The sequence below is a fragment of the Pelophylax lessonae genome (assembly GCF_965119305.1).
Source record: "Pelophylax lessonae genome assembly, chromosome: 1".
Classification (NCBI taxonomy): domain Eukaryota; kingdom Metazoa; phylum Chordata; class Amphibia; order Anura; family Ranidae; genus Pelophylax; species Pelophylax lessonae.
The window spans coordinates 809310786-810464218 of NC_138768.1; the positions used below are offsets into that span (position 1 = coordinate 809310786).

The following is a 1153433-nucleotide window of genomic DNA, read 5'->3' on the forward strand; positions in this document are numbered from 1 at the left end:
TACAGGCTGCAATTTGTCTCCTGCTGTCCAGCAGATGGTCATCCATCCAGACTTGCATACGGGTGCTGGGCCTGATGGGTTCTACCTTCGAGGCGGTTCCATTTAACAGTTCCATACGAGGTCCCTGCAAAGGGAAATTCTGGCCAAATGGGACAAAACTCTGCTGTCTCTGGACTATCCGATCTGGCTGAGCAGGGGAACGAAGGAGTCCCTGATATAGTGGTTTCATTCTCCGGCTCTTCGGCTTAGAAAATCCTTCCTCCCCTTGTATTGGATAGTAGTCACTACGGATGGGGAGACATCCTCGGCAAGAATTCTGCTCAGGGGATCTGGACAGTGGAAGAGTCCAGACTACCGATCAATGTCTTGGAACTCTGAGTCATCAGACTGTGCCTGGACTGTGCCTGGAGCATTGGGCAGATCATCCTCAGGGATGTCCAGTGTGCATTCAATCGGACAACGCCATGGCCGTGACTTATGTCAATCACCAAGCGGGCACATAGTGTAATGGCGCCTTGGGAGGTAGCCGGCATTTTAAGGTGGGCAGAACAGTGCGTTCCAGCCCTCTCCGCCATGTACAGGGGTGGAAAACTGGCAGGCGGATCATCTCAGTCAGCAGGCGTTGGACCAGGTGGAGTGGTCCCTTCATCTGAAGGTGTTTCATCAGCTGTGTCTCAGGTGGGGCATCCCCGAGGTGGATCTGTTGGTGTCTCGGCTCAACAGAAAAGTACAGAGGTTTGTGGCTTGTGGCCCCATGGGGTCAGTATCATCTGATTTACAACTTCACTCCTCTCAAGATTCTGCCAAGACTTCTACGCAGGATTGAGGCAGAAGTGATTCCAGTCATCTTAGTGGCTCCAGACTGGCCTTGCTGGTCGCCGATGTTCCTTGGAAGCTTCCTCTCAGCGAGGATCTGCTGTCCCAAGGACCAATCTTTTATCCTGCTTTACAGTCGCTGGCTTTGACAGCTTGGCTGTTGAACGGCAGGTGCTGATAGATAGAGGTTTGTCTGAGTCAGTGATTCCAATGCTGCTAAAAGCTAGGAAATCTACTTCTAGGAAGATCTACCACCCTACGTGAAAGACATACATTGAGTGGTGTGAGTCTCTTGGGGTTCATTCTTGCTCCTTCTCAGTTGCTAAGATTTTGACCTTCCTTAAACGGGGGGGGGGGGGGGGGAGAGGTGATGAACAGAAATTGGCCTTGAGTACCATCAAGGGCCCGGAGTCGGCCTTGGCGGTCTTTTTCCAAGGGCCCTTGGCCACACACTCCCTGGTGCGTACCTTTTTTCAGATTGTCTGACATTTGGTTCCCCCAGTGAGGTCTCCGTTGCCGCCTTGGGACCTCAATTTGGTGTTTTCGGTCCTCCAGAAGCCTTTATTTGAGAATGTTCGGGAGATTCCCTTGTTTACGCTTTCTCAGAAGGTGGCATTTTTGGTGGCTTTTACCTCTGCGCGCAGGGTGTCAGAATTGGCGGCGGTATGCTGTTGTTCACCTTACTTAGTGATTCACAGAGATAACGTGGTTCTTTGCCCCTGTCCGTTGTTCCTCCCAAAGGTTGTCTCTGATTTTTGTTTGAATGAAGACATTGTCTTGCCTTTCCTGTGTCCCAGGAAATTGCATTGCTTGCCTTGGATGTGGTCTGGGCAATTAGGATGTACCTGGCAGCTACGGCGTCTTTTAGGAAGTCAGAATTATTGTTTGTGCTCACGGATGGGCTTCGTAAAGGGTTGTCCGCTTCCTCTGCGACCATTTCCTGATGGATCAGACAGATGGTGGTTCAGGCCTATTCCATCAAGGGTCAGGTTCCTCCTTTCCCTGTCAAGGCGCACTCTACTCGGGCGCTCAGTGCCTTTTGGGCCTTCTGTCATCAGGCGTCAGTGACGCAGGTTTGCAAGACGGCCACCTGGTCGTCTGTGCACACTTTCACAAAGTTCTATAAAGTGGATGTGTTTACATCTGCGCATGCTTCTTTTGGCCTGCAAGGTTTTGCAGGCTGCTGTTAAGAGGACTTGATCCTCTTTGAGGGTGTATTGTTTTTTTTCAGGTGGGCTCCAGTTTTTTTTTTTGGTTGAGCTCCTGTTGCCTGGTTGGCTACTGTTTAGCCTTGGGATTTTTTATGCTGTTCCCACCCCTTATGTTTTATCACTGCTTTGGGACGTCCCAATGGTTATGAAGATCAGGAGCTTTGTCAGTCAACGAACGAAAGAGAAAATGGGATTTTTGACTTACCGTAAAATCAATTTCTCTGATGTTCATTGAGGCACACAGTTCTAATTTTTTTGACGCTGCTTGTAACAAAACTACCTAAAAGTACCTATAGCAGGGAGAGGGTGTATACCCCACTGCGACTGCCCATAGGCGTAGCCAGATTCTTTTTCCGCCTACTGTCCTACTCCTGTAGGGGGCAGTATAACATTGGTTATGAAGATCAGGAGCTGTGTCTGTCAATGAACACCAGAGAAATGGAATTTACAGTAAGTCAAAAATCCCATTTTTTTTCCCTTCCTCTCAACTTTCCATTAATATGTTTTTTTTTTTTTTTTTTTTTACATTAATATGCTTTTATACAACACTCTGAACAGCCAGCTTCTTTAGCAACAACCTTTTGTGACTTTACCTCTTTGTGGAGAGTGTCAATGACTGTCTTCAAGTCAACTGTCAAGTCAGCCGTCTTCTCCCATGATTGTGTAACCTCCTGAATCAGAATGAGAGACCATTTAACCCCTTCTGGACCAGAAGGTTTCCCCCCTTAATGACCAGGCCATTTTTTGTGATTCGACACTGCGTTACTTTTAGAAAAAAAAAAAAAACTGGAGATGGGTCTAACTGAGTCTGAGACTCAGTTAGACCCATCTACAGTTTTTTTCTATATGCAATTTGGATCAGGATTTGATCCTTTCATTGGTCGAACATGCACTTGTTCACTATTTAAGTGCAGTAAAGTGCAGCACCAAATACAACAAAGAAACAATTACCTTCATATTCCTAGTTTATGATTTGGTACTGGTAAACCATGGCCTTTGTATTAGGAGAGGAGTTTGACAAAGAAATTAAATTTTCTTTCCAGAAAGATTCTCCTTTAGCAGTAAACCAGGAGGATGAAATCAAGAGCTTATTTAGGGAACATAAGAAATTGCTGACCAAGCATTTAAACAGAAAGTGGGACGTTTACTTCCTAGAGACTTATATTGAACATCAAATAGTCCCTAGAGGACTACGTGATAAGGTCATTCCATCCGAGCACTTAAATAATGATCGTTTTATTCCAAAATGGAAAGCACTGTGCATAGAGCACGGTCTGTCAGTCATGAAAATCATTGTCGAGGAGGAAAAACTCCAGATGTTGGAACTGAATGAACAGATCGAAGCTAGCTCACTAGGACTTGAACCTTATAAAGAAACAAAGGAGTTTGCTAAACAAAATGAATCCCTAAGAAAGGATATAGAGAAAACACAATATAATCTTAAAGCCACCAAACAGTCAAAGTTCAGAAGAGATATAGAGGATTGGGAAAAAGGGGAGATTTTTGATTTGACCATACGACGCAACAGGAGTCGTTCGCGACGCCACTTCCCACGCTCCAGATCAATATCTTATACGATATAAAACTTTCTCCACTGAAATCTGTATCTCTCTACCTATGTGACCACATGACAATTTTAACAGGTATGAGCTATCCCTATGCTATTGTTCATTTTGTGGTCTCTAGGCATTGTAATACTAATTTCACAATGTATTTATGTTGAAATAGTTATATTTTATTCAACATGCACTCCTCAGCTCCTAAATAACAGGGCCATGGTGTTTACCACATACAATTTTGTATTTCTTTATTTCATACGGAAACTGAGCACAGAGCACTACATAATATGCGATAGAAATGACAGCCTGTTTAAACCACCAAATCAGAAAGTTGCTGCGCGGTTCCGGATCAGCTAAAAGGATAGAAGGACAAGTTTCGTGACATCCAGGCGAAGCTATGCATTAGTGATGCGAAACGCATTGACGTCACATGCCAACGGACGCTAACCAGGAAGTCCCCCCGCATCATAGTGAGCACGGACTGACACCGGCGGCCCGCAAGACAGCAGCGCATTGTTTCTATACTGGCCGCATCCTTATCTAAAAAGCACTCTTTTCCAGGATCCATAGGATAGCCCCTCTACTGTCTGCATGTGAACCGAGCACAGAAAAAAACACTGGAACATTAAGCAGTGGCGACCCATCTCATCAACTTATGCTTTTTGCATGACAGCTTGGACAGCACGATTATTAAGAGACACAGGAAAGACTCAGGTACAAATTACCTTAACTGTGAAAGGAACTTTATATATTTATGCACTTTCTAACCTGTCTCAGCATTTGGATCTCCTCTTCCCTGCTTTCTCAATAGACTTTCATAAAGAGGTTCCCTGGATACTTACTGTCTACCACCAAGGGGTTACTTGTATACATCGCAGGACAATCGCAGATTATCCTGGAACTGTGCTATTTAATTTATTTTGCTCACTTTTTTAGGGGTCAGGCACTCTCATTCATTCCCCTGAAGGACTATACACCAATATCTATATCACGGCGATATGCCATGTGGAATTTCTGACAGTGCCATATACAGTGCCTTGCAAAAGTATTCGCCTCCCCCTTGAACTTTTCGACCTTTTGCCACGTTTCAGGCTTCAAACATAAAGATATAAAACTGTAATTTTTTGTGAAGAATCAACAACAAGTGGGACACAATCATGAAGTGGAACGAAATTTATTGGATATTTCAAACTTTTTTAACAAATAAAAAACTGAAAGATGGGGCATGCAAAATTATTCAGCCCCCTTAAGTTAATACTTTGTAGCGCCACCTTTTTGCTGCGATTACAGCTGTAAGTCGCTTGGGGTATGTCTCTATCAGTTTCGCACATCGAGAGACTGAAATTTTTGCCCATTCCGCCTCGCAAAACAGCTCGAGCTCAGTGAGGTTGGATGGAGAGCGTTTGTGAACAGCAGTTTTCAGTTCTTTCCACAGATTCTCGATTGGATTCAGGTCTGGACTTTGACTTGGCCATTCTAACACCTGTATATGTTTATTTGTGAACCATTTCATTGTAGATTTTGCTTTATGTTTTGGATCATTGTATTGTTGGAAGACAAATCTCTGTCCCAGTCTCAGGTCTTTTGCAGACTCCATCAGGTTTTCTTCCAGAATGGTCCTGTATTTGGCTCCATCCATCTTCCCATCAATTTTAACCATCTTCCCTGTCCCTGCTGAAGAAAAGCAGGCCCAAACCATGATGCTGCCACCACCATGTTTGACAGTGGGGATGGTGTGTTCAGGGTGATTAGCTGTGTTGCTTTTACGCCAAACATAACGTTTTGCATTGTTGCCAAAAAGTTTGATTTTGGTTTCATCTGACCAGAGCACCTTCTTCCACATGTTTGGTGTGTCTCCCAGGTGGCTTGTGGCAAACTTTAAACAACACTTTTTATGGATATCTTTAAGAAATGGCTTTCTTCCTGCCACTCTTCCATAAAGGCCAGATTTGTGCAGTATACAACTGATTGTTGTCCTATGGACAGAGTCTCCCACCTCAGCTGTAGACCTCTGTAGTTCATCCAGAGTGATCATGGGCCTCTTGGCTGCATCTCTGATCAGTCTTCTCCTTGTATGAGCTGAAAGTTTAGAGGGACGGCCAGGTCTTCGTAGGTTTGCAGTGGTCTGATACTCCTTCCATTTTAATATTATCACTTGCACAGTGCTCCTTGGGATGTGTAAAGCTTGGGAAATCTTTTTGCATCCAAATCTGGCTTTAAACTTCTCCACAACAGTATCTTGGACCTGCCTGGTGTGTTCCTTGTTCTTCATGATGCTCTCTGCGCTTTAAACGGACCTCTAAGACTATCACAGTGCAGGTGCATTTATACGGAGACTTGATTACACACAGGTGGATTCTATTTATCATCATTAGGCATTTAGGTCAACATTGGATCATTCAGAGATCCTCGCTGAACTTCTGGAGAGAGTTTGCTGCACTGAAAGTAAAGGGGCTGAATAATATTGCACTCCCAATTTTTCAGTTTTTTATTTGTTAAAAAAAATTTGAAATATCCAATAAATTTCGTTCCACTTCATGATTGTGTCCCACTTGTTGTTGATTCTTCACAAAAAATTACAGTTTTATATCTTTGTTTGAAGCCTGAAATGTGGCAAAAGGTCGCAAAGTTCAAGGGGGCCAAATACTTTCGCAAGGCACTGTACTTCCTGATGTCCGGATGTTTATACCTATCCACAATTTATGATTGGTTTTTGTTTTTGTTTTGAATGTTTATCACTACACTGTTGTCACCATTTTGTTGGTGGTCTGCACTTTCACTTATGTACTGCATTTATCCATTGAACTGCATCCAATAACGGTGTTTTTTGATACACTTTTTACAAAATAAACACAATTTTTGTACTGTACCTCTCTGTGTCTTAATTAGATCACCCCCAAAAGGCTTTCTTTTTCTACTGGGCTCTTCCAGTACAATTTATTGTATTGCGTTATTTTAACTGACAATTGCACGGTTATGCGATGCTGTACCCAAATAAAATATGTATTCCCCCCCCCCCCCCCCCACAAATAGAGCTTTTCTTTTGGTGGTATTTGATCACCTGTTTGATTTTTTTTTTTTTATTTATATTTTTTGCGCTATAAACAAAAATAGTGCGACAATTCTGAAAAAAATATATATTTTTTACTTTCTGCTATAGAAAAAAAAATGTAAAAATGCAAGTGTTTCATAATTTTAGGCCAATTCGTATTCTGCCACATATTTTTGGTAAGAAAACCCCCCAAAAAGTGTATATTGATTGGTTTGCGCAAAAGTTATCGTGTCTACAAACTAGGGGATAGATTTGTCTTTTTAATTATTAAATTTTTTTTTTTTTAGTAATGGCGGCGATCAGCGATTTTTAGTGGGACTGGGACATTGCGGCGGACAGATCGAACACCTAACTGATATTTTTGACACTTTTGGGGGGACCAGTGACATTACTACATTTACTCAGTGCTAAAAATATGCACTGTTACTGTACTAATGACACTGGCAGGGAAGGGGTTAACACCCGGGGCGATCAAAGGGTTAAATGTGTCCCTAGGAGGTGCTTCCTAACTGTGTGTGTGATGGGCTTATGGAATAAACACAGAGACCTGTGTTCCTAAATAGGAGGAACACAGAAGCCCTGTGTTCATTGCTGACAAAACAGCGGTCTAGCGTGTTTACAACGGAAGACGGCCGTTCTGTCTTCACAGGGAGCAATCATGGATGCCCGGCAGCAATCAAGTCCGCCGGACCCGCAGATAAGCTTCCCCTGTGGCGAATGGGTGCGCGCCCCTACTCGCGGTCCTGCGAAGCAACGTACAGGTACGCCGTTTCACGTGAACGAACCGACCTGCGGTTGGTTGGCAAGTGGTTAAAGGCTCAGGAATCCTTTACAGGTGTTTTGAGTTAATTAGCGGATTAGAGTGTAACACCATGAGTCTACAATATTGAACTTTTTCAAAATATTTTAATTTTCTGAGATATTGAATTTTTGGTTTTCACTAGCTGTAAGCCATAATCATCAAAAGGAGAAAAAATAAATGCCTGAAATCTATCCCTCTGTGCGCAACCCATCTATATAATATAAGAGTTTCACTTTCTGAATTGAATTACTGAAATAAATTAACTTTTAGATGATATTCTAAATTTTTTGAGATGCACCTGTATAAGCATCTCTAAAATATATATTACCTTTGTCAGGTTATAATTAACACCAAGTAAGTGTAAACATGGGTTTAATTAATGTAATTAGCACCATCCAGGAATAGTGCGAATATATTCTGATTTAATATTGTAAAATATATAATTTGATTGACTAAGCCCCATAACTCATAAATACAATATTATTTGTTTAAATGAAGGTCAATATTTATTTATTTTTATTTATTTATTTTTATTTTTTTGCAGCCTGTCGTTACTGAAAATTGGAGGAAATCTGTAATTGTTTCTACACATTTGTCTCCAAGTGTATTACCTAACAGCAGGTTTGCTCCGACTGTCACTCAACCATCCATGAAAGTCTTCTTAATTTCAGAGCAAGATAAAGGACACGCTCAGGGTGCTACAAATGTGGGATTAAATACTATTACACATGAAAACGCAGAACGTTTGCCAAATACCAATGATGAGTTAAAAAGTCAGCCAGGTATATGCTCCTCAGAACACAAAGTCATGAAGACCTTCACAGGAAAGAGTGACACGCTTGTTAAAGGTGAAATTAAGTTCTATAGCGTAGAATCCCTGAGCCAGGAGGAGCAGTATCAATTACTTGAGGAAACTAAACAAGCTAAAACCCTGGTATTGACTATGATGTTTCACAATGGATCATCACAGCTTAGTGTCTCTAAGGTCAGTGTTCTTTCCTCTCATAACTGAAATGTAGCTTTTATAGTAAACTACATCTGCTTTGATAGAATACTCAAGCAAAAATTGCCTTTCTACTTTTAGAATAGAACAGGGTCAGAATGTCTGTTATGAAGTTGTCACCTGTCTGTGTCCCCCGCCTGAGAAATTCCACCTTACTTCCTGTGCTAGAAATCTTCCATTTCTTTGGCATCTCTTGGTGTTTTCTTTTCATCCCTCCCTGCTGCCTCTTGAATATGCCTCCTTATAGGTGTACGCAACCTATTGCATTAGGGTGTGCACCACAAAGCTCAAACACACATGCCCGTGTGTGTGTGTGTGTGTGTGTGTGTGTGTATATAAAGAAACACACATGCTTATAAAAAAAAATGTAATCAAACAATTTAAAATGTATTCAAACATGGACAGTATCAGTAGAGCAGTGGATGGTGTCAGTCAGTAAAGCAGTGGACAGTGTCAGTAGTTTTTATTTATTTTTTTTTTTTACAATTTTATTATATTTTAAATAATTTTTTTATTTTTTTGTACAATTTTTTAAGGGGAGGCTTTGGTGAAATATCAGGGGTGAATGGGATCTCCCAGTCCCTTGATCTGTAGCCTCAGCTGCACTGGACAGTGAATGAATGGGAAGTGCTCCGTGTTGAGCTACCTTCTTGTTTATTTGCAAACCGAACCATAGTAAACACCGAGGGGTTGTGCGAGAAGCAGAGGGACTCTGTGCCATACTAGGTGATTAGAATGTGCCCAGGCACAGACCATGCGCACGTCTATGTGCCTCCTTATTTTCACCATTTTTCCTGTAAAATGTTTTTTTCTCTTTCGTTCATTGACAAACACAGCTCCAGAATTTTCCTGACCATTGGGATATGCTGCCCTCTACAGGAGTAGGACACTTGGCAGGAAAAGGATTTACCACACCTATTGGGCAGTCCCAGGGGGTATACTCCCACTTCCTGCTATAGGAATTCAGTTTTTTTCTGCCTAGTCAGGGGTAAGGACCTAGTTCCTTGCTAGGATCTCCGGTCCTGGCATTTTTTCATTTTTAAACCATTTTTTTTCTATCTTATTATTTTATGTTCCTGTGAGATCTACAATTAACTGCTGGACTGGGCGACGGACTGGATATTCTAGATCCTTCCGATCTCCCCAGTCCAGCCAGTGAGTGCATGTAGACCTCAGCTCCATGTTAGATCCATGCTAGATCGGCCGCGACATAGCCCCACCGGACGGACGGACGGGGGGGTGGATTCTGGCCTGCGAATTAAACGTCTCGCGAGGTGCTCAGGCCTGAGTCGCAGTATGCCTCCTGATGGCAGCACCTCCATTCCGATGGAGAGGTGGTCTGCCTGGAGTGGTGCCTACCCGAAGGTATGGTGAGTAGTAGGGATAGCCCACCACTGCGTCAAAGTACCCCATTATCAGTGGGTCCTACACTATCCATAAAAAAGGGGTGAATCCAGCCTCTCTTACCCTTGGAGATAACACTCCTTGCTGGGAAGATGTGCTAAGGCACTGCAGGGGACTCCTCCTATATCTACTTGATAGAGGACACCAATAGAGTACAGGTGTGTGTGGGGGATGGGATGCTCAACCTCATAAGTCTGGTCAGACCGAATACATAATAAACAAGCAAAAAATTGGGGGAGCAAACCATGAACATGTATATCTAAAGCCGGTGCAGCTATGGACCAAGCAACATGTATATTAAAAAAGAATAGCGCAACCATGCAAAAGAAATGACTATTAAATATGGAGACAATCCATAAATAAAAATGGGGGTTTAGTCCCACCATATGGCCATATCGTGCTCAAGCCCACCACTGCGTCAAAGTACCCCATTATCAGTGGGTCCTACACTATCCATAAAAAAGGGGTGAATCCAGCCTCTCTTACCCTTGGAGATAACACTCCTTGCTGGGAAGATGTGCTAAGGCACTGCAGGGGACTCCTCCTATATCTACTTGATAGAGGACACCAATAGAGTACAGGTGTGTGTGGGGGATGGGATGCTCAACCTCATAAGTCTGGTCAGACCGAATACATAATAAACAAGCAAAAAATTGGGGGAGCAAACCATGAACATGTATATCTAAAGCCGGTGCAGCTATGGACCAAGCAACATGTATATTAAAAAAGAATAGCGCAACCATGCAAAAGAAATGACTATTAAATATTTTTTATTTATGGATTGTCTCCATATTTAATAGTCATTTCTTTTGCATGGTTGCGCTATTCTTTTTTAATATACATGTTGCTTGGTCCATAGCTGCACCGGCTTTAGATATACATGTTCATGGTTTGCTCCCCCAATTTTTTGCTTGTTTAGTAGTAGGGATAGACCGCTATGGGTTTTCAGGGCCGATACCGATATTTTGGCCATCACATATCGGTATCGGCAGATATGGGCCGATATTTTCTACATTTAAAGTTTTGAAAAATAAAGACAATTTTTGACACAAATCTGGTACTGAACATGTTCATTTTTGTTTAATGCTTAATGGCTGGCTTGCTGGCACCCTGTGGTGGGTGGCTGGCTGTCTGGCACCCTGTGGTGGGTGGCTGGCTGTCTGTCTGCCACCCTGTGGTGGGTGGCTGGCTGGAACCCTGTGGTGGGTGGCTGGCTGTCTGGCACCCTGTGGTGGGTGGCTGGCTGTCTGGCACCCTGTGGTGGGTGGCTGGCTGTCTGGCACCCTGTGGTGGGTGGCTGGCTGTCTGGCACCCTGTGGTGGGTGGGTGGCTGGCTGACACAGGGCCTGTGGGTGGCTGACTGGTACAGGGCCTGTGGGCGGCTGGCTGGTACAGGGCCTGTGGGTGGCTGGCACCCTGTGGTGAGTGGCTGGCTGTCTTGCACGCTGGGGTTGGTGGCTGGCTGGCACCCTGTGGTGGGTGGGTGGCTGTCTGTCTGCCACCCTGTGGTGGGTGGCTGGCTGGAACCCTGTGGTGGGTGGCTGGCTGTCTGGCACCCTGTGGTGGGTGGCTGGCTGTCTGGCACCCTGTGGTGGGTGGCTGGCTGTCTGGCACCCTGTGGTGGGTGGCTGGCTGTCTGGCACCCTGTGGTGGGTGGCTGGCTGACACAGGGCCTGTGGGTGGCTGACTGGTACAGGGCCTGTGGGCGGCTGGCTGGTACAGGGCCTGTGGGTGGCTGGCACCCTGTGGTGAGTGGCTGGCTGTCTTGCACGCTGGGGTTGGTGGCTGGCTGGCACCCTGTGGTGGGTGGGTGGCTGTTACAGTGCCTGTGGCTGGCTGGTACAGGGCCTGTGGGTGGCTGGCTGGCTGGTACAGGGCCTGTGGGTGGCTGGCTGGCTCGCTGATACAGTGCCTGTTGCTGGCTGGCTGGTAAAGGGCCTGTGGGTGTGGGTGGCTGGCTGGCACCGGGCTGCTGTGAGTGGGTGTATGGCTGTGATACACTCCCGCAAGACTAGTCCCGACTCCAGACGAGGCTGTCCAAGGCAAAGGAGGCGGCCTAAGAAGGCAGAATGACGTCACAAAAATATCGGCCAGTTCCGGGGCTGATACCGATATTTCGGGAAAAGTGCATATCGATAATCGGTCTATCCCTACTGAGTAGTGTCCCCCCTTCCCTGGTGGCCTGTCGAGGTGGACGCGGGCTCATCCCTGGGACTGTCGGACCCCCAGGTTTCCCTCCTTTCCACATTGAGTCTCCACCCATATGTCTGGGTCTCCTGTGGATCACCCCCATCTACCCACACCTAGCTTGTCCCTCCTCTCCCCCCCCCAGGGGGTGGCCATACCTGATCCAGATCACCTGTGGGGTGTTGATCGGGCGATAGGGGCTGGGGGCGCGCCACCGGCAGCCGAACGCGCGCCGCCGGCAGCCGAACGCGCGGTTTTATGGGGTGCTGTACTGGTGGGGGCTACTGCCAGGCCCCCCTTTACTGGCCGAATGTCCCTTGGTGTCCCCTGTGGGTCCCGGGAGCCACATGGGTCCGCCATTTTGCTGTGGACGGCTGACTGTATATACAGTGGCCGTGTTTGTGTATTTCGGCGGCCATTTTCTTAGTGTTTCCCATTGACTAAAGCGGCCATGTTTTTGGAGCCTTGGGGGCAGATTGTGGTGGTGACCCTCCAGTGACTGACTCATTGGTGTACAGCATAGCATACAGCACTCTGCTTTGACCAGGGTGGTGAGTGATTGTGGGGATACTCCTCTCTCTGCTATAGCAGCGATTCAGCTGTGCTGCGAATTGTAGTGCTGCCAGCGTGGTGGCAGGGGTCACTTGGCAGTGTTTTTTTTACTATTTTTGCCCTGTGGTTCTCTGACTAACTTGGAGTCCCTGGAGCAGATTTCACCCCCGGATCCCAGCTTTGAGGAAGCGGGCCCTTCTGGGTCCCGGTCGACCCCGTCTGCAATGGCCGCGGCTCTGGAGTCCTTAGTGTCCAAGGTTGATATGGTCCTACAAAAGAGGTCCAACAAAAAGCGTCCACCACTTTCACCTGCCTCCTCTGTCTCCTCAGATTCTGAGTCTGATCACCCTTCTGAGTCTGCGTCCATATACCCTGAGTGCTCTGATAGTGAGGATAATTCCTCTTCCACTACAGCCGCGCATGAAAAAGCGCTGGTGGATGCACTGATTGTATCAGTGCGGAAAACTTTAAAAATGGAGGATGCAGCTGTCGAAGGCGCCGGTCACCTTTTGGCACCAGAAAATCCTCTAAAGCCGCAAAGGTTTTTCCTTTTCCTGCTTATTTTGACAAAATTGTCGCAAATCAGTGGGGTTGCTCTAAACACAATGTGGTGGTTCCTAAGCGTTTCGCTAGGTGGTACCCCTTTAAAGAGTCCCTGTTAAAAAAGTGGACAATCCCGCCTTTGGTGTATTCTCCGGTTACCAGACTGAACAAATCCAGTCTGATTCCCATGGAGGAGTCTCCGGCCTTTAAAGACTCTTTTGATAGGAAGGCTGAGACCTTGATTCGGCACATGTTTACTATGGCCGGTTCGATCGTTAGGCCGGTGCTCACTATTGCCTTGGTGTCCCAGACCTTGACAGAGTGGGCTAAACTTTTGCACCAGGACCTTGAGGGGGAACAGCTTCCCCCTGCATTTGCAGAGCAGGCAGACCAGTTGGTCCAGGGGCTTCAGTTTTCTCTGTGGCGCCTCTCTGGATGCGGCTCCCTTCGTTTCCAGGGTGTCTGTGACAGCAGTGGTCCTTTGGCGCATGATATGGCTGAAATGCTGGTCTGCGGACCAAGCTTCCAAAAAGGCCTTGTTGGATCTCCCCTTCCTGGGGGATCCTCTGTGTGGGTCTTTCATGGATGAAATCATTAAGGGAGTCACAGAAGGGAAAAGTACTCTCCTCCCACAGTCTTCCGGGGACAGAGAGTCTTGTTGCAGACATGGTCCATTTTTCTCAGCTCATAAGCATTTTTTTCGTCCCTCAGGATCCAAATCCATTCAGAATGTCTCCAGAGGTTTCAAGAAGCCCTGGCCTGGTAAACCGATTACAGGTTCTTCCAGACCTGCAGAAAACCTTCCAACTTGCGTTTATCCCCAGACCGCCTGCATGATCTCTTCAGGGCGTTACAAGATTTGCTACTGCAATGGGTGATTGTACCGGTTCCAAGCTCGGAACATTTTCCGGAATTTTATTCAAACCTGTTCACGGTTCCCAGAAAGGAACGCAAAGTTCGTCCACTCCTGGACCTCATATCCCTGAACGGCTTTGTGCGGGTACAGAAGTTTCCATCCGTTCGTTGGTTGCATCTCTTCATCAAGGGGATCTTCTGGCCTCTATCGATATCAAAGACGCTTGCCTCCATATCCCGATATACGTAGGACATCAGCACTTTCTCCGCTTTGCCGTGGGCGAGGAGCATTATCAATTCGTGGTGTTACCCTTTGGTCTCGCTTCAGCTCCTCAGGTGTTCACAAAAGTGTTGGCCCCAGTGCTGGCATTGTTGCGACAACAGGGGATTGCGGTGCTGGGGTACCTGGACGAGTCTCCGACTGTTCTACAGGACAACCTGGCGGATTCTGCAGGAGTTTGGTTGGACTTTAAACTTCTAAAAGTCTGCTCTGGTTTCGTCCATCAAGTTGGACTATCTGGGTCTGACTCTGGACCTCAGCCAGGGTGTTTCTTCCGTTGGACAAGCTCCAGAAGCTGCAGGATGCTATTCGACTTCTGTTGTCCAGCAGTCTGTTGTCTCTCAGGAGTTGCATGCGGGTGGTAGGCCTGATGGTGTCGACCTTTGAGGTGGTCCTGTTTGCACAGTTCCACACGAGACAGGCAGAGAGAGATTCTTGCCACGTGGGACAAGAATCTGCAGTCTCTAGACAATCTGATCCTGCTGAGTTGGGGTACAAGAGGGTTTCTGATCTGGTGGCTTCGCTCTCGATCTTCGACAGGGAAAATCCTTCCTTCCCCTGTACTGGACGGTGGTCACCACAGATGCCAGCCTGTCCAGGTGGGGAGGTGTTTTGGGCACGGATGTGCTCAGGGGGTTTGGACTCTGGAAAAGTCCAGACTACCAATCAACGTACTGGAACTTCGGGCGAACAGACTTTGTCTGGCCCATTGGGGTGTCCGTTACGGATTCAATCAGACAATGCCACAGCCGTGGCATATGTCATTCACCAAGGGTTCACAAAAAATGTCCTTGTGTCTTGAGAAGTAGCCGGCATTCTAAGGTGGGTGGAACGTTTCATTCCAGTTCTCTCTGCCGTGCATATTCAGGGGGTGGAAAATGGCAGGCGAATTGCCTCAGTTGACAGGCCTTCGACCAAGGGGAGTGGTCTCCTTCATCCAGAGGTTTTTCACCAGCTGTGTTCCGGTGGGGAACTCCTGTGATGGACCTGTTGGCCTCTCGTCTCAACAGGAAGGTGCTGAGATTCGTGGCAAGGTGTCGAGATCCTCTAGCCGATGCTTGGGACGCACTGGTGGCTCCTTGGGCCAAGTACCATCTGTAATACGCCTTTCCTCCTCTCAAACTTATACCGAGACTTCTACAGAGAATCGAGACAGAAGGAATTCCGGTCATCCTTGTGGCCTCAGACTGCCTCGCCGTTCTTGGTAGGCGGATTTAGTACGGCTGGTCACCAATGTCCTTTGGGAAGACCTGTTGGCCCATAGATCGATCTTCTATCCTGCTTGACAGTCGCTGGCTTTAAAGGCTTGGCTGTTGAAAGCCAGGTGCTGAAGAATAAGGGGTTGTCTGACTCAATGATTCCCACTCTGTTAAAGGCTAGGAAACTTGTCTCTAGGAAGATTTACCATTGCATTTGAAAAGCAAATATTGCTTGGTTTGAGTCTCTGGGGGTTTCTCCCCATTCATTTTCGGTGGCTCAAATTTTGGCATTCCACCAAAAAGGCGTGGAACAGCGCCTGGCCCTGGGTACCATCAAGGGCCAGGTTTCGGCATTAGCGATTTTCTTTCAACGTCCTTTGGCTATGCATGCTTTGGTTCGCATCTTTGTTCAGGGGGTTCGCCTTTTGAAAATATTCACGAGATTGCTCTGCTTACGTTGTCCCAGAAGGTAGCCTTCTTGGTGGCAATTACTTCCGCACACAGGGTGTCCAAGCTGGCAGCTTTGTCTTGTCGTTCGCCTTCTCTGGTTGTTCGCAGAGATAAAGTGGTGCTTCGCCCTTGTCAGTCATTCCTTCCTAAAGGTTTTCTCTGGTTTTCATCTGAATGAAGACATTGTGTTGCCTTCTCTGTGTTCTAAGCCTAAACATCCTCTGGATGTGGTTCGGGTGATCAGGGTGTACCTGGCGGCAACCAAGTCGTTTAGGAAATCAGACTCCCTTTTTGTCCTTACAGTTGGACCTCGCAAAGGGTTGGCCGCGACCATTTCCGGTGGATCAGACAAACAGTAGTGCAGGCCTATTCGATTAAGGGTTAGGTTCCTCCTTTCCCTGTTAAGGCGCATTCTACACAAACGCTTAGTGATTCCTGGGCCTTCCGCCATCAGGCGTGAATAATGCAGGTTTGCAAGGACACCTGGTCGTCTGTGTTGGCATCTGTAGATGCTTCTTTTGGCCGCAAGATTTTGCAGGTAGCTGTTTAAGAGGACTTGATCCTCTTTGGGGGTGTATTGTTTTTTTCAGGGGAGCTCCAGTTGTTCCTAGTTGAGCTTAATGTTAACTGGTTGGCTAGGTTTAGCCTTTGGGAATTATTTCTGGTGTTTTTCCTAGCCCTCATTTTGACATCTTGTTTTGGACCTTCCAATGCTCAAGAAGATTTTGGAGCTGTGCCCGTCAATGAACGAAAGAGAACATTGGATTTTTGCCTTACTGTAAAATCCTTTTCTCTGATGTTCATTGACGGACACAGCACCCACCTCTCTATTGAGTTGAGTTATTTTTCTTCTGACACTGCTTGCAACAAAACGGAATGCCTATAGCAGGAAGTGGGATTATACACCCTGGGACTGCCCCATAAGCATTGTAAAGCTTTTTCCTGCCTAGTGTCCTACTCCTGTAGGGGGCAGCATAACCCAATGGTCAAGAAGATTCTGGAGCTGTGTCCGTCAGTGATCATCAGAGAAAAGGATTTTATGGCAAGACAAAAACCCAATTTCTCTTACGTCCTCTGACAGTCGCCGCCCCTCAATTAGTCTTCACCAATGGGTACACCTGAATCATCTGCGCTTACTACTGCACTTGCGACTTTGGCCTCCAAAGTAGAACTGTTGATGTCTGAACGGGCTTCTAGAAAAAGGCCCAGGCTTGCTCCCTAGTCTGATTCTGAGTTGGATATGGTTGCCATGGACAGTGCACCCCCTGAAGGGTCTCAGTCCTCTCAGTCGGAAGGGGAGGCGGAGGATGAGGAGGGGGATAATTCCCCCCCCCCCGCGGGACGGCCAGAGAACGCGCAGCTATGTCTGTGCTTATTAGTTTTGTTAAGGATACACTACATTTAGAGGATGAGCCCCACCCGCCGGGACCCGTAGAACCCAGAAAGCAGCACAGGTGTTTCCTTGTCCCGCTGAGTTTCACGAAACGGTGAACGAACAATGGCCCAATTTGAAGCGCAATTTTGTGGTACCAAATCGGTTTCAGTACCGTTATCCCTTTGCGTCTCCTACGGATTCGCGCTGGACCATGGCCACTAAGGTGGATCACACGGTGTCCAGGTTGAACAAGGCCACTCTTATACCCGCGGAGGATTCTCCGGTGTTTAGGGACCCTACGGATAGGCGGGTGGAATCTCTTACTCGCCACTCCTATATGGTGGCGGGTTCTTTGATGAAACCTATTTTCGCCTCTGTCATGGTCTCTCAGGCGGTGGTAGAATGGACCAAGGTGCTCCGACGCACCCTTGTGGCTGATTCCGCCCCTCTGGCTACTTTGGAGATGGTGGACCAGATTATTCAGGCTGTTCTATACCTGTGTGACGCGGCCTTGGATGAGGCCCCTTTAGTCTCACGACGATCTGCTGTCACAGTGATTATCCGTCGTATGGTATGGCTAAAGGGTTGGTCGGCTGACCAGACTTCCAGGAAGACGGTGTCTGATATCCCTTATGCTGGGAATGGCCTTTTTGGGGACTCCCTGGATGAATTGGTTAAGGGGGTCACTGGGGGCAAGAGCACTCTGCTGCCCCAAGCTCCCAAGGGTACGTTTTTCCGCGGTAAGCGGGGCCCTTCCTTTAAACCAAATCGGGGATCCTTTCGTGCCTTCAAGGCACAGGACAAGGGAAAATCCTTCAAAGGCCATGGTGGCCAGAAGAAGCCTTGGGCGGGCAAGTCCAAAGCTGCCCACGCTGGCGCGGCGGCCCAGTCCGCCTCGCCCTGAAGGGACGCTCTCACCCTTTCCAGGGGTGGGGTGACATCTGCGCGGTTTTCTCAAACCTTGGCTACTCCGGATTCCGGACAGGTGGGTTCAGGAAATCATTCGATCAGGTTACAAGATCAAATTCCTTTCGCGTCCAGCGGACAGGTTCTTTACCTCAAATCTTTGTTTGACCCCAGATCGTTTACAAGATCTTCAACGGGCGGTTCAGGATCTCCTCGCCCAGGGGGTGATCGTCCCGGTGCCGCATCGGGACAGATTTCGGGGGTTTTACTCGAATCTGTTCACTGTGCCCAGAAAGGAGGGCAAGGTACGTCTGATTCTAGACTTGAAGGCTCTGAACCGCTTCGTGCGGGTTCAGAAGTTCCGTATGGAATCCCTCCGTTCAGTGGTAGCCTCTCTGAGCCCGGGAGATTTCCTGGCTTCAATCGACCTCAAGGATGCGTATTTGCACATCCCCATATTCAAGGGTCATCAGAGGTACCTCCGATTCGCAATCGAGGAGGAACACTATCAGTTTGTGGCGTTACCTTTCGGCTTCGGCTCCAAGGGTGTTTACCAAAGTGTTGGCTCCTGTTCTGGCCCTGTTACGAGCGCAGGGAATTGCGGTCTTGGGATACTTGGACGATCTCCTGTTAAGATCGAATGCCAGCCCGAGTCTGTTGCGCGATCTGTCAACCACGGTTCAGACGCTCCAGGAGTTCGGGTGGACCATCAACATTCAGAAGTCGACCTTGTCCCCTTCTGTTCGCCTCCCTTACTTGGGGATGGTCCTGGATTCCGCCCAAGCAAAAGTCTTTCTGCCGGAGGACAAGCTCCGGACTCTTCAGGGCCTGCATGCGGTCCCTGGGGTTGAAGGTGTTGGCCTTCGAGGCCATACCGTTTGCACAGTTCCATACACGGTCTCTTCAAGTGGAGATCCTGGCCAGATGGGACAGGCATCCTCATTCATTGGAAAGGAGGATATCCTTGAGTCACCAAGTCAGAGAGGTTCTTCTGTGGTGGCTCCAGTCTCCGGCTCTGGTGGAGGGGAAATCCTTCCGGCCATTGTTGTGGGCGGTGATCACCACAGACGCCAGCCTGTCGGGCTGGGGTGGCGTTCTGGGCACTCTGTCTGCCCAGGGCACTTGGTCGGAGGAGGAATCCTCCCTGCCAATAAACATCTTGGAACTGCGAGCGATCAGACTGTGCTTGCTCCGTTGGTCGGATCATCTTCGGGGCCGCCCTGTGCGGGTGCAGACGGACAACGCCACTGCGGTGGCTTACATCAATCACCAAGGAGGCACCAGGAGTGCCCAGGCGGCCCAGGAAGTGACCAACATTCTGTCTTGGGCCGAGACGCAGGTCCCGGCGATTTTGGCAGTTCACATTCCAGGTGTGGAGAATTGTCAGGCCGATTATCTGAGCCGCCAGACCCTGGACCAGGGGGAATGGTCCCTACACCCGGAGGTGTTTCAGATGCTGTGTGCGCGATGGGGATCCCCGGATGTGGATCTGTTCGCATCGCGGCTAAACAACAAGGTGGGAAGGTTTGTGGCAAGAACGTGCGATCCTCTGGCAGACGCCTCAGATGCGCTGGTGGTGCCTTGGAATCGGTATCGCCTGATTTATGCCTCCCCCCCCGATTCAGTTGTTGTCCAGGTTCCTTCGCAGGTTGGTCTCGGAACCAAGGTTGGTGATTCTGGTGGCCCCGGACTTGCCGCGTCGGTCTTGGTACGCGGACATCATACAACTGGTCGTCGAGCCTCCCTGGCGGCTCCCGTTACGAGATGATCTACTGTCTAAGGGGCCGATCTTCCATCCTGCTTTACAGTCGCTGGCTTTAACGGCGTGGCTGTTGAAAGCCAGGTCCTGAGAGATCAGGGGCTCTCGTCGGCGGTCATTCCTACCCTGCTCAAGGCTAGGAAGGCCTCGTCCGGTAAGATCTATTACCGTGCCTGGAAGGCTTATTTTGCCTGGTATGAATCCAGGGGCGTCCATCCTCGCTCTTTTTCGGTGGCAAGGGTGTTAGCCTTCCTACAATCTGGTGTGGAACAGCGTCTTGCGCTGACCACGATTAAGGGTCAGTTGTCTGCACTATCAATCCTTTTTCAGCAATAAAACTTATCAGATTTGTTTATTATTATTTTTTTTTTAAACGGTGCTAAAAATAAAAAATTAAATAAAATAAATGAAAAATGAAAAAATGAAGTGTCGCCATGAGCTCGCACACGAAATAAAAGACATACGTAAGTCGCGCCTGCAAATGAAAATGGTGTTCCCAACCACATGTGGGGTATCGCTGCAATCGCCAGAGGGAGGGCAATATTTCTAGAAAAATACTCTAAACTGGTAACCGTTAATTTTTTTTAAAGCGTCGCCTATGTAGATTTTGAAGTACCGTAGTTTTTTGCAATTCCACGAGTGTGCGCAATTTTAAACCGTAACTTGTTAGGTATCTATTTACTCGGCGTGACATCATCTTTCACAATATAAAAAAAATTGGGCTAACTTTTGTTTTTTAGATTTTTTAACCACCTCCCACCCGGCCAATGTACATATATGGCCCAGTGGGAGCTTCCTCCGTCTGAGTGAACGTTCCGGAACGTCCTGCCGAAGGAGGGAGATCGCGAGTCCGCCTGCACGCGCAGCTGCGCGATCTCGTGTGCCTGTGTCCCCTGGACACAGAGCAACACCACTCGACAGGAGGGCTCTGTGATTGGCCCTCCTGATCACATGACGGCCGTGTCCAATCACAGCCGTCATGTGATGTAAATAAAGACGTTGTCACTGTGATCGGCTCTGCTTCTCCTCACACAGTGAGGAGAAGGAGAGCGGATCGGTGCTGGCAGGTGGCGATCAGTGAGTATAGAGCTGTTTTACTGCTCTTTACTCACTGATCACCCTGTGCTAGTGCCCCCAAAAGTGTCCCCAAAAGTTTCCCCAAACACAGTGCCCCCACAATAAAACACAATTGTCACACATCTTTACCAATAAAATCGGTCCCAGTGACATCTTCCACATCTGTTCGTGATCATCTGGCACAAATCATCTAGCGCACATCTTCCACATCTGTCTGTGATCATCTGACGCACATCTGGTGCAGATTATCTGCCACATCTTGCGCACATCTGCCACATCTGGTGCACATCAACTGCCACATACGTCTGTGATCATCTGGCGCACATCATCTACCACATATGTCCGTGATCATCTGGCGCAGATTATCTGCCACATCTGGCACACATCTGCCACATCCGGTGCACATCAACTGCCACATGCGTCTGTGATCATCTAGCGCACATCATCTGCCACATATGTCCATTATCATCTGGTGCAGATTATCTGCCAATTCTGGTGCACATCTGGTGCACATCAATTGCCACATACGTCCGTGATAATCTGGCGCACATCTGGCACACATCATCTGCCACATCTGGCGCACATCATCTGCCGCATCTGTACGTGATCATCTGGCGTACATCTGGTGCAGATTATCTGCCACATCTGTCGCACATCTGCCACATCTGATGCAAATCAACTGCCACATATGTCTGTGCTGTGATCATCTGGCGCACATCATCTGCCACATATGTCCGTGATCATCTGGCGCACATCTGGCGCAGATTATATGCCACATCTGGCGCATATCTGCCACATCTGGTGCACATCAACTGCCACATATGTCCGTGATAATCGGGTACACATCATCTGCCACATCTGGCGCACATCTGTCTGTGATCATCTGGCGCACATCTGTCTGTGATCATCTGGCGCTCATCATCTGCCACATCTGGCGCACATCATTTGCCAAATCTGTCTGTGATCATCTGGCGCACATCATCGGCCATATCTGCCTGTGATCATCTATCACATCTGTAGTCAGCTGGCGCACATCATATGCCACATCTGTCAAAGTGAACATCTGCCACATCCCAGTGATCAACATCTGTCACACATCTGTCCCAGGAATCAGTGCACATCTGTCCACATGGCTAAAAAATGATCCAGGGCCTTCAAAAATGTGATGGGTACTCAGGAAATGAAATGTGTAATTTATGCTCCTAGAATGCCTGACGGTGCTACTTGGATGTTGGGCCTCTGTATGAGACCAGGTTGTGGAAAAGTATCACACATGTGGTATCGCCATACTCAGGAAGAATAGCAGAATATATTTTGGGGTGTCATTTTTGCTATGTACATGCTATGCGTTAAAAAAATGGTATAAATTGACAACTTCATGTAAAAAAAAAAAAATAGGTTTTAATTTTCTTTACACATTTTCCAATAACTTGTGGAAAAAAATGACACGTTCAAAAGACTCATTGTGCCTCGTGGAATATACATTGGGGTGTTTTGTTTCCAAAATGGGGTTATTTTTTGGGTAATTCTTTTGTCCTGGTGCTCCAGAGCCTTCAAAAATGTGATAGGTACTCAGGAAATGAAATGTGTAATTTATGCCTTTAGAACGCCTGATGGTGCTACTTGGATGTTGGGCCTCTGTATGTGGCCAGGCTGGGGAAAAGTCCCACACATGTGGTATCGTCATACTCAGGTGGAGTAGCAGAATATATTTTGGGGTGTAATTGCAAATTTATCTATGCCATGTGTAAAATAACTTGTTAACATGACAATTTTCTGGGGGGAAAAAAAAAATCTTCATTACAACTTCATTCAACTGTTGTAGGCAAAAAAATATTGCAACTTCAAAAAACTCACTATGCCTCTGACTAAATACCTTGGACTGTCATCTTTACAAAAAGGGGTCATTTGTAGGGTATTTGTGCTGTCCTGACATTTTAGGGCCTCAAGAAATGAGATAGGTAGTCAGTGTTGGCGTTAGATCACTCCCAGTGAAGTATAGACTTGACTGCCTGTCCCAGTGCACCACAAGTCCCAGCGGGCCCGGAGATTACTCTGAACAAAGAAACAACTGCAGCGTTCGGTTGCTCAAAGTCATCTGACGCTTTATTCCTTCCATACAGTTTATATGATAAAATATCCCCAACAGGAGAACAATGGGAACACAGTTAGGCCTCCCCTTGGTCACCTAAAATGTTCCCACAAAAATACATTGTTTCATTATGACTTTATGTAGAGAGACAAAATCCAGCTGTGTTTGGGAACTGTACAGCTATTGCTTGGGAAGTACAAGATAAGGGCAATAAAAGAACACTGAGACCTAACTAGATTTTGTTCTCAGCAAAATACATGAGAAATACACTTATTATTTCAATGTTCATAAAATGTCGGCTAGAAAATCAAAATGGTTGAACTATTGCTCAAACAAACTAATAAAGAAGAACTCTTGCTAAAATTCTTCTTTCAATCCCCTCTAGAAAATCATTATATTTATTTACAATGATTTTCTCTTAACCTTTATAGTCTAAGGAATGGGGTGAAGTGTGATGTAAGAGGGTGTTTAGATCTAGTCCTACAACATTACCGTTATACATGAATAAATTGTCTATACCTTTGCTAAGCATTTTCTTAAAGCAGGGTACCACACAAAGCATGATGATACAGATTATAATAATAATTCCTAGCTATACCAAAGCTTGCTTCCAACTATTACATCACCTAAAATATTGATCCCAAGGGTTGTCAATGCCAAAATTCTTAATGGCCAGAGTGACCTTACCCTTAGGGCCAGCACTATCAGGAATGTAAATACAACATCCATCTACTTTATCAATATATACACAAGTATCACCTTTTTGTACAAGGATCATATCCTGAGCCATTCTATTCTGGAATGTCATCTGGGAGGTAGCTTCTAGTTGTTCTTAAAACATGAACAGGTTTCCCTATAAAGCGATATCTCTTCCATGGCGTCTAGTCTGTGTAAGTATTGCATATACATATGAGGAGTGGGTTTAACACATTTTGCTAAGCAAACCATAGCGCACTTGACAAATGCATACAAAAATAAAATGAAAATTACCACTAAGACTATGCTGGTAGTGATCCCCTTTAACCATCCAAAATACTTGATCCCGAGAAAAACTCATCCCATGGATTGGTAAGGCCTGAATTCTTCTTAAGCTCAACTGACAAACTCTCTAGCTTTCGGATAGCTAATGTGACCTTTCCATTGGGACCAGTATTACTGGGGATGTATGCGCAGCATGTACCTATTTTTTTCTATCATGTGACAGACCCCTCCTTTCTCTGCAAGCATTGTATCTAATGCTACCCGATTCTGAAAAGTCATTTGTGAGGAGGACTCTAATTGTTCTGCTATTCCCTGGAGGGCATCTCGCGTGTAATTAACAAACCTCTGCTGATTATAATAAATGTTATTTATCCAATCTACATTCTTATTAACTGTAACTTATGGGGAACAAAGATTCAAATCCAGCCGTTACTTGATCTCGGGCCTTAAACTCATTTGGGACCCCTCTTGGAACACCTATGGCATCTATATAAACATGTGGGTCAAAACTACCCATGGGTACCTCTCTCTTTTGTTTCCCTGTAGTTCTAGTGTTGTCCTTAAGCTGATGTGTGTTTTCGTCATTTTCAGTGAATATGTGTAGGGGCATTATTGCTTTAGCAAGGGCACATTGTCCTGTCCACTTTCTGGACAGCCTAGTCCTTATTTTCATATATCCAATATATGTCTCCCAAAGACATTATTTGATTCTCTATAACAGTAGACCTGTAGGTGGAGCAGTAACCCTCTGTAAAATTTCCTAAAAATCTACCCCCACCACTGTGTCTGGAATAACATGTGTATCTACCTGGGTAAATTGTGATAGATCCAGTAGGCCTAGATTCTTTAGTTATAATGGGATATTCCTTTTTTCATGTTTCACAGTTAGAATGGTTACTAGAGGTATTGGTAAAACAAGTTTCTACATTCTCAGGGATGTTAAGGGGCACCGTACCCAAGTGTGGCCTAGCTCCTCCACAGACATAACAATCTGACATGTTATGTGAGCTAGCACTATACCTCATCCATTCTAACCATAAGTTTACATCAGAGAACCCTGTCTCTATGGCCATAGTATCCTCAAAAGTGGGATCTGCTATAGCTACTTTTTCTCCCAAAGTCTGTACTCGGGGCCTTAAAAGATTTTGTCTCTTGTACCTGTGATGGCCATTCAGAAGAGCCATATATATTTCTTAGTTGAAAAGGCTTTTTGAAGCTAGTGTACCCTGATCTCTACCGGATACCCAAAACGGAAGTTCCACTATCTTCTGGACTAGGATTTCCTATGGTCAGTCTAAATTGCTCAGGAACATGTTTAACAATTGTCATTCTGCTTATAAGTGTTTTGCTAGTAGTAGGTTTGTACTCCTAATCGTCTCCCGTGTTCCAAACCACTAATCCCCAATAGTCATAATTGTCTCCCCAATATTTGTCCGTGACACATATAAATACAGTTCCTGGGCCTAATCTCCCATCATTATACCAAAGTTGTGTCTGTGTCATGGGAAGGTGAACTGTGGGACAGGGCTCTTTTATTCCTTTTCTGAGGCGTCTCTGATACTATGTCTGGGCTGGTGACTGTAGGTGTCCCACAAATTCCTCCAAGGGGCCCCAGAGTGATATATACAGTTAGTTATGATTCAGGTTGGGATGAACACTAAAAATACTAGTGCCATCAAGAAAATCCACAGCTTGCCAAAGTTCCTGGCTATGAATACAGTCATTTTGCTCATTTTCAGAGACTATAACACCTGCTTCGCTCGCTCTTCGAGGATTTTCAACACCTGCTTCTCCTCCTTTTATCTGTGTCTTTATCTTTGCCTTGCTTCGCACAATCCACCTTACTCGACTGGCATGGATCCGGGCTTGTTGGTTTTCCACAAGGACAGCGGTCCTGGTCACTGCGACTACCTTTGTCTTTGGTCCAAACGGGAATCCAGCCTTGGTCCTGTGATGTGGCAACAGCTTGACTACTACTTCATCTCCCACCTTGAAGGGATGAGTTGGTATCTGTGAAGAAAAAAGAAAGGTGCGAGCAACTTTTTCGTTCCACTTGATTCAAAATTCCAATTACTTTTTCTCAACTCGTCTTTGATTGTCCTATTTATCCTTTCCACTATACCTGAACTCTGTGGATGACAATCTATTTTCAGGATTTTAACTAGTTCCTGGCATTCTTTTTAATATTAAAGCTGAACCATTATTAGAACTAATTCAAAGCAGGCATCCCCATCCAGGAATAATCTCCCAATTGAGAATGCGCGCCACTGTGTGGGCTTCTCCCTTTTGTGGCCCTAAAAGCTTCCACTCATCTGCTGAACATGTCCACTATTCACTCTTGTTTCTACCCTGTGTTGGGCTTATGTGTGAAATCTATTTGTAGATGTTCATGTTTGGCCTTATGTGTTTGTTTGTGTTGTTCCTAATACAGGTGATGCACCTAGCAACATATGCTTTCACTAATTTAGGCCTGTAAATGCAAAAAAAAACTTCAGTAATACTTCATATGTTCTTTCCCACCACCTGTGTCCTATTCCATCATACTAGGCAATAGACAGTGAGGCGCTAGCTGCGGGGATACCATCTCCCCTCTTTTAGAAAAAAGCCATTCTCAACTTTTTCTAAACCATCACCCATTTCCTTAAAATTTGTTCTGTAGCATGCGTTTGTAGCTCTAACAATTTGTGATCTTTTGGCCTGGTGCAGGAACCATCTACAAAACCATCCTCTGTTCCCTCTATGGCTGTCCTGATATATTATGTCTATACAATCATGTTGTGGTGTAACACACTCTTTAATCCCAGTACCCATTTAAAACTGGGGCCTACCTAGGGCAAATGATGTGGCCATCCCTATTACCATCTCACAAGATGCTATGTTTGGAGTCACTTCAGGCATGCCTTAGACCTGGACTGCGACCATCTTTGGACAAAAACTATAGGGCAAAGTCCACCACCATACTCCTTGGCAAGTACACCTGTCATGGTCTTACAATTGTCCCTTGCATAAACACAAAACATTTTTCCATAATTTGGGAGGCCCTGTGCAGGCGCTACAACCATAGCATTTTTCAGATACATAAACGCATTCAACATTACTTGTGACATTTCTGGACCTGTGGCTTGTCTCAAAAATGTTATTATAGATAGGAGCAGTCGGATCCATTGCAATCAATGATCCTGGTTTTGTGGGCGGGCAAGACCCACTGTGGGCTGGCAAGACCCACGTGACTGACTCTCCTTTCCCCCTCTGTGAGAACAAAACCAAGGTAAACAACACTTTCCTGACACCATTGTCATTATTCCTGTGACACTTTGTACATGTAAATTTCTCAATGAACTCACTCGCTCTGACTGGCCTCCACAGAGTGATTACATATGTTATCCACATATTGTAGCGGGACTGACGCATGAGCAGGTGTCCTTCCCCTCTTGTGTGGTCTAGACAACTATAGAGCAGACAACTAAAACTGTCTACTTGGCCCTGAGGCATTTCTACACCAGGTCAGTTACCTGGACTGAAAACCAAAACAAGAAACAAAGATGGCTGTATCTCCTCGTCCACTAGGACGCTAAAAAAAAAAATGCATTACTTCAACCAATCACTGTAAAGCGGTAGCATCGGATGGTATGGCTACATCAGATACCACTTGCATGCTACAATCAGATAAAACTAAAACTTTTTGGCTCCGTGCCAATCTTACTAAAAAAACTTTTTGGCCTTCTGCCAATCTAACAAAAACTTGTCCAGAGGTTCCCCTCCCTTAATAGAGGACACCCCTAAAATATCACCCAAAAACTGTAATCAGATAAAAAGTTAATCTGATTTGAAACTTTTGGCTCAGTGCCAATAGGGTCCAATGGTTACACTAATTGCGGTAACCCTTTCTGGCCAAAAATAAATTCCATAACATAAAATTTTGCACCAGAGCTCCATTTTACATTTAGGGTCACAAGGGACCCATTTGTAAAATGTAATTTCTCATTATCTATAATTCTATAAAAAATAACCTCAAAATATCTTGCCGACTATGGCGAACTATGTTTTGCCTGATAAAAACTGTCTTTGTTCACTATTATTACTCTTCCCAGAGGTTCCTATGCTTTATGCACAAATGTATAAATGGCAAAACTCCAAAAATTCCATAAAAAGATAATTGCATATGTTTGGCAATGCTGGGACCCATAGTCCCACGAGCTGGAACACGTAGTCCTACAGGCTCCGCGCAAGAATTGACCCCCTCCCTAGGAATGTGGGAACCACCTCTCCCTAGAAATGTACCAACGTCAAAGTCAACATCGCAGCTTCAAACAATTATGTATGTCTAACTTGGAAAATGAATATTCAGAACAACAAAAAAACAGGGGCGCCATGTTATCTTGTGAGGTAATACTATTTTAAATGTACCTTCGGCCAAGAGTCTGTCTAATGTATGCCTGACTCCATCTTCCCTAACAAACTAAGTGGGCACCTAGGTATTATTCTGAAACCGTGCCAAATGATTGAATACTCTCCTGACTCATTTACAATTGGTAAATGGGGGTTTCTAAATGTCTTGGTGGGGATCCCATTAATTCCCATTGAAGGTTCGGCTTCCAATATCTCTCCATTCCAGAATTCTTGTGATATGGAGCTTCAAATCGCTCCACAATCCACGAGAACTGGAAGATTCATGCCGTCTACACAAAGTGAAATCATAGGCAGTTGTTGATAATTGAGAGACACACGGGGAAATGCCGAGTCCCCGCCTTCTGGGCACCATCATTGTTGCGGATGTTGGGGCTGCTAGTTAATGTTAAATTTAACTCTAGGCTTCTGTTGCTGTGGCTGGTCAGCTGCAGGGGAATCACCGACACAACGGTCCTCATAAGGGCAGTCCCATTTGAAGTGATTTGAAGTGATTTGGATCCCCACAGCTGAAACAACCATTCCTTTGCTGAAATCTATTATTAAAAGGGGGCCTATTCTGAGAATGCCCTGCTCTGCCCCCGAATCCCCCCTTGCCTCTTCCACTTTGATAGCGTCCCTGAAAGAGTGTCTGAAAATATGTAGCAATGGGCTGTTTCTCTCTGGGGAGATCAAAACATCCCGCTGCATCCTTTTCTGTTATGGCTTCCTGGAAACCATCCATGTCTTTGTTTGTCCAGTCTGAAACTTGCTGTTTCACAATCACAAAGTATTGGGACTTTAAATTATTGATAAATGTCTGAATCATGAGGCTGTGCCATTCCTTGGTGACACTTAAACCGGCCTCATGATTCCATACATTTCTAAACCTTGTTCAAAACTCCAGGACAGTTTCACCTGACTTCTGCTTACAAGCAATTGGACTTACTCTTAAAAGCCCTAGTTAACTCTTTATTATTCTTATTACTTTTCAGTCTTCTAGCCTTTTCAACTGTTTTATTATTCTACAAGGGGGCATAAGTAAACCAGTTTTCATCTCCCCTTATCCCATTGTGGATTACCCGGGAAATATGGGAAAGCTTGTCTATCTTCTAAGCATAATTCTTTAATCATAATACACTTAAAACCTTCAGTATAATTCACATATACAATATACATTAATTCTTAACACTTTAACTTTAGGTAGACCGTTCTTCTACCTTAATTTACTTCCAGGAATATTACTCACCAAATATTCTCAGCCATTTACATAACAAGACAATAAACAAATACCAATATTCTCTCACTCAATAAGACATGTTTCTATGATTTACACATTCACATAATCACTTGTTACCATGGTAACCCTTTATGGTTTCAAAACCCTCCTTCAAGCCACTGATGTATATAAATTAAACCCTTATACTTTTAGACTCGGGTGTCCCTTCTAGGACAAAAAAAGAAAAAAACCCTTTCCGAGTCTTGACCAATACCTCCCAGGTACAGTGGCTATCAAGAAAGTTTTCCTACCATTATAGACAAACAATACAAATTATCTTATACCTCTATGTGACAGAAAAGAATAAGCAAAGGAGAGAAAAAGATCTGAGTCTCGTGGATTACAACCGGTCAGTCAATTTTCACAGTACTGAATATATTATTTCAAAATGTCATAGATCCAATCTATGTCTATAGGTTTCTAAAACCTATCAGGTCACCTGGGACCCTCCAAGGGCCTCTTTAGTGTTCCCAGAACACTTAGGTTTTGGAAACCTATAAACATAAATCTATCAGGTCACCCAAGACCTGGGACCCTCCAAGGGTCTCTTTAGTGTTCCCCGAACACTTATCAAGTCTATACAGCCAACAGGTATTACTCTAGACTATATGGTCGTGGACCCAGAGGTCACGGCAAGGCAGAGAAAAATTTCAACACTTACCGGACATGGGCGTTGTTGACCATCTCGGTGTGGGACCTCCAAAACTGTTGGCGTTAGATCACTCCCAGTGAAGTAGAGACTTGACTGCCTGTCCCGGTGCACCACAAGTCCCAGCGGGCCCGGAGATTACTCTGAACAAAGAAACAACTGCAGCGTTCGGTTGCTCAAAGTCATCTGACGCTTTATTCCTTCCATACAGTTTATATGATAAAATATCCCCAACAGGAGAACAATGGGAACACAGTTAGGCCTCCCCTTTGTCACCTAAAATGTTCCCACAAAAATACATTGTTTCATTATGACTTTATGTAGAGAGACAAAATCCAGCTGTGTTTGGGAACTTTACAGCTATTGCTTGGGAAGTACAAGATAAGGGCAATAAAAGAACACTGAGACCTAACTAGATTTTGTTCTCAGCAAAATACATGAGAAATACACTTATTATTTCAATGTTCATAAAATGTCGGCTAGAAAATCAAAATGGTTGAACTATTGCTCAAACAAACTAATAAAGAAGAACTCTTGCTAAAATTCTTCTTTCAGTCAGTACATCAGAATTGATCAATTTTCAATCATACATAGCCTAGCTTGTAGACTCTAAAACTTACACGCAAACCTATTATCATACACTTATCAGGATTTTTTTTTACCAAAGACATGTAGCAGAATACATCCTGGCCTAAAATTATGACGAATTTTGATTTTATTGGATTTCTTTTAAAACAAAATGTAGAAAAAATAGTTTTTTTTTTTTCAAAATTTCCGTTATTTTTTCGCTTATATCGCAAAAAATAAAAAGCCCAGTAGTGAATAAATACCACCAAATGAAAGCTCTATTTGTGTAAACAAAATGATAAAAATTTCATTTGGGTACAGTGTAGTATGACTGAGTAATTGTCATTAAAAGTGTGAGAGCGCCGAAAGCTGAAAATTGGTCTGGGAAGGAAGGGGGTGAAAGGGCCCAGTATTGAGGTGGTTAAATGCAGTTAAATTTTTTTTCCAAATTGCGTTTGGAAGACTGGTGCACTGGTGAAGTACCGCATGACAAAATATATTGCAACCTCCGCCATTTTATTTTCCAGAGTCTTTGCTAAAAATAAAATGTGTGTTTGTGTGTATGTATATGTGTGCGTGTGTATGTATGTATATGTGTGTGTGTATATATATATATATATATATATATATATATATATATATATATATATAATGTTTGGGGGTTCTAAGTAATTTTCTTGAAAAATATACTGATTTTTAACTTGTAAACACCATGTGTCAAAAGTAGGCCTGGTCGTTAAGTGGTTAAATCACTCCCTCTTAGTTTCATGTCTCTGCTCAGGTAATTATTAGGCCCTTTTCACACTGACAGATTTATTGCGTCAATTTGGGACTGTCAGTTTTTCCAGGTCGACCCTATCGGACCATTCATAGCTCTCTATGGAGCGGCGGATGACAGTGAACATGTCACCCGCCGGCATCCAATCCTGTCTGCTTAAAACAGCAGATGGAAATTTGTTCCCCATCCGTCCAGTGGATCAGATTGGATGACAGTTGGACGTAAACAAAAAGACAGTCAGTTTCCATCCGACTGCCCCATAGAGGAGAGCGAACGCAGCACTTAGATTTTCTAAAAGATTCAGTGGTCTCCAAATAGACCCTGATCCCCCGAACCACATCCATAGAATGCAACGCAAATTCCTTGGAATGTCTGGGCTTAGAGCAGAATGAAAGCAACACAATGTCTTCATTCAGATGAAAATCAGAAACAACCTTAGGAAGAAACGACTGATTAGGTCGAAGTACCACTTTATCCCTGTGTATCACCAGATAAGGTGAGCGGCAGGACAACGCCGCCAGTTCAGATACTCTGCAAGCGGAAGTGATAGCCACCAAGAAGGCAACCTTCTGGGACAACGAAAGCAGAGAAATCTCCCGAATGTTCTCAAAAGTAGGCTTTTGAAGAACAGATAATACCAGATTGAGCTCCCACGGAGGTAGCGGGGACCTTCTCGGAGGAGCCATATGGCGCACTCCCTGTATAAAGGTGTGAATCAAAGCATGTGTAGCTAACAGGCATTGGGAATATATAGCCAAAGCTGACACTTGGCCTTTGATTGTGCCCAAAGCCAACCGCTGTTCAACTCCTTTCTGCAGAAAGGCCAAGACCCTAGCTATCGAAAACAAGCGAGGGTGCACCTTCAGTGATTCACACTAGGAAATATGCGATTTCCACGTATGATAATATGTCTTCCTAAAAGTCGACTTCCTAGCCTTCAACAGCGTAGGAATCACAGAGTCAGAAAGACCTCTATCTCTCAACACCTGGCTTTCAACAGCCATGCTGTTAAAGCCAGCGACTGTACAGCAGGATGTAAGACTGGACCTTGAGAAAACAGATCTTCCCTGAGAGGAAGTCTCCAAGGAGCATCGGCGACCGACCTTACTAGGTCTGTCTGTGTACCAAGACCGGCGAGGCCAGTCTGGAGCCACCAGAATGGCCGGAATCCCTTCCACCTCTAACCTACACAGAAGCCTCGGCAGGAGTTTCAAGGGAGGAAAGGCATAAATTAGCCAATACTGACCCCAAGGGGCCACCAGAGCGCCTGCAGCGTCTGCCAGAGGATCTCGAGACCTGTCTACGAATCTCTGAACCTTCTTGTTGAGGCGAGAAGCAAACAGATCTACCTTGGGAGTCCCCCACCGAACACACGGGAGATGAAAATCAGTCAGCAGTTCGTTTGTTTATGTCCAACGACCGGCCGTCTCTTCGGACCTGTATGAGAGTACTGGGACTGATGGTGTCCTCCTTCGAGGCCTTCCCATTCGCTTAGTTCCACACGAGGGTTCTTCAAAAGGAAATTCTAGTCAAGTGGAACAAACCCCCGAATTCTCTGGATTCTCGGGTTCGGTTAAGCCACAGGACCAGAGAGTCCCTGGTCTGGTGACTTCGGTCCCCAATGCTTCAGTCGGGAAAATCCTTTCTCCCTATATACTGGTCAGTTGTCACCACGGATGCAAGTCTGTCTGGGTGGGGGAGTCCTCAATCAGAAATCGGCTCAGGGAGTCTGGTCCCTGGAGGAATCTCGATTTGCCTATCAATGTCCTGGCGCTGAGAGCGATCCGGCTTTGCCTGACACACTGGACCACCCGTGTGGAGGGTTGTCCTGTGCGCATTTAATCAGACAATGCCACGGCCATGGCTTACGTCAATTACCAAGGGGGCACCAAGAGCGTCCTTGCGGCCCTGAAAGTGGCGGACATTCTATGTTGGGCGGAGCACTATGTTCCAGCTCTCTCCGATGTCCACATTCCGGGAGTGGAAAATTGGCAGGCGGATTACCTCAGCCGCCAGGCCTTGGATGCAGGGGAGTTGTGCCTTCGCTGGGGCACTCCGGACATGGATCTGTTGGCGTCTCGAATCAACAGGAAGGTACAGAGGTTTGTGGCCCGCTCCCGGGACCCTCTAGCAGAAGCGCTGGTGGCCCCCTGGGGCCAGTACCGGCGGATGTATGCCTTTCCTCCTCTCAAGTTGCTGAAGACTTCTTCACAGGATAGAGGCGGAAGGGATTCCGGTCATTCTTGTGGCTCCAGACTGGCCTCATCGCGCTTGGTACGCCAACCTTGTCAGGCTTGTCTCAGACGCCCCGTGGACACTTCCTTTCAGGGAGGATCTGCTCTCTCAGGGGCCAATATTCCATCCTGCTTTACAGTCGCTGGCTTTGATGGCTTGACTGTTGAAAGCCAGGTGCTGAAGGACAGGGGTTTATCTGCTTCAGTGTTTCCCACTCTGCTAAAGGCGAGGAAGGCCACTTCCAGGAAGATTTATCATCGTACGTGGAAGTCGTACATTGCGTGGTAGAGTCCCTTGGGATCCACCCTCGCTCCTATTCAGTGGCTCGGATCTTGGCTTTCCTTCAACGGGGAGTTGATCAAAAGTTGGCCTTAGAGTACTATCAAGGGTCAGGTCTCGGCCTTGGCTATTTTCTTCCAGAGGCCATTGACCGCTCATTCCCTGGTGCGTAGTTTCATCCAGGGGGTGCAACACTTGGTACCTCTGGTGCGACCTTCGCTACCGCCATGGGATCTTAATTTGGTGCTGTCGGTTTTCCAGAGGCCTCCCTTTGAGAATATTCACCCTGCTTACCTTGTCTCAGAAGGTGGCCTTCTTGGTGGCTATCACCTCTGCGCGCAGGGTGTCAGAACTGGCAGCGCTGTCCTGTCGTTCTCCCTATCTGGTTGTTCACAAGGACAAGGTGGTACTTCAGCCGGATCCGTCTTTTTTAAGGAAAAAGTAGAATTTTTTTTTTTTTCTAACTTTTCGGTCTTTTTTTCGTTTATATCGCAAAAAACGCAGAGGTGATCAAATACCACTAAAAGAAAGCTCTATTTGTGGGGAAAAAAATGACATAAATATAATTTGGGTACAGCATTGCATGACTGCGCAAATACCATTTGGTCACGCAGTGCCAAATTGCACAAAATGGCCTGGTCATTAAAGGTGTAAAACCTTCTGGTCCAGAAGTGGTTAAAAGACTGACATCTTACAAGGGGAATTCCACACAGACCTAAAGGGGAAGAACACTCAGAAGCTTATTGCCTGTCATGCACAGCTGCACCAGATTCTAACTTCAGCTTGTTCATTTAAGCTTAGACTCTAAGGGCTCTTTCACATACTGTGTCCGTCAAACGGACTCTGCTTTTCTCAGCGGGGGATCGATCCGCCGATCCCCCGCCGAGCAGAAGGATGACAGCTGTGTCTCCGCGCTGTGTGCGGAGACACAGCTGTCAGTTCCCCATGCATCTCTATGGGGGAAATCGGATGGGAACGGACCATCGGTCCGTTCTCATCTGATCCCATCCGATCCGATTGGGTCGGATGTCAGCGTACATGTCTCCGCTGACATCCGATGCCCCATAGGAATGCATGGGGGGACCGTTCAGATCCGCCAAAAAAACAAACAGGCAGATCTGAACGGTCCACCTGTGTGAAAGGGGCCTAAAGCTGGCTACACACTATACAACTTTTGTTGTTAGATTTCCTTCAGATTTACCTTTTCTATGTAGTGCGAGGGCCTGCCAGATTGCATACAATTTGAAAGTGTTTAGGTTTGACCTCATATTATATGGTTTTGGTAAGTCTAAAGGAAAAAGTCTTCAGAAAATCTTATAGTGTGTATGGCCCATTAGGCCCCTTTCACACATGCTGTCCGTTTTTCATCCATGACGGATGAAAAACGGATATCAATGTATCTCTATGTAAAAACGAATGACAATGGATGATCATCCGTTAACATCCGTTTTCGACTTCCGGTTCCGGCGCCGCATGAGTAGGTGAGCCTCCTTTACAGCTCCCGCAGCGGGTCTCCCTAAATCGGCCTAAAAACTCTGCCCAGCACACCTTACCTGCCTCATTTGCTCCTCACCCGTCCACCGCACCTCAGGGACCCGGCACAAACTATTCCCGGCTTTCCAGATGGAGCGGTTCCTAGAAAAGGCCGCTCCGCGCCAACCGCCGGCCACCTCACAAATCGAGGCCGCGGTCTTGGCCTACCCCGCTGCTGCTACAGATGCGGTGGCTATGGACACTGCTCAACCTCAGACTGACATCCCCCAGCAGCACTCCGCTGGCACTCCTGTCATGTCAGACCCCTCCACAGAGAAGATAGCCCAGGCTGTGGTGGCCCTATTAACCCCTTTCATCGCTGCCTCTGTGGAGAAAGCAGTTGCTGCAGGAATGGCTAGCATAAAGAAGGAGCTGGATGCCCATACCCACTGGTTAACTGAGGTGGAATCTCGCCTCTCCAATGTGGAGGACGAATTATACCAATTCCAGGGCACAGAACAATCCCAGGACAAGTTGAATTGCATTAATATGGACAAATTGGAGGATTTAGAAAACCGGTCACGCCGGAGCAACCTCAGATTTGTCGGGGTTCCTGAAAACATTGCCCCATCTGCTATACCTGAACTATGTGCAAAAAAAATCCCTGCTGCTCTGGGTTTACATGGCACGTGTGTAGTGGAACGGGCTCACAGAATGGGTCTCTACTCGGAAGAACGTAAGACCCCCACGCCCCATCATAGCGAAATACCTTAATTACGCGGACAAGTCCGCCATCCTGCAAAATTTCCGCCAAACTTCGAACTTCCAGATAGAGGGCATCAAAATTCTTATCTTTGCGGACTATTCGGTCGATGTCGCAAAAAGACGTAAAGCTTTCCAGACAGTTTGCTCCAAACTACATCAGGAAAACATAAAATTTACCTTGGCCTAACCGGCGACACTACGCCTCCGTGCACCAGATGGCAACCAATTATCTTTTCAGGATCCCGAGGAAGCGGACGCCTTTGTCCGTTCACTCCGCCATGGCGAACAAGGTCCTCCTGCTTCTGCTTAATCCCTTCCCTTCTCCAGACCGCTGGTCCAACGGAGCCCCAGGAAGGAATCTCCCAACGACAAAGATACTCTGAAGTGGTTAGCTCTGGTCGCCCGGTCACCCCACGCTGAAGCCCCTTCTGCTTTAGGAATCTCTAGCCTGTTGTTTTTCTTAGTTTTTTTTTTTGGAACGGTCCTGGAGACTATTCCTCTGGGCCTTGGGCCTGGGAGACTCATGGCGCTCATCTGACGCGTCTCACAGGCTCGTTCTCCATGTTGTTACTATGTTATCTGCATTTTACAATATGCCGCCTTGGTTAACTTATATATTCTAATATTTTCTGTTTTATGTGCTCCTCTCCTGCATCCTACGTGTACATCTTGGTCGCATTATCCCCGCTGTGGGCCGTGACCCAAGCTACTTTGGCTGATAGGTCGTTCTCGTGGGCTCTGTTATACCACTTCCTATCTCCGGAGGCCTAGCTTGGAGAGCTACGCTCCTTGGTGTACACATGCGGATAAAAGAGAAGTTCATGCTGTGTTATTGTTATGTTTCATGGTGTATTTTTTTTTAGTTTCATCCTGTTTTCCAGCCTATCCCTTCCCAGCCCGCTTTGGAGTCATGTCTGCTTTGTTATTACTGGGTTCCTGGGTCTACATTTGTGTGTCGGTCGGGTCCCATCCTGTTTGGCGATTGTCGATCTCATCCCTGGGTACTGGTAGGTAATCCACGATCATGGCCTGTCCTAGATCTACATATTCCATCTCATGACTATAGTGACATGGAACGTTAAGGGTCTTCGATCCCCGGCTAAGAGGATGAAAGTCTTGCGTCATCTTAAATGACTTAAGGCGGACATCGATCTTATTCAGGAATCTCATCTCTCTGCGGAAGACATACAACGTACGGAAAAATTGTGGGTGGGAAAGGTCTTTGGCGCTGCGGCTTCCGGCCGAAAGGCTGGAGTGCTGATTTTGTTCCACAAACGCCTCCCTGTAGACATTCTTTCTACTGACGCTGATCCCAATGGCCGCTACGTGTCGGTGCATTTACGACTACATAATAAAGAGATTATTATCTCTAATGTATATGCCCCTAATGTATTTCACAAGTCCTTTTACGCGGCAGTTACGGCACATCTCCTGACCTCTCCAAATGTCCCCCGCCTGGTTGGCGGCGATTTCAATGCTGCATTGGATTCTGTCCTGGACAAATCCTCCCCTCGGGCCTCGCCGCATCCTCATGTCCTGGACAGCCCCACTCCGTTGGTGTCGGTTATTGATTCGCTTGCGTTAACTGATGTTTGGCGACTTTCCCATCCATTATTCATGATGTAGCAATCTCGGATCACTCCCCAGTTTCCGTATCCTTGACACTCTCTGATACCCCTGCCGCCCCCCTTATTTGGAGGTTTCCCGCCTACCTCAAAAACAACACTGATTTTACGTCTCACTTGCAACGTGTGTGGGAAGACTACTCGGCATCTAACTCACAACATTGCACATCCCCTCACCTCTTTTGGGAAGCGGGCAAGGCTTTTCTGAGAGGTCGCATCATCTCGTATGCAGCAGCCTTTAAACGCCACACCAACCGCGGGTATAAAACGGCTAGCAAACTGTTGCGGGCAGCACAGCGCACACTTATCCAGTAGGACACTCCTGATGCTCGCGCATCCTGGCTGGCGGCCAAACAAAATTTTGATACTTGGGCTGACAAGCTACACACAAGGCACACTTATCTGCGACTTTGCACAGGTTCAGCAATAAAGCGGGTAAATTGTTGGCAAAGTTGTGCAAAGGACTGGTGTCCCCCACTCACATTGGCTCATTACGTGACAAAACGGGAGCGATTGTGTCCACCCCTCAAGGGGTACAGCAGATTATGCGGGATTTTTATTCTGCTTTTATATGCTCCTGATGAGGTGGAAGGCTCTGTTGCTGACCTCTTTTTGTCTGGTACTGGGCTTCCCTCGATTTTCTAAAGATCATCTTGATGCGTTGAACGCCCCTGTTACAGTGGAGGAGGTGCCACGTACAATTAAACAACTTGCTTGAAGTAAGGCCCCTGGCCCTGATGGTCTTTCCGGGGAATTTTACAAAGCCATGGCACCTAGCATAGTCCCTACACTCGTAGATGTATACTCCTCCATCTGGTCCGGCGGCTCCTATCTCCCGACGGGAAACCAAGCCATTATCAAACTGTTAGCAAAAAAAGGGAAGGACTCGCTGGAACCGGGCTCGCACCGACCTATTTTGTTGTTAAATCTAGATGTAAAAATACTCTCCAAAATAGCGGCATCCCGTCTAGCCAATATCATGCCTCAACTCATACATCCGGCTCAATCGAGGTTCACTAAGGGTCGCTCGGCTACCGCGAATATCAGGAAAGTGCTGGTAGCACTGGAACAAGCTCGCGCACAGCCTGACCGGGACATGGTCATAGTGACCCTTGATGCCAAAAAGGCATTTGACAATGTGAATTTTGCCTGGCTCCGTAAAGTCTTGTCAGCCATGGGCTTTCACGGACCCTTTGTAAACCTCATTAACTCGATGTATGCTTCCCCAACTGCTAGCCTGTGTGTGGGGGGTTCCCTTACTGCCGCCTTCCGGTTATATAAGGGCACTCGTCAGGGATGCCCTCTATCACCGCTCCTGTTCAACCTGGCGATTTAACCCCTCTCCCGTTATCTCTTGACTAAAGCCCCTCTCAACGGAATAGGTGTGGGATTGCAAGAGCTACGCCTATCCCTATTTGCTGATGATGTCCTGCTGTTTACTTCCAAACCCTCAGCCGATATACCAGTGATAGTCGCCACTTTTGACAATTTCAAAAAATGCTTGGGCCTGAAAATTACTCTAAAAGTGAGATACTCCCACTGGGGGGGAACCGTAACCCGTCCATGGGAGGGAGACTTCCCATTCCTGATAGCGTCCAAACATATCACCTATTTAAGTATTAAAATAGGGAGGACCCCGGGATCTATTTATACTCTGAATTATCCCCCTCTATTCTCCAAAATAACGAGTGAACTGGAAAATTGGATGGAACTGCCGTTGTCGCTTTTGGGGAGATGCCACCTAATCAAGATGGTAAGCTTTGCTCGATTATTGTACTTTCTTCAAACTCTCCCCCTGCTGATTAGACACAAGGACGTCCAAGTACTTGAAAAGGCCTTTTCACGTTTTCTATGGCGGGGGAAGAGGCCCCGAATCTCTTTAAAAAAACTGCATCTCCCCAGGAGCGAAGCGGATATTAATTTTCCTAATCTGAGATTGTATAATTTGTCTTGTTTACTCAGTGGCCTTAGACTGGATATCTCGGACTTCTCAATATCCCAACTATGACCTGGTGTCCCAGATGTCCAGTCCTTTCTCCCTGTCTGCTATTTTGCATACTAAGTGGGTCCATCTGGGCCCTGATCTCTGTTATAATCTGCTCCTTAGGGACACTGCTATCGCATGGAGGGAGGTTCGGAAGCTCCTGAAACTACCTCTGTACTTTTCCAAATACCTCCCGATTCGTGGTAATCCTAATTTCACCCGGGACTAGAGCACGCAGCTTGTCAATCCTGGGAAGGGAAGGGTCTGGTAGCCTTTGCACACTTGTGCGACCTGCAAACTGGTATTCCCTACCCTCACTGCACTACTATTGCTAAATATGGCCTCCAGGACCCGGACTTCTTTTACTTGTCCCAATGCCTTCACTTGATTGCTACTGTCGCTGAGAGACCGGCGGACAGATTCAGGTCATCCATCTTAGACAACCTACTTGAGTCTGCTGCCTTTACGATTTCAGGTATCTACAAACCCCTGCTGAAGATGCTATATTCACCTCTACTGCATCCAACTGGCTTAAGGACTTTCCTGGGGAGGACACCCTACCCTATATGGTCAGTGGTCTTCGCACTACCCTCGGTCTCACCCCCAATGCGGTCTGGAAAGAGACACAGTTGAAAATTTTCCACCGAGCCCATATCCCATTCCTCTCTGACAAGACGATTCCTGACGCTCATAGATGTCCGCTGTGTTCAGCTGAGAAGCCCTCTCTTTGCCATACATTTTGGTGCTGTCCATCCATCTCTCTGTTTTGGGATCAAGTCTTGACGCTTATCAAGGATGTGACACGCCTCCTGGTACCCAAAGACCCTCTACTGCTCTTGTTTGGATATTGGGACAAACGCCTACAAAAAGGGTCGGGCCCCTCGGCCTCTACAGTTCGGTTGTGGATTCTGACCTGCCTTCTTGTAGCCAGACGATCAATCCTTGCTCATTGGATTTCCACAACACCTCCCTCAGTTTCCCGGGTTAGATCAGAGCTTTCCACACTTCTATCTATTGATCGCCTCAATACGGACTTTACAGCCCCCTCTTCACGAAAGGCCTTTCAACAGAAATGGGACCCTTACCTCCTCTTCACCTCACAATCACCAGACCATCTACTGGCTGCTAAACATTTATTTTTCAAGATTCATTCAAGAACACTTCATGCTGACCCACTCCATTTCTCCGGTTATAGACCTCTGACACGGTATCTCCTCCCACCCCTCCTGCCCTACCCTTCCCCAGTTCGGTTTACCCACTACCAGACTGATTATTATTGTTTTATGACTATCTGTACTTACCCTGCATTTATTACTGGTTTGTTATACTGTAAAATTTTAAATAAAAAAAAAAAAAAAACATCAGTTTTCACCCGCTTCCGTCAATGTCCGTTTTTTTGAACGGATGAATGCCCTATTTTTCGTCCGTCAAAAAAACGGATCGTACGAAAAACGGATGAAAAACGGATGAAAAACGGATGACAACGGATGAAAAACGGATGACAACGGATGAAAACTGATGACAACGGATGAAAAACGGATAAAAAACGGATGACAACTGACGAAAAAAGGATGAAAAACGCATATGAACTGAGATGAAAACGGACGTTGACTGAAGACAAAAAAACGTGACTGAACTGATGAACTGAACGGACCATATGTGTGAAAGGGGCCTAAGGCGGATCTGAACGGATGCCCCATGCATCTCTATGGAGCAGCGGATGTATTTTCCATCCATCCAGCGGATCGGATTGGATGGGTTTAGATGAGAACGGACAGGCGATTCCCCCATAGGGAACAGCGGGGATCTGACAGCTCAGTCTCCGCACACAGAGCGGAGACGGAGCTGTTATCCGCCTGCTCGGCGGGGATCGGCAGACTGATCCCCCGCTGAGCAGAACGGCTCCGTCGACGGAACGAAGTTGTGTGAAAGGGGCCTAAGACCACATGCACCCTGGATGTTATCAAAACGTCAGTAGAAAGCTATAAGGGTATGTGTAGTTCCGCGCTTAGGATGGGGGGTATATATGTACAAATGAACACCGCACCTAGCTGCTGCCCACTTCAAAAATGCGACCCTAGAAGGGGAGCACTTGAAGAAATATAAAGGAGGAAGGAAGTGATTGGCGCTGCCTGGTGGGGTGTTATGGGAATGTATACGTAGGGTACTATGCTTCTAGTAGGATATCGTATAGAAGCCTGTGTAATAATTTAATATTGGAATCTGTGTATAATCAACTAAAATCTGATAAATGACAGACCTGTATAAAACCAGAGCGGGTCTATGTATAATTTCTAAAAATGAAATAAAACCCTATATACATAGCATCAATAAATAAATTTCATACGTACAAAATGTGCAAAGAGAGGTGCAAAAAGTGAATACAAAAGGTGAAGTGCTAGAAAAAAATTGATCCAATGTGATCCAGTAATAAGTATGTGACCATAAAATGACAATAGGTAAGTATACTATAAAAATAAATATAAGTAAGGTAATTAATAACGTATATATGACCCTAAAGTGACAATTGATAAGTATGCTCTTAAAAGTGCCAATAAATATAAGTGGAAAAAATGAATAAATAAATAATTCCCAATAAATAAATAAGTGCAAAAAGTGCAAGGGTGAACCAATTCCTTGGTGAATATATCCGTGCAAAACTAGCAGTACCAAGATGGAAAAATACAGACAAAAGGGTCCGTTAAAATAATCCAACAAATGGATCCAAGTAAATGTGCCGTCTCGGTGGTTTAAAAATCCAAAAAGAGTCCTAAATAAGTGAGGTCCATATATGGTGGTTTTGAAGTGCTCTTTTCTCTATGCCCAAAGTATGGTGGGTGGGCAGAAGGAAAAAGTGTTCCCCTGAGCCTGGGGTCCTGCGCTTACCAGATTCCCTTACCCCTACAGGGGTAAACAGCGGGTCGATTATTAGGGGATCGCTCCCACACACTGGCAATCAGGATCTCCCACGGCCTTGGTATCGCTCCGTAGTAGTAATGAAGATGTCAGCTCAATAGGTATAAATAGGAATCCAGTACAGTGCCCGGGTATGCAGAAGAAAAAGGGAAGGGGCCTCCAATAGTGTAAAATTGTTTCTCAGAACAGCTTTATTATATAAAAAAAGACATGTACTCACAATGTATAAAATTCAAAGGTATGCCCGTCTGGCATAGGAGCCGCAACCTCCTCTCTTGCGGTGCACGTCTGAATGTAGCGTGCGTTCCGACCGCCGGATGTGCGTCCCAAGCCTCGGGTTCAGTAGACAGAAATGACGTGGTCACACTCTCGACCGGTTTCGTCTCACTGACGTCATCTGGAGAAGCCTTCAGTAGAAAGCTGTGGCTGTGGCTGTAAAAAAAAAATATATACTCCCACAGAGCTATAAGCTTATGGCTCAAAAACGTTGAATATAGCCGCATTTGTTGGCGTTTTTCAGCGTTTTTAAGCTTTTATTAGGGTTAGAGCGTTTTAACAGCTGAAAAACGCCTCAAACCCACTAGTTCTGGGTTTTTCTTCCAGCCAGAAAACGCCCCTGCCAAAAACTGCTGATAACAGCCTATGTGTGCATGGACACATAGGATAACATGCTGGGGAGTTGACTGGCTGCAGAACAAAATGTCTGACGCCAAAAACAGCAGCTGTAAAAACATCCCGTGTGCATGAGGCCTAAAACCTGGAAGCTGATCGGTTTTTATGCAGAGCTGTACCAAACTTTGCTATCTCCAGTTTTAGTAAATCTCTCTGTATAGTGCATATTCAGTCTCTCATATGGAGAACACATTCTGTCGCATAGACACACAGTTCACTCTTTAACCTAAAACACACACAGTACACTTGCTTAAAGCATAATCACAAAAAGTACACATTCACATGTAACCCATATGCGCAGTACAGAAACACTTTTTCTTTCTTGTCTATTGAGGAACCCAGGAAGTCTTGACCTTTGGGTTAAATTGTCACCACCTTCAGGACCTTAATGTGCTAAAGCCACTCCTTTGTTGCCTTGGCTGTGTGTTTTGGGTCATTGTCATGTTAGCATACCCATCCACGACCCATTTTTAATGCCCTGGCTGTGGGAAGGAGGTTCTCACCCACGATTTGACGGTACATGGCCTGTCTATTGTCCCTTTTGATGCGGTGAAGTTGTCTTGTCCCCTTAGCAGAAAAACACCCCCCAAGCATAATGTTTCCATCTCCATGTTTGACTGTGGGGATGGTGTTCTTGGGGTCATTCCTAGGCAGCATTCCTTTTCAAAACACAGCGAGTTGAGTTGATGCCAAAGAACTACATTTTGGTCTCATCTGACCACAACACTTTCGCCCAGTTTTCCTCTGAATCAATCAGATGTTCATTAGCAAACTTCAGATGGGCCTGCACATGTGCTTTCTTGAGCAGGGGGACCTTGCGGGCGCTGCAAGATTTCATTTCTTCACGACTTAGTGTGTTACCAATTGTTTTCTTGGTGACTATGGTCCCAGCTGCCTTGAGATCATTGACAAGATTCTCCCGTATAGTTCTGGGCTGATTCCTCACTGTTCTCATGATCATTGAAACCTTGCATGGAGCCCCAGACCGAGGGAGATTGACAGTTATTTTGTGTTTCTTCTATTTGCGAATAATTGCACCGACTGTTGTCACCTCTCACCTAGCTGCTTGGCGATGGTCTTGTAGCCCATTCTAGCCTTGTGTAGGTTTACAATCGTGTCCCTGATTTCCTTGGACAGCTCTTTGGTCTTGGCCATGGTAGAGTGATTGGAATCTGATTAATTGATTGATTGCTTCTTTGGACAGGTGTCTTTTATACAAGAAACAAACAGAGATTAGGAGCACTCCCTTTAAGAGAGTGCTCCTAATGTCAGCTCATTACCTGTATAGAAGACACCTGGGAGCCAGAAATCTTGACGATTTGATAGGGGATCAAATGCTTATTTCACTCATTACTATGCAAATCAATTTATAACTGTTTTGAAATGCATTTTTCTGGATATTTTTGTTTTTCTGTCTTTCAAAGTTAAAATAAACCTACCATTCAAATTATAGACTGATCATTTCTCTGTCAGTGGGCAAACATACAAAATCAGCAGGGGATCAAATACTTTCTTTTTTGTTCATTGACGGACACAGCTCCATATCTTCTTTGACCCTTGGTTTATGTTGCTCTCTATAGGAGTAGGAATAGGCGGAAACAAATTTGACTACGCCCCTAGGGCAGTCCTAGGGGGGTATACTCCCACTTCCTGATATAGGACTTCAGTTTTTTTCTGCCTAGTCAGTAGTAAGGACCTGGTTCCTTGCTGGGATCTCTGGTCTTGGCATTTTTTCCTTTTTAAATTTAATTTTTTTCTTCTTTTATTACTATTCTGTTCATGTGAGAACTACAATCAATTTGGTTTCTGTGAGGCTACAATCAACTGCCGGACTGGGCGATGCACTGGATATCCTAGATCCTTACGGTCTTCCTAGGCTGGCCAGTGAGCGCGACCCAACTTTAGCTCCGTGCTATGTTGGACACGACATAGCCCCACTGGACGGAGGCTGTCCAGCGAGTGAAACCCCTCACGGGGACGCATAGCCTTGGTCACAACACTGGTCACTGGTACCTCTGGCCTGCAGCACCCCTAGTCCAAGATGGTGCGGTGGATTGCCCAGAGTGGTGCCTGCTCGGTTCCTAGGTGTGGTGAGTAGTATCCCCCCCTTTCCTCTGGGGAAATGTTGGGAAGGACGCGGGCCCTTTCCTCTTGTTGTTGGCCCCCTATGTGCCTTTCCTTCCAACTTGGTGTTTCCTCCCCTCACAAAGGAGGTTTCCCTGTACATATCACTCTCACCTACCCCCGTTAGTCCCCCCTCCCCGGGATGGCCAGACTACATTCAAGTATAGGGTCATGTGGTGTTGGGCTGGAGGGGGAAGGAGCACGCCACCAGTGGCTCACAAAGTTTTTGTGGTATCATCAGGTTTGGAGGGGGTACATTTTTTGGTGTGAGTCTTGGGGGTTTTCTCCCCATTCCTTTTCAGCATCCCGCCTACTAGAGTTTCTACAACAGGGTGTAGATCAGCGCTTGGCTCTAGGCACTATCAAGGGCCAGATTTCAGCGTTGGCAATTTTTTTCCAACGGCCGTTGGCTGCAATTTCCTTGGTTCACACTTTCGTCCAGGGGGTTTCCTCTGCTCACTCTGTCACAGAAGGTGGCCTTCTTGGTGGCTATTACTTCTGCATGCATGGTGTCGGAGCTGGCTGCATTGTCCTTTCGGTCTCCTTATCTGGTGGTTCACAGGGACAAAGTGGTGTTACGTCCCCGTCAGTTGTTCCTTCCTAAGGTAGTCTCGGGTTTCCAATAAAAATTAAGACATTGTGTTGCTTTCCTTGTGCTCTAAGCCGAAACATTATATAGAAACTGCCTTACATTCCCTGGATGTGGTTCGGGCAATAAAGAGTGTTCCTGGAGGCGACTGAGTCGATTAGAAAATCGGATTCTTTGTCCCTACGGATGGATCTCGTAAGGGGCAAGGCCGCATCTGCTGCGGCCATTTCCAGATGGTTTAGGCAGACAGTGGTGCAGGCCTATTCCATCAGGGGTTAGGTTCCTCCTTTCCCTGACAAGGCGCATTCTACAAGAGCGCTTAGTGCCTCCTGGGCCTTCCGTCATCAGGTATCAGTGGTCCAGGTGTGCAAGGCGGCCACGTGGTCGTTTGTGCACACATTCACAAAGTTTTACAAGGTGGATGTACTTGCATCTGCGGATGCTGCATTCAGCCGCAAAGTTTTGCAGACTGCCATTGCAGAGACTCTTGAGAGTGTATTTTTTCCTGGTTGGTGAGCTCCAGTTGTTCCTGGTTGAGCTCCTAGTTTACCTAGTTGGCTATGTTTAGCCTTTTTGGGAATTATATCTACTGCTGTGTTTTCCCACCCCTCATATTGACACTGCTTTGGGAAGTCCAAAGGGTCAAAGAAGATTTGGAGCTGTGTCCATCAACGGACAAAAGAGAAAGCTGGATTTTTGTTTTACTGTAAAATCTTTTCCTCTGATGTTCATTGACGAACACAGCACCCACCCCTCTGTTGAATTGGGTTACAGTATTTATTCATCTGACACTGCTTGTTACAAACTGAAGTCCTTTAGAAGAAAGTGGGAGTATACCCCCTAGGACTGCCCTAGGGGCATAGTCAAATTTGTTTCTGCCTAGTCCTACTCCTATGGAGAGCAGCATAACCCAAGGGTCAAAGAAGATATGGAGCTGTGTCTGTCAATGAACATCAGCCAAAAGGATTTTACGTTAAGACAAAAATCCAGTTTTCCCTCAATGTAGTATTGAGCTTGGTTTGCTTATCCAGATATCCAGACCAACGGTTTCTTTACTCTGTACTGTGCTGCTTTTATATTTCTAATAAAGCAATCCTGTTAGGGGGGAAAAAAAAAAAAGTATATTATCAATATTCATTAAACATCACATTTTACTGCAATATGTTTAACATTACTCATAGGATCCAACTGCATTATTGAGTGGAATTTTTATGTTACTCAAAAAGGGGAATCCAAAAGATGCAGCAAGCAGTGACATAACGGATACCTGCTTATATCTGACTGTAGGAGATGAGGCCTCATGGAGAACAGATCAATCTCAAAATGATTTCATAAGGTAAATCTGTATTATTATTATTATTACTCTAATATAAAAAAATACAACAGCCTTTTTCTTTTTTTTTAACATTCTATGGGTCTGTTTTGTGTGAATATTTTTTAATAGATGTTGCTTTGACTGTAAATATAAAAACACACACTTTTCTGATGCCACATGTTTTCAAACTGTGTAATAATGGATGCAACAGTAATCCCTATTCAAACCTCTACTACTAAATAGCTCAAACTCTTAGACTTATAGACTTAAGGAAATAAACACAAGCATGACCTATGTTGGCTGTAAACAATCAGATTGACTGTCCATTGTGTTTTTAGAGATGCTGGTAAATATTGGAAGACAGTGCCTATTCCTTAGTGGCTCCTGTGTGAGTAGATTCCAATTCTAACCAGGCAAACAAAACCCTGGAAAAATCCACACTCACTGGAATCAAAACCAATTTCAGGGGCTAGAGTTAAAGTATTTGCTACCCCAAAACTTCATATTCCTGATATTCGCCTGCTGTACCATGCACTTGTATGAGAAAGTACCCTGTTCTGTTACTGGTGTTCTTGTCAGTTCCTCTCCTTTCCTATTAAAAACTAACCACACTAAGCAGTAGAACACACCATGGTCAGTATGCTGGGAACTCAGCCTGTTCTCCTCCAATGATCAAACTTGTCCTGAAACGCTTCTGCTGTACAACCATTTACTGGGAAGCTCAGTGTGCTACTGCTTCTCCTCCTCCTCCTTTCCCCCAGCTCTTATGCAGCTGAAAGCAGAAAGAATGTGATCACTTAAATTATTTTTTCCTTTTTTTATATATATTTTTTTTTTTTTATGGCTATATTAATATGTTTTCTTTTCATTTCTATTTTAAACTGAATAGGTTGTTTTACAAGGTGACGTTTAAAATCACTTTAAGGTCCAACCATCAACAGTTAAAGTAGAACAATAGGCAAAACCTTTCTTTTTTTCATTTTGGATAGAGTAAAGTAGGGATATAATCCCTGTCAGTTTTTCTATTTCTCTTACGTCCTCTGACAGTCGCCGCCCACTCATACAGTCTTCACTACTGGGTATTGGTCTTATCCACAGGAGTAAGCTAGGCAGAAGATTTTGTTAGAAACATTCACAAAAACTTTGCATAGACACGCCTATAGGGGGCTGTCCCTCTGGTCCAATACCCCCCTGCTAGCAGCATTCCCAATTAAGTTTGTCTTTTGCCTAGTTAGGAGTAGTCAGGCTTCCCTTGGCTGGGGCTGCAGTCTCAGCCTTTTCTTCTTAATTTTTTATTTCTGCAAGTGATTTTTCTTTACACTTATAGCTTTTTATCTGTTCCTGCGCTTAGTTAGTCAGACTTCGGAAGACTACATCGTTTGCGGAGCTGGGAATCGCACTGGTTGTCCTAGAGCCTTACGGAACCCCAGCCTGCCATCGAGCGTTAGCAGGCTATGTGTACACCCAGGCCTCGCAAACAACCTGTCCCTGTCCTCAGGGACAAAGCCTGCGGAGTGGCTACTTCGCTAGGATGTCTCAACTGCGGTCACCACGTGTTGCTAGCATCCTGTTCGGCTGACGGCACCCCCACCCAGAGTGGGAGGCTTCCTGTCACAGAGCGGCACCCATGTTTTTGCTGGATCGGTGAGTACCATGCTACCTGTTAGGAACCTGTCAGGAAGGCTCTGGCAGAGGATGAGTTAAGACTCACAGGCTATTCCGGCTCCACCCCTCTCATCAAGAAAGAGCACTATTTAAGCTGGATCAGCACACAGGTTCAGTGCTGTCTTGTCTTCAGCTCCTGCCATTGTTCCTGAACCTGTGACCCGTTTGCTGCTGATTTCCTGTTGACCTTTTGGCTTGTTCCTGACTCCGCTCGTCTGCTGCCCGTCCTGAGCCCGGCTTGTCTGACCATTCTCTCGGATCTCCCTTGTCTGTTTACCCGCCTTTGGACCTTGATCGGTTCTCCCTTGGTGGGGCGACCCTGAGGACCGCGACCTGGTATCCACACGCAGCGAAGTCCATCCTCACCACTAGAGGCCCTGGCGAAAACCGTTGGATACTTAGACTCCGCACCTCAGGCTAGCCTGTGTCACTTACCTTGGGGGTTCCGTCCAAGCTCTGCCCTCTAGCGGACATCGGGGCCTATCTCTGTCGTCAGGTTACCACCAGCACCCTAACAGTACAAGACAGCCATGTCGGAACCTGCAACAGAGGCTTCACCGTTAGAGGAGATCTGCCAACACCTAGTAGCCCTGTCTCAAGCCGTGAGGACGCTTCAGGATGGCTATACACAGTTAGAGGGACGATTGCGCTCTGTAACCCTGCCGGCAGATTCCACTGCGCCATCTGCTCCCTCCTCCGCTGCCGCAGCCGCAACACCGGCCTCCAGCCCCACAGTAGTGATGCTGCCACCGGAACCTCGGGTCCCTACCCCTGAAAAATATTCCGGAGATCGGGTAAATTCCGAGCGTTTCGCAATGCCTGCCAGCTATACTTCTCCTTGCAACCCCGGACCTTCTCCCTGGAGGCCACCAAGGTGGGGTTTGTTATTTCATTGCTACTATGCGGACCCCAGTCCTGGGCCCATCGGCTTCTTGAAGAGGGTAGCCCCCATTTGAACTCTCTATTGTCATTTTTTGAGGCTATGGCCCAACTCTATGATGATCCACAGCGATCTTCCACTGCAGAAGCTGCGCTACACGTTCTCCAGCAGGGGCGCAGACCCGTAGAAGACTATGTCACGGACTTCCGTCGCCTGAGTTCCGACACTTCCTGGAACGAGGCTGCACTCCGGTACCAGTTCCGTCTAGGCTTGTCCGAAGCACTGAAGGACGAATTGGCCCGGGTGGGCATCCCCGACGCACTAGAGGATTTGATCTCCCAGGCCATTCAAATCGACCGTCGGCGATGCTGGGCCGACGCCGGGCGGAACGATCAACGCAGCAGTTTCGGCCAGCCTGGATGTTGCCACGAGTAGCACCCCCTGTACACTTCCCTTCCGCTGGGGCAGCCTCTCCCAGCCCTGCTCCCGCCGGAGCCATGCCTGATGCTCCTGAACCCACGCAACTTGGGGTCATGCGGCCTGTCTTGTCTGCGGAGGAGATACCTCGCCGCCAGCTGGGTAATCTATGCCTGTATTGCGGAGAAGCTGGCCATTATGTGCGCTCCTGCCCAGCGAAACACCATAAGTCTTTGCCAGTCTCGCCCTCCAGTTGTGTGGCATCAGTTACCTCTACCTCCCACTTAGCCTTTCCTGTGTCTTTGCAGCTCCCAGAAGGACCCGTCCAGGTTACAACAATCATTGACTCGGGAGCCTGCAGTTGTTTCATTGACCGTTCCTTTGCGGGGAAGCAAGGCATACCTCTCCAGACCAAGACCCAGGACCTCACTATCTTCCTGGCCGATGGCTCCCACATCAAGTCTGGACCCGTGACCCAAGAAACCCTTCCTCTTCCAATGGTCTCTCCATCTGGCCATAAGGAATTGATATGTTTGGATGTCATCACATCTCCCTTATTTCCCATTATCCTGGGATTGCCATGGTTGCAGGCACACATCCCGCAAATCAACTGGATCACAGGAGCCGTCCAGTTACCGTCTCCTTACTGCATGAACTCCTGTCTACCCGCTCCATCCAAGTCCCCCCAAACTCTGTTCTGTCTCGAATCTGAGCCTGATTTACGTTCTGTTGTACCCAAGGCATATCACGACTTCCTGGATGTTTTCAGTAAGCGGGGAGCTGAGACCTTACCTCCTCACCGTTCATATGATTGCCCTATCGACTTGCTCCCGGGAGCCGAGATCCCATTTGGCCGAATTTACCCACTATCTGAACGTGAGCTGGACGTTTTAAAGGACTATGTGGACGAAAGTCTGAAGAAGGGGTTTATCCGTCCTTCCACCTCTCCGGCAGGGGCAGGTGTCTTTTTTGTAGAAACGAAGGATCACTCCCTTCGACCTTGTATCGATTACAGAGACTTGAATAAAGTTACCATTAAGAACCGCTACCCTCTCCCTCTGGTTCCCGAGCTCTTTCAGCGGCTCAGATCTGCTGTTCTGTTCACTAAGTTGGATCACCGCGGGGCCTACAACTTAGTCCGTATTCGAGAAGGCGATGAGTGGAAGACAGCTTTTCGTACCAGGTTCGGGCATTTCGAATATCTTGTGATGCCTTTTGGCCTCTGCAACGCCCCAGCTACGTTCCAACACTTTGTGAACGATATTTTCCGGGATTGGCTGGATATCTTTGTCATAGTTTACCTAGATGACATCCTAATCTTCTCTACATCCCTGGAGCAACATCGCGAGCATGTTCGAAATGTCCTCGGCCGCCTCCGTCAGCATGGTCTCTATGTTAAGGCCAAGAAGTGTGAATTCGAGCGGAGCAGCATCCCGTTTCTGGGGTTAATAATTTCTACAGAGGGTATAGATATGGATCCCCAGAAAGTCTCTGCCATCCTGGATTGGCCACCTCCATCTGACAAAAAGGGAGTGCAGCGATTCGTTGGCTTCGCCAACTTCTATAGAAAGTTCATTAAGGGTTTCTCTCATATCATCACTCCCATTACTCAGATCACCAAGAAGAGTGTTCGCTTTCAATGGACCCCCTAAGCCCAGTCTGCCTTCTTGGTCCTTAAGAAGCTCTTCACGTCAGCCCCTGTGTTGAGTCACCCGGATCCCACCTTACCCTACCTCCTCGAGGTTGACGCTTCTGAAGTTGCTGTCGGGGCAGTCCTCTCCCAAAGACAGGGAACCAAGGACTTGATACACCCAATAGCCTTCTTTTCCCGGAAACTCTCCTCTGCAGAGAGGAATTATGATGTTGGGGACCGGGAACTTCTGGCGATCAAAGCCGCACTTGAAGAGTGGCGGTATTTGCTTGAGGGGGCTGTACATCCTATTCTTATTTTTACGGATCACAAAAACCTTGAGTATCTGAGATCTGCAAAACGTTTGAGACCCCGTCAGGCACGGTGGGCACTTTTTTTTTCAAGGTTTTCATTTCATATCACCTATCGGCCTGGGTCTAAAAATGTTAAACCGGATGCCCTGTCCCGGATGTTTGATAGCCCGCAGGAAACTTCAGTACCTGACACCATCCTATCCGAAAAGAACTTCCTACTTTTATTCACAAATCTGAAAGTCCGTCTTGAGCAAGCCTCTGCCCACATTCCTGGTCCACCCGGAATTCCCCTGGTGCACAAGAATGGCTTGTTATGGGTTAAAGACAAGATCTTCGTCCCGGAAGAGGTCAGAACAGCAATTCTGGCTGCCTGTCATGATCACCCTCTGACCGGTCATTTTGGCGTCCATAGAACCCTTGACCTCCTGAAGCGTTCTTTTTGGTGGCCTGACATGGAAGAGAGCTGCAGGAGTTATGTACTCTCCTGTACCACCTGTTCCCGGTGTAAAACCGCCAGAAGTAAGGCATGGGGCCTTCTCAGATCTCTTCCCATCCCTGATCGGCCCTGGCAAACAATTGCCATGGATTTCATCGTGGAACTTCCACGTTCTGCGGGGTGCTCTGCCATTTTTGTGGTGGTAGATCGACTCTCTAAAATGGCCCATTTTTTGCCCCTCAAGGGTACTCCCTCTGCAAGGGAAACTGCAGAGATCTTCATTAGGGAGATCATAAGACTCCATGGGATTCCCAGGAACATCATCTCTGACAGAGGGGTACAATTTACGTCCCGCTTCTGGAAGGCTTTATGTAAACTGTTAAAGATCGAGTTGTCTATGTCCTCAGCCTACCACCCACTGACCAACGGACAAACTGAGAGGACAAACCAAACCCTGGAGCAGTACCTGCGGTGCTTTACCACCTTTGTCCATGACGACTGGGTAGCCCTGTTACCATTTGCAGAATTCTCCTACAACAATTCCAAGCACTCTGATACTGGCCAATCTCCCTTCTTCGCTAATTACGGATTTCAACCCTCCTTCTTACCAGATATTCCATGTGAATCCGGAGTTCCTGCAGTCCAAGACACCGTCAACTTCTTTTCCCGGAATAATAACCTTCTGCGGGAGACCTTAGCCAAGGCCCAAACTGCGTCCAAAAGGATCTTCGACAAGAGAAAGAAGGGAGAGTTGATTCTTCAACTTGACCATCGGGTCTGGCTTTCCACGGCTAATCTCCGCCTAGCCTGTCCATCCAAGAAACTGGCTCCCAGATTTATTGGTCCATTTCCAGTTAAAAGGAAACTCAATGATGTGTCCTATGAACTATCCCTACCCGATACCCTTCGGATTCATCCCATATTTCATGCTTCCTTACTGAAGCCAGTGATCCCCGATAACTTCCCTGGTAGAAGTTCAGGTACCCCAGAACCTGTGATCGTGGATGGAGATGTGGAGTAGGAGGTTGAGGCTGTGGTGGACTGTCGAAAGAGAGGCAACCAGCTACAGTTTCTCATCAAATGGAAGGGTTATGGTCCGGAAGAGAACTCCTGGGAGCCTGAAAGGAACGTCCATGCTGCGGACCTAATCCAAGCATTTTTTCGTGCTCATCCACAAAAAAGGAGCTTGTTGGGCACCCGGAGGTTGCCCTTAAGGGGGGGGGGGGCAATGTTAGGAACCTGTCAGGAAGGCTCTGGCAGAGGATGAGTTAAGACTCACAGGCTATTCCGGCTCCACCCCTCTCATCAAGAAAGAGCACTATTTAAGCTGGATCAGCACACAGGTTCAGTGCTGTCTTGTCTTCAGCTCCTGCCATTGTTCCTGAACCTGTGACCTGTTTGCTGCTGATTTCCTGTTGACCTTTTGGCTTGTTCCTGACTCCGCCCGTCTGCTGCCTTTCCTGAGCCCGGCTTGTCTGACCATTCTCTCGGATCTCCCTTGTCTGTTTACCTGCCTTCGGACCTTGATCGGTTCTCCCTTGGTGGGGAGACCCTGAGGACCGCGACCTGGTATCCACACGCAGCAAAGTCCATCCTCACCACTAGAGGCCCTGGCGAAAACCGGTGGATACTTAGACTCCGCACCTCAGGCTAGCCTGTGTCACTTACCTTGGGGGTTCCGTCCAAGCTCTGCCCTCTAGCGGACATCGGGGCCTATCTCTGTCGCCAGGTTACCACCAGCAACCTAACACTACCCTTCTATCTATAGCATTTTCTGTCGGGGGGTGTATGTGGGGCCTCTGTCATGGGGATGGCAGTCTATGTGGAGTCTGTGATATCTCCTTCATGTCTGTCTGTATGGTTCCCGTGTGTCCCTTCACGGTCCCTGCGGGGGCGCTATAGCGGTTCTGCCGCGGTGTGGGGGTTTGCGGGGGTCCCTGAGTCCCTAGTGATGCTTATGCAACGTTTGGGGGTACAGACATGTGTGGGGGCCGCATCGGTGTAAAAACTGCTGGGCCGCCATTTCGGGTGTGGGCAGGCTGTTTGGCCTCATTGTGAGGGCATCAGCCATTTTCTGTAATGCTTGGCACCCTTTCAGGCGCCATCTTTGGTGTGGGCAATGTGTTTTCCTCATGTGCTCGGCTGCCATTTTTTCTGAGCCTCCCCAATAGACTTACATTGGCAACCATTTTCTTGTGGCTCAGACCTATGTTCGGCCTCTAGTGGCGTGACATCATTTTCTCCTTCCAAGCACTCAGATCGAGCTGGCAGCGTGGTACTGTATAGACACACTTCTGGGGGCTTTCTCTGCTATTTTTTCGGGGTTATATCTCTGCTGGCAGTTATATCTTTTAGTGCTTAGTAGCACAGGCTATTCACTCATTGCGGTACATTGTGGTAGGAACCGCCGCTATTGCCAATTTAAAGGGCCAGCGCCATTTAATTTTTAATTGTTTCTATAGAGTCCCAGGATAGCAAACTCCCCCCAGCTCTGGTGGAGGGTTCAGGTATTCTTGAATCCTCTGCTATAGTCTCACTTACTGCTGCACTTACGACTTTAGCGTCTAAAGTGGATCTGTTGATGTCTGAGCAGGCTTCTAAGAAAAGGCCCAGGCTTTCTCAATCTTCTGATTTGGCGCTAGATATGGTTGCCACGGACAGTGTACCCCCTGAGGGGTCTCAGTCCTCTCAGTCGGAGGAGGAGGAGGTGGATGATTCTCCCTCCGGGTCGGCCAGAGAACGCGCTGCAATGTCTGCGCTCATTAGCTCTGTTAAAGACACGCTACATTTAGAAGATGAGCCCCACCCGCCGGGTAAGCGGTCTTCCTTTTGGACCCGCAGAACCCAGAAGTCAGTTCAGGGGTTTCCCTGTCCCGCTGAGTTTCACGAAACAGTGAACGAACAATGGCGCAATTTAAATCGCAATTTTGTGGTACCCAAGCGGTTTCAGTATAGTTATCCCTTTGCGTCTCCGGTGGATTCGCGCTGGACTGTGGCCCCTAATGGTGGACCACACGGTATCCAGGTTAAACAAAGCCACTCTGATGCCAGTGGATTCTCCGGTGTTTAGGGACCTGGCGGATGGAGTCTCTTACCCACCACTCCTATATGGTGGCAGGTTCCTTGATGAAACCCGTGTTCGCCTCAGTAATGGTCTCTCAGGCTGTGGTGGAGTGGACTAAGGTGCTAAGACGCACCCTTGTGGCGGATTCCGCCCCTCCTGCTACTCTGGAGATGGTGGACCAAATTATTCAAGCTGTTTTATACCTGTGTGACGCGGCCTTAGATGAGGCCCCTTTAGTCTCCCGCTTATCTGCGGTCGCAGTGACGATCCGTCGCATCGTGTGGTTAAAAAGCTGGTCAGCCGACCAGACTTCCAAGAAGACGGTGTCTGACATCCCTTATGCAGGGAATCACCTTTTTGGGGACTCACTGGACGAATTGGTTAAGGGGGTCACTGGGGGTAAAAGCACACTGCTGCCCCAGGTGTCCAGGGGCAAGTCTTTCCGCAGTAAGCAGGGCCCTTCCTTTAAACCTAACCAGGGGTCCTTTCGTGCCTTCAAGGCACAAGACAAGGGCAAATCCTTCAAGGCCTCTGGTGGCCAGAAGAACCCTTGGGCGGGCAAGCCAAAAGCCGCCCACACTGGCACGGCGGCCCAGCCCGCCTCGACCTGAAGGGGCGCCCTCACCCGTTTCCGGGGTGGGGGGACATCTGTGCTGTTTTCACGGACCTTGGCTGGCCAAGATTCAGGACAGATGTTTCAGGAACTCATTCGGTCAGGGTACAAGATCGAATTTCGCTCGCGCACAGCAGACCCATTCTTTCCCCCAAATCTTCATTTGACCCCAGATCATTTCAGAGATCGGGTGGTTCAGGATCTCCTCGCCCAGGGGGTGATCGTCCCGGTGCCACATTGGGACAGGTTTTGGGGTTTCTACTCTAATCTATTCACGGTGCCCAGAAAGGAGGGCAAGGTGCGTCCAATTCTGGACTTAAAGTTTCTGAACCGCTTCGTGCGGGTTCAAAAGTTCCGCATGGAATCCCTCCGATCGGTGGTGACCTCCGTGAGCCCGGAGGATTTCCTGGCTTCCATCGACCTCAAGGATGTGTATTTACACATCCCCATTTACGAAGGTCATCAGAGGTACCTCCGATTTGCAATCGCAGAGGAGCACTATCAGTTTGTGGCGTTGCCTTTCGGTCTCGCTTCGGCTCCAAGGGTGTTTACCAAAGTGTTGGCTCCTGTCCTAGCTCTGTTGCGGGCGCAGGGGATTGCAATTCTTGGATATCTGGACGATCTCCTGTTAAGGTCAAGTTCCAGTGCCACTCTGTTGCACGATCTGTCAACCACGGTTCTGATGCTCCAGGAGTTCGGGTGGACCATCAATTTTCAGAAGTCGACATTGTCTCCTTCTGTTCGCCTCCCTTACCAGGGGATGGTTCTGGACTCAGCCCAGGCGAATGTCTTCCTGCCAGAGGACAAACTCCGGACTCTACAGAACGAGGTCAGGTCCCTCAGAGACAACGTATCCTCATCGCTCAGGACCTGCATGCGGTCCCTGGGATTGATGGTGTCAGCCTTCGAGGCGATATCATTTGCACAGTTTCACACACGATCTCTGCAAGCGGAGATTCTGGCCATGTGGGAAAGGCATCCTCAGTCCTTGGACAGGAGGATATCTTTGAGCCACCAAGTCAGAGCGGATCTTCTGTGGTGGCTCCAGTCTCTGGCTCTGACGGAAGGGAAATCCTTCCGGCCGTTGTTATGGACTGTGATCACCACGGACGACAGCCTATCGGGCTGGGGTGGCGTTCTGGGCAATTTGTCTACCCAGGGCACTTGGTCGGAGGAGGAATCTTCTCTACCGATAAATGTCTTGGAACTGAGAGCGATCAGACTGTTTGCTCCGTTGGTCGGATCGGCTTCGGGGCCGCCCTGTGCGTGTGCAGACGGACAACGCAACTGCGGTGGCTTACATCAATCACCAAGGGGGCACCAGGAGTGCCCGGGCGACCAAGGAAGTGACCGAGATTCTTTCTTTGGCCGAGACGCAGGTCTCAACGCTTTCGGCAGTTCACATTCCAGGTGTGGAGAATTGGCAGGCCGACTATCTGAGCCGTCAGACCCTGGACCAGGGGGAATGGTCCCTACACCCGGAGGTGTTTCAGATGCTGTGTGCGCGATGGGGATCCCCGGACGTGGATCTGTTCGCGTCTCATCTACACAACAAGGTGGGAAGGTTCGTGGCAAGAACACGCGATCCTCTGGCAGACGCCTCGGACGCGCTGGTGGTGCCTTGGAATCGGTATCGCCTGATTTATGCCTTCCCCCCAATTCAGTTGTCCAGGTTCCTTCGCAGGTTGGTCTCGGAACCAAGGTTGGTGATTCTAGTGGCCCCAGACTGCCCGCGCCGGTCTTGGTACGTAGACATCATGCAACTGGTCGTCGAGCCTCCTTGTCGGCTCCCACGATCTGCTGTCTCAGGGGCCGATCTTCCATCCTGCTTTACAGTCGCTGGCTTTAACGGCGTGGCTGTTGAAAGCCAGGTCTTGAGAGATCGGGGTCTCTCGTCGGCGGTCATTCCTACCTTACTCAAGGCTAGGAAGGCCTCGTCCGGTAAGATTTTTTATGGTACCTGGAAAGTTTATTTTGCCTGGTGCGAATCGCAGGGTTTCCATCCTCGCTCCTTTTCGGTGGCGAGGGTGTTGGCCTTCCTGCAATCTGGTCTGGACCAGCGTCTTGCACTGACGACTATCAAGGGTCAGTTATCTGCGCTGGTCAGTCTTTTCCAGCGCCCCTTGGCGTCAAACTCTTTGATCCGCACCTTTTATTCAAGGGGTGCGTCATCTGGCTCCCCCTAGGAGGGCACCCTTGCCTCCTTGGGACTTCAAATTGGTTTTGTCCGTTTTGCAACGTCCTCCATTTGAGAACATTTTCCTCTGCCTGCGCTGTCACGGAAAGTCGCTTTTCTGGTGCCGATCACATCTGCTTGCAGAGTGTCGGAGTTGGCGGCCCTATCTTGCCGCTCTCCCTACCTGGTTGTTCATAGTGATAAGGTGGTCTTGCGACCTCATCAATCTTTCCTTCCAAAGGTGGTGTCTGATTTCCATCTCAATGAGGACATTGTCTTGCCTTCGCGGTGTGCGAATCCTAAGCATCCTAAGGAGTTTGCCTTGCATTCCTCGGATGTAGTCCGGGCGATCAGGGTTTACCTGTCGTCGCCTGAATCCTTCAGAAAGTCGGATTCTCTTTTTGTCCTTCCTGAGGGACCTCGGAAGGGTATGGCTGCGTCTGCGGCAACCATTTCTAAATGGATCAGACAGACGATTGTACAGGCTTATTCGCTTAGGGAACCGCCCTTCCCTGTCACGGCGCACTCTACCAGAGTGGTGAGTGCGTCTTGGGCCTTTCGCCATCAGGCGTCGGTGTCCCAGGCGTGCAAAGCGGCTACCTGGTCGTCAGTGCACACCTTTACAAACTTTTCCAAACTTGATGTTTTGGCATCGGCAGATGCCTCCTTTGGCTGCAAAGTTCTGAGTGCGGCAGTGCCTTAGGGCAGAAATGGCATTTTTTTAGCCTGTCCCCTCCTGTTGGGGTTTTTTCCCCTCTTTATTTTGCTTTCCTGGGTTTGTTCGCTCCTGTTGAGTTTTCCTGTTACCCAGTGTGTTACCTTTCTGGTTCAGATAAGGTTCTTTTCTCTGATTTGGGTGCTGCGTTGCCTTTGAGACGGTTACGTTTCCCACCCCTCACATCTACACTGCTTTGGGACATCCCAGTAGTGAAAACTGTATGAGTGGGCGGCGACTGTCAAAGGACGTAAGAGAAAATAGAATTTTTGTAAGAACTTACCGTAAAATTCTTTTCTCTGAATCCTCTGACAGTCGCCGCCCCCCACCCCTCTTTTGGGGATCATGGACTATCTACTGCTTGCTACCAAACTGAATTGGGAATGCTGCTAGCAGGGGGGTATTGGACCAGAGGGACAGCCCCCTATAGGTGTGTCTATGCAAAGTTTTTGTGAATGTTTCTAACAAAATCTTCTGCCTAGCTTACTCCTGTGGATAAGACCAATACCCAGTAGTGAAGACTGTATGAGTGGGCGGCGACTGTCCGAGGACTCCGAGAAAATAATTTTACGGTAAGTTCCTACAAAAATTCTATTTTTGCCATCTGTGTCTTCATTTTTGGGGAGATTTTTCTTAATTTCTTGTCCCAAAAAAAAAACAGGAATTGAGAGGAAACCCCTGCAAATTAAGGGTATCCCCAGCTCAAAAGAACTAGTGTCCCCATTGGAAGACTTTTTTCCCTCTATTACTTATCTGGGGACAACCCAACCTTAGGGATTTTCTTTTACTTTCAATGATAATGGTAAACAAGACAAATAGAGAGGGTGAATCTCCCTAATGAGGACCCTCATGATATGATCATGTATATATATATATTATCATATATGATAATCCCTCTCTGTTCTGTCCAAAACTAAAAAAAAAAAAAAAAAAAACATAGTTGTACTTTAGGGATGCATGTTCAAGCTGGGTTGCTTTACATAGGCAGTCAAGGGTGGTTTTGGGCTAGATAAAAATTGCCTCCACAGATAGGGGGGAAATACTATCTTTTTGGCTTTCATAATGGAAAAAAGTGGATTATAAAGTAAGAAAAAATGGTTATAATTATGTGAGATTTATGTTTTTTGTGTGACCAGATTCTTTAGATAATCAGCGAAATCTGAAACCCATTGTTACTGCTTTTCTGTAATATGAGATGATCACATTACAGAACAGAGCTGCTATTGCAAAAGAGCTGTCGTATTACAGAGGAAACTGCTGAACAGTACAAGGGACCTGCCGTTACAGAACGCTTTTTACACTACTGATGTGTTATAGGAGACTGGGAGAGACTGCAACAATGTTATAATGTACCTAAAGTGATACTAAATCCAAAACCAAAAATGTAATATATTTCAGCTTACCAATTGTTAGATGTGGTGGCTGCATTTGGGCCTTTCCCTCAACATGGGCATAACCAAACAGAGTGAATTGCGGCTATATTGGTCCACTAGCCCACTGCACCTTATGCGCATGTACTCTGCCTCCATGTCCAGGGCGAGATACGAGCAAATTCTGCGATTTTTGCATTTCAGCGACAATGAAATCTGTCGTCCTCGGGGAGACCCTGCATATGATCGGCTCCACAAAATTCGGCCCCTCATAGACCACTTCAATCAGCGGTTTGCAGCCTTGTTCAACACAAGTTGTCTGCGTTGACGAGTCCCTGATTAAATTTACTGGCCGCCTTGCTATGAAACAACAGTACCTCCCCAGCAAGCGTGCCAAGTACGGGGTCAAGCTGTATAAACTGTGTAACAGGGCCACAGGTTATACAGTTAGTTTCCGGGTCTATGAGGGAAAAGATAGCTGTGTGGAGCCCCCCAACTGCCCAGACTACATAGGGAGCAGTGGCAAGATAGTTTGGGACTTGGGGTCACCCTTATCCAGAAAGGGGTACCATTTGTACGTGGACAACTTTTACACAAGCGTGCCACTATTTAGTCCCCTGCTCGAATTACAAATTGGCGCATGTGGCACCGTGCGACCTAAACGCTGGGGCTTCCCCCAACGGCTTGTAGCATCCCGTCTTAGTCGGGGGGAGAGAGCCTGCTTGAAAACGGACAAATTGCTTGCGGTGAAGTGGAGGGATACACGGGATGTTTTATGTTCTGTCCTCCCTTCACCCAGACACGACGATCCAAATTCATACAGCAACTGGCATTATGGAGAAACCCCACGAATAAAACCTTAATATGGGAGGGGTGGACCTTAACGACCAGCTTTTGGCGCCGTATTTAGTTGCCCGTAAATCCAGACGCTGGTACAAAAAAGTGTCTGTTTATTTATTCCAATTGGCTATGCTGAACGCCTTTGTCCTATACAGGGCGTCAGGACGAACTGGATCCTTCCGGGAATTCCAGGAAGAGATCATCCTTGCCTACCTGTACCCAGGAGGCATGCCTGCCCAACTTCCCCTTCCAGATGCAGCGAGCCGGCTGCATGAGAGACATTTTCCACATGTCCTCCCGCGTACCCCTACTCAAACTTACCCCCAAAGAAGATGTCGTGTCTGTAGCAGGCGCGGATTTAGGCGTGACACCCGCTACTATTGTCCCAGATGTCCTGACCAACCTGGTCTCTGCATCAGGGAATGTTTCGAGCGCTACCATACACTAGTAGAGTATTAGTGTAGGGTACAGCACGACACAGTGTAGGGCACACAAACACAGGGTCTCGAAAGATTGACATTTTTAGAGACCCAAGCTGGAAAATCGCAGTACACAGAAAAAAAAGTGTTCCAAAAAAAAAAAATAAAAAAATACAAAAACAGTTGTCGTGTCAGTCATTTTTTATGTTCTTCTACTCTTCCTACTGTACTTTTACTGTACTTTGTTTTTCATTCTTTTGTTAACCTGTTTCTCTTGCAGGTACTCGTCGGCTGCCACATTGATTTTATATATTCTGACACAAACAGTGTTTGCGAACAGCATATATGGATACCTTTGCTAGCAGCAGTTGTGGTGATTTTCTGATTTCAGCACTGCAGTTAAAATACTATTTAGGTATACGTAGAATATTGTCGTGTATACCCGTCATTAAATTCAGTGGGTGGATGTTTGGGCGGTTAATGATGGGTAATACTACACAATATTCCTGTGCTGATTTCTGATAGGTTCTCTTTTTTTTCGTTAAGCCCACAGGCTGCATGAAAAAAAAAAAAAAAAACCTACACTATATGCCAAACAAGGACCAGCAATGTACTGATACGTTGCTGGACTTTGAGTGGTTATACCAGAATGATGCCTGCAGATTTAGGCATCATCTTGGTATCGTTTTTTACAGCCAGCGGTCGACTTACATGTAAAAGCAATCCTAGCGGATAATTGGCCGCTAGACTGCTTTTACATGCAGTGGGAGGGGACTCCCCCCCCCAACGCCGCCTTCTGCCGCCTTCTGTGGTTTTTCTCGGGCTCTCCTGTCCCACCGGTTAACCCGAGAGTGCAGCCGGTGGTTCAATTATCTGACCATAGAGCTAATTGGAGATGAAAATGGCTCCAATCATCTCTATGGCCTAAGATACCGGAAGCTACGAGCATTTCATGACTTCTGTTTCGCCAGAAATAAACAGGGCCATTGGGAAATTGGGAAAGTATTTTATCACACCAATTTTGGTGTGGTCAGTTGCGTTAAGGTCAGAAGAGAGATCTAGAGTCTAAAAGACCCCAATTTTTTTTAAAAAAGAGCACCTGTCACTACAGATTGCTATCACAGGGGATATTTAAATTCACTGTGATAACAATAAAAATTATTTTAAAAAAAAAATGAAAGGAAAGGTGTCAAAATAACACAAAAAAGCAAAAAAAAAAAAAAAAGCCCCCCCGTGCTTGCGCGCAATGGCGCACGCAAGCGTTGGTCTAGTGTCATATGTAAACCGCAATTGCATGTGAGGTATCGCCGTGAATGCCAGGTCGAGTGCAGTAATTCCTGCAGTAGACCTCCTCTGTAAGTCTAAAGTGGTAACCTGTAAAGACTTTTAAAGGGTTTTAAAAATGTACTAAGTTGTTGCCGCTGCACAGGAGTGCGCAAATTTTTAAAGCATGTCATGTTTGGTATCTATGTACTCGGCATAAGATCATCTTTTAAATTTTACCAAACAAATTGGAATTATATAGTGTATTTGTGCAATAAATGTAAAAAATAAATATTTTTTTCGCAGAAATTGCGTTTGGAAAATCTGTGCACAAATACCGTGTGACAAAAAAATTTGCAACATCCACCATTTTGTTCTATAGGGCCTCTGCTTTAAAGAAATATATAATGTTTGAGGGTTCAAAGTAATTTTCTAGTAAAAAAAAATATTTTTTCATGTAAACAAAAAGTCACAGAAAAGGCTTGGTTTTCAAGTGGTTAGAAGAGTGGGTGATATGTGGCTAAGATTGAGCATAAAATGCCGGGACAGTTCAAACACCCCCCAAATGACCCCTTTTTGAAAAGTAGACACCCAAAGCTATTTGCTGAGAGGCATATTGAGTCCATGGAGTATTTTATATTTTGCCCTAAGTTTCGGGAAGATGACAATTTGGTTTTTTTTTTGTTTTTTTTTACAGAAAGTTGTCACTAAATGATATATTGCTCACGCATGCCATGGGAATATGTGAAATGACACCCCGAAATACATTCTGTTGCTTCTCCTGAGTACAGGGATACCACATGTGTGAGACTTTTTGGGAGCCTAGCTGTGTACGGGACCCCGAAAACCAATCCCCATCTTCAAGTTTTCTAATGGTGTAAATTGCTTATTTTACCTCTGCACTACCTGTCACAGTTTCAGACGCCCTGAAATTTCAAGATAGCACAAAACCCCCCCATATGACCCCATTTTGCAAAGTAGACACTCCAAGCTATTTGCTGAGAGGCATGGTGAGTCCATGGAATATTTTATATTTTGCCACAATTTTTGGGAAAATTATTATTTCTTTTTTTTGTTGTTTTTTTACTCAAAGTTGTCACTAAATGATATATTGCTCACACATGCCATGGGTATATGTGAAATGACACCCCAAAATACATTGTGCTGCTTCTCCTGAGTACAGGGATACCACATGTGTGAAACTTTTTGGGAGCCTAACTGTGTACGCGACCCCGAAAACCAATCCCCATCTTCATGTTTTCTAATGGCGTAAATTGCTGATTTTACCACTGCACTACCTGTCACAGTTTCAGAGGTCCTGAAATTTCAAGATAGCACAAAACCCCCCCAAATGACCCCATTTTGCAAAGTAGACACTCCAAGCTATTAGCTGAGAGGCATGATGAGTCCATGGAATAGTTTATATTTTGCCACCAGTTTCGGGAAAATTACATTTTTTTTTAACACAAAGTTGTCACTAAATGATAAATTGCTCACACATGCCATGGGTATATGTGGAATGACACCCAAAAATACATTCTACTGCTTCCCCTGAGTACAGGGATACCCCATGTGTGAGACTTTTGGGAGCCTAGCTGTGTACAGGACCGCGAAAACCAATCAACACTCTCAGGTTTTCTAATGGCGTAAATTGCGCATGTCACCTCTGCACTACCTGTCACAGTTTCGGAGGACCTAAAATTCCAAGATAGCACAAAACCCCCAAAATGACCCCATTTTGGAAAGTAGACACCCCAAGCTAGACACCCCAAGCATATTCCATGGACTCACCATGCCTCTCAGCAAACAGCTTGGGGTGTCTACTTTCCAAAATGGGGTCATTTGGGGGGTGTTTTGTGGTATCTTGACATTTCAGGGCCTCCGTTATAGGTAGTGAGAAAATGCAATGAAAAATTTACGCCCTTTGAAATTCTGATGGTGGTGATTTGATTTCGGGCACCCGTATACTGCTAGGCTCTGAAAAAGTCTCACATATGTGATATCCCTGTACTCAGGAGAAGCAGCAGAATATATTTTGGGGTGTAATTACACATATACCCATGGCATGTGTGAGCAATATATCATTTCAATGACAACTTTGTGTAAAAATAAATTTTTTTTTTAGTCATTTTTCAAACACCTGTGACAAAAAAATTAAATATTCAATGAGCTCAACATGCCTATCAGGACATTTCTTAGGATGTCTACTTTCCAAAAAGTGGTAGTTTGGGGGGGTTTTGTACTGCCCTGCCATTTTAGCACTTCATGAAATAAGATAGGGCTCTTTCACACGGGCGGTCCGATCAGATCCGCCTGTCAGTTTTTTAGGCAGATCTGATCAGATCCTCCATGCAGCTCTATGGGGCAGCGGGTGTCAGCGGAGGTCGCCTCCGCTGACACCCGCTGCCATCCGCATCCGATCCTGTGCTGAAATCTGGACGGATGGAAACACTATTTTTCCATCCGTTCAGTAATCGGAGCGGAGCGGATCTGATGAGAGCGGACAAGCGGTCCGCTCTCCTCCGATCCCCCATAGAGGGCAGCGGGGGCTGAGACGCCTCCCTCTCCGCTCTGCAAGCTGAGACGGAGCTGTCATCCACCCGGCTCAGCGGGGATCGCGGATCGATCCCCGCTGAGCAACACGGATCCGCCTGCGGAGGCGGACCGTGTGAAAGAAGCCATAGGCAGTCAGAAATTAAAGCTGCGTAAATTTCAGTATTTACACCATAGTTTGTAGACGCTATAACTTTTGCGCAAACCAATAAAAATACGCTCATTGAGATTTTTTTTGTCAAAAACATGTAGCTAAACACATTTTGGCCAAAAAATATGACCTAAATTGAGTATATTGGATATTTTTTAAAAGACAAAGTTGAAAATGTAATTTTTTCGCAAAATTCTCGTTTTTTTATTAATATCGCAAAAAATAAAAAGCGCAGAGGTGATCAAATACCACCAAAAGAAAGCTCTGTTTGTGAGGAAAAAAGGACGTAAATTTTGTTTGGGTACAGCATTGCTTGACCGCGCAATTGTCAGTTAAAGTCACAAAGTGCCAAGTTGAAAAAAGGGGTCTGGTCAGGAAGGGGGTAAAATTTTCCGGGGCTTAAGTGGTTAAAGTGCCCCCACTCTGGATGAAGGATCACAGAGGCACTTTAGGACAGCAGCATTGTTAATCTCGGGGGAGGGGAGTGTTGGATGGACTAGCAGATTTAAATACACTAACAAATTGAAGCCGAACTCCAGTTAACACTTTTAACACTTCATAAGCAATTATAGCAAACCGTTTTCCCTAAACGTCTTTCAGGAGAGCACCTTGAGAGATGGCTCCTCCCACTTGCCAACAGGACTTCAAACAAACTTTAAAAGGATGCTTCTCCCCACAGCCAATCAGTTTTTGTGTTTCCTCTGGCTGAGGAACACCCAGTGGGGAGTCAGGAACTCTTAGGTGCTGTCCTGAGAGACCAGGCTTCCTGCTCAACCATAGAGACACAGCTGCAGGAAGGAGACAAACAGCGTACAGCCGACCTCGCGTGATAACGTTTATTATAAACACATAACACAATACAGTTCAATCGAACTAACATGTCCAATCACAATGACAGGCGCTTCAGCAAGGACCTTCTCCCCCTCTCCCTCTCGGATGACCTCCGGTAGGCCCTGCAACCAACAATCAGCCCAGGACACCGCCACTGCTGGTCCGTCTGTCTCCGGTCTCCCCGCCAGGTGCCTGCGTGCAGGTCAGCTGTGCGCCTGCGCACAGACCCGCTGGCTACTCTGGACTGTGCATGTGCGCCTCAGTCTCGGCCAAGGTAACGCTGGATACCAGACAAGGGTTAGAAGGATCACTTGTGATGCTAGATGGTTGCCAAGACAACATGTTTCGGAGGCAAAACCTCCTTCAGGTCCTACACCTGCTCCTCCCCAGCCTCCTTTTTATACATAACCCCAGCAATCTCAATTATCTTAAAGGGCCAGACCCGGAGGTAATCCATCCCATGTGGTAGGGGGGAAAACAAGGGACTTACAAGCAACCCAATGTAGATTGCCCAATACATTTCCATATGGAGCCAATAGACACTACCATAAGATTAATAGAATGTTAAAACTTTTTTTTTAAAAACTTTTAAAAATTATATAAAATAATAATAAAATAATAATAATAAAATTATATATATATTTATACGAAGGACCATAGCAACAAGCCACAAAAGGATAAAAAAATATATATTTTAAATAAAAATTAATAATAAAAAAAATATATAAAAATATATATTTCTCTTACGTCCTCTGACAGTCGCCGCCCACTCATACAATCTGCAGGCAGAAGATTTTGTTACAATATTCACAAACACTTTGTATAGACACACCTACAGGGGGCTGTCCCTCTGGTCAATACCCCCAGCTAGCTTCATTCCCAATTCAGTTTGCTGCTGCCTAGCTTAGGAGTAGGCTGGCTTTTCCCTGGCTGGGGCTGCGGTCTCAGCTTTTTTCTTTTTATGTTTTCTCTCTAGAAAAGTATTTTTTCTTTTAAAAGATAGCTTTTTATTTGTTCCTGCGCTTAGTTAGTCGGACTTCGGAAGACTACAGCTTTTGCGGAGCTGGAAATCACACTGGTTATTCTAGAGCCTTACGGAATCCCAGCCTGCCATCGAGCGTTAGCAGGTTATTGGTACGCCCAGGCCTCGCAAACGACTATGTTCCTGACCTTAGGGTCGAGCCTGCGAAGTTGCTATCTTCGCCGGGATGTCTCAACTGCGGTACGCCAGCGTGTTGCTAGCGTCCCCTTTGGCTGACGACACCCCCCACTCAGGGTGGGAGGCTTCCTGTCGCAGAGTGGTGCCCACGTTTTCGCTGGACCGGTGAGTACCATGATACCCCTCTGTCTCTGACATGTCTGTCGGGGTGTGTATGTGGGCCCTCTGTTTTTATGGGGATGGCAGTTCGGTATGGGTTCTGTGATGTACCCCTCATGTCTGTAGGTGCGGTCCCTGTGTGTCCCTTCCCTTTCCCTGCGGGGGCACCGTGCCGGTTCCCCTGCTGTATGGGGGGTTGCGGGGGTCTCCTATGTCCCTGAGGTGCTTGTGCAACTATTTGGGGAACAGTACATGGTGTGTGGGGGCCGCTTTTGGCGCAAAACCGTGCGGCCACCATTTTAGGTGTGGGCAGGCTGTTTGGCCTCATAGTGAGGACAGCAGCCATTTTCTACTATGCTTTTGGCACCGATCGGGCGCCAACTTTAGTGTGGGCAAATGTCCTTGTGTGGACAGCAGCCATTTTCCCAGAGCTTTTCCGGTAGACTTGTATTGGCAACCATTTTTATGTGGATCAGGGCTGTTTCTGCCTCTAGGGGCGTGAGGTCACTTCCTCTTTTTTCCCTTCAGATCGTTCAGCAGCGTGGGGCAAGTATAGCACTCTGTGGGGGGCTTTTACTGTATTTCCTGGCCTGCATTCCTGCTAGCATTCATTTTTTGCAGTTTCCTGTAGCACAGGACTTGATCTCCATTTGCAGTGGGGACCGCGGGAATCGCCGATTTAAAGGGACAGCGTCATTTAAATTGAGTTTGCTATTATGGAGTCCCAGGATAGCAATTTTCCCCCCAGATCTGGTGGAGGGTTCAGGTACTCCTGAATCCTCTGCTATAGTCTCACTTACTGCTGCACTTGTGACTTTAGCATCAAAAGTGGATTTATTGATGTCTGACCGGGCTTCTAAGAAAAGGCCTATGCCCTCTCAGTCTTCTGATTCAGAGCCAGATTTGGTTGCCATGGCCAGTGTACCCCCTGAGGGCTCTCAGTCCTCTCAGTCGGATGTGGAAGAGGAGGATTCCTCCTCAGGATCAGCACGGGACCGTTAGCTCTGTTAAGGACACTTTAAATTTGGATGATGAGCCCCACCTGTCGGGTAAGTGGTCTTCCTTTGGAACCTGCAAAGCCCAAAAATCGGGTCAGGTTTTTCCATGTCCCGCAGAGTTTCACGAAACCGTGAATGAACAATGGCGCTGTATAAAACATAATTTTGTGGTGCCAAAGAGATTTCAGTACCGTTATCCCTTTGCGGATCCGGTGGATTCTTGCTGGACTGCAGCTCCTAAGGTGGACCACACTGTGTCCAGATTAAATAAAGCCACTTTAATGCCTGTGGAGGATTCTCTGGTGTTTAAAGACCCGGCGGATAGGCGGGTGGAAACGCTTTCCCGCCACATCTATCTGGTAGCGGGTTCCTTGCTGAAACCCGTGTTCGCTTTGTTAAAGGTCTCTCAGGCTGTTGTGGAGTGGGCCAAGGCAATTAAGCGCACTCTAATTGCTGACTCCGCCTCTCCTGCTGCTCTGGAGATGGTGGATCAAATGGGCCAGGCCGTTCTGTACCTGTGTGACGCGGCCTTAGATGAGGCCCCTTTAGTCGCTCAACTTTCAGCAGTCGCAGTTGCGATTAGTCGCATCGTTTGGTTAAAAAGCTGGACGGCCGACCAGTCTTCCAAGAAGACAGTGTCTGACATCCCTTATGCGGGGACTTGTCTTTTTGGGGACTCTCTGGATCAACTGGTCAAGGGGCTCACTGGGGGCAAGAGCACTCTTTTGCCCCAGGTGTCCAGGGGCAAGTCTTTCCGCGGTAAGCGGGTCCCTCCTTTAAACCTAACCAGGGGTCCTTTCCTGCCTTCAAGGCACAAGACAAAGGTAAGTCCTTCAAGGCCCCTAGGGGCCAGAAGAAGCCTTGGGCGGGCAAGTCAAAAGCCGCCCACACTGGCACACTGGCCCTCGTCCTGAAGGGGTACCCTCACCCGTTTCAGGGGTGGGGGGACGTCTGCGTTGTTTTCCTGAGCCTTGGCTGTCCAAGATTCAGGACAGGTGGGTTCAAGAACTCATTCGTTTAGGTTACAAGATCGAGTTTCGATCTCGCCCCGCAGACAGTTTCTTTCCCTCAAATCTTCATTTAACCCCCGATCGTTTCCGAGATCTCCATCGGGCGGTTCAGGATCTCCTCGCCCAAGGGGTGGTTGTCCCGGTTCCACAGCGGGACAGGTTTCGGGGTTTTTACTCAAATCTGTTCACAGTGCCCAGAAAGGAGGGCAAGGTGCGTCCGCTTTGTGCAGGTTCAGAAGTTCCGAATGGAGTCCCTGCGGTCAGTGGTGGCATCCCTGAGTCCAGGGGATTTCCTGGCTTCCATCGACCTCAAGGATGCGTATCTACACATCCCTTTTTACGAGGGTCATCAGAGGTACCTCCGATTCGCAATAGCGGAGGAGCACTATCAGTTCGTGGCGTTGCCTTTTCGGCCTCGCTTCGGCTCCAAGGGTTTTTACCAAAGTGTTGGCTCCTGTTCTAGCCTTGTTGCGGGTACAGGGGATTGCCATCCTCGGTTACCTGAACGACCTCCTATTAAGGTCGAGCTCCAGTGCCACTCTGTTGCGCGATCTGTCGATCACGGTTCAGACGCTCCAGGAGTTCGGGTGGACCATCTATTTTCAGAAGTCGACTTTGTCCCCTTCTGTTCGCCTCCCTTACCTGGGGATGATTCTGGATTCCGCACAGGCGAAGGTCTTTCTTCCGGAGGACAAGCTCCGGATCCTGCAGGCTGAGGTCAGGTCTCTCAGGGATGAGTTCTCCTCGCTTCTGACCTGCATGCGGTCCCTGGGCTTGATGGTGTCAGCTTTCAAGGCGATGCCATTTGCACAGTTTCACAGGAGATCTCTTCAAGCGGAGATTCTGCTCCGGTGGGACAGACATCCTAAGTCTTTGGACGGGAGGATTGCTTTGAGCCCCCTAGTCAGATCGGATCTCCTGTGGTGGCTCCAGTCTCCGGCTCTGAAGGAAGGCAAGTCCTTTCGTCCCTTGCTATGGACTGTGGTCACCACGGACGCCAGCCTGTCGGACTGGGGTGGAGTTCTGGGCAAGTTGTCTGCCCAGGGCACTTAGTCGGAGGGGGGATCCTCCCTGCCGATAAATGTCTTGGAAATGCAGGCAATCAGGCTCTGTTTGCTCCGTTGGTCGGATCGACTTCGGGGCTGCCCAGTGCATGTCCAGATGGACAACGCAACTGCGGTGGCTTACATCAATCACCAAGGGGGCACCAGGAGTGCCCAGGCGGCCAAGGATATGGCAGAGATTCTGTCCTGGGCCGAGACGCAGGTCCCGGCGATTTCGGCAGTTCACATTCCAGGTGTGGAGAACTGGCAGGCGGACTATCTGAGTCGCCAGACCCTGGACCAAGGGGAATGGTCCCTCCACCCGGAGGTGTTTCAGATGCTGTGTGCGCGGTGGGGATCCCCGGACGGGGATCTGTTCACATCTCGTCTCAACAACAAGGTGGGAAGGTTCGTAGCACGAACGCGTGACCCTCTGGCGGTCGCCTCGGACGCGTTGGTGGTGCCTTGGCATCAGTATCGGCTGAATTATGCCTTTCCCCCGATTCAGTTGTTTTCCAGATTCCTTCGCAGGTTGGACTCGGAATAGAGGTTGGTGATTCTGGTGGCCCCGGACTGGCCGCGCCGGTCTTGGAACGCGGACATCATACAACTGGTCGTCGAGCCTCCCTGGCGGCTCCCGCTAAGAGACGATCTTCTGTCTCAAGCGCCGATCTTCCTTCCTGCTTTACAGTCGCTGGCTTTGACGGCGTGGCTGTTGAAAGCCAGGTCTTGAGAGACAGAGGTCTCTCGTCGGCGGTCATTCCTACCTTGCTCATGGCCAGGAAGGCATTCTCAGGTAAGATTTATTATCGTACCTGGAAGGCTTATTTTGCGTGGTGCGATTTGCAGGGGTTCCATCCATGCTGCTTTTCGGTAGCGAGAGTGTTGGCTTTCCTGCAAACTGGTGTGGAGCAGCGTCTTGCGCTGACCACTATTAAGGGCCAGTTGTCTGCGCTGGCCATTCTCTTTCAGCGCCCCTTGGCGTTGAATTCCTTGATCCGCACCTTCATTCAAGGGGTGCGTCATCTGGCTCCCCCTAGGAGGGCACCCTTGCCTCCTTGGGACCTGAATTTGGTTCTGTCCGTTTTGCAACGTCCTCCATTTGAGAACATCCGGGAGATTCCTCTGCCTGTGCTGTCACGGAAAGTTGCCTTTCTGGTGGCGATCACATCTGCTCGCAGAGTGTCGGAGTTGGCGGCCCTGTCTTTCCGTTCCCCCTATCTGGTTGTTCATAGGGATAAAGTGGTTAGCGACCTCATCAGTCCTTTCTTCCGAAGGTGGTTTCAGACTTCCAACTCAACGCGGACATTGTCTTACCTTCGCTGTGTGCGAAGCCTAAGCATCCTAAGGAGTTTGCCTTGCATTCCTTGGATGTGGTCCGGGCGATCAGGGTTTACCTGTCATCTACTGAATCCTTCAGGGGAGACAGGGTAGTTTTGGCCTGTCTCCTCCTGTTGGGAATTTTCCCTTTTTGGTTTGTTTTCCTGGGGTTTCGCTCCTGTTGAGCTTTCTTGTTGTCCAGTGTTTACCTTTCTGGTTCAGAAAAGGTTCTTTTCTCTGGCCTGGGTGCTTCGTTGCCTTTCTTGACGGTTACGTTTTTCCACCCCTCACATCTACTCTGCTTTGGGACGTCCCAGACGTGCAGATTGTATGAGTGGGCGGCGACTGTCAGAGGACGTAAGAGAAAATAGAATTTTTGTAAGAACTTACCATAAAATTATTTTCTCTGAGTCCTCTGACTGTCGCCGCCCCCCACCCCTCTTTGGGGTTCATAGATTTCTATACTGCTTGCTACCAAACTGAATTTTGAATGAAGCTAGCTGGGGGTATTGACCAGAGGGACAGCCCCCTGTAAGTGTGTCTATACAAAGTTTTTGTGAATATTCTACTAAAATCTTCTGCCTAGCTTAATCCTGTGGAAAAGGCCAGACGTGCAGATTGTATGAGTTGGTGGCGACTGTCAGAGGACTCAGAGAAAATAATTTTGCGGTAAGTTCTTACAAAAATTCTATTATATACAGCTGCAAGAAAAAGTATGTGAACCCTTTGGAATGATATGGATTTCTGCACAAATTGGTCATGAAATGTGATCTGATCATCATCTAAGTCACAACAATCGACAATCAGTCTGCTTAAACTAATAACCCACAAAGATTGAAATGTTGCATGTTTTTATTGAACACACCATGTAAACATTCACAGTGCAGGTGGAAAAAGTATGTGAACCCTTGGATTTAATAACTGGTTGAACCTCCTTTGTCAGCAATAACTTCAACCAAACGTTTCCTGTAGTTGCAGATCAGACGTGAACAACGGTCAGGAGTAGTTCTTGACCATTCCTCTTTACAGAACTGTTTCAGTTCAGCAATATTCTTGAGATGTCTGGTGTGAATCGCTTTCTTGAGGTCATGCCACAGCATCTCAATCGGGTTGAGGTCAGGACTCTGACTGGGCCACTTCAGAAGGCGTATTTTTTTCTGTTTAAACCATTCTGTTGTTGATTTACTTCTATGCTTTGGGTCATTGTCCTGTTGCAACACCTATCTTCTGTTGAGCTTCAGCTGGTAGACAGATGGTTTCCTGCAAAATGTCTGCAAAATGTCTTGATAAACTTGGGAATTCATTTTTCCTTCGATGATAGCAATCCGTCCAGGCCCTGACGCAGCAAAGCAGCCCCAAACCATGATGCCCTCACCACCATACTTCACAGTTGGGATGGGGTTTTGATGTTGGTGTGCTGTGCCTCTTTTTTGCCACACATAGTGATGTGTGTTTCTTCCAAAAAACTCAACTTTGGTTTCATCTGTTCACAGAATATTTTGCCAGTACTGCTGTGGAACATCCAGGTGCTCTTGTGCAAACTGTAAACGTGCAGCAATGTTTTGTTTGGACAGCAGTGGCTTCCTCTGTGGTATCCTCCCATGAAATCCATTCTTGTTCAGTGTTTTACGTATTGTAGATTCGCTAACAGGGATGTTGGCATTTGCCAGTGACTTTTGTAAGTCTTTAGCTGACACTCTAGGATTCTTCTTCACCTCATTGAGCAGTCTGCGCTGTGCTCTTGCAGTCATCTTTACAGAACGGCCACTCCTAGGGAGAGTAGCAGCAGTGCTGAAATTTCTCCATTTATAGCCAATTTGTATTACCGTGGACTGATGAACAGCAAGGCTTTTGGAGATACTTTTATAACCCTTTCCAGCTTTATGCAAGTCAACAATTCTTAATCTGTCTTCTGAGAGCTCTTTTGTGAGAGGCATCATTCACATCAGGCAATGCTTCTTGTGAAAAGCAAACCCAGAACTGGTGTGTGTTTTTTATAGAACAGGGCAGCTGTAACCAACACCTCCAATCTCCTCTCATTAATTGGACTCCAGTTGGCTGACATCTCACTCCAATTAGCTCTAGGAGATGTCATTAGTCTAGGGGTTCACATACTGTTGTGTGTTCAATAAAAACATGGCAACATTTCATTCTTTGTGTGTTATTAGTTTAAGCAGACTGTGATTGTCTATTGTTATGACTTAGATGATGATCAGATCACATTTTATGACCAATTTGTGCAGAAATCCATATCATTCCAAAGGGTTCACATACTTTTTCTTGCAGCTGTGTATATATATATATATATATATATATATATATATATATATATATATTAAAAGGGGATTTGTAATGCTCCGCCATACCTACCTTTTTCATTGGAGAGTCTGTTCCTCCCATACCTCGCGACCTGGTGCATTGGCTGGGCTCCCTCTCCCTCTTCGGTGCTCAGGGAAAGCCTGTACTGCTCAGGTAAGTGCAGCCCCTTTGGACGGCGGCAGACATCGGCGGTGGACTTCTTTCTTTTCTTCCTAGTCCTGCCCCCCTGTCTGTCTAAAGAGCGCTGCCATCTTTTCAGTTGTAAGACGGTCGGAAGTGAGGTATCCGGCGAGGGGCGGCGCTCATGGAGCAGGTGCGCAGCGTCAATTCCGCCGGAAGCGCAGGGGGAGAGGGGAGGAACAGAGCTTGTGCTTATTTCGGGTTCCAGTATGGCGCAGCTTTGCTATTGGAGTCTGGAACCGACATCCCTAGCCATCTGTGAACGCTGCAACACTGCTATTGACGTGGTCGTTGCAGCAAGTGGGACAGGCAAAGGCACCAGCAAGGCCCAGGTAAGGGGTGAATTGTGCATCTTGCCCTGATTACTGTGAGGTCTCTCTCGGTCTCTCTTTTTTTTCCCCCCTGGTGGTCTGTCTGGGCACATGGCGTTTTATGTATGCTTCCTGTGCACCTGGGTGACCCTAATGGGTTATAGGTTGATTCACTGGGAGGGTTTGTCTGTGTTTTTTTCTCGTTATGGCAGGCTAAGAGTTCTGACCTGATGGTTAAAAAGAAATGCCCTTCATGCAAAGCAAAGCTACCTGAAGGTTGGAAGAAAACACTATGTAAGACAAGCATTGACTCCCTGGTTAAAGAGGAAGCTTCTACGGCATGCAGCGATTTAATCACATCGGTTAGAAAGAAGCTTGATGCTACCATACAATCCTTTCGCTCTTCACAAACAACGTTTTTCAGGCGAACCTGATCGGATGCTCCATGTATCCCTATGGGGCAGCGGATGTCAGCGGAGACATCTCCGCGTCAAATCCGGACAAATTGAAACCCTATTTTCCATCCATCCAGCGGATCGGATCGGACAGGCGGTTCGTTCTCATCCGATTCCCCCATAGAGGAAAGCAGGGATCTGACTGCTCCGTCTCCGCACACAGACCAAACAAGAGATCCTTGATTCTTTTTCCACTCTGTCAGCGGCTTTAGCCTACATTGCGAATGCATCAGCAGAATCCATAAGGATGACAGCAAGGTCTGCAGCTCTAGCTAACTCAGCCAGAAGAGCTCTGTGGTTGAAGACTTGGCCTGGTGATGCGGCATCCAAAAGCAAGCTTTGTGGTATTCCGTTAATGAGGGATCTACTGTTCGGTCCTGATTTAGACTCAGTTTTAGACAGGACAGCCAACAAAAGAGATCATTCCCTGTTAAAAAGAGAAAACGGCCAGCTAAACGTCTTTTTCAACCTCAAAGGAGCAAGATAGCAAGCCCCCAGGGAAAAGGAAGAATTGGTCAGTGCAAAGGTCTAGGGGGAAAAGGAAGCGTCCTTTTGCATCCTCCTACGTCAGCCAGCAAGTCACAATGATGATTTGTTGCCTGTGGGAGGAAGACTGCAAAACTTCCTCCCCCACCGGGTAGCTATGACATAAAATCAATATATTCTAGCCATACTGTCCCAGGATAACCAAATATAATTTTTGGATGCTCCTCCAGAAAGCTATTTTGTCGCAAACCTTCCAAAAGACACAACAAAAGCCCTGGCTATCAAAGACCTATTAAAGGACTTGATGCGACGGGGTTGTGAGTCAAGTATCACCAGAAGAAAGACATCAGGGATTCTATTCCCATATCTTTCTGGTAAGGAAGTCATCCAGGAGTTTTGTCTCATTCTCACCTAAAACCGTTGAACAGGTCAGTCCTGTACAAAATATTTTGTATGGATTCAATCTTCACTGTCAGGAATCTGTTGACCAAAGGATGCTTCATAGTATCGATCGATTTAAGAGATGCTGATCTACATATTCCCATAGCCCCTCAGTCAGAAAAGTTCCTGAGGTTCGCTGTGGCTATGGGGATGGAAGTCCTGCATCTGCAATTCAAAGCCTTCCCTTTCGGCCTTTCATCTGCACCTCAAATATATATGAAGGTAATGGCAGAAAGCCTTGCTCCTCTCCATCTTCAAGGAGTCTAAGTAATCCCATATCTGGACGACCTCCTTTTCTTTGCTCCTTCCAGGGAAAGATTGCAAGAAGACCTAGGCAAAGCCCGCAGTCACTTGGAAACCCTGGGTTGGATTGTGAACCTTCAAGTCAAGCTTTGCTCAGCTAGCACAGTTTCTGGGTTATCAGATAAATTCAATAGAACAAAGACTCTTCTTTCCAGAACAGAAGAAGAACAAAATCCAGGATGTAGTAGCTATACTACAGGCAAATCAGGAGATGTCGGTCACAAGGGTTATGTCAGCCCTAGGAACCCTAACCTCAACTATGTCAGCCATTTAATGGGCAAGGCTCCATTTCAGGCCACTCCAAAGTTTCCTGCTGAAGGTTTGGGATCACAGCCCAAAAACCCTAGAAGCAAAAGTAAAGATCCCCACCAGAGTAAAAATGACCCTCTGGTGGTGGAGAAACCAATCAGCTTTGTCAAAGGGCTTACTATGGACCTCTCTGATTGAAAGAAGAGTGACAACAGATGCTAGCATGTGAGGGCGGGGGGCCCACTGAATCTGGCACAAGGAGTTTGGTCCCAAGACGAGGCAATGAAGTCCTTAAACTGGAGAGAGTTAAAAGCAGTCTCTCTGGCTTTGGTTGCCTTCCAAACCTCCAGGGGTCCCATGTTCAGATTTTATCAAACCACGCCATTACTGTGGCTTATTTAAACAAACAGGGGGGCACGAGAAGCAGGACCCTTCAGTTGCTGTCAACTGAAATCTTGGAGTGGGCGGAAATTCACTTTCCTTATCAGCGGTCCATCTCAAAGGCACATTAAACGAGGTGGCAGATTTTTTAGCAGATGGAAGATTCAGAAATCAGATTGTAGCCTGAATCCAGAAATCTTTGCAATAATCAACAGGACTTGGGGGCATCAACAAGTGGACTTGTTTGCGTCAAGAGAATGCACAGCTCCCTCAATTCTTTTCTCTCCACCGAGACGACAATTCCCTGGGAATAGATGCCTTAGCACATCCTTGGAACTTTTTTCTGGGTTACGCTTTCCCCCCTTTCCAGCTCATTCCGCTTGTGTTACGGAAAATACAGAAAGAGAGCATCGGCGATTCAGATTGCCCCATTCTGGCCAAAGAGAGTTTGGTTCTCAACCATTCTACAGATGGCAGTCAAACCATTTTGGCAGCTTCCTCTCCAATAGGATTTGCTGCTTTAAGGCCCAGTATGTCACCCGAATGTAGCCAGGCTAAACCTCACCGCCTGGTGTCTGAGGAGCAGCTGTTGAGAAATAAAGGAATCTCAGAACATACAGTGAACACTTTGCTTTCTAGTAGGAAGAAAGTAACTAGGGCTATTTATGCTAAGGTTTGGAAAACCTACAATACTTGGTGTCATTCAGCAAATCGAACCTTGGAAGATATTGTATCAGTGTTGGAATTCCTGCAGAATGGTGCAGAGAAGGGTCTGGCAGTTAGTACTTACTCGTTCCAGACCAGCACCTGCAAAATTTTTCCCTAATTGGGATTTGTCAGTGGTTCTACAGGCCTTCACAAAGGAGCCTTTTGAACCTTTAGAATCTATTTCTTTGAGGAATCTCTCTTTGAGGACGGTATTTGTAATTGCAATTACATCAGCAAGAAGAATTAGTGAATGAGCCTTTCTTGTCCATCTACCCTGATAGAATTATTCTCAAAACGAATCCTGTTTTTTTGCCAAAGCTGGCATCAGTTCAAAACCGGTCTCAGGATATTATCCTGCCGACATTTTGTCCTAAGCCATCAGGGGCTAAGGAAAGACTTTTTCACAATCTAGATGTGAGAAGAATCCTTTTACACTACCTGGAGGTAACAAGGAACTTTAGGTCTTTGGACTCTGTTTGTTCTTTTTTCAGGCAACAAAAAGGGCCACCAGGCATTGAAAGGGTCAGTTGCTAGGTGGCTTAGGCCAGCTATTTTGGAGGCTTACTACCAGATGGAATTATCTCCCCCACTGGGGATTCAAGAACACTCTACTAGAGCTCTTGCCACTACATAGGCAGATAAAGCTGGTCCCACCCCAGGTCATATTTTTAAGGCGGCTACGTGGTCAAGCTATCTAACGTTTGTACGTCATTACAGACTGGACGTTCTGTCAGCAGGGGACCAGGCTTTTGGCAGAAAGGTCCTTCACGCTGTTGTCCCTCCCTAATTAATAAGTCTTGTTTATCCTCTGAAGGTGCTGTCCTGAAAGGCTTTTAGGGAAAATTCAAGTTAGACTTACCGGTAACTTGTTTTCCAAGAGTCTTTCAGGACAGCAGCAACCCACCCTTTCTGTTTTGCTGTTATTAACCATATTGTGATTATGTGTTCCAGCATGGACTGGAGGTACTCTACTACAACTGATGAGCTGTGGGGAAAAGCATCCTTTTAAAGTTTGGTAGAAGTGGCATTTCCTGTTGGAGCCATCTCTCAAGGTGGTGTCCTGAAAGACTCTTGGAAAACAAGTTACCGGTAAGTCTAACTTGATTTTTTTTTTTTTTTTTTATACTTTTGGGATAAAGATATTACATCAGTAAATAAAAGCTGATCATTATAAGAACCCCTGTCAGTGGCAAACAACTGCTACATCTGCAAAAAAGCTTGTTCTTTTGAAAAATAATAGACTTGAAGGCAGAATTACCAGGTGGCAAAAAGGGAAAGAAAGCCAGAGAAAAAGAAAACAAATACAGCCACCACATCTAAGAATTGTTAAGCTGCAATATAATGTATTTTTTGTTGAAAAGGTATACTATTATTTTGCATAATATCTACAAAAAACAAATACTTAATCAGGGTACATTCTACCCTGTACTGCTACGCGGCGCAAAAATACACTACATAACAATACATTTCCAATCATACAAATGAAAGATTGACCGATTATCGGCAACACCGATATATCGGGGGCCGAAATGCACTTTTCCTGATATATCGGAATTAGCCTTTTGATTTGCCGATATTGCCAATATTTTCGTGTCGTCATCCCGTATGTTGCGCGCACACGTTATGCCTTCTAACACCGCCTCCCACGCCTGCGTGGCCCGTACGTGACGCCATTTCACCGTGCGCGCTGCACTTAAGACCGCCTCCCACGCCTCACGTTACAGCCAGCTGCAGTCCGGTCTGGTCACGCTGCCAGCCACCCATCCACCCACAGGTCCTGGCCTCAGCCACCCACCACAACAGGGTGCCAGCCCAGCGAGCAAGCAATCAGCCACCCAGATGACACCAAGCCAGCCATCCGCCACCGTGACCAGTGTTCCAGCAAGTCAGCTACCCGCCACAACAGGCCAGAGGGAGTGAGTGACACCAAGCCAGCCACCCACACAACAGGATGACCCCAAGCCAGCCCCCCCCCCCCCCACCACAGTGTTCCTGCAAGCCAGCCAGCCGCCACAGTGTTCCTGCAAGCCAGCCACCTACCACAGTGTTCCAGCAAGCCAGCCACCCATAATAGGGTGACACCAGGCAAGCCAACCAGGCACCACAGACTGTTCCTGAAAGCCAGCTACCCATAACAGGGTGAAACCAAGCCAGCAAGCCACCACAGTGTTCCTGCGAACCAGCCACCCATAACAGGGTGACACCAATCCAGCCAGTCACCACAGTGTTCCTGCAAGCCAGCCACCCATAACAGGGTGACACGAAGCCAGCCACCCACCACAGTGTTCCTGAAAGCCAGCCACCCATAACAGGGTGACATCAAGCCAGCCACCCACCAGTGTTTCTGCAAGCCAGCCACCCATAACAGGGTGACACCAAGCTAGCCAACCAGGCACCACAGACTGTTCCTTAAAGCCAGCCTTCCATAACCAGGTGACACCTAGCTAGCCAGCCAACCCAGTGTTCCTGCAAGCCAGCCACCCATAACAGGGTGACACCAAGAAAGCCAGCCACCACAGTGTTCCTGCAAGCCAGCCACCCATAACAGGGTGACACCAAGCCAGCCACCCACCACAGTGTTCCTGCAAGCCAGCCACCCATAACAGGGTGACACCAAGCAAGCCAGCCACCACAGTGTTCCTGCAAGCCAGCCACCCATAACAGGGTGACTCTAATCCAGCCAGCCACCATAGTGTTCCTGCAAGCCAGCCACCCATAACAGAGTGACCCCAAGCCAGCCAGCCAGTGCCACCACAGTGTTCCTGCAAGCCAGCCACCCAGAACAGGGTGACGCCAGCCACCACAGTGTTCTGGCAAGCAAGCCACCCACAACAGGGTGACACCAAGCCAGCCACACTGCCAGGTGTCAGCCACCAACCCACAACAGGGTGCCAGTGCCAGCATCAGCAGCAACTTCAGCTTCAGCAAGCCAAATCTTTTTTGTGTCTTTCAAGTTGAAATGGAGATGGATGAGGAGAGAGAGACTAAAAGTGTGGTTTTGGACTATTTCTCGTCTCAACCATCTCCAGGAAAAGCAGCAGTGTGCAACACATGTACAAACAACATAAGCATGGAATCAGTAACTGCAAAAAACAAAAATGTCAAATTTTTGCCCATCTGTCCAATGTCAAATTTGGGCCCATCTAAGAGTTCATCACATTGAATTGTATCATGCAGCACAGAAAAAACAAAATGAATATCAATGTGATTTTGATTCACTACCTCCTCCACTATCCCAGGCAACAATAACAGATATGTTTGTGAAAAAAACAGATGTCACTGTTTAGATTCAGATGGAAGATCCCAACTGCTGGACAGAATAATCACAGAGATGATTGTCACTGATAACCAGCCATTTACAATTGTGTCTGACTCAGGATTTAGGCGGTCGATGTCCATGCTTGAGCCAAGCTACACACTGAAGAGTGAGAAGTATTATCGAACCGAAATGCTGGCAAAGCTACACCAAAAGGTAGTTGACAAAGTAAAGGCTATGCTGCAACCAGAGAATGCTGGCAACTCCCTCTCATTCACGACGGACTGCTGGTCACAAACGGAGTCCGAGTCACTACTCATTCTTACATGCCACTTCATTGACAGCAGATGGACCAAAAGGCAATTGGTGTTGAATACAAAAGTGATGCAAAGATCCCACACAGCTAAATACAGTAGAGAAATGTTTCTAGGCATGCTTGAAGAATGGGGAATCGACAAAGACCGAGTGATGCTTGCGCAACTTCTGAGACAGTGGAGCAAACATGCCTAAAGGAATGCTTGCTGATATGTCAGACCTCTGTGTTATCATGGCACACAACACCCTCCAACTTTCAAATGATGGTCTGTCTAGCCAAAGAGCTTTGATTGATATATGTTTTGAGAAGCATGAAGAGATTAAAAATGTTGTGCTTGCAAGTCTTTTGAACCCTCAATACAAGAACCATGCTTTCTCTTCTGGTGATGTATTGGCTAAGGCGAAACAATGGCTGACAGAAGATATGGAGGTGCAGGAGGTTCCTGCTGAAAAGACAAGTCCAGAACACTACTTTTATGAAGGACAGCATGCTGGAAAAACAGACAAATGTCCAAAAATACATCAACGAACAGAAGAGAATCTGCTTCATCGTCGTCAAATTGACCAGGACATTTTCAGTGTTTTACTGGGGCCTCATGCGGAGGATTCAATTTCTTCTGAATCTGCAACGATGAGTCTTGATGATGAACTTCATCTTTATTTGAAAGAAGCCGTAATTGACAGAAGAAGTCATCCTCTTCAGTGGTGGAGAGAAAATGAGGCACGCTACAAAAGACTTGCTTCCCATGCTAGAAGATACCTCTCTCTCTGCTCCTCTGTCCCCCACTTCTCCTGAGCATGTTTACGAAGTTGCAGCATTGTTTGAACAAAACAGAATACCTTTAACAGGTGACCATGGACATGCTGAAATGTTCTGCTTTCTGCATTATATTATTGTTCAACTTAACTGGGAGTATTGAAAAGAGTAGTGTCCACTCCACTCCAATCCAATCCACTGTCTAGCTGTTGCCTAGCTTTTTTTCTAGCAGTTATGCACTGACTCCTGTAGTTGCAGTGAGTGCCCTAGTGCTAAGAGTCCAAATCCAATGTCTAGCTGTTGCCTAGCTTTTTTTCTAGCAGTTTTGCACTGACTGCTGTCATTTCAGTGAGTGCCCTACTGCAGAGGTAGACCACTGACTCCAATCCAATCCAGTCTGTCTAGCAGTTGGCAGTCCAATCCACCGTGACATGTGTAGCTGTTGCCTTGCTCTTTTTCTAGCAGTTTTTCACTGACTGCACTGCATTAGTTGCAGTCACTGCCTTACTGCAGATGTAGTCCTCCACTGACTCCAGTCCAATCCACTGTGACATGTGTAGCTGTTGCCTTGCTCTTTTTCTAGCAGTTTTGCACTGACTGCACTGCATTAGTTGCAGTTAGTGCCTTACTGCAGAGGTAGTCCTCCACTGACTCCAGTTCATCCAATCCACTGTGTATGTGTATTTTGTGTAGCTGTTGTTGCCTAGCTTTTTTTCTAGCTGTTTTGCACTGACTGCACTGCAGTAACATATTGCAGTGTGTGAGTGAGTCCACTACTGCAACACTTTATTATGCATTAATGCACAATCAGATGATGTGAAATGCAAAGCAAATGTCCCTGCAATTGAAGTTTTCATATCAGTTTTTATGCAGTTAAGGTGTAAAGAAGGAGCATTTAATGTTAAAAATGTTAATAAATAAAGAGTAACATGTTTATTAAGAGATTTGTGTCGAGTTTTGTGTAGGAGAGAGGGATAGGGGAGGGGAATGGGATCACAAGACTGAAACTTTATTGCATTGACAAAGACACCCAAGAGAGAGTAGGGGAAGGGGAAATCTTCAGACCTTCTTTTCCTCCATGAGATCCATCAAGTTATAGTCTCTGAGCAGACCGTGAACCAGTCTGCGTCAGTCCTCAATCGACATCCCTTCCCACTGGTGGATAAGGTGCTTTCTGGCGCACCATAAAGCGTCCTTAAAGCAGCACAACATCCGCGTGATGGCAGTCTGTGGTACAAAGTCTTTGAGTTCAGGTTCCAAGACCCTCAACAGGCCCTGTGCAAAGGGGCGCTCAGAGAAAATGGGCAAAGCAGTTTCCTCCTGGATGATGCAAAATGGGCAGTGCCTGTATCTGCACAGGTTTCTGGCATGCATAAATGTTCTGAGCGGCAACTCCCCCCTGGATTGCCAAGTAGCTGAAGCAGAATTGAATCGATGATCCTACAAGGTCGAGCAGAGGGTAACCCAAGGGGACCAAATGGCTTGGATAGATACAAGTAGCTTTCAACGTCCTAGCTGTGAAGCAGAGGCACCCCTAAGGGCTAAAGTCGATACGATATGCCAATACCAAGACCTGTCTCCTGTAAGTACATTTGCCTATGTTTTCCTAAAAAACCAAGGATAATACACTACAGATGGTTCATTTCTTTCATTACATGGTATGCACTGGAGCTACAAGCTGAGCTATATCATTGGAAGAGTGAATAAACTGATAGTCTGGGGAAGACTCAGGAGGATACCAACATCATTATCCAATTTAACCAGGGGAATTATCTCAGATACGCAAGTTATTAGAGACATCTGGTAAGAGGCTCCACTGTGTGTCACACCAGGGTGAACTGTGCATGCCATTGCATAGAGTTAATGCTTGAGAAATGTATCTATCTGGTAAGCAGGATTGTCAGCTGGTGGTGGGATCCTTTATCACTTTAACATCACCTTCCTTTGAATATTTCAAGCACCCACATGTCAAGATACTTCAATTCATTTGTTATCACTTGATGGACTTTGATTTTGTTGTGAATCACAGTTTTGGACATTTTAGTCTCTTCAGCTGTTTGGAATTGTTTATTTTGATTTTGTCACATTTCACACACCTTTTATGTAGTGTATATCAACATATTTGTTGTCCTACACATTTTGTTTAGCGCACCAACCCATTTTTCACATATTATTTTGCTAGGCACAGCTTCTTGGTTGCAGCTTTACACGTCAATAATTATCAGCGCACTTCCACATATTCCCATAAAGTCGATACTACACTTGATCTTAGCCAAAAGGCAGAGAAGCGAATATAATTAATGTATTACTAAAACTTTTTTTTTTATGTTTTTTGGATAGAGTGGAGAGTGATCACAATGCCTGTCAGGTTTTATTGCTGTCTGTGTCCCCATTAGGGAGATTCACCTTCTATTTGTCCTGTTTACCATTATCATTGAAAGTGAACTGAACATAAAAGAAAATCCTAAATTTTTGGTTGTCACCAGAAAAGTAATAGAGGGAAATCGTCCAATGGGGACACAAAGTCTAGTGACCTGGGGTCCCCAAGGACTTCCCTTAAATTGGGAAATCTTTCACTTCCTGTTTGCTTATGGGACAAGAAGTGAAGAGAAATCTCCTCAATGAGACACAGATGGTAAAAAAAATATCTGACAGGGGGGTTAACCCTTCCGTGCTCTAACCAAAAGGAAGAAAAAGCTTTGCTTTTGGGTTTAATACTGCTTTAAACAAGGCAAGCTTCAGTGCTCTAAATAAAGCTCCAATCTTCAAATCCATCATCGATCAATTAATTCATTGATCTGTCCTGATTCATGGAACTTGTCTCACCTGAAACCAATTTCATGTTGCTGGTAAACTGCAGATACTCAACATGCAACTTGTTTCTATGCTACTACCTGATGGGCTTTACCTTTTCTAATGGTATGACATATTTATCATTGTGCAGTTACAAAAGTGCATAGATATGCAAAATTTGCTGCCTCATCAAATGATGCCTTGCTCACAGAACCATGTCTGATTGTGTTTTCATTTCACAGAAAATTGCTTCCATTTCTGTTTCAAAGGAAAACACCAGGGATTTGCTTCAATGCAAAAGATTTTCTCCGATCGGTTGTACCAGTCTTCAGGAAAATCATCAGCTGGAAAAAAGGTTCAATGAGCTAAAAAAAGAAAAAAAATTGAATTGTACAGATATTTTGCACTATTACTTTTAACCATTTACTAATTGATTTACTTTGTTTTCAAGTGGATGGTCTATTTACTGAAAATTCATGATGATTTATTGTTATAATGGTATGTAATAGCAGAAGTTTAGATCTTGAAAGCACATGTGCATAGACCTTTGTATTATGCCAAGCATGACCTCTATGATAAATAATCTCTCCTCCATTTGTAAAAACACAGATGGAAAATTAGTCTCAGAGAAGCAATGTGTGTAGTAAAAAAGTAGTAGTCCCTTGGCAGCTTTTTCTCACCCTCTTGTTTAAACTGAAGGCAGGTTCTGGACATTTAAAGGGTCAAATATGGGGAAGTCATCCATTTTACTAAAATGTTTTTAAGAGTTTGTAGCCAGGTGCTTGGCTAAGAATTCCAGAAAAAAATTGTGGTGCTCAGCACCCTGCTCCTGCGCTCAGAACCTGGTCCTCAGGCTGCCTCTATCTCGGAACTTGTACTTATACTTGGCATCCACTAAGGCTAGCCTTTGCTGCCCTCTACGACCGGGGTGGTCGACCAGACACTAAATACAAAACAAAGAAAGGGCGCACCAGCCTAGCGCATTATCCTCAGCGAGTTTTATTAACAATAAAAGGGTAAAAATCAGCGACTCACAAATATGCGTAAAAGTCAAGCATTTCAATTCCATAGAGCAGCATTTTTACAGGAGCCCAATATCTCGTAAAAGCGGAGGGCTTTACAGTGCTTGGCTAAGAATGATAGTGAGAGAGACCCTGTTCTGCTCTCTATGCTCTCACTAAACTATTCATGCTGACCCTAGCAACATTGCCTGCCTCCAGCCAGTAGGGGAAGCAAACAAGCCTAAATAATTCAAGATACCTCTTTGCTGGCCACAATTGAATGTGGAAATTGAAGTTCAGGAAGGGAGCCATGCTATGGACTCTTATAGACCATTGGACTACAGTTCCCAGAGGGACACCGATAGGTGGGGGAAAAAGCTGCATTTTCTCAGGCTGTAGAAGACACAGCTTCTTCTAGCCATGAGGAAGCACGGAGAGTGCACATCGCTGTCCAGTGTGTACAGCCACTGCTGCAGATCTGCTGCCTGAGCAGAATCCGAAGTGCTGAGTCTAGATGTGCCGACAGCCAGAGTCACCTGGGTACAGAGCAGAGAGTGGATTATCACTGTGTATGACCGGATGATGAGCTACAATATTGCTGGGACTGGTGAGTACCGCTGTGGGGATTTACTATCTGCTGCTAGAGGGAATGAGCCCTTTAGGAACTGACCATACAGCTATCTAATAGCCTTATTGCTGACTGCAGGTTTGATTGGGACTATTCTTAAGTGTTTCAAAGGTACAACTGGGCCTCAATGCTAGCCGGCTGAAGAGTTAGGAATAAAGACTGTCCTTTTACAGCTGCTACACAGAGACTTTTACCTATGACTTATGCAAATAGGTACCTCTCAGGGGACATTGCCCCATACCCTAGCCATTCTTGTAGAGTGCACTTTAGATTACTTATAATAGTATTATTCACATTGCAGTTAATGTTTATATGCACTGCCTTTTGCTGACTTTGCTGTTGTGTTGATGCCGGTTTAGTGGTACAGACCTCTATTCTAAATTTACCTAGGCATCAAATTGCCATTTATTCTAACCCCTTACCAATACATTGAGTTAATTTACCACTAAACGGTCTTGTGTCTATTTCCTGGTACTGACTTACAGCCAGAATAAAGGTATCTATACTCATGCCTGCAGTTAATTTAATTCAACCAGGTGTGTCAGAGGGGCTGAGGGTGTTCTTGAAGTCGAGAACCCAAATTATGAAGCTCCTTCAGGGCTAATGCTACAAGTTAAAATAGATTTACTCCCTTCTACAGTACTGAAGTCGTCACAGAAGGTTAGCCTGCATCAGTGCTATAATCCAAGTTTACCTTCCTTAGAAGAGAAGCCCACTTGTTAGCATTTATCTAGCCTATCGGGCTTGCTTGTTAGAATTTACCAAGATGGAAGAAATTGGGGGGTTAGCTTGAAGACTTGGGGATTGCAAAGGAGACCAGAAGATTGGCTGTATATTATTCTCATCATTCTTGGCCTGGATGTCTTTTGCCTTTTTGGTAGAATGGGCCGGTTTTAACTACTTTTTTTAAACATTTCTTTATTTAAATTAGGGTTTCACCACATCCTAAAAAGAAAAGATTTCAGACATCCGGAATGCCCACAAAGTCAAAATTGATAGAAAACAGCCATTGATCAGGGACTGCATAAACATAAATGGCATACTAATTTGTTGGATGGCATAAACACAGGTGGATGTGTGAGAACATCTCGATTTTTTTTTTTTTCTCTTTACAATATAAAAAAAATTGCGTATGCAGGGAAATTACCAGGGCATAAGCATGGGCAGAAGAATTGGGAATGACTAGAAGAGGGGGAAGTGCAGATTTCAACTTGCGGGGGTCCAATAAGTGCACAAAACAAATACAAGAAAAAGAGAGAGAAAAAAAAAAGAGGCAGGGGATAGCATCTCAGAGTCTTCACAACCTGAGGCAAGTAGAAAATCGCTACTACAGGTAGTGTACTGATTATACAACTACTTTTTGTTTTGTTTTTCTCGATAATATCATTAATTCAGATTGAGGAAAAAAAGATGTTGTTAGGCATTAAAACTGACTGGCTCTTCCTACTGCATAATTAGCAACATTTAAAACCATTTCCATTTCCATTATGGAGTTCTCTTGGGAGTCTACCTAAACCTATGGTTAGGCTGGATTCACACGAATGCATTTTTTCATGCTATTTGCAGAAATACATTTTTTAAGAAAGGGTGCCCATCAATGCATTTTTGTGCCTCTGCATTTTTGGAAAGGGCCGGGGACTTTTTTTCCTGCAAAATGCAGCATTTTGCATGTAAAAAGACTTCAATGGACCTGCATGCAAAAAGCAAGTATTGCAATTTTGCCGCGATTTGCTCTTTGCTTTTTTAAATCTGCCCAACAACAAATTTTCCAAAAAAAAAAAAAGGGGATCGCGGTTTAAAAACCATGGAAATCACAGCAAAAGCACTACAAAAATGCTCAAAAGCAACATGCATAGGTATGAACCGGGCCTAAATGAACAGCACTCCAAGTTTTATCAGCATTATAAATATTGATTTTCAGTTAATATTCATTTAACCTGGAGGGAGTGGCCTGAAGCTTCATGTGAGCAGACGCGTGTGAGCTGCTCTCTCCCAGTTAACATCCTGTATCGACATCCTGCAGCCCATCAACGGACCCTGCCTACCTCCCTAAGGGTGCCTGAGACTCTCCACATCTACCCGGTATGTCTCCACCATGGAAAACCTCAGAGGCAGCTGCTAAACTGGATAAATTCCGCCACTTGGACAGTGGCGCCCAGGCCAAAGATGGCGGCTCCCCATCCTCTCCCAGCGTGCCGGCTGCAACCTTGGCCGAGCACTGTAAGATTTTGGAGACCATCTCCCACTGCCAATCCACCCTTACCTCTAAGTTGGAGGTGGTGAAAATTGACATTTCGCTGATCCGCCAGGACCTACAAAAACTCTGCGGCCCTTGAGGATGATTTACCCCCCATGAGGACCGCGGTTGAACAGGTCTCCAGGGACATTCAGCAATTACTACACAAGCAGGACGACCTGGAAAACAGGGCTACACGAAACAATTTGCGATTTATAGGTCTGCCTGAAGGAGCTGAACGCTCCAACCCGGCCACATTCCTGGAGGAGCTACTAATTTCTACCTATGGCCGCACTGAATTCTCCCATGCCTTTGTTGTGGAGAGGCTCCCGGCATAGGATGCTGGCAAAGAAACCCCCTCAGGGAACCCCACGAGGGTCTTCATAGCCAAGTTCCTGAATTTTAGGGATCGGGACGCTATACTTCGTTTGGCTAGAGAGAAGGGCAACATTCCACTGGATAATTATCAAATTATGGCGTTCCCTGACTTCTCTGCGGAGGTGAAGAAACAACGCAGCCGGTTCACTGATATTAAGAGGAGACTTCGTGTGCGCAACATAAAATATTCTATGCTGTACTCTGCCCGTCTGCGTGTTGTGGGTGAAGAATGCGTCCACTTCTTTGACGACCTGGATGATGCTGTGTCCTGGCTCGATAGTCTGCCATGATTGTGGATCCCCCTGCACTTCTCCAGCCCCCTTCCCCTCTGTTTTTTATCCCAAACTGTTTATTTTTACTTGTGGGGTTGATGGGGCCCCCTGCTCTTGTTACTGATACACCGGAAATGTTAATGGCTCGCATTTCCTACCACTTTACTGCTTCCATTAACTGCTGGGTCCCACGTCTGGGACCACCCTTTATAGATGATTCGCCCCAGTTATGCTCTGACCACAGGCTGGAAGTTAGGAATGCTATCGTGCCCAGGCTAATGTCTCTTGACTCTCTGCAAAACCCTTTGCCCTGCTAGTTGAGCTTATTATTTTTGGTACATTTGTACAGTTGCTTTGGGTTTGATGCTCCAATGTGTTGGGGTTTATGTGGAGCTGGGTGGGATGGGATGGGACCAGGGCCAGATTAACGTAGGGGCTATTGGAGCTGCAGCTCCAGGCCCCCACCTTAATATAGGCCCAGCAGGGGCAGACAGACTATTCTACTCTGGGCCAGTAGGGGGCCATATGAGAGGCTCCCAGCACTTCATGCAGCAGGGCAAATATGACATTCGGGGGGTTATCAGTGCGGTGGGGGGGAGGGGGGGCAATTACAAGCACCAATATCCCTCTATGACTCTCCATGAAGCTACTGAAAACTACTTCTCCTCCTCTCCCTCCCACGCTTTTAGCTTCTTCCTTCGTGAACCATAGAGGGAGATCAGTGCTTATAATTGCCACCCCCACCCCCTCCCCTCGTTCACCCCAGACTGTCCATCAAATTCCCCCTGCTCTCTGGGTATTGATCCTTATCGATCTCTGACTGTGTTCATTCATACCTGAAGCCCTAACCACCAAAATCCTCAGCACCAGGCCCATGATGTTCCTAATCCAGCCCTGGATGGGACTGATGTTTGAATTATGCACAACTTTATTATTTTTTATGCGTATGATGCTCTTGATTGTTTATTTCATGCCATGCTTTGTACTGTATTATGCCTATTTTTATGTGCATTGGGGGGGACTGCCTGTCCTGGGGATCGACCTGCCGCCCCTGTTTGACATTACATCTTCTGCCTTTCCATGGCCACTCTAAAGGTGCTCGCATGGAATGTGCAGGGTCTCCACGACAAAATCAAATGGGCAGTGATTTTTCCTTACATCAGTCGTGTGGACATTGTGGCATTGGTGGAGATGCACGCTGAGGGCCACCTGTGGCGGGCACTGCGCCGCCCATGGCTGGCTGGTCCATTCATGCCACATATTCCTCCTTCTGTCACACTCCTTATTTCTAAAACTGTCCCGTTTGTACCGCTGGAGGTGCTCACTTATCCCCAGGGCAGGTATGTCTTTGTTCACTGTACTATAGGTGGTCATGAGCTATTATTGTTGGCTTGGTATGTACCTCCCCCATTCACGGCCTAACTACTGGTTAAGGGCTTTCATTTTATGTCTAGGTTCCTCTCAATCCCAGCTATTGGGCTGGGGGATTTCAATATGATGTCCAACCCTGGACTTGATCGTCAGGGCCCCATCCCCCTCCCGACTGCCCAACACCGCGACACCAGGTTCTGTAGGCTGCTCCAGAGCTTTGGCCTCCTTGATTCTTGGAGGCGTCTGTTCCTGTCTACCTGTGCCTATTCTTGTCACTCCTCTACCCACTTGACTATGTCCAGGATTGACTCTATCTGAGTGTCTCAGATTTTGTCCCCCAGGCTTCAACTGGCAGGTTTTGGGCCATTGTTTATCGGACCATGCCCTGTACTGGGTTACCTTGGCCCAATTTACCCCCCAGGGGTTGGTGCCTGAATCTGTTTTGGCTCACTGTCGTCCCTGACCTGTCACGCCTGGAGACAAATGGGATAATTTTTCAATACCAATACACCCACGGCATCCCTCCTCACTGCGTGGGAAACATTTAAGTGTCATGCTAGATTACTTCTTACTGAACGGATTTCTAGATTGAAGTGGGCCTCCAGGCTGGATTATTCCAGGGCAGAAGCGTGCTTGGCTGATCTTGAAGACCAGTACGCTCTTTCCCCATCTCCCGAGCTGCTTGCCCGCTTGAGGCTACAAACTAGGGCGGTGGAGCAGTTGTGCGGTGTGAAGGTGCACCCTAAATTGTTTTTTTGTAAACAAAGGGCCTATGAGTAGGGTGAGCGTACGGGTAAACTTCTGGCGTATTTGGCACACGTGGACGACATGCCCCCAGTGGTTATCTCCCGTCAACATGTTTCCGCTGGTGACCCGTCTGACCCTGCGGCTGTTGCAGGGGAGTTTGCTAAATTCTTTAGAGAAGGCTATACCACCAGGGTGCAGTACTCTCCCCATGAACTTACAGATTTACTTGACTCAATCACCTTTCCCATGTTGACGGAGGACCAGGTCGCTATGCTAGACGCACCTCTGACTTTAAATGACATCACTGACGCAATCTCTGGGTTTGCACGCTCCAAGGCCCCTGGCTCGGATGGTCTTCCCATAGAATTTTACTCGCAATATGTTGACACTCTAGCCCCCAGACTTCTAGCAGTTTACAATAAGATGTTTGACCAAGAGACTTTACCAGACTCCATGTGTGAGGCATTAATTGTTCTCATACCAAAACCCGGCAAGGACTACCATTATCCTGAATCGTACCACCCCCATATCTCTTCTTCAATGCAACATCAAAATACTTGCTAAAATTCTGGCACTAAAGGCCCAACAAGGTTATTTTGTCCATAGTTCACCCAGACCAGACGGACTTTATGCCCACTAAAAACACAGCATGTAATACCCGACGTTTGTTCATGAATGTTCAGGCTCTCCATGACGTTGGCTCTAGGGTGATTGTTACACTAGATGCCGCTAAGGCCTTTGACTTTGAATGACAATATCTCTGGCACTGTTTACATCGTTTTGGGTTTGGACCCAATTTCATCAAATGGCTCACAATTCTCTATCATAGCCCACAAGCATGCGTAGTGGCCAATGGTTGGGTGTCTGATCCGTTTCCCCTTACCAGGGGGACGCAGCAGGGCTTCCCAATCTCATCACTGCTGTACGCTTTGGCTGTTGAGCCCCTAGCTATTGCCATCAGGGAGCATCCTGACATACATGGACTTTCCTCCGGAACCCATGTGGACAAGATTGGCCTTTATGCAGACGACATGGTTTTATACCTCGCTGACTCTGGCCCCTCCTTGACCGGGGCCCTTAAGGTTATCACGCGCTTTGGCGCTTTCTCTGGTCTCACGATCAACTGGGATAAGTCTCAGATTCTCCCCATTGATCCGTTCCCACCCACTGCTGAACAGGCAGCACTGCCGTTGAGTTTAAATACCTTGGGGTAATGGTTACCCACTCCCTGCCCGACTATTTCCCTTAATATTGAACCCTTGTTTGATCTAGTTAAACTTAAAACTCAGGCCTGGGCGAGACTTCCCCTGGGGGTAGCGGAACGTGTGGCTCTGATCAAGATGATCTTGCTGCCGAAAATTCTATATGCGCTGTGGCATTCCCCAGTCTGTATCCCCTTTAGATACTTTGTAGTCCTGGACAGATTGCTTAAGACCTTTGTGTGGGGTACTTCTCGCCATAAACTTGCATGGCGTCACACTTAGAAGCCTGTGAAGCTGGGGGGTCTGGCCGTCCCTGATTTTGGCGCATATTAAATTGCAGCCCAACTCTCGCATCTCTTCATTGTGAACAACCTGGATTGTGACAGTCACCTCTCTTTGGCATGTCACCGTGCGGGTGCCCAGTATCCTCATCCGTTCTGTGATATCCTGCGAGGTGCAGCAGGACTCCCCGGGCCTCCAGTACGTGGCAGTACGTCGGCCCATTTCAGGAAAGTATGGGACGTTGCGCTAGCCAAGACCGACAGCCTGACGATGCAAGCTTTGATGCCCCTCTGGTACAATAGATACCTCCCGGAAATGCTTCAGGTTCCTGACCCAAGTGTGTGGATGGTCCATGGAATATATTTCCTCTCGCATGTATTGCACAATGGAGCGATCAAATCATTTACGCTTCTTTGTGAAGAGTTTCATTTGCCCCAATATATGCCATTTCACTATATGCAAATTGGACACGCCCTTCAAGCACAATTTCACGATGGTATTTCCCCACTCCCCTCCATAGATGTACTCGAAGTCCTTAGAGGTCAGGAGTCGCGCAAACTTATGTCTATTCTCTATGACTTTCTTTTTCCTGGAGTCACCTCTCGACTGGCTTATAACATTAGGGAGACCTGGGTGGGGGACACGTGTGACCTAGACGGCGATGAGTGGAGCGATGCTCTTGAAACTTGTACTCTAGTCTCCCCTAAAGCCTCCGACAGACTCACACAAGTGTATATTACACACAGGGCTTACCTGTCCCTCGACAAAATGGCTAAGTTTGATCCCTCCCGCAGCCCCACCTGTCCTAGATGCCTACTCGAGGTTGGTACCTTTGGTCACATATTATAGCATTGTCCTTGTATCCGGGGCTTCTGGGCGCAGGTGGTGCAATTCCTTCATGACCAGATGGGTACCCCTGTAACCTTGGACCCCAAGATCTGTCTATTAGGCATACTCCCAGATGGAGACCTAGACAAATACACTATCAAGTTTTTACATGAAACACTGTTCAGTGCCCGGAGGGTAATCGCTCGTATGTGGATTCAGTCGTCTCCTCCCACTTTTGGCACATGGATCGCAGAGGTCAATAACTCTCTCCCTTACAAAAGGATTAGTTACATACATAGAGGTTGCCCGTCCCGCTATCATAAGATATGGGATAGGTGGCTCCGGGTTGCCTCCACCTGTACCTCGGACTGACCTTCCGGCTCTTTAATGTCTATATCTGTATAGCTGCCCTCATTGCGCATGATCCCATATAGTTTTGTTGCAATCTTTCGTATGGCTTGTGTTACCTTATTTGACTACCCCATACGCTGTTTAACTCTGTTTACACATTGTCGTCTACGACCTCTTGACTGTTTCTATTTGCTACAGTGCCTTGCGAAAGTATTCGGCCACCTTGAACTTTGCGACCTTTTGCCACATTTCAGGCTTCAAACATAAAGATACAAAACTGTATTTTTTTGTGAAGAATCAACAACAAGTGGGACACAATCATGAAGTGGAACTAAATTTATTGGATATTTCAAACTTTTTTAACAAATAAAAAACGGAAAAATTGGGCGTGCAAAATTATTTAGCCCCCTTAAGTTATTACTTTGTAGTGCCACCTTTTGCTGCGATTACAGCTGTAAGTCGTTTGGGGTATGTCTCTATCAGTTTTGCACATCGAGAGACTGAAATTTTTGCCCATTCCTCCTTGCAAAACAGCTCGAGCTCAGTGAGGTTGGATGGAGAGCGTTTGTGAACAGCAGTTTTCAGTTCTTTCCACAGATTCTCGATTGGATTCAGGTCTGGACTTTGACTTGGCCATTCTAACACCTGGATATTTTTATTTGTGAACCATTCCATTGTAGATTTTGCTTTATCTTTTGGATCATTGTCTTGTTGGAAGACAAATCTCCGTCCCAGTCTCAGGTCTTTTGCAGACTCCATCAGGTTTTCTTCCAGAATGGTCCTGTATTTGGCTCCATCCATCTTCCCATCAATTTTAACCATCTTCCCTGTCCCTGCTGAAGAAAAGCAGGCCCAAACCATGATGCTGCCACCACCATGTTTGACAGTGGGGATGGTGTGTTCAGGGTGATGAGCTGTGTTGCTTTTACGCCAAACATAACATTTTGCATTGTTGCCAAAAAGTTCGATTTTGGTTTCATCTGACCAGAGCACCTTCTTCCACATGTTTGGTGTGTCTCCCAGGTGGCTTGTGGCAAACTTTAAACAACACTTTTTATGGATATCTTTAAGAAATGGCTTTCTTCTTGCCACTCTTCCATAAAGGCCAGATTTGTGCAGTATACGACTGATTGTTGTCCTATGGACAGAGTCTCCCACCTCAGCTGTAGATCTCTGCAGTTCATCCAGAGTGATCATGGGCCTCTTGGCTGCATCTCTGATCAGTCTTCTCCTTGTATGAGCTGAAAGTTTAGAGGGACGGCCAGGTCTTCGTAGATTTGCAGTGGTCTGATACTCCTTCAATTTCAATATTATCGCTTGCACAGTGCTCCTTGGGATGTTTAAAGCTTGGGAAATATTTTTGTATCCAAATCCGGCTTTAAACTTCTCCACAACAGTATCTCGGACCTGCCTGGTGTGTTCCTTGTTCTTCATGATGCTCTCTGCGCTTTAAACGGACCTCTGAGACTATCACAGTGCAGGTGCATTTATATGGAGACTTGATTACACACAGATGGATTCTATTTATCATCATTAGTCATTTAGGTCAACATTGGATCATTCAGAGATCCTCACTGAACTTCTGGAGAGAGTAAAGGGGCTGAATAATTTTGCACGCCCATGTTTTCAGTTTTTTATTTGTTAACAAAGTTTGAAATATCCAATAAATTTCGTTCCACTTCATGATTGTGTCCCATTTGTTGTTGATTCTTCACAAAAAATTAGTTTTATATCTTTATGTTTGAAGCCTGAAATGTGGCAAAAGGTCTCAAAGTTCAAGGGCGCCGAATACGTTCGCAAGGCACTGTATATAGCAAAAATTGCACCCCAAAATACATTGTATAAAGGAAAGTGTAGAGGAATAGTCCGAGTCCATCTCCGATCCGCTACTATTAGCGATTTCAAATTCCGAATCGGATTTGGAATTTGATTTGGATACTGATGAGAGCTCCCCGGTGCTCTCATCAGTCATGGAGAGGACCTGAAGGGCCTCCTCGTTGCTGTACATCCTTTTTGACGTGCTGGCTGTGATGGGCCTTGCGACGGGTGACGGTTGACTGCGGATGATCACTGATGGGTGGCAGGTGACGGTCACTGATGGGGTGACAGATGACGATGACTGATGGGTTGACAGATGACAATGAGTGGTGGGGTGATAGGTGACGATGACTGATGGGGTGACAGATGACAATGACTGATGGGGTGACAGGTAACGATGACTGATGGGGTGACAGGTAACGATGACTGATGGGGTGACAGGTGACGATGATTGATGGGGTGACAGATGACGATCACTGATGGGGTGACAGGTGACGATGATTGATGAGGTGACAGGCGATGGTCACCGATGGTGCACGGCGGTACTGAATGCAGTCTCTGGTGACAGGTGCACTTTAGGCTACGTTCACATGTGGGCGTAGCGGATCAGGGCAGAATCACTGTGATTCTGCCCGCATTCCGGAAATCATTGCAAATCGCGGGGCGCCTGTGCGTTGCCCGTGATTTGCAATAGCACCCCAAACGCTGTGCGATGTTGCCGCGATTTCCGCCTGCCGAATCGCGGTAACATCACGCAAACAACGCATGGCGCCCCAAAGAGCTCTTGTACCTTTTTTGGGCGTAATGCGTTGTTTGCGCGATGTTACTGCGATTCGGCAGGCGGAAATCGCGGCAACATTGCACAGCGTTTGGGGTGCTATTGCAAATCACGGGCAACGCACAGGCGTCCCGCGTTTTACAATGATTTCCGGATCGCGGGCAGAATCGCAGTGATTCTGCCCGCGATCGCTACGCTCACATGTGAACATTATGGGTGTCAATTTCTGGGCACTGATGAGGTGACTGTTGGGTGACAGGTGCAATTGGGGGGGGGGCTGAGGACTGTGTGGGGACCTTTATTAGTGTGCTTTTACATTGTGACAGGTGTACAGAGCAGTAACTCACTGTTTCTTGCTCTGCTCTCCTCACACTGGAAACTGTGTGTGAGGGGAGAAGAGCAGTAACAGTGAGTTACTGCTCTGTGTTTACATTTTGTGATCGGCTGTGAATGGATTCACAGCCAATCACATAGTAAACAGTCACTGTCAGTGACTGTTTACTACTGCCGGTGACTAGCTGTGTTCCTAGGGAACACAGAGCCACCGACATGACTGCGCGCTCCCGATCGCGCATGCGCGGTCATCTTCTGGGCTTTCCTATTGTGATCGGCTGTGTCATTGGAACACAGCTGATCACGTGGGAAACAGCCACGCCCCTTGGCTGTTTCCACCCTACCGGTGACAGGCTGTGTCCCGGGGACACGCCGACATCGGCAATGCAGGGCGGCGCGCACACGATCGCGCGCCTGCCCTGCTTGAATGGGCCGATGTCCTATGACGTCCGCCCAGAACAATGGCCGCACCGTCCCGCCGTCATTTGACGGTAGGCGGGCGGCAAGTGGTTAAACGTCACTTTTTATGGATATCTTTAAGAAATGGCTTTCTTCTTGCCACTCTTTCATAAAGGCCAGATTTGTGCAGTATACGACTGATTGTTGTCTTATGGACAGTCTCCCACCTCAGCTGTAGATCTCTGCAGTTCACCCAGAGTGATCATGGGCCTCTTGGCTGCATCTCTGATCAGTCTTCTCCTTGTATGAGCTGAAAGTTTAGGAGGGACGGCCAGGTCTTCGTAGATTTGCAGTGGTCTGATACTCCTTCCATTTCAATATTATCGCTTGCACAGTGCTCCTTGGGATGTTTAAAGCTTGGGAAATCATTTTGTATCCAAATCCGGCATTAAACTTCTCCACAACAGTATCTCGGACCTGCCTGGTGTGTTCCTTGTTCTTCATGATGCTCTCTGCGCTTTAAATGGACCTCTGAGACTATCACAGTGCAGGTGCATTTATACGGAGACTTGATTACACACAGGTGGATTCTATGTATAGTCATTTAGGTCAACATTGGATCATTCAAAGATCCTCACTGAACTTCTGGAGAGAGTTTGCTGCATGGAAAGTAAAGGGGCTGAATAATTTTGCACGCCCAATTTTTCAGTTTTTATTTGTAAACAAAGTTTGAAATATCCAATAAATTTAGTTCCACTTCATGATTGTGTCCCACTTGTTGTTGATTCTTCACAAAAAATTACAGTTTTATATCTTTATGTTTGAAGCCTGAAATGTGGCAAAAGGTTGCAAAGTTCAAGGGGGCCGAATACTTTCGCAAGGCACTGTATATACCTTGTATGTAACAGTATTCCACACATAATTCAATAAATGTTTGTTTAAAAAAAAAAAAATAGAATAAAAATATTCATTTAACCCTTTCACTGCCAGGTCTATACGGCATACAGACCTACAGCACTGCTTGCAGCTGGCCAGCTCCGTACGGACCTAATTTCTCCCCCTGCTATAACTTCATGGTCACTTCAATGACCATGAACTTATAACAGAATTGTTCAGCAGACTCAGCTGATCGAAGTTATAGATGTGTTCAGCAGATTACAATTCGCTGATCAGAGTTAACCTAAAATCTGACTCCTCCCCCCCCTCCCCCTCCCATACCGCTGCTTCCCTGTCCACCTCCTTCCACTTCCTGTCACCTGAAACTACTCCCCCCCCCACCCTCCTCTCCTATCCCCTTTAACCCCTCCCTCCCCCTCCCCCCCAGCACTGATTTCCACACCCGATCCCCGGCAGCTACCTTAAGAAGCTGGCATCCCACCTCTGCTGCTCCCGCTGGATTCAGGTGCTGCTGGGGCTTGGGGGAAATCACAGAATGTCCCCCCCCCCCCCCCGGCAGGCCAATTCCCCCCCCCGTACCGGCTCCTGCAACCCCCATCTATCCACCCCCCGGCGGCATTCCCTCTCTTTCTGCCTGCAGCTGCTGACCGGCACTGTGTCCCACCAGCTGTCATGCTGAGCGTGGAGGGGTGTGCTGGTGAAGCTGGGGCTTGGTAAACATATGGTTACCAGCCCCCTCCCTGAAGTGCAGTGGACCAAGGGAGCCATCACTAATGATGTCCACTGACAGCTCAGATAACCGAGAGTTTACTACGTCAGACTGTAAGTTTATGAATGAATAAGGAGTCTCTATACAGACTCCTTTATTTAATTTATGTAAAATGCTGCAGAGAAAGGAACTTTTCTTAAGTCCCTTTATCTGTCTCAGAAAAGAGATATGGGGGTATGTTTTTAGACTTCTGATATCTCACTAAAGACCCCCCCCCCCCAAGAAATATAATTTTAAAAAAAGTAAAACAAAAAAAACAAAAAACAAAAAAACATGGAGCAATCTCTGTCAAGCAGGTGGATGACTTGTCTGCTCCAATAATGCAGAATGGTTATGGGCACAGCCCGCAGTTGTTCGTCTGTTTTTAGTGGATTGGATCGGATGCAGGTGGGTGTAAACAGACACATGTCCATTTTTACATCAGCCTCTCCATAGAAATCAACGGGTGTTCCGATTTTGCCCGCTATCGATCTGCTTGTGTGAAAGGGGCCCAAGTCCCAGTTCACACTTCTGTGATGCGGTAACGCTGTGAATATGCAGCGTGTTCCCGCATCGCATCCGCACCTCTGGCAGTTCACACTGCCATATGCGATACGCAGGGGGTGTCAAGTAAAAGTTAACAACACCCCCAGTTGAGATCGCATATCGCACAGAATCGGATCGCACTAGTGTGAACCACCATGTGATCCGATTCTGCTGCGGATAAAGAAAAGAGTCATGTGCGTGTTTAGTGCGATTGCGGTGCAAATTCAGCCATACAAACTGTATAGCTGAAATTTGCACCACACAGAGATCGCATGTAATTTAGGAGCAGTGCGCTCCGAATTACATGTGATCTCTTTGATCGCACTAATGTGAACCCTGCACTCAGGCTTTGTTCACACCAGGCGTACACAGCATACCTTTACATCCATGTAGGTCCACGTGCATGTTCCTGAACTCGCACTGTCTGTGTTTGGGGTCATGCATCCACACCCACACGGATGTCAGATTGGGAATAGCAGCTATGCCTGTGCAGTCCCAATTGACATAAATGGGACTCCCTGTACAGGGATGCACGGAACACCTGTGCATCCCTGTGCGGGTAAATATGGCCCTCCATGGGCGTACACTTTAGTATGCCATGTGAACGATGCTTTAGTAGTAATTTAGCAGGAATTGTGCAAGTTTTGTTGTGTTTATGGTGAACTATTAATGATTTTAGTGTATTTTTTGTGAAAATAGCGTTATGATGAACAAACATTTGCGCAATTATTGCGGAGCCCAAAAAATCAATAGCACTTTTTTTATATTCTACAGGTAATGTTCTTTCAGAAAATGTCTGGTTTGAGGGCCGGTTCACACTGGTGCGATGCCAGACATCGCATGTGATTCGCACCGCATTACTGTGCAGATCACATGCAATGTATGCATCCGTGCCTGAGGGGACTTTTCAAATTCTGAAAGCTGTATGAAAAATGGTAACCTCTGGATTTTTAGAGAAATTTGGTTTTCTTTTCGTACATCACAAGACACAGAGCCATGAATCATAACGTATGGGTTTTATAGCAACCTTAAAGTGAAGGACACTGGCAACCAATCAGATTTGACGCCCCCCCTATGTAACCCCTCCCACACAGGAAGTACCTCCAGTTTTTTCGCCAGTGTCTAAAGGTGATGGTCACTGTGGAGAGTCTCTCCACATTTTTTTTTTTTTATTTTGCCTTCAAAAGAAGACAGAAGATTATGCTATTTACCCTGGTCAAAGATCATTGAATCTAAGGGGTTAAGCTATTAGATCCATCCTAAACAGTCAATGGACTAAAAAGATGGTACCTGAGCCTTAGGAAGCAGATACAAGGTTTTGCCTGTAATGCTGTCTTTTTAGGCGCTGGACCCTGGGATCTGGACCCTTGGAATACCAAACCCCAAAGGCGCTCCTTGCAGGGTGCTCTACAGGTCCAAGGCAGTGGCCCCTCTTATATAGGGGACCCAGTCCTTCAAGGTCGCCAAGACAAAGCTCGCCGTGATGGGTGAAGATTGGATTCCTGTTTCAAAACAGAATCTTGCAGCAGGACTGGTGAGTCCATTTTTAAATATTTACTTATTCAGCAAACCTTAAAGGTAAAAATTGCTGACATAATTGCAAATTGTAAATATTTTATGCACTGTTCCTTTAAAGCGGTTGTATCCCGCTTTTTGACACTTTTACCTACAGGTAAGCCTATAATAAGGCTTACCTGTAGGTACAAATAATATCTCCTAAACCGTGCCGGTTTAGGAGATATTTACAGTGCATGCAGCCGCTCGCGCGAGCGGCGCATGCGCTCTGAAGGTCCGGGGGGACCTTCAATTAAGTTGCCGGGAGCTTGCCGGAAAAATCACTCCCGCGCGCATGCGCGGGAGTGACGTCATCGCGGCTCCGGCCAATCAGCGCGCTGGAGCCGTCTCTTCCGGCCAATCAGCGCGCCGGAGCCGCCGAACCCGGAAGAGACGACGAGGGATCATGGCAGCGCCCGCATCGATGTCCAGGGGTCCGTGTTGGGGCTTCGTTTCTAAGGTAAGTTACACATAATGGGCTAGTATGCGATGCATACTAGCTCATTATGCCTTTGTCTTGCAGGTTTTTTTATTTTATTTTTTTTTTTATAGGGTTTACAACCGCTTTAAGAGACCATGTGCCATATGTATCCCTCCATGAGACTGTAAATGTTATGCTTACAAGTTACATCTTGTTTTAAGCTGTTATGGGATTGTTGCAAAGCTTGATTTAAATCATTATTTCTTTGCCTATTGTTTCACATTGTGTTTTACCCTGAGCTGATCTCCTTATTAGTATCAGCTGTGACAAACAAGATTCAGCCTAAGCTGCTCTCACCCCTTATGTTTGTTGTGTTGGTCCTGGCGTGTAAGTGTCCACATGTTCGTCTCTGCCTTGATCGCGTGTCTATGGCGTAGGCCTATTTGCGCTCGTGCGGGAATCTTTGCCTTTAAGTACAGGCGTACGCCACGTGGAGGGCGTGTTCTAACGCAATTGGCGTGCACGTACCACGCCACATATGCATAAATGGACGTGTTCGGTTAGGTCTTCAACACACTAGCCTCTGTCATAGGCTGAAAGGGACACAGAGCAGCAGCAGCTGGGTTGCGTGAGTCACTGTGGATTTATGTTGCTGGCACAAACAGTTCCTGTATCTGGGGATAATCAGTGCCGTGTGCATTAGGCTGTATAAGCTTGACACTAGCCTTGATTACACTTCAAGATAGTACCTCAAGTTTGTCTTGCTTTAAATGTCTGCCCGAAAAAGGGCCGGGGGGGGGGGGGACACAGTTGGTAGCTACTTCTAGTACTTCTGCCGCAACCTACGTCACTAAGGACGATTTACATAGTAGTTAAGGTTGAATAAAGACAACAGTCCATCCAGTTCAACCTGTGTGGGTGTGTGTGTGTCAGTGACGATATTCATTTCCCATATCCTTGAATATTGTGTTCTTTGAGATGCACGTCCAAGAGTCTTTTAAAAGTATTGACACTCCCCACTGATACCACCAATTGCGGAAGAGAGTTCCACATTCTTACCGCCCTGATAGTGAAAAAACCCCTACGCAACTTAACGTTTGGCTGTGGCATTGGCCAGCCTTGAGTGTAGGATCGCCGGTATCATGGTATCATTGCAGCATCTCAAGGGAAGAAACGTGATAGATCTCCCTCACCTGAGCCACCCCCTGAGTCAGTTCAGTATTGAGCAGAGGATGTGGAAGAAGTAGCTGATAGTGACCCTATGGAAGGTCAAGCTGAGGTTTCCACTTCTGCTGAGTCAGGGTCAGAGGAGACTCTATCTACCTCTCAGACCCAGAGATGGTTTATTCAGTCTCTTACTGAAATGGTCTGGTCTGGATACAAATTTCCTCTCCTAGAGACAGCTCAAAGTCTTTTTCCTCTCTAGGCTCATTGCTCCCTACTGGTAGTCCTCAGGCATTTGCCATACATCCGCTCTTGAAGCAAGAAATGTAAAAAGATTGGGACCATCCTGATAGGATTTTTGTTCCTCCCAAAAGGTTTTCATTATTGTATCCTATTGAGGAAAAGTTTAATAAGAAATGGAATATACCCTCTGTGGATGCTTCTATTTCTGTGGTTAACAAGAGTTTTACCTGTCCTGTGGATTATGCCCAGGTTTTTAAAGATCCAACCGATAAGAAGTTGGAATCTTTATTGAAAGCCTCCTTTGTGGTTGCAGGTTCAGCGATACAACCAGCAGTAGCAGCCATAGGAGTTTGTCAGTCTTTGAAAGACCGTATGAAGCGAGTGGCCAAGACAGTTCCTTCTCAAGGAGAGTCTGTGGAAGATCTGTCAGATCTACCTCGCACTTTGTTTTGCAGTGGATGCTCTTACAGACTCCATAAGGCAGGTGTCACGATTTGCTCCGTGCGGTGCATATGTGCAGAATCCTTTGGTTAAAAAATTGGTCTGCGGCATTACCATGTAAAAAATTACTGGCTGGCTTCCCTTTTCAGGGAGAACGCCTTTTTGGTGAAGATCTGGATAACTATATCCAAAAAATCTCACGGGAGTACGTTGCTACCCGTAAAAAGGAAGAGCAAGCGTCCTTCTTTCAAAATCCCCAGCACTCATAATATCAGTGCTTCTACTTCCAAACGCTGGCGATGGCCTCAACCATCTGGATCCAGAACCAAGCCTTCAGGGCAGGGTTAGAAAAAGCCCTGGACCCAGAAATCAGCCAAGTCTTTTGCTAAGCCCTACCTGTGAAGAGGCGCCCCCACTCACGTGGGTGGGGAGAAGGCTGCGGCAGTTCTCAAAGGTTTGGTTGGAATCGATTCAAGACAACTGGGTTATCTCCACCATTTCGCAGGGGTACAAACTGGAATTTCGGGTGTTCCCGTATCCCCGGTTTATAAGGTCAAGTTTACCGACAGATCCCCTAAATAGAAGATCTCTCTTTCTGGCATTGGAGTAGCTGAAGGCTCAAAAAGTGATAATAGAGGTTCTAAAGCTTGAGACCAAAACAGGTCTCACATCCCCATTTGGATCTCAAGGTTTAAACCAGTCTCTGAACATTCATACTTTCCGGATGGAGTCAATTTTTTCAGTGGTAGCCTCCCTGCGGGCAAAGAAATTTCTAGCATCCATAGACATCAAGGATGCATATCTTCACGTGCCTATTCCAGGCTCATCAAAGGTTCCTTCACTTTGTATTAGAGAACTGTCATTTTAGGTTTGTGGCCCTGCCCTTTAAGGGTTTTTACTCAAACCTGTTCATAGTCCCCAAACCAAACGGGCATGTGGGACCTATTCTGGCTTTTTAATAGAGAACCCTCATTTTCAGTTTGTCGGCTTGGCTATTGAAGCCTTAATCTTGAAGGAGCGGGGTGTATCTGGCTCTGAAGTTCATACACTGATAAACGCTAGAAACCCAGTCTCTAGAAACATTTATTACAGAGTCTGGAAATCCTACATTGCCTGGTGAGAAGCCAGGAAATGGCATCCCTGCAATTATATAATCGGGAGAATTCTAGCTTTCCTTCAAGCAGGAGTAGATATGAAGTTAGCCTTGAGCACTATCAAACGGCAGATTTCAGCCTTATCAGTTTTCTTCCAGGAACCAATCGCTTCCCATCAGTTGGTTCAGACCTTCGTCCAGGGAATGTTACGTTTGCTTCCGCCTGTGAAGCCTCTAAATTGTCCTTGAGACTTAAATTTGGTGTTGGCAGTTTTGCAAAAACAGCCTTTTGAGCCTCTGGGGCAAGTTCTTCTGGCTCTTTTGTCCAGAAAAAAACTTTTTGATTGCAATAACTTTAGCTAGAAGGGTATCGGAACTAGCAGCTTTCTTGTAAAGAGCCATTCTTGATATCTCATCAAGATAGAGTGATTTTATGTCCACACCCAGGTTTTTTGCCCAAGGTGGTGTCCACCTTTCATTTGAATCAGGACATTATACTACCTTCCTTTTTTCCAGATCCTCACTCAGAGGAGGAAAAGTTATTACATTCTCTTAACAGGAAACAGCTCGGATTCGTAAGACGAGAGCTAGTTTGTGCTGCCAGAAGTCCCCAGAAATTTGTTGGCAGCATCTAAATCTATGATTTATTTTTGGATTCACCAGGTTATTACCCAGGCGTATGATTTAGTAGGGAAAGTTCCACCTTTTCCTGTTAAGGCACATTCTACCAGAGGAGTAGGTGCCTCTTGGGTACATTGCCATCAAGCCTCTATGGCTCAGATTTGCAAGGCCGCGACCTGGTCGTCGGTGCATATGCTCACTGGTTTCTTTCGAGTGGATGTGGGGACCCAGGAGGAATCTGCATTTGGCTGCAGTGTTCTGCAGGCAGCGGTATAATCCTTTTTATGGTGTCAGATAGCAGTATTTTTTGGTGTCCCCCTCCCCTCAGATGCATTGCTTTGGGACATTCCATATGTTATGATTTATGGCTCTGTGTCCCATGATGTACAAAAGGAAAAGTGATTTTTTTATACAGACTTACCTGTAGAATCCATTTCTTGAAGTACATCACAGGACACAGAGGTCCCTCCCCTCTTTTATGGGGTCTTTATGCCTTGCTATAAAACTGAGGTACTTCCTCTGTGGGAGGGGTTATATAGGGGGGAATCAATTCTGATTGTTTGCCTGTGTCCTTCACCTAAAGGTGGCTATAAAACTTAGACGTTATGATTTATGGCTCTCTGTCCTGTGATGTACTTCAAGAAATGGATTTTACAGGTAAGTTTGTATTAAAAAATCCATTTATTTACAGTTTTTTGTATGTTCAGTTTTCACCATTTTGCAAAAAGGTGTAATTAAAAAATGTACAAACATTTGTTATTTATTAACTCAATACAGATTAAGCTTTTATATTTAGTAGGAATTTAGCAGCAATTTTGTAAAATGTGCTGTGTTTGTATCTGCTATAAATTATTTTAGTGAATTTTTAGCGAAAATATTGATTTGGTAAACCTTTGCGCAAATATCGAGGAGCCTTAAAAATCAGTAGCACCTTCCTTTTATTCTACTGGTCCTATGCTTTCAGAAAATATATGGTTTGGGGGGTCTTTAACAAACTCTGAAAGCTGTAAGGGAACAATGAAAACCTTCAGATTTTCAGAGAAATGTGGTTCTTTACATTTTTGCATACATTCAATTTTCACCATTTTGTGAAAAGTCGTAATTTAAAAATTACAAATATTTTTATTTTATTAACTTAATACAGATTAAGCTTTCATATTTAGTAGGAATTTAACAGGAATTTTGTGAAATTTGCTGTGTTTATATCTGCTAAAAATGAATTTAGAGAATTTATAGCGAATTTATAGTTTAGGTAAATATACAGGTCATGCGTTTTAAGAAAATATATGGTGGGGGGGGGGGGGTCAGACTAAATTAGGGTTTACCAGTTCTAGAGACAATGTCCCACATCCTTAAATTAATATGAAATAAAGAAGAAAGGAGGAAGGAGAAAAAAAAAACCTACCCGTATAAAAGTGGACTTTCAAGGGTGTGGGGTTGTCGCTTGAGATGAGCACACAACAACAAATCATATATAAATAGGTATATTTTATTGTACAAATACTTTTTAAAAACTCAATAGAAAAATACATAGAGAGAAGTAGCAAACTGGCTCATTGTATATACAATATGTGAATTCACAACTAGTTATAGAGGAAACTGAAGGACCTACGCGTTTTGCAGAACATACGTTTGTTCCCACTTCGCTTCCTCAGGAACCCTTAATATTAACTAAATTGTTACAAAAGCTTAGATGAAAAACAGAAAAACATATTATGCATATAGGATCGTATCACATATACAAATTTTCAAATTCTGCTGTGAACATAGCTGTGCTCACTGAATCCACCATAGAGAGACCACTAGGCCATCCAAACAAGTATGGTACACACCGGGGTCGTATAGTGACCGTATATCCACCTGGCAGTGCTGTCGGGTGGGTCTGATGGACACTGGACCGCGCTTTTAACAATCAGACAAGTTAGGGTGAAAACCAGGTACTGAAGCAAAGAGGTAGTTTAAATTGTGTCACTGGAAACATATCTGGAGACTCAAACCTAAAAATAATAGTAGATAGAGCGTAGGTACTGAAGCAAAGAGGTAGTTTAAATTGTGTCACTGGAAACATATCTGGAGACTCAAACCTAAAAATAATAGTAGATAGAGCGTAGGTAGCCAATGAAGTCAAACATACCATACAATCAACCCCACACACATAACAAATAAACGTACCCTACATAAATCAACCCCAATTCTACACCCCCAAATGACCTCATACACCATCATAGCAACACAAACAGCAACCCGTCATCCCAGAGATAGTGCCCCCCCCCCACCCACATAGACCACACAATCTATTGCATAATCATAATCACAATCAACAATTGCATATAGCCAATCACCCCGGCCTGCCAGGGCCCCCCCCAACCCAGTGGCACGCACCTCAAAAGTTTGCCACACTACAGCATAACAGACATACATTCAATGAAGGGACATACTCCCCCCCCCCCCCACCTCTCCAACCCCCCTAATGCCCAAATAGCCTAACAGCTCATTCTAATCAACCATGGCTATCACACCCCTTAACCCAGGCTCCCCTCCATGGCTTCCATACAATGCATAAACCCAGCAGGGTCCCAAGGGCAGGTCCAACCCACAGCCCGGAAAGACAACAAGAAAAGGGCACACCGACCTTGTGCATTACCATTAAAAAAAGTTATTAAAATCCAAATAGATAGCATACATTATACTCACAAACGTAAGATGTATACATGCATGTAGGAAATAGGAACCAATCGCCTTCAGGACACTTCTTTACTGCTGGATGGCGTGATGGCATTCACAATGACCTGGCTTACGTGTTTTGAGGGAGAACCCTCTTCCGCAGAGCCAAAATTGCCACTCAACCCACACCCCGCGCAATGCTGCACACCAGGATAGGTGATCGCTAATGTCTTGGGGGAGTGGCCAAGCAATGGCGCCGTGAGGACACGAGGCAGAGGAGCTCCCTGAGCTAGTGGTGTGATCCAGCCTCCACAGCCAGCGTCCGCACACGCCGCCCCAGACTTGTACCCCGCCGGCATACATGTCCGTTGCCGAACCTTTGGAGGCGCCGCAACCGCCGAGCAGACGTCCGGACATCTCGTCTTATTTCCTCTGGCGTCCCACAGCCCGGCAAGGCAGAGCGGGATCCAAGATGGCGCAAACACGTCTGGTAGCCGCGGGCCCGGCGACCCAAAAAAACTGGCAGCTAAAGCGATCCTGGCTCAGGAGGTAGCGGATGAAGTGATATCAAGGAGCCCCCCGCTAGCTAACCCCCCCAGGAACGAGCAGCGGAACCAATACATGGGCCACAGATCCAAATGCATCAGCCCCAGCCACCGCAGACAACTGAGTGGAGAGACTTCTGTGCCTTAATCCCTACCAAGCAGGATATCCAGGAAATGGCCGCCACAATTGTAAGTGACTTGAAAGTTGAAATTAATTCTATTAAATTCAAAATAGACGAAACAGATGCCAGGCTTAATGCAGTGGAGGTGGTGCAAGCTAAGTGTGAATCTAGAATTTTGGCCCTAGAAAATACACAGGAAGTTTTTCACAAGCAACTTACCATGATTCTACTGCAGCAGGACGATATAGAAAATGGCAGCTGTAGAAACAACATTCGGCTGCGAGGGCTGGCAGAAGGAATTGGGGGTCATGAGTTAAAGTGATGGGGATTTGCAACAATCTATTGGGAAACCCCCTGGAGGACAATATAGAAATCGACAGAGTCCACAGGGTAAAAACCTCACAGAGGGCGGAAAAGGATCTGGTGTCGGATTGTCCATTTCTATTCAGTCAAAGAGGGGATAATGAGGCGGGCTTGGGCCCAGAATCCATTGGAATATGAAGGCACAAACATCAAATTGCTGCCAGACCTTTCCCGGAACACACTTCGCATGAGGGCATCATTGAAATCCTTGTTGGAGGTCATACGGAATAAGGGGGCCACGTATCATTGAGGCCACCCATTTCATTTGATTGTATCAAAGAATGCAAATACTTTCGTCTTGAAATGGCCTGACCAATTGCCGGACCTTTTTGCTTTTCTAGAATCCCCTCCTATTGAAGTGGAAGACTGGCTTGTTATTATGGGAGGGCAAAATACATGGAGAGCTGGCAGGAGTCGACATCCGAATCGTCGGAGAAAGCAAAGGGAAAAGATGGCGACAGAAAATGTCAGCTCCCCTATGCTTGTCCAAGATGGAGGGACATAATTGGGACGTTTTTCCCAATTGCATGGCTATAAAATGAGGATGAGAAGGGAGGGGGGGGGTGGATGGTTAAGGTCTCCTGGGTTAAAGGGGTCTGGGGCGGTGTGTGGGAGAACATTGGAGGAGAACAACATCCTGTCAGGGTAGATAGGATTGTTTTGTTTTGTATAATTTGTCCTCGGATATTCTTTTTGTGTTTTTTATTTCTTTTTTTTTTCTCTTGTCCTAGCCTCTAGGTGTCCAGGAATCCACTTTTCCCCACAATAGGTAGCGCCTGGTTGCGCTGGGTTAATATTTAACCATTTATTAGTGCATTTTAGTAGTGTAGTAGGTGTCTTCCCATTGGGGAAGAATTTTTTTTTTTTGCTGTGGGTAGAATTTTCTTGAGCGTTGGCTTAATCTTGTTTTGACCAGTGTGAGCCGGGGATTGTCAAATATGGGACCCGGAACAGGTGTGGTGGGACGCATGATGGCCGGGTGTAAAATCACTACCTTAAACGCCAGAGGCCTTTCTACACCACAGAAAATATGGAGACTGTTGGGCGATCTGAGAAGGGAGTCCACTCATATAGCATTCATTCAAGAGACTTACTTTAGTAAAGACTCCCTTCCCAGGTTTCACAACAGAGACTTTCCTTGGTCATATCATGCCCCATCCCCTATCCCAAAATCTAAGGGGGTGAGTATTCTGATTTCCAAATCCATGGCCTGGTCATTCAGGGAAGAAAAAGCAGATCCCTTGGGCAGATATTTATTGATTAAGGGGTGTATAGGGCGAACAGTGCTTACATTCCTAAATGTATACTTTCCTAACTCCGAGCATTTAGGGTTTTTACAGAAGTTGCTCCCGATAGTTCTCGAGTTTCGAGAGGGACACTTGGTAATGGGGGGCGATTTGAATTACGCAGCTGAGCCACTTATTGACACATCTAGGAAGGTATCCAGTATGTCTTTTGCACGTTTACGGAAACTGCAATGAGAAATCTCTCTCCTGGATCTTGTCGACCCATGGAGGTTGATGCACCCAGGAGAGAGAAACTACACATTCTACTCGCCAGTCCACAGTGCCTATGCACGTATCGATCCTATCCTTGTTACTCAATCAGATCTCCCCTTGGTTAGGGCATCTGATATAGAGGACTTTTCTATTTCTGATCACGCACCTGTTTAGGTGACGATAGAGTGGGAAAGTAGGGTACCCAGACCTTCCACTTGGCGCTTAAATGAAGCTATACTTCAATCTCAGGAGACAGAGACACAAATAGATGAGGCATTAGCTATCTATTTTTTGGAAAACACAACCGATTCCATTTCGCCGTCAGTTCTTTGGGAGGCACTCAAATGTGTAATTCGGGGGGTACTCATACGTATAGGTTCACAACGTTAAAAAGAGCAGGAAAAAAAAGTTAAAGATCTACTGTATAAGATAGAGACCCTGAGTCAACAGCATAAGAAGTCCTTGGTGGAGTCACATTTGACCCCTCTTACAAATGCAAGAGAGGAGCTGAATGGTATTTTGTTCCAGAGGACAATAAGGGCAATGTTGTGGTACAAACGGTATTGCTATGAATACTCGAATAAACCCGGGTTAATGTTGGCACGGGTACTTAGGGGACCTAGGAGACATACCCATATCTCTCGAATACAAAGGAAGGGGGGCGGAGAGCTACATACCTCATCAGATATTGCTGCTGAGTTTTGCTATTTCTATAAATCTTTATATAATCTCCCGAAATCTGGAGAGGGAAAAAAGGCTCTCCATCAGAGGAAAAGGAACAAATAGAGGAATATTTGCAAGCTTCAGGAATGCCCTATCTGACAGAGGAACAGGCATATGCTTTAGAGGGGGAGATAACGGAAGAAGAATTACACCTTGCCATTGCACAGACTAGACCATGCAAAGCCCCTGGTCCGGATGGATTTACTCTATCCTATTATCAGAAGTTTAAAATGAGTGTTACTAAACCCTTATTACAGCATTTTAATGTGATTAGAAAGGACTCAGGGTTCCCACCTGACTCTCTCAGAGCTTATATCGCTCTTATTCACAAAGAAGGGAAGGATCCCTTACTATGCAGCAGTTATCGCCCCATATCGTTACTAAATTCCGATACTAAATTGTTCTCTAAGATCTTAGCCAATCATTTATTGCCGTACATTCCCCACCTGGTGCATTTTGACCAGGTGGGTTTTGTGCCATCACGAGAGGCACGGGACAATACGATAAGGACAATAGACCTTATCCACCTGGCACGGACATCACAAAGCAAATTGGTCCCGTTATCAACAGATGCAGAAAAAGCTTTTGACAGGGTGGCATGGAGTTTTATCCATGCCACCCTGTCACATATTGGGTTGGGGTCTAGAATGTTACAGTATATTTTGGCTCTTTATTCTAATCTGTCGGCCACTGTGCGGGTAAACGATTGGACGTCTGATTACTTTTTAATTACTAATGGTACTCGACAAGGGTGTCCATTATCTCCTCTGACTTTTATGTTGAGTCTGGAACCCTTATTGTGTCAGATACGAAGCTCTCCAAACATAATGGGGGTACGGGCTTCTGGCGACCAGCCTAAGGTAGTCGCATTCGCGGACGATCTTATGTTCTTTGCCACCAGCCTGGTTACCTCCATACCGAATATCTTGGAAGCTCTTCAGACGTACGGTAACTTGTCAAACTACAAGATAAATTTAACAAAATCCGTAGCTTTAAATATCTCTCTATCGGATCAAGAAGAACGGCTTTTACGTATGTCATTCCCATTTCAATGGGGGGAGGTATCACTGCAATACTTAGGAGTGCAGATTACGGCCGATTCCTTGGATCTGTATAGAAAGAATTACCTCCCATTGGTGAGTAAAATTAAAACGGATTTACGATGTTGGCAAAATTTAACTTTAACGTGGTTTGGCCGATGTAGTGTGCTCAAAATGAATGTGCTTCCCCGGATTTTATATATTATGCAGACTATTCCAGTCTCTGTCCCAGCTGCTTTTTTTTCAGCTAATTAAAAGCCTATTCCGCTCATTTATTTGGGCAAAGAAATCCCCAATTTTTTGATTGGGGATTTGAATGCAGACATTATTTTTGCCGAAGGCAAGAGGTGAGATAGGCCTGCCGGACATTCTCCTATACTATAGGGCGACTCACATGGTAAGAGTAGTGGATTGGCATGGTAATCAGGGTACTAAAAGGTGGGTAGAGTTGGAGATTGGGGAAACTGGCCAGCTGACCCCGCCGGCTCCTTGGTCAGTTTTTTCTTCTAAAGATAATATTTTAGTGCATCCAAAAATAGGGGTAACCCTAAGAGAAACCAAAAGAATTCAAGCTCATCCAAAGGTCGCGCCTTCCCCGTCCCCGATGACACCCATACTAGGTAACCCTGAATTTCCCCCAGGTTGCACCAATGCCAAAATACGAAATCTAGCACAACAGGGTAAAATACGCCTACTCGATGTATGGCAACTGGATCGCCCACCTTAATTTGAGGAAATTAGGGAGTGGTCGGGTGGATCACTAGACCACCTAAGTGCCTATCAGCTAGGTCATTTTATTCGGGCATTTCAGCGAAAAGGATATACTCCACGGGATTTGACCCCATTAGAAAAAATATGTCTATCAGGTGAATCTCCCAAACATTTGATATCAATGTTCTACGTAATGCTATTAGAGGGGTCAGAAGCTCAGCCGGTGCGGTTCCTTCGAAAATGGGAACAGGAGCTAAATATTAGTCTGTCTAAGGAACAAACCAATAAAATTTTGAACCTAGTACATAGGTCGTCGATGGAAAGTAAAACACAGGAACTGGGATACAAGATTCTTGTGAGATGGTACAGGGTCCCCTCAGTGTTGAAGAGAATGGATGCGACCCAATCGGGGACGTGTTGGCGCTGTGGACTGGCTGAGGGAACCATGATACACATCTTTTGGGAATGTGAGCTTCTACTGCTTTTCTGGAAAAAAGTGGCCTCAGTAATTAAATTATTAACAAATGTAGAAGTACAGGACAATCCTGCGTTGTGCTTATTACATCTGACTCAAAATTCAATTCAATTAAGAACTACAGGAAGTCCTTGAACCTCCGTCTTCTCAATGCGGCCAAGGCCTGTTTTTTGGAAACAAACTGCTCCACCACCGAATAGTCTTTGGATCTCAAAAGTAAATGAGATATACAAAATGGAAGAGCTTACTGCCGCATTGAGTAACACGGAAGAGATGGTCAGGGAACGCTGGAAGCCTTGGGTTTATTTTTTGGGTACTGACCTCCTCTCAAGCGGAGTCTGAAGGTCGGGGCGAGGTGTCGAAATCTGTTAATTAGGGGCTTGATAAGTACACGGGTAATAAGAAAGGAAGGTATCTGTCTCCATAATGTTCTGTATAATAGGTCAAAACAGGGGCAAAAACCATAGAAAGGTAAGGTGATATATTTATGACACAATGATGTTACAAGAGTTTGGGAATTAGTCTATCTTCGAACGGATGTGGTCACCCCACGGAAAAGGATCTTGGAGAGGGACCTAGAGGCCCAGTTTGGTTAGCAGTTGCCCATTGACAATCCCCGGCCCTCACGATATTGTTATGTAATGTACTATATATGGTGTATTATATCCTGAAATGGCACATATTTCATGATGTAGTTTAAGTTTGAATTGACTTATAATGGAATTTTGCGATCATTTTTTCACCCCTATATTCCCCCCCTCTTTTTTTTCCCTCCCCCACTTAGATCCCCTCTGAAAAACACTGGATGTGGTGTATCCCTTTTTTTTCTCCCCCTCACTAAAAGTTGCAAAGTTTTTATGAGTGATATGTTGACTATAAGGCATGGGAAATGTGTGCTGCACTTCTTTCCCTCCCTTTTTCTTTTTTTTTTTTTTTCTCTTCTTCTTTTTTTTCTTTTTTCACATTTTTACTATTAATGATGATTGCAAATATATAGTGTTTTGCCTTATTTCAATTCACGGAATGTATATGACTGGGGGCTATGGGGGAATTTATGTAACATGTATTTTTTTTTGTTTTGGTTTTTATGTGATTATATGTGTATGTTGATAAAATCAATAAAATACTTAATTAAAAAAAACAAAAAACCCCTATCACGTCTCCAACAATACACAATGGCCCCTAACTCAGCACACCAGGGAAACCCCCTCCCTGCCAAGTAAACATTTATCATGACCATATAGTATAATGTGGCAATCAGCCACTAGCGACTAAAGACAGGAGTTGTTACCTCTTGCATCTAGTTTAATTGCATGCTTGTGGGTAGCCACCTCTTGGGAGCCGGGTTCGGCGCCCAATCTTGCTGGTCACCCTATATAGCGCAGTCCCACCGGATGTGACAGGGCCATAACCCAGCCCATTGAATCACTTCTGGTGCGGGCGCCTCACTACTGCACATTTTAAAAAGATATTGCTAGAGATGAAGTGAGAGGCACCACATCCCATAAATTGAGTAACTACAATGGAGGGGGACAAGTGGGACTTTAATGGTGCTTAAATGATGGAGAAAAATCTGAATTCTCAAAAATTACACATTTTATTACACATGGAAAGTGAGGACAAGACAATACATCAATATAAAATGATAAAATCAAGAAAATGCACTCGAAAATATCAACTCTACATGTTTCGCCATCTTCAAAATAGCTTCTTCAGGAGTTTTCATAGACATTTCTCGAGAGTGAACATTTCTAAATAACAAAAGGAAAAACATAAAAAACATAGCATGTGTATATATATAGGGCTCATCTCAATGGTCCCAACAATGAGTGCCCAACTGATTTACATAATTATGAAAATAATGATACCGTCTAAGTACCTTAAGATGACCTGAGCCCTTTCTTATGCCGGAGGTGGAGGTAATAAGGGTGACACCACCAAAGTAAGCACAGAGGGGGAGGGGAGCCGAGACCCTCAGACTCCTAGAGCTGACCCATAGAGAGGGTGATAGCCAGGCTAGAGATGATAGATAAAGATAATAAGACCAGAGCATGGAAATGCATTTCAATCCACAATTAACTATCTCTCCAATTGGTATGAGACTAAATATCAGGTAAAGAGCATTACCAAAATAGTCACCTGATTATTAATGAATGTGCAGTTGATTCCTTGGGTGCCTCAATGTGACAAAAATAGGAAGGGAAAATGAAGTCCCTTTAATATCCCCCAAATGGGAGGTATCCCTTAAAAACAAAAGGAAATGAGATTTGTTGAAGATAGTAGTAAATATAGTAAGGATCTGTCCAATCTTGAGGGTATGAATACTTACCCACAATTGACAAGATTCAGCGCCTGAGTTGTAATGCAGTATTCAAAAGTTCACCGCCATTTCAATTTAACAAATTTTCCAATAGTACACAAAAGTAAAGGAGACTGCACGAGAAAAAAGAGAAAAAGGCATGGAAAAACATCATCAGCGTTGGAATCTACCAAAAATGTATGGAGAGAAGTAGGGCTTTAAAGATTTCATTTACCGCAAGTGGTCTCAAAGATCGTGTATCGTTCCCCGGTGGTCTAGTGTAATACTGACCATGTGGCGCCGGCATTTATACACCCCCTCCACTCCCTCGGCGTCTGACGTCACCGAGGGAGTGAGAGCGAGGTACGCCCAGTGGTCCAATGGAGGCCGAGGAGGAAGTGCGTCAAAAGACGCGACCGCATCACATGGTTCCGCCGGAACCGGAAGGTCGGGGATAACAACATCCGGTCAGGACAGGACTGTAAGCAGAGGAGGTAATGGGTTGCCCGGAGGCAAAAAGGATCCAAAAACGAAGCTGATAGCATCGCCGAAGGCCGGACCTCAAAGAAACATGTCCGCAATGCCTATAGAATGGGGGAAAAATCCAAAGACACAAAAAGGTCATAGAGGAAAGAAAATTGCCCCATCTAGTGGATAAATCAATATAGTGACACAGAAGACAAATTAAATAGAAAAAAGATATTCGTAAATGCTCCAAAAAAGGACAGCTGGGCATTTAAAAGCGGTGCTACTACTAACCAGATTGGACCATTTTTCTGGAAAATAAATGTAGGGCACCGCGGGTGCCCATATGGGTAACTATAACAGAGGCTGAAAATGGGCTCGAATCCAAAGGGTCCCCCAATGTGCCTACCTCAAGGTGCGTCACCAGAAACCACATCCACGTAACGGCGGGGGTCAGGAAAAGTATATAATGAACAACATACAGAATATTCTTGTTCTCTAAACGATAATTCAACCACATCCACAAAAATAAACACATATGGGCGATTTTGCCAAAATATGTAGGATGTGCCAATGAAGGCACCTAGAAGAAAAGGAACTTGTAACAAAAGTACAAGATCCTAAAAGCTGACCAGCTCCAGAAAACCTGTGCTGAATCAGCACTAAATACAAATGACATTGTTTAGCCTAGAAAGGGTTTGAAACTGATGGATTCATTTATACCTGGATACTGAGTAGCTGATACTTAGTCCTGGAGAAAAGGTCACGCTCCCATCCCCCCAGGTGCAGGTTGGCATAAGAAGGGGCACACTTAGTCCCCATAGCCACACCCTGCACCTGGAGGTAATGGGAGCCATTGAACAGGAAAACATTGTTGGACAAGATAAATCTGAGAAGTGAGATGACAAAGGCATTATATTCCTATATAATGCCTTTTGTCATCTCACTTCTCAGATTTATCTTGTCCAACACCTGGGGGGATGGGAGCGTGACCTTTTCTCCAGGACTAACTTGGAGTCTTTTTTTATCTCATATTCTCCTTTGGAGAAGATTCATTGATGACATTTTTATGATTTGGACAGGTCCATTGAGCATGCTTTTGAGATTTTTTGAGGTTTTGAAAGTCAACGACTTCAATCTCAAATTCACTTACACCTACAGCCAAAGGTCCTTGGACTTTTTGGACATTACTATTTATGTAGATGAAGATGGCATTTTGGGCTCTACCCTCTTTCGCAAAACCACAGCAGGCAACACTATATTGAGGGCAGATAGCTCCCACCCTCAATCTTTAGTATCAAGTATACCATACAGCCAGTATTTAAGATTACGACGCAATTGCACGAAATCCAAAGATTTCGAGAGAGAAGCTAAGAGCTTACAGAGGAGACTCCTGGGAAGAGGATACAGTAGGGCCTGCTTGAAAAAATCTTACCATAGAGCGAAAAAATGGAACAGGACCGAGTTGATTTTTGGCAAAAAAAAGAACAAAACTAATTCTGATGGGGTACGTCTAATTACACGATATTCTGGTCAACATGACCAGGTACGGTCAATTCTCAAGAAATTCTGGTACCTTTTAGAGGCGGATGAAATGGTATCAAAGTTTATTGATGTTCGCCCCCAAATAACGTTCAAAAGGTCTCGTTCCTTGAGAGACCAATTAGTTCATAGTCATTATGCTCCTTCAAACAAATCCAAAAAAACACTCACAGGTACTTATTCCTGCAGAAAATGCAATTTCTGCAGATATCTACCTAATGTAGGTGAAATCATTCTCCCTAATGGAAAACTGTATAGACCGAATTTCTATGCGAATTGTCAAACAGTAGGAATTGTCTATATAATGTACTGTAGTTGCAAAGCCTTCTATATAGGTAAAACAAAAAGGCCTTTCTTTAATCGAATTCGTGACCATGTCAAACTTGTCAAGAACAAGAAGTTCGTAAGTCCCATTAGTCGACATATGGGTTTATATCATGGCTTTGATGATAGGATGATGACTTTCTTTGCTTTGGAACACATTCCACTGAATGAAAGAGGTGGAAGTGTAGATAGAAACTTATTGCAACGTGAAACCAAGTGGATATTTAACCTATCAGCTACTCAGTATCCAGGTATAAATGAATCCATCAGTTTCAAACCCTTTCTAGGCTAAACAATGTCATTTGTATTTAGTGCTGATTCAGCACAGGTTTTCTGGAGCTGGTCAGCTTTTAGAATCTTGTACTTTTGTTACAAGATCCTTTTCTTCTAGGTGCCTTCATTGGCACATCCTACATATTTTGGCAAAATCGCCCATATGTGTTTATTTTTGTGGATGTGGTTGAATTACCGTTTAGAGAACAAGAATATTCTGTATGTTGTTCATTATATACTTTTCCTGACCCCCGCCGTTACGTGGATGTGGTTTCTGGTGACGCACCTTGAGGTAGGCACATTGGGGGACCCTTTGGATTCGAGCCCATTTTCAGCCTCTGTTATAGTTACCCATATGGGCACCCGCGGTGCCCTACATTTATTTTCCAGAAAAATGGTCCAATCTGGTTAGTAGTAGCACCGCTTTTAAATGCCCAGCTGTCCTTTTTTGGAGCATTTACGAATATCTTTTTTCTATTTAATTTGTCTTCTGTGTCACTATATTGATTTATCCACTAGATGGGGCAATTTTCTTTCCTCTATGACCTTTTTGTGTCTTTGGATTTTTCCCCCATTCTATAGGCATTGCAGACTGTGACGGTACTAGCCGTCACTATGGGTGACGGATCACCCTGTCCCTGGATTGTAAACCCCTTTGTGTCACTTTCTTATGAGTTTGGGACATTGCATTTTATTTTCCCTTTATTCATCCTCTGAACAACTGACTCATGGCATTGAGTTAATGTAATGTAATGTTACAACCCATCCCCCCCCCCCCCCCTCCTGTTTCTGTGTCTAAGTGTGTGGATTCATGGCAGACAATGGTCTGAGTTGGAGACATCTCTCCGCAGGGGGTGTGTATTAAGACTGCATGTTTCAAATGTACAAATGTTCAGTTCTCATTGGTTGGTTCCCTTCCCCCCCTTCTGTGGAAAGGCTAAGGGGAGTTTCCCTAACTGTATGTAAAACTGTTGTCTTGGAATGTAATAAAGAGTTTAAGCTCTGCATGGTTAACCCTCAACACCTGTGTGGATTGTCTCGTGATTGAGGGGTTAAGGGCTGGATATTGCTTCTCCGCAGGCTGTGGGTGCGTTTGGAAGACAGGAGACACAGTTTCGGCGGATGTGCTCAGCTGGGGTACTAAGATCCGTTACATTGGTTGGCAGTGGTGGGATGTCTCCTGCAGTCCAGGACATCCAAACCACCACCAGGATTCAAGATCTGGGCAGCTGCCGAGGAGTGATACGGGGACCAGCCAGCATGAGAGCGGAGTTCGGGAGGAGGCTGCAAGGCATGCGGAAGCAACATCGGGGACCAGCGACAGAGCACACCAGGCTCGGCTGGGAGGATGTGATCCGCCGGCAACTCTGGCATGAGGCGCTAAGCCACGAGCGGCACCATCAGGGGAAGATCCTTCCCTCCTCCACAGAGATGTACCGGAAGCAGTACCGTGCGCGAGAGGTGTTCCTGAGGGAACGACCGCGAGATGAAGGGAAGACGGAGCTCGGAAGATTGGTCCAGGAGGAAATGAGGCTGGACGCCAGCTACAGAGCCCTCCGGTGGTTCGCGGCTCAACTGTGGCCAGGTACAGCAGATGGCAGCCCAACAGAAGGCGTTGGCTATGGCGGCGTGGGGCTGCTCCATCAAAAAATGTACGGAGACCCAGACTTTGGGAGCGATGAGGAGTGGCGGCTGGAACACATTCTGGATTTCCGAGATGAGGTGCTGGACCTCCCCGACGAGGCGTGTGACCTGGAGGAATTGGAGTTCCTGGTTGAGCAGGAATGGGAGCTCGAGATTGCCTACAAGCGGCTGTTTGACGGTGATCAGCAGCCTGGCATGGCTCCCGTTGCCTGGGACTGTCCGAGAGAAATAGCAGACAGTCACGAAGATGAGAAGCAAATGGGGCCAGGGGTGACCCTGCGTTTTCCCGTACTAACTGCAATGGAAGAAGCAGCGATGATACAGAGGGCACTGCGAGCGCTAGAATGCCGGAACGCACCGGAGGTCCACCAGGCAGCGAGACAAGCTAATAGCATGAAGGTCTCGGAAGGGGGAGTTGAGACAGGCGCTGGAAGGCTGGGAAATGGTGATCAGCAGCAAGTCCAGAGTATCTCATCTGGTGCCCCAGCAGAAGCATTGGCTACAGGGCAGAGTGCCCCTGGCATCTGCCCAGCATCAGAAAAAGAGTTGGATCCGGAGAGTCTGAGAGAGGATCTGCGTGAGCTGTTTTCCCAACAGCAGATACCCCCACCGGGAGTAGAGGAAGCAATTCTCCCTCCCCAACAATTGGACACTACCCCAGTGTTTATCCCCCCAGCAGAAGCGCTGGCTACGGGGCAGAGTGCCGCTGGCCTCTGCCCACCCTCAGAGGTAGATCCAGGGAGTCCGAGGGGTGACCTCAGTGAGCCGTTTCCCCAGCACTTGGACACTACCCCAGTGGTTATCCCCCCAGCAGAAGCGCTGGCTACGGGGCAGAGTGCCGCTGGCCTCTGCCCACCCTCAGAGGTAGATCCAGGGAGTCCGAGGGGTGACCTCAGTGAGCCGTTTCCCCAGCACTTGGACACTACCCCAGTGTTTATCGCCCCAGCAGAAGTGCTGGCTACAGGGCAGAGTGCCCCTGGCATCTGCCCGGCATCAGAAAAAGAGTTGGATCCGGAGAGTCTGAGAGAGGATCTGCGTGAGCTGTTTTCCCAACAGCAGATATCCCCACCGGGAGTAGAGGAAGCAATTCTCCCTCCCCAGCAATTGGACACTACCCCAATGTTCATCCCCCCAGCAGAAGCGCTGGCTACAGGACAGAGCGCTGATGGTCTCTGCCCAGCATCAGAACCAGAGATGAAGAATCCGGGAGACAGTCCCTGCAAGATACCTTCTCAGCGGCTCGTAACTACACCAGGAGAAAAGCAAGTACCTTTTTCTCCCCAAATGCATAGCCCTACCAGCCTACATTCCCTACCAGCGGAAGCGCTGGCATCAGGGCAGAGAATTATTCAGCTCCCCCCAATATCTGCAACCCTGCCCTGGATCAGAGGAGTGCAGACAGCTGTTCCCACTCTGCAGCGGCTGTTTTTATTCATGGGAGACCCTATGTGCGGTGTTGCTCCCCAGCGCCAGAGTCGTTCTTTTACTTTTCCTGGTTGCCTGGGGTGGAAGTTTGTGACTAACGCAGGTCCAGACCAGTTGAGGGTCAGGAACCTCGTTAGCCTGTTTTTAAAAGGGGAGAAATGTGACAGAACCCACTGTCACTGTGTGTTTTGGAGGGGACTGTGCGCAAGCCTCCTACCGACAGACTATGGGCCAGAAGCTACTGGAGTTTGGCGCTGCAGCCTTTTGACTTTACCATCCACTACTGCCCTGGGAAGCAACGCCGACGAATTATCCAGGCAAACAGACATTGACTCTTTTTGGGATTTGTTACCCGACTAATTCAGGCACAGACCAGTTGGAGGTCTAGTACCTGGATTAGTCTACCTTTGGGGGGGAAGAGATGTGACGGTACTAGCCGTCACTATGAGTGACGGATCACCCTGTCCCTGGATTGTAAACCCCTTTGTGTCATTTTCTTATGAGTTTGGGACATTGCATTTTATTTTCCCTTTATTCATCCTCTGAACAACTGACTCATGGCATTGAGTTAATGTAATGTAATGTTACAACCCATCCCCCCCCCCCCCTCCTGCTTCTGTGTCTAAGTGTGTGGATTCATGGCAGACAATGGTCTGAGTTGGAGACATCTCTCCGCAGGGGGTGTGTATTAAGACTGCATGTTTCAAATGTACAAATGTTCAGTTCTCATTGGTTGGTTCCCTTCCCCCCCTTCTGTGGAAAGGCTAAGGGGAGTTTCCCTAACTGTATGTAAAACTGTTGTCTTGGAATGTAATAAAGAGTTTAAGCTCTGCATGGTTAACCCTCAACACCTGTGTGGATTGTCTCGTGATTGAGGGGTTAAGGGCTGGATATTGCTTCTCCGCAGGCTGTGGGTGCGTTTGGAAGACAGGAGACACAGTTTTGGCGGATGTGCTCAGCTGGGGTACTAAGATCCGTTACACGGACATGTTTCTTTGAGGTCCGGCCTTCGGCGATGCTATCAGCTTCGTTTTTGGATCCTTTTTGCCTCCGGGCAACCCATTACCTCCTCTGCTTACAGTCCTGTCCTGACCGGATGTTGTTATCCCCGACCTTCCGGTTCCGGCGGAACCATGTGATGCGGTCGCGTCTTTTGACGCACTTCCTCCTCGGCCTCCATTGGACCACTGGGCGTACCTCGCTCTCACTCCCTCGGTGACATCAGACGCCGAGGGAGTGGAGGGGGTGTATAAATGCCGGCACCACATGGTCAGTATTACACTAGACCACCGGGGAACGATACACGATCTTTGAGACCACTTGCGGTAAATGAAATCTTTAAAGCCCTACTTCTCTCCATACATTTTTGGTAGATTCCAACGCTGATGATGTTTTTCCATGCCTTTTTCTCTTTTTTCTCGTGCAGTCTCCTTTACTTTTGTGTACTATTGGAAAATTTGTTAAATTGAAATGGCGGTGAACTTTTGAATACTGCATTACAACTCAGGCGCTGAATCTTGTCAATTGTGGGTAAGTATTCATACCCTCAAGATTGGACAGATCCTTACTATATTTACTACTATCTTCAACAAATCTCATTTCCTTTTGTTTTTAAGGGATACCTCCCATTTGGGGGATATTAAAGGGACTTCATTTTCCCTTCCTATTTTTGTCACATTGAGGCACCCAAGGAATCAACTGCACATTCATTAATAATCAGGTGACTATTTTGGTAATGCTCTTTACCTGATATTTAGTCTCATACCAATTGGAGAGATAGTTAATTGTGGATTGAAATGCATTTCCATGCTCTGGTCTTATTATCTTTATCTATCATCTCTAGCCTGGCTATCACCCTCTCTATGGGTCAGCTCTAGGAGTCTGAGGGTCTCGGCTCCCCTCCCCCTCTGTGCTTACTTTGGTGGTGTCACCCTTATTACCTCCACCTCCGGCATAAGAAAGGGCTCAGGTCATCTTAAGGTACTTAGACGGTATCATTATTTTCATAATTATGTAAATCAGTTGGGCACTCATTGTTGGGACCATTGAGATGAGCCCTATATATATACACATGCTATGTTTTTTATGTTTTTCCTTTTGTTATTTAGAAATGTTCACTCTCGAGAAATGTCTATGAAAACTCCTGAAGAAGCTATTTTGAAGATGGCGAAACATGTAGAGTTGATATTTTCGAGTGCATTTTCTTGATTTTATCATTTTATATTGATGTATTGTCTTGTCCTCACTTTCCATGTGTAATAAAATGTGTAATTTTTGAGAATTCAGATTTTTCTCCATCATTTAAGCACCATTAAAGTCCCACTTGTCCCCCTCCATTGTAGTTACTCACTACTGCACATGTGCACAGTTCTGTGCAGACTGCACATACAAAAGCATTGTGGAACTGCCCAGAGCCACGACACAGCGCCATTCCTGTCCAGAGGATAAACTTCAGCCAGGTCAGGAGGGCTCAGGGGGAAGAAAGGTCCCCTCCCATCCTGGCTTAGTGCCCAACAAAGAAGACCCCAGCCATCACACCCCCATGAGTAACCCATAACATCCAGGGGCACAGTGGATAATAATCATAAATGATATATACATTCCATGCATAAGTAACTATAACAAACATTCTTTTAGAATAGTACTAGATGAACATACATTACATAAATGGAGCTTGCACCAGGAAGGAAGGTCAATACATAACAACATATTGTTTACTTCCAACATGGTTCCTAGTTAAATAATGTCTATAATAATGGATTAAAGGACATAGCTGTATTTAACCCCGGCGAGGAAGTTGCCTGTAGATTGTATATCCATTTTGCCTCCTGTTTTAATATTTGGTTGTCAATCACCTCTTCTGGGATTTTTGGGGCTTTCTTCAAGGACAAAGAAGGAAATTACTTTGGGGTCATAGCTAGTCTTCAGACATACGTATTTGCCAATGGGTGTATAGAGGAGCACCACATCAATGTAATATTGGTGTCGCCCAAATGTCCTTTTTGTTTTCCCAATGTAGAATGATCCACAGATGCAGTTAGCAATAACGACTCCCTCCGGTTGACAGTCTGCAAAGAATTTGGATTTAAAGATACCTGCTCTTGGAAGTGAGAGAGTATCTCCTTCTCTTATCCATAGGCACTGATCACATCCACCACACTGATAAGTGCCTATCCCCCCCCCCATGGCTCCCTCCGAAACATCTGAAGGTAAATAATGGCTCTAGACCAAACTGTCTCTCACGGATTTAGATCTACGATATACCAACTCTGGACGATTGTGAACATATTTCGAGATTACATTATCTTCTGCGAGGAAATGCCAATTACGAGAAAGTATTTCCCTGACCTGTTCATGATGGGCATTAAGTCTTGTGATCACTTTAGTAGTATCCATTGTCTTACGAGTTTTAGGTGCAAATATTAATTGTTCCCTTTGGTTCAGTTTTGCTTTTTGATATGCTTTTTTTAGCACCTTTTTGCTGTACCCTCGAGCCAAAAGGCGGTTCCGTAAGGCCTTTGCTTCCAATTTAAAATCCGCCTCCCTGGCACAGTTCCTTCGTAGCCTGAGGTATTGGCTTTAAGGGATGCTACGTAGCAGGGGACGAGGATGGGCATTAGTAGAGTGTAGTATTGTGTTTCCGGCAGTTTCCTTACGATATAGAGTGGTATATAAAGATCCATCTGGATTCAGAACAGGTCTGATATACAAAATGGGAATACACCGTGTGTCAAATTTATAATTTTAGATTAAACTGTTAGCTAGAAAAGTCATGAATTGTGTAAGTTCAATTGGGGGTCCCTGTCCAGATGACCAGCATATCGTTGATGTAACGACGCCACAGTAAAATGTGGCGAAGGTAGACCGACGCAGCGTCGTTTGAGAAAAGGGACCTTTCCCACCCCCCAGGTACAGGTTGACATACTATGGGGCACAGCATGTCCCCATCGCAAACCCCTGCACCTAGGTATGTGGTCCCATTGAAAATAAAAATGTTAGATTAGAGAATTTGGTACTACAATTTGACCAAAAAATCTGCCAGTAGACAATTTGACTAATCTGTTCCCGAAAGAAAGTGGAAATAACTTCCACTCCTTATGGGGTATACTCGAATAGAGAGCTTCGATATCGATAGCTACTAGTAATGCTCCTTCTGGAACAGTTAAGAATTTAAGAACCTTCAGAAGTTCCAATGTACAGTATGTTTAAGGTAAGATTGTAATCTCACTACTTGAGGTCTAAGCTGACTATCCACATACCTACTAGCCATTTCAGTTTGACAACCAATACCTGAGACAATTGGACGTCCAGGGGGTTCGTGCAGACATTTGTGCACTTTCGGGAGGGAATAGAACGTGGGTGTAATTGGCCATTTCACATTCAAATATTCATAGAGATCTTGATCAATTATATCTTGGTGGTACGCATCCCAAAAATGAGACCTGAAACGTGTTTCCATGTCATCACTTAGGTCCTGCGACACCACATTGTACCATTCCGAATTTGACAGGATTGTAGTGCACATATCCTCATATTGACCTCTGCCCATAATGACCACATTGCCCCCCTTATCGGAGGGTTTGATTACAATCTGGTCATTATGGACAAGGTCATCAAGGGCCTTCAATTGTAATGATGTAAGATTGGAGGTAGGATATGTTTGCAAAGATAGGTTATCTATTTCTTTCACTGTTTGTTTCAGAAATGCCCATACTGCAGGGCAGGTCTGAAGTTTAGGAAATTTTTTAGCTTTAGCTTTGAACTTCACGGGGCTTGGCTGGGGGTGTGGTTCCTCATCACTTGAAGAAGAGGAATCTGTCTTATGGGTTATTTTGCTCTGTTCATTCTCATCTAAAAATGTAATCAGTATATTTAACGTACCAAAGTCTTGGGCTTTGAAATCTTTATATATGTCACCATCTTGAGTAAAAGCTGTTCCCCGCTCCTTGTCAAAGATATATTTAAAAGTCCGGCTCCTCGCAAATAGATGTAGATCCTTTACTAGTTCGAACTTATTATGTCTTTTTAACCGGTTGCCGACCGCCGCACGACTATATACTGCGGTGGTCAGCCCCGGCCAGGCAGAGTGACGTAGGGGTACGTCACTCGCCTGTCACTGACTTGTGAGCCAATTGCTCGTTCACGGACAAGTCAGTGTGTGTGACCGGCGGACCCGATCGTCCGCCGGTCACTCACGATCGCTCCAGTGAAGGGAGAAAGGCGGAGCGGCTTATGTAAACAAGCCGCCTGCCATTCTCCCTGGTGTAAAAATGAAGATCAGACGGTTCTACTATGTAGGACTGTTGATCTCTGTTTTTACACCAATAGCCATGTCCCTTTACAGTTAGAAACACGCCCCTAGGACACACTTAACCCCTCCCTCTCCAATACAGTTAACCCCTTCCCTGCCAATGTCATTTTTGCAGTAACAATGCATATGTATAGCACTGATTACTGTAGAAATGTCAGTCAAGGGTCCGATCTGTCCGCCGCAATGTCGCAGTACCGCAAAAAAAATCGCAGATCGCCGCCATTACGCGTTAAAAAAAAAAACACCAAAAATGACAAAAATCTTTCCCTTTGTTAGTAAACGCGATAACTTTTGCGCAAACCAATCAAAATACGCTTTTTGCGATTTTTTTTTTTTTTACCAAACATATGTAGCATAAAACAAATTGGCCGAAAATGTTAAAAAATTTTGATTTTTACATTTTTTTTGGGGAATTTCATATAAAAAAAATGTGAAAAATATTGTTATTTTTGCAAAATTTACGCTCTTTTTTTGTTTATAGCGCATGATCAAAAAATCGCACAGGCAATCAAATACCACCAATAGAAAGCTCTGTTTGTGGGAAAAAAAGGACGTCAAATTCGTTTAGGTACAGTGTCGCACGACCGCGCAATTGTCCGTTAAAGTCACGCAGTAAAAAAAATCGCAAAAAAAACCCTGGTCTTTTAGCAGCCAAATCCTCCGGGGCTTAAGTGGTTAAGGGGCAAAAGCTTAAACCCAATTTGAGGACATCCGTTTAATCTTGAGACAGATAATGTGAAGACAATTTAATCACATCTAGAGTAGAAGAAACGAAGTGTGTTTGATTATGTAGGAGTCCAGTGTTCCTGTATTCCCCCCCCCCCCATAGGTGTCTGTGCTGGTGAGACTGGGGGCATCTGCGTTGGACCTAAAGGGAAGTCACTTAGATTCATAGGTTGTGATCCTTCATTGGATTTAGGAATCACACCAAATTTTCAGTGTACAGTAAGGTTAGTGCCTAAATCGTCCCCAAACATGGACGATTGTGAAGGACCTGTTCACCCCGTGCACCCCACAGCGTATCGGTTGTGGCTTGTTAGAGTGTAAGTGAGTTTTCTGAGGTGAGACGATACGTTTCTTATTGCTGTTACCTTGTGAATCATACCCACCACCATTATCACACTACCACCATTTCTGTATTTGGTGCTCACGTAAGGGAGATTTTTATCAAATCCTTTGACAAATAACACATATAAGATCTATAAGTATTTCAGATCAACCCAAGCAACTAATCAGATTCAAATTTGCAATAGAAAATAAAGCATGAAAGTTTAAAGCTGTTGGTGGCAAAGTTAACTTAGAACTTTCTAAATGGCATCGTCTGGCAACCATTTGAATAATGGTCAGCAACCTGTTAAGTTTACAGTATGTGAACCCTTGCCTTGTAAAATAACCCATTCCGTTTATAGAAACAATTTAAAACAGAGATCTACAGTCAGGTAAAAAAAAATATTGGGACATCAACACAATTCTAATATTTTTGTCTCTATACACCACCACAGTGGATTTGAAATGAAACAAACAAGATGTGCTTTAACTGCAGACTTTCAGCTTTAATTTGAGGGTATTTACATCCAAATCAGGTGAACGGTGTAGGAATTACAACAGTTTGTATATGTGCCTCCCACTTTTTAAGGGACCAAAAGTAATAAGACAGATTAACAATCATAAATCAAACTTTCACTTTTTAATACTTGGTTGCAAATCCTTTGCAGACAATTACAGCCTGAAGTCTGGAATGCATAGACATCACCAGACGCTGGGTTTCATCCCTGGTGATGCTCTGCCAGGCCTCTACTGCAACTGTCTTCAGTTCCTGCTTGTTCTTGGGGCATTTTCCCTTCAGTTTTGTCTTCAGCAAGTGAAATGCATGCTCAGACAGGTCAGGTTATTAACTTGCCCATTGCATAACACTTCAGAGTTCATCCTGCTGCTTTTGTCAGCAGTCACATCATCCATAAATACAAGAGAACCAGTTCCATTGGCAGCCATACATGCCCACGCCATGACACTACTACCACCATGTTTCACTGATGAGGTGGTATGCTTTGGATCATGAGCCTTTCCTTTCCTTCTCCATACTCTTCTCTTCCCATCACTCTGGTACAAGTTGATCTTGGTCTCATCTGTCCATAGGATGTTGTTCCAGATCTGTGAAGGCTTTTTTAGATGTTGTTTGGCAAACTCTTATCTGGCCTTCCTGTTTTTGAGGCTCACCAATGGTTTACAGCTTGTATTTACTCCCTCTGTATTTACTCTGGTGAAATCTTCTCTTGATTGTTGACTTTGACACACATACACCTAACTCCTGGTGAGTGCTCTTGATCTGGCCAACTGTTGTGAAGGGTGTTTTCTTCACCAGGGAAAGAATTCTTTTGTCATCCACCACGGTTGTTTTTCGTGGTCTTCCGGGTCTTTTGGTGTTGCTGAGCTCACCTGTGCGTTCTTTCTTTTTAAGGATGTTCCAAACCGTTGATTTGGCCACACCTAATGTTTTTGCTATCCCTCTGATGGGTTTGTTTTTTTTTTTTTCCCAGCCTAATATGATGGCTTGCTTCACTGATAGTGACAGCTCTTTGGATCTCATATTGAGAGTTGACAGCAACAGATTCCAAATGCAAATAGCATACTTGAAATTAATTCTGGACCTTTTATCTGCTCCTTGTAAATGGGCTAATGAGGGAATAACACACACCTGGCCATGGAACAGCTGAGCAGCCAATTGTCCCATTACTTTTGGTCCCTTAAAAAGTGGGAGGCACATATACAAACTGTTGTAATTCCTACACCTTTCACCTGATTTGGATGTAAATGACCTCAAATTAAAGCTGAAAGTCTGCAGTTAAAGCACATCGTTGTTTGATTTCAAATCCATTATAGAGCCAAAGATATTAGAATTCTGTCGATGTCCCAATATTTATGGACCTGACTGTATATATCTCATTATTTATATAAAGGTCACATATTCCTTAAACTTACCAGAGAATTGCAGTACTTAAAGGAAATCCACACACAACTCCACTGAGTTTTCTTAGGTCTCTTTTCAACTCAAAAGAATAGTTCCTGTAAAATTTATAATTTTATATCAGAATTGTTCTACTACTAAATATTGCTACCACTAAGATATATTGTTACTACTGTATCCTCTTGCCTTTATGCATTTTTGGTTGGGGGGGGGGGTGACCTGATCTGAATAAAGGAGTAATGATACAATTTATTGCCTACAAGTTTGGCCTGAGTAATATTTACTTGTTTTCTTTTGGTATGTTGGTTATCCTATATCAGTTTGGTAAAACATATATTTTGACCTAGACCCCAAGATCAGGAGCGCCTCGGCTCCAGGTGGGAATCCCAAACTAGTGTGCACATTTTGACTCCTAATATACTGTTAATAGTCACATATTTCATCAGCCTTCCAAACGTTTCCATCATCTGTGCTTCAGGTCCCCCTGCCATAGAATATTTTAGTGGGAGGCAAAATGTGAAGTCCCAGTAGGTTTTTCAGGCCTTCTGTGGCATTAATAGTGATGAGAAGTGATGAACCAGGCAAATCCAAAAATTGCATTTTATTGTAAATTCTCTTGGAGATATCATGAAGATCTGTCCAGTCTGCAAAGAATAATACATTTCACAAGGATTCCTATGTAAAAATATTTAGGTAAGTAAAAATGAATGAAATATTGATTTCTATTAACTTGATTGTGGCTACAAAAAGCATTTAAAAAAACACCTGTCTGGCAGAAACCTGTAAATCTTTATTATAACGGTCACCAAGACTGTGAAAGTTCTCATTTATCCAGGTCCATTGTATAACCTGTAGTAGTCAGTCACACTTAACTGGACTTGTTCTGTGATAAAAACATCCCCCAGCATTTACTGTATATCCACACAGGTAGTCAACCCAAACAAATAATTTATTGGGACCATAATATTACATAAACCAATATATAAAATATTCTTATGCATGTTTTACCATTATATACAAAACTGATACAGACATATTTATGTACCACCCATGCATCCCCATGTATGTGCCCTGTGTATCCACAGTTTAACCAGATTAACACTTACCCAAATGCCAAAACATGGTTTCAAAATTCTGTCAGTTGTATCACCCAGTGAAACCAGGCACTTTCTCAATGCATTTCACAGAAAACCGCTTCATCAGGAGTCATGGAAAGAAGACCTAAAACACTATGTGTAGGAGTGAAAGCGCTGTAGCCACTAGTTAAAATCCTTCCCTGGGGGAGGTCGCATGGAACTCCAGAAAGGAAAGACCAGAGCACAAAATAGAATAGTCCTCATGAATGTAGAAAAAAAAGCACTACTAACCTCTTAACAAATCTATGCCAGATTCAGCACTCCAATATAGATATATCATTCACCAAAACAACATCAATGTCAGCTCAGTTTATGTTCTGAACTTCTGCACATACAAAGGAGTGATCCCTTTCACTCAATCATCCCAAACTAGCCAATCAAAATTGCCAAAGACTGGCATCCAGAAGAAGCTGGACAGAAAATGCCTATCTCAACAACCTTGCAGGCATCAAACTGTTGAAGCAGAGGTAAGTATTGGGGACAACTGGTTTGAAGGAGGTGTGAAAGAGGCCATCTACGGCAAACTGGAACACTTGTCCCTGAATGGGGATGGAGGCCATCGACACTACCTACCGTATAACTAGGGCTGGGAAATATAATTGAAAGATCGATGCATCGCGATTCGACCCTTCGCGATTCTGCATCGATGCGGGCTGCCGGCATAATCGATTATACGAGGTGACGTCATCAGCCGCGGCCACGCCCTATCGCGCAAGGGAAAAAAAAAAAATCACAAGATCGCAGGATTGGCAGCTGATTGGTGGGTTAGTGGCGGGAGCTTAATAAAAAGGCTCCGCCCCTCCCCTTCCGCCTCTTTGACCCGGGCCGAGGCGCAGCAAGACATCCCCCGCGTGTATCGGCGTCCCACCTGCGGCCTAGAAGCCAGCCATCCAAGCCAGAAGCCGCCAGTCCAGTGAGTCCACACACAGGAGCGAGGAGCCCCAAGTGCGTCCCCATCGCAGCCAGCCAGCGCCGCCAGCTTCACCTCACCTCACCGTAGTCGACAGGCCCTGGAGGCCCAGCCGCCACGCCACTGCCAGTGACGCCAGCCGCCCGCCACAGAGCCCAGAGAGCAGCACAGCACCTGTCCTCCTCTGCAATGCAGTGCACAACAACCCACACAGTCACACAGCAGGTATGTCCGAACAAATAATTGTGTTATCATTCATGGGGGTCTCTCGTCTGTATCTCTGGGGGATGTCTGTGATGGGGGGGGGCCTGGGGGTACTGTTCTGCTGTGGCAGTCTGGCAGCCAGGGGGGTCAGTCAGTGGGGGCCTGGGGGTCTCTGTCAGTGTCAGTCAGCTATGGGGGTCTGGGCAAGGGGGGGACTCACTCTCACTCAAGTGTTTGTCAGTGCTGTGGGGGATTGGTGAAGGTGTGGGACTTCCAGGTCTCTGTCAGTGTGGGGGTCTGGGCAAGGGGGGGGACTCACTCTCACTCAAGTGTTTGTCAGTGCTGTGGGGGATTGGTGAAGGTGTGGGACTTCCAGGTCTCTGTCAGTGTGGGGGTCTGGGCAAGGGGGGGGGACTCACTCACTCTCAGTGTTTGTCAGTGCTGTGGGGGATTGGGGAAGGTGTGGGACATCCACCCAGGTCTCTGTCAGTGTGTCAGGCTGCAGTCAGCTCAGCTGTGGGGGGAAGGGGGTCTCTGTCAGTGTCACTGTCACAGGCAGCTGTGGGGTAAGGGGGGGCCCGGGGGTTTTGGCTCAGTGCATGCAAGGAAGGGAGTCTGACAGACAGACAGACAGTCATATTTTATGAAAGATGTTGCTTGGTTGATTTGTTGCGGCTTAGTTTACAAGTTTTTTTTTTTTAGTTTTTTTTTTAAACACTGACAGAGTTTGGCAACTTACGTCATCCATCTCCGTCACATACGTGGTAGTATGGTGGTAAATATGGCAGAAGGAGAAAAAGATCGAGAGATAAAAAATGCACCTAGCGTTTTAAGAGCAAACATCTGGGCACATTTCGGATTTTACGAACACACAGGGAAGCGTGAGTTGGACAAGACACACGCCGTATGTAAAGCCTGTCACACAAAAATTAAATACCTAGGGAATACTACGAACTTGAGAAACCATGTTAGCCGTTTTCACTCTGAGTTAGTAACACCTGTCGCCACCAGCAGTGCCACCACTGCCAAGGAAAGACTGCTAGACCCAGATCAGCCAAGAATTGATGCCATACTGTCAACTTATCCGCCCAACTCAGAAAAAGGGAAGAAACTAACCAAAGCTGTGGCAGCTTTCATCGCCAAGGACCTACGGCCTTACTCAGTTGTGGACAACGCCGGGTTTCGCTACCTTGTGAAGACGCTAGAGCCACGTTATAAGATCCCATCACGCAGGCACTTTACAGAAAACGTTATACCTGCACTCTACCACGACACCAAAGCTCAGGTACTTGCGTCAATGAACCAAGCCAGTCGAGTCGCAATAATGTGTGATTCATGGACGTCAGTCACAACGGAGTCCTATGTTACAATAACAGCACATTACGTTACTAAGGACTGGCAGGTCTTGTCACATGTGTTGCAAACAAGAGCCATTTATGAGTCTCACACAGGTGCTCATCTGGCAGAGCTACTGTCTTATGTTGTGGAAGAATGGCAGCTGTCTGATAAATCTGTAGTGCTTGTGACTGACAACGCGGCGAACATGATAGTTGCAGCTCAAGTTGGTAAATTTCCTCATGTTAAATGTTTTGCCCATACACTCAATCTTGCATGTCAGCGGGCACTGAAAGGGGTCACGCTCTCCAGGCTTCTCGCCAGAGTGCGACGAATATCCACATTCTTCCATCGCAGCACTAGAGCAAGCCACTGTCTAAAAGAGAAACAGAAATGTCTGGGCCTGAAGAATCATAAGCTAATAACTGATGTGCCAACAAGATGGAACAGCGCATATGACATGGTCGAGAGGTTCTTAGAACAACAACCTGCAGTTTGTGCCACCTTGCTGTCTCCAGAAGTCAGAAAAGGAGAGTCTGATCTCTGCACTCTCAATGAAACAGATGTGTCAAATGCAGAGGACGCTGTGAGTGCATTAAAGCCAATGAAGGATGCAACCTTGCTGATGTCAGAAGAGCGCAACCCAACAGTGTCTCTCATTGCCCCTCTAAATGCACAACTGCCCCAGAGCATGACAGACACCATGGGAGACACAGCCATGACCCATGAGATCTAGAATGCAATCAAAACAGATCTCCTGAAGAGGTACAGCAGTGAGGCAGAGAAGAAGATCCTTCATACAGCCTCTGCTCTGGATCCTCGCATTAAAGGACTGCCTTTTATTCTCACAGAGGAGGAGAGATCGGAGATATACAAAGGAGTGACTGAGGAGGCTGCATCTTTGGAGGTAATTAGAATTTCATCATGTTTCCTGCCAGACAGCTAGAAGCTCAGCTACATTGTGTTGTGTAATAACATGCCCTGATTCACTGATGCGGTGTGGGAAGTGGAACTGTATGGTATGGATTACAGTTTCCCACACCTCATCAATGAATCACACTCTTAGTCAGTTCAGCTCTTCTTATACTATTATCTTTTGTTCAAACACACAGATTACATCTAATAGAAGGACAAATGTGGATGAAGTGCCTAGGGAAAAAGCAACTGTGGAAGAAGAAACAGAAACAACACCCATTGAGGACAGCCATTCTCCTCCCAAAAAAAAGGCCACAACATCGCTGCTCACGACTTTGCTGGGGCAGTCTTTCACTGATGGTGCAATAGAACCTAAGACCCCCTATGCCAAGGCAGAAGAGGAAATGGAAAAATATTGTAAAGCCCCACCTCTGCCTCTCACTGAGGACCCTTTAAAATGGTGGCGTGATCATGAGGTCATATTCCCCCTCCTCTCTCAGCTGTCAAAGCAATACTTGTGTATCCCAGGTACAAGTGTATCTGCAGAGCGGGTTTTCTCTACTGCAGGAGATGTTATAACAGCGAAAAGAAGCAGTCTTAAACCTGAGCATGTGGATCATCTAGTGTTCTTACAGAAAAACCTACATGTTCCCAAATGCCAAGCACTGAAATAATTACTAATTAACAATTTTTAATGAATTAGTAATTACTAATTCAGTCTGCCGCCAGTCACCAGTCTTGTTTTATAGCTTTATAGCACTGATGGTTTGTTTTTGAAGATTGTCCTGTCCAATGTGTCCATTTCCAATCCATAATCCGTTCCGTTGCTTCACACTAAAAGTGTCTAGGCAAGTACTAGGGGTTCATTTAACCCTCAACCAAATAAATAATATTAAAGTGTATTTTCTTCTAGACAACTGACACCAAGCCAGCCACGGTGCAGCATTATAGGAAGGAAAATCATTGAGAGAAATAACTTGTACATTTGAAGCTTAACCTCGAGTAAATCTTATCTTATTGGATCACAAACACCAATTGTGGATTCTTGTGTAATATACTATATTTGTGAGTTTGTGAATGTGACCCCCATAGGATTTCCTCAAGGTTAAGCTTCAGTTTACAATTTATTCTCTCAAGGATTTTCCTTCCTCTAATGGTGGCTTGTTGGCTAGCTTGGCTTCAGTTACAGATGTAATCGACATGGTAGAGTGCTGCTCAGTGCAGTGCAGGTAAAGTTTTCTTTCTGTAACGTGACTGACTGACTGTCGTGACAACTCAAGAGCTTATAACGCAGCTCTAGCATTAACTCAACACACACACAGTGTGTGTGTGTGTTGAGTTGATGCTGAGGCTGCGTATAAGCTTTTGAGTTGTCACGAGTCACGACACACACACACACACACACTGTGTTTAGTTGACTGGCAATGGCAGGGGCAAACACAATCGCAGTGAACCTGGAACATTTTATATTTTTTACAGCTTTTCTGGCACTGGAGAGATGGAGAATGGCTTGTTTTCAAAAATGGTCCATTCACATAAGTGAATTGATAATTATTTAAGCTTAAGCTTATATTTGTATAACTCCCCTCTAGCAGCCATCAACTCACTTCACTTGAGTTGACTGGCAGTTGCAGGGGGAAACAAACATCACGGTGAACATGGAAGTTATGCAGCAGTGCACTATTGCCAGGTTCACCTTTGATATTTGCTACTAGTCAGGAAGTGCTCTGTTTTGTAGAGGACAGGTTATGGCACACACCTGGAAATTATTGCAACGCATGTCTGTCTGCTGGTCTGTTGTACTCTGTAGCAATAGCAAGTGTAGGGGGTTCCCTCAACCAAACAAATACTAAAGGTAAAAGTGTATCTAGACAACTGAAGGCAAGCCAGGCAGCCACGGTACAGGAAAGGACATCCTTGAAAGATTAAATCAATCATTGAAGCGTAAAACCTTGATTAAATCTTTACTGGATCACAAATACACACAAACCTGATCTAACCTATATGCCTTGAGTTGTACCAGTGTGGCAATGCCAAACCTTTCTTCAGTTCTCATGATTCTGATGCAGACAATCGTGTTGTGTGTTTTTTGTGATCCCATGAAGATTTACTCAAGGTTTAAGCTTTAGTTGATGATTTACTCTGTCAAGGGTTTTCCTTCCTTTAATGGTGGCTTTGGCTTGGCTTCAGTTGGGTTTAATCGTGGTAGAGACAGAGACTGTCTGCAGGACAGGTAACGTTTTCTGTAAAGTAAGTGACATAAAAGTGACATAAGTGAATTGATAAGCTTAAAGCTTATATTTGTGTAACTCCCCTCTAGCAGCCAATCCATCAACTCACTTGAGTTGACTGGCAGTTGCAGAGGGAAACAAACATCACGGTGAACATGGAAGTTATGCAGCAGTGCACTATTGCCAGGTTCACCCTTGATGTTTGCTACTAGTCAGGAAGTGCTCTGTTTTGTAGAGGACAGGTTATGGCACACCTGGAATTTATTGCAATGCATATGCACATAAAAGGATTTATATATAATGTTTTGTGGGAATTTATGATGACCATTTTCACAAGAATATTAGCTTGGCTGGCTGGCTGGCTGGCTTCTTCTATCTTGGCTTGCCTTAAAGTACAACTATAGGCCAAAGTTTATCCAAGTTTTGCCTTTAGTTGTACTTTAAATGGTGGTAGGCCTGGCTTATATTAATATTTTCTTTTATGAAGCCGTAAACTGCACTACTACAGTTTTTTACTAATTTTACTGTTACTTCTAGTAAAATACTAGTGTTGTTGTCTGTCTCTGCTATGCTGTTTGCATTTTCAGACCTTCCTATATGTTTGCAGTGCAAGTGCACTAAAGTATGCAGGGCTTGCAGGCCATGACAGGGTCCAGGAAAGTGTCCTTTGAAGCAAATGAAAATAAAAAGGATTCTTTTATTTGTGACTGCTTGATTGTTTGTTTTTTTTTATAAAGTTTTGAAAACCATTGGGCAGTGGGCTGGGCATGGGCATTGGGCAGTAATCGTGATGCATCGTGATGCATCGCGGAATCGTATCGAATCGCGACCCTAATAATTGTAATCGCATCGAATCGTGAGGTAAGTGAAGATGCACAGCCCTACGTATAACGCTGTTTTCTACCCTGTCTATTTGACAAAATTGCATACCTTCTGCAAGGTGAATGGAAGAATTGCCAGATTTGCAGACTCCCAACACTAAAGCCTAGTATGCATGGGCCGATCGTCGACTGGTTAAAAAAAAAAAGGCTGATATTTGGCTCCTGTGTATGGCAGCTGTTCCGACAGAAGCCGGCTTAGCATGCTGGAAAACCAGCAGCCGACTGGCTCCCAATTAGCGCTCTCAGCTGACCGGAGTGTTCTGGCGGGGGGGGGGGGGGGCTCTCCCCCTGTTGGAACACGATTGAACAGCAAGGGAGATCATTGTACTAACATCTGATTGTTAGTATAGAGGCTCCGACCAGAGCTGTCCATTTTTTTTTTCCCCACAAATGGTGGCTTAAAGCGGAGTTCCGCTGGCTTTTGTGTTTATTAAAAATCAGCAGCTACAAAAAGTGTAGCTGCTGACTTTTAATAAACACACACTCCCCTGCCCCACGGTCCAGCGAAGCGGTTGGTGGGAACCTCGGTTCTCTACCTCTTCTCCCTGCGGCGCTGGCATGACTACTGTGGGCTCCCGGCTGTGACAGCTTGCTGCTTTACAGCCAGGTTCGCACTGCGCATGCGCAAGTCGCGCTGCGCATCCTGAGCAGACGGGCAATCTTCTGGGACCTGTGACGGGTCCCAGATGATTGCAGGGAGGGAGGGGGAGAGGAGAACTTCTGCTCGAGCTGCCTAGGTGGCCCGAGCGGAAATGGCAGCGGGTACCTGTCAAAACTAGGTACCCCCTCCCCCTCAAAAAAAAATGACATGTCAGGGGGGCAGGAGGCCTTAAAGGGGAAGTTCCACTTTAAAGGATTATTTAGTTAGAACAGGTTGAGATCACAGCTTTCACACCTACCATCCCCTTCTTTGACAATCAACATCTACCTTGACATGTACCATGGTGATTGGATTAAGGTGTCTGTGCTACCTGTGTGGATATAAATGCTGTGGTATTTTCCTGTCGAAGGACTAAATCATTGACTTGGATAAGATATAAAAAAATCTTCAACATTACAGAACTATTACAGTTGAATATGATCAACTACTACTCGATGCCGCTTGTTCTTTGAGAACAAGACAATGATATGTGTGGCCATATTGGAGAATCAAAAAACCAAACAACTGTGCATGCAAATGCTGATCATGTGAATACCCCACATAATGTGCTAAGGTCTTTAATATAGATCCTTATATAATCATGCAAGTGGTTCTCTACCTGTGAATGAGGACGGTGGTGCTATGTCCTGTGCTGTGTGTGTCTTACATCCCTTGGTGCTGCTGAACTGGTATTTGGTCAAAGCAGTCCTAAACAAATATTAGGACACAGATTGCCAGTGTACTCTTGAAAGGTTTTCTTCTGCTTAGATCGTAAGCCTGAGCTTTCTGGGTTATTAGTGGTTGTTGCTGCCTAGATTGATTTGACCTGAATTATTTTTAAATGTGGACACCTTTTGATTAGATAATAAGAGTTGTATGCATTGTCCTCAAATACTGTACTTTTGCTGGCATACATTGAAAAATAATGTCTCATGTGACATGATTAATAATTCTGTGTTTTAGTTCTTGAGAGCATTGTATTAGACCCAAGAATAGCAGCATGGCTTTTAAACCCAGCTAACAGTAATCCAACATTTGATGATTTAGTGAAAAAGTATTGTGACAAAATGGACACAAGAAACATTGAGAGTGCTTCAGATACCCAGGTTTGTATATTGAGCATTTTACCTGAAGTTAACTGTATTATAATTTAGGTCAGTAAGGCCTAATGCACATTTAGGCTGACTATACAACATACAATGTTCTTGTATAATTTTCCTTTAGACTTGCCAAAACCATGTAATATGAGGTTAAACCTGAACACTTTCAATATATATGCAATCAGGCAGGCCCTTGCACTACCCAGTTGAAAGTAAGGGCTCTTTCACACGGGCGGTCCGATCAGATCCGCCTGTCAGTTCTTTAGGCTGATCTGATCGGATCCTCCATGCAGCTCTATGGGGCAGCGGGTGTCAGCGGAGGTCACCTCCGCTGACACCCGCTGCCATCCGCATCCGATCCTGTGCTGAAATCTGGACGGATGGAAACCCTATTTTTCCATCCGTTCAGTAATCGGAGCGGAGCGGATCTGATGAGAGCGGACAAGCGGTCCGCTCTCCTCCGATCCCCCATAGAGGGCAGCGGGTGCTGAGACACCTCCCTCTCCGCTCTGCAAGCAGAGACGGAGCTGTCATCCGCCCGGCTCAGCGGGGATCGCGGATCGATCCCCGCTGAGCAACACGGATCCGCCTGCGGAGGCGGACCGTGTGAAAGAAGCCTTAATCTAAAGAAAATTGAATAAGAAATTTGTATAATGTATGGCATGCCTTGGGTCTGTAAAAAGGCAAGTGGTCTTCTATGGTCCTAACATGCATTAAAGCAAAAGTTCACCTTTATATATATATATATATATATATATATATATATATATATAATACAAAAATGCAATTTTTTTTGTAGGTAAAAAAAAACTACAATTTTTTTTCTAAGGAACCTGCAGATCATTGCACTCATGATCAGCAGATTATGGGTACCATCTCAGGCTCCTGCAGACTTTCAGCATACATCATACATTATGAAAATAATGATTTGATCCCCTGCAGCTTTTGTAAATTTGCCCACTTACAAAGAAATAAAGGGTCTATAATTTTTATCATAGGTGTATTTTAAATGATAGAGACAGGATATTAACCAAAAATCCAGAAAAAGACACAAAATACAAATGTTATAAAGTGAGTTGCAGTTCAGTGAGTAAAATAAGTATTCGATCCCTTACCAATCAACAATAATTCTGGCACCCACAGATATGTACTCATATGGTACACAGATTAGTCCTGTCAGTTTAAGAAGGTGCTCCTAGCGACAACTAGTGATGTCGCAAACCTAAAATTTGCCGTTCGCGAACGCGAACATCGGCAAATGTTTGCGAACCGCCATAGACTTCAATAGGCAGGCGAATTTTAAAACCCACAGGGACTCTTTCTTGCCACAATAGTGATGGAAAAGTTGTTTCAAGGGGACTAACACCTGGACTGTGGCATGCCGGAGGGGGATCCATGGCAAAACTCCCATGGAAAATTAGGTAGTTGACGCAGAGTCTGGTTTTAAGCCACAAAGGGCATAAATCACCTAACATTCCTAAATTGTTTGGAATAACGTGCTTTAAAACATCCAGTGTGTGTATACGATCAGGTATGATGTTGTATCAATCAGGTAGTGTAAGGGTTACGCCCGCTTCACAGTGACAGTCTGACCAAACTCTGACAGACAAAACTCCCCATTGTCATGGACATGCAATAAATGTCTGGTAGTTTACCTGTTCCTCATCCTCATGTCTGCATAAAGGGCCAGACTCTTCCTTCTGGCTGCTTTTATCATCTCTCTTTCCTGTTTGGCTCCACCCCAGGCCATTCCAGGAAGTCTATATTAACCAGTGCACTGCAGGTCAGCTTTGCTGTTCCCTGTTGCTAGTTTCCTGTGTGCTTGATCTACTGTTCTGTGTACCGACTTTGGCTTGTCTCTGACTATTCCTGTTTGGCTGTTACCCTGACCTTTTGCCTGTCCCATGGTTACACTTGTCTGCCTGTTACCCCGACCTCGGCTTCCCTTCTCTCCCTACGGAGCGTGACCTGAGGGACCCCAGGGGCCGCGACCTGGGCCCAGCTGCAGCCAAGTCCATCCTCACCACTAGAGGCTCTGGTGAACACCTGCTGGATCTTAGACTCCGCGCCCTGGGGAATCTTGGGCTCATGTTTCGGTCCATCCGCAGCAGTCTACTATCGGGTTCACTACCTTGCGCTGCGCCCCTGCCTCCAACAGGGTGCAGTTGTCACCTGGCCACAGGTGACCTGACACCCATTTGTCAGTCAGTCAGTCCATTTGCACAACCGCAAACTCCCCATTTGCACAAGGTTGGATACCAAGCTAGCCATGTCCCGTTCCTTGTCCTCACTGACGTCATTGAAGGTCTCTTCCTCCACCCAGCCACGTACAACACCAAGGGTCCCCGAAAGGTGACAACAAGCCCCCTGGGACACCTGCTGTGGTTGGTCTTCCACCTCCTCAAAGCCACCTTCCTCCTCTGTCTTCTCTTCTTCAGACTCCTCTCTCTGCGTTGCCACAGGTCCAGCAATCGACAACGACAAGGCTGCTTCTGGTGGTGATGGGGACCACAACTCTTCCTCTTCATGCTCATCTACGGCCTGATCCAGTACTCTTCGCAGGGCACGCTCCAGAAAAAACGCATATGGGATGAGGTCGATGATGTTGACTTGGGTTCGACTGACCAGGTTTGTCACCTCCGCAAAAGGACGCATGAGCCTACAGCCATTGTGCATGAGCATTCAGTAACGCGGCCAAAAAATACCCAGCTCCGCAGAGGCTGTCCTCTTTTTTTTTTTTTTTTTTTTTAAATTAAAGAAAATTAATGTTTTTTCTATGAAAAATTATCCCGCGGATCGCTTTTGGTCTGTTCACAATGAAGCAACGACCTTATCATCTGGGGTGTGCCAACACACTCCTAGAGGTGATCGCTTCATTGTGATACGCAAGCCCCTTCACCACAAGGTAACGATCACGAAGGGGAATTGACACATGTATGTGCCTTTTTTTGTTTTTTTTTTGTTTTTTTGCAGCCACAGTGTAGCACCAGAGGCCAGAAAAATTAGGCATGTACACATGCATGAAAAAGTAGGTATTGTTGCAGCCAGAAAAATTGAGGTTTTCAAGGCAGAAAGTGCACTAAAACATTGCGGCTTGAACCGTAGTTGGTGGCGGAGAGGTCAAGTAAGTCATCCGGCATGCAGAGATTAAATACAGCAGCGTGTGGACCATTTTTAGCCCAAGGCATCTCATCAGGTCTTTTTTAGTCAAATGCATCCCCCACTGTCAGTCCCTTCGGGATCCATGCCTCATTCATCTTAATAAAGGTGAGGTAATGTAGACTTTTTTGACCTAGGCGACTTCTCTTCTCAGTGACAATACCTCCTGCTGCGCTGAAGGTCCTTTCTGACAGGACACTTGAAGCGGGGCAGGCCAGAAGTTCAATGGCAAATGGCAAATTGGGATTGCTCAGGTCACAGGTCAAGGCTGCACACACAGTAGTCAAGGGGTTCATCACTCCTCAGAGTGTCGATATCTGCAGTTAAGGCAAGGTAGTCTGCTACCTGTCGGTCGAGTCGTTCTCTGAGGGTGGACCCCGAAGGGCTGTGGCGATGCATAGGACTAAAAAAGCTCCACATGTCCTCCATCAACAAGACATCTGTAAAGCGTCCTGTCCTTGCCGGCGTGGTTGTGGTAGGAGGAGGATTACTTTCACCTCTTCCCCTGTTGGATTCCCGTTGTGCTGTGACATCACCCTTATACCCTGTGTAAAGCATACTTTTTAACTTGTTTTGTAACTGCTGCATCCTTTGCGACTGCCTGTAATTCGGTAACATATCAGACACTTTCTGCTTATACCGGGGGTGTAGTAGCGTGGCCACCCAGTACAGGTCGTTCTCCTTCAGCCTTTTTATACGAGGGTCCCTCAACAGGCATGACAGCATGAAAGACCCCATTTGCACAAGGTTGGATGCCGAGCTACTCATGTCCAATTCCTCGTCCTCACTGATGTCATTGAAGGTGTGTTCTTCCCCCCAGCCACGTACGACACCACGGGTACCAGATAGGTGACAACGAGCACCCTGGGATGCCTGCTGTGGTTGGTGTTCCTCCTCTTCAAAGCCACATTCCTTCTCTGACTCCTCTTCCTCAGACTCCTCTTCCAGCGTTGCCGCAGGTCCAGCAAGCGATGGTAAGGCTGTTTCTGGTGGTGATGGTGACCAGAACTCTTCCTCTTCACGCTCATCTACGGCCTGATCCAGCACTCTTGCAGGGCACGCTCCAGGAAGAAAACATATGGGATGATGTCGCTGATGGTGCCTTCGGTGCGACTGACTAGGTTTGTCACCTCCTCAAAAGGACGCATGAGCCTACAGGCATTGCGCATGAGCGTCCAGTAACGTGGCAAAAAAATACCCAGCTCCGCAGAGGCTGTCCTAGCACCCCGGTCATACAAATACTCGTTGACCGCTTTTTCTTGTTGGAGCAGGCGGTCGAACATTAGCAGTGTTGAATTCCAATGTGTCGGGCTGTCGCAAATCAAGCGCCTCACTGGCATGTTGTTTCGCCGCTGAATATCTGCAAAGTGCGCCATGGCCGTGTAGGAACGCCTGAAATGGCCACACACCTTCCTGGCCTGCTTGAGGACGTCCTGTAAGCCTGGGTACTTCTGCACAAAGCGTTGTACAATCAGATTCAACACATGTGCCATGCACGGCACATGTGTCAACTTGCCCAAATTCAATGCCGCCAACAAATTGCTTCCATTGTCACACACCACTTTGCCGATCTCCAGTTGGTGCGGGGTCAGCCACTGATCCACCTGTGCGTTCAGGGCAGACAGTAGTGCTGGTCCGGTGTGACTCTCTGCTTTCAGGCAAGTCAACCCCAAGACAGCGTGACACTGTCGTATCCGGCATGTGGAATAGCCCCTGGGGAGCTGGGGGGGGTGCAGTTGGTGTGGAGCAAGACGCAACAGCAGAAGAGGACTCAGCCGAGGAGTTTAGCAAAGAGGATGGAGTAGGAGTAGAGGAGGTGGCAGCAGGCCTGCCTGCAAGTCGTGGCGGTGTCACCAACTCCTCTGCAGCAGAGCCACGCATTCCATGCTTAGCAGCCGCCAGCAGGTTTACCCAATGCGCAGTGTAAGTGATATACCTGCCCTGACCGTGCTTTGCAGACCAGCTATCACTGGTCAGATGGACCCTTGCCCCAACACTGTGTGCCAGACATGACATGACTTCCTTTTCCACAATAGAGTTCAGGTTGGGGATTGCCTTTTGTGAAAAAAAATTTCGGCCAGGTACCTTCCACTGCGGTGTCCCAATAGCGACAAATTTTTTGAAGGCCTCAGACTCCACCAGCTTGTATGGTAAAAGCTGGCGGGCTAAGAGTTCCGACAAGCCAGCTGTCAGACGCCGGGCAAGGGGGTGACTCTGTGACATTGGCTTCTTACGCTCAAACATTTCCTTGACAGACACCTGACTGTGGGCAGATGAGCAGGAACTGCTGAAGGTGAGAGGCGGAGGGGCGGGTTGTTGATAGGGGGCAAGGAGGACAGCAGTGGTTGATGTGGCTGAAGATGCTGGACCAGGAGGAGGATGGTGGCTTTGAGTTTGTGTGCTGCTTTTACTCATGTGTTGATCCCATAGGCGTTTGTGATGTGAGATCATGTGCCTTCGCAAAGCAGTTGTACCTAGGTGGGTGTTGGACTTCCTACGACTCAGTTTCTTTTGGCACAGGTTACATATGGCATCGCTGCTATCAGAGGCAGACACACTTGCGGGGTGGCCTGCCTCTGCCTGTCATTTTTTTTAGATTTGTGGTACTATGAGTGCAAGGTGCTGTGCCACCCTATAGGAGTGTTGGGCAGTGGGCACTGGGCACAGTACACTCTGTGGACCTGACAGTCACTGGCAGGCCAGGCAACTGCAATTATAAAAAAATATATATTTTTAATTTGCAAGCTGCTGTGCCACCGTATATATCAGTGGTGGGCACTGCAGTGGGCACAGTACACTCTGTGGACCTGGCAGTCACTGGCAGGCCAGGCAACTGCAATTATAAAAAAATATATATATTTTTAATTTGCAAGCTGCTGTGCCACCGTATATATCAGTGGTGGGCACTGCAGTGGGCACAGTACACTCTGTGGACCTGACAGTCACTGGCAGGCCAGGCAACTGCAATTATAAAAAAAATATATATTTTTAATTTGCAAGCTGCTGTGCCACCGTATATATATCAGTGGTGGGCACTGCAGTGGGCACAGTACACTCTGTGGACCTGACAGTCACTGGCAGGCCAGGCAACTGCAATTATAAAAAAATATATATATTTTTAATTTGAAAGCTGCTGTGCCACCGTATATATCAGTGGTGGGCACTGCAGTGGGCAGAGTACACTCTGTGGACCTGACAGTCACTGGCAGGCCAGGCACCTGCAATTATAAAAAATATATTTTTTTTTCAATTTGCAACAAGCTGCTGTGCCACCGTATATATATCAGTGGTGGGCACTGCAGTGGGCACAGTACACTCTGTGGACCTGACACTCACTGCAATTATGACAGAGGAAAAAAAAATATTTTTTAAACTGCAAGGTACTGTGCCTGTGCCACCCGAAATGAGTGTGGTGTGCACACAGTACAGTCTGTGGTGGGTCTGTGGCCTCTCACACACGGCGGGCAGGCAACTGCACACAATAGAATATATATATATATATATATGTATATATAATATAAAAAATACTCAAATACCAGCCCTCAAAAGGGCTTTGGGGACAATATATATATATATATATATATATATATATATATATATATTACTCAAATACCAGCCCTCAAAAGGGCTTTTTTGGGGACTATATATATATATATATATATATATATATATATATATAAAAATTACTCAAAATACCAGCCCTAAAAAGGGCTTTTTGGGGTGCTGTCAGGATGCTGTCCTTACACAGCAGGAGTGGACCGAGAACACTGGCTAACAAGACCGAGAACACTGACTAACAACTGTCCCTATTAACAGCAGCAGCAGCAACACTCTCCCTTCTCTCACTAACACACTGCTTCAGAATGATCTAAGATGGATGCTGCCCTTGCTTTTTTATAGGAGGTGGGAGGGTGTGGGAGGGAGGGTATGCTGATTGGCTGGAATGTGTCTGCTGACTGTGAGGTACAGGGTCAAAGTTTGCCTCAATGATGAAGTATAGGGGGCGGACCGAACATCGCATATGTTCGCCCGCAGAGGCAGACGTGAACAAGCGATGTTCGCGGGAACTGTCCGCCGGCGAACAGTTCGGGACATCTCTAGCGACAACTCGTTATGTGTATAAAAGACACTTGTCCATGGAATTTTTCTTCCATTCAAACCTCACTATCATGGACAAGACCAAAGAGCTGTCAAAGGACGTCGGGTACAGGATTGTATACCTGCACAAGGCTGCAATGGGCTGCAAAACCATCAGCAAGAAGCTTGGTAAGGAGGAGACAACTGTTGAAGCGATTATTCGCAAATGGAAGAAATACAAAAAAACATCATTTACCCTCAGTCTAGAGCTCCATGCATGCTTTCGCCTCATGGGGTAAGCATGAGAAAAGTGAGGGATCAGCCCAAAACTACATGGGAGGAGCTTGTGAATGATCTAAAGCAGGGCTCGACAAACCCCGGGCGCCAGGTCGCATTGGCGACTAGAATAGCGACCTGGCGCCTGGGGTGCACTGCAAGAGGTGTCCTGTCCCTTTTGCTCCCCCCCATCCACTCACCGAGTGCACGGACTACCGCGCCATCTGAAAATTGAGGCTGCGGCTTTTCGGCCTTCTTCAGTGAGAGAACGGGGAATTGGCGCCCTCTTGTGGTGGCCGGGAGTTTGACAAGCAGTAACTAATGGCTGTTTCCCCAGCCTGTCCTCAATGCCTGTCCATCTCCTTCCCCAAGAGGAGATGAGAGGGAAGTTTTTGCAGGCTTCATCTCCCTGTCCACTTACCTTTGCTTAAAAGGTAAGTGGACAGGGAGTGTGGTTATTATTAATTATTATTAATTTATTAAATTATTAAAAAAAAATATTATTATTTTTCTTTTTTTTTTAATTATTATTAAAAAATATATATTTTTCTTTTTTCAATTATAAAAAAATAATTTATTTTTCTATTTTTTTTCAATTATTATAAAAAAAAATTATATAATAATATATAATTTTTTTTTTTCCTCATCGCCATGCCCAGCCAAAGGCCCCTTTCACACGGGCTGTCTGATCAGGTCCGCCTGTCAGTTTCTCAGGCAGACCTGATCGGACCCTTCAGTCTCCTCTATGGAGCAGTAATCTGCCGCCATCTGATCCTGTCTGCCAAAAACAGACGGATGGTGGTTCTATTTTCTATCCATTTTTTTTCCTCATCGCCATGCCCAGCCAAAGGCCCCTTTCACACGGGCTGTCTGATCAGGTCCGCCAGTCAGTTTCTCCGGCAGACCTGATCGGACCCTTCAGTCTCCTCTATGGAGCAGTAATCTGCCGCCATCTGATCCTGTCTGCCAAAAACAGACGGATAGTGGTTCTATTTTCTATCCATCCCGTGGATCGGATCAAATGGCATCGGATGGAAACAGACAGACAGTCTGTTTCCATCCGATTGCGCTATAGAGGAGAGTGGGGTTCTAGTCGTCTTTATGTGTAAATTTAGTATGTTATTTTTTTGGAAATAAAGCTTGGTTGTTTGTTTAAAAAAAAAAAAAACTGGCTCCTAACTTTTTTAGCTGAGCTCCTAGATTTCAGGAAAATTTGTCAAGCCCTAATCTAAAGGCAGTTGGGACCACATTTAACAAGCAAAGCATTTGTAACACAATATGCCTCCATGCATTGAAATCCTGCAGTGCCCGCAAAGTCCCCCTCCTCAAGAAGGCACATATACCGCCGGCCCGTCTGAAGCTTTCCAATGAACATCTAAATGATTCAGAGTAGGACTGGGAGAAAGTGCTGTGGTCAGATGACACCAAATTTAAGCTGTTTGGCATTTAACTTCACATGCCGTGTTTGGAGGTAGAAAAATGCTGACTATGACCCTAAGAACACCATCCCTACAGCCAAGCCCAGGGTTGGAAACATGGGCTGTTTCCCTGCTAAAGGTACAGGCCAACTTTGCCGCATTGAGGAGCCAATTGATGGGGCCATGTATTGTAAAATCTTGGATGAGAACCTTCTCCCCTCAGCCAGAACTCTGAAGAGGAGTCGTGGATGGGTCTTCCAGCTTAACAATGACTCAAAACATACCGTGAAGGCAACAAAGGAGTGACTCAAGAAGAAGCACATTAAGGTCATAGAGTGGCACCTAGTCAGTCTCCAGACCTTAAAGTGGAGCTCCACCCAAAAGTGTAAGCCACATTTGGCACCTTTCGGGAGAGGGGGGAGCAGGTACCTCTTTTTGACAGGTACCTGTCCCAACTTTCGGGAGATCGCGTTGCGATCATTTGGAAGTTTGATCCCCCCTCCTCCTTTCCCCGCCGCCAGGTTATTCAAAAAGCGCAGCGTGCTTCACGTATGAGCAGTATAAAAACTGGCTGCCAGTTTCCCTTAAAGACAATGGTGGCAGCAGCACCCAAGAGCCGATGGAAACATCAGCTTGGCTGCTGACATCGTCCCCAATGTTATCACACCGGCTCACCCACAATTGATTTAGGGTTTTGTCCATAGGGACAAATCCCCAGCCTGTATACCCTTTCACCAAAACACCCTAATTGGGTTGGTGCAGTCCCAAGACCAATTATTAAATACAAAAAGAAGGGGAGGGAAGAGGAAAAAAAAAAAGGGGGAAAGGAGGGGAACCCCACAAGAAGGTCATGTATGGACACTCGGGTATTGATACAGGTAATTTTATTGAAATTAAGGCTCCGTTCACATGTCAGCGTATGGATCACGGGCAGAACCGCCTGTGCGTTGCCCGTTGATTTGCAATAGACCCCCAAACGCTGAGCGATGATGCCGCGATTTCCGCCTGCCGAATCGCGGTAACATCGCGCAAAAAAAATCGCGGGACGCATTACGCCCCAAAGAAGCTCTTGTACTTTTTTGGTCATAATGCGTCCCGCGATTTTTTTTGCGCGATGTTACCGCGATTCGGCAGGCGGAAATCGCGGAGCGTTTGGGGGTCTATTGCAAATCAACGGGCAACGCACAGGCGTCCCGCGATTTGCAATAATCTCCGGATCGCGGGCGGAACCGCGGCGGTTCTGCCCGTGATCCATACGCTGACGTGAACGGAGCCTTATACAAAAAGGACCACTTATCAAAACAAACCTTCACCAGCATGGTAAAATTGATAACGTTGTCAGTATTAAAAACAAAACATAGGAATTAAGCAGCTGCGCATGCTGGACCCATTCACCAATTCACTCACACACCTTATTCAAAACCACTGGTTGATTCCAGGACAACAATGGTTAATGATGAAATGAAATATCCATATGATAAAATTATTTGTATGCAAGGGTCCCCAGTGGGGGGAGGGGTGAATGTAATACCAGAGTAGTAGATGTATGAGGGTTTAACGGAATTCCAGTCCAAACAGGAGGGGTTGGATCAGACGACTTTTAAGAGATGCAATTAGCATCAAACATGCTGTTTAAGTACAAGGAATCCTGCTTGATGAATGCTGAGAAACAGCGCAGCCTGTGAGTGAGGGATGGATGAAACACACTCACCGCCGTCATTAGTTTCAGTAACTCAGTCCTAGCACAGTCTGTCATCCAGCTTCCTGTTGCCGATTCCTCACAGCCTCGTGACTTTTTTAGTTAATGTTGAGTGTTCCCTGGTCGTACTCGCGGTGTCGGGTCAACCGCACATGCTCCAAGCCGCCTCCTATTGGTTTGTCACGTTATAGTGACATGCACGCTGACGCATTTCACTGGCCAATCACGCCAGTTCCCTAAGAGCTAGGGGGAGTTGTTACGGCTTCCCTTAAATGGACCTCCTAATTGGTCACATAAGATGTTCATTAACCAAGGCACAGTAATTTCAAACATTGCTACTAGATGTCCTCGGAGCTCATCCACCCAAGCACTTCACTTCTAACACACATTAACTATGTTGATCTATAAGACAGTGGATCAGCACAAATTCCTGGGGGAGAGAGGAGAAATCAGCAACACCTTTGGAAATTAGGAGAAATCGGCAAAACCTTTGGAAATCAGCAAAAATCTTTGGAACCAAAGACTATATTCGAATATCATCAAGACACACATACTTCACATAATTGAATCCTTGCATTAATTTGATCACAGTACCCAATATGAAACACATACAATAACAGAGCATACGATTACAGAGGTAACCGCAACTTATTTTTGAAACCTCACAGATTCAGTATCTATTTTTATTGCTCCAAAAAGGGCTGTAAGTTGAGTTCTGTGCTCAAACCTTGAGGGGCAAGAGCGCCCAATTTATGTATCCACATTTTCTCTTTTTGCAAGAGTACTGTGTCAAAGTTGCACCTTCTTGCTGGCAACTTAAGAGCATAGATCCCCCTTACTTTTTAATATTTTGGATCTGCATCATGATATTGTATAAAGTGCAAAGCCAAAGGTCTTTCATCTTCCTTTTTCCTTATACTTGCTATATGTTCACCAACTCTGATCCTCAATAGCCTCTTAGTTTTACCCACATAGATTTTTAGGCAAGGACAGATGAGTTCATATATTACTCTTGTAGTTGAGCAGTTAATGAATTCCCTGATATGAAATAGCTTAGAACCATCAGAGTTGGTGAACATATTGGACTTAAGTACATACTTGCAAACAGAGCTTTGTCCACAAGGATGCATACCTTTAATTGGGGGGAGTGCCAATAGCCAATCCCTATGACCAGGGGATCTATGGTACTCCAAATGCACCAGAGCATCCTTGAGATTTTTTGCTCTTCTTGCTGTTAACAGTGGACATGGGACTACTATCTTTTTAATCATTGGTGAAATTGTCAGGATATTCCAATGCTGTTCCAGAATTTGCCTGACTTGGTTCCATTGTGCTCCATAACTGGTAATAATTCTAGGAGGACCTCGAGTTTCCTCCTGTGCACCATCTGGATGGTCCTGTCCACTCTGCAGCAAGTTTTCTCTATTTTGTTGGCCGACCCTCTTTCTAGTCCTCTTTAGGGTATTATGAGAATATCCTCTCTCTCGAAACCTCTTATACATACCTTCAGTCTTATAATCAATGTCTCTAGAGCAATTTCTTTTAACCCAAAGGAATTGTCACACTGGGATTCCCTGGATCAAAGATGGAGACAAGAGTAGGCCAGAGCCCACGGTGCCCCCATACATGTACCTCTAACTTGTTGATAATAGCTGTGTATGAACTGAAAATAATTTTTTTGAAGCATAAATTCAACCAGCTCCACAATAAACTCATTATGTGCCCCCAAGTTTGGATATTGCATGTCAAGAAAATGGGTCACAGCTTTCAAGCCCCAATAGTGTGGAATTCATGTATATAAGGTTTCAACATCTACTCCAACTAGGAGCATGTTATCAGGTACCTCCAAACTAGATAAATTATACAAAACATCTCTTGTATCCTGTACATAGGACCGAGGTGTGTGAACCAATTCCTTGATTAATGCATCTACATATTTTCCCATTTTTTCCAATGGGCCCTTTTTTGCCAAAACTAACTTTCCCACTTCCTTGGGGATTAGTCAATGACCAGGCCCGGACTGACCATAGGGAAAACCGGGCATTTTCCCGATGGGTCGGGGCTGGAAGAGGCTGTGACATTGTTACCAGGGCCGGCGCTCCCGCTAGGGGAGCAATCACAGATGCTGTTCTCCCTCCTGCCCCCACCACGGATGCTGGCCCCCTCTCGCTGCACACCCCCCCATGGATGCTGTCCCCCCTCGCACTGCGCCCCCCCTATGAATGCTGGCACCCTAGCGCTTCCCTCCTCTCAGCGCCCGTGATGTGCAGCTCCGCCCACCGCTACTTCCGGGTTTCCTCACATGGGGCAGTAGGCAGCAGGGAGGGAAGTGCTGGCGGCGGGATCTGGCTGCCCCAGAGAACACAGGATGCTGAGCCAGGAGGAGGCGGTGCTGTGGCTGCTGGGGGGGGAGGTAAGATTAGTGCATGGAGACCTGTGTGTGCTTCTGCTGTGCCTTGTTACCTGACACCCTGCTACCCCCCCTCATCTGACACCCTGCTACCCCCCCCTCACCTGACACACTGTCCCCCCACCTGACACCCTGCTACCCCCCACCTGACACCCTGCTACCCCCCACCTGACACCCTGCTACCCCCTACCTGACACCCTGCTACCCCCCCTCACCTGGCACCCTGCTACCCCCCCTCACCTGACACCCTGCTACACCCCCTCACCTGACACACTGCTCCCCCCCTCCCTGGCACACTGATCTTCCCCCCCACCCACCCTGACATACTTTTCTACCCCCCTGACACACTGTTCTCCCCCCACCCGGACACACTGCTCTCCCCCCCCTCACCTGACGCCCTGCTACCCCCCCACCTGACACACTGTCCCCCCCACCTGACACCCTGCTACCCCCCCTCACCTGACACCCTGCTACCCCCCTCCCTGGCACACTGATCTTCCCCCCCACCCACCCTGACATACTTTTCTACCCCCCCCACCCTGACACACTGTTCTCCCCCCACCCGGACACACTGCTCTCCCCCCCTCCGTGACACTATGAGTAATTCAAGTATAGGGGGGAGTATGGAGAATGCATTGATGCAAGTGCTGCGAATATAGGAAAATAGGGACATTTTGATGTTTTTTTAAATTTATTTATGGGGGGGGGGGGGTGCAAGTAGCTGGTCTTGCCTAGGGTGCAGAATAGTCTAGCATCGGCCCTGATTGTGACATGCAGGCTGCAGCCAGGAAAGGAAGAGCCGGCCATGGGTGGATGGATGTGTGGATTACAGGGCCGGCTGCAGCCAAAGTATGCTGAAGGCGACCTCCCCATTCCCCCGCCCACCAAGCCGCTCCACCTCCTTGGCAACCCGAGCCACCGCTGTCTCGGTCACGGTTCGCGCATGCGCCTCGCAGCTGCCGGTCACCTGGCAACCAGGATGCCAGACAAGAAGAAGGGACGGAGAGGCTGAGGACATCCACACCACTACCTTCCGTATATGCAGCTGCAGGACCTTGCTGGCTTTCATGTGTGAGGGGGATCTCAATCCCGCCCCCTGCACATGAAAGCCGGGGAGGTGCTGCAACCGCCTATAGGGAAAGCAGTGTAGCTGGTGAACACCCACCTCTCTTTCCTCCCACTTCTTTTCCCGCTGGTGAAGGGGTTTGAATGAGATGCTCCAGGGCCAGACAGTGCTCCTTTTGACAATGGTAATTATGCTCTTTTTTTTCTCTTATGTGACAGGCAGTCTTCTAATCAGCCGACTCATGGCCAGGCTTTTCTAATCAGTGTGCACCTGCTGTCTCTAGGCAGTGGTGTAGCGTGGGGGGGGGGGGGGGGGTCAGCCGGGCTTTGCCCTGGGTGCAAAATTTAGTGGTGCGCCGTCCCAAGTGTACTGCCCTTGATGTCATGTCATATTCCGTGGAGGTGGGAGCATGGCATCGCACCCCTCCCATAGCAGCCATGTGCCCCTGGTTCAAGCTAAAGGGGAGACCGTTCTACCCAGAAAGTGGACTGTGGATGAAGTATTTAACATGCTTTGGAAGAACTACTAAAAGTAATACTCAAAAACCCAGTTATAAAGCAACACACCTTTTATAACTGGCTCTGTGAGTGATGTTTTATAACTGGTTTTGCAGTACTAACAAAGCCAGTTGTAAAGCATTATCCACAGAGCCAGTTAGAAAGGAATTTTTCTTAATAACTGGCTTAATTTGTGAGTAAAGCCTAGTACACACGGGCCGCATGTCGGCTGGCTTCCGCCTGTGTGTATGGCAGCCAGTCTGACAGAAGCTGGCCATTCAGCTGGCTTCTGTCGAAAGCTCATGACCAAACAAGGTCTGCCAAGCGACTCCTGATCAGCGCTCTTAGCCAATGGCTGAGAGTGCTGACCAGAGTGTTCTGGTGGGGGGGTTGTCCCCCTGTCAGAACACAAATCTTAGCAGGGGAAATCAATGTACTAACATTGGGTTGTTAGTACAGCGGCTCCGACCTGAGCAGTCAGTTTAGTGGTGTGTACGAGGCTTAATGCTTTATAACTAGGGCTGCTGAATATAATCGCTGAATCGATGCATCGCGATGCGACCCTTTGCGATTCTGCATCGATTCGGGGTGGTTGAATAATCTATTACCTAATGACGTCACTTCCGGGGGCGGGGTATACATGAAGAAGCGCCGCTTCGCATCATGAACCGCTGCACTGCACATGAAGTTCCGGCTGGGCGCCGGTTGGACCGCCCACTGCCTGCCTAGCCTATGCTCTGCGGCTCTGCCCTCCTCGTCAGCGGAGTGATTCTGCGGAGGACTCGGAGAAGGCGGGAGGACCGAGGAGAGCGGGGGATCATGTGTGGCCGAGGACTCGAAGGAGCGGGAGGACCGAGGAGAGCGGGGGATCGTGTGTGGCCGAGGATTTGAAGAAGGTGGGAGGACCGAGGAGAGCGGGGGCTGCGGAGGACTCGGAGGAGGCGGGAGGACCGAGGAGAAGACGCCTGCCACTGCAGGTAAGTGTACTGGTCAATCTGGCATTGAAAGGGTGCACACTGTGGTCAATCTGGGGCACGCTGTGGTCACTCTGGGGGCACACTGGTCACTCTGGCATTGAAAGGGTGCACACTGTGGTCACTCTGGGGGCACACTGTGGTCAATCTGGGGGCACGCTGTGATCAATCTGGGGGCACACTGGTCACTCTGGCATTGAAAGGGTGCACACTGTGGTCAATCTGGGGGCACGCTGTGGTCAGACTCTGTAGTCCCCCTAGTTGTTGTATAACAGGCCCTGGTAAGGAGGAATGCTGGGCTCTGTAGTGCCCCTAGTTGTAGTACATTAGGCCCTGGTAAGGAGGAATGCTGGGCTCTGTAGTCCCCCTAGTTGTAGTACAGTAGGCCCTGGTAAGGAGGAATGCTGGGCTCTGTAGTCCCCCTAGTTGTAGTATAACAGGCCCTGGTAAGGAGTAATGTTGGGCTCTGTAGCTCTGTACAGAGCCAAGCATTCCTCCTTACCAGAGCCTGTTATACTACAACTAGGGGGACTACAGAGCCCAGCATTCCTCCTTACCAGAGCCTGCTATACTACAACTAGGGGGACTACAGAGCCCAGCATTCCTCCTTACCAGAGCCTGCTATACTACAACTAGGGGGACTACAGAGCCCAGCATTCCTCCTTACCAGGGCCTACGGTACTACAACTAGCATCAGGTAACTCTTCAAACCTGATGTGGCCTGCTCTAAAGGGGGATCTATGAGGGGACCTGCTCTACTAAAGGGGGATCTATGGGGGAACCTGCTCTACTAAAGGGGGATCCTGGCCTGCTCTAAAGGGGGATCTATGGCGACCCTGCACTAAAGGGGATCTATTCCATAGATCCCCCTTTAGAGCAGGGTCCCCATAGACCCCCCTTTAGAGCTCAGTTCCCCTGGATCCCCTTTAGGACAGGCCCAGGCTCCCCATAGATCTCCTTTAGAGAAGGGTCCTCATAGATCCGCCTTTAGAGCAGGGTCACCATAGATCCCCCTTTAAAAAAGGGTCCCCATAGTAATCGTGATGCATCGCGGAATCGAATCGTATCGAATCGCGACCCTAATAATCGTAATCGCATCGAATCGCGAGATAAGTGAAGATGCGCAGCCCTATTTATAACTGGTTTTTCAGTATTCACAAAGCCAGTTACTAAGCATTACTCGCAGAGCCAGTTATAGAGGAGTTTTGCTTAACCACTTTACCACCGGAGGATTTTGCTGTCTTATGTCTGGGCCACTTTTTGCGATTCGGCACTGTGCGACTTTAACTGACAATTGCGCGGTCATGCAACACCGTACCCAAATGGAATTTACGTCCTTTTTTTCCCACAAACAGAGCTTTCTTTTGGTGATATTCGATCATCTCTGCGATTTTTATTTTTTGCGATTATTAAATAAAAAAGCGACAATTTTGAAAAAATAACAATATTTTTCTACTTTGACAGTTAAAAAATATCCAATATATTAAATTTTGTCATATATTTAGGCCAAAATGTATTTAGCTACATGTCTTTGCCAAAAAATTTCTCAATGAGCGTATTTTTAACCGCTTTAAGACAGGAAGATTTTACCCCATTCCTGACCAGGCCATATTTTGCGATTCGGCACTGTGTTACTTTGGACGATTGCGTGGTCGTGGGACGCTGTACCCAAATTAAATTTATGTCCTTTGTTCCCCCACAAATAGAGCTTTCTTTTGGTGGTATTTGATCATCTGTGCGATTTTTACTTTTTGTACTATAAACAAAAAAAAGAGTGACAATTTTGAAAAAATAACAATATTTTTCACATTTTTTTTATATGAAATTCCCCCCAAAAAAATGTAAAAATCAAAATTTTTTAACATTTTAGGCCAATTTGTTTTCTGCTACATATTTTTAGTAAAAAAAATTGCAATAACTGTATTTTGATTGGTTTGCGCAAAAGTTATCGCAGCTACTAACTACGGGAAATTTATGTCATTTTTATTGTTTTTTTTTAAACTAGTAATGGCGGCGATCTGCAATTTTTTTTTCGGGACTGCGACATTGCGGCGGACAGATAGGACCCTTGACTGACATTTTTGACACTTTTGGGGGTACCAGTGACATTACTACAGTAATCAGTGCTATAAATATGCACTGTTACTGTAAAAATGACACTGGCCGGGAAGGGGGTTAATTTTTATTGGTGATCAAGGGGTTAATGTATGCCTGGTGCTTACTAACGTGTGTGGGGGGAGGGGACTATGTGGCACAGGCACAGATCGCAGGTTCAGCTATGCTGAATCCTGCAATCTGACCCTGCCTGTCACTTAGGAGATCCGCCCGCTTTGTTTACACAAGCGGGCGGATCTCCACACTCGATCCCCGACGATCGGGGAAGAGCAGCCGCTCCTCCCCTGGGCCGACTCCCGCTGTGGCTGAATACAGCAGGAGCGAGCCTCCGGCGCCCCCGAGAGAGGGGAATGTCTGGTGACGAAGGTCTACGTCGCCAGACGATAACGGGCCACTGTGCCGCAGTAGCAGCACAGTGAGCAGTGTTAAAGTGGTTAATAACTGGCTTTGTGAGTACTCCAATATATCTGGCTTTATAAGTCATGTTTTATAACCGGCTTTGTAACCACTACTTTTAGAGGTTTTAAAAGGGAACTGCAGTTTATAACAGGGTCTAGTAACTTTTTTTCTAACGTAGTTGGTCACAAACCTTGTTCTAAGGCTACATTTGCACACACGTTTAGGCAAAATGCAAATGGCAAGGGCAGGAATCTGCGGATACCTACTGTTTTTGACACCTGTGAGTGGCTAGCTGCGTTGCCTTTTGTGAATTCTGAAGGTGCAGGAGTTGGGGCTGATCTGAGGTGTTATGGTGCAAGAATTGGGGTAATCTGAGTGTAATGGTGCAGGAGTTGGGGCTGATCTGAGGTGGGATAGTGCAGGAATTGGGGTAATCTGAGTGTAATGGTGCAGGAATTGGGGCTGATCTGAGTTGTGAAGGTGCAGGAATTGGGATGATCTGAGGTTTGATGGTGCAGGAATTGAGGTGATCTGGGGTGTGAAGGTGCAGGAACTGAGGCTAATCTGAGGTGTGAAGGTGATGGAATTGGACTGATCTGAGGTGTGAAGGTGCAGGAATTGGGGCTGATCTGAGGTGTGAAGGTGCAGGAATTTGGGTAATCTGAGTGTGATGGTGCAGGAATTGGGGTAATTTGAGTGTGATGGTGCAGGAATTGGGGTAATTTGAGTGTGATGGCGTAGGAATTGGGGCTGATCTGAGGTTTGATGGTGCAGGAATTGGTGCTGATCTGAGGTGGGAAAGTGCAGGAATTGGGATGATCTGAGGTTTGATAGTGCAGGAATTGGGGGTTATCTGGGGTGTGAAGGTGCAGAAATTGGGCTGATCTGAGGTGTGAAGGTGCAGGAATTGGGGCTGATCTGAGGTGTGAAGTTGCAGGAATTGGGGGTGATCTGAGGTGTGAAGGTGCAGGAATTGGGGTGATCTGATTTGTGAAGGTGCAAAGCTCACTTGATTTCTTACTATTATTCAAGTGGTTTACAGCAGTTACTTTATATGAAGTTGACAGGTGTTTTTTATGTACTGTATCAGGCACTCCCAATTTCTTTGAAAACATTTTTCGACACACTGTGCCCAAAAAGGTTGTCTACCCCTTGATTAGAGTAACCCTCATCTTGTGCTGCTTCATACTATTTTTAGGACTCAACCATCAAAACAGGATTTAAAGTAAGACAAAAAAAAGCATCATATGGCAGCTCTGATCTAAATTGGACCCAGCCTGTCAGATTAAACTAAAAAAGGTACCATAATCGAATCCACACATCCTGGAACATTAAACCTGTCATCAACCGTCTCGACGAAGGCCACGCCCCCGCCACTCCCCCCTTGAGTTGACAGCCAAAAAACCTTAAGGATTTAGAAAGGATGTGTAAAAAAGAGTGGACCAAAATCCCTCCTGAGATGTGTGCAAACCTGGTAACTAACTGCAAGAAAAATTTTACCTCTGTGCTTGCCAAGAAGGGTTTCTTTACCAAGTACTAAGTCATGTGTTGCTTGAGAATCAAATACTTATTTTACTTACTGAACTGCAACTCCGTTTATAACATTTGTATCATGTGTTTTTTTTTCTGGGTTTTTGGTTACTATTCTGTCTCTGTCATTTAAAATGCACATCTGATAAAAATTATAGACTCTTAATTTCTTTGTAAGTGGGCAAATTTACAAAATCTGCAGGGGATCAAATAATTTTCTCCACTGTAGCTGCCTGCTTGTACCTCGTTCGAGCAGGGAGGTAACTGAGAGCAGGAGGAATCCATTAACAACTAGAGCGCTCACCAGCATCCTTGTAGCTCATTGAAAACTACAAGCCTTCGCCTCCCATGATTTAGGTAAGAGGGGAGTTGTTTGGGGTGGGAGGCTGGGGAATGGCACCATTTTATTTGTTGGACCCTAAATATTGGTGTGATATCAAACTGCCTCTAACATACCACACATCTCTTGCATGCTTATCCCTCCAGTATCCATACTATGATGGCTAGACTTGAGCATCTTCAAGCCTGCACTGAAACATGGCAGGTGGAGAATAAACTTTTTAATCCCTACTGTCTAAACGGGTAATAAAAAAAACTATATTGGCCCCGAGAGCCATGTCATACAAGCAATCCCATCACTGGCAACAAATTGCCAGCTTCAGGATCACTAATGAGAACATCTCACCAGTTCAACTAGCTGCGCATTTAAGATGCTTCCAAAGAGGTCTAAAGGCTGAAGTGACCTTCTCACTTGCCCAGGAATTCCTAATCTAATGAAAATTGTGCCACTGCAGTACAGTTACAGGGTTTACACCTAATGTTCCTGGGCATGTAAGGAATCATACCACAGGCATATTTGCTTCTTGGAAGAGTTGGTACAACCTTCACAGGAATGTAAAGGATTGTCTACGGTTCCTTTGTTAGATAAAGTGACCTCTTTAAATTGGTATTAAACCCTTAACCAAAAATGTTGTATTTTTACCAATCCTTAGATGTGGTGGCTGAGTTTTTTTCTTTTTTTTTCTTTTTTTTTTTTTTAGGCTTTTTGCTCTGTTTCCACCTAGTGATCTTGCCAGTAACACGTCTCCTGTATTAGGGTGCCCCACTCTGGATAAACGAGCAACAAAGACACCTTAACCACTTCCCGCCCGCCCTATAGGCAATTGACGGCGGGAATGTGGTTGTATTATCCTGACCGGACGTCCTATGACGGCGGCAGGATAATACAGCTCTGGGCCCCCCCCCCCCCGGTGGCACACAAAATTTAAGTCGTCTATGGCTAGCCTTAGTTCCAGCCATGCATGCATAGATTTCTGTTCAGTCTGCAGGCTGACCAAGAGAAAATAAATCCATTCCCCCCATCAGCTGCTAAACGCCATAGATGGAGAAATCTCTCCTGCCAGCTATTGTATTCAGACAGCTGACACATCGACTACTGCCTGCATTACGGATTGGTGACTGCATTCTATCAGTTTGGCTGATCATTTTCCACCCAGCTGAGTAGATTTTGAACATTGAGTTTTGTTGAGCCAGGTGGTGCTGATAGGGTCACCCACAACTTGAGTTTTGTCTGATTCAGCAAGAATAAGCAAAATTTGAGTCGTGTATGGCCAGCTTCAGACATGTTATCACCTAATTATGAAAGACTGTTTAACACTTTATCAAATAATTATCAGAAACCATTTTTATAGTGCTGTTAGTGCTGTTGTATTGTGATACAATTGCCTAACATTAAAAATGTATTCTTCACAGGACGTGTGTTAATAGAAACATTTTCCATAAGGCCCTCTTTACACAGGGTGGACTGCTGATTCCCGCTGAGCAGGCGGATTACAGGTCCGTGTCTGCTCCACTTATGCAGAGCGTACACAGACACAGCCCACTCTGCTCTATGGGTGTTAAGATGTAAACAGACTGCTTGTCCGTTTACATGCGGTGGCCATCTGATCCGCTGGACAGAAAGGGGACGAATCCCCATCCATCTCTTTTTGGCGGATTGATTTGGATTGGATGTAGGCCAGTGTAAATGGAGTGTGAATGGAGGTTTCGATCGAGTTTGCCTGAAATATGGACAGGCAGGACCGATCAGTTTATTTGCGTGAATTAGGCCTTAGTCTATGTTGTAGACCTGATAGTATTAGATATTACGAAATTGAACCATTCACAAAAGCAGAGGCAAACCTTATCATTTATTACACTTTGAATATATATTCCTTATTTCTAGTGAAATTATCATTTTACTGCCTTATTCATAGTAGTTAGATGACATGTACACAGATCAGCCATAACATTATGACCACTTCACTAGACCTCTGAAGGTGTGCTGTAGTATCTGGCACCAAGCTGTCACTGGCAGATTGTTTAAGTCTTGTAAAGTGTGAGATGGGGCCTCCATGGTTAGGACTTATTTTTACAACACATCCCACAAATGCTGGATTAGGATGTAGAGAATTTGTGTTCTTGAGGCCAGGCCACCTTTTTCCATTGCTCTGTGGTCCAGTTCTGATGCTCACGTGCCCATTGTAGGTGCTTTTGTCTGTGAAAACGGGTCAGCATGGGCACCTTGACCGGTCTGCAGCTGCACGTTCCCATGCACAACAAACTGCAATGCACAGACACCCTTCTGTCAGAGCGAGCATTATTTTTTCCAGAAACTTGAGCTACAGTAGCTTTTCAATTGGATTGGACTACACTGGCCAGCCTTCGCTTCCCAGGTGTATCAATGAGCCTTGGCCACCCATGACCCTGTCGCCAGTTCGCTAGTTTTTCTTCCTTGGACTATTTTTGATGGGTCCTAACCACTGCAGACTGGAAACATCCCACAAGTGCTGCAGTTTTAGAGTTGCTCTGACCCTGTCGTCTAGCCATTACTATTTGACCCTTGACAAAGTTGCTGAGACTTGCCCATTTATTTATTCTTTCAACACATTAACTTCAGATACAGCATGTTCATTTGTTGCCTAACATATCCCACCCACTTTCAGGTCCCATTGTAAAAAGATAACCTGTTATTCGCTTTACCTGTCATTTGTCATAATGTTATGGCTAAGTATGTATAAATTGGGAGAGGTCAAGTTAACGCAAGACAAATAAAAAGAAGACAGACAGAAAGAGACCCTGACATTCATAGAATAGATTTTTACATTAACATGTTGAGATCTCTGTTTTTATAAAAGTACATACACAAACAAATTACCTTCATCACATGGGACACAGCAAACAACTCCAACAAAATGCTAATGCTACAACATTTCTTGTCTTGTGTGTTACAGCAGCAAGCTATGTGTAAGAAATTGAATATACTTTATTATCTGATGGAGAGCCTGCAGTATAAACTCCAGGTGAGGATGTATAATGCATAACTTGAGGTTTTTGGCTCATATCCTAATGCACTGTAATTGAGAAATTTGATACATTATGTAATAGTAAAGATTGCCAACCTTCCTAGGGAAGACAAAGGTACATATTTATTTTAATACCGCTAAATAAAATGTGGGGACTTTAATTTATAAGTGGCATTTAGGCCGATGTTTTATAAAATATAAAAAAAAAATCACAAAAGACTAAGATTTGAATCTGGATCATCTTCCTTTTGTCACAATAACTTGAGGTAAAGTGATTGGCTTCATAAAATGCTGCAAAGGAAATGCCTAAATGTTATTAGCCTCAGCCTAACTCTTCAGTTTTGGGTAAAATGAGAAAGGAAGTATTAGAACCTCTTGAATTTATTGTCTTTGCCCAATTGGGAAGATTTCCCCTCCATTCCTACCTTTGTGACACAAACAGCAGATTCTACTACTTCCTTAGGCCGACCATAGACGGTTCGAATCTCAGCTGGTTCAACAGAAACCGTTCGAGATTCAAAACGCGTGTGGGCAGGCTAAAATTACCAAGTTGATTGATACAAACAGCCTGCCGGCTTTGCTTGCGATTATTGCTAGCAGCTGCTAGTAATAATCTGTGTCTTCTGCCGGGGGAGGGGTGTCATCGCTGGTGATTGTGTGTTTATTAAAAGTCAGCAGCTACACGTTTTGTAGCTGCTGGCTTTTAATAAACACAAAAACTACCAAATTCAATTTCTGGCTTTTTAAAATATTTCTTGATTATTGGAGGAAATCCATTTTTCTCCTGTTAATACCTAAACTTTAGTAATTTCATTGTCCTTGTTGTTACCTTAAAGTGCTATATTGGGGCTATTTTTAATCTCCTGCACAGTTTACTTCTGAGCAAAGCAATGTAAGTCACAGTATAAAAGATATTTTTACAATTAAAACAATAATTAACATTAAAAAATATTAATGTTTTTATACTAAAAGAGAAAATTTAGCATCTTTTTAGTAACTTTGCATTTGATATATTTTTGTAATTTCTATATTCGTAATATACAAATGCTACAACAAGAATGGGACTTTCCTTAGGTGTATTTCAAACAAACAATATAATCATATATAAAATCTTAACATTTTATTGAACATTTAACAAATATTAATAAATTGTTAAAATCATATACACAAGTTAGCCATCCAAGGTTATTCCTATGGCTTCAAGATCCGTCTAACAGGTCGATGTGTTTCGGGGAAGCCCCGCTTCATTAGGACCTCAGATCTTAGTTCTTCATTGTACCTATGAAGAACTTGGTGGTATGAGGCCTGGCAGCAATTTATCATTGGAGAAAGCCGACCATTCTGTGCGCCTAGTTGCGCCTAGTGTGATCAGTTCGCAATAGGAAAGCAATAGCAAAGCAGCGGGACTGGCAGGAACACCACATAAGAAGTGATACAAAGAGAACAGGATATTTCTCTATCATTCATTGACAGACGCAGCTCCATATAATTCTTGACCATTGAGTTATGCTGCCCCCTACAGGAGTAGAACACTAGGCAGGAAAAAGCTTTACCATGCCTATAGGGCCGTCCCTGCAGGCATATACCCACACACTCTGCTATTAGCTTGAGCCAGCAAGCATGTGCAGGTTATAGTCCAGCATTAGGCCTCGCCATGACAGAGCCCCAATGGACGGGGGCTGGCCTGAGAGTGAAACACCACGCTGGGACGCATATGACCTGGGTCGCCCTGAGTCGCAGTGTACCCCCTGGCCGTCAGCACCCCCACCCCGGGTGAAGAGGTAGTCTGTTCGGAGTGGTGTCCACCTGATGCTGTTGATATGGTGAGTTGGTGTCCCCACCATTTCTCTGGCGGTCTCGGGGTGGACGTTGAACCCCTCCTGGGAAATTCAGACCCTCAGGTATCCCTCGATTCCCCTGGCCTCTCGGTGATACCAGGCCCCCCCCCCTTAGGCTTTTCTCCCTCACAAGCAGGTTTCTACCTCAGGGGAGTGGATGTATTGCGGCCACTGCGGCGGTTCTGCGGGGGGGGGGGGGGGGGTTATCCTGGTGGGGACCCCCTGATGCAATTTTCTAATGTCCCCCTTGGGGGGTCCTGGAGACCACATGGCGCGCCGTGGGGGCCGTGTCATGGTCTTACCTTCTTGCTGTTCTCCTTCGTTTGACATGTGCTGGCGGCCATCTTGGTTTCTGGGTTTCTTGTAGCCTCCCACCCTGCGGCTCCTCCTTCCCACTGGGAGGAGCTGGATGCCTAGCTCATATATATAGGAGGTCTGTGGCTTCAGTTCCTTGCTTGGTCCTCCTGTGTTCACATGCTTCTAAGACTGCTGCTGCTGCTGGTTCCTGATCCTGGCTTCGTCTGACTACCCTGCTGGTTCCTGATCCTGGCTTCGTCTGACTACCCTGCTGGTTCCTGATCCTGGCTTCGCCTGACTACCCTGCTGGTTCCTGATCCCGGCTTCGTCTGACTACCCTCCTGGTTCCTGACCTCTGGCTTCGCAAGGACTCTGCCTCGGTTTCGCCATCCGTTTGGACTTTTGCATTACAGCTTGATTTTCAATAAAGCCTTCTTATTTTCACTTATCTGTTGTTGTACGTCTGGTTCATGGTTCCGTGACATTAGGACCAAGCCATGAATTCTGACGGTACAGGGCCATCCTCGCTACCCACGCTGGTTGCCAGACTTGATCAGCAGGATCACCTGTTGGGTCGGTTCGCCGTGGCGTTGCAAACCCTGCTTGAACGCACGGCTCATTTCGCTTCCGTTGCCGATGGGTCGGTTGTCGCTCCTGGGCCCGCTCCTACTGCCGCTCCGGTTGTTGCGCCAGAGTCTACCCCGACACCTGTTGTTGCGCCTGCGGTGTTTCGGGGTATGACCGGTTCTGCCCCCCTCCCACAGCGCTTTGGGGGAGAGCCAACTCAGTGCCGAGGTTTCCTTAACCAGGTGGGCATTTATTTTGAGTTGCTGCCACATGCCTTTCCTACTGAGAGATCAAAGGTGGGCTTCTTAATTTCGCTGCTCTCGGACAAGGCCTTGGCCTGGGCCAGCCCTTTATGGGAGAACAACAATCCGGTGGTTGCCGAGTTTTCCGGTTTTGTTGCTTCTCTTCGGAGGGTATTCGATGTGCCGGCTCGTGCTGCCTCTGCTGCGAAGCTCCTTATGTCCATCAGACAGGGTTCACGATCCGTAGCTGAATACGCCATTGAGTTTCGTACCCTGGCAGCAGAGGTGGGCTGGAATAATGAGGCTCTGGTCGCTGCTTTCTCTCATGGTCTCTCGGATGCCTTGAAGGATGAGGTTGCAGCTAAGGACCTACCAGTGGAGCTCGAGTCTCTTATTTCTTTCTTGATTTTGATTGACACCAGACTCAGGGAGAGACCTTCCTTTAAGGAGAGTCTGCGGAGGCCTCCTAACAGATTGGCGCCTACCTTTGTTGTCCCACCCGTGCCTCCCTCTCCTCCCACGCCTCCTGGGGATGACTTGGCTGGGGGTGAACCCATGCAGCTGGGCTTTGCTCGCCTGTCCAAGGGGGAGAGGGTACTCCGAAGACGCGAGGGTCGATGCATGTACTGTGGTCTCGGTGGGCATTTTCGGTTGGCATGTCCGAACCGTCCAGGAAACGCTCGCACCTGAGATCCTGTCGGGGGCAGATCTTGGGTGGAGTCTCCTCGTCCCCGGTTTCCCGTGTTGACAAACCACTGATCACTGTTATCCTCTCCTGGGTCGGGGGCTCAGTGACGACCCAGGCGTTGGTGGACTCTGGTGCTGGTGGTTTGTTCATTGATAGTGTGTTCGCTGCCACCAATTCCATTCCTCTGCAGGCCCGAGGTTCTCCACTGGCTCTTGAGGCGATAGACGGCAGACCCCTTCTGCCGCCACACGTGACTCATGAGACCCTTACAGTGGGGATAGCCATTGGTGCCGTTCACAGAGAGTTGGTCTGCTTCCAGGTTATTTCGTCTCCACACTACTCGGTGGTCTTGGGGTACCCCTGGCTCCAGAAGCATAATCCGACTTTCGATTGGAGATCGGCCGAGATCCTCTCGTGGTCACCGCAGTGTGGGGCTAGTTGCATCCATGGGCCTGTCAAGTTGCTGTGTACTTCCTCGGACTCTCTGTTGCCTCCTGAATACGAGGAGTACCGGGATGTATTCGATAAGGTGCGCGCGGTTGCCCTACCTCCGCACCGCCCATACGATTGTGCCATCGAGTTACAACCTGGTGCCGTTCCTCCTCGTGGCAAGGTCTATCCACTGTCGGTAGCGGAGAATGAGGCCATGGAGGAGTACGTGAAGGAGGCGCTTTCACGCGGACACATTCGCAAATCCTCGTCCCCGGCAGGGGCTGGATTTTTCTTTGTGAAAAAGAAGGGCGGTGAGTTGAGGCCTTGCATCGATTACAGGGGTCTCAATCGCATCACGATCAAGAACGCTTACCCGATACCCTTGATTTCCGAGCTGTTCGATCGCCTTAAAGGGGCCACGGTCTTTACCAAACTCGACCTGAGGGCGGCATATAACCTCGTAAGGATCAAGGCGGGCGATGAGTGGAAGACCGCGTTTAACACCAGGACCGGTCATTATGAATCCTTGGTTATGCCCTTTGGGTTGTGCAATGCGCCCGCAGTCTTTCAGGAATTCATTAACGATGTTTTCCGTGACCTGTTGCAGCAGTGTGTGGTGGTCTATTTGGATGACATCTTGGTATATTCTGAATCCATGGAGACCCACATTCTGGATGTCAGACGAGTGTTGCAACGGTTACGAGAGAACAAGCTGTTCGGTAAGCTTGAGAAATGCGAATTTCACCAATCCCAGGTAACCTTCTTAGGTTACATCATTTCCGCTGAGGGGTTCTCCATGGATCCTGAGAAGGTTTCGGCTGTCTTACAGTGGCCCCAGCCCAGTGGTCTTCGCTCCCTGCAGCGCTTTTGGGCTTCGCCAATTATTATCGGAAGTTCATCAGGGACTTTTCCATGCTAGCCAAGCCTCTCACGGATCTGACCAGGAAGGGCAGTAATTCCCAGGTCTGGCCGCTCGAGGCCATCCGAGCTTTTGAGGCTCTAAAGTCCGCCTTTGTGTCGGCTCCGATTCTGTCCCATCCCAACCCTGGGTTGCCCTTTGTCCTCGAGGTGGACGTGTCTGAGACGGGAGTAGGCGCCCTTCTGTCTCAGCGTAGAACACCAGAGGGTCCTCTGCTTCCTTGTGGGTTTTACTCCCGGAAACTGTCTTCCGCTGAGTGCAACTATCAGATTGGTGACAGGGAGTTATTGGCCATCGTGCAGGCCCTTAAAGAATGGAGGCACTTGCTCCAGGGTTCGGTGGTTCCGGTCCTCATCCTGACGGACCACAAGAATCTGACCTACCTTTCTGAGGCCAAGAGATTGACACCACGTCAGGCCAGATGGGCTCTGTTCTTGTCACGTTTTAATTACGTGGTCTCCTACCTACCCGGTTCCAAGAACATCAGGGCGGATGCCTTATCACGGCAGTACTCCGACCTTTCCAGGGAGGAGTCGATTCCGACTTCGGTCATACCTCCGAATCAGATCCTGGCCGCCATTCGCACCAGCCTGACCTCTCCCCTGGGTGAGCAGATTTTGGCGGCTCAATCTGGTGCTCCCTCTGGGAGACCCAACGGCAGATGTTTTGTGCCTGAGGAGTTGCGCACTCGGTTGTTGCGAACCTACCATAACTCCAAGACCGCGGGGCATCCTGGAAAGAATCAGCTGTCCTGGGCTGTTTCACGTCTGTTCTGGTGGCCTTCCCTACGTTCCGACATCGCCGCATATGTAGCGGCATGCTCCGTTTGTGCCCAGAGTAAGTCCCCTCGGCACCTTCCGTTGGGCCTTCTGCAACCCATAGCCACCGGGGAGCGCCCATGGTCACACCTGGGGATGGATTTCATTGTGGACCTCCCTGCATCCCGAGGCCATACGGTCATTCTCATGATTGTGGATCGATTTTCCAAAATGTGCCACTGTGTTCCTCTCAAGAAGTTACCCTCAGCACAGGAGTTGGCCACGATTTTTGCCAGGGAGGTCTTCCGGTTGCACGGTTTGCCCAAGGAGATTGTGTCGGATCGGGGGAGTCAGTTTGTGTCCAGGTTCTGGCGCGCCTTTTGCTCCCAGTTGGGGATTCATCTCTCCTTCTCCTCGGCCTACCACCCTCAGTCCAATGGGGCCGCAGAACGATCCAATCAGGCCTTGGAGCAATTCCTTCGTTGCTATGTCTCCGATCACCAAGACAATTGGGTTGACCTCCTGCCTTGGGCTGAGTTTGCCAGGAACACGGCAGTGAACTCTTCCTCTGGGACGTCTCCCTTCATGGCCAATTATGGGTTCCAACCTGCCGTGTTACCGGAGGTATTCTCTCCCCAGGATATTCCGGCTGTGGAGGATCACCTTTCCGTCCTACGTGCTTCTTGGGTACAGATCCAGAAGTCCCTTGAGGTCTCTGCGCAGCGCCAGAGACTCCAGGCTGATCGCAGACGAGCGCCTGCTCCTTCCTACCAGTCCGGAGACCGTGTATGGTTGTCCACCCGCAACCTCAACCTTCGTGTGTCCACTCCCAAGCTGGCGCCTCGCTTTGTTGGTCCCTTCCGAGTGCTTCGCAGGGTAAACCCGGTAGCCTATGCCCTTGCGCTTCCTCCTGGCATGCGGATCTCCAACGTGTTTCATGTCTCCCTGTTGAAGCCACTGGTGTGTAATCGTTTCACTTCCTCGGTTCCTCTGCCTCGTCCGGTCCAAGTGGGCAATCGTGAGGAGTATGAGGTGAGCAATATCCTGGACTCACGCCTGGTCCGCGGTCGGGTGCAGTTTTTGGTTCATTGGCGTGGTTATGGTCCAGAGGAGCGTTCCTGGGTTCCCTCCGCAGATGTCCATGCTCCTGCCTTGCTCCGAGCCTTCCACGCACGCTTCCCTCAGAAACCGTTCTTTACTCCGCGGAGGAGGGGCCCTTGAGGGGGAGGTACTGTCATTGTCTTACCTTCTTGCTGTTCTCCTTCGTTTGACATGTGCTGGCGGCCATCTTGGTTTCTGGGTTTCTTGTAGCCTCCCACCCTGCGGCTCCTCCTTCCCACTGGGAGGAGCTGGATGCCTAGCTCATATATATATTAGGTCTGTGGCTTCAGTTCCTTGCTTGGTCCTCCTGTGTTCACATGCTTCTAAGACTGCTGCTGCTGCTGGTTCCTGATCCTGGCTTCGTCTGACTACCCTGCTGGTTCCTGATCCTGGCTTCGTCTGACTACCCTGCTGGTTCCTGATCCTGGCTTCGCCTGACTACCCTGCTGGTTCCTGATCCCGGCTTCGTCTGACTACCCTCCTGGTTCCTGACCTCTGGCTTCGCAAGGACTCTGCCTCGGTTTCGCCATCCGTTTGGACTTTTGCTTTACAGCTTGATTTTCAATAAAGCCTTCTTATTTTCACTTATCTGTTGTTGTACGTCTGGTTCATGGTTCCGTGACAGGCCGCCATTTTGCTGTAGTTTCGCTCTGCACCAATGTAAAAATTCTCACATTGAAATGCATGGGCGGCCATGTTTTGGTAGTTCCCCCATTGGAATGCATAGGGCGGCCATTTTTTTGGAGTCCACAATCGCTGGACAGCAGGGAGAAGCTAGGGTGACTCTAGACATGGCCCAGGTATCCTGTTCTTGTGTCAGATTGTTTTTCTCTCTGCACAGAACTTTTCTATATCCCTCTATATCGTTTTGGTGGTATGTTTACTGGGGTCCCTGTAGGTATGTCTCATTCACCCTGCTGCAGGCTGTGCTAGGGCTGGGACTTGTGGTGCCACTGGTGCAGCGGTGCGGATCATCTGTGATATTTTTTGCAGCTTTTTATATATTGATTAATATTGAGTCCCAGGACCAAATCTCACCCTCAGACTCCCTCAGTGCGGTTTGCGGAACCCTCCGGGTCGAATCCCCTGTATACATTTTACAGCAGTTTTGGAAAACATGGTGTCAAAAGTGGATTTAGTTTTAAAAAAATGCCACTAGTAGAAAGCACCCTATGCCTTCCCCTGCCTCTCTAGTATCCTCAGATTCTGATATGGCCGCCGCGGACGCATTCCATCCTGGTGGATCTGCGTCTTTGCATTCTGATGGCAAGGAGGATGTATCCTCGTCAGCAGCCGCGTGGGAATGCATGCTGGTGGAGGCACTTATAGTGTCAGTGCAGGAAACCTTAAAAATGCCGGATGATTCTACAGCGTCAGGGACGCAGGTATCTTTTGGCACCTGCAAATCCCAGAAGTCGGGCAAGGTTTTTCCCTGTCCGGGACTTTTTGACAACATTGTCACTGAACAGTGGGTGCGCATCAAACAAATGTTAGGGGTGTCTAAGCGCTTTAAAGGGCGCTACCCCATCGCGGACGCGGTATCCGCTAGATGGACCGTACCACCAAAGGTGGTTCATCGGGTTTCCAGACTAAACATGTCTACTGTGGTTATGGTGGAGGAGTCCCCGGTATTTACAGACCCTGTGGATAGACGGATTGAGTCTCTGTTCCGCCATTTGCATGTGATAGCGGGCTCAATACTGGACCCGGTCTTTGCAATCACTCTGGTGTCACAGACCATAACGGAATTGGCGAAGTTGCCAAAAGGTGATTTGGAAACAGAGCAGCTCTCGTCGGGCCTGATAGAGCTAATGGACCAAATGGTCCAAGCCCTTCTGTATATATGTGATGCGTGGCTGGATGCAGCTCCACTGGTAGCCAGAGTGTCTGCGGTGGGGATTGCTATTAGACGCATGGTATGGCTAAAAAGCTGGTCTGTGGACCAGGCTTCCAAAAGGGCTCTTTCTGACTTTCCTTTACGGGGGACAGGTTGTTTGGATCCTCCCTGGATGAGTTGATCAAAGGCGTTACGGGTGGGAAGTACTCTTCTTTTCCAATCCACCAAGGGCAAGACACCGCGTAATAAACGGGGGCCTTCATTTACTGCTCATAGACGGCCCTTTCGTACCTCTGGGTCGCAGGAGAAAGGAGCTAAGCCATTCAGGTCTTCTGGGGGTTCCAAAAAGACATGGTCGGATAAGCCGAGAACAGGCCGATCTAGATCTGTAGACAAATCCTCGTCTGCATGAAGGGATGCCCACACCCATTTCTGGGGTGGGGGGGCGTCTTTACTTCTTTCCGGACCATGGACTTCCTTGATTCAGGACAAATGTGTTCATGATCTGATCGGGTTACAAGACTGAATTCAGGTCCCGACCGTTGGACAGGTTCTTCCCGTCCAGCCTCCGCCTATCTCCAGATCGGTTAATGGACCTATGAAAGGCAGTGCAAGATCTGCTGTCACAGGGAGTGATTGTGCCGATTCCCTCTCGGGAACGTTTTCAGGGGTTTTATTCAAACCCATTCACTGTGACCAGGAAGGGTGGCAAAGTGCATCCAATCCTGGACCTCAAAGCGCTAAACCGCTTCTTGCGGGTACAGAAGTTTCAAATGGCGTCTATTTGCACGGTGGTGGCGTCCCTACATTAGGGAGACCTGTTGGCCTCTGTCGATATCAAAGATGCATATCTACACATCCCTATCTACGCTGGACACCAGCGTTTTCTTCTCTTCGCTGTGAGAGAGGAGCACTTTCAATTTGTGGCGTTACCCTTTGGTCTCGCCTCTGCTCCCAGGGTCTTCACAAAAGTGTCGGTTCTGATATTGGCACTTTTACATCAGAGGGGCATTGCAGTCCTGGAGTACCTGGACGATCTCCTGTTAAGAGCAGATTCTCATTCAGCTCTGTTGGGGGATTTGGCAATCACTGTAAGGATTCTGCAAGAGTGTTGCTGGACCCCCAGTTTTGCAAAATCAGCACTGGTACCATCCTCAAGACTGGTCTACCTGGGTCTGACTCTGCATTTCGCTTCAACAAAGGTTTTTCTTCCCCTGGACAAGCTGCAGAAGTTGCAGGAAGTTATTTGTTTGTTGTTGTCCAGCAATCTGTCCTCTCTGCGGACTTGCATAAGAGTCCTAGGCCTAATGGTGTCAACCTTTTGAGGCGGTTCCATTTCCTCAGTTCCACATGAGACCCTTACAAAGGGAAATTCTTGTCAAATGGAACACAGATCCAAAATCTTTGGACACTTTTGATTCTGTTGAGTAACAACACAAAGACTGCTCTTCTATGGTGGCTTCGCTCGTTAGCCCTACACCAGGGCAAGTCCTTCCTCCCATTGTATTGGACTGCGGTAACCACAGATGCCAGCCTTTCCAGCTGGGGAGGAGTGGTGGGGAACCAGTGTGTCCAGGGGTCCTGGACAGTAGAATAGTCCAGACTTCCGATCAATATTCTGGAACTCAGAGCAATAAAGCTTTGCCTGAGTCACTGGACAAATCGTTTGCAGGGTTGTTTAGTCCGGATTCAACCGAACTATGCCACAGCCGTGGCTTACATCAATCATCAAGGGGGCACCAAGAGTGTCTTGGCGGACCGGGAGGTGGCCGAGATCCTGAAATGGGCAGAAAATTTTTTTCCAGCCCTTTCCGCCGTGCATATCCCAGGAGTTCAGAACTGGCAGGTGGATTACCTGGGTCGTCAGGTGTTGGATCAGGGGGATCCAACACCTGACGTTGGATCATGCGGTGGGCAGAGGCGCCGATTGGCGACCTTCTGGGGGTCACCGGGGCGCAGAGCAATGCGCCCCGACACTCCCCACTTTTGTGATGTCCTGGCTGTGATTGGTCCGGACTCCAGCCTGGACCAATCATCATTCAGGACATCCTGACCCTGCTGACATCGTTGGGGGCGGTGCCAGTGCGTGCGTCAGTCACTCACCGCCACCGCCCGATCTCCGTCACCTTCCCGCCGGACCGGTTCTCGTCGCCGTCAGAAGAAGGAAGAAGAGGACTCGAGGAGAGGAGCAGCGCGCCGTGGGCGTCTCACTCACCGCCCGATCTCCGTCACCTTCCCGCCGGACCGGTTCCCACTGCCGTCAGAAGAAGGAAGAAGAGGACTCGAGGAGAGGAGCAGCGCGCCGTGGACGTCTCGCAGGCAGCCTAGGAGAGCAGGTAAGTGATTGAAGCCGCTGCAGCACGATGCCATGACCTGTGACATGACCTGTGACATGACCTGTGACATGCCTGTGACATGACCTGTGCCATGACCTGTGACATGACCTGTGACATGACTGTGACATGCCTGTACCTGTGTACCATGACCTGTACCCTGACCTGTGCCATGACCTGTGACATGAACTGTGACATACCTGTGCCATGACCTTACCATGACCTGTGACATGCCTGTACCATCACCTGTGCCATGCCCTTACCATGACCTGTGACATGCCTGTACCATCACCTGCACCATGCCCTTACCATGCCTGTACCATGACCTGTGCCATGACCTGTGACATGCCTATACCATCACCTGTGACATGCCTGTGCCATGCCCTTACCATGCCCTTACCATGACCTGTGACATGACCTGTGACATGCCCTTGCCATGACCTGTGACATGCCTGTGCCATGCCTGTACCATGACCTGTGCCATGCCTTTGCCATGACCTGTGTCATGACCTGTGCCATGCCCTTACCATGACCTGTGACATTCCCTTACCATGACCTCTGCCAAGCCCTTACCATGACCTGTACCATGACCTGTGTCATGACCTGTGACATGCCTGTACCATGACCTGTGCCATGACCTGTGACATGCCTATACCATCACCGCATGTACCATGACCTGTGCCATGCCCTTACCATGACCTGTGCCATGCCTGTACCATTGCCGGTGCCATGCCCTTACCATGACCTGTGCCATGACCTGTGACATGCCTATACCATCACCGCATGTACCATGACCTGTGCCATGCCCTTACCATGACCTGTGCCATGCCCTTTCCATGACCTGTGCCATGCCCTTACCATGACCTGTGCCATGCCTGTGCCATGACCTGTGCCATGCCTGTACCATTGCCTGTGCCATGCCCTTACCATGACCTGTGACATGCCTGTGACATGCCTATACCATCACCTGTGCCACGCCTATACCATCACCTGTGCCACGCCTATACCATCACCTGTGACATGCCTGTACCATCACCTGTGACACGCCTGTACCATGACCTGTGCCATGACCTTACCATAACCTGTGACATGCCTATACCATCACCTGTGACATGAATGTAACATGACCTGTGCCATGCCCTTACCATGGCCTGTGCCATGACCTGTGCCATGCCCTTACCATGACCTGTGCCATGCCTATACCATGACCTGTGACATGCCTGTACCATGACCTGTGACATGCCTGTACTATGACCTGTGCCATGCCTGTACCATGACCTGTGCCATGCCTATAACATGACCTGTGTCATGACCTGTGCCATGCCTATACCATCTCCTGTACCATGACCTGTGACATGCCTGTACCATCACCTGTGCCATGCCTATACCATCACCTGTGCCATGCCTATACCATCACCTGTGCCATGCCTATACCATCATCTGTGCCATGCCTGTGTCATGACCTGTTCCATGACCTGTGACATGCCTGTACCATGGACCTGTGCCATGACCTGTGACATGCCCTTACCATGACCTGTGACATGCATGTACCATGACCTGTGCCATGCCCTTACCATGACCTGTGCCATGCCTCTGCCATGACCTGTGCCATGCCTATGCCATTACCTGTGTCATGCCCTGACCATGACCTGTGCCATGCCCTTACCATGACCTGTGACCTGCCCGTAGCATGACCTGTAACATGCCTGTACCATTACCTGTGGCATGCCTCTACCATCACCTGTGCCATGCCCTTACCATGACCTGTGACATGCCTGTGACATGCCTATACCATCACCTGTGCCACGCCTATACCATCACCTGTGACATGCCTGTACCATCACCTGTAGAGAACAAACAAGGAGCCGCACTTCTGGTTGGAGTTATAGAGTATAAAATCCAGGTTTATTAAGTCCAAAGGATAAAAGCATATCAAAACATAACCATGACAGCCAGAGACATAAAGAAAAGAGCAAGGCGGTTAACGCGTTTCATGGAAACGTCCGCTTAGTCGTAACCATGCTAAAACATAACAAAACACTGCTTTAAATAAAGATGTCCATTTCCTGTGCTCCTTCTGGATTGCAACCAATTAAGCACTCAGCTGAAGGTAACCATCCTTAATTGAAAAACGCAAAAAGACCCAGCAGGAATTGTTATTATATAGATAGGCTTCACCACAACCCAAGAAAATATATATATATGTATGTGTGATATAGCACATCAACCTAATTTCAGTGTATATAGAAAGATGGCGAATGGTGAAGCCTAATAAAAAAAAAATAAATAAATAAATAAAAAAAAAAAAAAAAAAATACATACATGAAAATACAAAAAATAGTAAAATAGATAATAAAAAGCAAGAAACAAAGAATAGAAAACAAAGAAGAGAGGGGGGGGGGGAGGGAAATAAGAAAAAGAGTGAGAGAAGGAAAGAAAAAAATAGTACAGAAAAGAAAAAGAAAAACGGGATAATTTGGTAAAATAATACATTTGTAAGGATATATGAAAATGAAAATAAAAATAGGAATAAAAAATAAAAGATAAAAAATAAACAATATGAAAAAGTAGAAAGAGGAATATATGTATATCCCCCAAAAATATATAAACAAAATCAAGTCAAGTGCTGTGGGGATACCTTGTGACTTGATTTTGTTTATATATTTTTGGGGGATATACATATATTCCTCTTTCTACTTTTTCATATTGTTTATTTTTTATCTTTTATTTTTTATTCTTATTTTTATTTTCATTTTCATATATCCTTACAAATGTATTATTTTACCAAATTATCCCGTTTTTCTTTTTCTTTTCTGTACTATTTTTTTCTTTCCTTCTCTCACTCTTTTTCTTATTTCCCTCCCCCCCCCCCCCTCTCTTCTTTGTTTTCTATTCTTTGTTTCTTGCTTTTTATTATCTATTTTACTATTTTTTGTATTTTCATGTATGTATTTTTTATTTTTTTTTTTTTTCTTTCTTCTCTCTTTTATATTATATATTTTTTTTTTCCTTCTCTCTTTTCTTTTTCTTCCCTTTTTTTTTTTTTTTTTTTTTTTCTTATTAGGCTTCACCATTCGCCATCTTTCTATATACACTGAAATTAGGTTGATGTGCTATATCACACATACATATATATATATTTTCTTGGGTTGTGGTGAAGCCTATCTATATAATAACAATTCCTGCTGGGTCTTTTTGCGTTTTTCAATTAAGGATGGTTACCTTCAGCTGAGTGCTTAATTGGTTGCAATCCAGAAGGAGCACAGGAAATGGACATCTTTATTTAAAGCAGTGTTTTGTTATGTTTTAGCATGGTTACGACTAAGCGGACGTTTCCGTGAAACGCGTTAACCGCCTTGCTCTTTTCTTTATGTCTCTGGCTGTCATAGTTATGTTTTGATATGCTTTTATCCTTTGGACTTAATAAACCTGGATTTTATACTCTATAACTCCAACCAGAAGTGCGGCTCCTTGTTTGTTCTCTACTATCATTTCCTGGACTGCGGATCCTTGCCTGCACCTGTGTTGGAGTTTTTTTGGGATTGTCTCCTCACCAGAGCGGTTCTTGCTCTCTTCGATTAATTGTACCATCACCTGTGACATGCCTGTACCATGACCTGTGCCATGACCTTACCATGACCTGTGTCATGACTTGTGCCATGCCCTTACCATGACCTGTGCCATGCCTATACCATCTCTTGTACCATCACCTGTGCCATGCCTATACCATCATCTGTGCCATGCCTGTACCATCACCTGTGCCATGCCTTTACCATGACCTCAAAGTCACACAATTTTTACCACGTTTTTTGCCGCGAAGCAATACCTATTACATTTTTCTTTTTTCTTTTTGCGCCCCCCCCCCCCCCAAAATTTTGAGCACCAGCCGCCACTGCTAAGGTGGTTTTTAATTTCCATCTAAATTAAGACATTGTGCTGCCTTCTTTATGTCCCAAGCCCAAGCATCCTAAGGAAATTGCTTCATATTCTTTGGATGTGGTTCAGGCGATAAAGGTTTACCTGGCGGCAATTGAATCTTTCAGGAAATCCGATTCTCTTTTTGTCCTTACGAACCATTTCTAGGTGGATCAGGCAGACAGTGGTTCAGACTTATTCACTGAAGGGTCAGGTTCCACCTTTCCCTGTAAAGGCTCATTCTACTAGGGTGCTGAGTGCTTCCTGGGCTTTTCGCCATCAGGTGTCAGTGATACAAGTTTGCTGGGTGTTTGTCCGTCCTGATGAGCTCCTGTTGTTCCGGGTTGAGCTCTATATTCTCTGGTTGGCTAAAGTTTTAGCCTTGTTGGGAATTATGTTCTTTTTCTGTGTTCTTTTCCCACCTCTCATGCAAATACTGTGTTGGGACCTTCCAATGGTTAAGAATTATATGGAGCTGCGTCTGTCAATGAACGATAGAGAAAACTGGATTTTTGTCTTACTGTAAAATCCTTTTCTCTGAAGTTCATTGACAGATGCAGCACCTGCCCTTCTATCTTGAGTGGGTTGGGGTTTTTTCCTCTAAACACTGCTTGCAGCGAAACTGAAGCTTATAGCAGAGTGTGTGGGTGTATGCCTGCATGGATGGCCCCATAGGTGTGGTAAAGCTTTTTCCTGCCTAGTATTCTACTCCTGTAGGGGGAAACATAACCCAATGGTCAAGAATTATATGGAGCTGCATCTGTCAGTGAATTTCAGAGAAAAGGACAAAAATCTATTTTTTTCATACAAGTACATAATATAGCAGGCACACATCAGAAATATGAAACGTTGGGTTTACATATTCTTTAAAGGAGTTGTAAAGTCGAAAGGTTTTTTCTCTGTCGCTCATTGACAGACGTAGTCCTCGTTGATTAATAACAACTCGGGTTATACTGCCCTCTACAGGAGTAGGACTAGACAGGAAAGAAAACGTTCTGGCCACACCCTAGGGGCAGTCCCAGAGAGTATATCCTCTCACTTCCTGCTACAGCAAATCAGTTTTTTTCTGTCTAGTTAGGAGTAAGGACCTAGATGCCTTGCTAGGATCTTCGGTCCTGGCAGGATTTTTTTCTTAGAAAGATTTTTTAGACAGCTTTTTTCTCCAGTGTTCCTGTGAGATCTTCAAGCACGAAAGCTGGAACTGGGCGACGGGCTGGATGTTGAGATCCAGTAGTCACCCCAGTTCAGCCTACGAGCGCGTGCAGGCCATAGCTCCGCGCTGGGTCGGCCGCAACATAGTCCCACTGGACGGGGACTGACCCTGCGAGTTAAACGTCTCGCTTAAACGCCAATGACCATGAGTCACGGCGTCCGTATTGGTCGACAGCCCTCCCACCCCGGTGGAGAGGGGTACTGTCAGGAGTTGGCGCCCGCCTGGTTCCGGTATGGTGAGTAGTATGTTCCCACTTTTCCCCCACGACGCGTTTGTGGTGAACCCGGGCCCCTCTCTGAAATGGTAAGGATGGGTCTCCCCTCTATCCTATAACATATCACAGATCCCCCTATTTGAGTGTGATTTTTGTGAACAAGAAACCAGAAGGCTTGGTTTGGGAGCTGACAATCTAATGTCATTTCAAAACTGTAAAGATGACTGAAGTCAGTGGCAGTACTAGAATATTACCGTGGTAGCATAAGATATCCTACCTGTCAGAGGTTCACAGGGCGATGTCTATGCATGTATAACTGCAGTCCAGATCGCACGGACCGCATGCGGCCCGCCAGGGTCCGGTACCGCCGGCCAGGCTGATCACCATCCAGGGTGAAGTTTGGGGGGCCGATGCACTCCCACAGGCCGCTAGGCCGAATACAGCATCCCGCAGGCCGCTGCTAAGTCGCTGCTATCCTAACAGGCCGCCGCCATTGTCTTGCAGAGCACACGAGGCCGCCATATTGGCGTAACCTCGTGTCTCCAGCATGGGGGCGGCCATGTTTGAGGTGACCAAACACCTCGTGGAGCCAGGGGGAGGCGCCGGAAGGCGTGTTAAGGGGCGGAGCCGCCTCCTTTACCCAGGAAATAGGGCCAAAGACTTCCTGTCTGTAACAGGACAGCACTGAGCATGCTGATGAAAACTTCTGTGCATCAGGGATGAGCCTTGGGGTCTCTCTCTCTCTCTGTGGGGTCCAAAAAAGGCAGGTAACACTGAGGGGCGCTGTTGCGACTGGGGGATACAAAAAAAAAAAAAAAGTTTTTTACTTTGTCATTTTTTGTCGCTGGCAAATGTCTTGTATAATCATTGACCCTGCCGCATAGGTATCCCCACCTGATCCCCTCAAGGTGGCCACAGGACCCTCCAGTACCCCACTTGTTTTTAATGCATTATCGGCAGTTTTGGAGTCTTTGGTATCCCGGGTGGAGGTGGCCTGTCAGGGACGGGGGTCAAGAAGCGACCCCCGCCTACCCCTATTTTTTATCTGATACTTCAGATACGGATTCGGAGCTGGTCAATGCAGCTGCAGGTCCCTCTTATGGGGCTGTTGTCTCAGGCAATGTCTCCTCAGCAGTGAGGAGAACGTTTCTGCCTCCGCCATAGCACAAGAGTGGTGGATGCACTAGTTGTGTCCGTCCGGGAAACCTTTAGTCTTGAGGTTACACCGGCAGAGGTAGCTGAGACTGAAATTCTTTTTTGGTACTTGTTAGCCTACCAAAAGGGCGAAGGATTTTCCTTTACCCAAATGGGGTAGTTTTGAAACGAACCCCTGTTATTTCCTAACGCATGGAGGGCGGGCGATAAGGCGAAACCCTCCAAAGCCCCTTCAGAGGGTTTTTCAAAGGGCGCTGGTCGGCTAAACAAAAAGTCCGGCTCAGCCAAGCCTGAAGAATACAGCCTGATGCGCCCCTACCCATCTCTGGGGTGGGGGGATGTCTTCACCGGTTTCCGGATCCATGGCTTGCCAGAACCCCGGACTAAGGGGTTCGCGAGGTCATACGGTCAGGATACAGGATCGAGTTTCGATCACTTCCACCGGTACGATTCTTCCCTTCTAACATTGAACGGTTTCAGGGGTTCTATTCAAACCTGTTCACAATGCCCAGGAAAGAGGGCAAGGTGCGTCCAATTCTGGACTTGGGGAAAGATGGAGTCTATCCGAACAGTGGTGGCCTCCCTGCATCAGGGGGAGTTCCTGGCGTCCATAGACATTTAGGATGCCTATCCTTATATCCCCATCATCGTAGGACATCAGCGTTTTCTTCGCTTTCCCAAAGATCATCCCTGGTTCCCACCAGGAGACTGAACTATCTGGGCCTAATGTTGGATACATCCTGGGCAAGAAAGTTTCTCCTTGCGGAGAAACTCCAGAAGGTTCAGTCAACGATTCAGATGTTGCTGTCCGTCAATTGGCTGGGACTGATGGTGGCCTTCTTAGAGGCAGTACCGTATACCCAGTCTCATACCCGAATTCTCCTGAAGGAGATTTTTTTCTAATGGAATCAGAATTCCGATTTCCTGGACAATCGGATCCGGTTGAGCGAGCGGACCAGGAAGTCTCTGATGCTCAACCAGGGGAAGTCATTCCTTCCGATAGCATCCAGGTTGCCAATAGGGTATCGGAACTGAGAGCGATCAGATTTTGTCTGATTTACTGGACCGAGCAGCTCTAGAGCAGCCCGATTCGGATCCAATCGCACTATGCAACGGTCGTGACTTATGTCAAGAAAGGGGCACTTAGAGTGTCCTGGTAGCCATCGAAACGACTAGCATCTTTCATTGGACGGAACAGTTTGTTCCGGATCTCCCAGCAGTGTTCACTCCGGGGGTGGGAAATCGGCAGGCAGATTATTTCAGCCATCAGATTCTGGATCAAGGGGTATGGCCTCTTCATCCAGAGGTTTTTCACTAGCTGTCCCTTCATTGGGGCACCCCGGATGTGGATCTGTTGGCACCTTGGCTCAACAGGAAGATGCGGAGTTTTGTAGCTCGCACCCGCGATCCTCTAGCGGACGCAGCAGAAACGCTGATCGCCCCGTGGGAGCAGTATCAGCTACGGCATGCCTTCCATCCTCTCAAGTTACTGCGGGAACTTCTTCGCAGGATAGAGGTGGAGGGAATTCCAGTTATTCTGGAAATTCCGGACTGACCTCGTCGAGCCTGGTACGCCTCTTGGAGACTTCCTCTCAGGGAGGATTTGCGGTCTCAGGGACCGATCTTCCATCTTGCTTTACAATCGCTGGCTTAATGGCCTGGCCATTGAGACCCAGGTACTGAAGGACAAGGGAGTGTCAGCTTCAATTATTCCTACCTCTAGTTAAAGCAAGGAAAGCGACTTCCAGCACAGGGAATTCTTATATGGCGTGGTGTGAATCTTTTGGATTTCCCCCACATACCTATTCGGTGACCCGAATCTTGGTCTGTCTGCAACAAGGGGTTGAGCAGAAACTGTCCTTGAGCACTATCAAGGGTCAGGTTTCAGCGTTAGCAATCTTCTTTCAGAAACCTTTGGCTTCCTTGGTGCGGAATTTCATCCAGGGGGTGCGACATCTGGCTCCGCCAGTGCGCGCACCCTTACCTCCTGGGATCTTAATTTAGTGTGGTCGGTTCTTCAGAAACTTCTCTTTGAAGATATTAGGGAGATTCCCTTGCTTACATTATCCCAGAAGGTGGCCTTCTTGGTGGCCATTACTTCTGCACGCAGGGTGTCAGAACTGGCCGCATTATCTTGACGTTCCCCATATCTGGTGGTTCATAGGGATAAGGTGGTTCTTCTTCCAGATCCATCCTTCCTTCCTAAGTGGTTTTCAGAGTTTTCATCTGAATAAAAAGATTGTGTTACCTTCCCCGTGTCCTAAGACTAGCCATCCTTGGGAGTTGGCATTACACTCCTTGGATGGGGTTCAGAAGGATACACTTGACTACTACGAACTTGTTTTCGTAAGACGGACTCACTTTTTGTGATCACAGATAGCCCTTGAAGGGGGTTGCCTGTGTCTGCCGCGACCATATCTAGATGGACCAGTCAGACGGTGGTACAGGCTTATTCTATTAAGGGTCGGAATCCTCCGTTCCCTGTTAAGGCGCACTCTACTCGGGCGCCTAGTGTCTCCTGGGTCTTCCGCCATCAGGCGTCAGCGATCCAGGTTTTCAAGGCGATGACTTGATCGTCGGTTCATACCTTTACAACATTTTATAAAGTTGATGTGATGGCATCGTCAGATGCCTCTTTTGGCCACAAGGTTCTGCAGGCCGCAATCTGAGGATACTGTTGGTCTACCTCAAGGGTTTGTTGGGTGTTTCACTTAGGTCTCATCTTTTTGCTCGATGAGTCCTTGATGCTTCTGGTTGGCTCCGGTTGGGCCTTCTGGATTTTGATTTCTGTTATCCCACCCCTCATTTGTGGTACTGCTTTGGGACGTCCCGAGTTGTTATTAATAAACGAGGACTACGTCTGTCAATGAGCGACAGAGAAAAATGGATTTTTGTAAAATCTTACCGTAAAATCCTTTTCTCTTAAGCTCATTGACAGACGTAGTACCCGCCCCTCTGTTTTTGAGTTGGGTTGGGTTAAATTCTCTAAACACTGCTTTGTGACATAACTGATTTGCTGTAGCAGGAAGTGAGAGGATATACCCTCTGGGACTGCCCCTAGGGTGTGGCCAGAACGTTTTCTTTCCTGTCTAGTCCTACTCCTGTAGAGGGCAGTATAACCCGAGTTGTTATTAATCAACGAGGACTACGTCTGTCAATGAGCTTAAGAGGAAAGGATTTTACGGTAAGATTTTACAAAAATCCATTTTTTCTCTTAATGCCTTCTATGCATTAGGACAGGAGTTCCCAAACTGTGGGTCGCGAGCCACATTTGAGTGGGTCGCCGGATTTTACTGAGAGCGGTTGTGTAGTAGGTATGGTCAGGGCTGCCCAGGCATTGGCAGCACACTGTGCTACAAGTGCCACTGACGCTCCGACCCGCCCCTTGTCGTGCTTGCTGTGTTCTTTACGGGAGGCGGCACCTCGGGGTAGGAGTCGGACTGCACAGTGGACCCATTATGAGAGTGCAGCATCAGATCGGAGCTGAGCTGGCCAGAAGCAGTCACCAGGTAGGTCTTTCTCCTCCATTGGCTTTAGACTAAGTTTAAAAACCCTGACCAGTACAGGCTGCGGCTTTATTTTTTAGAGAGCAGCATGGGCCACCAGACGTCCAGACCTAGACACTGCTTGATGGCTTATTTTATGCCTGGTTCACATGTATGCGGGTTGGCGGCCCACATTTGCACAGCCATAGCAGCCCATTCATTCAAATGGGCTGCTATGCCTGTGTTTTCTGCAGAAAAAAGGTGCATGCAGAATTTAAAAAATGCAGTGACATTGAAATCCATCCTGCTTTTGCACCATGCGACTTACCTGCAGTTCCTGCACACTAGGGATCGACCGATATCGTTTTTTCATTGCTGATACCAATATTTTAGTCATCGCATATCGGTATTGGCCGATATGGGCCGATATTTTCACACATTTAAAAAAATATATACTCTTGTGGAGGGATCTGGGGGTCTAAAAGACCCCGAACCCCTCCTCTGCGTTTGGCTGTTTTGAATGCTGTCATTTTTTTGAATCTGGCACCATTACCTGGAAGTGATGTCATGACATCACTTCCGGGTTTTTGCATGGAGACCCAATCGGAGCCAAATGCGGCTTTGATCGGGTCTTCGGCAGCCGTGCAGGCTGGTTGCCCGGGTCTCCTCCCACTCCCTGTAATGACAGCCGAGCAGCTTCTCAGCCACATCGGTTGTCATTACAAGACAGCCAACCGTCGGCTATGGATACCGGTACCGGGGTGATGCCTCTAGCTGCAGGCATCACTCTGGTACAAGCACTTTCTGAAATATCGGCCACCTTGGAAAGTGCATGTTGGCCTTCGATATATTGGCTTTGCCGATAATTGGTCGATCCCTACTGCACTCGCAAACTGTGTTTTTAAATGCTGGGCCCACGTATATAAAAACACAGAAAGCTTGCCAGTGCAGGAACTGCAGGTAAGTCGCATGGTGCAAAAGCTGCATGCACCATTTTTCTGTGGAAAACACGGGCATAGCAGCCCATTCAAATGAATGGGCTGCTATGCCTGTGCAAATGTGGGCCACCAACCCGCATACATTTGAACCAGGCCTAAAGCAGTAGTAAAGTAACTTAAAAATAAAAACACTGGTCCCCCTGCAGGTTTAATCACTTCTGGACCGGAAGGATTTGCCCCTTTAATGACCAGGCCATTTTTGCGATTCGGCACTGTTATTTTAACTGACAATTGCACGGTCTTGCAATGCTGTACCTAAATAATATTGATGTCCTTATTTTCCCACAAATAGAGCTTTCTTTTGGTTGTATTTGATCATAATAAATTGGAAAGTAGTAAATTGATATTTTTAATTTAACATCCCCCTCCCTCCCTGCATTAGGATAAAAAGCCTTCTGTGTGCAGCAGCCTCCCCAGTACCCCCTAATATTTACCGGAGTCCCTCTCTGTCCAGTGATCTCCACGATGCCCTCTGCCTTCCAGGACTCTCCCTCCTGATTGGCTGAGACACAGCCGCAGCGCCATTAGCTCCCGCGGCTGTCAATCATAGTCAGTTAGCCAATCAGGAGAGAGTGGGCGGGTCGAAAATCAGTATTTGTTGCTAGAAAATTACTTAGAACCCACAAACATTATATATATATTTTAGCAGAGACCCTAGAGAATAAAATGGCGATCGTTGCAATATTTTATGCCGCACGGTATTTGCGCAGCGGTCTTTCAAATGCAATTTTTTTTGGAAGAAATAAAGATTTATGAATTTAAAAAAAACGAAACAGTAAAGTTAGCTCAGTCTTTTTTTTAATAATATGAAATATGATGTTATGCCGAGCAAATAGATATCTAACATGTCATGCTTTAAAATTGCGCACACTCGTGGAATGGCGACAAACTAAGGTACTTAAAAATCTCCATAGGCGACGCTTTAAAAAATATTTTTTTATTTTAATGTTTTTTTACAATTGAAGATCAAAAATAACAGTAGTGATTTCTCTTTTGTTCATTGACGGAGACACTGACATACCGTATTTTCCGACGTATAAGACGACGGGGTATAAGGCGACCCCCCTAATTTTCAAGTTAAAACATAGGTTTTGGGCCATACTCGCCGTATAATACTACCCACCTTCCGAGGCAAGGCAAAAACCATTGAACTCCCTATTAATCTCCAAGGTACCGTAAGTACCGGTAATGTAATCTCTCATACATCTCCAAGGTACCGTAAGTACAGTGAGTATTAGATGTAACCTCTCAAAGCGCTGGCCGTCTGTGCCCTATTAATCTCCAAGGTACCGTAAGTACCGTAAATGTAATCTCTCATATATTCCCAAGGTACTGTAAGTAAGTATTGCCGGTTGATGCAATCTCTCAAGGCACTGGCTGCCTGAGTGGGAATCCTGTACCGGTATACTGTAGCTTCGGCTACATACAGTATACCGCGCTGAGCCAATCACGGCGAGCGATGTATTCTATTATTGAATGCAAAGCCTGCTCGGATTGGCAGAATCAGAGAGAGTAATATCAGCCCGCCTCTCTTACTTCACCAATCCGAGCAGGCTTTGCATTCAATAATAGAATACATCGCTCACCGTGATTGGCTCAGCGCGGTATACTGAATGTAGCCAAAGCTTTGGTATACCGGTACAGGATTCCCGCACAGACAGGCAGCGCCTTGAGAGATTACATTTACAGTACTTACGGTACCTTTGAGATTAATAGGGCACATCCAGCCAGCGCTTTGAGAGATTACACCTACTTACTTACCTTGGAGATTTTTATACTCCGCGCGTAAGACCCCCCCCCCCCATTGTTAGGGGATTTTTTTTTTTTTAGGTTAAAAGACATCTTGTACGCCTGAAAATACGGTATCTCCATTAGTCAAATGGGTTATGCTGCGCTAGGACACTAGGCAGAAAAGGGTTAACAGAGTTAACAGAACTTTAACTACACCCATGGGGCAGTCCCAGGTTGTATACTCCCACTTCCTGCTCTAGGATTCAGTTTTTTTTCTGCCTAGTCAGGAGTAAGGACCTAGCTCCTTTTTTTTCTTTTATTATTTTCTGTTCCTGTGAGAACTAAATTCAGTTTGGTTCCTGTGAGAACTACAATCAACTGCCGGACTGGGCGATGGACTGGATATTGTAGATCCTTAGGGTCTCCCCAGTCTAGACAGCCAGCGTGCGCAGGCCTAAGCCCTGCGCTAGGTCGGCCGCGACATAGTCCCACTGGACGGGTACTGGCCTGCGAGTGAAACACCTTGCGAGGTCTAATAGGTGGTCTTTTTGTGGACCTTTAGCTGGCATCTAGTTGCGGGACTGTGGTCGGCGACCTCCCCTGCTTGTTATGTACTCAGGGTGAGCTTAGCGTATAGCGACTCTACTGGGTCTGCGTCCACGCACTTCGGGTGCTCTACGGTGAGGATGGTTCCTCTTTTTACTGCCTTCTGCAGATGTATGGGGGTGCCATTGATTCCTAATAGTCCCCTGATGCAGCTGGCAAATACGCATGTGTTCACAGCCGGCAAAATGCAGGGTATCGTAGTACCGTGCGGTTTGGAGCAGCAAGATTTTAGAAATTGGGTCTGCATAATTTTTGCATGCATATGCAAGGGCTCTCATGGATGCACTGATTGTATCAGTGCAGGAAACTTTAAACATGGGGGATGCAGCTGCTGCTGTGTCGGAGGCACCGGTCCCCTCGGGGCCCACAGATCTCCTAAAGCGGCAAGGTATTCCCTTTTCCCGCCTACTGTGACAAAATTGTCACGAGTCAGTGGAGTTGTTCTAAATGCAATATGGCAAAGTGGGTCCATGAGCTGTTTCGGTCCGGCTACAAGATCGAGTTTTCGGTCTTCTCCTCCAGAGAGGTTCTTTCCTTCCAACCTGCTTTTTTTCCCAGGCCGCCTGTGAGGTCTTTTCGTGGAGGTGCAAGCCTTGCTACTACAAACTCATCTGATCTCAGAAGCTAAGCAGGGTCGGGCCTGGTTAGTACTTGGATGGGAGACCGCCTGGAAATACTAGGTACTGTAGACTTAAAGAAGAGTGAGGTACGTCCAATTTTGGACCTCAAGCTTGGAACTGCCTTGTGCGGGTACAGATGTTTCAAATGGAATCTATTCATGCGATAATGGCATCCCTACATCAGGGGGATCTTCTGGCCTCTATCGCTGTTAAGGACGCTTACCTTCATATTCCAAGATATGTCAGTCCTCCGCGTTTCCTCTACTTGACGCTGGCGAGGAGCATTATCAAGAGGACTCTCCTCAACCCCTTGGGGTTTTCACTATTGCTGGCCCTGGTGTTGGTATTGTTGTGCCAGCGGGGGATTACGATATTGGAGTAACTGGATAATCTTCTACGAGCAGAGTCTCCAACTGCTCTGAAGGACAACCGGATTACTGTGGGGACTCTTCAAGAGTTTGGTTGGAAATTACATTTCCAGGTATTGGCTCTGGTTTCATCCACCTAGTTTGACTATCTGGGTCTGTTCTGGACTCGGCCTAAGCCAGGGTGTTCCTCCCATGGGACGAGTTTTAAACTCTGTCCACGTGAGATGTCTGCAAGGTAGATTTTTGTCATGTGCGGAATCTCAGGATGACCGTTTCTTCGCTGTGAATCCCGGTCAGCTCTCGCCTTAAGCTGCCATCTCGAGCGCTTGCAAGCCACGCCCCCACTTTAAAACATTTTAATGGGTACCCTTTTAGAGTTACAAAGGAGGTCTTGTGCTAGAATTATTGCTCTCACTGGAACAATCGCAGCAATACCTCACATGTAGTTTCAAAACCATTTACTTATGCGGGCGCGACCTTACGTATACGTTTGCTTCTGCAAGCGAGCACGAAGGAATGGGTCGCTTTCAATTTTCTTTTTATTTTTTATTTTTATTTCTTTTCCCTTCATTGACAGACGCCTGTCCATATTCTTCTTGCTAAAAGGGGTTTATGGTGTACCTGCACTATGGAGTTTAATTTAAAAAGTTTATAGTTTAAGCTGCCACCAACCTACCACTGAGGTAGAATGAGAATAGGGGTGATGGGTTGTTGGTAAATGGCGCTACCACTTCATAAAGCAGCACACCACTGCATAGAAGTCATAAAATTATAGGACGTCTTCTATGTGTGGGATAGAGCAAAGACTGTGCAATATGCTAAAATATTGGGTCCTACCCCATATAATGAGCATAAAATCACAGATTGATTGTAGATTCATAGATTGTGTGCAGTATAAAATATTAAGAACAACTAAGTCATGTTGAACCATAAAAAGTGCACAGTGCTGTGAAAATAAAGTGTCAAGGTGCTAAGTAATGGATACAGATCCTGTCTGGTTGAACACTGGTTAAGACAGGATCTGTATCCATTACTTAGCACCTTGACACATTATTTTCAAAGCACTGTGCACTTTTTATGGTTCAACACAACTTGGTTGTTCTTAATATTTTATACTGCACACAATCTATGTGATTTTATGCTCATTATATGGGGTAGGACCCCATAATTTAGCATATTGCACAGTCTTTGCTCTATCCCACACATAGAAGACGTCCTATGATTTTATGACTTCTATGCAGTGGTGTGCTGTTTTATGAAGTGGTAGCACCATTTACCAACAACCCATCACCCCTATTCCATATTCTTCTTGACTTGTCTTTCTAACTCAGAGATTCCTACACTGTTGAATGCTAGAAAATCTACCTCCAGGAAGATCTATCATCGTACATGGAAATCGTACATCTCATGGTGTGAATCGCTGAAGGTGCATCCTCGCCTTTTTTCGGTGGCTAGGATTTTGACCTTTCTCCAAAGACGGGTTTGACAGCGGTTGGCCCTTGGGTACTATAAAAGGCCAAGTGTCGGCTTTTGCTCTGTTTTTCCAACGCCCTTTAGCTACGCATGCTTTGATTCACACTTTTATTCAAGGGGTTCGCCATATGGCTCCTCCGAGACAATCCCCGTTACCTCAGTGGGATCTTAACTTGGTACTGTCTGTTATTCAAAAACCTCCTTTTGAGAACATTAGGGAGATTCCTCTGCTTTCACTGTCACAGAAGGTAGCCTCTTTGGTGGCTATTACCTCTGCCCGCAGAGTATCTGAACTGGTGGCGCAATCCTGCCGTTAACCTTATCTGGTGGTCCACAGAGAATACAGTAAGGCGGTACTTCAAACTAATCAGTTTTTTCTTCCTAAGGTGGTTTCTGATTTCCATTTTAATGAAGACATTGTGCTGCCTTCACTCTGTCCTAAGCCCAAGCATCCCAAGGAAATTGCCTTGCATTATTTGGATGTGGTTTGGGCAGTTAGGGTTTACCTGGCGGCTACTGAATCTTTCAATAAATCAGACTCTCTTTTTGTCCTCATGAAGGACCTCAAAAGGGATTGGCTGCCTCTGCCACAACCATATCTGTAGCAGTACTGTCACCCAGAAAACTTGTAATTAGGCTGTAAAACTCCATTTTTCTACTGTTCTGGCTCAACTACAAGGCCACAAGCTTTATCTCCAGCGACATATAGGGCTTATAGGACCTGGTGATCTATTTATCCCTTGCATCAATTCAGACAGTTTAACTCCATAAATAAACTCACATGTTGAGGAGACAGTTGATGAAGCCTTTTGAATGTACCATTTAATGGAGGATGCTCATAGGTAGAAAAACCTTAATGTAAGCCACACGGAAAGATGTCTAAATCATGACAGGATGCAGTGGAATGATTCCAGAGAGAAGGAAGGGGAGGGTATATACACAAGTAATGGACTCTGAGAAATATTAATAAATCACATAGTGTAACACAACAATGCCTTTTGAGGAATTCTGCCCATAGCTTTGGTAGGCATTAAAATTGCAGCATTTGCTTTTGGGGGGGGGGGGGGGGCTTCCTATGAAAACCACTGGCTAGTGTAGGAGATTTAAGCCACCAGATATAAAGGCTTGAAGGTTTTTTTTTTTTTTTTTTAATTTTTACTCTTGGCAGTTTATAGTACTGTGCTGTGCTCATGTATAAATAACTGAATACCACTAAGGATGTGTGAGTAAACTTTAATCCGGTTATATTTTCAGTCAGATGGATTGTGGAATTTATTTTACACCATAGAACTTCCATTAACTACAATTTTGGCTGGTAAGAATGAACTATTGGTGACATTTTATTAGAATTGGCTTACTTGCTTTGTATACCCAATAAGAATATTGAATATGTTTCCCAAATGTATGGTAAAAATGTAGTTATTTTGAGTTTATAAACTGAATAATGTGGTTAAAATTAAATCTGAAGCTTAGGTTTGAATTTTATTGCATAGTTACATTGGTCCAGCTTGGATCTATGTAGGTATGCACATCTCATACCTGAGCAATCCTTATTCAAGGTGCAGATCACTTTAGTAGTCACCACTGCTACAGCGATAGCAGCAGCCTTCTGTGTCCAGTGGCGAGCGGCTGCTCTTCTGCATAATAACCACAGGGGTTTGCTCACTTGGCACTGCTGCCATTCACAGAACACCTTGTATTTTTTCAATGAATACAAGGTATTCTCTGATTGCACAAGGTGAAGAGGCAGAGCGGTGACATCATAATCTTCACCTTGTCCAATCAGAGAATACCTTGTATTCATTAAAATGTAACCATTTAACCATTCCCTACGTGCCTAAAATGGGGGAAAAAAGTTTTGGTTTTGGATATATTTCAAGTGTTCTTGCTAAATAGATAATTCTTAATAACATTATTATTTTATTATAATAGTTATTATTTCTCAGTAACAATGTATTCACCTATTCTATGAAAGGGGCAGTTTTGTGGTTAGTCTACAATTAGCAGCCACATGTGTAGATATGATTTCCTTTGCATCCGTAATTGCTTCCCAATAAGGAGAGAACAACAGCTGTTTCGCGGCAAGCTTCGTCAGAACCGTATACAGACAATTATAATCTTCCCAAAAACGCACAGGCGAAAACTTTGGCTTGGGGCGGACGTTGACCTTTGAACAGACGTATAATCATACCCATGCAACCTTGATATGTATTATATTTCTCATGTGTATCTGTCTTACATTTAGTAGTTATGATCTTCTGTATATATGTTTGGTAAGCTGGACCTCCTTTTTTGGTCAGCTTCATCATTTTAGTTTGTCATTGATTTTATGTATGTGGTTTATGTGTATGGTTATCTGTCTCATAATGTGCCCATAAGGTCCACATATATGTACAGTTGTTTTCCTACAGCTGTTGTTCTCTATTTCTAAATTAGGATTATGGCACTCTCTTGATAGCTCCTTTCTTTAGTGCTTCCCAAAATGTTTTTACATGCACCTCTGATTTATGCTACTGCACACATCACAACACCACTAAGTAAAAAAAAAAACAAACAAGCTAAAATCCTAGTTTTGACTCAGACTCCACTAGAGCAAAATTTTAAACAAGAAATATAAACATATTTGAAAATTAGTAACACTAGCTGCCAGATATTGAACCCCAAAGCACAATTGTGCAAATTATTTTAGTCATAATCCATAATATAAAAACACATAAAATACAGAAGCTTAGCCAAGTAATGGTAACATATAAACTAGCACCCTCCTTCAAACAGTATCTGCCTCTTTTCTTTAGCATTCATAAAGGTGGGTTAGAGCCCCTGCAGATCCAAAAAGAGAGGCACATTCTGCATAATGCACTCCAGTATGTAGCAAATGATGCCGTATAATTAGCTGTATTCCAATCCCGTATCCACACTGGTGACAGAATAATGCTACAGTGGATCAACCTATATAAATCATATGACCACCTTCTTTCAGGAATTTATTATCAATCATTTGCATCCACCTCTTTTCCAGTGTCTGTGTATAAGAAAATCTACTACTCCTTTATATGTAATGTAGCTTGAAAAACACATGTATAGTCCCCATAGATGTGATGTCCAGCTGCTGTACTGTATAAAGTCCCACTAAAGGGCACAATCATGCCATTGTACTCATTTTAAATTGACATCACTACAGTCACTATATTGGAATTCACAATTCATCCTTGTCATTAGTCCACAAAAGGACCATGGCTGCAAAACATAGAGTAGAGTAGGAGAAGAGTAATGACCATCATGGATTTGAGTCAATAATTGAAGCTTAAAATGATCAACATAAGTGGGGAGTTCCAACCATCCATAATGCTTAATTGCCACAGATAGTGATGAATATACTTATCAGTCCATATGTGTCCGCATGAAAGGCAATATACAATATGTATATGTAGAAAAGTCTATACAACCATTAATTCATGAATAATGTGGCCATTAGAGGGAAAGATGGTCAGATTAGCCACCTGACCGGTTTCGCTAGAACACCGGCTGCATTGAAGGCAAAACGGGCATCAGCATACCTGCATCAGAATCTGTGAATAAATGCCACCATAAGAGGAATGCTGTCTGCCTGGTACAGCATGGGTGGACAGCATGGTGACGTCACATGCTCAGTGACGGGACTTGCGTGATGACGCACAATGCAGCAATATCACTAGTGTCACAACGTGCCGTCGCCAGCTGTGTGAAAAAACAGAAGTTTCTCTATCGTTCATTGACGGACACAGCTCCTGTCATTCTTGACCATGAGTTATACTGCCCCCTACAGGAGTAGGACACTAGGCAGAAAAAACTTCTGGCTACACCCATGGGCAGTCCCGGGGAAGGGGGGGGGATATACTCTCCCTGCTATAGTCACTCAGTTTTTTTCTGCCTAGTCGGGAGTAAGGACATAGTTCCTTGCTGGTATCTTTGATCCTGGCAAAACTTTTTAGATAGAAATTTTTTTCCTCCTGGATTTTTCTTGTGAGATCTGCTATCAACTGCCGGACTGGGCAACAGGCTGGATAATCTAGATCCAGTGGTCACCTCAGTCTGGCCAGCGAGCCAGGGCCCCCCATCCTGCCTGGATCTGTCCTTGAGGCCTGGTTCCCCCCCATTCTTGGTCCCTGTACGCCTCGTGGTGCTGCCATTTTGTTGTAAAGTGTGTTTTTTTCTATACACAGTGGCCATGTTTGTGTAGTCCAGCAGCCATTTTCTTGTGGTTTACATTGCAAATAGCGGCGGCCATGACATTGACCCCCTGTGAACGGCGATTTCGGTGGGGGAGCCCCTCCTTAACCCCTGGTACTGACTCCTGGATCACTTAGCCTCCTGATCGCTGCACGTGTAGTGCAGAATTTCCTGGTGCTTGCAGGTGCCTGTGTAGGAAGGTGGTGAGTCTGGTGGGGTCCTCTCCCTCTCTGCTGAGGATCGCTCTGTGCCTTGTGGTTAGCGACCGGGTGGTGCTGCCAGCGCGGTGGGGGTTGTCCCTTAGCAGTGTGTTACTTTTTTGGGGTCCCCCTGGTGACGCATGGAGTCCTTGGAGCACGTTTCCCTACCTGATCCCCTCTGAGGCTGCGGGGACCCTCTGGGTCCCCACCATCCATCCATGCACTGACTATGGTCCTGGAGTCCTTTGTGTCCCGGGTGGAGGTGGCTTGAGGGCGATGGTCTAGCAAAAAGCACCCCCGCCTTCCCCTGCCTCATCTGTCTCATCAGATCCTGAATTTGATTTTGCTGCCATGAACGTGGGTCACCCTGCTGGGCCTGCGACCACTTTCCTGGAGTCCTCTGATAGTGAGAAGGATTCCTCCACATCTGCGACAGTGCACGAAACAGCGCTGGTAGATGCACTAATTGTATCTCTGTGTGAGACCCTTAAAATCACACAAAATGGCGCTGGTAGATGCACTAATTGTATCTGTGTGTGAGACCCTAAAGATGGAGGATGCGGCTAAAGCTGTGACAGAGGTGCAGGTACCGTTTGGCACTCACAAGACATCCAGAGCTGCAAAGGTGTTTCCTTTCTCTGCCTATTTTGACAGAATTCTCGCTAAAGAGTGGGGACGACCAAAGCGTCCCTGTGGGGTTCCTAAACGCTTTACTAGGCATTAACTCTTTGAGGAGTCCCTTAAGAAGTGGACTATACCACCGGTGGTGGACCCTCCAGTTTCCAGAATAAACAAGGCAACCATGATTTCGCTTGAAGAGTCCCCGGTCTTTAAAGATCTGGCTGACAGGAAGGCGGAGGCTGTGGCCGGCAACATGTACAATCTGGCTGGTTCGGCAACGAGGCTTGTATTTACCATTGCCCTAGTGTCACAAACTCTTACCTAATGGGCTGAGCTCTTACACCGTGACCTGGAGGGAGAACAGCTCCCCCTGCCTTTGCCGAGCTGGCGGACCAGCTGGTCCAGGGGCTGCAGTTTATCGGTGATGCCTCTTCAGATGCGGCTCCCCTAGTGGCTCGGCTCTCTGTTTTGGCAGTGGTCCTTCGGCATGTCTTTTGGCTCAAGTGCTGGTCTGCGGACCAGACTTCTAAAAAGGCCTTTACTGAGCTTCCTTTTGAAAAAGATTTCCTGTCTGGAGCTACCCTGGATGACATCTTTAAAGTTCTCACAGGGGGTGAAGAGTACTTTTCTTCCGCAGGCTACTAAGGACAAGGAAACTCATTGTAGATGTGGGCCTTCCTTCTCGGCTCATAAGTTTTTTCATCCCTCAGGGTCAACTGACAAGGGTTCAAAGCCTTTGAGGGCCTGCTCTGGAGGTTCAAAACGTACCATGTCTGGCAAGCCGAGAGCCCTGGGGCAAGACAAGTGGGTCCACTAAGTCATTCGGTCCGGCTACAAGATCGAGTTTTTGCTCTTGTCCATTGGTCTCACCTCAGCTCCTCGGGTCTTCACAAAAGTGTTAGCCCCGGTGCTAGCCTTGTTATGCTGAAGGGGGATCACTATACTGGCTACTTGGACGATTATCCTTCTGCTCTGGTGCAAAACCTGGAGATCACAATACCGACTCTGCGGGAGTTTAGCTGGATTCTGAATTTTTAAAAGTCTGCTCTGGTTCCGTCCACGATGCTGGACTATCTGGGTCTGACTCTGGACTTGGCATTAGCCAGAGTGCTCCTTCCTCTGGACAAACTCCAGAAATTGCAGGCTGCAATTCGCCTCCTGCTATCCAGCAGATGGTCATCCCTCTGGACTTGCATGTGGGTGCTGGGCCTGATGGTGTCTACATTCGAGGCGGTTCCGTTTGCACAGTTCCATACGAGGTCCCTGCAAAGGGAGTGTCAGATCACTTCTTGGTAGAGGCCGAAATGCTGAGAGGGCTTCCCTTGCAGCTCGGTGCGAATCACCCCTGGAAGTGGGACAGGAGGTGACGCGTCCCAAGGAGCACTGGATGCTTGTGGAGTGCAGGTAAAGGTTCACAAGGATATCCTGGAACAACTTGCAGGGCCTCCAGGGAATCAAGCAATGTGCAGGTAAAAGCCAGGCCGAGGGTCATACACAGGTATCAGTCCAAACAGGTCGCCAAGACAAGGGGATTGAGCAGAAGCAAGTCCGTTGAGCAAGCCGGGATCGGTACACTGGAAGTCAGGCAGAGGACAAGAGAGCAAGGATGGTCACACAAGCCGAGGGTCAAACACTGGAGCAGGATCGAAGGGTCAGACGAAGCCGTGGGTCGAAGCCAGGAGAGAGAGCAGACAGGTCAGAAACAAGCCGGGTCAAACTGGAATCCAGGAAGTAGCAATACACAGGAAACAGGAAGAGCTGAAGACAATCCAGCAATCAGATGGGCTGAGCAGAGTCCTTTTATAGGCCAGTGAATTAGTCTATGGCCTGAGTCCATTGCAGCCATGGGAAGTACTGGCAAATTTGCCAGTTGCAGCACAGCCATTTCACTGACAATGAGTCTATGGCCTGAGTCCATTGCGGCCATTGGAAGTACTGGCGGAGTTGCCAGTTGCAGCATGGCCATTTCTCTGACAGTGCCCCCCCCAAGGGGCAGCCTCCGGATGCCCAACCGGGCCAATCTTTCCGGGAATCTCCTGTGGAATTCCTGTACCAGCCTGGGGGCATGCAGGTTACTAGCGGGTTCCCAGGAATTGTCTTCAGTGGGGTAACCTTTCCATTTAATAAGATACTGTATGACCTCACCCCTTCTTCGACAATCCAGAATGGTTTCCACTTCATATTCAGGTTCACCCTCCACTGAAACTGGAGGTGGAGGCAATTCTTCCCTCCCTGGGAAAGGGCTAGAAATTGCAGGCTTTAGCAGGGAAACATGGAATACAGGATGGATCTTGTATGAATTAGGTAAAGCCAGTTCAAAAGCCACAGGGTTTATCATCCTTTTGATTCTAAAAGGCCCAATAAACCTTGGTCCCAACTTTTTAGAAGGGCAAGATAGTCGTAGGTTGTTTGAGGAGAGCCACACCTTATCCCCGACCTTATACATAGGATTTTCCTTTTTCTTGCGGTCATAAAATTTCTTGTACTCCTGTTGGGCTTTGGATATGGAGTCCTGTAGCACCCGGTAGTTATCCCTGATAGCCATTATCCGGTCTTGCACTGCAGGAACTGATGTTTCTGAGAAAGCACTGGGCAAAAAAGAAGGATGGAACCCGTAATTCACCCAGAACGGGGTCTGGTTGGTTGCAGAATGCAGGGCGTTATTATACGCGAATTCCGCGCACGGAAGTAAAGAGACCCAGTTATCTTGGGAGCAAGTGCAAAAGCAACGTAAGTATTGTTCAAGGGTCTGGTTGGTCCTTTCCGTTTGACCATTACTCTGCGGGTGGTAGGCTGATGATAGGCATATCTTAATGGACAAGGATTTGCAAAGCTCTTTCCAGAATTTGGAAGTGAATTGGACGCCTCTGTCCGATACTATACTGTCCGGGAGACCGTGTAGCCTGACCACTTCTTTAATAAACATGTTAGCTGTTTCCACGGCAGAAGGTGTGCCAATCATAGGCAAAAAGTGCGCCATCTTCGAGAGACGGTCCACCACCACCAGGACAGTAGTGAAACCTTCTGAAGGTGGTAATTCCACTATAAAATCCATGGAAAGTTGCTTCCAGGGCTGTTCCGGGATGGGCAATGGCCTTAACAGGCCCCAGGACTTGGTCTTAGCCCCCTTGTTACGCTGACACGTAATACAAGAACCCACATAGGATTTACAGTCCCGAACTAAATTGGGCCACCAAAAGTGGCGCTGAATGAGTTCACATGTCTTCCTGACCCCGAAGTGCCCGGCAAGCTTGTGATCATGCAAAGTCTTTAGGACCTGTAGTCTGATCTGTGAAGGAACAAAAATCCTTTCTTGGAACCACAAGAATCCCCCGCGTTTTTCCAAGGAAGAGGTCCCAGGCTCGAGACATTGAACTGAGGCTTGCTTAATTGCTGATTGCAGATCCGTTTGAATAAGCAAAAAATTTTGAGCCGAGAGGATGGTGTTAGGTTCGGCTGTGTTTGGGGTATCTGGAAACATTCTGGACAAGGCGTCTGCTTTTCCGTTCTTGGACCCTGGCCTGTAAGTAAGATGAAAATTAAACCGGGAAAAGAACAAGGCCCATCGAGCTTGACGGGGTCTCAGGCGTCTTGCTGTCCTGAGGTATTCCAGGTTTTTGTGGTCTGTGAATATTAAAATGGGATGAGTAGCCCCTTCAAGCAAGTATCTCCACTCTTCCAAGGCACATTTGATGGCCAAGAGTTCCCGATCCCCTACGTCATAGTTTCTCTCCGGAGGTGTCATCTTCCGGGAAAAGAAAGCCACAGGGTGCAGAAGAGTCTTCGGGCCTTGTCTTTGAGATAAGATTGCTCCAGTGGCTATTTCTGAAGCATCCACTTCAAGCACATAAGGTAGGGTTGGATCAGGATGCTGGAGAATAGGTGCTGAGGTGAACAACGTCTTCAGTTTGTCAAAGGCCGTTTGAGCTTCCTGTGACCAATGGAAACGGACCTGTTGGCGGGTCAATTGGGTAATGGGGGAGATAATCATAGAGAACCCCTTCACGAACCTCCGATAGAAGTTAGCAAACCCCACAAAGCGTTGAACTCCTTTCTTATCACAGGGGGCTGGCCAATCGAGAATTGACTGCACTTTCTGTGGATCCATGGAAATGCCATTTGTTGAGATAATGAGACCCAGGAATTGAATGGAGTCTTTCTCGAATTCGCATTTCTCTGGTTTCACATAAAGTCCGTGTTTCCTTAAAGTAAATAGTACCTTTTTAACATGGGTCCGGTGGAGTTCCAGAGTGGAGGAAAAAATGAGTATGTCATCTAGGTAGACAATCAGAAAGAGATCCAGGAATTCCCTAAAAATGTCATTAACTAGATGTTGGAAGGTAGCAGGGGCGTTACACAGCCCGAAAGGCATGACCAGGTATTCAAAATGGCCAAACCGCGTTCTGAACGCCGTCTTCCACTCATCTCCTTTCCTAATGCGAACAAGGTTGTAAGCTCCACGGAGATCCAATTTGGTAAAGATCCGAGCTGCTCGGAAACGTTGAAACAGTTCTGGGATAAGAGGTAGAGGATACCGGTTTTTAATAGTAATTTTATTAAGCTCCCGGTAATCTACACAAGGTCTTAGTGTGCCATCCTTTTTTTCGACAAAGAATATCCCGGCCCCTGCTGGTGAGGAGGAGGGGCGGATAAAACCCTTTTCCAAATTTTCGTTAATATAAATCCGGAGGGTTTCCAGCTCCTTCTCAGATAACGGGAATATCCTTCCGAAAGGAATCTCGGCTCCAGGCAGAAGTTCTACAGGGCAATCATAAGGCCTGTGAGGAGGCAGAGCTTCAGCCTTTTTCTTATCAAATACGTCCATGAATTCCTCATAAACTGCTGGGACATTTTCCGGGAGATCATGTACTGGTTGGACGGCCAGGCAAGCAGCAGAAGTATCAGATCCAGGTAGGAAACAATGGTTCAGGCAGTAATTAGACGTGAAGGAGATCCTTCTCTTAACCCAATCAATCTGTGGGTTGTGGGCCTGTAGCCAGGGAAGTCCTAAAATAATGGGAAACATTGGTGAGGAAAGGACGTCAAATCGGAGGAATTCCTGGTGAAGAGAATCTGTCGTGGTGAAGATGGGGCATGTCTCTTCAGTAACAGGCCCGGAACTGGGCAAAGAACCATCAGCCAGAAGAATATGGAGTCGCTGTTCCTTAGCTTGCATGGGGACACATAGTCTTTGAGCTAAAGAACGGTCCAGAAAGCAACTACATGCCCCAGAATCAACTATCGCCAGAAGCCGAATCTTCTTTTCTGCTACCTGTAGGGAGACAGGGAGAATAAGATGAGTAGGGGATGACCCAGCGACTTGACAGTTCAGCAGAGGCCGTGAATAGGACTTACTGGGTCTCACAGGACAATTGCGTAGGAAGTGGCCAGATTCCCCACAATAAAGGCAGAGGTTAGCTTGACGGCGACGTTGTCTTTCCTCGGGGGTCAAGGCAGAACGGATTAGACCAGTCTGCATGGGTTCTCCTTCTGATCCCCCGGAGACAGAAGGCCCAGGATGGGGTGAAGCAGCAAGTGGGACTTTCGGGAGAACCCAGGTAGGTCGGGCCCCTTGAAGGCGCTCTGAGCGTCTCTCCCGCAGGCGCCTGTCCAGTTGGATTGCCAGTGAGATTAGACCTTCCAAAGACGTAGGGGTTTCTACCCGAGCTAACTCGTCCTTAAGGGCTTCAGACAATCCGTGACGGTACTGGTACTTGAGTGCTGGCTCATTCCAGTCTGTATCCGCAGCCCATCTGCGGAAGTCAATGGTATAGTCCTCTACAGGACGTTTATTTTGTTGTAAGGCATGTAGGGCTGATTCAGCCGTAACAGTCCGTTGGGGGTCCTCATATAACTGGGCCATGGCCTGGAAGAAGGAGTCTACAGAGTTCAATGAGGGGCTCTTTTGCTCAAGGAGGTTATGGGCCCAGGTCTGGGGTTCTTCTGACAACAGAGAAATTATGAATCCTACTTTGACAGTCTCTGAAGAGAAGGTTCTGGGCTGAAGGGCTAAATACAAGAGACATGCATTCTTAAAGGATCTGAACCTTCTCCGTTCCCCACGGAAGCGTTCGGGTGTAGGTACCCTGGGTTCAGGTGGGAAAACCATGGCTGCCTGCGCAGGGCCGGCTGGTCCTTGCTGAGTGGAGGTGCCCCCGGAGCTAGCGGGCGTTTGATTGGGGTCGGAAGGAGAGGGTGCGCCAGCTAGGTTCAACACTCGACCCTCTAGTTGAAAATAACCGTCCTGCAGTCTCTGGACCGCCTGTGTTAAAGAGGAGACTTGCTGACAAAGAGCCTCGAGCTGGGAAGCACCTCTGTCGGCCTCTGACATGGCTGGATTGTACTGTCAGATCACTTCTTGGTAGAGGCCGAAATGCTGAGAGGGCTTCCCTTGCAGCTCGGTGCGAATCACCCCTGGAAGTGGGACAGGAGGTGACGCGTCCCAAGGAGCACTGGATGCTTGTGGAGTGCAGGTAAAGGTTCACAAGGATATCCTGGAACAACTTGCAGGGCCTCCAGGGAATCAAGCAATGTGCAGGTAAAAGCCAGGCCGAGGGTCATACACAGGTATCAGTCCAAACAGGTCGCCAAGACAAGGGGATTGAGCAGAAGCAAGTCCGTTGAGCAAGCCGGGATCGGTACACTGGAAGTCAGGCAGAGGACAAGAGAGCAAGGATGGTCACACAAGCCGAGGGTCAAACACTGGAGCAGGATCGAAGGGTCAGACGAAGCCGTGGGTCGAAGCCAGGAGAGAGAGCAGACAGGTCAGAAACAAGCCGGGTCAAACTGGAATCCAGGAAGTAGCAATACACAGGAAACAGGAAGAGCTGAAGACAATCCAGCAATCAGATGGGCTGAGCAGAGTCCTTTTATAGGCCAGTGAATTAGTCTATGGCCTGAGTCCATTGCAGCCATGGGAAGTACTGGCAAATTTGCCAGTTGCAGCACAGCCATTTCACTGACAATGAGTCTATGGCCTGAGTCCATTGCGGCCATTGGAAGTACTGGCGGAGTTGCCAGTTGCAGCATGGCCATTTCTCTGACAGGGAGATTCTGACCAAATGGGGCAAGACTCCGCAGTCTCTGGACAATCCGATCCCACTGGGTCGGGAAACGAAGGAGTCCCTGATATGGTGGCTTCATTCTCTGTTGCTTCGGCTGGGTAAATATTTCCACCCCTTATATTGGACAGTGGTCACCATGGATGCCAGCCTGTCCAGGCTGGGGAGAAGTCCTCGGCAAGCATTCTGCTCAGGGGATCTGAACACTGGAAGAGTCCAGACTACTGATCAATGTCTTGGAACTCTGAGTGATCAGACTGTGTCCATCTACAGGGTTGTCCAGTGCGCATTCATTTGAACAATGCCTCAGCCATGGCTTATGTCAATCACCAAGGGGGCAAAAGAAGTGTCCTGGCGGCTCTGGAGGTAGCCTGCATTCTAAGGTTGGCAGAACGGTTCGTTCCAGCCCTCTCCGCTGTACACTTTCCCGGGGATGGAAAATTGTCAGGCGGATTACCTCAGTCAGCAGGCGTTGGACTAAGTGGAGTGGTCCCCTCACCCGGAGGTGTTTCATCAGCTGTGTCTCCAGTGGGGCACCTCCAAGGTGGATCTGTTGGCGTCTCGGCTCAACTAAAAGGTGCAGAGGTTTGTGGCTCGTCTCAGGATCCTCTGACGGAAGCCACAAGCCCGTGGGGTCAGTATCGTCTGATTTATGCCTTCCCTCCTCTCAAGCTTCCCAGAAGCCCAGACTTCTCCGCAGGATCGAGGCAGAAGGGCTTCCGGTCATCTTAGTGGCTCCGGACTGGCCTAGCCGGGCTTAATACACCGATCTGGTGCGGTTGGTCGCCGACGTTCTTGGAAGCTTCCTCTCAGGGAGGATCTGCTGTCCCAAAGACTAATCTTCCATCCTGCTTTTCAGTCGCTGGCTTTGACGGCTTGGCTGTTGAACGCCAGGTGCTGAAGGATAGAGGTTTATCTGAGTCAGTGATTCCTACCCTGTTGAAAGCTAGGAAATCTACTTCTAGGAAGATCTACCATTGTATGTGGAAAATGTGGTGTGAGTCTCTTGGGATTCATCCTAGCTCCTTCTCGGTGGCTCGGATCTTGACCTCCCTTCAATGGAAAACAGAAATTGGCCTTGAGTACCATCAAGGACTGGGTGTCGGCTTTGGGGGTCTTCTTCCAACAACCTTTGGCCACACACTCCCTTGTGCGTACCTTTCTTCAGGGTGTCTGACATTGGTTCCTCCAGTGCGGGCTCTGTTGCCACCTTGGGATCTCCATTTGGTGCTTTTGGTTCTCCAGACACATCCCTTTGAGACTCTTCGGGAGATCCCCCTGCTTACGCTGTCCCAGAAGGTGAACTTTTTGGTGGCTATCACCTCTGCACGCAGGGTTTTGGACCTGGCGGCGTTTTCCTTTCATTCACCTTACCTGGTGATTCCCAAGGATAAGGTGGTTCTTTGCCCCGTCTAACAATACTTCCAAAGGTTGTCTGTTTTTCATTTGAATGAAGACATTGTGTTGCCATCTCTGTGTCCCAGGCCTAAACATCCGAAAGAAAATTGCCTTTCATACCTTGGATGTGGTCTGGGGCAATTAGGGTGTACCTGGCAGCTACGGAGTCTTACAGGAAGTCAGACTCTCTATTTGTGCTCATGGATGGACCTCTTAAAGGGGCGTCTGCTTCCTCTGCGACCATTTCCAGATGGATCAGACAGATGGTGATTCAGGCCTATTCTATCAGGGGTCAGGTTCCTCGTTTTCCCTGTCAAGGCGCATTCTACTAGGGCTCTTAGTGCCTCCTGGGCTTTCTGTCATCAGGCGTCAGTAAAGCAGGTTTGCAAGGCGGCCACCTGGTCGTCGGGGCACACTTCCAAGTTCTATAAAGTGGATGTGTTGGCATCTGCGGATGCTTCTTCTAGCCACAATGTTTTACAGGCTGCTGTTTAAGAGGATCTGATCCTCTTGAGGGTGTATTGTTTTTTCAGGTGGGCTCCAGTTGGTTTGGTTGAGCTCCTGTTTACCTGGTTGGCTATAGTTTAGCCTTGGGAATCTTTTTTGCTGTTCCCCCTTTTTATGTTTTACACTGTTTTGGGACATCCCAATGGTTAAGAATATCAGGAGCGGTGTCTGTCAACGAACGAAAGAGAAAATGGGATTTTTGACTTACCGTAAAATCAATTTCTCTGATGTTCATTGACGGACACAGCACCCGCCCCTCTGTGGAGTTGTAATTCTCCTGACACTGCTTGTAACTAAACTGAGTGCTTATAGCAGAGAGAGGGAGTATACCCCCACCCGGGACTGTCCATGGGCGTAGCCAGACTTTTTTTCTGCCTAGAGTCCTACTCCTGTAGGGGGCAGTAAAACCCAATGGTTAAGAATATTAGGAGCTGTGTCTGTCAACATCAGAGAAATGGATTTTAGGTAAGTCAAAAATCCCATTATTAGGTTTTATGCTGATGTGACAACTTTTTTTCTTTAATTCTGGAACATTGAGACTAAGTTTATTACCGAGAGAATGTGTTATTGGTCCAATTTTGTTATACAGAGTGAAAATTCAGAGTTTGTCCATTCCAATATATTATAGGAATAAGTTAATTTTATCAATCAGTATCAAACATTATGCAAAATATAGCAAGATGAGCTCTTCTCACAAGTGGCCTGTGATTTTTTTGGAAAGGGTATTTGCATGAGAAAGGGCTTGAATTTTTTTGCAAGTTGTATCACACAAATACTGCTCCAGATTGGCCTCGGAAAGTGTGGCATGCTAACCTCACTTGTCTTTTAGCCGACACTCTGTAGATGCCACTTGATAGGTCAGATGCTTCAACACCGCTTCTCGTCTGCTGGCTAGTATGACCCAGGTTCTGAGAGACAGGGGCATTTCTTTTTCCATTATCCTGATGGGGCCCTAGGCTCATAAATTTACCTCCTTTATAGAATGTGTAAGACTTATTTTCACTCATGTGAGGATTTCCCCACATGTCTTTTCTGAAGGCTGTGTTCATTCTTTCCTTCACTTAGGGGTACCATCACAGATCAGCTGTATGCCTAGTCCAAGGATGTGGACATTTTTAAAAAAATTACTTGTCCAGGGGACTAAATCTGGGTCCCAATCTACTTGTCCCAAGAAACAAAAAAATGTTTTAACCAAAACCGTATTTGAATCTCAGGTGCTTTTAGGAATGTTAGGGGCTTTTAAAAACTAAAGGGGCTTTATGGCGACTTAAACTTTTAATGTTTTTAACATTGCACTCTCTATCTCCAACTCACTTCCCTGCCTGTCTCCAGCACCACACCCAGGGACTAGCAGGGAGGGGAGAGACCTTGCAGTGTGAGAAGCACCGATTGGGTGCTTGCCAGAAAAGGCGAGCAAGTAAATGAGACGCCAGCCCCAATGAGAAGAAAATAAAACCTTCGGGTTAGCCTCACACACAGAAACACTTGGGTGCTCAGTACAAGTGCATGCTGAGCAGCCAAATCAAGCTCAGTGTGTCCGCTCAGTTAAAGGATAAGGTCACCTTTAAAAAAAATAAATAAATAAATGCAAATTTTTGCAGGTGAACAAAGGTGTATTTACATTTTTTTTTTTTTTTTTAGGAGCCTGGAAAGCATCGTACCGGCGATCAGCAGCTCGCTGGTGCAATGCAGGACTCCTGCAAACTTTCAGTGTAATCTGTCTGCCCGTACATCGCACATCACTGGTCCGGTGCTACATGTGTATCGCACTTGACGGTTTCATGCATAGGTGCCCAACATGTGTTTGTTTGTACTTGCGTATATGTGGGGGTAGGGGGCCTCAAAATTCCCCAATAAGATAATTTTTTTGTTGACAGGTTTTCTTTAATGAGTTATCCAGGTTCTAATCTAGCTATCCAGGTACTAAAAGACTGTGCATGTCTCCTCTGTGCAGATTGCACTGCATTTCATGCACTGCATTACAATATTTGCTTTCCAGGTAAACTGTCAACATGGACCCGGAAGTGACGTCATACACGTCCAGGGCCACCATCAGGAGGGTACAGCCGATACACCTATAGAGGGCTCTGCCATCGCAAAGGGGCCCATGCACGGGGTTTCCAACTGTCCGTCTGAGGAGGGGCAGGCCAAGCGTGGAGCCAGTGATGTCATGGCACCGCTCGGCGCCTTTTACAAATAGCTAAGGAGGACTGTAGGGGGCGTGGCCGAGCACAGCATGAGAGGATCTGTTTCACCGGAGCTCCAGTCCCGCTGTAGATCTTCTTCCTGGCTGCAATACCACCTGGATGTGCTGCTCAATCCTCTGCCAGTCTGCCTGCAGCTGCTCTCTGTCCTGCTGTGGCCTCCGGTGCAATCTCCTCCCACCAGCCCGACAGGATGACACTAAGGCTGTCCCTCTCTGTGGTCTGTATAAGCCCAATGTGAAGGGTCTGCTAAAACTGCACCCCTATGATCTGTACAGGCCCAGATTTATGTGCAGATGTGACAACTCGCCCAGGTCCTCCCTGCTTTGATGTGACCAGCCTGGCAGTGGCACGGCGGAAAGGCACGGCGCCGGCTCAGCACTGGCGCAGAGGACACACCACACTGAGAGGACTGACACAGTGAGCAAACAGGGCAAGTCGGCTAATCCAGTCTGAAAATCTTCTGTACTATGTCCGCAGTCTCTGACAATCTCTTGCACCACGTCCGCCATCTGTGACCGTCTCCTGTAGTATGCCTGCAGTCTCTGACCATCTCCTGTACTATGTCAGCAGTCTCTGACCATCTCCTGTAGTATGTCGGCAGTCTCTGACTGTCTCCTGTAGTATGTGTCTGCAGTCTCGGACTGTCTTCTGTAGTATGCCCGCAGTCTCTGACCGTCTTCTGTAGTATGCCCGCAGTCTCTGACCGTCTTCTTTAGAATGCCCACAGTCTCTGACCGTCTCCTGTAGTTTGCCCACAGTCTCTGACCGTCTCCTGTAGTTTGTGTCTGCAGTCTCTGACCGTCTCCTGTAGTATGGCCGCTGTCTCTGACCAACTCCTGTAGTATATCTAATGGGAGAGAGGCAACCCTACTCAGACATGGCAGGGAAAAGTTCTGTCAGGGGAGAGGAGGCTGAGGGGATAGAGGCTATGAGGAAATATGAGGGACAGAGACTGTCTGTGAAGAGATGGAGGCTCCTGAGGTGACAGAGCTTTTATAACTTGGTGTGTCCTCCCCACAATGTCCTCCCCTCTCTGAAGGTGGGTGCACTGAAGGACTCGGTGGGACAGCCAGCGGGTGGACCCTGGGGAATGTTGGTGGTCAGCCCAGGGGAGCCCAGGCCTAAAGCTGTGTAAGGGCCCCAAAATTTATGATGGATGCCCTGTACACATCGCTTCTGGGTCAGGAACAGGATAGAGGATTTTGTCACTTCAGGTTTTGGCAGTTAACAGCTTGTAAAGCATTTGGTTTGATCAGTTGCTTTTTCAGGGCAGAGTAGAGATAGACCCCCTGATCTCTGCATAAAGTGCACCTGCCATGACCCATGCTATCGCAATGAATTTTGTTCAATGGGTAAGGGAAGAGAAATCCTCTGAAATTCAAAAAAAAAAAAAGTTGTGGCTGAAAATAGGTACTTTCAGCCAGTTACTTGGGCATAAAAGCTGGATAGAACAGCAGTCACCTCAACAAATTTATTTTGGCTTTGCCTTATAGCCACCCCACTCAGAAATATTCATGTTTCTGACAGCATACTTCATTAACGTCCACGCTAAATACAGCGACATGCTTGAAGAAATGTGTCCCCCCATCCACCAACCAGTCCCGTCACTCTTTCTCAGTCAAAAAAATAATTTTTCCTGCTATTTCTTCCACAGTTTCTTGCCTTAACTATGCCATTTACAATAGCTGTTGTGTTTCTTATTTTAAATGTACTGTAACAATTACTTGCATTGATAATTTGAGTAGCATACTATATAGTGAGCATATTTGTTTTCTAGTAATGGAAAATCATCCCATACAAGTTAATATGGATGAGCTAAAAAGGACATCAGAGCTTCTTGGGGTAAATTATATCTTAAGTGTTTTTATATTTAATGTTCTTATATTTTTTAAATGTATTGTCTGTAAAATATGTATTACCGTATTTGTGCTGTATTATATGCTCATTGAAAGCTAACAATCATATGTTTATATGGAAAGCCTACATTTCAATTTTGCACTCCTGTACAAGTTGGGCTGCTGAACTGTGTAACCCTGAATTAGGTTTATAAAAATACATATAGTATATATACACTTGATACAAAAATGGAATAGATTGTGCTGCTGCCTTTAAAACAAGGGTCTCTAAACTGGCTAAACAAAGTACCAGTTCACTGTCCTTTAGAATTTAGGGGGGCCAGACTGTGGTAAATGGTAGAAGAAAATGACCCAGCGCCAGTGGGAGTAAAAAAGGCCTCAGAATTGGTAATCAATGGAAATAAAAAATCCTCCAGGTTTGTTGGTCAGTGAAAGTAAAAAAAAAAAAAAAAATAGCGCCTGTGGTCAGTGGAAGTAAGAATAATTCCCCATTGGTGTCAGTGGAAGGAATAGTACCCCATTTTTTTTACATTTTTTATTTAGAGATGCACAGCAAATGACAACGAAAAGTAAAGAGCAAGCGGCTGGTGTGCCACTAAAATATCAGTCAACAGGGTATGAAGCTTCATTGTGTGACCCAAAGTCTAGTAGAACCTGCAAATAAGACTAAAAAGCGTTGGTATAAAGGAATCGTCAAGTTCTCCAAAAGTTTCCCATTTGGAGAGAAAGGAGGGTTCCGATTGTGTGTGAAGGTCCGATAGCGATTTGTATGAGTGTGACAAGGATTTCGGTATTGGAAATCCCCCAGACAGAGCTCCTCAAATGAGCTGAGGGGCCTCTGGAATAGATGTGGTTTGGGTAGGTAGCTCAGGAAATGTGACAATTGAATAGCTCTCCTATGGTCCAGGAACTGAGACCTTAAACTCAAGGGCAGAGCTCTGCTTGGGATCCAGCCGTTTGTGCGTAGGAAATGGGATGCACGTAAGTGTTTCATAGGCGAGTGTGAAGTAAAAGCTGGATCCGCTAATCCAGGTAAGAACGCGGGGTGACCTATTATCAGTGTCATAAAGGAGGGAAAGTTGTTGATAGAGAATTGTTTATAAAACCATTGAGATTCAGTTAAGGTGGGTCCAATTAATGGATGGTAGGATAGGCAAGAGGTATATGATTTGCCTGCCCAAGGAAGGCCCGGGATGGGTACCTGAGTAGGATAGAAAGTAAAATTAGGTTTGAATATGGAGTTCAGATTCGTAGGGATTTTTGTCCCTAGGTATTGGATATAGTGAGCGTCCCATTTAAAGAGTAAGTTAGGCCTTAGTCCTGTAAGAGTAGATTCTGATAGAGAAACATTGAGAGCTTCTGATTTTTCGAGATTTATCTTAAAGTTGGACAAGGAGCCATAATTTTTCAGTTCCTAGTAGGGAGGATAAGGAGGTTATACGTTCCATGATATAAAAAAGGAGATCATTGGCATAAGCTGCCACCTTGTGGTGGTAAGTGGCAGATTTAATTCCCTTCACATCCTGGTTAATTCGTATATGTTGAAGAAAAGGTTCTAAAGTGAGTATAAAAAGGAGTTGCGATAGAGGACAGCCCTGTCTGGTGCAATTAGAGATCGTAAGGGGGTCAAAGTTAAAGCAGTTAATTTGCACGGTAGCAGTCAGATCGGCAGATATCCAAGATAAGATTAGGGTAGGCATACCGAAGCTTTTGAGAGTTTCAATGAGAAAGGTCCAGTCAACTCTGTCGAAAGCCTTTTTGGCATCTGTGGACAGAAGCATCAAAGGGGTGTTGAGTTTCTTGGCCGATGCTATGATATCTAGGGTTCTAATGGTATTGTCCCTTTCTTCTCTGTATTGAATAAACCCTAAATGATGGGTATAAGGCGTTACATGATGACATTCAATCTGGTTGCGATGATCTTAGAAAATAATTTGACATCACAGTTCAAAAGCAAGATGGGGCGGTAGCTGGCACATAGTAACGGGTCCCTGCCCGGTTTCGTAATAACAGAAATGTTAGCCCTTAGAAGCTGGGGTGGGACACTTTGGCCATTTGTGATCGCATTAAAGCCTCTAAAAAGTAAGGGGTGAGCTGCGATTGGAAGCCCCTGTAATAAGCAAGTATGACGTCATCTGTGCCTGGGGCTTTTCCGAGCTGTGTAGCAGCTATGGCAGCTGCAACTTCCTTGGCCGAGAATAGTTCTGATAAAGAATCCTGTTCGTCATGAGTAAGCATAGGAAGTTGGGCTTCCTGTAGGTAGGTAGTTATTTCAGAAAGTATAGTGATACATGAGGATGTTGAGGGGGTAGCTTTTAAGTTATAGAGATCCGAGTAGAATTTACGGAAAGCCTCAGCTAGCTCTGCAGTGGCTCTAGCTAACATAAGGCTGCACTTGTTGCCATACTCCTAATAAGAGCGACGAACCTGGAAAAGATAATTTTTAGCTTTTCCCGTACTTTTGTAAGTTCCCCTTCTAGAGCAGGGTTCTGGTTAAGTTTGTGATCTCTTTCCAGATTGTGTAGTTTGTAAAGTAAGTCAGTCAGTTTTTTTAATCTGCGTTGTTTAGCTGTATGACCGTGTTTAATGAAGACCCCATGGATAACGCACTTGTGTGCGGACCACAAAGTAAGTGGATTCTTTACAGATTCCGAGTTCGTAGAGAAATATTCATTCAATTTGCGCAGAATGTCGGTTGTGATTTCTGGGTCTTTTAATAGTGACTCATTTAGACGCCACGCCGGTGTACGTGCTTGTTGTTGTTGTTGGGGGATAACGTCTAATAAAATTGGAGCATGATCTGATAATGCAATGTGACCTATTTCAGCCTTCGAAATTAGAAGGATATTAGATGTTTGATAAGAATAAAATTGATTCTGGAATAAGAACCTTGTGAGGGGGAGTAAAAGGTGTAATCTTTCCTGGGGATGGAAGATCCTCCAAATGTCCACTAATTGATGTGAGTGGAGAAGATCCTTGAGGTGCATTCTAAAACCTCTAGTGTTGGCAGTCAGTCCCGTATAGGTGTCTTTGCGAGGGTCAATGGTCACGTTAAAGTCTCCCCCTAGGATGAGGGTCTCTTCAATGAAGGGATCAAGATTAGATAGAAAAGATTTAAAAGGCCGTTACTTGATTGGTATTAGGTAGATACACGTTCGCCAGTGTGAAAGTTTAAGAATACATTTTTTCCTTCAGCAAAATTAATCTGCCCTCCAGATCCTGATACACATCTGAAAATTGCCTAGGCAGGGACTTGGCAATAAGAATGCTAGTTCCTTTATATTTGGAGGAAGGTGACGTGCTATAGTAGACCGTCTGGAAATTGTTGTGAAATTTAGGGATCTTATCCGCTCTGAAGTGAGTCTCTTGAATAAAAACTATTTGAGCTCTCAATCTCCAGAGCTCCTTGAGGCAACCAGTTCATTTCTCTGTGGAATTTTGCCCCTTGATATTTCAAGAAAATAACCTTCATTGGCACGGCAACTGTAGCTTCAGCAGATTTTCAGCACAACCTTCCGGGACGGGGAATGAGGATATCAATAGAGAGGGAAAAGGAGAGAAGGGGAAAAAAAAAAAAAGGGGAGGAAAGAAAGGGGGAAGAGAGGAATGATTGACTGCTCAGTTAGGCTGCGGTAGGGGAGGTTAGAGGGAGAAGGGAGGAATAAGGGAAATTAAGCTAAGGCGGTCAGCGGCCACCAGGTCACAGAAGGTTAAGTTACCCTAAGTTGGGTAGCGGTTCGGCAATTTCAGACGAGGAGCCCCAACCCGAGGGGTCCCCACCAGTCCAAATGAAAGAAATCTGAAACAATAACAAAGTTATTTGAACGTACAAACATTTCTCCCAATAAACCAAAGAACTCACGGGTCTTGAAAGGTGAACGGACAATGACGGTTTAATCGACGTTTCGACGAGGCACAAGCTTGTCTTTCTAAGGAGGGATGCATGGAGAGAGGTCGCTAGATGGAGAGAACGGTGTCAGATCGTGATCTCCCTGTGCGGAGGTCCTGGTGCCTGGCATTGTTACTGGCAGTCGGGGCCGACGCCATCTTGTTTCCGTTCGGGGGGAGGGGCTGTCTGTGTGTTCGGTCGCAGGTACCGTTCCATGCCAGTGTCGACTTGATTAAATTACATTTCTCCCAATACATGAGCTAGTATATGGCCAAGCTGTAGATCCTTTAACAAGATTTGGATAAGCGGCCAAGTAATATTTTTTTCTTTTTGGGGCACTCACCTAAAGGGAGATAAGCGTTGCCCCTGCAGGGCCCCTTTGCCCAACATGTGATCAAGCCCCTTCTGGTTATGGAAATAAACATTGGTATAGCAGGGCAATAGTTAAGCATAACTGAACCTGACAGATGAATCGGGTTGGGTAATTCAGTTGTAGTATTCCTGACAAAGCCAGCCCACCAGTAAGGTTATCCACTCGTAGTCCCACCCAGGTAGGGGGTTGCGACCCCGTTCCATTGTGTAGATCATCCTGTCGGGGGCCGGCAGTGTGTCTAGGGAGCGATATCACTCACCATGCACAAACCTGAGAAAGCAGGCAATCTGTGACTCCCCAAGAGGATGCCAGCCATTTGGCGCCTTCACTGCATTATGGGCTATACTGCATCAGGAATGATGAGAAAGGCTGGGGAAGGGGGGGGGGTGTCAGTCTGGTGTTTCTGTTGTAAAAGGGAACCTGAGTGGCGAACGGCACAGGTAAGATGGTGTGTCGCTTTTCTTGTGTAAGGGTCCCATGGTTAAAAGATCCTGTGGTACAGTTGATAGACAATTAGCGTCAGTCATCACTCCGTGGAGCCGATGGTCCGTGCCTTCAGGATTGGCGACTGTCTCGTTGAGGTCTACCCTGAGGCAAACCATCTGAGGGATCCAACGTGGTTTCAATAGTAAGCCAGTTGGGAACGTGGAAGAGATCCATCTCATTGAAAATGAAAAGGCTAAATAGCTCCGATGGGTGACGCATTGAAAAGGAGCGATTACCTTTACGTGCTTTTAAGTGGAAGGGATGACCTCATGTGTAAGACATTCCCAGTTCCTCTAGTCTCTCCAACAGGGGCCGCAAGGCCCTGCGCATGGACAGGCTTTTTCTGGAGATGTCAGGTAGGAGGTAGACAGAGGCTCCATTGAATTTTAGTACACCTACTCTCCAAGCTTGCTGTAAAATCTCTTCTTTTAGCTTGAAGGCATGCAGGTGGCACAGCATGTCTCTGGGCCTATCTGGTATGGTAGATCGAGGGCCGAGGGTATGGTGGACCCTATCAATAGAAACTTCTGTTTCTGAAGGGCGGTCCAGATACCTGATAAAGATGGCAGTAACATGTGAATGGTGTTCTGTCTGTGACACGTTCTGGAATGCCCGTAGTAGTATGTTCTGTCTGCGGTTTTTAAGGTCGTCAAGAAGTAGGTGTAGGTGAAGCTGTGCGGTACGTGTTACAGCCCCTTTGTTCTGTTCCAGCACTGTCACTCTAGCATCAACCTCAGATATTTCTTGTTTGAGCACCTGCAATTCACCCCTTAGTGCAGTTTCCACTCTATTAGCTAGCTCTTCAGTCAGTTCTTGCTGGTAACTGCTGGAGAAAGGCCCAAAGGGTCTGCTCGGTCAGTTGTGTGCCACCATTGATGTTATGGCTGCAGTTGAGGCTCGGTGCTGGGGTAGTTGTTGCTGGTGAAAGGCACAGACCAAGGCTGAATTCACCATCTCCTACTTCAGGAGACATTGAGAAGGAGCGAGGGATGCATTGAGAGAGGTCGCTAGATGAGGAGAATGGCGGCAGATTTTGATCCTCTCTGTGATCTCCCTGTGCGGAGGCCCTGATGCCTGGAGGGTAGGGTTACTGGCAGTCGGGGCCGAAGCCATCTTGTTTCCGTTTGGGGGGAGGGGCCATCTGTGTGTCTGTGCCAGTGTCGACTGGATTAAATCAAGCGGCAGTGAGACTTGGAGGCAGCAGGACTAGGAGAGCCGTGAATGCAGGATCTGTGCTAGGTATTGAGTCTGGGGAAGCACCTCGAGCTGGGAGCTTGGCAAGTTCACGCTCTCATCCGTCCACGCCGAAGCACCCCATTTTTGCCATTTGTGGGATACATAGTTGCCAACATTTCAAAAATATTTCCATGGACCCTTTTTTTTTTTTTTGTTTTTGTTTTTCTGTGTCCAGCAAGCCATTGTAAGTGGAGAATGTACTTGTAGAAATATGTACCCCGTAGTTGTAGAACCATGCCCATTTTACATGAATGCCTACCCCAGTAAGACACTTTTTTAAAATTTGCATTGTTCTACAAGATGCATATCATTAACCACTTAGCGATCACCTGCCCGCATTGCACTGTGGACGAGCAGCAGCTGTAGGCAATGCGCCGCCACTCGCTGTGATTTTATACAGCGAGAGCCTGTCAGTAAGTCCTGGGTACATTGTACACAGTGAACAATCTCCATGTTTCTCAACCCTGCAAAGCAGGGATGAAAAACTTAGAGAACAGTTAAGAAAAGCAGCACACTTTACATACATTACACATTGTTAGACACATATTTAACCCCTTGATCGCCCTTGATGTTAACCCCTTCCCAGCCAATGTCATTAGTGCAGTGACTGTGTATAGCAGGGGTAATGAATTAAAATTCAAGGAGGTCCGGTCGGTAAAATTTTCTTTGGGCCGTGGTCCGAATCTGAAGTCTGTGCTATGACTCAGAAAGATGGGCAAAACAAAATGTGTCCATCAGCGTTGCTCTTAACATAAAATATGCCCATTTGAGTGCCCCTTAACATAAAATGTGTCCATCAGCGTGACCCTTAGCATAAAATTTGCCCATCAGCGTGACCCTTAACATAAAATAAGGGGCACGCTGATGGGCACATTTTATGTTAGGGGGCACGCTGATGGGCACATTTTATGTTAGGGGGCACTCTGATGGGCACATTTTGTTAGGGGGCACACTGATGGGCAAAACAAAACGTGTCCATCAGTGTTGCTCTTAACATAAAATATGCCCATTAGAGTGCCCCTTAACATAAAATGTGCCCATCAGAGTGCCCCCTAACATAAAATGTGCCCATCAGCGTGACCCTTAGCATAAAATTTGCCCATCAGCGTGCCCCCTAGCATAAAATGTGAACATCGGCGTGACCCTTAGCATAAAATTTGCCCATCAGCATGCCCCCTAGCATAAAATGTGCCCATCGGCATGACCCTTAACATAAAATATGCCCATCAGCGTGACCCTTAACATAAAATAAGGGGAACGCTGATGGGCACATTTTATGTTAGGGGGCACGCTGATGGGCACATTTTATGTTAGGGGGCATTCTGATGGGCATATTTTATGTTAGAGGGCACTCTGATGGGAACATTTTATGTTAAGGGGCACGCTGATGGGCAAAACAAAACGTGTCCATCAGCGTTGCTCTTAACATAAAATATGCCCATTAGAGTGCCCCTTAACATAAAATATGCCCATTAGAGTGCCCCTTAACATAAAATATGCCCATTAGAGTGCCCCTTAACATAAAATTTGCCCATGAGCGTGACCCTTAACATAAAATAAGGCGCACGCTGATAGGCATATTTTATTTTATGATCAAAAACGAAGGGATTTCCAGTCACTACTTACCAACCAGCCAGCAACCAGCCAAATTAACCTGTCTAACAGTATGCGTTAAAAACAGGGGTTTAGTTGCACACATTTGCAAATACATGCATAAGCTTCAGGCCGCGCCAAGGCACCCTGATATCTGCAGTCCCTAACTCTACCTTTAAAGAGTCTCCACAATGGGAGCACATGCATTCTGACGAGATAGATGGAGGACAGGTGACTGGAGGGAGCCCATCCCTCCTTAAAGGCGCAGGGTCACACTGAACACCCAGCACATAGCACAATGGCAGCGAAGGTGTCAGTGCGTTGCCTGACCAATATAAACGTTATACGATATTGCAAAAAGGGGTCACCTCCTCCACCTATAACTGGTCTAGATAGTAAGGAGCACTGGAAGGGCAAACGCAGATCAAAAACGAAGGGATTTCCAGTCACTACTTACCAACCAGCCAGCAACCAGCCAAATATTTTATTTTATGGGGCACTCTAATGGACACAAATGTGTGCCCCTTAACAAAATATGCCCATCAGTCTGCATTTTATAAAAATGTGCCCCACATACCTTTTGGAGAGGAAAATGCGGGAGCCAGGAGCAGCGAACATCAGGGGGGCAGGGCGTGCATGTGATGTCACGCCCCAGCTCATGGATAGGCTAAGTGTGAGAGTCAGGAGCCGCAGTTAGGAGCAGGGGGGCGGGGCCCGCACGTGACGTCACAGCCCAACCCGCGGCTGTCTAGGAGGGAGCCGAAGAAAGAAGCAGGGGGCGGGGCGCACACACGGAATGTCACTGGTTGCTGGGACACCCGCGGTCCCAGCAAACCAATGCCTACTTACAGTGGCGGCCTGACGGGTCCGGGCGGAAGCATCGTGCGAGCCGCTTCTGGACCGCGGGCCGCCATTTAGTGACGGCTGGTATATAGTATTATAACTGATCACTGTATTATTGTCACTGGTGATGTCAGTGGCAGTTCCCCCCCAACGTTGGTGTCAGATTGCCCACCGCACTATCGCAGTTCCATTAGAAGTCTTTAACCACTTAAGCCCCGGAAGATTTTACCCCCTTCCTGACCAGGGTTTTTTTTGCGATTTTTTACTGCGTGACTTTAACGGACAATTGCGCGGTCGCGCGACGCTGTACCTAAACGAATTTCACGTCCTTTTTTTCCCACAAACAGAGCTTTCTTTTGGTGGTATTTGATCACCTGTGCGATTTTTTTGATCATGCGCTATAAACAAAAAAAGAGCGTAAATTTTGCAAAAATAACAATATTTTTCACTTTTTTTATATGAAATTCCCCCCCAAAAAAATGTAAAAATCAAAATTTTTTTAACATTTTCGGCCAATTTGTTTTATGCTACATATGTTTGGTAAAAAAAAAATCGCAAAAAGCGTATTTTGATTGGTTTGCGCAAAAGTTATCGCGTTTACTAACAAAGGGAAAGATTTTTGTCATTTTTGGTGTTTTTTTGTTTAAAGAGTAATGGCGACGATCTGCGGTTTTTTTTTTTTACGGTACTGCGACATTGCGGCGGACAGATCTGACCCTTGACTGACATTTTTGACACTTTTGGGGGTACCAGTGACATTACTGCAGTAATCAGTGCTATACATATGCACTGTTACTGTAAAAATTACACTGGCAGGGAAGGGGTTAACTGTATTGGACAGGGAGGGGTTAAGTGTGTCCTAGGGGCGTGATTCTAACTGTAGTGGGACATGGCTACTAGTGTAAAAACAGAGATCAACGGTTCTACATAGTAGAACCGTCTGATCTCCATTTTTACACAGGGGAGAATGACAGGCGGCTTGTTTACATAAGCCGCTCCGCCTTTCTCCCGCTCTACCGACGATCGTAGTGTGACCGGCGGACATCGGGTCCGCCGGTCACACGCCCGCACTCCTCCGTGAACGAGCCGGGCGCGCGCCTCAGCGGGCGCGCGCTCGCCCGCCTCAGCGGGCGCGTGCTCGCCCGCTATTGGCTCAAAATCCGGTGACAGGCGAGCGACGTAGACCTACGTCACTCTGCCTGGCCGGGGCTGACTGCCGCAGTAAATATACTGTGCGCAGTCGGCAATCGGTTAAACGCCACCATAAGTAGTACATGTGGTTCCCCGGGTTACAAACATCCGACTTACAAACGACTCCTACTTAAAAACTGAGGGAGACATCAGGAAGTGAGAGAAATCTACCCCTAGGAAGGGAAATTCACTCCTGTAAGTGTTCTCATGGGAAAAAGGTGTCTCCACTGAATCTTTATCACCAAATTCCAGTGTATATATATCATAGTTTGTAGTCACTATAGCTTTCACACAAACCAATCAATATACACCAATTGGGATTTTTTTTTATCAATAACGTAAATTTATGAAGAAAGTAGATTTTCTCTTTCGTTCATTAACGGACACAGCTCCTGATCGTCTTGACCATTGGGTTATACTGCCCCCTACAGGAGTAGGACACTAGGCAGAAAAATAAATTGACTATGGGCAGTCCCATGAGGTATACTCCCCCAGTCTGCTATAGGTACTCTACATTTATCTGCCTAGTCAGGAGTAGGGATGAGCTTCGAGTTCGAGTCAAAGCTAACTTCAACTCGAACATCGCTTCCAATATCGGCCGCGTGTTATGTGATTGGCCAAAGCATGCACCCTGACCTTATGCTTTGGCCAATCAAATGATCTCTGCCATGATTGGACTAAAGGCAGGCTGCCTTTAACCAATCGTGGCTCAGGGGCCAAGTACACGCCCCACACTACATAAAGGCTGCCCGAGCAGCTGCACCGTGTACTGTGATTGCGCGGGCGAGGAGACAGGGAGAGGAACGCGTTTGAGGCAGAGCGAGAGTAGTTTTTTTTGGTGCTTGTCAGACAGTGCAGAGAGACATTCCTAGCAGTGTAGGGAGGGACATGAACTTGTTTGAGGCAGGGAGTAAATAGTTTCTTTGCAGTTTGTCAGACAGTGCAGTTCCAGTGAGACATTCATAGCAGGGAGGGAGAGAGGTTTGTGCTTTTTAGAAGTTCAGAGATCAGATAGTGAGAAGTATATTCAGTAGTGCATACCATAGACCATATAGCATACATAGATCTCTATATATATATAGGGCTATTGATTACATCATATCAGTGAGAGTATTGTTAATCGGTCACTTGCGTACATCCTATAAGCAGCACAGCTCATCTATAGGGCTATAGATTACATCATATCAATGAGAGTATTGTTAATCGGTCACTTGCGTACATCCTATAAGCAGCACAGCTCGTCTATAGGACTATTGATTACATCATATCAGTGAGAGTATTGTTAATCGGTCACTTGCGTACATCCTTTAAGCAGCACAGCTCATCTATAGGGCTATTGATTACATCATAGCAGGTCATTGAGTATCTATTGGTCAGTTGCGTATACCCTATATTGATCTGTATCAACATCATGTCCGAAAGGCTGACAAGGAGAGGCCGACGCTCACGGGTCACAAAAAGAGGGCAAGCAGCCTCTGTGTCCATTGTGAAAATTGGTGGTCACAGTCGACATAGTGCATCCTCTGCAGGCGGGGCATGCCCGTCCTTTATTTCCGGTGCTGCCTGTGCTATTCAGCCACAACATGTGGAAGAGTTGGTGGAGTGAATCAATAAGCCGTCCTCATCCTCCTCGTCCTCTGACACCCATGCTCACAGTAGTTTGCCTTCCACCGCAGCTGCACAAAGCGGCCTTTTCCACAGGTTCCCTCTCCACAGCTACTCTTTCTGTCGCCCCACCATCATGCACAGAGGAGTCACCTGAACTATTCGATCATAGTGTCAGTGACATGCTGCTGGAGGATGCGCTGGAATTTGAAAGCTGTGATGTTGGTTCCCAGGTTGATGAAGGGAATAACGTGAGCCTAGAGAGAGGGGGTGACAATGACGGACAAGAAACCAGAAGTCATGTTGCCGCAGCTGAAGCATTTTGCCAAGTTTGCTCCAGTGACGAGGAGGGAGGGGATGATGAGGTCACTGACTGTACTTGGGTGCCTGACAGGATAGAAGAGGAGGAGGAGTGGGAGGATGAGGATGAGGAGGACGCACAACTCCAACGAGGCAGGATGTGCTCCAGGGGCCACCATAGCAGTAGCCAACCTATTGCGTCACAGCACAGAGCTCCACAGGTGCAGGGTGCTGCAAACTCCCCGTGGACTCACAAAAGTTCATTAGTGTGGGCTTTTTTCAGCACATGTGCAGTAGACCGAAGCATTGCTGTTTGCAACATCTGTCTAAAGTGGATCAAGCGTGGCCAGAACACAAGCTGCTTGGGCACCACATACTTGACAAGGCATATGACGACGTGCCATGCAGTCCGTTGGCAACAGCACCTGAAAGAGGCACCCGATCAAAACAAGCATACATCACCATGCTCCTCATCTGTAAGCTCTAACCCTACTATACCTCATGCCTTCTCAAATACCAGCATTGAGAGGGATGATGGTATAGCAATGAGTGCCACAGAGACTTGCACCCAATCTGCTAGTAGTACACCACCACTTGATTTGAGCAGCAGGCAAATTTCACTACTCCAGTTTTTGAACCATAGAAAGAAATGCTGTCCCAACTATCCACATGCTCGGCATCTTAATGCTAGCTTGGCCAGATTGCTAGCATTACAATTGCTGCCTTTTCATCTGGTAGACTCTGCTCCCTTTCGCAAATCTGAGGAATGTGCTGCATCACAAAGACAGGTCCCGAAAAGGCATTTCTTTTCACGTAAGGCCATTCCGACTCTCTACCGTCGTGTGGAAGGTAGTGTTTTGGCCTCGTTGGACAAAGCGGTCACCAGGAAGGTGCACATTACTGCTGACTCTTGATCCAGCAGGCATGGACAGAGATGTTACATTTCTTTCTTGCACACTGGGTAACTGCTGGCAGCTGGGAAGGATGCAGGACAGGGTTCGGTGTTGCAGCTTGTTTTGCCACCACGCCTCCAAAAGGCTGGTGCTGGTTCTGCCACAACTGGCTACTCCACCACCTCCTCCTCCTCCATGTCCTCTTCTGCTCAATTGTTCTCTGTAGCAGCAGTGCTCCCTAAGCGTTCAAAGGGGCTAAGCAAGCGGTCAGGCTAAAAGATGCCACGCTGTCCTTCAGTTGGTCTGTCTAGGGGATAGGAGTCACACCGGTGCAGAGATTCTGTCAGCTCTGCAGGGGCAGGGTCAGAGATGGTGTAAGGTTCTGGCACTCTCAGTGCCTCCTATCACATTATTTCCGGGTGATTTCCATCTACCTAGATAGAAGAAACACATATAGGTGTGTTTCCCTTTAAGACTGATGCTGTCATCACTCAGCGCCGGACTAGATGGCTATTTAAATCGCCGGTTCTCACTCACATGTGTTCGTTCAAACACCCTTACCTGGATGCTAACTTGGCTTGAAGCTTTCGTGCTTGCAAGCATACCTCGCTGACGGAACCTCGCTGCGCTGATCTCTGTATCCCGCTTCCGGATCATCCGCTCCTCCTGAACCAACCTTTGGCTGTATTGCTATTAGTGCTAAGTACCCCGCAGGGGAACCCTCTATAAACTTATACTAAGCTTACACTATCTAGCTCTGCATAGTAAAGACTATTTATCACATCTGCATATCTAGATTGCTAGCTCTTAAGACTACTGCTACTTATTCCTGCACTGGGTTGATCTCTCTTGTATGTCCACCTGCTACTCTGTCATCTGCTACCATACATGATTGCTAAACCTACCTGCATCCATCTGCTACTGTCTTACCTTCAAGTGTCTGTCACCTACCACCTCCACTCAACCTGTCTCTTAAATCTTCATCACTGTGTTACTACATACATAAAGTCACTCTAGGAACCAGCTTGTTGAGTGTGTGTATTTACTAGCTGAATTAAGACCTTCCACACATGAGTCATTGAGGTTGGGAATGGTATCTCAGCATCTCTCTTACATGACTACTGAAGTGGAATATTTCTGCAGCTGAAAATCCACACCATACATGAAACGCAGGAGCGTTACAGATGGTTGACGCCATGACAGCTTGAGCTAGGAATGGTTGTATGTGACAATGGCACCAACCTTCTCTCCGCCCTCTGACAGGGACACTTGACACAAGTTCCATGCTTGGCACATGTTCTGAATCTGGTGGTGCAGCGTTTCCTGAGCAGATACCTGGGCTTCCAAGATCTCATGAGGCAGGCCAGAAAAGTCTGTGGCCATTTCCGCCATTCGTTCAATGCCAGTGCTCGCTTATCTGACATTCAATGGGAATTCAACCTGCCCAACAACCGCCTCATTTGTGACAATCCCACCAGGTGGAACTCAACGTTGGCAATGCTGCAGCGGCTGCACATGCAGCAGAGGGCCATCAATCAGTACCTGTGTGAGTATGGCACAAGGACAGGGTCAGGGGAGCTTGGCTTTTTTTCACCACGCCAGTGGCTTTTGATAAAGGATGCATGCATCATCCTGTCACCATTTGAGCAGGCCACAAGGATGGTGAGCCGGGACAATGCATGCATCAGTGACTCTATCCCTCTAGTCTACCTGCTGGAGCACACGCTGCGTGCAATCATTGACAAGGCACTTGAGGCAGAACAGCGGGAGGAAGCGGAGGACTTCCTTTCCTCACAAGGCCCCCTTTATGCAGATATCATTCCTGCAGGGCCACAAAACACACAGGAGGAAGAGGAGGAGGATTTCGGCAGCATGGATGTAGAGGATAGCATACAGCAGTCTTCAAGGGATGGTTTTGATTCCCCAGAAACCCCAGGAGTTGTATGTGTTTGGGGAGAGGTTGCTCCTCCTAACAATGTCATTCTTAGTGACCCAGAGGACTCAGAAGATCATGCCTCCTCCAACTTACGTTGCATTGGCTCCCTGATTCTGCAAAGTCTGCGAAAGCAGCCGAGGATTAGTGCTATCAAGGAGAGGGATAATTACTGGTTGGCAACCTTTCTTGATCCACGTTACAAGGGTCAATTTGCAGAGCTCATCCTGCATTCGCAAAGGATGAAACAACTTTAGGAGGCCTTGAAAAAAAAATTTTGTGTACCACCTTTCCAGACACTGGGAGGTCAACATTCTCTGGACGTGTTTCTGAGGCATCTTTCAGCCAAAGGAGGAGCGGTGGAGATGGCGGCTGGCTGACCGATGTCTTTAAACAGTTCTTTAGTCCTCAGCAGCACCCAGGACGTTCAATGCTGCTGGAGGTTTTGTGATGGACAAAAGAGTGCGTCTGTCCACAGACTCTGTTGACCAGCTGACTTTTATCAAAATGAACCAGTCCTGGATTAACAACAGTTATCAGGCCCCTGATGCTGATGTAACTGATTGAATTTGCTAGGGGTCTGCCATCCCTTGAAGACTGCATATGCTGCCTATCCTATTCCTCTACCTTGATTCTACTAGCTTCCAACAATGTTTTTGGTTTAGGTCACTTCCAACCCCTAAGGCCTAATTTTTCTGCACTTGTATAACAGGTGCATACAATTTCAATGTTGGATGTCATTTTTAACAGCAGGCCCTGTCCCTGTGCCCTGCTAACTGTGAGGGGTTATGGTGTTCAGGCACCAACAACACCAAAGGCCCAATATTTTTGCACCTGTATGACAAGTACATGCAATTTCAAATTTGTATGGAATTTTTACCAGCAGGTCCCGTTCCTGCACCCAGCAAGAGTAACTGCGAGCGCTTGGTTATGATGTTCAGGCACCACCAACAGCAAAAGCCCAATTTTTGGCACCTGTATAGTACATGCAATTTCAAATTTGTATGGAATTTTTAGCAGCTGGACCCGTTCCTGTGCCCAGCAAGAGTAACTGCGAGGGGTTACGGTGTTCAGGCACCACCTACAGCAAAGGGCCAGTTTTTGGCACCTGTATAGCAAATGCAATTTCAAATTTTTATGGAATTCTTACCAGAAGGGCCCGTTCCTGCACCCAGCAAGAGTAACTGCGAGGGCTTGGTTACGGTGTTCAGGCACCACCAACAGCAAAGGCCCAATTTTTGGCACCTGTATAGCACATGCAATTTCAAATTTGTATGGAATTCTTACCAGCAGGTGCCGTTCCTGCACCCAGCAAGAGTAACTGTGAGGGGTTACGGTGTTCAGGCACCACCTACAGCAAAGGCCTAATTTTTGGCACCTGTATAGCACATGCAATTTCAAACTTGGATGGAATTCTTACCAGCAGGTCCCGTTCCTGCACCCAGCAAGAGTAACTGTGAGGGGTTAGGGTGTTGGGGCACCACCTACAGCAACGGCCCAATTTTCGGCACCTGTATAACACATGTCATTTCAAATTTGTATGGAATTCTTACCAGTAGGTCCTGTTCCTGCACCCTGCAAGAGTAACTGCGAGGGCTTGGTTACGGTGTTCAGGCACCACCAACAGCAAAGGCTCAATTTTTGGCACCTGTATAGTACATGCAATTTCATATTTGTATTGAATTTTTAGCAGCAGGGCATGTCCCTGTGCCCAGCAAGAGTAACTGTGAGGGGCTGAACACCTAGGCACCACTAACAACCAAGGCCCAATTTTTCTGCACCTGTATGACAAATACATGCGATTTGAAATTTGAATGTATATTTGTATATGAAATTTTTTTCTTTAGAAATGCCAGTATTGCTGCAGCAGGCTACATACATTGTAGAGATGTACTACTTTACAGGCACATTCAGGGGACCCCCCCAGGCATGATATTTGAAGGAATTTTTAATTTTTATAGTTTCACTTTAAGCCTCATTAAAATCATTGCTACATGTTCCCCAGGTCAGTACTCGGACCCATACACTTTTTTGGGGCAATAACTTGCATTTAAGCCTTCAAAATGAGGCCGTTTTGATTTTCGAGGTTCGACTCCTATAGACTTCAATGGGGTTCTTTTATTTGAACACCGGGGGGTGTTCGGCTCATCACTAGTCAGGAGTAAGGACCTAGTTCCTTGCTTGGATCTCTGGTCCTGGCAATTTTTAATTTTTAAATGGATTGTTTTTTTTTTCCTGGTTTCTTCCTGTGAGATCTGCAATCAACTGCCGGACTGGGCGACAGGCTGGATAATATAAATCCAGTGGTTACCCCAGTCTGGCTAGCGAGCATGCGAAGACCTCCGCTCCTTGCTAGGTTGGCTGTGGCCTGCGAATTATGCGCCTCGTGAGGTCGCATACGACCAGGGTCTCAGCCAGCATTGCAGCGTTCCTCCTGGCCGACAGCCCCCCCCCCCATTTCGATGGCAAGGAGACTCTCTATGGAGCGGTGCCGCCTGGTTCCTGGTATGGCACGTAGCTATCCCCTCTTTCCCCTGCGGGGTTTTGGGGTGGACGCGGGCCCCTCCCTGGAATGATCGGACCCCCCGGTTCCCCTCCTTCCTGTTAGGGCCCCCCCCATGAGTGTGATGGTCCTGTGAGTCGTCTACCTCCCATCCCCCCTCCACCTTTACTGGGGTTGTATGGGGGTCTGGCTACCTCCTGGGGCTGAGGCAGGGTGCTGTATTGGTGATGGAGGTGGCGGGGGGTGAGGCACCACCGGCGAGCTGGGCTACCTGGACAACCTTCTCTTGCAAGGCACTATACGGACTCTTGAGGGAGTTCCGCTGGCTTTTAAATTTTCTGCTCTGGTTCCTTCCTCGAAACTGAACTATCTGGGTCTGACTCTGTACTTGGCTCTAGCCAGAGTGTTCTTAGCTCTGGACAAGCTTCAGTTTGCACAGTTCCATATGAGGTCCCTGCAAAGGGCGATCTTGGCCAAATGAGACAAGTGTCCGAAGTCTCTGGACAATCAAATCTGGCTGAGCCAAAAAACAAAAGTGTCTCTGATCTGGTGGCTTTGCTCTCCAGCTCTTCACCAGGGCAAATCTTTTCTCTCCCTGTATTGGATAGTGGTCACCACAGATTCCAGTCTGTCTGGTTGGGAAGGTGTCCTGGGTCGGAACTCCTCTCAGGGAGTTTGGACTCTGGAAGGGTCCAGACTCCCAATCAATGTCCTGGAATTCCAAGTGATCAGGCTATTAGGGGAGTCCGGTGTGAATCCAATCAGACAATGCCATGGCCGTGGCTTATTTCCATCACCAGTGTAGAACAAGAAGTGTATTGGCAGCTTTGAAGGTAGCCGGCATTCTTCGGTGGGCAGAATGCTTTGTTCCGGCCCCCTCCACCCTACATATTCCAGGGGTGGGAAATTGGCAGGCGGATTATCTCATTTGGCAGGCATTGGACCAAGGGGAATGGTCCCTTCATCCGGAGGGGTTTCATCAGCTGTATCTCTGGTGGTGCACTCCCGAGGTGGATCTGTTGATGTCTGAACTCAACAGGAAGGTGCACAGGTTTGTAGCATGGTCATGGGATCCACTAGCGGATGCCAGAGATGTACTGGTGGTGCCCTGGGGCCAGTATTGTCTGACTTATGCCTTCTCTCCTCTCAAGCTTCTGCCGGGACTCTTGCGCAGGATCGAGGCAGAAGGAATTCTGGTCATTCTAATGGCCCTGGATTGGCCTCGCTGGTCTTGGTATGCTAACCTGGTGCAGCTGGTCGCTAACGCCCCTTGGAGACTACAGTCACTGGCTTTGGTGGCTTGAAAGCCAGGTACTGAAGGATAGGGGTTTGTCTAGGTTGGTGATTCCCACACTTCTGAATGCTAGGAAATGGTGGTGTGAGTCGCATGGTGTTCACCCTTGCTCTTTTTCCGTGGCTCGGGTCTTGACCTTCCTTCAACAGGGGGTTGAGCAGAAATTGGCCCCGAGTACCAAGGGTCAGGTGTCTGCCTTGGCGGTCTTTTTTCAACAACCCTTGGCCTCGCACTCCCTGGTGCGTACTTTTATTCAGGGGGTTCGACATTTGACTCCACCAGTGCGGTCCCCACTACCGCCTTTGGGATCTCAACTTGGTGCTTTCAGCTCTACAGAAGCCTCCCTTTGAAAATAATCGGGAGATTACCCTGCTTACGCTATCCCAGAAGGTGGCCTTTTTGGTGGCTATCATCTCTGCGGGCAGGGTGTTGGAATTGGTGGCGTTGTTTTGTTGCTCCCTTTATTTGGTGGTCCACAAGGATAAGCTTGTTCTTTGCCCCTATCTGTCGTCCTTTCAAAGGTGGTCTCTGTTTTCAATCTGAATGAGGACATTGTGTTGCCTTCCCTGTGTCCCAGGCCAAAACATCCTAAAGAAATTGTGTTGCATTCCTTGGATGTGGTCCAGGCTATTTGGGTGTGCCTGGCAGCTATAGAGTCTTTTAGGAAGTCAGACTCAATATTTGTGCTTACGAGTTGGCCTCAAAAAGGACTATCCGCTTCTTCTGCGACCATTTCTAGATGGATCAGACAGACGGGGACTCAGGCCTTTTCGATTAAGGGTCAGGTTCCTCCTTTCCCTGTGAAGGTGCACTCTACGCGGGCGCTCAGTGCTTCTAGGGCCTTTCGTCATCGGGCGTCAGTAACGCAGGTGTGCAAGGCGGCTACTTGGTTGTTGGTGCACACTTTCACAAAATTTTATAGAGTGGATGTGTTGGCATCTGCAGATGCCTCTTTTGGCCGCAAGGTTTTGCAGGCTGCTGCTTAGGGGGCTTGTTGCCTCTTTGGGGGTGTAATGTTTTTCAGATGGGCTCCAGTTGTTTTGGTTGAGCTCCTGTTACCTGGTTGGCTACAGTTTAGCCTTGGGAATTTTTTCTTGCTGTTCCCACCTCTCATGTTTGACAATGTTTTGGGATGTCCCAATGGTCAAGAAGATCAGGCGCTGTGTCCGTCAATGAACGAAAGAGAAAATTGTATTTTTGACTTACTGTAAAATCCATTTCTCTGATGTTCATTGATGGACACAGCACCCACCCCTCTGTGGAATTGTATTACTTCTGACACTGCTTGTAACAAAACTAAGTACCTATAGCAGAGAGGGGGAGTATACCTCCTGGGACTGCCCATAGGCATACTCAAGTTATTTTCCTCCCTAGTGTCCTACTCCTGTAGGGGGCAGTATAACCCTAAGGTCAAGAAGATCAGGAGCTGTGTCCATCAATGAACACAGTGGTAGTCCTCCACTGACTCAGATTTCAGTCCAGTCCAATCCACTGTGAAGTGTGTAACTGTTTATTTGCTCTTTTTATAGCAGTTGTGCAGTGTGTATGTGTATTTTATTGTGTATCTGCTGTTGTTGCAGCTTAGTTTTTTTCCTAGCAGTTTTGCACTGACTGCGCTGCAGTAGTGAATTAAAATTTCTCTTACGTCCTCCGACAGTCGCCGCCAAGTCATCACTATTGGGTATTGACTTCCACTCCGCAGGAGTAGCTAGGCATAAGACTTAGTCAAAAGAACAAAAGCATTTGCATATACACACCCATGGGGGCTGTCCCACTTAGTCAATACCCCCCTGCAGTGACCACTCCCAACTCAGTTTCTTTCTGCCTAGCGTCAGGAGTAGTTAGGATTTCCCTGTGCTGGGGCCACAGTCTCAGCCTTCTAATCTTTTTTTTTTGATTTCTTTTGGAAAATATCAGTTTTTTTCTTCTTATACTAGCTGTTTATTTTGTCAGCTTTAGTTTTAGTCGTTTCTTCGGACGAAGATGGATTCATGCGGAGCTGGGATTCGGACTGACCGCCCTGGTTCTCCAGGGCAGAGGGTCAGATGGACCCCCAGCCCACCATCGAGCGTTCAGCCATGGTTTGTCCTGGCATTATGAACGACCCATCCCTGCTCGCCGCAGGGATGCAGCTGTGAGGTGGCACTGGACTCATCTGCGATATGCAGTGTAATGTCCTTGGCAAACGGCATTCCCTGTCAGTTGAGGACAGCGGCCTTCCGTTCTGAGAGGCACCCCACGCCATCTGGTACAGGTAAGTACTTCTGTGTGGGGCCTCTGTCTGGGGTGGCAGTCCTGTGTTGCTGTGTGTCCCCCATTTCTGTGCCGGTGTGGGGCTCCCTATTGTGATCCCTGTGGGGGTCTTCTCTATACATGCGCTGCGGTGCGGTGTATCTATGTGGGGGCCCCTTCCCCTGTGTTACTTCGGTGTCGGTTAGAGGGTGCAGACTTTGTGTGTGTGGGGAAAAACCGCGCGGTCCGCAATCTTTAATTTGGGCAAGCATGTTAGCTTCACTGTGGGCTGATTTACATGCTGTTTTGGCGCGATTCCGGCGCTATCTTGCGTGTGGCAGAACGTTCGTTCCATGCACATGTCGGCGGCCATTTTCCTGAAGTCTCCCATTCAGTTCTATGGGCAGCCATTTTCCCTGGGTCATTTGCAGCTTATAGTTCAGCCTCTCATGACCTCACTTCCTTTTCCTCTGAAGCAGCGACCTAGGTGGTAACACTCTGTGGGGCTCTGCAGACTGTCTCTTCCATAACCCTCTGTTGTGTCATTTCTGGCTCAGTTTTCTTCTCCTATTGGGGGTCTTTTGTCACTGTACATATAGCGGTGGGCTGCGCACTCCGCAGCGGTTTTAAAGGGACAGTACCCTTTACTTGCACTGTTATTTTCACCTCGAGCAATGGATTCTCAGGATAGCAAATTTCCTCCGGCCCTGGTGGGGGACCCCAGTCCTGCTGGGGCCCCTGTTATACCTGATTTGGCCGCTGTAGTGGCGTCCTTAGTGTCCAAAATGGAGGTGCTGATGGCTGAACATGCTGCTAGGAAGAGGCCCAGATTATCTCTCTCCTCTGATTCAGATGGTGATATGGCTGCTGCAGCGGGCGTGCCCTTTTCAGGGTCTCGCTCATCCTTGGACCCGCTTGGGTCTGAGGGGGAGGCGGAGGTGGAGGGGGTTGATGCTTCTCCCCCGGGGTCGCCTGAAGAACGCACGACCATGGATGAGTTGATTGTTTCTGTTAAGGAAACTCTACATTTGGAGGATGAGCCCAGTCCTCCGGGCATTGTGTCATCATTTCGGACACACAGGACCCGCAAGTCGGCGCAGGTATTTCCCTGCCCCACTGAGTTTCATTACACTGTTAATGAACTGTGGCGCACTTTAAAACGTCCATTCCTGGTACCTAGTCGGTTTAAGTTACTTTATCCCTTTGCACCGGCTACGGAATCGCGATGGTGTGTGCCTCCACAGGTGGAACACACTGTGGCAGTTTTGAACAAGGCTACCTTGATTCCTACTGGGGAGACCCAGGTTTTTCGGGATCCCACGGACAGGAGGTTGGAGTCTCTGGCCCGCCATTCCTACACGGTGGCTGGTTCCTTGCTCAAACCTGTTTTAGCGTCCGTTTTAGTGGCTCAGGCAGTGGCTGATTGGACTAAGGTGCTTAGGAGCAACCTCGTTTCTGATTCTGTCCCACCTGCCAGGCTGGAGATGGTGGATCAAATTCCCCAAGGAGTCATGTATTTGTGCGATGCGGCCTTAAATGAGGCCCCTTTGGTTGCACGCCTATCTAGTGTCGCGGTGCTTAACCGTCGACTGATCTGGCTGAAGAGCTGGTCGGCTGACCAGACATCACGGAAAACAGTTGCTGATTTTCCCTATACTGGTTCTCGCCTTTTTGGCGAGGCGTTGGATACCTTGGTAAAAGGTGTCACAGGGGAAAAGAGCACCATGCTGCCCCAGAACCCCAAGAACAAGTCCTTTCGTGGCAAGCGGGGTTCCGCTTCTCGACCCAACCAGGGGTCCTTTCGTGCCTTTCGGAATCAGACCAAGGGCAAGCCTTTCAAGGGCCACCGTGGCCAGAAGAAGCCCTGGGCGGGCAATGCCGGTACGGCGGGTCAATCCGCCTCTGCCTGAAGGGCGCCCTCACCCGTTTCGGGGGTGGGGGGACGTTTGCGCGGTTTCCTCCAACCTTGGCTGTTCCGAATTCCGGACAGGTGGGTTCAGGAAATCATTCGATCAGGGTACAAGATCGAATTCCTTTCCTGGCCGGCGGACAGATTTTTTTCCCTCAAATCTTCATTTGACCCCAGGGCGCCTGCAGGACCTGCATCAAGCGGTGCAGGACCTCCTTGCTCAGGGGGTGATTGTCCCGGTGCCTCATCGGGACAGGTTTTGGGGATTTTATTCCAATCTGTTCACTGTGCCCAGAAAGGAGGGCAAGGTGCGTCCTATTCTGGACCTGAAAGCTCTGAACCGCTTCGTGCGCGTTCGAAAGTTCCATATGGAATCTCTCCGTTCGGTGGTGGCCTCCCTGAGTCCAGGGGAATTCCTGGCCTCTATAGACCTGAAGGATGCATACCTACACATCCCCATTTTCGAGGGTCACCAGAGGTACCTTCGGTTCGCTATAGCGGAGGATCACTATCAGTTTGTGGCGTTACCTTTCGGTCTCGCTTCGGCTCCAAGGGTCTTTACAAAGGTGTTGGCACCTGTTCTAGGCCTGCTGAGGGCATTGCGGTCTTGGGATATCTGGACGATCTCCTCTTAAGGTCGAGTGTCCACCGGGACCTACTGCGCGATCTATCCACCACGCTCCAGGATTTCGGATGGACCATCAACGTGCAGAAGTCGACCTTGTCTCCTTTGGTTCGTCTTCCCTATCTGGGAATGGTTCTGGACTCTGCTCAAGCAAAGGTGTTCTTGCAGGAGGACAAGCTCCGGACCTTACAGGACGAGATCAGGTCCCTCCGGGACAAGCCATCCTCGTCGCTCAGGACCTGCATGCGGTCCCTAGGGTTGATGGTGTCGGCCTTCGAGGCGATACCCTTTGCCCAGTTTCACACGCGGTCTCTTCAAGCGGAGATCCTGGCCAGGTGGGACAGACTGCCTCAGTCTTTGGATCTGAGTGTCTCATTGAGCCGCCAAACCAGAATGGATCTTCTGTGGTGGCTTCAGTCCCCGGCTGTGTCAGAAGGCAAGTCCTTCCGTCCGTTGCTGTGGACGCTGATTACCATGGATGCCAGCCTGTCGGGCTGGGGTGGGGTCCTGGGCAACCTGTCTGCCCAGGGCACTTGGTCAGGGGAGGAATCCTCCCTTCCGATCAACATATTGGAATTGAGAGCGATCAAACTCTGTCTCTTCCAGTGGTTGGATCGACTTTGGGGCCGTCCGGTTCGGGTATAGACGGACAATGCTACCGCGGTGGCTTACATCAACCACCAAGGGGGCACCATGAGTGCCCGGGCGGCCCGGGAGGTGACCGACATTCTGTCTTGGGCCGAGACTCATGTCCCGGCAATCTCAGCAGTTCACATTCCGGGTGTGGAGAATTGGCAGGCCGACTATCTGAGCCGCCAGACCCTGGACCAGGGGGATTGGTCCCTACACCCGGAGGTCTTCCAAATGCTCTGTGCAAAGTGGGGATCCCCGGACGTGGATCTGTTCGCGTCTCGGCTAAACCACAAGGTGGAAAGGTTAGTGGCAAGAACGCGCGATCCTCTGGCAGACGCCTCGGATGCGTTGGTGGCCCCTTGGCATCAGTATCGTCTGATGTATGCCTTTCCTCCGATTTAGTTGTTGTCCAGGTTCCTTCGCAGGTTAATCTCGGAACCGCATCTGGTGATTTTGGTAGCGCCGGACTGGCCACGCCGGTCCTGGTACGCCGACGTTGTTCACCTGGCAGTGGCGCCTCCTTGGCGGCTGCCAATGCGGGAAGATCTACTGTCTCAGGTACCGATCTGCCATCCTGCTTTACAGTCACTGGCTTTAACGGCCTGGCTGTTGAGACCCAGGTCCTGAGAGACAGGGGTCTCTCCCCTGAGGTCATTCCTACCCTGATCAAGGCTAGGAAAACCTCCTCTGGTAAAATTTATTACCGTACCTGGAAAGCCTATTTCGCCTGGTGTGAGTCCAGGGGGTTCTCCCCTCACTCATACTCGGTGTCGAGAGTGTTGGCTTTCCTCCAGTCGGGGGTGGACCAGCACCTGGCTCTGGCCACGATAAAGGGCCAGGTGTCTGCACTGGCTATTCTTTTTCAACGCCCTGTGGCGTCTAATTCTTTAATTCGCACCTTCATTCAGGGTGTGCGACATTTGGCTCCTCCCAGAAGGGAGCCTTTACCTCCGTGGGACTTGAACTTGGTTCTGTCCGTTTTACAGCGTTCTCCCTTTGAGAACATCCGGGAGATTTCGTTGCCTCTGCTGTCTAAGAAGGTTGCCTTTTTAGTGGGGCGATCACTTCGGCTCGCAGAGTATCGGAGCTGGCGGCTTTGTCTTGTCGCTCTCCTTACTTGGTAATTCACAAGGATAAGGTGGTCTTGCAACGACACCCGTCTTTTCTTCCTAAGGTGGTCTCTGAGTTCCACCTTAATGAGGACATTGTCCTGCCTTTGCTTTGTACGAAGCTTAAGCATCCCAAGGAGGTTGCATTGCATTCCTTGGATGTTGTCAGGGCGATCAGGGTTTACCTGTCGTCTACGGAGTCCTTGCGGAGGACGGATTCCCTCTTTGTCCTTCCTGAGGGACCTCAGAAGGGCATGGCTGCGTCTGCAGCGACCATTGCCAAATGGATCAGACAGGCCATTGAACAGGCCTATACTTTGAAGGAATGGGTTCCACCCTTCCCTGTTAGGGCACACTCTACCAGGTCTTTGAGTGCGTCCTGGACTTACTGGCATTGTGTCTCGGTGGCCAAGGTGTGCAAGGCTGCGACTTGGTCGTCAGTGCACACCTTTTCGAAATTCTATAAGGTGGATGTTCTAGCATCAGCTGATGCCTCCTTTGGCCGCAAAATTCTCAGTGCGGCAGTGTCATGAGGGACCCTTGTTTTGTTATGGGTCCCTGACTGTTTGGTTGTTTATCCCCTGGGTTATTTGCTTTCCTGGGCTGTTGCTCCTGTTGAGCCTTTGCTGTGCCCAGAAGGTTCTCTTACTGTGCGTGTAAGGTTCCTTTCTCTGATGTGGGTACTGCGTTGCCTTTTCTACGGTTGCGTCTCCCACCCCTCATGTCTACACTGCTTTGGGACATCCCAATAGTGATGACTTAGAGGTGGCGGCGACTGTCGAAGGACGTAAGAGAAAACGGAATGTTTGTAAAATCTTACCTCTAAAATTCCTTTCTCTGAGTCCTCCGACAGTCGCCGCCCCCGCCCCTCTTTTGGGGTTTTTTCTTGTACACTTACTGCTATGCTACCAAACTGAGTTGGGAGTGGTCACTGCAGGGGGGTATTGACTAAGTGGGACAGCCCCCATGGGTGTGTATATGCAAATTCTTTTGTTCTTTTGACTAAGTCTTATGCCTAGCTACTCCTGCAAAGTCAATACCCAATAGTGATGACTTAGAGGTGGCGGCGACTGTCGGAGGACTCAGAGAAGGGAATTTTACAAGTAAGATTTTACAAAAATTCAGTTTTTTATATTGCAGCGAGTGAGTCCACTACTGCAGCACTTTATTATACATTAATGCACAATCAGATGATGTGAAATGCTAATGTCCAACTCCTTGCAATTGAAGTTTTCCTATCAGTTTTTATGCAGTTAAGGTGTGAAGAATGAGTTCTAAAGGCACAGGGAATCTTGTGAAAATTGATGGCAAGATGAATGCAGCATGTTATTAGAAAATACTGGCAGAAAGTTTGCATTCATCTTCATTAACCACTTCCGCACTGCTCACTAGAGCTGTACTGCGGCAAAGTGGCTCGATAACGTCTGGCGCCGTAGTAGTACATCACCAGACATACCCCTCTCTCGGCGGCGCGCGCGCACCGCCGGAGGCTCGCTCCCGCTGTATTCAGTCACAGCGGAAGTCGGGCCAGGGGAGGAGCGGCGGCGATCGCCGCTGCTCTTCCCCGATCGTCGGGGAATCGAGTGTGGAGATCCGCCTGCTTGTGTAAACACAAGCGGGCGGATCTCCTAAGTGACAGACAGGGTCAGATTGCAGGGTTCAGCATAGCTGAACCCGCGATCTGTCCTTGTGTCACACAGTCCCCTCCCCCCACACACGTCAGTAAGCACCAGCACCAGGCATACATTAACCCCTTGATCACCAATAAAAATTAACCCCTTCCCTGCCAGTGTCATTTTTACAGTAACCGTGCATATTTATAGCACTGATTACTGTAGTAATGTCACTGGTACCCCCAAAAATGTCAGTCAGGGGTCCGATCTGTCCGCCGCAATGTCGCAGTCCCGCAAAAAAAAAATCGCAGATCGCCGCCATTACTCGTTAAAAAAAAAAACCCACCAAAAATGACATAAATCTTTCCCTTAGTTAGTAAACGCAATAACTTTTGCGCAAACCAATCAAAATACGCTTATTGCAATTTTTTTACCAAACATAGGTAGCAGAAAACAAATTGGCCAAAAATTTAAAAAAAATTTGATTTTTACATTTTTTTGGGGGGGAATTTCATATAAAAAAAAATGTGAAAAATATTGTTATTTTTTCAAAATTTACGCTCTTTTTTTGTTTATAGCGCAAAAAGTAAAAATCCCACAGGTGATCAAATACCACCAAAAGAAATCTCTGTTTGTGGGAAAAAAAGGACGTAAATTTCGTTTGGGTACGGCGTCGCACGACCACGAAATTGTCAGTTAAAGTCGTACAGTGCCGAATCGCAAAAAGTGGCCCAGACGTAAGACAGCAAAATCCTCCGGTGGTAAAGTGGTTAAAGCTGTGCATGGGATGCTCTTGGACTTTCCAGCATGAAAATGACCCTAAGCAGAAAATCAAGTTGACCCTCCAGAATTGCGCACACTCATTGAATGACGACAAACTTTGGTACTTATTAAATTGGAAGGATTGGGAAGACAAGGATTTCGGGCACAAGGAGTACATAAAATTTACTTTTTATTTGAATTCAAGGATAAAAACACACCACATGAAGTGAACATATACTGCATTTTAAAAAAAGAGAAAAGGGCCTATACAGGTCCTTAGTGTAATGTGTAAACGGTTCACAATTAGTAAGATCACAATTCATATACAGAAAACAATATACGGTACATAAGATACTTCACATCAAGGAGTGCCCGTGGATGGATACCCAAGTAAATAAGGTGCCGTCCAGCCGGGTCAAATGATGTTTAGTCATACATTCACCATAGTTGGTTAGCGTTAGCTCAACATGTTTTGCTTTACTTGAGAAAGCTTCGTCCGGAGCTGTTACTAAGGCATTCAATATATTCTGTATAATGTGTGATGTAACACACGTTGGAAATTCCTTAAAGTATAACGAGGGGAGTCTTTGTGGGTTTGCAGGAAGCTCATATATGGTCAGCTGAGCGATTATAATACGGTAGATAACACACCGCTTATAATCAGCATCAATAAACAGCCAGGTATATAAATACCAGGTGGCTGTAAAGCCATGAAATGTAAAGCATAAAAGAGCGTAAGCTTATATTGAACTCCTGCAGCCTCGTCAAGATCACCCCCCGGATGGTGAACCGCCGCCAAACTTTGGTACTTGTACTTAAAAATCTCAGGCAACGCTTAAAAAATATTTAATGGATACCTGTTCAGAGATACAGAGGAGGTCTTGTGCTAGAATTATTGCTCTCACTCTAATGATCGCGGCGATACCTCACATGTATGGTTTGAACACAGTTTAAATATGCAGGCGCGACTTGCGTATGTGTTCTCTTCTGTGCGCGAGCACGGCGATACGGGAAGCTTTAAAAATTGTTTTTCTTAAATATTTATTTATTTTTTTTTACACTGTCCATTTAAAAAAAAAATTTGGATCACTTTTATTGCTGTCACAAGGAATGTAAAACATCCCTTGTGGCAGTAATAGGCAGTGACAGGTACTCTTTATGGAGGGATCTGGGGTCTAAATTACCCCAAATACCTCCTTTGCACTTAAAATCATTCAAAACGCCAAGTTTGGCTGTTTTGAATACTGTAATTTTTTAAAAATCTGGCACCTTTAAGGCTCCTGTACGCGGAAGTGATGTCATGACATTGCTTCGAGGTTTTTACTTTGGAGACCCAATCAGAGCCCAATTCAGCTTTGTTCGGGACTTCGGCAAGCCGGCGGATGTGGCGGCTGGTCGCTCGTGTCTCCTGGTGAGACAGAAGACCCGGGCGAGCTGCGGGAGGGGAGCGTCACCTCCCGCTCCTTGTAGAGATAGCCGAATAGCTGCTGAGCCACATTGGTTGTCATTTCAAGAAAGCCGACCATCGGCTCTAAAAAACGGTAGCTGCAGGCATCACCCCAGTACAATTTGCATTCAGTTGGCGTGAAGGGGTTAATATCAGGGGAGATCTCAAACTTGTGGTTCATGCAAGACAACCAAAGACTTTGCATGACCTGGAGGTATTTTGCCAAGACAAATGGGCAGCTATACCACCTGCAAGAATTCAGGACCTCATAGACCACTATTACGCAATACTGCATGCTGCCATTGATGCTAAAGGGGGCAATGCACATCATTAAAAACTAAGGGAATGCAGACTTTATATACTTGTTGCCATGTTTTGTTTTATGATTGGGACATTCTGTTATGACCTACAGCTAAATATGCATCCCATACGAAATTAAAGAAATGTGTTTTGCTTTCTCACTCATGATTTCTTTAAAAATTGTACATTCTGTATATTACCAATTCTCCAAGGGTAGGAAACTTTGAACCACAACTGTAAGCATGTCAGCAGGAGGCAGATAAACAGCAGGGGGCAGAGAAATAGCAGAACTCTGGTGTTCTCAGTGAAGAGCTGTGCATGTGCAGGGGGGTATGTCAGCACAAATCTTGGCCATTGGAAGACAGTCAGGCAGACTGTACTTCCAGCACAGCTAGAAAACTGAGCATGCCAGGGTGGATGTGCTACTGTGTCTTGTGTGGTCAGTTTGAAAAAGAAAAGCAGGGGGACTGGCAGGGTCACCAGAGATTTCATACAAAGGAAGCAATGCAAAGAGAACAGTATACATTTTAAAATAAGCCCATGGTACAACAGACACATATCAGAAATATGAAATGTTAGGGTAGCAAACACTTTAAGCCCATTCACTTTAAACTACTACTTACCAAGCCTCAACAAAAAAGCCACCTGCACTCATTTAGATCAATGCAGCGTACTACAACTTAATTCACATCTGCGTGTTGTGTTGCACTGAAGGGCAAATGCTTGCACTGTAGGTGTGCATTGGGGTGCCATTCAGAATGTAGTCATTGTTTGATCTCATATTTGGTTAGTGAATGAACAATAAATGCAGTAATATAGAATTATACTCCTTTAGCTAAAATGCATATTTTGTTTTGTAGATGCATCTTAAAGACTTGGAACATGAGGCCCACCTTGCTGCAGGAGAAAAGTTTAGATTAACGAGCAGTAAGGAGCTTAGGGAGGTGGGCATGTTAACTTGTCTATAAGTAGATAATCATAAAAGGTGAAATAAATAATCTGCATGATCTCTGGTAATGGTAAATGTGCTGTCTTCTGCATGCATTCTGAACTTCACAAGAGGTACCAGTCTGAATGAAGTATGCACATATTTACCTAACAGATGAAAAAAACACCGGGCACGTTATTTATCATAATATAAGAACTGTCTAGCTTGTGATTAGCAACCTACCTATTTTTTCCTTCCTTATTTTTCATCTGCACATAAGAAAAAAAAAATAGTTTTGGTTACTATGGCAAATGCATACAGTTCTTATGTGTTGATAAATTAAGCTACCGTATTTATCGGCGTATAACACGCGCCGGCGTATAACACGCGCCGGCGTATAACACGCGCCCCAATATTTGGAGAGAAATTTCAGGAAAAAAGCTTAAATTTAAAATAAACAGCTTTGAACTCAGAACATTTTTTTTTTTTTTTTAAATCAAAGGATATCTCACCAGTGCCCATGAATGAAGCCTCATCTGCAGTCCAACAATGCAGCCTCACCAGCAGTGTCCTTATATGCAACCCCACCAGCAGTGTCCATAATGCAGCCCACCATCAGTGTCCATAATGCAGCCTCACCAGCAGTGTCCTTATATGCAACCCCACCAGCAGTGTCCATAATGCAGCCCACCATCAGTGTCCATAATGCAGCCCACCATCAGTGTCCATAATGCAGCCCACCAGCAGTGCACATAATGCAGCCCACCAGCAGTGTCCATAATGCAGCCCACCAGCAGTGTCCATAATGCAGCCCACCATCAGTGTCCATAATGCAGCCCACCAGCAGTGTCCATAATGCAGCCCACCAGCAGTGCCCATAATGCAGCCCACCAGCAGTGCCCATAATGCAGCCCACCAGCAGTGCCCATAATGCAGCCCACCAGCAGTGTCCATAATGCAGCCCACCAGCAGTGCCCATAATGCAGCCCACCAGCAGTGTCCATACATGCAGCCCACCAGCAGTGTCCATAATGCAGCTCACCAGCAGTGCCCATAATGCAGCCCACCAGCAGTGTCCATAATGCAGCCCACCAGCAGTGTCCATAATGCAGCCCACCAGCAGTGTCCATACATGCAGCCCACCAGCAGTGTCCATAATGCAGCCCACCAGCAGTGTCCATAATGCAGCCCACCAGCAGTGCCCATAATGCAGCCCACCAGCAGTGTCCATACATGCAGCCCACCAGCAGTGTCAATGCAGCCTCGCAAGCGCAATGTCCAAACATGCAGCCTCGCAAGCGCCATTTGAACTGACCATATTTGAAAAGACCGGGAAGGAGCGCCGAGAGCAGAAGGGGCGGGCCGGGCCGAGGAGAAGGAAGGACTAGCTGTCTGTCATAAGAGCAGAAGGGGGCGGGCCGTGCCGAGGAGAAGGGAGAACGAGCGAGCGCAGTCATCGGTAGTCCCGCCTCCTCTGCCGAGACGTGTGACGTCTGTCATAGGCGGGACTTCCGATGACTACGCTCGCTCGTTCTCCCTTCTCCTCAGCACGGCCCGCCCCCTTCTGCTCTTATGACAGACAGCTAGTCCTTCCTTCTCCTCGGCCCGGCCCGCCCCTTCTGCTCTCGGCAATGCTTCCTGGCCGTTTTTTTTTTTTAATATCGGCGTATAACACGCACTGCTGCTTTTTCCTCCATTTTTAGGAGGAAAAAGTGTGTGTTATACGCCGATAAATACGGTAATTTTTGTCCTCTGTTTTGTACTGTTCTTCAAGTGTATTTCCATGTTTGCTGCCAAATCGGTATAAAATCCACTTTATTTTTGTTGCATGTTCTTATTCACTTAGCATAGCTTAAAATATCGAAAATGTGCTGCTTCCCATTTTAGCTGCTCTTTTCTGATACTGCCAAAGTGGTTCTCTTTATTAAGGAGCTGGGGAGAAGATCTCATCATCAGTTGTAAACTAGATTTGAACAGTCTGTCCTAACAAAAGATTCAAGATTTGGAAGTTTGCCTTCTGCATTGTATGTTAATGAAGGGAAACTCAGTATTTCCTTAGCCTTTTTACTGGGACAGACTCATTATGAAATTATTCAGAAATGCCTGTAGTCTGCCATGAGGCCTTGCATCGAATAGCGTTATGAATTTGCTTAATAAATGTCTACCACAGGACCCCCTCTCTTTCTTCGCTGGCTCACTAGCTGTGATTGACAGCAGCGGGAGCCAGTGGGAGCCGAGACTCTTGTTCACATCGGGGGCTCAGGTGAGTATTTGGGGGGGGGGGGGGTGTGCTTCTGCACAGTGAAGGTTTTTTACCTTCATGCATAGGATCTATGTATATAGATGTTTGCCTGGAGTTCCACTTTAAACTTGTGAGGATAGAACTGTGGTAAATGCCATCGCTCTTAAAGGTGCAGACTCTGAAGCTGTCATTCTGATCCCGACTTCTCTACCCATTGAGCCACTGACTTGAAAAAAAAATATGTGGTTTGGGTTTTTCATCTACTCTTGCTGCATACCTTTTTATGTAGGTGACCAACTAGGTGCTAAAGCCAGGATCAGAATGACCACCCCAGGCCTGCACTGTTAACATGCAACTTTAACAATAAGTTAGCAAGGGCAGGCCCTATATTTTCTAAAAAGTCTTCCAGTGCCTTGAAAAAGCATTCATACCCCTTGAAATTTTCCATATTTTGTCATGTTACAACCAAAAATGTAAATGTATTTTATTGGGATTCTATGTGATCGACCAACACAAAGTGGCACATAATTGTGAAGTGGAAGGAAAATGATAAAGGATTTTAAATTTACAAATAAATAAATATCTGAAAAGTGTGGTGTGCTTTTGTATTTAGCCCCCTTTACTCTGATACCCCTAACTAAAACCCTAGTGGGACCAATTGCCTTCAGAAGTCACCAAATTAGTAAATAGAGCCCACCTGTCTGTAATTTTATCTCAGTAAAAATACAGCTGTTCTGTGAAGCCTTCAGAGGTTTGTTAGAAAACCTTAATGAACAAACCGCATCATGAAGGCCAAGAAACACAGCAGAAAGGCCAGGGATAAAGTTGTGGTGAAGTTAAAAGCAGAGTTAGGATATAAAAAAAATATCCCAAGCTTTGAACATCTCACAGAGCAGTGTTCAATCCATCATCTGAAAATGGGAAAGATCATGGCACAACTGTAAACCTATCAAGTCCACCTAAACTGACAGGCCGGGCAAGGAGAGCATTAATCAGAGAAGCAGTCAAGAGACCCATGGTAACTCTGGAGGAGCTGCAGAGATCCACAGCTCAGGTGGGAGAATCTGTCCACAGGACAACTATTAGGCTCCATGTACACGGGACGCTGGAAATGGCCGTTTAGGAGCAGTTGGGCGTTTTTTTCAGAAGCCCCTGAACCCATCTACATTTTATCTTATCTGTCCATGTACACCAGGTCGTTTACAGTCATTTGCAGGCATTTGCGTTCAGGGACTGTTTTTAGAACGCAATTATTTGCGTTCAAACGTGTGTTTCCCGGCGTTTCAAACGCACAAACGCGTCTGAATGCGATGACCCGCGTTTAGCGTTCGCGTTTTTCCATTTTAAAGGGGAATAATTTTTTTGACCTCTAGGAACACTTCTTAAAGCAAACGCCCGCAAACGCTGCTAAACGCCCGCTAAACGCGGGTACAAACGCGACCGAACGGACGTTTCAAACGTCCTAAAAATTCCAGCATTCAAAGGGACTTTTAACAACGTCCCGTGTACATGGAGCCTTAGTCGTGCACTTTACAAATATGGCCTTTTTGGAAGAAGGGTAAGAAGAAAGCCATTGTTCAAACAAAGCAATAGAAAGTCCCGTTTGCAAGAAGCAATGTGGGAGACACAGCAAACATGTGGAAGAAGGTGCTCTGGTCAGATGAGACAAAAATCTGAACTTTTTGGCCTAAAAGCAAAAGGCTGTGTGGCGGAAAACTAACACTGCACATCACCTTGAACACAACATCCCAACCGTCAACACATGGTGGTGGCAGCATCATGTTGTGGGGATACTTTTCTTCAGCAGGGACAGGGAAGCTGGTCAGAGTTGATGGGAGGATGGATAGAGCCAAATACAGGGCAATCTTAGACGAAAACCTGTTAGTCTGAAAAAGACTTGGGCAGAGGTTCACCTTCCAGCAGGATAATGACCCTAAACATACAGCCAGAGCTACAATGGAATGGTTTAGATCAAAGCATATTTGTGTATTAGAATGGCCCAGTCAAAGTCCAGACCTAAATCGAATTGAGAATCTGTGGCAAGACTTAAAAATTGCTGTTCATACACGCTCCTTCCAATCTGACAGGGGGACTGAATACAAATGCACCCCACACTTTTCAGATCTTTATTTGTAAAAAAATTTGAAAACCATTTATCATTTTCCTTCCACTTCACAATTATGTGCCACTTTGTGTTGGTCTATCACCTAAAATCCCAATAAAATACATTTACCTTTTTTGGTTGTAACATGACAAAATGTGGAACATTTCAGGGGTATGAATACTTTTCAAGGCACTGTATAATCGGAGGGCATGTTAAAAATGTTCAAAGATTAATTATCTTTTTATATTTCTGAATATTTAAACCCTTGTATTATTTTACATGAGTGCTTCTCCTTCCTCCAATTACAATTTCTTTTAATGTAGGTGCTTTATGGAAAGCTGCATTTGCATCTCAAGTGCAAAACCAAGCTTCCTCGGACAAATCTGTGCCATTTTCCATCTACGGCAGAGCCAGCGGTAATTACTATATTTTATGTTAACAAAGTTCTCAGAATTTTCATACATGTAAATGGCATCTTTCAAAATCAGGAGCACTTTATTAAATTGTTTAGGTATATGTACTGAATGTTTGTTTTTCTTTTTACCTAAAACAGTGGATCTGTGTATTCCTAAAATAAAAAAAAAATACCAAATTATGGGTAGCCCATAATAAAACATTCATTTTTAACCTATTCAAGGATCTAAAGCAAATACAGATGTTATGGTCTGACACTAGTGGGAAGACTACTGTGCATCCAGCAAAGAAAGTGGCTGTTTACTAAAAGGACTCCTACTGAAAGTTGCTGGATATGAAAATAAACTCAGCACCAGTGTAATTCCAGATATTGTTCCATCTGTTTTCAAATGTTGTCCCATCGAAGGGACACACTGTAAAGTACAGTGGCTTGTGTAACCTAGATATTGCAGGTTACATTGCTTGGAACCAGGCAGGCACATGTTATTGGAGTAGGGGTTCTTCGCAGATATCGAAATATACTCCTTGAAAGGGTCCAAAGCTTTATTCCATGGTCACATGATAAATATATAGCAATGTTTCAGAGCCATGCAGGGCCCCTTCATCAGGAACGGACGTTGTTGATCTCTAATATCTGTTGAGTGTGTATTCTCCCTATATTCCTAAGCACACGGAGGGTGTCGCCATCACCATTTTTCTGGCATACAGCACCTTATATATTTGCACCTGTGGAAAGGATTCATGTACTATTGCACTTTGAAGAGACTTTAAGCTGTGGTTATCACTTATGCTGATTTTTTTAAGCTTTTGGACTTTTTTTGCACTACAAAGCTCTTGCACTTTATAAATACATTTTGGACTTTGTTTTGCACATTCTATTGTTGCACTTTATAATATGGTATACCTCACACTTTAATAGGGAATATATCCACATGTTTTTTATTATTACCTGTCACAGGGTTTTTGTATTATTACACCTGAGTGTTTTGAATATTCAGCTTCACACGGCACATCACGTACTTATTGAGGAATCGTGCTGCTAATAGTTCTTTGACTATTCCTTTTTTTCAGTGATCACCCTGAGGGGTTGCAGCAGCAGCAGTCTCATTCATTTATTTCATTTTTCACATATATTATTTGGCACGAGTGTTTTTTCTTTATTATTTTCTATATACCATTGACCAGGTTAAGAAGATTTTTTTTTTCCATGCTGTGATGATAAATTTGCACCTCAACACTGGGGTTTTACTTTTCTTTCAGTTAGATCCAGCTTGTTAAACCAGTGGGTTTTGAGCTGCATGCAAGTCAGTTGCTCTCTTTTTATGGCCTTCGGTGTTTTACTCTATTTAATTCACTAATTCAAATAGAACAAGACCCTAGCAATACTCCAGTCAATGACAGCTAAATGTATGAAATTTTGCAATTTCATAGACGTAGCCGCACTGCCGCAGTAGGATTACTGTCGGCAGTCGGCAAGTGGTTAAATATGACATTAATCCTTCTTACCCACTATTTAACTCTATACAGTATCAAAAAACTTAGTATATTTTCTGTTTCCATATTGTGCAATTTTGGATCAAAGATTTGATAGCGAACTACAGATCTCACTTTAAAGTTTAAAATACCAATGTGTTTTTTGTTTCTTCTAAAGCTACATCTACTTAAAGATCTACATCCACTACCCAGAATCATTTTAGAGTTCAGACAAGTAGGTTTTTTTATATATAGTTTCTGATAATGTTCTTTATTTATAATGGTACTTAAATTTTTGGATGGTTTATATAAATATAATATACAATAAATATAAAATGTATTTTCACAATTGCGAGATATATAGTATATCACAAAAGTGAGTACACCCCTCACATTTTTGTAAATCATTTTTTATATCTTTTCATGTGACAACACTGAAGAAATGACACTTTGCTACCATGAAAAGAAGTGAGTGTGCAGCTGGTATAACAGTGTAAATCTCAACACACAGCCATTAATGTCTAAACCGCTGGCAACAAAAGTGAGTACACCCCTAAGTAAAAATGTCCAAATTGGTCCCAATTAGCCATTTTTCCTCCCCAGTGTCACGTGACTCGTTAGTGTTACAAGGTCTCAGGTGTGAATGGGGATCAGGTGTGTTAAATTTGGTGTTATCGCTCTCACTCTCTTACTGGTCACTGGAACTTCAACATGGCACCTCATGGCAAAGAACTCTCTGAGGATCTGAAAAAAAAAAGTTGTTGCTCTACATAAAGATGGCCTGGGCTATAAGAAGATTGCAACGACCCTAAAACTGAGCTGCAGCACCATGGCCAAGACCATACAACGGTTTAACAGGACAGGTTCAACTCAGAACAGGCCTCCCCATGGTCATTCAAAGAAGTTCAGTGCATGTGCTCAGCGTCATATCCAGAGGTTGTCTTTTGGAAATAGACGTATGAGTGCTGCCAGCATTGCTGCAGATGTTGAAGAGGTGAGGGGTCAGCCTATCAGTGCTCAGACCATACGCCGCACACTGCATCAAATTGCTCTGCATGGCTTTCCTCCCAGAAGGAAGCCTCTTCTAAAGACAATGCACAAGAAAGCCTGAAAACAGTTTGCTAAAGACAAGCAACTAGGGCATGGATTACTGGAACCGTGATCTTATGAGACCAAGTTAAACTTATTTGGTTCAGATAGTGTCAAGCGTGTGTGGCGGCAACCAGGTGAGGAGTACAAATACAAGTGTGTCTTGCCTACAGTAAAGCATGGTGATGGGAGTGTCATGGTCTGGGGCTGCATGAATGCTGCAGACACTGGAGAGCTACAGTTCATTGAGGGAACCATGAATGCCAAAATGTACTGTGACATACTGAAGCAGAGCATGATCTCCTCCCTTCGGAGGCTTGGCCGCAGGGCAGTATTCCAACATCACGACCCCAAATACACCTCCAAAAACGACCACTGGTTTGCTAAAGAAGCTGAGGGTAAAGATGATGGACTGGCTAAGCATGTCTCCAGACCTAAACCCTATTGAGCATCTGTGAGGCATCCTCAAACGGAAGGTGGAGGAGCGCAAGGTCTCTAACATCCACCAGCTCTGTGATGTCATCATGGAGAAGTGGAAGAGGACTCCAGTGGCAACCTGTGAAGCTCTGGTGAACTCCATGCCCAAGAGGGATAAGGCAGTCCTGGAAAATAATGGTGGCTACACAATATATTGACACTTTGGGCCCAATTTGGACATTTTAACTTAGGGGTGTACTCACTTTTGTTGCCAGCGGTTTAGACATTAATGGCTGTGTGTTGAGTTATTTTGAGGGGACAGCAAATGTACACTGTTATACAAACTGTACACTCACTACTTTACAATGTAGCCAAGTGTCATTTCTTCAGTGTTGTCACATGAAAAGATATAATAAAATATTTACAAAAATGGGAGGGGTGTACTCACTTTTGTGAGCTACTGTATGTGATTTGTGCTTGAATATTATATGAGAAAGGGTTTTGTAAATATGTATTTAGTTTTGTGATGATCTGGTTTTAGATTGTTTCAGTATCTGAAATTAACCATTACTTACAATTAAATTTTCTTTTTAAGATACAGAAGATAAAATCAACATTTGTGGATGGACTTTCAACCTGTATGACCAAGGTAAATTGAAAAAAAAAAAAAAAAAAATCTGACCCAAAATATATTAGGAAGCCAACACATTTTGTGTTTTTGCTCATTGATGGTATGTTTTCTGACTTCTATGATAGTTTTTTGTTTACTTGGTATATAAGTCTGGAATAAGTGCTGTAAAATGTATCATTTAGGTTTATTAGCTTGAACATCCTACATTTATAGCTCCCAACCATTATTGATGGAACACAATCAGAAAAAAAATTGCATCCCTATACCTTTACCTTACATACGCTTGAAATTGCTTTTCTATCGAACCTCAGACTTCTCTTGAAACTTTTACAAATACTCCCTTTAACCACTCTTTTTTTTTCATACTTTCATACTGCCATTGACTCAAATTCTTGTTGTTAATTAGTGCCGGTTCACACATACGCAATGCGGGAACCCTGGGTATCCACTGCGGGTTCCCACATCGCACTCGACACTCATAGGCAGTTCACAATGCCATATGCGAATCGCTGGGGGTGTCAATACAAAGTTAACGACACCCTCAGATCAGTTTGCATATTGCTGTGCGAACTGTCAATTTGGTCATGAATCGGATCGCATAGGTGTGAACACCCATGCGATCTGATTCTGGTGCCGACCAAAAAAAGGCTTCTGTGCGACTTTGGTCTGAATGCGATGCAAATTCAGCCATACAATCTGTATGGCTGAATTTGCAACACACAAACATCGCATGTGATTTGCAGAGCAGTGCGCTGCGAATGACATGCGACGTCTGACATTGCATATGTGTGAACCAGGACTTAGTTTTCTTAGCTGACAGGCAAACAGGAGAGTCTTCTAAAAGCTGGGTCAGTCACTGATATAATTATGAGTGGATGAATTCTGTCAATTGCATTGTGGAAGCACATGTCAAGAAATCCCATGCATCTGTTTCAATAGTGCTTAGCTGGCACAGGGTGAAATTTGGAGCAGGCTGTAAATATCCTTTAAATATGTTTCCCACTAATATTGTTGACATATTTCAATGTTTCTGTTGTAAATGTCCTATTCCTCAGTTGTAGTCCACCTGTTGGGCTGTTTCATTTTTTTGTGTTTCTTTTTGTTTGTATTCTGTGCAACACTGTAGTAGTCTTTCTTCCAGGACAGAAAAACCTGCTAGAATAATATTGCTTATCATGTTTTTTTTTCAACACCTCTTATTTCCCCTGGTGGTCCCACTATGTTCTACTCTCAATGTTCACACATTGTTACCTCCATATTGTGAACTTTTTGCCACTGCAAGTACTGTGATGACATACTTGGGATAAACCATTTGCACATACCATAAAAGTCTGGACACTTGACACACATTTGGACAACCTGACCTGCACCAGGGGAAAAAAAAAACATAGGCAAGCCTGTATTTTTATGTACCTGTTGGATGTTACAGTGCTATGAAATCGCAGTGACACTTTTAGTAATAATACATTCATGTCTGCCAGAGTTGTGTTTCTCCCACCTGGAACCAGACAGGAACTGTAAGCGGCCGTCTCTCAGCAAAGCATCCCGTAAGTTGATGACAGTATGTGTTTCCTGTTTTTGGTAGCGAAATGCTTTTCTGCATTGTTATTGATTTGTTCAAAGAACAGCATAGCATATTAAAGGAAGTAATTTAATTTACAAGGGTTTCTCAGTTTAAGAAGACAGGTGCCCACTTTGCCTAGCTGTTTATACCACAGGCTAAAAATAGCAAAGAAGACTTTACAGGCCCCTTTTAGTTTTTACAAATGAGGACAACTACTGGAAGAATATAAGGGCTTCCTTCAGTGTGGCGCATTATTAGGCTACAGTACAGCAGTAAGTGGTTGTGATATATGTCACTGGCCTATATAATCATTTTTTATTGTATAGAGATTTACAGTTGTAACTTGTTACTACATGAATATTTTCCATAACACCTCCTAATGTATATATCTATTACAGTGTGTGCCTTAACTCTGACTGCATTCCTGGCCTACAATCTCCACTAATATTTGCCGGTTTCCAACAGACCGGCTGCCACACACTGGCCGAACATCGGCTGGTTCAATAGAAACCGGCTGACATTTGGCCTGTGTGTACGACAGCCGGTCTAACAAAAGCCAGCGAAATATCCAGCTTCTGTCGAAGGGGCATGACCAAAAAAGATCTGCCAATCAGCATCCGATCAGCACTTTCAGCCAATTGCTGCGAATGCTTCACGTGTGTGTTTTGATGGACAAAGCTGTCTCCCTGTCAGAACACAATAGCTCAGCGGAGAGATCACTTTATTAACATTGGATAGTTAGTACAGTGGCTGCTCTTGAGCTCTTCAGTTTTTTTTCTGTTAAGCCCACTTTGTTGAACGAAATAAATTGCTAGTGTGTACCAGGCTTAATTGTCAGTTTAGTGCTTTCTTTTAGCGCAGGGATTTAATTATACAAATGCGATAAATAGTAGAGAGATTTTTTCCATAGCGATTAATCTGATTCCTTAATGTGATACTAAAGATATGTAGCACCACCCCCGTAGGAGCTGCTGGTTAAGTTCTTGGGTCTACGTCCTGCCTACCAACCCCTGGAATTGGCTCGAACCCTCCCTAGGCACAACTGACACGAAATGGGACTATAATACCAAATGGCTACAGGAGAACACAATTCAGGATATATCACCCCAATAAGTAATAATAACTTGTTACCTTTCTCCAATCGCAGTCCCTCTGGGTGACACAAGGTGCAACACACAGACTTTTGCTTAACCAAAGTAGCTTTACTGAGAATTAAAGTACCAGTTGACTCCATAAGACATACTTATGCAACTAAAAGATAACTCATAAGCTTTCTTTTACCCAATTCAGGCTACACTTTACACACGTCTAGTCTCTTGTATCAGGTAAACAGAACCTATTGGAATCCCACACACAGTTCCTTCCTTTTGGTTTGGAATCTTCGCTAGCAATTGTTGGTGCACAAGCTATTTGTAATCCAAAAGTAAGGATATATAGTCAAAAAGGGTGAGAAAAAAAAGGTTACAATCACCCGCAATGTTACTGCGTAATTGGGTGTATGAATCCTCTTAGTGGTGCATATATAGGCCCCTGACACCTTATGTACTTGGGTTTAAATGCTTAGTCTCCTGGAAGGTGCACTAGGCCGCTGAGTGTACTGCGTACTATCTGAAGTATAGTTAGCACCGGCTAAAGTTTACTTTCTTCCAAGCGAGAATCAGATTTTGGGCATGTGCCCTGCTCACCAAACGGCCTCTTTCTTCAGGAGCACTCCACCTCCGATTTTTGTCACCAGCCGCGCTTGTGGTTAGATGTTGGCAACGCCAGTCTCTGTAGAGCATCGATTGGGTTCTCTGGGAAGGCTCCTTTACTGAAGATGAAACACTTCCACTCAGTCACTTCAGGCCTAGTCCGCAGCATCAGCCCACAGCACTTGCTTCCTTCTAGGTGTTGTGTGAGGAGACAAGAGAGAGAGCTTGGCTCCTCCCTTCCTTTATAAAGCCTCCCCCAAAAGGCTGTGCGGTGAAGCAATGCACCCTGGTATTTTAACGGAATTGTGGGTATTGTAGTATAAAAAAACTTCTGATGAAAATCACCAAGCTGCAGTGTGGCAGTTTGGCCACTAGAAGGAGCCGAGTTCCTGAAAATGTCCAGCAGCAGTCTTTTACAACTTGTATAAGGGGAGATCCCGCTACAGATAAAAATTAAAAAAACAAACATGTCATAAGCAAAATCAAACGCATCAAAAACTCGTTGAAAAAGCGCATGCAGAAACTCATCCATGATGGATTTGGAGAACGTTTTTATAGTGTGAACCAGCACTAAGACACGCAGGTCAGGGTTTAGCCCTGCCCCCTGCTCCCCCCTCACTGGCTGTGTCTAAGCAAATAAGGAGAGAGAGCCAAGAGAGCCTCTTCTCTCATGCACATCGCTGAATCAAAATTAGAAGCAGGTAAGTATTTGGGGGGGGGGGCTGCATACTAAAGAATTCATGAAATTTAAAAAAACCTTCATCCTTAAGGACCACTAAGGTAAAAACTTAACCTTACATTTCTATGGGCAATGGTTCCAATTTACTAAAGTTTTCGCAGTTCAACCCACATTCTCTCATACAGTATATGAATATGTTGGGTCTTTTAACCAAAACTGTCAGTTCATATGGAAGCTAGTTTATAAATGGCATTGTTGACCACTTTGTCTTTACAGTGATACCCTAACTCATTTTGCCTGTGTTATGGTGAAAAAAAAAAGTTTGCCTGATCAGAATATACAGATGGTCTAGTCATATAATGGTAATAAACAATCTTAATGTATTTGTGTTTTAGAACATCCAGGGCGTTTCAAAGCTTGCAGTGAAGTTTGAAAAGAAACAAAAAGTACCAGGTGATTTTTATTTTTTGAGGGTAACTATAGAATATAGAAAATACAAATCTGCAGAGAATAGTTTTGGAATCATGGCAGTATTTTTCATACTGCAAGTTTTGACTTGATACCTTTTGCCAAGAGGAAATAAAACAAAGAGCATTTCTAGTTTATTTGTTGTTTGTAAAGCGTATCTTTAAACCTCCCCATCCAACCCTCTTGAATAGTGCAAACAAATGTATTTTTTTCTTTTATTCCAAGTGATGCCTTCACAAGGGCTCCATTGCAAGAATTTGTGGTGGCAGCAAGTGGAGGGGTTGGCAGGGGCCCTAGGTGTCTTCTTTTACAGGAGAAGCACCTTGCCAGGTTAGAACTCCCTAGAACTATCTGGCTGCAATCATTGTATGGCCAACTCTTGGTAGTTGCTGGTACTATTGTGGACCACCAAGTGAGTGGTACTGGAATCACATTCTCTGCTGGAAAAAAATAAATACAGTAAAACCTTGGATTGCGAGCATAATTCGTTCCGGAAACATGCTTGTAATCCAAAGCACTCATATCAAAGCAAATTTCCCCATAAGAAATAATGTAAACTCAGATGATTCGTTCCACAGTCGTTCCAAAGTCCTTCAGTTTATAGTCCATATAAAAATATTATAGCATTGCGATAGGTTGTGTAACCATAAAATGTCCATCCACAAATAGCTGCTTCCACAAGGGGATTAGAAGCAAAATCCAGCAGGAGCTACAGAGTATCAAAGAGAAGAGAGGCGCCTCTAAGTGTAGCAATATGGTTCCATTTAATGAAGGTAAAACATTTAGCAACTCACATGGTTGATGAATAAAACAGGCACATCTAAGTATGCAGGCATCCGGGGTAAAGCTGTCCACATAGACTATCTTCTGCACCGCCGGCTGCCAGTCTGTAATCCTGACCGGGAAGACCACCCTGGAGTAAAGCGATCTGAAAGCGAGGGGCAGCATGGAAGGGATGAAGTAGATGGCGGTGTGGAGGATGGTCTATGTGGACAGCTTTACCCCTGATGCCTGCATCCTTAGATGTGCCTGTTCCAATCATCAACCATGGGATTTGCTAAATGTTGTACCTTCATTAAATGTAACCATATTGCTACACTTAGAGGTGCCTCTCTTCTCTTTTATACTCAGCTGTGACTTGAGGCTACTTGTATATCAAGACATCGCTTGTATATCAAGTCAAAATTTATTTGAAAATTTTGCTTGTCTTGCAAAGCGCTCTTAAACCAAGTTAGGGCCCTTTTACACGGGCGCTCCGTATGTCCGCAAATCATCCTATTTTTTTGCGGATGATTTACGGACATGATGTAAGTCAATAGTGGGGTGATAAATGCGCTGTTACGTATGTATCCAAGTGGGAGGATTCCTCTAATATGCTGCAGCTCGTTATAAATGAATAAATAAATAAATAATGACTCTGAGATTCGGATTCAATCGGATTCTATATGCAGCCAACTCTAGTATTAATCACTAAATACCAATACAATAAGGAAGACACAATGAGTCGGCGCACGACAGAAGAGATCTCAGAAAATACTCTGACCAAGTCTACCAATGTCAGAATCGAAGCGAAACATCTTAAGATATAGGAAGATGCTGAAGAAAAAAGGGGGTCTCACTACTTATAATATATAGACAGACCAGATAATTAAATCAGAAGTCAGCAGGTATACGAAACATATATGATCCAACTCTTGCAAACTAATCCGATTCCTTTAAAATCCTTAAAAAATCCCTATATCTGTCTGAGGTGTATGAAAGTGGGAAGTAAATCCTACTTGTAGACAACTTTCATCAGGTCAATCTATAAACAAAGGAGGTATAAGACGACATATATAATGCGAATCTTTAAAAACATCCAAATCAGATTCCTTGACACTAAAAAATTCTAAAATATTAATTCCCAGTAGAATAAAAAACCTCCTTTTCTAAAAACGACACATAAAGATATAATGACCTTGATAATCGCAACAGCCAACTGAATCACAGTAATAGTTTGCTAATTCACAAATGGTGCATGTGTGACCAAATAAATATATATATATATATAAAGTGCTATGATGAATCAATAAATAATATAAAATAATCAAATATCAATAAATATCTAAAAGGTGTATAACAAATTAGTGTGTAATCCTGATAAATAATTTAAAGTGCATATATCAATCTGGTGCAGTGATCAAAAATAAATATATATCAATAATTCTATGTGCACTCAACAGTCCATGTGCATAAAAGGTATATATATATATATATATATATAAACAAATCTTTGTGCAAATGATGATCCGTGTGCGGTGAATACAGTTGGTGCAGTGATAAAAATAAAGTTCATCCGTGCACAATTAATAGGTGACAATTAGTGATTTTCTAAGGCACTATTGTGCTTTACATAATAAAGACAGTTTTTACATACTTCACGATTGGAGATTATTCTCTTTTTCTGGGACACACTGGTAACGTTTGGAGATAATCTGGAACCGATAACTGTGGAGTACAGAGTGGAGGTTGGAGTATCCCTTGCTGAATAACCCAGCAGTACACCCCTAGGGGAGAGACCAGCTTAAAGCGCCTATTAAGGCGCAGTGAGGTGAGCGACCACTGCGCCTATACTATCACGGCTCACTCTGGATCACAGCGCGGGATATTCACAATAGTGCCTTAGAAAATCACTAATTGTCACCTATTAATTGTGCACGGATGAACTTTATTTTTATCACTGCACCAACTGTATTCACCGAACACGGATCATCATTTGCACAAAGATTTGCACCATTTGTGAATTAGCAAACTATTACTGCGATTCAGTTGGCTGTTGCGATTATCAAGGTCATTATATCTTTATGTGTCGTTTTTAGAAAAGGAGGTTTTTTATTCTACTGGGAATTAATATTTTATAATTTTTTAGTGTCAAGGAATCTGATTTGGAGGTTTTTAAAGATTTGCATTATATATGTTGTCTTATAACTCCTTTGTTTATAGATTGACCTGATGAAAGTTGTCTACAAGTAGGATTTACTTCCCACCTTCATACACCTCAGACAGATATAGGGATTTTTTAAGGATTTTAAAGGAATCGGATTAGTTTGCAAGAGTTGGATCATATATGTTTCGTATACCTGCTGACTTCTGATTTAATTATCTGGTCTGTCTATATATTATAAGTAGTGAGACCCCCTTTTTTCTTCAGCATCTTCCTATATCTTAAGACGTCTCGCTGCGATTCTGACATTGGTAGACTTGGTCAGAGTCTTTTCTGAAATCTCTTCTGTCGTGCGCCGACTCATTGTGTCTTCCTTATTGTATTGGTATTTAGTGATTAATACTAGAGTTGGCTGCATATAGAATCGGATTGAATCCGAATCTCAGAGTCATTATTTATTTATTTATTCATTTATATACCTGCTGACTTCTGATTTAATTATCTGGTCTGTCTATATATTATAAGTAGTGAGACCCCCTTTTTTCTTCAGCATCTTCCTATAATGTAAGTCAATGGCATTGCGGATGTCAGTGGAATACCATCCGCTGACATCCGATTTTCTTCCTTTCAGTTCTGTTTAGTTTTTTGGAATGGAACAGAACCCTATTTTTCCTCCGTTCAAAAAACAGAAAGGAAGCAAAATCGGATGTCAGTGGTGTCATCCGCTGACATCCGCAATGCCCATAGACTTACATTATGTCCGTATATCATCCGCAAACGGATGGGATGATATGCGGCCATATGGAGCAGATGACACAAGTGTCATCTGCTCCGTGTAAAAAAAAAAAAAAAGTGCCGGAGCGGATCGCAATGCGGTCTGCTCCGTGTGAAAGAGCCCTTACACTCAAACCAAGGTTTTACTGTATGTATTTTAAAATTTCTGAGACATTGAGCCTCTAACCATAAAAATATGCTCTTCTCTATGATGGGTTTGCAAGAGCCTAATTTAATAGAGATGGATTGCTTGTGCCTGGAGTTGAAGTTTAACTTTGGTGAAGTATTAAAAACCAGCTTTTAATATAGATATACGTTTTTTCACTAAGCTTCCTGTATCCCCTGTACAGCAACATGCAGAATGGGAGAGGGAGGGCCTGCATTGTGAATTGAGTGAACCAATCAGGGCTCTAATGCGCACAGGGAAAATACGTATCAAGGGGAGAGAATTAAGGTTGAATGCGCAGTCAGATAGCAGTGGTCTGAGCGCATAAAAAGAATATAATTGGGTGCCACATCCCTAATGAACTGGAAATGGATTGGTTGGGAAGGCAAGGACTTTAACTACCTCAATACTGGGCACTTAAACCCCCTTCCTTCCCAGACCAATTTTCAGCTTTTAGCGCTGTGAATTTTGAATGACAATTGCGCGGTCATGCAACACTGTACCTAAACCAAATTTGCGTAATTTTTTCCCCACAAATAGAGCTTTCTTTTGGTGGTATTTGATCACCGCCAGGTTTTTTTTTTTTTTTGGTGCACAAATAAAAAAAGACCGAAAAGTTAAAAAAAAAAAAAAGTTTTTTGTTTAGGTTATAAAATTTTGTAAATAGATATGTTTTTTTCCTGCACTGATGACGCCGCACTGACAGGCACTGATGAGGAGACACTGATGGGGTGGCACTGATATGCAGCACTGATGGGCACTGATAGGTAGCACTGATGGGCACTGATATGTGGCACTGATAGATAGCACTGATATGCAGCATTGGTGGGCACTGATAGGCAGCGCTGATGGGCACTGATAGGCAGCGCTGATGGGGACTAATCGGCGGCACTGATGGGCACTGATAGGCGGCACTGATGGGCACTGATAGGTGGCACTGATGGGCGGCACTGATCGGCACTGATGGGGGGCACTGATAGGCAGCACTGGAGGGCAATAATGGGCACTGGTGGGCGGCACTGATAGATGGCAATAACGGGCACTGGTGGGCAGCACTGATAGATGGCATTGGTGGGCAGCACTGATAGGGGGCACCACTAGCAGGCTCTCTGAGCCCTGTTTGCCATCCCTGGTGGCCATGGTGGGCATCCCTGGTGGTCATGGGTGGGTATCCCTGCTGGCTCTAGTGGCACCCCCCCCAGGGCTGCACTGGTAATCAATGTTCTGATTACCAGCACAGACCCCCCCTGTGATCAGTGAGTAATTAGAAATACTCACTGATCACCCCGGCTGCAGCACCGATCTTCTCCTTCTCCTCACTGACAGGATCTTGTCAGGAGGAGAAGAGATCCAAGCCGTTACAATGGCTCTATTTACATTGCATGACGGCTGTGATTGGACACAGACGTCATGTGATCCGGAGGGCCAATCACAGGGCCCTCCTGCCGCATCTTATTGCTCTGTGTCCAAGGCGGCGCGATCTCTCTCCTTCTGAAGGACGTTCCGGAACGTCCGATCAGAAGGAGGAAGCTCCCACCCGGCCGTATATGTACAATGGCCCGGGTGGGAGGTGGTTAAAGGCACTGAGATAAAAAATAATTTTTATTTATAAATTTTTTTTTTGATTATTTACATCAAAGTGTGAACATTAAGCCTCAAAAAGGGCATTGGTAAGTCAGCATGTCATTGGGGCTGATTGATAACAGATAATATACAGAATTAAAAACTATACAGTATTATTAATGACATATGTTGGTGGATACATCACATCAGAAAGATCTCATGAAGGGTGACAGAAGATGAGACTGCCGTCCATCGAGATCGGTTGATGTTGTATTCAGACAATCAGAGGATTCGTACAGTCACATTGCTCGACATGTTTCGCTAAAATTGCTTCGTCTGGAGCTATAGTGAGATACTCTGTATAATACTGTAAGCTTGGAAAAGAGCGTAATACCACAATGTAGGACTAACGAGGAGGGTGGCATAGACATATACAGGAGGAGACAAGGTATGCAACAGTAAACGTTATCCTTGTAGAGGGATGCATCTAAGGTTTATTAAATGCATATCAGAACCATCCAGCCAGCAACGGAGGATATATAAAAGAGTAAATAGCATACAGCTGTATATCTGTATAAGTAGCAGGGGCATGCATCGGCTCCTGTAATAGTCGAACACCCTCCCCGGATGGGGAGCCGCCGCCATACAGGAGCCGATGCGTGCCCCTGCTACTTATACAGATATACAGCTGTATGCTATTTACTCTTTTATATACAGTGCCTTGCGAAATTATTCGGCCCCCTTGAACTTTGCGACCTTTTGCCACATTTCAGGCTTCAAACATAAAGAAATAAAACTGTAATTTTTTGTGAAGAATCAACAACAAGTGGGACACAATCATGAAGTGGAACTAAATTTATTGGATTTTTCAAACTTTTTTAACAAATAAAAAACTGAAAAATTGGGCTTGCAAAATTATTCAGCCCCCTTAAGTTAATACTTTGTAGCGCCACCTTTTGCTGCGATTACAGCTGTAAGTCGCTTGGGGTATGTCTCTATCAGTTTTGCACATCGAGAGACTGAAATTTTTGCCCATTCCTCCTTGCAAAACAGCTCGAGCTAAGTGAGGTTGGATGGAGAGCGTTTGTGAACAGCAGTTTTCAGTTCTTTCCACAGATCCTCGATTGGATTCAGGTCTGGACTTTGACTTGGCAATTCTAACACCTGGATATGTTTATTTGTGAACCATTCCATTGTAGATTTTGCTTTTGCTTTATGTTTTTGATCGTTGTCTTGTTGGAAGACAAATCTCCGTCCCAGTCTCAGGTCTTTTGCAGACTGGTCCTGTATTTGGCTCCATCCATCTTCCCATCAATTTTAACGATCTTCCTTGTCCCTGATGAAGAAAAGCAGGCCCAAACCATGATGCTGCCACCACCATGTTTGACAATGGGGATGGTGTGTTCAGGGTGATGAGCTGTGTTGCTTTTACACCAAACATAACATTTTGCATTGTTGCCAAAAAGTTCGATTTTGGTTTCATCTGACCAGAGCACCTTCTTCCACATGTTTGGTGTGTCTCCCAGGTGGCTTGTGGCAAACTTTAAACAACACTTTTTATGGATATCTTTAAGAAATGGCTTTCTTCTTGCCACTCTTCCATAAAGGCCAGATTTGTGCAGTATACGGCTGATTGTTGTCCTATGGACAGTCTCCTACCTCAGCTGTAGATCTCTGCAGTTCATCCAGAGTGATCATGGGCCTCTTGGCTGCATCTCTGATCAGTCTTCTCCTTGTATGAGCTGAAAGTTTAGAGGGACGGCCAGGTCTTCGTAGATTTGCAGTGGTCTGATACTCCTTCCATTTCAATATTATCGCTTGCACAGTGCTCCTTGGGATGTTTAAAGCTCGGGAAATCTTTTTGTATCCAAATCCAGCTTTAAACTTCTCCACAACAGTATCTCGGACCTGCCTGGTGTGTTCCTTGTTCTTCATGATGCTCTCTGCACTTTAAACGGACCTCTGAGACTATCACAGTGCAGGTGCATTTATGCGGAGACTTGATTACACACAGGTGGATTCTATTTATCATCATTAGTCATTTAGGTCAACATTGGATCATTCAGAGATCCTCACTGAACTTTGCTGCACTGAAAGTAAAGGGGCTGAATCATTTTGCACACCCAATTTTTTAGTTTTTTATTTGTTAACAAAGTTTGAAATATCCAATAAATTTCGTTCCACTTCATGATTGTGTCCCACTTGTTGTTGATTCTTCACAAAAAATTAGTTTTATACCTTTATGTTTGAAGCCTGAAATGTGGCAAAAGGTCGCAAAGTTCAAGGGGGCCGAATACTTTCGCAAGGCACTGTATCCTCCGTTGCTGGCTGGATGGTTCTGATATGCATTTAATAAACCTTAGATGCATCCCTCTACAAGGATAAAGTTTTGTACTGTTGCATACCTTGTCTACTCCTGTATATGTCTACCCCACCCTCCTCGTTTGTCTTACATTGCGGTATTACGCTCTTTTCCAAGCTTACAGTATTATACAGAGTATCTCACTGTAGCTGCAGACGAAGCTATTTTAGCGAAACATGTCGAGCAATGTGACTGTACGAATCCTCTGATTGTCTGCCAACCGATCCTCTGATTGTCCATCAACCGATCTCGATGGACGGCAGTCTCATCTTCTGTCACCCTTCATGAGATCTTTCTGATGTGATGTATCCACCAACATATGTCATTAATAATACTGTATAGTTTGTTATTCTGTATATTATCTGTTATCAATCAGCCCCAATGACATGCTGACTTACCAATGCCTTTTTTGAGGCTTAATGTTCACACTTTGATGTAAAAATTTTTTAAAAAAAATTTATAAATAAAATTATTTTTTATCTCGGTGCCTTTAAAGTCCTTGCCTTATCAAGGGGAGAGAATATTGATGATTTCATCAGTGCACCTTCCTTGACCATTCACAGGCTGGAATGGGTCCTGGACTAGAGTGTGTTGTTTAAAGCAGAACTAAATTCTTTAATTCTTTACAACCAAGGAAGCTGCCATCTTAGCTTCTGTTTGATCTGAAGTTGCCATCGTGCTGCACATGTGATCAGTTATGACACTGGCCATTTGAGGTATTGACAGCTCAGCTGAGAGTAAATTGTGATGGTTATCATCCACACCATTCCTTGAATGTAACTGTGCTGGAAAACTGTTAAATTACTGGGTTTAGTTCTGCTTCAAAGCAGAGCTAAACTCAATCGATTTAACGGTTTAAAAAACTGTTAAATTCTCGGCATGCTGGGATTGCTTACTGTCTTATTTGCTTGTGTTTCCAAACTGTCAAACCTATAAATGGCTATTGTCATAACTGATCACATGTACAGCACCATGCCAGTTACAGATCAAACAGAGGCTAAGATGGCAGCTTCCTTGGCTGAAAAGGATAGGAGGATTTAGTACCGCTTTAAAGTGGTTGTAAACCTCAGACATCAAATATGAACAGAACATATCCCTCTATAGTGTGTACTTGTCTAAGGCTAGGTTAGCACCGGTGCAATTGCAGACATCACATGTGATTTGCACCTCATTCCTGTGCAGATCACATGCGATATCTGTGCAGAGCGATTTTAGCCATACAGTTTGTATGGCTGAAATTGCATCGTATTTGCATCAAAATGATGCAGAACCCTTTTTTTCTTCCGCACCTGAATTCTGGCAATCGCACTGCAATCTGTTTCGGGGTGTCACGATAAAATTTACACCCGCAGCAGATCACATGGACACTGTGTGATTGCTTGTAGTGTAATGCATGAAAACGCAGCATATCTTGTGCATTTCCCGAATTGCACTATTGTGAACCAAGGTTTAAAAGTACGAAGTGTCATTTCTGTCTGCTGCTTTGTTCCTCTGCTACAGTATTAGCATGAGTCACTTCTGACAAGTTTTCCTGACAAGAAGAAGAGAAAAGAATGGTGACGGGGTGGGAACTCCAGCTGATTGACAGTTTCAGCTCTGTTCCTGTGTGCTGTCTGAAAGGGGGTGTGTCTCTTCCCTTCAATCAGCTCTATGAGCTCTCCTCACTGATTTCTGCAGAGTGTAACTTCAACTCTCCGCCACCTTTTTTTCTGGATTCTCAGACAACATTTATATTTCAGTACTTTGAAAATATGTGGAGAAGAAAGGGCTGCAGATAGACAGGTGCAACTTATGTAGGAGGATTTGTCTCACCTCTGTGTATCACCTAAAGGCCAGTCACTTCATTGGGTATACTGTAAGGGTTTACAACCACTTTAACTGTGGTGTAGCCTCCTGAAATGTCAGGTACCTGCATGAAAATACTCTGAACAGAATTACTTTATATTAGGTAAAACAATTTCAAAAGTATATTCAGCTGTCTTCCTAGAGGGATTTCAGTATACCTATAACAGATGCTATCACTTTTGGAGATAATGTGTCCCCCTGTGTGCTCTGTGGTATATCCTACCATACAGTGGCGGCCCGTCCATTGGGGGCGCAGGGGCACCGCCCCCTCTATCCATGCATCTGGCCCCCTAATCTACATGCAGGGCACCGGACACATGGATTCCAATGGGTTTTTTTTTTTTTTAAGCATGTGTTTAGAGCCAGAGGCTCTAATAGGCTTAAAAAAAAAAAAGGATGGGCTCGGGGCGCAAAGCACTGCGCCCTGAGCCCACCCAGTTGTGTGACAATAGCGAATGAATATTCACTGTTGTCACACGGATCCTCCTCTTGGCCAATCAGGAAGCGGGTGATGAGACCCATTTCCCGATTGGCCGAAAGGAGAAGCCATGCCGTTGGCAAAGGAGGAGGAGGAGGGAGGAAATGCAGGAGACTGAGGGGAAGCCGCCGTCGCCGCTGCTGCTGCCTGCCCTCCACATGGTGAGTGAGCGGGCGACCCGGGGGAGGGGGTATGGTGTGCGGGCTGGTGTGGTTCCCCCCCCCCCCAGGCCCATGGAGCACCAGCTGCCACTGCTTGATAACCTTTGCCACTACCATGTCCTGTAGTATCATAAGGTATCCATATGAGGAATCACAGCAGTGGCTGTAGCTCACGAAGAAAGCAAAGCTTTAACACATCGCCAACTTAAAACGTAAGCGCTCCTCTTTGTGTACAGGGTTATCTGGGCTAAGGTCTTCCATCTAGCAACATGGTGTTCTTTGTGTTTTTCTAGCACAATACCAACATAGAGAACCATTAAGAATTTTTTTTTTTGAATGTTACTTAACTAAATCTATGGGAAAAAAAGAAAACGTTTTTTTGATAGAGAAAATATGTCACTTTCTAATCTTTTCTTTATAGTGGTTGTAAAATATCTTTTTCTCTTACGTCCTCTGACAGTCGCCGCCGCATCTAAGTCATCACTATTGGGTATTGACTTCCGCTCCGCTGGAGTAGCTAGGCATAAGACTTAGTCAAAAAGAACAAAGGCATTTGCATATACACACCCATGGGGGCGGTCCCACTAGGTCAATACCCCCCTGCAGTGACCGATCCCAACTCAGTTTCTTTCTGCCTAGCGTCAGGAGTAGTTAGGCTTCCCTGTGCTCAGCCTATCTAATCTACAGTCTCAGCCTATCTAATCTTTTTTATTTGATTTTCTTTTGAAAATGTCAGTTTTTTCTTACTTTACTAGCTGTTTATTTTGTCAGCTTTAGTTTTAGTCGACACTTCGGAAGAAGATGGATTCATGCGGTGCTGGGATTCGGACTGACCGCCCTGGTTCTCCAGGGCAGAGGGTCAGATGGACCCCCAGCCCGCCATCGAGCGTTCAGCCGTGGTTCGTCCTGGCATTATGAATGACCCATCCCTGTTCGCAGCAGGGATGCAGCCGTGAGGTGGCTACCTCACTGGACACATCTGCGATGCTGCAGTGCAATGTCCCTGGCTAACGGCATTCCCTGTCAGATGAGGACAGCGGCTTTCCGTTCTGAGAGGCTCCCCACGCTATCTGGTACAGGTAAGTACTTATGTGTGAGACCTCTGTCTGGGGTGGCAGTCCTGTGTTGCTGTGTGTCCCCATGTCTGCCTGTGTGACTCCCTGATGCGGTCCCTGCGGGGATCGCTTGTACATGCGCTGCGGTGCTGTGTGTTTTTGGGGGTCCTCTTCCCTGTGTCACTTCGGTGTTTGTGGGAGTGCAGACTGTGTATGTGGAGGCCACAGCGGGATAAAACCGCGCGGTCCGCCATTTTAGGTATGGGCAAGCATGTTTGGCTTCACTATGGGCAATACTACATGCTGTTTTGGCGCCATCCGACGCCATTTTGCGGTGCCAGAAAGATCGTTCCGACTGCATGTTCGGCCACCATTTTGTCAGAGCCTTCCATTCAGTCCTATGGGGCAGCCATTTTCCCTGAGTCATGCAGTTTATAGTTCAGCCTACTCTGTCAGCACTTCCTTTTCCTCTGAAGCAGGGACATCGGTGGTAACACTCTGCTGGGCTCTGCAGGCTATCTCTCTCATTACCTTCTGTATTGTCATTTCTGGCTCACTTTTCTTCTCCTGTATGGGGGTCTTTTGTCACTGTATCTGTAGCTGTGGGCTGTGCACTCCGCAGCGGTCTTAAAGGGGCAGTACCAAATTTATTGCACTGTTGTTTCATCTTGGGCAATGGATTCTCAGGACAGCAAATTCACCCCAGCTCTGGTGGGGGACCCCAGTTCTCCTCTGGCCCCTCTGAGACCTGATTTGGCCGCTGTAGTGGCGACCTTGGTGTCCAATATGGAGATGCTGATGGCTGAACCTGCTGCTAGGAAGAGGCCCAGATTGTCTCTCTCTTCTGATTCAGATGGTGATATGGCTGCTGCAGCGAGCGTGCCCTTTTCAGGGTCTCGCTAATCCTTGGACCCGCTGGGGTCTGAGGGGGAGGCGGAGGTGGAGGGGGTTGATACTTCCTCCCCGGGGTCGCCCGAGGAACGCGCGACCATGGATGAATTGATTGTTTCTGTGAAGGAAACTACATTTGGAGGATGAGCCCAGTCCTCCGGGCATTGTGTCCTCTTTTGGGACACACAGGACCCGCAAGTCGGCGCAGGTTTTTCCCTGCCCCGCTGAGTTTCATTACACTGTTAATGAAATGTGGCGCACTTTAAAATGTCCATTCCTGGTCCCTAGTCGGTTCAAGTTGCTTTATCCCTTTGCACCAGCTACGGAATCACGATGGTGTGTGCCTCCACAGGTGGATCACACTGTGGTCCTGCTAAACAAGGCTACCTTGGTTCCTTCTGAGGATACCCCGGTTTTCCGGGATCCCACGGACCGGCGGTTGGAGTCTCTAGCCCGCCATTCCTATACAGTGGCGGGCTCGTTGCTCAGACCCATTTTCGCGTCCGTTTTGGTGGCTCAGACGGTGGCTGATTATACTAAGGTGCTTAGGAGCAACCTCGTGTCTGATGCTGTTCCACCTGCCCGCCTGTATATGGTGGATCAAATTCACCAAGGAATCATGTATTTGTGTGATGCGGCCTTAAATGAGGCCCCTTTAGCTGCATGCCTGTCTAGTGTCTCGGTGCTTAACCGGCGACTGATCTGGCTGAAGAGCTGGTCGGCGGACCAGTCCTCGTGGAAAACAGATGCCGATTTTCCCTATGCTGGTTCTCGCCTTTTTGGCGAGGCGTTGGATACCCTGGTGAAAGGCGTCACAGGGGGCAAGAGCACTTTGCTGCCCCAGAAGCCGAAGAACAAGCCCTTTCGTGGCAAGCAGGGTTCTGCGCCTCGATCCACTCAGGGGTCCTTTCGTGCCTTTCGGAACCATTCCAAGGGCAAACCCTTCAAGACCCAGGGGAGTCAGAAGAAGCCCTGGGCGGGCAAGCAGAAGTCAGGCAATGCCGGCTCTGCGGGTCAATTTGCCTCTGCCTGAAGGGGCGCCCTCACCCGTTTCAGGGGTGGGGGGACGTTTGCGTGGTTTCCTCCAACCTTGGCTGGTCCGGATTTCGGACCGGTGGGTTCAGGAAATCATTCGGTCAGGGTACAAGATCGAATTCCTTTCCCGGCCGGCGGACAGATTTTTTCCCTCAAATCTTCATTTGCCTCTTGGGCGTCTGCAGGACCTGCATCAAGCGGTGCAGGACCTTGTTGCTCAGGGGGTGATTGTCCCGGTGTCTCATCGGGACAGGTTTCGGGGATTTTATTCAAATCTGTTCACTGTGCCCAGGAAGGAGGGCAAAGTACGCTGAACCGCTTTGTGCGCGTTCGCAAGTTCCGTATGGAGTCTCTCCGCTCGGTGGTGGCCTCCCTGAGTCCAGGGGAATTCCTGGCCTCGATAGATCTAAAAGATGCGTACCTGCACATCCCCATTTTCGAGGGTCATCAGCGGTACCTTCGGTTTGCTATCGCAGAGGACCACTATCAGTTTGTGCCGTTACCTTTCTGTCTCGCTTCGGCTCCAAGGGTATTTACCAAAGTGCTGGCGCCGGTTCTGGGCCTGTTGAGGGCACAGGGCATTGCGGTCTTGGGGTACCTGGACGATCTCCTTCTGAGATCGAGTGTCAGCCAGGACCTGCTGCGCGATCTGTCCACCACGGTGCAGACGGTACAGGAGTTCGGATGGACCTTAAACGTTCAGAAATAGACGTTGTCTCCATCGGTTCGCCTTCCCTATCTGGGAATGATTCTTGACTCTGCTCAGGCAAAGTCTTGCCGGAGGACAAGCTCCGGACCTTGCAGGATGAGATCAGGTCCCTCAGGGACAGTCCGTCCTCGTCACTCAGGACCTGTATGCGGGGCCTGGGCTTGATGGTTTCGGCCTTCTAGGCGATACCCTTTGCTCAGTTTCACACGCGGGCTCTCCAGGCGGAGATCCTGGCCAGGTGGGACAGACTTCCTCAGTCCCTGGATCTGAGTGTCTTATTGAGTCGTCAGACCAGATTGGCTCTTCAGTGGTGGCTCCAGTCCCCGACGGTGTCGGAAGGCAAATCCTTCCGTCCGTTGTTGTGGACGGTGATTACCACGGATGCCAGCCTGTCGGGCTGGGGTGGAGTCCTGGGCAACCTGTCTGCCCAGGGCACTTGGTCGGAGGAGGAGTTCTCCCTCCCAATAAATGTGCTGGAATTGCGAGCGATAAAACTCTGTCTCTTCCAGTGGTCGGACCGACTTCGGGGCCGTCCTGTTCGGGTACAGACGGACAATGCTACCGCGGTGGCTTACATCAACCACCAAGGGGGCACCAGGAGTGCCTGGGCGGCCCGGGAGGTGACCGACATTCTGTCTTGGGCCGAGACTCATGTCCCGGCGATTTCAGCAGTTCACATTCCGGGTGTGGAGAATTGGCAGGCCGACTATCTGAGCCGCCAGACCCTGGACCAGGGAGAATGGTCCCTACACCCGGAGGTCTTCCAAATGCGGTGTGCGAAGTGGGGATCCCTGGACGTGGATCTGTTCGCATCTTGGCTAAACCAAAAGGTGGAAAGGTTCGTGGCAAGAACACGCGATCCTCTGGCAGACGCCTCGGATGCGTTGGTGGCCCCTTGGCATCAGTATCATCTGATGTATGCCTTTCCTTCGATTCAGTTGCTGTCCAGGTTCCTCCGCAGGTTAGCCTCGGAACCACACCTGGTGATAATAGTGGCGCCGGACTGGCCTCGCCGGTCCTGGTATGCCGACATTGTTCACCTGGCAGTGGCGCCTCCGTGGCGACTGCCAATGAGGGAAGATCTACTGTCTCAGGGACCGATCTTCCATCCTGCTTTACAGTCGCTGGCTTTAATGGCCTGGCTGTTGAGACCCAGGTCCTGAGGGACAGGGGTCTCTCCCCTGAGGTTATCCCTACTCTAATCAAGGCTAGGACAAACCTCATCTGGTAAAATCTATTACCGTACCTGGAAAGCTTTTTTCGCCTGGTGTGAGTTCAGGGGGTTCTCCCCTCGCTCGTACTCGGTGTCAAGAGTGTTGGCTTTCCTCCAGTCTGGGGTGGACCAGCTCCTGGCACTGGCCACGATAAAGGGCCAGGTGTCTGCACTGGCTATTCTTTTCCAACGCCCTGTGGCATCTCATTCCTTGATTCGCACCTTCATTCAAGGTGTGCGACATTTGGCTCCTCCCGGAAAGGAGCCTTTACCTCCATGGGTCTTGAACTTGGTTCTGTCCGTGTTACAGCATGCTCCCTTTGAAAACATCCGGGAGATATCGTTGCCTCTGCGGTCTAAGAAGGTTGCTTTTTTAGTGGCAATCACTTCGGCTCGCAGAGTATCGGAACTGGCGGCGTTGTCTTGCCGCTCTCCTTACTTGATAATTCACAAGGATAAGGTGGCCTTGCGACCACCCCCGTCCTTTCTTCCTAAGGTGATCTCTGAGTTCCACCTTAATGAGGACATTGTCCTGCCTTCGCTTTGTACGAAGCCTAAGCATCCTAAGGAGATTGCTTTGCATTCCTTGGATGTTGTTAGGGCGATCAGGGTTTACCTGTCGTCTACGGAATCCTTTCGGAAGATGGATTCCCTCTTTGTCCTTCCTGAGGGATCTCGGAAGAGCATGGCTGCGTCTGCAGCGACTATTGCCAAATGGATCAGACAGACCATTGAGCAGGCTTATGCTTTGAAGAAACTGGTTCCACCCTTCCCTGTTAAGGCGCACTCTACCAGATCTTTGAGTGCCTCCTGGGCCTATTGGCATCGGGCCTCGGTGGCCCAGGTGTGCAAGGCTGCGACTTGGTCGTTGGTGCACACCTTTTCCAAATCCTACAAGGTGGATGTTTTGGCATCAGCTGATGCCTCCTTTGGCCGCAAGGTTCTCAGTGCGGCAGTGCCATGAAGGACCCTTGTTTTTTTATGAGTCCCTGGCTGTTGAGGTTTGCTTTCCTGGGCTGTTGCTCCTGTTGAGCATTGTTTTCTTTTTCCCAGAAGGCTCTCTTACTGTGCGTGTAAGGTTCCTTTCTCTGATGTGGGTACTGCGTTACCTTTTCTACGGTTGCGTCTCCCACCCCTCATGTATACACTGCTTTGGGACATCCCAATAGTGATGACTTAGAGGTGGCGGCGACTGTCGGAGGACGTAATAAAACTGATTTTTTGTAAAATCTTACCTGTAAAATTCCTTTCTCTGAGTCCTCCGACAGTTGCCGCCCCCGCCCCTCTTTTGGGGTTGTTGTCTTAGGTTCCTACTGCTATGCTACCAAACTGAGTTGGGAGCGGTCACTGCAGGGAGGTATTGACCTAGTGGGACAGCCCCCATGGGTGTGTATATGCAAATGCCTTTGTTCTTTTTGACTAAGTCTTATGCCTAACTACTCCTGTGGAGCGGAAGTCAATACCCAATAGTGATGACTTAGAAGCGGCGGCGACTGTTGGAGGACTCAGAGAAAGGAATTTTACAAGTAAGATTTTACAAAAATTCCGTTTTTTTTTTCAAATGAAAATAACAAACATGTTGTTCTTACCTGCTCTGTGCAATATATTGCACAGAGCGACTCCACTCCTCCTCTTCCTTAGTTGCCCCCATAGCAAGTGCTTAGCATGTGCTTGCTATGGGGACAGATGCGCAGGCTCGCTCCTGAGCCAGGCTGTGTGTCCATTAAACACACACAGCCTAGTTCAGCCCCACCTCCTGCTCCCTGCTACTGGGATTTTGTTAGCTGCAGCAGGGGCCAATGGCTCCCGCTGCCTCAGCAAAGCCAGTGAGAGAGGCGAGAGAACTGCTACAGACGGGAACAGCGATGGATCGAGTGAGGTAAGTATTTAGGGGTGTGAGGGAGCGTTACCGCTACTGGGATATTTTTTACCCTAATGCAAGGAATGCTAAGAAATGTCTTGGCTTTAGAACCACTTTAAGGAGCATTTTGGACATGCTGTGTTTTTTTGTGGTTTGGTCTAATGTATTTAATATGCATACTGGGGAGGAGGGGATGCACATCTTGCTCTGTTGTTTTGGCCACCTCTAATTTTATCTACACATAATACATTTCCGTATGTACATCAAGTAATTTATTTCTGCATAGAAGATTTAATATTCTATTCCTGTAATGTCCTGAAAATTTACAAATGATAAATGGTAAAAAAAATATGATATCATGAATAGCAAGCTGTTAAATAATCTAGGTATGTGTGAAGTTAGATATCATGTTAACATCAGAACTCTGAACTGCTACTTATGGCAATTTGTGTGAAATGTTTACACCAGGAGAAGACCAAGAAATAATAACAATTAGTCCAAGATCCGTGTTTGTATCTTCCAAAGGCCGCATTTTCCTTGCAGCAGGCAAGTCATTTTCATTTTTCTGCCACACTACATCCTTATTTTTTGTCAGTTTGTTGTGAATTCCAGCTTCTATTGAAGTTAATAGTAATTGTTTGGATAATTGGTTAGAAATGGAGCACTTGTGACCACCAGAGGGAGCCTGCAGTCTATGTTTCCTGTCTATGGTTTTTGTCTATACACCTATTAAAATGATTAGCTCTCTCCTGTGCTTTACTTAGACTGTATAGTCCATTTTTGAGTTAAATTGTTGAAAAAGTTTTATATATATTTTTCTATTTATCATGCTTACTTTTTAAAAAATTTACTCAGATCAAAATTAGGAAAACAATGGCATTGAATAAATAATAATTAAAGCGGTAATAGACCCAAAACCGCAAATGTAATATATTGCGGCTTACCAATCATTAGATGTGGTGGCTGCATAAGTATTCATTTTTATGTTTTTTTCTCCTCTGTTTTCAACTTGTGATTTGGCCAGTAACACGCCACCTGTACAGTGGTGATTGAAAGTTTGGGCACCCCAGGTAAAAATGTGTATTAATGTGCATAAAGAAGCCAAGGAAAGATGGAAAAATCTCCAAAAGGCATCCAATTACAGATTAGACATTCTTATAATATGTCAACAAAAGTTAGATTTTATTTCCATCATTTACACTTTCAAAATAACAGAAAACAAAAAAATGGCATCTGCAAAAGTTTGGGCACCCTGCAGAGTTAATATCTTGTACTGCCTCCTTTGGCAGGTATCACAGCTTGTAAATGCTTTTTGTAGCCAGCCAAGAGTCTTTCAATTCTTGTTTGAGGTACAGTGCCTTGCGAAAGTATTTGGCCACCTTGAACTTTGCGACCTTTTGCCACATTTCAGGCTTCAAACATAAAGATATAAAACTGTATTTTTTTGTGAAGAATCAACAGCAAGTGGGACACAATCATGAAGTTGAACGAAATTTATTGGATATTTCAAACTTTGTTAACAAATAAAAAACTGAAAAATTGGGCGTGCAAAATTATTCAGCCCCTTTACTTTCAGTGCAGCAAATTCTCTCCAGAAGTTCAGTGAGGATCTCTGAATGATCCAATGTTGACCTAAATGACTAATGATGATAATAGAATCCACCTGTGTGTAATCAAGTCTACGTATAAATGCACCTGCACTGTGATAGTCTCAGAGGTCCGTTTAAAGTGCAGAGAGCATCATGAAGAACAAGGAACACACCAGGCAGGTCCGAGATACTGTTGTGGAGAAGTTTAAAGCCGGATTTGGATACAAAAAGATTTCCCAAGCTTTAAACATCCCAAGGAGCACTGTGCAAGCGATAATATTGAAATGGAAGGAGTATCGGACCACTGCAAATCTACGAAGACCTGGCCGTCCCTCTAAACTTTCAGCTCATACAAGGAGAAGACTGATCAGAGATGCAGCCAAGAGGCCCATGATCACTCTGCATGAACTGCAGAGATCTACAGCTGAGGTGGGAGACTCTGTCCATAGGACAACAATCAGTCGTATACTGCACAAATCTGGCCTTTATGGAAGAGTGGCAAGAAGAAAGCCATTTCTTAAAGATATCCATAAAAAGTGTCGTTTAAAGTTTGCCACAAGCCACCTGGGAGACACACCAAACATGTGGAAGAAGGTACTCTGGTCAGATGAAACCAAAATCGAACTTTTTGGTAACAATGCAAAACGTTATGTTTGGCGTAAAAGCAACACAGCTCATCACCCTGAACACCCCATCCCCAGTGTCAAACATGGTGGTGGCAGCATCATGGTTTGGGCCTGCTTTTCTTCAGCAGGGACAGGGAAGATGGTTAAAATTGATGGGAAGATGGATGGAGCCAAATACAGGACCATTCTGGAAGAAAAATTGATGGAGTCTGCAAAAGACCTGAGACTGGGACGGAGATTTGTCTTCCAACAAGACAATGATCCAAAACATAAAGCAAAATCTACAATGGAATGGTTCACAAATAAACATATCCAGGTGTTAGAATGGCCAAGTAAAAGTCCAGACCTGAATCCAATCGAGAATCTGTGGAAAGAACTGAAAACTGCTGTTCACAAACGCTCTCCATCCAACCTCACTTAGCTCGAGCTGTTTTTGCAAGGAGGAATGGGCAAAAATTTCAGTCTCTCGATGTGCAAAACTGATAGAGACATACCCCAAGCGACTTACAACTGTAATCGCAGCAAAAGGTGGCGCTACAAAGTATTAACTTAAGGGGGCTGAATAATTTTGCACGCCCAATTTTTCAGTTTTTTATTTGTTAAAAAAGTTTGAAATATCCTATAAATTTTGTTCCACTTTTATGATTGTGTCCCACTTGTTGATTCTTCACAAAAAATTACAGTTTTATATCTTTATGTTTAAAGCCTGAAATGTGGCAAAAGGTCGCAAAGTTCAAGGGGGCTGAATACTTTCGCAAGGCACTGTATCTTTGCCCATTCTTCCTTGCAAAAGTCTTCCAGTTCTTTGAGATTTCTGGGCTCTCTGTCACGCACTGCTCTTTTAAGGTCTATCCATAGATTTTCAATTATGTTGAGGTCAGGAGATTGTGAAGGCCATGGCAAAACCTTCAGTTTACGCCTCTTGATGTAATCCCCCGTGGATTTCGAGGTGTGTTTAGGATCACTATCCATTTTTAGAAGCCCTCTTCTCTTTAACTTCAGCTTTTTCACAGATGGCATCAAGTTACCATCCAAAATTTGCTGAAATTTTATTGAATCCATTTTTCCTTCTACTCGTGAGATGTTCCCTGTGCCACTGGCTGCAATACAACCCCAAAGCATGATTGATCCACCCCCATGCTTAACAGTTGGACGGAGGTTCTTTTCATTAAATTCTGTGCCCCTTCTTCTCCAAACGTACCTTTGCTCATGCCAGCCAAAAAGTTCAATTTTAACCTCATCGGTCCACAGAACTTGTTTCCAAAATGCATCAGGCTTGTCTATATGTTCATTTGCAAAGTTCAAATGCTGATTTTTGTGTTGAGGACGTAGAAGAGGTTTTCTTCTGATGACTCTTCCATGAAGACCATATTTGTACAAGTATCTCTTTATAGTGGAATAATGTACCACAACTCCAGTGTCTGCCAGATCTTTTTGGAGGGATTGTGCAGTCAAACGTGGGTTTTGAATTGTTTTTCTCACAATCCTGCGAGCTGTTCTGTCTGATATTTTTCTTGGTCTTCCAGATCTTGCTTTAACTTCCACTTTTCCTGATGACTGCCATTTCTTAATTTCATTCCGAACAGAGGATATTGACATCTGAAAACGCTTTGCTATCTTCTTAAAGCCTTCTCCAGCTTTGTGAGCGTCAACTATTTTCAGTTTCAGTTTTCTAGACAACTGCTTAGAAGATCCCATGGTGCTGATTATTGAGTCTGGGCATTTAAAACCTTTGAGATTGACATCCCTGGTCTTCCCAGACGATTATTGAGAACAATCCATGACACTGGCAGGTCTCAGCCTTGCAAAGGGGGCAGTGCATGCTGTAAATTCTTCTCGGTGCCCAAACTTTTGCAGACGCCATTTTTTTGTTTTCTGTAATCTTGAAAGTGTCAATGATAGAAATAAAATCTAACTTTTGTTGACATATTATAAGAATGTCTAATCTGTAATTTGATGCCTTTTGGAGATATTTCCATCTTTCCTTGGCTTCTTTTTGCACATTAATACAAATTTTTACCTGGGGTGCCCAAACTTTCGATCACCACTGTATTCGAGTGCCTACATTGTGGATGAAAGAGCACAGGGTGCACAACAGACATCTGCATTGTCAGTCTGAGGGAGAGGGGAGTGTTAGATGTAGTAGCAGACTTAAACACACTAACAAATTGAAGCTGAGCTCCAGCTAATACTGCATACTCTGTTACAGCAAATAATTTTTTCCTTTTTTGATAAAAATTTTACATACTGTACGTAAATAAATAAAAGCTGATAATTTTAAGCACCCTTGTCAGTGTTAAATTGTGTGCTTCGCCCCTGTTATTATAAGAGAGCATTTCTGTTCAAAAACAAAAGACTTAGGGGCGTGATCACCAGAGGAAAATGGGAGACAGAAAGCCTAAGAAAGAAACCTAATATAACCATCACATATAAGAATTAGCTGCAATATAATCGCTTTTGGGTTTAAAACTGCTATAAAGTAGTTATAAAGGCTAAACCTATTTTACCTTAATGCATTCGTTGCATTAGGGTAAAAATGATTTAGGTACCGCCCCTTACACTTACCTGAGCTCTCATTCGATCCAGCACTGTGCCCATCTGCAGCTCTCCTCCCCCCTCACTTCTGGGTCACTCAGGCTTTGCTGAGGCAGTGGGAACCATTGTCTTCTGCTGCTGTCAATCAAAGCCAGTGACGAAGGGGATTGAGCCCCGCTGTTTGTGTATATGGAAGGTGGGGGGAGAGCCAGAAGTGCAGGCAGGGGACCCTAGAAGGGGAGGTTCCACTCTGTGCAATTCCATTTCAGAGCAGGTAAGTTTAAACCTGTTTTATTTTTTATTTTTTTATTTATACAATCACTTTAACAATATTTTCTCTCCTCGTCTTCCAGGACGGCCCAACAGTGAGAGATGATAGGCTCCTCCTACCGGAAACACAATCAATTAAGATTAGTTAAAAGGCCCCACCCTTCCCTCAGGCCCCCAGTTTAGATTGTGTTTCTTCCTACAAGAAACGAGTGTGATTTACTTACCTGCAGACTATTGGAAGTCGAAAGGTAACCCTGTGAGCCAGGTTCAGCGGAAGGCCACGGGTTCCCCCTGGGGGACCCTACGAGCGGAGCTTTACCTGCTGCCCGATCCAGGCTTCTCACAGGTCGCCCAATGTGCAAGCCCTCGGTCACCTGCGGGATGTTTCCAGGCCTTGCAATCCAGCGCCGGCAGCTCTCCTCCACCGAAGGTTTTTTAATTTCCCGCCGGATGGGCAATTCAAGCCTCATCTTCAAAACCGGAACTTCCGGGGTGACGTCAGACGCGTGCGACATGAGAAGGAGGAAGAATGTGGAGGAGACGCCGGAGCCGCTTACGAGGAAGAGGAGAGGCAGCTCCAGGTGTCGGCAGCCAAACCCAGGTCTGAGCAGGGTAAGTGCTGAATATGTATCCTCTAGGGGGTCTATGCATTTTAAAAAGTCTGCTGGTTACCGACATTAAAAATACCTGGAAGTAGTATCATTTCCCTGACCCTAGTCAAACCCACCATGTTCTTTCTATGGTCATAATGTCAGGATTTATTATAGGAAGACTAGTACTTATACTATCTTGTATCCTGTCTTCCAGAGTCCTTGAGCGGTCCACAAGAATCCTCTGTCTCTACACCAGCATTGTCAGGACAGGCTGTTCATAAGAAGTGTGGTAATTGCTCAGATAAGTTGCCCAGCTCCCACACTAAGGCCTTCTGCTATAAATGCCTTTATTGAATGACAGCAATGGAAACTTCAGGAATGATGAAAGACTTTTTTTAAGACAATGCAGGAGGAAATGCTGTCCACTATGATGACAGTTAGGTCCAGTCTAGGAGCTAATAGAGTGGACCCTACAGATCCCTCTTCAATGGAAGGGACTTCTTCTCAAGAAAGCTCTCTATCTAGAGCAGGACCTTCAGGTACTACACCAACTACAAAAAACCTTCCCCCAACTCGAGTCAGGACAGAAGGATTATCTCCAGAGGAGAGCCGCTCAGATTCCCCATCCTGCTCAGAGGCTGAAGGGGATAAGGACTCAGATGCCCCAGATGAGGCAGAGTCAGCAAAAAACCTTTTTGGGTTAGAAAATATGCAGGTTCTCCTTCATGCCATCTATGCCTCAGAAGAGATACCTGATTTGCCTAGAGAAACCACGGCACAGGATAAACTCTACAAGGGGATAGGGATAAGTCCCTCTAGAGTTTTTCATATTCACCATTCACTGAAGACTCTGATTCTTCAACAATGGCAATTACCTGAGAACAGGTTAAATAAAGGGAGCTCCTGGAAGAGGAGATTCCCCTTTTAAGGAGGAGGATACAAGTAAATTCCTAAAAAGACCAAAACTAGATGCACCCCTGGCACAAGTTTCTAGAAAATCAGATCTCTCCTTTCTAGATGCTGTTAGCATCAAGGATGCCATGAGTCGAAAAGCAGAAACTTTACTGGGAAAAGCCTGGAATGCCAATGCAGCTACTATGGCTTCAGGTCTAACAGCCTCCTGTGTGGCTATAAACGCCTTTTTCTGGGTGGATAGACTCAGTAAAAATCTGTCTCAGACAAAAAAGTTATCCTGGACTCCCTGTCGGTGATAAGTAAGGCAGTGGCCTACCTGGCAGATGCAGCACTAGAATCAGTAGAAGCATCTGCCAAAACAGGGGCTCTCCTGAACATAGCCAGAAGAGCTATTTGGCTTAAGGAGTGGGAAGGTGATCTCACATCCAAGACCAAGCTTTGTGGTCTTCCATTTGAGGGGACCCTTCTGTTTGGTTCAGGTTTGGACGATGTCCTTTCCAGATCCTCGGAAAAAGGGAAGAAATTTTCCACAAAGCCTAGAGAGGCTAACAGAAATTTTTTTCATGGCCCCAGGGATAATAAACAGCAAAGAAGGAAAAGGGAACCTTCAAAGAGCTGGAATTTTCGGAAGGAAAGACCAAGAAACAGTGCGTCCTTTCCTTCCACCTCAGCCGCAAAGGATAAAAAAATGACTTTGAAGTCAAAGTAGGGGGCAGACTGAGTCAATTTCTTTTCAGCTGGGAAAAGATAACAGTCTCCCCATATATCCGCAGCACTATAAAAGAAGGCTACAGACTGGAATTTGCATCAATACCCCCTCCAACAGTAACCCTTACATACGTCCCCAAGGGAACGCAAAAAGGACAAGCCCTACTATTAGGGATTCAGGAACTGGCAGAACAACTGGTAATCATCCCAGTATCAAAGGAGCAGCTGTTCCAAGGGTTTTACTCCCATGTGTTTGTGGTCCCAAAGCCCTCAGGGAAGCACCGCCTGGTAATAAACTTAAAAAACCTCAACAAGTTCCTTTTATACAAAAAATTCACTATGGAGACCATCTACTCAGTAAGAAAAAATCTACTGAAAGATGTGTTCATGATCACCCTGGACCTCAAAGATGCGTACCTGCATTTTCCTATTCACCAGGATCATCAGCCATTTCTGAGGTTTGCAATAGTGACAGAGAAAGGAACTTCTCACTGGCAGTTTAGGGCACTACCGTTTGGACTAACCTCCAGTCCAAGAATCTTTACCAAGATCCTAGCGGAGGCAGTGGCTTGGTTAAACGACCAAGGGATAGCTCTAATCCCTTACCTGGACGACCTGCTGGTTTTTGCAAAAACAGAGGCCCAACTAAAGACAGACACCCAGAAAATAATAACCTGCCTACAAGAGTTAGGATGGCTTATAAATTGGGAAAAATCGTCCCTGGTGCCAACACAGGTACAATCCTTCCTGGGATTTCAGGTGGACTCGGTGTCACAGAAACTCTTTCTTCCCAAAGAGAAGAGGGAACAAATAGTTTTGGCAGTCTTAGACGTAAAGAATGCTCAATCCTGCCCCAGGAGACAGGTATTAAAAGTCTTAGGCCTTATGTCAGCCAGTATCCCAGCCATTGTGTGGGCACAGCTGCATGCAAGAGAACTGCTGTTCTTCCATCTGCCCTCTTGGGAAAGAAGAATAGAGTCACTAGACGAAATGGTTGTCCTCACTCCACAGGTTCAAACTTCCCTGGAATGGTGGACCAATTCAAACAACCTAGTGGAAGGCAGGCCATGGGGTCAGTGGGACCCAGTAAGGATTACCACAGATGCCAGTACCAGAGGCTGGGGAGCCCACCTAGAGGGGGCACAAACCCAGGGAATATGGGGCAAACGAACAGCCCAAGCCTCATCCAACTTCAGAGAACTGAAGGCAGTAGGAAAAGCCCTAAAAGCCTTTCGGAAACTCATATGGAACAGAGAGGTTCTGATATTATCAGACAACACCACAACAGTGGCCTATCTGAACCGACAAGGAGGGACCAGAACGAGATCTCTCCTTACCCTAACCCAAGACATCTTGGGTTGGGTCGAAGTAAGGGTAATCTCAATAGCAGCCGTCCACATCAGGGGAAAGGACAATCTGCAGGCGGATTTTCTCAGCCGCTACAGCATCAAAGAAGGGGAATGGGAACTGAACCCCAAAGTCTTCCAGTCTGTAGCAGAGAGGTTTGGGCAACCAGAAATAGACCTGTTTGCCTCACCTCAGAACAAAAAGTTGGAGAATTTCTTCTCCCTAAACAGGTCCAAAGAAATGGGTGGGCTGGATGCTTTAGCCCAGCCCTGGAAATTCAATCTGGCCTACTCCTTTCCACCTCTGATGCTAATTCCCAAAGTGCTCCAGAAATTGAGCAGGACGCAGGATCTAAATTTAATTCTGATCGCTCCCTGGTGGCCCAAAAGGCCATGGTTCCCAATCCTGAAAGCCATGTCCATAGCCTGTCCTTTGCATCTCCCAGTCTCCCCAGACCTTCTGTCTCAGGGACCAGTATAGTGTCAGAACCCAGGTTTCTTCCAGCTGACAGCCTGGTTACTGAACGCCAATTGCTTAGAGCAAAGGGATGCTCAGATAGAGTGGTAGATACTCTTTTACTGAGCAGAAAAACAGTCACTAGAAAAATGTATTTGAAAGTATGGAAACAATTCTGTGACTGGAGGAAGCAAAAGGACTTTTCTTCTACCTCTACTCCCATAATTCTGGAATTTTTGCAAGATGGAGTAGATAAGGGTGTGGCAGTAAACACCCTTAAGGTACAGATAGCGGCTCTTTCGGTTTTCTTGGACTCCAGTCTGGCAAAAGAGCCGTTAAAAGATTTTTGTTGGCTAGGCAAAGGGTTACCCCTATTACTAAAGACAGGTTTCCTCCTTGGGACCTGAACAGGGTCCTAGAGGCGTTATCTAAGGGCCCTTTTGAACCTTTAAAAGAGATTTAATTTAAATTTTTGTCTTTGAAAGTAGCTTTCCTGCTAGACATCACTACAGCAAGAAGAATTAGTGATCTACAGGCTCTTTCCATTAAAGAGCCATTTATGGTGGTCTTCCCAGATAGGATCGTGCTAAAGCCAGATCCTCTGTATCTACGAAGGTTTCATCCTCGTTCCATAGAACTCAGGAGATAATTCTACCATCTTTTTGTGACAAACCAAAAAATAAGAGAGAATGGGAATTCCACTGTATTGATGTAAGAAGAGCTCTTCTTATCTAGAAAGAACAAAGACCTTCAGGAGATCAAATCACCTTTTGGTCCTTCATTATGGGCCTAGAAAGGGTTTGCAGGCTTCCAAGCCTTCAGTAGCTAGGTGGATTAGGCAAGCAATTACCACCTCTTATGAGTTATCAGGTGTTCCTGCTCCAACTAAGGTAAAGGCGCACTCTACAAGAGCCATTGCTACATCCTGGGCCGAAAAGGCAGGAGCATCATGGGAACAAATCCGCAATGCAGCCACCTGGTCTAGTCATGACACCTTCCTGAAGCATTTCCGTGTCGACATACTGTCTCAACAAGACCTAGCCTTTGGCCGAAAGGTCTTACAGGCAGTGGTCCCACCCTAAGGTAGGCAAAAAGGATCTCTATTATCCTCTCACTGTTGGGCCGTCCTGGAAGACGAGGAGAGAAAACCTACCGTTAGTACACCTGTAACGGTCTTTTCTTCTGAGCCTTCCAGGACGGCCCGTCTACCCGCCCTTGTTAAAAGGGTGTATGATAATATGGATAAATGTAAGTGGTAAGTACCTATAGAATTATTAGAACACTTCCCTCGGAAATGGTTGTGGAAGATACTTTATTACAACTGAGGGCCTGAGGGAAGGGTGGGGCCTTTTAACTAATCTTAATTAATTGTGTTTCCGGTAGGAGGAGCCTATCATCTCTCACTGTTGGGCCGTCCTGGAAGGCTCTGAAGAAAAGACCGTTACCGGTGTACTAACAGTAGGTTTTTCAATTTATACAGATTCATGTTAATGGGTTCAAATAAAAAAGCAACCAAGAAATTTAGGGATATACTGCATGTACATTTTAAACTTGCCACTAGAAACTAAATATGCTCATCATACTGTCCTTGGCACACCTGAATGTTTATTCTCCTTGTTATGTGACTATTTTAGAGACCACTAATACTAGAATGTACTACAGTATAAGAAGCAGCCAGCAGTCTGCTTTATCTGTGGGACTGCTTTTTAGACTTGTAGGCCAGCAAAACAAAGATTAAAGGTTTCATATTCCCTGAACTAAATAGAGCTGTTTATCCCCTGCATTCCTTGTTGTTTTCTATCTGAAATTATAGAGGAATTTCCAGATTTGGCCAGATTGCAGAAACTGAATAGGAAAAAAATAATCACAATTTATAAATTTTGGTGCTGCCCCTTCTGACCCTACTTTCCTAGGCAGATCAGTGCCATTTTATGCTAAAGGCTGCCCTCAGAGTAGGGGGGAGTTAATCCACTATACACAGCTACCTTCCTTTCCACTGATCTCATTGAGTAGCCAGAGGCGTACCTAGGGTCTCCAGCGCCCTTGGCGAGGAGCTGTATCGCCCCCTCCCCCTTGAAAGAAAAAGTAAAAAATGTAACTAAAAAAATATATAAAAGGGAATTGAAAGTTTCTGAGGTGTCCCTTGTTGGCCCAGTGTAGAGCTCTCTAGTGGGCAAACATTGTGTCAGGTGTGAACAACAAGAAAGAGAGGGGTGAGAGAGAGAGAGAGAGAGAGGGTTTGACAGAGAGAGAGAGGGGGGATTGACAGAGAGAGAGGGGGGGTTTGACAGAGAGAGAGAGAGAGCGGGGGTTTGACAGAGAGAGAGGGGGGGGGTGACACAGAGAGATGGGGGGGTTATAGAGAGAGGAGTGGAGGTTGCAGAGAGAGAGATGGGGGTTGCAGAGAGAGAGATGGGGGTTATAGAGAGAGGAGGGGGGTTTGCAGAGAGAGAGAGATGGGGGGTTGCAGAGAGAGAGATGGGGGTTGCAGAGAGAGAGATGGGGGGGGTGGCAGAGAGAGAGGGGGGGGTGGCAGAGAGAGAGGGGGGTGAAAGAGAGAGAGAGATGGGGGGGGGGGTGACAGAGAGAGAAGGGGGTGACGGAGAGAGAGAGAGAGAGGGGGGTGACAGAGAGAGGGGGGGATGACAGAGAGAGAGGGGGTGATAGAGAAAGAGGGGGGGTTGCAGAGAGAGAGGGGGATGACAGAGAGAGGAGGGGGTTGCAGAGAGAGAGAGGGGGAGTGACAGAGAAAGAGGGGGGTTGCAGAGAGAGAGGGGGGGGGTTGCAGAGAGAGAGGGGGGGTTGCAGAGAGAGAGAGAGAGGGGGGTGACAGAGAGAGAGAGGGGGGGGGGGTGACAGAGAAAGAGGGGGATAACAGAGAAAGAGGGGGGGGGGTGACTGAGAGAGAGGGGATGACAGAGAAAGAGGGGGGGTGACAGAAAGAGGGGGGTGACAGAGAGAGATGGGGGTGACAGAGAGAGGAGGGGGGTTGCAGAGAGAGAGATGGGGGTGACAAAGAGAGATGGGGGGTGACAGAGAAAGAGGAGGGTGACAGAGAAAGAGGGGGGGATAACAGAGAAAGAGGGGGGGATAACAGAGAAAGAGGGGGGGTGACAGAGAAAGAGGGGGGGTGACAGAGAAAGAGGGGGGGTGACAGAGAGAGATGGGGGTGACAGAGAGAGAGGGCGGTGACAGAGAGAGGAGGGGGGTTGCAGAGAGAGAGATGGGGGGGTGACAGAGAAAGAGGAGGGTGGCAGAGAGAGAGGGGGTGGCAGAGAGAGAGAGGGGGGTGACAGAGAGAGAGGGGGGTGACAGAGAGAGAGGGGGGTGACATAGAGAGAGGGGGGTGACAGAGAGAGAGGGGGGGTGACAGAGAGAAAGAGGGGGGTGACAGAGAGAGAGGTGGGTGACAGAGAGAGAGATGGGTGACAGAGAGATAGGGGGGTGACAGAGAAAGAGGGGGGCGACAGAGAGAGGAGGGGGTAACAGAGAGAGAGAGGGGGTGACAGAGAGAGGGGGGGGTGACAGAGAGAAAGGGGCCTGAACTCGCAGAGGGCTTGATGTAGGGCACTGAGGGGGAATCGATGCAGGGAAAGAGGAATGAGGGAGCCACCTGCCTTGCTGACCTGGAGTGAGAGACCAGAGATGGAAGCGAGGATGGATGTATCATGTGCAGGAGCTGCTCGTTTATTAGAGGGGAAAAAAATCGGTAGAGCCGGAGGAATGCTGAGGCTGCAGCAGTGTGTGTGAGAGCGGAGGTGTGCTGGGGATGCTGTGAGAGGCACTCTGTCTCCTGGTCTGCCCGCTCAGCCGCTCTCAATGTTTCAGACCTGGATGGAGCCGCATGCTGCCTGGGGGCGCCGGGGAGTGCAGGCTGAGCGGAGGGTGCAAAAATCACTAACACTGTCAATGATTTTTGCGCCCCTTCGACCTGCGCCCCTGGCGGGCGCCGGTCTCGCCAACCCCTTGGTACGCCCCTGGGAGTAGCATGAATGTATTTTATCTTAATACACTGCTCAAAAAAATTAAAGAAACCATTTTTGAAAACACATCAGATCTCAATGTGGAAAAATCGCATGCTGGATATCCATACTGATATGGACTGGGTAATGTGTTAAGAACGAAAGGATGCCACATTGTTTGATGGAAATGGAAATGAAAATGATCAACCTACAGGGCTGATCTCAAAAACACCCAAAAAATCAAAGTGAAAAAATGATGCAGCAGGCTAGTCAATTTTGCTAAAATTTCATTGCAGAAAATCAAAATGGTGCTCCTAATGAGACGACGGATGGTGTCCTGGGGTATTTCCTCCCAGATCTGGACCAGGGAATCACTGAGCTGCTAAACAGACTGAGGTGCAACCTGGCGGTGTCGGATGGACAGAAACATAATGTGTTCTATTGGATTTAGGTCAAGCGAACGTGGGGGCCATTCAATGTTATCAATTATTTTATCCTCCAGGAACTGGCTGCATACTCTCGCCACGTGAGGCCGGGCATTGTTGTGCACCAGGAGGAACCCAGGACCCACTGCACCAGCGTAGGGTCTGACAATGGGCCCAAGGATTTCATTCCGATAACTAATGGCAGTCAGGGTGCCGTTGTCTAGCCTGTAGGTCTGTGCGTCCCTCCATGGATATGCCTCCCCAGACTATCACTGAGCCACCACCAAGCCGGTCATGCTGAATGATGTTACAGGCAGCATAACGTTCTCCATGGCTTCTCCAGACCCTTTCACATCTGTCACATGTGCTCAGGGTGAACCTGCTCTCATCTGTGAAAAGCACAGGGCGCCAGTGGTGGACCTGCCAATTCTGGTGTTCAGTGGCAAATGACAATCAAGCTCCATGGTGCTGGCAGTGAGCAAAGGGCCCACTAGAGGACGTCAGAACCTCAGGCCACCTTCATGAAGTCTGTTTCTGATTGTTTGGTCAGAGACATTCACACCAGTGGCCTGCTGGAGGTAATTTTGTAAGGATCTTGAAGTGTTCATCCTGTTCCTCCTTGCACAAAGGAGAGGATACTGGTCCTGCTGATTGGTTAAGGACTTCTATGGCCCTGTTTAGCTCTCCTAGAGTAACTGCCTGTCTCCTGGAATCTCCTTCATGCTCTTGAGAATGTGCTGAGAGACACAGCAAACCTTCTGGCAATGACAAGCATTGATGTGCCATCCTGGAGGAGTTAGACTGCCTGTGCAACCTCTATAGGGTCCAGGTATCGCCTCATGCAACCAGTAGTGACACTGACTGCAGCCAAATGCAAAACTAGTGATAATCAGTCAGAAAAGATGAGTAGGGAAAGAAAATGTCAGTGGCCTCCAACTGTAAAATCTTTCCTGTTTTGACAGTTGTCATTGTTGCCCATCTAATGCACCTGTTTTTAATTTCATAAACACCAAAGCAGCTAAAAACGGATTAACAACCCCCTCTGCTACTTAACTGACCAGATCAAAATCCCAGGAGTTTAATTGATTTGATGCTATACTCTGATTAAAAAGTGTTCCTTTAATTTTTTTTTGAGCAGTGTATATTTAAATGTCTAGAGTTTAGCTTGAACAAAACACTCTATTGCATCTTTTCTACTGTGCCATAACTGGGCATTTTTCAGTAATACTAATAGCAGAACTGAAAAAGACTCACAAAAGCATAGACCCAATGCTTGTTTTTCTCTATAGGCCATTTAGGAGCATAGCTTGATAAGCAATCTAGGGTTATACTGCCACCTACAGGAAAAATGGATACAGGCGCATTGGAAACTGAAGGCTGGCCTCCTTGAAGCTAAAACTTCCTCACACCTGCTCAGCTTCTCTTAGTGTCCTTAGGAGAATGGATGTTCTTTCCCTTTTGCTTATATTTTTTGCTTAAGTTTGAAGAGTTTTATACAATCAGCAGCTACTGGTAGATTCAGGGCAGATATTGGAAATCCTGAAAGTCTCTCCAACTAGTGCAGAGTCTCCCAGTTCATTGAGGCTGGATTTCACACATATGCGGCCACCAGTTCCTGCCTGAGGTCCGATACATCCCTGTTCACCTGTTCAGGTGTGAATCATGTCCAAATTTGTACCTGAATTGGACCCAAAGACAAACAGGACCCTTTTTAAATGTGGACCTGTGTGAACTGGCTCTATTGAGAGCCGGTCACCCTCGCCTGTCATGCGAATTGAGTGCGGAGAAACCCACATGCGATTCGCATATGTGTGAACCCAGTCTAATATTGGTATTGACAACCAGTTAGTGTTCAAGTTAGCACAGGTCTCTGGCCAGGAGATATATAGTGGCATATTGGGCAGTATGACTGGGCTTTGGGGTACCCCTTTTTATTTTTTTTATTAAGATTCATGTGTGTGTGCTTTTGATATTTGCTGGCTCAGCTTGGGTTTGCTGATGTAGCTTACTGAAGAATGCACAATCCCACCACCTGCTCCTGATTTGGCCTCGAAGATTGTGGTACATTGACCTCATTCCCCAATGTGTTTACACACAAGTGTCATCATCAGGGAAAGACTACGACGACAAGTGTTATGTGGAAATGTTTTTGGTGGAGCTTGTGGCCAAGGACATTATCTCACACGCCGGCAGAATTTCCGGCGGTGCCATCGTTGATTCTGTCAATGCGAGTTACTGATATCCACATGTAAATGTATAAGCTTGAAAAAACAGTGCAAATAACACCAATGCAATTGCGCACAGGATAAGGATGTAAACAATATGACAATATATTACTATATAGTGAATAAATGAATTAGTTTATATTAGAGCCACCCGTCTAAAAGCAATTGGCTTATATATGTAAAAGAAGAAATAACCGCGCTCATAAAATACATATACACATTAAAGTTCAACGTGCGTTGTGAATACTGTGCTCATAAAAAGTCCTGCATCAATTCCATATATATATTTAGTAAAAGCTTTGCTTGAATGTACATCAAATCACCAGCAACTCATGTTCGTGCTCTCCTCCACCGACACCACATGCACATCCCACTTACTAGATAAAATAGACCCCTATTACAGGCAGTCAAAATGAGCTTTGGATCAAGGGTAAAAAAGCACTGTCCTAAAGGATGGGGTTTCCGCTCAGATATCCAAATGTTGTAACCACCGATACGTTGAAATTATCCGGACAGGTAAAAAGGGAGATAGGAAGCCTCTTATAGAGTAGTATTTATGAAAACCATTTATTAAAATTCATTAGTAACTTACAGTTTTAAATTTCAGTAGACTGCTGTGTGGAAGCTGATTCAAGCAGGGGACGCTGTTCCGCGTTCCACCTGCCCTCCAAACTCCTGAAGTGATGTAGCGGCATATCTCAATATTACCGACGTTTCATCAGTAACGTCTGATGTCATCAGGTGTCATGTCTGAATGAAAACCAATCCAGTTCAATCCTCTAATTTGGACAACCATAGTAATCGGGTTGATCATCCAATGGACTAAGGGACTACAGTATTTGACTCTAAACTCACCAGTATATTAAATCACTGGTTGCCAGTCAATAAATCATGTGGATAAATGCCATCTAGTGGCAAATAAATAGATGACATTTTAGTATGAACTGGATTGGATATATAATACAAATATTTAGGACATTATAATTAGTAATATTTATATTATAAATACGACATATTAAAAAATATACAACATATTAAAAAATATTAATTTAATTTCAAAATTGTGACACAGTTATTTAATAATTGGAAATAAAACAAATTAGGTCTATATCAATATTCATGCCCATAGGATGCAATCCATTTCACTCTTGGAAACAGGGTACAGGGGAGGAAGGGGGGGGGCAGTTTTGGAATCGAGGATAGGGTCCCCAAAATCAAGGGAGATTTCACCCACCCCGATTTCAGGAGGGCCAAGTCAACCCACCCCATTGGGAAGGGGAGGGGCATTCACACCAACGGCAACAATGGGAGACACCCCAAAGACGAGGACCACCTTATGGAACTACAAGAAATGCAAGAGAGGATGTAGAGGGGGAGAAAGAACATAAAGAAAAAGGGAGCAATAGAACATAAAGAAAAAGGGAGCAATAGGGCAAGATATTTTTAACTTAAGTGCTACAGTATTCACAGACAATGAACTTAAAGTTTTGGAATTATGGGTAGCATGCGGCTGGTTGATTTATAACTGTAGCATCTGTATGGTGAGTCTTGCACCAGTTATTGTTGTTGTTGTTTTATGTTTATTATATTAAAAAGATTTTCAAAAAATAAAGTTTTGGAATTAGGTCTCAAATATGCCCCGGATAAAGGGTTTGATAGGTTCAATACCTTTATAGATATGGAGAAATTTATTAGGAAACTAAAAATTAAAAAACATTTTCTTTGGAAAACTAAATACAGGTTTTTAATGATGACAGACCATATAAAAATAGTGTTTTTAGAGATCGATCCACTTTTAATCCACCCAAATCCTCCAACCAATATTTGGAGGTTTTTAAGTCTATGGTGGAAGAGAATACTAGGAAGTTGAAAATCCATAAACATAACAGGAAGGGAAACCTTCATAAAGGGATCAAAGAGAAGAGAAAAAAACAGTAATTAGGATGGCAGACAAGGGAGGAGGGATTGTGGTACTCAATAAACCCCTAGTACCACTTTATCCATCATTTCTCCAAGATAGTAAACATCTAATTAATATACTGGAAAACATTCCTGTACACGATGATACTTTGCTTGTCACTATAGATGTTGAATCATTGTACACGAGTTTAAAACAGCAGAATGTACTGGACACCACTTTTGCAGCATTGGATACCAAATCTGATCTCAAAATTGAACAGAGAAAATTCATCTGTGACTCTTTAGATTTGGCCATGAGTAATAATTTCTTCTGGCACAATGGCTCATACTATAATCAAATAAGGGGTGTGGCCATGGGTGCCAAATATGCACCTAGTGCGGCCAACATATTATTAGGACAATGGAGGAACAGTAGATTTTCTCCAGACCTGAACCATCCCTGGTTTTGTATAAAAGGTTTATTGATGACCTATTTATACTTTTATATGGATCAGAGGACAGTTTAATTCAATTTATAGGTAAAATTAATGAGAACCAATTTGGTCTTAAATTCACGGCAACCTGGGCCAAAAAATGTATCAATTTTCTCGATCTGATATTGGAAAAATATAATGGATTAAAAAGGACCAAAATATTTTTTAAGGGTATTGATCGCAACAGTTACATCCTGACCATGAGTTGTCACCACCCTAGATGGCTGGGAGCCATACCCCAAGGACAATTTATGCAGATTCAACGCAATTGTAAATAAGAGAAAGATTACATAGAGCAGTCCAATCTACTGGTTAATAGATTTGTAGAAAAAGGATATAATCGGAGTAACCTGCAATCCACCCAACAAAAAGTTAAAAATATGTTGAGAAAAAAATTGTTAGCTAGCTACTAAACCAAAAAATGTGAGTAATATAGGAAAAAATGGTGATTCTTACTGTAGCACTGCCCCCTAGAGGGCTGCTGGATATACTGTAGTACTTTCTGGATTCCCGTGGGTTACCCGTAGCAACAGTCTATGAAACGTATCACTTTAAATGCTTGGCTCAGACAATGAACAGTCCAGGGGATGTTGTTTTGTAGTTTATTGTAGAACTGGGATAGGAGAAGGGATGAGTGGGATACTCCAACTGACAACTATTCACAATGGTGAGGACAACTGACTTTAGAATGTGGCAAGGCCGCTGCTTCACCCTGCCACTGAAGTGAAGATAAAGTGTTCCTGCTTGAATTTCTCTTCAGGGTTATAACTCGGCACCCCCTTTCTCTCCTACTGTGTGTGCTGACACCCTTCCACTGACTCGCCACTGGAGTGGTCCCCTTCCTGGGCAGACCCCTGGCAAGCTTCTCTGTACTCATGGACACCGTTTTTCCAGAGTCACTCTGCCTTCACCTCCACTAGTCAGCTTTCCTGGACCTCCGGATTCAGCCCCACACTCCTCGCTCACAAGGCCGACCGCCTGTGACCACCATCCACAGCGACGGAAGAAGAGACAGCCGTCACGCTCCTTCCCAGGACCTGGCTTCCCACCCAAAGAAACCCTGCCTCATGTGCTCTTGGCTTTTATACCCTATCCCATGATGCACCTCTCACTGTGCCAACCCACTGGGACAGGTACAAAAGACTATGCGTCATTGGCCAGGTTTCCTCCACTGTCCAATGAACATCCTGATTAGATACAGTGGGGAAACTCCCTCAGCCCACAAGAATTGCACACCAAGCAGGCCTATATACTGATCAGGCTCCCCTGATAAGCAGAAAGAGCAACTATGCTTTACCTACCTAGCACCTATCTAGGAGGGTGCTACATTACTAATTTCAATTGAGATTATAAAATATTTGAATCTATTGTACGCAAACACTTGCCCATTTTGAAGCAAGATAAAACCCTTATTATCCTACCTAAAAAACCTACCTTTATTTTTTACAAAGCGTTTAGCTTAGGACACTCCATATCCCCTAATATCCCTGACCCACCCAAAAAGAAGGTTACTTTTTTAAACCAAACAGGATTTTTTCACTGCAGGAGGTGCAAGGCCTGCAAAACCATCAAAAATAAACCCAGGAAATTACTGCCTTTCAATCTAAAAGTACAGGGCAAACCTATTAAAAAGTTTATCACCTGTCAGTTCACCCACGTTACGTATCTTATTACATGTCCGTGTGGGTTACAATATATTGGAAGGACAACTAGAAAATTAGGCATAAGGATAAATGAACATATAAATAACATCAAAAAGTGTTTTCCTAAGTATAGCTTATCTAACCATTTCCGGATTCTTCACAACAGAGATCCTAGTAACATGGTTTTCTGTGGTATAGTTAAATTTAAACCACATTGGAGGGGGGGGGGGGGGGGGGAAATATGACCCAGAGGGTTTCCAAGAATGAAACTGAATGGATTTTTAAAATGAATACCTTGCATCCTATGGGCATGAATATTGATATAGACCGGAATTGTTTTATTTCCAATTATTAAATAACTGTGTCCAATTTTAAAATGAAAATAATATTTTTTAATACGTTGTATATTTTTTAATATGTTGTATATTTTTTAATATGTCATATTTATAATATAAATATTACTAAACATAATGTCCTAAATATTTGTATTATATACTCAATCCAGTTCATACTGTGATTTAATATACTGGTGAGTTTAGAGTCCCATAGTCCATTGGATGATCAACCTGATTACTACAGTTGTCCAAATTAGAGGATTGAACTGGATTGGTTTTCATTTAGATTGAGGTATATATTAAGAAGGAACTGACGTTAGGCGATCATATGACCCCTGATGACATCAGACGTTACTGACGAAACCCATCGGTACTGAGATACGCCACTACATCACCTCAAGTGTTTGGAGCGCAGGTGGAACTCGGAACTGGGGCCCCTGCTTGAATCAGTTTCCACACAGCCGTCTATTGAAATTTTAAATTGTAAGTTACTAATAAATTTTAATAAATGATTTTCATAAATACTACACTATAAGAGGCTTCCCATCTCCCTTTTTACCTGTCCGGATAATTTTAACGTATCAGTGGTTCCAACATTGGGATATCTGAGTGGAAACCCCATCCTTTAGGACAGTTCTTTTTTACCCTTGATCCAAAGTTCATTTTGACTGCCTGTAATAGGGGTCTATTTTATCTGGTAAGTGGGATGTGCATGTGGTGTCGGTGGAGGAGAGCACTAACCCACGAAGTTCATGTGGTGTCGGTGGAGGAGAGCACTAACCCAGGAACATGAGTTGCTGGTGATTTGATGTACATTCAAGCAAAGCTTGATCCAGGTTGGTCGGAAGGTCTGAGAACGTTCAGACTGTCGCTCCCGTAGGCATCTATCAAGCTGAATGGACAGCTGAATAAGTCCTTCCAGAGTGGTGGGAGTCTCCATCCTGGCTAGTTCATCTTTGAGGGTCTCAGATAGACCCAGGTGATACTGGTATTTGAGGGCTGCCTCGCTCCAACATGTATCTGCAGCCCATTTGCCGAAATCTACGGTGTAGTCCTCAGCGGGACGCCTTCCTTACTTGAGAGAATGCAGGACAGCTTCAGCAGTAGCCGTATGTTGGGGGTCATCCTAAAGTCGAGCCATAGAGTCCAGGAAGGTGTAGATGGAATTGAGGATGAGATCTTTCTGTTCCAGAAGGCAGTGGGCCCAAGCTTGGGGTTCATTGGACAAGCGAGCAATCACAAATCTGACTTTTGCAGTCTCTGTGGCAAAAGTCCTGGGCTGAAGGGCCAGGTATAACTGGCAGGCATTCCTCAAAGCCCTGAATTTCTTCATATCCCAAGAAAAGCGTTCAGGCATTGGTACCCGTGGTTCAGGAGGAGGGATTACAACCGTGTGTGGAGGATTGGTAGGACCCTGCGCTGCTGAGGCTGATGCAGTACTGGCAGAAGGAGGACTGAGATCTGCAAGAGTGGGGGATGCTGTCAGGTACTGTAGTGGACCTTCAAATTGGAAGTACCCATCCTGTAAAAGCTGCACCGCTTGGGTGAGGGCAGTAACCTGCTGGCACAGCGTCCAAAGGACCTTTGGATTAGCGTCCAAAGGAGCACGGGTTGCCAGCAGGGTACAGATGAGAAGAGCAGAGGAACTTCAGGAGCTTGCTGGGTGGCTGGAAGCACAGCAGGGCAGAGGTCTCTGGAAGGTTCCAAGAAGCCAGGCAAACTGGTTCAGAGGTAAGTCCAGGCAGGGAGTCAAACACTGAGAGCAAACTTGAAGGCAAGCCAGGTAGGAGAAACAGGAACAGGCCGAGGTCTTCAGGCAGGAGAAGGCAGCAAGGTCAACGGAGGAAGCTGGGGTCATACACAGGAGATAAGCAGAAGCCAAGTCGGGTGGAGAGAGCCAAGGGTCAAGCCAGGAGAAGGTCAATCAGAGTCAGGAGCAAGCCGGGTCACAACAGGGAATCCAAAAGCAGAATACAGGAGGCACATGAACACTGGGAATCTGACGATAAACCAGCAATGAGAGGCATTCCACAGCCACCTTTTATAGGCCAGCAAAAGGCTCCATCTGTCACGCAATGCGTACGCGCGTTCGCTCCGTTGCAAACGCGGGTAAGCCATTCTTATGCCAGGGCATACAGGAATGCGCCAGATGCGCCGAGAACGTCCATTAGCACTTCTGGCAGTACTGCCAGCTCTCTCACGGCCATTTCCCTGACATCCACAGACCGCTTACAGGGTCTGTTTGGGGCAGTACAAGACCTGTTACTGCAACTGGTGATTGTCACAGTTCTGACTTCAAAACATTTTCAGGGTTTTTACTCAAGCCTGTTTACAGTTCCCAGGAAGGAAGGCAAAGTGCATCCAATCCTGGACCTCAAGGCGCTGAACTGCTTTATGCGGGTGCAGAAGTTCAGAATGAAGTCCATTCGCACAGTGGTGGCAACCCTGCATCAGGGGGATTTTCTTGCCTCTATCGACATCAGGAATGCTTACCTTCACATTCCAATATGTGTCGGTCACCAGCGCTACCTCTGCTTTGCCGTGGGAGAGGAGCTTTATCAATTTGTGGTGTTACCTTTTGGTCTCACCTCTGCTCATCCGGTCTTCACAAAAGTGTTAGCACCGGTGCTAGGTTTGTTACGCCAACGGGGATCGCGGTACTGTGCTACTTGGACGACCTCCTTCTGTGAGCAAAGTCTCCTACTGCTCTTGTGGAAAACCTGGTGATCACTATACGAACTCTGCGGGAGTTCAGCTGGATTCTGAATTTTCAGAAGTCTGTTCTGGTTCCTTCTACAAAACCGGATTATCTTGGCCTGACTCTGGACCTTAGCCAGAGTGCTCCTTCCTCTGGACAAAGTCCCGAAGTTGCATGCTGCAAATTGCCTCCTGCTGTTCAACAGATGTCGTCCCTCCGGAATTGCATGCAGGTGCTGGGCTTGATGGTGCCTACCTTTTGAGACGTTCCATTTTGCACAGTTCCATACGAGGTCCCTGCAAAGGGAGAATCTGGTCAAAAGACTCAGCAGTCTCTGGACAATCCAATCCGGCTGAGTCGGGGGAACGAAGGAGTCCCTGAAATGGTGGCTTCGTTCTCCGTTGCTTCGGCTGGGAAAATCCTTCCTCCCCTTGTATTGAACAGTGATCACCACGGATGCCAGCCTTTCTGGCTGGGGAGGCATCCTCGCCAAGCATTCTGCTCAGGGGATCTAGACGCTGGAAGAGTCCAGACTACTGGTCAATGTTTTGGAACTCCGAGCAATCTGGATCATTGGACGGATCGTCTTCAGGGTTGTCAAGTGTGCATTCAATCGGACAATGCCACAGCCGTGGCTTATGTCAATCACCAAGGGGGCACAAGAAGTGTCCTGGAAGGAGCACTCTTGCTAGGGCTGAGGCCAGTGTCAGGACCAGATAGTCCAGTTTTGTGGACGGAACCAGAGCAGACTTCTGAAAATTCAGAATCCAGCCAAACTCCTGCAGAGTTCGTATTGCGAGCTCCAGGTTTTCCAGCAGAGCAGTAGGAGATAGCCGGCATTCTGAGGTGGGCAGAATGGTTAGTTCTAGCCCTCTCCGTCATACACATTCCGAAGGTGGAAAATTGGCAGGCGGATTACCTCAGTTGGCAGGCATTGGACCAAGGGGTGTGGTCTCTTCACCCAGAGGTGCTTTATCTGCTTTGTCTCTGGTGAGGTACCACCAAGGTGGATCTGTTGGAGTCTCCAATCAACAAAAAGGTGCAGAAGTTTGTGGCTCAGTCAAGGTATCCTCTCGCAGACACGCTGGTGGCCCCGTGGGATCAGTATCGGCTGATTTACGCCTTCCCTCCTATCAAGCATCTGCCCAGACTTCTAAGCAGGATAGAGGCAGAAGGGATTCCGGTCATCTTGGTGGCTCCGGGCTGGCCTTGTCGGGCTTGGTACGCCGGTCTGGTGCGGCTGGTTGCTGATATTCCTTGGAAGCTTCGCCCAAGGGAGGATCTGCTGTCCCAAGGACCGATCTTCCATCCTGCTTTACAGTCGCTGGCTTTGATGGCTTGGCTGTTGAACGCCAGGTGCTGAAGGATAGAGGATTTTTCTGAATTGGTGATTCCTACACTGTTGAAAGCTAGGAAATCTACTTCTAGGAAGATCTACCATCATACGTGGAGGACGTACATTGCGTGGTGTGAATCACTTTGGGTTCATCCTCGCTCATCCTCGGTGGCTCAGATCTTATCCTTCCTTCAACGGGGTTTGAACAGAAGTTGGCCTTTAGTACCATCAAGGGCTAGGTGTCTGCTTTGGCGGTCTTCTTCCAATGACCTTTGGCCAAACACTCCCTGGTGTGTACCTTTCTTCAGGGTGTCAGACATTTGTTCCCTCCAGTGCGGGCTCCGTTGCCCCCTTGGGATCTCAATTTGGTGCTTTCAGCTCTACAGAAGCCTCCCTTTGAAATTATTCAGGAGATTCCCCTGCGTACGCTGTCCCAGAAGGTGGCCTTTTTGGTGGTTATCACCTCTGCACGCAGGGTGTCGGAACTGGCACCATTATCCTATCGTTCACCCTATCTGGTGATTCACAGGGATAAGGTGGTTCTTCGCCTCTGACTGTCTTTCCTTGCAAAGGTTGTCTCTGATTTTCATTTTAATGAAGACATTGTTTTGCCTTCCCTGTGTCTCAGGCCTAAACATCTGAAGGAAATTTCCTTGCATACCTTGAATGTGGTCTGGGCAGTTAGGGTGTATCTGGGAGCTACGGAGTCTTTCAGGAAGTCAAACTCTATTTGTACTCACGGATGGATCTCGAAAAGGTTTGTCCAGTTCCTCTGCAACCATTCCAGATAGATCAGACAGACCTATTCAGACCTATTCCATCAGGGGTCAGGTTCCACCTTTCCCTGTCAAGGCGCACTCTACTAGAGAGCTTAGTGCCTCCTGGGCCTTCCGTCATCAGGCGTCGGTGAAGCAGGTTTGCAAGGCGGCCACCTGGTCGTCTGTGCACACTTTTACAAAGTTTGATAAAGTGGATGTGTTGGCATCTGCGGATGCTTCTCTTGGCTGCAAGGTTTTGCAGGCTGCTGTTTAAGAGGACCTGATCCTTTTTGAGAGGGTATTTGTTTTTTCAGGTGGGCTTCAGTTGTTTTGATTGAGCTCCTGTTGCCTGTTTGACTAATGTTTAGCCTTGGGAATTTTTTTGGTTGTTCCCACCCCTCATGTTTAACACTGCTTTGGGATGTCCCAATGAGTATGAATAGCAGGAGCTGTGTCCGTCAATGAACGAAAGAGAAAATGGGATTTTTGACTTACCGTAAAATCCATTTCTCTGATGTTCATTGACAGACACAGCACCCACTCCACTGTGGGGTTCTTATTCTCCTGACACTGCTTGTAACAAAACTGAGTGGCTTTAGCAGAGAGATGGAGTATACCCCCTGGGACTGCCCATGGGTGTAGCCAGAATTCTTTTCTGCCTAGTGTCCTGCTCCTGTAGGGGGCAGTATAACCCAATGGTTATGAATACCAGGTGAACGTCAGAGAAATGGATTTTACAGTAAGTCCAAAATCCCTTTTTTTTTTTTATATAATTGGATATATTTTATAGTGGAAAATAAAAAAATTTGTTGGTTGGATCTGTTCTTTCTTTCCTTTTTTGGGAGTAGAACAACTTTTAGCCTCTAGTACCATCAAGGGTCAGGTGTCTGCCCAGTTTGTTCTCTTCCAACAATCGGTTAACATTAACGGATTTGTACTATCATTCAAGAGGTTGCATACGTTGCTCCCCATATTCTGCCTCCACACAAAATGTAGCCTTTCTTGTGACCATCAGTTCACCTAGAAGGATTTCTGAGTTATCAGTATTGTCCTGTAAGGGGGCACATTTGTTATTACATAAAGATCAAGTATGTTTTCAGACCAAGGACCTCCTTTTTTCCAAAAGTGCTTCTGCCTTTCTCCATAATAAGGATTTTGTGTTACCTTCCTTGCGTCAGTCCGCAGTGCACCCCAAACAGATCTCTCTCCATTGCCTGGATGTGTTGAGGGCTGTCAGGTGTACCTATCTGCTACTGCTTCTTTTGGACATCTCTAGGTTGCCTTAATATCATCGAACTGCGTGCCTTAATGGCCAATAGACAACATATGATTTTTGTATCCAGCTTAAAAATATTCTCCTTTTGAACTGCTTTCTACAACTGAGTAGGTGTTCTATTGGTTGGATTAGAGCCTCAAGGGGGTGGACCTTTGTTTTTCTATTTGCCTAGTGTGCATTTCTCCAGTAGACAGCAGTATAATTATAGGTTACTTATTTATCATGAAGTGGTGTCCCTCAAAAGACTGAGAGAAAAGGAATTTTAGGGTCAGTACAAAAATCCTATTTTTTTTAAGCATCCGAAGTGTGGACCATGGACAGTTTGCTTTTCAGCTGCTGGAGATATGGAGAATTACAATGGCAGATAGTAGCAGTGCTGCCAGTTCTTTAAGAGAACAGGGTGTACACACCCTTTCTCTGCTATAGGTACCTAGTAGTACCTAGGTACCTATAGGTTCCTTGCTGGGATCTCTGGTCCTGGCAATTATTTTTTTTTTCTAGATAGAATTTTTCTCCTGTTTTTTTCCTATGAGATCTACAATCAACTGCCAGTCTGGCCAGTGAGTGCGCGCAGACCTCAGGTCCATGCTAGGCCGTGACGTAGTCCCACCGGATGGGGGCTGGCCTGTGAGTTAAATGCCTCGCAAGGTCGCATACAACCGGGTGTCGGCCAGAGTCGCACCTTTCCTCCTGGCCAACAGCCCCCCATTTTGATGGCAAGAGGATCTGTCTGGAGGGGTGCCCACCGTGTTCCTGGTATGGTGAGTAGCTGTCCCCCCTCTCCCCCTGGAGGGTTATGGGGTGGACATAGGCCCCTACTTGGGCCCGGACGATCAACTGTGCGGGGGGGGTGTACCCGGTGGGGGCTCCTGCCAGGATCCCCTGTCCTGCCTGGGTCTGTTCTTGAGGTCTAGAGATCCCTTCTGGGTCCCTGGGAGCCTCGAGGTGCTGTGCGGGCCACCATTTTCTTAATGCACGGCGGCCATGTTTGTGTAGTCCGGTGGCCATTTTGCGGTGGTTTGCCATTGAAAATAGCGGCAGCCATGACAGTGGAGCCCTCTGGTTGGTGATTTCAGTGGTGGGAGCCCCTCCTCATCCCCTGGTGCTGACTCCTGGATCCTTTCATTTTCTGATCACCGCTCGTGCAGTGCAGATTCTCCTGGTGGTTGTGGTGCCTGGTTTCTGCGTGAGTTTGGTGGGGTCCTCTCCCTCTCTGCTGAGGATCGATTGGTGCTCTTTGACTGGCAACCGCGTGGTGCTGCCAGAGCAGTGGGGGTTGTCCCTTAGCAGTGTTTTACACTTTTGTGTAGGGTCCCCCTAGTGAATCATGGATTCCTTGGAGCACCTCTTTCCACCTGATCCCTTACCTGATCTGTCTCATCTGTCTTCTCAGATCCTGAATCAGATTCAGCCGCCGCAGACGTGGGTCAGCCTGCTGGGTCTGCAACCATGTGTCCTAGAATCTTTAGATGGTGAGGATGATTTCTCCGCCTCTGCAACCGCACAGGAAAAGGCACTGGTGAACGTACTGATTGTATCTGTTAGGACTTTAAGTTGGAGGACACAGCTGCGAGAGAGGCGCAGGATCTCTTTGGCACTCCAGAGCGGCAAAGGAGTTCCCTTTCCCCTCCTATTTTGACAGAATTGTCACTGAATAGCGAGGACAACCAAAGCGTCCCCTTCGGGTCCCTAAGTGAGTTTCTAGGCGATACCCCAATGAGGAGTCCCTTCTTAAGAAGTGGACTGTTCAACCGGTGGTTGACCCCTGGTTTCCAGATTAAACAAGGCAACCATGATTCAGGTTGCAGAGTCCCCGGCCTTTAAGGACCCGGCTAGTTCGGCACTGAGGCCAATTTTCACGTTTCCTTTGGTGTCGCAGACTCTGACCGAGTGGACTAAGCTTTTATGCCTTGACCTGGAGGGGGAGTAGCTGTGTCCTTTAGCTCAAATGCATGGTGCAGGCCACACTTTTAAAAAGGCCTTGAATGATCTTTCCTTTCAAGGAGATTGCCTGTTTGGTGCCACCCTGGATGATATCATCAACCACTAGGGTGGCTCAGCTGCGCATAATCATGTAGATCTAGATTAGACACAGTGGGAGCCAGACCGCGGGAGGACCTGGCTCGATCGCCGCCAGCCTCCCGCGATCTTCAGCTAGAATGACAGAAGAGCCGCCTGCTTATGTAAACAAAGCAGGTGGCTTTTCTGTCAGAGAGGCAGGGAAAGATAGCGTGATTCAGCTGAGCTGAATCACAGATCTCAGATCTCTTAAGTTTTTTTATTGGGAATGTTTTATAGCAGAAAGTAAAAAATATTTAGTTTTTTTCAAAATTGTTGCTATTTTTTTTTTGTTTGGAGCGCAAAAACGAAAAACCGCAGAGGTGATCAAATACCACCAAAAGAAAGCTCTATTTGTGGGGAAAAAAGGTCATCAATAGTATTTGGGTACGGCGTTGCACGATTGTCAGTTAAAACAACGCGGTGCCAAATCACAAAAAATGGCCTATGTGTTAAGGTGGTAAAACCTTCTGGAACTGAAGTGGTTAAAGGTCTCATGGGAGGAAGAGTACATTGCATTCCGCAGGCTACTAAAGGCAAGGACCCTCGTCCTAGTCGTGGGCCCTCCTCAGCTCATAAGAAGTTGTTTCGTCCCTCAGGGTCAATTGACAAGGGATCGGAGCCATTTGTGGCCTCCTCTGGAGGATCCAAGCGAACTTGGCCTGGCAAGTCAAGTGCGGGCTTCACCAGACCCACGGACGAGGCCCCTTCAGCAGGAAGGTTTGCCCTCACCCGTATTTAGGGTGGGGGGATGTCTTCACTGGTTCCCGGACCCGTGGACTCCACTGGTACAAGAACAGGTGGGTCCAAGAAATCATTCTGTCTGGCTACAAGATCGAGTTTGGTTCTTACTCTCCGATAAGGTTCTTCCTTTCGACGTGCGTTTACTTAAACCTTTTTACAGTTCCCAGGAAGGAAGGCAAGGTGCATCCAATTCTGGACTTTAGGGCGCTGAACTGCTTTGTGCGGACAAACTCCAGAAACTACAAGCTGCAACTCGTCTCCTGTTGTCCAGCAGATCCCTCCAGACTTGTATGCGGGTGCTGGGTCTGATGGTGTATACTTTCGAGGTGGTTCCATTTGCACAGCTCCATACAAGATCCCTTCAGTGAGATTCTGACCAAATGGGACAAGAATCCACAGACCCGGCTGAGCCAGGGAACGAAAGAGTTCCTGATATGGTGGCTTTGTTCTTTGGCACTTCAGCTGGGCAAATCCTTCCTCCCCTTGTATTAGAAAGTGGTCACCACAGCTGTCAGCCTGTCTGGTTGCGGAGGCGTCCTCAGCAAATATTCTGCTCAGGGGATCTAGCACTGGAGTCCAGACTACTGATAAATGTCTTGGACCTCCAAGCGATCAGACTGTGCCTCGAACATTGGATGGAGCGTCTTCAGGGATGTCCAGTGCCTATTCAATCAGACAATGCCATGGCTTATGTCAGTCACCAGGGGGGCACAAGAAGTGTCCTGGTGTCAAGGTCTTACCCTGTCTGCCTGTTGGCGGCCATCTTGGACATGTGCAAACTGCTGTCTTTAATAAACTCTGTTTGCATCATCACTTGCCTGCTGCCTGGGTGTCACTCAGTGATGATGTTGCACACCTGACTATATATATCACCTGTTGGCTTGCAGTCTTTTGCCCTTGTGTTTGTGCTTCAAGGTACATCCCTGCTAGCAGTCGTCTGTTCTCTGTTTTCCTCCGTGCATGACCTAGCTTGGCTGACGACTTTCCTGGCTGTCGATTCAGCATCGGCAGACGACCCGGCATCAGCAGACTACCCGCCTCTGGACTCGACCCCGGCTTGGATGACTACCCGCTTCTAGACTCGATTCCGGCTTGGATGACTACTCTCTCTGGACTAGACCCCGGTTGTTCCAGATTTTGCTCCTCTCTTGCTGTGCGTTTATTGTTGTTGCTCCAATAAAATTTATTTTTTTATTCGCTTTATTTTATTTGCATCTTCGTGTGGTCTAGTTTCCTGGCACCCTGACAGTACCCAAGGGCCATGAATCCTGCCGATGCAGGTACTCCTACGCTCCCTATGCTGGTTTCCGGGCTCGATCAACAAGATCACCTTTTGGGTCACTTCGCTCAGACGTTGTAGACATTGCTTGAATGCACTGCACACCTTGCTCCTGGTGCTGCTAGGCCGGTGGTTCCTCCTGCTGCTCCTGTTGCCGCTTCTGCTCCTGCAAATGGAATCGCTGTTACCAGAGGAATGACTGGTTCAGCCCCCCTCCTGCAGCGCTATGGGGGTGAACCGAGTCAGTGTTGTGGCTTCCTAAACCAAGTGGGCATTTATTTCCTCAGGCGTTTCCCTCTGACAGGTCCGAGGTGGGCTTCCTAATTTCGTTGCTCTCTGACAAGGCCTTGGCCTGTGCGAATCCCTTATGGGAGGATGATATTCCTGTGATACTTGATTACCCAAATTTTGTTCTGTAAGGTATTCTATGTGCATGCTCGCTCTGCCACTGCTACTAAGCTGCTCCTGTCCATTCAACAGGGTATACAAAGTGTGCCATCGAATTTCGTATCCTGGCAGCAGAGGTGGGATGGAATACAGAGGCTTTGTTGGCAGTCTCCTCTCATGGTCTCTCCGATGCATTGAAGGATGAGATTGTGGCCAAGGATCTCCCTGACGAGCTCGAGACTCTCATTTCTTTCCTGATTTTGATCGATGCCAGGATCAGAGAGAGACCATCGTTTAAGGAGCACCTGCGGAGGCCTCCTACTAGATTGGCTCCTACGTTTTCTTCCCCACCCATTCCTTCCTCACCTCCCACGCCTCCTGGGGATGATGCATTTGGTTGTGAACCCATGCATCTGGGGTTCACTTACCTTTCCGAGGCTGAGCAGGCCTTGAGGAGGAGGGAGGGCCGATGACTGTATTATGGCCTTGGTGGGCATTTCCTGAAATCTTGTCCGACCCGTCCGGGAAATGCTCACACCTAAGGTCCTGTCGAGGGCAGATCTTGGGTGGAATTTCCTCGTCCCCGATTTCCCGTAAAGATAAACCGCTAATCACAGTTGTCCTCTCCTGGGCAGCAGGTTTGGTGGTTACTCAGTCGTTGGTAGACTCCGGTGCTGGCGGTTACTTTATTGACAGTATGTTTGCTGCTATGAATTCCAAACCCTTGCAGCCCCATGCCTCTAGTCATCAGGGCGATTGATGGCAGAGCCCTGCAACCAGCACAGGTTACCCACGAGATGGTTCCGGTTGACATGGCGATAGGGGCTGTTCACAGGGAGTCAACCTGTTTCCAGGTTATATCATCCCCACACTACTCTGTTGTTTTGGGGCATCCTTGGCTTCAGAAACACAATCCAACCTTTGATTGGCAGTCGGTCGAGACCCCCCTCTTTTTCTCCACAGTGTGGTGCTGTTTGTATCCATTGGCCTGTTAAGGTATTATGTGCCTCCTCTGATTCAGTGTTGCCTACTGAATATCATGAGTATCAAGATGTATTTGAAAAGGTGCGCACTGGCACTCTTCCCCCTCATGGCCTGTACAATTGTGCCATAGACTTGCAACCTGGTGCCATTTTCCCTCGTGGCAGGGTTTATCCTCTCTTGGTAGCGGAGAATAAGGCCATGGAGGAGTACGTGGCGGATGCATTTGCCCATGGGCACATTCACAAGTCCACTTCTCCAGCAGGTGCCGGTTTTTTCTTCGTAAAGAAGAAGAGGGGGTGAGTTGAGACCTTGCATTGATTATAGGGGCCTCAATCGCATCACGGTCAAGAATGCATACCCGATTCTGTTGATCACTGAATTGTTCGACCGCCTCAAGGGAGCAACGGTCTTTACCAAGCTTGACCTAAGGGCCGCGTATAACCTCGCTAGGATCAAGGAGGGCGATGAGTGGAAGACCACGTTTAATACCAGAACCAGTCATTACAAATATCTAGTGATGCCCTTTGGCTTGTGCAATGCGCCCACTGTCTTCCAGGAGTTCATCAATGATGTCTTTCGTAATATGTTGCAGCAACGTGCGGTAGTCTATTTGGACGACATCTTGATTTACTCCATTGAATCGCACTACCTGGATGTCAAACGGGTGCTGCAACGGTTATGTGAGAATGGGCTTTTCTGTAAGCTTGAGAAATGTGAATTCCACCTGTCTCCGGTTGCCTTCTTGGGCTACATCATTTCTGCTGAAAGGTTCTCCATAAACCCTTAGAAGGTTTCTACAATGGCCTTGCCCTAGTGGTCTCCGTTTCATTCAGCGTTTCCTTGGGTTTGCCAACTACTATCGGAAATTTATCAGGAACTTTTCCTCTTTGGCCAAACCTATCTCAGATCTGACTAAGAAGGGCAGCGATCCTCACAATTGGACGCCTGCTGCCATCCAAGCTTTCGAGGCCTTTAAGTCCTGCTTTCGCTTTGGCTCCCATTCTGTCTTATCCCAATCCTGGTTTGCCTTTTGTTCTAGAGGTGGATGCGTCTGAGATGGGAGTAGGCATCCTCCGGTCTCAGCCTCGGACTCCTGATGGACCCTTACTTGCTTATGGGTTCTACTCCAAGAAGCTGTCTCCAGCTGAATGCAATTACGAGATTGGAAATAGAGAGCTCATGGCCATTATCCTGGCTCTCAAGGAGTGGAGACACTTGCTTGAAGGTTCTGTGGTTCCAGTTCTCATTCTCACTGATCATAAGAATCTGACGTATCTCTCAGAGGCCAAGAGGCTCACACCCCGTCAGGCCAGATGGGCCTTATTCTTTACTCGTTTTAACTATGTGGTCTCCTATTTGCCCAGCTGCAAGAATGTTAAAGCTGATGCCTTGTCTCGCCAGTATTCTGAGTTGTCCAGGGAGGACTCTGTGCCAACACTGGTCATACCTTTGGATCATATCCTGGCTGTCATCCGCACCAACTTAACCTCTCCTCTTGGGGAACGGATCTTGGCTGCCCAACCTTGTGGAAGACGTTCATTGCGTGGTGTGAGTCTCTTGGGGTTCATCCTCGCTCTTGTTCGGTGGCCCAGGTCTTGACCTTCCTTCAAGGGGTTGTTGAGCAGAAACTGGACTTTAGTACTATCAAGGGCCAGGTCTCGGCCTCAGTGGTCTTATTTTAACGGCCCTTGGCCACATAATCCCTGGTGCATACTTTTCTTCAGGGAGTTAGGCTCTTGACACCTCCAGTGTGGTCTCTGTTGCCCCCTTGGGACCTCGATTTGGTGCTCTTAGTTCTCCAGAAGCCTCTTTTTGGGAATCTTCGGGAGCTGCCCTGCTTACGCTGTCCCAGAAGGTGGCCTTTTTGGTGGCTTTCACCTCTGCGCGCTAGGTGTCGGAATTGGCAGCATTATCCTGTCCACCTTACTGGTGGTTCACAGTGATTAGGTGGTTCTTCGCCCCTGTCCGTCATTCCTTCCTTAGGTTGTCTCTGATTTTCATTTGAATGAAGACATTGTGTTCCCTTCTCTGTGTCCCAGGCCAACACATCCGAGGGAAATTGCTTTGCATACCTTGGATGTGGACCGGGCGATTGGGGTGTACCTGGCAGCTACAGAGTCTTTTAGGAAGTCAGACTCACTATTTGTGCTCACGGATGGCCCTCGGAAAGAGTTGCCCATTTCCTCTGTGACCATTTCCAGATGGATCAGACAGACCGTGGTGCAGGTCTATTCCATCCAGGGTCAGGTTCCTCATTTCCCTGTCAAGGCGCATTCTACTTGGCACTCAGTGCCTCCTGGGCTCTCCATCATCAGGCGTCAGTGACACAGGTTTGCAAGGCGGCCTGCTGGTCGTCGGTGCACACTTTCACAAAGTTCTATAAAGTGGATGTGTTGGCATCTGCTTCCTTTGGCCGCAGGGTTTTGCAAGCTGCTGTTTAAAGGATATGGTCCTCTTTGAGGGTGTATTGTTTTTTCAGGTGAGTTCCAGTTGTTTAGGTTGAGCTCCTGTTTACCTGGTTGGCTATAATTAGCCTTGGGAATTTATTTTTGGTTGCTCCCACCCTTCATGTTTAACACTGCTTGGGGACGTCCCAATGGTTATGAAGACCAGGAGCTGTGTCCGTCAATGAACGAAAGGGAAAATGGGATTTTTGACATACCGTAGAATCCATTTTTCTGATGTTCATTGACGGACACAGCACCCACCCCTCTGTGGAGTTGTAATTCTTCTGACACTGCTTGTAACAAAACTGAGTACCTATAGCAGAGAGAGGGAATATACCCCCTGGCACTGCCCATAGGCGTAGCCAGACTTTCTTTCTGCCTAGTGTCCTACTCCTGTAGGAGGCAGTATAACCCAGTGGTTAAAAAGATCAGGAGCTGTGTCCGTCAATGAACATCAGAGAAATGGATTTTACTATAAGTCAAAAATCCCATTTTTTTTCCTGTTTTCACTTGATCTGGCCAGTAACACACCTCCTATGTAACAGTGCCCCCACTTTGGATGAAGGAGCACAGGGGCACCTAAGGACAGGGGCATTGTCAGTCTGGGGGGGAGGAGATTGTTAGATGGACTACAGATTTAAATACACTAACAAATTGAGGCCAAACTCCAGCTAACACTTTATAAGCATTTACAGCAAACGTTTTTTGTTCCTTTTGGGATAAAGGTTTTACATAAATAAAGGCTGATCATTAGAAGGACCCCTGTCAGTGTTAAATGGTTTGTCTCATCCCTCTAACTGCTACCTCTGCTAGAGAGCTTGTTCTTTTGAAAAAACACAGATTATTCTGACCAGATTACCAGGTCAAAATAAGGGAAAGAAAGCCTAAATTAACTCATGCAGCCATCATATCCTAAGAATTGGTAAGCTGCAATATAATAAATAGTTGCTTTTGGTTTTAAGGGCTTTTTCACACACTTTGTCCGTCAAACGGGGATGGATCCGCTGATCCCCCGCTGAGCAGAAGGATGACAGCTGTGTCAGTTCCCCATGCATCTCTATGGGGGAAATCGGATGGGAATGGTCCGTTCTCATCCGATCCGATCCGCTGGATGGATGGAAAATAGGGTTTCCATCCGTCCAGATTTGACTGATCGGATCGGGTCGGATGTCAGCGGACATGTCTCCGCTGACATCCGATGCCCCATAGGAATGCATGGGGGGACCGTTCAGATCCGCCAAAAAAACGAACAGGCGGATCTGAACGGTCCGCCTGTGTGAAAGGGACCTCATACCTCATGAATGCTGGCCTATTACTTGCATATACAGTATATTATTTTTTCCCTTTTTTTCTATTTTATTTATCTTTAAGAATAAAACAACATTGAAATTTGGATTTAACAGAAAGCGAAAAAAGGTTTACATTAAGCATGGAAACCTGTAAATCATGCATTTGACAGATGTCATAACAAAACAAACACTTATGTCTGATCATAGAGGGTTGTTCTACATTGAAAAGATTGGGTATTATGGAATTCTTATTATTTCTAGATTGTAAGCTAGGGGTTAGGTGCTGGTTTGAGTGATTGACAACCATTCCACCAACTGCTAATTTCAAACCGATCAGAGTGTCTGCCATGATTTGTTTTTTTTTTTGGGTTTTGTTGCAGACAAAATATACAGCAAAATATAACTGTACCGGGGTTCTCTTTTTGGCTAAATACATGTAAAGAAGATCAGTGTCGCTTTGAGTTAAAGATGTTAGTGCATTCAAACTGAATCGTTTTTTTTTTTTTTATTGATTTTGGCATTTCGTTTGACCGCTATTTCTGCACACTTGTAGGAAAATCTTTTTCTCCTAAGCTTCCAGCTTTATCTACCTGCCATGTTCTTTAAAGATAATTTCCAAGAAAAAGTGAAATCTAATACTTGCCTGGGGGTATGTGTATGTATTACAAAGCCCACAGCACTCTACTAAATAACATTGCGACTCCTTCCCCTGTAAGGAAATAAGATATCCTGTTTTCCTGGAAATTTTTACTTTTTTTTTTTTTTGTACATTATGAAGATTGCAGTGAATGGAGTGGGAATCTGTGGCAAAAGGTGATACAGCCAAATTCCATTTTTCCCCATTGCGATCTCTGAACTATGCCAGAAACCATTGGGGTGATTCAGCCACTTCATTTAATAATGTTTTGGCTGGAAAATGCACACTGATGAGCCAAGGACTCTAACCCAGCGCTTACAATAAATAAAGAACAAAGGCAAACCCTATGTTAAAAGTCAAAAAATTAAATTGAAGGGTGAAGTAGCTGTAAATGAATGGTTTGGAGATCTGCAGAAGAAAAACCCTAAATGGGGAAAGCGTGGGTGGAATGGATCCAAACACTGGAACAGATGACCAGATCTGCAGCTCATGGAAAGAACAAATCCAGGGGAGATCTAAAGGCATGCAAAGTATCAAAGCGCTGAATCTGTAAAAGTGCCAATGTTTATTGAACAAATATATCCAAACTTACATGTAAGCAGAGGTGAAGGAGAAAACCAGCCACTGTAAGGCTTCATTCACACTTGAATATTTGAACATCAAAGTCGCGTGATGTTTTCCATTGATAACCATTCATATATGTGCGACTTAGTGTTACTAACCCAGAACCGACATTCACTATATCTGGTCTCCCACAGTACACAGAACATGGAAATGCATGATAAATACCTTTTCTCATCCGCAGTATAAAGCAGCCTTGTGACTTGTATCCGTTCCTAGTTAAGCTTGTAGGTGTAGTTTCTCCCCTGATCCTCTGTCTGGACAGTGCTGATTGGCTCTGTGCTGATCACATGCACTCTCCAAAAAAAAAAAAAACTCTCTAGCATAACACACCAAATTGAGCATGTGCAGCCCGTCCCCTGGCTCTGGAAATTTTAGGTTATTTTTTGGAGACCGTAAAAGAGGAGGATCAGAGAGACATGATCAAACAGCCTTTATACACAATGCGCAGGATTAAGCAGCAACTTCAAAGTAATTCCTGTGCTACTTTGGCCCAACTTTCATGCAACTTGAGGCCCATAGACTTCAATGTTGACCCTCAAAAGTTGCATGAAAATTGTTCATGAATGGTATACAATGCAACAGTTGTCCATTATTACTGGTCAAAGCCAAAGTCCTATCCAAGTTGCACCCATCCAAAGTCGTGTCAACTTTGCATCAAACTTGCACTCCAAAGTCAGCACAACCTTGGAGTCATACAAGTGTGAATGAAGCCTAAAGCTTCAAGGATCAGCAGGGATAAATGAACAGAATGCTGGAAAGCCGGACATGCCAAGAAACATGCTATGTCGTTGTTCATGTCGGCCTCCCTCAACACTCAGAGCATCAACCTTCGCCATGGGAACAGAGGGCAGGCAGATTTGTTTTGGGGCCCCACCCCTTTTCTATGGTGAAAATTGTTGCTCTGATCTTTCTACCATTCGGCTCATCGATCCCTGCTGGTCCTTAAAACTTTGCAGTGACCAGTTTTCCATTCCTCCTCTATGCTGGTTTACCTCTGCCTACATGTAAGTTTGGAAATATTTTTTCAATAAACATTGGCACTTTTACTGATTCAGCGCTTTGGTACTTTGTATGTTTTGGCTGGTATGACTCTATATATGTTTAGATATATGTTTAGACAAATCTTTTAACTATAGTCTAAAGCCCAGTCTAAAGCCCTGAACACATGATCCAAAAATCAGACAACAGATCATCCAGTTTTTTTTTGGATGCTAGTCGCATATTGAACATGAAGAGTTTGCTAAAGTTACGAAAATTCTCATACGACAGAATAAAAATTTGGAAGTGATGTCATGTATTGTAGTGTATATGTATTGGATTTTCGAACGACAACTGTACTGAATAAAGGAAAATCATACAATCTGATATTGTACGAGAGAAGTTTTCGTGCTTGTCCGATCGGATGAACTGTCGTGATCGGCTCTAGAAAGCTCTGTACTTACAATCCAATTATCGTTCAATTGCTTTGAAAGTATTTTTGTCTGATTTTCGGATCGTGTGTACGGGCCTTTATGTCTAGCTCTTTGGTATATATTTTTTAATTAATTCAATGTTTATGCAAAAACATTTCTCTTTTGTTCATTAACGGACACAGCTCCTGGTATTCATAGCCATTGTGTTATACTGCCCCCTACAGGAGTAGGACACTAGGCAGCAAAGAATTCTGGCTACACCCATGGGCAGTCCCAGGGGGTATACTCCCTCTCTCTGCTATAGTCACTCAGTTTTTTTTCTGCCTAGTCAGGAGTTAGGACCTAGTTCCTTGCTGGTATATTTGGTCCTGGCAAATTTTTTTCCGATTCGATTTTTTGCCTGGATTTTTCCTGCAAGATCTACAATCAACTGCCGGACTGGGCTATGGGCTGGATAATATAGATCCAGCGGTCACGCCAGTCTGGCCAGCGAGTGCACGCAGACCTCAGCTGCGCGCTAGGTCAGCCGAGACATAGCTCCACTGGACGGGAGCTGGCTTGCGAGTTAAATGCTTCACAAGGTCGCATACCACCGGGGTCTTGGTTCCTCCGCGCCGACAGCCCCTCCATTTCGATGGAGAGGGGTTCTGTCTGGAGCAGTGCCGGCCTGGTTCCTGGTATGGTGAGTAATTGTCCCCCCTCTCCCCCTGGAGGGTTTTGGGGTGGACATGGGCCCCTCCTTGGGACAATCGAATCCCTGGGTTCCCCTCCTTCCCGCAGGCACCCCTCTTGCCGAGTCCCTCACCTGCCCCCCCTCTCCCCTCCACATATGTTGGGGCTGTTTGGGTGGTCTTGCCACTGTTCTTGGGGTGGGGACAGGGCGCTTACAAGCGATGGGGGCCGGGGGGGGTGTGCCACTGGCGACTGGACGATCGACTGTGCGGGGGGGGAGGTTGTATCTGGTGGGGACTCCTGCAAGGGACCCCTCATCCTGCCTGGATCTGTCCCTGAGGCCTGGTCTCCCTCCTGGGTCCCTGTATGCCAAGTGGGGTCACTGTTTTATTGTAGCCTGTGTATTCCTATACACGGCGGCCATGTTTGTGTAGCCCGGCAGCCATTTTGCTGTGGTTTGCCATTGAAAAAAGCAGGCGGCCATGACAGTGGAGCCCTGTGGGCAGTAATTTTGGCGGTGGAAGCCCCTCCTCATCACCTGGTGCTGACTCCTAGATGATTTTACCCTGATCGCCGCATGTGTAGTGCATTATCCTGGTGGCTGCAGGTGCTTGTTTCTGCGGGTGGTGGGGTCCTCTCCCTCCCTGCTGAGCATCGCATGGTGCCTTGTGCCTGGCGAACGGGTGGTGCTTCCAGCGCAGTGGGTGTTGTCCCTTAGCAGTGTTTTACACCTTTTGCGGGGTCCCCTTGGTGACTCATGGAGTCTTTGGAGCACATTTCCCCAGCTGAACCCCTCTCTGAGGCTATGGGTTTCTCCGGTTACCAACCATCCTTCATGCACGTGGGTCACCCTACTGGGTCTGCAACCATGCACCTGGAATCCTCTGATAGTGGGGATGATTCCTCCATGTCTGCGACCGCGCACTAAATGGTGCAGGTGGATGTACTGATTGCATCTGATTGTATCTGTGTGGGATACCCTAAAGATGGAGGAAGCAGCTGAAGCTGCGACGGAGGCGCGGGTACCCTTTGGCACCCACAAGCCATCCAGAGCGGCAAATGTGTTTCCTTTCCCTGCCTATTTTGACAGAATTGTTGCAAAGGAGTGGGGATGACCAAAGCGTCCCTGTGGGTTTCCTAGGCGCTTTACCAGGCGTTACCTCTATGAGGAGTCCCTTCTTAAGAAGTGGACTGTGCCACCGGTGGTGGACCCTCCAGTTTCCAGATTAAACAAGGCAACCATGATTCCAGTTGAGTCCCCAGCCTTTAAGGATCCAGCTGACCAGGAGGCGGAGGCTGTGGCCCGCCATATGTACACTCTGACTGGTTTGCAATGAGGCCGGTATTCACCACTGCCCTAGTGTCGCAAACTCTGACCGAGTGGGCTAAGTTCTTACGCAGTGACCTCGAGGGGGAGCAGCTCCCCCCTGCCTTTGCCGAGCTGGCAGACCAGCTGGTCTAGGGGCTGCAGTTTATCTGTGATACCTCTTTGGATGCAGCTCCCCTGATGGCTCGCCTCTGTTTTGGCAGTGGTCCTTCTATGTGCCTTTATGCTCAAGTGCTGGTCTGCGGATCAGACTTCAAAAAGGGCCTTGACTGATCTTCCCTTTGAAGGAGATCGCCTGTTTGGAGATACCCTGGATGACATCATTAAAGGTCTCACAGGGGGGAAGAGAAGTTTACTTCCGCAGGCTACTAAGGGTAAGGAACTTTGTCATAGACGTGGGCCTTCCTTCTCAGCTCATAAGAAGTTTTTTCCGCCCTTAGGGTCGACTGACAAGGGCTCAAAGCCTTTTCAGGGCCTCTTCAGGAGGATGCAAACGAGCCTGGTCTGGCAAGCCAAGATCGGGCTTCTCAAGACCCCGTGGATAAGGCTCTTTCAGCATGAAGGTGCGCCCTCACCCGTATCAGGGATGGGGGGATGTCTTCGCTGGTTTCCGGATCTGTGGACTTCCCTGGTGCAAGACAAGTGGGTCCACAAAGTCGTTTGGTCTGGCTACAAGGTAGAGTTTCACTCTTGTCCCCGGCAAGGTTTTTTCCTTCCAACTTACGCCTGTCCTCAGACCGCTTACATGGCCTGTTTGGGGCAGTATAAGACCTGTTCCTTCAAGGAGTGATCGTCTCGGTTCCAGGGTTTTTACTCAAACCTGTTCACAGTCCCGGGAATGAAGGCAAAGTGCATCCAATCCAGGAACTCAAGGCGCTCAACTGCTTTGTGCGGGTACAGAAGTTCAGAATGGAATCCATTCAAACGGTGGTGGCATCCCTGCATTAAGGAGATTTCCTAGCCTCTTTCGATATCAAGGATGCCTACCTTCACATTCCAATATGTGCCAGTCACCAGCGTTTTCTCCGCTTTGCTGTGGGAGAGGAGCCTTATCAGTTTGTGGCGTTACCCTTTGGTCTCGCCTCTGCTCCTTGGGTCTTCACAAAAGTGTTAGCCCCGGTGCTAGCGTTGTTACTCCAATGGGGGATCACGGTACTGTGCTACTTGGATGATCTCCTTCTGCAAATGGAGTCTCCCTCTGCTCTGGTGGAAAACTTGGAGATCACAATAAGTACTCTGTGGGAGTTTGGCTGGATTCTGAATTTTTTAGAAGACTAATGTTTAGCCTTGGGAAGTTGTTGGTTGTTCCCACCCTCATGTTTAACACTGCTTTGGGAGGTCCCAATGGTTATGAATACCAGGAGCTGTGTCCGTCAATGAATGAAAGACAAAATGGGATTTTTAACTTACCGTAATATCTGTTTCTCTGATGTTCATTGACAGACACAGCACCCACCCCTCTGTAGAGTTAATATTCTCCTGACACTGCTTGTAACAAAACTGAGTGGCTATAGCATAGAGAGGGAGTATACCCCCTGGGACTGCCCATGAGTGTAGACAGAATTCTCTTCTGCCTAGTGTCCTACTCCTAAAGGGGGCAGTATAACCCACTGATTATAAATACCAGGAGCTGTGCCTGTCAATGAACATCAGAGAAATGGATTTTAGGGTAAGTCAAAAATCCCATTTTTTCTGATCAATTCTTAGATTTTTCTCAGATTGAACTGCGTTTACTTGCTCACTTTTCTTCTGATCCTGAGCTTTTAAAACTCTTTCATGAAGCGGAGGAAACTGACATATTTGCAAATTTGGCATCTCAGTGGTAAGTAAAACTAGCTTAATTAATGATTTTCCAATATGTACATTTCCCCACGCTTGTTAATGTAACTGATTCACTGCATAGGCGGCACTGTAATCTTTCTGTACTTACCTTCCCCATATTCCACTACCAGTGCCCCTTAGCAATACTCAGCACTTGCAAGTATGGGGCACATATCACACTCCTGCCTTCCCCTCCTACTATTATGTCCTGTGGCTTAGAGGCAAATCAGTAGGCCTGAGTGCTGTTGTGTAACACGCCATTATGGGGAGGGAGCTTGCATCGCCTAGTGTAACTTTCCAGATGGAGTGGGAACATGGCAAGTATGGTCTGCTTATGTAATAAAAAAAATATTTTCTCTAGTATGGGAAAAGTACAGATTTTTTTTTTTTTTTTTTTTTTAAATACTTCTGTGTGCTGTTTGACTTAAACGGAGAAATACTCTCTATATCTTTACAATCTAGTTATGTTGTATATACTGTATGATGTAATGTTGTATGTGATGGCTATGAAACCATAACAATCGCAGTGTTTCTGCTTCTCTTGTTCCAATTTATGTAGAGTTTTGTAGGCAAATAACATATCATTTGTAGGCAAATGCATCTTCATTGGACATTAAATGCAGGTATATGCAGGTCTGTAAATGCCACCCACACAGTATAAAAACATGACCCTGTCCTGTCTGCTAACTGACATTTGCTTTCTTCTTTTTGCTACTGATAGTGTTTCAAAGAGCTAGCAATGGTAACATTAGGTATTAAAGCTGAAGTGCAGCCTACAGACTTGAAATGTTTACATTTTTATGTAGGTATATGAAAGTAAGCGTGCGCACACGCACGTATGTGTATGTGAACTGGCTTACTACAGGAGATACTGCTGCATTTAAAACCAGTCTAAAAGGGCTCCAGGCAGAGGGAAAAAATTACCCTTGCAGTGCCTTCCCCGCACCCAATTGCAAGGGTTCAATGCTTGTTAAAGTGGTTGTAAACCCTTACATATACCCAGTGAAGTGACTGGCCTCATGTGATACACAGAGATGAAACAAATCCTCGTACATAGATCGCACCTGTTTATCTGCAGTCTTATCTTCTCTACATCTGTTCAAAGTCCATAATTTATAAAGCTTGTCTGAGCTGTCAAAAAAAAAAAAAAAAAGGAGGAGAGCTGAAATAACGCTGTAGAGCTCAGTGAGAAGAGCTCCAAGAGCTGATGGGAGTGGAGCCCCTTCACACAGCACACAGGAACAAAGCTTAGGCTGTCAATTAGCTGGAGATCCCTCCCCATCTCTTTTTTTTTTTTTTTTTTTTTTTGGTGTCTGTAAAATTTGTTAGAAGTGACAAAAATGACACTTAGTGCTTTTATTTGAGACGTGCACACTATAGAGCTGTTTTTCTCAACTCCGGCCCCCAGGGCACATTAACAGGCCAGGTTTGCTAGAAAACTGAAATGCATCACAGGTGATATAATTTGCTGCTCAAATTGCAGTATTCTAGTCTGCATCTCCCCCAGGTTATACTTAAAATCTGGCCTGTTAGTGTGCCCTGAGGACTGGAGTTGAGAATCCCAGCTATAGAGCAGCCTTTTCAACCAGGGTGCCCAGGCACCCTGGGGTGCCTTGAGGTTTCTTCAGGGATGCCTTGGGAAAATGCCTAAATATTGCCCCAAAATTGTATACAAGCATGTGGGTGGATGAAACCTGCCTTTTAGTTACCAAAAGCCACAGGTTTTCATTCTTCTAACGACCAATGGCATCATCAGTGGATAAGGAGGATGTCAGTTGCCTTGATATCATCCTTGTTTGACCCTCCCTTGCCTCTATCCATCAGCTTTGGGGTATCATTAGCTAAGTGATGGAGAAAAAGTGAGGGAGAAGAGAACCATTGGAATACTAGTCAGTACCAGTTTGAAAAAGTGTATTCGCTCTGGAAGAATAAATCACCTGTAACGTTGGGTGTCCTACGTGTATTTATGTTGCTGCATTCATTTTAGAATGGGGCGCCTCAAGACGGTCTATAATTTTGGAGGGTGCCTTGAGATTGTCCATCATTTTGAAGGGTGCCTTGACTGAAAAAAGGTTGAGAAACACTGCTATAGAGGGATATGCTTTGTTCATATTTCATGTCTGAGGCTGACCCTATTCCTATACCCCTCAAATTACAGTGTTATAGGAATAGGGTGTAATACTTAATTTACTCCTTGCTCCTCTAGCATCTGCCAACTGTGCGACTGTGCCCCCCCCCCCTCAAAAGCCTCATGCTGTCATCATACAGTACAATGTAGGGCCAATACTGTAGCTCTCTGTGTTCAGATCTTTGTGCCCACTCCTGCCATCATGGCAAACTCTGACATGCAATCCACAGGGACCAGTCGGAATTTATCCCCACGCGGGCTATGGCCTTGAATTTGTGACTTTTATTCCTTAACCTCCAGCTCCCTGTAGACAACCCTGGTAACAGAGCGATATTCTCTCTGGATGCAGCTAAGGCCTTCGACAGTGTCGAATGGCCTTATCTTTGGGCGGTGTTAAGGCGCTTTGGAGTGGGAGAGACCTTTATTAGTTGGGTTAAATTACTATACGCCAATCCGCGAGCAAGATTAAGGATTAACGGGGAGCTGTCGGAGCCCTTCAATCTGTTCCGGGGCACTAGGCAGGGGTGCCCACTTTCGCCCCTGCTGTTTGCCATGGCCTTGGAGCCGCTTGCGGCACGTATCTGGGCATCACCGAGCATTGTTGGTTTCCGACGGGGTCCCCACGTAGATGTTATTTCTCTATACGCGGATGACACCTTACTTTACCTGGGAGACACGGGGGACAGGGGAGTCGCTGAATGAGGTCATGTCTCTCATTGACTTTTTCGGCTCCTTCTCCGGGTTTTCTATTAATTGGGACAAGTCGGTCCTTATGCCGCTGGACTCCATCGCTGCCCCCTGCCAGCGCGAGCTATAGATGTGCGTGTGGCAGACCAATTTAAATACTTGGGTATTCAAGTGACCCCCGATGTAGGACAATACCTGGAACTTAATCTCGTGCCCCTGCTTCGTAAATTTCGGCTCAAGTGTATGGCTTGGTGTAAACTTCCTCTGTCGGTGGCGGGCCGGGTTAATCTGGTTAAGATGATCTGGGCTCCCCAGCTCCTCTATGTACTACACAATGCTCCCCTCTGGATCCCGAGGCGGTGCTTCCTCCGTGTGGAATCCTTGTTTCGCAATCTAATTTGGAGAAAGAAAGTGGCTCATATTAGACTCACCACGCTTCAGATGAGTAAGCACAGTGGGGGACTTGCGGTCCCCAATCCTAGGGTGTACTTCCTTGCCTCCCAGGTTCAGCACCTGGGCGGCTGGGAACTGCATGACCTTTCTGACCCCATCCGTGCTCTCCTGGTTCCCTCGGGCTCCCCGGACACAGCGTTCATGCACTTAGAGGCCGGGTTCACGCATTTAAAAACCTCACTCTCGACGATCAGGCTTCTCATTACATTGTGGCAATGTGTGCGGAGAATGCTCCGCATAAAGGGGTTCTTCCATGGTACTTCACTGTGGCGGAATTCCAACTACCGAGAGTTGCTTCAGTTGGAGGGGGTGGAGTGCTGGGAGACACGGAGCTTTGCTTTCTTTGTACAGGTCTATATGGAGGGGGAGGGATACTGAAGTCGTTTCACAAACTCCGGCAGGAGTTTGACCTCCCTAGGCATTATTTTTTTCGATACCTGCAGTTGCGCCACGCCATAGCAATCCAATCAAGGATTCCACTTAGGCTGACTGAACATAATCTGACCTTAGATGTTTTTAGAACTACTGATAAACGATGCATGATCTCTCGCATATATCTTACTCTGTTGGCTTCTTTACAGGACCCAGCCTCTCTTCCGGCCCGGGCTGGCTGGGAGGGGGACTTGGGCCCTATTGATGGAGAGACTTGGGAATTGTGTCTTTCCTCTATACCCTTGGTCTCGGTGTCAGCATCACAGAAAATCTCTCATTTATTCCTATTTCATAGGGCTTATCGCACCCCGGTTCAGCTGTTCAAATGGGGGCGTAGGGAAAATGATGTGTGTCCCAAATGTAATAGGGATCAGGGAACTCTTATTCACAGGATTTGGAGATGTCCCAAATTGTTCCGATATTGGAGCGAGGTTATTGACTCTATATCCAGGGTCTATAATTTTAGATTGCCTAGAGATCCGGTTGTGTGTCTGCTTGGTGCATTGGAGGAAGAGACCTTGACACCGCATGCTCATGCGGCGGTCCTTCGACTGCTGTGTGTGGCTCGCAAATTGATAGCTAGATATTGGATTACCTCCAGTGTTCCAACGGTTACACAATGGGTCGAACAAGTTAATAATTTACTGATTAGAGAAAAAGTTACTTATCAACATCGTAAGGCACACAAAAAGTTCTATTCCTTGTGGCAGCCATGGTTGGATGACCCGTCCCGGGCATCTCCCTTGCTGGTGATGGATAGACTCTTGATGGGTTAGGCGTCTCCTTATGCTAACTGAGTTATTATCTGTTTGCTCCAGTGGAAATATTTCCCCTTTCCCCTTCCCCCTTCCCTTTTGCTTTGTTAATTGTTCTGATCATTTCCCCTCTGCTAGGATAGTTTTGTTTTCCTAACACATTATACTGTGATTGAGCTCTGATATTTGAACTGTTTCTGCTGCCATACAGTTGCACTTCCCACTGAATATGTTATGATTGTATGCAAATGTATCTATCTTGACCTGTATTGCACTGTATTGTACATTATGTTACTGTCATCCTTTTATCGTTTATACTGTTTGTACTATGAGATTTTTAAGCTCAATAAAAGTTTATTTTCTGGGGGAAAAAAAAAAAAACTCTGCCATGCAATTGTGTCCATGCAGCTACTTCCGTGGGCTGCCTGCATGTATGCACCTCCAAGGTGGATGCACACACATCTGCCAGCAGCTCTGGACAGAGGATGGCACTAATTGGCTGTCTTAATGCTGCTCTTGTTTATCAGCTGAGTTGGCTGTTTTGCCATTGTTTCTCTAACATAATAGTGGCACCAAGGGTGTCATCTTAGGATGTGAACTTTAACCCTTTTAGAATATGAGCATTTTATGTCTGTGTACCAGATTGGTGACTTTCTAAATGATCTTATCTGCCTCTAATGGAAAAAGCTGTTATGAAAAAAAAAGTGCATTTGGATTCAGGAAATTCTTCACTGTGAATAATGTTGTTGCCTTGGAATTAGTGTGACCCCTGCCCAGGCTGCCTTCATGTTCCTATCTGACGCTTCCTCTCTTTAAAGATTAGAGCGACTTTGACAAAGGCCAAATTGCAATTGCTAGAGTAACTCAGTAACGGGGTAACGGGTCAACTCCAAAACTTCAACTCTTGTAAGATCTTCCCAGTGTGCAGTGGTCAGGACCTACCAAAAAGTGGTCCAAGAGAGTAAAATTGGCAACATGATCATGGGCAGCCAAGGTTCATGAATGTATGTGAGAGTGAAGGCAGGCCCATGTAGTCCGATCTAGTAGAAGAACTACTGTAGCTCAAATTGCTGAAAAAGTTAATGCTGGTCAAAAAAGCTAAAACTATGTCAAAAGACATGGTACATCGCAGTTTGTTGTGTGTGGGGCTGTGTAGCTACAGACCAATCAGGAGGGCACCCATGCTGATCTGTATCCACCACTAAAAGCATCTACAATGGGCTTGTGAGCATCAGAACTGGATCAGAAAGTGGCCTGGTCTAATGAATCATGTTTTCTTTTACATCATGTGGAAGGCCGGGTGTGTGTTGCTTAACTGGGGAAGAGATGGCACAAGGATGCAGTATGGGAAGATGGCAAGCCAGAGGAGGCAATGTGATGCTTTGAGCAATGTTCTGCTGGGAAACCTTCGGTCCTGCCATTGATGTGGATATTACTTGACGCATGCCGCCTACCTAAACACTGTTGCTGACCAAGTATACCCCTTCATGGAAAATGGTATTCCCTGATGGCAGTGGCCAGATATTCAGCAAGATAATGTGCCCTGTCACACTGCAAAAATGGTACAAGAATGGTTTGAGGAACACAACAATGAGTTTGAGGTGTTGACTTGGCGTTTAAATTCTCCAGATATAAATCCAATCAAGTAACTGTGGGATGAAAAAATTAAAAACACTGATTCATGGAGGCCTCACCTCACAACTTACAGGACTTGAAGGATCTACTACTGATGGCTTGGTTCTACATACCACAGCATACCTTTAGAGGTCTAGTGGAGTCCATGCCTCGATGGGTGAGGGCTGTTTTTGCAGCAAAACGGGGACCTACTCAATATTAGGTGGGTGGTCATAATGTTATGATTGATCGGTGTGTGTGTGTGACTGATGAAGTTCAGTTTTCTTAGTTATCTCTTTACCTCCATCCAATTGATGGCCACATCAATGTGCTTCTGCGCCTTTATTGTGCGATCACTGTGTTCTCTCTTGTAAGTATGTCAATCCCAGTTCACACTTGTGCGATGCGGGAAGGCTGCGAATTCGCAGCCTGTTCCCGCATCGCAAACGCAAATCTGGCAGTTCACACTGCCATATGCGATACGCAGGGGGTGTCAATTAAATGTTAACGACACCCCCAGTTTGATCGCATATCACAGTGCACCACTGTGCGATCCGATCCTGATGCGGCTGGAAAAAAGGGTCCTGTGCGTCTTTTGTGCGGGTGCAGTGCGAATTTCAGCCATACAAAGTGTATGGCTGAATTTACATCCGATCGCATGTAATGAAGGAGCAGTGTGCTCCGATATTACATGCGATCGCCGCACTGGCAAGAGTGTAAACCGGCCCTCAATATGTTTCAAAAAGCATTGGGTTTATAATACAGGGTATTTGCTTTATTACAAATTCTTCATAACCCCTTCTTATCCGCAGTCTGTATATTACATTACATTCCTCAGCACAATGCCCCATGCTGCACTAATAAACATCCTCCCTTTGAGATCTACCAGCTAGCGCTTTGCATGGCTGGTGGCTCTAATTCCCAGCTGCCTCTGATTCCCACCAACTATCAAACACCAGTCAGAATGGTTCAGGTTGATGTGATCTTAATAACAGTTAAGGTGGTTTCACATATCTGCAGCTGTGGTTTGCAGTCCGGTGCATTTCAGTTCACTCAGGTGCGAATCAGGTTCGAATTTTTCCCTGAATTTGAATCTAAACTGGACCCAAAAATGCAAAGGACCCTTTTCAAAACCACACCACGGCCGCCCTGGACATGTGTAAACTGGCTCCTTTTAGAGCCGGTCACATTCACATGTTATGCGAATTGGAGGCAGTTTAAAACGCATCCAAGTCACATATAGGTGAACGCAGCCTGATAACATACGGTAATTGACAAGGCATCAAAATAAGCCTTTAGACCACACATGGCAGTTCAGTTTGAAGGTGTCAATGTACATCTGTTTAATGCTGTAATTGTGAGATACTATTACAGTTTTAAAAAATAAAACTTTTTGTGTGTTTATTTGTCAGCTAAAAATTAAAGGAGTGTGGGGTTTTTATTAAAACAGGGTATCAAACAAAAAGGTATCTGTAAGGGACTTTTTAAATGGACGGCTAGATGGACTCCCTATGAATATTCGGGAACACACAGAGACATACACGAGGGTAGAGTCAGAGCATGTTCGTTTATTTCGGAAATGTTCCAAGCATATATACAGTTAGAACAACAGAAAAATGAATTTCACAATAAGGGGCTTGGCTTCAGTATGACTCACGATCACATGATACTTTTTGGCATACTATCCAAATTAGAGTATTCTCATAACAGACTTATATTCTCATATTAAACTATTTCTGCAGAGTCAAACATATCTGAACAATCAAGATGTTATGACTATACATCAAGGATAGCTACAAGAAATAGAAATAGAGAAGAATATACAGCATGAGAACACCTGTTCATGAGTATCTGGCAATCTGGCTATATCTCAGTGAATAAATGTAAGGGCATACTGTTTTGATTTTAATAAAGTATATTGGAGTAATGCACTATTGGCCGTATGTTTTCATCACATGTATGGGGAGAGTCTGTGAAAATATCGGGGAGAAGTGCAGGAGCCATAGAAGACCGTTCTGAAATATCCTAAGTTGATCTACTGTTGCCAGTGGAAGGGAGGTCCTCTAAGGGGATGGATCCATGCGTCCTTTAATATTCATCGGGTAAGAGGCTTGGCACATCTGTCTCTCTCACAGGGTGAAAAGGGCGCAGGATCACTTCCACTGTACAGAGATTCATTTTTGGGGGAGTTCATTGCACCTTAACCTAATCCGTCTGGTAAGGAGATAGTCCTAGAGGTGGTGGGATTCACCTGCACCTTATTCGCAGTTTTGTTGGATATCACCGTTTCATTTGGATCCACATGTCAATTTCCACTGAAGGATTTGTGTTTTTTATACACCATGGATATTTGTGGACTTTATCTGGACATAAGTAACTATTAAGTTTTACTTTATTTGATACATTTGGATCACGGCATTTGATCAGATACACAACTTTATTTGTCATTTATACACGGAAGAATTTTGTTATTATTTATAGCGCAAAGGGAGATTCTGACCAAATGGGACAAGACTCCCCAGTCTCTGGAAAATCAGATCCTGCTGAGTCAGGGAACGAGGGAGTCCTTGATATGGTGGCTCCGTTCTCCGGTGCTTCGGCTGGGAAAATCCTTCCTACCATTGTATTGGACAGTGGTCACCACTGATGCCAGCCTGTCCAGCTGGGGAGGGGTCCTCGGCAAGCATTCTTCTCAGGGGATCTGGACACTAAAATAATCCAGACTACCGATTAGTGTCTTGGAACTCAGCATCAACTGGGCACAAGAAGTGTCCTGGCGGTCTGGAGGTAGCCGGAATTCTAAGGTGGGCAGAACAGTTCGTTCCAGCCCTCTCCACCATTCACATTCCCAGGGTGGAAAATTGGCAGGCAGGTTTATCTCAGTTGGCATGCATTGGACCACGGGGAGTGGTCCCTTCATCTCGAGGTGTTTCACCAGCTATGTCTCCCCGGTGGGGCACCTCCAAGGTGGATCGTCTGATTTACGACTTCCCTCCTCTCAAGCTTCTGCCCAGATTTCTACGCAGGATCAAGGCAGAAGGTATTCCGATCATCTTAGTGGCTCCTGACTGGGCTTGGTACGCCGATCTGGTGCGGCTGGACACCGACATTCCTTGGAAGCTTCCTCTCAGAGAGGATGTGCTGTCCCAAGGACTGATCTTTTATCCTGCTTTACAGTCGCTGGCTTTGACGGCTTGGTTGTTGAACGCCAGGTGCTGAAGGATAGGGGTTTATCTGAGTGATTCCTACACTGTTGAAAGCTAGGAAATCTACTTCTCTACTACTTCCTAATCTTCCTTCAACGGAGGGTTGAACAAAAATTGGCCTTGAATACCATCAAGGGCCAGGTGATGGCTTTGGCAGTCTTCTTGAAATGACCTTTGGCCACACACTCCCTGGTGCGTACCTTTCTTCAGGGTGTCCAACATTTGGTTCCTCCAGTGTGGGCTCCATTGCTGCCTTTTGATCTCAATTTGGTGCTTTCAGCTCTGCTGGTGTACCTGGCATCTACGGAGTCTTTCAGGAAGTCAAACTCTATTTGTGCTCACGGATGGACCTCGAAAAGGTTTGTCCACTTCCTCTGCAACCATTCCAGATAGATCAGACAGACCTATTCAGACCTATTCCATCAGGGGTCAGGTTACACCTTTCCGTGTCAAGGCGCACTCTACTAGAGTGCTTTGTGCCTCCTGGGCCTTCCGTCATCAGGCGTCAGTGAAGCAGGTTTGCAAGGCGGCCACCTGGTCGTCTGTGCACACTTTTACAAAGTTTTATAAAGTGGATATATTGGCATCTGTGGATGCTTCCTTTGGGTGCAAGGTTTTGCAGGCTGCTGTATAAGAGGACCTGATCCTCTTTGAGGGTGTATTGTTTTTTTCAGGTGGGCTCCGGTTGTTTGGTTGAGACCCTGTTACCTGGTTTGCTAATGTTTAGCCTTGGCAAATTTATTGGTTTTCCCACCCCTCATGTTTAACACTGCTTTGGGACTTCCCAATGGTTATGAATACCAGGAGCTGTGTCTGTCAATGAACGAAAGAGAAAATGGGATTTTTGACTTACCGTAAAATCCATTCCTCTGATGTTCATTGATGGACACAGCCACCCATCCCTCTGTGTGGAGTTATTATTCTCCTGACACTACTTGTTACAAAACTGAGTGGCTATAGCAGAGAGAGGGGGTATACCCACTGGGACTGCCCATGGGTGAAGCCAGAATTTTTTTCTGCCTAGTGTCCTACTTCTGTAGAAGGCAGTATAACCCAATGGTTATGAATACCAGGAGCTGTGTCCGTCAATGAACATCAGAGAAATGGATTTTACGGTAAGTCAAAAATCCCATTTTCTCTTTCGTTCATTGACAGACACAGCTCCTGGTACGTACAACCATATTTTCATTAGACAGATGGGTTATGCTGCTCTTCCTAGGAGTAGGACACTAGGCGAAATAGGGTTAACAAAAGTTAACAAAGCTTAACTACGCCTACGGGCAATTCCAGGTGGTAGACTCTGACTTCCTGCTCTAGGATCTCAGTTTTTTTCTGCCTAGTCAGGAGTAAGGACCTAGCTCCTTGCTGGGATCTCTGGTCCTGCCATTTTTTTTCTTTTTTAAACTGAACTTTTTTTCTTTTATTATTTATTTTTCTTCTACAATCAAGTTGTTCCTGTGAGATCCACAATCAACTGCTGGACTGGATGATGTACTGGATATCCTAGATTCTTATGGTCGTCTCATTCTGGCCAGCGAGCGCACGCAGGCCTCAGCTTCTCGCTAAGTCGGCCGCGACATGGTCCCACTGGAGGAACTGGCCCGTGAGTGGAACACCTCACGAGGACGCGCACGACCTGGTTGCGGCTGGAGTCGCAGCGTTCCTCTGGGCTGCAGCTCCCCCCTGTGCTAAGATGGGGAGGTGATCTGTTCGGAGTAAACCCCGCCTGGCTCCTAAGGTATGGTGAGTAGTGCCATTCTCCCCCTCAGGAATCTAAGGGTCTGTAGGTCTCCTGTGTCCTTCCCTCCTACATCTCCCCCCCCCTCACTGATGGTTCCCCCTGTATGGGCTTCACCCCAGGATCAGTGGGTGGCTGGTGTATGTTACTGCTTCAGTCTCTGTCACCTCTGTGAGGTGAAGGACTGTTCAGGTGCGGTGAGATTTCAGTTGCATCCGGTCCACTTCGTGTGGTGAGTAGCCGAATGGCTATTTGTGGTGCTGGGGAAGCTCCCCGGCTGGTAACTGCGTGCCGCCGGCAGCGCCACCATTTTCTTGTGGAGCACATGTGCGGCCGTTCTGCCGCCATGTTTCTGGAATCAGTGGATATATGTTCAGTGCCTTAGTAGGCAGGAGTGGCGGCCATTTTATTGTAGCCGCGCATCGTGGCATGAAGGAGGAGGCCTCTAGTGTCGGCGTGGCCATTTCCTACTTCCTGGAATGGGTGTGCCGCAGATTAGCGCTCATTTCTCTCCTCTCCCTGTTCGGCTGAGACGCGGGGGTGGCGAGTCCTGGGCGGTATCTCCCGGCCTCTTCCTTCTCATTGCTGGGACTTGCAGTCCCATGGTGTCAGCACTGCGGGGGTTGTTGTTGCAAATTTCACAGCCTACTGGTGTATGGTTTTATATATATATATATATATTTTTTTTTTTTTCCATATATATAGGTGATTCTTCCTGTATCAGTGCGAGAATCTCATTGTGGCACCAGGGTATCATGGAGCCTGCGGAACACATCTCACTTCCAGACCCACTCTCAGAGGGGTGATCCTTGGGGTCCCACTCGGCTATGGCGGCTATGACGGCGGTCCTACAATCTTCTAAAGATGTCTAAAGATGACCTGGTTTTGCAGAAAAGACCTGGCAGAAAGCGCCCTCCGCCTTCGACTGTTTCATCTGTCTCCTCAGACTCTGAGGCTGAATTGACCGCCGTGGACGCAAGTCACTGCATTCACGCACTTTGAGTGCTCTGATAATGAGGATGATTCCTCTTCCACCGCCACGCATGAGAAAGCACTTGTGGAGGCACTAATTGTGTCTGTGCGAGAAACTTCATGTTACTACCAGTAGAGGACGCTCCCTTATTTAAGGATCCCATGGATAGAAAGCCTGAATCCTTGTTCCGCCATCTTTTTACCATGGTTTACCGCTGGTGGACCAGTTGATACAGGGGTTGCAATACATTTGTGATGCCTCTTTGGATGCAGCTCCGTTGGTCTACAGGGTGTTGGTGACAGCGGTGGCTTTACGCCGCATGATATGGTTGAAATGTTGGTCTGTGGACCAAGCCACTAAAAAGGTTCTGACGGACCTTCCTTTTGTAGAGGACCTCCATGGAAGAGATCATTAAGGGGCTCACGGGAGGCAAGAGCACCTTGCTTCCACAGGAGCAGATAGTCTCGCCGTAAAGGTGTTTTTTGTTGTCGGCTCACAAGCAGCGCTTTCATCCTGCGGGGTTGCAGGACAAGGGGTCTAAATCTTCTCACTCCTTTACAAGGGATTCCAAGAGACCCTGGGGTGGTAAGCCCGAGGTAGGCTCTTCTGGCCTCGGAGGCAAGCCCTCTTCCGCCTGAAGGGATGCCCTCACCCGTTATAGGAGTGGGGGGATGTCTTCATTTCTTTCCAGACCCATGGGCCTCGTTTATCCAGGACAGATGATTACTCCAGTTAATTTGGTTCAGTTACAAGATTGAATTTCGATCCTTGCCCCCGGCAGGGTTCTTCCCTTCCAATTTGCGTCTGTCCGCCGATCGGCTTCATGGTCTTCTAGGAGCGATACAGGATTTGTTGTCACAAGGGGTAATAGTCCCAGTTCCACAGTCAGAACATTTTAAGGGTTTTCTTCAAACCTCTTCACGGTACCCAGGAAGGAGGGGAAGGTTCGTCCAATCCTGGATCTCAAGGCCCTGAACCACCTTGTGCGGGTTCAAAAATTCAGAATGGAATCCATTCGTATGGTTGTGGCTTCTCTTCATCAAGGGGACTTTCTTGCCTCCATCAACATCAAGGACGCTTACCTTTATGTCCCGTTCTACTTTGGGCATCAACGATCTTCTTCTGGGAGTTGAATCGTCATCTGTCCTGCAGGAGGATCTGGACATCACAGTGAGAACTCTGCGGGAGTTCAGCTGGACCTTGAATTTTCAAAAGTCAGCCTTGACTCCATCCACCAAGTTGGACTTCCTGGGGCTGACTCTGGATTCATCCTCAGCCCGGGTGTTCCTTCTGGAAACAAAGATCAAAAAATTGCGGCATGCGATTCGGCTCCTGTTATCCAACCGTCAGTCGTCTCTCAGAACTTGCAAGCAGTTGCTGGACCTGATGGTTTCCACCTTCGAAGCTGTTCCGTTCGCCTAGTTTCATACCAGACTTTTGCAAAAGGGAATTCAAACCAAATGGGACAAGGATCCTGTAACGCTCCTGCGTTTTATGTATAATGTGGATTTACAGCTGCAGAAATATTCCACTTCAGTAGTCATGTAGAGAAACGCTGAGACACCAATCCCAACTCCCAAGACTCATCATGTGTGGATAGTCTCAATTCAGCAAGTAAATACACACACTCCATAAGATGTTCCTAGAGTGACTTATATGTATAGTAATATAGTGATGATAGGCTGAAGAGACAGGTTGGGTAGAGATGGTAGATGACAGACACTTGAAAGGAATGTTCTTGAAAGTAAGATAGTAGCAGATGGGATGCAGATAGGTTTAGCAATCATGTATGGTAGCAGATGATAGAGTAGCAGGTGAACATACAGGATAGACCAACCCAGTGCAAGAGCAGATGGTATTAGGCTCAAGAGCTAGCAATCTTAGTTAGTGCAGATGTAGTAATAGTCCTTAGTATGCAGAGCTAGATAGTGTAAGCTTTAGTATGAAGGTTATAGAGGTTTCCCCTGTGGGGTACTTATCACTAGTAGCAATGTAGTAGAGGAGAGGTTCGGCAAGAGCGGATGATCCGGTAACGGGATACAGGGATCAGCAGCGTGGTTCCGATAGCGAGGTATGCTTGCAAGCATGAGAGCTTCAAGGCAGATTATGCGGCGTTGAACGAACATGTGAGTGAGACCGCCGGAGGTTGAAATAGCCGCTCCAGCGGCGCTCAGTGATGACAGCATCGGTCTTAAAGGTGTATGCGCACCTTACCAAAAGAGAATGGTGGGGCGCATACACTTAGGAAAAGTGGAATTAGGGTACCAAAGGTACCAGAACATTACAGTACCCCCCCCTTAAGGCCGGCTCCTGAAGGCCTCTGGAGCTGGTTTGTCTGGGTACTTCGCATGAAAGTTGCGGATTAATCTAGGGGCATGTATGTCAGAGGTGTTTAGCCAGGTGTCGTCTTGGGGCCCATAGTTCTTCCATCGAACTAAGTATTGAAGTTTTCTTCTGTGGATACGAGAATCCAGAATCTCTTTTATCTCATATTCTTCTCCACCTTCAACTTGTACAGGAGGAGGAAGTGGGATAGTAGGCCTTATTCCTTGGTCAGGAACATGGGGCTTCAGTAGCGACACATGGAAAATGGGATGTATTTTGAGGTCTATTGGCAATGTAAGCTGTACTGCAGCTTTTCCAATAAGTTTCTTGATTAGGAAAGGTCCCAAGAAGAGAGGTCCAAGCTTTTTGCTAGGGATTTTCAGTCTTAAATTTTTTGTTGAGAGCCAAACGAGGTCCCCAATAGCATACTGAGGAGAAGGTCTTCTGCGAAGATCATAGTACTTCTTTTGTTGACTGTGAGCGTGTGCAATGGTAGTATTAAGCAAACCCAGAGAGTCCTTTATTTGGGTAAGATATTCTGAGGCTACTGGGTTATTTGAAGGAAGGATGCGTGGTGGAAGAATAGAGGGATGAAACCCATAGTTCAAGTAGAACGGACTCTGCTTGGTCGTACTGTGGGTTGCGTTGTTGTAGGCAAATTCTGCCAGAGGGAGAAGATCCACCCAATCATCCTGTTGGTAAGAAGTGTAACAACGTAAATATTGCTCGATGCATTGGTTGATTCTTTCAGTCTGTCCGTTGGTCTGCGGATGGTAAGGAGAAGTGAGCTTCCGCTCAATTCGTAGTATGTGACATAGTTCTTGCCAGAACTTGGAAATAAATTGTGATCCACGGCCAGACAGAAGAGTTTTTGGGATACCATGTAACTTAAAGACATGTTTCATCAGGAGTTCTGCCGTTTGTTTGGACGAAGGTAGTCTGCGAATAGCAATGAAATGTGCCATCTTTGTCAGATGGTCCACTGACACCAAGATGGTATTAAATCCTTTGGAAGGAGGTAGTTCTACTATAAAGTCCAAGGACACAACTTCCCATGGAGTTTGGGGTATTGGTAGACTGCATAGTAGACCGGATGGTCTCGTAGTGTCAATTTTGGACCTGGCACAGACATTGCATGAAGAGACGAATTTTTGTATAGATGTTTTCATGTCAGGCCACCAGAATTGTCTGGTAATCAGATTAAGAGTCTTTGTCATACCCATATGTCCTGCCATAGGCACATCATGCGATAATTCCAAAATCTTGGTGCGCATGGTAGGTGGTATGTAAAGTTTGTCGTTGTAGTAGAGGAAGCCTTCTGCATCGGTATTTAGTTGTGGTGGGGGTGAATCCAAACTTATACCATGCAAAACCTCTTCCTTCAAAGAACGGACAACTCCAATAATACGCATGTGAGGTATTATAGGAACGGAAGGGATTTCGAAGTAGTTTTCTTCAGTTAGTCATGATAGTGCATCCGCCTTTTTGTTCTTATCTGCAGGTGTGTAAGTCACTAGGAAGTTAAACCTTAGAAAGAATAGTGACCATCGTACCTGTCGGTGAGAGAGAGTTTTGTTAGTCTGAAGATATTGAAGATTTTTATGGTCCGTATATATAAGTATTGGTAATCGGGTGCCTTCGAGTAGATGTTGCCAATTCTCCAGAGCCAATTTTATAGCAAGCAGTTCCTTTTCACCCACGGGGTAATTTACCTCTGGACTGCTTAAGGATTTAGAAAAGAAGGCGACTGGATGGAGTGGTGAAGTGTTAGTTGGTCGTTGGGAGAGTATTGCTCCTACTGCCATGTTTGACGCATCTACTTCCAGAATGTATTGGAGGGATGGGTCTGGATGGCGTAGTATGGGAGCAGAAGTAAACCTTGTCTTTAACAGGTGAAAAGCTTTATTTGCTTCATCTGACCATTTGAATGGTCTCTTAATGCTAGTGAGCTGTGTGAGGGGTCTCACAATGGCAGAGAAGTTCCTGATGAATTTCCTGTAGAAATTAGAAAATCCAAGGAATCGCTGTAGCGCCTTGCGGGTGGTTGGTGTAGGCCAATCCTGAATGCAGGATATCTTACTCATGTCCATCTTGATTCCTGTTTTGGATATGATGTAGCCTAGAAACAGTACCTCTTCTTTATGAAACAAGCATTTTTTCAGTTTCACGTATAGGTTGTGTGCAAGCAATCTCGATAATACTAGTCTTACATGTCTTATGTGTTCAGACAAGGATCGTGAATATATAAGTATATTGTCCAGATATACCACAACACAGACATCTAGTAAGTCTCTGAAAATATCGTTTATAAATCGTTGAAAGGCTGCAGGGGCGTTGCATAGCCCGAATGGCATTACAAGATATTCGAACAATCCGTATCTGGTTCTGAATGCAGTCTTCCACTCGTGTCCATCACGGATTCGAATGAGATTGTATGCCCCTTTCAGGTCCAATTTTGAAAAATAGGTAGCTCCACGCACCTGCTCAATGAGCTCAGGGATAAGCGGTAGAGGATATCGATCTTTTATTGTAATAGCATTCAATTGCCTATAGTCGATGATAGGCCTGAGACTTGAGTCCTTATTGCGGACAAAAAAGAGTCCTGCTGCTGTGGAAGAAGTGGAAGGTCTAATAAAACCTTTTTTCAAATTCTCATCCAAATATTCTTTGAGATGGGAAAGTTCATCCTGTGAAAGAGGATAAACATGACCGAACGGCAATTTGCTATTTGGGAGTAGATCAATACTACAATCATAGTCTCGATGGGGAGGTAGTGCTTGAGCATTTTTCTCAAGAAAAACCTCAGAGAGATCCTGATAACATAGTGGTGCAATCTCATCTGTCACCACAGACAGGATCTTCCCGGAAGACGGGAGGTTACACGTACCCTCGCAATAGCAAGAGAGGAAGGCCAGGGTCCGTTCTTTCCAATCTATGGTTGGTTGATGTGTGTGTAACCAGGGAAGTCCCAAAACAATGGGAAAGTGGGGTGAAGGTATTAGATTGAAGGTAGTGGTCTCCATATGAGACCCGTTAGTAGTGACTAGGAGTGCCTGTGTCTGATCAGTGATCAGACCAGAGGATAAAGGAACACCGTTAATAAGACTCACTGAGACAGGTTTAGGTTTAGAAATAATAGGGACTTTATTTAAAGCAGCAAAACGTATGTCAATATAATTTCCACAAGATCCTGTGTCAATCATGGCCTTAGTAGTAATCCTGTTCTGGTCCCACTGTAATGTTAAGCAAACAAAAAGGTAAGGGTTAGTAATTGAAGTTGTCAATCCCCCTAGGAGGACATGTGAACACTCACCCTTCTTTTTGTAGACTAGGGGACAGACGTTTATCTTGTGATCCGGGGGTGCACAGTACAAGCAGAGATTACCAGATCGTCTTCTGGCTCTTTCCACAGTTGATAGAGGTGGGCGTATGGTTCCTACCTCCATAGGAGTGGGGTCATCGGCCGAAATCCGAGAAGAACTGGATAATGGCATTCCCATTTTTTCAGCCTTTCTTTCTCGTAGTCTTCTATCTATGGTGATACTGAGTTGTATCAATGCATCCAAGGTTTTTGGCAGATCCGCTCGGGCGAGCTCGTCTTTAACGGCCTCTGATAGGCCAAGCCTAAATTGAGTTTTCAGAGATGCATCACTCCATTCTGAATCAAGGGTCCATCTCTTGAATTCTGCGACAAAGTCTTCCACAGGTCTCCTACCTTGTTTCAAGGACCTTAATTGAAGATCGGCAGTACTCTGCCTATTGGGATCATCATATAGGCTAGTAAGTTCTGCTAGAAATAAGGCATAGGATTTGAGAAGCTGATCGTTTTTCTCAAAAAGAGAGTCTGCCCAGGCCCGAGGATCGCCTGTTAGGTAAGAAATAATAGTACAAACCTTAATGTGATCAGTAAGGTAGGTACGGGGTTTTAGCAAGAAAAGTAACTCACATGCGTTTTTAAATTCGCAAATTTTTTTGCGATCGCCTGTAAAAACCAAAGGAGGATTTATTTTGGGTTCAGGGGACTGAGCAGTGGTAAGTTGTGTCAGTCTGGTTACCTGCTGCGTCAGAGCCTGATTTTCTTCTCTTAATTCAGCAAGTGCGTGTATTAACGCAGTTACTTGCTGTTTTAATTGTGTCACCTGAGTGGTTATTTCTGCTGAATCCATTTGAGGTTCGTTCAATCTGTAACGCTCCTGCATTTTATGTATAATGTGGATTTACAGCTGCAGAAATATTCCACTTCAGTAGTCATGTAGAGAAACGCTGAGACACCAATCCCAACTCCCAAGACTTATCATGTGTGGATAGTCTCAATTCAGCAAGTACATACACACACTCAATAAGATGTTCCTAGAGTGACTTATATGTATAGTAATATAGTGATGATAGGCTGAAGAGACAGGTTGGGTAGAGATGGTAGATGACAGACACTTGAAAGGAATGTTCTTGAAAGTAAGATAGTAGCAGATGGGATGCAGATAGGTTTAGCAATCATGTATGGTAGCAGATGATAGAGTAGCAGGTGAACATACAGGATAGACCAACCCAGTGCAAGAGCAGATGGTATTAGGCTCAAGAGCTAGCAATCTTAGTTAGTGCAGATGTAGTAATAGTCCTTAGTATGCAGAGCTAGATAGTGTAAGCTTTAGTATGAAGGTTATAGAGGTTTCCCCTGTGGGGTACTTATCACTAGTAGCAATGTAGTAGAGGAGAGGTTCGGCAAGAGCGGATGATCCGGTAACGGGATACAGGGATCAGCAGCGTGGTTCCGATAGCGAGGTATGCTTGCAAGCATGAGAGCTTCAAGGCAGATTATGCGGCGTTGAACGAACATGTGAGTGAGACCGCCGGAGGTTGAAATAGCCGCTCCAGCGGCGCTCAGTGATGACAGCATCGGTCTTAAAGGTGTATGCGCACCTTACCAAAAGAGAATGGTGGGGCGCATACACTTAGGAAAAGTGGAATTAGGGTACCAAAGGTACCAGAACATTACAGATCCACAGTCTCTTGGCAATTTTATCCTGTTGGGTCAGGGCGCGAGAGGATCTCTGCTTTGGTGGCTCCGCTCCCTGGTGCTTTGAGAAGGGAAATCCTTTCTTCCCTTGTCCGGGACAGTGGTTACCACAGATGCCAGCCTGTCCGGGTGGGGAAGGGTCCTGGGCATGACATCAGCCCAGGGGTTCTGGTCCAGGGAGGAGTTTAGTCTGCCGATCAACAGCCTGGAAATTTGTGCAATCAGGCTTTGCCTGTCCCAGTGGACGGATCATCTGCAGAGGTGTCCGGTAAGGATTCAATCGGACAACGCCATAGCAATCACCAAGGGGGCACAAGAAGTGCCCTAGTTGCCAAAGAAGTGGCCGGTATTCTAAGGTGGGCAAAACGTTTTTGTTCCAGCGCTCTCTGATGTGCACATTCCAGGGGTGGAAAATTGGCAGCCGGACTACCTCAGTCGTCAGGCACTGTGTCTGGGTGAATGGTCCCTTCACCCGGAAGTGTTTTAACAACTATGTCTCCGATGGGGGCCCCCTGATGTGGACCTGTTGGCCTCTCCTCTCAACCGGAAGCTCCTGAAGTATATAGCGAGATCTCAGGATCCTCTGGCAGATGCCGCAGATGTGCTGGTGGCCCCCTGGGGTTGGTATCGTCTGATAAATGCCTTCCCTCCTTTACAACTTCTACAGAGACTTCTGCGCAGAATCGAGGCAGAAGGGATTCCAGTGATTCTGGTGGCCCCAGACTGGCCTCGTCGGTCCTGGTACGCAGGCTTGGTAAGACTGGTAGCCGATGCCCCTTGGCGGCTTTCTCTCAGAGAAGATCTTCTGTCTCAAGGACTGATCTTCCATCCTGCTTTACGGTCACCTGCTTTAACGACCTGGCTCTTGAAAGCCAGGTGTTTAAGGATAGGGGGTTGTCGGAATCGGTGATCCCTACTCTGTTGAAAGCTAAGAAATCTACTTCTCGGAAGCGTTGCCATCGAGTTTGGAAATCGTATATTACTTGGTGTGAGTCTAAGGGGGTTTCCCCCCCATTCCTTTTCGGTATAACGTCTATTGGAGTTTCTCCAAAGAGGTGTAGATCAGCGTTTGGCTCAGCTGGGGGACCCCGGATTTAAGAGGAACGACCCGTAGGAATGCCATAGCAGGATACTTGGTTATGCTGCTTTTTGATGTGCCAGTATATTAAACTACACAATGTTAGTGTTTCTTCTTTTACCATTTTAATAAAGTTTGTACGTTGTTACACTATGGGGAGTTTTCCCTCTGTCCTTTTTCCACACATTGAGGAGGATTGTGTCTAATGAGCTGGTGTCCCCTTGCTGCTTTTGAGTGAATCTTCCGGCTTCTGAGGGCTAACGTGGAAGATAATATAATTTAACCCCAGACCATCTGGCTCTCTGTGAGATGCGCTTAGCCACCTATAATTTTGTGGCCAATGTGATTTGGTAAGTAGCGATCTGAACCACTTTTGGGTGTAGTTTCTTCTGTGACCCTTACACACACCTTACTCATCTGTGGATTTTTCCTTTCTGGGAACCATCTGTTATTTCTGACTGACTTTTTATATGGACACTATTTGTGGTCATTTTATATTGGTTACACATCATTTGATATATGTTTTTATGTAACCACCAATAACGATATGTCTATTTAATAATTGCTATATATTTTATTCATTTACTGCTATTAATTTATTTCTATGATTAGCGCTGCACTATTTTGGTTTGAATTTTCTTTCAAAGATCGTTGGCTGCAAATTCCTTGGTTCACACTTTCGTGCAGGGGGTTCACCACTTGGCCCCGCCGTTTCGGTCCCTGGTTCCTCCGTGGGACCTTAACCTGGTACTGTCGGTCCTTCAAAGACTGCCCTTTGAGAATATTCATGAAATTCCTTTACTTGCCTTGTCACAGAAAGTGGCTTTCTTGGTGGCTATTACTTCTGCACGCAGGATCTCGGAGTTGGCTGCCTTGTCCTGTCAGTCGCCTTATCCGGTGGTTCATAGGGACAAAGTGGTGCTCCACCCATGTCAATCGTTCCTTCCGAGTTTTGGGGTTTCACTTGAATAAGGACATTGTGTTGCCTTACTTGTGTTCTAAACCAAAGCATCTGAAAGAGGTTGTTTTGCATTCTTTGGATGTGGTCCGGGCCATCACGGTGTACTTGATGGCGACTGAGTCTATTCGGAAATTGGATCCTTTGTTTATCCTTAGGGATGGTCCTCATAAGGGGCAGGCTGCATCTGCTGTGACCATTTCCAGATGGATCAGGCAAGCAGTGGTGCAGGCTTATTAAATTAAGGGTCAGGCTCCTCCTTTCCCTGTTAGGGCGCATTCCACAAGGGTGCTTAATGCCTCCTGGGCCTTCCGTCATCAGGTGTCACTGGTCCACGTTTGCAAAGTGGCCACCGGGGCGTCAATACACACGTTCACCAAGTTCTACAAGGTGGATGCTTTTGCATCTGCAGATGCTGCCTTTGGCCGCAAAGTTTTGAAGGCCGCTGTAGCAGAGACTTCTGCCTCTTGAGGGTGTTTTTTTTCTTGTAGGTGAGCTCCAGTTGTTCCTGGTTGAGCTCCTGGTTTACCTGGTTGGCTAAGTTTAGCCCTTCTTTTTGTGAATATGTTTATTGCTGTGTTTTTTCCCCAGCCCCTCATGCTTTGGGATCTCCCATCCGTCGAATGAAGCGGTGTCCGTCAATGAACGAAAGAAAAAAATGGATTTTTGTCTTATCGTAAAATCCTTTTCTCTGATGTTCATTGGTGGACACAGCACCCACCCCTCTGTGGAGTGGGGTAATGTATTCTTCTGACACTGCTTGTTACAAAACTGAGATCCTAGAGCAGAAAGTGGGAGTATACCACCTGGGACTGCCCCATAGGCGTAGTTAAGCCTTGTTAACTTTTGTTAACCCTTTTCCGCCTGGTGTCCTACTCCTAGAAAGAGCAGCGTAATATGTCCGTCTAATGAAGATATGAAGCTGTGTTCGTCAATGAACATCAGAGAAAAGGATTTTACGGTAAGACAAACATCCAGTTTTTTCTATACTTTAACCTTTCTATTCTTTAACCTTTCTATTAGCATTCACTCTGTCCTTGCTGCTAGCTCTGTTAATTGCAGTTTCGCATGAAATACTGAAACATGATTTGGGGTTTTCAGAAAAGCACTTCTTAAGACTCAATTATCATTTTGTATGGCTCTGGAACATTTGTAACATTTTAGTTGCTAAGGGACTAATAGCCTAGTACTTTGTATGAGAAGGGCAGACGAATGAGAGTACAAAGGTGGTTTACTGGACACATTGTAATTTTTATTTATTTTTAATTTTTTTTATGTTGCTGCTCAGATAAATAAACATTTTACATTGGACTTTCCTCTGTGGTATCATTACTTACATGACCATGACTTTTGAGGTAAAAAAAACAAAAAACAAATTTCCTTATGCAACTAGGTTTTTAGTGTGGATATAAACTTAAAAACATGAACATAAGTTGTTTTTACTAAATCAATGTGCTTCAAAATGGGCTGTACAACCTAGGAGTGAGGGGTATTTAACCACTTGCTGACCGTTCACAGCCTGTGAGCAGGCGGCTCGTACAGGCACAGTCTTGTACATGTACGTAACCGGCATTCTTCTGGCTTTGGGTCGCGCATTCATGAGCCCCTGCCGACCCGTGCTGTGATTGGACACAGAAAAAGTTTGCCAGCAGATTTCAGACAATGATTTTGGCTGAAACCTGCTCAGTGTCCAATCACAGCCAGGGTTCTGTGTTTACAAATACACAGACCTCTGTGTACATGGGAATAATTATCTGGCTATTTCTTCTCTCTGAAAAGCAGAGAGAAAAAACAGACAGATTAGTAATAAAAGCAGCACACATTACACTTGTTAGACACACAGGTAACCACTTGATTGCTCCTAGATGTTAACCCCTTCCCAGGCAGTGTCATTAGTATAGTGTACAGTATTGTCCGTGATCACTGTATTAGTGTGACTAGCGACATCGGTGTCAGTAAATGACCTTTCCAGCCAGTGTCTGTTAGGGTGGCAGGCAATCTGCCACTATCACAGTCACACTATAAGGCATTGATCACTGCCATTACAGTATAGCGTCTATAGCTGCATAAATTCCAGTACATATACTATAGTTTGTAGACAGTATAACTTTCACACAAACCAAATAATATACACTTATTGGCTTATTTTTTTTTGGCAGAGATACACAGTGGCGATCAAACAAGCTCTATTTATGTGAAAAACAAAAATCTAAACTTCATTTGCGTACAGTGTTGCATGGTCGCGCAATCGTCAGTTAAAGTAGCACAGTGCCGAATAGCAAAAAATGCCCTGGTCATGAAGGGGGTAAAACCTTCCAGAGGTCAAGAGGTTAAACCACACTGTGCCAAAATGAGCTTTTTTTGAAAGCTAAAATAATTTTGGGCCCCAGAGTATACAGTAACTGTGTATGCAAAAATATTGGCAGATAGCACAGATACAAACGTAATATCAAGACAATCAATGAACATGAATATACATAGCTTGTTAGGGCACTTTATTGCAAGAAATGGGAAACAATGGTTTTTATGGGGTAGAGCAGGGATCCTCAAACTACAGCCCTCCAGCTGTTGTTGAACTACACATCCCATGAGGCATTGTAAAACATTCACAGACATGACTAGGTATGATGGGAATTGTAGTTCCTGAACAACTGGAGGGCCATAGTTTAAAGACCCCTGGGGTAGAGCATCATTAATTATGTCCAGGGAGCCCGCAATGTCAGGACCCCAGCCAATTTTCAGATCAGCTGCCGCCACTACTCGTTCTAAGGGAAACAGGCAGTGAAGTGCTTTGGCTTCACAGCCAGTTCCCTACTGCGCATGTGCAAAGTGCGCTGCACATTCTAATTGGCAAGGAAGAGGGGAGCCTGAACTTCTGTGGGACGGCGTCGTGGCGCTGTCTCTCAGAAGTAGGGAAGGGTACCTGTCAAAAACAGATGAGTGGAAGTTCCACTTGTGGTTGCAACTCTGCTTTAATATGATGTAGGCGGAATTGGATGACTGACGCTAGCTTTCACTTTGTTCAGATGGCATCTGCCTCCAAGGCTCTTTTCTAACTTTACTGGTGTTAGAAATTACTTTGGATATATTTAATACTGATTTGTATTAAAACTACGATTTTTTGTGCATTTCTTAATGAATGTAATCAATCATATCCCGCCCCCATAATGTTAAGCAAAAGGAGGACATGGAGAAGGAGGAGGGAAGGAGGAGGGATGGAAGGGAATGTAATTTACCAGAGTGCATACACCCACATGTGTATCTGCCTAGATAAAAGAAAAGGAAGAGCCTAGAACTGAGCATGCCAAGTAGAGGACACCAGCTGGTCTATGCAGTTTCACCCTGCAATGGGGACCCAGAGAAGATGGCCGGATCAACCAGCTGGCAGTGAGCTGTATGCTGCACATATGCCTCCTGGGCACTGAAGTATGTTTTTACACTGTAAAGGTAATACTGCCCATGTGCATGAGCCCTTTATAGAAGTTCAAAGGGAATTTTAATTGAGGAACATCATTGATTTAGTATTTACAGTCACAAATCCAGAGCTTGAACATAGAGCATGAAAAGGTATAAAATAAACAGGAAGGGCACACAAATCTGCTATTTTGGCTTTAGGCCCATGCCGGTGGACTGAACTTTTAGTTTCCTATATGATTTATAGACTCCAGCAGGGCCGAAGTGGGACTAATTTTCAGCCCTGGAGTTTCATGCCTTAGACCGTCCCACTTTAGTTCACGACTGACTATATTAAAATAATATAATTAAAACCTCAGAATATAAATTTGCAATGGTGCACTGTTATCTTCAGCCTTGTAATTCATTGTATTTTTCAAAAAATATCATAATTTCCAATTCAGTGCAAATACAGTAGTAGCCTTCTCCGCTATGGATTCCCCCAGATCCTTCCCCCCCTAGTATGTATGATGCATGCATATTCTTAGCCCCCAAGTGCATAACTTTACATTTATCAACATTAAACCTCATTTGCCACATAGTTTTTTTTAAAATGTACGAAAATATCGGCCAATATCGGCCAAAGCCGATATTCAATGGCCAAAATATCGGGATCGGCAATAAAAAAACTATATCGGTCGATCACTAATTCATAGTGCTGCCAAAGCAGCCTATTCCATGTTTTAGCTTAGTATTAAAAATTAGATTAAACATTACAGTGATATAAAGTGGGGAACTTTTGTAATCTGTTCTCTGGCTATAGCTCAAATAAAACCTCTACCCTGTACACATTTCTAGAGAATTACACAGACATGCAACGATGTAGAATCCACAGATCACATTGTACAGGGTAGAGGTTTTATTTGAGCTATAGCCGGAGAACAGATTACAAAAGTATTCATGACCGGTTACATTCGGTCATGTATGGTCTATGTGCATTTGATTAAGGACCTCAAAAGCACCTAAGCAGCGTCCATTGGAGGCTTTTTTCCAATTTTGCTTCAGTAAACTACCAAACCCTGCAACTTTGCTACAGTCAGAAATTAAGAATTATGCAAAAATATAAGATTCATGCAAGCTCTCACATGGAATGCATGCTTCTTGTTACTTGTTCCTGTACTGTGCAGTTGTCTCAGGAACACCAAAATGAATGATGGCAACAAGAGGACCTTGCAACTCAGGGGCAATATCTCCTTATTCAATGCCATCCTTCACCTCACCCTCCATAAAATGCTAGTTAAAACTGCAAAAAAAAAAAAAATATCCCCTAAATACCTGTAGGAGAAAAAAAAGAATTAGCCATTTTACTTACCTTTCCCCCAGCTTCCTCCAGAGGTAGCTAATCAAGGAGGACATCATCTCCTCCTATTGAGATCCTGGGGAATATTGAGTAATGCAAAGCTCATGAGAAGACAATCCTACACTGTGGCATGGCAGTGCTTTTAGCAGGAAGAAGAGCAGAGCCAGAGCGAGGACAACATGAACAATCCACTTACCTGCAGCGATGAGGAGGTGGGTGGAGCTACTTTCTTGGCGCGGAGGAGGAGGAGGAATTTAAACCCTCTTCCGCTATGAATGCTGGGCCTCTGCCTGATGTCACTGGTTGCTAGACGCCAGGTGGATAGCAACCAGTTCAGGAATCACACAGTGTGCGTTTAATTTTGGGACACTGCTTTGTCCTGGAATAAAACTGCCTTCACTGTCATGCTACGTGACACCCCCCCAGATGTAGATGTTGCAATTGAGTAGATTCCTCTTCTGCAACCACCACAGGAGACTGTCCCGCATTACTGGGGAAATCCAAATCAGATGATCCATGTCGCCTGGGCACCATTGGCGAAGAAATCCTGTTTGAAAAGGACACATCCTCCATTGAGCCCATTTTACCATAGGTGTTGTGGCCACCATAGTACCTATTATTTTGAGGCACTGTGAGGCCCGGAGAAGAGATGATGACATGGCTAGCTGTACTCTGTCTCTGATAATCGGGATTTTCTCTAGAGGCAAGGAGATGGTGCCCTTGACTGTATTGAATTGAGCCCCGAGTAAGATAAGTGCCTGTTCCAACTGGCTCTTTTCCAAGTTTAGCAACCAGCCAAACTCGAGAAGAGTCGCCGTGACTAGATCTCTGTGAACCAGGAGTTGCTCTCGATCTTGCGACAGAAGTAGTAAGTCGTCTAAATAATGGTGAAGACGAACTCCCTTGATTCTGATCAGGGCTACCACAGCCAATAAGAGTTTTGAAAATACTCAAGGAGATGTTGTGAGCCCGAATGGGAGACATGTAAACTGAAGATGGTTTTGAGCCACAGCAAACCGCAGGTATTTCTGGAACTCTGTTGCTATAGGCACATGGAAATATGCATCCTTCAAGTCTATTGACACAAGCCAATCTCCTTGCTGAACCGCCTGGCGGATTGTCAAAAGCGTCTCCATTTTGAATTTTTCCTTTTTTATAAAGGAGTTTAGATGTGTGAGGTCTATGACCGGTCTCCAGGAGCCGTTCTTCTTCATTACTAAGAAGAGTGGAGAATAGAGGCCTTGAAACCTTTCTTTGGCTGGTACTGGAACTACTGCGCCTTAAAGTATTAGCGCATCTACGTATGCCGAAAGGATTTGCCTTTTTTCTTCTGACTGTGGAAGAGATGTGGGAACAAACTTGAGGATAGGTGGACTGCAGAACGATCAAGTGTGGCCTGTGGAGATTGTCCTGATGACCCAAAAATCTTTTATCGAGGCTGCCCAGACATGTCGAAACCGGAGAAGGCGAGCACTGACCTGATCCGTCTGGACAGGCCCAACATCAAAAGGACTTAGCCGCTTCCCGGCTACTAGAAGAGGCTCCTTTGGAAGCCTTTTGGTTTGAAGATGGATTTTTCCTCCATGTTATTCGGAATTCACGACCAGGTCTGTAACTTCGAGCATCCTTTGCTCTATCCAAAGATTGTCTGGACTGTGTCCTTTTCTGACCCAGCAGGCGACGATCCTGCGGGAGGAACCCCGACTTACCGCCCGTGGCCTGCGAAATAGCGCTCTCAGCTTGTTTCCGAACAAGGAAGACCCTTCGAATGGAATACGGCACCAAGCCTGCTTGGAGGCAGGATCAGCCAGCCAGGGGCACAGCCATAGGGCCCGTTTAGCTGTCACTGAAGAGAGCATGACCCGGACCACCAGACGAATAATATCTAGGGAAGCCTCCCCCAGAAAAGAAGCCGCCAGTCTGAGCTGATTCACTGCTGAAGCTCTGGGTACTTCTTTTGATACGGACCTTAGATCCAAATCCACCTCTATTGTCCAGGCCTCCATGGCCTTAGACAAAGCCGCAATGGCTAGGGCTGGCTTACAAGCCATTCCAGCAGACACATAAATCTTCTTAAGGTCAGTGTCGATTCTTCTTTCCAGCCCATCTTTAAAAGACACTGTGTCTTTGAGTGGAAGAGTAACGTGCCTCACTAATCTCATGAGGGCGGCGTCCACTAGGGGCGCTGACTCCAGGTGTTTAACATCCTCACTCTTGAATGGGTACATCCTGGAAACTTTGGATACCAGAGAATTTTTCCTCTCTGCACATCCCCACTCATCCGAGATAATTTCGCCCAGCTCACCTAAAAAGGGAAAGTTATTGCGCTCTTTCTTTAGGTGCTTGAAATACCTTCTTTGTTTAGATGGTGACTCTACTGGCTCCTCCCACTTCAGGGCTTCCTTAACTGCCTTAACCAAGTTAGGGACCAAGGCAAAATCAAAGCCTGTGCCAGGAGTATCCGATTCGTCCTCACTATCCGAGGAGTTGAGGCCGGAAATGCTCTGGTGAGAAGGGCCGGGAGTACTGAGGCTATCCCTAACAGGGATGTCTGCCAGACCAGCCGAGGGGCTACAGGTGTGGTCAACCTCCAGGTTTTGTAGGGATTCTTGGACCACCCATCTAACCAGGGATTCTACCTGCTGGTTATCATTCCCCCTTTCTCTAGATGCTTGGGCAAAACATGCATCGCATAGTGAATTGCCATCAGAAACACGTGCTCCACAACCCCAGCAACAGTGTCTGTGTGCTGATGCAACAGTGGAGCCTTCCCTGTGATGTTTGGTAGAAGACTTGTGGCGACTAGTGCCAGGAGATGTGTGATGACGTTGTGACCTGGTAAGGTCCTTATCTTCGCGTGCTTTAGATTGTTTATCAGACCTAGAAGGGCTAAGACAAAGGGAAGAATTACCCATACTGCCCTAAACCCGAACCATACAGGGATAGGTAAAAAGAGCCACTCTTACCTGTAGAGTAAGGGTTGGCCACTGGGGGGCGGTGAAGTATCCATACTGCTCTAATAGGAAGACTGTAACAAACAAGAATAAGGAAGTGCTACGCACACCAGACTGCACAAAGACATCCAGCAGGATTAAGCTTACCACTAGCAGAGACCGATCAGACACAGGGAAGCCGCCGCATACGCCCGCAGTACAATCCCAATGTGATCCGCTGTGACAGCAGTTTAAATCTGCCGCCAGATTATGACGTCACCACCCCCCGTGACAGACAGCATTCGTGCGCATGTGTGAGCACGAACAGCCACTCCACTGCGCCGGCGCCGCCCCCAGACACCCAGCGGTGACCCGGAAGCTGCGCCAGGGCCGCAAGATGGAACGCACCTGCGTTCCAAAACACCGCAAGACATAATACAAATACAAATAACGGCTGCCATACGTTACCAAGCACGCTCCAAACCACGGTCAGACCTGGGACACGAAAACCTCCAGCGCATCGATTCAGGGTGTATTAATGGGCCTCCCGCTAGTAGCCAGGACGATTGGCCGTATTCAGCTTACCCGCCAGTGGCCAGGCTTTATGCTTCTCCAATGCATGGGATTGCACACCTGTGTCCTACCCCGCTAGTAGCTAGGGCGTACTGGACTCTTCAGGAATTCAGCCTGGAATCAAGGTAAGACTTGATATCCATCCAACAGGAGGAGGACAAAAAAGGAACGTGGTCTCTGGGGCAGAGTGAAATTTATGGGAGTGGGGTCCTATGAGGTAGGAGGAGGTGGGACTAACCCACATGTAGGCTGCCATGGAGTCTGTCAGGAAATCTATTTTCATTAATCAATCTTTACTGAGTTTTTCTGCCTCCTTGAAATGTCATCTATGAGATCCCCAACCTCTTCTTTTCCACGTCACTTTTGTTTGGACCAAGCAATGCATGTTGCAGTCATGTGTACTGCTCTGGGCACACTGCAAATCCCATAGTACAAAATCTATAGTCCATCTCCAAAGTGAGAAAGAGAGGGTGGCTAAATTCATACACACAGTGGGATCTTAGAGAACAAATGTGCCCCCCCCCCTCTAATGGGAGGCCAGTTCACAGCACAGAAAAAGGAATTTAGAGATTTGAAGGAGGCTGAGAGCAATAGAAGTTACAAACCCGATTCCAAAAAAGTTGGGACAAATTGTGAATAAAAACAGAATTCAATGATGTGGAAGTTTCAAATTTCAATATTTTATTCAGAATACAACATGGATGACAAATCAAATTTTTCAACTGAGAAAATGTATCATTTTAAGGGAAAAATAAGTTGCTTTTATATTTCATGGTATCAACACATCTCAAAAAAGTTGGAACAAGGCCATGTTTACCACTGTGTGGCATCCCCTCTCTGGTTTTTATAACGTCTGGGGACTAAGGAGACAAGTTGCTAAAGTTTAGGAATAGGAATGTTGTCCCATTCTTGTCTAAAACTAGGCTTCTAGTTGCTTAACTGTCTTAGGTATTCTTTGTCACATCTTCCTCTTTATAATGCGCCAAATGTTTTCTATGGGTGAAAGATCTGAACTGCAGGCTGGCCTTCTTCTGCGCAGCCATGATGTTGTAATTGATGCAGTATGTGGTCTGGCATTGTCATGTTGGAAAACGCAAGGTCTTCCCTGAAAGAGACAACGTCTGGATGGGAGCATATGTTGTTCTTTTCAGATGTGTAAGATGCCCATGCCACACGCACTCATGCAACCCCATACCATCAGAGATGCAGGCTTCTGAACTGAGCGCTGATAACAACTTGGGTTGTCTTTGTCCTCTTTAGTCCGGGTGACAGGGTGTCCCAGTTTTCCAAAAAAAAATTAAAATTTTGATTTGTGTGACCACAGAACAGTTTTCCAATTTGCCACAGTCCATTTTAAATGAGCCTTAGGCCAGTGAAAACGCCCTCACTTCTGGATCATGTTTAGATATGGCTTTTTTTTTTGGCCTATAGAGTTTTAGCCGGCAACGGCGAATGGCTGGGTGGATTGTGTTCGCCCACAATGTTTTCTGGAAGTATTCCTGAGCCCATGTTGTGATTTGCATTACAGTAGCATTCCTGTATGTGATGCAGTGCCGTCTAAGGACCCGAAGATCACGGGCATCCAGTATGGTTTTCCAGCCTTGACCCTTAAGCACAGAGATTGTTCCAGATTCTCTGAATCTTTGGATGATATTATGCACTTTAGATGATGATAACTTCAAACTCTTTGCAATTTTTGAAGAAATTCCTTTCTGATATTACTCCACTATTTTTCGCCGCAGCATTGGGGGAATTGGTGATCCTCTGCCCATCTTGACTTCTGAGAGGCACTGCCACCCTGAGAGGCTCTTTTTATACCCAATCATGTTGCCAATTGACCTAATAAGTTGCAAATTGGTCCTCCAGCTGTTCCTTATTTGTACATTTAACTTTTCTGGCCTCTTATTGCTACCTGTCCCAACTTTTTTAGAATGTGTAGCTCTCATGAAATCCAAAATGAGCCAATATTTGGCATGACATTTCAAAATGTCTAATTTTCAACATTTGATATGTTACCTATATTATATTGTGAATAATATATAAGTTTATGAGATTTGTAAATTAGTCCATTCCTTTTTTACTCACAATTTGTACAGTGTCCCAACTTTTTTTGGAATTGGGTTTGTACTTTTTGAGTTAGAAAAATATACTTCAATATAATTTTTTTAAACAAAGCTTAGTGCCACTTTAAGACAATTTTTAAAATCCATCATAGTGTTTTTGATATACAGGTGCATCACAAAAAATGTGAATATTATCAAAAAAGGAATTTATTTCAGTAATTCAATTCAAAAAGTAAAACTCCTATATTTTACATATATGCGTTACACACAGAGTGATATATTTCAAGCATTTCTCTCTTTTATTTTGATGATTATGGTTTATAGCTAGTGAAAACACAAAATTCAGTATTTCAGAAAATTGGAAGATTGTGAAAAAGTTCAATATTGTAGACTCATTGTGTCACACTCTAATCAGCCATATTAACTCAAAACTGGAATCCTGAGCCTTTAAATTGTCTCTCAGTCTGGTTCAATAGGTTACACAATCATGACTTGACAGTTGTCCAGAAGACAGTCATTGACACCCTCCACAAGGAGAGTAAGTTGCAAAAGGTTATTGCTGAAGACGCTGGCTATTCACAGAATGCTGTATCCAAGCATATTAATGGAAAGTTTAGTGGAAGGAAAAAGTGTGGTAGAAAAAGGTGCACAAGCAATAGGGATAACCGCAACCTTGACAGGATTGTGAAGGAAAGGCCATTGAAGAATTTGGGGGAGATTCACAAGGAGTGGACTACAGCTGGTGTCAGTGCTTCAAGAGCCACCACACACATGTGTCCAGGACATGGGCTACAATTGTCGCATTCCTTGTTTCAAACCACTCCTGAAGCAGAGGCAACGTCAGAAGCCTCTTACCTGGGCAAAGGAGAAAAAGGACTGGACTTTTCCTCAGTGGTCCAAAGTCCTCTTTGTGTACATTTTGCATTTAATTTGGAAATCAAGGTCCCAGAGTCTGGAGGAAGAGTGAAGAGGCACAGAATCCAAGTTGCATGAGGTCCAGTGTAAACCTTCCACAGTCAGTGATGATTTGGGGAGCCATGTCATCTGCTGGTGTTGGTCCACTGTGTTTTATCAAATCGAAAGTCATTGCAGCCCTCTACCAGGAAGTTCATGCTTCCCTCTGCTGACCAGCTTTATGGAGATGCTGATTTTACTTTCCAGCAGGATGTGGCACCTGCCCACACTGCCAAAAGTACCAATACCTGGTTTAATGATCATGGTATCACTGTGCTTGATTGGCCAGCAAACTCGCCTGACCTAAACCCCATAGAGATTCTGTGCGGTATTGTCAAGAGGAAGATAAGACACCAGACCCAACAATGCAAATGAGCTGAAGGCCAATGTCAAAGCAATCTGGGCTTCCATAACACCTCAGCAGTGCCATAGGCTGATCACCTTACTGCCACGCCGCATTGATGCAGTAATTCATGCAATAGGAGCCCCAGCCAAGTATTGAGTGCATACTATACTGTACATGAGCATACTTTTCAGTAAGCCAACATTTCTGTATTAAAAATCCTTTGTAATATTTAAATTTTCTGGGATACTGAGTTGTGGGTTTTCACTAACCTGTGAGCCATAATCATCAAAAGTAAAAGAAAGAAATGCTTGAAATATATTACTCTGTGTGTGTAATGAATCTTTATAATATTCTCCCCATTAGGTGAATCCGTCTCTCTCTTTTCCTGTACTAGTTACTGCTGTTAATGGAGAGACTTGGTGACCGTTGTTATCAGCATTACCAAATAAGAGCTACTCATACTAAAGGAAGTGTGTACAGAGAACAACAATGTACTTAAGGTTAAAGGCTGGTACACACTATAATAAAATTGGGCGAATGATTGTCCGGTTTTCTTCAATGTTTTACAACAAGCCGGAACCAAGGATAGAAATGTACGAAAATTTTTGTATGTTCACGTACGAGAAAAATTTTGTTCTTTGTCCCTTCGGCAATTTTCATTTGCAAAGTCGGAATCGGATATCGAAAATTGTGTACTGTAGTCACTATACGAAAAGTGAACGATTCTGCCTTGTACATAATTTTTCTTCCTATTTTCTCATAGCGTGTACCAGCCTTAAGTTAAGAGAGCACATAGTACAGAGTGGGAAGTAAGTTTGGTTTTTTGACATGTGTTAGTTACTTTGGGAAAATGTGTGTGTGCTGTCCATGGTCCTGCTTAACAGGGGATAGATTATGTAGTCATCTGTACATTTGTATGTGTAAGTAAATATTTAACCCTGTTGGAGTCAGTATTTTAGGGATTTTAATGCTCAAGAGATCATTCATAGTTGCCAACATTTAAAAAAAAAAAAAAAATTGACGCTCATCCAGGACATCATTTCTGAAGTATATTTCTGAAACCTAGTTGGTTACTGTGGGTAGAATTCTTACTTTTATCTTTTTAAATTGTCCACCCCCTTTTTGGAAAGAGACATGGATTATTTTCTATTTATGTTTATACATGAATTGTGTTCTGTTCTCTTGTGAGTTGCCAAAATAAACCTTGTAAAAATCTCAGAATGGGATTGTAGTGCACATCAGTTTTCCTGGACAGAAAAAATGTGTAGTTGGGGTATGTAAGGGCTATAGCAGCAAAGTGTATGACAATGCTCAAAAAAAAAGAATGCCCTACCCCTAATAAAAAACATTCTCCACCTACAATAGCTTGCTAGATGCACAGCAAAAAAAAAAAAGGTGTCCCTGAAATTACAAAGGAGACTGGTTGATTACGGAATTGCAAATGAAAAGCATGGAGCAACTGGAGGTGCCAAAACATGTGCGAGTTGGGGAGGGAGTATTTCACTTTTAGGGAGTCAAAGGCTCAGAGGACACTCCCTGTACAGACCTGATGAACATATTTAATTCCCTTTAGAAGCCCATATAAAAAGAGAGAACGGAGCGAGAGAGGGGTTTAACCACAGACGTGTGTGAGGTGACCAAGGGTGATTGGACACAGGATGTTGCAACTGTCTGGCCCTAATGACAGTTTTCATGGGTTGTGTGATGGGAAGAGGGGCTGAAGGGCCTTTATACAATAAGTTACGCAGGGCATCATATGAACTAAGGCGTGCTGCTTTTAATACCACCACTGCATTAGTCTCATCCGCCACCAACCAATTACGCGCATGAGTAAGCAGCGCAGCAATGTAGTAAGCGTATTAATCTGGACATGCAAGACCCTCTTGTGTCTATGGTATCTGTAGTACCACTAAACCAAATCTGGGCTGCCGTGAACCCCATAGCAAAGAAACTATTGCAGACTCAAATTCTTTAAAGTATTTCTTTGGGAACCACACTGGGGCATGACAGAGAATACAGTATATAATATTGAAGGAAGAAGTTTCATTTTTATAAGGTTGATCTTGCCTATGAGGAAAAGGGCAAAGTGAACCCATGCTGCCATACATCGCTTTGCCAGCTGTGCAGTAGCAGTAGGAGATTCAACGAGCAATACTCTGGTACCCTAGATGAGAGCACCACCCCCAAATCTAGGTCAGCCAGGTCATGTGCCGCCCAAACAATAGGTAAAATTTGGGAGTTATCCCAATTTGCATTTTAAACCCCGCTGGAGGAGAAAAAAATGATATTGGGGTTAGTACTTCTTTAATAGAAGAATCAGGGTCATTAAGGAAAAGGAGTAGGTCATCAGCGTATAATGCCACTTTTTCAGGGATGGGCCCTACATGTATGCTTTTGATTAGAAGAGAACTTTGTATGGCCTGGGTTCCATCATTAGTGAAAACAAGGCTGGGGACAAACTGAGCAGAGGGGGCCTTGTATAAGATTGAAATCCAGTTACAGAAACATGGCTCAAAGCCTATTACTTCTAACGCAATCTGAAAAATCTTTAAACAAACTGATCGAACTGTATCAGTCTGAGGACACTGCTCTCAACAGCCAGTAGGTACAGAGCACTTACTCTTTCATGGGTCATTGTTCTCAGATAATTCTTTCAGTGCCAATTTGCTGAATGACTTTTCTCCCAAACATTTAGTGACCATTGTGCTCAAAATAGTCTAGAAGCTGCATTAACACCTGCAAAGGTATCGGCAAGCCCTTCGTCATGTGCAGGGCCGGACTGGGAATAAAATTCAGCCTTGGAAATAATTTCATACCAGCCCCATAGCATTATTATGCCAGCCCAAAAGCATAACCTCATTATTTTCTTGTTCATAAAAGGGAAAACCATGCATTTTAACGCACATTTGAAGAGTGTATTATATATAGATAAGACAGATATGAAAGCATATAAGGCTTTAAATATATAAGGGCAAATTCCGGTTAAAAGTGGTAAAAGTGTGGATGTGGTACGGGAGATGGTCATAGGCTGTGTTGACATGATACAGGAGATGTCAGAGGCTGTGGACATGGTACAGGAGGACATGTCAGAGGCTGCGGGCATGGTACAGGAGATGCAGGGGCTGCGGGCATGGTACAGGAGATGCAGGGGCTGCGGGCATGGTACAGAAGATGCAGGGGCTGCAGGCATGGTACAGAAGATGCAGGGGCTGCGGGCATGGTACAGGAGATGCAGGGGCTGCGGGCATGGTACAGGAGATGCAGGGGCTGCGGCCATGGTACAGGAGCTGCACAGGCTGCGGACATGGTACAGGAGATGTAGAGGCTGCGGACATGGTACAGGAAATGCAGAGGCTGTGGGCATGGTGCAGGAGATGCAGGGGTTGTGGGCATAGTGCAGGGGCTGTGGGCATGGTGCAGGAGATGCAGGGGCTGCAGGCATGGTACAGGAGAGGGAGAGGCTGCGGGCATAGTACAAAAGATGCAGAGGCTACTGACATGGTGCAGGAGATGCAGAGGCTGCGGGCATAGTACAGGAGATGCAGAGGCTGTGGGCATGGTACAGGAGATGCAGAGGCTGCTGGCATGGTACAGGAGAGGGAGAGGCTGTGGGCATAGTACAAGAGATGCAGAAGCTGCGGATATGGTGCAGGAGATGCAGGGGCTGGGGGCATGGTGCAGGAGATGCAGGGGCTGTGGGCATGGCACAGGAGAGCGAGAGGCTGCCGGCATAGTACAAGCGATGCAGAGGCTGCTGACATGGTGCAGGAGATGCAGAGACTGCGGGCATAGTACAAGAGATGCAGAAGCTGCGGACATGGTGCAGGGGCTGTGGGCATGGTGCAGGAGATGCAGGGGCTGCGGGCATGGTGCAGAAGAGGGAGAGGCTGCTGGCATAGTACAAGAGATGCATAGGCTGCGGGCATGGTACAGGAGATGCAGAGGCTACGGGCATGATACAGGAGAGGAAGAGGCTGCAGGCATAGTATAAGAAATGCAGGGGCTGTGGGTATGGTGCAGGAGATGCAGGGGCTGCGAGCATGGTGCAGGGGCTGCGGGCATGGTGCAGGAGATGTAGAGGCTGCGGGTTTCAGGAGCTGCAGGCACGGTGCAGGAGATATAGGGGCTGCGGGCATGATGCAGGGGCTGCGGGCATGGTGCAGGAGATGTAGAGGCTGCGGGTTTCAGGAGTTGCGGGCATGGTGCAGGAGATACAGGGGCTGTGGGCATGGCACAGGAGAGCGAGAGGCTGCCGGCATAGTACAAGAGATGCAGAGGCTGCTGACATGGTGCAGGAGATGCAGAGACTGTGGGCATAGTACAAGAGATGCAGAAGCTGCAGACATGCTGCAGGGGCTGTGGGCATGGTGCAGGGGCTGCGGGCATGGTGCAGAAGAGGGAGAGCCTGCCGGCATAGTACAAGAGATGCATAGGCTGCGGGCATGGTACAGGAGATGCAGAGGCTGTGGGCATGATACAGGAGAGGGAGAGGCTGCAGGCATAGTACAAGAAATGCAGGGGCTGTGGGTATGGTGCAGGAGATGCAGGGGCTGCGAGCATGGTGCAGGGGCTGCGGGCATGGTGCAGGAGATGTAGAGGCTGCGGGTTTCAGGAGCTGCAGGCATGGTGCAGGAGATATAGGGGCTGCGGGCATGATGCAGGGGCTGCGGGCATGGTGCAGGAGATGTAGAGGCTGCGGAATTCAGGAGTTGCGGGCATGGTGCAGGAGATACAGGGGCTGTGGGCATGGCACAGGAGAGCGAGAGGCTGCCGGTATAGTACAAGAGATGCAGAGGCTGCTGACATGGTGAAGGAGATGCAGAGACTGCGGGCATAGTACAAGAGATGCAGAAGCTGCAGACATGGTGCAGGGGCTGTGGGCATGGTACAGGGGCTGCGGGCATGGTGCAGAAGAGGGAGAGGCTGCCAGCATAGTACAAGAGATGCATATGCTGCGGGCATGGTACAGGAGATGCAGAGGCCGTGGGCATGATACAGGAGAGGCTGCAGGCATAGTACAAGAAATGCAGGGGCTGTGGGTATGGTGCAGGAGAAGCAGGGGCTGCGGGCATGGTGCAGGAGATGTAGAGGCTGCGGGTTTCAGGAGCTGCAGGCATGATGCAGGGGCTGCGGGCATGGTGCAGAAGAGGGAGAGGCTGCCGGCATAGTACAAGAGATGCATAGGCTGCGGGCATGGTACAGGAGATGCAGAGGCTGCGGGCATGATACAGGAGAGGAAGAGGCTGCAGGCATAGTACAAGAAATGCAGGGGCTGTGGGTATAGTGCAGGAGATGCAGGGGCTGCGAGCATGGTGCAGGGGCTGCGGGCATGGTGCAGGAGATGTAGAGGCTGCGGGTTTCAGGAGCTGCAGGCATGGTGCAGGAGATATAGGGGCTGCGGGCATGATGCAGGGGCTGCGAGCATGGTGCAGGCGCTGCGGGCATCGTGCAGGAGATGTAGAGGCTGCGGGTTTCAGGAGTTGCGGGCATGGTGCAGGAGATACAGGGGATTTGGGCATGGTACAGGAGATGCAGGGGCAGCAGCCATGGTGCAGGAGATGCAGGGACTGTGGGCATGGTGCAGGGGTTACGGGCATGGTACAGGAGATGCAGGGCTGCGGGCATGGTGCAGGAGATGCAGGGGTTGTGGGCATGGTGCAGGAGAGGCAGTGCTGTGGGCATGGTACAGGAGATGCAGGCTGTGGGCATGGTAAATGAGAGGCAGTACTGCGGGCATGGTACAGGAGAAAATATCCTGTACCATGTATCCCAAACATTTAGTGACCATTGTGCTCAAAATAGTCTAGAAGCTGCATTAACACCTGGAAAGGTATCAGCAAACCCTTCATCATATGCAGGGCCGGACTGGGAATAAAATTCAGCCTTGGAAATAATTTCATACCAGCCCCATAGCATTATTATACCAGCCCAAAAGCATAACCTCATTATTTTTTTTGTTTATAAAAGGGAAAACCATGCATTTTAAAGCACATTTGAAGAGTGTATTATATATAGATAAGACAGATATGAAAGCATATAAGGCTTTAAATGTATAAGGGCAAATTCCTGGTTAAAAGTGGTAAAAGTGTGGATGTGGTACGGGAGATGGTCATAGGCTGTGTTGGCATGGTACAGGAGATGTCAGAGGCTGTGGACATGGTACAGGAGGAAATGTCAGAGGCTGTGGGCATAGTACAGGAGATGCAGGGGCTTTGGGCATGGTACAGGAGATGCAGGTGCTGCGGGCATGGTACAGGAGATGCAGGGGCTGTGGGCATGGTGCAGAAGATGCAGGGGCTGCAGGCATGGTACAGAAGATGCGGGGGATGCAGGCATGGTACAGAAGATGCAGGGGCTGCAGGCATGGTACAGAACATGCAGGTGCTGCGGGCATGGTACAGGAGATGCAGGGGCTGCGGCCATGGTACAGGAGCTGCACAGGCTGCGGACATGGTACAGGAGCTGCACAGGCTGCGGACATGGTACAGGAGATGCAGGGGCAGCGGCCATGGTGCAGGAGATGCAGGGACTGTGGGCATGGTGCAGGGGTTACGGGCATCGTACAGGAGATGCAGGGCTGCGGGCATGGTGCAGGAGATGCAGGGGTTGTGGGCATGGTGCAGGAGAGGCAGTGCTGTGGGCATGGTACAGGAGATGCAGGCTGTGGGCATGGTAAATGAGAGGCAGTACTGCGGGCATGGTACAGGAGAAAATATCCTGTAACATGTATCCCAAACATTTAGTGACCATTGTGCTCAAAATAGTCTAGAAGCTGCATTAACACCTGGAAAGGTATCCGCAAACCCTTCATCATATGCAGGGCCGGACTGGGAATAAAATTCAGCCTTGGAAATAATTTCATACCAGCCCCATAGCATTATTATACCAGCCCAAAAGCATAACCTCATTATTTTTTTTGTTTATAAAAGGGAAAACCATGCATTTTAAAGCACATTTGAAGAGTGTATTATATATAGATAAGACATATATGAAAGCATATAAGGCTTTAAATGTATAAGGACAAATTCCTGGTTAAAAGTGGTAAAAGTGTGGATGTGGTACGGGAGATGGTCATAGGCTGTGTTGGCATGGTACAGGAGATGTCAGAGGCTGTGAACATGGTACAGGAGGAAATGTCAGAGGCTGTGGGCATGGTACAGGAGATGCAGGGGCTTTGGGCATGGTACAGGAGATGCAGGTGCTGCGGGCATGGTACAGGAGATGCAGGGGCTGTGGGCATGGTGCAGAAGATGCAGGGGCTGCAGGCATGGTACAGAAGATGCGGGGGATGCAGGCATGGTACAGAAGATGCAGGGGCTGCAGGCATGGTACAGAACATGCAGGTGCTGCGGGCATGGTACAGGAGATGCAGGGGCTGCGGCCATGGTACAGGAGCTGCACAGGCTGCGGACATGGTACAGGAGATGTAGAGGCTGCGGACATGGTACAGGAGTTGCAGAGGCTGCGGACATGGTACAGGAGATGCAGAGGCTGCGGACATGGTACAGGAGATGCAGAGGCTGTTGGCATGGTGCAGGAGATGCAGGGGCTGCGGGCATAGTGCTGGGGCTGTGGGCATGGTGCAGGAGATGCAGGGGCTGCAGGCATGGTACAGGAGAGGGAGAGGCTGCGGGCATAGTACAAAAGATGCTGAGGCTACTGACATGGTGCTGGCGATTCAGAGGCTGCATGCATGGTACAGGAGATGCAGAGGCTGTGGGCATGGTACCGGAGATGCAGAGGCTGCTGGCATGGTACAGGAGAGGGAGAGGATGCGGGCATAGTACAAGAGATGCAGAAGCTGCGGATATGGTGCAGGAGATGCAGGGGCTGTGGGCATTGTGCAGGAGATGCAGGGGCTGTGGGCATGGCACAGGAGAGCAAAAGGCTGCCGGCATAGTACAAGAGATGCAGAGGCTGCTGACATGGTGCAGGAGATGCAGAGACTGCAAGCATAGTACAAGAGATGCAGAAGCTGCGGACATGGTGCAGGGGCTGTGGGCATGGTGCAGAAGAGGGAGAGGCTGCCGGCATAGTACAAGAGATGCATAGGCTGGGGGCATGGTACAGGAGATGCAGAGGCTGCGGGCATGGTACAGGAGAGGGAGAGGCTGCAAGCATAGTACAAGAAATGCAGGGGATGTAGAGGAGGTGTAGAGGAGGTTTCAGGATCTGTGGGCATGGTGCAGGAGATGCAGGGGCTGCGGGCATTGTGCAAAAGATGCAGGGGCTATGGGCATGATGCAAGGGCTTCAGGTATGGTACAGGAGATGCAGGGGCTGCGGCCATGGTGCAGGAGATGCAGGGGCTGCGGCCATGGTGCAGGAGATGCAGGGGCTGCGGGCATGGTGTAGGAGATGCAGGGGCTGCGGGCATGGTGCAGGAGATGCAGGGGCTGTGGGCATGGTGCAGGGGTTGCAGGCATGGTAGAGGAGATGCAGGGCTGCGGTCATGGTGCAGGAGAGGCAGTGCTGTGGGCATGGTACAGGAGATGCAGGCTTTGGGCATGGTAAATGAGAGGCAGTGCTTCGGGCATAGTACAGGAGATGCAGTGCTGCGGGCATGGTACAGGAGAAAATATCCTGTACCATGCCCGCAGCAAATGGCACCGCCCATCACATCACCGTGCATGCGCCGCCTGCCTGGGAATAGCTGAGCGTGTACGGGCTTTCCCGAGCAGCGGTGCATGCGCAGTGTACATGTCGGGCAGGCCACAGCAGGTACCATTGACTTTCAGCCAGCCCCAGGGCACGGGGACATGCTGGCCTACCGGGTAATTTCCCAGTAGGCCAGACCGGCCCTGATCATGTGATAAAAATGCATGTTGAGATATAGTGTATTGAAAGGGGGCACGCTGGTCTCTATTGAAAGGGGGCACGCTGGTCTCTGTATTGAAAGGGGGCATGCTAGTCTCTGCATTGAAAGGGGGCACGCTGGTCTGTCTGCATTGAAGGGGGCACGATGATCTCTGCATTGAAAGGGGGCACGCTGGTCTCTCTGCATTGAAAGGGGGGCACGCTGGTCTCTCTGCATTGAAATGGGGGAACGCTGGTCTCTCTGCATTGAAAGGGGGCACGCTGGTCTCTCTGCATTGAAAGGGGGCACGCTGGTCTCTGCATTGAAAGGGGGCATGCTGTGGTCACTCTGCATTGAAGGGGGCACACTATACCTTAATTACTGAAGGCCCCTTTCACACTTTTGTGTCACGTAATTTTTTACAGCGTTTTTTGCCACAAACCAATGCCTATTACATTTTTCTGTTTGCGCCCCCCCCCCAAAAAAATTTTGAGCACTAGACACCACTGCTCCACAGGTAGGTAATTTATCTAAATAGATAATGGTTTCAGCCAGCCCCAGGGCACGGGGACATGCTGGCCTACCGGGTAATTTCCCAGTAGGCCAGACCGGCCCTGATCATGTGATAAAAATGCATGTTGAGATATAGTGTATTGAAAGGGGGCACGCTGGTCTCTATTGAAAGGGGGCACGCTGGTCTCTGTATTGAAAGGGGGCATGCTAGTCTCTGCATTGAAAGGGGGCACGCTGGTCTGTCTGCATTGAAGGGGGCACGATGATCTCTGCATTGAAAGGGGGCACGCTGGTCTGTCTGCATTGAAAGGGGGCACGCTGGTCTGTCTGCATTGAAAGGGGGCACGCTGGTCTGTCTGCATTGAAGGGGGCACGATGATCTCTGCATTGAAGGGGGGCACGCTGGTCTCTCTGCATTGAAAGGGGGCACGCTGGTCTGTCAGCATTGAAGGGGGTACGATGATCTCTGCATTGAAGGGGGGCACGCTGGTCTCTCTGCATTGAAAGGGGCATGCTGGTCTCTGCATTGAAAGGGGGCACGCTGGTCTCTGCATTGAAGGGGGCACGCTGGTCACTGTGCATTGAAAGGGGGCACGCTGGTCACTGTGCATTGAAGGGGGGCACGCTGGTCTCTGCATTAAAAGGGGGGCACACTGGTCTCTCTGCATTGAAAGGGGGGCACGCTGGTCTCTCTGCATTGAAAGGGGGGCACGCTGGTCTCTCTGCCTTGAAATGGGGGAACGCTGGTCTCTCTGCATTGAAAGGGGGCACGCTGGTCTCTCTGCATTGAAAGGGGGCACGCTGGTCTCTGCATTGAAAGGGGGCATGCTGTGGTCACTCTGCATTGAAGGGGGCACACTATACCTTAATTACTGAAGGCCCCTTTCACACTTTTGTGTCACGTAATTTTTTACAGCGTTTTTTGCCACAAACCAATGCCTATTACATTTTTCTGTTTGCGCCCCCCCCCCCCAAAAATTTTGAGCACTAGACACCACTGCTCCACAGGTAGGTAATTTATCTAAGTAGATAATGGTACAGTACATGTTTTGTTCAAGGGAAGCCCAACTAAATGCCAGATCCACTGACATCCCCACCAATATGTGATCTCCCCCAAATTCACCATGGTACAGCAGTGGTGAATTTGGGGTAGAGCACATATTGGTGGGGGTGTCAGTGGTGATGTGTGGTGTAGGGGGGGTTATGACACAGCGGTGAATTTGGGGGGAGATCACATATTGGTGGGGATGTCAGTGGTTGTGTAGGGGGGGGGGTTTTGATACAGCGGAGGTGTCACCACCACTGTCATACCGCCCCCCCCCTTCACCACCACTGACACCCCCACCAATATGTGATCATATAGCGCGCACTCACCCCCTAGAATCCCCAGAGCGAGCGCCGTACATGTACGGCGATTTGCCTGGGAGTTGCTGCCTGCCACAGTACATCTGCGGCAGGCAGTCGACAAGCAGGTAAACCAGGACACATATTAATTACACAGGTTCTGTGGCTGATTAAAGTGGTAATTAAACTCACTTGGTGCTTTATGTACATTATATCAGCCTCAGAACCTGTGTAATTCATATGTGTCCTGGATTAAAGGAATGAGGTGGAAACCCTAGTCCAGCTAGACCTGGCAATTTACCATTGTAATGCTCTGGTTTTGTCTATTTATGATTTTGTAATGTACTGGTCTTGGTTTGTCTGTTTATTATTGGTAATGTACTTGTCTTGGTTTGTGGTTTATTTTGCACAGTTTGGATTTTTTCATTCGTTATTTATATTGCACTTGTTTATAAATTATTGCACTTTTGTTCCTTGTGTCTAAAGATTGTGTAGGGTGTGGCAGGAGGGAATGAGGGTGTGGCTTGAGGCAGAACATGGGTGGGGCCTGGAAGGGGCCCTTGATTTATTTTGCCTGGGGGCCCTGAGGGTTCTCAGTCCGCCCCTGCACATTTCCAATCTTTGACAAGTGCAGAGCGAGCGCTGACTTTGCTTGACACCCATCTTATATTATGCAAGTACTGAAATTTCTGAATTGGTTCATGAAAACTTTCAGCAACCTGCTTTAGCTGTCGCATTCTCTTTAATGAATGCTGGTAAAATTGGTACAGCTTCTTTAAAACGGAGTCAAGGTCATCAATGCATTTTCCCTCTTTCACAGAGCTTAATACACTTAAACTTAATCTGTGTGCAACACAGTGAATGTCAATTACATGGCTGAGATTTTGACATACTTTCTGTACCAGTCCATTTTCAGCTCTAATCATGCTAGCAGCACCATCTGTACCAATTCCAATCAGCTGGTTTGAAAAAAGCCAGTCTAAAAGACCATGTGTCTTTAGCTCTTTAGTGATGGTTTCTAAGTACCCATCTGCAGTTGCCATTTCAAGAGGTAGGACTGATAGAAGTACTTCTTTGATCCTATTGTTCTTGAAGTATCTGATATACAATATTCATTTTTCTACTCCTCCTTTGTCAGTTGATCCATCTAGCATCAAGCTAACATATTTCGCCTCCTTTAGCTCGCAGATCAGTTCTTTCTGGGTTACAGTTGCAATATGTGAGATGAATTCCTTGCATCTCTTGTCATTTGCATACTCCTCTCTGATGGCAACCTCTAGTTTCCCTGTCAGCTTAAACAAACCTTTAAAGTCTCTATATGGCTTGTTTTTTGCAATATAATAGGTCACATTGAATAGAACTTTCATGTGGTTGAATATCCCTTGGTCCATTTTCTGAATGCATGCAGCCTATGGCGTAGCTTTAGCCAACTAGGCATGTTTGGCCTTTATAAATGTTTTATACTGGAGTGACTTTCCATTTTTTTTTGAAGATCTCTAGTTTAAATGGTCCTGAAAACCCTTTCACAATCTTAGATGTGTGGTCAGCAATGCCAGGGAAGGAGGCACAAATCTCACATGTGGCTATACCTGTGTTATGGTCAAATTTAAGCCATGTGAGTTCCTTGCACCAATCTTGCTTAAACTTCCTTCTTCCATCATTTTGAGGGTGAGTTGTTGAAGGGGGACTTCTCTGCTGGTTGTTCTTCTCTTGTGCAGTTTGATTCTGCACTAACACGTTGCACTGCACTTTCTGAATAAGAAGTTTTTGCAAAGAAATGTGTCATCCGCAGTTGATTGGTATCTTCTGGCATCACAGTTTTTGCGGCACATTTCATTTTTTTTTAACTCGGCACATTTCATTTTTTCTGAACTCAGAAACAAAGATGTTTTTGTTGAGTTCCCAAATAAAGAATATTTAGTACACATTATTACTTAATGGCATAGACTCCAAAATGTAAATGTTTTTATATATTTTTTTCTTTAAAAGCAAAGCACCCCTTCTCTTATGTAGCCCTAATGTGTATCTTTACAGATGCATAACACCGGTTTACACATAGTTATGCCTCTCAGCTTTTGCCCAATAACCTTCTCAGGATCCCTAAGAACTTGGTACATTTAACCACTTGCCCTCCAGAAGGTTTTACCCCCTTCATGAACCGGCCATTTCTTGCTATTCGGCACTACTTTAACTGACAATTGCTCCATGCAACACTGTACACAAATTAAATTTATCATTCATTTCCCACAGATCGCTTCCTTTTGGTGGTATTTGATCACCACTGAATTTTTTATTTTTTGCGCAATAAACAAAAAAAGACCCCAAATTTTGAAAAAAAAAAAAAAACAATATTTTTAGTTTTTGCTATAAAACATATCCAATAAATAGTGGCCAAAACGTATTCTGCTACATGTCTTTAGTTAAAAAAAATCCCAATAAGTGTATATTATTTGGTTTGCGTGAAAGTTAGTCTACAAATTACGGTATGTATATATATATATATATATATATATATATATATATATATATATATATATATATATATATATATTGTCAGGGACTCAATACCCTGCGCAGGCGCACTGGCGTCGCTAACCGGCGAACGCCTATGTGCATGCGCTGAGGCTACCTTGGTAGAGTTCGAGGCTACCTTGTTAGAGTTCGGGGCAACCTTGGCGGAGTTTGAGGCTACCTTGGCAGAGTTCGAGGCTACCTTGGTTGAAGTTCGAGGCTACCTTGGTGGAAGTTCGAGGCTACCTCAGCAGAGTTCGAGGCTACCTCCGCAGAGTTCGAGGCTACCTCAGTGTAGTTCGAGGCTACCAAATTGGCGCCAAAACGGCCTATTTAAACACAGCTGTCACTCTAGGTGATTGCTGTGTTGTCTTCAGCTCTCCTGTATCGTGTGCCTGTTATACAGGGAGTGCAGAATTATTAGGCAAATTAGTATTTTTGAGGATTAATTTTATTATTGAACAACAACCATGTTCTCAACGAACCCAAAAAACTCATTAATATCAAAGCTGACTATTTTTGGAAGTAGTTTTTAGTTTGTTTTTAGTTTTAGCTATTTTAGGGGGATATCTGTGTGTGCAGGTGACTATTACTGTGCATAATTATTAGGCAACTTAACAAAAATCAAATATACAGTATACCCATTTCAATTATTAATTTTTTTTGAATACAAACGTTTTTATTGAGCTTTATAAAAAAGAAAAGCCAAAAAACAAAACCAAAGTATGACATGTCAGAGCTGTGTCAGTACATATTATTCCAAACAAGTGTCATATATAGCACATGGTAAGGTAAATATATATATATAAAAAAAAAAGAAAAGGTATACAGCATATCAAGTTATGTAAGGCAGCGATATCACATGCTTAATAACCAGGGGCATAGTCATGTGTTTGTAGAAGGCAAAGAATAATAAGACATATCAAAGTCCCAGTTGAAAAGTAGGGCATGGAGATTGATGTCACATTAAATGTGCTATAGTATATTAGTTTTAGAGCCCGATCATATCAATTTTCTTAATGCATACTTCGGAAAAACTAACAATAACAACATTAACAAATTGTTCCTGAGATATGAGTTATAGTCTGGGGTAGGACCCCAAGTAGACCACCGAGTGCTGAAAAAGGGCAACCTCATGAAAACTTAAAACATGATTAGCCCGTAGACCAATTCTCCCATTTTTTATGGAAGATATGCATAGTGTCATATAAAGTGTGATGAACCCTTTCCATACTCCTAACCGCCTCCATTCTCGACATCACCCGAGTCCAAGGGACCGTCTCCGACCGCCAGTCAAGGGCCACCGCCCACAGCACAGAGCAACATAGTGTGTGTGCTAGTCTTTGAATTGGTGCAGGGGCACCAGGAATTTTAGCAAACAATAGTCCCATCTGGGGGGTAATGGATATTCTTGAGGTCAGCATTTGAGAGATCACCTCTGATACCCTATTCCAAACCGTAGATAGTCTGCCGCATTCCCAAAAAGTGTGAAGTATGGTGCCCGGAGCATCACAGCCACGAAAGCAGCGGTCGGAGACCCCCTGGTAAAACCTGTGGACCCTGTCAGGTGTAAAGTACCACCTAGTGTGGAGCTTCACTACCGTGTCCTTCACTGACATAGATTTAGTGCATTTATACATATTTTGTAGCATGGATGACAACGACTCAACTGACAGCTCCACTCCGAGATCAGCCTCCCACGCCAACATGGCCCGAGATTTGTCAGGTAGATGGAGGCCATTGAGGTAACCATATAATCTCGAAATTACCCCCCTATCTCTAGATGAGGTACGGCTGATTAATTCAAAGGGGGAAGATTCAAGGCTGCCTGTCAAAGAGCCCTGAGAGCTATAAAAGTCTCTGATTTGAATAAATCTATTGAGTTCAGAATCAGGGACATGATATCTGTTCCTAAGGCCTTCAAAAGAGTAAAAGGAGTTGTCTTGGAACAAGGCGTGGAGGGTGGTCAAGGAGTGTTGTATCCACCAGTTATAGCTGCCAGGAGACGTAAATGCTGGTGCAAAGCTTTTATTACCTACAAAGGACATTAATGGAGGTCTAGAGGAGCGCAACTGGTACCTGTCATGACAGGCTGACCAAAGCTTTAGGGTGTGCCATACTATACTATTAAGCTGTTTGACGTCCCGAGGGTGCGACATGGAGGACCAAAGTAGGCCCTGAAGGTTAAAGGGGCGAACAGACTCAATCTCGAACCTTAGCCAAGGTGGCAGCGGGGCTCCTGCATGCCATTGTGCGGTCTGGGCCAGTCTAGCAGCCAGATAATAATGCCACAGGCTAGGGACTCCCAGTCCCCCCTGAGAAAGAGGCCTATAGACCGTGGGTTTTCCGCACCTGTGCCTCTTACCTTTCCATATGAATCTGTTCACTTCCCTTTGTATGTCCTCCACATCCCCTCTCCGGAGTGCAATCGGCAGGGCACGGAAGAGGTATAATAGTTTTGGCAATATAGACATCTTAACTGCCACTATCCTTCCCATAAAAGGGATTGGGAAAGAGTGCCAGAGGGACAACCATTGTCTCACCTTGGTAAAAGCCTGAGGGTAGTTAACGCTATACATAGCTGGCAGGGACGGAGCTAGTCGTACCCCCAAATACTGCAGGGACTGTTTCGAGACTGGAAAACCAAATATGGTAGTGATAGTGTTCATCATTTCTTGAGGGATGTTCACTGAGAGGGCTGAACATTTAGAAAGGTTAACACTCAAGCCTGAAACCCTCTCAAAGTCCTTCAATACCTGTACCAAGTTAGGGAGAGAGACCAAAGGGTCCGGCAGAAACACCAACACATCGTCAGCGTACAAACTAATCTTATGTTCCTCCGAACCCTTCGTGTATCCCTTGATCTCTGGATTACTACAAATAGCCCTAGCAAGGGGTTCTATGTCCAGTGCAAAAATTAGTGGTGAGAGGGGGCACCCTTGTCTGGTGCCCCTACCTAGAGGGAAAAGATCCGAGGAGCAGCCCGGCAGCTTTATTTTAGTTTGGGGATCCCGGTACAAAGCCTTAAAGCCATGCACAAAAGCCCCCCGGAAACCAAACTGCCAGAATGACATCCAAATATGGCCAAAGCACACTATCAAATGCCTTGTTGATATCGAGTCCCAATATCAAGGCCTTACGGTGGAATAGATCGGCATCCTGAATGATATTCAATGCTAGGCGGATATTGTCTGTTATTTGCCTGGATGGAATAAAACCTGTCTGTTCTGGGGCCACCAGGGATGAAATAATAGGTGCTAATCGGGCTGCCAACAGTCTCCCCAAGATCTTAAGATCGTTATTAAGGACAGAAATCGGCCTATAATTTTGGGGTAGAGAGTGATCCTTGTTAGGTTTAGGGATTAAAGTCATGTTGGCATGCAGCATATCTGGGGGAAGCGGATTACCTTGTAAGACAAAATTAAAGACCCGTGCCAATTTAGGGGATAAAAAGTCTATAAATTTCTTGTAATATGTGGACGTAAAGCCGTCAGGGCCTGGTGCTTTAGAAGTTTTAAGGGATTTGATCACAGCCGCCACTTCCTCTTCCGTGCATGGGGCGTTCAAACTGCCAAGCTGCTCCCCAGATAGAACCGGCAAATCCAGATTATTTACCCATGAGTAAGATACATCCCGGTCGTTGACCTCCGGGGGGGGGAAGTCATTTCTTATAAAACCGTGAAAAAACACTCCGTACCTCTTTAGGATGTGAGACCAATCTGCCCCCCTCATCCCTTACCTTATATACATGTGCCGGTTGGAGAGACTGGTGGAGCTTCCTGGTGAACATGGCCGAGGCTGTATTACTATGCAAGAGGAACCTTGCTTTTGCCCACTTAAGTGATTTTTCAGTGGCCAAAGACAAAATAGAGTCCAGAGCAACTCTGTTTTGTGAGATTTGGTGTAGTACATCAGGTGAATGGTTTTGGCTATGTAGGTGATACAATTTATGGAGGTCAGAGGTCAACAAGCGGATATCAGCTAGCCTTTTGCGTTTGGCCTGGGTGGCTAGCTCAATCAACTTTCCCCTCATTACTGCCTTATGGGCAGCCCAGAGCATAGGGGGTGCTACTTCACCGTTATCATTAAGGGCAAAGTATTCACGGAGGTGTTCAGTTACTGTGGTGAATGTCTCTAGATTAGAAAAGATAGAGTCATTCATTCTCCAGTTGGACGCAGAGAACGGGAGGCCTACGTGTTCCGTAGCGAAAGATACTATATGATGGTCAGACCATGGGCATACATGAATACCTGCCGAGGAGGAATTTCAGAGAACCGGAGTGCTGAACACATAGTCCCACCTGGCATAGCTGTCATGTGGGTGTGAGTAGTGGGTATACTCCCTCACCCCCACATTTAGTGCCCTCCATGTATCTAATAATTGAAAGTTGGTCAATGATTTATGTAAAGCTCGTGGGAAGGCTTTGGCCGTGCTCACCGATCTGCTCTTGTCCAGCATGGGATGTGCCACCAAGTTGAAATCGCCTCCAACCAGGACATGTGCAGAGGAGTATCGCTCCAAGATCTGGAAGAAATGTTGAAAGAAAGAACCCTGTGAGACATTAGGGGCATAAAGGTTAGCAATTGTAATTGATTTACCCTGGATAGTACCCTGTATTATAATAAATCTGCTGTCTGGGTCCCTAAACACCTGTTGTACATCAAAATGTAGAGAGCCACGGACCAGGATCATGACACCTCTAGACTTGGAAGTATATGTGGTGAAATAGACCTGTTTATATGCTTTATCAAAAAATTTGGGGTGGTTTAGGGCAGAGAAATGCGTCTCCTGTAACATAATGATATCTGCACCCAGGTGCCTATAGGAGCGGAATGCTTTCCGCCTCTTTTGAGGGGTATTAAAACCCCTCACATTATGTGAGATTACTCGCAGTCCCATAACTGGATATATAAGAGGAGGTTGTTACCCCATTGGCTATAAGGCACTATAACACCAAGGGAGTCAAAGTAAAACAAGTGATAGGATACATCAGTGGGCCGTGTATCGAACGGGAGAACCGATGATAAATCCCCGTCAGCACCCAGTGGTCTACATAAGATCAGGAACACACAGAACAAAAGAGAGAAACTTATTTTCATATAGAGAACAATAAACAACAAAAGGTAGAAAAAAAAATAAAAAGTACAAAAATGCACAGTTCAAGTCACTGGAGAACTTCAGGGGACAGAACCCCGGTTCCAAAAGAAGAGTAACCAAGGACTAAACCGTCCTACACTCTTTTAGGTATGTAGCAAACATGCAGCATCAAACAGCGTACCGCAGCTTCCCCTTGCTGCAAATATCGTGCAGGGAATTATCGGCAATACAGCAAGGGCTGAAGAGTGGGGGGAATAAATGGGCGGGCACAGAGAGCCTTCTGTATGGCCCCAAAAAAAAAGAAAAAAAAAGTCCAGCAGGAAGATGAAAAAAAAAAAAAAAAACTTCAATCAAAAATACATAAAGTCCCTTCAAGGGTGCTCAGAAAAAAAAGAAATGGAGCACCCAAAGAGACCCACACCCTCCCCCCCCTGTCCTTTGGTATATGAATACAGTACTTAGATCCAAATAGGAGAGAGAGAATAAGGCATGGGGGGGGTTGTTAATCAGGGTGAGTTCGACCCCTATAAGTTTCTAGATTAGGAATGATTAAGGAGCACGATCCCTAGACCGGGGTCCACCGTTGTTGGCTCTTTGTGGTGACGGTGTTGCCCAAATGGCAGATGGACGAGGGGTAGACGGAAGCCCAGGATTGTTTTGGGATTCCATGAGTCCCAGCTTCACCAGGAGCTCTTTTCCTTCCACTACATTGAATACTGTATAGGTGGAGCCATTATGGGGTACCATAAGTTTGAAAGGGAATCCCCAGCGGTACCGGATCCTGGCTGACTGGAGCACAGATGTGACCTCCTTCATCTTTCTCCTTTTATCCAAGGTCGTTGGGGAGATGTCAGGGTAGATTTGTATGGTGACCCCCTCCAGTTGGATATGCTGTGTGGTACGTGCAGCTCTGAGGATGTCCTCTTTCACGACATAGTCTTTAAGGTACATCACTATATCCCTTGGAGGCTTGTCTGGGGTGGGTTTAGGCCTGAGGGCTCTGTGGAGCCTGTCACACGCAAAGGACGAGGCAGGGTGCTCAGGGAGGAGAGAGCCAAAAAGCTTCTTCATTGCAGCTGCTAAATCTGTGGCGGTCTCCGGTACCCCCCGCACCCGCAGGTTATTTCTCCGATTGCGGTTGTCCAGATCTTCCAGATGTGATTGAAGCTGGACAACCGTTTCTGAGAGCGACTCATGTTCTTTCCGCAGATCAGCATGAGCCAGTGTTAGGTCATCATGCTTAGTCTCTAACATGTCCGTCCTGCCACCTAAGGCCGCTATCTCTGCAGTGAGAGTATTCGTGGACTTATGGAGTTCGGCCTGGAACTTTTGTGCAATCCGGTCATACATGCTAGCAAGGCTATCCTCCAGGTCAGCCTTCGTCAGTTGTGGAGTGTACTCACTGCGGTCAGATGAGACAGGAGTAGGAGCTGCCTGGTTCGTGGCTCCAGCCGGAGCCTTTGGGCTGCGAGCGCCATCTTGGGCCATAGTCTTTTCCCTGACTCGAAGAAGATAGGTCGTCAGGGCCCGCTGAACGGGCTTCTTCCTGCGTTTCTTGGGGGTAAGCATACACTAGAAGGTCCCACGGGGGTGATCAGGTAGTTTAGGAATAAAATTTCCAAGCAAAAAAGCCCCGGGGAGTGATTAGAAGGCTCAACTGAGCTCGGAACGTCTCTCACATGCGACCGTCCGGATCTGCGCCTTGGACACGCCCCCCTTCAATTATTTATTTTTACCAGTGAAACCAATATAACATCTCAACATTCACAAATATACATTTCTGACATTCAAAAACAAAACAAAAACAAATCAGTGACCAATATAGCCACCTTTCTTTGCAAGGACACTCAAAAGCCTGCCATCCATGGATTCTGTCAGTGTTTTGATCTGTTCACCATCAACATTGCGTGCAGCAGCAACCACAGCCTCCCAGACACTGTTTAGAGAGGTGTACTGTTTTCCCTCCTTGTAAATCTCACATTTGATGATGGACCACAGGTTCTCAATGGGGTTCAGATTAGGTGAACAAGGAGGCCATGTCATTAGCTTTTCTTCTTTTATACCCTTTCTTGCCAGCCACGCTGTGGAGTACTTGGACGCGTGTGATGGAGCATTGTCCTGCATGAAAATCATGTTTTTCTTGAAGGATGCAGACTTCTTCCTGTACCACTGCTTGAAGAAGGTGTCTTCCAGAAACTGGCAGTAGGACTGGGAGTTGAGCTTGACTCCATCCTCAACCCGAAAAGGCCCCACAAGCTCATCTTTGATGATACCAGCCCAAACCAGTACTCCACCTCCACCTTGCTGGCATCTGAGTCGGACTGGAGCTCTCTGCCCTTTACCAATCCAGCCACGGGCCCATCCATCTGGCCCATCAAGACTCACTCTCATTTCATCAGTCCATAAAACCTTTGAAAAATCAGTCTTGAGATATTTCTTGGCCCAGTCCTGACATTTCAGCTTGTGTGTCTTGTTTAGTGGTGGTCGTCTTTCAGCCTTTCTTACCTTGGCCATGTCTCTGAGTATTGCACACCTTGTGCTTTTGGGCACTCCAGTGATGTTGCAGCTCTGGAATATGGCCAAACTGGTGGCAAGTGGCATCTTGGCAGCTGCACGCTTGACTTTTCTCAGTTCATGGGCTGTTATTTTGCGCCTTGGTTTTTCCACACGCTTCTTGCGACCCTGTTGACTATTTTGAATGAAATGCTTGATTGTTCGATGATCACGCTTCAGAAGCTTTGCAATTTTAAGAGTGCTGCATCCCTCTGCAAGATATCTCACTATTTTTGACTTTTCTGAGCCTGTCAAGTCCTTCTTTTGACCCATTTTGCCCAAGGAAAGGAAGTTGCCTAATAATTATGCACACCTGATATAGGGTGTTGATGTCATTAGACCACACCCCTTCTCATTACAGAGATGCACATCACCTAATATGCTTAATTGGTAGTAGGCTTTCGAGCCTATACAGCTTGGAGTAAGACAACATGCATAAAGAGGATGATGTGGTCAAAATACTCATTTGCCTAATAATTCTGCACTCCCTGTATCTGCTGTTCCTGTTTACCTGACCCGGCTTGTCTTTGGATTCTGATTACCTGCTGCCCGCCCTGACCTTGGCTTGTCCTGACTATCCTCCTGTCTCGTCCTGATCTGTTTACCTGCTACCGGCTATTGGTCCTGGACCGGTTCCTGGCTCTCCCAGGGAATCCGGGGGGCTGCGACCTAGTGTTAGCAAGCAGCCAAGTCCATCCCCACCATTTGGGGCCCTGGTGAAAACTGGCTAACACTTAGACTCCGCGCCTCCGTGGAACCTGTGCCACGCCAGTTACCCAGTAAGCCACTCCTCTTACGTCAGGCTCTGCCACGTTACCCTGTGACATATATATAAACATATATATAATTTTGTTTTTTAAACTAGTAATGGCGGCAATCCGCAACTTAGAGCTGGACTTTGATAGTGCGGCATAAAATCTGACCCTGGGAGGTAACTAACTGCCACTGACATCTCAAGTGACAGTAATACAATGACCAGGGATAATAATATACACTGTCCCTGTACCAATGACACTGGGTAGGAAGAGGTTAACACCTGGGGCAATCAAAGGGTTACCTATGTTCCTAGTAGCGTGTAAAGTATTTACTATTTGGTGTTTTAACTAAGGAATGTGACTGTTTGTTTTTTTATTCCCCTGCTATTAGTTTACAAACACAGATCTCTCTCCTGTCATCTGCTCCACAAATCGGCAGGCCACGGTGATGAATCATTGGCCGGGACCCGCTTATTGGCATGTACTGGAGCTGGAAGTGCCAGATTGCTGCTTGCCCGCAGCAGGGCTAAATTTAAAAAAACAACACCTGGCTGGTTTCCAGAACTGCATGTCCTGGATGTTGGGTGATATCATTTTCACATCCCTGTGAAAGGAACGGCAGGCACAGCACTTCTGGCCCCCCAGCCACAAACCAAATGCAGCGGAAGGCATATGGACCATCCCCAGTAAGTCACAGGCCCAAAGCAGAAAAGGCAGCATCACAGCCTGTCTGTCACTAAGCCACCATATACATGTAAAGCCTTGTATACACTATCAGTTTTTTTTTTTTTTCGTTCAACCCAACAGGACTGAGCCACTTTACTAACAATCTGATGTTAGTACAGCGATCTCCCCTACTGAGCTATTGTGTTCTGACAGGGGGACGGCCATTAGCTAAGAGCGCTCATTGGGAGTAGATCGGCTGCTGGTTTTCCAGCATACTCATCTGACAGAAGCCGACCCAGCCGCCGAAATTGGAAGCTGTCATTAGCCTGGCACTGCTGTACCAATATTGCCTTATCGATAATTTGCATTTTTATTGTCGTGGGTGATTGTGTAGGCGGAGCCCCAGTGCACTGCTTTGCCTGGGGGCCTATAATGCTCTTAGGATGGCACTGGGCGAAAATGGCGGCCAATTGTTATTGGGCTGGCCGATGTTGCTCCGCATTTGGCCCATGTGTACGGGGCTTCATGGTGTGATGGGCAGTGGCTCACTAGGGAAGGACATTGCAGCAAGGTGGGGGCGATAGGAGACCCAGTAACTTATGCCACCTTTTAGGTCCCTTTCTCACAGGCGTCTCTGCTGAGCAGAATCTGCTTGCTCAGTGGGGATCTCTCTCTGCTATGCAGAGCCGACAGACACAGCCCATTCTCCTCTATGGTGCAGTACAAGATATGTTGCTTCAAGGAGTGATTGTCCCGGTTCCGACTTCAAAACGTTTTCACGTTTTTACTCAAATCTGTTTACAGTTCCCAGGAAGGTAAGGTGCGTCCAATCCTGGACCTTACCATTCGCATGGTGGTGGCTTCCCTGCATCAGGGGGATTTTCTTGCCTCGGTCGACATCAAGGATGCTTACCTTCACATTCCAATATGTGCCAGCCACCAGCGCTTCCTCTGCTTTGCTGTGGGAGAAAAGTGTTATGACAAGCTTAGCATAAGAGAGAGCCATTTTATTTTATTTTAGTCAAGTTAGAGAGCTTTCTTAAGTTTCCAGGAATTTATGTTGTAATCTCTTTTGCGAAACATGCTTCTACCCACAGCTTTGGAATGTACCTTTTTTGATAAGGAGTCTTTAGAGAGAATGCCTCCCTTTTCTGCAATATGTATCTGTTATCTATCCAACTAATTGCACTGAATACCAATCCTGTATGATCATATACCAGCCTGTACCACACCATATTGCATGTGTCTCAATGTTGTATAAAAACTTTACCTACGCCCATTAAAAACGCAGTCGTTCTGATCGAAGCAACAGACGGTCTCCTATATATGCATACATCTCTGATCTATGTAAGAATTGGGATTTCTGTCATATCAGGAGCATTATCAGTTTATAGCGTTACCCTCGGGTCTTGCCTCTGCTCCTTGGGTCTTCACAAAAGTGTTAGCCGCGGTGCTAGCATTGTTATGCCAAAGGGTAATCGCGGTACTGGGCTACTTGGACGACCTCCTTCTGCGAGCGGAGTCCCTATTGCTCTGGTGGAAAACTTGGAAATCACCATACGAACTCTGAGGGAATTCGGCTGGATTCTGAATTTTCAGAAGTCTGCTCTGGTTCCGTCCACAAAGCTGGACTATCTGGTTCTGACTCTTGACAAACTCCAGAAATAGCAGGCTGCAATTAGTTTCCTGCTGTCCAGCCGGACTTGCATGCGGGTGCTGGGCCTGATTGTGTCTACCTTCGAGGCAGTTTTGTTTGCACAGTTCCTTACGAGGTCCCTGCAAGGGTGATTCTTGCCAAATGGGACCAGACTCCGCAGTCTGTGGACAATCCGATCCGGCTGAGCCGGGGAACGAGTCCCTGATATGGTGGCTTCGTTCTGTGGCACTTCGGCTGGGCAAATCCTTCCTCCCCTTGGATTGGACAGTGGTTGTAACGGTACTCACCGTCACTAGGAGTGAATGACAGATACTTAAGGGACTCTAAGAAAATGGTTTGGATAACTTCAAATGGGAGAGTAATATTTATCAACAATATCTCTCAAGAAATATAAAGATTTGATCCCACTTTACACTGTGAGACCTATAGCCTGTTGCCATGAAGTCTGTGACACCTAAATAATCATAGAAATACGTAGATGTGTATTCCATGTACTTCAATGTAGGAGATGGACAGACTGTCATTGGCAGTTTTGTCCTATTGTCTATCGATTGAGGTGGGGGTGGGGCGTTTGGGGGGACCCCCTGTGGGCCCCGATTCCCACGCCTCTGACTGCTTCAATGGGAGCTGCCATCTCGTTACACCCGTTTTCAGCAATTTTGTGGTAGATTTTTTTGCTGTGGAGGCCGGTGGGAGTGCCTAGAGGACAGTGTGTCATGAGGGTGGTCTCTCCCTCTCTGTGGGGGTCCGTTAGCGCGCACCTGACCTCTGGGGGGCCCTGTAGCGCTGTGGGGCCACTTTAAAAAAGAAAAATAAATGTAATTTTTGTCATTTTTTTTAAAAGTTGCTGGCGGGTTCCTCAGGTTCAGTATGGACCCTGCAGGCCATTTTTTCCCACCTGACCCCCTCACGGAGGCTGCAGGGCCTCCTGGATCTCCACTGTCCATTGATGCCTTTTCAGCAGTTCGGGAAGCATTTGGGCCCGGGTGGAGGTGGTAGGTGCGCTGAGACGTTCCTTCGCCTAGAGAAATGTGGTGGAGGAGGAAAGTGGCTATTAAAACATATATTTTATTGGCACCTCCCCTCAAAAGCAAAAATTGTATGTAGGGGGTATGGGCCTATGCTGGTCTGCACACCAAAGGAGTACAGTCCAAAGCATTGAGCCTAGGGGTTTAAGTGTGCCACGAATACCAATATGAAAAATAAGAATACTTCCACACTTCCAGAAGGTATAAAAATGAAAAAAATATATAAGTTTATTCAAAGTTCGTTTACATAATTTAGGGATATATGGAATTGGGTAGACAATACATAAATTGCATATGACAATACATATTACATTTCAAAAGACCAAAAAGAAAAAAAAAAAAAAAAAAAAGGAGAATGGTGCAAAAAGATCATTAATTTTTAGGAGCTTTACAGAATAGAAAAAAAGCTGGAACTACGCGTTTTGCAAAATATGCTTCTTCAGGCTCCAGCAGGTTAAGGATATAAGTACTTCTATGAAATAAACAATATATGTATTATTTTATAATAGAAATACATGCTCTTATAATACAACACATCTAATCAAAACATACATAATTACCAAAAATTAAAAAAGGTTTAGCTATTTACCAATATTGTTCAATATTAAATATTCATAAGTATTCAGGTATTAATTGTTCATTTAAAAACACAAATTAATTCATTTTAGCCAGTGTTAGATGAATATATATTTATTGTATATTCCTTAGATTTTAAAGCTAGGAATGACTTAGCGGATATTATCTTATTTGACATTCAATTATATAAAATGACAAGAAAGAAAAAGGAGGGAAAAAAAAAAAAAAATTATAAATATAATAAAGCTCATTATTTAATTATAAAGTAATCCATCAGAGAAGCTTGAGGGGGGGCGTTTAGGCCAAAACCCTAAACAATCCCTGGATGAGAAGTCCAGGGTATGTCTGGGGAAGGGCCAGACATGAAGAGAAGTGATTGGCAAATATATGAGGAAAATCAGTATTATACAAATGGCAAAGAAAGCTTACCTATGATCTTGTTTTGACGTTGTTTTTTACTGGATATATATATCTGGTCAGTTGACTGAGTATATGTCTTTTCCGTATGGTCACATAATAAGAAGAAGGGGAGGGGGAAATTTGAAAAGAATAAGGGTGGAAAAAGATTTTGTATATATTTGGGACCTATAAATAAGGAGATAATGTTGCCAGGGTTATCAAAAATTCAGTGATTAACACAAAGTGTAATTATAAAGAAGATTGTGCCTAAAGGATAATGTGATATGATTGTTTTCCCAATCGAGTTATAAAGTGAAAAAATGATGTTACAGGTAGTGAATAAAGTAACAAGAGCCAGAGAAAGTAATTAGTATTTATAAATAAATAAATAATTAGCATAGGAACCAAATGTGATAGGAAGGGAAGGAAAAGGGAATATAGGTAGGAGTGTGTGTAGTGTTAGTAAAGATAGATGCCAATATGTAGATAAGGGATATGATTGTTTAGGAAAGAAACTTACCTTAATAAGATGGAATAGAGTCTTTTGATTTGTTATTTATGTCTCTCAGCATAAAAGAGGCATCAAAAAAATAATCATTGATATGGCCTGGATAGAAAAAGAGAGGCCCAAAGGGGAGGATAAAAAATAGGGATATAAATAACAGACGACTCAATCATATCTCTCAATAGCGCTGTTTGTGGATATTATTGACTGAAAAGTCAATTGCAGTTGTCCAGTCTCTATAGAAAAGAGAGATCATAAAGATGGTTTATTAACCTTATCTATGCAGAAAAAAAACGGTCAAAAGTGACCAAGAATACAATCTATAAGAAAAAATAAAAATAAAATAAAATTTGTATTTAAAGTCTTTTAGGACTTTTACCTTATTCCATCAGCGCTCAAATGAGAGAGTACGAAAAGATTGAGAAATCTGGGAAGTTCAAATATGTGTGTCCGCATCAGTTTGGCTTGCAGTATCAATGTGCACATTTGTTTGGTACTTAAATAAGTGTATGTCATGGTCTTACCTTCTTGCTGTTCTCCTTCGTTTGACATGTGCTGGCGGCCATCTTGGTTTCTGGGTTTCTTGTAGCCTCCCACCCTGCGGCTCCTCCTTCCCACTGGGAGGAGCTGGATGCCTAGCTCATATATATAGGAGGTCTGTGGCTTCAGTTCCCTGCTTGGTCCTCCTGTGTTCACATGCTTCTAAGACTGCTGCTGCTTCTGGTTCCTGTTCCTGGCTTCGTCTGACTACCCTGCTGGTTCCTGATCCTGGCTTCATCTGACTACCCTGCTGGTTCCTGATCCTGGCTTCGTCTGACTACCCTGCTGGTTCCTGACCCCTGGCTTCGCAAAAGACTCTGCATCAGTTTCGCCATCCGTTTGGACTTTTGCTTTACAGCTTGTTTTTCAATAAAGCTTTCTTATTTTCACTTATCTGTTGTTGTACGTCTGGTTCATGGTTCCGTGACATTAGGACCAAGCCATGAATTCTGACGGTACAGGGCCATCCTCGCTACCCACGCTGGTTGCCAGACTTGATCAGCAGGATCACCTGTTGGGTCGGTTCGCCGTGGCGTTGCAAACCCTGCTTGAACGCACGGTACCACAGGCCATGAATTCTGACGGTACAGGGCCATCCTCACTACCCTCGCTGGTTGCCAGACTTGATCAGCAGGATCACCTGTTGGGTCAGTTCGCCGTGGCGTTGCAAACCCTGCTTGAACGCACGGCTCATTTCGCTCCCGTTGCCGATAGGTCGGTTGTCGCTCCTGGGCCCGCTCCTACTGCCGCTCCGGTTGTTGCGCCAGAGTCTACCCCGACACCTGTTGTTGCGCCTGCGGTGTTTCGGGGTATGTCCGGTTCTGCCCCCCTTCCACAGCGCTTTGGGGGAGAGCCAACTCAGTGCCGAGGTTTCCTTAACCAGGTGGGCATTTATTTCGAGTTGCTGCCACATGCCTTTCCTACTGAGAGATCAAAGGTGGGCTTCTTTATCTCGCTGCTCTCGGACAAGGCCTTGGCCTGGGCCAGCCCTTTATGGGAGAACAACAATCCGGTGGTTGCCGAGTTTTCCGGTTTTGTTGCTTCTCTTCGGAAGGTATTCGATGTGCCGGCTCGTGCTGCCTCTGCTGCGAAGCTCCTTATGTCCATCAGACAGGGTTCACGATCCGTAGCTGAATACGCCATTGAGTTTCGTACCCTGGCAGCAGAGGTGGGCTGGAATAATGAGGCTCTGGTCGCTGCTTTCTCTCATGGTCTCTCGGATGCCTTGAAGGATGAGGTTGCAGCTAAGGACCTACCAGTGGAGCTCGAGTCTCTTATTTCTTTCCTGATTTTGATTGACACCAGACTCAGGGAGAGACCTTCCTTTAAGGAGAGTCTGCGGAGGCCTCCTAACAGATTGGCGCCTACCTTTGTTGTCCCACCCGTGCCTCCCTCTCCTCCCACGCCTCCTGGGGATGACTTGTCTGGGGGTGAACCCATGCAGCTGGGGTTTGCTCGCCTGTCCGAGGGGGAGAGGGTACTCCGGAGACGCGAGGGCCGATGCATGTACTGTGGTCTCAGTGGGCATTTTCGGTTGGCATGTCCGAACCGTCCGGGAAACGCTCGCACCTGAGATCCTGTCGGGGGCAGATCTTGGGTGGAGTCTCCTCGTCCCCGGTTTCCCGTGTTGACAAACCACTGATCACTGTTGTCCTCTCCTGGGTCGGGGGCTCGGTGACGACCCAGGCGTTGGTGGACTCTGGTGCTGGTGGTTTGTTCATTGATAGTGTGTTCGCTGCCGCCAATTCCATTCCTCTGCAGGCTCGAGGTTCTCCTCTGGCTCTTGAGGCGATAGACGGCAGACCCCTTCTGCCGCCACACGTGACTCATGAGACCCTTCCAGTGGGGTTAGCCATTGGTGCCGTCCACAGAGAGTCGGTCTGCTTCCAGGTTATTTCGTCTCCACACTACTCGGTGGTCTTGGGGTACCCCTGGCTCCAGAAGCATAATCCGATTTTCGATTGGAGATCGGCCGAGATCCTCTCGTGGTCACCGCAGTGTGGGGCTAGTTGCATCCATGGGCCTGTCAAGTTGCTGTGTACTTCCTCGGACTCTCTGTTGCCCCCTGAATACGAGGAGTACCGGGATGTATTCGATAAGGTGCGCGCGGTTGCCCTACCTCCGCACCGCCCATACGATTGTGCCATCGAGTTACAATCTGGTGCCGTTCCTCCTCGTGGCAAAGTCTATCCACTGTCGGTAGCGGAGAATGAGGCCATGGAGGAGTACGTGAGGGAGGCGCTTTCACGTGGACACATTCGCAAATCCTCGTCCCCGGCAGGGGCTGGATTTTTCTTTGTGAAAAAGAAGGGCGGTGAGTTGAGGCCTTGCATCGATTACAGGGGTCTCAATCGCATCACGATCAAGAACGCTTACCCGATACCTTTGATTTCCGAGCTGTTCGATCGCCTTAAAGGGGCCACAGTCTTTACCAAACTCGACCTGAGGGCGGCATATAACCTCGTAAGGATCAAGGCGGGCGATGAGTGGAAGACCGCGTTTAACACCAGGACCGGTCATTATGAATCCTTGGTTATGCCCTTTGGGCTGTGCAATGCGCCCGCAGTCTTTCAGGAATTCATCAACGATGTTTTCCGTGACCTGTTGCAGCAGTGTGTGGTGGTCTATTTGGATGACATCTTGGTATATTCTGAGTCCATGGAGACCCACATTCTGGATGTCAAACGTGTGTTGCAACGGTTACGAGAGAACAAGCTGTTCGGTAAGCTTGAGAAATGCGAATTTCACCGATCCCAGGTAACCTTCTTAGGTTACATCATTTCCGCTGAGGGGTTCTCCATGGATCCTGAGAAGGTTTCGGCTGTCTTACAGTGGCCCCAGCCCAGTGGTCTTCGCTCCCTGCAGCGCTTTTTGGGCTTCGCCAATTATTATCGGAAGTTCATCAGGGACTTTTCCATGCTAGCCAAGCCTCTCACGGATCTGACCAGGAAGGGCAGTAATTCCCAGGTCTGGCCGCCCGAGGCCATCTGAGCTTTTGAGGCTCTAAAGTCCGCCTTTGTGTCAGCTCCGATTCTGTCGCATCCCAACCCTGGGTTGCCCTTTGTCCTCGAGGTGGACGCGTCTGAGACGGGAGTAGGCGCCCTTCTGTCTCAGCGTAGAACACCAGAGGGTTCTCTGCTTCCTTGTGGGTTTTACTCCCGGAAACTGTCTTCCGCGGAGTGCAACTACCAGATTGGTGACAGGGAGTTATTGGCCATCGTGCAGGCTCTTAAAGAATGGAGGCACTTGCTCGAGGGTTCGGTGGTTCCGGTCCTCATCCTGACGGACCACAAGAATCTGACCTACCTCTCTGAGGCCAAGAGATTGACACCACGTCAGGCCAGATGGGCTCTGTTCTTGTCACGTTTTAATTACGTGGTCTCCTACTTACCCGGTTCCAAGAACATCAGGGCGGATGCCTTATCACGGCAGTACTCCGACCTGTCCAGGGAGGAGTCGATTCCGACTTCGGTCATACCTCCGAATCAGATCCTGGCCGCCATTCGCACCAGCCTGACCTCTCCCCTGGGTGAGCAGATTTTGGCGGCTCAATCTGGTGCTCCCTCTGGGAGACCCAACGGCAGATGTTTTGTGCCTAAGGAGTTGCGCACTCGGTTGTTGCGAACCTACCATAACTCCAAGACCGCGGGGCATCCTGGAAAGAATCAGCTGTCCTGGGCTGTTTCACGTCTGTTCTGGTGGCCTTCCCTACGTTCCGACATCGCCGCATATGTAGCGGCATGCTCCGTTTGTGCCCAGAGTAAGTCTCCTCGGCACCTTCCGTTGGGCCTTCTGCAACCCTTAGCCACCGGGGAGCGCCCATGGTCACACCTGGGGATGGATTTCATTGTGGACCTCCCTGCATCCCGAGGCCATACGGTCATTCTCATGATTGTGGATCGGTTTTCCAAAATGTGCCACTGTGTTCCTCTCAAGAAGTTACCCTCTGCACAGGAGTTGGCCACGATTTTTGCCAGGGAGGTCTTCCGGTTGCACGGTTTGCCCAAGGAGATTGTGTCGGATCGGGGGAGTCAGTTTGTGTCCAGGTTCTGGCGCGCCTTTTGCTCCCAGTTGGGGATTCATCTCTCCTTCTCCTCGGCCTACCACCCTCAGTCCAATGGGGCCGCAGAACGATCCAATCAGGCCTTGGAGCAATTCCTTCGTTGCTATGTCTCCGATCACCAAGACAATTGGGTTGACCTCCTGCCTTGGGCTGAGTTTGCCAGGAACACGGCGGTGAACTCTTCCTCTGGGACGTCTCCCTTCATGGCCAACTATGGGTTCCAACCTGCCGTGTTACCGGAGGTATTCTCTCCCCAGGATATTCCGGCTGTGGAGGATCACCTTTCCGTCCTACGTGCTTCTTGGGTACAGATCCAGAGGTCCCTTGAGGTCTCTGCGCAGCGCCAGAGACTCCAGGCTGATCGCAGACGAGCGCCTGCTCCTTCCTACCAGGGCGGAGACCGTGTATGGTTGTCCACCCGCAACCTCAACCTTCGAGTGCCCACTCCCAAGCTGGCGCCTCGCTTTGTTGGTCCCTTCCGAGTGCTTCGCATGGGTAAACCCGGTAGCCTATGCCCTTGCGCTTCCTCCTGGCATGCGGATCTCCAACGTGTTTCATGTCTCCCTGTTGAAGCCACTGGTGTGTAATCGTTTCACTTCCTCGGTTCCTCGGCCTCGTCCGGTCCGAGTGGGCAATCGTGAGGAGTATGAGGTGAGCAATATCCTGGACTCACGCCTGGTCCGCGGTCAGGTGCAGTTTTTGGTTCATTGGCGTGGTTATGGTCCAGAGGAGCGTTCCTGGGTTCCCTCCGCAGATGTCCATGCTCCTGCCTTGCTCCGAGCCTTCCACGCACGCTTCCCTCAGAAACCGTTCTTTACTCCGCGGAGGAGGGGCCCTTGAGGGGGAGGTACTGTCATGGTCTTACTGTTCTCCTTCGTTTGACATGTGCTGGCGGCCATCTTGGTTTCTGGGTTTCTTGTAGCCTCCCACCCTGCGGCTCCTCCTTCCCACTGGGAGGAGCTGGATGCCTAGCTCATATATATAGGAGGTCTGTGGCTTCAGTTCCCTGCTTGGTCCTCCTGTGTTCACATGCTTCTAAGACTGCTGCTGCTTCTGGTTCCTGTTCCTGGCTTCGTCTGACTACCCTGCTGGTTCCTGATCCTGGCTTCGTCTGACTACCCTGCTGGTTCCTGATCCTGGCTTCGTCTGACTACCCTGCTGGTTCCTGACCCCTGGCTTCGCAAAAGACTCTGCATCAGTTTCACCATCCGTTTGGACTTTTGCTTTACAGCTTGTTTTTCAATAAAGCTTTCTTATTTTCACTTATCTGTTGTTGTACGTCTGGTTCATGGTTCCGTGACAGTGTAGGTTTGGCGCCAAAACAGTTCCCCTGCGTCTCCCGCCCCCCACGTCCGCCCGCCAATTGTCCGTAGAGGACTTGCGGGAGGATGTTCCTGCATCACCATCGCTAACGTCCGCTTCCGGTCATATGGACCGGAAGTGACGATAGCGTGCCACCTGTAGTGTCAGCAGAGGAGGTATCTCTCAAGAATAGAATGACAAAGATGTATATAAATAACATAAGAATGGGCAATCTCAGCAATGGATTATAGAAATAATAACATTTAGTTTCCTTCTTAATATAAGATAATAGAAGATTTCGCCAGAGCAGCCAACAAAGAAGAAGAAAGATAACTAAGGAATACAATTTAGAAAGGATATATTTTTCAGAAAAGCGGGAAATTAGATATATATATATATATATCGCACATCCAAGAATTACTGATTTTAAAGAGTATAATGTTTCTGGATTAGACTTTTCACTATTATTCATGATAATTAAATAAAGGATTTTAAAGTAATCCCATGAACATAATAGAAGCTCATGGATAAAATAGTATATCCAACCGTCAATAATTGATATGCGACTAATTATCTATATTTTCAATTTTCATTCATCTATACATTTACAGAACCCTTGCTCATAGATAGGTTATTTATAAACTTACTACATGTTAGGTGGAGTTAAGGATAACAGGACAAAAGGTCCCCTGATGGTTAAATAATAAACAAAACAATGAGAAAAAAAAGAAAAAGGGGGGAGGTAAGGGAGGAGGGAAAGGGGAAAGAAAATAAGGAAAGAGGGGGAAACTGGATGAATGTTCCCAGGAACATCATGACTGACAGAAAAATGTTCCAAATGTGGCGTTAAAAAGATGGGGTTTAAACCATCTACCGTTAAAGGTGGTTAGCCTCTCAAAAAACCCCAGATAAGGGAGGACAATGTTATTTTTCCAAGAATGGAGCATAGCTTAGTTGCTCATTTAAGCCTGGAGGAATGCAGGCATTTAAATTAAAAATCCAGCGAGATTCTCTCTGAAGAATAACATTGTCAAAGGGTCCACCCCTGGGGCCTGGGTGGATTCTTTCTAGAGCAAAGAAACTAAACTTCGGTCGTTTATATTTGTGTATATAGGCTATATGGCGGGCTATTGGGCTTTCAAGATCCCCTCCTTTTGTATATGTCACATGATCCTTGATGCGTTCCCAAAAGTGGCGTTTAGTTTTGCCTATATAGAAGGCTGGACATTCGCATTTCCACAGATAAACTACACCAATTGTTTCACATGTGACAAAATGTCTTGATATGAAAGTTTTTCCATTTGGCAGTTTTTGTTGCGATTTCGTGGCAATGAATTGGCAATATGCACAAGAGCGACAGGGAAAGGTGCCATGTGGTAATTTTTCACAAGGGTCCTTTTTTTTAATTCTCTCGTAGTGACTCGCTGTAACTAAATCACCAACGGATTTATTTCTTCTGAATATAAGGTTAGGTTTGGTTTCTACAAAGTTGTTTAAGACCTTATCTTCTGTCAAGAGATGCCAATGTTTTGTTAGGATTTTTTTCAACTGGTCTGATTGAGAGCAAAATTTGGTTATTAACTTAGTTTTATTAGTATTGGCCATGGGCTCCCCTTGAAATAGGAGAAGATCACGTGGGCTATCTTTGGCCTTTTTATAGGCCCTTTTTGTGCTTTTTTTACTATAACCTCTATTCAAAAATCTTGTTTGGAGTTGTTTAGCCTCTTGTTCGAATCTTGCATCTTCTGAGCAATTACGTTTGATTCTATAGTATTGTCCTGTGGGTATGCCCTCTATGACATGTTTGGGGTGGCTACTATTCGCGTGCAAAAGGGAATTAGTCGCTGTAGGTTTCCTAAATAATGTTGTAGCAATTATATCATTAGGATCTCTATAGATTTCGAGATCTAGAAAGGGAATTTTATTTTGATCAAAGATATATGTAAAATGCAAATTAAAGATGTTATTGTTTAACATTTCAGTGAAATCCCTCAATTTGTCAAGGGGACCCGACCACAGAACGAAAATATCATCAATATAACGCTTCCAAATCTCGATGTATTCCATAAAGGGTAAAAATTGCTCCTGAGAGAACAACCAACGCTCCCACCCCCCCAGGTACAGGTTAGCGTAGGATGGGGCACATTTGGTCCCCATCGCTACTCCCTGCACCTGGAGGTAGTGGGAGCCGTCGAAGACGAAGACATTATGAGTAAGGATGAAAAATAATAAATCTATAATAAATTTATTCAAACGTCTGTGGTCGAGTCCCCTTTCATTGAGGAAAATTTCCACTATTTCCACCCCTAAATTATGGGGTATGTTTGAATACAGGGATTCGACGTCTATAGAGACTAACAGTGTATCTTTTCCTATTTGGATTCCTTCAATAGTTAATAACATGTGCATTGTGTCCTTAAGGTAAGATGGTAATGCCTCTACGTGTGGACGTAGATAGGCGTCTATTTTGTGTCAAACTGTTGATGCCGGACACGATTGGACGTCCGGGAGGATTTTTTTTCCCTTTGTGCATCTTAGGTAATGCATAGAAAGTAGGGGTGGTCGGTTCTTTAATAATCAAAAAATCTGCTAATTCTTTAGTGATAATGCCCCATTGAAGATATTGGTTGATAAGTTGTGTAAAATGTCTTTGATTTTTTTGTAATTCGAGGCAACTTACTCTCGAATACCAGGCTCGGTTGTTCAGGATCTCCATACACATTTCTGTATATTGTGTATCGTTTAAAACAACAACGTTTCCGCCTTTATCGGCTGATTTTATAATTATATCATTTCTAGCCTGGAGATTTTTTAGAGCCTGATATTCGGTTTCAGATATATTTGTGGCCTTTTTTTGAGGTTTCATTTGTTTTATATCCCTAGTTACTAAATGCACGAGTAGATCTACTTTTGGATGAGTTTGACTTGGGAATCGTTTTGATTTTTGTTTAAAAGGTTGTAAAGTATTTTGTTTGGTTTTTGATGTTCCCACTGGTTCAGAGGAGAGGGGTCCGTCCGTGGAGGGACCCGACTCATCCTCTAATTCCGTGAGGATCTTTAAAGCCTTGTAGTCTTTTTTTGTCCAGTCTCGCCAGCTTGATAGGAGACCTTCCATTGGGGCTTCTTTTTTCTTTATAGTATATAGAGGGGGATTAACCGCGCTTAAAGAAAATAATATTGAACAGCAGCAACTTCAAGTGTGACCACACCCTGTAGAATATTTGTAAATTAAGTTGCGCTAAGTGTGATAAATGGAGATGTAAAGTCCATAAAGTCCCAATAGTAAATGATGATGACAAAATCCTAGATGTAATCCTGGACCAGACTCCCTTAAGGGTATAGGCTTACCAGATTCAGGTAAGAGAAAAGCAGATGCTCAATGAATCTTGTCACCTTGATAGAAGATCCAGGCCCACGTGAGCGGTAGACTCAATGGTCATTGGATCATGAAAAAAATGTAAAATACGCAATAGCGTAAAACCCAACAAATAGGTAAATATCACCAATGTGACTTGAGAATAACGTGTGTAAAAATTAGACCACCACCAAAGATTCTTATTATCAGTGGGCAAGTGTATATTAAAGAAAATGGTGTGTGTTAAATACCCCTTACCAAATATAAATAAGGGTAGGTGTATATAAACCAATAAATAATTCCAGCTGAAGTTGCCTCTTACCAGACGACTATAATGGATGTGCCAAAGTGAAAAAAACAATGATGAAAGATAGGTGTAGAACCATCACCAGCTAGATGAGCCTCTTACCATGTGAACGAAATCAAAATGTGTAAAATCAGATTCCAATAAGACACCAAGATTCAGTACCGAAAAGGAACCAGTAGGGGTCACCTCTTACCAGATCTTTAGATCAACCACGCTTGTATGATATTAATTGGTTGGGGGTCCGGCAACAGACTCGAGCAACTGATCCTCAGATGTTCCCAATGTTCACCATTCAAAAAGAGAGAGAGAGGCTCCCATAGCGTAAAACAGTAAAATTTATTCCAAAAATAAAAGCAAGAACACTCACAGAAACCAGGATGGAATGAGCAATTGTATACAGCCGCCGGCCGAACGGCTTCGCTCGCCCGCACTCTCTGGTCGCGATCGGATGACGTCAGTACGCCGTGCCCTGACGACGTTTCGTCACAGATGACGTTTTCAAAGGTGCGGACGGCGTACTGACGCCATCTATTTATGCGGGGAGGTAAACAGAGACCGGAAGCGAACGAGCACCGCTCCGCCATCTTGGATGGGGGAAACCAAGAACGGGACGGAAACTCATTCAATATCCAGAGATTGATACCTAAAAAACTATGTATGAAAACAGCATTGAAAGTTTCACATAACCCGCAAATTAATTATACTAAACACATGCTAGTTAACATAATCAAATGTCGAATGGTATACATAAATAACCACATAAATGGATCGAGTATGCCGCCATCTAGAGGTTATGAATAAGTATTGCCAAGCTAAACATCATAGTCACAATATAGCCACAATATCACAATATAGTCACAATAGGACAAGCACTCTTTTTAACCCTCACAATATTATAAAATTATGGAGGGAAAAATTATTGACATTGGTGAGATTTCATCTTATGTCCATTTTTAAGTACAGTAAAACTCAAACATCTGTTGGTTGAAAAACTTAATCTATATGACTATCAATTGGATAAACCAGAACTGTGTAGGGCAATTAAGATACCTCAGATATTAACACTTGCATGCTAATTACATAAATTTGATACTGTTCTCTGACTGTAACAATAAAAAATATTAAAAATATTATAAGTAAGAAGGGGAAAAACTAATTAGTTAAAAAAAGGAAAAAGAGAACCCTAATGGAATTGGATTGACTAAGCATTATTTATAAACGCGTTTACCTCAATATCGACATTGAGTCCAAACGGTACATAAGTTTTGACCCGGTGAATCCAGGTCATCTCTAGCTTTGAGATTCCTCTAACTAGAGGTTCACCTCTCCAGTGGGGTACAAATTTATCTATCCCAAGAAATAAGGTATTTCTGGGATTTTTATTGTGGACAAGGGCATAATGTTTGGACACTGAATGCTTAGGAAAACCTTTGAGTATATTTGATATATGTTCATTCAGTCTTACTTGTAGCGGTCTTTTGGTACGTCCTATGTATTGAAGCCCGCATGGGCACTGGAGTAGATAAACAATGCCAGTGCTCATGCAGGAGATAAATGGCTTAATGGCATGAACTCTGCCTGTACTGGTAGATTTGAATTCTTTAACTGTTCTACATTTGTTGGAACTGAAAGAACAGACTCGGCATCTGTTGCATTTGTAGAATCCAGTTAGCTGACTTAAAAAGGTGGGTTTGGGAGCAGGTGGTTCTAAAATATTAGGTGCCACTTTGTCCCTCAAAGTGGGAGCCCCTTTGAATACCACACGTGGTTTGTCAGGCAGGGTACTGCCCAAAATTGGGTCATTGCCAAGAATATGCCAATGACGACCAACTATATTTTTAACACTCATATGTTGGGTTGAGAAAGGGGTAACAAAAGGTAAATCAAATGAGGGGTCTTTGTTATCTACTCTGGACACATTGTTCAATAGTTGCGTTCTATTCAATCTGCTAACCTCCAAAAGGGTTGCATCAAGAAACGTTTTACTATATCCCTTGTCCAGGAACCTTTTAGTGAGAACAAGAGCCTGAGATTGAAACTCCTGAAATTCACTACAATTACGCCTAATACGTAGGTATTGGCCTTTGGGTATAGCCCTCAGCCATGGTGCGTAATGACAGCTATCGACAGGAATATATGAATTCCTGTCGGTTGTTTTAAAATATGTACATGTCGAGAATTGACCATCCTTGATGCTGATGGTGAGGTCAAGGAAATTGACAGAAGACTGGCTACATTCATAATTTAACTGAATACCCCGATCATTAGAGTTTAAGTGTTCCAAAAAAGCTATTAAGTCACTGTGGTGGCCATCCCAGAGGAGGAGCACATCATCTATATACCTAGCCCAAAGCAGTATCTGCGGCCTGCGATGGGAATAGATGACGTGCTCCTCCCACTGGGCCATAAATAAGTTGGCAAGTGACGGGGCATATTTAGCGCCCATGGCCACCCCAGTGACCTGTTGGTAAAATTGCCCATTGTACCAAAAGTAATTATGGTGAGTGGCGAACTCCAGTAGTTCCATAATAAAGGATATCTGAATTGTTGGTAAGTCAGAATCCCTATTAAGGTACATGTTGACTGCATTTAACCCCACATTATGTGGAATAATTGTATAAAGAGAGGAGACATCGGCAGTGACCATCCAAAGATGGTCACTGGGAGTCAAACCCATTAGAAGGCTAATGACGTGTCTCGTATCTTTAATATATGAAGGTGTGGTTTGCACCAATGGCTGCAAATAAGAGTCAATGTACTTCCCCACCCGGGACGTCACAGAGTCGATGCCACTGACAATGGGACGACCCGGGGGGGAAGTCAGACTCTTATGCAATTTAGGTAAGTAATAGATAACCGGAGTGCGAGGGCACTTAGGGATCAAGAATGCTTTTTCTTTTTTGTTTATTATATTTTGATTATATCCTCTCTCCACAATGCCCTCCAAAGTCTTTTTATAAGAAATCTTAGGGTCCTTGGAGAGTGGAACATAAGTTTGATTGTCACCCAAGATACGTTGCATCTCTCGGTTATAATCACTGCGATCAAGTACAACGATCCCACCCCCCTTGTCTGCTGGTCTGATGACCAAATCCTTATTTTCACACAAGGAATCTAATCCTGTTTGTAGGCCAGCAGACAAGGAGGTATTGTGCAGTTTGATCTTGTCAAGATCTCTTAGTACAACATCCCTAAAAACTTTTAATGCTGGAGCTAGGGATCCCGGAGGATTAAATAGTGAAGCATTTGAGAGCCCGGAGTGTTGAATTTCTGAGCTAGTCAAACGATTCTCTTTAATAGGGTTGCTTAATATATATCTTTTAATATTAAGCTTCCTCACAAACTTGTGGACATCCATGTAAGTGTGAAATTTGTCCAGGCGTTTCGGAGGAGCATATTTCAAACCCTTATCTAGTAAAAGTTTTTCAGATTCTGTTAAAACTACCTTACTGAGGTTAAAGACCCCTGCCCCAGCTAAGTTTTTACTTTTTTTAGATTGGATGCGCCTGCCTCCTCTACTTCCTCTTGAGGTTCGGCGGGGCGCTTGGTTCCTTGTGTGGCCCTGGGAAAACCCCAACCTGGATAGCTTTGGCCAGTGGAACTGTGGGGGGTTATGTTATCTGAAACAATCTCCCTAGGGGGCTGAGGTGCACCCTGATTGGGGAGGGGTTGGTTATCATTGGGACCCTCATTGTCTTTTAAAGGGTAAAATCTATTTTGCAATGGGACATTATACTGATAACTGTCCTGTCTAATATCGGATCTGTTTTGCCAGTTAGACTCTCTAATTGGACCCCTACCTCGACCTGCAGGTGGATCATACCAATGCACATCTGATCTGGAAGGGCTATGGTCATACCCGCCATAAGGAGGACGTTGATAACCATAATCCGAACCATGATCCCTATAATGATGAGGAGGTTCTGGGTAGTTATAAGGCCCCCTTCTCCACTGAGGAGTATTGGGGTAACCGGATGGATGGATATAATCTCCTTGATGGTAATTTGGAGTATTACCTTGATTTCGCCCACCATGTTGCCAGTTGGTATTATGACCTTGATTGTTAAACACATTGGTAGGCTTAGGTTGATTATGAGGTTGTTTACCCTTTTTGGGGTTCGGTCCCCTGTGGGGTGATTTGTAAGAAGGGCGTCTAGTATTCTGATGGGGACCCTTCTTTTGTGATTTTTTTGTGTTATTTGCTGTTTGTAAGGGGATAGGTATGGCTCTATTGGTTTGAGCCGTAGAAATCTCCATAACCTCTTCATCAGGATTTAATTCCGCCATCAGCCGTTTTTGCCATTCAAAAACGCTACTCGAGTGATAATCCTGGAGATCCCTATTGAACTTCTTGCGTTTTTTAATTTTCTGATCCCTTTCTTCTTTTTCAAGATTTTTCAAGAGATCAGCTGAGGAAGATTTGTACTCCTCACCTTCCTTATAGGGTGCTAATTTCTCTTTGACTAGTTTGATTTCGTCATCGAGTCTGGAAAGTTTGGCACTCTTTCTACCTGATAGAAAACGCAAGAAGTTCACCCCTGCCTCATTGAAGTATTTATACCAATCCTCCAACTCGACCTCTCCAAGTTGGGGACTTACTTCCCACCTGAGGCTCCTGGGAACCATAGTCTTCTTGATATATGTATCCAAGAAGGCTATGTCCCATTGAGTATGAATTTCTGTTACAAGTAAATTCTTAAGCCTCATGAAGAGCCCACTCACATCTGTTTCCTCAGTAGAGAGGACCTCAAAGACTCCATCTGTATTGAGTGACCTGGAGGCTCGGTATTCAAAAATATCCATTGTTATATGAATATAACTAAAAGCTGCAGTTAAAGGTCAAAAGAAAGAATAGTATATAGAGGGGGATTAACCGCGCTTAAAGAAAATAATATTGAACAGCAGCAACTTCAAGTGTGACCACACCCTGTAGAATATTTGTAAATTAAGTTGCGCTAAGTGTGATAAATGGAGATGTAAAGTCCATAAAGTCCCAATAGTAAATGATGATGACAAAATCCTAGATGTAATCCTGGACCAGACTCCCTTAAGGGTATAGGCTTACCAGATTCAGGTAAGAGAAAAGCAGATGCTCAATGAATCTTGTCACCTTGATAGAAGATCCAGGCCCACGTGAGCGGTAGACTCAATGGTCATTGGATCATGAAAAAAATGTAAAATACGCAATAGCGTAAAACCCAACAAATAGGTAAATATCACCAATGTGACTTGAGAATAACGTGTGTAAAAATTAGACCACCACCAAAGATTCTTATTATCAGTGGGCAAGTGTATATTAAAGAAAATGGTGTGTGTTAAATACCCCTTACCAAATATAAATAAGGGTAGGTGTATATAAACCAATAAATAATTCCAGCTGAAGTTGCCTCTTACCAGACGACTATAATGGATGTGCCAAAGTGAAAAAAACAATGATGAAAGATAGGTGTAGAACCATCACCAGCTAGATGAGCCTCTTACCATGTGAACGAAATCAAAATGTGTAAAATCAGATTCCAATAAGACACCAAGATTCAGTACCGAAAAGGAACCAGTAGGGGTCACCTCTTACCAGATCTTTAGATCAACCACGCTTGTATGATATTAATTGGTTGGGGGTCCGGCAACAGACTCGAGCAACTGATCCTCAGATGTTCCCAATGTTCACCATTCAAAAAGAGAGAGAGAGGCTCCCATAGCGTAAAACAGTAAAATTTATTCCAAAAATAAAAGCAAGAACACTCACAGAAACCAGGATGGAATGAGCAATTGTATACAGCCGCCGGCCGAACGGCTTCGCTCGCCCGCACTCTCTGGTCGCGATCGGATGACGTCAGTACGCCGTGCCCTGACGACGTTTCGTCACAGATGACGTTTTCAAAGGTGCGGACGGCGTACTGACGCCATCTATTTATGCGGGGAGGTAAACAGAGACCGGAAGCGAACGAGCACCGCTCCGCCATCTTGGATGGGGGAAACCAAGAACGGGACGGAAACTCATTCAATATCCAGAGATTGATACCTAAAAAACTATGTATGAAAACAGCATTGAAAGTTTCACATAACCCGCAAATTAATTATACTAAACACATGCTAGTTAACATAATCAAATGTCGAATGGTATACATAAATAACCACATAAATGGATCGAGTATGCCGCCATCTAGAGGTTATGAATAAGTATTGCCAAGCTAAACATCATAGTCACAATATAGCCACAATATCACAATAAATGCACGAGTAGATCTACTTTTGGATGAGTTTGACTTGGGAATCGTTTTGATTTTTGTTTAAAAGGTTGTAAAGTATTTTGTTTGGTTTTTGATGTTCCCACTGGTTCAGAGGAGAGGGGTCCGTCCGTGGAGGGACCCGACTCATCCTCTAATTCCGTGAGGATCTTTAAAGCCTTGTAGTCTTTTTTTGTCCAGTCTCGCCAGCTTGATAGGAGACCTTCCATTGGGGCTTCTTTTTTCTTTATGTCTGGCCCTTCTATTAGGTTTCTAAAGTTAAGTTTCCGTGCGAAAAGGTTCATATCTTTGATGAACTCAAATTTGTCGAGATCTTTGGAAGGGCAAAAATTGAGTCCTAGTTCTAATACTTTGATTTCCTCAGGTTTTAGTTCTATTCCTGATATATTAATTACCTGTAGTGTATCACTTAATTTTTGAGATTCCCCTCTGCTTGAGGGACTTTTATTGGACCCAGTAGTCCTAGTGTCATTTGCTCTAAAAAAGCACTGTCTTGTGGTTTTGTTGAATGGCTTTTTGGGATGGCTCCCCCCACTGCCCCCTGTATGTTGGGTGTGGGGGTATTGTTTATTTCTTTTATATTGGTCGATACTGGTGTACCCATGTTGGGTTCCAGTCTAGGAGCTTTTGCAGTATGTGTGGTTTGATTAAAAGTTTTGGGATCACGATGAGAGTCTCTAGCCTCATCTTTCCTTTTATCGATCCTGTTTTTAGTGGTCTTGTCAGGACGTGAATCATAACGTGTATTCCATAAGTTGGATGAAGTTGAAGATGCGGCAGAGGAATCTGACCAATTACCATCTTCCTGAGTTTGGGAATTAAAGGTTCTAGGTCTGTTATACCTATTAAAGTTCTTGTCCCATTTATAGGCTCTGCCTGATCTAAAAGCTTGTTGATCTCTATTCATTTTTTTGTCTTTCCTTTTAATGATCTCGCCACTATGTTTTTCCACTGCATTTTTAATCTCTAGATTTTTTTCCTTAAATACCGGTTTGTTCTGAAAAGCTGCTAATTGATTGACAATCTCAACGATTTCTTTGTCTAAAATCAAGGCTTCGGCCTCATAATATTCTTTCAATATTTGCATCATTTCAATAGAGCACTTAGTTAGACTGTCTTCCCATCTACCCTTTACTCCGAGGAAACCGAATGGATAGTTGGGAAGATCTGAATTCTAAGACCAATGGGAACTACCCTGGATTGAATATATTGGGAAAAATAAGTCGCATGCGTTCCTTCGCCTACCCCTGCCTCTTCTGATGTCTCAGAGTCTGAGTCTGGCTCAGCCCCCGTGGGGGGAGAAGTGGGACCTCCCTGCTGGGTCTGTTACCTCGCACCCTGTCTCCTCGGATGATGAGGATGACATTTCTACCTCCCCTGTCACGACAGGCACTGGTGGATGCACTGGCTGTTTCGGTGCGTGACACCCTGCGATTTGGGGGGCGCTGCGGCGGCTGTGCCTGGGGCGCAGGTGGCTCACATGCCATCTGATGCTGCTCTTTTTGCTGGCTGCTCATGTAGGAGGGGACCGTCCTGAGACGTTCCCCTGGTGTGTCTAAGCAGCCGTTAGACGTTGCCCTTTTGGGGAGTCTCTGGTACAGAGGACTGTTCTGCCTTTGGTGGACATACGGTCTCTAGCTCAATGGGACTACTGTTGTTCCGGTGGAGGAATCCCCGTCCTGTAAGGACTTGGGGGGTAGGATGGCGCGGGCTGTGGCCTGCGATCTGTACTCTTTGGCATAGTCTGCACTGGGAACAGTGTTTGTTTTCCCTTGCCACGCAGACTCTGCCTGATGGGCGGAGTTCCACCGCCGTGACTTGGTGTGGGGCATGTCCCTCTTGCCCTGGGGGAGCTGTTGGACCAGCTGGCGCAGGGGCTGCAATTTGTTTGCGATGCCGTGCTGGTCGAGGCTCCCTTGTATGGGTCACCTTGTCGTTTTCGGCGGTGGTTATCCAGCGTCTACTTGATCGTAGTGTTGGTCTGCGGATCAAACTTCTATGACTGTCTTAATGGATCTCCCTGTTCAGGAGGATCACCTGTTTGGCGCTGCCCTGGATGACATTATATAAGGGTCTCACGGGGGGAAGAGTGTTTTTGTAATGTTCCGGTACCTATGGTACCCTTGTTCCTATATTTCTCCTCTCTTTGCGTCCCATCTTGTATATACAAAGGACGCATACACCTTTAAGACCGGATGACATCACTGCCGAGCGCCGCTATGAGCGGCTATTTCAATCGCCGGTTTGCTCTCACTCATCGCTCGTTCAAACCCACATGTTCATCGCACCTACGCCTGAGAAGTCGGAGCTGCTGACATACCTTCCTTGCTGAACTAAAGCCGCAAACCTCGCTGGTGATCCGTATCCCGCTACGGGATCACCCCTCTCCAATGGACACTGTTATTCCTAACCTATCTAAGTGATAAGTACCCCGCAGGGGATTCTTACTAACCAAATCTCCTACTGTCATCTACTGCAATTACCAAGACTATCTATATCTATCTATTCACTATCATCTGCATAAGACTGTTAGCTCTTAGGACTACCTTGAACTATCCTTGCACTAGGTTACTCTGTCTAAAGTATACTCCATCTGTGTCCTCTTACCATCTGCACTATACTTGACATCAGAACCTGTGACAAGTTCTGTCGGTAGGAGGCTTGCGCACAGTCCCCTCCAAAACACACAGTGACAGTGGGTTCTGTCACATTTCTCCCCTTTTAAAAACAGGCTAACGAGGTTCCTGACCCTCAACTGGTCTGGACCTGTGTTAGTCACAAACTTCCACCCCAGGCAACCAGGAAAAGTAAAAGAACGACTCTGGCGCTGGGGAGCAACACCGCACATAGGGTCTCCCATGAATAAAAACAGCCGCTGCAGAGTGGGAACAGCTGTCTGCACTCCTCTGATCCAGGGCAGGGTTGCAGATATTGGGGGGAGCTGAATAATTCTCTGCCCTGATGCCAGTGCTTCCGCTGGTAGGGAATGTAGGCTGGTAGGGCTATGCATTTGGGGAGAAAAAGGTACTTGCTTTTCTCCTGGTGTAGTTACGAGCCGCTGAGAAGGTATCTTGCAGGGACTGTCTCCCGGATTCTTCATCTCTGGTTCTGATGCTGGGCAGAGACCATCAGCGCTCTGTCCTGTAGCCAGCGCTTCTGCTGGGGGGATGAACATTGGGGTAGTGTCCAATTGCTGGGGAGGGAGAATTGCTTCCTCTACTCCCGGTGGGGATATCTGCTGTTGGGAAAACAGCTCACGCAGATCCTCTCTGACTCTCCGGATCCAACTCTTTTTCTGATGCTGGGCAGATGCCAGGGGCACTCTGCCCTGTAGCCAGCACTTCTGCTGGGGCGATAAACACTGGGGTAGTGTCCAAGTGCTGGGGAAACGGCTCACTGAGGTCACCCCTCGGACTCCCTGGATCTACCTCTGAGGGTGGGCAGAGGCCAGCGGCACTCTGCCCCGTAGCCAGAGCTTCTGCTGGGGGGATAAACACTGGGGTAGTGTCCAAGTGCTGGGGAAACGGCTCACTGAGGTCACCCCTCGGACTCCCTGGATCTACCTCTGAGGGTGGGCAGAGGCCAGCGGCACTCTGCCCCATAGCCAGCGCTTCTGCTGGGGGGATAACCACTGGGGTAGTGTCCAAGTGCTGGGGAAACGGCTCACTGAGGTCACCCCTCGGACTCCCTGGATCTACCTCTGAAGGTGGGCAGAGGCCAGCGGCACTCTGCCCCGTAGCCAGCGCTTCTGCTGGGGGGATAAACACTGGGGTAGTGTCCAATTGTTGGGGAGGGAGAATTGCTTCCTCTACTCCCGGTGGGGGTATCTGCTGTTGGGAAAACAGCTCACGCAGATCCTCTCTCAGACTCTCCGGATCCAACTCTTTTTCTGATGCTGGGCAGATGCCAGGGGCACTCTGCCCTGTAGCCAGCACTTCTGCTGGGGCGATAAACACTGGGGTAGTGTCCAAGTGCTGGGGAAACGGCTCACTGAGGTCACCCCTCGGACTCCCTGGATCTACCTCTGAGGGTGGGCAGAGGCCAGCGGCACTCTGCCCCGTAGCCAATGCTTCTGCTGGGGCACCAGATGAGATACTCTGGACTTGTTGCTGATCACCATTTCCCAGCCTTCCAGCGCCTGTCTCAACTCCCCCTTCTGAGACCTTCATGCTTTTAGCTTGTCTCGCTGCCTGGTGGACCTCCGGTGCGTTCCGGCATTCTAGCGCTCGCAGTGCCCTCTGTATCATCGCTGCTTCTTCCATTGCAGTTAGTACGGGAAAACGCAGGGTCACCCCTGGCCCCATTTGCTTCTCATCTTCGTGACTGTCTGCTATTTCTCTCGGACAGTCCCAGGCAACGGGAGCCATGCCAGGCTGCTGATCACCGTCAAACAGCCGCTTGTAGGCAATCTCGAGCTCCCATTCCTGCTCAACCAGGAACTCCAATTCCTCCAGGTCACATGCCTCGTCGGGGAGGTCCAGCACCTCATCTCGGAAATCCAGAATGTGTTCCAGCCGCCACTCCTCATCGCTCCCAAAGTCTGGGTCTCCGTACATTTTTTGATGGAGCAGCCCCACGCCGCCATAGCCAACGCCTTCTGTTGGGCTGCCATCTGCTGTACCTGGCCACAGTTGAGCCGCGAACCACCGGAGGGCTCTGTAGCTGGCGTCCAGCCTCATTTCCTCCTGGACCAATCTTCCGAGCTCCGTCTTCCCTTCATCTCGCGGTCGTTCCCTCAGGAACACCTCTCGCGCACGGTACTGCTTCCGGTACATCTCTGTGGAGGAGGGAAGGATCTTCCCCTGATGGTGCCGCTCGTGGCTTAGCGCCTCATGCCAGAGTTGCCGGCGGATCACATCCTCCCAGCCGAGCCTGGTGTGCTCTGTCGCTGGTCCCCGATGTTGCTTCCGCATGCCTTGCAGCCTCCTCCCGAACTCCGCTCTCATGCTGGCTGGTCCCCTTATCACTCCTCGGCAGCTGCCCAGATCTTGAATCCTGGTGGTGGTTTGGATGTCCTGGACTGCAGGAGACATCCCACCGCTGCCAACCAATGTAATGGATCTTTGTACCCCAGCTGGGCACATCCGCCAAATCTGTGTCTCCTGTCCTCCAAACGCACCCACAGCCTGCGGAGAAGTCATATCCAGCCCTTAACCCCTCAATCACGAGACAATTCACACAGGTGTTGAGGGTTAAACATGCAGAGCTTAAACTGTTTATTACATTCCAAGACAACAGTTTTACATACAGTTAGGGAAACTCCCCTTAGCCTTTCCACAGAAGGGGGGGAAGGGAACCAACCAATGAGAACTGAACATTTGTACATTTGAAACATGCAGTCTTAATACACACCCCCTGCGGAGAGATGTCTCCAACTCAGACCATTGTCTGCCATGAATCCACACACTTAGACACAGAAACAGGAGGGGGGGGGGGGGTGGGTTGTAACATTACATTACATTAACTCAATGCCATGAGTCAGTTGTTCAGAGGATGAATAAAGGAAAAATAAAATGCAATGTCCCAAACTCATAAGAAAATGACACAAAGGGGTTTACAATCCAGGGACAGGGTGATCCGTCACCCATAGTGACGGCTAGTACCGTCACAGAACCTATCTGCTTACCATCACCTGCAACTCTCCTATACTACTTCTAGTGCTCACCATACAATAGCCTGTCTCTCATCTATATATCCTCATATACTCTATCCCTCCATTAAACATCTATTAATATATATATAGTATATAACAGGCTGTACACGGTGATGAAGTCCTGAGAGTTGGATATGTTGTTCAACAGATTCTCTACAAGGCTACTGAGTGTAATAATTCTGCAGCTGTAAATCCATCCACAAACAAAAACGCATGAACGTTACAGATTGAACGAGCCTTTAAAAAAAATATGGATTCAGCAGAATTATCCACTCATGTACTACAATTAAAACAACAAGTAGATGCATTGATCCATGCACTTACAGAGGTAAAAAATGACAATCAAACCTTGAGACAGCAGCTTGGCCGTCTCACACAGCCTCCTGCTGCTCAGCCCTGTGAGCCTAAGATAAACCCTCCTATAGTGTTTTCTGGTGATCGGAGAAAATTCCGTGAATTTAAAAACGCATGTCAATTGTTTTTTTTGTTAAAACCTCTAACCTACACCACTGACCAAATTAAGGTTTGTACCATCATCTCCTATTTAACGGGTGAACCCCGGGCCTGGGCAGATGCTCTCTTTGAAAAGGATGATCCACTCCTTAATTCTTATCCCTTATTTCTAGCACAACTTGCTACTTTATATGAAGACCCCAACGAGCAGAGTACCGCTGACACCCAGTTACGGGCCCTGAAACAAGGAAGGAGACCTGTTGAAGATTTCGTGGCAAATTTTAAAAGATGGTCCCCTGATTCAGGGTGGAACGACACATCTTTGCGAACGCAGTTTAGACTCGGCCTATCTGAGGCCGTTAAAGACGAGCTCGCCCGAGCGGATTTACCTGGCACTCTAGAGGGACTGATCCAGACCAGTATCAATATTGACAGACGACTACGAGAAAGAAAGGCTGAGAAGATGGGCTCACCATTTTCCAGTCCTTCTCGGATGTTGCCTGCTGACCCTACTCCTATGGAAGTAGGAATGATACGTCCACCTCTGACCCTTTCTGAACGTGCCAGGAGGAAAACCGAACATCTTTGCATGTACTGCGCATCCCCGAATCATCTGGTAAACGACTGTCCTCTTGTCCGCAGAAAAGAGGGTGAGTGTTCAAATGTCTTGCTAGGGGGACTCACAACTTCCTTTCCTAATCCTTATCTTTTTGTTCAATTAACATTGCAGTGGGACCAAACTAGGATCACCACCAAGGCTATGATTGACACAGGATCTTGTGGAAACTACATTGACATTTGTTTTGTCTCCCTTAATAAAATACCTATTGTTTCAAAACCCAAACCTGTCTCCGTTAGTTTTATTAACGGTACCCCTTTATCCTCTGGTCCTATCACCATTCAGACACAGGCACTTCTGGTAACTGCTGACGAGTCTCATGTGGAGACCACCACCTTTGATGTATTAACTTCGCCACATTTTCCAATCATTTTGGGACTTCCCTGGTTACACATATACACATACATCAACCAATCATCGATTGGAAAACAAGAACGTTAGCCTTCTCTTCTCATTATTGCGAGACGACGTGTAACCTCCCCACACATGATAGGATCCTGTCTGTACTGCCAGATGACATTATTCCTAAGTATTATCAAGATTTATCGGAGGTTTTCCTCGAGAAAAACGCTCAAATGCTACCTCCTCACAGGGACTATGATTGTTGTATCGATCTGCTCCCTAATAGCAAGTTGCCTTACGGACATGTATATCCTCTCTCACAGGATGAACTCTCTCACCTTAAGGAGTATCTGGATGAAAACTTGGCAAAAGGATTCATCTGACCTTCTACTTCCTCCACTGCTGCTGGGCTTTTCTTTGTCCGCAATAAGGACTCTAGCCTTAGGCCTATCATTGATTTCAGACAATTAAATGCCATTACAATAAAGGATCGTTATCCTTTACCTCTTATTCCTGAACTTATCGAACAGGTGCGTGGGGCTTCTTTCTTTTCAAAATTGGACCTAAAAGGGGCATACAATTTAATTCGAATCCGTAAAGGGGATGAATGGAAGACGGCATTCAGAACCAGATACGGACTGTTTGAGTACCTTGTAATGCCATTTGGGCTATGTAATGCCTCCGCAGCCTTCCAACGTTTTATAAACGAGATATTCCGAGACTTGCTTGATGTTTGTGTGGTAGTATATTTGGACGATATACTTATCTATTCTCATTCCTTACCTGAGCACATAAAACATGTGAGACTTGTGTTGTCAAGACTACTTGCACATAACTTATGTGTTAAATCAAAGAAATGTCTGTTTCATAAAGAGGAGGTACTATTCCTAGGATATATTATATCTAAAAGTGGAATCAAAATGGACATGAGCAAAATATCCTGCATTCTGGATTGGAATGTGCCAACCACTCGCAAAGCATTACAAAGGTTCCTAGGATTCTCTAATTACTATAGGAAATTCATTAAAAACTTCTCTGCGATTGTGAAACCTCTCACACAACTTACAAGCACGAAGAGACCATTTAATTGGTCAAAAGAAGCAAATGGAGCATTCTCTCTGCTGAAATCAAGCTTCACTACTGCCCCCATACTATGCCATCCAGACCAATCCCTTCAATACATCTTGGAGGTAGATGCGTCTAATATGGCAGTAGGAGCAGTTCTCTCACAACGACCAACAAACACCTCACCTCTTCACCCAGTTGCTTTCTTTTCAAAGTCACTAAGTAGCCCCGAGGTGAACTACCCAGTAGGTGAGAAGGAATTATTAGCCATAAAACTGGCATTAGAGAATTGGAGACATCTACTTGAGGGCACTCAATTGCCAATTCTGATATATACTGATCACAAAAACCTCCAATACCTTTAGACTAATAGAAGTCTTTCCCACCGGCAGGTACGGTGGTCGTTATTCTTTCTGAGATTTCATTTTTTAGTAACTTACACGCCCGCAGACAAAAATAAAAAAGCGGATGCACTCTCACGACTAGCCGAGAAAGATTGCACTGAGGTTCCCTCAGTTCCTATAATACCACTTGAACGTATTATCGGAGTCGTTCGCTCACTGAAGGAGGAGATTTTGTACAGCATAGGGTTGGATTCACCTCCACCACAACTAACTACTGACGCAGAAGGCTTCTCTACTACAACGATAAATTATACATACCCCCTACTATGCGAACCAAGATCTTAGAATTGTCGCATGATGTACCTATGGCAGGACATATGGGTATGACTAAAACTCTCAATCTACTCACTAGGCAATTTTGGTGGCCAGACATGAAGACAACCGTAAAAAAGTTCGTTTCATCTTGTGATATCTGTGCAAGGTCTAAAATTGACAACACAAAACCATCAGGATTACTTTGTAGTTTACCGATACCCCAGGTTCCGTGGGAAGTGGTATCCTTGGATTTCATAGTGGAACTACCACCTTCCAAAGGATTCAACACCATCTTGGTATCAGTGGACCATCTGACCAAGATGGCACATTTCACCCCTATCCGAAAACTACCTTCATCCAAACAAACAGCAAAATTACTTGTGAAACATGTCTTTAAGTTACATGGTATTCCAAAAACACTGCTGTCTGACCGTGGTTCACAATTCATCTCAAAATTTTGGCTAGCTCTATGTCAGATACTGCGAATAGAGCGTAACCTTACTTCTGCCTACCACCCTCAGACCAACGGACAGACAGAGAGAGTTAACCAGTGCATTGAACAGTACCTGCGTTGCTATACTTCGTATCTACAGGACGATTGGGCAGATCTCCTCCCACTGGCGGAATTCGCCTGTAACAACGCTACTCATAGCACTACTAAGCAAAGTCCGTTTTACCTGAATTATGGGTTTCATCCCACACTCCTTCCTCCACGTATCTTACCATCAAGTAATCCAGTAGCATCTGATTATCTTGCCCAGATAAAGGATTCTCTGGGATTACTCAACAATACCATATCTCATGCTCATAGCCAACAAAAAAAATACTACGACCTCCGTAGGAAACCCTCTCCCCAATATGCCATTGGGGATCTTGTTTGGCTTTCTACAAAAAATCTGAGACTAAAGATCCCTAGTAAAAAACTTGGACCTCTATTTCTGGGACCTTTTCCAATAGAGAAGCTTATTGGAAAAGCTGCAGTACAACTCACATTGCCAGTAGACCTCAAGATACATCCTGTCTTCCATGTGTCTCTACTGAAGCCCCATGTTCCTAACCAAGGAATAAGGCCTACTATCTCACCTCCACCTCCTGTACAAGTGGAGGGTGGAGAAGAATTTGAGATAAAAGACATTTTGGATTCCCATTTCAATAGAAGAAGACTCCAGTATCTTGTACGATGGAAGAATTATGGGCCCCAAGATGACACCTGGCTGGATACCTCCGATATCCATGCCCCTCGACTGATTCGCAATTTCCACTCGAAATATCCGGAAAAACCAGTTCTAGAGGCCTTCCGGAGCCGGCCTTAAGGGGGGGGGTACTGTAATGTTCCGGTACCTATGGTACCCTTGTTCCTATATTTCTCCTCTCTTTGCGTCCCATCTTGTATATACAAAGGACGCATACACCTTTAAGACCAGATGACATCACTGCCGAGCGCCGCTATGAGCGGCTATTTCAATCGCTGGTTTGCTCTCACTCATCGCTCGTTCAAACCCACATGTTCATCGCACCTACGCCTGAGAAGTTGGAGCTGTTGACATACCTTCCTTGCTGAACTAAAGCCGCAAACCTCGCTGGTGATCCGTATCCCGCTACGGGATCACCCCTCTCCAATGGACACTGTTATTCCTAACCTATCTAAGTGATAAGTACCCCGCATGGGATTCTTACTAACCAAATCTCCTACTGTCATCTACTGCAATTACCAAGACTATCTGTATCTATCTATTCACTATCATCTGCATAAGACTGTTAGCTCTTGGGACTACCTTGAACTATCCTTGCACTAGGTTACTCTGTCTAAAGTATACTCCATCTGTGTCCTCTTACCATCTGCACTATACTTGACATCAGAACCTATCTGCTTACCATCACCTGCAACTCTCCTATACTACTTCTAGTGCTCACCATACAATAGCCTGTCTCTCATCTATATATCCTCATATACTCTATCCCTCCATTAAACATCTATTAATATATATATAGTATATAACAGGCTGTACACGGTGATGAAGTCCTGAGAGTTGGATATGTTGTTCAACAGATTCTCTACAAGGCTACTGAGTGTAATAATTCTGCAGCTGTAAATCCATCCACAAACAAAAACGCATGAACGTTACAGTTTTCTTCCACAGGCTAACAAGGGTAAGGGCCTTCGTCGCAGTCAGGGTTCTTCCCTTTCGGCTCGCAAACAGTTTCTTCATCCCTCGGGGACGGTCGATGTGGCGAAGTCCTTCCAGACTTCTGCGTGTGGTTCCCAACGACCCTGGTCTGGAGAACATGAGATTGTTTTTTTTTTTACCAACCTGCGGACTAGGCCTACTCGGCTTGAAGGTGCTTCCTCACCCATGTAGGGGTGGTCCTTGCCGGTCAAGGACCTGCGGCTGGCCCGGATCCCAGGCTGCTGGGTTCAGGCGGTCATGCGGTCCAGTTGCAAGATCGAGTCCTGATCCGTTTATTTCCAGTAAGGTTTTTTCCTTTCCAATGTACGGCTGTCCCTGGATCGCTTACTGGCGCTCTGTGGGGCAGTTCAGGCTCTGGTTCAACAAGCTGGACCAACTGGTACTTTGATTGTTCCATGCAAATCAAAAATTCAAGTTGGTATCGGTTCGCACGGCGGTGGCTTCCCTGCATCAGGGGGATTCCTGGCCTTCATAGACATCAAGCTGCCTACCTTCACATCCTGTTATGTTCGGGACACCTACGGTTTCTCTGTTTTTTGCCGTGGGGAAGGATCTCTATCGGTTTGTGGTGTTGCCCTTGGGTCTCGCTTATGCTACTAGAGTCTTCACAAAGGTGTCTGGCGCTGTTGCGGCGGCAGGGCGTATCGGTCCAGGGTTCCTGGCCGATCTGCTTCTCCGCGTGGAGTCTCCTACAGTGCTGACAAACGGATTTGTAAGTCACCACGAGAACTCTGGAGGAGTTCAAGTGGGTTCTGAACTTTCAGAAGTCATCCATGGTCCCTTCCATGAGACTGGACTATCTGGGCCTGACTTTGGACTCGCCCTCAGTCAGGGTGCTTTTTCCCTCTGGGGAAAAGACTTGGAACTTCAGACTGCAGTTCATGTCTCGCACAAGGTCGTCCCTTCGGACCTGTATGCGAGTTCTGGGACTGATGGTGCCGTCTTTCGAGATGGTCCCTTCCGCTCAATCCCTCTCGGGATCCCCCAGAAGGCGATCCTTCTTGCATGGGACTAGAATCCAAACTCTCTGGACTTTCGGATCCGGCTGAGCTGGCTGACCAGGGAGTCTTGAGCTGGAATGCTCCCTCCCCTTTTTCCTGAACACCCTTTTACCGTGGATGCAAGCCTGTCTGGGTGGGAAGGAGTCCTCGGCAGGTTCTCTGCTTCAGGAGTATGGTCCCTGGAGAATCCAGGTTACCGATCAATGTCCTGGGGGTGAGAGCGATCTGGCTTTGCCTGGTTCACTGGATCGGGCACCTGCTTCTGCCCGGTGCATGTTCAATCGACCGTGGCTTATGTCATTCACCAAGGGGACACCAAGGGTGTCCTTGCGGCCTTGGATGTGTCAATTCTTCGTTTGGCAGTGTGCCTCGTTCCAGCTCTTCCGCTGTTCCCTTTTCAGGTGTGGAAATCTTGGCGGGCGGATTGCCTCAGTCGACAGGCCTTAAAGCAGGGGAATGGTCCCTTCATCCGGTGGTGTTTCTCTAGTTGTGCCTTCATTGGGGGCACTCCAGACGTGGACCTGTTGGCGTCGCATCTACAGCATAGTGCTGCTGTTTGTGGCCCGCCCTCGGGACCTTCTGCGGGGTGCAATGGTGGCACCATGGGTTCTGTCATGGGCAAGAACATTCGCTAGGCTCAACTTTAAATATGGCGTGGAGTTTAGCATGGACACCTGCGCACAGCTGCCGCTGGCATGGTCGTGTGTGCGTGCTCACGGATGGGCCAAGGTCAGTCTCAGCTGCAGTCTGCCTTTCCTCCTCCCAAGTTGCTGCCAATAATTTTTTGCAGGATCAAGGCAGAAGGGATTCCGGTCTTTCTCATGGCTCCGGACGGGCCTCGCCGAGCTTGGTACACCGGCCTGGTCAGGCTGGCCGTAGACGCTCCTTGGAGAATTCCTCTCAGGGAGGAGTTATTGTCTCCGGGGCCATCTCCTGTCCGACTTTACGGTCGCTAAATTTGCCGACTTGGCTGTAGAATGTCAGGTGCTGAAGGACAGGGGTTTGACTGCTTCAGTGATTCCCACTCTGCTTAAAGTGTGGGAAGCGACTTCTAGGGTGATTTTTGTTCATCATACGAGACTGTCGTATATTGCGTGGGCTCCCCCTCGCTCTTACTCGGTGGCCCGGATCTTGGCTTCCTTCAATGGGGAGTTGATTACAAGTTGGTCTTGAGTCCTGTCAAGGGTCGGGTTTCGGTTTTGGCAAATTTCTTCCGAAGGCCGTTGGCCGCCTGTGCCCTGGTGCGTAACTTCTTCCAGGGGGTGCGACAAGCTCCCTGCGCCTGCTGTCACTTATGCTGGCCATACACAAACTACATTTTTTTAAGAACATTTTTAAAAATATTCATACAATTTCTTTATTCATTCATTAGTGGGTCTGTTTGGTGTTCATTGTCAACCACAGTGACAGGAAAATTTGAAGGCGCAGAATAGAAAACTTCTCACTTCTCAATCAAACGAATCTTCAAATAGTGTATGTGGTTTTTGCTCAGGAGTTATATTCATTTTAAAATTGAATGTTAAAAGCAAGTGGAATTTTCAAACAACACTCGTCCATTCAACGAATATACAAATAATTTTTGTACAAATATAGATGCAAATATTTTTGTCCAAAAATCCAATACATGTATGGGCAGCAGAAGACGTTTAGTAGCAGCAGCATGCTTTTTTTTATCACCTGTCATGATGGGGTTAAAAAAAAAAAACAAAAAAAGACCTTTATAGTAAAAAAAAAAAAACAGCAGATAGCGCTACTGTAATATAATTATAATTTCTACTGTGAAACAATGAAAGTATTATTTCTTGTATCATGTGTATGTATATAAAAAAATATGCCCAGAAGTTAGATATGCAGGATATTTTAACTGGGAGTCAGACATGAAGCTATATGAAGGGTGGAGGGGGGAAAATAACTTTTTTAATATTAAAGTAGTACTAAAAGCTGAGACTTTTTTTTTCATGGATATAATAATTTTAAATATAATGCACAATACTAGTAAACTTTTACTTTAAATGTAATTGTAATGCCTTATAACACCTTTAGTCTATCGGCCTTCACCTTCTCTGGGTTCAGATGCTTATCTTCCCTGCACAGAGCCCTTAAAGTGATTGTTAAAAAAAAAAAAAAAAAAATCCAGCGTTTACAATTTTGTCATACTTACCCTCTCTGTGTAATGATTTTGCACAGAGCAGCACTGATTCTCCTCTTTTGCCCCCCCCCCCATGGCACTTCCAGCCCCTTCTGCCTTCAAAGTGCCCCTATAGGAAGCAGCAAAGTATAGTACTGTACAGAGTGTCCCTATAGCAAGGTTAAAAATCCTCTGCCTTTAGAATCACTTGGTTCCTTCTCTTGCCCAGGACTACATTTCCCATAAGGCATTACTCCTCACACATTCACACGTTCTCTGCCATCTACATACATGTATGGATGGTGTACTGAGCTGTATGTGCGTTACACTGTATTTTCTGATATGTAAACAAATAATGCATTCTGTATGCAGGACAACTAATCGGCTGACCGATTAATCGATTACAAAAATAGTTGACAACTATTTTCATAATCGATTAGTTGTCAATTAATTGATTAGTTGTTTCAGCCCTAGTGATTTCTGGAACCCAGGAAGCCATACAAATACTGCATACAGTTGGCAATAGAAATGAATAACTGTACACAGTTTTACTTGCGTAAATGGCTTCTACATCAGTGATTAGTTGTGCATGCACGTATGGCTCTTCTACTTGAACACGCTGCTTTCCTGTTTAGTTAGAAGTGACATACGCACGTGTACCTGAGCATGGCAGCATACAGCCACTCACTTGTCTTGAAGGCTGTATGCGGCTTATGCAACAACCTGACTGCCAGAAAGCATCAGGAATTTTATGCCTCAGCACAGGCATACAGCTCAGGAGCTGCTAAGTGTCCATGGGCATGAGGCCTAAGAAAGTTGGCTTGGGAACAGGTGTCCCCACTGGAGAATTTTTCCTCACGACTTGCTTTGTTGATAGCCTAACATTTTGGATTTGTCCTCTCTTTCTGCGTCATCGATTGTGGTCACCAGGACAAATACAGGTGTGAATCTCATCAGTAGGGCCATAAACAGCAATAAAAACCTGATAAGTTCAACCATTACATACTGTGTCAAAAAACTGAAAAAAAGAATGCTTTCCTTTACATAGACTTAGGCTTATATTCAGTGATGAGGTTCAAGGCATGAGTCAGGTGTTGTGAAGTACAGCAGATTATTACCACCTGACATAATGGTGGTGGTGAGGATAGACACTGGGCATTTGCCCAGCTCTCCTGAAAGCTTTTCACCTGACACATCAAGCGCTTGGGTGTTAATTCAGTTCTTTGGCCAAAATAATAATTTGTTCTTGGCATTTAAGTGAATTAACGCTTGAGAGAAAAAAGCACCTGGGGGTTACACACAAGTTTACATGTGTTTAGGGTTTTCAAGCGTTTTTTCTGCCAAAACATGTTATACTTATCCAATCCACCTCGGGTTCCCTGCGAGCGCTCCTGGCTCACCCCACTTCCTGCCAAGTGCCCACTATAGCAAGCAGCTTGCTATGGGGGCACTCATATGGGCTCACTCCCGAGCCTGTTCTGTGTGTCCATAGACACAGAGTGTGGCTTGGCCATGTCCCGCCTCCCCACTCCTTTCTCGCTGGCCTGCTATCTCTGAGCCTATGAGGAGGGAGAGAGCCACTGCTCTTATGAGCAATGCTGGATTGAAATTGGGCTTAGGTAAGTAGGGGGGCACCTGGGGGGAGCAGAAGTTTTTTTTTTCACCTTAACCACTTAAGCCCCGGAGGATTTGGCTGCTAAAGGACCAGGGTTTTTTTTGCGATTTTTTACTGCGTGACTTTAACGGACAATTGCGCGGTCGTGCGACGCTGTACCTAAACGAATTTGACGTCCTTTTTTTCCCACAAACAGAGCTTTCTTTTGGTGGTATTTGATCACCTGTGCGATTTTTTGATCACGCGCTATAAACAAAAAAAGAGCGTAAATTTTGCAAAAATAACAATATTTTTCACATTTTTTTATATGAAATTCCCCAAAAAAAAAGTAAAAATCAAAATTTTTTAACATTTTTCGGCCAATTTGTTTTATGCTACCTATGTTTGGTAAAAAAAATCGCAAAAAGCGTATTTTGATTGGTTTGCGCAAAAGTTATCGCGTTTACTAACAAAGGGAAAGATTTTTGTCATTTTTGGTGTTTTTTTTTTAACGCATAATGGCGGCGATCTGCAATTTTTTTTTTCGGTACTGCGACATTGCGGCGGACAGATCGGACCCTTGACTGACATTTTTGACACTTTTGGGGGTACCAGTGACATTACTGCAGTAATCAGTGCTATACATATAAAATTTTGGGGATATTGCTGCGCTAAAACTGATCAGCATAGGATATGCTTACAATCTAAGTGAAAAATCACAAAGAGCTGTAAATACACAAAATACATAAAATACTAAAAAGGTCACAATGACCATATGCATCATATACAGCTGCCAACACCTGATCCTATATTAGAGTATAAGGTCAAATAGCATGTAACAAAATATGGTGTAGCGCTAGTATACTAATTCTTTGAACTTAACAGTCCATATGAACAATAAACACAAATAATTGGAAGGATAGGTCCGTCAAAAGAAAGGAGGAAGGAAGTGCTCCCCGAATCTCATATCAAACTTTCACCATCCTGAAATCCAGTGTATGGAGACCACCACCAAGTAGAAGAAATGGCCCCTTACCGCAACGCAATGATCCCCACCACAGAGATCATTGACCGCTTGTAATGGAAATCAGACGGACCAAGTAGATGACAGTCCAGCTCACTAGGAAGATTTCAATGGCTCCACTCGATGTGAGTACATAAATAAAAAGAAGGGACAACTCCCATGGTGAAATACCGTCACACATTTATTTAGACCAAAAAGTAGGTGGCAACTCACATTTAGATGGAGATATTACAGCATATATCTCGAGGGAGCAATCCTAGGACCTGGTTCCTAACCAAGAAGATGGCCGCCGCGTCCCCTCGTGTGTCTCAGCTCGGCGTGCCGCAGGCTCCTCCTACGCGTTTCGTCAGCCAATTGACGTCGTCAGGGGGTGTGGCCTGCGGTGAGCCATCAATATTTATATGCTGAGCGAGGCGGAAGGGGCGGGATAACTAGTCAACGACCTGAATCACGGAAGTTGCGCAGTTGCGCTCCAACAACCGGATATGACGGATCGGACTTGACATGATCCGGAACAGGAAGCCAGTACATCACATGCCAGCATCCCTGATACCGGAATCAACACGGTCAGAAGCCGGAAGCCAGCAGTTTGCGTGCCAGCATCCCGGAAATCAAACCATCATTAACAACATGTCAATTAAGAATTAATTAATTGCACGTATAGGGACTCCAAGGTCGCTGATAGCCAGCGCATCTCGATAGTCCCATATAAGTGAGATCTCGATCCATATTGCGGGACCAAAGATTTTAATACTGTCTCACCGAAAGGATACTCATGGTTCTAGAGTGCATAAGTACACTTAAATGACACTACCGCTTAGGACACACAAGAGGATACAGCGCCATCCCCCGGTCGGAAACAGGTCTCAATGGATAACTCCTCCCACAAATGCAAAATTACAACCACATTAATAAAACGTATACAATACAGATAAAAATATGATTAAAATTAAAAATGCATATCCTATATTGCAAGAGATATAATAAAACCCCATAGTAAATTAATAAATTCATAAAACTTGAGCATAACAGCAAACATAAGACATATTGGGACATCAAATAACCACTCCATTCAAGCGTTGTTAATGAAGGAATTGATGTCCCAATCTATGTTTAACCCGTGGGGGGCATATGTTTTTAACCGATATATCCAGCTGGTCTCCAACTGGGAGACCCCCCTGGTACGGTTACTGCCCCTCCAGCTCCCTGAAAACTTATCAATGCCGAGGAAGACCGTGCCCTTTGGGTCCCCTCCATGGCAAAGATCATAGTGCCGTGAGACACTATGTTTCGGGAACAGTTTAAAAATGTTTGCTACATGCTCCTGTAAACGTACATGTAACTTACGAATTGTACGGCCCACATATTCAAGGCCACAGGGGCAACGCAACAAATAGACTACATGTCTGGTGGTACAAGTAATGAACGGCTTAATCCTAAAACTTTGTTGGGTGGCATTGGAGGTAAATGACTCAACCCGCCTCTCATTGCAAGCATTGATCTTACAGATGGCACAGCGTCTACATCGGTAAAACCCCCCTCTCTGTTGGAAAAACGAGATGGTGGTAGGCGCATCCAGAATGTTAGGGGCCACTTGTAGCCTCAATGGGGGCACCCCCCTAAAGATAATCTTAGGGGCCGCCGGCAGCACCGGCCCCAACAGACCATCACTTTTCAGGATATGCCAGTGTTTGCGAATTATTTTCTTAACTGAAAAGTGCTGGATCGAGTACGAGGAGAAAAAGGCATGTTCAAAATCTCTATTCTCCCCCCGTATCCTCGGTTGTAGGAGGTCGTCCCTATTCCGGCTATCTGCTTGCACCAGGGCCTTTTCCAGCTCCTCTTTATTATAGCCTTTTTCCATAAATTTGGATGTAAGGACACTGGCCTCCTGCAGAAAATCGGATCTGTTAGAACAGTTCCTTTTAAGTCTGAGGAACTGACTGACAGGAACGGATTTAAGCCACGCCACATGGTGGCAGCTGGATGTGTCAATAAATCCGTTCCTGTCAGTCTCTTTAAAAAACGTGGAGGTTTCCAGGGCACCTCCCACTACCTTGATTTTGAGGTCCAAAAAATGGATCTCAGATCTACTACTTTCGTGGGTGAGCCTGATGCCCCTGTCATTATCATTGAGCATCGAGATAAATGAGTCGAGAGACTCCACATCTCCATCCCACAAGAGGAGGATGTCATCGATGTACCTCCGCCAGAGGACAACCTCTGGCCTCGGAACGTCACCGATGACATCCTCCTCCCACTTGGCCATGAATAAGTTGGCCATACTTGGCGCGAACTTGGCGCCCATGGCCACACCCTTATTCTGCCTATAGTACGTGCCCCCAAACCAAAAGAAGTTATGGGCCATGGCGTAGTCCAACAGGGTCAAGATGAAACGACTCTGGAAACCCAACATGGTACTATGTCCCAAAAAGTACTCGACAGCTTCCCTTCCATGCTGATGCGAAATCACCGTATAGAGTGACGAGACATCAGCAGTGGCTAGGATATAACTGTCTTTCCACTCTATGTCTTTCAAAAGATTGATTTTATGAATTTATTAATTTACTATGGGGTTTTATTATATCTCTTGCAATATAGGATATGCATTTTTAATTTTAATCATATTTTTATCTGTATTGTATACGTTTTATTAATGTGGTTGTAATTTTGCATTTGTGGGAGGAGTTATCCATTGAGACCTGTTTCCGACCGGGGGATGGCGCTGTATCCTCTTGTGTGTCCTAAGCGGTAGTGTCATTTAAGTGTACTTATGCACTCTAGAACCATGAGTATCCTTTCGGTGAGACAGTATTAAAATCTTTGGTCCCGCAATATGGATCGAGATCTCACTTATATGGGACTATCGAGATGCGCTGGCTATCAGCGACCTTGGAGTCCCTATACGTGCAATTAATTAATTCTTAATTGACATGTTGTTAATGATGGTTTGATTTCCGGGATGCTGGCACGCAAACTGCTGGCTTCCGGCTTCTGACCGTGTTGATTCCGGTATCAGGGATGCTGGCATGTGATGTACTGGCTTCCTGTTCCGGATCATGTCAAGTCCGATCCGTCATATCCGGTTGTTGGAGCGCAACTGCGCAACTTCCGTGATTCAGGTCGTTGACTAGTTATCCCGCCCCTTCCGCCTCGCTCAGCATATAAATATTGATGGCTCACCGCAGGCCACACCCCCTGACGACGTCAATTGGCTGACGAAACGCGTAGGAGGAGCCTGTGGCACGCCGAGCTGAGACACACGAGGGGACGCGGCGGCCATCTTCTTGGTTAGGAACCAGGTCCTAGGATTGCTCCCTCGAGATATATGCTGTAATATCTCCATCTAAATGTGAGTTGCCACCTACTTTTTGGTCTAAATAAATGTGTGACGGTATTTCACCATGGGAGTTGTCCCTTCTTTTTATTTATGTACTCACATCGAGTGGAGCCATTGAAATCTTCCTAGTGAGCTGGACTGTCATCTACTTGGTCCGTCTGATTTCCATTACAAGCGGTCAATGATCTCTGTGGTGGGGATCATTGCGTTGCGGTAAGGGGCCATTTCTTCTACTTGGTGGTGGTCTCCATACACTGGATTTCAGGATGGTGAAAGTTTGATATGAGATTCGGGGAGCACTTCCTTCCTCCTTTCTTTTGACGGACCTATCCTTCCAATTATTTGTGTTTATTGTTCATATGGACTGTTAAGTTCAAAGAATTAGTATACTAGCGCTACACCATATTTTGTTACATGCTATTTGACCTTATACTCTAATATAGGATCAGGTGTTGGCAGCTGTATATGATGCATATGGTCATTGTGACCTTTTTAGTATTTTATGTATTTTGTGTATTTACAGCTCTTTGTGATTTTTCACTTAGATTGTAAGCATATCCTATGCTGATCAGTTTTAGCGCAGCAATATCCCCAAAATTTTTTATGCTTTTTTAATTAGTACATGTGCTGCAGCTTTTTTTGTGCGATTTGTACAAATAACAATAATTTTTGGACTGGTGCTATCCTATATTTATAGAAAAATTGTACCTGATCATATCATCGGGCTCCCCTTGTACAAGTTCCAGTATGGACATTTTTGAGTTTAGGAAGACCTACTCTATTAATTTAGAGGGTATATTTTCCACTCCAGAGGAGACCTCTGATGATATGAACGGTCTCTTTTTGAGACTGAAAAATGTCATGACCACTGAGCTTCATACAGGGTGGGACGTGGCATTTTTCGAGAAATATCTGGCAGAAAATATGGTACCCAGGAGCCTGCGGTGGGAAGTATCACCGCAAAGTGACATCCTGGATACTGAGGAATGGTACCAGTACTTTAACAAAGCAGGGCTGGAGCTGTTACGGTTCATGGTATCAAAAAAACGGCTTAAACTTAAAAAACTGGACGAGGAAATTAATGTCATTAAGGGTAAATTAGAGGAATTTAAGACCAAAGACTCATATAAACAAAAATCTGACTCCCTGAAAAAGCACTTGGAGAAAGAGGATATAGAGCAGAAAAATAAGAAAAGAAAAAAGTTCTTAAGGGATAGTGGGGACTATAGGAACAAACTTATCTTCAAATGGCAAGCTAATCGAGGGCCTGTAGGTCCAGCCCCTAATGAGGCGCAAAATCCCCCTTCTATTCTTCCCCCTAGTACCCCCATGGAAGTCACGTTACCATCGGGGCAGTTTCATTATCCCCACGTCACATCTGACACCTGGGTACAGCCCCGGCGTGGACGTGGACGTGGTCGAGGAAGAGGCAGGGGTAGAGGTAGGGGCAGAGTAGCCTCTCAGCAAGGAGGGAATTTTCCTGCCTCTGATAACAGATTCCTGCCTTTACAGGGGGAATTTGAGGGTGGAACCCAATATATCACCTCACACCCACAGGAAAGAGATTTTACGCCCTCTTTTCATCCTAAGGGACCCTATTATCAAAATAGGGGGGAGCAATGGGCTCATAACCCACAAAATTATCGCCCATTACAACCCGCACATTCTAATGCCTCTGGGGGACAGGGCCCACACAAACAATACAATACCCCTTTTCAGGGGGGTACCCCAAGAAGCAAAAGGCAGAAAGAAGGAAGAGAGGGACTAGAGGGGGGAGGAGGGTCCGCGACAAAAAGAAGTCGGCATTGAGAGACCAGGGTCTGTTTAACCTTAGTACCGCCTCCCTTTCGGTTGAGGAGAAACATGTACTGAATCATGGTCTAAAATATGCCCCTCCCCGACCTCTCAACAAATTTGACACATTTATAGATCTGCAAAAATATGTGCGCAAAATGAGTGTTAAGAGACATTTTCTGGGGAACCCGACGGTTTCCAGGATGGAGTATAATATGGGTGTGAAATCCACTTCATTTGCAAATGCCTCACTGTTCAACCCTCCTGGTCCTTTGGCCCCTACCTTGACGGTGTTTCGGGATTTAGTGGCCAAGGACCTCGACAAGCTGAGTCTCAAAAACGTGCACCAAACAGCTATGTTTAAACGAGGGATGCGCTCCTTAAAAGAGCGTAGTGATATTGTTGTGAGACCAGCTGATAAGGGGGGAGGGATAGTTATTCTGGACACCTCTGCCTATAATAGAGAGATGGACAGGTTGTTGTCCGATCGTGACACCTATGTGCCCCTCAGAGGCAACCCTACAGTTACCTATAAGAATGAGCTTTTAGCATTGGTGGAGGAAGGGTTTGATCGGAAACTTCTTACCAAAAAGGAGAAATCCTTTTTGGTACCATCTGCCCCTAGAGTTCCAATCATGTACTATTTGCCCAAGGTGCATAAGGATGCGGTGAACCCACCCGGGAGGCCGATCATTAGTGGCATTGATTCGGTTACCTCCCGGGTGGGGAAATACATCGATTTCTTTCTGCAACCCTTGGTGACAAAAACTCCCTCATTTCTGAGGGACTCTATGCAAGTGATCAATCTTTTGAAAGACATAGAGTGGAAAGACAGTTATATCCTAGCCACTGCTGATGTCTCGTCACTCTATACGGTAATTTCGCATCAGCATGGAAGGGAAGCTGTCGAGTACTTTTTGGGACATAGTACCATGTTGGGTTTCCAGAGTCGTTTCATCTTGACCCTGTTGGACTACGCCATGGCCCATAACTTCTTTTGGTTTGGGGGCACGTACTATAGGCAGAATAAGGGTGTGGCCATGGGCGCCAAGTTCGCGCCAAGTATGGCCAACTTATTCATGGCCAAGTGGGAGGAGGATGTCATCGGTGACGTTCCGAGGCCAGAGGTTGTCCTCTGGCGGAGGTACATCGATGACATCCTCCTCTTGTGGGATGGAGATGTGGAGTCTCTCGACTCATTTATCTCGATGCTCAATGATAATGACAGGGGCATCAGGCTCACCCACGAAAGTAGTAGATCTGAGATCCATTTTTTGGACCTCAAAATCAAGGTAGTGGGAGGTGCCCTGGAAACCTCCACGTTTTTTAAAGAGACTGACAGGAACGGATTTATTGACACATCCAGCTGCCACCATGTGGCGTGGCTTAAATCCGTTCCTGTCAGTCAGTTCCTCAGACTTAAAAGGAACTGTTCTAACAGATCCGATTTTCTGCAGGAGGCCAGTGTCCTTACATCCAAATTTATGGAAAAAGGCTATAATAAAGAGGAGCTGGAAAAGGCCCTGGTGCAAGCAGATAGCCGGAATAGGGACGACCTCCTACAACCGAGGATACGGGGGGAGAATAGAGATTTTGAACATGCCTTTTTCTCCTCGTACTCGATCCAGCACTTTTCAGTTAAGAAAATAATTCGCAAACACTGGCATATCCTGAAAAGTGATGGTCTGTTGGGGCCGGTGCTGCCGGCGGCCCCTAAGATTATCTTTAGGGGGGTGCCCCCATTGAGGCTACAAGTGGCCCCTAACATTCTGGATGCGCCTACCACCATCTCGTTTTTCCAACAGAGGGGGGTTTTACCGATGTAGACGCTGTGCCATCTGTAAGATCAATGCTTGCAATGAGAGGCGGGTTGAGTCATTTACCTCCCATGCCACCCAACAAAGTTTTAGGATTAAGCCGTTCATTACTTGTACCACCAGACATGTAGTCTATTTGTTGCGTTGCCCCTGTGGCCTTGAATATGTGGGCCGTACAATTCGTAAGTTACATGTACGTTTACAGGAGCATGTAGCAAACATTTTTAAACTGTTCCCGAAACATAGTGTCTCACGGCACTATGATCTTTGCCATGGAGGGGACCCAAAGGGCACGGTCTTCCTCGGCATTGATAAGTTTTCAGGGAGCTGGAGGGGCAGTAACCGTACCAGGGGGGTCTCCCAGTTGGAGACCAGCTGGATATATCGGTTAAAAACATATGCCCCCCACGGGTTAAACATAGATTGGGACATCAATTCCTTCATTAACAACGCTTGAATGGAGTGGTTATTTGATGTCCCAATATGTCTTATGTTTGCTGTTATGCTCAAGTTTTATGAATTTATTAATTTACTATGGGGTTTTATTATATCTCTTGCAATATAGGATATGCATTTTTAATTTTAATCATATTTTTATCTGTATTGTATACGTTTTATTAATGTGGTTGTAATTTTGCATTTGTGGGAGGAGTTATCCATTGAGACCTGTTTCCGACCGGGGGATGGCGCTGTATCCTCTTGTGTGTCCTAAGCGGTAGTGTCATTTAAGTGTACTTATGCACTCTAGAACCATGAGTATCCTTTCGGTGAGACAGTATTAAAATCTTTGGTCCCGCAATATGGATCGAGATCTCACTTATATGGGACTATCGAGATGCGCTGGCTATCAGCGACCTTGGAGTCCCTATACGTGCAATTAATTAATTCTTAATTGACATGTTGTTAATGATGGTTTGATTTCCGGGATGCTGGCACGCAAACTGCTGGCTTCCGGCTTCTGACCGTGTTGATTCCGGTATCAGGGATGCTGGCATGTGATGTACTGGCTTCCTGTTCCGGATCATGTCAAGTCCGATCCGTCATATCCGGTTGTTGGAGCGCAACTGCGCAACTTCCGTGATTCAGGTCGTTGACTAGTTATCCCGCCCCTTCCGCCTCGCTCAGCATATAAATATTGATGGCTCACCGCAGGCCACACCCCCTGACGACGTCAATTGGCTGACGAAACGCGTAGGAGGAGCCTGCGGCACGCCGAGCTGAGACACACGAGGGGACGCGGCGGCCATCTTCTTGGTTAGGAACCAGGTCCTAGGATTGCTCCCTCGAGATATATGCTGTAATATCTCCATCTAAATGTGAGTTGCCACCTACTTTTTGGTCTAAATAAATGTGTGACGGTATTTCACCATGGGAGTTGTCCCTTCTTTTTATTTATGTACTCACATCGAGTGGAGCCATTGAAATCTTCCTAGTGAGCTGGACTGTCATCTACTTGGTCCGTCTGATTTCCATTACAAGCGGTCAATGATCTCTGTGGTGGGGATCATTGCGTTGCGGTAAGGGGCCATTTCTTCTACTTGGTGGTGGTCTCCATACACTGGATTTCAGGATGGTGAAAGTTTGATATGAGATTCGGGGAGCACTTCCTTCCTCCTTTCTTTTGACGGACCTATCCTTCCAATTATTTGTGTTTATTGTTCATATGGACTGTTAAGTTCAAAGAATTAGTATACTAGCGCTACACCATATTTTGTTAAGTGCTATACATATGCACTGTTACTGCAAAAATGACACTGGCAGGGAAGGGGTTAACTTTATTGGACAGGGAGGGGTTAAGTGTGTCCTAGGGGCGTGTTTCTAACTGTGTAGGGACATTCCTATTGGTGTAAAAGCAAAGATCAACCGTTCTACATAGTAGAACGGTCAGATCTTCACTTTTACACAGGGAGAACTGACAGGCAGCTTGTTTACACAAGCTGCTCTGTCTTTCTCCCTTCACAGGAGCGATCGCAGTGTGACTGGCGGACATCGAGTCCGCCGGTCACACGCACTGACTTGTCGCCCGCCCGCGATAGGCTCGCAAGTCAGTGACAGGCGAGTGACGTACCGATACGTCACTCTGCCTGGCCGGGGCTGACCGCCGCAGTATATAGTCGTGCGGCGGTCGGCAACCGGTTAATGCAGAGAATGCATTGAGGTAAAAAAAAAAACCTTCATCCTTTAGAATCACTTTAAAGATACCTAAAACTGATGCATAGTTTTTCAGCTCTTATTTAGGGGGAACGTAAGTTGATTGCTTCTACTAAAATGTGTTCACTGTGAAGTTGGTGGACTGCTAGGTTTACTTTTTTTTTAGTTTGTCCTGTTATTTTACTTCTTATGGTTTCCCCCCAAAGTAGTGATCGAGGAAATAACTCTCAACCTGAAAATCTATAATAACATGACAGCTGTACAAGAACAGAAAAACAGATGGCATCTTCTCAGCAAAGAGCCTGTCTCATGTGGTGTCCCATCCAAAAACAATATGTGAGTTTGCAAACAAGGAAATAGCATAAGGACCCCTGGGCTTTATTTGGATAATAGCTCAAAGTATATCATAGGTTTACTGTCCATTTGTGGAGTGGGGGAAGATCACTGCCTTTGCATCTCTCAACTGTAGCTCAGCAATGCAGCACAGATCAAAGTATATTCTCTTATCTTGTGTTTCCTTTTAAAAGCAGTCTGATATGTCAAGCAGGAAATTGTTGATAACTGGACAAGGAATAAGCCTGAGAAAACAGACAGAGAAATGTCATACTGTGAAATATAATTAAATCATCTATGGCAATGTTTGATTCCTAGAGCGTGTTGAATTGTAGCCTTTCTGATCATTGTGCTAGTAAGAGAAGGAATTTCAAATACAACTAAATGTTAACACTGATGTAGCACCCTACAAGGTAGGTGCTAGGCAAAGTATAGTGGGCCTTAGCTGGCTAACAGCAGGGCTATGATTTTTAGCTGGGCTGTCATGTCTCCCAGGTGTAGCTGTTGAGACTGGGGAGTCTCCCCACTGTGCTTCATGAGAGGGTTCTCATTGGACAGTGGAGGAAGCTCAGCCAATGGCAGACTCAGGTCTGTATCTACCCCAGAAAGGCAGATTCTGCCGCACAGGATTCTCGGAGTGGGTATAAGTTTGAGGGGAGCGCATGACGCAGAGTCCCAGGAGGGAGAGTACGGCTGTCTCGCCTCCTGTCAGCAGGATCGAGTGTCCCGGGCGGGTTGCCTGAGGGGACAGAGTGAGCTGAGCTGAGCTGCAGAGAGGATCCTGTGTGCCAAGGACCAGCGGAGCAGAGGGGGTCCAGTTTCAGGAAAGCATTCCCAGTTCGTGAGTACTGTAAACTGCCCCTGGGGGTATGCCTAGCAGAGGGGACCACTCCGGTGAAGGTCCAAGGGATCCAGGAGCCAGCTAGCTAAAAACGGGTGGCCGGTGTTGACCCTGAAGTGTAGAGGGGGTGCCTAGTGAGAGGACCTTGAAAGTGTAGAGGGGGTGCCTAGTGAGAGGACCCTGAAGTTCAGAGGGGGTGCCTAGTGAGAGGACCCTGAAGTGTAAAGGGGGCGCCAGCAGTTAGGCCCTGAAGAGTTAAAGTTTACAGCGTGCAGTGTACAGTGTTGAGAGTTGCAGCAAGCACATCCAGTTACAAAGAGCTACCTCAGTCAGTGAAGGGCTGGGGGGAGCTGTTTACAGGACTTTTGATCTAACCAGAGTGTCAAAAGTCAAGTTCAAGCACAGTTCAGCAAGTCAGTATTTTTTAAGCGCCAGCAAGCGTTGGTTGGCATCCAGCTGGCGTTAAGACAGCGCTAACAGGCATTTTTTTGCAAAGTGTCCCAGTTGTACCTAGTTGAACCAGAGGAGTATCCCACTCATTCCCTTCTCCCATCCCCATTATCAAATAAACAAAACAAACCAAAGATGCCGGAATGGTCATCGTTTCCAATCTCACACTTAGGTATTCAGCTTAAATGGGCTGAAGGTGTCACCGGTAACAATGGCAGACCCACATTAGGCTTCTACATTTGGGGGCTTTTGGGATTTTGCCATTGGTTACTGGGCCAGTTGCTCCTGGCAACGGCAGAGGAAAAAGTTGGAAAGTCAATTTTTGTGCCCAGAAGTGTTGTTCAAGTACCAAGCCTAGTGTGAGGCCGGATCTGCGGGAGGCAGGGAGAGTGGGATGAAGATAGAAGTGCACATGGAAGGTTGCTCATGGCAACGCAAGTGTTCAAGCAAAGTCTGCAAAATGATGAGAACCTTTGATATGGACTATGATATATACTCTGCTGTCAGATATTGGAGGGCAGAGGGAAAAAATGTGAAAGAGCATGAATGCTGCTACTGCTTAATAGGAAGAGGTCCCGGTGGGGACGGAGAAGATGGCGTCAGGGGTCCCAGTGGGGGCAGAGAAGAGGATGCCGGTGGTCCGGGTGGGGACGGTGAAGATAGAGGCCGGGGGCACGGGAGGAGAGGTGCCAGCGGGCCGGGTGTGTGCATGCTATATGGACTGATGTTGACCGTGCGACCAACAGCGGACATTTATTCTGTATAGTGGGTGCACGGATACTGTGAGGATCATAGTCAGCCATGCCAAGAGGGGCAGTGGGGCTAGCCTCAGAGACAGTATGGAAGATGTAAATTGCAAAAGTATGGCTAGGAAGAGAACTATCGACCGTGTGACAGACAGCAGGATATTACTCTTGCCAAGCAAGGAGGGACAGCTGGCTTCAGTGAAGGAAGGCGCAGTTGTTGCCCTGGTGCAATTGAGGAGAGTGGATGCATGTCTGGCAAGTGACATGATCCGCTTAGCAGCCACTTCCCTGTGGGCTAAAGTAAGAGAGCATGGCAGGGGAAGAGTTACAGCACCGAGCGGGAAAGCGCACTACATGCAGACCTGCCTAACAGGAGGAGTCATCGCCCAATATGGCGAAAGGGTGGAGACAGCGGGAACATCCAGCCAATCAGGAGTGGCTAAGGGAGCCCTATTAATTGCCCCCTTCTTCGGGTGTGACTGTGAGGGAGACACGTGTAGGAGAGAGAAATATGGCATTTGTGAGAGAGCCGAAGAGTGTGACCACTATCGCTGCCACCGTGGGCGAAAGATCTGCTAGGCAGGCACCGGAGCAGATCCGTCAGCCCAATCCATCCCTTGTATGGGACACAGGCATCTGGATGGTGCCTGAAGGCAGACTCACGCTGTGCACGGGAGGTGGCCGGGAGTTTCTAGGAGTCCTATGTCCTCAGTGTGCCACTGTAACGTTAAAGGTGCAAGCGTGGGTCCAGTGTGGGCAGTGTGGTTACCTGCTGCTCCGGGCAGAGAAGAGCAAGGGCCGACCCAAAAAGTTGTATGTTGCTTGGGAGTCAGGCCTCACTCAGGAGGTGACCGGGACTGAATCCAAGTTTCTCCACGGAGGCAGACGGGGCATGTTGCAATTGATGATGCAACTGGAGGCCATGCCAGCAGCCAATGTTCCTTCAGTGGTTGTCACAGGGAGTTATTGTCCCGGTTCCTCAGCAGGACAGGTTTCAAGGTTTTTACTGCCCAGGAAGGTGCGTCCAATTCTGGACCTCAAGTCACTAAACCCGCTTTGAGCGGGTGCAGAAGTTCCAGATGGAATGCGTCTGGGCGGTGGTGGCGTCTTTAAACCAAGGAGATTTTCTGGCCTCTGGCCTCCATCGATTTGAAGGATGCGTATCTGCACATCCCTATTTACGAGGGCCATCAGCGCTATCTCCTTTTCGCTGTGGTGGAGGAGCATTTTCAATTTGTGGCATTACCCTTTGGTCTAGCTTCCGCTCCCAGGGTCTTCACCAAGGTTTTGGCCCCGGTGCTGGCTCTGCTGCGCAAGAGGGGGATTGCGGTCCTCGGTTATTTGGACGATCTCCTGCTGAGGGCGAGCTCGTGTGCCACTCTGTCGGGCAATCTGACAGTCACAGTTCAGACGCTCCAGGAGTTCAGGTGGACCATCAACTTCCAGAAGTCTGCACTGACCCCGTCAGTACGTCTGAATTATCTGGGCATGGTCTTGGACTCCGCTCAAGTGAAGGTTTTTCTCCCAGAGGGAAAATTTCAAACTTTGCTGGGCGAGATCAGGGTTCTTATGGACACTGATCTCTCCTCCCTGCGGACCTGCATGAGGTCCCTGGGGCTTATGGTGGCGGCCTTCCAGGCGGTCCCATTTGCCCAGTTTCACACAAGGCCTCTACAAGCGGAGATCCTTGCTAAATGGAACAAGGATCCGCAGTCTTTGGACAGGATGATATGTCTAAGCCGTCTCACGAGGTCGGAGCTGTCGTGGTGGCTTTGGTCGCCTGCTCTGTGCCAGGGCAAATCGTTCCTGCCGTTGTTGTGGACAGTGGTCACCACGGATGCCAGCCTGACGGGCTGGGGTGGGGTGTTGGACACGCTTTGTGCCCAAGGTCTGTGGTCCATGGAGGAAGCATCCTTACTGATCAATGTTCTGGAGCTCAGGGCGATCAAACTCTGCCTGCTCTATTGGACGCCTCGACTTCACGGTTTCCCGGTTCGCATGCAATCAGATAATGCCATGGCGCGACCTAATAAAGATGGTCGTCGAGCCGTGGCTGCCTCTGAGAGAAGATCTGCTGTCTCAAGGGCCGATCTTCCATCCTGCTTTACGGTCACTGGCTTTGACGGCGTGGCTGTTGAAGGCCAGGTGTTGAGGGACATAGGTCTCTCTGATTCTGTGATTCCTACCTTGCTGAGAGCTAGGAAGACGACTTCCAGGAAGATTTATCATCGTACTTGGAAGATGTATATTTCCTGGTCGCAAGGGTTTCATCCTCACCCTTTTTCGGTGGCGAGGGTCTTAGCCTTCTTGCAGAAAGGAGTGGAGCAACGTTTGGCGTTGGGCACGATTAAAGGTCAGGTGTCAGCCTTAGCCATTTACTTTCAGCGTCCCTTGGCGACTAACTCTTTGATTCGCACCTTTATTCAAGGGGTGCGTCATCTGGCCCCTCCAAGGAGGTACCCTTTACCTCCGTGAAATCTGAATTTGGTTTTGTCCATTCTGCAACGACCTCCGTTTGAAAATATCAGAGAACTCTCTCTGCCTTTGTTATTTCAGAAAGTTGCCTTTCTGGGGGCTATCACCTCTGCTCGCAGGGTGTCTGAGTTGGCAGCTCTATCTTGCTGTTCGCCTTATGTGGTTGTTCATAGGGATAAGGTTGTTCTGCGACCTAATCAATCCTTTCTCCCTAAGTTGGTGTTGGCTTTCCACCTCAATGAAGACATTGTTTTGCCTTCGCTCTGTGCAAAGCCCAAGCATCCCAGAGAATTTGCTTTGCATTCGCTGGATGTGATTACGGGTGGTCAGGGTTTACCTGTCGGCCACGGAATCCTTTCGGACATCTGATTCCCTGTTTGTCCTTCCTGAAGGATCTCGTAAGGGTTCGGCTGCGTCTGATGCAACCATATCAAAGTGGATCAGTCAGACTATCGGTGGCTCAGGTGTGTAAGGTGTCGACCTGGTCACGTGCACACTTTTGCCCAATTCTACAAGATTGATTTGATGGCATCCTCGGATTCTCTGAGTCCTCTGACAGACGCAGTTCCCACCCCTCTATTTTGGTTGGTTGTGTTTTCCTTCACTGCTTGCTACGAAACTGATTAGTGAGTACGGTGTGTCTGGGGTAATGTCATGAGGGACACCCCCTATAAGCGTGTTAGGTGAAAAGTTTCTAAAAAGTTTCACTGCCTAGTCTACTCCTGTAGATGGCGCATTACCCATTGGTGAAGAAACTATGGAGAGCTGCGTCTGTCAGAGGACTCAGAGAAAATAATTTTACGGTAAGTTCTTACAAAAATTCTATTTTTCAAGGCACTGTAGATGTTATGGCTGCATTTGTTTTCTTTTTTTAGGCTTTCCTTCCTTTATTTTCACCTGGTGATCTGGCCTGTAAAACTGGTAGTGTTGAGCGAACACGGACTGTATTATTCGGGTTCGTACCGGATAATTGGATTTTTGCTACCCGGACACGGACCCGAAAACGTTACTGTATGTTCTGGTTTAAAATCTGTGTTCGGTAATTTTATTTCCTGTTTTGTATGTAATGGCGCGCTTTTAATGGCGGGCTTTCAACAGCCAATCAACAAGCGTTTAACTGGTGTGCCTTAAGCCATCCCAGCCATGCCTACTAATGTATTAGTAGCTGTGATTGGCCATCTGAAGCATGTGACCCATGTCTTTATAAGTTCGAGAGACACAGCGCGGTGCGTCATTCTGCTGTAGTGTAGGGAGAGAGCACACATCATACGTGCTGGCTGCTGATTAGGGACAGACAGTGAAAAATTGTGCCCAAAAAGAATGCAGGGACAGGTCGGAGTGTAGGCAGGGAAAGTTATTTGAGCATTTTAGGGACAGGCTGGAGAGATTAGGCATTGACAAAACAATCGTCCGTTAGCGATCTACATCGATTTTGTAGTGTGGGGGGTGGTGCAGTGAACAATCTTTTTGCCCTCACTTGAGCCCACTGAGGAGGAGGAGGAGGAGGGAGAAAAAAATATATTTTTATCAGTCTGTTGTGTGCAGCGTTCATCTATATTTTACTACAGATTGCTGTTCTAATCTGCTATTTAAAAATTACAAAGTTGAAGGGGATTTTTTTTTTCCCCTTCACAGCCTGCTTGCTGCTGAGCTGACCGTGACATAAGACACTGCTGTGTTTACATGTGCTATTGAGTGATTTTCAATTTTATATACTTTTTTCTATTCCACTATTCAATATACACCCTTTTGGGTTAAAAAAAAATTAAATTGTGGCATAGTCTGTACTAATCTGCTATTTAAAAATTACAAAGTTAAAGGGGAATTTATTTTTTTTCCCTTCATAGCCTGCTGCAGAGCTGACCGTGACATAAGACACTGCTGTGTTCACATGTGCTATTGAGTGATTTTCAATTTTATATACTTTTTTCTATTTCACTATTCAATATACACCCTTTTGGGTTAAAAAAAAATAAATTGTGGCATAGTCTGTACTAATCTGCTATTTAAAAATTACAAAGTTAAGGGGAATTTTTTTTTCCCCCTTCATAGCCTGCTGCAGAGCTGACCGTGACATAAGACACTGCTTTGTTCACATGTGCTATTGAGTGATTTTCAATTTTATATACTTTTTTCTATTCCACTATTCCATATACACCCTTTTGGGTTAAAAAAATTTAAATTGTGGCATAGTCTGTACTAATCTGCTATTTAAAAATTACAAAGTTAAGGGGAATTTTTTTCCCCCTTCATAACCTGCTGCAGAGCTGACCGTGACATAAGACACTGCTTTGTTCACATGTGCTATTGAGTGATTTTCAATTTTATATACTTTTTTTCTATTCCACTATTTAATATACACCCTTTTGGGTTAAAAAAAATTAAATTGTGGCATAGTCTGTATTAATCTGCTATTTAAAAATTACAAAGTTAAAGGGGATTTTCTTTTCCCTTCATAGCCTGCTGCTGAGCTGACCGTGACATAAAACATAAGACACTGCTGTGTTCACATGTGCTATTGAAAAATCACCAATTTTATATCATATTTTCTATTCCGCTATTCAATCTACACCCTTTGGGGTAAAAAGAATTAAATTGCGGCATAGTCTGTATCGGTACGTGTGAGATACACCTTCCAAATTTTTGGGGCGCATCTTCCACTGCCGAGGATTGCAGGGTGCTTCAGTTTGCCTCCTGTTCCGAACTCCTCCTACTCCTCATCCTGCCTTTAGGGTACAAAAAATTGTAATCGGGGCCTAGTCTGGGTTTGTACGTGTGAGATACACCTTTTTATATCATATTTTCTATTCCGCTATTCAATCTACACCCTTTGGGGTAAAAAGAATTAAATTGCGGCATAGTCTGTATCGGTACGTGTGAGATACACCTTTTTATATACTTTTTTCTATTCCGCTATTCAATATACACGCTTTTGGGGTTAAAAAAATTAAATTGCGGCATAGTCTGTATCTGTATGTTCCTAACTCCTCCTACTCCGCTTCCTCATCCTCTACCGCCTCCTCATCCGGTCAGCGTAACACCTTCACCACCAAATTCAGCAAAGCCAGGGGTAAACAACAGCAGGCAGTTTTAAAACTTGCATGTTTGGGGGAAAAATCCCACACCACGCATAAGTTGTGGAGGAGCATGGAACAGCAGACCGATGAGTTGTTGGTGCCAGCGAGCCTCAAGCCTGGCATGGTGGTGTGCGATAACGGGTGAAATCTCATAGCAGCTCTGGGCCTAGCCGGTTTGACGCACATCCCTTGCCTGGCGCATGTGCTGAATTTGGTGGTGCAGAGGTTCCTTCAAAATTACCCCGATATGTCAGAGCTGCTGCAGAAAGTGCAGGCCGTCTGTGCGCACTTTCGGCGTTCTCACCCTGCTGCTGCTCGCCTGTCAGCGCTGCAGCGTAACTTCGGCCTTCCCGCTCACCGCCTCATATGTGATGTGCCCACAAGGTGGAACTCCACCTTGCACATGCTGGAAAGAGCAGCAGCAGGCCATAGTGGAGTTTCAGCTGCAGCACGCACGCGTGAGTCGCTCTGCGGAACAGCACCACTTCACCACCAATAAATGGGCCTCCATGCGAGACCTGTGTGCTTTGTTGCGCTGTTTTGAGTACTCCACCAACATGGCCAGTGCCGATGACGCTGTTGTCCGCTTAACTATCCCACTTCTATGCCTCCTTGAAAAAACGCATCGGGCGATGATGGAAGAGGATGTGGCACAGGAGGAAGAGGGATCATTTCCATGGCTTTTAGGGCAGTCATTCACAAGTGGCTCCGAGGGTGGGTTCCTGCCTCCACAAACGTCAGGTACACAATTGTCCAGCAAGGGCACAGTTCTGGAGGAGGAGGAGGAGATGGAACCATGTTCACAGCAGTGTGGCACCCAGGCCAGCTCATGGCCATCACTGGTGCGTGGCTGGGGGGGATACAGAAGACACAGACAATACACCTCCCACAGAGGACAGCCTTTCGTTGCCTCTGGGCAGCCTGGCACACATGAGCAATTACATGCTGCAGTGTCTCCACAATGACCGCCAAGTTGCCCACATTCTAACTTGTGCTGATTACTGGGTGGCCACGCTGCTGGATCCCCGTTACAATGACAATGTACCGTCCTTAATTCACTCACTGGAGCGTGATCGCAAGATGCGCGAGTACAAGCGCACGCTGGTAGACGCCATGCTGCTGGCATTCCCACCTGACAGCGGGGCCACAGTGAAAGCACACAGCCAAGGCAGAGGAGGAGGAGGAAGAGGTCGCCAACGCAGCCAGGGCACCGCCAGCACCTCAGAAGAACCCTTCAACTTCTAGGTCTCCAAATTGGGCACATGGCCTGAGCTTGCCCTTTACGCCTTGGAGGTGCTGGCGTGCCCTGCAGCCAGTGTATTATCTGAACGTGTATTTAGCATGGCTGGGGGTCGTTATCACAGACAAGCGCAGCCGCCTGTCCAGAGACAATGTGGACAAGCTCACGTTCATTAAAATGAACCAGGCATGGATCCCACAGGACTTTTCCGTACCTTGTGCAGAATAGAGTTGGATACCGACCTTACCCAGCCATTGTTATATTTTTGATCTTTCTCACTCTTTTGGGGTGTACCCTAATTTAAAATGACTGAAAAAAAGCAGTGTTGGCTACCTCGTCCCCCTCCACCGCCGCTTCCACCTACACCGCCACATCCACCGTCACCTCAACCTCCCTCCTACTCCATATGGGCCTCGTCCTTCACAGATGAAGATAATTGTTTTATTTTTCTGTTTTTTTTTTTGTTGTTTTAAGTTATTTCCCTATCCACATTTGTTTGCAGAGCACTTGCCATGCTCTTAACTACATTTTCCATTTTTCCATTGGTGTTTTAGAGCCATTTTAGTGCCTGAAAGTTCGGGTCCCCATTGACTTCAATGGGGTTCGGTGTCCGGGTGTAACGTTCATGCGTTTTTGTTAGTGGATGGATTTACAGCTGCAGAATTATTACACTCAGTAGCCTTGTAGAGAATCTGTTGAACAAACATATCCAACTCTCAGGACTTCATCACCGTGTACAGCCTGTTATATACCATATATATTAATAGATGTTAATGGAGGGATAGAATATATGAGGATATATAGATGAGAGACAGGCTATTGTATGGTGAGCACTAGCAGTAGTATTAGGAGAGTTTGTAGGTGATGGTAAAGCAGATAGGTTCTGATGTCAAGTATAGTGCAGATGGTAAGAGGACATAGATGGGGTATACTTAGACAGAGTAACCTAGTGCAAGGATAGTTGAAGGTAGTCCCAAGAGCTAACAGTCTATGCAGATGATAGTGAATAGATAGATACAGATAGTCTTGGTAATTGCAGTAGATGACAGTAGGAGATTGGTTAGTAAGAATCCCCTGTGGGGTACTTATCACTTAGATAGGTTTAGGAGTAACAGTGTCCATCGGAGAAGGGTGATCCCGTAGCGAGATACGGATCACCAGCGAGGTTTCCGGCTTCAGTTCAGCAAGGGAGAATGTCAGCAGCTCCGACTTCACAGGAGTAGGTGCGGTGAACATGCGGTTTGAACGAGCGATGAGTGAGAGCAAACCGGCGATTGAAATAGCCGCTCATAGCGGTGCTCGGCAATGATGTCATCCGGTCTTAAAGGTATATGCGTCCCTTGTTACACAAGATGGGACGCAATTAGGAAAGGAGAAATATGGAGACAAGGGTACCAGAGGTACCAGAACATTACACCGGGTAAAGTTGGGAAAAAGTCCGGGACACAGACCCGGACTTTTTTTTCAAGTTCGGCCGAACCTGCCGAACACGGACATCCAGATGTCCACTCAACTCTAAAAGCTGGACATAGACGGATTGATTTTCTTTCCTAAGAAAATCGCTCGATTCCTCCATCAACACAGTCACTGTTGATAGAGGAATTCCTCCCGCGGAGCCATTGTGTTTTCCCCATGGGGGGTGCCGTCCCCACCAGGAGAACACAGTGATTACTGCTAGTGGCTATAATAGCGGTTAGCAATAATCGCATGTAAAATCCAATGGGCTGATTGTACCCAAATTGATTGATCCATCAACCTGCCCATACATAGTTTGAATCTGGGCCCGGTCCCTTCTGAACTGTCTGAGATTCGAACCATTTATAGCCAGCTTAAGTCTGTTTTTAAACTGAACAAGCTCTCCTGCAAATGTATCAATTAGAGCAGGGGTCTCCAGACTTTAGAAGGGCTGGATTGTGGTCACTTGGAGTAGAAAATGTCCTGGCATTAGTGGGCGTGAACAATGCTTCATGTAATTGGGAGGAATAATGCCCCATGGTTGGTGTAAATGAAAGCAATTGTAACCCATCCTTGGTGTCATTTGGAGAAATTGTGCCCTATCATTAGTGTCAGTGGGAGAATAGTGTCCCATTGTTAGTGTCAGTGACAGGAATCGTGCCCTATTGTTGGTGTAAGCAGATGGAATAGTGCTCCCAAGTGTGTTAATGGCCAAATCACCAGGTGCAAACATGTTAAAAAAAGCCTCAAAAAAGAAAACGTCTGCAGCTAGCACATCTACGGATTGGTAAACTGCAAAATATCACGTTTTTGGTTTTAGGTATAAAATGCCTTTAACACCAAATGCTGTCCAACTCCAAGACAGTGGGTAGGGCCAGTCATTAATTGACAGGACAGAGACTTGTACTTTTAGCTGGTACTATAATTTAGAAAGCTGTTGCTTAGATGAACAGGAATCAAGTATGGGACCTAATTGTGAAACAGCAGAGTGATCCTGCTAGGATTCAACATGAACAGCTGCAGATACTGACATAGGTTGGATTTGAAGACAAAACTGTGACAGGAACAACCTGCTTGCCATTTCACCTAATAAGTCACCACATCTCCCTGTGGTTTGACCTTGCATTCACACCTATGCGTTTTTTAGTACATTTAGCAGTATGCAGAAACGCACTACAGTCCACAGTCACTACAGATTCTGCTATCTGACGCATCAACATTTCTTTCCAACTTTTTAAACATATGGCTAAATATTAACTTGCTGAATAAACACTAAAAGACTTAGAGTGGACCTAGAATGAGAGTGGACCTAGAGGAATAAAATACTGTATATGTGGGAGCTGCCCATTGCTGACTTATTTTTAAAAGTGCTGTATTCCACATCTTTTCTTTACTTTACACGTTATGGTATGATAATTGTCTTATGAACCGCTTTTATATGCTTTTGTAGCTGAAACATTTGTGTCATTCGCTCATTTTTGGTTGCTGTTGGTTTTGCTTTCTGAAAACAGGAAAGAAATAGAATATAAAAATGTAACCCAAACGGACCGAGAACAAGCGAAACGTATAGTCTATTCAGTCATCTATGGTGTTGGTAAGACTGTATCATTTTTTCTCTATTTCTATGGGATCGTGGGGCTGATTGCAAAGGCTGAAGCAATATTAAAGCAGAGTTCCAGCCATTTACTCACCTGTACAACGGTCCAGCGATGCGGCCGCCGGAAGCCTCGATCCTCTCCCTCGGCGCCGGTGTAACGTTAAAAAACCATACCCCGTGGAAAAACCATACCGTCGTCACTTCCGGTCTGAAACAGCTGAGCAGCGCAGCAGTGCGCATGCTCAGAGCCCCGGATACGTAAATGAACATGAAAGAATTTGACAAGTGCGCATGCTCGGTGGGCATGAAATTCTCACAGCACTGTGTCTAATGTAATACTTGCGGCGGGTACATTAAAACACTTCGGCTGCAACATCGATCATCTCCTCTGCTATCGCTGTAACTTCCCTCATCTCCGGTAATAAATATAAAAGCGGCAGCGGGAGTATGAGATGTAAATGTGACGGCGATCGCGGCTCCGTGATCCGCTTTTATATTTATTACCGGAGATGAGGGCAGTGACAGGGCGAAGAGCGGAGATGATTTATGTTGCAGATAAGCTGTTTTAATGTAAGCGCCGCAAGTTTAACTACCGTGAGAAATCCATACCCTCCGTAGCTGAACCGGAAGTGACGAGGGTATGGTTTTCTCACGGGTATGGTTTTTTCACGGAACACCGGCATCACTGCTGTGGGCACCCGGCTGTTACAGTTTGCGGCTTCACAGCCGGGTACCCACTGCGCATGCGCGAGTCGCGCTGCGCGCCGTGATTGGCCGGCAATCTTCTGGGACCTCTGACGTGTCCCAGAAGATTGCAGGGAGGGAGGGGGAGAGGAGAACTTCCGCTCAGGGCGCCGCGGCGCTCCGAGCGGAAGTGGGAGCGGGTACCAGTCAAAACTAGGTACCCGCTCCCCCCCCCAAAAAATGACATGCCAAATGTGGCATGTCGGGGGGTCAGGACTCCCTAAAGCGGAAGTTCCACTTTTGGGTGGAACTCCGCTTTAAAGTAGTTATCAACAGACATGTATCAAAAGATGCTGATTTTCACTTACTTTAATGATTAGGAAAATGTTCCCCAAGTTTTATTATTACAATCATTTGATTTTCAGTTTAATGAAGATAAAAGTAAAAATGACTTATTGAAAGTATAGCTTTACTTTAAATTTGAATAGAACCAGAACAGTGAATTTGTATGCAAGAAACATTTTTGTAATATGATAATATGATGCTCCAAATTTAGATGCAGGCTGGGCCTAGTCTGGCAAATTTATAAGAGGAGGCAAACTACTGTTTATTTTAAGATATTAGAAAATAATAAAATAAAGGATTGCAGCGCCTACATAAATCACTTGGAAAGTGTACCTCTATGAAAATTAATAATCATAAAATTCTTCAAGTCCATAAATGAATATAGTCCTTAAAAGTGGAAGAATCACTCACCAAAATCCTCAAAAGTTTGGTACAAAAATACCTGAAAGGTTCCCCGATAAGGGAATCAAGAATGTCCGTGTTGTATTCAGTCTCTCTCTTAGAATGAAATATGAGGTAAAAACAGAGATAATAAAACACTCATAGTGTAGTATATAGATGAAACGGTAAAATCTTGCATAGCAGATAGGGAAGAGCACCCGTGATGAATAGGCAAAAAACACAAACTTCAGTGCTTCACTCCTGTTGCCCCACATGCAATACGAACTCACCAAACAAGTGTTTACACAACGCTTGTCACTATGATCTTCTCACTGATCCTCCTGTCACCAGGGTCTTAAGGCATTCGCAGTGGGTCACACACTCTGTACTATGCAAAACGCCGCACAAACAGCAATCATGGCGGCGTGACGTCACGTGATCAGCTCCGCCCGACGCGTTTCCAGCCAAAGCTCGTCCTCGGCATAGGCAGATGTGCATGTGCAGGAATGCGCGTGTGTGTACAGATAATCGCCAAATGCAAACGCCCATGCGCATGCGCACGCATTAGCCGTTTTAGCATTGGCGCCTAAATGGCATATATAAGGGTAGCAGCTGCACTTGTGCAGTGCTGTCTGATCTGCAGCTTTACCTGAGTTCAGTTCCTGTGTCTGTATTTGATTCCTGTATTGACCCGGCTTATCTGACCACGTTTGCTTATCTCCAGTCCTGACCCTGGCTTGCCTAGACTCTGCTATACCTGCTTTTCTGCCTGATATCCTGCTGCCAACCTCTACCTGTACACCGACTGTTCTCTGCCTGCTGCTGCTGATACCATATCTGATTATCTGTTACCGATCCGGCTTGTCTAACCCTGCTCCAGTTTTTTGCCCATTCCCCTACATCCAGTGCCTGGTGACGCTGTCCTGCATCCGCTGTGCATCCACACCATTGTACCTGCTTTTACCTGCTGCTCAGCAATCCAGTCCTGTCCAGTGACTCATCGGCCACTCATCTCAGCTGCCAACTGAAGACCAGCACAGGCACTCTTACCCCACTGCGCTCTCGCATCCACTGTTGCAACTCCAGTGGTGCTTGAGCCAGGGCTGTACAAGAGGTCGCCCTCTGCACTTCAAGCTCTGCTATAAGGTATGTGACAATCGGTGAGATGATCATAGTAACAAGTGCTGTGTAAACATGAGTTTGCATTGCATGTGGGTCAACAGGATTGAGGCACTGAAGTTTGTGTTTTTTGCCTATTCATCACGGGTGCTCTTCCCTATCCGCTATACAAGAATTTACAGTTTCATCTATATACTACACTATGAGTGTTTTATTTCTTCTGTTTTTTACTCATATTTCATTCTATGAGAGTGACTGAATACAACACGGACATTCTTGATTCCCTTATCGGGGAACCTTTCAGGTATTTTTGTACCAAACTTTTGAGATATTTGGCGAGTGATTCTTCCATTTTTAAGGACTATATTCATTTATGGACTTGAAGAATTTTATGCTTATTAATATTTATAAAAGTACACTTTCCAAGTGATTTATGTAGGCGCTGCAATCCTTTATTTTATTTTTCGATTGAAGGTTGTGTGTTTTATCCTTTGATTGCAAGCAGCTTTACCCATATCTGCGCTGGTCTGGTTACTTATTTTTTGTCTATTAAGATATTACCTTTATTTTCAATGAAAGCTTAAAGGGTATCTCCACTTCCTCATGGGGAAAAAAAACAGCAAATAAAGAAGAAACAAAATAACGTATACAATTGCGACACAAATCATATTGTGATTGAATGTTATTAAAAATTACCTTTCCTTTTCAATCTATAGCTGTTTTAATATTCTGAAAATGCAATGCAATATGGCTACCTGGAAGTGTTCTGTACACAGAATGTGTACTGATCACACCCCAGAAACATCATTTCCTGCATGTGTGATTGGCTTACCAATTTTCCCATAAATCTGCCTAAGATACAAGTCAGATTTCTGGCATCCCCTGCATCAAAAATGTCATTTTTGGTGAGATACTCCCAATAGGAACACGTCTAAAGGGATGCAGGTCCAGCAGCTTTCCTCATTAGAGCCCTAAAGCTGCCACAGCTGACAGATAATTATGAAACCACTCCCATTTGACCCACTTAGCACAGAGGAACAAACAATGATTTCTTCAGAATACCAAAAGGTAGGAATCTGCAACAAAGGTTGTTATAATCCTTGCAATGTACAGAGATCACCCAGAGGGGAATGTTATTTTTTCAACGAAAGTAGAGTTACGCTTTAAAAAGAAAACAATAAGAAATACACATCAAATTGCACATTTATAGGTGCATCTCAAAAAATTTGAATATCATCAAAAAGTGAATTTATTTCAGTAAATCAATTTAAAAAGTGAACCTCATATGTTATATACATGATATTACCAAAAGTATTGGGACACCTGCCTTTTATACGCACATAAACTTTAATGGCATAGTGCATAAGGTTCAATATTGAGTTGGCCCACCCTTTACAGCTTAAATTCTTCTGGGAAGGCGGTCCACAAGGTTTAGGAGTGTGTCTATGGGAATGTTTTACCATTCCTCCAGAAGCTCATTTGTGGGGTCAGGCACTGATGTTGGATAGAAGGCCTGGCTCGCAGTCTCCGCTCTAATTCATTGGGTGGGCCAAATTAAAGTGAAGGCAGGCATCCCAATACTTTTGGTAAAATAGTGTAGATTCATTATGCTCAGTGATACATTTCATGCATTTCTTTCTTTTATTTTGATGATTATGGCTTACAGCTAGAGAAAACTCTTAGAAAATTAGAATGTTACATACAGTGAGGGGAAAAAAAATAGTTTGATCCCCTGTTGATTTTGTACATTTGCCCACTGACAAAGAAAGGATCAGTCTATAATTTTAATGGGTTTGTTTTAACAGTGAGAGACAGAATAACCACAAAAAATCCAGAAAGATCTATTCTAAAAAAAGTTATAAATTGATTTGCATTTTAAAGAGTGAAGTAAGTATTTGACCCCTTTGCAAAACATGACTTAATACTTGGTGGCAAAACTCTTGTTGGCAATCACAGAGGCCAGACGTTTCTTGTAGTTGGCCACCAGGTTTGCACACATCTCAGGAGGGATTTTGTCCCACTCCTCTTTGCAGATCCTCTTCAGGTTTGGAGGCTGACGTTTTGTAACTTGACCCTTCAGCTCCCTCCACAAATTTTTTATGGGATTAGGGACTGGAGACTGGCTAGGTCACTCCAGGACCTTAATGTGCTTCTTCTTGAGACACTCCTTTGTTGCCTTGGCCGTGTGTTTTGGGTCATTGTAAGGCTGGAATACCCATCCACGACCCATTTTCAATGCCCTGGCTTAGGGAAGGACGGTACATGGCCTGTCTATTGTCCCTTTGATGCGATGAAGTTGTCCTGTCCCACTAGCAGAAAAACACCCCCAAAGCATAATGTTTCCACCTCCATGTTTTATGGTGGGGATGGTGTTCTTGGGGTCATAGGCAGCATTCCTCCTCTTCCAAACACAGCGAGTTGAGTTGATGCCAAAGAGCTCGATTTTGGTCTCATCTGGTCACAACTGACCTTTGAGTATTTCATTATATACTGGATTGATTTTTCAAAATGTATTTATTTCTTTTATTCACTGTATTGTTTGTTGGATAAACTAATGATAAATTGATTTAATGCACCTTTAATGATTTGCATAACATTTTTGTTATTAATTATTATTTATTTATTTATATTTTTCATTGATCTATGGTTTTAATGCACTCTTTTTGGTTGTATGAATAATGGTCTGAATTATTCTTTTTTTTATTATTTAAGTTTCAATAGCGCTGTATGTTGTATGTAACATTTTTTTATATTATTCAGATATGTATACATGAGCTTGGGTTGAGAGGGTTTAGGGAGAGCTCAGAAACTATTTTAATCCTTTATTGCATCCTATCCTATACTTTAATATAAAAAAAGCAAAGAGGAATGATAAAGCAGAAGTAAACCCATTGATTTAACAAAAAGCCGTTACATTCCCGGCATGCCGAGAATGCTAACTGTGACATTTGTTGTGCTCTCAATCAAACTGTCAAACCATCCAATGGCTGGTGTCATAACTGATCAAATATGCAGCACCATGGCAGTTGAAAAGGCCAAGATGGCGGCTTCCTTGGCTGAAAACGATAGGGTGGTTTAATTCCATTTTAAGTAGCAGAAAGTGGGTATAAAGCAGGTAAACATTTATATGGATTTGAATGTAGAAATTTACTTTGAAATGATGATAAAAATTATTTTTACCTTGGACTCCAATATGATGGCTGTGGGGTTCCTTAGCAATGGTGGCAGAAGGGAAAATAAGTGATTAGTTTGGGGGTACCTAGCAAGAGCATCATTCTATTAAAGCATTTTAACACCCCTGCTGTACATTAGTGTTTGGCCATTTGGTGTCACTTGATTAGCATATGCGATGTAGATATCAGAGTTTTATTTCTACTGTGCATACGCAGGTCATCACTTATATATTTGATGGCATCATATACATTACTACATGTGCACAATATTAACCACTTTACCACCGGAGGATTTTGCTGTCTTCCGTCCAGGCCACTTTTTGCGATTCGGCGCTGTGCGACTTCAACTGACAATTGCGCGGACGTGCGACGCCGTACCCAAATGAAATTTACGTCCTTTTTTTCCCACAAACAGAGCTTTCTTTTGGTGGTATTTGATCACCTGTGCGATCTTTACTTTTTGCGCTATAAACAAAAAAAGAGCGTTTATTTTGAAAAAATAACAATTTTTAACATTTTTTTATATGAAATTCCCCCCAAAAAAGATGTAAAAACCAATTTTTTTAAAACTTTTTGGCCAATTTGTTTTCTGCTACCTATGTTTGGTAAAAAAAAATCGCAATAAGGGTATTTTGATTGGTTTGCGCAAAAGTTATTGCGTTTACTAACAAAGGGAAAGATTTCTGTCATTTTTGGTGTTTTGTTTTTTTAACGCGTAATGGCGGCGATCTGCGATTTTTTTTTGCGGGACTGCGACATTGCGGCGGACAGATCGGACCCTTGACTGACATTTTTGACACTTTTGGGGGTACCAGTGACATTACTGCAGTAATCAGTGCTATATATATGCACTGTTACTGTAAAAATGACACTGGCAGGGAAGGGGTTAATTTTATTGGAGAGGGAGGGGTTAATGTATGCCTGGTGCTTACTGACGTGTGGGGGGGGGAGGTGACTGAGTGAGTCATGGACAGATCGGATGTCCAGCTATGCTGAACAGTCCGATCTGTCACTCCCTGTCACTATAGAGATCCGCCCGCTTGTGTTTACACAGGCGGGCGGATCTCCACACTAGATCCCCGGCGATCGGGGCAGAGCAGCGGCGATCGCCGCTGCTCCTCCCCTGGCCCGACTCCCGCTGTGAATGAAAACAGCGGGAGCGAGAAGGGGGAGTGTCTGACGACGTAGTACTACGTCGTCAGACGATAACGAGCCACTCTGCCGCAGTAATATTACTGTGGGCGGAGGTAAAGTGGTTAAGTGGCAATAAAGAAATATGGAGGTGATTATCCATGCATGCAGATAAAAACATGTAAGTCCAACCTGTTAAATGTATGTGTGGATCATTGCCACTATGTTTGATGACATTGTGTAAATTACTGTGCATTGGTATTAGTAAGAGTCAATTGCGAAATATGGTGAAAATGCACACAAGTTTGTTAGTGAGTTGAACAGTCACTTCCTACCATGCATGTGGAAGTATTTGATGCCATAATTTTCATTACATAGTGTCTGACACACAATAACCTACTCACCGCCACTGCAGCAATGCCCAATATTCTAATCACTGCCATTGCATCAGTGCACAGTGCCTCACTTACTACCACTGCACCAATACACAATACCCCAATCACTACCACTGCAGCAATGCACAACACCCCACTTCCACTGCATGAGTGCACAATATCCCACTCACTGGCACTCCAATGATGCATAATACCCCACTCACTGCCGCTGCAGCGATCTGCATTTCTGCTGTCACTGCCACTTCACCAATGTGCATTTCTTCACTCATCACTACTGCTCTGATGCGCACTTTTGCCACATATGTGACGCTCACCCCCCAATCCCGATCACTCTGCCTCTCCTGCACACCCCCCACTGACATATCTTGGTGTTCGCTGCATCTCTGACAATGCCCACTCTGTCTTCAGCTTGTTCAATCATGTATGAGCATTCTTTTCCTATTCTTCATAACAACAGCAGCAAGTACTCAAGGAAGAGGCAAATAAAATAGCTCTGTAGCTCTAATAGCTCTATAGCTATATATGACCGCAACATTTCAGATTAGAAAAGCCTCCTGTGCAAGTGTCCTGATCGACCATCTCTTTGAGCAGCGTATTACATTTTGGTCACACAATAGATAAATCCAAAGTGTAGCATATCTATAATTTGTTGCTGATGTGGTTAGTTAGAACTACTGTATATGCATGCACATATACATTTTGCTTACGTATTTTCAGGAAAAGAACGCCTTTCAGAATGTCTCGGGACAACACCAGCAGAAGCTAATAAATTTATTGAACGGTTTTTGCAGAAATACAGAGTGTGTAACTTCACGCAGACAGTGGTACAGGAGTGCCGTGCTAAAGGTAGAGTATGCTTTAGTAGCTGCTGCATGTGTGTTGCCTGTGCAGATCTAAACATTTCCTGGGTATGCTAGGATTTGTAATCCTAAAGTTGGATGACTGGTGGTTGTCCATATCTAGAATAAATAAATGATATCAATATGCCATACACTGATCTGTCATTTTAGAGGTATTTGGCAAATGCAAAATCCAAAAAGAAGTCTCTGATAAATTAGCACAAGTGTTCACACTGAGAATTGTGAAAATGAGTTTAATGCATATGATAGCCGCTGTATTTTATAAACATGCAGCAATTTTCCAAGAAACTGCTGGCTGTAGCAAAAATACATTTCTGTGAAAACCACAGGGAAGAAAGAAAACAAAGATAAATTACTAGGAATCCCAAGAAAGCAGTCAGAGATGGGTTTACTTTTCTAAAGCTGAATTTGTATTAGTTTCTAAAATGGCAACTGTATAGAAATATGAATCCACCACAAGAATGAATAGCTTTGCTTCACATTTTGATAAAACAATCCTAGAGTAAAGGGAAAATATGTTCAAAATACACAATGCATTAGGAATCATTAGGTTCCAGTACATACAGCTATTTCTTCACAGTGACTTCATTTTATGTGGACATTTTGACTTCCTGGTAGTTGGAACACAAACACATGCCTGCCTCTCAAACTGCAGTGCTGTATCCTATGGTTCCACCGCCTGTTGAGAGACCCAGGTTCTGGTATTTTGGCCTGACTGTTAGCCATCACCATTGTAGAAATCTTGAGGGTTGTAGCATCAAAGTATCTTGTATTCAAATGATTTTCCTCTTTTATGGGGACTTTGATGAAGAATGGACACTTTTAGGGTCATTGCACATGGGAAGAAGTTTTGTTTTTATAGAACCTTCCTCTATGCCCCATCATTCTGCTTGTTCAGATACCATTACCCATATATCTGCAAGGTGAACTTACCTTCATGGTAAATGCAGACTGTAATGCTCAATGCTCACAAAATGCTGGTCAATGAGCCGTGCATTTTATTGGGCAATGAACAGTTTCCTGCAGGTCAGGGCCAGCGCAAGGATTTTTGTCTACTTAGGCGAAAGTGCATTTTTCCGCCTCCCAGCTCTATCTGGCACCCCTCCCCACACCCCCCTCCCTCCACACCCACCATTGTGACTGGGGGGCAGTGTAACAGGAGGGAGGCAGTGTGAATGGAGGAGGGCAGTGGGACAAGAGGGGGTAGTGTGATAGGACAGGGGCAGTGTGCTAGGAAAAGGGCAGTGTGAAAGATGGGGGGCAGCGGGACAGGAGGGGGGCAGCATCACAGGAGGGGATAAGCAGAAAAGGAGGGGGGCGGCAGGACAGGAAGGAGGGAGCATTACAGGAGCGGAGCGACAGGACGGGGGGGGGTTGTCACAGTAGGGGGGACAGGAGGGGGACATTATCACTTATACACACACCTTGGAAAGCAACAGTCCTCCCAGATCTCACCTGTCCTCCAGATGGTGTCAATGTATGTAGAGGATCTATGTCACAGACCGGCAGAAGATTTCTGGTGGCAGCTGCAGCACAGGAGGGGGGGATCCTTCACCCTGACCTCCTCGCCTGGCCTACCCTGCCCAGCCGGTCACACACTTATTGGAGCCTGCATGACAGCTGGCCCCGACCGCTCCAAGCACACCATTTGGATCCACTCACTTCTCCACCCTCCTCTGTATCCTTGCAGCCCCTCTCTGACAGCAGAACTTAAAGACCACCCGCCTGCCTACTTCTCCCTCCTCGCTTTGCCAGTAGCCTAGTAAGCAGCAGGCAAACTAAAACTTCCACGCTTGCTCCTACCAGGAGCAATGTGGAAGTTTTAGTTTGCCTGCTGGGGGAAGACATAAAAATCCAAATCCCCAGGAAATGGCTGGGGATAAGGATTTTACTGCCCTCACCCAGGCCGTCGCCTTTGGGCTGCCTTATAATGGCCCTCCTGCAGGTTGGTGGTCAACATGTCTGTTTCAGCTTTTGTTTACCATGATTTTAAAAGGTAAGCTTAAGATGCACAGAAACTCACATAATCGGCAGCAACACTGAGTAGGAGGATTCGTCTTTAAAGAGATGATTTACTAAAGGAGAAGAGCAAGCTCACTTTGCAATGTGAATGTTCACATAGTCTAAAACAGACCTTCTCCCAAAAGGGAAAGTTCTGCTTATTTACATATGAAATTATTACTTTTGCAAAGTGAACTTTCTTCTACTTTAATAAATTAACACTATAGTCTTAATGTTTGAGATAAATTGTTTGTTTATAACTTATAATTCTATATGTTTGTGTGTGTGTATATATATATATATATATATATATATATGTACAATATCGCACAAAAGTGAGTATACCCCTCACATTTTTGTAAATATTTTATTATATACTTTTCATGTGACAACACTGAAGAAATTACACTTTGCTGCAATGTAAAGTAGTGAGTGTACAACTTGTATTACAGTGTACATTTGCGGTCCCCTCAAAATAACTCAACACACAGCCATTAATATCTAAACCGCTGGCAACAAAAGTGAGTACATGCCTAAGTGAAAATGTCCGAATTGGGCCCAATTAGCCATTTTCCCCTCTCCGGTATCATGTGACTCGTTAGTGTTACAAGGTCTCAGGTGTGTTAAATTTGGTGTTATCGCTCTCACTCTCTCATACATGGTCACTGGAAGTTCAACATGGCACCTCATGGCAAAGAACTATCTGAGGATCTGAAAAAAATAATTGTTGCTCTACATAAAGATGGCCTGGGCTATAACAAGATTGCCAAGACCCTGAAACTGAGCTGCAGCACGGTGGCCTAGACCATACAGCTATTTACCAGGACAGGTTCCACTTAGAACAGGCCTTGCCATGGTTGACCAAATAAGTTCAGTGCACTTGCTCAGCGTCATATACAGAGCTTATCTTTGGGAAATAGACGTATTGCTGTATTGCTGCAGAGGGTGAAGGGGTGGGGGGGTTAGCCTGTCAGTGCTCAGACCATACTCTGCACACTGCAACAAATTTGTCTGCATGGCTGTCGTCCCAGAAGGAAGCCTCTTCTAAAGATGATGCACAAGAAAGACAAGCAGACTAAGGACATGGATTACTGGAACCATGTCCTGTGGTCTGATGAGACCAAGATAAACTTATTTGGTTCAGATGGTGTAAAGCATGTGTGGCGGCAACCAGGTGAGGAGTACAAAGACAAGTGTGTCTTGCCTACAGTCAAGCGTGGAAGTGGGAGTGTCATGGTCTGGGGCTGCATGAGTGCTGCCGGCACTGGGGAGCTACAGTTCATTGAGAGAACCATGAATGCCAACATGTACTGTGACATACTGAAGCAGAGCATGATCCCCTCCCTTCGGAGACTGGGCCGCAAGACAGTATTCCAACATAACGACCTCAAACAAATGACCACTGCCTTGCTAAAGAAGCTGAAGGTAAAGGTGATGGACTGGCCAAGCATGTCTCCAGACCTAAACCCTATTGAGCACCTGTGGGGCATCCTCAAACAGAAGGTGGAGGAGCACTAGGTCTCTAACATCCACCAGCTCTGTGATGTCGTCATGGAGGAGTGGAAGAAGACTCCCGTGGTAACCTGTGAAGCTCTGGTGAACTCCATAATAATGGTGGCCACACAAAATATTGATAATTTAGGCCCAGTTTGGACATTTCCACTTAGGGGGAATGGGGGACAGCAAATTTACACTGTTATACATGCTGTACACTCACTACTTTACATTGTAGCAAAGTGTAATTTCTTCAGTGTTGTCACATGAAAAATATAATAAAATATTTACAAAAATGTGAGAGGTGTACTCACTTTTGTGAGATACTGTGTGTGTGTATATATATATATATATATATATATATATATATAGTATATACATTGTTCTATCTCTCCAATCTAAGCTTTGAAGGTATGATCTCTATAACTGATCCTATTGTTGCAAGATAACTTTAACTTCGAGTCTCAGTAGAATTGGCAGACAGTGATTCAATCCAAATGACATCTTGCAGATTTCAGAAAGCTTTATCCAAATCTTAGGCAGATCATAACAGATGAACTTCTACAGATAGGTTCAAAAATCATAGTGTGTCTAGTTTCATCAGAATTCAGTACACATGGAGAAAGGAGGCTAAAGCATAAAGAAGAAAGTTGGGACTAACTATACAGAGACGGAGTATCCCGTAGCTACAGAGTGAGGTAGAGGCAAGATTATTAACCACTTACCGCATATCAACGTACCGGTACGTCGGCTGACTTTGCGGGGTTATACCGGGATGATGTCTCTAGCTAGAGACATCATCCCGGTACCGCGGTTTGAAGCCGACGGTCGGCTTTCCGTCGGTAACGACTGATGCGGCTCGGGAGCCGCTCGATCGTTACCCGGGTGAGCGGGAGGGGACGTCTCTCCCCCCCCCCCCTCCCGCCGCCTTCCGTGGCTTTGCTCGGGGCTCCCGTCCCACTGGGAGCCCCGAGCACCCAGCCGGCACGTCCCCCGCCTGGATGGAGTCCCGATGAATGCCGGAAACGGCATCGATCGGGTCTCCGATGACGTAACCCGGAGGCCGCGTCCATGACGTCACTTCCGGGTTACTGTGCTGCAAAAGGCGGCAGATTTGAAAAACGGCTGTATGCAAAAATGCCGTTTTCGGCATTTTGCATACAGGGAAGTGTAGTGGAGGGGTCTAGGGTCTTTTAGACCCTCGATCCCTCCATAAAGTGTACCTGTCACTACATATTGGTGTCACAAGGGATGTTTACATTGCTTGTGACAGCAATAAAAGTGATCAGATTTTTTTTTTTTTTTAAAAACCTGTAATAAAGTTAAAAAAAAGAAAAAATAAATAGGAAAAAAAAAAAATTTAGCCGTCACCGTTAGCTTGCGCACAAAAAAAACGTATACGCAAGTCGAGCCGCGAATGAAATCGCTGTTCAAACCACACATGTGAGGTATCGCCGCGATCACCAGAACGTGGGCAATAATTTAAAAAAAGAGCTACACTCTAACTCTAAACTGGTAACCGTTAAATAAATTGAAAGCGTCGCAGATTGAGATCTCTATTGACCGTAGCTTGTCGCCATCCCACGGGGGGGCGCAATTTTAAACCGTAACATGTTGGGTATCTATTTACTCGCGGTGACATCATCTTTCACAATATATAAAAAAAATGGGCTAACTTTACTGTTTAGTATTTTTTAAATGCAGTGAAATGTTATTTTTCAAATTTTTTCCAAAAAAATCGCGTTTTAAAGACCGCTGCGCAAATACCGCGTGACAAAAAATTTTGCAATGACCGACATTTTATTCTCCAGAGTCTTTGCTAAAAAAATATATATAATGTTTGGGGGTTCTAAGTAGTTTTCTAGGAAAAAATACTGGTTTAACTTGTAAACAAAAAGTGTCCGAAATAGGGCTGGGGATTAAGTGGTTAAAGGCAAACAGACAATGCATGTGTAACAAGAAATGCATCGAGACAACCATATTTGCTCATTACATAAGCAGGCTCTTCTTCATTGTTTTTGGCCCATTCTTTCTCCAAGTCCATAAATTGTACAGTGTGGGCGGGGCTCCGTGTCATAATAGAAGAGCGACAACTGCGCAGACATCTTGGAAACGAATTGGCAGCGTTCTAGTGAAATCAAAGGAGGATGTGCTTGGAGCATATTGGAAGTATATTGGAAGTATTGCCTGCCTTGGTAACGGGTGTCTTTATCTCTGGTGTCCTAAGTCTGCTCTCATTGACCCCCTGTAATTTAAGGGCTCCATTTCATCCGGTAAGCCTTGATTGCACACCGGGTGATCCTGTGTATTTGGTGGAGGTATATACAACCTATCAAGTGCTGCTACTATTGTCACCATCAAAATTCCTATTTAAATTGGACATTCATTGCTATCACTATGGACTATTTATTTAATTTATTCTTTTGCATTATACAGTATGTTCAGTCCACTTTAATGGACCTATGATTGCACATGATTATTCAATATTTCGCATACTTATTGTTGCACTATATTATACACTTTTTTTTGGTTTTCATATAAGGTTCTATTTTGCAAAAGTGTTTTTAGTTGAGTGCAATTTTTTATTTAGCAATATTTAGTTATTTTTTTCATATTTTCGCGTGTTTATTGCAGCTCCTAATTTAGGATTTAATCCTGAACTTTTTATGAATTATTTATTCTCACATCTTTATATTTATAGATACATATCTACTTATCACTTCCTTTGCGCGGGTTTTTGTTGGCACCAATACCACAAATATTTCCTCTAGTTTATGGAGCAGTTTGCAGTAATTATGACTACAAAACTACTCCCTTCCTAATTTTATAAACATAATTAGTATGACCCTGCTGCTGGTGACAGTGAATGTCTACTCCTGTCTATGATTTTTTAGGGCATATTCAAATCATAGCACAGAAAACTGTAGTTCATGGAGATCCATTTGTTTTACCCATTTTAGTAGCAGGGGAAAAGTATTTTCTTAACCACTTGACGACCGCCTGCCGCAGATATACTGCGGCAGACGGGCTCAGCTGCGTGAACCGCTGTACCTGTACAGCGGGAGCGCTCCTGGGGGTGTGCACATGCCCGCCCCTATCAGGCAGCGGGGAAGCTGATCCATGAAGCCAGCGGCCGCAATTGCCGCTGGGCAACTGCAATCGCTCACCGCGGAGAGAGACTGACGGTCTGCTGTTGTAAACACAGCAGAACGTTGTTCTCTCTGGAATGAACACAGAGCGCCTGTGATCCTCCTATTAACCACTTAAGCCCCGGAAGATTTTACCCCCATTCCGACCAGGGGGTATTTTGCGATTCGGCACTGCGTGAATTTAACGCACAATTGCGCGGTCGTGCGACACTGTACCTAAACGAATTTGACGTCCTTTTTTTCCCACAAACAGAGCTTTCTTTTGGTGGTATTTGATCACCTGTGCGATTTTTTGATCACGCGCTATAAACAAAAAAAGAGCGTCAATTTTGCAAAAATAGCAATATTTTTCACATTTTTTTATATGAAATTCCCCCAAAAAAAAATGTAAAAATCAAAATTTTTAAAAATTTTCGGCCAATTTATTTTATGCTACCTATGTTTGGTAAAAAAAATCGCAAAAAGCGTATTTTGATTGGTTTGCGCAAAAGTTATCGCGTTTACTAACAAAGGGAAAGATTTTTGTCATTTTTGTTGTTTTTTTTTTAACGCGTAATGGCGGCGATCTGCGATTTTTTTTGCGGTACTGCGACATTGCGGCGGACAGATCGGACCCTTGACTGACATTTTTGACACTTTTGGGGTTACCAGTGACATTTCTACAGTAATCAGTGCTATATATATGCACTGTTACTGTAAAAATACACTGGTAGTGAAGGGGTTAACTTTATTTGGAAGGGAGGGGCTGTGTGTGTCCCTAGGGGCGTGGTTTCTACTGTGATTGGCTGTGGCTCTAGCTGTAAGGACACTGATCAACGGATCTACATACCAGATCCGTTTTATCAGTGTCTTTGCAGCGAGGAGAATGACAGGCAGTTTGTTTACACAAGCTGCCTGACATTCTCCCTCTCCCCCGCCGATCGCCGAGTGACCGGCGGACATCGGGTCCGCTGGTCACACGCGCGGGGGGGTCCGTGACCACGCGGGAGCGGGAGCGCGCCCCGGGGGGCGCGCGCTCGCTCCCTAGACCCTCACAAGCAAGCAACGTAGCCCTACGTTAGTTTGCCTGTGAGGGGCTGACCGCCGACGTAGATAGTCGTGCGGCGGTCGACAAGTGGTTAAGTATCACAGGTCTCTGTGTTGATTCCACAAGTCCCTCCCCCATACAGTTAGAAAACACGCCCCTAGGCTCACACTTAACCCTTTGATCGTCCCTGGGTTAACCCCTTCCCTGCCAGTGTCATTATTACAGTAACAGTGCATATTTTTATCACTGAATACTGTAGAAATGGCACTGGTCTCCCCAAAAGTGGAAACAATGTCAGTTAGGGGTCCAATCTGTCTGCCTGCAATGTCGCAGTCCTGCTAAAAATCACTGATCGCTGCTATTACTAGTAAAAAATAAAAATTAATAAAAATAACATAAATCTTTACCCTAGTTTGTAGAGGCGATAACTTTTGCGCAGACCAATCAAAATACGCTTATTGGGATTTTTTTAACCAAAAATATGTAGCAGAATACAAATTGGCCTAAAAGGATGAAAAAATTAGATTTTTAAATTTTTTGGGGGGAATGTTATAAAGCAGAAAGTGAAAAATATATATATTTTTGTCAGAATTGTCACTCTTTTTTTTGTTTATAGCGCAAAAAAAAAAAAATGCACAGGTGATCAAATATCACAAAAAAGCTCTATTTGTGGGGAAAAATGGACATTAATTTTATTAGGGTACAGCTTCGCATGACTGCACAATTGTCAGTTAAAGTAATGCAGTGTAGAATCGCAAAAAATGGCCTGTTCATTAAGGGGGCAAAACCTTCTGGTCCTTAAGTGGTTAAAGGAAGCCTTCCACGGTTTCTTATTGTAAAAGCAATAGCACAGGATGCAGCTCATTTCTGACATGTTCTGTGAATCTCGTACCAGCTGTTTCTCTAAAACATTCAGTTGTCAGCCCTATGTAACTATAGACTACTGTAGACAGACATCTTGACTATCATAAAATGTTTCTCTCTCAGTACAGTTGATATTTTTACAATTTTTGTAAGCATAAAAGGAACTAGACGTCAGTGAATTTTATTTTCTCTCTGCCCTGCCACACAGTACACAAGGGTACAGTAGTACTTATGTTCTGGTAAAGAAAATATTAATTTTGGAAATTAATGAAGTGTCAGATTTTTTTCATATACTAATGGTTGGAGTGTAACTCCAGTGTGCAATTTGGTGAAAATATCAGTTTTTATGAATAACATTTTTTTATTGTTTCTTCTTTTTTTGAATTTGAAACAGGTTTCCCCATTTGTTCTTATTTTGGCAATATCACTCATATTGAGAACTGTCGCTGTACCTTAATTTTAGGATATTTTTGCTCACTGCATTTTTTTCACATGAACACATATTATAAAGGTCCATTATGATTAATATCAACAAAAATTAATATGAACAATAATGCATGCATTAAGCGCTTTCCGCCCGCCCACAGTAGTTGTACTGCAAGTTGGCGGCAGCTCCAGGCTTGGTGATATATTGGTACACTGCGGCCTTACTTCCGGGTTTGGGGTGCACATGCGCACGACCCCTGCTGTGATTGGACACAGCACAAATTTGGCAGCTGATTTCAGCCAATGATTTTTGCTGAAGTCAACTGATCTGCTGAGGCCAATCACACACAGAGTTCTGCGTTTACAAAAAAAAACACAAAATACAAAATGTGTATTGTGAACAGTGATCTGGCTGCATACATTACACATTGTTAGGCACACAAATAATCCTTTGCTTGCCCTTAGATGTTAACCCCTTCCCAGCCAGTGCCATTAGTACAGTGACAGTGTATAGTATTAGCGCTGAACACTGTATTAGTGTCTCTATTGATGTCAGTGTCATTTAGTCAATTAGTGTACATCCCAGCCAGCATCAGCTAGTCTGCCACCCTATCACAGCCGCACAATAAGTTGCTAATCACCACCATTACAATATAGCATCTATATCATGTACCTGATCCGAGACCAAGATGCAGAGAGGGCTCCCCATGCAGCGGAGTCCGGCACAGCCCTGAGGTTGAAACAGAAGATGTAGCACCCACAGAAGCACTTGCCAACAGGGTCCCAGGAGTAGATCGGTGGTCTCCAGAAGGATGCAGGACTGGAATCCTCTGGGAGTCCTCAGGTGGACTGAATAACTAGAGCAACCAGGCAGCAGATGTAAAGACTGGCAGAGGGTCAAACACGGAAGAACAGTCCAAGGGTTCAGGCAGGTAGCGGCAACAGGAGCTTAGCGAAGGTCGTAACAGAAGAATAGGAAGAAGGCCAAAGCAAGTCCGTTAGGCAAGCCAAGACCAGGTATAGGTGTGCAGGCAGATAGGTAGCAAGTCTGTGGGCCAAGCTGGGGACAAATGCAGGAGAGCCAAACTGGAGCAGGGAAGGTCAGACGAAGCCAAGGGTCAAAGCCAGGAGAGGAGAGCAGACAGGTCATGAACAAGCCGGGTCAAAACTGGAAATCCAAGGAAGATAGCAAATGCTCAGGACACAGGGAGAGCTGAAGACAATCCAGAAATTTGATGGGCTAAGCACAGTTCTTATATAGGCCAGCAACCGGATGAGTCTATGGCGTAATGCGTGCGCCATCACGTATGCGCGTCCGCGCACGCAACTCGCGGCGAACCGGCGTGCGCCCATTCACAAATCTTCTGCCAGTGCGCATGCGTGTGGGAAAGCGCCTAATGCACCCATCACAAGTACTGGTGAAGTTGCCAGTCACACCATGACCATTTCGCTGACAGTGCCCCCCCCCCAAGGGGCAGCCTCCGGATGCCCAACCGGGCCAAGCTTCCTGGGAATTTCCTGTGGAATTCCCGCACCAATCTGGGGGCATACAGGTTACTTGCGGGCTCCCAAGAATTATCTTCAGGAGGGTAACCCTTCCATTTGATAAGATATAAAGTTTGTTTCCCTTTGCTTTGGCAGTCCAAAATGGACTCAACTTCATATTCCGTCTCCCCTTCGATTGAGACTGGAGGTTGAGGAAGCTCGTCTCTCCCAGGGAATGGGCTCGGAATAACCGGCTTGAGCAAGGAAAACTGGGTGTATCTTAAAATAATTGGGAAGTGCCAGCTCAAAAGCCACAAGATTAATTACTCTCTTAACTTCAAACAGACTGATAAACCTTGGCTTCCTGGAGGGGCACAAGAGTTTAAGGTTCAAGGCTGACAGCCAAACTTTATCTCCAACTTTAAAATCCAGACTCTCCTTCTTTTTACAGTCATAAAACTTTTTATAGTCATCTTGAGCTTTTCGCATGGCCTCCTGCAAAGATTGATAGTTGGTTTTAATAAAACTAATCCCATCTTGGACAGCAGGAACTCATGCCTCGGGAAGGGTGTTGGGTAAGAAGGAGGGATGGAACCCATAATTTGCCCAGAAAGGAGACTGATTGGTAGAAGCATGTAGAGAGTTACTATAAGCAAATTCTGCACAGGGGAGGAGCGAGACCCAGTTATCTTGAGAACAGGTGCAAAAACATTGTAAATACTACTCCAATGTTTCATTAGTCCTCTCTGTTTGTCCATTGCTCTGAGGATGGTATGCTCAGGAAAGACTAACTTCAATGGAAAAGGATTTACAGAGATCCCTCCGGAACCTGGAGGTAGACTGCACCCCTCTGTCAGATACGATGTTATCTGGTAGTGCGTGTAGCCTGACTATCTCCCTGATGAATATGTTGGCTGTGTCCAGAGCCGAGGGTGTGCCAACCATGGGCAGAAAATAAGCCACCTTAGAAAGGCGATCTACTACCACCAAGATGGTGGAAAATCCTTCCGAGGGGGGTAGATCAACAATAAAGTCCATGGATAGTTCTTTCCAGGGCTGCTCAGGAATGGGAAGTGGTCTTAGCAGACCCCAAGATTTGGTATTTGACCCCTTGTTACATTGGCAGATGGTGCAGGAGCTGATGTAATCCAAGCAATCCCGCCTTAGGTTGGGCCACCAGAAAGAGCGTTGAATAAATTCAGAAGTTTTCCGCACCCCCGAAATGCCTAGCAAGTTTATAGTCTTGGAAGATTTTAAAAACTTGAAGTCTTATTTGGGGGGGGGGGGGGGACAAAGATCATATCTTGATACCACAGCAACCCTTCCTGCCTCTTCAAGGAAGACACTTCAGGATCCATACAATGGACTGAGGCCTGTCGGATTGCCGTCATTAGGTCAGGCTGGATGAGAAGAAAATATTGAGCAGAAAGGATGGTACCTAGTTCTGCTGTCTCTGGAGTATCTGGAAACATACGAGAGAGGGCATTAAACCTGGAGAAGAACAGAGCTCTTGTCGGGGTCTTAAACGTTTGGCAGTCCTGAGATAAGGCTTACTGGGTCTCAGGGGGCAATTTCGTAGGAAATGTTCAGCCCCACCAAAGTAGTGACAGAGGTTGGCCTGCCGACGATGTTGCCTTTCTTCAGAAGTCAGGGAGGTACGGACCAAGCCCAGCTACATAGGTTCCCCACCAGATACTATCGTGGAGGGGGAGACTGGAAGTGCTGATGTAAAAGAAGGGATCTTGGGAAGCATCCAGGTAGGCTGAAACGTTTGGAGACGATCCGACCACCGCTCCCGCAGACATCTGTCCAGCTGGATGTCGAGTTGTATGAGACCCTCAAGGGTAGCAGGGGTCTCCACTCTAGCCAATTTGTCTTTTAAAGTCTTGGAAAGTCCTTGGCGGTACTGATACTTGAGGGCAGCCTCATTTCAACCAGTGTCAGCAGACCATTCACGAAACTCCACAGCGTAGTCTTCCACTGGACGCTTTCCCTTTTATAGGGTGTGCAGATCGATTTCTGTGGTGGCAGTGCGCTGGGGGTCATCGTAAAGCTGAGCATGGCCTCAAAGAAAGAGTCCACCGAGTTCAGAACAGGACTCTTTTGTTCCATCAAGTTATGAGCTCAGGTTTGGGGTTCCTCAGACAACAGGGAAATGATGAACCCCGCTTTTACAGAGTTTAAAGAAAAAGTCCGGGGTTGCAGAGCCAAGTATAGCAGGTAGGCATTTGTAAAGGCCCTGAATTTCTTCTGATCTCCAAGAAATCGCTCAGGCATGGGTACCCATGGTTCAGGAGGCAGGACTAGCATGGAGTGGGCAGAGCTACGTGCCCTTGTGGAGAGGAAGCTGAAGAGGTGCTGGCAGACGGTTGGTTGGAGTCTGCAGGAGGCGAAACTGTCAGATGTTGCAGGCGACCCTCCAACTGAAAGTACCCTTCCTGAAGTCTTTGTACTGCCTGAGTGAGGACAGTGACTTGCTGGCACAAAGCCTCGAGTGGGAAAGCACCTCTGTCGGCCTCTGACATGGCTGGATTGTACTATCATGTACCTGATCCGAGGCCGAGATGCAGAGAGGGCTCACCTTGTGGCTGAGAGCGGCACACCCCTGAGGTTGAAACAGAAGATGTAGCGCCCACAGAAGCACTGGTTGCCAACAGGGTCCCAGGAGTAGACCGTTGGTTTCCAGAAGGATGCTGGACTGGAATCCTCTGGGGGCCCTCAGGTGGACTGGATAACTAGAGCAACCAGGCAGCAGATGTAAAGACTGGCAGAGGATCAAACACGGAGGTACCCATCGGAGGTAACAGTCCAAGGGTAAGGGTTCAGGCAGGTTTGTAAAAGAAGGAGAAAGACCCCCTGAAAGGGGTGGGACTTTAAAGGTAACTAATAAGGATCTCTCTTGAGAAAGATAAATTTAGATAAAATAAACAATTTATTGAAACAACTGTGATTGTAAAAAGGATCAATCAAATTTGTAATGATACATTGACAATACAATACAAGAAAATTTGCAGATACATGGCAGAATCCAACGCGTTTCGAAATTGTTTAATACCAGAGTCTTCCTCAGGGAATCTGCATGTCTTCCTGGAAAGCACAATCATATGCCACAAATAAATCCAAGAAAACAGAACAAAATGTGATAATAATAACATACATTTTGTATATCACATCATCCATAGGAGAGTTTCTTGCAGTTGCGACAACATATTATTTCATTTTGTAAGGTAATATCACTTGTTTGGTTAGTTGTAAATATACCAAAATAGCATTCCAAAAAAAAAAAAGGGGGGGGGAGGGTTATGGGGGTAGTAATACCACACGGTAGGTTTATACGTACCAGCAGATATTTGAAGCCACTCATATTCTCATATTGTCCGAGGAGGAGATATATTGAAGACCCGCAGTATAGGAGCTAGAGTCAGGTGTTTGTATTAATTATGTATCCTCTTAACCTGCAGGTGACAGTTCAGTGTCAGGGAAATTCACATAATGGGTAAAAATCTCTGTATATTTATAATTTGGGGTCACTTCACCTGTTATGATGATCCAAAAAGGGGGGGGGGATAAGTGATGTGTGGGGACGAGGAGGAGGAGAATCCTCAAATGATGAAAAGGATTCCAATCACCTTTCCAATATTCGTCCTGAAGTTGGTGTGCCTATTGGAGCTTTTGATAAGTAGTGACCCCTAAAAACGGATAGAGAAATACGGGGGGTATGAGAGCAACAAAGGACTCAAAGAATGGATTGTCCTCAAATAGAATATGTAATAACACCTTTTATAATAGGGTATCTTACCTCCGTATTGGAGTAGGACATCCAAAAAATGCCTAAAACGGCTTAAAAGGGTCCACCAAGGTGTGAATAGCAAATATGACTATAATGTATTCCAAAACTTCAGATGGAATCATTTGCCCGGAATACATATATAGAGATATTAGGTATAAATATATATACTTGCAATTGTATATAAATGGAGTAAAGGCATGTGCCCACTAAGTAGTGAGTTTGTTCCTATATGATTGCCTTACCTCCGTATTAGTGTGGGTTAGCTACCATATCTGGACGAGTTCAGAAGATGCAATATCCACTAAGGAATACATTACTGTTCCAGAGTAGTTCAGTGTCAATGTTTTGTTTTGCCTAAAGAATAGAGAGTTATAATGCATATAACTGATTGCCTATCCAGGATGACATATCAGTAGATAATGTCCCCAGTAAGACAGATTGTATGTATAAGTACCGTCTGATGACACAAGGCAGCAAACACACAATGGCACCATCCGTTAGCGGGGACAGTCCAAGGTCCCAAGGCTGACGACACAACTGATGGAGTTCACCTACCGACCCAAAAAATAAAATATATATGTGTAAGAGAAAATTATTTCCCCTCAGTCAAAGTGCAGAAAGCATTCTGGCAACCAGGGGTCCCCGGAGGGGTACTTACTGATTAGTGAGGAGGCTAGAGGAGCATCAGTTGTGTCCTATCACGGAGAGATCACTCGCCGGACTGGCTCTCGGCGTTCCCTTAAGTATCAAAACGAGGTCCGTGATTTCCCATTGAGTATCGCGGGATTACGTAGAAGTGAGAGGTCGGCCTTGAGTGATGTCGTCATTTCCGTCTGTTTAGTATCGCGGAAAATGCCGCGAGTTTTGACGGTGACATCACATCCGGTTTAGGTATATCTCATAGCGTTCCACGGAGCATTAACCACGGAGGTGGACTTCCGCCCTACCTCACCGATGGGCATGATTGCTATATCCGCCCTAGGTTATAATGGTCTGTGGAGTTAATAGAGGGAAAACATAGAACAATAGGGCTATAGGGCATATTAAAATGAAAAGTCAATTCCAACAATATATATAGGGAAAGTATTCATTCAAGAATAATAGGAATTGAAAGGAAGATCAAAAATTGTATATGTATATCTGCCAACACCCTATTACTAAAGGGAAATACTGATGCCTGTAGACACTGGAGGGAAAAATCTTGTCAGATATCGCCCCGGCACGGGTGGTAGCGTTTAATCCCCTGAAGAATCAGGGGTTCAAACATGGAGATTCCCCCAATAAATGGGGGATTTTTCCTAGCTGTACAACGCATAATCTCTCCAGATGAAGATGGGACAACCAAAAAATCAATTTGGGGTCCCAAGGAGGAGTGTCTCACCCGTGCCGGGCTCCCAACCTGCGGGTGATCTCCCCATGAGGCCAACATGAGAACATGCAATGGGTATAATTAAAACCTCAAAACTGATGGCCGGCAAATCCAACATGTGGGGGTAAAAAAGAAAAATGAAAATAATAATAAAAAAAGGGGGGGGGAGAAGGGGGGAGGAGGAGGAGAGGGGGGAAAAGAAAAAGGGAGGGGTTTGGGGATGGAGAGGGAATGTTATTGATAAGGGTAATTACCTGATTGAAGATATTGGGAGAAACAGATGTTAGTCGCATCATGCAATCACATAGTATTAAGTTACAAAAATATAATATATTATTTATATTCAAAGTTAGTTCACTGTGAAGAACCCACATCGAGAGGCATATTAACCCAAGTAGGGTTAAGTACTAATAGCATATATCCCAGGAATGCTTAGAATAGAGCCCTGCATAGGGATAGGGGATGGGAGAAAGAGACGCTAGATGTAACTCTGAAGATAACAGAGGGGACATTTTTAAAAGCATGTAGATCAGACAGAGGAGGAAGGGAACAAGAAGGATAGAGGGGAATCCTTGTTGAGCACAAGTCTAAGTTGTTCCTAGGGGGGGACCTTTAATCTGTCTCCCCTGAGACAAATCCCTCCAAAAAGGGTCTATAACTTTCTGTTTCATTCAGGCCAGGGGGGGTCGTTGCCCCAAGTCTAGCAATCCAGCGCATTTCGCGCTGGAGAAGCTGCTTGTTCCAATCGCCCCCCCTGGCCGGAATGTGTACCCTTTCAAGGGCATAAAATGTAACTTTAGGGGTCCTGTATCTGTGAGCGATGGCCATGTGACGGCCAAGTGGTAAATATAAATTGCCGATGTTGAGGCTTTGCATGTGTTTACTAATGCGTTTCCCAAGTTCTTGTCTGGTCTTCCCCACATAGAAAGCCTTACATTCACATCGCATCAGATACACGACCCCTTTAGTTTTGCAATTAACAAAATGTTTTGGGTGATATAATTCACCATTGGGGAGCTTTGTGCTTTTACATCTGACTATCACCCTACATTGGTCGCAATTGCCGCAGGGAAATGTCCCTTTGTCTCGGCAAGGATCTCCTCTATCTGCACCTTTGTATTCACTTTGGACAAGATTGTCCATCACAGAGGTGGCTCTTCTATAAGTAATAGCAGGGGAAGATGTTACTATCTGTTGGAGGATAGGGTCTTCCCTGAGTATTGTCCAATGCTTTTTAAGAATCTCATAGATTTTGTCATGTTCATTAGAGTAATTGAGAATGATTCGTGGTGGATTCTTGAAGGGTGCCTCTTCCTTCTTGGAGGTTTTAAAGAGCAGATCCTGTCTTCTAATGGTTTGTACTCTATTGAAGTTTTTCCTAAGACACGTCTTAGAATATCCCCTTTCGAGGAGTCTTTGGGTTAATTCCCCTGCTTTTTCCTTAAAGTCCTTTTCAGTGGAACAATTTCTCTTGATTCGCAAATATTGCGAATATGGAATTGATCTCTTGAGGGGCTCAGGGTGAAAACTAGCTGCATGCAGCAGGGTATTACCTGCTGTAGATTTCCTGAATAGGGTTGTTGATATATAACCCTCGTCACTTTTGTTAATAGTGATATCTAGAAAGTCCACCGATTTAGAGTCAAAATGCATGGTAAAAAACAGATTCATGTTGTTTTCATTTAGTTTCCTGAGCCATTCTTCTAGGAGTTCCACCGGACCGTCCCATACCAGGAAGATGTCGTCGATGTACCTCTGCCACATGACAACGTGGCAGAAGTACATCGACAAGTCATCACTGGTAATGATGTTGTGTTCCCACTCCCCCAGGTACAGGTTAGCATAGGATGGGGCACAGAATGTCCCCATCGCTACTCCCTGTACCTGGAGGTAGTGGGAACCCTGATAGGAGAAAACATTGTGCTCCAAGATAAATCTCAGAATTTTCAGAATAAACATATTGTAATTTTGTTCCTGAGGGCCTCGTTGTTTCAGAATATTGGTTATAGCAAGAAGACCTTTCTCATGTGGTATGGAGTTGTATAGACATTCAGCGTCTATGGTTGCAAGGAAAGCATTGGGCGGTATAGTCAGGTCTTCAAGAATTTGAAGCATATGGATGGTGTCCTTAGTATAAGAGGTTAGGCCAGTGACATGGGGTCTTAGATGGGCATCCACCACACGGCTTGCTGTCTCGGTGATGCTGCCATTCCCCGAGACTATGGGACGGCCCGGTGGGTTCCTAAGGTCTTTATGGACCTTAGGTAGACAGTAAAAAGTGGGGATACGGGGATAGGGTGTCCTCATGTATTCCCAAAGTTCTGTCGTGATTGTGCCTGTTTCCCTGGCTCCATCAATGATGGTATAGTATTCATCATTGAATGTTGAAATTGTTTGAGCTGATATTTTTTGATAGCATGTTTTGTTGTTCAGGAGTTGGTAACACATTTTCTCATAATCTACATTGTCCATGAGGACAATATTCCCTCCCTTATCACTGGGTTTGATAGTGATATTGTTGTTCTTTTGGAGGGTTTTTAGGGCTCTGCGTTGGTCAGGTAGGAGGTTATCTCTAGTGGACTGGATATTAAGTTTGTTAATGTCCTTTGAGACTTGCCTAACGAAAAGGGCTATTGTTGGGTTCTGATTAAGTTGGGGAAATTTTGGAGATTTTCTCCTAAATCGTTTGTTAGTAACTTTATCCTTGCTCTGTGTTGATGTAGACTCCTCATCTGAGGAGCTATTTAGATTCTCCCAGATTTCTTCATTATCATAGCCACTTTCCTGCAGAAGCAGGTTCAAGTCTCGAAGGGCTCGATATTCCGCTGCTTTTAGTTGAATGTCAGGTTTTTGCATTTTGTCTGACTGTTTAAAATATTTGCTCTTAAAGAAAATATCCCTTGCAAACAGATTTATGTCTTTGACGACACTAAATCTGTATGTGGGTTGACTGGGGCAGAAGGATAGACCCAGTCTCAATAGTTCCTCCTCCCCTTTAGTGAGATTATGAGATGATAAATTAATGATGGTTAATCCGTTTTCTCGGCTATCCGGACTGCGAAGGAGTCCATACTGATTTGCGTTTTGACTGCTTGTCTCGTTTGAGGTTTTCCTAAAAAAGGACCCTTACTATTTGTGCCTTGGGATTTATTTGTTGTTGTTCCGTCCGATTGTCTGGAGGTAGAGTCTTGATTCTCAGTGGAACCACCCATAGCTTCATTGCCCATGCCCTCATTGTTATTGGGTAGGGATGTAGATCCCTGGGGGGTGTTAGTTTTTTTCTTCTTGGTTTTATCCTTATTTTTTCCCCATTGTGTGTATTCACCTCTGGGGCGTCCCCGTTGATTTGCTTGGGAAGAATTAGAGGCGGAGGAGTCAGAGGAATAGTTATCATTCCTATTATATTCATTCCTTCGCCTCATATTACGTTGCCCTAAGTTCCATCTGTAGGCTTTGCCTTCATTGAAGGCAATTCTATCCCTCCAATATTTTTTCTCTTTCCTTTGTAAAATTACTTTATTGTAGTCTTCTAGGTATGTTTTTAATTTACTCTCTTGTTCTGTATATAGGGGGGAAGTTTTTAATGGAGCTAGTTGTTTGTTAATGGTGGAAACTTCTGTTTCAATCAGTTTAAGTTGTTTTAGATATTCAGCTTGAAGGAGAATCATGAGATTCTTGGAGCATTCATTTAATATTAATAATTATTATTATTATTATTATTAATAATATTTAACTTCTGACGAGATTTTTTCAAGAGTAGGGAAGATCTGAATCCTTAATCCCAAAGGATTCAGACCTTCCTTCACATATTTATCAAAGGATTTTATATGCCAGTGTAATGCTGACTTTTTTTCTAAGAAACGTTTTAACGTAGAAAATAAAGTGAAAATGTCCGATTCTATCTGTTCTTTTTGTTGGAATTTGCTTTCGATGTCTGACATCAACTCCTCCCATTTATCTCCCTGGAAGCCTCCCATTCTGGGATATCTATAGTATGCAGGCTATATAAATGGCCTGTGGAACAGTTTGTGGAGGAAGCTTATGGTAGAAAACCGTTTCCCCCGTTAAGAAACCTTTAATATTAATTTAAAAAAGATTATTATATAAAGTGACTAGTCTCGAATGGTGGGTGACCTGAGAGTTATCTACAGAAAATGGGGGTCGGGTGTGTTATCCACCCAAAACATACTTTGGAAAGGTATGTAGGTAATTCTCAGATAGTGTGTTACCGTAATCCCTAGATACATTTGTAAAAGAAGGAGAAAGACCCCCTGAAAGGGGTGGGACTTTAAAGGTAACTAATAAGGATCTCTCTTGAGAAAGATAAATTTAGATAAAATAAACAATTTATTGAAACAACTGTGATTGTAAAAAGGATCAATCAAATTTGTAATGATACATTGACAATACAATACAAGAAAATTTGCAGATACATGGCAGAATCCAACGCGTTTCGAAATTGTTTAATACCAGAGTCTTCCTCAGGGAATCTGCATGTCTTCCTGGAAAGCACAATCATATGCCACAAATAAATCCAAGAAAACAGAACAAAATGTGATAATAATAACATACATTTTGTATATCACATCATCCATAGGAGAGTTTCTTGCAGTTGCGACAACATATTATTTCATTTTGTAAGGTAATATCACTTGTTTGGTTAGTTGTAAATATACCAAAAAAGCATTCCAAAAAAAAAAAAAAAAAGGGGGGGGGAGGGTTATGGGGGTAGTAATACCACACGGTAGGTTTATACGTACCAGCAGATATTTGAAGCCACTCATATTCTCATATTGTCCAAGGAGGAGATATATTGAAGACCCGCAGTATAGGAGCTAGAGTCAGGTGTTTGTATTAATTATGTATCCTCTTAACCTGCAGGTGACAGTTCAGTGTCAGGGAAATTCACATAATGGGTAAAAATCTCTGTATATTTATAATTTGGGGTCACTTCACCTGTTATGATGATCCAAAAAGGGGGGAGGGGAAAATAATACATACAATCTGTCTTACTGGGGACATTATCTACTGATATGTCATCCTGGATAGGCAATCAGTTATATGCATTATAACTCTCTATTCTTTAGGCAAAACAAAACATTGACACTGAACTACTCTGGAACAGTAATGTATTCCTTAGTGGATATTGCATCTTCTGAACTCGTCCAAATATGGTAGCTAACCCACACTAATACGGAGGTAAGGCAATCATATAGGAACAAACTCACTACTTAGTGGGCACATGCCTTTACTCCATTTATATACAATTGCAAGTATATATATTTATACCGAATATCTCTATATATGTATTCCAGGCAAATGATTTCCATCTGAAGTTTTGGAATACATTATAGTCATATTTGCTATTCACACCTTGGTGGACCCTTTTAAGCCGTTTTAGGCATTTTTTGGATGTCCTACTCCAATACGGAGGTAAGATACCCTATTATAAAAGGTGTTATTACATATTCTATTTGAGGACAATCCATTCTTTGAGTCCTTTGTTGCTCTCATACCCCCCGTATTTCTCTATCCGTTTTTAGGGGTCACTACTTATCAAAAGCTCCAATAGGCACACCAACTTCAGGACGAATATTGGAAAGGTGATTGGAATCCTTTTTATCATTTGAGGATTCTCCTCCTCCTCGTCCCCACACATCACTTATTTTTTCCCCCCCCTTTTTGGATCATCATAACAGGTGAAGTGACCCCAAATTATAAATATACAGAGATTTTTACCCATTATGTGAATTTCCCTGACACTGAACTGTCACCTGCAGGTTAAGAGGATACATAATTAATACAAACACCTGACTCTAGCTCCTATACTGCGGGTCTTCAATATATCTCCTCCTTGGACAATATGAGAATATGAGTGGCTTCAAATATCTGCTGGTACGTATAAACCTACCGTGTGGTATTACTACCCCCATAACCCCCCCCCCTTTTTTTTTATTTTTATTTTTTTGGAATGCTATTTTGGTATATTTACAACTAACCAAACAAGTGATATTACCTTACAAAATGAAATAATATGTTGTCGCAACTGCAAGAAACTCTCCTATGGATGATGTGATATACAAAATGTATGTTATTATTATCACATTTTGTTCTGTTTTCTTGGATTTATTTGTGGCATATGATTGTGCTTTCCAGGAAGACATGCAGATTCCCTGAGGAAGACTCTGGTATTAAACAATTTCGAAACGCGTTGGATTCTGCCATGTATCTGCAAATTTTCTTGTATTGTATTGTCAATGTATCATTACAAATTTGATTGATCCTTTTTACAATCACAGTTGTTTCAATAAATTGTTTATTTTATCTAAATTTATCTTTCTCAAGAGAGATCCTTATTAGTTACCTTTAAAGTCCCACCCCTTTCAGGGGGTCTTTCTCCTTCTTTTACAAACGTATCTAGGGATTACGGTAACACACTATCTGAGAATTACCTACATACCTTTCCAGGGTTCAGGCAGGTAGCAGCAACAGGAGCTTAGCCAAGGTCATAACGGAAGGGCAGGAAGAAGGCAGAAGCAACTCCGTTAGGCAAGCCAAGATCAGGTATAGGTGGGCAGGCAGATAGGTAGCAAATCCGTGGGCCAAGCCGGGGTCAAGTGCAGGAGAGCCAAACTGGAGCAGGGAAGGTCAGACAAAGCCAAGGGTCAAAGCCAGGAGAGGAGAGCAGACAGGTTATGAACAAGTCGGGTCAAAGCTGGAAATCCAAGGAAGATAGCAAATGCTCAGGACACAGGGAGAGCTGAAGACAATCCAGAAATTTGATGGGCTAAGCAGAGTTCTTATATAGGCCAGCAATTAGACTAGTCTATGGCGTAATGCATGGGCCATCGCATATGCGCGTTTGCGCACGCAACCCGCGGTGAACCGGCGTGCGCCCATTCGCCAATCTTCTGCCAGTGCGCATCCTTGTGGGAAAGCACCTAATGCGCCCATCATAAGTACTGGTGGAGTTGCCAGTCACACCACGACCATTTCTCTGACAATCTATAGCTGTGTACATTCCATTATATACACACCATAGTTTGTAGACACTATAGCTTTTACACAAACCAATTAATATACTATAGATTTACTATAGATTTTTTCTGTAGCAGAATACATTTTTGCCTACATTTTTGAAGAAATTTTAATATTTTTTTATTATTGAAACTTTTTTCGAACAGAGTAGAAAATATCTTTCCTGACAGACTCCATGGCAGCACACGTATGGGTAGGCTCCGCCTCCTCTCCTACCCTATAGGACCCCACTCCCATAAATTTTTGCTCCTAGCCAGGAGCCATGTTCCTTTTTTGTCCTCTTCCTGCAAGAGAAGTCTTACCTTATAGGATGCGTTTTTCTTACATACCTGGTGGCGTGTGGCTTTCCTGGATGATGCCTCTTCTATCTCAGTCCAGCAATCTCAGTATTATCCGAGTGGACCCGGGCAATTTGAAATGATGCCGGAAGATGCCGTAAATCCTGAATGAGAGGTGGGCTGCATCGCTTGGCCAAACGTCCTTGCTACTAGCGGGAGGCACTTATGCCCTGATGCACACGCCAGTCTCCGGTTGAGGAGCGTTCCAGGGTCTTCTGATGGTATCGGTGGTAATGTATTGCTCATTTTTTTTTGGTATCTTGTGTTTTGCTTTTCCTGGTTGGTATGGCGGCTGGAGCGCTTCTGCGTTCCAGACCGCCGCTCTTGGCTCCTCCCCCGCTTCCCTGGTTCCCGATTGGGTGTTTAGGGTGAGGCTTGGTACCCCGCAGTGGTCTGCGCATGAGCACACTCTATTTCTGGTCCTCGATGATGCAGCGGCGTCATGGGGGGGCGTGGCTTTACGGCTCCTGGGAAATTTAAACAGCTGTTTGAGCTGTCATTCCTGGGATGTCTGTGGGCTTTGCGGCAGCCTCCCCATGCTGTGTCTCTGCCTGTATTGGGTAAGTCCTGCATGAATGGGGGAGGGGCGGCTGTGGGAAGGTAAGATTGGATTCTTACACTCTTCCTATTGCATGTTATTTCGCTGGATCTGCAATGGATGCCTCACCCCCCCCCCCCCCCGGTGGCCAGTCCCTGTGCAACAGGTGAGTTTTATTTTAAACTCTTGCTTGTCTGCCAGCTGGCTTACTGTAGCCTGTGCTTTTCTTTCCTATGTGTTTCAGCCCATTTAGGTCTGACCAACGCCCTGCATCTGGATCAAAGGATAGGTCACCTTCAGGCCATCATCATGCATTATCCAAATCCAGGCACCGTAGATCCAGGTCTAGATCTAGGCGCCATGAGGATAATCCAGGCTCAGTCAGCCTCCGGTCTTCCCGCCATGCTGACCGCCCACACGCAAATCCTGCTGGGGCTGTAGCCCCTGAAGACAGATCCCTGTGTGACGCCTGCTATTCTTGGGCGATCGAGGAAAAACAGGGCCCAGATCAACCAGTGGAAACTCTGGTCAGGTGGAACCTTCAAGAATCCCTCAGGGAGTGGGATCCTAGCCGGCTGTCTGGTCATGGTTTAGTGGTGAATTGGCGCAAGAAGAGGTCTCAAAAAAAGTCTGGTCCTGGGGACCCGGGGGAGGGGGGAAGGGAAACACCAGGGGTAGAGGGACCCCCAAACAGTTCAGGGGGTAGCTGTCCACTATAGCGGCTGCCAGAGGAAGAGACAGAAGATTGGGATTGGGATGTATCAATGCCGCAAAGCCCTTTGCCTCACCTGCAAGCACATACAACATGGACAAAAAGAATTCAACGTAAAAGGCAAAACATACACCATCAAACACTTCCACAACTGCTCATTCGAATACGTGATCTACTGCCTCACCTGCCCTTGTGGCCAGTTCTATGTGGGGACCCTAAGAAAGCGGTTTGGCGAACACCGCCGCCTAGTCGAGGCCCGGAAAGGACAAACATAGTGTGCCCAGACATTTTGCTGAACACCATGAGAAATCGTCCACAGGTCTGCGTGTCTGGGTCATCGAGTCCATCCCCAACTCATTTCCACAAACGGAACGTTTCAAGCGACTTTGTCGCAGAGAAACGTTCTGGATCTACACACTTGACACCCTCGCGCCTGGAGGCCTTAACGAGGAAATAGAAACCAACACCTTACTATAATGCTTCTCCATGCACCCCACCCACCTTCTTCCCACGCCCCCCGTTAACCCCCCCCCCCTCATGAGATAACACACCACCCTTCCATTCCCCCCCCGGATTAAACCGCCCGTGAAAACAAAAACCCCCCACGACCCCCCCCAAACAGCTACAACCAAAACCATCCCCAACCACACCCCCCCCCGTTAACCCCCCCCCTCATGAGACAACACACCACCCTTCCATTCCCCCCCGGATTAAACCGCCCGTGAAAACAAAAACCCCCACAACACCCCCCCCCCAAACAGCTACAACCAAAACCATCCACAACCCCCCCCCATCGCCTGTTGCAAAAGTTCGGATTTGTTATTTATTGATTCATGCATTTTTTTATTTTTTTTAATCATTACATCTTCCCCTCCTCCCCCCCAACCCCCAACATGTCCTTCCCCTCCCCCCCCCCCCCAATATGTCCCCATGCCCAAACCATGTGCCGTATTTTTATCCCATAGCACCATACATACAGCAAAACATATCTGTAGTGACACTTATACACATAATCCCCCCAACCCCCCCCCCTGTCATCTTCATCCCTCCCAGTGAAAAAAAACCCCCAAAAAAACAAACCCCCCCCTTTCAATTTTCAACTACGGTCATATTACACTATAGTTTCCCACATGGTTTATTATTCCCCTCCCCGTGCATTTAACCACATCAGTTTGTGCACCCACACACCCCACCTAGTGGCCAAACACCGATTTTCCACCTATTGCTGACTTTCACGCCATGCCTTCCCTGAGCCACCGTCCTTATCACTGCATAAATGCTCTGTCCAAACATGGTGCATCCACGGCCTGAAGAAGGAGCGCATGCTCCGATAACGCGTCGCCGTAGCATCCTGCATCACCGCCAGGAGTGACGTCAGGATCCCAGGACCCACGAGTGCCAGCATTCCACCAGCTGACAGGGAGCCCGCGGACACCACCGAGGCCATCCCTGTACACACGGAGGAACCCCCCCTGCCGCTCTCACCGGGATCCACTGCCTCCACCACCAGGACCCGCTCCAGTGATGCTCCTGATGATCAACATTACTTGACTAACTGCATCTTATTCACCGACTAAATGTGAGTGTAATACTGCTGCACATACTTCAATAAATGTCTTGCTGCACTTAGAAGGCGCTGTGCTGTCTTCCCTCTTGGCTGTCTAGTCATGCATCTGATACACCAGTTCCCCTTCAGAGGGAGGATTTGGAGCCAGGCACTTCCCAGCCGAGTCGCCTCTCGGGGGATTCCTCTGGAAGTGAGGATGACCTAGAGCAGTGGTCCTCAACCCTGGCCTACAGGGCCCAATAACAGGCCAGATTTTCAAGATAACTGAAAAACATCCCAGGTGATATAATTTGCTGCTCAGTGATTGCAGTTCTCTAGTCTCCCCAAGGTAATACCTAAAATCTGGCCTGTTAGTGGGCCCTGTAGGCCAGGGTTGAGGACCATTGACCTAGAGGACCAAAATACAGGTTTTGAATTTGCCATGGTCCGACCGCTAGTGAAATCGGTAAGAGGCATTAAAGTGGGAAGAGCCAGCGGATTCCCCAGCAAAACATAGGATATATATATATTTTTTTTAATTCTTTTTATTTCAATATGTGCATAAAAACGAACATTCCAAACGTCCTTTCAACAAAGGGACAAAACAATATAAAATAAAAAAATTATACAATATCCAAATAATTATCTGTTTACTTAGTATTCATAATCTCTTTATGCCAAGCTATATCCATTTAGCTGAAATATTTTAAACACCTCAAAAAAGAGCGAGATAATTTCCCTTTTCTGGGCGCACTGGGAGAAATCATCACAGACGAATGGGAAGGAGTTGAAAGAAAGAACTCCCTATCGTCCAAGATCTCTAGGTTGTATCCTTTCAAGAATGAAAAGGTAAAACATCTTGATTCGGCACCTACGAAAGACGCAGCCTTAATGAGGTTGGCTAAACACGTTACCCTGCCATTAGAAGATTCTGTTTCTTTTAAAGATGGTTTGGATAGACAAATTGATACAGATCTTAAAAAAGATCTATCTGTCAGCTGGTATGGCCTGCAAACCAGCCCTGGCTCTAGCAGCCACGTCTAAGGCTATGGAGGCCTGGGTAGACAATGTGGAGGCCACACTGCAAAGTGTCTCAGAAGAAGTAGCCAGAAACTCGGCTGTCCAAAAGTTAGGGTTGGCAACGGCTTTTTTGGGGGAGGCTTCCATTGATATCATTCACCTGGTGGCACGGGTCATGCTCTCCTCTGTAACGGCCAAACGTGCTTTGTGGTTACCTCCTTGGTTGGCCGACCCTGCTTCCAAGCAAGCCTGGTGCAGGATTCCTTTTGAGGGTACGTCCCTTTTTGGCAATAAGCTGGACAGTGCCATTACCCGTGCCACTGGTGGTAAATCGGGTTTCCTCCCTCAGGATCGCTGTTTGCTAGACCGCAGAAGATTTCAGCACAAGCAGAGCTCGGATCGATCCAGAGATGCCCGCACTTACAGGCCTGGTCGTGAGTTCAGGAAGAACTGGAACTGATCTCAACCTATGGGTCAGAAGTTCAACAAGGGGACACCTTCAGGTGGTCGGGAGGCCACGAAGTCCTTTTGATATCAGACCTGCCCAGGCGTTGCGATTAGGCGCTCGCCTGAGGCAGTTTCCGCACGTTTGGGCAGCCTCGATCACAGATCAGTGGACAGCCAAGACCGTGTCTCAAGGTCACGTTTGGTCCTTCGAAGAAACTCCAGTTCTTCGGTTTATTCCTACGGCTCTACGTGTGGAAGAGAAGAAGTCAATTCTTCTGTCATACGTAGATTCCCTGATCTCCCAAGGCACTGTCATTCCAGTTCCGGCCGAAGAAAGGTTTCAAGGCCTTTATTCACCTCTGTTCATGGTGTTAAAGAAAAGCGGCACCTGGAGGCCGGTCATAGATCTGACTCATCTAAACTCCTTCATAATGAAAGAGAGGTTGAGGATGGAAACGCTCTTCACTATCCGTCAAGTGGTGCAGCCAGAGGATTGGGTGATCTCTATAGATCTGAAAGATGCCTACTTTCATGTCCCAGTAGCAGCAGAGCTGCAAAAATGTCTTCGCTTCGCTGTGGGTCAAGTGCATCTCCAGTTTACCTGTCTCCCTTTCGGGCTTACCACCGCACCTCGGGTCTTTTCAAAGATCTTACTGGCTATTGTAGCCCTGATCAGATCAAAAGGGATACGATTGTTTTACTAGCTAGATGATCTGCTTCTTCTTTCACAAGACCAAGATCAGATTCTGCAACACAGGTCTCAGGTGATCTCCACCCTTCAAGAATTCGGGTGGCTCTTGAACCTGGAAAATCTAGAATCTAGATCCTACAAAATCCTTGATCTTCCTGGGGGCACTCTTCAACACCTCCAGAGGCACCATCTCTCTACCAGTGGAGAAGATTTTTCAGAGGTGCGTCTAGGATGAGACCTTCCAGGAAACCCAGGTTCCCCAAATGGGACCTTCCACTAGTCCTTGAGTTTCTCTCATCAACAGTTTTGGAACATGGAGATTCGCTCTTCCTTAAGAATCTTTCTATGAAGACGGCTTTTTTGGTAGCCATCACATCGGCTAAACGTGTTTCCGATATTAGTGCGTTGGGTTGTAAAGAACCATTCTTGACATTCTTCCCTGATCGGGTCGTCCTGGTCCCTATGCTGGGGTCCAATCCGAAGGTAAACTCAGTCTTTCATGTCAACCAAGAAATAGTTTTACCTACATTCAAATCTCAAGATGACCCGAGTATCCATCCGTTGGATGTGGGTGAAGTCCTACAGTTGTACTTGAAGATCACAGCTTCTTTTCGCCAGTCAGACTATCTATTTGTTCTCTTTTATGGAAAAAACAGAGGCAAGAGGGCTTCCTCCAGAACTAGATCTAGTTGGATAGTTCAGACCATCCTGTGGGCATATAGAGCCAAGGGACTGGCTCCTCCGGAAGTGGTGATGGCTCATTCCACCAGAGGGATTTCTACGTCATGGGCGGCTTCCCTTCATGTTGCACCGGATGTCATTTGCAGAGCGGCCTCATGGTCCTCGATTAATACTTTCATGTCACACTATTGTGTTGAACCTGCTTCTTTATCCTCGGTTGATTTTTGTTCAAAAGTTTTGTCTGTTGACGGTGCAAATTAAACCTATTTCTGTTTGACCAGCAGTTGCCCGCCCGGGTGTGTATGGCTAGTTATTTCCCATACGTGTGCTGCCATGGAGTCTGTCAGGAAAACGGAAAATCTATATCCATACTTACCGTAATTTTCCTTTCCTGATGGACTCCATGGCAGCAGGAGTTCCCTCCCATCTATTCTAGTCTATTTATGGAACACGGTTCCTGGCTTGGAGCAAAAATTTATGGGAGTGGGGTCCTATAGAGTAGGAGAGGAGGCGGAGCCTACCCATACGTGTGCTGCCATGGAGTCCATCAGGAAAGGAAAATTACGGTAAGTATGGATATAAATTTTCAGTTTTTTTTTTTTCTCAAAACCGTCGGTCTTTTTTTATTAATATCGCTAAAAAAATAAAAAAACTCAGTAGTGATCAAACACTACCAAAAGAAAGCTCTATTTGTGTGAAAAACGCAATTTGCATACAGTGTTGCAGTCATGCCAGAAGAAGGTAAAACCATCCGTAGCTCAAGTGGTTATTATAAACATAAATACATGCATTGTGGGTTTTTGCAACTACCAAAAAACATAAAACTGTTCAATCCTGAACGTTCTTACCCTTGTTTACATAACATATGAGCATATAACTTAATTAAAACACATTCAAATTTGCAGCAAGGTGCATCGAAACACAAGCAGGAATGTACATTATAAGCGATATTGTTGCATTCCCATATGTGAAAATGCCTCTTTGTGTCAGGCTTCAAAATTTTATACAGTAAAGGTGACACACACACCCACCTACCCACAGAAAACATATAATTGGAGGACCTGGACAAATATTTCGATTTTACTGTGTACGGATTTTGAAAAGTGTTGAAGCAAGATTTTAAAAATAAGAGTTAAAAATTGCTTCTTTTTTTTTTCTTTCATTTTATGAACCATTGCTCTTGGTATCATGTCATCTGGGATTGCACAAAAGTCTAGACAAGAATGTTCATCTTATTTTAAATGACCTCTCCACAGAAACAAAACATGAGGCTCGGCAGTTGTTGGCGGCTACACTGAAAGTAACTCCAAACCAAACAAGACAGCTGTATTTCATGGCCTTCTATTCAATATACTGCCATATATGCCTGATTATCGCAGGAAGTTGAGCTGGTGTAAGCCAACAACATTAAATGGTTTTTGATTGGATTTTTGTATTACTACTTTGTGGTGCTTATTTTTCTCACAAAAGCCTAGAAAATACATTGATTAAAATCGCCAGATGTGATTTTTTTTTTTTTTTGCCCGGCTTCTATGCTTATGCAGTAGCATCAACACTTTGCTGTTCACAAACCTGGAACAAATGGGTTGTGACTTCATTCAGACTTGTTGCATGCTTGTTTTGGGTTAGTAATTCAAAAACTTCAGAGAAATGGCACAACAGTGAAGCACAGTGAGGCCACTTCAATTTTCAGAAGGAGGTCAGCAATGGCAACCTTTTTGTCCTTGTGATTTTTCTATAACAATGTCTAGTCTCCAGTGTTATTCACATCTATGCATATACATTAAACTTTGTTTTGCACTTTTACATACACAAAAATACATATTTCTCTTTCGTTCATTGACAGACTCCATATCTTCTTGACCCATGTGTTATGCTGCTCTTCCTAGGAGTAGGACACTAGGCGGAAAAAAACCCCAAAAGCTAACAAAGCTTAATTACGCATATGGGGCAGTCCCAGGAGGTATACTCCCACTTTCTACTCTAGGATCTAATTTTTTTCTGCCTAGTCAAGAGTAAGGACCTAGCTCCTTGCTGGGATCTCTGGTCCTGGCATTTTTTCCCTTTAAACTGAATTTTTTTTCTTCTTTTATTATTTCTGTTCCTGTGAGAACTACAATCAATTCAGTTCCTGTGAGAACTACAATCAACTGCCGGACTGGGCGACGGACTGGATATTCTAGATTAAGGTCTCCCCAATCTGGGCAGCGAGCGCGCGCAGGCTTTAGCCCTCAGCTCTGCGCTGGTTAGGCTGTGACATAGTCCCACTGGACGGGGACTGGCCTGCAAATGAAACACCTCGTGAAGATGCACACGACCTGTTCGCGGCCTGAGTCCCAGCATACCTCTAGCCTGCAACACCCCCCATTCCAAGATGGGGAGGTAGTCTGCCTGGAGTGGAGCCCCCCCGGTTCCATGGTGTGGTAAGTAGTGTCCCCCCTCTCCCTTTGTGGTCCCTCAGGGTGGACGTGGGCCCCTCCTTGGGATGGCCGGACCCCCCAGGTTCCCTTCCATTCCCCCAGCCCCTCTAACAGTCACAGTGGTCTTTTGGCCCCAACCTACCCTGGGGGAGGTAGGAGCAGGCTTTTCACTTGCTCCTGTAAGGGGGGGGTGGATGTGGTGTTGCTGACCGGGCTGTCCGGATCGCACACGGGGGTCTTTGAGCAAGTTCCCAGCTCCCCAGGGGTTAGTGACTGGGGCAGGGAGGTCCTCTGGGCTCCCTGCGGTGGGTATTGGGCTGGAGGGAGAGCGGATGTCTCTTCATTTGCGGGTCTGCGCCTCATGTGGCTGGATCGGGCCAAAAATTTAGTTTGCGGCCTAATCGCAGCTGTCTGGGTGCCTGACCAGGCTGACCGAGTGCCTTGCCAGGCTGTCCGAGCTGCTGATGGATGCGCGCCTCACGAGGCCGGATCGGGCCAAAAATTGAGGCTGTGGCTGTCTGAGTGCCTGGCCAGGTTGACAGAGTGACTAACCAGGCTGTCTGAGCTGCTAATTTGGCAGATGGTGCTGCCAACTAATGTGCGCCTCACGTGGCCGGGTTGGGCCGGAAGTTGGGGCCGCGGCTTTGCGGCCTACTCGTGGCTGATGGAGCTGGCTGTCCAGGCAATTGATCAAGTTTCTTGAGATCTGAACCGAGCTGCTGATTAAGCTTACAGAGCTGCTGGCTAACTCGCGACTCACGCGGCCGGATTGGGCCCCAAATTAAGAGTGCGGCTTTGTGGCCTACTCGCGGCTGGCTGTCCAAGCTGCTGGCCAAGCTGACTGAGCTGTTGACCAGGCTGTTCGAGCTGTTGACCGGGTTGATAGAGCAGTCCACCCTTCCCTCCCCCCACGGGGGGTGGGGGGGGTGTACATATTGACTGCCTGGTGCCCCCCTTGAGGGGGTGCCGTGGGAGCTGCATTTTTTAGAGAAGTGAAGCACCCATTATTGTGTGGTCTGCGTCACGGCAGGCCCCCTCTTCCTCTTTCTGGGGGGCTATGTCCTTTTATGCCCTTTATGTTGGACGACCCTCAGGTCTAATAGGTGGTCCTTTTGTGGACCTTTAGCCGACTTCTCCTTGCAGGACTGTGGTCGGCGACCGATTCCCACACTGCTGTAAGCTAGTAAATATACTTCTAGTTAGATTTACCATCGCATTTGAAGAGCGTACTTTGCGGATGTGAATCTTTTGGGGTTCACCACTGCTTCTTTTCGGTGACTCCTAGTTTGACTTTTCTCCAACGAGGTGTGGAGCAGCATCTGGTCTCAGGTACCACTGAGGGCCAGGTTCGGCCTTGGCGGTTTTCTTTCATTGTCCTTTTGCTACGTTTTCTGTGGTTCGCACCTTTGTTCGGGGGGTTAGCCACTTGGCTCCCCCAGTGCGGTCTCCTTTGCCCCTGTGGGATCTCCACTTTGTGCTGTCGTTTCTTCAGTAACCGCTGTTGGAAAATATTCACGAGATTCCTCTGCTTACATGTCCCAGAAGGTAGTCTTCTTGGTGGCTTTTTCTTCTGCACGTAGGGTGTCGGAGCTGGCAGCTTGTTGTCATTCACCTTTCTTGGTGGTTCATGGAGATAAAGTGGTGCTTTGGCTCTGCCAGTAGCTCCTTCCTAAAGTAGTTTCTGGTTTCCATTTACATAAAAGTCTGGTCATCCGAGCACATTTTCACAAAATTTTTATAAGATGGATTTGCTGGTATCTGCAGATGCCTCCTTTTTGCTGCAAGGATTTGCAGGCCGCTGTTGGAGAGGATTAGTCCTCTTTGAGGGTGTTCTTTTTTGTCAGATGAGCTCCAGTTGTTCCTGGTTGGGCTTCTGTTTTACCTGGTTGGCGTAGCCTTTGGGAAGTATATTTATTGCGGTGTTCTTCCCACCCCTCATGTTGACACTGCTTTGGAACGTCCCATGGGTCAAGAAGATATGGAGCTGTGTCTGTCAATGAATGAAAGAGAAAACTGGATTTTCTCTTATCTCCTCTGACAGTCGCCACCCATCCATATTAGCCTTCACTAGTGGTTAATGGCGCCCTCTGCAGGAGCAAGCTAGGCAGATTATTAGGTTAATACAAAACTTTTATACCTAGGCACACCTCTAGGGGGCCATCCCTCAGCCATTATCCTGAACCAGATCGCACTGTTCCTCAGTTTTATGTTGCCTAGCATTAGGAGCAGGCTAGCTCTTCCTGGCCGGGACCTGGCGTCTCGGTTTTCTTTGTTTTTTTTCTCAAATTATGTATTTTTCTTTCAAAAATAGGTTTTTATTTCTCTCACTATCACTAGTTAGTCAGGGATCTTTTCCTGGAGGACTACAAGTGACTGCAGAGCTGAGCCTCGCACTGGGTAATATAGATCCTTATGGAGTCCCAGCCTGCCAACGAGCGTTGCAGGTTACTGGTGCGCCCAGGCCTCGCAACGACAGTGCCCCTTGGAATGGGGACAAGCCTGCGGAGCTGCGTCTTCGCCGAGGGTGTCTCAACTTTGGAACGCCTGCGTGTTGCTAGCATCCCTCCTTGGCTGACGGCACCCCCACTTAAGGTGGAAGGTCTCCCGTATCAGAGCGGTGCCCGCTTTTCTGGACTGGTGAGTACTGATATTCCCTTGTCCCTGGGGACTTTTAGGGGGGTTTGTGGGCCCACTCTTAGGGATGGCAGGGCTTGTGGTCTCTGTGTGATCCCCCTTCTGGCTGGCTTAGTGTTATTTCCCTCCCTCCCTGGCCCTGCTGATGGCGCTGTGTGGGGTACTTGTGGTACCTGGGGGGTGTGGGGGGGGCTCCATAGCTGTGAGGGGTCTCCCTGGGGTCCCCTGTGGTGGCCAGTCCACGTGTATGCGCTTATTTTGGCACCGTTTAGCGCGGCCGCCATTTTAGGTGAGGGCAGGTGGCTGAGCTCTGTGTGTGGGCAGCAGCCATGTTATGTTACTGTTCTAATGCCGATCGGGCGCCATCTTGGCTAAGGGCACATGCCTATTAAGGGCGAGCGTCCATCTTGCCTGTGACTTTTTCCATTGAGTTTCATTAGGCACCATTTTTTTTGTGGCTCAAGGGCTAGGCCTCTAGGGGTGTGAGGTCACTTCCTCTTTCACTTCCATCTTCTCCCAGATCAGCGTGTGAAGGAAGTACCTGACACTCTGGGGGATTTTTGCCTGTGCCAAGGCCATTTTACTGACAAAACTGTTTCTTCTTGTGGCAATTGTATTATCAGAGGGGGTTCTTTCATTTGGTGCAGGAGGCCGGGGGGTCCGCGGGAACCGCCAATTTAAAGGGCGAGCGTCCCTTTTACTTTTTATGACAAAAATGGATTCCCAGGATAACAAATTCCCTGCTGACCTGGTGGGGGCTTCGGGTACCCCTGAATCCTCTTCCATTGCCTTATTATCTGCTGCTCTTGCGACTTTGGCGTCCAAAGTGGATCTGCTGATGTCGGAACACTCTTCTAAAAAAACGGCCTATGCCCTCCCAGTCCTCCGACTCTGAGCCTGAATTGGTTGCCACGGACGATGTTCTTCTTGAGGGGTCCCAGTCCTCCACTTCTGAGGGGGAGGAGGAGGAATCTTCCTCCTCTGTAGCACGGGAACGTGCTGCGATGGATGCCCTCATTAGCGCCATTAAGTAAACTCTCCATCTTGACGATGAGCCCTCTCAGCCAAGTAAATGGGCTGCTTTCGGATTCCAAAGGGCCCAGAAGTCAGGTCAGGTTTTTCCCTGCCCTGAGAAGTTTCACGAAGTTGTGAATGACCAGTGGCGTCGCATTAAACATATGCTGGTGGTGCCTAAGCGCTTTTCCCACCGCTACCTCTTTTTGGAGACCGTGGACAAACGTTGGACGGTGTCCCCTGAAGTGGACCACACTGTCTCTAGACTGAATAAATCCACCTTGATGCCAGTGGAGGACTCCCCGGTGTTCAAGGATTCAGCTGTTAGGCGCGTGGAGGCGCTTTCCCGCCACATTTACCTGGTGGCGGGTTCCCTGCTTAAACCTGTTTGCCTCGGTGATAGCCTCTCAGGCTCTCACGGCATGGTCCAAGATGCTTTGGAGCACCCTGGTGGCGGAGTTGGCCTCTCCGACTGCCCTTGACATGGTGGATCAGATTACCCAGACTGGGATGTACCTGTGTGACGCGGCCTTGAGTGAGGTTCCGTTAGTTGATCGGTTATCTGCAGTTGGGGTCGCGATCCGCCACATTACTTGGCTAAAAAGCTGGTCGGATGCCCACGCTTCCAAAAAGACAGTGTCTTGATGTTCCTTATGTGGGGAGTCGTCTTTTTGGGGACACTCTGGATGAGTTGATTAAGGGGCTCATGGGGGGTAAGAGTACTCTGTTGCCCCAGGTCACTAAGGGTAAGTCCTCCCGCGCTAGGCGGTGGCCTTCCTTCAAAGCTCAGCGTGGGTCCTTTCGGGGCGCAGGACAAGGGTAAGTCCTTCAGGCCTTCCAGTGGTCACAAGAAGCCATGGTCGGGAAAGCAAAAGGCCGGTCAGTCTGGTTCGGTGGCCCAGTCCACCTCTTCCTGAAGGGACACCCTCACCCGTCTTTGGGGTGGGTGGACGTCTGCGTTGCTTTCAGGAACCCCGGTTGTCCAGCATTCGGGACAGGTGGGTTCACGAGCTGATTCTTCAGGGTACAAGACCGAGTTTTGATCTCGCTCCGCAGACAGGTTCTTCCCGTCCAAACTCCAGCGGACTCCCGATCGTCTCAGAGATCTCATGGGGGTGGTGCAAGATTGTAACGCTCCTGCGTTTTTATAGTAAGCTGGATTTGCAGCTGCAGAATCTCCACTCAGTAGTCATGTAGAGATGTGTTGAATTACCAGATCCAACTCTCCAGACTCATCACTGTGGACCCGCCTGCTTCAGCATACAGATATACACACACTCAATAAGATGTTCCTGGAGTGATAGGATGTATATGACAGTATAGAGGTGATGTGCTGAAGGGACAGGTGTGAGCAGTGATAGCAATGATAAGTACTTGATAGTAATGTTCAGGAGAGTAGTAGACGGTAATAGGTAGGATGCAGATAGGTTAGTAATCATGTATGGTAATAGGTGGTAAGGACAGCAGATGATATACAGGAGAGACTAACCCAGTGCAAGGATAGATGGTAGTAGACTCAAGAGCTAGCAATCTATGTAACAGTGCAGATGATAGAATTAGTAATGCATAGATAGTAACAGTCCTTAATGTGCAGAAGTAGATAGTGTAAGTTTGTTATGGAAGAATCCCCTGTGGGGTACTTATCACTAGTAAGGTTAGTAAGTAGAGGGGTCCGGTAGTGAGGGAGTGATCTGGTAGCGAGATACGGGATCAGTATCGAGGTTCCGGTCTGTTCCAGGTAAAGAGAATAGCTGGAGGCTCCGGCAGCATAAGACAAGGCTTGTAAGCATGCGGTTTGAACGAACAACCTGAGAGAGAAAGCCGGCGATTGAAATAGTCGCTCAGAGCGGCGCTCAGTGATGATGTCATACGGCTTAAAGGTATATGCGTTCCACCTAACTAAAAAGGTGGGACGCAATATGAAAAGGAAAATGGGCAATAAGGGTACCAAAGGTACCAGAATCTTACAAAGATTTGCTCGCCCAAGGAGTCTTTGTGCCCGTGCCTTCACGGGACAGGTTTCGCGGTTTTCATTCCAACCTGTTCACGGTGCCTAGAAAAGAGGGAAAGTGCATCCGATTCTGGACCAAAAGTCTCTGAACCACTTTGTGAGGGTACAGAAGTTCCAGATGGAATCCATCAGGTCGATAGTGGCGTCGTTGAGTCCAGGGGACTTCCTGGCCTCCATCGACTTGAAGGATGCGTATCTGCACATCCCTAGCTACGAGGGTCATCAGAGATATCTCCGCTTCGTGGTGGCTGGGGAGCACTACCAGTTTGTGGCGTTACCCTTCGGTCTAGCTTCGGCTCCCAGGGTTTTCACCAAGGTTTTGGCTCCGGGCTGGCTTTACTGCGTTTAAAGGGGATTGCGGTCCTTGGTTAGTTGGACAACCTCCTGTTAAGGTTGAGCTTGTGTGCAACTTTGATGAGCGATCTGGCCGTGACCATTCGAACGCTCCAGGAGGTCAGGTGGACCATCAATTTTCAGAAGTCGGCACTGACTCCTTCAGTTCATCTTCAGTACCTGGGGATGGTCCTGATTTCTGCTCAGGCACGAGTTTTCCTTCCGGAGGATAAAACTCCGGACCCTGCGGGACGAGATCAGGTTTCTCAGGGACAAAGATCTCTCCTTCTTGCGGATATGTATGCAGTCTCAGGGTCTGATGGTTTCGGCTTTTGAAGCCGTCCCGTTTGCTCAATTTCACGCAAGGACTCTGCAAGCGGAGATCCTGGCCAGGTGGGAAAGAACGCCTCTGTCTTTGGACAGGAGAATTTCTCAGTCACCAAGTATGGTCTGATCTCTTGTGGTGGCTCCGGTCACCGTCCCTGACACAGGGCCAGTCCTTCCGGCCTCTGCTGTGGACGGTGCTCACAGGGCCGGCCTTAGGTGTTCAGGCGCCCTGTGCGAGCTAATCCTGTGGTGCCCACCCCCCCCCCCCGCGCGCGCATTTTCTTGTACCTTTTTTGCACTTTATTTGACTTTTCTTTTTTATGATCACTAATAACTTAGCCCCCCTTACATCAGAGACCCCCCACACATCAGAGACCCCCCACACAAAGTCCCCCTTAATTTAGAGCCCCCACACAGAGCCCCCCTCACATCAGAGACCCATCTCACATCAGAGACCCCCACACATCAGAGACCCCCCACACAAAGCCCCCCTCAAATCACAGACCCACCTCACATAAGAGACCCCCACACAAAGCCCCCCTCACATCAATGACCCCACACACAGAGCCCCCTTACATTAGAGACTCCTCACACAAAGCCCCCCTCACATCAGAGACCCCCCACACAAATCCCCCCTCACATCAGAGACCCCCACACAAAGCCCCCCTCACATCAGAGACCCCCACACAAAGCCCCCCTCACATCACAGACCCCCCTCACATCAGAGACCCCCCCACACAAAACCTTCCTCACATCAGAGACCCCACACACAGAGCCCCCTTTCATCAGAGACCCCACACACAAAGCCCCCCTTACATCAGAGACCCCCCCCACACATCAGAGACCCCCCACACAAAGCCCCCGTAACATCAGAGACCCCCTTACATCAGAGAGCCCCCTTACATTTTTTGAAGGAGACCTCACTTACCTCACGCTGTCTGCTCTGCAGCTTTTTTTTTTTTCTTTAAACTTCCCGCCCACACATCCCCGGGGAGTGTGGGCGGGGTAGGAGGAGGAGGAGAAGGGCGGGGCGAGGAGGAGCTGACGATCCCTGCAGGGAGGAGGGAATCTGTCACCGTGGTGGATCGAAGGCTGAGCTGTGTGTAATACACAGCTCGTCTGACTGTCAGCACAGCACTGCAGTAGGTGAGATGACCGAGGCACAGCGGGAGGTAGCCCTGTTAACCCTGTCCAGGCCGCGGTCGCCACTTACCTACCACTGTGCCTGATCTTCTGCGAGCTGTGATAGCCGCACGGTGCCCTTGTTGCCCATGGCGCCCTGTGCGGCCGCACGGCTCGCACACCCCTAAGGCCGGCCCTGGGTACTCACCACGGATGCCAGCCTGTCGGGCTGGGGAGGAGATCTGGGCACGCTTTGTGCCCAGGGGACGTGGTCGGCAGTGGAGGCCTTCTTTCCGATAAACGTCTTGGAGCTCCGAGCGATCAAGCTTTGTCTGTTCCGTTGGTCATCCCAACTTCGGGGGTGTCCGGTTCAAGTACTGACAGACAACGCTACGGCTGTGGCTTATATCAATCACCAAGGGGGCAGCAAGTGTGCCCGGGCGGCCAAGGAAGTGGCCGTGATCCTGTCTTGGGCGGAGTCGCACTTTCCAGCGATTTCGGCTGTTCACATTCAGGGTGTTAAAACTGGCAGGCGGACTATCTGAGTCGCCAGACCTTGGGTGTTTTTTTGTTATTCTGGGTTTGTTCTTTTTTTTTTTTTTGCTGGGGTTGTGGGCTCAGGTTTTTTCTAGCCCGGTTGTTTGAGTTACCTGATGAGTTGGTTGCGTTTTCCCACCCCTCACACCTGCACTGCTTTGGGACATCCCACTAGTGAAGGCTAATATGGATGGGCGGCGACTGTCAGAGGACGTAAGAGTATATATAATTTTTGTAAGAACTTACCTTAAAATTATTTTCTCTGAGTCCTCTGACAGTCGCTGCCCCTGCCCCTCTGGATTTTTTGGATCTGGGGATTGTTGCCTTCCGGTACTGCTTGCTACAAACTGAGGAACAGTGAGATCTGGTTCAGGATAATGGCTGAGGGATGGCCCCCCCAGAGGTGTGTCTAGGTATAAAAGTTTTTTGTATTAACCTAATAATCTGCCTAGCTTGCTCCTGCAGAGGGCGCCATTACCCACTAGTGAAGGCTAATATGGATGGGCGGCGACTGTCAAAATAATTTTACGGTAAGTTCTTACAAAAATTATATTTTTATCTTACCGTAAAATCCTTTTCTCTGATGTTCATTGACAGGCACAGCACCTACCCCTCTGTGGAGTTGGGTTATATATTCTTCTGACACTGCTTAATACAAAAGAGATCCTAGAGAAGGAAGTGGGAGTATACCTCCTGGGACTGCTCCTTAGAACCTTCAGGGCCCCGGTGCAAGAAACCATGAAGGGCCCCCGGACCCCTGGCCAGGGCCCTTCCCTTCAAGCCTGGGGCTCTTCCCACTGATCCTGGGGCCCTTTACTCTCGTTGCGGGGCCCTTTATTACGGTCCCGCAGCAGGACCCTTTCACAAGTTCTGCAGTGGGCCCCCTTCCTGCCATCTTAGGGCCTCCCCACGGTGGTGGAATTCCAGGGCCCGGCTGCAAGTGTGACCTTTGCGATCCTGGAAGTTCACCCACTGGTGTCAGTAGTTTTTATTTTTTTGTTATTTTAATTGTATTATTTTTTATCATTGCAGCTACAGGAGGAAAAAGGAGGACAGTGATTTCTCGACATGCTGCCCCGCCGCCCCCCCCCCCCATCCAGGTGTACAGGGGAGCCGCATAGGCCCCCTGGAGCATGGGTCCCAGTTGCAATTGCAACCCCTGTAGTTACGCCCCTGGACGTGTGGTTAAGCTTTAACTTTTTTTAACCCTTTTTCCGCCTAGTGTCCGACACCTAGGAAGAGCAGCATAACCCACGGGTCAAGAAGATATAGAGCCGTGTCTATCAATGAACATCAGAGAAAAAATTTTTATTGTAAGATAAAAATACAGTTTTCTCTTTCATTCATTGACAGACACAGCTCCATATCTTCATATATATATATATATATATATATATATATATATATATATATATATATATATATATATATATACATATATATAAATATAGTTATCTCATATATTTCTCATTGCCTAAACTCAAAGTTGTGTTAAACCCAAAACCAAATATGTAATATACACCAATCATTAGATGTGGTGGCTGCATTTCTTTTTTTCTCTTTTCACATTTTGATCTGGCCAGTAACGCACAACCTGTATTAACCGCTTGTTGACCGTACTGTATACTGTACATATACAGTGGCAAGGCGGCTGTTCAGAACTAGGGATGATCGAACTTTTGAAAAGTTTGGTTCGACCAGAACACCCGAATTTCCTGAAAGTTCGGTTCGGATTCCAGAACCCCATTGAAATCAATGGGACCCGAACTTCAGGAATCCGAAAACACCATTTTGAAGCCCTAAAACCTAATAAATGCCCCTAAAAAGTGTCTAGGGTTCTGGGTCCCAGGGACTATGAATCAGGCAAAAAAATTTCTTAAAAATTTTCGTTTTTGATAGAGAGCCAACTATTGAAAAAATTATTGAAAAAAAAAAAGATTTCTTTGGATTTAGTGTCTGGGGGGTCTAAAAAGTGTACCTGTGAAGTTTCAGCTCTGTAGCATGTCCAGAACGAGAATTACAGCATGCCAGACCTTCAAAAACGACTTTTTTGCTTAACCGCGCCTTTCTTTTGCTCCTAATCAACTGCACAGCCAATGTGTATGATGGGGACATAATGCAGTGCACTGGGAACAAGATTAGATTTTTTTTTGGAAAAAGGTGCTGTCTCTTTAAATGTGGATATAATTAACAGGTGTATTTTCACAATGGGGCTATTATTACCAAATGTTTTCAAAAAGTCAAAAGATGTATGTAGATGCACTTTATTTCATGTAAAATGGTGTTTGGTGCACTTTAACTTGAATTCTCACAAGAAACAGACATATATGCCTATGCCTATATACATATATACATTGAGGGTTAGGGGTAGGAGCCACAATGTAGTGCACAGTGAACAAGATTAGAGATGTTTTGGATGAATACTGTTGTCTCTTGACTTTGAATAGAAGTAAAGGATGCTTACAAATTGGGCCTTTGGTGGTGCCGACGATGCCTTGACACCATAACCCTATGAAAGTGCTGGTCATGAAGGCAATAATTGCCTTTGTAAGGAAAAAAATTGCAATGATATGCATCTGTGAAACAGGTGCGCAAAAATTGTTGTTTGGGTGTTGGCGGAGCCATACCACTGTAAGCCCAAAGAGCTGGTGTTGAAGTAGGCGAAAAAATTAAGAAGATGTGTACCTGTGGATCAGGTGCGCAAACATGGTATTTTTGGTGTTGGCGGAGCCTCCCCACCGTAAGCCCAAAGAGCTGGTGTTGAAGAAGGCGTACAAATTATGAAGGTGTGCACCTGTGGAACAGGTGCGCAAACATGGTATTTTTGGTGTTGGCGGAGCCTCCCCACCGTAAGCCCAAAGAGCTGGTGTTGAAGAAGGCCTAAAAATTATGAAGGTGTGCACCTGTGGAACAGGTGTGCAAACATGGTATTTTTTGTTTGGCGGAGCCTCCCCACCGTAAGCCCAAAGAGCTGGTGTTGCAGAAGGCCAAAAAATTATGAAGGTGTGCACCTGTGGAACAGGTGCGCAAACATGGTATTTTTGGTATAACTAAAATGAGGTTCTGTGAACCTAAACAGAACGAGAGGAGGGTTGAAGGGTGGCACCCTGGTCCAGGCTTAAACTGAGGCTCAGCTGGCACATCGCAATGATAGACTAGTCTACAAGGTCTGCATCAGGAGCATCAAAGCTTGATATCCACGACTGATTCATTTTAATGAATGTCAAACGGTCGACTGAGTCGGTGGAGAGTCTCGTTCGATGGTCTGTGACGAATCCTCCTGCTGCACTGAATGCCCGTTCCGATAGGACACTGGAAGCAGGGCAGGCCAACAACTCCATGGCATACTGGGCCAGTTCTGGCCAGTGGTCTAATCTTAAGACCCAATATGCCAGTGGATCGGATTCGTCACATGAAAAGCCCTCTGTGTCACTTTGTGCCCTGACGTAATCGTCCACCATGTGATGCAGACGCTGTCGATGCGATGTGGCAGCTGAGAGGCCTGGACGGTCAGGACTAAAAAAAAGACCGAAAGGCATCCGTCAACCGCCCACCTTTTCCAACGCTCCTCTTGTGACCCGCAGTAGAGTCCATGGTAGGTTGTCCCCGCCCCTGCACCCTACGTGAGTCGGGGAACGTGTTCACCAGAATCCTCTTGAGACTGTCCTTGAGGGATTTGATCCTGTGGACTCTCTGGGTGGATGGGAAAAGCTCAGAGACTTTTGACTTGTACCGGTGGTCAAGTAGGGTGGCCAACCAATAGTGGTCAGTCTCTTTAACGGCCTTGATTCTGGGGTCCTTTCGCAGGCTCTGCAGCATGATGTTTGCCATGCGTCACAAATTTGCAAAGGCCTCAGAAGCTGACTCCTCGGGGTCACTCAAAACGACATGATCTTGAACGTGCTCCTCCTCCTCCCAGCCACGTACTACTCCAAAGTGTCCCAAGGGAGTCAAACTAGGCCTTGTAGATTGCCGCATGTCTTCCTCCTCCTCCTCCTCAAAGCCTGCAAAAGTTCCTGAAAAATCGTCCTCCTCCTCCTCCTCTTCCACCCCTGGATCCTGCTCGGGCCTCTGGGAGCTAGGCATAATGGGGTCAGGATTCTCAGGATAAAGGGGGCCTTGAGAGGCAAGGAAGTCCTCCTCTTCCTCCTGCTGCTCTGCCTCCAGTGCCCTGTACATAATGCCACGCAGAGTGTGCTCCAACAAACACAGTACCAGTAGGGTGTCACTAATGCATGCGCTGTCCCGGCTGACCATCCTTGTGGCCTCCTCGAATGGCAAGAGGACAGCGCATGCATCCTTAATCAAAAGCCACTGCCGTGGCGAAAAGAAAGCCCAGGAGCGCTGACCAGTGCTGGTGCCGTACTCGCAGAGATATTCATTGAGGGCCCTCTGCTGCATGTACAGGTGCTGAAGCATAGCCAAGGTGGAGTTCCAGCGGGTGGGCATGTCACAGACGAGGCGGTGTAACGGCAGGTGAAACTCGCGCTGCACTTCAGCCAAACGTGCAGTGGCACTGTGCGACCGCCTGAAGTGACTGCACACCCTTCTTGCCATCCTTAGCACATCCTGCATTCCCGGGTACGAGTTCAAAAACCGCTGTACCACGAGATTCAGGACATGCGCCAGGCATGGCACATGGGTCAACTTTCCCTGCCGAAGGGCGGCCAGAAGGTTTGACCCATTATTGGTAACCACCATTCCTGGTTGCAGCTGGCATGGTGTCCTCCTCGAGGCCTGTGCCTGCAGAGCCCCAAAAATCTCAGGGGCAGCGTGCTGCCTGTCCCCTAGACACACAAGCTGAAGCACTGCGTGACACCTTTTGGCCTGAGACATAGAATAGCCCTTTGAATGCTTACGTGGTACCTCATCATATTCAAAGGACCATGCTGCAGAGGAGGGCATGGAGGAGGGGGAGCAGGAGGGGGTAGAAGTGATCGATCTACCCAGATCAGCGACACCACCAGCTGTTTGCAGACGTGGGGGCAATACTGGCTGCAGCACCGAGCTCTGGCTACAATCTCTTCCGTTGGCAAGCAGTGTCACCCAATGAGCAGTGACAGAAATGTACCGTCCCTGCCCATGTTTGCTTGACCAAGTGTCAGCTGTCAGGTGTATATTACGGCTGACTGACTTGTCCAGGGACGACACTACATTGCCTTCCACATGTTAGTATAGGGATGGCAGGGCCTTACGGGCAAAGTAATGCCGACTTGGCACCTGCCACTGTGGAACTGCACATTTTGCAAAGTCGTGGAAAGGAGCAGACTCTACCAGGTTAAATGGTAAGAGTTGCAGAGCCAGTAGTTTTGCCAAACTACTGTTTAGACGCTGGGCATGTGGGTGGCGGGGAGTATACTTTTTTTTTCGTTCCAGCATGTGTGGGAATTCCAAATTTGCCATCTAGATGTTACAGCTGGTGGTGTGCTGGAGGTAGATGCGACACTGCCTGCTATATCATCATCCCTGTCAGTGGAGGCTGCCAACAGGTGACGAGTGACTATAACAGGGACAGACTGATGTGCAGGTGGAGCACGAGGAGGACGCGAGGAGGACTAGGAGGCCAACTGACCGATCTTTGGCCCTTTTGCGGGTTCTTCAAATGCTCCTGCCAACGGGCCAAGTGTTGGGTTGTCAAATGCCTGGTTAGACAGCTTGTACCCAAGTGGTTGACATTTTTGCCACGTTTTATTCCCTTATGACAAATCTTGCAGATTGCAACTGTTCGATCTGCATGAGATGTCTCAAAAAAGGCCCAGCAAGAAGAGGTTTGTATAGTGGCCCGGGAGACAACAGGTGAGGCCTTAGATGGCGTGGGCCGTCTGCTCTCCCCTCTTGCTTGCTCTGCCTCCTCCTCAACCTCAGACCCAACATCAGACTCCATAAAGGACTGAGCATCAGGCTGGAGTAGATGGCCGACACTGTGGTCAAACAGCTCAGCTGACTCCTCTGCCATGTCTGAAGTTGGGTCTAAGGGAGGACTTGAGGTGGACATGGACTCATCTTTATTTGCTCTGCCAACTGCAGAAGACTGACAACTTTTCTCTGCCTGGGTCACTGTAGTTGCAGATGATGACGATGATGAGGGATTGGTAATATAGTCCACCACCTCCTGTATGTACTGTGGACGTATAGCTTGGCCACTGTGGGAGAACAATCGCAATGGTGGCCTGGCTGAGGACTGACCACCACATCCACCCTTGCCTCTAGACCCCCTAGAAGCTGTGCCCCTTTCCGCAGCAGGGCCACGTATGCCTTTCCTTGGTCTACCTGACATAGTTGTCACTGAGGCTTTGGCAACTCTGCGCGGTGAAATTCACCTGCAAAACGCACACTGCTATACGACCCAAAGTTGTCGCTAAATACAGCAGATGTGTGTATCGCTGCAATGTATTTTGCTGACTAGCAAGCACATATACCTGCTGTAGATATATCAGCAGTGCAACGTGCTCACTAGATGGAACCCTGACACTTAAAACTATCCCTACAAAAACTAGATTGTTGAATCTAACTATAGTGGTATATAGTACACTAACTACACTGCATATTCCTTTTCTCACACTAAAAGAACAGCTCCATACAGCAGAAGACAATTTCTAACTGACACTGTCCCTTTTAATTTTTTATTTTTTTTCTAACTCAAACAAACAGCACAATCGCTGTATTTCTAACTACACTGACTGCCTGTAAGCTGAATGCTCTTCTGCTGATATGGAGCTTTACAAGCACTCGGCTATGCAGCAAACTTTCTGTAACAAAGCAGGAATAACACAAATGCTTCCACTCTCTTCCACAGCCTCTGTATTACAGTGCTAGAGGTTGGGCGGGGCTATGTTATATACTGGGGGGCGTATTCACTCCTGATTGGCCTCTGGTCCCCGTAGTCTCTCCAATCACGTTCCTAGCAGACTCCTGCCCCCTCATTGGCTTTTGCTGACGTTTCTGGGCCAATCACGGGCTTTTAAAGCCCACTTCCTGTCCCTTTGCATTTTGGACGGTTCTGGTGACCGAATACCGAACTTTTACCGCAAAAAGTTTGGAATTCGGCCGAATTTCGAACACCCAATGTACGAGTCAAACCGATGGTCGACCCGAACCGTTCGATCATCCCTATTCAGAACCACAAACCTGTATGCGATCCTGCTCTTCTGGGTCTGGGGCATGCACCCGATGTCCGCCGTGACCTGGGACAGAAGCAGAATGGGAGGCTGCCGTTCTCTCAGTAGGGAAGGTAGTAAACCTGTGCCTCTGCAAAGCTGGAACACTGATCTCTGCCTTCTGATAGTACAAGCACCTCCCACACAGTGAGTAAGCACATTTTAGACACAGTTAACCCCTTGATCGCCCCTGATATTAACCTTCCCTGCCAGTGTCATTAGCACAGTGACAGTGCATTTAGCACTGATCTGTTTATTGGTGTCACTGGTTTCCAAAAAAGCGTCATGTTAGTGTCCGAATTGTCCTTTGCAATGTGGCAGTCCAACTATTAGTCCCTAATCACCGCCATTACTAGTACAAAAAAAAAATTAATAAAAATTCCATAAATATATCCCATAGTTTATAGGCGCTATATATTTTGAACAAATCAATCAATATACGCTTATTGGGATTTTTTTTTTTTTTTTACCAAAAAATATGTAGCAGAATAGTCATTGGGCTAAGTTGATGAAGTTAATTACATTTTTTAACATTTTTTTTGGATTGGATATGTTTTATAGCAGCAAGAAAAAATATTGTTTTTCTTTGTTTTTTTTTTTTTTCAAAACTGTTGGTCTTTTATTGTTTATAGCGCAAAAAAAAAAAACCCACAAAGGTGATTAAATACCACCAAAAGAAATCTCTATTTGTGGGAAAAGGACATCAATTTTATTTGGGTACAGTGTTGCACGACCGCGCAATTGTCAGTTAAAGTAATGCAGTGCTGTATTGCAAAAAATGGCATGGTTATGAAGGGGGGTAAACCTTTAAGAGCTGAAGTGGTTAAGATGCGGCACTCTGGATGGAGAAAAAACAGAGACACCTTTGGACAACAACATTGTTAATCTGGGGGAGTGTAATGCTTAACAGTACCTTTTTCCTAATCGATATATAGCTGCCACGTGACCTAGACCTTTCCCAGCCTGTCTGTTGGGAAACAGTGGCAGAAGGAGCTTCTAGTCCTTGGTAATAAAAAAAAAAAAAAAACACAGCCTTTGGAATACAGAGTAAAAATAAATAATATCAATAAATTGTTTTAAATTGTCAGACAAATATATATTTGAAGTCAAAGTCACATCCCTCCAGCCTGTGTCTTAGAATAACAGGGAGGATAAGCATCCATCAATCTACAAGTAATATCCTGCCCCCATTGTGTTTAGCTGGTAAGTGGGCATGGAGGAGGAAGGAGAGAGTGGCCTGTCATTTACCACTTTGTATATGCCCATATGTGTGACTCTATAGTCACATAGGCTGCTCAGCTATAGGGATATGGAGGGATGGAGAGAAAATGCTCCACATAGAAACTCACTGAAAACTGAGCATGTGCAGCTGCAAAATCCCTAACTGAATTGGGGACATGTGCAGAAGGTGGAGACAGAGAGCAGCGGGATCAACCAGGTTTTTTTTTTACAGAATACAGAAAACAAATCTCATAGTAACTGAGTGAATATAAACATCATGTAATACTCCATTTATTAATAGTTTATGATGTGGGTTTAGTGACACTTTAAGCATTTTTGCAACCAGAAAAAGTACATTTTTTTTTATTTTATTTTTTTATTTTTATGTGCACTACATTGTAAATGATCTAGATAAATATGGACAGGCTTCACAAGAATTGCTGAATAATCTGATTCAACAGAATGTGCACTCATTTAGCTAGTTGTTCATTCTATAAAAAAAAAGTCCTAAATACTATTTGTAATACACTGCGAATGAGCTGCATTACTTAGAAAACGTGAAGTACATTTTTTGGTTTAATCATTCATGTTTCTCCCATACATCTCTAACATAGATAGCAGTAGTTAGCAACAGATTGATCGCAGCCATGTGATGGGTAGACCGTGACCCTGCTGTGTCACCCTTTTGTCTGAGGTGGTCACTAACCCTTAGGTTTTCAATTATAGCAACTATATAAGCATGGCTGAGCAGAGCGAAGTTCTAGGCTCCTCCTCAGCTTTGACATGTCACGAAGGAGGACTTCCCTTACTCTGCACTGGTGATTTAACTTTACAGCGATAGAAGGGACTGTGGGCAATTTTAGGGGTAGATGTTTGTAGTGGGATTTTTGCTTTTGGGATTAGACGTGTGTTAGTTAATACTGACCTCTTCACTATGTGTTACATATTAGTGACTGACCCTGCACTCTGTGTTGCATACTTCTGACCTCCGCATTCTGCAATACATACTATTGTCCTCCAAGGTCTGCATTTCTTACTCCTTTACCCTGGTGACTTTTGATCTCTTCAATGTTGTTTATATAGAGCAGCTCCACCAGCGCTGCCTAACCCTGCAGTAGGGTATCACTTCTAAACTACAAAAGGTCTGCGTTGCCATCTGATGAGCAATTAGTAGTGTGTTGTTTGTGTTGTATTATTGATTTAACATTTATGGGCTAGAATATTTTTTTGTCCATTGTTAATTTGAAAATTACATTCCCAGGTCATTCAGCTTAAAGTAGAACTATAGGCAAAACTTTTTTTCATTATGGATAGAGCAAGGGAGGGTTATAACCTCCTGTCAGATTTTTTTTTTGCCATCTGTGTCCCATTGCGGAGATTTCCCTTCTCTTCCTGTCCCATAGGCAAACAGGGAAATTAGGGAATTAATTGGGGGCCACCACAACTAGTGTTTCCATTGGAAGATTTCCACGCAATTACTTTTTCTTTTTCGTTCATCGACAGACACAGCGCTCCATAAATCAAAACTAGTGGGTTATATTACCTCCTCCAGGAGTAGGACTAGGTAATACAAAAAACACCTGGCTACGCCCATGGACCGTCCTCAGCTGGTATATAACCCCCCCTCTCTGCTTTAGCTAATCAGTTTTAATCTGTCTAGTCAGGAGTAAGGATCTAGGCTCCTGGCTGGGATCTATGGCCCTAGCAATTTTCTCCTTCCTTACATCTTTTTTGTTTTTTCTAGCAGGAGATTCCCTTGCCACGTTATCCCAGAACGTGACATTCTTGGTGACCGTTACCTCGGCACGCAGGGTATTTGGCACATCGTCCCTGTCCATCATTCCTGCCCAAAGTTATCTCTGACTTCCATTTGAATGAGGACATTGTGTTGCCTTCCTTGTGTCCCAAGCCGGCTTAACCCAAGGAATTTGCTTTGCATACCTTGGATGTGGTTCGTGCGATTCTAGTGTATCTGACAGCTACTGAGTCTTTTCTGAGGTCAGACTCGCTTTTTGTGGTTACGGACTGACCAAGAAAAGGGCTGGTCGCTTCTTCGTCTACCATCTCCAGATGGATCAGACACATGGTGACTCAGGCCTATTCCATTAAAGGTCAGGGTCAACCTTTCCCTGTCATGGCGCATTCTACTCGAGCATTGAGTGCTTCTTGGGCCTTCCGTCATCAGGCTTTAATATCGCAAGTTTGCAAGGCGGCCACTTGGTCATTCGTGCATACCTTCAGGAAATTCTATAAGGTAGATACTTTGGCATCTTCAGATGCTTCTTTTGGCCGCAAAGTTTTGCAGGCTGCTGTTTAAGAGGGGCTGTTCCCTCTTGAGGGGTGTTTTTTCTTTAAACCTTTAATTCTCTTTCATTCATCAACGGACACGGCGCTCCATAAATCATAACTGGTGGGTTATATTGCCTCCTCCAGGACTAGGACTAGGCAAAACAAAAAAAAAAAAACACCTCGCTACACCCATGGGCTGTCCTCAGCTGGTATATAACCCCCCTCTCTGCTCTAGGTAATCAGTTTTAATCTATTTAGTCAGGTTTAGAAGCCACCTTCTAGACAGTTCTGTTTGCACAGTCTTACATGCAGCTTCTTTAGCAGGTTCGGCTCCACAGAAGGATACCAAAGTTCTTGACGAGATCACAGGGTTCTCTAATAGACACCGTAGGCGCCCAAGGGCTACAGTAAGGCCAGTATCATCCTCGGCTAAGACTTCTTCCACAGTTCCTACGTGGAATCAAGAGCGAGTGTCACGTACCTAGTGGGTAGAGCTAATTATGCATTATTACACCTCTGATTCAGAGCCCCTGATAGAGTTAACAGGTGGTGCAAGAGTGCAGAGTCGCACGAGTACCAGTGGATGTGCAGGCTGCAGAATTGCTGGCTAAGTAGAGCACCAGAAGGAGGCAGATGCCCTAGTAGCAGATGGACAGATGCAGCAACGTGGTAGCTCCAAGGGGGACTGGAAGATAAGCAAAGTCAGTCAAGCCGGGTCATACACAGAGTGATCAGATCAGGTACAGACGGGGAAACAGGAGAATGGTCAAGGAACAGGCTGGAGTTGATGCAGGCAGGGAGCAGGAATAGTCAGAGGTAAGCCGGGTCAGTATTTCAGGAGCAGATGCAGCAGGTAACAGGGAACAGGACATAAAACAGAACGCTGTTGTCCCAAGGGCTGATCTACCATCTTGCTTTACAGTCACTGGTTTTAATGGCTTAGCTATTGAAAGCCAGGTACTGAGGGATAGAGGTCTGCCTGGATTAATGATCCCTACTATGGTGAAGGCGAGAAAGTTTTCTTCCAGCAAGATTTACCATCGTACGTGGAAAGTGTACATTTCTTGGTGTGAGTTGATTGGCACTCATCCTCGATCCTTTTCTGTGGCTCGGATCGTAACCTCTCTTCAACAGAATGTTGTTCAGAAGTTGGCCTTGAGTATCATCAAGGGCCAGGTGTCTGCCCTGGCAATCTTTTTTCAGCGACCCCTAGCCATGCACTCTTTAGTTCGTACTTTCATTCAGGGGGTTCCACATGTATGGTCTCTTTTGCCGCCATGGGCTTTAAATTTATTACTTTCGGTTCTCCAGAAACCTCCATTTGAGAACATTCGGGAGATTCCCCGTGCCTACGTTATCCCAGAAGGTGACATTCTTGGTGACTGTTACCTCGGCCCGCAGAATTGGTGGCATTATCCTGTCGCAGTCTCTATTTAGTGGTCCATAGGGATAAAGTGGTTCTTCATCCCTGTCCATCATTCCTGCCCAAAGTTGTCTCTGACATCCATTTGAATGAGGACATTGTCTTGCCTTCCTTGTGTCCCAAGCCAGCTCATCCCTGCATTACCTGGATGCGGTTCGGGCAATCAGGGTGTACTTGGCACCTGCGGAGTCTTTTAGGAAGTCAGACTCACTATTTGTACTCACAGTTGGACCTCAAAAAGGATTGGCCGTTTCTGCTGTGACTATTTCCAGATGGATCAGACAGACAGTGAATCATAATAAACAAGCAAAAAATTGGGGGAGCATACCCTGAACATGTATATCTAAAGCTGGTGCAGCTATGAACCAAGCGACATGTATATTAAAAAAGAATAGCGCACACATGCAAAAGAAATGACCAAATCCCCATTTTTATTTATGGATTGTCTCCATATTTGATAGTCATTTCTTTTGCATGTGTGCGCTACTCTTTTTTAATATAGACAGTGAATCATACCTATTCAAGTAAGGGTCAGGTTCCACCTTTCCCTGTAAAGCACACTCTACTTGGGTGCTTAGTGCCTCCTGGGCCTTCCGTCATCAGGCTTCAGTGATGCAGGTTTGCAAGGCCGCCGTGTGCACACTTTTACAAAGTTTTAACATGTGGATGTGTTGGCATCTGTGGATGCTTCTTTTGGCCGCAAGTTTTTGCAGGCTGCTGTTTAGAGGAATTGGTCCTCTTTGAGGGTGTATTGTTTTTTTCAGGTGAGCTCCAGTTGTTTTGGTTGCGCTCCATGTTACCTGGTTGGCTATGGTTAGCCTTGGGAATTTTCTTTCTGCTGTTTTCCCACCCCTCATGTTTAACGCTACTTTGGGACGTCCCAATGGTTAAGTAGAATCTGGAGCTGTGTCCGTCAATGAACGAAAGAGAAAATTTGATTTTTGACTTACCGTAAAATCAGTTTCTCTGATGTTCATTGACGGACACAGCACCTACCCCTCTGTGGAGTTGGCTTTCTTTTGACACTGCTTGTAACAAAACTGAGTGCCTATTGCTGAGTGTGGGTGTATAGCCCCTGGGACTGCCCATAGGCGTAGTCAAGCTTTTTCCTGCCTAGTGTCCTACTCCTGTATGGGCAGTATAACCCTTTGATTAAGAAGAATCAGGAGCGGTGTCCGTCAATGAACATCAGAGAAATGGATCTAACGGTAAGTCAAAAATCCAATTTTTTTCTCCACTGATTTGCGCTGATGAGGCTGCACTGATGGGCACAGATTAGGCAGCACTGATGGGCACTGATGAGGAAGCACTGATAGGCACTGATAGGCGGCAATGATAGGCATCACTAATGAGCACTGACTAGCAGCACTCGGCACTGGTTGGCTGCACTGGTGGGCACTGATTGGCAGCACTGGTGGGGCTGCACTGATTATTAGGGCACTGATGATCAGTGCCCTGATTATCAATGTAGATGTCCCCTTTGTGGATTTGGCAGTTATCAGCTCTCCTCACGCGCTGTCAGCTTAAGGACAAGAAGCGATATCACGGGAGTACATCATATGACGCCCTCCCAGCAATGTGCAACTGCGCTGTAGCCCTCATTTGGCTATAGTGCGGTCGTGAAGAGGTTAACCAGGGCCCCACAGCTGCATCTTAGGAAGTACACATGTTCAGGAGGCAGAGTTTATGGCAGAGTTCCAGGAAGTAAAAGAAGATGTATTCATCTGCCCTTAGTAAGAATGACCATGGTGACAAGAAGGGTAAAGAGAAAAGGCCAACAATTATCTATATATATATCTGTTTGTAGATTGCCATTGGTATACATTTCTAAATGTGCCTTTATTGTAAATGTTATGATAAGGGTGAACTTGTCCTTTAAGAAATGAGCAACCTTGAATTTAGGAAGAAGTGCATGTGAGCCACAATACTTCGCTTAAGCCTGGTACACACTAACACAAACACTAAACTGTCAGCTCTGGTCGGAGCTGCTGTACTAACCATCCGACTTTAGTTCAGCGATCCCCCCCCCACTGAGCTGTTGTGTTGTGACAGGGGGACAGCCCCCCGCCAGAACACTCTGATCATCTATTTTTGCCATTGGCTGATAGCGCTGATCAGAAGTAGGTTGGCTGGTTTTCCAGCAGCCAACCGACATACACAGACTGACATACACATGGGCCAAATGTCGCTGTTTTTTTTTTTTGAACTGGCAAATGTCTCTCGACATTCGGCCCATTTGTACCTGGCTTTACTCCCTTCCTCTCCCTGTATCCCCAAGGTTCTCATCTTGTAGACTCCACAACACACTTTACAATAGTTTGTATTTATTAGCTTATCCTTTTGAATGAATGAACAAACTGTTCCAGCTTCTCTTCTATCCTGAAAGTTGGACACTAATGCATGCATGAGATATTCCCTCCTCAAATATGTACAAGTCTTCTTCAATTCACGTGATGAAGCCTACACAATCTTTCTACTCTTGTCCTTTCCCTTCCTGCATCTTCCTATACTTTGTGTTCTCATAATTTAGGTATTATTGTTCCATGTACCTCCTTTGAATTTCAGAAAATCCTATAATTAACAAACAAAAATTACTTGAAATAATTTTGGCCATCTGGTGTATAACTAGAGGATCATTCATTCCACCGGGAATTAAATGATAGTAAATTCTATGTCACTATAAATTTAAATATAGTGTTTCTAGAAGTGGATGACAATAAAAGGATGAACGGAGAGAGACCTTGAATGAGAACAAGTAGTACGTTTTGCTAAAGATGTATAGTAAAAGCTTAAGGACAAAGCAAAGAAAATAGGACTAAAGGTAGATTCTGTACCTCACATCCCAACTTGGACACAGAAAAAAAAAACAAATGTTTCTAACCCCTACCTGTACAAAAGAAGTTCTCTCTGGGTCCTCACTGGGGAAATTTCTCTTTCTTCCTGTCCTGACAACCATAGTCACATATAGCAATTGTCGTGGCATACCTATCTCGCATTTTCTGGATACCTTATTGGCCTTTACAAGATACCTTGCTGGATATGCAGGATGCCTTGACTGGCATTTAGAATGGTTATCTTAAACAAAATGTCTTTTGAGTTAATCTCATTTTACTTTGATTTCTTCACATGTGTCACTGAGCTTGCAAAGGCTAAGAATATATCAGATGACCGAAACAGTGGAAATTCCCTATCTCTCAGAATATCAACTCTGTCTGGACAGCTGACCACAAAGCCAATAATATCTTCTAAAAACCCCTTTGGAACTTTTATTGAGCGTCACCAAGAAATTTCCCTTATGACAGAGAATCACGATCTAGATTGACATAATGCTTACTATAATTAGTTGTTAACTTTGATTGGATAAAAGATGTTAATAACAACCCATTTCTTGTACGTCAGATTGTAATGACAAACCCATTTTTGAGTATATATAAACTCCAGAAACACTGTAATAAATCAGGTCACTATGATTCAGCCATCTTGAGTCTTGTCTGATCTCATTATATATATAGCTATATATTGTCTGATTTGGTATCACTGACTAACAGGTAACAGGTATTTTGTACCTGAGAAAAATTCCACAACAATTTGGCGAGCCAGCCAGGAGAGGTGACGTCATCTGCGGACGGAGTGAGACATCTGGACTGCATTGGATACACTGAAAATATCTGGCCAGGTAAGCCCATTGTCTGCTTACAATGTTTTTCAGTCCATCCAATGACGTCCAGGTAACTTTGTTTTATTTTTGACGTAATACCCTCTTAAAGAACCTAAACCCTTAGGTGTATATATTGCTACTAACATTTGTTGCGAAGGGTGAGGTTGGGTCAACCCTCACCGCTGTGGGTGTCTTGGACACGGAGGAACGTGACCCCCAGTTGTGTTCTGGTAAAGCGGTCTCATTTCGGAGTGTCCATTTGAGACGTAGCAAGCATTGAATGTATATGACTGTTTTAGCCTGACATTTCATATACATGTAAAGGTTTCTATCTCTATGTTATAGTATATATGTAAACATATGCATATGGTAAAAGGCTGTTTTTAAGTCCAGGTCAGGGTACTTGGGAGTTAGCCTGACATTGTGTATCGGCTGTGCAAGGGCCGAAGTCCAGGTCAGGGTACTTGGGAGTTAGCCTGACATTGTGTATCGGCTGTGTGAGGGCCGAAGTCCAGGTCAGGGTACTTGGGAGTTAGCCTGACATTGTGTATCGGCTGTGCAAGGGCCAAAGTCCAGGTCAGGGTACTTGGAAGTTATAGGTAGTTATTCTATTTTTTTGGATAACAGTGAAATGGGAAACTGGGTTTCCGTAGATACCGACCAGGGGTCGATGAGAAAGGTCATTAGGACCATGGCCTTAGAGTGTATGGGTAACAGGGTTACCAGATAAATGGGGCAGACCAGGGAGTTTGCATTCGAAGATTAAAAGCTCTGGGAGCATAGTTTTTGGGCTACACAGCCAATTAAAGTGTTCTGTAGTTGGACAGCTAATAATCCTAGTTGTAGGATAAGATAAGATAGGATATGGAAGCAGGAGAGTATGAAGTTGAATGAGTATTGATATATTATAAATGAGTTGGTGTGTGTTGAATTGTTTCATGAGAAAACACAGCAAATCTTGTATTTATAAGAAGAAAGTAAGGATGATGTAAGATTCTGGTACCTTCGGTACCCTTCCAGCCCAATTCTTCCGCATTGCGTCCCACCTTTTTAGCTAGGTGGAACGCATATACCTACCTATCTCTTTAAGCCGCATGACGTCATCACTAGGCGCCGCTCTGAGCGGCTATTTCAATCGCCGGCTTTCACTCACAAGGTGTTCGTGCAAACCGCTTGTTATACAGCCTTGTCTGACGCTGCCGAAGCCTCCAGCTATTTCCCCAGTATCTGGATAGACCGGAGTCTCGCTACTTGATCCTGTATCTCGCTACTGATCCTGTATCTCGCTACCTGATCCTTATCTCATTACCGGACCCCTCATCTCTCTAAACCAACTAGTGATAAGTACCCCACAGGGGATTCCTTCCTATCAACTTACACTATCTACTCTTGCATACTAAAGACTGTTGCTATCTATGCATTACTATTTCTATCATCTGCACTGTTACATAGATTGCTAGCTCTTGAGTCTACTACCATCTATATCCTTGCACTGAGTTAGCAATTCCTGTACACTTCATCTGCTGTCCCCTACCACCTGTTATTTGTACATGATTGCTAACCTATCTGCATACTATCTATCACCATCTGCTAACACTCCTGAACATTACTATTGAGTGCCTATCATTGCTATCACTACTCACGCCTGTCCTTTCAGCACATCACCTCTATACTATCGTATACAACCTATCACTCCAGGAACATCTTATCTGAGTGTCTGTATATTTGCATGCTGAGGCAGGCTGGGCCACAATGATGAGTCTGGAGAGTTGGATATGGTGATTCAACACATCTCTACACGACTACTGAGTGGAAATTCTGCAGCTGCAAATCCAGTTCACTAAACAAACGCCGGAGCGTTACAGATGATCGTTGCCCTTTAATTCATAAGCCTGTTGTGGTTCCTTTTAAGACAGGGAAAAAAAAAACAGGCTCTGTGTCTTTGATATAAAAAGAGGAAGTAGTCCTCTGAGTTTGTAAGCTGGGAGTTTGTAGCACGGAGAAAAAGATTGTTTCTTTATATGATAAATTTTTTATTTTTATTTATATCAAAATATTTTTGGGGTTATTTTGTATTAAATTAAACTAAGATGAAAAATAATAGGTTGCCCTTTAAACCAGGAATCTTTGTTTAGACGTTAAGGGTTACCGCAATTAACATGACCATTGAACCCTATTTGGCACTGAGCCAAAAGTTTTAAAATAGAATAACTTTTTATATAATTATGGTATATTAAGTGGTATTTCAGGGGCACCCTCCATAACCAAAGGGGAACCACTGATAAGATTTTTGAAATTCGGGACAAAGTTTTAGAGGATATTTGTTTGAAAGCTAAAAGTACATTACTTCCTGTCATTATGGGTGTATAAAAAGTGACCTACTACAAATAGTGTAAAGACAGGACATTAGAGCAAAGAATTGCAACCACCCCCTCTCCCCCAGAAGATAGACAGGAAATAAGGTATTCAGCTAACCTGTGTCCGCATGTCCCATCAGAAGCAGTCCGAAAGGTTTACTGAATAACAGTAGCAGGGGTGAGAGTGGTTTCCTGCCTGGCTTCAAAGGAAAAGGGAAGTCATTTAAAAAAAAAAAAAATGTTTGTGTTGAGTTAAAATTTCAGTGTTCAGTTTCAGATGAAGTGCCCATTAATCCAGTATGTAGCATATGTCTCTTGCCAGCTTGACCCAGTGATAAAAGGCTCCTCTCTAAAGCCCTGATGAGACCCTTTGTGTAGATGGATCATGTTTATAAACAGAGGAGGGTAAGCTTGTAACTGGGTATGCAGTAGTAACAGCAATAAATAAACAAAAGGAATGCAGAGGCATTAAATCTAAAGTTCTAAGCACAAGCAGCTGATGGTTTTGGCAAAGGCCTGTGAATTTTAAAGAGTTAACATTCACATTGACATGATTTTGGTCATATTTTTGAAAGCTTGTAACTTTTTGACCTCAGCCCAAGTTCTCTCGGTAAGCCAATAAAGCATGCAGATATAATGGAGACTGTTCTTAGTCTTCCAGTGTTCCACCAAGGTGGCCATTTATTAAAAAAACCAAGGCACATGCAAGAGAGGACACAGAAGAAGCTGCAGGAAACGCAAGGGCCGACAGAGCAGCGAAGAAGGCTGCACTGGAACAGGTCCCTATCCGGCTACTGACACTCGTAGGAAAGCAACCAACTCCTGTAAGTATTGCAATCTTGATATCATTGCAGAAAAAGCCCCCTCACAGGAGCGTGAGAAGTGGCGGAAGAACAGTGCAACACAGGATGTAACTGGTTGCTGGAGGATGGAGGAGCATTTCTGTCTGATCTCAGGCCCTATACCCGAGGGTGGCAGCCGCAGCTCATGGATCGTGTCATATCTCAAAGACTCTAATGACCACCTTGGTAATGCAACACTGGTTAGTACCAGGTTTTCCTGGAGTAGCTGCAAAATATACTGCTTCTTGTCTTACCTGTGCTAGGTACAATGTTGGTAGAGCTGCAAGCACCCCATAAAAGCACTGCCTAAGTCAGACTATCCTTTCCAGGAATTCAAATAGATTACATTGATTTCCCACAGTCTGGTCCCTATGCACATGTTTTAGTTTGTATAGACATTTTTCAGGATGGCCTGAGGCCTGGCCAGTCTCTAGGGGTAAAGTACAAACCACAGGAAAAAGGCCTTTGCCCCAGGTAATGTGCAGGTATAGAATCCCAGAAACTATGGAAAGTAACAGGGGTACTCACTTTAAAGGAAGGGTTCTACAAGACTATAGAGAAAGCCTTTCACACTCCATATCATTCACAGAGTAGCGGAAAGGTACAAAGGGTTGTATGAAAAAAAAAAAAAACACAAGTTATGAAAAAAAAAAAAAAAAACACAAGTTGAGTAAAATAATAGCAGAAACAGGTAGATTGTTTTACGTTTTTTTCCTTTTGTCAGGAACACTCCCAAGAGAGGTGTGGGTACCTGAAGCAGGTCTCTATTTACCACAGCAATTGCAAGCCACACACTCAGATCTCACTAGATGTGTTGCAGCGCTTCAAAAGCAATTGACAAAAATGCATAATAGTGTGTTTTCATTCCTACCAGATCCAAATGAGGATACTAAGTCATAAAGTAAGGCTACTAAGAGTGCAATTGGTTACAAAGGAAACAGGAACAGACACCCTAAGGCCCAATGTACTGCTAAGTTTAAATACCAGGTAGCCAGGAAGTCAGGATACTCAGGGTTACAATTACACCCAGAGTCCCAGACTATACCTGTGCTAGTAAACCCACTTGCATTAGAGGATCTAAATCAGACAGAGTTTTCAAAAATCCTATAGAAACATTACCAGTGCACGAAAGGACATGTTAATTCCCCCAAAAGTCGCAGGTTTCAAGAATCCTACAGTGTGTATAGTGTTCTATGAAAAAAACTGATGTAGGAAGGGTGGACTGTTCACAAGCACTGATAAACATATCCTGCCCACAGCTGACTGTGAACAGCCCATGAAATGAAACTTGCATGCATTACAGAAATGAAACTGTTAAACATAAAATATGAGCCGTATTAAATGACAATATGGACATTTCTCACCTAGGAGAAGCCCTCAGGTTTCTGTTGTTCAGACAGAAACTGGGGTATTATGCAGAAAAGTTGTTAATACCCATTTTCGCCTCAGGGTGGTCACATTCAGGGTTGGGAATCTATTGTGTCTGTGGCAATAAGGCCCATAGTTGACTTTCTCAGTGTGTCACAGGAACAGGTACTATAGCCTCTTTATTTCCAATGGTGTCCGCCCATCCTAATGAACACAGTCTTTTGGAGGTTTTGCCTTATCTCCTAAAATAATGAAAGTGGTGTATTTATATTGATGTTTATGATAATTATGATCTCTAGTTATCTGTTGAATTAAAATAATTATGTGTTTGGTTGATAAGGTTACCAAGGCCAAGGAGACAACCTATTTCAACTCTATACGGAAATAAGAAGGGATTGATGATGCTGAGTATGCTGTAATGAGACATCTGTCACCTCAAACCCCCATGTATGAAGTAATCTCCGCCTCAGAACCTTACCAAGACTCGGACACCCCCCACTAAGGTTTGCCCTCTGGGCCAGTGTTCCAAGCGTAAGGGGCTGCTCCCTTGGAGGAATCTGATAAGCGGATAGGTAGTTAGTTAACCTGATCAATAAATTCTCAAGAGGGGGAAGATGTCGTGGCATACATATCTCGCATTTTCTGGATACCTAATTGGCCTTTACAAGATACCTTGCTGGATATGCAGGATGCCTTGACTGGCATTTAGAATGGTTATCTTAAACAAAATGTCTTTTGAGTTAATCTCATTTTACTTTGATTTCTTCACATGTGTCACTGAGCTTGCAAAGGCTAAGAATATATCAGATGACCGAAACAGTGGAAATTCCCTATCTCTCAGAATATCAACTCTGTCTGGACAGCTGACCGCAAAGCCAATAATATCTTCTAAAAACCCCTTTGGAACTTTTATTGAGCGTCACCAAGAAATTTCCCTTATGACAGAGAATCACGATCTAGATTGACATAATGCTTACTATAATTAGTTTTTAACTTTGATTGGATAAAAGATGTTAATAACAACCTATTTCTTGTACGTCAGATTGTAATGACAAACCCATTTTTGAGTATATATAAACTCCAGAAACACTGTAATAAATCAGGTCACTATGATTCAGCCATCTTGAGTCTTGTCTGATCTCATTATATATATAGCTATATATTGTCTGATTTGGTACCACTGACTAACAGGTAACAGGTATTTTGTACCTGAGAAAAATTCCACAACACAATATATGCCCTTCACACTATATCTAAAAAAAGGCTAGAATATGGTTTTAAAATGGTAAATCAAATTATGTAGATTATTTATTTGGTCTTTTCATCCGTTAATTTTATTTCTAAATGCAGGATTTGTCATCTCACTTATGGGTCGCAAGAGGCCTCTCCCCCATATCAACTCAAAAAACTACAGCTTAAGAGCTCAGGCTGAAAGACAGGCTGTCAATTTTGTCATTCAAGGTAAACCTGTGCATTATTTTATTGATAGGCAGTTGAGGACACTTTTTTTAAGGAATTTTACTTTTCAAGTTGATAAATGTAATGGAGCTCATTTTAGAAAATTCGGATCAGCTGGTCATCATCATCTGAGATAGCATCATGATTTTACAACAAAATTACCAGTGTGACCTGACCTTAAGACTATTTTTAGACATGAAACAGAACTTGTCACCCCTCTGAAAAGCAATCCATGGTGTATCATTCTTCAGAGGTTTGACAAGCAGTGAGGAGGTGAAGCTACTAGCTTTAACCTTGTAAGGGCTGCACCACTGTGCTGCCCCCACTCAATTACCTGTTTTTACTGCCCCTTCATCCGCAAGTGTAAATAAGCCTGAAATGTTTCAATATCATGTATAATGTGTGTGTTTTTGCATGTGTTTTAATTTTTAAAGACAATTTACTAACTTGAATGGCACCAACTGATTAAGTAAATGTTGTGCCAATTTACCAAAAAAAGGATTGCGATGTACACCAAGAAACTACAGACCAGTCAGCCTATCATCAGTAGTTTATAAGGTATTTGAAGGAATGGTAAAGGACTCAGAAATGTGTCTGTTATAAAGCTATTATAAGTGATAACCACATGAATTGTCTGCCTGTTTATCACAGACCAATCTGTTATGGTCTATGAGGAAGTAAGTGAGAAAGTGGGGAAGTCCATTGAACATACTTTATAGACAGTATTTGATACTGTACCTCATATCTGTTTAATCTTTACAAAAGGCTACACTATATTACCAAAAATATTGGGACGCCTTCCTTTACACGCACATGAACTTTAATGGCATCCCAGTCTTAGTTCATAGGGTTCAATATTGAGTTGGCCCACCCTTTGCAGCTATAACCACTTCAACTCTTCTGGGAAGGCTGTCCACAGGGTTTAGGAGTGTGTCTAAGGGAATTTTTGACCATTCTGCCAGAAGCGCATGTGGCACTGATGATGGAGAGAAGGCCTGGCTCACAGTCTGCACTCTAATTCATCTCAAAGGTGTTTGTTCTGTTGTGTTGAGGTCAGGATCAATGAAGCCAGTCAGGCCAGTCAAATTCTTCCACCACAAACTTGCTCATCCTTGTCTTATGGACCTTGCTTTTGGCCAAACATTCCCATAGACACACTCATAAAGCCTTCCCAGAAGAGATGAAGCTGGTATAGCTGCAAAGGGTGGGCCAACTTCATATTAATCCCTACGGACTAAGACTGGGATCCCATTAAAGTTTATGTGTATGTAAAGGCAGGCGTCCCAATACTTTTGGTAATATAGTGTATGTTGAAGTTGATAAAATTGTATGTATCTGGATAGGAAACTGCTTACATGAATGAGCTTAGATCATAGGGATATATTACTCATTCTAAAGTGAGTGGTGTGTCCCAGGGTTCCATTAGGAGTTTCTCTCCTGGGAGAATTAGTGATGGAAAATTATCTGGGGTGCTTGTAGATCACAGATTTCAGCCAGCTATAGATGGTTCAAATCTCGGCCCATTCAGCAGGGACCAGATAAGATTAGATCCAGGAATGGGCAGGCTGATTGCACCCAAGTCGATCCATTGATCAACTTGGGTACAACCAGCATGTTGGATTTTTAGCATGTGAATATTGTCAGCTGCTAGCAGTAATCATTGTGTTCTCCAGGCAGGAACAGTTCCCCATGCACCCAGCCCCCCTCCCGCTGGGAGAACACAATAGCTCCACAGGAGAGAATGCCCCATCATAACTGAATGCATTGCAATCGGTAGTTGCATGAAAGAAAATTGCATCTATGGCCTTCCTTAGCAATGGCATGCAATATCAAGACACAGCTAACAAAGCTAGCAAAATACTGTAACGCATTAACAAAGCATACATTCCAGAGATAAATCATGGATTCTACCCCTTTACATAACAGTGGTCTGGTCTCATCTTGAATGTGCAGCTCAGTTTTGGCCACCAATCATCAGGGGAAACATTGTTGAATTAGAAAGAATTCAGCAAAGGGACACAACATTAATAAGGGGGTGGAGGGCCTCAGCTGTGAGGATCAATTACACACAGTAGATAAGTTATTCACTTTGGAGAAGAGGCACTTAAGTGGGGTGTACAGGACGCCAAGGCTGGGTCCTGGAAGGATGCTATATTTCCCCTCTAAAAACAACTCTAAACACAGCGCAAAAAAAGTGATACAAAATCCTACAAATTCTAAATAAATGTGAATACAAAAAAGGGAAAAAATTCCAAATGGTGTCAGAGAAATATCAAAGAGCAAAAACCTCACACCCAAAAAAAGACATATGAGTAGTGAAGTAATATTGTGCAACACATGTGCAAAACAGAATAGTCTCCAAAGATACTTAATTAATAATAAATGCCCCAATCTAAAAAATCAAAATCAGCAAGTGTCCAGTGAAACAATAATAAATGTCCCAAACCAAAAAAGAAAGTCAAAATCAGCAAGTGTCCAGTGAAACAATATACAACATGCTCTGTGCTTTGTTCATAATACCAATTAGTGCCAATCCGTGGATTTGCTTGCAATAGGTGATAGTGCATCCCCAATATTTAACGCACTTACCAGACAGTATGGACCCCTTAGCAATATTGCATGTGGGTCACTCAGGTTTTAGCCTGGTAAGGTTAGGCACTTTATATCCTTGTAAGGTTAGGCACTTTAGTATTCTGGTTGGTCCCCCAGCAGTAGATCGACTTTGAAATGGATATGGGTGTCCCCAGTGGACATTCATTCAAGGCAATAGAAGAAAAAATCTCCATAGCGTGATACCATTTTTAAATTTTAATATAAATGCAGAGTAACACTTACAGAATTGAAGATACAAAATTGCTAGTAGTGTAGGGTACAGCTGTGGTTTAGAGGCATCCGGATCGCATGTGAACGCTCTGGGTGTGCACTTCCCTGTTTGCGTTCCACCCGATAACCGGAAGTGACGTTGTAGGTACTGCCATCAGATGGAAATTGCGTTGCCGCGTTTCGCCCCTCCCAGTGGGCGTTTTCACAGAAGTATATGATATTTTTCCCCTTTGTTTCGACTGTGATCCCTTTTAAGGAAACAAAAGGGTTAACTCGCTGGTCAGAAAAGTGGATTTAAAAAAAGACAGAAATCTGTAGGTGTGGTGTGGAGGAGTATAGAGGAGACTGTGGATGGTGGATTTTTGTACAGCCATGAGGGTGCATATCAGTATCCTGCCTTGAAACCTGTTGGCAGGGGAAATTACCCTCTCCAAAAGTCGCGGGCTGTTGAACTGCAACAGCAGTTCTGAACTCTTCAAATCTGTGAGACTGTTATCCTTTGTTGTGTCTTCTTGCTGCTATGAAGATGTTCAAGGTAATAAACGTTCCTTTGATTGCAACACCTGTGTCCTGCGATCCAGCTGATTCCCCGAACATTGCAGGAGATATGACTGCAATTAGTGGTGCACTTAAATGAAAATTTTGGTCCCGAAACCGAAAATTCAGGATGCACTTTCCCGAAACCGAAATTGACGGTTTTTAACCACTTAAGCCCCGGAAGATTTTACCCCCATTCCGACCAGGGGGTATTTTACGACTCGGCACTGCGTGACTTTAACTGACAATTGTGCGGTCATGCAATGTGGTACCCAAACGAAATTTACGTCCTTTTTTTCCCACAAACAGAGCTTTCTTTTGGTGGTATTTGATCACCTCTGCGCTTTTTATTTTTTGCGATATTAATAAAAAAAGAGCGAAAATTTTGCAAAATAATGACATTTTCAACTTTGTCTTTTAAAAAATATCCAATATACTCAATTTATGTATTTTTTTTTGGCCAAAATATATTTAGCTACATGTCTTTGACAAAAAAAAATTCAATGAGCGTATTTTTATTGGTTTGCGCAAAAGTTATAGCGTCTACAAACTATGGTGTAAATACAGAAATTTACGCAGCTTTAATTTTTGACTGCCTATCTCATTTCATGAAGTGCTAAAATGGCAGGGCAGTACAAAACCCCCCCAAACTACCACTTTTTGGAAAGTAGACATCCTAAGGAATGTTCTGAGAGGCATGTTGAGCTCATTGAATATTTCATTTTTTTGTCACAGGTGTTTGAAAAATGACTAAAAATTTTTTTTTTTTTTTTTTTACACAAAGTTGTCATTGAAATGATATATTGCTCACACATGCCATGGGTATATGTGTAATTACACCCCAAAATATATTCTGCTGCTTCTCCTGAGTACAGGGATACCACATATGTGGGACTTTTTGGGAGCCTAGCTGTGTACGGGACCACAAAAACAAATCCCCACCATCAGAATTTCAAAGGGCGTACATTTTTCATTGCATTTTCTCACTACCTCTAACGGCTTAGGAGGCCCTGAAATGTCAAGATACCACAAAACCCCCCCAAATGACCCCATTTTGGAAAGTAGACACCCCAAGCTGTTTGCTAAGAGGCATGGTGAGTCCATGGAATATTTTATATTTTACCACAAGTTTTGGGAATATTACTATTTTTTTTTTTTATTTTTTTTTTTTACACAACGTTGTCACTAAAAGATAAAATTCTCACACATGACATGGGTATATGTGGAATTACACCCCAAAATACATTCTGCCACTTCTCCTGAGTATGGGGATGCCCCATGTGTGAGACTTTTTGGGAGCCTAGCTGTGTACAGGACCGCGAAAACCAATCAACACTCCCAGGTTTTCTAATGGCGTAAATTGTGCATGTCACCTCTGCACTACCTGTCACAGTTTCGGAGGCCCTAAAATTCCAAGATAGCACAAACCCCCCCCAAATGACCCCATTTTGGAAAGTAGACACCCCAAGCTATTTGCTGAGAGGCATGGTGAGTCCATGGAATATTTTATATTCTGCCACAAGTTCCGGGAAATACATATATATATATATTTTTTTTTTTTTTTTTTCACAAAGTTGTCAGTAAATGAAATATTGCTCACACATGCCATGGGTATATGTGAAATGACACCCCAAAATACATTCTGCTGCTTCTCCTGAGTACAGGGATACCCCATGTGTGAGACTTTTTTGCAGTCTAGCCGAGTACAGGTCCCCGAAAACCAGTCCCCGCTTTCAGGCTTTCCAAGGGCGTAAATTGTTGATTTCACTCCTGACTACCTATCACAGTTTCGGAGGCCCTAAAATTCCAAGATAGCACAAAACCCCCCCAAATGACCCCATTTTGGAAAGTAGACACCCCAAGCTATTTGCTGAGAGGCATGGTGAGTCCATGGAATATTTTATATTTTGCCACAAGTTCCGGGAAATATATATATATATATATATTTTTTTTTTTTTTCACAAAGTTGTCAGTAAATGAAATATTGCTCACACATGCCATGGGTATATGTGAAATGACACCCCAAAATACATTCTGCTGCTTCTCCTGAGTACAGGGATACCCCATGTGTGAGACTTTTTTGCAGTCTAGCCGAGTACAGGTCCCCGAAAACCAGTCCCCGCTTTCAGGCTTTCCAAGGGCGTAAATTGTTGATTTCACTCCTGACTACCTATCACAGTTTCGGAGGCCCTAAAATTCCAAGATAGCACAAAACCCCCCCAAATGACCCCATTTTGGAAAGTAGACACCCCAAGCTATTTGCTGAGAGGCATGGTGAGTCCATGGAATATTTTATATTTTGCCACAAGTTCCGGGAAATATATATATATATATATTTTTTTTTTTTTTTTCACAAAGTTGTCAGTAAATGAAATATTGCTCACACATGCCATGGGTATATGTGAAATGACACCCCAAAATACATTCTGCTGCTTCTCCTGAGTACAGGGATACCCCATGTGTGAGACTTTTTTGCAGTCTAGCCGAGTACAGGTCCCCGAAAACCAGTCCCCACTTTCAGGCTTTCCAAGGGCGTAAATTGTTGATTTCACTCCTGACTACCTATCACAGTTTCGGAGGCCCTAAAATTCCAAGATAGCACAAAACCCCCCCAAATGACCCCATTTTGGAAAGTAGACACCCCAAGCTATTTGCTGAGAGGCATGGTGAGTCCATGGAATATTTTATATTTTGCCACAAGTTCCGGGAAATATATATATATATATATTTTTTTTTTTTTTTTTACACAAAGTTGTCAGTAAATGATATATTGCTCACACATGCCATGGGTATATGTGAACTGACACCCCAAAATACATTCTGCTGCTTCTCCTGAGTATAGGGATACCCCATGTGTGAGACTTTTTTGCAGTCTAGCCGAGTACAGGACCCCGAAAACCAATCATCGCCTTCAGGCTTTCCAAGGGCGTAAATTGTTGATTTCACTCCTGACTACCTATCACAGTTTTGGAGGCCATGAAATGCCAAGACAGCACAACCCCCCCCCAAATGACCCCTTTTCGGAAAGTAGACACCCTGAGCTATTTGCAGAGAGGCATGTTGAGTGTTTTGCAGATCTCACTTTTTGTCACAAAGTTTTGGAAATTGAAAAAAGAGGAAAAAAAATGCATTTTCCTGTTTTTTCTTCATTTTCCAAAAAAAATTAGAGCTGCAAAATACTCACCATGCCTCTCAGCAAATAGATTGGAGTGTCTACTTTGCAAAATGGGGTCATTTGGGGGGGGTTTGTGCAATCTTGGCTTTTTATGGACTTCAAAACTGTGATAGGTAGTAAGGAGTGAGATCAACAATTTACGCCCTTAGAAAGCCTAAAGGTGCGCATTGGTTTTCCGGGTCCTGTACGCGGCTAGACTGGCAAAAAGTCTCACACATGGGGTATCATTGTACTCAGGAGAAGCAGCAGAATGTATTTTGGGGTGTCATTTCACATATACCCATGGCCTGTGTGAGCAATATATCATTTACTGACAACTTTGTGTAAAAAAATAAAAAAAAATAAAAAAAATTTTTTTCCTCGAAACTTGTGGCAAAATATAAACTATTCCATGGACTCACCATACTTCTCAGCCAGTAGCTTGGAGTGTCTACTTTGCAAAATGGGGTCATTTGGGGGGGTTTTGTGCCATCTTGAAATTTCAGGGCCTCTGAAACTGTGACAGGTAGTCAGGGGTAAAATCAGCAATTTACGCCATTAGAAAACCTGAAGATGTGGATTGGTTTTCGGGGGCGCGTACACAGCTAGGCTCCCAAAAAGTCTCACACATGTGGTATCCCTGTACTCAGGAGAAGCAAAAGAATGTATTTTGGGGTGTCATTTCACATATTCCCATGGCATGCATGAGCAATATATCATTTAGTGACAACTTTCTGTAAAAAAACAACAAAAAAAAAAAAAATAATAATTTTCCCGAAACTTGTGGCAAAATATAAAATACTCCATGGACTCACCATGCCTCTCAGAAAAAAGCTTTGGGTGTCTACTTTTCAAAAAGGGGTCATTAGGGGGGTGTTTGAACAGTTCCGGCATTTTATACTCAATCTTATCCACACATCACCCACTCTTCTAACCACTTGAAAACCAAGCCTTTTCTGTGCCTTTTTGTTTACATGAAAAAATATTTTTTTTTTACTAGAAAATTACTTTGAACCCCCAAACATTATATATTTTTTTAAAGCAGAGGCCCTATAGAATAAAATGGTGGATGTTGCAAATTTTTTTGTCACACGGTATTTGCGCACAGATTTTCCAAACGCAATTTTTGCGAAAAAAATACATTTTTTTTTAATTTATTGCACAAATACACTATATAATTCCAATTTTTTTGGTAAAATTTAAAAGATGATCTTATGCCGAGTTCATAGACACCTAACATGACATGCTTTAAAAATTGCGCATGCCTGCGCAGCGACAAAAACGTATGTACATTTTTGAAAACCTTTAAAAGTCTCTACAGGTTACCACTTTAGACTTACAGAGGAGGTCTACTGCAAGAATTACTGCACTCGATCTGGCGATCGCGGCGATACCTCACATGCATGCTGCAATTGTGGTTTACATATGACACTAGACCACCGCTTGCGTGCGCCATTGCGCGCAAGCACCGGGGGTAAGGGGGGGGGCTCAATTTTTTTTTTTTTTTTTTTTTTTTCTTTTGCTTTTTTATGTTATTTTGACACCTTTCCTTTAATTTTTTTTTTTTTTAAATCATTTTTATTGTTATCATAGTGAATTTAAATATCCCCTATGATAGCAATCTGTAGTGACAGGTACTCTTTTTAAAAAAAATTGGGGTCTTTTAGACTCTAGATCTCTCCTCTGACCTTAACGCATCTGACCACACCAAAATTGGTGTGATAAAATACTTTCCCAATTTCCCAATGGCCCTGTTTATTTCTGGCGAAACAGAAGTCATAAAATGCTCGTAGCCTCCGGCATCTTAGGCCATAGAGATGATTGGAGCCATTCTCATCTCCAATTAGCTCTATGGTTAGATAATTGAACCACCGGCTGCACTCTCGGGTTAACCGGTGGGACAGGAGAGCCAGAGAAAAACCATGGAAGGCTGCGGAAGGCGGCGGTGGGGGGGGGGAGGCCCCTCCCACTGCATGTAAAAGCAGTCTAGCGGCCAATTACCTGCTAGAATTGCTTTTACATGTAAGCCGACCGCTGGCTGTAAAAAACGATACCAAGATGATGCCTAAATCTGCAGGCATCATCCTGGTATAACCACTCAAAGTCCAGCAACGTACCAGTACATTGCTGGTCCTTGTTTGGCATATAGGTTTTTTTTTTTTTCATGCAGCCTGTGGGCTGAACGGAAAAAAAGAGAACCTATCAGAAATCAGCACAGGAATAATGCGTAGTATTACTCATCATTAACCGCCCAAACAACCACCCACTGAATTTAATGATGGGTATACACGACACTATCCACGTATACCAAAATAGGATTTTAACTGCAGTGCTGAAATCAGAAAATCACCACAGCTGCTATCAGCAAAGGTATCCATATATGCTGAGCGCAAACGCTGTTTGTGTCAGAATATATAAAATCAATGCGTGGTAGCCGACGAGGGACCTGCAAGAGAAACAGGTCACAAAAGAATGAAAAAACAAACAAAGGACATTGAAAAAAAGTATAGTAGGAAGGAGTAGAAGGACATATAAAATGACTGACAACAACAGTTTTTGGATTTTCATCATTAACCGCCCAAACAACCACCCACTGAATTTAATGATGGGTATACACGGCGCTATCCACGTATACCAAAATAGGATTTTAACTGCAGTGCTGAAATCAGAAAATCACCACAGCTGCTATCAGCAAAGGTATCCATATATGCTGAGCGCAAACGCTGTTTGTGTCAGAATATATAAAATCAATGCGTGGTAGCCGACGAGGGACCTGCAAGAGAAACAGGTCACAAAAGAATGAAAAAACAAACAAAGGACATTGAAAAAAAGTATAGTAGGAAGGAGTAGAAGGACATATAAAATGACTGACAACAACAGTTTTTGGATTTTCATCATTAACCGCCCAAACAACCACCCACTGAATTTAATGATGGGTATACACGGCGCTATCCACGTATACCAAAATAGGATTTTAACTGCAGTGCTGAAATCAGAAAATCACCACAGCTGCTATCAGCAAAGGTATCCATATATGCTGAGCGCAAACGCTGTTTGTGTCAGAATATATAAAATCAATGCGTGGTAGCCGACGAGGGACCTGCAAGAGAAACAGGTCACAAAAGAATGAAAAAACAAACAAAGGACATTGAAAAAAAGTATAGTAGGAAGGAGTAGAAGGACATATAAAATTACTGACACCACAACAGTTTTTGGATCCTTTTATTTTTCTTTCTAACTGTTCCTTTACTTCTTGATTTGGGAGGGACTGCGATCATCTGCGATCTTCTCTTCCAGCTTGGGTCTCTCAAAATGTCGATGGACATCCAACATCCTTCGAGACCCTGTGTTTATGTGCCCTACACTGTGTCGTGCTGTACCCTACGCTAATAATCCACTAGTGTATGGTAGCGCTCGAAACATTCCCCGATGCAGAGACCAGGTTGGTCAGGACATTTGGGACAATAATAACGGGTGTCACGCCTAAATCCGCGCTTGCTACAGACACGACATCTTCTTTGGGGCCATCTTTGGGTAGGGGTACTCGGGAGGACATGTGAAAAATGCCTCTCATGCAGCCGGCTCACTGCATCTGGAAGGGGAAGTTGGGCAGGCATGCCTCCTGGGTACAGGTAGGCAAGGATGATCTCTTCCTGGAATTCCCGGAAAGATCCAGTTCGTCCTGACGCCCTGTATAGGACAAAGGCGTTCAGCATAGCCAATTGGTATAGGTAAACAGACACTTTTTTGTACCAGCGTCTGGCTTTACGGGCAACTAAATACGGCGCCAAAAGCTGGTCGTTAAGGTCCACCCCTCCCATGTTAAGGTTATATTCGTGGACACAGAGGGGTTTCTCCATAACGCCAGTTGCCGTAGGAATTTGGATCGTCGTGTCTGGGTGAAGGGAGGACAGAACATAAACATCCCGTGTATCCTTCCACTTCACCGCAAGTAATTTGTCCGTTTTCAAGCAGGCTCTCGCCCCCCGACTAAGACGGGAATCTACAAGCCGTTGGGGGAAGCCCCGGCGATTAGGTCGCACGGTGCCACATGCGCCAATTTGTAAATCAAGAAGGTGACTAAATAGTGGCACGCTTGTATAAAAGTTGTCCACGTACAAATGGTACCCCTTTCCGGATAAGGGTGACACCAAGTCCCAAACGATCTTACCGCTGCTCCCTATGTAGTCTGGGCAGTTGGGGGGCTCCACACAGCTATCTTTTCCCTCATAGACCCGGAAACTAACTGTATAGCCTGTGGCCCTGTCACACAATTTATACAGTTTGACCCCGTACTTGGCACGCTTGCTGGGGAGGTACTGTTTCATAGCAAGGCGGCCAGTAAATTTAATCAGGGACTCGTCAACGCAGACAACTTGTTCGGGGGTAAACAAGGCTGCAAACCGCTGATTGAAGTGGTCTATGAGGGGCCGAATTTTGTGGAGCCGATCGTATGCAGGGTCTCCCCGAGGACGACAGAGTTCATTGTCGCTGAAATGCATAAATCGCAGAATTTGCTCGTATCTCGTCCTGGACATAGAGGCAGAGTACATGCGCATATGGTGAATTGGGCTAGTGGACCAATATAGCCGCAATTCACTCTGTTTAGTTATGCCCATGTGGAGGGAAAGGCCCAGAAAGATCTTAAATTCGGAAACCGTTATAGGTTTCCAGCCGAATTGTCTGGCAAGGTGTGAATTTGGGTTGGCGGCGATGAACTGTTGTGCATACAAATTTGATTGATCCACAATAGATCTGTAAAGATCTTCCGTGAAGAACAGCTCAAAAAAGTTCAGGGGCGTAAAACCAGCTGTCTCCACGTGGATTCCAGGTTGGGCGGTGAATGGGGGAAGTACTGGCGCTGTAGTATCGGTGGGTTGCCAATTAGGAAATGCCAGCGCATCAGGGAGGGCACTATGGGCTCTACGGGCCTGTCTTCGAATACGCGGTGGCTGCGGGCCACTACTTGTGCTAGCCACCGCACCAGCTTCAACTGCACTTAGGGGACTCGCCACGTCACCAGGTCTTACTGCAGTGCTGGTTGTACTAGGTCCAGGTTGTACTAGGCCGCTGGCGCTTGCCAGGTCGCCAGAAGGATGAGCGGCACTAGTACCCACACTCTGCTCCATACGAGCACCCTGCGATTCCTGCATCACAACAACTTCAGAATGGGGTCGGGTACGCCTGGGTCTAACAGGGACCCATCTGTCGTCGGAGCTATCTGTCAGGGAGCCGCTGCCGTCATCAGGTTCATATACTGACACTAATTCGGTCATTGTAGCTTCCCCTTCGCTATCAGATGACTCGGTCAGCATATAACTGAGAAGCTCTTCATCCCTGTACGAACGTTTGGTCATTTTGGCAACTAAATTTACTCGTACAGTGATGCGACTCACAGGTAATAAAAGCACCTGGTTGTCGAAGACTATTTCAAGCGCTACAAAAAAAACTGCTAATGCTAGCAGGGATCAGGCCTGACTCTGCTAACACAGCGGTTTTGTGTCTTGTGTTTTTTTGCAAGTGACAGTAATCTATTGATTACTACACTTGCCTGGGTGAAAGGGTTAAACGCAGGTGCTGGCCGGAATCAGTACTGATCGTGCAAACACCGCGTTTTGGGAACCCTAAACTATGGGGGCGCTAGTATAGTTCTGATCAGATCAGATATTGATCTGTTCAAACACTATACTAGAAATGGAAGTGTAGGTGCGTGCGTGCGTGCGTGCGTGCGTGTGTGGCAATCAAGGGGTTACTTCTAAACTATGCGCTGGGGATCTGGGGGGGGGTGGCGGGGACCCTAAACCTCCTTTGGGAAAGAAACTAGCTAGCTAGCGCAACCTCAAGTCACAATGACACCAATACAAAATACAGTAAAAACAGTATATTATGTGTGTATTAGTGCTAATGTGACAGAGGGTGTAGGGGTTAACGGGATGTGATCAGGGGGGGATCAGGGGTTTAAATCTTTATTGGAAGGGACTGGCGGGTATCCTAAGGATAAAAGGAACGGTGGCAAGCGCTAAACCTGGTCACAAGTCACACTTATACGGGTATATAGAAAATGCTATATACTGTATACAGTGTGCGTTGTGGCAGGTGGTGTAGGGGTGATCAGGAGGGGATCAGGGGATTAAATCTTTATTGGGCGGGTGGGGGGGACCCTAAACCTGCTTGGGACACAAACTTAGTCGCCTGCGCTAATTCTGATCACAATGACACTAATACAAAAATACAAAAACACAGTATATTACGTTTGTATTAGTGCTGATGTGACAGAGGGTGTAGGGGTTAACTAGCGGTGATCAGGGGGGGATCAGGTGGGATCAGGGGCTTAAATCTTTATTAGGGGGGGGTGGCGGGTAATTCAAGTGGAAAAAGGGGGGTCGCAAGCGCTAGACCTGACCACAAATCACACTTATACGGGTATATAGCAAAATGCTATATACTGTATACGGTGTGTGTTATGGCAGGGGGTGTAGGGGTGATCAGGGGGGGGTCAGGGGCTTAAATCTTTATTGGGCGGGTGGCGGGGACCCTAAACCTTCTTGGGACAGAAACTTAGTCGCCTGCGCTAATTCTGATCACAATGACACTAATACAAAAATACAATAACACCGTATATTGCGTTTGTATTAGTGCTGATGTGACAGAGGGTGTAGGGGTTAACGGCGGTGATCAGGGGGGGTTCAGGGGGGATCAGTGGGTTAAATCTTTATTAGGGGGGGGTGGGGGGTAATTTGAGTGGAAAAGGGGGGGTCGCAAGGGCTACACCTGTTCACAAATCACACTTATACAGGTATATAGGTATATGCTATATGCTGTATATAGTGTGTGTTGTGTCAGGTGCTGTAGGGGTTAATTGGGGGGGGCGATCGGGGGTGAAATGTGCCTATCTAACTGTGTGTGGGTGTGCTTGGTGCAGTACTCACAGTAAGATGTGCTCTCCTCTCACGCTGGATCCGAAAAGACCGTTGTGGGGGGAGGGCACATCTCCTCTAAGCCTGTGTTTACATTTCACAGGCTTAGAGGATGATCTGATTGGGCAGGACCGATCAACAGGTCCAGACCAAAAATGATTGGCCTGGACCTGATGACTGATCGGTTCTGAACCCAATCGAGTCATCATCGGCGGCGGGGACGCGCGGGAGCGCGCACAGGGCCGGCAAATTGTGCTGACGTAGGCCTACGTCAGTTTGCCTGGCCGGGGCTGAGTGCCGACGTAGATCGTCGTGCGCCGGTCGTAAAGTGGTTAAAAAATATATATTTCTCTTTCGTTCATTGACGGACACAGCTCCTGATCTTCTTAACCATTGAGTTATACTGCCCCCTACTGGACTAGGACTCTAGGCAGAAAAAAAGTCTATAGGCAATCCCAGGGGGTATACTCCCTCTCTCTGCTATAGGTAATCAGTTTTTTTCTGCCTAGTCAGGAGTAAGGACCTAGGTCCTGGCATATTTTTTCATTTTAAATAGATATTTTCTCCTGTTTTTTTTCCTGTGAGATCTAAAATCAACTGCCAGACTGGGCAACGGGCTGAATAATCTAGGTCTGGTGGTCACCCCAGTCTGGCCAGCAAGCACGTGCAGACATCAGCTCCACGCTAGGTTTGGCGCGACATAGTCCCACCGGACAGGGGCTGGTCTGCGAGTTAAATGCCTTGTGAGGTCGCATACAACTGGGTCTCGGCCCATTTTGCAGCGTCTCTCCTGGGCGACAGCTCCCCCATTTCGATGGCAAGGGGTTCTGTCAGGAGTGGTGCCTGCCTGGTTCCTGGTATGATGAGTAGCTGTCCCCCCTCTCCCCCTGAAGGGTTTTGGGGTGGACTTGGGCCCTTCCATGGGACGGTCAGACCCCCAGGTTTCTCTCCTTCCCATCAGGTAACCCCCTTCATCTGTCCCCCCATCCTACCCCCCCTCCACCTCTGCTGGGGCTGTGTGGATGGTCTGGTCCACCTCCTGGGGTGGAGGCAGGGAGCTATGCTGGTGATGGGGTAGGGGGGTGCGCCGGCGGCGACTGGAAAATTGGCTGTGCTAGGATAGCTGTACCTGGTGGGGCTCCTGCTAGGGCCCCCCTGTCCGGCCTGGGCCTGTCCTTGAGGCCTAGGGATCCCCATTTTGTTGTAGCCCTGTGCTGCAATGCATGGTGGCCATGTTTGTGTAGTCCGGCGGCCATTTTGCGGTGGTCTGTCATAGAAAACAGCCATGTCTGTGGAGCCTTCTGAGTGGCATTTTCGGTGGTGGGAGCTCCTCTTCATCCCCTGGTGCTGACTCCTGGATCCTTTCATTTCCTGATCGCCGCTCGTGCAGTGCAGATTCTCCTGGTGACTGCGGTGCCTGGTTTCTGCAGGGTGGTGAGTCTGGTGGGGTCCTCTCCCTCTCTGCTGAGGATCGATTGGTGCTCTGTGACTGGCAGTCGGGTGGTGCTGCCAGAGTAGTGGGGGTTATTCCTTAGCGGTGTTTTACAATTTTTTTTGTGGGGTCCCCCTGGTGACTCATGGAGTCTTTGGAGCACATCTCCCCACCTGATCCCCTCTCTGAGGCTGCGGGGCCCTCCAGGTCCCATCTATCCATCGATGCACTGGCAGCGTTTCTGAAATCCTTTGTGTCCCGGGTGGAGATGGATTTTGGGTGACGGGCTGGCATAAAGCCCCCCCCCTCGCCATCCCATGCCTCATCTGTCTCATCAGATCCTAAATCTGACTCGGCCGCCATGGATGTTGGTCACCCTGCTGGGTTTGCGACCACGCACCCTGAATCCTCAGATAGTGAGGAGGATTCCTCAACTTCAACCGCGCACAAAAAGGTGCTGGTGGACGCACTGATTGTATCTGTGCTTGAGGCTTAAAGATGGAGGACGCAGTTCCCTTTGGCACTCACGAGCCATCCAGAGTGGCAAAGGTGTCCCCTTTCCCCTCCTATTTTAATAGAATTGTTACTAAAGATTGGGAATGACAAAAGCGCCCTCTTGGGGTCCCTAAGCGAGTTGCTAGGTGATACTCCCATGAGGAGTCCCTTCTTAAGAATTGAACTGTTCCACCGGTGGTGGACCTTCCGGTTTCCAGATTAAACAGGGCAACCATGATTCCGGTTGAAGAGTCCCCGGTCTTTAGAGACCAGGCTGACAGGAAGGCTGAGGCTGTGGCCCGCATTATGTCACCCTGGCTGGTTCGGCACTGAGGCCAATATTCACCATTGCCCTGATGTAGCAGACTCTGACCGCATGGGTTAAGATTTTGTGCTGTGCCCTGGAGGGGGGAGTAGCTTCCCCCTGCCTTTGCTGAGCTGGTGGACCAGCTGGTCCAGGGGCTGCAGTTTATCTGTGATGCCTCTTTGGATGTGGCTCCCCTAGTGGCTTGGCTCTCTGTTCTGGCAGTGGTCCTTCGGCGTGTCTTTTGGCTCAAATGCTGGTCTGTGGACCAGACTTCTATAAAGGCCTTGACTGATCTTCCCTTTCAAGGAAATCGCTTGTTTAAGGCTACTCCGGATGACATCATTAAAGGTCTCACAGGGGGAAGAGAACCTTTCTTGCGCATGCGTCTAAGGGCAAGGACCCTCATCATAGAAATGGGCCCTCCTTCTCGGCTCATAAGAATGTTTTTGGTCCCTCAGGGTCGACTTACAAGTAGGGTTGAGCGAACACGGACTGTATTGTTAGGGATCGTACCGGACTTTTGGGTATTCGGTACCTGGACACGGACCCGAACATTTCACTGTATGTTCGGGATACAGTCCGTTGTTCGGTAATGTTATCTCATGTTTTGGCGCGGTTTTTAGCGGAAAAAAATTTACTTGCAGCCTAGTCTGCATATGTTACAGTGAGATACACCCTTTGCATACTGTTGTATTCTGCTTATCAATAAAAACCCATTTGGGGGAAAAAAATTAATTGCAGCCTAGTCTGCATATGTTACAGTGAGATACACCCTTTGCATACTGCTGTTGTATTCCGCTTATCAATAAAAACCCATTTAGGGGGAAAAAATTTAATTGCAGCCTAGTCTGCATATGTTACAGTGAGATACACCCATTGGATACTGTTGTTGTATTCCGCTTATCAATAAAAACCCATTTAGGGGGAAAAAATGTAATTGCAGCCTAGTCTGCATATGTTACAGTGAGATACACCCTTTGCATACTGTTGTATTCCGCTTATCAATAAAAACCCATTTAGGGGAAAAAAATGTAATTGCAGCCTAGTCTGCACATGTTACAGTGAGATACACCCATTGGATACTGTTGTTGTATTCCGTTTTGCAATAAAAACCCATTTGGGGGAAAAAAATAAATTGTGGCCTAGTCTGCATATGTTACAGAGAGATAGGAGATTATTGTAGGGGCATGCTGGAGATTGCTTTCAGGCAAAGAATTGACATTGATTTTATTGTGTGGGGTGCAGTGCACAATCTTTTTGCCCTGACCTGAGCCCAGTGAGGAGGAGGGAGAAAAAAAAACTTTTATCAGTCTGTTAGGTGTGCGGCGTGCGGCGTGCAGCAGGCATGTAATGCAAGCTCAGTGCATATGTGTCTGCTTAATCTGGATTTAAAAAAGAAAAAAACTTTTTTCCTTCACATTTTACTTTGACAGTGTTTAGACAATGCTTTTCTAATCTGCTCTTCAAAAAGCACCAATGTAAGGGGAAAATAATTATTTTTCAGTTTTTAGGGAAAAAAAAATATTTTTCAGTTTTTCATTCAAATGAGTTTTTTTTTTATTCAATAGCGGAATAGAACAACAACAGTATCCAACCTGTTAGGCGTGCATCATGTAGCGGCCATGTAATGCAAGCTCAGTGCATATGTGTCTGCTTAATCTGGATTTAAAAAGAAAAAAAAACTTTTTTCCTTCATATTTTACTGTGACTTACAGCGTTTAGACATTGCGGTTCAAATCTGCTTTCAAAAAGCACCAATTAAGGGGACAATTATTTTTCAGTTTTTCATTCATGCATTACAGTGAGATACACCCATTGGATACTGTTGTTGTATTCCGCTTTGCAATAAAAATCCATGTAGGGGAAAAAAGATAAATTGCACCTTAGTCTGCATATGTTACAGTGAGATACACCCATTGGATACTGTTGTTATATTCCGCTTTGCAATAAAAACCCATTTAGGGAAAAAAAATTAAATTGCAGCCTAGCCTGCATATGTTACAGTGAGATACACCCTTTGCATACTGTTTTATTCCGCTTATCAATAAAAACCCATTTAGGGGAAAAAAATTTAATTGCAGCCTAGTCTGCATATGTTCCAGTGAGATACACCCTTTGCATACTGTTGTTGTATGCCGCTTATCAATAAAAACCCATTTAGGGGAAAAAAATTTACTTGCAGCCTAGTCTGCATATGTTACAGTGAGATACACCCTTTGCATACTGTTGTATTCTGCTTATCAATAAAAACCCATTTGGGGGAAAAAAATTAATTGCAGCCTAGTCTGCATATGTTACAGTGAGATACACCCTTTGCATACTGCTGTTGTGTTCCGCTTATCAATAAAAACCCATTTAGGGGGAAAATATGTAATTGCAGCCTAGTCTGCATATGTTACAGTGAGATACACCCATTGGATACTGTTGTTGTATTCCGCTTATCAATAAAAACCCATTTAGGGGGAAAAAATGTAATTGCAGCCTAGTCTGCATATGTTACAGTGAGATACACTCTTTGCATACTGTTGTATTCCGCTTATCAATAAAAACCCATTTAGGGGGAAAAAATGTAATTGCAGCCTAGTCTGCACATGTTACAGTGAGATACACCCATTGGATACTGTTGTTGTATTCCGCTTTGCAATAAAAACCCATTTAGGGGAAAAAAATAAATTGCAGCCTAGTCTGTATATGTTACAGTGAGATACACCCATTGGATACTGTTGTTGTATTCCGTTTTGCAATAAAAACCCATTTGGGGGAAAAAAATAAATTGTGGCCTAGTCTGCATATGTTACAGTGAGATACACTCTTTGCATACTGTTGTTGTATTCCGCTTATCAATAAAAACCCATTTAGGGGGAAAAAATTTAATTGCAGCCCAGTCTGCATATGTTACAGTGAGATACACCCTTTGTATATTGTTGTATTCCGCTTATCAATAAAAACCCATTTAGGAGAAAAAAATTACTTGCAGCCTAGTCTGCATATGTTACAGTGAGATACACCCATTGGATACTGTTGATGTATTCCGCTTTGCAATAAAAACCCATTTAGGGGAAAAAAAATAATTTGCTGCCTAGTCTGCATATGTTACAGTGAGATACAACCATTGGATACTGTAGTTGTATTCCGCTTTGCAATTAAAACCCATTTAGGGGGAAAAAAAATAAATTGCAGCCTAGTCTGCATATGTTACAGTGAGATACACCCTTTGCATACTGTTGTTGTATTCCGCTTATCAATAAACACCCATTTAGGGGAAGATCCAAAATTAGATAAATATGAGGAGAAGGTCAAATAAGGGACGTGGCCTGGGTCGTGGTGCTTCTGGTGGAGCTCCTGTTGCAAGGAGAGGACGTGGTCGATCTGTGCCAGCTACACGCACAAGTGAATTACCTTTCTCAGCTGCGAGTAGGCGACAGAACCTGCAGCAGTATTTGGCAGGGCCTAATAAGCCTCTACAAATGTTGAGGCCAGAACAAGTACAGGCGATAGTAGATTGGGTTGCTGACAGTGCCTCCAGTTCCTTCACATTGTCTCCCACCCAGTCTTCTGCTGAAAGGTCAGAGTTGGCACCTGCAGCCCATGTCCATCAATCTTTCACCTCACCCCCTTGCAAATCAGCCAAGCAGTCTGAGCCCCAAGTCATGCAGCAGTCTCTTCTTCTTTTTGATGACTCTGTTAGCATGGTTTCCCAGGGCCATCCACCTAGCCCTGCCCCAGAAGTGGAAGAGATTGAGTGCACCAATGCCCAACCGCTTATGTCTCAAGATGAGTACATGGGAGGACCATCGCAGCACATCTCGGATGATGACGAAACACAGGTGCCAACTGCTGCGGAATTCCGAATTGTGGAGACTGACAAGGAGGGCAGGGGTGAAGACTGGGTGGAAGATGATGTGGAGCACAATGAGGTCCTCGACCCCACATGGAATGAACGTCATGCAGGTGACCTGAGTAGTTTGAAGGAAGAGGCGGTGGTCGCACAGAGCCACCAGCACAGCAGAAGAGGGAGCAGGGTGCAAAAGCTGATCGGCCGTGCCCTAGACACTGCGCCTGCTACTGCCCAACGTATCAAGGGACCGAGCACACCAAAGCCTGCTCAAAGGAGTTCCCTAGCGTGGCAGTTCTTCAGACAATGTGATGATGACAGGACACGAGTGGTTTGCACACTGTGCAAACAGAGCCTGAAGCGAGGCATAAACCTCAACCTGAGCACAACCTGCATGGCCAGGCAACTAAGTGCAAAGCACGAGCTGCGGTGCCGTAGACACCTCAAAAACCAAGAAAGGTCTCTGGCACCTACTGCTTCCTCTTCTGCTGCAATCTCGGCCTCTTCATCCACCTCTGTAGTGACAGTGGCACCTGCCACCCCGCAAACAGAGGATCTGCTAGCAACACCACCACCTGGGTCACCAACAACCATCTCCACAATGTCCCGTGGAAGCGTTCAGCTTTCTATCTCCCAAACACTGGAGCGGAAGAGGAAGTACCCCCCTACCCACCCGTGATCCCTGGCCCTGAATGCCAGCATTTCAAAATTCCTGGCCTTTGAAATGCTGTCATTCCGTCTGGTGGAGATGCAGAGTTTTAAAAGCCTTATGGCGGGGGCTGTCCCACAGTACGTCGTGCCCAGCCGCCACTACTTTTCCAGGCAAGCCATCCCTTCCCTGCACAACCAAGTGAATGACAAAATCAGGTGTGCACTGCGCAATGCCATCTGTGGCAAGGTCCACCTAACTACGGATACGTGGACCAGTAAGCACTGTCAGGGACATTATTTCTCCCTAACAGCACACTGGGTAAATGCAGTGGCGGCTGGGCCTGAGGCGGATAGCAGTTTGGCGCATGTCCTTCCACCACCGAGGATTGCAGGGCGCTTCAGTTTGCCTCCTGTTCCTAACTCCTCCTACTCCGCTTCCTCATCATCTACCGCCTCCTCATCCGGTCAGCGTAACACCTTCACCACCAACTTCAGCACAGCCAGGGGTAAACGACAGCAGGCAGTTTTAAAACTTGCCTGTTTGGGGGAAAAAACACACATCGCGCAGGAGTTGTGGAGGGGCTTTCAACAGCAGACCGATGAGTGGTTGCTGCCAGTGAGCCTCAAGCCCGGTCTGGTGGTGTGCGATAACGGGCAAAATCTCGTAGCAGCTCTGGGCCTAGCCGGTTTGACACACATCCCTTGCCTGGCGCATGTGCTGAATTTTGTTGTGCAGAGGTTCCTTAGAAATTACCCCGATATGTCAGAGCTGCTGCAGAAAGCGCGGGCTGCCTGTGCGCACTTTTGGCGTTCTCACCCTGCTGCTGCTTGCCTGTCAGCGCTGCAGCGTAACTTCGGCCTTCCCGCTCACCACCTCATATGTGACGTGCCCACAAGGTGGAACTCCACCATGCACATGCTGGCCAGACTGTGCGAGCAGCAGCAGGCCATAGTGGAGTTTCAGCTGCAGCACGCACGCGTGAGTCGCTCTGTGGAACAGCACCACTTCACAACCAATAACTGGGCCACCATGCGAGACCTGTGTGCCTTGTTGCGCTGTTTCAAGTACTCCACCAACATGGCCAGTGCCGATGACGCCGTTCTCAGCTTAACTATCCCACTTCTATGCCTTCTTGAAAAAACGCTTCGGGTGATGATGGAAGAGGATGTGGCACAGGAGGAGGAGGAGGAAGAGGTATCATTTCCAAGGCTTTCAGGGCAGTCATTCACAAGTGGCTCAGAGGGTGGGTTCCTGCACCCACAAATGCCAGGTACACAATTGTCCAGGAGGGGCACAGTTCTGGAGGATGACGAGGATGAGGAGGAGGAGATGGAACCATGTTCACAGCCGGGTGGCATCCAGGCCAGCTCATGGCCATCACTGGTGCGTGGCTGGAGGGATACAGAGGACACAGAGGATACACCTCCCACAGAGGACAGCTTTTCGTTGCCTCTGGCTAGCCTGGCACACATGAACAATTACATGCTGCAGTGTTTCCGCAACGACCGCCGAGTTTCCCACATTGTAACTTGTGCTTATTACTGGGTGGCCACGCTGCTGGATCCCCGTTACAAGGACAACGTACCGTCCTTAATTCCCTCACTGGAGCGTGATCAGAAGATGCGCGAGTACAAGCGCACGCTGGTAGACGCGCTGCTGGTGGCACAGTGGAAGCACAAGGCCAAGGCAGAGGAGGAGGAGGAAGAGGTCGCCAACGCAGTCAGGGCACTGCCAGCACCTCAGAAGGCAGGGTTAGCATGGCCGAAATGTGTAAATGCTTTGTCAGCACGCCACAACAAGCAGCAGCACCACCAGCTGATATGGAACGTCTTAGCAGGAGGCAGCATTTCACTAACAATGTGGAGCAGTATGTGTGCACACGCCTAGACGTACTGAATGACGGGTCTGCCCCCTTCAACTTCTGGGTCTCCAAGTTGGGCACATGGCCTGAGCTTGCCCTTTACGCCTTGGAGGTGCTGGTCTGCCCTGCAGCCAGTGTATTATCTGAACGGGTATTTAGCACGGCTGGGGGCGTTATCACAGACACGCGCAGCCGCCTGTCCAGAGCCAATGTGGACAAGCTCGCGTTCATTAAAATGAACCAGGCATGGCTCCCACAGGACTGGTCCATTCCTTCTACATCATTCAAGATTATTATTTTTTATTTTTATGTATTTTAAGTTATTTCCCTATCCACATTTGTTTGCAGATCACTTGCCTTGCTCTTAAGATTTTGCTGCCATTTGCAGCCCTCTAGCCCTTTCCATGTTTGTTTTAGAGCCATTTTAGTGCACAAAAGTTCGGGTCACCATTGACTTCAATGGGGTTCAGGATCGGGGTAAAGTTCGGGTTACGTCACAAGCCTGGACTTTTTTTTCAAGTTCGGCCGGACCCGCCGAACCCGGACATCCGGGTGTTCGATCATCTCTACTTACAAGGGATCAAAGCCCTTCTGGGCCTCCTCTGGAGGATCCCAGCGATCGTGGTCTGGCAAGTCAAGAGCGGGTTTCTCCAGACCCGTGGACAAGGCCCCTGCAGCAGGAAGGTGCCTCCTTACCCATATCTAGGGTGGGGGGACGTCTTCTCTGGTGTCAGGAAGGACATTCCTATAGACAGAATTGTTCTTCTAGACAGCTTCCTGTGCATAGGCTAAGCCCATTGCTCAAGTGCGTGCACCTGTTGCTTGTATTGTCATCAAGGGGCTATTTAAACTGAGCCTGTGCTGTGCTTCAGTGCTCTCTTGTCTACAGCATTCCTGTGTATACCTGCTACCTGTAAACCTGAATCTGATTACTGTTATCTACCCGGCTTGCCTTGACTTCTCTTGAACTCTGCCTGCATTGACACCAGTTTGTCTTTGACCACACTTCTGCCTGTACATCTGAACCTGATCCATCTGCCAGTGTATGACCCAGTTTGCCTGACTCTGTTCCTGCCTACTACCCTGCTGGACTGCCTGCTGCTAGTCTCTGCCCACTTTCCACTGGTGCCCATCCGGCATTCCTGCTCCGCTGCAACCTGCTGATGGACTCTGCCTGCTCCTGTCTCCAGCTTAGTGGTGTCCATATGGCACTCCTGCTCCGCTGCTGTCCACCGACGGTCTTCCCCTGCTTGATCCTGACAGTTCTTCCGGGTAAGCTACTATCAAGACCAATAGGCACTCGTGCCACTCTGCACTCCTGTGCTACCTGTCTGCTCTATCAGGGGCCACCGAGTCAGAGGTGTAAGAGAGGCCTTCCTCATCGTATCAGGCTCTTCTACCAGGTACATGACAGCTGGTTCCTGGATCCGTGGACTTCCCTGCTACAAGACAAGTGGGTCCATGAGTCATACGATTCGGCTACAAGATCTTACCCTCCGGTAAGGTTCTTCCTTCCAATGTGCGACTGTCACCCAGTCCACTTACAGGCTCTTTTTAGAGACCTTTTACTTTAAAGGGTGATTGACCCGGTTTCGACTTCGGAAAGTTTTTAGGATTTTTTTTCTCAAACCTGTTTACAGTTCCCGGGAAGGAAGGTAAGGTGCTTCCAATTCTGGACCTTAAGGCGCTGAACTGCTTTGTGCGGGTGCAGAAGTTCAGAATGGAGTCCATTCGCATGGTGGTGGCTTCCCTGCATCAGGGGGATTTTCTTGCCTTCATCGGCATCAAGGATGCTTACCTTCACATTCCAATATGTGTCGATCACCAGCGCTAACTCCACTTTGCCGTGGGAGAGGAGCATTATCAGTTTGTGGAGTTACCTTTTGGTCTCGCCTCCGATCTTCATGAAAGTGTTGGCCCCGGTGCTAGCATTATTACACCAATGGTGGATCGCGGTACTGGGCTACTTGAACTACCTCCTTTTGCAAGCGGAGTCTCCTACTGCTCTGGTGGAAAACCTGGAAATCACCATACGAACTTTGAGGGAGTTTGGCTGGATTCTGAATTTTCAGAAGTCTGCTCTGCTTCCGTGCACAAAGCTGGACTATCTGGGTCTGACTCTAGACTCGTCCTTAGCCAGGGTGCTCCTTCCTCTGGACAAACTCCAGAAACCGCAGGCTGCAATTCATCTGCTGTCCAGCAGATGGTCATCCCTCCGGACATGCATGCGGGTGCTGGGCCTGATTATGTCTACCTTCGAGGCGGTTCCATTTGCACAGTTACATACGAGGTCCCTGCAAGGGAGATTCTGGCCAAATGGGACAAGAATCCGCAGTTTCTGGACAATCAGATCTGGCGCTTCGGCGGGGAAAATCCTTCCTCCCCTTGCATTGGACAGTGGTCGCCATGGCTGCTGGTTGGGGAGGCGTCCTCTGTAAAAATTCTGCTCTGAGGAACTGGACACTGGAAGAGTCCAGACTACTGATCAATGACTTAGAACTCCGAGCGATTACATTGTGCCTGGAACATTGGATGTATCGTCTTCAGGGATGTCCAGTGCGTATTCAATCAGACAATGCCATGGCTCTGGCTTATGTCAATCACCAGGGGGGCACGTGAAGTGTCCTGGTGGCTCTGGAGGTAGCCGGCATTCTCAGTTGGGCAGAATGGTTCATTCCAGCCCTCTCCGCCGTACACATTTCAGGGGTGGAAAACTCACCGGCGGATTACCTCAGTCGGCAGGTGTTGGACCAAGGGGAGTGGTCCCTTCATCCGGAGGGGTTTCATCAGTTGTGTCTCCGGTGGGGCATCCCGAAGGTGGATCTGTTGGTGTCTTGGCTCAAGAGAAAGGTGCAGAGGTTTGTGGCTCAGTCACTGGATCCTCTAGCGGACACCACAGGTGCTCTGGTGGCCCCGTGGGGTCAGTATCGTCTGATTTATGCCTTCCCTTCTTTCATGCTTCTGCCGAGACTTATATGTTGGATTGAGGCAGAAGGGATTCCAGTCATCTTAGTGGCCCGGACTGGCCTCGCTGGACTTGGCACACCGATCTGGTGTGTTTGGTCGCTGACGTTCCTTGGAAGCTTCCTCTCAGGGAGGATCTGCTGTCCCAAGGACCAATCTTCCATCCTCTTTACAGTCGCTGGCTTTGACGGTTTGGCCGTTGAACGCCAGGTGCTGATGGATAGAGGTTTTGTCTGAGTCAGTGATTCCAACGCTGTTAAAAGTTAGGAAATCTACTTCTAGGAAGATCTACCATCATAAGTGAAAGATGTACATTGCGTGGTGTGAGTCTCTTGGGCTTCATCCTTGCTTTTTTTCAGTTGCTCGGATCTTGACCTTCCTTCAACAGGCGGTTGAGAAAAACCTGGCCTTAAGTACTATCACGGGTCAGGTGTCGGCCTAAGTGGCCTTATTTCAACGGTCCTTGGCCACATACCTGATACGTACTTTTCTTCAGGGAGTTAGGCACTTGACCCCTCCAGTGCGATATCTGTTGCTGCCTTGGGACCTCAATTTGGTGCTCTCCGTCTTCCAGAAGCCTCCTTTTAACTTTCAAATAGGTCTTTATTAGTAATTAATACAAGAAATGATACAGCATTAGATTGCTACTTACAGAGGTGCCGCCTAATTTAAGTCATGTGTCTATTTTCAAGTTTTCAAAATAGGATAATAGGCAGAAGGGAGGGGGATTGGGGCAGGGTAAAGGAAGAAGGGGGGGGTAGTGGAAGGGGCAAGGGGAGAGGGAATGGAATCACCAGATCTCCAAGTGTGGGGTTCAATAACCATAATATTAAACAACAATAGCAAAAATATTAATAAGCAGTTAAACCGTAACCATCTAGACCATTATGTCTACCCATATACAATTCACATTTCGGGTGTTTCAGATATGTATCCCAGTGTGACTGGAATTTGCATGTTTGCATATTTCTTCTAGCAATTATCCTTTCCATTTCGCATTGTTGGTTAAGGTCAGCGATTGTGCTAGCAATGGAGGGGGTGTTCGAGATTTTCCACAGTCTGGTAATATTAGTTTTGGCCTCTAACAGGAGATGTGTCACGACAATTCTGGAGTTAAGAGGGAAGTTTTTCAAGCCAATATGCATAGGGCTAGGGACAGGGTTGGGGGGGTAGGAATTTTGGAGATGTCAGATATCAATGAAAGGATTTGTCTCCAGTAGGATGAGAGGGATTTGCAGAACCATAATGCATGTGCTATAGAGCCTCCCACAATTTCTCCAGCAACAGGATGGTCTACCAGGGAATATTTTAGATAGTTGGTAGGGAGTTAGGTACCACCTATGTAGGGTTTTTTGGTATGTCTCCCAGTGGTTGGAGCAGTGTCAAGCTGTGGAGGTGATTTTAAAGACTTGTTGCCACATAGTAGGGGCTATGCCAATGTTTAATTCCTCGGTCCATTTAGTCAGAGAGGGTATTTGTGAGTAGAGACAGTAATAATTAAGTAAGGAGTAGAATAGCCAGATTACCTTTTTGGGATACTAGGGTTTTGTATATAATTGGAACACTAGTTCCAGCAGTAAGGCTGTGGGGTTAATTTTGGAGGTGTGGAGTAAGTGAGAAATTCTCATGTATGTGAATGTTTCTGTTATGGGTATATCGACCGCTCTGCGCAGGTTCTCCAAGGGTATTATCTCGGAGTGTTGAAAGAGGTCATGGATGTTTGTAATTCCCCGGTCTGTCCAGAGAGAGACTTTAAAGTCTGGGAGAAGTTTTGTTAGGGCTCTGAATGGTATGGGTATTTAGGGAGTAGGGTGGTTTAGTTTTTGATTGGAGAGATATTTCTTCCATGTCGTTAGGGATGTTATAATGGATGGGAAGGTATCTTGTTGAGGGATGGAGCAACCTGATGCTGTGAGGAGAAGGTTATCTATAGCATGTTTGTTTTGTGGAAGTGAAGTTTCCATTTGTGTCCATATTTTGTTGGGGGTAGGGTACCATCAGTAGTAGAGCTGGTCTAAGATGGAAGCGTGGTAGTAACTATGTATGTGAGGTAACCCAGCTCCCTCTTTTCTGGGTTGTCTAGTTAATATATAATTAGCACATCTCGGCTAGCCTTTTTCCCATATACATTTCGAGAAGTATCTTTGGACGGAAGAGAGAAAGGATTGGGAAAGGGATATAATTATTGTACGAAACATGTAAAGGAGTTTTGGTAGTATAAACATTTTGAGAGTTGCGATTCTACTCAGTCTAGAGAGTCCAGTGGAGCGAAGTGAGCTCAGGAGAAGAGAAAGTTGTTGGAGGAAGGATTGGTAGTGAAGTGCAAAAATGTGTTTTTGGGTGGGTGCCAATTGTATGCTTAGGTAGGGGATGGAGTTAGTCACCCATTTGTATGGGGTGGATTGTTTAAGTTTCAATTCTAGGTTTGCAGAGAGACAGAGGGGCATTATGACTGATTTAGATATGTTGAGCTTGTAAAAGGATACCTTGCTAAATTAATCTATGATGTTACGTATCACCTGTAGGGACAGTAGGGGGTGGGTCATCATCAGGATCACGTCATCTGCAAATAGGCTTATCCTATGTTCTGATTTGTTGCAGAAGATCCCTGAGATATTTGGATCAGTTCTAATCTTGGTTGCGAGAGGTTCCATCAGTAAAAAGATGAGCTGTGAGAGAGGGCTTCCCTGCCGAGTGCCGTTAGATATGGTGAATGGAGAGGACAGGGTTCCTCCTGTCAATACTCTAGCTGTAGGGTTGGAGTATAGGGAGACTATCACATTTTGTAGCCATCCAGTGATTCCAAATTTGTCCAGGACTGCTTTTTTAGGAAGCCCCAGTGGACTCTATTAAATGCCTTCTCTGCATCTAGAGATAGTAGCAGAGAAGGCGTCCGTGTTTGTGTAGTGTGTTGGATAAGGTTCAGCATTCTCCTTGTGGTGTCAGGGGCCTGTCAACCTGGGATCAATCCAACTTGGTCAGGGTGGATAAGAGGGGAGGATAGGTAGTAATCTATTGGCAAATACTTTGGCCGGGATTTTAATGTCCGTGTTTAGTAGAGATATGGGTCTGTAGTTTGTGGTGGAGGAGGGGGCTTTGTCAGGTTTAGGGATTGTCACAAGAATAGATCTTAGCATATCTGTGGGTAGGGAGCCAGAGGATCCTGCAGCATTGAAGAGGGTCATTAGTCTGGGAGCAATGATATCGTTAAGCTGTTTGTAAAATTCGTTTTGAACCCATCTTCACCTCAAGCTTTGTTTAGGGGTACTTTGTTTATGGCGATTTGAATTTCCTCAGCGGAAAAAGGCTGAGACAAACACTCTAATTGAGAGGGCGTGATATTTGTTAAGGGTATGGATTGTAGAAATTCACTGATATGAGGTTCTGATGGCTGAAAGGTTGAGGAGTCATTTTTTAGGTTGAATAGTGATGAGTAGTAAGTACTGAAGGCATTCACAATGTCTTGAGGATCAGTTATTAGTCATTTCGAGGTGGGGTGTAGGAGGGAGAGAATTTTGTTTTCATGCGTTGCACTTTAACTCTGTGGGCCAGTAGTGTGCCTGCCTTAATGCCTAGTGTGTAGTAGTTGGCTTTAGTGTATTTTTAGGTTTTTTTTCAACTTTGTATAGGAGGAGTGATCTGAGTCTTTGTCTCATTTCTAGCATTTCGCCAGATAGTTTGGAAGAGGGAAGGGTTTTGTTTTGTTTTTCCAGATTGTCAATCTGGAGCATGATCTCATCAATCTGCCTGTTTCTGTGCCTGAGTATGACATTTGAGATGGAGAGAAATAGGTGAAGTCTTTTTCTGCGCCGTTTTGGCATCTCCACACATTAAAGAGGTCTGCTCTGCGGAGTAGAGGATTCAGAGCGGCCCGTGGTTGCTGCGTGTGTGAAGAAGAGTCCAGTACTGGGTCCGCTACAATGTTAAAGTCTCCTCCTAGAATGAGGCAGAAAACACGCTTTTACTCATGTGTTTCACCACTGGCCAAACTACAAGGTTCCCCAGCTTGAGAATTAATCTCCAGGATCTGCGCAGGGACTGGTAATGTGTTTCTCCTCCTAGAATGAGGCTTCCCTTCTTGATTTTGTTGATTTTTTTTGAGAAGACTTTTGTAAAAGGTAGCTGGTTTTGTATTTGGGCCATACGTTTTTGCCAGAGTGTAGGTGGTTTGTCCTATCTTGCAGATAGAAAGTGTTTAGATCTTTTGATCTGTTTGGTAGGGGTTAGGGTCTTACACCAGGGTTGATGGTAGCGAACTCTATGTAAAGATGTGTCGCAGGGTTAGATGCTCAGTATGGTCTAGATGTAGTCCAGTTAGTCAGGATAAAGATCAAAATGAATTGGGCTTGGTGAGTGTCAGTAATTCCAAACTGATATGGTCACACAAGGAGGAAAAAAAAGAGAGTTAGAAAAGAGGAGCCCTTGAAAAATGGGCTTGATGTGCAGTAACTACTGCTTTTAACAATGCAGGGGGAAAAATAGTGAGAAATAAAAAAAAAATTCTTAACAACAGAAGCCACAGACAGTTAGATGGAGTCAAAGAATATTTTTAAGGAAGAGACCGCTGCTACCCAGCAAGGTAGCGGTGTGGATGATAGCGGGTACACTATGCTTGTCAGCCTTCTTGACAGGGCCAGCTAGTGTCCATCTGAGATGATGAGGAGTCAGTGGGGCCCGTGGTTTCTGGTGGTATAAGACGCCAGTCTCCTAAGAGTCTGAGGCTTCCCCCCAGCGATCGAACGATATAGGTTTTGCTTTGGTATGTGATCAGCAATTTGACAGGGAATCCCCATTTATAGGGGATATGGTGATTTTGTAGTGCCTCCGTTATGGTGGCTAATTGCTGCCTGGTATCCATTGTCATTTTTGATAGATCTGCATACAGTTTGATTACATAGAATGGGTCGGAAAGGTTTTGCGTGCATTTTGTCGCAGTCAACTCTTTTTCTTTTGTGGTAAAAAAGTGAATATGTGCTAGTACATCCCTGGGTTTTGATTTGGGGAGATTGGGGGGGGGGGGGTTTCGGGAGTCTATGTAAACGATCTATTTCTTGGTCTCAGTCAGTAAGATCAGGTAAGACTGCTTTCATTAAGGACTGCAGGTACTGGACCAGGTAATTTTGTTGGATGGATTCTGGAATGTTGCAGAATTTAATATTGTTCCGGCGTGACCGGTCCTCTAGCTCTGCTAGTTTGAGTTTGATCGATAATAATTCATCTTCGTGTTCTGTGAACACATTGATCAGCTCATTATGAGCTGCAATGAGATTAGTAATTTTGGTTTCAATATGTTGCAGGCGCTGGTCCTGTGCCTGCATTACATGGGTTAGAGAAGTGACCGAGGCAGAAAGGTCTGCATAGAGAGATTGCTTTAGGGAGATGGGCATATTCTTCATGGTGATCTCAGAAAGTGGCTGGTCTGAGGCAGGGAAAGAGTCAATTGCTGAAGAGTGCTGAATGTCAGGGGCTTGTGGATTGATGGAGTAGTCCCTAGGTAGGCTGGGGTCACTGTCATCACGTCTAGGTTTGGATTTGGCAGGGCTGGATGTCAATGGAGAGGCAGGGGGAGAGGACCCACTATCCACCGCTGAAGAGGATGAGAAGCGCTGCTGAGGAGACAGGATGAAGTCAGCTTGAGGAGAGAGGAGTCATGTCGTTTGACCAGGAAGTCCACCAGTGCCATCTTGGCCGTGACTCGTGTCTGTCAGCGGGAAGAAGCTGGTGAGCTTTTGCTGGCTTTTGGGGAGTTTCCTGCTCCTCGACATAGTCCCTGGAGTTGATGGGGATTCCCAGGTCGCGGTAGGTTAGTGTTACCCGAGGGTTCAGTCAGTTTAAGGCCGCCAATAGCTGGGTATGATGCGGAGCTGAGGCTTCAGATGTCCATCCATTCCACCGGCAAGCCAAGCCTCCTTTTGAGAATCTTCGGGAGATTCCCCTGCTTACGCTGTCCCAGAAGCTGGCCTTTTTGGTGACTTTTACCTCTGCGCACAGGGTGTCGGAATTGGCAGGGTTATCCTGTCATTCACCTTTCTTGGTTCACAGTGATAAGGTGGTTCTTTGCCTCTGTCTGTCGTTCCTTCCTCAGGTTGTCTCTGATTTTCATTTGAATGAAGACATTGTGTTGCCTTCCTTGTGTCCGGGGCCAAAACATCCAAAGGAAATTGCTTTGCATGCCTTGGATGTGGTCCAGGCAATTAGGGTGTACCTGGCAGAGTCTTTTAGGAAGTCAGACTCACTATTTGTGCTCACAGATGGGTCTCGGAAAGGGTTGTCCGCTTCCTCTGCGACCATATGTATCAGACAGAACGTGGTTCAGGTCTATTCCATCAATGGTCAGGTTTCTCCTTTCCCTGTCAAAGTGCATTCTCTTGGGCACTCAGTGCCTCCTGGGCCTTCCATCATCAGGCGTCAGTGACGCAGGTTTGCAAGGCGGTCACCTGGTCGTCGGTGCACACTTTCACAAAGTTCCTTTGGCCGCAAGGTTTTTGCAGGCTGCTGTTTAGAGGACCTGGTCCTCTTTGAGGGTGTATTGTTCTTTTCAGGTGAGCTCCAGTTGTTTTGGTTAAGCTCCTGTTTACCTGGTTGGCTATAGTTAGCCTTGGAATTTCTTTTTTGCTGTTCCCACCCCTCATGTTTAACACTGCTTTGGGATGTCCCCATGGTTAAGAAGATCAGGAGCTGTGTCCGTCAATGAACGATAGAGAAAATGGGATTTTTGCCTTACTGTAAAATCCATTTCTCTGATGTTCATTGACAGACACAGCACTCGCCCCTCTGTGGAGTTGTAATTCTTCTGACACTGCTTGTAACAAAAGTGAGTACCTATAGCAGAGAGAGGGAGTATACCCCCTGGGACTGCCCATAGACTTGCCAGACTTTTTTTCGGCCTAATGTCCTTCTCCTCTAGGGGGCAGTATAACCTAATAATAATTTTTATTGTTATTACAGGGAATGAAAATATCCCCTATGATAGCAATAAGTAGTGATAGGTACTCCTTTTTGAAAAAATTGGAGTCTATTAAACTCTAGATGTCTCCTCTGCCCTTAAAGCATCTGACCACACTGAGATCAGTGTGATAGAATGCTTTCACAATTTTGCAATGGCGCTGTTTATATCCGGATAAACCAAAGTCATGAAATGCTCATAGCTTCTGGTATCTTAGGCCATAGAGATGATTGGAGCTGTTCTGGTCTCCGATCAGCTCTATGGTCAGCTGACGGAACCACCGGCTGCAGTCCAGAGAAAACCGTGGAAGGCGGCGGAAGAGGGAGGGGGTGTCCCCTCCCACTGCTTGTAAAAGCGGTCCAGCGGCTAGGTTTGCTTTTAAATGAAAGCCGACCACTGGCTGTAAAAAAACGATACCAAGATGATGCCTAAACCTGCAGGAATCATCCCGGTATGACCACTCAAATTCCAGCGACGTACCAGTACTTTGCTGGTTCTTGTTGGGCATATATTGTAAGACTCTTTTTTTTTTTCATGCAGCCTGTGGGCTGAACAAAAAAAGAGAACTTAACAGATTCCTACATTCACATTGATCGATGTGGATGAAGAAATCTTCGCCAAGAAAAGTGTTAAAAAATATATGGCAAAGCATAGGGGAGATTCGCCCTCTGTGCCCACCCCATCCCCTATGCTTCGCCATATATGCCCTTTTTTTTTAACTGTGGTGGGGAAATCACCTCCTACAGCACTGCAATTATTGATTTACGTATATGCTGAAAGAAAACGCTGTTGCTGTCGGGATAAACAAATCAGTACTGCAGCTGATGGGCGTACCTGCAAAGCAAGCAATGGTTAACAATAAAAAATTACATTATGATAGTACACAGTACAGTAAAACTGTAGAATGGCGGTATATGCAAAGCAAACTATGGTTAACAATGAAAAACAGTAACCATAAAACATTACAGTATTGCAGTATAAGTACAGTAGAACAGTAATAACAGAAAATGAACTCAATAAAACGACAACTATGTTTGGCTTTTTTATGGTAACTTTTTTTATACTTTTTTTGTAACTGTAAAAAAAAAATGTTACGTTCCAGGCTAGGGTCTATCAAAATGCGATAGCTATCTAACATCTTTCGAGACCCTATGTGAAAGTATGCCCAAGACTGTGAGGTGCTGTACCCTATACTAATACTCCACTAGTGTGTGGTAGCGATGGAAACAGTCCCCGATGCAGAGACCAGGTTGGCCAGGATAAGAGGGACAAAAAAAGCGAGGACATCCGGAAAATTCATTTTCATGCAGCCGTCTCACTGCATCTGGATTGTGAATTTGGGCCAGAGAACCTTCTGGATACGGAAGGGCTGTGATGATCTCTTCCTGGAATTTTAGGAAATATCCGCTTCTTCCTGACGAATTGTATTGCACAAATGACAAGTAAATGTCTCCTGCGCTCAAATGTTGCATATAGGCCAGAAAGGCAATGGCTATATCGTTGACATCTGAAGTTTTGCTGCCCTCTCAGGATAATGGGTATCCACACAAACTGAAAGCAAAAAACAAGAGAAGGGCGCACCGACCTTGTGCAATACCATAAAATATTTATTGGAAAATTGTTAAAATCAGATCATGCATTATACTCACAAGAGTAGGCTATGTAAAAGCAAAAACCAAAAGAGTTCCTTCGGCTGTCCAGAGACCGCAGGACCATATCCTTAGTAATGACAGGTGAACTTGAAGTAGTCCATAGGGCTAACACGTTTCGAGGGAGAACCCTCTTCCTCAGAGCCATCTGGGCTGGGCGGAGGGGCTAAACGCAAGTGCTGGCAGGTGTCGGGGCTGATCTTGCTAACACTGCATTTTGGGAACACTATCCTAAACTATTGGGGACCCGATGTCCGCCGCTCACTCTGCGATCGGCCGGGGAGAGGGAAAAAGTCAGGCAGCTTGTGTAAACAAGCTGCCTGTCATTCTCCCCTGTGTAGAGACACCGATCATACGGTTCTACTATGTAGGACCGTTGATCAGTGTAACTACAGCTCAATAGACAGCCAATCACAGTTAGAATCACGCCCCTAGGGACACACACAGCCCCTCCCTCTCAAATAAAGTTAACCACTTCACTGCCAATGTATTTTTACAGTAACAGTGCATATATATTGCACTGATTACTGTAGAAATGTCACTGGTAACCCCAAAAGTGTCAAAAATGTCAGTCAAGGGTCCGATCTGTCTGCCACAATGTCGCAGTACCGCAAAAAAAATCGCAGATCGCCGCCATTACGCGTTAAAAAAAAACCAACAAAAATGACAAAAATCTTTCCCTTTGTTAGTAAACGCAATAACTTTTGCGCAAACCAATCAAAATACGCTTTTTGCGATTTTTTTTACCAAACATATGTAGCATAAAACAAATTGGCCGAAAATGTTAAAAAATTTTGATTTTTACTTTTTTTTTTTGGGGGAATTTCATATAAAAAAAATGTGAAAAATATTGTTATTTTTGCAAAATTGACGCTCTTTTTTTGTTTATAGCGCGTGATCAAAAAATCGCACAGGGGATAAAATACACCAAAAGAAAGCTCTGTTTGTGGGAAAAAAAGGACGTCAAATTTGTTTAGGTACAGCGTCGCACGACTGCGCAATTGTCCGTTAAAGTCACGCAGGGCCGAATCGCAAAATACCCCCTGGTCAGGAAGGGGGTAAAATCTTCCGGGGCTTAAGTGGTTAAAGGGTGCCTTGACTGAAAAAAGGTTGAGAAACAATTTTGTAGATACATAAAATGAACTGTCTGACTCAGTGTTTATCAACACTGTTCAGACAGAGAAAGAGTAACACTTTTTTGTATCTACCTGATTGTATATGCAGATCAAAGGGATGACATGTTATCTGCAAATAATGTCAGTTAAAGCAACCTGACAAGTAAAAAAAAATAAATAAATTATATTTTATTTTTAACTTTGTCTCTGATTAGTGTAAACTAAGGTTCAATAAGGGGTTACTTTTACTTAATAACCTTACTTTTTTCAATTTATGTTTTATTAACATTATCATCTAAACTTTTTTTCATTGTTTTTTGTTTTGTTCATAAAAAAATCACAAAATTGAAAAAAGAAAAAAAAAAACCCTCTTTTTTTTCATTTGTAAGTAACTTTGCAATGCTACCACAATCATTATTTTAGTGTAATTTTAAACAGGAAAAATGTTTCAAACATTTGTTTATCTAATAATCACATATAAAAAGTTCACTTTTTGCAAGACAATATAATGAAAGAGCCTTTTTTGTTAAAAAAAAATATATATATATATAGATCTATAAAAATATGTGTGTGTGTGGTGTGTATATATACAGTCAGGTCCATAAATATTGGGACATCTACACAATTGTAATATTTTTGGCTCTATACACCACCGCAATGGATTTGAAATAAAACAAACAAGATGTGATATAACTGCAGAATTCCAGCTTTAATTTGAGGGTATTTACACCCAAATCAGGTGAACGTTGTAGGAATTACAACAGTTTGTATATGTGCCTCCCACTTTTTAAGGGACCAAAAGTAATGGGACAGATTAACAATCATAAATCAAACTTTCACTTTTTAATACTTGGTTGCAAATCCTTTACAGTCAATTACAGCCTGAAGTCTGGAACGCATAGACATCACCAGACGCTGGGTTTCATCCCTGGTGATGCTCTGCCATGCCTCTACTGCAACTGCCTTTAGTTCCTGCTTGTTCTTGGGGCATTTTCCCTTCAGTTTTGTCTTCAGAAAGTGAAATGCATGCTCAATCGGATTCAGGTCAGGTGATTGACTTGGCCATTGCATAACATTCCACTTCTTTCCCTTAAAAAACTCTTTTGGTTTCTTTCGCAGTATGCTTCGGGTCATTGTCTATCTGCACCGTGAAGCACCGTCCAATGAGTTCTAAAGCATTTGGCTGAATATGAGAGATAATATTGCCCAAAACACTTCAGAATTCATCCTGCTGCTTTTGCCAGCAGTCACATCATCAATAAATACAAGAGAACCAGTTATATTGGCAGCCATACATGCCCACACCATGACACTACCACCACCATTCTTCACTGATCAGGTGTTATTATTTGGATCATGAGCAGTTCCTTTCCTTCTCCATACTCTTCTCTTCCCATCACTCTGATACAAGTTGATCTTGGTCTCATCTGTCGATAAGATGTTGTTCCAGAACTGTGAAGGCTTTTTTTAGATGTTATTTGCAAACTCTAATCTGGTCTTCCTGTTTTTGAGGCTCACCAATGGTTTACATCTTGTGGTGAACCCTCTGTATTCACTCTGGTGAAGTCTTCTCTTGATTGTTGACTTTGACACACATACACCTACCTCCTGGAGAGTGTTCGCGATCTGGCCAACTGTTGTGAAGGGTGTTTTCTTCACCAGGGAAAGAATTCTTCGGTCATTCACCACAGTTGTTTTCCGTGGTCTTCCGGGTCTTTTGGTGTTGCTGAGCTCCCCGGTGCGTTCTTTCTTTTTAAGGATGTTCTAAACAGCTGATTTGGCCACACCTAATGTTTTTGCTATCTCTCTGATGGGTTTATTTTGTTTTTTTTTCAGCCTAAGGCTCCATGTACACGGGACGCTGGAAATGGCCGTTTAGGAGCAGTTGGGCGTTTTTTTTTAGAAGCCCCTGAACGCAGCTCCATGTTATCTTATCTGTCCATGTACACATGGTCGTTTACAGTCATTTGCAGGCAGTTGCGTTCAGGGACTTTTTTTAGAACGCAATTATTTTCGTTCGAACGTGTGTTTCCCGGCATTTCAAACGCAGAAACGCGGCCGAACGTGACTAAACGTGACTGAACGTGATGAACCTACGTTCAGCCACGTTACACGTTTGTTTTTTCTTCCATTCAAAATCAATGGTTCCCTATGGGAGCCTATTGATTTGAATGGAAGTCGCACCGCAAGTCGGATACGACTTGCGGCGCGACCTGCACTGTGAGAATCTTGAGGGGGAACTCCACGCCAAAAATGGGAAAAAAAATGCGTGGGGGCCCCCCCCAGGTTCCAAACCAGGCCCTTCGGGTCCGGTATGGAATTTGAGGGTCTCCAGTGATTATGCCGGTCTCCGGTCTCTGCAGCTTATTATATAGTCATTAGGGGCGTGGCCCCTGATGACGTCATCGGGAGGCCCCGCCCCCTCATGTCACAGATGACGTCATCTGTGGCATGAGGGGCGGGGCCTCCCGATGACGTCATCAGGGCCACGCCCCTAATGGCTATATAATAAGCTGCAGAGACCGGAGACCGGCATAATCACTGGAGACGTCGTCGGAGGAGGACCGGAGGAAGAAGAAGAGCCGACAGCAAAAGAGCAGAAGACCGGAGAGGAGAAGAAAAGAAGAGAGGACAGCAGAAGGGCGGACAGCAAAAGAGCAGAAGTCCCCGGAGAGGAGCGGACAGCAAAAGAGCAGAAGACCCCCGGAGAGGAGAAGACAAGAAGAGCCGGATGAAGATTTTTAATAAACTTTCCAAAACGTCTCCTGTCGTAATTTCCATACACTGCCTTTTATGTGGTGAATGAGTAGGGGTACAGTGTACCCCATACCCATTCACATAGGGAGGGGGTCCGGGATCTGGGGGGCCCCCTTGTTAAAGGGGGCTTCCAGATTCCGATGAGCCCCTGCCCGCAGACCCCCACAACCACCGGCCAGGGTTGTGGGGATAAGGCCCTTGTCCTCATCAACATAGGGGCAAGGTGCTTTGAGGTGGGGGGTGCAGAGCTCCCCCTGCCACAAAGCACCAACACCCCCCCATGTTGAGGGCATGTGGCCTGGTGTGGTCAAGGGGGGGTGGGGCCACTCGCTCGTCCCCTCCCCTTTCCTGGCCTGCTGGGCTGCATGCTCGGATAAGGGTCTGGTATGGATTTTGGGGGGGACCCCATGCCGTTTTTTCGGCGTGGGGCTACCCTCAAATTCCTTACCGGACCCGAAGGGCCTGGTTTGGAACCTGGGGGGGACCCCCACGCAGTTTTTTTCCCCATTTTTGGAGTGGAGTTCCCCCTCAAGATTCTCACAGTGCAGGTCGCGCCGCAAGTCGGATCCGACTTGCGGTGCGACTTCCATTCAAATCAATAGACTCCCATAGGGAACCATTGATTTTGAATGGAGGCAGAAAAACGCTGCTAAAAGTAACGTGGCCAAACGTGCAATAACGCAAATGGAAAAAGCTACTGAAAGCACGTTTAACAGCTGCTTTTTCCCGGCGTCAGAAATGGCTTTGCAGGACGTTTTTTCTAACGTCCCGTGTACATGGAGCCTAATGATGGCTTGCTTCACTGATAGTGACAGCTCTTTGGATCTCATATTGAGAGTTGACAGCAACAGATTCCAAATGTAAATAGCACACTTGTAATGAACTCTGGACCTTTTATCTGCCGCTTGTAAATGGGATAATGAGGGAATAATACACACCTGGCCATGGAACAGCTGAGCAGTCAATTGTCTTTGGTCCCTTAAAAAGTGGGAGGCACAAATGCAAACTGTTGTAATTTCTACACCTTTCACCTGATTTGGATGTAAATACCCTCAAATTGAAGCTGAAAGTCTGCAGTTAAAGCACATCTTGTTTGTTTCATTTGAAATCCATTATAGAGCCAAAAAGAATTAGAATTGTGTCGATGTTCCAATATTTATGGACCTGTGTGTGTGTATATATATATATATATATATATATATACCATATTTATCAGTGTATAACACGCACTTTTTCCTCCTAAAAATGGAGGAAAAAGCAGCAGTGCGTGTTATACGCCGATATGAAAAAAAAAATGTCCAGGAAGCAGCGCCGAGAGCAGAAGGGGCGGGTCGGGCCGAGGAGAAGGAACGACGAGCTGTCATTAGAGCAGAAGGGGGCGGGCCGGCCGAGGAGAAGGAAGGACAAGCTGTCATAAGAGAAGAAGGGGGCGGGCCGGGCGGAGGAGAAGGGAGAACGAGCGAGCGCAGTCATTGGAAGTCCCGCCTATGACAGACGTCACACGTCTCGGCAGAGGAGGCGGGACTTCCGATCACTCCGCTCGCTCGTTCTCCCTTCTCCTCGGCCCGGCCCGTCCCCTTCTTCTCTTATGACAGCTTGTCCTTCCTTCTCCTCGGCCGGCCCGCCCCTTCTGCTCACGGCGCTGCTTCCCGGCTTTTTTTAAAAACCGATTCGGATAGTTCACTCACTGCTGATGAGGCTGCATACTATATGGTCAGACACTGCTGAAGGCTGCATACTCTATGGTCAGACACTGCTGATGAGGCTGCATACTCTATGGTCAGACACTGCTGATGAGGCTGCATACTATATGGTCAGACACTGCTGATGAGGCTGCATACTATATGGTCAGACACTGCTGATGAGGCTGCATACTATATGGTCAGACACTGCTGATGAGGCTGCATAATATATGGACAGACACTGCTGATGAGGCTGCATAATATATGGACAGACACTGCTGATGAGGCTGCATAATATATGGACAGACACTGCTGATGAGGCTGCATAATATATGGACAGACACTGCTGATGAGGCTGCATAATATATGGACAGACACTGCTGATGAGGCTGCATATAGAGACAGACACTGCTGATGAGGCTGCATATAGGGACAGACACTGCTGATAAGGCTGCATACAGAGACAGACACTGCTGATGAGGCTGCATATAGGGACAGACACTGCTGATGAGGCTGCATTCATGGGCACTGGTGAGATGTCATTTGATTAAAAAAAAAAAAAAATGTTCTGAGTTCAAAGCTGTTTATTTTAAATTTAAGCTTTTTTCCTGAAATTTCTCTCCAAATATTGAGGTGCGTGTTATACGCCGGCGTGTGTTATACGCCGATAAATACGGTATATATATATATATATATATATATATATATATATATATATATACACAGTATGTATGTAAAAACTGTTCTAGTCCATAGGGGGTGTACAGGTGTGAGAGGGTAAGTCGTTGTTAAGATAAAAACATAGGAAAGCAACCAATCAAAACTTTGAAACTCACATCAAAAATGTAAAAACTACACTAGTACATAAATTAAAAATATGTTCTGAAAGTACACCATACTCTTTGTTTACATTTCTTCAAGGCTCTGCTGCTGACCTGTGCAAACTGGCAATGATTAAAATTTCATCTTTCATCACATGCTCTTCAAGTCTGACAGCTAGGTTTGTAAAGAGTTTTGTAAGTGTAACTCGGTGTGTCATATTTAACATAGATGTTTTTTTTTAATGTCTAAGAGCAGAAATGCAATTAAACTATATGAAAATGTTGTCAGTGACAGACAAGACTTGTACAGCTGTAATTTGCAAAATGATGCTTAGAAGAAGCCTCGCCAAACTCTTCGTTTAGTTGATCCTGCTCCCCCCCCCCCCCATGAGGATATTTTCATATAGCAATGTGTCCCATATTTGTAGGTGATGTTTAAGGCTAGCTTCGTGGTCAGATTCTGTTTCAGCAACGATCTTGTTCAATTATTTCATGGCAGTCTGCTTTGCTTTTCATTTATGTGATATAAATCGTGAATAACTATGAAGTAAAATGTGCTTTTCAGTTATGTGCGGGCTATCGAGGTGTATATTAAATTTGTTAGGAGAGTGGACAAAGGAAAATATAGTGGCCTAATAGCCTATTTTATACTCTAGTAATCGGGACACCTTTCTAGTTTCAACTACAAATTACTTTGTGTCCACTATATATGGAACGCTAAATACATTAATCTGATGACACTAAACATAATGGATGTATTTCAGGCTCATTGCGCAGATTCATGATGAACTGTTGTTCGAAGTGGAGAATTCTCAAATGTTGGAATTTTCAGGTTGGTGCAAATTTTTTGTCCAGTGTAAAAAAAAAAAATATATGTATGTGTATATATATATATATATATATATATATATATATATATATATATATATAATATATGTAAAATATACCAAATACCCCTGCATTCAGTTTTCTTAAGCAATAAAGATTCCCTGCTTCCAAAATCAGAAAACCATGACAGAAATTAAATAAAACCTTTTGAAACTATAATAATAATAAAAACATTTGTCTAAGTTGTATACTTTTGCAAATATGTTCAGTAATTACGCTACATTATCTAGGTAAGAGTGTGAGTTTTGTTGTGATAAATGGCAGGTCTATCTTCATTACAAAAGATGGTTAGAGAAAAAAGCCTACCAGCTGAGTACACTTCATGGAAAAGAGAAAAGTCCTGGAAGTTGCATATCTCTGCAAAACCCTTTAAGAAGGTGTATGACAGCCTCAGCCTGGGGTATAACCAGGCCACACCCCAATGTGTTTCACTCTGCCCCCGGAGTTTAGTTATGGCTAGTCATCCCTATGACTAAGCTCCATGAGTGGAGTGAAACAGGTTGGGGATGTGGCTTGATTGGAGCCCGGGCTGAGGCTGTCCTACACCTTATGGGGTTTTGCAGAGATGTGTTACTTCCAGGACTTTTCCCTTTACCATTAGATGTTTAGAGCTGGGATGAGCTCTGTCCTTGTCTGCACTCCAAGCAATTGCTACATAAGAGAATCTGGTGGAGCTTTCAACGGCGCCTATAATTTAGTTTGGGTCACAGCTAAGTATACTGCCATCCAGAAGGATATTGGGATCAATGGGAGAACCAGCAGTGGTTATTAAAACTTTTGAAGCGGGTTTGAAGTGCAGTCAATATTGGTGCAAATATTGGACCCAAATCGTAACTGTTGACCATGGTATTTAAATAGGATTGTTAAAAAATCCTTTCTTATGCCCTGAAATTACTACATATATATTTGTGACAAATATTAAAATCTCTTTTATCCAAGCCAGTTCATAAAAGTGAGATCATTTATGTATACTGACCTTTTAAAGATTAAATGTAAGCTTTGTGCCCTAGGAACAAAACTGCCCTCCTAGGCTTGTGAATGAGATTGTATACTTAGTAGATTCCTCTGTGTAATTAGGTCAACGTTCTGTTTTTCAGAATACAAAGGCACACAACTGGGTTTTTATAGGGGTAAAAAAATTGAGCTTGGTTTGAAGCTGATGGTTTCTTTACAAGAAGCATGGGAAAACAGATCCACAAATGTTTCTATAGGGAATATTTGTGAGGTGAGCATGAGAGGGTTTCAAAAAAACTGACTGCATTTGAAAAGTACTTCTAAACTCAAGTTGTCAAGCATCCTACTTAAAGATAGTTGATGTTTGTGCTAGGCTGGATTCAAGACATTCTAGATATCTGGGTCCAATCTGTCTCTTCCAAGTGGCGTAAAATAGAATTTATATATCTGCCTCCTCCTCGCATTTTGCCTTCCAGTCTGCCAGCTTTAGACCTAAATAAGGCAGATTTAGTGTGCACCTTGCACAAACATCAGGCTAAAGAAGTGGTTGCATCAGTTCCTTCAGAAGAACAATTGTCAAGGTTTCTTTTCAAACCTATTCACAGTCCTAAAACCAAGTGGCGGCATCTGCCCAGTTCTGGTATTAAAATCTCTAAACCTGTGATAAGACTGTTTTCAGGTTTGTAAAGCATTGTCTGACAGTACACAATGGCTACAATGACGGACATTTCTCTAAAACAAACCCTTTTAGTTAGGTACCATGATAAAGGATGTACACATTTGATTATTTTAAATCATGTAACTTTGAAGTAATCATCAGATCAGCCAAGTGTTAGTCACTGGTATTGACCTGTATAGCAAGGGGAAGATTTTACTGTTTTGATGAAAAGGATGATGGGAGAAAAGGTCTAGTTTAGTAGGAAGCACAGGAATGCATGCATATGCAGTGCTTTGAAAATGTATTCATACCCCTTGAAATGTTCTACATTTTTTCATCTTACAACCAAAAACGTAAATGTATTTTTCTCTTACGTCCTCTGACAGTCGCCGCCCACTCACTCAGTCTTCACCAATGGGTATTGACCTCTTATCCATAGGAGCAAGCTAGGCATAAGACTTGTTAAAAACAAAGTAATTTACATAGACACACCTATGGGGGCTGTCCCACTGGTCCAATACCCCCCTGCTATCAGCATTCCCAACTCAGTTTGTCTTCTGCCTAGTTAGGAGTAAGATAGGCTTTCCCTGTGCTGGGGCTACAGTCTCAGCCTTCTTCTACTTTATTACTTTTATTTCATGCTAAGTGTTTTTTTCTTGCACTACTAGCTTTTTATTTTGTTCCTGCGCCTAGTTAGTTCGGATCTTCGGAAGACTACGGCGTTTTGCGGAGCTGGGAGTCGGACTGGTCGTCCTGGTACTCCAGGACAGAGGGCCTTATGGAATCCCAGCCTGCCATCGAGTGTTTAGCAGGCTATGCGTAAGCCCTGGCCTCGCAAACAACCTGTCCCTGTCCTCAGGGACGAAAGCCTGCAAGGTGGCCACATCGCCTGGACGTCTCAACCTTGTTTCCGTGCGTTGCTAGAGTCCTGCATTTTTGGCTGACGGCACCCCCACTGCCTGGGGTGGGAGGCTTCCCATCGAGGAGAGGCGCCCACACCATCTGGTACGGTAAGTACGTTCTGTGTGGGGCCTCTGTCTGGGGATGGCAGTCTGCTAGGTCTGTGGTATCCCCTCATGTCTGTGTGTCTGGGGCTCGCCTTACTCCGATCCCTGCGGGGGCTCTATCGCGTCTAGGACGCAATGTTAGGGGTTGTGGGGGTCCCTACCCTGAGTGACACTGTTGTGGCTGTGTTTGGGTGCAGACATGCATGGGCGCCCCACTGCGGTGTAAAAAAACGCGGTTCCGCCATTCTAGGTGTGGGCGGCTGCTTAGCTTCACTATGGGCACTTATGCAGCTCTCTATGTAGTGTGTTTTGGCACCTTCGGGCGCCATCTTGCGTGTGGCAATGTGTTTCTTCTGTGCACATGTCGGCGGCCATTTTCCCGGAGCCTCCCATTGCTTTCTATGGGCAACCATTTTTCCTTAGCCTGAGTCCTGTTCAACTTCATGTGGTGTGACATCACTTCCTTTCTCATACAGAGGAGATCGCCAGCCAGCGTGGTAACACTTGTGGGGTCTGTTCTTGCCGTTTTTTGTGTGGTATATCTCTGGCTATCAGCTTTATTCCTGCCTGAGGGGTCTATCAGTGTAGTCCTTACTAGCGGGGTATTGCGGTGGGATCGCTGTGCGATTTAAAGGGCCAGCGCCATAAAAGTTATTTTATGGAGTCCCAGGACAGCAAATTTCCCCCAGCTTTGGTGTATGATTCAGGCTCCTCTGAATCATCTACACTTACTGCTGCACTTGCGACTTTAGCGTCCAAAGTGGATCTTTTGATAGCTGAATGGGATTCTAGGAAAAGGCCTTGGTTTTCTCACTCTTCTGATTCTGAGTCTGATATGGTTGCCGTAGATAGTGTACCCCTTGAGGGGTCTCATTCCTCCCTGTCTGACGGGGAGGCGGAGAACGAGGAGGGGGATGATTCCCCCACCGGGATGGCCAGAGAACCCGCTGCTATGTCTGCGCTGATTGCTGCTGTGAAAGATACACTACATTTGGAGGATTACATAGTTACATAGTTACATAGTTAGTGAGGTTGAAAAAAGACATCAGTCCATCCAGTTCAACCCATGATGCGTGTGTGTGTTTGCTTTTAACCGTACATAGTATACCCCTGTATGTTGTGGTCTCTAAGGTGTCCATCTAATAGTTTTTTGAAACTATCAATGCTCCCTGCTGATACTACTGCTTGTGGAAGAGAATTCCACATCCTTACCGCTCTTACAGTGAAGAACCCCTTACGCACTTTAAGGTTAAACCGCCTTTCCTCTAGTTTTAGTGAGTGGCCACGTGTCTTATTGTATCTCCTTTCTCTGAATAGTTTGTTCCTTATGCTTGGGTCACCAGTACAGTATTTGTACATTGATATCATATCCCCCCTCAATCGTCTTTTCTCCAGAGAGAAAAGGTTCAGTGCTTGTAGTCTTTCCTCATAGCTGATGTCCTCCAATCCCTCTAATTATTTTTGTTGCCCTTCTCTGGACTTTCTCCAGTTCCAGCACATCCTTCCTGAGGACCGGTGCCCAGAACTGGACAGCATACTCCAGATGTGGCCGGACCAGAGTCTTGTAGAGTGGGAGAATAATCTCTTTATTTCTGGATTGAATCCCCTTTTTTATACATCCCAGTATTCTGTTGGCTTTGCTTGCGGCGGCTTGGCATTGCATGCCACTGCCAAGCTTGTTGTCTACCAGTACCCCCAAGTCCTTTTCCATCTTAGACTCACCCAGAGGTTCCCCCCCTAGTGAGTAGCTTGCTTTCTGGTTTCTGGCCCCCAAGTGCATTACTTTACATTTTTCAACATTAAACCTCATCTGCCATGTAGTTGCCCACCCCGTTATTTTGTTCAGGTCTGCTTGCAAGGTTTCCACATCCTGCATAGAAGATATTGGCATGCCTAGTTTAGTATCATCTGCAAATACTGAGATTGTACTAGATACCAAACCTCCGGGTAAACGGTCCTCTTTTGGGACCCGCAGATCCCAAAAAGCGGCGCAGGTGTTTCCTTGCCCCGCTGAGTTTCACGAAACGGTGAATGAACAATGGCACAATTTGAAGCGCAATTTTGTGGTGCCAAAATGGTTCCAACTCCGTTACCCTTTTGCGTCTCCTACGGATTCTCGCTGGTCTGTGGCCCCTTAGGTGGATCACACGTTGTCCAGATTAAACAGGGCCACTCTGGTACCCACTGAGGATTCTCCAGTGTCCAGTAAAGACGAAATCAGGGCGGCTAAAATAGAACACGAGAGACATATAGCGGAGGAGAGTAAAAAGAACCCCAAGAAGTTCTTTAAGTATATAAACAGTAAGAAAGCGAGGCCAGATCACATTGGCCCCATAAAAGATGACAAAGGAAATATGGCCACTGAGGACAGAGAATAGGCGGAAGTGTTAAATCATTTCTTCTCTTCAGTCTTCACAAAAGAATCAGGGGGCTGATGTGTGTATTCTAGTTTATGAATGAACAGGAGCCTCTGTGTCCTGTTCATTCATTTTTAGTGCAGCTGAGGCTAAGAGAAAGGAATTAAAGAGTCTGTGTCCTCAGTTCCTTTCTCTGTCTCACAGATGAGATGTCAGGGGTCTATTCAGACCCCTGACATCTCAGCAACACTCCAATAGCATTGTGAAAAAAAAATTTAGAAAACAATTTTAAAAATGTAAAAAGTGGGGCATGTCCAAGATGGCGACCTAAGCAGACGTGCCTGCTGAGAGCTCCGAGAGCGTTTTATCCTGCTTGTTATCCGTGGCTTGATTTTTTACTCACCGATCCCCGATTCGGCCTTCTGTATGCCCAGAAAGTCCTTCGCCCGTCCTCAGCGAGAGAAGAAGCTCCATTTCCCGCAGCCGCTGCACTCCCCTGTGGCCTCCGTTCCCGCGCAGACTAGGCCACAGCCACTGCAAGCCTCTGCCAACATGGCTTCGCAGACGGATCCGCAGGCTGACGCTGATTCCCCTCCACCCAGAATCCCGGAGGTCATGGCGGCCATAGTGGCTTGTCAATCGGCACTTACCACGAAGATTGAGGCTGTGCAGATGGACGTGTGCCTGATGCGGCAGGACTTCGATAAGATCCGGTCCTGTCTCACCGAGGTAGAGCAGCGTGTTGGCCCCGTGGAGGACACTCTGACGGAGCACTCGGCCTCCTTGCGGGTCTTACATTCTAAAGTGCGGGCGCTGGATTTCTGGGCCGAGGATGATGCCGAGAACCGCAACCGGCGCAACAGTCTTCGGATCGTGGGCCTCTTGGAGGGGGCGGAGGGTAAAGATCCGACGCTGTTCGTGGAGGAGCTCCTCCGTTCGCTGCTCCCGGCGGCCCGCTACTCCCAGCACTATACCGTGGAGCGAGCGCATCGGGTCCCCCCGCGGCCTGGCCCGGAAAGGCTCCCCTCCTCGCACTATGATCCTACGCCTCCTTAACTTTCGGGATCAGGATGAGACCCTGCGGGCTGCGCGGGTGGTGGGGTCGCTGTCTTACTTCAATGCCAAATTGATGATTTTCCCGGATTATACTGTGGAGACCCAGAAGCAACGCCGCTCTTTTGATGCTGTCAAAGCCACGCTCCGCTCTAGGGGCATCAAGTATAATATGCTTTTTCCGGCTAAACTTCGAGTGGTTGATGGTGAGTCCACCCGTTTCTTTACTGATCCCAGGGACGCCTCGGACTGGCTGGAGCAACTGCCCCCCCCGTGGATGATCGGTATTTCTTCGTCCTTTTGTCCTCCTCCTTGAGCTGCTGCTGCTGGCCATGGTGATTCTTCCTTTCCCTGTACTTTTGTGTTCTTGATGTCCTGCTTGCGGCAGCTTGCTTTGCCCCTGTTGAGCTGTGGCCCTGTTTCTGGGCTTCCGAGGCCTGGACCTCTCCGGTTTATTTTCCTGCTCCTTCAGTCGGATGGATAGCTGGCTTTGGCCTCCCTTACTCAAGCGTTTGGATCCGGTACTTTTGCTCTCGGCTGCACCACGCAGCTGCACCGGACTGGTACCTGTTGTGCCTTGCTTTACTGTTTCAGCCTGGTGCCCGTTGTACCTTGGTTACACGCCACCTTCTTGACTTGACTGTTGTGGGGTTTGGGGATTCATGCCTACCTCTGTTTTGGGGTGGGGGGAGGGGGTAACCGACATTTTTTGGGTTTGTATAGGTTTGGGGGTTTGTTTTTTGTCAGTTTTGTTTTTATGGTTGCTCTTTGTGTGCCTTATAGTGTGGCTGAGGCCCTCTGCCTGGCCCCTGCTGCTGCCTGGGCGGTGGGCGGGTGGCCTGGCCCTCCTGTTGTCAGTGGGGTGGTGATTTATGTCTATCCTGTTACTGCTGGAAATCTCAGTTTTTCATGGCGAGGGTTGATGTGATTTCTTGGAATGTGCGGGGTATGAACTCTGCGGTTAAACGTTCCCCTGTCTTTACCTTCCTGCGCAGATATGCCCCGCACATTTGTATCTTACAGGGAACTCACCTGCTGGGTTCTCATACCCTGGGCCTCAGGCGGGCCTGGGTGGGCTCTCATTACCACGCCACCTATTCCAGTTACGCCAGGGGGGTCAGTGTCCTTGTGCATCGGTCCCTGCCCTTTCATTTGCTGGAGGTTCGGACCGACCCGGCCGGCCGCTATGTGCTGCTACATGCTACCATACAACCTGCCCTTTCTTTTGGTGGGTCTGTATCTGCCCCCTCCTGTTGACCATAATTTTCTTTATATGCTTATGCAACTGATTGTTTCTTTTGATGTCTCTAATGTATTATTGCTGGGTGATTTTAATATGTCCCCCACTCCGGATCTGGACCGCCTACATCCCCCCTCGGCCTGGTCTGACCCCTTGGCCCGCTGGATGTCCGCCTTTTCCTTGGTGGACGTCTGGCAGTGCTTACACCCGTCGGATAGGGCGTTTACTTGTCACTCGGCCTCTCATCGGACCTTCTGCCGCATAGACTTAGCTCTGGCCTCTATGGAGGTCGTTCGAATGGTCACATCTGCCTCTATTCTACCTCGGGGCATATCTGACCATGCCCCCTTGTTGCTTTCCCTCCGGGTGTCTGATGGGAGGTCGGGTGGGGGTTGGCGGCTGTCTAGATACTGGATTATGGAACCCTCTATTTTTGCTGCCCTGCTGGCTGAGTTGTCCCAATTTTGGTCGCGCAATGAGGGGCACTCTGACCCTTTGGTACTGTGGGATGCTTTCAAGGCCTAGCTCCGGGGGGTGTATATCACTCGTATTGCGGCGGCCCACAAAAGTTCTGTGCAGTCTCTGGAACAATTGGAGGTGGTCCTCCGCTCTGCGGAGGAGTCCTATGTGGCATCTCCTGATGTGGACCATTATGCATCTTTCCAGCGTCCGTTGAGCGATCTTTCGGTGTGCAGGACTGCTGCCACGGAAAAGTCCCTTCTCTCGACGGCCCAACGCATCTTTGAACATGGAGATAAGAATGGGCGCCTCCTAGCCTGGCTATCGAGGGAACAGACTCCCGTTATGCACATTGGTCGGATCCGGTCACTTTCTGGCACCATGTTGTCTGAACTCCCTGCTATTAATGACTGCTTCCGAGATTATTATCATGCTCTCTACACGTCTAGGGTGAATTATAGTGCGGATGACCTGGAGGGTTTTCTGGCTGCTGTTTCGCTCCCGGAGTTGGATGATGAGGCTAGAGACTGCTTAGATGGTCCTATCACGCTGGAGGAGATCCAGACGGCTCTGTCTCGGATGTAGTCTGGCAAGGCCCCGGGCCCGGATGATATTCCTATGGAATTTTATTCCTCTTATCAGGAGTCCCTGGCTCCGCGGCTGGTGGAGCTGTTGGGTCGGTTTACGGACCTGGACGCCTTGCCGGACTCCTTCTTGGAGGCCCTCATTGTGCTAACCCTTAAGCCTGGTAAGGAACCGGAGGACTGTGCCTCGTACCGTCCTATATCTCTGCTGAATGCCGATGCCAAGCTCTTGGCCAAGGTCTTGGCCATTCGTTTGACCTCAGTCATTGAGGACCTTGTGCATGTGGACCAGACTGGATTTATGCCAGGGAAGGGGATGGATATTAATCTCTGCCGTCTTCACCTGAACCTCTCTGCCTCACACCTTAATCCGGGTCAGCGGGTGGTGGCCTCCCTCGACGCGGAAAAGGCCTTTGACTCGGTCAAGTGGCCTTATCTCTGGTCTGTGCTCCGTCATTTTGGGTTTGGCCCTCGCTTCATGGGTTGGTTGCGCCTGCTCTATCGTCGTCCGCTGACCCGAGTTCGCACTAATGGTGCCGCTTCTGCTGCTTTTCCGCTGGGTAGAGGGACGAGGCAGGAGTGTCCGCTCTCGCTGGGTCTTTTTGCCCTGACGTTGGAGCCTCTGGCGGCCTTGCTACGCTCCTCGGAGGCTGTCCGCGGCTGGCAGGTTGGTCACCTTGAGGAGAAGGTGTCCCTGTATGCTGATGATACCCTGCTCTATTTAGCTGATGTGTCTTCGTCCCTACAGGCGGCCCTGGCCATTTTCGACTCCTTTGGTGGTTTTTCGGGGATACGTATTACCTGGTTCAAGTCGGTTTTGTTCCCACTGGATCCAGATGCGAAGACCCTGGCGGCCCCTTCCCCCTTGTTGTGGGTTGATGAATTTAAATATCTGGGTGTCAGGATTACTAAAAACCCTGGAGATTTTCTCTCTTGCAATGTTGCTCCTATTCTAGACCGTCTAGACCTACATTCTCAAAATGATTTTTTTGCCTAAATTTCTTTCTATTTTTCGCCATTCCCCGTTGTAGATCCCTGCTGGTTTTTTTCGGGACCTAGACGCCTGTATTGGCTCCTTTTTGTGGGCTGGTTCGCACCCCAGATTGGCGCGCTCTACTTTGCAACTCCCGGTGTCCTCGGGGGGGCCTGGCCCTTCCTCATTTTAAATTTTACTTTTGGGCAGCTGTTTTGGTCACCATCCATTGGTGGTTTGCGGGGTCTCGGTCGAATGCGGCAACGGGCCTGGAGGCTGCTTGTCTGGGCTCCTTGGCGGGTCTCGGCAACCTGGCCTACCGTGGCGCGGGTGCTTACCCGTCTCTCCCCCTCCCCACCAGGACTACTCTCTGGGTTTGGAAGGTGGCTAGAGCGCGGTTTCTCCAGCCCAACACTTGGTCCCCTTATCAGCTCCTGTGGGGCAATCCGTCGCTCCCTCATCTGCGACGTCCAGAGGCTGAAGGACATAATGCCACTTGGCACACTTCGCACGCTCCCAGACTTGCGCTGCTCCTTTGCTCTACCCCGCTGGATAGGTTTCTGCTACCTTCAACTGCGCCATGCGGTTCGTGCCCAGTTCCCGATCACCCCGGTCCTGCAGACTGATCGTCTGGAGGATGTCCTCGCGCAAGCTGAGCTCCCCAAGCCTCTATCTGCCCTTTACGCTACCCTGTTGGTTACGGACTCTCCTGCCCTGGAGCGTCTGTGGCAGCGCTGGTCTTCGGACTTGCCTGCCCTAGATAGGGAGGAGTGGGAGGACTGCCTGGGTCATGGTTTGGGTTCGGTTATCGCATCTAGAGACAAACTTGTCTATTTCACTCCACTGAGACTGCACAGAATGTATCCTGCGCGATTGGCCGCCTGCCCTAAATGTCTGGTAGATGAGGGATCTTATCTGCATATGTTTTGGACCTGCCCACGGGTGGAGGAGTTTTGGGGTGCTGTGTTTGACCTTCTGAACAACCGTCTCCACCTCTCTGTCACCATACCCCGGAACTGGCACTCCTGGGCATTCCTGATAAGGTTAGACGCTCTAAGTACTCACGGTTGGTGATTTCCTTGTTGCTGTACTATGGTAGGAAGGCGATCATTCTTTGCTGGGGTTCCCCCTCCCCCCCCCACGCTGTCTGCGTGGGTGGCCCTTGTGAATGGGGCCCTCCCCATGTATAAACTTACTTATATTAATAGAAATTGTCCCCACAAATACGAAGAAATTTGGCAGCCTTGGGTGGATGGTGCGATTTAGCTTCCCTTCCCCTTGCTGTACTTTTGTTCCATGATCTGCCGATTCTATACTTGATACTTATTGTTTGCATTTTCTGTACTGTATGTTGCAATGTTTTTTCCACAACACTTACTTGTGCGCTATTAGCGTTCTTTTTTTTTCCCATTGGTTTCTGATGTTGGCCACTGGCTACACGTGTGTTGTATACTGTTGTTTAATTCTGAATTTTTTCAATAAAGAGCAACCTTGTTTGTAAAAAATGTAAAAAGTAACAGATTATAAAAAATAATTTTAAAAAATCGTAAAAATTTAAATTTTTTTTAAATATAAAAAATAATTTCCCCATCGTTCATCGACAGATGCAGCGTCATCTTCTTTAGACCAATGGGTTATGCTCTGCCATTGGTCTAAAGAAGATGGATCTGCGTCTGTCGATGAATTTCAGAGAAAAAGATTCTATGGTAAGTTGTTACAAAAATCTGTTTTTTTAAAAATTTAATAAATAATTTTAAAAGTTAAGGGCTAATTTACTGAGGTTCTCTAGTCCCTACAGTTTGAATAAGTTGTTGGTGCAGCTGTATGAAGAAAGCTGCAGGTCCTAATTTGGTAGCTGTGCGTGTGTGGGTGAGTGGCCCCAAATGCACACTGTGCGTCAATGTTCAGGGGCCATACACCTGCTTCCACACGCCTGTCAAATGAGGGGCCATACACCTGCATCCACAGCCTTTTTCAAAATGCAGACTCGTAAGATCCTGATTTGGGCATCTGTGTATAACGTTTTGTAATCTCTGGAAGGGATGTTCAGCTTTTAGTAACACCTTTGGTAACAGGTAAAACAAGAAACGGCCATTATAAAGAAAACTGTGGTGAACCCTGGCACTATCCCCTACTCATTTACTAAGATAGCCATAACTGCTTGTGAATGATGACACGGTCCATATGTCAAGCTGGAGGGAAAAGAGTGGCTGGCAGACATAAAAGATCACCTTTTCCAAAGTCCTGTTTCCCCCTGTGTACCATTTGTTCTTCTCGTTCTGGAGTCCTTAAATTTAAATTATATTCCCAGCTCTACTGGGCCAGAACTAGGGGGGAATCTGTGAGTTGCACAGACCCAGCAAATGTCTGGAGCTGTAATGCAGCATCCTTAGTCGCCTGGTCTGCTTCCATGTGTGAGTTTTAATGTTAGTATGGCTACCTCAGCAAGAAGCTGGAAAGTTGAAGACAGCCAATCAATTAACTTAGCAGGTTTGATTGGTTTACTTTCCAAAGTAAAAACAAACTTCTTCGTCTTCAAATGGATACTCTTTTGATAGATTACAGGCTTTGCTAAAGCTTGGGGCTTTGCTTTGTGAGCTGGAGAAAAAGGATCCTATGACCCTGAATACAGGAATACAGAGCGTCCTCCTGGGTGATAATTGCATACTCAGTATGGGTATTTCCATCCTCAGTTTAAAACCTGGATCAAATCTACAAGAAATCAAATATCTGGGTCTTCAGGGAGTTTATCCTGCACTGGGCTTACAACAGCTGATTCATATGTCATTAGTTAAACACATGTAGTTTTTCTTTGTCTCCAGCCTCCTCCAATACAGGCAATAAGGTAGCTGGATTTCAGTGGACGTACTTTTCACTGTTAGAATTGTACATAAACAACAATACAAATTCATATTTTGTAGACCTTTTATTAAACAAATATTTAGTTTAACTGTTTGCAATATTTGCTGCACAAAATGTGGGACCATTTAACTTCCTGACATCCGCGCTACAGCCTATATACGGCTGCAGCGTGGACTTGAATTTTCGGGAGGCCGTTTTTAAACGGCCTCCCAGAAAGACTCTCCCCGCGCGCTCCCGCGAGCGTGCATCGGGGAGAATCTGTGTCGGCCATGTCCCTTGGACACGGCCGATCACAGATCGTGGTGAATGGCCAATCACAGCGGCCATTCACCACGTGATCAAGCCGTCCAATGAGAGATGATCTCATATGTAAACATATGAGATCATCTCTCATCGCCGGCGCTCCTTCTTTACACACAGCCTGCAGTGTGAGGAAGGAGGGGGAGCCGTCAGCCGCCGGGGACACACAGCAGTGTAATCAGGGCACTGATCACCAGTGCCCTGATTACTAAAGGTAAAAAAACACACACATTGCCCCCCCCATCAGTGCCCTCAGTGCCCCCCATCAATGCCCACAATCAGTGCCCATAGTGCTGCCAGTCAGTGCCCATCAGTGCCTGCTCATCTAGGCACTGATGAGAACTGACTGGCAGCACTATGGGCACTGAGTGTGGGCACTGATGGTGCTGCCCATCAGTGCTCATCAGTGCCACCCTTCAGTGTCCATCAGTGCCATCCGCCAGTGCCCATCAGTGCCACCTATCAGTGCCCATCAGTGCCGCCTATCAGTGCCCATCAGTGCCACCCGTCAGTGCCGCCTCTCAGTGCCCAGCAGTGCCACCTCTCAGTGCCACCTCTCAGTGCCCAGCAGTGCCGCCTATCAGTGCTCATCAGTGCCGCCTATCAGTGCTCATCAGTGCGGCATATTAGTACCTCCTCATCAGTGCCCATAAGTGCCACCTCATCAGTGCCCATAAGTGCCACCTCATCAGTGCCCATCAGTGCAGCCTATGAGTGCCCATCAGTGCCGCCTCATCAGCGCACATCAGTGAAGGAGAAAAGTTTATTTTCAAAATGTACTCGCAGAAAATAAGAAAAACTTTTTTTTTTTTCAAAATTTTCTGTCTTTTTTCTTTTTTTTTTGTAAAAAATAAAAAACCCAGAGATGATTAAATACCACCAAAAGAAAGCTCTATTTGTGTGAAAAAAATGATAAAAATTTCATATGGGTACAGTGTAGCATGACCGCGCAATTGTCAGTCAAAATGTGAGAGCACTGAAAGCTGAAAATTGGCCTGGATGGGAATGGTGTTTAAGTGCACAGAAGGCAAGTGGTTAAAGTTAAATAATTTACCAAAATAATGTCTGTAACTTTGTCCAGTAGCACCTTGCTGCTACTACTACTCTGATTTAGCGGGTTGAACCCTTCATTATTGAGTCTAGCTTGCATGAAATATTGCTTGTTTTTTCTATCATGTTTGTGTAAAAACTCGTTTCATGTTTCAAAAATACAACCTTTTCTTGCCAATATTATAATTTCATTGCTTGCTATGTTGTTAGTTTTATGAAGATAACATAAATCCTTAGTTTCCACCTTAAATTATGTTCCTGATGTACATAATAAATAATAACAGTACCATGCAGTAATGCAGCAGTTTACCACTGTATTTACAAGGTTGAGGAACACATGATTTCACAATCCACACATTCTGCTTTGGAATTCAAAAATAAATAAAATCAAAAAGTACCAACAATCTGTTATGAAAGAACAGAAAAATAATATAATCAAAACCCATAAAACAGCTTGGCTGCAGGTGGCATTTATCATAACAGGGTGTGTGGACTTGATGTGATAGGTCTGTTATATTTTAAATTTTATTTAATACTCTCACATCATGGAACGCACATCAAGTTTATATTAGACCTTTAGATTTCATCTTTTGTAGAAAATTCCAGTGTATACAATCCGTCTTGGCTTTGTTCAGTATTATGGCAGCTGTATTCCAATTAACAACCTCATCTTAATCTAAACTAACCCCATATTACACGTTTTTCCAATAACCTGCATTTAATTTCAAACCAAGGGTTGTCTAAACAAATTACAATATATCTATATTATTAATAAAGTTGTTAACATGATATCAGAAATTACTACTCGAGTAACAATTTCAATATCATAACCCTAATTCCAATATATCTCCACAGATACATTTTTAAAGAAGACGTTTTACCTAATATGCTTTTTTTTTTTTTTTTTTAATTTAAAATGCATTGCTTCCACTATCAAAGGATATTTAATTTGTGTTATTCTCTACCGTGCGCACTTTTAAAGGTAGCCTTCATTTGGGAAACAGATTAAAAATAATTGTGATCATATTGTTTACATAATGTTAATAATGGTTTGTCTAAAAAAACAGACATTAGCATGGGTGTCCTTCCAGCTTATTACTGATGTCTCATCATAGTACATTCGTTTCATGAAAAAAGAGAAAAGAGAGGGGATCGTGTCTGCACAACGCTAACATGAAACACACAAGTTGTGGGACTAAAAGTTCCAGCATTCACACATACACAATTATCTTTCTAAAATCACTTACATTTTTCCCAATTGTTTAACAACACATACATATCGTTCTCTCACTTTCTTTTAACTTATTTCCCTGCTTGAGTTAGTTTTACCTCCCTAAAATCTGCTTTCCTTATTTTGTTATTTCTGAGTGTTTTGTTTAGGTTCTTTAACCTTTGTTTTTCTTGTGGGCCTGTTGGTAGTTCTGTTTAGATATATTGTTAACAACTGTCCAGTTTATTTCTTGGGTACATCCAATGGTTTATAAATACAAGTTCTGTTTCCTGTACTATACGGTATTTGTATTGCTGACTTTTAATTTTTGGTAAATTGGTGTTGCCCTTACTTAAATAACTAAGATGGAGTGTGTAAGTGCCATTGGCGCAGGGAGTGATGTCATTGGCATAAATGTTCTTTACATTTTGCATTAAGTAATATATTATTTTGTTGTCCCTAAGCCAAAGTATTGTTTCTATTTTGGATAAAGTGAAAGATACAATCCCTGTCAAGTTTCTACTGTGGTGTTTATCCCCTGGTGGAAAGATTTTCCCTCCCTCCTGTGCTGGTGACTGGTACACCAGGGCAAGAAGTAAAGGTAAATCTCTCCATAGTAGAGAACCAACCAACATAAAACTCCACACATGATAAAGTGAAGAAGGGTTAGCCCTGTTAGGGTTTTGTTGATTGTGCCCTTATTGAAGGACTTTTCCTGTCCTGGAGACTGATGCAGCACAGACAACAGTAAATATCCGTAATCCTTTCTCATTTCATTCAAACCAAAACAAACAAATTAGTTGTAATTAGTGTCTCTATTTTAAATGTGGATTGTAGTATGATTATGCAATGGCACATAAGGGTGCATGTGATCATGCATACCAAAGTTGTGACCATGATTTCAATTAGAGCTGTTCTCATTGTTTTGAAGGCTAAGAGCCAATAATACTTGTTCTCAGTCATGGGATGCTGTCAACGGTCAATTGTGAACTCACAATATGCAGTGTTTTCTAAATAGTGATTTGATATGTTAGCTTCTTCCAGGTTTTGGTTGAAAGAGACTAAACATTTATGCTTTGACTTTCTGCAGTACACTGGTGAATAAAATTAATACACAAAAACCAATCAAATTTCATCTATTCACCAAGAAATAGAAGTCACAAAAGATGCAGTGGCCTTCTTTGATTACCATCCAGTTTTTTGCTTCGTAAGGAAAAAAAGAACTTTAAGGGCAGAATGACCAACTCTCAGTGCCTAACTTAAAACACATATTGGTACTTTTTTCCTTTGTAAAAATGACATGGCTATCAACATAAATGTAATACATGTCTTATTTAACCTCTTGCTGACTGTGCAACCCATATATTCAGCAGCAAGAAATGTAGGCTTTAACTCCCAGCTATTGCACATATGCATCCATGGAGGTATGAGGTTGTGTGCTTAGAGTGTGCTCACTGTGCTATCCCAGCACACTGACTGAGTTGTCACCAACAGCTTTCGGTCAAGACTTCTGATCGGGAGCCAGCAAGACAGACTCCCAATCATGTGACCACTGTGACAGCCAGTCACAGCGGTCACATGATACAGAAAGCATGCCACCTCCCGGGCATTAAAACCCACTCAAAGATTTGTTGGGAGGTGGCATTATGGGTTAATTTATCATTTTCACCTCAGGATTGCTTTGTGATTTTCTTTTTCCCATGATTTTTATTGAAAATACATTTTTGACAGATAATAACATTCTTAATAACATAGGTACCAGTTCAGCAACTGGCCACCTCCCGCAGAAAAAAGAAAAATAGGAGACTCAGAGGAGTCAGAGAAGGAAAGGGGAAGTGAAGTAAAAAGAGGGAAAGTAGATCTGTGAACTCTACGGTAAAAATCTTTAATTTATCTACCGATATACTGAATGAAGGTGAAATTAGTCTACTACAAAATGTTTTAAATTTTGCCCCTAGTTGTAACGTCAACCTATTTGATCTATTTAAAGATCTACATAGGTATATTCGAGACTTAACTGTCCAGAGATACTATAGTTTAAAATCAGAGAAGGACCTTGTACGAAAGGAGTTGAGGTAGATGTAGAAGTGACAACAGCAGAAAGTGGAGACCTTGTCTGACCTTGTCACCGGAGGATTTTGCTGTCTTACGTCTGGGCCACTTTTTGCAATTCGGCACTATGCGACTTTAACTGACAATTGCGCGGTCGTGCGACGCCGTACCCAAATGAAATTGACGTCCTTTTTTTCCCACAAACAGAGCTTTCTTTTGGTGGTATTTGATCACCTGTGCGATTTTTACTTTTTGCGCTATAAACAAAAAAAGAGCGTAAATTTTGAAAAAATAACAATATTTTTCAAATTTTTTTATATGAACCCCCCCCCCCCCCCCAAAAATGTAAAAATCTAAATTTTTTTACATTTTTGGCCAATTTGTTTTCTGCTACATATTTTTGGTAAAAAAAAATCACAATAAGCGTATTTTGATTGGTTTGCGCAAAAGTTATTGCGTTTACTAACTAAGGGAAAGATTTATGTCATTTCTGGTGTTTTTTTTTTTAACGAGTAATGGCGGCGATCTGCAATTTTTTATGCGGGACTGCGACATTGCGGCGGACAGATCGGACCCTTGACTGACATTTTTGACACTTTTGGGGGTACCAGTGACATTACTGCAGTAATCAGTGCTATAAATATGCACTGTTACTGTAAAAATGACACTGGCAGTGAAGGGGTTAATTTTATTGGAGAGGGAGGGGTTAATGTATGCCTGTTGCTTACTGACATGTGTGGGGGAAGGTGACTGAGTGACACAAGGACAGATCTAGGGTTCAGCTGTGCTGAACCCTGCAATCTGACCCTGCCTGTCACTTTGGAGATCCGCCCGCTTGTGTTTACACAGGCGGGCGGATCTCCACACTCGATTCCCCGACGATCGGGGAAGAGCCGCGGCGATCGCCGCTGCTCCTCCCCTGACCCGACTCCCGCTGTGACTGAATACAGCGGGAGCGCGCCTCCGGCGGTGCGCGCGCGCCGCCTAGAAGGTGGAGGGTCTGCCGACGTAGGTCTACGTCGTCAGACCTACAAGAGCCACTTTGCCGCAGTAGTATCAACATGAGCAGCGGTAAAGTGGTTAATAGTGGGTGTCAGATCAGTACATTTTGGTCATTGCACAACTATACCATATCAAAGTTACTATCCACGATCGTCTCTGTCCTGAGAACAAGGTGAAGATTGCCTAGAACTCACTGATTGAGAAAAAACATTCACTGTGTGCATAACAATGTTACTAATAACACTTATAGCAATTCAAAGCTATTATGCATATATGATTCCAAAAAGCACTGTAGAGGAGGAGGGAGAGAGGAAAAAATCCTGTGGAGAGAAATTGTGCAATGAAACCAGATTTTCCAACATAAAGCCATGATAACACACTGACAAGTATAATCTAGGCTTAGGGTAACGTTAAAAACCCACTATCAAACGTGTTGAAACCAAAAACAACAAAATGAGAAATTGTATGAATGAATAGAAAAAGAAAATAAATAAGAGAAAGAAGGGAAAAAAGAAATAAAAAAAAAGAAAAGGTTCAAAGTCGACTACCACGTTCCAGACTACTGACCCCTTCTCCTGCCCCACCCCTTATGGCGACTGGAGATATCGAATCCAGTACATTTTGGTCATTGCACAACTATACCATATCAAAGTTACTGTCCACGATCGTCTCTGTCCTGAGAACAAGGTGGTGAAGATTACCTAGAACAAACTGAGAAAAACCATTCACTGTGTGCATAGCAATGCTACTATTAACACTTATAGCAAGTCAAAGCTGTTATGCATATATGATTCCAAAAAGCACTGTAGAGGAGGAGGGAGAGAGAAAAAAATCCAGTGGAGAGACATTGTGCAATGAAACTAAATTTTCCAACATAAAGCCATAATAACACATTTCCAAGTATAATCTAGGCTTAGGGTAACGTTAAAATCCCACTATCAAACATGTAGAAACCAAAAACAAAACAAAATGAGAAATTGTATGAATGAATAGAAAAAGAAAATAAATAAGAGAAAGAAGGAAAAAGAAGAAAAATAGAAAAGGTGCACAGTCGACCACCACGTTCCAGACTACTGACCCCTCCCCCTGCCCCACCCCTCATGGCGACTGGAGATATCTAATCCAAGGGTTCCAAACCTTTTTGAAGTGATGCTGGTGATCACAAATGATACTAGTCGATTTTTCATTTATCATGATCCATGAAATTTTGTATTTCACTAATTCTAAATTTATCACAGGGGTTTTCCATGCTTGCACTATGGTGGTCTTGGCTACCAGAAAGATAAAGAAAGGTAAGTATCCTGAGATTTCTGGGTAACTCACTCAAAAATCATAAAATAAGGCTGTCTTAACATTTTTGGGTATCATTAGTCCTGTCACCGAGTAGACCAAATTGAAAATTCTTAGCCAAAACTGTTTGACTTTCAGGCATGTCCACCAAATATGGAGCATTGTACCCTCCTGGCCACACCCCCTGAAACAGAGAGGCGATGCATCCGGGTAGATTTTGGCTAACCTCATCGGAATGAGGTACCATTGTGACAATATCTTACAATTCGTCTGCACCAGGGAAGTGTTCAGAATTCCCTTGTGCACCATGGTCGACCACTTGCACCAAACGTCCTCATCGATAGTCTCCCCCAGGTCTGCCTCCCAGGCTAATTGATAGTGGATCAGGGCTTAAAACTCCCCTAACAAATTATACAGCTCTGAGATATTACCCCGTGTCCCTGGACTGCTCAGGCATTTGTTTTCATAAAGGTTTTGTAGTGGTGATGTCCCCCTGATTTCGGTCAGCATGGTGTCCGTAAATAATGGGTTATTTGACAGAGTTGAAACTACTCCATCGGGGGAATTTCCAGAGTATTTTGAAAATAGGAAGGTTTTCTAATGCTCTTATGGTCTATAAAATGTGCTATCCTGTGTTGTCCTAGGGGAAAGTGCGGATTTCCAAAAATGGGGGGCCACTGGGGTATGAGGTGACTTTAGAGAATATATTTTACACACCCTGTCCCAGAGACCCAGGGAGTAGGAAAGAGAGGTGCTCAGAATGGCTTTACGCTCCCTAGGGGGTAACCACAGTAGAAGGCCAATGGGGAGTGAGGAAATTGCTTGTGCCTCCAGTTTTACTCAATCATGCTTGTAAGTTGTAGAACAAATGTGATAGAGTTGCACCAGTTGGGCTGCTCTATATTATTGCAAAGAGTGGGGAACTCCCAGTCTGCCCCGGCATTTTGAGACATACCAGGAAAATCTATGTACTCAGCATAAGATCATCATTTATATTTTAGCATTTGGGCAATGTAGTGTGTTTTTGTGCATTAAAATTAAAAAAGGTTTTTTTTTTCCCAAAAAATTGCATTTGGAAAATCGCTGCTCATTCTGCAGGGCCTCAGCTTTAAAAAATATATATATAATGTTTGGGCGTTATTGGTCTATAAGTGTTTGGAAGAGTGGGTGATGTGTCGCATAAGCTTCTAATATTTGGCATAAAGTGCCAGGACAGATCAACCCCCCCCCCCATGGCCCCTTTTTGGAAAGTAGACACCCCAAGCTATTTGCTGAGAGGCATGTTGAGTCTATGGAATATTTTATATTTTGCCACAAGTTTTGGGAAAATTACATTTTTCTCAATTTTTTTTGTCACTGAAATGATATATTGCTCAAACACGGCATGGGTATATATAAAAATTACACCCCAAAAATACATTCTGCGGCTTCTCCCGAGTACGGGGATACCACATGTGTGAGACTTTGTGGCAGTCTAGCTGCATAGAGGACCCCGAAAACCAATCACCGCCTTCAGGCTTTCTAAGGGCATAGATTGTTAAGTTCACTACCTATCACAGTTTCGGAGGCCATGAAATGTCAAGATAGCACACAACCCTCCCAAATGACCCCTCACCCCAATGTATTTGCTAAGAGGCATGGTGAGTATTTTGCAGCTCTCATTTGTTTCGGAAAAGGAAAATGTTTTTTTTTTTCTCTTTTTTCAAAAAGCGAGATCTGCAAAATAGTCAACATGCCTCTCAGCAAATAGCTTGGAGTGTCTGTTTTCCCAAAAGGGATCATTTGGGGGGGGGGGGGGGTTGTGCTTGGCATTTCAGTGAAATTAACAATTTACGCCCTTAGAAAGCCAGTAGGCGGTGATTGGTTTTCAGGGTTCTGTGCATGGCTAGACTGGGGTTTTTGGGGTTTAATTTCACATATAGTCATTGCATGTGTGAGTATTATATCATTTAACTGACAACTTTGTGTATAAAAAAAAAATTGTTGTCATTTTCCCAAAACTTGTGGCAAAATATAAAATATTCCATGGACTCAACATGCCTCTTAGCAAATAGCTTGGAAAAGGAGTAATTTGGTGGGGTTTTGTTCTATCTTGGCATTTCATGGCCTCAAACTGTGATAGGTCATGAGGAGTGAAATCAAAAATTTACGCCCATAGAAAGCCTGAAGGTGGTGATTGGTTTCGGTGGTCCTGTACACGGCTAGACTGCCAAAACATCTCACAAAATGTAATATTCCTGTTCTCAGGAGAAGCAGCAGAATGTATTTTGGGGTGTCATTTCACATATAGCCATGTTTGAGCAATATATCATTTAACTGACAATTTTGTGGAAAAAAAAAAGTGTAATTTTCCTGAAACTTCTGCCAAAATATAAAATATTCCATGGTCTCAACATGCCTCTCAGCAAATAGCTTGGAATGTCTACTTTCCAAAATGGGGTCATTTGGGAGGTTGTGCTATCTTGACATTTCAGGGCCTCCAAAACTGTGATGGATAGTGAGGAAGACAAATGAGCAATTTACGCCCTTTGAAATTCTGAAGGCGGTGATTGGTTTTCGGGGTCCTGTACGTGGCTAGGCTCCTAAAAAGTCTCACATGTGGTATCCCTGTACTCAGGAGAAGCAGAAGAATGTATTTTTGAGTGTAATTCCACATATACCCATGGCATGTGTGAGCAATATATAATTTCATTGACAACTTTGTTTAAAAAAATTTTTTTTTTTGTACTTTTTTTAATCACTTGCGATAAAAAATGTATGATCAATCAACAAGCCTCTCAGCAAATTCCTTGGGGTGTCTACTTTCCAAATTTGGGGTTTGTACTGCCCTGCCATTTTAACACCTCAAGAAATGAGATAGGAAGTCATAAACTAAAAGCTGCAAATGATGTAACATCATTTTTAGATGCTTTACCACTTACGCAAACCAATAAATATACGCTTATAGATTTTTTTGGCCTAAATGTATGACAAAAATTTAGTTTATTGGATTTTATTTTTATTTTTTATAACAAAAATTAGAAAATATAATTTTTTCAACATTTTTTTTTTGTTTATATCGCAAATCCCAGTGGTGATAAAATACCACCAAAAGAAAGCTCTATTTGTGGGAAAAAAAGGACACAAATTTTGTTTAGGTACAGCGTTGCATGACCGCTCAATTACCAGTTAAAGCAGCGCAGTTCCAAGTTGCAAAAAGTACTCTGGTCAGGAAGAGGATAAAACCTTCCGAGGCTGAAGTGGTTAATTGTGATCACTACCTCCTCCATAGTGATAGCCCCATCCATTACATCCCTATGGGAGACAGAAAGGGACGGGAGAGGCAGATATTTTATGAAGTCATCTAAAGTGCCTGGTTTCAGGGTCTCCGCCTCTTTATATAGGGAGGTAAAATAAGAATGAAAAAGATCCACTATCCTTTGTGGATTTTGTGTGATGGAACCATAAGGCTGCCTGAACTCTGAGATGTTAGTTTGGCGGGGTCTGGATGCCAATTTGCGAGCTAACAATAATCTGGTTTGTCCGCCTGAGTATAACATTTTGCCTGCGCCCATCTAAGGCTTTTTTCTGCCTTAGTCGTTAAACAAAGATTCAGTTCCCTTCTAACCAAACCAATCTAAGCTCTCAGGTCTAGGTCAGACTTGTCCTTATGTTGGGTTAGCAGATTGGATAGCTTGCGCTCTTTTGGGCTGATTAGTGAGTCAGAGGCTTTTTTCAGCCGTGATGAGATCGGAATGAAATGTTCCCGAATGGTCACTTTTTGCGCTGCCCAGGTACTGTATTTACCACAGAAGTATCCAAAGGATCATTCTGAGCAAAGTACTCTTTAAGATTTTGTTTGATTTTGAAACATATCGAATAAGCAACAAATCAATCTCCAGGTGGCTGGACCAGTGCTTTGTAATTTTCATAACTTCCTAGGACAAATTTGGAACAAATTTTACTTAGTGACACTGATATTGGTTAATTATAGTCTATATTCTGCAAAAACCTGGCTGTATTTAGTAATTATAATGCCCCCTACAGACGCAGTTTACTAAATGAATGATGCTAATAATGGCAAATAACCTTTCTTTGTAATGATTAATCAAAGATTGATTTTACTTGGGAAAATAGATTTATGAAAATTAAGAAAACTGATAGGGTGTTTTCAATTTTCTAATGTCTTTTGAATAGCTATTTTAATTGCACCTTTGTGTTCATACAATTATAGGGCTTGTTAAACACGCTATGGAATCCGTGCAGAATGCAGATGGAATTGAACTGAAGGTACAAATATTTGGAGTCAGTCATTGAAGATTGTGTGTTCTACAAGTTGTTTTATTACAAAGGGGTGCTGACCAACCACAATTCCTTATAAACAGCATTATCCCCTGTGAGGGGTAAACCCCCCCCCCCCCCCCCCAGGAACAGGGAACGAGGACACTTGACAGTAGCCCATTGCTGCAAGAACAAAGCACATCTAAGATAGAAAAAAAGACCCAATAGTTGTAATCTCATGCATTTACAGTATATTGTGAATTAAGATGAGATAGAATGCCTTAACATTTTGTTGTAAAAATACAATCACCGGGCAGTTAGACCCCCATCCTGCTCTTTTTACCACTTGGTGGACTGAAGTCTGACTATGAAAATACAAGGGATTTGTACTGAGTCGTGTTGTTGTTTTTATTTTAATATTTAGAAGGGGAAATCTGGATTATCTGATCTTCCTTTTCCTTATTACCATTACCATAATGACATACTACCTCTGCATACACCTGTGCACCCACACACACATTTAACAGATTTTTTTAATCAAAAGTCTTAATTGAGGGCACAGAGGCATTTTTTCATCCAGACCTATAATACCCAAAAAAACTTTCAGTTTAAATGTGCTAATTTGTTATATATCTAATATACATAACAGCATAAACTTTATTATTTCTGTTCCAGTAAACACATTGTCCCAGCAAACTGTACCTGGCTATAATTTGCAAAAAGACATAGCAAACATTCAAATTTAGGGGTCTAGTTATAAATGTTTTCATACAAAATTCACACAACTTGCACCGAAGATTCACACATTGTTCTAATTGGATTCTATTGGATAAATATGTAAATCCTGGGTGAAGTTGTGTGACTCTTATGTGAAAAAGTTTAAAAAGAGACCCCTTTAAAGTATCACTAAAGGCAAAGCTTTTTCTGTTTTGGTTAGAGTGAAGAAGGATTAGAAAACCTATTGGGTTTTTATTGATGTTAACGCCCAATAGGGAGATTCGTCCTCTCTGTATTGTTTACTGTTATCACTAAAAGTGACAGTAAAAGCAAATACCAAACGTTGCATTGTCAACTAAACAGGAATAAAAGGGCAATCTTTAAATGGGGACACTAGTTCTGGTGACAAAAATAAAGGATTCCCTAAATTTGGAGGGATTTTCTCTCACTTTATATTTTAGCTGTGGGACAATTTCCCATTGGGGAAAAAACTGACCGGGGTTATACTCAATCCAAAATGAAAAAAAAGTTTTGTCTTTAGTACTGCCTTTATATTTAGTTGCAGTAAAGTAAAAGATGACACGCCTTTCATTTTCAGAATGACGACCTGCACACATTGTAACTATAATATAGGGATAACAATGTCAACTGGGTATAGGTACCCTGAGGACCCTGGGGTGATATCCTATATCACTGATAATTATTTGTACTAATTGTTAAAGAAAATATTGCCCTTACATGGCCACTTTACAGATACTCTAACCCAGGGTCGGCAACCTGTTGATTGCGATCTACCAGTCAACTGCGGGAAGGTGACTGGTAGATTGCGTCTCGTCCCTGCCTTGCCAACTTGCCTTGCTGACCTGCAACCTCTGCCACCTATACAGCGGTTGGGTGCGGGCTGTGGAGCAAGGAAAGCCTCTACCACCTATATAGGTGGGTTTGGGCTCTTGTCTGAAGGCACCCTATCTATTGTGCTGATCCCCTCTGGACCTCCCCTTCAGTCCACCCAAAGTGCTTATGGATGACATCATGTGGGATGGACAAGAGGGAAGGGCTAGCTGGGGTCAGCACTAGAACAGTTAGCTTGCAGCACTGTGCATGAGATAACAACTTTTCTGCCATCCTGAGCCCCCAGTGGTGTGCCCTCCTAACACCTCAGTAGTGTCCCCCCCAGTGGTGTGCCCCCCGAAGCCTCCAGTGATGTACCCTCTGATGCTCCTGGTGGCATGCCCCCTTGCCTTCCTGAGCCCCCTGTACCATGCTTTCCTGACCTTCCCATATTGTGCCCTCCTGACCCTGCTGTACCAGGCCTTTCTAAGCCCCCTGTACCTGCTCTCCTGATATTCCCGTACCATACCCTTCTGACTCCCCTGGACCATGCCTTTCTGAGCCCCCTGTACCGTGCCCTTCTGACCTTCCTATACCAGGCCATCCTGAACCCCCCCATACCAAGCCATTCTGAACCCACCATATCAGGCCATCTTGACTCCCCTGGGCATTGTGGGCCTGAGCCCCCTGTACCGTGCCCTCCTGACCTTTGCATACCAGTCCATCCTAAACCCCCCATACCGGACCATCCTGAGCCCCCTGTACTGTGCCCTCTTGAATTTTCTGTACCAGGCCATCATGAACCCCTCTACCATGCCTTCCCGAGCCCCCCTACCTTGCCCTCCTGAGCCCCCCCTGTACATTGCTCTGCTGACCCCCTTTAATCCACGTCCAATGCACTGCTTTTTCTTTGTACCCTGCACCACCTACTACTGACCTCTGAGCACTGCCCTACCTACTACTTACCTCTCTACACTGCCCTAATTACTACTGGCCTCTGTACACTGACCTACCAACTACTGACTTCTGTACACTGCACTACATACTACTAACCTCTGTACACTGACCTACCTACTACTGACCTCTGTACACTGACTTACCTACTACTGACCTCTGCACACTGCCCTGCCTACTACTGATCTCTGTTCACTGCCCTACCGACTACTAACCTCTGTGCACTGACCTACCTACTACTTACAATGGCTGGAAATCAGAGCAGAAAGCTAGGCCTAAAACTAATCAAGCAAGTCAGCCTGCAGTACCAGATGTTCTGCCTTAATGATGAACTCTGGCATCAGACTTGAGGGGATGACCAATTACTACCCAGACATGAAAAACTTGTGAATGAAAGTGAAAGTTTCTGGCTGAAGCTAACTTTTAAGGCAGGCTACATTCATATTTTCACAGTAACATTCAGGATTCGTACGGTCATGAAAATCCTGGAAAAGTCATGGGATTTTGACATGACACTTTCCAGGCCTGGAAAAGTCCTGGAAAATGAGTAAACTTACTAAGTTTTGGAAAAGTCATGGAATTGTGTTGTGCAACTATTTAATTTTGTCTCCGGGCCCCCTGTATTCTGTGGGAGCGGGGGACAGTAAGTGGACTATTTTCTCTGTTTCGGGTTTAGGCGGATTAATCAGCCGCAGCGCGCTGCACAACTGAAGCCTGGTCACCGGCCTCTTCAATATGAATAGACCTTGACAAGCTGGGAACTCTGTGGCGGATTGATCCGCTGAAACCTGAAACTGATAAATAGTGCACTTACTGTCCCGCTCTCAGGGGCGTACCAGCGGGGGGGCGCGTGCACAGGGGGGTGTCAGGCCGGTGTCCGCCGGGCCGCCCGCATCTCCGCACCGGGGGGGGGGGGGTGTCAGGCCGGTGTCCGTTGAGCCGCCCGCATCTCCGTGTGAAGAAGGTAGCTGCAGCAGCAGGAAGAAGGTCAGTGAGAATGCGTGATGAGTCTTGTGTGCTGAATAGGAGGGGGATGGGATGGGACAGCTGCATAGAGATGAATTGAACTTTCCATATTCCTCATGCCTCATGTCGCTGAATGCTTGTTACTCCTCCTCTCAGAAGCTGCACTAGGAATATGGAAAGTTCAATTCATCTATATGCAGCTGCCCCACCCCCCTCCTATACAACTTCCTTTGCTGGCCCCCCTCAGTGCTCTTTACCCCCCTCAGTGCTATTAACCCCACCCCCTCAGTGCTATTAACCCCACCCCCAGTGCTATTAACCCCCCAGTGCTCTTTACCTCCCCCTGCTCTTAGCCCCCTCCGTGCTCTTAGTCTGGCTCCCCCAGTGCTCTCCACCTCCCTGTGCTCCCTGGCTCCCCCCTCAGTGATTTCCTGTTCCCCCCAGACAGTGTTCTCCAGTTCTCCCCCCTCCCCCTGTGCTCTCCATCCCCCTGGTTTTCCCTGCCTGCCCCCCCCCAGTGCTCTCCACCCCCCTGTGCCTTCCAACCCCCCTGCAATGCTTTCCAAACCCCACCTTAATTCTCTCTATTCCCCCCCAATGCCCTTCAGCTCCTACAGTGCTCTCTGCTTCCCCTGTGCTCTCCGGCCCCCCCTAGTGCTCTTCTATCTTCTATCATGTCCGCAGTCTCTGACCTTCTCTTCTATCATGTCCGCAGTCCCTGACTATCTCTTGTATCATGTCCGCAATCCCTGACTATCTCTTGTATCATGTCCACAGTCTCTGACCATCTCCTGTATCATGTCCGCAGTCTCTGACCATCTGTTGTATCATGTCCGCAGTCTCTGACCATCTCTTGTATCATGTCCGCAGTCTCTGACCATCTCTTGTATCATGTCCGCAGTCTCTGACCATCTCTTCTACCATGTCCGCAGTTTCTGACCATCTCTTCTACTATGTCCGCAGTCTCTGACCATCTCTTCTACCATGTCCGCAGTCTCTGACCATCTCTTCTACCATGTCCACCGCCTTTGACCATCTCCTGTACCATGTCTGCAGCCTTTGACCATCTCCTGTACCATGTCTGCAGCCTTTGACCATCTCCCGTACCATGTCTGCAGCCTTTGACCACCTCCTGTATCATGTCCGCAGCCTCTGACCACCTCCTTTACCATGTCCACAGCCTTTGAAAATCTCCTGTACCATGTCCGCATCCTCTGACCACCTCCTGTATCATGTCCGCAGCCTCTAACCACCTCCTGTACCATGTCCATAGCCTTTGAAAATCTCCTGTACCATGTCCGCATCCTCTGACCACCTCCTGTATCATGTCCGCAGCCTCTAACTACCTCCTGTACCATGTCCACAGCCTTTGACCACCTCCTGTATCATGTCCGCAGCCTCTAACCACCTCCTGTACCATGTCCACAGCCTTTGAAAATCTCCTGTACCATGTCCGCATCCTCTGACCACCTCCTGTATCATGTCCGCAGCCTCTAACCACCTCCTGTACCATGTCCACAGCCTTTGAAAATCTCCTGTACCATGTCCGCAGCCTCTAACCACCTCCTGTACCATGTCCACAGCCTTTGACCACCTCCTGTACCATGTCCACAGCCTTTGACCACCTCCTGTATCATGTCCGCAGCCTCTAACCACCTCCTGTACCATGTCCACAGCCTGTGAAAATCTCCTGTACCATGTCCACAGCCTCTGACCACCTCCTGTACCATGTCCACAGCCTCTAACCATCTCTTCTATCATGTCCGTAATCTCTGACCATCTCTTGTCTTTTATCATGTCTGCAGTCTCTGAGGGGGTCTGGAGAGGAGTCAAAAGTGGGAGTGCTGTCGGGATGGGGATCACAGGAGAAGTCAGACATGTGTGGACTGGGGAGAGGAGACTACAGGATAAAACCAGAGCATGATGCACCTAAGAGGAGGTCAGTGACAGTGCTGCCCGGCCAGTCTGAGGGGGGGGTCACTGATGTAAGGGGGCACTGTTATAAAGGTTCCTCCTTATATCAGGACCCCCCTCCCTTCCTTAGTGCATTCACTCTGTGGAAAGTGGACTCTGGTCACCAGAGTCCCCCCTACATCAGAGTTCTCAGCTTTTTCACACGTGCACCTGAAGTGACACCCGCTCCCAGCTGCGGCAGTGGTGCTTCCATCTCATCCACTGTAAAACAAGGGACCATTTTGAGTCGCGCTGTATCCAGAAACGAAACCCTAACTGCAGAGGTACTGTACACTACAAAGATTGTCATTTATTTTATTAAAAATATGCTGGGTGTGACATGGATTTTCTTCTTATTTAACATGTATACATAGACATTTCATGAAACTTTAGGTCATGAATATTTACGTGAAGTCATGGAAAAGTCATGGAATTTTATTGGTAAAAATGTGTATGAACCCTGACATTAGTTTTATTAAAGCGGAGTTCCACCCAAAAGTGGAACTTCCGCTTTAGGGAGTCCTGACCCCCCGACATGCCACATTTGGCATGTAATTTTTTTGGGGGGGGAGCGGGTACCTAGTTTTGACAGGTACCCGCTCCCACTTCCGCTCGGAGCGCCGCGGCGCCCTGAGCGGAAGTTCTCCTCTCCCCCTCCCTCCCTGCAATCTTCTGGGACACGTCAGAGGTCCCAGAAGATTGCCGGTCAATCACGGCGCGCAGCGCGACTCGCGCATGCGCAGTGGGTACCCGGCTGTGAAGCCGCAAACTGTAACAGCCGGGTGCCCACAGCAGTGATGCCGGCGCCGAGGGAGAGGATCGAGGCTTCGGGCGGCCGCATCGCTGGACCGTTGGACAGGTGAGTAAATGGCTGGAACTCCGCTTTAAGTTTTCTCTATGCCACCCTTGTCCTTACCTTTCATTGGGGGCTTTCTAGTTAACTTCTTAACAAAAAAAAAAAGGGTGCCGCACACCAGGGACCTTTGATCTCTTCCTTATTGTCCAATTAGATCTCCACCTCTCAAAGGTTGCCTACCCCTGCTCAAACCCAAACGTTAAATGCATGCCCCACATTCCCAAACTTTTCAGTCACAGCTGAATCTCAGACCTCCCCCGCCACTATTGGGCAGTTGAGGCTGCCCAGTAATGAGCTGACCAGGCCTTAGCAGCAAACTTTGACACTAACCAGAGTGTCAAAACATCCTGCATTTTGACCATAATAGGCATGCTTGGAAGATTGCTGCAGTTTTATGCAAGCACCGCTAGGTGTTTGCACTTAATACCTGTAGCTTTTTGTCCTCTTTTTCCTAAATTAAAAATTCTCCTCATGTACTAGGTTTTTTGTTCCATCTAAGCTGCTTTCCCCATAAAAGTCAATGCAAATAGAAAACTTTAAGCTGCTTGATGCAACTCAGAATACAATATAAATCAACTTAAAGTGATTTTTTCCCTAAAATAAAAAAGCGGGTTCATGCTCACCTGCTCTGTGCTCCGCTTGCTATTTGGGCACACGTGTGGATGTCCTTCATACACACACAACGTGGCTCAGACCCCTCCTCCTTGCTTGTTCCCTCATATAATTTAATTGACAGCAGCAAGAGCCAATGGATCCTGCTGCTCTCAGTCTGTCCTGTGAGAATAGGAACAGATCCAGCATTTCTGCAGACAGTATTGAGAGGCTCTCTCTTAGGTAAGTGTTTGGGAGCAGTAGGAAGTTTATTCAGTTTACTGCAGGGAATGAGTCTATGTAGACTTTATGCCACCTGGAGAGATAAAAGAGCCACAGCGTATTTTTTACTGCCAGTCCACCGTGCTCACTAATGGACTGATTACTAGTCATTCTAATAAATTTAGATAGTAGACTATAGATATTGTACTATAAACTTATTGCCAATTTCTCTTTCATTCATCTCATTCATTGAGGGAATCCTGCAGACTCTGATGTAAAGGGGAGCCCCAGGAACTCTGGAAATGTGACCAGAGACCACCTTCCGCAGAAAGAAGGGGGAGTTACTGATATAAGGGGGGCCTTTATATCAGTGCCCCCTTACATTACTGTATTCACTTCCCCCTTATGTCATTGACCCCTACTCAGACTGATCTGGTGGAGCTGTCACTGGCCTCCTCTCAGGTGCACCGTGCAGACATGATTGCAGACATGATAAAAGACCAGAGATAGTCATAGGCTGTGCGGACATGATACAGGAGATGTCAGAGGTTGCAGACATGGTACAGGAGATGTCAGAGGTTGCAGACATGGTACAGGAGATGTCAGAGGTTGCAGACATGGCACAGGAGATGTCAAAGGTTACAGACACGGTACAGGAAATGTCAGAGGCTGTGCGGACATGGTACAGGAGATGTCAGAGGTTGTGCGGACATGGTACAAGAGATGTCAGAGGTTGCAGACATGGTACAAGAGATGCCAGAGGTTGCAGACATGGTACAGGAGATTTCAGAGGTTGCAGACATGGTACAGGAGATTTCAGAGGTTGCAGACATGGTACAGGAGATTTCAGAGGTTGCAGACATGGTACAGGAGATTTCAGAGGTTGCAGACATGGTACAGGAGATGTCAAAGGGTACAGACATGGTACAGGAGATGACAGAGGCTGTGCGGACATGGTACAAGAGATGACAGAGGCTGTGCGGACATGGTACAGGAGATGTCAGAGGCTGTGCGGACATGGTACAGGAGATGTCAAAGGTTGCAGACATGGTACAGGAGATGTCAGAGGTTGCAGACATGGTACAGGAGATGTTAGAGGTTGCAGACATGGTACAGGAGATGTCAGAGGTTGCAGACATGGTACAGGAGATGTCAGAGGCTGTGCAGACACGTACAGGAGATGTCAGAGGCTGTGCAGACACGTACAGGAGATGTCAGAGGCTGTGCAGACACGTACAGGAGATGTCAGAGGCTGTGCAGACATGTACAGATGTCAGAGGCTGCGGAGGGGTCCAGTCTTACCTGCCCCTGGTGTAGAAAGGCACGCTCCACCACCCAGTCCAAGATCAGTGCCTTCCTATAAAAATGACACCGCCCAGTGCCATTACGTCACTACTGGCCTTCCCTGGCCCAGCTGCAGCCATATACTGTACGGGCGCCACCAGGTCTGGTGGAAAGATTTAGTAGGAGGAAGCAGATCATGGAAAAGGGGGATGACTGGTGCGGCGGGAGGCAAATTACAGGAAGCGATCCCCTGTATGGGTCTCCCTACAGCAGCTGAAAGCTGGCTTTTCCTCCTCCCTCTCCTGCTGCTTTGGTTCTTGCAATTGCCCCCCTCTATACTGATCACCCCCTTCTGTCCATGATCAGATTCCCCCTTTTCCCTGCTGCCCAGGCTCCCCTGTATGCGCCCCCCCCCATTCCTCGCAGCGCTGCTGACTTCGTATTCTCTCCCTCCCACCAGTTTTCAGTTGCTGCAGAGGGGGGAACTACAGGAGATCTGTTCTAGTAAACCACTGTTGATTACCTCTTTCCCCCTGCTGCCCTTTGTGCCCCTCCATCAGCGTTGACGGCTTCTTCTCTTTTTTCTGCTGCCGGCTGCTGCAGGGAATGGGAGAATAGCTTCAGGATGAAAAGCAGGTCCGGTAGGCTATACAGGGCCCCATAATTTCTAACGGCAGCCCTGGCTGTAGTGGTGAGGAGGGTGATATCAGTGGCAGAGCTGAGGGGGGTGGGATAAGTGGCAGTGGATGTGGTGAGGGGGTGGGATCAGTGGCAGCAGTGGTAGTGAGGAGGGTAGAATCAGTGGCAACAGTGGTGATGATGATGGTGGTGGTGAGGGGGGGTGGGATCAGTGGCAGCAGTGGTGGTAGTGGTGAGGGGGGTGGAATCAGTGGCAGCGGTGGTGGTGAGGGTGTGGGATTGGTGGCAGCGGTGGTGATGATGGTGAGGGGGTTGGGATGAATGGCAGCAGGGGTGGTGATGAGGGGGGTGGGATCGGTGGCAGCGGTGGTGGTGGTGAGGGGGTGGGATCGGTGGCAGCGGTGGTGGTGAGGGGGGTGCGATCAGTGGCAGCGGTGGTGGTGGTGAGGGGGGTGGGATCAGTGGCAGGGGTGGTGGTGGTGAGGGGGTGGGATCAGTGGCAGCGGTGGTGGTGGTGAGGGGGTGGGATCAGTGGCAGCAGTGGTGCTGAGGGGGGTGGGATCAGTGTCAGCGGTGGTGTGAGGGGGGTGGGATCAGTGGAAGCGGTGGTGGTGGTGGTGAGGGGGGCGGGATCAGTGGCAGGGGTGGTGGTGGTGAGGGGGGTGGGATCAGTGGCAGGGGTGGTGGTGGTGAGGGGGGTTGAATCAGTGGTAGGGGTGGTGGTGGTGAGGGGGGTGGGATCAGTGGCAGCTAAAGTGTATAAAATAGTGTTGCGCAGAATAAAAATCCTTTTTACTAAGAATATGTAGGTGATATAAAGTAAATAAAATATTATAAATTCTTAAAAAGATTTTTTACAAATGATTAACAGTGTTCACGTGGTCAAATGTATCTCTAAATTGCCTCACCAGTGTTCAATATTTTTGCATAAAAACAATAGTGGTAATAAAAGATATATAGATATGTGACAAGTGAATAATATTAGTATTATAATATAAGACGCTATATAAACTCAATAAACCAATGTATATAATCATAAAAGTGCGTAGTGCAAGGCAATTGTCCAAAAAGAACTCCAATGTGCAATTGTTAGTGATAAAGAATCAATATACAGTGCAACGTAGTTCAGAGATAATTGGTAAAAAATACTAAAGTGTCAAAGTAAATGTTAATCATTTACTTTGACACTTTAGTATTTTTTGCCAATTATCTCTGAACTACGTTGCACTGTATATTGATTCTTTATCACTAAGAATTGCACATTGGAGTTCTTTTTGGAAGTCTTTGTGAATCCGTGCAAATAGCAAATAAAATCCTCAATAAAGTGCTCAAACCACCTGAGGGTGGTAGGTGTTCCCCAAGAGAGTGAGTGACCAGAGTGTCACAGATCACACAGCAACTGTGCACCCCCTTGTGAGTGGGTGCTCACCTTATATACGATATAAACAGGCACATATGCAGGAAATCCTTTTTAAAGATGTCCCATCCGGATCGTAACACTCCAGCAGCCCGCGGCTTAAATACGGTTTAAATAGGCACATATGCAGGAAATCCTTATAAGAGGTGACCCATCCGAATCATAACCCTCCAGCCGCACGTAGCAGCATGATATATGAAAAGACAAAAAGCCTCCAATAGTGCTTGTACCTTATTAAGGTTTTATTTATTAAAAGAAAGATCAATTAAACTCACATTCTTCAGTGCATCCATGCACCTTTTCAAAACGCCATATACAGTAGTACTATCCGAATATCCAGCGATACCGTGGTGGTAGAGTGGGAGACGCCTCGGCCGAATGTGTCCTCCTATACACGCACAGCCCGACAGTCTCACAAAAACTGTCGGACTACCTTAATCAACAGGCGTTGGAGCCGGGCGAATGCTCTCTTCACCCGGAAGTGTTTCAACAACTGTGTCTCCGGTGAGGGACTCCCAATGTGGACCTGTTGGTCTCAGCTCAACCGGAAGGTTCAGAGGTTTGTGGCAAGATCTCACGATCCTTTGGCCCGACACCGCCGATGCTTTGCTGGCCCCTTGGGGTCAGTATCGTCTGATTTACGATTTTGCTCCACTACAGCTTCTGCCGAGGCTTCTGCACAGAATCGAGGCAGAAGGGATTCCAGTCATTCTGGTGGCTCCAGACTGGCCTCTCCAGTCTTGGTATGCAGGCCTTATAAAGCTTGTAGCTGATGCTCCTTGGAGACTCCCTCTCAGAGAAGATCTTTTGTCTCAAGGGCCGATCTTCCATCCTGTTTTACAGTCCCTGACTTTAACGGCATGGTTTTTGAAAGCCAGGTTCTAAAGGATAGAGGGTTGTCGGATTTGGTGATTCCTACACTGTTAAAAGCTAGAAAATCTACTTTTAGGAAGATTTATCATAGAGTTTGGAGGGCGTACATTTCTTGGTGTGAGTCTTGGGGGGTTTCTTTTTTCCGAAGACAGTTGGCTGCAAATTCTTTGGTTTACACTTTCGTCCAGGGGGTTCCACATTTGGCTCCTCCGGTGAGGTCTCTGATACCTCCATGGGACCTCAATTTTGTATTGTCGGTTTTTCAAAAACCGCCTTTTGAAAAATATTTGTGAATTTCTTCTGCTCACTTTGTCACAGAAGGTAGTTTTTTTGGTGGCTATTACTTCTGCACACAGGGTGTCAGAATTGGCTGCGTTGTCCTGTCGGTCACCTTACTTGGTGGTTCATAGGGACAAAGTGGTCCCTGTCAGTTGTTCCTTCCTAAGGTTGCCTTGGGTTTCCACTGGAATATAGACATTGTGTTGCCTTCCTTGTGCCCTAAGTCGAAACATACAGAAGTTGCTTTACATTCCCTGGATGTGGTTCGGGCTGTCAGGGTGTTTCTGGCGGTGACTGAGTCAATTCGAAAATCTGATTTCTTGTTTGTCCTTACGGGGGGATCTCGTAACAGGCAGGCCGTGTCTGCTGCGACCGTTTCCAGATGGATCAGGCAGACGGTGGTGCAGGCCTATTCCATTAAGGGTCAGGCTCCTCCTTTCCCTGTTAAGGCGCATTCTACAAGAGCGCTTAGTGCCTACTGGGCCTTCCATCATCTGGCGTGCAAGGCGGCCACATGGTCGTCTGTGCATACATTCAACAAGTTTAACAAGGTGGATTTTCTCGCATTTGCGGATGCTGCGTTCGGCCACAAAGTTTTGCAGGCTGCTGTTGCAGAGGCTCCTGCCTCTATAGGGTGTATTTTTTTCTGGTGGTGAGCTCCAGTTGTTCCTGGTTGAGTTCTTGGTTTAACTGGTGGGCTATATTTAGCCCTTTTTGGGAATTCTGTGTATTGCTGTGTTTTCCCATCCCTCATGTTGACTGCTTTGGGTCATCCTAAGAGCCGGTTCACACTGTGGCGACTTGTCAGGCGACTTAGTCGCCTGACAAGTTGCGCTCCATTCAGTGCAATGGAACCGTTCTAATCAGAGCAACTCAAGTCGCTCCGACTTAGAAAAAGGTTCCTGCACTATTTGGGGGCGACTTCGGAGTGGCTTGCATTGACTTCTATTAAAGAAGTCGTTGGTAAGCCATGCTGAAGTTGCGCTGTTTTGAAGCCGTCCCAGTATGAACCGGCTCTAAGGGTCAAAGCAGATATGGAGCTGTGTGCGTCAATGAACGAAAGAGAAAACTGGATTTTTGTCTTACCCTAAAATCCTTTTCTCTGATGTTCATTGGCGGACACAGCACCCACCCCTCTGTTGAGTTGGGTTAGGTTTTCTTCTGACACTGCTTGTTACAAACTGAAGTCCTATAGCAGAAAGTATATACCCCCTAGGACTGCCCAAGGGGCATAGTGAAATTTGTTTCTGCCTAGTCCTACTCCTATGGAGAGCAGCATAACCCAAGGGTCAAAGAAGATATGGAGCTGTGTGTCAATGAACATCAGAGAAAAGGATTTTATGGTAAGACAAAAATCCTGTTTTTACTATCATACCTTACAATGTATAATGTATTTGCCATTTTTTATTATTTAAAAATAATAATTCATATTGTATTAACCATGTTTTTATTATTATTTATATATATAATGTATTTTATTGTTGTTGCCTAATATGATATGATAATGTCATAAGTAAAATTAATATAATTATCAAGAAGTTTGATCCTGCTTACATCTAGAAAACCTTGTATTGTAGGTCCCTATAAAAGTGACATTAACCTCTGGAAAGTCCTGGGGATGCATGACTGAGCTTCAAGTGAAATAGAACAACAGACTTCACAAGTGCTATTTAGTACCCTTATATTTAACTGGTCTGCTGTGACTGTATTGTGAATCACTAAGCAACAGCTCGGCTGGAGTTATCATCAGCACCTAATAACCAGCATGTGAATGCTCTTTCATCGTTTTGTTTGTAGCCCAGAGCAACTGCTGTGTGGAACAAGATTGGCTCAAACCAGTCTATAGATCTTATTTTAGCCATAGTGCAAGCTGAGAGCTTGTGGCATTTTTTTTTTTACAAATTACAATGCTTATCGAGCAAAAAGCTGGCTTCTAGTGTGGCATATAGAACATCGTTTTGCATTGTCCTTTCTCTCTGAAAATATGTTCTAAAGGTAGTCTATCATAGTCATCACAGGTTCTGGATTGTGCAGAAATAAACCACTGCTGAGAGTTCATTTATTAATATTATTATTTATTTCTGATTTTCTTGTTGGAGTATCTAATAAATATTGCGTTTATGGATATAAATAATATATGTATTTTTTCTATTTAAAATGTCTTCTGATTCAAAAAGACTTTTGTTCTGTAGCTGCGAGGTAGAGAGATTTCAAGTTTCTTATTTTATGGCACCACCCAAGCCAGATGTACAAGTAGAGACTTTCTCAAAGTCACTATTTGCATACAGTAAGTGCCCCCCTCCCCACAGTGGTGCTCATAATTTCGGCTTAAGAATGGGGTGGAGCTACAACTACAGTTACAACTTTTTTTTTTTTTTAGTATCGTATTCCTGCAGTGCTGTTGTGTGGTCACATGATCTTTCTTTTTTGGCATCTGCAGGGAAAGATCTTTGGGAGAGGCTTCTATTACTCTTGCTGATGTGTTGTCTAGTAATATCTATCCAGTTTCAGAAGAGCAATTCAAATTAGATTATCAATATCAAAAACTGTTTTACAGCTCCCAAAAAATCTTTGTAATTTATTTTTTTATTTTTTATATTCTTAAAGATTTTTGCAATATAAAACAAACTGACAAAAAGAGTCAATGGCATACCTGCATACGGAACAGTTACAGGCAACACTATACAACATCAAAACTGGTTATTCTGGACAATACAATAAATACTTAAAAGAGAAGTAAGGAGTTTAATTATTATTATTTATTTTTTGTAGAATCATACTTACCTAGGTGAATGCAGCATTGGTCTGATGCTGCATCTGTCCCCCGTCGGCTCTAAAACTGAGAACCGAGTGATCAAATACTGCCGATCGCTCCGTTCTCACAGCTCACTGAGAGGTTGAACCAGGTGCCTGTCCAGGCATGTGGGCCAATCCTGACTTCATTGTCGTGACCTTGCTGGGGCCTGGACCGGCTCAGTGACATCAGTCAACAGCGGGCTTTAGCCCGCAGTCTGCTGAAAATGGGTCACGAGAGTGCAGAACGAGCTGCACTCCTGTGATCTACAGGAGAAGTACAGCCAAACGACCTTTAAGTGGCATCATATATTACAAATGTAAGCAACAAACCTAGATCTGGGCTTGCCATTTGGTGACAGGGCCCCTAAATGACCAAGAGTCTGAGGAGGTCCAGTATGAATGGAGCCATTGGCATCACAGTTTACGACCTCAGCTGGAAAAGTACATAACGCAAACTGCCGGATTACCACTAGCAAGAGAAATGGAGAGCAAGGAGAGGCCTGACGGGTGAGACGTGAAAACCCTGGAGAGGCAGGAGACTTGGGGTCCTTTCACACTGGCTTTCTGCCCGGCGGACTCCGTTTTACTCAGCGGGGATCGATCCGCTGATTCCCTACTGAGCAGGCAGATGACAGGTCTGTCTCTGCTTACTTTGCAGAGACAGACCTGTCAGATCCCGGCTCTTTTCTGTGGGAGATCGGATGAAAATGGACTGCCTGTCCGTTTTCGTCCTATCCCATCTGGTCCGATCCTCCAGACTGATGGAAAATAGGGTTTCCATCTGTCCGGATTTCCCAGACAGAATCGGATCAGATAGCAGCGGATGTCAGGGGAGATGTCATCGCTGACATCCGCTGCTCCATAGGGATGCATGGAGAATCCGATCAGGTCTGCCTGAAAATATTGACAGGTGGACCTGATCGGAATGCCTGTGTGAAAGGGGCCTTAGAGAAAGCTCACAATAAATCTTTATTGAATATCAAATGTGTATGTTTTGTGCGTTTGTATGGTATAGGCAAGTTAAACATGATTGACACTAACTCTTGTTTTGTTCAGACTGCTTCTGCATCCAAGGCTCTTTTTTTAATTTACAGGTATTAGCAATTACATTTGATAAATGTGTAGTGATGTGATAATTTCTTTGCCCATCTTTCAAGTGTGTATTCCAGTTATGCTGTGTTTGTTTTGCCCTTTGTCAATATGGCTGCTGTGCTCTCTTTCTCTCTCTGCAAGAAGGATGAGGTCATCAAAAAGGGTAGAGCAAGGATTTCTGGGTAAGACTGGGAAAAAGAGAGACATGAGGAGACACAGACATTTTCCTGCTGGAGAACAGACTGTAAGTGCTGTAACATCCCCTCACTGAGACACACAGAGACACTGCTAATGATTTCATGTTCCTGAGGAAAATATCTTATGTTGTATGGTTCACTGAATGTTATTTCTTCAATACATGGACATTTAAACACTCTGCTGTGTGGATTATTGTGTATATGGATATGTTTTCTCAATTGGGATTTCACTTGCTAATCACAAGCCCTGATTGAGTGGAGGCACTTGGCGCTTACTATAAATCCTGCCCTGATCACACAGATTATATAGACTCTGCTCCTAAATACTACACAGGTGGCATCATCATACCTCAGTAGCGCCAAGAGTGATTAAAATAGCGCTACATTTGGAGGCACTGCTGAGATACAAATCTTGGATCAGGACATTGAGGAACAACCATGTCATTGTTATCTACAGAAGCTGTGAGGCAGTGGGCCCTGGAAGAGGGACTGCCACCTAAAAGGACATTTGCTATTTTCATATGTACCTATCTGTGTGAGCGTCCACAAACTGCAGGAGGCGTTAAAAGCAAATGAAACCTTGCGGTATGCTGCTCCTGTGGATAAAAGAGAGGAAGATGAGAGTTATGAACTGTATACCCATTATCTCTGTCTCAGTGAGGTGGATTTAAATCCAGTTAAAGGGCCCTTTTGTATACATTGGAACCTTGGTTTACGAGTATAATTCGTTCCAGCAGCTTGCTTGTAATCCAAAACACTCGTATATCAAAGCAAGTTTTCCCATAGGAAAGCATTGAAATTCCACAAGCATTTATAGTGATATAAAGATATGCTGTTATATATAAAGTAGTACATTACTGTACAGTATAAGTATGCCATCTCCTTTGTTAAACATTATGTGTCCCTGTATTCGTGCTGTACTACATAACAGATGCCAATTATTCTGTATTAGTGCTTGTCTGGCTGTTCACTCACTTCACTGCAGCCCTCTGCTTCCTCCTCCCCTCCTCCTCAGATGACGTCAGAAGGAGTGATCGGCCCCTCCCGCCGGGTAGAGCAGGGAGACGAGGTGAGAGAGAGGCAGAGAAACGAGGAGACACATACATACAGTAAGTGCAGGGACACTCTAAAACAATATAAATCGGCATGTTTATACAGTGTACAAGCGCTGGGACACATAATGGTATGTGAGAGAGTGCATTTACAGAGGGGATGGCATGCTTTTAGAGTATAAAACTGCTCGTATATCAAGACAGTGCTCGTATACCAAGACAGTTTTTTTAAAAAAATGTTGCTCGTCTTTCAAAACGCTCGTAAACCAAGGTTCCACTGTATATCCGAAAGGGGCTGAAGAAATTGGTTGTGCTGTAGTATTTCCAGTAAGTTCACCTCCAGTAAGGCGGAAGTTACCAGCCCTGCCTGATAAGTGTGAACCATTGAATACAACTGCTTCATCAGGAGAAACTGTAATGCTGACTGCTGCGGCTGTTAAGCAGGATACAGATATTGAGCATCTGCTGCTAAAAGTCACTGAAGTCATTGCCCAGAATTTACATGCTGATTCTTATCGCAAATTAAAGGCTTTTTCAGGAGTGCTACCTGTCCCTTTTGGTGAAGAAAGCTTTGAGGTGTGGAGAGATTTTGCACAGCAAGCGATAGAGGAATGGACCTGCTCAGAGGAAAAGAAAAAACAGCGCATCATGGAAAGTTTAAGACCACCAGCATCCATTATCATCAGAGCTTACAAGGAGACTCATGTGAGTACCAGTGCTCAAGAATATATTGATATTTTGACAGATGCTTATGGACTGCACCGTGACCCTGATCAGATGCTTGCTGATTTTAAACAGACAAAGCATAAAGAGGGAGAGTATGTTTCTGTGTTTGTGAGGAGGCTAGAAGAACTACTGGGGAGATTGCTCACTGACAAGGTAATCTCTCCTACAGATGTTGACAGATTAAGGACTGCTCAAATAATAAAGGGGCTACTGCCACATCAACCAATATCACCAGTTCTAAGAGTTGTTTCGAGAGAGAGGAAATTTACTTTCACTGAAACTATGACTGAAGTAAAGAGACAGGAGTCTGATATTCTTTTTAGTACCCCTTCTAAGAGCAAAGTTAAAGCGGAGTTCCACCCATTTTTAATAGGCTGGAATACATAGATCTATGTAATCCCCTTTAAAATGGCTTTTACCAATGGAAACTTTTTTTTTGCTAGTAAATACCTTAATTTCTGCTTTATTCCTCCTCTCCTCACTTCCGGGTCCGATCGGCGATGACGTCATTCGGCGATTCGCAGTGCGTGCTGAGATGTATTCTATTCCAGAAATCTCGCAGGAGCTGAGCTTACTGAGCCTGCCCCGCCTCCGCCCCGATAAAAATGGGATAAAAAAAAAGTTTCCATTGGTAAAAGCCATTTTAAAGGGGATTACATAGATCTAAAGTTCCAAAAATGGGTGGAACTCCACTTTAAACAGACTTCTGGGGTGGAGCCCACAAATGAGACTGTCGCTAAGAACAAAGAAGTGAGTAGACTCCCACAGCCTAGAGCTCTATCTGCTGATAAAACCTCCAGTGATTAGCCTCTTTTCCACATTAAATGTTTCCGCTGTGGACAAGCAGGCCACACAGTTCGTCAGTGTCCACTGCTTGCTGACAGTTCTGAAATTCACAGTAAAGCTGGACATATGTACCAAAGAAAACAGGGAAGATCAAGAAAACAAACGTTTACCAAGCTACCTGGGGTAGACCGCAGATGTACTTTCAATATGTTTGTTAATGATATACCCACTACTGCTCTGTTTGATACTGGTTCTCAGCTGACAATCATATACAGGCCCTTCTATCAGCAACACTTAAACCACCTCCCTTTGCAAACTGTGGACACTTTGCCTGTTTATGGTGTGGGAGAAAATCCTGTTTTTATGGATGGTTGCCTAGAAGTTGAGCTTCGCATTCCTGGCGTGATAGCTGAGGAGGATCCCCCACTTAAAGTTATTGCTTATGTGAGCCCTCCACCTGGGGGTAATGAGCATGCTCCTATGATTGTGGGTTCCAATGTTGAAGCTGTTGAGGCTGCTTTCATACGGTTTCTTCAGCCCCAACGGGGAACTCCCCTACCTTCACTGCCTGTTGCTCCAGAACTTCAAAGTATCTGCCAAACTTTTGCTCCTGATCTTCCTGGAGGGTGTGTGGGAAATCCATGGCGTCCCATAGAGCTTCCAGCAGGGGGAGTGAGAGTGTTATGTGGAAATTTCACCAAGTGCAAATGGTAGTTTCTTTTTGCTAGAGACTGATACAAAAGAGGCTGCAAAGAATGGCTGGGAGATAGTACCAGAAAGGAAAGACTATCGTGTAAAATGTCCAAGAATGGATGTTGTTTCTGTCCGGAACATTACCACACACCCAGTTATAATACCAGCCTGGAAAGAGGTAGCCTATTGTTACCCAGTGGAAACCATTAGCTCCTACACTGCCAAAGTCAAGGAAAGAGAAACCAAATTAGACTTTCACTTGAATGATGCTGATAGTCCTGCAGAGCACCAACAAGCACTAGGAGAGCAGCTAATGGAATACAATGATGTTTTCTCTACCGATGACATGGATGTTGAGTGTGCAAAAAGTATTCAGCACAGTATTCGCATAACAGATAGCACCCCATTTAGAGAAAGATCCAGGTGCATACCTCTTAAAGATCTGGATGATGTTCGAGAGTGCTTGCACAAAATGAAAGATGAAAACATCATTGCTGAGTCTAAAACCCCGTATGCATCCCCAATAGTGGTAGTCGGAAAGAAAAATGGTGGAGTGCGAATATGTGTTGACTACAGGACTCTAAATCGGCAAACAGTCCCAGATCAATACACGCTACCTCGCATTGAGGAAGCTCTTGATGCCCTGCAAGGCAGTAAATGATTCACAGTAATGGACTTAAGATCTGGTTATTACCAGGTCCCAATGAGTGAGGAAGATCAAGAAAAGACGGCTTTTATTTGCCCCCTGGGGTTTTTCCAGTTTGTTCGCATGCCTCAGGGCATTAGTGGTGCACCTGCAACCTTTCAACGTCTAATGGATCGGACCCTGGGAGACCTTTGTCCCACTCAATGTATCGTCTACATTGATGACATAATTGTCTTTGGCTCCACTCTGGAGGAGCATGACCAAAGACTGTTTAAAGTGCTAGATCGTTTGAGGAAGGAAGGTCTGAAACTTTCACTGGACAAATGTAAGTTTGCTTGTTCTTCAGTAAACTTTGTGGGTCACATTGTATCTGCAGAAGGGATAGCAACTGATCCTGCTAAGGTGGAGGCTGTGGTTACCTGGCCCCGTCCCACAAATCTGACAGAACTGAGGTCCTTCTTGGGATTTTGTGGCTATTATCGTCGATTCATTAGAGGCTATTCCAAGACTGCTCGGCCTCTTAATGACTTGCTCAAAGAAACCCCTGGCATTGACACAAACCGCAAAACTCATTTCAGTGAGAGATGGACATCTGCTTGTGAGGAAGCTTTTCTACAGCTTAAGAAAAGTCTTACAGAAGCACCAGTGTTGGCTTATGCAGACCCACAAAAGCCATACATTCTGCATGTGGATGCCAGCTATGATGGATTGGGAGGAGTCTTACATCAAGAGTACCCAGGAGGACTAAGGCCTGTTGCTTATATCAGTCGCAGTCTAAGCCCAGCAGAAAAGAATTATCCTGTTCATAAACTGGAATTTCTTGCCCTGAAGTGGGCTATTGTTGAAAAGCTGCATGATTACTTGTATGGAACTCAGTTTGAGGTGAGAACCGACAACAACCCCCTGACTTATGTTTTGACTACAGCTAAGCTAGATGCCACTGGTCATAGGTGGCTTGCTGCCTTGTCTAGTTATCAATTCACTCTCAAGTACAAGCCGGGTCCCAAGAATATTGGGGCTGATGCTCTTTCTAGGCTCCCTGGATTACCCATGAACTTGGAAGAAAGTGACTGGGAGGAAGTACCTGGGCCTATTGTGGCTGCCTATTGTGCTACAGCTGCTGTACAAGGAGACAATATTGTTTTCTCTGACCTACGAGCTATTGATTCCCTGGGAGCTGGTGAAGAGTGTATTCCAAACATGTATTGCTGCCCCACTGCTTTAGGGGTGCCAGAAAACATCCAGCTGCAAAAGAAAGATATGATCCTTCTACAAAAAAGAGATCCAATAATCAGACATGTCAGAGAGTCTGTTTTCCGCAAAGATCCTAACTACATGAGAAAATACCTACCTGAGCAGAGTACCTACTATCTTAAGGAATGGGATAAGCTCAAAATAATTGATGGACTTTTATACAGGGTACATTTGTTTCATGATCATCTTGGAAGGAGACAGCTAGTGCTCCCTCAAGTCTATAGAAACTCTGTTTTGAGAAGTTTGCATGATCAACATGGGCATCTAGGAGTTGAAAAAACCTATGGATTAATCCAAGACCGATTCTTTTGGCCACGAATGAGGGAAGCTGTTGTGGACTATTGCCGCCGTTGTGTGAGATGTCTGCAACGGAAAACTCTGCCTACTTGAGCTGCTCCTATGGAACACTTGAAAAGTTCTGGTCCCATGGTCTCCCTATTGACATTCAGTTGGGCGTGTCTACTGATGGAGTGGAACAGAGGAATCACTATCAGTATGTGGCACGACTCAAACAGAGTTTGAAAGAGGCCTATCTGAGCTGAGGAAAATGCTGCGAGATTAAATGCTGCCAATATAATGCGTTTTGATTCCAAAGTTCGTTACAAAGACTTACAACCTGGTGATAAAGTGTTTCTCTGCAATTTGGGACCCTCAGCCAAACATAAGTTAGCTGATCGCTGGAGAAATGAGTTGTTTGAAGTTGTAGAAAAACTGCCTAGGATTCCAGTATACAGGATTCGAGGACCTGAGGGTCGGATCAAAGCCTGGCATAGGAATCATTCGCTTCCAGAACCACAAGTTGCTACTGTTGATGAGGAGCCACAATCTGACATTGCTACAGATTCTAATGATGTGCCTTGTGGCAACAGTGGAGACCAGAGTGATGACAGTGACTGGTTTACACCTCCACCAGAGTCTCCTGTACAGGTTCCATAATCTAGTACTGATGGGGGCCTCCCTCAGAGGGGAGGTTTCAACCCAGCTACTCCTGCTTTTGAACCAACAGTCCAGAATTTTGTGCCTACAGTTCCAGGCATGGTTGGAGCACCAAGTTTCCCCACTAATGCTGTCCCAGAGTTCTCTGGATTTATGCCTGAGGGGTTGAGGAGAGGAGATCGTGTTCGACGTCCTCCACCGGTGTCTACTTATGACACTTTGGGAAGACCCTGCTATGCTGTACAGAACTATGTACAACCTCATGTTCTGACGGACATGATTGCAGCTCATTCTAGAGTAGTTAGCATGATGCCTATTTGTTACTAACCATACTTTCTTTGCAGCTAAGCTCTGTAATAGATTGCTTCTGGAGAAGTGGTCTAAAGAAGGCGACAACGATGTTAATTTTTGTTGTTATTTTATGTGTATATCCTTGCCGGGTCGGAAGGATTTTCAGCAGGAGGAGAATGTATTGATGTGATAATTTCTTTGCCCATCTTTCAAGTGTGTAAGGGGCCTTAGAGAAAGCTCACACTAAATCTTTATTGAATATCAAATGTGTATGTTTTGTGCGTTGGTATGGTATAGGCAAGTCAAACATGATTGACACTAACTCTTGTTTTGTTCAGACTGCTTCTGCATCCAAGGCTCTTTTTTTAATTTACAGGTATTAGCAATTACATTTGATAAATGTGTAGTGATGTGATAATTTCTTTGCCCATCTTTCAAGTGTGTATTCCTGTTATGCAGTGTTTGTTTTGCCCTTTGTCAATATGGCTGCTATGCTCTCTTTCTCTCTCTGCAAGAAGGATGAGGTCATCAAAAAGGGCAGAGCAAGGATTTCTGGGTAAGACTGGGAAAAAGAGAGACATGAGGAGACACAGACATTTTCCTGCTGGAGAACAGACTGTAAGTGCTGTAACATCCCCTCACTGAGACACACAGAGACACTGCTAATGATTTCATGTTCCTGAGGAAAATATCTTATGTTGTATGGTTCACTGAGTGTTATTTCTTCAATACATGGACATTTAAACACTCTGCTGTGTGGATTATTGTGTATATGGATATGTTTTCTCAATTGGGATTTCACTTGCTAATCACAAGCCCTGATTGAGTGGAGGCACTGGCGCTTACTATAAATCCTGCCCTGATCACACAGATTATATAGACTCTTCTCCTAAACAGGTGGCATCATCATACCTCAGTAGCCGCCAAGAGTGATTAAAATAGCGCTACAAATGTATTATTTATTTACAATAAAACAAAGTTTCTTTCTGAGTTTCTTAGTGAATGTAATCAATCAGCATATTATATCTCGACCCCTCAATGTTTAGCAAAAGGAGGACATGGAGGAGCAGGGAGGGAGGAGAGTGTAATTTACCATTGTGTATATGCCTACATATGTGACTCTATATTCATGTGGGCTGCACAGATAAGAAAAAGTAGGAAATGAATAGCTTAGAAGGAAACTGAAATTGAGCATGCTCCTTAGAGGATCTATGTTGATCTACAAAATCTCAAGCTGCAATGGGGACAAAGAAAATATGGGAGAACTAGCGGAAGTCCAGAACAACCAGGTATATTTAATTCTACACAAAACAAATGCTTTAGTGGCCTTGGGAGTGTATGCACTCTTTGTTATAAAGCATGTCATAACTTTTTTAGTCTGGGTTTTAATGACACTTTAAGGCAGACCCTAAACAGGAAGACTAATTTTGCAGAAGAGACAATGTCTCTTCTGCAACAATATTCATCTACCTGCTTGCTCACAGCAATCTTCAGCATGTAAACTGAACTGTGCCGGGCCAATCCCTGTGTTCAAGGATGATTGGCTCCTGTACACTCACAGGAGTAATGTCATCCTGCACCAGCCATTGAAGATGGTCAAAGACCACTACACAGTGAAAAAGATGCCAGCAAGGGATGAGGACTTTTGCAGAGAAGGGAAGTAAGGATCCCTTTAGTTCCACTTTACCCCCTTCCTGTGCCACATTTGAACAGAACCTCCTTCTTCTGATTATGTTAAGTGTCAGATTGCTATCCTGACTTCAGTGTATTATTACAGGGTCGTTTTTAGTGGGACTTTAACGATGCTGAGAGACAAATGTGAATGTTTACCAATAAAATGTGTTAATTTAAATAAATCCCTTTGTTTCATCCTTCTCTCTGCACTGTTAAAATCCCACAAAAAATTACCCTGTATTAAATTTCTATCCAGGGATGTTGGTGCCTTTTGAATCATGTAACCAACCCACACCACAATGTTCAGTGTATTAATGCCACTAGCTGTGGAAAATTATTCACAGTTGTCTGTTGTCTTGTAGTAAAATTCAGAAAAATGCATTTCGGGTAGAAATCTCATTCAAAATCACGTGGCTGGTTTTCATCTATATGCATTTCAGTTTAGTGTGCTTTTAAATTGAAACCTACATGTGTGCATAAACTTGAGTCCTGTGACACACATGTTTGAATGGGCCCAAGCCCTGATCTGCTCAATCCTTGAAGATCACTGATTGGAAATATCGAAGCAAGAGGGTTATCACAGCACTCAAGTAAATAGATTTTTTTTTTTTTATAAATTCTTTTTTTTATCAAGGAAGGCAAACAATACAAGCATGGAAATCGACAGCTGACAAATCTACAGCTTGAGGAGGATATGACAATTCAAAAGAAGAAAAACTGATATAACATGAGACCGTTATGAAAAGGAAAAACTGCATGGTGCGACAGATGAAGTATCCCGAAGGATAGAGGTAATATTGTAGCCATGACATAGGTGAATAAACGTATGTTCAACTTACACAAAAATAACAACAATCAAAAGGCGCAAGCACTGTGGTGAGCCCCGAGGGCGTCCTCCGTCCCCATCGGCATCTGTCTCCTGGCCGGAGTATTGGAATGAAGGAACGCATCAACAGGGACAACCGACTACGGTACCTCCAACATACCCTGCTCCATGGCATGCATGCCTGGGGGAATAGGGAAGGGGAAAATTTTTCACGATTCTAAGGGAATCGTGCAATTAGGGAGGGAGCAGAGAGGCACATGATGCAGAAGAGATCAGACAAGAACAAAGAAGGGGGGATGGAGAGTGAAGTAGGGGGTCAACGCAGAGGAAAGGAGAAGAAAAGAGGAAGAAAAAAAAAAAGGGGGAGGAGAGACAAAGACAGCCAACCGCAGGTCCTAGTATTGCCTATGAGATAAGATCTCTGTATTCCTCAGAGAAGGTGAATTCATGCCAGTAGAACCAACGTTCCAAAAACGTCTCCCTCGTGCCATGTTCCATTGCCACAAGATCATCCATCTCATTGATGTAAGCCACTTTACGCAGCCAAATAGCAACAATAGGAGGTTGGGCCTGTTTCCATAGTAGGGGAATGCAGCTCCTGGCCGCCGTTAGTAACAGCGGCAAAATTGACTTCTTATAGGACGCTTGCGGGAACCTATGATGATGATGATGAAGAAGGATAAGAGCTGGGTCCATTGCCAGCTTATGGTCCGTAAACTTTGGAGTGATTGCTAAAACCTCCGACCACAATGGAAGGAGGCAACGGCAAGACCAGAAGATGTGGAGGAGGGAACCGACCTCCTCCCCACATCTCCAGCACTGGCCGGAGCAGGAACATCCTATGAAGTCTAACCAGCGTGTAATACCACGAGTTAAGAACTTGTAACCCGCTTCCTGAAATTTAGAACAGATGGAGGTCTTATACGTAAAGAACACAAGTCTTTCCACCTGGCGATCTGAGAGGGTTAGGCCCAGAATATAATTTTTTTTGAAGTCGAGATCAGCAGTGTGATCATCTGTATTTCTGTTATGATTTTTTTTTTTTTAATCATAATTAAGCACATCGTACGGCCAGCCCTGGACAAGAGTTCCTGTTTCTGTAAGGAAAAAAGATCTAATTGGCAGTCGTTGAGAATTTCCAATGTGTTATAGTAATGTAATAATAATAGTAGGTAACTTATCTTGAATATCTTACTCAATTTTGAAAATATAAACAATGCTGTTTAAGACAAATTCTTTCAGGCAAAAGGGTCTTTTATTCAATGAAAAAATATAATATATCCATAGATCTACAGACTTACATTTTTTTATGGGTTGACAAACTGAGCTGTCTATGGCCAACAGAGTTTGCAATCTTTAAAATATAAAAACACAAAGGAATATTCTGCGCTAAGTGTAAAAATCAAGTGATATGAATAAAATAATAACAAAGGGAAGCTGCTTGCACTGATCTATAGAAACGATCAAACAATATGGATGGTACAATGTGCAGCGCTATCAAATAAGTGATGTGAACAATGTGGCAATAATGATAAAATTCTTCACCAAAAACATATACAAGTGATAAAGTGACAATCCTGTGACCATAAACAAACGAAGTCCACAAATAAAGAAATTCATAAACAGTGCATAAACACAGTGCGTAAACACAGTCCATAAACAGTGAAGACTAAACACCCAAAAGATGCACCATAAGTCCCAGCAGATGTTAATAGTCCCGGAGGGGTCTTCCCAGTGTGAGGTAGGAAAAGGACAACACCTGTGGTCAGAATGGCATATATATAGCTGCTTACCAGAAGCTCATGGCCATTCAACTTAATGAACTGGCCACAAACGCAATTCACTGAGCCGATGGACAAATCCCAGTACGGTTACTCATCAAGTAGTCTCAAGGGAGAACCGTGGATGGCATATATAGGAGACAGGGGAAAGAGGCACATAGCATAACCCTGCTTCAGGCTAAAAAGGCTTTATTTAAAATTGCACTTACATAAAATCCAATATACAGGCGCATAACATCAATGAAAAGAAAAGGGGGCGCACCGACCTAGGGCATTACCACTAAAAACATTTATTAAAATATTAAAAAGTATACATCATAATCACAAAGCAGGTGTGAATGCACAGCAGCAACTTTTTTGGCTCCGAGGAAGGGGGCTCGCCCCTGAAACGCATCAGCCCAGCCACAGCAGCCCCATGCGGCACACTGCAGGCCATTCAGCATCATGTGGGATCTTGGATACCTTGGAGATTTTATGTATATTATGTTGATGTGTGTACATTCACACCTGCTTTGTGAGTATGATGTATACTTTTTAATATTTTAATAAATGTTTTTAGTGGTAATGCACTAGGTCGGTGCGCCCCTTTTCTTTTTGTTGTCTTTTTCCCAGTTGGTTCTGTATACCCTTGATCCTGAGGGGGCACCATAGGCTTCATCCACCCAAGTCTCAAGTATCTCCCTTCCCTCCGTCATATTTCACTCGAGCGCAGGAGAATTGTTCTACTGCATAACATCAATGTACAGCCTTCACATTGATGTTATGCGCCTGTATATTGGATTTTATGGAAGTGCAATTTAAAAAAAGCATTTTTAGCCTGAAGCAGGGTTACGCTATGTGCCTCTTTCCCCTCTCTCCTATATATGCCATCCACGGGTCTCCATTCTCTCTCTTGCCTTGAGACTACTTGATGAGTGACCGTACTGGAATTTGTGCATCGGCTCAGTGAATTGCGTTTGTGGCAAGTTCATTAGGTTGAATGGCCATGGGCTTCTGGTAAACAGCTATATATATATATGCCATTCTGACCACGGGTGTTGTCCTTTTCCTACCTCACACTGGGAAGACCCCTCCGGGACTATTAACATCTGCTGGGACTTATGGTGCATGTTTTGGGTGTTTAGCCTTCACTGTTTATGGACTACAATTTCTTTATTTGTGGACTTTGTTTATGGTCACAGGATTGTCACTTTATCACTTTTATATGTTTTTGGTGAAGCATTTTTATCATTATTGTCACATTGTTCACGTCACTTATTTGATAGTGCTGCACATTGTACCATCCAATCTTTAAAATATACTAAAGAGAGAACTGTATATTTCCAGATCTGCAAAGTTCATTAACATGCAAGAAGAAGGGGGTGTTATTTTACAAGATTTCGGTTTATAAAGTAGAGATCACACAGAAAAATCTGATACACTCTGTAACAGTATACAGGCATGAATTCTAGAGCTGCTCAAGCAACGCATTAAATATATATAATATTGTGATGCTCCTATCAGTGTATTGATTTTGTTCCTGTGGGGAAAGGCTGTGATATGTTGTAATGCAAAGAAATTCGACACCTGCCATTTACTTTGGTTTATTATGTGGCAGTTACTTAGGGACCCGACAAGGCCTCATGCACACACGGCATTTGCTTTTCTCCGTTGAATGCCAGAACTCCTACCAGGATAAAAGCCATGCATTGCACTCACATAGGTACATTTAGAGGCGTTTAGGGGCGCTTCAAGCTTCAGAGCGATAAAGAATTCCAATGGTCGTTAACTTATTCTGGCCATTGGAATGTAATAGTGCTCAAACATGTGTGAAATGTAAATTAAAACAGCGCTAGCATTCCATAAAAACGAAGTAGTTAAATAAGTATAAATATGTGAAAAACAACCATATGTTGCAAATAATACAATAATAATACAATTCCTAATTGTGATATATCCAATAAAGAGCAAAGTGATAAGTATATTGAAATAAAATCCAATAGATATTAAATAAATAAAACAGTCCTTAGAAGTTGAGTGTCCAAAATAAAAGTGCTCAAGTGCAGTAAACCGATCATTCAACGGTGCTCAAATGGGTGTCCAGACCCTCTAGGTATTCTACTCACCACGAATATGAGTATCAAACGCTTGATTAGATCAAAGGTGGCTTTGGCAACCCAGCTCTTGATATAGGATTTCCAGGATTGAAGATACCTGATAGGGATCACTCCATCTGTAGGCTCCGCTTTCCCAGATATAAGAAAAGAAAGGGGACCAATAGTGTAATAGGTTTTGACTTTTTTATTCTCCAAATCAATAAAACATACTTACAAGCTTAACAGAAAAAGACGGCATGTGAAAACAGATCTGCAATCGTGGTGAACGCCGCTGCCGGCGTGATTTCCACTGAGATCCAGGAGGCAGACCGGAAGTGACGAATGCGTTCCAGCCGTACCGGAAGTTACGTTAGTTTTTTATTCATTAATTTAACACAACTGTATAACACTAGTAGTGCGGGTTTTAAGCTTATTTATTTATTTATTTATTTAGTGCTCAAACATGTCTAAGCGCATCTAGTGTTTTTCTGTTCTTCAGCTCCTCTCCTAAATGTGTTTTTGATGGATTTTTTTTTTTTTTTGCAGGCTGTAAATGCTTAGCTTCTAATATGCCTGTTAACTCCTAGGTGTGCATGCACATTCATGGCTATTGTAGAGGTGCATTTACAGGCTGAAAAAACCTCAAATGCCAATCGGCTGCTGGTTGTCTACCATGCTCGTCTGACAGAAGCCGGCCAAATGGCCAATTTCTGTTGGACAGACCAACAAACACACACGGGTCAAATGTTGGATGTTTTTTTTTTTTTTTGAACTGGCAAATGTTGACCGGCATTTGGCCCATGTGTACCCGTCTTAAGTGTCATTTATGTCTGCTGCTTTTTTGCTCTGCTATCAGCTTGAATTACTTCTGTCAAGTTTTCCTGACCCCCAAGAGATAAATAGTGACAGGGGAGATATCTCCAGCTGATTGACAGCCTCAGCTCTGTTCCTGTGAGCTGTGTGAAGGGGAGGGATCTCTTCTTTCCAATCAGCTCTCAGACCTGTTCTTACTGAGCTCTGCAGAGTGTAATTTTGGCTCTCTGTCCCTTTTTTTTTCTGAACTCTCAGAAAAGCTTTAGAATTCAACACTTTGAATGGATGTGAAAAAAACTGCAGATAAACCGGTTCAGGTTATGTAGGAGGATTTGTTTCATCTCTGTGTATCACCTGAGGTCAATCACTGTATCACATGATGGGAGACAAGCAGTGTTTTTTTGTGATTTATGGTTCACCCATACCTTTCTATATACTTCTATAATTTTCAGTCCCAGAGAAAAAAAAAAGTGTGTACCGCATTTTCGATTTGCTGATTTGTGTTTCCTCTTCTGGTCAGCTCAAATGGGGTCTTCTTATCTCATTTAAAAATGCATCTAAAACGCATTACTTTACTGTGCTTTAAATGTACAGAGCTAAGTTTAGGTGAATATTCAAGTACCATTATAGCCAATACTATGCTTCCAGGTTCTGAAGCTGAACCCAATTATCCCTCTAGTGTTGCAATGCACAGAAGTTCAGTTAATCTAAAAATGGTATAAGATGAGCTTGGTCAGCACAGAGCTTGTATACTTAACCTGAAGTCAATCACAGTCAATATTTCCCTAGTTTCTCTTGTTTGATGTTTCCTACTTCTGCTGTGCCACATGCTGTGAGTGCTGTTAGTGTTTTTTTCTTTTCAGTATTGTACTCAGGGCTGCTGATAGAAATAATGGGGCCCTGTACAGCCTACCTGATGGGGCCCCCTTCAGCCCCACCCTTAACCCCACCCCTGGCCCCTCCCTAGACCCCGCCTTGAAACAATAATCGTATTTAAAAATCAGACAGGCAGGTTGTACCCATGTTGACCTATTACTTGGGTACAATCAGCCTGCTTTAGACAGTCCCTGCTAACCTGGGCAAGATTGTAATAATCTATGGCTGGCTTAACTGACACTTACATCAATAGTGACACCAAAACAGCAATCAGCTAAATGACTGTATAGTGTACACTATATTAATGCCACTGGCTGGGTTAACATCAAGGGGCAATGAAGGGGTTAACTGTGTGCCTAACAAGTGTCATGTGTGTAACATGTGCTGCTTTTACTAACAGATCTGGCTGTTTTGTTCTCCCTGCAAGACATAGCAAGATTACTGATCTGTGTATGAAGCCCTGTGTTTGTAAACACAGGACATTGTACTGTGATTGGCTACAGCTGATCAGCATGTCTCCGCCCTACATCTTTGGCCAGGACCTGCTGACAAAATTTGGCTGTAGCCAATGACAGAGTGGATTAGCAGCAGGCACACGCATGCGTGTCCCTAACCTGGAACAGGCTGGATGACGTACTTGTATGTCATTCAGCCTGCCTGTACCACCCTTCCGCAGAAAATGCACTGAGGACATGCGGCAAGCAGTTAAAGGGAAAATGTTAGGGTTGGGTTCACACAACAGGTCTGATCAGGTCTGCCTGTCCATTTTACAGGCGGTCCTGCTCTGACCCTCCATTCACTACTATAGAGCGAAGGATCTAAATTAACTTGTGTCCATTTACACCTGCCTACCTCCAATCTAATCAGCTAACCAAAACGGAAGGGGATCTATTCCCCTCTAGCGGATCAGATTGGATGACAGTTGGGTGTATACAGACAGCCAGTTTGTTTACACCAGCCATCCTTAGAGCAGACCAGGCTGTGTCCGTGTCGGCTCTGCATAGGCTGAGTGGACCTGGACCTGTCATCTGCCCACTTTGCTCATTGGGGGATTAGCCGACAGATCCCCCGTTGAACAAGCGGATTCCACCCCTTGTGAAAGAAGCCTTGATAACAGACAGCAACACTGGCAGGTTAAGATTATCAGCATTATGATAACACACAGGCAACAGTCAGCAGGTTCTCTGTCACAGTGTGTCACATAGCATGGCTGTTGGTTGCTGACCTTGTTAACTTATGACCAATCAGCATCCAACAGCCATGCTATGTGACATAGTAATGTGCAGTGCAGTAATTACATAGTTGCCAATATTCCCAAAAAGTTTTAGGGACACCTTTTTTTCACTGTTTCCATAGAGCTGCTGTAGGCAGACATTGTACTTTAATTAGGGGCGGGACATTCATTTATTATGTATGTGGTCCTACAAGAAGTTTAATCATGTGCTTCCATCAGGGATCTGACAGCAACAGTAAATCTGTGGATGTTGTCACAGACAGGAGATACATGTCTGCTTGGTTTAGACAATTCACCAATTACTATAGGGTGTCGGCTGCAGAGGTAGCAAGCAGGAAGGTTTAAGGAAGTTGAAAAACCTTCAGCTATTCAGAATGAGGAAATTAAGGCCTCTCTTCTCAAGGTGAGGTCTTGGATTGTTTTCTATGTGAAGAGAAAAACAAATGGATGTTTTCTATGTGAAGAGAAAAACAAATGGATGTTTTCTATGTGAAGAGAAAAACAAATGGATGTTTTCTATGTGAAGAGAAAACCAAATGGATGTTTTCTATGTGAAGAGAAAATCAAAGGGACATTTTCTGTGTGAAGAGAAAATAAATGGACTATTGATGGTCTGCTGTATGATCAGCCAAGTCTGCCCAACAGTAGGTTGGGGACAGACTCCCTAGGTAGGTTCCTGTGTGTGAAGGTAGCCGCCCACAGTGGCAAGGGTTTATTTTATTTATGTTTATTTTGAATTATGCTATTTTGATGCTTGCACTTGTGTGAAGAAAATTGCAAGAATAAAACCTTACACTGTTGTTTTCAACCACTTCTCGACTATCTAACTGTGTAACGAACCCCCCAAGGGGTCATCCACACCCGCCACTGAGCTAATCCCTCACATATGGTGGAGGTATGCATTGGGCAGAAGCAGAGATCCCTGCAAAGAAGTTCATCTGTCCTATGAACTTTGTCTGGTGCATGAGACTGCACAAACTGTGTGTGCAGGAGAGGAGATCCTGCAAGAGAGAGAAAAACTACTTGTGTTAAAGAGACAGTGGTCTCAAAATTTTTTGCTGGACTTTGAAAAATTTATTGTGGAGTAATTGAAGATGGGGCGGTCAAAACGCCTGAAAGATGCAAAGATAGCTGAAATGAGAGACCGAATTCTATGGATGGAGGGGATATTACCGCTTGAACGAGCCCCATCCATGCCTGAACAGAGTCTGCTAAAGATTAAGGTTGTTGTTCCTAGCAAAATTGGTGCAAATGAACCAGTTATGGAAATGCAGTGTTCTCAGATGGAAAGTAAACCCAAAATGGAGGAGATGCTGAAACAACTGATTATATCGAATGCAAAACAACAGCAGGCCAATGCAGCTCAACTACAGGCAAATGCAGCTCAACAGCAGGCAAATGCGAATTTTCAGCGGAGCTTTGCAGCTCAACAACAGGCTCACCAAGAGAGCATGGCAGGCTGAAAGCAGAGACGCCAGCAGCCAATGGAGGCCATCGGTTTGGAGGAAACCGAGTATGTGTGCAGGGCTGAGCTGGATGCCTTGCAAGGGAAAATGGAAGAAAAGGAACAAGCCCTGGAGTTGCTTAGGATGGAGCATAGAAACTTGCAGGCTCAGGTGTTACAGTGGGAAGAATCCACTGCTCTTCTTTTTTTCAGAGTTGCAAAAACGTAGAGAGACTATAATGGAGAAAGATACCATCCTCATGGAAAAGGAAATTGAAGTTAAGACTTTGCAGGATCAAAGTATGGGTGATATGTTGGAGTTGCGTAATCAGCTGGCACAAAGTCTTCAGACTTTAGAAGCTACAAAAATAGACCTGCAGGATGTGCAGGAACAGAATGTCTCTCTGAAAACGACCTTGTCTCTCAGCTGCAAGGAGAAAAATGAGAGAGAGGCTAAATTACTGAGTACTGTGTATGAGCTCACCACTTTGAGCAATGTGGTAGATGAATTACGTACTGACTGTGAAAGTTGGAAAGATGAAGCCCAACGTGTCCAGCAGCAGCTAAAGAAGAAAGAAGCCTGTGAGGCAGAATTACATTCTCATTCCCAGAAACTAGCCAATGAGATGAAGGCTCTTATGCAGGGAAAAGGAGATGCTGAACACAAGAGGGAAAAAGTAGAGGCACAGCTGCAGGAATTGCAAGTGAAAGTATCAGAAGGTGACCGATTGTGTGCTAAGCTGTCAGAGAAGGCAAACCGACTGCAGGTTGAGTTGGACAATGTTACAAATCAGCTTTCTCAAGCAGACAGCAAATCTAGAGAAATTGCCAAAGATTTCTCTATCTTGGAATCGCAGCTGCAAGACACTCAGGAACTCTTACAGGAAGAGAGATGTCAAAGGCTGAGTTTTAGCACAAAACTCAAACAAATGGAAGATGAGAAAAATGGCGTCCTGGAACAATTAAGAGGAGGAGGAAGCAAAGAAAAACCTATCAGAGCAAGTCGCAACACTGCAAGCTCAGATAGGAGATATGAAAAAACGAATGGAAGAAAGCGTTGGTTCATTAGAGAATGTTGAAGATGTGAAAAAGAAGTTTGATCAGATGCTTGGTGAGGAGAAGACTGTGTCTGCAAAATATGTATCATTAGAACTTCAGCAAGCAAAGGAGCTTTGTAAGAAAAGTGATGATTTCTCAGTTCAGGCTGAAAGTATAGTGAAGAAGGCAAGTGATATAAAGCTTGGAGAAAAAAGCAAACACCACCTAGTGGAGAAAACTAAGGCTGTTGGTGAAAACGTGAAGCAAATGAATAAGTGCCTTTTAGGGAAAATTTCCAAAATGGAACTGGTGAAAAACAGGTGGCAGAAGTTTGATCGTGATCTTGAGATACATTCCATGTGGAGTTCAGATAAAGAAAAGGAACTAGGTGACCTTGAGCGGTCAAATAGTTCAGCAGATATACAATTCAACCAAATAAAGGAAATACTAAAGGAGCTACAAGGGAAAAGTAGTGCAATAGCAGAAAGTGCATTGAAGAAACCTGTAATAGACTGTGTTGTTGCCTTTGACCCATATGATGGTGGAAGGAAAGTTGATGATGTCTCTGGAAAAAGGAACAGGGTTCACTTTGAAGAAATGTGTGACAGCCTGTTGTCGCAAATGGAAGGTCCTCTGCACAGCGTGGATAAAGACAAAACAGACTCTCTAGGGGTCTTTCAAACCTTAAAAGAAACAGTAGTGGGAGCAATCAGCGTGGATAAAGACAAAACAGGTCCACTAGAAAAAGTACAGATATTTCTTGGAACAAAGCCAAGTGAAGCAGAGGTTCTCAAAGTTTTGTGGAAATCATTTATTGATTGCAGAGAGAGGCGCCTCAAGACTGTTGAAGACATTAAGACTAGCACAATTGAGTTGCCTATGGATCACGGTCCTCCATGGCGGATAGAACAGACGGTTGTGCAGGACAAACTTGAGAAGGAGCGAAATGATGCCAAAAATGCAGTTGAAGAATGTGTATATGAGATGAGGGACAAGCTGTCTGACATTTATGAGAAATCTGTCAATGAAGATGACGGAAACAGTGTCATCCTGAAGCTTGAAGATACAGAGAATTGGCTATATGAAGATGGAGAGGATCAGCCAAAACAAGTGTATATAGACAAGCTAACGGACTTAAAGAAAGAGCCAACCCGACAAGCATTTCAACAAAGGTTAGCAGTTGTTAATGAACCGGGGAGGGAAATTAATTCAAATCAGAATGAAAGACAGTGGCTGATGGAAAAAGCAAAGCAGATTGCTCAGAAGAATGTATCTCTGGCAGCTGAAGCAGACAAAGAATCAAATGGACTGAACATTACTTGGGAAGATACTAAGAGGCTTATCAGTGAGAGTCAAGAGCAGTGCCTGACACATGCGTATCTGGCAACCTGTGTCCCAACCCTAGGGTTGAAACAAGAGGGGGGGTATGTGACAGGAAGTCAGGTAAATCTGTGGATGTTGTCACAGACAGGAGATACATGTCTGCTTGGTTTAGACAATTCACCAATTACTATAGGGTGTCGGCTGCAGAGGTAGCAAGCAGGAAGGTTTAAGGAAGTTGAAAAACCTTCAGCTATTCAGAATGAGGAAATTAAGGCCTCTATAATTTGTCCAGAGGAAGTCTATTGATTGCTGCCTCCTGCTGCTGTGTGAGTAGAGGAGGGCAGTCAGATATATGCCTCCTGAAGCTGTGTGAGTATAGGAGAGGAATGCCTCCTGAAGCGATGTGCGCTGAGGAGGGTAAAAAGACTGAAGACTTCTCAAGGTGAGGTCTTGGATTGTTTTCTATGTGAAGAGAAAAACAAATGGATGTTTTCTATGTGAAGAGAAAAACAAATGGATGTTTTCTATGTGAAGAGAAAAACAAATGGATGTTTTCTATGTGAAGAGAAAAACAAAGGGACATTTTCTGTGTGAAGAGAAAATAAATGGACTATTGATGGTCTGCTGTATGATCAGCCAAGTCTGCCCAACAGTAGGTTGGGGACAGACTCCCTAGGTAGGTTCCTGTGTGTGAAGGTAGCCGCCCACAGTGGCAAGGGTTTATTTTATTTATGTTTATTTTGAATTATGCTATTTTGATGCTTGCACTTGTGTGAAGAAAATTGAAAGAATAAAACCTTACACTGTTGTTTTCAACCACTTCTCGGCTATTTCCCTGTGTAACGAACCCCCCCAAGGGGTCATCCACACCCGCCACGAGCTACCGTATTTTCCGGCGTATAAGACTGGGCGTATAAGACGACCCCCCTAATTTTCATCTACCGGTAATACTTATACTTAGGTTACCTTGGAGATATTATACTCGGCGTATAAGACGACCCCCCATTTTTGGGTGCTTTTTTTGAGGTTCAAAAGTAGTCTTATACGCCAGAAAATACAGTAATCCCTCACAATATATATATATATATATATATATATATATATATATATATATATATATATATATACTGTGTATATATATATTTTTTTATAGCTGACCGTTTACGCAGCACTTTACATATTGTAAACTCACATCAGTTCCTGCCCCAAGGAATTCATAATCTAAGGCCCCCTATCTCATATACAGGTGCATTTCATAAAATTAGAATATCATGAAAAGTTAATTTATTTTGGTATTGCAATTTAAAAAGTGAAACCTGTATTTTAATTAGATGCGTTGCACACAGAGTGATATATTTCAAGCATTTCTTTCTTTTAATGTTGATGATTATAGCTTACAGCTAGTAAAAACCCAAAATTCAGTATCTCAGAAAATTTGAATATTACATAAGACCAGTAAACAAAAGGATTTTTAATACAGAAATGTTGGCTTACTGAAAAGTATGTCCATGTACAGTATAGTATGCACTCAATAGTTGGTCGGGGCTCCTTTTGCATGAATTATTTCATCAATGCCGCTGTGGCACTGCTGCGGTGATATGGAAGACCAGGTCAGTCCTATCCTCACTGTGGCAAATTTTGCATTTTATTTAGAAATCAAGGTCCCAGAGTCTGGAGGAAGAGTGGAGAGGCACAGAATCCAAGTTGTATGAGGTCTAGTGTGAAGTTTCCATAGTCAGTGATGATTTGGGGAGCCATGTCATCTGCTGGTGTTGGTAAATTGTGTTTTATCAAGTCCAAAGTCAATTCTTATATAATAGACCTCTGCCCATTATGGTCATCTTATTCATTATTATCACTATTTACATATATTTATATCTATAATTAGGTTTTATTTCCATGCATATATTTAAATGTTTTTAAATGTTTTATGTTGCTTAATGTTTGATATAGCTATTTAGTCTTTGCAACTGACATCGGCCATCTATTGTATTGCTCACTGGTATTAGACTACTTATCTCCTCCCCCTCCCGCCCACGTACTATGAGCACACCCTATATATAACCATCAGGAACTGTGCTTGCTCCTACCCTACACCTGAAAAAAGAGCAAGCCTGCTCAGTTATAGCTTTGCGCAGGCTCAGAAACGTGTCCTGTTTGCCCAGCTCCCTGGTGACGTCACACGCATCTCCCCACGCTGTATGTCTCTTCATGGCCTCCACCTAGGACCCGGAAGTCAACAGGAGACTGCCGGCATCATCTTCTCCCACAGACCACAGTGCCCCCGGCTGATGTATCGGGTTGAACTGATGGACAGTTCACCAGGAGGAGCCTTACCACTGCATTATCCTAAAGCCTGATGTTTTCTGGCTTCTGTGAGTTGCCATTTGTCTTTTTATTCTGTGCTAAATTATTAGTCTAAACTCAGAGGCGCTTTTCTGTTCTCCTTACAAATACTGTAGCTGCTGACTTTTATTATATGTACACTTACCTGTCCAGGGAGCCCACGATGTCAGGACTAGGGATTATCGAACTTTTGAAAAGTTCGGTTCGGCCAGAACATCCGAACTACCCGAAAGTTCAGCCCGGATTTCAGAACCCCATTGAAATCAATGGACCCGAACTTCGGTAATCAAAAAACACCATTTTAAAGCCCTAAAACCCAATAAATGCCCCTAAAAAGTGCCTAGGGTTCTGGGTCATGCCCCAGGGACTATTAATCACACAAAAAAAGTTCTTAAAAATTGTCATTTTTGATTAAAAAAGCCAATTATTGAAAAAATTAAAAAAAAAAGATATTTTTTGATTTTTGACTTTGGATTTAGTATCTGGGGGGTCTAAAAAGTGTACCTGTGAAGTTTCAGCTCTGTAGCATGTCCAGAACCATAAAAAAGATAATTTTTCATTAGAGCAGGGATGGTGGGACCCCACTTTTACACCTATATGATCTTTTTTGGGGGGTTCTGGACATGCTACAGAGCTGAAACTTCACAGATACACATTTTAGACCCCCCAGACACAAAATCACACAAAAAAAAAGTTCTTAAAAATTGCCATTTTTGATAGAGAGCCAATTATTGAAAAAATTAAAAAAAAAAAAAAAAAAATTCTTTGGATTTAGTATCTGGGGGGTCTAAAAAGTGTGCCTGTGAAGTTTCAGCTCTGTAGCATGTCCAGAACCAGAAAAAAAGATCATTTTTCAGTACACTTTTACACTTATATTATTTTTTTTTGGGGGGGGGGGGGTTCTGGACATGCTACAGAGCTGAAACTTCACAGGTACACCTTTTAGACCCCCCAGACACAAAATCACACAAAAAAAGTTCTTAAAAATTGTCATTTTTGATAGATTTTTTGATAGAGAGCCAATTATTGAAAAAATAAAACAAAATTAAAAAATTAAAAAAAAAAAAATTTCTTTGGATTTAGTATCTGGGGGGTCTAAAAAGTGTACATGTGAAGTTTCAGCTCTGTAGCATGTCCAGAACCATGAAAAAAAAGATTGTTTGTATTAGTGCAATTATAGATCTGGAATATGGCTTCTCGCTTTTCACACCTTGCCGGTTTAAAAGCAGGCGTTTTTTTTTGGGCATTTTTTTGGGGTTCTTTGGAGTCAGGAAAAACATCTGAACTTGTGTATAGTGGTACTGTATACACAAGTTCAGATGTTTTGCCTGCCTCCAAAAACCCCCAAAAAATGCCTGCAACAACACACCTGGGCGTTTTTTTTTGGGCATTTTTTTGGGTTCTTTGGAGGCAGGCAAAACATCTGAACTTGTGTATAGTGGTATATATACCACTATACACAAGTTCAGATGTTTTTCCTGCCTCAAAAGAACCCCAAAAAAAGCCTGCTATTAAACCGGCAAGGTGTGAAAAGCGAGAAGCCAACATCCTGTGCTGAAAGTGTTCTAATACAAACAATCTTTTTTTATGGTTCTGGACATGCTACAGAGCTGAAACTTCACAGGTAAACCATTTAGACCTCTTTTTTTTTTTTTTTTTTCAATAATTGTCTCTCTATCAAAAATGACAATTTTTAAGAACTTTTTTTGTGTGATTTAGTGTCTGGGGGGTCTAAAAGGTGTACCTGTGAAGTTTCAGCTCTGTAGCATGTCCAGAACCATAAAAAAAGATCATATAGGTGTAAAAGTAGGGTCCCACCATCCCTGCTCTAATGAAAAATTATCTTTTTTTTCTGGTTCTGGACATGCTACAGAGCTGAAACTTCACAGGTACACTATACACAAGTTCAGATGTTTTGCCTGCCTCCAAAAAACCCCAAAAAATGCCTGCAACAACACACCTGGGCGTTTTTTTTATGCTAGCGTTTTTTGGGCATTTTTTTGGGTTCTTTGGCAGGCAAAACATCTGAACTTGTGTATAGTGGTGTATATACACACATACTTATATGTATATACACACCTAGACATATATAGGTGTGATAGGAGCAGAAATATATTGGTGTTAATTATTTCATTAGCGCAAGTAGTTTTTTCTGCTCCTTTCACACTTAAATATGTGCAGGTGTATATATACAGACATGGGTGTGTATATATACACCCTATACACATGTTCAGATGTCATGTCTGACTCCAAACATGTGCTCAAAAAAGCACTAGCAACGCCTGCAGCCAAAAATGCTGGCGGCGGCGAAGCCATATCCCTGCAGTGAAAGTCACCTAAGAGAAAATAGCCTTTCTCTATTGCGGTCACCCTGCTATGGAAGGGTTTGGTCACCCTGCCATAGCAGTCACTGTCAGTTCACCCTACACTACATTACGGTCACCCTGATATGGAAGGGTTCGGTCACCCTGCCATAGCAGTCAGTTAACCCTACACTACATTACGGTCACCCTGACACTTCATACTTTCCCTACAGAAACTAAATTTTTGAAGCTAACTAAAGTGTAAAGGAGCACTCTAACTACAACTAGATATCCCTTTCCTCACACTAATAAATGCTAAATGACACTTTTAAAGTAAAATTAACAGAACTGCTTCCACTCTCTTCCATGTCCAGTATAACAATGCTAGGAATTTGGCGGGGGCTATCTTATATACTGGTTGGCGCATTCACTAATGATTGGACTATGGACCCCCTAGTCACTCCAATCACATTCCTAGCATTCTTCTGCCCCCTCAATTGGCTTTTGCTAATGGTTCTGGTCCAATCACAGGCTTTTAAAGCCCATTTCTTGAACCATTGCATTTTGGTCGGTTCTGGTTGCCGAATTCCGAACTTTTTGGGCAAAAAGTTCTAAATTCAGCCGAACCTCGAACACCCAATGTTCGGGTCGAACCGATGGTCGACCCGAACCGTTCGATCATGCCTAGACAGGACCCCAGCCGCCATTCGTTGTAAGGAAAAACCGGCAGTGAAGCCTTTCGGCTTCACAACCGGTTTCCTACTGCCCAAGCGAAAAGCGCTGCCTGGCGGCAGGGGAAAGCGGTACCTGTCAAAAACAGGTACCCGTTCCCCTCTCCCCCCCGAAAGGTGCCAAATGTGGCACTGGAGGGGGGAGAGGAAGCAGATCAGCGGTAGTTCCACTTTAGGGTGGAACTCTGCATTAAGTCACCGCTGATACATAGTAAGAAAAAAACATTGCTATCTCCCTGGAACAACATTATACTGTGCATTTTCTCTAAATTATCCTTTATAGAGCAGCAACTGACTTCACATATGGTATTTAAACCTTGCTGAAAAAAATCAGGCTACCCTAACCTGCAGAGAGGGGACACTGCGGTGGCAACCTTGTAAGTAAAACTTTGTTTTGGAGCTGGATATATGTTTCAGTGCTTTTTTGACTAAATCTAAACTTTTTCTTTAGCAACTTGCTTAGGGTTCATCATCAGGCCTCTGACACCCCCACAAGGGAATTCATTGAACAATTACCATTGTTGCAGTTTTGTTGGTATGGGTTTGGGTTATTTAGGACTATTGGAAGTGTAATGTTTATTTTGTATTATAATTTCAAGCTGCAATATTCTATTCACTTTGTTGTTTTTTTTTTGTTTTTTTTTTTGCAGCAGTACTTTCAATGCTACTGAATCATTTTACTATGTTTACATCAGGTTTATCAATCATACAAAAAAGGTGGGTATGACACTGGCCTTTTGGAACTGTATTAGATTGAACTGTTATAAAACAATAGAATTTCATATGATTTTCTATTCAGAACACATAAAAGCAAACACAAATGGTGGGGGGCAGGGGTGGCCAATTCATCTTCAAGAGTGATATTTTACTTGAGCTCAAATGTAACCTGTGGAAAATCAAGAAATTATTAGTATGAAATTCTAGCTGACTGGAGTGTGAGATTACTTTCAAAATGCCTTGAGGGAATACACAATGATGGCCAGAGACCCAGAGAATTATATAAAATACAAACCTGCAGATTAAACTTCCTTTAAAAACATGTTTTAACATTTTATCAAGTAGATTAGTGCAGCTGTAAAAAAAAAAAGTAGAATGCATAGAAAATTTGAGAAATGTGTAGAGATTCTTCATTTTCTACACAAATAACTTCTAAATTGTGATCTTATATTTATTCTATTCATAATTTATCATATCAAAGCAGTCTTTAACCACTTTACCACCGGAGGATTTTGCTGTCTTACGTCCAGGCCACTTTTTGCGATTCAGCGCTGTGCGACTTTAACTGACAATTGCGCGGTCGTGCGACGCCGTACCCAAACAAAATTTATGTCCTTTTTTTCCCACAAACAGAGCTTTCTTTTGGTGGTATTTGATCACCTGTGCGATTTTTACTTTTTGCGCTATAAACAAAAAAAGAGTGTTTATTTTGAAAAAATAACAATATTTTTAAAATTTTTTTTTTTTTTTTTTTTCCATAAACAAATTTTTATTTATTTATTTTTTTAAAGGCAAATTGTAACAAGAATTGTATACAATACAGTATAAAGGGAGATAAAGATCCCACATAATAACAGGATAACAAGATACATAATAGCTTGTGAAAAACTTATGAAAATATTTGGTTACAGACACAAAACGACATAATCAAAAACGTATATAAAATGGGAGCACTCTTTTGAGAGAGGGATGAGGCCGTGAATGGTGTTTAGGCAAAGAGTTGTGTTGAGTTGTCTAAGTTGTATAAGTTGTCATTTTACTACAGGCAGAGAGATTGCCAAACCGATTTATGAGTGCGTTCCCTTCATGTGTCTGAAACGAGGGAGCTAGCTTCTTGGTAACCATCTGTGGGAGTGCCGAAAAATAGCTTGTAAGAGAGATAAAGAAAGATATACGGAGAAAGATTGATGAAAGGAAGGTAGAGAAGAGGATGGGGAAGAGGGAGAGGTGGGAGAGAGAGAAAAAAAAAATGTATTTAAAAAGAAAGTAAGAGGGAATGGGGGAGTTTTATAAACATGAGGATCAAGGGGGGATATCCATAAGCAGTGTAGTTAATGAAAGAGATGAGCTCAGCTTCCCTGCCCATATTCTCCCAGGGAAACCGGCTCCAAAGAAGTAATAAAATCTACTGAATCGCATTATGGCGGGCTGATGATGGATTTATAATCGTCTGATTCCTTGTATCTGATCCAGTCCGTCCATTCTGCCGTGAACTTGGAAATTTCTTCCCTTGAAATAGCTATCAGTTCTTCTAATTCTTCGGTTCTATTTAGTCTGCGGAACCATTCTTTGAGTGAGGGTATGTCAGATGTGCGCCAGTGACATGGCACACAAAGTTTGGCAGCGTTCAACATGTGCCGTGCCAGTGTAGTTTGATAGAAGTTAGGGGTTCTAGGTGAATAGTTAAGAAGGAATTTCTCTGGGGTGAAGGGGATTTCACTAGATGCGACTGTTTTAATGGTTCTTTGTACCTTTTCCCAGAAGGGTTGCAGTATTGGGCATGTCCACCATATGTGTAGCATGGTACCTGGAGAGTCGTTGCATCTCCAGCAGGTATTGTCGACTGTTGGGGCGAATCTGTGGATTTTGTCGGGCGTCCTATACCAGCGGGTAAGGATTTTGTATCCATTTTCTTGTGCAGTGACATTAATCGAGGAGCGATGGGGTGAGCGGCAGATTGTTTCCCAGTCTTTTTCAGAAAGGGATAGTTGTAAGTCTTTCGACCAAGCAAGAGTAAAAGTAGCAGAGGATGCAGAAGGAGCATCAAGGATGTGATTATAAAGTTCTGAGATTATGTGTCTTTGAGGATGGGAGCGTTCACAAATGCTTTCCAAAGGTGTCCTGGGTCTCGACCACAAAGCCGGGGTGCCCTTGGAAGAGAGAAAGTGGCGTATTTGAAAAAATGTCCACAATGGTAAGCCTGGGGGGTGCAATGAGGAGTTTAGTTTTTCCCACGAGATGGGTGCTCCATCTTTGTAAAAGTGTTTGGCTAGGATGTCCTGGTGAGGCCAAAGGGAGCGCAGAAAGTCAGTAGACATGCCTGGTGGGAAGGCTGGGTTTAACCTTAGAGAAGTTAATGGACCACAACGGGGATCAATCTTCATCTTCTTGCGCCATGCATCATGGATGCGTAGCGGAGGCCCAATGAAGGGGTGTAATTTAAGAGATTGAGGTATGTCTGACAAAGGAAGCCACGGTAGAAGATGTAGTGGAGTAGATGTCCAGACATTTTCCATCCTTACCACCTCTTTATGTTCTGCGTGTAGGGTCCAATCAACTATTCTGCCGATAAGGCATGCCTTGTAATAACATTTTTTTATATGAAATTCCCCCCAAAAAAGATGTAAAAACCAATTTTTTTTTACATTTTTGGCTAATTTGTTTTCTGCTACCCATGTTTGGTAAAAAAAAATCACAATAAGCGTATTTTGATTGGTTTGCGCAAAAGTTATTGCGTTTACTAACAAAGGGAAAGATTTCTGTCATTTTTGGTGTTTTTTTTTTTTAACGCGTAATGGCGGCGATCTGCGATTTTTTTTGCGGTACTGCGACATTGCGGCGGACAGATCGGACCCTTGACTGACATTTTTGACACTTTTGGGGGTACCAGTGACATTACTGCAGTAATCAGTGCTATAAATATGCACTGTTACTGTAAAAATGACACTGGCAGGGAAGGGGTTAATTTTATTGGAGAGGGAGGGGTTAATGTATGCCTGGTGCTTACTGACGTGTGGGGGGGGGGAGGTGACTATGTGACAGAAGGACAGATCGGATGTCCAGCTATGCTGAACACTCCGATCTGTCACTCCCTGTCACTTGGGAGATCCGCCCGCTTGTGTTTACACAGGCGGGCGGATCTCCACACTAGATCCCCGACGATCGGGGATGAGCGGCGGCGATCGCCGCTGCTCTTCCCCTGGCCCGACTCCCGCTGTGACCGAAAACAGCGGGGGCGAGCCTCCGGCGGCGCGCAAGCGCCACCCAGAAGGGGGAGTGTCTGACGACGTAGTACTACGTCGTCAGACGATAACGAGCCACTCTGCCGCAGTAATATTACTGTGGGCGGAGGTAGAATGGTTAAAGGGGGGGTTTACTGTGTGGCCTGCTGTCTGTGGGATTGGTGGATTTCCTTGGTCCTATTATCAGCATGCATAGTGCAGTGTGTATCTTACAGACATGGAAGTTTAGGAGAGGTGTCCTTAGTCTCTCCTGAGTAGTTGGTGGATGAAAGGACATCATTTAGTCAAGTTCTCCAGCTCGGGCAATAGTGCATTGCTAGTCATATTCCCCTTGGGAGTTGTAAAATGCATCTCCTTGATGGAGTTGAAGTCCTGTGGAAGCTTTTTTTAAGCTGTGAGACCATTAATGTAGTCTTAAATGGAATATTGCTGCTGTTCGTTCTGTGCAGAATAAGATTTAGTAAAGGGAAGTTGTGCCTTTAATAGACTTTATGTTGACATTGATCACTCTCATGAACCATTAGAACACCTAGTCTGAAGGTAATGGGAATATTTTAGAAGGAGTTGAAATTGAGATGTCTAGAGTATAGACATGGTCAGGAGTAGCAGGGATCAGAGAATGTCCAGGTATATATATATATATATATATATATATATATGTAGAGAGAGAGAGAGATGGATAGTGTGTGATCAGGTGTTAGATTCACAGGTGGAAGAGTGAAGAGTCTTGGGGGGCATATGCCACAGAGGAAGAAATAAAGCAAATAGAGTTGGACATGCTGGGTGAGGAGCGTGGCCCAAGAATTTGTGAGACCTATCTTGGAGCTGCAGTGACAAACAGCTGATAAAATAAATCACCCTCAGTGTTGGTATAGCGGCCACTAGGGAAGGAATGACAAATGTGTCTAATCCTGCTTTCAAGCAGGAACATCTAAATGCAGGAAAAAGTGATCTCAGAAGCATAAGGCGCATGCAAACTGGCTGTTTAGCCCTGTTGCATGAGACTCTGGTGTTTTAGGTGTGGACCAAAGATGAACACTCAACTCAGGAATGGATATAGCTCACCCCCTACCTACTCATGTAAATGCTTGTGCTAAAAGAAAGGGCTCCAAACATATATTGGAGGTCCCAATATATTCAACAAAAAGAGGGGACGAGAGAGAGAGAGAAAGGATAACAAAAATGAATGTGATAATACCCCCATTCACATAGTAAGCAATCAATCTTTATTGCAAAATACCTTAAAAAACATAAATCACATGATAAAAACAGAAGCCCAGCCCAAACCTGCTCCAAACAAATGGGCCCATAGATGTACTGAATCCACAAAAAAGACTCTATAAATTAGTTAATCATACATTGATAGTAACATTCCTATAGCACACATCTATCTCAGCTGTAAAGGGTAGCCACTAGTGTTGAGCGAACACGGACTGTATTATTCGTGTTCGTACCGAATAATTGGATTTTTTTACCCGAACACGGACACGGACACTTTACTGTATGTTCGGGTAAAAATCCGTGTTCGGTCGTTTTATTTCCGGGTTTTGCATGCTTTGGCGCTCTTTTCATGGCGGGCTTTCAACAGCCAATCAACAATCGTTTAACTGGTGTGCCTTAAGCCATCCCAGCCATGCCTGCAAATGTCTTAGTAGCTGTGATTGGCCGTCTGAAGCATGTGACCAAGTCTTTATAAGTTCGAGGCAGCCGCCGCAGCAGCGTCATTCTGCTGCTTAGCTAAGGGACAGAGCACACATCAATGTGCTGGCTGCTGATTAGGGAAAGATAGGCAGGAAAAAACCATTTGTGTCCGGATAGAATTGAGGGACAGGTCGGAGTGTTTAGGCAGGGCGAGTTGTAGGCATTTTAGGGATAGAGTCTGCTGAATTATAGGGTCAGTGTCTTCTACAAACTACAATCGATATTGCTGTGTGGGGGGTGGGGTGAATCTGCACTCAATCCTGATCTACGATCTCTTCTCAATCCTGTTAGGGACAGAGTCTGCTGAATTTTAGGGAAACTGTGTTCTACAAACTACAATCGATATTGCTGTGTGGTGTGGGATTGGAGATAGGCAGGTGTCAGTGATCCACATCCATTTTTCTGTGTGTGAGCTGCAGTGAACACAATCTTTTTGGGCTGCAGTGAACACAATCTTTTTGGGCTGCAGTGAACACAATCTTTTTGGGGTGCAGTGAACAAAATCTTTTTGGGGTGCAGTGAACACAATCCTTTTTGGTGTGCAGTGAACACAATCTTTGTGGGGTGCAGTGAACAAAATCCTTTGTGGGGTGCAGTGAACACAATCTTTTTGGGGTGCAATGAACAAAATCCTTTTTGGGGTGCAGTGAACAACATCCTTTTTGGGGTGCAGTGAACACAATCTTTTTGGGGTGCAGTGAACAAAATCCTTTGTGGGGTGCAGTGAACACAATCTTTTTGGGGTGCAGTGAACACAATCTTTTTGGGGTGGAGTGAACAACATCCTTTTTGGGGTGCAGTGAACAAAATCCTTTTTGGGGTGCAGTGAACAAAATCATTTTTGGGGTGCAGTGAACACAATCTTTTTGGGGTGCAGTGAACACAATCTTTGTGGGGTTCAGTGAACACAATCTTTTTGGGGTGGAGTGAACAACATCCTTTTTGGGGTGCAGTGAACAACATCCTTTTTGGGGTGCAGTGAACACAATCTTTTTGGGGTGCAGTGAACACAATCTTTGTGGGGTACAGTGAACAGAATCTTTGTGGGGTGCAGTGAACACAATCTTTGGGGGGTACAGTGAACACAATCTTTTTGGGGTGCAGTGAACACAATCTTTGTGGGGTGCAGTGAACACAATCTTTTTGGGGTGGAGTGAACAAAATCATTTTTGGGGTGCAGTGAACAACATCCTTTTTGGGGTGCAGTGATCAAAATCCTTTTTGGGGTGCAGTGAACACAATCTTTTTGGGGTGCAGTGAACAAAATCCTTTGTGGGGTGCAGTGAACAGAATCTTTGTGGGGTGCAGTGAACACAATCTTTGGGGGGGTACAGTGAACACAATCTTTTTGGGGTGCAGTGAACACAATCTTTGTGGGGTACAGTGAACAGAATCTTTGTGGGGTGCAGTGAACACAATCTTTGGGGGGTACAGTGAACACAATCTTTTTGGGGTGCAGTGAACACAATCTTTGGGGGGTACAGTGAACACAATCTTTTTGGGGTGCAGTGAACACAATCTTTGTGGGGTGCAGTGAACACAATCTTTGGGGGGGTACAGTGAACACAATCTTTTTGGGGTGCAGTGAACAACATCCTTTTAGGGTGCAGTGAACACAATCTTTGTGGGGTGCAGTGAACAACATCCTTTTAGGGTGCAGTGAACACAATCTTTGTGGGGTACAGTGAACAGAATCTTTGTGGGGTGCAGTGAACACAATCTTTGGGGGGTACAGTGAACACAATCTTTGTGAGGTGCAGTGAACACAATCTTTGTGGGGTGCAGTGAACACAATCATTGTGGGGTGCAGTGAACTCAATCTTTGTGGGGTACAGTGAACACAATCTCATACTTCTGAAGATTTGAGGGTGCTGCCTGTTCCATACTCCCCCTACTCCTCATCTAGCCTTTTAGGGGTACAAACAATAGTAATTGGGGCCTAGTGTGGTTGTGTACGTGTGATATACATACACTTTTTTTGGATCATATTTTCTATTCCGCTATTTAATCAAAAACCTTTGGGGATCAGTTAAATTGGGGGATAGTCTGTGTTGGTACGTGTGAGAGAGATCCACCTTTCCAAGTTGTTGGGGTTCATCTCATACTTCTGAAGGTTTGAGGGTGCTGCCTGTTCCATACCCCCCCTACTCCTCATCTAGCCTTTTAGGGGTACAAACAATAGTAATTGGGGCCTAGTGTGGTTGTGTACGTGTGATATACATACACTTTTTTTGGATCATATTTTCTATTCCGCTATTTAATCAAAAACCTTTGGGGATCAGTTAAATTGGGGGATAGTCTGTGTTGGTACGTGTGAGAGAGATCCACCTTTCCAAGTTTTTGGGGTTCATCTCATACTTCTGAAGATTTGAGGGTGCTGCCTGTTCCATACCCCCCCTACTCCTCATCTAGCCTTTTAGGGGTACAAACAATAGTAATTGGGGCCTAGTGTGGTTGTGTACGTGTGATATACATACACTTTTTTTGGATCATATTTTCTATTCCGCTATTTAATCAAAAACCTTTGGGGATCAGTTAAATTGGGGGATAGTCTGTGTTGGTACGTGTGAGAGAGATCCACCTTTCCAAGTTGTTGGGGTTCATCTCATACTTCTGAAGATTTGAGGGTGCTGCCTGTTCCATACTCCTCCTCCTACTCCTCATCCATCCTTTTAGGGGTACAAACAATAGTAATTGGGGCCTAGTGTGGTTGTGTACGTGCGAGATACATACACTTTTTTTGATCATATTTCCTATTCCGCTATTCAATAAAAACCTTTGAGAATCAATTGAATTGCGGGATAGTCTGTGTCGGTACGTGTGAGATCCACCTTTCCAAGTTTTTGGGGTTCATCTCATACTTCTGAAGATTTGAGGGTGCTGCCTGTTCCATACTCCTCCTCCTACTCCTCATCCATCCTTTTAGGGGTACAAACAATAGTAATTGGGGCCTAGTGTGGTTGTGTACGTGCGAGATACATACACTTTTTTTGATCATATTTCCTATTCCGCTATTCAATAAAAACCTTTGAGGATCAATTGAATTGCGGGATAGTCTGTGTCGGTACGTGTGAGATCCACCTTTCCAAGTTTTTGGGGTTCATCTCATACTTCTGAAGATTTGAGGGTGCTGTCTGTTCCATACTCCTCCTACTCCTCATCCATCCTTTTAGGGGTAGAAACAATAGTAATTGGGGCCTAGTGTGGTTTTGTACGTGCGAGATACATACACTTTTTTGGATCATATTTCCTATTCCGCTATTCAATAAAAACCTTTCTAGGGCAAGATCTTAAATTACAGAAATATGAGGAGACCGTCAAATAAGGGCCGTGGCCTGGGTCGTGGTGCTGCTGGTAGAGCTCCTGTTGCAAGGAGAGGACTTGGTCGATCTGTGCCAGCTACACGCACAAGTGAAACACCTTCCTCAAGTGTGAGTAGGCGACAGAACCTGCATCAGTATTTGGTAGGGCATCAAACGCCCCTAGAAGTGATGAGGCCAGAACAAGTTGAGGCGATAGTAGATTGGTTTGCTGCTGACAGTGCCTCCAGTTCCTTCACATTGTCTCCCACCCAGTCTACTGCAGAAAGGTCAGAGTTGGCACCTGCAGCCAATGTCCAACCGTCTTTCACCTCACCCCCTTGCAAATCAGGCCAGCAGTCTGAGCCCCAAGCCATACAGCAGTCTCTTATTCTTTTTGAGGACTCTGTCAGCAGGGTTTCCCAGGGCCATCCACCTAGCCCTGCCCCAGAAGTGGAAGAGATTGAGTGCAGCGATGCCCAACCACTTATTTCTCAAGATGAGTACATGCAAGGATCATCGCAGCACGTCTCCGATGATGACGAAACGCAGGTGCCAACTGCTGCGGCGTTCAGCATTGTGGAGACCGACAAGGAGGGCAGGGGTGAAGACTGGGTGGAAGATGATGTGGAGGACGATGAGGTCCTCGACCCCACATGGAATGAACGTCATGCAGGTGACCTGAGTAGTTTGGAGGAAGAGGCGGTGGTCGCACAGAGCCACCAGCACAGCAGAAGAGGGAGCAGGGTGCAGAAGCGGAGCGGCCGTGCCCTAGACACTACGCCCGCTACTGCCCAACGCAGCAAGGGAACGAGCGCACCAAAGTCAGCTCAAAGGAGTTCTCTAGCGTGGAAGTTCTTTAGAAAATGTGCTGATGACAGGACACGAGTGGTTTGCACCCTGTGCAATCAGAGCTTGAAGCGAGGCATAAACCTTCTCAACCTGAGCACAACCTGCATGATCAGGCATCTAAGTGCAAAGCACGAGCTGCAGTGGAGTACACACCTTCAAAACCAAGAAACGTCTCTGGCTCATCCTGCTTCCTCTTCTGCTGCAGTCTCGGCCGCTCCAGCCACATCTGTAGTGATACCGGCACCTGCCACCCCGCAAACAGACGATCTGTCAGCAACACCACCACCTGGGTCACCAACAACCATCTCCACAATGTCCCGTGGAAGCGTTCAGCTTTCCATCTCCCAAACACTTGAGAGGAAGAGGAAGTACCCCCCTACCCACCCGCGATCCCTGGCCCTGAATGCCAGCATTTCAAAATTATTGGCCTTTGAAATGCTGTCATTCCGTCTGGTGGAGACGCACAGTTTTAAAAACCTTATGTCGGTGGCTGTCCCACAGTACGTCGTGCCCAGCCGCCACTACTTTTCCAGGCAAGCCATCCCTTCCCTGCACAACCAAGTGGGGGAAAATATCAGGTGTGCACTGCGCAACGCCATCTGTGCCAAGGTCCACCTAACTACGGATACGTGGACCAGTAAGCACGGTCAGGGGCGTTATATCTCCCTAACGGCACACTGGGTAAATGCAGTGGCGGATGGGCCTGAGGCGGATAGCAATTTGGCGCATGTCCTTCCACCACCGAGGATTGCAGGGCGCTTCAGTTTGCCTCCTGTTCCTAACTCCTCCTACTCCGCTTCCTCATCCTCTACCGCCTCCTCATCCGGACAGCGTAACACCTTCACCACCAACTTCAGCACGGCCAGGGGTAAACGACAGCAGGCAGTTTTACAACTTGCCTGTTTGGGGGACAAACCACACACCGCGCAGGAGTTGTGGAGGAGCATGGAACAGCAGACAAATGAGTGGTTGCTGCCAGCGAGCCTCAAGCCCGGCCTGGTGGTGTGCGATAACGGGCGAAATCTCATAGCAGCTCTGGGCCTAGCCGGTTTGACGCACATCCCTTGCCTGGCGCATGTGCTGAATTTGGTGGTGCAGAGGTTCCTTAAAAACTACCCCGATATGTCAGAGCTGCTGCAGAAAGTGCGGGCCGTTTGTGCGCACTTTCGGCGTTCTCACCCTGCTGCTGCTCGCCTGGCAGCGCTGCAGCGTAACTTCGGCCTTCCCGCTCACCGCCTCATATGTGACGTGCCCACAAGGTTGAACTCCACCTTGCACATGCTGGAAAGACTGTGCGAGCAGCAGCAGGCCATAGTGGAGTTTCAGCTGCAGCACGCACGCGTGAGTCGCTCTGCGGAACAGCACCACTTCACCACCAATAACTGGGCCTCCATGCGAGACCTGTGTGCCTTGTTGCGCTGTTTTGAGTACTCCACCAACATGGCCAGTGGCAATGACGCCGTTCTCAGCTTAACTATCCCACTTCTATGCCTCCTTGAAAAAACAATTCGGGCGATGATGGAAGAGGATGTGGCACAGGATGAGGAGGAGGAGGAGGATGAAGAGGTAACATTTCCAAGGCTTTCAGGGCAGTCATTCGCAAGGGGCTCCGAGGGTGGGTTCCTGCACACGCAAACGCCAGGGACGCAATTGTCCAGCAGGGGCACAGTTCTGGAGGATGAGGAGGATGAGGAGGAGGAGGAGCTGGAGGAGGAGATGGAACCATGTTCACAGCAGGGTGGCACCCAGGCCAGCTCATGGCCATCACTGGTGCGTGGCTGGGGGGATACAGAGGACACGGACGATACACCTCCCACAGAGGACAGCCTTTCGTTGCCTCTGGGCAGCCTGGCACACATGAGCGATTACATGCTGCAGTGTCTCCACAACGACCGCCGAGTTGCCCACAATCTAACTTGTGCTGATTACTGGGTGGCCACGCTGCTGGATCCCCGTTACAAGGACAACGTACCGTCCTTAATTCACTCACTGGAGCGCGATCGCAAGATGCGCGAGTACAAGCGCACGCTGGTAGACGCCATGCTGCTGGCATTCCCATCTGACAGCGGGGCCACAGTGGAAGCACAAGGCAGAGGAGGAGGAGGAGGAGGTCGCAAACGCAACCAGGGCACCGCCAGCACCTCAGAAGGCAGGGTTAGCATGGCCGAAATGTGGAAAAGCTTTGTCAGCACGCCACAACAAACAGCAGCACCAGCAGCTCAGATGGAACGTCTTAGCAGGAGGCAGCATTTTACCAACATGGTGGAGCAGTATGTGTGCACACGCCTACATGTAGTGAATGACGGGTCTGCCCCCTTCAACTTCTGGGTCTCCAAATTGGGCACATGGCCTGAGCTTGCCCTTTACGCCTTGGAGGTGCTGGCGTGCCCTGCAGCCAGTGTATTATCTGAACGGGTATTTAGCACGGCTGGGGGCGTTATAACAGACAAGCGCAGCCGCCTGTCCAGAGACAATGTGGACAAGCTCACGTTCATTAAAATGAACCAGGCATGGATCCCACGGGACTTTTCCGTACCTTATGCAGAATAGCAATGGATACCGACCTTACCCACCCATTGTTCCATTTTTGCTCTTTCTCACTCTTTTGGGGTGTACCCTCATTTAAAATTTTTGAAAAGAAGCAGTGTTGGCTACCTCGTCCTCCTCCTCAGGGCCAGATTAATGTAGGGGCTATTGGAGCTGCAGCTCCAGGCCCCTACCTTTTATATAGGCCCCGGGTTGGCCATATTCACTGTTACCGCTCTTCTGTCACTTGTAAACACAGAAGTCTGGCTTCTATGCTCGCTTCCCCAGGCAGCACCCTCAGAACCTCCCCACACAGCGTGAAGGCCGGACAAGGAGGGACAGTTGGCGATGCATGGATGTGTTTATGGGCTTCAGAGACAGCATCCCATGTTGAATTAGGCATGCATGGCTGCCCCCTTCCTCCTCTGGGTGCATGGCAAGGCACGGCCCTTAAGGCCCTTCAAAATCCTCAGCACCAAGCCCATGATGCTGTTAATCCGGCCCTGGTCCTCCTCCACCGCCGCTTCCACCTACACCGCCCATAGGTGTGCGCAGCCTATTGCATTAAGGTGTGCACCCCAAAGTTGAAATACACATGCATGTGTTTGCCAGCAGGGAGAGTAATGTATCGGGGCCATGTACCTGTAGGCAAGGAGAAATAGAGCAGAGCAGGTCCCAGGGAGATCTTTCCCATCTCCTCACTGGCAATGCTATGTGCCCTAGGTGATTAGGGTGTGCCCAGGCACACCCAGCACACCCTGTGCGCACGCCTATGTCACCGCCACATCCACCACCACCTCAACCTCCCTCCTACTCCATATGGGCCTCGTCCTTCAGAGATGAAGAAGAACATTGTTTTATTTTTCTGTTTTTTTTTGTTGTTTTAAGTTATTTCCCTATCCACATTTGTTTGCAGAGCACTTGCCATGCTCTTAATTACGTTTTGCTGCCATTTGCAGCACTCTAGCCCTTTCCTTTGGTGTTTTAGAGCCATTTTAGTGCCTTAAAGTTCGGGTCCCCATTGACTTCAATGGGGTTCGGTGTCCGGGAAAAGTTCGGTAAAAGTCCGGGACACGGACCCGGACTTTTTTTTAAAGTTCGGCCGAACCCGTCGAACACGGACATCTAGGTGTCCGCTCAACCCTAGTAGCCACCCCTATAGTATGTGTTGGGAAAAGGAAGTTCATCCAGAGGAAGAGGTAATTAAGACTCTTGTGCTTTGGAAGATAGACTGATCTCTTTCATAGAAACAAATGTGCATACACTCCTTATATTAATGAATTTCCTTATCAATTCTGATAAAGCAGATGTACACAGTCCAATAATTCTGATTAATAAATTGCAATGTCACTCAGAAAAGGCGTCAGGTTTGGGATTGAGGATTACAACACCTATGGTCCAGAGGAGGTGAATTGATAAATGTAAAGATTTTAAATAGGGATACGTGGCTCCTTACCTCTCTTACACAGGTGTATTCCTACTTGGATGCAGTTTTTGTTCCTGGCCTAGAGGAGATCACATGTATATTGGGTAATACAGTCTTTCCCTCACAGGAACTATAAACAAGCTTCAAAGAGACACATCACTGTATACTCAGCGTATCAGCATGTATTGAATTTTGTATGTCCTTATATATAAAAGCACAGTCAATATATCCAAGTCCCAAATCACAGCACTGATTCCATTAGATTTTTTTCTTATATCCATGCAAGAATGAAAAGCGATGTTCCGCATATATATGGGTACTCCTATTCTTAAATGGCTCATATAGCACTCTATACTTATCCAGGTATGCGTAGTAAGATGTCCTCACACAGTATCATCATCCCTGGGAGGATCTGACCTATTTCAGCTTCCAAGACTCAGCATGGCCATAGGAGCAGGTGGCTTGGCTGTGAACTAATCCTGACTGGTTTCCCTGGGTGTCCCGGCTGCTTCAGAGGCTACTGCATCAATCTCCGATTCACATCAGGATACCCCAGACCAATGGTCAGGGGTGGAAGCTGTCCACGTGTGATAGGCTATTCGTTGCCGTAATTTTCCTATATAGTGTCGTTTTTATGGTCAGTAACCTCAACCATCTGATCCTGGAATGTCACCCTCTCACGGTGCCATTCACTGTAAAACTTTAGGTTGTAAGGATTTGCTGTCAACTCACTCATCAATACCCCAAATTCTTCAGAGGTTCCTGTCCAAAAAACTAGGACGTTGTTGATTTACTTGTACCCGGATAAAATCTATTTTATTTTATCCTGGTACAGGTACATTGACGACATCCTAGTTTTCTGGACAGGAACCCCTGAAGAAATTGAGGCAAGGGAGCTACAAAATAGGTTTCCCAAAAAATGATACAAAGATAGCAAACAAAGTCAGAGAGACATTGTTCCTTACTGACTAGTGATCCAACAATAAGTAAATTTCTCTTTCGCTCATTGACGGACACAGCATTACATAAATCATAACTAGTGGGTTTTATTGCCACCTTCAGGAGTAGGACTAGGCAGAACGAAAAATACCTGACTACGCCCATGGGCTGTCCTCAGCTGGTATATAACCCCCCTCTCTGCTCTAGGTAAGCAGTTTTAAATGTCTAGTCAGGAGTAGGTACCTAGGCTCCCGGCCGGGATCTCTGGTCCTAGCAACATTCTCCTTCCTTACATTTTTTTTTCTCTTGGGAGATCTTCAATCAACTGCGGGGCTGGGCAACGGGCTAGATCATTTAGATTCAGTGATCCCCCCAGCCCAGCCAGCGAGCACGTGCAGACGCAGCTACGCACTAGGTCAACTGCGACATAGCCTCACAGACAGAGGCTGGCCTGCCAGTTAAACGTCTCGCAGGGTCGTATATGACCGGCTTGGGTCTGAGTCACAGCTGTCTCTTGGCCGACAGCTCCCCTACTTCGGTGGCAAGGAGTTCTGTCTGGAGCATTACCCGCACCATGGAAGGGTAAGTACAGTCCCCTCTCTCCCCTTTTTCTTTGGGGGTCCGACTTGCCTGCCTCCTCCCATCCTTAAATCCCTCACTAAGCTGGGCTTCCTCCACTCCTTTTCCCCCATGTCTGGATCTGGAGTCTGATTGCGGTCCCAGGGCAGAGAATGCAGCAGAGATCCTGGGGTCTCCCCCCACTATCCCCACTCTGTAAGGGTCCTGGGATAGTGTGTATCCCGCTCTTGTAGTCTAGAGGGGTCCAACTGTAGGAGACCCCTAGGTGCATGCCCTGCTGTTTGCAGTGTGGGTATAGTGCAGGGGGGTCCGAGTGCAGAGTGCACAGCACAGTCTCACTGTCACATACCTTGTAGCAGAGCCTGACGTGAAGAGGGAGACCTCTCGTACAGCCCTGGCTCAGGCACCACTGGAGTTGCAACAGTGGATGCGAGAGCGCAGTGAGGTAAGAGTGCCTGCGCTGGTCTTCTGTTGGCAGTTGAGAAGAGTAGCTGATAAGTCACTGAACACGGCTGGATTGCTGAGCAGCAGGAAGAAGCAGGTACAGAGGTGAGGATGCACAGCGGATGCAGGACAGCGTCTCCAGGCACTGGAAGGAGCTGGATGGGCAAAGACTGGAGCAGGGTCAGACAAGCCAGTTTCAGACACAGGTAATCAAATACAGTTCAAGCAGCAGGCAGAGAATAGTCGGTGTACAGGCAGGGGTTGGCAGCAGGATATCAGGCAGGAAGAAGGTATAGCAGAGTCAAGGCAAGCCGGGTTCAGGACTGGAGATAGCAACGAAGTCAGACAAGCCAGGTCAATACAGGAATCAATGCAAACACAGGAACAGAACTCAAGGTAAGCTGCAGATCAGACAGCAAAGACACAGTGCTGCTGAGGTGTTTAAATAAGGCAGCCTGTTGCCAATTACTTAAATTAGTCTGCACTTAGTTAACCCTTAGGTGGCAGACCCATGACACTCACCTAAACGTGTGTCCTAACTTCGGGGGGGGGGGGTCCCCTTGCAGAGGGTGCAGGATAGATTCTGGTTGCATACTTCAGTGTACCTGGTGGGTGGCATTTTCCCTTAGCCTAGCTGTTCTTCGGTTGGCGGCCATTTTTGTGTAGCCGAATGATGTCACGGGAGCCATTTTCCTTTAGTCTAGCTGGTCACTGGTTGGAGGCCATGTTTGTGTAGCAAATGATGTCACGGGGATGCTGGAGGACTGAGGCCTCATGTAAATGCCAAAGCTCCTTCTCTTGCTCCTTAGTTTCCTCTTCCTGTGCCCGGGACATATGAACAAGGATAGCGTCCATGATGATGCTGGGTTCGAATTCTCTGCGCGCCTCCGGTCGGGAGGGTGAGTCTTTGGGGTCCCTGTTAGCTCTCTCTCTGCTTTTAGGTACCCTGAACTTGGGGGGATCCTTTAGTGGTGCCAAACAGATTGTTTTTGTACTACAAGGTCTTCCTTTCCTTATGGAACCTCAGGGTCACATCTCCCCCACTGACCCTCTCATGGAGGTGGCAGGTCCCTCGGAACCCTTCTAAGCCTGATGCCGCCATGGACGTGGACCATCCAGGGGGCTTAATGTCACACCCCCAGATCCATCCGATGGTGAGGATGGTTCCTCCATGGTCACAACTAGGGATGATCGAACGGCTCGGGTCGACCATCGGTTCGACCCGAACATTGGGTGTTCAAAATTCGTCCGAATTCCGAAATTTTTGCGGTAAAAGGTCGGTATTCGGTCACCAGAACCGTCCAAAATGCAAAGGGACAGGAAGTGGGCTTTAAAAGCCCGTGATTGGCCCAGAAACGTCAGCAAAAGCCAACGAGGGGGAGGGAGTCTGCTAGGAATGTGATTGGAGTGACTACGGGGACCAGAGGCCAATCAGGAGTGAATACGCCCCCCCAGTATATAACATAGCCCCGCTTAACCTCTAGCACTGTAATACAGATGCTGTGGAAGAGAGTGGAAGCATTTGTGTTACTCCTGCTTTGTTACAGAACGTTTGCTGCATAGCCGAGTGCTTGTAAAGCTCCATATCGGCAGAAGAGCATTCTGCTTACAGACAGTCAGTGTAGTTAGAAATACAGCGATTGTGCTGTTTGTTTGCGTTAGAAAAAAAAAAAAGGACAGTGTCTTCTGCTGTATGGAGCTGTTCTTTTAGTGTGAGGAAAGGGATATGCAGTGTAGTTAGGGTACTATATACCACTATAGTTAGATTCAACAATCTAGTTTTTGTAGGGATAGTTTTAAGTGTCAGGGTTCCATCTAGTGAGCACGTTGCACTGCTGATATATCTAGAGCAGGTATACGTGCTTGCTAGTCAGCAAAATACATTGCAGCGATACACACATCTGCTGTATTTAGCAACAACTTTGGGTCGCATAGCAGTGTGCGTTTTGCAGGTGAATTTCACCGCACAGAGTTGCCAAAGCCTCAGTGACAACTATGTCAGGTAGACCAAGGAAAGGCATACGTGGCCCTGCTGCGGGAAGGGGCACAGCTTCTAGGGTGTCTAGAGGCAAGGGTGGACGTGGTGGTCAGTCCTCAGCCAGGCCACCATTGCGATTGTTCTCCCGCAGTGGCCAAGCTATACGTCCACAGTACGTACAGGAGGTGGTGGACTATATTACCAAACCCTCATCATCGTCATCATCTGCAACTACAGTGACCCAGGCAGAGAAAAGTTGTCAGTCTTCTGCAGTTGGCAGAGCAAATAAAGATGAGTCCATGTCCACCTCAAGTCCTCCCTTAGACCCAACTTCAGACATGGCAGAGGAGTCAGCTGAGCTATTTGACCACAGTGTCGGCCATCTACTCCAGCCTGATGCTCAGTCCTTTATGGGGTCTGATGTTGGGTCTGAGGTTGAGGAGGAGGCAGAGCAAGCAAGAGGGGAGAGCAGACAGCCCACTCCATCTAAGGCCGCACCTGTTGTCTCCCGGGCCACGCCTGATGCTCAGTCCTTTATGGAATCTGATGTTGGGTCTGAGGTTGAGGAGGAGGCAGAGCAAGCAAGAGGGGAGAGAAGACGGCCCACTCCATCTAAGGCCGCACCTGTTGTCTCCCGGGCCACTATACAAACCTCTTCTTGCTGGGCCTTTTTTGAGAAATCTCATGCAGATCGAACAGTTGCGATCCTCAAGATTTGTCATAAGGGAATAAAACGCGGCAAAAATGTCAACCACTTGGGTACAAGCTGCCTAACCAGGCATTTGACAACTCACCACTTGGCCCGTTGGCAGGAGCATTTGAAGAACCCGCAAAAGGGCCAAAGATCGGTCAGTCGGCCTCCTAGTCCTCCTCGCGCTCCTCGTGCTCCACCTGCACATCAGTCTGTCCCTGCTGTAGTCACTCGTCACCTGTTGGCAGCCTCCACTGACAGGGATGATGATATAGCAGGCAGTGTCGCATCTACCTCCAGCACACCACCAGCTGTAACATCTAGACGGCAAATTTTGATTCCACACATGCTGGAACAAAAAAAAAAAGTATACTCCCCGCCACCCACATGCCCAGCGTCTAAACAGTAGTTTGGCAAAACTACTGGCTCTGCAACTCTTACCATTTAACCTGGTAGAGTCTGCTCCCTTCTGCGACTTTGCAAAATGTGCAGTTCCACAGTGGCAGGTGCCAAGTCGGCATTACTTTGCCCATAAGGCCCTGCCATCCCTATACCAACATGTGGACGTATGTAGTGTCGTCCCTGGGCAAGTCAGTCAGCCGTAATATACACCTGACGGCTGACACTTGGTCAAGCAAACATGGGCAGGGACAGTACATTTCTGTCACTGCTCATTGGGTGACACTGCTTGCCAGCGGAAGGGATTGTAGTCAGAGCTCAGTGCTGCAGCCAGTATTGCCCCCACTTCTGCAAACAGCTGGTGGTGTCGCTGATCCGGGTAGATCGATCAATTCTACCCCCTCCTGCTCCTCCTCCTCCTCATGGTCCTTTGAATATAATGAGGTACCACGTAAGCGTTCAAAGGGCTATTCTATGTCTCAGGCCAAAAGGTGTCACGCAGTGCTGCAGCTTGTGTGTCTAGGGGACAGGCAGCACACTGCCCCTGAGATTCTTGGGGCTCTGCAGGCACAGGCCCAGAGGTGGTTGACACCACGCCAGCTGCAGCCAGGAATGGTGGTTACCGATAATGGGTCAAACCTCCTGGCCGCCCTTCGGCAGGGAAAGTTGACCCATGTGCCATGCCTGGCGCACGTCCTGAATCTCGTGGTACAGCGATTTTTGAACTTGTACCCGGGAATGCAGGATGTGCTAAGGATGGCAAGAAGGGTGTGCAGTCACTTCAGGCAGTCGTACAGTGCCACTGCATGTTTGGCGGAAGTGCAGCGCGAGTTTCACCTGCCGGTACACCGCCTCGTCTGTGACATGCCCACCCGCTGGAACTCCACCTTGGCTATGCTGCAGCGCCTGTACACGCAGCAGAGGACCCTCAATGAATATCTCTGCGAGTACGGCACAAGCACTGGCTCAGCGCGCCTGGGCTTTTTTTCGCCACAGCAGTGGCTTTTGATTAAGGATGCATGCGCTGTCCTCTCGCCATTTGAGGAGGCCACAAGGATGGTCAGCCGGGACAGCGCATGCATCAGTGACACCCTACCGGTACTGTTTTTGTTGGAGCACACTCTGCGTGGCATTATGGACAGGGCACTGGAGGCAGAGCAGCAGGAGGAAGAGGAGGACTTCCTTGCCTCTCAAGGCCCCCTTTATCCTGAGACTCCTGACCCCATTATCCCTAGCTCCCAGAGGCCCGAGCAGGATCTAGGGGTGGAAGAGGAGGACGATTCTTCGGGAACTTTTGCAGGCTTTGAGGAGGAGAAAGACATGCGGCAATCTGCAAGGCCTAGTTTGACTCATTGGGGACACTTTGGAGTAGTACATGGCTGGGAAGAGGAGGAGGAGCACGTTCAAGATCATGGACGCATGGTAAACATCATGCTGCAGAGCCTGCGAAAGGACCCCAGAATCAAGGCCATTAAAGAGACTGACCACTATTGGTTGACCACCCTACTTGACCACCGGTACAAGTCAAAAGTCTCTGAGCTTTTCCCATCCACCCAGAGAGTCCACAGGATCAAATCCCTTGAGGACAGTCTCAAGAGGATTCTGGTGAACGCGTTCCCCAACTCCCGTAGGGTGCAGGGGCGGGGACAACCTACCATGGACTCTACTGCGGGTCACGAGAGTAGTGTTGGAGAAGGCGTGCGGTTGACGGATGCCTTTCAGTCTTTTTTTATTCCTCACCGCCCAGGCCTCTCAGCTGCCACATCACATCGACAGCGTCTGCATCACATGGTGGACGATTACGTCAGGGCACAAAGTTACACAGAGGGCTTTTCATGTGAGGAATACGATCCACTGGCATACTGGGTCTTAAGATTAGACCACTGGCCAGAACTGGCCCAGTATGCCATGGAGTTGATGGTCTGCCCTGCTTCCAGTGTCCTATCAGAACGGGCATTCAGCACAGCAGGAGGATTCGTCGCAGACCATCGAATGAGACTCTCCACCGACTCAGTCGACCGTTTGACATTCATTAAAATGAATCAGTCGTGGATATCAAGCTTTGATGCACCTGATGCAGACCTTGTAGACTAGTCTATCATTGCGATGTGGCAGCTGAGCCTCAGTTTAAGCCTGGACCAGCGTGCCACCCTCCAACCCTCCTCTCGTTCTGTTTAGGTTCACAGAACCTCATTTTAGTTATACCAAAAATACCATGTTTGCGCACCTGTTCCACAGGTGCACACCCTCCTAATTTTTTGGCCTTCTGCAACACCAGCTCTTTGGGCTTACGGTGGGGAGGCTCCGCCAAATAAAAAATACCATGTTGGCGTTCCTGTTCCACAGGTACACACCTTCATAATTTTTACGCCTTCTTCAACACCAGCTCTTTGGGCTTACGGTGGGGAGGCTCTGCCAACACCAAAAATACCATGTTTGCACACCTGTTTCACAGGTGCACACCTTCATAATTTTTACGCCTTCTTCGACACCAGCTCTTTGAGCTTACGGTGGAGAGGCTCCGCCAACACCAAAAATACCATGTTTGCGTACCTGATCCACAGGTACACATCTTCTTAATTTTTTCACCTACTTCAACACCAGCTCTTTGGGCTTACAGTGGTATGGCTCCGCCAACACCCAAACAACAATTTTTGCGCACCTGTTTCACAGATGCATCATTGCAATTTTTTTCCTTACAAAGGCAAATATTGCCTTCATGACCAGCACTTTCATAGGGTTATGGTGTCAAGGCATCGTCGGCACCACCAAAGGCCCAAATTGTAAGCATCCTTTACTTCTATTCAAAGTCCAGAGACAACCGTATTCATCCAAAACATCTCTAATCTTGTTCACTGTGCACTATATTGTGGCCCCTAACCCTAACCCTCAATGTATCCTTGCATATATGTCTGTTTCTTGTGAGAATTCAAGTTAAAGCGCACCAAACACCATTTTACATGAAATAAAGTGCATCTACATACATCTTTTGACTTCTTGAAAACATTTGGTAATAATAGCCCCATTGTGAAAATACACCCGTTAATTATATCCACATTTAAAGAGACAGCACCTTTTTCCAAAAAAAACTCTAATCATGTTCCCAGTGCACTGCATTATGTCCCCATCATACACATTGGCTGTGCAGTTGATTAGGAGCAAAAGAAAGGTGCGGTTAAGCAAAAAAGTCATTTTTTAAGGTTTGGCATGCTACAATTCTGGTTCTGGACATGCTACAGAGCTGGAACTTCATAGGTACACTTTTTAGACACTAAATCCAAAGAAATCTTTTTTTTTTTCAATAATTTTTTCAATAATTGGCTCTCTATCAAAAACAACAATTTTTAAGAACTTTTTTTTGCCTGATTCATAGTCCCTGGGACATGACCCAGAACCCTAGGCACTTTTTAGGGGCATTTATTAGGTTTTAGGGCTTCAAAATGGTGTTTTTTGATTCCCGAAGTTCGGGTCCCATTGATTTCAATGGGGTTCTGGAATCCGAACTGAAGTTTAGGGAAATTCGGGTGTTCTGGTCGAACCAAACTTTTCAAAAGTTCGATCATCCCTAGTCACAACAGCAAATTAAAAAGTAGACGCACTTATCACTGCAGTGCCCGAGACTTTAAAAATAGAGGATGTGGCTGATGTAGTCACAGATGTGGCTTTGGTACGAGTAAGTCACCTCGTACTCCAAAGGTGTTTCCTTATGTGCCTTATTTTGACAGGTTTTCCAGTAAGGAATGGGAACAACCAAAATGACCGTTTGTGGTCCCCAAACGTTTTGCTGTACGTTACCCTTTTGAGGAGTCACTTTTAAAGAAGGGGACTAGTCCACCAGTGGTGGACCCTCCTGTTTCTAGATTGAATAAAGCAACCATGATCCCAGTAGAGGAATCCCAATTCTTTAAGGACCCTGCTGACAAGAAAGCGGATGCTGTGGCAGGCAGCATGTTTACTATGGCTGGTTCGACAATGCGGCCAGTCCTTGCCTTAGCCCTGGTGTTTCAGACCCTAACTGAATGGGCCAAGCTTTTGCGCCAGGGCCTGGGGAGTAAGCGGGTACCTGCTGCTTATGTTGATTTAGCGCACCAGTTGGTCCATAGACTGCAGTTTATTTGTGATGCAGCTTTGCATACATCTCCTGTGCTGTCCAAACTCTCTGTTTCAGCGGTGGTGATTAGGCACGTGCTGTGGCTTAAGAATTGGTCCGCAGACCAAGCCTCTAAGAAAGCTCTCATTGACTTGCCCTTTAAAAGCGATTGCCTGTTTGGGGCTACCCAGGATGACATCATTAAGGGTATCACGGTGGGGGGCAGTTCCTTCCACAATCCAGGAAAGGGAAGGAGCCTCGTTGCAGACGGGGACCCTCCTTCTCAGCACATAGAAAATTCTTTTGTGTTCCTGGGACAGAGAATAAAGGAAATAGATCTTTCAAATCTTCCCCAGGAGGTTTCAAGCTACCTTGGTCTGGTAAGCCTAGAGCTAGCTTAACCCCTTAACATGAAGGTCTACTCTCACCCATTATTGGGGTGGGGGGACATCTTCCCTGGTTTCCGGCCCTGTGGACGTTTTTGGTGAGCGTCAAGGAGATCCGTAAAATCCTGTAAAGGTTCAGGTGATGTCCGAACTACCTAAGGTTCCCTCTATTCCTATCCAGGGAATTGAATTACCTAGGTCTGATTTTAATTATGATCAGGGTGGTCCTTCCTCTGGACAAATTTCAGGAACCACAGGCCGTGATTCACCAGTTGCTGTCACACACACAATTCTCTCTCCCGATTTGCATACAGATTCTGGTGGTATCCACCTTCAAAACAGTTCTGTTTGCACAGTCCTACATGCAGCTCTCCTTTAGCAGGTTCGGCTCCACAGGAGGATACCGAGGTTTGTGGCGTGATCACGGGTTCTTCTGGCAGACGCTGTAGGTGTCCAAGGGCCTCGCTAAGGCCAGCATCATCCTCGGCTCAGGCTTCTTCCGCAGTCCCTGCAAGGTATCAAGAGCGAGGATCTTCCAATCATCCTGGTGGCCGTAAACGTCCTCTCAGAGAAGACCAGTTGTCCAAAGGGCTAATTTACCATCCTGCTTTACAGTCGCTGGTTTTAATGGCTTAGCTATTGAAAGCCAGGTACTGAGAGATAGAGGTTTGTCTGGATCAGTAATCCCTGCTATGGTGAAGGCGAGAAAGTAGTCTTCCAGCAAGATATACCATTGTAGGTGGAAAGTGTACATTTCTTGGTGGGAGTCGATTGGCGCTCATCCTCAATCCTTTTCTGTGGCTCGGATCTTAACATTTCTTCAATGTGGAGTTGATCAGAAGTTGTCCCTGAGTACCATCAAGGGCCTTTTGTCTGCCATGGCAATCTTTTTTCAGCGACCCCCTAGCCACGCACTCTTTAGTTCGTACCTTCAAATGTGGTAGTTTCGGTTCTCCAGAAATCTCCATTTGGGAATATTCGGGAGATTCCCTTGTCTACGTTATCAAGGTGGCATTCTTGATGGCTATTACCTCGGCAAAGAATTTGCTTTGCATACCTTGGATGTGGTTCATGCGATTCAGGGGTCAGACTTTTTGTGATTATGGGCAGACCAAGAAAAGGGCTGGCCGCTTCTTCGGCTACCATCTCCAGATGGATCAGACAGACAGTAACTCAGGCCTATTCCATTAAAGGTCAAGTTCCACCTTTCCCTGTCATGGAGCATTCTTCTCAGACACTGACTACTTCTTGGGCCTTCTGTCATCAGGCTTCAATATCTCAAGTTTGCAAGGCGGCCACTTGGTCGTCCGTGCATACCTTCACAAAATTCTATAAGGTAGATACTTTGGCATCTGCGGATGCTCTTTGGCCGCAAAGTTTTGCAGGCTGCTGTTTATAAGAGGGACTGTTACCTCTTGAGGGGTGTTTTTTCTTTAAACCTTTATTTTTCATACAGGGCTGCTGTGATCCGGTTAAGGCTCCTGTGTCCTGGTTAAGGGCTCTTGTGTTTAGCCTTGGGTTATTTTCCCCATCCCTCACTTTCCTTTTGGTACTGCTTTTAAATGGCCCACTAGTTATGATTTATAGAGCACTTTCTCTGAATTCATTGACGTACACCGCACCCACCCCTCTATGGAGTTACTTCTGATACTTCTAATACTACTTGCTACTAAACTGATTACCTAGAGCAGAGAGGGGTTATATACCAGCTGAGGATTGCCCATGGGCATAGCCAGGTGTTTTTGTTCTGCCTAGTCCTACTCCTGGAGGAGGCAGTATAACCCACTAGTTATGATTTATGGAGCGCTGTGCCTGTCGATGAACTCCGAGAAATGGATTTTACGGTAAGTACAAAAATCTAATTTTCTCTTCATTGACTGACACAGCTCCAAATCTTCTTTGACCCTTGGGTTATGCTGCTCTCATGAGGAATAGGACACACAGAAAAGAGTTAAGAGTTTGACTACATCCATAGGGCAGTCCCTGGGGGTACTCCCACCTCCTACTCTAGCTCTTCAGTTTTTTTCTGCCTAGTCAGGAGTAAGGACCTAGCTCCCTTCTGGGATCTTTGGTCCTAGCATTTTTTCCTTTGTAAACTGAACTTTTTTCCTTTTGTTGTTTTCTTTCTACAATCAAGTCTGTTCCAGTGAGAACTACAATCAACTGCCAGACTGGGTGATGCACTGGATATCTGAGATCCTTACGGTCTCCCCAGTCTGGCCAGTGAGCATGTTCAGACCGCAGCTCCATGCTAGGTCAGCCGTGACATAGCCCCACTTGACGGGGGGCGAGTGAAACACCTCAGGAGGAAGCACACGGCCTGGTCGTGGCCTGAATCGCAGCATACTTCTGGCCCGCAGCACCCCCATTCCAAAATGGGGAGGTGATCTGCCTGGAGTGGTGCCCGCCTGGTTCCAAGGTGTGGTGAGTAGTGTTCCCCCTCCCTTAGTTGTTCCTTGGGGTGGACGTGGGCTCCTCCCTGGGACGGTCGGACCCTCGGATTCCATGCCCCCAGCCCCTCTACATAGTCACGGTGGGTCTTTTGGCCCCAACCCACCCCCTCCCTCCCTGGGTGAGGTAGGAGCTAGATTTGCCACACGCTCCAGAAGAGGGGTAGATGTGGTTGTTGCTGACCAGGTTGTCCGGATCGCACACAGCGCACACAGTGTTTTTTAAGCAGGTTCTTATTCCCCTGGGGGTTAGTGACTGGGGCAGGGATGTCCTTTGGGCTCCCTGTGGTGATTATTGGGCTGGGGGGAAACAAATGTTTCATCATCCGTGGGTCCACACCTCACGTGGCCGGATCGGGCTGAAAATTTAGACCGCGGCTTTGCGGCCTACTCATGGCTGACCTTTTGACAGTCCAAGCTGTCCGAGTGACTGACCAAGCTGTCCGAGCTGCTGGCCCAGTTGTCGTGGCTCCTAACCAAGCTGTCCAAGCTGCAATATAGCAGACGGTATTGCCTGAGTGCCTGACCAAACTGTCAAAGCTCCTAATCAAGCTGTCTGAGCTCCTAACCAAGCTGTTCGAACTGCTGATCAAACTAACAGAGCTGCCAGGCTGGATCGGGCCAAAAATTGAGGCCACGGCTTTGCAGCCTGACGGAGCGACTGACTAAGCTGTCCAAGTGCATGACCAAGCTGTTTGAGCTCCTAACCAAGCTGTCCGAACTGCTGATCAAGCTAACAGAGCTGCCGGCGGACATGTGACTCACGCAGCCGGATCAGACCCAAAATTTAGGCTGCGGCTTTGGGGTCTACTCGCGGCTGACTGTCCGAGCTGCTGGCCAAGCTGTCCCAGCTGCTGACCTGGTTAATAGAGCTATGGATGGTCAACCTGGCACCTCCTTAAACCGGGGGGCGCCGTGGGGGTGCTTAATTTTTTTTAGCGAAGTGTAGCAGCCAATATTGTGTGGAGGAGGTTACTCTGCCTGCACGTCTGTGTATGTCCGTATGGGGGCTATGTCCTATTATGCCCTCAAAGGAGGGCGACCCTCTTGTTTTTTTTAGTGGGTCTAATAGGCGGTCCTTTTTATGGACCTTTGGCCTGCGTCTCCTTGCGAGACTGTGTTCGGCAACCTCCCCTTTTTGTTATGTTCTCAGGTTGAGCTTAGGATATAGCGACTCTGCTGGGTCTGCGTCCACGAACTTCGAGTGCTCTGACAGTAAGGATGATTCCTCTTTTACTGCAAATGCAAAGGTGGATACACATTGGGATGCAGCCACTACTGTGACAGAGGCGCTGGTCCCCTTGAGGCCTGCAGTTCCTCAAAAGCAGCAAAGGTATTCCCCTTTTCCCGCCTACTGTGACAAAATTGTCGTGAATCAGGGGATTTGTTCTAAACACAATATGGCAGTGATATAAATGTGGGTGCGCTGATAGGGGTAAAGCTGCTACCTGAACTAAACCTAGTGAAAATAAATGTTGAAAAAATAGGTGCGCTAAACAAGAGTGCTAAAATGAATTACCATGATAACACATATACAAAAATCACAATGAATTAACAGTGAACATTCACAAAAAAGTGTAAGGTGATCAAATGAAGCAAAAAGTGAACATGATCCAAAAATTGGAAAACTGAACAAAGGTAAAAAAACAATAATAGTCCACAAAGTCCAAATGATATAGTCTTCACCATACAGTGCAATGTGAAAAATAGTGGGAAATCAACTTCAAGTGATGTTTCCAGTGATATAAATAGTGATTCCCACCACCGACAGGCTTTCCTCCTTACCAGAGTGAATGAGGTAAGGTGCAGAGGCAACGGAGCAGTGTCATAGCTGGGTAGAACGGAAGCGCCGGCTCTTCCTGACACGAGAGGTGGAGAGAGAAGACAGCGGAGGGCGGCGGCGGTCACCGGCAGGGAGTGCAATAAGACAGCGGACTTGCGTGGTTGGCGGAGGTGACTACAGATATCCGATCAGTAGAGGAGACATCCATTCAGGAGATTTTTATTGCGTTTTGACATATACCATCTGGTAAGAGGCCAATTTGCGTCATCTCACAGGGTGGAATGGTAGTGGAAGTTTTCCTCCTCTCCAACTGGCTATATTGAGTTTTACTCTGCACCTTACCTCATTCACTCTGGTAAGGAGGAAAGCCTGTCGGTGGTGAGAATCACTATTTATTTCACTGGAAACATCACTTGAAGTTGATTTCCCACTATTTTTCACATTGCACTGTATGGTGAAGACTATATCATTTGGACTTTGTGGACTATTATTGGTTTTTTACCTTTGTTCAGTTTTCCAATTTTTGGATCACGTTCACTTTTTGCTTTATTTGATCACCTTACACTTTTTTGTGAATGTTCACTGTTAATTCATTGTGATTTTTGTATATGTGTTATCATGGTAATTCATTTTAGCACTCTTGTTTAGCGCACCTATTTTTTCAACACAATATGGCAGTGCCTGAGCGTTTCGATAGATGGTATCCCTTGAGGAGTCTCTGTTGAGTATGTGGGCTAAATCCACCATAATTCTGGTGCAGGAGTGTCCAGTTTTTAAAAAGATCCTTTTGTCAGGAGAGCCGAGACTTTGATCTGCCAGATGTTTTACTATAGCATTGGTGTCCCTGACTTTCCCAAATGGGCACAGCTTTTGTGCTGGGATCTGGAAGGGGGAAACGCCTCCACCTGCCCTTGCGGAGCTGGTGGGCTTTTTGGTCCAAGGGTTTCAGTTCATCTGTGATGCCTCTGGATGTGGCTCTCTTAGTCTCCGAGCTGTCCATGACAGCAATATCCTTCGGCGCATGATATGGCTAATATACTGGTCTGCAGACCAGGCTGTCTAAAAGGCCTTGTGTGATCTTCCCTTTGGAAGGAACTCCTCCGGAGGTTCCTTGCAGACCCGGTCTGGTATGCAGAGAGCAGGTCCTTCCAGACCTGAAGACAAGGTCTCTTCTGCCTGAAGAGACGCGCCGTGGGGGAAGACGTCTTTGCTTCCTACAGACCCATGAACCTCCCTGAGCAGACAGGTGGGTTTATGATTTGATCGGCCCGGCTACAAGATCGAGTTTTCAATCTTCTACTCTAGTGCGGTTCTCTCCTTCAAACCTGCGTTTATCCCCAGACCGCCTGTGAGGCCTCTTCGGGGCAGTGCAATACTTGCTACTAGAAGGGGTGATTGTTCTGGTCTCAGAACCGGAATGTTTGTTTCCTGGCTTTTATTTCAAACATGTTTGCAGGTCCTAGGAAGGAAAGTGTGGTACGTCCAGTCTTTGACCTAGAGTCAATTCGTACAGTAATGGCATCCCTACCTCAGGGGGATCTTCTGGCCTCTATCAATATTAGGAGGCTTACCGTCATATTCCGTTATATGTCCGCGATTCCTCCGCTTGCCGTGGGCAAGGAGCATTGTCAAGAAGTATTACCTCAGCACTTCGGACTTTCACAAGTGTTGGCCCGGGGTTGGCTTTGTTGCATTAGCGGGGGATTGCAGTACTGGTTTACCTGGATGATCTTCTTCTACGAGCAGAGTCTCTGACTGTTCTGATGGACAACCAGGAGATTACAGTGCGGACTCTGTAGGAGTTTGGTTGGAAATTTCATTTCCAGTTATTGGCCTTGGTTATGTCCACCTTGTTTGACTATCTGGGTCTGTTCTGGACTCGGCCTCAGCCAGGGTGTTCCTCCAATGGAACAAGTTCCAAAATCTGTTCACACGAGACCTCTGCAAGATCGTTCCTTGCTATGTGAAGCGAGAATCCACAGTCTCTAGATAATCTGATCCTGTTGAACCGCGGAATGAGAAGGTCCCTGATTCGGTGGCTTCGCTCTCCAGCGCTTCAACAGGGTGATTCCTCCCTCCCCTGTACTGGACGGTGGTCACCATGGATGCCAGCCTGTCCGGGTGTGGTGGCGTGTTTTTGACACGGATTGTGTTCAGGGGGTCTGGCCTCTGGAAGAATCCAGACTACCGATCGATATACTTGACATCTCCTCTGAGGTGTTTGATTAGTAGTGTATCTGGTGGGGAACTCCCAAGTTGGTCCTGTTGGCCTCTCGTCTCCACATGAAGGTGTTTGGGTTTGTGGCACGGTCTTGGGATCCTCTGGCCATCGCCACAAGCGCACTGGTGGCTCCTTTGTGGCTGGTGTCGTCTGAAATATGTCTTTCCTCTTCTGGAACTTCTGCCAAGACTCCTGCATAGGCTTGAGGCAGAAGGGATTACGGCCATCCTAGTGGCTCCAGACTGGCATTGCCGGTCTTGGTACGCAGATCAGTTGCAGTTGGTCGTCAATGTTCCTTGGTAACCTCCGCTTGACTGGTGAGCATCTTACCACTGGTGAGTATCTAGCGACTGGTGAGCATCTTACCACTGGTGAGTATCACTGCGACTGGTGGGTGTCCTTGCGACTGGTGAGTATCCTTGCGACTGGTGAGTGTCCTTGCGACTGGTGAGTGTCCTTGCGACTGGTGAAGTGTCCTTGCGACTGGTGAGTTTCCTTGCGACTGGTGAGTGTCCCTGCGACTGGTGAGTTTCCTTGCGACTGGTGAGTGTCCCTGCGACTGGTGAGTGTCCCTGCGACTGGGAGTGTCCCTGCGACTGGTGAGTGTCCCTGCGACTGGTGAGTTTCCTTGCGACTGGTGAGTTTCCTTGCGACTGGTGAAGTTTCCTTGCGACTGGTGAGTATCTTTGCGACTGGTGAGTATCTTTGCGACTGGTGAGTGTCCTAGCGACTGGTGAGTGTCCTAGCGACTGGTGAGTGTCCCTGCGACTGGTGAGTGTCCTTGCGACTGGTGAGTGTCCTTGCGACTGGTGAGTTTCCTTGCGACTGGTGAGTGTCCCTGCGGCTGGTGAGTGTCCTTGCGACTGGTGAGTGTCCTTGCGACTGGTGAGTGTCCTTGCGACTGGTGAGTGTCCCTGCGACTGGTGAGTGTCCCTGCGACTGGTGAAGTTTCCTTGCGACTGGTGAGTGTCCTTGCGACTGGTGAGTGTCCTTGCGACTGGTGAGTGTCCTTGCGACTGGTGAGTGTCCTAGCGACTGGTGAGTGTCCTAGTGACTGGTAGTGTGGTGCGATTGTGAGGGTGGTGCAACTGAACCGGGCTGTGAGACTGTGAGTGAGTGCGACAGGAGTGTGGGGCGACTGACCGGGTGGTGCGGCTGGGAGTGTCGTGCGACTGACCGGGCTGTGAGATTGTGAGTGTTGTGCAACTGAGTGTCAAGTGAGTGAAGCGGAGTACCAGAGGGTGAGAAGGTAGAGTTAGGAAGTCAGGAAATAGCCACATTGGATAGTCTTAAATCACTGAATCCCCATTAGATTAGATTAGTAGGTACAATGCCCGGCGGGTGTGGAGATGCGACTCGGTGTACATCTTGTAATATGTATGCGTTCCTCAGACGTGATCGAGGGCAAATACAAATGCGCAAAATGTAAGCACGTTGCTTCCCTGGAAGCTCAGGTCCTGAATCTAGGGAAGCAGCTGGCAACACTGAGACGAATGTCCATACCGGAGGAGAGCCAGGATCGTACCAGTCAGGTGCAGGCAGGGGTCTGCACAGAGGTGGGCGGAGTATTGGAGGTGCAGGCATCAGAGCAGAGTAGACATGTGACAGTTAGGAAGGGTAGAGGGCAAAAAGGCAAGGAGGCTGATCCTGGACTGGAGCACCCCAATAGATACGCCCCGTTGTGTGATGTTGTGGAAACCAGTCAGGGACCAGCATTGCTGGAGCAGAGTGACGCCCCTAGCTGCCAGGGGAAGAACTCCTCCAGTGAGGCTGGGAGAAAGGGAAAGGAAAGACAGGTGCTGGTGGTAGGGGACTCAATTATTAGAAGGACAGACAGTGTAATCTGTGACAAAGACCGTGTGTGCCGAACAGTCTGTTGTTTGCCGGGCACTCGGGTTCGGCACATCGCGGATCGGGTGGACAGATTATTGGGTGGGGCTGGGGAAGACCCAGCTGTCATGGTACACGTGGGTACCAATGACATAGGCAGAGGAAGACGGAGAGTCCTAAACGATTTCAGGGACTTAGGCGCTAAGTTGAGGACTAGGACCTCCAAGGTAGTATTTTCCGAAATACTACCTGTACCTCGAGCCACACCAGAGAGGCAGCGGGAGATTAGGGAAGTTAACGAGTGGCTGAGGAGCTGGTGTAGTAAGGAGGGTTTCGGGTTCCTGGAGAACTGGGCTGACTTCTCAGTCGGTCACCGGCTCTTTTGTAGGGACGGATTGCACCTAAATGGGGAGGGTGCAGCCGTACTGGGTGCGAGGATGGCCAAAAAGCTAGAGGGGCTTTTAAACTAGGGAATGGGGGGGAGGGTACAGATGTAGAATTAGCCAGTGGAAAGCAAGTTGCCGAGGGCAGAAATGGGGGCACTAGCGGTAGGGTGTACGGAGCTCCTATACCCAGGATGGGTATGGGGAAAAATCAGGAGGGCAACCTAAAAACATCAAATGAGGATATATGTAGCCGCTCAAAATTAAGAGGTTTGTATACCAATGCCAGAAGCCTGGTCAACAAGATGGGAGAGCTAGAGCTGCTGTTGTTGGAGGAGGACTTAGATTTTGTGGGGATAACTGAGACTTGGTTTGACAGCTCTCATGACTGGATGGCGACCATTCAGGGATATTCCCTTTATCGCAGAGATAGAGAGGGTAAAAAAGGAGGAGGGGTATGTCTGTAAATTAAGAACAGTGTGCAGGTAAATCTGAGGGATGATATTAATAATGGAGCTAAGGACGAGGCAGAATCCCTATGGGTAGAGCTTCAAAGGGAAGGCACAGTGGGGAAGGTAATATTGGGCGTATGCTATAGGCCCCCCAACCTGAGGGAGGAGGGGGAGGCGGACCTCATTTTACAGATAGGATTGGCAGCAAGGATGGGAAATGTCATTATAATGGGGGACTTTAATTATCCAGATATAGACTGGGCAGATGGAACCGCGCATTCGGCCAAGGCTAGGCAGTTCCTAAATATCTTGCAGGACAATTTCATGGGTCAGATGGTGAATGCACCGACAAGAAACAATGCGGTACTTGACCTACTGATTACCAACAATACAGACCTGCTCACGGATATAGAAATACGGGAGAACTTAGGAAACAGTGACCATAGGTCAATAAGTTTCAGTATTAATTATAGTAATAGGAAGCAGAGGGGTAATTTAAGGACGCTGAATTTCAAAAGAGCCAATTTCCCAAAACTGCGCTCGCTGCTAGAAAATATCAAATGGGATAGAACCCTGGGAACAAAGAACACGGAGGAAAAATGGGAGTGCTTCAAGAGCATACTTAACAAGGGGATTGACCAGTGCATTCCAAAGGGAAATAAATTTAAAAGAGCAAAATTAAACCCTGGGTGGCTTAACTCCAACATAAAAATGCATATTAGTGCTAAAGGAAAGGCTTTCAAAAAATACAAGGCTGAGGGGTCATTGGCAGCATTTAAGCATTACAAAGAGTGTAATAAGAAATGTAAAGATGAAATCAGGGCGGCTAAAATAGAACACTAGAGACATATAGCGGAAGAGAGTAAAAAGAACCCCAAGAAGTTCTTTAAGTATATAAACAGTAAGAAAGCGAGGTCAGAACACATTGGCCCCATAAAAGATGACAAAGGAAATATGGCCACTGAGGACAGGGAAAAGGCGGAAGTGTTAAATAATTTCTTCTCTTCAGTCTTCACAAAAGAATCGGGGGGCTACACGAACCCAGCTTGTAAGGCCAATCTAAACAACACTGCTCAGGAAGTGCCGCCATGGCTAACAGAAGACAGACTTAGAACTAAACTTGAGAAACTTAACATAAATAAATCCCCGGGACCGGATGGCTTGCACCCGAGGGTTCTTAAAGAGCTCAGCCAGGTGATTGCCAGACCATTATTCTTGATCTTTAGGGATAGTTTACAGACAGGTATGGTGCCAGCAGATTGGAAAAAGGCCAACGTAGTACCAATATTTAAAAAGGGGCCGAGGTGTATCCCGGGTAACTATAGACCTGTCAGCCTAACATCTGTAGTCTGCAAGATTTTGGAGGGGATGTTAAGGGACCACATACAAGACTTTAGTAATGAAAACAATATAATTAGTAGTAATCAGCATGGATTTATGAAAAATCGTTCTTGCCAAACCAATCTATTAACCTTCTACGATGAAGTGAGCTGCCATCTAGATAAAGGTAAGCCAGTGGATGTGGTGTATCTGGACTTTGCAAAGGCCTTTGACACCATTCCCCACAAACGATTACTGTACAAACTAAGGAAGGTAGGTATGGACCATAAGGGGAGTACCTGGATAGAGAACTGGCTCCAGGGGAGAGTCCAGAGGGTGGTGATTAATGGGGAGTACACGGATTGGGCGGGGGTGGAAAGTGGGGTCCCCCAGGGTTCTGTCCTGGGGCCAATCCTGTTTAATTTATTCATAAATGATCTAGAGGAGGGGATATCGAGTACAATCTCAGTATTTGCGGACGATACTAAACTAAGCATGCCAATATCTTCTATACAGGATGTGGAAACCTTACAAGTGGACCTAAACAAAATAACGGGGTGGGCAACTACATGGCAGATGAGGTTTAATGTTGATAAATGTAAAGTAATGTACTTGGGGGCCAGAAACCAGAAAGCAAGCTACTCACTAGGGGGGGGAACCTCTGGGGGAGTCTAGGATGGAAAAAGACTTGGGGGTACTGGTAGACAACAGGCTTGGCAGTGGCATGCAATGCCAAGCAGCTGCAAGCAAAGCCAACAGAATATTGGGATGTATAAAAACGGGGATTCACTCCAGAAATAAAGAGATTATTCTCCCGCTCTACAAGACTCTGGTCCGGCCACATCTGGAGTATGCTGTCCAGTTCTGGGCACCGGTCCTCAGGAAGGATGTGCTGGAATTGGAAAGAGTCCAGAGAAGGGAGACAAAAATAATTAGGGGAATGGAGGACATCAGCTATGAGGAAAGACTACAAGCACTGAACCTATTCTCTCTAGAGAAGAGACGATTGAGGGGGGATATGATATCAATGTACAAATACTGTACTGGCGACCCTAGCATAAGGAACAAACTATTCAGAGTAAGGAAATACAACAAGACACGTGGCCACTCACTAAAACTAGAGGAAAGGCGGTTTAACCTTAAAATGCGTAAGGGGTTCTTCACTGTAAGAGCGGTAAGGATGTGGAATTCTCTTCCACAAGCAGTCATATCAGCAGGGAGCATTGATAGTTTCAAAAAACTATTAGATGGGCACCTTAAAGACCACAACATACAGGGGTATACAATGTACGGTTAAAAGCAAACACACACACACATCATAGGTTGAACTGGATGGACTGATGTCTTTTTTCAACCTCACTAACTATGTAACTATGTAACTATGTAGCTTAGAGGAGATCTGTTGGCTCAAGGGCCAATCTTCCATCTTGCTTTATAGTCGCTGGCTTTAACGGCTTGGCTGTCGATGCCCGGTGCTGCAGGCTAGAGGGTTGTCTGAATCATTGATTCCCACGCTGCTGCAAGCTAGTAAATCTACTTTTAGGTAGTTTTACCATCACCTTTGAGGAGCATACTTTGCAGATGTGAATCCTTTAGGGCTCACTCCTGCTCCTTTTCGGTGATTCGGAGTTTGTTTCCTCCAACGAGGTGTTGAGCAGCACCTGGCCTCGGGTACCATCAAGGACCAGGTTTGGGCATTGGCGGTTTGCTTTCTTCGTCCTTTGGCCACGCTTTCTGTGGTTCGCACCTTTGTTCAGGGGGTTCGCCACTTGGCTCCCCCAGTACAGTCTCCCTTGCCCTCATGGGATCTCAACTTGGTGCTGTCGGTTTTCAGCAACCGCCGTTGGAAAATATTCACAAGATTCCTCAGTGTAAGTTTCCCTTCTTTTTTTGCCTTAACAGATTTAAGAATTTTTTATTTTTATATTTATTTATTTTTTTATAATTTATGTACAGAAACAGAGATAATATAGAAGTATAATAGTAAGAAATATCCTAAATGATGTGTGTTCTCCCATTCCCGTACTTATAATATTCCACCGATACTATGGCTGGTTAAGGTAAACTTGGCTACATTTACAGACAGGGCTGCTGTGCATTATGAATAGAGCTGCAAATTTCCAATGTTTTGAGATAAAGGGGATAAAAATGCAGCTCTGATAACATCTAGTGGAGAGCCCTGGAATGAAGGCTCCTTAGATGTATGCCTTATATCTGTGCCTTATGTCTGTCGCTGAGAGAGGGAAATGGTGGATACAGATGATGTCACGGCCCCGCCCACATCGGTGTGAGCGGAGCCTTGTGGTCATGGCACACTGCACATGCTCGATAGCGTCTGTTTCGGCAATTATGCTGAGTATATCCCAAATATAAACTTGAAGTGAATCTGAGATTGATGCAGTGGCCTCTGAAGCAGCCGGGACAACAGGCGAAACCAGTCAGGCTTAGATCACAGCTCAGCCACCTGCTCCTATGGCCATGCTGACTCTTGGAAGCTGAAATATGGTAAATCCTCCCAGGGATGATGATACTGCGTGAGGACATCTGACTACACATACCTGGATAAGTACAGAGTGCTATATGAGCCATTTAATAATATATGTATGGGAAACATCCATTTACAGCCTGCATGGATATAAGAAAATTTCCTTATCTAATAGAATCAGTGCTATGATTTGGGACCTGGATATATTGACTGTGCTTTATGTATAAGGACATACACAATTCAATACATGTTGATACGCTGAGTATACAGTGATGTGTCTCTTTAAAGCTTGTTCATAGTTCCTGTGAGGGAAGGACTGTATTACATGCGGGGGTTCACTAACTATACATGTGACCTCCTCTAGACCAGGAACAAAAACTGCATCCAACTAGGAATACACCTGTGTGAGGGAGGTGAGGAGCCACGTATCCCTATTGAAAATCTTTACATTTATCAATTCACCTTCTCTGGACCATGGGTGTTGTAATCCTCAATCGCAAACCTGACACCTTTTCTGAGTGACTGACATTGCAATTTATTAATCAGTATGATTGGACTGTTTACATCTGCTTCATCAGAATTGATCAATATAAGGAGTGTATCCACATTTGTTTTATGAAAGAGATCAGTCTATCTTCCAGACTCCAGGGTACAAGAGTCTTAATTGCCTCTTCCTCTGGATGAACTTCCTTTTACTAACACAAATTATAGGGGTGGCCAGTCCACCCTTTACAACTGAGATAGATGTGTGCTACAGCTATAGGAATGTTACTATGTATGATTGACTAATTTACAGTCTTTTTTGTGGATTCAGTACATCTATGGGGCCATTAAAGGCTCTTTTTCTGTACTGCTGTCTACCTTTTCAAATTTTTTGTCTAAGGAGTCTGCCGATCTGCAAGTCTGCTGCTGTTTTTGACTAAGGGAGTTCTGTGCCCTACCCCTCTCTCCCACATTTTTCCTGTTCTGATATATAAACTTCTCTTTGTTCAAGCATAAAAGTAACTGGCGCCGCCCCCCCCCCCACATCCATGCGTCTGGCCCCCTAATCTGCATGCAGGGCGCCGGACGCATGGAGCTTAATGGGGTTTTTTTTTTAAATCAACTGATTAGAGCCAGAGGCTCTAATAGGGTGATGCAAAGGGTGGTCCCGGGGCGCAGAGCAGTGCGCCCAGAGCCCACCCATTGTGTGACAATAACGTATGAAAATTCGCTATTGTCACACCGATCCTCCTCCTGGCCAATCAGAAAGCCGGTCTAATACCGGCTTCCTGATTGGCCGCATGGCAAACCCCATGCCATTGGCTGAGGAGGAGGCGGGAGCGGGAGGACCAGAGAAGACGAAGACGCACCCCTGGAGTGAGAAGAAGCTGCCCGCCGGGAGTCCGGGACTGAAGACAAGAGAAGCTGTTGCACTGCTCTCGGGGGGGGGGGGGGCACGCACGCTGAACTCTGCATTGCTGGGGGCACGGCAGTGACGGCACAATGTTCAGTGTATTGAAGGGGGCATGTATGCTGAACTCTGCATTGAAGGGGCATGTATGCTGTTCATTGCATTGAAGGGGGCACGGCACAATGTTCATTGCATTGAAGGGGGCACGCACGCTGAACTCTGCATTGAAGGAGGCACGCACGATGAATTCTGCATTGAAGGGGGCATGTACGCTGATCTCTGCATTGGAGGGGGCATGTACGCTGTTCATTGCATTGAAAGGGGCACGCACGCTGAACTCTGCATTGAAGGGAGCATGTACGCTGTTCATTGCATTGAAGGGGGCACGCATGCGGAACTCTGCATTGAAGGGGGCATGTACGCTGTTCATTGCATTGAAGGGGGCACGCACGCTGAACTCTGCATTGAAGGGGGCATGTACGCTGTTCATTGCATTGAAGGAGGCACGCACTCTGATCTCTGCATTGAAGGGGGCATGTACGCTGGTCACTGTATTGAAAGGGGGCATGTATGCTGTTCACTGCATTGAAGGGGGCATGTACGCTGGTCTCTGCATTGAAAGGGGGCATGTACGCTGGTCACTGCATTGAAAGGGGGCATGTATGCTGGTCACTGCATTGAAGGGGGGCATGTATGCTGGTCACTGCATTGAAGGGGGCATGTACGCTGGTCTCTGCATTGAAGGGGGCATGTACACTGGTCACTGCATTGAAGGGGGCATGTATGCTGGTCTCTGCATTGAAAGGGGGCATGTACGCTGGTCACTGCATTGAAGGGGGCATGTACGCTGGTCTCTGCATTGAAAAGGGGCATGTACGCTGGTCTCTGCATTGAAGGGGGCATGTACGCTGGTCACTGCATTGAAGGGGGCACGCTGGTCACTGTTTTGAAGGGGGCACACTGGTCACTGTGCATTGAAAGGGGGCACGCTGGACACTGTGCATTGAAAGGGGGCACGCTGGTCACTGTGCATTGAAAGGGGGCACGCTGGACACTGTGCATTGAAAGGGGGCACGCTGGTCACTGTGCATTGAAAGGGGGCAAGCTGGTCACTGTGCATTGAAAGGGGGCAAGCTGGTCACTGTGCATTGAAAGGGGGCACGCTGGTCACTGTGCATTGAAAGGGGGCACGCTGGTCACTGTGCATTGAAAGGGGGCACGCTGGTCACTGTGCATTGAAAGGGGGCACGCTGGTCACTGTGCATTGAAAGGGGCAAGCTGGTCACTGTGCATTGAAAGGGGGCACACTATACCTTAATTACTGAAGGCCCCTTTCACACTTTTGTGACCTCAAAGTCACGCAATTTTTTACAGCGCTTTTTGCCGCAAAGCAATGCCTGTTACATTTTTCTATTTGCGCCCCCCCCCCCCCAAAATTTTGAGCACCAGCCGCCACTGACTGGCGCCCATCTTTCTACCTTGTACACCACCCACCAGGCCTAGTAACCTGCACCCGGAGGAAGAATGTCAGTCATCCCTGTCTCTAGAGGTCACCACCAGGTCTCTGGAGAGGTGGGTGCTACATGTGTTTTAGGTGTGGGTTGAAAACACATGCATTGAGAGACTGACAGCTGCTGTAGCTGGCCAGAGCTGCACAGTGCACAGAGTGCTGCTAACATTTAGGGTAGATTGCACATAGGGACAAATTCCTGGAATGAAGACTTACAATGGGTGTTATATATTTCACTTGGATGGTGTAAGTTGCAAATACAGCTGGATAAAATAATAACTGTGTCTGTCTTCATTTCAGGCTGCAAATCAACAAAATGTAACAATTTAAAAGTGTGTGGGGGGGGGGGGGGGGTCTTTTATATACCCACTGTACATGTGACAGATTTACATCTGAAAGTCAGAAGTCAAAGGTCATCTTAAAGTAAACTTACGGTGAGAGAAATGTAGAGGTTGTCATTTGTGTCCTACTATTCTAAAAATACTAGTTGCCTGGTAGTTACGCAGAACTAATGACTTCGGACCTTTCCAAACTTTTTCCTGGAACAAGTATGCAAATCAGGAGTTCTAACTTCATGGTGTCATTTCTCACAGTCCATCAGACAGCAGAAATTAATTCAAGTGAATGGGCTGCTCTATGTGCGATACGTGGCAACATGTGAAAATCAGGGGAAAAAAATTGTGATTTTTACCTATGTGATATGTGAACAGGGCCTTACACTCTGCATGGAATGGTATAGGTCTGAATGGGCCCTAAAGATTTACTGAAGAAGCTTGCACATGGAACTTTAAAGCTCAATCTGATAGTGAATGAGAAAAAAAAATAAAGATTTAAAATGGTTGTAACCCTTAGACATGAATGAATAAAGCATATCTCTCTATAGTGTGTACTTGTCTCAATCCAGAGCACTTAGTGTAATTTCTGTCTGCTGCCTCGCTCCTCTGTTATTTGCATGAGTCACTTATTACAAGTTCCCTGACACCAAGAGAAAAAAGGTGACAGAGGATATATCTTCAGCACACAGCCTGGGATTGACTGCCTCAGCTCTGTAACTGTGAGCTGTGTGAAGGGGGATGTGCCTCTTCCCTCCAATCAGCTCTCAGAGCTCTCCTCACTGAGTTCTGCAGTGTGTAATTTTATGAAAAACTAATTTAAAACCCGCCGCTAATGAATGATCTCTTAGAAATCAAAATTTATATATAACGCCAAGTGAAAAGTGTAAAATTGAAAACGTGTATATAAGGTGCAGCTGCTGCAACACTAAGAAAAGCTTAGGGAAAATGGCAAACACAAATTTAAGCAGCGCTGGCACTCAATAATAAAAATATAAATAACCCTATGTTGTACTTCAAATTGAATATATATAACACTCTAATGATAATATAAGTTCTAATAAATAGTGTGAATGGTTATACCAACCATAATAAATAGCATTCAATGGTGATAAGAAATAAAGTGCTGAAATTTAGTGAATAAAATCCTTAAATATATATGAAAATTAATTACTGAAAATTAGTGAAAAAAGTCCATAAATATATTGAAATCAACAATCAAGTGAGATATTATAGTCCTTATAGTGATCCCAAGATAAGGTGCTCCAGTGCTGGTAAACAATATAGTGCTCCGAAAGTGAAGGGTGCCCCTCTCAGTTCCCTACTCACCAAAACGCCAATAGTTTGGAGCCTTAGAAATATTGCACATAAGCCTTGGCACCAGGATTCTTAAAAGGATTCCTCCATGCGCTTTTCCCTAGATGATCATGGGTCCGCTTGCGCATCCACCATTAGAATAGAAGAAAAAGCCATGCATAGTGAAGTATGTATATGTAAGGTTTAATTGTGCTTGGTAGCCAAATACATACTTACAATGTAACAAATCGTATAGGCAAATACAAAAGCAAGCCTCGTGGTTACGCCGCTCGGCGTGCGTTCCACGGGCAGGAAGTAACCAACTGGAAGTGACGTGCCGCTCCGTGCGTGACAGGAAATACGTCAACGCGTTTCGCCGTAAGTTCCGGCGTTTTCAAAGATAAATAAAGGGTTATTTATATTTTTATTATTGAGTGCCAGCGCTGCTTAAATTTGTGTTTACCAGTGTGTAATTTTAGCTCTCCACTCCGTTTCCTGACAGCTCAAACAAGCTTTGTCAATTTTGGACTTTAAATGGATGTAGAAAAGAGAAGAATGCAGATAAACGGATACAACTTTATCTCTGTGTATCACCAGAGGCCAGTCACTTCACTAAGTATAATATGTAAGGGTTTACAACCACTTTAAATAGAATTTAAAAACATTTTTTCACTTGTGGTGAATGAATCACTGTGATTTAAAACATATACACTTGGAAGATTCACCTTCAGTGAATGTCAGATTCACTGTTTTAGAAAAATGCTCCTAAGCATCAGAAACTTGTTAGCACTTGTCAGGGAAAAAAATTCTGGATCCTTAAGTTGACCATATATATGAGCAGGGGCAGACTGTCCATTTGGGCAGTCGGGCACTGCCCGCGGGCCCAGGGCCAGTAGGGGCCCCATGAGAGGTTCTGTCACTGCACTTTAACTCAGCAGTCCAGTTTCCTGTCAGTCCCAGTAGATCAATGACATAGGATCGGTCCCCCCATCCACCCCATGCACACAAACTCCTTTTCTCTATCGCTCATTGACAGACGTAGTCTTCTTGATTCTCAAGAGCTGGGTTATGTTGTCTCCGCAGGAATAGGACTAGGCAGAAAGACAAAACGTTCTGGCTCCACCGTAGGGGCAGTCCCTGAGGGTATATCCTCCCTCTCTCTGCTACAGGGAATCAGTTTTTTTCTGTCTAGTCAGGAGTAAGGACCTAAGTTCCTTGCTGGGATCTTTTGGTCCTGGCAAGACTTTTTTCTTTAAGAAAAAGACATTTTTTAGATAGTTTTTCTCCAGTGTTTTTTCCTGTGAGATCTTCAAGCAAAGATGCCGGACTGGGCGACACTTGTGGTCACCCCAGCCGGCCTACGAGCACGCACAGACCATGGCATTGCGCTTGGTCGGCCGCGACACATTCAAGTAAGTATGCGGGGCCGGGCGACGGGCTGGATGTTGAGATCCAGTGGTCACCCCGGTTTTCTGCCTACGAGCGCGTGCAGACCAGAGCTCCGCGCTGGGTCGGCCGCGACGGAGTCCCAGTGGAGGGACTGACCTTGCGAGTTAAAAGTCTCGCTTGGACGCCAGGAACCTGAGAGTCGAGGCGTCCGGAGTGGTCCACAAACCCCCACCCCGGTGAAGAGGGTATTGTGAAGAGAGGGTGCCTGTCGGTTCGGTATGGTGAGTAAACGTTCCCTTTTTTCTTTCCTCGTTATGAGGCAGTATGAATTATGGGCCCCTCCATACATGGTCAGTATATATCTGACACTAAAAGTCCCCCTTGTAAATACAGTATGTGTTTTTGGGAAGTGGACTTGGTTTGAGAGCTAACACTCTACCCAGCAGACTGTAGCATTACAGCAGACATAGGAGGTATATCCTACCTTATTTGTAGTGTATCTCCTGTAGATCAATCTATCGCCACTCAGCAGAGATGCAGGTGGATGTGCTGGGAAAAACGATTTCGGCGGTTCGCCACCATTTTGCCGTAGACCAGGTGCATGCATGTCCTCAGGTCACGCCGGCCGCCATGTTTTTGGAGTCTAATGTCTCCTGTATGGGGGCGGCCATGTTTCATGAGCCCAGCTACCTCGTGGAGAGCTGGGAACGCCGGAAGGCGTACACAGGGGGCGGAGCCACGTCCTTCTACCCGGGAAAAAGCAACAGCTCCTTCCAGTCTGTAAAAGACAGACGCTGACTGCAGTTGGTTGGAAACTTCACTGCATCGGTTGGTGAGCCTTGGGGGTCCCTCTCTCTCTCTGTGGGATCGAGAAGCAGGTACTCTGAGGGGCGCTATTGCGCTAGGGGGAGACACATAAAAAAAAAAAAAAAATTAAAAAAAAAAAAAAAAAAGGTATTTTTTATTTAAAAAAAAAAAAAAAAAGTTTTTTTGTGTTTTCTGGCAAAGGTGTCCTGAATTAACATGGACCCTGCCACTCATGTATCTCCTCCGGATCCCCTCGAGGGGTCTGCGGGATCCTCCAACACCCCACTGACGATTAAATCATTGTCCGCTATTATGGAAACTTTTGTGTCCCGGGTGGAAGTGGCTTGTCAGGGACAGGGCGCAAGTAAGCGACCCCCGCCTAACCCCTTATTATCTGAAACCTCGGATTTAGACTCTGAGCCTATTTCTGCAGTTGCAGGTACTTCATCTGGTATTGGTGTCTCGTGTACTGTTTTTTCAGACAGTGAGGAGGATGTTTCGGCATCAGCCATAGCCAGAGAGGAAGCGTTGGTAAACGCACTCATTGTATCTGTTCAAGAAACCTTAAGATTACAGGGTATTCCGTCAGAAATAGCTGAAACTGAAATCCCTTTTGGGACTAAAAAACGCATCAAAGTGGCGAAGGTTTTTCCATTGCCCAAATGTTTTGGCAATCCAATCAAAGAAGAATGGAGTCTGCCAAAACGCATTTCTACTATTTCTAAACGCATTAACAGGCGTTATCCGTTTGAGTAAACCCTCATTAAGAAATGGACAGAACCACCTGTGGTGGATTCACCAATTGCTAGATTGAATAAAGCCACGGTTATTCCTCTAGAAGACGCTCCGTCTTTTAAAGATCCAGTGGATCGCAAGATAGAAGCTATGTCTCGCACCATGTTTACCTTGATTGGATCAGCTTTCAGACCAATAATTGCTATTGGTCTGGTTTCGCAGGCTGTAACTGTATGGACCAAGTGGTTACGCCGGGACCTAGAAGAGGTCCCTCAGGCGGTATCAGATTCGTTGGAACAAATGATACAGGGGTTACAGTTTGTGTGTGATGCGGCGTTAGACGCCACTTCATTATTTGCGCGAGCATCTGTCTCAGCGGTGGTTCTCAGGCGTACACTGTGGCTAAAAGGTTCTAAAGAAGCATTGGCTAATATCCCCTTTTTAGGAGAGCGTCTATTTGGAGCCAACTTAGATGAGATCATTAGGATCTCACGGGTGCAAAGAGCACCTTTTTACCGCAAAATTTTAAAGGTAAAGGAACTCGTCAAAGACGAGGGCCTTCTTTTTCTGCTCACAAGAGGTTTTTTCGTCCCGCGGGTGAAAAAACTAAGTCCTCCAAAGCTCCTGCAGGAGGCGCCAGGGGTCTTTGGTCGGGCAAGCAAAAGCCCGCCCCCTCTAGACCTGAAGATAAACCGTCCAAAGCCTGAAGGTGCGCCCCCACCCATAACTGGGGTGGGGGGACGTCTTCGCCGGTTCCCGGATCCATGGCTTTCCAGAATCCCGGACAGATGGGTTTGCGAAGTCATAAGGTCAGGGTACAAGATCGAGTTTCGATCTCTCCCACCGGCGCGATTCTTCCCTTCCAATAGCCGACTATCCCCGGATCGTTTAGACGATCTGCGGAGAGCAGTCACAGATTTACTACAACAAGGAGTGGTAGTCCACGTTCCTTGGACAGAACGGTTTCAAGGGTTTATTCAAACCTATTTACAATACCCAGGAAAGAGGGCAAAGTGCGTCCAATTCTGGACTTAAGGGCATTCAATTCTTTTGTCAACATAAGAAGATTCAGAATGGAGTCCATTCGCACAGTAGCAGCCTTTCTGCATCCAGGGGATGTCCTAGCGTCCATAGACATCAAGGACGCATATCTTCACATTCCCATTTTCGCAGGACATCAGCGGTTTCTACGCTTTTCCGTAGAAGAGAACCACTATCAGTTTGTGGCGTTACCTTTCGGTCTCGCCACGGCTCCGCGGGTCTTCACGAAGGTGTTGGCCCCAATGTTGGCACTTCTGCGCCAAAGAGGCATATCGATCCTTGGTTACCTAGACGATCTTCTGCTTCATGCAGAGTCTCCTCAGACCTTGCTACAAAACATAGAAATTACTATGATTTCTTTACAGGAATTCGGGTGGCTGGTGAACCAGCAAAAGTCATTTCTGGTTCCCACCCAGAGGCTCGAATATCTGGGTCTAATTCTAGACACAGTCAGGACAAGAGTTTTTTCTTCCGGTAGGGAAACTCCGAAAGATTCAATCAGCAGTCCAGTTGTTACTATCCAACAGCTGGTCTTCCCTTCGGACTTGCATGAGGGTTCTGGGGTTGATGGTGGCTTCCTTCGAAGCAGTCCCATTTGCCCAGTCCCATACCCGAATTCTTCAGCAAGAGATTCTTCTCAGATGGAATCGGAATCCGGAATCCCTGGACAATCAGATCCGATTGAGCAAACAGACCAGAGAGTCTCTGGTCTGGTGGCTTCGGTCTCCGATGCTCAGCCAGGGAAAGTCATTTCTGCCAATATATTGGACGACAGTGACCACGGATGCCAGTCTATCCGGATGGGGAGGAATTCTCGGTCAGTTATCTGTCCAGGGACTTTGGTCCCCGGAAGAATCCTGGTTACCGATAAATGTATTGGAACTGAGAGCGATCAGACTTTGTCTGATTCACTGGACCGAGCAGCTCCAGGGCAGCCCGGTTCGGATCCAGTCGGACAACGCCACGGCCGTGGCTTATGTCAATCACCAGGGGGGCACCAAGAGTGTCCGAGCGGCCAAAGAAGTGGCTTGCATTCTTCGCTGGGCGGAACGATTTGTTCCAGCAATCTCTGCGGTGTTCATTCCGGGGGTGGAGAATTGGCAGGCAGATTATCTTAGCCGTCAGACTCTGGATCAGGGGGAATGGTCCCTCCATCCAGACGTTTTCCACCAGTTGTGCCTACGATGGGGCACCCCGGATATGGATCTGTTGGCATCTCGATTCAACAGGAAAGTTCAGAGATTCGTGGCTCGCTCCCGCGATCCTCTAGCAGAAACCGCAGACGCACTGATCGCCCCGTGGGGGCAATACCAGCTAATGTATGCCTTCCCTCCTCTCGCGTTACTGCCAAGACTTCTTCGCAGGATAGAGGAGAAAGGAATTCCAGTAATTCTGGTAGCTCCGGACTGGCCTCGTCGAGCTTGGTACGCCGACGTGGTCAGACTGGTGGCGGACGTCCCGTGGAGACTTCCTCTCAGGGAGGACCTACTGTCTCAGGGACCGATCTTCCATCCTGCTTTACGATCGCTGGTTTTAAACGGCCTGGTTATTGAGACCCAGGTGCTGAAGGACAAGGGATTGTCAGCTTCAGTTATTCCTACTCTAGTTAAAACAAGGAAAGCGACTTCCAGAAAGATTATCATCATACATGGAAGTCTTATATTGTGTGGTGTGAATCCCTTGGGTTCCATCTACATCTTTATTCGGTAGTCCGAATATTGGCTTTCTGCAACAGGGAGTTGAGCAGAAGCTGGCCTTGAGTGTTATCAAGGGTCTGGTTTCAGCATTTGCTATCTTCTTTCAGAAGCTTTTGTCTACTCATTCCGTGGTGCGGAATTTCATCCAGGGGGTGCGACACCTGGCTCTGCCAGGGCACGCGCCGTTACCATCCTGGGATCTTAATTTGGTGCTGTCGGTTCTTCAGACACCTCCCTTTGAAAATATCAGGGAGATTCCCTTGCTTACTTTATCCCAGAAGGTGGTCTTCTTGGTGGCTATCACTTCTGCACGCAGGGTGTCAGAACTGGCTGCATTATCCTGTTGTTCCCCAGATCTGGTGGTTCATAGGGATAAGGTTGTTCTTCATCCGAATCCATCCTTCCTTCTAAGGTGGTTTCAAAGTTTCATTGTATAAGGACAGTGTATTGTCCTTCCTATGTCCTTAGCCCTATCATCCTCGAGAATTTGCATGGCATTCCTTGGATGTAGTTCGGGCGATCAGGATATACTTGAATACTACGGATTCAATTTGTAAGACGGATTCACTGTTTGTGATCACGGATGGCCCTAAGTAGGGGTTGCCTGTTCTGCTGCGACCATCTTTAGATGGATCAGACAGACGGTGGTATAGGCTTATTTTATCTAAGGGTCGGGATCCCCCGTTCCCTGTTAAGGCGCATTCTACTCGGGCGCTTAGAGTTTCCTGGACCTTCCGCCATCAGGCGTCAGTGGTTCAGGTTTTCAAGGCGACTGTTTAGTAGTCGGTTCATACCTTTACAATATTGTATAAGGTTTATGTGATGGCATCGTCAGATGCCTCTTCTGGCTGCAAGGTTCCTGCAGGCCACTGTTTGAGGAGACTGTTGGTCTACCTCGAGGATTTGTGGGGTAGGTCTCATCCGTTTACTCGATGAGTCCTTTGATACTTCTGGTTGGCTCCGGTTGGGCCTTCTAGATTGGATTTTGATTCTGTCAATCCCACCCCTCATTTTGTGGCACTGCTTCTGGATGTCCCAGCTCTTGAGAATCAAGAAGACTACGTCTGTCAATGAGCGATAGAGAAAAATGGATTTTTGTAAGATCTTACCGTAAAATCCTTTTCTCTTAAGCTCATTGACAGACGTAGTACCCGCCCCTCTATCATTGAGTTGGGTTGGGTTAAATTCTCTGTACTGCTTTAAAACAGAACTGATTCCCTGTAGCAGAGAGAGGGAGGATATACCCTCAGGGACTGCCCCTAAGGTGGAGCCAGAACGTTTTGTCTTTCTGCCTAGTCCTACTCCTGCGGAGACAACATAACCCAGCTCTTGAGAATCAAGAAGACTACGTCTGTCAATGAGCTTAAGAGAAAAGGATTTTACGGTAAGATCTTACAAAAATCCATTTTTCCTTGCCCCCCTCTCCTACTCCCATCCCTCTCTCTCACCCCCCATCTCACTCATCCCCTCTCTCTCACGCTCTCTCATCCCCTCTCTCATCCACCCCCTCTCTCTCTCATATCCATCCCGTCTCTCACCCCCTTCCCTCTTGCCCCCCCTCTCTTGTCCCACCTCTCTCATCCCCACTCTCATCACCTCCCTCTCTCATCCCCCTCTCTCACCCCCCCCTCTCCCTCTCTCATCCCCTTCTCTCTCTCACCTCCCTCTCACCCCCCTCTCTCTTTAACTCCCCTCTCTCTGTCACTCCTCTCTCTTTCTCTCCCTCTCTCTCTCTCCCACCCTCTCTCACCCCCTCTCTCTCATCTGCTCTCTCGCTCTCATCCCTCTCTGTTACCCTCTCTTTCTCTCACCCCTCCTCTGTCACTCTCACCCCCCCTCTATCTTCCACCCCCCATCTCTCTCATTCATCTCTTTCTCATCCCCCTCTCTCATCCCTCCATCCCTCTCTTCCCCTCCCCCTCTCTGTCATCCATTCCCCCTCTCTCATCCCCTCCCCCCTCTCATCCCTTTCCTTTATCTCTCTTTCACCCCCCCTCTCTCTCTCATCCCTCTCTCTCTCGCCCCACCCTCGCTCTCTCATCCCCACCAAACACTCTTTATCTTACCCTCTCTCTTACCCCTTCACCTTTCTAACCTCCCTCTTTCCCCCCCATCCTCCATCTCTCTCTTACTTTCCCATCTCCCCCATCTCTTTCTCCCTCCTATTCCTATCTCTCCTCCTGCTCTTCCCTCTTCCCCCTCCCCCCCCTTCTGTAGGAGTTTCTGTAAAATTCCAGGCTCTCAGTAAAAAATATGTTCTGGCAGTAGATTTCCATGTTTTCTTGATGCAAAGAAAAAAAAAGTTGTGGCAACCCTGTCAGGAAGGTGCTGATATGAGCCGAACGGCCACATAAAACAAGTAACCCCTCAGTCATGTAACCAGCAGGCGCTACCTTTTAGCCTCCCAAAACCATACCCCATACTTGCTGCAGTGTGCGCCGCACATATTTATCTGGCATGGATCCTACACATAGGCCCACTGCTTTCATAAAACACCCTGGTTGTTTACAAAGATGGCTCCTGTATGGCAGCCATCTTTAAACATAGAAGTAATTCTACAGAAAGAATCCTGGGACTTTCTTACAAGCTATGCAGCAATAGATTGTTAAAATGCCCCCTCTATGCAGCTGAGTCACAATAACTAAATGATCAGGCCCACGAAGGTTCCTGGAGGCATGGTTGGGAAGCCATCGGGCACCTGACAGGTTCTCAGATGGCTGCCACCTTTGACCCTGCCAGTTGTTTAGTGACTTTCCAGCAATACCAATTGGAATCTCTGTGAGCATAAGCTTCAGACAAGAATTGGGGCTCTTCTGTGAAGCTGAGCTGTAATATGTGGAGGATGGCTGCCACAAACTCATGTAATGTGGGCAGTGCAATATGTAGGTGGGCTTTGTGTGGGTGTGGCTTGAGTGTGGGAGGGGCCCCAATGATCTATTGCCCGGGGGCCCCATGAGTTGTCAGTTTGCCCCTGGATATGAGATGATTGCCGTAACAATCTTGTGTCCGTGGCTACCTAAAGATGTGACTGGTCAAGATAGGAAAATAGCAGGCAAAATAGCATACAGACAGGTTAGAAACCCTGCTGGGTTGCTCCCGGGGCTTTCTGTACATCCCACCATCACCCTTTCTCATTCCATTAATCGTGCATCCTCATAGAAACCTAACCCTTCATTTTTTTGACAGAAAACAGCAGGCAAATTATTAGATAGACAGCACTTGAGTGGCTGAATCTGCCTTAAGTCTACATGAGACATGAGAAAGGCAGATTGCTATATTTTGCCAGACCATAAAAAGGTATAAAATACCTCTGGTTACGACATGGGCTAATGTGACACATAAAACATCAAAATAGTAACACAGCTAATTGCCCACAGTAGGTAGGTAATGCATGCAAACCAGATGTTAAAAATGTTGAATCAAACACATTAGTCTGCTTTAAGATTGGTATACTTTATTTTAAACATTATTTACAACCAGCAGAATACATAGCCTTTTCACATGTAACTACATTTCATTATTTTGCCTAGAAAATAAAGAACAAAAAGGTATGCAGCAAAATAAAATATGGCAGCTAATCAAATATTCACAGTAACATCAGCCATCAGGTGACGCGGTTTGCAGCCAGAGAGGAATGGAAGAGGGAAGTACAGTACTTGCGGGTCATTGATATTCTCTGAGCTTAGTAAAGGCAATTTTTTGCGCTATCTAGCTAAATCAAATCAAAGCCAAGCCACAGACAACATTAACAGAGAGTAAATAAGTTATAGCCTGATTGAAAACGTTTGTTGGGTTAAAACAGTAGAAAAGGCAGAAGAAAAAAAACTTCACTTTGAAAGTCAATGGCACCATGTGCTAGTATTCATCACATACTAGCACATTATAAAATATTTACCTTACAACAAAGCCCTTCAGAGGCACTCTGTCAACGCTGGCAGGGCTCCCATCTTCACTCGGTCTTCCTTCTGATTATACAGGCTCTGGTCATTTGAATGGCCTGAGCCGAGATAACAATACTCCCGCGCACACATGTGGGATCACCACACGGCTCTCTGAATGGACAGCACACTCAGTATGCCGTCCACTCAAGAGTGCAGTGTGCATGCACTGGTGACGTCATTGGCTGCAGAAATGGTGAATATCTCCTAAACAGTGCATGTTAATGAGATGTTACTGGTACCTACAGGTAAGCTTTTAATAAAGCTTACCTGTAGGTAAAAGTCCCCAAGCGGTGTTTACTACCACTTGTGTGATCCCAAGGTAAACAGCTCAAGTCACATGTCCTCTTCCAACCAATAAGTACTCTCTCAAACCTATATACTCAACAAAAAGCTACATATAATATTTTATTTAACCACTTGCTGAAGAGCCGCCATACTTATACTGCAGCAGGTTGGCTCTGTCCCGCAAAACGGCGTACTTGTATGTCAATTCGCGGGGCAGCTAGTGGGGGCTGGCATGCTGCCTGGTCACATGGGTAGTCAATCAGCGGGTCCGGTGGCCGCGATGTATGCCAGGCACCCGTGATTGCTCCCCGTTGAGACAGAACAGTGGTCTGCTGATGTAAACACGGCAGACTGCTAATCTGTCGGTAATGAGCACGGGGTTCCTGTGTTCCTGTTATTTAGGAACACAGGTCTCTTTGTTCATCCAGCAAGCCCATCCCCCAAACAGATAGAAAGCACCACCTAGGGACACATTTAACCCTTTGATCGCTCCTGGTGTTAACCCCTTTCCTGTCCGTGTCATTAGTACAGTAACAGTGCATATTTTTAGCACTGATTACTGTAGTAATGTCACTGGTCCCTCCTCAAAGTGTCAAACATTTCGGTTAGGTGTCGGATCTTTCCACCGCAATGTTGCAGTCCCACTAAAAATCGCTGATCACCACCATTACTTGTAAAAAAAAAACATATAGTAAAATGACATAAATCTTTCCCCTAGTTTGTAGACGCGATAACTTTTGCGCAAACCAATCAATATACGCTTATTGGAATTTTTTTTACCAAAAATATATAGCAGAATACATATTGGCCTAAAATGATGAAAACATTTTATTTTTTTATTGGGAATGTTATATAGCACAAAGTATAAAATATATATAAATTTTTTTTCAGAACTGTCTCTCTTTTTTTGTTTATAGCGCACAAAATCAAAACCACAGAGGTGATCAAATACCACCAAAAGAAAACTCTATTTGTGGGGAAAAAAGGGACATCAATTTTATTTGGGTACAGCATCACACGACCGTGCAATTGTTAGTTATAGTAACGCAGTGCCGTATCCCAAAAAATGGCCTGGTCATTTAGGGGGCTAAAACCTTCCGGTCCAGAAGTGGTTAAAGGCTTAGACCACCCAAAATTGTTCATTTTTATGCAGTTAACAATTTCCATTTTTGGAAAGAGAAGAATCTGCTAATTATGCAAAGTAGCAAACAATGTTTTTTTTTGTTTCATATAACTTAGCTCCCAAGTCTTTCCATTTTGGCATTCCCATTTATGGTGTATTGCTAAAGAAATGTTTCTTTTGCTTCAAGAGAAGGAATGAGATTCTCTGACCAGCTTGTAGAACCAGCTAGTTTGGTACAGCGATTTTGCTGCTGGATTCCTCAAGTCATATAAGAAGTGTACAGGGAGTTTTGCTCAGCAACTTTTATGGTATCAGTGTTGGATGGATTGATCATTTAAAATAGCAATTTTGCCAAATACTTTCTTGGACATGATATGTATTACTAGCTGCCTCACTAGGAACTAGATATGAAAAAGAAACAGTCTGAAGTCATTTGGTATATTATTTTTCTGCAGCGATGTACACACAATTCAGATAGACTACTTGTTGGCCTTGTTTATCAGTAATGTGTAGAGGGCAGTAACCCATAGCAAAAAACACTCTTCTAAGGTGAGCATGGCCTGATCCCACTTGCATTTTAAAGCACAATGAGAGGCTTGACCAAAGATCAGTTCATCCAGGATACACTAAGGTCTGACCGTAATCCCTATTTGTTACCCACAGAGTCTTTCCAACTTGTAAGTGAAAGGCGAAAGGGACGAGTGACGAGTCCAACTACGCATGTCCAACATCAAACTATTGTGTGGATTGAGAGGCATGCGGAAAACCAGCGGATCCTGGAATTAAAGGTGACAGTTGCATGTCTCAATGTCCTTCATTCCGGAGGAGACATTTGCCTGAATGATCGGTTTACAGTGGCTAAAGGTGAAATCTGGCTGTCTTTTGGGTTTCTGCACACCACTGCTCTTTGTGCTGACCTATTTACTCACTTTTGAAATACCTTATTAATCACTTATTATATTATGAGCTACATACAGGCAGCCCCCAAGTTACAAACAGCCGACTTGCATACGACTCATACTTACAGATGGAGGGAGACTACAGGAAGTGAGAGGAAATCTACCCCTAGGAAGGAAAATTCACAAATCCTTTGTTTCTACGACAACCTAAAATTGTCAAAATTCAATTGTCATAGGGACAGAAAGTGAGGTAAAATGAAGAGGGGCACAGGCAGCAAAACAAACATTACAGGGGTGTTAAACCTTTCCTATGCTATCCAAAAAAACTTTTTTTTTTTTTTGGTTGGAGTTACACTTCAAATATGTACCTGTCCAACTTACATACAAATTCAACTTAAGAACAAACCTACAGAACCTATTTTGTTTGTAACCCGGGGAGTGTCTGGCCTGTTTTGCCTTCTTCAAGACATCACCTTTACATATCATGTTCTACATCAGACTCCTTTACTTTGTATGACAATTTATTTCTTGATCAAAAGAGGTCAGGCTATTCTTAGGCCCCGTTTACACCTAAGCGATTTTTTGTTTGAAGCTTGTAGCTCTAAAACGCTCAACAAGCCAAATCATATTCATTTCAATGGCCCCTGTTCACATCTAAACGTTATGTCGCCTGAAGCCAAACGCCTGTTGCTTAAAAAATTACAGGAGTTTCTTTTTTGCCAGATTACAAGCAGTTTTGGCCCCATAGACTTCAACAGAAACGCCTGACTTGAGCATTTTACAACTGATTTTGCCTCAAATAGCAACTCTCCACCCCTAATTTCCTTTCCCTCTTCTCCCCCCTAGCACTTTCTATTGGCTAAACAAAAACGCCTGAAGCTGTAAAACACTTGTAATTCACTGCTAAAATGCTTGTAAAAAGCTACAAAAACACTTTAAAAATGTCAGAAAAACACCAGTAAATCGCTGCGCTCAGGTATAAATAGAGCCTGAATATTTCTGAAGTTGTAATCTGTAATATATTTGCCTTGATTCTATGGTGCATTCTGTCATTTCTGTGCTGCCTGGCTTTAGATCTCTTTGTTGTCAGTTTACACATCGGAACGCTGCTTGTTAGTGTCAATAGAACCTAAAAGCAGCAGGTGGAAGTTTTGCTCCAGCTTGCGTTGAGCTACACCGAGAGCTGCCATAAACAGGTGGGTCTTGGGCAATGTGTAACAGGCCATATGTACTCAGCAAATTACAATGGGACACCAATGGGTTGATTTACTAAAACCGGAGAGTGCAAAATCATCAGCTTCCATTATTTTTTTGTCAAAGCTTAATTCAACAAGGTGAAGTTAGAAGCTGATTGGCTACCATGCACAGCTGCACCAGATTTTGCACACTCCAGTTTTAGTAAATCAACCCTTATGAGTTGCTTTGCAGTTCTCTGTCAGAACTGTATGCAGGTCTACTACACCATCATATCTTTTGGTCACCTCCTTTGCAGCTGACTAGGACATTTTTGGGCTTGTCCTACCATGTAAGACCAGAGATGCAGGACTTGTGGTGCCACATCTCACAATACATAGGAGAAAATACACAGAATACATAGTATAAAGGAAAAACTCCACAAAATAAGATGCAATCATATTTGTGCATCTTATTGTTGGTTTTAAAAATATCTTGTAGAGTGGACTGTTTTGTAATGACCAATAAATACTTTGGACCATTGACTATACTGGCCATTGCTTGGTTTATGTTTACTATTGTAAAAAAGAAAAAAAAAAGTGCATAGTATAATAAGGTTGACAAGGGGCTCGCTGTGCCCACCAAAAGGTATATTTATCTATTTAATATCATCGATAATCATATTAATCATTAAATATTAATTATATTTAAGATCAAAGAGCTATAAAATGTCCATACGGACTGGTGAAATGTTTTGAATTGTACTTTGTGGCAAAAATAGTTTTTTTCAGATTTGACTCTTTTCATAGAAACTGGCTGGCCTGACTTAAAGCTAAAGAGGGCCAAGGATGTTCATCTAGAATATCTGTCCTTCGTCAGTCAGTCTTTTATCCTCTCATCTCTCCTAGAAAAGCTATCCCTTATCTTAAAAGAGAAGAATGGACTTAAAAAAACAAACAAAACAAACATTTATTCTCACCTAGTTGGATGCAGCATTAATCTGATGCTGCATCTGTATCCCTCTGACTCTGCAGTGAGAACAGAGCAATTAAAGGCCACTGATTGCTCAGTTCTCCCCCTCCATGACTGCCAGTCACTGGCTCTCTGCTCTGCCCCTCCAGTACTCACTGTAGTGCTGGGCTGTAGAGGGGGAGGCAGGTGCTGGCTCAGGCTCTCAGTGGGTTGCTGAGAGGCTGAGCAAGCTGCCGCTCCAGGCATCTTGGTAGATCCTGATTGTAAAATCTGGACCTTTCCTGAGCCTGGACCAGCTGAGTGATGTCATCCGACAGTGGACTTTAGCCTGCTGTCGGCTGAAAATTGGTCACTTGAGTGCAGAACAAACTGCACTCCTGTGACCTACAGAAGTACTGTCAAAATAGCTTTGGCTATACTTCTCCTTACAAAGACCCAGTGTACTAATATATTTACTGTTAGGAAAATGTAAAAATCGTATATATAGGATTAAGCTAAAGCTTTATCTATTTCCTTATTTCATCCATTGGGAGCTATCATCAAGGGTACTGACATTACAGCTGTTTTTATTTTATTTTTTATTTTGCCCTGACAACAAGACGAAACTCCTAGGCTTATGTGAGAAGATACTTTAAATAAGGCATCTCAGAATCCTTTTATATGTGCATGCTTTAAAAGCTCGTTCGCAGATAGCTGACAGAAGTCACAAAGGATGACCTTAATCAAATAGTGTCTAAAATGCCTTCTCTCCTCTGTTTATATTTTCTGATATTTTCCTGAAGTTTTATGCTTTATAGGAGTAATTATTTTATTGCTACTGATATTTAAGGCTTGTAATTAACCTAGTAGGAAGAGCATTTATAACATGTAAGTCTCATCTTTGTAATTAATGTGGACTTTGACACTTTGCCATTGTTAAGTAAATTGGGCTGTAAAGAAATTTACGCCAAATTACACATCAGTGACCACTTGTTATTTTCAAGCCATGCAATCTATGCCTGCCCACGAGCCTTTCTCATGTTATAAAATTTGCTACGGCATTTTGGCTGCCCTAATGATTCAGAAGTGGCTTAAATGCAGAGAAAGAAGGATTCAGCTGCCTGCCCTTAAACATGCAAAAGTACACTTTAGGGGCCCCTCATTACAATAAAGATATCAAAACAAGATGCAAAATTTAGCATACTGAAACCTCCTCCTTTAACAACTTCACGACGGCCCTATAGCAGATATACTGCTACAGAGTGGCCATTCTGTGCAGAATCACGTATACAATGGGTATGGTAAAGAATCACCCCCCTTAAAATAATGAAGTTTTTGTTGATTTACAGCCTGAAATGAAGATAGATGCAGTTTTTGTTTTATCCAGTTGTATTTACCAGTGCAACTTATAACACCAACATGTCAAAAAAAAAAATTAAAAATGAAAAAACAGAATTACTGAGTTGGAAAAAATGGAAAAGAAAGTGAATAAGCAAGTAAAAAATATTGATTTTTTTATTCCCGAAAATTGTAGGTATTTTTTTATTAATAGCACAAAAAATAAAAAAACCCGGTGGTAATCAAATACCACCAAAAAAAGCTATATTTGGGGCACAAAAATGACACAAATGTAATTTAAGTACAGTATTGCATGACTGTGCATTTGTCAGTTAAAATAACCCAGTACCGTATCGCAAAAAATGGCCTGGTCATGAAGGGGGTAAATCTTCCGGAGGTCAAGTGGTTAACACATTTTATTCCTTGTAACCCAAACTATTTTAAAACCTCCTCACAATTCGGATATGCAGAGCTGTCAAATACAAAGGCAAGGGATTATATCTATGCATTTTACCATGGTTCTTTATGAAAAAAAAAAAAATCCTGCTTGCTGCATTTTTTGTTGGGGTTTCCAAAAAGTGCATCTTTCACGGGGATGACAAATACTGCTTCCAAAATGCATATCAAATTAAAAAATACTGAAACAAAAAATGCAGGTGTCATCAACCGTACCAGAGCATAGTTGCAGGATTAAGACACATGGTCAAATGACAGACAGAATCTGTATTCAGGCAGGGCACTTATTGGCTTCCTTTAGATGAACATTACCCTTTGACAGCACTCACGTTATTCCCCACTATGGTGTACTAAATTGGTGGTAGGACAACAGGAGGACTATAAGGTATTTTGGGTAGTCAGGTTTAGTCTCATTCTAGGAGGAATCTGTATCCCACTAGCCAGCAAAACTAGGACAAGGTTAGCAGGAGGAAAGGGAATAGGAGAAGGATTTGCTAGGAATTGGGACGATGATTGGAAGTAGGCCAGAGAGATAAAAGGTGTCCCAAAACAAAAGTTCATGGCCCTGCTTCTCAGCTCATGTCTTTGAAAAAAGAATTTTATTAGCAAATAACGTACATTTGAAAAAAATAATAATCTAAAACTAGAGTAACACCCTTTAAGGCTCAATTCACAAATGTGTAGGTCTCATGCACACTGGGCAAAAATAAAATGCTATTTTTACATATGTTTGGCATTTATTTTTTCAGCCTTTAAACTGTAGAACAGGAGCATTTACAAAAAAAAAACATAAAAAACCCATCACCAGCGTGTTCAGGAGAGAAGCTTTTGGGGAGAAGGGACACAACGCAAGGCAATGCTAGACACGAGTTAACGTGCATATGCATGTTAATGCATGCTAATGGCCAGAATAAATTCATATTCTGGCCAACAGAATACATTAATGGCAACAAACACATAAAAGGGGTTGGAATGCACATAAACGCGTGTGCAAAACGTGGCTTTTACCAAGGTTTTAAGCAGCTTTTCTCTTGCCAGGAGAAAAGGCAATTAGAGGAGCTGGGCAAACGCTCAGTGTGCATGAGGCCTTAGGAAATTGATATATATCTTTAGTTTAGCCATGTGACTGTAATTTTCAAATGTCTTTCGATAAAGCGGAAAATAAGTCATTTTTGGAAAATAAAGATTCTTTTGCCGGTGTGTTAACTGTGAATCAAGCCTAAAGCATCTTTGCCAATTATCGTCAGCCAGAGAAATGATCCCCAAGTCAAGCTCTATAGTGTACTTGTGGGCATTTACACACAAGAAGATGTGAATTCCAATGTAAATAATGGCTTTGTGATCACTAGCCATTGTGGAGGTCTGTAAGAAATTTATCAAAACTTAAAATTATTATTTTTTTTCATAATCAGTGAACATTTTCTTGATACTACTTATTGATCACCTCCCAATAAATAAGCTTCTTATTGCTGTGCATATAAGCCCATTCGTATGCTTTCATGCAAACTTTCTTAGAAATTGCCTGACCTCATTCCCCAAATGACATCTCCCTTTCTCTACATCAGCACCGATTAATAGCCTGCAATCTAATTTCAGACAAGCTGGGCACTTAAATTAAGGCTTAGAAAGGTGGAGGCTATTATCAATCAGTAGCCATTTCATCAAAAAAATATATGCTGCTCCAGTTGATGCTGAGCAGTGAAAAAAATAACCTAATGCTAAAGTTTTTCACAGGAGACATGCATTTTAGTTCTGCAAACATTAATTTACACATTAGACTGTACACTCCCGATATTCAGAATCCCACCATCTCTCATTGGGGAAAAAAAAAGGCTTTAAAAAAAGTTTCCAGTTCCTGTTTACAAATGTATATTTCCAGTAAACATGTCACAAAAATACTTAGTAAATATATATATATTTAAACAGCTGTGATATTAAAAAAAATGTTCTGGTACTCTTGGCGTTAAAGGGAATTCATAGTGAAATATGTTAATTGCATATTGGTTTATATCAAATGTTCAAAATATATGTGCATTTAGGCTTATATCTATATATACTAGGCCTGTGAACCAGTGTTTAGTGATACAGCCTACAATACACATCTATTTATATATATATATATATATATATATATATATATTACATCACACATTTACCAACAGGTGGAAAGCCACTGTGCTCTTTTTCTTCTTGTCTCAAGCCCCTTCTAATACCTTATCCAGCAGTACTGCCTGTTGGTGCAGAATGGTGTTAATAAACAGTTTGGGACATACTCACTTAAAAAAGGTATTGTGTTTTTTCACATTTAAAACCGATATTATAAAATATTGTAAGCTACTTAAGATAAAAAAAAAAAAACAGCACTTCATTAAAGATTCTCAGATATCGAAAATGCCTCCATTACAGATTCCTTTTAACTAGCTTTCACTTTAATAACTTGTAGAGAAAACGTAGAAAAACTAAGACGCTAAACTAGCAGCAACTTCTGCTATCAGTTTAAAAACTTTCCTTTTACTACAGACACACTTTAGCTCAGTCTCTCTAGCGCACTTTTGATAAGACGGGGTAACAAGTAGCATATATCTTACCTATTTTGCTCCCTTACACCTGGCACACACTACAGTTTGTATAGTTTACAAACTTTTGGCTCAATGGTCCTAAAATTAAAAAAATCCTACTACCAAAACTGAAACATGGATTAAAAAACAGGTATGTACACTCAACATATCAATCTGTTCAGATCTACTGAAAATATGCAAGTTGTACAATTACAATGTTTGACCTTCTGTTCAGCTGTATTTCAGCTTAATAGACTATACATGCAATCTGTAATGTGCTTTACACTTGTATGGGCTCTTGATTCACCATAGCTCAAAGATAGTTACTTATCACTAGTAATGAACACTATGTACAGAGCTGATACATTTAGCCTGACCTGCCTTTATTTGTCATATTTGTTAAAGTTGAAGACATACAATCTATTAGTTAATTCAAAGTGTAGAGCTGTAAAAAGAAATCTTACATTTTTTAAAAAATGTGAATCGTACATAATTAACACAGACTACTACCAAGTCTGGTTTACAGGCTGACTCAGGCCCAGGAAGGATGTCCAAGGCACTAAGCTGCTGTATTTGCAGACTCTAGGCTGTGGCCTAGGAAAATTTGGGCAGTTTTGGGACTTTACATGAGACACCGGCGAGCACTGCTCAGCGTCTCCATCCCTTTATATAACAGAACTGAAGAGAAAAAGGGGATTAAAGAAGGTGTGTGTGTGTGGAAACCAACCGGCCCTTAGTTTGCTATACTTACCCACCAGACTGCTGACAAACTAAATAAACCAGTCTAACATAATAGGTTAAAAACAGGGGTTTAGTTAACACACATTTGCAAACGCATGTGTAAGCTGCAGGCCACTCCAAGGCACCCTGTGTATCCTGCAGTCCTAACACTACTCAAACTGAGTGTCTCCAACATGGGAGTTTTTGAGTTTGACTAGTGTTAGGACTGCAGGATACACAGGGTGCCTTGGAGTGGCCTGCAGCTTATACATGCGTTTGCAAATGTGTGTTAACTAAACCCCTGTTTTTAACCTATTATGTTAGACAGGTTTATTTGGTTTGTCAGCAGTCTGGTGGGTAAGTATAGCAAACTAAGGGCCAGTTGGTTTCCACACACACACACCTTCTTTAATCCCCTTTTTCTCTTCAGTTCTAGGCTGTGGCCTATTTCTACTTTATAAGGGGCTTGCCTGTGGACAGATGCTCAGGAAAAGCTTGTGCAGTAACCTCACCACAGACACTCATTCCATTGTGCGATGTCATTACAGAACTAGAGCCCACAGCAGTATTCCAGGTTAGGATTAGGAATAGTTATCATTTTAACAATGGCACTCTTTTAGGTGGACAACGTTTTGAAACCTGTACCTACTTTATTTTTCCTGGGTGCTCCAAGATATTCTCATTGAAGTTTGCAGCCCTAGCTTTCAACAATAGTCATTATAAAGAGAAAGATTGCCAGTTCATATTCCATAACACAACATAACTTATTACTGTAAGTGTAATCAATGCAGGTGTTGACATCCTTCTAATAAGAGAAGTGGTTCAGATTGAATTGTCCTGCTAATATCGTAATTATGAGCATGCTGCATTCTTAGCTTTCACATAAGGAGCGTGGAAAAAAAAAATATCAAACACTTTCGGTGAAATTGGTAATCATGCAGAAAAAGCCTTATAGCAGTGCTTTTTAAACTTTGGTTGTATACCACCATCAGAACTTTGGCAGTATCTGAGTAGCACCTTTACTAATAAATGTTACTCTACACTTATACTACTAAAACACTGCTCAAACTGTAGGTAATGCAGTTTTCAGATGAGACCCATACCTCTGCCAGCCATTCTATAAGTTTTCCATGTGTACCACTTTCCTTCCCATCCTACTGTTCAGAGAGTCATTGCCACTTAGAATGCTGACTTCCTTAACCTCCCTGGCGGTATGATTATGTCAGGAATTACATACCAAAAGCGGTACAATTCTTTTCATGGAAATTTGGCGTTATGTATTATAGGCCTACAATTCTTAGTAATTACTGACTTAAACCTGACCAAAACAAGACTCTAGTAGACATCCCAGATGTGATAAATTTGAAATACAAACACGTGAATTATAATCGAATCAATAATATTATTTTATTATTTAATATATAATATATATAATAAAATTATATTATTGATTAGATTATAATTCATGCATTATATATTATATATAGATATATGTGTGTGTGCATATATATATATATACCGGTGTATATATATATATATATATATATATATATATATATATATATATATATGTATGTATATATATATATATATATATATATATATATATATATATATATATGCATGCATATATATATATATATATATATATATATATATGCATATATATATATATATATATATATATATATATATATAATATAAAATATATATATATATATATATATAATATAAAATGTGTTTTGTGTTTTGTGCAACGTTTTTTTTTTTTTTTTTCTTAATTTCCCTCCCTAGTTCCGCTCCCATGCAGCATTGCTGCTGCAGGGAACGGAACTAGGAAGTGATCACACCGACGGAGGGACGGAGGAGCGGCGGGACTCTCGGCTGGCGGTCACAGCAATGAGAGATCATCGCTGGATCGCCAGGATAAGGTAAGAGAACACCGCTGCGCTCTCTGCAATCCACCCCGAGCGTGACTCGGGGTTACCGATCCTGCAATGAAAAATCAACCCCGAGTCACGCTCGGGATTACCGCTAAGGAGGTTAAAATGGCCCCGGAATTCTCAGAAGAAAATGTATCTTTTCTGCTCCTTAAGTCACCATGGTTTTATCAAGTGCCCACCACACATAACTGATACCAAATGCGTTTTTTTGTTCAACAAGGGAGTACTGCATATAACCCCAAGTGTGAATGAGTACCATTAGTGGTACATGTCCCCCACTTTCAGAAACAATGTACTATGGCATTGAAGAGTGAGTAATGGTATAAATAGTTATACTTTATCAATTAAAAAAATACTCTAACAATATTGTATTATCTATAAATGTATTATTTTCCTGTTTACCCTTGTCTTGGCAGTGTTTGAATCAGCCAAGCATTACCCAATATTAGGCGTGCCTCTAAACTGGTGGAACAAGCAATACACCATCTCTGCAGAAGCTGAAGGGAACTCATATGGGACCTGCCTTATATAAATATATTCAGCTTCTGTATAGCACTATAATTTGTATTGCTGTGTGCTTTCCATGTAGGGTTCAGTAGAACCATACTGCCGTAGCTATGAATAGAACAAATGGTCTCAGGACAACTCTTGCGTATAATCACTGTAAATCTTTTACTATGGCTCTCTGTAACAAGCAAAAGGCCTCATGTAAAGAGAGAAAAATAGCAAGAGGAATTGTATAAAAGCACACATTTTCCATGGAGGATTCAAACATTAAATTACTATCTCCTTGGTCTGGGAGTCCATGGCAACTTAGGGGCATTTATAACTGCAGGAAAAAATTCACCCAACTGGGGTGTATAAAGGGCAGTAACACAACAAATTTTGCTTTGTGTGGAGTCATTATGGTGATAGATTGTTTGTTTTTTTTTCTATGGTTAACTGCACTTTATCTTTGCTTTTTGCCTTCTTGCATAATACATAATGTGCAGTTTAATTTACCTAATTTCTGAGAAGCACCCTTCTATTTTTAAGGCTTACATTAATTGGGTACTTGGTCATGAATACATGCAGATAAATAGATTTGTGCTGAGTAACTCATAACCAATCTGGTTTTGGTTAACTGTAGTCAGATAACATAAGATTTCCCTTTGTTTGCTATTAGTTACAACATTTTACATATAGTACTTTGCATTGCCTTGCCTTTGCAAAGCCTGGTGATGTACAGATTGCATACTGAACAGTTTGATTTCAACATAACCATAAAAGAGATTTACAGACAGGACTTTTATTACCAACAAAAGAGGTGCATAGAATGTATCTGTGAGACAGCAAAATGCTTCTTGCAATGACATGTTCAGCTCCACTCTTCCAAAAAAGGTGTGCTACATTTACAATGAATAGGGGTTGACAGTAACTTCTAACTTGGTTTTTCCACTTTAAAACAGACCCACTGCTTGAAAAACCTCTGTGCAACAATCCCCTTGTTACCTTTTAAGTCTCCTTGTTTTGTAGTAACCTACTTTTAATATTTCACCAGTAGATGAAAACTGGTAGCAGAACTCCTTTATGTTGATATGATATTTTACAAATAGGATCAGTTACATGATGTGTTAAATCTCAGCATTCAAAATGACTCAGATAATGACAGTGTGCATAAGGCACTCCGAGAGGGCTTTCTTTAACTTGCAGCTTCCGGAGAAGAACGTTTTTCAAAAGAGTAATTACATAAGAGAGGTTTAAACAAGCAGTTTACTTTTTGTTTAAAATGGAAAACCCTTATAAATGACCTTTGGTTTTGGCTCTTTACTGTTTAATGAGTCATTGTCCCATCAGTTGATATGCACATGGCAGCTACCGTTTTTCTCCCCAACAGGCTCTTTTAAAGCTGAACTCAATAGAAATATTACATCATTGCTTAGGTAATAATTTTGTTTAGCTTAACACTTAATTTTTTTATTTTCCTGCAGCAGATCAGGCAAACTGCTATTCAAAGAACTGTATAAGGTGGGTGTTTCTAATAATGAAACCTGGTCATCACTGCTCTCTTTTCAAGATCAGGGCAACCGGTCTCGCTACCAGCCCTGTGAACAATATGGCAGCACTTTCCAAAACTGATGGATCTGCTCTGTCAATACTCCCCCATCCCTGCCCACATCAAACATCACACAGACTCAAAGAATTATTTACAATTGGCTATGTTAATGTCTGTGGGATAAGATGTAGGGCACCTCACAGAACCCCCTTGGTGGCAGGACATCGACAGACTATACAAGGACTTGCTGTGGCATCAGTAGGAAGTATAGCCTACATTTTTAGCCACAGAAGTAAGGTTACTTTTACACAGCTCCGTTGCGAAAACGCAGTAAAAACACGTGTTTTTACAGCGTTTTCAGTGCGTTGTGCACCTGTGAAAGAAGGACATGAGACTCAAAAAAACAAAACCACGGGTGTGTTTTTGATGTGCCTTTGCTGCTTTTTTTATGCATTTTCCATTAATTTCAATAGAGAGGTGTGTTTTTGGTGCAGTTTTTACTGCACCAAACATGCAACAAAAATGCCGCTTGCAGGGCTTGCAAAATGCAACGGACCTGTGTGAAGAGTTCCCTAGTATCCAATGGTCAAAAGTTTTTCTTTAAAGCAAAAAACGGAGGAAAAAACTGATCAGTGTGAAAGCAGCCTAAATAATTTAAAAATGACTTTTTGTTTGCAGCTGTACATGGGAAAGGGGAGATTGGCAGAAACAGAGCCTTAATTCTGGAGTTCAGATTTAAAATTGTGCATTTAAAGCTTATTTAAATGGTAAGACAGTGATGAATACATAACATTTGTACCATGCAATTATTTCTGCACTTCCTAGTAGGTAATAACACCTTGGTTTGATAACACTAGCAAATTTTTAAAGAAATTTGGTTTATAAATCTTGAGAGGCATAGATGAGCGAAAAGCTAAGGCAAAAAAAAGAAATAGTCTTTTATTTCATTTTCACTATCTGTACACAGTAGAACAGCCATTAGAGAAAACAACACAGAGTCCTAAATCTATACTGTTGTGATGCAGATTTAAGCATCTGTAGTCTGTACAAACAGAAAACAAATTACTATGTGTTAATGCGTCAAATTTATGATTTCCAGTGAAACAGCTTGTTTCCATATACTGTTCAATAACTGTCGTCCTTTAGAAAAGATAGGTCAGACTGAGGGTAGAAAGTAGCCCTGGAATATAAAGCATATAGGCTCAGCTTTGTACTGTATACATGATTGAACTTTGTAAGCCCGGTGGAACGATATTTATGGGATTGCTTCAATGCCCACTTGTGCTCTGTTTACGGTTTGACGTTTGCTCTTACATGTCATTGTCTAATAGAGATCAAATCACAGACCAAGCTGAATTTAAAAAGATAAAGTGCCGTATTTCATAGCAATCCGATTTTTCTATTGCTTATTGATTAAGAGTGTATTCTAATTGGTTGCTATGGATTACAACTTCTGTTTGCATTATTCAAGAAGTCTGGTGGGGTTTTGATGCCTTCCTCAGCAAAATGTTTGAAAGAAGAAATGTCTACTTTACCATAGAAAGCAGTCAGAATCTACCTTTAATAACCCCAGTTTAGCTGCACAGTGCATTTCAAAATTGGTACATACCCAAATAATACCAGGGGTCAGCTTATTTGTGGAAAAACTACCAGTGCCCCTGGGGCTCTGTATATAGAACTATGTATACAGAAACTGCTAATTTGCAGTCTTTTCCATATTATAGGTGGTATCATGATAACAAAAGCTCCTCAACTGAGAATGACCCTTGAAAAGGGCTGTACTGTTTCTTTGTGACTACTTGCCATGCATTATGCTCATCAGAATAAAAAAAAAGGCACAATAAAAAAAAAAAATGTCAAAAATGCACCATATTTAAACAGCTAGCAAAACTGGATGCACATCAGGATAATGATGTAAGGAAAAGGGCTAGCATAATCCAGAACAGAGAACCAGCTTTTCCCAACCAATCAAGATTTACTTTCAGAACTGCAATAGAAATAAAAAAAAATTCTCACTGGTAGTATACCATAAGCATAACATATCATAACTGCCAGTTTGCATTGCATGAATTCATGCAGTGTTTATGCTATAGAAGACAATTCTTGTAGACAAATGTTGATAATATTCCTGTAATCTGTGGCCACAGTCTGGGAAAGAATCAGATACACATATGTAAGTAGGGCTCTTGTTTTATTTCAGTGAACATTCAAGAAAATATACAATACAAATAGACCAAATGTAATGGGGACCTGCCAAATATTTGCAGGGAAAAAAAAGGTTTCCCAAATTTTTTAAATATACTTTTGTCTAGCCATGTTGTGCCAACAAGGCCACCCAGATCCCAAATTTCAGACGATTTAGCAGGAATTGCTGTTGATTAAAAGAGGCAGTAGATCTACCATAGGGCACTCCAAAACTACCAAATTTTTGCCCTATTCACATAGTGTAAATACATAACTGAGAAAATGTTTAATTTCCACTGCTTGTTCTTTCAGTCCCAACCCACAGTTCAACACCGTAACACAATAATCTCTTTTCCTTTATTTCATTATTTCTATATATAAAAGAAAATATGCCCATTTACTTGCCAGTTGTTTACCAAGAATTTTTTTTTCTTTCCTTGCTCTTTTATGGCCACCCCCCACTACCAATGCCCCATATGTCTGTTTGGGTATCAAATGACTAAGTTGGCAGGTATTTTCATACAAAAGATGCATCAATACAACAGTTGTGCATGACCCTGATTTACTAAAGGATTTGTGCATTTTGACTTTGCAAGTACTTAGTGAACGTGGTGAAAATTCACTTTGCAAAGAATATCCAATCACAGGCAAGGAAATTTAAGAAATGATTGGTCATTTGACATAAGCACAGCTTCTTTACATTCACTAAGCTAAGTGAAAATTCCCTAGCAAGGTCATTTTTATATTGTTAGGGTCCATGTCGCCTGTAAAATCTGATTTTTGGTATGGTTTATTCAGATTTTCTCATCACTGTTGAAGGTTATATCTTGGTCAGTTTGGTTCCAAAGGCTAGCCAAGAGCAAGAAATATTTGCAGTCCAATTTCATTATGAGTTGAGTAAAAACACTGTCTTTTAGTATGTCTCAGGAACTCCAGCAATAAGATCCGTTCTACTGCTGGATTCTGCAGATTGTTTGGGTGTGGAAATCTGCAGATATTTTACAAATTCCCAAGATACAGAAAAGGGTGATGGGCGATGTAATACTCCGAAATCCACCAAAAACTAAAATACTACTTTTGAATAAATTTGCCCTTTAAATAGTTCAAAGAGTATAAATTGTATATAGATGTAAAACAAACAAAAAAAAAGAAAATACCCTGACAATAATTCTGAAGAAAGACAGATCTACCTACAAAATTTGCTCCTCTCCCAGAAATTGGCTGACATTTTCTACAAAATTCAGTCTGACATTATCAGCATTCACACATATTAAAAACAATGCTCCTGTCCTTGCTAACATTGCGGCCATATGGTAATATTTGCATCTGAATGAAAACACATCAATATTTTACAAATGCTTTTACAAACACCCTTCGTCTTCCACACATAAATGAACATAAACATTGGACAGATGTAAGTGCTTCTGTTATCTGATATGCTACCAGTAACGATGTATACTAGCAGCAGCAGCAAGCTGTAATCACATTGCCAGTATAGAGAAAGAACTGAACAGAAAGAAAGGCACACACTGTTTTCCCGCATGTCTCCTCCTGTCTATTTATACTTCCCATTGATTAAAAGCAACAAGAAAATATTTTGCCAATTTCTATACACTGTACAAAATCCTTATTTATAGGACCATCTGTACAACATTATATTGTCATCTGGTGAAATGTACATATACAATATTAGGCTGACACCAGTGTATTTACAGATTTAGCAATAATATGGAAATTATTACTCCACTCCAAACATGCACAATTATTCCCACATTTGCTGGCTGTAGCCCTCGTGTTTCAAGGCAGTACTGAAATTCAAGAGTAGCATTTAACGTTCAACTGCAGTGGGCAAAGGGTGTACTTATAAAGTAAAAGTACTGTGCATACTTGACAATATATATATATATTTGGTAGCAGAATTTTTATTCTTTTAATAGCAATTGTTTTGATAGTACATAATTGCCTTCTGTACATGTCATTTATATACATACAGTAAACTAACAAAACACAGACCCAAATATGTGAAAGCAGATTATACCCATGTTCAGATAATCCATGCAATGTAAGCAAGAAGGCAAATGACACGGCATTCTGCTATCATATTAAGAAAACAGGCTATATAGTATAGGCAACATTCAGGATAAAAAATAAACTGGTTAAAGGGCCAATAAACTAAAAATATAAGTTGGCCTAAAGAAAGAAAAGTTTTGAAGAACATTTTCTGATGTTTCCAAAGGTTAGTAAGGCAAGATATTTTGAGAGAGGGCAATAGTTTATACTAGCTTTTTGTCCTAGCACTCCTGGTTGGCAACCTAAAACAATAGGTTGCATTTAGGAAGTGTTCACAAAATGTAAAATATCTTCAGGCTCTCTATAGTTATGGGATTGTTACATTTATATTTGAACGTGCTTTTCAAAGTTCTTTTCAACTTAAATTTTCGGTTCAGTGGTCCTTTGACAAGATAGATTGTTATCTATAAAACCCCATTGTAGAAGACAGATGTGCACAATATATTTGTAACTACCTATAGCCTACCTGTGCACAGCCAAGCAACAAATGGACTACACTGCAGTGTATTCGTTTACAGTAAACCAGAGACATTCACTATTTTCATGGTTTCTTAAGGAAGAACACCATTTAGTATTCTATATTAAAAAAAGAAAAATATATTTGAGCTCAAGTGTTCAGGATTTTTGTGTTTTATGATCATCCATTTCTTTATTGGGGAATTCTTCTTTAAGAAAAACTAGACGTCTTTTTGCTTAAATAATGATTATACCCAGCAATTGTTCACCTTTCGGTGTGAACTTTAGAACATATTTCAAAATGCTCACAACACAAATCTTTAACAGAAAATGGTTTGAATGTTGAAAAGACAAAGTTATTCTTTCAGACATACAAAAGAAAAAGAATATGATGAAACATTAAATTGTAAGCCCTGGTACAATCTGCTGAAAGCCCACCCCCAACCAGAGAAAAGAGAAAAACACATTCACCATTGCTAAACTCCAGCCATTGTGAGCCAGATCATTCAGAGAGGGACCATTTAGAGGCTTGCAACTATTTGTTTTACGCTTTAATTTTCAATTGTGGACATTTTCTACCTCTTACGCCATATGACATTTTTACTTCAAGAAGACATGCAGATTTTTTTTTCCTGCAGTCATTTTAAAATCTTTACAACCTACATCAAGTAAATAAAAAAAAAAAAAACACTGCCTCCCTCTGTTATAAAAAAGTAACACACCAGCCATAAAAATAAAGTGTAACTTCAGCTAAAACATTTTTTTAAGTGCATTTTTCTTTTAAGCCGGTTTCATGGTTTGCCAGTAAATTTGGCCTTATTTGCAAAAAGTCATAACATTTATTAATGGTTTCACACAAGATTTACACAACTTTCAACCAAGATTCACACATTTTTTTTACATTGGATTCAATTAGAAAAATGTCGATCCTGGGTAAAAGTTGTTTGAATTTTAAATGGAACATTTATTTACAACCATTAATGTGGCTTATAGCCACTTGTTTTTTTGGATTAGGGCTGGTATACCCAGTAGTCAAAACGGAATGTATTAGCAGAGGCACATGTAGTAGACATAAGCACTGAATAGCAGAAAAAAATGAATAAACGATGATGTACTTGCTTTAATTGAATTGTGAAAACATATTTAACTGATGTATTTGGCTGGGTCTAGGTTTTTTTTTTCACAAAACAAAAGCCTTTTAAACAGATGTAATATAACTATATGACCATAGAAAATTAGCAGCCCCAGTGCCAACAAAACATAACAAATAGCAACTTTGTGGTATAAGATGTCTTGATGTATGCCCAATAGTAGTCCAATCATTTTTCACAAACTATGATGTAAGGGCTTAGTCCCATTAGTGCACTGTCAACATGCATTAAAGCAGTCTGGCTTGCACTCAAAAAGCAAATTTATTTTAATTTTAATAAGGGCAGTCTATGTTAACACCCTAGAGCTAGGCCAACACACGTGGATGATGTGTCATGACTGAAAACAGTCCTTCAAAATGTGGCTAAAACCCAATAACATTTAAAATGTTGTCTGTATGATGATTCTCGCATCAATTTTATGTGCAGAACACTACAATTGCCCATCATGTAATTATTATTATTATTATTATTATAATACAGGATTTATATAGCGCCAACAGTTTATGCAGCGTGTAATTAAAAATAAACTGGTCTTGTTGTCTCTGACACTTGTATATTGTTAAAATGGCAATCCTCAAAGTTGTATACATTCAGCGCATGTCCAAAAGATTGCAGAGGATATTTATTGAGGTTAAAATAGTGGAGGTGCTAGAGAATTCTGTTAAGAGGGCTCTGATAGCTTAATTTTGTCCTCCAGGTTTTCAAGCTGGGCTCTATCTATATCTAAATCTAGTCATAGACGGGGATATATCTTTTAGCACATATAATGAAGGTGCAAAATACTCTGAAAATGGTCTCATTTTTTTTTCTACTTCATCTACTTTTTTTTAAAGTTTGCAAATCATTTTCCTGCAAGTGTAGGGTGTTTTTGCCCAACCAGAAAAGCGGAACATTTATGTATCAGTCTCAACATACCCTTACAATAAAATTTGAGCGTGGGCAAGGAAACCAACTGGGCTGAATGACAGTAAGCTTCAGACTACATTAAAATGAATAGTGATATTTAACAAAATATGCTTCAAGGTATTACCAGTCTAAACAATGAGTTTAAACTAATATTTCAGATTTGGATTGATACTGGATTGTTTATTCACCTGCTGGTTTCTGCTATCTTTCTGTGACTCCAAATATTACAAGGAGGTCTCCTTGCAATACTGGATCCACCATTTATTTCTGCTATGAAGAATGCAGTGAGAGCGTTCAGTGTATGTCTTAACTCATTGCCATTTCTTAAAAACCAAACTGTTTCAAGTGGACTTGCCACATTCCAGCCTCTATTTGTGAAAATGCAAGTTGACATTTTTTATCTAATATAATCATTAGCACACTATAATATTGGAATGCATTCTAAAAAATTAAACTATCAAATACTAAACAACTTAAATGCTTTAACATATATAATTTTCAGAAGCATTTTAGACCTTGTTTTTTTTAATTGAATATGTACCCAGTGCTGCTTAAACATACCACATGCAAATATTCTATCCCCCCAAACAATTTACAAAAACTATACAGTTCAAGACAGAAGCTGCTGACTTGGACAGATTTTGGCAGGCACTGTACATACATACCATGTACAGAAACATGCCAAATTTGCTTTGCATTGCTACTTGCATTATACAAGTCAGAATTATGATCTATTTAAATCAGTTGTATTTACAAGGAAATGTGCAGTTCCATTATATATACATTTACATAGGGAGTTCATTAGTATTAATACATTCCTCTCTCCCCTTCCTAAAAAAAATACATTTTATTTTTCACTGATTGCTCTTGTCAAAGATTTGGTGAAGAGAATGCAAATGCATTGCCAAGGTACTCTTAACTTGTGCTCAGTGACATCAGTATGAGACAAACAATTTGAGGAAATTCTTTTAACACTTTAATGCACGTTAAGAATTGTGGATCTTGAATCTGCAAGTCCCCTCGTGATAATTCAAGAACTCTAGCTACATGATATCTTACAAATGGGCTCAGTTAGACGTAACGGGAAGTTTGCTGGCTTAGAAAGAGTTTGACATCTCTGGTAAGGTCACAGATGATTGATGTGCCTAAGTTCATTGAGAGGTTTGGCAGAACTGTCGGCATATCTATAAAATTGCAGCCTCAATGCTTCAGTGGCAGTGCTGTGTGAATGTATAGACACTTCCTCTTCATGCATTGGACTAAGCATTGGTATTCACATTGTCTTGATAATATGTTAACTATAAGATCTACTTATACATTGCATTCAATCTTGATTTTGCCCCCCCCCCCCTTCCCAAATGTCAATATTTACAATTTAAAAAAGACTACATTATTTACACCAGGCCAGAATTCCGGTACCTGTGCTTACAATACCTAGCTAGGCTTTACCTAACTGATAGAAGAGCCATCCTAATTAGAAAGTTAATACTGGACTTGTGACAGGGAGGACCACACTGCCTCCATCTTACAACTTCCTTGCAAGGGCCTGTTGTACATTCGCTAAGAAGGAAGAAACTGATTGGAATATGAAGGCGATGACAGGCAAATTACCTTTTTTGCCATTACTGCGATGATGTGTTAAGAGAGAATGAAAGCATGGGGAGGTGGGGAGATCAGGCAGGGCTTGAATTTTTTTCTACTCTTCGCGAAGCTGTAGACAGTAGCGATGGTAACGAAGCTGAAAGAACATTCTCTCTAGTAATGAATGTGTCATCCCTGGGACAGCATGGTTTTCAATGACACCCACATGCTTGAAACCCAAAGACTCATACAGCTTGTGAGCCGCAATTTTCACAGCTGTAGTGCCAAGCACGATGGAGGAGTAGTGGTTTAACATGGCAAACTCCAGGACTTTGCGACCTAAAGCCTTGGCAATTCCCTTCCCGCGGTAGTTAGAGTCTACAGACATCCGTCTTAGCTCGACTACATTGTCTTCTTCATTGCCTCTGGCTGCCACTATTCCAACGATTTTGCCATCCAAGACTGCAACCCAGAAGCAAGAACCTGCAGAACACAAGTAACATGTCAGACAAGGGATGGTCTCTTAGAAGTGTCTAAAGAGAAGGAGATTCAGTTTAAACATAAACCATTTTAATACTGCATGAAGATGGATTTATCACCCCAGCTACAGCCTTAAGGAAGCATTAAACATAAAATTTGTAACAGACCGTTCCCACTTTCATTATATGCAGCTGTGGGTACTACACAAAGGGGTTATAAGTAAATAGAAAAAAATATAGTTTAAACAATTCTATCAGGAATTTTTACCTTTGAAAATAAAATACCAATTAAGAGCAGGAACCACAAGGATTCTGCTTTTAGGGTTAATACCTAGAAATGTCTCTTCTATGCCCCTGTGATCATTATTTAATTTGTTAGTAAAAGCTCACCTTACCTGACTTTGAAGCTCAGGTTTCCCCAAAAATGAGATCTCAACCACTGATGGCACACTCTTTAGTTACTGCAATCTTGGGTGGGTCTTAGCCTCAAAGTCAGAAAAGTCATGATCTCATGTGAACAGGATTGGGAAGGCACACAGAAGAGGATTTTCAGGCTGGCAACAATAACCCTGTACTACCTACTATGGGTCAGACCTTTAAAAAGGCTTTCATGTGTACTTTGTATGGAATTCTTTAAAATCTGCCTCTATTTTTTCAGCAAATGCAATACTCGGAGATAGCACAGGAAAATAATCAACTTTGCAAAAAATTGTATTACCTGTATAGGAGAGCTTTTAAGTATTATATGAGTACGTAATGAGAGCTGCGTCAATTTGTGTTTTATTTATATCTATCTGTTGTATATCCCACACATCAAAAATCCTTGGTTCATATATTGTGTTTCACTCCCTCTCTACTTGAGAGTCTAATGGACAGAGGTAACTGTAACTACAGTATGTGACATCTATCTCGAAGCAAGATAATGTAATTTCAGTAATCTGTGTCATTTGATACAGTGGGGGATGTCCCAACCATGTACTTTACTCTTGCAAATGGATTGATCAAATTTTCAAATTTAGCTGATAAAGCAGAAAATCTAAATATGGTGATAAGTGAAGATGTGACATACTGTACATATGCAAAAGTCACTAACAAACTTTAAGTTTTAATATTTAGCAGTATCTATAAGCTTCTCAACTGATGACACTTTTAGTTAGACTAAAGGCTTCAAAACAGGTCTTCAACTTTATCTTTGTAGAACACATTGGTCCTTAGGTACAGAACTGAAAAAAAAAACTATTAGCAATGCCCATATCAATGACTTACCTTCTACCTTTTCATTTTCCAATTTATGACAGGGAAACTAGACAGTGGTTGCTATGGGTCAACAAATACATTTCCTCTTTCAAACAGGTATACATTTAAAGCCCTTGTTGATTCGATAAAGTGAAAGTTGTAAAATATATCTGATGTTACATGATGGTTACACAGTTACTACAATTTTTTTTTTAAAAAGGACAGTTTTGGTCTGCTTTTAATCTGCAAAAAATGTTCCTAAAGATATGATCAAGTCCATTTAGGTGCCTGTCCTTATTGACAAATATGACCTGGCTAAAAAGGGACAAATGTGAGTCATTGATTCTCATTCTAAGTCCCACCGTTCTCTGTGATTCCAATGTGACTGTTCAACAGTTTAAGCATATACAGAGCTAATGCATGCTTCAGTTGTGCAAAGATGTGAAGCTGGTAGATTGGCATCCACAGAAGTTTACTGCCCACACACTGAATAATTTTTTGGATAAACGTGATGCAATTTTGTTTGTGATAGAAGCGTTTGGGTAAACTTTTCACTTGCTGACCCTTCCTGAAAATACTAGTTGTCCTGTTGTAATGTTGCCCTTCTTACTTAACAACTGCATTGCTGACCTGAAACAACTATGCAGACAAGGCCTTCAAACTTCTCTGACTTGCTTGATTAGCGTAGCTGTTTGTGGGTCAGAAAACTGCTAGGCATTTAGGTCAGAAATCGAAACTGCTACAAAGTTAACGCTGCAAAGTTAAAAAAAGAAAAAAAAACAGAAGGCTATGAACTAAAGTATAAAATAGCCTGAAAACAGTCTTTATACATATTTAACTGAAAAAATAACACAGCATAATAATTGCTGTTACTACACAATTACAACTGCAGTTACATATCCAACCCAATCGCTAAGCACTAGCTTTTTATGGATTCCTATTTTGTATTGTAGCATGCTGGTTACATGCAGCTTTATGCGCCTTTGTTTTGGAATAACAGTTTTTGGGTACACTATTCGGGAGGGATTAAGCAAGACCCCCTTCACTCACACAAACGTTTTTTTTTTTTTTAAAGAAACTTAGAAAAAAAAAAGGTTGTAAAAGACTTTGGTTTTACATTGGTCTTCTGGGCTAAATGACAGATCATCCAATGGTATTTAGGGGTTGATTTACTAAATGCAAATAGACTGTTCACTTTGCAAAGGAATTTTCTCCAGAGAGAATAAGGTGAAGCTCTGCTGACTGCTGTCATCCAATTTTTTTGCACATAATTGGGTATTTTTTGGCTGCTGTGTGTGTCAGAATTTATTTTCTACTTATAAAAGTTAATAGGAATGCAGAAGCAGGTTGATGCAACTCAGAATGCAGGTCAGAAGGAGGTCAACTGCACTATTAAAAACTCTGAATAAAACCAGAAGTATTTTAAACTGATCTCAAATGCTAGTGGAATGCACCTGAAAACAAGCTGCAGGCCCTGAAAGCAGAAGTAAAGCCTGAAACCATAAATTTGACAGCTGGCATGGTCTTTTGGTAGAAGAGACTTTATCTCTTTGGCCTAAAATACTTTTACTTGCCTTCTAGCATATTTCTAAAATATGTGCACTGACAGTTGTGCATGTACAGTGTACAGTCCTGGAACCTTATAGATGTTGTGAAAAGAGACATGTGTCCAGAGAATGTAACTCCAGCATGCATGCATAGGATTTACATCAATGGCTGCTCAATGGACAAAGCAAGAAGATGGCAGAAGAAGAGCAGGACATGGCTTTGTCAGGGATGGATGCATGCAGGAAGAGTGCACATTATGGCAAATATTGGTCATCCCACCACCTTTTACTCTTGCTTTAAAACCCTCTTCCTTTTTGATAGTCCTAAGCTGGCCATAGACAGACCGGCTGAATTTCAATTTATCTATGGCCGTTCCTGCTAGACAAAAGTCAATCCAATAATCAGGACTGTTGGGAATGTTTGTTCAATCAGCTGCTGCAGCACTGATCAGTGTATTCTAACAGAAGAGTCCCTGCTGTCAGAATACAATAGCACAGCAGGGAGGATTCCTCCTTCCACCTTGCTTGTGAACCATTCGTTCCATCCATCTATTCATCTATGGCCAGCTTTCACTACTATAAACTACAAATACTTCCAAGTCTGCTCTGCATTCCCATAACCGGGGGTGCCCTTTAATTCAAGTAACAACTACCTCGATATCCAAAACTTTCACACCCAAGCACTCACTCCAATGGGAATAACAGGCGTGCTGCTCTCCTCAGGCGGGGAACTCCAATCAGAAGTGCATAAGAAAGAAAGAAAGGAGGCACAAACATCTGGTGCATTACCCTTGGACGCCTTTTAAAACTTTTATTAAAAAGCCAAAAACCTACTCACAGACATGAAGAGCATAGATCGCATTGAATGAGTCCACCACGTGTGGAGGTATTCATCCCTGTTGTTGGACTGCTGACGCGTTTTGGGAGACACGCTCCCTTCCTCAGTGCTCTGTCCAAGGGTAATGCACCAGGTGTTTACGCCTCCTTCCTTTCTTTTTAAATAACAACTAGCTTCCTGCTCCTTGGTGTTGGCCCTATCCTCTTATTTCCCATGAACTTTGATTGGTTAGTGGAACCCTACATTAGAGTGAAGGGCCAATAATTGGCTTAATGAGGCAGGGTCAGTTACCGAAAGAAGTTGTCAGTATATATTACAGAGCTATACAGGGGATCAAATGTAGCACACAAACCCTAAAGGTGTCTGTTATTCATATTAAATAAGGTTTAGGTAAAAATCCCAACAAATACATTTTAAAAATGTGCCTTTCAAAATACATTAAAACCATTACCAGCTGAAAATATAGTAAAATGTTAACCTCCATCATGGTATTCTGCTTTGCAGCATCATATTTGTAACTACAGTACAGGTGCTGTAGAATTGTATCATTGCTGTGTAAGGATACACATTTATGAATAAAAAGGTCTGAGAAAGACGTAAGAGACAAATATCTGAAGTGATATTTTGCAGCCCAAAGCAGTTAATCACATTACAAGTGTAAAAAGTAACTCAAACATCGAATTAGCTGCCATGGGCAACTCAAGCATTTTGTTGTAAACAGAAACATGGCAGATCTGTGCATGCACATTGCTAAAAAAAAAGACTGGTAAATGGTCATGTGCTTTGTTTTTCAAGGTTGGCAGAACAATCTTAAAGAATCCCAGAGATCCTTTTAGTTGCTGACATCATTCCTATTAACTTTAATGGGAGCTGAGCGCAGATCTCTATTTAGCTGCATCACACCTCTATAAATATCATTCCTCTTCTTTCCACTTCAGTGGCTTCTAAGAAAGACTGCACCAGGAAAGGTCAATTGTCTTAAATTTAATTTTTTTTTCTCTGATGCAGCATAAGAGGAAATGAAAAGATGGAAAATCTTTTGTGCTGCAGAGCTACGAAAATGGTGGTAAAGCCAGAATGTAAAGAACCATAGCCTTAGGGTTGGCCAGTTTTGTGCAGCCTGTTCAGGCCATTTGCTGCTCAGTATCCTGCATCTATGTTCACTGTTTCAGCGCCATACATCCTTTTGGAAGAGCCTTTATCATGGCGTTATCTGGATGTCTGGTTATCGAGCTTAAAGCAGGATGGACTGGGTTGAATTTAAAGTTACCTTTAAAGATTTAGTAATTTTAGAAATAATTTGTTTTTTTTACCAAGCTGTTGTTTATCTTTTTTTTGTTCTTCAATGCAGTTGTTTGGACCGTGTAATTCCTCAAACACCAGAGAAATTTGAATAAATAGATAGATATACCAATAAGAGGGTACATATCGACCTTTCCTGTTAAACGTGTTCAATTCCAGAGAAGAAGGTCCCCTGAAGCTTTACTAGTTTCTCCTGCTGGCCTCCACATCATTACTCGAGACCGTAGAGCCACCGCCATGATATGGAGGTAAAATAGGTAGCTAGGTGGGGGGGGGGGGGTTAAAACAATCAAGAGGGCTCAGAGTGAGTTGGCATTCATTTCCTTGTCCTGTTCTTTAAACTCTTTACACTCTGACATCAGACTAAAAAGAAACAAAGTCATGCCTTCTAAAAAAACAACTAGTTTGCTCAATGATGGTTGAAAATGCTTCTATAGTTATAATATAGTAAAGTAATATTACTAATTGAATTATAAACTAAGAATAATAGAAAAATCTAATTCAAATTACATTTTTAATGTTCTACATGGAAAAGTGTACTTTGAACACCCATTACAACCCATGTGACAAAATTGCTGTTGAGTAGTGATACATGAGACAAAGGAATGATTGATATGAAAAGCACAGCTTTTTCAGAAGGGCAGCTCAGACAAGTGTTTGATATGATTATTTGTGATGTATTTTATTCACACCATTACTTTCTATAGTCTGCAAGTTTTTCTCAGGCTGTGGCTATAAAAGGCTGTGAGCTGTATTTCCAATTAATTTCTAAATGCCTCGTGACTATACAGATTACAGAGGCATCATGTAACCATTTCTTGTAATTCTCATTTGGCTGGAGACTTGTCAGATGGAAGGCAATGTGATAAAAGTGCCAGCCATAAGTTACATCCCGGAATTCCTGCCTGAAAATGAAACATGGTATCTGGTGGCCTGCAATGATCAAGAATTCCTCTTTGAATGGTGCTTTACAATAAGGCCATGTAATGAGCAATAATGGTCTGTACAGTGCTAAAATTCCATGGCAACTAGTCAGTATTAATCTCTTAATTAAATTCATGTTGGCTGTTTTGGGCTGCTGCACTTTACACATCACTGTTCTTTTCACTGCCTTAAAATCCTGGCTATTTTAATAAAAAGCATAATGGAGAGTCTATTCCCAGCTGGCTAGAAGAGGGGACCTACAAAATATTTATTCATTTTGATTATTAATTGAAATTCTAATAGCCCAACAGCTAAGACAGCCAAGCTAAAAGCAGGTGACCTAGAGCAATCTGTTTACACTTTTGTGCTTAAAGCAGAGTTCCACTCTGGAATACTTTTTTTTTAATAAAAATACCCCCGGGACAGTCAGGGCTAGTACATTCCACAATGGCTAGCCTCTGATCTGTCCCGGGTTGCACTTACCTTTTAGGACAAATACTTACCTTGAAAAAGTATTGTCCAGCGCTGCCATCTCAGGTGTGAGCAGCTTGAAGCCAGCGCGATCCTCTTCTGGGTCCTCTTCCGTCTTCTTCGGTCCCACGATGCACTGCACCAGCCCCGACGTCACTTCCGGTGGGCGCGCGTCATCCCTCCACAGCTTCTGGGCATGCCCAGAAGCTGTTTAGAAGGGAATGACGCGCGCGCCCCGGAACTGACGTCGGGGCCGGTGCAGGCGCATTGATTCCTGGGAGCGATGACGTTCAGCTCCCAGAAATCATTGCAAAGCCAGGAAGTGACGATGGGCCGTGGCCGCCAAGGGGAGGAAGAAGGAAGTAAGGTAAGTATTTTCTTCTCTACGAGGTAAGTAAAAAAAAAAAAAAAAAATGAGATTATCCATTTGTTTTTCAGGTGACCCGGAGCGAGAAGATGGAGGTAAGTATCATTTTAGGGTGGATTTTGACTTTAAAGCGAATCTTCACCCTTAAAACAGTAAGCCCTGCTCTCCAGTCCTCAGTCCTCTACATAAATATGGCTCCTTTTTTCTTTATTGACTTTTTTTTTTTTTTTTTAACAAAAAATCTTTAGTCCACCCGCCCCCCTCTTCCCAATGCACGTCACTCGTCTAGATGAGGACAGATCTCAGCAGGACAACGCAGGATCCACTGGATGGGTGGATATCTGAAATGTACTAAACACACCCATGAGTAAGCAGGGTTTGAAAAAAAAAAAAAAGAAAATGGGGGGGGGGGGGGATTGTGAAAATCCACTTTAATTCCAAGATATCACTTTAGCCTTACTAAAAACCTAATGGGCAAGCTGCCTTTCAGGCCCCACTAGAGGGCACTGATTGTAGAGGGGAGATATGTTGCTCATTTATCCCAATATAAAGACACTCTTACATCTCAAAAGTGGATTGGCCTGCTCACCTGCCTACTGTTGGAATCTCTGGTGATTGACTGTAACCTCAGGAAAACATGAAATGCTGCATATGTTCTTTTTTGTATTTTAATATGCAGCTAGCAGTTGTAGCATTTAGCTTCTTTTAAATGTTTTACAAACACTTCTTAGCTGCTAGAAAATGTCTGTTGTTTATATAGCTCAAGCTGAAATTTACACACACAACTAAATGACTTATCATTGTGACTCTTCCTATATACTGATCCCTCCTTTAGACAGGTCTGTGCAAAGTTACAGTCAGGCACAGAGAGTCTGAAAGGAAACAGTTTCTGCTGTGTTCTCTCTTTAGAAAACCCATAGTGCTGTGGAAATGCTGTTCCATTAATGCATCTTGTATTAAATGTATGAAACTTCCCCAATCCATTTTCTATTCTACCAGTGTTGGCCAGAGATGCTAGCCCAGGAAACATTGTAAAGTTAACTTAAAAAATACAAAAGACTGCCCTCCTCTTGAAAATGCCTAGGTCTGCTAACTACTCAGACCCAGGTTACCATTAGATGGGGTGGGCATGTCCTACCTTCTTTACCATGAAGTAAAGACTCTGTGAAATTGAAAGCAATTTTTTGGCTGCTAGTGCCGTCAGCTATTCGGTAACTCTTTCACTTAAGTGCATTTAAGGAGTTTAAAGTTTTCCTTTAAACATCTACCCCAAGTGCCAGAAACATGCATAAAATATACTGGAAAATGACATGTTGCACAAAATCATTTTTTTTTACTTCTCTCTTCTACCATTCACATGGTCACCCTATTTTAAAATTTCAGCTGGAGGATAATAGGAATTTTATAAAGATTAGGATTTTAAAATTAATATTTATTTGCATTTTGGCCTCTTTATACTGGTGTCCAGGCAGTCCTAATAAACCTACTGTGGGGGATGCTTGTTTGGTGTTTCTGTCATTAATCTAGTTTACTTTGTAATCACTTTTTGTAGCTTCCCACCCCGGGGAGTTATTTCTTCCACGCTTCCTTCCCTGGGGAAATTAAAGGCAGTAATTTAGCGTTTAACTGAAAGCTCAAAAATGATTTCCTGGTTTAGCTATCATTCTCTGCTAATAAGAAAATGGGTAACAATTTCATTAACAGTGCTGCATGCTGTATTCCCAAGTTCTTGACCCTCCGACATTTTTGTGTTCACCAGATTTCTCCTCCTGTTTCGGAAGGGGAGGTAGTTTCTACATCTTAGTAACCCAGACTATCTGCATAGAAAATCAGTGTAGGTCTTCTCTGAGAATAATACCAGTGTAGATTACTGCAAGGGTCTCAGATGATTTAGGTTGGAGAGCAGATGTGACTTTTCAAGGGCCTGTGCATGCCTTTCACTCCTAGGCCTGTGTGCCTGCATCAACCTTTTCTACAGAAAGAGTTAGAATGAAGACCCAGCATTTAGATACATCAGGCTGTTTTTGTTAGGAAAAATTATACTCCGTTAACTAATAAATGACATGTTGGTATAGCAATATGAAAATGACTAAGCCCACAGTATATTTGTGGTAGGCCCACATTAACAGAGAAGCACAGCTGCAGTCATATATTATAAAATGAGCGTAGCTGAGGTTTCCATATCTACACTCTGGTTAGAAATTAACAGGCACATTAAGAGAAGTAGTTGGGAATGTATAATCTACATCTCATTGCTTCTACATCTCATTGCTTCCTAAATGAGTACATAAGATTTCCTGTACTGGTCACCACCTGGATTTATTCTCCGAATCAGCATGTAGATTGTAGGGGTCAGAGGGTTCACTAAGCAACATTTGCATCTAGACTGAGGGCATGCCTTGACGTTAATGCAGTAACAAAGACACAATCTACTCTCTGTGACAATAAATATACACTATTTATTGAACCTTTATGGCTTTGTTGCACATGGCTGGAGTTGGATCTGAGTTTTCCCGCAAAAATGTTTGGGCAAATATAGGGATACCTGAATGGTAAATCAGCGCTGACCACTAAGAAGAAATCAATAAAATCCCAATGGTTGGCTAAGATCGCCAAATGGGGGGACCTAAGGCTGCTTACATAAAGTGCATTCACCTTACACTAAACTACTAGATAATGCTACTAGATAATGGGTAGGTTGCTTCCTCCTATCCTCCCTCTGGATGAAAATGCCTCAGGTGGGATATGGTGGCCAAACTCGCCGTGTCAGTGACACAGTAACAGGGATGAAGTGGTCACTTCCTCATAACCGTCTCTCCACCGTCATGCATGGGTACATGTATAAAATAAACAAAGCAATCTAGTGCTCTCTGTATTATCTGATTTATTGGGGTAAAAACAGCAAAAAAACTCACATGGGATGGCAGTCGGCCAGTGCAAGCATAGACAGCAATAATGGGTGCTACAGCGTGTGCAGGCTCCTCCCCCGTACGCGTTACATCGAATCCATGACTTCCTCAGCAGGGGACCCCTGCCACCATATCCCACCTAAGGCATTTTCATCCAGAGGGAGGACAGGAGGAAGCAGCCTACCCATTATCTAGTAGCACCTGTATGTGCAAAAAGCCGGTTTGGCTCATTATAATCTGTGAGCCAAACCAGGAGGTGAGCGGCCAGCATTATCATCAATGCACTAAGTCACCTTATGAATTAAAAGCACCAGCACCTGGTCACCTGATATCCACACAGCACAGAAAGGATCACCTATTTTTATGAACTTTGCACCATTTGTTGATGATATTCCACTTATTTATATGAATTCATTATTATTTACTAGCACGGGCACCTTATTGTGAAATTTTTATATTAAGTTATTTTTAATCACAGCTATAGTCTCTTATCACCTGGATTCAAATAATCCGTCATCACATGATTTAAGAGCACGTGCACTTTTATTGTGGTACTCATTTATTTATTGATTTCTATTGTGGTACGCACTTATTTATTTACTTATTGATTTATTTTTGTAAGATACTTGATATTCACTTTGCTTCATTATTTTATCCTTTGGCGCTATATCTTATTAGCTTTTTGAAATATATATACAACTTGTGATTTCATATCACCTAGAACAGTGGTGGCCCTTTGCTTGCCTTTATTTAGCCCTTGGGGGCACTATTCCACCCACTAACACCAACAATAGGACACTATTCTACCCTCTGACACCAATGATAAAACACTATTCTGCTCACTGACACCAACGATGGGCATTGTTACCGACGCCAGGACACTTCTACTCCCAATGGCCACAGTTCCCCTTTAAAGTCTGAGGGGTTAGAAAACTGGCCCTTTTGTTTAGAAAGTTTGGAGACCCCTGACCTAGAATGTCAAGCAAATGTTCATCTGTGTCCAGAAATAATGCCCGGGATCATCAACAGCCAAGATGAAGCTTTCATTAGACAGTGGAGCAGTTCATAGCTAAACTTGTATTGCAATCTACATTACTGAAATTAAATGTTCTATAACTGCAATATGAACTCTAAGCTTTCAAATGAACAGGCAACAGTTGTTGCATAACGTTACAAACCTCTTATTGTCACTGTGTAGCCTGTCCCTTCCTGTTTTTTTATTTTATTTTATTTGCATCATGATTTTCCATCTTCATGTGGAAGATTGTAGGCAGAACAGGAGACAGCTGATGAGTTGGACAAGTGGCAGATTGCATGCAGTAGAGATGACAACTGGTCGGGTGTACATGGGGGAAAGTGTAGGCAGTACAGGTAATAGCTGGTGGGGTGTACATGTGGAAGATTGTAGGCAGAACAGGAGACAGCTGATGGGTTGGACAAGTGGCAGATTGCATGCAGTAGAGATGACAACTGGTCGGGTGTACATGGGGGAAAGTGTAGGCAGTACAGGTAATAGCTGGTGGGGTGTACATGTGGAAGATTGTAGGCAGTATAGGAGACAGCTGGTGAGGTGTACAGGTGGAAGATTGTAGGCAGTACAGGAGTCAGCTGGTGTGGTGTACAGGTGGAAGATTGTAGGCAGTACAGGAGACAACTGGTGGGTTGTACAGGTGACAGATTGCAGGCAGCATAGAGACAGCTGGTAGGATGTACAGGTTGCAGAATGTAGGCAGCACAGATGACAGCTGGTGGGGTGTAGGGATGATCGAACTTTTGAAAAGTTCGGTTCGACCAGAACACCCGAACTTCCCGAAAGTTCCGCCCGGATTTCAGAACCCCATTGAAATCAATGGGACCCGAACTTTGGTAATCAAAAAACACCATTTTGAAGCCCTAAAACCCAATAAATTCCCCTAAAAAGGGCCTAGCGTTCTGGGTCATGCCCCAGGGACTATTAATCACACAAACAAAAGTTCTTAAAAATTGTCATTTTTGATAGAGAGTCAATTATTGAAAAAATTATTGAAAAAAAAAAATAGATTTCTTTGGATTTAGTGTCTGGGGGGTCTAAAAGGTGTACCTGTGAAGTTTCAGCTCTGTAGCATGTCCAGTATCTTTATAAAAAAAAGTTTGTTTGTATTAGAATTGCAGTAGAGCAGGATAGTGGCTTCGCTATTTTCACACCCGGCTTTTTGTTGCAGGCGTTTATAGGGCTTTTTTGTGGATGTGTTTGGAGGCAGGCATGACATCTGAAATTCTGTATAAGGGTATATATACACACACACACACATGTATGTATATATACACATACACATCTATAGGTGTGAAAGTAGCAGAATCCTATGCCTGTGCTAATGAAATAATTAGCAGGCATAGGGCTACGCTCCTATCACACCTATATGTGTGTATGTGTATAAATACATATAAGTGTGTGTGTATATATACCCCTATACAGAAGTTCAGATGTTATGCCTGCCTCCAAAGACGCCCAAAAAATGCCCAAAAAAAAAACGCCTGCGACAACACACCTGGGCGTTTTTGTAGCAGGCGTTTTTTTGGGCATTTTTTGGGCGTCTTTGGAGGAAGGCATAACATCAGAACTTCTGTGTAGGGGTATATATACACACACACATATATGTATTTATACACATACACATATATAGGTTTGAAAGTAGCAGAACCCTATGCCTGCGCTAATTAAATAATTAGCAGGCAAAGGGCTATGCTCCTATCACACCTATATGTGTGTATGTGTATAAATACATATAAGTGTGTGTGTATATATACCCCTATACAGAAGTTCAGATGTCATGCCTGCCTCCAAAGACGCACAAAAAATGCCCAAAAAAAACGCCTGCAACAAAAACGCCCAGGTGTGTTGTTGCAGGTGTTTTTTTTGGGCATTTTTTGGGCGTCTTTGGAGGCAGGCATAACATCTGAACTTCTGTATAGGGGTATGTATACACACACACTTATATGTATTTATACACATACACACATATAGGTGTGATAGGAGCGGAGCCCTATGCCTGCTAATAATTTCATTAGCGCAGGCATAGGGTTCTGCTACTTTCAAACCTATATGTGTGTATGTGTATATATACACGTGTGTGTGTGTATGTATATATACCCCTACACAGAAGTTCTGATGTTATGCCTGCCTCCAAAGACGTCCAAAAAATGCCCAAAAAAATGTGTGCTACAAAAACGCCCAGGTGTGTTGTTGCAGGCGTTTTTTGGGGCATTTTTTGGGCGTCTTTGGAGGCAGGCATAACATCTGAACTTCTGTATAGGGGTATATATACACACACACTTATATGTATTTATACACATACACACTTATATGTATTTATACACATACACACATATAGGTGTGATTGGAGCGTAGCTCTATGCCTGCTAATAATTTCATTAGCGCAGGCATAGGGTTCTGCTACTTTCACACCTATATGTGTGTTTGTGTGTATATATACCCCTACACAGAAGTTCAGATGTCATGCCTGCCTCCAAAGACTTCCACAAAAAAGCCCAATAAAACACCTGCAACAAAAACGGCCAGGTGTGAAAGTAGCGAAGCCACTATCCTGCTCTACTGCAATTCTAATAGAAACAATCTTTTTTCTATGGCGGTCACCCTGAAATGGAAGGGTTTGGTCACCCTGCCATAGCAGTCAGGGTCAGTTAACCCTACACTACACTACGGTCCCCTGACACTTAACACTTTCCCTACAGAAACTAGATTATTAAATCTAACTATAGTGGAAAATAGTACCCTAACTACACTAGATATCACTTTCCTCACACTAATAATTGCTAAATGACACTTTGAAGCAGGAGTAACAGAACTGCTTCCACTCTCTTCCACATCCCTGTATTAGAATGCTAGAGATTTGGCGGGGCTATCTTATATACTGGGGGGTGTATTCACTACTGATTGGCCTCTGGACCCCCTAGTCACTCCAATCACATTCCTAGCATCCTCATGCCCCCTCAATTGGCTTTTACTGATGGTTCTGGTCCAATCACAGGCATTTAAAGCCCAGTTCCTGTCCCATTGCATTTTGGTCGGTTCTGGTTGCCGAATTCCGAACTTTTTCAGCAAAAAGTTTGAAATTCGGCCGAATTTCGAACAGTCAATGTTCGGGTCGAACCAATGGTCGACCCGAACCGTTCAATCATCCCTAGTGGGGTGTACATGTGGCAGAATATAGGCAGTATAATAGCTGGTCAGGTATATAGATGGAAGAAGGCAGGCAGCATAGGTGACAGCTGGTTAACCACCGGAAGGTTTTACCCCTTTAATTACCAGGCCATTTTTTGTGATACGGCACTGCATTATTTTAACCAACAATTGCACGGTCGTGCGACGCTGTACCCAAATAAAATTGATGTCCTTTTTTACCCACAAATAGAGCTTTCTTTTGGTGGTATTTGATCACCTTTACGGTTTTTATTTTATGCGTTATATACAAAAACATTTTGAAAAAAAAATATTTTTTACTTTCTGCTATAATACGCATCCAATAAAAACAAAATGGAATTTCTTTATCAGTTTAGGCCAATTTGTATTCTGCTACATGTTTTTGGTAAAATAAACACAAAAAAGCGTATATTAATTGGTTTGCACAAAAGTTATAACGTTTACAAACCATGGGATAGATTTATGGACTTTTTATTTTTTTAATTGTTTTCATCCGTAATGGCGGCGATCAGCGATTTTGACAGGACTGTGACATTGCCGCGGACAAATCTGACACTGACACTTTTTGGGGACCAGTGATACCAATACAGTGATCAGTGCTAAATAATATGCACTGTTGCTGTATAAATGACACTGGCAGGGAAGGGGTTAAATCAGGGGCAATCAAGGTACAAGTGTGCTCCAAGGGAGTGCTTTCTACCTGTTTGGGGGAATGGACTGACTGCAGGAAGAGAGAGATCTGTGTTCCTTATTAGTAGGAACACAGGATCTCTCTCTTCCTGATTGATTGAACAGCAATCTGCCTTGTTTTCAAAGGCAGACCGCTGTTCTGTCATTCTCCTGAACGATCGCGGGGTGGCCGGCGGGAGAGCGGCTCCGATGGTGCACGCGTGCCCCCTAGAGCCCTTCAGCAAAATCACATACAGGTACGTGATTTTGCGCTTAGGTCCGCCCTGCCGCAGCAAATGTATGTGGGGCAGTACTTAGGGGTTATTCATACAGTTGGCAGAATGTAGACAGTACAGGTAATAGTTGGCGGGGTATACAGGTGGCAGAATGTAGGCAGTACCGGAAATAGTTGGCGGGGTGTACAGGTGGCAGAATGTAGGCAGTACAGGTAATAGTTGGCGGGGTGTACAGGTGGCAGAATGTAGGCAGTACAGGTAATAGTTGGCGGGGTGTACAGGTGGCAGAATGTAGGCAGTACAGGTAATACAAACCCAAATCCAAAAAAGTTGGGACACTGTACAAATTGTGAGTAAAAAAAGGAATGCACTAATTTACGAATCTCATAATCTTATATTTTATTCACAATATAATATAGATAACATATCAAATGTTGAAAGTGAGACATTTTGAAATGTCATGCCAAATATTGGCTCATTTTGGATTGCATGAGAGCTACACATTCCAAAAAAGTTGGGACAGGTAGCAATAAGAGGCCGGAAAAGTCAAATGTACATATAAGGAACAGCTGGAGGACCAATTTGCAACCTATTAGGTCAATTGGCAACATGATTGTGTATAAACAGAGCCTCCCAGAGTGGCAGTGTCTCTCAAAAGTTAAGATGGGCAGAAGATCACCAATTCCCCCAATGCTGCGGCGAAAAATAGTGAAGCAATATCAGAAAGGAGTTTCTCAGAGAAAAAATTGCAAAGAGTTTGAAGTTATCATCATCTACAGTGCATAATATCATCCAAAGATTCAGAGAATCTGGAACAATCTCTGTGCGTAAGGGTCAAGGCCGGAAAACCATACTGGATGCCCATGATCTTCGGGCCCTTAGACGGCACTGCATCACATATAGGAATGCTACTGTAATGGAAATCACAAGATGGGCTCAGGAATACTTCCAGAAAACATTTTTGGTGAACACAATCCACAGTGCCATTCGCCGTTGCCGTCTAAAACTCGATAGGCCAAAAAAGAAGCCATATCTAAACATGATCCAGAAGTGCAGGCGTTTTCTCTGGGCCAAGGCTTATTTAAAATGGACTGTGGCAAAGTGGAAAACTGTTCTGTGGTCAGACGAATAAAAATTTGAAGTTCTTTTTGGAAAACTGGGATGCCATGTCATCCGGACTAAAGAGGACAAGGACAACCCAAGTTGTTATCAGCGCTCAGTTCAGAAGCCTGCATCTCTGATGGTATGGGGTTGCATGAGTGCGTGTGGCATGGGCAGCTTACACATCTGGAAAGGCTCCATCAATGCTGAAAGGTATATCCAAGTTCTAGAACAACATATGCTCCCATCCAGACGTCGTCTCTTTCAGGGAAGACCTTGCATTTTCCAACATGATAATGACAGACCACATACTGCATCAATTACAACATCATGGCTGCGTAGAAGGATCCAGGTACTGAAATGGCCAGCCTGCAGTCCAGATCTTTCACCCATAGAAAACATTTGGCACATCATAAAGAGGAAGATGCAACAAAAAAGACCTAAGACAGTTGAGCAACTAGAAGCCTGTATTAGACAAGAATGGGACAACATTCCTATTGCTAAACTTGAGCAACTTGTCTCCTCAGTCCCCAGACGTTTGCAGTTATAAAAAGAAGAGGGAATGCCACACAGTGGTAAACATGGTCTTGTCCCAACTTTTTTGAGATGTGTTGATGCCATGAAATTTAAAATCAACTTATTTTTCCCTTAAAATTATACATTTTCTCAGTTTAAACTTTTGATATGTCATCTATGTTGTATTCTGAATAAAATATTCTTATATATATATATTCTTTTTTTTTATTCACAATTTGGATAGTGTCCCAACTTTTTTGGAATCGGGTTTGTAGTTGGCGGGGTGTACAGGTGGCAGAATGTAGGCAGTACAGGTAATAGTTGGCGGGGCGTACAGGTGGCAGAATGTAGGCAGGACAGGTAATAGTTGGCGGGGTGTACAGGTGGCAGAATGTAGGCAGTACAGGTAATAGGACAGGTTTTTAGCTTGTTGGTGTACAGAGTGTGGAGAACAGAAAATTCACAAAAGTGAAGTTGCTGGCTATAGTGACCATTTAGAATTCTTGTTTCATTTTTCCACAGAATGAAGGGTGAAACTCGATTGGTCACTACAGACAACAACTCCAGTTCTGTTCTTTTCTTCAGTATTACCAAATCCACTTTAGTGTACCTTCTTAAGTGGCAATATGAGAAATTTTAAGGTATAGAATTTTAGTAGTATAGGGAGAGTGTATTTTATGATGACAAATAAAAGACAACGCAGAGTACAGATCATGAAACATGGTGAGGATATGGAACATAAAGGTCAGGTAATCAGGACAATATGACCTGCAGTCTTACCATCAGTGACCTGTATTCTGCACATAAAACAAAGAAAAATACAGGGGGAAAAGAATAAAGTACTGTCATGTGAAGAGAACAATAGATGACAGAATACCAATTGCAGGGGAGTAAAGTTTATAAAGTAATGAAAGTAAATGTGACCATTCAATCCATTAACAAAAACATAACGTATGTGGTATTTTATTGGCTAATTTTATTGAAAAACCCCTGGCAAAACAAACTAAGTACAACTGTATTAGCATGATCCCCTTTAGCGAGAAAACACAAGTTTGAAATTGCGTAGCTGGGCTGTTAGTCCTGACTGATGTTTATGGTTTGCCTCTATGTATAACTAATCACTAGTATTACCAAAAGTATTGGGACGCCTGTCTTTCCACGCACATGAACTTTATTGGCACCCCAGTCTTAATCCGTAGGGTTCAGTATTGAGTTGGCCCACCCTTTGCAGCTATAAAAGCTTCAGGTCTTCTGTCCACAAGGTTTAGGAGTGTGTCTATGGGAATGTTTGACTATTTTTCCAGAGCCGCATTTATGAGGTCAGGCACTGATGTTGCATGAGAAGGCCTGGCTCGCAGTCTGCGCTCGAATTCATCCCAAAGGTGTTCTATCATGTGTAGTTAAAATTACATATAATAAATACAAAATAGTGAAGCGCTCGACTTGTCCAACAAATCAATTACAATCTAATAATAAAATAAATAAAAACAGAAAAGTATATAAAGAATAATATATAAACCAATAAAAGGTTTTTTTATAGTTTGTATACAAAATTCATAAAGAAACCACATAAGAAAATGCACTGATGCACTTTATATGGCTTCTTTATTAATTTTGTATACACAGTATGAAGGTAGCTTTTTTTAAATAATTATATATTATTATTTATATATTTTTCTGTTTTTATTTTTTATTGTAATTGATTTGTTGGATAAGTGGAGTGCTTCACTATTTTATATTTTTTAAATGTAAAAATACAGTAACTTCTAGAAGACTTTAAATGCCTCCCAATTGCTTTTCTATGTTGTCACCCTATCACCCCCAATGGAGACAAGCGGCTGTGCCATCACATGTTACACAGGCCTGGTCTACCATTTAATATTGGTGTGCAGCCAACGATAGAACAAGTGCATGTAGACAGGAGGAGGCAGACAAAGGCTGGAACTGAGATGCATATAAAAAAATGTAAACAAGTGATAAAAGAAAAAGATGCCACTTGTTTCTAATACACAATGCTATAGCAAGCTAAATGTCACTCAGTTATGGTTTACATGTACATTAATGCAAGGGGGCACTGCATTTTGGAATTACATTAGACACTTTCTTTTGGCACTATAAAGCAATACAAAAACACACTGAACTGAATAGAAAACTGGAAATGAAGGGGCTAACTTCACAATCACTGATGTAGAAAGTGGACATCAGAGACAGCAGAGCACATTGTGGACAATGCAAACTGCAGAATGTGAGGGGGTTTATTTAACAAGCCTGGCAGCACTGATCACACAACGTTGGGAGTAAAAGCCAAAGAATGTAGGGAGTAGAGAGGAAAAACCAATGTTGACAAAAAAGCGGCACACTTATCAGCAAAGAACACTGATACTCCTTGAAAATAAACGTCATCATTTTGTAACAATTTGTCCTATGGAGATGGATCATGGCCATTGGCATATTTAGAGTTTTTATTAATTTAATAAATATTAAAATAAAAGACAAACTTGGTTGTTTTTATCCAAGAAGGGAACAGGTATAGAGTTAGAATGAAGGTGAACACCACAAAGAGAATGGAGGACAATGGGATGTGCACATAGCAGCTACTATAAAAACATAGATGTAAACCCTAACTGAGCAATATGTAGCTTGCTAAAACACTGTAAATCATAAACACATGCCTTTAGTTAAATAAAGTACTTATTTTCATCCTTTTTTGCATCTCACTGCTGCTGATCCAATGCATCCTCTTGTTCGGCACTTCCATGCTTCGTGCACTTCAGCGATGGCTGCATGGTATTTCTCAGAGCGGGTTTCCTGATGTCCACATAATGTGCGTTTAATGGCCACTTGTGGTCTCTATCAAAAGCCTGTGTGACAGGGTGACAACACAGGAGAATTATTGGGAGGGAGGTATGGAGTATTACTGCCCTATAACAGGAAGTACCTAAAAATGAACCCTAATGGCAAGATCACCAGGTATTATCTTAATAAAAGCTTCAGATTTTTAAACATTAAAAATAATTTTTAAATGACATTAAAGTGTAGGTCAATGCAAAATGTTTTCCCTTTAAAAAGCCTGCAAGTACAGAAAAAATACATGTTGAACTGCAGAATTGCATATGCTGTATGCTCTGAACCCTGTCCTGTCTTGTGGCCTGAATGGTGTCAGCCCTGCCTATTTTCTTTTGTAAAGTACTCAATTATGCCCACCGTTTTAAAGCTCTTTTGACCCTAATTCTCCTGTGGCTCACAGGAAAAAACGTAAGTTATGCGCTTCTGTGACCAGTATTCAGACATCAGCAACCCAGATAGCAAGGATAACTTGCCCCAACTTTGTGGCAATGTTGATATGCAAGTCTGTTAACTTGCTGCACATTTTCACTGGCAAGTTGTACACTTGCAGAGCATTTCTAGTTGACACTTTTCCAATTTGTAGCAAATTTTCCTGGCAAGATTCTACTAAGAGCAAAGTTGTAGTGGAGAGTATACAGAAAGAGCTCTGCAGTTGTACAGCATGAAAATTCAGCCACAGTGCCCCCTGTGGTGGGATGACTATTGCACAACAAAACTGAACAAGAACTTGCAGCAGACTTGCAGAATGTTTGCAAACAAAGTTGATCTGGAGTCATGTAATGTGGACTTGCTGCAATTGTGCAACAAACTTTTGAAGCCTGGCAAGTCCTTTTCAAACTTGCAGCACAATGGCTTGCTATTTGGGAGATAAAGTCTGCTGTCGGCTGATGTCACTCTGGCACTGCTGAGAGCCTGAGCCAGCCCCTCTGCTCCCTGCACAATCAGTCACTCCAGTAAAGACCAAAAACAGGTTTTGGGTGAAAGATGCAGCATAAAACCAATGCTGCATCTACCTAGGTAAGTATGATTGTTTTTTTTTTTTTTAACTCCATACTTCTCTTTTAGGCCTGATTGCGTGTTTAGTGCTTTTTGCACAAATGCACCACAGTCCATTTTACATGATTTCCTATGGGAAACGTTCACTTCTATGCTTTTTTCAGCCACTGCGTTTTTTGGAAAGGGTCAGGGACTTTTTTAAAAGGCAAAATAGTGCATTTTTGGTTTAATAGACTTTGATGGAGAAACTGCAGAAAAGCATGAAGTGTGTTTTTTTATCTGCCCAACAACAAATTGGCCAAGAAAAACCTCAAAAGCATTAAAAAAAATGCAAAGCGCAGAACACACTGCAAAAAGCACTGCAGAAAAGCAAACTGCATAGGTGTGAACCAGGCCTAAAGCCCACCATACAGCTTGGTCCAAACGAAATACCGAAACTTCATTAAAAGCTTTAAATCTCCAGTGCATAGAAATTAATTGACTTGAAGTCCAAGACAGGCTTAATAGAGCACACGACAGCTCTGAATTTCCAACAAAATACAGTTTTTTTTTGGACTTCTAAAACAAAATGTTTTCAATTAAAAGACTAAACTGAAGCAAAAGTTTATTGTTAGGATTTACATGCATTTAAGATGTTAAAGCATATGTTATAATTCAGTTATTGAGTCTACATTAAATGAAATCCACCATTCAAAATTAGACACGCTTTGCCTCCGAAACTCACTTTGCTCTGGAATGGCACTCCTCAGTTTACATTTCTAAACTCGCTAACATTGATCCCTACGATACCAGATACATATCTTCCAGGTAAGGCTTTGAAAGTAAAGAGTTGTATATATGATATCCTTTCTACTTTGTGGATGCGATAGCAGCCATAGATAAGTATTTTGACCATGCTGTCAGTGAGTGTAATCGTCTTGCAGCGCTTAAAGGCATATCTTAGCAGCAATGGCAGTTTCCCTGCACCAGGAAGTGTCACCCAGCCTTCAGACCTCTTTATTGTAACCTGTGAGCAATGTGTGCAAGACATCTGGAAAACACACACGTACGCTATTATCTTCTTCCACATCTCCCAGCTCCTTTCTGATATTTGACATATTTGGCCATTGATGACAACAATGAACTTTTCAACCACTGTTTTATTCTTTGCTGCATTTACAGAAACAAAATAAAAGGGGATTTCTGGGAAAACTAAAATTTCCACAATCTTTTAAATGTATCCAACCAAAATGTAATATTTTGCAACACACCAGTCTTTAAATGTGTGACCGTATTTATTTTTTTTCCCCCATTATCTGGCGAATAACACACTTCATGTCCCTGGGTGGCTGCAATCACTCCTCCACTGTATCTGTAGAGCAGTGGTTCTCAACTCCAGTCCTCGGGACCCACTAACAGGCCAGATTTTAAGAATTACCTCTAGTATTAGACTAGAGTACTGCAATTACTGAGCAGCAAATTATATCACCTGGGATGTATTTTAGTTCTCTTGCAAACCTGGCCTGTTAGTGGGTCCTGAGGACCGGAGATGGGAACCACTGCTGTAGAGGGAGTCATGCAAGAATTTTCGTTCTTTGGTTTAGTTATCCTGTAAAGAGGTTGTAACCCTAAAGAAAAAAAAAAGAGCTCCTGTTCTCTTATAACAGGTTAAACAGCATAGTGTTTGTGCTGTCTAATCCGTCCCTTTCTGCTGTGAAAAATCTGCCTGTTCCTGTGCCCCCCTGTGTGTGCTGATCACAGTAATCATTACTGCTGATCCATGATACATTGGTCAGGTTACGTGCCTCCAACATCCCGCTGCTCTCCTCTCCTCTCCCCCTCCCTCCCTGCCTGTCACCTCCTGTGTGTGAGCTGATTTCTTCCCCACTCCTACCCTCCTGCTGGAGGCAGTAAAGTTAAAGCGGAGTTCCAGCCTCAAAATCGAAAAAAAACTATTTTGGGCCATCCGCTTGCTGATTGCAACCTGAAAAAGAAATGGATACTGCTGATTTTTTGTTTTGTTTACTTACCTTATTATAGAAGAAAATATACTCCCCTTCCTTCCACTTCCTCCCTCTGCGGCCGCGGCTCACGCCGTCACTTGCGGTTTGCAATGACTCCTGGGAGCTGAACGTCATCGCTCCCAGGAATCAATGCGCCTGCACCGGCCCCGCTTGTCACTTCCGGTGCAAGCGCGTCATTCCCTGCTATACAGCTTCTGGGCATGCGCAGAAGCTGTGCAGGGATGCCGCGCCTCCCCCGGAAGTATCGAGCGGGACTGCTGCAGTGCATTGTGGGACTCCGACGTTACGGAAAAGGACACGAAGAGGGACGCTGCGGCTTCAGCTGCCCACACCTGAGATGGCAGCGCTGGAGAGGAACTTTTCAAGGTAAGTATTTCTTCTTACAGGTAAGTGCGACCCGGGACAGTTCAGCGGCTATCCATTATGGAATGTACTAGCCCTGACTGTCCCGGGGGTATTTTTAGCTAAAATTGACTCCCGAGGCCGGAACTCCGCTTTAAAGAAAGATCACTGCCAGCCCCACTGCTCTACCAACCCATACTACACTGTGTACATGTTTGTATACAATTATGCCTCTAAATACCCTATAGGTCATGTGACCTCTGGCTAGTATCCTCCCCCGATCTAAAAGCTACAGAGGGAGGGGCCGAGCGGACAGCACAGCGGTCACGTGCCCTCTTGGCTGACGTCAGATGAGGATCTAGGCCCCTCCCACTGTAGCCCTTAGATCAGGGGAAGAGAGCGCCAGAGGTCACGTGACTAGTCAGAAACAAACTGAAAAAAATATTTATATGCAAAATTTTATACAAACATACACAGTGTAGTAAGGCTTGGTAGTACAGAGGGGCTGGCAGTAATCTTTCTTTAACCACTTTAAGACCGGAAGGATTTTCCCCCTTAATGACCAGGCCACTTTTTTCAACTTGGCACTGCGTGAGTTTAACAGACAATTGCGCGGTCATGTGACGGTGTACCCAAACAAAATTTACGTCCTTTTTTTTCCCACAAATAGAGCTTTCTTTTGGTGGTATTTGATCACCTGTGCGATTTTTATTTTTTGGCGCTATACACAAAAAAATAGTGACAATTTTGGAAAAAAATCTATAGTTTTCACATTCTGCTATATAACATTCTCTAAAAAAAATATTTAAAAATCAAAATTTTTTAACATTTCAGGCCAATTTGTTTTCTGCTACATATTTTTGGTAAAAAAAATCCCAATAAGCGTATTTTGATTGGTTCAGTGCCACCCCCAATAGTGCCTCCTCATCAGTGCCTGTGAGTGCAGCCTCATCAGTGCAGGAAAAAATGAATCTATTTACAACATTCTATAACATAAACAAAAAAAACATTTTTTTTTTCAAACTTTTCGGTCTTTTTTTATTTGTGTATCAAAAAAGAAAAAACCTTGCAGTAATCAAATACTACCAAAAGAAAGCTCTACGTGTGGGGGAAAAAAATGACATAAATTTAGTTTAGGTACAGTGTTGCATGACCGCGCAATTTTCATTCAAAATGCAACAGTGCTAAAAGCTAAAAAAATTGGCCTGGGCAGCAAGGGGGTGAAAGTGCCCTGTATTGAAGTGGTTAAAATCATACATTTATTACATCAATTTAAAATTATACAAAACTTCATTGGATAAAATATACATTAATATAATATTGGAAAATGGTAAGAATTTACCCTTATTACTGCCCCCAATCCTCTTTTTGCAAGGCCTTTTCTTACTGCTCCATCGCCTTTTTTTGTGACACGATATAGTCCATTAATTATTCATCTAGGCTGCTGTCTGGTACATCATTCCTTTCCTCTTAAATATACTGATTCAATGTCAATATTAAGGCAGATATTGTTACCCACTGATTTGATACTATCTGTGAGGTGAGCAGTAAATACTTGCAATAGGGGATACTGGTGGATTCCACTGTGATAGCATTAGCAATATATTTTGCTTTCTACCCAAATTTTCGAGTTACTAACTGTCTTTACCATCTCTATCCCAGCAAAAAACGGCCTGTCTGCCTTTAAATTCTTTACCTTGGGGTGTATATAGAATTGGAAATACAGGTTTACCTATATAATATTATATTGATAACAACTCATTTTTCTATACATTCTATTTTTCTCTATAACAGCTTGTAAATGTTCTACCTTTTCCTGGCTCCCACACTTGCCGGGAAGGGGACCATTATGGCGTCCCCACCTGGTTGTAACTGGTGGGACCTGCTCAGTGAGTATTGCTCCTCTAACATCTATCAGCCACATCAACGCCCTTTACACCGTGCTAGTCTGTAAGATTTCTAGATGATACTTAATTATCTAGCCTCATTATCATTAGCAGCGATTGTGCTGATTTTTCTGCTCTATGTTCTTATATAAGAATGAATGCAGGTTCCTATATTTGGCATTATCAATGTTCTTTCTCTTTCCTTCATCGACGAAACACAGCGCTCCATAAATCATAACTACTGGGATATATGGCCTCCTCCAGGGGTAGGACTAGGCAGAACCAAAAACACCTGGATAGGCCCATGGGCCATCCTCAGCTTGGTATATAACCCCCCTCTCTGCTCTAGGTAATCAGTTTTAATAAGTCTTATCAGGAGTAAGGACCTAGGCTCCCGGCTGGGATCTCTGGTACTAGCAATTTGTTTTTGTTTTTTCTCCTTCCTTACCTCTTTTTTGTTTTTTTTTTTCTTGGGAGATCTACACTCAACTGCTGGGGTGGGCGACATGCTGGATAATCAAGATCCAGTGGTCCCCCCCAGCCTAGCCAGCAATTTACGTACAGACTGTAGCTACGCTCTAGGTTGGCTGGGACATAGCCTCATGGACAGAGGCTGGCCTGCGAGTTAAACGTCTCGCAGGGTCGTATACGACCAGGCTTGGGTCTGAGTCACAGCGGTCTCTTGGCCGACAGCTCCCCTACTTCAGTGGTGAGGATTCGGTCTGGAGGGTTACCTGCACCATGGAAGGGTAAGTACAGTCCCCCCTCTCCCCTTTTGGTCGTTTCTTGGGGTGGACGCGGGTAACCTCCAGGGACAGTCGGACCTGCCTGCAGGTTCCCTCCTCTCATCCTTAAATCCCTCAGTGAGCTGGGCTTCCCCCACTCCCTTTCCCCCCTGTCTGAACCTGGAGTCTGGTGGGGGTCCCAGGGCAGAGGATGCAGCAGAGACCCCTGGGGTCTCTCCCCCGCTATCCCCACTCTGTAAGGGTCCTGGGATAGTGTGCATCCTGCCCTGATAGTCTGGAGGGGTCCCAGTGTAGGATACCCCCTAGGTGCATGCCCTACTGTTTTCAGTGTGAGTATAGTGCAGGGGGGGGGGTCCCAGTGCAGAGAGTCTCCCCTAAACATGTGTCTTACCTTCAGGGGGGTCCCTTTGCAGAGAGTGCAGCATTGCAGAGAGTGCAGGGAAGATCCTGGCAGCATGCTGTATCTGATGGTGTGATGTCACGGGGGCCATTTTCCCTTCATCTGGCTGGTTTCCGGTTGGTGGCCATATTTGTGTAGACCGATGATGTCACGGGGGCCATCTTCCCTTAGTCTGGCTGGTCTTAGGTTGGCGGCCACGTTTGTGTAGCCCGATGATGTCAAGGGGGCTATTTTTGCCTTAGTCCGGGAGACACTAGAGACGGCCGAAGCCTCATGGGGATGCCAAAGCTCCTCCTCTTCCTGTGCCCGGGACATACGGACAGGGATGGCATCCATGATGATGCTGGGTTAGAATTCTCGGTGCTCCTCTGGTTGGTAGGGTGAGTCCTTGAGGGTCCCTGTTATCTCTCTCTCTACTGATAGGTACACTGAGCCTTGAGGGGATCCTTTAGTGGTGTCAAAAGATCTTTTTTTTTAGTGCAAGTTCTTCCTTTCCTTATGAAGCCTTAGGGCCACATCTACCCCACTGCCCCCCTCATGGAGGTGGCAGGTCCCTCGGAACCTCAGCTTCCCATGCACTGATGGCGGTCCTGCAGTCTTTAGTGTCCCGGGTGGAAGTGGCGTGTGAGCAAATGCCCAGGAGGAAACGTCCCCCGCCTTCCCCTGCTCAATCGATCTCATTTGATTCTGAGCCTAATGCCGCCGTGGATGTGGCCTGTCCAGGGGGGGCTTAATTTCATACCCCCAGATCCATCCGATAGTGAGGATGATCCCTACATGGTCGCAGCAAATAAAAAAGCGCTGGTAGACGCACTTATCACTGCAGTGCGTGAGACTTTAAAAATGGAGGATGCAGCTGATGTAGCCATGAACGTGGCTGTGTCGTTTGGTATGCATAAGTCACCTCGCACTCCTAAGGTGTTTCCTTATGTGCCTTATTTTGACAGGTTTCCTGTAAGGAATGGGAACAACCAAAATTACCGTTTGTGGTCCCCAAACGTTTTGCTGTACGCTACCCTTTTGAGGAGTCACTTACAAAAAAGTGGACTAGTCCACCAGTGGTGGACCCTCCTGTTTCCAGGTTGAATAAAGGAACCATGATCCCAGCAGTGGAATCCCCGTCCTTTAAGGACCGGGCTGACAGGAAAGCGGAGGCCTTTCGCGCGCAGCATGTTTACTATGGCTGGTTCGACATTGCAGGCCAGTCTTTGCCTCAGCCCTTGTGTCTCAGACCCTAACTAAATGGGCCAAGCTTTTGCGCCAGGGCTGGGGAGTGAGCAGGTCCCCCCTGCTTATGTTGATTTAGCGGATCAGTTGGTCCATGGGCTGCAGTTTATTTATGATGCAGCTTTGGATACAGCTCCTGTGCTGTCCAAACTTTCTGTTTCAGCGGTGGTGATTAGGCAGGTGCTGTGGCTTAAGAATTGGTTAGCAGTCCAAGAAAGCTCTCATTGATCAGCCCTTTCAAGGCGATCGCCTGTTTGGTGCTACCCTGGATGACATCATTAAGGGTCTCACAGGGGGAGTACCTTCCTACAATGGTCAAAGGAAAGGAGCCTCGTCACACACGGGGGCCCTCCTTCCCAGCCCATAGAAAATTATTTTTTGCTCCTGGGACAGAGAATAAGGGAAATAGATCTTTCAAATTTTCCCCAGGAGGTTCCAACAACCTTGGTCTGGAAAGCCTATAGGTAGCTTCTCCAGACAAGACCCCTTCAGCATGAAGGTCTGCTCTCACCCATTATTGGGGGGGGGGGACATCTTCGCTGGTTTCTGGCTCCGTGGACTTCTTTTGTGAGCGTCAAGGAGATTCACAAAATGTTTCTTTTGGAGGTACCCAGAAAGGGGGGCACAGCTTGTTCTTCTCAGGTTTTTTAGGCCCTGAGTCTCCTTGTACGGATTTAATTCCTGCAAAGGTTCAGGTAATGTCCGAATTACCTAAGGTCTCCCTATCCCTGTCCAGAGAATTGAATTACCTAGGTCTGATTTTAATTCTGAACATAGTGGTCTTTCCTCTGGACAAATTTTCGGAACCACAGGTCGTGATTCACCAGCTGCTGTCACACAGATAGTTCTCTCTCCTGATTTGCATACAGGTTCTGAGTCTGGTGGTATCCACCTTCAAGACAGTTCTGTTTGCACAGTCCTTCATGCAGCTCTTTTAGCAGGTTCGGCTCCACAGGAGAATATCGAAGTTCGTGGCAAGATCATGGGTTCCTCTGGCAGACGCCACAGGCGTCCAAGGGCCGCGGTAAGACCATTATCATCCTCGGCTCAGGCTTCTTCCACAGTTCCTGTGAGGAATTAAGAGCGAGGATCTTCCAATCATCCTGGTGGCCGTAAACGTCCCTTGGGGGCTTCCTCTCAGAGAAGACCAGTTGTCCCAAGAGCTAATCTACCATCCTGCTTTACAGTCACTGGTTTTAATGGCCTACCTATTGAAAGCCAGGTACTGAGGGATAGAGGTCTGTCTGGATCAGGGATCCCTACTATGGTGAAGACGAGGAAGTCGTCTTCCAGCAAGATATACCATCGTATGTGTAAAAGCGTACATTTCTTGGTGTGAGTCGATTGGCGCTCATCCTCGATCCTTTTCTGTGGCTCGGATCTTAACCTTTCTTCAACAGGGCATTGATCAGAAGTTGGCCTTGAGTACCATCAGGAGCCAGGTGTCTGCCTTGGCAATCTTCTTTCAGCGACTCCTAGCCAAGGACTCTTTAGTTCGAACCTTCATTCAGGGGGTTCGACATGTTGCTCCACCTGTACGGTCTCTTTTGCCGCCATGGGATTTAAATTTAGTGCTTTTGGTTCTCCAGAAACCTCCATTTGAGAATATTCAGGAGATTCCCTTGTCTACATTATTCCAGAAGGTGACATTCTTGGTGGCTGTTACCTCAGCCCGCAGAGTATTGGAATTGGTGGCATTTTCCTGTCGCTCTCCCTATTTGGTGATCCATGGGGATAAAGTGGTTCTTTGTCTGTGTCCATCATTCCTGCCAAAAGTTGTCTCTGACTTCCATTTGAATAAGGACATTGTGTTGCCTTACTTGTGTCCCATTCCGGCTTATCCCAAGGAATTTACTTTGCATACCTTGGATGTGGCTCCTGTGATTCGGGTGTGTCTGGCAGCTACTGAGTCTATTTGGAGGTCAGACCCGCTTTTTGTGGTTACACAAGGACCAAGAAAAGGCCTGGCCGCTTCTTCGGCTACTATCTCTAGATGGATCAGACAGGCAGTCATTCAGGTGGATTTTATGGTATGTACAAAAATCCAATTTTATTTACAGACTATCACTTCTTCTAACATAACTCCTGAAGAAGTGGTTACCCTGCAAAACATGTTGAGTGGAAGGCTGGACCCCAACTTATGTTTGCTGTCAGCCTTAGGAGTATGGGAGTGTGACGGACCCCCTTATTCAAGAAGAGTATGTCCTTCGTATAAGCTTCCTTTGCCTGATACCAGCATGATCCAAGATCCCTGAGCCCTAGCAGTCACTTGTCAAGACATCAGTGTAAGGTGGTAACAAGCATAAGATATACACTCAGGGGACAATCCCCCCCCCTCTTCTTTGCATAATGACACAGGGCGGGGTAAACTACATTCAGTAACATGGGACACAGGTATCTTCAGCTTTCCAACAGTAGACAGTCTTTAGGAAGGGCTGCTAGAGAAATCTCCCCTCCCATCTAGCAGCTAATCCACATACACATATAAATTCCATAATAGATTGATCCCAAGGCAGATAGAAACAATAGAACAATGGGATACAGACACTTAATAACATACCCCATCCCACCTCAAACTATCTAGAAATGGTCTATGAGATAAACACCTACAAGCAGCCTGAAAAGGTCAAATCATTTTATCTTCATAAAAGAATGAACAGGCTTTTTTACTTAGCACAGTAATATTTATGGACAATATCCCTCAGGAAATATAACACAAACCACACATATAGAACCAAGGAAAACCAAGGTAACACGAAATGCTGAGTCCGGTGTGGTTGTACAGTGAGGCTGGTTAGTGCAGACCGGAGTGGGGTTCTCGGTCACCCTATGCCCCTAATAGACACAGGGTGACTTACACATAGGAGGGGCAGGGGGAGCTGGACAAGGAGTTTCCCGACGTCTCTAAGGTATTCTGGGTTCCACAAGCCCCCTGCCCAAAGTGACTCCTGTCACAGGGAGTAAATCCCTATCCATTCTCCAATATTATATTGTTTTAAGTTTTATTCAATTAAGTTTTGTATAATTTAAATTGATGTAATAAACATATGATTTTAAACAATATCTTTAGTTGTGAGTTCAATGGTACCATGAAAGTCTGCTTTGCCTCAAACCCCTATATTTCCAAATACCTGTTAATCTGTAAAAGATACACTCCTATGGGCATTTTATGAACTAAAGGGTGTCAGCCCTGCCTAGTTTTCTTTTGCTAAACTAATGAATTCATCCTACTGTCTTCATCTCCAAAGCACAGGCATTGACTAACTTGTAGTCCCAAGATGAGAAAAGTAAGGGCTGTTCTTTTGAGATTACACAGGAAGTGTGCAGAAGGTAGAGGAGAGCTTGGAATTTCTGATAAGATCAACATATATATTTTTTTACAATTATCGAACAAACAAACCAAAATGCTTCAAGTGGTGTATTAAAAGATATGATAAACCTTCCTACCTGCACCCTGTTTGTCACCTATATAAGATGTGCATTGATTATGTAGTTTCATTGTGTCATTTGTTGCTCTGTACGCACAGCCTGTAATAAGACCCCACATTTTGGTGTCAGCTGTTTCAGTTTGTGTTCAAACATGATGCATGCGGCATGGCACTCCAGAGGTTAATACCTGACCTCTATCTGTAGTTTGAGAACTGACACTTCCTGTAAAGAAACTACATATACCACAATACCTGGGTCTCTCAGTCTCTGCAGGAGAAAGCTAATCAGTCATTAGATCAGAGCAATTCGAAGATAGATCGCTGACATTAGCATTCCTGACATTTGTGATGCAGCACATGAATTGTGACCTGGAAGAATAAGTTGTCCCTTTAGCAAATGGACATATGGGGGTTGATCAGCCATGACAATACAAACCACTGCACAATGCAAGCTGCTGAACCCATAATTACAAGGAAAGGTACACAAACAACACAGAGAATAGAACTAAACCTTAACAGACCCCAAAAAGTGCCAAATGTGGCAGTGAAGGATGCAAACAAATGGAGCTTCCCCTTTTGGGTTGAGCTCTGCTTTAAAGAAATAATAATTCCAGTGAAGTGTCTAGCCTCAGATGATACACAGATATGAAATAAATCCTCTTACATAAGTTGTACCTGTTTATCTGCTTTACCTTCTCCTCCAAAGCCTTCCAAGGTACACAGAAATCAGATGATATTTATCAGCTTCTAGGAAGCAGGGAGGGTGGATCTGCTTGCAAACAATGCACAGAGCAGAGAGCGCAGTGTAATCTGACACCTGAGTAGCTGGAATGGTGATCTGCTGATCAGGGGTGCAATACTTTGCAGGCTCCTGTTTAAAAAATAAATAAATAAATGCACAATTCTTACCTGCAAAAATATGTGCATTTATTATTTTTTAATTAATGGTGAACTTAGCCTTTAACATGATTGGGAATTTGAGCTGTTTGTTATGTGGACAGACATTTTATTCTAAATAAAAGAAGTGAATTGGATAGGACAGAAGAGGCCTGTGGGTATCAGTTCATAAATTTAGGTCATATTCATTCACAAAGCTTAGGGCAGCATTATCTCTAAATACTCCACTGCCTGCAGGGAATGTTTTAAATAAAGCTTTTTTAAACTTCAACAGAAATAAGAGGGCATGTGGGGCATGCATTTAAACATGCTTCTTCTCAGATATGAGAGCAGAGGGCCATCATAACACACAGTGACACCTTTTTCCATCCAGCTGTCAGTAGTAAGTCTCACAGATCTGCATAAATAAGTGCTCTACCCTCTAATTGTTATGGCCTATGTCATTTTGTCACACAAATGACTTCCACTAATACGCAGAAACGAGTGCCTATTATAGCGGATGCGCTGCATGACTTTATGAAACATGAAAGGTCATTATGCTAGGGGAAAACATTATTCACGACATTACCATGAATCAAATAAAATGCTGCTTTAGATTAAAGAGAACATGCCTCTTTCTAGCAAGCATAATGCTGAAAATGAGGATGATAGTGAATGTGAACACTGCACTGAATATTCCTGTATACAGATTAGCTAAGGTAGAGGAAGACAGTCATCAGCACCCGCCTCTCCACCTCAGCCAATCAGGAGGCCTTGTTTTAATTTATAAAATACAAAGCTTCCTGTGAATGGCTGAGCAACACTTAGCCTGGTTTGATCCTGTTTTCCGAGAATGGGATGAGAAGTCTCTGTACCCCTACTGTAACACAGCGCTGTATACTTTATGCAGCTAATGCTATATACAGTTTATACAGCACAGACAGTGACCGCTTGTATTAGTAATGGAAAAAGTTAGCTTGGGGCAGCTTGACCAAAACAAACTGTTGAACCACTTGCAGACCGCCCACCGTACATTTACTGTGGCAGGGCTGCTACTCTGCACCAGATTATGTATCTAGTATGTGATCTGACACTATGCACTGTAACCGTACTAATGACACTGGCAGGGAATGGGTTAACACCAGGGGCTATCGAAGGGTTAAATGTGTCCTTGGGTGCTTTTTAACTGTCGGGGGGGGGGGGGGGGTGGGCTTATGGAAAGAACACAGGGATCTGTGTTCCTATCCTAAATAGGAGGTACACAGGATCCCTGTGTTCATTGCTGACAGAACAGTGGTCTGCTGTTTTTACAACGCAGACTGCCATTCTGTCTCCAGTGATCCTTTTCATTTTAATGGCCCTTGTTCAAATCTGAGCGTTTTGTTGCCTGTAGCCAAAGGCTTGTCACTCAAAAAGTACATGAACTTCTTTTAGTCAGATTGGCCCCATAGACTTTAAACACTTTAAGACCGGGCCTTTTTCTGACATTTGTTGTTTACAAGTAAAAAAAAGCTGTATTTTTTGCTAGAAAATAACATAGAACCCCCAAACATTATATATGTTTTTTTAGCAGAGACCCTAGGGAATAAAATGGCGGTTGTTGCAATATTTTAAATCACACTGTATTTGTGCAGCAGTCTTTCAAATGCAATTTTTTTGGAAAAAATACACTTTAATGAATTTAAAAAAGAAAACAGTGAAGTTAGCCCATTTTTTTTATATATTGTGAAAGATGATGTTACGCTGATTAAATAGATACCCAACTTGTCATGCTTTAAAATTGTGGTATGGCGTCAAACTACGGTACTTAAAAATCTCCACAGGCAACACTAAAATCTTTACAGGCTACCTGATTTGAGTTACAGAGAGGTTCTAGTACTCGAATTATTGCTCTTGCTCTAAAGATCGCGGCGATACCTCACATATGTGGTTTGAACACCGTTTACATACGTAGGTGCGACTTTAGTATGCTTTCGCTTCTGCGTGCGAGCATGGAGGGATGGGGCGCTTTACATTTTTCTAATTTATTTTACTTTTTATTTTTAAACTGTCTCTTTTTTTTTTATTACTTTTATTACTATTACAAGTAATGTAATCATCCCTTGTAATAGAAATAAGCATGACAAGTCATCTTTTTTTTTTGAGAGATCTGGGGTCAAAAAGACCTCAGATCTCTCATTTACCTTTAAAAGCAAAATAAAAAAAAAGACATTTTGACTTTAAGAAAAAAAAAATCCTGTCTATCTGTCTGTGACCTGGAAGTGACGATGGAGTCTGCTCTGGTTCACCAAGGGCATTGAGCCAAGTGGGGGCTATCTTGCCCTCATTCAGCTTCCTGCCTAGCCATCGGCCGCATGGAATAAGTTCCAGGCTTACTGACGGCTCCAGTAAGCTCAGAAACGACAGAGAAGCGGCAGGAGGGCACTGCTTCCACCGCCTATAAAAGTGATTCCGTGGTGAATCCCCCGGGGATCACTTTCATCTAAAAGCCAGCCGCCTAAGGGAAAAAACATGCAAAGCTAGCTGCTGCCATAACCCCATTAATTAACGTCAAAATCATGACATACATTCCCAGTTAGGCGTTCGGCAAGTGGTTAATTGTAACGGCTGAAAAATGCTCATCATGAGCATTTTCCGAGAGTTTTGTTGCATGTTTTCTGGCAAAACAGCAGCTCTACACCCTTAATATCCTCCAGCTAGTGATTTTTTATTGGCTAAAACACATGTACAATGCTTGTAATACGCTTCTAAAACAGCTGTCCTAGCTTGCCCTCTGGCTGCCTCCCCCCCCTTTTGGACTAGACGGCTTATCCTCGCCACAGCCCCGGAGCAGATGTTTGCTTTGGCGCTCTGACCTCCCCCCCAGATGCTGGATGTGTTTTTGATGCCGACATGTAAGTGTTAAGGCCATCTTCCTTTTTTTTGTATATACATATATGAGATTTTGTGCATTCTTATACAAACCTTTTTGCATCAAACTCCTGATGAGTGGACAGGGATCCACGAAATGCGTAGAGCCACATAGATACATAGATATATTATTTAGAGACGACCATGTACTTCTCTACGAAATATTAACTTACTACTATAATATGAATTGTTTTACTATATGAATTTTTTTGTTAGCTTTTTTTCACACATGTCTGCATCATATTTGGAAACTGATGATATATACACTACCGTTAAAAAGTTTGGGGTCACTTAGAAATGTCCTTTTTTTAAAAGAAAAGCACAATTTTTTTCAATGAAGATAATTAATCAGAAATGCATTCTAGACATTGTTACAGTGGTAAATGACTATTCTAGCTGGAAATGGCTGATTTATAATGGAATATCTACATAGGTGTTCAGAGGCCCATTTCCAGCAACCATCACTCCTGGGTTCTAAGGACAGAGGAAGATTGGAAAAAAGTGTTATGGACAGGCTAATCTAATTTTGAGGTGTTTGGAGCACACAGAAGAACATTTGTGAGATGCCAAACAAGTGAACAATGCTGCAGGAGTGCCTGACGCCATCTGTCAAGCATGGTGGAGGTAATGTGATAGTCTGGGGCTGCTTTGGTGCTGGTAAAGTGGGAGATTTATACCAGGTTAAAGGGATTTTGAATAAGGAAGGCTATCACTCTATTTTGCAACGCCATGCGCCTTGTGGACAGCTATTGATTGGAGCCAATTTCCTCCTACAACAGGACAATGACCCAAAGCACACCTCCAAACCATGCAAGAACTATTTAGGGAAGAAGCAGTTAGCTGGTATTCTGTCTGTAATGGAGTGGCCAGCGCAGTCACCAGATCTCAACCCTATTGAGCTGTTGTGGGAGCAGCTTGACCGTACGGTACGTAAGAAGTGCTCATCAAGCCAATCCAACTTGTGGGAGGTGCTTCAGGAAGCGTGGGGTGGAATTTCTTCAGATTACCTCAACAAATTGACAGCTAGAATGCCAAAGGTCTGCAAGGCTGTAATTGCTGCAAATGGAGAATTCTTTGATGAAAGCAAAGTTTGAAGGACAAAATTTATTATTTCAAATAAAAATCATTATTTCTAACCTCGTCAATGTCATTTTGCAACTCATTTGATGAATAAAAGTGTGAGTTTTCATGGAAAACATGAAATTGTCTGGGTGACCCTAAACTTTTGAACGGTAGTGTATTTGTATATTGAATGTACAATAATTTATAATGTTCTGATTTTATCTAAGTGTATTTCAGTTAGTGACCTGCCTAATCTAAAGTCCCATGACCTCTGTTCCATATTTGTACATACAATTAGGGATGGAGGCACGTCACTGTGTACAGTAACCCCCCCCCCCCCTCCATTGCGGGGGTTACGTTCCGGACCCAGCCGCGAAAAGTGAAAATCTGCAAAATAGAAAAACCCTATTAAAATGCATTGTAGGCATGTTTTTTTACTGTCACTGTAAGTGTAAAAGCATTTTAAGGTCTTTAACCACCTCAATACTGGGCACTTAAACCCCCTTCCTTCCCAGACCAATTTTCAGCTTTTAGCGCTGTTGCATTTTGAATGACAATTGCGCGGTCATGCAACACTGTCCCTAAACCAAATTTATGTCATTTTTTCCCCACAAATAGAGCTTTCTTTTGATGGTATTTGATCACCGCCAGGTTTTTTCTTTTTTGGTGCACAAATAAAAAAAGACCGAAAAGTTTGAAAAAAAAAAAGTTTTTTTGTTTAGGTTATAAAATTTTGTAAATAGATACGTTTTTTCCTGCACTGATGACGCCGCACTGACAGGCACTGATGAGGAGACACTGATGGGGTGGCACTGATGGGGTGGCACTGATATGCAGCACTGATAGGTAGCACTGATATGCAGCACTGATGGGCACTGATATGCAGAATTGGTGAGCACTGATAGGCAGCGCTAATGGGCACTGATAGGCAGTACTGATGGGGACTGATCGGCGGCACTGATGGGCACTGATAGGCGGCACTGATAGGTGGCACTGATGGGCGGCACTGATGGGGGGTACTGATGGGCACTGATAGGCAGCACTGGTGGGCAAAAATGGGCACTGGTGGGCGGCACTGATAGATGGCAATAACGGGCACTGGTGGGCAGCACTGATAGAGGGCATTGGTGGGCAGCACTGATAGGGGGGCACCACTGGCAGGCTCTCTGAGCCCTGTTTGCCATCCCTGGTGGCCATGGTGGGCATCCCTGGTGGTCATGGGTGGGCATTCCTGGTGGCTCTAGTGGCACCCCCTCCCCCCAGGGCTGCACTGGTAATCAATCATCTGATTACCAGCACAGACCCCCCCTGTGATCAGTGAGTAATTAGAAATACTCACTGATCACCTCAGCTGCAGAATCGATCCTCTCCTCTTCTCCTCACTGGCAGGATCTGTCAGGAGGAGAAGAGATCGAAGCCGTTACAACAGATGTATTGACATTACATGATGGCTGTGATTGGACACAGCCGTCATGTGATCAGGAGGGCCAATCACAGGGCCCTCCTCCCGAGTCTTGTTGCTCTGTGTCCTAGGGACACAGGCACATCGAGATCGCGCCGCTGCGCGTGCCCACGGCGGCGCGATCTCTCTCCTTCTGAAGGACGTTCCGGAACGTCCGATCAGAAGGACGAGACTCCCACCCGGCCGTATATCTACAATGGCCCGGGTGGGAGGTGGTTAAACACACTTTTAAAACAATAGAAACTCATTTAAACACATAAAAGATACTAAGAGACATAGCAAGAGCTATGGAAATCACAAAAATATTTCATTTTTAATGATTTATATAGTAAAATAACATTAAAAAAAAAAACGCGAATTACCGGGACCGCAAAAACTGAACCGCGATGGAGCGGGGAATTACTGTATGCTTCGGATCATATCCTTTTTACGCTTCTAAAACACTTGCAATACTCTCAAAAAAAAACGTCTGAAAATCGCTCGGCTCAGGCGTGAACGGGGCCTAAAGTGAAACCTGGAGTAAGGCTGCCAGCTATGCTGTTGATTCTTCTTCTTTCCTGCATGATACATTTTACAGACACATTATAGCAAGAAAAAGTCTTAAGTTATTGGAAAACAAAAGACTCCAGTTCATTGTTTCTCCTACACAGAGGTTTGTGCATTCCAGCCACCATGATACTTAGTAGAAGTGTTTATTTCTGGTAAACTGGCATGTAACCAGAAGCCGGCCATGTTATCTACACATACTCCACATTCTACCACTCCTAAGCCAAACAGGACTACTGTCCCTGTAAAAACTATGATCCTTCCCCTGCATAGTGAGTGCACTCTGTTTATAGATGCTGCTGTAAGCTGAAAGGATTGTCATTGATTCATACACCTATGATATGCACTTTCTTTCTCACTCATCGCATTCTGAGTGGATCAAGCTGGAACTTATCAGACTAGCGCTTACCACAGCAGGCACAGTCCCAACACAGCTTGTTCAACGCTGACCTCCAGCCAAACAGCTAAATACACAGCTGAAACACATATAGGAGCTGCTGTTACCTGCCAAAAGATTAATATTTCTGTTCATGTAATTCTGAGGTTTATACAGCAAAACTACATAGTGCAGCATTCTCTGTCTGGGCAAAGAGACCTGACTTTTTCCTACTGCAGTTAAGTAATATAACTAGGTCTTGTCCCTCCCACAGGACGTGACTGAGCATTGACATTAACCCCCCAAGCACACCAGATTGGCTACTTGTGCAGTTTTTCCTCCCTCCAGTTCTGCAGTTCAGGGGATTGCAAGTTTAATACCAACTTTAATTCAGATACTTACACTGCTTGCATATTAAAAAATAAATGTAATGGCATTTTAATAAATACAAAGCTGCATTACTTAGTCTTTTATGTACAGTACACCTAGGGTACAACTTTTATAACAGCACTGGTGACTCACGTGGTTAACCCTAGATTCGCATCTCTGCGTTTTTGCGAGCCGCGATTGCGTGGGCACAGCAGCCCATTCATTTCAATGGCCTGCCGTGCCTGTGTTTCCCATAGAAAACACGGGCCCACAGGGAAATCCAAGGGTCAAAATGACCATGGGTTTTTTCTGCAGTTCCTGCACAGACACTGCGATTTTACATGCATGGGGGAGCCATTCAGAATGAATGGCAGCAGCGCGTTTTCACTGCAGATGCAGGAATTGCAGCAGTTCCCACACCCACAGCTACATGCATTGGTGTGAACCCAGCCTTAAAAGAGAAGTATGGGGTTTGGGGTATACTGCCCATTTATACTTGCCTAGGTGGATGCTGCATCAGTCCCCCGGCGCTTCTGCACTGAGAACCGAGCGATTGAACACCACCGATCACTCGGCTCTGACAGCTCCCTGAGCAGAGAGCTGCTGTCCGTCAGTCACCGCTCTCTGCTCTGCCCCCTACTCGCTCATTGGAGCGCTGGGCTGTGGAGGGATGGGGAGCGGCTGGCTCAGGGTCTCAGTGGCTCGCTGAAAGGCTGAGCCGGGTGTCGGTCCAGGCACCTGGCGGATTCCCATTTCCGTGGTTGTGATGACACAGTGCCTGGACTGACATCTGTGACATCAGCAGAGAGCGGACTTCAGCTTGGTGTCTGCTGAAAACGGGTCACAGAACGAACTGCACTCCTGTGATCCAGGCACTCTTTTAAACCGCACCAAAAATCAGTGGCTCTTGGTGAGGGTTAGGCTGGATCCACCAGCTGTTAGTGAAAGCCGCCAACCAGCACTGAGCTTAGGAGATGATTGCATTTGATGCTTCTACAGATTGATTCAGCACAGCATGCTGTAGACGAGAATGTAAAGACTATGCTCCTGTGTATAATATTTACATCAGGAATGTAGTGACCCTCAAGCCAACTTAATCTTATTTTAATGTCTCGTTAATAGGTTGAGCAAACCCTGAGGACGGAACAATGTAGCGTCGAAAGGAGATTAAGTGAAAGTAAAATGCATAAATTCACTCTGAGCTTTACCATTCTGCTAGTTTACATAAAAGTCGCACTGATAAAATATTTTATTCAGCACACTTCACAAACTATATAGGATGCACAAAAAACTCTAATATTTTATTCTCAATAAAAAATAAAAATAGAAAAATATTATTTGTATCCGGATTTGTTACCAAATTAAAGCCCTATCTGTCGTGGAAAAAAAAAAAAAACTCAATATATATAAGTTAGGGTAGGCTACAAAACCTACCCAACAAAAAATGTAATGTGAGGAACCAACACCAAAACAAATTACACGCTGTGGAACGCAAGGGAATTTAGGGAGATATAGTCCCCCGTGACTCAAGTGGTTAAAGGGAACCTATAAAGGATAGAAATATGAAGATTGGTATTGCTGCGTCATTTTTAAATGTGCAGCCTATGCCGTTGTCATCCTGATCCTGGATTCACAACCTTTTGGAACAAGTATTCAGCAAGTGAAGTCTGAAATGTTTGTCCTGCTGTCTCAAGTACTTGTGGAAGGACAGTGACGTGTACTATATACTGGTACCAGGATCAGAATGTCAGCCCCAACGCCTGCACTTCTGAAATTAAACTGCCAAAATACTATTCTCAGCTGGTTCTCTTTACTACAAATACAGGTTGAAAGAAAAAGCATTTTAGATTGCTGTGTGCTGGGGAGGTGATTCACATTCTACCATCTTCTAAGGACTCTAGATAAAAGATAACCCAGCAGAAGTCAGACTCCCTCAGTAAGATATCCAGTGTTGGCAGCTGGAAATGTCACAAACAAAAGAAAGCAAATCATAGCCCTATAATAACAGTGTATTAAACCTGAAAAGTAATCTACAGTAAACCGGTTCAGTTTTCACGGTCGCGGTATTTCTCTTTTTTTTCTGTAAGACCTATTAATATTATTATATTAATTAATTATTAATTCAATATTTTTCTGTTTTTCATTGCTCTTGCGGTCTCTCTCTATCAATATCTTTTATGTGTTTAAATGTGTTTCTATTGTTTTAAAAGTGTATTTAAAACCTTAACCACTTAAGCCCCGCAGGATTTGGCTGCTTAATGACCAGGCCACTCTTTTCAACTTGGCAGTGCGCAAATTTAACTGACAATTGCGCGGTCAAGCAATGCTGTACCCAAACGAAATTTACGTCCTTTTATCCACACAAACAGAGCTTTCTTTTGGTGGTATTTGATCACCTCTGCACTTTTTTTGCGATATTAATAAACAAAGAGCAAAAAGTTTGCGAAAAATTGACACTTTCTACTTTGATAGTTAAAAAATATCCAATATACTAAATTTTTGTCGTATATTTAGGCCAAAATGTATTTAGCTACATGTCTTTGACAAAAAAATTCTCAATTCTTTTGGTGGTATTTGATCACCTGTGCGATTTTAAATTTTTGAAAAAAAGAGCAACAATTCTGAAAAAAAAAAAACAATATTTTTCACATTCTGATATATAACATTCCCAAAAAACATTTTCAAATCAAATTTTTTTTAACATTTTAGGCCAATTTGTTTTCTGCTACATATTTTTGGTAAAAAAAAAAAATCGCAATAAGCTTATTTTGTTTGGTTTGCGCAAAAGTTACTAACTGCGGGAAAGGAAAGAGTTATGTCATTTTTATTGTTTTTTTTTTTTTTTTTACTAATATTGGCGGCGATCTGCGATTTTTTGCAGGACTGTGACATTGCAGCAGACATATCAGACCCCTAACTGACATTTTTGGGGGGACCAGTGACATTACTACAGTAATCAGTGATAAAAATATGCACTGTTACTGTAATAATGACACTGGCAGGGAAGGGGTTAACACTGTTGGTGATCAAGGGGTTAAATGTATGCCTCATGCTTACTGACGTGTGTGGGGGGGAGGGGGTTCTGTGACAGAGACAGAGATCGCAGGTTCAGCTATGCTGAATCCTGTGATCTCCTCCTGTCTGTCACAGAGAAGATCCATCTGCTTTGTTTACACAAGCAGGCGGATTTTCTCACACTTTCCCCGACGATCGGTGAAGAGAGACGGTGATCGCCGTCTCTCCTCCTCCGGCAGTAGCAGCAACATGAGCAGTCTGAAAGTGGTTGAAATGCTTTTAAAAGTACCGTAAAAGTTATAAAAACATGCCTAGGGTGTATTTAACCACTTTACCACCGGAGGATTTTGCTGTCTTACGTCCAGGCCACTTTTTGCGATTCGGTGCTGTGCGACTTTAACTGACAATTGCGCGGTCGTGCGACGCCGTACCCAAACGAAATTTACGTCCTTTTTTTCCCACAAACAGAGCTTTCTTTTGGTGGTATTTGATCACCTGTGCGATTTTTACTTTTTGCGCTATAAACCAAAAAATGCGTTTATTTTGAAAAAATAACAATATTTTTCACATTTTTTTATATGAAATTCCCCCCCAAAAAAATGTAAAAATCTATTTTTTTTTTAATTTTTGGCCAATTTGTTTTCTGCTACGTATGTTTGGTAAAAAAATCACAATAAGCGTATTTTGATTGGTTTGCGCAAAAGTTATCGCGTTTACTAACAAAGGGAAAGATTTCTGTCATTTTTGGTGTTTTTTTTTTAACTCGTAATGGCGGCGATCTGCGATTTTTTTTGCGGGACTGCGACATTGGGGCAGACAGATCGGACCCTTGACTGACATTTTTGACACTTTTGGGGGGACCAGTGACATTACTGCAGTAATCAGTGCTATATATATGCACTGTTACTGTAAAAATGACACTGGCAGGGAAGGGGTTAATTTTATTGGAGAGGGAGGGGTTAATGTATGCCTGGTGCTTACTGACGTGTGGGGGGGGGAGGTGACTATGTGACACAAGGACAGATCCATTATTCAGCTATGCTGAACCCTGCAATCTGACCCTGCCTGTCACTTCAGAGATCCGTCCGCTGTGTTTACACACAGCGGGCGGATCTCCAGACTCGATCCCCGACGATCGGGTAAGAGCAGCGGCTAGCAGCGGGAGCGAGCCTCCGGCGCTGGATGGGAACGAGCCACTTTGCTGCAGTAGCAGCAAAGTGAGCGGAGGTAAAGTGGTTAAATAGCTTATTTCTATTTTGCGGATTTTCACTTATCGCGGGTGGGTCTGGAACGTAACCCCCGCGATGGAGGGGGGTTTACTGTACTTGTATCTTCAACCTAATCAGAGACACTAAACCTATAATGAACCCCTAAACACAGCCCTTATTTATCCCCCAAGTATACTGTAACTATAAGCCTGAGCCCAAGTTACAGTATATTTTACGTTTATCCCCTTAATGGTGCGGATTATGTCTTAAACTTTAAAGTGGAGCTCCAGTCCCCCAAACAATTTTTTTATTTAAAGAAGCCTCTGTATTTGTCTAAACAAATACATTAACATTTGTAAAAAGTCATATGCGTTTTTGTTTATTTAAAAATATTTTTTTACTGACCAGGCAGGTTCCATTTTAGCTGTGGGGCATCTGAAGCCCTCCTGTATTCATTTCCGGGATTTCCGTGCCTGCGCAGTAATGTCACTGCATGGCTCTCCCTCTTCTTGACCGGTTGTTATAGCAATGTCGCCGTCGGCGGAAGTTCCCGCCTCATTGCTAAAGCAACCTGTCAATCAGAAGACAGGAGATAAGGCAAGATTTCATCAGTAGGCAATTCGCAGGGATTCCTGGGATACATGTGCTGCTATCCCAGGAGCCCTTGCAAATCGCCTAGTGACGTAATCACCTAGGCGGCCACCTTCCGAGCTGCGGCAGAAATAAGAAAAAAAATGTATTTGCATAACAAAAAAAAAAATAATAATTTACATTGTGAAATGCATGCTTAAAGGGTAGATGATAGAAAGTGACTAAATAAAATGGGTGGAACTCCGCTTTAACCTCTTAATGGTGCGGATTAAATATCCTGTGATCACCGTGATTGGTTCTCACTGCGATCACATAATCAGGTGCTCGCCTGGGAAGGCGTGGGTGAGAGCTTTTGGTGACAGTTTGGCTCTCAGCACACAACCTTAGGCTGCTTCCCCTACCTCTGTAACTGCAGGCCCTGGGGAGAAAGTAAAGCAGAACCCCAGGTAAAAATTAAACATAAACCTGCAAAAGTAAAAAAACAAAACAGATTTGCTACAATATTTACCTTCAACCTGGATCTGTCCCCTGCAGAATTTCTTAGATGTCTCCAGTTTTCTGGGTTGAATGGGTCAATCAACCCACTTCCTCTAAGCCTAAACTGTCATGTCTCGTTAAGAACACATTTTGAGTTATTATAATAGCTTATCAAGTCTCGCATTTTTAAATGCTGTTCCATTTTTGATTGTTGCATTCCATATTCAGTATTATAGGTACTCCCTCTAGTGGTCATAGGTATAAAAGTTAATGTAGTGAGCAAGTATGGGGAACATTTCTCTTTCTTTCTTAAAGCGGTAGTATACTCAATGTTTTTAATTTTCTCTACAGGTAAGCCTATACTAAGGCTTACCTGTAGGTAAAATTATTTTTTCTCCTAAACCTGCACGGTTTAGGAGATATTTGCCCTGCATGCAGCCACTGACACCAAACCAGGAAGAGACGCCAAGGGAGCACGACAGGTCCCAGATCGGTGTCCGGGCATCCGTGTCGGGGCCTTGTTTTAAGGTGAGTATTTCATAATGAGCTAGTATGTGACGCATACTAGCTCATTATGCCTTTGTCTTGCGGGTTTTTTTTTTTTTTTTTGGCAGTGTACATCCGCTTTAAACCTGTGCATACAGAATCTGCTGCAGCTGTGCTTAGTAACCAATCGGCTTCTAATTTTAGCGTGTTCAATTAAGCTTTGACAATAAGTCCTCATTGACATTGGCACAATTTAACGTGATTTAACAGGTCAAATCGCAGCTTATTGCTGGCAAAAGTAGCGTCCCAATCAGTGCGACGCCAACTTTGTGGCTCCACACCGATCTCCAAAAGCAGTTCCAGCACTACTTTTGGCGACTTCAGGGGCGATTTCAATAGACATCTGTGCATGAACCCGCACAGATGTCTTTTAAGTTGCCCCCAAAGTCGGGTGAAATGCGACTTTGAAATTGTGTGAGTTTAGATGAACTTGCACGATTTCAAAGCCGCATTGATGTGAAATAAAACCTGGATTGGTTACTATGCACAGCTGCACCTGATTTTGTGTGCAGCAATTTAAATAAATCTCCCCTAAACTGTATTAGGAAGTTATTATTAATCCCCCTTGCAAGCACAATGATCTGAAGGCATCACACACAATACATATATATATCTATACACACACAGGCAGTACTTATATTTAGTCTAAATCTTTTTAAAAGCAATAACGCTAACAGCAGCGACTATGTGCACCATTTATATACAAAGATCTATTCTTGGTTCCCAGAATTATGTAATTGTTCAGCATTTATTACCAGCCTCATTTTTTGAAATAGCCCAGTGCCAAGGCATTAAAAAGCCGAGCTCTATCCACCAAGTCAATATTTTTCTGTGTGTCAGAATAGACCAATCATTATATAGGAAATGGAAAATCTAATTTATTCAAGCGTAATCATACATACTGTCTGTTTAACACAATTTATGGTGAAGTGTTCTTTTAAATGCGTCTCTGGCTGAGTTGGTGAAAATTGAATTACATTCTTTAATGAGTAGTCTCTGTTTTATCAAATGCAGAGGCAAATGCAGATGATGGAATAGGATTCCGATTTCCCAGCAAAATATATTGTTTTAACATGCATCAAGGTATACAATGGTAAAAGGGGGAAGGGAGGCTGACCAATAGTGATTTTACAAATATCTGCTGTCTGGATAGGTTACTTTTAGACCCCGTTCACATTTGGTCGCTCGGACTTAGGGGGGGGACCTGTGAAGTCGCGTGCAGCGTGACTTCGGCGCGACTTGCACGGACTTCACATAATGGAAGTCAATGCAAGTCGCCTCCAGGTTTCCCCCAAGTAGTACAGGACACTTTTTCTAAGTCGGAGCGACTTGTGTCACTCCTATTAGAACGGCTCCTGTACTACACAGTGGGAGCGACGGTGCACGACTTGTCAGGCTGACCAAGTCGCCTGACAAGTAGTACCAGTGTGAATGGACACTTACATATATTCTGTATAAAAATGTCTTTCTCTTATGGTTATAGAACAGAGAGATGAACCATTACACATTCTCAGTGGTGGGAAGAGAGGAGGAAGAGATTCTAATCTTCTGACTAGAATTACTTCATCCACAAAGTACTGCAGACCAGGGGAGGACTGGGCCAGGGGGCAGAGGGGCAATTGCCCCTCGGGCCTGCTCTGATGCCCCATAAAAAGGCTGCACCCCTTCTGCCACAGATATGCCTAAAGGACTCCTGGTGAAGAGAAGTAAAAAGTCTCCACCGCTGACCTACTGAGTGCGGGAGGAAGACAAGGACAGAGCGCAGGCCTCCCCCCCAGCTTGGATGGTGTAAACTGTGTCTGAGCAGAGGCCGGTTTCATACCCCACTGCAGACTCTCCTCCCCCAGCCAGTCCTGATCGAGCCGTCCCATCTCCCCCCAACCGCCCCCTGCTGGCCAGGTCAGGAACCCAGATTCGGGCAGTCAGTAGAGAGTACCTGGAGCGGAGCTCCAGCCTGGAATGGGTTCAGGAGGAGGCTGGGAAGAGGGATAGTGGGAGAGATGCTGATTCGCTGCACCATGGGCTTCTGGTTTGTACCCTGCTGCAAACAATAGTGTAATATATTACACCTCACCAGTCCTTAGATGTGGTGGCTGCATTTATTTTCTTTTGTATTCAGTCTTTTCCCCCTTTATTCACCTGGTGATCCTGCCAGGAATACGCTTCTTGTCCATGGAAGACAATACTCATGCTCTGAATTGTTACCCTAGGATGTTTTATCTGTACAAGAGAGACCTACCCTCTTTTTATCTCCACAACATATGTTGTAGGTGTTTTGTGATTCGTAGAAGAAAATTGGAATGGCTGATAACATTGTTTGTGATTTCAGTTCAGACCACAGGAATTTACAAAGGCACAAGTTTTCTGACACCATTGATAGATAGGTACTTATCTGTACTTGCAAAAAATGTAGAAAAGTCTGGAAAGTAAAAAAAAAAAAAAAAACGAATGCAACCACAAACATCTAAGGGCTGGTAAGCAGCAATATATTTTTTTGTTCCTGGCTTTAGATATCCTTTAAAAGAGAAGTTTTTTTTTTGTTTTGCAGAATCATACTTACCTAGGTGGATGTAGCATCGATCCAATGCTGCATCTGTCCCCCCGCCGGCTCTAACACTGAAAACTGAGCGAGCAAAAACCATGATCGCTCGGTTCTCAGGGCTCCCTGAGCAGAAATCTGGTGAGTGTCAGTTACCGCTGTCTGCTCTGCCCATCCCCCATTCTTGCTCACTGGAGCGCTGAGCTGTGGAGGGGTGGGAGCAGCCAGCTTAGGCTCCCTGAGGCTCAATGAGAGGCTGAGCTAGGTGCCAGTCCAGGCATGTGAGTGGATCCTGATCCTTCCTGGACCGGTTCTGTGATGTCAGCAGACAGCAAGCTTCTGTTGAAAATGGGTCACAGGTTTGCAGAATGATCTGCACTCCTGTGATCCACAGGAGAAGTACAGCCAAACAAGCTTTGGCTGTACTTTTCCTTTAATCTATTATTTGACTGGCTCTGTGACTTCAGCCTGCTGTCTGCTGAAAGCGGGTCACAGGAGTGCAGAACGCAAACAAGCTTTTACTGTACTTCTCCTTTAAGTCTCACAGTCTCGCTCATTTATTGGAAAAGACATAGGCTTTAATGGCATTAGGTAAGTAAAATATAACAATTTTATTGGTTTACAATTAAAAAGACATTAACAACATAAGTACTTCGCCTCAACAGAGGCGTTGATACATATAACCACCATCAATAGGTATTGGTATATGAGTACAAACAAACAGTAATCACTGCAATAGTATTTGGATACGTCACATCAAAGGGATCTCACAGACGATAATAGAGGTGTATAATGTCGTCCATCTAGATCAGTTAACTTAATGTGGTATCAGGTGTGCAGATATTTCATAGAGACAGAATGCTCGACAGAATGCTTGATGGTGGTTATATGTATCAATGCCTCTGTTGAGGCGAAGTACTTATGTTGTTAATGTCTTTTTAATTGTAAACCAATATAATTGTTATATTTTACTTACCTAGTGCCGTTAAAGTCCATGTCTTTCCAACAACCCAATTTCTAGTTATTTAGGATGTGGCACTTTATTACATTTACTGCGCTCAGTAAACTGCTATCTGTTATCCCACATTAATGTAGTACTCGCTCATTTATTGACACAAAATATGAACCTCAGCCTTGTCAAACTGGCATGCTTGTGTAAAGTAGAGCTTGGGGGTGGATGAAACATGTTTACATGTCCTGCTTTTCTCAGATGCTTATGGGCAACCTAAGGCTGAACTCAGGGCAAAAAAACTTTCATTGAATTATATATTTCATTAGCCATTAGAACTATGAATCAACTTTGTGTGCACCTAATGACTTTGTAAACCCAGATATTACCTTATAAAAGCAGTGGTGACATCATCCTTGTGCTGCACATAGCTGCACAGAGAGCAGAGCTGTGGGAGCTCCACCCACTACAGGCTGCCTGCAGAAACCTACAGGAGGGGGCGGAGACAAGATCAGCCACCCTGCATAAGGAGAGAGAGTGGCAGTAACCGGTTTCACAATAAGTTATTGCACAGATCTGGAAGAAAGACACAAAGCACACCAATATTCAAGTAAGAATACACATGCCTCTAATACTTAGACAATATTTGCTTATCTTGGAGTTCAGCTTTAGGCCTGGTTTATGCAGGTCCGCACCTGAACCTGCTGCTGCAACCACCTGCACAGAAAAATGAGCTGGATGTGTGCAGGTGCCATTAATCCTAATGGCAAGCTGCTGGCACTGGAAATTGCACCTGCACTGGGAACTGCACTGCACTTGCAGTTTCCGTGCAGGTTGCGATTCCAGAAATGGAATCTGTTCCATTTTGGGGTTTTGATTAATCCCTGTTGTCAAATAGTGAAACTGATGATGTTATACTACAAGTGACATATTGACTCGTACATCTATTCCTGGAAACATTTATACTCGCACATACACACAGCCTCTCCATGCTAATGATGCGCTTATGACTAATGCTGTACTCATTATGCAGATCTGCAATAAAGACAACCTTTTGTAACATATATACAATTTCCTTCTGTTCTAAAAAAATATCAAGAAAGGTCAATCTCTAACAGCTATCTGCTCATCCTCGTTATCAGAAAATCACAAGTTAATAAGATTGTGTACACAGCCTGTCATAACCTTCTTTAAGCATTGCAAGCCTCCCACTTCCAGGCTGTATGGAATACCATAACGAATAATAAAATACTTTATTTCCTCCTGCTGGGTATGAAAGTAAACTTACATTAACATCTCTTCCTCCTTAAAATTTAACTGCTTGTTTCAAAACAAAATGTACTCTTGAAGTCCGCCTCCCCCCCACCGCAACCCTGCAAGGTTTATGAAAAGCCTGTTGAGACTGGCCATCAATGGATCAAAGTTTGGGCAGTTCAGCAGGGGCTGGACGAGTTTCAGTATGTAAGGCTGGCTATTGTCGGACAGATGGACATACACACAGGCCGAATGTTGGACATTTTTTTTTTAAACTGGCAAATGTCTCCCGACATTTGGCCCGTGCGTACCCAGCTTTAGTCTAGGGGATGAGGAATACATTTTAAGACTTACCCTTTTTCTCTCTCCAGCATGCTTGCAGCTTGTTCCTCTTCTTTCTGATGCTAGACGAAGAATCTTAAGCCGTCCATACATGGATAGAAATTTGTCTGGTTCAACAGGGATCAGCCAAATTTCGATCCATGTATTGGTAGGCTGATTGTACCCAAGTTGATCCATCGATTCACTTGGATACAACCACCCTGTTAGATTTTTCTTCATGTGATTACTGCCAGCACCTATATTGGCTAGCACTAATCACTGTGCTCTGCCAAGGCTCCCTTGCCCCGTCGGCTGAACACAATAGCACTACAGGTGGCATTCCCCCGTAAACAATGACTATGTTGATGGGGGAGTTGAGCGATTTTCTCAACTTCCACCCATTGTGAAAGGAAAGAAAACTGAGTCATCTATGGGCTGCTTTATAGAAGAAGCTGCAAGAGGAATGGTTCCACGGTGAGGAGGGATCCTTTTGGAGCAAGAAATAAGGTTAGAATTACACCTTATTCCTCCACCCCTAGACTTAAAAGCTGAATTCACCTTTTAGGCCATGTTACATGTTTACACCCATATTTAGGGTGTAACATGGTTGCAAGCTGACCCCACCTTCCCCCTGACAGTGTGCAGGGGTTCATATTCCCCCAGACAACTGTCACTTTGAAATTTTGCACACCTGTGCACAGTAGCGGTTGCAATGCTTTGCAGACTCATTTGCAAACAAATAAATGCAATTTTTTTTTTTCTACAAACATGGATTCATTTAATATTCGTTTGCAAAATGTGGGGTTAGCCTTTAACCAGCATTTAACCCTTTCATTTAGGGAGAGAGAAGAGTTGGGGGACTACTAGGGTATTTTTTTTCTGGTGCCTGGAGTTTGGCTTAAAGAGAACATTTCTGTTCACTACAGCCTCCACAATGGCAATGAACTGTATGCTGAAAGAAACCGTCTGTCACCTGTGAATGAAATGTTTATTTTCAGGAATGTTTAAAGACAAAAAATAATTCCTTGACTCTGCTTTGGTCACACATGCTCCTGCATCTGTAAAAATAAACTAACACCTTCCTAGTGTCTTTAAATGTTTACCTAATATAACCTTTCAACGTGTCACTGTGTACCGCATGACTTACAATCAGATTAATCAGTACCTTTATATGTTTGTGTTCAGTTTAAACAGTGCTGAGATAGTAAACCAGTGTACTTGCTGAACCTGTCTGGGTCAGGTATGCAACACCGTCAACCCTATATGTCCCTGACCCTAACACTTCACAATCCAATAACCCAAACCCTAAATCCCAAATAGCCTTTTAATACCACTGAACTATTAAAGTGTATGTAAACTCTAAAAGTAAATTCCTCTTGTTTGCTTCATCTTAGTCTGTTAAAAATACCACTGAAAGCATTCTTTATATCCGTTCAACAAATGTATATATGTACAAATCTTGTGGACTGGTAACCTCCTGTACTCTCTGCCTCTGGACTGTTGTCCCCCTTTTTTCCCTGCTATCTATGTGGACTAAAAAACACCTCCCCTGTTGTAAAGAAGAGAGGCAGGTGTTCTGTAGTCCTAACAGTGTTATGTAGTCCTAATGTACTCCATTGTCCTAAGATAACAACGCTCCTCAAGTATGGTTTTGTCACTCTAGGACAGGAAGCGAGTTATTGGCAGGATTACAGGTTAATATAATGGTAAACAAATATGAAAAAATAAAACGAATGCAGCCACCACATCTATGGACTGGTAGCTGTAATACCATAATTTTGTGTTCTTGGGTTTAGATGCACTTTAGAGTGTTTAAAGCACATACCTTTTCCCTGGAAAAGATGACTATGTTTGCAAAAGTTGAAGGCGGAAGAAGAAGAGGGTGGCCAGCAATAATGTGAATAGACACAGTCATAGAAATTATGAACATGATGCTGCAAAGAATTAAGACCCAAACAAAAGACAGATCATTCTGGGAAAACACTGTTCAATGTGTTCCCAAGAGTTGACATGCACTTGACAGCACTTAATGATAATTTTTTTAACGTCAGGACTAAAAAAAATGAAATGCTTAAAGATTTTTTTTAGGCAGATAAATACAAAATATCCTGTATGCATTTTATGTAATTTTCTGTCCAGTCAGCAGGTGGAGATCTACTCCTATTTTCACATGATTAGCTATTTAGGCTGGCCATAGGAGGTGAAAACAGGAAAGAGGTTCACACGATTTCCCCATCAAGACAAACAGTGCCAACAGGAGAATCCTTCCTGCCGAGACGTTGTCTTCTCCTGGCGGGGATGGATTTACTTGGTACATTCAGCCTACCCATACATGGTTCCAATCTCGGCCAGGTTCCTTCTGAAACGGCTGAGATTCAAACTGTTTATGGTTGTTCCTAAGCTTTCAATTGCACAAAAAGAGGCTCCTTGTTTTCAGAACTCAAGCTGAATGAGTTCGATGCTGGCTTCCTCTGCTGTAATAATGCCTTTTTAACTAACCCAAAATGCTCTGGGAATCAGGAACAATCTATGCATACAAAACCAAACTCCCAATGCTAACATAACTTAATGTAGGTTTTCAAGCAATATTTACTTTAACCTAGCTCCTCCTTCAGCGTATGTGTGTATTTTCCTGCATGTGGCTCAAGCAGAAGAGAATCCTTTGTATCGTAAAACATTAAAGGGTTAGTTCATCTTTACCAAAAAACTTCCTATGCAGATAAGTGACGTCTGTAGATAAATTGAAAATGGCACGGCTCTGACTAAAGTTGAATAATGCCGTGCTATAGGTGTAGGCCATTTAAGTACCTCCTGAAGCCTGACTGGAATATTTCCAGGCCATTGCTAAGACGTTGCTAAGTGTTATCTGTTATGGTTTGTCTGTGTGTATCGTTACACCGCATTCACATTGATCCGACTTGTCAGGCGACTTGTCACATCGCTCCGACTTAGAAAAAGGGTCCTGTACTACTTCGGGGTGACCTGGAGGCAACTTGCATAGACATTCATTCTATGAAGTCCGTGCAAGTCGTGCCAAAGTCGCGCTGCATGTGACTTCACAGGTCGCCCCCTAAGTCGGAGCGACCGAGTGTGAACGGAGGCTTACAGTCTACGTCCATCCATGATTGTTTTTGTGTACAAGTGTCTGTCAGTGTTTATCCTTTTAAGAAGGCTACTGAACCCCAAAGAACATCATAATGTTTTTCAGAATTTACAAAAGGATATATACATACAATTAAAAATAAGAAAATTCTGGAAATACAAATAAGTGTGCACAGCCTTGAGAGCATTGTAAAATAAATATATATATACATACCTACCTTTACTGTGCATTGCTCTTCCTATAAATATCATCTTCAGTAGCTTCAACTTCAAAGATATACATATACAAAGCATAACCACAAAAGCAGAATTGGTATTCCTATCCTAGACAAAGCAGCATGCATGGATATTTCTTAGCTTATTAAGTAAGAATCTATTATTTTTAATATTTATCTGGCTGAGAAGCCTTTGATTTTATGACCCTCTCCAAACCCTGGGTCGTGTACCGGTTCCAAGATGATATCCCTTATAGTGAAGCTGTACAGGTGCTTTAATCCTCCAAAAAATGTATACAGCCGAGGGATCAGAGGTTAGACCATTTCAGCTGGAGGCTTCTCATCCAGTTAAGAGTTGAGCTTACAGATTCCTAATAAAAGGTCAGTCCTCCAAAATGAATATTTCAGTTTGGGGTTAAATCACCCAACAGCTACTTATATCTCTTGTAGCCTTCAACAGTGTAGTTCTATAGCGGAGTTCCCAGTTCTAATGGTTTTAGCTGGTGAGTCCCACTGGGCTGAAGGAATGTTGGGGAGGTTTTACACCCAAAGAATCAAGAGGGTGGTTCTCCTCACAGTCTTCCACTTCCAGTTGAAATCAACTTTTTTTTTTTTTTTTTGGCTGGACCGACCTTTTAAAAGAAATAATAAATAATAGTAGTACAGTGCCATTTTCAGCATTCATCTGAAGCGAAAATTAAATGTCTGGTTTAGTGGTTGATATGTGAGGGGATTTAGCAGGGGGGAACATCCCTTGAAGGGGTTATACTCACCTGGCTGTTTCATGTAATATTTCTCAATATCAGACATGTCCGTGCGTAGAGCACCCTCCAGGTGATTGAGGATAATTTTCCTACTGTAGTAGTACCTCATGCCCAACAGAAAGATGGGCATACAGCACGCCAGCATCAAGGAGTTGGTCACAACAAAGCATATTACTATGGAGATAAGGAAGAAAAATAAACGATACCTGTCAGAAAAGAGAATTTAGTGTTGATTTCGGAATAGAAAAACCCAAACAACAAGAATCAGAACATATTAGATATAAGAGAAAACATGCACAGTCAATAACATATCAATAAAAATTGAGAGTATTTTTGTTAAAAAAGAGATGTATGGTTTTTTTTTTAGAATCATACTTACCTAGGTGTCTCCAACACTGAGAAGTGTGCGATTATACACCAAAGATTGCTTGGTTCTCACAGCTCCGTGAGCAGAGAGCTGCTGATATTCAGTCAGCAGCTCTCTGCTCTGACCACCCCCACCTCCCCATGCGCTACCTGAAGCGCTGGGATGTGGAGGGGGCGGGAGCAGTCAGCTCAGCAGCTCACTGAGAGGCTGAGCCAGGTGCCGGTCCAGGCATATGGGCAAATCCCGAAACCATTTTTGCGATCTTGCCCGCACCTGGACTGGCTCCGTGACGTCAGCCGACAGCTTCTGCCTGCTGTCTGCTAAAAACAGGTCACAGGAATGCAGAATGAATGAACAGGAGAAGTACAGTCAAAGCTCATTTGGCTGTACTTCTCCTGTTCATTCATTCTGCACTCCTGTGACCTGTTGTTTCTGTTTTGTGTGGAGTAAAGCAAGATCAAATTGCTCAATTTTTTTTTTAATCCATCTTCGGTCAAAATGTTTTACTTTGAAAATGTAGGGAAGCTTAAGAAACTCTGTCAGGTTACTATCGCTGTCTATAACCCCATTTATGAGATTTTCCCTCACTTCCTGTTGGACCTATCACACACAAAGTGAGGAGAAACCTTCCATACAAATAGTTTTTGCCAAAGTTGAACTTTAGGGCCCATTTACACCAGCCTAGTCTGTAGTGTTATGGTAAATTGAGACCTGTTAAGGCACTAAAATTGTGCATGCACTCTTAGAAGCGCAACGCATGCACATCTGTCAGCAGATTCAGATTGAATGGCACCACATAACACCAATGCATGTAACGTGCATTGACAAGCTTGATGGCAACATGTTAGTGTGAACAGGCCCTAGTGCTCTTGAACTGCAGTGGTACATCTGCTCCAAACCTTTAGTGTGGCTATGACAAGATCATCTTGTCTTTTCACCAATGCCCTTACTCTACATGTTTCCTTTAAAAATCCAATAGAGAAAGCGTAATACATAACTTCTCCCTCATCTGCCCATATATATGGAAAATGCAGCTGTGCTTTTAACTGTAGCTCAGGTGGGTTGAAGCAGATCTTTACACCGGAGTCCTAGTCCCACTTGAGACTCAAAAACCCAGTGGAGCAACAAATCTTGTCAGAGTTCTGCTTTTACTAGGTTTTTCTGACTCAGGGCAAAGTGACAGGTAAAAATAACCCTCTCCTGCTAATGCTCACGCAGCCCTCATTCTTCCATCAGGAGACAAAACCTTGTGTGATCTATGTCAGAGCTTACTTTTGGTAAACTTCCTCCTCATGGGAAAGTATCTGGGTCTGGCAACTGGCTGCCCACAGAATCATACAGTGGGAGGAGAGCAACAAAGTTAAAGCAGATCCCCACCCAAAAGAGGACGTTCCACTTTAAGGCCTGCCCACGCTCCTGTTTGTGAAATTGAGCTTTTGGGGAGGAAGCAGGAGAGTGGATTTCCCCAATTTTGACAGGTACCTGCTCCCACTTCCGCTCAAACCGCCTAGGCAATCGGAAGCGGATGTTTTTACCCCACCTCCCGCAGTCTTCTGGGACTCATGACAGGTCCCAAAAGACTGCTGGACCTTTCACAGTGTGTGGCTCACGCATGCACAGTGGACATCTGGCTGTGAAGCCGCAAGCTGTCACAACCGGGTGCCCATAGTAAAGATACAGGCCCTGGGGAGAGAGACATACATTTTTACTCTGAGCACAGCGCTGGATCATGAGACAGGTGAGTGGATGTTTAATAAAAGTCAACAGCTAGTTCTTGTAGCTACTGACTTTAATTTTTACATAGGTGACTGGAGCGCCTCTTTAAGTATCAGTGTGTGGTGTGTGGTGTGTGGTGTGTGTGTGTGTGTGTGTGTGTGTGTGTGTGGGGGGGGTGGGGGGTGGTGGTAGTTCTTACAGGAGAACCTGTCACATGGCCCTAATTGGGCGAGTGGAAACAGGCTAGTTCTATTACCAGTCCTTACAACAGGCACTTAAAGTAGAACTATAGGCAAAACTTTTTTTAACCACTTGCCAACCGTCAGCAGTACATATACTGCGGCAGGTTGGCTCTGTTCTGTGAAACAACGTAACTGTACGTTGTTTCACAGGACCACTAGTGGGGGCGCACGCAAGCGCCAATTGGCTGCAGGGGGAGCCAATCAGCGGGTCCGACCAGCCACAATGTCTGCTGGCCACCCGTGATCGCTCCCCATGGAGACAGAAAGGTGGTCTGCTGTTGTAAACATGGCAGACCGCTGTTCTATGAGTAATGAACACAGGGCTGCTCTGTTCCTCCTATTTAAGAACTCAGGTCCAGAAGTGGTTAAAATTATGAATAGAGCAAGGGTGGGTTATAACCCCTGTCATATTTTTTTTTTTCGCCATCTGTGTCCCATTGTGGAGATTTCCCTTCACATTCTGTCCCATAGCCAAACAGGAAGGGAGAGAATCACTTGGGCATGGTGGGCATGTTTTCTTTTTACAACAGTCTATATGAAAGTTTAATTGTAAAGTGTAGACAAACAATGAGGCTGCCAGCAAAATGCAAACCTTTTTCTTTGGGCACAATGTATAACTGAAGGTCTTGTACAATAGAATAGAAACCAGCTAGGAAATGAATACATAATATAATAGGACATACTGTAAAAACAACAAAAAGTGTGAGGTAACCTATAGCAAATAAACAGGAGACTTTCAGTTTTTAAGATACAGTATAAAAGTGTCACCTGGAATCTAATTGACCATTTTAATAAACCTGTGCCCAGACTATACACAATAAAGTATTTGCCTATTCTAAACAAGCATCATACACAGTTTAAGAAGAGCAACCACTGACCACTGTAGTTATTGTCATTGTGGAGTAATTCATTTTCATAATTCACAACAGAGGCATTAAAATGATGGCTACCCTTTCATTATTTTCTATGGAAGCAGAATCTGCCAGCCTTCAGAACGCACAAGGCGCGCAATCTAAGCTGAAGCAGACGGAAACCCAAATTCAGAGTTTTCGTTGTGATCTTTGAGGATAAATTACTTTGCAGTACAAGCATCTAGATAAGTTAGGTATTGCTTATTAGGAATATGTAAATACTCTGGTAAAATTTTGAACCTTCCCTTGCAGTTCGGCTGGGCTCACACTCCAAGAGTTAAATGTTTCTTTATGTGTAAGGAAGGGGAAAAGCACTTTTACGTCTCTGATCGAATGCTCCCCTGGCAGACGGCCCTCCCCCATACACCAGCAGTAGACTGTTCCTTGGCATCCTCACAACCACTGCAGTACAGGGGGAATGAGGCTGCAGGTACCAATCCAACAGCATGGAGGAGCCTGCAGGAACAGAGGACCTGGTAGGAAGGAAGTAAAACTGCTCTTTCCTGTTCCGGAGACATAAACATGCATATAACCCTTGCAGTACAAGTGCAGCCCCACGGCAAGAGAGGGTTTGTACTTTTCCTGGAGTTCAGCTTTAATATCCATAGTCTGGGTACAGCTGCACTATAAAGATTTGGAAAACTGCAGAACTGAAGATGTATACCGATTTCCCGAATAGACCTCTTTTGTGAATTTGAGCTTCAATACCATGCAAAACATTTGAAGACCAGTGCAAGAAAGCATAAAAGCAAGCCTTTACAAATGCAAAATGAAATGTAATACTCAAGAAATACATTTTCATTCAAATTTACCAACAGCTGGTTTATTTATAACTATATTTTATCTTTATTTTCATGCAAAGGTTGAGGAGCCCACTGGCATGTTATTCCTAGAGGCTCAGATGGCGAGCGCTGTGCACATTGATTCCCTAATAGATATTAGTATTTATTTAATATTTTTAGATTGAAGTTTTTTTAGGTAAATTAACATTTTTTTTTTTTTATTTTCAGGTAGACATATTTATTTTTTACCATGTAAAGTCCGATCCAATTAAGATGCCAAAAAATAACATTTAAAAAGGTAGATTTGGCTACTTTAGAAAACAATTCCCATGTCACAGAACATTCAGGCAACCCACAGTTTCCCCTTCATACAAGAAAATAAAAAATGTTGCGCAACTTAGGCCTTGTTTTTTTTTTTTTTAGAAAAAAACCTTCAAACTGGAAAATGCTAAAGAGTGTCTGGCCATCTCCTTTAGGGTCCTTTCATATGAACGTTACAATCGGGTCTGCCTGTCCATTTTTCAGGTGAACCCAATTGGAACCACCATTCTCAACTATTGAGCGGGCAGGTGTAAATGTCTGTCTGTCTGCCTCTGAAATAATCGGCGGGTCCCAGGGGACATCGGGTATACCGAACCCCCTGATTTGCTCCCGCTGTGTCCAATCACAGCAGGATGGGGTTTCCAGTGGTGCGTGTGCATGCCTCAGACTCGGAAGGAAAAATCATGTACAGGTACATGATTTTGCGCTAAAGGGCCACCTACATGGGGCGGTCCTTAAGCGGTTAACAGAAGTCAATGCGAGTCACAATAAAGTAGTGCAGGAACCTTTTTAAAGCTGCTGCAGCTTGAGTCTCAACAATCTGAACTGTTCCATTGCCGACAATGAAAGCTGAATTCCAGGTGTGCATATTTTTGAATTGTTAAATTGGTAGAACATGGACCAATGTAACTTTGCATGTGTCATAATTAGAAGATTGCTGTGGAAGCTGGAAATCATTGCAGTAGGCTCCGCTACTACTGCGATCATCACAAGATTCTAGGTTATGTGGCAAGCGGCCGCCCTTCTGCCTAGTGAACAGAGGAGGTTGCTTGTTTGGTATGGTCACCAGTCTAATAAAACTTTGCATTTTCTCAATAAATGCAAAACATTCTCTAATTGGACGAAGTGGAGATAGTGATGTCATTGCCCCAACTCATCATCCAATCAGAGAATGCTGTGCATTCATGGATAAAATGCAAAGTGTTCCCTGAATGGTACCCATGCCAAGCGATTGTTCTCCTGCGTTCACTAAGCAGCAGAGCAGCTGGTCAGCACGGGACCCAGAAGCTAGCGGTGATCACTGGAGTAGCAGTGCCTAGTACAGTGGTTTCCAGCTTCCATGGGGATGGCACATACATACTTACATTGGTCAAAGATGGACTAATGCAATTATGTCAAAATATGGAATTCAGGATTAATATTTCTTCATTTACCACCAAAAATCATTAAAAATCAAGAAACCAACTGACTAATAATCAAGTAAAGTAAAAGTGTATGCATTGCTTGCATTATTGGAGCCCTTTATAGTCATTGTTTTCCCCTGTATGACATGAAGCCACCAGATGCCCATTCATCTTTGTCTTCCACATCCGTGTTTAACAGCAGACAGATGAAACATACAAGCTACACCCCTTGTCATCATCACCTCTATACAGCCAAATCTTTAATCTGGAAAAACTGAAACCAAACTGATACAATGGTGGTCCTCATAAAGCATCTACTTTTTCAGACGTTTTTTGTGTATGTATTTATGTGCATTTTTGCGTGTATGCATTTGCGCAATTTTGCAAACGTATTCACACGTTCTTGTTCTGCACAATATGTAAATGGCATTTGCACACATGAGGCATAAATTACTGACCAAAAAAGCTGATTTTCCTTTTTTTTTTTAAACTGAAGAATGCACAATGCTTGTTTACACACCTGTGTGCAAAGGCACATTACACTTAATGGGCTGCAATTTAGCTCAGTGTAAAAAAAAAAAAAAGCTTTACTGAGCTTTTTCAAGCTGCAGTGTGCAAGAGGCCTAAGTGTACATCTCGATGCCTAAAAAAAAGTCACTTTAAAATAAGCCTGTTATATACTTGAACAATTTGATAAAGCATGCATGGATCGCTTGTAGTGAAATGACAAATGACAAAACGGTCATTACATTCAGAGATATGGGAAGCTGATGATTAAAACGGTTGTAAGTGCCATTTCACACCATATGTGTTGTGCTGTGTTGGGCATCCTTGCCTGACGCATAACCCAAACAATGTGCATTGTGTGTGCTTAGGTGTGCACTGAGAAAAGTAAGACAGGTTACATTTTCTGTGCAATGCACTGCATAGCGATGAATAAAATGTAATTTTGTGACATTTCAATAGAGTATAAAAAAAGAAAAAGTAAAGTTACAAGACACCACCGCTACGCAGTTTACACCAGTGTGCACAATAGGGAGCAAAACATAAATCCTACAGTAAATGGGTCCTAAAAGTTGAGCTTGGCACAGCTGTTCCCGTCTCCCAACCTTCTTGATGATAAGGGAGTTTACCCATCATTAAAGTGGGCAACTTAAAAAAATGGGAAGCAGAAGGGGCAGGGCTAAGCTTGACTTTTGGAGTAGTCAAGATTTGCATAAACATTTATCTTCATATATCGCTGTGTCTATGCATTTTTTTGACCTTCAATCTGCTCAGAATAATTGATTGAGCCTATGCCCAGCTTACTTTCAAGCGCAACTATAGTCAATACTTTAAAAGTACTTATAGGTTTTTATTGCTGTTTCTGTAGTCATGACTTCCTGTGTGGTCTGGAAGAAAGTAAAATCTCTTCAAAGTGGGCACAGACAGTAATAAAATATTTTTTGAGTAAGTCTTTAAATCGTGCCCTTCTGTGACCCCATTGAGGAGATCTCACTCCCTGTGCATTCACCAGGACGGAAAGCCAACCAATGGAAAAAACCTGACAGAGGTTAAAACCCTGCTCTATCCAAAAACTAGAAAATCAAAAGAATTAGGACGCCTGCCTTTACACGCACATGAACTTTAACTTTTATTGAGTTGGCCCACCCTTTGCAGTTATTTCTTTTCTTGTTGGACAAGAAGGCCTGGCTCGCAGTCTCTGTTCTAATTCATCCCATCCCCGCCTTCTATCGGGTTGAGGTCATTTGGTGGAGGGGGGATTATGGTGTGGGGTTGTTTTTAAGGGGTTGGGCTTGCCCCTTAGTTACAGTAAAGGGAAATCTAAAGGTGTCAGCATACCAAGACATTATGGACAATTTCATGCTCCCAACTATGTGGGAACAGTTTGGGGATGGCCCCTTCCTGTTCCAACATGACTACACACCAGTGCACAAAGCAAGGTCCATAAAGACATGGATGAGCAAGTTTGGGGTGGAGGAACTTGACTGGCCTGCACATAGTCCTGACCTCAACCCGATAGAACACCTTCAGGATGAATTAGACCACAGACTGCGAGCCAGGCCTTCTTGTCCAATATCAGTGCCTGACCTCACAAATGCGCTTCTGGAAGAATAGCCAAACATTCCCATAGACATACTCCTAAAACTTGTGGACAGCCTTCCCAGAGGAGTTGAAGCTGTTATAGCCGCAAAGGGTGGGCCAACTCAATATTGAACCCTACGGACTAATACTGGGAAGCCATTAAAGTTCATGTGCATGTAAATGCAGGCGTCCCAATACTTTTGTTCATGTACATACTGTATGTGTTGACTGCAGTTGAGCTATCAGCAAGTACAAAAATGTCTTTCTTTGCATTAAAGTAAAACCTTCCCACTACCTGCTCCTCTCCTTCCCCCTCTAAACACTTACCCAACACCTCTCTCTTGATCCAGCACTGTGCCCATCTGCAGCTATGCTGCTCTCTCTTCCTGGATTCATGGGCATCACTGAAAGCAATGGGAGCCATTGGCTCCTGTTGCTTTTAGTCAAATCTCACGAGGACAGTGGGGGGCGTGGCTGAGCTATACTGTGCATATCTTTAGACGCACACAGCCCAGCTCAAAAGTATGGTAACAGGAGTGCCTCCCATAGCACACTTTCTGAGGGGGCACTAGGAGAAGAATAGGAGCAGATAGTGCCAGCGGGGAACTCCAGAAGAAAAGGTAAGGGACGTCTCTGTGCTATACCAGGAGAACTGTTCTTCATTTGAACCCCATACATGCCCATTGTGCTCACCATTGTGTAGGTGAGCTGCGCCAGAAGAGAGAGCGTTGCACCTGCTGAGGTCATCTGAAGCAACAAGAGAGAGGGCTGTGCTTGTGTGGGGCTCAGAAGGACAGCGCTAACTCCTGTACCACTAAGGGTTGCTCTCAGGGCCGGCCCTACCATGGGTCCCGCTGGGTCCATTGGAACCAGGCAGCACTTGGAGAGGGGCAGCAAATTGACTCCCAAGATTTTTTTTGCAGCAGTTTTGTGTGTCATCAATTTGCCGCGTGTTGCGGGTGGCATTTCCCCATCTCATACTGCCACCCGTAGTATAAACTGATGAGTATGAGGAGGTGGGGCGTCTCCTCCAGGGAACGTCATTCACATGATTGTGGTGTGCACAATGACGTCAGACATCAACGCACTCCATCTCACGCAGGACAGGCTGGATGTTCTAGGGCGGTGGGTACAGCAGACACAGGAGTGACAGGAGGACTGAGGACAGACAGTGGGTGTTTGGTGGACTGGACTGGTGGTGAGTTATGGAAGAAGATAACAGTATATATAATAATTTCTAAATTTTATATAAAATAATGGATGTGGGTGCCTTTAGCTGGGTGTCATTTTTTTTTTTTTGGGGGGGGGGGGGCAGCTTTTCATTCTTGGTCCCTGGCAGCACAATGTCTTGGGCCAGCCCTGGTCCTAGTGACTGGTCCTTCCTAGAGAAGAGGACAGGACAGAGCTGTGAAAAATATCAGAAGCATTTGGGGCAGGCTTCACTGCATGCACAAATGGCCTTCAGGTATGGGAAGAGCATAGATAGATATTTAAAAAATATTCTGACTAGTTTATATTTATGGAATACACTGCATGGAGCAATTTTTTTAAGGTGAACTAACCCTTTAAGGGGGGGGGGGGGTAGCAGGAGTGTGTCCTATGCCTGCATACTTTATGAGGTATGAAAAATTGCCTTTATAAACCATTGCAAGCACTGCATCCCTCTTAGAGTTGCTGTGAGCTGCAAGGTATATAGTTGTCAGGTACAATCCCAGCAGTCATTTTTTTTCTTCACATATAAAATCACTGAAGTATACGGATTACTTATGGCAAGTATAAAAATTCAGAAAAGATGGAAGGTCACAGCAATGTGAAGAAACAAGAAGGGGGAATAACTGAATGCAATAGAGAAAACCCACGATTGGGAGAATTATTTTACATGAAGGAAATATGAAAAAGGTTCATCATTGGTCTAAAGAGGGTAAATACCAGGATCAGCCAAGCAGGCAAAGCACTGAGGAATTGCAGTTGGGGCCAAACCTTGGGGCCATTTTCATTAATGTAACTGAAAGCGAATAGTTACATATTCTAGGATTGTTACGAGACACTGCTAGCTCACTGATCTGACTCTTCAGTCCTACATTATTTATTAGGCTTGTGTAGTATGGCAATACACTGAGCAGTGTTGAGATGGTAAGTGCAGTAATTCTGAGGAAACTAAAGTCAAACACAATATTAAAGATCTGACTACAGTAATCTGAAATCTGTTAAATGTTGGGAGGTACTCTACTGTACCTTACTAGGTTAATTTTGTATATAGTCCAACTAGAGCTCCAGCCAAAACTGGATAGAATAAGGAGGGATTAGAACCTCCATCAGGCTTTTATTGCTTTAGGATAAAGGCTCATTAAAATAATTGTAAAGTCTTTGACTAATAGGGTTACACCAGTGAAAAAACAATAAATGCAACCACCCTGCGCCAAAATATTGAAATAAGGATCAAGAAATGTGGAACAAAACTTGATGACAATAGCAGCTACTATAAATGATAAGGAAATATATAACAAATATGTATGATAATAAATTAAACATACATTAGCAGCGCTTTAAACAGCAATAAATTCGTGTATATAAAGAACCGAATGTATAATTTCACTGTGATGAAACAAAAATTCAGATCACATAAATCCTATTGAGAGACACTGGACATGTCATTCACTCTATCAGGTCCATCAATATCTAGTGCAAATAATAGGGAAAAAAAACGAATACAGTCCACTAATTTCTTGCTGAGACGCAATCACAAAGTGAATGAGAAAATGTGAGAGAGATCCGTGTGTGGCTAGAAACAGTCTTAAGATTTAATCAGAGTGAATGACATATCCAGTATCTCTAAATAGGATTTATGTGATATAATTGTAAAGTCTTGTTTTTTTTTTTTAATAACAAACCTGTTATACTTACCTCCTCTGTGCAGTTGGTTTTGCACAGAGCAGCCTGGATCTTCCTCTTCTCGGGTCCCTCTTTGGTGCTCCTGGCCCCTCCCTCCTGGCAAGCAGCTTGCTATGGGGGCACCCAAGCAGGGCTGCAGCTCCATGTATCCATTCGGACACAAAGCTGCAATTTAGCCCCGCCCCCTCTTTCCCCTAATTGGCTAACTGACTTTGACACCCGCTGGAGCCAATGGCGCCGCTGCTGTGTCTCAGCCAAACAGGAGGGAGAGTCCCAGACGGCCGAGGGACATGTGGACATCCAAACAGGAGGGAGAGTCCCAGACGGCCGAGGGACATGTGGACATCCAAACAGGAGGGAGAGTCCCAGACGGCCGAGGGACATGTGGACATCCAAACAGGAGGGAGAGTCCCAGACGGCCGAGGGACATGTGGACATCCAAACAGGAGGGGGGAGTCCCAGACGGCCGAGGGACATGTGGACATCCAAACAGGAGGGAGAGTCCCAGACGGCCGAGGGACATGTGGACATCCAAACAGGAGGGAGAGTCCCAGACGGCCGAGGGACATGTGGACATTGCTGAACAGAGATGGGGCTCAGGAAAGTATTAGGGGGTGCTAGGGAGTCTGCTGCATACAGAAGGCATAGAATGCATTCAGATAAAAAACCTTCAGACTTTTCAACTTCTTTATCACAGCCGTTTATGGCCATACACCCCCCAGAAGAGCAAGTAGGGCCTGGTATTTGCAATCCGCTGTGGACAGGAAGCTTGTATAAATCAATGACAGGCTGACTTTGCCCATGGCTGCTCATATGTAACAGATTACATGCAGCTACGGACAGATGAGTGGCTCTGTACACAGACTGTTTGCTTCCAGGGCTGCTCATTGGACCCTAGCCACAGGTAACGGCATCATGTGTAAATAAATGTGGATGACTGCAGAGTCTCTCATCCTGTCATTGATTTGTACAGGTTAAGCAGCCCCAGCAGAAGAACAAACAACTGGCCGTACCGGCAACAAAAATATGGGTGGTGTACAGCTAGGAACAGCCTTGTGAATGGGTCCTAACAAAAAGAAGCACAACTCTAAGTCCAGAAATATATTTTAAGATTGCGAAGGAAATTCCACCACATTTAGGGGGTTATGAAAGTCCCCCTTCTTCAGGGATAAAATAGATAAAAACTCTGAAATTTGGACCAGACATTAGTATACAAGGTACGGTTAATTTCATGTTGATATTTCCTTTGTGCTTCTCCTGGGGGCAATAACCCCTGAAACACATTTGAATTTATTTAATGATCTTAAATGTATAACATTTTAGGCTTTTATATGGGGATTAGCGCTTCTATTTCTATCCTATATTTCTGTTTTCCTAAGGATGACCCCCAGAAGTCCTAGGAAAGTAAGAACCAAAACAAAAATGTAAACCCTTTTGAATACACATGCCAGATAGCAAGGCTAACTTGCCACAGAATTGTGGCAGTGTTGAGTTGTAAGTCTTGTTAACTCTCTGCACATTTTCCCTGGCAGGTTGTACACTTGCAGAGCACTTGAAACACAAGTTCTATTTGACACTTTTCCAATTTGTAGCAAATTTGCATGGTAAGTCTCTAGCAAGAGCAAAGTTGCAGAGGTGAGTCTACAGCAAGAGCTTTACAAGTCTACAGCAATAAAATTCAGCCAGTGACCCCCCGTGGTGGGATGACTATTGCACAGCATAACTGAACCAGAACTTGCAGCAGACTTGCAGAATGCTTGCAAAGAAACTTGATCTGGAGTCATGCAATGCCGACTTGCTGCAATTGTGCAACAAACTTGTGAAGCCTGGCAAGTCTAGCAATAATTTAGCAAGTCATTTTTATACTTGCAGCTCAATTGCTTGCTATCTGGGATTGAGCAATCCAGCGATCCACACTACCTGAAGACAACCGGAGGCTTTTATTGCTGTCTGTATCCTTGCTGAGGAGATTTCACTTTATCTCCTATCTCAGAAGCATCAGAGGAGGCAAGTGGAAATCTCACCCCAGGCCTGGCCTGGGGGAATCCCACTTTTTGAAGAGGTGTTCCTATTGGAAGATCTCCTCTCAGTGCTCTCAATAACAACCATACCACTTTATATTAACCCTGAATACACACATTGTCCCCAATACAAAAAGTGAAGAAAAATCTGCCCAATGGGGACACAGGAAACAATAAAACAGGAAAAGGTTTTTACTGGAATTCTTCTGTAAATAAAAATTGAGCTCTTAAATGGAAAATCATCATGAAACAATAAACTGTATAGGGTTGTTTTTCCTGTTCATTGATAGTAGTCAGTATGTGAATTCCTGTTTATTTCAATTGCCTTCATTTACATTTTTCTACATGACTAATATGTCTATTAAGTGACAGTGACAAAAATAAACCATACCACTGTCAGGGGTGCCTAAGCAGTTGTAACAGGTTTTTTTTTTCTGTTATATATATATATATATATATATATATATATATATATATATATATATATATATATATATATATATATATATACACAGTGCCTTGCAAAAGTATTCGTCCCCCTTAAACTTTGCGACCTTTTGCCACATTTCAGGCTTTATATCTATAAAGATATAAAACTGTAATTTTTTGTGAAGAATCAACAACAAGTGGGACACCATCATGAAGTGGAACAAAATTTATTGGATATTTCAAACTTTGTTAACAAATAAAAAACTGAAAAATTGGGCGTGCAAAATTATTCAGCCCCTTTACTTTCAGTGCAGCAAACTCTCTCCAGAAGTTCAGTGATCTCTGAATGATCCAATGTTGACCTAAATGACTAATGATGATAAATAGAATCCACCTGTGTGTAATCAAGTCTCTGTATAAATGCACCTGCACTGTGATAGTCTCAGAGGTCCGTTTAAAGCGCAGAGAGCATCATGAAGAACAAGGAACACACCAGGCAGGTCCGAGATACTGTTGTGGAGAAGTTTAAAGCAGGATTTGGATACAAAAAGATTTCCCAAGCTTTAAACATCCCAAGGAGCACTGTGCAAGCAATAATATTGAAATGGAAGGAGTATCAGACCACTGCAAATCTACGAAGACCTGGCCGTCCCTTTAAACTTTCAGCGCATACAAGGAGAAGACTGATCAGAGATGCAGCCAAGAGGCCCATGATCACTCTGGATGAACTGCAGAGATCTACAGCTGAGGTGGGAGACTCTGTCCATAGGAGAACAATCAGTCGTATACTGCACAAATCTGGCCTTTATGGAAGAGTGGCAAGAAGAAAGCCATTTCTTAAAGATATCCATAAAAAGTGTTGTTTAAAGTTTGCCACAAGCCCCCTGGGAGATACACCAAACATGTGGAAGAAGGTGCCCTGGTCAGATGAAACCAAAATCTAACTTTTTGGCAACAATGCAAAACGTTATGACTGGCGTAAAAGCAACAAAGCGCATCACCCTGAACACACCATCCCCACTGTCAAACATGGTGGTGGCAGCATCATGGTTTGGGCCTGCTTTTCTTCAGCAGGGACAGAGAAGACGGTTAAAATTGATGGGAAGATGGATGGAGCCAAATACAGGACCATCCTGGAAGAAAACCTGATGGAGTCTGCAAAAGACCTGAGACTGGGACGGATATTTGTCTTCCAACAAGATAATGATCCAAAACATAAAGCAAAATCTACAATGGAATGGTTCACAAATAAACATATCCAGGTGTTAGAATGGCCAAGTCGAAGTCCAGACCTGAATCCAATCGAGAATCTGTGGAAAGAACTGAAAACTGCTGTTCCCAAACGCTCTCCATCCAACCTCACTGAGCTTGAGCTGTTTTGCAAGGAGGAATGGGCAAAAATTTCAGTCTCTCGATGTGCAAAACTGATAGAGACATACCCCAAGCGACTTACATCTGTAATCGCAGCAAAAGGTGGCGCTACAAAGTATTAAATTAAGGGGGTGAAAAATTTTGCACATCCAATTTCTCAGTTTTTTATTTGTTAAAGTTTTAAATATCCAATACATTTCGTCCACTTCATGATTGTGTCCCACTTGTTGTTGATTCTTCACAAAAAATTACAGTTTTTATATCTTTATGTTTGAAGCCTGAAATGTGGCAAAAGGTCGCAAAGTTCAAGGGGGCCGAATACTTTCGCAAGGCACTGTATATATATATATATAAAGGGCCTGTTCACAGTACTGTTAAACTTTGTTGAAATGTGACATCTTATTAGTTTCTATAAAATTTCTCTGAAAATGGATAATTTCAGGTTAGCTCAGGTGCGTTGCGGAAAAATGCATTGCCCTGTGAACCGGGTGTATAGAAAATAATTGTTTTCTATGTGCCCTTGTGGAGACTAGTAATGATCAAGTGCAAAAGATATCAATAACTGCGCATGGTGTGAGTGGGCCCCTAAAAATGAAATGAACAAATGGCAACCACCCCGATATGTAACTGACCTTTGCAGCAAGGAGCACATGGAAGGGTGACGCATGTCAAATACCAATAAATAAAAATTGCCAGCCAGCCTGCAACACATAGACTTACCCCATTCAACAGTTCACGTTAAAACTAGTGGGTTTCATGTGCAAACATTTGCAAAAAAATTTTATATTTTGAGAGCCTTCGCTGCCATTGTGCTCTTGCTTGGTGTCCAGTGCATTCCTATACCTTTAAAGAGGGGTGGGCTCCCTCCGGCCATATTTGCCCTAAATCTGTCCATTATTATATATTATATATGCGCTCCAACTTTTGGAGTTAGGACTGCAGATATACTGGGGTGCTGTGACGTGGCCTCTGCAGCTTACACATATATATGTAAATGTGTTCAAACTAAACACCTGGTTTTAATGTGAACTGTTGGACAGAGTAAATCAGTTTGTTGCAGGATGGCTGGCAAGTGAGTGGGGAATTTTTGTTTCTTGTTTCCCTAAAAATTTAAACCAATGGAAAAAAACGGGAGACCATAGTCAGCCCTCCTGTTTTTTTATTGATTGTCCCAGCCCTGGTACTATCATTGCTGTCCTGTTCTGTAATCCAGGGACATTATCTGCATAGAGCTTCCTCCAAAACTTACTGATAGAATAAATAAAGTCTCATCAAACTGTCCATGGGTGCAGAAATGTAATGGGGAAATTAGACTGTAAGTTCCTTTGGGGTGAAGGATTGGAACTGTAAAAGACTGCATATTAGTTATATAATGGTACAGAGATAATGGTTTCTCATTATATATATAGGGAATCACCACACGCCACTTCTGAAAACTGTTGGTCAGCGGTACCAATAATTCTCAACAACTGGTGATAAAGCAGCATTAGTCATGGCCCTAATCTTTGCAGCAGTTAGAGTACATCTAATGTGTTCATGCTGTTTTGCTAGTCCTCCTTGTTAATGGGATAAGTGGTAAATGGAAAAAAAAATAAAAGGCAGTTAAAATAGAAATGTCAGCAACTTGCGCTGGATCAAAACAGCATAGACCTGAATACAGCATTGACCAGAAGTACCGGTGCATCAGATTCTAGGATCTATGCATAACATTGGGAGACCACACCGCAAAAAGCAGCACCATGCTGACCACAAAGCTGAATACCAAGTTCTAAATACTCATGAATGAGTACATAGAATCTGGGGCAGCATAGTAGCTTAGAGGTTAGCATGTCTGACTTACAGCCCTGAGGTCTGTTATTTGCCTGGAGTTTGCATGTTCTCCTTGTGCTTGCATAGGGTTTTCTCTGGATACTCTGGTTTCTTCCCACACTCCAAGGACATGCTGGTAGAACCATCAGGGCCCCGGTGCAAGAAAGCATAAAGGGCCCTTCCCTTCAATCCTGGGGCTCTTCCCACTGATCCTGGGCCCTTTACGCTCGTTGCGAGGCCCTTTATTACGGTCCCGCAGCGGGACCCTTTCACAAGTTCTGAAGTGGGCCCCCTTCCTGCCATCTTAAGGCCCCCCCGCAGTGGTGGAATGCCACAGCCCGGTTGCAAGTGTGACCTTTGTGATCCTGGAAGTTCACCCACTGGTGTCAGTAGTTTTTATTTTATGGTATTTTAATTATATTCTTCTTTATCATTTTATTTTATTTACAATGTCACTGACTATGACTCTGTCCATTCATAAAAGGAAGGAGCTGGTAAATTAAATATTTACCAACCCTTCCTGGTTCTCTATTGTGACACATCCACTGCAACGGCCGGCAGGAGATGGGAGGGAGCACACTGGGGGGGAACCAGGGGAGCACACAGGGGCCCAGAGACAGCAGAACACAAGTGAACTGGATAATAGGGGTGGAGGGGGCAGCATACAGAGGAACCAATCTCCTCCATTTTCCTCCTACAGATACAGGAGGTAAAAGGAGGACAGTGATTTCTCTACATGCTGCCCCCGCCGCCCCTCCTATCCAGGTGTACAGGGGAGCCGCACAGGCCCACTGGAGCATGGAGCCCGGTTACAATTGCAACCCCTGCGACCCCTGTAGTTACGCCCCTGCTGGTGGGTTAATTGGCTTCTGTCTAAACTGGTCCTAATATGTGTATGCATGTACAGGTGCATCTCATAAAATTAGATAATCATCAAAAAGTTGATTTATTTCAGTAATTCAATTCGAAAAGTGAAACTCATATATTTTATATAGATGCATTACACACAGAGTGATATATGTCAAGCATTTCTTTTTTTTTTTTTCATTTTGATGTTTATGGCTTGCAGCTAGTAAAAACCCATAATTAATTATCTCAGAAAATTAGAATATTACATAAGACCAATAAAAAAAGGATTTTAATTACAGAAATGTTGACTTACTGAAAAGTATGTCCATGTACAGTATAGTATACTCAATACTTGGTTGGGGCTCCTTTTGCATGAATTACCGCATCAATGTGGCGTGGCATGGAGGTGATCAGACCGTGGGACTGCTGAGGTGTTATGGAAGTCCAGGTTGCTTTGATAGCGCCGTCAGTTCATCTGCATTGTTGGGTTTGTCGTCTCTCATCTTCCTCTTGATAATATCCCACAGATTCTCTATGGGGTTTAGGTCAGGGAGTTTGCTGACCAATCAAGCACAGTGATACTAATGATTATTAAACCAGGTATTGGTACTTTTGGTAGTGTGGGCGGTGCCGAGTCCTGCTGGAAAATGAAATCAGCATCTCCATAAAGCTGGTCAGCAGAAAAAAGCATGAAGTGCTCTAGAATTTCCTGGTAGAGGGCTGCGCTGACTTTGGACTTGATAAAACACAATGGACCAATACCAGCAGATGACATGGCTCCCCAAATAATCACTGACTGTGGAAACTTCACACGGGACCTCATACAACTTGGATTCTGTGCCTCTTCACTCTTCCTCTAGACTCTGGGACCTTGATTTCTAAATGAAATGCAAAATTTTCACAGTCTGTGATGATGGGACTGACCTGAGCTTCCATATCACCTCAGCAGTGCCACAGGCTGATCGCCTCAATGTCATGCCGCATTGATGAAGTAATTCATGCAAAAGGAGCCCCGACCAACTATTGAGTGCATACTATACTGTACATGGACATTTTCAGTAAGCCAACATTTCTGTATTAAAAATCCTTTTGTTTATTGGTCTTATGTAATATACAAATTTTCTGAGATACTGAATTTTGGGTTTTTACTAGCTGTAAGCTATAATCATGAAAATTAAAAGAAAGAAATGCTTGAAATATATCACTCTGTGTGCAACGCATTTATATAAAATACATGTTTAACTTTTTGAATTTAATTACCGACCTAAGCTAACTTTTTGATGATATTCTAATTTTATGAAATGCACCTGTATATGAGATAGGGGGCCTTAGATTATGAATTCCTTGGGGCAGGGACTGATGTGAATTTACAATATGTAAAGTGCTGCGTAAACTGTCAGCTACACACACACACACACAGTGAGTACACCCCTCACATTTGTGTAAATATTCTTATTATATCTTTTCTTGTGACAACACTGAAGAAATTACACTTTGCTACAATGTAAAGTAGTAAGTGTACAGCTTGTATAACACTGTAAATTTGCGGCCCCCTCAAAAAACCTCAACACACAGCCATTAATGTCTAAACCCCTGTCAATAAAAGTGAGTACAAACCTAAGTGAAAATGTCCAAATTGGGCCCATTTAGCCATTTTCCCTCCCCTGTGTCATGTGACTCGTTGGTGTTACAAAGTCTCAGGTGTGAATGGGGAGCAGGTGTGTTAAATTTGGTGTTATCGCTCTCACTCTCTCATACTGATCACTGGAAGTTCAACATGGAACCTCATAGCAAAGAACTCTCTGAGGATCTGAAAAAAATAATTATTGCTCTACATAAACATGGGCTAGGCTATAAGAAGACTGCCAAGACCCTGAAACTGAGCTGTGCATGGTGGACAAGACCATACAGCGATTTAACAGGACAGGTTCCACTCAGAACAGGCCTTGCCATGGTGTTCACATCAGTCCACACATATGTGTTGACACCCAATGCAAAGTGCATTTCAACACATGTTGATATGCATAATAATACCATTACATTGATTTCCATGGGAAAAAAATCAGAGGGAAAAGTGCATATGTGTAATCTGAGTTAAAGTATTGACCTATGGACGTTCAGAGAGTTCCCTAATTTCCTATCCAGTAAAACATTCCCAGCAATGTGTATATAAGCAATAAGGATCCCTTCCACACAGTGGAGCATGCCTGCTTGGCAGGGAATCTGATCCCCGCTGAGCAAGTGGATGGCTGACACAGCCTACTCTTCTTTATAGGCAGTCAGATACATAGGGACCGCCTGTCCATTGACAGATCGGATGTCCATTGACACCCTCCACTCCATAGAGGAGACTGGAGGGTCCGATTGGGTCCACCTGAAGAACGGACAGGCGGCCCAATCAGTCCACTAGTGTGAAACGGGCCTAAAGGTGAAAGTAAATCTCTGTAAGGGCCTATTCACACTAGTGCTGTGAGTCGTGTTTTTTTTTTTACTCTGTAAAATGCCAGTCACCGCACTAAAACAATTGTTATCTGTGTTTCCTATATATGCAACCTGGCGCTGTACTGCAGTGATCTGTGATAAAATGCAGCCATGGTGCATTATATCGAAGAGCACAGAACAGGATCACGTGTAAAGACAATGGCGTCTCTTTTCTAGCTATACAATGTGGCGGGGATATGCAAAATCTTAGTCTGGCCCCAGCCCTCCTGCTTTTCAGCCAATTGGTCCTTAAAAGTTAGGGATAACCTAGCACACCATAAGGCAGGCCTGTAGTGCAGAAAGGGGCAAGATCGAGCCACCAATTTCTGGATCTATTGATGGTTCTGACATGCTGGTTCCACTGAGAACATTCTCAGCTTAGTCATGTTTCATCACATGTTCAGTTGGCTTCAGGTTTATTTTAAAGGTATGGGAAAAATTAGTAATACACTAGACATGGATGGGGAAATCTATGTGTCAAAGAATGATTGACGAAGAGCTCAACAATGTGATAAGAATCCACACCATGCTAAAAGACATCTATAAAGGAAGGGTAATAAAAGAGCATAAAAAAGGAAGCAATCATTTAGGGGTGTTAAGTGGGACATTAGTGAATGATTTTCTTCTTTGCTTATTATGGCTCTCATGGATTCTAATGGTGAGTTCTTTCTATTAAAGTTCTCAGCTTCGCTCCTGATACAACCATTATGAAGCCAGGGGATGGAATGCTCAGCTTTCTGCTCTGTATTGCATTATTAAGTAAAAATAAATCCACATAAAGCAATCAGATTCTGCAATAATAGCTCCAATAAGCAACTGGAACTGGGAATGTAGAGCTCCCTCTACTGGTGTCCCCTAAAGGTGATTCAAAGTGGGTACTGCTTTTAGGATCTCAGTGCTGCAGGTTTTTGGTTTCTCTTTGTGCTGAGGCTCCAGATGTAGAACTAGGCGCGTATGAAACAGAATAGCTGTACTGTTAGTATATTTATCCTTTAAATGGTTAAATAGTTCAGTGCTAAGAGCTTTTTTGAGAAGATGGTTAAATCTTTTGTTCAGGCATAATAGGGATAAGAGAAAAGCTGGCCATACACAGAACTAATTATAGGCGGTTCATCAGGAATCTGTGCCGTGAGTGGCTCTGTTGACACCCCATTTCCAAACATCCTATCTGAAAATCAAAGGAGCCAGGCCAAAAATTACTGGCCAAACAGCAGCTGCATCCAAGCTGATGGAGCCAATAGTGAGGTTTGCAAAGGGAAAAAAACTCAGGCTAGTTGGACTATTCACACTGGTGCCAGGTGTCCTGTGCTGAACACTACCTGTGTAGAGCTCCTTTCTCTCAAAACTAAATTTGACAGGCTCTTGTAGCTGAGAGCTACCTGTGGTGGGCTTCAGTAGCTGGAAACTACCTGTAGTGGGCTCCTGTAACTAAAAACTACCTGTGACGGGCTCCTGTAACTAAAAACTACCTGTAGTGGGCTCCTGTAACTAAAAACTACCTGTGACGGGCTCCTGTAACTAAAAACTACCTGTAGTGGGCTCCTGTAACTAAAAACTACCTGTGACGGGCTCCTGTAAATAAAAACTACCTGTGGCGGGCTCCTGTAGCTAAAAACGAATTGTGCTGGGCTCCTGTAGCTGTAAATTAACTGTGCCGGGTTCCTGTAGCTGTAAATTAACTGTGTCGGGCTACTGCAGCTGAAAACAACCTGTGCCGGGCTTCTGTAGCTGAAAACAACCTGTGGTGGGCTCCTGTAGCTGAAAACAATCTGGGATGGGCTTCAGTAGCTGAAAACAACCTGTGGTGGGCTCCTGTAACTAAAAACGAACTGTGCTGGGCTCCTGTAGCTGTAAATTAACTGTGTCGGGCTCCTGCAGCTGAAAACAACCTGTGCCGGGCTTCTGTAGCTTAAAACAAGCTGTGATAGACTCCTGTAACTGAAAACAACCTGTGGTGGGCTCCTGTAACTGAAAACAACCTGTGTCGGGCTCCTGTAGCTGAAAACAACCTGTGTCGGGCTCCTGTAGCTGAAAACAACCTGTGCCGGGTTCCTGTAGCTGAAAACGAATTGTGTTGGGCTCCTGTAGCTGGAAATAACTGTGTTGGGCTCCTGTAGCTGTAGAAGGCTCATGTAGCTGGAAATAGATGTGTTGGATTCAAACTACTGGCATTTGTCCAAAACTGAAAGTCTCATTTTTGGATGGCCAAAAAAAAGTAAAAGGAGGCACAATCTGAAACATGTGCTATATAGACTCAGTTATTTTAGGTATTTGCTATATAAGCCATCGATGGGCAACATTTACCTTTGGGATCAACACCTCCTAGACTATGAAACTGAATTCTCTCAGTGGGTCATCAATCTGCTAAGTGCTTTATCCCAAATCAACAAAACATTTCACAGATTTAACTGTAAATGAAAATCTAAATGATTGCCAAGGATTACTGCACTTTACCAACTCAACATATTTGCTGTCATGCCTGTGTTTAAGACTTTTTACTTATATAAGGACTATAGTATCGAAGTTTCTAAAATGATTTGTTCTCTGTAAGGAAGGATGATCTATCGTTAACCAGGGTGGGCAAAAACAGTGCATGATTTCTCGAACTGATGGAGTCCCGCGTGTCGTATCTGCGGAGGTGCAAAGGATGCTGCTTCTGTGCATCTGCATTGTATTACAGCATTAAGGGTGGGGAGAAGGGGTGAGGCCCCAGCAGGCTTGCAGTCTTATTGGCCTACATTCCATTCTGTAACTAGGTAACTGTTTCAGGAGATGGGGCTTGTAGGCTCGACACTCTGCGCTGCTTCGATATCACATTGCTCAGGCTGAAGACTGCATCTGCTGCACATTATCACGCCCAGATAACTGGATTTTCTGACTGCTGCATTGGAGGGGGGGAAACCTCAATTACACTGCAAGATAACGTCCCGGCTGCTGCAGAACATGCCGGGGTAGCCTCTGTACTCACAGAAACCATTCTCCTATATGAAGAGGCTAGAACAAAGGACGAGAGGACAGCAGGAAAGTGGCGAGATGCTGTGCCAATGTTATGAAGTCCTTATGACTACAAGAAACTTCCAGGGCACACTTCCTGGCACAACCTTTCCATAACCCTGAGCTCATCCGGGTTTATTCAGCACAGCTATGCAAAGGGCAATGAGGATGTGCAAACTGCAGTGATAACCAGAAACGCCTTGCAATGCACTACACTGAAATGTGGTTGGGCGATACCAGCTATGGCAATTTAATTGCACTTCACACCCCTTTATTACATAAGCCCAATAGTCTACTGCCAACCAACCATTAGGGAAGCGATGAAGGACCACAGCCAATCAGGTCCTTCCTGGTGCCCTCCAGCTCTGGCGAACCTCTAATTCCCAACATGCCCTGCACAATAGAGGGCACTAGGTTACCCAATCCGTAATCTGACTGGCTGGCATTGGATTTGCAGCTGACAGGCATCAGCCAGTCATGCCCATCCCTGATCCCCACTGCAGTCCCTGAGACTCTCTGAACTTAGCAGTGGTGCTGATATAAAGAGCACAGTGCAGTCATCCTTAACACAGAAATGCTGATTTATACATTTAGAACTGAGTGCTTGCAGCAGATGGATGCTGAGAGTTTAGCAGCTGGTAATCAAACAAATGTGCTTAAAGCTCACCATACATGCTACAATCTGGCTGTACAATCTTTCTTTGATCACCTTAATGCTCATTACACACGTCGCAATCCGACTGTACAAGCACCCTAAAACCTACCAACAACTATATAGTGCTAGGGCCTGCCTGATTGGAAGCAGATGGATTAGATACTTTGGGTAGGTCCTCATATTACATAGTTTTGGTAGATTTTAAGTTGATTTTTACAGAGATTGTATGGTTAGATTGCAACATACATGGTGAGCCTTAGCTCACCACACAGGCTACAATATGATTGTATGGTCTCCTTTGGATCTACCAACAACTATGTAGTGCAAGGGTATGGCTAGCTGGATACAATTTGATTGGATAGCTTAGGTAGGTCCTCATATCACATAGTGATGGTAAATCTAATGTTAACTGTACAAAGATTGTAACATGTAAGGTGACCCATAAGGGGTTATTTACTAAAAGTGAAGCATGCAATATCTGGTGCAGCTCTGCAGAGAAACCAATCAGCTTCTGGGTTTTATTTTCAAAGCTTAACTGAACAAGCTGAAGTTAGAAGCTGATTGGCTACCATGCACTGCTGCATCAGATTCTGAGTGCTCCAATTTTAGTAAATCTCCCTCTATATAGATTTACCAAAACGATGTAATATGAGGATCTACCTAAGCTATCCAATCAATCTGTATCCAAGCAGGAAGGCCCTCATTGGTAGTTCTAAAGGAGAATCTGATCATACAATCTTTGTCCAACCAACTTTACCAAATCTATGTAATACAAGGGCCTACCTTAAATATCCAAACAATCTGTATTCCAACAGACAGGTCATTGTACTACACAGTTGTTGGTAGATCTAAAGGAGGTTGTATAGTCAGATTTTAATGTGTGTGGTGAGCCTTAAGCTGGATACACACTATCAAACTTTTTTTGCTCAATTTCCTTTAGATTTACTTTCAACTATGTAGTGAAAGGGCCTGCCAGATTGCATACAAATTGAAAGCGTTTGACCTCATCTTATATGGTTTTGGTAAATCTAAAGGAAAAAAATCGAAAGAAAATTGTATAGTGTGTATCCCGCTTTAGGCCTCATGCACACAGGACGCTGCCAGGAAAAAGTAGCTGTAAAACGTGTGCATAAGCCCTTAGAGCCATCATACACAATATTATCTGACCATACACTCTTTGTACAATCAACTTTAGATTTGCAAAAACAGTAAAATGTAATATTAGGACCCAACTAATATACTCAATTTGGATCCCGTCAGACCGGGTCTTGTACTAAACATTTGTCAAAAGACCTAAAGGAGATTGTACAATCAGATTGTGACATGTGTGACAATCCTTAAAAATAAAGTCTAGTACACACCATAAGTTTTTTTTTTTTTTTTTTATTCAACCCAGTAAAAAAGACCTGACAATCCGATGTTAGTACAGCGATCTCCCCTGCTGAGCTGTTGTGTTCTGATAGGGGGACCCCCCCGCCAGAATACTCCAGTCAGCGCTCTCAGCCTCCGGTCGGCAGCTGGTTTTCCAGCATGCACGTCCGACAGAAACCGACCAAACGGCTGGCTTCTGTTGGACCGGCTGCCATACATATGGGCCAAATGTCAGCCAGTTTTTATTGAACTGGCCAATGTCACCAGACATTCGGCCCATGTGTACGAGGCTTAATTATGTAGTGGCTTTCTGTGCCATCTTTGTTTTTTTTTTAACTTTAATAATTAAGTACTGACTTCTAATACAACTCTATCATCTACTTCTATTATCTGTAAACTGTATGAATGTTTTCTATTTTTTGGAAAAATAAATAAATATATTGAACAAAAAAAAAAAAAAACACAAGTTTGTAAATGTTACAGTGTTACTACTAAGTCATCAGAACATTGATACATTTGAATAAAAACATCCTAATATAAAACATTCTAATCATTTTACAGGCAGTTCAAGTTTTCCTTCTGACCCATAGATGAGATATAGAGGACCTCCTTCCAGTAGAACGTACTGCAGCATTGTCTCTTCTATCAGAGGGATAGGTGTGATCCAGTACTGCACCACCAGAGGTACCCCAGCCTGACTGTACATGACTGTAACTTCCCAAGTGCTCTACTCCTAGTACGTATGATAAGGACTCATTTACCCTGCAAACCCTGCGTTCACTGTGCGGTCTTGCATGCATTTGTAGTGCGTTTCTTGGTTTTTTTTTTTTTTTACTAATTATATATTCTGCTGCAGAAAATGCAGCATGCTGTACCTTTTTTTTTTAGCGCACTTGAAAGCACCGCAATGTTGTAAACCAGGCTTATTGAAATACATACATTTTTCGTGCATATGCATTCATGCTGTGTTTTAAAAAGCGTTTGATTGCGTATGGTGCAAATGAGCCCTATCCCAGCAAAACAACCGAGTACTGTCTGTGATACTTTTCTTATTTGCACTAATTATTACATTTTCAGGACAAGCTTTTGGGGTTGTTGCCTGAGAACACCCTGAAATCTTGTTCTGAGAATGTAACAACACAAATAAAAGAAATTATCACGCACAGTACTTGTTTTATTATTGTGTTGCTAGTGCACTGATACGGTTGCAATCACCCCAAGCATGATTAACACAACTAGCACAACTTTCCAGCTAACCCAATGGGATGCCCCATTCACTGCAGCAGCTTTGAAAGTGAGGCCAGACTGGATCTAACTGGTTCATACCCATGCTCAGGCAATCTGATACCTTAATGCTCATTCTCAGTATTCAGCATGCATTAAACCAGTGAAAAGATACAAATGATTAGGAGGTTCTGCTATTCCGATCAGTGCAGCGCCAGTTCTGCATAGCGGCTGAAGCCTCTGACACTCACACCCCCTTCACACGGTCATGCAGACAGCATGGATGATCATTTCACATCACTTGCAGCATCCTTGCTTTTCACTTTAGCAGAGTGCAGGAGGATTGGTCCTAATATCTGGGCCAAGACATTATCTGCATGGAGTTTGCATGTTCTCCCTGTGCTTGCATGGGTTTCCTCTGAGTACTCCAGTTTCCTCCCACACTTCAGAGACATGCTGGGAGGTTGACTTCTGTCTAAATAGACCCTAGTATGTATGTGAGGTGGGACCTTAGATTGTCAGCTCCTGATCGCAGGGACTGATGTGAATGTACAATATATAAAGTCCTGCATAAATCGTTGACATTATATAAATGCCTGTAATAAAGAATTAGCTTCTGAAGGTTACTGCAACTTTGCTCTTCGCTCATTGCCCCAGATCCTGCTGCAAGTAGGGGGAAAAGTTGGTTTGCATGCCTGATACACATACTGAAATCAGCCTGTACAATTTTGGTTGGATTGTATAGAAATCTTAATGTCTACAGAATCAATTAAGATACAACCCCATACATCAGATTGTGCAGAGATCTCAATGACTATGGAAGCAATTGAGATACAACTGTTTAAATGGATAGTACAGAAAACTCTGTTTTATGGAAACAATTAAGATACAACCCTTTGGTTGAACTGTACAGAAATCCAAATGTCTATGGAAACTATTGAGATCAAACTCTTTGGTTGGGTTGTACAGAAATCTCAAGGTCTTTGGAAGCAATTAGTATACAACCCTTTGGTTGGATTGTACAGGCTTTGTAATGTCTATGGAAGCAAATGAGATACAATTCTTTGGTTGGACTTTACAGAAATCTCAATGTCTATAGAAGCAATTGAGATCAAACTCTTTGGTTGGATTGTGCAGAAATCTAAGTTGTCTAGAAGCAATTAGCATTAAACTCTTTGGTTGGATTGTACAGAAATCTCAATGTCTATAGAAGCAATTAGGACCGCTTAGGCTAATATGGGGTAGTCGGATAACTTTACCAGATCTGATTGATCTAAATGTACAACTAATGATGCAACATCTGGAGGTGAATGGAGAAATCCCACCATCCTTTTTTATGGTTACCATTTTTCCTCCCAACTCTTCCTGCAATCATTCATGGTGAGGTGGAAAAGACTGCAGTGGGTGACCACATTAATGCAGTCCTCCAGTGAACCTGAGTCAGGGGGCTGGCGATTGGACGCCGGTGGCATCCGGTGAGAGCGGGCAAGCATGTGACCCAGCAAAGTGTGCAGACAGTGCCAGGGTACCCTTCCCTGAGTGACAGCTGGTGCCACCCATCCTCCATAGACCAGACATGTCACCCTGCCATGGCACACTAGAAGGGATAGGGAGGCCTGTACTGCAGAGGTGCAATGAATGGATGGATGGATGGGTGGATGGGTCAGCATCATCAGAGCCATCATGGCCATCCTTGGCATCTCTTACTTACTTGTGAGCACCGCATAGACGCACTGGAGCACCGGCTGGTACTTTAACCCCCTAAAGGCCGAGCTGGGGATCCTCTCTTTAATCCCTTCGTAGAATATTCTCCTTGCCACCTCCTGGTCCGAGGTTTGGAATTCACGAATATACAGCTGCTGTTCCCTGATGCCATCCTCGGCCCCGGAGCCAGGGGGCGCCAGAGAGGAGGTGCTGCTGGGCAATGGGGGCCACATCTGGGCCGGGGGGACGATCAGGGGGTCCTTCTGGGGAGCCGCTATGGAGCTGGGATCGTCTGCCAGGATTCCCGTCTCACAAACCATCTTTGGAGGCAGAAAATGCATGCAGATGGGGGGTGCAGAGGGGGTGCAGGGGGGCTGCACAGGGGGTGGGGGGCAGGAGCTGTGAAAGGGGGATTGGGATGGAGAGCTGGGTTGGATGGGGACAGTGTGCACTGAGCGGCCGGGAAGCGGTAAAGAATGTGCTCTGCATGTTACACCACTATTTATATTGCAGCAAAGCCGGTACACCGTGCGAGCACCGAGCTTCCAGGGCCCTAGCACCGACCACATTGGCTGCCAGAGACCTCCATGTGATGCCTGGGAGGAACCAACCCCCCCCCCCCCCCCATCCCAATGTGCTTCATTCCAGGGACGAGCATGACGCTGCAGGTGGAGCCCGGGACCGAGCTGTCACATTACTCACCTAGGGGGGATAGGAGAGGACAATGGACCATCACCCGGCATATCACACTGCAACCGGTCATTATTCACTGCATGGAGGGCTAAAGTGCACACATCAGTTCTATGAATTACCGGACTCTATAAAATATACTCACTACAAGGAGGGCAGAGCTGCACCTTTAGGACCATTATCATCATCCTGCACATTACACTACATGCAGTCATATCATTATAATAATTCACTGCAAAGAGGGCAGAGCTGCACATATAGTGCCAATATCACCCCCCCCCCCCCCACACACACACCTATAGTACATTCAAATTGTATTAAATACTGCCCACTACATGGCCTCATTATAATTATATTCACTGCAGGGAGGGCAGAAGTGCACCTAGGACCATTATCATCACCCTGCATATTACACTACATGCAGCCATAGGATTATAATAATTCACTGCAGGGAGGGCAGAAGTGCACCTAGGACCATTATCATCATCCTGCACATTACACTACATGCAGCCATAGGATTATAATAATTCACTGCAAGGAGGACATAAGTGCACCTAGGACCATTATCATCATCCTGCACATTACACTACATGCAGCTATATGATTATAATAATTCACTGCAGGGAGGGCAGAAGTGCACCTAGGACCATTATCAGCATCCTGCATATTACACTACATGCAGCCATAGGATTATAATAATTCACTGCAAGGAGGACATAAGTGCACCTAGGACCATTATCGGCATCCTGCATATTACACTACATGCAGTCATATCATTATAATAATTCACTGCAAGGAGGGCAGAGGTGCACCTAGGACCAATATCACCCCCCCCCCCCACACACACACACACACACACACACACCTATAGTACATCCAAGTTGTATTAAATACTGCCCACTACATGGCCTCATTATAGTTATATTAACTGCAGGGAGGGCAGAAGTGCACCTAGGACCATTATCATCACCCTGCATATTACACTACATGCAGCCATGTGATTATAATAATTCACTGCAAGGAGGGCAGAAGTGCACCTAGGACCATCATCAGCATCCTGTACATGACACTATATGCAACCATAGGATTATAATAATTCACTGCAAGGAGGGCAGAAGTGCACCTAGGACCAATATCAGCATCCTGTACATGACACTATATGCAGCCATAGGATTATAAGAATTCACTGCAAGGAGGGCAGGAGTGCACCTAGGACCATTATCAGCATCCTGCATATTACACTACATTCAGCCATAGGATTATAATAATTCACTGCATGGAGGGCAGAAGTGCACCTAGGACCATTATCAGCATCCTGTACATGACACTATATGCAGCCATAGGATTATAAGAATTCACTGCAAGGAGGGCAGGAGTGCACCTAGGACCATTATCAGCATCCTGCATATTACACTACATGCAGTCATATCATTATAATAATTCACTGCAAGGAGGGCAGAGGTGCACCTAGTGCCAATATCACCAACCCCCCCCCCCCCCACACACACACACACACCTATAGTACATCCAAATTGTATTAAATACTGCCCACTACATGGCCTCATTATAGTTATATTAACTGCAGGGAGGGCAGAAGTGCACCTAGGACCATTATCATCACCCTGCATATTACACTACATGCAGCCATGTGATTATAATAATTCACTGCAAGGAGGGCAGAAGTGCACCTAGGACTAGTGTTGAGCGAACACGGACTGTATTATTCGTGTTCGTACCGAATAATTGGATTTTTTTTACCCGAACGGACACGGACACTTTACTGTATGTTCGGGTAAAAATCCGTGTTCGGTCGTTTTATTTCCGGGTTTTGCATGCTTTGGCGCTCTTTTCATGGCGGGCTTTCAACAGCCAATCAACAATCGTTTAACTGGTGTGCCTTAAGCCATCCCAGCCATGCCTGCAAATGTCTTAGTAGCTGTGATTGGCCGTCTGAAGCATGTGACCAAGTCTTTATAAGTTCGAGGCAGCCGCCGCAGCAGCGTCATTCTGCTGCTTAGCTAAGGGACAGAGCACACATCAATGTGCTGGCTGCTGATTAGGGAAAGATAGGCAGGAAAAAACCATTTGTGTCCGGATAGAATTGAGGGACAGGTCGGAGTGTTTAGGCAGGGCGAGTTGTAGGCATTTTAGGGATAGAGTCTGCTGAATTATAGGGTCAGTGTCTTCTACAAACTACAATCGATATTGCTGTGTGGGGTGAATCTGCACTCAATCCTGATCTACGATCTCTTCTCAATCCTGTTAGGGACAGAGTCTGCTGAATTTTAGGGAAACTGTGTTCTACAAACTACAATCGATATTGCTGTGTGGTGTGGGATTGGAGATAGGCAGGTGTCAGTGATCCACATCCATTTTTCTGTGTGTGAGCTGCAGTGAACACAATCTTTTTGGGCTGCAGTGAACACAATCTTTTTGGGCTGCAGTGAACACAATCTTTTTGGGCTGCAGTGAACACAATCCTTTTGGGCTGCAGTGAACACAATCTTTTTGGGCTGCAGTGAACACAATCTTTTTGGGGTGCAGTGAACAAAATCTTTTTGGGGTGCAGTGAACACAATCCTTTTTGGTGTGCAGTGAACACAATCTTTGTGGGGTGCAGTGAACAAAATCCTTTGTGGGGTGCAGTGAACACAATCTTTTTGGGGTGCAGTGAACAAAATCCTTTTTGGGGTGCAGTGAACAACATCCTTTTTGGGGTGCAGTGAACACAATCTTTTTGGGGTGCAGTGAACAAAATCCTTTGTGGGGTGCAGTGAACACAATCTTTTTGGGGTGCAGTGAACACAATCTTTTTGGGGTGGAGTGAACAACATCCTTTTTGGGGTGCAGTGAACAAAATCCTTTTTGGGGTGCAGTGAACAAAATCATTTTTGGGGTGCAGTGAACACAATCTTTTTGGGGTGCAGTGAACACAATCTTTGTGGGGTGCAGTGAACACAATCTTTTTGGGGTGGAGTGAACAACATCCTTTTTGGGGTGCAGTGAACAACATCCTTTTTGGGGTGCAGTGAACACAATCTTTTTGGGGTGCAGTGAACACAATCTTTGTGGGGTACAGTGAACAGAATCTTTGTGGGGTGCAGTGAACACAATCTTTGGGGGGTACAGTGAACACAATCTTTTTGGGGTGCAGTGAACACAATCTTTGTGGGGTGCAGTGAACACAATCTTTTTGGGGTGGAGTGAACAAAATCATTTTTGGGGTGCAGTGAACAACATCCTTTTTGGGGTGCAGTGATCAAAATCCTTTTTGGGGTGCAGTGAACACAATCTTTTTGGGGTGCAGTGAACAAAATCCTTTGTGGGGTGCAGTGAACAGAATCTTTGTGGGGTGCAGTGAACACAATCTTTGGGGGGGTACAGTGAACACAATCTTTTTGGGGTGCAGTGAACACAATCTTTGTGGGGTACAGTGAACAGAATCTTTGTGGGGTGCAGTGAACACAATCTTTGGGGGGTACAGTGAACACAATCTTTTTGGGGTGCAGTGAACACAATCTTTGGGGGGTACAGTGAACACAATCTTTTTGGGGTGCAGTGAACACAATCTTTGTGGGGTGCAGTGAACACAATCTTTGGGGGGGTACAGTGAACACAATCTTTTTGGGGTGCAGTGAACAACATCCTTTTAGGGTGCAGTGAACACAATCTTTGTGGGGTGCAGTGAACAACATCCTTTTAGGGTGCAGTGAACACAATCTTTGTGGGGTACAGTGAACAGAATCTTTGTGGGGTGCAGTGAACACAATCTTTGGGGGGTACAGTGAACACAATCTTTGTGAGGTGCAGTGAACACAATCTTTGTGGGGTGCAGTGAACACAATCATTGTGGGGTGCAGTGAACTCAATCTTTGTGGGGTACAGTGAACACAATCTCATACTTCTGAAGATTTGAGGGTGCTGCCTGTTCCATACTCCCCCTACTCCTCATCTAGCCTTTTAGGGGTACAAACAATAGTAATTGGGGCCTAGTGTGGTTGTGTACGTGTGATATACATACACTTTTTTTGGATCATATTTTCTATTCCGCTATTTAATCAAAAACCTTTGGGGATCAGTTAAATTGGGGGATAGTCTGTGTTGGTACGTGTGAGAGAGATCCACCTTTCCAAGTTGTTGGGGTTCATCTCATACTTCTGAAGGTTTGAGGGTGCTGCCTGTTCCATACTCCCCCTACTCCTAGCCTTTTAGGGGTACAAACAATAGTAATTGGGGCCTAGTGTGGTTGTGTACGTGTGATATACATACACTTTTTTTGGATCATATTTTCTATTCCGCTATTTAACCACTTTACAACCGGAGGATTTTGCTGTCTTCCGTCCAGGCCACTTTTTGCGATTCGGGGCTGTGCGACTTCAACTGACAATTGCGCGGTCGTGCGACGCCGTACCCAAACGAAATTTACGTCCTTTTTCTCCCACAAACAGAGCTTTCTTTTGGTGGTATTTGATCACCTGTGCGATTTTTACTTTTTGCGCTATAAACAAAAAAAGAGCGTTTATTTTGAAAAAATAACAATATTTTTCACATTTTTTTATATGAAATTCCCCCCAAAAAAGATGTAAAAACCAATTTTTTTAAAAGTTTTTTGCCAATTTGTTTTATGCTACATATGTTTGGTAAAAAAAATCGCAATAAGCGTATTTTGATTGGTTTGCGCAAAAGTTATTGCGTTTACTAACAAAGGGAAAGATTTCTGTCATTTTTGGTGTTTTTTTTTTAACGCGTAATGGCGGCGATCTGCGATTTTTTTTGCGGGACTGCGACATTGCGGCGGACAGACCGGACCCCTGACTGACATTTTTGACACTTTTGGGGGTACCAGTGACATTACTGCAGTAATCAGTGCTATATATATGCACTGTTACTGTAAAAATGACACTGGCAGGGAAGGGGTTAATTTTATTGGAGAGGGAGGGGTTAATGTATGCCTGGTGCTTACTGACGTGTAGGGGGGGAGGTGACTATGTGATTCATGGACAGATCGGATGTCCAGCTATGCTGAACAGTCCGATCTGTCACTCCCTGTCACTATGGAGATCCGCCCGCTGTGTTTACACACAGCGGGCGGATCTCCAGACTCGATCCCCGACGATCGGGTAAGAGCAGCGGCGATCGCCGCTGCTCCTCCCCTGGCCCGACTCCCGCTGTGAATGAAAACAGCGGGAGCGAGCCTCCGGCGGCGCGCAAGCGCCGCCCAGAAGGGGAGGAGTCCAGTCACGTTAATACTACGTGACTGGACGGGAACGAGCCACTCTGCCGCAGTAGTATTCCCGTAAGCGGTAGTAAAGTGGTTAATCAAAAACCTTTGGGGATCAGTTAAATTGGGGGATAGTCTGTGTCTGTACGTGTGAGAGAGATCCACCTTTCCAAGTTGTTGGGGTTCATCTCATACTTCTGAAGGTTTGAGGGTGCTGCCTGTTCCATACCCCCCCTACTCCTCATCTAGCCTTTTAGGGGTACAAACAATAGTAATTGGGGCCTAGTGTGGTTGTGTACGTGTGATATACATACACTTTTTTTGGATCATATTTTCTATTCCGCTATTTAATCAAAAACCTTTGGGGATCAGTTAAATTGGGGGATAGTCTGTGTTGGTACGTGTGAGAGAGATCCACCTTTCCAAGTTGTTGGGGTTCATCTCATACTTCTGAAGGTTTGAGGGTGCTGCCTGTTCCATACCCCCCCTACTCCTCATCTAGCCTTTTAGGGGTACAAACAATAGTAATTGGGGCCTAGTGTGGTTGTGTACGTGTGATATACATACACTTTTTTTGGATCATATTTTCTATTCCGCTATTTAATCAAAAACCTTTGGGGATCAGTTAAATTGGGGGATAGTCTGTGTTGGTACGTGTGAGAGAGATCCACCTTTCCAAGTTGTTGGGGTTCATCTCATACTTCTGAAGGTTTGAGGGTGCTGCCTGTTCCATACCCCCCCTACTCCTCATCTAGCCTTTTAGGGGTACAAACAATAGTAATTGGGGCCTAGTGTGGTTGTGTACGTGTGATATACATACACTTTTTTTGGATCATATTTTCTATTCCGCTATTTAATCAAAAACCTTTGGGGATCAGTTAAATTGGGGGATAGTCTGTGTTGGTACGTGTGAGAGAGATCCACCTTTCCAAGTTGTTGGGGTTCATCTCATACTTCTGAAGGTTTGAGGGTGCTGCCTGTTCCATACCCCCCCTACTCCTCATCTAGCCTTTTAGGGGTACAAACAATAGTAATTGGGGCCTAGTGTGGTTGTGTACGTGTGATATACATACACTTTTTTTGGATCATATTTTCTATTCCGCTATTTAATCAAAAACCTTTGGGGATCAGTTAAATTGGGGGATAGTCTGTGTTGGTACGTGTGAGAGAGATCCACCTTTCCAAGTTTTTGGGGTTCATCTCATACTTCTGAAGATTTGAGGGTGCTGCCTGTTCCATACCCCCCCTACTCCTCATCTAGCCTTTTAGGGGTACAAACAATAGTAATTGGGGCCTAGTGTGGTTGTGTACGTGTGATATACATACACTTTTTTTGGATCATATTTTCTATTCCGCTATTTAATCAAAAACCTTTGGGGATCAGTTAAATTGGGGGATAGTCTGTGTTGGTACGTGTGAGAGAGATCCACCTTTCCAAGTTGTTGGGGTTCATCTCATACTTCTGAAGGTTTGAGGGTGCTGCCTGTTCCATACTCCCCCTACTCCTAGCCTTTTAGGGGTACAAACAATAGTAATTGGGGCCCAGTGTGGTTGTGTACGTGTGATATACATACACTTTTTTTGGATCATATTTTCTATTCCGCTATTTAATCAAAAACCTTTGGGGATCAGTTAAATTGGGGGATAGTCTGTGTTGGTACGTGTGAGAGAGATCCACCTTTCCAAGTTGTTGGGGTTCATCTCATACTTCTGAAGGTTTGAGGGTGCTGCCTGTTCCATACCCCCCCTACTCCTCATCTAGCCTTTTAGGGGTACAAACAATAGTAATTGGGGCCTAGTGTGGTTGTGTACGTGTGATATACATACACTTTTTTTGGATCATATTTTCTATTCCGCTATTTAATCAAAAACCTTTGGGGATCAGTTAAATTGGGGGATAGTCTGTGTTGGTACGTGTGAGAGAGATCCACCTTTCCAAGTTGTTGGGGTTCATCTCATACTTCTGAAGGTTTGAGGGTGCTGCCTGTTCCATACTCCCCCTACTCCTAGCCTTTTAGGGGTACAAACAATAGTAATTGGGGCCTAGTGTGGTTGTGTACGTGTGATATACATACACTTTTTTTGGATCATATTTTCTATTCCGCTATTTAATCAAAAACCTTTGGGGATCAGTTAAATTGGGGGATAGTCTGTGTTGGTACGTGTGAGAGAGATCCACCTTTCCAAGTTGTTGGGGTTCATCTCATACTTCTGAAGGTTTGAGGGTGCTGCCTGTTCCATACCCCCCCTACTCCTCATCTAGCCTTTTAGGGGTACAAACAATAGTAATTGGGGCCTAGTGTGGTTGTGTACGTGTGATATACATACACTTTTTTTGGATCATATTTTCTATTCCGCTATTTAATCAAAAACCTTTGGGGATCAGTTAAATTGGGGGATAGTCTGTGTTGGTACGTGTGAGAGAGATCCACCTTTCCAAGTTGTTGGGGTTCATCTCATACTTCTGAAGGTTTGAGGGTGCTGCCTGTTCCATACTCCCCCTACTCCTAGCCTTTTAGGGGTACAAACAATAGTAATTGGGGCCTAGTGTGGTTGTGTACGTGTGATATACATACACTTTTTTTGGATCATATTTTCTATTCCGCTATTTAATCAAAAACCTTTGGGGATCAGTTAAATTGGGGGATAGTCTGTGTTGCTACGTGTGAGAGAGATCCACCTTTCCAAGTTGTTGGGGTTCATCTCATACTTCTGAAGGTTTGAGGGTGCTGCCTGTTCCATACCCCCCCCTACTCCTCATCTAGCCTTTTAGGGGTACAAACAATAGTAATTGGGGCCTAGTGTGGTTGTGTACGTGTGATATACATACACTTTTTTTGGATCATATTTTCTATTCCGCTATTTAATCAAAAACCTTTGGGGATCAGTTAAATTGGGGGATAGTCTGTGTTGGTACGTGTGAGAGAGATCCACCTTTCCAAGTTTTTGGTGTTCATCTCATACTTCTGAAGATTTGAGGGTGCTGCCTGTTCCATACCCCCCCTACTCCTCATCTAGCCTTTTAGGGGTACAAACAATAGTAATTGGGGCCTAGTGTGGTTGTGTACGTGTGATATACATACACTTTTTTTGGATCATATTTTCTATTCCGCTATTTAATCAAAAACCTTTGGGGATCAGTTAAATTGGGGGATAGTCTGTGTTGGTACGTGTGAGAGAGATCCACCTTTCCAAGTTGTTGGGGTTCATCTCATACTTCTGAAGGTTTGAGGGTGCTGCCTGTTCCATACTCCCCCTACTCCTCATCTAGCCTTTTAGGGGTACAAACAATAGTAATTGGGGCCCAGTGTGGTTGTGTACGTGTGATATACATACACTTTTTTTGGATCATATTTTCTATTCCGCTATTTAATTTAACTGGGCCTCCATGCGAGACCTGTGTGCCTTGTTGCGCTGTTTTGAGTACTCCACCAACATGGCCAGTGGCAATGACGCCGTTCTCAGCTTAACTATCCCACTTCTATGCCTCCTTGAAAAAACAATTCGGGCGATGATGGAAGAGGATGTGGCACAGGATGAGGAGGAGGAGGAGGATGAAGAGGTAACATTTCCAAGGCTTTCAGGGCAGTCATTCGCAAGGGGCTCCGAGGGTGGGTTCCTGCACACGCAAACGCCAGGGACGCAATTGTCCAGCAGGGGCACAGTTCTGGAGGATGAGGAGGATGAGGAGGAGGAGGAGCTGGAGGAGGAGATGGAACCATGTTCACAGCAGGGTGGCACCCAGGCCAGCTCATGGCCATCACTGGGGATACAGAGGACACGGACGATACACCTCCCACAGAGGACAGCCTTTCGTCGCCTCTGGGCAGCCTGGCACACATGAGCGATTACATGCTGCAGTGTCTCCACAACGACCGCCGAGTTGCCCACATTCTAACTTGTGCTGATTACTGGGTGGCCACGCTGCTGGATCCCCGTTACAAGGACAACGTACCGTCCTTAATTCACTCACTGGAGCGCGATCGCAAGATGCGCGAGTACAAGCGCACGCTGGTAGACGCCATGCTGCTGGCATTCCCATCTGACAGCGGGGCCACAGTGGAAGCACAAGGCAGAGGAGGAGGAGGAGGAGGTCGCCAACGCAACCAGGGCACCGCCAGCACCTCAGAAGGCAGGGTTAGCATGGCCGAAATGTGGAAAAGCTTTGTCAGCACGCCACAACAAACAGCAGCACCAGCAGCTCAGATGGAACGTCTTAGCAGGAGGCAGCATTTTACCAACATGGTGGAGCAGTATGTGTGCACACGCCTACATGTAGTGAATGACGGGTCTGCCCCCTTCAACTTCTGGGTCTCCAAATTGGGCACATGGCCTGAGCTTGCCCTTTACGCCTTGGAGGTGCTGGCGTGCCCTGCAGCCAGTGTATTATCTGAACGGGTATTTAGCACGGCTGGGGGCGTTATAACAGACAAGCGCAGCCGCCTGTCCAGAGACAATGTGGACAAGCTCACGTTCATTAAAATGAACCAGGCATGGATCCCACGGGACTTTTCCGTACCTTATGCAGAATAGCAATGGATACCGACCTTACCCACCCATTGTTCCATTTTTGCTCTTTCTCACTCTTTTGGGGTGTACCCTCATTTAAAATTTTTGAAAAGAAGCAGTGTTGGCTACCTCGTCCTCCTCCTCAGGGCCAGATTAATGTAGGGGCTATTGGAGCTGCAGCTCCAGGCCCCTACCTTTTATATAGGCCCCGGGTTGGCCATATTCACTGTTACCGCTCTTCTGTCACTTGTAAACACAGAAGTCTGGCTTCTATGCTCGCTTCCCCAGGCAGCACCCTCAGAACCTCCCCACACAGCGTGAAGGCCGGACAAGGAGGGACAGTTGGCGATGCATGGATGTGTTTATGGGCTTCAGAGACAGCATCCCATGTTGAATTAGGCATGCATGGCTGCACCCTTCCTCCTCTGGGTGCATGGCAAGGCACGGCCCTTAAGGCCCTTCAAAATCCTCAGCACCAAGCCCATGATGCTGTTAATCCGGCCCTGGTCCTCCTCCACCGCCGCTTCCACCTACACCGCCCATAGGTGTGCGCAGCCTATTGCATTAAGGTGTGCACCCCAAAGTTGAAATACACATGCATGTGTTTGCCAGCAGGGAGAGTAATGTATCGGGGCCATGTACCTGTAGGCAAGGAGAAATAGAGCAGAGCAGGTCCCAGGGAGATCTTTCCCATCTCCTCACTGGCAATGCTATGTGCCCTAGGTGATTAGGGTGTGCCCAGGCACACCCAGCACACCCTGTGCGCACGCCTATGTCACCGCCACATCCACCACCACCTCAACCTCCCTCCTACTCCATATGGGCCTCGTCCTTCAGAGATGAAGAAGAACATTGTTTTATTTTTCTGTTTTTTTTTGTTGTTTTAAGTTATTTCCCTATCCACATTTGTTTGCAGAGCACTTGCCATGCTCTTAATTACGTTTTGCTGCCATTTGCAGCACTCTAGCCCTTTCCTTTGGTGTTTTAGAGCCATTTTAGTGCCTTAAAGTTCGGGTCCCCATTGACTTCAATGGGGTTCGGTGTCCGGGAAAAGTTCGGTAAAAGTCCGGGACACGGACCCGGACTTTTTTTTAAAGTTCGGCCGAACCCGTCGAACACGGACATCTAGGTGTCCGCTCAACCCTACCTAGGACCATTATCATCATCCTGAACATGACACAACTATATGCAGCCATATGATTATAATTATTCAGTGCAGGGAAGGCAAAAGTGCACCTAGTGCCTGCCAATATCAACCCCCTATACCTACAGTACATTCAAGTTGTATTAAATACTGCCCACTACATGGCCTCATTATAATTATATTCACTGCAGGGAAGGCAGAAGTGTACATACCAGTTATATTAATTACTCATACTAAATGGACTCTATTACTATACTCACAGCAGGGAGGGCAGAAGTGCACCTAGGACTAAACTCATCATCCTGCACATGACACTGTATGCAGCCATATGATTATAATAATGCACTGCAGGTTTGGCAGAAGTGCACCTAGGACCAGTATCACCTACCTGCACATAATACAAGTTATATAAAATACTGCCCAGTGTTACATGACCTCCTTATAATTATATTCACTGCAGGGAGGGCAGGAGTGCACCTAGGATCATTATCATCACCCTGCACATGACACTACATGCAGTCAATATAATTATAAGAATTCACTGCAGGGAGGGCAGGAGTGCACCTAGGGCCATTATCATCACCCTGCACATGCAAACCAGATTTAAAATGACTGCACACTTCCAAGACTGATTGGAGTTATATTCACTGCACGGAGAGCAGAAGTGCGCCTAGTGTCATAATCTTTGCTCTGCAGATTGCACTGCAAACAATAATAATCATAATCATCATGTGAATGGAGAACGGTAGAGTACATTGTACCATTATCTTCATGCTTTCATTATAATTATATAATAATTATTCACTATAGGGAGTGCAGAATTGGTCCCCTGTGCCATGATCATCATGCAGCCATATAACTCTATTAATTCACTGCAGGGAGGGCAGAAGTGCATAGTGACAATATCATCATCCTGCACATACTGCTTGTACCAGGTATATGACTGCACACTACATTGCCCCATTATAGGTATACATTTCCTGCAGGGAGGGCAGAGGTGCACATTGTGCCATCATCATCACCTGGCATATGACATGGAGTCATTGTAATGAGATTGACTCAGTGCACGGAGGGCAGAAGTGCATATTGTGCCATTATAACCCCGCATATGGCACTACATCGAGTCATTATAATTTGATATTATTTTAATGGTTTACTACACATAGAGGGCAGAGAAGTACATCGTGCCATTCACCACCCTGCACATATATATCAGTTATGTTTCATTACCGCACACTATGGATTCATTATTCATTCATTGCACATAGGGCAGGAGAGCACTCTGCATTATCACCACCTGTTGTCCTAATATTACACTACATGTAGTCATTATAACTTTATATGCAATATATTAATGATTCACTGCACGGTGGGTAAAAGTGAACATTGTGCCATTATTATTACAGGCACATTCATACTAGATTTATCAATTACCGCACAGAATCATTACTAGAGTACAGAGGGCAGACCTGTACAGGGTCACATTGTAATAAATATAGTCATTATATTTCCATTAAAGACCACACACAGGGCACAAGAGCACATTGGCCATCACCCTGTGCACATACCAGTTATAATAATTACCGCACAGAATCATTCCTGGGGTACAGAGGGGAGACCTGGATCACACTGTACTTCATTCAGTCATTATACTTCCATTAATTCCTACACATGGTTGCGGATAGGGCAGAAGAATATGATTGCAGGATCACTGCAAAATGACTCTACATGATGCCATAGAAATTCAATATATGCATTCCTTGGGCACTGTGAGCAGAATCATATTCTTGCAGGATCACACTGCACAGTGCACTGCATGTGGTCATATAATTACAGTAATAACTATACAGAGGCCATAAGAACACACTGTGCCAATATGACCCTGCACTTACAGTACATAACCCTTTATAATAATCGTTTCACCGAATCAATGGGGCACAGAGGGAGAAGTGTACAAGATCACAATGCACTGCATGCACTTATTAGAATTACAATAATGCCTTTACATGGGGCACAGAGGCCAAATTGTTGGATCACTCTGCAATACTTGAATGCATTCTAATTACATTAATGACTGCACAGATGGCAGGCAAATATTGGTGTAGGATCACTTTACACATTACACTGCATGTAGTCGTTATAATTATATTCAGTCATTGCACATGTGGCATAGGGCACTAATGTACTTTACAGCATGGGACTGCCCTTTACACTGCACGCAGTCATATAATTAAATGACATATTAATGACTGCAAATACTCACTGCAGAGGGGCCATAGAAGGCAGAAGAGAACATTGTGCCATTATCATCCTGCACATACATACAGAATTATTCATGGAGCAGAGGAGATATGTACAGGATCACACTGCACAACATGTAGCCATTATAATTACATCAAGGACTGAGGGCAGAAAATTAGATTCACTCCGAAAGTAGTCACTTTACACACACACACACCTATAAATATATATATATATATATATATATATATATATATATATATATATATATATATATATATATATATACTGCTCAAAAAATACTTTGAAAACACATCATATCTTAATGGGGAAAAATATTATGCTGGATATCTATACTGATATAGACTGGGTAATGTGTTAGGAATGAAAGGATGCCACATCATTTGATGGAAATGAAAATTATAAACCTACAGAGGGCTGAACTCAAAGACACCCCGAAAATCAAAGTGAAAAAAATTATGCTGCAGGCTAGTCCATTTTGCTGAAATTTCATTGCAACTCAAAATGGTACTCAGTATTTTGCATGGCCCCCACATGCTTGTATGCATGCCTGACAACATGGGGCATGCTCCTAATGAGACGACGGATGGTGCCCTGGGGTATTTCCTCCCAGATCTGGACCAGGGCATCACTGAGCTCCTGAACAGACTGAGGTGCAACCTTGCAGCATCGAATGGACTGAAACATAATGTCCAAGAGGTGTTTGTTTGGATTTAGGTTAGGCGAGCATGGGGGCCATTTAGTGGTATCAATTCCTTCATCCTCCAGGAACTGGCTGCATACATTCCCTACATTAGGCCGGGCATTGTCGTGCACCAGGAGGAACCCAGGACCCATTTCACCAGCGTGGGGTCTGACAATGCCTCCCCAGACCATCGCTGACCCACCACCAAATCGGTCATGCTGAACGATGTTACAGGCTGCATAACGTTCTTCACATCTGCTCATATGTGAAAAGCACAGGGTGCCAGTGGCTGACCTGCCAATTCTGTTGTTCAATGGCAAATGCCAATCAAGCTGCACGTTGCTGGGCAGTGAGCACAGGGCCCACTAGAGGATGTTGGGCCCTCAGGCCACCCTCATGAAGTCAGTTTCTGAATGTTTGGCCAGAGACATTCACACCAGTGGCCTGGTGGAGGTCATTTTGTAGGGCTCTGGCAGTGCTCATCCTGTTCCTCCTTACGCAAAGGAGCAGGTATTGGTCCTGCTGGTGATGGGTTAAGGACCTTCTACGACACTGTTTAGCTTTCCTAGAGTAACTGCCTGTCTCCTGGAATCTCCTCCATGCTTTTGAGACTGCTGAGAGGCACAGCAAACCTTCTGGCAATGGCACGTATTGATATGCCATCCTGGAGGAGTTGGACTGCCTTTGCAACCTTTATAGGGTTCAGGTATTGCCTCATGCTACCAGTACTGACACTGACCCTAGCCACATGCAAAACTAGTGAAAAACAATCAGAATAGATCAGTACGAAAAAAAATGTCAGTGGCCTCAACCTGTAAAACCACTCCTGTTTTTGAGTTTGTCTCATTGTTGCCCATCTATTGCACCGGTTGTTAATTTCATTAACATCAAAGCAGCTGAAACTGATTAACGACCCCCTCTGCTACTTAGCTGACCAGAACGATATCCCAGGAATTTACTTGAATTGATGCTGTACTCTGATTAAAAAGTGTTCTCTTAATTTTTCTGAGCAGTATATATATATATATATATATATATATATATATATATATAATTAATATTTCTCTATTGCTCATTGACAGACGTAGTCCTCGGTGATACAGCACCTTCGGGTTATGTTGCCTCCATAGGAGCAGGACTAGACAGGAAATAAAAATGCTCTGGCCACACCCCAGGGGCAGTCCCTGAGGGTATATCCTCTCTCTCTCCGCCACAGCAAATCAGTTTTTTTCTGTCTAGTCAGGAGTAAGGACCTAGATACCTTGCTGGGATCTTCGGTCCTGGCAAGATTTTTTTCTTAAAAAGATTTTTTAGACAGCTTTTTTCTCCAGTGTTCCTGTGAGATCTTCAAGCAAGAAAGCTGAACTGGGCGACGGGCTGGATGTTGAGATCCGGTGGTCACCCCAGTTCAGCCTACGAGCGCGTGCAGGCCATAGCTCCGCGCTGGGTCGGCCGCGACATAGTCCCACTGGGGGACTGACCCCGCGAGTTAAACGTCTCGCTGAAACGCCAAGGACCATGAGTCACGGCGTCCGTATTGGTCGACAGCCCTCCCGCCCCGGTGGAGAGGGGTACTGTCAGGAGTTGGTGCCCGCCTGGTTCCGGTATGGTGAGTAGTATGTTCCCCCTTTTCCCCTGACGGGTCTTGTGGTGAACGCGGGCCCCTCTCTGTATGGTAAGATAGAGTTCCCCTCTATCCTATAACATGGCACAGATCCCCCTACTTTGAGTGTGATTTTATGTGCAAAAAGCCAGGAGGTTTGGTTTGGGAGCTAACAATCTAATTGTATACATGTTAAAAAGATTGTAATCAGTGGCAGTCTGGGAATCTTACTGTGATAATAATAAAGTACCTACCAGTCAGAAGCCACGGACATGTAGATTGCCTTCCTAGTCAAATCTCCAGCAATAGCAGGCCTTCCGAACGGCCATGCGGTCCGCCAGGGCCGGTACCGCCAACCACGCCAAATCCCCATGCAGAGAAGGTGTTGTGTGCTCTGCAGCACACCGCTATTCGGTACAGGCCGCCGCCATTTTTTTTGCTGGATCGCACGAGCCGCCATTTTGGCGTAGCCTCGTGTCTCCAGCATGGGGGCGGCCATGTTTGAGGTGATCCAAACACCTCGTGGAGCTAGGGGAGGCGCCGGAAGGCATGCAGAGGGGCGGAGCCGCCTCCTTTCTTCCTGGGCAGCCAGCCAAAAGACTTCCTGTTTGTGAAGACAGCGCTGTAACCTGTTGCAGTTAAACTCTGAGCATCAAGTGGTGAGCCTGGGGGTCTATCTCTCTCTCTCTCTCTCGATCGATAGGGATCCCTAGCAGGTAACACTAAGGGGCTTTTGTGGCGCTGGGGGTCTGAAAAAAAAAAAAAAAAGTTTTTTTATTTAATTGAATTGTATTATCCAGGAAGTTACTGGAATAATCATGGACCCTGCCACACAAATTCCCCCACCTGTTTCCCTCGAGGGGGCAACGGGACCCGCCGGTGCACAGTATGGATGCATTTACAGCAGTTTTGGAGTCTTTGGTGGCTCGGGTGGAGGCAGCCTGTCAGGGACGGGGGTCAAGGAAGCGACCCCCGCCTACCCCTATATTATCTGACACCTCTGACTCAGATTCAGAGATGGTCACTGCAGCTGCAGGTCCCTCTGCAAGGGCTGTTACCTCAGGTAAAGCTCCCTCAGACAGTGAGGAGGACGTTCCTTCTCCCGCTATAATTCAGGAAGAAGCATTGGTGGACGCACTAGTTGTGGCAGTGCGGGAAACCTTAAGACTTGAGGTTTTACCGGCAGAGGCAACTGAAACAGAGATTCCCTTTGGTACTAACAAGCCCATCAAAACGGTGAAGGTTTTTCCTGTACCCAAGTGTTTTGGTAATAAAATTAAAGGAGAATGGGAGCATTCTAAGCGTACCTTTACGATTTCCAAGCGTATTGCTAGACGCTATCCATTTGAGGAATCCTTCATTAAGAAATGGACGGTACCACCAGTGGTGGATCCACCTATTTCCAGGCTGAATAAAGCCACGGTTATCCCAGTGGAGGACACTTCGTCCTTTAAGGATCCGGTGGATCGGAAGATGGAAGCAGAGTCCCGCACTATCTTCTCTCTGATAGGGTCAGCATTTAGACCAGTAATTGTTATTGGTCTAGTTTCCCAGACACTTACGGAATGGGCGAGATTGGTACGCCAAGACCTTAGGGGAAAAGATATTCCCCAGGAAACATCTGATTTGATGGAACAGATTATACAAGGGCTACAGTTTATCTGTGACGCAGCCTTGGACACTACTCCCCTATTAGGGCATGCATCTATGTCAGCGGTAATCCTCAGACGTGTGCTGTGGTTAAAATGCTGGTCAGCTGACCTAGGTTCCAAAAAGACCTTGACGAATCTCCCCTTTCAGGGGAATCGTCTATTTGGGGCCACCCTAGATGAAATTATTAAGGATGCCACTGGGGGCAAGAGCACTTTCTTGCCACAGGCTGCTAAAGCTAAGGGACCTCACAACAAGCGAGGACCTTTCTTTACCGCCCATAAAGGGTTCGTACGCCCGGCTGGAACAAGCGGGAAAGGCAAGACTCCTCCAGGAGGGTTCAAGAAAGGCTGGTCGGACAAACAGAGGACCGACTCAGCCAAACCCGAAGCAAAGGATTACACAGCCTGAAGGTGCGCCCCCACCCGGGTTGAGGGTGGGGGGACGTTTTCACCGGTATTCAGGACATTAGATCGAGCATCGACTACTACTACCGGTGCGATTCTTCCCTTCCAACATTTAAGTACTACAGGGAGCGGTAGTCACCGTTCCCTGAATAGATCTTTTCCTTTACCTTTTCCTAAGATTAGTCTCTATTCCCCACAGGAATCGGATCTGGTTGACCAGACAGACCAAGAAGCCTCTAGCCGGGTGACTTCGGTCCCTGAGGTTCAACCAGAAAAGATCACCCTTCCTGATAGGAATCAGGTATCTGATAAATGTGTGGGAACAGAAAACGACCAGACTTTCTCGGATGGTCGGGGCCAGATAGCTCTAGGGACGCCTGGTTCAGATCCAGTCAGCGCCAGTGGTCCTAGAAATTCTAGGCTGGCCTCGTCAAGCCGGCCTGGCCGACTTGGACATGCTAGTCGCAGACGTTCCATGGAAACTTCGTCTCAGGGAATGTCTGTGGTCTCAAGGACCAATTTACCATCGTGCTTTACAGTCGCTGGTTTTAATGGCCTGGCCATTGAGACCCAAGTACTGAAGGACAGAGGGTTGTCAGCTTCAGTCATTCCTACCCTTATTAAAGCAAGGAAAGCGACTTCCAGCAAGGTCTATTATCACACATGGAAGACTTATATTGCGTGGTGCGAATCTTTAGGATTTCCTCCACGTACCTATTCGGTGACTCGAATATTGGCTTTTTTGCAAAAAGGGGTTGAGCAGAAACTAGCCTTGAGCACCATCAAGGGTCAAGTTTCAGCATTAGCAATCTTCTTTCAGAAACCTTTAGCTACCAAGTCCTTGGTGCGGAATTTCATCCAGGGGGTGCGCCACCTGGCTCCACCAGTCCGCGCGCCCTTACCGCCCTGGGGATCTTAATTTAGTTTTGTCGGTTCTACAGAGACCTCCCTTTGAAAACATCAGGGAGATTCCCTTGCTTACTTTATCCCAGAAGGTGGCCTTCTTGGTGGCTATCACTTCTGCTCGCAGGGTGTCAGAACTGGCTGCATTATCATGCCAGTCCCCATACCTAGTGATTCATAGGGATAAGGTAGTACTTCATCCTAAGCCATCCTTTCTTCCTAAGGTGGTTTCAGATTTTCATCTGAATGAAGATATTGTACTACCTTCCTTGTGTCCTCAGCCCAATCATCATCGGGAACATGCGTTGCATTCCTTGGATGTGGTTCGGGCAATCAGGGTATACCTGAAAGCTACGGAATCATTCCGTAAGACGGATTCACTTTTTGTGATCACGGATGGCCCCAGAAAGGGGTTGCCTGCATCTGCCGCGACTATTGCCAAATGGATTAGACAGACGGTGGTACAGGCTTATTCTATTAAGGGTCAGAGTCCTCCGTTCCCTGTTAGGGCGCACTCCACTCAAGCGATCAGTACTTCCTGGGCCTTTCGCCATCAGGCGTCAGTGGTCCAGGTATGTAAGGCGGCCACCTGGTCGTCGGTACATACCTTTACAAAATTTTATAAGATTGATGTGATAGCATCGGCGGATGCCTCATTTGGCCGCAAGGTTTTGCAGGCCGCAATTTGAGGAGACCGGTGGTCTACCTGGAGGGTTTTTTTCTGTTTGAAAATTTTCTTTTTGTTGAGTCTCATCATTTAAGGATGAGCATTGTAAACTTCTAGTTGGCACCGGTTGGGCCTTCTAGATTGGGATTTGATTTCCATTTTCCCACCCCTCATTTGTGATACTGCTCTGGGACTTCCCGAAGGTGCTGTATCACCGAGGACTACGTCTGTCAATGAGCGATAGAGAAAAATGGATTTTTTGTAAAATCTTACTGTAAAATCCTTTTCTCTTAGCTCATTGACAGACGTAGTCCCCGCCCCTCTGTTTTTGAGTTGGGTTGGGTTAAATTCTCTAAGCACTGCTTTTGTGACATAACTGATTTGCTGTGGCGGAGAGAGAGAGGATATACCCTCGGGGACTGCCCCTGGGGTGTGGCCAGAGCATTTTTATTTCCTGTCTAGTCCTGCTCCTGTGGAGGCAACATAACCCGAAGGTGCTGTATCACCGAGGACTACGTCTGTCAATGAGCTAAGAGAAAAGGATTTTACGGTAAGATTTTACAAAAATCAATTTTTTTATAGATATATATTATTTGCACATGGGGCACATTGAGAATAGTATTATTGAGATCACAATGCAGTCTTTATAATTACATTAATGAGGGCATGGGGCAAAGAGGGCAGAAGAGCCAACTGTGCCATTATCATCACAATGCACATACAGTATTTACTAGTTATATCCATTACTGCACCAAATCATTTCTGGGGACAGAGGTGTACGGGATCACACTGCACAATGCACAATATGCAGTCATACCAAATATATTGATTTGTTCATTGCACGTATGTATAGAGGGCAGAAGATTATTATGGTAGGATCAGACTGTACATCACACAACATGCAGTGTTACCAATTATATTATAGATTCATTGCGGAATTTGTGGATGGCGCATAGAGAGCAGAAAGGTGCATTGTGCCAACATTACCCTTTACACAACCCTTCACATTACACTACATGCAAACAAATTATTATATATTAATTAGTGTAGGGGTTTTATAGACAGAAAACGACAATTGTTTGTTAGAATTATTTACATTAATGATTTGTTCCACATATTGAATAGGGCACCAGTATACTTTATTGTAAGACTACCCATTATGTATATATACACACTATATTACCAAAAGTCATGGGACGCCTGCCTTTACACACACATGAACTTTAATGGCACCCCAGTCTTAGTCCATAGGGTTTAAAATTGAGTTGGCCCACCCTTTGCAGCTATAACAGCTTCAACTCTTCTCGGAAGGCTGTCCACAAGGTTTAGGGCTGTGTCAATGAGAATGTTTGACCATTCTTCCAGAAACGCATTTGTGAGGTCAGGCACTGATGTGGACGAGAAGGCCTCGCTGGCAGTCTCTGCTCTAATTCATCCCAAAGGTGTTCTATTGGGTCGAGGTTAGGACTGTGCAGGCCAGTCAAGTTCCTCCACCCCAAACTTGCTCATCCATGTCTTTATGGACCTATGAATTAAGACTGGGATGCCATTAAAGTTCATGTACGTGTAAAGGCAGGTGTCCCAAAACTTTTGGTAATATAGTGCAGGGCTCGACAAATCCCAGGCGCCAGGTCGCATTGGCGACTAGAAACTGAGCCCAGGCGCCTAGGATTTCAGCCGTCTGCTGTCAGGCATCAGGACACCTCTTCGCTGATACAGCACATCCATAGGGCGCACTGCTCGACTTCTGCCACTCTCAGCCCTCCTTGTTGCGGTCACCCGGCACACATCTATCTGACATCGGGTAAAAGTGCCAGGTTCGCGGCTGAGCAGTGTTGGAGGCGGGGGAATGGTGCGCCGGGCCTGGGCTCTGCACAAAATTGAATGTGTCAGCCGCTCCCCATCCCACTCCTCCAGCCCGCCTTTCTGCGTGTTACTGCTTCCTTAGCCCCTGGGGAGGTGGGAGTGCAGAACAAGCCCACCTGTGGGAAGGACACCACCTACTAATAGTTGGGGGGGGGGGCACAGTTTACCTTTATTTTCCAGGTGTGGAAGACTACCCCCCCCCCCCCCCCATAGACATGTGTTTTCTGGGTGTATGTGAGGAAGGTGGAGGTGGGAAAAGTCTGGAGGATGCCTCTGTACACACCATAGAGCTGAGGGTACCTCACTGTACATACTGTATACACATCTGCCTGAGACTTTCAATCTCACCCTCCCTCCCACCCTCTATCGAAATGGCAGTCCATTTCTATATGTTGTACCCCTTGGCAGCTCATTTCCATAAATTGTACACCTCGACAGACCATTTCTTTAAATTGTACCCCTCGGCAGCCCAGCCCTGTAAATTGTACCCCTCAGCAACCCTTTTCTATAAACTGTACCCCTCAGCAGCCCATTTCTGGAAATTGTACCCCTCAGCAGTCCTTTTCTTTAAATTGTATCCCTCAGCAGCCCATTTCTATTAATTGTACCCCTTTGGCAACCCAGTTGGCAGCCCATTTCTATAAATTGTACCCCTCGGCAACCCATTTCCATAAATTGTACCCCTTGGCAGCTCATTTCCGTAAATTGTACACCTCAACAGACCATTTCTTTAAATTGTACCCCTCTGCAGCCCATTTCTGAAAATTGTACCCCTCAGCAGCCCTTTTCTATAAATTGTACCCCTCAGCAGCCCATTTTTATAAACTGTACCCCTCAGCAGCCCTTTTCTTTAAATTGTACTCCTCATCAGCCCATTTCTTCAAATTGTATCCCTCAGCAGCCCATTTCTTTAAATTATACCCCTCAGCAGCCCATTTCTATAAATTTTACCCCCTTGCCAGCTCATTTCCATAAACCATGCCCCTCAGCAGCCCTTTTCTATAAATTGTACCCCTCAGCAGCCCATTTTTATAAATTGTACCCTCATAAATGGTACCCCTTGACAGGCCATTTACATAAATTGCACCCTTCTGCAGCCCATTGTCATAAATTGTGCCCCTTGGCAGCCTACTTCTATAAATTGTACTCTTTATATTAGCAAAATGTTTGTATTTAATATAGTTGCTCTTATTTGAAAAGTACTGTATATTGTTACTGTACATAATTGGATTATTAGTAACAGAATAATAACTATCCTAGGCCTAGAATGTGCCAGGCCACTGGGAGGAACATTTTGGAGAGACACCTGTTGTCTGGTGGACTCCAGACAGAATGATGTGGCAGTGCAATGGTCATATAGAGGTGTGTTAAAGAAGGCAATAGGCATGCGGGCACCACAAGACTGCTGATTCTTGCAGTGCATTATTAGACCTTTTTTGTGTAGGGTGCTGCATTGCACAATGGGGCCCCCGGTGTTTGGATGGGCCGCTGCTGCACAGACTCAATAAATGCAAGATGTTCTCTGATTGGATGAGGAGGAGATTGTGAGGTCTACAGGCAAAACACAAAACCCCTGTAGAAGCAGCGATTTTTTGGCCAGTTTGCATGGCTCCCTACTGGAGTAGCGGTGACTACTACAGCGATTTCCAGCTTCCACAGGGATCCCACAGGTATAGTTACAGTTCCCCTAGCTATGCAGTAAAATCTATACCTGGAATTCAGCTTTATTGATTTTCTGCAGATGGGGCACAGAGAGCAGTCAAATATGATTGATGATCAATGACTACACTGACTCACAGAACATGGGTAGAGAGGGCAGACAACATTCTACTTCTCTATCGCTCTACTGAATGATGTTTTCATACTGACTGCAGTGGAGCAAAGAGGGCAGATCTGACACATGGATCATTCAAGACTTGACAGCAGAATACTGAAGGAGAGTGTTGTACTTTAAGCTTCATGCAAAGCTACAAATATACTATTGATTATAATGGCTCACTGTGCATCATTGCATGTGGACCAGAGAGGGCAAAAGAGATGAACATTACTGCAGTGTCACACTCAGCATTATGCTACTTGCAGTAAAACAAATGAGATTATTGACTTGGTGCACAGGGATCATATTGGGTATGAGAGCAGAATATTGCAGGACCACTGACACATTATATAATATACCTGCACCATCACAATACAGGGGACAGCTGAACATTGCTGGATCAAGCTTCAACCAGAGTTCCAGGGAAGTCTTCCTCTGCTTTACAGTGCAGAACAGCTATACCACAAATCACCCTTTAGCTACACTTCTATTATAAAGGCACAGTCTTCCTTCCTTTTAAAAAAAATAAAAATAAAAAATTAATACATGCACCCATATTTTCCTGGGGGGGGGGGGGGGGGTGCAGCCTTGGGAAAAATAATTAGCACATCAGCCATGCTGTGACAAATTGTGGCGTGTATATATACAGTATATACAGAGCCCCCAGCAGGCACATCTGTTAGTAAACATGGCTTCAATGTCAGGCGGGCCCCTGCATGTCAGCCTCCTGGATGAGACAGGTGGTCTTCCCAGTAGCAAGCAGTGCGGCTCCCACAGGTGATAGACTACACTAGCCTAGCTGCTGGGAAATTGACCAATGCTCTGGGGGGGGGGTTGGACCCCCCTGACCCCCCCCCCTTATCTACGCCTCTGCCCATATTGCAAAAATGATACAAAATTATGCATTTATGAATTTCTTGCATTGGAGTCCGCAAAGCATTGCAGCTGTGATCAGTGGGGCTCATAGGTTCAATGCACAGGTTCCTGCAGACTAGTCCTCCAGCCCCAGGTCCATAGAGGTTGGGACCTTCTGTTATGGAGTGGGAGGACCACTTGTGCTCCATTGAGAACTTGAAGTCCCACCACTGTGATGGAAATTTGGACTTGTAGTGTTCCATTCACAGATTCCTTTGAATGGGTCTTTGATTGACTGATGCGGCTGTGCAGGTGAAAACACGTACAGTCATGCTAAATTCAATAAAATATAAGATGTTGCACGCAGAAGAAGTCGTGAATGTTTTGAGGGTGGGGGACTGCGGAAAGGCACCATGTTTCACGTTACACCCTAAACACCAACAAGGTAAAGTGTTAGTAAACCGCCACTTTGGACTTACAATAAGTCTTACCTGTCGGTACAATGAAAATCTCCTAAATGTGCCCCGTTATGCAGATGACATCACTGTGCTAGTATGACAAAAGCTCCTTGGGGTCCCCAACATCTATAAGCGGTTTTGTTTGGCTTTAAGCACTTGCCTGCTGTCTAACCTACATATACTGCGGCAGGTCGGCTCTATTGTGCAAAATCACATACATGTATGTGATTTTGTGCAATAGCCACTAGGGAGCACACACGTGCACTGATTGGACAGAGTGGGAGCCAACCAGCGGGTCCAGTGAACCTGATGTCCGCCGGCCACCCACGATCCTTTCCAAGAGAGGCAGAACGGCTGTCTGTCTATGTAAACAAGGCAGATCGCCTTTCTGACAGGGGAGAAGATGGAGATCTTGTGTTTCTGCTAAGCAGGAACATGTATATCTGTTTTCCCCCAGTCAGAGCAAACCCCCCACAGTTAGCAAGCACCCCCTAGGGATACATTTAACCCTTTGATCGCCCCTGTTGTTAACCCTTTCCCTGCCAGTGTCATTAGTACAGTACCAGTGAATATTTTTAGCACTGATCACTGTAATAATGTCACTGGTCCTCAGAAAAGTGTTAGGTGTCCGATTTGTCTGCCGCAATGTTGCAGTCCCGCTAAAAATCGCTGATTGCTGCCCATAAAAAAAAAAAAATTAAAATGCCATAAAAATATCCCATATATTTGTAGACGCAATAACTTTTGCACAGACCAATCAATATATGCTTATTGGGATTTTTTTTTTTACCAAAAATATGTAGCAGAATACATATTGGCCTAAATTGATGAAGAAATTTGATTTTTACATGTTTTTATTGGATGTGTTTTAAAGCAGAAAGTAAAAAATAATGTTTTTGTTTTTTTTTTCAAAACTATCAGTATTTTTTTGTTTATAGTGCACAAAATAAAAATCGCACAGGTGATCAAATGCCACCAAAAGAAAGCTCTACTTGTGGGAAAAAAATAACATCAAATATATTTGGGTACAGCGTCTCATGATCACGCCATTGTCAGTTAAAGTAACGCAGTGTTGTATCGCAACAAATAGCCTGGTCATTAAGGGGTAAAACCTTCCAGGGCTGAAGTGGTTAAAGTGCTTGTAAGTGGCGATACACAATTATGAAACAAATCCTCCTACATAAGTTGTACTTGTTTATCTGCAGTCTTCTCTTCTCTACATCTATAGGAAGTGCAGAATTTATAAAACTTGTCTGAGCTGTCAGAAAAAAGGGGAAAGAGAGCTGAAGTTATAATTTGCAGAGCTCAGTGAGGAGAGCTCTGAGAGCTGATTGGAAGGAAGAGAAACACCCCCTTCACACAGCACATAGGAACAGAGCTGAGGCTGGCAACCAGCTGGAGCTCCCTCCCCTCTTACCATTTTTCTCTTGGTATCAGGAAAACTTGTTAGAAGTGATTCGTACAGATAGTAGAGGAATGAAACAGCAGACAGGAATGACATTTTACTAAGCCCACAACAGTAAAATCAGTCTGTATATGCAGTAATGCATGCTTGTTATACTCACTGTGAAACCTAAGGGGTTACTCCTCTGCACTGTGTAAAAAGGCTGCTTGCTATGCACAGATCCTCCCCTTCTTCCACTGACTCCAAAACATGTCCGGATAAGACAGAACCTTTGGAGTCAGGCTGCACATGCTCAGTTTGGTATGTGTTGCTAGAATATATATATATATATATATTTTTTTGGGGGAGTGCATGTGATCAGCACAGGACCAATTGGCACTGTCCAGACAGAGGGTCAGGAGCCCTGAACCTTCATAGGACAGCTCTGTGCATTATGAAAACTCCTCCTACAAGCTTCCCCCGGAACTGATAGAAATCATAAGACTTCTATATACTGCTGATGAGGAAAGGTATTTAGCAGTTTATATTTACTAAAGTAATTGCATTTCCATGTTCTGTGTACTGTGGGGGACCAGTAGTGCAAAGTACGCAGTCTCTGATTGTGAACTGGAAAGGTGAACTCGTGCTCCCCCCTTTCAGGTCTGCACTCACCAGAGAGAAAAACCCCTGCAGGGGTCACAGACACAAACAGGTAAACCAGAACGCCGATATGTCTCCACCTCAGTCTACCGGATTACTTGGGGCTCCCATCACAGGGATATGTAGATGAAAAGAGGCATCTCATAGTGTAATACTGTATAGATAGTTTTATTTAATATAAGTAAAATGCGTTTACAACAGGGACAATAAGTAAGAGCCTTGAATACAGAGCCGTCCGTTCCATGTTCTCAGTTCTTGGTCTTAGGGCCGGCGGGGGACAGATGCAGTATCGGACCAATGATAAATCCACCTAAGTAAGTATGATTCAACAAAAAAGATTTCCATACATCGCTTTTAACTTGATGTCACATTGGGGGCAGTGGCTGTGTATGTACAGCTGCTGTGTCCCAATTGACAGCAATGGGACTGCCTGCATGGGGTTGCACAAAACACTTGTGCATCCCTATTCAGGTAAACAAAGCCCTCCATTGCGGTATGCTTATGTCTCCCATGTGTGAACAAGGCCTTAGGGAATACCTGTATAACACTTTATGTGGTATACATGAACTTGTTGCACCCTCCTAGGTAAGGTGCTAGGAAAACTATAGTTTGCTCTATCTGCTTATCAGGGGAGCCTGATCAGTAGTTAAGCCTGTTGCATGTGTCCATATGTGATTCATATTGGTCTGAGGGAGTGTCCCCATTGTATGCAATAGGGTAGCCTGTTGGACAGTGGAGGAAACCCAGCCAGTGACACACAGGCTTGTAGGACTATCCCAGTGGGTAGGCACAACAGTGGTGCATCCTGGGATATATTATAAAAGTCACGGGCACATGTGACAGGGGGTCTTTGGATGGGAAGCCAGATCCCAGGAGAAGGGTGATGGTTGTCTCTCCTCCTGCTGCTGCTGAGGAAGGTGGTCACAGGCGGTCGGCCTTGTGGACCAGAAGTGTGGTGCTGAGCCAGGAGTCCCTGTGGATGCTGACAAGGGAGTTGGAGGCAGAGCAACCCAGGGAAAAACAGTGTCCATGAGTACCGGGAAGATTGCCGGGGGTCTGACCAGGAATGGGACTGATCCAGTAGCCAGTAGTGTCAGTGGACTGGAGGTCAGCGCACATAGTCCGTGAGAAAGGGGGTGCCAAGTTAGACCCTGAAGAGTAATCTAAGTAAGAGTCCATATTCTTTATCTTCACTTCAGTGGCAAGGTGAACAGACATCTCAAGTCTCCCGCAAGTCGCGGGAGACTCCCGCTTTCCGCCCTGAGCTCACGGACACCCGCAAGCTCAGGGTAATATCCCGGCTCTGTGTGTCAGTCACAGTGAGTTAGATCATGATGATGACTCATCGATGCAGACAGAGTGTGTCAGCTGTCAGCAGGCCTGCACAGAGAAATGCTGGAGCCGCTGTAGGTCCGGCTCACAGGCGGAGTGATATGATCACATGCACTCCGCCTGTGGGAGGAGCGGCAGAGAGGAAGCAGCTGCTTTGCTCTCTACTACAGCCGCATATTCTACTCCAGGAAGCATTTTGGCGCGCGTGGGACCGATCACCAACTCTGTGACAGACAGTGAACTAACCTGAGAGCAGCACCAGAGAGCCAGCACCAGTGACCAGTACCAGCAAGTGACCAGCACCAGTGACCAGTACCAGCAAGTGACCAGCACCAGTGACCACTACCAGCAAGTGACCAGCACCAGTGACCAGGACCAGCAAGTGACCAGCACCAGTGACCAGTACCAGCAAGTGACCAACACCTGTGACCAGTACCAGCAAGTGATCAGCACCAGTGAAAAAAAAAACAGCAAGTGACCAGCACCTGTGACCAGTACCAGCAAGTGACCAGCACCTGTGACCAGTACCAGCAAGTGACCAGCACCTGTGACCAGTACCAGCAAGTGACCAGCACCTGTGACCAGTACCAGCAAGTGACCAGTGACCAGTACCAGCAAGTGACCAGCACCTGTGACCAGTACCAGCAAGTGACCAGCACCTGTGACCAGTACCAGCAAGTGACCAGCACCAGTGACCAGTACCACCACCAGTGACCAGGCCAGTACCAGCACCAGTGACTATTACCAGCACCAGTGGCCAGGCCAGCACCAGTGACCAGGTATACTAATTACATTTTATTTCATTATTCTCTGGTTGTGTTAAATTGGGAAGGGGGGGGGGGGGGATGCGGTGGCGGCGTGTGTGGGGGTAGGGGCACCTCCCTGAAATGAGTTTTTGCAGGTTGGGATTTCTGGGTGAAGCAGCGGCCTTGCCGCATTCTACAGTCAGTTGTCCCCAGGAATTGTGCCACCTCCCTGAAATGACTTTGCCACCTCCCTGAAATGAGTTTTTGCAGGTTGGGATGTCTGGCATTGGGGTCCTCGGTTTGAATGTGCACGAGTTTGCATGTTTTCCATGTGCTCCCCACGCTCCAAAGACATGCTGGTACCTTAATTCAGTGGTCCTCAAACCTGGCCTACAGGGCCCACTAACAGGCCAGGTTTGCAAGATAACTGAAATACATCCCAGGTGATATCATTTGCTGCTCAGTGATTGCAGTACTCTAGTCTGCATCTCCCCAAGGTAATACTTAAAATCTGGCCTGTTAGTGGGCCCTGAGGACCGGAGTTGAGGACCACTGCCTTAATTGGCTCCTCTCTAATCTGGCTGGACTGGGACCGTAGATTGTAAGCCCCTTGGGGCAAGGACTGTGAACATACAGTATGTAAAGCACTGTGTAAATTGTTGGCACTCTATAAATGCCTGAAATAAACACATTTTTTTATATGAGTTACTATTTACTAAAGATTGCTCTGGGGGAATTAAAGGCTAAGTTCAATTTTTTTTCTAAGGTTCAGCTTCCTTATGTACAAATATACTAATAATGTACCTGTGTTGCAGAAAAGAAAAAAGCTGTCCCTTCTAGGACAGGCCTTGCCCCAGCCTTCTATAGAAAACTCCTTCATGACTTCCTGGTATCCGTCCTATAGGATGGGAAACCTATTAGAAAACACACCAGTCTTTGTGGTGTCCTCCTCTGCTGATGGATCGCTTTGTACCTTTCCTTCACCCTGCATAGATTGAATATTTGGCACACTGGAGCAGCAGAAGGAGCTGAGCAATCACAACACAGCCTATATGGAGCAGAGCTGTAGTATTGAAAACAGAAGTGTGTCCCTGGAATTCTGCAAAGCTCTCCATACACTATACAATCTCTGTACAATTTCCTTTAGATTTTATAAAATCTTTTATAAAATGTAATAGGAGGACCCACCTGAACAATCTATTCAATTATTATCAAATCAGGCAAGCACTTGCACTATATAGTTTATAGTAGATCTAATGGAGATTGTACAATCAGATTGTACATTGTATGGCCACCACCAAAGAAGTAGGAAAGTGGGTGGAAATAAAAGAAGAAGTGGTATATTCAAGGCTTTTTTTCAGCGGTAACATGGAGGAACACAGTTCTGGCCCCTCCAGCATTGAAAGTATGTAATAGTAAGGGGTGCTGGGGGATCTCTTGTTGCAGCGGGGGGTCTATTGTTGCTGGTGGGGCATCTATTGTTTCTGGGAGGGTCTTATGCTGCTGGGGAGATGGGCCAAATGTAGCTGGGAGTGATCTACTATTTAGGGAGGGGTCTATTGATGATGGCAGCTGGGGAATGTATTGTTGCTGGTGGGGGTCTATTGCTGCTGGGGGGGAAGTTGTTACATGGGGTCTATTTTACCACTTGTATTGTTATCATTAGCAAGTTCTACACAAATTACTTAGAACCACAAATGATACTTGGTTCTGTATTCTCTAAAAGAAGAACCAAGGGGGTGGATCCAAGGGACGGTGCTCAGAGGTGGGTAGGGGGTGGAGACAAGGGGTGATTCGGAAGGAGGGAGTACCTGCAAAAAGCCCTGAGTATAATAATGAGGGAAGTATGGTCCAGAGAATAGAACACATTTTATTCTGTGATGCAGTAAGACAATGCATGATGGGACATGAGGTTTCCTGACAATTCCGCACAGAGAGGTGCAGATGTGAAGCTGACGTGGACTAGATAAGGAAGAGAAAAGCACATTTGGATGGCTTGGGCAGAAAAGACATTAGAAAAGGCTTCTATTTATTACGAAAAGTTAAATTCTGCCTAAAATGGTGAACTTAGCCTTTAATTATAAGTAACTGAAGTACCCCTTGGATGTGTTAATAGTACCCCACTGGCTGAGAACTCATGTCCTTGAGCCTTGATCACTGGAACTGAACTTCTCAAGCTGTATCCTGCAAATTATCACAAGACGTTAGATCAGCCAGATCCTGACAAATGACAAATAAACAGAATGCAGCTTCAGCAAATGTCACTAGAGCACTCAAGATGATGTAGCTGCTATCTAAGGCTTACTGCTGTGCCCCCACATGTACATAACACATCCCGACTCAACACTTCATTTACAAAAATAAATCTATCGTCTGGATGCTGCCTTCTCTTGTTATGTCAAGTGTCTTTTTTTTAACACTTTTAGAAAGGAAAAAAAAAAAACCCCCTCTACGAGGTCCCAACACTGCTGATTTGTAGGAGTGTCTTGCTAAGTACTCCCTGGATCAGCTTATTTACAATGGTGTTTGAGCAACTGCTGTGCAGCTCGTACTTCTGTTTCTCGCTCTTTCTCATTCCGTCTATCAGAAGCCTACAGTTAGGGAGCTGTGAATACTCGGTTTCAGGGCTGCCATTAGAAATCACAAGGCCTCATACAGCCTTCCTGACAGATTGTGCAAACAGTGGGAGGAGTTTAAAACTTTTACAAAGCACAGGGGTCAAAAGTATGTAACATACAGAGTGCAAGTGTCTGGAGTATGTAACATATAGAATTCTGGTATCAAGTGTATATATTGTACAAAATACAGGTGTTAGTAATGTACACAGCACAGGTTTCAGTAGTAGGTACTGTTCAGGGTTCTGGAGTGTTTAATTGTACAGATTGCATGGGTCAGGTGTTGGTAATGTACAGAGTACAAGGGTCAGGAGTATGTAATTTACAGTGTGCAGGAGTCAGGAGTATAAAATGTACAGAATGCAAGGGCGAGGAGTGTGCAATGTATATATTGCAGGGGTCAGAGGTGGATAATGTACATAGTTTAAGGGTCAGGAGTGGGAACACATAGATTGCAGTGGTGACTAGTGTACAATGTACATCGTGAAGGGGTCAGAATTTGTTAATGTACCTAGTTTAGGGGGTCAGGAGTGGGTAGTGTATATAGTTCAGGGGTCAATAGTGGGTTATGTACTTAGTTCAGGGGTCAGGTGTGGGTAATGTAAATAGTTCAGGGGTCACGAGTGAGTAACATTGAGATTACAGAGATCCAGAGTATGTAATGTACAGAGGGCAAGGGTTAGGAAGGGTATTGCACAGGCAAAGGCTGCAAAGGCATTAGAGGGAGGTTTACACACATGGCAGGTGCAAAGCTTTGCATTGCGGCACAGACAAAATGATCCCCTCTGTCATAGCTGAAGCCACTGATTAGTGTATTATGACAGCAGGAGCAACTGCTGACTGAATGTAAAAAAAAAGAAACAAACTATCTATTCCCAGCCTTAGAGGATCCCACACTGCAGGTATGTGGCTAAAATCAGAGGAGTGCCTAGGCACAGGAAGTATGCTGCTATTTCTCAGGAGGAATACAAGAGAAAAGGATAATCTTCCAGGTTAATGTACAATTAACATTTATAGACATTCCCTATAAAATAGCAATGCTTTATTTTTGAGTTCCACTGTAGTTTCTTCATTCACAGATTCCTGTGAATGACTGACGCGGCTATATGAGCAGTGCCCTGCAAAACCGCGCCAATTTTCAAAAACCTGCTGGTGTACCTCTGAAGAAGTTCCATTTGGTGGCCAGCAGGCCAACATGTATTCTCCGGTTAGCCGTGTCAAGTGCTTAGTATACAGCATTTTTTGATACATGAGTCTTTTTATTGTTTTTTTATGAGTATATTTTATGCAGCTATATATTTGGGGAAATGTGTGGAATCTGAACGTTGGTCAGTACATGCTTCTGCCATTCCATCTGAGGTTCTTAATGGATTTTGAGCGCTGGTGACCTTCTATAATCTGAAGGTCTACTGTATATTTCTGGTGAGCATATCATATGTGCTCAGTGTGGAGGTGAAAGGAGTGGCGATTTGATTGCTTGCTTCTTACAATTCTTCACTGGAAGATTTCAGCAAGGCCCGAAGCGAAAAAAAAAAAAAAAAAAAAATAGCGCAGGGCAGACATGACCATGTGAAGAGGGGAGACAGGGCAGGTGTGAGTTAAATTAAATTGTTTTGAGTTGGGGGGTATTCAGGGATTGGTGTATCAGGTTTGGGAGGGGTTGAGGTACAGTTAGGAGGGGTGGCCCCTCAGATTGGAGGTCAGTGGAAGTTCAACGGACGAAGGAAGAAGAAGCTTGGTCACCCACCTTTTTCACTGCAGAGCATCTCACCTCAGCTTCCCTGGTCTGTGATGGCGGATTTGGACGTTTTGCTGGAGCAAATTAAGGCCGCTGCCGCGGTGAAGGGGACTGAGTGGCTCCGGTCCCAGGTCTCCACGTTGATGGGGGTTCAGGACTCTGCACAGGATTCGGAGGGGCTTGCGGTCCCGCGGGCTCGGCGGTCACGGCCGCCGGAGCGTTTTTCACCGGACCCTTCCCCTCGAGCTCAGCGTCATCCTAGGAGCCCCGACAGGGACCCTTCAGGGCCGCCGGCTAAGCGTACTCCTGCTGCGGCCGTGCGCGCCTCTGGGAGGAATCCTCTGCATGGACGGAGCTCTGGGGGTAGTGGGGGGAGGCGGCCTTCGGTCTCTCCCCGTCCCTCTCGCCGGGGTGCTACTGGACTGGCGGGCTCCCCTACTGGCGATGCTCCGGTCGGAGGGGTGCCTCGGCGTGGGAGCGGCTTCATGGCGGCCGGTGGCAGCAGTGATCGGCGGGACTCGGAGTCGGCCTCGGCTGGGCGCAGAGAGATGACGCGGCGGGGCAAGTCACGTGGCCGGGTCATCGGAAGTTCGGCTGGTTCACAGAGGTCTCCGTCGGGCGGAGCTGGAGTACGGGGGCGTGGACGCCTGTCGCTCGGCTCTGCAGATGGCGGGAGTGCGACACCTGGTGGACGGATGTCGGCGGTGCCCGGGGACGATCGTTCGGAAGGCGAAGTGTCCGGATCGGATGTGGAAGAGGATGTCGGTGGTCGGTCGGCGACGAGGGAGGCTGGATCGGCGGCTGGGGGCGCCCCCCCTGGGCAGACAGGTGAGGTCACAATTCCTTCTCTGGCTTTGTCTGATTTGCGGGGCTTGTTTGATGTGGGGGGTGGGAGTGCTGGAGGGGCTCGGGGGGTGGGGGTGTCCCGGCCAGTGGGGGCGGGGACCCCGGAAGGGGGTGATAATGGGGGTTTGAGGGGCTTCCTCCTGGGTCTACGGGACCTCTTGGGGCGTTTGCCCCCGGGGGACGGGGGCCGCTTGTCTCCAGCGGCGGCTTGGGTGCCTCCGGCGGGGGGCTCGGGCACGGAGCCGGGGGGGGCCCCGGGGCTGGCGGGGCCGTCTTCCACGGGGCTAGTTGCGGGGGGGCTGGGGCCCCTCCCCAGGTTGTTGGTGCTCCGGCAGTGGTGGCGGTGACGGCCGGGGCGACGGGGGACAAGACCGGGACGGCGAAGGAGGGGAAGGCGGACGCTGTTCGCCTGGACGATTCAGCGAAAGGTGAGGTATATGTTTGTTTTGAGGGCCCGTTGGGGGCACATTTGAAGCAGGAAGTCCGGGAGAAGATCTGGAAGGGTGAGTACGTGGAAATCTTCACGCTGTTGCCCCTCGAGAAGTTTCACCTGGACAGGGTTAAACCGGAGGAGCGCAAGAAGGAGGACGAGGAGGCGCGACGCTATCGGCTTATCCCTCGGACCTTCGCCAATTGGCTGCAGGCCTTTGCCATTCTGGCGGGCGTCATAGGGGAAAAGGCGCCGGAAAACTGCTCGGCCCTGTTCTGCTACATGGACGCTGTAGGGGAAGCCTATCGGGTTTACGGGGGGTCGGCCTGGCTGCGGTACGACGAACAGTTCAGGCAGCGGAAGGCGGTTAGGCCGTCCTTGCGGTGGGACCACAAGGACATCAGCCTGTGGATGCGGCTCATGTCGTCTGCGAAGGCTCCGAATCAGTTTTTTCCAGGGGGGGCCGGTGGTTCTGCGACCCCGGGACAGCCGGCCGCAAAGAGGAGGGGTTTCTGCTGGCAATTTAATGAGGGTTCCTGTAAGTTCGGTGGCACATGTCGCTTCAAACATGAATGCTCCGGTTGCGGAGGTTCCCATTCCTTGGCTCGGTGTTTTAAGTCCGGAAAAGGGCGGTCCGGAGAGCCTTCGCACAAAGGGGACGACGCCGGTGAGGGTGGAAAGGCTGCGGCCTTTTCTAGATAGGTACCCCGATAGGGCGGCTGCTCGACTTCTGTGGGAGGGTTTTGCGGTGGGTTTTCGTATCCCTTGCTCTTTGGCCTCGGTGCCGCCGGTGGCGAGGAATTTGCGTTCGGCATTGCGCCACCCTTTGGTGGTGTCGGATAAGTTGCACAAGGAAGTGGCTCTCGGTCGCATGGCGGGCCCGTTCTCGGAGGTGCCGGTGCGTGACTTGGTGGTTTCGCCGTTGGGGGTGGTTCCCAAGAAGGAACCCAACAAGTTTCGCCTCATTCACCACCTCTCCTTCCCGAAGGGTGGGTCTGTGAATGACGCCATCGACCCGGAGGCCTGTACGGTGTCTTACATTTCCTTTGACGCCGCGGTGGCCTGGGTGCGACATTATGGGCGGGGGGCCTTGATGGCCAAATCGGACATTGAGGCGGCGTTCAGGTTGCTCCCGGTTCACCCGGACAGTTTTCGATTGCTGGGCTGCCGGTGGCAGGGGGCGTATTATGTGGATCGCTGCCTTCCTATGGGCTGCTCCATATCATGCGCGCTGTTTGAGACCTTCAGTTCCTTTGTGGAGTGGGTGGTTCAGGAGGTTTCCGGTGTGAATTCGGTGATCCACTATTTGGACGACTTTCTGTGTGTGGGCCCGCCCGCTTCCAACGGGTGCGCGATCCTGCTTGCCACGTTGCAGCATGTGGCCGGGAGCTTCGGCATTCCGTTGGCCCCCGACAAGACGGAAGGCCCGACCACGGTGCTCAGCTTCCTGGGCATTGTCGTGGATTCGGAGGCCATGGAGTGTCGCCTACCGGAGGATAAATTGGGGGCTTTGAGAGCTGAAATTGACGGGGTGCTGGGTTTGCGCAAGATTAAGTTGCGCAGCTTGCAGTCGTTGCTGGGTAAATTGAATTTTGCCTGCCGCATTATGCCCATGGGCTGGGTCTTCTGCCGACGGCTGTCGGCGGCGACTTCGGGGGTGAAGTTGCCCACTCACTTCGTCAGGCTCAACAGGGAACACAGGGATGACTTGCGTCTGTGGCACGGTTTTTTGGCCACATACAATGGTAGATCCTTGTGGATGGCCGGGCCGATCAGCAACTTTGATTTGGAACTGTTTACCGATGCTGCTGGTTCGGCGGGGTACGGGGCTTTTCACCGGGGGGCGTGGAGCGCCGCCCCTTGGCCGGGGGCATGGCAGGTAGCGGGGCTGGTCAGCAACTTGGTGTTGCTGGAACTGTTCCCGGTGGTGGTGGCCCTGGAGATTTGGGGGGCGGAGTTCAGGAACCTGAAGGTTCGCCTCCATTGCGACAATCTCGGGGTGGTTCAGGTGATCAACCGCGCGTCGGCTTCGTCTCAGCCGGTGGTGCGCCTCCTCAGGTATTTGGTTTTGCGGTGTCTACGGTTGAATGTTTTCCTGTACGCTGTGCACATTCCGGGGGTTAAGAATGATATTGCTGACGCGCTGTCTCGTTTTCAGTGGGACGGGTTCCGGGAGTTGGCACCGGCAGCGGAGCAACGCGGAGTCACGTGTCCGGAGTGGCTATGGGGGATTGCCTTGGGGTCCTCGCTGGATGGATCAGGAAGTCGGTGAGCGAGTCCACGTGGTCGGCTTATTGCAAGGTATGGTTGGAGTGGCTCGAGGTGTTGCGGGTGGCATCGGTGGATCCTCTGGGTCCGGAGGTCAGGTGGGTGTTACTTTCTTTTGTCTCTGATCATTTTGAGAGGGGCGCGTCGGCTTCCGCTGTGGCTCGCAAGTTGTCCGGCCTGGCCTTTCTGTTTAAATTTCTGGGTTGTCAGGATTACACGAAGGACTTCGTGGTGAGACAAGCGTTACGGGGCTATTCCAGGGCTTATCGGAGGAGGGACACTAGGCGCCCGGTGTCCTTCGCTCTTTTGCAGGACGTCTGCCGGCAATTGGGGGAGCACTGCGCCTCGAGTTACGAGGTGGTGTTGTTTAAGGCGGCCTTTTCTCTCGCTTTCTTCGGGGCTTTCCGGATTGGGGAATTGGTCAGCTCCTCCCGGACGGTGCCGGGGGGCCTATTGGGTCAGGATGTCTCTGTCGGTCGGGAGGGGGTTACTATCCTCCTTCGACGGTCCAAAACGGACCAGAGTGGCAAGGGGGTCCGTGTCCGGTTGTTCGCGGTGCCGTCTTCACCGCTGTGCCCGGTAGGGGCGGTTCGGGATTACTGGGCACTCCGCCCTTCGCGGCCCGGTTCATTTTTAATGCATGCGGACGGGTCGTCGTTATCTCGTTTTCAATTTGTATCGGTGTTCAGAAGGTGTGTGGGCTCTTTGGGTTTGGATGCCAGTAGGTTTGCATCTCATTCCTTTCGGATCGGGGCGGCCACTGAGGCTGCACGCTGGGGATTGAATGACGATGCGGTCAAACGCATTGGGCGCTGGGAGTCTAGGAGGTTCTTGTTGTACGTTCGTCCACAGCTGTTGGTGTAGGGTATGTACGGGGGGTGGTTTTGTCGCTGGGGGGGTGTGGGCCCGGCTGGTTATCTGATTATTGGTTGGTTTTCTTTTCCTTTTGTCCCCTTTTCTTGTAGGTTTGGAACCCTGCCTTGTTTGGATCGTGGGACACTCGTATGTTTTCTGGGGGGCCCGGAGAGCTGATGTGCGTCCTAATGGTAGACAACTTGGTTTTTCTCGGCACGAGGCTTGTGTCAGGTGGCTGGGGGTGCCGGGGCTTACTTGGGGCAGGGTCCTTCCCGAAGTGCATCGTTTCGCCCGGTTGGACAGGCAGCCAGATGTTTTGGTGCTGCATGCCGGGGGCAACGATTTGGGGGCCAGGTCCGCGCGGGCCTTGATCAGGGACATAAAGTTGGATTTCCTTCGGCTGCGCACGGCTTTTCCGGCGCTGCTTGTAGTTTGGTCGGATATGGTGGCCCGCACGTCCTGGCGCATGGCCAGGTCGGTCGCGCGCCTTAATAAGGCTCGGATTAAGTTGAACAAGGAAGTGGGGCGCTTTGTGTGTCGGAATGGGGGGTTGGTGGTTCGCCACCTGGAGTTGGAAGTGGACACATGGCGGTATCTGCGGGATGATGGAGTCCACCTCAATGCGGTGGGTATAGATTTATGGGCCCTGGGATTACAGGATGGGATCCAGCGAGCCTTGAGGGTTTGGAGGGGCACGCAAGGGTAAGGTGTCACCCTTGGGTGCTGGTGGCGTTTTGTTGGTCTTTGCTGGCGGGGGAGGTGAACAGTTTAGGATAAGGGTATGGTTGGGACTCATCGTTGGTATGGGTCCCTATGGTGCATTCCATTTAATGTCAGTTTAAATGGAATTCAAAATGGTGGCACTGCGGGGAGTGGTTTGTCTCCGAGCCGGTGACGCGGCTGGAGGCCTATCAGGGCACAGGTCCCGCAGTGCAGGATTTGGAATTATTTGGAGGAGCCTCAAAGACCAACAGGCCTAATGACTGATTGTTTTATGTTTGTAAGGAATGTTTTTTCTCCTTATGTTAATTTTAAGGTAAAAGGGTTAATAAAATGGCTGCTGTGGCCAATTAACTCCAAGCACGGTGTGGTCTCAATTATTTAGGTAAAGGGAAAGGTTTATGGCATGGGGGTGGAGCCTTTGGCTTTAAGCAGCCTAAGAGTTTGGGGGTGACATCTATTCTACATTGGTCAAGCAAGGCCCGAAGCGAAAAAAAAAAAAAAAAAAAAATAGCGCAGGGCAGACATGACCATGTGAAGAGGGGAGACAGGGCAGGTGTGAGTTAAATTAAATTGTTTTGAGTTGGGGGGTATTCAGGGATTGGTGTATCAGGTTTGGGAGGGGTTGAGGTACAGTTAGGAGGGGTGGCCCCTCAGATTGGAGGTCAGTGGAAGTTCAACGGACGAAGGAAGAAGAAGCTTCCCACCCGCCCTCCCTAATTTCTGGGACTGTTATGGTTGATTTTGATTCATGTCTTTTGTGCTTTCTGTCCTTTCTGGGGGAATTTTATATTGTCATGGCAGCTGGGCGTTTTGTTGGTCTTTGCTGGCGGGGGAGGTGAACAGTTTAGGATAAGGGTATGGTTGGGACTCATCGTTGGTATGGGTCCCTATGGTGCATTCCATTTAATGTCAGTTTAAATGGAATTCAAAATGGTGGCACTGCGGGGAGTGGTTTGTCTCCGAGCCGGTGACGCGGCTGGAGGCCTATCAGGGCACAGGTCCCGCAGTGCAGGATTTGGAATTATTTGGAGGAGCCTCAAAGACCAACAGGCCTAATGACTGATTGTTTTATGTTTGTAAGGAATGTTTTTTCTCCTTATGTTAATTTTAAGGTAAAAGGGTTAATAAAATGGCTGCTGTGGCCAATTAACTCCAAGCACGGTGTGGTCTCAATTATTTAGGTAAAGGGAAAGGTTTATGGCATGGGGGTGGAGCCTTTGGCTTTAAGCAGCCTAAGAGTTTGGGGGTGACATCTATTCTACATTGGTCATGTTGTTTCACTGACTTCTTCACATTGGAATTTATGGTCGATGGTGAAATTTTATGACAGAAGGTGAAGGACAGTGAAATTTGATGATAAAATCAGGATTGGTTACCATTTATTGATTGTTGCTATTTGCTTTTCACTTTGTTTTTTGCATATTTGTGCCATCAGGAGATGTGGATTTACAGCTCGGAGTTGATTCACAGATATCATTTTAAGGTATTTATGCACATAGGTGGTAAGTATTGCAATTTTTATCTTTATTTTTCCTTCTCAACCAGCATTAAGTGGTACCCTATGGTTCCTCCTGAGGTCCTATGGATTCCTCATTATCTGTCTCTCAGATAAGTAAACACTGACATCAATGATTTTTTTGGCTATCTGTAAGCGGTACATTCTTTCCAATAGCTAACAACTTAAAGTGTCTTCTTACAGCTGGCAACCAATGTAGGGGGCATACTGACCAACAATTTATGTGTCATTTTTCTCAATGATCACCAGTGTAATTGGCCCTTCTATCCACTGACCATCAGTGTAATTAGCCCTTCTAACCACTGACCGCCAGCGTAAAGCGGTCTTTCCCCCATTGACCACTCTGGACTGTGCAGGATGGCCAAAAAAAACAAAGGTGGTCCTTCTGCACTGTAAGGAGACATTTCTTCACTGATGACCAACGAAAGGGATAATTTCTGCACTGATAACCAATGTAAGGCAGCATTTCTGCACTGACCACCAATGCAAGGGGGCAGTTCAGGGCTGGCCCAAGACATTGTGCTGCCTGGGTCCAAGAATGAAATGTGCCCCCCCCCCCCCTAAAAAATAAATAAAAAATCACGCCCACCAAAAGGCCCCCACGTACACTATTTTATATTATGATAATTAAAACTAAAATTAAATTTATCAGGAAGTCACATTTACATGCAGAAGCACCTTGTCTATATCTTAAATTATAGGACATACCATTATGTTTAATTCCAAACCATAAACTCCCTATCACAGACTCCCCTCATCACAGACCATCCCTTCGCAGACCAGCAGACCATCCCATCACATATCCCCCCCCTCATTACAGACCATCCCATCACATACCCCCCCCTCATCACAGACCATCCCTTAACAGACCATCCCATCACATATCCCCCCCATCTCATTACAGACTCCCCCACATCACAGACTGCCCTCATCATAAACTTCCCTCATCACAGACTCCTCTCCACCACAGATCCCCCCATCGAAGACTTCTCTCCATCACAGACTCCCCTCATCACAAAGCCCCCATCACAGACCCCCCCATCACAGACTCCCGTCATCACAGAGCCCCCCATCACAGATCATCCCATCACATATCCCCCCCCATCACAGACTCCCCTCATTAAAGACCATCCCATCACAGACCATCTCATCACATACCCCCCATCACAGACTCCCCTGATTACAGACCATCCCATTACAGACTCCCCCCATCACAGACTGCTCTCATCACAAACTCCCCTCGTCACAGACTCCTCTCCATCACAGATCCCCCCAACACAGACTTCTCTCCATCACAGACTCCCCTCATCACAAAGCCCCCATCACAGACCCCCCCATCACAGACTCCCCTCATCACAGAGCCCCCTATCACAGACCCCCCACTATCACAAACTCTCCTCATCACAGACCCCCCCACATCACAGACCCCCCTCATCACAGATCCCCCCCATCACAGATCCCCCCCATCACTGACTCCTCTTCATCACAGATCCCCCTATAACAGACTCCCCTCTCCATCCCAGATCCTCCCGTCGCACTGGTCGCAGACTCCTCTCCATCACAGATCCCCCGCTAGCACAGACTCTCCACACCACCCCAGATCCTCCTCATAACAGATTCCCCATCACAGTCCTCCATCAATATTACAGACTGCCCCTTCCATAAGATCACAGCACTCCCCCTCCCGCTCTTTGTCTGGACCTGCCATGCTTCCTGTCTTGTGTAAAAAAAGTAGGGAGGGGGGTGCTGCGATCCTATGGAAGGGGCAGACCTGCTGTGCCTGCTGGGCCAGGTGGAGGAAAGCTGTACATCTGCTTTGGTGGCGGCGGTGCGCACCAAACTGCTGGAAAAAAATCTTCTTGGGCGTGAATTTGCTGCCTCCCTCAAAGTTCCACCGGGGTCCAATGGACACAGCAGGATCCATGGTAGGGCTGGCCCTGGGGTAGTACTGCACTGACCACCAATGTAAGGAGACATTTATTAACTGACCACAAAGGTAAGAAGGCATTTCTTAACTGACCAAAAAGGTAAGGGGGCATTTCTCCATTGACCACCAAGGTAAAGAGGCATTTCTTCACTGACCACAAATGTAAGGGGGCATTTCTCTATTGACCACCAACTTAAGGGGGCAGTTCTTCACTGACCACCAATGTAAGGAGGCATTTCTTCATTGAGCACATATGTAAGGGGGCATTTCTCTATTGACCACCAAGGTAAGGGGTCAGTTCCTCACTGACCACCAATGTAAGGAGGCATTTCTTCCCTGGCCACCAATGTAAGTGGGCATTTCTCCATTGACCACTATTGCATGGAAGAATTTCTTCACTGAAGAACAATGTAAGGGGGGCATTTCTATGCTGACTATCAATATAAGGAGATATTTCACTAATAACCACCAATGTAAGGGGGCATTTCTCCATTGACCATCAATTTGAAGGAACCCTACAATTTTTACTGTCTGCTTTTCTTTTATGGCCATTATCATTAGTTTCATTATTATTACTGAAAACAGATCAGCCCTGGCTGTCAAATACTGTAACCAAACTACATTCTTTATTCGTTTATGTATCCTTATATCTCAACTTACTATTCACATCACTGTGCCCTAAGCTATAGGTATAGAACCTATTAGCAGGGGTTCCCTGAGACCTAAACCTTTTATCCAGAATTCCTCCATATTGCAAAGGTTGGGGGTGGATGCATTAGATTGTTGATTAAAAAAATGTTTGATTGCCCGAGGGGATCAAGAAGGATTTTTTTCTCTGTTAGAACAAGTTGGAGCATAATTGTTTTTTGCCTTTGACTAAATCAACTGTAGGTTTAAAGCCCAACTCCAGGAATTAGACAAAATCTACCTTTGTAGCAGGTACCCCACACTGCGAGGTTAACTGCTTGTTCAGTCTTTGGGTACAAGAATAAAGAGTAATATTTACCTTATTCTACACTCCAGCAGGGTCCCTCCATTGATGTGATTTTTTTCATGAAGCCCCCCTCTCTAAAGCTCTCCTAGCTGGGGTCGCCTTCGTGCCTTCTTCAGGTACAATGCAGGGTTAATAGCGTAATTAATAACATAAATATTGCAGAATAGTGTGATATTTTAAGTAATATTCACAGATCTGTACTTCTTATAATTTATAATTTCATCTTCTACATGTTTTTATAGTATCTCTACTTCATTTTTTCCTCAAAGGATGCTTTACCGAATATTACAATTATCACCAATCAGAAGCTGATATAATTTTACGGAGTACAAACCTGTGTGGCCATTTTTGTGACCTGGCTCTTAAAGTAGAATTTTGTGAAAAACCTAACTAATCTTAAAAATTTTCCTTCCTCCCTCTTCCTAACACCTATGTTGATGAACCTGTCTTAGAAATATGTCTATACTTATGTATTTTCAGGGGGCTGGGATCCAACATCACACACTGCATAGGACAGAGCTTAGTTTAATCTGAGACCTGAGTGGTGGGAATGGACACACACCCCCCTCTACACAGTCTCACAGGGAAACATGCACAGATGAGCCTATCAATCACTGGCTGTGTGGGCTGGAAGAGGGGTGGGATATCTCTGGATACTGCCTTATGTTGGGAAATACTGTCGGATGTGACTCCATTGCTTGTGTGGTCTTGTGTGGTCCGCCTCGCAAGAAAACAACAAGAGCAGGGCCCACCGACCTTGTGCATTACCACTTAAAAGTTTATTAAAACCTGAGGTGGCTTACGCGTTTCGAGGGAGGACCCTCTTCCTCAGAGCCAAAATCGGCGATTTTGGCTCTGAGGAAGAGGGTCCTCCCTCGAAACGCGTAAGCCACATCAGGTTTTGAGGACGCCATCATGCTATCCAGTAGTAGAAAAGTGTCCTGGAAGCGAGCGGTGCCCATTTCCTATATGCTTGTTCATATGCTACGTTTGTGAGTATATTGTACGCTACCCTTCTTTGATTTTAATAAACTTTTAAGTGGTAATGCACAAGGTCGGTGTGCCCTTCTCTTGTTGTTTTCTTGTAGTGCCTTTTGGATGCCCTTGGTCCTGAGGGGGGCAGCAAGACCCCTTCATTTGTGTCATAAAACCGCCTAGAAGATTCACGTTCCCACATACCGCTTGAGCGCAGGAGAGATATTGTTGTGGTCTGCCTCGCAATGGTCTGTCAATCAGCGCACAGGCTATTATGGGATGGGGGGGGGGTGGCATTATGAATGAAACAGGGGAAGCGGATGCAATGTACTACATAGCCACCCATACAAACTGGCTTATTCTTAGGAGCTGAACTCCAGTAATGATCTGTTATTAATACCTACCTTGGTCCAGATTAGCACACTCCAAATTAGCATTAGTCAGATCTGATGGCCCACTGGGGAAGCTGTAAATCACTGTAGTAGTCAGTGCTACTACAGTGATAGCTCCACTGCACATTGACCACAGAGAGTTGCTCACTCTGCGAAACCACCGTTCATAGAACGCCTTGTTTTTTTTTTTACATTGAATACAAGGTGTTCTCTGACTAAAGGAGGTGGAGAGCAGGGGCAGTGACATCACAATCTCAACCTCATCCAATCACAGAATGCCTTGTATTCATTGACAATTATACAAGGTGCTGTATAAAAGGCAGGGGTTCCTTCTGTGCACAGTAAGCACAGGGGAATCCACTGGCACAGAACCTAAGTAGGACCCAGATGACTGTGATTACTGTAGTACTGCTGCCAGCTACGGGTATTTCCAGCTCCCCGAGTGGCCCATCAGGTGTGAGATATACATACTTAAGTTGTGCCAAGCTGATTATGGAATACAGATCATTCCTGGAGTTCAGCTCCTAAGAATAAGCCAGTTTGTGTGGGTGGATGTGTAATACATTACATCGGCTTCCTCTGTTTCATTCACAATGCCACATTTCCTCTCGTAATAGCTCGTGCGCTGACTGACAGATGCTTGCGAGACGGACCACACTGCGCTTCGATGTAATCTATTTTTATGCCGTGCCCGGGAGATGAAGGGGCCATTTATTTACATTAGGTGTTGCTGCCGAAGATTGGAGCTCTTATCTGTGGCACAGATGTCTGTGCTTGAGCATCGTCGCACAATGCAAGCCTGCAGGCCAGGAAGGCGAGCTGGAGGACATGTGACGCTGCAGCTTGCGGCAGCCTCGTCCTGGAGGAAGCTGAATCACAGTGAAAGCAGCTCCCTCTCATTCATGTTTCCCAGTGATAACAGCCATATCTTAATGCTGCAACGCACGCAGACTGAAATCATCGCCGCCGCTTATATACGCATCCCCTCTGGGATGGATTCATTCATATCCTTCAGTTTTTAGAAGGGAACCTAGAAACACACAGAGGACACTTTGGGGTTGACTTACTAAAGGCAAATAGACTGTGTACCTTGTAAAGTGCAGTTGCCCTCTGCAAGTGCAGTTGCTCCAGAGCTAAGTAAATGAGATGAAGGTTCACTTTGCAAAGAATACACAATCTAAGGTGACCAGATTTTTAAAATGAAATCCGGGGACATATATATATATATTTTTTCGCAAATGGCACAGGACTGCATAATACACAGAGCGATCGGTACAGGACTGCATAATACACAGAGCGCTGGGCAAAGGACTGCATAATACACAGAGCGCTGGGTACAGGACTGCATAATACACAGAGCTCTGGGCACAGGACAGCATAATACACAGAGCGCTGGGTACAGGACTGCATAATACACAGAGTGCTGGGTCCAGGACTGCATAATACATAGAGCGCTGGGCACAGGACTATATAATACACAGAGCGCTGGGTACAGGGCTGCATAATACACAGAGTGCTGGGCACAGGACTACATAATACACAGAGTGCTGGGTACAGGACTGCATAATACACAGAGTGCTGGGCACAGGACTACATAATACACAAAGCGCTGGGCACAAGACTACATAATACACAAAGCGCTGGGCACAGGACTACATAATACACAGAGCACTGGGCACAGGACTGCATAATACACAGAGCTCTGGGCACAGGACTATATAATACACAGAGCGCTGGGTACAGGACTGCATATTACACAGAGCGCTGGGCACAGGACTACATAATACACAGAGCGCTGGGTACAGGACTATATAATACACAGAGCGATGGATAAAGGACTGCATAATACACAGAGCGCTGGGCACAGGACTACATAATACCCAGAGCGCTGGGTACAGGACTGCATAATACACAGCGCTGGGCACAGGACTACATAATACACAGCACTGGGCACAAGACTACATAATATACAAAGCGCTGGGCACAGGACTACATAATACACAGAGTGCTGGGCACAGGACTACATAATACACAGCGCTGGGCACAGGACTGCATAATACACAGAGTGCTGGGCAACGAACTACAAAAGGCACAGGACTACATAATACACAGAGCTTTGGGCACAGGACTGAATAATGCATGGAGCGCTGGGCACAGGACTGAATAATACACAGAGCGCTGAGCACAGGACTACAAAATACACAGATCGCTGGGCACACCAGGCGGTTTCTCAACCAGCCTGTCTACATTAATTTGGCCCTGAATCTGGGAACAAAACCGGGGACAGACTTGGTCCGGGGACAGTGTCCTCAGTCCGTCTGGTCACCCTAACCCGATCACATGCAAGCAAAAATAAAAAAACTGCATTTTTGCTTGCACATGATTGGATGATGGAAGTTTTGGAGCAACTTCACTTTGCAAAGTGCACAGTCTATTTGCCTAAATCAATCCCTAAGCTTGAAATTAAAACTTTATCTTTTGCGCCACAACTGCCAATCAAATTTCAATTCTCAGGTTCCTTCTGTCATTGTTGAGTTCAGGTTGGGATCAAATGTTTGTAGTTGGACAGCACAGCTCATATTGCAGACACATAAATGAGATCTATTTCAGAGTGATAGTTAATTGCTACACATTAATACTGAGTCAGATTAACCGCTTGCCGGCCGCCCGTCGCAGATTTACTGCGGCAGACTGGCTCGGCTGTGCGAATCATCGTACCTGTATGACGATCTGCGGGAGCGATCCTGGGGGCCATTTGCCAGTGGGGAAGCTAAATTCACCGGGCCAGCGGCTGCCATTGCCCCTGGGTACCCGTGATTGCTCCCCGTGGAGAGAGAACGGCAGTCTAGAATCAATACAGAGCGCCTGTGTCCCTCTTATTTAGGATCACAGGTCTCTGTGTTGATTCCACAATCCCATCCCCCTCACAGTTAGAAAACACTCCCTTAGGCATACACTTAGCCCTTTGATCGCCCCTGGGTTAACCCCTTCTCTGCCAGTGTCATTATTACAGTAAGAGTGCATATTTTTTAGCATATTTTAGTATTACTGAAGTAATGTCATTGGTCCCCCCAAAAAATGTCAGTTAGGGGTCCGATCTGTCCGCCCCAATGTCGCAGTAAAAATCGCTGATTGCCACCATTACTAGTAGAAAATAAATAAATACCAATGACAAAAATCTTCTACCTAGTTAGTAGACGCGATAACTTTTGCACAAACCAATCAAAATACGCTTATTGGGATTTTTTTAAACCAAAAATATGTAGCAGAATACAAATTGGCCTAAAATTATCAAAAAATTTGATTTTTAAATTTTTTTTGGGAATGTTTTATAGCAGAAAGTAAAAAATATTGTTTTTTTTTTCAGAATTTTCAGAATTGTCGCTCTTTTTTTTGTTTAAAGCGCAAAAAATAGAAATCGTACAGGTGATCAAATACCACCAAAAGAAAGCTCTATTTGGGGGGAAAAAGGACATCAATTTTATTTGGGTACAGCGTCACACGACCATTAAATTTTCTGTTAAAGTAACGCAGTGTTGAATCGCAAAAAATGGCCTGGTCATTAGGGGGGGAAATCTTCTGGTCCAAAAGTGGTTAAAATATAAATGGGCAGCCTAGGAAATGTCTTATAAGGGCTCGTACCTTTCATAAATTTTTTTCTTTATTATAGCTGAACTCTAAAGTGCAAAAACTTTAATTTACATATATCCTTCATTTGGCCCAAAGGATTTAAATCCACTTTATGTGGACCAAATGCAAATAAATCCAGATATTAGAGATATCCAGATATTGTAAATCCAGATATTACCTTGTAAAAGTAGCAGTGACATCATCACTGTACTGTACATAGCCTGTGCAGGGAACAGAGCTTTGGGAGGAGGCCAGCAGGCTCCACCCACTACAGGCTACCTGCAGAGAACTACAAGAGGGGGCGGAGACAAGACCAGTTACCCTGCACAAGGAAAGAGAGCAGCAGAGACCAGTGTTTTTTTTTTTTTATTAATCTTTTTTCTTTATTTTACATACAAAATCCAGACCAAAAATAAAGAAATACAAAACAACAGTATTAGTGAAAACAAATACCAGGGGGGAGTGCCCCGAGGTAATGTATAGTAGTTCAACAATAAGCAAGACATAAATTAAATTAGAAAAATCTGGGAAAATGGAAGAAGGGATAGGATAAGAAAGGAAAAAAACAAGAAGAAGAAGAAGAAAAAAAAAGACCAGTGTTAATACAGAAAACACTGGGGTTGATTTACTAAAGGCACTTCACAACGAGCAGTTGCTCCAGAGCTTATTAAATGAGGTAACGCTTCACTTTGCAAAGAATATCACGTGCAAAGAAAATTAAAAAAAAGGCATTTTTGCTTCCACATGATTGGATGATGGAAGTCAGCAGAGCTTCTGCTCATTTACTAAGTTCAGGAGCAACTGCTCTTGCAGAGGGCAACTGCACTTTGCAAAGTTCAATCTAATTGCCTTTAGTAAATCAACCCCACTGTTTCACGCTGGATTAATGCACAGACGTGGAAGAGATGCATAAAGCACACCAAGATTCAAGTAAGAATACACATGATGAATGTATTTAGGCAATATTTGGCTATCCTGGAGTGCAGCTTTTAAGTGGTCCTAGCATCAGACATATGTGTGTGTTGCATGCATGCTAAGTAATGTGTAGGCGTTTGATGCACAGGTATTTATTATTACATCCCACAGAGATCACAGTGTTCCCCTGCACAATGTATTAATCGGCACATTAATTCTGATTGCCTGTACAGTAACCTTCATGTTTCTGGCTGTATGTAAGCATCCTGTCCTACAAAGCTCACCCACCCCCCCCCCCTTTCTGCTGCTACTTTTCACTTTGTGAATCAAAGTGGACCTTTCAATAACTATACAAGTTCATGAATTAATTATTAACATCTCATAATATACAGTAACAATATTTCTGGTCAGGGCTAGCCTGGTTGTCCTTATGTGGTCTTCAGGGGGCTGGATGTCTCTAAGTGGTCACCAAGGGGCTGTCTTTATGTGGTTATCGGGGGGCTGTCTGGTTCTGTGTGGTCATTGGGAGGGGGCGGCTCTCTCTATGTGGTCATCAGGGACTGGCTTGGCTGTTTTAATGTAGTCATCAGGGGGCTGGCTTGGCTGTCTCTATATGGACACCAGGGGGCTGTCTTTATGTGGTCATCAGGGGGCTGTCTGGCTCTGTGTGGTCATTAGGAGGGGGCTGGCTGTCTCTATGTAGTCATTAGGGGGGTGGCTATCTCTATGTGGTCATCAGGGGGCTGGCTTTCTCTATGTGGTCATTGAAAGCTGGCTGTAAGAATCTGAAAGAGACAGCGACCCCTGATATAGTAAGTAAAGAAGATTTTGGGGTAGGACCCAGCATGCAGTAAATTGGCAGCAGGGAAGGACTGGGCCACGGGGGCAATTGCCCCCAGGCCACTCTGATGCCCTGTAAAAAGGCTGCACTGCTTCTGCCACAGAGATGCCTAAAGGATTCCTGGTGAAAAGAACTAAAAAGTCCCCACTGCTGACCTACTGAGTGTGGGATGAAGACAAGGACAGAGCGCAGGCCTCTCCCCCAGCATTGATGGTGCAAGCTGTGTCTGAGCAGAGGCTGGTTCCATGCCCCACTGGAGACTCTCTTCCCCCAGGCAGCCCCGACCGAGATGTCCCAGCTCCCCCAAATTGCTTCCCGGTCGGTGAGTAGGGAGTACTTGGAGCGGAGCTTCAGCCTGGAATGGGGATCAGGATGAGATGAGGAAGAGGTAGAGTGGGAGGGGGGCCGAGTTTCTGTACCATGGGCCTCTGGTTTGTACTTCCTCCCTGGGCCGAAAGTTGCCAGTCAGCCCCTGATCGGCAGATTGCATCAGGGAAATGCTAGATGCGTGAGTATGTATTTTGAGGATAACCCAGCGAATAAGGTAAGGGGGGATTAACAAAAATAGCACATGGTGTTCATCCCTGAGCTGGCATCTTTGTCCAGGAAAGGACCCTGGATGATAGCTAAACAAAGGTAACTCCGACCGATTTCTCCTTGTGGTATAAGAAGATGAAGGCATTGTCAAGGTGGGTAAACTCTGGAGTTTGTGCAGGTGGCTTGTTCATATTTCACTCTCTGTTTTTTAAGCTATGAGCTGATGACCCCAACCAGATTATCCGATTTCAAAAAGTTGGAAATCCTAGTCACCTTTCTTATGAAATCCGTATAGGCCACAGAACATATTTTCCTATGAAATAAAATGCCGTAGGATGGCTTTTTGCTGAGTCAGTGAAGCATGAACACGATGCTTGTTTAGTGTACATGATGCAATGTGCGTGCATAGATGTAGAAACAGCTTATCTGTACACGTCCCACATTACATCTGTGTCTCCAGGCTTTTTACAGCTGATTTAAAGTTCAGCGTCCCTTGGCCAATGAACATATTCTTTTTATTGATTACCAGGCATATTTTCAATGCATGCCTTAAAATGGGGCTATCATATTTTTATAGGTTTTAAAATATATATGAAAATTTGATCACCTAAACAGTATGTCCAGGCGTTGCCCAAATTTAACCCCAAACCTTCCTTTCCTACGCTAAAACACAGTGGGGAAAATAATTATTTGATCCCCTGCAGATTTTGTAAGTTTGCCCACTAACAAAAAAAAAAGAAGGGTCTAACATTTTTTGTCATAGGTATATTTTAAATGATAGAGAGAAAATATCAACCAAAAATCCAGAAAAAACACAAAAGAAATGCTATAAATTAAGTTGCAGTTTAGTAAGTAAAATAAGTATTTGATCCCCAAGCAAAACATGACTTGGTGGAGAAACTCTTGTTGGCAAGCACAGAGGTAAGACATTTCTTGTGGTTGGAGACCAGGTTTGCACACATCTAAGGAAGGATTTTGCTCCACTCTTCTTTACAGATCTTCTCTAAATCCTTAAGGTTACTTGGCTCTCTCTTGGTAACTCGAAGTTTCACCTCCCTTCATATATTTTCTATAGGATTAAGGTCTGGAGACTGGCTAGGCCACTCAACGACATTAATGTGCTTCTTCTTGAGCCACTCCTTTGTTTGCCTTGGCGGTATGTTTTGGGTCATTGTCATGCTGGAAGACTCATCCCCGACCATCTTCAGTGTTCTGGCTGAGAAAGATTTTCCAATACATGGCCCCCATCCATTGGCTCCTCAATGCGGCAAAGTCGGCCTGTACCTTCAGCAGAAAAACAGCCCCAAAGCAACATGTTTCCACCTCCATGCTTGACTGTAGGGATGGTGTTCTTAGGAACATAGTCATAATTTTTCTTCCACCAAACATGGCGAGTCGAGTTAATGCCAAAGAGCTCAATTTTGGAGTGATCTGACCACAGCACTTTCTCCCAATCCTTCTCTAAATCGTTTAGATGTTCATTGGCATGATTCTCTTGACGAGGGGGACTCACTGTGTTTGGAGGAAGAAAAAAGTCTTTGCCTCCCAGGCCTGCTGCCTGAAAAAAGGTCTTTGCTAGAAGAGGGCTTTGTTCCTGTAGGGAGAAACAGCTTTTATTGTAGCCGGTGACACCAGACTTGTAAAGATCTAGTAAGTGCAGCTGCTAGGAGTTTCTATTGACATAGGCATACCCACCAGTACTACATCTCCCAAGAGACCTTTCAGCACTGTATTTTCAGCTCACACAGTGTCACATAGCGGATTGGAGGTGGAGGTGACAAAAGGGCTTCCCTTGCACCTTAGGTTTAAACACCCCTGGAGTGAGGCAAGAGTGTAGTCAGAAATGGAGCCAAGGTCATGCACAGAAAACGGGAGGGGAAGGCAGCAGAGTGATTAGGAGGCATGGTAGACTCATATACAGATAGTCAGAAGAGGCAAAGTCCTTTACACAAGCCAGGGTCACAATGAGAGGTCAAGCAGAGGCGAAATGCAGAGGAAGCCTTAGTCGGTAATGATAAATCAGGAATAATGCAGGATACATAAATAACAGGGAGCCACAGGTAAGCTGAATATCATCCAGCAGCCCTCTGTCACTGCTTCCTTCCTTAAATAGGGCATTTGGTGCCAGTTCCGGAATCGGACGTACACATGCAGTGTGTCTGTGTAGTATACTGGTAGAAGTAACAGGCTTGTGTCATTGCACAGCAAAAAAAAGAAGTAAAAGTGTCCCTAAGTGTATTACCACAAGAAATATTTATTGTAAAAGGCTAAACACTAGCCACTCACATGGCGCAGGAGTTAAGAAGGCTCATTGGTATTTGCATGTTTCAGTGGTTCTGGTGGTGTCCGCTGTAAACGTTTGCACCCTCCATCGGGAGACAGGGGCGGGCCTGCAGCTGAGTCTCCATGAGATTGATGCAGGACAGTGGAATATAGCGTGGACTGCACCGCCAGCCAGGAATGTGTCTTTGCACATGAGCATCTCTGTTCTGGACAGCACCCTGACACACAGGAAGTTAGGAACACACTGGATTTCTAACAGATCAATGGGTATTTTTGTGTACTTGCAGCATTTCTAAAGGATTACACATGGAAAATGTGCATTTCTTGCAGAGATATATTGAATATGGTATTTTTTTTTATTTTGCCTAGACACATAATTTATTATAAAAAGCTCTGTCAGAAACTTTCCGAAAAAAGTAAATATAATACATATCATACTGCTTATTGGGGCCTCATGGGGGGGGGGGGGGGGTGTCCTCTGTGGAGGAGGCATTGAGCACAGAGATGGGCTTTAAATTTACTCCAGTGGTAAAATTTAGGAAAGTTCCTACTACTGGAGGACAAAGAGGTCATTGCATAAGACCAAGGAACACTTGGAGTAAAGGTATGTACAGTATGGAGGCTAATTCCTTTGAAAATGTTATGTGTAATGAAACGCGTTAGGATTGTCAAGAGTGCCTAATTGTGTTGAATGCTTCTTACCATCTGACCCATTGTAAGTGCATTACTTTCTTTGCTTTAATAAACCATTTAAACGGTATCACGCTATGGTGTCTTTTCGATTTATCCCCCATACACCTTTCTGAGTGGGGATTTCCAGATATCCATACGTGTACCATCCTTGAGTGACATTCCTATATCCACCATTTAGAGGAGAATTTGTGGAAACCTCTGCCATCTGTTCCAAGGAGATCATCACTTTCAGCCTGCATGACCCAGTTGCTGTAAGGTACTTTGGGTCCATGCCATCTGGTGAGTGAATTATATTCTCTTTTTGGTGTGGGATTTATCACAAGTATTCACTCTTCTCTTATGTGGGACTGGTCACCTTTCTTTTTTGTCTAATTTTGAATATTGGACTTTATTTTTGCATTTCAGTGTGTATCCCATTGTACTCACTTTAACATTTGAGCGCTGCACAATTTATGTTTATATATGGAGGGGAGGAATCTTGAGCCTGGAGTTGGGCTACAGGGTAGACCTACATAACTGAATGCTACGTTAGAAGTCCTGCTGGTATGGAAATAAGAAGGGAATACATTTTTAACTCTACAGGAGAAAATGTGGATTGAGGCTCCACTCCCTCCCAGCCTCAATCAGGCCATACATGGATTGAAATTCATCTGGTTCAGCAGGGACAGTCCTAATTTTGATCCATGTACGGGAAGGATGGTTTTATAACTGTGCAACTGCCCTGCTGGAAAATTTCCACTTGGTCAACACTGTTGACTATAGACAACAGTGCCAATCTGTGTATTCTGATAGCGGGGAAGTCTCCCCGCTGTCAGCATTCAATAGCACAGCGGGGAGGATTCCCCCCTCCACCTGCTGGTTGAGCGAATAAAATATGATATTGTATGGGCTGCTTAAACTTTTGGTCAGATCATGCCAGCTGGAAGAGAGGTTCATAAAATCTCATCTCCTGTAGCAAAAATGACATGCCTAAGCTTCTGATCATGTGACAAACCTGGAATGGAACATGGAGCAGTGTTTTCTCCAGAAAAGGTAACTCGGTACTTCAGATAATCTAAAAGCCCTACTTCAGGCAAAAATATGAGGACTGACCTAAACAATCCTTTCAATTTTGTTAGACCTGTGCACACCATACTAGGTGATTGTAGATCTAAATTACATTATACAGTCAGATTATACAGTGTATGGTCACCTTAATACAGTAGTCACCAAAACATGTGTCCACGCTGGAAGATTCATGCTAACTTTCTGTACTGGTGACAACTGGTGACAATTCCTGTGAGCTGTAAACATAACAAAACAATGGTATCTCTCTCAAACTACCAGTGTCATCAACCCATGGAACTGAAATGAACAAAAACAGACATGGTTACAATCCAGCTTGGGTGACATCTGTGGTCCATAGATACCATGGAGAAGTAAGTGTAGACATGAAGGGCCGGGAGGTGTGCTCTTTGCAGAATTACTAGATAAAAATAGGGATGAAAAATGAATATGAATGCAGCCACCACATTTAAAGGCTGGTAAGCTGAAATATATTACCTATTTGTTTTTGGGTACACTTTAATTGATCCATCCCAGGAAGCCTATAAGTAATGCTTTATGTTAACATCTGAATAAAGATAGACTTATAAGTATATTAGTGTCCACTAGAGTCATTGGGTAAGAAATTCTTCATAACAGTGTATAAATAGAGTGATATGCTATAAATGTCTTTCAGTTCTGGACTCATAATTCTTGCTAAAAGAATATCTTTCACGTACTCAGTAATGAGAAAGAGAATCCAATATTTGGTTTAGTATAGGTAAATACCGCAAATCTTTACTTTAGGATTAGGATGACCACACACTCATGTGATCCATCATGTAATTAAGCAGCTTTAGGGTAACTTGCTGAAAGACGGTATATAAACTCAATACTGTTAAAAAAAAAAAAAAAAAGTGTATAAATATAAAACTGTGATTGAATAGGGCAAAGTGCCAAACCCACTGACATCTGGATTATGCAACTAAAAGTGAACCTGCCATGAGAGAAATAGTGGGGCTGCCACTGCTGGCCTCCTTCTAAAAACTAGCTGGCTGTTGATCTCTGACTTTATTTAGGAATTTATAAAGATAGCCATACACAGATACATTTTTGGCTGATTCTTGCTAAACTTGATGGAATTCAAGCCATTAGTGGCGATATTGGCTAGCTAAAAATTATTCTAAAATCTATGGACGGGCTCGAAACCTTAGAGAAAAATCTTTGATATTCTGTGAGATAAAATTAATTGGGTGCCAGATACTTTGGAAATGTAAAAGAGTTTATTAAGGCATAATAAACTCCACTGGTGAAAGTTAGAACATAGGATACCCAAAAAAAGTGACAAAAATGCAACTCAATGCTAATAATTATTATTATTATTATTAAGGATTTCTATAGCGCCAGCAGTTTATGCAGCGCTTTACAATATTAGAGGGAGACAGTACATATACAGTACAATAAAATACAAGAGGATTAAGAGGGCCTGCTCAGAAGAGCTTACAATCTAATGGGGGGGGGGGGGCAGGTGTTACAAGAGGTTGTAAGAGTAGGGAATGAGCTGATGGCAGATTAGTTGGCGGTGTGATAGGCTTCCCTGAAGAGATGAGTTTTCAGGGATCGCCTGAAAGCAGCTAGAGTAGGAGATAGCCGTACAGGTTGAGGTAGAGCGTTCCAGAGGATGGGAGAGGCCCTGGAGAAATCTTGGAGACGAGCATGAGAGGAGGAGACAAGGGAGCTTGAGAGTAGGAGGTCTTGAGAGGAGTGGAGAGGACGGTTTGGGTGATATTTGGAGACAAGATTGGTGATGTAGCTCGGGGCCGAGTTGTGAATGGCTTTGTATGTTGTGGTTAGTATTTTGAATTTAATTTGCTGGGCAATCGGGAGCCAGTGTAGGGATTGGCAGAGAGGGGAGGCAGACGCTGAGCTGTTGGTAAGGTGGATAAGCCTGGCAGCAGCGTTCATGATAGACTGAAGAGGGGATAGCCTATGAAGTGGTAGGCCTAATATTCAGTCAGTACAGTAATGTAGCACCCTCCTAGGTAGGTGCTAGTGAGAAAGTATAATTTTGAGCTCTGTCTGCTTACTAGAGGGGCTGCAGGTAAATCTATATTGTTCTCTGCTTACGAGAGCAGGATCTGTTAGTGAGGTCTGCTCATGGTGCTCAGGATGTAACTATCTGGAGAGTGTTTCACACTGGTAAAATAGGGAGAAATATTAGACAGTGGGAAGAAACCTGACAAATGGGTGCACAGGCTTATGATACAGCCCTGGTGATTTGGCAGAGGAAAAGTGCCTCTGTGCATGCTGGGATACTATATAAAAGCCAGGAGCACATGTGCTCAAGGTCTTTTGTCTGGATAGCGGTGTCCCGGAGGGAGGGGGTAGCTGCCTTCTCCTCTGTAGAGATGCCATGCGGCCTCAGGGGGTCATTCCGAGGGCCTGGAGAGTAGCAGCAAGGAACTGAACCCGGAGGTCCAGAGGAGCTGACTGAGAGGGGAGACACTGGAGGATCTGTCTCTGCATTATAGTGAGTACCGAATCTCATGTCAAGGGGCCTGACCTGAGGGGGGGCACCCCTCCTCCTAGGATAGTCAGTGGATGGGTGTCAGTTGAAAGGGGATGCTAGTAAGAGTGTCCTGAAGATAAGTTATCATCCACTTAGTCATCTTGCTAGGAAGTAAAGAGCAAGAGACTTAACCCTTTCTACACTTGTGGCAGTGTGGATTAAGCAGCCTAGCTGTTTCCAATCACCCTAGACAGCTTAAAGATAGAAGTCCTCAACTAATGTGAATAGTTCAAATTGGAGTATCCCACTATTCCCTTCTTCTATCCCAGTTCCAAATAAACATAAAAAAACCAACATCCCTAGACTGTTCATTTGTGTGACTAGCCACCAGGAGCAAGGAAGGGATCCACAAACTATATCTCAAAGTAACTGTGTGCTGGTAATCAGGGGAGCTCATCAAGTCATTATTCAGCCAGCCCTGCAGGGACAGTGCTACATTGGGGGGTGTCATCCGGGATGTTTCCCTGGTTTCACAGCAACGATTACTACTGGCAATGGTCAAATAGTTGCACCAAGTAACGCTATGTCTTCTCAAGTAAAGTTCTGGAGTGTTGATGGAGAAAGGATGTGCTGAATTGTACAAGAGAATTGTGTGTGCTTTACAGTAATTGGTGCAAGTGTGCTTTCAAGTGTTAATGGAGAAAGCAGTGACCCGGGACACAGGGATTGGTGCATCAAGGGTTGTGTCTGTATATGTACTGTGACGGAAAATGTCTGCCGGGCAGTTGATTACAGCGGGACAATTTTCGGTGGAAGTTAAGGAGATCGGTTGGCTTGTGAAGGAAGAAACGCAACTGAGGCTCAAGTACAGACAGAAGAGGGAGATGTGTGTGTGTGTCAGTGTCAGAGAACACAATCTGCAATGCAGTACCATTCATGCAGGCTGGGCACAGTTATAGCAGCAGCGAAGGGGTTACTGCACCGCGCAGGAAAGCGCGGCTGAATAGATCTGCCTTGCAGGAGGAGCCACCGCCAGCGAGTCAGCTAGTCTGGAGTCATGGGCAGAGTTGTTGAGAGAGCTGAGACATCACTTCCACCATCGGGTGTAGCTGAGGAGCAGACATGTTTGTGGTGGAGCAAGATGGCGGATGCCGGAGTGAGCCGGAGAGCAGGGTCTATCCCACAGTACCTGTGAAGTGGACTGAATTGCCAAACTCGACCCGGTGGGATACAGGGGTGCAATTGGTGCCTACGGGAAGACTGGCCCTGTGCAGCGGAGGGACAAGGAGCATCTCGGGCTGGTATGTAGCCGATGCTTGAATGTATCTATGCGGCTGCGTGCACGGAGCCAGCGCGGGCACTGCGGCGATATGCTGTTGCAAACAGTGCAAAGGGATTGTCAGCCCAGAAGACTGAGTGTGAGTTGGGAGACAGGAGTCACTCAAGAGTTGCTGGCATCTACAGCGGGGATCCCTGTGGGCAGAGGAATCTTGAGAGCACTGCTGGGGCCGGGACCAGTGAAGCAGACCTGCACTACAGTATGTCAAGCAAGGGAGACCTGCGTCTCAGAGGTGAGATGCATGCAAATTGTGAGGGCTGATTAGAGGCTGCAAGATGCAACAGCAACCACTGCAACAGCAAACAGTTCAGCCCTTAAAGTGGCAGAGGGGAGTCAATGGGTTCCAGAGTGGAAGGCCTCTAGTGTGTTCAGTGGGGAGGAAGCTGGAGCCATTGACATAGGATCACCACGCTTCCAGTGTCAGTATGGGTCCCTGGAAGAGGGAATTGATGTGTGGAAATCAGAAGACCTTGAAAACGTCACATTTGACGAAACGTGCGTCGGTCGCGGCGTGCTGACGTCACCTGCTTGTGGGAACGAGTGTTCAATAGGACGGGCGGAGGAGCCGACCGGCCGGCGGCCTGCCTATATCCTCGCTGATATCTGTTTCATCTTCTGTAAGTTGCTGTCTTTTCTTTATTAAAAGTGTCTTTGGTAATGCACTATGTAGTGCCTTTTGTTTTTTATATACCATATGATACATGATCGAGTCAGCAATAGAATTTTCTCCTGGTGACATCTACTCCAAGGATTGGCTTCTGGAGAGAGTGTTTTAACCCATGGTAATCTGGGAGAACCTGATATAATTTGGAAGGACCACTAGAGCTACTGGCTCAGGGGATTGGATGACAGTTTGTGTGGCTCTCACTAATTTATATCTGGTAAGAGGCAGTGGTGTCGGGAGAGGGCTCTGTGTGGCACTTCCTTTTCCAATCATTACCTTTAATTACATACTATCTGGTAAGCATTTAGGACTTAAGGTCACTGGTGTTTTTTACTATTAACCATTTGGTGACGGTGTGCACTCCTCTGGGTGATGAAATAGCATTCAACAGTATTACGCTATGGATTGTCTATTTATCTTTACATATGACCATCACCTGTTGATGTGAGGACTTCTGATCACATTGACTGAAGGCTGAGGTTTTAAATCCGACTAGAGTTTTTGGGCGAACTCCATTCTGCTTTCCGGTAAGGAGATTTGAATGTTGGTTTAACCATCCACCACTGGAATTATTCATTTTTGGACTGTGCCTTTTTCATTTTGGATACGGACTTGTCATTACTGTGGACTATCATTAGTGTGCTTCATCTGACATTTATCTGTGGATTTAGTACCCGTTAGCGCAACTTAGCCCTTACACTTACCTATTTTGCTTGTCACAATTTAAGTTGCTGCTGTGTTTCTTAGTAGTTAGCGCAGTTATATTTTCTTTTATAAATCAGAAGAAGTGACTGGATGGGACTGGGGGGACTGAGGAGAGAAGCAGCTCTGCAAGTCCCAGTTCGCTCAGTGAGGAGACCGAGGGGGCTGTCGTTTGCATGCAGTTTGCCAGGAACTTGGGGTTCTGTGAGGCCTATGTCCCAGATCTATCCCCACCTCGCACCTACACCCGAGCTCGGGACCAGAATGTTGCCTATGCCAGTCTCATCAAGAAAGAGGAGACTTTATACACCCCACCTGGGAGAGGAGATAGGCAGAGACTTCCCAGGTTCTCTCGGTTCCAGCGCCTCATACAAAAGAAGGTGGCCCCAGAGTATGGGAATGACTACCCATACGCTCCTCAGGAGATAATAGAGGAGATTGAGGCTGAGAGGGGCTTGGTGCAAGGAAGCTGTTTGTGACTTTCTCTACATCCCCAAGCCATACCGCAACAAGTCAAAGCCTGAGCTGTGGGACACCTTCTTGTCTGTGAAGGCCAATTGGAACTTGGGGTGGCACATCTACATAGATCGTGTGGAGGTTCACCACCCAAATGGAAGAGGCCAAGCTTGGGCCATCAGAATTTGAGACCCTGCAGAAAAGATTGTCTGGATACCTCATTCTGATTATTATTACTGAAGATGCAGAGTTCTCATTCCTGTCAGGAGAATCAAATTGTCAAGAGGCTAGTTAGTTTGAACATTGACCTGTTATGTAAGTTGAAAGTTAAAGGGGCTAGAGTGCCTGAAGAGCTTCTACCATGTTAGGAGTTGATGTTAGGGCTGGAAGCCCTATTTGCAAATTCCCTTTCCCTTCTATTTATGCAAAGGAAGGTGGGATTCAACAAAACTTCTGTACAGTTTCTTCATCTGGGAGAAGGACTTTTGCCACAAAAAAAGCTTCTCTTGTTTAGGGGCTGCTACCTGGAAGAGGGCTAACCCTCTAGTCCGCAGAGACTTCCTATTCAAAGGACTCTAGTGAATACTTTTTTGCTTTGTGCTACTGCTTACCACAAGAAGCAATATCTACAGGACACCTTGCCAAGATCCTTTGGGCCAAGGGGCCAGGATCAGTAAGTGCTATCACAGACACTTTGCGAAGATCTTTGGGCCAGCGGGCCGGGACAGCTAAAGTACAAAAAAGGACTCTCTTTTGCTCGGGCTCCAGCAAAACAGCTTGCTGCCAGGAGAAGACTCAGTGTTACAGAAGGAAAGGACACTATGAACACCAGTCGGGTGGACTCCGCATTTCTTTATTCTGAACTTGTGGGTCTGACTATAATAGGAGAGAGAGTCAGTGCCCTGGTGTCTAAGAGGGACTGTGCCTATTATTAATCAAAACATGGTTCCCCCGAAGGAATTATTGGTAAAGTGTTAGCTAGTCAGCTAGGCAGGATCTGTTTTTTGTTTGTCTATTGCAGGTACACAACAGAACGTTGAGTCAAGCATGCCCTTAGGGGGTCGGCAGTGATGGAGATCTCCACAGGGATGTTAGAGATAGAGATAATGCTGGTGATAAGGTTGCTTATGAGGAGAGGGCAGTCTCACCGTAAGTAGGTAGGAAATGTAATTTTCCATGTGCTTAACTTTTTTTTTCCTTTGCAGGCTTGCAGGGAGCTTCTGGGTCTTAGAGAGGCCCCCCACTGTCCTCAGTGTATATATGTAATGTTGATATTTGTGTCTAGTTAGTTAGATAGAATGTTGCCTTTACCTGTCAAGCTGATTTTTGTCTGGCGGGGGGTGCATTGGTCTAAATGCACTTGGTATATTCCTATGTATATACATGCGTAAATATTTGTACTGCAGAGATATATATTTTTCCACGTAACTTATTGTATTCACTGGCCACATATGGGGAAGGGCCCCATGGCCCTGTACATATGTTTTTTCTCATTTTCCTCCCTTTTTCCAAGTTTGTGGGGCACTCTGTGTAAATTTTTGTACAGGTATTTTTGTAGGGGTGGCTGCCCAGGGCCATTGAGGACATGGCTAATTTTGGCGGGGGGGGGTGCGGGAGGGGTAAGTGTAGCACCCTCCTAGGTATGTGCCAGTGAGAAAGTATTGTTTTGAGCTCTGTCTGCTGACCAGAAGGGCTTCAGGTAAATCTATATTGTTCTCTGCCTACCAGAGAGCAGGATCTGTTAGTGAGGTCTGCTCATGGTGCTCAGGATGCAACTCGTTCTGTCTGGAGAGTGTTTCACACTGGTCCAATAGAGAGGCATATTGGACAGTGGGAGGAAATCTGACAAATGGATGCACAGGCTTTTAATTCAGCCCTGGTGATTTGGCAGAGGAAAAGTGCCTTGGTGCATGCTGGGATACTGTTTAAAAGCCAGGAGCACATGTGCTTGAGGTCTTTCTTCTGGATAGCTGGGTCCCGGGGGGGAGGGGGCGGCTGCCTCCTTCTCTGTAGAGGTGCCATGCAGCTTCAGGTGGTTAACCTGAGGGCCTGGAGAGTAGCAGTGAGGAACTGAATCCGGAGGTTCAAAGGAGCTGACTGAGAGGGGAAAGCAATAGACTATTCATGCACAGAATCTAAATCTAATAATTTTGTCGCTAGCTTGTATATTTTGGAAAAAATATTGTTTGAGGTTCATTGGCCTTTATTACCATCACAATTGACACTTGTGTAACAATTGCAAGGATCCATGAAGTTGTAGAAGCAATAGACAATTGACATACAAGATCTAAATCTACTAATTTTGTCGCTGGCTTGTGAAATTTGGAGAACTGAGGGTTTGGGGATCATCAGACCTCATTATCAACCCAATTGACTCTTGTGTACACATTGCCAAGAATTAGGGATGAGCTTCGAGTTCGACTGGAACATCGGTCGTTCGATCGTTTGTCGAACGAGGAACAAATGTTCTTCTTCGTGGGAAATTCGAGTTTCCCATAATGCGCACGTGCAGCGCGTAAATATTTTAACTTGGCCAAAGCATGCACCCTGACCTCATGCTTTGCCCAATCAAATGATCTCTGCCATGATTGGACTAAAGGCAGGCTGCCTTTAGGCAATCATGGCTCAGGGGCCAAGTACATGCCCCACAATACATAAAGGCTGCTCGCGCCGCCGCAGCGTGTAGTGTCGTTATGCGGGCGATGAGACAGGGACAGGCACGCAATTCAGGCAGGCAGAGAGTAGTTTATTTTTGGAGTCAAACAGTGCAGAGAGACATTCCTAGCAGTGTAGGGAGGGCCAGGTTCCTGTGTGAGGTAGAGAGAGATTTATTTCTTTACATCATATCAGACAGTATAGCGCCAGTGAGTGTGTAGCAGTGTAGGGAGGGCCAGGTTCCTGTGTGAGGTAGGGAGAGATTTTTTTCGTTACATCAGATACCAGTCAGGCTACGTTCACATCTTGGCGTTGCTATTTACAGGTGTTTTTCCAGGCGTTTTTTCAGGCGGTTTTTTTGGGCGTTTTTTCAGGCATTTTATAGGCGTTTTTACAGGCGTTTTTGTGCAGGAATTTTTAGTTTGACAAGTGACCAATGAAAAAAAATAAAAATGCCTGTAATCTGCCCAAAAAGAAGCTCATGTACTTTTTTGAGCATTGGGCGTTTTGCTTAAAATGTCAAAACACTCAGATGTGAACAGGGGACATTGAAATGAATAGGATTTGTCTTGTTGGGCATTTTTTGAGCTGATCCTAGAGCAGAAAAATGCACCAAAAAAACGCCCCAAAACGCCTACATGTGAACTTAGCCTTAGAGTATTGTTCATCTGTCAGTTTCTGCAACATTCTATAATATTCACAGACCTATAGGAATAGAGATCACTTCAGATATCAGCCAGAGTATTCATTGCTCAGTTGTGGAACATTCTATAGGCATCACAAACTTATAGGAATAGAGATCACTTCAGATATCAGCCAGAGTATTCATTGCTCAGTTGTGGAACATTCTATAGATATCACAGACCTCTAGGAATAGAGATCACTTCAGATATCAGCCAGAGTAATCATTGCTCAGTTATGGAACATTCTATAGGCATCAAAGACCTCTAGGAATATAGATCACTTCAGATATCAGCCAGAGTAATCATTGCTCAGTTGTGAAACATTCTATAGGCATCACAGACCTCTAGGAATAGAGATCACTTCAGATATCACCGGAATAATCATTGCTCAGTTGTGGAACATTCTATAGGCATCACAGACCTCTAGGAATAAAGATCACTTCAGATATCAGCCAGAGTATTCATTGCTCAGTTGTGGAAAATTCTATAGGAATCACAGACCTCTAGGAATAGAGATCACTTCAGATATCAGCCAGAGTAATCATTGCTCGGTTGTGAACAGAGATGTATAGTAACTAAGTAGAACTACTTCACTACTGTACTTAAGTACCAAAAGGCGGTATCTGTACTTTCCTAGAGTAGAATTTTTTTCTCCTACTTCCACTTTTACTTCACTACATTTTTTCGATGATTTCAATACTTCTACTCCGATATTTTTTTTTTGTGCTGCATAGTTACTCGTTACAATTATAAAAATTACCACTACCAGAACAGTAGATGGCAGGTTTCATGAAGCTCAAAACATGTGTATTATCAGCGCATACGAAAATAAATGCTACTGTATGTATAAATAAAAGCTGCATTTGAAATAATAAAAAACAATTTGATGTTCAAACTTTTGACTTATTTCTTTAATAACTACATAACCCAGTACTTGTACTTTTACTTTCAGTACTTGAGTAGCAATTATTTTTTTCAAAACTACTGGTACTTTTACTTTCAGTACTTGAGTAGCAAAATTTAAAAAAAAAACTACTTGCAGTACTTGGGTACAAAAAATGTTGAATACTTTAGTACTTCTACTCAAGTCACTTTTTGATCGAGCACTTCCACTTCTACTCAAGTCACTTTTTGATCGAGCACTTGTACTTTTACTCAAGTATGGGTTTCGAGTACTTTATACAACTCTGGTTGTGAAACATTCTATAGGCATCACAGACCTCTAGGAATAGAGATCACTTCAGATATCATCCAGAGTAATCATTGCTCAGTTGTGGAACATTCTATAAGCATCACAGATCATCCATCTGTAAGATTATAGATTATATCAGATATCAGTGAGAGTATTGATAATCGGTCACTTGCGTACATCTATAACCACCACAGCTCATCTATAAGGCTTTCAATTACATCATATCAGGTCATTGAGTATCTATTGGTCAGTTGTGTATACCCAATATTGGTCTATATCAACATCATGTCCGAAAAGGTCGATAAGGAGAGGCCGACGCTCACAGGCCACGAAAAGAGGGCAAGCAGCCTCTGTGTCCATTGTGAAAAGTGGTGGTCACAGTCGACATAGTGCATCCTCTGCAGGCGGGGCACGCCCGTCCTTTATTTCCGGTGCTACCCTAGTATTCAGCCACAACATATGGAAGAGTTGGTGGAGTGGATCAATAAGCCGTCCTCATCCTCCTCTTCCTTTGACACCCACGCTCCCAGTAGTTTGCCTTCCACCGCAGCTGCCAAAGCGGCCCATTCCACAGGCTCCTTCTCCACAGCTACTCCTTCAGTTGCCCCACCATCATGCAGGGAGGAGTCACCTGAACTATTCGATCATAGTGTCAGTGACATGCTCCTGGAGGATGCGCAGCAATTTGAAAGCTGTGATGTTGTTTCCCATGTTGATGAACGGAATAAAGTGAGCCTAGAGAAAGGAAGTGACAATGATGGACAAGAGACCAGCAGCCATGTTGCCACAGCTCAAGCATATTGCCAAGTTATCTCCAGTGAGGAGGAGGGAGGGGATGATGAGGTCACTGACTGTACTTGGGTGCCTGACAGGATAGAGGAGGAGGAGGAGGGGGGGGGGGTGAGGAGGACGCACAACTCCAACGAGGCAGGATGTGCTCCAGGGGCCGCCATAGCAGTAGCCAACCTATTACGTCACAGCACAGAGCTCCACATGTGCAGGGCGTGCAAAATCCCTGCGGACTCCAAAAAGTTCATTAGTGTGGGCTTTTTTCAGCACCTGTGCAGTAGACCGCAGTGTTGCTGTTTGCAACATCTGTCCAAAGTGGATCAAGCGTGGCCAGAACACCAGCCGCTTGGGCACCACATGCTTGACAAGGCCATTGGCAACAGCACCTGAAAGAGGCTCCAGATCAAAACAAACATACATCACCTTGCTCCTCATCTGTGATCTCTAACCCTACTATATCACATGCCTTCTCAAATACCAGAATTGAGAGGGATGAGTGGCACAGAGACTTGTGCCCAATCTGCTAGCAGTACACCACTGCTTGATTTGAGCAGCAGGCAAATTTCACTATTCCCCAGTAAGGATGATCGAACTTTTGAAAAGTTCGGTTCGACCAGAACACCCGAATTTTCCAAAAGTTCGGTAATCAAAAAACACCATTTTGAAGCCCTAAAACCCAATAAATGCCCCTAAAAAGTGCCTAGGGTTCTGGGTCATGCCCCATTAACTATTAATCACACAAAAAAAATTGTAATTTTTGATAAAAAAGCCAATTATTGAAAAAAATTTTAAAAAAAAAGAGAGATTTTTTGATTTTTACTTTGGATTTAGTATCTGGGGGGTCTAAAAGGTGTGCATGTGAAGTTTCAGCTCTGTAGCATGTCCAGAACCATGAAAAAAAAAAGATAATTTTTCAGTAGCACAGGGATGTGGGTCGGGACCCTCCTTTAACTTTAACACCTATATGATCTTTTTTTCTGGTTCTGGACATGCTACAGAGCTGAAACTTCACATGTACACCTTTTAGAACCCCCAGACACAAAATCACACAAAAAAAGTTCCTAAAAATTGTCATTTTTGATAAAAAAAGCCAATTATTGAAAAATGAAAAAAAAAAAAAGAGATTTTTTGATTTTTACTTTGGATTTAGTATCTGGGGGGTCTAAAAGGTGTACATGTGAAGTTTCAGCTCTGTAGCATGTCCAGAACCAGAAAAAAAAGATCGTTAGTATTAGAAAACTTTCTGACAGGGGGTTTGCTTCGCTCCTGTAACACCTTGCCGGTTTAATAGAAGCCATTTTTTTGGGATCTTTGCAGTCAGGAAAAACATCTGAACTTGTGTATAGTGGTACTGTGCACAAGTTCTGATGTTTTGCCTGCCTCCAAAAACCCCCAAAAAATGCCAGCAAAAACACACCTGGGCATTTTTTTTTTTTGACGCTAGCGTTTTTTTTTGGTATTTTTTGGGGTTCTTTTGAGGCAGGCAAAACATCTGTACCTGTGAAGTTTCAGCTCTGTAGCATGTCCAGAACCAGAAAAAAAGATCTTATAGGTGTTAAAGTTAAAGGAGGGTCCCGACCCACATCCCTGTTCTACTGAAAAATTATCTTTTTTTTTTTCATGGTTCTGGACATGCTACAGAGCTGAAACTTCACATGCACACCTTTTAGACCCTCCAGATACTAAATCCAAAGTAAAAATCAAAAAATCTCTTTTTTTTTTTAATTTTTCAATAATTGGCTTTTTTATCAAAAATGAAAATTTTTAAGAACTTTTTTTTGTGTGATTTTGTGTCTGGGGGGTCTAAAAGGTGTACTTGTGAAGTTTCAGCTCTGTAGCATGTCCAGAACCAGAAAAAAAAGGATTGTATGTATTAGAAAACTTTCTGACAGGGGATTTGCTTCGCTCCTGTAACACCTTGCCGGTTTAATAGAAGGCATTTTTTTGGGATCTTTGCAGTCAGGAAAAACATCTGAACTTGTGTATAGTGGTACTGTGCACAAGTTCAGATGTTTTGCCTGCCTCCAAAACCCCCCAAAAAATGCCAGCAAAAACACACCTGGGCATTTTTTTTTTTTGACGCTAGCGTTTTTTTGGCATTTTTTTGGGTTCTTTTGAGGCAGGCAAAACATCTGAACATGTGTATAGGGGGTATATGTAGACATATATGTCTGAATATATACCCCTAGACATATATAGGTGTGATAGTAGCAGAAATATATTACTGTAAATGATTTCATTAGCGCAAGCATTTATTTCTGCTACTATCACACCTATATATGTCTAGGGGTATATATTCAGACATATATGTCTATATATACCCCCTATACACATGTTCAGATGTCATGTCTGACATCAAACATGTCCTCAAAAAAGCACTGGCAGTGGCAGCCCCTGCAGCATAAAAAATGCTTGGCTGGTGAGAAGCCATATTCCAGTTCCGAAGCTATTCAGAGAAATGATCATTTCTCTATAGCGGTCACCCCGCTATGGAAGGGTTTTGTCACCCTGCCATAGCAGTCACTGCCAGTTAACCCTACACTACACTACGGTCCCCTGACACTTAACACTTAACTAAATTTTTGAAGCTAACTAAAGTGTAAAGGAGCACTCTAACTACACTAGATATCCCTTTCCTAAAAATAGCTAAATGACACTTTTAAAGTAAAATTAACAGAACAGCATTCCACTCTCTTCCATGTCCAGTATAACAATGCTAGGAATATGGCGGGGGCGATCTTATATACTGGGGGGCGTATTCACTAATGATTGGTCTAGGGACCCCCTAGTCACTCCAATCACATTCCTAGCATTCTCCTGCCCCCTCAATTGGCTTTTGCTAATGGTTCTGGTCCAATCACGAGCTTTTAAAGCCCATTTCCTGAAGCATTGCATTTTGGGCGGTTCTTGTTGCCGAATTCCGAACTTTTTGGGCAAAAAGTTCTAAATTCGGCCGAACCTCGAACACCCAATGTTCGGGCCGAACCGATGGTCGACCCGAACCGTTCGATCATCCCTATTCCCCAGTTGCTGAACCATAGAAAGAAATACTGTCCCAGCCATCCACATGCTCAGCGTCTTAATGCTAGTTTGGCCAAATTGTTAAGCATTACAGTTGCTGCCTCTTCCTCTGGTAGACTCAGCTCCCTTTCGTGAATTTGTGGAATGTGCTTCAACACAGTGGCAGGTCCCAAAAAGGCATTTATTTTCGTATAAAGGCCATTCCGGCTCTCTACCGTCATGTGGAAGGTAGTGTTTTGGCCTCGTTGGACAAAGCGGTCAGCAGGAAGGTGCGCATTACTGCTGACTCTTGGTCCAGCAGGCATGGACAGGGAAGTTACACGGCGCACCAGGTAACTCTGCTTGCATCTGGGAAGGATGCAGGACAGGGTTTGGTGCTGGAGCTTGTTTTGCCACCATGCCTCCAAAAAGCTGGTGCTGGGTCTGTCACATCTGCGCAATTCTCCTCTGCAGCAGCAGTGCTCCCTAAGCGTTCAAGGGGCTACACAAGCAGTCAGGCTAAAAGAGGCCATGCTGTGCTTCAGTTGGTCTGTCTAGGGGACAGGAGTCACACCGGTGCAAAGATTCTGTCAGCTCTGCAGGGGCAGGCTCAGAGATGGTTGACACCATGACAGCTTGAGCCAGGAATGGTTGTATGCGATAATGGCACCAACCTTCTCTCCGCCCTCCGACAGGGACACTTGACACATGTTCCATGATTGGCACATATTCATGTTCTGAATCTGGTGGTGCAGCGTTTCTTGAGCAGATACCCGGGCTTCCAAGATCTCCTGAGGCAGGCCAGGAAAGTCTGTGGCCATTACAGCCGTTCGTTCAATGCCAGTGCTCGCTTATCTGACATTCAACGGGAATTCAACCTGCCCACCAACCGCCTCATTTGTGACATGCCCACCAGGTGGAATTCAATGTTGGCAATGCTGCAGCGGCTGCACACGCAGCAGAGGGCCATCAATCAGTACCTGTGTGAGTATGACACAAGGACAGGGTCAGGGGAGCTTGGCTTTTTTTCGCCACGTCAATGGCTTTTTATTAAGGATGCATGCATCGTCCTGTCACCATTTGAGGAGGCCACAAGGATGGTGAGCGGGGACGATGCATGCATCATTGACACTATCCCACTAGTCTACCTGCTGGAGCACACGCTGCGTAGAATCATGCACGGGGCACATGAGGCTGAATAGCGGCAGGAAGAGGAGGACTTCCTTTCCTCACAAGGCCCCCTTTATGCAGATTTCATTCCTGCAGGGCCACAAAACACACAGGAGGAGGAGGAGGATTTTGGCAGCATGGATGAAGAGGAAGAGGATAGCATACAGCAGTCTTCAAGGGATGGTTTTGATTCCCCAGAAACCACAGGAGTTGTACGTGGTTGGGGAGAGGTTGCTCCTGCTGACAATGTCATCCTTAGTGACCCAGAGGACTCAGAAGCTCATGCCTCCTCCAACTTACATTGCATGGGCTCCCTGATTCTGCAAAGCCTGCGAAAGGACCCGAGGATTCGTGCTATCAAGGAGAGGGATAATTACTGGTTGGCAACCCTTCTTGATCCACGTTACAAGGGTAAAGTTGCAGAGCTCATCCTGCCTTTGCAGAGGGAGCAGAGGATGAAACATCTTGAGGAGGCAGTGAAAAAAATTTTGTGTACCGCCTTTCCAGACACTGGGAGATCAACATTCTCCGGACGTGTTTCTGAGGCATCGTTCAGCAAAAGGAGGAGCGGTGGAGAAGGCGGCCGGCTGACCGATGTCTTTAAACAGTTCTTTTGTCCTCAGCAGCACTCCATCATATGGTGCATGATTATCTAGGCGCAAGAGCAGACTTGGAGACCTTTCCAGCTGCCCATCCACTGGCTTACTGGGTCTTGAGGATGGACCACTGGACAGAACTTGCTCAATATGCAATGGAGCTACTGGCCTGTCCTGCTTCCAGCGTGCTTTCCGAACAGACGTTCAGTGCCGCTGGAGGTTTTGTGACGGACAAAAGAGTGCGTCTGTCCACAGACTCTGTTGATCAGCTGACTTTCATCACATTTTGGCACCTCTATAACAAGTACATGCAATTTCAAATTTGTATGGATTTTTTAACAGCAGGGCCCGTTCAGGCACCACCAACAAACAAGGCCCAATTTTTCTGCACCCGTATGACAAGTACATGTGATTTGAAATTTGTATGTATATTTGTACATGACATTTTTTGCTTTAGAAATGTCAGTATTGCTGCAGCAGGCTACATACATTGTAGAGATGCACTACTTTACAGGCACATTCAGGGGACCCCCCAGGCACAATATTTGAAGGAATTTTTCATTTTTATAGTTCCACTTTAAGCCTCATTAAAATCAGTAAATCAGTGCTCCTTTAAAAACAATCCTTTTTAAAAACATTTTTTTCATTGCTACATGTTCCCTAGGTCAGTACCCCCACCCCATACACTTTTTTGGGGCAATAACTTGCAATTAAGCCTTCAAAATGAGGCTGTTTGATTTTCGAGGTTCTAGTCCCATAGACTTCAATGGGGTTCATTTGTTCGAACAAACTTTTCCTCTGTTCTCTGTGTTCTGGTGCGAACCAAACCGGGGGGTGTTCAGCTCATCACTACCAAGAATCCACTTAGCCATAGAAGCAATAGACAATTCACACACAAGTCACATCTAAATTGCAAGTAAATTGCAAATTTTGGAGAAATGAGGGTTTGGAGTCTATCGCTTGCAGAAACTATAGATAATTCCCATGAGCAAAAGTCCTTCATCCTAAGTAGTTACAATGATTTTAGGAAAATTGAATACTGTTTAAGTAATTAATTTACAGTTGTATTTGTTTAAGCAGACCTTTACTCATAACTTGTCTTTAACAAGGAACATTAATTTCACAATAATAAATATTTTATCAAAATGAGTGTGTGCTGTGAATTGCCTTCAGCATTGCTCCTGTTTCTTCTTGCTGTAGGCTGCCACTTTGCTGAAGCCCAGAGCCCCTGAACAGCAGTAAATTATAAAGCGTATCTAAGCCCTTTGATTTACCGGTTAAAAAAATAATTACATTCCTGGGATGCTGGGATTGCTAACTGTTACATTTGCTTGTGTCTTCAACCAAACTGTTAAACCATTAAATGGCTGGTGTCATAACTGATCACATGTGCAGCACTATGGCAGTTGCAGATCAAGCAAAGACAGCTTCACTGGATTTAAAGGATAGGAGGGTTTAAGTCGGCCTCTGCAAATTCAGCAGTGCCTAAAAATGGGGAGCAACTGAGCATGTGCAGAGCAGGGTTAGACAGTGTATTGTTGGATTTTGAACAGTATAGACACCTATTTTTAATGTTTTACATAGCTATACCTGCAAAAGGGGCCAGCCTGAAGTGATCTAGGAGGACTTAATTTTCTGACTAAAGTTCCAATTTAAGGTTCAGTTATATACACTGCATTTCCAGAACTGAGTAGAGCAAAGTAAAGAGTTTCATTGTTTTTTAATCTGTCCCTGCGGAATGCCTGGTGGCTGCTGTATCCTACTATCTGTATCCTCACGTCATACTTTTTTGGCCTTGAGACGGAAGGGATTAGCGCTCTTCTGTCCTTCTATCTGCCAAAAGAATTTCAGGTCTGCAATAATAACTGCTGTCCTTCCGGACACCAGTCACTGCAGTGTCCTGTTCTGCTGACACCTCCAGCAGAGTTACATTTAAAGGGTAGACAGGAACCTTGGAGTTTGCCTATTATTTTACTCTGCACCCGCTTCTTGGCTTGCACCATCTCTGACTCAATTTACAAAATACATATTGATTTCTTCTTTATTTTTCCTCTTTAGTCATCACATTCCTTGAATGCGGCTTCTAGGAAAAAACAGCAATTTGTCTTGTAATATGGAAGCTTTGGCCTATTCCTAAGCTCTTTCTGAAGATTCCCCTGAGCTTCCCCTCCCCTCCCCAACCTCATCCCCAAATACAGATGAATGGTGACATTGTCCTCCCCCTGTTCCGCCCCACACAAAGCTTTGCATTGGTAGCAGGTGAAAGCTGGGATTGAACTGGGGGCCAAAAGACTTTGGGAGAGAGCCAGTCCATTGAGGAGAGCTCAGGGCCCTGCCTGTCCCACCTCTCCTGCTTAGCCTGAGAAAACACTCGCATGCCTGTGATACGTGTGAAGATCACTGTATACCATGGCTCATTTTCTTAACATGGTTATAGTATATAGAAAACCAAGGCAAGTTGATTCATCCAGTTGCCTCTTATATTAAGGGTGCTATTGTAGTTTTATACCACCATAGGGCACTTTAAAATTGGAATATGGAGGCTGCCATGACTGACTCCATCTTTCGAAAATGCTGGTTGTCTGGCTGTCATGCTAACACTGTTGCTTCAGTACTTTTTGTAGCAGTGTCCTGGAACAAGTATGCAAATCAAGGGTTCTGACTTCAGCCTGACATTCTTATCTGCATACAGTACAAGGCAACAGGTTCACTTAATTGCCTGATTTAGCTGTACATATATATCTTCACTTTGCTCCCTGCTGTTTCATTCAGCAATGGGGACTCAGGGAACTATCTAGTACTTCTAGATATTGGACTTCCTCTCATGTGACTGCGCTGATGTTTGGCGATTGACTGCTTAGACGCGCAGTGCCTTCATATGTGGGTGAGAAGACAGCTCTTAGCCCTGTGTAGGCCAAAACGTAAAGTTTACACAGGCTTCTTCTCTTCAATCTCAGTGGCTTAACTGAGTGGCAAGCAGCAGAAGGAAGGTGAGTATGTGCAACTAGGAAAAGGAACAGCAATTAAAGACAAAGTTCTGTGCAGAGATACACTGCCATCCTGTTGATCAAGAGCACTTTCTCTCTTTTGACAAGTAAAATTAATTTCATCACAGCCCAGAGAGGTCTATTTTAATCAAATCAATCTTCAGTGGCAGAGCCGGTGCAAGGATTTTTGACACCCTAGGCGAAATCTAATTTTGCCCCCCCCCCCCCTTGGCTCTGCCGATGACTGCACCCCCTTTCCCCTGCCCATGTATACGGTGTAGGCGGCAGGGGTCCGGAGTGTATAATGCACAGAATGCAAGGTTGCGAGTGCGCTACATAAAGAGTGCAGGGTTGAAGGGTGCGCTATGTACTGCATGCAGGGTTGAGGGATGCACTACGTACTGCGTGCAGGGTTGCAAGGTGCTCTTTGTACTGATTGCAGGGTTGAGGGGTGTGCTAGGTACTGCGTGCAGGGTTGAGAGGTACACTAGGTACTGAGTGCAGGGTTGAGGGGTTTGCGCAAAGTATTGAGTGCAGGGTTGTGGGGTGCGCTAGGTACTGCGTGCAGGGTTGAGAGGTGTGCTAGGTACTGAGTGCACGGTTGCGGGGTGCACTTTTTAGATAGTGCAGGGTTGTGGGGTGCACTGGGTACTGAGTGCAGGGTTCAGGGGTGTGCTACGTACTGCGTGCAGGGTTAAGGGGTGTGTGCTAGGTACTGAGGAGGGGGGGAGAGGAGAGGGGGATGGAGAGTAGGAGGAAAGGATGGGGGTGGAGAGGAGGGGGGTGTATGGAGAGGAAGGGGGGGGAGGAAAGGGGGGGAGGTGTATGGAGAGGAAGGAGGGGAGGAGAGGAGGGTGTGTATGGAAAGGAAGAGGGGGAGGAGAGGAGGGGTGGATGGAGAGGAGGGGGGGAGGAGAGGCGCGGAGAGAAGAGGTGGAGAGGAGGGGGTGTATGGAGAGGAAGGGGGGAGGAGAGGAGGAGGGGGGAGGGGGAGGAGGGGGTGGAGAGGAAGAGGGGGAGGAGAGGGGGCTGGATAGAGGGGGGGAGAAGAGGTGGAGAGGAGGGGGTGTATAGAGAGAAGGGGAGGAGAGGGGGTGGATGGAGAGGAGGGGGAAGGAGAGGGGAGTGGATGGAGAGGAGGGGGGAGGAAAGGGGGTTGTATGGAGAGGGGGGGTGGAGAGGGGGGTGGATGGAGAGGAGGGTGAATGGAGAGGAAGTGGGTGGATGGAGAGGAGGGGGGAGAGGGGGTTGGATGGAGAGGAGGGGGGGTGGATGGATCGGAGGGGGGAGGAGAGGGTGGGTGGATGGAGAAGGGGGTGGGAGAAGAGGGGGGTGGATGGAGAGGAGGGGGGAGGAGAGGGGTGTGGATGGAGAGGAGGGGGGAGGAGAGGGGGGGTGGATAGAGAGGAGAGGGGGTGGATAGAGAGTAGGAGGAGAGGAGGGGGGTGTAGAAGAGGGGGTGTATGGAGAGGAAGGGGGGAGGAGAGGGGGGGGTGGAGGTGTATGGAGAGGAAGGAGGGGAGGAGAGGAGAGATGTATGGAAAGGAAGGGGGGGAGGAGAGGAGGGGTGGATGGAGAGGAGGGGGGTAGGAGAAGGGTGAAGTGGATGGGGAGGAGGGGGGAGTGGATGGAGAGGGGGAGGAGGGGGGTGGATGGAGAGGAGGAGGAGGAGGGGTGGTGGATGGAGAAGAGAGAATTGAGAGAGACCCCTGCACGGTCTGCAGCCCCTGTCTGTGGGAAGGTGTATGTGACACAGACAGTACAGTTCCTTCCATACCAGCAGTGGGCAGGTCCCATAGCTGGGTGAGGACAGGTCATGGAGCTGCTTCTTCCAGGGCATCAGTTTGCAGGCAGATGCAGCTGTCCCTGGCTGTCTGCACTTCCCACCCATCCTCGTTCTTCGGCCCCCTGGCAGCCTGTCCATCGGTCCTGGGAGGTCCCGCCCTCGCTGCTCTTTTCCCCCTTGCCGCCGCTGCCTCCTGGAGCCGGGTGCTGTCCCCCTCTCCGCACCCTGCACCTGCTGCCACCTGACTTAATGCTTGTACAGGGCAGCACCCGATCGGTCAGTCTGCCCTGGACCACAGAGTGCCAGTGGGGGGAGGCAGAGTCATCAGCGCTGACAGGGAGCTGCAGGGAGAAGTGTACAGCCAGCGTGTCCCTGTCAGGAAATTAGATGGAGCCAACTGATGGAACGGCCAGACGGCTGGGAGCAATGCCGGCAGCTCTCACCCCCATAGTAACGCCACTGAGTGCCCCCGACTGAAGTGTGCTCTAGGCCGGCGCCTACCTTGCCTACAGGTAGCGCCGGCCCTGTTCAGTGGACACTATCAAAGTTGACAGTAGCCACACACTGTGCAATGTCTGAGTGGAGTTCATATGCCAATGCTAGGTTTTAAAAGATTCATGGATGTTACATTTTTGAATGGTTGAAAAAATCATAAAATAGTTAAAGACAAAAATTAGGTATCCAGTAATAAGCAATGGGAATATATACAGACCTCTTCTGTATTTTGTTCTTCTGGGACTATTTGGTAAAAAGTGAGGCCTTAGAGGTGGTGCAGGGGGTGAGGCATAAGCAACAGGAATGGAAGGCCACAAGGGGCCGCAGGCAGTGGAGGTATGGTGCATGCCCACCAAGGAAGCCATACTGGTGCCATGCACCTCCGCAGTGTGGGCCTTTTTCTTCAGCCAGGAAGATGAATCTGTGGCTATCTGAGTCCTCCACCGGCAGAGGATATGCAGAGGGCATTCTGGATCTCACTTGAAAGTAACTGCATCTACAAGTGCATAGTGCCTGAGATGAAGAATAGGCAACATATAAAATATAAAAGGCCCAGGTCCATATCTCAATGACAAATCTAGTAACCCAGCAATGGAGCTATAGATGCTGCACATGGAACAGTTGAAAGCTCCATTTATATTCCCATATTCTTCTGTAGACAATCATGCCTGTAAAAAAATAAAAAAATCTCAGAACTGGTGATGACTATCAGTATAGGGTCTCTACACAAGGATTTCTGATGATGAAGCTGCTTGCTCACCCATATTTTTTTGCATTTCAGTATTATCGACCAGAATGAAAAGCTCTTGTATTGGGCTCCTATATACAACCCAATTCCAAAATAGTTGGGACACTGTACAAATTGTGAGTAAAAAAGGAATGGACTAATTTACAAATCTCATAAACTTATATTTTATTCACAATATAATATAGATAACATATCAAATGTTGAAAGATAGATATTTTGAAATGTCATGCCAAATATTGGCTCATTTTGAATTTCATGAGAGCTACACATTCCAAAAAAGTTGGGATAACTATAAGAGGCCAGAAAAGTTAAATGTACATATAAGGAACAGCTGAAGGACCAATTTGCAACTTATTAGGCCACTTGGCATGGCAACATGATTGTGTATAAAAAGAGCCTCTCAGTGTGGCAGTGTCTCTCAGAAGTCAAACTGGGCAGAGGATCACCAATTCCCCCAATGCTGTGGCGAAAAATAATGGAGTAATATCAGAAAGGGGTTTCTCAGAGAAAAATTGCAAAGAGTTTGAAGTTATCATCATCTACAGTGCATAATATCATCCAAAGATTCAGAGAATCCGGAACAATCTTTGTGTGTAAGGGTCAAGGCTGGAAAAACCATACTGGATGCCCGAGATCTTTGGGCCCTTAGACAGCACTGCATCACATACAGGAATGCTACTGTAATGGAAATCACAACATGGACTCAGGAATACTTCCAGAAAACAATCCACCGTGCCATTCGCCATTGCTGGCTAAAACTCTATAGGCCAAAAAAGAAGCCATATCTAAACATGATCCAGATGCGCAGGCATTTTCTCTGGGCCAAGGCTCATTTAAAATAGACTGTGGCAAAGTGGAAAACTGATCTGTGGTCAGACAAATCAGAATTTGAAGTTCTTTTTGGAAAACTATGTCATCCGGACTAAAGAGGACAAGGACAACCTAAGTTGTTATCAGCGCTCAATTCAGAAGCCTGCATCTCTGATGGTATGGGGTTGCATTAGTGTGTGTGGCATGGGCAGCTTACACATCTGGAAAGGCACCATCAATGCTGAAAGGTAAATCCAAGTTCTAGAACAACATATGCTCCCATCCAGACATTGTCTCTTTTAAGGAAGACCTTGCATTTTCCAACATGACAATGCCAGACCACATACTGCATCAATTACAACATCATGGCTGCGTAGAAGAAGGATCCGGGTACTGAAATGGCCAGCCTGCAGTCCAGATCTTTCACCCATAGAAAACATTTGGCGCATCATAAAGAGGAAGATGCGACAAAGAAGACCTAAGACAGTTGAGTCACTAGAAGCCTGTATTAGACATGAATAGGACAACATTCCTATTCCTAAACTTGAGCAACTTGTCTCCTCAGTCCCCAGACCTTTTCAGACTGTTATAAAAAGAAGAGGGGATGCCACACAGTGGTAAACATGGCCTTGTCCCAACTTTTTTGAGATGTGTTGATGCCATGAAATTTAAAATCAACTTTTTTTCCCCTTAAAATAAAACATTTTCTAAGTTTAAACATCTAATATGTCATCTATGTTGTATTCTGAATAAAATATTGAAATTTGAAACGTCCACATCATTACATTCTGTTTTTATTCACAATTTGTACAGTGTCCCAACTTTTTTGGAATCGGGCTTGTATTTATTTGACTGTTTGATTCACAAAAAGATATACAGTATATTTTATTTTATACTATTAACACATATTTCTGATATTCTTTTCAATTAATTGTAACTTTATGATAGAATTATTATTACTGAGGCTTTGTGGTGATGAGAATTAAAGTATGGCCAGCACTGGCCACTTATGGCACTTCCCCTATGTGGGGCCTCTGCAGTGACCCAATGTGCCTATGCCATGAAAGGCCAATAAACACAAGTGGACAGTTTTAAGCTGGAACCTATAAGCACATACATAGTAAGTACAAATGTGTAGTCTTCAGGACGGGTATGAAAGAGTCTTCTGTTCTGTAGCTGTGAAATAACCATACATTGCTGGTCTCTGGGAGAACACTGTTCCCGTCTCTCGTTAGAACGTAGAATGAAACAATTTCTGTTTTTAGCATTCTTTATTTATTGAGAAAGAAGCCGCCAGCTTTTGGAAAGCCAATATTACAGTGCAATACTAAGCATTGATATGAAAAAAAAAGAAAAAGAAAAATCAATTACCAAAAGTAACCACTTGTTTATGAGACTCTACAAACCAAAAGAATACATGAGCAGGAGAATTTAATAAAGTAATAATTATACTTTTTTGGTAGTATGGCCCATTTCTCATGACTTGCATGTAGGCAGGTGCAGTCTATATTTTCCAGTGCAGGTGGCACTAGACCGCAGCGGCATTCCAGAGAGAAAGGAAGCCAAGAGGAACCTGGTTTCTCTATGGTTTCCTGGGTCACAGGGGGCAGCTATTGGATTGGATGCTAGCACCCCATGTGACTTTGGCAGGCCATCTATGGTCAGGCAGCATCTACTTTAGGCCCCTTTCACACATGCTGTCCGTTTGTCCGTTTTTCATCCATCCGTTGACGGATGAAAAACGGACATCAATGCATCTCTATGTAAAAACGGATGACAACTGATGATCATCAGTTAACATCCGTTTTCATCCACTTCCGTCAATGTCCGTTTTTTTGAACGGATGAATGCCCTATTTTTCATCCGTCAAAAAAACGGATCGGACGAAAAACGGATGACAACGGATGAAAAACGGATGTCAACTGATGACAACGTTTGACCACGGATGAAAAACTGATGTCAACTGATGACAACGGATGAAAAACGGATGAAACACGGATAACAACTGATGAAAAACGGATAACAACTGACGAAAAATGGATGAAAAACTGATGAAAAACGGATGAAAAACTGATACATTTGACGTGACTGAACTGATGAACTGAACGGACTGTATGTGTGAAAGGGGCCTAAGACATTGGCTCCTGGGCTTGGCCTACATTTTGCATGTGGCTAGATTAGGGACAGGTCTCCCATCTGTCAGGGACAGTGCTTAGCATTGGGGAGAGGTTCTTAAAGAGAAGAGAAAGTGCAGGGATGCGCCATCCTACCTAGAAACTTCCCCACTTGGGTACAGACTGGCCAGGCCGCATTCCGCTCCTCAAAACAGAAGCTGTCGGCAAACCTGTGACCTTCTGCTACTGGCACATCGCTGTTACATCCTGAGTGCTTCTGGTGAGGTTGCATTCCCGTCAGGCTTGTTGTGTATTGCTGAATTTCATTTACAATATATTCCTGTTACTCTGCACCTGGACACTGAGTGCTTTCTTTCTGCTGCCCCTAACCACATGCGTCTAAAAGCTTTGTGACAGTTTTGGAGCCAGTTACTGACATGTGCGCCAGATTCAGGAAGTTCTTACTGCCACCACTTTTAGAATCTGTTGCTTTGACAGATTCTAAGAAAGTTGCCACAAGTTTGCATATAAAAAACTGGTGATAATTAAGACCAACTCTGATCTGGCATACAGAGAGATGACAGGGCTCAGGGTGGAGCATTTTGTGCTGGAAAACTGTCATGGATGTAACAGCTTCCCACTTGGATGCAGATGGCCACCGGCTTCCTAACAACTGGTGACTCATCCGGGCCTTATTCAGCTGCTAGCCAGGAGGTTCCCCAGCCCACCACTGAAAGTAAACAAAGGGGCTGGGGATGCTTACTGATGTCATTACCCAAATATGGCAATGCTCATATTTGGGTAAGGATAGGAAACTCCTGCCTGGCAGCTGAATGAGCCATTGGTTGCTATAATGCTGTTGACTGCACAGTCAGCAACATCATAGCAACCAAAGACCCAGTACTCCCGGGGCTAAACATACATTGAAGACAGAATTGTGTGCGATATGGGCACGTCAACCTCAGTGCCACCTCTCACCATGCCTCGAATAAACTCATGTACAGGTCTCTTATAGAAGTGCATGAATTTGTCACAGGAACCAACATTTGCTGTGGGAAAACACAACAGAATTCTAAAGAGTGTTTTAGACACACTTTATAAATTCTTCTAAGATATTTATATATTAGTAATTAAACATTTCATTCAAGAAACTGCTCCTCAGTCCCTATTTACCAAATCTGAAAACCTGGGCAGATCACCATGAATGAATTACCCCACCACATTCCAAACATGTACCAAATGTCATCTTGTATAAAATACATTTTTGTGAACACAATAGGTTTAAAGGCATGCTTTAATGACTTGTAAACAAATTCATTATAGTCCTGTACACAGCATGTCAAACAAAGGTGGTAGAAAGTCCTCGAGGAAGTAAACAATTTCAGTATCTCACTTGATGTCTCACTTTGAATAATACAATTCAAACAGTGAATTGTTTATTCCTTGTAGACCTTGAAGGTAATTTTATCAATTTCCTGAAAGATGCAACATTCTCACTGCGACAAAGTGTACCTCTGAGAGTCGGTTCACACTAGCGCGACTTGTCAGGCGACCTGTCAGCCTGACAAGTCGCGCTCCCTCGCGGTCCATTGACCGCTACAGGATCCGTTCTAATAGGAGCGACACAAGTCGCTCCGACTTAGAAAAAGGGTCCTGTACTACTTCGGGGCGACCTCGGAGCGACTTGCATAGACATCCATTATGTGAAGTCCCTGCAAGTCGCTCCGAAGTCGTGGTGCATGGTAATGTACAAGTCGCCCCCGAAGTAGTAAGGAGTCGTGTCGCCTCAGTGTGAACCGGCTCTAAAAGTAAACACACAATATAATTGTTATCGAAGGCTTGTGATGATCGTATTCCTAAATATGGCATGTGTGCTTTGCAGGTACCTGCCATTTGGAATATTTATCAATTGCAACATAGCTCCCAACTCTTCCTGATTTGGAGGGACTATCCCCCTTTTGGAACCAAGTCCCCCTGACCCTCTTTACTCCTAATTTGTCCCTCTTTTTGGTCTGATGCATGGACCTCTATAAAAAAAATGTACTATTTAGTTACCAAAAGTGTTAAACTGCAGTAAACCATACTGTACATCCCACCACTAAATTACTTAATTTGTTTGAAATGCAGTTATAAAGAAAAAGTAGTGGTGATATATAAAAAAAATCAGTTGTGGGATTACCCAATCATTGTTTTCATATTAATTCTTCATGGCCTGTATAACTTAGTGCAATGCAGTTGTCTACATACATTATACCAGTCTTTTTTTCAATCAGGGTGTGCAGCAGCCCCCTCTGCACCCCCTAATACTTACCTGAGCCCCATCAGTATCCAGGGATGTCCACAAGTCCCTCGGCCGTCTGGAACTCTCCCTCCTGATTGGCTTATACATAGCTACGGCGCCATTGGCTCTCGCAACTGTCAATCAAAGTCAGTTAGCCAATCAGGAGAGAAAGGGGGGCGGGCTGAAAGACAGCTCCGTGTCTGAATAGACACACAGAGCTGCAGCTCGGCTCGGGTGCCCCCATAGCAAGCTGCTTGCTGTAAGGGCACTCGTCAGGAGGGAAGGACCAGGAGAAAAAAAGAGCAACCAGAGAAGAGGAGGATCTGGGCTGCAAAGCCAACTGCACAGAGGAGGTAAGTATAACATGTTTTTTATTTACTTTTATTTTTTTTTTTAAAACAAGACTACAATCACTTAAGCCCCCGTTCACACTGGGGTGACCTGTCAGGCGACCTGGTCACCTGACAGGTCGCTGTAGGTTGCCTGGCATAGAGAAGCTATGGACCCGTTCTAATAGGAGCGACATAAGTCGCTCCGACTTAGAAAAATGGTCCGGAGCTTCTTTGGGGTGACCTGGAGCGACCTGCATTGACTTCAATGTTATGAAGTCCGTGCTGGCCGCTCCGAGGTCGCGGTGCAAGCAGCGTGCCGCGACCTGTGAGGTCGCCCCGGGAAATTGGATCGCCCCAGTGTGAACGGGCCTTAAAATTGCCAAAAGATTGTCAACAAACCAGTGAGTGGACCAAGCCTGCCTTTTTATTACCAAAGCCACAGGTTTTCATTGTGCAGCATTCTAAACTTAAACACCACGTAGGGCAGCCACTGGCATCCTAACAGCCAATGACATCATCATCTGATAAGAAGGATGTTGGGCACAGAATCCTCTTCTGCCTTTCTTTGTCAGCACTGAGGTTATGTTAGCAAGGAGAGGGAGAGAAACTGAGGGGGAAGAAAAATACCAGAATAGTAATCAATACCAGTTTACAAAGGTGTTGTAATAAATCACCTGTAATGTTGGGTTGCCCAGATGTATGAATGCTGCTGTGATATGTAAAACTGGTGCCTTGAGATTGTTATATCCAATTTTAACCACTTAAGGACTGCACACCCACAATGTACTGTGGACGGGCAGCCCATGCAAGCAAAGCCACGTACTGGTACATTGCTGCCTGTTTCCGGGTATAGGGTGTGCGCATGCATGCATGTGTGATTGTACACAGCGGGAGTCTGTCAGCAAGTCCCACCCAGTGGTTCATGTCCAGGACGTGCTGATCGGCTGTGTCCAATCACAGCTCAGAGCCCTGTGTTGACAATCAACACAGGGCCCTGTACAGAGGGAACAATCTCTTTTTTATCTCTGCAAAGCAGGGATAAGAAACAAAGAGATCTTTAGTAAAAAGCAGCACACATTACACACTTCACACATTGTTAGGCACAGATTTAACCCCTTGATCGCACTAGATGTTAAAGCGATTGTAAAGGTATATGTATTTATTTTTTTTTTTAATAACAAACATTTCAATACATACTTGCTCTGTGCAATGAAACCTCTTCTTTTTGGGTCCCCCGCTGGTGCTGTGGAGCCTTCCCTCTGTTCAGTGCCCCCATGGGAAGCTGCTTTCCACAAGGGCACTCACACCCAACCCCCGCTACTGCGTCCATTGACTCGGCCCCATCCTATGCTCCCTCATCACTGGATTTGATTTATAGCACTGGAAGCCATGAATAGAAGAGTTTGAATCAGGATTTTAAAGGTGCCAAACAAAATGACCCCACAGACCGAGGCAGCAAGTTTAAATACAGAGATCTCTATTCAGTGCTTGAAGGGTAAAAGATTGTGGCACCAAAGAATCATCAGAAGGCGCAAGGTATCTTCTTGTTCATTTTCCGGCTGAAATAACAAATACATATGGCCCACAGGAAATGTACTACCCTACTTACATCCGGTACCCAATTACCATTAAGCATTAATATTTAAATATCTCACCAAGTCACAACCATATTTAGCACAAAATGGGCAGTCCCTCCTAGGGCAACGATCGTAGCAACCTAGAGCTGCATCCGAGGCTCCATTTATACCCCCCCATTTGCCCCCTAGGGTAATTTCCCCTTTTCCTTCATAGATGACAGGTAGGTGTATGATTTATATTTATCAAAAAGCATTTGTTTGCCCCATGGATTCTTTCCTACTGCTTACCTACATAAATAGTAGAGATTTTGATGCACCTTAATTACTACCTATATTTCCCTCTATAGGCGAGTCTTGACCTTTTCTGTTCCCCTGTGGCAGGCTGATGTCTCTTTGAATTTCTTGAGATTGCTTGATCTGTGATCTGGATTGGATTTATTTTGATACACTGCAAACGAGGGAACCTTCAGGGTGACCTTTGGGAAAGATATTTGTTTGTTTATACCCAATAGTTTGTACCACATATATATGAAATAATTTGTGCACAATTACCTTAATGGTGGTGTTTCACATGTTTATTTTTTTGTGTTATGTTTCTATCAACTAAGATATTGTCTTTTGAATCTTTAGTGATTCACTATGCAGTATAAACATTCCATCTCCTGAAGAAGCCATAGCCTGGTGAAACATGTTAAAAGAAAATACTGCATCATCGATGTATTAGATCATATGGTTATTGTCTTGATGTTTTCATATGTAATTTTAATGTGATAAAATAAAATGATGCATTTTTTATCAATTTGTGTTTGGAACCTTTAAAGTCCTGATTCAAACTCCTTCTATTCATTGCTGCTATGTGGGATGTGGTCCTGGAGAGTCTCAATTATCAGATATATTTTTTATGAGCACTGGAAGCCAATGGCTCCTGGAGCACCAGCAAAGCCAGTGAGATCCGGAGAGAAGAGCTGCAGACGTGCACGGTACTGGATCGAATGAGGGCTCAGGTAAGTAAAAGGAGGGGTGCTGACACCTAAACATTTTCTTACAATAATGAGAGGAATGCATTAAGGTAAAACATGTTTAGCCTTTACAACCACTTTAACCCCTTCCCAGCCAGTGTCATTAGTATAGTAACAGTGTATAGTGTTATCACTGATCACTGTATTAGTGTCACTGGTGATGTTAGTGGCAGTTAGTCAGCCCCCCCCCCCCCCCAGCATTAGTTATTGACAGACTGCCCCCCGCACTATTGCAGTCCCATTATAAGTTGCTGATCACCGCTATTAGTAGTAAAAAAAAATATGAAAATAAAAATTTCATCATAAATACACCATAGTTTGTAGATGCTCTAACTTTCACACAAACCAATCAAAATATACTTATTGAGATTTTTTTTTTTTTTTTTTTTTTTTACTAAAGACATTCAGAAGAATACATTTTGGCCAAAATTTATGAAGAAATTAGATTTTTTTTAAAAATATTTGGATATATTTTTTAGCAGAAAGTAAAAAATATTAGTTTTTTTACAAAAATGTCTGTCTTTTTTGTTTACATAGTAAAAAAAAAAAAAACCCAGTAGTGATCAAATACCACCAAAAGAAAGCTTTATTTGTGTGGAAAATATATATACATTTTCTTTGGGTACAGCGTTGCAGGACCACGCAATTACCAGATAAAGTAGCACAACATAGCAAAAATTAGCCTCGTCATGAAGGGGGGTAAAACGTTCCCGAGCTGAGGTGGTTATAGGGTGCTTTGAATGATAAAAGGTTGAGAAACACTCCCTTTTACTAAGGTGTTCCTCTTTCTCAGGTCAGAAGGATGGTGGGTATAATTGCAGTATGTACAGTATATGCAATGCTGTTCTTTTTTTCCACACTGATCTGGAGATAATGTAGCATAAACTGCAATTGATATAGATACCGAATAGCGGGGAACTGCATAGTATGTCTGTTGTATCATCACAAAACTTTAACAATTATATGGTCTGATTACCTTCAGAGAAACACTTTGTATCAGTGAGAAGGTTGCATCTTTCAGGAAATTAATAGTGTTATCTTCAAGGTCTGAGGACAAAACAATTAATTGTTTGGAATTATACTATTCAAAGTGAGACATCAAGTGAGACACCAACGTTGTTTACCTTCTATAGGGCTTTCAATCACCTTCGCCATGCTGCATAAAGAAATATAGTGGATTTGTTTACAGTTCATTATTTCATGCCTTTAGCTCTATTGTGTTCCCAAATATTTCTTATATACAAGATGACATTATCGGTACTTTGAGATGTGTGGAATGTAAAGAGACAATTATTTTAGGGCGATGCACCAAGTTTATTAAACTGTGTTCTTCTGTACAATAAATTTGGTACAGTATGTCACAAAAGTGAATACACCCCTCACATTTTTGTAAATATTTTATTGTATCTTTTCATGTGAGAACACTGAAGAAATGACACTTTGCTACAATGTGAAGTAGTGAGTGTACAGCTTGTATAACAGTGTAAATTTGCTATCCCTTCAAAATAACTCAACACACAGCCATTAATGTCTGCACCGCTGGACAACAAAAGTGAGTACACCTCTAAGTAGAAATGTCCAAATTGGGCCCAATTAGCCATTTTCCCTCCCTGGTGTCATGTGACTCGTTAGTGTTAAAAGGTCTCAGGTGTGAATGGGGAGCAGGTGTGGTAAATTTGGTGTTATCGCTCTCTCTCTTAAACTGGTCACTGGAAGTTCAACATGGCACCTCATGGCAAAAATCTGAAAAAGAGAACTGTTGCTCTATATAAAGATTGCCTAGGCTATAAGAAAATTGCCAAGACCCTGAAACTGAGCTGCAGCACAGTGGACAAGCCCATACAGCGGTTAACCAGGACAGGTTCCACTCAGAACAGGCCTCGCCATGGTCGACCAAAGGAGTTGAGTGCACTTGCTCAGCGTCATATCCAGAGGTTGTCTTTAGGAAATAGACGTATGAGGGCTGCCAGCATTGCTGCAGAGGTTGAAGGGGTAGGGGGGTCAGCCTGCCAGTGCTCAGACCATACGCCACACACTGCATCAAATTAGTCTGCGTGGCTGTCATCCCAGAAGGAAGCCTCTTCTAAAGATAATGCACAAGAAAGCCCGCAAACAGTTTGCTGAAGACAAGCAGACTAAGGACATGGATTACTGGAACCATGTTCTGTGGTTTGAGGAGACCAAGATAAACTTATTTGGTTCAGATGGTGTCAAGCGTGTGTGGCGGCAACCAGGTAAGGAGTACAAAGACAAGCGTGTCTTGCCTACAGGCAAGCATGTTGGTGGGAGTGTCATGGTCTGGGGCTGCATGAGTGCTGCCTAAACTGGGTAGCTACAGTTCATTGAGGGAACCATGAATGCCAACATGTACTGTGACATACTGAAGCAGAACCTGATCCCTTCCGGAGACTGGGCCAAAGGGCAGTATTCCAACATAACAACCCCAAACACACCTCCAAGAGGACCACTGCCTTTCTAAAGAAGCTGAGGGTAAAGGTGATGGACTGCCTAAGCATGTCTCCAGACCTTAACCCTATTGAGCATCTCTGGGGCATCCTCAAATGGAAGGTGGATGAGCGCAAAGTCTCTAACATTCACCAGCTCCATGATGTCGCCATGGAGGAGTGGAAGAGGACTCCAGTGGCAAACTGTGAAGCTCTGGTGAACTCCATGCCCAAGAGGGTTAAGGCAGTGCAGTTAAAAATGTTTTTCATGACACCAAGAAATAAAAAGCTGACAAGGGAGGAGAGCTCCAGTACACATCCTGTGACTGATATCGTCAGCTCTTCATATTCTCCATGTACTGTATGAAGGGAGGTGAGTCTCTTCCCTCCTATCAGGGCTCAAAGCTCTTCTCACTAACCTCAGCAGTGTCAGACTTTAGATCTCCACCTCCTGCTTTTCAGAGTTAAGAGATCCTATGTAAATTCTGGACTTTAAATGGTTGTAAATGACAGATGGCTGCAGATAAACAGGTACAAGTTATGTAGGATGATTTGTTTAATTTCTGTGTATCACCTGAGGCCGGTCACTTCACTGGGTATATGTAAGGGTTTACAACCAATTTAACTCTAAGGGCTTGTTTACACTTGCTTCAAAATGTGGCATTGGTCACGCTGTGTTTAAAGCACTCTGGTTAGCTTACAGTCCTGTTTACACGTTGCATTTGCTTAGCTTCAACAGTTATACCCCATGTTACTTTTTTAGTGCTTCAAAGCATCTCCAAAGCCTCCATAGAAGTCTATGACAAATTTCGATAGCAGCAGCTGCAGCTTTTGAGAGGCTTTTATTCAGCTTTTGCTTTTTTTTTTTTTTGGAGATATTGCAGGTATGAGATAGCCCATGATGTACTGGGAAACCAGAACCAGAAAGACATCTTCAGCAGTCACTTCTGGTTCATCTATATATATATTCTGGAAGTGTCTGGTGAAGACGTCACATCAGTGTGCAGCATGGGGCAGCAGGAAATTAAGCAGAGTCCAGACCAGAGTGGAGCAACTAGCAGACGACACACATGGTGTGCAACATGGGAACGCTATAGCAGAAGGTGAGCGGGACCAGAGAGGGAGGAATGAGTGGCAGAGAAGCAGCAAAGCTGGGGCATCGGAGTAGGAGAAACTAGCAATGTCACATGTGGTGCGCAGCTTGGGAGCAATATAGCAGGAGGTGTGCAGGGACCAGAGAGAGAGCAGGAACAGCAAACCAGAGGATTAGCAGAGCTGAGGATTACTAGTGTGTGGGGGATCAGCAGAGCTGATGATTACTAGTGTGTGAGGGATCAGCAGAGATGGGGGTTGCAAATGAGCATGGAATCAGCAGAGCAGGGGGTTACTACTGAGCTGAGGATAAGAACAGCTAGGACTACTGAGCAGGGGATCTGCTGAATAAGAGTACTAATAAGCTGGGGATATGCTAAGTGGGGGTACTACTGAGCTGGGGTTCTACTTTAAAACAAATAGAAAAGCAACACACACATGCATTTGCCAAGCCTCATTAAGGATTCAAAAAAGCATGATCGAAGCATCACCGATGCATCATTTAAGGAGTTGTAAAGTCAGGTTTGTTAACTTAATGTATTCTATGCAAGATAAAAAAAATCTTCTGTGTGTAGCAGCCGCCACCAGCACCCCCTAATAATTACCTGAGCCCCATCTCTGTCCAGCGATGTCCACGAGTCCCTCTGCTGTCCAGGACTCTGTATCCTGATTGGCTGAGACACAGCCGCAGCACCATTGGCTCCTGCAGCTGTCAAAAAAAGTCAGTTAGCCAATCAGGGGAGAGAAAGGGGTGGGGACATATGGCAGCTCCGTGTCTGAATGGACACATGGAGCTGCAGCTCGGCTCGGGTGCCCCCATAGCAAGCTGCTTGCTGTGGGGGCACTCGACAGGAAGGAGGGGCCAGGATCAGCAATGAGGGACCTAAGAAGAGGAGGTAAGTATAACATGTTTGTTTTTTTTTTGTTTTTTTTAAAAACAAGCGTTTACAATCACTTCAAAGTGTATGTAAAGTATAGGCTACAAAATGTTAAATGGGATCTTATCCATTACTATGATTGATGGATTAAATGCACTGTGATCTACAGTTTTTGTTAAATATCTCTGATATGCTATAAGTTAAGGTCTGGAGTGATTTTATTTTGCTTCATTTTATTTCGCTTCATTTTACAGTATTTCGTTTTTTGTACATCTATTTAGATCACATTGTTGGCATTATATCCAACAACATGGCGTTATGTCCATGGAATATCCCTGCTTATGTTTTCTGCCACTGGTATTTGCTATATTTTCTATTGCTTGAGTTCACTTTTTATTGCTTGACTTCCCTTCTATCAGTGGCTCTGTAATGATTTTGCCTGTGCTATTAGCTTTTTTACCTTCGGTTTTTGAACCTTTTTTGATGGATAATATAATTGTGAAATTCCTTGATGTAATATGGTTAAATCATATTATCATTTGGATCCGGCTGTACTACTTCACATGTTTATATCTTACATTTTTGTATCAATTTCATTTTTAGTAACACTTTTCACTTTTTTTTTTATTTTATGTATCATACATTTTTGACTATTGAGCAATGATGAAAACACGGTAATGAATTGGTTAATTAGCTGAACACCTTCATGTGGGGTGGTTTGGCCAGATATCAACGACCAGTTCACAGATAGAACAATTGGGCTTTGATAAAGCACAGTTCATGTGTGAAACGCGTTAGCCGTTCCTTCCCTGCATATACATGTAGTGCTCTTCATGTCTTTCATGGTTTTATACGAATAAAGGCATTCGGATCTCAGCTTGGTGTGCATCCATCAGGAATTTTCTGCTAATCTATGCTGAAAATACAGGCAGGATCATCAGTTATGCAAGTAAAAAAAACAAAAACCTTAACATAACATTTTGCATTTTCCCAAATGGCCTTGTAGAATAGGTATTTGCATAGCAGGGAAAGCATTTCAGGTGCTAATAATGTATGGATTACAGTCTTCATGTGAAACTTCCCTCTGTTTGATGATTAAAGTAGTATGATCACACATTATAGCAGCTGATAACGCTACTAGAAATTTCATCTATTGTGTGAGGTATATGATATTGCTGTTTAATGCGAAAGGCCACAATATATCACTACTACTAGGTTTATTATTACTGGAGAGTAAATACTTGGCTTTTGGCAGCGTATAAGGGAAACTGAATAGATTTATTTTTAATAGAAGACACCTTTAGAAAACATATGGTTCTGGGGTTATAGTTTTTCCTATTCCTAGAAAGAAAATTCCAATCTTTCTAACAGTGTTCTTTTGTTGTTAAAGGAAATCTGTACTGAATAAAATATGAAGCTGCCATTTCTTGACCTGCTTCTGAAAATACTGATTGCCTCACATTTTCCAGCTTTAATGCCCTAAAACACTGACCTGGAAGTAGTGCGAAGTTCAGGGAAGTCAGATTAAAGTAGGACCTCTTGATCTTTATACTTGTCCTTCTGAAGTGCTTCTAAAAGTAATAAAGCTATTGGAACAGCATGACTACCAAGTAGCTATAATTTTCATAAGCAAATGTCAGCAATGGCAACCTCCTTTTGTTTAAAGTAAAATCAATGTTTTAAATTATAGCATCCTGTATAATTATAGTAACCCCCCCTTGTAAAGGATGTGACCCCTAAAAGAAGAGAGTATAACCATCACTGAGCTTAGGGACAGTGACCACAGCTACGTTTAGGGAGAGTGACCAGTTCTAGTATTTGTAAGTGTGACCACTATTAGGCTCAAGGAAATTATAATTTGAAGTTTGAAATCCTCAATACTAGCAGCGCAGAATCCTACCATACAATAAAGTGCATATGTGCATACATGTAATATATATCTCCTGTGCGTTTTAAAGTGCTAAAATGAAAAAAGGGGTCACCCTCTTATATATACCATTACATATACTTAAACTCAGGTATATTACTGTGCAATACTCCAAAAAAACTTATAACATCTTAGTGACATACTAAATACATTCAAATATATATACATATATTAATATGAGTGCAATTTATATATAAATCAATAAAGTGAAATAGATATGAATCAGTAAGGTGCAACTGTGAGTTATCCACTCAGGTTATCCATTCAATGTCCAACCATAGTGCATATACAGCCTATAATGTCCCAGTGAAATGATCACAACCATGCAGGGGAGCAGTGATGATGGATATCTCCTAGGCACTCGTGCAAGGATGGCGGGAGTCAAAGCTTACCAAATGCAGTTGATCCTTGTTACCTTATGGCAACCTGAATCATATATCGCTTATTTCAGTACTCCAGTGCCAGGGTACACTCTTGTCCACTCTCCTGGATATCAGGGTGACCTGTATATCTCGGGGTAGGTATTAAAGCAGAAACAAGGGACTCCTAATAGTGTAGTAATTTCATATATAATATCCATTTATTAAAATTTAGATTAAAAAAAATGTATATACAGCCAACAAAATATCAGTGCCCTATCGGCATCATGCAGCCAAACAGCCGAATGCACTAATTACCAGATAAATGATGTATGCCGAGCACTTCAGGGTGAAAAAGAATGTTTTCTTCCTGGAGGTCGGTCCGGCGCCCGGTGTGCGTTCCACGGCTATGATTCACAACATGTAACGTGAACAAGGATTTCAAACTTCAAATTATAGTTACATTGGTTCCCCCTTTGGTGGATGTGTAGCAGCTGCAATTCCTTGTATTTCCATATAATATTTATTTCACTATTTATTGGCATCACATATTGGCGCGAGTGTTCCCCCCCCCCCCCCCATTTTTAAGGAAATTATGAAGTGCTAGACCTAGAAACTGTACCCCCCCTAGAAGAATGGAGTGTAACCACCACTAAGGTGAGGCAGAGTAACCAACTCTAGACCTGGAAAGTGTGACCACCATTACGATTACAAAGAGGAACAAATGCTACACTAAGGAAGTATGTCTATCAGTAAGAATTGTGACCATCTCTAGATCCAAGTTGAGTGATGACCACTAGACTTAGGAAAGGTAGTTACTGCCAAACCTAGAGAAAGTGCCAGTTATTGGATTCGGGAAGAGTGACATCCCATCTGATGACCACTATCACTTTACACAAGAAATGACCACCACTAGGCCTGGAAATGGCCATCATTACAGTTAAGCCTACCATAGACAGTTTGAATCTCAGCTGGTTCAGCAGGATCCAGCTGAAATTCAAACCATGTATTAAATTGAAAAGCAGCGCTATATAAAAAGTCCAGGTACAGGTAGGGTCCAGCTGATTGGTCTCCTTGAAGTGCCACCACCACCAGAGAGAAAGAGCAACCCCAATCACACTGCTGCTTACCGTCCCACTAATAAAAGAAGGCTCAAAGTTTCCACCAAACTGCTCCTCCAGAAATCCTCAGCGATTCCAGGATCAAGCCAATTAGGTGCGACTCCATACAGATGGTACAAGGCAGACTGATCACTCATATATACAGGTAATAAGAGTAAAAAGAGCTTATCTGCCAGAAATGTTTGACCACCAACGAGATGACCACCCACACGTCACTACGTGTGATTGAGGTTGCTCTCTCTCTCTGGTGGTGGTGGCACTTCAAGGAGACCAATCAGCTGGACCCTACCTATACCTGGACTTTTTATATAGCGCTGCTTTTCAAATTATACTGTTTTCATGTTTTATCCAGCATATGTGCAGCAGCTGTTTTTTATTTAATAGACCCAAGCACAGTTTTTTGTTTCATTTTTAAAAACCATGTATTGACAGGCTGAATGTACCTAAGTTGGTTGATCAACTTGGGTACAACTAGCCTGGCAGATTTTACATGCAATTATCGCTATCAGCTATTCTACCTGCTAGGCTAGCAGTAACCACTGTGCTCTCTCAACGGGGACAGTGACCAGGAAAGCCAGGGGATGAAGAGCCCCATTGTCAACATGTAACCCTTGTTCTTCTCAGTAAATGATCTTTATTGAAACTGGCTAATGAAACACTTACTGTGTCCACTATTTCCAGGTTCATTGGCCTAGTAACCTAAAATGGCACCTAAGATCACCATAAAAACATGGTGAATCAAGAGGTTTACTAGCTCTCCAGAAAGTCCAGACCAGTCCAAACTCATACTACATACAGGCTATAATTGTTAAACGCAATTTGATTTTCCCAGTGCTCATTATCATATGTTAACCTGATTTAGTTCTGCAAGTGTAATTATGCAGCATATTGTCTTAGACAATCCCCACATAATTTTGCTTTCAAAATATTCATCCAAACACCAAGTGCAGGGACAAGTAAATAGAGATAGTTATTCACTTTTATTGTTTATGTGCCAACCAAGAGTGACTGCCAAGGCAAGGGATCTGATGACTGAGTAATTTATTTCTGCTGACCCATCAGAAAGAGGTCTTATCAAGAAAGTCATTGAGTATCTTTGCAGAATAACAGTGCTCTGCTCGGTCACTATATCTGTATATCACTGAATACAGCACAGGTGTACAAACAGCAGCAGGCATTAGTGCTGATGGCTTCATAGATGGCTTCCCTGCAGAAGCTTTTTTATGAGATTGATTGAACATTGATTCCTTATAAGTCTCCCTCCAGATTTATTGTTCCTGCTTTGTATACTTGTTCAGCATGCAGATATTTTACTGTGGCATCTTGAAGTGCATGAACGTGTGTGAAGCATACACAGGAATTACAGATAATAAAAATACCCTTATACTGTATAGTGCAGTAGCTTGGCAGCAAACAAGGCAAGAAGTAGACAAAGTCTGATTGGTATGTACCATGAATACTAGCCAAGTGCACATTTCTTTGCATGGATGAGATCAATAAGTGGTCAAGGCGTTTGTTCATATGTAGCAATCCCTGCTCAATTAAGTGCACCTTACCTTTAATTTTACAACTCTGCAGCTGGCAATAATAATATTTAAATCTTAGTCCCAATCTGGGTGGCAAATCCTGTTGGTTGACATACTGCCTCTCCCAGTACTACTATAGCTCAGAAAATGCATTGGACGTGGAAGCGTCTAAAGACATCCATGCCTGTATACCCATTCCCTTGTCTATAAAGGTTGATTGCTGGCACAGTACCTTGCGGCATCCTGAATATTAGGGGTTTAGTTGAATAAATCTCCCAGTGTCATATAAAATGTTACCAGCAAGATCCTCTGCAGCAAATCCTCCTGTTAGACTGCAGCTTATGAAATGGCAAACAGGACCTCCAGACAGGACCTGGACATGGGGAGGGGGGCAGAGGGGGAGACTGCCCTGGGCACTGTGGTTTAATGTGAGGTGGAGGGGGGCACTGCGAGGAGATTGAGGGGGAGGGAATGCGTTTTGGGAGGGACAATTTGGGGGTGGGGGAGGGGGGGCAGGGGGTAAGTATTGCTAGGAGTGGTGATTTAGGGGGATTTGAGTCGGGATGGGGGAGGGGGATTTGTGCTAGGAGGGGGGATTTGGGAGTTTTGTGCTAGAAGTGGAGATATGGTGAAGGGGTAGGAGAATTGTGCTAGAAGGGTTTTTTTTGTTTGGGGGGGGGGGGATTTGTGCTAAAAGGGGAAATGTGGGGGGGGGGGGTTGGATTTATGCTAGGAGGGGGATTTGTAGGGGGGGATGTACTTGGAGAGGAGATTTGAGTGGTAGAGGATTTGTGCTAGGAGGGGTGTTTTTTGGGGGAGGGGAATTTGTTTTGAGAGATTTGGGAGCTGGTAGGCAAAGATTTGTGCTGGGACGGGGGAATTTCAGCAGGGGGTAGATTTCTACTGGGGGAATTTATGCTTAGAGGATAGGTATGCAGATTAGTGCTCATGTTTTTTTGGGTGGGCGCAGTTTGGCATGTTCGCCCTGGGCTCTAGGTGACCTTGTCTCAGCACTGTCCCCAGATCATATGACTTGATATTTGAAGATGATTTTATGCTATTTATTATTGCTATCTATTATTGTAAGTGAAAGTTCTACATGTAGGATGAGATTGGTGCAGAGCTTGACAATCTATGTCACCAAGCTGCCACATGTCTGTTTCTTCCAATAATAACTCATCTATTTAGCACAGAAAGTGGGGATGGAGACATCGCTGCTCAAACAGCATTGTAGTCTGTTAGATTTTACTGTAAATTCCATCCAGAACAATTCTAACCATTTATTTAACCACTTTACCACCGGAGGATTTTGCTGTCTTACATCCAGGCCACTTTTTACGCTTCGGCACTGTGCGACTTTAACTGACAATTGTGCAGTCATGCAATGTGGTACCCAAACTAAATTTACGTCCTTTTTTTCCCACAAACAGAGCTTTCTTTTGGTGGTATTTGATCACCTCTGCACTTTTTATTTTTTGCGATATTAATAAAAAAAGAGCGAAAATTTTGAAAAAAAAAAAGACATTTTTAACTTTGTCTTTTCAAAAATATCCAATATACTCAATTTATGTCATATTTTGTGGCCAAAATGTATTTAGCTACATGTCTTTGACAAAAAAAATCTCAATGAGCGTATTTTTATTGGTTTGCGCAAAAGTTATAGCGTCTACAAACTATGGTGTAAATACTGAAATTTACGCAGCTTTAATTTCTGACTGCCTATCTCATTTCATGAAGTGCTAAAATAGGAGGGCAGTACAACCCCCCCCCCCCCCCCCAAATTACCACTTTTTGGAAAGTAGATATCCTAAGGAATGTCTTGAGAGGCATGTTGAGCTCATTGAATATTTCATTTTTTTTGTCACAGGTATTTGAAAAATGACTTTTTTTTTACACAAAGTTGTCATTGAAATGATATATTGCTCACACATTCTATGGGTATATGTGTAATTACACCCCAAAATATATTCTGCTGCTTCTCCTGAGTACAGGGATACCACATATGTGAGACTTTTTGGGAGCCTAGCTGTGTATGGGACCTCAAAATCCAATCCCCACCATCAGAATTTCAAAGGGTGTACATTTTTCATTGCATTTTCTCACTACCTATAACGGTTTAGGAGGCCATGAAATGTCAAGATACCACAAAACCCCCCCAAATGACCCCGTTTTGGAAAGTAGACACCCCAAGCTGTTTGCTGAGAGGCATGGTGAGTCCATGGAATATTTTATATCTTGCCACAAGTTTTGGGAAAATTAAACATTTTTTTTTTATTTTTATTTTTTTTAACACAAAGTTGTCACTTAAAGATAAATTCCTCACACATGGCATTGGTATATGTGGAATGACACCCCAAAATACATTCTGCCGCTTCTCCTGAGTATGGGGATACCCCATGTGTGAGACTTTTTGGGAGCCTAGCTGTGTACGGGACCCCGAAAATCAATCACCATCTTTAGGTTTTCTAATGGCATAAATTTTTGATTTTACTCCTCACTACCCATCACAGTTTCGGAGGCCCTGAAATTTCAAGATAGCACAACCCCCCCCCAAATAACCCCATTTTGGAAAGAAGACACCCCAAGCTATTTGCAGAGAGGCATGGTGAGTCCATGGAATATTTTATATTTTGCCACAAGTTCCGGGAAATATATTATTTTTTTTTTTTACACAAAGTTGTCTAAATGATATATTTCTCACACATGCCATGGGTATATGTGAAATGACACCCCAAAATACATTCTGCGGCTTCTCCTGAGTACAGGGATACCCCATGTGTGAGATTTTGCAGTCTAGCCGAGTACAGGACCCCGAAAATCAATCACCACTTTCAGGCTTTCCAAGGGCGTAAATTGTTGATTTCACTCCTGACTACCTATCACAGTTTCGGAGGCCATGAAATGCCAAGACAGCACAACCCCCCCCCCCCCCCCCACAAATGACCGCTTTTTGGAAAGTAGACACCCTAAGCTATTTGCAGAGAGGCATGTTGAGTGTTTTGCAGATCTCACTGTTTGTCACAAAGTTTTGGAAATTGAAAAAAAGAGGGAAAAAAATGCATTTTCCTGTTTTTTCTTCATTTTCCAAAAAAAAAAAAATGAGAGATGCAAAATACTCACCATGCCTCTCAGCAAATAGATTGGAGTGGAAATAGAAAAAACACTCGCGCCAATGTGTGGTTATAGAAGGAGGAGGGTAGCTGCTGTGAAAAACCTTGTTAGGTGACAGATTTGAAAATAATTTGTAATAAAAATATTACTTCAACAGCGCATACCTAATATACAGGGGAGTGGGGAATTCCCGTGTAAAGTTGTGCGTGGATGTGGAAGTGTATTAGTGGTGACACTTTTTAGGGATTTTGTTACCAATAGCCCTGGGAGATAGATATTTGTTGCAGGCTGTGCTGTGGTATAGGGGATATTTAATGCCACCTATATTCTACCTGTTTGTTGTTTTTTGTACATATAATATGCTTGTGCTCTGTGAGAATTTTTATCTTGAACGTGCATCCAATTAAACGTAGGTGTGTAAAGTGCTACAATTGTGCTGGTTGCAATAATTACAAATAAATTGTTATATACATTTCATAAATAAATGGTAAACTGTGCACACATTAAATATACATATATGTGCTGTGGCTGATGTGAAGGAATACTTTGATACATAAAAAAAACTTATGAATATGCTGGTGGGTTAAGAGAAAGTGCTCAGTGCCAAAAAAAATGTGTCCATATATTCCAAAGAAATGTTGTTGGTCCAAATAAATAGTTCAAACTTCAATATTAATTGTGGAGTTCAAAACCAAAAAGTGCTTAAATAATAACACCCTCTGTGCTTCTGTGTGTGAGGTAGGCAATTCAAACTCACCAGATGTCGTTGACCCCCAATACCGTACGGCAAGTGGGTCAAATAGGCTTTTGTGGTGAGTGTCCAATGCTCGGGTGGTCCTGGATCCTGTTGGTGGTTATGAAAAAATCGCACTCCTCATGGTGTAGTATTTTGAAAAAAATTTTCTTTTATTTAAATATATAAAAAAATTCCCATAAAAGTTCCAAATGTATGTTTAAAAACGTTGGTGGTACAGTATAGCAGTTATCGGTGGAATGCCTCAGAAAGCCTAGGTTTTGGGAAGCCCGGCGGGACGCCTGTAACGGTTCGCCCGCTCTCTGCACGGAGCTTCCGGGTGTGCCTTGGCTTACAAATTATTTTCAAATAGATTGGAGTGTCTACTTTGCAAAATGGGGTCATTTGGGGGGGGGGGGGGGTTGTGCCATCTTGGCATTTCATGGCCTTTAAAAGTGGGATAGGTAGTAAGGAGTGAGATCAACAATTTACGCCCTTAGAAAGCCTGAAGGTGGGGATTGGTTTTCCGGGTCCTGTACGCAGCTAGACTGCCAAAAAGTCTCACACATGGGGTATCCCTGTACTCAGGAGAAGCAGCAGAATGTATTTTGGGGTGTCATTTCACATATACCCATGGCATGTGTGAGTATTATATCATTTACTGACAACTTTGTGTAAAAAAAATAAATAAATATATATATATAATTTTCCCGAAACTTGTGGCAATATATAAACTATTCCATGGACTCATCATGCCTCTCAGCTAATAGCTTGGAGTGTCTACTTTGCAAAATGGGGTCATTTGGGGGGGGTTTGTGCCATCTTGGAATTTCATGGCTTTCAAAAGTGTGATAGGTAGTAAGGAGTGAGATCAACAATTTACGCCCTTAGAAAACTTGAAGATGGGGATTGGTTTTCGGGGTCCTATACGCGGCTAGACTGCCAAAAAGTCTTACACATGGGGTTTCCCTGTACTCAGGAGAAGCAGCAGAATGTATTTTGGGGTGTCATTTCACATATACCCATGTCATGCGTGAGCAATATATTATTTAGTGACAACTTTGTGTAAAAAACAAAACAAAAAAAAAAAAAATTGTAATTTTCCTGAAACTTAGGGCAAAATGTAAAGTACTCCATGGACTCAATACGCCTCTCAGAAAATAGCTTTGGGTGTCTACTTTCCAAAAAGGGGTCATTTGGGGGGTGTTTGAACAGTCCTGGCATTTTATGCTCAATCTTAGCAACACATCACCCACTCTTCTAACCACTTGAAAACCAAGCCTTTTCTGTGACTTTTTGTTTACATGAAAGAATATTTTTTTTTACAAGAAAATTACTTTGAACCCCGAAAAATTATATATTTTTTTAAATCAGAGGCCCTACAGAACAAAATGGTGGATGTTGCAATTTTTTTGTCACACGGTATTTGCGCGCACATTTTCCAAACGCAATTTTTGCGTAAAAAAACAATTTTTTTATATTTAATGCAGAAATACACTATATAATTCCTAATTGTTTGGTAACATTTAAAATATGATCTTATGCCGAGTACATAGACACCAAACATGACATGCTTTAAAAATTGCGCACGCCTCTGCAGCGGCAACAAACTACGTACAGTTTTAAAAGCCTTTAAAAGTCTTTACAGGTTACAACTTTGGACTTACAAAGGAGGTCTACTGCAAGAATTACTGCCCTCGACCTTGCGTTCACGGCGATACCTCACATGCATGGTGCAATTGCGGTTTACATATGACACTAGACCAACGGTTGTGTGCGCATTTGCGCGCAAGCATGGGGGGACAGGGGGGCTTGATTTTTTTTTTCAATATGCTTTTTTATGTTATTTTGACACCTTTTCCTTCATTTTTTTTTTTTAATCATTTTTATTGTTATCACAGTGAATTTAAATTTCCCCTATGACAGCAATCTGTAGTGACAGGTACTCTTTTTACAAAAAATTGGGGTCTTTTAGACTCTAGATCTTTCCTCTGACCTTAACGCATCTGACCACACCAAAATTGGTGTGATAAAATACTTTCCCAATTTCCCAATGGCGCTGTTTATTTCTGGCGAAACAGAAGTCATGAATTGCTCGTAGCTTCTGATATCTTAGGCCATAGAGATGATTGGAGCCATTATCATCTCCAATTAGCTCTATGGTTAGATAACTGAACCACCGACTGCACTCTCGGGTTAACCGGTGGGACAGGAGAGCCCGAGAAAAACAGTGGAAGGCGGCAGAAGGCGGCAGGAGGGGGGGGAGTCCCCTCCCACTGCATGTAAAAGCAGTCTAGCGGCCAATTATCCGCTAGGATTGCTTTTACATGTAAGCTGACCGCTGGCTGTAAAAAACGATGCCAAGATGATGCCTAAATCTGCAGCCATCATTCTGGTGTAACCACTCAAAGTCCAGCAGCGTACCAGTACATTGCTGGTCCTTGTTTGGCATATAGTGTAGGTTTTTTTTTTTCCATGCAGCCTGTGGGCTGAACGAAAAAAAAGAGAACCTATCAGAAATCAGCACAGGAATAATGTGTAGTATTACTCATCATTAACCGCCCAAACAACCACCCACTGAATTTAATGATGGGTATACACGACACTATTCCACGTATACCAAAATAGGATTTTAACTGCAGTGCTGAAATCAGAAAATCACCACAGCTGCTTCCAGCAAAGGAATCCATATATGCTGAGCGCAAACGCTGTTTGTGACAGAATATATAAAATCAATGTGGCAGTCGACGAGTACCTTCAAGAGAAACAGGTCAAAAAAGAATGAAAAACAAACAAAGTACAGTAAAAGTACAGTAGGAAGTGTAGAAGAACATAAAAAATGACTGACACGACAACTGTTTTCGCCTTTTTTATGTATTTTTTTTTTTTCTTCAAACGTCGAGTTCCAGGTTCTAGGTTAGGGTCTCTCAAAATGACGATAGCCATCGAACATCTTTTGAGACCGTGTGTAAATGTGCCCTAAACTGTGCCGTGCTGTACCCTACGCTAATAATCCACTAGTGTGTGGTAGGGACGGAAACAGTCCCCGTGGCAAAGACCAGGTCGGTCAGGACAGTCGGGACAATAATTCCGGGTGTCACGCCTAAATCCGCGCTTGCTGCAGACACGGCATCTGTTTTGGGGGTATCGTTGGGTAGGGGTACTCGGGAGGAATTCCGGAAAATGCCTCTCATGCAGCCGGCTCACTGCATCTGGTTGGGGAATTAGGGCAGGAGCACCAGCTGGATACAGAAGGGCTCTGATTATCTCTTCTTGGAATTGAAAGAAGGATAATGTTCCGGCAGACGCTTTGTATAAGACAAAAGCGTTGTAAATAGCCAATTGAAATAGGTATACAGACACTTTTTTGTACCAGCGTCTGGCCTTACGGGCAATTAAATACGGTCCCATCATCTGGTCGTTGAAGTCCACCCCTCCCATTTTACGGTTATAGTCGTGGACACAGAGGGGCTTCTCAACAACAACACCGGTGACCGTAGTAATTTCGACTGCCGTGTCTGGGTAAATGGAGGACAGAACGAACATGTTCCGTTTGTCCCTCCACTTCACAGTAAGCAATTCATCGCACCTCAAGCAGGCTCTCTTCCCCGAGCTCAGTGGGGCATTTACTAGCCGTTGGGGGAAGCCCTGGCGATTAGATCGTACGGTGCCACAAGCGCCAATTTGCAATTGAAAGAGATGTCTAAAAAGGGGCACGCTTGAATAGAAATTGTCCACGTACAAGTGGTACCCCTTTCCGCATAAGGGTGACACCAAGTCCCAAAATATCTTGCCGCTGCTCCCTATGTAGTCTGGGCAGTCGGGGGGCTCCACAATGCTATCTTTTCCCTCGTAGACACGGAAATTGACTGTATAGCCTGTGGCCCTGTCACACAGCTTATACAACTTGACCCCGTATCTGGCATGCTTGCTGGGGAGATACTGTCTGATAGCAAGGCGGCCAGTAAACTTAATCAGGGACTCATCAATGCAGACATCTTGTTCGGGGGTAAACAAGACTGCGAACCGCTAATTGAAGTGGTCTACGAGGGGCCGAATTTTGTGGAGCCGATCATATTCAGGGTCTCCCCGAGGACGACAGAGTTCATTGTCGCTGAAATGCATGAACCGAAATATTTGTTCGTATCGAGACCTGGACATAGCAGCAGAGAACATGTGCATTTGATGAATTGGGTCAGTAGACCAATATAACCGCAATTCATTCTTTTTTGTAATGCCCGTGTTGAAGGAAAAGCCCAGAAAGGTTTTAAACTCGGGAATCGTAATAGGATTCCAGGCGAATGGTCTGGCAAGGGGTGAATTTGGATTGAAGGCGATGAATTGTTGAGCGTATACATTTGATTGGTCCACAATAGATCCGAAAAGATCTTCAGTGAAAAACAGCTCAAAAAAGTTAATGGGATTAAAACCAGCTGTTTCCACTTAGATTCCGGGTTGGGCAGTGAATGGGGGAAGTACTGGCGCTGTGGAATCTGTGGGCTGCCAATTAGGATATGCCAGCGCTTCAGGGAGGACACTATGGGCTCTACGGCCTGTCTTCGGATATGCGGTGGCTGCGGGCCACTACTCATGCTAGCCACCGCACCAGCTTCAACTGCACTTAGGGCACTCGCCACGTCACCAAGTGATACCGCAGTACTGGTTGTAGGTCCAGGGTGTACTAGGCCGCTCGTGCTTGCCAGATCACGAGAAGTGTGTGCGGCACTAGTACTGGCACTCTGCTGCATACGAGAAACTCCCGGTTCTTGCAACTCAGCAACTCCAGAATGGGGTCGGGTACGCCTGACCTTAGCAGGGACCCCTCTGTCGCCGGAGCTATCTGTCAGGGAGCCGCTGCTGTCATCGGGTTCCTATACTGACCCTGATTCTGCCAGTGAGGCTTCCCCATCGCTCCCATCTGACATGGCCAGTATACTGTAGACCTCTTCACCACTGTACCAACGTTTGGTCATTTTAGTAACTAAATTTACCAGTACAGTAGTGTGACTACTAGGTAATAAAAGCACCAGGTTGTCGAGGACTATTTGGTCGCTACAAAAAAAAACTGCTAGTGCTAGCAGAGATCAGGCCTGACTCTGCTAACGCAGCGGTTTTGTATGATTTGTGTTTTTTGGAAGTGACAATTGTAACGGCATCCCGGACACAAAAGGGTTAAAACCGTTTAGGAGATCTTCCCCTTCTAGAGCTACAGGCACAACTACTTGCAGGACACCAAACTCCCGAACTGGAAACCAAGGAATGATGCAAACAGTGTAGCTGGAACCTTATGAATGCTGCATACAGCTGAATAGGAAAAACCATATGAAGGGTTTACACTCCTAGCAGTCAAACTGGAACAGCATACAATAAATCCCCCCAATAACGATACAAGGCTCCGCGTTAAGGTTAAAACAGGAACAACAACATTTATTGGAAGAACACAGCACACTTTTATACAGAAATTGGAACATCCTTCCCCCAACAACCGCTTTCCCATTGGTCAATTGCACAGTACCTGCAGTTCCCAATAAGGTCCTCTCCAACAATGCAAATGAGGGCTTGAAAATGAGTCAGCAGTGATTGGTCAGATAACTTGACCAGAAGGACTGCCATGCAAATGAGGACTTGAAAATGAGTCAACAGGGATTGGTCAGATACAGAACAATGGTTCCCTAACGAGCACTCAATACACATTACTCTGGGTGTCAACACATCCCTTAGCAGACAACAGGTGAGGTCATTAGCACACCTGACAATAGGTGAATGGAGAGCCATTTCAGACAGCCCGTCTCCTCAGAACTTCCTGTAATGACCATATTAGGAGTTGACTTCCTGTTCAGAGACCTCATGGCAAATGGGAACAAAAATCTTCATATTACAAGGGAGACATTTTTCCTGAATATGACTGTCCCATTTGTAGTAGTCCAAACCATATTTTCAGTGTTCAACACCCTCCTGGTCACCCTGCATTCACCAAATCCATACGAATTAGAACCAGGGGCTGTTTGTTCGGTAGATAGAATCTACCGAACGGCTGTGCAGAAAGGGAGAAATAAATCCTTCTGCACCGTAAAATTAACCCTTTAGCTGCCGGTCCATAATCCAAAGGCAGCAGGCGGGCAACCAGGCTCCTTCAATGCAATGTGGCGAGGTTGGTCTCGTCACATCTCTCCCCCTTTCCAAAAAGACTAACAGGGTACCTGACCTCCTGCCGGTCAGTGCCCTCGTTAGTCCAGCAGCCCACCCACAAAGCAGAAAAAACAGTACAGCCCACCCACAATAAATGGTCACTACACCTGGGTAGAGGAGAAACTTGTCCATGTCCAGGTGCCTCACCACGGCTGTGTAGGGGACTGGTAGGCTGCCTTGGTGGGTTGCTGAGTGGGCAGAGACCAGCGGTACTCTGTCCTGGTGCCAGCACTACCACCGGAGTAGTCTGGTTGGAGCCTGGTTGCTGGAGACGGACTGTCTCCCCCTTAGGTGCATAGCTCTGCTGCGGAATGGGGAGACCAGTTGTCTCCCCCTTGGATACACAGCTCTGTCGTGGGGGGGTAGGACCGCCCATCCCTACCTCCTGTGTGGTAAGTGCAGAGACCACGGTCCCATCTGCACCGGTGGGGGGCTTACAGTCTCCCTCTGGTACATTAAGCTGCTGCTGGGGAGAGGGGGTAACAAGCTCCTCTCCCGATAGAACACTCTGCCCATCATTGATCCGCCGCTGGGGAGAGGTGGTAACAATCTCCTCTCCCATACATACTTCCAGTCTTTGCGGAGGGAGACCGACTGTCTCTCCTCCCAACACAGAGTGCTGCTGCTGGGGAAAGGAGACTGGGCTCTCTATTCCCTGTAGGATACTCTGCCGCTGGGGAATGGAGACTGGGCTCCCAATTCCCTGCTGTATCTCCCGCTGGGGAATGGAGACTGGGCTCCCAATTCCCGGCACATCACACTGCCGCTGGGGAATGGAGACTGGGCTCCCAATTCCCAAAAAATCACGCTGCCGTTGGGGAGGGAGGACACTGCTCTCCTCTCCCTTTACTTCACACTGCCTTCCCGGCATATAACTCTGCTGCTGGGGTGCAGGAACAACTACCTCTGCCCCCTGTAACTCAGCCTGCCATTGGGGAGGGAGGACACTGCTCTCCTCTCCCTGCACTTTACACTGCCGCTGGGGAATGGAGACTGGGCTCCCAATTCCCTGCAGGACCGGTGAAGAGACCTCGGTCCCATCTCCACTGGCCACCTGGGGTTCTTCCCAGTAAAACTGTACCATCTCGTCCCCTCTGAATGGGTCTGGCTCTGGGTCTGTCCTGCTGCTCTCCTGCTGAGCCTTCTCACTGTATTGGAACAGCTGCTGGTAGCCCTGTTCTAGCTCCATCTCCCGGGTCACTAGGTGGACCAGGTCTTGCTCAATTTCGTGAGCGTCGTCCCAGTCATACCTGCTCTCCCTCCACTCCAAGAGATCACTGAACCGGGCTTGTGTAGGGCTCCCAAATTCCAGCTCTGAAAAAGACTCCCATAACAAGCCAGGGCCATCAAACTCCTCTCCCTCTGGCTTGTCATGCTCGGCTGTCCAGGGCAGGTACTGTGCCCCATACCACCAAAGCGCCTGGTAGGCATCCTCCAGCCACATCTCCTGCCATACCCGGAGCTCCAATTCCTTTACCCATTCCTCCAGGGGCTGCTCTCCCAGGAAGGGCATCTGCAGGGCTAGTCGCTTCTGCAGTCGCTGGTCTTCCTTGGGGAGTCTCTCACCCGCTGGTATTCCACCATACCCAGTGCCTGGTACCAGATGCCTTTGCGGACTGCATCTCGGTCATCCATGGCACCTTCATCGAACTCCACTGCTGGTTCCATGCTGGTGCTGTCAGGGTCGCTGTACAGGGACATGCGTTGCCTTCATTTGTAAAATCCAGAGCAATGGTGTCTCCTGTATATGTCCTTCTGGCTGTAGGAACAATCCCACCGCTGCCACCAATTGTAACGGCACCCCGGACACAAAAGGGTTAAAACCGTTTAGGAGATCTTCCCCTTCTAGAGCTACAGGCACAGCTACTTGCAGGACACCAAACTTCCGAACTGGAAACCAAGGAATGATGCAAACAGTGTAGCTGGAACCTTATGAATGCTGCATACAGCTGAATAGGAAAAACCATATGAAGGGTTTACACTCCTAGCAGTCAAACTGGAACAGCATACAATAAATCCCCTCAATAACGAGACAAGGCTCCGCGTTGAGGTTAAAACAGGAACAACAACATTTATTGGAAGAACACAGCACACTTTTATACAGAAATTGGAACATCCTTCCCCCAACAGCCGCTTTCCCATTGGTCAATTGCACAGTACCTACAGTTCCCAATAAGGTCCTCTCCAACAATGCAAATGAGGGCTTGAAAATTAGTCAGCAGTGATTGGTCAGATAACTTGACCAGAAGGACTGCCATGCAAATGAGGACTTGAAAATGAGTCAACAGGGATTGGTCAGATACAGAACAATGGTTCCCTAACGAGCCCTCAATACACATTACTCTGAGTGTCAATACATCCTTTAGCAGACAACAGGTGAGGTCATTAGCACACCTGACAATAGGTGAATGGAGAGCCACCTCAGACAGCCCGTCTCCTCAGAACTTCCTGTAATGACCATAATAGGAGTTGACTTCCTGTTCAGAGACCTCATGGCAAATGGGAACAAAAATCTTCATATTACAAGGGAAACATTTTTCCTGAATATGACTGTCCCATTTGTAGTAGTCCAAACCATATTTTCAGTGTTCAACACCCTCCTGGTCACCCTGCATTCACCAAATCCATACGAATTAGAACCAGGGGCTGTTTGTTCGGTAGATAGAATCTACCGAACGGCTGTGCAGAAAGGGAGAAATAAATTCTTCTGCACCGTAAAATTAACCCTTTAGCTGCCGGTCCATAATCCAAAGGCAGCAGGAGGGCAACCAGGCTCCTCCAATGCAATGTGGCGAGGTTGGTCTCGTCAAAACAATAATCTATTGATTACTACACTTGCCTGGGTAAGGTGGGCTGGGCAGGGGGGCTAAATGCAGGTGCTAGCAGGAATCAGTGCTGATTGTGCAAACACTGTGTTTTGGGAACACTAAATTATGGGGACGCTAGTATAGTTCTGATCAGATCAGATATTGATCTGTTCAAACACTATACTAGTAATGGAGGTGTGTGTGTGTTAGTGTACTTGACTTTAACTGACACTAAATAACAGTGGTGTAGTGGGACCCTGACGCTAACTAGCCTAAGTTGTGTCAACCGTGACACTAATACAGTGATCGGTAATCACTGTATATAGTGAACACTGTGACAGGGCAGTGAAGGGGTTAACTGGGGGAGATCAAGGGGTTAAACCTTTATAGGGGATAGATGGCGGGTGGCCTAAACCTATTTGGGCTTAGCGCAAGCGCAAATTAGGGTCACAAGTGACACTAATACCGTGATCAGTAGTTATCTGATATACTGTATATATTAGTGCACTGTGTGATAGGGAGGGAAGGGGTTAACTGGGGGAGATCAAGGGGTTAAAAGTTTATTAGGGGATAGGTGGCGGGTGCCCTAACCCTATCTGGGCTTAGCGCAAGCGCAAATTAGGGTCACAAGTGACACTAAATACAGTGATCAGTATTTAACTATATACTGTATTTAGTGCACAGAGTGATAGGGAGTGAAGGGGTTAACTGGGGGTGATCAAGGGGTTAAAACTTTATTAGGGAATAGATGGCGAGTGCCCTAACCCTATTTGGGCCTAGCGCAAGCGCAAATTAGGCTCACAAGTGACTCTTATACAGTGATCAGTAAAAGATCTATATACCACTGTATATAGTGTTCACTTTGAGGGGTTTGGGGGGTGATCAGGGGGTGATCAGAGGTGATCAAGGGGTTAAATGTGCCTATGTGAAGTGTGTCAGTGTGCTGCTTGGTGGAACTCACGTTTTTCATGTGTCTCTGTCTTCTCCTGGAATCGAAAGGGCTCCAGAAGGGACAGTGACATCACTTCCCCTGCCTGTGTTTACATTACACAGGCAGGGGAGAGGTTACCATTGGCTGGAACCACTCGCCAGATACAGACCAAAAATCATTGGTCTGTATCTGGTGACTGATCGGTTCCCCACCGAATCCGACCAGAATTGGCTCCCGCGGGAGCGCGCTCTTGGAGCCGTGATCGCGCCCAACGTAGGTCTACGTTGCTGGACAGGATCGTGCCACTTTGCCGCAGTAGTGTCAATGTGAGCGGTCGGCAAGTTAAAGAGTAACTCCACTTTTGTTGAGAAAAAAAACATTCCCCTCTGGGTGATCTCTGTACATTGCAAGGATTTTAACAAACGTATTTGCAGATTCCTACCTTTTGTTATTCTGATGAAACCCCTATGTGTTTATATGTGTCCATGTGGGAAGTGAGTCTAATGGGAGTGGTTTCCTAATTATCAATCAGCTGTGCACCTGCAGAGCACTAACGAGGAAAGCTGCTAGGCCTGCACTCCTTTAGAAGTGATTTCCTATTGGGAGTATCTTACCAAAAATGAAATTTTTGTTGCAGAGGATACCAGAAATCTGACTTGTATCTTAGGCAGACTTCTGGGAAAATCAGTGAGCGAATCACAAAAGCAGGAAATGATGTTTCTGGGGTGTGGTCAATACACATTCTGTACGGAACACCCCCAGGTAGCCATATTGCATTGCATTTTCAAAAAATTATTGCGGCTTCAGATTGAAAAGGAAAGGTAATTTTTGATAATATTCAATTACAATATGACTTGTTTTGCAATTGTATACGCTATATTTTTTCTTTATTTGCTAATTTTTTTTCCCCACAAAAGTGGAGTTACCCTTTAAATCTGGAATTGTGGAACAGCTGTGGAAAACGTGTGTACTGTATACCCCCAAAGGAGACGCTGTTCCTTCAGGTCCCCTTTTCCTGGAGCCTGTGACTCTACATGCAGCAGCACACTTCTTGACATACCCAGGCTGAAGAGGGGATGTTTATTGTAACAATATACAGTATATACTGTATGTACTGTATATGTGTTAACCAGAGAAATGGAAATGGTAACAACCCTTCAAACAATAGATATAAATTATTTATATAATATTAGAGGCGTAACTAGAACTTTCAGGGCCCCGGTTCAAGAAACCATGAAGGACCCCTGGAACCCCTGGCCAGGGCCCTTCCCTTCAAGCCTCGGGCTCTTCCCACTGATCCTGGGGCCCTTTACTCTCATTACGGTGCCCTTTATTATGGTCCTGCAGCAGGACCCTTTCACAAGTTCTGCAGTGGGCCCCCTTCCTGTCTTGGGACCTCCCTGGTGGAATGCCAGGCCGGTTGCAAGTGTTACCTTTGCGATCCTGGAAGTTCACACACTGGTGTCAGTAGTTTTTTTTTTTTTTTTGGTATTTTAATTGTATTATTTTTTTAGCATTTTATTTTATTTCTTTACAATGTAACTGACTATGACTCTGTCCATTCAGAAAAGGAAGGAGCTGGTAAATTACATATTTACCGACCCCCTTCCTGGTTCTCGATTGGGACACATCCCCCGCAGCAGCTGGCTGGAGAGGGGAGGGAGCACAGGGGGGGGGGGGTGCAGCACAGCGGGGGTGGGGGGGGGGCCAGGGGAGCAAACGGAGGCCCAGAGACAGCAGAACACAAGTGAACAGAATGGGAGGAGTGGCGGGGGCAGCATACAGAGGAATAAATCTCCTCCATTTTCCTCCTGCAGCTACAGGAGGAAAAAGGAGGACAGTGATTTCTTTACATGCTGCCCCCTCCTCTCCTATCCAGGTGTACAGGGGAGCCGCACAGGCCCCCTGGAGCATGGGGCCCGGTTGCATTTGCAACCCCTGCAACCCCTGTAGTTACGCCCCTGTATAATATATAAAACCATAGCAAATAGGATATACAGTTGGCAAAAAAATATATAAACTGTAGCAATTAAGGTATACAGTTGGTAGCAGACATGGGAGTAAGTCACACATGTGCAAGTCAAAAGCAAGTCCCAAGTCTTAGAGCCGGTTAACACTGGGGCGACTTGTCAGGCGACCTGGTCGTCTGACCAGTCGCCGCAGGTCGCCTGCCATAGATTAGCACAGGACCCGTTCTAATAGGAGCGACACAAGTCGCTCCGACTTAGAAAAAGGGTCCTGAGCTACTTTGGGGCGACCTGGAGCGACCTGCATTGACTTCAATGATATGAAGTCCGTGCATGCCGCTCCGAGGTCGCGGTGCGAGCTGTGCACCGCGACTTCACAGGTCGCCCCAGCAAGTCCGGTCGCGCCTATGTGAACCGGCTCTCAACCTTCAAGTCTCAAGCAAGTCCCAAGTTACTGTGGCGAAATACAAGCAAGTCAAGTTGAGTCCCTGCTAGAAGTCAAGCAAGTCATTTATTTTGGTCAAGTCGCAAATCAAGTCAATATACTGATCTACCCCAATTTTCACCTTTAAATCAGTTTTATTTTCAACATTAACAAAACTGCTTAGTGCTATTTTCTTGGCATATTAAAAAAAAACACTTTGAATGCCCAAACAGCTTAAAATCCTTCGTCCGGTCATGGTTCAACACCACAGTCACATAAAACATGTTAAGTATTTCCATTGTTAAACAGCCAGTGTCCTAAAAATCAGAACACACTGAGGTGTTTTAAGTGACTGTGGTGTCAGAAAAAACATAACAGGCACATTAATTTTGCTTTAACACATCTTGAGAAAATGCAAATATTTAATAACTTAAAAAGTAAAGTCATTTCGAGTCATATGTCTCAAGTCAAAGTCAAGTCTCAAGTCATGAATACCAAGTCAAAGTCAAGTCGAGTCTTTTATTAATTTTAGTCAAGCAAGTCTCAAGTCCTCAAACTGGTGACTTAAGTCTGACTTAAGTCAAGTCCTGTGACTTGAGTCCCCCACCTCTGGATAGTAGTAAGCCAGTGGCCCATGGAATGACCCCTGAACTCTATACTAGGCAGGGTCCTACCTAAGGAACATTCTGCTAACAGCTTTCAGCACATCTGCATTGAGCCCAGAAACAGACCTTCCTTTTCCTCTCCAAAGAGCCCTGGTCATGCTAATATGTGTAGTGCTATTGCCAGTCTGTAATACCAGATCAGTCTGTCTGGGGTCTACATCTCCCACAAGTTTGAATTCCTCCTAGCAGCCTCCTGTCACTCCCAAGTTGCACAGCAATCCATATCCTCTTCCTCTGTGTTCTCCTTCGGCCAATCACATTCCATTCAGTATACATTTTGGCTCACCCTAAATGGCTGCCTCCAAGGTAGAAAACACTCCGTAGCTGAGCATTGTTCATGGCCTTCCCCAAAATAGTCACTGCAGCTCAGCATTGCAAGCAATGCATTTAACCCTTCTTGTGTATACAGGTAAAGGGCAAAGTTTCCAAACAGGAAAAACATTTGTAACCACTACAAACCTGGCTACGAGTGATTTACAATAGTACAAAACCACTCCAAAGAAAAGTGGATGAGTATATTTGCAATATAAGGGCCTGTATCGACAGGCTTCAAGCTTGTGTTGACATGAACCCTAAAGGGTTTTTATAAAGATTATTACAGACAGGGATTTTTTTCAGAGGGAACATGGGGGAACGCAGTTCCGGCACCTCTAGCATTGAATGTATGTAATGGCAAGGGATGCTGGGATATGCTGGAGGATCTATGGATTCTAGCTGTTGGAGGATCTATTGTTGGTGGAAGGGGTCTATAGTCGACCAAAGCGCGCAGAGCGGCGATCGGTGATGCGAGGTGTCAGTCTGACTCCCTGCATCTCCGATCTCGGTAAAGAGCCTACTAACGTAGGCTCTTTACCATGTGACGAGCCGTGTCCAATCACGGCTGGTCACATAGTAAACAGGAAGAGCCATTGATCGGCTTTCCTCAGTACGTGCCTGACAGGCACGAGTAAAGGAGCGCCGATCGGCGGCTCCCCTGACAGGGGGGGGGGGGGTCGGCACTGGTAATCAGATCATTGATTACCTGTGCAGACCCTCGGGGGGGGGGGGGTGCCACTAGAACCACCAGGGATGCCCACCCATGACCCCAGGGATGCCCACCATGACCCCAGGGATGCCCACTATGGCCACCAGGGATGGCAATCAGGGCTCAGGGAGCCCTCCATTGCCCTCCCCATCAGTGCTGCCCGCCAGTGCCCTCCCTATCAGTGCTGCCCACCAGTGCCCATCATTGCCATCTATCAGTGTCGCCCACCAGTGCCCATTATTGCCCACCAGTGCCACCTATAAGTGCCCATTAGTGCCCATCAGTGCCGCCCGTCAGTGCCGCCTATCAGTGCCCACCAGTGCCGCCTATCAGTGCCCATCAGTGCCACCTATCAGTGCCCATCAGTGCCACCTATCAGAGCCCATCAATGCCGCCAATCAGTGCCCAGCAGTGCCGCCTATCAGTGCCCACCAATGCTGCATATCAGTGCTACCTATCAGTGCCACATATAAGTGCCTATCAGTGCCGCCTATCAGTGCCACCCCATCAGTGCCACCCCATCAGTGCCACCCCATCAGTGCCTCCTCATCAGTGCCTGTCAGTGCAGTCTCATCAGTGCTCATCAGTGCAGGAAAAAACATATTTATTTACAAAATTGTATAACATAAACAAAAAACTTTTTTTTTTTTTCAAACTTTTCGGTCTTCTTTTATTTGTTTAGCAAAAAGGAAAAAACCCAGAGGTGATCAAATACCATCAAAAGAAAGCTCTATTTGTGGGGGGGAAATTACATAAATTTGGTGTAGGTACAGTGTTGCATGACCGCGCAATTTTCATTCAAAATGCAACAGCGCTAAAAGGGGAAAATTGGCCTGGGCAGGAAGGGGGTGAAAGTGCCTTGTATTGAAGTGGTTAAGCAATATGAGGAAACAGAGGAGGAGAGAGGGAAGGGGTTGTCATTTAGCACTGTGTATACACACACATGTGTGACTCTACAGTCAAGTGGGCTGCACAGACAAGACAAAGGAGGAAACGAAAAGCTTAGAAGAGAACTGAAACTGAAGCATGATTAGAAGCAGGCCCGAATGACCATAGGGCAGACAGAGCATTTGCCCCATGCCCTGGGGCAGCCCGGGTCCATGGCCTGTTAATTACCGGGCCACACAGCAGGAGGTAAGCAGCGACCGCAGTCCAGGCAGGGTTAACACAGACATGTTAACACAGCCATGCCTGTGCCTCCTCCAGCTGGCTGCAGGGTGTGTGTGGCTCTCTCACACACAGCTCAGCCCCAGAGCCAGTGCTGACAGTTCCCCCCCCCCCTCCTCCATCCTCCCTCTGCACAGACAGGAGAGGATAAAGAGCTCACCTGCTCCTCCTCCTCTTCCCGCCTTTCTCCTCCTGTGTCTGCCCCGCCCATACTCCCCAGGGTTGTGTGGGTGGAAAGTTTGAAGCCAGAAGAGGAAAGCTGCTGACAGCTAATGCCTGAGTCCTGGGGTGAGTAAGGTCCGCCACTCTCCTGCCTCCCACTGAATAAAGTAATTTCACCCCATCACGCTGACAGTACGCAAATATGCAGCCTCTCAGCGGGTGGGCCTTGGCCGCATTCTTGTGTACCACACTGAAAAAACAGCTGTACTGGGATCGCTCGCCCTGCACACTCCCGGCACAGTTACCGGCTGCTAACAGGAAGCTCCAGCTCGCAAGCAGCTTCCGATCATGTGACCATCTTGACAGCCAGTCACAGCAGTCACATGATCATAAACTCTGCCTCCCGGCATCAGAAACCGCTTAAAGGGCCAGGAGGCTCCGGCACAAAGGGGTAAGGGGTGCTGTGTGGGCTCTGATGCAAGGAGAGGCTTTGGTGAGCAGAGACGCCCTTAAAACAGAGTTCCCCTTTACACCAGAGTCCACAGCATTCCCTTTACATCAGAGCGCCCTTAAATCAGGGTTCTCAGAACACCCCTTACATCAGAGTTCCCCTTTAGATCAGAGCCCCCCTTAAATCAGAGTTCCCATTTACATTATAGTCCACAGAGCTCTCCCCCCTTACAGTTTAATTGGAAATTCTGCAGAGTCTAGGGGGGGGGGCTGTGGACTCTAATGTAAGGGGGGCTGTGCAGACTCCGATGTAAGGGGGACTCTGTGGATTGTGATGTAAGGGGGACTCTGTGGATTGTGATGTAAGCGGGGCTCTGTGGATTGTAATGTAGAGGGAGCTCTGTGGACTTTAATGTAAGGGGGGCTGTGCAGACTTTAATGTAGGGGGGGCTGTGCAGACTTTAATGTAGGGGGGGCTGTGCAGACTTTGATGTAGGGGAGCAGGGGGCAGGAGGAGCTGGAGATCTGCACAGTGAGCAGAGAGTAAAAGAGGATACTGTGATTAGAGAGAAAATGGGGGGGGGGGGAGGAATGATTGCAAGGAGCACTGTGATGTGGGCTGTGGTTGCTAGGGTCACTGTAATGTAAAGGGATGCCTTTGAAATAAAGGGGCACTGTAATTATTCCCCCTAGCGAGTAACTAGCATTCATATTTTTTAGCTCCCAAGTAAATTACTTTACATTTTTCAGTATTAAACTGTCAAGGTCTTACCTTGCCCTCATCTTGGACATGTGCAGACTGCTGCCTCTTTTAGACTCTAACTTCATCATTACTTCCTGCTGTCCGGGTGTCGCACATTGATTATGCCGCACACCTGACTATATCTTTCACCTGTTGGGTTGCAATCCTTGCCGTTGTGTTTGTGCTCCAATGTGCATCTCTGCTAGCAGTCTTCTGTTCTCTGTGCTCCTCCGTGTATGACCTGTCTTGACTGACGACTCTCCTGGCTCTCGACCCGGAATTGGCTAATGACCCGGCATTGGCAGATGACCTGGCATTATCAGACTACCCACTTCTGGACCCTACCCCAGCTTGGATGGCTACCTGCTCCTGGACTTGACCCGGGCTTGTTCTTGCTCTCTCTTCCTCACTCTTGCTGTGCGATTATTGTTGTTTTCTCCAATAAACTGCTTTATTTTACCTGCATCCCTGTGTGGTCTGGTTTCCTGGCACCCTGACATAAACCTCATCTGCCACTTAGTTGGCCACCCCCTTTTTTTTTTTTTTTTTTATCTAAGTCTTCTTGTAACCTTCCTATATCATGTTGTGAAATAATTGCCCTGCTTAGTTTTGTATCATAAGCAAATACTAAGATTGTAATATTTATTCCAACGTCTATATCATTTATGAACAAGTTAAGCAGAATTGGTCCCTGGGGCACCCCTATCACAACTCTAGACCATTCAGGAAATATGCCATTAATCACTACTCTCTGGATGTGCTCCTGCAACTGGTTTCCTATCCAGGTACATATGATATTATCATCTTCAAAATACCTTAATTTGAAAATGAATTAAGTGGTTATGAGGTGCTGTATCAAATGCCTGAGTAATACCTATCCTCCACTGGCTTAGGGGCTTAGTCAAGGGCTGGTACTTGTAGGTAGGATGCTGGTAACCTTTGTGACTTTGTCCTAGGATGGCCTCCACAAGTTGGAATTCATCAGACTTTCCATAAAGTAGTTCTAAGAAAAAACAGCAAAGAATATTGGGCACAACTGTTAGAATAAGGGAGGAGTTTATGAGGCATTTCTTTCAAAGGCATTTTAAATCAAAAGGACAGCACAAAATTGAAATCAGAAGTCTGTGTGAAGCTAATGGACTTATTCTACAAAGATGCAGTGTGCAACGATAATGTACAAAGTGCAGTAGTATCCCCAGTTAATAGCAGCCACGCAAAACAAAGATTTTTTGTTACTGTCCTTTGATCTTGGTGTTATTACAAAGGTCTACTCATGTTGTATACTTGGCCAAACCAGCAAGAGAAAGCTATTGCTGGCCAGTATTGATTGTACAAGCCTTTAGAAAATGGTCATCTTTTTGATTGTCATACCAGATGAGAGATGGCTTTGTAGACATTAGCTGCACTGTGTTACCCATGAGACAGCTGATTGCGGAATGCCTGGAACATGCACAACCCACAAATGGGGATCTATGAGTGTGAGAACTTCTGATGACATAATAATGGGACTATTAACCCATGCAGGGACAAAACAATGGAGAGATAAGAAATCCAGACAGAGACAGAGGCATGGTCAACCCCTAGACTTGTTTTTATGAATACATTTCGATCAAACTTTGAAAGTGTCTATAGAGGCAATCTCGGAAGATACAAGAATGGATATGCCTGGTAAGGGTCTTGCATAACATTTTCCCTTGATCGACACAAATGCTGCAATGAGTGTAAACAGGGACTGGCATAGAGGGGGGCCCTGAAATGTAGCGAGGTTGAGCCAGGCCTAATCAGTATAAATACTGCACATTCCAAGATGTCAATATTAAAGAAAATCTGTTACAAGTGAAATAGGTTCATAGTGCTATAGAGAGGAGCAATGTGGAACTTGCTTAACATTTTCAACCCTTTTTTCTGCTATGGTTAATTAACCAGCAATGGAAACAAAGCTATTCTTGCATCTTGCATTTACATTTCTGAGCCTATTGCACATCAGAGTCAAAAGCCCCAGACAAATCTTCGTACCCAGACTCTGACAAATATTTTTTAGAAAGGCCAGGAAGGCACAAAGATCTGATTTACTTGTGAGGTTGAGTGCAGTGTCACTTAACACTTGTGTAAATCATGTCTAGAGACTCTGTGGAACCATATTGCTATATCTAACCAGTGAACTGCTGCATGTCCAAGCACTCCCTTAGGGACCTATAAGGATTACCAGTTACCTGGCTGTCATTGGCTGCAATATTTTCTGAGACACTGATCTGTAAAAATTTTCAGATTAGAAAGTCACAGTGAAATCCTTCTCCATCTTGTTCACACTGAAAAATACTAAATTATGGTCGATAATGGTAAATGAAAAATTATCAGCTACTTTGAATGACAAAAAACGCTTATCCTAAAAAACATGGGACTTATGGATTCACTTCATCTCTGGCGAACAATAAATAGATCTTTAATGTTGGATGTACGGAACGGATAGAGAAGTTCTGCGCAATTAATTTAATGACATTCCTTGTCTTTTTTTGTTATTCATTTCTTTCTTTTCCCCTCTTCCATTCTTGTTTCCCCTGCATTGTATTCGACTGTGAATATTTGAATTTAAGTAAAGTAAAACGTGCTTCCAGTATACTGAGGCTTATACTTAATACGAGTGTAACGGTTCTAAACATAGAGAAGCAAGAAAAATTGATTGATTTGAATCTCTACTGAATGGAAGTATTCATGTTTTGTTTGTAACAAGTGTATCATTGCTACTTACAATAACAACAATAAAAATGATAGGAAGAGCATGTCAGAGTGAAGTCAGAACTCTGACCCACTAATCTTATGGGAACTTCCTTTATATGAATCTACTTTATGTTGGGTTGCAGTGCTTTTATAAATAAAGTTCAAGACCAGTTTTTGGTGTGTTGTGGTGCATTTGTAACCCATTCAAAATGAATGTACAGCCTTAATGCAAAGAGTATCCTTTTTAAAATAATGATGATAATAATAATAATAATAATAATAAGTATGTGTGGTAATGCACCACAACACAAAAATAAACTTGGCCACTGTATCATAGAGAGACAACTGGAAATATGTCTACAGAGCCACATACACAGGCACTGCATGATGGCACCTGCTGGCACTGTCCTTTATCTCCTATTCATTAACAGCTACTAAGGGTCCTATTCGTAACTTAGCAATTTTAGCACATGAGCATGTAGTTTGGGTGTAGCATGGTGGAGCAGCAAAAATTCACACAATCAGGTGTAACAATAAACTTGTACTGAAACAATACAGCAACAATTCACAAAAATCGAGGTGGGAAGACTGCCCAGCCAGGTGAACTCACGGTTACAGCAACCTGAACAGAGTACGTCCCTGTCAGAATGACAGCATCTGAAGAGAGGGTCAGAATCCAGCCTGGCCGTCTTGTGCTCAATCAGGATGTCCAGAAGAGATGCGACCCTACGCTTTCCCTCCTTGTCAGGAACCTTTCTCTACCTCTAGTACTGTCCCTAACCGACAGAGTTCTGCTTTTCCTGCACTACCCACTCGCATAAAAGCGCACCAAACCTGGGAGGCAAGGCCTTAAATGGGCTCTGCCTCAGCCATGATGGCTGCCAGACTCACAGGAGACAACAGCATCTAACAGGATTGCTTCTCAAGTTACCCAGGAAACCTAGAGGAAACAGGTTCCTCCTGACCTCCTCGCCAGCTGCACAGCTGCTGTGGTTGAGCGCCACCCACAGTGGAGAAACTCCACCTGCCTGCAAGCAGAGTCCGCCATTTGTGCATAGTCATCATCACCAAGTGTCTCAGGCTCCACAGGGCAGTCCTGGGATTTGTGTCCCTGTCCCATGGTCTGAAAGGGACTTTTGGACTTTGCAGTGTGGCAATGAGGTGCTAGAACACTGTCTGCATTCTAGCACCCAGCACTGAAATTCTGAGATGCTTGTACTGATAGAGTGATTTTTGCAGGAGCCAGTGCTCAGGTAAGAAAACACTGAACTGCAGCCACTGACACCAATACTGGAAGTTATTGTTACTCCCACTGATACCAATGCTGGAAGTTATTGTTACTCCCACTGACCCCAATGTTGGAAGTTATTTTTACTCCCATTGACACCAATACAACTAGTACTTATTGCTGCCACTGTCACTAACAATGGGGCTTTTTAATTTTCACTTTATCTTCAGCGTACCCTGAGGCCCTGTTTTGTCTAAAATATAGCAAAGGGAGAAGATGTAACACTACAAGCCATATGCCGTGAAGCAACACCCACTTGATTGACAACAACATTTTTTAGCAACGTACATAATTCTTCAGCACAGTATACATAGTTACATAGTTTGTCAGTTTAAAAAAAATACACAAGTCCATCTAGTTGAACCAATAATAAAAAAAAAAAACGCCATACAATCCCAAATACACAATCTCATACCCATAGTTGATCCAGAGGAAGTCGTAAAACCCCAGAAAAGCATGATCCAGTTTGCTACAGCAGGGGAAAAAAAATTCCTTCCTGATTCCCTGAGAGAGAATCGGATTTTTCCTGGATCAACTTTACCTTTAAATGTTAGTACCCAGTTATATTATGTATGTACATTTAGGAAAGAATCCAGGCCTTTTTATAAAGTAATCTATTAATCTGGCTAGAACCTCCTCTGGAGGGAGTCTATCCCACATTTTCACAGCTCTTACTGTGAAGGAACCTTCCCTTATCTCTTTTCCTCTAGATGTAAAGAGTGTCCCCTTGTCCTCCTCTGTAAAGACCTTAAAGTGAATAACACAACACCAAGTTCACCAAGTGGACCCCTTTTCGTATTTTTACATGTTGATCATCCCCCCCCCCCCTTTAATTTCCTCTTTTTAAGAGAGAATACATTCAGTTCCAATCTATCCTCAGGGCCGGTGCTTCCACTAGGCAGGGCGCATTGCCACCTAGGGGCGCAGCCACGAGTCAGCACTCACTCTCCGTCATGAATGATCCTTGTGAGCTGAGGAAAGGGGCAGCAGTGGGGGAGGAAGAAGGGACAGAGGAAGATGCCAAGTGTCTGGGGCAGTGGCAGAACTACCAGGTCCTGGCTTTCCACCATTGTTGGGGGAGCCCCAAGGGGCAGGAAAAGAGCCCACCGGAGTGCTAGCTGCATAATGATCCTCTTCGTCTGGAGCTGAGTGGCCTAATCCCTGGGCGGGAAGTGATTCTCTAATCTGAGCTGGTGGGCAGCCGTTCTTTTCCCTGGGTCGGTATTAAGCAGGGAGTGGAGGAGAGCTGAACCGGAGCTCGGCACTGGAGGGCGGCACCTTTACTGGAGCAGAAGTGACCAGGCAACGGAATGGTCTGAGGATGTTGGTGATGAAGGAGGTGCGGAGCTCTCAGACTGCTGCTTCCCCCTCCACCAGGAGCCAGTTGGAGCTGTGGTGAGCACTGTGGTCCAGGAGAGGAGCGTCCTGGGAGAAGGAATAAGCAGGATCATGGTGAAGGAGGGCAGAGTGCAGGCCACTCTCTTCATACCGTCCAGTGTTCCCAGAACAGGGAATCAGGGTCCCAGGGTGTGACATGGAGTATCCCTGGTGTGAAAGAGAATTGCGGTCACTAGGTATGCCATGGGGAATCAGAGTCACCAGGTGTGACATGGGGGAGAGGGATCACAAGTGTAACAGGGGTTTGGGGTCACCAGGTGTGCCATGAGGAATTTGGATCCCTGGGTGTGCCATTGGGGATTGAGGTCCCCAGGTGTGACATGGAGGAACATCAGGGTCCCCAGGTGTGACATGGAGGAACATCAGGGTCCCCAGGTGTGACATGGAGGAACATCAGGGTCCCCAGGTGTGACATGGAAAAACATCAGGGTCTTCGGGTATGACATGGAGGAACATCAGGGACCCCTGATGTGACATAGAGGAACATTGGGATCACTGGGTATGACAGCATTACATGGAGGAACCATCAGATCAGGGTCACTGGATATGACATAGAGCAGTTTTTAACCCCTTCCCTTTTTATTTTTATTTTTTGGGGGGGGCGCAAGTAGCTGATCTTGCCTAGGGCGTAAAACAGTCTAGCACCGGCCCTGTCTATCCTTATAGCTGAACTCCTCCATGCCTCTTATCAGTTTGGTTGCCCTTCTCTGTGCTTTCTCCAGTTCCCTGATATCCTTTTTGAGAATTGGTGCCCAAAACTGAACTGGAAATTATATCTCTCTCTCTCTCTGGAGTCCATACCTCTGTTAATCCAAGAAATTACTTTGCTCACTTTGGAAACCATAGCTTGACATTGCATGCTATTATTAAGCTTATGATCCACCAAAACCCCCAGATTCTTCTCCACAATAGATTCCCCCAAGTGTACTCACCCCTAGTATGTAAGATGCACTCATATTCTTAGCCCCTAAGTGCATAACTTTACATTTATCAACATTAAACCTCATTTGCCACATAGTTGCCCAATTAAACAGTGCATTGAGGTTGGCTTGTAAATTGGAGACATCCTGTAAGGACGTTATTCCACTGCATAGCTTGGTGTCATCTGCAAAGACTGAAATCCTGCTTTTTATCTCAGACCATATATCATTTATAAAGATATAAAAAAAAGGATCCCAACACTGAACCTTGGGGTACACCAGTAATACCCTTAGATCATTCAGGGTATTAATCATTAACCACTTCTCTACAAATTCTATCTTTTTGCCAGTTTTCTATCCATTTACAAACTGATATTTCCAAGCCTATAGAACTTACCTTACACATTTTGTGTGTGGGGAACTGTGTCAAACGCTTTTGCAAAATCCAAGTATACCACATCCACAGCCATCCCACTGTCTGAGGTTTTTTCTTTCCTTCTCATAATAAGAAATCAGGTTTTTTTTTTTTACAACTTCTGTCTTTCTTGAATCCATTCTGTCTGTTGCTTAAAATATTTTTTCCAGCAAGAACTCATCTATGTGGCCTTTTATTAAACTTTTCTGTATCTTTCCGACTATAGAAGTTAAACTAACAGGTCTATAGTTACTTTGTAAAGACTTTGGTCCCTTTTTAAATATAGGCACCACATTGGCCCTACACCAATCCAGTGGTACCATTCCAGTCATTACCAAGTCCCTAAAAATTTGAAAAAATGGCATTGAAATTACAGAGCTCAATTCTTTAGGATCCATGGGTGGATGCCATCTGGTCCAGGTGCTTTATCCACCTTTATTCTGTCTAAATATTTCTGAACCATATCACTTTTGAGCCATAATCGACTATTTGGGGCAGTGTCAATATCATCCCCATTATGGACATGAGCTTCCCCATGCTCCTTTGTAACAGAGCTTAAGAAAGTATTTTTTACATTTGCCTTTTCTTTGTCCCCAGTCACCCACTCCAGACATTTTTTGTAAAGGGCTTACATGCTCAAACCTGAATTTTTTTCACCCTTGATTTCCCTTTTACATATTCTGTTATATTCTTTGTAACATTTAAACAATGATAGTGTTCCTTCATTTTTATATTTTTTTAAAAGCTCTTTTATTATTATTTAAAGCTTTATTAACTTTTTTATTTTTAGCCTTTTAAACTTATTGCCCATAGGAATGTACTTTGCAGCAAGTTTGCATACAGTCTTTTTGAAGAATTCCCATTTCTGTTCTGTGTTCATCAGTGCCAAAATTCCCTTCCAGTCTAAGCCTTGGAGAGCAGCCCTCATCCTTGGAAAATTTGCTCTCTTAAAGTTAAGTGTTTTTATGTTTCCCGTATGTGTTTATTGTTTACAGCTAACATTAAATGAAATCATGGTATGGTCACTGCTACCCAGATGTTCTTTTTTATGAATATTTGGTAATAATCTCTGCATGGTTTGAGACTACCAAATCCAGCAGAGCGTCATTTCTAGTTGGTGCCTCAATAAACTGGACCATAAAATTGTCTTGTAATAGGTTTAAAAAATGTTTGCCCTAACTGTTCCAGCAGTGCCTTTACTCACTCACTCACTACAGTCAATTTCTAGGTAGTTAAAATCCCCCATTGTTATCACTGTTCCAGCCCTTGCAGCCCTTTCTATCTGTGCAAGGAGCGGAGTCTCCACCTCTTCATTAACCTCCCTGGCGGTATGATTCTTTCTGATTTTAGGTGCTGAAAGCGGTACCATTATTTTGCATGTAATTCTTGAGAATGAGCAGCCCAAACCAACTATTTACATATTTTTTTTTTACTGTGCGTTCTTCTTTATAACATCTTGGGTATGATAAAGTTTGAAACACAAAATCATAAATTTTAATATAATAAAAAACTATAAATAAGCTAAAGTATGTATGTATGTATATATATATATATATACACTGTAAATATATATATATATCTATATTATATATATATATATATATATATATACGGAAGCCGGGGCATGGAGACAATCGGGAGGAAGATCCGCCGCCGCATACCTGCTCGCATACATCGCTGGATCCCGGTGACATGGTAAGTAACCTCTTTTACAGGATCCAGCGATGCTTCTGGCGGTACCCCGAGTGTGGCTCGGGGTTACCGCTTTTGGCTCTGAAATGTAACCCCGAGCCACGCTCGGGAATCCCGCTAAGGAGGTTAACACTAGAAGGTCTAGAGCAAACTCCAATGATAATCTTTGTATTACACACACCCATGTACATTTCCACCCATAATGCTTCAGACTCATCACACTCTCCATCAACTAGGTCCTCTTTGACACTCGCTTTGAGATCACTTCTCACATAGAGATAGATACCACCACTGTTTTACCCTGTTTTACCCTGTCTTTCTGAAAGAGAGCATAGCCAGGAATATTAATTGCCCAGTCATGTAGAGAATAAAGTCAAGATTCAGCAATACCAATTAAATCATAGTTCTCCTCATGCACCAGAGCTTCCAACTCACCTATTTTGCTTGACAGACTTCTGGAATTGGTGAACAAACACTTTAATTCATTGTCACATTTTGCACACTTATGTTGCATATTTTTTATTTTAGTAAGAATAGTACCATTTTCAATGGTTGTTTGTAACCTGGGAACCTTCATTTCACCTGCCATAGGCCTCCCTCTGTCTTTCCCTATTCCACCCACCAATAGGGGCTGACCCCTATCTGGTTTTTAACTCACCACTTAGTCAAATTTTCACTTTGTCATAGTTCCAGCAAGCAAAAAGTGCAAGCTCAAGGATGAGCAAGCTCAGAAATGAGTCCCATAGGACGTTATATAGGACCTGTATCACCTGTGACCAACTAACCACTCCCCTTAATTAGTAGACTGAAGGAAAGAAAGAAAAAAAGGCTATTAAAAAGGGATAGAAAAGGTGTTTAAAAAGCTGCAAGAAAAGACCCCTAAAAAACTGAAAATGCAAACACAGTAATCACCAGGAATCAAAGCAAAACTGGTTTTCACTCTCCACTCAAATTTGCCACTCTTCAACTTCCAACCAGCAAAATTTTGCAAACTCAGATGTGCTCTACAGGAAGTTATATAGGACCTGTGTCACTTGTACCTGCACCTTTTCTATGAGAAAAAAAGTCCTGATATGCATAAGATGTAGACGGTAGAAAAAAGCTGATGTGTTATAACCATTTTATACTTTAGTATTTCCCCTTCTTATTTCAGTGTATCTTCTATTTTGCATACAATCTGCTGTTTAGATTTTATAGGATATTAATTTTAAGTAATACCAATTATGATATGAATTTATATAATAAAATGAACTTATAGAACTTATATGGCAAAAGATAAACTTTTTAATGAGTAAATCTAATCAATTTATCAACATCCTATATTTTAAATATTTCTTCAAAGTAATAATGTATTTTTTGTCCAAGGAGACAGCTGCAGTTTTGTAAATAAAGGATGCATTATTTTTTTACAAATCTTATACTTCTACAAAATAAAAAACTATAAATAAAAAAGTTGCAATGCCCTTCCCTGAATAATGCTGCTGAACTGGAACACAGCATCTCCGCAGGCAGTCCGATTCCCCTTCGGGGATCCCTGCTTCCCCATTGTTTATGATACAACGTTCTCTCATTTAATTTTACTGTATGAAAAACTTAATTTGTTAAAGTGACTTTACTCTGACTTTCCTGATCTGCATACTGGTTTCAGGTCAGCAGATCAAGTGACATTTTCAGCTGAAGCAACCCTTGTTTCACCAAAAAAAAAAAAAAAATGTATCTTCCTGGTGCATGCATTTTAAATTGTAGTGATTGATTTACCTGCAGTGAATGATTGGTAAATGTCACATTCACTGCTTTTTTAACCACTTAAGCCCCGGTGGATTTGGCTGCTCAAAGACCAGGCCATATTTTGCAATTCGGCACTGCGTGACTTTAACGGACAATTGCGCGGTTGTGCGACGCTGTACCCAAACAAAATTGACGTCCTTTTTTTTCCACAAACAGAGCTTTCCATTGTTATTTTTTTATACATTTATGTAGCACCCTACAGGTAGGTGCTAGGTAAAGAATAGTGGGTCTTTGCTGCTTTACAGCAGGGCCATGATTTCAGCTTGACTGTCATGTCTCCCACGTGAGGTTACTGAGAGGGGAGTCTCCCCACTGGCTCTGTGAGAGGATTCTCATAGGGCAGTGGAGGAACCTAATCAGTGGCTCAATCAGGCTTGTATCTATCCAGAGAGAGTGAAGCTGAGCTGCAGAGGGGATCCGGTGTGCCGAGAACCAGCGGAGAGAGAGAGGGGTCCAGTTCCAGGAAAGCCTACACAGGTTGTGAGTACTGTGGACTGACCCTGGGGGTCTACCAAGTGTCAGAGGGGACCACTCCGGAGAAGGTTCTAGGGATCCAGGAGTCAGCTAGCAGTTAAAGGGGGTGCCTAGTCAGAGGACCCTGAAGTATTAGAGGGGGTACCCAGGTAGAGGACCCTGAAGTGTGAAAGGGGGCACCTGTAGTTTGGGCCCTGAAGAGTCAGTGTACAGTGGGAAGGTGGTATTTGATCACCTGTGCGATTTTTATTTTTTGCCCTATAAACAAAAAAAGAGCGACAATTTTGAAAAAATAACAATATTTTTCAAATTTTTTTATATGAAATTCCCCCCCAAAAAAATTAAAAAATCTAAATTTTTTAACATTTTAGGCCAATTTGTTTTCTGCTACATATTTTTGGTAAAAAAATCACAATAAGCGTATTTTGTTTGGTTTGCGCAAAAGATATTGTGTTTACTAACTACGGGAAAAATTGATGTCATTTTTATTGTTTTTTTTTTTAACTAGCAATGGCGGCGATCTGCGATTTTTTTGCGGGACTGCGATATTGCGGCGGACAGATCGGACCCCTGACTGACATTTTTGACACTTTTGGGAGTACCAGTGACATTACTACAGTAATCAGTGCTATAAATATGCACTGTTACTGTAAAAATGACACTGGCAGGGAAGGGGTTAACTTTATTGGTGATCAGTGGTTCAAATGTATCCCTAGGGGCGTGATTCTAACTGTGGGGGGGCGTGGCTTGTGATGTAACGACAGAGACATACGATCCTACATAGCAGGATTGTGTAGTCTCTGCACTTACATCAGGGAGAATGAGAGACGGCTGTGTTTACATCAGCCGTCTGCCTTTCTCCCTCTCCTGCCGGAGATCGCGAGTGACCGGCGGACATCGGAGCCGCCGGTCACATGCGCGGGGATGCCTGTGGATGAGCAGGGGTGGGAGTGTGCCTCTGGCGGCGCGCGCTCGCCCCCTACAGGCTCCTGGGTGTGCGACGTAGTACTACGTCGCTTTGCCCAGGAGCGGCTGACTGCCGCAGTAAATGTACTTGCGGCGGTCGGCAAGTGGTTAACATACACCATAGTTGCATTATCCTCTGAACTCCCAAATGAATTGTAATAAATTTAAGGTTTTCAGTGTATTCGCTACCTTACTTACCAAGTGGTACATTTGCCTTTAAAGGGGCAATAGATATAATTAAATATCTACGGAGGGTAAATCTCTCCAATGGAGAATAAAAACCTGGTAGATGGTCTAACCCAGGGATCCTCAAACTACGGCCCTCCAGCTGTTGCAGAACTACACGTCCCATGGGGCATTGTAAAGCACCGAAATTCACAGACAGGACAAGGCGTAATGGGAATTGTAGTTCCTGAACAACTGGAGGGCCATAGTTTGAAGACCCCTGGAGATACTCACTAACTCCACATGTTTCCTGTCAGCAACCCTATATTTTACCAGAAATTCGGTGCTTAGTTCAGAAATATATATATATATATATATATATATATATATATATATATATATATATATGGGCATATAACCCCATGCCAACTACTAGATTTAAAAGCTCAAAGGACTTCATCCAGTGGCGGCTGGTGCTCAAAATTTGGGGGGGGGGGGGGGTGCAAAAAGAAAAATGTAATAGGTATTGCTTTGCTGCAAAAAACACGGTAAAAAAATTGCGTGACTTTGAGGTCATGGTACAGGCATGGCACAGGTGATGGCATAGGCATGGCACAGGTGATGGTACAGGCATGGCACAGGCATGGCACAGGTGATGGTATAGGCATGGCACAGGTGATGGTACAGGCATGGCACAGGTGATGGTATAGGCATGGCACAGGTGATGGTATAGGCATGGCACAGGCATGGCACAGGTGATGGTATAGGCATGGCACAGGCATGGCACAGGTGATGGTATAGGCATGGCACAGGGGATGGTATAGGCATGGCACAGGTGATGGTACAGGCATGGCACAGGTGATGGTATAGGCATGGCACAGGTGATGGTATAGGCATGGTACAGGCATGGCGCAGGTGATGGCATAGGCATGGCACAGGTGATGGTATAGGCATGGTACAGGCATGGCACAGGTGATGGTATAGGCATGGCACAGGTGATGGTATAGGCGGCATTGTACAGGTGATGGTATAGGCGGCATGGCACAGGTGATGGTATAGGCAGCATGGTACAGGTGATGGTATAGGTGGCATGGTACAGGTGATGGTATAGGCGGCATGGTACAGGTGAGGGCACAGGTTGGCTTCAATCACTTACCTGCTCTCCTCCTGGACTGCCTGCGAGACGTCCACGGCGCTGCTCCTCTCCTCGAGTCCTCTTCTTCTGACGGCGGCGGGATTCCGGGAACCGTCCACGGCGCTGCTCGTCTCGTCCTCTTCAGTCTTCTGGTCTTCCAATCGGTCCAGGCGGCGAGAAGGAGATCGGGCGGTGACGGTGCATGACTGACGCACGCACCGGCACCGCCCCCATTGCGACATCAGCGGGGTCAGCAATCGGATGTCCTGGATGATGATTGGTCCAGGCTGGAGACTGGACCAATCACAGCCAGGATATCACGAAAGTGGGGGTGTCCTAGCGCTATGACCTGCGCCCAGGTTACGCCCCCCAGAAGGCAGCCAATAGGCGCCTCTTCTGGGTCGTAAACCCCCCCCATAGCCACCACATAGGCCGGCGAACGTGATTTTTTTAAACTTTATTGGTCTTTTTGTAATTTTTTTCCCCCTTTTTTTTAGGGGGGGCGGCGCCCTGGCGCCCCCTATGCACAGGCCGCCACTGGCTTCATCCAACATTTTTATGCCTCCCAAGTAACTTCAGTTTTGGACTGGTGCCTATAAATGATGATTCCAAGTGGAATCTCCAGAACCCCTTAAGCAGCCTTTTTTAACCAGGATGCCGTGGCACCCTGGTGTGCCTCCTGGATTCTTCAGGGGTGCCTTTGCAAAATGCCTAAAAATTGCAACAAAATGAAACAGGTTTTTACATTGCAGCATTACAATCCTGGGCACCATGCAGGTCAAGCCACGGGCATCCTGACAACCAATTAAATCACTGGCTGATGGGGAGAATGACAGGTGTTTGCATAGAATCCTTGTTTACTCCTCCTCTTCCCCTCTCCATCAGCACTGGGGTCACATTAGCAAGTAGAAGAAGAGAAAAAAAGGGAGAAAAGAAACGCTAGAATACTAGTCAGTACCAGCTTGCAATAGTGGAGGAATAAATCCCTTCTAACGTTGGATGGCTCATGTGTATGGATGTTGCTGCTATGTGTAAAGCTATTAGTTTCATTTTTTTTTACATTTTAGAATGGGGTGGTTTGCGATTGTGCAGAATTTTAAAGGTTGCCGCAACTGAAAAGAGGTTGAGAAACACTGCCCTAAAGGGAGGGATGAAAACCCTTGTCAGGTTATTTTTTTGCCATTAGGCTCAGAGATGCAACATTAAGTGCAATAAAATCTTTGAAAGGGAAATTCCCTTCTTGGATAGTCATCACCAGAACATGGGTCCCTACTTGAGGATTTATCCTCATCATTTGTTCTGATGACAACTTTAACATTTTGGATTTTTCATTACTTTGTGCCTTGGTGACAATTTATACCTATGACATTGTACTGGCTCTCTCCCAGCACAAACACAGGTAAGCACACATACAGACCCACAGAAGAAGACCCACTGTGTGGGGCCACATATGGGCGTACACTCATCGTCAATGGGTTAAAGTAAAGCATTGATCAGACTATGAATGTTTAAATATATACCAGATGTCACAGTCTAAAACAAGCACCTACAGCTGTGAGCTTGTTTTAGGTTTATTCAGCAGGCTCAGGGCTGTAGAGTAAAAGTGATATCTGGATGGCTCTTTAGCCACCCAATCACTTTTACAGAGTTAAGTGTGTGCCGTCAACACCCCCTTCCTTCTCCACGATGCACATCTATTACCCAATGTCCTTTAGGCTCCATTCACACCAATGTGCTTTTTCATGCTTTTTGCAGAAACACAGGACATTTTTTTTAACATGGGTCCCTTTGGAACACGTTAACATCAATGCATCTTTGTGCCTCTGTGTTTTTGGAAAGGGAAAGGGACTTTTTAAAGCACAAAACAGTGCTTTTTTTTTTTTTGCGTTTTTGGTTTAATAGACTTTAATGGAGAAGCTGCAGAAAAACATGTAGTGTATTTTAATCTGCCCAACAACAAATTTAAAAAAAAGCGCAAAGCGCAAAACGCTGCAAAATTGCATGTTCAAAAACAAATAGGTATGAATTGAGCCTTTCAGGGAGTAAACTGTGCTTGATTTTGACAGCCCTGAAGCTGGAAGTTCTGGCCAAATAACCATTAGATTGTGCACAATGTGTGTTCAACCTGCTAGAATAGAGAGCAGGAGAGACACTGTTGTACATTTTGAGTTACTCCACAGTACCTACAGTTACAGAGGCGAATAAGGTCTTTTTTTTTTAAAGGTTGCATTATTCACTAGGGATCGACCGATTATCGGCAAGGCTGATATATCGAGGGCCGATATTGACTTTTATTGATATATCTGTATCGGCCCCGGAACTGGCCGATATTGCAAATATTTCTCATGTAAGGGTAAAATTATGTCACATAGCATAATTCCATTTACAAATGTTATTGAATATGCCACTGTCACGGGGTAATGTGGCAGAGCCTGACGTAAGAGGAGTGGCTTACCGGGTAACTGGCGTGGCACAGGTTCACCAGAGGCTCGGAGTCTAAGTGTTAGCCGGTTTTCACCAGGGCCCCAGATGGTGGGGATGGATTTGGCTGCTTGCTAACACCAGGTCGCGGTCCCCCGGATTCCCTGGTGGAGCCAGGATCAGGTCCAGGACCAATAGCCGGTAGCGGACAAACAGATCAAGATCAGGCAGGAGAATAGTCAGGACAAGCCAAGGTCAAGGCGGGCAGCAGGTAATCAGAATCCAAAGACAAGCCGGGTCAGGTAAACAGGAACAGCAGAATGCAAACAGGAACAGGAAACAGGAGAGCTGAAGATAACACAGCAACTTCCTGTAGTGACAGCTGTGTTTAAATAGGCCAATTTGGTAGCCTCAAGCTATACTGAGGTAGCCTCAAACTATTCCAAGGTAGCCTCTGACTATTCCAAGGTAGCCTCTGACTATTCCAAAGTAGCCTCGAACTACTGCAAGGTACCTTTGAGCTATTGTAAGGTAGCCTCTAGCTATTCAAGGTGCCTCTTCGTACGCGCAAGCGCATAGGCATTCGCCAGTTGGCGGCGCCAGTGCGCCTGCGCAGGGTATTGATTCCCTGACAGCCACTCACATATGCACAAATTAAAGATATAAGCAATGAAGTGATGTCATGACATCACTTCCGGGTACTGGCGCCAGATTCAAATAAATGACAGCATTTAAAACAGCCAAACTTGCTGTTTTGAATGCTTTTAAGTGGAGAGGAGGGGTTTGGGGTCCAGATCCCCAGATCCCTCCCCAAGAGTATTAGTAAAGTAAAAAAAAAAAAAAATACATTTTTAAATGTAGCAGTTTTTCCAGGCCTTGTGCCTGATATGGGTCTGCCATTGTTACCGGAGACATCTCCAACACTTTTGAGTTGTGAACCCAGGTGTGAGAACTGAGACAATGACCATTCCGGCATCTTTGGTTTGTTTTGTTTTATTGTATTTAGGGGATGGGAGAAGGGAATGAGTGGGATACTCCTCTGGCTCAACTAGGTACACTTTGGGACACTTGAAGAAAAATGCCTGTCGGCGTTGTCTTGACGCCAGCCGAATGCCAACCAGCGCTTTCTGACGCCTATAGATACTGCAGTACTGAAACTGTGCTGGAACCTCAACTTTATTTCGGAAGATCCAGGACTGTAGAACACTTGACTCTTGACACTTCTTTAGCTCAAAAGTCACTGATAAGCTCCCTCCAGCCCTGCACTGGGTGAGGTAGCTCTGTGTAGATATTTGTGCTGCTGCAACTCTTAACCTGTACACTTCCCACTGTACACTGACTCTACAGGGCCCAAACTACAGGTGCCCCCTTTCACACTTCAGGGTCCTATACCTGGGTACCCCCTCTAATACTTCAGGGTCCTCTGACTAGGCCCCCCCTTTAACTGCTAGCTGACTCCTGGAAACCTAGAACCTTCTCCGGACTGGTCCACTCTCACACTAGGCAGACCCCCAGGGGCAGTCCACAGTACTAACAACCTTTGTAGGCTTTCCTGGAACTGGACCCCTCTCTCTCTCCACTGGTTCTTGGCACACCGGATCCCCTCTGCAGCTCAGCTTCACTCTCTCCGGATTCCCAGGCCGCCACCCAGGACACCCGCTTCCTCTGACAGGAGGAGAGACAGTCGTACTCTCCCTCCTGGGACTCTGCTTCCCGCCAAAGACGCCGCGTCATGCATTCCCTTCAAACTTATACCCACTCCCAGAATCCTCTGCGGCAGAATCTGCCTTCTGGGGTAGATACAAGCCTGATTGAGCCACTGATTGGGTTTCCTCCACTGCCCTATGAGAAACCTCTCACAGAGCCAGTGGGGAGACTCCCCTCTCAGTAACCTCACCTGGGAGACATGACAGTCCAGCTGAAATCATGGCCCTGCTGTTAAGCAGCCAAGACCCACTATACTTTACCTAGCACCTAGTAGGGTGCTACATAAATGTATAAAAAAAAAATATCGGCCGAACGAAAAACCGATATGGGTCGATAAATAGTATTTACTACTTGAAAACAATATGTACATTTTTGTCTGTAAAAGGCCTGGCCACAGTTCTTCTTTTAGGCCAACTAAATATGCTTCGAAATCTCGGCCCCTTTAGCAGGAACCAGCGAGATTCGAACTGTTAATGGGCAGGCAGAATACACCAAGTTGATCGATCGATCAACTTGGGTACAACCAGCTTGCCAGATTCGCTTGTGATTATCTGTAGCGATTGCTATAGCCACTAGCAATAATCAATGTTGTCAGGGTCCGGACTGGTAGCAGGAGCGATGCAGGGAGTGGATCCGCTGTGTCAGTGAGGGATTGGCGTGGACCGTACCGGAGGATCGGTTCTAAGTAGTTACTGGTTTTCACCAGAGCCCGCCGCAAGGCGGGATGGGCTTGCTGCGGCGGTAACTACCAGGTCGTGTCCTCTGGTAGCGGCTCAACCTCACCGACTGCTGATATAGGCGTAGTACAAAAGGGACAGGCAGAGGCGTAGTCAGACGTAGCAAAGGTCAGGGCAGGCAGCACAGGTTCAGAGGCGATAGTCGTTAGCAAAGGGTTCGGCAACAGGCAAAGGATTACACAAATAACGCTTTCACTAAGGCAACAAGGCAACAAAGATCCGGAAATGGCTGGAAGGGGCAGGTCACTTATATAGGAAACAGGAAACAGGTCACAGGAAACAGGTCACAGGAAACGGGTCACAGGAAACGGGTCACAGGAAACAGGAAACAGGTCACAGGTCACAGGAAACAGGAAACAGGTCACAGGAAACAGGAAGGGAGGTTTGGACCAGGCACCAATTACTGGTGCACAGGCCCCTTAAATTTCAAACGACCTGCGCGTGCGCGCCCTATGGTGCAGGGGCGCACGCTCCGGGAACCATGTGAGCGGGGAGCGGAGGAGGGAGCCGGAGCGGGCACAGGTGAGTGGATCTGGAACGAACGCTGCGAGCGCTCCGGTCCAGAAGCAGGGACCGGAGCGCTCAGCGTTACAGTACCCCCCCCCCCTTTGGTCTCCCCCTCTTTTTGGTACCCAGAAACCTGAGGATGAGGTTACGGTCCAAGATATTCTCCTCTGGCTCCCAGGATCTCTCTTCAGGACCGCAGCCCTCCCAGTCCACCAAAAAATATCTTCTCCCCCTGACCAATTTAGAGGCCAATATCTCCTGAACGGAGAAGACATCCGAGGTACCGGATACAGGCGTGGGAGGAAGATTCTTGGGGGAAAAGCGATTAAAGACCGCAGGCTTGAGGAGGGAGACATGAAAACAGTTGGGAATTTTAAGGGAGGGAGGGAGATGGAGTTGGTAACACACAGGATTGATCCTCTTCTTGACCTTGTAGGGTCCCAAATAACGAGGACCAAGCTTGTAACTAGGAACCCTGAAGCGGACGTACTTGGAGGAGAGCCAAACTCTGTCCCCAGGAACCAGGACAGGAGGAGACCGACGTTTCTTGTCCGCTTGGATTTTCATGCGGGATGAGGCCTGTAAGAGGGACAGGCGCGTCTCACGCCAGATGGCAGAAAAGTCTTGCACCAGGTCATCCACTGCAGGTACACCGGAGGAGGAGGATAACGGCAGAGGAGGCAGAGGATGACGACCGTAAACCACGAAGAAGGGAGACTTGTTGGTGGCGGAAGAGTCTTTGTGGTTATAGGAGAACTCCGCCCACGGGAGGAGGTCGACCCAATCGTCTTGACGGGAGGAAACGAAGTGGCGAAGGTAGTCGCCCAAGATTTGATTGACCCGCTCTACTTGTCCGTTGGTTTGGGGGTGGTATGAAGAAGAGAAATCCAGCTTGATTTTAAGCCATCCACAGAGAGCCCTCCAGAACTTGGACACAAACTGGACTCCTCTATCGGAGACAATATGTGAAGGCAGGCCGTGTAACCGGAAGATGTGTCGGAGGAAGTGCTTGGCCAACTGAGGTGCGGATGGTAAGGCTGGCAACGGGATGAAGTGCGCCATCTTCGAGAAGCGATCTACGACGACCCAAATTATCGTTTTCCCGTGAGATGGTGGTAGGTCCGTAACAAAGTCCATCGCGATATTGGACCAAGGGGTCTCTGGTATGGGAAGTGGCTGGAGAAAGCCGGCGGGTCTTTGGCGAGGGGTTTTGTCTCTGGCACATACAGAGCAGGACTGTACAAATTCAGAGATGTCCTTCTCCAAGGATGGCCACTAATATCTCCTGGAGATAAGTTGTAGAGTCTTTCGGACGCCAGGATGTCCTGCGAGAAGAGAAGAATGTCCCCACTTAAGAACCTTTAGGCGAAGACGGGGAGAAACATAGGTCTTTCCGGGAGGGAGGTTACGCAAGTCTATAGGTGCCACGGTGACCAGACATTCTGGGGGCACAATGTGCTGTGGCTTGACTTCCTCTCCTGTGACATCAGACGAACGAGAGAGGGCATGGGCCCTGAGGTTCTTGCTCGCTGGACGAAAGTGGATCCGGAAGTTAAATCTGGCAAAAAATAGAGACCAGCGAGCTTGGCGGGGATTTAGTCTCTGAGCAGACTGGAGGTAAGATAAATTTTTATGATCCGTGTAGATGTTCATGGGATGTACCGATCCTTCCAGTAAATGCCGCCACTCTTCCAAGGCCAGCTTGATGGCGAGTAATTCTCTATCCCCAATAGAATAATTTCTTTCAGCGGGAGAGAAAGTCTTAGAGAAAAACCCGCAAGTAACCGACTTGCCTCTCGTAGTCTTTTGCATGAGCAAAGCACCAGCACCAACAGAGGAAGCGTCGACTTCCAGGTAGAACGGCTTAGTAGGATCCGGTCTGGACAGAACTGGGGCCGTGGCAAAGGCAGACTTAAGAGCGCTGAAGGCCTTCTCGGCCTGGGGCGGCCAAGATTTCGGGTTAGCCCCCTTCTTGGTTAGGGCTACAATTGGTGCCACAAGGGTGGAGTAATGCGGGATGAACTGTCTATAATAGTTTGCGAATCCGAGAAATCGCTGGATGGCCTTAAGACCAGAGGGACGAGGCCAGTCCAGGATGGCAGACAGTTTGGCAGGATACATTTGTAGTCCCTTGGCAGAAATGATGTAGCCCAGGAAGGGAAGGCTGGTACGGTCGAACAAACACTTTTCAAATTTAGCGTAGAGACGGTTCTTTCTGAGACGGGAGAGTACTAAGCGGACATGAGCACGGTGTTGATCCAAGTTAGTAGAGAAGATGAGGATGTCATCCAAATAGACCACGACACAGGTATAGAGCAGGTCTCGGAAAATGTCGTTAACGAACTCCTGGAAGACCGCTGGAGCGTTACAGAGCCCGAAAGGCATGACTAAGTACTCAAAATGCCCGTCTCGGGTGTTAAAAGCCGTCTTCCACTCGTCACCCTCTCGGATGCGAATAAGGTTATAGGCCCCTCTGAGATCCAACTTGGTGAAGTACTTGGCGCCTTGTAACCGGTCAAAGAGTTCCGTAATCAGGGGAAGAGGGTAAAGGTTCTTTACAGTAATGCTGTTGAGACCCCGAAAGTCTATGCAAGGCCTAAGGGTACCGTCCTTCTTCGCAAAAAAGAAGAATCCTGCTCCGGCAGGAGAAGAGGATTTCCTGATAAACCCTCTCTGCAGGTTCTCCTGGATATACTCTGACATGGCTAGAGTCTCTGGAGGGGAGAGAGGATAGATTCTTCCCCTAGGCGGCGTAGTGCCAGGTTGCAAGTCAATGGGGCAGTCATATGGCCTATGTGGAGGCAACACCTCTGCCTGTTTCTTGCAAAAAACGTCTGGAAAATCCGCATATGGTTCAGGCAGACCGGGAGGAGGAGAAATAACAGGTGCAGACTTGACTCGTACCGACTTGAGACATCTGCCGAAACAAGCCGAACCCCAGCTTCGAACCTCTCCGGAGGTCCAATCCAGAACGGGACAATGGCACTGGAGCCAGGGCAGACCCAAGAGGAGTTCTGAGGTGCAATGGGGTAACACAAAAAACTCCAATCGCTCAGAATGCAGGACTCCGATGTCCATCTGGAGGGGTTCTGTACGGAACTGCACCATACTGTCGAGTCTCTCTCCATTAACTGTGGAGATGAAGATGGGCTTCAGTAAACGAACCACAGGGATGTGGAACTTGTTCACCAGCGAGGCGTCGATGAAGTTACCGGCTGAACCGGAATCCAGAAAGGCAGAGGCAGCAAAGGAGATCTTGGCGGACACGGAAATCCGCACGGGTACCGTAATGCGCGGAGAGGAGGTATTCACACCTAGCAACGCCTCTCCCACGTTGACTAGGTGCGAGCGTTTCCCTGACGCGGTGGACGGAGAGGACAGTCCTTTAGAAAGTGCTCAGTACTGGCACAGTACAAACAGAGGTTCTCAAACGGCGGTTCCTTTCTTGCGTGGTCAGGCGAGACCGATCCACCTGCATGGCTTCCTCGGCGGGAGGCCCAGAAGAGGGTTGCGGTGGAGGCTGGAAGATAGGCGCCAGACGAGGAAAGCGTCTGGGACGAGCACTTCCCTTTTCCTGTAGCAGTTCCTCTCGTCGCTCAGCAAAACGCAGGTCAATCCTGGTGGCCAAATGGATGAGGTCACTCAGGTTGGTAGGGACTTCTCGTGCGGCCAGGACATCCTTTATGGCGCTGGACAAGCCTTTCTTAAAGGTAGCACAGAGCGACTCGTTATTCCAGGAGAGTTCCGAAGCCAGGGTGCGGAAACGGATAGCATAGTCTCCGACAGAGGAACTCCCCTGGGACAAGTTCAATAACGCAGTCTCTGCTGAGGCAGCCCGGGCTGGCTCCTCAAAAACACTCCGGAATTCCACAAAGAAACTCTGGACACTGGCAGTGGCAGGATCGTTGCGGTCCCAAAGTGGTGTAGCCCAGGCCAGGGCCTTCCCCGAAAGCAGGCTAATGACAAATGCCACCTTGGCTCGTTCCGAGGGGAACTGGTCAGCCGACATCTCCAGGTGAAGGGAGCATTGGGATAAAAATCCTCGGCACAACTTGGGATCACCGTCGTACTTGGCCGGCATGGACAGACGGACTCTAGAAGTGGCGGCGGCCACAGGCTGCGGTGGTGAAGCAGATGCAGGCGGTGGAGGCGGCTGCTGCTGTGCTGGAAGAAGCTGCTGCAGCATGGCGGTTAACTGTGCCAGCTGTTGACCTTGCTGAGCGATCTGCTGCGACTGCTGGGCCACAACTGTAGTAAGGTCCGCGATACTAGGCAGAGGCACATCAGCGGGATCCATGGCCGGATCTTACTGTCAGGGTCCGGACTGGTAGCAGGAGCGATGCAGGGAGTGGATCCGCTGTGTCAGTGAGGGATTGGCGTGGACCGTACCGGAGGATCGGTTCTAAGTAGTTACTGGTTTTCACCAGAGCCCGCCGCAAGGCGGGATGGGCTTGCTGCGGCGGTAACTACCAGGTCGTGTCCTCTGGTAGCGGCTCAACCTCACCGACTGCTGATATAGGCGTAGTACAAAAGGGACAGGCAGAGGCGTAGTCAGACGTAGCAAAGGTATGGGCAGGCAGCACAGGTTCAGAGGCGATAGTCGTTAGCAAAGGGTTCGGCAACAGGCAAAGGATTACACAAATAACGATTTCACTAAGGCAACAAGGCAACAAAGATCCGGCAATGGCTGGAAGGGGCAGGTCACTTATATAGGAAACAGGAAACAGGTCACAGGAAACAGGTCACAGGAAACGGGTCACAGGAAACGGGTCACAGGAAACGGGTCACAGGAAACAGGAAACAGGTCACAGGTCACAGGAAACAGGAAACAGGTCACAGGAAACAGGAAGGGAGGTTTGGACCAGGCACCAATTACTGGTGCACAGGCCCCTTAAATTTCAAACGACCTGCGCGTGCGCGCCCTATGGTGCAGGGGCGCACGCTCCGGGAACCATGTGAGCGGGGAGCGGAGGAAGGAGCCGGAGCGGGCACAGGTGAGTGGATCTGGAACGAACGCTGCGAGCGCTCCGGTCCAGAAGCAGGGACCGGAGCGCTCAGCGTTACAAATGTCTTCTCCAGCCCCCAGCCCCCCCCTCCCCAACCTTTGGTTGCAGGAAAGAAGTTTGCACCATTTACGGCCTAAGTCACTTTACTTTGTGGAAGAAAAGAATGTTAGAATGATAGTACAGAACATTATCTTCCTCCATCCTTACTCTTGGTTTGAGAAAACCCCATTTATTAAATCAAGGGAAATGGGAAATTTTAAATATGTACAGTATCTCACAAAAGTGAGTACACCCCTCACATTTTTTGTATATATTTTATTATATCTTTCACGTGACAACACTGAAGAAATAACACTTTGCTACAATGTAAAGTAGTGAGTGTTCAGTTTGTATATCAGTGTATATTTGCTGTCCCCTCAAAACAACTCAACACACAGCCAATAATGTCTAAACCGCTGGCAACAAAAGTGAGTACACCCCTAAGGGGAAATATCCAAGTTGGTCCCGAAGTGTCAATTTTTTTGTGTGGCCACAATTATTTTCCAGCACTGCCTTAACCCTCTTAGGCAATTAGTTCACCAGAGCTTACCAGGTTGCCACTGGAGTCCTCTTCCACTCCTCCATGATGAAATCATGGAGCTGGTGGATGTTAGAGACCTTGTACTCCTCCACCTTCCGTTTGAGGATGACATACAGGTGCTCCCAATAGGGTTTAGGTCTGGAGACATGCTTGGCTAGTCCATCACCTTTACCCTCAACTTCTTTAGCAAGGCAGTGGTCATCTTGGAGGTGTGTTTGGGGTTGTTATCATGTTGGAATACTGCCCTGCAGCCCAGTCTCTGAAGGGAGGGGATCATGCACTGCTTTAGTATGTCACAGTACATGTTGGCATTCAAGGTTCCCTCAATGAACAGTAGCTCCCCAGTGCCGGCTGCACTCATGCAGCCCCATACCATGGCACTCCTACCACCATGCTTGTCTGTAGGCAAGACACACGTATCTTTGTACTCCTCACCTTGTTGCCACAACACATGCTTAACTCCATCTGAACCAAATAAATGTATTTTGGTCTCATCAGAACAGGACATGTTTCCAGTAATGTCCTTAGTCTGCTTGCCTTCAGCAAACTGTTTTGCAGGCTTTCTTGTGCATCATCTTTAGAAGAGGCTTCCTTCTGGGACAACAGCCATGCAGACCAATTTGATGCAGTGTGCAGCGTATGGTCTGAGCACTGATAAGCTGACCCCTCACCCCTTCAACCTCTGCAGCAATGCTGGCAGCACTCATACTTCTTTTTCCCAAAGACAACCTCTGGATATGAAGATGAGCATGTGCACTCAACTTCTTTGGTCAAACATGAAGAGCCCTGTTCTGAGTGGAACCTATCCTGTTAAACCGCTGTATGGTCTTGGCCACCGTGCTGCAGCTCAGTTCCAGGTCTTGGCAATCTTCCTATAGCCTAGGCCATCTTTATGTAGAGCAATAATTCTTTTTTTTCAGATCCTCAGAGAGTTCTTTGCCATGAGGTGCCATGTTGAACTTCCAGTGACCAGTATGAGAGAGTGAGATCGATAACACCAAATTTAACACACCTGCTCCCCATTCACACGTGAGACCATGTAACACTAACGAGTCAAATGACACCAGGGAGGGAAAATGGCTAATTGGGCCCAATTTGGACATTTTCACTTAGGGGTGTACTCACTCTTGTTGCCAGCAGTTTAGACATTAATGACTGTGTGTTGAGTTATTTTGAGGGGACAGCAAATTTACACATTTATACAAGCTGTACACTCACTAATTTACATTGTAGCAAAGTGTCATTTCGTGTTGTTACATGAAAAGATATAATAAAATATTTACAAAAATGGGAGGGGTGTACTCACTTTTGTGAGATATTGTACTCACCAAAATCACTACAGATTTTTGGAAATTGAAATAATATTCTAATTTTTGGTCTCTATTGCTTTTCCAAACATAGATGTTTTATATAGCTTTTCAGTGGAACCATGTCTGACCCCCAGATCTTCTGGTTACTTACCATCACTGTAACCACAGAGAGGTTTAATCAAGTTTACTAAATAATAGGTAATCGGAAGTACTATCAGGATGGCAAAAAACACTTTAACAGCTTGCTTCACATGTAGCAATGGTTTATGCTCTTCTATATGCAATATAATGAGAAGTTATCATCATTAACCTAATAAAACTGTGGCATATATTATTCAGAGTGTCCCTGTGAGGATCTAAATCAAAATAAGAAGAGCAGCCTAATTCTGCCTGGCTGGAAAATTTTATTAATAGTAAGTAATCGATGCTGCCAAGAATAGACATGGCTAGGAAAGTAGATATTAGGAAAACACATTTCATTTACAAGCAGACACAAAGGCAGGTAGAGGAGTCAGAATCAGATGTATATGCATGAAGTGCAATGAGGGAGAGACATCTTGTTGACCATAGCAGCCAATCTGCTTCCAGTTGTCAGTTCTGTAGTCACTGTAAATGTAAAAAGAATTCTGAGTGGTTGTGAAGTGAGAAGTCAGAGCACACCATCTTTGTTTCAGGTCAGTAACACTAGAAATTAAAGCTTTACACTGATCCCCGTCTACATAAGGTCACTTTGTATGGTGAAGCATACCTTCGTAGCACCCTCCTAGGTAGATGCTAGTGAGAGAGTATAGTTTGAGCTCTGTCTGCTTACCAGAGGGGCTGCAGGTAAATCTATATTGTTCTCTGCCTATCAGAGAGCAGGATTTGTTCGTGAGGTCTACTCATTGTGTTCAGTATGCGATTCATTCAGTCTGGATAGTGTTTCATTCTGGTCCAATAGGGAGGCATGTTGGACAGTGGGAGGAAACCTGACAAATTTGTGCATAGGCTTTTGATACAGCCCTGATGATTGGCAGAGGGCAGGTCGCCTCTGTGCATTCTGGGATACTGTATAAAAGCCAGGAGCATATGTGCTGAGAGGTCTTTCGTGGGAGAGTGGAGTCCCGGAGGGAGGGCATGGCTGCCTCCTCTGTAGAGGTGCCATGCAGACGCTGGAAGTCGTCCTGAAGGCCAGAGGAGCGGTTGAGAGGAGCTGAACTCAGAGGTCCAAGGAAGCTGACTGAGAGGGGATACACTGGAGACCCTGTGACTGCAGTATCGTAAGTACAGGGACTTGTGTCAAGGGGCCTGACCTGAGGGGGCCACCCCTGCATATAGGATAGTCAGAGGACAGGTGTCAACAGAGAGACAGGATACTAGGGAGAGTGTCCTGAAGATAAGAGATTGTCCACCAAGTTGTCTTGAAGGAACCAAGAGACCTAATTCCTATTCATTCAAAGTGGCAGGATGAATTAACAGCCTGGCTGATCCACATCTAAAAGCAAAGTAGAGAAGATAGAAGTCCTTAAATACTGTGAATAGTTAAGTGGAGTATCCCACTATTTGCTACTCCTATCCCCATTATAAAATAAACAACAAAACAATCAAATACCCCTGGACTAATTATTGAAGTGTGAGCCAAGGGGAAATAAGAAATTGCATTTGTTTATAGCCGTGTGCTGGTAACCAGGGGGACCCGCAGAGTGAATATCTAGCAGCTCTTATGGAGGCAGTGCTACACCTGTAACAGAAGTGGCACTATACTTACCTTTCTAGTGACCTGTTTGTTGATATGACACTTTTTTTTGCATCTCCTCAGCCACTGCAAATTTCACATGTCTGGGTAAGTGGTTACCTTCTCCCCCTCCGCATGCAGTGGTTCGTCCTGCTGGCTTATATGTCACCACAGAATGTACAAACCAGTACCAGTAGAAGAGGAAACAGATATATATATATATATATATATATATATATATATATATATACTGTATATATATATATATATATATATAAAGGCAGTCACCTGCGCATGGACACATGACACAACCACAGAATGTGTGTGCAGGAAACAAGCAGTTTCTTCATTCAAGAAGTCACCACACATCAAAAATCTTGCTGTAACGTCATGTTTTTATTTGCTCTTAGTACCTAAATTTGTACATATACAACGGTTGTGGGTCCCCCTGCTCTATTCTAGGTCCATGGGTCATTTCTGAGGATTCCTGGCCAAGCACAATGTATATTTACACACTGAAGTGTGTTGAGTTGCCTAATCACTACCCCCATCAGTCCAACTAGAAACAAAATGAAATGCTTATAAGCAGGTAATCCTAAAATAAGATGAAGAAAAATGAAATTTAAAGGAAATCTATGGTCACAGTGTACACTTTCATTTTATAACATCAACATTGTAATAAAATACATACAATACTTTTTTATGACAATCCAAGGTAAGATTACTTGAAAAGTCTGCTTTCATGTTGTGAATTCTGCTTGTGTGCTGGCCATCTCTTTCCACAGCTTCCTGGATTCCCTGCATGCTTTGCAACTTCTCTTCTGCTGTTTACGTTCAATTTCTAAGGACTATATATCCCATGGTACCTTGCTGCCTGCAAGCAGTGATTCTTGTTCTGACTCCGCCTCCTGTAACTCCTCCTCTCAGCACCTCTGTAGATCAGAAAGCAGGCTCTGTGAAATGTGTGACATAGCAGTGCCTACTCACAGGAGATAGTGACCACGTGTTACAGAATTAGGTAAGTTTACAACCCAAGATTGTTCAGAGTAAAAGAAGTAGGCTATAAATAATTGAAATACAGTGTGGAAATGAATATATGATTTTACATTTTTACCATAGATACAGTTTAAGGACACATATTAAATGTAATGTTCTTAAATAAACTGATACAGATCAAAATCTATATTTAAGAAGCTACCATAATTTTTTAAGAGGTAAAATTCTATCTTCTCTCCTTCTGTCTCTAGGCATATAATTTACAACTGTGAATTGCAAGTCATTTTCTAGATGACTGTGTTCAGTGAAGTGTTTCAAAACTGGCAGAGGCAGTAGTAGTTTCCCCTACATAGATAGGTTTTCCAGGACACATTAGTGCAGAAATGACAAGGGCTGATTACCATGTATAGTGTAGTCTGGTAGAGTAATTAATCCCAATTTTGGGGTATACAAAGTTCTTGCCTTTCATCATTAAAATACATTGGGGTTGATTTACTAAATCTAGAGAGTGAAAAATCTGGTGCAGCTCTGCATAGAAACCAATCAGTTTCTAGTTTTTTTTGGCAAAGCCTAATTGAACAAGCTGAAGTTAGAAGCTGATTGGCTACCATGTACAGCTGAACCAGAATTTGCACTCTCCAGTTTTAGTAAACCATCTCCAATAAATATATGTCAAATGTGGGTAGGAACCTCTGTTCTTATGACAGTTTACCATCCACTGTCAAAGTTCTAAACTCTGACCTGACCAGCCAGTCATTCAGTCTGCGATTCCACCTGGAGGCTTGTACTGGTACCAGTCATAATGATGACGTTTCTGCTTATGTCTTGACCTTAAAACGATCTTCTGGATACCCTCTGTCCCTAAGTTTATCCATTGTCTCTTTTGTCTCATTTCCAATCTTTCTCTATCACTGACTTCACTGAGGAGTATCTTCACCCTCAAAATCTGACTTTGCGCCACCAGCCACAGTAAAAAATGTCAAGCCTCAAAAATTGTTTCACATTTTGGGTTTGGAATTAATGTCAGTGTGAACATGTTCCTTGTCAACGTACACCCATGTGTCCAAAAAGGGAACCCATCATTTGTCCACCGTGATGTTACTAAACCCATGACCCTGCATCCACTATATTTGGTCTCCCACAGTACAAAGAACATGGAAATACAATTATTTTAGTAAATATAAACTGCTAACTACCTTTTCTCATCAGCAGTATATAGCAGTCTTGTGACTTCTATCTGTGCCTGGCCGAGTACTGGGTAAAGCTTGTAGGAGGAGTTTTCATTCTCCTCTGACTGTCCTATGAGGCTGCATGACACCTGGCCCTCTGTCTGGACAATGCTGATTGGCCCTGTGATGATAACATGCACCTTCTCAAAAAAAAAAAAACTCTCTAGCAATACACACCAAACTGTGCATGTGCAGAGTGCCCCCTAGGGTCTGTACTATCAGGAGATGGATTGAAGACAATAAATGAAGGGAAGGATCGGAGAAGACAGGATCAATCGGCCTTTTTACACATTGCCGAGGATTTACCCCCTTAGGTCCCTGAGTATAACAAGCATTAATTACTGCATATACAGACTGATTTTACTGTTGTGGGTTTAGTAACACTTTAATATAAAAGTAGTGAAAATTCCAGACACCATAAAACTCATAAAGGGAATCACTGTCACCCTGCTATAGGACAAATACACCATCTATATAGTGCCACCATACTAGTCAGTGCTGCATAAGACAGGGTTCACACAGATCCAGCTGGGGTTTGCAGTCCGGTGTCCAGTGCGTTTGTGTTCACCGGTTCAGGTGCAATTCAGGTGCAAATTTTTTACCTGAATTTACACCTGAACCGGACCCAAAAATGCACAAATTCGCACTGCAGCCGTCCCAGACATGTTTGAACTGTCTCCATTGAAAGCTGGTGACACTGACATGTTATGCGAATTGGATGTGGTGTAAAATGCATCCAATTCGCATATATGTGAATCCAGCCTAAGTGTCAGAAAAGATTGATGTGTTTTCAAAATTATCCATAAACATCCTCTGCATATAATGGAGTGACATTGGATCCCATGGCAACCAAAACACTGTAGAAAAATTACCCTAAAACAGGAACAGGTCATTGGCAAAAATAAGAGTAAGCACATCCCTGAAAAAAATTGGACTGATAGGTATGTATAAACCTCACAAACTACTGTAATTACAGATGACTCCATTCCTTACTTTTGCTCAATGGTAGCGTGGAGGCTTGAAAAATCCCTGGTAACCAAAAGACTATCCTATGCCCATTCAGCACAAAGATAGCATTTACCGTATATACTCAGGTATAAGCCAAATTTTTCAGCATATTTTTTCGTGCTGAAAAGCCCCCAGTGTTTCATACTCGAGTCACGGTCTCACTTACCTTTTACCCGGTCAGTGCGCATGCGCCGCCGCCGCTCGAGAAAGCCCGCGCACATTCGGCTATTCACAGGCAGACAGCGCATGTGCAGTGACGTGTTGGCGCCGGGCGGCGCCATTTTTAAATGTAAGGTGGAAAGAAAAAATGAACATTACAATATATGCCTAACAAGGACCAGTAGCGTACTGGTATGTTGCTGGACTTTGAGTGGTTATATCAGAATGATGCCTACAAGTTTAGACATAATTTTGGTATCCTTTTTTTTTCAGCCGGCGGTCAGCTTCATGTAAAAGCAGTCCTAGTTGCTAATTAGCTGCTAGACTGCTTTTACAAGCAGTGGAAGGGGACATCCCCCCTCCCCCGACATTCCATGGTTTTTACGGGCTCTCTTGTCCCACCGGGGAACCCGAGAATGCAACCGACGGTTCCGCCAGCTGACTATAGAGCTGATCAGAGACGAGGGCTCCACTCATCTCTATGGCCTAAGAAACTGGAAGCTACGAGCATTTCATGACTTCGGTTTCGCCGGATATAAACAGCACCATTGGGAAATTGGGAAAGCATCTTATCACACCAATCTTGGTGTGGTCAGATCCTTTAAGGGCAGAGGAGAGATCTAGAGTCTAATAGACTCCAAATTATTCAAAAAAGAGTACCTGACTCTACCTATTGCTATCATAGGGGATGTTTACATTCCCTGTGAAAACAATAAAAATGATTAAAAAAAAATGAAAGGGGCCGTGTAAAAATAAAATAAAAAAGCATGTCGTGTTTGGTATCTATGTACTCGGCATAAGATCATCATTTAAATGTTATCAAACATTTTGGCAATATAGTGTGTATTTGTGCATTAAAATGCAAAAAGTGTTTTTTCTTTCCAAAAAAATTGAGTTTGGAAAATCGCTGAGCAAATACTGTGTGAAAAAAAAATTACAACACCCATTATTTTAATCTGTAGAGCCTCTACTTTAAGAAAATATATAATATTTGGGGGTTCAAAGTAATTTTCTAGCAACGAAAAATATTTTTTTTCATGTATGCAAAAAGTGTCAGGAAGGGCTTGGTCTTCAAGTGGTTAGAAGAGTGGGTGATGTGTGGCATAAGCTTCTAATATTTAACATAAAATGCCAGGACAGTTCAAAACCCCCCAAATGCCCCCTTTTAGGAAAGTAGACACCCCAAACTATTTGCTGAGAGGCTTGTTGAGTCCATGGAATATTTTATATTTTGCCACAAGTTTCTGAAAAAAAAATTTTTTTATTACACAAAGTTGTCACTAAATGATAATCGCACATACCATGGGTATATGTAGAATTACACCCCAAAATACATTCTGCTGCTTCTCTTGAGTACGGGGATACCACATGAGTGAGACTTTTTGGCAGTCTAGCCGTGTACAGAACCCCAAAAACCAATCACTGCCTTCAGGCTTTCTAAGGGGTAATTTGGGGAGTGAAATCAACAAAGGCGGTGATTGGTTTACGGGGTCCTGTACGCGGCTTGACTGCCAAAAAGTTTCACACATATGGTATCCCCGTATTCAAGAGAAGCAGCAGAATGTATTTTGGGGTGTCATTTCACATATACAGCTGCAAGAAAAAGTATGTGAAGCCTTTGGAATTACATGGATTTCTGCACAAATTGGTCATAAAATGTGATCTGATCATCATCTAAGTCACAACAATAGACAATCACAGTCTGCTTAAACTAATAACACACAAAGAATGAAATGCTGCCATGTTTTTATTGAACACACCATATAAACATTCACAGTGCAGGTGGAAAAAGTATGTGAACCCCTAGACTAATGACATCTCCAAGAGCTAATTGGAGTGAGATGTCAGCCAACTGGAGTCCAATCAATGAGATGAGATTGGAGGTGTTGGTTACAGCTGACCTGCCCTATAAAAAACACACACCAGTTCTGGGTTTGCTTTTCACAAGAAGCATTGCCTGGTGTGAATGATGCCTCGCACAGAAGAGCTCTCGGAAAGGCCTACGATTAAGAATTGTTGACTTGCATAAAGCTGTAAAGGGTTATAAAAGTATCTCCAAAAGCCTTGCTGTTCATCAGTCCATGGTAAGAAAATTGTCTATAAATGGAGAAAGTTCAGCACTGCTGCTACTCTCCCTGTAAAGATGACTGCAAGAGCACAGCGCAGACTGCTCAGTGAGGTGAAGAAGAATCCTAGAGTGTCAGCTAAAGAGTTACAAAAGTCACTGGCAAATGCTAACATCCCTGTTAGCAAATCTACAATACGTAAAACACTAAACAAGAATGGATTTCATGGGAGGATACCACAGAGGAAGCCACTGCTGTCCAAACAAAACATTACTGCACGTTTACAGTTTGCACAAGAGCACCTGGATGTTCCACAGCAGTACTGGCAAAATATTCTGTGGACAGATGAAACCAAAGTTGAGTTGTTTGGAAGAAACACACAACACTATGTGTGGTGAAAAAGAGGCACAGCACACCAACATCAAAACCTCATCCCAACTGTGAAGTATGGTCCTGGGGGCATCATGGTTTGGGGCTGCTTTGCTGCGTCAGGGCCTGGACGGATTGCTATCATTGAAGGAAAAATGAATTCCCAAGTTTATCAAGACATTTTGCAGGAGAACTTAAGGCCATCTGTCTACTAGCTGAAGCTCAACAGAAGATGGGTGTTGCAACAGGACAATGACCCAAAGCATAGAAGTAAATCAACAACAGAATGGCTTAAACAGAAGAAAATACGCCTTCTGAAGTGGCCCAGTCAGAGTCCTGATCTCAACCCGATTGAGATGCTGTGGCATGACCTCAAGAAAGCGATTCACACCAGACATCCCAAGAATATTGCTGAACTGAAACAGTTCTGTAAAGAGGAATGGTCAATAATTACTCCTGACCGTTGTGCACGTCTGATCTGCAACTACAGGAAACGTTTGGTTGAAGTTATTGCTGCCAAAGGAGGTTCAACCAGTTATTTAATCCAAGGGTTCACATACTTTTTCCACCTGCACTGTGAATGTTTACATGGTGTGTTCAATAAAAACATGGCAACATTTCATTCTTTGTGTGTTATTAGTTTAGGCAGACTGTGATTGTTGTGACTTAGATGATCCAGCTTTACACTTTCTGGATCAAAGTCGCATCAAAGTAGTGCAGGCATCTTTTCAAAGTTTTTCAAAGTGGCATAGATGGGAACGGGTGCCATTGAAATCAACAGGCTGTGACTTGTCATGCGACTTTATGTGTCCAAAGTCACATGACAAGTTGCACTAGTGGAAACTGAGCCTTAAACTCATTACTCACATCTATTGAGCAATTGAAATCCATCTGTATCTTTCTAAACTTTCAGAAATGTTCTTTTGTACCATATTTCTTTCATATATTGTGCCGGCCATGTGACCCTCTCTCTCTCTCCCCCTCTCCCCCTCTCTCTCTCTCTCTCAGGGGAAGCTGCTGGCCTAAACGAGGCTATGAAGACAGGAGGAGATCATGGTAAAGGATAGGAGGGATGGAGTGGGGCTGGGCAGGTCTAGGCATGCCTGTCTAAGAAAGTCTGGCAACCATTTCAGGAAGTGAAAGACAGCTTAGCAAAATTCAGATAAAGGTAAATAGCATTGTCGGTGAAGAATAGAAAGAAGCTGTTTGTCTAGTTTAGATAAGACAAGCAGTTTAGAATAGACAAGCAGCTAGCCAAAAAATGAATAATATCAAAGATAAAAATATTTAACATACTATTAATAGGAAAAAAAAATTATTTTTGACTGGAGTTTCCCTTTAAAGTGATTGTAAACTATTACCTTGTAAAACAACCCATTTAGTTTAACCACTTCCCACCCGCCCTATAGGCGATTGACGGCGGGAATGTGGTTGCATTATCCTGACCGGACATCGTATGACGGCGGCAGGATAATGCGCTCTGCGTAGGCTCTTTACTATGTGACCAGCTGTGTCCAATCACAGCTGGTCACATAATAAATAGGAAGTGCCATTGATCGGCTTTCCTTAGTTCGTGCCTGAGAGGCACGAGTATAGGAGAGCCGAACGGCGGCTCTCCTGACAGGGGGGTGTGCACTGTTAGCACTGACAGGGGGGTCTGCACAATTACCAGTGCAGATCATTAGGGGGGGTGCCACTAGAACCACCAGGGATGCCCACCCATGACCCCAGGGATGCCCACCCATGACCCCAGGGATGCCCACTATGGCCACCAGGGATGGCAATCAGGGCTCAGGGAGCCCACCAGTGCCCTCTCCATCAGTGCTGCCCACCAGTGCCCTCCCCATCAGTGCTGCCCACCAGTGCCCATCATTGCCATCTATCAGTGCGCCCCACCAGTGCCCATTATTGCCCACCAGTGCCGCCTATCAGTGCCCATTAGTGCCCATCAGTGCCGCCCATCAGTGCCGCCTATTAGTGCCCATCAGTTCCGCCTATCAGTGCCCATCAGTGCTGCCTATCAGTGCCCATCAGTTCCCATCAATGCCGCCTATCAGTGCCCAGCAGTGCCGCCTATCAGTGCCCACCAATGCTGCATATCAGTGCCCATCAGTGCTGCCTATCAGTGCCGCATATTCCTGCCACCCCATCAGTGCCTCCTCATCAGTGCCTGTCAGTGTGGCCTCATCAGTGCTCATCAGTGCAGGAAAAAACTTATCTATTTACAAAATTGTATAACATTAACAAAAAAACTTTTTTTTTTTTCAAACTTTTTTTATTTGTTTAGCAAAAAAGAAAAAACCTTGCGGTGATCAAATACCATCAAAAGAAAGCTCTATTTGTGGGGAAAAAATGACACAAATTTGGTTTAGGTACAGCGTTGCATGACCGCGCAATTGTCGTTAAAAATGCAACAACACTAAAAGCTGAAAATTGGCCTGGGCAGGAAGGGGGTGAAAGTGCCCTGTATTGAAGTGGTTAAAATTGAAATGAAAAGCAAAAAATTTGTTTACAAATTTAAAAAAAAAATGATACATACCTTTTTTTCCCTTTTTATAAGTGATCACATTTCCTCTGTTCTCAGCTGCATAAGAGCTGGGGGAGGAGAAGCAACAGTACACTGAGCTTCCTAGTGAAAGGCTGTGCAGCGGGCTGTGTCAGGATCAGTCTGATCTTTGGAGGAGAGCAGGCTGAGTTTCCACTTTCCAGCATAGTAAGTGAACTGACAATGGTGTGACAATGGTGTGCTCTCCTGCTTAGTGTGGTCAGTTTTTATTAGGGCAAGCAGAGGGACTGGCAGGAACACCAGGGATATCACACAAAGCAAGCAATGCAAGGAGAATAGGATACTTTTACATACAAGTACATGGTACAGCAGGCACATACTGCATTAGAAGTATGAAATGTTGGGAAAACAAACACGTTAATACATTCTCTGCATAAAGGTTAAAAAAAGCCTTCCGTGATCATCTCCCCTCATCCCCCACTAAATACTCATCTGAGTCCAATCTCGATCCAGCGCAGTGCCCGAGAGCAGTGGTGCTGTTTTCTCTCCCTCTCTAACAGGCACAGAGACAGCAGCATAATCCAATGGCTCCTGCTGCTGTCAATCAAATACTGTGAGCAGCGAGTGGGACCAAGTCATGTTATGTGTGTTTCTGTGGACCCCAGAAGAGGAGGTACAGGGCTGCTCTGTGCAAAACCCTTGCATAGAGCAGGTAAGTATAACATGTTTATTATTTTAATAAAAAAAATATACCTTTAACAACCACTTTATTGTTTTAATGCCCTTTGACACCCTGCCAATTAGGAGTTCCCCCAGGACATAGAAAATTGGGGAAACCACTTTGCTTTTTTTTAACTGACAAACTTTTTTTTCTAACATAGTATCTGATATTGTTTCTGGAATTCCACATGTCAACCAAAAATGTACTTTCCACTGTACAGTATATGGCAGAACAACCAATATAATTCTTGTTCCAACATACAATACTATAATGATCTTCTTGAGGATAAAAGAGTACACAAAGAAATAGATGAAGACAGGAACATTGTACGTCCCCTTCTCTTCTCAATACCATCTCCACAGTAGAAAGAAATGAAAAAAAAAAAGCATTGGCATGTTTTGTCCCAGACATATGCAAAAGTTCAGGTATTAGTATAAAGCGGTCATAGACGGAGCAAATTTCTCTCCTGCCACCATGGGCACAGTTACTGTTAGGCCCTGTTCACACCTGGGCGTTTTTCAGCTCGTAAAACGCTCATCTCTGAAGTCTCAAAATGCCCAATAAGCAAAATCCCATTCATTTCAATGGACCCTGTTCACATATGAGCGTTTTGTCGCCTGGAGCTCAAAAAAGTGCATGAGCTTCTTTTTGGGCAGATTACAGGCGTTTTTGTTAGATGTCAATGCCTGCCTTCAAACACCTGCAAAAAACGCCTAAAAAAAGGACCGAAAAACGCCTGAAAAAAAACCTAAAAAATGCCCAAAAAAACGCCTGAAAACTATACACTCAGGTGTGAATGGAACATTAAGAGGAAAATCCCTCCTTATGAGCCATTGTGTTCTCCTGGCTGGAGAAGCCGCCCCTGCCGGGAATACACAGTGATTATTTCTAGTGGCTTTAAAAGCCGCTAGGGATAATTTCATGTAAAATCCGGCAGGCTGGCTGTACCCAAGTTGAGGTTCGTTGAGATTAAAACTTTAAGTGGAATCGTAGCATGAGGGATTGGCTGGTCAGGCCAGAATTTAAAAAACTTTGACAGTGAATATGAAACATTCTTTTCTGGGCCATACATGTACTGGTCCCTACCCATGTTGGACTTGTATTTAATGTTCTTTGTTATTAAAGGCAAAGATTTCGTACACCCCTCATCCAAGGATAATTACTCCATCAGACGAAATTATACTTGCCTATCATGCTTTGTCATTTATGCACTAATGTGTTTCTGAAAACTTATCTATGTAGGCAAAGGCGTGCGCAGGGGAGGTGCCAGGGGTGCGTGGGAACAGCCTAATCACTATGTGCAGTGCCGATTTCAACCTACTACCCATGCTTCCTCCGTGTTGACCCCCCGCCTCCTCTCTTCTCCTCCCACCTGCTGTTGGAGATGATTTAGGATGGAGAATGGGGGAAGAGGCTAGTAAATACACTATAATTCCAAAAGTATTGGGATGCCTGTCTTTACACGCACATGATGACGCACACTTTAATGGCATCCATTCCTTGGTCCAATTATGCAATCATGCAAAAGTCATTAAAAGTCTATTATCATTATCAAATTTTGCAAATGTCTATATTTAGATATACTTGCTTTAAGCTAAGAGAGAGAGCAAATATATTGCATTGCACAGTCTCACCATTCTTACATATTTTAGGCAGTCAGAGCTACAAGGAAAGCATTTTGGTAGGTATGCAAAAAGAAGAGCACAGGCTGGATCTCACATTAGAGCTCATTAGCAATCTAATGAGAAGTCTGTTGCTAGGGGAGAGATAAGGCAGGAAGCAATAGAACTGGACACAGAGGCCTATTTATTACATCTTTTTTTTTAAGGGACCCCAGTTTTCTCCCAGAATGTAAGGTTAATTCACAAATGGTATAAAATAAATATTTATAAATATAAAGTTGCGCTCAACCAAAGTACACTTGAATAAAACCAGAGAAATATATAATAGATATAAAGTGCATAAGTGAGTACATAACTCAAATGGGATTGCAGATAAAAGTGCAAAAATGTATATAAATACAAATAAATATACGTGACTTATGCAAATATTAAATAATTATAAATATTTATAGATAAAGGTGACAGTCCACAGTGTATAAATAGTCATTCAATAGATGACAATCAATTGGGTGAAGTCCAATAAGAAATGTTAGGGATTGATAGTAGCAGCAAAACCAGCACTTGATATTGATCTTCAAAAACCTCCACCAGAAAAAAACAAGATCACCTAGTGTGCACTAGAGGCTTACCAGATGGAGTAGACCCCTTGATTATAGGGGGTCAGTTCAGGCAGGGAATCACAAACAATCGATACCAGGTATTCAATTGGCACCTCCCATACACCTCCAGATGTCCACCTATATGTCTCCTTATCGCCGGTGATAGATCTCTCAGACACCTTTTCCTCATGTCTGCATTAGAGGATGCAGACATAAGGAAAAGGTGTCTGAGAGAGCCTGGTTGATAAGTTGTGACTGGAAATCTCTTCGTTTTTTTGATCTGCGTCCGCCCTTCCAGTGCTCCTTACCATTAAGACCAGTTATAAGTGGAGGCGGTGACCACTTTTTGCATTATCATTGATATCTATATTGAGCCAGGCAACGCACTGACACCCTTGCCGCCATTGTGCGATGTGCTGGGTGTTCAGTGTGACCCTGTGCCTTTAAGGAGGGGTGGGCTCCCTCTAGTCAACTGTCCTCCATCTATCCCATTAGATGCATGTGCTCTCATTGTAGAGACTCTTTAAATTGTAGAGTTAGGGACTGCAGATTACAGGGTGCCTTGCCGGGGGCCTACAGCTTACGCATGTATTTGCAAATGTGTGCAACCAAACCCCTGTTTTTAACGCATACTGTTAGACAGTTCAATTCGGTTGGTCGCTGGCTGGTTGGTAAGTTGTGATTGGAAATCTCTTCGTTTTTTTGATCTGCGTCCACCCTTCCAGTGCTCCTTACCATTAGGACCAGTTATAGGTGGAGGCGGTGACTACTTCCATAGACAGCCTGCCTTTTTTTTTTTTTTTATTAAATTGAGCTGGGTGGAAAATTGTTGGCCAAACAGCAGCTGCATCCAATCAGATGGAGGGGCTGTTTGGGTATTCTGACAGCCGCTATTGCCAGCCATTTAGAACACAATAGCGACATTGGGAGATTTGTCCATCCATGCCAAATACGGTTAAATGGCTAGAATTAGATATATTGTAATGAAATCCTATTAATTCTCAGAGGAGAACTGGTAGTCTCTTGTCCTGAACATGCACAGCTTGTAAGCAGGAGAAATAGCTGGATGGGTACTGTCCTAGCTGGTAGGGTAGAAGTTAATGCTTTTCCTGGTTCTTTGTGTTTTGGCAGGTTCTTCTCTGGGTCCGACCCACTAATCCTGTGATATATAAATGTGGGACAGTGATCCAGTAAGCTGAGAACCCCCGAAGAGGTAGTTAAGGATGGTTCTGGGATTTTTTCCCGTGGGGAGTCCAAGAGACAGAGAAGGTTGAACCCGTAAGGGAGAGAGACAGTGAATGATACCTGCGAGGAGCAGAAGAAAATTGCCTATCACCATCAGGATGTAAAGTCCTCTGAGCCTGGGGTTTGCCCCGAAGACACCAACACATGAGTATGCCTCTGAAGGACTTACATCTGCATGAGGGTGCCTCTGAAGGAATATAGTTGCACGAACAGGTATGCTTGGGCATCTCAAGCCTGTAGTTAGGAGCAGGGAACATAGGAAATATCCTGTTCTTGTATATTGGACTTTGAATGTTCTTTTTGCACTGTTCTTAAGTAAAGTATTGAAAGGTTGTCCTTGCCTGATCTGAAGTTACTGAAAGGAATGTAATGCAAGTAACTGGCACAAATAGTTCCCTGAATGGATCTTGGACTCACATTGGAGTATGAAGATATTAGTGTGGAGTGGAGTATTGTGAAGACACAAATGGTTACCTAAGGTAACGGAAGTTAACCAAGCAGCCGGTTGGTAGCGTGTACCTATTATAGGTGGAATGGACTCTAGCAGCAAGGGAGATGTTGTCGGCACTCCTTTAGCCAACAGTCTGTCTCCCAGAGCAACGGGAGCAGATTTGCACTGTAGAGATTTCCAACCTGTATAGAGGTATGGAAGTTCAAGAGTTAAGTTAAGTGCAGGTGTGGAGCCCACTCCGCTACTAGGGAGTAGCAGTGGAAAACGCTGGACAGGTGGATGTGGACATAAGCTCAGCATGTCTCCTAAATGCAGATTACAGAGAAGGTGTACATTGTCACAGGGAACCAAGAGTTAACTAGAGAACAGTTCCAGTTCAAGTGTACATGGTGTAAGTTCATCTCTAAGAGAGGCCCGCCTTAAGGTCGAATATTCACTCATGGTAGCCTTAGCCTTATCCCAGTGCATTAATGAAAATGGCATAACAGTAAAGGTACCCCATGTGTAGTGAAGTGACTCAGTACAAAGTGCCTAGAGCAGCCCAGAAGAACCCACCTCAGGGTAGGCCTCTCATGTAGCCCTTGTTTGAAGCTCAACAAGGAGGGAAACATGGAGGATGTGACAAACAACCACCACCCTACCCTTACAAGCGTTCCTTTTAATGACCAGGTGAAGTTTCTGTAACATGTTATAAAACGAAGAAACATATGTACAGTACTATGCCTAATTGCATTAAATTCTCTAACTTATGTCTCCCATCTCAAGGAAATTCAAAAAGAAAGGCCTTAGAGATCCCGGGTCCCTTGTGAACCAAATTTCAGAGAAAGGAAATTGATTTTCTAGTTGAAAGCTCCTCAATATTCTTTGAAAGCACATGTCAGAGTAATTGCATGGATACTGAATGTGACTGGGCACATAAGCGGCAGACCATTCCTCCTCCTCGATATACATTTCCTCTGAGGTCGTGACCTACACAAACTATTTGTATAATAGCTGTAAGTGATAATGTTGGAGTGAATATGTTTCACCCTGGAATGTGTTTCATTAGCTTCCCACATTAAGTAACAGCTTGCAAAGTATCAGAGCAGCATTAACAGACAATGTTTTGTCAGTGCCAGCTTTTTCACCAGTTTATCCCATTATGCGTGGCTACTGCACTTAACATGCTTTAATAGAGTGACTAGACACTAGACTAGAGGAATACGATAAGCTAACAACAGTAAGTAATGAAGGATGCATGTTCTTGATAGTTCTTCAAGTGTATCTAATCAAATGTATCTCAATAATAAAAATGTATATTGTGGCTGAACAGTCCTCAAATGTGGTAGTTGCCTTAGTTTGCTTCTTTTAGACTTTTTGTCCTCTATTTTGACTTGGTCATCATGCCATTAACATCTTTCCTGTTCTTGAAAACTCTATTTATGAAGGAGCAGCATTCTCACCAGTGGCGGCTGGTCATATGGGGCGCAGGGGCGCCACCCCCCCCTATCCATGCAACCGGCCCCCTAATCTACATGCGGGGCGCCGGACGCATGGAGTTCAAGGGGGCTTTTTTTTTTTTAACCATGTGATTAGAGCCAGAGTCTCTCACAGGCAAAAAAAAAAGGGTGTGCTTGGGGCACAGAGCAGTGCGCCCCGAGCCCACCCAGTTGTGTGACAATAGCGAATGAAAATTCGCTATTGTCACATGGATCCTCCTTCTGGCCAATCAGGAAGCGGGTTTTGAGACCCATTTCCCGATTGGCCGAAAGGAGAAGCCATGCCATTGGGCATGGAGGAGGAGGGAGGAGACGCAGAAGACAGGGGGAGGAAGCCGAAGCTGCCGCCGCCTGCTGCTGCATCCAGGCAGGGTGAGCGAGCGGGGGGGGGTCCTGTCTGTCCTGTGTGTCCTGTCCTGTCCTCTCCACTCCAGTCTCCTGTCTCGCTGTGGCCCGGGGGGGGGGGGGGATAGTGTTCAGTATGGTGCTGTCGGTCTGCCGCTCCCCCGGCCCATGGAACACCATGGATTCTCACTCTAGGCTTCTTGTTCCTGATTTGGACTGCAGATCACTACCACACTTTGTCTTTTCTATAACTTAGGTAGGAGGTGTTTGGTAGCTCACAGAAGATAACTGAGAAGGGCTGATAACACTGCTTTGGATTTCAGTGCAGCAGATGCAGTGTGCAGAGAACATTAGGAGCTTACTGCCTGATAGATTGACAAGTATTTTAAAGAAACAAAGGAGAAATATGTATGTATTTCATAGATGTAAATGTTTCTTATTTATTTGTGCATTTATTTGCATATTTATTTATTCATTTATTCAATTTGTTCACATGTTTTCTCTAGCTCATCCTTGTCAAATGCATTACAGTGTATGAAAAGGCAAAATGTTTCTTTTTTAGTTTTGGAGAGAGTAAAGAAGGTATAGACCCTTTGTGAAGTTTTTTTTTTTGCTGTTTGTGTTTCAACTATGGAGATTCCCCCTCACTTTTTGTGCTCGTAATCAATGTAACATTTGGGGTAGTGGGGGAAATAATTGTTTGATTCCCTGCAGATTTTGTAAGTTTGCCAACTTACAAAGAAATGAAATGTCTATGATTTTTATCATAAGTGTATTTTAAGTGATAGAGACAGAATATAAACCAATAATCCAGAAAAAAACATGATACAAATGTTACTAAATCAGAGAAAAATAGTCTGTGTGAGATCTGGGTGAGAGATCAGAAACACTATGACTATGTTTCACATAGAGGGAATGGGGGAGGGAAGGGGGAAAAAGGGGGGGAGGGGGAACGGAAAGGCAGGAAAGAGAGGGAAAGGGGAGAAGAAAAAGGGGAGGGAGGAGGAAAGAAAAAGGAAAGGAGGGGGAAGGAGGGTGGAACAAAAGGGTGGTGGGAAATTAGGAGAGGAGGGCTGGTGGGATTTTAGCGGTACTGTAGACCTGGAAAGTATGCAAGTGTTTTATATAAAATGTATAAATTTATTGTACATAGTTAAAATCACAAAAAACATACAGCTGAGACATACAATTGAAGTGCAAAAACATCCATCATTGTATCCAATGTTGACATACAGGCAAGAAAAACAGGCAATAAATGTAAACACATAGGACAATAACCGGTGGTCAGATGAGCACCTGGCATCTACCCAACATGTTTCGCGGACAATTGGATCCGCTTCTTCAAGGGTTTTGATACAAGATAATATTATTTTTGCCTTAAAATTCCTTTGTTATAGAAAATATTCATTAGAATACTACAAATAAATTAATGCGTCTGGAGGTCACTTCAAGCAAATATCTCTAATATCAATAATGATACAAATGTTATAAATTGATTTGCAGTTCAGTGATAAAATAAGTATTTGATCTCTAAGCAAAACATTTTTCTTCCTTCGAACATGGCGAGTCCCCCTCAAGAAGGTACATGTATGAACATCTAAATGATTCAGAGAAGGATTGGGAGAAAGTGCCGTGGTGGGATGAGACCAAAATTGAGCTCTTTGGCATTAACTGGACACGACGTGTTTGGAGGAAGAAAAATGCTGACTATGACCAGAAGAACACCATCACCATCCCTACAGTCAAGCACGGAGGTGGAAACATGATCCTTTTGGGCGGTTTCTCTGCTAAAGGTACAGGCTGAATTTGCCGCAATCAGGGGCAAATGGACGGGGCCATGTATTGTATTGTATATTGGATGACAACCTTCTTCCCTCCAGAACACTGAAGATGGGTCGTGGATGGGTCTTCCAGCATGACAATGACCTAAAATATACCACCAAGATAATAAAGGAAAGTCTCAAGAAGAAGAACATTAAGGTCATGGAGTGGCCTAGTTAGTCTCCAGACCTTAATCCTAGAGAAAATTTATGAAGCTAACTGAAACTTCGAGTTGACAAGAGACAGCCAAGAAACCGTAAGGATTTAGATAAGATCTGTAAAGAAGAGTGGACCACAAAATCCCTCCTGAGATGTGTGCAAACCTGGTCACCAACTACGAGAAATGTCTTACCTCTGTGCTCACCAACAAGGGTTTCTCCAGCAAGTTCTAAGTTATGTTTTGCTTGGGGATCAAATACTTATTTTAGTCACTGAACTGCAATTTAATTTATATCATTTGTTTTATGTGTTTTTTTTCTGGATTTTTGGTGATATTCTCTCTCTATCAATTCACCTATGATAAAAAATTATAGACCCTTTCTTTCTAAGTGGGAAAACTTACAAAATCTGCAGAGGATCAAATAATTATTTTCCCCACTGTAGATAAAATGTGAGGGGAAATCCAAGATATGGAGGGAAATCCTCCAACTGAACATCTGTTTTTATGACAACTCTGCACATTGAATGTTGTTCTTTTTGAAGAGATGTCTTCTTGTGGCATCCCCAGGATAGGAAGTGAAGGGGAAGTGAAGGGAAATCTTCCCAGCGGGATGCAGACAGTGAAAAAAAAAAACCCTGATAGGGGTTTTAACACTTCCTTACCTAAAACTACTACTACTCTAAAACAAACAAAAAAAGACATTTTTGGCTTTACATCCACTTTATGAAATCTAGATTAATTATTGATCACTTCCTTGCAGACCCATCTTACGTTATACTATATGTTCAACTCGCTAAGATGGATGAGCTAATATTTTAAAAGGTTAGTTCACCCACAATTGACATTGAATAGCTGCTGATCCTGCCCTTGGCTTCTTTTACTGTATGTATTGGATAATTCCAGCAGTTGAGGTCTCTTTGTCATAAATATTTGTTTCTGTCCCACTTTTGTAGTCTCCATATTATTAAATAAATACTGTAAAACAAACCCAGATAGGGAGAGTGGGAACTCCTCATATTGGTCACAATAGGAGTTTAGACCCGGGGACTCAGAAAAGAGATCTCATGTATAGATTCTCAAAAAGGAACTGTCAGGTGAAATTACTTTTATATATAAAATAAAATTAAATAAAAAACATGCATGCGGCAGTATATGATACATTCAGTAAATTAATGACTTTACTAAGTAGAAAAAAAATCTATTTTCTATTGTAAAAAGCAAATAATGTCTGTCGGCTAAAAAAAGACGTGATCACCAAGCTTAAGCTCCCCCCCCCTAAAAAAAAAAAAAACCCATTGTGCTACAACCACGTACACTCTCAAAACACCCAAAGCAAAGATGCCAAAAAGTGCCAAACGTACCCTCTTAGAGTGTGGCTTATTGGAGAAATAATTTTGGGAAATACCACCAAGCAAAAGTACCCCAAGGTGATAGAATTTTGACCATACATCTGCATCTACAGTGGCCAGACCAGCACAGAGGGCAGAAATGGCAGCCACTTACCACTAGCTGTAATGTTGTCCAAGAAAAACTGAATGGGGGGCATAATGGTGCTGCATGTATAGCCTGCTGCACAAAAAATGGGTATGCCTTATCTAATGGGAGCATGGCTCAGTAGGCATGGTTAATCCAGTATAATACACACAATAAAAGAGAAGCAGGTTTTCATTCATTTTGTGAATTCCAGAATTCTTTCTTCAGTCTAAGAACAAAGGTAGCTTAAGACCATTCTCCAGTGTGATTTTTTTGTGACCCCACAACGTGTTTATGGGCTTCTGTCAGTATACGGCTTCCTCCAGTCTTGATCATAGATACTGTATCAGATATTCCGGCCGCCCTAAATACAAAACTAGCCGACAACTTAGCTTGTATGTATCTGAAAACAACTAACTCTTTATTGAACAAGAAACATACTTTTTATACGCTTAAGAAGTATGTCAGTCGCTACATAAACAATGACCAGAATATTTACCCAAAACATCACACAATGGTTAGATAATGAGGTACAGCTGACTCATGGCTAATCCCATCTAGACAAGGTTATCATTATCATGCTAATTAACTGAGTGCACTTAAACCAGACTGGAAGACCAGACTGCCGTCAACAAGGCTAAAATAAAATACAATCCACATCATTGTAAGTGTAAACACAGAGTAAATCAGCATAATTACCATGTAAAATACAATCCACATTATTATAAGTGTAAACACAGAGTAAATCAGCATAATTACGATGTGTGGAAGACAGGTGATTGAGCTGATGATATTAGCATCTGCTATGAGTCTGACTGTGTGAAGCCTTACTGGCAATAGGCAGCTAGGCCTAGAGTCCCAGATTCTTCATATATTCTTTGAGATATATTGTTGACAAATATTACTGTCCCATTTGAGTAATCTAAACCATATTCTGTGTCCATTAAGTCCATCATTTTCTTGGCCACCCTGTGTCACTAATAGACACAGGATGACTTACACATAAGAGGGACCTAGGGAGCTGAGACAGGGATTTCCCATGATCTCTAAGGTAAGCTGGGTTCCACGGGCCACCCCAACCAAAGTGACTCCCATCACATCTCTCCACTTTCGGAAAGAGACTAACACAGGAGGAGACCCCAGACAGGTTGACTTCGGAGTTAGTTTGTAGTTCCCATCCCCAATGTCTGTACCCACACAGTACCCCAAACAAATTGTCCAGAACACAGCATTACTCACCCAGCCAACCTCTGCCTCTCTCATAGAACATACCCGCCGCTGGGGAGAAGCGTGGACTGGCACTTTTCCCTGGAGTCCTTTCAGCCGCTGGAGAGAAAACAGGCTGATGGGGCTAACTTCGTCAGGCTGTTGGGGATCTAGGCTGACTGCCCAGCATCCCTGGGGTATACAATTGGAGACTGAAGTCCCATCCACTTTCTCAGAAAACCCATCCTTTGTTAGTTGAGGGCAGAGTTCAGTGATGTTAGGCCCTAATGCCCGCTGTTCTGCAGGGAAGTAAACTGAAAAGTCAATGGCCTTGCACACATCTTCCTGGGTCAGCAATTGTTGCAGGCAGAGGTTTGCAGTGCTATGCCTGGATGCCGGCACTTCTGCTGTAAGCTCACTGGGATGTCTAAAAAGTCTATTAAACCCCCAGTCTCTGGAATTGCTGAAAGTCCAGGGCACAGGCTGGTGGCACTCGGGCCCAGTGCCAACACTTTGGCAGGTGATTCATCATCCATATCATCCTCCGATGAAAAGTCAATTAAATCTGTAATCTGTGGGTGGTGCTGGGTAGTGGGACTGACCATCTCCACCCCCAGTGCTGTTTGCTGCTGCAGGGACGAGGGACCTACAATCTCCTCTCCCGGTAAAGCTGGCTGGTGCTGGGTAGGGGGCCCAGCCATCTCCACCCCCAGTGCTGTTGGCTGCTGCTGGGACGAGGGACCTACAATCTTCTCCCCCAGTAACGCTGGCTGTTGCTGGGTAGTGGGCCAGACCATCTCCACCCCCAGTGCTGTTGGCTGCTGCTGGGACGAGGGACCTACTATCTCCTCTCCCGGTAACGCTGGCTGTTGCTGGGTAGTGGGACTGACCATCTCCACCCCCAGTGCTGTTGGCTGCTGCTGGGATGGGGGACCTACAGTCTCCTCTACCGGTAACGCTGGCTGTTGCTGGGTAGTGGGACTAACCATCTCCACCTCCAGTGCTGTTGGCTGCTGCTGGGATGGGGGACCTACAATCTCCTCTCCCGGTAAACTGGCTGGTGCTGAGCAGAGTCTAGAAGCCATCTATAGGCGATCTCCAGCTCCCATTCCTGAACGGCCAGAAACTCCATATCTTCCAGGGCCCAGAGCACTTCCGAGATGTTCAGGATCTCTTCTCTGGAATCCATAATCTCCTCTAACCACCACTCAAAATCACTCCCAAAGTTAGGGTCCTCTGACCACTTCTCTAATGACAGTCCCAGGCCGCCGTAGCCAAAGCCTTCCGTTGGGCTGTCATCCGCTGTCCATGGGCATACTTGGCTTACATACCAGCAGAGACCTCTGTAGCTCTTGTCCAACTGTATCTCCTTCTGGACAAGCCTGCTTAACTCAGCTTTCCATTCCTTGTGCGTTTTATCTCCCAAAACCAGCACCCACAATCCATACTGGGACCACTACCTTTCCTGGATGGAGGGGAGGATTTTTCCCTGGTGTCACTGCTCATGGGCTAGCGTTTCCTTCCAGAGTTCCAAGCGGATTAAATCATACCATCCTAGCAGGACCTGCTCTGACCCCAGTCCCCTGTTCTGTATCCGCATCTCTTGCAACCTCTTTCTGAATTCCTCTTCCATGGCAGAGGATATCTGTACCTCTCCTCTTCTGCTTTCTGGACCTGGGATCCCAGTGGATGTTTGGATGTCCCAGACTGCAGGAAGGATCCCGCCGCAGCCAACCAGTGTAACAGAACTTTGACCCCACAACGTGTTTGTGGGCTTCCGTCAGTATACGGCTTCCTACGGTCTTGAACATAGATACTGTATCAGATATTCCAGCCACCCTACATACAAAACTAGCCGACAACTTAGCTTGTATGTATCTGAAAACCACTAAATCTTTATTGAACAACAAACTGTCTTTTTATACACTTGAGAAGTATTTCAGTCACTACATGAACAATGACCCGAATATTCACCCAAAACATCACACAATGGTTAGATATCGAGGTACAGCTGACTCATGGCTAATCCCATCTAGACAAGATTATCATTAAAGTGCTAATTAACTCAGTGCACCTAAACCAGACTGGAAGACCAGAATGCTGGCAACAATGCTAAAATAAAATACAATCCACATTATTGTAAGCATAAACACAGAGTAAATCAGCATAATTACCATGTAAAATACAATCCACATTATTATAAGTGTAAACACAGTATATCAGCATAATTAGGATGTGTGGAAGACAGGTGATTGAGCTGATGATATTAGCATCTGCTATGAGTTTGACTGTGTGAAGCTTTATTGGCAATAGGCAGCTAGGCCTAGAGTCCTAGAGTCTTCATGTATTCTTTGAGATATATTGTTGACAAATATTACTGTTTCATTTGAGCAATCCAAACCATATTCTGTGTCCATTAAGTCCATCATTTTCTTGGCAACCCTGTGTTACTAATAGACACAGGGTGACATACACATAAGAGGGGCCTAGGGAGCTGAGACAGGGATTTCCCAACTTCTCTAAGGTAAGCTGGGCTCCACAGGCCCCCCCAACCAAAGTGAATCCCGTCCCAGAAATCCTTCACTCCCCTCCCCTATTAGAAAATATAAGTCCAATGCCATACATACCCTCTCCAACTCCTAGGGGAGCATCCCCATAAACTTGGGCTCAAAGAAGAACACTGCAAAGAATGATGCTCACACACATAATGAGTGCCACTTAGCATAGTAGAGGGGACTACCCACCACTGATGTCAGAGAAGAAGAAGGATCTTGTTGTCAAGTGTCCCGCTGGAAGACACCTGTGTTTAAAATACCCCGATGGATGGGGAAGGAGCTTTTGGGGGTGAGGGACAGAGTCTTTGACTTGGGCTTTAACATTAAAGATTTAATGTCTGCCAGATGTTCTACAGAGAATAAAAGAAAAGGGGAGTAGTATTGCACCCCCTTTTCTCATGGTTTGGTGGTAGGAATGGGTTTAATTAATTAAAATAGTGATTTATCCTAGTTGTATTAGGTATTTGGTGCTGAGGTGAAGGTTATTTGATCTTTTGTCTAAGGGGTCACCTTGCCCTTCCCGCTCAAATCACCCGCTCAAATCTCTCTGTATCCACGGAAAAGTGGCTATCTGACCTTGTCCTAGAGGTCAAGTTGCTCTTCCCGCTCGATTATCCCGCCTAATTAGCTTGCCAAGAGTCCCCCTTTTAGGGTATTTAAGGGGTGCATTACCAAAAGATTTAATTTGCCCCAAAACTGAGCTGTGGTGTTCCCCTCCCTCCCCTTGTTTGTCGCGGCCAAATTATTATGTGGTTATGTCACCTATTACCTTTGGAACAGGGGGACTAATGTTTATACAAGTAGTTGTTGTTTTGTTTATCTAATGTTGGAAAAATATTTGGATTTATTTGTTATTTATGCAACCTGAGCCGTAGTGGCTAGGTTGTTTTGAGTTATGGTTGATTTTATTATTAAAGTTGTTTATTTATTAATTTGAAAACCAAAATAAACGGCCGTGGCCTGAATTATTCCAACCCAATGTCTGGATGTCTTTTTATTGCCTTTTTCTTAACCTAATGAATTGAATTACTGCCTGCCATCCCATAAATATATATATTTTTATTTTAAATAGTTTTTTAAGATAGAGATCTTAGATTTCTTCAGGTTAGTCAACTAGTCATACATCCCTTTCATGCAATAATTTGTACAATTTCAGTCCCACCTTTATCATTGTGATCGTTGTTATAGTATTTACATCAATAAATTCCCTCAATGCCTGTCTCTCTCAGTTACTCAGATCATCATTTACCATACTACATGTATTGAACAAAGAGATCCATGAACTCTCACCCAGGTTATTGTCATACGCTGAGTGCCGGTTCACATTCTTGCGGCTGCGGCGATCGCATGTAATATCAGAGCGCACTGCTCCTTCATTACATGCGATCGGCTGTGCGGTGCGAATTCAGCCATACACTTTGTATGGCTAAATTCGCACTGCACCCGCACCAAAATCGCACATGAGGCATTTTTTCAGCCGAATCAGGATCGGATCGCACAGTGGTTCACACTTGTGCGATTCGATCCTGTGCAAACTGTCAGATCGCACTGCGATATGTGATCAAACTGGGGGTGTCGTTAACATTTCATTGACACCCCCAGCGTATCGCATATGGCAGTGTGAACTGCCAGGGGTGCGTTTGCGATGCGGGAACAGGCTGCGAATTCGCAGCCTTCCCGCATCGCATAAATGTGACCCGGCACTCAATGTATGTATTCTTGGTAGAAGATGGAACGTTGTTTTAAACAAGCGAGAACAATAAAGTGACCACCATCATGAATACCATGAATACTGCCTAAACCAGTAGCAAGCATTGATATTTTAAATAAAGAAAACCCAAGTGCATTTGTCTATTTTAAAATATATTTTACTTGAAAATAAACAGTAAGCAAAGACTTATTACTAAGGAAATGCAAGTTCTTATAAAGACATTTGCAAAAAAAATTCCTCGAAGCATTTATAATAAAAAATTGTGCTATAGGTATGTTGTTTAGTCCTTCACTCAAAAGATATCTTCAGCCTGTGTATGAGAAACTAAAGACACAATCATGCCTTCTGTAATGAAGGAAACTGTTGTGTTTATGAATAAAGATGAAAGATGAGTGACAATTTAATGTATAATGTGGACATTTTCTCTTTCAATTATATTGATGTGTACCAGTAATAAACTTAGATGCTTTTAGAAGGAATACAAAGGGATGAAATTTGATAGAGCTATCATTGTCTATGATCTCCCTACAATTAAATGCAATTGAATGTAGCAGCAAACACTTGCAAAACTGTAAGCATTGTGCTACCATTAGCTAATAATTGCTACTATTTCTTACATAACATTGTTCCTTAGTGCAGTGATCTCTAACAATGAATATTGGAGCAATTTTTGGCAATGGTTGCTCTAGCAAAAAAATTGTCTGTCTTCACCCAACCTTAGTTTGACTTGAAAAAGTCTTTGCACTACATCCAAGTTCCACTTTTTAAATGTGCCCCCTTCAACTAGCTAAAATGCTAAATAAAAGTAAAAAAAACTCCAATGCGATCTAGGGCAATGCTTAGCACTCCAAATTCCACAAGCAAACACTACAGTACAGTGCTACTGCTTCTCAAGCAACATTTGGGCTATTCTACTGTTTAGGGATAAGCCAGTGAAATGACCAGGCAGAAACCAATGTCTGTTGGTAGTTGTAAATCAGATAAGGTTTATTTGACACACGCTATACACATGTGTGGGGGGTCTGCTTATAATTCAAAAGACTGCCAAAATTGGTTGTGATCGTACAGTTTTATAATATTTTCACTAGGGATTGACCAATATTGTTTTTTCATTGCTGATACCGATACCGATATTTTGGTCATCGTGTATCGGTATCGGCCGATATGGGCCGATATTTTCGGACATTTAAAAAATATATATTTTTTTTACTTGACAGATACTCTTGTGGAGGGATTTTGTGATTCGGCATTACATTGCTTCAACAGACAGTTGCGCGGTCATGTGACACTGTACCCAAATAAAATTGGTGTCTTTTTTTCCCACAAATAGAGCTTTCTTTTAGTGGTATTTGATTACCTCTGCAGGTTTTTATTTTTTTTTGCAATATATACAAAAAAAGAGCGACAATTCTGAAAAAAAAATATATGTTTTTTTTACTTTCTGCTATAAAACATTCCCAATAAAAAAATTTAAAAAATCAGATTTCTTCATCAATTTAGACCAATCTGTGTTCTGCTGCATATTTTTGGTAAAAAAGAAATCCCAATAAGTGTATATTGATTGGTTTGCGCAAAAGTTTTAGCGTTTACAAACTATGGGATACATTTATGGACTTTTTATTTTTTTTTATTGTTTTTATTAGTAATGGCGGCGATCAGCGATTTTTAGTGGGACTGCGACATTGTGGTGGACAAATTTGACACTACGTGACACTACGTTGCTAAAAAAATGCACTGTTACTGTATAAATGACACGGGCAGGGAAGGGGTTAACACTAGAGGTGGTCAAGGGGCTAGGTGTGCTCCTAGGGAGTGATTTCTAAATGTACTTGGACTGGATGTACTAGAGCAGGGGTGGGGAACCTATGGCCCGGGGGCCGTATGCGGCCCTCAAAGTCATTTGGTCCGGCCCCACGTGCAGCTGAGTCTGTGTCTCTCAGCTGATCTGTCAGAACGGAGCCGATGCTTCCTGTATAGTTCTGGCTCTGTTCTGACAGTCTGAGTGAGTCACAGGCAGAGGGATATCAAATGCACTCCGCTTGTGAACAATACAGGAAACATTGCCTCTTCGTCCAGCACACACAGCAGTACCAGCCTGAGCCAGCAGTATCAGCCAGAGCCAGCAGTACCAGCTAGAACCAGCAGTACCAGCCAGGACCAGCAGTACCAGCCAGAACCAGAAGTACTCACAGCAGTACCAGCCAGAGCAAGCAGTATCAGCCAGAACCAGCAGTGCCAGCAGTACTCAAGGCAGTACCAGCCAGAACTGGCAGTACCAGCCAGAACCCACAGTACCAGCCAGAACCGGCAGTACCAGCCAGAGCCAGCAGTATCAGCCAGAACCAGCAGTACCAGCCAGAGCCAGCAGTACTCACAGCAGTGCCAACCAGAACCAGCAGTACTCACTGCAGTACCAGCCAGAACCAGCAGTTCCAGCTAGACCCAGCAGTACTCACAGGAACCAGCCAGAACCAGCAGTACCCACAGTAGTACCAGCCAGAACCAGCAGTACCAGCCAGAACCAGCAGTACCCACAGTTGTACCAACCAGAATCAGCAGTACCAGCCAGAGCCAGCAGTACTCACAGCAGTACCAGCCAGAGCCAGCAGTACCAGCCAGAGCCAGCAGTACCAGCCAGTGCCAGCAGTACCCACAGCAGTACCAGCCAGAACCAGCAGTACCCACACCAGACTGACCGACGCAAACCTGGAAAACCAGTTGCGACTAGCAATATTATCAATACCAGCTAACATCACACACCTCACCAAAGAGAAGCAGTTGCAGCCATCAAATTAGGGGTGAGTTAATTAAATGTTTGACCAAATATAACAGGCACATTTTTAAGTTGATAATTTTGTACGGCCCCCGAATGATTTTATAAATACCCAAATGGTCCTTGGCAGAAAAAAGGTTCCCCACCGCTGTACTAGAAGAAAAGAGAGATCTGTGTTTCAGCTTAGCTGAAACACAAGGTCTCTCTCTGCCTCTGTGATAGAACAGCGGTCTGCCTTGTTTACATAGGCAGACCGCCGTTCTGTCATTGCATGGAATGATTGGTTGTTTTCGGCAGCCTCCGGACCCGCTGATTGGCTCCCGCTGTGTCCAATCACAGTGGAAACAGTGCTCCGGCAGCGTGTGTGCGCCCCCGAAAATCCATACACAAAATAACGTACGTCTCTGTGATTTTGCACGGCCCGGCCGCCCTGCGGCAGTATATATGTGGTGGGCGGTCCAGAAGTGGTTAAACTTAAAATGGCTGCTATTCATACAAAATGATGGACAGTTAGGTGATTAAAATGACTACTGCAAGCCAAACCCCTACACATTCCCCCCCCATTTTTGACCACCTACCTGCATTTTGCCCACATTAGCCTGGAGTAACGCGGGTGTACAAGATGAGAGACTCCCAAGCATCACCTCATTGTGGAGATGCCTGGATTATTAGTCAACTGCTCTTATACACAAGTCCTTACCCACTGGTCCTCTAATACAGGGTTTCACAAACATCTTATCCCTTGCTTACCTACCTAAAATAACCTTATAGATAAGCTAGCCTTATCTACAAGATTGGAGAACTCTCTCCATTTTGGAGAGATACACAATGGACTAATGGCCGGAATACATGATCATTCGACCACCGACTTATGAAAAAGTGTTCATTGGTCGAAAACGTTGCCAACATACACGGGCCGAATATCGCCCGACCGTTGACTGCTCACCATCGAAACAGTGTTCAGCGTGATGATGTTCTACAGATTTCAAATGAACGACCTTAACACCAATGTATAGAATATCGTTCATTCGCAAATGAGACGACAGAATTTTTCGTTTTTTTCAAACGGTATTTTCCGTTCACAATATCGATATCGCTCATTGATGGATAGGCATTAATGAGTAAAATATCGACCGATCGTTCGCTGAAATTTTCGGCCGATTTTCTTATCGTGTATTCCGGCCATTAGCCTTCTAAGCACTTATACAAAAAAACATCACTCAGCTTTATTGGTTCTCACACAACCATTCACTCTCTAGCTAAAACAGGAAAACAATAATATTTTGCAGGCCAGCATTTAAGATGTCTATCTATTTAAGATGTCAATCTATGAGAAAAGAGAGAGAGAGAGAATCCTCAAAGTCTTTAAATTTCTCGATCAATGGCTTGGTTGCAGGCATAAGACACATATACAGAAGTCCAATCATCTGAAGTCCTTTGAGACAAGTTCTTTGAAGTTGCTTTTTCAGGGTTGATGTCTGCCAGAGGAGATATACCTGTATAATGCAGCAGCCTTTTCCATTCATTCTCTCTTGAGGTTTCCCTTAACTTTTCCCTTAGGAAAACAAAGAGTATCTGAGAATTTCTCATCACATTTTTGTAAATGTTCATAAAGCAACACACCTTAACATTTTGAGAAAACCTTTTTAGAACATTCCCAATTGTATTCAATTATGAAATAAGTTACCTCTTTGTTCTGAGAGATCTGTGTTATGATAGATGGTATCAAAAATCTCCCCTCGGAAATCCATCACAACTAACATCTCCTACATAAGTACAATACAGTAATACCTTGGTTTGCGAGTATAATTCGTTTCGGAAGCATGCTTGTAATACAAAGCACTTGTATATCAAAGCGAATTTCCCCATAAGAAAGAATGGAAACCCAGATGATTAGTTCCACCAAAAATATTTTTAGTACACTCACAATGTTAAGGAGTCTGGTGCAATTCCAAAGCCACTGGTGTATAGGTATAGAAGAGCCACTGGTGTACAGTATACAATTCTGTATATGGCCAGAGGTCCATGGGGGCTGGTGACTCCCAGTGCTTCCTGCAAAACTCAGAGACACTCAGGAACTGTTGATGTCACTTCCGGGTGCTCCGAACATGTGATACGTCTGCCCACCCAACTGGGAGTGTCTCAGAGTGTTTCCAAATTCTGCAGAAGGAGCTGGAAGCCACCAGTGCTCCCGGACCTCTGGCCACATACACTACTGTGTACTGTATAGCAGCGTCTTTGTAATTGCACCAGACTCTTTAACATTGTGAGTGTAATTATTTTTTTTAACATTAAAACCACTGCTTATTTGTTGCTCATACATCAAGACAGTGCTCGCAAATCAAGTCAACATTTTATAAAAAACTTTGCTCATCTTTCAAAACGCTCGTAAACTGCGTTACTCGTAAAGCAAGGTTTTACTGTACTCTTGTTTAACTTTCTCTCGCATAATTGTCACAACTCAATTCAAATGGGCAGAAAACACAAAAATGCACTTAAATTTTAGTAGGTCTCTTCCACTCCCCCAGGACAGGGCACTATTCAAATACATAACATATAGCAATGTAACTTCATATAGCCTTATCATTAACCTCAATCATTTGTTAACTCACTGTCAAACTTTACCATTTGTAGTAATCATTTTCCTCTAATTTAGCATAAACTCTGATTCATATTCTTCTGCTTATCTCTCTGAATTAACAAAGTCTACATTTCTGAGTTCCTTTGCTAATATGCTATTTACTACTTTATACACTAACAAGATTATTACATTTTACCACTAAAATCACTATTAATTCTTGGTATACAATAAGAAGAATCATTACACACAATGCAAACAGTTGATCAAATTGAACAACCTTATGAATTTAGGAGGGTGTGATTCCTCACAAATGTAGTCCAAACAGGATCAGTTAACCAAAATAGTTCCCTCAGACTTAAATTATAGTACAATGACTGTAATAGCATATAGCACCAAGGGAAGCCCCCTAAAGCAAGCAATGCCTCACCTGGTACCTTGCTTACCACCATTATAGGTCTCCAGTCCTTGAGACATTGATCTGCCTGAGGCGGATGTGCAACCTTATTGAAAATGAACCATAGGAGGTCTATGATAGTCACAGAAACCTGAGGACATAATCATATTCCTAGAAAATGATCAGCTTTTATCTTTACTAAAATCATTATATTCTTACTTCTGACTGTAAAATTAGATGAAATATATAAGTGCTGTTTTATCTAGAAGCTACAAACACATTTTTCATTAATTATCTTATAAAAATAGGACTTCCTTTGTTAGATTATATTAGCATAAAACTTTGCTTTTCCTTTCATATAGGATAAGCATACATTCCAAGGGTTAATATTTCCTGAAAGGCTAAGGCCTCATGCACACAGGCCCTGGTGCCAGGAAATAGCAGCTGTAAAAACATGCTTTTAGTCGCATTTTTTAATAGAGTTTATGGGCGTTTATGTGCATTTTTGGCGTTAAAGTTTTTGGGCATTTTTACAGTAAAAACATTCCCTATAATATAAAAAAAATGCCAAAAAACGCCAATAGCGGCTAAACGTGGCTAACAGCTTGTTACAGTGTTTAGACAAGTTTAGCAGCGTTTAGCAGCGCTTTTTGGCATTTTGTGTTTTTACAGCTTAACAGCCTTTGCTATTGGATGCACAGGCTGTCATTTTTTTTCCTACTGCCCCTAAATGCTTATGCCCCTAAACACCTCTGAAATGTGTGCATGGACATATAGGCTAACATGGGGGGACGTTTAGAAGCAGTAAAAAAAAAAAAGAGTCAGACACCCCTAACAGCAGCTGTAAAAATGTCCTGTGTGCCCTTAAGCTTATACATTGCTTGCTTCAAATAACCGCTCTGGTGGACAGAGATAAAACTTAGGTTAGCTAAATGCCCAGATAAGTTGACTATACGCTTAGCGAGGAAACTAATGTTAAAACACAATTCCTTAGCATGATGGAAATAAACCATTTAAAAGTTATTCCACAAGATTCAAAATTATTTACACCTCCAAACTCCAGTTTACTTAAAGAGGAAGTAAAGCTTCCCTCTGTAACTTGTACCTATAGGTACTGTAACTATCAACTAAACATGCACCGTTTAGGAGATATTTACTTTGCATGCAACCAGTGACATTACTGGCGCATGCGCTCTGAAGGAACGGCTGCCCAATCCGTTCCTTCAGAGACCTGTGAACGGCGGTTCCCACACGGGGCGGTTCCCACGCGGGAGTGACGTCATTGCGGCTCCGGCCAATCAGATAGCCGGCAGACGTGAACCCGGAAGGAAGACGGGTTAACATGTCGGCCGTGTCAGTGGTGTGCAGGCGCCGCTACGGGGGTTCGTTCTAAGATAAGTATTTCATAATGAGCTAGTATGCAATGCATATTAGCTCATTATGCCTTTGTTTTTCAGGTTTATATTAATTACATTTTTTTGTTGAGTTTTACAACCTCTTTAATCAAATGAAGTCCAAGACATGTCAAGGATTTGAACACAGAACTTCCCAAATAAGACAAAACTTTCAAGCTCCCAGACAATTGTCACATTCAGTGCTCTCGATCTGCTCCTACAGATGAGAGCCAGAAAGATCTAATCATCAAATGTAAAAGATTATTTTTAGAAAACGTCACTTTGTGAGCAGAATATATACGTACTGTATATACATATACACATATATACATATACCTGCAAGCCTATACACATACTGTACACCCACATCTATATGCACATACACAATTCACATGCCTGCCATGAGCATAACCATCCTTCCCAAATTATATAATCAATCACGCTTTACAAAAATTTCATACATTTTCCTGACCCATTCTCTTATTCAAGGGCACAAATAAAATGATCAGCCTATCAAAAAGGGACCTCATGAATTGTCCTCAAATTATAATAATACAATAATTGACTGCATTGTAACTTTCCTTAAGGTTTCCTCTTCTGCTGAGAGAGAGAGTTAACTACAAAGAGTCAGTATTTAAAATTTTTACCCAGAAAGGTGTTGTTCTCTCAATTGCACAATGGACCCATCTAGATTATAATACATAGTTTTCATATATTCTCTTTCCCATCTCTTCCCTACAACTAGAATACCTTTCTGACATTTTGGTTGACTAATACCATCCCGTAACAAAGGGGAGGGAACTTTAAAACTCAGAAAAATGAGGTGTCCATACCTTTCTTTTATCCTGTCCATGCTCCTCACTTTTTGCTGGACACTCAGGGGTTGATTTACTAAAGGCAAATAGATGTTCCGGAGCTTAGTAAATGAGGTAAAGCTTCGCTATACAAAGAATACCCACTCACATTCAAGGAAAAATAAAAAAACAGCTTTATTGCTTGCACATGATTGGACGATGGAAGTCACAGCTGATTGGATACAGCCGGAGCCAATCAGGGGGTCTGGCCACTGTTTTGTGTGAGGGGAAGATGGAGATCTTGTGTTTCTGTTAACCAGGAACAGGGATCTCTGTCCTTCCTCCACACAGTTAGAAAGCACTCCTTAGGAGCACTGTATTGGTGTCTCTGGTCCCCAAAAAAGTGTCACCCAGTGTCAGATTTGTCTGCCGCAATATCGCAGTCCCGCTAAAAATCACTGATCGCCGTCATTACTATTAAAAAAACAATAAAAAAAAACTAAAATTTCAGAAATATGTTACATAGTTTGTAGATGCTATAACTTTTGTGCAAACCAAAAATATATGCTTATTGGGACTTTTTTTTTTTACCAAAAACATGTAGAAGAATACATATTGGCCTAAATTGATGAAAAGATTCAATTTTTTTACATTTTTTATTGGAAATTGTGAAGGGAGTCACTTTGGTTGGGGGGCCTGTGGAACCCAGCTTACCTTAGAGAGTTTGAGAAATCCCTCTCTCAGCTCCCTAGGCCCCTCTTATGTGTAAGTAACCCTGTGTCTATTAGGGGCAACTACCTAATGAACGCTGAGAATATGATTTGGATTACTTCAAATGGGACAGTATTATTTATCAACAATATACCTCAAGAAATATATGAAGATTTATTCCCGCTTTACACTGTGAGACCTAAAGCCTGTTGCCATGAAGTCTGTGACTCCTAAATAATCAAAGCATTGCTTAGATGTGGATTCCATGTACTTCAATGTAGGAGCCAGACAGTCTGCTACTGGGGTCTCCTGCTATTGTCTGTTTAAAAAGGCATTCTGTGTTTATACTTAGGATAATGTGTAATGTATTTAGTTTTAGCCTTTTTGCAGTGCTGAGTTATTTAACATGTTAATTATAACATTGTCTAGATGTGTATTCCCATTCACATATTGTTTCTGTCCAGATGGCTAGGTAATTAGTTCAGGTTATTTATATTTGTGTACACAATGTCATCTGCATATGATAATGTAATCAGGCACCTGACCTGGTGCGGTATATATTCGGTGTGAGTCTGTTAAATAAATGTTCCAGTTCTTATACAAGCTATTCTTGGCTAGTTTTGTATGGGGTGGCTAGAATATCTGATATCTATGTTCAAGACTGAAGGAAGCGGTATTCTGACGGAAGCACACAAGCACATTGTGGGGTCGCGTTTCCTTTGCATTGGTGGCAAGTGGTGGGATGCTTCCTGCAGTCTGGAACATCCAAACCTCTACTGGGATCCAAGGTCTGGATAGCAGAAGAGGAGAGGTACAGATACCAGCCACCATGGAAGAGGAATTCGGTAGGAGGTTGCGAGAGATGCGGATACAGCACAGGGGACCAGTGTCATAGCAGGTCCTGCTTGGAAGGTATGATTGAATCTGCTTGGAACTCTGGAGGGAAACGCTAGCCCGTGAGCAACAACACCATGGAAAAATCCTCCCTTTCATCCAGGAAAGCTACTGGTCGCAGTAGGGATTGCGGGTGCTGTTTTTGGGAGATAAACTGCACAAGGAGCAGATAGTTGAGTTAGGCAGGCTTGTCTGGGGGGAGAGATGCGTTTGGAAGAGAACTATCGAGCCCTTCGGTGGCATGTATCCCAAGCATGCCCCTGGATAGGATGACAGCTCAACGGACGGCTTTGGCTACGGCGGCCTGGGACTGTTATACGGGAAGCTGTCAGGGGACCCTAACTTTGGGAGCGATCTGGAGTGGCGGTTGGAGGAAATTATGGATTACAGAGAGGAGATCCTGAATATCTTGGAAGTGTTCTGGGCACTGGAAGATAAGGAGTTTCTGGCCGTTCAGGAATGGGAGCTGATGATCGCTTACAGAAGGCTACTAGACTCTGCTCAGCTCTAGGGCTGTGCTCCCTTTGCCTGGGAATATCCAGAAGTACCGGCTTACGGTCCGGAGGTTCTGGCTGAGGAGTCGGCAATGTGGAAAAAGTGACAGTGTGTTTTGCTCACCTGCACCCACACCTGCAGCAGTTCCAGAGGCCCAGGACAAGAAGGTGGCGGTCACTCCTCAGCAGCAGATCAGGATCCGGGGGGAAGGGAGAGGAGGTTTTCATCCTCCCTCCCCAACAGTCAGTCAGAGAGGAGGAAACTGTTTTCCCTCCCCAGGCAGGATCTGTGCACCCGGAAGACGGTACCAAAGAAAGGTTGTCCCAATAGCCAGATGATGGTAAGGAAGATGGAGCAGTCAACTACTCTTCCCAGCAGCAGACTGGGCCCCAGAATGATGACACCAATCCAGCAGAAGAGCTGGCAACAGAGCAGAGTGCTGCTGGCCTCTGCCCTCAACTAACAAAAAATGGCTTTCCTGGGTAAGTGGATAGGTTTCCTGAGAAAGTGGATGGGACTACAGTCTCCACTTGTATACCCTAGGGATGCTGGGCAGTCGGCCCAGATCCCCAACAGCCTGACGAAGTGAGCCCCACCACCCTGTCTTCTCTTTTCAGTGGCTGAAAGGACTCCCGGGAGAAGGGCCAGTCCATGCTTCTCCCCAGTGGTGGGTATGTTCTACAAAAGAGGCAGAGGTTTGGTGGGTGAGTAATGCTCTATTCGGGACAATTTGTTTGGGGTACTGTGTGGCTACAGGCATTGGGGGACTGGAACTACAAACTAACTCCAAAGTCAACCCGTCTGGGGTCTCCTCCTGTGTTAGTCTCTTTCCGAAAGTGGAGAGATGTGACGGGAGTCACTTTGGTTGGGGGTCCGTGGAACCGAGCATACCTTAGAGAGGTTGAGAAATCCTTCTCTCAGCTCCCTAGGCCCCTCTTATGTGTAAGTCACCCTGTGTCTATTAGGGGCACAGGGTGACCAACAAAATGATGGACAACTACCTAATGGACGCTGAGAATATGATTTGGATTACTTCAAATGGGACAGTAATATTTATCAACAATATACCTCAAGAAATATATGAAGATTTAACCGATTGCCGACCGCTGCACGACTACTTACTGCGGCGGTCAGCCCCTCACAGGCAAAGCGACGTAGTACTACGTCGCTAGCCTGTGAGGGTTTCGGAAGCGAGCGCGTGCCGCCGGAGGCGCGTTCCCGCTCCCGTGCAGTCACGGATCCCCCCGCTTTACTCGCGATCGTCGGGTGGAGAGGGAGAAAGGCAGGCGGCTAATGTAAACAAGCCGCATGTCATTCTCCCCTGTGTAGGAATAGTGATCATACGGTTCTACTATGTAGGACCGTTGATCACTGTTCCTACACCTCAAGCCACAGCCAATCACAGTTAGAATCACACCCCTAGGGACACACATTACCCCTCCCTCTCAAAAAAAGTTAACCCCTTCACTGCCAGTGTAATTTTACAGTAACAGTGCATATTTATAGCACTGATTACTGTAGTAATGTCACTGGTAACCCCAAAAGTGTCAAAAATGTCAGTCAAGGGTCCGATCTGTCCGCCACAATGTCGTAGTACCGCAAAGAAAGTCGCAGATCGCCGCCATTACGCGTTAAAAAAACAACAACAAAAATGACAAAAATCTTTTCCTTTGTTAGTAAACGTGATAACTTTTGCACAAACCAATCAAAATACGCTTTTTGCCATTTTTTTTTACCAAACATATGTAGCATAAAACAAATTGGCCGAAAAAGTTAAAAAATTTAGATTTTTACATTTTTTTGGGGGGGAATTTCATATAAAAAAAATGTGAAAAATATTGTTATTTTTTCAAAATTGACGCAGTTTTTTTGTTTATAGCGCATGATCAAAAAATCGCACAGGTGATCAAATACCACCAAAAGAAAGCTCTGTTTGTGGGAAAAAAAGGACGTCAAATTTGTTTAGGTACAGCGTCGCACGACCGCACAATTGTCCGTTAAAGTCATGCAGTGCCGAATCGCAAAATAGGACCTGGTCAGGAAGGGGGTAAAATCTTCTGGGGCTTAAGTGGTTAATCCCGCTTTACACTCTGAGACCTATAGCCTGTTGCCATGAAGTCTGTGACTCCTAAATAATCAAAGCATTGCTTCGATGCAGGTTCCATGTACTTCAATGTAGGAACCAGACAGTCTTCTACTGGGGTCTCCTGCTATTGTCTGTTTAATAAGGTTTTCTGTGTTTATACTTAGGATAATATGTAATGTATTTTGTTTTAGCCTTGTTAATTATAACATTGTCTAGATGTGGATTCCCATTCACCTATTGTTTCTGTCTAGATGGCTAGGTAATTAGTTCAGGTTAATTATATCTGTGTACACAATTTCTTCTGCATATGATAATGTAATCAGCCACCTGACCTGGTGTGATATATTTGGTGTGAATCTGTTCAATAAATGTTCCAGATCTTATACAAGCTATTTTCGGCTAGTTTTGTATGAAGGCGGCTAGAATATCTGAAATCTATATTCAAGACTAAAGGAAGCGGTATTTTGACGGAAGCACACAAGCACATTGTGGGGTCGCGGTTCCGTTACAGGTATGTTTTATAGCATAAAGTAAATAATATATATATTTTTTTCAAACTTGTCGTTTTTTTTTTGTTTAGAGTGCAAAAAATAAAAACCACAGAGTTGATCAAATAGCACCAAAAGAAAGCTATATTTGTGGGGAAAAAAAGGACATCAATTTTATTTGGGTATAGTGTTGCACAACTGCGCAATTGCCAGGTAAAATAACGCAGTGCCATATTGTAAAACATTACCTGGTCATGAAGGGGGGGGGGGGTAAACCTTCCGGGGCTAAAGAGGTAAAGCTCCCAGAAGATATTTCTAGTCGATCAAAAACTCTTCTTATGCAATAATACCGCTTCCTTAAAGAACAAACTACCAATCGTATACAGGGGACTTTCTGTGTTATCCTTCCAATTTCTCATCAATAAAATCACTACAACAAGACAATAAAGTAAACAAATCTTCCCCTGATATTCCATACTATTTCAGTAATGGATGACAGAGGTCAGTTCTACATTTAGTACTTTACTGAGGCACATAAGCAAGAGGTGTACGTCACTGTTTAATACGGTTTTCTGTGTTTATACTTTGGATAATGTGTAATGTATTTTGTTTTAGCCTTGTTGAAGTGCTGAGTTAATTAACATGTTAATTATAACATTGTCTAGATGTGGATTCCCATTCACCTATTGTTTCTGTCCAGGTGGCTAGGTAATTAGTTCAAGTTAATTATATTTGTGTACACAATTTCTTCTGCATATGATAATGTAATCAGGCACCTGACCTGGTGTGATATATTTGGTGTGAATCTGTTCAATAAATGTTCCAGATCTTATACAAGCTATTTTCGGCTAGTTTTGTATGAAGGCGGCTAGAATATCTGAAATCTATATTCAAGACTAAAGGAAGCGGTATTTTGACGGAAGCACACAAGCACATTGTGGGGTCGCGGTTCCGTTACAGGTGTGTTTTATAGCATAAAGTAAATAATATTTTCTTTTTTTTTCAAACTTGTCGTTTTTTTTTTGTTTAGAGTGCAAAAAATAAAAACCACAGAGGTGATCAAATAGCACCAAAAGAAAGCTATATTTGTGGGAAAAAAAAGGACATCAATTTTATTTGGGTATAGTGTTGCACAACTGCGCAATTGCCAGGTAAAATAACGCAGTGCCATATTGTAAAAAATGACCTGGTCATGAAGGGGGGGGGGGGGGGTAAACCTTCCGGGGCTAAAGAGGTAAAGCTCCCAGAAGATATTTCTAGTCGATCAAAAACTCTTCTTACGCAATAATACCGCTTCCTTAAAGAACAAACTACCAATCGTATACAGGGGACTTTCTGTGTTATCCTTCCAATTTCTCATCAATAAAATCACTACAACAAGACAATAAAGTAAACAAACCTTCCCCTGATATTCCATACTATTTCAGTAATGGATGACAGAGGTCAGTTCTACATTTAGTACTTTACTGAGGCACATAAGCAAGAGGTGTACGTCACTCAGGCCACTGTAGATGTTATATTTAAAAATCTTCCTTGGAATCTGTCTGCTGATCAATGGCGTAATAGCTCTAATTGTTATTGCTAGCAGTGCCTCAGCAAAGCACAAAAATATTTTACTTAATACAATTTACAGCTATAAGAAGCGTTGCTTAAGCACGGAATTTATCAGTCACTACTTTAACTTTTGCATTCCCCTTATCTTACCAGCTTACAAAAGGAAGTGTAGTTTTTAGGCAGAGATAGCGACCACAACACATGACAGCTTATGGAGAAAAAAGAGAAGAAAGACTAGATAGTAAATTTGTCTCACTTTTACTCTAGAATTTTCAGACAAGGTAGCTACTCTCTCTGTCAGTAGAACTACATGAACCAGACTGGCACTCTGGTAACCTATTGAATCACCATGTAATTTAGCAATCAGCCAGTTTCTTGCAACCCATAATTACAGGAGTAGTTTGTAAGATAGAGTTCCTTTTACACCTAAAACAGGTGACTAAAAAATGCATTTTACCAAACTATAGGGACTTCTCAAAAACCCACAACAGTTTTTGCTATATCTTTACTTATGATATTGTATTAATGATAAGGGAAAAACTTCCCACTCTTACACTTTCGCTTTTAAGTGTGTCCAACTTACCATGGACGCAAACACGTATCACATTTAAATTACAAATTCATATGCCTAGGTGGATGTATCAGCCGTTAAGGCAATATACCTAAATCTTCTTGAGGCCAAAGCCTTGTAAAGCAGAAACCCTAATGGTAGCTACTTCAAGGAACCCACACATTCAAAAGGTTAGTTTGATGTTAATTCAGACATAGACAGATAATCATAAAAAAAAAACTTGAATTGTGTATAGACTTGAGCTTCCATACCTGCCCAACCACAGAAGTCTCCAAACATATTAGTGATAAAATACTCACTGAGGCACCTCCTATTTGGAGAGTTCAAGTTGTTAGGGGAGGTCTGTAAGTTCAAGGCTCAAACCATCTGAGTCACGGTACCATTTGTTTTTTAAGGATAAGTCGGCGAAATGACCAGGTAGAAACCAACATCTGTGGGTAGTCTCAAAGCAGATAAGGGTTTTTCTGATACACATTGTACACATGTGTGGGGGGTCTGCTTACAATTCAAAAGACCACCAAAATCGGTTGTGATTGTACAGTTTTATCATTTTTACACATCATGATTAACATCATTTGCAAGTAAACAGTTGCACAAGTCAGATCTTTTCTTCTGGAGATAAGCCCCAAGTGTGTGGGGTTCCTTCAAATGGGCCCCAAATGTTCTTGTAAGCTGTCATGTAGTGCTGAGTTTTAATGACTATGCAAATTCTATATATACAGAATTGCCTTTCTTGAGACATAGTAAGATTAAACTTAAAATGGCTGCTATTCATACAAAATGGTGGACAGTTAGGTGATTAAAATGACCACTCCAAGCCAAACCCCTACACACGACATACCTCAGATCAATAGCTGGCAGTGGTTTTAACCCTTCCTTATTTGGTCCAAAATTTTAAAAGATGTTTTGGCTTTAGTTATGCTTTAATTCTTCTTTTGTGATAGAAAACCTTTAATATCGATTGTTCTCTGTTTGTGAATTCTTGATATTTTTGCCAAAAAGAGCTTGTCCAGCTTTAATATCCCTTTTTTATCTCACATGGATACTCATGTCTCAAAAAAGTTCTCTGATGTTAGACTTACTAAGGAAAACAATAAACCAGGAATGTCCAAGCTGGCTTATTTTATACGAAGATAGAACTAATATATTAACATTTTAAACTTATGCTGGTTACCTTCTTCTTCTTCTATGTCCATGAGGTATTGATACACAGAGGTTGGTGAAATTAGTTTTTCTTTCCTTTCCTTTATACCTGATGATCATGCCAATAACACTCACTCACTCTGCTGTATCTATAGAGGTGCAGCGTTGTCACCCTAGGATAGGAAGTCCTAAAATAAGAAATAATAGTCTCATTTTTGTTAAATGTGGTGGCATGAGACATGTGAATACCTACTGTTCTAGGAATGCTCTACTGTGCTGAATGTAATTCACCATGTCGACTTGTTGGTGATCACCACCCCTCTCTGACTTCCACTAGCTCAATGAATATAATTCAAAATTCTAACAACACAACTTTGACTCCAGCTTCATCACCAACCTCATCTCAAAATACCCCCCAAACCATCCTCTTCGCTCCTCCCTAGAGCTCCTGCTCTCTAACTCCCTCGTAACCTCCAGTGATGAACTCCACTGATGAATTTAGACACAAAGTGGACAACCAATCATAGGCAATGGAGGCTTTCCCTTCTCCACAACTACACGTATACACACTTATTGTATCTGTGTGACTGTGGAGCGTGGCATGCCTCTGCTACCTATAATTGGCTGCCTTCTTTGACAGCTTACTGGCAAGATAGCTAAGGCAGGCTTGAGCTTGTGTTCAAACACACCTAAGCTCATTCCTAGTCCCTTGCCCCAATGCTTTCCTTGATGACTTTCCTAGAGCCTCTCATCCTCTGGAACTCCTTATCATAATGTGTCTCCTACTCTGTTCACCTTTAGGCCATCCCTGAAAATGTATCTGTTCAGAGAACCTAACTTAACAAATGAAAATCCGGGTTCACCCAGGGTGAACAGAGAAGCCAAACACCACATGTGAAATAAAGTCACAGATTTAGCAGAACCCTGCAGCAAGGAGCACATCCCACTAGCCTATCACTATCCCCTGAGGAAGTAATGTGACTGTGACGATACGTGTTGGGACATACACGATAGGCGAACCCGGAAATGCGGCCGGTGGATTTACCAGAGGACACATTATCGATTGACTGCATGCTTGTTGTACGCTACTCAAATGTGAGTTGCTTTTTATATATTGCATTAAAACGAGCGAATACCTACTACACAACATGGAGCTTTTTGTTCTTTCATGTTGCTCTGCCTGAGTTTGAAACAATAAAGTATAAGTCCATCTAAAGAAGCCTGATTACATAAAGCATCTCCCCTCATTCCAACAAGTGAATACTACATTACTGCCAGTGGATTTGCCCCATGCTGTTGCCTTACAGCAGTAAGGTAAGGGTGTTATGCACCCAGATGAGTCACGCTCTCTCTGTCTAAATGTTTGGTGTGGGAACTCACCCAATTCAACCCCTCAACACCATTTGGTGTTTCACTGTCACTGGTCCAGGATCCATCACATCTGATTAATCTTTTTGATTTATGATGAAACAACTTCATTGATTTACTTCACTCATTTATTGGTTCACTTTATTGTTTATAAACGCTTTCACTTGTATATTGCTACAGTGTTAATCCACTGTTTTATTCTTTTAAGTATTTTTGTTACGGACCGTTTCAGCAGACAAGGGGTTAAAATCCGTTTAGGCGATATGTCCCAGCTACTGCAGAACATCAAACTCCCGAACTGGATACAAAATAGCACTCCAACCTGGAACCTCATGAATAGCTGCTAGCAGACGAACAGGAAAAGCATACATCAGCTTACACTCCTAGCAATCAGTCTCCAACAGCATACAGTGAATCCCCCCCAAGGACGAGACAAAGCTCCGAGTTGAGGGTAAAACAGGAACAACATTTATTGGAAGAACACAGCACACTTTTATACAGAATTTGGAACATCCTTCCCCCAACAACCGCTTTCCCATTGGTCAATTTCACAGTACCTGCAGTCCCCCATAAGGTCCTCTCCAGACATGCAAATGAGGGCTCGAAAATGAGTCAGTAGTGATTGTTCAGATAGCTTGACCAGGAGGGCTGCTATGCAAATGAGGACTTGAAAATAAGTCAACAGGGATTGGTCAGATAGCTTTGACCAATGCAAGGAGACAGAAGCCCCAGGGGGCAATCAATGTAAACTATGGTCAGACACAGAACAATGGTTCCCTAACGAGCCCTCAATACACATTACTCTGAGTGTCAATACCTCCCTTACCAGACAACAGGTGAGGTCATTAGCACACCTGACAAAAGGTGAATGGGGAGCCACCTTAGACAGTCCGTCTCCTCAGAACTTCCTGGAATGACCATATTAGGAGTTGACTTCCTGTTCCTTACAGTTTACAGGAATAAGTTTTAGCTTCCAGGATAGAGGCAAGACTCCATTAGCCACATTGGTTAAAGAAACACAAAAAGACACAAAAATGCATAAATCCCAGTCTACTGAACAGAACCCCCACATTCAACCCATCCCCAGATAGCCTGGATCGGAGCGCTCAACATATCCAAACAGCGCTCAGATGCCACAAACACAGTCAAATTGCCATGGGGTTTATGTTTAGCATGGGCTGATGAGAGAGGGTCCATAGTCACCTTGCAGGAGGCGAGCAACCAGGCTTCTCCAATGCCCAGTGGCGAGATTGGTCTCGTCACATTTCTCCCCTTTTCTAAACAGGCTAACAGGGTATCTGACCTTCTGCCGGTCAGTGCCCTTGTTAGTCCAGCAGCCCACCCACAAAACAGAAACAGCAGTACAGCCCACCCAAAAGAACTGGTTACTACACCTGGGTAGAAGAGAAATTTGTCCATGTCCATGTGCCTCACCTTGGCTGTGTGGGGGACTGGTAGACTGCCTTGGTGGGTTGCTGAGTGGGCAGAGACCAGCGGTACTCTGCCCTGGTGCCAGCGCTACCACAGAAGTAGCCTGGTTGGAGACGGGTTGTTGGAGGGGGAGACCGACTGTCTCCCCTTTAGATACACCACCATGCTGCTGTGGGGAAAGACCGACTGTCTTCCCTTTGGCTAAACAGCCCTGTTGCTGGGGGTCAGGACCGACTGTCCCTACCCCCTGTGCTGTGAGTGCAGAGACCACGGTCCCATCTGCACTTTTGGGGGGCTTACTGTCTCCCCCTGGTACGTTAAGCTGCTGCTGTGGGATGGAGACTGGGCTCCCAATTCCCAGTAGCTCAATCTGCCGCTGGGGGACAGGACCAACTGTGTCTGCCCCCTGTAGCTCAATCTGCCGCTGAGGGATGGAGACTGCGCTCCCAATTCCCTGGACATCACTCTGCCAATGGGGAGAGGGGGTAACAAGCTCCTCTCCCAAATATACTTCCAGCCTTTGCGGAGGGAGACCGACTGTCTCTCCTCCCAACACAGAGTCCTGCTGCTGGGGAAAGGAGACTGGGCTCTCTATTACCTGTAGGATACTCTGCCGCTGTGGGATGGAGACTGGACTCCCAATTCCCTGCTGCATCTCCCGCTGGGGAATGGAGACTGGGCTCCCAATTCCCGGCACATCACACTGCCGCTGGGGAATGGAGATTGGGCTCCCAATTCCCAAAAAATCACGCTGCCGCTGGGGAGGGAGGACACTGCTCTCCTCTCCCTGTACTTCACACTGCCTTCCCGGCATATAACTCTGCTGCTGGGGGGCAGGAACAACTACCTCTGCCCCCTGTAACTCAGCCTGCCGCTGGGGAGGGAGGACACTGCTCTCCTCTCCCTGCACTTTACACTGCCGCTGGGGAATGGAGACTGGGCTCCCAATTCCCTGCAGGACCGGTGGAGAGACCTTGGTCCCATCTCCACTGGCCACCTGGGGTTCTTCCCAGTAAAACTGTACCATCTCGTCCCCTCTGAATGGGTCTGGCTCTGGGTCTGTCCTGCTGCTCTCCTGCTGAGCCTTCTCACTGTATTGGAACAGCTGCTGGTAGCCCTGTTCTAGCTCCATCTCCCGGGTCACCAGGTGAACCAGGTCTTGCTCAATTTTGTGAGCGTCGTCCCAGTCATACCTGCTCTCCCTCCACTCCAAGAGATCACTTAACCGGGCTTGTGTAGGGCTCCCAAATTCCAGCTCTGAAAAATACTCCCATAACAAGCCAGGACCATCAAACTCCTCTCCCTCTGGCTTGTCATGCTCGGCTGTCCAGGGCAGGTACTGTGCAACACACCACCACAGCGCCTGGTAGGCATCCTCCAGCCACATCTCCTGCCATACCCGGAGCTCCAATTCTTTTACCCATTCCTCCCGGGGCTGCTCCCCCAGGAAGGGCATCCGCAGGGCTAGTCGCTTCTGCAACCGCTGGTCTTCCTTGGGGAGTCTCTCACCCTGCTGGTACTCCACAATGCCCAGTGCCTGGTACCAGATGCCTTTACGGACTGCATCTCGGTCATCCATGGCACCCTTTATCGAACTCCACTGCTGGTACCATGCTGGTGCTGTCAGGGTCGCTGTACTGGGACATGCGTTGCCCTCAATTGTAAAATCCAGGGAATGGTGTCTCCTGTAGCTGTCCTTCTGGCTGTGAGAACGATCCCGCCGCTTGCCACCAATTGTTACGGACCGTTTCAGCAGACAAGGGGTTAAAACCCGTTTAGGCGATATGTCCCTTTCTGAGAGACAGGCACAGCTACTGCAGAACATCAAACTCCCGAACTGGATACAAAATAGCACTCCAACCTGGAACCTCACGAATAGCTGCTAGCAGACGAACAGGAAAAGCATACATCAGCTTACACTCCTAGCAATCAGTCTCCAACAGCATACAGTGAATCCCCCCAAGGACGAGACAAAGCTCCGAGTTGAGGGTAAAACAGGAACAACATTTATTGGAAGAACACAGCACACTTTTATACAGAATTTGGAACATCCTTCCCCCAACAACCGCTTTCCCATTGGTCAATTTCACAGTACCTGCAGTCCCCCATAAGGTCCTCTCCAGACATGCAAATGAGGGCTCGAAAATGAGTCAGTAGTGATTGGTCAGATAGCTTGACCAGGAGGGCTGCTATGCATATGAGGACTTGAAAATTAGTCAACAGGGATTGGTCAGATAGCTTTGACCAATGCAAGGAGACAGAAGCCCCAGGGGGCAATCAATGTAAACTATGGTCAGACACAGAACAATGGTTCCCTAACGAGCCCTCAATACACATTACTCTGAGTGTCAATACCTCCCTTACCAGACAACAGGTGAGGTCATTAGCACACCTGACAAAAGGTGAATGGGGAGCCACCTTAGACAGTCCGTCTCCTCAGAACTTCCTGGAATGACCATATTAGGAGTTGACTTCCTGTTCCTTACAGTTTACAGGAATTAGTTTTAGCTTCCAGGATAGAGGCAAGACTCCATTAGCCACATTGGTTAAAGAAACGCAAAAAGACACAAAAATGCATAACTCCCAGTCTACTGAACAGAACCCCCACATTCAACCCATCCCCAGATAGCCTGGATCGGAGCGCTCAACATATCCAAACAGCACTCAGATGCCACAAACACAGTCAAATTGCCATGGGGTTTACGTTTAGCATGGGCTGATGAGAGAGGGTCCATAGTCACCTTGCAGGAGGCGCGCAACCAGGCTTCTCCAATGCCCAGTGGCGAGATTGGTCTCGTCACAATTTTCACCACTACAATGATCGACACGGCTAGTGGATACATTTCTGATTGCACCTTCTGATATTTCATTGTGTTATTTCTACATTTTTATTGTTAATCGTCAATTATTTGAAAGTGTCACATATTCATCAATTATTGTCACATATATTTTCACACTTTGTACACCCTTTTCAACTCTTGTTTTATGTTCAACACATTCATTGGAGTCATACCACCCATCACATTTTGTAACTCCACCTAGGCGATCTCTGTACATTACAAGGATTTTAACAAACTTTGTTGCAGATTCCTACTTTTTGTTATCCTGAAGAAATCATTGTTTGTTCCTCTGTGCTGAGTGGGTCTAATGGGAGTGGTTTCATAATTATCTATCAGCTGTGGCAGCTGCAGGGCTCTAATGAGGAAATCTGCAGGGCCTGCATCCCTTTAGATGTGTTCCTATTGGGAGTATCTCACCAAAAATTATATTTTTATTGCAGGGGATGCCAGAAATCTGACTTGTATCTTAGTGCAGACTTCTGGGGAAATTGGCGAGCCAATCACATAAGCAGGAAAGTATATTTCTGGGGTGTGGTCAGTATACATTCTGTGTACAGAACAGCTCCAGGTAGCCATTTTGCATTTTCAGAAAATGACAATAGCTGCAGATTGAAAAGGAAAGGTAATTTTAATACCATTCAAATACAATATGATTTGTGTCACAATTATATACGCTATATTGTTTTTTCTTTATTTGATGATTTGTTTTCCCCACAAAAGTGCAGCTACCCTTTAAACTTATTTATTATTGGTTTAGAAAGGTGAGATCCACAATCAGTCTCTTGCGCCAAATGTTTCTGGTGCTGCTTGGTGTCATTTCTACCCTCATTTTTCATTATGTTTCAACAGCGGTAAATACATTTAGTGATATCCAGTTATACCAATTTATACAGATTTTCTGACATTTCTTTGGTGAAAGTTGAACTAATGATGTACAACGTAATCCTGGAGTAACAGATGGTATCCAAAGCACCTTATAAGAGAACTCCGATCAGTTTAATAATTACTAGTTCACCTAAATCAAGTTATGTTCACTTTGAAGTGAAATAATTCAATTGTGAGAATGTGTCCTCAAGGTAGCAAATCAATTGAGAACGCTGGCTGGATGGGGGTGGGGCACTGTTGGACAATACTGCTTTGTGTGTAAAGACTACTTTGCTTTCCGAAAGCTCGCAGATGAAGAATGTTGTTGAAGACATTTGTCACCCATCGCGGACTTAGGTCAGCCATACGCGGTTTGAATCTTGGCTGGTGCAGCAGGAATCGGCTGAGATTTGAACCAATAATTGGCAGGCTGAATGCACCAAGTTGATGAATCGATCAGCTTAAGTGTAACCAGCCTTCCGGATTGTCTTCCGATTATTGCCAGCGGCTGCTATAGCCGCTAATCACTGTCCTTCCTGGTGGAGATGGCCCCCCCGCCCCAGTTTCTTGGCAGGAGGGATTCCCCTGTCAACACTGTCTGTGCTGATGGGGGAAATTCGCACCATCTATGGGCTGCCTTAAGCCCCGTACACACGCGTCGAAATTCGGCCGGGAATTTTCGTCCGACGACCGTTCTGCCAATTTTCGGCTTGTTAGTATGATGCTTCCGACAACCGACTCCGACTTTTCAGCTGAAAAAAATCTGGTGTGCAGACTATAAAATTTTTGTCCTCCGTCAAAACACGGCCGATTTTCGTGCAGTCAGTACAGATTTCGACAGGGAAAAATCTTATGAGCAAGTCTGGGCATGCTCAGAGAAGAAAGAACATAAAGAAAGCAAACGAACACATGACATCACTTCTGAAGTAGAATTTTGTCGGTCGACAAAATTTGTGTGCAGTCTAGAGCACATTCCAACCAACAAAACACCACTCAGGACAAAAGATGGACGACCGGTCGGCGGAAATTCATTGCGTGTGTACTAGGCTTTAGAGAAAAAGAGTTTATTCCTTTTTCTCTCAATATAGCCATCTAAAAAACTGTTTTCCACATGCTTAAAGTGATAATAAACCCAGTAAAAGATATGACAACTTACCAATCATTAGATGTAGTGGCTGCATTTGTTTTTTTTTCCTCTGTTTTTACCTGGTGATCTGGCTAGTTACACACCTTATGTATTAGAGTACCCCCACTCTGGATGAAGGAGAAACAGAGACACCATTGGACAGCAGCATTGTCAGTCTGAGGGGGGGGGGGGGCGGGGGGGTGTTCGATGGACTAACACAGGGGTCTCCAAACTACTTATTTTTTCAAGTGAATTAAAATGAACATATATCAGTTGAAAAGGCAACACTAGTATGCAGCTAACACTTTTTAAGCAGTTACAGCAACAGTTTTTTTTCCTGTTGGGATAAAGGTTTTACATAAATAAATAAAAGCTGATCACTGTAAGCACCACTGTCAGTGTCAGATGGTTTGTCTCAACCCACTAACTGCTACATCTGCAGGACCAGTTGTTTTTATTAAAAACAGACTTAGTGGCTGGATAACCAGGTGAAAATAAAAGAAAGAACGAAAGCCTTAACGTAATTGTAAACAATCACAACCTATTCAGTTTAAAAAAGAAATTAAAGGCAAAACATTTTTATATAGAGATAAAAAAAACAATATAAATACCTTTTTTCTCTTTTTTATAAGTGATCACATTCCCTCTGTTCTCAGCTGCAGGGGGAGGAGAAGCAGCAGAACACTGAGCTTCCCAGTGAATGGCTATGCAGAGGGGGGGGGTGTCTCAGGAGGACAAGTCTGATCATTGGAGGAGGGCAGGCTGAGTTTCCAGCATAACTGGAGAACTGACCATGGTGTGCTGAGTTCCTTTCTTTTCTGCTTAGTGTGGTCAGTTTTTAATAGGAAAGCAGGGGGACTGACAGGAACACCAGGGATTTCACATAAAATAAGTAATACAAAGAGAACAGGAGACTTTCTCATACAAGTACATGATCCAGCAGCTACCTATCAGGAATATGAAGTGTTGGGGTAACAAACGCTTTAACCGCTTGCCGACCGCCGCAAGTACATATACTGCGGCGGTCAGCCCCGGCCAGGCAAAGTGACGTATCGGTACATCACTAGCCTGTGAGCCAATAACGGGCGAGCGCGTGCCGCCGGAGGCGCGCTCCCGCCCCGGCTGGTTCCCTAACAAGTCTGCGCGTGTGACCGGCGGACCCGATGTCCGCCGGTCATTCGCGATCGACCGCTGTGAAGGGAGAAAGGCAGGCAGCTAGTGTAAACAAAGCCGCCTGTCATTCTTCCCTGTGTAACAGCAGAGATCTAACGGTCCTGCTATGTAGGACCGTAGATCTCTGCTGTTACACAAACAGCCACATCCCTGCACAGTTAGAAACACGCCCCTAGGGACACACTTAACCCCTCCTTCCCCAATAAAGTTAACCCCTTCCCTGCCAGTGTCATTTTTACAGTAACAGTGCATATGTATAGCACTGATTAATGTAGTAATGTCACTGGTACCCCCAAAAGTGTCAAAAATGTCAGTCAAGGGTCCGATCTGTCCGCCGCAATGTTGCAGTCCCGCAAAAAAAAATCGCAGATCGCCGCCATTACTCGTTAAAAAAAAAAACAACAAAAATTACAAAAAACTTTCCCTTAGTTAGTAAACGCAATAACTTTTGCGCAAACCAATCAAAATACGCTTATTGTGATTTTTTTTAACCAAACATATGTAGCAGAAAAAAAATTTGCCAAAAATGTTAAAAAATTTAGATTTTTACATTTTTTTGGGGGGGAAATTCATATAAAAAAATGTGAAAAATGTTGTTATTTTTGCAAAATTGACGCTCTTTTTTTGTTTATAGCGCATGATCAAAAAATCACACAGGTGATCAAATACCACCAAAAGAAAGCTCTGTTTGTGGGAAAAAAGGACGTCAAATTCGTTTAGGTACAGCATCGCACGACCGTGCAATTGTCAGTTAAAGTCACGCAATGCCAAATCGCAAAATAGGCCCTGGTCAGGAAGGGGGTAAAATCTTCCGGGGCTTAAGTGGTTAAAAAGAAAACTAATGCAGCCATCACATCTAACAATTGTTAATATGCAATTTAATAATATAGAAAATACTGTGTGTGGATGTCCTCCTTCAGGCTAGGGCCTCATGCACACAGGGCGTTTTTACAGCTGCTTATTCCTGGCGTTGGTAGTGGCTTTGCTCATTTTTTCTAACGCCCTGTGTGCATGAGGCCTAATACAAAGACCTAGCTGGCCTACTGCCAGTGTTTGTGGTAGGGTGGGGATCACCATATCTCAGCTACATATCTTAACTATAAAAGCTATTCCAGGCAACCCAGTAAAATAATCAAGTGAAGCCTTAAAAATTCAGAGCAGATGCTGATAAGTAAAATCTCTTTCTCCGCCATCAGCATTGCTAAGGTCAGCATTTTGCTGTAGAATCATCTGGCTGACCAAACTCCATATTTAGGCCTGCTTTGAAAAATTCAGGAGGCTCTAAGACTGGTTAGTAATGTATTAGAAGGAGCATAAAACCGGTATACTGGTTCCCTCAGGCAGCCTGGCTCAGACTCCCAACCATAAGGAGGACCATAGATGTCACCTTTCTGCAGAGCCCCATAGGATGAAATACATTGACCAGCGTAGAAGTCAGACAGTGGAGTGGAGACATGCTGTGATACCATAGGTGTGTGCAGCCTATTGCATTAGGGTTTGCACCGCAAAGCTCAAATACACACACTCCTATAAATAAATGTAAACACACATTTTAAAATGTATTAAAACGTGGAAGGTGTCATGGTGTCAGTAGAGCAGTGGATGTGTCAGTAGGGCAGAGGGTGGTGCATACTTTTTTACAATTTTGTTTAATTTATTTTTTTACAATATTACTTTTTTATTTTTTTAGGAGCCCTGCTGGGGGCTTTGTTAAAAAAATCAGGGGAATAAACACCCCTAAAGTATCACTTTTGAGACAGAGAACGGGACTGAGGACAGAGCTTCCCCAGTCCCTTTCTCTACAGCCTCAGCTGCACTGGGCAGTGAATGAATGGGAAGTGCTCTGTGCTAAAGTGGCTTCCTGTTCACTCACAAACTGAAGCATAGTAACTGTGTGTACTATGCTTCAGGTATGAATGAACACAGGAGCGATCAATACCAATCACTTACTGTGTTTACTTAAAAAGGAAGAGGCCAGTAAATTACATATTTACTCGCCCCTTTCCCTGCTCTCCATCTTGAAACGTTCTCTGCAGCAGGTGGAGGGAGAGGCGAGGAGGGAAGCCAGCAGCGCTGTGGTGGTGGTGTGGGAGGGAGGGGGCTTGGGCAGCAGGGGAAATCTGCACTGCACTGGGTTATTAGGGTCTGCCCAGGCACATCCGGAACACCCTGTGTGCATGCCTATGTGTGATACCTATTGTTACCATCCCTGTTAGAGTTGCTTGAAAATTATTTTCCATTCTGTAAATGTGATCAGTAAGGTCAGATTCAGTCAGCTGTGCGGCGGGTATGTGCATGCTACTGAAACCCCTGCAGTGCAGCAAGTGTTGGCAGTTCCATTCATTTTGAACAACACCCTAATGCACCTTTACCAACACACCTACATTGCAGCATACCGCAATGCATGAGTACACACACATGTGCATTGTGTTGAGCTGTATTGCAAAAAAAATTGTGCATGCACCTTTCTTGGTGTGTTAGGAAGACCATTTAAATGAACAAAATAAATAAACTCTCTGCGCAAAGAGTATATTAACCACTTCAGCCCCGGAAGGTTTGATCCCCTTAATGATCAGGACATTTTTTGTGATTCAGCACTGCGTTACTTTAACGCAAAATTGCGCGGTCATGCGAAGCTGTACCCAAATACAATTGATGTGCTTTTTTTTCCCCCACAAATAGAGCTTTCTTTTGGTGGTATTGGATCACCTCTGCGGTTCTTAGATTTTGCGCTATAAATAAAAAAAGAACGACAATTTTGAAAAAAAGCCATATTTTTTACTTTCTGCTATAAAGTATTCACAATAAAAAAATTTTTAAAAATTAAATTGTTTTTATCAGTTTAGGCCAATTTGTATTCTGCTACATATTTTTGTTAAAAAAAACTCCCAAAAAGCATATTTTAATTGGTTTGCGCAAAAGTTATAGCGTATACAAACTACGGGATAGTACTGGAGGAGTGTGGAGGCCAGCCTCCTGCCCACGGACTACGGCCCTGGCTTGTAGGGGAGCGCGGCTCTGGTTGGGGGTGTATGCTGGGGGACCCTTGGAGTGCTGTTACTTTTAATTAAAGTCCCTGTCAGCCCAAGCGACACAGACTTTGGGCCTAAGCTGCATATTATAACAAAGGACTTCACACCATGAGAGACTAAACAGATGCTAATGACATAAGACTCAGCTTTTGTATACTGGAGGGATGTGTATTGACAGTTATAATAAGGTGTGTTGAAAATGGAGACGGGCCGTCTGAGAGCCTATGGGCTCTTTCACACGGAGCAGACCGCAATGCGATCCGCCCTGGCACTTTTGTTTTTTCACGGAGCGGATGACACTTGTGTCATCCGCTCCGTATGTCCGCATATCATCCCATCCGTTTGCGGATGATATACGGACATAATGTATGTCTATGGGCATTGCGGATGTCAGTGGATGACACCGCTGACATCCGATTTTGCATCAGTTCTGTTTTTTAAACAGAACAAAAATAGGGTTCTGTTCCGTTCCAAAAAACGGAACAGAACTGAAAGGATGAAAATCGAATGTCAGCGGATGGTCATCCACTGACATCTGCAATGCCATTGACATACATTATGTCCGTATATCATCCACAAAAAAATAGGATGATTTACAGACATGCGGAACGCCCGTGTGAAAGGGCCCTAAGTCTTCTGCTTTCATCTGTTTAGAGGTTAAGTGTGTTCACACTTCTAGGAAAGTGTATTCGGCTATGTTTGGGCTGGTTGTTTGTTGAGTCAATTATGATAATGCTAATCCTGTCTGAGCCTGCAATGTCATTCACCTGTGTCTGTCCAGATGGCCGGGTATGTTGATTATGTTCTGTATACAATACATTTGCATGATGTAATCAAGCTCCTAAAACTGGATATATATTGGAAGTGGGTTGGTGAATAAAGTGTCTTTTGTTTTACCCTTCATCGAGCCGAGGCTGATGTTTGGGGGGTAATTGAGGGGCCAGGTCACTGCATCACGTGAGAGTCTGGAGGCCTAAGACAGAAATACTTGGTCCAAGTATTGGGGATCTGTTACAACCACCAAAAGAAAGCTCTATCCATCTAAAAAAATGATAAAAATATATTTTGTGTACAGGGTTGCATGACTGCACAACTGTGATTCAAAGTGCAACAGCACTAAAAGCTGCAAATTGCCCTGGGCAGGAAGGAGTAAAAGTGCCCAGTAGTTAAATGGTTAAGAAAAAAATAAGGTCATTTTGAAACTGATGGCAGCAAAAATTTTAAAAAAGTTGGAACAGGGCCATTTTTACCTAGGTGTAGCATCCCCTCTTCTTTTAATAAAACTCTGTAAATGTTTTGTAACTGAGGTTTTGTAACTGAGGAAATGGCCTGAGAGCGCTGACCAGAGTTTTCTGGTGGGTGGTCCCCTTGTCAAAACACAATATAACAGCAGGGGAGATTGCTGTACTGACATTGGGTTGTTAGTACAGCGGCTCTGACCTGAGGTGTAAGGTTTTTTTGTTTAGCCCGCAGGGTTGAACGAAAAAAAAAAAACTAGCAGTATATACTAGGCATCAGGCCGCATATACACTTGTGTGATGTTTCCTGAATGTGTGAAAAAGTGTCACACATATGACAGCCCATTCACGTGATTAGGTTACCTATTTACGACGAAAAGGAAGAAAAAAAACGCAAGCAGGAAAGTGTGTTCCTGCTATGTGAAGTATAAAGTGGGCCTTAAGAGTGGTATATAGAAAAGGCTGGGCAGAGATGTGTACACTGGCTCCCAGCTCCAGCAGTGCAGTAGCAGCTGCCTGCAGTTCTAGGCTGGGTCCATATTCACCCCTCTCAAAAATCCTGAAGTTTCTGTCCCCTTCGCTCTAGCACTCTTCAACCCCCCCCCCCCCCACACCCCCCACCCTCACACTCACCCCCTCCAGCAGAAGCATTGATGCATCCAAATCCTGGATGTCACAGTGAAACAGAGCAGTGAGAGGACGATCTGGAGGGAGGTGGAGCTTCCTGCTCATTCATCTCACTGACAGGAGATAACACTGCCGACTACTGTCCAGGGGGAGAGACGGAGGGGAGTTTCAGGACCGGGCAGACACAGACAGAGAGAGACTCTGCAGCTGTCTCCTTCTACTTCAGATCTGGGCAGTTTGCCAGCATGTAGAACCGATCCCTCTGCCAAGCTGCTGGAGGAAGAAAGCTGGCACGGAGTGTTGCAAGTAGATCCACAGGAGTCACATGACAGTACAGTTGGCTCTCCTCTCCTGCAGGTGCCCGGGCCCCTCTTCTTAAGTGACAGAGCTCGGGCCCCCTACAGGAGGGCTGGCTGTACTGGCTTATCAGCGGCCCTGAATGGGAGTGCAGAGCGCTGGGTGATTGAGTTTTAAGCTTAGCTTGGTTCTCAGTCCTTTTATAGATAAATATATATATAACGCAAAATGGATGTCTAAGAAATACATTACATCCAAAAAACAAAAATATCTGTCACAAAATAGAATCATATAAGAAAAAAGATGTTTGAAATAAGCAACGTACCCTGAGAAGACGACCAAGTAAAGATGGAAGAGTGGTCAAAATTTTTTTGCAATTTTACTTGAAAGCGGTAGTATCCCGCTTTTTGACACTTTTACCTACAGGTAAGCCTATAATAAGGAAAATCACTCCCACGTCATCGCGCCAGAGCCGTCTCTTCCGGCCAATCACCGTGCCGGAGCCGCCGAACCCAGAAGAGACGGCGAGGGATCATGGCAGCGCCTGCAGCGATGTCAGGGGGTCCGTGTCTGGGCTTCGTTCTAAGGTAAGTTACACATAATGGGCTAGTATGCGATGCATACTAGCTCATTATGCCTTTGTCTTGAAGGGTTTTTTTTTATTTTTTTTTATTTTTTAGGGTTTACAACCGCTTTAAGGAACATATTTCTGAAATTGTTTGACAATTTTTTTAAACGCAGCTTTTAACAGATTGGTGGACCTCAGCCCATCTTTACTTCTGAGGCACTCTGACTCTCTAAGATGCTCTTTTTATACCCACGCATATTACTGATCTGTTGCCAATTAACCCAATTAGTTGCAAAATATTCTTCCAGCTCTTCCTTGTTAATATCACTTATTTTGCCAATTTTATGTTGCCCTGCCCCAACTTTTTGAGTCGTGTTGCTCCCAAAAATAACTTTTTTTTTCTCAGTTTAAAAATTTGATATATTTTCTTTTTTCTATTGTGAATAAAATATGGGTTTATTAGATTTGCAAATCATTGCATTCTGTTTTTATGTATTGTTTACATGGCGTCCCAACTTTTTGGACAGTGAGGTTGTACATTTTTTTCTAAAAAGGAGGAAAAAAAGAGATTTTTGATGTGTATATATGCTTTTTTTTAATCATAAGGCGTGTCATGTTTGGCCCAAGAAATGGACTTATTCATAGAGGAACAGTTAACATAGTTTATAGCTAATTTGTAATGTACATCAGAAGATTAGCAACAAAAATTGATTGCACACTTTATCCACTGCTTAGATACGCTTATGTATTTGGTGGGTCACAACATCATGCAGATAAAAGCAGTTTATCATTTATAAACCAGATAAAATTTTAGAACCGACTTGATTTTATATTGCACATACTAAATATAATGTAATATAATATAATATAATATAATATTATCTGTCCAGCTACCATCTACTCTGGACATCTTTAGTCCTGAGATAGATGTACCCTCTGGAATCGAATGGTTGCAGCTTGGCCCCATAGGTACACTGTAGCTTAACAGCACCCAGTCATCTGCAGTTACCATTATAGATCACCATATAGGCAATTCTGCAATTTCTTAATCCATGGCATTCGATTATGTCACAGCATGTGCACATTTCTCCACTAGTTACTACCAAGGTGGCCTGCCTTCCCTGACAGAGAATGTCACCAGTCAGAGAGTAGAATGTCTTCCCTGTTAATGAAGATTCCCCCTCATGGTTCTTCACAAGACCTTTATTTCAAATGTTTAGCATATTAACATTTATCTGATAACCTGGCCATTCACAGTCTTCTTAACTATGCACAAGACCTCAATGGTGACCTCAGAAACAGTTGTTGCTATTCATCTTGGTCCAGCACAATCATATCTGGCATAGACATATGAGCCTGGTTCAAACATCTGATTTTTTGAAGGAATCACGTTTTTGTTAAGCTCAGATTGCTTCCCTTGAGTTCAATTAAGGGTGAAGTCAATCTCCGCAAGTTTTAAACCTTGCAGGAGAAAGTTTGTTAGTTTCTTGTTCCAGTCTCCATCAGCAGTTCCACTCAATGCATCCTTTGTAATCAGGCTGTGTGTCAGTCCATGAAAGATAGGTGAAACGGGTCAATTGTTATATGGCGAGAAAGCTCTGTCCATCTCTCTATATGCTTCTTAAATTCTGCAGACGTGAATTCCATTACCAGACCCAACTGTGTCTAACACTATGCTGCAAACAGTTTCCTAATTACTAACTGAAGTAAAAGAGGGGCAATTTCTAACCATTTTGAGACCATATTTCTTGTTGGATGATGGCGTAGTGATTGACAAGGAAAAAAGGTCTTTGCCCATCTTTCAATCAGTTCATCAATTTTAGGCCACCACAGTCTTGAACTAAACTCCAGGGAAACAGCTAAATACACAGAAGAAATACAAGTAATGGAGTTCTTTTACTTCTCAAAGAATATTAGAAAGGGGGCTAATTTAACCCCTCTTTCATATGGGATGGTGGAAGGGATAGCAAGGAAAGAAAGGGTTAAAGATGCTTAGTTAATGAGGCCCATATTTCTCCTCAGTCACGTTTTCCCGCCAGGATGGGTTACCAGGCAGTTTAGTGGGGGTCTCTAGGCAGTAGGGTAGTTGCCAGGCAGTTAAAGCTTCCCTGTAGGGATTCAGCGAATGAGCCCCTTTCTCCGCCCGCTCTCCTCAGCCTATGAGGTGGAGGTTACCTCAGGGAGAGCTATATTTAAACTGCTTCCCGACCCTCCGGGGCTCAATCTTCGTCATACCTCTCACCTGTTTTCAGCTGCTCGGTCCTGCGTTCCAGCTTTCCTTTGAACAGCGCTTTTCACCTGTCTCCGGCAGTGATGTCCCTCATTAGGCAGTTGCTAGAACGTGCGGGTGAAGACGGCGGCAAGGACTGGCTCCGAAGATGTCTCCAGCTCCCCCGGACATCTGGAGCCGTAGGACCGTTGGGGACCGCATCGGTGACGGAGGCGGCGGAAGTCGGAAGATCAGCTGACGGATCGGAGGTCGCTTCGGGTCAAGGCGCGTCAGGTCCGCCGGATGTCGATGCCGGTCACCGGGCGGGTGACGTCAGCGGTGAGGCGGACCGTCGAAGCATTTCCGGGGCAGTCGGCCCGGAGAAGAGGAAGAGGACGCCGAGGAGAAGATATTCGCCTGTGACTTCAAGGCGCCCGGCCGGGCGGAGGGCGGACAGCGAGGACTGAAGAGGACATCCGGAAGAGGCCGTGTCGGGACGGAGGAGCGTGTCAGGGGGATCGAGGCCGACCGTCTCTCAGCAAGCTGGACATCAGGATGGAGGGAGGCCGCCCGCTGCTGCCCAGGGTGCGCTCCTCCAGGTCGGTAGCCCACCCTGCATCCCTCAACAGGATTTCCAAGCGGAGGCGTCCGAGCCAGAAGACCCGAATCCCCCCAGGCTCCAGCCGTTCCCAGGTGGTGAGTTGCCGGGTATTTCAGACCCGGATGCCTTTTTCAATATGTTTAGGAATTTCTGCCAGAGTTTCCAGTCCCCTAAGCCAGTGGAGGTGGTGCCTGATCTCACTGAGGTTTGGGCGCCCCCTAGTGTCTAGAGTAGAGTTAGCATGTATGAGTCTGCAAAAGTTCAAAATCTCCCTGAATCCACTTTGAAAGAGGCTATGCCATGTGAAATATCGCCTCTGGGCATGCATTTACCTGACTCCTTGAAGGATAGGATCTGGCAAGGCTTGTATGTTGATTTGCTGTCCCTGCTTCCTTCTGCTAAGGAGTTTATGTCCAAAGGGGATAAGTGAGAGGAGGAGAATGATAGGAAACGCTTCGTTAAAGTCGATATTTAATTGGCTTCAAGCTTTCTGTATCTACTCCTCCATTTTGTGCGCGAAGTTCCCTAGCAAGAGCGTGGGGTTATTCCACCACATTGAGATCATTCTTGAGGCTTATAAGGGGTTCGGGGGGGTTGCTTGGTACAATTACGATGTAGCTTTCAGACAAAAAATGGCTGTACATCCCGGTTTGTCTTGGGGTTCTAAGGATGTTGGGCTGTGGTTAGATTTATTTCTTCCTCAACGGTCCTTTTAGCCCCGATTGGCACCTGGTACCCAGGTGCAACAGCCAGCAGCTCCCTCGGCTTACAAGCGAGGGATCTGCTTTGCCTTCAATGATGCGCAATGCAGATGGCCGGGTACTTGCAAGTACCGGCACGAATGTGCCTTTTGCACCGGGGCTCACCCGGTGGCAAAATGCTTCAAGCGTATGGCAGGGGCCCAGCAGGGAGGTATTTCTAAAGGCCCAAACGCCGGTGAGGCTGGCAGAACTGCTGCCTTGGCTGCAAGCGTACCCCGACCGCTGGAAGGCGGATCTGTTAACTGATGGATTTCGGTTTGGTTTTCGTCTTCCACGGTTTTCAGGAAGGGGATGCACTATAGTTGACAATTTAAAATCTGTGGTTGGTATGTCACATGTGGTTTGGGGAAAAATAAATAAAGAGATAGTTGAAGGAAGGTTTGTGGGCCCGTTTTGTTCTCCCCCTTTTGAAAACTTTAGAATATCCCCAATTGATATTGTCCCTAAAAAAAGAACCTAATTCTTTTCGTTTGATCCATCACCTGTCGTATCCTAGGGGTGATTCTTTAAACGAGCAGATTGGTTTGGACTATGCATCCGTGCATTATTCTACCTTTGAGGATGCTCTGTGTATCATTAAAGGTTTGGGTCGGGGGCACTGCTAGCAAAGGCGGACATTAAGTCTGCCTTTAGGTTACTGCCCTTACATCCTTCCTGTTTTAGTTCGCTGGGCATCTTTTTTGAAGGGAATTTTTATTTTGACAGGTGTCTTCCTATGGGGTGTTCACTTTCTTGCTATTATTTTTAATGTTTTGCTACCTTTTTAGAGTGGGTGGTGAAGCAGGTGTCTGGGAAGTCCCAGATCCTACATTATCTGGACGACTTCTTATTTATGGGGAATGTGAACACCTCTGATTGTGAATTCATTTTGAAGACTTTTTTCATGCTGTGTAATGCCTTTGGTATCCCTTTGGCGGGGGAGAAAACGGTGTGGCCTTGCACCTGTATTGAATTTCTAGGTATCACCGTGGACTCGCGCTTAATGGAGTTCAGACTGCCACGTGACAAGATTCGTCCACTGCGAGGTATGTTGTACCTGGTGATAAGAAAGAAAAAAGTATGCCTCAGGGAGATGCAGTCACTGCTGGGTCTGTTGGCCTTTGCCTCCAGGGTCATACCTGTGGGGAAGGCTTTTTCCAGGAGGCTGTATCTTTCTGTGTCAGGTTTAAAGTCCCCCTCAGCACATGTTAGAGTTACACATGATATGAGGGAGGACTTGTTGGTGTGGTTACAGTTTCTGCTTAACTTTAATGGGAAGGCTATTTGGCAGGAGGATTTTATTTTGGATAAAGACTTCCTGCTCTTCACTGACGCTGCGGGTTCAGTGGGTTTCGCAGCAATTTGGCGGACGCACTGGTGCGCGGATCGGTGGTGCGAGCGCTGGAAGCGAACAAAATTGATTAAAAACATAGTATTGTTGGAACTCTTTCCCATTATAGTGGCTTTGGAGGTTTGGGGTGAACTCAGGGGGTTAGCTTCTCTTCTCAGTTTTCACACCTTGCCGGTTTCAAAGCAGGCATTTTTTTGGGTTCTTTGCAGTCAGGAAAAACATCTGAACTTGTGTATAGTGGTACTGTGCACAAGTTCTGATGTTTTGCCTGCCTCCAAAAACCCCCAAAAAATGCCAGCAAAAACACACCTGGGCATTTTTTTTTGACGCTAGCGTTTTTTGGGCATTTTTTGGGGTTCTTTTGAGGCAGGCAAAACATCTGAACTTGTGTATAGTGGTGTATATACACACATACATATATTTATATACACACCTAGACATATATAGGTGTGATAGTAGCAGAAATATATGCTTGCGCTAATGAAATCATTTACAGTAATATATTTCTGCTACTATCACACCTATATATGGCTAGGTGTCTATATACATATAATTATGTGTGTATATATACCACTATACAAGTTCAGATGTTTTGCCTGCCTCAAAAGAACCCCAAAAAATGCCAAAAAACGCTAGCGTCAAAAAAAAAAACATGCCCAGGTGTGTTTTTGCTGGCATTTTTTGGGAGTTTTTGGAGGCAGGCAAAACATCAGAACTTGTGCACAGTACCACTATACACAAGTTCAGATGTTTTTCCTGACTGCAATCGTTTGTATTAGAAAACTTTCAGCACAGGAGTATTTTTTTTAATTTTTTCAATAATTGGCTTTTTTATCAAAAATGACAATTTTTAAGAACTTTTTGTGTGATTTTGTGTCTGGGGGGTCTAAAAGGTGTACATGTGAAGTAAAAAAAAGGATTGTTTGTATTAGAAAACTTTCAGCTCAGGGGGTTAGCTTCTCTTCTCAGTTTTCACACCTTGCCGGTTTCAAAGCAGGCATTTTTTTGGGTTCTTTGCAGTCAGGAAAAACATCTGAACTTGTGTATAGTGGTACTGTGCACAAGTTCTGATGTTTTGCCTGCCTCCAAAAACTCCCAAAAAATGCCAGCCAAAACACAAGTTCAGATGTTTTTCCTGACTGCAAAGAACCCAAAAAAATGCCTTCTATTAAACCGGCAAGGTGTTACAGCAGCGAAGCCAACCTCCTGTGCTGAAAGTTTTCTAATACAAACAATCTTTTTTTATGGTTCTGGACATGCCACAGAGCTGAAACTTCACATGTACACTTTTTAGACCCCCCCAGATCTGAAATCCAAAGTAAAAATCAAAAAATCTCTTTTTTTTTTTTTTTCAATAATTGGCTTTTTTATCAAAAATGACAATTTTTAAGAACTTTTTTTGTGTGATTTTGTGTCTGGGGGATCTAAAAGGTGTACCTGTGAAGTTTCAGCTCTGTAGCATGTCCAGAACCAGAAAAAAAAGGATTGTTTGTATTAGAAAACTTTCAGCTCAGGGGGTTAGCTTCTCTCCTCGGTTTTCACACCTTGCCGGTTTCAAAGCAGGCATTTTTTTGTGTTCTTTGCAGTCAGGAAAAACATCTGAACTTGTGTATAGTGGTACTGTGCACAAGTTCTGATGTTTTGCCTGCCTCCAAAAACTCCCAAAAAATGCCAGCAAAAACACACCTGGGCATTTTTTTTTGACGCTAGCGTTTTTTTGGCATTTTTTGGGGTTCTTTTGAGGCAGGCAAAACATCTGAACTTGTGTATAGTGGTATATATACACATAATTATATGTATATAGACACCTAGCCATATATAGGTGTGATAGTAGCAGAAATATATTACTGTAAATGATTTCATTAGCGCAAGCATATATTTCTGCTACTATCACACCTATATATGTCTAGGGGTATATATACAGACATATATGTGTATATATACCCCCTATACACATGTTCAGATGTCATGTCTGACATCAAACATATCCTCAAAAAGCACTGGCAGTGGCAGCCCCTGCAGCATGAAAAATGCTTGGCTGGTGAGAAGCCATATTCCTGTCCCGAAGCAATTCAGAGAAATGATCATTTCTCTATAGCGGTCACCCTGCTATGGAAGGGTTTTGTCACCCTGCCATAGCAGTCACTGCCAGTTAACCCTACACTACACTACGGTCCCCTTACACTTAACACTTTCCCTACAGAAACTAAATTTTTGAAGCTAACTTAAGTGTAAAGGAGCACTCTAACTACACTAGATATCCCTTTCCTCACACTAATAAATGCTAAATTAACAGAACTGCTTCCACTCTCTTCCATGTCCAGTATAACAATGCTAGGAATATGGCAGGGGCGATCTTATATACTGGGGGGCGTATTCACTAATGATTGGTCTAGGGACCCCCTAGTCACTCCAATCACATTCCTAGCATTCTCCTGCCCCCTCAATTGGCTTTTGCTAATGGTTCTGGTCCAATCACGGGCTTTTAAAGCCCATTTCCTGAAGCATTGCATTTTGGTCGGTTCTGGTTGCCGAATTCCGAACTTTTTGGGTAAAAAGTTCTAAATTCGGCCGAACCTCGAACACCCAATGTTCGGGCCGAACCGATGGTGGACCCGAACCATTCGATCATCCCTACCTACCATCCCATATTAGAATGGGGGCTAATTTAGCCCCTCTTTCATACGGGATGGTGGAAGGGATAGCAAGGAAAGAAAGGGTTAAAGATGTTTAGTTAATGAGGCCAATATTTCTCCTCAGTCACGTTTTCCCGCCAGGATGGGTTACCAGGCAGTTTAGTGGGGGTCTCTAGGCAGTAGGGTAGTTGCCAGGCAGTTAAAGCTTCCCTGTAGGGATTCAGCGAATGAGCCCCTTTCTCCGCCCGCTCTCCTCAGCCTATGAGGTGGAGGTTACCTCAGGGAGAGCTATATTTAAACAGCTTCCCGACCCTCCGGGGCTCAATCTTCGTCATACCTCTCACATGTTTTCCCCTCCCTCCCTCCCCTGGTTTGTCGCGGCTTCAAAAAAATTAACTGGTTTGGGTCACCTCTGTATTAGAGGGGGACGTGTATTTTTTATATATGATTAATTCATGTTTGATATGGTGTATGGTGGATGTTGATCAATTTGTTATGATCTACTGTAAATGACAACCCGAGTTGTTGATGACTGGGTTGGTCTGTTGGTTTATATATTTATGAAATATGGTTTTATGTTAATCTTGATACCAGTTAATAAAGCAAGCCGCGGCCGATTTTATCCAATCTTGAGTCCGAGTGCCTTTTTAAAAAAAAAAAAAAAATTATATATAATATGTATGTGTTTTAAGGTTAATTCTTGCTGATTTGGGTAAAAAGTTTGAGGTAAGCATTACTCCTTCCTACCATCCCATTGGTGTTTTTGTCTATCTAGTTCTGAGACTAACACAACTTCTACACACAGCACAGTCAGGTGGAATCACTGTAGTAGAAACCGGAATTTAATGGAGTTCACTGTAGTAGCGATGCCTACTAGGGTGATTTCAAACTTGCCTGGAGATCCCACACGTATAGAACATTTATACTTACATTGGTCCAACCTGGACCAATGTAACTATGTAAAAATTGCAACAACTGGAACTTATCTTTAAAGCTGTATTAAACCGAAAACCAAAGATGCATTACAGCGCAGCTTACCATCCCTTAAGGGTTCATTCACGCTGCTTCTACAGGAGATTTGCAATTTGCCCTTAGAAGCAGTACAGTGTTATCCCATGTGTCCATGCACACTGAGGCATATTTTAAGCTCTGTGATTAAAGCCGGCGAACCCAATGTATTTTGAGGGAAAAAAGTGGGATTATCATTGTCTCAAATTTGTTATAGATTTGAGACAGTGATAATCCCCTGAAGAAGAGGACAACACCTTTTCCTCTAAACATGTTGGGTTCATGTTGTTTTTATGCTATTTTATATTTTTGTATTTTAAAATAAAATAAATTAATAAAATGTGATATTTTTTACTCTTTAATATTTTTGTTATTCATTCTCTGTTTACCCACAGAATCCCCGGGGGTCAATTTCCTTTTGGCAAAACAGAAAGTGTGTTACTGGCCAGATCACCAAGTAAAAATAATAAAGAAAAGAAAAGAAAAATAATAAAACTAATACAGCCACCACATCTAAGAATTTGTAAGCTGCAAAATGTTACCTTTAAGTTCTTTGGTTTAATATTGATGACTGTTTTAACTAGATTGTTTCTGATAGATAATGTATTTGTTGCATTTTTCAGTATTTTTATTATTGATGAATCACTTGTTTGCCATAACTCATACCTATGTAGGTTGATCACAAATTGATACATACAGTATATGACCACCATTAGGTAAAGAGGGATCAGAATGATAGTTATAAATTAACACTTTTGACTGTTTATTTTCCACTGCCTTACCATCTGTTCAGTCCTTTGGATAGCAGGATTTGGCAAGCGAATTGATATTTCAACTTCACATTTCTCAGGAATCATCCAGCCAATAGCTGAGCAAACATTTTCTCAAGATCATGTACTATTTTCGGGAAAAAAAATTTGAACGAGTATAAATTATAATTTTTCTCTATAAGATGTAGCCATTAGTATGCCGATGAGCTGCGCCCTTCACTTCGAGGTTAGGAATGCTTCAATTATTTAAAGTTTAGTCAGTTCACATCCACAGACAAGGCCGGTTCTGAGGTGAATAACACAGTTGAAAGGTTTAGATATGAACTTAAACATTTCCACATTATCTGCCAATTGTATTTCATGCTCACAGGTTGATGGCATGCTGGTAGAGGGCTTGTACGGGAGAGAGGTGACAATGACTCATCGTCATGAAGTGACAATAAACTGGCCTGGTTACTTCATATAACTCTCTTTGACCTTGGAAAGTCACAATTCCTAGTTCAGTGGGTTCAAAGCTCAGGTCAGGCCAAGTAATGTGAACTGTAAAATCATTTTACAGGACTTCATTTTACTTTCATGTGCAGCAGGCATGAAACAAGAGACAAATTGAGAAGGACAGCATTTATGAATTGGAAATAAAATTAATTTACCCGTTTAGATAACCTTTAGTCACCTTTTGCATTACTAACTGACATATCAACATGGATGTTGTACTTCTTCAAAATAAACCTGAGCTAGTAATTTCCCCCCCCCCCCCTACTCGTGCCCCTCCTTCAGGGTACTAGATGTAATCCTGGATTCTGAGCTGTCCTCTTGGCCCCAAATCATTCACTTCTTGTTATCTCTCACCTTAACTATTACAACCGACAGGGAGAGCGGGGACGGAGCAGTGGCGGCGGGGGTGACCGAGAGCTCTGCGACAGGGTGACAGAGCAGCGGCGACGGCAAGGACAAGGACCTGACCTGGGACGTAAGGTAACAACTGAACAACTGATCAGCTGGTAGGGGGGTGGGGCTGGTGGGTGGACTAAAAGCACAACACTACTAGCAATACAGGTTGCTAAGGGGCTGCTATCTGCTTAAAACTACTCTGCGACTGCTCTGCGACCGACTGACCGCTCTGCGACCGACTGACCGCTCTGCAACCGTTTGACCGCTCTGCGACCGACTGACGGCTCTGCGACCGATGGACCGCTCTGCGACCGACTGACCGCTCTGCGACTGACTGACTGTGCCGCGACTGACTGACTGCTCTGCGACAGACTGACTGCGCTGCAACTAACTGACAACTGACTGTGCTGTGACTGACTGCTCTGCGACTGTCTGACTGCTCGGCGACTGTCTGACTGCTCTGCGACTGTCTGACTGTGCTCTGCGACTGACTGACAGTGTTCTGTGACCGACCGACTGGTGAAGATCTTTGGACGGGTGAGTATCCTTGCGACTGGTGAGTATCTTGCGACTGGTGAGCCTCTTGCGACTGGTGAGTATCTTTGCGACTGGCGAGTATCTGGTGAGTATCTGCGACTGGTGAGTATCTGCGACTGGTGAGTATCCGCGACTGGTGAGTATCTGCGACTGGTGAGTAGCTGCTACTGGTGAGTAGCTGCGACTGGTGAGTAGCTGCGACTGGTGAGTAGCTGCGACTGGAGAGTATCTTGCGACTGGTGAGTATCTTACGACTGGGAGTATCTTGCGACTGGTGAGTATCTTGCGACTGGTGAGTATCTTGCGACTGGGAGTATCTTGCGACTGGTGAGTATCTTGCAACTAGTGAGTATCTTGCGACTGGTGAGTATCTTTGCGTCTGTTGGTATCTTTGCGACTGGTGAGTATCTTAGTGACTGGTTAGTATATTAGCGACTGGTGAGTACCCCAGGTTTTGTACCAGGGGAGTTGGAGGTAGTGTAGGTAAGGAAGAGCAGGTCGTTAACATTATCCCCATAGAGTAGTGGGTAATAATGTCGGACAGGATTGGGGATGCCACTCAGTGCACTTCTTGCGCCATGTATGAGTTTCTTGATGAACCAATCAAGGACGCATACTGCTGTGCAAGATGTGAGCGACTTGTTGCTCTGGAAGCCCACATCGTGGATCTAGAGAACACAGTGGTAAGACTGCGTGGCATCTACAACCTGGAAAGGAGCTTGGACATTACCCATCTGGCGTTGGCAGGGGCCAGCATAGAGGAGGGAGGAATAGAGGAGACGCAAGCAGCAGAGGTACGCAGCTGGGTGACTGTTAGGAATGTTAGTGGGAGGAGTGTCAGGGAGGCCAGTCCTGAGTTGGTACACCCTAACATATTTGCCGAGTTGCAGGTTGAGGGGGATATCAGCTCAGGGGTGGCAGTGCTGGAGCATGCGCCCTCCCCCAGCTGCCAGGGGAGGGACGGCTCCAGGAAGAAGGGGGGCCGTAACTCAGGAAAGGTTAGAAAGGTTGTGGTAGTTGGGGACTCAATTATCAAGAGGACAGAGAGTGCAATCTGTAAAAAAGATCTCGTGAACCGTACAGTATGTTGTTTACCGGGCGCCCGCGTTCGGCACATCGCAGATCTGGCAGACAGATTATTGTACGGGGCTGGGGATGACCCAGCGGTCATGGTGCATGTGGGCACTAATGACAAATTTAAGGGTAGGTGGAGGATCCTAAAGAATGATTTCAGGGACTTAGGAAATAGATTGAGGAATAGGACCTCCAAGGTGGTTTTCTCTGAAATACTGCCTGTACCTCGAACCACACAGGAGAGGCAGAAGGAGCTTAGGGAACTTAACAAGTGGCTGAGGAATTGGTGTAGGAAGGAGGGGTTTGGGTTCCTGGAGAACTGGGCTGACTTCTCAGTCGGCTACCGGCTCTTTAGTAAGGATGGGCTGCACCTTAATGGGGACGGTACAGCTCTTTTGGGGAGAAAGATGGCCACCAAGTTGGAGGGGCTTTTAAACTAGGAGACGGGGGGAGGGTTCAGAAGTAGAGTCAGTTAGGAGGGAGCAAAGGACTGAAGGCAGTTGTAGGGTCAGCAGCGACAGTGTAACGCTCCTGCGTTTTACGTATGATGTGGATTTTCAGCTGCAGAAATATTCCACTTCAGTAGTCATGTAGAGAAACGCTGAGACACCAATCCCAACTCCCAATGACTCATCATGTGTGGAGGATCTCAATTCAGCAAGTAAATACACACACTCAATAAGATGTTTCCTAGAGTGACTTATGTATATAGTAACACAGTGATGATAGGCTGAAGAGACAGGTTGGGTAGAGATGGTAGATGACAGACACTTGAAAGGAAATGTTCTTGAAAGTAAGATAGTAGCAGATGGGATGCATATAGGTTTAGCAATCATGTATGGTAGCAGATGACAGAGTAGCAGGTGGACATACAAGAGAGATCAACCCAGTGCAAGAACAGGTGGTAGTAGGCTCAAGAGCTAGCAATCTTAGATAATGCAGATGTAGTAATAGTCTTTAGTATGCAGAGATAGATAGTGTAAGCTTTAGTATAAAGGTTATAGAGGTTTCCCCTGTGGGGTACTTATCACTAATAGCAATGTAGCAGAGGAGAGGTTCGGCAAGAGCGGATGATCCGGTAGCGGGATACAGGGATCAGCGCAGCGTGGTTCCGACAGCGAGGTATGCTTGCAAGCAGGAGAGCTTCAAGACAGGTTAGCATCAAGGCACAAAGCAGTTTGAACGAACACATGTGAGTGAGAGTCGGCGATCTAAATAGCCATCCAGTCCGGCGCTCAGTGATGACAGCATCAGTCTTAAAGGTGTATGCGCACCTTACCAAAAGAGAATGGTGGGGCGCATACACTTATGAAAGAGTAATTAGGGTACCCAAAGGTACCAGAACATTACAGTACCCCCCCCCTTAAGGCCGGCTCCTGAAGGCCTCTGGAGCTGGTTTGTCTGGGTACTTCGCATGAAAATTGCGGATTAATCTAGAGGCATGTATGTCAGAGGTGTTTAGCCAGGTGTCGTCTTGGGGCCCATAGTTCTTCCATCGAACCAAGTACTGAAGTCTTCCTCTGTGGATACGAGAATCCAGAATCTCTTTTATCTCGTATTCTTCTCCACCTTCAACTTGTACAGGAGGAGGAGGTGGGATAGTAGGCCTTATTCCTTGGTCAGGAACATGGGGCTTCAGTAGCGACACATGGAAAATGGGATGTATTTTGAGGTCTATTGGCAATGTAAGCTGTACTGCAGCTTTTCCAATAAGTTTCTTGATTGGGAAAGGTCCCAAGAACAGAGGTCCAAGCTTTTTGCTAGGGATTTTCAGTCTTAAATTTTTTGTTGAGAGCCAAACGAGGTCCCCGATAGCGTACTGAGGAGAAGGTCTTCTGCGAAGATCATAGTACTTCTTTTGTTGACTATGAGCGTGTGCAATGGTAGTATTAAGCAAACCCAGAGAGTCCTTTATTTGGGTAAGATAGTCTGAAGCTACTGGGTTATTTGAAGGAAAGGTGCGTGGTGGAAGAATAGAGGGATGAAACCCATAGTTCAAGTAGAACGGACTCTGCTTGGTCGTACTGTGGGTTGTGTTGTTGTAGGCAAATTCTGCCAGAGGGAGAAGATCCACCCAATCATCCTGTTGGTAAGAAGTGTAACAACGTAAATATTGCTCGATGCATTGGTTGACTCTTTCAGTCTGTCCGTTGGTCTGCGGATGGTAAGGAGAAGTGAGCTTCCGCTCGATCCGTAGTATGTGACATAGTTCTTGCCAGAACTTGGAAATAAATTGTGATCCACAGTCAGACAGAAGAGTTTTTGGGATACCATGTAACTTAAAGACATGTTTCATCAGGAGTTCTGCCGTTTGGACGAAGGTAGTCTGCGAATAGCAATGAAATGTGCCATTTTTGTCAGATGGTCCACTGACACTAAGATGGTATTAAATCCTTTGGAAGGAGGCAATTCCACTATAAAGTCCAAGGACACAACTTCCCATGGAGTTTGGGGTATTGGTAGACTGCATAGTAGACCGGATGGTCTCGTAGTGTCAATTTTGGACCTGGCACAGACATTGCATGAAGAGATGAATTTTTGTATAGATGTTTTCATGTCAGGCCACCAGAATTGCCTGGTAATCAGATTAAGAGTCTTTGTCATACCCATATGTCCTGCCATAGGCACGTCATGCGATAATTCCAAGATCTTGGTGCGTATGGAAGGTGGTATGTAAAGTTTGTCGTTGTAGTAGAGGAAGCCTTCTGCATCAGTATTTAGTTGTGGTGGGGGTGTATCCAAACTTATACCATGCAAAACCTCTTCCTTCAAGGAACGGACAACTCCAATAATGCGTTTGTGAGGTATTATAGGAACGGAAGGGATTTCGAAGTAGTTTTCTTCAGTTAGTCGTGATAGTGCATCCGCCTTTTTGTTCTTATCTGCAGGTGTGTAGGTCACTAGGAAGTTAAACCTTAGAAAGAATAGTGACCATCGTACCTGTCGGTGCGAGAGAGTTTTGTTAGTCTGAAGATATTGGAGATTTTTATGGTCCGTGTATATAAGTATTGGTAATTGGGTGCCTTCGAGTAGATGTCGCCAATTCTCCAGAGCCAATTTTATAGCAAGCAGTTCCTTTTCACCCACGGGGTAATTTATCTCTGGACTGCTTAGGGATTTAGAAAAAAAGGCGACTGGATGAAGTGGTGAAATGTGAGTTGGTCGTTGGGAGAGTATTGCTCCTACTGCCATGTTTGACGCATCTACTTCCAGAATGTATTGGAGGGATGGGTCTGGATGGCGTAGTATGGGAGCAGAAGTAAACCTTGTCTTTAACAGGTGAAAAGCTTTATTTGCTTCATCTGACCATTTGAATGGTTTTTTAATGCTAGTGAGCTGTGTGAGGGGTCTCACAATGGCAGAGAAGTTTCTAATGAACTTCCTGTAGAAATTCGAAAATCCAAGGAATCGCTGTAGCGCCTTGCGTGTGGTTGGTGTAGGCCAATCCTGAATGCAGGATATCTTACTCATGTCCATCTCGATTCCTGTTTTGGATATGATGTAGCCTAGAAACAGTACCTCTTCTTTATGAAACAAGCATTTTTTCAGTTTCACATAAAGGTTGTGTGCAAGCAATCTCGATAATACTAGTCTTACATGTCTTATGTGTTCAGACAGGGATCGTGAATATATAAGTATATCGTCCAGATATACCACAACACAGACATCTAGTAAGTCTCTGAAAATATCGTTTATAAATCGTTGAAAAACTGCGGGGGCGTTGCATAGCCCGAATGGCATTACAAGATATTCGAACAATCCGTATCTGGTTCTGAATGCAGTCTTCCACTCGTGTCCATCACGGATTCGAATGAGATTGTATGCACCTTTCAGGTCCAATTTTGAAAAATAGGTAGCTCCACGCACCTGCTCAATGAGCTCAGGGATAAGCGGTAGAGGATAGCGATCTTTTATTGTAATAGCATTCAATTGCCTATAGTCTATAATAGGCCTGAGACTTGAGTCCTTATTGCGGACAAAAAAGAGTCCTGCTGCTGTGGAAGAAGTGGAAGGTCTAATAAAACCTTTTTCCAAATTCTCATCCAAATAGTCTTTGAGATGGGAAAGTTCATCCTGTGAAAGAGGATAAACATGACCGAACGGCAATTTGCTATTTGGGAGTAGATCAATGCTACAATCATAGTCTCGATGGGGAGGTAGTGCTTGAGCATTTTTCTCAAGAAAAACCTCAGAGAGATCCTGATAACATAGTGGTGCAATCTCATCTGTCACCACAGACAGGATCTTCCCGAAAGACGGGAGGTTACACGTACCCTCGCAATGGCAAGAGAGGAAGGTCAGGGTCCGTTCCTTCCAATCTATGGTTGGTTGATGTGTGTGCAACCAGGGAAGTCCCAAAACAATGGGAAAGTGGGGTGAAGGTATTAGATCGAAGGTAGTGGTTTCCATATGAGACCCGTTAGTAGTGACTAGGAGTGCCTGTGTCTGATCAGTGATCGGACCAGAGGATAAAGGAACACCGTTAATAAGACTCACTGAGACAGGTTTAAGTTTAGAAATAATAGGAACTTTATTTAAAGCAGCAAAACGTATGTCAATATAATTTCCACAAGATCCTGTGTCAATCATGGCCTTAGTAGTAATCCTGTTCTGGTCCCACTGTAATGTTAAGCAAACAGAAAGGTAAGGGTTAGTGATTGAAGTTGTCAATCCCCCTAGGAGGACATGTGAACACTCACCCTTCTTTTTGTAGACTAGGGGACAGACGTTTATCTTGTGATCCGGGGATGCACAGTACAAGCAGAGATTACCAGATCGTCTTCTGGCTCTTTCCATAGTTGATAGAGGTGGGCGTATGGTTCCTACCTCCATAGGAACGGGGTCAACGGCCGAGATCCGAGAAGAACTGGATAATGGCGTTCCCATTTTCTCAGCCTTTCTTTCTCGTAGTCTTCTATCTATGGTGATACTGAGTTGTATCAATGCATCCAGGGTTTTTGGCAGATCCGCTCGGGCGAGCTCGTCTTTAACGGCCTCTGATAGGCCAAGCCTAAATTGGGATTTCAGAGATGCATCATTCCATTCTGAATCAAGGGTCCATCTCTTGAATTCTGCGACAAAGTCTTCGTCAGGTCTCCCACCTTGTTTCAAGGATCCTAATTGAAGATCGGCAGTACTCTGCCTATTGGGATCATCATATAGGCTAGTGAGTTCTGCTAGGAACAAGGCATAGGAGTTGAGAAGCTGGTCGTTTTTCTCAAAAAGAGAGTCTGCCCAGGCCCGAGGATCGCCTGTTAGGTAAGAAATAATAGTACAAACCTTAATGTGATCAGTAAGGTAGGTACGGGGTTTTAGCAAGAAAAGTAACTCACATGCGTTTTTAAATTCGCGAAATTTTTTGCGATCGCCTGTAAATACCAAAGGAGGATTTATTTTGGGTTCAGGGGACTGAGCAGCGGTAAGTTGTGTCAGTCTAATTACCTGCTGCGACAGAGCCTGATTGTCTTCTTTTAATTCAGCAAGTGCGTGTATTAACGCAGTTACTTGCTGTTTTAATTGTGTCATCTGAGTGGTTATTTCTGCTGAATCCATTTGTGGTTCGTTCAATCTGTAACGCTCCTGCGTTTTACGTATGATGTGGATTTTCAGCTGCAGAAATATTCCACTTCAGTAGTCATGTAGAGAAACGCTGAGACACCAATCCCAACTCCCAATGACTCATCATGTGTGGAGGATCTCAATTCAGCAAGTAAATACACACACTCAATAAGATGTTTCCTAGAGTGACTTATGTATATAGTAACACAGTTGATGATAGGCTGAAGAGACAGGTTGGGTAGAGATGGTAGATGACAGACACTTGAAAGGAAATGTTCTTGAACGTAAGATAGTAGCAGATGGGATGCAGATAGGTTTAGCAATCATGTATGGTAGCAGATGACAGAGTAGCAGGTGGACATACAAGAGAGATCAACCCAGTGAAAGAACAGGTGGTAGTAGGCTCAAGAGCTAGCAATCTTAGATAATGCAGATGTAGTAATAGTCCTTAGTATGCAGAGCTAGATAGTGTAAGCTTTAGTATAAAGGTTATAGAGGTTTCCCCTGTGGGGTACTTATCACTAATAGCAATGTAGCAGAGGAGAGGTTCGGCAAGAGCGGATGATCCGGTAGCGGGATACAGGGATCAGCGCAGCGTGGTTCCGACAGCGAGGTATGCTTGCAAGCAGGAGAGCTTCAAGACAGGTTAGCATCAAGGCACAAAGCAGTTTGAACGAACACATGTGAGTGAGAGCCGGCGATCTAAATAGCCATCCAGTCCGGCGCTCAGTGATGACAGCATCAGTCTTAAAGGTGTATGCGCACCTTACCAAAAGAGAATGGTGGGGCGCATACACTTATGAAAGAGTAATTAGGGTACCCAAAGGTACCAGAACATTACAGACAGTAGGTCCACAATGTCAATCGGTAGGTCTGTGCGGGAGAACCTCAGACCAAACAGGAATAAACATAACCAATCACGTTTAACTTCCGTAAAACTAAGAGGGGTATATGCTAATGCCAGGAGCCTAGCTAATAAAATGGATGAGTCGGAAATGTTAGTACATGAGGAGGACATAGACCTTGTGGGAATAACGGAGACTTGGTTCGACCCCTCACATGACTGGCTGGCAAATATCCAAGGGTATTCGGTGTACCGGAAGGACAGGGTAGGAAAAAGATGGAGAGGGGTATGTCTCTAAGTCAAGAACAATGTAAGGGTGATAGAGATAGGGATGAGTAAGGAGTTAGAATCCCTGTGGGTAGAACTCCTTAGGGAAGGAGAAAAGGGAAAAGAAATTGTGGGGGTTTGCTATAGGCCACCTAAACAAGGGGAGGAGGTAGAGCTGGAAGTTTTTAGCACTTTTGGGTAAAGTGGCAAAGCTAGGATCAGTCATCATATTGGGGGACTTCAATTATCCCGACATTGACTGGGAAGAGGGGACTACACACTCACAGAAGGCCCGTCTATTCACGGAAACCTTACAGGATAATTACATGTCACAGCTGGTGGATTCTCCTACTAGAGAAAACGCAATCCTGGATCTATTGATCACTAATGACCCAGACATAATCTCGGAGGTAGGAGTGCAGGACAACCTGGGCTCTAGCGATCACAGGATGATCACATTTAGTGTAAATAACAATAGAACAAGGCAAGTGGGGAACATGAGAACCCTTAACTTCAGAAGGGCAGATTTTCCAAAATTGTACTCATTGATGGAAAGGGTAAACTGGGACGGAACCCTAGGATCCCTGACCACAGAGGAAAAATGGGAATGCTTTAGGAATATATTAAGCAAAGGCATCTTGCAGTGCATTCCTATGGGAAATAAATTTAGAAGAGACAAAGCCAAACCTGGCTGGCTAAACCGTAGCGTTAAAAATCTTATTAGGGGAAAAAAATTGGCCTTCAGGAAATATAAATCTGAAGGCACAGTATTGGCTTTTAACCAATACAAGGAGGCAAATAAGAAGTGTAAACACGAAATCAAGATGGCTAAAATAGACTTTGAGAGACAAATAGCGGAGGATAGTAAAAAAAAACCCGAAGAAATTCTTTAAGTATATCAACAGCAAAAAAACTAGGGCAGAGCATATTGCTCACATAATCAGCGATGATGGGGGGATGGTTACAGAGGACACTGAAAAAGCAACCGTGCTGAATGCTTTTTTCTCGTCAGTATTTACACAGGAAACGGAGGGGTACACTGACCATGGCTGTTTAGTTAGTAGTAATACACAGGACTTGCCACTATGGCTAACAGAGGGTGAAATCAGGGAAAGGCTGGATAAACTTAACACAAACAAATCACCAGGCCCGGATGGCGTACATCCGAGAGTACTCAAGGAACTCAGTAAGGTTATATCCAGACCACTGTTCCTGATCTTTGCGGACAGTATTAGGACAGGAGATGTACCAGGAGATTGGAGGAAAGCTAACGTGATTCCGATATTCAAAAAGGGTCAGAGGCATGTCCCGGGAAATTATAGGCCTGTCAGTTTGACATTGATAGTATGTAAACTTCTGGAGGGGATGATAAGGGACTATATCGTAGAGTTTGCTAAAGACAACAGCATCATCAGTAATAACCAGCACGGGTTTACAAATGGGCATTCTTGTCAAACCAATCTATTAACATTCTACGAGGAGGTGAGCTGTGAGCAGACCAGTGGATGTGGTGTACCTAGATTTCGCTAAGGCGTTTGATACAGTTCCCCATAAGCGCTTAATTCATAAAATAAGGTCTGCAGGTATCGACAGCAGGGTTTGCTTTTGGATACGGAACTGGCTAAATGGGCGCGTCCAAAGGGTGGTAATAAACAGCGCATACTCAGACTGGTCTGAGGTAGTAAGCGGGGTCCCCCAAGGCTCAGTCCTGGGACCAACCTTGTTCAATTTATTCATAAACAGCATTGAGGTCGGGGTCAGTAGTTCAATAGCAGTTTTTGCAGATGACACAAAATTGGGCAGGGCAATAACCGCACAGCATGAAGCAGATATCCTACAGGATGACCTGGACAAAAGAAACGGAGTGGGCAACGACTTGGCAAATGAGGTTTAACATAGAGAAGTGTAAGGTTTTGCACTTGGGGACTAGAAACATAAAAGCACAATACACGTTAGGAGGGGAACCCTTGGGGGAATCAAAAATGGAGAAGGATCTGGGAGTCTTGGTTGATGATAGACTAGGCAATAGCATGCAATGTCAAGCGGCAGCTGCCAAAGCTAGCAGAATATTAGCATGCATAAAGAAAGGGATGTATTCCAGAGATAAGACTATAATCCTTCCACTTTATAAAACTCTGGTCCGATCGCATCTGGAGTATTCTGTCCAGTTCTGGTCGCCAGTCTTTAGAAGGGATGTGTTGGAGCTGGAGAAAGTCCAGAGAAGGGCAACTAAACTAATTAGGGGATTGGAGGACCTTGATTATGAAGAGCGTCTGCAATCGCTTGATTTATTCTCCCTGGAGAAGAGACGCCTGAGGGGGGACATGATAGCAATTTTTAAATATCTCAATGGGGATCTCAGCTTAGAAAAAAAGCTGTTCAGTCGAAGGGATTGCATGAGGACTCGGGGGCATACAATGCGATTAGAGGAGAAGCGTTTTAACCTCAGGCAACGTGGGGGGTTCTTTACTGTTAGGTCTACAAGATTGTGGAATTCTCTACCACAAGAGGTGGTTTCTGCGGGTAGTATGGTGGCTTTCAAAAGACTATTGGACGTGCATCTCAAGGATCAGAACATTCAGAAGTATGTGAGATGATTACAGCCACACACACCTACACAGGTTGAACTGGATGGACTATTGTCTTTATTCAACCTCACCTACTATGTAACTATGTAACTAAGTAACAACTCCCTTATAAAGGCCTACCTCTACATAGTCTCCTGCTGTCTAGCTCTCTTTTCTCCACTTCCCATTGCCAGGACCTCTTCAGAGCCTCTCCCATCCTCTAGAACTCTCTACCTCAATCTGTTTGACTATCTCCTTTCTCCTACTCTGGCCACTTTTAGGCAATCCCTTAAAATGCATCTCAATAGGAAAGCCTATCATGCCTCCAAATAACAAATTCATGTTTTAAAAGAGAATTTTGGGTTTCAAATTTTTTTTTATACTCATCTAGGTGGCTGCAGCATCGATCCGATAGTGCTTCTGTCCCCCTGTGCCTCTGAACTGAGAACTGAGTGATCAAACACCACTCATCACTCAGGTTAACCCTGTGCTCTAAGCAAAGAGCTGTGACTGTCAGTCTCAGGGCTGTGCAGGGGGCAGGAGTGGCTGGCTCAGGCTCCCAGCGGCTCAACTGTAGAGTCAGGATCAATCCAGCACCTGGACAGACTAAGTGACATCAGCCGTCCACGGACTTTTGGCTCAAAACGTGTCATAGAAGTGCAGACAGATGGCACTTCTGTGATCCATAGGAGAAGTAGGGCCAAAAAATCTTTGGCCACACTTCTCCTTTAACTCTTCCCTCAGCTCATCCTGCACAGCTAAAAGCTTTTGTACCACTTGTGCAACCCTATTAGATTGTAATTGTATTATAACTTTACTATCTGCCTTTAGATTGTAAAGTGCTGCACAAACTGTTGGTGCTGTATAATTCCCGTATAATAATAATAATAATAATAATAATAATAATAATAATAATAATAATAATACCTGTAGCGTATATATTAAAAGCATTTGCAAAGGAAAATTAAAAAAAAACAAAAAAAAACACAAACAGGTCATGCTTACCTGCTCTGTGCAGTGGTTTTGCACAGAACAGCCCGGATCTTCCTCCTCTCAAATCCCCCGTCAGTGCTCTGGGCTCCTCCTCCTTGCCGAGTGCCCCTATAGCAAACTGATTGCTATGGGGGCACGCGTGTGTGCTCACTCCCAAACTGGTTTTCTGTGTCCATAAAAGACAGAGAGTGCGGCTCAGCCTGCCCCCCTACCTTACTGGCTGTGATTAACAGCAGTGCGAGAGCGAGACCCAGGAGAGCCGGAAGTGAGCCAAGAAGAGGGTCTGCTGTTACTCTTCTTCCTTCCTGGTGGCGCCCCTCCAAATGCGCCACTGAAGTGAGGCTTGAAATCGCCTCATTCTAAAGTCATGGCTGGCTTTTTAAAGGTCTGCCTCGCTAGGCTGTTTTTTTTTTTTTTGTTGCAGTGGCACCCCTTCTAATCTGCCACAGAGGTGAGGATTGCGTGAAGAGATTTCAAGCCTCACTTCCAGTGCAGATTAGGAGGCACCCAAGAAGAAATGAATTGTTAAAGACCCACTTCTGGGCATTTCTGCCCCTCCTAATCCCCCTCAGAGGTGAGGCTTAAAATGGCCTCATAATGCGCTGCTGCTTTCTTCTGGTGTGGCAGCTAGGGTTGCCACCTTTTCTTCAAGCAAAACCCGATCACTGTAGCCTGTAGTATACACTATAAGATTGTAAAAGACTCGGGACACCCTTGGTTGCCCCAAGGAGAGTAGTAATGTGACACACATAGTGCAGCATGGTGAACAGTGGGTCTGGCAAAATTGCGTTAACATTGGGAGGGGCTTAAAGGGGCATGGTTAAATAAAACAAAAGTGTTCTTGTATATAAAATATGCTTAGATTAATAAAACAAATGTCAATGTAAAAATATGAACTTGGCTCGCTATCCTCTGCCGCCTCCCCCCCCTCCCCGACACATTGGAGGAGTAGGCACATTGGTCGGCTATGGTGCATAAGGGCATTCTTAACCACTTCCAGCAAACCGAAGTAGCTCTATGTTGGCTCAGAGAAGTGGTTGTACCGGGGTGATGCCTGCAGCTAGAGGCATCATCCCAGTACCATTTTTTAGAACCGGCGGTCGGCTTTCAGGTGGTAATGGCCGATGCGGCTCAGGAGCTGCTCGGCCGTTACCCCCCCCCCCCCCGCCGCCTACCGCGGCTCTGCCTGGGTCTCCAGTCCCACCAGGAGACCCGAGCAACCAGCCGGCACATCCACCGGCTGGTTGGAGTCCCAAACGAAGCTGGATTCGGCTTTGATTGGGTCTCTGATGTAGTAACCTGGAAGCGAAGTGATGACATCACAGCCAGGTTACTCAGCAGCTAAAGGCGCCGAGTTTAAAAAACTGTCAGTATTCAAAAATGCCGATTTCAGCATTTTGAATACAGTGGAGGGGTCTAAGGTCTTTAGACTCCTGATCCCTCCATAAATAGTACCTGTCACTGCCTATTACTGTCACAAGGGATGTTTACATTGCTTGTGACAGCAAAAAAAACGGTCAGATTTTTTATTTTTTTTTAAACTATGCTAAAATTGAAAAATAAAATAAAATAAATAAGACAAAAAAATTAAAGCGCCCCCGTCACCAAGAGCTTGCGCACAAAAGAAAACGCATACGTAAGTTGTTCCCACAAATGAAAGCGGCGTTCAAACCACACATGTGAGGTATCGCCACGATCACCAGAGTGAGAGCAATAACTCTAAAAAAAGAGCTACTCTGTAACTCTAAACTGGTAACCATTAAAACATTTTAAAGCGTCGCCTATGGAGATTTTTATGTACCGTAGTTTGTCGCCATTCTGCGGGTGTGCGCAATTTTAAACCGTAACATGTTAGGTATGTTAGGTCTATTTACCCAGTGTGACATCATCTTTCACAATATACAAAAAAATGGGCTAACTTTACTGTTTAGCTTTTTTTAAAATGCAGTGAAATGTATTTTTTCCAAAAAAATGGCGTTTGAAAGACCGATGCACAACTCCTGTGTGACAAAAAAATATTGTAATGACCGCCATTTTATTTTCAAGAGACTTTGCTTTAAATATATATATAATGTTTGGGGGTTCTAAGTACTTTTCTAGCTATAAATACAGATTTAACTTGTAAACAACATGTTTTAGAAATGGGCTCGGTCCAGAAGTGATTAATACTACACTTGTTGAAGCGAATTACAAAGTACTCTCTTGTTGGTACCTATTCCCAGCAAGACTGGCCAAAATAAATCCAGATGCCTCCCCCTATGCTATCGGGGTCGTAGACAGGAAGGTACCATGTATCATGTTTAGTTGTCCTTCCTGAGGGTCCAGCAATTCTGGAATCAGAATTTGTATTCTCATCTATTCAGTGACTGGAGTTAATATAGCAAAAAATGCTAAGACAGCGCTTTTCAATGACCTCTTGGGTGGGATCTCCAGGCATCTTCAAGCCCTCCTATTCTTTATCCTCTTGGCTGCCAAAATAAATATACCTTAAGCGTGGAAAACCCCTACTATTAACTTTGTACTTGTCAAAAAAGATATACCCTGGATTATACTTCATGAAAAATTGGTCAGTATCCTACGAGATAAACAGGCAAGATTTGAAAAAGTTTGGAAACCCCTGGATTAGGTATCTACAATGACCAGTCCAGGATGGGGCGTCCCAGGGGTTGTAACGGCTAGGTTGAGTAGATCCATTCTTCTCTCTTCCCCTTTTTCCCTCCCTACTTTTCTTTACTAGTTCCTTCTCCTATCTCATGGTGTCATTTTTTGTGTTACATTAAAGGTCTCTTGCTCAACGTTCATAACCGTTTTTAGTTGACAGTGCATAAATGTTCACCAAATTTCTCGTCCGATTCTTTTTTTTTTGGGACATTTGTTCCTAGACTTCCGGGTTGTCAGCAAATTCAGATCATGCACGGTCTTTCGTATCCGATTTTTCACGGACGTACTGCATACACATTAAATGAAAATTGGTCGTCTGGGGATGGACGATAAAAATTTTGTTGTTTGTCCCTCCATTTTTTTTCATTGAAAATGTCGGCATCGGCTGCTGAAAGTTGTGTACACACTAGCCGAAAATCGTACGATTTTACCTCGGACGGGAATTTTCAGCAGATTTTCTACTAGTGTGTACCCCACTTAAGTGCAGGTTACATTGCCCACATTTAAGTAGTCTGATTTGAATACAACAGGTCATGGCATCCTAATCTTAGGAAAATTTTGTTATATACTGTGTCACCCTAGTTTATCTCTCACCTCATTTTGGGGTGGGAGACCTATGTTTGCTACATTTTTTGGATACTATTACAGTCTGTCTTAGCCCTTGATTTATATATTCTTAATGCTAAGTGTCATTTGTGTATGGGTTGTGCCCTATCTGTCATCTTTGTCATGTTAAGTCGATGATTCTCGTGTGCATATTGTTACCCTGATTTTGGCTTCTGCTACCTTTTATAGTGCTACTTGCGACTGCACTGCCAAACTGATAATTTTTCACATTTTCTGTTTGTCTGAAACCTTTTTCAATAACAATAATGAAACATAAAAATAGGAACATAGACCACCTTCACTGTGGACAGTGTCAGTCAGTAGAACAGTGCCAATAGGGCAGTGGATAGTGTCAGTAGGACAGTGGATGGTGTCAGTAGGACAGTGGATAGTGTCAGTAGGACAGTGGATGGTGTCAGTGGGGCAGTGGATGGTGTCAGTAGAGCAGTGGATGGTGTCAGTAGGACAATGGATGGTGTCAGTAGAGCAGTGGATGGTGTTAGTCAGTAGAGCAGTGGATGGTGTCAGTAGAGCAATGGATGGTGTCAGTAGGGCAATGGATGGTGTCAATAGGGCAGTGGATGAAGTTAGTCGGTAGAGCAGTGGATGGTGTCAGTAGAGCAGAGGACACTGTCAGTAGAACAGAGATTGGTGTCAGTAGGGCAGTGGACTTTGTCGGTAAGGCAGAAGATGGTGTCAGTAGAGCAGAGGATGGTGTCAGCAGAGAAGAGATTGGTGTCTGTAGAGCAGTGGATGGTGTCAGTAGGGCAGAGGATGGTCTCAGTGGAGCAGTGGATGGTGTCAGTAGGGCAGAGGATGGTCTCAGTAGAGCAGAGGATGGTGTCAGCAGAGCAGAGATTGGTGTCTGTAGAGCAGTGGATGGTGTCAGTATTTTATTATTATTATTATTATTTACGCTTTTATTAATTTTTTTACGATATTATTTTTTATAATTTTTTAAGAGTCCTGTTGGGGGGCTTTGGCAAAATATCAGGGGTCTAAGCAGACCCCTGATGTCTTACTTTTGAGACAGAGAAAGGGATTGAGGACAGGAACTCCCCAGTCCCTTTCTCTGCAGCCACAGCTGTACTGGACAGTAAATATAATAAACAAAAAAGTCACACTAATCAGTATATGAACCATTAAATATGAAATAACAAAAAAAACTGTGTAAATCAGTGTCAGTGATCTTACACAATAATAAACGACATAGAAGTAATAATGTTTATGTAACATCCTTTTTAAAAATGTGATCAGTTCTGGAAAACCCTCCTGCGCATTCATGTTGGAACAAGAAGAGGCCGTCCCCAAACTGTTCCCACAATGTTGGGAGCATGAAATTGTCCAAAATGTCTTGGTATGCTGATGCCTTAAGAGTTCCCTTCACTGGAACTAAGGGGCCAAACCCAACCCCTGAAAAACAACCCCACACCATAATCCCACCTCCACCAAATGATTTGGACCAGTGCACAAAGCAAGGTCTATAAAGACATGGATGAGTGAGTTTGGGGTGGAGGAACTTGACTGGCCTGCACAGAGTCCTGACCTCAACCCGATAGAACACCTTTGGGATGAATTAGAATGGAGACTACGAGCCAGGCATTCTTGTACACATCAGTGCCTAACCTCACAAATGTGCTTCTGGAAGAATGATCAAACATTCCTATAGACACACTCCTAAATCTTGTGGACAGCCTTCCCAGAAGAGTTGAAGCTGTTATAGCTGCAAATAGTGGGCCAACTCAATATTGAACCCTATGGACTAAGACTGGGATGCCATTAAAATTCATGTGCGTTAAAGGCGGGCGTACCAATACTTTAGACAATATAGTGTATGTTTAAATTGTATTGCAGATATGATACTCCAGACACCCCAATGAAGGAGACTTGGTTTCTCTGAAACACGTTGTGGGAATAAAGACGCATTGTATCATTTGTAAGATTCAGAATATTATTTTATCAGCAATGTTGTATGCCAAATGTTTTTAATCTTTGTCTGATTTTGTACCAATAATGTGTTGTTATAATAAGTGCCCCTATAAAGTCCCACTAAGGGGAACATACATTTTTTTCTGCTGGACTAAGAAAGGTATTAGCCAGCAGCATCTATGTGAGCAACCAATATCACTTGCTGCAGGATAGTGACTTTCCTAGTCTCTACATAGCCCTGATAAAGAGAGAGATGTTTCTGCTCCCCAAAACATGCTGGATGTTTCAGTGTAAAAATGATTTTTTTTCTGGCCAGATTACCAGTGTAGGACCCCGGCTGACACTTGACCCTGCTTGCTGCTTACTCCTGGCTGACCTTCCCTGCATGACTTCTGGCCTGGTTCCTGACTTTTCTCCTGGTTCTCCCATCTGCCAAGTCTCACCTGGTACTCCTGCCCAGCACTCTGCTTATCAGCCACCATCCAGCGGACATCTCTGCATCCCCTCAGCCTGTCGCAGCTTGCAACTCCTGCTTCTCTGAGCAAAGCACTCCCTGTTACTACCTTCCGGGGGGCTCTGCACTTAGCAGCAAAGGGAAGCCCTCTCAGCACTTTGGCCTCCGACCAGGTACATGACACCCTTTTCCAGAAGGATAGCCCTGTCTATTGTGAGCAGCATAACCTGAGTCAATGAGTTCTCTAAATGTTTCTGTTTTCTCACTATTTTGTATGAACTCTTATCATAGTCCTAGTGCCTCTTGGATGCTTTCTTCTTCATTGAACCAGGAAGAGGCAGCTGGCTCCTGTTGACACCAGGAAGGATGATGGCCATGCAGGACAAAGCATGCAGCAACAGATCACAGTAGGGCATTGCTCAATTTACTGGGTATGTGAGTATGTTTTTTGAGGGCAAACCTGTGGACAAGGAAAGTGGAAAGAAAAAATAAATGTATAGCGGGAGTGATGTTCTACTTTGAATAGCCTTTATATTCTGCCTGAGTTTACACTGTATGTTTAATGGCTCTCCAAGGCATCTTTTAAATGTAGGAGAAAAACCAAAAAGAAATGTGCCAATGGGATTTTTATGAGTAGTGGATAAAATGGTACAACAGGATATTAAAAAAATACAATTTGTTTTCAAGATACATAAAAAAAAAACGTACAATTCAATTATGGTAGCATCTTCAATGTCAACAGATAAAACATGTATATATATACAAAATACCACATATAGTTGCATGTGATTCCTTATCTGTAAGAGCTGTAATCTCTATGCGTTTCATGGAGACAGCGCCCTTCTCCAGAAGACAGCCAAAATTGAATTTTGCTAATACACAAATGTTGTTGGAGTAAAGATAAACAAAATAATGCAAACACACAGGACAGATTTATTAGCACCAGCATCTCAATGCTGTGGACAAGATACCACAGGAAAGGTTTCCAACTGGGAGCTGATGATAGTGAATAGGGCCAGGACCAGACACACAAGAGGAGTCAAAAGATATGATACCTTGGGTGAGAAATACCTGAAGATCCCAGAGTCAGAGCAGTGCAGAAGCTGCTGCACAATGCTCAGCCAAAAGTTTAATGTTAGAGTCCCCACGAAATGCGTAGAGATCACAGCCCTTATGGATAAAGAATCACATGCTCTAGCAACTATATGTGGTATTTTGTATATACACGTTCGATCTGTTGACATTGAAGATGCTACCATAATTGAATTGTACGTTTTTTTTTGTTTTTTTATACATCTTGAAATAAATTTTGTATTTTTCTAATATCCTGTTGCACTATTTTATCCAACACTACTCATAAATGTCCCCTGGGCACATTTCTTTTTTCTTGTATATTTGGGACTGAGTGCTGCTTTGGTTTGAGTTTGGGCGGCCCTTTTTTTTATGTCATTACTTTGACCTTTAATACCGGTGTTATGACAGCAGCTAGCTGCTATAACCCCGATATAATTTTTTACTATGGCTTGTTCTGCGTCTGATAAAAGTGGTCCCATGGGCAGATTCGCCACCGGATCACCTTTAGAAGCGGTGGGATGGAGGCCCCTCACGGACTTACTGGAGCCATCAGTAAAGCCCAGAAGCGATCTGATGCCGCCGTTTGCTGGACAGGAAGTCGAGTGAGACTAGGATGCCCGCCACTCGTCTCTAAGCCCTTGCATCTGACGTCACTTCAGGTTTTCGAGCCAAAACAAATTTATTTTTTAAAGTAAGAATTAAAAAAAATAATAATGTTTTTTTTCTCTTTTGCTTTCAAAGGTAAATCAAGAAATCAAAAAGACCCCAGATCTCTTAATAATGAGAACCTGTCATCCATAGTTCTATTACAAGGGATGTTTACATTCCTTGTAAAAGGAATAAAAGTGATAAAAAAATTAAAAATGAAGGGACCGTCAAAAATAAAAAATACAAAGAAAAATAAATAGGAAAAAAAAAATTCAGAGCACCCCATCCCTCCGTGCTTGCGCGCAGGAGAGAACGCATACGTAAGTAGCGCCCACATATGTAAACGGTGTTCAAACCACACATGTGAGGTATTACCGCGATCATTAGAGTGAGAGCAATAATTCTAGTACAAGACCTCTTCTGTAACTCTAAACAGATAACCTGTAAAAAATATTTAAGGAGTCGCCTATGGAGATTTAAGTACTGATTTACTCGGCGTAACATAATCTTTCACATTATACAAAAATTGGGGTGATTATTGTGTTTTCATTTATTTTTTAAGTCATTAAAGTGTACTTTTTCCCAATAAATTGCGTTTGAAATTCACCTGCGCTGAGAAAAAAATATATATAATGTTTGGGGGCTCTAAGTAAGTTTCTAGCAAAAGATACCAATTTAAACTTGTAAACAAAAAGTTCCAGAAAAGCCCTGGTCTTCAAGTGGTTAAATTCCGCAGTGAAAATCCAGAATCCACCTCTCCCGGAGAAATTGATATAGCAGATGAAATGACGGCTAGCCTGATGCCTCCGTTGCACATGAGTCAGATATTTTCAGTGACACCAAGCCAATGGACTCCTCTTTATTTACATTGGAGAGAACGGGGCCAAAAAACTTGTGATGCCGACAAATCTGCGAAACGATCACAAACAGACAGACGGCCAATCATGATGCCAGGGGCTCGTGCCAGACTCAATCCTCCCTTCCACGGAGATGTTTGTGTAATGTACATCACATGCAACGTAGTCTGCGAGAAGTGAGAGCAAAATAAAAGATTGGCAATGGTGAGACTTGGGACTGATCCAGCTGAGAGTGGTGCAGCGGGAATAGTTAGAGAAGTCTCTCAGGCGCTGGCAATCTGCTTTATGTGCCCATTTTAATAATGGGACGAAAGGACATTTTCCTTGGGCCCAGCAGAAGACTTTTAGATACTTTACAGTTAAGGTAGTAAAAAAAACAAAATAAAAAACAGAATGACATCTAGTTTATTAAGGCACTATAATAAACAATTCCCATGTTTTTTTTTATAATTAAATACATGATTTCATCTTTTTTTTTTTTTTTTTTTTTTTTTTTACTTTGTAGCATTTTTGTGCTGCTGATCTCCTGAAGCCTCTTTGAGATCTGGTTTACACCAATTCATTTTTTAGTGTGTTTTCATTTTTTGCAGAAACACACTACAGTCCATTTAACATGGTTTCCTATAGCTCACGTTCACATTTGTGCATTTTATGGAAAGGGCCAGGGACCAGAAGATTATGTTTTTGGTTCCATAGATTTTAATGGATCAAAAGCGTGTATTAAAAAATGCAAAATGCACCTGGAATATGTGTCAACTGCAACCTGCATAGGTGTGAACCAGGCCTGAAGCCATTCCCTCTTTACATATACTCCAGCAATGATGACCACCAGGCCAGGGTTGAGGGGAAGAGGCCCTTGTGCTCATCAACATGGGGACAAGGCGTTTGCCAGGGGGCCCCCCTGGCATGTGGCCTGGTATGGTTTTAGGAGGGGGGAGGCACCTAGGCTGTGTGCTTAGATGAGGGTCTGGTATGAGTTTTGAGGGGCTCATAATTTTTTTTCTTGTTTTTTGTCTCATGTTCCCCGTTAAAATACATAGCAGGGTGTAGAATTTGGAGGAGCCCACGTCCTTTCTTTTTCATGGGGTTCCCCCTAAAATCCAAGCCAGGCCTAAAGGGGCTGGTTGGAATTTTGAGGGGGGCATCACACTGTTTTTTTTTTTTGTTTTTTTACACATCCATTAAAACCAGAAGGGAGCTAATAATACCACTGCTAAATGTTTTGCTTTACCCTGCAGCTGGAGGTTCGCTCGGCCAAACACCCAATCATTTGGCAGTTGAAATCTCCATAGACTGTACACAGTGCTAAGGTCCACCTCAGTGTATTTATCCTGCTGGTTAAATGTTCTTAGTCTATAGTGTTAGGCTATTTTTCTCTTAGGATCGAATTCTAGGAACATCACTGGTGAAAGGCAACAAGAAAATTATGACACATCAATTACATAATGTATATTATGGATATTATTCGTTATGCTTGCACGAATGTTGTGTTCGTACAAGGATCTTCTTGGCAGGATCATCATGTGGAAAAGTGCAGAGCCCTTTAACCACTTGAGCTCTGGAAGGTTTTACCCCTTCACGACCAGGCCATTTGATGCTATTTAGCACTGCGTTACTTTAACTGGTAATTGCGCTGTCATGTGTAGCAGGATTCCCAGCCATTTTGGGGATATGGGTCCCCCTGGGTCACCGGGTGCAACTTTTTTGTATTTATTGAGAACTTGGATGGGAGAAGGGAATGAGTGGCATACTCCTTTGGCCCAACTATGCACAATTTGCTAGGGACAACTGAAAACGCTACTTGACGCTGACTAGATGCCAGTCAATGCCAGTTGACGCTGGTTAACGCTGGCTTGCGGCCTGTTAACTCCAAACTGACCTTGGACTGCTTTCTCACATAAAGAAGTCCTTGTATAGCTTCCTTAAGCACTTGAGAAGAAAAAAAAAGAGGAGGGGCTAGATGAAGGGTCGCTTTAAAGTAGAAGTCCACCTTAAAACTAAACTCCCTGCATCTACAGACATCCATGATCTAACACTAACCTATCTAGCACTATAAAAAAGAAATCAGTATACTTCCTTTTTTTGAAGCTGATCCCACGCGGATCCCACGTGTCTTCTGCACCCGCCGCGGCTTTGCTGTGGCGGTGGGTGCAGAAGACACATCCAACAACAGAAGCCCCATAGTAAGTCTATCGGTGACGTCACTCCTCATTCATTTCACAGCCGTTGTGGGCTGTGTCCTCTGCAAAGATTCCACCGCTGGAGACCAGACTGGATCGGCTTCAAAAAAGGTATGTATGCTAATTTCTTTTTTACAGGGCTAGATAGGTTATGGTTAGATCGTGGATGTCTTAAATACAGGGATTTTAGTTTTAGGGTGGACTTAAACTTTAAGTTTACATACACTGTATACTAGCCTTTTTCAACCAGGGTGCAATGAGGCTACTTCAGGGGTGCCTTTGAAAAATGCCTAAAAATTGATTAAAAACATATACTGTATATATGTATAGAAGTTAGCAGGTGGGTGAAGCCTGTCTTTTAGTTATACAAAGCCAAAGGTTGCTTTGGAAGAAGAAAAAAAATCACCTCCAATCTTGGGTTTCCTACATGTGTGGATGTTGCTCTATTACTGTATGTAAAGCTATTAGAATAGTTTTTTACATTTTATGATAGGGTGCCTCAAGACTGTCCATAATTTTAGAGCGTGCCTTGAGATTGTCTATAACTTTAAAGGGTGCCTTGACTGAAAAAAAGTTGACTAACACTGCTTTATACTGTAAGAGGAAGCTTTGCCACCTCTGATGCTAGCAGTGAATGTGGTAGAACTGCCATTCTCAACTAGGGTTCCACCAGAGGTTGCTAGGGGTTCCCAAAACTGTGGCTGATTGACTTCCTTTTTGACGATACCAGCATAGTCCTGGGGTTAATGCCACTTGGTAGACCCAGCTGCATGAAGCCAATGATCTTTTAGCTGTCCGTAAGGATTGCATTTAGACCATAGCTGTAGGAGTTGCATTCTTTGTTCTGATTATTAATGTAAGGAGAATTTCAATCATCACTAATGAATTGATTTTAGCAATTATTCCCTGAGACCTTAAAATTAATTTAAGGGTTGCTCTGGGGTAAAAGGGTTAAGAAAGGTTGTGGTAGAGGTGCAGACTATAATTCCAATTCAATAAACTAATACAATGAAATGTCCCCACTACACTTCAGTATATAGTAGGTGCACACATTACACTATATATCCATAAAATGTATATCTGAGGACAATAGTAAGCCAATGTAGCAGTCAAAAATGAATATCAGCTACAAAATCTAAAGCTTGTAGTTTTCTTTAAAAAAAAAAAAAATACCCTAATGTAAGCTGGCTGCGCGTTAAAAAAAATCCTCTCCCACAACTCTTCATTCTCCTTCCTTTAAAATTGTGTATGGTATAATCTACAAAAAAGATTCTTCATATTTATGCATGAAAATTGTTAAATTTCTTCAAGCTAACTCAGCTGATGAAAATTAAGCAAATTATGGCTAGTGTCCCTTTAATCAGAGATTTTCTTGCTTGTATTGTATAAGCTTTATTCCCTTTAGTGACAGCCAATCTCCCCGCTAAATTTATAAAAAGATGTTTTGACTGAACCTGTTTCATTTTAATGTGTGAGAAAGACACAAACTGACAGATAGTGATTTTTAAGTACTAAAAGGAAGACATATATACATTATCCTTCTGAGAATAGACGTGCCATTTCAGGATTCTCCTTTATATAGATAGAGCATGTTAAAATATGAAGGAAAATCTTCTAAGGCTAAATTTAAATTCCAAAATGTTCAATGTATTCTTGTTTCTATATTTCATTTATAGTTTTGTACTGTGTCAGTCATCTATTAACCGCTTGCGACCGCCGCACGACTATTTACGTCGGCAGTCAGCCCCTCACAGGCAAAGCGACGTAGGGCTACGTCGCTAGCCTTTGAGGCTCTAGGGAGCGAGCGCGCGCTGCCGGAGGCGCGCTCCTGCTCCCGCGCGGTCACGGACCCCCCCCCCGCGCGTGTGCCCGGCGGATCCGATGTCCGCCGGGCACTCGCGATCGTCCGTTACACCGGAAGAAAGGCAGGCGGCTAATGTAAACAAAGCCACCTGTCATTCTTCCCTGTGTAAGAATGGAGATCAGACGGTTCTACTATGTAGGGCCGTTGATCTCTGTTCTTACACAAGTAGCCACAGCCAATCACAGTTAGAAACACGCCCCTAGGACACACTTAACCCCTCCCTCTCCAATACAGTTAACTCCTTCACTGCCAGGGTCATTTTTACAGTAACAGTGCATATGTATAGCACTGATTACTGCAGTAATGTCACTGGTAACCCCAAAAGTGTCAAAAATGTCAGTCAAGGGTCCGATCTGTCCGCCGCAATGTCGCAGTCCCCCCAAAAAAATCGCAGATTGCCGCCATTACTCGTTAAAAAAAAAACAACAAAAATGACAGAAATCTTTCCCTTTGTTAGTAAACGCGATAACTTTTGCGCAAACCAATCAAAATACGCTTTTTGCGATTTTTTTACCAAACATATGTAGCATAAAACAAATTGGCCGAAAATGTTAAAAAATTTAGATTTTTACATTTTTTTGGGGGGAATTTCATATAAAAAAATGTGAAAAATATTGTTATTTTTGCAAAATTTACGCTCTTTTTTTTGTTTATAGCGCATGATCAAAAATCGCACAGGTGATCAAATACCCCAAAAGAAAGCTCTGTTTGTGGGAAAAAAAGGACATCAAATTCGTTTAGGTACAGCATCGCACGACTGTGCAATTGTCCGTTAAATTCACGCAGTGCCGAATCGCAAAATAGGCCCTGGTCAGGAAGGGGGTAAAATCTTTCGGGGCTTAAGTGGTTAATGAGAAAAGTTTGGAGTTTGGGGTCCCATTCACACCACATCACGTTGAGCTGCAATGCAAACATTTTTATGCTTTGAGGGATATCACAGGGCTAGGCAATCCACTGACAATGAACGGGCTACTCTGCACCTCAATGCATTAAATAAATAGGGCAGGCTGCATTTTTTGGCATTACAGTTCACCGCACAGGAAAGTATGTGTTGTGATGCACTGCAGTGAGTTATAGCATCATGTTACTGCATTGCAGGGGGTGTGTGTGACTGGGCGCTAAGTGATACTCTTTATAGACTAACCTAAATCCCGATTAAATCCAGAAAACCTAAAAATCTTCCCTTGCAGTGGTGCTACACCCACACTGCAAGGGTTACCTGGGCTTTTATTTCTGGGGGACATTGTAAAGAAGGTTTTTTTACCCGATCCTGAACCTTTGCAGACTTCTCTGTGCTGCTAGACTGGTCCCTGTAGCCTCTTTCCCCTTATGCACCAGTGGTCTAAGGTCCTCTGACATCATCAAGGCAATAGCCCTGCAATGGATGTGAGGACTTTGAAGAACAGCCCACCACTGGAACATGGGGGAGCCCCCTGCTGGAGGAGCGAATGATTAAGTACAGTGCCTTGAAAAAGCATTCAACCCCTTGAAATTTTCCTCATTTTGTCATGTTACATCCAAAAATGTAAATTAATTTTATTGGGATTTTATGTGATAGACCAACACAAAGTGGCAGATACTTGGGAAGTGGAAGGAAAAGGATAAAAGGTTTTCAACATTTTTTACAAATAAATATCTGAAAAGTGTGGCGTACATTTGTACTCAGCCCCCTTTACTCTGATACCACTAACTAAAATCTACTGGAACCAATTGCTTTCATAAGTCACCTAATTAGTAAATAGAGTCCACCTATGTGTAATTTAATCTCAGTATAAATGCAGCTGTTCTGTGAAGCCCTCAGAGGTTTGTAAGAGAACCTTAGTGAACAAACAGCATCATAAAGACCAAGGAACACACCAGACAGGTCAGGGATAAAGTTATGGAGAAGTTTAAAAGAGGGTTAGGTTATAAAAAATATCCCAAGCTTTGAACATCTCATGGAGCACTGTTCAATCCATCATCCTAAAATGGATGAGTATGACAGAACTGCAAACCTACAAAAGACATGGCTGTCCACCTAAACTGACAGGCCAAGCAAGAAGAGCATTAATCAGAGAAGCAACCAAGATGCCCATGGTAACTCTGGAGGAGCTGCAGAGATCCACAGCTCAGGTGGGAGAATCTGTCCACAGGACAACTATTAGTCATGCACTCCACTAATCTGGCTTTTATGGAAGAGAGGAAAGATGAAAGACATTGTTGAAAGGAAGCCATAAGAAGTCTATTTGCAGTTTGTGAGAAGTCCTGTGGGGGACATAGCAAACATGTGGAAGAAGGTTCTCTGGTCAGATGAGACCAAAATTGAACTTTTTGGCCTAAAAGCAAAACGTTATGTGTGGTGGAAATCTAACACTGTACATCACCCTGAACACACCATCCCCACCGTGAAAAACATGGTGGTGGCAGCATCGTGTTGTGGGATGCTTTTCTTCAGCAGGGACAGGGAAGCTGGTCTGAGTTGATGGGTAGATGGATGGAGCCAAATACAGGGCAATCTTAGAAGAAAACCTGTTAGAGTCTGCAAAAGACTTGAGACTGGGGCAGAGGTTCACCTTCCAGCAGGACAACAACCCTAAACATACAGCCAGAGCTACAATGGAATGGTTTAGATTAAAGCATATTCATGTGTTAGAATAGCCTAGTCAAAGTCCAGACTTAAATCAAGTTGAGAATCTGTGGCAAGACTTGAAAATTGTTGTTCATAGATGCTCTCCATTCAATCTGACAGAGCTTGAGCTATTTTGCAAAGAAGACTGGCCAAAAATGTCACTCTCTAGATGTGCAAAGCTGGTAGAGACATACCCAAAAAGACTTGCAGCTGTAATTGCAGTGAAAGGTGGTTCTAGAAAGCATTGACTCGTGCCCAATTATGTGCCACTTTGTGTTGGTCTATGACATAAAATCCCAATAAAATACATTTATGTTTTTGGTTGTAACATGACAAAATGTGGAAAATTTCAAGGGCTATGAATACTTTTTCATGGCACTGTAAGTAAAACTGCTTTTCTTGTTCTCAAGACAGAAACAAACAGCTAACCCTTGCACTGCAGGCGCAGCCCCACTGCAAATGTTTTTTTCTTAAGGATTCCTGGAGTTGGGCTTTAAACAGCTAAATACATTCCAGGCATATACTGTACAAATAAAATCTATATAAAGTCTTACAATTTTTTTCTTTACAATGCAGCCACAGCCTTATTAGAAAAGCCTGCCCCCTGCCAGCATGTTGCAAGAAAGGACCATTCTGTGGGTAAGCAGTGGCCTCTCTTCAGAGGTCCAACACTCACTCAACTGAGTCAGATCTGGAATCAGTAAAGCTGATTCATCCTTTCCTATCCTTTGACAATAGACATTATTAGTCATGTCATCAAGACAAAATTGTAATGTTTTTTTTAATTGTTATTCTGGGTATATATTATATATATATATATACAGTATATATATATATATATATATATATATATATATATATATACAGTGTATATGGGTTTTGAAGCTATTTTGTTTGTATAATGTTTGAGGAAGAAGCCCATTCGGGCCCAAAATCTTGCATCCTTAATAACTTAAGTTAACCAATAAAGAGAATTACTTAAACTCCAATATTTTTGCATTAATCCATCCTGAAATAAACTGTTTGTTGTAGCAGTAAACCAGCTCTGACCTAGAGCAAAACTGAAGTGAAAGGTTTGATTGTTTCCATCCAGAACTTTACTTTTATGCATTTTATTTACATTACTGATCAATTTGTACCAATAAGAAATTCAAATACGTACAGTGACAGCAATGGTTGTTTTATTTAGAGATATGAGAGACAGCCTACTACAATTCAGCTAACCTCCTTGTTGGTCCTTTGAGTGATGAGCAGATTTGTTTCAGAAAAGAAAGGCATTCTATTCTGCTGAGAACTGTAAAAATCTGGATTTTCATTACTTTCTGTCTCTTTGATAATGGAACCAGAGTGAATCTGTCCAAAGGGGATGCAGACAGCAATAAAAACTGATAGGGGTGATAACCTGTCCACACTTTATCCATAACTACAGAAAAATGATACATTTGGATGAATTTTAATTGTCTGTGCTTGTCACCTATAGAAAATAGTATCTTCTACAAATTATAGCAAAAAGTAAAAACATATATACTGTGTATATATATATATATATATATATATATATATATATATATATATATATATATATATATATATATATATATATATATATATATATATATGTGTGTGTGTGTGAGACAATGCTGCTGCATTATATCACTGCAAAATGAACAATATTGCCACCCTGTTAAACTATAGTCATCATGAGGTCCAACCTGTCCTCTCCCCTTTTGCCCCTACAGATCAAACAACAACAACTAGTAAGGAGATAGCTTCATAACTGCAGTGTGCCTTGGCCCAGAGCACTTTCCACAGACAAGCAACGGCAAGAGGAATGCAGAGGCTGATACATCCACCCTCCCTCTGCATTCCTCTTGCTGCTGTTTGTCTTGGGAAAGTATTCATAGTTGATACAAGCAACAGTTACAGAGTAGCCATCTCCTTCCTCGCTGTTGATGGATCAGCCACAGCAGGAGGGAAGGTGGGCAGGTCGGAGAACATGTCCTTTGACCCATATGGGGCAAAACTACTAATACAAATTATAATAATAGATTTTCTTTAAAAAGGAGCCCTCAGCTCCTTCAGAAAAAAATTAAATGTCAGCAGCTTCAAATTCTGTAGCTGCTAACTTTTAATATTAGGACACTTATCTGTCCAGGAATCCAGTGGCGTTGTCTCCAGGGCCATGTAAAAAAGCTGCATGTATGCATATTTTATGTTGCACAACTCACCAAACTGCAGCATGCTGCAACAAGCAGGGGGAATGGAGTTAAAAAAAAATTAAACAGTATGATGCATTGTAACAAAACATCATACCTCGCTTCATTGCCTTTAACCAGTATGCATGCATTTCAGTTGTGCGAACGAGCTGCTAGTCTTGGAAAAGTCCTCAGTGAAAGCTGCTTTTAACAGGAACTGTGTTAGCTTGCAAATCGATGCCTCTTTCAGATTTTATAAAAGGTCCCTGAAAGTCTTACCCTACCAGCCACCTTTTTCTAAGGCCAGGAGAGAGGTTTTCATAATAGTTCTTTATCCGCTGCATTCTTTTATAATAGCAAGTGGATCCGGAAGAAGCCTTGTCCTAGGTGAAATGCGTCAATCCATAAATACATGTTTATGTTGACTCTATTGTATACACTGGATATTGAAATTTGCAGGTGTAAACATTTGTTTTTTTTTTAATGAAAAACGTTTTTAATAAACATGTTTTTTTATGTAAGTTTTCTCTTTTGTTGTTGTTATTGGCATATCAAATATCCCCATCTCCCCATGACCCCCTTTTGATGGTGAATGAGAAAGTGTATTTGTCTTGAAACTTTCCATAATAGTAGTTTATGCATGTGAAGATTCATGCTTTTCATTTTACTGTTGGGTGGCATCTTCAAACAAACCAGCTGTTTATTGGGCAAATAAAAGCTTAAGCATACAAGACGCCCTTTTTTTGCTAAAAATATTTAGAAATTTTTATTTAGAATAAAGAAAGAAAAGCTACTAAAAAATGTTAAAAGACAAATTAAGTTATTTTTGGATTTCTCAGTATTTTGAGTGCACTTTTCTTTTATAAGTGTGAATGTTGCACGTGTAAATTTTTACAAGGCAGTGCTCATCTCTGCATTATAGAAATATTGTAAAAATACCAATGTTGTATTTATATTCTATTTTGTAGAAACACCATTGCAGGTCCGACTACAGAGAAAAATACATTTACAATATCCATCTTTTCTTTCTTACTACATGTGTGTCCTGTGTGTCATTAGTACACCTTGCTTTATGGAGCTTTTACAGAAGGCTCTTGCAGAGCTTACTATCTTTGGCTCACTTTCAGCTGGTTTAAAGCAGACCTCACACAAAAAAAGGGACACGGGGTTAGACTGGAAGGAAAAAAAGTATTTGCATAGACAGAAAGATTTTACTGCAGACTTTGGAAATCTCTGGAAACTAAGCAGTGATGACAAGCAATATAAAATAACTGTGATGCTTTGTGAAATGTATGTCTTTGGGTCTATAGTGCTTTTCAAGGAAATGTGAATTTACTCAAAGAGGGTGAGCAAAAGGATATCTTTACTGAAATAAAAATATACAAGCTAAATACAAAGTTAAAGTGTTTGTTACCCTAAAAAAATAAAAAAGAGATCCTGTTCCCTAAAGCATGGATAACAGCACAGTGCTTGTGCTGTGTAATTTTGCCCTTTCTATAACCTAAAATACCTGGCTAATCCTGCCTGGCTGTACCCTCCCCCCTGTAAACTGACCACAGTTTATCATGGCTGCTGAGCCCTGATACAGTGGTCAGTGTACGTGCCTCCAACATCCGCAGCCCTGCACTGTCCTCCTCTGTCCTCTCCTCCAAACTCTCCCCTGTCCTCTACCCCCTCCTCCTGTCTGCTCTGTGTAAGTGCCCCCCCCTCCCCTCCCCTCCCCTCCTGCTGCTATCATAACTACAATAAAAAAATCCCATCCCCTCTGTAACATAACGTTATGTGCCCCTGTGTCTGTATTAAATAAAAAACATGCCAATCTGTACCTATATCAGAGCGTCTCCTGGCCCTCACGTGACTCCTCAGCTCTCTCTCCTCTCTTTCCCCCCTCCCCCAGGCTGACAACAGCGGCAGTGCTCGGCCCCGCTCACTATAGCTGTCAGCCGGAGAAAATAGAGAGCCAAGGAGTCACATGAGATGCTCTGATATAGGTACAGATCGGGGGCACATAACAATGTTACAGGGGGGATGGGATGTTTTTATTGTGTTGACTTAACAACCACTTTCCCATGTTTCTAAGGGCTTCCTAATCTTAGTTATGAGGTTCAACCCCCCCCCCCCTCCCCACTGTCATTGCTGATCCGACATTAGGTAACAGCTGATTTATCGCTGCAGCTTGTCTTAGCTGTGAAAACTTTATTGAGAAAGGCAACAGCAAGAAGAACCCATAGGGAGGGGGAAATGTCAGCCTTTGCATTGCTTTTGCCTTTGCTTGTCTCAGGAAAGTGCTCCCAGCTGAGAAAGATGTCTTTAAGAGTCAGCCATCTACTTCATAGCTGTTGTTGGTTTGGCCCCGGCAAGAGGGAGGGGGGCAGGTCGATTCTCATAACCCAAAGCAATTAGAAACACTTCTTTACATATATAAATACAGTACAAAAGTTTTAGGTAGGTGTAAAAAAATGCTTTAAATTAAGAATGGTTCCAGAAATAGAATGGTTTAATTTTTATAATTACCATAATGGAAAGTAAATGAACAGAAGAGAAATTCAAATCAAATCAATATTTGGTGTTACTGCTCTTTGACTTCAAAACCGCTTCAACTCTTAATTTCTTCTAAGTACACTTGCACACCGTTTTTAAAAGATCTCAGCAGGTAGGTTGTTTCAAACATCTTGGAAAACTAAGCACAGATCTTCTGTGGATGTAGGCTGCCTCAAATTCTTCTGTCTTTTTATGTAATCCCAGACAGACTGGGTGATATTGAGACTAGGGCTCTGTGGGGGCCAAATGATCACTTACAAGACTCCTTGTTCTTCTTTACACTGAAGATAGTTCTTAATGACATTGGCTGTATGTTTGGGGTCGTTGTCCTGCTGCAGAATAAATTTGGGGCCCCATCACATGACTACCTGATGGTATAGCATGATGAATTGTGCATAGGACATGAAAATAAGGCTAAGTTACTCAACAATGCACGAGAAAAAAAATAGCAAATGGGGTGCAGGGAAATGGCAGCAGGTGCTCTGGACTGATGAGTCAAAATTTGAAATATTTGGCCGTAGCAGGAGGCAGTTTGTTCCCTGAAGGGCTGGAAAGCTGTACAATAATGAGTATATGCAGGCAACAGTGAAGCATGGTGGAGGTTCCTTGCAAGACTGGGGCCACATTTCTGCAAATGGAGTTATAGATTTGGTCAGGATCAGTGGTGTCCTCAATGCTAAGAAATACAGGCAGAGGCTGGTAAGCAATGGCAGCCTATATATAATAAATCATAACTGGTTTCCTTTAATAATATATAACTATACAATTATTATAACAATTGTTTTATTGCTATAGTCCAATTAAGCACTCCAACTAGAGAGCCAGGGCCCCAAAGCTGGCAGACCTTTTTAAGATCCACCGGCCACTGTATTACAGATAGGTCAGCATGTTGCCCCTTACAACTGGTGATATTTTTGTTGCTATAATTGTTTAAGAATATTGCCTTGCCATTGCTATTCTGTCTTAACAAATATTCCTTTACAGGGCTTTCATTCTTACCATAATAAAGCACATTTTTCACTATCAATGTTTCGTGAGTTCTGCGTGGATTCAGGGAGGGTCATCACTGGGGAAGGCAGGAGGATCCGTTTATCACACAGCTCCCACAGCAGTAGTACTACATGATAAAATGCTATGTAATGCAAATGCAGCACAGGGACTAGGCTCTTTCCTTGGCAATGTCAATGGCTGGGTATCAACAATTCAAACAACAACCAGAATTCATCTTGTCCTGATCTGGGTAAATTCTCATTGCTGTGGGTTACTGCATTGAAAGTGGACCTAAATCCTTACAGATGTAACTTTTTCCAATAGGGATGAGCTTTTGGTTAGCCACTATCATGGGTTTTATTTAATCCTCAGCAAAGTTTTTACAGGTTCACTGCAAAAAATAAGGCAGCGCTCACAGCAGCCATATTATCAATGGAAGTCGAAGCTGTTTGAGTGAGCTGACAATTCTGTGTAATGAGAGATACTGGTGTTGTATTTTTATATATTATTTATATTGATCACCTTGCACTTTCAGAACATTATTATATTCACTAGCAAATTTTTTTATATGTGATGCTAGCGCTGTTTTAATTTTATTTTTCACATAAAGTCCAAGGAACACACCAAAACATTTTGCCGTTACTTATACTTTAAGTTGACCATACACTGTTAAAATGTTGTCCAGCTCCTACTAAACTTAGATCAGTGGCTGTCCCTGTCAGCCAACTCCCAACGACGTTCATTGACTGAAAAACCAAAGGAAGCAGGTGGAAAATTGTTGGCTGAACAGTGGCTGTACCTGGTCAGATGGGTTTGGGATTATTATGCACTCTGTAGCATGAATAGAGGAATCTGATATAGATTTCCAAAAACAATCTATATGTGTACTGCTAGCTTTACTTTTTCAAGATGCCTTTACCCAAATAAAGCCTATTCAAGAATTCTCAGCATAATTGCTGTCATGGTGCGCAATGCACATTATTGGGTGACATACACATTTTCCAAGCACATCAATAAAGATACCTCCTCTTTTTAGTAGAAAATTGTGTTTTGCTGCCTAGCTTTAAGATATTTTGATTAGAACCAAGAATTGTTCTCAGGACATCAAGACTTTTTATTTATTTATTTTTTTAAATGTGCACCTCAAGAATGGAACCACTTGAATGAACCACTCTAGATTTTCTTAAAGCATCCTCAAACCTTGGCTTTGATGTTTTTTTCTTACATGAGTTTTAGGTTCTTTTACCCCGAGTTACAATTTTTTTCTATTTTTAGCTCTCCCCCCCTGTGTTTAACATATGTAGCACCACCCCCGCAGGAGCTGCTGATTAGATTATTGGGTCTACGTCCTGCCTAACAACCCACAGAATTGGCTCGAACCCTCCCCAGGCACAACTGACCCAGAATAGGACTGGAATACCAAATGGCTACACAGATTGGAATATAACACTTCAATAAATAATAATGACCTGTTACCTTTTTCCAGCTGCAGTCCTTCTGGGTAATACAAGGTGACCACACACAAGCTTGCTTTTAAACAGGAAAGTTATTTACTGTAAATCAAATAAACAGTTTCGATACAGTAAAATATGACTTTGTAAAAGGATATACTAATTAATTAATCAAAGATAAGATAAATACTGTGATATCACTCCTCAAGGGCACATTAATTGTTTCAGGAAATGTCTCAGAGCCTATAGGACCACCATCTTAATCACTATTATACTTTTGGAGATAAGGCTCAGCATTCAGTTAGACACAGTATCAGAATGTCAGACCTATCTGAGTCCGCTGTTTCTTCTCTATATCTTCGCTAGCAACGTTGGTGCACTCGCAATTTGTAATCCACATTGAGGATGGGTGATCAATAGAGAGAATGGCAGCAAACAGTTAGTAATCACCGCGGGGTGTCTGTGCAGGATTGCCGGTAAAACTTCTGTGAGAGATGTACTGGGCCACCTGGTATATTGCCTTCTACTACTCTAAGGCTAATCCTGACTAAAGTTACTTCTTTGATAGATAGAGTCAGTTTTTGGGCAGGTGCCCTCTCACCAACAGGACTGTCTCCCAGGAAGCCTCCGCTGCTGTCTCAGTCTCCGGCCTCTGTCACCAGCCGCGCTAGGTATTTGGGGTGGATGAGTCTGGTCTCTGTAGAACATCGATGGGACCTCCAGGAGGGATCCTCTACTGGAGATGAAGCACTGCAACTAAGTCACTTAAGGCCCAGGAGTTTCGGCCTAGCATACAGCATCAGCCCACAGCACTGGCATCCTGCTTGTCTCACTGTGTCTTTCCCAAGAGAGTGAGCCTGGCTCCTCCCTTCCTTTATAAAGCTTCCCCCAGAAGGCTGTGCGGTGAAGCAGTGCATCCTGGTAGTCCAAGAGCACTATGGATGATGAAGTCTCTCAACTTCCTGAAAGGAAAATCACATCACAAGAAATTCCATAGTAGCTGCAGTGTGTCGTTTTGGCCACTAGATGGAGCCGAGTTCCTCTCAAATGTCAAACAATCATCTTTCAGGCATATTAAACACCGCTACACACTCCCCCCACTTAAGAAACTTTGGTCCCCAAAGAGGACAACAGCATGTACTCCAGTGCATATGTTGGCAGTACACAACAAAAACATTAACATATGCATAACAGGGAATTATCTTCCTTTTCATAAGCAGAATTCAAACTCAACAACTGCATATTACAACACAGGTTCGACATAGGAACCTCCCACCAATTGTCAGGGGAGGGAAGGTAATTCTGTTCACAGACCCCTGACACTTGAGTGGCTTGTACAGATGTGCCTGGGGGTGAGCTAGGGTTGTCCTCCACCAAATCTGCGGTGGAAGAACTAGGCTGATCAAGAGTTCGTTTGGAAGTAAAGATAGCCTCTTCCGAGCATTCACCCAATTGGTCATAGGTCAGTCTTTTGGGTGGGTGAATGACTCTTCTTTCCCTCTGTTCTTTGGGATGCACGATCTCAGAGGTACTAGGACCAGCCACTTCTGGGGATTCTTCAATGTCCTCCTCCTCATGTTCCAACACACAGGAATCTGATGCTTCAAGAGCGGTCAGTTCTTCTTCAGAGAAAGGTGCAACCTCCTCCTCAGGATCTTCATCATCAACTACTTCTTCTGGAAGCATGTGGAAAGGTATGAATTCGGGGGCTTCCGCCCGAAGGGTTCCTCTGTCAGCCAATTCGGATGAAGACAGGGAGGCAGGTGTGGGTTCTGGTAACTGAGACGACCACATCCAGTCAGGTACCTCCTCTTCATCTTCCAGATCTTCAGATGGAGAATTTCCTCCCCTCACATCTGGGAGTGTCGACTGAGATCTGGTGACTGGTCTGGACAGGCGAGAGGTCGAAGGGGTCTCTGGCGAATCTACGACAGGAGGCATGCGAACTGCTTCAGAGAGAGGCAGTAAATGGTTCCTATGCCAAGTCTTCAATGGACCCACACTTCCTTCAGGCCGAATTTGATACACAGGGAGGTTTGGTAGTTGCTTGCAGATAACATAAGGTTGGGACTTCCAGCGGTCTGCCAACTTGTGTTTTCCCGGGACACCCAAGTTCCTCAACAATACCCTGTCCCCTGGTTGCAAGTCTTGGATCCGAACTTTTAAGTCGAAATTCCTTTTATTCCTCAGTCCACGTTGATCAGATGTGGCCTGAGCTTTATCATAGGCCGATTTCAGACTCTTCCGCAGTCGGTCCACATATCCCTTGTGCGATGCTGAAGAGGTGTGATCGGGCGAGATGCCAAAGGCCAAATCCACTGGCAATCGAGCCTCTCGTCCAAACATTAGACGATAAGGGGAATATCCAGTAGCATCACTGACAGTACTGTTGTAGGCATGCACAATGGCAGCTACATGTTTGCCCCAATGCTGTTTTTTCTCTGAGCTCAAAGTCCCCAACATGTCCAAAAGAGTCCTGTTAAATCTTTCTGGCTGGGGATCCCCTTGTGGATGGTAGGGAGTAGTTCTAGTCTTTTGGATGCCTAACAGATCTAACAGTCTCTTGATCAGTCTGCTTTCAAAGTCTCTTCCCTGATCTGAATGGAGGCGTTGTGGTAACCCATAGTGTACAAAGAACTTTTCTACAAGAACTTTGGCTACTGTAGAGGCCTTCTGATCCCTTGTTGGGAATGCTTGGGCGTATCTGGTAAAATGGTCTGTTACCACAAGGACATTCCCTTGGCCACTCAGATCAGGCTCTAGGCAAAGGAAATCAATGCACACCAGTTCCATGGGTCCCTGGCTTTGCAGATGGCCCATTGGGGCTGCTTGACGTGGCAGAGTCTTCCTTTGTATACATCGGACACAAGAATGACAGTATCCTTCAACTTCGGCCCTCATACAGGGCCAGTAGAACCTGTCTCTGACAAGCTGAAAAGTTCTTTCAGGTCCCAGATGGCCATGATTATCATGAAGAGCAGCCAGAACTCTCTCCCTGTATTTAGCTGGTAAGAACAGTTGCCACTTCTCCTCCAGATCTTCAGATGGGCCTCTTCGGTAGGCCACCCCTTCTCGGATCTGTAACCGGGTCCACTCTCTATGCAACAGACGGGCCCCCTGAGGAGAGTCGGTGAGAAGCAACTCAGGGCGCTGGATCTCCAAGGCTTCCAAAAGAAGTTTTCCCAGAGGGTCTTCCAGCTGCTCCTTCCTCAAGTCCCTTTTGGACAGCCGGGGTAAATCTTCCCCTTCAACCTGGGTCACCCTGCAATAGTATTTGGGTACTCCGACAGCCGAAACCCCAATCTCTTCGGCTCTTGATCCTCCTCTGGATCGAAGTTCAGTTCCCTGATATAGGGCACGCACCCCTTCTGGAGCCAAATGGGTCCATTCTTCATCAGGTTCGTGTGGTGCATGCAACCTTCTGGATAGGGCATCTGCATCCCTGTTCCCGATTCCTGGCCGATACTTCAGGCTGAAGTTGAAGCTAGAGAGGGCAGCCAACCATCTGTGTCCTGTGGCATCCAGCTTGGCTGTAGTCAACAGATAGGTAAGGGGATTATTATCCGTCTTGACAATGAATTCAGCTCCGTACAGGTAATCTTTCAATTTGTCAACCACTGCCCACTTCAAGGCCAAGAATTCAAGTTTGTGGGTAGGATAATTCCTTTCAGCAGGTAGTAGACTCCTGCTCACGTAGGCTACGGGTCGCAGGTGGCCCTCATGTTCCTGGTAGAGTACCCCACCCAGCCCATCTCGGCTGGCATCGACATGTAGTTCATATGGTTTCGTGGGGTCTGCGTAGGCCAACACAGGGGCAGTGGTTAGATTCTTTTTCAACTGAATGAAAGCCCCTTCACATTCTGGGGTCCACTGATCCTGGATGGACTCCTTGGCCTTCCGGGGTCCCATGGTGGACTTCATTGGCTTGACCAGTTCAGGAACGTCATCTTCTTCGTTCTTTAGTAACTCATTGAGGGGTCGGGCAATCTTGGCGAACCCCTCTACAAACCTCCTGTAATAGGAGCAAAAACCCAGGAACGACCGAAGTTCGGTCACATTTGTAGGTCTCGGCCAGGAGGCGACAGCATCCAGCTTGTCCGGGTCGGTGGCCACCCCTTCTTCAGACACGATGTGGCCCAGGTAATGGACCGAGGACTGATAGAATTGGCACTTCTCAGGAGAAAGTTTCAGGCCTTCTTCATGTAGCCTCTTCAGGACCTTTTCCAACCTCTCCTCGTGTTCTTCCAAAGTTCTGCCAAACACGATAACATCATCCAAGTATACCAGTACCTCTATCAAATTCATATCTCCAACGGTCCTTTCCATCAGCCTTTGGAAGGTAGCAGGGGCCCCTGACAACCCCTGAGGCATGCGATTGAACTCAAAGAACCCCACAGGGGTGATGAAGGCTGTCTTCTCCCGATCTTCAGGGTGCATGGGGATCTGATAATACCCACTCTTTAAGTCCATCACACTGAACCACTTCGCCCCTGACAGGCTCTGTAGGGCGTCTTCGATTCGAGGAGTGGTATACTGGTCTGGGATGGTTCTTCTGTTCAGGGTTCGGTAGTCGATACAAAGCCTCAGAGATCCGTTTTTCTTCCGGACTACCACTATCGGAGAAGCATATGGGCTCCTGGATTCTCGAATAACCCCAGTCTTCTTGAGTTCCGCCAGCTGCTGACGTAGATCTTCTAAGTCACCTAAGGGAACTCGCCGGACTCTTTCTCGGAAAGGTTTGTCCTCACTCAGGCGGATCTTATGAGTGGCACTCCTGGCGCATCCCACGTCGAACTCATCCCTAGAAAATATTCCTCGCCATCGAGCAAGTTGTGCCTTGGCCCTCTTCACCCATTCTGGTGGGAGGGCAGCGTTTCCAGAGCAGAGCTCTTCTATAACATCTTCACCCCTTTCCTCCTCTTTAAGATCAGATGGGACAACTGGGGTAGCCGGGTTAACTTGGCCCAACAGCACTCTGGCCGGTACCTTCACCGGTGTAGTAGAGGTGTTTCTGACACTCACTAAAACCCTTCCATGGTTTTTCTGTAACACCTTCAAAGGGATCACTTCAGGGATTACTTCTATCCCTCTCTCCTCTTCCTGTGGACCTGATTCAAAGATGATAAAAGGGCCCGGCTGTTTCCATGTGAGTTTAACGGAAGCTTTCAGACAAGCCACCTCTCCTGGCTGCAAGACCTTTTCCGTTCTGTCCAACTTCCAGAGTCTTCCAACTCCTTCTGCAGGAGTCTCTTGCTCCAATACTAATCGTTGATAGGCCTGCCGTAGCATGGGGTGAATCCTTGGCGCTGGAGCATCCTGTCCCTGGACCAGTTGTGTCAGGAGGCGCCTTACTAGGTCAGTGTTGGTCCCTACGATGAGAGAGCTTTTGTTGGCCCCTGGCGGACGAGGACAGACCACCGCTAGGGTGTCGAAGGTTTCAGCTTCACCAGCCACTGATGGGTCAAAGGTCAACTTGATTGGCAGATACCCGTCATAGGGAAAACTTTGAGTCCCGATACCCCATATCTCCAGATCTTCCAACTTCTGCAGAGGTAGATGGGTAAGGTGTTTATCATAGAAGTCTCTATACAGAAGAGTCACTTGGGCCCCAGTGTCAAGGAGGGCTCTTGTGTAAATTCCTTCTACCTGGACAGAGACTACAGGGGAAGGCCCGACCAAGTTAGTTGGGAATTCTCTTGAAGTGGCCTTGTTGTCGGATTCAGTTCTCTGCACCCAGGCTCTTTTCTTTTTTTTTCTTCTGGACTTCAGTCCCCTCTGGGCCCAGTGTGCATTGATTTTCCTTCTCTCAGTAGCCTGGAGTATAGAACTAGGGGCGTTGTACCTGGATCTGACTCCCTGACTCAGATTCCCTGAATCATTGAGTCTCTTGGATTCCCTTGAAACTGGCGGGCACCCGGTCGACTCCTTCACGGGTGCCCTCTGAAGTTTTTCCGCTGGCTTGCGAGGTTCTGAGGCGACATTTCCTGGGCTGGGACATACTCCTCTAACATGTCCTACTCCCCCACAGTTGAAACAAGTTAGCGATCTCCTAGGTCTCGGTTCCGGGTCTACTCTAAGGTTAGAAGGTTTATCCGGCTTCTCTGACACGTTCCCATCAGGTAGAGTAGATGCCTGACTAGTCAGGATGGACACCATTTCTATCAACTGGGACACCTGGGTCTTTAGGAGTTCAACTTGCGAGTCACTTTCTTTTGCACTTATCACTCTGACACGAGCAGTTGAGTCAAACTGCCGACTCTTCCTTTTCTTGTCCAACATGACCTCTTCTTCTCTGACCATTCGGATCAGGTCAGGGTATTCCAGAATGCCACCATCTTGGCGAGTTCGCAACAGTATGGCAATGGGATCTAAGGGTTGAGCCCCTCTCAGCACCTGCCGTGCACGAGTCTCATCTACCTTCCGGGGGTCTATCCCTTCCTTTAACAAGATCTGGTGGATGATCTTATCTAGGCGTCTAATAAATTCGGACAACTTCTCTTCCTCTTCTTGGTAACAGTGGTCTAACTGGTAAAGAAGTTCAGCCACGTTCTCCGTCCGACCAAATACATCTTGTAGAATGTCTAGATAATCCTGTGCAGTACAGTTCTTTTTGCTTAGCTTGAGATTACGTACGGCCTCTAGTGCAGGTCCCTTTAAACTTTCTGTGATTCTCTGTTTCTTGTGCTGTTCTGGTACCTCCCACTCTTCCAAAGCCTGAGTGGCGGTATCTAACCACTCTTCAAACCCATCTTCTGTCGAAGGCACAGGCTGTTTCCCAGAGAATGTCCTGAGCTTCCTATATTCAGTCATCAGATAGTTTGGGGAGTCCTTACTACATTTTGCTACGATTTCCCCGAGAACAGCACACAATTCTGAGCTAAAGGTAGACAAAGGTGGTGACTCTGGACTCCCTTCTTGGACACCTTTTTCTTTGCTGGAGACCCCAGGAGTGGTGGATGAGGGACCTTCAGTAAGGACTTCTGGATGTATTAAGAAAAGTTCTGTTTGGTCAGTAGTCTTTACACTGGTTCCCTTAAAGTAATCAGGGACCCCCTTCCTCCACTCACACAATGCATACGTGTGTGGAACGGTGGTGTCTGTCTTTATGTCAGTCACCCAGAATTTCCTGTCTGTGGACAGTGCCCTTAAAACTGGGAGGAGTTTTTCCTCAGTCCAGACCTCTCCCTTGATTTCAACCACCAGGCCATTTTCCACTACGACATTCTCTTCCCTGCACCACTCGGCTGCAGCGGTAGGATCCATTTCTGCGTTGAGGGGGATTCTGTGGCTGAGAGGGTTGTGTTGCAGGACTGTAGATGATCCCGGACGAGCCCCCACGTGTAGCACCACCCCCGCAGGAGCTGCTGATTAGATTATTGGGTCTACGTCCTGCCTAACAACCCACAGAATTGGCTCGAACCCTCCCCAGGCACAACTGACCCAGAATAGGACTGGAATACCAAATGGCTACACAGATTGGAATATAACACTTCAATAAATAATAATGACCTGTTACCTTTTTCCAGCTGCAGTCCTTCTGGGTAATACAAGGTGACCACACACAAGCTTGCTTTTAAACAGGAAAGTTATTTACTGTAAATCAAATAAACAGTTTCGATACAGTAAAATATGACTTTGTAAAAGGATATACTAATTAATTAATCAAAGATAAGATAAATACTGTGATATCACTCCTCAAGGGCACATTAATTGTTTCAGGAAATGTCTCAGAGCCTATAGGACCACCATCTTAATCACTATTATACTTTTGGAGATAAGGCTCAGCATTCAGTTAGACACAGTATCAGAATGTCAGACCTATCTGAGTCCGCTGTTTCTTCTCTATATCTTCGCTAGCAACGTTGGTGCACTCGCAATTTGTAATCCACATTGAGGATGGGTGATCAATAGAGAGAATGGCAGCAAACAGTTAGTAATCACCGCGGGGTGTCTGTGCAGGATTGCCGGTAAAACTTCTGTGAGAGATGTACTGGGCCACCTGGTATATTGCCTTCTACTACTCTAAGGCTAATCCTGACTAAAGTTACTTCTTTGATAGATAGAGTCAGTTTTTGGGCAGGTGCCCTCTCACCAACAGGACTGTCTCCCAGGAAGCCTCCGCTGCTGTCTCAGTCTCCGGCCTCTGTCACCAGCCGCGCTAGGTATTTGGGGTGGATGAGTCTGGTCTCTGTAGAACATCGATGGGACCTCCAGGAGGGATCCTCTACTGGAGATGAAGCACTGCAACTAAGTCACTTAAGGCCCAGGAGTTTCGGCCTAGCATACAGCATCAGCCCACAGCACTGGCATCCTGCTTGTCTCACTGTGTCTTTCCCAAGAGAGTGAGCCTGGCTCCTCCCTTCCTTTATAAAGCTTCCCCCAGAAGGCTGTGCGGTGAAGCAGTGCATCCTGGTAGTCCAAGAGCACTATGGATGATGAAGTCTCTCAACTTCCTGAAAGGAAAATCACATCACAAGAAATTCCATAGTAGCTGCAGTGTGTCGTTTTGGCCACTAGATGGAGCCGAGTTCCTCTCAAATGTCAAACAATCATCTTTCAGGCATATTAAACACCGCTACACATACAATAACTTACCCTCTCCATGCTCCAGCACATTCCTCAGTTTCATCCTTAGTCCAGTTCCAGCAGTTCCCTTTTGGTGAACAGTACTTATGCCATTCTGCCCATTTCCTATAAGCCCAGCCTGTCATTTACACCCCTAGGAATCGCATCGTGTAGGCTGAGCTCCCAGTACTCAGACATATGTCATTGCAGGAGTGTCACTATTAATCCAGGAAGAATGCCCACCCCTCCATGCCGCAGGCCTTCACGCCGCAGGAGTAAGGAAAGGGGGCTGCTTTTTTGCATCATTTTCAGACTGTAAGAAAAAAATATGTATTTTCTTGAAATAAAAATTATTGGGGAGCAGGGGATTAGGTGTTGGTTGGAATAAAGATGAAAGCATCTATAAGATTTCTAAAGGAATAAAATTAATTATCTATGGAGAATAGATCATATATAATGGCAATAATCATGTAAAAAACACACAAGTCATTTATATTATTCTGAGCTCAGAATCGTTGCAATCAAATGATTATCCAAATTCCCAATAAGTGCATTTTCAAGTGGATGGTTAATGATGTAGAGATGATGAAAAATAACAATCGCGCTTTTCAAATGAGGGGGAGTAAGAAATGAGAAAGAAGAATGATATTATCAAGTAGCGGTGATAGAGGCAAACAAAACCCTATCACTCCTCCATCAATGTCGGGGATGTGGGAATCTCCTTCTTTAGTAGCCAATGTCAAAGAAGGGCACGGACTCTTCCAGACTGGTGGATGTTTTCAGGCCTGGAAGTTACACTTAAAGGAGACATTTAGGTTATGTAAAAAAAGCAAACACATACTCACTGTGAAGCTGCAGCTGTCCCCCGCCTGCCACTGATAGCTCACATCTCGGTCAGCTATGAGCAAAAAGCAGTGACTGTCAGTCATTGCTCTCCACTCTGCCCCTCCAACAGTCACTGGAGTGCAAGCTGGAGAGGGGGTGGGCGAGCTGCCTTCAGCTCTTAGCCAAGATCCTTCCAGAGCCTGGAGCAGCTCTGTGATGTCAGCCAATAATGGACTTTAAGCCCAGTGTCAGATGATTCTGGGTCACAGAAGAGCACAAGTAATCCTGTCACCCACAAGAGAAGTATTGCCAAAAAAGCTTTGGCCATACTTCTATTTAAGGTACCAGGGTTACACTGGTGCGACATACACTCCGACTTTGGGAGCACATGTCGCATGACGTGTATAAATCAATGGTTCCCTATGAGAGCCTTCTTAACTGGTTCGACTTGTGTCAGTTAGACTTTAAAAAAGGTTTCTGCACTACTTTGTTCCGACTTGGGCACGATTTTTAGCCCATTGATTTGAATGTAAGTTGCATACAAGTCGGATCATCATCTTAACTGATCCGACTTGTGGCATGCGACTTGTGCTCTGAGGATCTTGATGGGGAACCCCACACCAAAATAAAATAAAAAATAAATGCCAAAATGTATACCAGAATCTTATCCGAGCCCGCAGCATGGCAGGTCAGGAAAGGGGGGGGTACAAGGGAATGGCCCCCCTCCTTGAACATGCCAGGTCACATGCCCTCAACATTGGGGGGGGTGGGTGCTTTAGGACAGAGGGGACTCTGTGCCTCCCATCCCAAAGCACCTTGTCCCCATATTGATTGGAGCAAGGACCTCTTCCCGACAACCCTGGGCAGTGTTTGTGGGGCTTATCGGAATCTGGAAGCCCCTTTTAACATGGGGGCCCCAGATCCCGACTCCCCCCTATGTGAATGAGTATGGGGTACTCATTCACCCAAAAAAGTGGCAAAAATAAATAAAAACAATACACAGGTTTTTGACAAAGTCCTTTATTAAAGTTGCTCCGTGTCTTCTTTCTCTGCTGATGTCTTCTTCCCCTGGTTCTTCCTCTGGTTCTTCTCCCTTCGCTGATGTCTTCTTCTTCTGGTCCTTCCTCCAGTCCTTCTCCCTCTGCTGTCTTCTTCCATTGATTCTTCTGCCTGTTTTTCTCCCTCTGCCAGTTCTTGGCCATCTAAGTAATATCATCCAGAGACCCCGCCCCCTTGTGACATCATCACCCGGCGCATGATGGGGCGTGGTCTCCAGATGACATCACCAGGTGGTCACACCCCATGGCTATATAACAAATGGCACACTTCAGAGCTAATGCAACAGCAAGAGCTAGCATCAGGAGAAGACATCAGCAAAGGGAGAAGAACCGGCTGAGGGAGAAGTACCAATAGAAGAACCAGAGGAAGAATACATCAGCGGAGGAAGAAGAATTGAGGGGAGAAGACATCACTGGAGAAAAGAAGACACGTTTAAGCTACTTTAATAAAGGACTTTGTCAAAAACCTGTGTACTGTTTTCATTTATTTTTTTACACTTTTTTGGGTGAATGAGTAGGGGTACAATGTTGTCAGGAAGAGGCCCTTGTCTCCATTAACATGGGGACAAGATGCTTTCGGATGGGGGCTCAAAGCCCCCCCTGCCCAAAAGCACCCACTCCCATGTTGAGGGCATGTGGCCTGGTATGGTCTAGGAGGGGGAGGCTCGCTCGTCCCCCCCTTTCCTAAACTCCCTACTTTGATAAGGGTCTGGTAAAGATTTGGGGGGGAACCCAAGCTTTTTTTTTTTTATTTTGGCATTGGGTTCCCCCCTCAAGATTTAAACCAGACTCAGAGGGACTGGTGTTGATGAATCCCATTATTTAAGTCGGATTGGAAGTCGTCCAACTTCCATGTCGGAGCAGTATGAACCCGGCCTTAAGGACAAAAAATTTCTATTATTGCACACTTAGCTCTGCATTGGAAGAGTTGGTGACATGTTTTATTGGGTGTAATGTTGTTCAGGTTATAGATTGCTTCCTGCCTAACCCAGGTTCTCACCTCACCTGGTTGCCTGTGCCCACCATCTCATAATGCCATAATAGGTGACTTAATACATAAAACTGACAAAAGTCACTAGGGTAATTTACTGAAGAATTGGAGCCTACACACTTTATAGGGTGAATTTTCCCCAAGCTTAGTTCGGGGGCCAGCATCATTTTCCATATAGGGTAGTGAATTTTTTTAAATAAATTGCATAGAAATTTGCCTAGTGAATATGCATATACATTCATTCTGTGTGAATGTGGCAAAAACAAATGTTATTAGGCTATTTCCTGAGATGGTTGATTGTTTTTTTATTTATTTTAAAACAGAAAATACTGCATGCAGAGGAAGGCAGTTGATGGTGGAGACAAGTAGTACAGAGGGGGCAATTGATGATGGTTGATGGATTTTTCTGCTGACAGCTCACAGGTTACGGCCCTCTGGTTTACCCGAGCAGGAAGCTAGAGAAGGACACAGATACACTAGAAAGCGTCCCCTATAGCACTGGGTTGTCAAGTTCACAGAAGATGGATAGACAGTCTTAGGCAGACAGGGAGACTGTGGACACCAGAACACTAAAGTGCTCAGGGTTACTCAAGAACACTGAATGCAGACTGGTATGCATGAAGTCACAGGAGCACTGGCTGGGACTGGGCTGAAGTTCCTCTCTAAAGTGTTTGTAAACCCTAAAAATTAAATTCTCTTATTTGGTTTGTTAAATATACCATTGAAAGTGTTGTGTTATATTTGTCTGACAAGTTCCAAAAAATACCTATTGTATTGTGGACTGTACAGAACCATGATCCTCTATGTTATAGAAAATACAAGCGGATTGGGGTTCAGTAGCCCCATCTTGTTTCTGTTGTCCAGATACAGAGGAATAAATGAGTGTTGTCATCCTAACACAAGAAGTGTGTTACCAGCAGAATCATCAAAAGAAAATAAAGGGAAAACTAATGCAGCCAACACGTCTAAGGACTGGTAACATGTAATATATTACATTTTTGTTTTGTAGTTTAGAGATGCTTTAATCTCCCTGGTGGTATTCCCAAGTGTGGCTCGGGGTTAATATACAGTGCCAAAAGCGGTAACCCCAAGCCACACTGGGGATTACCCCACAATCAAACTTACTTTCCACTGCGATCCCCCACCGTCCTCCCCGCCGTCCTCCAGCCATCCTCCCGCTGTCCTCGCTGTGTGATCCGGCCGATGCCGGCACCTTCTTCCGGTTCCCTTCCCTGCGAGCGCCACGACGCGGGAGATTCAAAAAATTAATAAAACAAATTACATGATACAGTGTAATCTGCTAGGATTACAACTTTGTATCATGCCATTTCACCACAGGTTTTCACCTAGTGGTTTTTCCAGTGTCCTGCCTATACTTTTTTTTGCGGTTCTTTGTTCTTTCTGCCTGGGAAATTGATAAAGTCCGTGCCGTCCAAAAAACGCTCTTTTAGCTCAAAAGCGCTTTTGGACGAACTGGAAAACAGTGATAGTGAATCTGAATTATTTGAAGAACTGAGCGATAGTGATTCATGGGAAAATTAGTCATCAAGTACTAAAAGTGACGACAGCGACGATTCTGCGAATAAGCTCAGCGATGTGTGAACTTGGTGCTCTATTGACTGCGGTACGGATCAGGCAGTGCCCGCAAGATTCCCATTTACTGGAGCACCTGGTATGAAAGTTGACGTTGACCATGACAACCCCTTGGCATAACTACAATTATTTCTGACCGATGAGGTTATTGAAAAAATAGTTACCGAGACAAACCGGTACAAAGAGCAACAATGCGCTACGCATCAGAAGTTTGCAAGATGCAGAAATTGGGAACCACTGACCAAAGATGGAAATTTCTGGGCCTAATAATTCTTCAGGGAGTGGTGGGGAAACCCCTGCAGAAGTGGTATTGGACAACCAATACATTACTTGCCACTCCATTCTTTGGCACGGTCATGTCAGAGTACATATTTTCCCTCATAATGAAATATCTCCACTTCGAAAACAATGAAGAATTTGAGAAAATGTATTATTATTATGTTATAATTTATGATTTTGTGTTTCAAACTTTATCATCCCCAAGATGTCTACTAGAATCTTGTTTGGGCAGATTTAAGTGAATTATTCCTAAGAATTACAGGCCTAAAATATAAAACAACATATTTCCATGCAAAACAATGTACCGCTTTTAGCACAAAAATTCTGGCATAATCAGACCGCCAGGGAGGTTAAGAGCCTCTAAACTAAAAACTGACATCCATGAACGATTCCTGTCGAAATCCAAGATACTAATGGCAATGAATCAGCGAAATTGAAAGTTTAAATTCTCAGAAATGTCATCACAAAACTAAAAGATTTTGAAAACTATTGCCATTTTGGTGAAATGTATTATGGGGAAGGTAAAATGTATGCGGTTTTTGTTGGTTTTACTGTGCAATGGGCTTTAAGTAGGATCTTCAGGGTTATGGAAGCTCCTTTTAACTATCCTCAACCTCTTGTACCAATAAATTATCTCTCGCTAACCACATTATTTAGATTTTTTTTTTTTTTGCTGAGATACAAAAAGTTAATAAAAAGTAAATTAAAATATTTTTCTTATAATACTTAAATAAGTATACTTTATTATAATACCTAAATAATCAAATAGGGGGGAAAACACAAAGAACGCTAAATAGGCTAAAGTAAACTTTTTTTTTTTTTTTTTTCAAGCAAATTTCAACCAGACAGCTAGACTATCTAGGCTGAATGCATTTTCTGAATGAATTCCCCAACCAATGGCCCTGATTAATCTAAATGACAAAAATGGCCTTTAATAAAGCCCTTTTCCCCCTTTATTGATAGAGTTGGTTTTTAGAAACACATACATACACATGAATGTTTGCAAGTTCAACAAAGATCACATTTTTGTTCTCCCAAAAAAAAAAAAAAAAAGGGGGGAGGGGGTGATACTATTGAAGGTTGGTAAAAATATACCCAACAGATTTTGAAATCTGTTTAGAATCATTATTTACATAACAGTAGAATGTTGGATTGTATACAAAATATCCAGTACTTGTCCATCACCAATAACTACATTACAAAAACAAATGTATTAAAAGCAAAAAAATAAATAAAAAATTCACACAAATAAAACAAAACTCATTGCGTTTACACTAAACACGAATTTGTAACTTTCCCTTCCTACAGCTATGCATTCCAGGTTCTACCCAAATTAGGCCAAATTGTCACAGGTAGTGAGTCACAAATACAGCCCAGCATGTTGCTGATCTGCCAGTATTTATTCAGCAGGCATTGTCTGTTTTTATTAAAATGTAGCCTACTCAAGGTCAGGCTGAAGCAGAAGATGTGCATACCTAGGGTGCCAGGGGGCAGAGCTATAGAAGGAGCTTCTCCTGCCTATACATTGCCTGGCTCTCCCCTGCACTGTGGAGGACTGAGCTGGCAAACTGACAATGTCATCTCCTTCCCTTAACAATTTTTTTTGCATGTTTTTTTGTTTTTCAATTATATGCAGACACAGATAATTAGCATTTGTTCCTTTTGTAGCACTAATTAAAATAAATGCTTTTTACCAAAAACATCATTCAGTGCCTTTTTTTAAAGGGACAAATTGCAGACTTCAATTTGTGGTTAACCCTAATTAGTCTTTCTTAACACTAACTTTTGTAGTAACAATTTTATTTAATTCATAATTAGTTTATGAGTAACTCCTTCATCCCCTTCCATTAACTATGATGGGTTTTTGACTGTTTATATGCAAACCTTTTAAATTTGTGCTTGTTCATTTGCTGAAATGATAAATGCTTTGTAGCAGAAACAACATTTTAATGCCTTTAAAACATTAGGAAATGGCAGAATAAGACCCCGTTCACATAGGGGCGACGCTACTTGCTGGGGCGACCTGTGAAGTCGCGGTGCACGACATGCACGGACTTCCTATCATTGAAGTCTATGCAGGTCGCCTCCAGGTCGCCTCCAGGTCGCCCCAAAGTAGTACAGGACCCTTTTTCTAAGTCGGAGCGACTTGTGTCGCTCCTATTAGAATGGATCCTGTGCTAATCTATGGCAGGCGACCCACCGCGACTTTCGCCTGACAAGTCGCGCTAGTGTGAACCGGGTCTTAATGTAGTTTTGATGAGTTCGGCTGGCTTCTGTCAAAGGGGGATGACCAAAAAAGGTCTGCCGATTGGTGTCTGATCAGCGTTCTTAGCCAATGGTCAGAACACAATAGCTCAGCAGGTGAGATCGCTGTACTAACATTGCATAGTTAGTACAGCGGTTCCCCTCGAGCTCTTCAGTTTTTTTTTTCATTTGGTCCACTGGGTTAAACATAAAAAAAAGGAATACTGTGTACCTGGCTTAACATAGAGGGGAGTTTAGGGGCAAAAAAAAAAAAAAAAATGAAACGCCTGTAAAACAGGTGTTTATTAACTGCAGTGTGCATGAGGCCTATCAGATCCCTGCCCAGTCAGCAATATCTGCACCACCCACTCACTTTCACCAAACAAGCTTCAATTGGACATACAATCTGACCACCCTATACCTTTACCATGTGGTGCACTGCTATCCTACACTTGTTATGAGCATCTATATTTTCTTAAGGAGGGGGGAGGGGAAATGACACGCCACTTTTACAAAAGGTAACATTATTACCCCCTGATATCATTCTGATAAACAAAACTATACACAGTATAGAACTGTACCCTGTTGAAAACCTTCTGGCAAAAATTTCCCAGATTTACTTTCAATATTCCCAGGCTCAAAAAATAAAGAAAGTAGATTCTTTATTTCTGTGGCCAAAGCCGTTATCCCTAGACATTGGTACACTAAAGTCATCTCCACTATTCCTTTCCCCTGCAAAGAATGTAGATTTTTTTTTTCTGCCGCCAAAGCCCATATTCCTGGACATTTCTACGCCAACATCCTCTGTTTCAGAGTGGGTTGTTGAGGTCTACTGACTAATGAGGATGGAAAAACTGAAAGCTCACCAACATGACACTTATGAATTCTATTGTGATAAATGGATCCCATGGATTGTTTTCATGGACACTGATGAGTATAGAGCTTTAGTCAATCTTATGGCCTTATTTTCCACTACCCTTGTAAAACTTTAGTATATTGCAAGTTTTAAGAATAAATAATTATAATGAAGTTAGAATAAAATGAATTAAGGTGCTTTATATTCTCTGTATAGTAAATATCATTTATTGTAACTGTTAGCATAACGGCAACTGAGATATTGCTGAGAATCTGTGAGCCTCAGTACAATAGCATTGTTTGCAGCTGTCTGGAGTTAGTGAGATAGCCATCTGTTACATGTGAGTCAGCAGACAGATACGAGGACACAGCTTGTCCGGTGACCACAGGACCACATTTTCCAATAAAGATACCAGACATGAAGGGGGACCGACAATGCAGTATGTATGATATGTAAATAAATTATCTCAGCATTTCCAGTAATAATGTGTATCTTTAGACATTCCATTCTTCTACTCACAGTGATTTCATTAAAGGCCAGCATCATCCAAATTAGGACTTTCAGTTTTAGGCAGGCTCTGGTGGGTCATATTACTGACCGGCTTTATTTGCTCTCTTGGAGATTCCAGAGGCAAAAATTCTCCACCATACATTGTGTCTCTTCTTGAAGGACATAATAAAAGTGACACTCTATTACAGTTGGATTTCTCAGTTATTTTTCTATATGAAGACGTCCCTAGGGGAGCAAGAATCAATCATTTTTGTATAACGTTTCCCATTTTTCTTCTACTGAAAAAAAAAAAAAGAACAGTGGGAACATGATGCTCCTGCAGTTTGCACGGGAGATATAAAACAGTATTTACTTGTAGCCTGGGATTTTATGGACATTCTGTGCAGAGGCCTCAACAGTTCACATTACTATTCCTCGAAATACCATGGTGTTTCAGGCATTCAATAGAAGTCTTCAGGTCGTTTCTTTTCTTTACCTCCAATAAGATCCAACATGAAGCATTGCATGGTTGTAGACCATTCAAAAGTGTATGTAGCAGCCAAAAAACATCTTTGTTGAAACTAACTGGACCCTTTTTTTTTTGTTTTTAAATCTTTTTTTTATTACATTTTAATTATTAAAAGTACAACAGACTAAGGCATTGTTGTGTTACCCACGCAGGGGCACAAAATAAATGACAAAAATGGAATGTACACATACAGTGCATCTATAAAGTGTTCACAACACTACTTTTCACAAAAGAATTGGGGGGCTACACTAACCCAGCTTGTAAGGCCAAACTAAACAACACACCTCAGGAAATACCGCCATGGCTAACAGAAGATAGACTTAGAACCAAACTAGAGAAACTTAACATAAATAAATCACCGGGACCAGATGGCTTGCACCCGAGGGTTCTTAAAGAGCTCAGCCAAGTGATTGCCAGACCATTATTCTTGATCTTTAAGGATAGTCTACAGATGGGCATGGTGCCAGCTGATTGGAAAAAAGCCAACGTGGTACCAATATTTAAAAAGGGGCCGAGATATATCCCGGGTAACTATAGGCCGGTCAGCCTAACATCGTAGTCTGCAAGATTTTGGAGGGGATGTTAAGGGACCACATACAAGACTTTAGTAATGAAAACGGTATTATTAGTAGTAATCAGCATGGATTCATGAAAAATTGTTCTTGCCAAACCAATCTATTAACCTTCTATGATGAAGTGAGCTGCCACCTAGATAAAGGTAAGCCTGTGGATGTGGTGTACCTGGACTTCGCAAAGGCCTTTGACACCGTTCCCCACAAACGCTTACTGTACAAACTAAGGACTGTAGGTATGGACCATAGGGTGAGTACCTGGATAGAGAACGGGCTCCAGGGGAGGTTGCAAAGGGTGGTGATTAATGGGGAGTACTCAGATTGGGCGGGTGTGGAAAGCGAGGTCCCCTCGGGTTCTGTCCTGGGGCCAATCCTGTTTAATTTATTCATAAATGATCTAGAGGAGGGGATATCTAGTACAATCTCAGTATTTGCGGATGATTCTAAACTATCTTCTGGGCAGGATGTGGAAACCTTACAAACGGACCTGAACAAAATAATGGGGTGGGCAACTACATGGCAAATGAGGTTTAATGTTGAAAAATGTAAAGTAATGCACCTGGGTGCCAGAAACCAGAAAGCAAGCTACTCACTAGGGGGGAACCTCTGGGGGAGTCTAGGATGGAAAAGGACCTGGGGGTACTGGTAGACAACAGGCTTGTCAGTGGCATGCAATGCCAAGCCACTGCAAGCAAAGCCAACAGAATACTGGGATGCATAAAAAAGGGGATTCACTCCAGAAATAAAGAGATTATTCTCCCACTCTACAAGACTCTGGTCCGGCCACATCTGGAGTATGCTATCCAGTTCTGGGCACCGGTCCTCAGGAAGGATGTGCTGGAACTGGAGAAAGTCCAGAGAAGGGCAACAAAAATAATAAGGGGAATGGAGGACATCAGCTATGAGGAAAGACTACAAGCACTGAACTTATTCTCTCTGGAGAAGAGACGATTGAGGGGGAATATGATATCAATGTACAAATATTGTACTAGCAACGCTAGCATATGGAAAAACCTATTCAGAGAAAGGAAATACAATAAGAATTTAACCTTAAAATACGTAAGGGGTTCTTTACTGTCAGAGCAGTAAGGATGTGGAATTCTCTTCCGCAAACAGTGGTATCAGCAGGGAGCATCGATAATTCAAAAAAACTATGGGCACCTTAAAGACCACAACATACAGAGGTATACAATGTACGGTTAGCAGCAAACAGACACACACACACACACACACACATCATAGGTTGAACTGGATGGACTGGTGTCTTTTTTCAACCTCACTAACTATGTAACTATGTAACACGTTTTCTTATGCTACAGCCTTATTCCAAAATACCCCATAATGACAACATGAAAGAAGTTTGTTTGAAATCTTTTCAAATTTTTAAAAAATAAAAAACAAAAAAAATCACATGTACATAAGTATTTACAGCCTTTGCAACAATACTTTGTTGAAGCAACTTTGGCACCATTTACAGCCCAGTGGCGGATCCAGGGGGAGAGCAACGGGTCAATTCCCCCCCCCGCCAAAAATCTTACTCATTCCAGAGCCAGACCCCCAGCGTCTGCGTACCAAGTTAGCGGCCAACGGCGGCGGAGCCGAGAGCCTCTGTTGTAGTTCCACCGCCGCCGCGCCGCTGGCCTATACTGCAGTAAGTGCACTGGTTGCTATCGCAGCCCGGCATCTAGCAAGCAGTGACGTCACCTGAGGAGGAGGAGAGAGCGAGGCCCCAGCATTTACTGCGGAGCCTCTTTCCTCCTCTGAGGCACGCCGATAGGAGTGTTGGCTCCACCCCATAGCATGTCTTTCTTAGTAGCTGGGCAGGGAAGTCCGAGAATAGCTTGGATCCTAGACTGACTCACTTTGTGTGTGCCTTTTGTTAACGTAAAACCCAGATATTAAACAGATTCCTGGCAATATTGCATTTTATGTTTTGCCACCTTGTGTCCTTCATTATCCAGGTATTCTAACAGAGAATTACTATCCTGCCTACATGCCTCTCTGCTTGGGCTGCATAAAAGAATATCATCCACATACTGGAGCAACACAGACCAACCCTGTAAGGATGCACAAAAGGCTATAAAGTACACCGCAGGTGAGTTTATGTTGCCTTAAGGCATTCTCCGCCAGGTAAGCTGGCGTCCGTCAAATGTGAAACTCAGTAGTAGTTGCGTCTCTTCGTCCACTGGGACTGAAAAAAAGTGTTTGACAAGTCCAACATAGTGTAATACTGAGTGGTACAGGGAATAGAGGTAATCAATGATGGTACATCAGGGCAACTGGGACTATCAAGTTATTAAAAGCCCTAAGGTCTTGGGTAAATCTACAAGAGCCATCAGGCTTCTTCACTGGATTTATTGGTGTATTGTAGGGAGATATAACAGGTCTTAATATACCTTGTTCTAAAAAGGATTCAATTTTTTGGCCTAATTCCCTCTATTTTCTCTTGTGACAAAGGATATTGTTTCTGGTACACAGGATTAGTGTAGGGCAGAGGTGGGGGACTCAAGTCACATGACTTGACTTGAGTCAGACTTGAGTCACCAGTTTGAGGACTTGAGACTTGCTTGACTAAAATTAATAAAAGACTCGACTTGACTTTGACTTGGTATTCGTGACTTGAGACTTGACTTTGACTTGAGACATATGACTCTAAATGACTTTACTTTTTTAAGTTATTAAATATTTGCATTTTCTCAAGATGTGTTAAAGCAAAATGAATGTGCCTGTTATGTTTCTGACACCACAGTCACTTAAAACACCTCAGTGTGTTCTGATTTTAGGACACTGGCTGTTTAATAATGGAAATACTTAACATTTTTTTAGTGACTATGGTGTTGAAACATGACCAGACGAAGGATTTTGAGCTGTTTGGGCATTCAAAGTGTTTCTTTAATATGCCAAGAAAAAAGCACTAAGCAGTTTTGTTAATGTTGAAAATAAAACAAAACCTTTCCTGACCACTGACTGTACTGATTTAAAGGTGAAAATTGGGGTAGATCAGTATTTTGACTTGATTTGTGACTTGACCAAAATAAATGTCTTGACTTGACTTGCTTGACTTCTAGCAGGGACTTGACTTGACTTGCTTGCTGTTCGCCACAGTAACTTGGGACTTGCTTGAGACTTGAAGGTTAAGACTTGAGACTTGCTTGTGACTTGCACATGTGTGACTTACTTCCATGTCTGGTGTAGGGCTTCAGTGTAGCTTTATAAGGTGTGCATGGAATGAACCCTATGTCTAACTTGTCCTTTGCCCATACCTGTGGATTTATATCATCAAGTTCACCAGCTGCCAGGAATACGATGATTCCATGTGTATTCCACCATTAGGGTCTACCTCTATTCTGCTTCCAAGTAAATTTAAAGGGCAGTCTGGGATAATTCTAAATGAACTATGTAAAATGTTACCTTTACCATAAGGGTTGTTTACCTCAAGGGGTGGGGTCTCCCAGGTACGAGTAAATACCCCATTTATTCCCACAGAAGTTTCACACTCTGACAGATACCCTTCATATAATTCTGATCATATGCTGGATCGAATCACACCTATGTCTATTATAAAATGGAGAATTTCACCATCTCCTCTTAAAGGTATTGTTGGCTGATCAGAATATTGAAAATATATCTGAGGGAGCATGAGGGGACTACCTTCCGGGCAACCCCATTGTTGTTTTCCCTGCCATTGTATTGGGTATTTAATGGTATGTTGCTTATTATTACCCTGGAGTTGCTGTCTTTGTTGGGGGTAGTTTGCAGGATTATATCCTGAAGTACCACCCTTGGACAGTGGGCATTGGTTCCTCCAATGTCCCAAATCCCCACAATTGAAGCATCTTTCATTTTTTCTCTCCTGAACCTCCTCTTCTATTTCCTCTGTATCCTCCCCTACCTCTGTATCCCCCTCTTTTTCCATATCCGGCATTATCAAATTTCCCTGAGTTATGCTGAAGTCCCTGAAATTGTGCCTTTGATGAGGTTTTGGGAATATCAAAACAACCTGCTGAATCCTTTAACATAACTTCCTTCTCAAATCCCTTTGTATCCAGCTCAGGCCATTTAGCAACTAGCTGCTTAACCACTTGCCGACCGCCCCATGCAGATTTACTGCAGCAGGGCGACTCGGCTGCGCATAATCACGTAGATCTACGTGATTATGTGCATGTGGTCTCAGCGGCGCGCGTGCACCGCCAGAGCCGCTCTCCCACTGTGATTAGACACAGCGGGAGCCAGAACGTGAGAGGAGCGGGCTTAATCACCACCGGCCTCCCGCAATCTTTGGAGGCCACACAAGAGACCTGCCTGCCTATGTAAACAAAGCAGACGGCTCTCCTGTCAGACAGGCACAGTGAGATTGTGTGTCTCAGCTAAGCTGAAACACCAATCTCTGTGTGCCTTTCACAGAGCCCCCCACAGTTAGTAAGCACAATTAGGCTCACATTTAACCCCTTGATCACCCCCAGTATTAACCTTTTCCCGGCTAGTGTCATTTATACAGTAACAGTGCATATTGTTTATCACTCATTACTGTATTAATGTCACTGGTCCCCAAAAATTGCCAGATTTGTCCGCTGCAATGTCGCAGCCCCGCTAAAAATCGCTGATCACCGCTACTACTAATAAAAACAAAAAAAAAAGTTCAAAAATCTATCCCATAGTTTGTAACCGCTATAACTTTTGCACAAACCAATTAATAAACGCTTTTTGGGATTTTTTTAATACCAAAAATATGTAGCAGGATACAAATTGGCCTAAACAGATAAAAAAATTTAATTTTTAATTTTTTTTATTGGGAATGTTTTATAGAAGAAAGTAAAAAACATTTAGTTTTTTTTTTTTTTTTTCAAAATTGTCAAATTGTCTCTCTTTTTTTGTTTATAGCGCAAAATCTATAAACCGCAGAGGTGATCAAATATCACCAAAAGAAAGCTCTATTTGTAGGAAAAAAAGGACATCAATTGTTTTTTGGGTACAGCATCGCACGACCGCGCAATTGTTAGTTCAAGTAACGCAGTGCCGAATCGCAAAAAAGGGCTTGGTCATTTAGGGGGTAAAATCTTATGGAGCTGAAGTGGTTAATCAAGACGGAAACTTCTGGTCTAAATGCCTGCTTAATAGTCTGTGTGTATACCATGCTCATGTCACCTTCGGTGGTCATTCCCCCTTCTTCCTCCCACACCTTTTTAAACCTTTTAATAAATACAGTTACTGACTCTTTAGGACCTTGCTTACAGGCTATGGCTATGGAAATTGATTTCTTATCCTGCCATCATTTTTTAATTTCTGCCTCAACTTGCTTCCACATTTCTTTCACATCGGTATCTGTTAACAAGGATAATCTGCTGCTCTACCGCCTGGTGGTATTAAGTCTAACTTATCCACAATATCCCAACTCCATCCTGATTCCATATCATATCCCAATAGGCCATCTATAATTAGTCTATAGCAGTGGTTCTCAACTCCATTCCTCAGGACCCACTAACAGGCCAGATTTTAAGTATTACCTTGGGGAGATGCAGACTAGAGTACTGCAATCACTGAGCAGCAAATGATATCACCTGGGATGTATTTCAGTTATCTTGCAAACCTGGCCTGTTAGTGGGTCCTGAAAACCGGAGTTGAGAACCACTGGTCTATAGTCTTCTATAGAACACTGCCTACCCTGTGTAGCTCTCTTTAAATAGTTTATAGTAGCTGAAAGATTTTTTCTAGGATCTGGGGAATTCTTGATAACGTTCATGCAGTGTTGCATGTCCATCAGTGATATAAGGTGCTATTAAATCTGCGGATGGGAAGCCGCATGCAATGGGGGAAAAAGTACAGGGCCCAGCGATAGAAGTGGAGGCAATGGGCCTACTTAGGGTACCACTTCTCAAAGCACTAGGGGAGGTTAAGGAAACCTGACTAACAAATCTCCCTTCTGTGTTAGCTGCCACTCCTCCCTCTTCAGTAGAGGATGTTACTATACCTTCTTGGGCACCCCCTCTTTGTTCATCCCACACCTTAGGGGCAGCGGCTCCTGCAGAACTACCTGCCTGAACTGATTGCTGGGGAACCCCATCCCTATCATCCCCCTGTACAGGCGGGTTGCTGATATCATGAGGCCAAGGATGATTTGTATGCAGTCTAAAAACTGCTGTATCCTCATCCTCTGCTATTAACTGTGATGTTAGAGGTAATTTTGGGTATATCTGTGTATAGTTAGGGGTCCCGGGGTGAAGCAGTAAGCTCAATTGTATCTAACAGGAAAAAAATTATTCGATTTTTTATCTGCCTGGGATGCTCCTGAAGGTACATATCTCGGTTCATATTTTAACCAGTTTAATCCTCCCACCGTCATATACGTTTTATTCCATTCTGGATCAGGGTCAAACCATAAAAAAGCTTCCCTGTCTTCCAGCCACAGATCCTTCACCATATTCATATGAAACTCGTCACATGGTAAATTTTCAGGATTTGGTTTTAGAGCAGATTTTTAGCATTTTACCAAGTTTACGCAACAATTTTCATTCTCCAAGAACCTCTCTAGGAGGCTTAGGCAGATCTGGGAGTTTCCCCTTACCTAGGGATTTTCCCTCCCTTTGGATGCAAAAAAGCGGTTATGCAAGCGGTTCCTAGTGTAGTGATAATCTGCCCGATACTCTTTGTGCTGGAGTAGCTGACAACATTCACATAGAGCCTCTGTCAAAATCTTCTCAACAGCACATACGCAGCTATGGTTTAAATCGGACAGAATTCAGTACACCCCTAACACTCCGTCTCTCCCCCACTTGCTTTCACCTTCTCTGGTTTAAGGCCGTTAAGCTAGCCAGAGAGATGGGGCATCTTGAGGAGATCAAGAGTACAAAAAATTAAAACATTTCATTCTAACAACAGCACAATAATAAATCTAATAAAAGCACAATAAGCAATCTAACAAAAGCACAATAAGCAAAACATGCATATCACTTTTAACAGGTTGAAGGGAATATTCCTACTACTAGTAACATTTTCCTAGGCTAATAATCTGTTTGTGAGCTACCTCAGCTCAAACAGACCTATCTCCTGTGCTCCCACAGCACTAGGGTTCTTTGAAATGCGCCCGCAATCAGGGTGTCATAAGACAGAAATCCTCACTTACCTCTGATGGCGAAGTGACATCCCACTTCTGATCACCAGTTTCCTTAAAGGTAATACCCCTTGGTAGGTATGCTTCTGCTGGCCAGCCTACCTTCAACCTGTAAAGAATTTATGAGCACTCCAAAATAAGACATTAAGACAGGTATGGTCTCTGTATTCAACTGGATTCAGGTCAGGATAGCTTATATACAGTTCATAAAGAGGATGTGATATTTTTTTTCAGACCAACTAAAAATATACATATAATATTTAAGTAAAATGGACATAACATATTCATAGTAGGAAACAGATGTATACATAACAGGAAAGCAAACTTAGGAAAGAAACATCTCAGAATAGCAAAATATTGTGCAACCAAAAAATATTCTCACAACTCAGAAACAATGGGAGGAAATTTACATCCTAACAGTAAAAATGTCTAAGTTACAAGGAGAGATTTTCAGTAAAATGAAAAAGTTCAAGCATAACTGCAATTATTCAATTAAGCATGACTTTATAGCATTTAAATTAAACATAATTCCAACATTCAGTGTATGGTAAGTATTTTTCGGGATTTTACAATTTTTTCGGTTTGCTTTCACAATTTTACATAGGATACAGGGGGCTACGACATTCACGGAACTTGCTTCTTCAAATATTTAACAGGAACTTTATGACATTAACATTCCTTATGTCATAAAATACACATATGATGAACTTCTTTTTACTGGGTACAGTTTTTCTCCTTCAAAAAGTAGAAACATTGAGCATCTAGGTGTACCTTAAAACTAACTCCAGCAAATCTAAAAATTCCCCCTTGCAGGGTAGCTCTGACTGCACTGCAAGGGTTCACTACTCATTTAGGTCTAGGGTAGCGCAAAAGCACTTTTTCATAACCAATCTTCCACTCCCCCGGCAGACGGAACCCCCCATGCTCCATTGGTGAACTGTCCCTTGGCATCATCTTGTCCAATGCAGGACAATGATCCATGGTCTTGATAATGTCAGAACCTTAGACTGCTGGAGCATGGGGAAGAGGATGCTGTGGGGACCAGTCTAGCAGGATCAAGAAACGGAGGATCAGGTAAGTAAATCTTCTATGCCTCCTAGACCTAATCCAGTGCAACCCCACTACAAAGAGGAATTTTCAGGTTTCCCACAGTTGGGCTTAGGCCCCCGGACACACCAGTGTGGCTTTGAACTCACGCTAATTCAGCGCAATTTCAAAGTTGTACATCAGTGCAATTTGCACTGCCGATTTCATTGCAAATTCATACAACAGAAGTCTATGCAAGTCGCAATAAAATCTGCAAAAAGTAGTGCAGGGACCTTTTTTCTGAGTCGCAGCTAGTCGCAGTTCCATTGCCAACAATGGGGTGCCGCTTGTCATGCGACTTGGAATTGTCAAATTCACATAACAAGTAGCACAGGTGTGAATGGGTCTAAGGCTTTTAAGCTTTCTTAGGTGCTCCTGACGGTTTCTGCATTCTAATACAGTGATCACCCTTAGGAGAAGAAAATAGTGTACTTTATGTGACATGGGCTGATAAGTCTGTTCTCAGGATGTTTATAGAATTTCTAAGTAGTAGGTAATGTATTCCAGTGATAAGTAACATGGGAGAATTTGAAATGTTAAAGTAGTCTTTTCCTGTCCCACATAACATGTACTGCAATGAGACGTGCCAGATATCAGATGAAACATTAGCCAAAGCTTGTAAGTCAAAACCTGTTCACACAGGCCGAAGCAGCGAAGAGCCATGGAAATTTACCTTGTTAAAAAATAACATGGCTCAATAGCTAACAAGTAACAGAGAAATATAGAATGCACTACCACACTATACAGCACGGGTCCTAGCCCCGTCAGCATGTATATCATGCAAACAGCATATTTCAGTAACCCATAGAGCCAGCCAGAAAATATTTTACATTGACAGTAAAGGAACTTAGTGTATTAAGTATCTGAAAAAATAACGGACAATGAAAGGCTGAAGTCGCATAAGCGATTTACTTGCAGTGCCCCCCTTTTTGTTTTCAGTGATTTATTGCTAGGAACATTTTAGTGTTTATATATGGATTTGCTCACTGTCTAATTTTTCAGAGATATGTAGCCAAGTGGCTTAGCAATTTAATTTTGTCATGTTGGTGACCAGGTCACCAGCAACAAATGCTCTTCACTCTCCTCTATAGGCTAAAGGCCCATACACACGAGTGGAAATTCGGCCGGGAATTTTCGTCCGACGACCGATCTGCCGATTTTCGGCTTGTTAGTATGATGCTTCCGACAACCGACTCCGACTTTTCGGCCGAAAAAATCCTGGTGTGCAGGCTACAAAATTTTTGTCGACCATCAAAACACGTCCGATTTTCGTCTCATTAGCACAGATTTCCATGGGGAAAAATCTTATGAGCAAGACTAGGCATGCTCAGAGATGATGGAAATTGGATATAGGAGATGGCGCTCAGTGTGCATATAGTAATAAACCCCAATATGGACTTAGATGGATAGTCTCATAAGTATTTTATTAAGATGATCCAAGGGTAAAGCATATTATGAATAAAACAAGGTCAGTCCTACCACCCCTTGTAGCCTCTGGACATTCACACCGATGGTAATGTGATCCTGTAGGAGACCGGTGGATGATGTTAAGAGCCGGTTGTCAGGTGGGGTCACAGGCAGGAGAGCTCGGTTGGTCTGATATGCGGCCGCTTCCTCAGACCGGAGCTTCTGTGTTACGCTCCCTCGGCACCCGACAAGAGCCTCGGGAGTCGCGCTTTGATGACGTCACTGCACGGGACCGAAGATCCACAGCCAGCCGGCTTGGAGGAATACTAGGATGTCAGCACGGATGGGGGACTGGTTGAGTTTGCTTCTGAAGAGCCTCCCGATCGCCACAACGACATGTTTCGCTACAATAGTAGCTTTATCAAGTTGTGGCAAGAGGCGATCGGGGGCTCTATAAAGCCGAAAAATGGGGCCTTTGTAGAACATTGCAATGCCAACTCACTGGGGTTATCCTTTACATCGGTCATCGACCCTAGTGATTTGGTTTTCCTAGATCTTGTACTTTCCCATGAAGGCCCAAACATCATTAGTAGGAACCACTCTAAGCCTACCAGTGGGAATTCATATTTACACTATGCGAGTTGCCATCACCCTGCATGGAAACGAAATATCCCAGGTGGTCAGTTTCATAGACTTCGCCGTAACTGTTCAAAAAGGGCAGATTATTGTGACCAGGGAACCAAAATGAAAGAGTGCTTCCTGGACAAGGGGTTCCCCTTACCTCTTGTCGAGGAGGCTTTCAAAGCTCATTTGGAGCCAGAACTAACTCACAAAAGGAACCAAGTTAGCAATACGAATAGCATAAGGTTCATTACTGGTTACAATGACCAATACAGGGCGATCTCACATATTATCAAGAGGCACTTTAAAATCCTTCAACTTGATAGTAGATTAGGTCCCATCTTACCCACCGCACCACAAGTCACTTTTAAAAAAGCGCGCACAATTAAGAATATTATAGCCCCCAGCAAACTAAAAGTCCAGGCCCGTGCCTCTAACGATATTAGGTTTTATTTTGACAACCGTATAGGCATTTATCAATGTAAAAAACGTGGTTGCTTAACATGCCAGATGGTAGTACAAGCATGTACTGTTATTCAAAATAGGGACGACATTTTCCACATAAAACAATTTATCACATGTTCGACCGAATTCGTCATATATGTGCTTAGATGTCCATGCAAGTTGATCTATGTGGGACGCACCATGCGGACATTACGAAAAAGAATAGGGGAACACCGCCGGTTCATCCATAAGGGATGTGACAAGCACAGCGTCCCACGTCACTTTTCAAAATATCACAATAAAGACTTCAAGAAACTTGAAGTTATGGCGATAGAAAGCATCCCGAAAGGAACACTGACGGAGAACGAACGTTTCTCTCTGCTATGCAAGAGAGAAACATACTGGATTTATAAATTTAATTGTCTAGCGCCTCAAGGCCTCAACGAGGAACTAGAAGTAAATTGCCTTATCTGATGCATTTTAGAATTTAGATGTTTTATAGTAATATTTATTTTGGTATAATGATGTCCTAATCTTAAGCCTGCCGACCTATGGAGATTCAGGTGCTTACGGGTTAATTTTAATATATATATGTATATATATATAATTTTTATATATATATATTTTAAATATCATATAGATATATTTCTATTGATTTACACATATTTATTATCTTATCAATTTTTAGATCGTTTCATGTATATCAACAAAGGTATTTTAACCGTATACATTTAGTTGTGATATACTAATTCTTGTTAGCTCCCTGTAGCATTCTGGACCTTCTATATACCGTTATATATGTTCCTTTATATATATATTTCTTATTTATTAATGCTCATTGTTTTAAATTATTAGTTATTTTTCCAATTTTTTCACCTTTTTCCCGATTTTTTTACACCTTTATTCCCCCCTTTTTCCATTTTTTTATTTATTTTTTCATTTTTTTATTTTCTCATTGATCTCTTAATGCTATTTCTGATTCAGCTGTTTGGGGTCAGTTTATTGGCCATTGTGCCTAACCCCGCCCATTTTTCGGCTTTATAGAGCCCCCGATCGCCTCTTGCCACAACTTGATAAAGCTACTATTGTAGCGAAACATGTCGTTGTGGCGATCGGGAGGCTCTTCAGAAGCAAACTCAACCAGTCCCCCATCCGTGCTGACATCCTAGTATTCCTCCAAGCCGGCTGGCTGTGGATCTTCGGTCCCGTGCAGTGACGTCATCAAAGCGCGACTCCCGAGGCTCTTGTCGGGTGCCGAGGGAGCGTAACACAGAAGCTCCGGTCTGAGGAAGCGGCCGCACATCAGACCAACCGAGCTCTCCTGCCTGTGACCCCACCTGACAACCGGCTCTTAACATCATCCACCGGTCTCCTACAGGATCACATTACCATCGGTGTGAATGTCCAGAGGCTACAAGGGGTGGTAGGACTGACCTTGTTTTATTCATAATATGCTTTACCCTTGGATCATCTTAATAAAATACTTATGAGACTATCCATCTAAGTCCATATTGGGGTTTATTACTATATGCACACTGAGCGCCATCTCCTATATCCAATTTCCATTACATGTTCTTTGCTGTCTTACATCAGGAATTGGGCGAACAGTGTTGCTATTCCCATACACCTTCAATACATGAACTTTACAGGTTTTTGTGTATTTTCTGTGAAGGGACATTCCAGGACTTCATCATTTTGGAGTAGCGCCAGAACTTTTTGGTAATAATGCTCAGAGATGAAAGAACACAAAGAAAGCAATCCAACACATGACATCACTTCTGAGGTAGAATTCTGTCGTGCGGGAAAATTTGTGTGCAGTCTAGAGCACATTCCAACCAACAGACACAGCACTGGATAAAAGACAGACGACCGGTCGGCGGAAATTCGTTGCGTGTGTACGAGGCTTTAGCTACCAACTTGGAGACGCTTTTTTGCTCTACATCACCACAACAATGCAGCTGTGAATGAAGAACCTGTTGAGCCATTTAATAGTTCTGATGGGTGATTTTGCCCTGTGCTGCAAATATTCCGTTAGCAATTAATCAGCAGCCGCAGATCTGTAGCAGAGGCGTTGTCTAAGTGAGCAGCCCTAAAATAATATTCATTCATGCCTATGATTTATGCAAGGACACAATCTGAATTTAATATGGTTCAGTCTTGCATTTAATTATCAACCTGTTTTCTCTGAGAGGTACACAATCGCTGCAGAATTACTTAGAGCATATTAGTGAATCTTGTTTGCATTTGAAATAACAGTTATATTTAGACAGGTTTCATGGCGCGGCGGCAGTCCTATATTTAGGGGGGCTGTTTATACAAAACGAATGTGGCTGTGTTCCATTCAAAGAGCTCTGGTTCATGTTATAGAAGCTGCAATTTAGATTTGCCAGGTGAGGTCACTCTTCCATTAGGTAAGCATGTTTTAAAAGAGCACTTGAAACAAAACACAAATTTGTGTAACAAATACACCACGAGAAAGTATACTTACCTGTGTTTGCTTTGTATGCAGCAGGAACTGACCCGTAATGGATATAAATAATTTGGTTCACAGCAAACTGGATTCCTTACTAACATGCTTGGAAAAAGCACAGATCTATACTTAGGCAAAAAAAGGTTAAACAAAAAAAATCCACAACAACAACAAAAAATAAAGCAAGAAGCAGACATGATGGACTGCTGGGTTGTTGCTGTTACTCTTCTAGCAAGGCTTTTCACGTGCAGCACCTATGTAGCCACCCTTGCATGCAGGGACTAGAGTTGTGTCCCTTTTTCTTTTTTAATTATTTTTTTGATGTGAGAATGCAGGTACAATGAAAATGATCACAATATTTGGCCAATAGAACAATAGAAAATTGAGTTGTGACTCTTTACACTGTGTGCATCAATAGAAATGCAAAGTCCATTAGCCTAGGATGGCATGGCACTCATCTGTTCCTCCCTCCTCCCCCTCTATGCTAACAGTTTGGCAGAAGACTGCACTGTTCACTGTTTTATGTAAAGTAGCTAACAAAAGTGAGTACACCCCTCACATTTTTGTAAAGATTTTATTCTAACTTTTCATGTGACAACACTAAAGAAATGACACTTTGTTACATTGTAAAGTAGTGACTGTACAGCTTGTATAACAGTGTATATTTTCTGTCCCCTCAAAATAACTCAACACACAGCTATTATTGTCTCAACCGCTGGCAACAAAAGTGAGTACACCCCTAAGTGAAAACATCAAAATTGGGCCCAAAGTGTCAATATTTTGTGTGGCCACCATTTTTTTCCAGCACTATCTTAACCCTCCTGGGCATGGAGTTCACCAGAGCTTCACAGGTTGCCACTGGAGTCCTCTTCCACTCCTCCATGATGACATCACAGAGCTGGTGGATGTTAGAGACCTTGCACTCCTCCACCTTCCATTTGAGGATGCCCCACAGATGCTCAATAGGGTTTAGGTCTTTAGACATGTTTGGCCAGTCCATCACCTTTACCCTCAGCTTCTTTAGCAAGGCAGTGGTTGTTTTGGAGTTGTGTTTGCAGTCAGAATCATGTTGAAATACTGCCCTGCGGTCCAGTCTCTGAAGGGAGGAGATCATGCTCCGCTTCAGTATGTCACAGTACATGTTGGCATTCATTATTCCCTCAATGAACTGTAGTTCCACAGTCCTGGCAGCACTCATGCAGCCCCAGACCATGACACTCCCCCCACCATGCTTGACTGTAGGCAAGACACACTTGTCTTTTTACTTCTCACCTGGTTTCTGCCACACACGCTTGACACCATCTGAACCAAATAAGTTTATCTTTGTCTCATCAGACCACAGGACATGGTTCCAGTAATACATGTCCTTGGTCTGCTTGTCTTCAGCAAACTTTTTGCGGGCTTTCTTGTGCATCATCTTTAGAAGAGGCTTCCTTCTAGGACAACAGCCATGCAGACCAATTTGATGCAGTGTGCTGCATATGATCTGAGCACTGACAGTCTGAGCCCCCACCCCTTCAACCTCTGCAGCAATGCTGGCAGCACTCATGCATCTATTTCCCAAAGACATCCTCTGGATATGACGCTGAGCATGTGAACTCAACTTCTTTGGTCGACCATGTTGAGACCTGTTCCGAGTGGAACCTGTCCTGTTAAACCACTGTATGGTCTTGGCCAATGTGCTGCAGCTCAGTTTCAGGGTCTTGGCAATCCTCTTATAGCCTAGGCCATCTTTTTTAGAGCAACCATTCTTTTTTTCAGACCCTCAGAGGGTTCTTTGCCATGAGGTGCCATGTTGAACTTCCAGTGACCAGTATGAGAGAGTGAGAGCGATAACACCAACTGTAACACACCTGCTCCCCATTCACACCTGAGACCTTGTAACACTAATGAGTCATATGACAATTGGGAGGAAATATGGCTAATTGGGCCCAATTTAGATATTTTCACTTAGGTATGCCAGCGGTTTAGACATTAATGGCTGTGTGTTAAGTTATTTTGAAGGGACAGCAAATTTACACTGTTATACAAGCTGTACACTCACTACTTTACATTGTAGCAAAGTGTCATTTCTTCAGTGTTGTCACATAAAAAGATATAATAAAATATTTACAAAAATGTGAGGGGAGTACTCACTTTTGTGAGATACTGTATATGTACTGCACACAGTACTTTTTTTTATCCCACACAGTGGTGTGAACTGGGCACACCGAAGACAAAGCATTGGTGATGGAGGTTTGGTGGGACTGCGCTGGAATAGCCACCTGACACACTCCCACTGCACCTGGTGTGAATGGACCCTCAGATTCGGCATCTGAACCTTCTTTAAACTAATTGTAAGGTCTTTTAAGGTCTCATTTTTTTTTTTTTTTAACAAACATGTTATACTTACCTCTTCTGTGCAGTTGGTTTTGCACTGAGTGGCCTAGATCCTCCTCTCCTTGGGTCCTTCTTCGACTCTCCTGGCCCCTCCTTTATGTTGGGTGCCACCAAAGCAAGCAGCTTGCTATGGGGGCACCTGAGCCGAGTCACAGCTCCCTGTGTCCATTCAGACATGGAGCTGTGACCCAGCCCCACCCCCTCTCGCTCCTGATTGGCTGACTGACTTTGATTGACAGCAGCGGGAGCCAATCGTGCCTCGCATCTGTCTCATCCAATGGGAAGGGGAGTCCCGGGCAGCTGAGACACACCTGCAAAATCGCTGGATAGAGATGGGCTAGGGTAAGTATTAGGGGGCTGAGGGGGACTGCTGCACACAGAAGGTTTTTTTATCTTAATGCATAAAATGCATCTAGATAAAAAAAACCTTCTGCCTTTACAATCCCTTTAAGTTTGCAGACTTACCCTGAATCTGAAGCTGCAGCATTTCAAATATCAGTAGCTGCTATTCCTATCTTATTGCAAATATTCCAGTTGTTTAAGGGCTCCTTCATGCCATACGTGCATGAGTACTGAAGGGAAAACCTGAGTTTACATCAGTTTCACATAATTTTTCATGCATGTTGTAGTGAGTTTTTATGCACGTTGACATCAGTTTTCAGGCACATCAGTTATGTGCCCTGTTCACACCACAGTGTTGATGTCACGTTAGTTCTTTTCTGCGCAGAAAACTGCATACATGCTGCAGATTCCTGCGCAGAAAAAAAATCTGCACGTGATACCAGTGTTGTGCTGTGAACAGGGTACATAGAGAACAATTGTTTTTTTTTTTTTGTAATCTTGCAGAACTCATTGAGAAAAACTCACATATTAGCACATGGTGTGAATGAGGCCTTAAACATGGAGCTTGTACAATATTTTTACATAATTATAGTGCACGAGAATAGCACTATGCTAGAGATTCTGTATATAGTCCTACAGAAAAAACAGTGCACAGTCTACATGGGCTTCTTCAAAGAGATGTTTAGTTTTTTTTTTTTTGTTTTTTTAGAACTCATACTTACCTAAGTGGATTCAGCATTGGACTGATGATGAATCTGTCCCCTGCTGGCTGAGAATTGAGTAATCAAACATCGCTGATCACTCAGCTTCAGAGAGGTGGTGACTGTCAGTCACGGGCTCTCTGCTCTGCCCCCACGCTCACTGGAGCGCTAGGCTGTGAAGAGTCTGAGCCAGGTGCTAGTCCAGGCTCCTGGGTGGATCCCGACCATATGGTCGCAATCTTTCCCCAGCCTGCACTGGCTCTCTGATGTTAGCCGACAGCAGCCTTCAGCCTGCTGTCGGTTGAAAAAGGGTCACAGGAGCGCAAAACGATCAGCACTTCTGTGATCCACAGGAGAAGTACAGCCAAACAAGCTGCTGACAGCAAAAGGGAAACTTTATAATAGAAAAGACAGAGTTTTAAGTGATTGTAAAGTGTTGTTTAAAATAACAAACATGTTATACTTTTTTTTTTTTTTTTTTTTTTAAAGGTATTTTATTGGTATTTGCATAAAATAAAAAAATAAAAACACACAAACAGTAATTCCAGACCAATGACAACGAATAACAGGCACATCAAATAATAAATGATAGCAGATACAAATCAGGAGTACATACCATCCAAACAACCATCATAATAAAACAGCAAGGAATGGAATCAACAGAAAAATAACCAACCCAAACCCGCCCCCCCCCTCCCTCCCTACCCAACCTTCCGACCAAATAGCACCAGAATCTAACAGTAGTACCAGCATAATAGCACATCACACAGGACTAGGCCAATGTCTGACCAACCCCCGTAACATAGGCTCTCCATGGGGACCGCCCAACTACACCTCCAAGGAGCCTGAGACCGAGTTCACCCATACCAACCAAAGCTTGTTAAATTTTTTGGGGCAACCCCTAGCTAGATAGGTAAGTTTATAAAGAGGTAGAGCGCCATTGACAATAGAGACCCAAGCCTCCACAGAGGGAGGGTCAGGACTCTTCCACCGTAGCGCAATCAATTTTTTGGCATAAAAGAACAAAATTCTAGTCAGTACCCTCTGAGACTGGCCAAGGCTCTCCTCTGACAAGTTGCCCAGGAGGCACCTATCCGGAGAACAAATATTCGGAAGAGCCAATTTCTCCTCCATTAGACGACAGACCCCTTTCCAAAAGACCTGAATCATAGGGCAGGTCCACACCATATGAAAAAAGTCCCCCCTAGAGGCCTGGCATCTGGAACATGCAGCAGACGGGAGCCTACCCATACAGTGTAGTCTATGCGGAGTGTAATAAATCCTGTGCAAATAATTAAGCTGAATCACCCTATCACCTGCCGCAATAATCCCCTCAAACTGGGATTCCAGTAGTTCATCCCACGCCTCCTCCTCCAACTGTGGCAAGTCCCTGCCCCACCTTTCCCTAATTTTGGCCATCCTACCGTCTCTATCCAGACTGATCAAAGCATAATATCTGGAAATAAGCTTACAGTGATCGTCAGCCAAGAGCTCCTTCTCCAGACGGGCCACGGCCAGGTGCACCCCTCTAAGACCAAATTGTACCGCCACTGCATGCCTAAGTTGCTGGTACAGGAACCAGCAAGAAGCGGGAACCCCCAGCTCCAGCCTCAAGATTGGGAACGACTTGAACTCATGGCCTTCGAACAGTTGATGAGCATACTTCAGATCAAAGGACGCCCACCTTCGGGGATCAGATAGCTTGTACAATTCAGGGAGACCAGGGTTATACCACAGCGGAGCATTAGGCGAATTATTAAAGGAGGAACCCCCAATACGTTTGTTGCAGATCATTGTAATTTTATATGAAAGCTTCAGAATCTCCGCACCCCCCGACGGATAGGGACCCCTCCGGTATAAGGAGTTGAGAAGGGCCTCATAGGAACCCATCACCGCTGCCGCGGTCGTAACCGCAGCATTGGGGAGGTCCGGGAAGAACCAGGCATGCACATGGGTCAATTGGGCCGCCAGATAGTACGCCTGAAGGTCAGGGACCGCCAGCCCGCCAGCAGTAGCAGGGAGCTGCAGAGTCCGGAGTGATATCCTCGCCGGCTTCCCCCCCCAAATAAACGTTAGTAATAGAGACTCTATAACCCTAAAAAGAGACTTGGGTAGGTACACCGGAGCCTGCCAAAATAGATACAGAAAGCAGGGTAAGTATACCATTTTAAAAATATTGACCCTCCCCATCAAATTCAGGGGCAACTTGGTCCACGTGGATAGCGTCAGCTTAAGTCTTTGAATCAGCGGAGTAATATTATGGTCCACGTAGGAGCTGACCGGCTGTTGAACCGTCACCCCCAGATATTTAAATGAGGAGACTACCTTAAGCGGATGCGGAGTATGGATCGTAGGGACAATGGTAGGATCAAATGGAAAAATCACTGATTTGGTCCAGTTGACCCTGAACCCGGAGTATCGGCCAAAATCATTTATCACCTGTAACGCAGCTGTCAGTGAATCAGTACAATCCGCCAGATAGAGCAGCATATCATCAGCATAAAGGGAAGTTTTTTCAACCAGATCCCCTATCCTACAACCCTTTAACAAATCTCCCGAAGCAGTAAAGCCTCCCGGCAAGGGAGGAAGCACAGCACAGTAGGTATCGCATGACATTCAGCAAGGGATTAGGCTCTACCCAACGAATCCATCCATTGGTCAGCATCAGCAGGATCCAGGAAAAAATGCACTTTGCCTCCGTGCACCACTCTTAGTTTCGCAGGATAAAGCATACTATAGGGGAGATGACGGTCCCGGAGCCTTTTCTTCACTCCCATAAAGGCCGCACGCTGTTTTTGCGTAGAAGCAGAGAAGTCAGGGAATATGGTAATAATACTGTTGTTGAATCTCAGATCAGGAAGGTCCCTGGCTCTGCGCAGGGCCGCGTCTCTATCCCTGAAGTGCAGGATACGTGCCAGTAATGGTCTGGGCCTAGCCCCGGGGACAGGGGCCCTGGAGGGGACCCGGTGCGTCCTTTCGATTGCAAAGAGCGGGGAGAAAGTGTCAGGACCCAGGGACCTACGCAGCCAGTCCATCAGGAAATCCACTGCTTGACCCCCCTCAGCCCCCTCAGGGAATCCTAAAAAGCGAAGGTTGTTACGGCGCAGGCGGTCCTCCATATCGCCCAGCTTTGCAGCCTGCGCCCTCTGCTCATGCTGTAGATCCCGGATGGCAGCGGGGAGGGGGAAGACATCATCCTCCACATGTTATACTTACCTGCTCTGTGCAGTTGGTTGTGCACAGAACAGCCCAGATCTTCCAATTTTATGATCCCTGCCTGGAGCCCCTGGCCCCTCCCTCCTGTTGAGTGAACCCACAGCAAGCAGCTTGTTATGGGGGGCACCCGAGTCAAGCTGCAGCTCCATGTATCCATTCAGACACAGAGCTGCCGTTCGGTCCCACCCCCCCCCCCCCTCTATTCTGATTAGCCAACTGAGTTTGCTTGACAGCAGCAGGAGCAAATGGCACCACTGGTGTGTCTCAGCCAATCAGAAGAGAGAGTCCTGGACTGCTGAGGCACTCGTGGACATTGCTGGAAAGAGAGGGGGCTCAGGTAAGTATTAGGGAGGCTGAGGGGGGCTGCTGCACACAGAAGATTTTTTATCCCAATGCATAGAATGTTTTAAGATAAAAACCTTCTGACTTTACAACCCCTTTAACCATAGATGCAGCTACAAACTTATAATCACTGCGATCTACTGGTTGAAGAATATATCTCCACTGAATACTGTTGTACAGTAGTTGTTGCACAAAATACAATTCTGTATTTTATCACCCCCACTCAACAACAACTCCTTAGTGCCATTTCGGATCTCAGTTCTATAAATCTGTTCCTTGTAAGCAATTTTGTCAAAGCATTTGATCCACTTTCGTTTCCAATGAGTTGGACGTCTTTGCATCTTATCCCCTGAATCGGGTTTTAATGCTCCTCGATCAACCTAGGACAGATTTCCTGATTGAAACCTCTTGGACTGGTTTCTTCTCTTACAGTATTTGGATTGTCTGCATTCATTTCTATTTCTGTGTCACTTTGTTGCTTATCTTCATGTGGCATTGATGTGGAATTCCCCTCAGTTTGAAGTGTTTGTGTTAGTTCATGAAATTTTGAACAAACTGAAGTTTCATCAACAATTACACCTCGACTGATGGTTACCTTGTTTGTGTCTTGGTGTAGAATTCTGTATACCTTTTGAGATTCACTGTACACAACAAGTGCACCTTCCTTTGGGCAAGCATCCTATTTTGTACGTTTTTATGTTGGGATGTTTTGCTTCCAAACATTTTAGATGGTTCATGTGGTTGGCATATCTGCATCAAACAGCATGGTTCTTCCACACTCACATAGAGTACGGTTCATTCTTTCTGCAAACCTCATTTTGTTCTAGGTTGTATAGTACAGTAGTTTAAAATATTATGCCATGCTTTCTGAGAAGTGTGTTATCACCTGTATATTCAGTTATATTGTCTGTGCACAATACACTCAGCATTTAGCCAAATTTGTTGCTTTCTTGAGCCAAATACTGTATATGTTTCTAATATAATTTATAAAATAAGTTTCTCTGGCACTTCACTTTTGTTGTATAACAGATATAGTGTAGTATACCTGGAGTAATCATCTATAAAAGTGAGAAAATATCTCTTCCTTCCTGGAGTCTTAGCTCTGCTGTTACTCTGCTTTGGAAAGATTTTTCTTGTCATTTTTCCTTTTATACAGCTAGTGCATTTCATTGTTTGATCACATTGACTAACTTTTTTTACATTTGCATAGTTATTCTCAGTTAATGTCTTTATTATATCAGGATTTCTGTACCCATGTCATTTGTGCCATGTGTGAAAGCAGTTTTTCCTCCTTGACAGTATTAACCACCTCATTGCAGTTCAGCTGATACAGTTCATCTGCAATTTTAGCCTTTGCAAGTAAGATATTCCCTTTTGTAATGGCAAAACTGTCATCTTTGAAGGTCACTACATTGCCTTGTTTTGTGAGCTTCTTCACTGACAAAAGATTTGTTTCAAGAGTAGAGACATAGAGGACAAGTACCTTTCTGGTGACACTGTGTAAAATAGGACAATAAAAAAAAAAACGAATCTCCTATTCCTTCTGATTCCATTATTTGCTCATTAGCTGTGGTGATGTTTTCTGTTATACTCTGGTCAAGGTGAATAAAGAAATTTCTGTCATTTGTCATGCGACTCATAGGTCTTGAATCAACACACCATGCCTACAAAGATTAGTTGCAACTTTTGGATTGAAAAACATATTCATTATGTGAAGCAAAATAATTTTCTTCCTTCACCCCTTTGGCCTTTTGTAGTTTAGTTTGTTTTTTTTGCGCTCAATTTTTTCAGATTCTGCAATCTGCTTTTAAAATACCTTGTTTCTTGCACACAAAACATTCACATGTTTTTTGTTGCATGTTGCAGTTTTTATTCCTATTTTTAATTTTTAAAGAAGACTCTGCGACATAAGCGCTATTATTACTATTATTGTTTTCTGTTTTATGCTTATATTCAACTACAAGCTTGCCCTTAACATATTCCAATGTCAGTTCATCATCTGGATATGCAAGTGCTGTGACAAGCATTTCATAACTTTCAAGTAAGCCACTGAGTAATAGTGCTGCGACATAAAAGTCTATTTTATTGCCGCTGTGTTACTGGCCATTTCCTTTTATTTTGTTGCAGTCTTATTTCTGTTGCTGTATCTTGCACCTTTTTGCTGTAGCTGGCTATAACTGGGTTCTCAAATTTTCTCTGGGTGGATGTCTGGGCTCATAACCTGTTAGAAATTCTGTATATAGCCCCACAGAACAAAGAGTACACAGTCCACGTGGACTTTGGTGCTTAACTGCAAACTGTAAACTTTAATATAGAGAAAAGACATAGAGTTTAACCATAGAGGCAGGTACAAGCTTATAAACACTGCCATCTACTGGTTGAATAATATATCTCTACTTAGTACTGACATACAGTAATTGCACAAAATAAAATGCTGTATTCTAACATACTGTATCATCATTACCTTAAATTGGAGTTGAGTTGTCAGTTAAAGTGTAGCAGGCCGCAGTGCAGCAAGGGCACATGCAGATTCCATTGTCACACTGGCATCTGCTACTGTATACATAAGGCCAGCACTGCGACGAGGCCAATGCCAGCAGTAGAGACTTTTGTTACCTGGTAAACTCAGTAGGTTACACACATAGGTCACACAGAGGTCACACGAGCTGGGTACCAAGATTATAGATTGTTGAAATCTGATATGGATTAGTAAATCTTCTAAGAAACAGAGTAATCAGAATAAAATGCAGACACAGGTAAGCAGTCTTTTTTATGGTTGCTTTGAGGTTGGTAATTTATCTCTAGGCCTCCTTCAAGGGCTCATTTACAACTATTTTGCTGTCACTGGCATTTTTCCCACACTGGATCAAAGCCAGTCACCGCAAAGGTACATAGAAAACAATTGTTCACACTGATAAGCTGCCTTCAGGTGGGTTGCAGTGCATTGTGAAAAAATACAGAATTCACGAGAATAGAATGTCAGTTTGAAGTTTGAATTAAAAAACACCTTGCATAAAAAAAACAAGGCACCCACCACCCCGACTGCTGCCACACAGTGGAAACTAGCCTACACGCTGGTGTGAATGTACCCTAAGCCTTTTTATTCCTCTGTTAGCTTGTACAAACAATGGTGGTTCTTTTTAGTTACAGGTACTATACAAAACATTAGGTACTATAATACTATACTTTTATCATTATCATTATTATTATACCGTATTTAAATAGCGCCAGCAGATTGTGCAGCACAGAATAAATGGAAACAGTACACTTACAAAACAATTCAAGACAAGAGGGCTAGGGGGCACTGCCCATAAGAGCTTACAACCTAAAGTTTATTTTTATTAATAATATTAATAATATATTTGTATTAAACAAGGTTCGGAGAAGTGTGTGTGCAAAAATATTTATGGTCATTTAAAAGCCGACCTAAGCTTTAAGGAATTGAATGAGCTATATACACTGCTCAAAAAAATTAAAGGAACACTTTAAAAACACATCAGCTCTCGATGGGGAAAAATATAATGCTGGATATCTATACTGATATGTACTGGGTAATGTGTTAGGATCCAAAAGATACCACATCGTTTGATGGAAATGAAAATTATCAACCTACAGAGGGCTAGATTCAGAGACACCCTGAAAATCAAAGTGAAAAAATGATGCAGCAGGCTAGAAATGTCATTGCAGCAACTCAAAATGGTACTCAGTAGTGTGTATGGCCCCCACACGCTTGTATGCATGCCTGGCGGTGGGCATGCTCCTAATGAGATGACGGATGATGTACTGAGGTATTTTTCCCCAGATCTGGACCAGGGCATCACTGAGCTCCTATACAGACTAAACCATTCAATGGTATCAATTCCTTCATCCTCCAGGAACTGGCTGCATACTTTCACCACTTGAGGCCGGGCATTGTCGTGCACCAGGAGGACCCCAGGACCCACTGCACCAGCAAAGGGTCTGACAATGGGTCAAAGAAATTCATACCTAATGGCAGCCAGGGTGCCATTGTTTAGCCTGTAGAGGTCTGTGCGTCATTCCAAGAACATGCCTCCCCAGACCATCAATGACCCACCACCAAACTGGTTATGCTGAACGATGTTATAGGCAGCATAATGTTCTCTACGGCTTCTCCAGACCCTTCATGTCTGTGTCACATGTATTAAGGATGAACCTGCTCTCATCAATGAAAAGTACAGGGCGCCAGTGGCAGACCTGCCAATTCTGGTGTTCAATGGAAAATGCTAATTAAGCTCCACAGTGCCGAACAGTAAGCACGGGGCCCACTAGAGGACATAGGGCCCTCAGGCCACCCTCATGAAGTCTGTTTCTGATTGTTTGGTTAGAGATATTTATACCAGTGGCCTGCTGGAGGTAATTTTGTAGGGCTCTGGCAGTGCTTATCATATTCCTCCTTGCACAAAGGAGCAGATAACAGTCCTCTTGATAGGTTAAGCACCTTCCACAGCCCTGTTCAGCTCTCCTAGAGTAACTGCCTGTCTGATGGAATCTCCTCCATGCTCTTGAGACTGTGCTGGGAGACACAACAAACCTTCTGGCAATGGCACATACTGATGTGCCATCCTGGAGGAGTTGGACTGCCTGTGAAAATTCTATAGGATCCAGATATCGCCCCATGCTGCCAGTAGTGACACTGACCCTAGCCAAATGCAAAACGAGTGAAAAACAGTTAGAAATGATTAGTAGGGAAAAGAAATGTCAGTGACCCCAACCTGTAAAACCATTCCTGTTTGGGAGGTCCTCTCATTGTTGGCAATCTAGTGCACCTTTTGTTAATTTCATTAACACCAAAGCAGCTGAAACTGATTATCAACCCCCTTTGCTACTTAATTGACTAGATCAATATCCCAGGAGTTTAATTGACTTGATTTCTATACTCTGGTTAAAAAGTGTTACAGTAATTTTTCTGAGCAGTGTATATATATATATATATATATATATATATATATATATATATATATCTTTTACACCGTCCTAGTTCTTAGGGTTCAATATTGAGTTGGCCCATCCTTTGCAGCTATAACAGCTTCAATTCTTCCAGGAAGGCTGTCCACAAGGTTTAGGAATGTGTCTATGGGAATGTTTGACCATTCTTCCAGAAGCTCATTTGTGAGGTCAAGCACTGATGTGGACAAGAGGGCCTAGCTCATATTCTCCACTCAAATTCATCCCAAAGGTGTTCTATTGAGTTGAGGTCAGAACTCTGTGCAGAGCTGGCCCAAGACATTGTGCTGCCTGGGTCCAAGAATGAAATGCTGCCCCCCCCTTCCCCCCCAAAAAAAATCACGCCCACCAAAAGGCCCCCACATTCTATGGAACTATGAGAGCAGTCAGAGGGGTGTGAGTGTGTACAGAGTGACAGCAGGAGCAGGACAGAGCAGTAGACACTGGGCAGGTGAGTGCACCAGGCTTTCTCCTGTCTATAGTGCCACAGTGCCCTGCAGGGTACAGGGCAGACAAGTTTTGGACTGTCAGCGCAGGGTCACAGTCAGTCGTATGTAGGGCAGTGTACAGAGGTCAGGAGCATGTAGTGCAGTGTACAGAGGTCAGTAGCATGTAGTGCAGTGTACAGAGGTCAGTAGGATGTAGAGCAGCATACAGAGGTCAGTAGCAAGTAGTGCAGTGTACAGATGTCAGTAGGATGTAGAGCAGCATACAGAGGTCAGTAGGATGTAGAGCAGCATACAGAGGTCAGTAGGATGTAGAGCAGCATACAGAGGTCAGTAGGATGTAGAGCAGTAGGATGTAGGGCAGTAAGATGTAGGCAGTGTACAGAGGTCAGTAGGATGTAGGGCAATGTACAGATGTCAGTATAATGTAGGGCAATGTACAGAGGTCAGGACTCAGGAGTATGTAGAGCAGTGTACAGAGGTCAGTAGGATGTAAAGCAGTGTCCAGAGGGCCGTCGTATGTAAGGCAGTGTACTGAGCAGTGTTGCCAACTGCCCGTAGATTTACGGGCAGCCCGTAAATTTTAGCCCATTTTTGGGCTGCCCGTAAATGCCCGTTACGGGCAGCGGCGCCCGTAAAAAAGATGGAGGAACGGCCACCACGCAACTGCGCATGCGCCGTTCCGAAGCCTGTTGTCTGGCTGGGCGCAGTGGGCGGGCGCATGCGCAGTGACAAACTGGCGACGGTTGGCGCCATTTTTAAAAGACAGTGACACTGTCTTGCTGGCGCTGGCCGCGCTGCGGCAAATTGTGACCCTGGGTATATCTGTCACATGTCAGGGAAAGTAGCCCGCTGCCCGCATATGTGTTCAGGACGGTATTGCTAAGGTAAGACACAGGCACACACAGTCACATTCATGGGGGGGGGGGGAGGAGACAGGTCATTTTAACTGATTGGACACTTTCTTACAAAACTAATGTCTTGTTCTGAGGGCCCTGGTGTTTGACAACCAAGGAGAGAATGTGTAAATCTCTGTGCCAATGTGTATTCTTTTCTCTTTTCTTCTTCACTCTTTTATATTCATATATATATATGTATATATATATATGCTATAATGTTTACTGTAATCACTTAGAACCCAGGCACGTGTCTCATGTCAGTGTTTGGAAAATGAATGTATGCATCTAATTTCATGAAATATTTGTTTTAGGGGCGGTTCACACTGGGAATTGCACAGGAACACGCTGCGCGTTCCTGTACAATTCACGTGCAGTTCTGTGCGGTGCGATTTCAGCCCATTCAAAATGAATGGGCTGAAATCTCACCGCACCAAAAGAAGTGCATGCACTACGTTTTAAAATTTACTGCACTGCAACCACATCAGATTGTACTTTTGTACCATGCGATCTGATGCAGGCAAATATGGTTTATGACTTTTGTTTAACTTAAACACATTGCTAATAGCACTATCTACATGTTTATAGTTTAATTATTCATATTTGCACGGTTTAGCACTGAAAACGGCTATTTTATGTACATTTTTGCAGTGCCAGTAAAAAATTGGTGCTGTCTGTAAATTTTGGCGTTCTGCCAGTAAATTTCACTCCGGGGGGTTGGCAACACTGGTACTGAGGTCAGTAGTATATAGATATCAGCAGGACAGGGGACTGGGCATCAGCAGGGCAGTGGAGAGGGTTCAGTAGGCCACGGGACTAGGATCAACAGGGCAGAGGCCATGGGTTAGCAGGGTAGAAGCCAGTGGTCACCAGGATGAAGTACAGGGGAGTCCGGACCACGCATGGTACAGTACAGGGGGTAAGGAAAGCACAGAGCACAGTGCAGGGTGTGAGGAGGGCAAAGTACAGTAGAGTCAGCAGGGCACAGTACAGGGGTGTGGGAAGCTGCTGTGATATGTCTATCTGTTCTGATGTGATGATCCCTGTTGACCTTCTATCTACTCCATCCCAAACAGGGCCGAAGCAGGGATTTTTGACACCCTAGGCAAAACTTAATTTTGCTGTCCCATTGGCTCCGCCCCTGACTCCACCCCCTTTATCAGTGTTAAATGGTTTGATTCAACCCTCTAACTGCTACATCTGCAAGACGGCTTGTTCTTTTAAAAAACAATTGACTTACTAGCAGGATCACTAGGTGAAAATGAAAGTTAGAAACAAAAATGAAAATGAATGCAGCCACAGATCGAAGAATTGGTAAGCTGCAGTATAATATTTTGCTTGGCTTTAATACCACTTTAAGTGTCGGTTCACACTTGTGCGATGCCAGAAATCACATGTGATTCACACCACATTGCTGTTCAGATCACATGCAATGTCTGTGCAATGTGATTTCAGCCATACAAACTGTATGGCTGAAATCGCATCGCATTTGCACCTAAATGGTGCAGGACCCTTTTTTGGTTCGCACTGGAATCGGATCGCATGGGTGTTCACACCTGTGCAATCCAATTCCAGCACCATTTCACAGTTCACACTGCGATCTGCGAACCAATCTGGGGATGTCATTAACTTTACACCCCCAGCGATTCACAGATCTTAGTGTGAACCAGTGTGTGATTCTGGTGCGATGCGAGAACCGGCACTGAATCACAGCGTTTCTTGTATCACACAAGGGTGAATAGGGACTAAATGGATAAAGTCAATTAAGTAATTCTGTGATACATCAGTAGGTGGATGATGGGAAGGAAGGAGTTTAATTAACAGAAAGGGGTGAAGCTATTTCCAGTGCTGGCAAGGACAGAGAGGGAGAGAGAGAGGGGGTGCCAGGGAGGGAAGGGTGGGGTCAGGGAGAGAGAGAGAGAGGGGGTGCCAGGGAGGAAAAGGGGGGGGCAGGGAGAGAGGTGCCAGGGAGGGAAGGGTGGGGTCAGAGAGAGAGAGAGAGGGGTGCCAGGGAGGGAAAGGGGGGCAGGGAGAGAGAGAGTGGGTGCCAGGGAGGGAAGGGGGGATCAGAGAGAGAGAGGGGTGCCAGGGAGGGAAAGGGGGGAGCACGGAGAGAGAGAGAGGGGGGTGCCAGGGAGGGAAGGGTGGGGTCAGGGAGAGAGAGAGGGTGCCAGGGAGGGAAGGGTGGGGTCAGGGAGAGAGAGAGAGGGGGTGCCAGAGAGGGAAAGGGGAGGAGCAGGGAGAATAAGAGGGGGTGCCAGGGAGGGAAAGGGAGGGAGCAGGGAGAAAGAGAGGGCATGCCAGGGAGGGAAGGGTGGGGTCAGGGAGAGAGAGAGAGGGGGTGCCAGGGAGGGAAAGGGGGGCAGGGAGATAGAGAGAGGGGGTGCCAGGGAGGGAAAGGGGGGCAGGGAGATAGAGGGGGGGTAAAAGGGAGGGAAAAGGGGGGTCAGAGAGAGAGGGGGTGCCAGGGAGGGAAGGGGGGGTCAGGGAGAGAAAGAGGGGGTGCCAGGGAGGGAAGGGGGGTCAGGGAGAGAGAGAGAGGGGGTGCCAGGGAGGGAAGGGGGGCAGGGAGAGAGAGAGGGGTGCCAGGGAGGGAGGGGGGGGCAGGGTGAGAAAGAGGGGGTGCCAGGGAAGGAAGGGGGGCAGGAGAGAGAGAGGGGGTGCCAGGGAGGGAAAGGTGGGCAGGAAGAGAGATAGAGGGGGTGCCAGGGAGGGAAGGGGGGTCAGAGAGAGAGGGGGTGCCAGGGAGGGAAGGGGGGGTCAGGGAGAGAGAGAGGGGGTGCCAGGGAAGGAAGAGGGGGTCAGGGAGAGAGAGAGGGGGGTCAGGGAGAGAGAGAGGGGGTGCCATGGAGAGAGAGAGGGGGTGCCATGGAGAGAGAGAGGGGTGAAGGGGAGGGGTCAGGGAGAGAGGGGAGAGCAAGGTCTAGGGTCTGGTCAGTGAAAGTGTTCACTCACTTGGAATGGTCCCTGGTGCTCACTGGCTCATTCAGCAGTTTTTCAGTGTGACTGTTGGCTGCTTCTTTTTATTCTTCCCACCCACCACAGACGGAGCACACAGGAAGGGTGGAGAAGGGATGTGAGTGAAGCTCAGGGCAGGCTTCTGGCATGCTGGAGGTGGAGTGGACGGATCAGTGGGGGGGCACAGAACCCAAAGAAGGCGGGCACAATCTCTGATGCCGGGAGCATGGGCCGCCCATTTAAACTGCAAACACAAGGAGGGGGCAGGCTCTGGATGTTCCTGCAGTCCCAGTCGGGAGAGTCTGACAGTATATTGGGTGAGTGAGAGGTAGTGGGAGGTTATTCCTCCTAATCTTGCAGCCAATCACGTGGGAACCTCCCCCCTTTTCCCCAGCAGAGAGGTCCCCCCTGACCTGATGTGTAAAAATGCTGGCGGCACTGGCAGTGATGGGAAGACGCATCCCAGCAGTGGATGATGTTCATGGGCTGGCCAGCTACATGAGCCGCATGAAGTATGCTCATTGCGGGGCAGTGGAGTGCCTGGCAGGGTAAATAGAAGAGAAGAGGCGGCCGGGGTTCAATTTGCCGCCCCTCTCTAAGTGCTGCCTGGGTCCCGTGGTCCCACCGGGACCCATGGTAGGGCCGGCCCTGACTCTGTGCAGTACAGTCAAATTCCTCCACCCCAAACTCGTTCATCCATGTCTTTATGGACCTTGCTTTGTGCACCGGTGCTCAGTCATGTTGGAACAGGAAGGGGCCATGCTCAAACTGTTCCCACAAAGTTGGGAGCCTTAAGAGTTCCCTTCACTGGAACTAAGGAGCTGGCCCAACCCAAGAAAAACAACCCCACACCATAATATTTGTAAAAAATTTTACCCCCAGCGCTTGCAGTTTACAACTTTCAATTTTGCTGGCATCTGCTGTCTCAGTGTTGCTTACCTGAGCTTCCAGCCTTCGCAGGAAAGAGTTAACAGTTGACGTTCAGTCTGAATTGGAATGCTTAGCCATCCTAGGCCACAGTGCTGTGTGTTTTTATTAATCTACACAGTGTAGAAAGACACAACTGTGATCCCTACATACAAGGATGGCTCCACAGGATGCTGTTAGAGAAAGGAGCCACCCCGAAATGGGAAACCTGGGGGCAGCAGTCATGGCACCAGCTTAAAGTGGAACATTGGAAAGGATTATAAGATAAAGAAGCTGCATACTCATGTGAGTGATTGAATCAGCTGCCAAAAATACTTAAAAAACTGAGGGCTTAATATTACTTTAAGCTCTGCCTCGATCTTCACAAGCTGCATCCTTGACTTAACCAATCTTGCTTCTTCTGTTAAGGTCTATCTTGTTCCTGAAGGTTGATAATGAAATGAAACATTACTTTTTCTATGGTTTAATAATAAAATTGGATATGATAGGCAGCTCCCTTGAATTCTTGCCCATTTGGCCATTTCACATACCCAGCCTGGCCACAGAACCTCAGTCTGTGACTAATCAGTTTGGAACAAAGTCACTGTGCTACCTGGAGGACTTGGCATGTGCTGTTACATGGTAATGGAATTTCTCAAACAAGACTACTGTAGCATTTCATGTCCCAGAGGAATGCCACCATTGCTTAATAAAATATATTTCTGCAAGATTCCAGCCATGGAAAGAAAGACTTTCATAGACTCTAGCTGTGCCCTCGGTGACACACACATGACCCTGTATACCTCATACACAATCTTTACCACCCTTATATTCAGAATGGAAACAAGCAGCTACACACAGCTGTGAAATGGCCATTCAGCAACCGCCCAGGTATGGCCTCCCCTCTCCAGGAATTGTAAGCATCATTGAGGTCCCATCAATGTCCACAACAGTCTCTGCACTCACCATATAAATGAGCATTTAGATTCCCCTCCACCTAAGTGAAAGACGTTGGAGCTCGGAATAGAGAGACCTTTATATGCCACTTTCTTATCTGGCCTTGTTAAGCGTCAGGACTAGCTACTGACATAGGTTACAGTGTCACACTTGTTTATTTTGTATATACAGTATGTGCAAAGACAAGAAACTTGCTTTACAATAAAGGAAATAATTATTTCAATAGACATGCATAGCAGTACTGTAGTAGTTAAATTAGCACAGGATTAATGTGATCCCGTAACATGAAGGGGAGACGTACTGCTTGAGCAGGCTGGAATGCTTCACAAGGAGAACAAGAGAACTTGTCAGGAATATGCAGAGCACATAGGTGGTCAGGATAAAATGAACAGCATATGTACTGAACATGTCCAATAAATTAGAAATATACAATTTACAGGTCAGTGATCTGTAACAGAAGCCTTCCTTCTTTCCTTTCTTTCTTTCCGTGTCTTTTTATTTCCTCTTTTTAAACTTTCTTTCTCTCTTCCTTCCTTCTCTAAACATTTACTTTTCCTCCCTTCCTGCTTTCCTTCCTTTCCATTTCTTCCTCCCTTCCTGCTTTCAGTCCTTCTTACTGGCTTCCTTCCTTCCTTTTATTCCTACCTCCCTTCCTTTTATTCCTTTATCTCTACCTTCTTTTCTTCTTCCTTTCCTTTCGTCTGTTTCCTTTCCTCTATTTATTCCTTCCGTCCTCCCTTCCTGCTATCCTTCCTTCCATACCCTTTACTTTTTTTCCTTCCTGCTTTCCTTCCTTCCTCACACCTGCTATCCTTTCTTCCATACCCTTTACTTTTTTTCCTTCCTGCTTTCCTTCCTTCCTCACACCTGATATCCTTCCTTCCATACCCTTTACTTTTCCCTTCTTCCTGCTTTCTTCCTTCTTACTTTTCTTTCTTCCTTCCTTTATACCTCTATCCCTTCCTTTTCTTCATTTCTTCTATTTCCTTTCATCTATTTTTTCCTTCTGTTCTCCATTCCTACTTGCTTCCCCACATTTTGCTTTTCTTCCTCCTTACTGTCTTCCTTCCCTTTCCCTTCTTCCTCTCTCCCTTCCTTTTCTTCCTGTATCCCTACCTATCTTTCTTCCTCCCTCCTTTCCTTCCTTCCCTTCATTTAATTCTTTCCACTTGCTTCCTCCCTTTCTGCTTTCCTTTTTTCCATACCCTTTACTTTACCTTCCTGCTTTCCCTTTACCTTTTTTTCTCTCTTCCTGCTTTCTTCCTTCTTATTTTCCTTTCTTTCTGTCCATTCCCTTCCTTCTTCCTTCCTTTTCTTCCTCTATCTCTCCTCCCTTTTTACTTTCTGTCTACAAGAATCTGTCAGCCCTGCACACTATTTTCAGAAACGGAATATTTGTTCATATGAGAAGCCCAGTGATAATGAAACTGGCAAGTCTTCATTATTATTATTATTATAAATAATCTTACATTTATTTTCTTCCTTAAATGCCAGTTCACATTTGTGCGATGTGGGAACGCTGCGAATATACAGCGTGTTCCCACATCGCATCCACACTCTGGGGGTGTCAATTAAAAGTTAACGACACCCCCAGATCAGATCGCATATCACAGTGCGATCTGAAAGTTCGCACAGAATCGGATCGCACTAGTGTGAACCACCATGCGATCCGATTCTGCTGTGGACCCAAAAAAGGCTCCAGTGCATCTTTTAGCGTGATTGCGGTGCGAATTCAGCCATACAAACGTTATGGCTGAATTTGCACCGCACAGAGATCGCATGTAATTTTAGGAACAGTGCGCTCCGCATTACATGCAATCTCTGTGATCACACAAATGTGAACCGTCACTTACAAATAAATACATTTCTACATTTTATTTAGGGTTTTAAAATCACTTGTTTACATTGAGCCCTGCTTTTTTATTGGATGAATTCCTATCCTCGTAGCAGTTCATATGAATGCTATTTCAATCTATATTTATGTTTGCAAAAGGAAAAATGGATATTGAATTTGGAATTGAATAGAATTCATATCAGCTTTAAAAGCAGCATGAGATTAACAGTGTATTCCTTCACTGTGGGTGGCATCCTCATTACCTTTTACATACTATGTTGTCCAAACTCCACAGAAGCACGGAATATTTTTTTTACATCAAATGATGAATCCAAGACAAGAAAGGTGGGTACAGACGGGTGGCATTTCACTTTGTAGGTTTAAAGCTTAATGGAGTTTTACATAGAGTTCTTTGCTGTGGCCAAGCAGCCACTGCCAGGCATTTAGGAGGTGATCCCACTGCCTCCTCAATGCCTCGTCTCCTTTTTGTGCCGAATGGCAATTTATATTGGGACTAATGTGTGGCAACCACAAGTGGCTCATAGTTGTGGCACAGCCCTATTGACTTGAATGGCTGAGTTTGACAGGTGATGCCATGTGAACAGTTCCCTCCAGCTGTGTTGTAAACTTTATGTGGGCAGTCGGGGGTGGGTAAAACTGTGGCTCAACCGCCTGCCTTCCCCCAGCTGCCTGAATGAAAGAGGCCTAAAGTCGACCTGTGCTAGTTTTTAAAGTAAAACGATGTCTTCTATTACAATTATTACCCAAAATAGCTTCTCCCATGCCACTAATTTAAATGTTCTTCATTATGGGGATGTAAATTGCTCACCAATGTCCATTTAGACTGTTATTTCAAAACATGACCTGCCCCTTTGTGCCCACCTCCATGATGTTTTGGAGAGGCCCACATGGCAGTACCAGTGTAGGTCTGCCTACCTGGTCCAAATCATTTGGTGGAGGTGTTGGTGGGGGGTGGGGGGGATTATGGTGTAAGGTTGCTTTTCAGGGGTTGGGCTTAGTTCCACTGAAGGGAACTCCTCAGGCGTCAGCATACCAAGACATTTTGGACAATTTCATGCTCCCAACTTTGTGGGAACAGTTTGGGGTTGACCCCTTGCCTTTTCAACATGACTGCGCACAAAACAAGGTTCATAAAGACATGGATGAGAGAGTTTGGGGTGGAGGAACTTGACTGGCCTGCACAGAGTCCTGACCTTAACCTGATAGAACACCTTTGGGATGAATTAGAGCAGAGGTTGCAAGTCAGGCCTTCTCATCCAACATCAGTTCCTGACCTCACAAATACTCTTCTGGAAGAATGGTCAAACATTCCCATAGACACACTCCTAAACCTTGTGAACAGCCTTCCCAGAAGAGTTGAAGCTGTTATAGTTGCAAAGGGTGGGCAAACTTAATATTGAACCCTACAGACTAAGACTGGGATGCCATTAAAATTTATGTGTGTATAAAGGCAGCTGTCCCAAAACATTTGACAATATAGTGTATGTGTGGCACGGTGAGTTAAGGCCCATCCTTCTTGCTGCTGCCCATATGTGTTACGTGGTCAGCAAAAGGTTAAAGCTGAGCAATGTTCACTTTAAACTGAAGTTCTGCTGGTTGGATCCCATGCGTATTAACCTTTGAAATGTCTATATTCATCACAATTCCCATAGATTAGAAGAAGAAGAAGCACACTACAGAGGCTCCTTGACAGTGGAGCATGCCTTTCACATATACCTTCAAATGTATTCAGCCATGACCTCTATTTTTATTAATAGTTTAAATTAGGCCTGGCCTGCTAGCTGGAATACCTGAGCGCCTGGAAATGGAACTTGTTTTAGGCACTTGAAATGAATTGCCCTTCCCATGGGCATGTTTTGCTGGTTATAAATTAATGGGCTGCTTGACACAGCAGCAGACAGGTTATGTCTGTCACTTTTGGTTGATGGAAACTGGAGTTGGGTTAGAGTACATTTTTTTATGAAGCTTACGAGAATCTTATGAAATGGGCTACATTCTTTCAAAATGCAGCACCTCCACTCCAGCTGCAAGGGTAATCTAAACCTTAGTGTATTTCATGATGTCTTTTATTATTCAGCCCGCTGTGCTCAGTTATATATTTTTTGTTATTATATTGTATATAGCAGACATCCCAAGTCTCCCGCAAGGTGCGGGAGTCTCCCGCAAGGTGCGGAAGTCTCCCGCATTTGGGCTCCAGCTCCCCAACACCCGCAAGGGCCGTGCGATTTCCTGTCTGTCAGCCTATCCCCGAGCATTACTGTGTAAAGAACGGAGATGATGCTTCCTGTATAGTCCTGGCTCCGTCCTGTCACAGGCGGAGTGATATTGAATGCACTCCGCCTATGAGAGGAGAGATACAGGAAGCATTGGCTCTGTATGCTTCCTCCAGTGCCGTTCCTGTCTGTTGATGTGTCTCAGAGGAGCCAGCAGTACCCACCAGCAGTACCTGCCAGCAGTGATAACAAATGCACTCCGCCTGTTGATGTGTCTCAGAGGAGCCAGCAGTACCCACCAGCAGTACCTGCCAGCAGCACCTACCAGCAGTACCCACCAGCAGTACACACCAGCAATACCCACCAGCAGTACCAGCCAGCAGTACCAGCCAACAGTACCCACCAGCAGTACCCACCAGCAGTACCAGCCAGCAGCACCCGCCAGCAGTACCCTCCAGAAGTACCAGCCAGCAGTACCCATCAGCAGTACCCACCAGCAGTACCAGCCAGCAGTACCAGCCAGCAGTGCTCACCAGCAGTACCCACCAGCAGTAGCAGCCAGCAGTACCCACCAGCACTAAATCTTGTAAATCTGATGTCTTGCAAAATTATATATATTATTAGTATATAGCAGACATCCCAAGTCTCCTGCAAGGTGCGGGAGTCTCCCGAGTTTAGGCTGCAGCTCCCCAACACCTGCTCTGACACCCGCAAGTGCCGTGCGATATCCTGGCTGTCAGCGTATTCCCGAGCATTAATGTGTGAAGAATGGAGCTGATGCTTCCTGTATAGTCCTGGCTCCGTCCTGTCAAAGACGGAGTGATAACAAATGCACTCCGCCTGTGAGAGGAGAGATACAGCAAGCATCGGCTTTGTATGCTTCCTCCAGCGCTGATCCTGTCCGTTGATGTGTCTCAGAGGAGCCAGCATTTCCTGCCAGCAGTACCCACCAGCAGTACCAGCCTGCAGCACCCACCAGCAGTACACCTCCAGCAGTACCAGTCAACAGTACCCACCAGCAGTACCCGCATGCAGTACCCACCAGCAGTACCAGCCAGCAGTACCCTCCAGCAGTACCCACCAGCAGTACCAGCCAGCAGTACCCACCAGCAGTACCAGCTAGCAGTAGCCGCCAGCAGTACCAATCAGCAGTACCCATCAGCAGTAACCACCAGCAGTACCCACCAGCAGTACCCAACAGCAGTACCAGCCAGCAGTACCCACCAGCAGTACCCGCCAGCAGTACCAGCCAGCAGTACCCGCCAGCAGTACCTGCTGTTGCTGTCTTAAAAAGTGTGTTACACATTATGTACTAAATATGTATATATGTATAGGCAACAAAGATTGGTTGTTTCAGTTGCTAAATTAGGGCTCATGCACACTTGAGGTAAAAAAATGCTGCTTTTACATGAGTTTGAGGTGGGGCTGGGTGGGATTAGCACTGGAATTCCACTTTAAAGATTTACATTTACTGCAGCAGGGCGGCCCTTATGAACAAAATCATGCACCTGTACGTGATTTCTTCCATCGGCTCTGGGGGCACGCGCCGCAGGAGCTGCTTTCCCACTGTGATTGGACATAGCAGGAGCCAATCAGCGGGTCTGGCAGCCGCGATGGCCACCCAAGATCGTTCCGAGGAATGATGGAATGGCGGTCTGCCTATGTAAACAAGGCAGACCGTCGTTCTGTCAGACAGGACGAGAGAGATCTTGTGTTCCTGCTAATAAGGAACACAGATCTCTCTCTTCCTCCAGTCAGTCCATCCCCCACACAGTTAGAAAGCACTCCCTAGGAGCACACCTAACCTTTTAACCCCATCCCAGCCGGTGTCATTTGTACAGTGACAGTGTTTTTTTTTTAGCACTGATCACTGTATTAGTGTCACTGGTCCCCAAAAAGTGTTACAAAGTGTCAGATTTGGCTGCCGCAATGTCGAAGTCCCGCTAAAAGTCATTGATTGCTGCCATTACTAATAAGAACAATAAAAAAAGTTAATAAATCTATCCCATAGTTTGTAGATGCTATAACTTTTGTGCAAACCAATCAATATATGCTTTTTGGGATTTTTATTTTTATTTTTTGTATGTAGCATCCTCCTAGGTAGGTGCAAGTGAGAAAGTAAAGTTTGAGCTCTCTCTTCAGAATAGCTGCAAGTAAATCTATATTGTTATCTATCTACCAGAGAGCAGGATTGGTTAGTGAGGTCTGCTCATTGTGCTCAGAGTGCAACTCATTCTGTCTAGAGAGTGTTTCACACTGGTCCAATAGGGAGGCATGTTGGACAGTAGGAGGAAACCTGACGAATGGGTGCATGGGCTTTTGATACAGTCCTGACAATAGGCAGAGGGAAAGTTGCCTCTGTGCATGTTGGGATACTGTATAAAAGCCAGGAGCACATGTGCTAGAGGTCTTTTGTTGGGGAGCGGAGTGCCGGAGGGAGGGGGGCTGCCTCCTCCTTTGTAGAGGTGCTATGTGGCCTCAGGGGGTCGTCCTGAGGGCCTGAAGAGTAGCAGTGAGGAGCTGAACCCAGAGGTCCAGGAAAGCTGACTGAGAGGGGAGACACTGGAGGATCTGTCTCTGCAGTACAGTGAGTACAGAAACTTGTGTCAAGGGGCCTGACCTGAAGGGGGTCACCCCTGCTTCTAGGATAGTCAGTGGACGAGTCTCAGCAGAAAGAGGATGCTAGTGAGAGTGTCCTGAAGATAGATTATCATCCGCCAAGTCGTCTTGTTAGAGAGCAAAGAGAACAAGAGACTTAACCTCATCCACCCTAGTGGCAGTGTGGATTAACAGCCTGGCTGCTCCATATCTTTTCAAGCAGAGTTTTGAAAATAGAAGTCCTCAAACAATGTGAATAGTTCAACTGGAGTATCCCACTATTCCCTTCTCCTATTTCAAATTATCAATAAACAACAAAACAAACAACACCCCTAGACTGTTCATTTATGTGACGAGCCATTGGGAACAAGGAGAGATTCAGAGACTTGTTCAAGTAAAGATGTGCTGGTAACACGGGGAGCCCGCAAAGTCAATATCCTGCAGTCATTCCGGGGGCAGTGCTAAATGTAGAAGAAAACAAATTGGCCTAAACTGATAAAGAAATTCGATTTTTTGCATTTTATTATTGGATATGTTTTATAGTAGAAAGTAAAACGTATTGTTTTTTTCTTTCGAAATTGGCAGTCTTTTTTTGTTTTGTTAAAACCACAGAGGTAAATTAATACCACCAAAAGAAAGCTCTATTTGTGGGAAAAAAAGGACATAAATTTTATTTGGGTACAACGTGGCACAATTGTGCAACTGTCCATTAAAACAACCCAGTGCTGTATCGCAAAAAAATGGCCTGGTCAGGAAGAGGGTAAAACCTTCCGGGGCTGAAGTGACAAATCTACATTGAGGGGATTGTAATAAACTTTGTAGCAGATTCTTATCTGTTGTTGCACTGAAGAAATAGCTGTTTGCTTCATTGTGTCCTTTGCAGATTGACTCTGAATGGGAGGGTCAGGTTCATCATAATCACCTGGTGCAATCTCCATGTTCCAATGAGAAAAGCTAAAGGCTCCGCATCCCTTAAAAGTGTTTAAAAGAGAAGTATGGGAATGTTTTTTTTTTTTTTTTTTAATCATACTTACCTAAGTTGATGCAGCATCGCTCCAGTGCTGCATCTGTCCTTCGCCGGCTCTAAGACTGAGAAACCCCGCTGATCGCTCAGTTCTCGGAGCTCCCTGAGCAGAGAGCTGGTGACTGTCAGTAGGGGTGTCAGCTGGGCTGTGGAGGGGCCAGGAGCAACCGGCTCAGGCTCTCAGCGGCTCCCTGAGAGGCTGATCCAGGTGTCTGTCTAGGCTTGTGGGCTGATCCTGACTATATGGTCATGATCTTTCCCGAGCCTGGACTGGCTCTGTGTCATCAGCACACTGTGGGCTTTAGCTTGCTGTCTGCTGAAAACGGCTCACATGAGTGCTGAACGTACTGCACTCCTGTGATCCATAGAAGTACAGCCAAACAAACTTTGGCTGTACTTCTCCTTTAAACCTTGGGAAGTATCTCACCAAAATAAAATGCTTATTGCAGAGGATGCCTGAGATCTGACTTGTATCTTAGAGCAACTGTTTTGAAAAATTAGCGAGCTATTCGCACAAGCAGGAAATAACATTTCTGGGGGCGTTCCGTATACCAACAGTGTACAGAACACCTCCTAAATGCCAAATTGAATTTTACCGAAATTGGAGCACTACAGATTTAAAATGTATTTTTTAATCATTTTAAATTACAGTAGAAATAGTACAGTATCTCACAAAAGTGAGTACACACTTCACATTTTTGTAAATATTTTATTATATCTTTTCATGTGACAACACTGAAGATATGACACTTTGCTACAATGTAAAGTAGTGAGTGTACAACTTGTATAAGGCTTCTTTCATACGGCCGCTCCGGATTTCTTCTCCGCTCTGGTGCTTTTTTTTTTTTCACGGAGCGGATGACATTTGTGTCATCCGCTCCGTATGTCCTCATATCATCCCATCCGTTTGCGGATGATATGCGGACCTAATGTAAGTCTATGGCATTGCGGATGTCAGTGGATGACACCGCTGACATCCGATTTTCCTTCCTTTCCGTTTTTTTAACGGATGAAAAAATAGGGTTCTGTTCCGTTCCAAAAAACGGAACAGAACTGAAAGGAGGCAAATCGGATGTCAGCGGATGGTATTCCGCTGACATCCGCAATGCCATTGACTTACATTATGTCCGCAAATCATCCACAAAAAAATAGGATGATTTGCGGACAAGCGGAGCGGCCGTGTGAAAGGACCCTAACTGTAATTTTGCTGTCTCCTCCAAATAACTCAACACACAGCCATTAATGTCTAAACTGCTGACAATAAAAGTGAGTACACCACTAAGTGAATTAGTCCAAATCGTGCCCAAAGTGTCAAGATTTTGTGTGGCCACCATTATTTTCCAGCACTGCCTTACCCTCTTGGGCATGGAGTTCACCAGAGCTTCACAGGTTGCCACTGGAGTTCACTTTCACTTCTCCATGATGACATCACGGAGCTGATAGATGTTAAATACCTTGCTATCCTCCTCCTTCCATTTGAGGATGCCCCACAGATGCTCAATAGGGTTTATGTCGGGAGACATCATTGGCTAGTCCATCACCTTTACACTCAGCTCCTTTAGCAAGGCAGTGGTCGACTTGAAGTGTGTTTGGGGTCGTTATCATGTTATAATACTGCCCTGCGGCCCAGTCTCCGAAGAGAGGGGATCACGCTTTGCTTCAGTATGTCACAGTACATGTTGGCATTCATGGTTCCCTCAATGAACTGTAGCTCCCCAGTGGTGGCAGCACCCATACAGCCTCAGACCTTGACACCCCCACCATCATGCTTGACTGTAGGCAAAGCATACTTGTCTTTGTACTCCTCACCTGGTTGCACACACGCTTGACCCCATCTGAACCAAATAAGTTTATTTTGGTCTCATCAGACCACAGAAAATGATTCCAGTAATCCATGTCCTTAGTCTGATTGTCCTCAGCAAACTGTTTGTGGGCTTTTTTGTGCATTATCTTTAGAAGAAGCTTCCTTCTGGGACGACAGCCATGCAGACCAATTTGATGCAGCGTGCAGTGTATGGTTTGAGCACTGACAGGCTGACCCCCCCTCCCCTTCAACCTCTGCAGCAATGCTGGCTGCAATCATACGTCTATTTCCAAAAGACAACCTCTAGATATAACACTGAGCATGTGTACTCAACTTCTTTGGTCGACCATGGCAAGGCCTGTTCTGAATGGAACCTGTCCTGGTAAAACGGTGTATGGTCTTGGCCACCATGCTGCAGCTCAGTTTCAGGGTCTTGGCAATCTTCTTATAGCCTAGGCCAGTGATGGTGAACCTTGGTACCCCAGATGTTTTGGAACTACATTTCCCATGATGCTCATGAACTCTGCAGTGTAGTTGAGCATCATGGGAAATTAAGTTTGAAGAGCATCAATTTTTTTTTCAGATCCCCAGAGTTCTTTGCCATGAGTTTCCATGTTAAACTTCCAGTGACCAGTATGAGAGAGTGAGAGCGATAACACCAAATTTACCACACCTGCTCCCCATTCACATCTGAGACCTTGTAACATGAACAAGTCACATGACACCGGGGAGGGAAAATGTGTAATTGGGCCCAATTTGGACATGGTCACTTAGGGGTCTATTCACTTTTGTTGCCAGTGGGTTAGACATTAATGGCTGTGTGTTGAGTTATTTTGAGGGGACAGCAAATTTACACTGTTATACAAGCTGTACATCCACTACTTTACATTGTAGCAAATTGTCATTTCTTCAGTGTTGTCACATGAAAAGATATAATAAAATATTTACAAAATTTGAGGGGTGTACTCACTTTTGTGAGATACTGTATATGCTATTATATATATTATTTTATTTGCTACACTTTTTTTCCACAAAAGTGGATTTGCCCTTTAAGGAGATTGCATGATCAAGTTATTTTATTGTACAGTATATGGCCAGATTTAGAGAATATTGCCCTCAAATTGGAGAGGTATCTTCTCACTTTATGCTGTGTCTGAAGACAGACAGTTATGGGAAATCTTTTCAAAGAGACACACAAAGCATAAAAGATAAATCCTGACAGGGGTTTTAACTCTTCTGTATTTTATCCAAAACTAAAAACAAAGTTTTGGCTTTGGATATACTTTAGCATGTGAGCCAGAGTTGGAGTCTCTGTTGAAGCCTCTAGGAGATATAAGAAAAATGTTAGTAAAACAGACCTCAAACACCCACCTTTCTTTCAAATCAGTTTAGGGATAACTAAAGCTTTAAAATAACCAAATGTAAGTGACACCTTTAAATGACATATCGCAGATTTTTCTAACTTATTTCAGCAATGACTACAGGACACACTGCGGGACTGGATGAAAGAATACATATGTGCAATAGGCTTCTGAATATGTCCTGTTGCCATCTCCTGGATCAAACAGGTATTACATAGTTACATACTTAGGTTGAAAAAAAGACAGAAGTCCATCTGGCTCAACCAATAAAAAACAAAAAACAGTAAAGAAAACCCACCCATACAATCCCATATACACAATCCTATACCCTCAGTTGATCCAGAGGGAGGCAAAAAAACCCCATAAAGCATGATCCAATTTGCTACAGCAGGGGAACAAAATCCTTCCTGATCCCCCGAGAGGCAATCGGATGTTCCCTGGATCAACTTTACCTATAAATATTAGTATCCATTTATATTATGTAGACCTAGGAAAGAATCCAGGCTTTTTTTAAAGCAATCTAATGAGCTAGCCAGAACCACCTCTGGAGGGATTCTATTCCACATTTTCACAGCTCTTATGGTGAAGAAACCTTTCTGTAGTTGGAAACTAAATCTGTTTTTCTATATACATAAAGAGTGCCCCCTTGTCCTCTGTGTTGACCTTAAAGTGAATAACTCAACACCAAGTTTACTCTATGGACCCCTTATGTATTTATACATGTTGATCATATCCCCTCTTAATCTCCTCTTCTCAAGAGAGAATAAATTCAGTTCCTCTAATCTTTCCTCATAGCTGAGTTCCTCTATGCCTCTTATCAGTTTGGTTGCCCTTTTCTGCACTTTCTCCAGTTCCCCGATATCCTTTTTGAGAACTGGTGCCCAAAACTGAACTGCGTATTCCAGATGAGGTCTTACTAATGATTTGTACAGGAGCAAAATTATATCTCTCTCTCTTTTAATACAAGAAAGGACTTTGCTTGCTTGGCATTGCTTGCTATTATTAAGCTTAGGATCTACCAGAACACCCAGATCCTTCTCAGCTATGGATTCCCCCAGTTCTACTCGCCCTAGTCTGTATGATGCATGCATGCATATTTTTAGCCCCCAAGTGCATAACTTTACATTTATCAACATTAAACTTCATTTGCCACATAGTTGCCCAATGAAACAGTGCTTTGAGGTTGGCTTGTAAGTTGGAGACATCCTGTAAAGAAGTTATTCCACTGCATATCTTGGTGTCATCTGCAAAGACTGAAATGGTACTTTTAATCCTAGACCCTATATCAGTGATGACGAAACTATGGCACGCGTGCCACAGCTGGTGCGCAGAGCCCTCTCTGTGGAGACGCTAGCTATACTGGGAAGCTGCCGCCGCTGATGCCTTGGCTCTCTAATCCTCCCTCCTCCGCAGGGTGGCGGCGCTGTGACAAGGGGAGAAGCAAGCATGGGCTGTCAGTGTATTTCTTCCGCTCGCCCCCTTTAGGCAGCGCTGGAAAGGGACAGAGCGGCACTTGCAGAGATCGCCGCCCACTGTGATTCCTTCTGCCTCCCCATTAGCTGCAGCCAAGCACCAATGGGGAGGTTGACAAGTGCATCATGGGACATGAAGTCCCGGAAGACTATTGGTCCATTTTAATGTCTAGCCCAGCTCCCCCGCACGGCGAAGCTGCTGGAGTAAAAAGTTCAGCGGCGCTGTGACAAGGGGAGAAGCGAGTGTGGACTGTCATTGTATGTCCCTGCTCACCCCTCTTCTTCTGTCAACCAGCGCTGGACAGGGACAGAGCGGCGCTTGCAGAGATCGCAGCCTGCTCTGATTCCCCCTGCCTCCCTATTGGCTGCAGGCAAGCACCAATGAGGAGTTTGGCAAGTGCACCATGGGACATTTAGTCCCGGAAGACTATGGGCCCATTTTAGTGTCCAGCTCAACATTACCACCTGGAGAGAGAGAGAGAGAGGAGTCATTGCCGCAAGAGAGAGAGACTAGAGAAGCATACTGTGAGCCAGGGGGCAAAGAGGATACGAGGATACCACCCCTGCAGTGCCAGTTGCGGGCCTTGCTATGGGCAACTGAGAGAGTGTGGACATCTGTTCGGAGAAAGTGCTGAGATTGGTGAGAGGCCCTTGCGGCCATTATCTGTGTCTGTTACTATTTGCAGTGTTGGCATTTTGAAAAAAATAAGTTGGTTTTGTGTCGCAGTTTGGGCACTCGGGCTCAAAAAGGTTTGCCATTACAGCCCTATATCATTTATAAAGATATCAAAAAGTAATGGTCCCAACACTGAACCTTGAGGCACACCACTGATAACCGAATTCTATCTTTTAGCCAATTTTCCCTCCATTTACAAACTGATCGTTCCAAGCCTGTAGACTTTACCTTACACAGCTGTGTGTGGGGATCCGTGTCAAACACTTTTGTAAAATCCAAGTATACTACATCCACAGCAGTGTTAATTTCGTCGACTAAAATTGACTAAAATGTTTTCGTCGACTAAATTAACACAATTTTAGTCGACTAAAATACGACTAAAACTAAAACATTTCAGATGATGACTAAAATACGACTAAAACTAAAATGGCATTTTAGTCTTAAGACTAAAATACGACTAAAACTAAAATGGCATTTTAGTCAAAAGACTATAACTAAAACTAAATCGAAATTTGCTGCCAAAATTAACACTGGTGCATGCTCAAAGCATAAATAATAACATATTAGATTTTTCACTCCAGGACCAGCAGTAGTATATAATGAGTTTGGAAATTGTAGAGAAATGCTTAAATAATGCATTACAAATTACAATTGAACTACACCCATTTGATTATAGATGACTAAAATGAGTTATAGTCGACTAAAATGTAGGACGTTTTAGTCGACTAAAATGTAGGACGTTTTAGTCGACTAAAATGTAGGACGTTTTAGTCGACTAAAATGTAGGACGTTTTAGTCGACTAAAATGTAGGACGTTTTAGTAGACTAAATACGACTAAAACTAAAACACTTGCAGAAGACTAAAATGGGACTAAAACTAAAATGCCATTTTAGTGCTAAGACTAAGACTAAAACTAAATTGAAATTTGCTGCCAAAATTAACACTGATCCACAGCCACCCCTCTGTCCAAGGTTTTACTTACCTCCTCATAAAAAGAAATCAGGTTTGTTTGACAACTTCTGTCTTTCATTAATCCATGCTGTCTGTTGCTTAAAATATATTTTTTTCCAGAAAGAACTCATCTATGTGGTCTTTTAATAAACTTTCCAGTATCTTCCCAATTACAGAAGTTAAACTAACAGGTTTATAGTTACTTGGCAAAGACTTTGATCCCTTTTTAAATATAGGCACCACATTGGCCCTATGCCAATCAAGTGGTACTATTTTTGTCCTTAACGAGTCACTAAAAAATAGAAACAAAGGCTTTAAATTGACAGAGCTTAATTCTTTTAGGATGTGTGGGTGGATGCCATCTGGTCCAGGTGCTTTATGCTTTATTTTGTCTAAATATTTCTGGGCCATATACATTTGAGCCAATATTGATTATCTGGGACTGTGTCAATACCATCCTCATTATGATCATGAGCTCCCCCATGCTCCTTAGTTCACACAGAGCTGAAGAAAGTGTTTAATAAGTTTGCTTTCTCTTTGTCCCCAGTCACCCACTCCAGATTATTTTGTAAAGGGCCTACATGCTCACACCTAACCTTTTTACTATTAATATGTTTGAAGAATTTTTTGGGGGTTTGTCTTACTATCTTTTGCAATCTGTTGTTCATTTTGAAATTTTGCGTCCTTGATTTCCTTTGTACATAATCTGTTAAATTCTTTGTAACAATTCAACAATGATAGTGTTCCCTCATTTTTATACTTTTTAAAAGCTCTTTTCTTATTATTTATAGCTTTTTTAACTTTAGCCGTGACTCACATGGGTTTTATTTTTAACCTTTTAAACGTATTACCCATGGGAATATACAGTAAAACCTTGGTTTGAGAGTAACTTGGTTTAAGAGCGCTTTGCAAGACAAGCAAAATTTTCAAATAAATTTTGACTTGATATACAAGCGATGTCTTGATATACAAGTAGCCTCAAGTCACAGCTGAGTATAAAAGAGAAGAGAGGCGCCTCTAAGTGTAGCAATATGGTTAAATTTAATGAAGGTACAACATTTAGCAACTCACATAGTTGATGATTGGAACAGGCACATCTAAGGATGCAGGCATCAGTGATAAAGCTGTCCACATAGGAACATCCTCCGCACCGTCATCTACGTCATCCCTTCCATGCTGCCCCTTGCTTTCAGATCGCTTTACTGCAGGGTGGTCTTCCCGGTCAGGATTACAGACTGGCAGCCGGCGGTGCAGAAGATGGTCTATGTGGACAGCTTTACCCCGGATGCCTGCATACTTAGATGTGCCTGTTTTATTCATCAACCATGTGAGTTGCTAAATGTTGTACCTTCATTAAATGGAACCATATTGCTACACTTAGAGGCGCCTCTCTTCTCTTTGATACCCTGTAGCTCCTTCTGGATTTTGCTTCCAATACCCTTGAGGAAGCGGCTATTTGTGGATGGACATTGTATGGTTACACAACCTATCGCAATGCTATAATCTTTTAATATGCACTATAAATTGAAGGATTTATGAATAAATGGTTGTGGAAGGAATCATCTGAGTTTCCATTATTTCTTATGGGGAAATTCGCTTTGATATAAGAGTGCTTTGGATTACAAGCATGCTTCCGGAACGAATTATGCTCGCAATCCAAGGTTATACTGTACTTTGCCGTGAGTTCACATAGTCTTTTTGAAGAATTCCCATTTTTGTTCTGTGCTCATCGATGCCAATATTCCCTCCCAGTCTAAGTCTTGGAGATCAGCTCTCATCTTTGGAAAATTTGCTCTCTTAAAGTGTTTTTATATTTCCTGTATGCGTTTTTTGCTTACAGCTAACATTAAATGAAATCATATTATGGTCACTGCTACACAGATGTTCTTTTATATGAACATTAGTAAAATGCTCTGCAGGGTTTGAGATTACCAGATCCAGCAAAGCATAATTTCTAGTTGGGGCCTCAATAAACTGCACCATAAAATTGTCTTGTAATAAGTTTATACATTTTTGCCCTTTAACTGTTCCAGCAGTGCCATTACTCCAGTCAATGTCTGGGTAGTTAAAATCACCCATTATTAACACTGTCCCAGCCCTTGCAGCCCTTTCTATCTGTGCAAGGAGCTGAGTCTCTGCCTCCTCATTAATACTGGGAGGTCTATAACAAACTCCAATCATAATATTTGTATTACGCACTAGGGATAGACTGATATGTTTTTTTCAGGGCCGATACCGATATTTTGGTCACACAGTATCGGTATCGGACAATATTTTGTACATTTAAAGTTTTGAAAAATAAAGACAATTTTTGACACAAAGCTGGTACTGAACATGTTAATATTTGTTTATTAACATTTTTAACATTAACCACTTTACCACCGGAGGATTTTGCTGTCTTACGTCCAGGCCACTTTTTGCGATTCGGCACTGTGCAACTTTAACTGACAATTGTGCAGTCGTGCGACGCCGTACCCAAACAAAATTTATGTCATTTTTTCCCCAGAAACAGAGCTTCCTTTTGGTGGAATTTGATCACCTGTGCGATTTTTACTTTTGTGCTATAAACAAAAAAATGCGTAAATTTTGAAAAAATAACAATATTTTTCACATTTTTTTATATGAAATTCCCCCCCAAAAAAATTTAAAAATCTATTTTTTTTTACATTTTTGGCCAATTTGTTTTCTGCTACCTATGTTTGGTAAAAAAAAAAAAAAACACAATAAGCGTATTTTGATTGGTTTGCACACAAGCGGGCGGATCTCCAAACTCGATTCCCCGACGATTGGGGAAGAACGGCGGTGATCACCGCTGCTCCTCCCCTGGCCCGACTCCCGCTGTGACTGAAAACAGCGGGAGCGAGCCTCCGGCACGCGAGCGCCGCCCACAAGGAGAGGAGTCCAGCGAAGTAGGTCTACGTCGCTGGAAGGAATCGAGCCACTTTGCCGCAGTACAGTCCCAGTGACTGGTCGGCAAGTGGTTAAAGGCTCGTTCTTTACACCTTACTTGCATGAAAACTGATAGGAAAACCGCACAGCTTTCACTTGCAGGTACATCAGTTTCACATCATGTGAACTAACGAGTCCTAGAAGAGTAGACAACTGTAGACATCTGTGAAAAATAAAGTGCTGGGAAAATAATAACTAAAGGCTTCCCAAAACAAAATGTACATAAACTGCTGCAGTAGTGCACTCACTGTCTGCAATGATTAAATCTAGTAGCTGCAGTGCAAAAGACAGTGGACTGGACACTAGTACTACTCACTGTCAATACTCCCAGTTAAGTAGAACAATATTATAGTGCAGAAAGCATAACATTTCAGCATGTTCACCAGTTACACAGCTTCTGTTTTTTTCATATATTGCTGCCACTTCACAAAAAATACACTCAAGGAAGGAGAAGCTGAAAGGTATCCTCTAACATGAGAAGCAAGTCTTTTGTAGTGTGCCTCATTTTCTTTCCTACACTGAAGAGGATCACCACTTCTTCTGTCAATTACTGGTTTCTTCAAATAGGGATGAAGTTCATCATTCAGGGTCATTATTGTAGATTCAGAAGAATTCTCTGCATGAGGCACGAATAAAACACTGAACATGGCATCTATTCGACCACAATGAAGTTTCTCTTCTGTCTGTTGTCTTTTTGGACATTTTTCTCTGTTTGCAGCATCCTGCTCTTCCAGATACCTTGCTGGCACCCTGTGGTGGGTAGCTGGCTGGCTGGCACCCTGTGGTGGGTGGCTGGCTGTCTGGTACCCTGTGGTGGGTGGCTGGCACCCTGTGGTGGTAGGTGGTTGGCTGGCACCCTGTGCTGGGTGTCTGGCTGTCTGGCACCCTGTGGTGGTATCTGGCTTGCTGGCACCCTGTGGTGGGTGGCTGGCTGTCTGGCACCCTGTGGTGGGTGGCTGGATTGCTGGCACCCTGTGGTGGGTGGCTGGCTTGCTGAAACCCTGTGGTGGGTGGCTGGCTGGCTGACACCCTGTGCTGGTGGGTGGCTGATTGTCTGGCACCCTGTGGTGGGAGGCTGGCTTGCTGGCACCCTGTCGTGGGTGGCTGGCTAGCTGGCATCCTTTGGTGGGTTGCTGGTTTGCTGGCACCCTTTGGAGGGTGGCTGGCTGGCACCCTGTGGTGGGTGGGTGGCTGACACCATGTGGTGGTAGGTGGCTGGCTGGCTTGCTGGCACCCTGTGGTGGGTGGCTGGCTGTCTGGCACCTTGTGGTGGCTGGCTGGCTGGCACCCTGTGGTGGGTGGCTGGCTTGCTGGCACCCTGTGGTGGGTGGCTGGCTGTTTGACACCCTGTGGTGGGTGGCTGGCTTGCTGGCACCCTGTGTTGGGTGGCTGGCTTGCTGGCACCCTGTGGTGGGTGGCTGGCTGGCTTGCTGGCACCCTGTGGTGGGTGGCTGGCTGGCTTTCTGGCACCCTGTGGTGGGTGGGTGGGTGGCTGGCTGACACCCTGTGGTGGGTGGGTGGCTGGCTGGCACCCTGTGGTGGTGGGTGTGACGTTACTCACCATCACTGGGAGTGAAAGCCTCTGTTCCATGTTCTTCAATGTCAGAGATGGACAGTCTGTCACTGGCGGTCTCTTTCTATTGTCTGTGTATTGAGGTGTGACGTGGATTCTGTTAAGCCTGCCTGTCCCATTGTTAATTTTTTAATGAACTCACATATTGTTTCTGTCCAGATGGTTAGATAATTAGTTCAAGTTAATTCTATTTCTCTATACAATTTCATCTGCATATGATAATGTAATCAGGCAACCCCTGACTTGATGGGGTAATTTGATCAGGAGGGGGATGTCCATGCTGTATATAAACTGTGTGAGTTGTTCAATAAAAAAGAAGGTTCCAGAACAAGCTAAGTTGTCGGCTAGCTTTGTATGGGGACGACTAGGATATTTGATATCTATGTTCAAGACTGAAGGAAGCCGTATACTGACTGAAGCCCACTAGCACATTGTGGGTCACGGTTCCGTGGTTACAGTGGGTGGCTGTATTGCACCCTGTGGTGGGTGGCTGGCGTGCTGGCACCCTGTGGTGGGTGGCTGGCTTGCTGGCACCCTGTGGTGGGTGGCTAGCTGGCTGACACCCTGTGGTGGGTGGTTGGCTGGCTGGCACCCTGTGGTGGTGGGTGGCTGGCTGGCAGGCACCCTGTGGTGGGTGGTTGGCTGGCACTCTGTGGTGGCTGGCTGGCACCCTGTGGTGGGTGGCTGACTGGCACCCAGTGGTGGGTGGCTGGCTCGTACAGGGTTTGTGGGTGGCTGGCTGGCACATTGCCTGTGGCTGGCTGGATGGTACAGGCCCTTGGGGTGGCTGGCTGGCTGGTACAGTGCCTGTGGCTGGCTGGCTGATATAGGGCATGTGGGTGTGGGTGGTTGGCTGGCACCAGGCTGCTGTGGGTGGATATAGGGCTGTGTTATACACTCCCGAGACTCCATCAACTAGGTCCTCTTTCACATTTACTTTGGGATCACTTCTCACAGACACAGACACCCCCACCCTTCTGTTTTACCCTGCCTTTCCAAAAGAGAGCATAGCCAGGAATAATAATAGCCCAGTCATGTGAAGAGTGAAGCCATGATTCAGCAATACCAATTAAATCATAGTTCTCTTCAGGCACCAGAACTTCCAACTCACCTATTTTGCTTGGCAGACTTCTGGCATTGGAGAACAAACACTTTACTTAAAAATTATAAATAATACTGCGCTATGGATATACTGTATATTAACCCTCAATCCTAAATGCTGCTGTTCAAAAATACTAGTATTTTAAAAGTGACAACAAAGAATACACAGCGCAAATAAGGATATATCAAATAAAGTGATTGATGCTTCAAGTTATATATGAGTGGATAATAAATAAAATGATGCAACTGTGCATATGTGTGCATGATAAATAAAAATAAAAATGTGCAAAAATGCAATAGACTATCACCTTAAAAAGAATTATAAAATAAAGTGCTTCAATAATGTAAATCAAGTACAAAAACAGATTTGATAGTGCATAAATTGCAATCTATAAATCAATAAAACTTGCAATAGTGCATATATATAATTCCTTGAATAAATATTTAAATAAAGTCCCAAAAAATGTTCAATTCTTTAAGCAAGTAGCCAGTGAAAGTGCAATGTGCTTAGGTGCTTCTTAATGCAAATTGGTGACAATCTGTGCCAAAAAATAAGGTGCAATGGTGTGAGGGTCCACTCCCCATGGATATTTCCCCTTACCAGACTGCCAGGACCCCTTGGCAATATTGCATATGGGTCAAATGCACTTAGTCCGGTGTGGAGTGGGATCTTTCTTGTAGGGCTGGTCTTTCAGACTCCAGTGATCAATCTCCTCTGCTGCCACTTCCAGCAATGTCTCCTACCACTTCCAGCAATGTCAAGGCTCATAACCCCTGCTTTAACCCCTTTTTTGCCAACAAATACATGACAATCGCACACATTGCGCGCAGTTACAGAACATTTGTGGGGCTTCCCTGCTTGCCAACCCCCGATTACGACATGTTGGGTAGTTTTTACTGTAGGGCGAGAAGCATGGGGGTAGCAATAGGGGTCTCAGGAGTCGCAATTGTGACCACGTCCTTGTTCCAGGGGGCCCATGCAGCCTCCCAGTCATATTAGCATACTGCAACAACTGCACAAAATCCCAAAGTCTGGCTCAGATCTTGATTGTCTCTCGCAGCCAAGTAGTTGAGAGGTTCTGAAAGCATTGTGGCCACGGGATCTAAACTCTCCCATCTGCTGCCATTTGCAGCTTAGAGGGGATCGGTTGGGGGCACTAAAAAGGCTGCTCAACTGTGCAATTTTATCGCTCCCCAACTGCACGTCCAAATGAGGCTTAAAGTCGGCTTACAGATGGATCGAAATTCCCTGCTGAACCAGACAAATTTTTATCTACCATTGGGCAGGCTGGTATTACAGAAGGCAATCGCTGGATCAGCGCTAAGGCTGTAGTCGGCAGTTCTGATGAGTGTATTCTGACAGTGCAGAGGCCTGCCTGCTGTCAGAATACAGTAGCTCCATGCATACTTGCCAACTGTCCCATTTTTGCCCGGACAGTCCCGGCAAATAGGAGCCTGTCCCGGGTAATTTACATTGTCCCAGCAAACCCCCGTTAATCAGGCTGCCCATAAATGCCCACAAAAAAATGATTGTGGGCAGACATTGTAACTGTGCATGTGCCGTTCCAATGCCTGCTGGGCTCAGGAAAGCTCATAGAAGCTCGGCCGGGCGGGCACATGCACAGTTACGTAATGGTGCCATTTATAAATCAAAGGCACTCGTTTTCGGCAGCGCCTCGCCGGCACCGGTCGCTACAGCAGAGCAGAGAAGGACACATTCAGACATGAAGGTAGGTAGGATAAAAGCAACAATCTTGTGTGCAAAAATATCTGGTAACATGACATGTGAATAAAGGGTCAAATGTGCTCAGGTGTGACCATACAAAAAATGTAATTTGAAAATATAAAGTGCAAGGTGTAAATAAGTACGATAAAACCTAATTATACCAGATAGTAAAACGTACATATTTACACCTTGCACTTTATTTAAATTTACATATTTCATTTTTTGTTTGGTCACACCTGAGCACATTTGACACTTTAGAATTGTGATGAGAATTTTAACCACTTTACCACCGGAGGATTTTCCTGCTAAAAGACCAGGGGGTTTTTTGCGATTTTTTACTGCATGACTTTAACGGACAATTGTGCGGTCGTGCGACGCTGTACCTAAACGAATTTCACGTCCTTTCTTTCCCACAAACAGAGCTTTCTTTTGGTGGTATTTGATCACCTGTGCGATTTTTTGATCACGCGCTATAAACAAAAAAAGAGCGTAATTTTTGCAAAAATAACAATATTTTTCACTTTCTTTTATATGAAATTCCCCCCAAAAAAAATGTAAAAATCAAAATTTTTTAACATTTTCGGCCAATTTGTTTTACGCTACCTATGTTTGGTAAAAAAAAATTGCAAAAAGCGTATTTTGATTGGTTTGCGCAAATCGTGTTTACTAACAAAGGGAAAGATTTTTGTCATTTTTGGTGTTTTTTTTTTTAACGAGTAATGGCGGCGATCTGCGATTTTTTTTGCGGTACTGCGACATTGCGGCGGACAGATCGGACCCTTGACTGACATTTTTGACACTTTTGGGGGTACCAGTGACATTACTGCAGTAATCAGTGCTATATATATATGCACTGTTACTGCAAAAATGACACTGGCAGGGAAGGGGTTAACTGTATTGGACAGGGAGGGGTTAAGTGTGTCCTAGGGGCGTGATTCTAACTGTAGTGGGACATTGCTATTGGTGTAAAAACAAAGATCAACGGTTCTACTATATCTTCATTTTTACACAGGGAGAACTGACAGGCGGCTTGTTTACATAAGCCGCTCTGTCTTTCTCCCGCTGTACCGGCGATCGTAGTGTGACCGGCGGACATCGGGTCCGCCAATCACATTCCCGCACTCCTCCGTGAACGAGCCTCGGCGGGCGCGCGCCTCGGCGGGCGCGCGCTCGCCCGCTATTGGCTCTAGAAGGAGTGACAGGCGAGCGACGTAGACCCGCAGTAAATATACTGTGAGCAGTCGGCAAGTGGTTAAACCCTAGGCAGAAGTAGTGCAGCTGAATGGAAGAATTATTCCAACTCTGCTACCTTAAGTTTGAAAAGTTTGAAATTCCCTTTTCAATTTCCTGTAATTCTCTCTTTATTGAGTAGACCCTATCTGATAAGTAGGCGGAGATTAATTTTGTAGAGTGGGCGGAGCTTCAGGGAAGTGGGTGTGGTAAGTCATTGATAGCTGTGCTGCAACGTGTCTCTGAATTTTTTTTTTTCAAATGTTGGCAACTATGCTCCAGGGGGGAATTCCCCCATCCACCTCTCTGGCATGGAGCCCGCAGTGGGCGTGTTTGGGGATTGTTATCCTGGCAACAAATGCTGGGGTTCCCAGATGACCAGATCAGCGATATAGGAGCCTGGGCATGGGCTAGCCACTATGTGCATCTTAGGGCTTCGCTTTCAGTTTTAAATGAAGGGTGCCTTTAAAAAATAAGGCGGAACGACCAAAAAGATTAGTGATATCTAAAGGAAACTGCCGCTCTATATTTATATATATCTGACAAATTATTTTATAAATAATTTTGCTTGGCTTTCAGTTGTCAGTTTAACACCAACACTCCCCCTGTGATCTCCGCTACACATGTCCCAGTTTATCCACTCTGGGTATTGTGCTTATTCAGCTCCGAGGATCTGATGGTTGAGCTTTTAGCAGTTAGGAAATTACGGTCACTGTCACATTGCACTTCATTACATTTTTTCTGCTGTCTAAGCTCCTTAATCACCGAGCAAGCGGCAGTAACAGGATAAAGCAACACACCGCAGCGAACCCGCTCTCATCCCTGACTCAGATACTGCGTACAAACATCCGCTCTGTACTGCTGGCTAATTTTAGGTATTAAGGAGTAGCTCTGTCAAAGTGCCAAATTCTTAGTTTTAACTTGAAAATAGTTTTATTTTAGGTTCTGTTGGGCCACTCCTGTGATTCGCACACACCTGGTAACACAATGTGGTCAGGAGGTGACACTCCTATCCAGTTCTGTAGCTTCATCTTTCACCTCCCTGCCCTATGGGCTTTGTATACCTGTACTGGAGGGGTTCCCCCTGTGTACTCCCCTCTTGTAGACATCAGTAAACACCTTTATTCCCAGCACCTGGTGTCTGAAAAATGTCAGGGAAACAGTATTGTGCAAGTCTCATCCATGGAAAAAATCACAAATAAAAGAGGATTACTCTTCATCTCTGGGCAGCAGGTGGAGCCATGCAAAGCATCGCTTTTCCCTCCGTCATCCAGATGCACATCCATGAAATTGATATTTGCAGTTTGGAATAAACAGCTCTATAGTGTTAGGCTATATTTTCACTAAACACCCTCCTGGCCACTTTATTAGGTACACCTTGTTAGTACCGTGTTGGACCCCTTTTTGCCTTCAGAACTGCCTTCATTCTTCATGGCATAGATTTAACAAGGTGTTGGAAACATTCCTCAGAGATTTTCGTCCATAGTGACATCATAGCATCACGCAGTCGCTGCAGATTTGTCGGCTGCACATCCATGATGCAAATCTTCCTCCACATCCCAATGGTGTGCTATTGGATTTAGATTTGGTGACAGTGTGGAGACCATTGGAGTACAGTGACCTCATTGTCACGTTCAGGAAACCAGTGGTGAGATGATTTGAGCTTTGTGACATGGTGCATTATCCTGCTGGAAGGAGCCATCAGAAGATGGGGACACTGTAGTCATAAAGGGATGGACATCAACAATACTCAGGTAGGCCTCAGCGTTTAAACAATGCTCAATTGGTACTAAGGGTAAGGTGACCGGATTTATTTTTTTTATTGGCAAAAGGTAAACTATTTTATAAGAGAGAATATAAAAGGGGGCACATTATGTCAGGTAAGCATAGGGGTATAGGTTTACAGGTTTAGGCTAGTAGGAGGTTAATTTTACCTGAGCATACAGCAGGTATCCGCCAATCGGTGTGCAGGGAAGGTTCTTGCAAGCTGGGGCAGAGGCTTTATAAGCTTGGTTTGGGCTGGGGTGCTTCCTTTTGCACCGAAGAGCACAAAGAAGAAAGTTCAGCAGAAGTAGTCCAGGAGGTTTTTTCTTACCTGCTGTCATGGAGGCCTTGTTGAAGCAGCTGATTGAGAAGGCAGAGAGTGCGGGGGGAGAAGCCTGGCTGCGGCATTGTCTCTCTATGTCTGGAATTACAGAGCAAGTTGCGGTTGAAGTTCACCCTGCTCCTTCACAGGCCGAAGCGCCTGCAGAGAGAGAGAAGACACCTGAGAAGCCGGCGTGTGTACCTGCAGGAGAGCTGCCATGCGTTGTCATGGCGGTGAAGACGTCCCAGGCGCACATGCGCCAAGCATCTAAAAGAAGACGAGCCTCCCTGTCTCCAAGAAGGGGCGGCGGAGGGCGGGCTGAAAACTAACAGGCGGACCCAGAGAGGAAGAGAAGGCGTCTGCCATCTCCACAGAGAATTATCCCTGTAGTTTCAAGAACACCTGCTGTGGGAGTGGCTACAGCGCAGCATGAGACAACAGGAGCATCTGACAGTGTGCTGCTGGAGGAAGCTGAGTAGCAGCCTGTTCTCCCCTCAGCAGCTGGTGAGTTGTGCAATGTACAGAATCTGTCTATATTAATTAACTCTTTATCTTCTTTGGTGCAATCTTTTTCTCGTGTCTCCCCTGCTGTTTCTCCTGTGCCTGTTAAGCCTGTTGTGTCTGTTCAGCAGCAGCCAAGCTGTGAACTTAATTTCTCACCTGCAGTATCTACTGTCTCCATTCCTTATGGTGATAATTTCGCTCATAGTAATATTAGTCAAAGTTTATCTAAGGAAAATAATGTTTTGTCCGCGCATGCACCATTTCTGGGAGGTAGCGGTGTGCCTGAGGTGTGTATGAAGGGCGCGATGCCATGTGAGATGTCACCTCTGGGCTACCACTTGAGTGTTGGGCTTAAGGAAAAAATATGGAAGGGCGAGTTTGTCGACTTGTTAACACTGTTACCTGCTCATAAGGAGCTGTCGGTTAGGACTGATAAAAGAGACGACAAACAGGATGAGGAGCGGCGCAGGGGGGCCCCTAGGTCATTCCATAACTGGTTGCAGGCGTTTTGTATATTTGCGGGGTTGATGGCTGAGAAGCACCCTGAGGGGTGTGGGGGCCTATTTCGGCACCTCGATTTTATCTTGGAAGCTTACAAGAGCTTTGGGGGGCTGGGCTGGTACTATTACGACAAATCTTTTCGTCAGAAGCTGTCAGTCCACCCCTCTTTAAGATGGGGTATGAAGGATGTCGGCCTTTGGCTGAACTTGATGTCCCCGCAGAGGCAGAATCCTGCTAGGCAGCCGGTGGTGAACACTCAGAATGCAGCTTATCGCAAAGGTTGTTGTTTCGCATTCAACGAAAGTCAATGTCGTTGGAATGCGGCTTGCCGTTCTAAGCATGAATGTTCATTTTGCTCTGGCCCACATCCAGTGAGTAAGTGCTTTAGAAAAAATGCTACGGTAGGGTCGGGGCAAGTTCCAAAGGATATTTTTTCCAAAAAGCCTGCACGCTTGTGAGGCTGGAAAGAATGCTTCCATGGTTGGACAGATACCCAAACAGGGAGAGGGCCAGTTTTCTCATTGAAGGTTTTGAGAAGGGTTTCCCTTTGCCCCCATTTGTAGGGAAAGGATGTACAGAGGTTGTCAATCTGAAGTCGGTGGAAAACTTCCCACAGGTAGTTAGGGACAAGATTTTTAAGGAAATCGAGCTGGGTAGGGTGGCAGGTCCTTTTGAGCATCCGCCTTTTGATAGTTTTCGTGTTTCTCCGCTTGGAGTGGTCCCCAAAAAAGAGCTGAATGAATTCCGTGTCATACACCACCTCTCTTACCCGAAAGGAAGCTCACTGATTGACGACATTGATGGAGATTTGTCTTCAGTGTCATATGCCACGTTTGAAGAAGCCATTGCTATGATAAGGCTGTTTGGCCAAGGGGCATTGTTAGCGAAGGCGGACATAAAGTACGCGTTTCGTCTTTTGCCTATATCACCTGTGGCATTTAATTCTTTGGGCTTTAAGCTGGAAGGTATGTACTTCTTTGACAAAAGCCTCCCTATGAGATGTTCTGTGTCATGTGCCTACTTTGAGGCGTTCTCTTCTTTTTGCACTGGGTGGTAGCGGCTAAGTCGGGTAGTGTGGGAGTTTTGCATTACCTGGACGATTTTTGTTCGTGGGCCCACCAGATTCTGTGGATTGTCTTAGTTTGTTGCAAATCTTTAGGGGAGTGGCGGAAGATTTTGGGGTTCCTCTGGCGGAGGAAAAAACTTGCTTGAATACTACAAAAATAATTTTTATGGACATTCACATTGATACGGATCGTATGGAGTTCTGTTTACCTGTGGATAAGGTGGCAAAGCTGAAATCTCTGGTGCGGTTGTTTATGTCGAGGAGGAAGGTCCTATTGAAGGAGATGCAGTCTTTCTTGGGTTTGTTAGCGTTTGCATGCAGAATTATGCCCATGGGTAGGGTGTTTTCAAGGCGCCTTTACTTGTCTACTTCGGGCTTGAAGGCCCCCTTTTCCCACATCAGATTGACTAGTGACCTGGAGGATTTGGCTGTTTGGGCGGAATTTCTCAAGGTGTATAATGGTCGTTCATTTTTTCAGGAGGATTTCATTTTTGCCCTTGACTTTCGTTTGTTTACAGATGTGGCGGGCTCTAGAGGCTTTGGGGCCATATGGCAGACGCATTGGTGTTGTGCAGGATGGCTGGAGTCATGGAAAAGTGGAAAGCTGACAAAAAACGTGGTTTTGTTGGAGCTGTTCCCCATCTTAGTGGCGTTGGAACTGTGGGGTGCATGTTTCGCGAATAGAAGGATTCTGGTGGAAACTGTCAACAAAGGGGTCTTGTTCGCGGTGAACTGCCTCTCATCCAAGTCCATTTGTGTGATTAGAGTGCTCAGGAGGATTGTCCTTTTGTGTTTACAGCTCAATGTATAGCTTAAGGCGAAACACACACCGGGTGTCTTGAATAATCTGGCCGATGCGCTATCTCGGTTTCAGATGGACCGTTTCGCCAGCTGTTGCCGGAGGCGGACGAAAAAGGTACCGAGATTCCGAGCCGAGTTTGGACAGTTGTTGGGATTTAGTCGAGAGGTCGATCGAGGGATCAGTGGCCCCCAGAACATGGGCGAGTTATTCTGCTGCCTGGAAGAGTTGATTGGCTTTCATGGAGGCAAAGGGCAAGATGGAGGGTCGACCGGAGGAATGTCTGGTTCTGGAGTTTATGGGTTCTTTGATGCAGCGGAAACTGTCTTATAGTTATTTACGTAAGACATTGGCGGGCATCTCTTTTTTCTGCCGCCTGAAAGGTTTTCCGGCTTGTACGACCTATTTTTCGGTACAGCAAGCATTGAAAGGTTATAGGAGGAAGGTGGCGGTAACAGATGACAGGAGACCTATTTCTATTGAGTTATTGGGGGATATCTGCGGTATGACCTCATTAGTGTGTAATTCTGACTACGAAGCACTGTTGTTCAGAATGGCTTTTGTATTGACCTTTTTTGAGGCGCTCCGCATCTCTGAGCTGCTACCTTTGTCAAATAAGACTGAGGGAGGCCTTTTATATGATCAGGTAGTGGTAGGCAGGGAAGATGTCCAGATTTGGTTACGTCGCTCAAAGTCGGACACTCTGGGGAGAGGTGTGGCAATTACTATTAAGGCTCAGCATAATCAGGGTGTTTGCCCGTTGGGCATGGTCAATCAATTTGGTTGGTGGTGGGCGTTTTTTTGGTCCACATGGATTCCACTCCACTCACAAAATATCAATTCGATTTTGTTTTACGGAAATGCTTAGAGCGGCTGGGCTTAAAAAATTTTAGGTTTTCCTCACATTCATTCAGGATAGGGGCAGCATCAGAGGCAGCTAGAAGGGGATTTTCGGACAGGGTAATACAAAGTATGGGAAGGTGGAAATCAAAATGTTTTAAAGTGTATGTAAGGACTAACTTGTTTATTTGAATCCTTCAGGTTTTCAGCGAACAGTCTGGATCTTGGGCCACTCATTCATTTTTTGGGCGAGGAAAAGAGCTTCACATCGTATTTACAGTACAAATTTAGCACTACCTCTGGAGTTTAAATTATTTTGGAAAGGAATTAGAGGCTTGCAGTGGCACCAGATGTACTTTCATTTGTCTAGATTGTTCCAAGTTTGGCCTCCTCCGTCCATCGTGGTTATTCACGCTGGGGGTAATGACCTTGGTAATATTAAAACTTTGGACTTACTATTTAAGATTAAGAGAGATTTGCATTTATTTTCCCTCTCGTCTCCAGGGACAGTGGTGGTATTTTCTGAAATAGTTCCTCGGCTTCCTTGGCTTTCCTCATCGCAGAGGAAAGTCATGGAGAAGATGAGGAAAAGGGTAAATAGGGCAATGGAAAAGTTTATGCCGTCTATTGGCGGCTTGTCCTATAGGCATGTGGATCTGGAGGGTGGCATCCAGGGGCTCTATCGCCAGGATGGCATTCACCTTTCAGATGTGGGGATTGATATTTTAAATCTAGGGCTGCAGTGTAGCATTGAAAGGGCCGCGGTGGTGGGGTAGGGCCGTCCTTGTTGCTCAAGCCCGGCTGGTGGGGACATTGTATTTCGTATGGTATTTTATGTTTATTGTTGCTCGAGTTGTTTTATAACTGAGCAATTATAAGTTATTTCAGTTTGAGTGTTTTTACAAGCAAGTAATTGATGATTCAATTGAATTGAATGATTTAACTATTCAAAGTAATTGTTATGATTTAATTTATTTATTTAAACCAATAAAGAGTGCCGTGGCCTTTTCTTTGCCAAAACTGGGGTCAGTGTTATTATTCTAGTTAAGTTAAGTGAGATTATGCGGGAGTGTGGCCTACAATTCCATATAAAAGGGGGCACATTATGTGGCCACTTGTGTGGGATTGTGGCCACCATTAGCAGTTCTGTCAGGTAAGCATAGGGGTATAGGTTTACAGGTTTAGGCTAGTAGGAGGTTAATTTTACCTGAGCATACAGCAGGTATCCGCCAATCGGTGTGCAGGGAAGGTTCTAGCAAGCTGGGGCAGAGGCTTTATAAGCTTGGTTTGGGCTGGGGTGCTTCCTTTTGCACCGAAGAGCACAAAGAAGAAAGTTCCCCGCCCCCCCCTCCCTTTGTCGCGTGCACCTTTGTGTGGTTGGGTCACCCTAGTATACTAGGGGGGACATTGTATTTCGTATGGTATTTTATGTTTATTGTTGCTCGAGTTGTTTTATAACTGAGCAATTATAAGTTATTTCAGTTTGAGTGTTTTTACAAGCAAGTAATTGATGATTCAATTGAATTGAATGATTCAACTATTCAAAGTAATTGTTATGATTTAATTTATTTATTTAAACCAATAAAGAGTGCCGCGGCCTTTTCTTTGCCAAAACTGGGGTCAGTGTTATTATTCTAGTTAAGTTAAGTGAGATTATGCGGGAGTGTGGCCTACAATTCCAACAATATTGTTGGCCCTCCAAGATTCCAATGTTTGTGAGTCACCTGGACTGTTAGGCCCCTTTCACGCGGGCGATCTGATCTGCATGTCATATTTTCAGGCGAACCTGATGGGACGCTCCATGCATCCCTATGGGGCCGCGAATGTCAGCGGAGACATGTCCGCTGACACCTGCTGCTATCCGATTCCGATCCTGTCCGTGAAATTCGGACGGATGGAAACCCTATTTTCCATCCGTCTGGAGGATCGGATTGAATGAGAACAGACAGGCGTTCCGTTCTCATTGGATCTCCCCATAGAGGACAGCGGGGATCTGACAGATCCGTCTCCGCACACAGAGCGCTCAGTGGGGATCGGCGGATCAATCCCCCCGCTTTGCAGACAACAGACCTCGTCGGGCAGTGCGCCGTGTGAAAGGACCCTAAGGCCCCTTTCACACTATGCGTCCGTCGGACGGATTACGTTTTTCTCAGCGGGGGATCGAGCCACGATCCCCCGCTGAGCAGCAGGAGGACAGCTGTGTCTCCGCGCTGTGTGCAGAGACACAGCTGTCAGTTCCCCATGCATCTCTATGGGGGAAATCGGATGGGAACGGACCGTCGGTCCGTTCTCATCCGATCCGATCCGCTGGACGCATGGAAAATAGGGTTTCCATCCGTCCAGATTTGACGGATCGGGTCAGATGTCAGCGGACATGTCTCCGCTGCCATCCGATGCCCCATAGGAATGCATGGGGGGACCGTTCAGATCCGCCAAAAAAACGGACAGGTGGATCTGAACGGTCCGCCTGTGTGAAAGGGGCCTAAAAGAAAGGGTTGGGAAATTGAGTCTGCTGTCTGTGCAGGTGGTTGATTGCACTGTGATTAGTCCTTGAGAAGGGCTGTCAGCTCTGAGCACGTAGCCTCATTTTCTAGTCTCCCGTACCGGTGATGTCCCTTCTGCTTCCGCGTTCCATGCTGGCCAAACGCAGAAGCACTACGGAGGAACACCAGCCCTTCAGCCCCAGTGACTTTCTCCAGGATGCAGCAGTAGGAGATAGACCTTCCCTCCTAGAGATGCCTACCATTTCTTACCCATTTGTAAGCATTTTTAATCTTTTGCAATAAACGCATTCCTTATAATACTGCACTTAGTGGCGTCCCCCCCCCCCCCTTCTTCTTCCTAAACTATTTTATAAGCATATTTTCCTCAAACGATATATGCAGTGTACTGGATGTGGTATGTGTTTATGGAATGATTGTATGATACATACGTTATTTCTCACATTTTGTTCAGGAGTGCGCTATTTACAGAGTGAAGAGTTCAGGAGTGTGTTACATAAAGAATGTAGGGCTAAGAAGTGATACAAAAAGAATGCAGTACTAAGTAGTGCTCAGGAGTGCACTACATAAAGAATGCAGGGCTCAGCGGTGCACTACATAAAGAATGCAGGGCTCAGCTGTGCCCATCCAATGCAGCCTCACCAGTGCCCATCAATGCAGCCTCACTAGTGCCCAGCAATGCAGCCTTACCAGTGCCCATTCAATGCAGCTTTACCAATGCCCATCCAATGCAGCCTTACCAGTGCCCATCAATGCAGCCTGATCAGTGCCCATCTATGCAGCCTGATCAGTGCCCATCAGTGCAGCCTCACCAGTGCCCATCTATTGCAGCCTGACCAGTGCCTAGTAATGCATCCTGACTAGCGCCCATCCAATGCAGCCTCACCTGTGCCTAGCAATGCAGCCTCACCAGTGCCCATCAATGCAGCTTCACCAGTGCCCAGCAGTGCAGCCTGAACAGTGCCCAGCACTGCAGCCTGACCAGTGCCCATCCAATGCAGCCTTACCAGTGCCCAGCAATGCAGCCTCACCAGTGCAGGGGATCAGAGAAAAGAGAGCAAGAGAGCCAGCCGGATCATCACACAGGCCAACGTCACCCGCTGTGGCAGCTTAAATTTGAATCGCTGGGTGCCCGCCATCACACAAGTCCCACCTCCTGGAGCGGCTCCTACCTATGATAGACAGCACATGTCCTGGCATTGGACAATTGTGCTGTCTATCAAAGAAGCCAAACCAGGAGGTGGACTTTGTGTGACCATGGGCACCCAGTGATTCAAATTAAAGCTGACACAACAGGTGACGCCGACCTGACACCCCCCCCCCAGTGTGTGCCACCTGGAGCGGACCGCCCCCTTTACCTCAGCACCCGCCCAGGATCGGCCCTGCACCTAGCGCCGCCCCAGTATTCTGGTGACAAAACTGGGGACTGGCTTCAGGACAGTGTCCTCAATCCGAGGACTGTCCCTGGAAACCGGGGAGCAGTGGCGGCTGGTGCTCAAAATTTTTGGGGGGGCGCAAAAACAAAAATGTAATAGGTATTGCTTCGCGGCAAAAAACGAGGTAAAAAAATTGCATGACTTTGAGGTCATGGTACAGGCATGGCACATGTGATGGTATAGGCATGGCACAGATGGTACAGGCATGGCACAGGTGATGGAATAGGCATGGCACAGATGGTATAGGCATTGAACAGGTGGTAGAATAGGCATGGCACAGGTGATGGTATAGGCATGGCACAGGTGATGGTATAGGCATGGCACAGGTGATGGTATAGGCATGGCACAGGTGATGGAATAGGCATTGCACAGGTGATGGTACAGGCATGGCACAGGTGATGGAATAGGCATGGCACAGATGGTATAGGCATGGCACAGGTGATGGAATAGGCATGGCACAGATGGTACAGGCATGGCACAGGTGATGGTACAGGCATGGCACAGGTGATGAAATAGGCATTGCACAGGTGATGGTACAGGCATTGCACAGGTGATGGTACAGGCATGGCACAGATGGTATAGGCATGGCACAGGTGATGGAATAGGCATGGCACAGATGGTACAGGCATGGCACAGGTGATGGTACAGGCATGGCACAGGTGATGGTACAGGCAGGGCACAGATGGTACAGGCATGGCACAGGTGATGGAATAGGCATGGCACAGATGGTATAGGCATGGCACAGGTGATGGAATAGGCATGGCACAGATGGTACAGGCATGGCACAGGTGGTGGAATAGGCATGGCACAGATGGTACAGGCATGGCGCAGGTGGTGGAATAGGCATGGCACAGGCATGGCGCAGGTGGTGGAATAGGCATGGCACAGATGGTATAGGCATGGCACAGGTGATGGAATAGGCATGGCACAGATGGTACAGGCATGGCACAGGTGGTGGAATAGGCATGGCACAGATGGTACAGGCATGGCGCAGGTGATGGAATAGGCATGGAACAGATGGTACAGGCATGGCACAGGTGATGGAATAGGCATGGCACAGGTGATGGTAAGGTCATGGCACAGGTGGTGGAATAGGCATGGCACAGATGGTACAGGCATGGCGCAGGTGATGGAATAGGCATGGAACAGATGGTACAGGCATGGCACAGGTGATGGAATAGGCATGGCACAGGTGATGGTAAGGTCATGGCACAGGTGGTGGAATTGGCATGGCACAGATGGTACAGGCATGGCGCAGGTGATGGAATAGGCATGGCACAGGTGATGGAATAGGCATGGCACAGGTGATGGTAAGGTCATGGCACAGGTGGTGGAATAGGCATGACACAGGTGATGGAATAGGCATGGCACAGGTGATGGTAAGGTCATGGCACAGGTGGTGGAATAGGCATGGCACAGATGGTACAGGCATGGCGCAGGTGATGGAATAGGCATGGCACAGGTGATGGTAAGGTCATGGCACAGGTGGTGGAATAGGCATGGCGCAGGTGGTGGAATAGGCATGGCGCAGATGGTACAGGCATGGCACAGGTGATGGTAAGGTCATGGCACAGGTGGTGGAATAGGCATGGCACAGATGGTATAGGCATGGGGCAGGTGATGGAATAGGCATGGCACAGGTGATGGTAAGGCCATGGCACAGGTGGTGGAATAGGCATGGCGCAGGTGGTGGAATAGGCATGGCACAGATGGTACAGGCATGGCACAGGTGATGGTAAGGTCATGGCACAGGTGGTGGAATAGGCATGGCACAGATGGTACAGGCATGGCGCAGGTGGTGGAATAGGCATGGCACAGGTGATGGAATAGGCATGGCACAGATGGTACAGGCATAGCGCAGGTGGTGGAATAGGCATGGCACAGGTGATGGAATAGGCATGGCACAGATGGTACAGGCATGGCGCAGGTGGTGGAATAGGCATGGCACAGGCATGGCGCAGGTGGTGGAATAGGCATGGCACGGATGGTACAGGCATGGCACAGGTGGTGGAATAGGCATGCCGCAGATGGTACAGGCATGGCGCAGGTGATGGAATAGGCATGGCACAGATGTTACAGGCATGGCACAGGTGATGGAATAGGCATGGCACAGGTGATGGTAAGGTCATGGCACAGGTGGTGGAATAGGCATGGCACAGATGGTACAGGCATGGCGCAGGTGATTGAATAGGCATGGCACAGGTGATGGAATAGGCATGGCACAGGTGATGGAATAGGCATGCCGCAGATGGTACAGGCATGGCGCAGGTGATGGAATAGGCATGGCACAGATGGTACAGGCATGGCACAGGTGATGGTAAGGTCATGGCACAGGTGGTGGAATAGGCATGACACAGATGGTACAGGCATGGCGCAGGTGGTGGAATAGGCATGGCACAGGCATGGCACAGGTGATGTAATAGGCATGGCACAGATGGTACAGGCATGGCGCAGGTGGTGGAATAGGCATGGCACAGGCATGGCGCAGGTGGTGGAATAGGCATGGCACAGATGGTACAGGCATGGCACAGGTGGTGGAATAGGCATGGCACAGGCTTGGCACAGGTGATGGAATAGGCATGGCACAGATGGTACAGGCATGGCGCAGGTGGTGGAATCGGCATGGCACAGGCATGGCGCAGGTGGTGGAATAGGCATGGCACAGGCATGGCGCTGGTGGTGGAATGGGCATGGCACAGGCATGGCGCAGGTGGTGGAATAGGCATGGCACAGATGGTACAGGCATGGCACAGGTGGTGAAATAGGCATGGCACAGATGGTACAGGCATGGCACAGGTGATGGTAAGGTCATGGCACAGGTGGTGGTAAGGTCATGGCACAGGTGGTGGAATAGGCATGGCACAGATGGTACAGGCATGGCGCAGGTGGTGGAATAGGCATGGCACAGGCGGTGGAATAGGCATGGCACAGGCATGGCGCAGGTGGTGGAATAGGCATGGCACAGGCATGGCGCAGGTGGTGGAATAGGCATGGCACAGATGGTACAGGCATGGCACAGGTGATGGTAAGGTCATGGCACAGGTGATGGTAAGGTCATGGCACAGGTGGTGGAATAGGCATGGCACAGATGGTACAGGCAGGGCGCAGGTGGTGGAATAGGCATGGCACAGGCATGGCGCAGGTGGTGGAATAGGCATGGCACAGGCATGGCGCTGGTGGTGGAATGGGCATGGCACAGGCATGGCGCAGGTGGTGGAATAGGCATGGCACAGATGGTACAGGCATGGCACAGGTGGTGGAATAGGCATGGCACAGATGGTACAGGCATGGCACAGGTGATGGTAAGGTCATGGCACAGGTGGTGGTAAGGTCATGGCACAGGTGGTGGTAAGGTCATGGCACAGGTGGTGGAATAGGCATGGCACAGATGGTACAGGCATGGCGCAGGTGGTGGAATAGGCATGGCACAGGCATGGCGCAGGTGGTGGAATAGGCATGGCACAGGCATGGCGCTGGTGGTGGAATGGGCATGGCACAGGCATGGTGCAGGTGGTGGAATAGGCATGGCACAGATGGTACAGGCATGGCACAGGTGGTGGAATAGGCATGGCACAGATGGTACAGGCATGGCACAGGTGATGGTAAGGTCATGGCACAGGTGGTGGTAAGGTCATGGCACAGGTGGTGGAATAGGCATGGCACAGATGGTACAGGCATGGCGCAGGTGGTGGAATAGGCATGGCACAGGCATGGCGCAGGTGGTGGAATAGGCATGGCACAGGCATGGCGCTGGTGGTGGAATGGGCATGGCACAGGCATGGCGCAGGTGGTGGAATAGGCATGGCACAGATGGTACAGGCATGGCACAGGTGGTGGAATAGGCATGGCACAGATGGTACAGGCATGGCACAGGTGATGGTAAGGTCATGGCACAGGTGGTGGTAAGGTCATGGCACAGGTGGTGGTAAGGTCATGGCACAGGTGGTGGAATAGGCATGGCACAGATGGTACAGGCATGGCGCAGGTGGTGGAATAGGCATGGCACAGGCATGGCGCAGGTGGTGGAATAGGCATGGCACAGGCATGGCGCTGGTGGTGGAATGGGCATGGCACAGGCATGGCGCAGGTGGTGGAATAGGCATGGCACAGATGGTACAGGCATGGCACAGGTGGTGGAATAGGCATGGCACAGATGGTACAGGCATGGCACAGGTGATGGTAAGGTCATGGCACAGGTGGTGGTAAGGTCATGGCACAGGTGGTGGTAAGGTCATGGCACAGGTGGTGGAATAGGCATGGCACAGATGGCACAGGCATGGCGCAGGTGGTGGAATAGGCATGGCACAGGCATGGCGCAGGTGGTGGAATAGGCACTTACCTGGCGACGGCTCGGCTCCCGGCGGCGGCTTCTCCCCTCCTCGCGACTCTGATGTCCGTCCTCTTCTGCTCGGCTCCTGGCGGCGGCTTCTCCCCTCCTCGCGACTCCTCTTCTTCGCGGGCTGCAGCGGGAAAGTGACCGGGCGGTGACGGTGAGTGACTGATGCACGCACCGGCACCGCCCCCAACGAGGTCACCATGGATGTCCTGAATCATGATTGGTCCAGGCTGGAGTCTGGACCAATCATGATCCAAGACATCACAAAAGGGGGTGGTGTAGCGCATTTTTCTGCGCTACAGTTACGCCCCAGAAGGCCGCCAATTGGCGCCTCTGCTGGTGGAAAACCCCACCCCCCATCGGCACCAATGCGGCGGACGCCGAAAGAGGGGTGGTGGAGCGCAGAGCTCTGCGCTACAGTTACGCCCCAGAAGGCCGTCTATCGGCGCCTCTGCGGGTGGAAAACCCCACCCCCATAGGCACCAATGAGACGGGCGCCCCTTGTGGGCAAAAATTTTTTTTTTTTTTTTTTTTTTAATCTTTTTTTTTTCTTTTTCTTTTTTTGGGGGGGGGGGCGGCGCCCCTGCGCCCCCTATGGGCCGGCCGCCACTGCCGGGGAGGTCTGGTCACCCTAACTGAGGGGCTCAACGTGTGCCAAGAAAATATGCTTTCATGTTGTTTTCGCCAAATTCTGACCCTACCATCTGAATGTCACAGCTGAAATTGAGACTCACCAGACCAGGCAACATGTTTCCAATCTTCTATTGTCCGATTTTATTGAGCCTGTGCGAATTGTAGCCTCAGTTTCCTGTTCTCAGCTGACAGAAGTTGCACACAGTGTGATGTTCTACTGCTGTAGCCCATCTGCTTCAAGGTTTGATGTGTTGTGCTTTCAGAGATGGTATTTTGCATACTTTGGTTTTAACGAGTGGTTGCTTGAGTTACTGTTGCCTTTTTATCATCCCGAACCAGTCTGCCCATTCTCCTCTGACCTCTGACATCAAAAAGGCATTTTCCTTCACGCAACTGCGGCTCACTGGATATTTTCTTTTTTTCGGACCATTCTCTGTAAACCAGAGGCGTAACTAGAACCTTCAGGGCCCTGGTGCAAGAAACCTTGAAGGGCCCCCTGGACCCCTGGCCGGGGCCCTTCCCTTTCAGCCTGGGGCTCTTCCCACTGATCCTGGGGCCCTTTATTCTCGTTGTGTGGCCCTTTATTACGGTCCTGCAGCGGGACCCTTTCACAAGTTCTGCAGTGGGCCCCCTTCCTGCCATCTTGGGGCCTCCCCACGGTGGTGGAATGCCAGGGCCCGGCCGCAAGTGTGACCTTTGTGATCCTGGAAGTTCCCCCACTGGTGTCAGTAGTTTTTATTTTTTGGTATTTGAATTGTATTATTTTTTATCACTTATTTTATTTTTTTACAATGCCACTTACTATGACTCTGTCCATTCAGAAAAGGAAGGAGCTGGTAAATTACATAATTACCGACCCCTTCCTGGTTCTCTATTGTGACACATCCCCTGCAGCAGCCAGCAGGAGAGGGAAGGGAGCACAGTGGGGGAGGGGGGGCAGCACAGTGGGGGAGGGGGGGGGAACCAGGGGAGCACACAGGGGCCCAGAGACAGCAGAACACAAGGGAACTGGATAGGAAGAGGGGCGGGGCAGCAGTGGTGTATTTAGGTTTTGTGCTGCCCTAGGCCTGACTAATCTCGTGCACCCCCTAATTTAACTATGACCCACCCCTTCCTGTCAAGACCACACCCCTTCCTGTTTAAGACCCGCCCTGTCGTCTGTAAACCACGCCCATTCCTGTATGTAAAATAAAATTCACTAAAAAAGAACTGGCTCTTTAACTGGAATTTCAGTAGCGCAGGGATAGTGATGACCTCCCACTATAACACACTGCCAAGTGCCAATACAATGTGATTACTCAAAATAACTGGATCTGATAAGATGCATAAATATGAGATAAATAAAATCCCATCCATAAGAGTCCATAAAGTCCATTAATAAAGTGCATAGAGCATTTCAAGGTGCATTCATGAGGAGTCCAAAGTGCAATCATGCAGGATCATTGGTGTGAATTATAGGACCACCCTTGCTTGCCACCACCTTCAGTGCCAGGACAGGTGGTGGCAAGAAAGGGTGGTCTTTTAATTCACACCATTAATCCTGCATGATTGCACTTTGGACTCCTCATGAATGCACCTTGAAATGCTCTATGCACTTTATTAATGGACTTTATGGACTCTTATGGATGTGATTTTATGTGATTTTATTTATCTCATATTTATGCATCTTATCAGATCCAGTTATTTTGAGTAATGTGGAGCTTGTGACGGTGGGAGGCAGCATGGGACAGGTCAGGGAGGGGCTTTTTTATGTGGGGGGGGCTGCAAAAAATCCCTAGAACAGCCATCGGCCTGGGCCTTGTCGGCCTAGGCCAAGATACAGGCAGCGTAGTAATAGTTAGAGCATACTTTGAAGTACATTTTTTTTTTTTTTTTTTTTAGTTTTATTTTTTTTTTTACATTTTTTTTACAGTACTTTCACAGAATGTAAACTGTTGAATGATTTTTCATTGATTTCAGCATGCATGAAACACTTGATGAAATCACAATGCAACATCATTAAACAGTTCACATTCTGTTAAAATGTACTGCAATCAATGCACAGCTGCAGCACAGTTAAGTTATTTTTACAGTACCTGCTGCTCCGCTCCTGGCTCCTGCTGTCCTGGCCTGGGGGTTCCCGGGTTCTCCTCTGCTCTGTGGACTCCATCCCCTGCTGTCTCTCTCCTCTCGTCCAAAACTGTGTGCAGGGCAGCCCAGGGCAGGGATGTGCAGGGATGGCGGCCGCGCGGAGGAGGGTGGGCGGAGAATTTACCGGCAGCATCTATGGGGGTGGCACTGTCCCTCCCCTCCCTCCCCCCTGGCAAAGTACGCCGCCGTTGCCGCCGTTGCCACCCTTCAGCAGCTGAAGTGAAAGGCGAGCCGCAAGTGAAAAGTCTGTTTTTTTCTTCAAGCCGCCGGCCGCCTGGGACTGCTTGTGTGCGACGGGCGGCGGAGGGCGGAAGGATACAGAAAGTTGCCGGTACCCGGCCGGGACTCGGGAGGACGGGTTGGGGGGGGGTTTCGTGCGGGGGGGGCGGCTTTTTTGCCGCCCCCCCGCAAAGTGCCGCCATACAGCACTGGGGGGCAGCATACAGAGGAACCAATCTCCTCCATTTTCCAGCTACAGGAGGAAAAAGGAGGACAGTGATTTCTCTACATGCTGCCCCCACCACCCCTCCTATCCTGGTGTACAGGGGAGCCGCACAGGGCCCCTGGAGCATGGGGCCCGGTTGCAATTGCGACCCCTGCAACCCCTGTAGTTACGCCCCTGCTGTAAACCCTAGAGATGGTTGTGCGTGAAAATCCCAGTAGATCAGCAGTTTAAAAAAAAAAATAAAAAATACTCAGACCAGCCCGTCTAGCACCAACAACCATGCCACGTTCAAAGTCACTTAAATCCCCTTTCTTCCCCATTCTAATGCTCAATTAGAACTTCAGCAAATCGTCTTCACCATGTTTAGATGCCTAAATACATTGAGTTGCTGTCATGTGATTGGCTGATTAGCAATTTGTGTTACCAAGCCATTGAAGAGGTGTACCTAATAAAGTGGCTGGTGAGTGTATACCAGCAGTTCTGAATGTTCATCCAGCTAATAGGGTGTAAAGGAGTAACTTGCACTTGCATGGCTGCACATAGCGTCCTGAAATAAGGATCCTCCTATTTTGGGATATGGAATTTGAATGAGACATGTGCATTCCTTCACCGGCACAAGGTCAGTTCACTTTATGCTTTTCCTGCGCTATGCTTCTGTGTGGGCCTTTTGGATGTTTTTTTTTTTATCACAGGCAATTATACTGCATGTGTTTTTTGTAAGTGTTTTTTGCAGGGTGCAGGTCATCGGGGGGGCTGTTGTGATATCGAGGGGAGGTTCTGTGTCCTTCAGGTATTTTGACTCTCTCCATCCGTAGAGGTCTCTCTTCAGAAAAGCCCCTCACCAAGTACTTGGTGGACAGAGTTCGGTTGGTCCCTAAGGAGAGGGGCCACCTGGCTTCGGCCTAGGTAGACCTTGCCTCTGGCAGGAGCCTTGCACCCCAGGAAGTTCAGGGTTAAAGGCCCTTCTTCAGAGTAGGATTGGCCATACTGTATAATATTAGGTTATGTTTGCACAACATAGAATGACTGGCTGTATAGTGTCCCTGCTGGTATGATGGGGGCCTTGAGGAATCTTCTTCATGGTAAAGAAACCAAATTAAGCGCCCCACTGTAAAAGGTGTGGGTTGGAAATATTTCCCTGGTGTGGAGGATTCTGCGGGTCCCAGTGCCTCCTGATTCAAGCAGTGCTACCTGGTCTGGCTGAGGGCTGGGAAGGCAGAGAGCCTTCGGTGTCAAGTGCTCCCCTGGAGTGGCAACCCCGGGGGTGCCAAAGTAACACTATGGATTTGGGACCCCACTGTCTGAAACAGCACTTTGCCCACAATACCAAATGCTTTTTTCTGCACCTTGCCTCATAGGCTAGGATTTTTGGCTGAGACTGGGGACATTTCTGTTTCCATGCAGCAAGGCCTAGTCATTGTATAAAAATTCGGGCCTGATTCATCCCTGAAATGGAGAACAGACCCCTGCTGTGAGCCGCATGCGTTCTAAGTGTAAACACAGTTTTAAACTTTTTTATGTGTGCTTTTTAACTCATTTAGAGGGTAGGCTGTGGGTGTTTGGGTCTGTCCTAAAGTCTAGAGGGAGGTACTTGGGTATCTACTTACCTTGCCTAGGGGTCTGCCCCTAACTTTTGACTCGGTGGTCAGATATGGATGGCTATGAGGGGAGGGGTAAACTAGGCCTTTTGGCTAGGTGGACCAGAGTGCCTTTCTCCCTATCAGAAGTCTCTATGCAATGAAGCTGAAGGGAGATCCTTCTTCTTCTTCTTTGGGAGGGGACCAGCATTTCTGGATGTGCATCTTGCTCATGGCCAAAATGCTTAAAAAAGCTGTATGGAATAAGGGCAACACAGTGGCTTAGTGGTTTGCAGCACTAGATGCATTGGTTTTAAACTCAACCACAACATTACATGCATGGAATTTGCATATTCTCCCTGCTCCTGCATGGTTTTCCTCCAGGTACTCCGGTTTCCTCACACACTCCAAAGACATGTTTGTAGGGGGGGCCTCGACTAGGTTATCTGATCAGGGAGAGATCACATACATAGTTTTATAATGCATTCATTTTGTGTTAATCTGTACAGGTTACCAGCATTAGGTATAAACAGTTTTGTGGGCACCAGTATAAGGCAGGACTTCTGAAGATGCCCAGTGGAAGGGGTGAAAAATGTCAAGCACGGTCGGTCAGTGACAAGTATCTGCTACATGGGAACACGCTGAGGCGATTTCTTTCGATTACATTTTGCTTTTTTTTAATCTTTTTATGCAAGTGCAATTGCGTTTTTATATACCAATAAAAGTAATAGTATTATACTATGGATATTCTCCCGTCCTTTTCATGGTGAAAACCAACGCTGGTATGCTTGGGATCATTGTCCTGTTGAAAGGTCCAACGGTTCCCAAGCCTCAGGTTTGTGATGGACTGCATCACATTGTCATCCAATATCTCCTGGTACTGAAGAGAATTCATGGTACCTAGCACACGCTGAAGCTTCCCTGTACCTGCAGAAGCAAAACAGCCCCAAAGCATGATTGACCCCCCGCTATGCTTCGCAGTAGGCAAGGTGTTCTTTTCTTCATAGGCCTTGTTCTTCCTCCTCCAAACATAGCGTTGATCCATGGGCCCAAACAGTTCTAATTTTGTTTCATCAGTCCACAGAACACTATCCCAAAACTTCTGTGGTTTGTTCACATGACTTTTGGCATACTGCAGTCGACTCTTCTTATTCTTTGGAGACAGCAAGGGGGTGCGCCTGGGAGTTCTGGCATGGAGGCCTTCATTACGCAGTGTGCGCCTTATTGTCTGAGCAGAAACTTCAGTACCCACATCTGACAAATCTTTTCTCAGTTCCTCAGCAGTCACACGGGGACTTTTCTCCACTCTACGCTTCAGGTAGCGCACAGCAGTCGAAGTCAGCATCTTCTTTCTGCCACGACCAGGTAGAACAGTGCCCACGAACAGTGCCCTTTGCCTTGAATTTGCGAATGATGCTTCCTATGGTGTCTCTTGGTATGTTTAACATCTTTGCAATCTTCTTATAGCTATTGCCCTTCCTGTGAAGAATAATCACCTCTTCTCTTGTCTTCCTGGACCATTCTCTTGATTTTCCCATGTTTGTAACCACACCAGTAAATGTCTAAAAGGAGCTGAGTATCACAGTCATTTTAAAGCTGCCTAATTGGTGCTTATTAGGCTTTATTGCTGCTCCCTGACATCCACAGGTGTTTTCAATACCTGATTGAAAACACTTCAATGAACCTCTGTTCTTCAGAGTGGTAGTCTTTAAGGGGTTGAATAATTGTGTCAATGAAGAATTCACAAAAGAAACATTTACTACTGTATTACAAAACCAATTGATGTCATTTTAGTTGCATATGGTTCTTTAAGAAGTCCTTGTAGGATTTCATTCTGAATACAATTACAAATGTACACTAAATTCCCTCAAACCTTTTACAGCATTGGGGGTTGAATAATTTTGAACACAACTGTAGATGCTAACGCGTTACGGCCTCAGCCTTCCTCATGTCTTCACATCATTTATATGGCGGTAGAGCTTGGGTGAGTCTTGTGTATATATATATATATATATATATAATCTGAGCTGGTCTTGTATATACAGCTGGTGAGTGGGGGCACAAAGGAGGGGAGCACGCCACTTTGAATTTACATTGCAGCAAGATCCACGGAGGTTTTATGGACTTATTTATGCTTATGGACAATTTGTATTATTCAATCATGCACGGAGTACTTTACTATTAGCACTTTATTTCCAGCACTTTGTTTTTTCAGCACCTATTTAAAGTTTAGAATTTATTTGGCATTATACAAGGTGAATGCTTGTTTATTGTTTTAATGCACCTTACTAGGGCAGTGCCGTAGTTACCAAACACCATCAGATTCGTTTTTTTTTTTGTCAGTGCTATATAAATACCAGTAATAAGTAAATTTGCCTGGTTCTGCTTAAGCCCTGAAATAAAATAATCCTATTATTTTTAGAATATGTATTAGAATAAGACATATGAATATTTTCAGTATTAAAAAGGCTTTACTGTGCTATGCACTGATTCAGTTTGAGGGCTTTTTGATTGCTTTAGTCCTTTCTCGCTATAACCAATATGGTTATACTGACTCGTATGTATTAATTAAAAACATTTTTTCTAAAGCATATCTCTGGAAAAATGTAGTTCCCCGCTCAATATCTCCCACCTACCAACTCCCACCCATTCACCTTTATAAAAGCTCTTAAACACTTTTTTTACTCAGCTGTATCCACCGTCACATGACTTCTCTTGGTGAATCTTCAGTAGTGAAGACCAGGAATTCATTGTTTCAATCCAGGCCCACCTCTGACCAGGCTTTTTAATGTCCTCATTAAGTGATCCTCATGCTGCCACTGGAATCGTTGGGACCCTGCTGAAAGACAAATTTTCTTTCAACTGATAGGAAGCATCCACCTCACCAAGGAGGGACATGGTCGCTCAAAGAAGAACCCTCTCTATGTAGTTAAAGTGTTACTAAACCCAGAACCCTGCATTCACTATATCTGGTCTCCCACAGTACTCAGAACATGGAAATGCAATTATTTTAGTAAAAATAAACTGTTAATTACCTTTTCTCATCAGCAGTATAAAGCAGTCTTGTGGCTTCTATCAGTGTCTGGCCAAGCACAGGTTTGAGCTTGTAGGAGGAGTTTTCATTCTCCTCTGACTGTCCTATGAGACTGCATGACTCCTGATCCTCTGTCTGTACAGTGCTGATTGGCCCTGTGCACCCTCCCAGCAACACACACCAAACTGAGCATGTGCAGAGTTCCCCAAGGCTCTGTACTAACAGGAGATGAATTGGAGACAGTGGAAGAAGGGTAGGATCAGAAAACACATCAAACAGCCTTTTTTTACACAATACACGATAAACCCCTTAGGTTCTATAGTGAGTATAACAAGCATGCTTTACTGCATATACAGACTGATTTTACTGTTGTGGTTTTAATACCACCTTAAGGAGGAAGGCTGGAACCTGGCATTTTACATGGCTGTGGATTCATGTAAGAAATCGGGGCATAAAGTTTAGTATTTCTCTTTATATCTAATTTGGAAATTAGCTAAAGTGTATGGGTAAAGTTTATTGGGTGGGAAGTCTGGTTGGAAATCGACTATAAATACAGCTAATATAACTGCCTAAAATTATTTTATTTAACATATAAAGTGTGTGTGAGGTTATTCACTGTAAGCCTACCAGACTCTATTGTAAAGGTCAGTGCTGTCGCTCCAACATGTTTTTAGGCACTAGAAGCTTGTAGGACAATAGTCCAGTAAAGCCCCGTACACACGCACCGATTGTCGGCCGAACGATCGGCCGTCTTTTGTCCAGTGCTGTCGTGTTGGTTGAAAAGTGCTCAAGACTGCACACGAATTTTGTCGGCCAACAACAACCAACTTCAGAAGTGATGTCATGTGATGGTTACCTTTCCGTGTGTTTTTTCTTCTCTGAGCATGCCCAGTCTTGCTCATCTGACTTTTGTCGGCCGAAATCTGTACTGACTGACGAACAATCGGCCGTTCTTTGTTGGCCAACAAAAATTTTATAGCATGCACACCAGATTTTGTTCGGCCGAAAAGTCGCAGTCGGTTGTCGGAAGCATCATACTAACAAGCCGACAATCGGCCGATCGGACATTGGCCGAATATTTACGGCCGACAATCGGTACGTGTGTACGGGCCTTAACAGGACACAGAAGGCAAAATAACCTAACAGGTTTTATTCATTTCTACTATCAAAATATACTTTAACTCTAGACACAAGTCCCTAATTTGAACAATTCCAACTGGATCAGTTGACGATCCTCATATCTATGGCTAGCTTCAGGCCCCACCACACATCCTGAGTTGACCAATCCCAAAGGAATAGGTGCTCAGTTGTGTTGTGTAATTTTGGGTAATTATTTAGCGCTACCACCGAAGGAGCCTCTGTGAATTTGCAGGTTCTTTCCACAACAGTGCAGAGGCAGCCAGGCACACAGCAACAGTCAATACACTCCCGCTCTTTGAACAGTCTAAAGCAGTGACTGCAAACCTTGGCACCCCAGATGTTTTGGAACATAATTTCCCATGATGCTCATACACCCTGCAGTGTAGTTGAGCATGATGGCAAACTTAGTTCCAAAATATCGGGGGGTGGGGGGGGGGCGGTATAGGTTCGCTATCACTGGTCTACAGCAGTGGTCCTCAACTCCGGTCCTCAGGGCCCACTAACAGGCCAGGTTTGCAAGATAACTAAATTACATCACAGGTGATCTCATTTGCTGCTCAGTGATTGCAGTATTCTAGTCTGCATCTCCCCAGGGTAAAACTTAAAATCTGGCCCGTTAGTGGGCCCGAGGGCCAGGGTTGAGGACCACTGGTCTAGAGGATGTCTTTTTACATTTTATTTGCTTGTAGAACTGGTAATAGGAGGAGGGTGTGAGGTATGTGATACTCCAAAACATTAGGTATTGTTATTAGAGGACACTTCTCACTCAATGACAGCTGCAAGAGTAACAGGCATACTGGAACAGTCTAGGTTCACGGCTAGGTACCATGAAGTAGGTTTGAGCACAAATAAAGGTAAACTTGAACAGTGCATAACAGAGACCTCCAAACTATGGCCCTCCAGCTGTTGCCTAACTACACATCCCATGAGGCATTGTAAAACTCTAACATTCACAGATATGACTAAGCATAGTGGAAATTGTCTATAGGTTCACAGCTAGAGACTATGAAGTAGGTTTGAACACAAGTAAAATGTAGAATGGAACACTATATGTTCATGGCTGGGGACCATGAAGTAGGTTTTAGCACAATTCTGCAGAGGACACTTCTCTCTCTAACTGGCAGTAATAACACAGTCTTTCACTCACAGCTGGGGACCATGAGACAACGTTTAGCACAGGAAATGATGGATTAAAACAGTTCACGTCCTTGCAATTGGGGGACACAAGTTAAATTGGTAACACACATAAGCAGACTAAAACAGTCCAAGTCATCCGGATCCAGTGAGCTTCCATCCTTAGTGTCGACATCTGAAGCCCGTTCTGAACTTCTTCCGGGATATGGTGCAATTTGTGACTCAGCGTGCACCTCCTGATCTCGTGCCTGCTTAGTGTGAACAAAGCGTGGTGCACTAGGTGTACTGTAGATTGGCCATTGACTCCTGGGAATGCTGACATATTTCCCAGGAAGGGAGACAGGAACACAGAGAGGTGCTGCGGCTCAGGTGTGAGCAATGAAATCCTAAGACATCGGGTGTATGTCCGGTCTGCAACCCAAAACAAGATCCAAAGAACAGGAAAAGTAGACCGCACTCTGACATGAAGATCAATAGGCATTATTGATAAAATTGTAATCCAAACATAACAAGCATCAAGGACAATGAACAAGAACAGTTGACACGTTTCATTAACTAAATTCACGTAGTCATAACTTGTTGAAGTATGACTAAGCGAATTTAGTTTGTGAAACGAGTCAACTGTTCCTGTTCGTTGTCCTAGATGCTTATTATGTTTGGATTACAAGTTGATCAATCAAGCCTATTGATCTTCATGTCGGAGTGCGGTCTACTTTTCCCGTTCTCACATATCCCAGGAGCCAATGGGTGTCCGGATATGAGGTACCTCGCCACAGCAAGTAGAGCCGAAGTGGACCCGAAAAGGTAAAATGCTTTACAAAAAAAAAAAAAACATTCTGAACATTTATGGCATTGATGATTAGCAGTGTCAGGGGCCAAAGGTTTAATACAGGGTAGAACTCCACTTTAATATTTTGCAGCTTACCAATCCTTAGATGTGGTGTCTGCATTCGTTTTCTTTTTCAGGCTTTATGTCATTTTGTCACATTTTGTCATTTGTCCAAATAACAAAAATTGAAAATTTTAAAGAGACAATATCACAAGCACAAAGTTTCTATGGCATCAAAAAGGACTTTAGGTGGACTTTCTGTTTTTAGGAGAGCCTCATAGTCTTCCCAGATATTATTCACAGTACAGAGGCTGATATTACTTGTTGCTGTCCCATTACCTATAAGTGCTGTCTGAACATATTTTAAATTACTCATGGGCAAGTCTGAATGTTAGGATGAACTGGCTTGCAATTACATTTCAAAATAGTCCACATTTTTTTTATAATTGAGTAAAAAGCACAGTACACCCCAACCTTGAAGCATTTTGTCTGCTAAAAAGAAAAACGTGCTCAAAATTGAAGAAAATATCTCTAGCATTTAGGTTTTGCATAAACACTCTTGCTTTCCCAATAATAAGACCAGAAATGAATTCAGTTGTGTAATTCTGCTCTCTTTTCAAAATGATAAATAGCCTCAGCATTCACAAAATAAATAATGGAGAAAATATATTTGCAGTCGTCCCACTTGCGCTGTGTTGAAAGGATTAATAGTAGATTCTGCACACGGTACGTTTACTTGACAAACACTGGCTGAACCTCAATGATAATTACACTTCGAGAAACCATTCTACGGAAAAGCTCTATAGTTATTCCCAAGAGCATCTTAAAGCTCCCTCCAGCTACCATCTACATGCTCTGAAAAGAGTGAAGAACATCACTAGCAATTATTGACTAGGTAAAGCTTTCTCTTTAATTATTGCTGTATATATGCTTAGTTTTACTGCAAAGTCAACAAGACCAATGGAAGGAATTATTCTTGAACAGCGAAACAAGGCACTTGAAAAATTCAATAATGACTGCAATGAGTGCAATTCATGAAACATTCTTTTAATCCTTCAAAAATCAGCTTTCCTTTTTTTTTTCTTAAAGACCCCCAAAACCTATAACGCTAATATTAATAATAATGGAAAAATATAGTGTGATCACAACCAAGTCATTATTCAAGTGGATCTAGATCTTTTACATGTTCCTATCCAAAGAGAATCTTCCATTGGTTGATCACTTACCTTTTTAGGCAATAGTGGTTGGGAAATGTACTCCTGTGCCTACAGGGACTAGACAATGGGCTTTCCTTGGAAAATGGAGAGTGTCCTGTATAACTTTCCTTAATGCTCTCTTCAAACCCCTCATCCAATCGCTGTCAAAATCTTGCCGCCTCAGCCTCCGCAACATCTCCAAAATACGCCCCTTTCTAACCAAAGACACAACAAAACTCCTAGTTCACTCCCTGGTCATCTCGCGCCTCGACTACTGCAACTCCCTTCTCATTGGCTTACCTCTACACAGGCTATCCCCCCTTCAATCCATCATGAATGCGGCCGCCAGACTCACCCACCTCACCAATCGCTCAGTGTCCGCCGCTCCTCTGTGTCAAGCCCTCCACTGGCTTCCGCTCACCCAACGAATTAAATTCAAAATACTTACAACATCTTACAAAGCAATGACACAGCCTAGCCCCCAGCTACATCACCAGCCTCATCTCAAAATACCAACCTAATCGCCCTCTTCGTTCTTCTCAAAACCTCCTGCTCTCTAGCTCACTCATCACCTCCTCCCATGCTCGCCTCCAGGACTGTTGGCGCTATATAAATCCTGTATAATAATAATAATAATAATAATAATAATGCTAAAGGGTCTCCTGGAGGTGTGGGGCTGAACAAAATTGTATTTCTTAGGGCAGGTTCCCGCTGCCCCACTGCGCTTTTGCTAAAGCACAGCTAATCCCTGGTTTTCATGTGGGCTAGCAGCATTTTCCCATAGACTTCTATGAGGTCCTACAGTTTTGGTGCAGTTTCAGAAAGCGCACCAAAACTCTGCATCTTTGGTGTGCGGGACATCAAAGAAGTCTATAGGAAAGCACAGCTAACAGGCATGAAACCCGCAGATTAACTGCGCTTTGGGCAAAAGTGCAGCGGGGCAGTGTGAAGCCGCCATTTTATGAAATGAGAAAGTGGGGTACATTTTAGTACATCATATTTACGTAAAGGACAAATCTATGCCACACCCCGGTCATGCAAACCATAAAGAATTCATGCACATAAAATGATCGTGCAATCCCCCAAATGCTTGTTTTCACCGCTGCTTTTTCTTAAGGCTGGGTTCACATTTGTGCCTGGGACTGGTGCGTATTTGTTCACCGGTTCAGATGCAAATCAGGTCCAAATTTTTGCCTGAAATCACACCTGAACCAGACCCAAACACACACAGGACCCTTTTGCTTCATGGCCACTCTGGACCTGTGAGAAGCCTGCATCCAATTTTCATATATGTGAACCCAGCCTAAAGTACATTTAATCTCTAAATTAATTACATACCTTTTGTATTTCAGTGCTGCTGCTCCTTCAGCCATTTTTAAGCCACTTCCCGTCCACATGCACTCCTTCCAGCACTGATTGCACATCTTTGCTCTGGACTGGCTTCCTGATAGTGACAACAGTGGGCTATACCTGCCAAATGTGTGTCAGCAAGGCTGCTTTTAGCCTCAATCAAGGGCATGTGCGAAATAATGGAAACTGGAGCACAGTTGGGACACAGTTTTCACACTATAACAGTGATGGTGAACCTTGGCACCCCAGATGTTTTGGAACTACATTTCCTATGATGCTCAACTACACTGCAGAGTGCATAAGCATCATAGGAAAGGTAGTTCCAAAACATCTGGGGTGCCACGGTTCGCCATCACTGTCCTATAACAAGTAATGTCTGAACAAAAATCTTGGCAGTAGAGGTGAGCTCATGGTTTGGTCTTAACACAAGTTTTAACCAAACTTTGGCTGTTTTGGGTATTCATCTGAACATACAGTATAAAGTAGTGGTATTTCTACCTATGAGAGCTTCCTATCTGTCAATGGTTGCTAAGAAAGTGGCAGGTAGAGAAAAGGCCCTTGTCCTCATCAACATGGGGATAAGGTGCTTTGCCAGGGGGCAAGGTGCGACGCCCCTGTTAAGAGCATGTTGCCTGGTATGGTAAAGGAGGGGGGGCTGAACTCTCACCCCCTGACCTTTCCTGGCCTCCCTGTATGTTCAGATAAAGGTCTGTTATATATTTTTGGGACCGCACCCCTTTTGGGGGTTCCTCTTTAAACACACATAGCAGACCCTAGGGGACTGGTATGGAATTTGGGGGCCCCCCTGGACAATCATACAAGACCCTCATCAAGCACAAGGGTCTGGAATGTATTTTTAGGGGAGACCCAATCCCAATTTATTTTGTGTTAAAAGCAATAAAATCAGCGCAGGTACTCTATAGTTGGTGAACCATCACTATAAACAACTCACTTAATAATGCATAAAAAAACAATAGATATCAAAATATAAAATGTCCAATCTGTGAGGTAAAAAACAGTGCCGAATTAATAAATAAATAGATAAAAATGTGAAGGAAAAATATGAAGCTCAGTAATAAGCGTGAAGATCTGAAATCCGTGAACCCAAACTTAAAAGTGGGGCAGAAATGAAGGATAACAATGATAATTGCCAAAAAAACGGGGGGAAGTGGCTTTTGTGCCCATCCAGTGATTATTATTGAGCACTTCTTAAAGATATTCACATCTATTATTGGAAGAATTCACCACTTCCCCCCGTTTTTTTTGGCAATTATCATTGTTATCCTTCATTTCTGCCCCACTTTTAAGTTTGGGTTCACGGATTTCAGATCTTCACGCTTATTACTGAGCTTCATATTTTTCCTTCATATTTTTATCTATTTATTTATTAATTTGGCACTGTTTATCACCGCACAGATTGGACATTTTATATTTTGATATCTATTGTTTTTTTATGCATTATTAATTGAGTTGTTTATAGTGATGGTTCACCAACTATAGAGTACCTGTGCTGATTTTATTGCTTTTATCATTGTCTTTATTGTATGTGGTGACACTACACTATTGGCTGTAGGTCTCTGGTGCTCCATTCCTTTTTTCTCACCTCCTCCTGGTTATCTGTTTCCTTTTCTCCTTTGGTAGCGCATAGGTTTATTTTCACTTTTATTAATTTATTTTGTGTGTGGGGGTCCCCAATTTACATCTATTTCAGAACATCTAGGATAAGGGTCTGCTACAGATGAAGGGAATCCTCAGCCATTTGTGGACAAACTGATTAAAAGCAGTCAAAACTGTAATTTTTCACCAATTTAAACTGCATTTGTTTTTCTTTGTAAATGTCAGTTTTGCTGCTGTAGGTTTTAAACATCATACAGATGGGCCACCTCACAGGGTGAGTACAGTAGGATTGGGTCCAAAAGAGTAATAGTGGGGAGCTGTGCAATATACTTTCTCCTGGTGCCACTAGAAATAGGCAGTCTGTTTTCTCCTGAAACCCCAGGGACTAGGCAATATGCTGTTATTTGAAGACAAAGGGACCGGGCTATTTTTCCTTTTCCAGAGGTCAAAAAAGACTGAGCAGAATAATACACAGGAATTAGTGTAGTAGGATGTAAGGTATTTTAGGTTGATTGGCAATCTCCTTCTGACACTTACCTAGGGCAAACAAGCAGTAGTGGGTAGAATGACTGGGCTTTAGGGCAGGCAACAGAGGGACCCTTCTGGTCTAGAGCCTACACAGATTACAACATGTGAGTGCATTTTGATCAGGGAAGAATATGTATAAAGACGTTTAAGCAATATGTCTCTCCAAGGCAGCTTAGTCATTTGGATCTGTACAAGAGGATGTGATGCTGAAGACACCGAGAAGTAACCTCTATAGATGTTGAAAGTTACCAAGAGATGCCTTTGTAGAAGTTGTGTTATTGTGCAGTAAAGGGTTTACCTTGTTAAAAATCAAACTGTGGACGGTCATTCCTTTAGGGGGAAGTTCTTTGATCACCTGTATGCAGTGTCAAAGGGACAGATGCCGGTGGTGAGTATGGGTTTGATAGCGAGGATGTAATCTAATTAGGTCAGGCTGGGTCGTGCCTACAGTTCTCAAGTGGGTGATGTTGTACTGTTCCACCCTTAAAGAAGAGGGAACTCTTGGAAGCCCCATACAAAAGGTTACAGTGATGCCACAATTATTGCCCTGAGCTGAGGATGCTGTTCAGCAAGGGGTTATTGACCCAATTGTATTACCCCTATGAATATGTTCTGCTACTTTTCATTGGTACATAGTGACTGGGTAGAAACTTTTTAATGGGTTTTACACAGGCTAAACAATGTACTTCCTTCTACAGATACTAAACAAAATGCTTAATTCTGGGGCTATACAGTTATGACAATATACATTTTTTATGGGCAGGGACAACAAATGGGCCAAAACTATGAGGAGTACATGGTGAGTAAACAACTCTTTTTATGCTGGGACAAAAAGAAGCTGAAAAGTATATTTTCTTTATCCTTCTTGTAAAAATATACATTTGAAAATCTACCCCTCATGAGAAAATTCTGCAGTTTACCTTGAAGAAACCTCCATTCAAAATATTTTAGTTAGGTTGCTTTTCAAAATCTAATATTTCTAATAATATTAGACTAAATGAATCTGGGAAATTATTTTGTCGAAACAATGTTTTGACCACACTCTTATTTTCTGTAAGAACAATGCAGTACTGGCCTTCAGCTTTGAAATTAGTGTTTCATCAGGAGGTAGTTGCTACCTCTATTTTGAATTGTTACCATTCAATTTTATTTATTTTTTTTTTCTTTTCAATGATTTTTATTGAAAGTTTTCAGCATACAAACGTGTGTTATAACAAAATAGCAATAATTGAAAAACGGTACGAAACCGTATAACAGTCCCAGTGGTCAGGTAGTACAGTCCGGGATAGACAAGCATAAAAATACAGTAGGAAACTTGTTATTTCCCAGGAGGGAGACCTTGCGAAGTGAGGGCTCAAGGACTCCCACACACGTGGAGATATAGAGACGTCCCCCCGCAATGCATCAGGACTCTAACAAACAATATCAGCCTTCGCTAATTGATAAACATATATATATATTTTTTTTAAATATGCAATTTTGTATTCACAAGACGAGAAGAAGCTTTACTAAATTCTCTCTTTCATACTCCTACATTTCTTATCTTAACCACTTCAGCCCCAGAAGGTTTTACCCCCTTAATGACCAGGCCATTTTTTGCGATTCAGCACTGCGTTACTTTAACTGAAAATTGCGCAGTCGTGCAAAGCTGTACCCAAATACTATTGATGTCCTTTTTTTCCCACAAATAGAGCTTTCTTTTGGTGGTATTTGATCACCTCTGTGGTTTTTAGATTTTGCGCTATAAACAAAAAAATAAGCGACCATTTTGAAAAAACAACGTCATATTTTTTACTTTCTGCTATAAAACATTCCCAATAAAAACTTTTTAAAGATTAAATTTTTTATCAGTTTAGACCAATTTGTATTCTGCTACATATTTTTAGTAAAAAAAAAAAATCCCAAAAAGTGTATTTTAATTGGTTTGCGCAAAAGTTATAGTGTTTACAAACTACGGGATAGATTTTTGGACTTTTTATTTATTTATTTTCTATTAGTAATGGCGGTGATCTGCGATTTTCAGCGGAACTGCGACATTGAAGCAGACAGATCGGGCTCCTAACTGACATTTGACACTTTTTGGGGACCAGTGACACTAATACAGTAATCAGTGCTAAATAATATGCACTGTTACTGTATAAATGACACTGGCAGGGAAGGGGCTAATACTGGGGGTGACCAGAGGGGTTAAATGTATGCCTAATATGCTTACTGACTGTGTGTGTGTGTGGTGGGGGGGGGGGGGGGTTCTGGGACAGGCACAGAGAGATCACAGTTTTTGCTTAGCTGAAACTGCTGATCTTTCCCTGCCTGCCTGACAGAAGATACGCCTACTTTGTTTACATAAGCAGGTGGGTCTTCTCTCCGTTTTTCAGACGATTGCGGGAGGGCAGTGGCAATCACCGCCGCTCCTCCCTCGGCCCGCCTCCCACTGTGTCTAAACATGCACTCAGTCAGGTAGTACTACGTGACTGGATGCAGCCGAGCAGCCCTGCCGCAGTAATATTACGGCGGGTGGTCGGCAAGTGGTTAAAGCTGAACTCCAGCTTTTGCTACATTTTCAAGCTGGCTCAAACAAACTATGTCCCTCACTAACATGTGACGCTGCTGGATGTGCTTTATAAACTGTATATAGCCACAAATACATACAGCATACCACACTGTGCTCCGGGTTCAACCGAGTCAGGGGTTGTGACATCATCAGTCCGCCTCTCTGTCCAAACAGTCCAAACTATGTGAAGTGTAGCAAAAGCTGGATATCAGCTTTAAAGAAACATTACAGCTGCTGCCAGCTATCATTTTACAGCATGAGATGCTAAGTTGACCATTTAAGACAATTTTGCAAGTAGTGAGAGAATCGCTGTTCAGAATGTTCTCTATGAAGCTATTGTAGCTTGCTGCAGGCTGTTTCATGTAGATGCAGATTCTTCTACCATCCCCTTCCCTACCTACATTGTTACGCTGGGAGCCAGAGAAGCCTGTTTAACCTCTTCCGGACCGCCCACTGCACATTTACTACGGCCAAGCGGCCCCGCTGTGCGAAAGAACGTACCTGTACAACGCATCTTCTTCCTGGTCTGGGGCATGCACGCACACCACCAGCGACCCACTCCTGCTGTGGTTGCACACAGCAGGAGCCAATCAGCAGGTCCAGCGGATGCGATATCCTCTGGGACCCGCCGATCGTTTCTAAGAGAGGCAGAACGCCGGTCTGCCTATGTAAACAAGGCAGATTGCCGTTCTCTCAGGGGAGAAGATAGAGAGCGTGTGTTCCTGCTAAACAGGAACACGGATTTCTGTCTTCCATCAGTCAGACCATCCCCCACAGAGTTAGCAAACACCCCCCTAGGTACACATTTAACTTTTTGATCAGCGATGTTAACCCCTTACCTGCCAGTGTCATTAGTACAGTAACCGTGCATATTTTTAGCACTTATCACTGTAATGTAGGTGTCCGATTTGTCCACCGCAATGTCCCAGTCTGACTAAAAATAGCTGATTGCCGCCAATACTAATAAAAAAAATAATTTTTTTAAAAATTCTATAAAAATATCCCAAAGTTTGTAGACGCGATAACTTTTGCGCAAACCAATCAATATACGCCTATTGGGATTTTTTTTTATCAGCAGAGAAAAGGAACTAACAGGTAGCGAGAGCTAGCCAAACAATCTCAGAGTTTAATGTGGAGTGCTTGGGATAATGGGAGATGTTTTCCAAAACAGCCTCTCTATAATGCAGGAATATAATGCAGGAGACTCTGAGATTTAGGAGGAGAATGACATTGGGCTGCTGCACTGCACACTGGGACATGTAGTCCCTTGGAGAGCTGGGAAGAAAACACAAGTGCCATCTAAGTGTAGCACATCAGGTATTTATTAGCAAGTAATGGAATAGTACTCACAAAACTCATGTGTGGTAAAGCATTAGAAAGCACTGTGGTGCATGTTCCCCTATGGATAGGGATCCGTCAGGATGGCCTCGGCGGCTACGGCTGGCAAGGATGAGGCCGGTGGACGATGGCACGTCCTGTGTACAGCGATGTGTCCGCACAGCCTTACGTGACGTTCACTTCCGGGTGCAGGGGAGTTGCCAAGGCACGGGATGTCCTGTCGCCCACCGGCTGCATCCTTGCCAGCCGCAGCTGCCGAGGCCATCCTGAGGGATCCGTATCCATAGGGGGACATGCACCACAGTGCTTTCTAATGCTTTACCACATGTGAGTTTTTTGAGTACTATTACATTACTTGCTAATAAATACCTGATGTGCTACACTTAGATGGCGCTTGTGTTTTCTTCCCAGCGATCCACAAGCCTCTTCTTGCTTGCATACTGAGCAGCCATTTAAAGGAGCCAGCACATGAACTTCCTCAAGGACTAAATAGAACTTTTATTGTCCTATTCATATGAACAGCACCTATGGGATGTAGCCTAATGCTGGCCATACACTAGCTGAAATATCGGACAAACTCATTTTCGAAAAATGAAAACTCAGCTGTGAGAGCAGACGATCGTGCCATCATGTAATGACCGAATTTCAAAAGATAAATCGTTCAATGGACATAAATTAATTCAGTTTGTCACATATACCTAGTGTAAACAGGTCGGCCGAGAAACACCTTAACCTTTCAATTTATCGTTCGTTTATCGTTCGGCCGGGAGATTTTCAAAACTGTTCTTTCGATTTTTCGGCTCTGAAAAGTTGAAAACGATTTTCTATTTGTGCCCATTAACTGGACGAAAAACAGACGATCGGACCAAATGACAGATTTTCAAACGATTTTTCGGCTGGTGTATGGCCAGCATTATCTACCTTCCTTGCGCCAATATGATCGTCCTATGTTGTAATCCCTTGGAGAGACTGCTGCATTCTGGAGGATATCTGCAGCACTACAGATCCCAATAGACAGACATCGTGAGAAGGAGAGTGGATCTTTTTATTGTACTGCCCAGGAAAGTTTGTGGGTTTTTCCCACCAGGATCTGGAGGAGCAAGGACCCGTCAGTCCTCTCCTCAATCCCAAGAGCCAGCTATAGAGGGGGAACTTGGCGCCAGGCCAGGGAAGGAAGCAGACCTCCAGGCTAGAGTGCTTAATCCACAGACGCTCACCTTCCAATACGGCTGTAGCAGAAGCATCTTCAGCCACACAGAGCTTGTCCAATTTAAATGTGCACTAGAAATCTAAGCTTAAATCTGATTGGAGGCTGTGAGGTTATAAAGAAATTTAAGGCTGATTAAGGAGATTATGTAGCTGCAGTTTGTATCAACTCTCCCATAGCATTTTCTTGCCAGAAAAAACACACGTTGCAGTTAATGAAAGGTCTTTGTAGCTAAAATTCCAAGCCACTGACATTTTTCAGGGTTTTGGAGCTAGTGACAGATTTATTAATTCTATCTACTCATGTTATCCAATGCCGCTGCAGATGACCATGGCACATCAGTGATTTGTAGATGTTTAGGAGAAGCACTGTAGTCAGCTAGAGAAGAAACCCTGTTATCCAGCTACAAATCACCAGATAAGACAAGCAGGAAGATTTGTAAATGCTACAGATCACAGGTACAGAAGTTGCTAATTTGACCTGGCCCTAAGGCCCTGTGTACATGGATTCTATAGGCATCTGATGTAAATTGACATAATATTTCACGCTTGGGAGAGTCACTTGCCCTTAGTAATGAGTGGCTGTACATGGATCGATGCCGTTCTTGGATAAAACCATGCATGCACACAGGCATAAATCCATGAACGTTGCTTTGCTGCATGCAGGAATTTACACCCATGCATGAGTTTATACATCACTTCCTGCTGAGAGTTTTCTGACCCTTCAGTAGCAGGACATAAAACCATAATAACCAGTACTTCCTCATGAAAAGTAGATTAAAACACAAATCGTGGCAAACATTTCACACGCTTTTTGGGCTTGCGTTGGCATATCAAGCTTCTGGAAGAAAATCTTCCACGTCATGGCGGAGATCACTGGCATCCTTAAAAAACCAGACCCCGCTCTTGCACTCCTGCACATAGGAAGTCACGACTACCCCATAGAGTACCAATCCATAGTGACCCACCTGTTGCTGGCGGCCAAGCTCGTTATAGCGAGACACTGGAAGGATAACTTGGCCCCCAGCCACAGGGAAGTACTGATCCAGGTAAATCTCAATTACCAGTACGAACGTTTACAACATGCTAGGGCAGCTTCGTCCGTAACATCCTTTGATAACAAATGAGCGGCATGGGCTTCATGGTACCCCACGCAATAGACCTAATGTTTGATGTATCTTCTGGCACCCATCTTGGTAACGTTGTTTATGCTCTCTTTAGACACTGCAGCTCTAATTCCCTAATGATTATTCTTACACACTGTAGTTTATATTATTGAACGAGTGACTGTATATTGTATACTGTTTTTATGTTTTGTTTTGATGCAAAATTCAATAAAAACTATTTGAAAAAAAAAAACACAAATCAATTTAAGCTGTGTGTTTATTCAGAATATACACATGTGCAACCCTTATATTATATAACAAAATAATATCTGGTGAGCAGTGACGCGCTGTGTATGATACCAGGCCCTTCTGCACTGTAGTTGGTGTCATATGGTAACAATTTCCAACAGCATCTAAATGGTGTCCTGGCTTCAAGCAGAATATAAAACATTTATATGGATGTATACAACTGCAATCTAGGCACTACGCCAATGTCAGACGGCCACTTCCTATCAATTTCTAACCTCCGTTAAAGGGAATTTCCTGTTTAGGTACAAAAGTCCCAACTGCCTAGAGGGCTCTCTGTACAGCTGTACTGTAAATCTGTAAAGTAATGGTTATTGACCAATACTAGATTTCACCAAGAGGTGGTGCTGCTGTGAAATCGGTTAGTGCAGCTTCAAGTAAAATCCAGAACATCATTTCTCAACCTCTTTACTCCAGAGGAACCCTTTAAATAATTTTCAGATCTCTGAGAACCTTTGCTAAAAGCAAATCATTAGAGTCAGTAAGGAGAAATGGCCCGTACATTGATGATCAGTGGGACGAATGCTCCCTTATAGAGAGCTTAAAAAAGATTATCAATGCAATACTGCTTGCTCTGCCAAGTGGTGTTGCATCTGAAGCTATGTAGGTACCATCAGATCAGCCAAAGCCCAAAGAACCCCTAAAAAACGTCTGGAGGAAACCTGGTTGGCAATGGATGATATAGAACCTATAGAAGGCACAGGGACCTTGTGGTATTAAATGTATAGGTAAAAAAAAAATCTATAGGGAGATTTTGTTTTAAAACAGAGAGCACCTGACAATTCTATTGATTTCCATCACCATGATCTAGCTCTTGTTTATTTCCATAAACTATTTCTTGTTGATTTCAATCATTGTCTATTACTTGTTGAAATGTCTTTTGCACAGGCAGCATTGATAAATACAGGGTGTTCTTAATACAATCCTTAGTATTTTGTGAGACTTTTTTTGGTAAAATCTCATAGTGAATAGCATTGCAGTGATATAGCAAAGTAAAGTGTTACTAGGGGTTATGCATTTCTAGTCTTGGTAATACAGATGCTATTTTGGAGTTCCTGGCTTTGCACAATGCGGTAACACAAGTCCCGTTCCTCTATCCTTAGAAGAAGTTTCTCTGTCTGAAAAACAGCACATCAAAACACATTCATGAACATATTAAATGTCATTGATTGCGATTTTACAGAATAAAAAAAGAAAGGCTACATGACATCAATCTATGTTAAAAGGTACGCTAACATTTAGATGAAAAGCCAGTACGTGTAGTTTGAAATATTCTAACCCAGCCAAGGGGTAGCTCATAATGTTTAACGAAGTGCATCCATTTTCCATAAAGTCTACTTGAACATCTATATTATTGGATTAATTTTTTTTTTTTTAATTAAATGTATTTTTATTATAGAACTGTCACCCACTGACACTCAACTTTGCTTAAAAAAAATAAAAAACTCTTAATGGCAGAACATGACCAAATGCCATTAATACATTCCTCTCCCCCATATCTGATGGGCTGCTAGGGATGCCGAAACTTACCATAGTAGTCTGTACTATATGCAGAAATAGCCATGCTCTTCCGGGTGCTGTTCTATCGGCTTTCCCCCTGCACAAGGTGGAGGTGTTTGTAGTGTTGACTACAATGATTTTCAGCATCCCCAGTGGCCCACAAATGTTAAATATGAGTATTTACATCGAGCCAAGCTAGACCAATGTACTCAGTCTAGTAGTCTGCGCTACATACAGTCAAAGTTGTGGTCTTCCAGTTGTTACAGTAAAAGTTGTGGTCTTCCAGTTGTTACAGTAAAAGTTGTGGTCTTCTAGTTGTTACAGTAAAAGTTGTGGTCTTCCAGTTGTTGCTTCAACAGCTTTCCCACTACACACTTGGAGTTTCTCTGCTCTGCTGCCATTCATAGAACGACTCATATTTTTTTTTTGATTTGGGAGTAGGGCCAGATGATGTCATGATGCGAACCTTGTCCAATCAGAAAATGCCTTATATTCACTGAAAATGATGTGTCCTCTGAATGGTGGTAGTGCCGAATGAGTGAGTGCTATGTTTAGCAGTCCTCCAGAAATAAGATTTTCAGCAGTCCCAGTAGCCCCCCAAATATGAGTATTTACAATATAAAAAAACTTTGATTTACCAAAATTTCCTTCAATTAAAATTATGACAAGACTGATGTCATGCTTATTGGCACCCCCATCAATTATGAAAGGCCAATTCTGGTAGCCTATCAATGGCACCGTCCTTGAGGTTCAGTCTAAGCTTAAAAACATTGGGGTGATAATTGAAGTTAGTTTAACCTTTGATCCACATCTACAAAATGTCAGAACATAATTTTCCCACTTGAGAAACCTTGCTCTGCTGCGTCCTTTGCTATCATACACTGTAGCTGAAAAGTGGATCCATACATTTGTGTTCTCCCGACTTGACTACTGCAATGCTCTACTCCCTGGTGTACCTAAATCCACTATTAATCGACTACAATTTGTTCAAAATTCTGCAGCCAAAACCCTCACTAGGTCTGGTACAAGTGACCATATCACCCTTATCCTGGAGTCTTTGCACTGGCTACCAGTTAGGTTCCGTATAGACTTTAGGATCCTCTTGCTCGCTCAAAAGGCTCTTCATGGCTTGGTACCTTATTAATAGGGATGATCGAACGGTTCGGGTCGACCATCGGTTCGGCCCGAACATTGGGTGTTCAAGGTTCGGACAAATTTAGAACTTTTTGCCCAAAAAGTTCGGAATTCGGCAACCAGAACCGCCCAAAATGCAATGCTTCAGGAAATGGGCTTTAAAAGCCCGTGATTGGACCAGAACCATTAGCAAAAGCCAATTGAGGGGGCAGGAGAATGCTAGGAATGTGATTGGAGTGACTAGGGGGTCCCTAGACCAATCATTAGTGAATACGCCCCCCAGTATATAAGATCGCCCCCGCCATATTCCTAGCATTGTTATACTGGACATGGAAGAGAGTGGAAGCAGTTCTGTTAATTTTACTTTAAAAGTGTCATTTAGCTATTTTTAGTGTGAGGAAAGGGATATCTAGTGTAGTTAGAGTGCTCCTTTACACTTAAGTTAGCTTCAAAAATTTAGTTTCTGTAGGGAAAGTGTTAAGTGTAAGGGGACCGTAGTGTAGTGTAGGGTTAACTGGCAGTGACTGCTATGGCAGGGTGACAAAACCCTTCCATAGCAGGGTGACCGCTATAGAGAAACGATCATTTCTCTGAATTGCTTCGGCACACCCATATGGCTTCTCACCAGCCAAGCATTTTTTATGCTGCAGGGGCTGCCACTGCCAGTGCTTTTTTGAGGACATGTTTGATGTCAGACATGACATCTGAACATGTGTATAGGGGGTATATATAGGCATATATGTCTGAATATATACCCCTAGACATATATAGGTGTGATAGTAGCAGAAATAAATGCTTGCGCTAATGAAATCATTTACAGTAATATATTTCTGCTACTATCACACCTATATATGTCTAGGGGTATATATTCAGACATATATGTGTATATATACCCCCTATACACATGTTCAGATGTTTTGCCTGCCTCAAAAGAACCCAAAAAAATGCCCAAAAAACGCTAGCGTCAAAAAAAAAAAAAATGCCCAGGTGTGTTTTTGCTGGCATTTTTTGGGGGGTTTTGGAGGCAGGCAAAACATCTGAACTTGTGTATAGTGGTGTATATACACACATCCATATATTTATATACACACCTAGACATATATAGGTGTGATAGTAGCAGAAATATATGCTTGCGCTAATGAAATCATTTACAGTAATATATTTCTGCTACTATCACACCTATATATGTCTAGGTGTGTATATAAATATATGTATGTGTGTATATATACCACTATACACAAGTTCAGATGTTTTTCCTGACTGCAAAGAACCCAAAAAAATGCCTTCTATTAAACCGGCAAGGTGTTACAGCAGCGGAGCCAACCTCCTGTGCTGAAAGTGTTCTAATACAAACAATCTTTTTTCATGGTTCTGGACATGCTACAGAGCTGAAACTTCACATGTACACTTTTTAGACCCCCCCAGATACTAAATCCTAAAAATCAAAAAATCTCTTTTTTTTTTTTTTTTAATTTTTCAATAATTGGCTTTTTTATCAAAAATGACAATTTTTAAGAACTTTTTTTGTGTGATTTTGTGTCTGGGGGGTCTAAAAGGTGTACCTGTGAAGTTTCAGCTCTGTAGCATGTCCAGAACCAGAAAAAAAGATCATATAGGTGTTAAAGTTAAAGGAGGGTCCCGACCCACATCCCTGTTCTACTGAAAAATTATCTTTTTTTTTTTTCATGGTTCTGGACATGCTACAGAGCTGAAACTTTACATGCACACCTTTTAGACCCCCCCCCCCCCCCCGATACTAAATCCAAAGTAAAAATCAAAAAATCTCTTTTTTTTTTTTCAATAATTGGCTTTTTTATCAAAAATGACAATTTTTAAGAACTTTTTTTGTGTGATTAATAGTTAATGGGGCATGACCCAGAACCCTAGGCACTTTTTAGGGGCATTTATTGGGTTTTAGGGCTTAAAAATTGTGTTTTTTGATTACCGAAGTTCGGGTCCCATTGATTTCAATGGGGTTCTGAAATCCGAACCGAACTTTTGGGAAATTCGGGTGTTCTGGTCGAACCGAACTTTTCAAAAGTTCGATCATCCCTACTTATTAACTCTCTGGACTTGTGAGCACTTCTCCTTTCCTGAGATAATCCATCCACCTCACAGGTGTGGCATATCAAGATGCTGATTAGACAGCATGATTATTGCACAGGTGTGCTTTAGGCTGGCCACAATAAAAGGCCACTCTAAAATGTGCAGTTTTATCACACAGCACAATGCCACCGATGTCACAAGTTTTGAGGGAGCATGCAGTTGGCATGCTGACTGCAGGAATGTCCACCAGAGCTGTTGCCCACTAATTGAATGTTCATTTATCTACCATAAGCCGTCTTCAAAGGAGTTTCAGAGAATTTGGCAGTACATCCAACTGGCCTCACACAACCGCAGACTGCGTGTAACCACACCAGCCCAGGACCTTCACATCCAGCATTTTCACCTCCAAAATTGCCTTGGATCCCCCCCCCCCCCCTTTCCCCAATACAGTAAAACTGCACATTTAGAGTGGCCTTTACTGTGGCCAGCCTAAGGCACACCTGTGCAATAATCATGCTGTCTAATCAGCATCTTGATATGCCACACCTGTGAGTCGGGCCGGAGGAGGCGAGGTGGCGATCGCTGCCTCCCTTCCCCGATCATCGGGGAAAGTGTGAGAAGACCCGCCTGCTTATGTAAACAAAGCAGGCAGATCTTCTTAGTGACAGACAGGGAGAGACCACAGGATTCAGCGTGGCTGAATCTGCGATCTCTGTCTGTGTCACAGAACCCCCCCCCCCCCACACACACACACACACACACGTCAGTAAGCATGATGCATACATTTAACCCTTTGATTACCCATAGGGTTATCCCCTTGCCTGCCAGTGTCATTAGTACAGTAACAGTGCATATTAATAGCACTGATTACTGTATTAATGTCACTGGTCCCCCCAAAAGTGTCAAAAATGTCAGTTAGGGGTCCGATCTGTCCGCCGCAATGTCGCAGTCCCGCCAAAAAAAAAAAATCGCAGATCGCAGCCATTACTAGTAAAAAAAAAAACAATAAAAATGACAAATCTTTTCCCGTAGTTAGTAAACGCAATAATTGTTGCGCAAACCAATCAAAATACGCTTATTGCGGCCTTTTTTTTAACCAAAAATATGTAGCAGAAAACAAATTGGTCTAAAATGCTAAAAAATTTTGATTTTAAAATTTTTTTTTTTGGAAATGTTATATAGCAGAATGTGAAAATATTGATTTCTTTCTTTAAAATTGTCTCTCTTTGTTTGTTTATAGCGCAAAAATTAAAAATTGCACAGGTGATCAAATACCACCAAAAGAAAGCTCTATTTGTGGGGAAAAAAAGGACATAAATTTTGTTTGGATACAGCGTCGCTCAACCGTGCAATTGTCCGTTAAAATAACGCAGTGCCGAATCACAAAATTGGGCCTGGTCAGGAAGGGGGTCAAATCTTCCAGTCTTAAAGTGGTTAAACAGGATGCCAATGAACCAAAGCACATAAAACCGGCCATGCAACATTTTTTAATGCAGCGAAACACAGCACGCATCTGTGGGTTGGGTTGTGGTGCACTACACTACTGTATTGTAGCATCCCACCTACATGCATTTGGGTGCCATTCAAAATAATGGCAACACCTTCTGTTTTATGCATTGTTGTGTGTGCTGTTTTATGCATTGTTGTGTGTTGCAGTGTCTCATGCTAAATTTGCCTTAATTTACTGCAATACACTAGTAAAAAAAAGCCCCAATGACCCTTTTGGGCTGATAAGTGAGCTCATTATCATTATTTGTCTGTTTATATACAGATTAAAAAAGTAATCTTAAGTGGTATTATACACCCGTTAAGCTACATGCGTTGTTTCCGGAAATATCAGATTTGTGTTGCAGATGTGGCGAGGATCGGGGCACAATGGTACATATATGGTGGAGCTGTATGAACATACAAAAATTTTGGAAAGAAGTGTCGAGGCAGATCCAATTAATAATTAATATTCCGGTCGATCCTACCCCTGAATGTTGCCTTTTGAATATAACAGGTCAGCCACTTAGCGAGAATAAAAAGTCGTTGGTAAGGTATATGTTGAATGCTGCGAAATCTATTATTCCTAAATATTGGAAGTCGACTAGAATACCTATTTTGAAGGAATGGGTGGGAGCGGTGAATTCAATTTATGATTTAGAGGAATTAGTAGCAGTAGCTAGGGATTATGAATTATTTGAGCATTGCGAGTTTTGTTGGTTTTTTTTTTCTTCTTTATGTATGTATTGATTATTAATCAATAAAAATTTAAGTGTAATAAAAAAGTAATTTCCACAAATAGCATCAAACATCTACTTACAAAAAACCTGTAGGACTAATGCTCAATCCCCCAGTCTCACGTGATACTGATTACATTTGCATATTCATAACTCACGTTAAAAAAATCACAGCAGTAGTAACACAGCCCTTCTGCCGCCAATAGCACCAATGATGGTGTGAGATGGCTGGTTAAAATAAACTGGCTAATTCATCAAAGTCGTTAAAAATACTCGTTTAATGAATGGAGCTTGCATAATGACTACTGTTTTGTGTCTCCCACTGCTCTTTATGGCCTCATTCTTTTCTAGATCTCTAAATATATCTTTGATTCGCTAATTAAAATGGAGCTGTGGGAAGCTGATAGAGAGAGAAAGGAGGGACTATTATTTAGTTGGAAGGGAGGTTCTGCCTGTATATGCAAAAGGACTGGTATATGTAATGTCCTCGATTACTGCTGGCATCTATAGTCATTATGTTAAAAGGGGTGTTGATAAGAGGAAGCTGAAGACTCACTATAGTCCAAGAAATATAAAAAAAAAAACATCTATTCTCTTACTTCGTGGTTTGTACTGTACTATTTCTGTGAATCTCTTTTTATTCCTCTTTTTTCTCCCAATTAATGTATATGTATAACCAAAACAATTTTTTGTTCTAGATAAAATAGAGATAATTTAGAACACCGGTTATGTGTGTTGCAGCATGCTGCCTAGGTGCATTAAGTTATTGGCAACGTCTTGGTCCACCCTCATGGTTCATCCTGGTCCACACTCAGTCTGTTCTGGTTCTTCTATTTTTCATGGTTCTTCCTCCCTGCTTGTCCCCACTCACTGCCTCCGTTTGTCCCGGCATGCATTGTCACAAGAGCAAAAGGTGTGAGGAAATCTTTAATTACGGTAATCTTCGGGCAAACCGTAAACAGAAATGTTCCCAATGGGACACCGTTGGCAATTACCTTCTCTCTCCAAAACCAAAAAGTTCTGGCTATATATACACACTTTAAAATCTTTTGTTACTACCATATCATTTATATCATAGGAGCACAATTTAGTATTATTAGTGGTGAAGCAAATACCTGAGTGTCCAAATTGTGAGCTGCTGTGTTGAGGTCCTGCAAAGCTCGCTCCATGAACTCAAACGCATGGCAGTCTACACACAGCCGAGCTTTGGAAAAGATTGTACATAATAGCACATTAGTGGACATATATTTATATATAAGGAAGCAGTAAAAGACTGGGCAGTGTCGAAGTAAAACATTTGTACTGTAGGTTTGCCTTGTTTTATCACATCAAGACAATTGTGGTTAAAGGTAGGGATTTGCAAAACTCTTTGGGGATAAAAGTGGAAGAACCATGCAATGCAAAGTACAGCCCAATGCCACTCTCTGGAAATCCCCACACCTTCCCTGAGGCTGCCTACTGCACTACTCAAAAAAATTAAAGGAACACTTTTTAATCAGAGTATAGCACCAAGTCATTTAAATTCCTGGGATTTTGATCTGGTCAGTTAATTAGCAGAGGGGGTTGTTAATCAGTTTCAGCTGCTTTGGAGTTAATGAAATCAACAACAGGTGCACTGGATGGGCAACAATGAGACAACTCCAAAAACAGAAATGGTTTTACAGGCGGAGGTCACAAACATTTTTTTCCCTACTCATCTTTTCTGACTGTGTTTCACTAGTTTTGCATTTGGCTAGGGTCAGTGTCACTACTGGTAGCATGAGGCAATACCTGGACCCTATGGTTGCACAGGCAGTCCAACTCCTCCACGATGGCACATCAATACGTGCCATTGCCAGAAGGTTTGCTGTGTCTCCCACCACAGTCTCAAAGAGCATGGAGGAGATTCCAGGAGACAGGCAGTTACTGGACAGGGCCGTAGAAGGTCCTTAACCCATCAGAAGGACCTGTATCTGCTCCTTTTGTGTGAGGAACAGGATGAGCACTCCCAGATCTATACAAAATGACCTCCATCAGACCACTGGTGTAATATCTCTGGCCAAACAATCAGAAACAGACTTCATGAGGGTGGGCTGAGGGCCCAACATCCTCTAGTGGGCCCTGTGCTCACTGCCCGGCACCATGGAGCTCAATTGGCATTTGCTATTGAAAACCAGAATTGGCAGGTCCACCACTGGGGCCCTGTGCTTTTCACAGATGAGAGCAGGTTGACCTTGAGCACATGTGACAGACGTGAAAAGGTCTGGAGAAGCCATGGAGATCGCTATGCTGCCTATAACATCGTTCAGCATGACCGGGTTTGGTGGTGGGTCAGTGATAGTCTGGGGAGGCATATCCATGGAGGGATGCACAGACGTCTACAGACTAGACAATGGCACCCTGACTGCCACTGGGTTGTACAGTAATCCTTGGACCCATTGTCAGACCCTACGCTTGTGCAGTGGGTCCTGGGTTCCTGCTGGTGCACAAAAATGCCTGGCCTTATGTGGCAAAAGTATGCAGCCAGTTCCTTGATGATGAATGAATTGATATCATTGAATGGCCCCCATGCTTGCCTGACCTAAATCCAATAGAACATCCCTGGGACATTATGTTTCGGTCCATCCAACGCCGCCAGGTTGCACCTCAGTCTGTTCAGGAGCTCAGTGATGCCCTGGTCAAGATCTGGTAGGAAATACCCCAGGACACTATCCATTGCCTCATTAGGAGCAAGCCCCGACATTGTCAGGAATGCATACAAGCTTGTGGGGGGCTATACAAACTACTAAGCACCATTTTGATTTGCTGTAATGAAATTTCAGCAAAATAGACTAGCCTGCTGCATCTTTTTTCCTTTGATTTTCAGGGTGTCTTTGAATTCAGCCCTCTGTAGGGTGATAATTTTCATTTCCATCAAACAATGTGGCATCCTTTCATTCCTAACACATTACCCAGTCCATATCAGTATAGATACCCAGCATGATATTTTTCCTCATTGAAATCTGATGTGTTCCTTTAATATTTTTAAACAGTTTATATACGAAGTCTTGACCCAGAAGTCTATGGACGTCTTGTGGTGGAGAAGAGAGTTACTGTGAAGGACAGTGCCGGAAAGGAGGTGAGTAATTTAGCCCTTGATGCAGTTGACAGGGGTTATAACCCTCCCACTACTCTTACTCTAAAATGAAAAAAAAGTTTTTCCCATAGTTCTACTTTAGAGTGGAACTGAAGTTCCACTGTAAAAAGGTGCAAGCAGGTAGGTTTTTATTTCAGAAGAGACATGCACAGTCTCTTCTGCAATAAAATGCCCGTACCTGCCCGCTCGCCATCTCCTCCAACAATGAACTGAGCTGCACATTTGTACTTCAGCTTACAATGCTGGGCCGGTCTCCGAGTGCTGGGATGACGACCTCCTGCACATGCATAGGAGTGACGTCACCCCCTATTGGACAATGAGCAGGCCCAAAGACCTGCACCCAGAAAAAGGATGCCATCACAAGGCTGTGGGACATGTAAGCATGAAAACTTTAGTTCCACTTTAAGGTTTAGAGAGCATATGATTCCCACCTCTTCCTCTCAAGTAAGCACAAGGAAAAGGAGCAAGGTTAGGGAACAATAGCATTTGGGACAGATTTTCTGCCCTTGTCAGTTGCTAACCCCCACCCCCCAAGAGTGGTTGACTAGTGGTCTCCTGTGAGATTGTTGACGGAAAAAAGGTTTACATGGCCTCTGTCCTCTCATGCCTACCTACTGCTTTAGACAGCCCAGTACACTACTTACTTTCAGCAGGGACAACAGTGCCTTGCTCAGATAAACTTCCAGTCATCTTCTGAGCCAGGGAGGAGACTGTAAATATGCCTGAGATCAGCCCCAGAAAAGTCATCATGGCTGCAACATACGACATGATTAAAATCTGAAAAATATGAGAAATAGGAAAAGCTACAACAATGCCGTTTATCCTTAGCAACAAAGTTTTCTCCTATTTCTGCCCTTCCGCCATTGTCTTAGTCTCTTTAAAGCATACGTTTACCCCGTTTAACTCTTAAAAATCACCCCCTCCCCTTTTTCATAATCTCAGATTTTTTTAGTGTAGCACCCTCTAGTGTACTAGAAGTGTATATAGTTGTTAGAGTAGGCAAATTGTTTGGCTTGGCTGGCAGCAAAACCTGGGCTGACCCCAGGTCAGGGTGAGTGACTCAGGGAGGCTGGATGACTGATTAGGTAGCACCTTTGGTACCTCCCCCTACTTGCTGGAACCTTGGAGAAGTTTTCAGAAGAATAGGACCCAAGCCATTTCCTAGCAAGTGGGCTGGCAGGGGGCATTCCCCTCTTATATAATTAGGGTCAGCCCAGCAGGGGCAGTGCTTTTTGGTGGAGGATTAAAGATTGAATGCTAAGGAGGCTGTTGCAGGCCCTTGAGGGTAACCCCCTTGTCTAGGGGGGTGACCTTGGGTCTTGAGTTTGTGTGCTAAAGGGATCCTCTACAACACAAGGAGGAGTCCTGTCCTGGATGCACGGGAGCAGGTGTGAGGACAGCCAAGAGTCAGGGAAGAGTCAACCAAGAGTGTGGAGTCTGGGAGGACTGTGGGAAGTAACCAGGTGGTTTACACATCTTTGTACTTGTTGAACTTGCCCGTTTATCTCCTTCCTGAGCTCTGCTATCCATCTTCCTGGGGTGAGAAAACTCTCATCGGAAAGACTCGCACGAGGTACATCACATGCAGGGACTTGTCAGCTTGATGGAAAATCACTATGCAAGCGGTCTCCGATCATTCTTCTCTATAGAGAAATGAGCCTACCACCTCATGCGTACCACATTTACCTGTTGGCCAAGTTGGAAAATCCATTACGGCTTTGAAGACCAGCAAAAGTCGTATTACTGTTCTAGCTTAGATGTCTGCCCTTCTACACCCAGCAAGAGGAGACAGGCCAAAGCTGGGAATTTGTACTTAAAAAGTATACATTTCCCCCATACTAGACACCATATGTGAATGAACATTATAATCATCATGGCTGTAAGTTTATTTGTTAAAGTGGTTTTGTCTCGGAATATGTTTATTGACCCTTCCCCATCCAGCACTGATGTCCATTTAACAGGGTCTTTATGCCCAGGGGGCAGGAAGGCCTACCCGATCATGTGACCACTGTGATTGGTCACATGATCAAGAGCCGGTCCCACCAACTCCCGATCATTACTAGAGACTGGGAGCTGTCTATGACAGGTTGGTCACTGTGCTGGGAGCACTCCCAACAGAGAAACCTGAGTGTTAAAGTCCACCCTTATTGCTATGGCATATGTGTGATGTGGGTGGCAAAAGGTTAATGCAGAACTTAGGCACAATAATTACGCATTCGAAAATAAAATACAAAAAATGAAATGTATTTTTAAATGCAACTAATGGAAATACCAGAATGTGTCTGGATTCCAGATGTCCATAATGCCTTGTTGAGCAGAACTCAGATTGGCAGAGGGTGGGGCAGTAACAGGAGCCAATTAGGCTCTTCTGCCGTGCACATGTGTTGACACTGAACATGCTTATAGGAGAGAGCAGAAGGTTGATTTCATCAGTGTACTGTGGCCTCATTTTCCAATCAGCAGGCTGAGAGTGTGTTCTTGACCACACTGGGTCACTGCTGCAGTGGAGATCGTAGATCTGATAGGGCTGTATGACACTGGTGGCCCAGGCCCCCCAACAGAATTCTAACATTACAGCTTGACAGGGCTCTACACATGCCACAGCTGTGGAACTTTTAACTCGGGCTTCAAGGTTTGACAGGTGGCACTGACTATCAAACTCGCCCACACCACAACTGCGGGCCAAACCCTTGCCCCAGTTGGGGCCACACCACAACTGCGGGCCAAACCCTTGCCCCAAATTGTTGTTTCGCATAAAAAAAGGAAAAAAAAAAAAAGCAGGTGCCAGCAGTGCCTCCTGAACACCTGCCAGCCACTGCTATACCGCCCTCTGAAAAGCAATCTACTATCAAAGCAGACAGTGTCAGTGACAGTGTGCGGGCCGGGCCTCCCCCTGAGGCATCACTTACCTCACTCACGGACGGTCTGCTGCTGCTGAGTGCGGGACTACTCACTGTCTGCGCCTGCGGACTCTGGACCAGTGGGAAGTGGTCACAATCACTGCCTGGAGACGAATGTTCTCACACTCTTCTTCAAATCTTTTGACTTCCGACTCCGAGTTCCGACTCCTCGCGCGCGGCTCTCCTCTCTGCTCTCTCAGGGCCGGCGGGCGGAAGGGTGATTACGTGACGCCGGGACGGTTAGGGACTGGCGCACGCACCGCCCCCACGCATCACATCACCAGGTCCCGGGATGTCCTCCTGTGTGATTGGTCCAGGCTGGAGTCTGGACCAATCACAGGCAGGACATCACTAAAGTGGGAAGTGTCGCATTGCTCTGCGCCCGATGACCCCCAGAAGGCCGCCAATCGGCGCCTCTGCCCGCCGCACGTCGGGTGAAACCCCCCCCCCCATACCCACCACTAGGTCCGGCGCCCCTAGTGGGCTGAAAATATCATTTTTTTTTCTTTTTTCCTCTGCCCACAGATCCTCTGCCCCTGCGCCCCCTGTAGACCTGCCGCCACTGAGTGTACAGCTTGTATAATGGTGTGAATTTGCTGTCCTCTCAAAATAACTCAACACACAGCCATTAATGTCTAAACTGCTGGCAACAAGAGGGAGTACACCCCTAAGTGAAAATGTCCAAAATGTGGCGCAATTAGCCATTTTCCCTCCCCGGTGTCATGTGACTCGTTAGTGTTACAAGGCCCCAGGTGTGAATGGGGAGCAGGTGTGTTAAATTTGGTGTTATCGCTCTCATTCTCTCATACTGGTCACTGGAAATTCAACATGGCACCTCATGGCAATGAACTCCCAGAGTATCTGAAAAAAAGAATTGTTGCTCTACATAAAGATGGCTTAGGCCAGTGATGGCAAACCTTGGCACCCCAGATGTTTTGGAACTACATTTCCCATAATGCTCATGCATACTACAGTGTAGGTTAGCATCATGGAAAATGTAGTTCCAAAACATCTGGGGTGCCAAGGTTTGTCATCACTGGTCTAGGCTATAAGAAGATTGCCTAGACCCTGAAACTTAGCTGCAGCAGCGTGGCCAAGACCATACAGCGGTTAAACAGGACAGGTTCCACTCAGAACAGGTCTCACCATGGTTGACCAAAGAAATTGAGTGCACGTACTCAGCGTCATATCCAGAGGTTGCCTTTGGGAAATAGACGTATGAGTTCTGCCAACATTGCTGCAGAGGTTGAAGGGGTGGGGGGGTCAGCCTGTCAGTGCTCAGACTATACGCCACACACTGCATCAAATTGGTCTGCATGGCCGTCGTCCCAAAAGGAAGCCTCTTCTAAAGATGATGTACAAGAAAGCCCGCAAACAGTTTGCTGAAGACAAGCAGACTGAGGACATGGATTACTGGAACCATGTCCTGTGGTCTGATGAGACCAAGATGAACTTATTTGGTTCAGAGTTTAGTGTCAAGCGTGTGTGGCGGCAACCAGGTGAGGAGTACAAAGACAAGTGCATCTTGCCTACAGTCAAGCATGGTGGGGAGTGTCATGGTCTGGCACTGGGGAGCTACAGTTCATTGAGGGAACCATGAATGCCAACATGTACTGTGACATGACATACTGAAGCAGAGCATGATCTCCTCCCTTCAGAGACTGGGTCGCAGGGCAGTATTCCAACATAATAACGACCCCAAACACACCTCTAAGACGACCACTGCCTTTCTAAAGAAGCTGAGGGTAAAGGGGATGGACTGGCTAAGCATGTCTCCAGACCTAAACCTTATTGAGCATCTGTGGGGCATCCTCAAATGGAAGATGGAGAAGCGCAAGGTCTCTAACATCCACCAGCTCCATAATGTTGTCATGGAGGAGTGGAAGAGGTCTCCAACGGCAATCTGTGAAGCTCTGGTGAACTCCATGCCCAAGAGGGTTAAGGCAGTGCTGGAAAATAATGGTGGCCACACAAAATATTGACACTTTGGGCACAATTTGGACATTTCCATTCAGAGGTTTAGACATTAATGGCTGTGTGTTGAGTTATTTTGAGAGGACAGAAAATTGACACTGTTATACAAGCTGTAAACTCACTACATTGTAGCAAAGTGTTATTTCTTCATTGTTGTCACATTTAGATCCCATTCACATTAGCGCGACTTGTCAGGCGTCTTGTCAGCCTGACAAGTCGCGGTATGTCGCGGTCCATTGAGTAGTACAGGACCCGTTCTAATAGGAGCGACACAAGTTGGTCCGACTTAGAAAAAGGGTCCTGTACTACTTTGGGGCGACCTCGGAGCGACTTGCATAGACTTCCATTATGTGAAGTCTCTGCAAGTCGCGCTGGAGTCGCGGTGCACAGCGGTGCACGCGACTTCACAGGTCGCCCCCCGAAGTCGTGTCGCCTCAATGTGAATGGGCTCTAAAAGTTCTAATAAAATATTAAAAAAAATGTGAGGGGTGTACTCACTTGTGAGATACTGTATGTGTCCTGGTTTAAAGGGATGAGAGGTGGCAACCCTAGTCCCTACATATGTCTTGTTCTGATAGAGAAAGAATTTAAATTTCTCATGTCAAGAGCTACCCCCTGATGATTGGGTATTTAAAGAGGGAATATTCAGGCCCCATTTACACATCGCATAGTGGGAACTTATGTTCTCACTCATGATTTTGTGTGGGTGATTTTCACGCGATACTGTGTGTCACACATAGCACAGCCTATTCACTTCACTGGGCTGCCCTATGCCCATTTGTCGCCCAAAATAAGCTCCTGTTTTTGGGTAGCAAGCTTCACATGATTTTTAAAGGCCTGTTTTGCCACAACTGAAAAACAATTCTGTTGCCCAACAATCGCAGCAAAATCGCACCACATTTTGCATCAATTTGCCTTACGAATTGGAATTGCATGCATAATCTTGCCAATTCCGCCCATGATTCCAAATCGCCAAGTGAAAATGGGATAAAGAAAATGGGTGAGAAAGAAGCAGGGAGATGTGGACACAGTAGGTACTGTTCTTGCTAGAGAGTAAGCTGTGAGCAGCACATCTCATGAAACTAGTGTTCAGAGGCAGCAGAGCCTGGAGCTAGGATCACATCACTGCATGTCAATAACGCACGCAAAATCTGGTGCTTTCCCATCATGCTGAGAAATGTGCTGCTCTTTATCAGATGCACAGCGTGCCATTACTTGTTAATGACACCCCCACATATCTGCTAACAAACCAAACCACACGGTGCTGCAGCATCATGCAGTTCTGTGCAGTGTGTTTTTGGAAAAGGGTCAGGGATGTATTTCTTGAAATGAAGGAGCTGCCCTACATTGGAAGCGCGGTCGTGTGACCGTATGGGAGTCAGCACCCCTCTGAATGAGCCCTTCGGATGGCTTTCATGCTGGTTATTTAATATAGTTTTCCTTTTTATCATATATTATTATATTAATATTTTTACTCTTTTTTTTTTTTTAGTTATTATGGAGTTTTCTTTTTTCATATATTTTTGTATTGGATCCCATTTTTGATTTCACAGACTTCCTTTTCTGGTATCTGAGGCGGATGCACAGATAATAATGGAAAATGACAGTGCATGCATTGAGTACACGTGCCATAGTGCCCTTCTGTTTTGAATTTTACAGATATCCTGATTTAGGCTTTTATGATCGCTGGAACACTCCGAGGGCAAGCAGTTTACTTTCCTGTTCATTGATTTTTTATAAAGGCTGGAACCTTACCTTTTTCAGTTCTAGCTTTATTTGCCCATGGTAGTTTTGTCTTAATTGTACCACAACCCACAACCATAGGGATGACCAGTGCCGATCACCAGAAATCCTCAGATACACAGGGGGGCTGTGTTTTGATTGATGGGTGTAAATAGGTGTTAATTAGCTTGCACATTGTCTATCACATTGAAAAAGGGTTCCTGAGAATCTCTGAAATGTTGGTGGTTTTTACTGCATATTTTGTTATTGAGATCTCAGTTAAGCCCCGTACACACGCACAGATTGTTGGCCGTAAATTGTCGGCCAACGTCCGATCGGCCGATTGTAGGCTTGTTAGTATGATGCTTCCGACAACCAACTGCGACTTTTCGGCCGAAAAAAATCAGGTGTGCATGCTATAAAATTTTTGTTGGCCAACAACAGAACGGCCGATTGTTCGTCAGTCAGTACAGATTTCGGCAGACAAAAATCAGATGAGCAAGACTGGGCATGCTCAGAGAAGAAAAAACACACGGAAAGTAAACCAGCACATGACATCACTTCTGAAGTTGGTTTTTGTTGGCCAACAAAAGTCCAGTGCAAGTCTAGAGCATATTTCAACCAACACAACAACACTGGATAAAAGACGGCAGATCGGTCGGCCAACAATCTGTGCATGTGTACGGGCTTAAGGTTCCGTTCACACTAGTACGATTTCCGATCGGAATTGAGTCGCACAGAATCGTATGACAAATGGAAATCACATTGTTTTCAATCGTGCCTGTGCACATGAATGCAACTCAGCATGCTGCGATTTTGGAAAAGTTTTCTGTACTACTTTGGTGCATAGAATGCTCTACAAATCTTATCAAGGATGCATCCAAGTTGCACTACATAATCCCATTGAAAATCGGATAAAAATCAGATCGCCGTAGTGTGAACCTAGCCTTAATATTTGAGATCCTCTTTTTGCCATTTTGTTGCCTATCGATTTCTGCCGTGTCTCTGTTGGCCATGCACCCGGGGTCAGGAGAGAAAGTTGAAGGTGGATTAATAGTGTCACACTCTGGTCTGTAACACTAATATCACTTCACATATGACATCACAATAATTATATTAGTAGCCTTGTTGGTGTGTTTTATGAACGATTACTGTCTCACAAAGTACAGCTCTATCCTTCAATACATCAAATACATAAATAAATGACCACCCTACACTAGATAAAGTGCATAAATGATCAATTTAAAAACAATTTGTATATATATATATACACTCACCACCGGTTTTATTAGATAGACCTTGCTAGCACTGCGTTTGACCCCCTTTTGCCTTCGGAACTGCCTTTATTCTTCATAGCATAGATTCAACAAGGTGTTGGAAACATTCCTCAGAGATGTTGGTCCCTATGACAGGATAGCATTACACAGTTGCTGTAGATTTGCCAGCTGCACATCCATGATACAAATCTCCCATTCCACCACATCCAAAAAGGTGCTCTATTGGATGAGATCTGGTGACTGTGGAGGCCATAGGAGTACAGTGACCTCATTGTCACATTCAAGAAACCAGTGGTGAGATGATTTGAGCTTTGTGACATGGTGTATTATCCTGCTGGAAGGAGCCATCAGAAGATGGGTACACTGTAGTCATAAAGGGATGGATATGGTCAGTAACAAGGTTAGGTAGGCCGTGGCATTTAAACAATGCTCAATTGGTACTAAGGGGTACAAAGTGTGGCAAGAAAATATCCCTGACACCATTACACCACCAGCCTGAACCATTGATACAAGGCAAGATGGATCCACGCTTTCATGTTGTTTACACCAAATTCTGACTCTACCATCTGAATGTTGCAGTTGAAATTGAGACTCATCAGACCAGGCAATGTTTTTCCATTCTTCTATTGTCCAATTTTGATGAGTCTGTGCAAATTGTAGCCTCTGTTTCCTGTTCTTAGCTGACAGGAGTGGCACCTGGTGTGGTCTTCTGCTGCTGTAGCCCATATGCCTCAAGGCTCAATGTGTTGTGCATTCAGAGATGGTATTCTGCATACCTTTGGTTGTAACGAGTGGTTATGTGAGTTACTGTTGCCTTTCTATCATCTTCTATCATCTGTCTGCCCATTCTCCTCTGACATCAACAAAGCATTTTCCTCCACACAACTGCCATTCACTGGATATTTTCTCCTTTTTGGACCATTCTCTGTAAACCCGAGAGATGGTTGTGCGTGAAAATTCCAGTAGATCAGCAGTTTTTGAAATACTCAGACCAGCCTGTCTGGCACCAATAACCATACCACATTCAAAGTCACTTACAGAGTGGTTGTAAACCCCCTTCTCTAACTTGTATCTATAGGTAAGCCTATAATAAGGCTTACTTATAGGTACTGTAAATATCTCCTATACTTGCACCGTTTAGGAGATATTTACTGTATACTGAAGCAATGACGTCAGCGGCTCTGAAGGAAAGGACGCTCATACCGTTTCTTCAGAGCCCTGTGCCTGCTCGGGAGTGACATCACGCGGCTCCAGCCAGTAGCACAGCCGGAGTCCACAGACCCGGAAGGAAGACGGGTGAAGATGGATGCGGCCTCTAGTGGGGACGACGAGGACTTAGTTTGTAGGTAAGTGTCACATAATGTGCTAATATGCAATGCATACTAGCACATTATGCCTTTACTTTTCAGGTAACAGAAAACAAAAACAAATCACTGTCTTTCAGTGGCGGCTGGTGCTCAAAATTTTTGGGGGGCGCAAACAGAAAAATGTAATAGGCATTGCTTCGTGGCAAAAAACGCAGTAAAAAATAGCGTGACTTTGAAGTCACACAAGTGTGAAAGGGGCCTTCAGTAATCAAGGTACAGTGTGCCCCCATCAATGCAGAGTGACCAGTGAGCAGTGCCCGCATCAATGTAGAGTGACCAGTGAGCAGTGCCCCCATCAATGCAGAGTGACCAGTGAGCAGTGCCCGCATCAATGTAGAGTGACCACAGCATGCCCCCTTCAATGTAGAGTGACCACAGCATGCCCCCATCAATGTAGAGTGACCACAGCGTGCCCCCTTCAATGTATAGTGACCACAGCGTGCCCCCTTCAATGTAGAGTGACCACTGCGTGCCCCCTTCAATGAAGAGTGACCACGGTGTGCCCCCTTTAATGTAGAGTGACCACAGCATGCCCCCATCAATGTAGAGTGACCACAGCGTGCCCCCTTCAATGTATAGTGACCACAGCGTGCCCCCTTCAATGTATAGTGACCACAGCGTGCCCCCTTCAATGTAGAGTGACCACTGCGTGCCCCCTTCAATGTAGAGTGACCACGGTGTGCCCCCTTTAATGTAGAGTGACCACAGCATGCCCCCATCAATGTAGAGTGACCACAGCGTGCCCCCTTCAATGTATAGTGACCACAGCGTGCCCCCTTCAATGTAGAGTGACCACTGCGTGCCCCCTTCAATGTAGAGTGACCACGGTGTGCCCCCTTTAATGTAGAGTGACCACAGCATGCCCATTTCAATGTAGAGTGACCACAGCGTGCCCCCATCAATGTAAAGTGACCACAGCATGCCCCCTTCAATGTAGAGTGACCACAGCATGCCCCCTTCAATGTAGAGTGACCACAGCGTGCCCCCTTCAATATAGAGTGACCACAGCGTGCCCCCTTCAATGTAGAGTGACCACAGTGTGCCCCCTTCAATGTAGAGTGACCACAGCGTGCCCCCTTCAGTGTAGAGTGACCACAGCGTGCCCCCTTCAATGTAGAGTGACCACAGCATGCTCCCTTCAATGTAGAGTAACCACAGCGTGCTCCCTTCAATGTAGAGTGACCATGGCGTGCCCCCATCAATGTAGAGTGACCACAGCATGCCCCCATCAATGTAGAGTGACCACGGTGTACCCCCTTCAATGTAGAGTGACCACAGCATGCCCCCTTCAATGTAGAGTGACCAGAGCATGCCCCCTTCAATGTAGAGTGACCACGGTGTGCCCCCCCACCACCGCCGGACTCGAGTCCGCAGTCCCGCACAGTGACAGGAGAGAGAGGAGGGAGGCACTGAGTCTGAGGCAGCGGCTGCATTGAATCACTTACCTCCTCATAGTTAAATAGTTACATAGTTAGTGAGGTTGAAAAAAGACATCAGTCCATCCAGTTCAACCTATGATGTGTATGTGTGTTTGCTTTTAACCGTACATTGTATACCCCTGTATGTTGTGGTCTCTAAGGTGCCCATCTAATAGTTTTTTGAAACTATCAATGCTCCCTGCTGATACGACTGCTTGTGGAAGAGAATTCCACATCCTTACCGCTCTTACAGTGAAGAACCCCTTACGCACTTTAAGGTTAAACCGCCTTTCCTCTAGTTTTAGTGAGTGGCCATGTGTCTTATTGTATCTCCTTTCTCTGAATAGTTTGTTCCTTATGCTAGGGTCGCCAGTACAGTATTTGTACATTGATATCAATGACCGGACCTCACGATGACCGGCCCGGACAGACTCTGCTTTCTCTGCTGCTGACGGCGGGACTAGGGATACTCTGGACCAGCGGCGGCTCTCGGCTTCCTGATTGGCCAGGAGGAGGATCGGTGTGACAATAGCGAATTTTCATTCGCTATTGTCACACAATGGGTGGAGTTGGGACGCACTGCTCTGCGCCCCGGCTCCACCCTTTGCATCGCCCTATGAGAGCCTCTGGCTCTAATCAGATGATGAAAAAAAAAAAACCCCCATTGTACTCCATGCGTCCGGCGCCCCTGCATGTAGCTTAGGGGGCCGAATGCATGGATGGGGGGGCGGCACCCCTGCGCCCTCAACACACCAGCCGCCACTGCTGTCTTTACTTCCTCTTAAAATCTGCTTTTTACCCCATTCTGATGCTCGGTTTGAACTTCAGCAAGTTGTCTTCACTATATCTAGATGCCTGAATGCATTGAGTTGCTGCCATGTGATTGGCTGATTAGCAATTTGTGTTAATAAGCAATTGAACAGGTGTAGCTAATAAAGTGGCTGGCGAGTGTATATAATCAATCAGCATAAGTCCCGTCTTTCAAAAGAAAAGTCCATATGATAAGAAGTATTCAGTCTTTGTGAATAGTGCAGTCCTATTTACCAAAGGAATGTTGAGTATCTGACTTTATTCACCACTGTGCCCTTCATCCCACCTGTGGCTGTCCTCTCACCTGCTGCAACAGACCTCACTAACTAAAGGAGGCCAATATACACCTTTGCAGTATTATAGTGGGACTGCTCCACTGTCTGGTCAATCCCAGTGTGCAGCTCTCAGCTTGGTGTCATTCATATAAGAAGCAATATATATATACTGTATATACATTGTTATTTTTTTATAGAATTTGCGACATTCAGATGGTAGAGTCAGAATTTGGTGTAAATAACATGAAAGCGTGGATCCATACTGCCTTGTATCATCGGTTCAGGCTGGTGGTGTTGGTGTAATGGTGTGGGCATACCTCCCAACTTTTGAACTTCGCAATGAGGGACACTGAAAGAGAAACAAACCTGCGGCGCGCCTTGCGCGCGCCGCGGCAAATTGTGGGTGTGGCCAATTGCTTAGCAGTGGGAGGGGCTTAAGGGATAGGGTAAACAAAACCCAGACTTCCTAGTACTCATAAAATATGCTTTGATTGCTCAGCCTACCTTAAAGAAGAACTTCATTAAAATAGTCAGAGACTGCATAGCAACCAGCAACTGTTGAGACAATGAAGACTTTGGTGAGATGTATATAATGTACAGTATTGTGTATATAGTGCAGGAGTATGTAATGTACAGAATGCAGGGGACATGAGTATGTAATGTACAGAATGCAGGAGACAGGAGTATGTAATGTACAGAATGCAGGAGACAGGAGTATGTAATGTACAGAATGTAAGGGTCAGACTCTGCACCATCCACCCCCCCAGCTCTATACACCCCAAATGCCCCCTCAGCTCCATACACCCCCCCCCCATCCACCCCAAATGCCCCCAGCAGCTCTATCCACCTCAAATGCCCACCCTAGCACTATCTATCCCAAACACCCATCCAACCTCCAAACACTCCAAATTCCCACCCCAGCTCCATCCACCCCAAATGCCCCCCAGCTCCATCCAACCCAAATGCCCTCTTTTGGGGGGCGCAAACAGAAAAATGTAATAGGCATTGCTTTGCGGCAAAGAACGCTGTTAAAAATTGCGTGACTTTGAGGTCACAAAAGTGTGAAAGGGGCCTTCAGTAATCAAGGTAGAGTGTGCCCCCTTCAATGCAGAGAAACCAGCATGCTGTGCCCCCCTTCAATGCAGAGAGACCAGCGTGCCCCCTTTCAATGCCGAATGGCCAGCGTGCCCCCTTTCAATGCAGAATGACCAGAGTGCCCCCTTTCAATGCAGAATTACCAGCGTGCCCCCTTTCAATGCAGAATTACCAGCATGCCGTGCCCCCCTTCAATGCAGAGAGATCATCGTGCCCCCTTTCAATGCAGAAAGACCAGCCTGACCCCTTTAATGCAGAATAACCAGCGTGACCCCTTTAATGCAGAATGGCCAGCGTGACCCCTTTAATGGAAAATAACCAGCGTGACCCCTTTAATGCAGAATAACCAGCGTGCCCCCTTTCAATGCAGAATGACCAGCGTGCCCCCTTTCAATGCAGAATGATCAGCGTGACCCCTTTTAATGCAGAATGACCAGCCTGACCCCTTTCAATGCAGAAAAACCAGCCTGACCCCTTTCAATGCAGAAAAACCAGCCTGACCCCTTTCAATGCAGAATAATCAGCCTGACCCCTTTCAATGCAGAATAACCAGCCTGACCCCTTTCAATGCAGAATAACCAGCGTGACCCCTTTCAATGCAGAATGACCTACCTGACCCCTTTCAATGCAGAAAGACCAGCCTGACCCCTTTAATGCAGAATAACCAGCGTGACCCCTTTAATGCAGAATGGCCAGCGTGACCCCTTTAATGGAAAATAACCAGCGTGACCCCTTTAATGCAGAATAACCAGCGTGCCCCCTTTCAATGCAGAATGACCAGCGTGCCCCCTTTCAATGCAGAATGACCAGCATGCCGTGCCCCCCTTCAATGCAGAGAGATCATCGTGCCCCCTTTCAATGCAGAGAGACCAGCATGCCCCCTTTCAATGCAGAATGACCAGCGTGACCCCTTTTAATGCAGAATGACCAGCCTGACCCCTTTCAATGCAGAATAACCAGCCTGACCCCTTTCAATGCAGAATAACCAGCCTGACCCCTTTCAATGCAGAATGGCCAGCGTGACCCCTTTTAATGCAGAATGACCAGCCTGACCCCTTTCAATGCAGAAAAACCAGCCTGACCCCTTTCAATGCAGAAAAACCAGCCTGACCCCTTTCAATGCAGATTAACCAGCCTGACCCCTTTCAATGCAGAATAACCAGTGTGACCCCTTTCAATGCAGAATAACCTGCCTGACCCCTTTCAATGCAGAATAACCAGCGTGACCCCTTTCAATGCAGAATGACCTACCTGACCCCTTTCAATGCAGAATAACCAGCCTGACCCCTTTTAATGCAGAATGACCAGCCTGACCCCTTTCAATGCAGAATAACCAGCCTGACCCCTTTCAATGCAGAATAACCAGCCTGACCCCTTTCAATGCAGAATGACCAGCGTGACCCCTTTTAATGCAGAATGACCAGCCTGACCCCTTTCAATGCAGAAAAACCAGCCTGACCCCTTTCAATGCAGAAAAACCAGCCTGACCCCTTTCAATGCAGAATAACCAGCCTGACCCCTTTCAATGCAGAATAACCAGCGTGACCCCTTTAATGCAGAATGGCCAGCGTGACCCCTTTAATGCAGAATGGCCAGCGTGACCCCTTTCAATGCAGAGGGAGGGAGGGATGACAGAGGGATGACAGAGGGAGGGAGGGAGAGAGAGATGACGGAGGGAGGGAGGGAGAGATGACAGGGGGAGGGAGGAAGGGGGGGGAGGAAGGGGGGAGGACAGAGAGGAAGTGAGGACAGAGGGGGGTATAGGATGGGAAGGGAGGGAGGAGAGAAGAAAAAGGGGGAGAAGAGAAAGGGGGGAGAGCTCCTCCTCCATAGACATGCTGGATATTGTAGTCTCACAAACTCCCCTCTACAATGAGACACACGGCAATCCCGCCCAGCCTCTGCCTCTCTCACACACAGCCACAGCTATAGGGGTTGGGAGGGCACATATCAGGGGGTCCTGAGGGCACACACTATGGGGGTTGGGAGGGCACATATCAGGGGGTCCTGGGGGCACATGCTATGGGGGTTGGGAGTGCACATATCAGGAGGTCCTGAGGGCACACACTATGGGGGTTGGGAGGGCACATATCAGGGGGTCCTGGGGGCACATGCTATGGGGGTTGGGAGGGCACATATCAGGGGGTCCTGAGGGCACACGCTATGGGGGTTGGGAGGGCACATATCAGGGGGTCCTGAGGGCACACATTATGGGGGTTGGGAGGGCACATATCAGGGGGTCCTGGGGGCACACGCTATGGGGGTTGGGAGGGCACATATCAGGGGGTCTTGAGGTCACACACTATGGGGGTTGGGAGTGCACATATCAGGGGGTCCTGAGGGCACACGCTATGGGGGTTGGGAGGGCACATATCAGGGGGTCCTGAGGGCACACACTATGGGGGTTGGGAGGGCACATATCAGAACCTGAGGGCACACACTATGGGGGTTGGGAGGGCACATATCAGGTAGCCCTTGGGGGGTGGGCAGGGAAAACCAGGGGGGTGGAGAGCACTGCGGGGGGGGGGACAGGTAGCACTTGGGGGGTGGGCAGGGAAAACCAGGGGGGTGGAAGCACTGAAGGGGACAGGGAGCTAGGGAAAGATGAATTCCTCATATGCAGCTGCCCCATCCCCCTCCTATCCAGCACACACTTCGGCACTCACCTTCTTCCCGCCGAAGCTCCGCCCCTTCTTCCCGCTGAAGCTCCGCCCTTTCTTCTGGTCGAGGCCACGCCCCCTTCTTCCGCCGCGGCTCCGCCCCTTATTCCCGCCGGCGCTCCACCCCCCCCCCCCCCCCCGACACCGGGCAGGACACCAGCTGACACCCCCCAGTGCGTGGCACCTGGGGTGGGCCGCCCCCTCCCCGCCCGGGCCGCCCCCTCCCCGCCCCCCCCCGCCCCTTGGTACGCCACTGGGGGGAGGTACAGGGGGTGATAATGTGTGAACAGTGGGCGGGCAGCAATCATGGAGTGAAATGGCTGCAAGCTGTCCCAACCGTGGCTCTGCCGGAATGAGCACAGCGGGACAGCAGCTTAGACAAAGCCATGACATTTGGCAAGCGTGGGCAGCAAGGGGCAACTGCTTTGGGCACCCCAAAAATGACAGCCCGTTTTTACCTGCATTAAAGACGCCCTGACTACAGTCTGTGTCTCTGATTGTTTCCCGGCGCTTAGAGGCAGGAGCCGAAGACGGGGGCGGAGCTGGGAGGAGGAAGGGGGAGAAGAGATGGCCGGCCAGATGATTTTGTCGGGACTTCAGCCCGCTCCGCGGGACCGCGGGACTCACTCCAAATTGTGGGACAGTCCCGCGAATTCCGGGACGGTTGGGAGGTATGTGTGGGGGATATTTTCTTGGCACACTTTGGGCCCCTTAGTACCAATTGTGCATTGTTTAAATGCCACGGCCTACCTAAGTATTGTTGATGACCATGTCCATCCCTTTATGACTACAGTGTACCAATCTTCTGATGGCTCCTTCCAGCAGGATAATGCACCATGTCACAAAGCTCACATCATCTCACCACTGGTTTCTTGAACATGACAATGAGGTCACTGTACTCCAATGGCTTCCACAGTCACCAGATCTCATCCAGATCCAATATAGAACCTTTGGAATGCGGTGGAACGGGAGATCCACATCATGGTTGTGCAGCCGACAAATCTGCAGCAATTGCATGACGCTATCATGTCAATATGGACCAAAATCTATGAGGAATGTTTGCAACACCTTCAGACATCCCAACCTGCAAAAACTAATTTCAGGTAGGTGAGCCCCCCCCCCCCCACACACACACACGCACGCGTGCTGGTACTGGCCTGGTCACTGGTGCTGGTACTGGCCTGGTCACTGGTGCTGGTACTGGTGCTGGTACTGGCCTGGTCACTGGTGCTGGTACTGGCCTGGTCACTGGTGCTGGTACTGGCCTGGTCACTGGTGCTGGTCTGGTCACTGGTGCTGGTACTGGTCACTGGTGCTGGTACTGGCCTGGTCACTGGTACTGGTACTGGCCTGGTCACTGGTGCTGGTACTGGCCTGGTCACTGGTACTGGTGCTGGTCTGGTCACTGGTGCTGGTACTGGTCACTGGTGCTGGTACTGGCCTGGTCACTGGTGCTGGTCTGGTCACTGGTGCTGGTACTGGTGCTGGTACTGGCCTGGTCACTGGTGCTGGTACTGGTGCTGGTACTGGCCTGGTCACTGGTGCTGGTACTGGCCTGGTCACTGGTGCTGGTACTGGTGCTGGTACTGGCCTGGTCACTGGTGCTGGTACTGGCCTGGTCACTGGTGCTGGTACTGGTACTGTTGCTGGTACTGGCCTGGTCACTGGTGCTGGTACTGGCCTGGTCACTGGTGCTGGTCACTGGTGCTGGCCTGGTCACTGATGCTGTACACTGGTGCTGGTCACTGGCCTGGTCACTGATGCTGGTCACTGGTGCTGGTACTGGTGCTGGTCACTGGTGCTGGTACTGGTGCTGGTCACTGGCGCTGGTCATAGGTGCTGGCTCTCTGGTGCTGCTCTCAGGTTAGGTCACTGTCTGTCACAGAGTGGGGTGTCACGATGATTGGTCCCCCGCGCGCCAAAATGCCTCCTGGAGTATAAGATGTGGCTGTACTAAAGAGCAAAGCCTCTGCTTGCTCTCTGCAGCTCCTCCTACAGGCGGAGTGCATGACTCATATCACTCCGTGCAGGCTTGCTGACACACTCTTCTGCCTGCATCGATGAGTCATCTGACTCACACACACAGAGCCGGGATATTGCCCTGAGCTCGCGGGTGTCCGTGAGCTCAGGGCGGAAAGCGGGAGTCTCCCGCGACTTGCGGGAGACTTGAGATGTCTGCACCTTGTTGAATTTATGCCACAAAGAATTAAGGAAGTTCTGAAGGCAAAAGGTGGCCCGACCCGGTTCTAGCAATGTGTACCTAATAAAGTGGCCAGTGAGTGTGTATATATACGTATATGTGAAAGGCCGCAGGCCTGTATTTGTGGGAGGAGCTAGCGTGCCTTTAAGACGCTGCTCCTCCCTTCCCCGCCTGCCGCATCTCACGCTGTCACCCCACCCGCCTTCACCCTCTTCCTTGGTACACTACCCCTCGGGGGCCCTCTTTTATTTACAGGCCTACCCCCTACGTCGGTTCCGGCACACCACACCGACTTAACCATACACGCAGTTCTAACCATCATAAATTAACCGACCACAAATATATATATATATATATATATATATATATATACACATTGTTATTTTTTATGGAAATTGAAAATGAATGCAGTTTATCTATTGTATAATGGTGATTTATTTATGCATTTGATGTATTGAAGGATAGCGCTGGATAGTTTGGATTTTTTTTCTTGCATGTGTACAGATAGAGGGATGCATATTGGTTGGCTGCTTCCTGTGGGGTTATATAATTTATCACAGATTTATGCCTTATTGGTTTATATTAGTAAGTTGTGTAGATATAGGATTAGCGTGGAAGGTTTTTTTCACATTTTTTTATGAATGATTGACTAAGATTATCTTATTTCTGATCCAGTGCAATAGTATGACAGCTGCAGTATTACAGACATCTCTTCGTCTCTGTACCTGCAGTGCATTGTGGGAAGCAGCCTGGCAGCAGAGACTAGAGGGTTTCCTACCTTTGGGACAGAGCCGTGTTGCTGCGGCAGACAGGAGCAGTCAGGAAAGCCAAGCGGATGTGACATAGCAGACAGACGGGCTTCTCTTGTACTCCTTCCTCGCTCCTTGGGTCATTGCTATGGAGAATTCCCATAGTTACATTCAGATCTGTCGGGACGCAGCTGGCTTATAACAAACATTTCCCGCATCTATAGTGTGGGATGTGGAAACTTTTTTCCAGAAAAATAATACTGTGCGACAGCTGTATCAGCTGTGATGTAAACACAAGATGGCAGATATGGGGCTTCATGCACATGGATGTAATAAAATTATATCTATGCAGGATCTTGCTGGCAGAAAGATGCTGCTGCTGCAAAAAAAAAAAAAAAAAAAAGAAACATTTAATTGTATTTTTTTTTTTTATTAGGGGATAACTTCGATGGGGTAGGGAACTATGGGATGCCCAACTTGAAAATGCCCAGAACACAGGACAAGGGACAACTTCCTCCCAATTTACAAAGAATCCTCTTTTTCCTTCCCCCTCCAGACTGTTTCCATGCAGTGGCGTAGCGTGGGTTGTCAGCACCTGGGGCAAGGCAAGTAATTTGCGCCCCCTAACCCGTGGATTTTAGCACTCGAGTCTCTTCAGCTAGATTAGTTGCCCTGCTAAGTGTCCAGCGTGCCCCTTTTCAATGCGGAATGACCAGCATGCCCCCTTTCAATGCGGAATGACCAGCGTGCCCCCTTTCAATGCGGAATGACCAGCGTGCCCCCTTTCAATACGGAATGACCAGCGTGCCCCCTTTCAATACGGAATGACCAGCGTGCCCCCTTTCAATGCAGAATGACCAGCGTGCCCCCTTTCAATGCAGAATGACCAGCGTGCCCCCTTTCATTGCAGAATGACCAGTGTGCCCCCTTTCAATGCAGAGAGACCAGCGTGCCCCCTTTCAATGCAGAGAGACTTACCTGCAGCGGCGGCTTCTCCTCAGTTCCCCGCGTCTCCTCGAGTCCTCCCGCCTCCTGCTCGGAAGCACGGGCAATTGCATGCATTCACCTTTCGGCCAATGAGGAAGCGGATCCCGCTTCCTGATTGGCTAGGAGGAGGATCCGCGTGACAATAGCGAAATTTTAGCGAAATCTGTGACAGCGCCAGACTGCTGACTCTGCTCACTCGCTGCTAAACTGACTGAGCGAACTGTTATGTCAGAGTCAGACAGAGTGGATAGGCGTGCGCAGCCTATGGCATTAGGGTGTGCACCTCAAACACATGTGCGTGTGTGTATATATATATATATATATATATATATATGAATATATACACACACACACACACACTTTTATAAATAAATGTAAACAAACATTTAAGCGGTATTAAAACATTTTTAATTAAATAAACAATTATCAATGTATACCATAGATCCCCCTTTAGAGCAGGGTCCCCATAGATCCCCCTTTAGAGCAGGGTCCTTATAGATCCCCCTTTACAGCAGGGTCCCCAAAGATCCTACTTTAGAGCAGGGTCCCCCATAGATCCCCTATAGAGCAGGCCAGGGTCCCCATAGATCACCTTTTAGAGCAGGGTCCCCATAGATCCCCCTTTAGAGAATGGTCCCCATATAATCTATGGGGACATTTCTCTAAAGTGGGGAATCTATGGGGACCCTGCTCTAAAGAGGGATCTATGGAGACCCTGGCCTGCTCTAAAGGGGATCTTAGGGGACCCTGGCCTCCTCTAAAGGGGATCTATGGGGATCCTGCTCTAAAGGGGGGATCTATGGCATAGATCCCCTTTAGAGCAGGGTCCCTATAGATCCCCCTTTAGAGCAGGCCAGGGCAGGTCCCCCATATAGATCTCCCCCCTTACAGCAGGCCAGGGTGAGGTTAGGTCACTCTGGGGTCCCCCATATAGATCCCCCCTTACAGCAGGCGAGGGTGAGGTGAGGTCCCATCCCCCATTTAGATCTCCCCCCCCCCTTACAGCAGGCCAGGTTCCCCATAAAATAGATTCCCTCTGAGGATCCTCTATGAGTAGCGCTACATAATCATATGGCTCCATCTAAATACACTCTTCTGTGCCTTTTATGTCCACCACATATAGTTGCATACTATTCTTTTCAGTTTTGTCAGTGTTCTTCTCACACACTCCTACCTTTTTTTTCACCTGTCCCGGACCCAATCACAGCAGGCTAGGTTTTCTCCTCGAGTCCTCCTAGGTTTTCCTCCTGCAGCACCGTCTGACCGTCGTCTCCACTGGCTCTCTCCTCTCTGGCCTCTCACCTGCCGCCACTGCCGGCTTCTTCTGCTGCTGCCTGGCCTGGTGGTTCTCTCCCGCGCTCAGCGCTGCGCTGGGCGGCCGCTGCAGGGGTTAGTCCCTCCCCCAGATAGGCCAGGCGTGCAGGGACTGTCTCTCCAAACCCCCCCCCCCCCCCCACAGTGGGCGACCCCGTGGCTCGGATCGGATTCGGGAGCCAAGCTGCACAGCCACAGCCAGCACTGTGACTGCAATGAGAGAGTGAGTGAGCCAGGGCAGAGAGCTGCGAGTGCGAGCGGGCGGCGGCAGCCGCCAGCCTATAACAGTGTGAGTGACAACTGAACTGACATGACACTGCGGAGCGCCGAGCGGATCATGCGCCCCCCCCAGATGTTGCGCCCGGTGCGGCCGGCCTCCCCTGCACCCCCCACGCTACGCCACTATTTCCATGCACTCCATGCACTGTTTCTGTTTAGATCAGGCATGTCCAACCTGCGGCCCGGAACCTCAGGCAATGCAGCCGGGGGGCAAGTGCAGTGTTTCTGACTCCTACCACTATGACCACTTGAAATTACTGAGGTGGTCATGGTGGTTAGAGTGTTCCTTTATTATCATTTAGAAGAAGTAAACCTCTGTATACTGATTCAATTTCATTTGATCATCCTCTAGTTGTGTTAAATTAGTGCGGGGGCCGCGGTGGCGTGGGAAGGGCGCCGCAGCATTTTTTTACTTATATACCTTAACTATAGTATATATTTTATATGCGGCCCGAGAAAATTTCTCTACACTCAATGTGGCCCAGAGAAGCCAAAAGGTTGGACACCAATGGTTTAGGTCAGTGATGGCGAACCTTGGCACCCCCAGATGTTTTGGAACTACATTTCCCATCATGCTCATGCACTCTGCAGTGTAGTAGTTAGGCATCATGGGAAATGTAGTTCCAAAACATCTGGGGTGCCAAGGTTCGCCATCACTGGTTTAGATGGTGAAGCATCAGCAAAATGTTCACATCTGTAAGATTTTTCTTCAATTCTTCTAGCTCAATTGTCAGTCCCGGCATGGTACATGCATTTACAAGTAAGTTATGCAGAAATAGTGTCCAATGAAGCAGAATTTTCTGCTCTTATTGCGTTGGTGTGCACAGGGGGGTGTGCCAGGTGTGCCTGGGCACAGCCTAACCACTCTGCCCAGTGCCGATTCCCCCTACCGCCTAAGCTTCCCCTCGTTTTGCGCCCCCCACCGCAGTGTTGCTGCCCCCCCTCCCTCCAGCTGCTGTGGGGGATGTTTCAGGATGGAGAGTGGTGGAATATCACCAATATGCCAATCACGGGCCCCTTCCTTTTCTAAATGAACACAGTGAACACTCTCACTCACTATGTTCAATCGTAACTGAAGCATAGAAAACTGTATATTATGCTTCAGTTTGTGAATGAACAGGAGGCCGCTGAGCACAGAGCACTTCCCATTCATTCACTGCCCCGTGCAGCTGAGGCTGCAGAGAAAGGCATGTTTGTTTGAGCTTCGGGTTGCACACCCAAAGACCCCATTCACACTAGCACGACTTGTCAGGCGACTTGGTCGCCTGACAAGTCGCGGTGGGTCGCCCGCCATTGAATAGTACAGGACCCGTTCTAATAGGAGCGACACAAGTCGCTCCAACTTAGAAAAAGGGTCCTGTACTACTTTGGGCCGACCTGGAGGCCACTTGCATTGACTTCAATGATATGAAGTCCGTGCAAGTCGCGCCGAGGTCGCGGTGAACGCTGTGCACCGCGACTTCACAGGTCGCCCCAGCAAGTTGTGTCGTGCCAGTGTGAATGGGCGCTAATGCCATAGGCTGCACGAACCTATGACTCACTGAATGCAGCACAAGAATACTGAGCAAAACACAGCTATACAATTGTAGCGCTACCCTTGACTAGGGCCACTAGTCCCAGGTTCAATTCCCGCTAGTGCAGCAGCCAGGCAAACAGCATCTGCACACACTGACTCAGAAATAAATTCTATGAGGGTTGCCTTCTTACATGTATTGCTGTAGAAACTTGGATAGGGATACGGGATACGCCACATTACTAACTATAAAAATTGAGGACATTTTTCCTTCTAGTAGCACTGTTGAACAGACACTGCAGTGGTAGGACACTAAGTGGGCAGCACTGGGGCACCAATATCAATGACGCAGGCCAGGCAAGCTTTACAGTCTGTGTAGCAGTAGAAGCGCTAAAGTGGACAGTCACTAAAATTGTCTTCCCCTCTAGGTCAGTACTCCCAGTGTCCTTCTGATATGGAATGCACTCCGATTCCAGCAGACAGGCTCTCCCTGTGTACTCCCAAGGCAGGTCTTAGGTGCAGTACCCCTCTTGGTTTCATGAAACCACTGGTGACTGAGCAAGTGAGCAGACACTCTCAGCAATGGCTGGAATCCTGTGAATCAGGGTGGGACTTTAAGAATGCAGCCAGAAAGGCAGGCAGCCCTCCCTGGCTGTGAACTTCTTCTCCTGGACAAGAACTCTGGGCTCCAGGCCTTGTTCACATGGACATAATGTAATGTACATATACCTATGTGAGGGAAGAGTTTATCCACATGGGGATTCACAGGTCCCTCACATGGGTATACTGTACGTCATGGTGTGCCCCATGTCTATGTAGTACTACTCCCGTAGGAGTTACAGATATGCCCACTGCTGCACAGCCAGTCACATAGCATGTCCTTCATTCTCTCTCATAACTTGGATGGGCTAGGAAATTCATAGGATGCCCAACTTGAAAATGTCCAGAACACAGGACAAGGGACAACTTTCTCCCTATTTACAATGAATCCTCTTCTTCCTTTCTCCTGCACACACTTGGTTCCTTATGTATAGCTCCTGCTTATCACTCCTGGTGGAACTAACAGTTTTTAGCTAGTTCAGCAAAGAAAGCAGGAACTCACAGTCCCATTTGACACTGTAGCATAAATCGAGTGAACAGCAAACACTTCCTTCAGTATTCCCGTGGCCACTGATCCTAGTTCCACTTGCTTTGCAGAATGCTAGGCCACCTGGCTGCCACCACCCACACTTGGCTGTGTTCCTCCCCAGTCCTCCAGACTGGCTCTCTGCCTCAGTCCTGCCGAACTGATACGTACACATAAAGATTCCACAGGGCAAGGTTGGATGAAGACTTGGCACAATGCGGTCTCACTGTCTCTCCTTGTTCTTTCGGACTGCCTCCTGTGGTGGGAGCCTTCCAGGACAGCTTTCTCGAGCACCAGCCCGAGGTAACTCCCCCTCCCCTGTGGGGATCCCTCAAGGGCCACCGAAAGCCTCTCTTCAGCACTGCTTTTCTATCTTCCACCCGACTCCCCTGCTGGCATGGCCCATGTCTATTTATAGGTTATCCCAGTTCTCTGCCAGGCTCCTGGGGATTGGCTGAGAGCCAATAAATATTCAAGGCAGCTCCTCCTCACCTCCACCCACTAGTTCTAGAATATTCTTCAACTTTCCAGATACCAGGGGGAGACACCAGAGAGCTGCCAGGATGTGTCATTCAGCCCTGGCCTCTAGTAACTCTGACCCAGGTTCAGTGACTCAGGTTTATGCCTGGGCCAGAAATGCTTTTTCCTACTCTTACTTCTAGTAGCTTGCATTAGAGGGTGCTACACATAGTAGACATGATTACCAATTTATTGATAAATGGAAACAGTTCTCATTACATTACATAGAACACAGATAAAATAATATCAAGTTGATTTGTAGTGGTTCTATAACAATACATTTTCTACATGATTAAAATATTCCAAGCATCAGTACATAAATAGAGCTGAGCTTGTTTCCTCAGTTATTGCCTGAACAGCAGCTAGTGTTCCTAGCCCCAGGCCCTCCAGTGTCTCCCTGTGATTCCGCGTTTACTTGCGTACCTGTACCAGTGCTGTATCTTGGCCTAGGCCAACAAGGCCCAGGCCTAGGGCAGCACTTTGCAGGGGGCAGCAAAAAAGCTGCACCCCACATGGAAAAAAAACAGCATCCTCCTGGCTCTCGCACGAAAAGGCCCCCCATCGGCTTGCGCTACACTTTTAGTATAGTGCCAGTCCTATGGGGCAAATCAGCCTGGCACCCCCATAAAGCGGTCACACTGCTACCTGCCGGTACTGATGGGCACTAATAGGCTTCACTAATGGCCACTGATGAGGCTGCACTGATGGCCACTGATGAAGCGGCACTGATGGTCACTGATATGATGCACTGATAGGCTGCACTGGTGGCCACTGATCGGGCTGTACTGATGGGCACTGATGAAGCCGCACTGATATGCTGCACTAATGAGGCTGAACTTATGGGAACTGATGAGGCTGGACTGATGGGCACTGATAGACTGGTTGTGGTCTGTGGTTTACAGATGACAGGGCGGGTCATAAACAGGAAGGGGTGTGGCCTTTACAGGAAGAGATGGGTCATATTTAAATTAGGGGCTGCACAAGTTTAGTCAGGCCTAAGGCAGCACCAAACCTAAATACACCACTGACCTGTACAATACGGGTGGGACAGTTAGTCCTGCATTGTAGATGATGGAGTCAGAAAGTCTGTGACCAGCGAAACAGTTTCAAGAGACTGGTTGCACAGCCTGGTGGAAGCCTGTGGGAGAGGAATAAGGTAAAGCATTACAGCTTATTCTTCTGTTTCTAGACCTAATGAGCATTTAACCCTTGCAATGCAGGGAGAGCCCACTGCAAGGGTAATTTTTTGCTGTTGCCCATAGTGGAGTTTTAGGTTTCTGTTACTGCCTGGGTACTTGTTGGCAAGATGTCCCTTTACTTTCTGTCCCAGTGGCACATTGTGACAACCTGGAAAAAGGGTCTCAGGGTCTAGAAATCTCCTCATATACCTCACTCCATAAGAAGGTGTTTTAATTGTGCTTCCTACCCTCTTTACAAGGAGACAAGAAGTAGAGAAGAATAAGAAAATGAGACAAGAAGAGAAAATTAAACTTTTAAACTAATTGATTGCTAAGCTGTGCCCCGTGTGTTGCATAGCTCCCTTTTTTTTTAAACGAAATCCCTCTGACCAACTAATATATAGCTGATCCACCTTTCACCAATGAATAGTAATGCTATACTTTACAATCATGGGCCAACAGTGAGGTGTAAGAGGTGGAAATGTGTGGGTCAGCACTTGTAAAGCCATGCATTTTTATGAGGTGCTCGACTAATCCCCAGCAAAAAGGGTCTGGTAGGGGGCATAAATAGACATGAGTCATGCCAGCAGGGGCAGTCGGATGGAAGATGAAGATGGAGTACTATAGGATGCTGTCTGTTGCTCTTGAGGGTGCTGGAAGGTCCCTTCTACAACACACAGGAGGTGGCTTTCTTGGAGGCACAGGAGCAAGAAGAAAGGACAGCAGGAGCAGGTCAGCATGTCTGGGAGATCTCCTGGGCTGGTGAGTGTCAGTATCTCCTGGGCTGGTGAGTGTCAGTATCTCCTGGGCTGGTGAGTGTCAGTATCTCCTGGGCTGGTGAGTGTCAGTATCTCCTGGGCTGGTGAGTGTCAGTATCTCCTGGGCTGGTGAGTGTCAGTATCTCCTGGGCTGGTGAGTGTCAGTATCTCCTGGGCTGGTGAGTGTCAGTATCTCCTGGGCTGGTGAGTGTCAGTATCTCCTGGGCTGGTGAGTGTCAGTATCTCCTGGGCTGGTGAGTGTCAGTATCTCCTGGGCTGGTGAGTGTCAGTGTCTCCTGGGCTGGTGAGTGTCAGTATCTCCTGGGCTGGTGAGTGTCAGTATCTCCTGGGCTGGTGAGTGTCAGTATCTCCTGGGCTGGTGAGTGTCAGTATCTCCTGGGCTGGTGAGTGTCAGTCTGGAAGACTGTGGGGAGAAGTTAGCCTAAAGGGCTAGTGAAAGGGGCAGCTGCAGCCAGGAAGGTTGGCAGTGCCTAAAGAGGTGGTGCTGAGATCATTAGCCACAAGAGGAATGTAGGTTGGATACTGATCTTTGCTACTCAACCAAGGGGCCTCGGATTCCTACCTGTAATTCACTATTTGTCATTGTCAGACATTTTCATTGTACCAGTCGGGTTCTGCAGGCAAGTGAGTGCTGGAGGAAGGAGCTGTATAAAAGGACTGAATATAGCAAGAGTTGTCCCTGAAGTTTGTTGAAGTCGAATGGGCATCCCATTACCTCCCATCCCTATTCAAGTTATTATCCTCAATAAAACAAAAAGAAAACAAAGTCATGGACTGTTCTCTGAATCAAGAGTGACTGTGAAAATTCGGCGTGCCTGGCTGTGCAGGGTGGGGAATCCCATTCCACTTGCGGCTCCTTAGTTTAGTATTTTGCATTTACTGCTTGCTGGCAGTAGGAATTCATTGTTCATAGAACATCAATACCTGCGTGTGAATATATTACTAGTTAGTTACTGAGAAATGCTGTGCGAGGCATTATGCTGAGAGTTAGTATTGATCCATCAACTAGACAACTGATGGCAAAGACAAATCTGTTACTGATAAGAGCTCTATCTAGTCAGCCATCTGGTGATAATATGAGGTTCCTCTGCCCCCCTCCCTGAGAATCATTTTTAGAAGTGTCTTAAAAGGAAGATACAGTCTTTAAGATATGTACATGCATCAGTATTGATTTTATTCATGTGTAGCTCCAAAGGCAGGCAGAGTACTCTAAGGCCTCTTGCACACTGCAGCTTAAAAATGCTCAGTACAGCTTTTTTTTTTTTTTCTGAGCTAAAATAGAGCCCATTCATTCTTAATGTGCCTATGCACACAGCCGCGTAAATGAGTGCCGCGTTTTCTTCAGTAACAACAAAATATAAAAATCTGCATTTTTGGTCAGTAATTTACGCCTGATGCGCGCAAAACGCAACTCAAATTACCCAAAATGCTAATTCAATATCAAGAACGCTAGAATAAATTTACGCGCGATTACTCGCATTTACGCGAGCGCATAAGCGAGAAAATGTGCGCAAACGTGCGAAAATGCGTGCATTACAATTACGCCAGAAAACATAGATGCTCTAACAGGAGTATCGTGTGTAAGCTGCCTAAGGCAGTGGTCCTCAACTCCGGTCCTCAGGGCCCACTAACAGGCCAGATTTTAAGTATTACCTTGGGGAGATGCAGACTAGAGTACTGCAATCACTGAGCAGCAAATTATATCACCTGGGATGTATTTCAGTTATCTTGCAAACCTGGCCTGTTAGTGAGCCCTGAGGACCAGGGTTGAGGACCACTGCTCTAAGGGACAAAGAGGACCAGCATGTACCCCAGGGCAGAGTCCATAGCTAAAATGGTGGCAGAAAGAACACTGAGTGCTAGTCACTTTCTGTCTTTTAAGAGGTTTTATTTCACATCACATAAGGAGGGAGGGTTAGGGTCTAGGGCAGTGATGGTAAACCTTGGCACCCCATATGTTTTGGAACTACATTTCCCATGCACAAAGCAGGTAAGTATGACATGTATGTAAAGGTTCTGATTGTTTTTATAAATAACAATCACTTTAGGTAACAGAGATAATGGTGCACTAGGCATAGCAGGGCAATTGATCATACCTGGAGCGTAAAATTTCACCAGCCACCCAGGTCAGCCTAAACAGTAACACTGCGACCCAACGTGCAACAAGGGGCAGTAATAAAGTCAGATACACTTTAATACCAAAAGTATTGGGACACCTGCCTTTATACACACATAACTTATAATAGCATCTGAGTCTTAGTTCGTAGGATTCAATATTTAGTTGGCCCACCCTTTGAAGCTATAACAGCTTGACTCTTCTAGGAAGACTGTCCACAAGGTTTAGGAGTATGTCTATGGTAATGTTTGACCATTCTTGCAGAAGCGCATTGAGAGGTCAGGCACTGATGTAGACAAGAAGGCCTGGCTTGCAGTCTCTGCTCTAATTTATCCCAAAGGTGTTTTATTGGGTTGAGGTCAGGACTTTGTGCAGGCCAGTCCAGTGCCTCCACCCCAAACTCGCTCATCCATGTCTTTATGGACCTTCCTTTGTGCATAAAAGACTGGGATGCCTCTAAAGTTCATATGCGTGTAAAGGCAGACATGCTAATACTTTTGGTAATATAGTGTATGTTTAAACCCCCCAGGACTACACTGCTTAAATGCACAAAAGCTAGCTTAAGACTGCCTGAAGAACATCGTCAGGGCCTGAGCGGTTCAAGATAAGTAACAAGACATTATATGAAGTATGAACGCAAGCTCAATAAAACAGGGGCAGTGTTTGTTGTTTGTTCTGCTGGCTGCCATTGGGGCCCTTTAAAGCGTTTGTGCACTTTAAGACTATTTAAAGGGTAACTCCACTTTCAACAGAAGAAAAACAGCAAATAAAGAAAAAACAATATAGCCTATACAATTGTGACACAAGTCATATTGTAATTGAATGTTATTAAAAATGATCTTTCCTTTTCAATCTGCAGCCACTGTAATTTTCTGCAAATGCAATGCAATATGGCTACCTGGAGCTGTTCTGTACAATGTGTACTGACCACGCCCCAGAAACATAATTTCTTGCTTGTGCGATTGGCTTACTGATTTTACCAGAAGTCTGCGTAAGACAAGTCAGATTTCTGGCATCCCCTCCAACAAAAATGCAATTTTTGGTGAGTTACTTCCAATAGAAACAAGTCTAAAGGGATGCAGGCCCAGCAGCTTTTCTCATTAGTGCTCTGCAACTGCCACAGCTGGTTGATAATGATGAAACCACTCCCATTTGACTCAGCACAGAGGAACAAACATGGATTTCTTCAGAATAACAAAAGGTAGGAATCTGCAAGGTCCCCCTCCTCACATTCATTTTGACACAGCTTCCTTCACTGACAGGCAATACAGCCTCCAGGGCCACATCAGTCCTAATTCCATATCCAGAGCACATATTAGGCTCCAAACAGGCTATAGGCCTAACATAGATTAGTCCAGCATCACTTCCCCAGGCTACCCCCAGTAGGAAAGAGAGCTCACATTGTCTGCCTAAAATACTTATATCCTCCCCCAGCATGCATCAGTGGTAATGAACCTCTCACTGGTTGGCTGGAGAAAATATAAATATTCATAACTCAGCTCCTCTGTGGAATCTCATACTATTGCCAAAAGTACCAATGAAGCCTACTGGCAGCAGAGAGAAATCACAGCTCCACTAAGTTTAGGGGAAGACCAAGTGAACAAATAGACTACAAATTCATACTGGGTTGCCTACTACCAAACATGGTTAAATTTAGGTAGTAGTCCCTGTTTAGAACAGGGTGCTACATAAATATTTATGTAGTGTGTGCGTGTATGTGTATACGCAATATATAATATATATATATATATATATATACACACACTATATTACCAAAAGTATTGGGACGCCTGTCTTTACACGCTCATGAACTTTAATGGCATCCCAGTCTTAGTATGTAGGGTTCAATATTAGGCTGGCCCACCCTTTGCTGCTATAACAGCTTCAACTCTTCTGGAAAGGCTGTCCACAAGGTTTAGAAACACGTGTATGGGAATGTTTGACCATTCTTCGAGAAGCACACTGTGAGGTCAGCCACATGTTGGATGAGAAGGGCTGGCTCGCAATCTGTGCTCTACTTCATCCCAAAGGTATTCTATCGGGTTGAGGTCAGGACTCTGTGCAGGCCAGTCAAGTTCCTCCACCCCAAACTTGCTCATCCATGTCTTTATGGACCTTGCTTTGTGCACTAGTCATGATGGAATAAGAAGGGGCCATCCCCAAACTGTTCCCACAAAGTTGGGAGTATGAAATTGTCCAAAATGTCTTGGTATTTTTTCAATAAAAATAACAAACATGTTATATGTATCTGCTCTGTGCAGTTAATTTTGTACAGAGCAGCCTGGATCCTCCTCTGCCCTAACAGCAAGCGGCTTCCTAGGGGGCACCAGAGCTGAGGCACAGCTCTGTGTATCTATTCAGACCCTGAGCTGTGGTTTGGCCTCGCCCCTCTCTTTCCTCATTGGCTAACTGACTTTGATTGCCAGCAGTGGAAGCCAATGGCGCCACTGCTGTGTCTTAGTCAATGAGGAGGGGAGTCCTGGACAGCTGGGACAGTCATAGACATCACTGGATCGAGAGGGGGCTCAGGTAAGCATTAGGGGGGACTAAGGGGGCTGCTGCACACAGAAGGGTTTTTTATCTTAATTCATAGAATGCATTAAGAAAAAAAAAACCTTCTGACTTTACAACTCCTTTAGGAGTTCCCTTCACTGGCCAAGCCCAACCCCTGAAAAACAACCCCATACCTTAATACCCCCTCTACCAAATGATTTGGACCAGTGCAAAAAGCAAGGTTCATAAAGAAATGGATGAGCAAGTTTTGGGTGGAGGAACATGACTGACCTGCACAGAGTCCTGACCTCAACCCAATAGAACACCTTTGGGATGAATTAGAGCTGAGACTGTGAGACAGGCCTTCTTGTCCACATCAGTGCCTCACCTCACAAATGTGTTTTGTGGAAGAATGAGACATAGAAACATAGAATGTGTCGGCAGATAAGAACCATTTGGCCCATCTAGTCTGCCCAATATATCTGAATCCTATGAATAGTCCCTGGCCCTATCTTATATGAAGGATAGCCTTATGCCTATCCCATGCATGCTTAAACTCCTTCACTGTATTTGCAGCTACCACTTCTGCAGGAAGGTTATTCCATGCATCCACTACTCTCTCAGTAAAGTAATACTTCCTCATATTACTTTTAAACCTTTGCCCCTCTAATTTAAAACTGTGTCCTCTTGTGGTAGTTTTTCTTCTTTTAAATATGCTCTCCTCCTTTACCGAGTTGATTCCCTTTATGTATTTAAAAGTTTCTATCATATCCCCTCTGTCTCTTCTTTCTTCCAAGCTATACATGTTAAGGTCCTTTAACCTTTCCTGTTAAGTTTTTTCCTGCAATCCATGTACTAGTTTAGTAGCTCTTCTCTGAACTCTCTCTAGAGTATCTATATCCTTCTGGAGATATGGCCTCCAGTACTGCGCACAATACTCCAAGTGAGGTCTCACCAGTGTTCTGTACAGCGGCATAAGCACTTCTCTCTTTCTACTGCTTATACCTCTCCCTATACATCCTCAACATTCCCATAGACACACTCCTAAACCCTGTGGACAGCCTTCCCAGAAGAGTTGAATCTGTTATAGCTGCAAAGGGTGGGCCGACTCAATATTAAACCCTACGGACTAAGACTGGGATGCCAATAAAATTTCATATGTGTGTAAAGGCAGGCGTCCCAATACTTTTGGTAATATAGTGTTTTATATATATATATATATACTTATTTCTATTGGAGATTTTCTTCCTGACATGTAAAACTGTTTTGTTACTGTGACAGTGAATGAGAGGAAATCTCTCTAAGGCCCCTTTCACACTTGTGCGACTTGTCCTGGGATTTGGGACTGCAAAGTCGCATGACAAGTCGTACTCCATGATTTGCAATAAGTACCGTTCATTTCTGTGCGACTTCAAGTTGCAAGGACTTCAAAGTAGCCCCTGCACTACTTTGGGCCGATTTTAATGTTTTTTTGAGATATAAAGACATAGGCATTGCTTCAAGTCCAGTCAAAATCATGGCTAAATTGTGCGACTTTTAGTTCGCACAAGTGTGAAAGGGGCCTAACAGTTCACATGGACAAGCATTCTAGTCAAACACTGCCTTTTCTATTTGAATGCATGCAGCTGCATTTAAATGGAAAACAGTGTTTAATAAAAAAAAAAAAGGATGCGCTTAACCTGTGATTCAAATGCAGTTTAACAACTTAACCACTACCCATCCGCGCTACAGCCTATATACGGCTGCAGCGCGGACTCGAATTTTGCAAGCGCGCTGCGGGGAAAATCTGTGTCGGCCGTGTCCCTTGGACACGGCCGATCACAGATCGTGGTAAATGGCCAATCACAGCGGCCATTCACCACGTGATCTGGCCGTCCAATGAGCGATGATCTCATATGTAAACATATGAGATCATCTCTCATCGCCGGCGCTCCTTCCTCACACAGAGACTGCAGTGTGAGGAAGGAGGGGGAGCCTCACAGCGCCGGGGACACAGGAGAATGTAATCAGGGCACCGATCACCAGTGCCCTGATTACACAAGGTAAAAACATACACACAGTGCCCCCCCATCAGTGCCCACAGTGCCCGCCATCAATGCCCCCCATCAATGCCCACAATCAGTGCCCATAGTGCTGCTAGTCAGTGCCCATCAGTGCCTGCTCATCTAGGCACTGATGAGCACTGACTGGCAGCACTATGGGCACTGAGTGTGGGCACTGATGGTGCTGCCCATCAGTGCCGCTCATCAGTGCCACCCGTCAGTGTCCAGTGCCATCCGCCAGTGCCCATCAGTGCCGCCTATCAGTGCCCATCAGTGCCGCCTCTCAGTGCCCAGCAGTGCCACCTGTCAGTGCCCAGCAGTGCCACCTCTCAGTGCCCAGCAGTGCCGCCTATCAGTGCCCAGCAGTGCCGCCTATCAGTGCTCATCAGTGCCGACTCTCAGTGCCGCCTATCAGTGCCGCCTATCAGTGCTCATCAGTGCGGCATATTAGTACCTCCTCATCAGTGCCCATAAGTGCCACCTCATCAGTGCCCATAAGTGCCACCTCATCAGTGCCCATCAGTGCAGCCTATCAGTGCCCATCAGTGCCGCCTCATCAGCGCACATCAGTGAAGGAGAAAAATTTATTATCAAAATTTACTCGCAGAAAATAAGAAAAACTTTTTTTTTTTTCAAAATTTTTTGTCTTTATTCTTTTTTTTTGTAAAAAATAAAAAACCCAGAGGTGATTAAATACCACCAAAAGATAGCTCTATTTGTGTGAAAAAAATGATAAAAATTTCAAATGGGTACAGTGTAGCATGACCGCGCAATTGTCATTCAAAGTGTGACAGCGCTGAAAGCTGAAAATTGGCCTGGATGGGAAGGGTGTTTAAGTGCACAGAAGGCAAGTAGTTAAGGAATGCCCCACAGACGTGTACTGTGGCAGGGCCGCCCTTAAGCGCAAAATCACGTACCTGTACGTGATTTTTTTCTATCGCCTCTGGGGCACACATGCACAACCAGAGCCGCGCTCCCGCTGTGATTGGACACAGTGGGTCCGGCAGGTGCGATGGCCGCTGGCCACCCGCAATCATTAATTTTTATGGGCGTTTTTTCAGGCGTTTTTATGGGCGTTTTTGCAGGCGATTTACAGGCGTTTTAACAGGCGCTTTTTGTGCAGGCGTTTTTAGATTGACTAGAGACCAATGGAAAACGCCTGTAATCTGACCAAAAAGAAGCTTGTGTACTTTTTTGAGCGTTGGGCGTTTTGCTCACAGCGTCAGAACACTCAGATGTGAACAGGGGCCATTGAAATTAATAGGATTTGTCTTGTTGGGCGTTTTGAGAGCTGATCCTAGAGCAGAAAAACGCCCCCAAAATGCCCCAAAACGCCTACATGTGAACGTAGCCTCAGAGGAATGACAGAATGGTGGTTTGTAAACAAGGCAGACCGTCGTTCTATCAGACAGGAAGAGAGAGATCTTGTGTTCCTACTAATCAGGACACAGATCTCTCTCTTCCTGCAGTCAGTCCATCCCCCACAGAGTTAGAAAACACTCCCTAGGAGCACACTTAACCCTTTTATCCCCCCACTAATGTTAACCCCTTCCCTGCCAGTGTCATTTTTTACAGTGACAGTGCATTTTTTTTTTTTTTTTTTTTTTTTTAGCACTGATCACTGTATTGGTGTCACTGGTCCCCAAAAAGTGTCACTTAGTGCCAGATTTGTCCGCCGCAATGTTGCAGTCCCACTAAAAATCGCTGATCGCCGCCTTTACTAATACAAACAATTAAAAAAATGAAAAGTCTTTAATCTATCCTATAGTTTGTAGATGCTATAACTTTTGCGCAAACCAGTCATTATTCGCTTACAACAGTCAACTTTTATTCATATAGATTAAACCTTTTTTCCAAAAGAAAAAGCTGTTGCTGTAACTGCTTAAAAAGTGTTAACTTGAGCTGGGCTTTAATTTGTTGCCTACTTGAAGTCAATCTAAAACCTCATCCACAGGGTGACAACACTGATGGGATTTCACTGCAAAATGAACAGCGTTGTCACCCTGTTGCAGAAAGCTGAAAACCAGCTGGTGTACTGGCAGGATCTACAGGTAATAGAATTCTGTTATAGGGAAAACTGCTGTTATTGATAGTGACAGACTGCTTTATATCTGTCTTTTTATAATCCTTACATAACCTCCTTATATTTGTAGCCTTATAGCACATTAGCAGCTGAAAAAGGCAGAAAATGACCAGCGCTATGGAGTGTGCGGTGAAACGTGAACGACTATCAGGTGTAAGCAGCCAACAACCAAAACCCCAAAGGGTTCAAGATGTAAGTAAAGTGCAGAAAAAGGGGTTGAAAACGGCGCTACCTTTGTGCCCCGTGAAGTATTAATCACAAATGGTAAGTGAAAAACGTAGCATCCACTCACTGTGATAGCTGCCTCGGATCAGTAGCAATCGCCGGGAAGCTTCCGCGTTCCACGGCGGTGGAGTCTCGAAACCGGAAGTGACGCTATGACGCAATGGACCCGCCCTACGCGTTTCATCATCGACGTCTGCTGGAGATGTCGATGACGAAACGCGTAGGGTGGGTCCATTGCGTCATAGCGTCACTTCCGGTTTCGAGACTCCACCGCCGTGGAACGCGGAAGCTTCCCGGCGATTGCTACTGATCCGAGGCAGCTATCACAGTGAGTGGATGCTACGTTTTTCACTTGCCATTTGTGATTAAAACTTCACGGGGCTCCCCTTCTCTCTCTTTCCATATGGAAACACGCCAACTGGTGCCTTGTTGACCGTGGAGGGGGACCCCATGAGATTTACATCGGCCTGACTCCTATACACGGCAGGTTGTATACACAGCGCGACACCTAGTGGTCACACAGGTGATTGCAGCTGCTATTTTACCTTAAGGGTTTTTTCCCCTGGTTCACCCATCACTTTTATTCACCTATTTGTTTTTTATTGGCATGTTACGCTCACAATAGTAACAGTGCCGGGAACATTACCCAACACATGATTTATTTTACTTTTGCACTGTATTGATTTATTTATTTGTTTATCACAATAAATACACTGTCTATGTCATTTATTTATTTATTGCACCTCAGCACTTTCTGGGTTGTACCTATCACACATTAGGATATTTTATCTATTTTATTTGAATTCACCCAATACACAGTATATATTCATTTTACCTTTTTATGGTTTTATGGGACACATCCCCTTATTTATCATTTGATTGCAAATAATTGCACTTTATCATTATTTATTGCACAAAGGTAGCGCCGTTTTCAACCCCTTTTTCTGCACTTTACTTACACATTAGCAGCTGGTTGGATCACAAGAGTGCATGTATTCATTAACAAATCCTGTGGCATGCAAAATGGTTTCTGTATATCTATTCATCTCATTTTCGTTGGAGTTACTCCTTAACAAACAAAAAATAAATCTTTCCTTGCTACTGTGATTCAGGCTCATAGAGATTTCTGAACACCCTATTACAGAGCAGTTATTACTCTAACAAGAGTCAAGCAGAAGTGTTCATCCAACCTTGCAGACATCAATGACAGCAAATGAATTGTTAATGGACTCTGAAAATCTGATGCAATCCGCTTCAGCCGCATTGGGGGAAGGACGCTTCCATATCAATATCACTGATCAGCAAAAAAAGGGAGTGCTTCTCTGTTCTCGTGGTTTAATTCTGTGCGTGCTGAATGCTTGGGGCTTGATTACCGCAGTCATATGTTTTCTTCATCATGGCCATATGTTACTTTACACCTATGTGGGGAATTGAAAGGAATTATTTTCTCTTTACAATGTATTGTACTGTACTAATATTAAAGAGAATCAGCCTAATGCCAACAAACCTCAGGAGTACACCGATTTTACAATACCGTATGGGTTCTCCGTACCGTACAATACCGTATGGGTTCTCCGTACCGTACAATACCGTATGGGTTCTCCGTACCGTACAATACCGTATGGGTTCTCCGTACCGTACAATACCGTATGGGTTCTCCGTACCGTACAATACCGTATGGGTTCTCCGTACCGTACAATACTGTATGGGTTCTCCTGGGGTGACGAAAACATGGGACCCAGTTTGCCATGGATCATCATCATGCCCTGCCATGGTGCAGGCCAGCTACAAACATAACAAAAATTGAAGCTCTAGGGAGAGGAGAGAGTCCACCTCTGTCCACCTTCCACCATCTGCCATGCTGCTGAAGTAAGGTAGGGCTCTGATGGGAAGAAGGGACTCTGTAACGGGGAGTCTCTGTTATGTGGGGAACTCTGTTATGGAAGAACTCTGATGCATAGGGGCAACTCTGATGGGAAGGGTGGGGCTTCTGATGGGATGAGAGGTTCTATGATGGGGAGACCCTGTTGATTTGATGGGGGCGAGGGCTATGACATGCTAGGGGGTACTCTGACATGATGGGTGGGGGGGCTCTGATGTGATGGGAAGGGGGGCCTTTTGATGTGAAGGTAACTTCATCAAGGCGGTTGTGTGCATGTGTTTCATCAGGGGTGCCTGGAGATTGTGTATACTTTTTAAGGGTACTGTGGCTGAAAATTTTGAAAAACACTACTACTGTATAACGTGTTCCAAAGAGTCTTTGTCATAATTTCTGGTTTAGGGAAAAGGAGGAGGGGGGGCTGTTGTAAAGTCCCATGTATGTAAATTAAGATAATTGCTGGTATAGTTAGCCATTTGCTGGTTGCAGAGATGTGGAGCTGACACATTAAGCATCACTGGCAATGGTGTCACTCCTCTGGGAGCCTCTTAAGACTAGATCAGAATAAACTTTTGGTTCACACCTGTGCTCTCTATTACTGGATGAAAAGAGGGATATTACGTTTGTTTGGCCAATGCACTGCATATGTAGCACACCCTGAAGGCAGTAAGGGACCTGTGTTTGGGTAGGGTGATGGGGTGGTTGTCACATCCACCATATTTCTCTCCTTGTTGGGTGCCAAGCAAGGGTCACATGAGAGGCTTACCTCTGGGGGGGGGGGGGGGGTTCTTCTGGGCTATGCTAGGAACTTTGGTTAGGGTTGCACCTAGTGTTGACACCAAGCATGCACTTCCTTGACTCTTCCTCTTCTGTACCTGTACAGACTGGGCACCTCTGCGGTTCTGATCTGCTCCCATTGCTAAAGGAGACAGACCTGCTCACGCAGAGTGTGGAAACAACAACTCCTGCTAGAAACTATAACACCTGTCACATGTACAAGCTTACAAAAGGCTGCTAGAGAAAACTTTTTTTACCCTTTGTAACCACTTGTATCTTCACACTATATTAACTCTTGTACCATTATCTTCATACCCCAATGTGCTTAGCTGACCCAAACTGTGCCGATTACTTGCATTACACCCCTTGAGTAACTTCAGATGAGGCAAAGGCAAAGTTTCAAAAGCTTTACTTTAATAACTTGGCATGATAGTCAAACAAAGACAACATTCCTTCCCTAAACTAATTCCTAACTCAGGCTTGTGGCTACCCCAGCATACCTAAATAGATATGAGAGCACAGAGACCGCTCTGGTGTTGAAATGTCCTCACAACTCACAATCAGAAGGGTGCAGGTTAGGTCCTTAGTCCCGACAGCTGTGCAACTAGAAGAAGGCAACCGCACACCAACTTGAGAGTGATAATTGATGATAAAAAAACTTTTATTTTAAATCCATAAAATCCAAAACGACAAACCAGGGACAGGAAGGTAAAAAACAGTTGACGCGTTTCACTAAACTATGTTATGACTAAGCGAACATAGTTTCGTGAAACGCGTCAACTGTTTTTTACCTTCCTGTCCCTGGTTTGTCGTTTTGGATTTTATGGATTTAAAATAAAAGGTTTTTATCATCAATTATCACTCTCAAGTTGGTGTGCGGTTGCCTTCTTCTAATTGCATACCCCAGCATACCTGCACAGAAGTCGATAACTGGTCCATGATGGCAGTATCCAGGATTGGCATCTTCAGGGCAGAATGCAGGTCCCAGCAATCCCCCTAGGTTGTAGAAGGATCCTGAGGATGAATGTACATTAGTTGGCCTTCCAGTCTCAGCATCTCATTAGGCTAGCAGAATGGAGTCTTGTAACAGGAACGGCACCAACCTAGGCTTTCCAGTAACCTTATTGCGCGCTCATTAAATCCCACTACAGTCTACAGGGCTCAGGGCTCTCAGTTCCACACCCTTGTCCCTTTTATAATACACAGAATAAGTGGGTTGGGCCTAGTAAAGCCCGCCAAGAAAGAAATACAATTAACACCCACTGGGGCAGCATGAAATTGTACCTGCATACAGACCCCAAGATGGCTCAGTAACATTTCAGCTTCGCGCGGAATCTTTGACTCTATGGAGTGGAAGAAATGCCAGTCACGTTAGGAGGGTTTGTAATGGTTTATTGAGGACAATAAACACAGGTTTAATTAGGATAGAGAATATCATAAAATACAAAAATGCAGATTCTATCTACAGTAAAAACTGAAAAAGGACATTCAAGCCAAACTGGCACTCTGTACCCTTTAGACTGTAAAACAGCTTCTGTGTAGTAGTACTGATCTTCCTACATGAGCCACTGGAACTTCCTGAAATGCCCACCAACAGTAGCATCTACCTGGCTTCCTGGAGGCACTCTTCATGCCTGGTGCTCCAGTTCAGCTTCACTGCTCCCAGATATACCCTCCAGCACAGGGGAGGGCTGGCAGCCTTTGGCCTGGGGGTCAAGTCCAGTCAAGTGGCCCATTGAACCATGGAATCAGCTCACCATCCATGCCCACCTGGTTTTGGACTGACAGCAGTATACAGTGTCTGGCCCCTACATTAATCCAGCCCTGAGTTCGGCCTTTTTACCGGTTTTTACCACTTTTCAGAGTGGCCTGGGGGGCAATTGCCACCTTGCCCCCCTTGCCAGTCCTCCCCTGCTCCAGCAGAGTACTGCCATCTTCTTCAGGTCTGGACTCAAACCTTCCTTCTTAAAGCACATGTGTCCCCCCCCAGACAGCAGACCTGGGAGGGTATAGAGCAGCTTCATACTCGTCCTTCAGGAGGCAAAACCTGGGAGGCATAAGAGCCTGCCAAGATCACCCAAAGAATTTATACCCGGTCGTCAGCATGCACCACTGGCAATAAACTTCCTAATGGTTGGCCAGGGAGACATAAATATCTATAACTCAGGTTATTGGATCATGTGGCATCATAGCCACTCTGCAATAGATGGCAGATGGCAGAAGCAAACAATAACAGCGAGGTAAGGAAAAACCTGGAGAAAGCATAACTATCAGTTAAAGCTCAGGCCAGAGGCGTAACTAGAACCTTCAGGGCCCCGATGCAAGAAACCACGAAGGGCCCCCCAAACCCCTGGCCGGGGCCCTTCCCTTCAAGCCCGGGGCTTTTCCCACTAATCCTGGGGCTCTTTACTCTCGTTGCATGGCCTTTTATTATGGTCCTGCAGCAGGATCCTTTCACAAGTTCTGCAGTGGGCCCCCTTCCTGCAATCTTGGGGCCTCTCCACAGTGGTGCAATGCCAGGGCCCGGTTGCAAGTGTGACCTTTGAGATCCTGGAAGTTCACCCACTGGTTTGCTACTGGGCCCCCTGGAGCATGGGGCCCGGTAGCAATTGCAACCCCTGCAACCCCTGTAGTTACGCCCCTGGCTCAGGCCAATTACAGCCCAAGTGTAGACTTTGGATACTACTGCTGTCTGGGTCACTACACGTATATCTGTGTAATGTGTTGATGTGTTTTCATGCCTTTTAGGTAACCAATGGTCAACAAAAGCTTGACCTCTTGACATACAGTATATGACATATATATTTAACCCTTAGGGAAGAAATTCCTGTTGCAGGGGCTGCCCAAATTCTGACTTTTACTTGTAGTGCAGATTTCTGGGAAAATCAGTAAGCTAATCACACAAGCAGTGTACAGAACACCTCCAGGTTGCCATATTGCACTGAATTAGATAAAAGTACAGTGCTGCCGATTGAGATAGAAATTTTAATTTTTATTACCATTAAATTACAATGTGGCTTGTGCAGTAATTGAATATGTTGTATTATTTTTTTATTTGCTATATTTTTTCCATAAAAGTTGAGTTACACTTTAACCACTTTACCACCGCCCACAGTAATATTACTGCGGCAGAGTGGCTCGTTATCGTCTGTCAGTACTATGTCGTCAGACACTCCCCCTTCTGGGCGGCGCTTTCGCGCCGCCGGAGGCTCGCTCCCGCTGTTTTCGGTCACAGCGGGAGTCAGGCCAGGGGAGGAGCAGCGGCGATCGCCGCAGCTCTTCCCCGATCGTCGGGAATCTAGTGAGGAGATCCGCCCGCCTGTGTAAACACAAGCGGGCGGATCTCCCAAGTGACAGGGAGTGACAGATCGGAGTGTTCAGCATAGCTGGACATCCGATTTGTCCCTGTCTCACACAGTCACCTCCCCCCCCTCCACACGTCAGTAAGCACCAGGCATACATTAACCCCTCCCTCTCCAATAAAATTAACCCCTTCCCTGCCAGTGTCATTTTTACAGTAACAGTGCATATTTATAGCACTGATTACTGCAGTAATGTCACTGGTACCCCCAAAAGTGTCAAAAATGTCAGTCAAGGGTCCGATCTGTCCGCCGCAATGTCGCAGTACCGCAAAAAAAAATCGCAGATCGACGTCATTACGCGTTAAAAAAAAAACACCAAAAATGACAGAAATCTTTCCCTTTGTTAGTAAACGCAATAACTTTTGCGCAAACCAATCAAAATATGCTTATTGTGATTTTTTTTTTACCAAACATGGGTAGCAGAAAACAAATTGGCCAAAAATGTAAAAAAAAATTGGTTTTTACATCTTTTTTGGGGGGAATTTCATATAAAAAAATGTTAAAAATATTGTTATTTTTTCAAAATTTACGCTCTTTTTTTGTTTATAGCGCAAAAAGTAAAAATCGCACAGGTGATCAAATACCACCAAAAGAAAGCTCTGTTTGTGGGAAAAAAAGGACGTAAATTTCGTTTGGGTACGGCATTGCACGACCGTGCAATTGTCAGTTAAAGTCGCACAGCGCCGAATCGCAAAAAGTGGCCTGGACGTAAGACAGCAAAATCCTCCGGTGGTAAAGTGGTTAAGGTATCAAATTCACATTTTACATAGCATCGCATCATGAAATCATGTCAAATGATATTTGGAGAATGGGAGAATATTTCATATCACCTAATAAATGCAATTTTCTCCTGTCATGTCAAAAATAGACTGAGCATTAATCAAGAATGAATTATTACTCCTTATTTTGGAAAGTGTAATTTCATTTTACACAGTACTCAATTACTGAACATTTGCACTGGTTTTCTGCTATTAGGGCAAGCAGGTCTGATAATTGCTATACAACTTTTTTTGGCATTATTATGTCAATGGAAACATGATTTTCATATCATGATCCAGAAAGAAAAAGTGAACAGGGAGGCTTCATAGGCAAAGTGTCGGGGTATCCCCTGAGTCATGTTACAACACATCTGTTGATAAATATCATCAATTTACCATAATGCAGCGGTGTGATAGTAACCAACAAGGCTACAAATGCTGGTCAATAAAATTGATTTTGAGCTACGTCCATGTTTAAGTTCAGCTGAATATCAATGGATTATAGACAGCAAATTGCTGTTTCTTCGTTACTTTTCATTACAGAAAACACTTCTGTTATGTTTTTCATACACTAGGAAATATAACTTGTATTCTGATTGGCTGCTGTGGATAATGTTTCCATCTTGCTACACGTTTCCTCTCTCTAATTTTTCATGAATGACCCCAAAGGGGCTTCTTTGTTATCCTGCACCCACAGAGAGAACCAAAGTTCCACATATCTGTGGGAGGGTCTTATTGTTCCTTCATTTATTTTATTTATTTTTTTATTCCAATAATTGTTTTGAGCTTTTTAATAATAACATAAGAATATAGTACAGTACAATGACCATTTTTTTTGGTCCATCTTAGTACATAGTACTGGAGACAGACATGAAGAAAGAAAAAGTACCGTATATACTCGAGTATAAGCCGACCCGAATATAAGCCGAGACCCCTAATTTTACCACAGAAAAGTGGGAAAACTTATTGACTCGAGTATAAGCCTAGGGGGGGGGGGGAATGTAGCAGCTATTGGACCCAACTGGACCACTACAAGACACAAAACAGGGGCTGCGGGCATGGTACAGGAGATGGCGCAGGTCATAGTAAAGGCATTGCACAGGTCATGGTAAGGGCATGAAAGCAAAGAAACAAAAAAGGGCGCACCGACCTAGCGCATTATCCTCAATAGAAGGCTTTATTGAAGTAACATTAAAAAATGGCTACTCACAGACGTAGATAAAGTAAGTCGTATCAAGCTCAATTGCTCAAACGTCCGGGTGTAGTCCATACAATCGTTCATAACTGATGAGATGAATGGCATGGCACAGGTCAGGGCACAGGTGATGGTATAGGCATGGCACAGGTCATGGTACAGGCATGGCGCACAGGTCATGGTACAGGAGATGGTATAGGCATGGCACAGGTGATGGTATAGGCATAGCACAGGTGATGGTATAGGCATGGCACAGTAAGTACAGGCATGACACAGTATGAACAGGCATTGCACAGTATGTACAGGCATGGCATGGCACAGTAGGTATAGGCATGGCACAGTAGGTATAGGCATGGCATAGTAAGTACAGGCATGACACAGGAGATGCAGTGCTGCGGGCATGGTACAGGAGAATGTCCTGTACCATGCACGCAGCACTGCATGAGGAAATGCAGGGGCTGCGGAGGAGTCTCACTTACCTGTCGGTGAGCCGCTTTCGATTTGAAAATCGCGCCGCCCGGGGCCAATACTACGTCACCACAAATGCGCCGCCGATGCTCGGGAAAACCCGAACATGTTCGGCTATTCCCGGGCATGCCGCACATGCGCAGTGACACGTCGGCGCTGAGCGGTGCCATTTTTAAAAACACAGTGAAGCCAGTGACTCGAGTATAAGCCGAGGGGGGCACATTCAGCTTGAAAAAACATGCTGAAAAACTTGGCTTATACTCGAGTATAACAATGATAATAGAAGATTCAGCGCTGAATGAATATAAAACTGGACCAGCAGCTAACACTCAAGTGTAATCCAACACCCTCAATAAATAATTAAAATACTAGTGTAGCGCAGTCCGGAATCTGAAAATTATGACAATTAAATAAATTCTTAAAAAGTCACAAACATTTTTAAAATATATAGTAGTAAAAAGTTCATAAAGGTAAAATTCAAAGATGATAGGGAGAAAAACACACAGTCCACTGGTGATCCGGTGAAATAATTAATATGTGTGACTTGAGTGCTCATAAAATCCCTTCACCCGGCATTCTCTGCCTCTCACCTCCAGAACTTGACCCCACAGGGTCTAAAAGCATAGATCAATCTCCACGAAGATCAGCCAAAACGATAATTAACAGGACCAGATCGATACCTCCAGCATAGCGATGTCTCAAACCACAGAGGATAATCTTTCCCAAAAAGCTCCACAACATAAGGGTAAAAAGAAACAATCTAGTGCTCTCTGTTGCGGTAATCACATATTTATTGCTCATAGTATGATATTGCACTTACATTGTGTCCCGGTTTGTTTAGCAAAATAATAGCAGAGCATGCAGCGTGCTGTGAGGTGTCTGGCTTCCGCGTTGTATGACCGACAGACCGAGTGACCAATCCCCCGTACGCGTTACGTCTGTTGGGCGTAGACTTCTTCAGCGGTGAAGAAGTCTACGCCCAACAGACGTAACGCGTACGGGGGATTGGTCACTCGGTGATATGTGATTACCGCAACAGAGAGCACTAGATTGTTTCTTTTTACCCTTATGTTGTGGAGCTTTTTGGGAAAGATTATCCTCTGTGGTTTGAGACATCGGTATGCTGGAGGTATCGATCTGGTCCTGTTAATTATCGTTTTGGCTGATCTTCGTGGAGATTGATCTATGCTTTTAGACCCTGTGGGGTCAAGTTCTGGAGGTGAGAGGCAGAGAATGCCGGGTGAAGGGATTTTATGAGCACTCAAGTCACACATATTAATTATTTCACCGGATCAACAGTGGACTGTGTGTTTTTCTCCCTATCATCTTTGAATTTTACCTTTATGAACTTTTTACTACTATATATTTTAAAAATGTTTGTGACTTTTTAAGAATTTATTTAATTGTCAAAATTTTCAGATTCCGGACTGCGCTACACTAGTATTTTAATTATACTCGAGTATATATGGTAAGTAAGTCTCAAACCTATGGGTAACCATCGATTTATTAGTCAGGTAGAAGATCTATTTGTGACATAGAGTCTAAACAGTATACATGAAAAGCATGAGCGCCGTCACCAAAATAAATAGCGACCGAATACAAAAAAAAAAAAAAAAAGCTAAAATATTAAGCACAGAACAATATTTGTTCAATTTACATCAGGTAAGTAACAGCTAACTGTTAGATTACATGGACTTCTGCAAGCCCTTCATCATTTTATCTATGTCGTAACGAGGTCACACAGGACCAACAATGGCTTAAAAATTAGGCCAGCTTATGGAGAAGAAAAAGAAGAGTAAAAAAGAGGAGAATAAAGAGTAAATAGAAAATCCAGGGAAGAGAAAGATAACAAAAGACAAAGAGAAGGTATGAAAGACTAAGAACCAGGCATACACCCTCCTACGCAGTGTGCAGATGTCTCTCCATCCAGATCAGGAGGGTTCTGAAAGATATTTTATCCAGGGATTTCTTGTTTTCTCGAAGTAGGCCTGCCCAAAGGATAGCCACCATACATTAATTGATTATGATCCATGTTAATTTTGCCTTTAAAAGTTCAAAGGGAATTGTAGGCGATCTCTAGGATTGTGCGATGGATATCCTAGCTACAGTAAATATGAATGCGATTAGGTGTTTCACATATCCCAGAATCCCCTCCACTGGCCTTCCCAAGTGGGCCTGCTGTGGAGTCTTGGTTAGATTCACTTGGGTAAGGGAATAAATAAAATTATATGTGGGGATCCAGAACTTACTTTGCTGCACGTCCAGCAGAAATAGGTGAGTTGGAAGCTCTGGTGCATGAGGAGAACTATGATTTAATTAGTATTGCTGAATCTTTGCTTCATTTTTCACATGACTGGGCTATTATTATCCCTGGCTATGCTCTCTTTCGGAAAGACAGGGTAAAACGGAGGGGTGGTGGTGTCTGTCTCTATGTGAGATGTGATCTCAAAGTGAGTGTGAAAGAGGACCTAGTTGATGGAGAGTGTGATGATACTGAAGCAGTATGGGTGGAAATGTACATGGGTGTGCGTAATATAAAGATTATAATTGGAGTTTGTTATAGACCTCCAAGTATTAATGAGGAGGTGGAGACTCAGCTCCTGGCATAGATAGAAAGGGCTGCAAGGGCTGGGACAGTTTTAATAATGGGGGATATTAACTACCCAGACATTGACTGGAGTAATGGCACTGCTGGAACAGTTAAAGGGCAAAAATGTATAAACCTATTACAAGACAATTTTGTGGTGCAGTTTATTGAGGCCCCCACTAGAAATGATGCTCTGTCGGACCTGGTAATCGCAAACCATGCAGAGCTTATTAAAAATGTTCATATAAATGAACATCTGGGTAGCAGTGACCATAATATCATTTCATTTAGCTGTAAGCAAAAAACGCATAAAGGAAATATAAAAACACTTAACTTTAAGAGAGCAAACTTTCCATGGATGAGGGCTGCTCTCCGGGATTTAGACGAGGAGGGAATATTGTCATCGATGTGCACAGAACAGAAATGGGAAATGTTCAAAAAGACTGTATGCAAACTCACTGCAAAGTATATTCTCATGGGCAATAAGTTTAAATGGCTGCAAATAAAACCTATGTGGCTCATAGCCAAAGTTAAAAAAGCTATTAATAATAAAAAAAAAGCTTTTAAAAAATATAAAAATGAAGGAACACAATCATTGTTTAATTGTTACAAAGAATATAAAAGAATATGTAAAAAGGAAATCAAGGCTGCAAAAATTTAAAATGAACAGATTGCAAAATATAGTAAAACAAACTCCAAAAAATTCTTCAAATATAATAATAGTAAAAAGGTTAGGTCTGAGCATGTAGGCCCATTACAAAAGAATCAGGAGTGGGTGACTGGGGATAAAGAGAAGGCAAATGTATTAAATACTTTCTTCAGCTCTGTGTATACAAAGGAGCATGAAGGAGCTCATGACCATAATGAGGATGGTAGTGACACAGCCCCAAATGATCCACAATGGCTCAAAAGTGATATGGTCCAGAAATATTTAGACAGAATAAGGGTGGATAAATTGCCTGGACCAGATGGTATCTACCCACACATCCTAAAAGAATTGGGCGCTGTAATTTCAAAGCCTTTGTTTCTAATTTTTAGTTGCTCGTTAAGGACTGGAATAGTACCACTGGATTGGCGTAGGGCCAATGTGGTGCCTATATTTAAAAAGGGATCAAAGTCTTTGCCAAGTACCTATAGACCTATTAGTTTAACTTCTATAGTCGGGAAGATACCAGAGAGTTTAATAAAAGACCACATAGATGAGTTCTTGCTGGGAAAAAATATTTTAAGCAACAGACAGCATGGATTCATGAAAGACAGAAGTTGTGAAACAAACCTGATTTATTTTTATGAGGAGGTAAGTAAAACCTTGGACAGAGGGGTGGCTGTGGACGTAGAATACTTGGATTTTACAAAAGCGTTTGACACAGTTCCCCACACACGGCTAATGTGTAAGGTAAAGTCTATAGGCTTGGAAAGATCAGTTTTTAAATGGATAGAAAATTGGCTAAAAGATAGAATTCAGAGAGTAGTGGGTAATGATTCTTACTCTGAATGGTCTAAGGTTATCAGTGGTGTACCCCAAGGTTCAGTGTTGGGACCCTTACTTTTTAATATCCTTATAAATGATATAGGGTCTGGGATTAAAAGTACCATTTCAGTCTTTGCAGATGACACCAAGCTTTGCAGTGGAATAACTTCCTTACAGGATGTCTCCAACTTACAAGCTGACCTCAATGCAGTGGCGTAACTAGAACCTTCAGGGCCCCGATGCAAGAAACCATGAAGGGCCCCTCTGACCTACCGGATGGGGCCCTTCCCTCCCAGCCCAGGGGAGGAACACCAGGGCCAGTCGCAAGTGCAATGTTTGTGTGATAGTTCTGCCGCTGGTGTCAGTAGTTTTATTATTTTTATTTAATTTTTCTACCATTTGTTTTATTCCTTTTTTTACAATCTAATATTTTTAAAAAATTTTTTTTTACTATATTTTTTTTAACATTTTTTAGGAGCCCTGTTGGGGGGCTTTGGTAAAATATCAGGAGTCTAA

At 45.0% G+C, this 1153433-nt stretch overlaps 2 protein-coding genes and 3 pseudogenes across 5 annotated transcripts; 1 reads left to right on the forward strand and 4 right to left on the reverse strand.

Moving 5' to 3' along the window:
• Positions 1 to 7987: 7987 nt before the first annotated feature.
• On the forward strand, positions 7988 to 568704 carry POLN (DNA polymerase nu). Its single transcript, XM_082249983.1, has 22 exons — positions 7988 to 8425; positions 47606 to 47760; positions 77269 to 77579; positions 139677 to 139819; positions 162706 to 162774; positions 190822 to 190882; positions 207548 to 207612; positions 237256 to 237339; positions 241993 to 242085; positions 243735 to 243791; positions 245658 to 245711; positions 247175 to 247240; positions 250023 to 250080; positions 267600 to 267677; positions 308789 to 308903; positions 422059 to 422141; positions 430090 to 430218; positions 490912 to 491022; positions 531067 to 531145; positions 531731 to 531798; positions 555119 to 555174; positions 568325 to 568704. Exons 1-22 carry the CDS (start codon positions 8090 to 8092, stop codon positions 568391 to 568393), a joined length of 2340 nt encoding a protein of 779 aa, XP_082106109.1. The 5' UTR covers positions 7988 to 8089; the 3' UTR covers positions 568394 to 568704.
• On the reverse strand, positions 24492 to 25287 carry LOC309548105 (annotated as a pseudogene). The gene has a single exon. The product of its transcript is annotated as an uncharacterized misc_RNA (transcript).
• On the reverse strand, positions 353132 to 354375 carry LOC309549048 (zinc finger protein 862-like; annotated as a pseudogene). Its single transcript has one exon. The product of its transcript is annotated as a zinc finger protein 862-like (transcript).
• A 98908-nt stretch (positions 568705 to 667612) lies between the features above and the next one.
• NAT8L (N-acetyltransferase 8 like) lies at positions 667613 to 748822 on the reverse strand. Its single transcript, XM_082262404.1, has 3 exons — positions 748452 to 748822; positions 721106 to 721270; positions 667613 to 668326 (listed from the first exon to the last, which is right to left on the reverse strand). Exons 1-3 carry the CDS (start codon positions 748783 to 748785, stop codon positions 667959 to 667961), a joined length of 867 nt encoding a protein of 288 aa, XP_082118530.1. The 5' UTR covers positions 748786 to 748822; the 3' UTR covers positions 667613 to 667958.
• Positions 748823 to 1096173: 347351 nt separating this feature from the next.
• On the reverse strand, positions 1096174 to 1123962 carry LOC309566346 (annotated as a pseudogene). Its single transcript, XR_014226145.1, has 4 exons — positions 1123796 to 1123962; positions 1105964 to 1106096; positions 1103320 to 1103408; positions 1096174 to 1096420 (listed from the first exon to the last, which is right to left on the reverse strand). The product of XR_014226145.1 is annotated as an uncharacterized misc_RNA (transcript).
• Positions 1123963 to 1153433: the final 29471 nt, after the last annotated feature.

What these genes read in the sequence shown, in the direction of transcription:
- NAT8L (XM_082262404.1), bottom strand. Translation starts at nt 748,785, where the DNA reads ATGCATTTTCTGCCTCCAAAGATGGTTTGTGAGACGGGAATCCTGGCA. An exon ending in CGTCTATGCGGTGCTCACAA is followed by an intron (nt 721,271 to 748,451) that starts GTAAGTAAGAGA and finishes TTATCTCCATAG; the next exon opens with TAATATGCTTTGTTGTGACC. An exon ending in ATATTACATGAAACAGCCAG is followed by an intron (nt 668,327 to 721,105) that starts GTGAGTATAACC and finishes TGTGTTCTGCAG; the next exon opens with GTTCTTGCTTCTGGGTTGCA.
- POLN (XM_082249983.1), top strand. Translation starts at nt 8,090, where the DNA reads ATGAAAGTCTTCTTAATTTCAGAGCAAGATAAAGGACACGCTCAGGGT. An exon ending in TTCAGTCATCTATGGTGTTG is followed by an intron (nt 422,142 to 430,089) that starts GTAAGACTGTAT and finishes ACGTATTTTCAG; the next exon opens with GAAAAGAACGCCTTTCAGAA. An exon ending in ACAGGAGTGCCGTGCTAAAG is followed by an intron (nt 430,219 to 490,911) that starts GTAGAGTATGCT and finishes TTCTAAATGCAG; the next exon opens with GATTTGTCATCTCACTTATG.